We start from the raw sequence: 945,000 nt of genomic DNA on the forward strand, positions 1-945,000 counted from the left end.
ATATAATACATTATGAAAGATTGTGGGGGGAGGATGAAAATATAAGGAGAAAAAGGAATGATAAAAATTTCACGTTATAAAAAAAGCGCATATGGGGCGCCTGGGTGGCTCAGTCGGTTAACATCTCTGACTCTTGGTTTTAGCTCAGGTCATGATCTCAGGGGTCATGAGATAGAGACCAATGTTGGCATCCGTGCTCAGCAGCAAGTGAAGGTTTTCTCTCCCCCTCTCCCTCTGCCCCTCCCCCCACTTGTGCACGCTAAAATAAACAAATCTTTTTTTTTTTTTTTTGAAGTGCATATAAAGAGTAGTCTAACAGTCGTATTTTTAAATATTAATACTGGCAACATTCTGGAAATTATATCCTTTAAGTCATTAGGAAGTATTTAAGCTCACTTTAAAATGTGCAAGGAAATACACAATATATACATTTCAAAATTCTACTGGGAGTATGAGAACAAAAAGTTTGAAAAATGTTCTAACAGTTTCTGGATCAATATGTTTACATGAAAAGATTCCATATTAAAGATGCAAGATGCTCATCTATGGAACATAAGAACTAGGATGATCGGTAGGGGAAGAAAGGGATAAAGAAAGGGGGGGTAATCAGAAGGGGGAATGAAACATGAGAGACTATGGACTATGAGAAACAAACTGAGGACTTCAGAGGGGAGGGGGGTGGAGGAATGGGATAGACCGGTGATGGGTAGTAAGGAGGGCACGTATTGCATGGTGCACTGGGTGTTATACACAACTAATGAATCATCGAGCCTTACATCGGAAACCGGGGATGTACTGTATGGTGACTAACATAATATAATAAAAAATCATTTTAAAAAAAAAAGAAGTTGACAACTCAAAAAAAAAAAAAAAAAAAAAAATAAAGATGCAAGATGGACATAATAATAAAGATATATAATAGGTTTAAACAGAGTTTAATATTATTAAAATAAAAAATATACCTTTCATTCTACCTATCAATCCTACTTTTGGGAATCTATTCCACAGAAATAAAGGTACCACCATTTGCCCCCTGCTCATGTTCATGCTCTAATAAATAAATAAATAAAATCTTTTAAAAAATAAAAACAAAATCAACAGCCCAAGTATTTTATATATAACATATATAAATATTCATATTTATGTGTTACATATATGTATATTGGGTTTTTTTAAGATTTTATTTATTTACTTGATAGAGAAAGTGAGAGGGCACAGGCAGCGGGAGAGGCAGAGCGAGAAGGAGAACCAGGCTCCCAACTGAGCAGGGAGCCTGATGCAGGGCTCAATCCCAGGACTCTGGGATCATGACCCAAGCAGAGGGCAGATGCTTAATTGACTGAGCCACCCAGGTGCCCCATATGTATAGTGTTTTTATAAGCACAAAAAAGGTATGGAAAAAAACACACCAAAGTGTGTTATTTCAGGAAGCTGATGCAGAGAAAAACTTTTCCTTATGTATTTCTATATTCTCTTACAACTTGAGTATGGAGAAAAGATAACACATCTGGGTGTTTTTCATTACTGACAACAGAATCATGGATTTAGAAATAAACAGAAATTCAAGGATTCACTTAAAAGTGTAAAAAGTTAACAGCTACCAACATAATACAGATTTCTATGGAAAGAAAGGGAAAAGGAAGATAAAAGAGCACAGAACTTATTTCAGTTTGTGCTAATGAACAAATTATTTTGGACAGCATTATGCAAAATCAAATGAAAACTTACCGTACAACAGTACTGAAGGGCTATTGCATTTAAAGTATCTCCTTCCTGTATATCTTTTGTTAATACTATAATGTCATCAAGTCTATCTCTTGATGTACTTCTTCGGATTTTCTCTTTTCCTCTGGAGCGAAGCTCATACACTTCAGCATCCTCCTCCAAAACATCACTGTCTGTACAATTTCCAAACACATGTACTTGACCACTTGAATGAACTCCTGGAAGAGGAAAACTACGATTCTGATGTCTCCCTGCCATGTCCAAATCTGAAGGGGAAAGAAGGCAGAGAAAACTTTGGCATGTACCTGACCGTTTACTTGAATTACATAAATCTTACATTCAGGACACTTTTTTTTTAATGACTTTGGTTATTTAAAAATTTAGGTTGAAGTTTTACAGATGTTAAAGTGCAATTAATGTATCCGGCAGTAGAGACAAGGGGGCAGGGGGAAGAGGTAATCCATTCTTATAGACCATATATCACAAAACGTGGGCGTGATAAACCTTTTCGCAAAAGTAAATTGCTATTTTTTTAAGGTCAAAAAACTAAGCTCCACTTATTCCGAGTATGTGAATAAAATTAGGAAATATTTTTGTATTATATATTAAAAACCTGTGATTGTATATGTACAATTTATAATTCTGATGAAATCAAAGTATGTTTTATATATACAAACACAACACTTTAATGAACCCAAATATTCTGGCTTGTTCTGCATTTTAAGTGCATGTGGGATTGAAATATCTTTCGTACTACCTCCCTACCTCCCTGTATCACACTGACTTCAGTATTTTTTTTTTACTTCAGTATTTTATATCTAGTGCCTTCTATATAGGTCATAATTTTGCCCTCAACCAGGGATTCTTTTTTTTTTTTTTTTTTTTTAGATTTTATTTATTTATTTGACAGAGAGACAGCCAGTTAGAGAGGGAGCACAGCAGGGGGAGTGTGAGAGGAAGAAGCAGGCTCCCGGCGGGGGAGCCTGATGTGGGGCTCGATCCCAGAACCCTGGGATCACGCCCTGAGCCGAAGGCAGACGCTTAACGACTGCGCCACGCAGGCGCCCCACAACCAGGGATTCTTATTCCTTAGAAGCTTTTCACCAACCTTTATCAAAGTCCTCATCCAACTCAATTTATGGACCATAAAGATTTAAAGAGATTTAGGTCACTACATTCATTTCTACTTCAGAAAAGACACTCTAAGACTGAACACTGACTTAAGCTAAAAGCATACATCAATAAATACTTTTTGTTTACTTGCATATGCACTCTCCACTCATCAGGTTGACCTGTTCTCATTAAAAACAAACAAAACAGAAACACATAAAAACTAATCCCACATTCCCAGTGCTAGCTTCACATTGTTTACATAAGAAAGGATAGTAGATTGCTTTCAGTTATTGTCAAAGATGGAAAGAAGTAGACAAGTAGTAAAAAGCATTTTGGAGATAAAATATTTAAGACTTCATACTGTGACTTAGGTATGAAGAGAGGTAGGAAGTTAAGGATCATGTCAAGATCTCTGATTTGCATCACTGAGTAAATGGTTATGCCATTCTCCAGAATACGGAACACTAGAAGAAAAGCCGGGGGGCAGGGGCGCTGGACTATGATTACAAATTCCTCTAAGACGGCCCCAAAGAATGTCAAATAACCAAGTGGGCTATACAGTCAAATTCAGAAAGGGTTAGAAATATAATTTCATGGCTCATGTGCATAGGGAGAAACCGAAACTACGTGGGTGTAGATGAGATTACCTAAAGAAAGTACAGAATAAGGGGCCAAGCCTGAGCCTTGAAGAATTGCTACATTTGGTATCCGAGTGAAGGAAAATCAGCCTGCAAAGAAGCTAAAAGGGATATTCAGAAGAGGAAGAAACCATCAAAACACTGTGTCATGGGGGCGCCTGGGTGGCACAGCGGTTAAGCGTCTGCCTTCCGCTCAGGGCGTGATCTCGGCGTTGTGAGATCGAGCCCCACATCGGGCTCTTCTGCTATGAGCCTGCTTCTTCCTCTCCCACTCCCCCTGCTTGTGTTCCCTCTCTCGCTGGCTGTCTCTATCTCTGTCAAATAAATAAATAAATAAAATCTTTAAAAAAAAAAACAAACACTGCGTCGTGGAAGGCAAGCCCAAATGGTGTCTTTTTTTTTTTTTAAGATATTTATTTTTTTGTCAGAGAGAGAGAGAGAAAGAGCACACAAGCAGGGGGAGCAACAGGCAGAGGGAGAAGCAGGCTCCCCACTGAACAAGGAGCCTGATGCTGAACTCGATCCCAGGACCCTGCGATCATGACCTGAGCTTATGAAGGCAGACGCTTAACCAGTTGAGCCACCCAGGCATCCCTCAAATGATGTCTTAAAGAAGTACTTAGTTCGGTTGTAAATTCTACAGACAAATACCAAGTAAAAAAGAGAAACAAAAACCCTCCAAAAGTCTGAATTTGTAATACGGATGACAACAGATTACATTCTGTATGTAGGCACATACGTATATAACTTATGAACTATTTCATATCATTGAATCCAACCCCTGAAAACCACTTTCTGACCCTGCTCTACAACACTGCAATGCTTTAAAAACTCAAGGGTTTTTCTATTAGGATAACATGGACAACTAATAACTATATATTAAGTAGACTATTTCACCCATCCCTACCCTCTCAGGTGCTACTATTTATTACCATGAACTGTGATTCCTAAATTCACAGCCACCAAACTAAAGAAAGCTATCCACATCTTTCATCTCTAAATCAGTTTTAAAGTCCTGGTCACACCTATTTCTTCATGGAGTTCTAACCAAGTGACAACTCTAAGTTAAAATTTAAAGGTTAATCTTGTTTTAATACCATAATAAACTAAAGACGCTTTATTTTTAAATCTCAAAAAGTTAAAAAAGTATCTCACTTTCACCTAAAATAGATAATAGTTTTATTTCCACTTGTTTAACCAAGCTTTTTCTATCTTGTGTTTTTAGTGCAGGAAATGTCTGTGGATTCGTGGGCAAAATTTTATACTATGTACATTTTTCTGTGGGGAATATTTGTTTTCCTGTTGAGATGGGGTCCACGTTTTAAAAATTTAAGAACCACTTAATATACAGCAATTTACATGTGGCTATACTGACCCATTTAGATTCTTTCCCCCAATAATTTGTTCTTAGAACCCCAAACTGGCTTAGAACAGCTGAAATTCACTGAGCAATGCCCAAAGCCATTTCATGTATTTATGTCAAACCTTTTCCATGGTACATTGCTAAATAATATGTAAAGACTAGAACTTCATCTCCCTATCTCTTCACTCTCCGTGTAATGAAATGCAGGCAGCAGAATACCACAAACTGGATATTGTTTTTGAATAATCAAGAATTGGTTGTGCCTCCAGTCCAAATGGAAAGCTAGACTCTGGCCCAAGCAGATAATTATCTAAACCAACCATACAGAGATTAGAAAGTACACTGTATTCAAGTCATCTGGCTCAATTTTCTTCAACCAGTCTTAATTCTTAGAGTAGGAAAAAAGCACGAAACCGCTCTTAAGAAAACTGAAAAAAGGCTGCACGCTATCTAGATTACAAACAGTCGCAATAATTACCAATGGATACGTTGTTAAGGCATTCATCAGCTCACTCTAACTGAAAATGGTTTCCCAAACACCTTCATAATTTGTAGTAACTGTTGTTGGGTGTTTCGCTTTGCCTTTCCTTAAGCAGAAAGCAATAAAAGGGCCATAGGGCACAACCTAGTTCAGCACTGCGATAGTATCTCAAGGACTGTATCCGCCACGACCAATTCAGTTTTTAAAAACTTTAAGTTCCCTCCCTCTCCATTCCACACACCTAGTTTTTTATTTCCCTGTTTATTCCCTGCAGTGATCTCGGATTTTTATGCTACACCATCACACTTGGACGGTGCGGACGAGACATTTATTCAACACAATAAGTTGTGGGGAAAATATAGTGCTTAGGTTGTAAGTGCGTTGATCCGGGAATACGGCAGGTAGGAGTACTTCCTCTGAGCCTCAGTTTCCTCGAAGTGTAACGAGGGGCTTCAGTGGGGTTGGTCGCGAAGGTCTCCCCTGCCTCGGGGTCTCCTCCATGCAAAGGAGGGATGCGAACCCTGCCCGGCCGCCCCGGCTACACCTGAGGCCGAGGGTTCCCCATCATCTCCAGCGAGGGCGCAACTGGGGCCCGATCCCGCCGGCCGGGACCGAGACACCCCCCACCCAACTTCTCGCCGCCATCTTTACCTGTTCTGTTAGCAGCGGGGACGCAACAAGGAGCCGAGTGCCAGGCCCGCTGCCGCGGCTCCTGTCCCGGGCAAATTCATGACCAACCCTCCGTTTTTGGCTGCCCCCGTACTCTGCCGCCACCGCCGCCAACGTCTCCGCCTTCCGGGCCGTGCGCCGCCGCCACGTCCGCAAACCTGCCGTGCGTCATCGCGTCAAGTGGGCGGAGGTGGGAAGGAGTGGGGGGAGGAGGAGGAGGAGGAGGGCGGAGGTGGGAAGGGGCGGGGAAGGAGGCAGAGGGCGGGGACGCGAGGTGGAGACCAGACCCGGGAGCTTCCCAACCACTGGCCCACGTCCGGCGCGCAGTCGCAGGGATGCCGTCAGGGCCCGGTGGCGGGGGTCCGAGTTCCAGCCCCGCCCCTGTCTCCTCCCCCTCTGACCCGCCCCTTCATCCCCGGGGGAGTATCTCCGACGGCGAAGTCCGCGTGCTAACCCCGTCTTGCGGGCTGCGCCTTTGTCCTTCGTACACACAGTGCTGGCAGACTGTCTAGAAAACACGCGGCAGTGGGGGGGATCGAGAGGAGGCACGTTCTTAAGGATTTGACGGGGGCTGTTGTACATTTCTTCTTGGTCTGCATCTGGAGGTTTCTGTAGGGTGGAGAAGGATGTCCAGAAGTTCAGCTATTGACATCCATGTTTTAGCAAATTGTACTATGCTTATTAGTTTTCCTGCTTGAAGCTTCTAGACTTGCAGAAGAGGCAAAATACTGGAAAGAAGTCCTTGGCTGGCGGGGTACGGTTGCTTGTCTTTGTGTTTATAGGTGAGGAAAGTGAGCCACCTAGAGTCGGGCCCTGGGAAATGTTTGCGCTCGGGCTTTGGTTCTCCGGCGTCCTATTCTCCAGGAGACAAGGCTGTCTACAAATTAAGTCGCTTGGTTTTGAAAATTAACTGAAAGTCACTGGTAGTCACGGTTAGGGTCTATGAGAGAAGTTTGTTAGATAACAAACTCATGACTTCATATATTATTTTTCTTAAATTTACTAAATGAGTATGATAATGTGTTTGAATTTATGTAAATGATGTAAAGCGTTTTAATGATGTGCCTAATGTTTCCTGATGTTGACGTTACAGACTTTGCACTTTGATGACTGTGCTGTCTTATGACGATGTACATGTTAGACCCAAACAGCCGGGAATGCAGGGTGCAGAGCACTTCTTTTCAGAACGTCTGAATATTTATGCATCATGAAGACCTTGAAGCTCTGTTTTAAATTACTTCCAAAGAGTGTGTTTTTGTTTGCTGGGAAGTGCCTTCAGTAAAGGTTACGAATTCTGCACCGCAGTTTTTTTCTTTTATTTAAGGAGATAGGCACTGCGGTCTGCAATGCCACAAAAAAACTGCAGGAGAAGACTTTTTTTTTTAAGTTTGTTGTTGCTGTTCTGTGTGCTGTTGCCCTTGTGACACCCGTCTGTAACCATTTATCACTGAGACATTTTCTCATCAGTAGACAAAAGATATATTCCCTACTTGATATGTAGGGCTTCAGCTGCTCAGCCTTCATGAATGTTAATGTGAATACAACCTTCTTTCTGCATGTAGGTTACTTTTCTTATTTTAATGTCAATAGGCAGTGGAATCCATGTGAGAGCCTGAGTGATTGAATTTCAAGCACTTCTACAAGATTGCTACCTGGTTTCTTTTTATAAAATTTTTTTTAATGATATCTACATGTTCTTGAATTATTATTTATGTTTAACAAAGGTGCAGTTATTGAACTTTTTATAAAAAGACAATAACTATATTTTATTATTAAAATATACAAAGGAATCAGTTAGCCATGAATTTTGGCCAAGTTCCAAAAAGCAGGCCAGTAGGAACAAGTACTTTGTCTTTGAGAAAAAGGATGTCCCCAGACCTCAGCAAAGCCAAAAGGATTTTAAGTTCTTTGAGATCTCATCTGACACAGTTTTCATTAAAAGGCTGTAGATGAAAGAATATGTAGTTTCTAGGAATGTGTGTTTCTGTCACTGACTTTCAGGTTTTGTGATTTGCTCCAGAATAAAAACAGTATTGTAATGAGAGTATAAGTTGATGCAACTGGCTAGGAGTATTACTTGGCAATATCTATCAAAGTTAAGAATGAAATTGAACTATTAAATGGTCAAGTAATTACCTTGGATTCACTTACAGCTACATATGTATAAAATTTGATATGTTCAGGAATGTAAGCATTCCTACAGTAATAGCCAAAAATCAGAAAATATTCTAAATGTTCAGCAGTAACCAACTAGATTCGTCTTGTACATTTAAATAATGTAATGTTTTTAATGTGTAACTTCAAAAGAATGAAGTTAATCTATATTTTCTGATTTATTTATTCATTTACCTAACACATTTTCATTAGAGGAAAAGTATATGCAAGACCTTTATTCAAAGCATTGGGGATACAGTGCTTATAGACAGTTTCCTTCCTCCTAGAGGTTCCATGACTAGGCACATGGAAAGATCTCCAAAGTGTATTTTAAAGAAAAAAAGTAAGATACATGTAAGAGGTATGATGTTATTCCTTTGGAATAAAATTTTAAATGTATATCCCCCATCCCCACCCCTACACATTCATGTATCTATGCAGGGAGACACATTTAATTTTTCTTTCTGGAATATTACTAAAGGAATTTTGAACAGTGGGTGAAAAGTATGAGATGTATCAGGGGACAAAGCAGAAGACTCTGCCTTTTCTTCTTAGACTCTCTATATAGATTGAATTTTTATTACCACATGATTTTATTTTATTAAACAATATTAAGACTGAACACATTTCATTATTAAATAACTGGACTTGTTTTATCCACATTTAACCAATGGTCAACCATCCGTCTCTTCTTAATCACTCTTTAGTCTGTTTGTACTTTTATATTCAAGTAGTGAGTGCCTGGAGAAAAGAACCAGATCAAGTCCCTTGGAAATCAAAAAATGAAAGAGTAACAGAACACTGAGTTCTTTTTACATTTTTTCTTGATTTCCCTCTGCCAGATTTCTTTCATCCCTGCTCTTTTACTCTCTGCTCCTTCCTATATCCTTTTATCGACCTTGCTTTCTAATTCTACTTTCTAGAAGCAAAACTGGGAAAGACTGTTGTACACAAAGGAAATACTTCAACTCAAATGAATTTAAAATTGTATTATGGGGTGAAACCTAAAAAAACTCCCCTCTTTTGTCATCTTCACATATATTTATGTATGTGTGTATATATATGTATTTGAGTCTATAGAGAGAGAATCTATATATAGAGAAAATTATTGTGTCTCTTTCTCTAAAAGTCTTGGAGGAAAAAAAAAAAGACTGCATGATTTAGCTATGTTCTCCTAGAGAGGAACCAGATGACCTCCCTAGTTGCCATTCACCCTGTGATTTTAAAACACAGTGATTATCATAATCACAGCTCTGCCATAATGCGGATGAAAGAAGAACCATGGGTACTTCAAGAGACCAGAATTGCTTATAAATGCTAGTAAGTAATTCAGGGATATTAAATATGACTTGAAAACCAGCATTCCAATGCCTCCGTCCATACAGACATTACTAGATGAAAACTAGTCTCACAAATACTATTCTTAAATTCGTTAGCTAGGTAGTTGGTACCTATAAAAATGAATAGTTATATGTTCAGGATTAAGTAGACTGTAGCTTCAATGCTTTGTTTCCCATAATCTTTCCCATCACTATGGTCACATAAGTAAAGTGGTACAGGTGAATGCCCAAGAATCTGTAACCTGCTTGCTGTTATTGTGCCTAATCCTCCTAACACCTGAGGTCAGACAGGATTCACTTAAGTCCACTTCACCAAAGGACAATGTTAAAAGGGTGACCCAGTCTATAGATTTGGTTGAGGGCAGAAGGTGATTATCTGAAAGTGGAGAGGAAGTCAAAATAGAGTCCAGATAGTGGACATCCAGATTTTTTAGGTGTTCAATAGTGTGCTCAGGGAGTCAGGAAGATTAGGGGGTGGGGACGCATAAAGGGAGAATGGAAGAGGTAACAATGTCTTTTCGTTCTAGTCTGCATCTCTCCCAATGGTTAGAGACCACTTCTGTGACAACCCTCAGCCTGACCAACAGGATCTGAAAAACCATGCTAGAAGTTCAAAAGTGAAACTTTCATGCCCATGTAAGAACAGTGAGCTGTATATGCCTAAACTGAAGTAGTGCTTTTCTGACAAACTGTAGACAGAAATTACATCTCTTCTATTGACAAATATTAGCTAAGTAGCAACTGTATTTAAGGCCCTGTTTTAAGCACTGGGGATATGTGCCCAAACCAACAAGCCCATATCATTGCTCTCATGGAGCTTCCATTCTTATTGTGGAGGAGAGAGAAAAATAAAATGAATAAATGAAACATTAGTATGTTAGATGGTGATAAATGAATGGAGAAAAATGAAGTAGGGAAGGAGGTTGGAGTGTTTGGGGTGGGGGGAATTTGCATTTGTGATAGGGTGGGTAAGAAGAGGCCTGGTTGGGGGCCTCTGGGTGGCTCAGTTGGTTAAGTATCTGCCTTGGGCTCTGGTCATGATTCCAGGGTCCTGGGATTGAGCCCCATTTTGGGCTCCCTGCTCAGAAGTGAGTCTATTTCTCCCTCTTCCTCTGACCCTCTGCCTGCTTGTGCTTGCTCTCTCTCTCTCTCTCCCCAAATAAATAAAAATCTTTTAAAAAAATAAAAAATAAAGAAAAGGCCTGGTTGACAAGGTGATAGACTGACACAGGCCTGAAGAAAATATATGAGCCATCTTGGTACCTGGGAGGAGAACTTGCTAGGCAGAAGGAACAACCAAGTGCCAGGTCCCTGAGAAGTGCGCCTAGTGTATTGGAGAAATAGCAAGAAGACTAGCAGGGCTCACGCGGATTACACAATGTGGGAGAGCAGCAGGAGATGAAGTTGGAAGCAGCTAAATTGGATGAGACTGTGTAGGCCATTACCAGGACTCAAAGTTTTACTCCGAGCAAGATGGGAAACCACGCATGAGAGGGTTTTGAGCAGAGGAGAGCATTATCCACCTTTGAAAAGGATCTCTTAGGACGGCGAGGCTGGAGGCAGGGAGATGAGTAAGTTACTGCAGTAACTCGGGCAGGAGGGAGGTTGCCTTGAATCAGAATGGCAAATTCGTCCAACTGATTTGGATTAAAAATACTTGGTTTAAAAATATTTTTTTCAAAGGACCTAAATTTATGAGGTTGCACAATTTTGTCTTTAAAGATATTTTTCACTGGTTTCTTCTTGTATACTTTGATTAGTGAGTCTGTCCTTGGGTGTCTTTTCCCCCACTAATTCTGAGTAAGCCAGATTTACCACCTCAGCAATTGCTGGATCTAAGTAAAATTTTCCTTCTCCCTCCTCACTGTTTTCTTTTATTTACAGTTAAGGTTGTCCCCCCTCCTTTTTTCCCCCAAGCTTTAATCCTATCTGGCTTCTAAATCCCTCCTGAATTATTTGAAGCAAAAAAATGCCTGCTGACTTCAAAGAGTATTTCACACTTGGATTTACTTGGTGGGGTATAGAGCAAGAGTAGTGAAACCTTTCTTCCTTTCTATGCAGAATAGTGTGTTTGGCAATGATATATGCTGATCAGTGAGCCCTCTGTTAAGAAGAAACACTTTGACACATTTTTTTATGTGTTGTTTTGAAAAGGACTTATCTTCCTTTAGAGTACTTTTCAGTTCTAAATCTAATCTGTTATTTTGTAGGAGAATCAACCTGTATTAACAGAAACGCGATTAACTTCCCTTTCGTTACCCTGTCCTTAAAGTCGTATGAGAGATTTGGTTACCTATAGCATAACATAATGTAAATGAATACTTGGCTTGTAGAGATTTCTCAATCTTACTGTTTGACCGTTTCATCCAAAAATCGTAAAATAGATATGCTAGCCCTTTCTACTTTATTTGGTCTTAGCAACTGGATGGGACAGAGTTTAGAGGTGAATGTGATGTGAATACACAAAAAGGTTTACAGTAAATTCTTTTTCCTTCCTGCCTTGTCCTACCTTCCATTAACTATATTCACCTTTCTCTAAGTATCTGCCCTTTAGCCATTAAAATTCTAGTTTCATAAGATCTGAACATCAGGACTGGTGTTCCTGTTGGGTGTGTATAATGAGAGCATCAAAAAGCATTGCTAAGGGACTGGAAAATTTCATCAAGGAGATTATGATAAGAATAGTAACATATACTTCTTTCAACATTTCTGAATTTGAGGCAGTCTGTAAAACTGATATCAATAGCTTTACCAGCTGTTGTCAAAATGTGGCCGGCCACACATGGTTGCCAATTCCTGAGAGTCCTTCATAGGGTCCTCAAGGTTAAAAGTATTTTTACACTAATTCTAAGAAGTTATTTGCTCACTGTTTTATCATTTGCATTCATACCGGATTGGTAGCATAAATCAAGGCAGAAGCACCAAACTGTATCAGTAGTCATTGTATTGCCCAATGCTACATTCTCAATAAAAAATAAGTTTTCTTGAGAATGTTTGTTGATTATAAAATCTCAACCCTTGACTACATTTTTTTAATTATTCTTTCTGATGAAATGGAAAATATGCATAAAGTTGTCTTATTGCATATTAAAATACGGTGGTTGTCTGGAGGAAAACTCTTGTGCCCTTGTTTGATTTGGGACCTGAACAATCCATTTTTATCATAGGGCATACTTTTTAATAGAAAGAATGACTGGCAGAAAAGCTATGGTCAATAAAACTTAGATATATGGTAACCATTTTCTTGAAAATGAACAGAGTAAGTCAGTTACTTCAAGGAAAACAAGACAGAATTTGGTATCATTGATAAAACTCAAGTTTTATCTCAAGCAAAAATTCGATTCTAGAAAACTTTATTCCCTCTATAGGCTCCCTAAAACTGAAAGAATTGTGTGATAAAATTGATGGTGAAAAAGTGGTTTTTCAAATATCATCAAATGAAAAGTGTCAACACTTGGAAAATCTGCATTACTCAGAGAACCAAATATTTTCCAAATTTACAGTGTTATAAAATCATGCACAGATAAAAGATCCATTCGAAGTATAAGGCCAAAGGATTTTAACGTGACTAAGTAAAAAATGTTGGATATGATTCAGATGCCACATTGCAATGAACCTTTAAGAAACTATCACTTATTAAGCCTTGATGTAGTATCAAGGGTGAATATCCACAGTTATCTGAAAAACCACTGAAAATCCTTCTCCCTATCTTAACAAAATTTTTTTGAGGGTCTGGAGTTTTTTAAATACTTCAACCAAAACGATATATAGAAACACATTGAATGCAAAGCAAATATAAGAATCCACCTGTCGTTATAGTTAATCAATGCAGGATACAAAGTTGTAGGATACAAGTTCAACACAAAAAAAAATTATAACTTAATTTATATTTAATTTAATTTATATAATTTAAATTTGTAACTTAATACTGTTAAGATGCCAGTACTCCCCAAAGCAATTTATAGTTTCAGTGCAATCCCTGTGAAAATCCTAACAGACTTTTCTGTAGAAATGGAAAACTGATCCTAAAATATGTAACAAAGGGCAAAGGTTTCCAAGTAGTCAAAACAATCTTGAAAAAGAGAGGCAAAGTTGGAGAGTTCACACTTCCCTATTTCAAAACTGACTCTAAAACTTCACTAATCAAAATAGTGTGGTACTGGCATGAGGAAAGACCTATGTCAATTGAATAGAAATGAGAGCTTAGAAATAAATCTATACATCTGTTGATTTTTGACAAAGGTTCCAACACCATTCTATAGAGAAAGAATGTCTTCAACAAATGGTGATAGGACAACTGGCTATCCATACACAAAAGAATGAAGTTGTACCCCTACCTTACACCACATACAAAAAAACACACCTCAATATGGATCAAAGACCTAATATAAGAGCTAAAACTGGGGTGCCAGGGCGGCTCAGTGGTTAAGCATCTGCCTTCGGTTCAGGTCATGATCTCAGGGTTCTGATACTGAGCCCCACATTGGGCTCCAGGCTCAGTGGGGAATCTGCTTCTCCCTCACCTGCTCTCCCTGCTTCTGCACGCTCTCTCTATCTGTCAAATAAATAAATATATTTTCTTAAAAGCTAAAACTATAAAAACCTTAGAAAAAGGCATAGGCATTATAAACCTTCATGATCTGCGACTTGGCAATGGTTTCTAAAGATATTACACAAAAGCACACTCAACTAAAGAAAAATAGATTCATTGGACTTCACTAAACCAAAAATTGGGGGGCATCAAGGACACTATCAAGAGAATGAAAAGATAGCCCCATAGAATAGAAGAAAATACTTATAAATCATATGTCTTGTCTAGTATACAGAATATATGAAGAACTCATAACTCAATAACAAAAAGACAAACTTTCATTGAAAAAGTGGCCAAGGACTTGAATAGATATTCCTCCAAAGAAGATGTACAAATGGTCAACAAATATAAGAAAAGATGTTCAACAGGATTAGTCATCAGGGAAATGCAAATCAAAACCACAATGAAATGCCACTTCATACCCAACAAAATGTGGTGTACATATACACTTCAAACAGGATGTGGTATATACATAAAATTTAATATTACTCATCCACAAAAAGAAATGAACTACTGCTATATGCTACAACATGAATGAACCTTGAAAACATTATGCTAAGTGAAAGAAACCAGACATGAAAGGTCACATACCATATGATTCCATTTATATGTAATATCCAGAATCGGCAAATCCAAAGAGACAGAAAACAGATTAGTTGTTACCAGGGGCTGGGGGAAGGGAGGAATAGGAAGTGACTGCTTAATGGCTCCAGGTTTTCCAATTGGAGTGCTGAAAATGTTCTGGTAGTGGTGAGGGTTGCATAACACTGTGAGCATGCTAAATGCCACTGAATTGTATACTCTATAATGGTAAAAATGGTAAATTCTATGTTAGGTATGTTACCACAATAAAAAAAAAAAATACACCTGGGATGCCTGGGTGGCTCAGTTGGTTAAGCGTCTGCCTTCGGCTCAGGTCATAATGCTGCGGTCCTGGGATTAAGTCCTGCGTAGGGCTCCCTGCTTAGCAGGGAGTCTACTTCTCCCTCTGCCTGCTGTTCCCCCTGCTTGTGCACGCTCTCTCTCTCTCTGACAAATAAATAAATACAATCTTTTTTTAAAAATGTACCTATCATAAGTCATTAAAGAAATTTGTAAAATGGGGGTGACTGGGTGGCTCAGTTAAGTGTCTGCCTTCCGCTCAGGTCATGATCTCAGGGTCCTGGGATCGAGCCCCACCTTGGGCTCCCTGCTCAGCAGGTAGTCTACTTCTCCCTCTCCCACTGCCCCTCCCCTCTGTTTGTGCTTTCTCCCTCTCTCTTCCCTCTTTCTCTCTCTCAAATCAATACATAAAATCTTCTACAAAAAAAACGGATTTGTAAATTCGTAAAATGGTAAATGATGTCACTGATCTCACTAAATATTTTTATTTTGGGAAAAACAATTTTCATAAAAATATATTATTGATGTTAACCTAAAATGGGTTTACTTTTAATTGAATTAATAAATACATATTTTGAATCATCCTTAGTTTTAATTGTTAATATTGTAAATACTGGTGGCTATTACTACCATAATTAAAAGTTTGAGTCCTCAATTTTTAAGAGATTAAAGGAGTCCTTACTTTACAAAATTCAAAAACCACCAAGCTATGCTATAAGGTAAAGCCTCAAAGTTATTTAAGCCAATTTACTGTGTGCGTTTTAAGGTGCAAAGATTTTCTAATATAAGTCAATTGTGAATTGAAGTGTTACAGATTAAAGCATAACTTGAAAAAATATCCTTCTGATCATATTAGTTACCACAGTGTAAAGTAGAAGGTTGTAAACTGTCTTATTAGTAGGAGACATGGTTTGAAGGAAAGAATGGAGAAGTTAAAGAAAGACAGGTATTGGGGGTTGGGAAAGGTGAGCGGTAGGTGAAGAGGGTATTAGGAAATTCATGATTCGGTACATTAACTCAATTTGACAAATGTATAATAATTTTAAATGATTTTTTCCCTTTTGTCTAGGTATCTATAGTGCTAATAATCCATATTTTACACTTAAAGAATTGTTTATTATGTGCCGGGTATTGTTCTAAGAGATTTATTATATGTATGACACTATTATTTTTATTTGGAAGACAATATTTTGAGGAATAATTTGAGAATAAGATACAGATATTGTGAAACTTCACCCCTAAATACCTCAGCATATGTTTCTAAGTACAAAGACATTCTTCTACAAAACCACAACATAACCATCACTCAAGTATAATACTGGTAAAATCTTATTCTCTGTATTCAGTCTATGTTTAAATATCCAAGATTGCCTTGATTGTGTTCTTTATCTGGTTTTCTTTTTGTGTTTACTTACTTATTTTAAAATGAGATCCAGAATTTAATTAAAGCTTGTGGATTGCATTTAGTTGTCATGCCTCTTTAGTTTCTTTTATTCCAGAAAGTTCCCAAGCTCCCCTCCCCCAATTCCACTTTTTTAGTCTTACATGACTGATATTTTTGAAACATCTAGACTGCATTGCTGTGTATAGTGTACCTCAATTTGGATTTGTTTTATTATTTCCTCATGATTATATTCAGGTTAAACATTTTTTTGGCAAGAATCCTACATTGGTGATGTTGGGTGCTTCTCAGTGCTTCAGATCAAAAGGCACACTTGTCACTTTGCTTTATTACTGGTGACCAGGCACCTAAGTACTTAAAGTATTTAATTTTAAAACAACGTAGGCTGTAGCTATTGCTTTTATTTCTCACAGATTTCAATACTCTGTGCATAAGGACGCTGAGACATTTTCTTGTCTAAGGTCACATCGCTGTCAATAGTGGATCAGCGTTCTGAACTCAGATAGTTGTTTCAGAATCTGCAAGATTAACCACATCACTTACTACATTGTAAAGAGACTGATAACCAACTTTGAGGCTCTTAATTCATCACCCACCTTCAGGGTAGATAAGTGGAGGCTAGAAGATTGGTCTTGAGGCTTGTAGCAAGAATTTTTTTGAAGAAATCTGTCATTGTGCTGTGCCTTCTACGTCCACCGTCTCTAGGCAAAAGTGGTGGAGAAGCAGAGAATCACTTGGAGAGCTTGATCTGGAGTTTGAGGGACAGAGGAACTGGTACCTGACTCATCCTGAAAAAGTCAAAAGGTGAGTTTGACACTGCCCTGCAGGCAGAGTAGTGGCCAGGGAAAGATGTGGTGTTCTGAGGGTCACTTGTGGACACAACAGAAGGGTCTAAATTGTCTATAGAGACCACGCCCAAGAGACCTATCTGGAGGGATGAAGTGACCCCAACTGACTACCAGAAGGTAGAGACTCGAAGTTTAATTTCAAGTGGCCTGCCCAGGGAAACAAAACCCATGTCAGGTATCCCCATAGATGAGAGTCTCCAAAGAACTCATTCAGGAAAGAACTTTTTTTTTTTTTTTTTTTTTTACACCTCTCTATATCTCCTTCTCTGCTTCTTAACCCTGAATGGGCCATTTAAGAGCATCATGAAAAGTAGAGGAGTTGGGAGGGATAGAGAAAATAAGTGATCATGTCCTCCTTCCTCACTGCAGGCTTTGTAACCTGGATTAGGCCCAAGCAAGAGAAGAGCTTGCAAAACTTAAATGGGACATTAAGCTTTGCTTTGTGCTGAGAATGAGACTATTTGTTAATAATTGAAAATGAATGTGAAACATGGGGCCCACCCAAGGTCTCATCCTGGAGACAGAAAAGAATTTTGAACAGTGCAGGTTTTTTGTTTGTTTTTTTAAAGATTATTTATTTGAGAGAGAGGAAGAGAGAGAGAGAGACAGAGAGAGAAACAGAGCATGTGCGTGTGCACAAGGCAGGGGCAGAAGGAGAGAGAGAATCCCAAGCTGACTCCCCACTGAGCGAGGAGCCCTATGTGGGACTCTTCAAGGGCTTGACATGGGGCTTGATCTCACCACCCTGAGATCACGACCTGAGTCGAAATCAAGAGTTAGGCACTTAACCAACTGAGCCACCCAGGCACCCCTTGAACAATGCACATTTAGGGAGTCAGTGGTGAGAAAGAACAGAACTGTGTTAATTCAGTAAACTGGCTACTTAGGTATTGAGCCCCTTTCCAGTATTTCCGCCTCAGGGTAGTCACATATGGAACCCTGGAAAAGAACCACTTTCTCAGTCACTGCCAGAGTGCCTCTGACCTTTGACTCTGATTTAGGACACATTGTTTCATAGTTATATCTCCTGTGAAATTGTCCAGAATTGTGTGTTATGTTGCCTTTGTGTGAACTGCAGGCAGAACCCTTCTGATTGTTGGGTGGAGTAGATTATCACTGATGACATGAAAAATGTTCAGTAATGCCACCCGAATTTTGCCTCTGCCATGGGAGTCAACTGCAATTGTCTGAGCCTTGGCTAAGCATTTGTTTGGATATTGATTTCTATTCTGGCTGCTGAGCTCTGGCATACAGACAGTGCCTGTCCATTTCCTCATCCCACTTCCAGGGCGATAGATAGACAGATAGATAGATAGATAGATAGATAGATAGATAGATAGATCTATATATAAAGATTATTTATTTATTTACTTATTTTTATTTATTCATTTGAGAGCGAGAGAGCACGTGTTTGAGAGCACAGGCAGGGAGAAGGGGGCGGGGAGGCCTGGCATTTGGCTTGTACAAAGGATATAGAAGCAGAGTTGGTCTGGGGAAGAGCGTCCTCCTCCTATCATCATCTCAAATAAGGAAGGGCATCCCTTGCCGTGCCTCCTGATGCTGAGAGTAGGCCCCAAAAGACTGATGAGTGAGAAATTTTGGTATATTCAACTTAAAAAAAATTTCTTAATTAAGGGGAGAAAAGGAACATTAATTGACTCACGTGTTTACAGCTTTGTTCCATATGAAGTGGCTAAAAACACTAAACAACTTAAAATTAAATAAATCACCCAAAACTGAATAAAAATCAAATAAATATCTTTTATTCCATCAAGTGATGATGATGAAGAGAACACGCTATTTGAAACTAGGAGGAAAATTACATATTAGGTTGAATCACATGAAATTGCTGTTATTCACCCATTTTGCCTTTGACCATTTTAATATAAGCAAATATCAGTTTCATGTGTTTCAGCCTTATAATAATGATGTTTTAAAGACATCTTTGACACTAGTTCTCTGCTGTAAATGCTTTTCTACTTGAATGATAATATATATTAGTCCAAGTCCTTTTTTTAATATTATTTTCAATTACTTCACACCACCAGTAGAGTGCATTGGGTGCCTGGTGATATCAAAGAAAATTTTTATAATAAAATGTATGCATAGATGCATCTGGTTATGATTTGCTTTTCCTTTTCTCCGATTGCATAATTCAAGTTGATGCTGCATAATTCTTTTTCCTTCTATTCCATTCCATATGGTGGCAGAACAACTACCAAAAGATGAATACTTCCAGTACCTTTCATATCAAAGCTGCGGCTTTCACATTCTGTTCTATTGATACTGCATTTTGGCAGTGGATAAAGGCACACAGTTTAAGTCTCTGCTCATAATTGGTTTTGTTGGGGAAAGATTTTCTTTGAACTACTGACCACCCGTGATTTTATAATTATCGGAAATTAACCAGCTCAGCATTTCTTGTAGGAAATATTCACAATTCACTCCCTTGCTTTATGAAGAAAAAAAAAGAGAGAAAGAGAGAAGAATACAGAAAAGAAAAACTAAAAAGTATTAGAGAATTCCATTTTGTTTGGGAGTATTCTGTGTAGGATTGCTCTAATGGAATGCTAAAGCTGGATTTGTCAGCATAGTACTCTTTCAAGCACAGTCTTAAAAACCTTTTTACTTTCTCTGAACCCTACAAAGAAGACAACTCAAAAAGAATTTTGACTTTCTGAAAGGTGAGACAATTCCAATGTAAGTTTTCTCATACGAACTGACTTACCTACAAGCTACAGGAAAAGCATTAAAGCTTTCTGCAGAATACTCTTTATTTTCTTTTTTTTCTTTTGAGACTTAATCCTCATAGCATACGATTCACTCATTTGAAATGTGCCATTTGGTTTTTTAAATATATAACAAAATGAATTTTTTAATACATTGTGGTAAAATAAACATAACATAAAATTTGCCATTTTAACCATTTTAATTGTACAATTCAGTAGCCCTTTTTACATTCACAGTGTTGTACAACCGTGAACTACTTCCAAACCTTTTTCATCTCCGTAAACAGAAACTACAGAAGGTATTCTTATATGTCTTTCAATATGATTTGAAATTCCTATGGTTGCATGGGATTGTTTAAGTTAAGTCAAGCTTACCGGATATTTGAAAGGTAGAGCATTCCAAATTTAAGTCTTATGCTGCAGGCAGAGATGTCTGCATTGAGTGGACCAGGCACCCCTACCTATATAAAGTTTGCAAGGCCCCGCATGATGCCCAAACAAACCATCAGTCAAACCTGTCTTCCCACTGGGCTTGATTTTCTCACCCATGTGGGAAATAGACAGTGGGAGCTCTGTTTGCAGTGGCTTTGTTTGCTTGTAGCCATTGGTAAAATAAACATTACCTCAGATTGCACAAGTCCTTGGTAGAATTTGGGGCTCCTGGGAGAGCAGATCCTAAAACTCAACACAGATGACCCCATCATGTTATCTGGTTTTACTCACCCCCTTGAGGATAATTGCATTGCAGCATCCTGTGCCGATCCTAACAGGACCAGTCTAGGTCACGGGATGTTAAAAAGAGAGAATCCTCACCTCTGGGAAGAGAGCTGAAGGAGGGTTCTGACAAGAAGCTTGTCCGGTGTCATTTTCGCTTGGCCTGATATGTCAATGAAGCTTTAATGACCCTACAGGATCTTGTCAGACAGATCTATACTTCTGAAAAGTTCCCATAATTTCATCTTTGGACACTGACCTCTACATTGAATTCAGTTCAGTGTTAACTGAAAATATACACAGTGAGTGCTTGAATTGACAAATCAGATTCATTTTGTGACTCAATCCACTAGGAACATATGTGATTATAAAACCATCTTTGAAGAAATCTTAGTATTTTAAAATAGTTTTAGAATTTTATATTTGTTGAATGGGGAAAGTAACAGGAAATGGACGTTATTAAATAGAAAGATTTAATAGATAACATACTTATCTTGGTTCTTGTTATTTATGCTTCAAGATGGGATACATAGGGGCGCCTGGGTGGCTCACTTGGTTAAGCGTCTGTCTTCAGCTCAGGTCATGATCCTGGGGTCCTGGGATCGAGCCCCAAGTTGGCCTCCTGCTTCTCCCCCTGGCTCATGCTCTCTCTCTTTCAAAAAAAAAAAAGAAGAAGAAGAAGAAGAAGAAGAAGAAGAAGAAGAAGAGAAAAGAAAAGAAAAGAAAAGGAATACATATAAATGAAATTTAAAGAATCTTAAGTTGAAGATTCAAAGATTTTATATCAAAGGCATTATATCTCTCCTCCCTGCTCTCCTCCCTAACACCTCCCAGGGAATTAGCTATTTGAATTCAGCATTTGGTAAGTTTACCACAGCCCACAGAATGTTTTTGGAAACTTTAAATTCTTTTCCACTGTACTATCAGGCATGTAAATGCAAGCTTATTACAAGATAATTATGCAAGAAGTGGAAACTTTATAATCTGTCCTCATAAATAAAGTGTGGACAGAAATCATAATCTCAGCCCAACTAGAACTCAATGTTAGGAATGAAGGATTTGTTTGCTTTGCCTGCTCTCAAACCTCAAGTAATAAATCTCAAAAGCTTCAATATTGATTCAACAAAATGAATGGCTGAGTCATTTCAGAAGGACTCTGACAAGTGGACAAATGCTGCCATGGTGACATTTTGATATGCAGTGTGGTTACTGAGCTTTGCTGGTTTCCTCCCCCTACCATTAAAACAAAATGACAAACCATGGGAAGTACCACACACAGCGGGCCTATACCAAAGGCAACTAGGGAAAAAAAGATTTAATTAGCTGTTCTTAAAGGATTAAAGATTCCATATTCATTCATATCTGATTTATGGGGAAATTCCTTTTAAAATATGAGAAAAGCTGTTCTGAGACATGTTTCTTGTTCAGGAATAGTAACCATTATTAATCTAAAAAAGTCTCAGCATTTTCAGTGAGTGCTTTATAAATAAATTTCTTGAGGAAAAAATTTTTTAAGTTGGGAAGATAAAGAATTAAAATATTTCCCACAGGACATAAGATCATACTTATTCTTTGCTAAATAATGTAATGAATGAAATGTATGGCATATGGCCATAATAAAAATAAAATACATATCTGTAATCAAATACTACTGTATATGTTTAAAATTTGTAAAGAGATGAGATTATTACAAAGCAATATGTACACTTGGCTAATAACCTGATCTTAATATTCATTTGATGTAGCTAATAATAAAAGCATTATATTTGCTTTCTTATTAGTATAAAAGATAACAGTTATATTAGGGGCGCCTGGGTGGCTCAATTGTTAAGTGTCTGCCTTCGGCTCAGGGCGTGATCCCAGGGTCCTGGGATTGAGCCCCTCATTGGGCTCCCTGCTCTGCTGGGAGCCTGCTTCTTCCTCTCCCACTCCTCCTGCTTGTGTTCGCTCTCTCTCTGGCTGTCTCTCTCTCTGTCAAATAAATAAATAAAATCTTAAAAAAAAAAGATATACAGTTATATTAAAGACAGATATAGCCACATTATAGCAATGAAAAGAAATTGTTTAAAAATTTTAATTGGGAAAATGCTTTAAAATACGTGATTATGAATTTTTAAAATTATTTATATATAATTACCACTGTGGTGTATTGGATTGGTTAACTCAGAAGAGAAACTTTCTCAACTGCATCTATAATACAGCTAGAAGGAAGTAATTGTTTTTATTTTATTTCAATGTTTTTCAGCCAGTTATTGAAATCTTACTATATACCAGACTTCACTATCTCATTCAATCTATACACAATTCTGTGTAGTAGGTATCATAAGAATTTTCATTTTGCAGATAAGGAAACTAAAGTGTGAAAGAATAATAAATTTATCTAAGTTCACTCAATTTATCTACACTGTATTATCTCTTTGCATCATCTGGGCCCAACCATAAGAAAATGCTTTCATTTTTGCTCTTCTATGCCTTTAGGAATAGAAACTGTGCTCCTGATTTTACAAAATCTCAGATATGTTCTGTAAATAGACTTCTTGGGGAAAAACGTTTTTAATCTAGGAAGATGAAGAGTTAAAAACCTTGCAATAGAACATAAAAACCATACTTAATTTATCCTTTACTTTTTACTTATTAATTTTGGAAAAATTAAATATTGAGAGTATAGAAATTTTAAAAAGGGAGACATAAATAAGTACAAAAAATTAATATTTTATATGAATTTCACACACAAAAAGCAAGATATAAAAATGTTTTGATGTTGTTATTGTTTTGTTTTGGTTTTTTGTCATCATATATCTGGTTTAAAATTCTAAAATGCCACCTCAACTTCTGTTGTCTGTGATGGTCTGGGTTGACGACTACCTCGTCAAAACCTCAGTCTTGAGGAGAAACTACTCTTTTTACACTCCATCTATGTAAAGACCAAATAATTTACAGAGAAGCCTCTGACATAGAATATTAGAGATTTCAAAACAATCATGATACATCATAACAAATTGGTCACCTCTATGTAACCCATAAGTAGTCTAGAAAAGATCCAGGGTAATCAAAGGCTTTGGCAAGACAGTAAAATATGGAGACCATGACTTCTGTGAGCTGTTCAGCCTCTTCCAGTTGGCTTGTTGTAGAGTCTTCTGGACAGCAGTGGTCAGCGGACCCCCCTTGCCAAACCAGAACCAACCAGGGCTTGCAAAGCTCCTCTTTCCTTGGGAAGATGTGGAGCCCCACCCGCAGGAGCCATGTGTGAGCCTCTTCTGCCATTCTCCTTTGTCCTGGCTCCCCCCTCATACAACTGTACATATGTTACCTTTTCTGGGGCTTTGGTATCAGTTTTGTTTTGTTTGTAGTCTACAGAAGTTTGATCCTGCAAGTCTTGCATAGGATAGGAAAGATGTGAAAAAGTGCCTGTCAGGAGCCATGGGATTGAAACCTTCCAGCTCTTCCAGGCTTCCAATTTTAAGCTCTTTTCTGATATAAGACTTATACCTGCTAGAAGGACTTACTCCTCTCAATTTTCCAAGACCTTCTGCTTGTCAAGCCCTTTATAAGGTACGTGTTTTTTCATGGGATCCTCATTGGTGGGAACAACTCCTGGGGGCATCCCAAGAATGGCACAACTCCTGCAACCCTGGAGGGAATGACACAGATAGGCATGGCCCCAAACCATAAGGATCCCGAACCCCAAAGAAACAAATTTCTTTCCACTAACTGCCCAGTTGGCATTTATCTGACTTTGATTTTAGATCCATAGCCAGGCTTTTATTCTTCTTTAGAACAGAATCGCCAAAAATGAATTTTGAGGAATATTAGTGGAAATCACATGGGAAAAAAAGTCCTGTGATCAAATAAAACAGTGAGTTAAACAAATTTAAATTGGTTTATTTATGATAATACTTAGATCTTTTATGATTTTATCATGCTTCATGATTTTCTAAGGATGTTTCCTACATTTACGGTTTAATTACTGAGGCCTTTGCCCTTTGCAAGCTTGGGGAACTGAAATCCACAGTACACACTTTCAAATATGCCTACCTAACTAGCTTACTGGGGGGTTTTAATTCAGTGGGGTTCAAACACGAACTTCAAACATGAACATAAAAGTATTACTGTCTCCAGTCTCTTCCCTATCTGTTCCATGTCAAGTAATTCTTTTCTACTCACTTGGGGGAGATTCCACAACTTCATCTACGGCAATCTCAGATCATACCCATAGCTTCCTCCTGCTCATTACCTGAAATGGGGTGGAGGCGTGGTTAGTTGTTGAGGTGTGTAGAGCATATTTGTGTGTGTGTGTGTGTGGGTGTGTGTGTGGGTGTGGGTGTGGGTGTGCGCGCGCATGTGCACGTGCCCGTGCGGTGACTCTGATTTTAGAATTATCTCTATTTTATACCTATTCCATTTCAAGGCTTAACTCATCTGAGACTCCCTGATTGTCTAGTGGTTAGGATTTGGCAGTCTCTCAAGGTTTAACTCTTCTAATATTGAGAGTTGAGAGGGAGACTGGGAGGACAACTATCTCTTTGACTGCTTATGGGCATAGCGCTCCTTTTTATGGCTCTGGCTGTTCTCTGGAAAACACCGAGGAGCTAACCCCTGTGTGACTGGCATGCCGACTTTCGCAAGACACATGGATAAGTTCTGTGCATTCTGCGAGCCCTCCCCTTTGCATGGTTCCTCGGAGTGGGTTCTTCCTTAACTATCTTCTTCAGCTAGTCCCCAGAAGTACACAGCTTCTTGTTCCAGGGATCTTCTCACTGCATAGGTTGTCCATCCTCTAGGGTCAGGTGTTGGCAAGATTATGCCCCATCGGAGCTTCTGTGCCATCACAATCCATAGGAGATCTACACGTCCTTGTACAAAGATGAGACTGAGTCTGCTGACTGGCACTCTCTCTCTCTCTCCTACCATCTTTCTTTCTCAGTTCTGTCTCCTTTTAGTGGCAGGGAAGATCAACAAATCTATTGGCCTGAGCTGATAATCAACAGCAGGGTAAGTTGCCAGTCCTCCCTCTCCAGAGAGGAGCAGAGAAAAAAGCCAGACCCTCCCTCCCCTCAAGGCTGATTCTTCTTTCCCCCAGGGTGAGGGTGGAGATAGGTGATTGTTCTCTATTGTCGTTTTTTCTCTTAAAAAGCCCTGGAGGTTGAATCTGGTACCAGTGTTTGGTAGCTTTCTTTAGAAGGCAGGTATTTGTTTCTTTGGTCCCTGCTTGGGCTAAATTCCCCGTTCCAGGGAAGATGAAAATGGTGTATTCAGTGCATTGACTTATAACACCGTGCAATATTCACAGCAAACGAACAGGAAGCCCCAGTTGTTACATATGTTGATAATAGCTGTTAGCCGCTTCTTTTTATTTCTTTTTGTTTCTTTTCTTTCCTTTTTGCTGTTGCTGTTGCTGTTTTCGAAGAGGGCAAGAATGAAGAACTCAAGGCAAGACTGTTAAGGGTAAGAATTTTAGATTACAGCAAGCAAGAGTTTAGCCAGAATCTGAATATATAGGTGTTGTGAAGCTCAGATGAAAATATTGATCAGAAACTAGTCAGAGGAAAAAAAAACAGCAGATCACAAAAATGAGGACCTAGGACAGGGAATATTCCAGATTTCTTGCAAAGAATCAGGACTAGAATATACATAATATGTCCTTATGGAACAGAACAACAAATTCAGCTAAGAAAGCTTCTGGAGGACCTGGACCATCTGCCAATTCATCTTTACATGTCCAAAGCATCGTATGTCACTGGTGCTCAATAGAGGATTATTGAGTGAATTAATTAATTTAGGATACAAGTACCAAAACAGAACCTGAGAACTAAAGTAACTTTCACTTCTGCATAGAGCAGAGGTCAGCAAACTACTACGGCCCTTCGGCCATTTCTGGCCATTGCCTGCTTTTGTAAGTCAGTTTTATTCGAACACAACCATGCCCATCTATTTACATCGTGGCCTTGGGTACTTTGGCACTACAGCGGCAGACTTGAATAGCTGTGACAGAGACTGTAGGACTCGCAAGTCTAAAATATTTACTGTCTGGCCCTTTATTGAAAAAGTTTTCTGACCCCTGCTGTAGAGGTTTAAAACTATTTTTGTATATGTTTCCTGTTCGGTGTGACTTAATCACAGCATGGCTCACTCAGATCCAGAGGTAACTGGGAGCACCTGTCTGTGCTGTGAGGCAAGAAAACAGTAAAGTCCGGGGAACCAAAGCAGGGAGGGAGTGACAGATCTATCAGAGAGCAAAGGAATCTTGACTCAATCCAGTAATTTCATCTCTCCCTTCTGTGAACCATCTTTGTATCTCTCCAACAGCACTGGTCACATTGTACTTTGATCACAATTTTGTATCTTCTTTCCCCTACTCAAAGCAGGCTACAGGAGGGCAGAGACTGCATTTTGTCCATGTTCATATTCCGAGTGTCTAGCCATACTTCTAGTTAAATAAGTACTCATTTAAAATATGCACTGCAGTTAGCAGGATTATGGTAGCATCTGAAAAAGAGGAAAAGCAAGGTCTGGCAGTTCAGAGGCTGTAGGCTTTTATGTATTAGCAAGCAAGAGATCAGTTAAATGAAAATCAGTTTGGAGTAGTGTTCAAGTAAGTGGTAACACCAAGGATTAGCTCTGGGTGAGAGATGGTTCAAGGAATCACTCAGATTTTTTGAGGCTTTTTATTTCCAAAAGGTCCAAGAATACTTATTTTTTCTGATCTGGGAACAGAATCTCAGTTTCAGGTATGCTCAGTTATTAAATGGATTCTCTGATCTCTTTGTGATAGGAATTATTCCCTTTGGCTCACAAATTCTAATTCTGGGTCTGACAGTGGGGCTTCCTCCTCACTTATCTGTCTAGTCACATCATTCATCCAACAAATATTTAATGAGCTACTACTATGTACCCAAGCTCTTTGAGAACATGGGTTGAAGCTGTTTTTTCATTGTGGAGTGCTAAGATGATAAACACTACATGTTATCGAGAACTTTACTACATAATGGTGTGCAAGGGAGGAGAGATGGGGGACAAGTAGCCTTGGTGGGTCTGATGGGAGTGTGGTGAGGAAGAGGAGTCCAAGTCTGGCAAGTTCCTCAAAAGTCTTAATTTGTTTCCTGTCTGGGACCTAGGGCTTAAACAGAAGAAGCCTCTGGCAGGCAGATTTAGACACTCTTGAAGTAACATCCTGCTTCTACTTCTTTGGAGGTTAGGCAAAGTGGAGACTGCCTAAGCTTGGGTTTGTTCTTGGATAAAATTCCCTTATGTGTGCCTACACTCAGATATCCGAACTGAGTGTCAAGTATGAGAAGTTAACGTTCAAAGAACTACAAAAATCTTCGGAGAAGATTTATAAGTGTTACTTAGTACGAAAGGCTAACTAAATTGAAGAAGGAAGAAAAATTGTATGACATCAGTACTTTTCTTATAGGGTTTAAGCAAACAAATTACTTTTGGCTGTGTGAAATTTAGAGTTACCGAAATGTGATCTGATGGAGATTACTATGGGGGAAAAGACTTAGACTCCATCAGTGCTGCACTGAGGTAGAATTAGGAATTTGGCCACCTTTGTCTTCTCATATTTCAACTTTCCTTTCAACACCTCTCTCTCAGCAGCACCTGCCACCTCCCACATCCACATGCCCAGGAATGCACTTCCTTTCTGTTTTTCTTATCAAAGCATGACTTGAAGAACAAAATCTCTCGGTGCTGTAAATGATGGGAGAAGTTTAGAATATCTGCTTCAGGTGTATTTGTATTTTATTATGGGATCAAGTCATGTTTTCTAATGCTGAATTGTGAAGCACCAGGACATAGGCTTTGGGAATCATTTTTATGTGATAGCTTTCCAGGTTCTTCACAGAACCCTATTCTATTATATATGCTTGCCTGCCCTCCCTCCTTCTCCTCCAGATGTGTTGAATTTCTACTACTATATCCTAGAGCCTATTCTAGCTACTAGGTATGAAGTAGAGAATGAGAGCGATGTAAGACCTACCCCTCATGGAGCTTTTCTTTCTTACGGGTAGATGAAAACACCTAGGTGTTTATTAGGATAAATGATATCAAGAAAATACAACAAGGTAAAGGTTAAGAATGCCTGTGGAAGTTATCCTAGGAGGAAGGGATAGTCGAGCTACCCCTTAAGTGAAGGAGATGGTAGAGAAGCCAGCCACGTGAAGATCTTCAACAGTGTGCCACACAGAGGGGAAAGTTTGGGCATAGGTTCTGAGGCAGGAATGGTTTTGATGTGTTTGAGCCACAGAAAGGAGGTCAGTGTGATAGGAATACAGTGAAAAGAGGGGGAATGGTATAAGATGAGGCTAGAGAGGAAAGTGGGGGCAGAATCATGTGGTCCTTTTAGTCCATGTGAGGAGTTCGGATTTAAGTGTGTTGGGCATCCAGTGAATACTTTCAGCATTTGATAGCATCTACACCATCCTGTCACATAAGTGCTAAAAGTACCAGCTTTTCTGTTTCCTGGTATTTTATTTTTCAAGGCAAAGATCATCAGCTTTCTGGAGAAGCTTTCACCATCCCACATAATCTCTTCCTCTTGGGACATCTCTAGCACTTTCTAGGATGCACATTTTTTGCTTGGCATCTTCTGCTTTTTCGGCTCATTAAACTTTCACCCTAGAGAGTGCAAGCTCAGTGCACTTAGGGTTCTGTTTTAGGGATCACTGTTTTTCCCACAGTGCCTTCCAGTGTCGTCTTCTTTCTAAAAACTCAGTAGAAATTTTAATGAATAACTTAGTTCCCTGAGGTAGTTTTAAGAAGGAAAATGGGTTTAGGGTTTCGTTTCAGTTCATCACAGTGCCTAAAGTGGTATCCTAACCAGAGTGAAAATGCATGCTGAGGAAGTCCAGTTGTGGAGAATGTTTTTAATCACAGGACTTGGTGAAACAATGATTAAGCCAGAACAGTTTGATAGATGCTGACCTTGTCAGGGTCTTAATAAACTAAAGTAACATTTAGCAGCAAATAAAGCCTTTTTATGAATAATATAATAAAACTGTGGGTTGAATATAGAACATTGAATAATCTACAAGCTGTGCATCTATGGAGTATATTAACAGTGAACACATGTTTAAAACTATGTGAAGAAAACATTTTTCTAATACTATATTTTTCTGTTTCACGTTATCACTGCATGAATAATTGATTCACTGTCTTGACTATAAATTGTCTCCATGTTTCAGTTTCCTTAGTGTAGGTTATAGTAAGCACATCTGTGTCTACTCTTTCACTGTGCCTGTGGATTTTCAGTTTCTAGACCCAGGTCCGCCTTTGTAGTTGAGCATCACAGGTAAGCTATTCAATGTCCTTGATCATTTAGGTTGCTCTTCTCACTACCTGTTCTTATGCTTTGAAGTGCAGCATTTGCATTCCTACACAGTTTCTCTACCAGAACCCTTTTGTCTGAGTCATCTTTGCTTTAGTGCCCAGCTGTTGGTTGACTGTTGCAGCTGTGAGATGAGATGTTCAGCAACAGCCCATAATAATGCTAAATTAGTACTGATTGAGAGCCGTTTGCAACTCAAAGTAACTATCTAGTTATTCCAGTCGAGATTCATTACAAAAGGGTACCCTATGCCCTGTATTTGGAATTAGGAGACAGAAGATCTACTCTTGTTTCTGACTTTAAGCCATTCAATCAGCATTTATTTTATTTTTTTCGTCCGTAAGATCAGTAGTGAGGTGGTGTTGGACTGCCAGTTGCTAACCTTTAACCTCCTCCCCGGTTTGAAACTTCTAAGAATGCTGCATGTGGTTTTCTCTGGCACAGATGGGCACTTGCGCGTTGCGGATGATCTGATCTGATCTTGGGGGCTTTACTTTTTTAAGCCCTGGGAATAATTGCCCACATCTATTGGGATTTTACCACGTTTCAGATGTAGCGTTGCAATTCACACACGATCTCATTAATCTAATTCTTCTAACAACCGTATGAGGTAGGAATTAATCCTCGTTTATAAAGGAGACAGATTACTTACCTATACGTTGACCGTAGTCTCCATTTTTAAGTACATGTAGGGGTAGGGTCCTCATTTCTAATATTTCGTCAGTTTGTGCGCAAATTCTATGAACATCTCAAGGGGTGCTTCAGTCAAAGTTTAAAATAAATGTCCTTCGGAAAGAACAAGAATCAGTAAATGGCTTTTCTCCTCAGAAAGAACACCGGGAATTGCTTACAGAGTACCCAGGGCGGAGTGCCCGCCCGTCGGGGGGCGGAGGGGGGTGGGTGGTGTCTTTGTGCCTAAGGGGACAGACTAGAAAGTTCAGTCGAAGAGTAAAACACTAGAAAGCGCGAACCGCGTAACTCGCCCAACCCGCGCCGGCCAAGTCCAGGCTCTGAGGTTCCGGCGCCCACGCCGGTCAGCTTAGGCCCCTGGCTGCCGGAACAGTCCATTAGGGATGGCCACTGCAGGGTGTTCTCGACGCTGGAGCGCAGACCTGGCTGCCCGCTGCGCCGACGGGGGCGCGCTGCCTTGGGCAGCCACCCCCACTCCGCTGGTCAGGTGAGCGCAGCCCGGGGAGCCGCGAGTCCTATTGGAGCAGACGGAGGATGGAGGGGGAGGAGAGAGGGGGGAGGAGAATGGAGCCGCTGTCCTGACCCGAGAGCGGGAGAGAGGACCAGCGGCCCCGGCGAAGCCCAGGGGCGCGAGCGAGAGGCAGAACGACGGTGTGCGAAAGGGACCCGCGGGGCCGCAGGGCGCGCGCGGATGTCGGCGTCCCCAGGACTAGGTAGGCCACGGCTGGGGGTGGTGCTGCGAGCATCCGGTGCTACAGGGGAGCGGCGCAGCACGCGCGGCGCGCAGGGGGGCTGCTCCCGCACCTGTTGCTGGAGGTGGAGGCGTGGGCGCGGGAGGCAGGGCGTGCGCCGCGCGCCGCGGGTTGCGGCTAATCCCGCAGAGCTGTCCGCGTCCACTCTGCCCAGGGCTGCGGCGGGGCGGTGAGCGCTCGGTTCCTGCCAGCCGCCCCTTCAGAAGCAGCTTCATCTCAAGGAAGGTGAGAAGTGGGAAAGAGCAGAGGGAAAACTTTCCTTTCCTCTCTTTTTTCCTGTTTGAAACCCGAACCCTAGCTTCAATTTTAAAAAGTCTGCTTGGGAAATAACCAACCAAGAACGGCGCGCCACAGGTAATAATTGATAATGGGAACGTTGAAATACACTTAAGAAGCTTTATGTTAAAAAATAACCGCTGTGTCGAAGAATTTTCAGTGAAATATGTTGATCTCAGGGAGTTTGGAATTAGCCTGGAGCCGTAGAATAATATGTATTTTTAAAAAGCTTAGACATTTTTAACGTCTTCAGCTATTTTAAAATTGATTTTTTTCCTCTTGAAATTAAAACTAAGAAACTATGCTAGTGTTCATGGGGGGAAGAAAGTCATTTTAAGGTGCAATATTAACTTACTCGTTGTAACTTTTATTTTAAACCGACGTTTAACATTTCACGAAATCCACAACATTTAAAAATGTTTGTAATGTGTTTATATGTAAGCTGTGGGCTCTTTTAGAAATTACTCATATCAAATCTTAGGAGTGTATAATTACCAACCATTAGGATAAAGCTCAAAGAATATACCTTGCTAATACAGCATTATTTAAAAATTCTTTCTGAAGTTATTACCTTACATCACTGAAGTGTTTCTTCCTCCCCTTTGTGTGTTATTTATAAAAGCAGCTAATAGATAGAACCAAACAAAAAAAGTCATGAAAAAAAGATGTTCTAGTCGAGATACAAAGGAACACCGACAATTCTTTTTTGGGTGATTTACTGCAGGGAGTGCCAAATACACTCTGAACTGTGATATAATAAACTCTTTTAAATATATGCAATTAGATATGTCTTGGCTTGCAGTTAAATTACTGTTACTTAAGACCTTTATCCATCCTTCTGCACCTGATTTTTCCTCATTTACGAAATAAAGGGATGGAACCAGGTGAATGAAAAGACTTATTTCAGGTAGAAATGGTAAGTCTCCTTATAACTTTTTAAAAGAAGTAGCCAACATGTATACACTAAAAATAAGTATGACCAAATCCTATCTCCATGTTTTTTCCGTGATGAGTCACAATAGCAGCCACCCCATACTGAATGCCTGTTATGTAATGAATTCTGAGAAGCCCTTTATATAGATTATTTAACATTTACCACAAGACCATAGATTAGTATTTTTCCAATTTACAGATAATGATATTGAGGCATGGAAAGTTTAAGTTCTTTGCAAAAGTTCCCCAGTTAGTAAGAGCTGATCAAGGATCTTTCCTGAGGGCTCTAAGCATCTACCCTAAACTGAATGTGATGATTAAAAGCTGAAACCACCTGTAAACATCCATTAAAAATAATCTTAAACCAAACTGTGAGTACGTAATGAGGTGCAGGCAAATTATGGAACAGAACAGCATTGAGTCTTGATATCAGAAATAGAAATCATGTATCAAAGTTTATTACATTTTACTAACAGCAGTTATAGTTTTATGCTGTATATATATCAAATATTGAATGCCAATTGTATTCATTGTCAGAAAAGGATAATGTGAGGTGTATTTGGAACACAAATACTTTGATGATAATAAAAATAATGATTAGAAATAATATGGTAAGGCAGACGCTAGTGTTAGGCAAAGTATTTATCTTTCTACTTGCAGGTGCCCTTGCCCATGTTCTACCCAAAGAAAAAGATTGTTCACAACAGACTTAGCTGTGACTAAACCCTTTTGTTCATGCTCCCACGGTGAATACCACATTTACTGAATGCCCACTGTATGTTAGGAATTCTAGGTCCTTAAAAAGAGTAACTTTGTATTTAATCATCAAATACTATTATCCTGATTTGCAGATGAAAAAACTGAGGCAGAAAGATCTGTGACCTGGGAGGTCCCACAAAGAAAATACATTTTGCCTTGATTGCGTGTTTGATCCTTTAATGTTCAGAAAGTCATAAGGTGTGAATACACTGTTGCATTCCTTAAGCACTGGGGGGAAATTTGGAGCCAAACTAGATCAACCCCTTTATTTCCTATTTGGGAAACCGAAACATAGAGAAGTCGAGAGACTTAAAGTCACATACTCTCTTTTTGCATTTATGACTTGAGTCACCTGGATATTCCCATAAACTATTAAGTGAGAAGCATGATAATTGATTAACTTGGTCATTACATGTTTGATTTTTTGACACTCAACCAAACACTGCCTCATGCTCCTTTTTAATATTTCTGTCCTACTGTTACTGAAAATTTCAAGGTTGCCCAATTAGGATACTAAATCTTTGAGGCCAGGGACTATATTTTATGTTTCTCTAGTATCTCCAGAGTTGAGCACAATGGTTAATATATTGAATTTGTTATAGGCTTTGTTACTGATTTACCTCTGATAAGTCATTATTTTATGCACGGGGTCCAAAAGTTTGCACCGTGCAAGCACGGCGCTGTCATTACTTTCACCTCACATAGAGGGCAACCAGATAATTTACGGATGCTTTTAAAGCATATTGAGTTCTTTAGATGATGATTGCTTAATTTGATTATAAAATGTAGTGTGACCACAGTGAGATTTGGATGGGCATTTCCCTGATTTTGTGGGGAAAGTCAAACAGCTTAGTATTACATGCAGTTGAGTGTACATCTCTTTCTCTTTCTTTGACTTGGAAATAAAAAGTTATTTCCCTTTTTTCCCTATAACTCCTGCTGGATCAGGGTGAGAGCTGAATTATTTATTGGAACTGTTTACGATTTAAAGATCTACTTAGTCTTAGTATTCTATCACTCTCAGGCAGTTCAAACTTTATGCAAATAATGGTACTTGTTGAGAAATGAAGATAAAAAGACTGTCTCACACAGAATGAAGTAGTATAGAAAGTTGATTTCTCCATGCATACATGCCCATTTTTCTCCCTTCACAAGGCAGGAAGGGAGCCAGGGGTGGGGACAGAGGGCATCTTTGCATGTATGGAGGGTTCCCCAATGTGTCAGGATGTCAGGCCACACAAGAGGCCACAGCACCCGAGCTCTGTTGCCCTGATGGAGGTGTGGTAGAGGAGGAGAAGGGTGGAGCTGGGACACAGGAGGCTGTGGTAATACAAAGGCTGTGTTTTCTGATTCCACTGTGACACACTATACACTTTAAAATGTACCAGACCAAGTCCCTCCCCCAGCTGCTGGGCAGGTGGTCATGGGGCGCTTTCTGATGCAGTCAGGCGTAAGGCTGGCTATACCTCAGAATGAGGGCAGGATGCTGATAGGGCATTTCTCATTCATTTATTCAGGATTCTGAAAACCCCGAATGGATTCTTTTTCATATAAAGGGGGAAAACTGGCTGTTGGAATAATTCTCCATAAATGAGTTTTGAACTAATACAAAATTATTAGGTATAAAGGGAGGCTGGAAGTCTCTTTGAGATAGGCAATGATAGCTCTTTCCATATGCATTTGAATATAATTACATTGAAAATATTAATGTTTTAAAGATTACATTATTTGATTACTTTAATTCATAAATTTGTTATTCAAAATTCCCTTTTCCTAGGCACGCTTTCTTGATTTGTGCTATATATTTGGACATAGAATTCTTTCATGCCTTACTTTATTAGGGGCTTAACGTGGCTTAAATCCAACCATCTGTTCGCATCTTGGCACATCAGTGCATTGGAGGAGCTGGTAGGGGCTAAATAAATTTCCCACATTTTAAAGGTTAGGGAAAGAGCTACCTTTATGAATAGATTTCAAATGATTCTCAGCAAGACAATAGTGCAGAAGTGGAGAAAAAATGCATTTCATTCTCTGAAGCACAAGGTCCCCTGTCTGTCTTTAGTTTTGCTGAAAGGCAATTAGCATTTCAACTAGCCAATTTGGTTACATGCAATGAAGTACTTGGGTTTATAATTTGCTGCTCTCTGTCTGAGGCAGTTGAGCTCCAGCTCATATGTAATCCTCTCCAAGTAGCCTTCTCTCCTGCATAGTTATTGTTGCTGGTCTTAAATAACTAATCAACAGAGAGTTTTCCTTGCCTTCAACTGTGGGGTGCCATAAGGCAAGGAAAATGAAATGCCAAGCTAATAAGGGGATGATTGTAATTATTAAATAGTCATTATTGAAATGCGGCACAGGTTGAAAGATACAGAATAGCTTCAAATAGAATAGCTTCAAAATACAACTTCAAAAAAGGCATTGTGTGGTGCTCTTAATAGTTTTTTTCTGCATGCAGTGGGCACAGTGAACTGAAGGTATATATGTTATATAGAGGGAATTAAGTGAGATGATTCAAAATTAACAAAGAAGAAGCAATTCTTAATTATTTATATTGACTTTGCACTCTTTCTACAAGAAAGAATTCTATAGGTAATGAGTATAAAAGAGAAAATAAATTTTTTAAGTGTTACAACAAGTGAGCAAGAGCTCTGCAGCATACTGTGGAAATAATTCAAAGGTTTGTATATGTGTGCTAATTGAAGTTAAGATTTTGTTAGCTTCTTTAGTCATGAATTCTGATAATTAGGTAATATTAATATACTTCATGCACATATCATATTCTTAAAGTATTACTGTGTGTTTTGATAATCCTTTTGTTAGGATAATTGAAATGATATTATCTTTTAATCCATGTCATGGGGCGGTAATTCAATTTAGCTCATCTTTTTATGCAACACTGTTTTTGCAAAGTTGTACTTACGTAATTATTTGGAAATAAAATAATACGTTTCTCATTTTTCAAATAATGTTTCACTGAAAAGGCATAAGAGAAATGTTTTAGATATAAGCCTGGCAAGTGATCAATATAATTTGAGAACATATGCGAAAGAATTGTACTATCTTTTATGTTTCCAACCTCTGATATAAAGAGAAAGCCCTGTCTGCACCCATAATTAGAGTCATTTGTATATTATTCAACTAAATTCAGCATTGTTGCTGAGCAGGCATAAAATAAAGAAGCCTTACCTGTCCTTTGGCAGACTAGTCAGCTAGGGATGGAAAGTGTTGTGGAAAAAGTGGGACTTGATATGGACTTTGAAGAATGGTGGAGAAGAAGAGGGAGTGGAGAGAGGTAGAGAGAAGAGCCCAGGGACTAGCTTGGATCAGGGGTGCAGAGGGAGGAGTGATCCAGGTGTCTTGTCCCAGATACACATTAGATCAACTTGCCTGCAAATGTTGAAAGAACAGAGAGAGCTGGTTGGAAGTGCAGGGTCAGTTGGAGTTTTTAAAAAGGTGAGATATAATTCGCTCATCAAAAAAACTCCCACCTTTTGAAGTAATTCAGTGGTATTTAATATATTTATAGAGTTGGACAACTGTCACCACCGTCTATTCCGGAACATTTTTGTCACCTCAAAAAGAAATTCAGTATCCATTAGCTTTCCCTCCCCATCCTCTCCTACCCCCAAGTCCCTGGCAACCAATCTGTGTCTCTACAGATGTGCCTGTTCTGGACATTTCATGTGACTGGAATCGTATAGTATGTGGCCTTTTGTGTCTGCCTTCTTTCACTCACTTTCCAAAGTTATCATGCTGTAGCATGTATCACTACTTCATTCTTTTTTATGGCTGAACAGTATTTCTTTGTATGAATATATGAATATACTGCCTTTATCCATTCATCAGTTGATGGACATTTGGGTTGTTTCTACTTTTTGACTATTACATTATAGACATTTGTCTATGAGTTTTTGTGTGAACATATGTTTTCAGTTCTGTTGGTTATATATCTAGGAATGGAATTGCTGGGTCACTTGGGAGGGCGGATAAAATAGCTGGGATGCATTCAGGAGAAACTTACCCTTTTCTTTTATGCCTTCTTTTAAGCTCAGGGTCACATTATAGGGCAGATGTATCAGGCATGGCTTGAAAGTTCGTCACTTGGAACTTTCCTTGTGTAGACCTCTGCCAATTAACATTTAAGACAGGACCAGATTGTGAGAAAATAACATAAAGGAAGTACTTGCAGCCAATGACTTCTCCCTCACCACTGGCTTTAGGTTTTCCTAAGAAGGAAGTATGGTCCAGGCTGGCATAATAATTGACCTATCTAGGATATGCTAATGTCAGAAATGTGATTGGACATTATTTGATGCATATTGAATTCAATTCTCTGATGACTTCTGTGTTTTCAGTAGGGACTCACCTAAATGATACTGGTTGAACTACAAAAATGAGGAAAAAATTATTTTTGCTTCTAAGACAAATTACAGAAGATTTCAAATGTTTCATTAAGGAGAGCAATTCAGTAAATCATGTGATTGAGAATTGGACCTTAGGTAAAAGACAAGTCCAGTCCACTAATGTATAGTTTTATCAGATATCAGGAATTCTGGTGTGTGTGTTTGTGTGTGTGCATTTATGCATTTGTTTATTGGAAACCTTAACTATTTTCCTGAAAGGGTCTGATATACTTTATAAAATGAACAAATTTAAACAAATAAATTTAGACAAATGTGTCTTATTTTGGTGGAAGCAAAATATTTTAAGGTTTTTGAAAAAACCTAAAAAATATATTTATGATTTGTAACATAGATTCACACGAATTAATTCATGTAACCTTAACTGCATGGTTGTAAGTTACTGTTTTACTTTATAGATGAAATGAAGATTTGTAAGTCAACAAAATTAAAAACAGCAACAAACTCAGGTCTTCAGTTTAGTGTCCAGAAGTTGTTTACTCATTAATGATCACAGTAATGATCATAATCTATTATTTTTTTGGTGTCTCACAAAAGCATTTCTATTAATTTTAAAATGAATTGACTTCTTATCTTGAATTTCCTAATAAATAGATCTGTTTCATCAGGTAGCTTTACATTGAAAATCTCACTATAATAAAAATATTTCCAAGCCTCAATCAGGACTTCACTTCTTTTGAACATTTGTTACCAAAATTATAAATAATTAGGGATAATCTTTGAATCCCATTACAAAGCAATTTGATCCTGAGTGGCAGTTTTACATAATATTTAAGTACCTTTCTTGGAGAAAGTCAGCAAACTTAGGAAATTGTTCTTGTTTTCAGGTGATTAGAATGCCCTAGCTTTTATAAGACAGTGCTCTACCTACTACTTGAGAACTTGAAATAATATAATTAATAGAATTTCCAGAAGCTGTTTTAGCTTAGGGGATTTTATTTCATCTACTTTTTATTTCTCACTTATATACATGAGTCCTGTTACATTGGGGGTTGGCCATTCATTCATTCAATCATTCAGTGTTTACTGAAGTACTCTGTCAGGGTCTTGAAAAACATGCTGAGTGGGTGATTTCTCCTTTTACATTTTATTGTAGCTACTGACCTCAAAATTCAGATTTTATAGTGATTTTTAACATTTTAAAATCCCAACGATTTCATTGGCACTGTGTTTAGAAATCTTAACCCTACTCTTCTAGGTAGCTAACTCCTTTTCCCTCTCTCCTCGGAGATGAATATAAGCATGGAGAGAATTAGGGCTGCTATTTGCCTTCTTTCATTGCTTCTGCTCTTATTAAATTACCATGTCATCCGCAAATAAAATCTACTCCAACAACTAGTCACCTTGCAAATGGAAGATCACTGTGAGTGTGAAATTCTACGTAATATGACCATTCTTGTTACATCATTAAGCATTAGGTATAGGACTGTGCTAGTAAGTAGGCTATGCTGCCAGTAAGAGGCTAGGTTTGATTATAGAGAGAAGAAAATAAAGATGTGCGTTTTTCATTTAATGGAGTTTTTATATGATAAGATGTATAGATATAGTGGCTTTTTAAAATTATCTTTCCTACAAGGTCTTTCCTAGCAAGATTCCTTTGTTAATAGAGAATATTAATCTAGTATTTAGTTAAAAACATGGGATCCGGACCTTGAGAGCTTAGGTTTGTATCTTGGCTTTGGATTTCTGAGGTCTAATCTTGACAAATATATTTAATCTATATGTCAGGTTCCTCATCAGAAAATGAGCACAATAATAGTACTTATATTTTAAATGGTTGCTATGAGGATCAAAGAAGTTAATATATATAAAGGAATTAGAATAGCCTAGCTTTTAGCTGCTATTAGCTAATATTGTCACACATGAAACCCAGGTTTTTGATGATTAGGATGCATGAAAGATACCCTCTTCCTTTGCTCCTTTGGCTCCTCTAGATTCCTGAAGAGGATTTAAATTAACATTGAAGCTATGAGCTCGAGCATCAGCCCCTAACATTTCTTTTCCTTTCTTACTTTTATAGACTTCTTTTGGATCCTTAGCACATTAATCTTGTAGCCTTTTTATTTTCTAATATAGGCACTTCCTTAGGAAAGTCTCCCTAAACCCTCCAATTAGGTTTTACATCATTCAGGTTCTTATTTCTATAATATTTGCTGCTTTGACTCATGAGTCTTTCTAGGGCCTTTTATTATTTTTTTTAAAAAAGACTTTATTTATTTGAGAGAGAAAGACAGAACAAGCGGGGGAAGGGAGAGAGACAAGCAGGCTTCATACAGAGTGTGGAGCCTGACTTGGGGCTTGATCTCAGGATCCTGAGGTCATGATGGGAGCCGAAACCAACTGAGCCACCCAGGCACCCCTCTTTCTAGGGCCTTTTAAAAAAATTTCCAAGTGATGCTGCTTTATTTTTGTTTTTTGGTATTGTTAATTTATAAATGAATTTTATTGTATTCAGAACACAAGCACTAGATGCTATCCAATTTTTAGAATTTAATGTCAATTTTTATAAACCTTTCTTCTGTGCTCAAAATAACATTGTATTTTCTGATTGTTGGGGGTGTATTCTGTATGCCCATCAGATCAAGCTTAGTAACTGTGTGGTTCATACCTTCCATATCTGTCCTAATTTTTATGTACTTGATATATTAAATACAGAAAAAGAGAGAGAGAGAGAATATTAAAATCTCTCACTTCTCTCTGGTGTTCTAGCAGGGTTTTTTTTATCTATATTTGGAAGCTCTGTTTTAGCTTATCTCCTGGTAAGTTGACATTTTTGTTATTATGAAGTGACTGTCTTTATATGGTTTTTGCCTTGAAGTCTATTTTGTCTGTTACAGACACCAATAACATTTCAGTAGGATTTGCCTATTATCTCATGAACTTCAGAAAGAAGGAAATGATCCCAGAAAGCTCTAAGATGTAAGGAATGTTGACTGAAGTCAAGAATAAACATTTGGATAAACAGAATATTAACGATTAAATTCTGTAATTCTGTTGTTACGCATTGAGAGTTAAGTAAAATAAGATAGAGCTTATATCATAAAATTAGCATGTTAGTGGGGTTTGTGTGACAGAGGATTGGTTTTGAATATTTCAAGATCCTTTTATTGTTCAGTAGTAGGGTGAAGATATTTAACTTTAAACTTTTGAAAATTTACAGGGCGAAAATGATATCGCTCGAGGAGCAAACATATCAATCCACAAGCACAGTGAAAGGAGGCAAGAGAAGAAAAAATAAAACTGTGTAAGAGCAGGGCAAAAAGCACGAAAGGCAAAAAAAGGTCTAAATGTAAGACTATAAGAAGTGACTATAAATGAAACTCTTCAGTAAGAGCACAGAGATTATCAGAGAAGACCAAACATTATAGAAATCAATTACATGTCATTTACAAGGGACATATATTAGACAGAAGGACTTAGAAACGTTGAAAGCCAAAGAATGCAAAGAGAGATAACAGCCTCTTAACAATTTTGTATTTAATTTTGTACACTCTTACTTGAAGAGAGCCCCAAATTTATATATGCTTCAGTCATAACTAAACATTCTAAAACTTAATAACTTAAAATAACTACTTACTTTGCTCATAAATCTACAACTTGCAAGGGTTTTGTGAGCACAGTTACCTCAATCTTTTTGATTATAGCTATTCCAATAGGAATAAGGTGTTATTTTATTGTGGTTTTGATTTGCATTCTTCTGATGACTGATCAATCATGTTGAGTATCTTTTCATGTACCTGTTAGCCATTCGTATGCCTTCTTATGGAAATGTCTATTCAGTTCCTCTACCCATTTTTTAATCAGATTGTTTGTTTTTTGGTATTGAGTTGTATGAGTTCTTTATATATTTTGGATATTAACTCCTTATAATATAGGATTTGCAAGTAGTTTCTCTCATTCTGCAAGCTACCTTTTCATTTTGTTGATGGTTTCCTTTGTGTTGCAGAAGTTTTTTAGTTTGATGTAGTTTCTCTTGCTTGTTTTTACTTTTGTTCCCTTTGCTTTTGTTGTCAAATTAAAAAAAAAAATTCCCAAGACTAATGTCAAGGACCCTACCCCCTAAAATTTCTTCTAGGAGTTTTATGGTTTCAAGTCTTCTGTTCAAGTCTTTAATTCAATTTGAATTGATTTTTATCTGTTTCATCCACAAATGATCATTTTACAATTATTTTATTAGGAGTTGCAAACATGCTCTTTGTTAACTCTGTCATTCTTGCCACATTAGCTGGAATTCTTTAAGGAAGAACTTTTCCTTAATGGCTAGGCTATTTGGTTATTCTAAAAAGGAGTTTACCTAGAACAGACAGGGTAAATATTTAATTCTTCCCTTTTAAATGTTAATTTCAGAGTAAGCCACTGATGCTCCAGTTACTTTCAGTGGTGACCAGTGAGATTTATTTGTTTATTTTAGTATACTTATGAACAGAAAGATTTATATATTCCATGTGTTTCAAAGAATTGCAATCATTACCTTTTAGATGCACAAAAATTTTAGCCTTTGGCTAATGGGAGCCCTTTCATATTCCTCTGCCCCATTAATGTAACCTCATTAATCCTTAATAGCATCCTTGGTGGTACAAGATACTCAGGTTCATTTTGCATATTTCCCTCCCTAGACATCAGTTATTCCTATAAGAAACCCTTGTTTCTGGGAAATGGTGTTTAGAGACAAAAATCTGAGCAGTAGTGATGCTTATTGTTACTTAATTGTCATTACTTCTAAGCCTTTTTAATAGATGAAGTCAGAAATATATGTTTTACAATATATCATGAGGTGATACTGGTATTTCCAAATTAAATTTAACCTTCCAGATACTTTATATAATTTTTTTTGGTTTTATTGTCATTTCTACTTTCTCTTATGTGATGGCTTATTATTCCTATTTTATAAACATGTGTAGTTTCAAAATATATATTCTACAACATATAAAACGTGGTTCCCAAATGTATATTCTACAATATAAAAATATAATTTAGACACAATAATACTGATATATATTACTACTGACAATAAGAATACTGAATGAACTATATAAGCTTTCTTTGCAGCTGTATTTGTCATTAGGATTTATTCTACTGTGGTCAGTCAAAATACTATTTTCTAAAGTCACTAGAAATAATTATTTTGTTTGTGTGATTATATCATCACTTGCTATACAGTTGCTTTATTTATTTCAGTTTGTCTGTATATACTTATTTTTGCAAAGAAACGTTGACAACATAATTCAAGGGCTGGTAAAAGTGGTTATCTGTTGGGCGCCTGGGTGGCTCAGTCGGTTAAGCATCTGCCTTTGGCTCAGGTCATGATCCCAGGGTCCTGGGATTCAGTCCCGCATCGGGCTCCCTGCTCTGCAGGGAGTCTGCTTCTCCCTCCTCTGCCTCTCTGTCTCTTATGAATAAGTAAATAAAATCTTTTTAAAAAAATGGTTTTTAAACCATTTAAACCAGGGGAGGAAAGTAATAGGTGGATGGAAGTGAGAATTCTCTGACTATATCTTGTTATATAGGCTTAAGCTTGGATTCATGTAAATGTGTTATATATTCCAAGATAAAAATTAGATTAAAAAATTATCAACAGCAGGAGATGTCAAACAGTCTATTGGATGTGTGAATCTGGAATTTGAGGAAGAAGTTTGGCTGGAGATGTAAATTTGGAAGATTATGTTTATAGTAGTGAGGTGAATGAGATCAAAGTGAGAGTGAGTGTGGTTGGAGAAGAGGTTCCGGTCTGAGAACTAGAATAGTTTATCATGCAGAGGTCAGGAAGAAGAAAAGGATCCAGCAAAGGAGGCTGAAGGATTGAGAAGGAAAACCAGATGAATATGGCATCAGGTAGCTTCATGAGAAAGTGACCTAAGAAGGAAGTGACCATCTGCCCTTTCAGTCATTTTTCCTGTTACCGTCCTTCTACTATATCCTAAACCCCAAATGAATATTTAAAGTTATAGGACACAGCTGGAGTTAGGGAAATGGGTGATATTTAGGGTGGGAGAGAATGTGCTCTGATAATGGGAAACACGTCCAACTTAGAGGAGACATTCAAGTAAGCCAGTTCTTGTAAAATTTTCACTCTTAGTCTACCTACCTTCTGATACCTTCAATCCTCTCAGTTGACTTTGCTGAACTTAAGTGGAATTCTGGATTTAAAATAGGATCAAGTTAAAATTTAAAGTTGGAGGAATAAGAATAAACAAAAAATTGTCTTTCATGAATTGTAAAAAAATACAGAGAAAAATGATACAGACATCTTTTTTTTAAAGCCAGTTGATTAGCCTAAATTTTATGATTGAATGAAGGGATGATTACTATGACAGAAGGTGAGGACACAGTGGGCAGTATAACTTCAAAGTATTTTGTGCCCTGGACATATTCCTCAAAAGCAAAATAATGAAAGAGGGAAGTCTGGGGGAGTCATTGCATTATTAGAAGAAGACTCTCTTATTTCAATTTGTGACACCAGATCACCTAAGGCAAACTCAAGAGATGAAAGATGTTGTAGTGATGCACACAATGAATTCTATTAACGACTTCCTTTTCACTTGTGAATTTTCTTCAAAGTAAGTTTTAGGTATAGAGAATTTCTTAGAAGGATGTGAATACATGTGTGGGTGGGTGAGGGAGGACTGTGTTCTCTCTTCAAGGAATGCACTGCAGCTGAAAGAAGAAATTGAGGAATGGAAGATAAGGAGAAAACAGCTTAGGAAAAGTAAAAGATAATGAGAGATTTGCCTATATTCTTGTTTTTATTAATATTTCTGCCTTTTTCATTTATAAAAACTTGGGTACCAAACATATCTAGAAGTTCCCTGTTTTTATAATGGATTGAGAATATATTCATATAATTCTAAGATTGTAATAGTTAGGGTTTAATTAAGCTCTGAGGGCTTATATCCATAATTCATGTGTTCTTCATTTTAAATAATTATAAATAATAATTAAAGTGATACATTATATTTGATTTGGGAAATTAATGTATATTAAAATGGCAGAATAGTGAACAGAAATGTTCAGGTTATCTCTTTGGTGTTTCAATAAACCACCCCAGCATTTAGTGGCTGAAATTAATTTATGATGATCTCTCATAGCTCTGGGGTTTAAAGGGCTTCTCTGGACTCTTCTTGCTTGGTGTCCACCATAGAATTGCAGCTAGAGAGTTACTGAGGATGAAATCTTCTAACTCTTAATCACTCCCATGCCTGGGTTGTGATGTCATGTCTGGACATGACATGTATGGACAACGTATCTCTCTTTCCATGTAGGTTCTCCATGTGGCTACCTTGGACTTCCTCAAAGGATGGTGGTCTCAAAGTAGTCAGATGTCCTGCATTGTGGTTGGCTTCTTCTGGGGCAAGCATTGCTGGAGCAAGTTGCTAAAAATAATTTTAACCTGGAATCTTACTTATTGATACATGCTTGTGGGAACTTCGGTTTTTTAATATGAATTGGGTGAGTTATGAGTGGTTGCTATATGTCAGGCAGTGTGCTAAGAGTGCCACATATCTCACTTCTTCTAATCCGCGTGATTACCCTTTGAAGTAGATGATTTAAACCCACATTTTCATGAGAAATCTGAGGTTTAGAGATATAGCTGAGTTTTAGGGACACTAAGCCACTTGCCGACCTAACACAGATAGTAGGGATAGGGTGTAGATTTGACCTAGCAGTGTGACCCCAAAACAAGTGTTTATAATTTCCTATAATACAGACTCTTTTTTAAAATTAAAAAAAAATAGAGTTTTAATGATTGGAATAAGACTAGGCTTGGTGCAGAGGAGGATGCAAAGATAGATAAAGCATAACATCCCTTCTTAAGGAGACCAAAGTATACTGGATAATGGATGTAGTTTTAAGTCAAAAAATAATATTATAAGTCATATATAAGAGAGAGGTACTCAACTCATCTTAATTAGGGATGTAGAGTTAGGGAATAGAGAAAGAGGGTGGGTTGGGAGGTCTGTAGCATTTTGTTTATGGTTTGAGACATGTTTGAGGGACTGGTAGGAGATCTGTATGGACATACCCAGCAGTTAGGTGAACATGTCTTCAGATCAACATGTAGGATTGCGGCTTTATTTAACAAGAACAATTGCCTACTAGAGTCAAAATAGTTTGCTAGATACTGTGGGGTAGCTACATGGAAGTGTCTAGGTAATTGACAATATGAGTCTAGTTCTGTAGGATGTACATAGGTATCAATAGGGGAGAATTGTTCTGTTGTCATTATAGATTTGAAAAATGATGGATTAAATAAGGTTAAGTCTGTGTTTAGGCCTTTTTGGTGTTTGTTTTATGCTTTAAGTATTTTGAACATTTAAGAAGGTATGTATACATACAAATTTATTTCCTAAATATAGTTCACAACAGAGTTCTTTAGATTGGCCAAAATGTGGGCATAGCATTGCATAGAACACACTTTGGGGAACACACTTCTGAGAACTTATGTGAAAGTTTAAAAGTTGGAATTTAAAGTCTTTTATAGGGATTAGGAAAAGCTGAGATGTCTCAGAGGGGAAGTTTAAATTTGTTATTGAAGGGATGGATAGAGTTGAGATGGAAGCTTGAAGAGGAAGCAAGGCTAAGGTTGGGGGATTGTTTGTAGGTAGGAAGACTGCATTTGGGAGAGAGGGAGGACTCAAGAGAGGGAGGGAGGGAGAAGAAAAGAGAAAGAGAAAAGGTAGCGAGACTAACAGGAATAAAGTCTTAAAGAAACAAAGAATGGGGTCAGAAGTATGGATGGTGGATTATTCTTAGGGCAGTATGGGTGTTGCATTTTTGGAGATAGTCTATGGAGGTGGAGGAAGAGAGAATTCTGAGGGAAGGGAAATTCTGAAATACAAATGTTCAGAGGTAGGCAGTTAATATTGATGGGAATTCTGATACAGCAACGAAAGCAAAGAAGAATAAATATTACTCTAATTTCTAATGTGTAAATGTGTACAATTCATTTCCCAGTAACTGTTCACTTATCAGTGTGGAGGGTCCAGTTGGGAGATAAAAACTGATCTAGAGAGGATTTGCCTTTTTTTTCTTTTTTCTTTTTTCTTTTTTTTTTTACCTAGGAAAAAGCTTATTCAGGATGCAATTCTATTTTAATGTCTTGATTTTGCTCATATTTACTGCTGCATACCTAAGGCCTTAGAAAATCCCTGGCACATTGCAGAGACTCTGGGTATTTTTTGGATGTTGCCAAATGATGAATGAAAGTTAGATACAGCCACAGCTAAGACCATCAGTAGGGTCCGCATTCCTTTAAGCTCTTTTTTTTTTTTTTTTTGAATTTATTTGAGAGAGAGTGAGAGCTAGCGGTGTGGGGAGCAGCAGAGGGAGAGGTTCAGAAGTAGGCTCCTCGCTGAGCAGGAAGCCCCATAAGGGGCTCAATCCCAGGGCCCTGGGATCATGACCCAAGCTGAAGGCAGCCGCTTAACCAACTGAGCTGCCCAGGTGCTCCTCCTTTAAGCTCTTCAAAAGTTGTGTGCATGAACAAAAATACTAAGCTATTGAAGGACTTCACACTAAACTATAGCTGGAGGGAACTGGTTAGGAATACTGTGGGTGGAAGATAGCACTAAAAAAGTGGTAAAAGCAGTTGCGTGGCCCTCCTCTGAAAGATAGTGCTGACCTGTGCCCGGAGCTGGGGCCGGTGTGGCATGACGGCCACAGACTAAAACAGCACGCCTAGGCGAATGGAGGAGTACCAGGTTCAGACAGGGCAGTGGGTCCTGAGGCTCAGTGGCAGCTATATCTCTGTAGACAGGGAGACACCTTACATCCTTTAGGAATGCATATGCCACTGGAATTCTTGGAGCATGCAAGTAGGGGACCTCCAAGAGGTAAAGCTGGATTTCCTTCCAGCATGACTCATGGTGTTTGGAGTAGGATTTAATTTAATTTGGAGAAATAATGTCATGGTGGCATATTTGTACCATGAGTGTTGTGGACTAGTTCATACTTGTTACATATTAATGATTACAAGGAATTAATATTTTTAATTACATCACAGCTGTAAGAAAATTTTAATCAAATTTAATCTTGTCATCCCCTAGCATAGTAGTGAAACAGAGTTTGAGCTACATTTAAAAAACAGAAATAAGCAGTGTATCTTTTAAGAAGAAGAAAAACCTTTAACTTTGTAATATGTGTAGATAGTAGATATGACCATGAAAGACCCAAAAGAATGGAAATTTAAGGTAAGAAATTAAAAAAAAAGATTTAGAGTGAATTCTTTTTTCTTTAAGATTTTATCTATTTATTTTAGAGAGGGAGAAAGAGCGGTCTAGCAGACGTAGGGGCTAAGGGGAAGGGAGAGGGAACGCATTTCAAGCAGACTTGGTGCTGAGCATTGAAGACTGACGTGGGGCTTGATATCACAACCTGAGAGCATAACCTGAGCTGAAACCAAGAGTCGAAAGCTTAAACTGAACCACCTAGGCACCCATAGAATGAATGTCTTGAGAAAAGCACAGATGAAGTTACAAAACATGTTCAAGAAGGTAAGAAAGAGTACACTCAATATATTATTAGGCATTTGCTTCTTTGTAAAGGTAAATTTAAATCAAATTTAACAAATACCTTATTTGAAATGAAAAATCAGAAGAAAAAAATGAACAATCAGAAGATCTTGCAAAATGTTTTATACAGCTTAGACCCATTCCAATGATTTATTACTGATAAACTCGTAGGTTTTTCCTAAACTGGAAAGATTTCAAACTTTGACATAGAATTTTTGAATGTTCTAATAGATGTTAACATTTTTATCAGTAAAAAAAAAATCTGAAATGAATTTACTCTGGAGTTAGTGGCATTTTCAGAGGGCACTTGACAGTATTTAATGGATTCAGTGAAGAGTGTTTTAGTGTTTGGAAATTTTGATCTGCATGGTAGAGGTACTTGTGTAATCTTTTTTTTTTTTTTTTAAAGATTTTATTCATCTATTCGACAGAGATAGAGACAGCCAGCGAGAGAGGGAACACAAGCAGGGGGAGTGGGAGAGGAAGAAGCAGGCTCCTAGCGGAGGAGCCTGATGTGGGGCTCGATCCCATAACGCCGGGATCACGCCCTGAGCCGAAGGCAGACGCTCAACTGCTGTGCCACCCAGGCGCCCCAGTACTTGTGTAATCTTACCAAGCTCTGTAGAGATTTATCAAAAAATGAATTTTAGGCTTTATCTTGATAAACTATTTATGTAACTGGACATAAAGAGAAGCTCAATCTCAGTGATTTTCCTTAGGGATACAAGTATATTGACAAAAAATTGTAATATACTGAAATGACATTAAATTTATTTCTCACAAGTTCAGTGTGTATGAGACAAATAGAGAAATAAATTAATATTGTAGAGTCATTGGCTTCCAGCTTCCTGGGATGGAAATGTTTGTAATCCATGCTTAGGTTTTATAGGTTTCAAAGTTGTTGAATATTATAGAAGTTGGGGGGAAAAGTAGGGGGTGTTCAGATATTTTGGCTTCAAATTAAGGCCTTTATTAAAAAAACATTTTTAAAATTTATTTATCAGGGAGAGACAGAGTAAGAGTGAGCACAAGCAGGGGGAACTGCAGGGAGAGGGAGAAGCAGGCTTCCCACTGAGCAAGGAGAACGACGTAGGACTCAGTCCCAGGACCCTAGGACCATGACCTGAGCTTTAGGCAGACGCTCAACCACCTGAGCCACTCAGGCATCCCCTTTTATTTTATGTTTAGAATGCTGTACAGTTTTTGAGGTCATGTAGAAAATTTGAAAATTGTTCAATGAAGGGATTGAGTATCTAAAAAGTATTTTGTTTAGTGGTGCCTGGCTGGCTTAGTTGAAAGAGCATGTGACTCTTGATCTTGAGATTGTCAGTTCAAACCCCACATGGGGGGAGGGTAGAGGTTACTTAAATAAATATTTAAATAAATAAAAAAATAACAAGTATTTTGTTTCAATTAGGAAAATGGCTCCTTGCAGTGAAAATAGATTATATGATATATAAGTACCTTACAAATATGGAAGGGGAAATACTTAGCTGGACCAGAAATGATTGTTTAGCACTTTACCTAATTCATGTGAATATCATCTATTTAGACAGTGTGGTCACTTTTTTTTTTTTTTTTTTTGAGGGAGAGAGCATAGTGGGGGGCAGTTAGGGGCTTAGGGACAGGGAGAGAGAGAATCTTAAGCAGGCTCCATGCCCAGTGTGGAGCCTGATGCAGGGCTTGATCTCATGACCCTGAGATCATGACCTGAGCCAAGATCAAGAGTTGGACACTTAACCTACTGAGCCACCCAGGTGCCCTACCAGTGTGGTCACTTTAAGAATTACTTTACCTTAATAAAATTCAGGTAAGACCAAAGAACAAAAAAAATTTTTTTTTCATGTATCATTGTTAACCTCACATAATTCTATTTTGGGTCAAAGTTAAGTGAAAGTGTTCACCAGAAAACAGAATGTTATGAACAAAATTAAATGGAAGCTTATTTCTTCTTCAAACAATAAAACATTCTCCTTTCTATTTGGAAACAAGAGAAACCCCAACTCTACTAAGTAATCTTTGTGTTACTAATACCTGCAGTAACTAATATCTGCAGTAACAAACTTTTTAGAATATAACAGCAAGAACTCAGCTTATCAAACCCTATGAGATACAGCCAAAGCTACACGTGGAGCAAAACTATAGCTTTAGGGCAGGAATAATGAAAACTAATTTTCAGTTTATAAATCTTAAAAAAAATACTATAATAAACCAGTCAGCATAGAGAAATTGAGAAAGATTAAAGAAGAAATAGGTGAATTAGAAAACGGAAAATTTGTGGACTTGGTAAATAAATCCAAGGTCAAAATAGCGAAAATCAGTAGTCTTATAATTTCATTTTACAGATGAGGAAGTAAACTCACAAGGTTAAATGACTGCCTAAAGGTCCCCAGCTAACAAGTGACAGAGCACTGTAAAGACACAGCTGGTAGTCCCCGGTGTATTTACTTTAGTATGAATATTAGCTTTAGCCAACAGGTCCATTAGTCTGAATTCTGGTGAACAGTGTAGACCTTAAGTGGCTAGAAAATGGCTTGCAAGTGATATTGCTGGACATGTTACAATTGTTTCAAGTAACTAGTTGAAGAAATATGGTGAAATCGGCTGTCACTTAGAGGTTGCTGGAGCTTTGAGCAATAAGAAGGGCACATAAGCGTTACTATGACCTGGGACAATAAAATCAAGAGTTTTATTAACAGAAGGAATAATGCTATGTACATATGACGTCAGAGAAATTGAGGACCAGAATCTGAAATTGATAACTGTTTGGCAACACTTCTTCATAAACTCATGCTATAATGACTCTATGTTCCATTAATTCTATTAGACTGCCATAAGTATCCACTGCATCTTTTGATGAGGTTCCACTGCTATGTTATAATGATTTATAATACAAAATGTACATAATGCTTTGGTAGTTGGTACAGTTTTTAATAAGTGGACAGATGGATGGGAAGAAGTTGAGCTTATTTGGTTTAAAGGAAATCAATATGATTATTTTTAAAAAAATGGGGTGGGCTGTACATAGTGTCTTTCTTCTAAAGAGTATGGTATGGAAAGGGGTGGGGAGAAGAAAGTCTTAGCCAGGTGTAGTAAATCATGTTGATAGCATGTACCTTTATGTGATGTGATGAGAATGTCACTCTACCTATGTGGTCTTCCTGCAAAACCCATTAACCCCAGTCTAATTATGAGACAAATCATCAGACAAATCTCAGTTGAGTAACATTCTGCAAAAACTTGGCTAGTACTCTTCAAAACTGATAAGGTTATCAAGAATAAGAAAAATCTGAGAAATTATCACAGCCAATAGGAGCCTAAGAAAACACGACAGCTAAATGGAATCTGGTATCCCGGATGAAGTCCTGGAACAGAAAAAGGACATTAGGTAAAAAGTAAGAAAATCTGGATAATGTATTGACTTTAATTAGTCAAACTGTGTTATGTGGTTTTCTCATTTCATTGTGAAAATAATCATTTATTTTTAAAAATCATGATATAAGATCATAGTGGTGGCTCAGTAGAAGCTGGATGTTAAAAGGTTTGTGTACACCTAAAAGATCTAGAAAAAGAACAAAGCCCAAGGTTAGTATAGAGAAGGGAATGATAAAGATCAGAGTGGAAATAAAATAGAGACTAAAAAAACAATAGAAACGGGGCTCCTGGGTGCCTTAGTCAGTTAAGCATCAACCTTAGCTCAGGTCATGATCCCGGAGTTCTGGGATCGAGCCCCATGTTGGGCCTCCTGGTCAGTGGGGAGTCTCTTTCTCCATCTGCCCCTCACTCTGCTCGTGCTCTTTCTCACTCTCTCTCTCTCAAATAAATAAATTGTTAAAAAAAAATAGAAAAGATCAATGAGACTAAGAGCTGGTTCTTTGAAAAGAGAAACAAAATTGGTGAACCTTTAGCCAGACTAATCAAGAATAAAAGAAAGAGGATTCAAAATCAGAAATGAAGAGGAGAAGTTACAAGTGACACTACAGAAATACAAAAAATTATGAGATTATTACAAAAAATTATATGCCAACAAATTGGACATCCTAGAAGAAATGAATAAACATATGATCTTCCCAGGGGTACCTGGGTGGTGCAGTAGGTTGAGCGTCAGACTCTTGGTTTCGGCTCAGGTTGTGATCTCAGGGTCGTGAAACTGAGCCCTGTGTTGGGCTCTGTGCTTGGCAGAGTCTGTTTGAGGTTCTCTTTCCATCTCCCTTTGCCCCTCTCACTCATGCTCTACCTCTCTCTCTCTCAAAGAAATGAGTCTTAAAAAAAAAGACAAAAAAAAAAAAAAAAAAAAAAAAAAGACATGATCTTCCCAGACTGAATCAGGAAGAAATAGAATATCTGAACAGACTAATAACTAGTAACAAAATTGAATTGGTAATCAAAAGACTCCCAAGAAACAAAAATACAGGACCAGATGGCTTCATGGGTGAATTCTGCCAAACATTTAAAGAACAGTTAATACCTATCCTTTTCAAACTATTCCAAAAAATCTTAGAGAAAGGAATGTTTCCAAATTCATTCTATGAGAATAGCATTACCATGACACCAAGGCCTGAAAAGACACTACCAAAAACAAAAACAAAAACAAAAACAAAACACACACACAAAAAAAACCAAGAACATTACAGACCAGTATTCCTGATGAACACAGATCTGAAAGCCCTCAACAAAATATTTGCAAACTGAATTCAACAATACATTAGAAGGATCATTCACCACAATCAACTGAGAATTTTTTCTAGGGATGCAAGGATAGTTTAATATCCACAAATTAATCAATGTGATACACCACATTAACAGAATGAAAGGTAAAAATCATATGATCATCTCAAAAGACATAGAAAAAGCATTTGATGAAATTCAACATTTATTCATGATTAAAAACTCTCAACAAAGTGGGTATAGAGAGAACATACCTCAACATACTAAAGTCTGTATATGATAAACCCACACATAACATTGTATTCAATGGTAGAAAGCTGAAAACTTTTCTGTTAAGATCAGGAACAAGACAAGGATGCCCACTCTCACTATTTTTATTCAACATAGTACTGGAAATTCTAGCCGTAGCAATCAGATAAGAAAAAGATGTAAAAGTCCTCCATATTGGCAAGGAAGACGTAAAACTCACTATTTGCCATTGACATGATACTATAGATAGAAAACCCTAAAGACTCCACCAAAAAATCTATTAGAATAAATGAATTTAATACAATTGCAGGATACAAAATCAATATACAGAAATGTTGTGTTTCTATATGCTACTAATGAAATACCAGAAAGAGAAATTAAGAAAAAAAACCTTCATTTATAATTGCATCAAAAAGAATAAAAATCCTTAGGAATAAATTTAACCAAAGAGGTGAATGACCTAAACTCTGAAAACTGTAAGACATTCATGAAATAAATCAAAGATGGCACAAATAAATGGAAAGATATACCATGCTCATGGAACAGAAGAATAAATAATGTCCATACTACCCAAAGCAATCTACATATTTATTGTAATCCCTATCAAAATACCAATAGTAGGGGCGCCTGGGTGGCTCAGTCATTAGGCGTCTGCCTTCGGCTCAGGGCATGATCCTGGCATTATGGGATCGAGCCCCACATCAGGCCCCTCTGCTGGGAGCCTGCTTCTTCCTCTCCCACTCCCCCTGCTTGTGTTCCCTCTCTCGCTGGCTGTCTCTATCTCTGTCAAATGAATAAATAAAATCTTTAAAAAAAAATACCAATAGTATTTTTCACATAACTAGAACAGAAAATCTTGAAATTTGTATAGAACCACAAAAGACCCTGAATAGCCAAAGCAATCTTGAGAAAGAACAAAGCTGGAGAAACAAAACTTGAAATCTCAGATTTCAAGACATAATGCAAAGCTGTAATAATCAAAACAGTATGGTACTGGCACAGAAATAGACCCATGGATCATTGAATGGAATAGAGAGCCCAGGAATAAATCCATGCTTATGTGGTCAATTAATCTGTGAGAAAAGAAGGCAAGAATGTACGATGGGGGAAAAGACAGTATCTTCAATAAATCGTGTTGGGAAAATTGGATAGCTACATGCAAAAGAATGAACATAGATCACTTGCTCACACCATACACAAAAATAAATTCAAAATAGATTAAGACCTAAATGTAAGACCTGGAACCATAAAACCCCTAAAGGAAAATATAGGTAGTAATCTCTTGGACATCAGTCTTAGCACTATTTTTCTGGATCTGTCTCTCTAGGCAAGGACAGCAAAAGCAAAAATAAATATTTGGGACTACATCAGGCTAAAAAGCTTTTGTACAGTGAAGGAAACCATCAACAAAACAGAAAGGCAATATACTGAATGGGAGAAGATATTTGGAAATGATATATCTGATAAGGGGTTAATATCTAAAATACATAAAGAACTCTTACAACTCAATACTAAAAGACAAAAACAATAACAAATTTGGGGTGTCTGGGTGGCTCAGTCAGTTAAGCATGTGCCTTCAGCTCAGGTCATGGTTTTGGGGTCCTGGGATTGGGCCTGGCATCAGTCTCCCTGCTCAGCGGGAAGTCTGCTTCTCCCTCTGCCCCTCCCACACAGCTTGTGCTCTCTCTCTCTCAGATAAATAAAAGCTTTAAAAACAAAACAAAACAAATTATCTGATTAAAAAATGAATAGACATTTTTCCAAGGAGGACACACAGATGGCCAAGAGACATATGAAAAGGAGCTCAACATCACTATTCATCAGGGAAATGTATATCAAAACCACCATGAGATATTACCTCATACCAGTCAGAATGGCTAATATCAAAAAGAGAGGAAGTAATGTGTTGGTGAGGATGTGGAGAAAACACATGCAGTGTTGGTGGGAATGGAGGTATAGCCACTATGGAAAACAGTATAAGAGGGTCTTCAAAAAGCTTTAAAAAAAAAAAAGAAGTATCATTTGATCCAGTAATTCAATTAATGGGTATTTACCCAAGGAAAACAAAAATACTCGAAAAGATGTATACACCCTTACGTTTATTGCAGCATTATTTACAATAACCAAGGTATGGAAGCAACCTAAGGATCCATCATTAGATGAATGGATAATGAAGAAGTGGATCTACAATGGAATATTACTTAGCTATGAAAAAGAATGAAGTTTTGCTCTTAACAACATGGATGGACCTAGAGGATATTATGCTAAGTTAGATAAGTCGGACAGAGAAAGATAAATACCATATGACTTTACTTAGCAGGAACAAAACAAATGAACAAATAGCAAAGAGAAGCAGACTCATACATATAGGACAAACTAGTGGTTGTCAGAGAGAAGAGGGTGGCAAGGCAGGCAAACTAAGTGAGGGGGATAAAGAGGTACAAACTTCAGTTATAAAATAAATAAGTTACACGGATGTGAAAGTACAGCATAAGGAATATAATCAATAATATTGTGATAACTTTTTGTGGTGACAGATAGTGACTATACTTATCGTGTTGAGCGTTTCGTAATGTATGTAATTGTTGAATCCCTATGTTGCATGCCTGAAACGAATATTCCATGTCAAGTATACTTAAGTGGAAAAAATAAATAAAAGTTTTGTGTGCGGTGTTAAAGCCTGAAGATGATCCTCGGCTACAGCATGGTTGTGACAGTAGTTTTGACCTCAAAACACCTTCAGGCCGTCTTGGTCTATCTTTTGTTTTTTGTACTCTTTTGTTCCTCAGGAGGAACCTCAAGTTATTATAGATAGAATACAAACTTATTTTTCTAACTCTGAGAAGTACTGTTCTCTGTCTCTGGAGTGATAGGTGTGACCTGGTAGGTAGGCATTTCTAAAATTCCCAGATTTCTCTTCTACCTGTACTTTCCATGCCAGCTACAACGTATAGGGGTAGATGATTCTCTGGTTGGAGTTTTGCAGGCATTCCAGGAACATCAGGAGTCTCAACATTTTGTTCTTCCAATATAATGTTGGAATCCATTCCCCTCAGACCTTGTGCCATCTTGGCTTTTAATAGTGCTTTGCAAATTTTCCTAGGTTCTGGATGTTTCCTTCTTACCTCAGACATCCTCCTTTAATTCTAATGTTGCTACATTAGATGGGGGGTGGGTGGGAGGAGAGCCTCACATAGGACAGCCTAGGATGCCCAGTCTTATTTCCTTTGGTCTCTTGGCCACTGGACATTTAAGGTCCAGAGCCTGGAATCTGGTACTTCTTGGTGTACTGGAATGAATTTCTAAGTGTGTCACAAATACCCCAGTGCTGTAGCTGTTCTTTTTTCCTCCCTTTAACAGTTGAGGGATCTTGGGGCCCAGAGAAGTTGATTAACTTCTCCATCTATTGCAAAGATGAGAAGATGGCAGAGGCTAGATGTGACTGGGGACTCAGCATCCCCAGGGATATTGGCAATGTCCAGCTAGAGCCTTCATAGCTTCTATGGCAGGAATTCCAAGTAGGTAACTGCTAGGAATGCTTTTGCTTTGCCCTGTAACATCAAATTCCTGAGACCGTACAGGGGGGCAGCCTACAAGGTGTGTGTGTGCGCAGGTGTATGTGTGGACACACACTTGTACGTGTTTTTCTAGCTTTGAATGGGATGAATATAAGAAATATTTTGCTTTCCTCTTTGATCCTAGTTAGAGGAGACGTTGGCATGGTACTGGAGTTCAAGTTCTCTTTATAATTAACAATTGCTATTCAGCTGGGGCCAACTGATGTCATGTAGAAACGTGCACTCAGTTTTTTCAAAATAATCTAGAAATCCATTTTTTAAAAATGTGATATCCTCAAGTTTTAAATCTTGGAAAAAATTCTTTTAGTATTGTTTTGTAGACACAGTTTGGCCTAAAAAACATCTCTAAACCTCCCGTGGTGAAACCTCTGGTTTCAGCATGAAACATGAAACTCTTTGCTTTGTTCTTTCCCTTACTTGTCATGAGTGCATATAATTCCTTTAGAAATGTCAGCGCCTAGGTTCTTCATTGAAAACAAATGATACTCTATAAATAGGTACAGAATAGAAAGAAACTCAGAAAAAGTGGCTAAGAGAACTTTTTTTTTTTTAAGGTAATACTGAATCTCAGAGGAATGAAAGACTAGAACTAATTATAGTGGTGTTCAGTCAGATCTTAATTTCAATAAAATTGCTTTTGTGACTTTTGTCTTTGGGTTTTATGAGGAATTGCAAATTATATTCTTACAAAGAGCTATAGATGGCAAAAATCTATCTTTAAGTTCTTATGACCTTTTTTATGATTTGAGAAAATGTTTGTTTTTGAAGATGGAGGGGTGCCATCTAATGGTGGTTCAAGAAATCTTTGTTTAGACACAGGATCCTTATATTTAAAAGGAGCAAAATGGCAATGTGTCTTACTTCTCCTTGACAAGAGATATCTTTAACACACTCAAATTTGGAATTTCTGTGCACACATCTTGACTGACTTTATTGCTTCTGAATTCACCTCAAAGGATTTAGCATCGTGAGTCCTTCATTTTGTGCTTTGCCAAAGTGGGATACAGAGAGCAGAGCTGAAATCCGTAATCTTCTAGAGCCCCAAATACTCCAGAGTTGAAGCTTCTGCACATTGTTCTTCCTGTTTTCTTGGTGAGCATTTGTAATTCAAATATGAGCAGCTTGAATGGCTTTTGTGATCTGGTTGGTGACTCAAGCAAATGGGACTGTATGATCTCATGGGAAACGTCAAGCTTGAACATTTGGAAATATGATAGAAATCAGAAGTGCACATACATTATTTAAAAGATTTTATGTCTCAAGCATTTACTTACCTCATTATGTTTATTAACATGTTGCTTTTCTTGGAAGTTTTGGTTCAAATCTAGTTTGTGGAACTAGAGTTGTATGCATGTACCAGAGTGATTTGTTCTATCATGGTTAGTCTTCTGAAAAAAAAGAAAAGAAAAAGAAAGAAAAAAGAAAAAAGAGAGATCGTGTTAAAGCACACTTTGCAAAAGTTGGTAAACATGACTCTCATAAAAATATAGGATGAGCACATGTCAAAGATATTATTCAACGCATTATTGAGGAAACCAAGAGAGTGTTAATACTGCTTCAAAGAGCTTTGAGGAACTAAGTACGTATAAGAAAATTAATAAAGGAATGTTGAGATAAGATTCCTAGGTTAGTTTTAAAACTGGTTATTGTCCTCCAAGAAAAAAACTGTGATCTCTGGATTATCCGTTTCAGTGGACAAAAATTATTTGCATCTTTACTGCATGAAAATTTCCAAATTTACATGTAACTTCACTAAGTCTGAAATCTTTTATCTATAGTAAAGAATTGTCGAGTTGAACAAAGTGCATTTCTTTAAATCTTGAATAGGTCTGTGCCCTGTCTGATATTGAAATTACATGCCACATGCTTTTTTGTTTTTATATCCAAGTTTTGGATACTTTTTCTTAAAAATTATCAATATTGTTGAGCCTCACCTCTGTACCCATGCTAGGTGTTGAGAATGCAAAAGGTATCCAAGACGGGCGAGGTCATTGTCCTGAAGGTGCCTTTCTTCTAAAGGGAGAGACAGAATAAGTGCAAATTGTGATTAAGTGCAATGAAAGAAACAAAAAGCTGAGAGGAGGGTATCAGAGGACAAATGTCTTTACACACAGAGGATAGAAAGGTCACTCTGAGAAGATGACATTTAAGCAAAAACATAAGAGATGAGAAAGGGTCATGGGAAAGGTGGGAGGGAAGAGAGTCCTAGACCTGAGGAGCAACCAGCTATGGCTGAGAAGTGAGAAAGGGCTTGACTCGTCCAAGGATCTGGAACACCACCAGTGTGGCTGTGAGTGAGGGGGAGAGGAGTACTTGATAGAATAGATAGGGTCTGTTTATACTGGGTCTTGTAGTCCATGGTAAGGAATCTGCACTTTAAGTGCAGTTAGGAGCCTTTAAAGATTTTTCTTATAAAAGTTTATTATGGAAAATTTTAAAAATACACAAAAGTAGAAGAAATAATATAGTGAATCTCTATGAACCCATCACCCAGTTTGGAACTAGATCCTAGATATTTTGGCTTCCAGTGCATGATTAATACAAAAGTAGGTGAAAGAGAAAAAAAAAATTAACTAGTTGAAAATATGAAGGTGATGAAAATAATCTGTTGGAAGCAGTTAATGGGAGATGCCAAAATATTATGTTAGAGCCATGACAGGATTTAAACTGATACTTGAATATTTAAGAAAATTGGAGAATACAGGAACTTTAGATGTACACTTTTAATATTGGGTCTTCCTAAACCGTCTAAAACTTTATAGTGAAGTGCTTTTTTTAAAAAGTTGCACAAACCCACAAGGATAGAAGAGGAGAAGAGACAATAGCAATGTGGTTTTTGAGCCAGAAGGCAGACAGATGAGTAATAATTGGCTTAGCAGACTGACAGCAGCTTTACAATATAAGCTAGCAGGCCGAGGAATAGCTAAATTTGCACAGAATTCTCAAAAAATTATACGGAGTGGTAGTACCAAGTACCTCGGTAACTATGGGTGTGGGGTGGATAAACAACTAGATGGGATAAAAGCTGTCCCAGGAATAGCTGGATTCCTGGAATTAGCATCTGTTCTATACTGTTGCTGACCCCTCCTCCCTGCAGCTCTACTGTCTGTTCTCTGGAAACTGTTAAACATGGTTTCTTGATTGGGGATCTGAAGCATATTTGAAGGGCGAAGAACCCTAAAGAAAACAGGAGATTAGATGACCATGTGATTACTGATTGCTGAAGCTCCAGTCACTTTCCTGCTCTTGGTCCCTGAAGTCTTCATAGCTCTATCTGTATCTTGTAGATAGTAGAATGGAAAATTCTTCTTTGGGGAACCTGATCAACCTGAGAATAAAATCTTTTCTAAAGGTACTAAAATAGAGACTTTCTATTAAAGGTTTACTCATTGTCCCCAATGTTGACAAGCTACATTCTCTCACGTATGCTCAAAACTTAAAATTTTCATTTTGTTCTCTGGTTCTTAATCATATTCAGATAAACAGATCCATATATTCAGCACATTCAGTCATCCTTTTTTAGTCTCTTACTTTTAAGCATATGCAGATAATCAAGAATTACAGATGTTTGAAGAAATCTTATATAGAAGATAGATCCCAGATTAAATAACAAAGCAACTTAGAGGTAACAGAGACTATAAAGAGAAAACTTAAAAAAAATAGTACTTTCTGAGAGATAAAAGAAGGGATTTGATAAATGGAAAAAGAACAGGGTACTATAAATTCTTGGAAATTGAAAGCACAATAGCATACATTAAAAAAAATCAGTAGGAGAATTGAAATTGAATGATGAATTAAATTCTCATGGCAAAGATCAAAGATTTGGAAATTAGAGAGAATAAAGGATAAGAAAATGAGAGGGTCAATCCCAGAATACCAAGATCAAATAATAAGTGTCTTAGGAGTTGTAGGATGAAAAACAAAACAAAACAAAACAGTGAAAATGGAAGGGGGAGAAATCATTGTAAAATAAAAATTTCCAGATCTGAAAATTGGGTGTCAGACTGAAGGGGGCTGACTGAGTGCTCAGACAAATGAACAAAAATAAGCCCATTCCAAGGAAAAGTCCTGTGAAATTTTATAACACTGTGGACAAAGAGAAGAACCTTCCAGAGGGAGGACGGTGCAAATAAACACATACAATATTTCATAATCAAAATGATTTTGGATTTCTTAGCAGCAGCACTGGAAGTTTGAAAATAATGGAACAGGGCTTTCAAAATAATGAAAATTATTTTCACCTAAAATTCTATACCCAATGAAAGTGTTGTTAAGTGGAAGATTAATACACAGTAATTCCTAACATATAAGGTTTAAAAGGTTTATGTCTACACACCCTTTCTTAGGAAGTTACTGGAGGATGTTCTCCATCAAAACAAGGGAATAAACCAAGTAAACCAAGAAAGAAGAAAATGTGGAATCAGCAAACAGATCAAAGGGAAAGAATCAGAAGGAATCCCAGGATGATTCTTGTGTTCTATGTGTAGAGGTCAAGAAGTCCTGATGAATGTAGGCTTGACACCGTGTGGTCTAGGAAAGTGCAAGTTGCCAGATTTGTGTCTCTTTCCCTAGAGGGTGATTTGACGGGTGTAGTGAAAGTCCGTGAACACAGTCATTTCATTGATGAGATCTACAACGGTGATGGATTGTAGTTGAGATAATTATATGTGTTTCCATCATGAATGTCAACATCAAACCGTCGTATCTATTTCTCTATCAACCACCATCTTGAGAAAATGTGCTTATTCCTACAGTCTGTATGCAGAAGAAAACAAAATCTGTCAGGAATTTTGTCCTAGAGATGTACATCTTAATATATGCATAGATTCTCTCTTGTGAGAGACAGATGAAGTTGATAATTGTAATTGACTCTGGGTGGGAGAAGCATATGGCTGGTGGGGGCTAGTGTGAGGGAGACTTACTTTTTAATATTGTGCCAGCATATATATTTTAGTTAAAGATGAATAAAATAAAACATATTTCTTAAAAATTTAAAATAAATTAAGCAACAAAGGTAGTAAACTTTATGTAAAGTCAAATAACTATAAGAGACTACCCCCTTTTTAATCTAAAAATATCTAGCTTTTCCTCTATTTGTATCACCAGCTTACTTTTTATTGAAAGTTGCAAATTTAAATTCTGTTTTGGTATGGAAGAAGGAAAATATCAATTTTTTGTAGTACTCGCCCAAATATAAATAACACAGGTTAAAAATTCTTAGAGGCTGAATAATTTATGATATGAGTGATGAAACTTCTCTTGTTCTGTAGGAGTAACTCTATAGCTTTAGAATGGCCATTAGTAAATGTAATAGAACTGAAGTAATTCTAAACTAGAAAACCTTTTCTCCATTAGGATCATATTTTCAGTATCAGTTACCTGGTGGTCACACCGTGGGAAGATGCTTGCTTGACAAGGCAACAACTGAAACAAAGGTCAATGTATCCCTTCAATTCTGCACTAATAATGTTTGTCATTTCACCATGTCCAGTCACTCATAGGGGTTGTAGTTGTTTATTCTGAAACTTAAAAAGACAGTTAACTTTTATCTTCTATTTATTTATTTATTTATTTATTGGGGGGGAGGGAGGAGCAGAGGGAGAGAGAGAGAATCTTTTTTTTTTTTTTTTTAAAGATTATTTATTTATTTATTTGACAGAGACAGAGTCAGCCAGTGAGAGAGGGAACACAAGCAGGGGGAGTGGGAGAGGAAGAAGCAGGCCCATAGCAGAGGAGCCCGATGTGGGGCTCGATCCCACAACGTCGGGTTCACGCCCTGAGCCGGAGGCAGACGCTTAACTGCTGTGCCACCCAGGCGCCCCAGAGAGAGAGAATCTTAAGCAAGCTCCACCCCAAGCTCAGAGGCCAAGGTGGGGCTCCATCTCACAACCCCGAGATCTCGGCCTGAGCCAAAAATCAAGAGTCAGAGGCTTAACCCACCAAGTCACCCAGGCGCCCCAACAGAGTTAACTTTCAAAGTGACCAAAGGTTTTGTGTGAAAGCTAATTACTGCAAAATCAGCAAAATCAATTTTTTATATATGTTTTTCTTTTTTTTTTTTTTTAAGATTTTATTTATTTATTCGACAGAGATAGAGACAGCCAGCGAGAGAGGGAACACAAGCAGGGGGAGTGGGAGAGGAAGAAGCAGGCTCATGGCAGAAGAGCCTGATGTGGAGCTCGATCCCAGATCGCCGGGATCACGCCCTGAGCCGAAGGCAGACGCTCAACCGCTGTGCCACCCAGGCGCCCCTATATATGTTTTTCTTTATAATGTCATCTGTTGGGTGCTGATTCTCCTTAAATTTATTCTATTCCTTATTGTATTCTGTACCTACAGAATTATTGAAACTTAAAATAGAAGGCTATTTCCATTTACTCAGGATATACTATACTTGCTATCTTTCCTAAGGTACCTAGTAATGAGAGGTGAGATAGAAGGAAGATAAGCAGGATTTAGAATTTTGTGGTTAGTATGACATATTGTGTTGGAGAGTATTATTTTATAAATGATGTTTAATATGTTGTGTGCTAAGTAACCCAAGTGGAAAATAAAGTTAGTGAATACCAGTAGGTTTTCCAAAGAGAAAGAAGAGCTAGGCATTCAGGAAAAAAGCAAGAGAAAGGAATTAATGCCATTTAAAGAAGGATAATATTGGGGTTCCTTATGACAATCAGAATGCATCAACTTTCCTAGAACACGGAGTCAATGTGGTTTACTTTTGTCCCACTTTGTTTTATTGTGAAGACATCTTTGGTTTGTCTGCATGTCCTAAATTTAGTCATTGTCAGTTTTGAGGTGGAAGGGGAAAATATTATAGATGCTGGTAATAATTGCATGGGAACAGGACAGATAGCTAGTGTGATATTCTTTCACAAAAGTTTAGAAAGACCAAGACTGTTGAATGTTGGAGTGGAGGAGGAGGAATCTTCCACATGGTATATACTGACATGGGTTCATAGTGTCACAGATTGGAGATTAACGGATAAATATTGATGTTGAAAGTGACAGAAAATCAGCCTAAGCTGGCTGTCGAAAAAAATATAATTTATTGCCTCAGTAACTGAAAAGGCCATGGTAAAGCTGGATTCAGGAAGCTGAGCTTGATTATGAAGACTTGGCTCCTCTCCACCTCTTGGCTCTGTCTCTGGCTGTTTTGGCTTCATTTCCAGGCTTTGGAGGAAACTGTCCCCAATCAAAATGATCCCGAATTCAGCAGTAGAGGGAATCTGCATCTTTATGCTGAAGCAGGAATCTCAGAATTGTCCTTTTGGCTTGGGTTGGGCTGATCTGAATCATTTGCCCGTTGCCATAAGTATCATGGAGCCAAGAACCATATCTTATGGATGTTTATATCCTCAGTGATGAGCCCCGGGTGCTGCACAGTGTATAGGAGCAGGTGCTCGCTATAGAAATGTCATACCACGTTTTAATCTGCTCTTCTGAAAACAACCAATTTGCATTGTAGGAACTGTTCTGATATGTTCCTGATTTTAATTTTGAAATATTTTTTTGTAGAATTAGATGACTTGTCTAGGCCGAATGTGATTACCGGAATCTAAAAACCAAACACTTCATGCCTGTATGTTATCAGGACTCTGTCAAAACTTCACAGTAACATTTAGGAAATAAGCAAGAAAGTAACAGAAATCTCATATTGTCTTAACATGATAAGAAATCTATTCAGAGATAAGAGATCCATTGGCAGGAACAGCTTTCATTTCCTGTGAATCATCCTGAGCAAGGTGTGAGGAGAACATGGATGATAGTTGAAAAGGAGAAGATTTGAATATTGGAACACATGACACTGCAGAGCAGAGGAGTGCCTTAATAATGCTAAAGTTATTCTTCTAGAGTTGTGACAGAATATGAATTAGACATCTGTAAATACATGTTGTTTGGAATTCACTTTACAGAGAAGTTTAAAATAGGTGGTCTGGTGGGTCATGTAAAACTTTTCTTAAATCTAGTAAGAGAAAAGTGACCTGAAATAGATACAAGACTTACATGTTGTGTCAGTTGCTGATACCTAGTCTTCTGAGTTTAATAAAGGGAGTTCCAAAGACTAGATTTTTAGTATGAGGTAGGAAAATGTACCTAGTTACTCTAAAAAAGTAACTTCAGCATTTGTGTAATTATGCCTGTCTTCTAATGGGAACTTCTCTTCCAAAGCTTTTTCTTCATCTTTTAGTTTCTATTGAATGCCAACTTTGCCTCAACAACTTTTCTTGCAAGTTGAAAAGATGAAAGCAGGGGAGATTCAATTATCAATGATGTCACAGAGTTTGAGGCATTTCCAATCATGCTTGTTTGTTCATTTCACATAATCTCAAAATTCACTGATGTGCACCAATTTAAAATGAATTTACTGACTTAGCCCCAAGATCTTGGAGCTCTAATTGCCTGGGAAACTGCAAGAATGCACCATTTGAGCTCATTGGTCCTGACATTAAAAGATGCTATTAAATATTTAAAGTAGAGAGAGAACTGTAGTTTCTGTTAAATAAATGTAATGTTCATTAGAATAATAACATGCAGACTTTTAGGAGACATGTAATTATACAGCTTTATGGTAGTTTTGGTTATCGTGCATGAGTTTAAAATATTTGAATGTTTGGAAACAGGTAGCATAAACAATCTATCAAATTTTTCAAGATGGAGACATGTGATTTGTAGGAATAGAATGTAAGAGGCAATATAGTGTGGTTATGGGATAGAGTTTGCAAGTGAACTGCTGGGTTCAATCCTGCCTGGTCATTTGCTTAGCTAAGTAGCACCGCATGTGTTAACTACTCTGTGCCTCAGTTTCCTCAGCTATAAATGGGATTAACGCTACTAGTACCTTCTTCACAGGCATGTTGTGAAGATTAAATGTGTTATTATTATATAAAGTGTCTACAACAACAGTACATAAGCATTAGTTCTGATTACTTTGTATAGGTCTTTGCAGTTTTTCTTCAGGATATATGGAATCTTAGAATATAATATAGTAACATATAGAAAAAATATATAAGGAAGTCTGCAGTAAGTTCAAGCATATTGCATTGAAAAATTCAGTAATTAACTCAAAGCTGCAGATGTGGCCTATTGCACACCCACTCCAGAACACTCTCCTCACACTCTTCCTCACCCTCTAGGACAGCCTATGTCAAAGTGTATCTCAAGGATCAGTTACATTAGAATCAACAGGGCTGCCTGTTGAATGCAGATTCCTGGGCCTCAACCTAAATTCCCTGGATCAGAAATTTTGAGTGTGTGAGTTAGCATTTTTAACAAGCATTTGAGTTGATTCTGATGCAGAACGAATTTTGAGAACTTATTTCCCCAGCCATTCATGATTCCCCCTTGTCATGCTATAAATCACTTTCACTCTTTCTCACTTAGAACTTCAGGTGTCTTCTTATTTCTCTCAGCTCAAAGTTCAGTCATATCTCCTGATCAAGGAATCTTTTCTTTCAAAATCACAATAGACCAAAGTTGATCTTTTTCTTACACATCCACAGCCAAGCTCACTGCCTCCTCACCCCTCCATTCTGTATTCTCTTTCTCATTCCTAGTTCATTTCTTTCCCACTATTTGTCATAAGTGAGGTGTGAAATCATTCTGGCTTTAGAATTCCACAGAAGATCTTCAGTTGTCTTTGGTGGCCCCAGAGCTGCTCCTAATCTCCTGCCTCACCCAGGCTTTGCCTTTTTCCTTCCCTTTCTCTCATTTTTAAAAATTAACTTTCTTTTGGTTAAAGATTCTGCCTTAGAAGTTAGGGAAGAGTGAGCTGTTTTATTTCTTCTCCCAAGTGCCTTACCCCCATGGCAGGTGAAAATTCTTAGAGAGAAGGCACAGGTGTACAGAATGCCTTAGTCCTCCAGAATCTCTGTCTCTGTTGGCCTGTGTCTCCTTCTTGGACTCCGTCTGACCTCTGCATCCCTGTCTGTGGATTTTGCAGCCATAAATATGTGAGACATCGTTAAGCAATCTCAGATTGCATTGTTTGCATATACTTGACTGAGAAAGTTACATTTAAACTAAAATATATCAAGAACTTGTGTGTTTGGTGGTTTCTATATACAAAGGCATGTGTAGCCATGTGAAAATACCACATACGTGAAAGTTTTATTACTTCTTGACCAAGGTAAAGATTAATAGGAGGCATTTTGGCTCATAGAGTGCATAATGCAACTCTCCTTTAAAACACATGAACTTGTTATGTTCGTGTGACTGATCACATAATCCATTGGAATCTTAATGATCCGTGAGATCAATTGTTCACATTTTTAGAGGTACATCTACATTACAAAACAACAGTGCTTTCAAGAGGCCACTGCACTGTTGTGCTTTTGAAAACAGTTGAATCACACAGTGCTGAAAGCAGGAACACTATTGATGATTCATAAACACACACATTCTAGTAAGAAAAAAACAATAGAACTTATGGAAAAGAAGGAAGTACACACTTTGTCACATGTTTGTCTAGTTGCTTATTTTTATAGCAACATAGACATTTTCTAAGAAATATTACTATTTTAGCTAGTAAAATAGAAATTTAAGTCTTGGAAATTTATGTTGAAAGCATTAGCATTTCTTGCAACAACTAAAAAATTAAAAAGCATTAGCATTTCCTTGCAATAACTAAAACATTTTTTAAAAAACATTCTTAAATAAGAAATTTTAGGAAAAGGTAGACACAACCAAGAAATCAATATATAATAAAGTTTTAGCTTCAACTGCTTTTATTTACCACTTCTAAGAGTTCGCTCATATTTGTGTGATCAACAAATAAAAAGACAAAGATGCCCCATTAAGATTATTGATCCATTTGATAATTTTTTAGTTTAAGCTTCCATTTTACAGTTTAATTGGGGGGGGGATATAGGCTTTAATTCCATTTCCAAGGTACTGTTTATGTTTTTCTTAGAATAAATTTTAGGGTCAAAAAATTTTAAAACCCTAATTTAATAAATAAGTTTAACGCTACTAATAACTCTTATCTTAATATATAAGTTAAAGAACAAAGAGTAGTTATGAATTGTAAAACAGAACCACGGAAGAGATTATGACTTTTAACTTGTTTCTTTAATCATGTGTTTAAGTTGGATGCTTAATATTTGATATATTTATGTCTCAGTTGCTTACTGTCTAGCTCTTCACTCTGTGTTCATATCTATAGGCAACACAGTCTGATGAAAATAGATATGTTTTGTGAACAAAGTTTTTTTTTTTTTTTCTTATAGGGATGCCCTCTGCGTCTTTACTAGTAAATCTCCTCACAGCTTTATTCATCCCTTTTGTGTTTGGAGAAACAGAAATAAGGTTTGCCGGACAAACAAAATTTGTAGTTAATGAAACAAGTACAACAGTTATTCGTCTTGTCATCGAAAGAATAGGAGAGCCGGCAAATGTCACTGCAATTGTATCGGTAAGAAATGATGTAACTGTATTCTTACTGAAATAGCTGATATGAAATTTCTTAGTTTCAGTGACAAGAATTTTTTTTAACTGTTTGAAATTCTGAGTAGTTTCATTATGATAAATGACTTGCCGTTAGACTATTCCATTCATATTTCCTATAGAGTTTATACAGTGCTCAAGGTAGCATATGCACTTGACAATAATAGTATTGTAAAGGTATAGACTGATTATTTTAAAATGTTCATATATGTATTTTATTTTATTTTTTATTTTATTTTAATTTTTTAAAGATTTTATTTATTTATTCGACAGGATAGAGACAGCCAGCGAGAGAGGGAACACAAGCAGGGGGAGTGGGAGAGGAAGAAGCAGGCTCCTAGCGGAGGAGCCTGATGTGGGGCTCGATCCCATAACGCTGGGATCACGCCCTGAGCCGAAGGCAGACACTTAACCGCTGTACCACCCAGGCGCCCCTAAAATGTTCATATATGTATTTAAAAACAAATAAGAACCAAAGACATCAATAAATATTTCTAGCTAAATGAAAATTTTACTTTGAGTAATTTATATTCAAGTTATCTCTGCTCAGATATTTATTTTAGGTGGCTTAGGGAAAATACATAAGATATTTAAAAGCAGAAAAATGGCAAATTAAAAATGAATTTTGTCAGAGAGCTTGGGAGAAATGAAGGACATTAACTTAAGTAGAAGTTAGGCAGGATTTGTGAAACTATCAAGCTCTCTTGCACACAGTTTAGTTATTGGGTGGATTATGTGTGCATCTATTTGTGTCTGTGTTTAACCAGAAAGTAAGGTCGTATGACCACTAAAGATACCGCTCTATTTGAGACCCAAAGTACTTGAAATTTTTTTTCAAAAACAAGTTTGAAGCAGGAGGTTAAAATACCACATTGTGAAACATTATAAAAAGAGATAAAGAAGGACAACCTACGAAATAAACCCGGTTTTGTAATTTTGTGCATTGCTTTGAGTTTTTAATTTATTATGTGTGAATATATTTACTGAATTCATTTGAACTTGAATATACATTATACTTGGTGATCTTTTATGCATAATTCCGATTGTATCATAGGGATGTTTTGGGATTGCCCTGTCATTTTCACAGCTTCTCTCGATGGTGGCATCATAATTTCTCAATCATTTTCCTCCTATTTTTCATTGAAGTTGCTTCCAATTTTTGCTGCTGTAAATGCTGTTTTGATGAAAATGTTTACATATGTACCAATTGTTACATATTTTGGGTTAAGTGGTTTTTTGGGTGGGATTACTGTGTTTTTCTATTTGTTTCAGTGGCTCTTGATAGTTAATGCTTTCTAAAAGACTGTGCCACTTTTTATGTTTAGGAGTACAAGTTTTTCAATACCCTTAACAACTTAATTGGATATCTCAAGTATTTAAACTTTATTTTTATAAAAGAAAACTAAAAATTGACTCTAATTTTCCTATAGATATTCTTCATTTTTTATTTGTACTAAATCATAGTTTTTTCCAGTAGCTAAGTTGTTCATTTTGAGTTTTTTGGCAAAAGAAATCTCATTTAGCTTTGCACAAAAAGTTGCTCCTTTATAATTTCATAATTACTCCTCCCTTGAAAATCTTATTAGCAATGCTGATGTTACAGAATGAAGTCTTAAAAAGTTAAGGAAAAGTTTACGATGACTAATAATATGGAATGCTAAGGGAATTGGGTCTTTATTGGAGTTGTGGGGGAGAATATAAATAAAACTTCAGTTGAAAGTTTTGGAAAAAGCATTTCTTTGAAACCCATAGGGTAAATAATCGATTTTCCTGATACATTTTGGCAGGCTATTTCCACCTCTTCTTTGGGAGAGTTTTAGCTACAATTTGTTTTCTTGTCAGGTTAGCTGTTAACCACTTCAGATTAATCAAGAGGCAGAGAAAAAATATTCACATCCTTAATTTCCTATATAATTATTACTTTTCTGTGTAATGATTCCTTTGCTTTCCAAAGCATAAATAAATGTTTTTTGTTTAGAATCATTTTTAATAATGTTTTTGAAGGTGATTTTTCTTGGTTGTTAAATATTGTTTTGTTTTTGTACGTCCTGTCTATAAACATCAGTGTGAGTTGATGATTCCTGTTTTTTCTGTTGATTGCTCCCGTTAGTGTCAGTTTTGCTTGTCCTAACACTGTTATAAGAACTATCTATATTTTGCATTTGATAGCTGTATGGAGATGACACCGGTGACTTTTTTGACACATATGCTGCAGCATTTATACCTGTTGGAGAAACAAATCGGACAGTGTACATAGCAGTATGTGATGATGACTTACCAGAGCCTGATGAAACTTTTATTTTTCACTTAACGTTGCAGGTAAGTCCTTCTTGCCCCTGCCACCCACCTTAATTCAGAGAAACCTTACAGTGCTTAAAAATCTGTTTCTCTAGACACAAGCCCATCTAGAGACTGAAAATGGTTTTCATAGAACTCAGAACTGACAACCTTTTTGGCAATTTCACGGTCTGGTTATTATTCCTCAGACAATCTTGTTTAGAAGATTCTACATAGTTTTTGGACCCATTTAGCTTATTTAGGAATTGCCATGACAGATGCTCAAGAAAACCTGTCTTCCATTTGGCCCTTTTCTCTTTTATCCCTCCCCTGCTACCAGATGCACAAAGAATGACCGAGACTCCTGAGTTCAAAGGAGAGGGATACAAAAAGCAGGCATGGAAGTGGGAGGTCCCTGTGCTTTAGAATAATTTTTGGACTGCCCCTGGGAAAAATGCTTGAATAGCCTAAGGTTTAATTGTCCTTTATGGCTTGATCTGTTAGGTTGAGGTAATGACTGCTAACACTGTTCTGGTTAATTTTTCTGAGGGGCATTGAGAATTTTTTTTAGAATGATTAGGTCAGTATGAGTAAAATCTTTATGAAAATGATACTTGAAATAGTCCTGTTTTGCTTTTGAATATTACTTTTTTGCATATTCCTTTATGCTGCTGTTGAATATCAGTAGAAATGTAGAAAACTCTTCCCTTATTGAGTAAAAAGATGTTTTAATATTTTATCTTTAGTTTGGTTCTATGATTTATAGAATAAATAATTCTTAAGCTTCAGCACCTTCTATAGTGTAAGAAAAAAATCATATTTGAATAGAATTTCATACTGCTTACTTAATTCCCTTTTATATTAGTAATGACATTAGCATAATTATAATATAGCACTACTAGCCAGTGATTACTTAATATAATGATTTATGTTTTAATAGCCAGTGATTAATGGTTTTTTAAACTTTTAAAGCAGTTTTTATTTGGGACTTCTTTACCATGTTGACTTAGTTTAAATATATTTTCTTAATCTGCATTAAAACCGTACTTGTATTTTTATTCATATTCTGAACAATTATATAAAGACAGAAACTCTATTAAAATGATTCTCTGTTCCTCTTATTTTTAATTTTATTAACTTATTCTTTGGCTTTTATTTTAGAAACCTTCAGCAAATGTGAAACTTGGATGGCCAAGGACTGTGACTGTGACAATATTATCAAATGACAACGCCTTTGGAATAATTTCATTTAATATGGTATGGTTGCAATTTGATTAATCTTGTAGTTGCTAGATAATGGTTATTAAATTTTTTTTTGTTATTTTTCATGATGTTACCTGGTATCATCCTGCCATTTGATATTTAAATAAAATTCACTCGAGCTGCATCCATGTCCCACATTTTGTAGACTGTTCATTTGTTCTACCTTAGATTTCTTCAGCTTGAGGAGGCCTATTCGTGATCATGGCCATCTCTTGTCCTAATCTCCTGCTGATCATTCCACCTGACTCATTCATTACCTCCTTTGATGGTCTCTAGCTTGGATGTTGTCTTAGTCTGGTTCCGTCTGCTGTAACAGAATTCTGTAGACTGGTGTCTTAAAAACAACAGAAATGTATTTCTCACAGTTCTGGAGGCTGAGAAGTCAAAGATCAAGGTGCTGACAGAACCCGTGTCCGGCAAGGCCGGCTTCCTGGATGTGTTCTTGTGCTTTCATAGGGCAGGAGCGGCAAAGGAGCTGTCTGGGGTCTCTCTGATAAGGGCACTAATCCCATTCACGAGAGCTTTTGCCTTCTGACCTAATCACCTCCGAAAGGCCCCACCTCTAAGGATTTGAACATGACTTTGGGTTGAGGGGGGAGCGGCACAAACATTCAGTCTGTAGCAGATGTTGTAGTCCAGTTCCTTTTGCTTGATTTCCTCAGTTGCCACTTAAAGAGAATATTGTTTGTCAGCCTTCTCTGAAAGTTGGGAGATGAGAAAAACTTATTATAGTAAACTCAAAATTGACTAGAATGAAGACATTATAGTTCTTAAAAATTCTGTAGTCAATCCCTACCCTGAAATTTTCCTACTTATTAATATTTCTTAAAGATTAAAACTCTTCATCATCCCCATCAGTTTTGCTCAGGAGTTCATTTTTTTTTTTCTCCCAGATCACCGAATTCCTGTGTCCCTGGCCAGTCCTATGTTCAGAGAGTTTTATTTTTAGAAACAAATGCACAAGACAGGTTCCCCCCCCTTGAAAGAAATTGTTTTCAGCTCTTAAAACAAAATTTATCTTGGATACAATTGGATTTTGCCACTAAGTTTTAGACTACAGTAACCTTCCTGATACTGAGTCTTTTTGAATCATGTTACTAATTATCATTGCTAAAAGATGATGTGATACTCCCCAACTTTTTATTTATTTTCCAATTTAGATCGCTGCTACAATTGGTGCACTGTATGTCATTTTCTTACCCTAAATTATCTCTGAAACAAGGCAGGCTATAGATAAATATGATCTTTTAATTGCAGTATCTTTATTAAAAAAGATGTGGATAATGTCAATATAGTAGACACTTTGTGACCTCCATTATATTGTCATTTATAAAATTAATTAAATTAATTAATCAGTCATTTCTATTTAAATGATAGGGAATTACTAGTTAATTATGAAGCAGGCTCTCTTAATTGCTTAATTTTTCTCCTTACTGTCTTTCTTCTATATTCACGCCCAATTTATCATTCCTGACCTCATACTGACTTGTTTAAATCTCCCTTCCTTCCTTCCTTCCTTCCTTCCTTCCTTCCTTCCTTCCTTCCTTCCTTCCTTCCTTCCTTCCTTCCTTCCCGTGCTACCTCTTAGCCTCTGGGAATGAATTCTGGTCTCTAGCATTGGTCCCAGGTCCCTGACTGTTGTGGTTGCAGTGCTTCCAGGCAGCCCCTGACTGGACACCTGCCCCATGTGGTTAAAATAAAACAGTTAACTGTTGAGCTCACAGTAGTTGCTAAATAGGCTGGCTTCGGTTCCTGGCCTGGATAATGATTATGTTGATGATAAAGATAACAATGATGATGTTTGATGTCCTTGGGACAGGCATTCTGATCCCCGTTTATGGATAGGGACATTGAGGCTTGGGGTCACCAGGAGAGATGGGCACTGCAGCCCTAGCTAGCATGCACCTGGCTGCTTCCCTCTTCCTCCTCTTCTAGGCCTGGTTTCAGGCAGCCAAACCAGCATGTTTCAGCATTTGAAGCGCTGGCTTCTTTCCCTCAGTGATCATGTCCTGAAAATCATTAGCGATTCTCTGCTTTTCATTGGCAGGCTGGTCAATGAGGAGGACATAGTGGGTGGGAGCAAGGCCTGTTGGTGGTGCTCCCAGTGGGTGGTCCCAATGAGCTGCTCTGGGGTGGAGACACAACTTGGTTTTGTGACATCCTGGGTCCCTGTGAACATTTGAGTTTCTCATCTTTCAACTAGATAACCTTTTAAGACCCCTCAGCAGAATAGCTGGTTGATGGTAGAATCAGGACAAGAACTTGCATCTTTGGCCTGACTAGTTTTATGTTCCCTTTACACTATTATTTTTAACCTTTCAAGCATTTTTATTAGCTACAGCTAATTAATGCTAGGATGTACCACATTCTTAGGATACCATGTGGATTAATTTTTCTCTGTAAGTTTAGTATTTCTAAGGTAACAGTTTGCACCACCTCTACTTCTGGTTGATGAGTGCCTGATTGTCTTTGCTGTTCCCAATAGCCTTTTTCAATCACAGTGAGGGAGCCCAGGGGCAGAAATGAATCTGTACCTCTTACTCTCATCAGAGAAAAAGGAACTTATGGAATGGTTACTGTGACTTTTGAGGTAAGTTTACTCTGAAATTACTTTAAATGGTAACGCTTCAGAGTTCATATCAGGTGGCTATAACTTAAAAAATCAAGGTCCTTTGTATAATAAGCATGACCCTTAATAAAAATGAAATAGAAGTAAATATTTTATTATCTGAGAATTTCATAGTTAATAAAAAATGTTTTTCTTGCTGCTTGCATGTACTGTGGTACCATGAAACACAATGTATCTTTTTATATACAGGGGTGGTAATAATAAACCATAAAATAAAATAATAATAATGTTAATTCTATAAAATAAATCAAAGCTTTATGAATAAATTTTAAACATGCCCGTGGGTTACTTAGGCTTATGTAACATTATTTGGTATCCGGTCTTCCCCCATTTACATTCCCCATTTAAAAAAATGGATGCATTAAGAGCAGTCGCGCTCCACCATGGAGGTCCATAGGTGTCTCAGCATCTGACATGAATAAGATAGGTTGTGGGCGAGGCACATTTCTTAGGGTGCTAGTTGTCACCCTTCCATTTGATTACTTACCGACTGTATGCACACCAGTGTGTCACCATATTGCTATTTTATGAGATACATATTCAAATCTTCAACTAATTTTTGTTTTATAATATCTAGAACATGTTCATATGCTGTTTTCAAATATTAGAGCATTAATTTCTATCTTACCAGTTTCTATCTTAATTATTAATAGCAATATCAATAAAATGGATAATTGGATTTATATAACATAATTCTGAAGCATAGGAGAGTTCTTCTTGTGCTCATGGAGACCTACATTGTATGATGGTTATGTTAATTGCATAAAAAAATAAAATGGCATAAGAGAATAATGCATGAAAAACATGGTAACACTAATTAAATATGCAGTGGTCTTGCAAGTTCTACACAAGAAGCCTTAGGGATTTGTTTCATGGACTTATATGTGTTTAGGTAGTATATTTTTGAAAATGTATCTAATAACAAATGTGGAAAAAATTGGGAAAAAAATTGGCTGTGGAAAGGATAAGGCAAAATTGCAAATTTTGAATGTTACTTTCTGGATGTCTGAAGTTACTTTCTTGTCTTGAGACTTTGTTTTGTTGAAATAATTATAGCTAACATTTGCTGATCACTTAATGTTGCCTTTTACTGTTATAAGTGCTTTACACCGATTCTGACTGCATATAAAAACCAGCGTCTCCTCCCAGAACTTGGTCTCCCTTGTGCCCTTCTTAATTTCTTCTCCATAATACTTATGATCATCTGAAAAATACACATTTATTTATCATTTTTACCTTTCATTAAATGTAAGGTCCTTATGGGTAGGGAGTTTGCTTGTTCACTGCTATACCCTTAGCATGTAAAAGAGATCAGGCACAGAGTACTTAATAAGTACTTTTCAAAAGGAGTGATCTTATTATGTCTTCACATCTAGCCTGTGAAGTGGATATTATTATGCCTATTTTAAAGATGAGGAAAGTGCTTCTCAGGGTTGTTTGTTTATTAAATTTTTAAAAAGATTTTATATATTTATATGTCAGAGAGAGAGCACAAGCATGGGGAATGGCAGGCAGAGGCAGAGGGAGAAGCAGGCTCCCCACTGAGCAAGGATCCCAATGCAGGACTCGATTCCAGGACCCTGGGATCATGACCTGAGCCAAAGGCATACGGAACCCCAGGCGTCCCTTGGATTTGTTTAACATCTTGCCCAACGTTATACAGTCAGTGGTGGTACTGCCGTTTGATTCTGTTACTTAAGAGAATTTACCAATTTTGAATACCTTCCTCTCAAGAAGATATATGTTTTTTCCTCAGGTTTCATATAATGGCTGAGAAAAAAAGAGAAAGCTCTTAGAAACCATGTAGTTTAATGTGATTATAGTCAAGATCTATAACTATCTTATAGGCCTTGACTATTGAGTAGGAGGACAGACTTACGTACAGTTTTTTGTAATTCTTCTCTCAGAACATTTTTTAAGTGAATTGCAGATTTTTCTCAGTTAAAATCACAGTAATAACTTTCTTACTCTTGTGAAATATTTTGTGTGTGTTCATGGCTCTCTGTGTTTCTTTGCAGGTAGAGGGTGGCCCAAATCCACCTGAGGAAGATTTGAGCCCAGTTAAAGGAAATATCACCTTCCCCCCTGGCAGAGCAACAGTAGTTTATAACTTGACAGTACTTGATGATGAGGTGAGAGAACGTTAAATGCTTCAATGGACAGGGACTCTGCCTGTCGTACAGACATGTTGGAGATCATTATGTCAAGCATTCAATTGTGTTCAGTACTTGAAATTATTCAAGAACATAGTCCTATGTAAGGTTAGTGTATTGTACTAACTAGTTAGCATATACTTTAGCTGTAAAGAGCCATTTTGGAATATATCTGATTAATATTTATCTAATTTATTTCACATAAAATGGTGTATCTAAAAGCTGATGAGGGGCGCCTGGGTGGCACAGCGGTTAAGCGTCTGCCTTCGGCTCAGGGCGTGATCCCGGCGTTATGGGATCGAGCCCCACATCAGGCTCCTCCGCTAGGAGCCTGCTTCTTCCTCTCCCACTCCCCCTGCTTGTGTTCCCTCTCTCGCTGGCTGTCTCTGTCTCTGTCAAATAAATAAATAAAATCTTAAGAAAAAAAAAAAGCTGATGAGCCCAAATATAACCGGCAACTACACATAGTACAAAAACTTAAGCATTTTGTAAACCTGATGATTGATTTTTGTTAGTGATTTCTGTTTTGAGCAGGTATAGTACTACCTACCCAGCATAAGTATTTTACTATGAAAGCAAAGAAAATTCTACTGTAATTGATATTCTTTTGTTTGGATGTTTTACATGTTCACAATCATAGGAAGGCTTTAGTTATTTCTATGTGTCACGTTGAAGTTAACAAGGATTGAGATATAGGACACAGCTGACTTAACTAAGAAGGGGATGGATTTGAACAAAAATGTGCAAGGGTATTTCTTGTGATCTAAGTGAGAGAAAACATAACTTTTAATGAAATAATCTTAATATTGTCAGAAAAAAAGAGAGAAAAAAAATACCTGGGAATTTTTAACCATCCCTTGACCTTGCTACAAAAATATCATGAAATCAAATCACAACAAATCCCAAGAGAAGAAAAACAAATGATTTAGAAAACATTATTAGAAATTGTTTCTCTTGAAAAAATAAAATATTAGGTAGCATCGATAACTCTAGTTCATCTGGTTCTCTAAGCTAATAAAAGCCTTTTGTTTTTATATCCTTGAAAAGGCTATAATTTGGGACAATGATTAATTATACATTTTAACTAGAAACTTAAAAGATCATCATCTGAGGATCTAATGTACAGCATTGTGCCTGCAGTTAATAATACAGTATTGTATACTTGAAAGTTGCTGAGAGTAGAACATAAGTGTTTGGTCACTCACACAAAAAGAATCAACTGTGTGAGGGGATGATTTTGTTAATTCTCTGGATCTCAGCAGTTATTCCAAAATGTATATGTACATCAAACCATCACGTGTACATTTAAAATATATTACAATTATATTTGTCAATTATTCCTAAGTAAAATTGGGCAATAAAAAGATCATCAATCAAATCACAGCATTTTTTAGATACATAGCCTTACCTTTTATATTGCTGTTGATAGAGGTAAAAAGATTTATTTTTTCCCTTTCATTCATAAAACAGAATTTATTTAAACAGCATAGTGAAGATTATCCCTAGGATTTCTGTGCAGTTGCAAAATAAAAAAATTTTTTTTTTCACTTTAACAATGTCAGCATTTGTCTGATAGTGACTCTTATAGCTTGTTCTCCAGAGGCATGATGTGTATTTTGGAAATCATATGATTGGTATATGTTTACCTCTCGAATTAGAAATCATTTAGAGAAAAGCAAGAATAATTCACATGTTGGAAACTAACAATTTGCATGTGATGTTTAATGTAGTTTTCCAGATTCTTAGATATTATATATCTTATCTGTTTATATATCTATAAAATATTATTTTTAGATATTCTTATATATTATTAGATTACTATCATGCTACTTCTGACTCTACCAATTTGATAAAATTAGTAAAATTTTATGCCCAGTTTTACTGTCAAATCATTAGTGTTATCTAAAGATTGATCAAGGTTGAAAGACATTATACCTATACTTTAATACCTGTCCATACCATTGCTTTGTGAACTTTTACTTCCCTATTTAAAATATATTATGTACTTCGGAAAATATTTTAATATTAAAATATTTATTATTAAACAAGCCTCTCTACTCCCTTCAGTTACATTTTTTTTTGTTTCTTTGTACTGAAACATGGCAACTTTGTATACTTTGGTTTCTTTGCAGATGTTTTGGCTATTGATATTTTTGCTACTGTTTATATTTATTTGACAGGTACCAGAGAATGATGAAATATTTTTGATTCAACTGAAAAGTGTAGAAGGAGGAGCTGAGATCAACACCTCTAGGAGCTCAGTTGAGATAATCATTAAGAAAAATGATAGTCCCGTGAGATTCATTCAGAATGTTTATTTGGTCCCAGAGGAAGACCACATACTCCTAATTCCAGTGGTTCGTGGAAAAGATGACAATGGGCATCTGATTGGATCTGATGAATATGAAGTTTCAATCAGTTATGTTATTATAACTGGGAATTCAACAGCACATGCCCAGCAAAATTTAGACTTCATCGATCTTCAGGCAACCCCAACTATTGTTTTTCCACCTTTTATTCATGAATCACATCTAAAATTTCAGATAGTTGATGACACCATTCCAGAGATTGCGGAATCATTTCATGTTGTATTACTAAAAGATACCTTGCAGGGAGATGCTGTGCTATTAGGCCCTTCTATTGTGCAAATCACCATTAAGCCAAACGACAAACCTTATGGAGTCCTGTCATTCAACAGTATCTTGTTTGAAAGGATAGTTGTAATTGATGAAGATACAACATCAAGGTATGGTTTATCTTAAACCTGTTACTACAATTATTTCAGTATATTATTCTGTGTTTTAGTATTTGTGCTATTGGACATAGTGTCGAACTGTGTCATGTCTTCCACCATGGTTTCACTGTTTTCTTTCTTATTTTTAGAGTGATTTAAATATGTAAGGGAATTCACATTATGATAGGTTCCCAGGACACATCTACATATCTACCCCTTCATATTATAAACAGGCATTCATTCTCTGTGATATGGATTCGGCTTTTACCAAAATCTGATAGCCGGTTTGACATTGAAAAAATTTCAGCTAAGGGAAACACAGTATAATATGTGACCATATATATTTCTTTTAAAATTCTAGATTTGAAGAAGTTACAGTGGTTAGAAATGGTGGCACCCACGGGAATATTTCTGTGAACTGGGAATTGACACGGAATAGCAGTGATCCCACACCAGTAACAGCAGATATCAGACCAAGTTCTGGAGTTCTCTATTTTGCACAAGGGCAGATGTTGGCATCAATTCCTCTTACTATTGTTAATGATGATCTTCCAGAAGAGGCAGAAGCTTATCTACTTCGGATTCTTCCTCATACAGTACGAGGAGGTGCAGAAGTGAGCGAACCAGCAGAGGTAGTTCAGTTGTTATGCTTTACTTGTGTGAATATTTCCGTGTTACAAAAGAGCCAAAGAATTTGATCACACAAATCACTTTTATGTCTTGTTGGATGCAACAGGAAGAGCACTGCTTTTAGAAATGATGTATGTTTCCGTTGCTCAAGATTGTCTGTTCTGTAAATAAAAAATTTACTCTTCAAAAAAATTCCACAAACAATAAATTAGGAAAGTTGCCAAATGTATTTTTGATTCATCTTTTACTCTGTCACATATAAAAAGTGATCATCTTTAGACATGATATATAAATAAATATTAAAAATCAGACTAGCCTAGAAAATTAGCAGTTCTGTGTTCTCAGATATGAGAATTCTACACTTTAATATTTTATTTCTTTATCTGCAGCTTTTGTTCTACATTCAGGATAGTGATGATGTTTATGGCCTAATAACATTTTTTCCTATGGAAAACCAGAAGATTGAAAGCAGCCCGGGTGAACGATATTTATTCCTGAGTTTTACAAGACAAGGAGGAACTAAAGGAGATGTGAAGATGTTTTATTCTGCCCTTTATATTCCTCCTGGAGCTGTGGACCCTTTACGAGCAAAAGATGGCATCTTAAATATGTCCAGGAGAAATAACCTCATTTTTCCAGAACAAAAAATCCAAGTCACCACAAAATTACCAATAAGAAATGATGCATTCCTTCAAAATGGGGCCCACTTTCTAGTAAAGGTACTGTAATGATTAGAACAATTTCAACTTTGGTTTGACTGTACATGTATTTGTCTGTGAGAGAGTTAACTAACCATTATCTTGCCCACATTGACGGCTTGGATGCTACCATTGGTTACTAAAACTTGTTGAGGGAGTCCAAGAAGAGACTGTGTCGGCTCCTAAGCTGTATAAGAATGAATAAAACAAGGGTCCTACTAAAGTTAATAGTTTAATCAGGTGATAATAAAAGTACACCAACTTGAAATGCAGGTCAGAAACTAATGGAGGACGTAATGGAGTAACACAAATTGTTAATGGAGGAGGGCAGGGAGGGGGAAGATTGAGAGAGAGAAGGAGAAAGAGATCCAACATTCTTTTGAGCTGATTTGGGAAAACATGACATAGGAATGGGATTTGTAGGGTAAATACTGTTTTTCATGATGGCTACAGCAAGGGAGACATTTCAGAAATAAAAAAAGCAATATGAGAAAAATGGCGCAGATATTTTTAAATAACATACTTAAAAAAATCTGTTTCTTTGTCTATTAACTATAGATAGAATCTTTGGATTCTCATCTACTTAATAAAAAGAAGTTAGGTCCCCATAATGTATTCTTCCACTTTGTCTTTTTTCTTTCTTAACTTTTATTAACCAAAACGTTATTTTTATTGCCAAAATTTAAAAAAAATCTGCACTCACTTGTGATAGTATGGTTATGTTTTCCATTCATTTGGTATTGGTTGATTCTGAAAATTAGAAAGCAATAAAGGATGCTTATCAAATTTTGGTGATGTAAAAAAATTTAGTACAGATTCAAATAGTATGAATGGGTTGATAAAGATTTTATAATCCTGTATCGCCACGTACTTTGCTAACCGAAATATATATCAAATGAAATTTCATAATCCATTAATTTTTTTAATCATACACATTTAAATTGGTCTCATATTTTTGCCTAGACTTTGTTTTATGGTTTATTGCTGCTTTCTCTAGTATTTCTAACTGCTCCCTTTCTATATGTCATTCTCACCACGTTACAGCTTCCAGTTGTCTTATATATGTTGGATGGTGAGTTTAGCCGTACTAACTGCTTTCTGTGCTTGCTTCACACCTGCTACGTGAGATAGTTTTTACTGAGCTCCTGAATTTTCCTGATCTCTTGCTTTTTCTTTCTTGGATTGTGTTTGGGTTTTGTTGTAGTAAATCTTCCTCAGTTGAATACATGTGCAGAAAAGGAATATGCAAAGTAAACTTCTTGAGTCTTTTGAGAAGCTAAAAACAAAACTTCACACTTACATTGATAGTTCGGCTTGGTAGAAATTTTTAGATTAAAATGATTTTTTCGTGGTACCTGGATGGCTCAGTTGGCTAAGCGTCGAGCTCTTGATTTCAGCTGAGGTCATGATCTCAGGATCATGAGATCAAGCCCTGTGTTGGGCTCCACACTGGGTGTGGACCCTGCTTGAGATTCTTTCTCTCCCTTTTCCTCTCCCCCTCCCTCCTCCTCTCTCTCTCTCCACCCCCCAAAATAAAAATAAAAATAAATTTTTTCTTCAGAATTTGGAGGGTATTGTCTTATAGCACAGTTGCTGATGAGAAATTTGAGGGAAAGACATTATTTATGTTTTTAGATAACTTGCTTGTTAACCGTGAAAGCTTTTTAAAAAATCTTCTTGGTGTCCTGAATTCCACAGGACTGTGTCCCACTTTGCTTAGCACTTGATGGGGGTAGGCCCTTTTATTCTGAAGACCCTTGTCTTTTTCTGTTTGTTTTCAGCTGGGCCACTGTTCATGCTTGTACCATTTGTGTCTTTCTTGAGGACTTCCGATCCAGGGGTCTAGTAGGTGACCTATTGTGGAGATATAGGATTTATCAGTATATGGAGAATGCCTTTTTGTAATACGTGTACCCAGAGGGAGACCTTTTGCCATTGTTTTCAAAGGTTTTGCCTCTGGTGGTGAGAGATTCTGCTCTTCATCTTTTGTTATTATTGTTATTGGTATTTTGTGTTCCCTCCAAATGGAGAACTTATGAGATGCATACTTCTGTCTATGAGGATAACCCATTCTTGGGGGACCCCTGAATTTCTCTTGGAGTGATGGGTAAAGAGAACATGGCCTTGTACACAGTGTGTCTGCTTCTCCTGTGGCTTGTGGGATGCTTTTGTGACATGAGTGGCCAGATGGGGCATCTGCATCTGAGAAGTGGAATTGAGCATGTGGGGGAGCCCATGGCCCTGGCCATGCTGAACAAGAAGTTAAAGGGACTAGAATGCTGCTACCAGAACACGTTTGGAGATATATTTAGAAATTTTTTAAAAAACTATACATTTGGGGCGCCTGGGTAGCGCAGTCGTTAAGTGTCTGCCTTCGGCTCAGGGCGTGATCCTGGCGTTCCGGGATCGAGTCCCACATCGGGCTCCTCCACTGGGAGCCTGCTTCTTCCTCTCCCACTCACCTGCTGTGTTCCCTCTCTCGCTGGCTGTCTCTCTGTCACATAAATAAATAAAATCTTTAAAAACAAAACAAAACAAAAACTATACATTTGGCCTTATAAAAAATAAGTCACAATGTTTTAAGATTGGTCCCAATAATACATGGAAGTGCATAACTAATTTCACCAGTTTGCATTTAGGGTAGCATTTCCCAAACTTAGCAGTTTTCAAGAGTCCCTGGGAGATAATAACTTGTCAAGACGAGTTTAAGAATTTCATGGAGTTTTTGTTTTTATTTTTGGTGTCAGCTCTGTCCTTTGCCTTTTCTGCTGTCAGTGTCCTCTGGATTCAGAGCCCTCTCATTAATATACATTGTCTTAGTTCAGGCTGCTATAAAGAATACCACAGATTGGTGGCTTAAACAACAGACGTATATTTCTCACAGTGCTGGAGGCTGGGAAGCCTGAGATCAGGTGCCAGCATGGAGAGTGTCTGATGAGAACCCTCTTCCTGGTTTGCAGACTGATGACTTATTGCCGTGTCCTCACCTAGTGCAGAGAGACAGGAAGTAAGCTCTTAGGCGTCTCTTCATTTAAGGGCATTAATCGCATCATGGGGGTCTACCCTCATGACCCAATTATCTCCCAAATGTCCCATCTCCACATGACATCATGCTGGGGATTAAATTTTCAATACATGAATTCTGGGGGAGCACAGACATTTAAATTCATAACATGTTTAAGGTTTGTCAGTATTCATTTCTCCCTTCTCCAGTCTTGCATAGGGCACAAGTGGTATGAGAACCAAATTATTAACCCAAGTGAAGTAAAGCAAAGATTTTACACAGTTACTTTTGCTTTCATGGAGGCCTGGGCATCCTGGCGTTCTTGTAGTCATTGTAGTGATGTGAGGTGAGTTTAAGGACTGATGATGCAGTAATGTTGATTTTGAGTTTTGGAAAACTTTCCTGTTCCCACTTTAGCTTTCTGATCTCTTTTCTTACGCTGCCTCAAGACCACTTTTTACTGTGGATACAGACCTGCCTGTATCTGTGCCAGTATTAGTAACCTTTCTATTGAGCTTTAAGTCTTTTGAAAATATCTAGTATCTCTATCCAAGTAGCTGCAGAGAATCTCTTTGTAAACAAAACCTTATTAAAAACCATCGATGGGTCAAATATTACCCAAGCTATTTTCAGCATTGTATATGAACATGACAGAATTTATTCTTGATGCTACTTGAAAAGTAAGGAAAAACTCGAAGAAGTGTGTAATTTGTCTGAATTTTGGTGATGCCAGTTTAAAAATGTGTTTGTACCACTAATTCCAGACTCAATTCTTTATCTGTCTGTATTCAGTTAAAAAACAAAAGGTCTTACAGTGCAGACAGTTAATTTAACAGTTTAGGGGGGGAAAAAGACATTATTAGTCACTGACACAATTCCTTGAGGTTCAAAACAGCCGTAGGTTCTGGAAGGCTGGTTGAAATTAGAAGGTTGTGTAGTTTGTGTAGTACATAATGGATGAGCAACTCAAGAATAGGAGGCATCAGAATCTGCATGGAAAGTTGAATGAAACTGAAGAAAGGAGAATCTGAGACATGAGCTCCTCATTCTTCACGAACCCTCTCAGCTAAATACATTAGTCTGAGATACAACTTTTGGCAGGCTTAGGGTTTGCTAATGTGCTGTCCCAGTTGCAAACCATCTGAAAGCAAAGAACGACTCTTTATGAATGGGGCAGTTTGATTTAGCAGATGCTTAAGGAACCCAGACAAAAAGGCTTAGAGACTAGGAAATAAGCCATGGAAAATTAGCATTTTCCTTTTGATCAGTTCATTTCATAGCCTCTATATCTTCCTTCTTTGTATTTTTCAAAAATCCTATATTTAGAATTAATTCTATAGCTTTTTTTGATAAATGTAAGATATAACTTATATATTTTCCTCCTTTCTCTTTAGAAAGTTTTGATAAATAGTATTATCAGTTTACCTCTTTGTGAATGTTTGGGAATGAGAGTGTTCATTCACAAACATATGCTTTCTCACACATGACCAAATATTTTAGAAACATCTTTGCCTCCAAACAATGTACACCTTATATTTATACACATTTTGTATATACATTTAAATATATATATAAATTAAATATATACATTATATATACATTAAAATATATATTTTATTTGTTTATTCTTTGTAATATTTTTAAGATAAGTAGAAATTTACATGTATATATATTTTCTCTAGAAAAAATGACAGATATGTGGTTTTTACTCTTTATCTTTACATTGTATTTATTTTATAAAGTAAATGCAGAATACTAAAGAATTTCATGTTTTATTTTACTTGACTTGGTCTACATACTATATTTGGCAAAATGTGTCAGTCTAATTTCTTTTTTTTTTCTTTTACTCAAATGACTCTTTACCAAATATGGAGTTTTTCCTATTTTTCTCCTGTATGTGATTTTTAGATTTAAAATTGTTTTTAAAAATATTTATTTTATTTATTTTTTAGAGATGGGGGAAGACTGGGGTGGGAAGGGGTAGAGAGAGGGAAACAGAATCTTAAACAGGTTCCATACTCAGCATGGAGCCCAACGCAGGTCCCTATCTCACAACCCTGAGTTCGTAACTTGAGCTGAAATCAGGAGTCAGACTCTTAACCAACTGAGCCACCCAGGTGCCCCTCCCATATGTGATTTCTAAAGCAGAATGCATGACATTTTATTTATTTATTTATTTATTTATTTATTTATTTATTTATTTATTTATTTATGATTTTATTTATTTGACAGAGAAAGTGAGAGGGGGGAGGGCGAGAGGGAGAAGCAGACTCCTTGCTGAGCAGGGAGCCCAATGCGGGACTCGATCCAGGGACTTCAGGATCATACCCTGAGCCAAAGGCAGTCGCTTAACTAACTGAGCCCCCCAGATGCCCAAAATGTGTGACATTTTAAAAGGGCATTTACTTTTGCCTTTAAAATATATATCATTTATCATAAAATGTGACATTGTGTGTGGAATCAGAAATACTCCTGTACGGGGCGCCTGGGTGGCACAGTGGTTAGGCGTCTGCCTTCGGCTCAGGGCGTGATCCCGGCGTTGTGGGATCGAGCCCCACATCAGGCTCCTCTGCTGTGAGCCTGCTTCTTCCTCTCCCACTTCCCCTGCTTGTGTTCCCTCTCTCGCTGGCTGTCTCTATCTCTGTTGAATAAATAAATAAAATCTTTAAAAAAAAAATACTCCTGTACATTTGTGGAAAATCAGTTTAAATCACAAGTCTCTTCTGATGGTTACTTATAAGCATTGTTTCCACATCACAAAGCCTAACAGAGGGCTCTAAAGAGTGGGAGATCCATAATATCTTATTAGGTTCAGAATTGCTTTTCAGCTTAAAATCTTTGTTTTTGCAGTTCTGTAATGATTATCTATTCCTATACTGCTCAAGTGAACACTGTATGGGTTGATCAGTTGAATTTGGGAAAGTTAGAATATTAAGATGTTGAAGGTTTGTGATATACCAGGATTCCTATGGAGCTCATTTTGTATTGGAGGGATGAGTCGACAGGCATTTCCTGTGTCAGCTGCAGTTTTGGGTCCGTGTCGTGGCCTGGGAAAACGCTGAGAAGAACACAGACTCACAGGGGCTTTGTTGGGAGGTTAAAGTCTGAAACACACAAAATGATGATAAGCAAGCAACATGTGAAATTTATGATAAAGTCCTAAGTTTAGGAAGGGTAGTTGTAGAAGTTCAGAAAGATCAAGTAAAAAGGGCTGGAGATAACAGGAAATCTTCATGAAAGAGGGAGATTTAACTGGCCTTTAAGAGTGGGTATGTTTTGGACTTGTGAGATGATGAAGGGAGGCCGTTCTAGATGAGAACGCTGTGGAAGTTACTCCAGTGGTCGTGTTCATCAAGCACAGGGATGTTGCGTGTTATATACATATGCTGTTTTTCTTTAAACAGAGAGACAGGTTACATTTGGAGCTCTGAACGATCCTCTGATAGTGAATTTTCTCTGGCATAGAAAGGGAGTGGGTGAGTGATTGGAGGTGTGGGTCGGTGGAAGTGTAGGAATGAGACGTGGGCAACTCTCAGTTTGGCTTTAAGGTCAAGGTAGTTGGGTACAGGTGATAAGGAGAAAAAGTGGATGGTACTGATGTTAGTAGTGAGGGGACATGGAACAGAGATAGTGATTTCTATTTTGGACATTCTAACTGTAAGGTGTCTGTCTGACATTTATATGATGTCCAAAGGCAGTTGGTTACAAAGATTTGGAATTCAAAGGAGAGATCCAGAGATTATTAGGGAGAGGGCATGACATTATAAGATAAAGGGCTTGGAAAGAACCCTGGGGAATAATAACTGAAGAGAGAGAGAAAACAAACAAAAACAAACTCAAGAAGCCAGTGCAGGAGGTTGAAATAGGATGGTGACTGAAAGGAGACGAAGTTGCCAAGTTTGTGACCTTTACATATTTACTTTGTTGCCCCATGCTATTAAAACTTTTTTTTTTTAATTTAAAAATTTCTGTTCTTTTAAATTTTTTATTGCGTTTGTTTATTATAGTTGGAAACTGTGGAATTGGTGAACATAATTCCCCCAATCCCATCTATAAGTCCTAGATTTGGGGAAATCCAAAATATTTCTTTAGTGGTTACTCCAGACATCGCAAATGGAGAAATTGGCTTCATTAGCAATCTTCCAGTTGTTTTACATGAACCAGAAGATTCTGCTGCTGAAGTGGTAAGTAGGCTTTTTTTATTGATGGGACCTAGTGAGTCTGAGATAAGGCATAGACAGTTTCCTTTTTTTAGAGTTAACATAACAGAATTAACAGATCTTGAAAAGCTTCACCATTTACAGCAAGTATTCAATATGTCATTTGATATAAGTAACTGATGCATATGTGGTTTTTCCATCATCTTTTGCCATATATGTTAGAATAAAGTTAGAATTAATTGCTCATGGCCAGAATTGGGTATTTTGATGTGGATGCTTTTAGATAGTGCTATGACATTTGCGAGAGTGATAGCCAAACATAATTTTTCTTTTTTTTTATTGGCCAAGTCACATGAATTGCAGGTATCCTTGACCTATTCCATTTATTAGTGTTCCTCATGCTTGCCTCAGGCAAGACAAGGGTGGCTACCTTGGGTTCTGTGCTTGGCAGTGGAAGTGATCCACTTGGATCGCCATTCCAGTTGGCGGTGGTAAAGTGGTGGAATGCCAAATCTGAGAAATTTTATATTACATATATGGGTAAATTTTTATAGGCACACACACACACACACACACACACACACACACACAAGCACACTCACATATATAGCACCCCTACCTGCCCCCTACCCTGACTGAATTTTCCTGCCATCTATCGAGGGATAGCTCTGACTTTCAGCTTTACCATTACCTGAGTCACGGTCTATCCCTGAAACCTTCTCGAAGACTCTCATAACTTAGATTTGATTTAAAATGGGTTGGGGTTCAGATCAGAAAAGAGGAGAATTGTTTTTGTTATCAAAGTCTCATGTCAAAATATGGTATCCGCAACTTCCTTTGTTTGTATATTTGATTCTATAAATTGGCAGAGCAGCTCATTTTTCAAGATGGTTCTCATTTTTTGTATTTTTTATTTATACACTGTTTCCCTCTAAAAACTAAAAAACTAAAAACATTTGGAGAGTGGATTGCTTTTATTCATTATCTGCTGTCAATTTACCATTTCATATTTTTCCCTTGAGGAAAATTAGTTTTGAGGGAAAGTTTTGGGCTCTGTGAACCTGCATTCTTTCCCTCTGGGAAACAGAAAGGGTGGAAATTTCCCTCATTTCTCTTTCTCTTTGTCCCATCCATAGCCCAGGCCACAGCCACTCCCTCAGGGTGACTTAAGGGCTCACCCCTCTGTTAATTTTTTTGTCTTCCTTAAGTATCTTATTTTGCTCACTGGTCTCCAGCCCTGACCATCCTAGTCAAAGTAGCAGAATGGTTAGTGAGGAAAATATCTTCCATTTTTCAGCATGGGGTGTGTTAAAAAGCAAAGAACAAAGAAGATACATTTTTAGGGGCTTAAAAAGAGTAGCGTATCTACCATTAAGTATTCATTTATATTCTTTATTTGAAAAAACTTTATCATTATCTACAATGATCCTTTTATTTTATATATTTGAAATTCACTGCACTTAAAACTATCAAATATAATTTGTTTCAGAATTATTATAATAGCTGCCATTTACTTAGCTTATACAATGGAGAGGCACTCTAATCCTCTCCACAAACTTGCAAAATAGGGAAGCCCTAGCTTCATTTCACTTGAGGAAATTGAGGTCAGAGAGGTTAAGTAACTTGCCCAAGGTCACCCAGAACTATGATTTGAGTATGTCATTTTATTCCTACTGCATTTATTGTGGTTAGAAACATTTCTTGTTCTTATTTATATTATTATTTTCTTATTTTTGCCTCCATCATTTTAAGATGAATTTTTCGTAATTTTCTAGTTTCAATTACAAAAGTTTATATTGTGATATAACATTAATTCTTTTTTTTTTTTTTTGGAGAAGCTCTGATGGAAATTTAGTATTTAGCCAACATGTTCTACATTTTTCATGATTGTTTGCCTTTTATTAAGACAAATCACAGGTTAGGGATATTTTTGGGTAGGAGCGGTTTTGCAGATAAATTTGATTAGCAAAAACTATTAAAAATAGTTATATCTAAAATTATTTTTATGCTTAAAGAGAAGGTACGTTCAGTTGTATTTTAAGGTCATTTAATAGTTGGTTTCTCTATGCAGAATACATATATAATAACATGTGCATGCACTAACTGAAAATCTTACGTAATTTGTTAGCATGTATTTCAGAAGAAATTGTTCCATTTTTTCTTTTTATAAGGTATACATTCCCTTACATCGGGATGGAACTGATGGTCAGGCTACTGTCTATTGGAGTTTGAAGCCCTCTGGCTTTAATTCAAAAGCAGTGACCCTGGACGATATAGGTCCCTTTAATGGCTCTGTTGTGTTTTTATCTGGGCAAAGTGACACAACAATCAACATTACGGTCAAAGCTGATGACACACCGGAAATGAATGAGACGGTAGCACTTTCTCTAGACAGGTAATAACCTGTTTAGGTTATGTTTATTTAGTAGCATGTATATGTTATATGTCTGAGTTCTCTGAAATAATATTGTTTCTTGTTTTAGCTCTTTCCTCCGTATAAAGAGAAAAAACTGAATAGATAACATTTTGCTAAGCTTCTGACTTTTCTGTTTTTTGTTGATGGCTCTGGTTAGACTGTGAATATTATGACATAGTGAACTTTTACCCTGCTATTCATTATGAGGAAACATTACAGAGAGAATTTGTGGAAAGTATCAGATATAACATAAGCATAGCTAATAAGTTGCTATATTAAACAAGTAGGCAGCAACAAATCTAAAATGTTAGATTAAGCAAACAGCTCTGCCTGCTTCATTTTCAGTAGGGGAGAGGATTAGAGCTTTTTTGAGTGAGTAAAAAGAAAGAGTTAATCTTCATATAATGAAATTCTCTTTTTAACATAGAATTTGAACACTAAATAATACATTTTTTCAGAGAATCAAAAATAGAAATTTAAGAGGTGTTTTTCAGTAATAATAATGATTTACTTAACATTTCTCAGTGGATAATTTATATTAGGAAAATATTAGAGTCTTTCAAAGAGAGATTTTTTTTCAGTAATTCAGAAAACCTCCAAAAATGAAAAAAAGTTCTGTTTAACTGATGTCAGTTAATTAAAAAAAAATCAAAACCAAGCTTATCTGCTACAATTTCCTATGTTAAAGTTGATACATATTAGAGAAGGTTAGTGTGACTGGAGGGCTTTGCAAAATTCATATTTTATAAACAATAAAAATCACAGATAAATTCAATTGGCATTATATTATACTATATTAATTAGGACTGAAATAGTAATAATTATTTTATGGAACCCCTGATCCCCTCTATATTTTACCATCAGGTTTTTCTTTGTAGGTATTTTGTGTAAACACCTATAAACCTGATGAGTAGCTGTTCTTTATTTTTATGTCAAAGAAAAGTACAGAATGTAGGGAACAAGTCTACTAAGTGTCTGCTGTGTATTTTGTTTGTTTTCATAGCTGCATTCTGTTTACTCCCTTTTTTACATAAAAAGTAAAACAAAGCAACAACAAAGCACACAAACAAAAAAAAATAAAAAAGCAATGACAAATGTAACAGACACACACTGTCTAAATGACTTACGCTTTTAATAGGTATTTCACATTAAATCTTAAGGAAAGGTATTTCAAATTGTTTCTAAAAATCAGTGAAATGTAATGTAAATGAAAACTGAAAATTATCATTTTTTCACTTATGTACTTTTTTCTTTTAGTTAGGTTTGAGTACTTATTAAATCAATGGGCAGTCTTCAAAAAAAGAAAAGAAAGAAAGAAAACAAACAGTATTTATAAACCAAAGATATAGCAATTCATAGAAACTCTTAGCGGAGTTTCTGCTTTGGCTAAGTGTTTAAAGAATGATTTCACCTTCAAATTTCACCTTCAAAAGTTTATAGTGAATATTTTTTATGTCCTTTCAAAACAGTCATTTTTTAACTTGGTCATATAAACCTTTAAGTTAATTAAATATAATTTTTAAGTGTTTATTTCTCTCTCTCCTATGGGCAAAAACAGTATACAAGGAAGTATAAATCCTGGGCTAGAGTATTTCAGAAATTATTGGTTACTCTCTTTTCAAATACAGGAAATTCATTCAATTTATATTAATTTTAATTCAATTAGCAATAGTGTTTACTTATATTATCTCAATTGTGCATGAGTAAGAATGAGCAAATAACATGTGAGTGTTCTAAGACATATTTAATTAAATAAATGTCAGAATAATATCTATGATTTAAAATGACATATTTTTTCTAAACCTCATCTCGATTTTGCAAATTTTGAATGATAACAAATGTTATTACAATGTTATGATATAATAATGCAACAAAAATAATTAACACTTTCTTGTGGTACATTATACTCTTTCTCTAAAGTCAAATTCAAATGCAAATTCTCTATGTTTAATACAGATAAAAGTTGCTCTGTAGTTAAAAAGTTGATGCTTTCAGTATTATACCAGTTAAAAATATTTTAATGTTTAGTTTTCCCCAAATCAGAAAAAATTTCACTCTGCCAGTTTATTTCAGAAAAATTTTCATATATGTGGTGTATAACCCCATATTTATAAATAGTGTCATTTGACCTTAAAAATGAAGCCCTAGGGTTGTGCATGTTGACATGTGTTTTTCAAGGCTGTTTGAAAATGCATTAGATTGGGGATTTGGAAAAGTATTTAGATTTCCTGAGATGAAGTTCTGTTTAAGTAATATTTGTCAAAGTTAAAGATAAAATGCTATCTTATGGCTTCTTAATATTTCTATGCAAATGATGAAAGGTATGTATTTCTTTACTTTTAGTTTTTTTAATTTTTTCAAAGAACAACTGGCTTTAGATCTGAGGATGAAGATTTTTGTTTTTTTAAAAACCTTATTAAAGCTACTAAGTAATTATAAGTCAAGCTGAATGAGATTTGCTCAGCTGCTGTGGCTTGCGAGCCTGCACAGTGCTTGGCAGGCCCCAGCGCCTTGGAGCAGGCCTGGAAAAGAATGTCTTCAATGGGTGTTGACATGCTGGCTGCCCATGGGGTCATCTTCCCTAAGTGGGAACTCGCTGAACCTCTTGCTAGCATTTGTCAATAGCAAAGAATCCAGTGTGCGAAATTCCCATAAAGTGAACATTACTAGCTTGTGGGGGAAAAAATGAAAAGCTTTCTTTAGCTTTATTTTTACTCTGTCGTTCAAATTTCTAGCAGTATTAGTGCGATTTTGGCAAATGGTGTCTCTGTCTCCTTTTCCCCCTCCCACGCTTCTGTGTTGACAGGGTAGAAACCGAAAGGTTTGTCGTGTATTTTGGGTAAGTGTACAAAATGATGCCTTGTTTCTGGTTATTCAACCTTTTGCTTTTCAAGCCGTTGTTTTGGACAAGGCTGTGGTTCTGCATGACAACGGGTCTTGAGAAATTTTGCTTGATGCTTGTGCATGCTTTGTGTGTAGTTTCAATTTCTAAAGGTAAGGGGAGCGGGTGTGAAATAGGGGTATATTTACTATGAAAATCACATGACTGCATTAACAACATAACAAATAACTGTCCCGTTATTTGGGGTATCTCTTCTGCGGACACGAGTATGCTAGGTGTTGGTTGTCAGGTTTCTGAAAGCTAGAGAAGGATGGTAATTCTGATTTTCTATTACATAGGAAGTGAGCCGTCTTTTCTACGTATTAATTGTGGCTTCATTGTAATTTTGAGGTCTGATCATGAGTACTTTTTGGTTCAACAGAAAGTGACATTTGGGAAGGTTTAGAACAGATTGCAGGACTGAGAATTCTCAAAGAGTAGGCTTAGACTGGCTTTTAAACCCCCGGAGCCCTGCATCCCAGTCCCTTTGATCATTCTAATTATACACTGAGCATAAAAACCAGAAATATAAAAAAAAAAAATCTTGTTTTAAATATGTTCTTTTGAGAAATGTATGGACATTAACAAGTCATGCATCTCAGATCCATTCTATTCCACGTTTTTTTTTTGTGTATGTTCTGTATTTTCTTTTATAATAACAAAAAATAATGAGGTTAAAATTGAGGTGAATAGAATCATATGAAAGGTCACAAAAATATTTCTAAAATCTAATCATAATTTCATTTATTTTTGATCAGTGTGGCTTGTTTTAGTCTGTGCAGTTATCCAACTTTTATTTAGTTAGTATAATCTTACGTCATGAGATTTTTTTAAAAATTCAAGTGCATGTAAAATTAAAACGATTTTATTTAAATGTATTTTCTAAGTATATGTTACAAATTAAATTCTAACAAATATGTAGATTTTGTACAGCCTTTGTTTACTTATTTTATGGTGTACTTAGACAATATTTTTGGTGTATTTTGGTGTCCTTAGGCAATGTTTGATTTCAGTCAAATATGAAAGATATAATGAATTCAGTAACAGAAGTTCTTCCATAAAATTTATGAGTGAAAGTGTTTTGATCTTTAGTAATTTTAATACGCTTAAATTCAGTTTAAGTTTTAACTCCTAATAACCTCCATATTCATTATCTGGAAGTGTTGTAAATATTGTAAATAAGGCTGCAAAATTCAGTATTAAGATTATATTTGGAAGGTCCTTTTTCTTCCTTCTGACTTCTCCAGGATCAACGTGGAAAATCAGGTGCTAAAATCTGGATATACTAGCCGTGACCTAATTATTTTGGAAAATGATGATCCTGGGGGAATTTTTGAATTTTCTCCTACATCCAGAGGACCGTATGTTATAAAAGTAAGTATGAAAGAAACTTCAGTTTATTCTGTACTCACAACTTCAGAAGAACAATCTTGAAGGATTTGAACTTTCATGGATTTTTTTTTTTTTTTTAAGGAAGGGGAATCTGTAGAGCTCCACATCACCCGATCCAGGGGAGCACTGGTGAAGCAGTTTCTACGCTACCAAGTAGAGCCGAGAGATAGCAATGAGTTCTATGGAAACACAGGGGTGCTGGAATTTAAACCTGGGGAACGGGAGATTGTAATCACGTTGCTAACAAGATTGGATGGGATACCAGAGGTACAGGATTTTATTTTTTTCTTGTGCTTTTGTGGAAAGATGATAGTATCTAGTATATTAAGAATATAGATATTTTGAACATTGACAAGGAGATGCAGGAGCAGAAGTGAGCAGGAAAGGGTTGAGAGGTACTTATGTTTGCAAAAGAAAAAAAAGACAAGCTTAAAAAACAAAGTAAGATTCATTCAACTTTGAATTACATATGTTTATCCTACATAAAGAAATACCAAACGATCTGAAATGTGTGTGATCAGTGTTCATCATCTTTAAGCTTTCTTTAACTTTATTTTACATCACCTGTTTGAACTTTTAATGATAGGGGTTTGAACTGAAGTTTTTCTGTAGAATCACTTTTTAAAAAGAAATAAATTTAAGTTTTGTATTAGTGGAACCACATATTGTTCCATTGTGTTTGCACACCAATACATAGGGAGCTTTTCAATTAATTTTATTTTATTTACTCTTAATCAGTGTAAACGGCTAGATCATCATTGATAAGGTCCAGTTTTCTGACTGTGTTAGTATAGTATCATGGTTTATCTTTTCCCTTTTTGGATAATGTATACTTTCATATCTGATGTCTCCCTTAATTGATAGGAGAATGTTAAACAATTTTTTTAGGAACAATATCAGCTCTTTTTTTTTTTTTTTCCAGTAAGTGGGATGTTTCTGGAAAATAGATAGTATTAATATTCTTGAATAGATATATTTTTATTTGCTTTGAAATTTCAACTTTAAATTTTTCCTAATTTGACATGTTCATTTTAGTTGGATGAACACTATTGGGTGGTCCTCAGCAGCCATGGTGAACGGGAAAGCAAGTTGGGAAGTGCTACGGTTGTCAACATAACGATTCTAAAAAATGATGATCCTCATGGGATTATAGAATTTGTCTCTGATGATCTAATTGTTATGATAAATGAAAGTAAAGGAGACGATACCTATAGTGGTAATTTATTCTGCTTCTTATATTCTAGTACTGTTTACTGAGGAGGAAATTAATCATTTTTTTAGTCTATTTCTTTAGTAAATAGTTATTTTTAGTTGTCCATCTGCCTTAAAAATTACATATAACACAGATAGTAATATTTTAGAAATCATATTTAAGGTTGCTATTTTTATTTCTTACATCAGTATTGTGATGATAACTGATGATTTCAGTTATATTTTCATTTCAATTAACCATATGTGGTAGAATTCAAACACTGAAGAATGAGGTGAGTCAAATAGAAAAGACTTTAAAACTGAGACTCACTGCTAGGGAGCTATTGCAGTGGCCTGAAATGAGAAGGAGCTTATTTTTAGGGCAGTGTCTGTCTAGGTAAGAAAATTACTTTTGAGTGTTCAACTTCCTTTAGCTGCTTTTAGCAAATATCCCTGTAGAACTTTGTCATAGGCGTACCTAATTAAACAGCATTCTGTTCCCTGTGTGGAATGGTTTTTAAATCCCCAAACTGTGATAGAAAAGATCAAGTCCATTTATTTGGTAAATTTTATACCTACAGAAAGAAGACTAGATTACTACATTTAGATATATACCTTGAGGCTATCTAAGCAAATGATTGACTTTTATTAAAAAGAGGTCTTATTTTTACTTTTGTTTTTTGAGCAGTTTCTTTACTCATCATTTTAAAATTGTTAAATATATATTCATATATATTATACACATTTGTATTTCACAGCTGTTTATGATGTAATAAGAAATCGAGGCACCTTTGGTGATGTTAGTGTGTCATGGGTGGTTAGTCCAGACTTTACACAAGATGTGTTTCCTGTCCAAGGGGCTATTTTCTTTGGAGATCAGGAATTTTCAAAAAATATCACCATTTACTCCCTTCCAGATGAGGTAAATGTTGCATATGTAACTCTCTTTATTTGTTGTCATTGCTTAATAATGATTTTTTATTTAATAATTAAACTTCTGGCAATATATTTTGTCATGAAAATATGTGATAAAGAATGCAGGTATGATAATGTCTAAATAGAAGCTAAGAGAGAAATATTTTTGGTTTCCCTGAAGTCATCTTTAACTCTTAGAACTCACAGTTGCCAGTGACACTGCATAGATGTTAAATATCAGGGATTCAAGTTGAGGTTAAGTCCCCAGCTTGTACTTTGGCCCTTTGAAGCCAAAGGTACCATCTACCAAATACCCAATTGGTGCATTCTCAGAATCAGGACAATCACCAGATGGATCATGGATCCAGGGTGGTGCTCATCTTATTGGTAATGAAGAGAAAGAACTTAGGAACAGTGGGAGTGGACCTTTCTGAGCAGAGCTGTGTTTAAATGGTCACAGAAGCCACCCTCCTTTCCCTTGGGCTTGTTGCCTGAGACACAGAATTCCAGTACTCTTCCATTGTAGGATACGGAGGATACCAGCTTACATGGTGGAATGAAAGAGAAACAGGGTCCACCTAGAGATTTATATAGGCTCGGAGATGGTGGAGAATCTCATCTTGGTAGGAGATGGGAATGAAGTCTTTATGGGCGAAGCTTCAGTAAGATTTGTAAGAGGCCTTTGAGAGCTAGCTGAGCTTTTGTTACCATTATGATCTCTGTTCTAAATGGATCGAAAACTTATTTTTCTGTGTTTTTTTCTTGTAAACAACATATATCCCATCTTTTTACAGAAATAATGTGACCTATGTAGTATTTATATTTTAGCTTGTATAAAGCAAAATATCTTTATTTTCATTAAGTTTTATGAGTCAGAATGAAGTGGGTTTTTGGATGACATGCACAGTAGAGTGGCTTTTTTGGGTCTGAGTCCTACTTGAATCAGAAATGGTGATGAACATTAGTCCTGTCATTAATAGAGCTATTTTTTAAAAAGATAAAAAATAATTTAGAAATTATTTGTACAAATCGCCTAACTTAAAACATGTGTCACATTTTCCAAAAGATTCCAGAGGAAATGGAGGAATTTACCATTACTCTATTTAATGCCACTGGAGGAGCTAAAATAGGAAATAAAACTACTGCAACTCTGAGGATTAGAAGAAATGATGACCCCATTTATTTTGCAGGTGGTATTGCTATCTTTTTTGAGTGAGTTCATATCTTTTTAAACAGTAGGTAGATATGTTTTCAGTAACCTTTATAACTGAACATTTTCAGTAAAGCACAATTGAAGCTTGTTGAATATGATTTCATGATTTGTTTGGAGGATCATTATTCAATCTGTTTGATGTTTTAAGAAATGTTTTTAAAGGTCTTGTGAAGGAAAAAGAAAATAAAACAGTACTATTTCGTTAGCTTTGTTCTCCCTCAGACTTCAAATTCCAAGGTATTTCTTTTGCGTTTGTGCAAGAAAGGATACTCTCCCATGAAATTTCTTCCAGTACACGACGTAGCCAGTTCAGGGTCTGGGTATAGTACCTAACGGATGCTCATTAACTTAACAACTCATCTTTATTGGACATGTAAATTAAGGCGTCCCCATTTCTGCATTTTAATTCTTTCTTTAGACCTCTCTTTTGCCACCTGAGACATTTCTTAGTTTTTATTTTAATTCCAGTATAGTTAGCATACAGTGTTATATTAGTTTCAGGGGTATAATTTAGTGATTCAGCACTTCCATACATCAGCCGGTGCACTCCTAAATATCCTCACGTATTTCACCCATCACCCTCCCCTCACTTCGCCTCTGTTAACCATCAGCTTGTACTCTCTAGGTGACATTTTTTAATTTGTGAGCTTAATTGGTATCTAATTCTTTCTTTTTTTAAAAAAAAGATTTTATTTATTTATTTATTTGGCATAGAGAGAGAGAGCGAAGCAGGGAGCCCAATGAGGGGCTCGATCCCAGGACTCTGGGATCATGACCTGAGCCGAAGGCAGACGCTTAACTGACTGAGCCACCCAGGTGCCCTGGTGTCTAATTCTTTATTAAGCCCTTTTTGCAAGCTGTTCAATTTACAATTGCAGAAATCTTTTAAAGCTCTTGAATTTTATTGATTCATATTCTTAACCTTCAGTTAACATGTATGGAATGAATTAGTCCTGTGTTCAGCCTTCTAACTGCTGTGGCAAAGTAAAATATAAGGTATCTGGGCTTCTTCTCAAGGAAGTTACAATCTAAATTTGGAAATGAGGTATATGAAACAGTAGACCAAGGATTTCAGATAACACAAAATTTACTGATAAATTTGGAGTTCAAGACAATGGATTCTGTAGGAATTAAGGCAAAGGGAAGGTTATTGACGAGAAGTCATCAGAGGAGGCTTCATGTAGGAGTTGGTACCAGAGCTGAATCTTTAAGCAAAGACACAATGGAGGGTATTTCTTGCGTGGGCAGGGAGAAACATAAAGTGATGTGAAAATATGTTGATGAAATCAGAAAAGCTCACATATTCCTTCTTTTCTTCATCAATATTTCAGAACCTCGTGTGGTGAGAGTTCAGGAAGGTGAGACTGCTAATGTCACAGTTCTCAGAAATGGATCTGTTGATGTTGCCTGCACCGTCCAATATGCTACCCTGGACGGGAAGGCTACCGCGAGAGATGGAGACTTTGTTCCTGTTGAAAAAGGAGAAGCACTTGTTTTTGCAGTTGGAAGTAGAAAGCAGAGGATATCTGTATTCATTAATGAAGATGATATCCCAGAAACAGATGAGCCCTTTTATATAATCCTCTTTAATTCAACAGGTAAATAAATTATATTTTTATGGCAGACCTGTAGTTTCAGTGCTTTTATCAAGATGACAGTAAGTGTTTAACTGTCATTGATGACTGTTCAAGAGCAGAATTCCTTGTTTTATTGCTTTCTTGAGGGAAAGAGTGAAGAATAAAAAGTGTTGAATCTTCATGTACCTGGTTTACTCTGTGGCATTATTTTTAATCTTTTTTTCACAATGTAGCACATGGAGAAAAGTATGATATCATATAAGAAATAGAAATCTAGCTAAAGCTATTCTTTTTTTTTTTTTAAGATTTTATTTATTTATTTGACAGAGATAGAGACAGCCAGCGAGAGAGGGAACACAAGCAGGGGGAGTGGGAGAAGAAGAAGCAGGCTCATAGCGGAGGAGTCTGATGTGGGGCTCGATCCCATAACGCCGGGATCACGCCCTGAGCCGAAGGCAGACACCTAACCGCTGTGCCACCCAGGCGCCCCTATTCTGAGCCTTGTTTAGTAATCCAAGGGCTTAGGGTATCAGTATTCTGTAAGCCTTGCCCTTCTAGCATGGTACTGGGCATACTGGCTGGGAAGCTGCATTCTGTAGATGGGTGAACGCAACTGGCTGTTTGATAATTCTCTGGAGCCATAGCCATGATGAATGATAATTTGCAAGGGGGAAAAGATAGGCTCGTTCGTCTTCTCCATACTATAAATGAAGCAGGATGTTTGGACCCCAGTATTTGGGTCCTGAGAATATTTTGACCCAACTTTTAGTAAACTGGAGGGGCTTTAGCTTGTTTTTATATTTGTTCTTTTAAGTGTACAAAGAGCTATTTTTTTCTGAACCTTTGGAGAATAAGTTGAGGACAGAATACCGTATCACCTCTGAATACATTAGTGCATTTTTCCTACAAACAAAGACATTGTCTTACATAACCATGGTGTAATCATTAATATCAGGAAGTTAACATTAATATTGTCATTGCTTGAGACCCCCTTTAGATTTCTCCAGTTGTCCCAATAATGTCCAATGTAAAATCATGTATTGAATTTAGTTGTAATGTCTCTTTAATCTCTTCAGTTTGGAGTAGTTCCTCAGTCTTTCCTTATGACCTTTATAATACAGAAATTACAGGCTAGTTATTTTGTAGAACATCCCTCATTTTGGGTCTCTTTGATATTTCCCCATTATTATTAGTTTCAGGTTTTGTATTGATGGGAATTTCATAGAAGTGATTGTCTGTTCTTACCGTCTCTTCATTTGACACGTGATTTTGTTTTGTCCCTTTACTGCAATGTTTACTTTGACCACAATTTAGGTGGTGATTGCCAGGCTTCTATACTGTACTTTTTTTCTTTGAAACTAATAAATATTTTGTGGGGGAGATACTTCATGTAAATATCCTGTAACTCATCAAACTTTCACCCGCTATCAGTATGGACTCATGATTTCTATTTAATGCAGTGGGTTATATTTCACCATCATTATTTGTTTTGGTGGTCAAATTTTCCCAGATTTGGCTAGGGGTAGCCTGTTTGAGATGACTTTTTTGTCTTTTTTTGACATGTCCCTATTATTCTGTGAGCATTTTCTTAACTTCCTGGCTCAGCAAGCTGTTCCAAATTCATACTTTTCCTGTCACAACCCTGAAATTAGTCATTTTTCCAAGAAGCCCTGGTTCCTTTTAGTGAAGAATGTTATTTAGAAACCAGAATCTGGGCACTAGGTGGGCTTCTTGTTACTGAGCTTATGTGCCTTCTAGGCCCTTTTAGCCCTTTTAGTATACAGAGATTGGGGATATTTTTATGTAGGTATGTATTTCTATATACACACATGTGGACTTTTACATCTGCAATTCTGTATCCAACTATATGTACTGAAAACCATTAGTTCACAACAGTATTTCCATTTCTGCCTATTATTACAGGGTTTTTTCTAGTTTTCTTTCTTTCCATATTTGTCCCTCCCTTCTCCGAGAGTGTGAAATTCAGCTCTGATTATTTTTAGTATATTTATTTCCTTGATTGATTCCCTCTGTACCCACTTTCCCATTGCTTCTTTTACTCTCCTTCCACAATGAGATTGCCTTTCTTACCCCACTAGGGTTCTGGCTTCCCGCTCTAGGATCTCCCCACCCCCATGTGGATGCCTTCCCACTCCACTTACACTCCAACATCCAACACTAAGGTTTTTCTCCCATGGAGATGCCCTCCTTACCCCACCTTGTGCTGGGTCACTTTTGTGCCACAACAGTCCACCCTCACTATGAATGCCTGCCTTGTGCCTTACCTTGTACCTTTTAGACTGAAATATTCAGAAAGAGGAAAAGGAAAAGAAAGAGATCACTTAATTTTTGTTTGTGCTGTGTTTCTCCACCATTTTCCCTATCTTTCTCTCTCTTTGGTTGTATCTCTCTCTTTCTATTTCCTTTCTCTTTCTCATTTTTCACACGACTTAGTTAAGAAAATGAAAAAAATATCACCTTATCATCTTATGAGGAACAACTTAACTTTGTAGAATAATGTCCACAAAAGAAATTTTGCAGTTGCAGGAAAACCCACAATTAGGCCTTAGGTAGACGAAAAACATTTTGATGAATTCAATCATTGTCCTAAAATTTAAATGAAAGAAATTGCTACAGGTAAAAATAATTTTGGTGATGTAAAAGTGAAAAACAGAAAGTTTTGCTGTCATGTATAGAAAGTGGATGAAGAAATGCCATTGTGTTAATACAGTTTACTGTAGGAATAAGTTCTTGATTTCATTTATGACTTTGGTGTCATTCTGGGGAAAATTATTGTGTCCCAAACATCTCTGAGGTCAAAATGTCACTGGGCTTAAACCCTTATCAGGAACAAAATGTCACTATGATTAAAATAGTGGATCAGATCCAAACCTCTTGTAAAGAGAGTGGAAAATCACTGTGCAAAGAGAGGGCTGGTATTTATTTTGTAAAATATATCATTGGGGAAATATATGTTTGATATTGGAAGAGGGAGGGATGGAGAGAGAGGTGTCACTGGATGACTGGCCTGAGGTATACCGCCACCGCATTTGTCTTCAGTATTTTTCCAGATGTGGTAGCATCTGAGGATCTAATGACTTTAGCTATGAAGACTTGCATGACATAATTTGTGCTTTTATATCCCTTCTTTGTTCTTTCTCTTCCACTTTTCTCTCCTCTTTCATGCTGTCAAAACATCGAGGGCCTGAGGGGATCAATGGTGGGAGGGCTGGATGGGCAGCATCTCCAACATGACCTCGTGCTGGCAGTGGATATCTGTGCCTGATACTTACTGTTCATGGTTTATGTCCTGAGATTGAATTATTGGATTGAAGGATGTCGCCATCCTCAGAACCCTTGTTAAATATTGTCAGTTCTCCCTGTGGAGAGACAGAATGAGTTTTTGTTACCACCTGTGATATGTTGCATGAAAATGCACATGATAGCAGAACCCTGACAAAATTAGATTTTGTTGGGGCACCTGGGGGCTCAGTCATTTAAGCATCTGCCTTTGGCTCAGGGCGTGATCCCAGAGTTCTGGGATCGAGCCTCGCATCAGGCTCCATGCTCCGCTGGGAGCCTGCTTCTTCCTCTCCCACTCCTCCTACTTGTGTTCTGTCTCTCACTGGCTGTCTCTCTCTCTGTCAAATAATAAATAAAATCTTTAAAAAAAATTAGATTTTGTTATTTTTGTTTTTCTTAGATTTTATGATATATTTTTAATTTTTTTATTACTCTATATTGTCAGCATTTTCTATACAACGATTTACTGTCTATTTTAATAGTTTTTTTTCCCTCTTTCCATTGGCTAATTATCAAGTAAGTTTGAGTACAGTTGTATATTTATATAACTTATTTTTAATGTGTTGGTTTGCTACATATAATTTCTGATTCTGTAATTTTAGTTTTAAGTGTTGCCCGCATCTAATTTTGAAAGTTTTATTTCTTTCAGTTCAGCTAACATTCATAAATAACTTGTGTGTACCAGTTATGGAGCTCTACTCTGCTAGGGCAAAGAATTGATTAAGAAGGGTTTGTTCAAGGACCTTACAGTAAAATTTGTGTGTGTGTGTGTGTGTGTGTGTGTGTACTAAATTAATGTGATAATTATGATAAACTGACAAACTGGGAAGTGTTTCTGTAGGAACACAGTGGGAATGTTCTTACCTTAACTTTGGAATTTAAGGAAGAATTCCTGGAAGATGTGTTGCTTGAGCTGGTCCTGAGGACTAACAAGCGTTGAGTAAAGATGAGGAGGAATTTTGCTTGCATAGGGAACAGGAGGAGCAAAGAGGAAGAGCTTTGAACCTCAGGGAAGTGATGAGAAGAGACCTGATGTCTTGGTAGTAACAGGACTGACACACTGGATGGAATTCGAGTAGAGGAATCAATTTCAGCACCATAAGGATTGCTTTGTGCTGTGTATGACCAGATCAAACTGCTGCCTGAAGACAGAGATTTAAAGGGAAATGCTCAAACCAGTCATTCCAATTAATGTGAACAGGAGTGTTATTATGTTATGGGATAATCCTTTCATTATTTTTATGAAATGAAATCTACCTCAAAACTTTGGAATGAGATAAAACTATGTTTTTGATTTCTAATTAAACTGTCGAAGCAATATTCCTATTGCGAAGAAAAGTATCATGTATGTTTTTCAATGAAGTACATCTTCTGTAATTAAACATTTCCACAAAGACAAGTCACATTAAACTTATTTAGGCATCTCTTTCTTTTATTTGTGACCTTCAGTGAGGAAATGCTTGCTGAAATTTGAACTTCATTATAAACTTTTTCTTAATTTAAAATATGAATTTGACAGCAGCTTAACTACTTCGTTGTTATTTTGACTTTTTAATTTAGGTGACACAGTAGTATATCAATATGGAATAGCTACAGTGATAATTGAAGCTAATGATGACCCAAATGGCATTTTTTCTTTGGAACCCATAGACAAAGCAGTAGAAGAAGGAAAGACTAATGCATTTTGGTAAGTGTATTTGGATAAGGCAAATTCAAAATTGGATAAAATAAAACCTTTAGTATGCACAAATTTTAAATATTGCTAATATTTCAAAAATTTAAAATTCGTTCAGAATTGAGCAATTTCAAAGTTGGTAGTCCAAATGAATGGTAAACTTCGTTTATGCTGTTGCCACTTATTTAAAAAAAAGAAAAACAACTTTAGGGGCTTTTGGGTGGCTCAGGATTGGGCATTTGCCTTCCGCTCGGATCATGATCCCAGGGTCCTGGGATCGAGTCCCGCATCGGGCTCTCTGCTCAGCGGGGAGTGTGCTTCTTCCTCTGCCCTTCACTCCTCTTGCACGCTCCCTCTCCTTCTCTCTCTCAAATAAATAAATAAAATCTTAAAAAAAACAACAACACGTTAGCTGGTAAACAGAAATTATCGTTCCTGCTCTCCTCATCCCAAATTCTGTCATCTGTCAGGACGGAGAGATTTGAGCTTTACTGAGGTCTTCTCCTTTGCTTTTGAAAAACTTCTGCCAGTTCTCATCTGAATATTTTTCTATTGGGTTTGGAATTTACCCTTCAGTTTGAACTTTGAAGACTATGACTTTTAAGACTGCTTGCCTTTGTTATTTAAAGTTCTGCCTCATTCTCTTACCATGAGATTCATCACGGTTGCTCAGTAAGGACTGGCTGGCTGGTTTATATTAAAGACGATAAATAGAAAAAGAATATTTCTGATATAACACTGAAAGCTATCATTAGGGTAAAATTCACAATTTATACATTTTTTATAAAAATTAATTTTCTTTAATTTGTTATGTAGGATTTTGAGGCATCGAGGACACTTTGGCAATGTTTCTGTGGCTTGGCAGCTGTTTCAGAATGATTCTGCTTTGCAGCCTGGACAAGAGTTCTATGAAACTTCAGGGATTGTTAACTTTATGGATGGAGAAGAAGCCAAACCAATAATTCTCCATGCTTTTCCAGATAAAATTCCTGAATTCAATGAATTTTATATTTTAAAGCTTGTAAACATATCAGGTGCTGTGTTTTTCCATCTTTTTTATTTCACAACTGAAATTTAATGTTTCGCAGGTAAATAATTAGAGCTCTATAGAAAATACAGTTAATGAAGAAGTAAGTGTATCTTGATTATCCAACTTTATTAAATGTCAAAACACCCTTTTTGGTAGAAGTGTTATTTTTAACATTCATTTTGTGGTCTTAGCTTGGTTAAGTTTTATGGATGGAAACTTACATTCATCCTCACACTTGTAAATAGATTTTTTCCACACCAAGTAGAGTATCTCCAACAAAATGTTAACAGAAGTTAGAAAGTACAGATTCATGATAGCTTAAAGCTTGGTCTTTGTGCCATTTAAACAATTTAAACAATCAATTTCCCCATCACTTTTGGTTTTAAGCACAGGAACTAAAACTCTCTAGTTAATATCCTCTTTCAGGGTTGATTGATTATTAATGAAATTATTCTGAACCAAAATACCCCTGCAAATATGGTGAAAACCATATGGCGAGACAGTGGTTCCATTGATCTATGAATATATTATTTAACCAGAAGTTTGCTAGTCAAATTCCTTTCGTCTTCGCCTTATACTATAAAGTACTTCAAATTCTGATTTCTTCTTTGTTATAAATCATCTTATTACAGGTGGATCTCCAGGTCCTGGGGGCCAACTAGCAGGAACTAACCTGCAGGTGACAGTAATGATTCCATTAAATGATGATCCCTTTGGAGTGTTCATCCTGGATCCAGAGTGCTTAGAGAGAGAAGTTGCAGAAGATGTCCTCTCAGAAGATGATATGTCGTATATTACCAACTTTACTATTTTGAGGCAGCAGGGTGTGTTTGGTGATGTACGAGTAGGCTGGGAAATACTGTCCAGTGACTTCACTGATGGTTTGCCTCCAGTGATAGATTTTTTGCTGGTTGGAGTTTTCCCCAGCACTGTGCATTTACAACCGCACATGCGGCGTCACCACAGTGGAACAGCTGCTTTGTACTTCAGTGGACTAGAGGGTGCATTTGGAACTGTTAATCCAAAATACCATCCTTCCAGAAACAATTCAATTGCCAACTTTACATTTTCAGCTTGGGTAATGCCCAATGCCGATACAAATGGATTTGTTATAGCAAAGGATGATGGTAATGGAAGCATCTACTATGGGATAAAAATTCAAACAAATGAATCCCATGTGTCACTTTCTCTTCATTACAAAACTTTGGGTTCCAATGCTACATATATTGCCAAGACAACAGTCACGAAGTATTTAGAAGAAAACGTCTGGCTTCATCTTCTAATTATCCTGGATGATGGTATAATTGAATTCTACCTTGATGGAAATGCAATGCCCAGAGGAATCAAGAGTCTGAAAGGAGAAGCCATTACTGATGGTGAGTGTCATCTCTATAAATAGAATACTGAATTTTGAATTTTCAGAACCTTTGATTTCTTAAAAATCTGCTTGTGTATCGGTTTAATTTCTTTAAATAGAACTTATGCCTACCAAGACCATAAGTTCTGTACTGAGTGTTACAGAAATGAATCAGGCAGTCTCTGCTCTTGAGGTACTTAAAATAGGTTCTGGGAGAGAGATATGCTAAGAGATCACTTCAATGTGTTGTAGGAAGAAAGAAAAAGATTATGGGGCACCTGGGTGGCTCACTTGGTTGACCAACTGCCTTTGGCTCAGATTATGATCCTGGAGTCCCAGGATCAGCCTTGCGTCTTTCGGGGCACCCTGCTCAGTGGGGAGCCTGCTTCTCCCTCTGACCCTCCCCCCTCTTGTTCTCGCTCTCTCCCTCGTTCTCTCTTTCTCAAATAAAAAAAGAAAAAGAAAAAAATTATGAAGAAGGAATATTTGTCCTTCCATTGGGAGTAGGAGGGATGGGGCATGATAATGCCATGTAGAAAAAAAAAAAGCAGAGATGTAGAAATGTGAAAGAGCATATTGTGCTTGGGAAACTGCTGCTTGGGAGGTCTTGTTGGAGGTGAAAGGTGGTGGGCGTAAGGTTAAAGAGAAATCAAAAAAGAAAAATTACTTTTAAAAGCCCAGAGATTACAGGGGTTTATAGTATCAGTAGGTAAATTGGTGAATTCTATGGAGAGCTTTGAAGAAATAATCTTTGTTGTCTTTAAACTGAATTACATGCTGTTTCTTTGAGAAATAAATACATCTTTGTGCATATTTAAACACAGATATTGGTTATCTCCATTATAATCACCAGTTCCTTCCCAGCCCCTCCATCCTAGGATGTGATTATTTTTTGCTGGGTAAGAGAGTAGAGCACAGCTTATATGGTTATAGCTTAATAGAATATTTTTCTTCTGAACCTCCTGCACTGGATATCTGATTGTATTTGTTGTTCCTAGTAGAAAAAAAGACGGGCAAAGGAAAAACCATGCACATACTACTGATTTCAATTGCAGAGATGATGTTTATAGCACTTTGTAGCATTAATCACCTTTCGATTGTGTGACTCTCTTGATTCATTTGGTGATGGCATGTTGGTAGGATGAGAGTGGGAAAGATTGGAGAAAGTAAGAGCTGGGTGTTTCTTTTCTCTGTGTAGCTTACTGCAAGGAACTTAGATTGCTTTTGTAATTTGTAATTTCTAAAGAAAAAATTTAAAGTGTATATTTAAAATTTATTGATGAAATATATGTTATATAGTATAAAATGTGTAAAAGCATACGTATCACAAGTATACAGGTAGATCAGTTTTTAAAACTTTAAACTCATCAGTTTCAGCACCCATGTAGCTGGCCCCCAGATCACGAAACAGCATTCCTGAAGCCCCCTGGCTCTTGTCCAGTTACTGACTCACCACCCTGCCCACCTACTTTTGCCATTTCTAAGAGCATAAAATAAGCTTCTCCTGGTTTTTACTTTGTGTAAATAGAATTGAGCAGTGTGTATACTTGAGTGCCTGGCCTCTTTTGCCCAGTATTGTTGATAATATTTATCTGTATTTTTGCCTGTTGTAGATATATTCCTCTTGTTACTAAGTAGTCAGCCCGGAACCACTGGAGAACGCACAGGGGTCACTGTGATAATAATGTGCAGGATACTTCTGACTACCCTGAAAGAACCACTTGGGTAGTGACTTGTAAGAGCTGCCTTGGTGGATGATTTTGATAAAAAATGTGGCTTGTACTTCTTTCCCAAAGCACTGCCAAGGTCTCAACTTATATAAATGTCTTACTCGAGTTATTGGAGAGGGAATAAGTAAAGAAATAAGAACTGGTGAATTTTTGAAAAGGGTTGTCATTGATATAGAGTAATATAACTGGGCTGCATGTTGTGATTACCATGAAAAAGTCTGTAAGACTTGCCTATGATCCTGTCCCTGGGGAGGAATATTGCTTTTTCTACATCCATTGCATTAATTGTTTGGGTAAAGAGTTATATTTGGTCCATGAAAACTTTCATTGAATTCTCACAGCTTTATTTAACTCAAGATGTGTTTCTGACTATTAAGCCTTGACGTTCTCGAAGAATAGTAATACAAAAGTTTCAAAAATTGTGACTGAATTGAATCATTCCATTCTTAGATGCACAAGGAAATTTTAAAGTTTCCTGGGAGAAATGTCTATCTAAATATACTCTGATACATACATGTATACATATACAGACATATATACAGGTGTACAAAATATCCTTTAGTACAAAATATCTTAAATCCGAGCAATTACAGGTTCATTTTTCATCGTAACAGAAAATAGCCTTTATTTGATTGTATTCTTGTTATATGTTTTACTTATCTAACAAAACCTCTCAACAAAATTGCTTCACTTTCTGAATCACACTTGTAATGTGGGACAGGATACTTGTAGATACTGTAGCAATTAAACCCATTTCTAATTTCAGGTCCTGGAACACTGAGAATTGGGGCAGGAATGAATGGCAATGACAGATTTACAGGTTTGATGCAGGATGTGAGGGCCTATGAGCGGAAACTGACCCTGGAAGAAATTTATGAACTTCATGCTATGCCAGCAAAGAGTGATTTACACCCTGTTTCTGGATATCTGGAGTTCAGACAGGGAGAAACTAACAAATCATTCATTATTTCTGCAAGAGATGATAATGAAGAGGAGGGAGAAGAATTATTCATTCTTAAACTAGTCTCTGTATATGGAGGAGCTTGCATTTCTGAAGAGAACACTACAGCAAGATTAATAATACAAAAAAGTGACAATGCCAATGGCTTGTTTGGTTTCACAGGAGCTTGTATACCAGAGGTAAGTAGTGAGCTTGGGGAATTTTGGAGTTAAAAAATTCACTGTAGGTGGATTTGTTTGGAAGTTGGGAGTGGGCTTTCTTTCATTTGGTAAGTGTGCTTAAGTTTCTGCTCAAACCCCAGAAGTACGCTGGAGCCGGAGGTTGCAAAATTGAATTATAAGGTCTTTGCTCTTACAAGTTCACAGTTTGAATTAGAGTCTCAATCAGCTGATAGAAGTAAAGATGAGTTAGCAAATGAAACTTTGGCCGTTATTTTTAAGGTTAATGTGCTTCACAGAATGCACAGAATATTCCACGTGTCATTTCCTTTGGCTACTCTTTGGATACTGCATAAGTAAATGAAATAATATATATTGAAAGCTTCCGAATAATAGTAATTGAAATTTTATTAAAATGTGATTTTTTTTTTCAGGTTTTTTTTTTTTGTGAAATGTACTTAAGTAGCTACAACTTTCTTCTATGTTGGGTGTAATGCCTTCCTTATCACTTTTCTTGGCCGGCTTCATTCATTAGGCTGTTGTACTGTCCTTATCAGTTCTTTCCAAGGTTTTCGAAGATTAGTAATCATCTTGGTTTCCTGTTCAGTAATGTGAGATCTCATGACACCACTTCACAGGTGTTGAGTGTGACAACAGCTCCATGCCCATGAAAGGATGCCAAGGAACAAGAGTCCTTCCGTTTGCAAGTCGATTCTTGTAGATTAAGAAGGGCATTTTGTAAATTGAAACAATTAAGAAAACCATGAATTAGTAGAGGGTGAAAAAGAGTATCTTGGTCATAGACCTGATTTAGCTCAAATTGGGGAGCTAGCTCTCTGGAATGTCTTATTGCCCTTCTTAGCTCTTTGGTTTGGTGATAATCATAAGAGATCTTCAAATAGTGGGCTTTTTCTATATCAGAAATACTAGAATATCCTACACTAGGGAGGGCAAATGTCGTACAAATCGATAACTTAAAGAAGAAATTATCTAGAATGATAATATTTCTAAATATTCAGTTATTAAAGAATTTTATATATTAAATTTTTTATGTACCTGACAATCCATAATACAGCTGCAACAGATATTACTTATGATTCTCTCCACTTAATAAGGTTAGAAACTGAAGCTTAGAGACCTGAAAAAATAACCCAAGTTGAATTAAATAAGACAGGATCAAATGCCTGATTCAAAGCTTGGCAGTTACCAGCACTAAATAAATATTACTTTTTTTTTTCTCCTAAGATACAGTGGGAGGAACTGGAATTTGAACCTGTGTCTTATGAATTCTAATTTTGTCTTTCCCCCTATATTTTTGTATCATCATCTCCATTTTTATTTATTTTTATTTTTTTTAAAAGATTTTATTTATTTATTTGACAGAGAGAGACACAGGCAGTGAGAGAGGGAACACAAGCAGGGGGAGTGGGAGAGGAAGAAGCAGGCTCCCAGCAGAGGAGCCTGATGTGGGGCTCGATCCCAGAACGCTGGGATCACGCGCTGAGCCGAAGGCAAACGCTTAATGACTGAGCCACCCAGGCGCCCCAATCATCTCCATTTTTAAAAAGACAGGCGGCTTCCATCAAGTTGTGAGAACCATTAAGGTGCCATGTAAAAGCAGCTTCCCTTTAATTCTCTTTATGACCTGGCATCTGCCAGTGGCTCTGGCTTCCTCTTGGTCAGCATGTTTTAGTCAGACTTGCGTGTTTCAGTTCCAGTCTCAGGGCATCAGGGCCTCGTACGTCTCTATTTGGAACACTGTCAATCCAGATCTTCAGAATCAGTCATTCAAGTCTCAGCTCTAAAGACATCTCCTCAGTGAAGACTTGCTTAAAGTAATCCCCCACTTTCTTCTCCCAACTGGTTTTTCTCCATCCCTTCACCTAGTTTTATTTTTTTTCTGTAACATTGATTATACTCTTAAATTCCCTTTGTTATTTATAAGTCTACTAATTTACTGGGTATTTTGTGTGGCCTTTCTACCACAGAGATAAAAGAACTCTGAGTGTAATAAGGTCTTATTATTCATTATTGTATCTCAAACACCTAGAATGTAACATAATAGGTACTCAATAAATCTTAGTTGAACTTATTTATTTTTTTTTTTTTTAAAGATTTTATTTATTTATTCGACAGAGATAGAGACAGCCAGCGAGAGAGGGAACACAAGCAGGGGGAGTGGGAGAGGAAGAAGCAGGCTCATAGCGGAGGAGCCTGATGTGGGGCTCGATCCCATAACGCCGGGATCACGCCCTGAGCCGAAGGCAGACGCTTAACCGCTGTGCCACCCAGGCGCCCCCTTAGTTGAACTTATGAATTATTTTAATAGTAAGACATGAGAAGGCTCATAGTTCAAACCACAAACACATTTAGATTCAGTTAGCTGCATAAACAAACTGAAAAAAAAAAAAAAAAACAACCCAACACGTAAATGTTAAAACCCTGCCCAAAATGAGGAATAGTTCTTGAGTGTTTCTCTGGCTTTGTGGGCCATTATAGTGAGTGTTCAATGCTGGCTTGTCACACAAGTTTCACTGATAGATTGTGTTGGTGTTGGTTTACTTCCATGTAGATTTCCATGTAGGTTTGCCTGTTTCCAAAAATCTTGGAATTTGAACAGGACCAGTCAAGTCTTTAATGGTAGAAGAGAGAACTTTGCTATGGAGGCCACAACACCTATACTATTAGAACTGCTGGAAAGGAAGAGAAAACATGATTGATTATTCTCCAAGCCCAAATGAGAGGGAAATAGAATATATCTATATTGGAAAGAGTAAAGTTTAGACAGTTAATATAAGAAAGTGTTTTTGAGTCTAAAGATCCAACATTGGAATTTGTCAGGAAAATTATAGAATTTTCATTCCTGAAAATATTAAGAGTATAAGTATAGAACTCTTACTTTCATCTTGGTGTGATATGAAGACAGCAGTATTACTAATATGAAACATTTCTGTTATCATCACCATCAATAATATTTATTGGTTGCTTACTGAAGTCATGATTTGAAATGCAAGGTAGACCAATAGGTTTTAATGTATTAGAATCTGATTTCACATTGCAACTAAATTATAAGAAGTTACCACTTGTCAAATGGGTATAATGTGGAGGAGGAATATCCATAACTATCTGCCAAGACTATTTAAATCCTCCTTTTCCACGTACATATCTCTGTGAGGCTGGATATTTTTAATGTATTTTAACCAAAATAACAAGTAGCAACAGAGAAATTGATTGTGAAAGGAGATATGAGAATCTAGCTGTCTTCTATTAAGCTAGACATTAAAAGAGATTTACAGAAGTGTAAAACAATGCCCCTTTGTCACTAATTTTTTTAAGAAAATATAGTTATTCACATAAAACATGTTGCTTATGTTAGTATGTACTGACTTTATTATTGCTATTTTAAAATGAGTTAATATATCAATATTTAAATTTTTTTCAATTTTCATTAGTAAAATGGTAAATATCATCAGATTTCACCAACATAAGCAAAAACCTCCTTGGGGTTCTTAATAATTTTGATGAGTGTTTAGGGATCCTGAAACTAAAATATATGAGAATTGCTGGTTTACATTATGCTTGGAATTGTTTTAAATTTTATCGTTATTTGCTTTTTAGAAATAAAAACCACTATCGCTTCCATAGATTCTTCATTGTGTTGTTGCAGTGACAGTGAAAAAATTTTTTTCTTATCCCTTCAAAAATGATGAAGGCAATAGAGATATTTAAAGACTTCTTTCTGAGTCATGTTATGCTTTTACATTTTCATAGATTCATGAAATAATCTAATATGAAGGATAAAATGAAAGCATAATCACATCTTAAATAATGAGACTATGCAGAATATGACATAGTCTACACTTCCCATATTGAAAGAGTTGATAATTATTTTGTGATTTGTTCCATCTTAACCAGGTACACCATATTCTTCTCAGTAGCAGGTGCTTAATAAATTATAATTGAAAGAATGAATAAACCTGTATGTAGTTGAGAGCCCTGATGGGGCCGTGCCAAGTAGGCTTCTGGATTCCAGGTGGTATCTATATTGAGCAGATGACTGAGTTTTGTTGGGTATGTAGCATAGCAACCACATTCTCATGTTTTCCTCCCATTTTGTTTTTCTGTGTGATCTTTAATGTTACTTTCTATCTACCTTATTTTAGCACTATTTTTGTATGACCTATAGTCTTGTATACCAAATAATTATAAAGTAATGAGATTGCTTTTCATAATGATTCATAGAACTTCCTAGTCTCATTGTTTTTTTTATAACTAATACTTGGATTGCATTTTATATTTATAAACTCACAGCTTAAGAATAAGTTTAGAGACATTTTGAGAGGATCTTTATAAAAATGAGAATATTATTTAACTTGGACCGTGTTTGTTTTTAAGTGCCTGCCGTATGTTATGTGAATAGATTCCTTTAGGTATAAGTGATATTGATATAATCCAATATCACAGGTCTTTACCCAAGTGTGAAACAAAATAAAAAATTAATTGGATGTGTAATTATTAGGCATTAGCTTTAATCTTCTATTCCAATACAGAAAGCCAATTTATGGCTCGGTGCATAATTTTTTCTGCGAAAATAAGTTTCAGAAACTTTCTGATGGTTAAGTTTTATAATCACTCTCCTGCAGATCTGAAGATTGAGGAAATTTCTGACTCAAAAGAAAGCAGTAGTGGCTACTGTTGTTTCTTGTGAAAAACTGAATGATGGTGGTTTTGATGATGATTTCTTGGTGTTACGCTTCTTATATACTGGCCTAAACATTTGCTTGTATCATGATTCCAAAGGCAATTAGGTGTATATTTTAACAGAAAAAATATTTTAACTCTTTATTTTCTGTCTTAATTATCTTCTGGTATTAATAATTCCATCATCTGGTTCAGTATTTCCCAAAGTGTTATGCTTGATGACCTAAATCAGAAATAGCTCATGTATATTCCAGAACACCATTCCTGATTGAGGACTCCATTTCTGAGTCAGAATTTCTGTCAGGGAGATGAGATGGGAATCAAAAAGCTGAATTTTAAAGCTCTTTTTTAAGCGGAAAATTTCTTCTATGTATATATAAAACTAGAAAAAATAGAATAATGAACCCCAGTGACCCACAACCTAAGCTTCAACATTTATCAGGCTTCTGCCAATTTTCTCTCTCTCTCTCTCTCTCTCTTTTTTTTTTTTTTTTTGCTGAAGTCATTTTTAAAGCAAATCTCAGACACTATGTCATTTCTCTGTAAATTCTTATGTATGAAAAGTAGATTTTTATGGACCTTTGACATCTGAAGCTTCTTCCTGATTGGTGATTTGTAATTTCCTTTGTTGAATGAATTATTAATTCATTAAATTTTCTGTGAAACTTTTATGTATGGCACTATTTGTACACAGTTGTATTGGATATGGATAACCTTTGTTTTTCTTTTTTTTTTTAAGTTGAAAATAGCTGATACATATTGATTAGGGCTTTACTAAATTAAAGTGTGGTTAAGTAGCTTTTTCACATGTGATTCCTGCAAGTTTTTTACTTTCTTCGTCTTGGGTGCTCCTTTTTTCATCTTGGGTGCTGCATAGTAATGCTCATTGACTTGGTAGGAAGTTGGAAGGAGACATAAAGATGCCTGAAAATATCTTTGGATCTGTTTCATCCATGCCTCTTGCTAAAAAGGGAAAGGTTGAATATTCACATATTGAGATTAATGGCTTATTAATATAACTCACTAAAAATGTTCATTCTGGTTAAAATTTGAGGTGGGATAATGGGGCAAATGTGTTCCCATTGTGATAGGAATCAAAATAGGTGGGAATTTGTTTTTTTCAATATGTAAGCATATATATTTCTTGATAAAATGAGGGAATGTAGGATTATGTTTTGCAATTGTGTAGGTGTCTGTATGTTTGTCAGGGAGAATAAATATAAACAATTTTCAGTACTTATTATATTACTATAGGTACCATAAAAGATACTTGTTTAATCTCTACCCAAATCCCTGAGACATTACGATCTTCATTTTAAGATGAAATCAGGTGATAAGTGGTAGAGTGAAGAAGCTCAGGACTGTTTGACCTTAAAGCCATACTCCTTCCATCTACCAGGAGACATAGTGGGGGCTCTCCTGAACAACCACCTATCATTTTGGGCTTCTCATGCCAGCACCTGCAGGCAAATAAAAGAGTTATAGTATTGTCCCAGGAGTGCGTGGTCTTGTTCACTATAGGGCACCTAAGGTTGCTATCACTCTTTGAAGTAGGGGTGTTGATAGTTGGTGAGACTCAGGATTCCCTGGAACATCTCCTGGTGGCTTCCATGCTCGTTGATAATTGTTTTGACTATTGCCTATTTGTGGATAAATTTCAAGTCTGTTCTTTCTAGCCGCAATGTTGCACCAAAATGGCTCTATCTAATGCTGGCAGAGGTGCTTATGAGTGATATGAAAAATAGAATGGCATTATCTAAATTAGGATTCGTATTTTGAGCTCTATTCATTCAGTTTCAGTTCTTTTTTCTATGAATTACATATATGCTTACTAAAATAAAAATAAAATTGAATTAAAAGACTGAGAATTTAAGAGTATGAAGACTTTATTCTAAAAGATCTTCCAGGGCGCCTGGGTGGCTCAGTCATTTAGGTGTCTGACTCTTGATTTCGGTTCAGGTCATGATCTCAGGGTCTGATTGATTGAATCCCACATTGGGCTGTGCACTGGGGGTGGAGCCTACTCGGAATTCTCTCTCCCCTGCTCATGTGCTCTCGCTCTCTCTCTAAAAAAATTTTTTTTTAAAAAAAGCTCTTCCAACTTCGTGCTTTATATAATTTTTAAGTATTATCTTAAGTGTTCAGATAAAAATATTCCCATGTGAAAAATACCTATAGGCATGTATATACATATGTATAGGTATATATGACAAAACTATCAAAAGATATTAAGCATAACATAAAAGCCCTCATTGACCTGACTCTTGTCTCCCCACCAGGCATTTCTCAAGACTCTTGCCATTTGTCACTTTATGCTATCTTCAAAATTATTTCATGAAATACACTCTATTACTTTTTATCCATGCCTAGAATGTTCTTCCTGATGTCATGTTCTACCCTCTACCCCTCACTTCTGCCCCCTATTTGGTTTGTCTGTGCTCAACTTATCATAAAACTTCGAGTTTATCTTCCTCTTTAGAGTTACCCAGAAAACAGACTGCTTTTTTGGTAATCTTTTGTACCGTAGTGTCCAGCACAGTGGCTGGTACACACACAGTATCAATGAATGAATTACATGTACAGTGAACTGATTATAGCAATTACTTTAGTAATTTCTGTATTTTGTATTTTTGTAAGATCTATTAAAGAGACAAGAATGTAGAGGTCTCCTTAGAGTGTTAGAAAGTTACAGAACTAAGTTTATGGTAAAAGGATTCCATGAAAGCATTATAATTTTATCACTGGTTTGAATCAGTATATACTTAAAATAATTTATGTTCAATTTCAGATTGCAGAGGAGGGATCCACCATTTCATGTGTGGTGGAGCGAACCAGGGGAGCTCTGGATTATGTGCATGTGTTTTACACCATCTCACAGATCGAATCTGAGGGCATTAATTACCTTGTTGACGATTTTGCTAATGCCAGTGGAACTATCACATTCCTTCCTTGGCAGAGATCTGAGGTAAATGCTACCCTCTTTGTTTCCTTGAAAGGCTCCGGGAAGGCTTTTCTTTATCTCTGGGTTCTGTAATTTGTTTGCAGCATCTATTTAAGCAGTTTAAAGTATTTAGATCATTAGGTAAATAACCATGGTTTAAAATGTTTTTGTATTTATTAAAGATTTTATTTATTTATTTTAGAGAGAGAGTGAGCATGCTGGGGGTGGGGGGTAGGGGCACAGGGAGAAGGGGAAACAGACTCCCCACTGAGCAGGGAGCTCGATGCGGGTCTTGATCCAAGGACCCCAAGATCATGACCTGAGCCAAAGGTAGATGCTTAACTAACGGAACCTGTTTTGTATTTATTTATGTAAAAGAAAAACAGGATTTCTGAACAATGTGTATTACAGTTTTATCTATCTTTAATCCCAATACAATAAAAATGGCATGGCTTGAAGGTTTGCTGTTGTAGGTTTTTTGTTATTATTGATACAATGGGAAGCTGCAGTTCTTAATGGTACTTTGCTTTCTAATCAGCCACTGAGAAATTCTTGTAACTATAATCTCAACTTTATTTCTAAATGTGGAAAAGTGAAGTAATTTCTCTTTGTTTTGAAAGTACAAGTGATCTCCAATTTTATCAAAACTTTCTGTGAACCATCATCCCATTTCTGAATAAGTGTCCAGAAATAAGTGGCACTTCTTGCAAGTGAAATCAGGATGAGACTGTGTCCTCTATCAGAATTGTTTTAAAACATTCTTTTAGTCTATCATGTTAGCGTATTCACATCAGTATAATTTTTCATTAAAAATGTAAATAGCTTATATGTCATCAGTAATAAGTAGAAAATAGCTTAATGCTTGCAAATATAATCTTTAAGAAAATTTCTAAGGGATTTAGGAATTAATTGGATGAAAAAGATAAAATTGAGAGAAGACAAATTTAAAGAGTTAATACTAAAGAAGAATGATCAAATCTCTATAATTTGCAGGAAGGAGACTAAATAGTTTATAACAAAATTTCTCTGCAGATAGATGCATGATAAATATTTTACTGGTCTTTGGTAAAATGAGGAAAATTAGGAAAACTAGCAAGTTTTCATAAGGCTAAAATTATTCGGTGTAAAGGACTATTTTAATCTGATGCTGCCTTTTTCACCACTTCTCTGGATTGAAAGTGTTCTTTTTTTTTTTTTTAATTAAGTTATGATGATAGTATGTGGTCCTCTTTTAATGTTTCTATTTGGAAAATAGGGCTGATCCCACAAATTTTCCCTTGGGAAATTTACCAACTATGAAATGAAAATATAACCTGAAACCATTGTTTTATAAAGTGGATTCATACCCATTTTGGAAGAGATAAAAATTACATTTTGGTCAGGAAAATTGTTATATATACTCTTGTCAAGATTTATTTAAAATATTTCCTTCTATCATTTGATTTTAAATTTCTTTAAAAAATAATTGACCTTGAAAGCAAAATAATAACATTGAACAGTGGGGTTGGTTTATAATACCATGTCTGCTAGGTCTACACCAACCTCTCCATCTTACTTAGCCAGTGGCAGGGTGCTGAGATGTCACTAGGGTTCCACAATTGTGCTTTCTAGCACAGACAGTGGTAAGGTAGACTCCACTTCGCTGCTGCCTTCCAGATATCTGGGGAGTGCAACTAACTGAATATATTTAAATCGTATCTGAAAACCTAGCTGCAAGGGAGTCTGGAAAGTGTTTGTGGGGTGTATGTGTGTATGTGTTTTTCTAAAGTACAGGAAAGTACGTTGGAAATGTGTTTTTCAAGTTTTTTTTTAAATGGCCCATTAGTTATGAAATCAAGTTATGATTTAGGTAAATACCATAGTTTAAAATGTTTTTGTATTTATTAAATATTTATTTATTTAGAATAGAAAGAATAGAAAATAGAGCATATAACATATAGTAACATAAAGTAAAGGTAAATTTTTTTGTTTGTTTATTGAGTTACCATGTAAAATACATTTATTTATACCTTGATAGGGTCTTCATTTCACTAAAATGAATGAGTACTTTGGTATGCTTCAACCCTTTAAAAATATTTGCTGCTTTATTTTTAATGTACGTCTTGATGTTTTGGTGTTACTTTTCAGAGCAACATTTGTTAGCTTGCTTTCTAGGCGCAAGACATTTTAAATCTTCAGAATAAATATTGTTCCCTTTTGTTCAAGAACACTGACATGATTTAGGTAGTAGGTGTCATTTTTGCACTTCCCCTCTGAGTATATTGGCTGTGCCATACATTACTTTCTTATTTAAAATTTTGATAAAAATGAACATTAAAACTAAATTCAGATTCCACCTCAGACCTACTACGTCAAACTCTAGAAAAACGACATTTAAAAAAAAAGTTCTCCAAATGCTTTTAGGCGCAATGACTAGTACTTTGGAGATTGCATTTGGAGTTAGTTTATTGTCAAACTTTTGTCATGCTCCTTTCTGGGAGAAACCAGGAAGTCACCCTTCATTCCTTTCTGTCTCTCACTTGCTATACTAAGTGAATCATCGGGGTCTGGGTCTTCTCTCTCCAGAACAAATCTCAAATCCATCTATTTTTCTTTATCTCCACTGTTACTGCATTAGTTCAGAATCTCATTATTTCTGGTCAGTCACCTCCTAGCTCAACTCCTAGCATCCTTTCTTGCCCTGTCCACTCTGTTTATATTCTGCCGTGGTACTTATTCTAAGACAAAATTCTCATTTTGTCAATTTCCTGCTTATGATTCTTCAGTTTCGCTCCACTGTCTATGGAATAAAGTCCATTTTTTTTTTTTGGCATAAGAAAATTTATTACTGTCATGTTTTCACCATCAAATTTATGATCCTCGTCTTTCCTTCTTGCCTTCATATAAGACCAAAAGAGAGACATTGGCTACTTTGGCAATCTTAAAGCAAACTCCAGGAATGTCACCAGAGCATGACCTTTGCAACCAAATCCAGCAATCAGAACTCCATCATTTTCCTGGAACAAAGTCAGCAGTTTACTTCTGGTGTCAGCGGCAATCACTAAAAATACCTGTTCATCATATAAAAAACTGGGAGAAACTCTTTCAGGAACAGAAACTACAATAGACTAAAGCACTTATATCAATAAAATTCAAACAACCATCATTGGGTACAAAGGCTGTGATTTTTTCCATTCTTGATCAGCTGGACCCTGACATAATTCCTGATGGCACAGTTTGGCTGTTTGGCTTCCACCCTTTTTTCCAACATAATTCCCTTTGCATGGGAAGCACCTCTAAAAGTGTTGGCCTTCAAGACTATGCCCAAATGGACTTTCTTGTACTGTTTATTATGGCACTTCTGATCTCGTAAATGGCTGTGGAGCTTCTTGGCTGTATGAAGACTGCAACACTTGCCCATCTTGGTGGTGTCATGGGCCTGAGCTAAAGAGTCAATTTTTTTTTTTTTTGTTTTTAATGGTAGCATGAAAGGTCCCTGTGATACAACTCCTGATTATTTATCTAGCCTTACCTCCTGCTCCAGACGTGGCAGTCTAATCGCAGTTCCTTGTATGCCTTATTCTTTCAAGCGCTGTGTGCCTTTACAAGTGTTGTTCCATTTACTTGGAATGCCCTTCCCATTTTTATTTACAATCACAACTAATACATTAAGACTTGCTTAGAACCTGTCTGTTGTAAAAATTTTAGTGGGTAGAATTGGTTCTTTTTTTTTTTGTCTGTTTACTTTATACATAACTCTCATGACATTTCTTCTTTCTTTCTTTTATCTTTCTTTATTTTAAATCTTATAACATTTTAAATATGTGCAATATATTATTTGAACACTGTAATAACTGTATTTTGTGATTCAGAACTAGACAACATACCAACTAAGTAGCATTTTAAATGTTTTCTTCATAGATCTCTCTCTCCTACAATAGACTGTGAGCCTCTTAACAATTGGAGCCATTTCTAACCACATTGTAGGTGTCAAAATATGCTTATTCTGTTAATAAAGGAAGGGGCAATTGCTTTTCACTTCAAATTTTGACTTAAATTTTGTGGGGCATGGCTGAGTTATTGCTAATTTTTGGAAGGATTGCTGTACCAGACCTTCAAGGTCCATTGTGAATCTCTTTTCTAAAATGTTGCTACTGAGTATGTCAGGCATTCCTTAGGCAGGAACTAGACATGTATATGTTGCCCTTTCCCACTGCCCCACCACATCCCATCAGATAACATGCAGTTCCTTATTTAAGAACTCTGTACCCTGAGGTTGGTAATACCACTGTCTTTGGTACAAGCAATATATGATACTACATTGATACATCAGTATGTCATTACACTGATACCTCAATACATCAAATGAATATGATATTTTGAGACTGAGAATGTTACTGCTCAGCACCCATTATTGTTTAAATAATTAATTTCTTTGGTCTTTCTCTTTCTCTCTCTCTCTCTCTCTCTCTGTCTGTGTTTTAATGTTTAAGAAATGGATCATATTAAATAGTAACTTCAATTAAATATAACTTAATTGGCTATTTTATTTTCTTCTGGTAAGTGGTAAGTAATTTCTGTATGGCTCATTGCTTCATGCCTCTGGATTTTTACGTTTATAGGTCCTGAATATATATGTTCTTGATGATGATATTCCTGAGCTTAATGAGTATTTCCGTGTGACGCTGGTTTCTGCAGTTCCTGGAGATGGAAAGCTAGGTTCAACCCCCACCAGTGGTGCAAGCATAGATCCCGAAAAGGAAACAACAGATATCACCATCAAAGCTAGTGATCATCCATATGGTAACCAAGTCCTTTTTCAAAAATAATCCTCTCTTCTCTGGGTGTACTTGCTCTAGTTAAGAACTTCTTAAGGGACTTTTTGCAAGTGATTGAAATAGAACTTCTTCGGGCACTCTAACTTCTAGGCTCTTGAAATTCTAAGCTGCCACTATGAGGGACATTGTTTATAAAAGAAAATATAAAGATCAATTTCTGAAGTTTAAAAAATATATTTTGAAAAGTACATACAGGATTATTTAAAATGAAGAAAAGTATTTCTCTTCATGGCTTTCAAAATTTTTTTTATTTAAAAAATTATCCTTTTGTGATATGTTACCCCTAACTAACTGAAGTACTTTCTAATTTATATTTTGTCAAGCTTCAGGAAGTGGAGTTATCACTGTCTGTTTATATAAATTTCTTTTTGTGCTGCGAAGTGATAATTTTCTTAATTAAGGAATTATTACAGATGTCTGTCCTAATAAATTGAGACTGTTTTTCTACATTGAAAATTAATAGTTCTTTTGTAGGAAAAAAACAAGAACAACTATTGAAAGATCTGTGTAGGAAACCTAAGAGGCTCTTCAACTCTGATTTTCTTAGTTAAATTTTTCTTAAATGTGTTGCACATCCTTTAGTGTGGCATTGATAATGTTCTGCTCTAAGTCCAAGAATGAATTCTAGAGATTCAAATATGAGATTTTTTGAGTAGAGACAAGAAAGATTATCATTTTAACTTTTAACATTTTGAAAACTTATTGACATAGTCTGTGTCAAAAGTATGTTAATCAAATCTTCACTGAAGTCTTTCTAAATGAAAACCCTTGGAATTTTATTCTGGTGATCAAAATAATTGTGCAAGATTGTTTTGAATGAATAAGGAGTTCTTCCATGGATAACTGGGGCTAGAAGGTCCTCCTTCTCTTTGTGTCCTGCAGGCTTGCTTCAGTTCTCCACAGGGCTGCCCCCCGAGCCCGAGGACACGATGACCCTGCCTGCAAGCAGTATTCCACACGTCATTGTGCAGGAGGAAGATGGAGAAGTGAGGCTATTGGTTGTCCGGGCACAAGGACTGCTAGGGAGGGTTCTGGCGGAATTTCGAACAGTGCCACTGACAGCATTCAGTCCTGAGGACTACCAGGTAAATTTCTTAATCCTTTGGAAATGGTATGTGCGCTTGTCAGAGAGTCTCAGTCCTTCTCTTGGAGGACTAGTGACTGGAAGGGACTTGCACTAGTCCCAGGACATGCTCAATAGGGAAAATAAGCATGATGGCTCTCTAGGCTTTTTCATTTCTAGAAATTAAAGTACTTCAGGCCTGACACCTAAGTAGCTACCGTACTGATGATTCCTCTTATACCCTATATTTGCCATAGTTTTCATTTGTATTATTTATTTTAATGTTACAGGTTTTGATCAGATATATTTATGTTTCTTACACATTTTAAATCCTCATGTCTGAATCCATCAAGCAGGACCAAATTTGTAAAGAAATTATATATCCATGTCTTTTCAATTTTAATTATATTTTTCTCCAAGTGAGAAGCAGTGTGGTACCAGCAAACAGAAACTTGGGATTTTGAACTGGACCACACTGGATTTAAAGTGGTCTTCTAAATGGGTGTCCTTGGGAGCTCAAATCTTCCTAACCTCAGTTTCCTTATCATTAAGAGGAGATAATTACAGTTATAGAAATGTTCAAGGTTGGTGCTCTGGGAGAGAGGTGGGTATTGACATAGTTGAGGAGGTCTTTCTTAGGGGAGTGATACCTATGCTGAGCTCTGAAGTTTAAGGAGAAGAAAACTAGTAAACTAAATGAAGGGGGAAAGAACTACTTGAGACTGGTAAAATGGCATGGGTAATATGGTTAAATGGTCCTAATGAGGAGCAAAAAGAAGACCAGAGTTTCTGGAGTGTGGAGAGCTAGGTGTTGTGATGAAAGATAAGGTATGTGGGGACTGGATCTTTCTAGGCCTTAGAGATCACGCTACATTTGTGCCTTGTATTTTAAAAACAAGGTGAAGTAATTGAAAGGTATTATGTATTTATAAAAGATCAGTAGTCTGAATTGGGGAGAATGGATTGGAAGATAGAGGCACTGGATGCGAAAAGATCAGTAAGGAGTCCATTTTGTAGAACAAGGCAAAAGGTGTTAGAATCTTGGACTAGGTAGGTAATGGTGTAGATGTGAAGAAGTAGATGGGCTCAAGAAATGTGCCCAAGTGAAAATGCAGGATTTGAAGGTTGTTTAGTTTAAAGGATAAGGCAGAAGAGCATGTCAGAAGTGACTCCCTAGTTCCTGACATAAACAACTTGCTGCCATATCATTTAGTACTGTGGAGAGGATTGAATAAGGCATAGATTTTTTAAGGGAAAATCATGAATTAAAAATTCTGACAGAAATTATAAGAAAACTTAGAAATAGGCTTTAAGATTTAAATCTGGAATCAGAGGTCAGAGATAGGAATTTGGAAGTTGGGAATGTATAAATAATATTTGAAGCCTAAGTGCATGGTAGCCTTGTCTAGAAAGCCTAAACAGAGCCTGATGAACAGCAGTTTTTAGAGGTTGTAAGGAAACTGTTAAAATAAACAGAGAACGCTAAAAAGGATGGGCTAGAAAGGTAAGGAAAAATGGAGAGTGTGATATCATGGAATACCAGAGAAGAACATATTTCTGGAAGAGGAAATGGCTTGATGTGTAGGATATTACTAAGGTCAAGTTAAGATGGTTTCCTAAGACAGTCAAATATCATTTCTGTTGTTAAGACTCGTAGAATTAGTCCATTGATGATTGGTCTCTATTCAAAATTCCTTCCTTCTTGAGCTTACTATGTGCCTTGTATAGCAGTTTTTATTCTATTCGAATTATTATATTACCATGGTTAACACTCTTTACAGTGTGGTCTCCATCTTGCTAGAGATTTGTCTTGGCTGTTTTTGAATCCCAAACATCTAAAATGGTACCATGTACATGATGTGCATTTGATAAATATTGAAGAAAGTAAATAAATGAGCGGTTAGGTAAATCGGTACTTGGGTATCTCAGTTTAGCTTTAAGATCATTAATAGCTCCTGAGAATGAAATACAGTTTGTCCACACAAGCTAACACTAGAAAAATTTAAACAACTTTTAAGTATGTTCTCATGACTTGAGGGGATAATGTTTATGTAAGAGTAATGAGGTTGGGAGAAAAAAAGGGCCTTGAGACTTCGAACTTAAATAACTTTTTGTTTTTCCTCTAGTATGTGAACTTTTCTGATGAGAGGTCCATATTATGAATTGCAGTTACACGTATAAACAAGAAAACGTTAATGCTCAGTAGACTGATATTTATTATTGTTTGGAGAAATTCTCAGAATGAAAATGTGAAAATGCTGTTGTTATGCACTGAGTATTTACATTACTCAGTGATATGATTTGACCAGTTTTAAATATACTTGGCCAAGAGTTTTGTTAATTTGAATTAATTTAGGAATTTGTGGATGTCTCCTATCCAGATTTCTCATTTGCCTTGACTACTTTTTATGATGAATAGGCAAGTAAGAAATAAAAATCCATCTGCTTTACTTAGTCGGAGAATATTTATTTAGAATTTATATCAAACACTGTTCATATCCACTTAAGTGTTTTCACTTAAACTTAAGGTTTATATTTTACTTATGTTCTTCTGTTTCAGTATTTGTAATAATTTGGGACATAGAAGACACTCTCATCTTGAACATTAATACATACAATAATTATAATCTAATGGGTAAATCTTTTATTTGTATTTCAGAGTGTTGCTGGTACCTTAGAATTTCAACCGGGAGAAAGATATAAGTACATTTCTGTTAACATCACTGATAATACTGTCCCTGAATTGGAAAAATCGTTTAAAGTTGAGTTATTGAACTTGGAGGGAGGAGGTAAGCTGGAGACTCAAAATATCAAATATTTGCTTGTTCATCCATAGTGAGGATAGTTGATTCTATTAAGGAAATATGATCCTTTGAATCAATGTTACTTTTTTTTTTTTAATGAGTAAATTACTAGTCTTTGGAAAAAGTACCCTGAAGGTTAATAATTACTTGGGATATATATAATAGACGGTTTTTGTTGGATAGTCGCTTTCTTTTCTTGGTGAAAAAAATATTTCCATCTCTCTACGTAATTTAGAAAATTAGTTTTAGAAATTAATTTTTAGCTCATAGTTTTATTTTCATAGAATTTGCTGTGAGGCTTGGTTTGTTCTGAGTTAATATTTCTAATGTTTATTATAAGGACACCACCTGTTGTGCTGTTTTTCCCCCTTTTATTACCCATTGGTCTTTTCCAAGTAGAGTGCTTTTATTTTTTATTTTTTAAATTTAGAAATATATTTACTATTATGTGTTTCTATGTAGCACAAAATATTGCTTTATATATATATATATAAAAGAACCCCAGAAATAGATGTGCTTTTAGAATGAAATAATATAATTGTTCTGAATCACCAAATTATTATTTTTATAAACTTTAAGATTTATTTATTTATTTGAGAGAGAGAGTGATTGTGTGAGCAAGGGGAGGGACAGAGGGAGAGGGAGAATGAAAGAATCCCAAGCAGACTACTTGCTGAACACAGAACCCCATGTGGGCGCCATCTCATGACCCTGAGATAACTACCTGAGCCTTAATCAAAAGCTGAACACCCGACTGACTGAGCCATCCAAGCAGCCCCTGAATCACCAAATTACAGTTGTCATTCATAGTAGCCGCCCCTAAAATCACATCTCTCCTTTCTTCCTCTTTCAGTTTTTATGGTAGCTTCTTTAAAGCTATCTCCAGGTGTAGCCCAGGTGAAAACTAGCCATTTTAGATAATTTATTATGAGGTGATTATCAATAAAACAGTCAATAGTACTTTATCCTCAATTTTGATATTTGAGAGCTCCAATTTTCAAAGATTTTTGGGGTCAGAATTCATTTCATGGCAAAACTCATCTGCACTGAAGAGGCACTACTTACAGTCTTTATCCCATTTGGATGAACTATTTATATAGGTTTCTTTGCAGAAGTATTAATGTGTTTGATTTTCAGATGCTGCTGGGGGTGTTATAGAATGCATGTGATATGTACTATAGTCCCTATAGAAGTGTAAGAAATTGAGAATTGGTAAGGTATCAGCAGGACCGTCTCTTCATTGCAAAATCTGGTATTATTGTGTTATTATCATCTTCATGTTTTAATGAAGGAAGTTATAATACTGTATAAGCCATCCAAAGGGAGAGGTTGAGTAAAACAGAAATATTAAAATTGTCTTTTACTATGTAATGAGACTTTGGAGTAAGTGTGGAAAATTTCCCCAAATTTTCCTTTCCTGTGTTCCCAAAGCCCAGGTGAAAGCAAAGGAGGTCAAACCAGGGAAATGATTAAACAGCTTGGTTGACTGTCTAAAGCAGTAAAAATATGCTGGATGGCTGTTTGGAGGATGGCATGTAAAAATACCAGCTTTGTCTGTCTTCCAGAGACAAGTCCTCGTATCTCCAGATCATATTTTCATGACATGACTTCATTAATCAGGGGCCACTACAAAACATTTGAAAAGTTGTTCTTTGTATCACTTGTAGTTAGCAATACTTATGTAACAGAGAAAATGTTAGTGATCGTTATTGATTAATAAGGAACATTAAGTATTCTTCAGAAATAATATTTCTGATCATAGTGGTACTTGGTATTTTACGTAGAAACTTCTTCCCATATCTGTGGAATATGCATTGTATGAGTATTCAGTTGAAAACCCATCTTGCAGACTCTGAGTAAGCAATAGTGGCAGAGAATCTCATTTTCCCCTCGTGAGTTGGGATTGGAGGTAAAGGAATCTAGACACTGGCTCTACTCCCCAAGTCATAGTAGCGAGTGTCTAAAAAGTGCAGTATTGTGAGGAGCTAAATTCTTTTGAGGGTCAAGGGAGCAACCGTTATTCCATATTGTTTTGTCTATAAAACCAACTCTGCATAAGATAGCCACCTGCATAGATGTTTTATGTTAGCCAGAGTGCATTGGTGTTGAACTTCACCCTCTCTCATGACTTGTAGATAATATGAGGGATGTACTGGATATTCCTTAAAATTCATTTTTCCTCTTAAGTCTCTAAGGTGATTTTAGATTTGGGTGCCATAAATTCTCATGTACGGTGTATCCTAGTCATGTTGAGGGGAAGAAAAGAAGAGCAGAGCAGATCTTAAACTAGCATGTCAATCAGGGACACTGGTAGAAGCACATGGGTCTGGATGTGGACTTGCTTCTCTTACTCCTCTTCTTTTCCATTGCTGCAATCACTACGCTTCCTGTCTTTGCAAACTTTTGGTAAATTAATGGGCAGGGTATAAGATATATTGGAAATGAAAGTGAAATCACTTTCTCTTTATCATAGTCCTTATGCGTTGCCAAGTACTTTATTTTTTACATTATTTATTTGGTCTTTAGAGCAGTTCTGTAAAAGGCAACAATTTTTTAGGTGAGAAAACTGAGTTACCTAGTGTTTTAATGACTTGCCGAAGGTTTTACCGCAGGTATCTTTCACAGCCAGGCCTGAAACAGATTGTTGTAGACTGCTTGTCTAGGTTTCTTTCTACCATGTCATTGGCAAAAGGGTGATCAAGACTGAGAATGGTAAATAAAGTGGGAATTTGAATGTATGGCTGGAGGGAAATGTTAGGTGCATTTCCCTAATTTTGAGTTGATCGTGGTGAGCAGTAATGTGACTCTGTCATAGTCATAGTCATATAGGCCTAACTCTGTGATTGTGCACAACCACAAATATTTTAAAAATATTTAAAATGTTAGAAACAATTTACATTGCTTTAAGTAAGTGATTTAAAAAGACAACTGGTTAAGTTGACAGAAATAGGAAATACCTGTTACAACTTACATGGAGTATTTCCTAAAGCTGTGGATGAATTTTTAATAAATTGGTAGCTTGATGAATGTTATACTTTCCCCAAAAAACCCAATGTTATACTTTTAACCACTTCAAATAATTTATTTTCTGTGGAAGAATGGGTGTCATTAGGTGAATATTACTACATTTTTCTCTTCTCTGGATATGTTTTAAGAGCTCTCCATTTTCTCATTGTGTCAATGTGTATTGTGTGGGTGTGTCTCTGTGTCTCCTTGTGAAGTGACTGAATTCTTTAGGGTTGATGGCAGTGGTAGTGGTGACGGGGACATGGAATTCTTCCTTCCAACTATTCACAAGCATGGTAAGCAGCTGTTCCAAGGCCCTTTACTAGTCTACATTTTATTTTAACTTTTCTTTTTAGAGACAACAATACTAACCAATTATTTACACCTACTATGTGCAGGTTCTTTACGTATTTTAACTCAGTAACCATAGCAACAATTTTATAAAGTATTATTTTCTCCATGTTACAGTTACCCAGTTAGGGTAACTTCTTCTTCTTGCCTGCTTCCAAAGCCCAGATTTTCCTCTGTATGAACCAAATACAGTTTCCTGATTCTAACTGTAATAGAAATTTTGCTTGAATATCATTCATAAAATGATTTTTGAAAAATATTTTGCACAGCTTTGAATACCTAAAAGGAGAGAAGTAGAACATTTGTATTTTCCTGTTAAATCCATCATGCTTATTTTATTTACAAAAAGAACCAGCAGTCTTTATATGTAGCATTTAATCAAAACAGATGGGAAAAAAGAAATTAAAAAGGCATTAAATGGGGAGAATAAGTTGCCAATCAGTGGGAGGGAATACTGAAAAGAGAATACATTTGAAGTAGATTCTTATGCAAGCATGATTAAGCTTTTTACCTCAAATATTTTTTTTTGTATTGGGAGAAAATGCATAGAATACTTATTTCTCAAGGGAGAACTTTTTCTAATCCTCAAATGTTCCTTTATCACAATTTCAGGTTTTATATTTTAAGGTTAGCACTCATGTTCGCACCCCTCTCATTCCTAACTTCCATCAATGCCTCATGTAACCACTGTATTTAATTACTCTGTTAGTTTTGGAATTGTTCATTTTCTTGTCTGCATATGTTAATACAACATAAACCCTGAACATACTTCTTAGGAAAAAATTCAGTACTTCTGTAGATATTGGCACCTCTTTAGTTACAAGATTGGAGTGTTTGGGGCCAGGAGAGGTAGATTTATAATGCCATAATGTGATGAAAAATTAGGCCTAGAACTAATACACATTAAAAACCAGGAATCTATTCAGTCAGATTGATGAAAATCATAGGGAAACTGTTTCATAAAGGTAAGAGTCATTTTGGCTCATGTTCTTCTGAGGTCAGCAAAGGTCGTGGGAGACTTTCCTCATATACTCTGTGTGGAAGAATGTTCTCTTTCAGAGGGCAGAAAAAGAAGAACAAGTTTTCCTTATTCATCTCCCAAGTGCTTATACAGCACTTGTATATCACATTGGTGCCAACATAGAGAAAGGTCATAAAAGCATGAATATGTGTGGCAACCATTTGTGTCTGCCTTTCTTTCTAAAACAAATTAGAATGTACTCAGTGAATGGTACAACTCTTTTCAAAAAGTTGTTCCTTGGCTTTTCCTTTGGTTTGTAAATTACTTATTAACATTTTCTTGCTATTTGTTGGAACTTATTCATGCAGCCAGTCTAGGAGTGGCTTCGCAAATTCTAGTGACAATTGCAGCCTCTGACCATGCTCATGGTATATTTGAATTTAGCCCTGAGTCACTCTTTGTCAGTGGAACTGAACCGGAAGATGGGTACAGCACTGTCACATTAAATGTAAGTACGGTTTTCCCTGCACTCTTAGACACTTTCTGTTCTTTTAAAACTGTTTTTTGTGTTATGAAGGTATCCTTTATGGGTTTTTTCCCCCTTTTTTACATAGAAGGGAATGAACCTAGTGGTACACACAATACAAATTGGTAATTGAATAGTGATTTGACTTTTGTCTTTGTATGTAGTTTTGCATAAAAGTTTGTCTTACGATTTTAAGGAATCCTGACTCTTTAAGGAATATAGTGGAGCCATATAAGTATTATTTTATATAGATTTTGTATTAATTCACTTAGGCTGTGGGAACAGATGTCTCCTAAAGCTCAGTGGCTTAATGTAACAAAGATTTGTTTTTCCACTCATGGTATATCTCCAGCTTAACTTGGCAGTCACCAGTTACTGAGGGGTCAAGGGTCACAGAGACCACATCTCAGCGGGTGCTTCTGTTGTCACGGAGGGGAAAAGTGTGGATGTGGAGAACTGCATGCTGGCTCTTACAGTTTCTTTCTCCAAGTAATTCTTAACATTTCCACTTAGACGTTTTTGGTCAAAGCAAGTCACATGGCCATGCATAATGTTAATGGGTAGAAAAATGTAATCCTATCCCACGTCTCTCCCAAAAGGAAAGAAAATCCAAAACATTTGTGAATAGCAATAATAGTGACAACTCTATATGATGTGTGTGTGTGTGTGTGTGTGTGCATGTACGTGTGTGTACTTCCTCCTCTGTTTTGTTCCAGTTGGGAATTAAGTTGGATTCTATTGTTAAACAACTGGGAGGAGCTAGAAGCTTGCTCAGCTTCCTCAGATTTTATATAAATAATGAAGAAAGATCACTCAATGGCAGATCTTCAATAAATTGTTATGGAGTGACTTGAGCAACTTTAGAAAGGATAACCAGTTATTTAAAAAAAGAAAAAAAGAATTAAGGGAAAAGATCAAGTTTTATAAAATTCCTGTCTTGAGTGTAATTTTGAGTTAACATTCATATTTAAAGGTATTTATTCTTCTTAATGTATTATTGGCAAAAGTACTTCTTACTTCTTAAGTATATTTTATCCAACTTTGGGAGAAATGTGTTTTTTGGTGAATTTTCATATTACATTGAAGATAAAAGGAAATATAATTGGTTTTCAAAAATGAGTTTTATGACTAGCTTTTCAGAAAATATCACTGATGTCTTCCTTACTACCATCTTTGTAATAAAAGTAAAAATTTTCATGAGTGTGCTTAAATAAAAGAAATTATTAATTACCTTTGCTTCATTACTAATATATAATTGGAGAAAAGATAGAGCTGTAGTTTAGTTAGAAGCTAAAATGTTCAATCAATGTGTAGCTTCATGCAACAATCACTTTTTAAGTACTGTAGGGTCTTCAAACACAGGCAGTACTTTTCCCCTGCCATCAAGAATCTTATATTCTTGAGAAAAACTTGTAGAAAGTAAAATAAAAATTTAATATCCTGCTATCATTCTGTATTTACAAACCTCTAGATCAATGATTTTAATCCCTCTTTTAATACATTTTGCTATTAAATATTTTATAGGTTATGAGAAGCCACGGAGCTCTGTCTCAAGTGACTTTGCTTTGGAGCATAGGCTCTGACCCTGATGGCGATCTTGCCTTCACCTCTGGCAATGTCACATTTGAGATTGGGCAGAAGAGTGCCAACATCACAGTGGAAGTACTTCCAGATGAAGATCCAGAACTGGATAAGGCCTTCTCTCTGTCAATCCTCAGTGTCTCCAGTGGCTCCTTGGGAGTTCATACTAATGCCACATTAACAGTTTTGGCTAGTGATGATCCGTGTGGGGTCTTCATCTTTTCTGAGAAAAACAGACCTATCAAAGTTGAGGAAGCAACCCAGAATATCACCCTGTCAGTGATAAGGTTAAAAGGCCTCATGGGAAAAGTCCTAGTCACATATGCAACCCTGGATGATATGGAAAAACCGCCTTATTTTCCACCCAGTATAGCCAGAGCAACTCAAGGAAGAGACTATATACCAGCTTCTGGATTTGCTCTTTTCAGAGCCAATCAGAGTGAGGCAACCATAACTATTTCAGTTTTGGATGATGATGAACCAGAAAGATCGGAGTCTCTGTTTATTGAGCTACTCAACTCTACTTTAATAGAGAAAGTACAGAATCGTCCAAGTAAGTAACCATTAGTGTGTTGTTGTTATAATTACTATGGGAGGTAAGAATCCTAAAAAAATAAACTAAGAATTGGGTATAGTAGAAAATTCTATAAAAATAGTAAACTCTAACTTTGAAAGCATCACCTTACAAAAGTTTACCTATAAGACAAATGGAAGTGGGACACTTGAAAACACAAAATTATGTTTTAAAAGTCTCTTATGTTCCCAAACTAAATTGTTAAAAGCTTCGGTATAATCCAGTACAACTGACCTCTAGTACTATTGTATTATATATTGTAGCTTCCAAATCATTCTAAAGTCAATCTGGGGATTCCATGGACAGCCCTGGTAGGAAGATCCTGAGCCTCTCTCACCTTGATCCACTGTGGAAGATTCCCTGACCCATAGAGCCTCTTTGGCGATGAACATGTGGGTCCAGCAACTGCATGAGGGAAGGGGGACAGAAATGCGTAGCAGTAAGAAATTCTATAAATTTGTGCGTCACTGAGAGTTGAGAAGAAGGCACTGGTTGGGGATAAGAATGAGGAGTGACCCACATTGGGCAGCCAATCTGGTGCAGCAACTTCTTGTGAAAAGTAGCAGCTACTCTCCCTGGGGTTGTGGCTCAGGGGTTTTATAGAGAGAGCTGGGTGGCTCCTGTTAGAGAGCTCTCCTTGAGCTTGCGGAGCTGAAAGCAGTTACTGTGTTACAGCTTGTCCATTAGTCACATCTCTCTAAGAGGACACAGAACTTTAGAAAGGTGTTTTTAAATAAAGGGAAGAATCTCGATTTCCTGGAATAAGAGAACAAATAAATGGAGAAAGATTAGTGATATGAATTTGATACCAATGTAACATCAGTTTTAGGGCAATATTTATAAGAAAACAAATAAAACCTTCTTAAGGAAACTGGAATTACATATTACAAAAATAAGATTTCAAGAGCTACATGTTGACTGTGTTTTGACGTATAGACTACAGTTTCTCATAAATAAATTTCTTCACCTTACCATGATACTTGGATGGATATACTATATAGTGAGCAACATTCTTGTCCACAGCTAAGTAATTGTAGCTCAGGATTATAGAAGGAAATTTACTTTAAAGGACAACTGCTAGTATTAAATTCAGATTACATTCAAGGTTAAAATTCTCACACAATACCCATCTTTTTTTTTTCTTAAGATTGAGGAACAATTTTAATAGCAAATGAATTGTAATAAAATCCAGTGCTTAGTCTTATTGAGTAAGAATTATAAAATAAAGTCTAGTTTTCAAGGAACTCGCGGTTTATTGAGTGAGATGGAAATAAAACCAGAAGGGAGTGTCACATACAGCAGTGGCGAGGAGGTGTGAGTGTTGGTGTAAGATAACTTATGTTCCAATATATAGTAACAAAGTATTGGACATAATCTTTTTTTGGCCCCAGGTTCCTTACCTATTATGCAGAAATATAATGGGGCTTAAAGTTAATGCAATATCTGGCACATGGTAATCATTCAGTAAATACGGACAATTATTGTTAATAACTTGGTATATGCAGAATATCAACGTGCTATGGGTCAGGAGAAAAAATTGACATGTATTTTATGCTTGTTGTGTTCCTGGAACCATGCAGCATTCTTGGGGCATTTCACAATAGGCATAAGATATAATGTGAAATAATTAAGAACTATTAAATGCAAATCTGTGTGATATTGACTAAATTTTTTAAAAAAGACTTTTATTTATTTATTTGACAGAAAGAGATACAGCGAGAGAGGGAACACAAGCATGTGGAGTGGGAGAGGGAGAAACAGGCCCCCGGCTGAGCAGGGAGCCTGATGTGGGACTTGATCCCAGGACTTGATCCCAGGGCTCAATCCCAGGGTCCTGGGATCATGACCTGAGCCGAAGGCAGATGCTTAACAACTGAGCCACCCAGGCCCTTGACTAAATTTTAATAGGCAAAAGCAGTGCAGGACCTGATAAGGTCTCCGTTACTATACTCCGAGTATAATCATTAACTTTGAGGAGAGCAGTATGAGAAGACTGGTGATCAGCATCTGGGTAAGAGCATAGCACAGAATGAACGGTTTGGATAATTGAAGATTTTATATCTGGTTTGATGAGGAATTGTATGTAGGGAGCAAGAGATCAGACAAACCCTCACAGGATGCCTCTTGATATGTCTACCAGGTACTGGCATGATACCGTATGTGACTTCCTCACCATCTTTGTGCCTCTGATTACTCATTGATAAAATGTGGACCATGTTACCTGCCCCACAGAGATGGTATAGGGATTAAATGACTTGATACAAGAAAAGTGCTTGGAATAATGCCTGGCAAATTCTTTTCTAATCTAGTTGAATTTAATTATGTTAAATTGATTTATAGTTTTTTAAAATTTTTACTATGATTTAATTTAGCATAGTCTGTGGGTCTTTATCATTGAAATTAAATGGTGTTATTGTTTTTAGATTAAATTGTCAGAACATGTTAAATTTTATTATCACATATTTCCAAATACAACAACTGTTAGAGATAGTCTAAATATCAACTCAAAATTGGTTACTGCTAATAAAAGTTTGTTGAAGCTTCATTTGTGTTAAAAGGTCACTTTTTATGTTGTTTTTGCAAGGGTGCTGGTTAGAATTGAACCTAGAAAATAATTTAGAGAGAGTTTGTAGAAAGTCCTGAATGCCTTCAATACAAGCTTTGCTGTCTCTAAAATTAGTGGAAAGTGAGAAGAGAGCCTTGCAAGTATGGAGCACACTTTATTGTATCAGCATTAGGGAATGGGGTGCCTGGGTGGCTCAGTCAGGTAAGTGTATCAGCATTGGGGTAGCACTGAGGCTGACTTTACATTCTGGACTAGGCAGTTCAGTGACTGTTAGCTAAGATGGGACAAAGGAGTGGGTTTGTGAGCAAGGACAGAGAAACAGGCAGTCATTTAATTACAGTATGATGATTTGCAGCCAATCTTTGAGGACACAAAGCTTAATGACTTTCCTACTCGATTTTGTAACTGAAATGCTGTTTTTAAAAAATTTTTTGTCATGCTGGTAATTAATTAGAAGAGCATAATCCTGTAGGTGTCATCATTATCTGTTGTAATATTATGTAAAGTGATGATTAGTTACAATGTCATGATTTTTTGCCTTTTGACAAATTTCTAATACTTATTAAAATATTCCTGCAGGAAAGCTATTCCTTTGCTAAAGATTCTATAATAAAAATCTCCCTAGAATGTAAAGCTACAAGACAGTAGGGACTTCCTGTTTAATTTGCTTTTGTTTCCTCAGTGTCTAGATTAGTGCTGGTCCATAGTACTCAGTAGTGTTTTTTGATAGAAATAGTAGAGAGAAACACCAAATGAGGATCCCATTTGGCTGATGGAATCTTGCTGAGGTTTCCTGATGACTTTTGGCCAGTTGATAGAATTTTGATAGATTAGCTTTTCTTGTCTTTCAGTTCCAAATTCTCCACGCCTTGGGCCTAAGGTAGAAACTATTGCTCATCTAATCATCACTGCCAATGACGATGCATTTGGAACTCTTCAGCTCTCAGCTCCAGTTGTTCGAGTGGCAGAAAATCATGTTGGACCCATTATCAATGTGACTAGAGCAGGAGGGGCATTTGCAGATGTTTCTGTGAAGTTTAAAGCTGTGCCAATAACTGCAGTTGCGGGTGAGAAAGGACAATCAAGGGGCAGTGATGTGTGTTGGAGGGAAATTATATTCTTAATGATCAAAAGCCACTTACAGATGTAGTTAGAAAAACCAACCAGAAAGCAGTAATTCTCTTGCATTACTTTTAAAAGGCATAAACGTAGAGCTTTTATTGTGTATTTATGACAGATTTTGCAGAGTTTTTGAAAAATGTTAGCAAAACAGTATGTGAGTTTTTAAAGTTTAAATGACCAAAATATGCACAAACTAATGAAAAGTAAATCAGGGAAAGTACTAGGCTTTCTCTGTGTGTACTTTTTCGTTATGTGAAAGGGATTCATGTGTAAATGATCCTGAGGAATGCAGGATAAAATGTGCAGCCGCATGGTTGCAGTGCTTGGCAACAGTCTTGCCTCTCAGCCCATTTATCTTGCTTGTTTATTTATTTATGGAGAATGTGGAAGAGGCAATGGCTAGCATTGAGTATTCTATGTAAGCAAAATGATTTCACTGCCAAATGCAAACATTAGGAGACTGCCTTTTTTATTGGTGCAGTTTCAGCATCTAGAGGGAGATCTGCCCGAGAGCTATCCCATTAGAATCTTTCTGCCATGCACTAGAAGGAACATGAGTGTGAACGGATAGGATAACACACTTGATATTTTGAAATAAATGATATTTGCTTGAAAAGATAATAAGTCAGGCTCACCTAGACCCTAAGGGGGGTGTACGTGTGTGCGTGCATGCATGCAGGGTGGGTAGCCTAGAGGAATGCCTGACTGTCTAGGGGGCCCTACACATTGCCCAACAGTGGGGATGAATTAGTGTTCTCAGAAATTAGCCCTTAGGCTACATAAGAAGACTCCTATCCCTTCCCACTGTTTGACCAGAAACAAAGCTGCTGACAACCTGAGCAGTATGCAGTAGCAGCTTTTAATCCAGTTTTTAAGGAAAGCCCATCGTTTCCAGCAAGAACATTGATGATGAAGACATGCCTATATCTGTACAACAGTATAACATATCTTTCTAGTGTGAGGTCAGAATTTTAGTTCTGTTCTTTGTTTTAAAAGGATTGTGCACATTTTCTTTCTCTTTTGTAGATAAGGGGTTATCTTTTAGTAATGGATGACTATATATTTTTGTCTCTGTCCGTATCCATTATCATTATCTGTGTCTGTATATGACAAATAGAAGAAATTATGTATACATCTTTTAAAAATGAAAGGATAAACTTGAACACCCTTTGGAGGTCTTTTCCATTTTTTTATGATCTCAAACCTATTTTTTCTGGGAAGAGAGGTAAAATCTTTTTGTTTAAAATATATGTAGTCAGTATCCTCAAAAAAGCTTTACAAGTATATCTATGGAATTTGATATGTCATAGTATTTTACTAGTGTATGGGCATTTTATTATCATATTTGGGAATAAATCTTAGCATTTTGCTTTTTATCTTTATAGGTGAAGATTATAGCATAGCTTCATCGGATGTGGTCTTACTAGAAGGGGAAACCAGTAAAGCTGTGCCAATATATATCATTAATGACATCTACCCTGAACTAGAAGAATCTTTTCTGGTGCAGTTGCTGAATGAAACAACGGGAGGAGCCAAACTAGGGGCATTAACAGAGGCGATCATCATTATTGAGGCCTCTGATGACCCCTATGGATTATTTGGTAACCAAACTAGTTTGTGTCTTTCTTTTAACTTGTTGATATAGATCATACATTTCTTTATTTTTAGGGACTTAGAATTAATTTGATCATGTTTCCCTTTTTAATCTGCTGTTACCAATATATAGTATATCTATGCACCCTCCCTAACAGTAGTTAGTGGTTATTAAAAAAAGAAATCAACATCTTAGCATAAATACAGAAGGGACAAACTTTTAGGCTTGTAAGTCACATCTGGCTTCTAGATGTGTTTTGTGGGCCTTAGACAATTCTTTCAAAAATTAATTTACATAATTTTACACAAAAATCTGGATTCTTTCTTGAGTAGCAGGAAATCTGGCAACATTGAGCCTCCCTTCCTGCATAGCATCAATCATGGGAGCAAAATAGCAGCCATCTCTTTGGACCAGGCTTGCACTATGCAATTAGCCAAAGAACTCACTAGACCTACTTCCCTCATGACTGGTACATGCCTGACCCCTATGTGATTCTCAGTTTGTGATTTGTGCTTCTGTCATAATGAGTAATAATGGAAATTTTGGCAGGCCTGACCAATTAGTATCACAGCATGTTACTCTGATTTTGGGGGGTTTAGCTATTTATATTTAGACTGCGTAGGGGGAAAAAAACAGCTATCGGATGATAATAGTTAGCTCTTTGTTGCCTCAGTTTCACTTTGTATTTGAAATTAACTTTGTTCTGCCCTTCAGGTTTTCAGATTACTAAACTTATTGTAGAGGAACCTGAGTTTAACTCAGTGAAGGTAAACCTGCCAATAATTCGAAATTCTGGGACACTCGGCAATGTTACTGTTCAGTGGGTCGCCACCATTAATGGACAGCTTGCTACTGGTGACCTGCGAGTTGTCTCAGGTAATGTGACCTTTGCCCCTGGGGAAACCATTCAAACCTTGTTGTTAGAGGTCCTGGCTGACGACGTTCCGGAGATTGAAGAGGTGAGAGGAATGGCTAGTATAGAATGACACTGTAAATCATACCTTGTCTTATAGTGACTAGAACAGATGGCTGTTGTTATGGCATTTATAGACAATGTTAAGTTAATTATTTCTGTAAGAATTTTCAAAATATGGTAGTGTAAAAGTGATTTTTACAGATAAACAGAAACAAGAATATTCTGGAAAAAGATCTGGTACATATCGCAGTTCACTAGTGTAAATTCTTTGTACAATTACATTGTATTTTCCCACATTTTCATTAAATGATTAAATATATTTAACATGTATATTTATACATTTTTCCATATAAACTCTTCATTTGTTTGTATCAAGACTCCCTCTTAGCTTGAGTGTGGGCCAATCGATCTTAATTAAATTTAGATTTTGATTTTCTACTTATTCACTTATTTGTTCTTCAATAGTTTTGAAAATTTGCTATATGACAAATACCATTCTAGACATATCTGCCTGATACTTATTTTTCATGGTGAAGAAGCTAGGTGGCAAATAAAAATAGAGTCTCGATAGGAAAGTTGATTCATTACTAACATATATTAACTGAAGATGATTTTATATTTTGAAATTCAAGTATTATGAAAGCCTAGGTGTCATTAAGTTACTTTTAATAGCATTTATTCTTTAATAATATCAGATTTTCATAGAAGGGAAGTTCATAACATTTCATTTGAATGCTAATTGTATTTTTCAGGTCTAAAATATTATATATTAGTTAATACATATAAAACATTTCTCCTTCCTTCTTTCTAAATTTAGGTGGCATTATGATATGATGTCTTCTGTTTTAAATTTTGTCAGAGAATTTCCGTTTAAGATAATGTGTGAAATAAAGCATAGTAGATTAACTACTTATGAAACATATACACAATATTTTCCCTAAATAAAAAATACATAGAATGGACATACAAATGTATTATTGAAATATTAACTATAAACAGGATCTTAAAATTGATTCACAAGATTACATACCTGAATATTAAGGAATTTAAATGGCCTTTTTGTTATGTATAATTGTGCTTTACTATGAAAAGTTGCTAATGTATTATTCTGTTACATGTTGGGTTTGTAAATGTAATGGGGGGAATTCCTTGGATTAGATGTTTATCACCCACCTGCATCATTGTTATTTTAACTTCAGAACTGGGATTCTGTTAAGGAAATTTTCACTGTATTTTTAGGTTATCCAAGTGCAACTAACTGATGCCTCTGGTGGAGGTACTCTTGGGTTAGATCGAGTGGCAAGTATTATTATTCCTGCCAATGATAATCCTTATGGTACAGTAGCCTTTGTTCAGTCGGTTTATCGTGTTCAAGAGCCTCTGGAGCGAAGTTCCTGTGCTAACATAACTGTTAGGCGAAGGTATATGAAAAAATGGCTTGCATCTGCGGGGGGATGGGGATTGTGGGTGGCGGGAGATGAGCTCTTGTGCAATTAAATAATTTAAGTTTGGTGGTTATTATATAATGTAAATTCTTTTATAGGTCTGGTAATTTACTAATTGAATTATGCCTATGAATATGAAGAGCCCAATATATTTATCATACCTATTATTAGTGAAGTAGATAATAAATTATACATCATCAGGATTTCTATCCATAGAAAGTTATTGCTTTAATCTATTATTTGTTTGAATTAGAACTTAAATACAACTAGCTTCCAAATTAAAGCATATTCAGATGCTGTATGAAGTAGGTGGTTTTCAGGTTGTTGTTTTCTCCGTGTGTGTGTGTGTGTGTGTGTGTGTGTGTGAGGCAGTGTAAAGTTCACCGAACTCCTTCAGAAATAGAAAATTAGGGGTCTTGGGGATTTGTGGCAAGTAATTACATTTTCTTAAAATGCACTCATGCTATTATCATTATTACCTTGTTTCAGTGAAATCTGGTAATGAAAATTCATTTTCTAATTCTGTTTGATAATTTTGAAATGGATATGATTTGCATATCTTGCAGGATATCTTTATAGCTTGGTTAAGAATAACTATTGCTTAATTGGAAACTAGCAAGATTCCTTGCATGAGAAAATAAAATGTTGAAAGACAAAGATAATTAAGAAACATAGCTGTGTTTGTACCGTTCCTTTCTGTACTTTAAAAAAAAGTGAAAACTGCAGTCAGTATTTTCCTTTTCTATGTAATCCACAGATTGCTTTGAGTGCTTAACCTGTCTTTTAATTGTCACTCCACATTTTAGCGGAGGGCACTTTGGTCAGCTGTTGTTGTTCTACAGTACTTCTGATATTGATGTAGTGGCTCTTGCAGTCGAGGAAGGTCAAGATTTACTGTCCTACTATGAATCGCCAATTCAAGGGGTGCCTGACCCACCGTGGAGAACTTGGGTGAATGTCTCTGCCATGGAGGAACCCCAGTATACCTGTGCCACTTTGTGTCTCAAAGAACACGCGTGCTCAGCGTTCTCTTTTCTCAGTGCTACTGAGGGCCCTCAGTGTTTTTGGATGACATCATGGATCAGTCCAGTGGTTAACAACTTGGACTTCTGGACCTACAGGAAAAACATGACCAGGGTAGCATCTCTGTTTAGCGGTCAGGCTGTGGCTGGCAGTGACTATGAGCCTGTGACAAGGCAATGGGCCATAATGCTGGAGGGTGATGAATTTGCAAATCTCACAGTTTCTATTCTTCCTGATGATTTCCCAGAGATGGATGAGAGTTTTCTCATTTCTCTACTTGAAGTTCACCTCATGAACATCACAGCCAGTTTTAAAAACCAACCAACCATAGGACAGCCAAATACTTCTACAGTTGTCATTGCATTAAATGGTGATGCCTTTGGAGTGTTTGTGGTCTACAGTATTAGTCCCAATACCTCAGAAGATGGCTTATATGTCGAAGTTCAGGAGCAGCCCCAAACCACAGTGGAGCTGGTGATCTACAGGACGGGGGGCAGCTTAGGTCAGGTGACAGTTGAATGGCGTGTTGTTGGTGGAACTGCTACTGAAGGTTTAGATTTTATAGGCGCTGGAGATATTCTGACTTTTGCTGAAGGTAAGTGATGGTTCTAAATGGATTTTAGTTTCCCCGGGCAAAGTCATCGTAGTTAATTTTTAAGATAATGTTCATAAGAGTTCTTACTGTGTAGATTCTTGCTAATGTATACAAGTGCAGTTTGGTTTAAAAAAGAAGTTAGTTAGCTTGTTAATGGTTGATGCATGAGATACGTAGGCTAATGTGTATCTTTTTTAGTTTATTAAAAAGAGAATGTTTTCAGGGAGTGTGTGGATTTTATTCCTTTATAGTGCTGGCAGTGCCTATAAGGAAACAGAGGCAACTCTAAGGCAAATTCTGATTTTGTAAGGGAAATTACCAAAGTTCATACTATTTATACTTAGAAATTATTTTCATTCAAGATTTATCCTGATTTGTCTAGTACATGTAAAAAAGCTTCCCAGTTAACATTCATTTTCCTAGCTACTGATATTTCTTACCCACGAGAATCTTCAATGAAAATAATTTCTAAGTATAAACAGTATGAACTTTGATGATTTCATTCATACTAAATTAAGCCTAGGGATAGATCAATTTATAATAATGTTCTTAGGCTTGAATGGGATAGCTACTATAAATTTTCCTGAATAATATAGTTATAGATAACTTGGCTCACAGATTAGAATTAGAGTCAGAATCACTGATTCTTTTTCAGGACTAGTTGAATCATCTAATGTTTGGAAGTTTGGAAATTTCATTTGTTTAAAATAATTGCTTTGGGCAGGGGGAAGGTGTCTTTATTAAGATCATTGTTTAAATCCTGATTTGGGCAGTTATGGATTCCATATAGTTTTTAGCATAGTATTTTTCTGATTAAAAAAATGTATACTTATAGGAACCTCACGATATCCAAAAAAATGAAGGAAATAAGTGTTATTCACAATTCCATGTCTTAGAGCAATTAGTTGCATTTTTTTTTTTAAGGTTTTATTTATTTATTTGACAGAGAGAGAGACAGCCAGCGAGAGAGGGAACACAAGCAGGGGGAGTGGGAGAGGAAGAAGCAGGCTCATAGCGGAGGAGCCTGATATGGGGCTCGATCCCACAACGCCGGGATCACGCCCCGAGCCGAAGGCAGACGCTCAACCGCTGTGCCACCCAGGCACCCCTGTTGCATCTTTTTTTTTGTTCAACTTTTTTGCATATACTGTTTTTGGAAATAGTAATTGGGGGTCATGATCATGATTCATATGTAGTATACTTTTTGAAATATCTAATAAGCATTATGTTTTAGAGTAAATTTTAAAAATAGTATATCACATTTCTATAAAAGTTATTTCCTAGTAAAGGATTTCGGTAATGATGGAATATGATATGTTTGGTGGAGTGGGGGGTACGGGTTAGTATTTGGTAACACTTCTTATTTCAGAGGAAATAATGAAAATTTAATGAGGATAACTGGAGATGAAAATTTGAAGTTAGTTTTTCCAGCAGCTTTAGTAACTACAAAGAAAGTTTTCATGTAAAGTAATACCATTATACGAACTAGTATTACCTTGACTTGTAACTTTAGCATCACAAAATGGACTATATTTAATAGCTAATCTAGATTCTTAGATAACCTATAGTCTCTTGAGGCAGTTTTGATACTGTGAATTGATGAAATGCAGCAGGGTCATGAGAGAACATGCATTCATATCCCCTTCCTCCTTTTTCCTGCCTTTTCTCATCTCACCCTTTCATCCTCTTTCCAGAAAGTGGGAAGGAATTAGGTGGAGGACAATAGGCTGAACTGCAGATGCCCTGTTGGGTTTAGGGATGTTCATTGCTGCTTTATGTACTAGTGGGGTCCTAGACCAAATTGAAAAGTAGACGGCTTGAGCCTTGTCACTGTCACTTATCCCTTTGAATTCCTCTTCTGCCTCCTTCCTTCATTTGCTCACATTCTGGAAACTGGTATTTGATGCTGTTATCTAGTTATCCAAAGACTCATGTCATTCAGGCTGGTTCTTTCACTTAGAATTTGCCATCCCTTTCCTGTTTGCCATTTTGACCACCATTCCCTAAGTGTTCCTGGTCTTTCAGAGAGGTATTGGCTTGATTACCTGAAGAAAATTATTCACAGAAATGCCAGAATGAGAATGAGACTCCATTCACCTCGAGAGAGAGGTGTTTCTCAACAGAATGTACTTTAGAAGTCCTTTCTGTAGCCATGTCATTGTTCTAGGCTAAAGACCAGGAATAAAACCATGATTCTTTGAAATAATTCTACTCCTTAAATTTTTCCATAATTCAAAATGTCCTTCTCCACAATCTGTCCATATTAAATATAATTTTAGTGTTTTATATGTGAAAGGATATACAGATTAACATAGAGCATTGCTTGTAGTTACACTAATATTGCTCATACACTAATATTTACATATTTTTACTTAACTTTTTAAAGTGGAAGTAATTTTGGGCCTTTGTAGATTCTCTGTGTTGGTGATTTTGTTACTTTGGTTTTTATTCCATTAATTTTTTTGTAGGTGAAACAAAGAAGACAGCCATCTTAGCCATTGTGGATGATTCCGAGCCAGAGGATGATGAAAGCATCATAGTTAGTTTGGTGTACACGGAAGGAGGAAGTCGAATTTTGCCCAGCTCCGACACTGTTAGAGTGAACATTTTGGCCAATGACAACGTGGCGGGAATAGTTAGCTTTCAGACAGCTTCCAGATCTGTCATAGGTCACGAAGGTGGGTTCCTTTTTTTGTTCAGCATATTCATTCTCTTTTCTATAGAGGTCATTTTTTGCTTATTCTTTTAAAGTTTCCAGTTTTTTTTTTTTAATCCTTTCATTATTTTGTAGAGCTGTGAGCTGTGTATGTTAGTATGCCTGGAACTTAGCTGGAAAAGGGGTCTGTTGTGAACTGTTTAACTACTTAGGAGCCTTGCAGATTCTAGCTTGCTTCCCCCCACTGGTGTGGTTTTAGGAAGTTCGTCAAACTTGGGATGCTTAGCTTTCTCATTTGTTAAATGACAAGAAATATTACTTACTTCATAGGTTTCTTAGTGAGGATTAAATGAGTTAAAGAATGTAAAGTGCTTATCACAGTTCATAGCAAGCGTATATGTACTTAGTGGTAGTTGTTGATATTAAACAGTCAAACATTGGCTCCTTGTTCAAAAGTAACAGTTTGTAATTTGAGAGTATTTTACCCTGGATTTTATATTGTGTTGATATATTTTACAAACGAAGTGCCAAACTAGAAAAAAATTAGAAAATGCCTATTTTTTTCTTAAAAAGTAAGAGTTTTCTTGAATCTTAATATTTTACATCATATTTAGGATTTTGCATCTACAGGCCAATTTTCGCTTCCAATATTTTAGCAGTTTTTTTTTTTCTTTGAATAAGTCTGTTTGAGATAAAACTGGGTGTTTAGTAGCCTGTGTTTCACTATAGTCTGTGTTTAAAAATATTAAATAAGTGTACCTCAGAAAGAGAAGAAACAGCAAGGATACAGATCATGTATTTGGCTCTTTCACAGATGAGAAAACTGGGACACAGCGAGATTAGGTGTCTTGACAAGGTCGTCCAGCTCCTTAGTTGCTGTGCTTGAAACTAAATATGTTTTAATGTGTATTACCTTATACTTCACTATACTCCCAACTTGTGAGTTGATTTAACTTACCAATGCAAATGTCTGAGCTATTTTCCATCAGTCTTTCCTTTTATCAGTGGTTCAGAATCTCATGTTGTCACAGCAATAGTGAGTAAAAACGACGAACAGGTTGCTCTAAGTCGAACCCAAAGACAGATGAGCAACTCTCAAAAAATTATTTGTAATATAAGTAAAAAGTCACTGTAGAAGTTAATGTTAATAATAATGACAACAACAATACATTTATTGAGGGTTTTCTGTGTGCCAGACATTTCACATCCATTATTAAGATAATTTGAATAACAGCCTTATAAAGTGGGTATAATGGTATACATCTCGTATTCTCATAAGGAGAGTTAATTTCTGAGAAATTAAGTAGCACACAGTTATTCATAGTGGTGCTTAACCCCAGTGCTGCCTGAATCCAAAGCCCATATAATATAACAAAATTTGTGGAAAGAAATTATGTTTTGCTTGAACTTAAATCTGCTGCAGAACTCGACATCGCAGGAACTTTCGGCAAATATTTCAAGTGATTTGAGTTGGAAGAATAATGACTTTGAGTAACAATATTTGTGTGAGAGAAGCCAATTGATGAGAAAACTTGACTCTCTCATGTTAGAGGTGGAAATTAGATTTTTAGAGATAATAGTTGAACTCAGGAAAATTAATAGTATCTTTGTGGATAGAGGAAAAAAACAAGGTGTCAGAGAGGGAGCTGTGTGGAACACAAGGCTAAGGTGCTAGGAAAGGAAAAAGACCTTTCTGGAGAGAGAGAAGTCTCTGCCAGAGGTGGGAAGAGACCAAGATAAGACTGTGTTTTCATTAATTAGAAAGAAAGAAAGTAATCACTATGTCTTATGCTAACATGGGCATCCTGTGAGATTAGATTCCCAAATGGGCTGGAGGAGGCAGTGGTAAGTGTAGAGGATTTGAAAGGAAAACTTGGGATGGGAAGCAAGTATCTAAGGACGTAGAGGTCTTTGGGCAGTGCTCCTCAACGTAGGGGCTTCAAGTCAACGCCCATCCACAGAGTGTTTGCTGCTGATTTGTGGCAAGATAAGCTTAGAAGTTCAAATAAGCCTTTCTAGAAACTTTTATAACATTTTCATTTTGCTGAAGTTCAAAAGCATTGACTATGGGCTTATGATTTGTATGTCTCTATGGTTTTTTTTTTTTTTTTTTTTTTTTTTGCAAAGAGGAAAAAGGATTAGTAATTAAAGTAAATGGCCTAAATGTGTTATTGGTTTAAAAATGTGCATTATCGGGGCACCTGGGTGGCGCAGTCGTTAAGTGTCTGCCTTCGGCTCAGGGCGTGATCCCAGCATTATGGGATCGAGCCCCACATCAGGCTCCTCTGCTAAGAGCCTGCTTCTTCCTCTCCCACTCCCTCTGCTTGTGTTCCCTCTCTCGCTGGCTGTCTCTCTCTGTCAAATAAATAAATAAAATCTTAAAAAAAGAAAAAAAGAAGAGAGCATCTTTTAAAAAAAAAATGTGCATTATCACATTACTCTAGGAGCATAGGTTTGGTACCGGAAATAAAACACTGAATTGCTTTTATTGCTTGCATGTGTGCTCCCTAGATTTTTCATATTTTCTAAATAAAAATTGGAGTGAATTTTTATTCCTTTTCTTACTTTCCTATACCTTTATTCCCAAGTTTTTTTCCTCAAGTCTTAATTCATTTTCTTTTTTCAAAAACATTATATTGAACCTGAACGATTCAGATTTTTGCGTGTATTTTTTATGTTACCCCAAGCTTGCACAGAGAAATGTACCAAGCATATATGTTTGTCAAATTGAATTAATGAAAACTTCATGGTGATTCTTCAAGAGAAGTGCTAAACAAACAGGGTAAAAAAAAAAAAAATCATGCCGTGTGGTCTTAAACAATGTTAACACTGCTTTTGGCCTAGTGTTGGAGTTTCATTTATGTGGTTAGATGTAAAATGTGGACCATGCTGAACTCCTGGCTCTAGAATACATTTCCAGTACGTGGGGAGGAATTGCCTTAGTGTTTAACAATGTATTGAATCCTGTAGAATCTATTTCTCTTTTTTTGTGCTAAAACAATTGGACAGATGCCCAGTGGTGAATATTACTTTCTTTCAAATGGAATGGGCAAATTTAAAAATATGGGACAATAGATTTTTACTGTGGTTGAAGACTATGCATACATGTGCCCTTTATAAATCCATGTTAGATACTTCACTCAGTCATCCAACTCAGCAGCATCATAATCATCATGTCATATTCATTGGATTTAAAAATTTGCCTTTTTAAGAGACAGTTTGAATCTTTTTTAAAAAGGCAAAGACTTGAACAAGAAATGCAATTCTTTTTAAAAATACAGAGCTGCTGTATTAGAAACACTCAACTTGTTTCTTGATTGTTTATACTGATAGTTTGTGTTGCACAGTGTTCATATCCCTATAATTAGTTTAAATCATTTTCTGGCTATTGTAGAGGGCAGTTAATTTGGATGGCCCATGTATAGCGTGTATACATGCATCTATTAAAGTATATTTCCTGTGTGTTAATTTTCCATTATTACACACAGTGTAGTTGATGTTTATCTTTTAGAAAAACTCTTGGTTTGTTTTGGGAACAAGTAGACAAAATAGGGTTATTAAAATACATTTTATGTTTATATTTCTTAATCTGCATTAGGCTAAGCCTAGACGCTATATGATAGATCGTCCGTTTTAGAGTTAAAAGTCCAACTTTTGGTGGACTCTGGATTTTATATCAAGATGAGCTTCCGGGTATGTTGTCAGACTCTTCCGTGGATAAGGGCCCTATTTAGGCCTTCATCCTGGTCAAACGCTAGAAGACAGTATAGCTCCTAGAAAAATGTTAACATGAAAATTACAACCTACCCTCTCTAGGACATTCCTTTTTCCTTTCCTTTGTATTTAAAAAACAAAGCACTTGTTTCTCAGTCTTGTTTTTCTACAACTGTTCTTTGACCCCTCATCCAGGTAGAGGATAACTTTCTGGTAATTTTTCCCAGGAGACATTTTAAATGGACTTGGTTCCTGGGAGTCTGCTTTAATGAGGAAAATCACTACCTCCATTTTGATTATTTGTTGGGAAAAATTTTCACACTTCTCATGCGAAATACTTTCTTTACCTTTTATTTATGTGTGCATGTGTGTGTGTGTGTGTGTGTGTGTGTGTCCTGCTTCAAATTGTGTTTCTTGCTATATTTTCTTGCAGGTTACTTGCATGGTAACTTGTTTAATTTTTAAAGGTGATATGGACTGAGTGGTATTAGACTTTGAGGGTTTTACATGTAGTAAGTTTGTAGGAGGATTTTACTTTGTTTCTCTCCTTAGCATTTCATTTTTATTTTCACCTTTTAATGGTATATTATTCCCAAATCTCCATGTACAATCTTGCAAACATTTTTTATTATTATGATTATAGGTTCCCCTTCAACATGGATCTTTGTCGACCTTTGTTTTGTTTTCTTGCCACTTGCGTTCATAATGCATTTTTAGCACTTGATCAAACTTCTATAATTTTCTTCTTGAAGTTTTACTAACTTTTGTGACTTAAAAAATTTGAAAAACCATGACTCTTTAAACCTTTTTATTTGTGTCACCTGACCACATTGTAGGTGAAAGTGCTTAATTACTCCAAGGCTCTCTTTGTGTCTCTCAGTAATAAACTCTTCGTTTAATACAAAACTACCCTATGAGAAATTCTGCAAGGTGTACAATAGAGGAACTCTAGGATTTCTCATAGTCGTGCCTGTTTTGTTCATATGAATTACACAAGTAACACAAATTTTGAATGATATGCTGGCAATTATGGCTGATTGTACAGGCCTTCAGTAACCCTGAGACAATCTGATTCCTAACTATCAGTCCCTATATGGTTAAAAAAACAAAACAAAACAAAACCTAAAACATAGTCTACTAATGTAATGGTGATTAAATTTTTTTTGTATTGAAACACTTAAAAATGTATACATTGAAGTGTCTGAGAAAATGTTATTTAAACCTCTTTCTGATGCTTTGCCTTCTTATGTTTTCCACTCTCCCAAAATAATTCATTGCACTAAAGTTATTTGTGCTAAAATTTAGTATGAAAATTTTAGTGTGTCGGCACTATTTGGCAACGCGTAAGACTTTTGAATTGAGTGTATTTTCAGCAAGCCATGTGGTCATCAACAATACTCCCTAAGAACTTACTTTCCGCTTTCAGCGGTTTAAAAGAAACGATTGTCACGATTTTCTTCAAATTTAAAAGTATTATGTGAGGATAAAAACCAGGAATGAAAAGTACAAAGTGTCTAAAATACCTCAATTATCCAGGAAGGAAAACTGTAACTTTGGTGAAGTTACAGAGGCTCATGTACAAATTTGACACCTTTCCTTTGTATTTCTTTTTATAAAACAAAATCATTGATGGTATATGTAAGTTACAATTTAAAGAAATGTGATTTTCAGGTATTTGCAAGCATTTTTATGCATGCATTGTGTAAAATCACATTGCATATCAGTGTAAGGAATTTGTGTCCTTTTGAGAAGTGAAAGAAGAATTTACTTGTGTTATTACTAGTTTTGACCATAAGGCCTTTATTATTTTCTTTAATTTACAGAACATTTATGTTCTGGTGCATGTTTTGGAGTGTATAACAGTTTGTGTTTCCCATTTTAGCATGTGCTTTTGGTAACTTTTACATATTGAACTTCCTGAAGTTCTACTAAATGAAAGTATTTAAAAGTGGGATCCCTGTGTTAATAAACAATAAGCATGTATAAAGCTTCTGAAAAGTCCAAAACAGAACAGCCTTGTAATGTTCTTGGAAAAGGTGCTATAATATTTGCATGTTTGGGATTTGAGTTTTGTTGAGTTCAAATGTTGTTTATTTTCCATTAAACATTTATCAATCTGTACATTTCATTTGCAGGAGAAATTTTGCAATTCCATGTGGTAAGAACACCCCCTGGTCGAGGAAATGTTTCTGTTAACTGGAAAATTATTGGGCAAAATCTAGAACTCAATTTTGCTAACTCTACTGGACAACTGTTTTTCCCTGAGGTAATACCACAAAGAAAAGATTTAACACAAATATGTAGAGAAGACAGTGTATTTTGAAGAAAATGAGAAAACTCTGATGATGTAAAACAAAGTTTAACAGAGATTAGAAAGTTTGCTTAGAAACCTAGAGGAAGAACATTACCCAAATAAGTTCTAAGACTTAAAAAGTGAGTTTGTTTTTCCTATATACATGGCAGAGCTCCTCGAAGGAAACAGGAAAAGTCAACTTTGTATTTGAGCCAAGCTCTCTTCCTGCTCTCCTGGCCTCCCACTTCTGGTGTCCACTGTGTCGTTCCAAACATGATGGGTAGTGCTTGTCCTTCTGTCTTACTCCTCACTGTCTCAAAACTTTACGTGCAAGAGGATAGCAAATACAGCTCTAAAAACAAATATCTTTTTATGTCCTGTTCACACCATATTTTTGAGGTTTCATTTAGAAACTTTCTGATAGTTTGAAAGAAGGCAATTGGTGGGAAATAACTTTATAAAAGCTTTTTTTGGGTAGGAGATCAGCACCGTTTAATCATCTTCATCTCCTTTCCATACTCACTCAGTATGAATTCTTGTTTGATAATGCGTTCTATATTCTTTTTCCTCCTCATTTCCACTCCCTTAATATTAAGCCAAGCTCCATAACGTTCTGCCTTGAGTAACTGCACTGGACTCCTATACTTGCTTTTCCTGCAACACGGCCTTCTTTTTCATGCTCCCATTTTCCCTGTTCACCACTGCTGTAGAAATCCCCCAACATATTGCTTTGTCTTAAATTTTCAATAGTGCTACATTGCATGTTGGATAAGATCTACATTCACTAGCTCAGCATTCAAGATCCTCCACAGTTAGCCCCTATCTGCTTTATGCCTAGTTTCCCATGAGTCAGTGTTTTTATTTCTTTTATTTTTTAAGCCATAGGATGCTTGTTTAAATGAAAATGTATCTGGATGCACAATTTATAAGTCCAATAAAAGCAGGAGGTATTTGTGTTCAGTGACAATAGAGGGATGAATTTCTTTCTGTTTCTCTTAGGGGATATTGAATAAAACAGTACTTGTGCATTTGTTGGATGACAACATTCCTGAGGAAAAAGAAGTATACCAAGTCATTCTGTATGATGTCAGGACACAAGGTAATTCAAAATTCAATTTAAATTTTTTTTCTTTTTAGAAAAAAATAGTACTTGCCATCTCTATATTTAACAACTAGATGTGTACTAATTAAAAAGTACTACTTTATTTTTTTTTAAGTATAACTTTAAATATCGTCTGTCCCATAAAAATGTTAGATCTAAAAAAAAATCAGCCCCGAATGGGAACACTTCTCTTTGTGGACTCAGGAAAAACCTCTAAAAATTTTGCTGAATATTTTCTTATGGAATAAAATACATTTCCAAAGGAAGAATTTTTCTGTAATTAATTTATATTAGCAGACCAATTTGGATTTGGACCATTTATATAGATAATTCAAATGTAATCACTTTGAGCAAATTATCTGGGTACTTTCTTCCGTGTCTACTCAATGTCTGTAATTCAGAAGACCATTATAGCAAATAATAAAGATAATATGTCAAGTGAAAAAAATTTTATGATTTATTTTCTAGAAAAAGAAAACTGGAATGTAGATTCTGTTTGTCCACCAGAAGATTTCTTTTAAAGGAGTGAATGAAATAGAACACTTTATGGGTACTTCAGTATGTTTCAGAGAATGGGGCTATATTTTAAGTAATTAGAAGTTAATGCCAAATCACTGTTAGGTTTCTTGTGATTCCTGATGTTTTTAGGAGTTCCACCAGCAGGAATTGCTCTGCTTGATGCTCAAGGATATGCAGCTGTCCTTACTGTAGAAGCGAGTGATGAACCACATGGAGTTTTAAATTTTGCTCTTTCATCAAGATTTGTTTTGCTGCAAGAGGCTAACATAACGATTCAGCTTTTCATCAACAGAGAATTCGGATCTCTAGGTTTGTGTTACTCTAGAGTGAATGGGGTTTCTAGGCAGGTTCTTTTTTAATATTCTACTTGTGTGGATGAAAGCCATTGCTAACATAAATCAGAGACAGGGAAAAAAGTTTAGGATTTGTTAATTCAGAACAGGACTTTATAACTTCTTTATTTTTGAAGTTTATTTATTTATTTCTTTTAGTAATCTCTACACCCAGTGTGGTGCTCAAACCCAAAACCCCGAGATCAAGAGTCACATGCTCTTCTGACAGAGCCAGCCCTAAATTCTTCATTTTTGAAAGATTAAAGTAATTTTCTATCACCACAGAAATGCTGTGTAACAATCATAAAAATCTCAGCGGTGTATAATAATAGGCTGGTTCTGGGTCCACTACCATATGTTGGGTTTGGCCAAGGGTGGCCCAACTCCAGATGTCTCTCATTTTTCTCCTGGGATCATTGGAGGTCAAAGAAAACAAGCAAACACATGCCAGGCCTCTTGCCGTCTAGGCTCAGAACTAATACATAATCACTTTTACTTTGTACTAACAGCCAAAACAAGTCACAGCCACACTCCAAGTCTAGAGGCAGTGCAATATACCTTGTCCACAGTGGGACATCACTGAGTCATTACATGGTAAAGGCCAAGGATACAGGAAGAAGTAAGGAATTGGGGCCAACAGTATAAGCTACTGCAGGTGTTAGGAAAGTAACAAGGCTAACACTATATTATTATTTTAAAAGTTTAATAATAAAATCTTTTATTGTCCAATTTAATTAGGAACCATTAATGTCACATATAGCACAGTTCCTGGAATGTTGAGTCTAAAGAACCAAACAGAAGGAAACCTAGCTGAGCCAGATGTTGACTTTGTCTCGGTAGTTGGCTTTCTGATTTTAGAAGAAGGGGAAACAGCAGCAGCCATCAACATTACTATACTTGAGGTAAAGCTCTTTATTTTTGCTGTTATTATATTAAATCTGAATAACCACAAAGAAAGTAGAAATTGATGGAATATTCTGGTACCTTTAAATCAGCTTATTTCTTTTTGTGAAGTTTTGAAACCACACAGGGGCTTCTGTTCTTGTCTGAATAGGCTGGTCTGCTGTTGTGTATTTTATTATAGAAACATCTCGTGATAAAGAGAATTTCCTTAGGGCCGTCCCCTTTAAGATAGACATTGGCCTAAGAGATTCCAGGGGAGCATTTTCATTATTCCGAAGAATTCATTGGACCAGCAAATCCATGTAGGTCAGCATTTTAGTTGTTAGGACTGGTTAAATTAGAGATAGTGAGAAACTCACCAGAGGCTGTTAGCATAAAATGTGATTACGGTCAAACTTAAAGTTATCACTGTGGCTGACATTGGATTGTAAATGATTTTTCATATTGTGAAATCTCATGCTATTTCAGGACTCAGTGTTTCAACTGCCTGAATATGTTTCCAAGAGGTTTATGAAAATAGTATGTATGGAGAGGGTAGGAGATGGATGGTGTGTGTGGTGGGTGGGAGGGAAGAGAATAAGTATTGCTTTAGAAAATTTTTCAATTACTATGTATTTGGGGGGTTCTATTTTTTAAAAGGTTTTATTTTCTCAGAGGCTTTTTACTTTAACAAAATTATAAGTAGTGCAAGCCATCCACTATCTGAAGTTAGTAACTCTTATTTTGTTGATTACCATTGCACGGTGACCTGATACGATAGGATGAGAACTCTAGAGCGATAAGATAAAAGGTAATATTCAGCATATGACGTAGAAGACGCAATTTGATAAAACTGTAAACCAAATATGTATTTCAAATATATAATCTATTAATATAACTGAATATAAGTAAATGGATTATTCCTTAGATGTGATAGTTTTTAAAACAGAAAATATGTAGCCAACCGTTCTTTTCTTTGCAGAGTCTAGTTTTATGAACACAGAGTTTCCACTTTCCCTTTTTTTCTCTTTAGGTCTTTGTAGCCCTTTCTGTTCCTTGAGTAGCATGAAATCAAGAAATTGCAGGCCTGTATATACAGAAATCAACCAGGCCTGGGTTGGGGGGGGTGGTCAGTGACAGGGGGGTTGTTGCATGAGAGTGAGGAACAGCAGGGGTGGGTGGGGACTGTCCCTTTTACATCCTTGATTCTGTAACTCCCTTTGGTGTATATATTATAGAAGATAGTTTAGAGATTGTTTCCTATTTTTTCTCATGGAAATACATCTCCATTAAATAAAATTAATAAAATAAAATGTGGGGCGCCTGGGTGGCACAGCAGTTAAGCGTCTGCCTTCGGCTCAGGGCGTGATCCCGGCGTTACGGGATCGAGCCCCACATCAGGCTCCTCTGCTATGAGCCTGCTTCTTCCTCTCCCACTCCCCCTGCTTGTGTTCCCTCTCTCGCTGGCTGTCTCTATCTCTGTTAAATAAATAAATAAAATCTTTAAAAAAAAAAAAATAAAATGTATGTAGTGACTTTACACACACACACACACACACACACACACACACACACACTTTGAGTTTTTATGTAAATATTATTGGCTGTCTAGTCACGATTGACGTGGGTTTTGCTAGTCCTTAAAAGTTTGAACACCTGTCTTGTTTTCAGTGCTGTTATGGGCACTAGTGATTAATTGTAATAGTGTATTAAAATTAACCATCACAAATAGCTGTCACTTTTTTTTTTTTAAGATTTTATTTATTTGAGAGCGAGAATGTGAGGGAGAGAGTGAGTGAATCCACAATCAGGGGGAAGGGCAGAGAAAGAGGGATAAGCAGATTCCCCTGCTGAGCGGGGAGCCCACCACAGGGCTCCATCACCAGGACCCTGGGATCATGACTGAGCTGAAGGCAGACACTCAGCCAACTGAGCCACCCAGAAGCCACTAGCCATCACTTTTTAAGGACTCTTTCTAGGCCAGACACTGCATACTTATTATTTTTAATCATTATTATAATTCCCAAAGTAGCTCTTATTTTCCCCATTAGAAAGATGGTGGAAGTGAGGCCTTTAAGCTGAAGTAACTCACTTAAAATTACAGAATTTGGTGTTAGGTCTCCTTGACTGAGAAGCCTGTATTCTGTTCCGCATTCCAATCATTGGATATTAAGGTAATTTAAAATCTTTAGTTCCCATTATATTTAAAATAGATTTGTATATTTATGTAATTGGTTTACATATTATGTTAGTCTAGGAAAAAATGATATATTAGCAGTTTTATGTGGTTCAACCTAGTAACTTATCATACAACCAGGTATAAATTTATACTTTTATTATTTTTTTAATGTCAGCATCATTGAAGTATAATTAACAAATACTGCATGGTATCACTTATCTGTAGAATCTAAAAAAATACATAAAACTGTAAGATATTTGAGATGTATATTGTGGTGATTTGATTTATGTATACATCGTGAAAGGGATTCCCATCTGTTTAATTGACACATTCATCACCTCACATGTGTATCTATTTTTGTGTGAAAATATCTAAGTTCTATTCTCCTAGCAAATTTCAATTACATAATACAGTGTTGTCAACTATATAGTCACTATGTTTTCCATGAGAGCCTCAGACCTTATTTATCTTATAGCTGAGTTTGTACTCTTTTACTCTCTCCTTTTCCCCCTCCCCTCAGCCCCTGGCCCTGGCAGCCAGTTTTCTACTCTCTGTTTCTGTGAGTCTTTTTTACTTCTCTTCTCTTTTCTTTTTTTTTTTTCTCTTCTCTTCTCTTCTCTTCTCTTCTCTTCTCTTCTCTTCTCTTTTTTCTTTTCTCTTTTCTTTTCTTTCTTTCTTGGACTCCACCGATATTGCATGATATCATGCAGTATTTCTCTTTCTTTGTCTGACTTACTTCACTTAGCATAATGCTCTCTAGGTTGATCCATGTTGTTACAAATGACAGGATTTCCATCTTCCTTGCGGCTGAATAATATTCCATTGTGTTTATATACAGCATATCTGCTTTATCCACTCACTCATTGATGGACACTTAGGTTGTTTCCATATCTTGGCTATTGTGAATAATTCTGCAAATATGGGAGTACAGATACCTCTTTGATAGCCTGCTTGTATTACCTTTGGGTATATATGCTGGGGTGGGATTGCGGATTATGTGGTAGTTCTATTTTTAATTTTTTGAGGAACCTCCATATTATTTTGCATAGTGGCTGCTCCAGTTTACATTCCCACCAGTAGTGCACAATGGTTCCCTTTTCTCCACATCCTCACCGATACTTATCTCTTGTCTTTTTGATAATAGTCATTCTGAGATGTGTGAGGTGATGTCTCATTCTGGGTTTGATTTGCATTTCCATAATCAGTGATGTTGAACACATTTTCATGTATGTATTGGCCGTTTGCATACATCTTCCTTGGAAAACTGTTCACTTCTTTGTACATTTTTAAATCAGATTTTTTTTTTTTTCTGCAGAGTTGTATGAGTTCTTTATATATTTTGGACATTAACCCTTATCAGATAGGTCATTTGCAAATACTTTATTCCATTCCATTGGTCGCTTTTTCATTTTGTTGATGTTTTCCTTTGCTGTGCAGAAGCTTTTTAGTTTGATGTAATCCCACTTATTTATTTTTGCTTTTGTTGCTTTTGCTTTTGGTGTCAAATCTGAAAAAAAAGTAGCCAATAATTGAACATAATAATAAAAAAATCATAGCCAAGACATGTATATTTTTAAAATTTTAAATCTTTTTATTCTAGGTTTGCATTTTTTATACTTGTATACTATTTAAGCATATATATTTATCAGATAATTTTAAAAACTGCTTGTGAGAGGTCATTACTTTGAGAGCATAACTGTAGGGGATTTAATGGATATAATTTTTACAGGATGACATACCAGAGCTAGAAGAATATTTCCTTGTGAATTTGACTTATGTTGACCTTATCATGGCTCCTTTAACTTCATTTCCTCCTAGACTAGGTATGATATTTGTTTGTTTGTTTTTCTTTATTCACTTCAACAAAAAAAAGTTATTCATTTTTTAATCAAAAGTGATCACTGTAATACTTGTTAATCTCAGCTATAGAAGAAAATATGGTGAGCTTTTAGATTTATTTTAATTTAGAGACTATTGTAGTTTTGTATATTGAAGATCATAAACACATTTAAGAATTATTTATTGTGTGATGCTTTTTAAATTTTATAACTATTTATAACCAAATTTGTAATCCTCAAAATAGAATTAGTTCTTAGGAAGGCATTTTTCCTTTTAAAATTTCATTTGCTGTTTTCATTAGATCTCCAAACCCCATCAGATGATTTTATTTTCCTTTAGGTTAAGCAGAACTTTTGTGTGTTTTTTCTGTTCTCTGCTTCTTTTTTGACCTTTTACCTCTTTCTTTTCATGCTTTAGAAAAGACTCAGTTAATTCATTACAGACTGAAAGGTAAAACTTGAACCTCAGTTTACATTTATACAGATTAAAAAGATGTATTCTTATTTTAAAACACAAACTTTTGTTTGCAGTTTAGACATTTAATATTGGAGATTTTATGTGAAACTTGTGGGTTTGACAGCCCAGGAGGTGGTTGTGATGAATAGCACAGTGGTAGCCTGTTCCCATCGCTTGGTTTGAAGGTGCTCTGGACAGGGTGGGAAATTAGTCTGGGTTAAAGGAGGAGAAACATGGCCAAGAGGAGTGAACTAAGGAATAGGGGCCCCTCATTCACTTTTGAGGCTCAATATGACAACTTTGAAAATAAAGGAAGGGAATAATCGGTTTTTAACATATTATTATTACTATTATTATTTGAAAAGTTACAATTCTTTTGCAAAAGAAATATATGACTCCAGGGACTAGACTATTGATATCAGGCGTTTATTACAAGATAATTATTCATGTTAAGAAAACTAACAGATAAAGAAATATGGAGTCATATTTCTTTATACTCACATTAAAGGTAATTTAAATAGTTTATCTTTGTTTAGTGCTTTCTAATGCCCCTGTTTCAAGTGCTTTATATGTTAGTACCATTATTCCTTCTACTTTCACATTTTACAGATGAAGGAGCTGAGGCTTCGAGAAGCTTAGTAACATGCCCAGGGTCACACAGCTAGGAGATGCTGGAGCTGGGCTTGTGCTTTGTAGCCTCTAGTCTGATGGGCACAAATTTTGATTTTATATATATATATATATATATATTTTTTTTTTGACAATGTTCTCTTCACTCAGAGAGAATTACACTCTCTCTATCTCTTCCCCACCTAGGCAGCTGCCATAAGTATCCTAAGAGTAAGGTAGAGCCTCTGAATTTTAAAAGGGAAAGAACAAAATATTAAAAAACTAAACAGGAACAGGGTTGGTTCATATTTCAAGCCTGAATAATGAATGTTGGTAACATACTCAACTTGGTAGGCATGGTACAAGATAAAAAGGGATAAGAGAAATCTACGTCAGTCTCAGTCTCTGTCTCCCCTTTTACCCCATCCTTCCCTCCTGTCTCAACTTGTATCTCCTTGCATCTCCTTCTTACACCTGTATTTTTCTCTGCAGCACTTCCTGCCATCTCTTCCCATTTCTTTCTCTTTCTACTCCTTCCAGTGTCCTGTATTTTCCTTTCCTCTTTCAATTGAAATAGTAGAAATAAAACCATAATCTCAGGTGCTTATTTTATATTGTTCTCAGTTCATTAGATTTCTATAAGTTAGTGCTCTTGTTAGCAAAAAGTTTTGTTAATCAAGTATCATAAACATTTATATCTTTACTTTCTTAAACATCTTTTGAGTAATGTTGACAATATCTCTATATTAGAAATTGTGTGATCTCTGTGTAAAATAATTCTCTTCTTAATCGTTTTTATTTAAAAATATATTTCTGTGTCTTTTTAAGATTCGGAGGGCTTGACTGCACAAATTATTATTGATGCCAATGATGGTGCTCGAGGCATGATTGAATGGCAACATAGCAAGTAAGACCAGGGCTGTATGAGAGTCCTTTTCTGAGTTTCAGATTCTTTATCTACTGAATAAAAGCTTATGATGCATTCTGTTTATTTTAGGTTCGAAGTCAATGAAACCAAAGGAAGTTTAACATTGGTAGCCCAGAGGAGCAAAGGGGCTCTTGGCCATGTTTCCTTGTTTGTATATGCCCAGAATTTGGAGGCACAGCTGGGGCTGGATTACATTTTCACCCCAATGGTGAAATCCTTGAGAATTATAGTGATTTGGGTCTTGTATAAATAAATTAATCTTAGAGTAATAAACTATTTTATATTCCATAAATTAGGGCAGAAGACTTCTGCATTGTGGAATAGCTTCCTTCACTATTTTAGTAAAATATGTAAATTGAATTTTTAGTTCTAAAGATTATTCTGTATTTTATTTTATTCATTCATTATTTTGTTTTAATATTTGATACCATTTTATTCCGTATCTTATTGCAATACTTGATAATGGAGAACACAAGTTATTATATCAAAGTATTTCTGTCATTATATTTATATTAGAGTGTTCCAGAGAGTTTCTTGTGCTTCTTGAAAATTTTACGTCTTTTATTTCTTTGTTTTAATTTACTGAAAAACCATTAGGGTTTTAAAATGCTTTTTGTCTCTTGATGCCTTTTATTCCTTAGTCAAATGTTTACTTTTTTCTCTTTTCCACAAATATTACTTTTTAAACTTAACGTCGTCAATTTAAATAAAAAGAGATAAAAAAATAAGGGGAAAGTCCCTTATTTTTATGAAAATAGCTTATTTCACATTGCCAGCCAGATTGTGTTTCTTGCCAAATATTCTATAAAAACTCAACAGTGTATTTAAGTATAATACTGTCTACTTTTACTTTCTTGACCAGATTCTTCATTTTGTTGATGGAGAAAGATCTAAAAATATTGACATCATGATTCTTGATGATGACATTCCAGAAGGAGATGAAACATTTCAGCTGATTTTAACAAATCCTTCACCTGGACTAGAGCTGGGAGAAAAAACAACAGGTATTTGATAATTTCTTATACAGTTCACTCTTACTCATGCTGTTTTCCTAATATGGAGGCAGATGTAAAGGGACTAGAGAGTCTTGACGGTTTTCTGTGCTTAGAATTAAAAATATTTTAAGCTAGATATTTTGGAATTCCTATGTCAGAATAAGAGTGCTTTCAGCCTGTTTTTGGTGTGTATGTTTATGTGTGTGTTTATGTGTGTGTGTTTAAAGCAAAAAAGTAGAAAGGATAATATTAAATCATTTCTGCAGCTATTACAGGTTTTATTTAATTTGTAAATGTCTTTCGTTTGGAATTTGATTTCTGCTCTGGTTTCCTGTTTAACAATAGAGAGAATGACAAGGTTTTAATGTCATCTCATTGCTGTAGTATTTCCACATAGAATTGAAGTATATTGATACTTAAGACATTATGGGAGCCATAATTCTTTGGTTGGAACAGTTTGACGTTGTTATGAAAACTCATCCTAGTTTACTGCTTGTTACTTATCATACTGACTGATTAGAGAAGGTAAAAAAGAGAGGAGACTTCATGAAAATCTAGAACCATAGGACTGGAAGGGCTCTTTAAAAGTCACTTAATTTAGTTCCTGTGGTGATACATAAATCAGGTGGATTTAGAACACCAAGTGTTGACTTACTCTTCAACCTTTTATTGTAGCTAGTGGCTGATAGTTCTTTGGGATTCCCTTAATCTAATTAACCTTTGTATTCCTAAATTATTGGCCTTTACGTGAAAAAAATCTGATTTGTAGTAAAAAAAAAAAAAAATGGAAAAAATCTTGAATAACCCAAGAACTGGTTTTCACTTTTATTGCCATATTAATGAAACAAATTGATATTTCTAAGTCTTTAGAACCTTTCTTGAGTCTGTGGCCATTGTTTCAAATTCAAAGAATATGTTGAAAATATACTTTTTTTGTTGTTGTAAAAATTTAGTGGGTTGTATGTAAAGGGTTGTAGGAACGGACACGATGTGTTGGTTAAGAATCTTTTATGTATAAACAATAGAAAACCCAATTCAAATGGATTTAAAGGTAATTTATTGAAGGTAATTTATTGGCTCATTTAATGTGAGGTCCAGAGACATACAGCTTTAGATGAGGTGGGATCAAGACTTAACACGCCACCAAAAACGTTGTTGTTTTCTGCCTCTTCTCCTTGCCTTTTGGAGTATTGGCTTCACTGCAAGGCTAATGTTACTTGTCACAAGATGATTGTCCGCATCATTCTATTCACATTCCACATAATAGGAAAGAGGAGCACTCAAACTCAAGCATTCCTAAAGAAGTCCTAATATAGTTCTGTTCAGAACTCATGCCCACCGCCATGAGTAGGAGGAAATCATTTCTTTTGATTCTGTTAAGTTTACTTTATGCTTGTAATTTTCTATTTATAAATATAAAAAAAATCTTCAGAACAATAAGTGCTTTGACAGTGGTTAATTTCTTAAACTATACCCCATTAATCAGCCTTCAGACTATTTCCAAACTTTCATAAAGTTTCAATAAATATTCTTATATGTAAATCTTTGTATATGTTAGGTATCAAGATCATCTCTTGAGTACAGAGCTTATATTTTGAACTCTTACAATAGTTTAATAACTTTTTTCTCTTGGTTTTCTAGGAAGACAGTCATGTTGTCTAGAAAATAGTGTTAATTCCAACTCTTTCTTTCCATTGCTTTTGTACCTGTTACTTGGCTCATAGCTTCAGGACAATGCTGAATAGTAGCAGTAATGGCAGGCATTGTTGTCTTGTTTCTGTTATTAGTGGTGACCCTTCTGATGTTTCAGCATTGAGTTATGTATTTGTTACTGGCTTCCCAGGTTGAGGAGGAAGCTGCCTTTTATTCCAAGATGACTGGCTATTTTTATATCATGAGTAAATACGGAATTTTATTAAATGCCTTTTAAAATTTCCCTTGTTTTTAAGGTGATCTAGAGAAGAGTTGGCCTAGTTTATAATGATACATCTACTTCTAACTTATAACCCACTCTATTTTCATGTATTGCTTTACTGTTTTTATTTCAACAGCCTTAATTAGTATCCTTGCTAATGATGATGGCCCTGGAGTCCTATCATTTAACAACAGTGAGCACTTTTTCCTAAGAGAACCAACAGCTCTCTATGTACAGGAGAGTGTTGCAGTATTATACATTGTTCGGGAACCTGCACAGGGACTGTTTGGAACCGTGACAGTTCAGTTCATTGTGACAGAAATAAATTCCTCGATGGAGTCTAAAGATCTGACCCCTTCCAAAGGCTATGTTGTTTTAGAGGAAGGTGTTCGCTTCAAGGTATAGTATGAGGCTTTAATGAGAATGAATAATGTTTATGAATGATTTTCTCTTAAAGGAGCACCCTAGGTCCTAGAAAGAAAAAAAAAATGTACCCCCAGCTTAGATGACAGGTAAAGATGATTAGATTACTGTGTGAAAGTGTTAACAATGCTCTCTAGTCTGCATAGAGTGCTGCTAGAGAAATTTGCTCTGTTAATAGGGTAGTGGAATCTGCAAATAATAAGGAAAATGTACATAGTGCTGTCATAAATGTTAACTATTTAGGTAGCATACTTCACTTTATATTATTCTTAAAACATAAACTATGGGAAACTCCAGGCCATTTACTGTAGTCACTAAACCCTAGCCAGTCATTCTTTTGGCCATATTTTCAGTTAACAAAATATAATTGTTTACTTTAGCCTGCTTATGTGAGAGCAAGTATCCTAGGTGAATAGCAATAGCATATTGGAGAAAAAATGCAGGATTTAGGGTTAATTATAAATGTGATTTATATTTATGGAAGTTTACCTTCTGAAACTCCTTTTTTTGTATATTGATAATTTTCCGTTCCTGCAACTAAGTTTTATTTTTTAAAACACAGTTTAAGTTTAAAGTAGCTAATTGCATTAGCTTAAGATATTTTTCAAGTCTGACATATTAGCTATAATAATTGCAAAGTAATATATTTAAAACTATTTCATCTAAAAACAGTCTACCCAGTAATTAACTTTCTTTGGGATCAGTTTGTGTACACATCAACACATTTTTGAATTCATATTTATTTGCATGTCCAATTTTTTCATGTTCTAGGAAATTTGAACCTTTGATTTAAGAATATTTACATATTGATACAGATCTAAAGGAATTCAAATTTAAAGTATTTGATGAATTTTCCACTGCTTTGCATTCTCAGGTTTTTTCTTCTTTTTAAAAATGCTTTTAATTTTATTTATTTAATTTTTTGTATATTTTAATTTTTATTATAATTATGCTTTTTTTCTTAAAAGGCTTTTTTCCCAATGTGTTTAAAGATCTTTCTGTTCATTACACAAATTAAATTTTACAGCAAATTGGATTAAATAGATTTTTCTTTCATCTACAAAATGGTCTTTTTCCCCACGTTTTTATTTTGAGGTATAAACAGTAAAGTCCAAAAATCTCAAATGCATGGGTCAGTGACCTTAAAAATAAATATACGCCGATGTGACCACCACTCAGATTAATATATTGAACATTACCTCTTCCAGAAGTTTCCTTCTTGTCTCTTGCCTTCCCCAGAGGAAACTACTTTCTGGTTTCTGTCATTGAAGACTCATTTTGCTGATTTTTGAGCTTCATATAAATAAAATCATACAGTATGTACTCTTTTGTGTCTGGCTTTTTTTGATCAACGTAATTTTTTGATCAACGTAATTTCTGTTTGGCTGCAGACATCAGTAGTTTGTTCTTCTTTATTGCTGAGTAGCACTGCATTGAATAGACCACTATTTGTTTATCCATTTTTCTGTCAATTAACATGTGAATTGTTTCTAATTTGTGCTTACTATGGCTATAACTGCTCTTTTACAGTGAATCCTACACTAGAATGAGATTAATAGAGTTATGTAGTTGGGGCAGGATTAAGAGTTAGCAAAAATAAAGACCTAAATTCGTTTTTTAAATCTTAATGTTATTTTTAAATGTCATAAAATTTATTTTTAGACAGTGCAATATATCACAGTGTTGAAAATCTTGAAAGTGGTAACTTGGAACAGTTGTAACTATTACATATTATGGGGATCTGTATTAAAATAAAAAAGAAGTGATGTTTTCCAAAACATGTTATTTTGTTATCAGAAATGTTTAACAGGGGCACCTGGGTGGCATAGTCGTTAAGCGTCTGCCTTCGGCTCAGGGCGTGATCCCGGCGTTATGGGATCAAGCCCTGCATCAGGCTCCTCCGCTATGAGCCTGCTTCTTCCTCTCCCATTCCCCCTGCTTTTGTTCCCTCTCTCGCTGGCTGTCTCTATATCTGTCAAATAAATAAATAAAATCTTGAAAAAAAATGTTTAGCAGATCTCTTTGTATGTATGTTGCAGAAATACTGTAGTCTAATAACTTTATCTTTTGATTTTGTTTTCAGGCGCTACGCATTTCTGCCATATTGGACACCGAACCAGAGATGGATGAACATTTTGTTTGCACCTTGTTTAATCCAACTGGAGGTGCTAGACTGGGGGCACACGTTCAAACCCTGATAACAGTTTTGCAAAATCAGGCCCCTCTGGGGTTATTCAGTATCTCCGCAGTTGCAAACAGGTACAGTATATTCCTAAGGAAATTGTCACTTCTGAAGCTAGGTAGGAAATATCTTTTGACATAAAGAAAATGGAGAGGGAAATTGATCTCTGACTATTTTAAAGAGGACTTTTAAAATGAGCTCTGGCAGATAGATCTGAGAGGCATTATGCCCTCTTGTAACATGGAGCATCAAAAACCTAATCATGTCCTATATAATGGTATTATTAGAATTCTTGTTTCTTCAGAATTCACACTTTCAGGTAAAGGCTTGCACAATTTTGTGTTTTCAATAATAGTAAAAAGCAAGAAATAATATAAAAATATTTAGCTGTTCAAACCAAATGAATGACTCTTTAAGCATATATTAACATGATTGTATTTCGAAAATTCCTCTAGAAGTGACCACATATTTGGTTTTTTATTTCTTAGAACTACTCCAGTAGATCGAGTTTTAGATAAGCTAAGAATTTCTGGGTTTATTTTCTTTCTTTGTGATATGTTTTTAGTTTATATGAGAAGAAACTTAGGATTGACAAAGCTTTATTTATTTTTTAGAATATATAGTATGAAGTTACTGACTCTGAGTATTTTCTTAAGATCATAGTATCAGATCATAGTGCTTTTTAATCCTCAGAAATGAATTATTTTGAGGTGTAGAATCTAATTTTCCTGTCGTGTGAAGTTTGTGGGTGGATCTCACCATGCTTATGTGAATTTAAAAGTGTATTAAATATATGCTAGCAATGTGATATTTATATTTAATATGTAGAAATTATATTCTTTTTCTGCTTTCTGCAATCCATTTTTTTTTTTAGAGCCACCTCTATAGACATTGAGGAAGCCAACAGGACTGTATATTTAAATGTGTCACGCACTAATGGCATTGATTTAGCTGTGAGTGTGGAATGGGAGACGATATCTGAAACAGCCTTTGGCATGAGTACGTTTGGTTTCTTGTAAGAACAAAATTCTGTAACCAAGAAAGATTGCATGTATCAGATGTGCATTCCCCCCACCCCCATGAATTGTATCTTATGGATCTGTTGAGAGTGGAGAACAGATATCTAATTCTTTTATCGCAGCCACAAATATTTATTGAGAGCCTATCATGTGCCAGGCATGATATTGAACTCATGGTGCTTAGAATATAGGAGGAGACAGAAATAACCAAATAAGTTAAAACCAGTGTGTAGTTTAAAATTAGAATAAATGTTTTAAAGGAATAATTCTAAGTGTTGTGAGAACATAAGGGGATGCTTCCCAGGGTTATCAGTGTCTGAACTAGGACTGAATGATGAGTAGGGATTGATTCTGCAAAGATCTGAGTTGGAGGGACATGGAGGGAAAGTGAGAAGTTATTCAGGTGCACAAGTCTAGAGGCGTGAAAGAACATATAAGTGAAGAACTGTAGAGTGGACATTGGGGTTAGAAATAGGGGGAGTGTTGAGTTTGGAGAGCTAGGTAAGACCTGATAGTTTGAGAGCTTGAAGAATATATTATGCACATTAGTCTTTATTCTAGGGTTAATGGAAAGTCTGTAGTGGATTAGGCTGACAAGAGGGTTGCCAAGGGTTGTGGTATGATCACATTTGTATTTCAAAGATATCATGCTTGGTACTATGCGAAGAATGAGTTGACACTGAGGAAAAGAGAGGATGAAGGGAGGCAAACAAAAGGTCAGCCCATAAGCTAGCTAGGACTAGCATTTATCGATTGGGTATGAAGGAGACACCAGAGATGATTCCTAGATTCCGAACTTCTGTGGTTAGATGGAGAGTCATGTTTTTCAGTAAGAAAAGGATACTGAATGAGGACTAAGTGTTACTTTGGTGAGGGGGAGTAAAGTATGTGTGATTTAACACATTTTGAATTTGAGTTACTTTTGAGAAAAAGTTTCTCCAGACTCAAAGGAAAGTTTCTGTTGCAGAGATAAATTTGGAAATCTTCAGCATGTATATTGTATTTAAAGTCATGGAAATTGATGTAAAAACCTGGAAAGAGGGACTGTAGGTAGAGAAGGGAAGAGGACCCAGACTGAGCTGAATAGGCTCACATTGAGTTACTAAAGAGAGGAGGAGGATGTAGCAAAGGAGATAGAGAAGACCTGGTGAGAAACCCGGGGGAATGTGGGATTGCAGCTGGCAGCACAAGAGTGTTTGAAAAAGGAAGGAATGGTAACTGTGTCAGGTGCTGGTGTAGAAGCCCAGTAAGATGAGAACCAAAAAACATATCTGTTGTAGTTAGCAATAGAGAAGGAATAAAATAGCAAGAGCTGTTTGTATAGAAGGATTGGAAATTAATAGCATTTTGAAAGGAGGTAAGGGAATGGAGCCCTCCAATGTATGTAACTGTTTCAAGAGATTTGACTGAGAAGGTAGGACCGAGCAAAGGTGGTGATGTGGTGTAGGAGTCAAGGGGGTTTGTTCATTTGTTTAGTTTGGAGAGACCTAAGCATATTTACATGTTGATGGAAAAGGCCTATTAAGTAGAGAGAGATTGAATATTCAGAACATGAAGGGATAGTTAGTAACAGTATGATTGTCTAAAAGGCAGGAGGAGGTAGGATCCAAAAAAGAAAGATTATGATTTCTACTTCAGAGTTATCTCATTATTGTTTGGGATCTGCATGCATTTTTGGAAGTACTTGTGAGAGTGTATGTTGGAGATTCTTAAATGTCAGCATTGTTTACTTTTCGTTCACCATCTTCCTGAATTATGGTGGGGAAGCATTTGGCCAGATGGTCAGGCCCTTAATGTCAAACATTCAGACTCAATGCAAAAGCTGCAATGTACCTTTAAAAGATGACAAAATAGGATTGAAAAATACTGGTTTTCTAGGAAAGGAAATTACTAATGGATAGTATATATGAGGCATTGACATGATTGCTTGAACTGGTAATCTGAAAATCATCAATAGTTTATAAGGGGCCTAGATTTCAACCTTGACATTTGTTCTTGCTGTTCACACCATTAGGTAAAGTCTTAAAAGAACATTCTTTGAGAAACTGGTATAATAAAACATAGAGCTTTTAAAAAATTCTTCTTCATGAGATAGGGATTTTTTGTTTTTCTTTGTTTAAATGTAGTACAGAATTTTAGGACACGTACCTGTGATAGCATGTTGATTAAAAACTTGACAGCCATTTAAAGCAGGTGAGTCTGCTTTGGCATTCTTAAATATATAATGTATAAAGTGAGGAATCATTGGATGGGCATAGTTTCAAATTAATAGTGTAAGTTTTTAAAACCCAACATTCGGCATGTTTCTATAAAACTATATATTATTTTAAACACTTCTCAATTATATTTTCATCATCTTTGTGAAAGTTAATAAAAATCATTTTGAGCGTATTTTCCTTTAAAATATACATTAAGTATTTTATTTATTTTTTTTTTTAAATTGTTTATTTATTTATTTATTTATCAGAAAGAGAGAGAGAGAGATCGAGCAAGGGGAGGGAGAGGGAGAAGCAGACTCCCTGCCGAGCAAGGAGCTGAATGTGGGACTCAATCCCTGGACTCTGGGATCATGACCTGAGCTAAGGCAGAGGCTTAACCGACTGAGCCACCGAGGCATACCGTACTTAGTATTTTAAATACACTTTGGAAAAATCTACATGGGTTTAGAGTAGAGTTTTAACAATTTTTTTAAAAAATTGTTATTCTTACTTATTTTTAAGTTATTTAGCTTATATTTTCTTTGACACACACACACATTATAGAAGGATCTTTATTTCTGGTAACAAACTCACTGATCTCTCTGTTTAAACAATAAACTTGGCATAGATAAAGTTTTGAAGGGATTATACATTAACAAATCATGATTCACGTATTTCAGGGGGAATGGATGCTGTGTTTTCCACAGTTCAGAGTTTTTTGCATGCATCGGCTTCTGGTTGGTGTTTCTTTACTTTGGAAGATTCAATATATGGTGTCATGTTAAGAAAATTGTCTTCTACTGTTTATCGATGGCAAGGGATTTTTATTCCACTTGAGGTAATCATCAGTCATTTTATAGTACATAAAATGTACATGTGAATTTTCGATGTCTTATGAATTACTGTTATTTCTTATTTCGTAGGATTTAAATATAGAAAATCCTAAAACTTGTGAGGCCTTTAATATTGGTCATTCCCCTTACTTTGTGATTACTCATGAAGAAAGAAGTGATGAAAAGCCTTCTGTAAACAGTGTGTATACATTCACATCTGGATTCAAATTATTTTTGGTAAAAAATACCTTCATTTTTTTTGTAGATTGCTTTATTTAAAGGAAAAATCAGATTTGTAAGGTTGATCTCAATGGAAGATAATATATGTTCTACATTAATTTGAAAAAGATTTTTTTGCAAGTTGATACACATTTTAGCAGAGTGTCTTAATCCAGGGATATGTCTTGAAAAGATACCTAGGTATGCATACCTAATGCTCAGAACGATTTTTCAAGTTTTGAACTTCAAGTACTAACTCATACTATTACTGTATTCAGAGCCTTTCCTAGTAAAAGTCTCCTTTAAATATTTAGTCCCATGGTTTTGTCTTCCTTGCAGGTACAAACAATCATTATTTCGGAAAGTTCTCAAGTAAAATATTTTAGTTCAGACAATCAAGATTATTTAATTGTCGCAAGTCAAAGAGAGGATTCTGAATTAACTCAGGTTTGATTGTTTTAAAGTGAATTTAAAAAAAATACTATATTTGGGGGTGCCTGGGTGGCACAGTGGTTAGGTGTCTGCCTTCGGCTCAGGGCGTGATCCCGGCGTTATGGGATAGAGCCCCACATCAGGCTCTTCTGCTGTGAGCCTGCTTCTTTGTCTCGCACTCCCCCTGCTTGTGTTCCCTCTCTCGCTGGCTGTCTCTATCTCTGTCGAATAAATAAATAAAATCTTTAAGATAAATAAATAAATAAATAAATAAATAAATAAATACTATATTTGAAACTCATCAAAATGTAGTCTGTAAGTTTTAGTATTTAAAAAACCCCATAATTTGATTGTGGCAAAATAGTAAAGTAGAATATAGATGTTAATTAGTCACAGTTAATTTTTAAACAATAGAATTATAAATATTGTCTTCAGGAGTCAGAGCAAGGGTAGTAATAAACATGAATATTTAATTAGAATTTAATGTGTTGGAAAACATTATGGAGAAAACTCACATAACTGGCAGATGGTATAACTAAAAATTCATGATTAACATTGCCAAATGGGCACTTAACATCACCCCAGTAATTCCACATTTCTCAAGTAAACTACATCTCATAATCCTAATAATGCTTATTTGATAAATTTCTCACTCCTCGGACTCCCGTACCTGCTTCTCATCCCATTTTCGCTAATGACTTTGTTGACTAAGCTCCAGAAAGGAAGCTTAGTCATCTTGCCAAGACCAAATTCAGAAACCTTCTTGTAACGTAGTTTTATTCCTCCGTCCTGTTATGGAGGAAACCTTCCTTCTATAAAAGCCAGGTGCCTCAGGGCATCAAAAGGTTTAGTTACTCCCTCTGTGTCTGGTATCACTAGTGTCTCATCGGATTCTTAAAGTCTGTGTAAATGCAGTATCTCCAAGCTTCAAAAGGAATTTCTCTCCTCGTCTCACCCCCTTCTACTTTCTGTTTTCTTCTTTTTCTCCCCTCTGTGGTATGACATCTTGAAGGAATTGTCTGCCTGTTTTGTCTTACCTCATGGTCACTGATGACAACTGTGTCGAGAATTCACTGCATGTTTTTCTGTCTTTGTCTTAGGCTGCTTCCTGTTAGTATGTGACAGGCACTTCATCCTCCAATTTCAACCACCTCTCCTCCTCATGTCTATGGTACTGCAGGTTCTCCTCCTGTCTCTGTGTGCAGCCCTTCCCAGTCCCCACTGCCACTTCCTCTTCCCTTTTCTGAACTCCGATGTCTTGCAGTTTTCCAGGTTTAGTTTTAGTTCAAATTTCTTTTCACTCACTCTGGGTTCTTCTATCAATCCTCTGTCTTTAGGTATCAGCTATAGGCTGTCTTCCACTTTTCTTGGTAGCCTTTTCTCTAATTTCTAGACTTACACATCTAACTTCCTATTGGCATTTCCACATACTTTTATTTTATTTTATTTTATTTTATTTTATTTTATTTTATTTTATTTTATTTTTTGGTAAATATCCAGTCTTTTTTTTTTTTTTTAATGATTTTTTATTATATTATGTTAGTCACCATACAGTACATCCCCGGTTTCCGACGTAAGGCTCGATGATTCATTAGTTGTGTATAACACCCAGTGCACCATGCAGTACGTGCCCTCCTTACTACCCATCACCGGTCTATCCCATTCCCCCACCCCCCTCCCCTCTGAAGGCCTCAGTTTGTTTCTTATAGTCCATAGTCTCTCATGTTTCATTCCCCCTTCTGATTACCCCCCCTTTCTTTATCCCTTTCTTCCCCTACCGATCATCCTAGTTCTTAGTTCCATAGATGAGAGAAATCATATGATAGTTGTCTTTCTCTGCTTGACTTATTTCACTTAGCATTATCTCCTCCAGTGCCGTCCATGTTGTAGCAAATGTTGAGAACTCGTTCTTTCTGATAGCTGAGTAATATTCCATTGTATATATGGACCACAGCTTCTTAATCCAGTCATCTGTTGAAGGGCATCTCGGCTCCTTCCACGATTTAGCTATTGTGGACATTGCTGCTACATACATATATTTTAAGTATCTAAAATTGAACAGATCCCGAACTGAACTTTGATTTTTTTTTCTGTGAAACTTGTTGCAGTGCTTGCTTTCATCTCAGGAAATGGCAACTTCATAAATGCAATTGCACAAGACAAAATGCTGGCATACATCTTTCTTGATTATTCATTTTTCTTCATTCACATCTAATTTATTCCTGTTTTTTATATGTCCCAGTAATGTTTTGAATACAGATATTTCTTTCCACCTCTGCTTCTCTCTCCCTAGTCCAGCTCCCATCATTTCCCTCCCACATTGTTGGAGTTGCTATCTAGCTGGTCTCTGAACTTCCCTGTCTCCTTACATCCATTCTCATCAAGAAGTTGGGGTAGTCTTTCAAAAATATTAGTTATTTCACGTTATTTCTCATTTTAAAACTACTCAATGATTTCCAATTATGCATAGAATAAATTCTAAGTTATTTAATATGGACTATAAAGCATAACCTTAGTTCTTTATCTACCCGGCACAGGATTGGATTATGTCTGTTGTCCTGCTGTAATTGTAAGTTTTGTCCCTTTTGCTCTGTAAAGGATCCCCATGATACATTACATGGTCATCCTACCAAAAGATACCTCATGAACTTACCTGTCCAGTCTTACTGTCCTCATTCCCTCAGGACTGTCAACTTCCTTTTAGTTGGACCAGTCTTCATTCAGCTTATGACAAACATTTTCTGCCTTAGAAACTTTGTCAGTGTCATTCTTTGTAAATTTATTTCCCTAGTAATACCCATAATTCTCTATGATATCCCAAATGTTATCTTCAGCATTTGTCTCAATTGAGTAATCATACATTTATTTAATTATCGATGTTTCTATCATTTGCCTTTTCCTATCAGTTAGTAAGGTCCATAGGGGAGAGGCCACTCTCCATAACCCCTAGCATAATGCCAGACTCGCATAGGTTCCCAGCTGTTGACTGAATAAATACAATTCTTTGTGCAGTTAACCAGATTGTATAAGAAACCAGGTGGATTCAGGATTTTCTTTTAATTTTAAATATATGAACACTCACCTTAAAACCTTGTGTACATTGCCACCTTCAGGACTAAAGAATTTTGGTTTTTCTTTTTATATCCTATTGCTTAAACAGTGGGTAAGGAATGATATTATAACATCAGAAAGTTTCATATCCTGATCTGAATTTTTCAGATTTATATGACTTCTCTCCTGTTTTTGGTTTTCCCTTTTTCTTGCTGTGACCAACCCCTACCCAGATTTATATTTGAAATTGATTTATTTTCACATAACTTCTTTTTCACTTATTTCTCTGTGTGTGCTTACACACACACACACACACACACACACACACACACACAAAAGAAAAAGAGCAGTGAGAGAGCATCAGTTGTGATATTTTCTCATTATGAAAGTATCCTCCTAACTAAATAAAGGGGACTAGGAGAGTGAATATATGATATTGCTTAAATTCACACAAGTGCTAAATTCCTAGTTATAACGGGGTTTGTATTTGAACATTTCCTACAGGTCTTCAGATGGAGCGGAGGAAGTTTCACGTCACATCAGACACTCCCAGTCCGTGGTGTGCTGAGCATAGCCTTGTTCACCAGAGGAAGCTCTGTGTTCTTAGCCATTTCCCAGATTAATGCCCGGCCAAATTCCCTTCTACTGAGATGGTCTGGCAGTGAGTTTATTAACTTTCAAGAAGTGCCAATCAATGGGACAACACAAGTTGAGGCCTTGACTTCAGGCGATGATATTTATTTAATTTTTGCCAAAACTGTCTTTCTAGGTGAGAAGACAATGGTGTTTGTAATGCATTCATAGTTGTCAAAATTATCCGGCATTCATGTCATATGTTCTGTATGAAAACATTTAGTTCTTGGAATAATTTTTTGCTAGTCCATTTCTTGATGGACTGTCAGCTGCAAGTGGATTTTGGGAAAAAAATCCACATTTTAAGTGAAATGTGTGTAATCTTTTGATTATGAAGTACTGCCTTAAAGTTATATTAAAATAAAATTGAGGATGGGCATGTAAAGTGAAAAGATCTATGAGAAGATTTCTGAAGATCTTATATCCAAAGTGCAAACAGTGACATTTTATATGACTATACCTGGGGAGCCATGGGTAAATTATAGTAGTAATAGATAGTACTCAGCGACTTTTGATAAGACTATCTGAAAATATTCTCTGAATATAAATATGCTTTCTTCTGCCTAATGGAACTTTCATAGGTAAAATTTCAACATTCCTAAAAAACAAAACATGTGTCACTGTTCTTTCTTTAATATCAGGTCATGATTAATCAGTGGCCAGCCATGTATGTACTTGATATGGTAAATGTGAAAAGACATTTGAAGTGCTTCCTACTAGGTTGTATTTTTGCTTAACTAAATGAATTTGGAGGAACATCATACTAAATTTGTTTTTAAAAATAAATTTGATATTTTTTAAATTTTTTTACTGTGTAATCTTGTCATTTTTTTTCCCCTGTAACTTTTGCCTTCAGATTTGACTTTTATTCCATTATTTTAGGAAATCAGAATTCAATTGATATTTTCATCTGGGAGACAGGACAGTCCTCTTTCAGATATTTTCAATCTCTGGATTTTGCTGCTGTTAATAGGATCTACTCCTTTACTCCAGCTTCAGGAATAGGTAAGGTTTTTAAACTGCTAACTAATCTGAAATGCAGTGTGGACAGCTAGAATAATTTTAATCATTTTGAATTAGAAAGAGTTTCACATTGCCAGACACTGAGCGTTTTAATAAGGATGTAAAATCAGGATCTTAACGGAAATATTTCTGGAAATCCTAGAAATTCAAAAGGACTAATACTTTTAAAATGGGCATTGCACTTGAGAAGAATCAGAAATACTGAAATATGGCAGAAAATATTAGTGAAGGATATAGTAAGGTGTGATATATTTATTTTGTCTAGAGAAAAAATGGTGAGAGACATTACATATGTTTTAAATATGAAAATACATGAGGATAACAGGTATCTGCATTAAAGTATTTTTAAGTCATAAACAGATTATTAAGAACTCTGTGGTCCTTTTCCCTTAGAGAGAGAGAGTGAACACTCTCCCATCCTTCTTCCAGTCTGATCCTTTCTTGGTTTTCTGTACTTTAATCCACATATCAGAAACATAAGCAATAATTTTATTTTTAGTGGTTTCCAAAACAAAGTCTGTTAGTGAGAAACCAAGGGGTGAATGTTGTCTGGAGGCCATAGGACCAATTCAGAGTTGGTGAAGAATCACTTGGGTGGGCCCGTGGTAATAAGGCTCAGAAGGCAGCAGCATTTGGCCTGAGGAGCCTGTGGGGCTGCCTCCCAGAGCAGGGGTGAACAATGCAGGGGGCACGCTCAGTGAGTCAGCATGTCTCCTGTTGAGGTGCCCAGGGAAACTTGGCAGCCAAACCAAGTGACTCAGCCTGTGAGTCCGGATAAATCAAAGTTCTGCTTTTATATTGAGACAGCAATTTTGTATGAATTAAACAGCACCCATTTATTGATTAGATATTATATGGAAGTCATTGTTTAAAGTTATGAAGAGTTCTTTGCCTTCAAAGGTTTAATGTGTGGTTGGAGAAGCCAGAAAAATATTAAGACAATAATTCAAGATTGAAGTCCAGGCGCATTTGTCCTGTGATTAGTAGAATTGAAGTGGGTAAGAGGTCTCAGCGCAGACCTTGACCTAGGCCTGGGAAGGCTGGTAGGAAATGTTGTGGGTAGAGGGAAAGGTGTCAGCAAAAGAGAAAGGTAGAAGTATATATGACCTTGTGGGCACAAGGAGCAGACTAGGTGGTGGGGACAGTGGGTTTGACTCAGAATGTAGTGGTGGTAAGGTTGGAAACATACACTAGCGTCTATACAAGAAGGTCTAAAATGCCAGGCTTAAGATTTGATCTGTGTTTGGATGGTTCAGTGGTTCCTGAATAGTTTTCCCTTAGGAACTTTTCACCCTCTTAAAAATTTAAGGATTTCATGTGTATTCTATCCACTGATATTTATTGTATTAGAAATTAAAGAGGAAAAATTTTAAAGATACTTGCTAATTCAATTGAGAATGATAGTAGTGAACTCATTACATGTGAATGAAAATAGCATTTTTTATTTATAAAAAACATATTTTCCAAAACAACATTTTTGTAAGAAGGGTGGTATTACTTTTTGCAAATTTCTCTCATGTCTGCCTTAATAGACAACATCTGTATTCTCGTGTCTGTGTCTGTGTTCTACTTACTGTAATATTACTGGTCATATGGCCTCTAGAAAATCCCACATACGCTCATGAAAGAATGAGAATGACGTAGACAAATAACATCTTAGTATTACTACAAAAATAGCTTTGACTTCACAGACCCTCCCGAAGTGCTTCAGTGACCGCTAAGGGTTTGGGGACGACACTCTGAGCATTATTGGGGTAGAGAAATCCTTGAAGGCATTTCAAAGGCAAGTGATGATCAAAGGCATGTTTTATAACTCCACCTAGCTTTGGCGTATAGAATATGCTGGATGCAATAGTTTGCAACTACCCAGGCAGGAGTCGATACAGAAGCCTCTGTGATGGTTAGAGACGTGGCACTGAAGAAATCAATTAGAGGTTTAGATTTTGGAGACTTCGATGCATTCAGATCGTTGAACTCACAAGAGCCAAAATCTACAAAATAAATGATATTGAGAGGAGTAGAGGATTTAGCACCAACCCAGGCGTCTATTCTTGTCTTTTTTCTCCTAGGTGCCTGGCTGCCATTTTCTGTATCAGGCACTGTAATCCTTACACACTGTCTCCTGCAGTCATTTCCCCCGCGGTCCAGGAATCAGATCTTACTTATCTCTCATTTTTTATGGATTATCTATCTCATTGTGCTTTGTCTCCCTGTGCCCTACCCCTCCTCGGCCCTGTGTCCCCACACCACGTTCTGCCAGACCCTGGCCTCCACTCCAGGTTCACTCTGCTGTCAGAGTCCTGTGTCTGTCTCTGTTCTGAACTTCCTCTCCATAAATAAATTCTCTTTATTTGTCAGCTTCTGACAGGCCATGAAGCTGTGATGTTATCCTGTGAAATACAGCTCTGTGACTTTCTCATCATTCACTCAACAGTTGATTTATACATAAATTATGTATCTTTCATCATGTGTTTGTTTGGTTTGTGTCTACTTGTCCTTTAATTTTGTGGCTTTATTATTTTTGCTTTTCTTGTACCTCAAGTTTTCAAGTGGACTAACTGTATCTACTTGAGTCACTTATTATAATTCAAAATAGTTTCCTAATGAATGTTTTTTAGGATGACAAGTGCTGCCTGAATGGGCTGTTAATTGAAGTTATAGAATTCCCTTTAAAGATTTTTAAAGAAATAGAATAGGCACACTTTCTAAAAGAATTTATGAAAAATTCTGCCAGAGGCTTGTTAAGGGACCCATTGTGAGGTCTTTTTATTTCTTTTGTTTCTGTGACTTGAGGTTGTAGAAGTATGAAAAGATTATAAGTAATTATTTAGAATGGCTTATTATAGATCCCCTGAAAGCTGAAATTATGCATTAAATAATATTCAAGGACTTTCTTATTTTGAATATGTCAAATATTAGATTGGAGCCATGACTGTGAGGATTACATATTTATTCTGCTTAATGACTTGACAGAGATTATTAGGTAGAAACTACATTCTTTAAATGGAAAAGGAAGAATGAATATGACAAAGGCTGCTAGGACATATAAACTTATCTTTCCCTTCTTCCTTCTCTCCTTCATTATTTAATAGATTTTTAAAATGCCACTTACGTACCAGGCATAGTGGTAGGCCCTGAGGAGACAAGAGTAAACAAAATCTTTTATACCCCCTGCTCTGAAGAAGTTTTAACGTGCAATAGGGAAGAGAGACATGATGCATAATAACGCAAATAAGCTTCTAACTACAAACCTAACTGCTGTGAGAGAATAGAGTGCTCTCCTACCACAAAATGGAGAAAATTTGACCAGGTCTAAGGGATGCCCAGAAAGTTTCTATAAGGAAGAGCCATGTAATTAATTCTGCTGGAGAGACACTTACCCCTACCCCTCTCCTTCATTCCCCAACACTCTCCGCTTCGCCAAAACTATCCCCTCTGAAAATCATCATCTGTGGAAATTACTTGGATGAATTTATCACTCTCTTCATCCCTGTGTAGTCAACATATGCAGCCTAGGCCGCCTTGGGAGAAAGCGACTCATCCCATCTGGTCTGTGCGTGCTCTGGACCACATGAGCCATAATTTCGAGACTAGAGGCTCAAATCTCGCCCTCGCCCAACTCCCCAGACCCTTCCACAGCACCCCTAGAACAGAAACTCTGGAACTTCTCTCAGAATGTCCCTCATCTCCTCGCATTGGAATCCCGCCCTGTCCTGAGGACACTGCTTCCCATGCAGCCCTCTCTGGCTGTCCTATGTGTTACCCGTTTCTTCTTCTCCCAGATCTCTTAAGTGCTAGGAATGCTCACTCTAGCACTCGGTCCTGGGACTGCTCTCTGTATGCTCACTCCTTAAATAATCTCAGCCAGTTGCCTTCCTTTGGGATCCTTTTGTTTGTTTATTTATAGTTTTGCTAACTGGAAGGGAATTCTGTAATTAGTTCCAGTTAAAATTCTGTTCCCCAGAGTAGAGACTTAGGTTTTTTTTTTTTTCCTTATAAACTCCTGGCCCAGTTCTATGATCTTAAATAGTACAAATGGCTATTTTCTGAGAAAACACTCTGCATACAAAAGTGCAGATTTGAGCCCTGTACTTTTCCTACTCTGAATGTCTGATTATTTGCTGCTTTCTCATACTTTTCAGATTGGGAGGAAGTAAACAGGGTATATCTGCAAGGATTAAGATAATCAGTGATGCTCAGAACACTTTATGATTTTGGTTGAGCCTGTAGATTGATTGATTGATGGATTGAGACTGTAGAATCATTTAAAGGGGAGATGTTGAGATCCGTCTGAGGAATTTGCTCTTTACTGAGTATCTTCAGTTTCACAGAGCTATATGAAAAATATATAGTCATTTTTTAAAAAGCAACTTTATTAATAACATTTTCTTGATTTTTACCTCTTATGCAACATTTACTAACCTGCAATAGTACTTAAATAATTACCATAAATAAACATAATGATTAATTCTTGATATTTAAGAGTAGCGATATGGATCTTCCATTGTAACCGTATAGGCTGAAATTTTCATGGTTTCTAGTTCTATGTGCTGTTTTAATAACCAAACCCATCTTAGTTGGTATCTTTATGTTCCGATGTGTTTCTTTAGGTATTGGAATTTGTGCATGTTTCTGGTGGTTTCTGACGCTTCTCCCTAGTTTTCAGTCTGAAGATTGCTCAGTGGCATGTACAATGTAGTAAGCTCCCTGACTGCGAATTTCCCCTCCTTTACCATGTACTAAGCCCCTATCCCCTGCATATTTGCTAATATTTGCCATTGCATTGACTCATTAAGAACACGTTCTCCTACCAAAATTTCAAAAAGCTTTGGCAGCCTATACTCTGAGATCATAAATTTGTTCATATCCTTTGGCCTAATTACCACCTTTAAGAATTTATAAAGTGAAGCGGCACCTATGTGGCTCAGTCGGTTAAGCATCTGACTCTTGATCTCAGTTTAGGTCTTGATCTCAGGGTTGTGAGTTCAAGCCCCACGCTGGGCTCCATACTGGGTGTGGAGCCTACTTAAAAAAAAAAAAAAAAGAATTCATCAAGTGAAAAGAATTATTAATTGTCTCTAATTAATATTAAAAAATAAAAAATATTCAATGTAGAGAATCTTAAGTGTATTTTAAAGATCAACTCTATAGATTATCTATGCATTAAAATCATAGGGATGCCTGGGTGGCTCAGATGTTAAGCGTCTGTCTTCGGCTCAGGGCATGATCCCAGAGTCCTGGGATCGAGCCCCTCATAGGGCTCCTCTGCTGGGAGCCTGCTTCTTCCTCTCCCACTCCCCCTGCTTGTGTTCCCTCTCTCGCTGGCTGTCTTTCTCTCTGTCAAATAAATAAATAAATAAAATCTTTAAAAAATATATCATAAATTTGAATGCTTTGTAGCAACATCTAAGAAGTGCCATATAAATATAGGATTAAGCTTTTTAATTAAGAATTTTTTTGTATTTAATCTATTTATAATTATGTTCATCATGAATTTATGGATGGTTACAGGAATGGAAAATATAAAAATAAAACTTTTCGTTGTGGTACTATGCATATTTTTCACTTCTAAAAATGTCCTACCATGCTATCCAACAAATAAATACTGAGATGAATACAGAGAGTCCACAATCCATTTGGGCTTTACTATCCAGTGGTTTCTTATTAAGTGGATTGTGGGTTTATTGTTAGGCTGGTTTGGTCACTCCACAGCATTTAAAAATTTAGTTATTTCAAGTAATATTTTGATTTTCAGAAATCAGGTCATACTTAATTATCCAGAAATCAAAATGGAACTTTGAGTGTAGAAAGTTTTAGTTTGGTACCACGAAGGGAAGTGTGTGCGGTGACATTCACGTTTCACTGTAGTTGCCTTTTCTTTCTTTTCCACAGTCCACATCCTTCTTATTGGCCAAGCTATGTCTGCTCTTTACTGCTGGAATTCAGAGCTGAATCAATTCTCCTCTATTCTGGAAGCCCCTTCTGCTCATGATGCAGCTTCTGTTACAGTAAAGTCCTTTAATTCAAGCAAGAGTTTAATTGCTCTAGTAGGAGCTGTGCACTCACACGTATATGAGCTGGCCTACATCTCTAGCCAGTCTGACTTTATTCCTAGGTAGGTTCAACATTTTATACAAAATCTCTTTATGCTCACCATAGTTTTATATGGCACCTAATTTCGAAGTGTTTATTTAGTGACTGGAAATATACAAAATATAAGAGTAATTTGTAATCTAGAAATTTGGTTTTATTCCATAGTTCTTAATATCTATTTTATGAAGGTAATCAATATTACAAACATTTTGTATTATAATTTTATTTATGAAATATGATTTTTCCAAATGTTTACTATTAATCAGTGTTCTGAGAGTTTTATGGGTTTGTATATGTATATGCCTGAGACTTGTTGCCGCTGACTTATTTGATATACTTCTTATGCTAGTTCAGGTGAACTGATATTTGAACCTGGTGACAGAGAAGCTGTAATAGCTGTAAACATCCTTGATGATACAGTTCCAGAGGAAGAAGAATCTTTTAGAGTTCAGCTTAAAAATCCCAAAGGAGGAGCAGAGATTGGTATTAATGGTTATGTAAAAATAACTATTCTGTCTAATGATGATGCCTATGGAGTCGTTGGATTTGCTCAGGTAAAGATCCCACACTTAGAAATCAAAATGATTTGTTCATTGTATTTATTTATTTTAAAGATTTTATTTATTTATTTATTTATTTATTTATTTATTTATTTAGAGCAGGAAAGCATGGGAGTGGGGGGAAGGGCAGAGAAAAAGGGAGAAAGAGAGAGAAACTCAAGCAGACTCCGTGCCAAGCATGGAGCCCGATGCGGGGTTTAATCTCTTGACCCTGAGATCATGACCTGAGCTGAAATCAAGAGTCAGACACTTAACCAACTGAGCCACCCAGATGCCCCTATTTATTGGATTAATATATTAGATGTTGTCAGCACTCAATCCTGCTTTGAGTATCTTCAGCCTCTCTTCTTTCTCTTTCCCCATTTCATGCCCCTACTCTGCATTTTATGGTGAACTTTACTGATGTCTCATAATTCCTACACACTGAAACCTCTGAATCAGCTTGTCCTAAACTTTTTTATTGTACTGATTATCTTACAAGATTGAATGCGAAGTGTTACCCGTTTGCCTTAGTCCTGGAGTTTGGCTCCATTTTAGCCTTATCTCTAGGGGGTGGGTAATGATGAAGCAGGTTTCAAATGGACTACAGACTGTGTTTTGTCACATGCATCACCCAGAAATATATTACTGTCCTTTGTGTATTGAGGGAGAGAGAGAGAGAGAGTGGGGGGGGGGTTATGTTTGTAACCGTATATACACTATACACATGGAGGTGCTTTCTCCCGACGAAAGAGAACTTTGCAGATCTTAGCAGGTCGACTTCCATGCTCAGACTTCATATTCCTTTACCCATAAACAAAAGGACACCCATTTATATTGCATCATTTAGACCTGTTTGCCAACTCTATCTTGATTTCTTAACTGGAGTTATAGCTGCAGCTATCGTGCATCGTTCTCTGAAATATTCTGCAAGTAAGGAAAACCCAACTAAAAGTGGCTTAAACACCAAAAACATGTTCACAGAGAAGACTGGCTTTGGGGTTGGATGTATACTTTACTGTGTCACCATGGCTCAGATTCTTTCCATTTCTCCACTTTGCCAACATAAAGTTGATTCTTCATTTGGTTGTTTGAAAGCTGATGTTATTGCAGGGCCCTGCTTTCTTGTTTATGTCCAGGTGAGGAGAAAGAAATGTGGCACTTGGGGTAAGGAAAAGATTTCTCAAAAGCCTCTAGAAAACTCTTCTTATGTCTCATTGGCCAGAACCAACAAGGCCACTCATTCATCTGTTCATTAATTTATTCATTCATGTAGCAGTTATTTAACAAACACCTACTATGTACCAGATACTGTTTCAGATGTTAGAGATATATCAAAAAATAAAATAGTAAAAATCTCTATCCTCATTGTCCTAAATTATGGAGAAGGCAAAGGGAGACAGACAGTAGACAAAGATGTGGGAGACATCCGTACTCTGTGTGATGGTGTTAAGTGCCCTGGAGGAACGTTAGGCAGGACGAACTGATGGAGATTATGATAATGGGGGTGGAGGTTATGTGCCCAGAAATAAAACATAGGCTATCAGGGAGGGTGGCCCCGAGGAAGTGACCTGAGGACGAGAACCTGGAGGAGACAGGGAAGAGCATTCAAGGCAGGGGGAGCCATCAATAAGAGGAAGAGGCCTCACCCGTCTGCTGCAGAAGGAGGCCACCGTGACTGAAGTCAGTGTACAAGGGAGAGATGAGGCCCAAGAGGTGAAGGGCCAGCCCCCTGTTTCAGGCTTCCCCAGCAACACCCACAGGTTTATGCCTTGGTAGGAGGACTCAAAGGACTCAGGGTTTAGTCATACTCAGGGAAGGGGATACAAAGCAAAATCATCAGGGGAAAAAGCATATGGGATGGAGGTGTAGAGGAAACCAGGGACAAGTTTCCAAGAGCTCTCTCCCAGGTTAGCCACAAAGGACACACTCAATTCCCCCAGCACTGAGTTGAACTGTGACAACATGTGAGAGGTGTTACCAACCAGGGAAGCTCCTTAGAGACTCAGTGTCTGGGGTCTTAACTGGGGACTGATCATGCAGGCACTCTCAGCCTGACACATGCCAAAATTCCAGACTCCCAGAGTGAAAAGAGGTGTTCAGTATAAACCACATTGTGAGTACAGTTCAGGCACAGGGAGCCAGTATGAGTTCCAGGAACTTGGAATCCTCCTGAAACCCAACTTCCCAGACACCGGGCAAGGGCCAACTTTAGAGCAGGCCTTTGAAGGATGGCAGGGATTTTACTATGTGAACTCACGGCTGCACGAGCCCCTGAGTACCATAATGAAGTCCGTCCCCGAGGGAAAGGGTTGGAGTGGAAGAGCAACTTGATCTGACGCACATTTTAAAAGAACCACGCTGGCCATAGGATTGAGACTAGATTGTATGTAAGTGGGCGAGGACAGAAATAGACAGGAAACTAGTGCAGTAATTCAACAATAAACCACAGAGCTACAGGAAGCAGGCATTTGCCTTTCCCGAGATATGGATCACCGTAGAAGGAGCAGGGTTGTGGGATGAGATGAGGAGTTTTGGACGTGCTAATGCCCTGAGTCAATTGCTTACAAGGGTTGTAGGATCACCCTGTTACCCAGTCTGGCCCATCTCTGGAGATGAAGGCAGGTCAGCTTCCCCTGAAGCAGCTCTGCTCAGTAGAATTACAATGTGAGATATATATACGTATATATATACGTATATATATACAATGTGAGATATATATACGTATATATATATATATATACTGTTTCTATTTTTTTAATGTGGCTAAAAAACCTAAAATATATATATATGTATATTTTATTACAATGTGAGATATATATACGTATATATATATACGTATATATATATTTTATTACAATGTGAGATATATATACGTATATATATATACGTATATATATATATTTTATTACAATGTGAGATATATATATACGTATAGTAGAATTACAATGTGAGATATATATATCTCACATTGTAATAAAATATATATATATACGTATATATATCTCACATTGTAATTCTACTATACGTATATATACGTATATATATATATACGTATATATACGTATATATATATATACGTATATATATATATATTTTAGGTTTTTTAGCCACATTAAAAAAATAGAAACAGGTGAAATTATTTTTAATATTTTATTTTGTTTAACCCAGTTATGAGCCAACATAAAATGATTGATGAAATATTCTATATCCTTTTTCATATTTTTTTCCCACACGTTGTCTTCAGACTCCAGTGTGCGTTTGATACGTAGAGACCAGGCACATTTCAGGTGCTCAGTAGCCATGTGTGGCCAATGGCTGCTGTGTAGGACAGTGCAGCTCTACGGCATGAGCTGTAGTGGGGAAGGTGAGGAAGAAGGAGGACCATCTCTGTCCCCACCACGTACTGACACGACTTGTTTCCTCACTCTCTTCCAGTCTCTGCTGAAGTGACTCCTTACCAGAAAGGCCTCCTCTGACTGAAAATTGTGCCTTCCCACCATCATTCTGTACCTTTTTATCCTGCCTTGTTCTTCCTTATGAAACGTATAATGGCCTTATTTGCCTGTTGTCAGTTTCTCTTACTAGAATGCAAGGCTGTGAGAGCTGAGATACTGCTTTGTTCATAGCTTTATTCCAGAAACGTGCCTGGCATACAGGAGGTGCTTAGTGTGACCCCATCATTATGCATGGGGTGGGGGGGACAGAACACTCACAGGGCTTTCTCGGGGTTGTACAAATACAAAGGGCAGAGCTGGGGTGCCTGGGACAAGAACAGATGTGGAGCACATTCTATGAGAGATTTCTCCTTGTGAAACTTGGTCTAAGATTATTCTAGAGACATTAAAGTACTCTGGTTTAATATTTCCCAATAGATAGTGTCCTGGGTTCTTTCAATCCATTCAGTAGAATTCCTCAATACAGGCCTCTTGTGTCTGGACAACCTTGTTGTAAGATAAGCTTTAGTAGATAAAGAGAGTTTCTTGATAATTTTCTGGCTGTATTAAATTCTTATTTTAGTATCCCTTATCAATAAAGGGCATAGAGCCAGAGAGCCTTCTCTTTGAGAAGGCGTTGTTTGTGAACAAATTATATGAATATTTTATTTCTTTAAAGTTTTTATTTTTAGGTAGTCTCTACACCCAACGTGGGGCTCAAATTTACAACCCCCAAGGTTGAGTCACATGCTGTACTGACTGAGCCCCAGCCAGGTGCCCCGTATGCATATTTTTAAATCAAGATATTTTCTGTAGGAATGTCTGAATGCTTTGAGCAAGATTTTATTACTATGTAACATTTGTAACAGTATGTTAAAATGCAATGTAAAACACTGCCATAGGATAGGTTATCTTCTCAAATTCACTTTCTAAGTAGAAGCTTTTAGAAGCTGTAAGAAATTCACGGAGGAATTTCTTTTCAGATTACCATAGTAAAAAGACAAGAAAAAGAAAACTATTCCTGGGAAGATTTTAAAAAAATCTTTATACTCCATATTCTGTCTTTATTGCTTATGAATAAACTAGGGGTCTTGTAAGAAGGGATTCTTTGGAGCATTAATTTTGAGCAAAAGTTCATTCAGCGGCTCTCAAGAGATGCTGCAAGTGTTAGAGGAGGAGTTCCAGTCACGTGGAGGTAGAAATCAGTCTGGACCAGAGCAAAGAGGCCACAGAGTCTAGGTGAGAAGAGGGGCAGGACATATTTCTGGCAGGAAAATTAGTCATAAAGACTAGGAGGTAAGGATGAAACACCATCAGTGGAGACGGCACGGCCTGTAGAACATTTCAGAGGATATGAATTTAAGGATAAGAGACAATTGCAAGTGGTCAGAAAGAGTGCCCTGGTTCTCACGATGTCTTTACATTTGAGTGGGATCCTAGAGGCCATGTAGACCAAAACTTATTTTACAGGGAAGTAAAAAGACCTAGAGGGGTTGCCAGAAGTTGTACACGGGAAGAAGACTTCCCTCATCTCCTGACTCTGTGTCCTTTCATTTCTACAAACTTTACGTATTATATATAATGCTTTCCAAAAAGTGTATGTTTTTTGAATGTGAAAACAAGATGTTCGTTGAAGAAATTTGAAAATTATAGAAACAAGAAGACAAAATAAAAATAATCCTGTAATGATTAACATTTTAATTTACTTTAACTTAGTCTTTTAGTTATTCATACGTGTATTTTCAAATTAAAATTGTGGTCATTGTATACTGCTGTTTTTTAAACTTTGTTTTTTTCACTCTTACTGTGTTGTTTTCATGTTGTATCATGTTGCTTAGTACTGTGAAGTTTGCACAGGCACAACAGAATGAAATAAAAGCCTACTTAGGTACTTTCTGCTAATCCCTTGTGACTTCCTGTGTGTTTTTCAGAATTCATTATATAAACAAGTAGAAGAAATGGAGCAAGATAGCCTTTTAACCTTGAATGTTGAACGCTTAAAAGGAACATATGGTCGTATAACCGTAATGTGGGAAGCTGATGGAAGTATTAGTGATATATTTCCTACCTCAGGAGTGGTATGTAATTTTTAAAATTATAGGAGAGTCACTTTTAAATTATAGTTACTATTGATGCATGGGACCTCCCTTATGGATGAAAGGTTTGAGTTGAACCATGTCAACACTGGATTCCTACTAATCACCATAGAGAGGGAATCAATTTAAAGTTAGTTTTAATATTGTGATTATTGTTCTTTTTTTCTATAATTCCAAAATTATCTGTAAAAAAAAAAAATCCCTTTTTAGGTTCAGTAAAAAGTTTTGACCAAATTATGGATGTATTACATTGTCAGAAAGATCAAATCAATCAAACTGGAGATGGAAACGTGGTTTCAAGATTTGGGTAAAATGGAAGCAGTAAATAGGAAACAAATTTATGTAGGATAGTCATATGTATGAAAAAGCAGATGAGAATTTTTGCGTATGTAGGTTGAGTTTCTTGTAGACTGTTTCTGAGATTGAGAGTTGCGGGTGGATTCCTGGGGAGACGCACCTATGAGGAAACAAGGAAGGTAGGAATGGGCAGAGGGGGACGTTGATCCCTGGATAGTTGCACCGGGGTTGAGTCTGTGAGGAAGTTCTGGAGCTGAGCTGGTCCTTTGGAGTTGTTTCCAGTTGGAGCAAGGAGGCTGAGATTTTGCATCCCTATTTTAGCCATCTGGGACCTCACACCACCTTCTTAGTGGGACATAACCTTGAGTGAAAGTTTACTGCAGCTGAAGGCAGTTCCCAGTGAGAAACATAAAAGCTGTTATTCCCACCAGCTGGGAGATGGGTACATCAGTCCCAAGAAGGGATCTGGGCAGAGGATCACTTTATCTACTATTGGAAGATAGTATAAAATTGGGACACAGGTTGAAGAATGGAATCAGACTGGATCAGAGAAGTAAATGATTCACAAAGAGAGAGTTTAAAGAACCTTTAGTTCCTAATTGGAAGATGGGTGGTCTAGACTCATTTGGGGTTTCATAGATTTATCCTTGTTTTTTCCCCAAATGCTTCTCTGAGAGTTCCTTTAAAAGGCCTCTCATGAAATGATCTCAAAAAAAGATGAATGTTATGGTCCAACATTTGTAGGTTTCTGTATCGTTTGAAAGGAGATTAGGGCTCCAGTGTCTTAAAAATGTTAGGGCAAATTTTATTGCATTGAATATTTACTTTACACAAGTTACCAAAACTATATATTCAACTATGTAAGTTGTATCTATCTAGTCTCTGTATGTTCTGAATTATATTTTCCCAATTAATATTTCTTATATAAACATGATTAAAATGATTTCTATTTAAATGCATAATAATATCTTAAGTGTAGACTATATTTGGAAGAATTAATTATTTTACTCAAGACTCAGTAAACTTTTTCTGTAAAGGGCCAGACAGTGAATATTTTAGACTTGTACACTATTACAGCTCTTTCCTAGATACCCAGCTTTGCCTTTGTATCTTAGTAAAGTGCTGGACAGTATGTAATTGAATGAACTTGGCTGTATTCCAGTAAAACTTGATGAAAAGGATTTTGCCAAAGAGTGGTAGTTTTCTGACTGCTGATTTTATTAATAAAGCTCTTGAGTTTATATCCTCAAGTGCCTTCTTTAGGTGGAGAGATAAGTGTCAACAAAATGGTCCTAGAATATTAGTTTGAATGATTGTAGTTTGTAGTCATGTTGCTAGAGAATAGGGTATAAGGTGGAGAGCAATTGGAAATGACATTCAAGAGCAGACGGAAGCCCTATCAGAAAAATCAATGCTCAGAAATCAGTTGTATTTCTATACACGAATAATGAGACTGAAGAAAGAGAAATTAGGGAATCCATCCAATTTACAATAGCACCAAAATTAACCAGAGACATAAAGGATCTATATTCTAGAAACTACAAATCACTCTTGAAAGACATTGAAGAAGACACAGAAAGATGGAAAAATATTCCATGCTCATGGATCGGAAGAATTAACATAGTTAAAATGCCCATGCTACCCAGAGCAATCTACACTTTCAATGTTATCCCAATCAAAATACCAATGACATTTGTCAAAGAACTGGAACAAGCAGCCCTTAAATTTGTGTGGAACCAGAAAAGGCCCCGAATAGCCAAGGAATTGTTGAAAAGGAAAAACAAAGCTGGGGACATCACAATGCTGGATTTCAAGCTGTACTACAAAGCTGTGATCACAAAGACAGCATGGTACTGGCACAAAAACAGACACATAGACCAATGGAACAGAATAGAGAACCCAGAAATGGACCCTCGTCTCTTTGGGCAACTAATCTTTGATAAAGCGGGAAAAAACATCCAGTGGAAAAAAGACAGTCTCTTCAATAAATGGTGCTGGGAAAATTGGTCAGCTACATGCAAAAGAATGAAACCTGACCACTCTCTCACACCATACACAAAATTAAACTCTAAATGGATGAAAGACCTCTATGTGAGACAGGAATCCATCAAAATCCTAGAGGAGAGCATAGGCAGCAACCTCTACAACATCAGCCACAGCAACCTTTTTCATGACACATCTCCAAAGGCAAGAGAAACAAAAGATAGAATGAACTTGTGGGACTTCATCAAGATAAAAAGCTTCTGCACAGCCAAGGAAAAAGTCAAAAAAACTAAGAGGCAGCCCACGGAATGGGAGAAGATATTTGCAAATGATACTACAGATAAAAGACTGGTATCCAAGATCTACAAAGAACTTCTCAAACTCAATACACAAGAAACAAATAAACAAATCATAAAATGGGCAGAAGATATGAACAGACACTTTTCCAATGAAGACATACAAATGGCTAACAGACACATGAAAAAATGTTCAAAATCATTAGCCATCAGGGAAATTCAAATCAAAACCACACTAAGATACCACCTTATGCCAGTTAGAATGGCAAAAATTGACAAGGCAAGAAACAACAATTGTTGGAGAGGATGTGGAGAAAGGGGATCCCTGCTACATTGTTGGTGGGAATGCAAGTTGGTACAGCCACTCTGGAAAACAGTGTGGAGGTCCCTTAAAAAGTTAAAAATTGAGCTACCCTAATACCCAGCCATTGCACTACTGGATATTTACCCCAAAGAGACAGACGTAGTGAAGAGAAGGACCACATGCACCCCAATGTTCATAGCAGCATTGTCCACAATAGCTAAATCGTGGAAGGAGCCGAGATGCCCTTCAACAGATGACTGGATTAAGAAGTTGTGGTCCATATATACAATGGAATGTTACTCAGCTTTCAAAAAGAACGATTTTTCAACATTTGCTGCAACATGGACGGCACTGGAGGAGATAATGCTAAGTGAAATAAGTCAAGCAGAGAAAGACAATTATCATATGGTTTCTCTCATCTATGGAACATAAGAACTAGGAAGATCGGTAGGAGAAGAAAGAGATAAAGAAAGGGGGGGTAATCAGAAGGGGAAATGAAGCATGAGAGACTATGGACTCTGAGAAACAAACTGAGGGCTTCAGAGGGGAGGGGGGTGGGGGAATGGGATAGGCTGGTGATGGGTAGTAAGGAGGGCACGTATTGCATGGTGCACTGGGTGTTATACACAACTAATGAATCATCGAACTTTACATAAAAAAAATAAAAAATAAAAATTAAAAAAAAGGAAAAAGAAAGGATTTCAGATGCCTTTTAGCAACTGTGGATTTGACTCGACAATAGAGGCACAGCAGGAGGAGAGAGATGCTTTGATTTGTATCTCTTTTTATCTTTCTCTCTTTACCTCTATTTTGGTTGATTCATTCTTAAATTATACATCTATTCAGCGTTTAACCAAAGGAAATAGCAATCCTGGACAATTTTTGTAGAGAAAAATGTTTAAACTAGTATGTCACCTTCTTTTATCTTTATAGATTTAAAAAAAATATGTTATCCAGGACTTAGACTCCCTGAGAGACTATGTATTCTATATTTTAATAGAATGTAGGCTTCAGGAAGTGATAATTTGGGTATATGTTTTATCAGGTTAAGTTTCCGTAATGATTTACTTTTTTTCTTTTTTTTTCCTAACAATCTTCTGTTTTTAATATGAGAAACAGTTAATGGATTATATTGTGTTGCTGAAATCGTCTCATTATTTAAGTTGTGGTCGATACTGAAAGAAAATTTAATCTTTCAAAATTCTTATTGCACAGTGATAATTACAAAATAAATAAAATCTTCTTTCTTTAAAATTTTAGATTTCATTTTCTGAAGGCCAGGCACTGTCTACGATCACTCTGACTGTTCTTGCTGATGATGTACCAGAGTTATCAGAGATTGTGAGCATAACACTCATTCGGATTACCACAGAAGGGGTTGAGGACCCATCAAAAGGTGCTACCATTGATCAGAAAAGAAACAAATCTGTGATAACGACTCTGTCCAATGACTCACCTTATGGCTTGGTGGGTTGGCACTCTGAGTTTCTCTTCGTTAGAGTAGCAGAACCTAAAGGTAAATGTTGTTAAATATTTTTCAGGTTCTAGTAAGTTTTATTGAGTAATTTAATTATAATGTTTAAGAGGAATATAAATCCCCTATATATAATATGTATATATACACACACACACACATATTTTAGTTTGACAGATCACAATCCTTTTTACTTTTTATTAAATTTTATGATCATGTAATCACTCAGCAATAGTGCTATAAGAAATGGGTGTACTCTTTTGAGACTTTACTGTCATAATAGAAATATTAATATTTTAGTCATTGCAATAAAGGTGAAGGGTTTTTATTTTACTTTCTCTTCTTCATCGTTTATTTATCTGTTCTCTTTCCCGTCTCAGATTCCTCTATATAGATTTTCAACAGTTATAGGGAACAATAAGCAACACAGTGAGATACATTTGGTGCTCAGGGTATTAACTGTTAAACCCAAAGCTGTAATTAGAATAATTTTTCTGTGAAGTGTAAGTAATCAGTCCCTATTTCCTTTAAGCTCAGTGCTGAGATCTTTGCCTAAATAACTATTCGTATCAGTTGTAGGATAAATAGATTTTTGTAGATAAAGGCCATTTGATTTATTTGAACAAATATATTTGAACATGTATGTATTTATTTAGAATATGCAATGTGTGAAGCCTCTAAAAGTTTCAGACAGGAACATGGACATCTTTCAAAGACCTTTTATTTAAATAGTTGATGGAAAAAATGACATGTAATTATGCACCTGGGCTTTTATGTCTGTATATATGGGAACAGAAGTGGTAGACTTAAAATATGTTCATTTGTTCATTCAGCAAACATTTTGATGCACCTAGTAAGTGCCACAAATTGTGCTGTGTGTTCTGGAAACAAAGACACAGTCTTAGGTTTTTAAGACCTCACAGACCAGTGGCGAAGATTGGCAAGCATTTTTTGGTCCATTTATATAGCAAAATTTAATTTTAAAAATCTAAAAAATGAAATAAAAAAATTGATGCTACAAAATACTTTGATCCTTGTGACAGACACTTCACTATAAGAACTAAATTACTTTTCTTCTAATGATTAAGTTATCAAACGATGACTTTGCATGTTTTTCATTTTTTTTGAGATTTTATGTATTTATTTATTTGAGGGCGGGGGGCAGAGGGACAAGCCGACTCCGGTGCTGAGCACAGAGCCAGATGCAGGGCTCGATCCCACGACTCTGAGATCATGACCTGAGCTGAAACCCAGAGTCAGACACTTAACTCACTGAGCCACCCTGGAGCCCCACAATTTTTCATTTTCAAAATCTTCTTAGCATTTGTAATTAGCTGTCAATCTGCACCTATGTACCTTCCTAAGATTTTCAGCCATTTTTGTTAAAGCTCATGTTATGTGCAATGTGGGAGGGTGCATTAGAGAACCTGAAGTGAGGATTTAAAACTGGGATATAAGGTATAGTGATTGTCAGCACACCTTTGGGGACAAGGGGGACAAAAGCACAAAATACTCCTGGGGGGGGGGAGTACATTAGGATAGTGCAGAATATTCCACCTGAATCCTTGGATCGGTATCAACTACAAATGGAAAATCTTGTTTACCTGAGACCTGCCTTTCTCACAGACAACACCACCATTCTTCAGTTACCGATTGTTCGAGATAGAGGACTGTTTGGGGCCATTGCCATTCATTTGATAGCTAAACCCAATTTCTTATTGCACGTTGATAATCAAGCTACTGAGAATGAAGATTATGTACTACAAGAAACAATAATAATAATGAAAGAAAACATAAAAGAAACTCACATCAAAGTTGCCATTTTGCCGGTAAGTTTAGGCTGCAATGAATAGGATGTAAAATAAAGGAAATGCTCTTAAAGATAAAAATTGATTTAAAAAAATGTGATGCTCTTAATGATAAAAATCTTTGAAAAGGTTGCTTTTCAATGTAAAATTGTGAGTACTCTAACTGGAGTATTGTTGGACCTTTGAAGAATTGAATTGGGATTTAATTATATGTCTGATTGGATCCGCTATTTTGTTGGTTGGTTAGTTTTAAACTAATGAGCGAATGAATAAAATGCCCAAATTAATCTGGTTATTTTTATTGTTGGTTTGATAGGGCAGTATTTTCATGTCATGATACAATTATTCAAATCAGGATTATTCTTTGGAGAGTTTAGATCTGGTTTTACTGGTCTCTCACATATATAAGGAGAAAAGTGTATATCTGTAATGATTCAGAAGAAGCTGAGAGTAGGGATGCCTGGGTGGCTCAGTCCGTTAAGCGTCTCCTTCGGCTCAGGTCATGATCCCAGGGTCCTGGGATTGAATCCTACATTGGGCTCCCCGCTTAGCAGGGAGCCTGCTTCTCCCTATGCCTGCTGCTCCCCCTGCTTCTGCTCCCTCCCTCTCTCTCTCTCTGACAAATAAATAAAATCTTTAAAAAAAGAAAAGGAAGCAGAGTAGTTAATAGTGTTATTTATAACATTATGTAATAACTAAATATTGTATATATTACAATAGTCTATATAACAAGATTAAAAATAAATATTATTAGATAAAGATAATGTTGAATAGTAACATTAGTGTTAGTAATAGCGTTATTAGTGATAGATAGTAGTGACTTGTAGAAAGGGCATTTTGGGAAAGACATGAGGGATGGGACAAAATAGAAGCTTCTTTTCCTGTTTGCTGTGTATTCTTTGTATCTTTTGAAAATTTTTATTACCTATCCAGAAGTAAAAACAGTTTTTTTTTTTTTAAAGATTTTGTTTATCTATTTGACAGAGAGAGATAGCCAGTGAGAGAGGGAACACAAGCGGGGGAGTGAGAGAGGAAGAAGCAGGCTCCCAGAGGAGGAGCCTGATGTGGGGCTTGATCCCAGAATGCTGGGATCACGCCCTGAGCCGAAGGCAGACGCTTAACGGCTGCGCTACCCAGGCGCCCCGTAAAAACAGTTTTTAAAAAGTTAATGAAAGTATAGGATAATGTCAAGATTTACAAGTCTGGAGCTTTCGCTGTTAAGATGTATGTAGCATTTACCGTTTCTCCTAAATTTCGGGGCATATTATATACATAAAACATATTGGATAAGATATGGTCAAAATTGTATGATGGATTTTTAAAAATTATTTTACTTGCTAATGAGTATTAGGCTTCAATTAAAAACTCACCGATAAGCTTTAATATCCCCTACGATTCTGAAGTTGTCTGTGGGAATGTATTAAAATATAAAAAGGAATCTTTTTTGTATATGTGAAAGAGCTACCCATTCCTGTGGGCCGTCATTTATTTCTCACTGAAAAATATCAGGTTTCCAAGGCAAATTCAGTGTATTTTTAAAAATAGAACATAATCTGTCCCCTGTTCTCCACCCACCCCCCACCCCAGGATAATGCTCCCGAGTTGGAGGAAGGATTTATTGTCAACATCACTGATGTATACCTGGTGAATTCTGACTTCTCTACAGAACAGCCAAGTGTGCGGAGGCCTGGGATAGAAATAGTTGAGATAATGATTGAAGAAAATGATGATCCCAGAGGAATTTTTGAGTTTCATGTTACCAGAGTGAGATAAACTTTAATATATTTATAGTAATACAGAAGCTTCTACCTGCTAATTTGGCCAATGTCATATAGTTTCTGCAAAATAATTGGCTTTGCTTCTAGATATTTATAAATACCTGTCTTAAAATTTGTCTTATAGACTAATTATTAGTTCTCTTTGTTAGACCAAAGGATTAAGCAAGTTTATTTTCATTAAATTTAAACCTAAGCATTCTAGAGGCGCCTGTCTGGTTCAGTCAGAAGAGCGTGCGACTCTTGATCTCAAGGTCGTGAGTTCAAGCCCCATGTTGGGTGTGGAGATTACTTAAATGAATAAATTAATTTAAAAACTTTTAAAAAATGTAAGAATTCTGAACACCTATTATGCATATTTATGTCCGATTATTGATTTCTACTTCGAAGGGTGAAATAGAAGAAGAAATAATAAATTTAGAAAGTGATGACATATAAGAAGTTAATTTTGTCTGGTATTTTAACTTATATTCTTTACTTAAAGGATATTGGTGGAGTTATTACTGCCTATGAAGTGCCTTCACCCCTGAATGTTCTTCAAGTTCCTGTAGTCCGGCTGGCTGGAAGCTTTGGGACAGTCAGTGTTTATTGGAAAGCAACGGTGGACACTGCTAGCTTGGAAGACTTTAAGCCATCTCATGGGATTCTTGAATTTGCAGATAAACAAGTATGCTAATCACGAACATATTAGCAATTTTTGGTTGTACTTCAAACATTTTATAGATATCCACCAAATGAATTTGCATTAGTGACTGCTAAATGTAGTATACTTGGTACATCAAGCCAAATAGAATTATTATTAGTTAACATGTTATAATTTATTAACAGACATAGGAAGAGAACATAAAGAGGCAAGAATCTCACCCTTTTCTGAACTCCCCCACCTGATTCTATTTTAAGCAGAATTAAAGGAGGATAATAAATGACTTGGAAATGCCTAAGAATGTATTTTAAAAAGTTCCTGGTGAACTTGACTATTCCTATGAATTTTAGGTTAATCTATTCTTTTTATTTCTTTTTTTTTTTTTTTTTGAAGATTTTATTAGTTTGTGAGAGAGAGTGTGAGAGAGAGAGAGCACAAGTAGGGGGAGTGACAGGCAGAGGGAGAAGCAAGCTCCCCACTGAGCAAGGAGCCGGATGTAGGACTTGATACCAGGACCCTGGAATCATGACCTGAGCCAAAGGCTGATGCTTAACCGACTGAGCCACCCGTATCTATTTATTTCTTAATGCTTATCAGTTCAGATATTTATTTACTTAGGGTTTGCACTAAAGGTGTGCATATTTATTACTGTTAATATCCAAAATTTTTTGTTATAATAAAAACAAGATTAAATGATTAAAATGATAGAAAAGAGACAAAATAATTAAAACTAGAAAAATTGAAAAACAGTATTTTAGATTTGTGCCAAAGTGTTCTCTAAGAGTTACAAGTCTTGCAAACTGGGCATTTTGTAATATGCAAGTATAAATGTTTTCATAAAATTTTAAATCAATAAATGGAAAAAGCATGTGAACAACCATGAAAATGTTAATAGCCTCAAATGGCAGTATCCACCCACATGAAGTCTGATTTTGCTGAGACAAATTTGTACAGTATGCCTCAACTTACTAGTTGCTGCTGAAAAAGAAACATACAGATCTAGACTTTCCTACACATAACGGTCTATGTTGTTAATATTTGAAATCATGAGTTTTTAACAAATTTAGAACTTTAAAACATTTCCTACTAAAAGAAGGTGAAATACAGATTTTTACACTAAAAGAAACAAATACATTGATTTTTCATTGAAATAGCCTTCCACCTCTACTTATATTACCAACATTTTATTTTGTGTATGAGGTTGGAGTCCTATTATTTAACAGAGTCAAGATCATCATTATTCTTAAAGTTAACATTCTCTAGGGGAGGTATTCTGTATTTTACAACATAGAGTTGAGGTGCAGACAGTTTTAATAAGCTTCCATTTCAAGACTTGATTTTGTTCAGGTTTCTGCCTGTGAAGATAAATCCACATTTCTCACTTTCCTCTTTCATTAAAGGTTTTAGGTAGATTTAGAGAGAAAAACTTCATTTTCTGGTAAACATCTTTGTCAAAATACTGGAATTTCCCTCTGAGATACAAGATTTTAAATGTGGAAATACAACTGGAATATTTTTTTAAAGGTTTATTTAATTGAGAGGGAGAGCACGTGCTTAAGTGAGCATGAGCAGGAGAGGGGCAGAGGGAGAGGGAGACAAGCTGGCTCCACACTGAGCAAGGAGCCTGATGTGGGGCTCGATCCCTGGACACTGAGATCATGACCTGAGCCGAGACCAAAGCTGGGTGCTCAACCGACTGAGCCACCCAGGCGCCCCGCAACTGACATATTTTTATGACCAATATGAAATCACAAGCTGGGCCAAGTTTTACTTATTTATAAGTTATAGAAATGTTTAACATGGACCTAGACAAATGAATGACATTCTGATCATAAACATGTAAGAACAGCAGATTTGGGTTTTCTTCCTACCTTTCTTTTACATTATAAGAGTGGTATTTGAAACCAAAGGGATTTATTCTAACTGCAGAAGACAATGGTAATTTCTATGGTATATGTTTGTGCAATTGTTATTACAGCCAGTATGGCATTTTAAATATCTTTGTTCAAGAATCGGGCTTTGTTGGTTTTTGCATACATAAAACTATATTTTATTACATATGTAATTTCCTTTATCTTGAAATAGACTGTAAATTTCTGACTTTGAAATACTTTATAATATATATAACTTTAAAATAGTATTATAAACATAACAGGACAAAAAGTACTTTTTTTGTACTATGTTTCTGTCAACTAAAAGTTTATTTATATATGATCAAAAATTGCTATTACATTATATCCTCCTTGCCTCTTGCCCTCCCTTCTTCCCTCCCTTCTCCTTTCCCTCCCTCCCTCTTTTCCTTCTTTCTTCCTTCTTTCTTTTGTAGGTTGCTGCAATGATAGAAATGACCATAATTGATGATGCTGAACTTGAACTCATGGAGACATTCAATATTTCCTTAATCAGGGTGGCTGGAGGTGGCAGGCTGGGTGATGATGTTGTGCTAACTGTGGTTATCCCACAAAATGATTCTCCATTTGGAGTATTTGGATTTGAAGAAAAGACTGTAAGTTATATATATGGGGGGGAGGGTACCCTCCCCTAGGCTTTTTTTTTTTTTTTTTTTTGCAGTTTTTAGAAGATGTCTTTCATTTTTAAAAAAACTATTACCCCTCACTTACGATTCTCTGCTCAAGAGTCCTTAGAGCTGGCTATTGAATTGAGGGCCGGTCCTCTCATCTAGTTTTGACAGTCACGAGTACTCTTACATCAGGTAATTACAAGGGGGAATAAAGTCTTCTTTATTGGGTAGCATAGACCAATATCTGCTTTTTGTCCATACGTTCTGTTCTCAGCCTGCCTTGCTGCCAGACCCCTATCCTGGTCACAAGGCAAGATTCTGTCATGGATCGAAGTGTTACACCCTAGGATACATTTAGCTGGGAGCGGGGGAGGAGGAATTTATTTTGCCCACCCTTCTGGTATTCTCTCTCGACTTATATTGAATAAAACACCACAGTCACCCCAGCTCAAGTGGTCGTATTTCTTCTTTCTTCCCTCTTACTTCCCCCTGGCTGTCTCCTTCCAAGATTTACAAGAGGGAAGCCAGTTATTATTATCACTTCAACTGCAGAGGAAGAAAAAAAGCTAAACCAATCATTTATGCAGCCAGATTTGGTGGCTAGTACTAAATGACTTCTACATCTTAAATATAAAATGAATTGTCAAGACTGTATCATAATTATACATGATGATTTTATGTGATAATTCTGAAGACTATCTTTCAAAGGAAATTCCAAGATGAAATAATCATAAATATATGTAGATAATTCTGATATACACAATTTTTCTGGCTCTATAGGTCACCATTCTCTTTATTTGATCACTTACAGGTAATCAGTAACTCGTCATAGATCATTTTAAATAATCAAACAGTTTGCTGTAATGCTCATTGTCTTTATTGTTCCTTGGATACAAGGCTAGACCTACAGCTTGCCCATTAGGGCTGGGCTTCCCAGATGCTTCAGTATTTAAATAAACACTAATAATTGCCTAATGATTTGATTATTGAAATTTCAATTTCATAAGAGAATGGGAACCATAAAAGGGACAGGACACACTTCTGCTATAGCCTAGTGAGACTCTCTTGTGGAAGGAATAAGGATAAGTGTTTGTAAGCAGTGGTAGATCGAAAGAGAGTGGCTGTGAATGTTTGCTCAGCAAAATGGAAAGTCTGGGAAACATAAAACTATTATTTTAGAGTGTTAAAAATTATCCATAATATTATTAACCTGAGATATGGACATCACTAATATTTTATGTTTCCAACAATGCTTTTTTCTTTGCATATGTGAAAAGAAATATTTTAATACATATAAATATGTAAATTATTATAACTTGTCTCTACTAGCTTCTGAGGTTTGATAAAATGTTTAGCGTTTCAGTCAAATCTTCAATGGGAAAACCTTAAAATAATGTTGTTGCTTTTAACTTGGTCATGCTTCTGGGCTCAGGCATTAGACTGTATGTTTACAAGCTTCCCTCACTGTCATCAGGGTAAATGAAGAGTTATATTGGTATTCGTAATTTGTTTATTCATTTTATGGGAACTGCTGTCATCAACTTTAGTGCATTCTTGGTGTGGGAACTGCTACCTTATTGTAATAACTTCGATTTCCAATTTTTCTTGTGATCTCAAAGTAAGAGTGAGGTCATCCATTCCCTGTGTTATTTCTCACAAGCCTTGTGACGGGGACACGAGTTGTAAAGCACTTTGAACTGGGCTGTACACTCAGTAGGTGTCCGTTGCTATTTTTATCGTTGTAGTATCAGGAGCAGCCCTGTGTAGCTCCTTCTTTTATATTCTGTTTCTTACTGCCAAAGGCTCTTGATAACACAGAATTCATCTTCTAACATGTATGTAAGATACGCAGTATTGTGCAGACAGCGAACATTTTGTTAGAATTATCTGATAAAACATTAGATTTAGAACGGAAGGATATTGAGGGAAGATTGTTCATGTAAATCTGTGAAATGAATAAGCTGCTCCCAAGGGCAATGTGGGAAGTACGCCAAAGCACTGGCCATAGCAAAGGCTCAAGATATCTGCTTGTGAAACCTCAACTCAAATGTTATTATCTATGGAAGCAAAAAGGACTTCTCTGTGGCTTATAAGTTTATAGCGGATCTCTCCTTTCTCCCTTTGTTTGCTTCTCCTTTACTATTTCTCTTCTCTGAGGAGTGGTGCGAACAGCAGTAGATGTGGAGTCAGAACACCGGAAGCAGAGGAGGCTCCCCTTCTCCAAATATGTGCATAGATCTAGCCCCCAGATTTCTCAGAGTTTCTGTGAGGCTTAAATGAGATAGAATATATGCCAGAACTGACATATAATAGAAGCTCAATAGTTGTTTTTTTTTTTTTTAAATTAGTTGGCTCTAAATCTCTTCTCTTGGCACCAGTACAAAATCTCATGAAAAAAACCAACAGCTTTGTATTAGACATTTAAGTGTCTGTCTTAAAAATGGAAAGCATTGCATTATATTTTTATATTTACACAACAGGTGGATATTATAGGCTCAGTTTGGACTTTGCTTCACAGAGTTAGTATATGTAATTCAGTTGAACCAGGTCTCTTAATCAGGATCTTGTGTAAAAATAAACGGTACAGGTAAATCAAGGTATTGAATTTCCTTCTCTCTTCATGTCAGGTTAATAAAACCTCTTTTAAATTTGGACTTACTAAAATTGACCAACTGCAGATAATTAGGAGGGCACTTTTGGTCTGTATTATGTGGGGAGCCTGACTACCATTAACAAAGATGCCCTAAATCCTACTTCCTTAACATAATAAGAGTTTATATCTTCTTCATACAAGAGTCTTACATCTGTGTTCCTGGTGGAGTCTTAGGGACACCTCTTCTGCAACTGGCATTTCAGGCATCAGATTTTTTCCTTTTGCGGTTCTGTCCTCCTCTACATCCTGGAGTCCTCAGTAGTCACCTAGCAAATGGGAAAAAAGGAATGTGGAATGTTTTGTGGGAAGTGGATGGCCAGACTAGGAGGAGCATACTTCATTTCCCATATGCTCTGTTGGCCAGAATTCAGTCACATGCTCCACCTAACGGCAAGAGAGCCCAGGAAAGGCCAAGCAGCAGAGTGTCTAGGACAAAAAGAAAGTAGGGTTTGGTGAAGATTTTTTTCTGCCACATGATTGTACCATGCCATGAACAGAGTTCCAAATTGAAAAGTTATTCATTGTAAATAGAAATAAGATGGTTTTTCCTGCTCCTTTTTTTCACCTAACTGGATTGTCTTTCTTTTAGGTAATGGTTGATGAATCTCTTTTGTCTGATGACCCTGATTCATATGTGACATTGACAGTTGTCCGGTCCCCAGGAGGAAAAGGAGCTGTTCGACTTCAGTGGACCATAGATGAGACAGCGAAAGATGATCTCAGGCCTTTGAATGGGACACTTCTTTTTGATGAGGTATAGTCAGCATCTGGACTCCTGTAGTTTTACTCGAACTTGTGTGTTTTTTTTTTTTCCCCCATAGTATTGCTTATGAATTCATATGATGGTATTTACTCTGTATCTGGAATATTTTTTAAATCATATGCACAATCACACACACACACACACACACACACACACACACACACAACACCCTAGATATCTGAAATCAAATTTAATTCAGACAATGCCTCCATTCCACCATGAGAACTACTCTTCTCTCAACATTTCCTCTCCTGATTGAGGACAAAACCAGTCAACCAAGCTGGACATCTGGGTGTCATCCCCATTTCCACCCACTCTGTAACTCTTGCATGTATTTGATCACTGGGTCTGGTCAAATTTCAGACAATTTAGAGATTATGTTAATTTCCCCCCGTTTTTCCTATGAAAAACTTAAATGGGATTTATGGTCAGAGCTAATTTTTTTATAGTAATTTGCTCTAGAAGCAGCGCGTAATTCTAAGGTACAAAAAGGACACACTTTAAAAATGCTTGTGGACATAAACATTATTCCACTAATGAGAACACCCAAAATTTGGCTCAATCTGGAAAATTTATTATTCCTCTCATTTGATGTAGACAGAGTCTCAGAAGACCATCGTATTGCATGCACTTCATGATACCGTGTTGGAGGAGGACAGGCATTTCACCATTCAGTTAATATCACTTGATGAGGTAGAAATATCTCCAATGAAAGGTAAGAGAAATTCACATTTTTATAACTTAAAAAGTAGATACTCAGAAAAATATAACCAAATAATCAATAGTTATAAAATTAAGTTTTATAATTCCTAAAATGTTTGCTAAAACATAAAGATGTCATTTTTTTCCCTGTACTACAGCCAAAGAATTTTTAAACTAAAATTCTAATGCCTGATATTAGTAAAGTCATATGTCAAAGATTTCATAATACTTAGCTGTGTGATTTTTTAAAAAGATGTTTATTGTAGTGATGTTTATAAAATAAAATGTGGAGGCTTACTAAATGGTCCATCAATAGGAGACCGGTTAAGTACGACAGAATACCATGTGAGTATTCAAATTAATTTAAGATTAATTACATTAATCTGTAATGTAATTAATTACATTAAGACTTAAAAACAATTATATGGGTAACTTGTGTTACAGGAAATTTCATAACATGTTCAAAGTTCTCCCATTTTTGTCATGTGCATGTTATAAATGTGTTTGGAATTATTTACTTGGAATGTTGATAGTGGATTTTAATTACCTATATTTTCTACACATATTTATAATGATGACATATGACTTTTAAAATAAAATATGATTTTATTATTTTTTATTTTTTTAAGGGTTTTTTTTTTTTCCTTTTCTTTTGACAAAGAGAGAGAGTGCACGAGTAGCAGATTGTCAGGCAGAGGGACAGGGAGAAGCAGACTCCCCCTTTTGAGCAAGGAGCCCGATGTGGGGCTTGGTCCCACGACCCTGGGATCATGACTCGAGCCAAAGGCAGCTGCTTAACCGACTGAGCCACCCAGGGGCCCAATAAAATATTATTTTAAAACCTAGCATATTACGTCTGTTACAGCCTACTATGTCTGTTTTCATCTGAAAGTCATTACTTCAGTGTTTTGACATTTCAGAAATAAGCATTGTAATTCCCACTGGCCTATGGCCCATACGAAAAATTTTTTCTTAGATCTGGAGAGAAAGGATTAATGTTTCTAAAGCGGTTGCATTGTGTCACACGTAAAAATAACCATAAAAAAATGGCCCAGCAACTTGGATATGAAAGCTTACTGACTGTTACATGCCTTCTTTGCCATCAAGGACTCCATCCTATGTGAGAGTCTGTGGCCAAAACAGAATTCCATGGCCAAAAAGATTGTCAAAATTGTAGTGAATATCACTGTACATACCTAATGTAGTTTTTTTTTTTATTTTGTTTTTTGTTTTTTACATTTTTATTTAGAGTACTTTCCAACAAACCTGTGAGGGAATCATATGATTGTACCATATTCTTCCATACATTTTAAGTTAGCTCAGTTGTCAACACCTCATTAAATGTCAGGATTGATGACATGCAGACTAACTAGACATAGGAATAAGAATATACCAATGGTTCAGGTTGAATCATATATTAATATAAAAAATTTGTAATATATTTCGAACTGTGACATACTTGGACATGACAAACCACTCTTGGTTTTATTAATCCATTGCTAAAGAAAGTGAGATTGCGAAAATTCAGTCCCTTGTTTCATGAAACCCTAATATGAACTTCTGGAAACAATTTTCTTCACGTTACTGCTGAGTTATAATATGAATACTCACATTACTTGGGATGATTTTTCTTTCCATTTATATTTGACACATTTTTATAAATGATTATAAGCAATTGTGGAGTCAGAAAATTAAAAAGTACCCAGAAATTCTTGCTTTTGCCACATAGCCAGTTGCAGTGAACTGCAGAACGGTTCCTGCAGAAGTGAATTAATGCAAATGGTAGAAGAGTACTCGCTTATCACAGGCGTGGTAGTGGAATTATTGCCCACTTTCTCTTGTCCCCTTTTGTTAAAATATGATCTAGGGCAAGTTATTTGTCTCAATGTCTTGAGTGCCTCAGTATGCTTAAATAATTTCATTGGTAAAATGAAGATAATGTTAGTACCTAATTTATATGATTGTAATGGCAATTAACTCAAGATTTGTATATGTGAAGTGCTGAGAATTTTGTCACACATCTACTAAGTGAATACATGTGTTTGCTACATCCATGTTATATATCAACTTCAACTTAGGTAGCGCATCCATAATCATTCGGGGAGAGAAGGGAACATCAGGAGAAGTTGGGATAGCCCCATCATCTAGGCATGTCCTCATTGGAGAACCCTCAGGAAAGTATAATGGAACTGCTATCATCAGGTAAGGGCTTCATGATTTTTTTTTTTGCTTAGGTGGAGATTTTGAAGTTTTATTTAAATCACTAGCATTTTATGCCATAAGTGCACAGTTCTTATTACATACATATTTTCAAGCATTGTCATTTTATATATTAGTAACATCCTGTGAAAAGTAGAAAACATTTTGGACACCAGTTGAGACATCTCCTGACCTGTCTTGAAGTTAGATCATGAAGAATATTTAGGAAAGTTCCTTCAACAAAAATGTATTGATCATACAGTTGTATATTGACCTCTCTTGACATTAGATCATGACTGCTTTTTGGGTGATTTGCACAACCCATGCCAAGAAAAACACCTAGAGTTAATGCCAGGAGAGCTGATGCTTTTGGACCTGTTCTGTCACTAACCATGTAAAATGAGAGAGTTGCTTCATCTCTGTAAGCTTGTGTCTTAGCTATAGAAGCATCCCTTTGAAAATCCTCTGGATCCACCATTTTATGATTCTAAGTGTTCTAAAATTAGGGCCTACTGTATAACGAAGTAGTATGATCACAGGCAATTTTGTTTAATACAGATTTTCTCATGAAGAGTGGGACAACTGTCAGTGAAGTAACTGAATTTGAGTTAATATTGTATCTTTTGGGTAGTTTTCCTTTAGTGTTGCATGTACGAAGTGCTGTTTTTTAGAGAACTGTGTGAGGTTATTCATATTTTACACCTTGTATATTAAATGAAAGGTCTGTGAATACTTTCTTTTAAATCCCTTTAAACCTTCTACTTTTAACATGTAGGTTTTGCCTGTGTTGTTGAGCAGATTTATACGCTCATATACGCTAATACTTGGAGTGTTACTATCCTGGAATCATAAAACTTTCTTTGGGTTCATAGTTGATAGATAAGGCTATATAATGCATAATGTTCTTGAAATAAATGAAAATTGTTGCTGAAAGACACAGAAAATATTTAGGAAAGATTACTTCAACAAAAATGTACTGATCATACATTTGTGTATTATAGCCTCGTTCGTGGCCCAGCGATCTGGGGGGAGATCACAGTGTACTGGAGGATAGTCCCTCCTTCTGTGGGAGAATTTGCTGAAATATCAGGAAAACTGACAATGCGGGATGGACAGTCTGCAGCAGTTGTAATAATACAGGTATCAATATGACTGGTTTCTGTTATGACCCTTTTGTGTGTGGGGGGGAGTGGTCGGAGTGGTTGGTGTCCCTGAGTTTCTTGTTGTTGTGGATAGGATAGTGGTTCTTTTTGTCTTTCTCTAGGCTTTGAATGATGATATTCCTGAGGAGAAGAGCTTCTATGAGTTTCAGCTTACTGGAATCAGTGAGGGGGGACTACTGAGTGGGTCCAGCGGCACTGCCAATATCACCATGGTGGCCAGTGACTTTCCCTACGGCCGATTCTCCTTTTCACAGGAGCATCTTCGAGTGTCAGAAGAAGCCCAAAGGGTAGAGTGGAAACTGTTTAAAATCTTAAGTATCATTTTTGGTTTTCATTTTGTGAGTGATCTTTTTTTACAAAGCTGGATTAAGTTTTAATTTAAATATTAAGACTTCATGTAGCAAGATATATTATGAGTGATCTTTAAAAAGTGTTTCCTTGTTCATATTCCAGAGTTTTCACAAATTAATTTGCTACTAACATCATTATTTTAACATATACTTTATAAACTTTTATAGATTTCTACATAAACATAACCCTGGTAAACATAGAATCTTTAGTTAGAAACCATAAAAATTAAGTATGAACTGGTAGATTAAACATCCAAATCAGATAAAATTTCTGATGTTCCCCTTCTTGCACAGGTGAACATCACAGTCCTCCGTTCAGGTGGATCATTTGGCCCCGTGAGACTCTGGTATGAGACCGTGAGTGGGACAGCAGAGGCGGGCTTGGATTTTATCCCTGCGGCGGGGGAGGTCCTCTTTGAAGCAAGGGAGATGGCGAAAAGTGTGCACATTGAAATACTTGATGATGGTCTTCCTGAAGGCCCAGAGGAATTTTCTCTAGTAATTACAAAGGTGGAACTCCGGGGAAGGTAAAGTTAAAAAAGAATTTTAGGAAAAAGAAAATAAAGAGAAAGAGAATGTGTTGTACAGGGATTAATACTGAACTTGCTCTTTTTCAGATTTATGTGAGAGTGGGACTGGGCGTAGTAGGGAAATTATGACAAAGACTAACTGTTAATTATGCAAACTTCTTAAAATATCAGTTTTCCCTGAAAGTTGAAAATATGTTGTTTTCATTTGACAATTCTCTCTTGGTAGTCAGAGAATTGAACATGGCTTATAATAATCAGGTAAGGAAATGGAAGTCAAAGTCAGCTGGCGTGATGGAATTTACTTTCCCTTCCCTTTATGTCTACACCTGAGGGCTGAGTGAGAACTTTGTCTGAAGGCCATTTCGTCTTCTGTGGGGAAATGAGGTGGTGTTTCAAGTGGGGAAAAGAAATGAGTCAAAGATAATCAGTTGTAATCGTGCACCATGTTTTTATTGAAGATCAAGGATTAACCATATTGAGGCTGTCTCATTCCCTGATTTAGTGGGAGTAGACTTGATTCATAAGGGTGGGAACACCTGAAGCATGCTGAAATACCCACAAGTTGAGTGGTCCAAGGAGCACCTCCGCTCTGACAGATGACACAAAACCCTCAACTAGAATAATTTTGCATTTATATAAGTCTTAAAGGAATTTTTCTTGTTCATGAAAATAGTTTTACATCTGTTATATGAATGCCATCCTTTAAAAGCTTTTTCTAACTAAAATATTTCACTGAGTGACTTACATAGGTAGAATATCTATCATTCCACGTGGAAAAAATACTGTAGGTTTGTGTACACGTCAAATCTTAAATTTTTCAGAAATGATTCCATTTCTGGCAATTGGAATGAAAATTTTTTTTTAAAGATTTTATTTATTTATTTGACAGAGATAGAGACAGCCAGCGAGAGAGGGAACACAAGCAGCGGGAGCGGGAGAGGAAGAAGCAGGCTCATAGCTGAAGAGCCTGATGTGGGGCTCGATCCCATAACGCTGGGATCACGCCCTGAGCCGAAGGCAGGCGCTTAACCGCTGTGCCACCCAGGCGCCCTGAAATTTTTTTTTTTAACTGGGAAAATAACTATTTTCTTCGGGAGTGTGGGCAGATGCTTAACTAATCTCAGAACTTCTGGAATTGCTTCTTGGGGCCAGTGGCCTTCATGGCTTTGAGCACGTTGAAGCTTACAGTTTGCTTAGGGGCCAGCACTTGCCCACTGTGACAGTGTCATCAATCTGGACATCCCTGAAGCAGGGGGACAGGTGCACAGACATGTTCTTGTGGCCTTTCTCAAAGCAGTTGTACTTCAGATGTAGCGGAAGTAGTCTCAGTGGATGACGGTGGTCCTCTGCGTCTTCATCTTGGTTACCACACCAGACAGAATCCACCCTCAGATGGAGACATTACCAGTAAAGGGGCATTTCTTGTCAATATAGGTGCCCTCAGTGGCCTTCCTGGGCATCTTGAAGCCCAAACTGATGTTTTTGTAGTATCACGGGGGTGTCTCCTTGCCAGCTTCTCCAAGCAGGAACCTCTTCTTATTTCGAAAGATGATTGGCTGGTCACAGCCAGTCTGTGGTAGGCACAGTCAGTCTGAATGTCTGCCATCCTCCAGCCACCTGAGAAAAGGAAAACTGGCAGTGAGAATGAATTTGAACTTATATTAAATGTGTTAAAATTTGAGCTCCAATTTTAAAACTCCATTTTAATGAAGTAAGTGAAATTTAGTCATTATCCCATTAAGTGTGAGATAACATCTGTGTTATTGACTAACTAGGACTTGGAGATTTTCCCCTCTGTGCTACCTTAAAAAAAAAAAAGCAATTCCAAATAAGTCTAATTCTGAGAAAACAAATTTTTCCTTCTAGGTAAATTTATAGGTTTCCTTTGATTTGACAAAGGAAAGTAGTATAATCTCATTTAGCCTAGTTGCTAGAAAATTCACTGCTTTGGTATTAATGTAATCAGCTAATCTACAGTCCATCTCAGACAACTGTTCACATTTACTTTTACCATTTAATATTTTAATCCCCAGTTTTCTAATTTTGCCTTATATATAATCTGATTTCAACCTTTTGAAACTATGTAGCATAAAAATACCAGGTAAATAGAATTTGAATATTGAAGAAAAGACTAAAATGGTTTACTGCCATTTTTTAGCTTCAGGAATTGAAGTGATATGAAACTCTGGAAGTCAAAATGTTTCTTCAGTGGGAATCATATCAATTAAAAAAAAAAGTGATTTCCTTAGCAGAAATATGTCATTAGCCGAGTAAACCACCATCTGTATTCAAGAATAGAGGCATTGATTGTAATCGGTGTCCACAGAAATATTTTCTTGTAGCTTGAGATTTCTGTAGTGCCACGACACCCATTTTTTTTCTTTAAAGTAACCCTTTCATTCTGTCCCTGATTGCACCGCAGTTCAGCGTGCATCCCCTGCCTTGGCCCATCTCTGTGAGATGAGTTTTTCAGTGCATTCCTAGCCCAGAGGTTCATTTTACAACTTTCCCCCAATTTCCTGATAGTCGTATTATCTTCCCATTGCCCAAGTTTAATAACTTTATATTGGTTTTGGTTTCATGCAGGCAGCGATAATTGGGAGCAACATAGAAGTCTATTTCAGACATCATTTCAGAGAAAAAAAGAGTATTTTAGTGTTGGGGATCTTTAAAAGTATTAAAATGCTTAATAGGGCTAAGTTATAGGAACTAAGAGGACCCTTCAGTTCATGCTCAGCAATTATGTACTCGTTTTCTTTTATTGTTATTTTTTCATGACTTTGCAAGAGGGTATGATTTTACCATCCGAGAAAATGGCCTTCAGTTAGACCAGCCACCTGAAATAGGAAATATCTCCATTGTCCGAATCATAATAATGAAAAATGATAATGCAGAGGGCGTCATTGAATTTGAGCCAAGGCATACTGCCTTTGAAGGTAAGTTCAGCAATCTTACAAATTTACCACTACTCTCTGAGTTACAGAGTACCTGGGCATGACACTGTCTGTTTGAATTCCCACGTGTAAGTGTTCTCCGTTTGCTCTGTGTGTGTACACGCATGTGTGTGCATGTATGCACGTGTATGCACATACACGTACACCTTTATATGTAGTTACATTTGCTTTTATATATTTATTTATTTTTTTAATCTATTTTGAGTTATGTTTGGGCAGTATTGAATCCCACTTGTGTATGGCAAAGCTGAATGGTAAGGAATAAGGCTTTAGAAAAGCTGTTTAACCTTAGAGTTATTGAAATGTTTATATTTCAAACATCTTCATGAATCTCTTTCTAATTTATGAAATAATTTCCTCTGTGACTAGAAATCAGTGAATATTCACTTTCTAATGAATAATGACTTTGAAGTTAGTCTTTTACTGGACTGCAGATGCAGGCGGTGTCTGGTCAGCTACTCAGACTTTCTGTGAGAGTCCCTAATAGCAGCTGCCCACTGTTCTTTGTTCTCTCCTCCTGTAGAAGCGGAATGCAGAATCGAGGGCTGTATTCCCTCCGGGGGAAAAAGAGGTGGCTGCTTTTGGGTTTTTATTCAAAGACATATGCCTTTCAAAACAAACATGTTATCCTCTTACTGCAATTAATTTATTGACCTCATTGTCTCTATCAAATTCGTTGGTTATCTGACCATTTTTAAAGTTCATCAGAAATCACTTTGGAGGGGCACCCGGGTGGCTCAGTCAGTTAAGTGTCTGCCTTCATTCAGGTCACGATCCCAGGGTCCTGGGCTTGACCCTCGCAGCAGGCTCCCTGCACAGCAGGGGAGTCTGCTTTTCCCTGTCCCTCTGCCCTTGCTTGTGTGCTCTATCTCACCCACTCTCTCTCTCTCTCAAATAAATAAATAAAATCTTAAAAAAAAAAAAAGAAAGAAATCATATTGGAATTGATTATTATTGACTTTATGGGTAAAGTCTTGGAAGACACCACCATTTTGTGAACCTCAGTCTGGTAAAAGACATGCTGCATTTTTTATACCAAGTAATAAATAAAGGACTTAGAATTTTTTTTTCTGTTCACTCATTTCTGTTTGATTCATTTTCTTTGGGGGGATTTGGAGCAATGCATATTTATAATTATAATGTAAATTCAGTACTATTAGCCATAGCTAATATGAACTGTTGACTAATATAAGCATAGCCAATGTAAACTCTATTAAATGATATTTTAATTTAGAGGTTAACATAGCTTAAGAGCAAAATAAATTCTTGAGAAGAATTTTTAAGTTGAAATTAAACATTGAGGATACATTTTCAGATTCTCAAATAGATTTCATAGGAAGTTAAACTGGATTTTTATCTGGACTTTTAAAAAACATTCATATGATATAATTAACATGAACTTCAATTATTTATACTACTTATGTTTCCACTAAATGTAGAAGCAATCCAGAATACTTTCCTTTGAGTACATATGTTTTAAGTATTTTTCATGTTCATCTAGTATTGCTTTGGAAAGCAAGGATCATTTATTTCTATGTAGCATATAGAGGAAGAATACCTGTGCTAATGCTTAAATAGGTTATTTCAGTTCTAATTTATACTGTTCACTATAATTTTCAACTTATGACAGACTGTATTTCTCATTAAAAGCAAGTCTTGAAATTGTCACTAATTTTTTAAAAGATTTACTTATTTATTTGAGAGAGAGAGTGTGTGTGTGTGTGCGCACGCACCCTGGGGGAAGAGGGGCAGAGAGAGACAGAGAGGGAATCTCAAGCAGACTCCCCACTGAGCAGGGAGCCTGACACAGGGATCAGTCTTACCATCCTGAGATTATGACCTGAGTCAAAATCGACAGTCAGACACTTAACTGACTGAGCCACCTAGGCTCCCCCTAATATTTTTTAAAGTGATAAATGAACTATGGAAAAAATGAGAACTTGCATTGTACTGTTATATTTAATTGCTAGGTTTAATTTGACTGAATCTTATAAAAGCTAGTTGTTTGTGTGGCATACCAATTAACTGCACATCCCTGCTCCAGTGGAGGAAGATGCTGGCATGATCATGATTCCGGTGGTGAGGCTGCATGGAGCTTACGGCCGTGTGACTGCTGATTTCATCTCTCAGAGCTCCTCTGCAGTTGCTGGTGGTATCGATTATATACTGCATGGCAGCTCAGTGACCTTTCAGCATGGGCAGAACTTAAGTTTTATAAATATCTCCATCGTTGATGACAGTGAAAGGTAATACTATTTAGTAATGTCGGACATAATATAGGCATATGTAAAGCATGATTACTGTGTCCCAGTCCTTACTTATGTTTTGCACTGATAATAGAATTTTAGATTACACATATGCCCATTAAGAAACAAGTGAGAGACTTTTGGGGATTCTGGGGTAGGAAAGAAGGGATTGGGAGACCATTGGGATTTTGTGTCACTTTTTCATATAGAGGGAAATAATAATTTTTGCTCTTTTATATTTGAGAGGTCTAATCAGAGCATAGAAACATCCTACCATTCACTTCCTTAATGCATTAAGCAATTCAAAAGAAAGGAATAAATTCTAATAACTATTGCAGGTTATATAGTATTGAAGTTGATCATTCATGCTTTTAGTTGAGCACCCTCTTCTTACCATTTGGTGTATGAATGCTGTGCCTTGAATATGTATGACCAATTTGGAAAATGACTAGTTATTTGGATCTTAGAAGCATTTTAATATGTTTAGACTCACAGAATTGCTCCTTCTTACTATGCAGTGAATTTGCAGAGCCCATTGAAATTTTGCTTGTTGGAGCTACTGGCGGAGCGGTCCTTGGGCGCCACCTAGTGAGCAGAATCACAGTTGCCAAGAGTGACTCTCCCTTTGGCGTTGTAAGGTTTCTTAATCAAAGCAGAATTTCTTTTCCTAATCCCAATTCCACAATGATTTTATCCTTGCTGCTGGAGCGGACTGGAGGACTCTTAGGAGAGATTCAGGTAGAGTTATTCTTCCCATGGTTTTCAAAATAATTTTGATAGGGGCGCCTGGGTGGCACAGTGGTTAAGCGTCTGCCTTTGGCTCAGGGCGTGATCCCGGCGTTATGGGATCGAGCCCCACATCAGGCTCTTCTGCTATGAGCCTGCTTCTTCCTCTCCCACTCCTCCTGCTTGTGTTGCCTCTCGCTGGCTGTCTCTATCTCTGTCGAATAAATAAATAAAATCTTAAAAAAAAATAATTTTGATAGATTGAGTAAGGAGTTGGATTTTCTTATTCTTCAAATATATTCATTTATACACAATCAAAAATATTTATTAATTACTCACTGGGTATAAAGTGGCTTCCAAGTCCTATGAATTACATAAAAATATATGAGATATAGCTGTCATCGGAACTCTTGAGAGCAAGTTAGAAATGAGATGAAGAATTCTGATAAAATGCATTAGTTCAAGTATTTGTTGAGTGCTTTCCATGTGCCAGACCCTCTTCTGGGCACTGAGAATACATCAGTGAATGAGACAGACGTCGTCTCTGTTCTCTTAGAGTTTTCAGAACAATAAGCAGATAAAAAGAAAAAATATGTGATAACACTTAAGTGCTCTGCAGGGATGTCAAATTGAGAAACACAATCATGAGTGACCCATTGACTACTCTAGATGGTGACGTTGTGATATTTAAGCTGAAAGCTAGATACTGAGAGATGGTCATGTAATTGTTAGAGTGCTGAGCCCTTTGGCAGAAGGAATAGTCAGTGTGTATCTACAAGCCTGGCATGTTTGAAGTCTGGAGGGTTCCATGCAGTAGAGGACTTGGAGGGGAGTGGGTGTCAGCACAAGATCCATCAGAGAGGTCAGTAGGTGTTTGAGACAGAGACCCTCCTAAGCCAGATTAAAGGGCACTCTAAGTGCGAATAGGATGCCATTAGAGAGTCTGAAGCAGGGGAATGGGGTCGATGTCACCCGGTTGCCATTTTAAGTAGCTCACTTAGGACTGCTGGGGGGTGGAAATGGAATATCAAGAAGCCAGACTAGAAGCAGGGAGGGCAGTTAGGAGGCTCTTGCCCTCTGTCATCCAGGGCAGAGTTGACAGTGGTTCTGATGGGTGCAGATGGGATGGTGAGAAGTGAATAGACATTGAGAATCTTCTGGAGGAAAAATTCTCTGGGCAGTGGAGGTCGAGGCAAAGAGGAATCAAGAATAACTGTTAAAATTTTAGTTGAGCAACTGGTTAAATTTCCGTTGTGTTTACTGAGATATCCAAAAGCTTGGCGGAAAATCGAGAGTTCTCTTTTGGTCTTGTTCATTTGAGATTGGACATCCCAGTGGACATCCTAGTGGGGAGTCGGGCGGGCAGGGGGATATGTGAGTACTGGCTGTGGGGAGGTCAGAGGCTGCTGACACATGTGAAGGCATTTGAAACCATGTGGCCTAAGGAGTGTGGATGGGGATGTGAAGGATACAGCCGGAAGTCCCGGGCTGCCAGCATTGAACTATCTGAGGAAGGGGAGCCAGCATAGAAAATTGAGATGTAGGGCACCTGGGTGTCTCAGTTGTTAAGTGTCTGCCTTCGGCTCAAGTCATGATCCCAGGATCCTGAGATCGAGCCCTGCATCGGGCTCCCTGCTCAGCAGGAAGCCTGCTTCTCCCTCTTCTTCTGCCCCTGCTTGTCTCTCTCTCTGTCAAATAAATGAATAAAAATCTAAAAAAAAAAAAAAAAAATTGAGATGTAAAGGCAAAGGGGAAGGTATGTATCATGGAGGCCATGAAAGCCAGGATGCTGTGTTTCAAGAACGAGGAAGTGATCAGCTTTGCCCAGTGCTGACGAAAAAGAAACAAAGAGAAATTCCCAATTTTCTTTCCTTGTAGATATGAAAAGTGTATAATTTTATATTATAGAAATGTTTAAAATGCATTTATTATACAATTTTGTTTCTTGCAACAGTTTATGAAAATGTATGTTCATTTTACGCTAGGAATTTATTTAAGTATAGTTAGAGGAAATTGCACACCCAGCGGATTTTCATGTGGTTTTATTGTCTTATTCAAATAGGTTTTGATTGACAGAGCCTGTGCATACAGCAAGACAGTGTTGTACTCATTTCTTTAAGTTTATATTTCTCTAATATATGTATATTTAAAATGTGTGCTTTTATATTTTTATTTTCCTGTGGTGATGACAAATGACCAGGTATTCATATTTTTCTTGACTTATTATCCATGAAAACTGATAGTCTGTAAGTTTGTGGTTTATATTTGCAAATAGTGTTATTTTTAAAAAGACAGGAGGAATTCCCTGGAGATAGATAGATAGATAGATAGATAGATATATGAAAATTATTCTAGGATATTTTTTTTTCTTATACTACATATCCTGCAAAGTAATTCTTTGTTTAAAATTGATTATCTCTGGGGCACCCGGCTGGCTCAGTCAGCAGGGCATGCAACTCTTGATCTTGAAGTTGTGAGTTTGAGCCCCATGATGGGTACAAAGATTACTTTTAAAAAGTCTTAAATAAATCTTGAAGTTGTGAGTTTGAGCCCCATGATGGGTACAAAAATTACTTTTAAAAAGTCTTAGATAAAAATAAAATAAAATTGATCATCTGTATTAAAATGCAAACACCCTGCAGGTGAACTGGGTGATATTAGGACCCAATTCTCAGGAAGCCTTACCACCACAGAACACAGACATTGCGGACCCAGTGAGTGGATCCTTCTATTTTGGAGAGGGAGAAGGTGGTGTGAGAGCCATCACTCTGATAGTCTATCCTCATGAAGACATTGAAGTTGAAGAGATTTTCATTATTAAACTTGAACTTGGGAAAGGAGAAGCTAAATTAGACTCCAGAGCTAAAGATATTACATTAACAGTAAGTCTCACTTTATTTTTCCCACAACATTTTTCCCACAACATTTCCCACAACATATAAATACAATTTATATTTGTTGAAACTCCATGGGCTTATGATGAATTGAAAGTTATAAAACCAAACGAAGTCATAATGATTCCTATGGACCAGACATTCTGGTTACTATATTAGTTTATTATATAGCTTGATTATTGGTAATTACTTTTTAAAGGGCTCTCATATAGTGATAAATACTTATTTTCCACTTTGAGAAAATTTGGCATTATGGGAATATTTTCGCACTTTCAGACAAGCTATTTGTTATATCATCCTAAATGTTGGATATCTTTGCCATGAAAATACATAATAAAAGTTATTAACTCACTCACCAGTCAGATTGTTGGAAGGAAGAATGGTATTTGTTTAGTTAGCACAATGATGTGTTGGATCAAATCTGAATTGAGCATATTTGATGTGAAAGAACCATTCGGTCTGTCAGGGGTAAAAAGTGCTGAGGACCAGGGCTATGAAAACAATGCAGAAAGGTGCTCTTTTTTTTAAGTTTTGAAAATAGTCTGGGGTCTCTATCAGATTTCTCCAGAAAGAGAGAGAGAGAAGGTTTGATTTTAAAAAAATTGACTCAACGTTTGTGAGGGTTGACAAGTCCCAAATCCATAGAGCAGGCTAGTAGTCAGGAAGCTCAGGAATGACTTGCGGTTGTGATCATGAGTTTGAATTTTGTGGGATAGGCTGGCACACTGGAAACTCAAGTAGGATTCCTAAATTGCAGTCTGGAGGCAGAATTCCTTTGTCTCTGGGAAACCTTAGTGTTTGCTCTTAAGGCCTTCAACTGATTGGATGAGGCCCACTCACAATATTAGGGGTAATCTCTTTTACTTAAAGTCAACTGATTGTAAATAGTAATTACATCTACAAAATATCTTCACAACAACATGTAGACCAGTGTCTGACTAAACAATTGGACCTGGTTAAGTGAAGCAAATATGAGGCAAATCAAGTCAAATTCAGGCATTGAAGTAATATCCTTTTGAGACCCTACAAATTAAAGTTTTCCAGACACTCCCATTATCCTTGGAGAATAAGAACCTACTTGTTTTAGATGACAGCCCATGTACTTAAAGCAGCTTTTGAAAAATCAGGTGGCTAGACAGATTATATTCAAGCATTATTCCTGTGTTTCTTTCATTTCTTCAGCTTATCTGTATATTGATATATTTGATACTGTAATTTCATCTTTAGTTGTTATATATGGCATTCACTCGGTTGTCTCTTTCTATTTTTAGATACAGAAGTTTGGTGATCCAAATGGGGTTGTTCATTTTGCTCCTGAGTCTTTATCTGAGAAGACCTATTCAGAGCCATTGGCTCTGGAAGGGCCCCTGGTTATTACTTTCTTTGTCAAAAGAGTCAAGGGCATTTTTGGAGAAATTACGGTATCATTTTTCATTTGATTTTTAAGTATTGTAACAATTTGCCTGACAAATGTGGTTGTGAAGAACAGAGAAACTCTGCCTTCTGGTATAAGTTTTGGAAGTGACATGAGTTTCAGAGAAGCTGAGAAGGTTCATTTCAGCACCTTTGGGTTCTCTAGCCAGCATGAACCTCTCTAGCTGTCTTTCTAAATCCAGCTACACTTAGAGTGAAATGATCTTCCTCACACTTAATCATGAAGACTATGACTGAACTATTTTGCATTTTCTTGTTTGCTATAACGATTAACTTATCCTACTTAAGTCCCTCAATGATTTTTGTAAATTGCTTAATATATTCTTCAGGGCTTTATTTCTATCATTTTTTCACTTACCGACTGATTTTTAAGAGGTTACATTTGCATGTATGTTGACATAGAATGTTTGGGGATACTCTTGTAAAATCATTGGGATATCTGTCTAACGGACCAAGGTTTTTGTTTGCTAGCAATATGTACTTGGCAAAATTTCTTTATGGATTTAACTCTTCTCCTGTATTGGAGATTAACCTGGTACTGCTTCAGTGGAAACTTTATGGTTAGGAATCCAAAAATTCTTGGAAAATAATTTTTAATTCTTGAAATCTTGTTGTTAAAAGCAAACAAAAACAAATTCCGATATAAAACAACAGACTGTCTACTCACTTGTTACCTTCAAGTACTGTCTGTGGTTCAAATACCTATCAAATACATATTCAGGCCTTTTGGATGTGTTTGTGGAATTGCCATTCTAAAGTTAACTTTGCTTTGCTTTATCTCTTCAAAGCATGTTATTATTTTAGAAGTAGGTGAAATGAGATTTTGTAATTTTGTCCTGCAAATTGCACGCATTAGCCCAAAAGAGTTCTTATACTTTCACGGTGCTAGTGTCATTCCTCCATACTTTCTAAACTGACTCTTTGGGGCGTCTGGCTTTGAATATAATGATGCATAATTAAAATTTATTTTTTGTATATTATATAAGAAAACATAAAGGATTTTGATTCAATATGCTGAATTATGTAACTTTGTTGGATTTTTTCCTTTCATTTTAGGTTTACTGGGAAATAAGTAGTGAGTTTGATATTACAGGAGACTTTCTTTCTACAAAAGGATTTTTCACTATTGCTGATGGAGAGAGTGAAGTGAGCTTTGATGTGCATTTGCTACCAGATGACATACCTGAGATAGAAGAAGATTTTGTGATCCGGCTTGTTTCTGTAGAGGGAGGAGCAGAACTGGATCCAGAAAAATGCACCACACGGTTCTCTGTTTCTGCAAATGATGACCCACATGGAGTATTTGCTCTGTATTCAGATTACCAGTCAGTCTTTATTGGGCAAAACCTTAGTAGATTCATCCAGATTAATGTAACCCGGCTTGCTGGAACATTTGGAGATGTTGCTGTTGCATTTCGAATCTCATCTGACCAAAAGGAGCCGCCAGTTGTTACTGAAAATGTAGAGAGGCAACTGGTGGTCAAAGATGGTGCCAGATATAAAGTAGACGTGGTGCCGGTGAGGAGCCAGGTTTGTAGCATCTCTTCATTCCAGTATAACTCCTTCCGGAGAGCACTTGCTTATCTCATGAGCAGCTTACCATCTTATTGAGATATTTAAATGTAATCATAGAAATGCATAATAATTATTGGATGATACATTTGCAGATTGTAAATGAATTAAGTATAGTCCCATTTGGAGGTAACATATTTTTGTCTGATCGGTAGCAGGCACTTACGTAGGACTTACTCCTACATCCTTGTATTCTTTGGGAAATCGACTCAACGCCCTGACCCTGTTGATTATTTTCTAACCTCCATTTCCTATTTCTGAAAATTTTCAAGACTGGAATAAAGACTGCAAAACTGGGGAAATGAAACATAGATCAACTTAACCAGAATATGACTGTATTAAGTCTCATTTACAAATTAGAAGAGTTTTTTTAGAAAATACAGTGTGCTTGAATTATGTACCTTGAAACATTTTCCCATCCATATCTATATAACATTACCTTCTGAATGCATTCAAGTCTTAATTTCTGTTAATGAACACCAGAAGACATTCCTTAGCTTTTCTAGGAATAGCTTTGTATTATTCTATTAGTGAGATTTCATTTGACACTAAGACAAGCTACAGTGAAGATCTGATTATTCTGTTATTTTACTAAGCAATGGGGATAGTATAAAACTATTCTTACACTACATGTAGAAAACCAAAATATATGGTATATATTACATGGACTAAAACACTTGATCTGCCTAACTCTTAGATTGTGTCTTCTAGTAGGTGGTACCTGGTACCTTTTGAGGGATGTTAGTCCTCTTTCCATTTCCCTGTAAAAGCTGAATGGTATACAGTTGACCTTTGAGCAACAAGGGTTGAAATGTGCAGATTCACTTATATGTGGATTTGTTTCAGCAAATGCAGTATGGCACTGTAAAAGTATTTTCCCTTCCTTATGATTTTCTTAATAACTCTTTTCTCTGGCTTACTTTATTGTAAGAATACAGTAATAATATATAAAAACGTATAAAATACGTATTAATCAACTGTTCATGTTATCAGTAAGGCTTCTGGTCAACAGTAAGCTATTAGTAGTTAAGTTTTGGGGGACTCAGAAGTTATATGTGTATTTTCTCCTTCTAACTAGTATCCCAATCTTCAAAGAGCAATGCATTATATCCAGAGCATGAGGGGAAAAGGGAATCACTGAAAAACTCCTAACCTTGATTTATGCCCATGTCACACCTTAGCAGCCCAGCCAGTGAACTGCATGGGGGAAGGGTATACCCCTAGATGAGAGGTGGGAGGCACAGGCTTGAAGTGAGGACACTGATTTATTTCTGTTTCCTGAGCACTTGATCTGTGAGTCATGTTCAGTGAATGTCACTTTGAGAAAATGAAGATTGATTGAATGAATGAAACATCTGTTATCCTCATGTTACATAACATTTGAAACTACTAGGGTACATATTGTGTACATTTGGAGGGCTGTGGTATATGCTTAAGTACATTATATTTAAAAGGAGAACAGACTCCACAAAAGGTTATTTTTACATTCAATAAAGTTGTATAGAGTTTTTAGTAATATTTTAGATTATGGGATAACTTGGGGGCTTATCCATTATCAATAGCAATGTTTCTATTGGGAAAATGTTTTATATATTTAAAAAAAATTTAGAGTAACATTAATTTTAAATTCAGAGTTTCCCTTATTTATTAGATTTGAAAACTTTAAAAATTGGTAATCTAATACATTTCGTTAGTAATTTTTATTTATCTAAAATGTTCAAGTAATCAGTACATCTAAATCATCTGTTTTGAGTAAATGTCATTGGAGTATTAGTTATTCCTTAATGAAGAGGTAGAAAGTGAGTTTGCTGCTTTTAGGAGCTGACTCTGTTCTCCAGTGAGCTCTTTCATTCCTGCGGTACATGATTCATTCTATTACTAACACTACTTCTGTGATTCTCATCATTCTTGAGGCCATTTGGGCACACATGGAGAATTTGTAAATTTGTGTTTTTTGCAGTGTGTCACTCATCACCCCACAGTTTTCATGCTGGTGATTTGTTTCATAACCTGGGGGGAAAGGCATATATTGATGAAACTGTACAAAAGGACTCTGAGGCAGTGTGCTAATGACTCATGTCAAATGTCAGTATTTTCCTCTGAAAATTATTTTTTCCTACTAAAAAAGTCATTGATCTTGTTTGTTTGTAGGTCTTCCTATCCCTGGGCTCTAATTTCACCTTGCAACTGGTAACTGCGATGCTTGTCAGTGGACGTTTCTATGACATGCCAAAAATTCTCCAAGAAGCTAAATCTGCTGTCCTTCCTGTCCCTGAGAAAGCCGCTAATTCTCAGGTAATTGGTCCTGAATGTGGAACCATCCAGGAACCACTAGAGGGCAGCATTCATAAGAAGGCCTAAAAAGATTCTTAGACATAAATTTTCTCAAAATTGCTATTTTCTTAAATCAATATCAAAGTAGACATTATGGATACATTATATGAAAATAATTTGCCAAGTTTTGAAATTTTCCTTTTTGGAGATTTAGAAAGTTTGTGTCCTATAGAATTTGAATATAAGAATTTTTTCAATTGTCATTTAGAATCAAAATTTCCCGGTTTTTTAGGTTGTTTTTATTGAGTATTTAATATTAAGGTATTTTATGCTACAAAATTAAAATTAGAACAAAGCATCAGTTAATATTTCAGACTTTTTCATTTACCAACATTGTGATTATTTGTCTTTTACAAGTTCGTGCTGACGGAGATAAATTCTAGTGATGAGATCCTGCGACATGGTTGCCCCTAAATATTTGAATCTTCCACCAGAGTTCAGTGTGGGAAAGATTGTTTCCTGATAATTTCAGAAGTTCACAGGAGAACAAAAAATAACTTAAGGGCTTTTCTTTCTGTGTAGGCCGGTTCTGTCAATGTAGGAGCAAGACAGGGCTATTGTCTTTGGCTCATGGTAATGTGTGTATTTTTGAGACCATGATGGGATAGCATTGCATCCTGTTCCTTCAGATGGGGGCTCCTTCAGCTTGGTTAAGGCAGGCCTAGTCCAGTATATGGATGTGTAGTCTACACAAATGATAGCCAGGTCTAGCCAGAAGCTTGTGTAACAGGGTCTCTGACCATTAAGGATGTGCTTTTCAGAAACCCCCTCCTGGACTGCTTCTCCACAAGGAATGAATTTGCTTTGTCCCCTAAATGGAATTCATCAGCATTAAAAATAACTGAGAAGAAGAGTGCGTTTTTTTCCTCCTGCACCTTATCTGTTCAAGAGGGAATGGAGGACTAGAACTTAATACTTTGAAGTTTTGTTGTCTTCTTTTTGCACACAGGTTATAAAAAAAGGATTCCTTTCCACACGAACCATTCATTTGGCATAGCAAAATATTCCCTACTCGTTGTTCATGCACATGGTTACAACACGTATCACCTCGAAGGGCAAGATTGAGGCCAGTCAGGATGTATTCCTGTCCTTGGTGTATCCTCTGTACTTCTTACCAGTACTTGTGTGTGTGTGTGTGTGTGTGTGTGTGAGAGAGAGAGAGAGAGAGAGAAAGAGAGAAAGAGATAGGTGGCTAGGACACTTTCAAACAGCCTCTAGCCATGTTGCAAGCATTATCTTAGATATACCAAAGGTTTTGACAATTACTAAGCAAAAGCCTCACTGTAGTAGGGAATCTAGGCTGGTGTCACATTGAAGTTTCGTTTTTGTTTTTATTTTCTTTTTCTTTTCTGTAGCTCCAGAAGCTTTCCTGGGGTACCTTCTCTGACTTTTCTGCTACTTTCCTTTCCAATTTAAAATGGGGAGGATATGGGATGTCTGGGTGACTCAGTCGGTTAAGCATCCAACTCTTTATTTCCACCCAGGTCATGATCCCAGGGTCATGGGATCTGACCCCGCATCGGGCTCTGTGCTGGGCGTGGAGCCTGCTTAAGAGTCTCTGCCTCTCCCCCCCTCTTAAAAAAAATGGGGAGAATGAGTCTTAATATAGAACTGTCAATCATATGGTATGCCAATTTATAGACATTAGGACCAAAAGAGGTAAATTAAGTTATCCAAATCACGATGTGAAGCCAGGAATCTAGTTTTATTTTTACTTATTGGCTAGACCTTATTTCATCTGTAAGTCATTTTTAAATCCAGGGTTCCTTGAGAAGATTGCCCTTAAAAGAAGATCTTACTTGATATGGATGAAAAAGATGATTATTTAAAAAAAATCTTTGGACATTCCTGATCTTCCAAAAAACAATTAAATTGAATCAAAGAGCTGGAAAGAACCTTAACAGAAAATCTAGTTCATGATGCTCATTTTATAAATGAAGAATTTATTATTATATCTTAGAAAGATGTCAGATCTCAGTTCTAGATAAACCAGGTTCCACAAAAACCCACAGACAAGTCATATTAAAATTCCGTTTTTGATCTTTTGCTTTCATATGACCATAATTACACTTATCTTTTTGGGGTATTATAAATTCAAAGGATTTCATTTTGATAAAAAAAAGTGTAAACCATAATCAGAATTATAAAATAGAATAAGTTTCCAAGTCTCAGATGTCATTTCTCAAGCGTTACTGTTTAATAGAATATATTTTTCATTGAATATATTTTAAAACAAGAAAATATGTTGTGTAAACAAAGAGAAAGTTGACTTTTAACTCGCTCTTCAGAAAACGGGGACCTTTAGGGGGAAATAAAATATTCTTAACATGTTTTTCCTCAGGTTGGATTTGAATCTACGGCTTTTGCACTCACGGACATCACTGCGGGAACAAGCCAAGTTGTGATTTCTAGGAGAGGCACGTACGGCCCTCTCATGGTTGCCTGGGTGGCTGGATATGCTCCTGGGTTAGAAGTCCCCGAATTCCTTGTTGTTGGCAACATGACCCCAAAACTAGGTGAGTCATCGCTTTGCTGAGATCTTCCCTGTAGAATGTAGAGATGTGTGGTTGGCCACTAATTTTCTTGGCTCATCCGTACTCTGGATAATGAACTGTTTGTTTTCTCATACAGTGCTCCCATATTTTAGTGATCAGAGTTGCACAGTCTACTTGGTAAAAACGAGAAACTTTATTCAGTCAAATTAAAAACTTCGTATGGCACCTGGAAACCGTGGTCACTAAGCTGACTACTCTGTTGATATATTAGGAGTTTGTTAAAAGTAGTTCTAAAAATATAATGTGACCTGTACAATAATCAAAAAAGGCACGCCTTTGTATTCATTTACGTGTTCACTGGAATATTGCTGACAATAGAGCAGCTGTGGCTTCATCTTCTTTGTGTTTTTATTATCCCGTTAGCTCTGTGAGGGTCAGTGAGATGTACCTGTTAGATGACTTGACCTCTACTCTGCAGAATAGACGGGGGGAGGCAAAATTTTGGTGTAGGGACCTTTCTTTCAGTTCACGTACCCCTCTCTCCAACTTTTTAAATGTGTTACCTTTTGTAGACTGTCATAAAATTCTGGAAAAGACTCTATTTTGCTACATTTTCAAGAGTTGAATCCCAGTGTAAGAACTCAGAAATAATACCCTGCTTCTCTTCTCCTATTCCCATTCAGGGAGCCTTTCATTTTCCCATGGAGAACAAAGGAAAGGAGTCTTGCTGTGGACATTTCCCAGTCCTGGTCGGCCGGAGGCCTTTGTTCTTCACCTCTCAGGAGTACAGAGCAGTGCCCCTGGTGGGGCTCAACTTCGGTAAGACGGGCTTGATTCTCAACCAACACCGTCTCTGAGGAATAATCTGGAATTTATCAGTTGAAACAGAAGAAGACACAAGGTTCACTTTCCTTGAAGCAGATGCGAAAACACTTTGAGTGTAGAGCCACACAGGGCCTGCATGCCAAAGATGCCACGGAGGGAAGCTGACTTTCGTAGGCCCACCGCCCACTGCTTGCTTTGAAGAGCATTCTCCCTGACCTCTCACTCAGTAGTGTTGGTCTGGAGTAACATCTCCAGTAAGAACTGTGATGGCAAAGTCACCTATTATTAAAGGAGTCTGTCTTCTGAGTATCTGCTGAAACATACCTAATTTTCCCAAGGGATTAAGAAGAAGAATCAGCATTATAGCAGGGTTATAATGTGACTTGTATCAGTGGCTCTTTTGAGTTTAATTTAAATCAGTATATTTGCAGATAAATATGTCCCAGCCAAAAGCAGTTTACTTTTCTCATACCTGGGATGGGCTTGATCAAAAGAGTAGAAGGCAGACCTTAGAGGTAGATTAATGAATTTAGTCCTGGCTCTGCCTCTTACTTGCTGTGTGACTTTGGGAAAGTTACCTGATCTTTCTGTTCTTCGTTTACTTACTTGGAAAATGGCAGAAAAGTGCAAGCAACATCAGTGTGTGTTCACATATGTTCGTATACGTGTTTAGGTGTAGGAGATAGTGGCAAAATCAAATATGGTTTTAGATTATACATATGCAACTTAAAAAATGTTTGGCCACAGAATGTCTTGCTGGGTAACAAATTTAAATGCCTTTAACAATAGCAATAGTTAACAGCTAGACCAGACATTGCTTTAAGATATTTTATATATATATATAATTCATACGTACATATTTGGTTTATATGTATATATGTGTTATATATGTCTTATATATATTTTATGTGTGTGTATGTGTATATATATATGTGTGTGTGTCTTTACTATTACTCTTCACAATAGCCATATGACATGGATATTATTATTAGTCCCATTAGATGAAGAAAGGACTCACAGATATGTAACAGACCCAGTATCACACACCTATTAAGGTTGGGACCATGATTTAAATCCAGGTTGTCTTCTACTGTCTGAGCTCTTAACCACAATGCTATGTGTTGAGTGATGGGTGCTTGACACTAGAGAGTCATGAGCTCTGGGGTGTCCTCCCTAAGGGATTAAAAAACTGATTAAAAACATAAAAAACAAAACCCTGCAGCGAAAGAAAATTTATGTCTGTGGCCTGAACTCCCTTGATGGGCCACCTGTGTTAGCTCTGGCGAAGCTTTTAACTCCCAACAAAACTGCGTAGGGAAAAGCTAAGGATGAATCTAAATCACTCAATCATGGATGTTTCTTCAAAGTCGTGTGTAAAATTGTAGCAACAATTGTGTGAGAGAATAGTTCCACTACTGGCCCCCTGGAAGAAGCAAGGATTTCGCATCTAATAGAGACAACTATTTCTATTTGGTAGATAAGAAATCTGGCTGACATCCAAGAATCTTGAGTTCTTGGCTCCCTGTGTACTGATCATAGGAGAGAGCCTGATATTTCAGATTCTTCAGAAAGCTTCTCTGGGATAAACTGGAGAAACAGAGAGAAACCTATAAGCTTTTCACTGTCCTACAGCTTGTCAGGGCTTGTCACCCACAATTGCAGCTTCTGTTCTTATATTTTGTGTGTTCTGGTATATTCATCAATAAGTAAGTAGGGTTTCAGGGAATTTGAAAGGGCATGCCATCCTTAAGATGCCCTCGTGAGAAGCACCTTAAATATTTGAAAAATGAATCTCTGCAGTGGTATTCCTATTTCTTATCAGTTCTTTCATTTTTTTTTCTAGATCAGGTTTCACCTTTGCTGAAATTGAACCAATGGGAGTCTTTCAGTTTTCCCCTAGTTCTAGAAATGTCATGGTGTCAGAGGATACACAGTTGATCAGATTATATGTCCAAAGACTGTTTGGGTTCCATGGTGATCTTGTTAAAGTTTCCTACCAGACAGCGGCAGGAAGTGCAAAGCCCGTGGAGGACTTTGAGCCTGTTCAGAATGGGGAACTGCTTTTTCAAAAATTCCAACCTGAGGTGGATTTTGAAATAATCATTATAAACGATCAGCTTCCCGAGGAAGAAGAAATTTTTTACGTTAATCTAACTTCAGTAGAAATGAAAGGATTACAAAAGTTTGATGCCGATTGGAGACCACGCTTGAATCAAGATTTTAGCGTGGCATTGATCACAATATTGGATAATGACGACCCAGCAGGAATGGATGTTTCTTTCCCTAAGACAACTGTGGCTGTGGCAGTTGACACAGCTCTCATTCCTGTAGAAACTGACTTCTCAACCATATACCCTGACACAACCAAGATGACAGCTGTTCCACAGCCCACTGAAATGGTTGCCATTATTACTGAGGCGACTGGTGTATCTGCCATCCCTGAGAAACTTGTCACCGTTCCTGATACATCTGCCTTGTCTGAGAAGCCTGATCTGGCCACTGTGACTGCAAATGTTTCCGTCCATGGAGTATTTAGTCTTGGGCCACCTATTGTTTATGTTGAAGAAGAGGTGAAAAATGGTACATTTAATGCTGCAGAAATTCTTATTCGAAGAACTGGTGGGTCTACTGGCAATGTCACTATAACAGTTAAAACTTTTGGTGAAAGATCTGCTCAGAAGGAACCAAATGCATTGCCCTTTCATGATATCAGTGGAATTTCCAACCTAACGTGGGCCACTGAAGAAGAAGATTTTGAAGAACACACTCTTATCCTTACGTTTATAGATGGGGAAAGAGAACGTCAAGTATTGGTTCAGATTTTGGATGATGAGGAGCCTGAGGGGCAAGAATTGTTCTACGTGTTTCTTACAGACCCTCAAGGGGGAGCACAGATTGTGAAGGGGAAGGATGACAGTGGATTTGCAGCTTTTGCCAGGATCATTATTACAGGTATATCTCTGGGGTAATGGACGTAAAAATGTGCTTGTGCTACAGAATTTGTAATAATATTATTCTGTCTTAAATTTGATTTGAGAGGGTGAATTACTTGACTCACTCATAGTTATTCATTAAAACATTGTTTTCTTGTGGCATGGACCCATAATATGAACTCATGATGTTGTTCTGAGGCGCCAAGCTAGAATTTAATGGACTGTAAATGTCACTTAGCTCCGAGCCAGTTAAACAATTTATAAAACTTATACCTTCACAATATAGGGAAAACCTTAAAAATGCATAAGTCCATGTTCTTCCTTGGGAAAATATTTAATTTAATTACCCAAACACATGATTGCCTGTCCTGTTGTGAAACCTCATTCTGAATTTCCAAACTGCTTTCAATATAATCCATCCCCAAAATCTAAGTCTCATTATTAGGAAATTCTTCCTTTATGTTGGGAAATAGATTAAAACTATTTTCTTTTGTTCTCCTTCTAAACCAGTGCAGTTTATGTAACTTTTTTTTTTTTTTTTTTTTTTTTTTTTACCAGTGGGTGTATATATTACAATAGCTTAAAAATTCAGTGCTTTTTTTAAAGAGTTCCTTGTTCCATCTTCTAAAAGGTTTCAGTTGATAGTTTGTAGTTTTCGTGTGAAATTGTACTGTATTTCTTAACGTGGTTTAGCTCAGCTTGTCAGTACCTTACACTATTTAGAGTATTGACAAGACCATCTTGTGATTCTTACCTACTCTGCTCTTTTTTATAAGCATTTAAGAATTTTATATAGTGCTTTACAGTTTCAGATGACACCATGATAAAATAACATAGTGGAAAAAAAACTAAATGTCATGAAGCATATATTTGTAGCCCAGATCAACCATCAATTGGGAGACTCAATGAAATCATTTCGTGTCTACTCTTCTTGTTTCTCTTTTATAAAAGGAAAATTTTAGAATAAACATCTTTATGGTCCACTGTTAGGATTTGATGCCTCCTTCCAGAATTTTTATTGTACTTTAGCCATTCAGTAATACATCAGTCATAATTTTGCAATGGTGTAACTTCCTCTTATACCCAGCATCATCCCATTTATGTGACCCAACAAATTTACACCAGTCAGAATTGTTATTTATTTCTGTTCTTCCAGTTTATTGAGAATTATAAATACTAATTCTATTCACCAAGTTATTTACTGATTTTGATTCACATTAGCGTACTGTGAATTACTTACATTTTTCTATTAAAATTATTTTGACTCAGCGACCTCCTCCCCCATTCCATGACATAGATATTTAATTATAAGTATTTGAATGCGACCAGGGATGACAGTCAAAATTTTTAGCAACTAGTTTGGCAGAGGCACAGGCCAGTCAAAATAGTTGCTGGAGGCTCCTTGCTATCCCAGGGATATCCCAGTCTAACTCTCCAGGCAGTCACTCAGTTGAGCCTGAATGAGGTAGGTACTCTAACATTTACCTTCCCTACATAAGGTACATTGATGACACACAGATGGCAAATGATCAACTCCTTACCTACTTCTTAATGTCACGTGATATAATTTACCTGACAACATCTACAGTACATTTGCATGATCATATACTCCACATTTCCTTATTTGTATTGTCCTCTCCTGGCTTTTTAACATAGTATTTCCCTCTTAACCACATCATTAATTTTTCCCATTCCTCTTATCTTCAGCTAATCTTCATAGTCTTTTCACATTTAGATTTTAGAACAAACTTTCAAAATAATATCAGGAGAAAATAGTTTAGTTTTGGGTTTAATCATTAGCACATTAGAAGTCTTGATTCATCTTACTAGAAACTTGACATCAAATTTATTATTGTAGGTGTGGTAAGGGAAGTATTATATTCAATAGAACCATGCTAAGTGCTATCGGACTGGAAAAGAAAATGCTTGTGCTTGTGAGAAGTTTATAATCTGTTTGAAGAGACCAAATTCCCACCAAAATGACAAGGAAACAATTGCTGCTGAAGAAGAAAGTTGATGTCAGGTTCTGATGCAGGGCTAAGGAGTGATCGTAGTGATTAATGGGTAAGGATGACGATTGGCAGTCTAGTGGAAACAAGGCACACATGAGACACCAGGACAAAATGGTCCCTAATTAATAGGCTCCACATTTTCTCAAACTTTAGACCTGCAGAATAGGGGCTGGTGCCTACTGGCTCTGCCCCAATGGGACCATTAGGTGGTTTTCTCTTTCCTTATCCTGACCCCTAATTTCAGAGGTTCTGTCTCCTTGGAATTAGCAGTCAGGTTTCACAGTGATGGGTACAAGTGGTTTTTGAAACTTACTGCTTTGGGGGTCATTCTTTTAGGATCACTTTGCAAAACTGAGCCACTGGGTAATCGAAAGCAGCAGGAACTGTTTACTGGCATTTCTCTAGTCTGAGAAGCTAGTTTATGCGCTGGCAAAGATTTGGAGTGACCATTTCAGTGTGGTGTGGGCCCTAGGCTGCTTCCATCTTAAACACGATTTGTAGTATGATAGTGCGTGTAACCTCAAATGTTGCTCAGAGGTGTTTCTTTTACTTGGAGATACTTAGGAGCTCATTAATAGTTCTGTTTTTCTTTGGGGCAAATGACTGAATGCATAACATAAATGCTTTTATTGGAAGGTAAATCAGTTAAATGGAATTCATTATTCAGTAAATATTCATTAAACACTTGTAATATGCTGGACACTGCTCTCGATACTGTAGTAAGTAAATAAGAACATTGCTACTACTCCAGTAGGGTATAATAACTTTAAATAGTCAACATATGTAAAATATAAAGGGCTATCAAATGTCAGAGAGAGATGAGCATGTATGTCAGGGTGGGGAATAGGATTTGATGTTTTCTTTCTTCTAACCTAATGTTCTCCCGGTGTTAGCTACCTTGATATTTTAATTTTGATTCTACTCTATTTTTAGTAAAGATCTTTAAACATTTTAATCCCCCTACTCACTTGTAATTTCTCACTTTTATTCCATCTGTGCTGGAAAGATGAGTGAAGCACTGGAGGAGCTCTTTTATTTATTATTTATTTATTTATTTATTTATTTATTTATTTATTTATTTAAAGATTCTATTTATTTACTTGACAGAGATAGAGACAGCCAGCGAGAGAGGGAACATAAGCAGGGGGAGTAGGAGAGGAAGAAGCAGGCTCCCAGCGGAGGAGCCTGATGTGGGGCTCGATCCCACAATGCCAGAATCACGCCCTGAGCCGAAGGCAGATGCTTAACCGCTGTGCCACCCAGGCGCCTCATGGAGGAACTCTTTTAGAGTCTTAAGTATATTATAACCCTCCATTTTTCTTCTCAGGGAGTGATCTTCACAATGGCATCATAGGATTCAGTGAGGAGTCCCAGAGTGGACTGGAGCTGGGTGAAGGGGCTGATAAGAGCAGACTGCATCTCACTGTCACAAGGCAGCCAAACAGGTATGTTGATATATACGTAGAAGATGTAACATCCTATGTGTCAATACAGTATCTGGTTTGGATTCATAAAATGGTAAAGACAGGATGAAATGCTAATACAAGATAGTGTGGAATTTGGTATGTCAGTGTTCAGATGCTCTCGTCTTTTTTTTGGGGTTCTGTTTTTTTGTTTTTTGGGGTTTTTTTTGCTCTCGTTCGTAATCTGTGGTTTAACACACTTGGTTAAGGAGTCTAACTTAGGGCCACCTTGAATATTTTGTACTTCATCAAGTACCATACAGATGTCGGCTTACGAAAGTCATCACTTCAGCATATCTGCTATTTGATTGCTCTGCGTATGTAACTGTTTAATGTTAGGGGGACTTGGAGTACCAAAATTTTGCTTTCATCTTAATACTCTCCAGTACCCATCTTCCAGATGCTCATCACAGACGTGCGTGTGGTATACACCCACATACGTGGATATAAATGACCTTTTCCATTTTGGGTGTAAATTCTCTGGAAATGTAGGTCATCCCTTGCCCTTTATTTTTATAATAACAACCATTTTTAGCAGTAGTGTGTTTCCTTTAGAAGAATTCTTGACATATGAAGAACATTTACTTGAAGGCAGGGGTACCCTATAATTTTTATTCTCATATTTCTGGTACACAATAGGCATAGTAGGCAGAAAAGTATTATTTGTTTCCACATTCTTGATACATAGTAGTTTAAGAAAAACTTAGTATTGAATAGAGTGTAGTGGAAGAATGCCACCTAAATTCTGGCCTTAATTTCTTAACTGTAATGAGGAGAACTGGTTATTTTCAGCATTATCCGTGGTCAAGGAAGTGCTGTGCTTTGGGTGGAAGAAGTACACTTAGCACGGTGTTGACACGTTAGACCCATTTGCATAGGTGTTGCTTTGTTCCTAGGGCCTTTGAAGATGTCAAGGTCTTTTGGCGAGTCACATTTAACAAAACAGCAGCCATGCTCGAGAAAGATGGTGTGAACCTGATGGATGAACTTCTATCTGTGTCCGGGACCACGACCTGTACAGTGGGTCAAACAAAGTGTATGATCACCATTGAGCTCAAACCGGGGAAGGTAAGAAGTGGGGAGGAACTGTATTTTCAACTTCTAATTACATTTCTTTAGAATTAGTCAATTTAAAGTCACTTTGTTGAAACTTACACATTGGTTATGTAGAGATCCTTTGTGTCTCGCCTAGCCATAATATCTAAATCTCTTTTCTGGATAATAGACTTAAGATTTACACATTATTGAATTATGAATTTTTTAGTAAGCTCATCAGTTGTGCACCTAGAACTAATACAGTGTTATATGCCAATAATAGCTCAATAGTAATATGAAAAGCTCATCAGGTTTCTCCATTTCTGTTTTTTGTCATTTCCAAGATTCTTCTGGACCACGTGCTCCTTGTGTGAATGATCCCTTGAGTCCTTTTCAGCCAGTTTAATATCTCTGAAAAAAAAAATCTGTGATTACTCTGAATGTTTAATGTTAATGCTCTTATCATACTTGTAGTTTTGGCCAAATCATATTATATCCATAGATTTCACCCATAGAATGAAAGTTTTCTCATTCTTTATTCATATTTAGTTAGAGAGTTCAGCTTTGATCTACTAAAGAAGTACTGAGGCCATGCTTGCTGAGCATTTGGATAAATTTCTATGCATTCATGTTGCACATGGCACTTAGGAGACAAGCATGCCCCTGTCTTTCCATGGGAATCTGCATTATTCATATGGTATTAGTCACTGCCAACTTACCAGAGCTGAAGTCATTTAGTAAATGTGTGTGACCTTTTTATTTTTTTATTTTTTATTTTTTTTTAAAAGATTTTATTTATTTATTCGACAGAGATAGAGACAGCCAGCGAGAGAGGGAACACAAGCAGGGGGAGTGGGAGAGGAAGAAGCAGGCTCATAGTGGAGGAGCCTGATGTGGGGCTTGATCCCACAACGCCGGGATCACGCCCTGAGCCGAAGGCAGACGCTTAACCGCTGTGCCACCCAGGCGCCCCGTGACCTTTTTTTTTTTTTTTTAATGTGATAATTAAATGCCTAAGGAGCACTCGATAGTGGTTTTTTTTTTTTTGGTCTACTACTTAGTTTATTAAACTCAAATACTTAATACAAAAACTAGAAATAATACTGTTTCATCGTTTTTTTGTCCATGCCAGACACTTTAAACCACAGAAAAGCATGCACAAGTGCAATCATTTCAAAACATGTAACTATGCTTAAATCCATTCAAAATAACAATATTGTAGATTTATTTTTTTTTCATTTTTTTTCTCTACTTGTTTTTTCACTTTCTGAGGATTACTGTACCAGGTATATTGATTTTCTCTAAGGTTACAGTAGTACTTATTTTCAGACCTTCCTGGAACTGTAATAATTTTACTGGTTCCAAAAGAGGAATAATACTTATTTCAGAAGGTTACATATTCTTGGTTATCACCGTTTTGTTCTTTGTTGGGATTATGGGTCCTGGTTCTTGTCTAAAGTTGTTACAAATGAGAATTGCTGGTCATCTGGTTGGGATCTATCTTAGGACTTCACTTTTTAGATCATTATATATTTTTTTAAGTTCATGCCGTACAGGTTGATTTTTCTTAACACCATGTGTTTTCTCCAGAATGATTTGTTCTTTGAACTTCGCAGGGCCAGCTTTACATTAACAATTGCCCTATTACTCTCTCTTTAAAAAAAAAAAAAAAAAATATATATATATATATATATATATATTTATTTATTTATTTATTTGAGAGGGGGAGAGCACGAGCAGGGGGAGGGGTAAAGAGAAGCAGACTCCCCGCTGAGCAGGGAGCCTGATACAAGGCTTGATCCCAGGACCCTGGGATCATGACCTGAGCCAAAGGTAGACACTTAACTGACTGAGTCACCCATGCACCCTGCCCTATTACTCTTGAATATGGAGCTGGTCTATTTGAGGTATTAGAAATATGCACCTGCCTTTTTAGTATCTTGTTGTATTTAGGAGGGCAACGTAGAGGCTTCATCTAATAAAAGATGAGATAACAAACCTGTGTTCTTAGTACATCCCTTTTAGCTCATCTCTTCTGTGACAATGGAACACACAGTTGTGCCGTCTTTCAACTTGCACGCAACTACCAGCATTCTTTCACTTCTGACTTGTTTTCATCTTCATTTATATGTGTTTCATAGGTCCTAATACTTTACTGCTATTCTTGGTACAATTCTTACTCTTTCTAGGAAGGATTATTTTATTCACAATTTTTTTGGTAGCTTCTTCCTACTTACATATAGAAAGAATGTTTATCATTCTTTAGTAAATGAATACATACTTAATCAAAGACATAAATGTCCAAGTATGTTAATACTCTTCTTCAAATTAAAATTAATAAAATATTAAGTACACACTATTATATTCACACTTTTCCATTATAACCACTTTTTTATACACTACAGTAAATTTTCTCCCTGAAGTACCCTTAGAGACTCAAATTCAACTGTTTTTTTTAATTAAAAAATTTTTATTTTTTATTGACACACAATGCTACATTAGTTTCAAATATAACATAGTGATTCAACAAGTCTATAAGTTATACTATGCTCACCGTGAGTATAGCTACCACTAGTCATCATATAATGCTATTACAGTATCATTGACTATGTTCCTTATGCTGTATCATTTATCCTTGTGACTTATTCATTCCATAACCAGAAGCCTGTATCTCCCACTCCCCTTCTCCCATTTTGCCCATCCCCCACCCCTTCCTCTCTGACAGCAACCAGGTTGTTCTCTGTATTTATGGGTCTGTTTCTGCTTTTTTGTTTGTTCATTTGTTTTGTTTTTTACATTCCACATACAAGTGATGAAATCATATGGTATTTGTCTTTTTCTGTCTGACTTATTTCTCTTAGCATAATACCCTTTAGGTCTATCAATTAATTTTAATTACTAACTGAATGGCCTTCTTTTTGCTACTCAGATAGCCACGGCATGGCCACTAAAAGTCCTATTAAGGTGATCTTTTGTCTTTTCATATTCCTTTAAAACTCTCTGGAAATATTTTTGCTTTATAGCAATGACATATGTTCTGTAGCCATCCTGATTTTTCCAATTGAAGACATCTAGTCAATTACTGTCCAAGGAATGACTTCTTTCACCAGAAAGAGTTTTAGAAATCTAAATATATGTTCTAGATATGCATGGGAATTGATGTTTGGCAAAGGTGCTGCTGCCGTGGGTCACCTTGGTTGTGATAGAGTTAGGAAATAAAATTTTAAAATATTAAATTCCCACTGATTTTTCTAATTTAACCTACCATTTTATCATTTTTTTACTTTTCATGAGAAGGAGTTTCATTAGCTGCTAATACTTTCTATTGTGCTGAAATTTCAGTATTCAAAACATTTGATGATCTTATTCTACTTGAAAACACTTAAGCCATTTTCTAGGCATTTTTCAAGTAATTTTGTGACTTCAACCCCCACAACCTCATGTTTCCTAACTCTCCCTTAGGGACTAATCAAAATACCACTTCCTTCATGATGCCTACCCTGATATCTCTGGTTAGAATTCTTTTTTTTTTTTTTTTTTTTTTTTTTGAGAGAGACAGACAGAGTATGAGCAGGGGGAGGGGCAGAGGGAGAGAGCAAATCTCAAGCAGGATCCGATGTCAGCTTAGAGCCTGATTTGGGGCTTGATCTCAGGAATCTGGGATCATGACCTGAGCCAAAATCAAGAATCAGACGCTTAAATGATGGAGCCACCCAGGCTCCCCTCAATTTAGAATTCTTATTTTTCTAAATTTACAAAGACTTTGTACCTTTTTTTAATGAAAGTTACCGGTAATATGTAGGGCTAAACTTATCATGCATATTTTATCTTGACTATGGGACTCTCACTTGCTTGAAAATTAGAACATGGTTTTACTCATCTTTACATTCCTCCCATCATCCTCCATAAATATGTATTGTATACAGGAGTTATTGACAATTTTGTTTTGCATTTTATCTCAAATAGGATTTTTGGTGAATTAGAATCTTGGACGGATCTCACTAAATTCAGAATACATCTATTTCATACACAGATGTCAACCTTGTAAAAAAAAAACTTTTGAGATCAAAGTCAGTTCAATCCTATAATGCTGTTTATTTTTTTATTTTTTAAAGATTTTATTTATTTGTTTTGACAGAGAGAGACAACCAGCGAGAGAGGGAACACAAGCAGGGGGAGTGGGAGAGGAAGAAGCAGGCTCACAGCGGAGGAGCCTGATGTGGGGCTCGATCCCAGAATGCTGGGATCACGCCCTGAGCCGAAGGCAGACGCTTAACAACTGTGCCACCCAGGCACCCCTATAATGCTGTTTAGATAAGTCTTTATCAGTCTTTTGCTGACTGGGTTCTTGTAAAGTAAGACTAATTTGTATTTAGAGATAAAAATGATTTTCATGGAGTAGAAATACGTTATTGGTAACAGCAGGCAGGTATAGTAGGTAAAGATCCTGAAAGATAGACAAGTTGTGTCTTATTTGAAGGGGGGGTCTCTACCTGCAGGAGAGAAGGGGAAAAGAAAAGAGCTAAACAGAGGTGGTCTTGGAGAAGCTGAAAGGAAGGGAAATAGGCTGGGTAGAGTTGTACGTGGGAGAAGAGATTGTTTCCTCTGAGCTTGCCCTACTGGGAGGAGACACCAAGGGAAGCCCTAGATACTAAAGACATTATAATTATGGATTAGGAGAATGTCATGGGCAGTACATAGGATGCCAACTGTGTATATACTTTTTCCGAACTAGGGAAATGCTACTAAACCTATATCTAAGTACTTTCAGTTACGTAAGAGAAAGAATTCGGTTTCTTCTCTTATTTCTCTTCCTAATATAATGCCCAAATCATAGAGTTGAGTTTTCTTCTGCATCCTAAAAACCAGCTAATTTTCAAAGCATTTTGCTCTCATTATCTTCCTAGCTGTTGAAAGGCAAAGTGTAGGTAAGAGTAATACACATTCTAGTTGCAATAAGAGGAAATTTAAAAAGAAGGAAGAAAGTTACAGTTTTAGAAGAATGAAAAAATATTTTTCAAAAATGTACTGTGAGCTTCTAATATGCATTTTAACACCTCACATTTCGTGACCAGAAGGAAACATGACTTTATCTAGTTCAAATTCTTCTTTTTATGTCTGATAAACTGATACTTAGAGAAGTAAATGAGACTGGTTCAGTGGCCATGTTCTTCCACAGTAGGCTTTGAGAGATTATTTGGAGGTCCCAACAGACCTAAGAACCATCTCTACATGTTTACATAAAGGAAGGGCTTCAAGAATACTGAACTTATTCAGGAAAGAGGTGGTAAGAGCTTGGACTCTGATGATAGAAGTCTTGGTTCAAATCTTAGCTCTTCTGCTAATTAGCTGAGTGTCAGTCGTTAAGCATCTGCCTTCGGCTCAGGGCGTGATCCCAGCGTTCTGGGATCAAGCCCCACATCGGCTCAGGGCGTGATCCCAGCGTTCTGGGATCGAGCCCCACATCAGTCTCCTCCCCTGGGAGCCTGCTTCTTCCTCTCCCACTCCCCCTGCTTTGTGTTCCCTCTCTCGCTGGCTGTCTCTCTCTCTGTCAAATGAATAAATAAAATCTTTAAAAAAAAAAATTAGCTGAGTGACATGAGACAAGTTGCTTAGCCCTCCTGAGCCTGCCGTGTCTGACCGGTTTAATGATAGCATTGTTAGAGTAAATGAGATAATGAATGAGAGAAGTTCCTTGCGCAGTCCTTAGAGGGAGCTGTCCCTTCATAAGACAGGGTTGTATTACTGTTATTTAGAATGGATGGGAATGAAGCCCAAGACAATTCAGTGGCTTGAGTAGTAGCTGCATTAACACTAATGATTAGGGAGTTATTACAACACAGCGACTCAACACAGCAAACACAACACATTCATCCATAGAATGACATCACTGATTAATGGTTGTTTCTTCTAATTTCAGTCCAGTCTCCCAACCCTCAACATGAAGTTTTTCTACTGTCATATCTCTAATCATCATTTCTGCAGTTATTAATTGTTTTCATTTTGAAGTTACAAAGAATTTAGGTAACTTTCCCGAGTAAATTATTTGGCCAAGATTCGAACTTGTCTTTTGAATTCCAGACCGTTTCCCCTTTCCCTGCTGCTTTATTGATTGGTTCTATATTAGCAAAATGTGTAAAGGTGATAGAGAATTAACTTAGGAGGCAGCTCTTAACCCATTTGTTGCAAATATTTTAAAAAATATTTAAGTAAGTAAGATATTATTTTATTATTTCTTTGTTTGTCTGCTTCTGAGCTGATCTGGGCCCATGAAAAATAATTTTATTCTAGTCGAGTAAAAGCTCACCCTGGAATGCTTCTGACCTAACCAGGAAAGGAACTTAGGGCAGTTACACATGAAATGGGTTCTTGTGAGGTTCTCCAAGTCGTATTTAAGTTTAGGGAGGTGCAGATAGGATCTGTGAGTTTTGGTTTCCCAATATAATTCAGGCATCTTGTTTGAATAGACTATTTTGTTATAAGACTGGAAGATTCATTTGTCTCTAGTCTAATTATGTGTTGGCACCCGTCTGTATGCTATTCAGTTTTAGATGGTTCTTTACTTAGATTATAACATATTCTTTTGACTCTAAGTTGTTATAAGTAACGTTCTAATCATCATCACAAAGCAAAGAAATATTTCACTGGAAAAAAAGGCAAGAGGCTGTGTTGGAATGTACTATGCTGACATCCTTAGTTACAAGAAATTATTGTGAATTCAAGCTTACTTGGCCATTAGGGAATAACAATTCTTGAATGAGTTACCCATACTTTCCTAGTGTTTTATTTTATTGTACTTGCCAAATTTGGTTTCTCAAAAGTGGGAAGAGCACTGTTATCTCCACATTTCAATATTACTGACAGCTGACCAGGAAAAGTAAAGAATGATATGTGCCATGGGGAAGCTAAATATATTTCTTCAGATAATAAAATGAGATTAAGTTCGTTTATTGTATGACTAAGATTTGATTTACTCTTGGATCTTATTAAAGTTTATTGTATTGTTTCATGACATAATGATTCTTTTTAAAATGATCACAAAACAAATGATGAATAAGGCCCCTAATAGGTAAAAATAATGCGCTATATCAAATTAGACAATGACACGTGCAGTTGAAAAATGTATCAGCTTAGCTTCTTTGAGTTATGCCAGAAAGCTAATAGTACTGCTAAGATTTTTAGATTATTGTGTAAGAGTGAGTAAGTAAAAACAGGTGAGTCATATTATGTTACAAATTGAATTCAGGCTTTAGAGAATAAATTTTTTGAGATTGTTAAGAAAGAACTGGGATGAAACATGACAAACTATAACCAGCAGACTAAATTTAGACTTATTTGATACTGAATTTGGGGAAATATTGAAAAATACATAAAATTACAGAATTGACTATTATGAGTATTTGTTCATATTTCCATATAATCCTTTAAAAATAAAACCTTACAAAGTTGAAGCTCTCTTTTTCCCCTGTTCCCACTGTCATTCTCCAACTCCACACCCTGCCCCATCCCCAAGCCAACCTTTCTACCCATGCCAACTGCTGTCACAGTGATATTTGGGTTTTTTTTATTTGATATATAAGTATTTTTGTCCATTGTTATTTTATGTATTTTAATTTTTTATTTGAGTATAGTTGACACACAATGTTACATTAATTTCAGGTGTACAACATAGTGATTCAATGTTTCTGTACATCATGCCGTGCTCACAAGTGTGGCTACCATCTGTCACCATACAACACCATCACAGTACCATTGACTGTACTCCCTGTGCCGTGCCTTTTATTCCCATGAGTTATTCATTCCATAACTGGGAGCCTATTTTGTTTCTAAATCTTTACATAAATGTGTATCTATTAACATGATGTAGTAAGCTTAATCTAATTGTAAACTTCACATTTATTGTATTGTGCTGTATACATCATTATGCAACTTGATTCTTTTTACTCATTAACATGTTTTCAGATCCATCCATGGTGAAGAACACTGAGATGGTTCATACCTTTAAACTACTAAATAGCATTTCATTGTATGAATATGTTTTATTTATCCTTTTATGTATCGAAGTACACAAAGGTTGTCTCCTGATACCGATTTTCTAGTAAGAAGCTCACCCAGAGAGAGTAAAGGTGTTTGTTAAAGAAAATCCAAAAAAATAAGCCCTGTGGTAATCTAACATAAGAACTTAATCCTGTGATTATACGGGATGTATCTCCAGATATATATTTATTTTTATAATGTATATTAATAGAATGATTTCTTCATGCCAGAATTAGCTAAAAATAGAAACATATTGGTAATCATCCTTCTTTTTTCATTTTCTAATTGTCAGGTACCTCCCATTGAAATGCCTTTTTTTGTGGAACTGTACGAAGTGAGTGCCGGAGCAGCGATAAACCATAGTGCCAGATTTGCGCCGATTCAGTTCTTACAGACTGCCGGACCTCAAAGCCTCGTGTATTTTTCTGTGGGTTCACGGCTGCCAGTGGCTCATAAGAAGGCCACTTTAATCAGTCTGCAGGTGGCCAGAGATTCCGGAACAGGACTAATGATGTCTGTTAACTTCAGTACCCAGGTGAGCACGGAATACACAGATTAACCCACATTAGGGTTTTCTTCTTTACCTGTAGCTTAGGTAATGAAAAAAAAATAGTTGATAACATTATTTTCTCATGATACCATCATAATTCACCCTATGTTGATTACATTAAGCTTTATCCTTGAAGCAGTTCAGTTTCACTTAGGTTATGTTTTAAAGTGACAGTCTTGTATTTTTTTTTTTGAAAAAGGTGATAATATAATGCAAGACATTTTGCATAAATCTGTTCTATAAATTCTCTAGGGAGCTAAAATTTTTCCAGGATGTAACTGTGAAAGACCAGAAACAAAAAATAAGAGTCTTTGTTACGTTCTGTATCTGAACTAGTTGAGAATCTCCTTCTCCAAAATATCACATACTAATTGATCTTGAGGTTTCTTGAAATCCCTGAGTTCACGAGGTCTGCCTGCCACTTTTCACATCCCTCCTGTTAGGTGATCTCAGGGGGAAGGGAGGGAGTAGGTGGGTAACCAGGGACTCAGAAAAGCAATGCTGTGATACACTAAGTGACCGGACCCTGGAATTGGTCCAGATAGCACCATAGACCTTTCCAGCATTATTCTTTAAACTTTGTTTTAGCAGCCAAACTCTAATATATTAACACCAAAGTATGTGTCTACTGTGCTGGAAGCACATTTGTGGGGATTAGAGCTTGCCCACCTTAACTCCCCCCCACCCACCTTTTTTTTTTTTCCTTGACTCATCATCTAACTCAAAGAAATCCACAGTTTGGAAAACCACCATTCTGGTCAGTGCTGCCATTTCCCCTCTTTCAAGATTCCAAAGCTGGTGACTCTTTAGGCTTCAAGGTTTCAAAGGTGGTGGCTGTTGTATTGTTGTTTCCAAAGTGCTACATAGTATGTACTTGTTGGGTGGCTCAAACATGTGGAACATTCTGCGCATTAAAGTACAACTTATGTGCAGCCAGTTTCTGTAGCAACTGCAGTGAGTCAGGGATGAGAAATTCGAACCAGCGCTGTCCCTCCTGAGCTGTCTGGAAGCTTGTCAGGCAGAAAAGGTGGCCTTTGCGACAGTCCACAGCTTGGCAAACAAGAAGACAAAACTATCATATGAGACTCTAGAAATAAACTCCATTCTAAATAGCCTTGAAGTGAGTGGCACGAACAGAAAGAGGTATTTTGATTCATAGTGGGGAGACTTTAGTATTTTTTCTTTTGAGCATTGAAGATAGGCAGAGAAATGGGATAAAATATGTGCTTCATTCTTCTGCTTCTCCCATGAAATATATATCATCATATGCTCACTACTTTGTAGAGTGGAAGAAGGGGGACTGGAGATGAAGAACAGATGATAAAGAGATTTGAGGCACATTATAAACTAGTTCATGCACTCAAATGAGAGTGAGATTGAAGTTCCCAAAGTAAGAATCTGAATGTTAGTATCTCTATCAGATTCACTTATATTCTTTCTAGATTCGTCATAAATGATTCCTTGAAAAAACACATGCTGTCACTAGCATGTAACTTGTAGCATTTTTATAACACTATGAAAATCAACATGAAGAATCCCTGTGGTGATGAAAGTGTTTCATATGTTGACTCTATCAATGTCAATATCACAGTTATGATGTATTATAGTTCTATAAGTTGTTACCAAGGACTGATACTGAGTTAAGGGTGCAGGAGATCACTCTTATGTCTTATAACTGCATGTGAATCTATAATTATCTCAAAACTTTAAAAAAATTAATTAAAAAATGGAAAGTCTCACCTCTCTGGTATTATTTTATTTTCTTGTTCCTTCATTGCCAGTGCATTTTCTCTCTCTGAATGCTGGGTTTATTACTAGAAGACAAAGACATATAATTCTCTTTTCTAGTAGCTGGTGGGAATGAGAAAATAATTATGGACTAAGTTACTATTCTGCTACAAAGATATCAATTTTCATTTTGCTTTAAATAGCTTATAATAATATAGTTAAAACAGGAGCTGTAGCATACATACCCTTTGGCAGGTCAGCGTTCCCAGTACATAAATACTATAGTCTTTACATAAGTTCCTGTATATCTACGTATTTGTGACATAAACTTAAGGGATATAAAGATTTGGAATAGTAAAAATATCACTGATTCCAGTTATCTTTAAATAGGCCTATTGCTAAGCCACATTTGAAAGCCAATTCCAGATACTTTTATTTATATATGCATGTACTATAGCCCAAAGCACACAAATTCAAGAAAGAGCATGACTTTTATTCTTCTCCCATTGCCTATGCTATTCAAAGGGTATTGCTATCTTGATTTTCATCATTGCTTTTAAATCGCATAATGCTTCTAGTTTGTGTTTTTTTTTTTTTAAAGATTTTATTTATTTATTCAACAGAGATAGAGACAGCCAGCGAGAGAGGGAACACAAGCAGGGGGAGTGGGAGAGGAAGAAGCAGGCTCACAGTGGAGGAGCCTGATGTGGGGCTCGATCCCAGAACGCCGGGATCACGCCCTGAGCCGAAGGCAGACGCTTAACCGCTGTGCCACCCAGGCGCCCCAACTAGTTTGTGTTTGTTATATGTATTTTATGAACACAAGAACATTTTGATTGTTCCATTTCCTTTGTAAGTCTGAACGGTGAAATAAATTATAGCAGAACACAGTGGACAGAATGTATATATGCAGTTTATAGTCATAAAATCACCACCATCCTGTTTAAGAAATCCAGCTTCACCGGAATCTTTGAACTAGCCACAGTGAACCCTTCTCTGAGACCGTTCTGCTTTTCTCTTGTAAGATAGCCTCTCCTCTTCTTGCAGTTAGCCTCCACCCTGAATTTCATATTGAATTATTTCGTTGCATTTATTTATAGTTTTATCACCTACCGTGTGCTCTTTATGTTTCCCTCTTTAAGAAACTATTCCAGTTGTGTTGTTTTCTGGTGTGCTGCTTTTGCTCACCAGGTTTTTGAACAATACCCATGTTGATGTGTGTAGCTGTTTCACTTTTTCTGTTATATGGTTTTCCAGTGGATGCTGTATCCATTCTGAAGTCAATCAGCTTTTGTGTTGTTTCCTTCAGGGAAGTTTTTTGTTTTGTTTTGTTTTCCTACCACGGTGCTGCAGATGCTCTTGAAAACCCTTATCTTCATCCACTTTCCATGTTTTGACAAAAATAGTCCCTTCCAGAAGCATGCTCTTCTTTGGGCTTCTGGAGCACCACTTTTTCCTACTCTTAACCCTTCCCTCCTTCTCCTTCCTGCAGCCTGTGTTAGTCTTCCTGACCAGTAAATACTGGGGGCCACCAAGACTCATTCTGCAGGCTAGGCTGCCCGAAACTGTTTTCTTTACATATCGTCTATAAAATGAGAACTCCCGCAGTTTTTATTTCTAGCCTCTTCACCACCCCTGATCGGGACTTATATCTGATTTCTCACACTTGCCAACTTCATTTGAATGTCTAAAATCCCAGGTTTACTGTGTATGATAAAGAACTCTTGATTTCTCCCATAACAGTGTTTACCCGTTTCCCATCATTCATTTAGGCAAATAGCTATCCCTGTTTTCCTCTTCCCTTCCACCCAGCATTGAGTTAACCAAAAAGTCCTACTGACTCTACATTCATAATATATTTCCACTCAGAGCACCTGTCACTCTTCCACTCATACAGCCTTATTCCAAGCTACCACGGTGTTTTGCATGAAGTAATGCAGAAATGTCCTATCTCCTCTCTGCCTCTATGCTCATCCCCTGCTCTAGCCTATGCAGCCCCTGTTCTAGCCAGAGTACTCATGAAGATCTGAAATAAAATGTGTCATTCTCCTGCTGGAATCCTCCAGTGTCTTCCTGCCACTCTTTATGTAATAGATGTATATGGTCTAACCCTGCCTACCTCTCTGATGTCAGCTGATACTTTCATTCTTCTTCCAATTGCACTGGCCATCTGGTTCTTCCTCTAACATTCTGAGATGGTTCCCATCTCAGGGCTTCTGTAATTGCTATTCCTTCTGCCTAGAATATTTCCCTCCAGCTGCTATATGGTCTGTTTCCATCACTAAGGTCTCTGCTCAAATATCACATCAGGAGCTTCTATGATCGGCGGTATTAAAATAGTACCCTTACCATCACCCTGTATTGCCTTATGTAGTCTTATTTTTCTTCAAAAATTCATCTTCATGTAAAATGACATTGTTAATTCTATAGCTTTTGCACTACCTGTATCTTCTGCTAGAATAGGTCCTATGAATGCAGGTATTCTGGCGTTCACATCTACAGCCACAGTAGTCCACCTGGCACATACTAGGAGTTCAATATCTGTCGGCTCAGTAGTAAATAAATGTACATTACTTTTGTTCTTTTTTAAAAAAGATTTATTTATTTATTTTAGAGAGAGAGAGTGCGCACATGTACTCAGTGGGAGGGGCAAAGGGAGAGGGAGAGAGAGTCCCAAGCAGACTCTGCGCTGAGCATAGAGCCTTTCACAGGGCTCGATCCCACCACCCCAAGATCACAACCTGGGCTGAAACCAAAAGTCAGACACTCCACTGACTGGGCCACCCAGGTGCCCCTCTTTTGTTCTTTCTTGACTAAGTTTCCATGCTTCACTTAAAAAAAAACTTTTAATAACCATGATTTGAAGAAATTCAGAAGTCTATATGGCCAGGACCTTATTCTTTAGGGTATTTTCACAACTAAAGTATAACCAACAGGAGACCAGTTTCTCCTGCTTCCTCCTGCCTCTCCTCTTCCTTCTTTTTACTCTTCCAAATGCCATCTTCCCAAACTTTGTAGGTGAGAAAGAAAACGTAAATACTCCTTCTTTCCCTCCATATTCCCTGCTGTTAAGGCAGCCCGTGGTGTTTAGAGCACAGCGTGTTCACAGTTGCAGAACTTCCAAGACGCAGTAATTCCATTTCTTTTCTAATCCTCTTCCTGAGTCTGTCCTAAGACATCTGTCTTTCCTAACATCATCACTGTGATGTGTATTTATCTCTCTAATTTATCTAGGAGATTAGAAGAAGTATAAAGCCCCATGTTTTAGTATTCACGGTGTTACGGCCCATCAGTTTGTTTAAGAGAAATAGGATTTGTTTAAGAAGTAAGAATTTGTTCAGGACAAAATCAGAGATATTACAGTTTCACTGCTATGGTGGTGTTTAATTTCTAGGAGTTGAGGAGTGCTGAAACAGTTGGCCGTACTCTCATCTCTCCAGCTCTTTCTGGGAAGGATTTTGTGAGAACTGAAGGCACTCTGGTCTTCGAACCGGGCCAGAGAAACACCATATTGGATGTCATCCTAACTCCAGAGACAGGGTCTTTAAATCCATTTCCTAAACGCTTCCAGATTGTGCTTTTCGACCCAAAAGGTGGGGCCAGAATTGATCAAATGTATGGGACTGCTAACATCACTCTCGTCTCTGATGCGGATTCACAGTCCTTCTGGGGACTCGCGGATCAGTTACAGCAGCCCCTGGATGGTGACATTCTCAACAGAGTACTCCACAGCATCAGCATGAAAGTGGCCACAGAGAGCACAGATGAGCAGCTCAGCGCTGTGATGCATTTAATAGATAAGGTAAGAAGCCCTTGTAAGCAGTAGCAGTTGGGTTAGTAACATTTCATAAATTAAAAAAATAAAACAGTGATCATGTCAGTCGTCATAAAATTATGATAGGGTTAAGATTCTGAACATAAGAGTGAAATTCATCATAGCTCACACTGTACTTTTGCTTGGATGTGACTGATGTCTGTCTGGAAACCTCAGTCTTAAACTTGGAGAATTATCAGTAATCTACTGCAGCAGTAAGGACAGCCCAGCATCTGAAAAGGGACATCAGATGTCAGAAGCTAAAAGCTCTTTCTGATTCTCCAGAAACTGGATGAATCTCTTTTGAGATTGCATCTCGGTTTTTTTGAGTCCATAAAAAGAGAGATTTGGTCTAGATTACATAGTTCTTCATGGAACAGGAGCTCCTACCCTCTGCTTGTTCCGCTTCTCCTGGGCCCTGAGCACTCCTTCAGAGAAGGAGAAATAAGAAATGACCACATGATTTCAGGCAACCAAATGGTGTGGACTTAGATCAACCTGGTTGTATTTTTAACCCATTTATTTATTTACACTTCTGCCAATGCTGAAATTAAATGGAGATGTAAAATCCTAAAAATGTAAGTAAGAGATCTGAAAAGAATTATTATTCAAGGAAAAAGACTCTTATGGAGATTTATTTGGAGCTTTCTTAATCAAGATATTTCTTATCAATATATTTCTATACAAACATGAAAAACCTTGAATACATACATGTGAATTTATAAATACTGTATTTTTACATGGTGACCCTTTAAATACTTAAAATGCTAGCAATCGAGTTTTAGATTATCATGCCTATTTTACTTCTCATGCTGTCTCTTAAAATGTGACGCCTGAAGGGTAGAAAAGAAAATTACAAAGTACACAGGCAAGAAGAGGAAGCCCTGCCAAATAGCTAGTAAAACAAAGAGAAACGACTGCTATTTCATGCAGAGAAAGCTCTAGAGACAAGAATTCACTATGGGAAATATTGTTACTTTAACTTTCTAATGATGAAATGGCATAGGACAGTAACAAGTTGGTTGTGGCCAAGAAGAGGGAAAGAATGCACAGTGGCTACATTTTGGAAAGGAGAAAATTTTTTCATATGATTTAGAGAAGATAAGGACATTCCGCTCCTTCCCCCCCTCCCCCAATGAGTTATATAAGAGAGCTGCATATTATTGGTCTAGAATCAACATTTCTTTAACTAGTGTTGTCAAGTAGTATATATTGATTGGTTTTTGTTGGATCTGTCATGAATAATGAAACTGACTTATAAGAGAAACTCCTATGGAAAAATGTAATTAATTTTTTTGAGTAACCATTAGCAAACATGATTATTTTCAAATCACGTTATTGTTACTAAAACTTTTTTAAGGTTGTGGCATATTGTCTTCTCAAATTCAATTTTTATATGTGTGTCATTACTGAATTCTGATGATTTGAGTAACTGACTTATTCAGTAATTTAATACATTTTATAATATATTTTAGATAATGTTCTATGTAATAATATATTAAAAAAAACTGAAAAATTCTGCTGAGTAACATGAAACACTTGAATAAATAGAAATCTATGCATTGTCCCACAACAGGAAGACTCAATGTCATGAAGACAACAGTTTTCTGTAAATTAACCTATAAATGCAACATAATCCCTATCAAAGTAGCAGTAAGTTATTTTTTTTTTTAACCTGGACAAAATGATGCCATTATTGACCTGGAAGAATATACATGTGAGAATGGGCAGACATTTTATGAAAATGAAGAAAAATGGTAGGGACCTCACCAAATATGAAAAATATATTATGAATTTACAGTGATTAAAACAGGGTGATGCTGCTATGGGCATAGACATTGACATGAATGAAATAAAACAGAAAGTGCAGAAATAAATGCCAGCACATATGAAAATTTCATATCTGTTAAAAGTGATATTTCAGATTAATGGGTCAAAAATTCTTATTTGGTAAATGTTACTGATTTAATCATTTGAAAGGAAAACAGAACTGGAACTGTATCCTAAGCCCTATTCCAAAATAAATCTCAGACAAATCAGAAATTGTAAAATGAAACCATAAAAGTATTAGCAGAAAACATAGATGAATTGTTTTTAATATGTAAGTTTCATGTGGGGAAGTTCATTCTAAAGCATAAAACAAAACCCAGAAGCCATAAAGGAATGAATTTATCAAACTTGACTATATAAAGTTTAAACAAAATTTCTCTCTGCATATACCACAAGGAAAGTCAAAAGACAACTAATGTTTTTAGTCAATTATATCTCAATAGAACTTGAGTGGTGAGGGGGAGTAAGAAAAAGATAACTAATGGATGTGGGAAACATTTGTGCAAATACATGTGTAATAGAATGTTTATTTCAACATTACTTATGGTAACAAAAGTTGGGGAAAAAAATAATGGTCATTAAGAGGGGCCTGGTGTATTCCTAACATACAAAAAAAAAAAAAAAGAAAGAAAGAGAGAAATTATGTTTTAGACATTTATGATAATGCAAATAAGACAGTAATGAAACAAGCCCTGAAAATGTAAATAATCACATATACTGAGGTTGAAATTTCAACGTAAAACACAGGATGCCCTGTTATGTTAAACTTTGAATTTCAGGTAAACAATACATTTTTCAATATCACAAATGACAAAATAAATATTTGCACGAAATAATTGGGATATATACTTGTATCAAACAATTATTGGTCATTTATCTGATATTCAGATAGAGTCACCTGTGCTTTACCTGGCAAGTCTTCATATATCCCATATGTACTTAATGTATAGATACCTCTGAGGTATCCTCAAATTCAAGAGTATAGAATAGGACTTCCAAGTCCTGGGTTGCACTTCATTCTATAAGGTCTTGTATTTTGCGTGAAATTGTTTCATATTTGTAAATTTTATTTTCCCCCAGATTCTAACTTCTTAAAAATAGAATCTGCTCTCTACTATGCATTTTTTATATGAAGAATCAACAAATCTTAGATATGGTTATTATTCTCTTGTTATGTTCAGAAGAAACAAATACTGTGCCAAAAAGAGCAACAGCTTTAAATGATTCACTATAAAGATTTTCTGGATAAAATCCAGCTGTGACTTTGGGCAAATTTTTGCTATTACCTAATATTCTATCCCTTCATTTTTCTATGCATGGTGCAATGGAAATCATTTAAAATTCTGTTGGTTGCTTTAACAATATTATCAGTCTTTTAAGAGTGCTGGTTTGATATGCAAATTTTAAATTTATTTGGGTTTTGGCTTCCAGGTTATTGAAACTTGTAAAACATGAGTCAGGGGGCGTTGTCTCTAATTTTGTGTTCTGGAACAATTGAAAGAACGCAGGAATAATTTGTTCTGTGAAAGTTTGATAGCCTCCCTCCCCCAACAAAGTTTTCCTTTTTTTGTTTTCTCTCCTGACAGTTTTAAAATCTTTCCCCATGGTTCATTCAGGTTTTCTACTTTTTTTATAAATCAACTTTGATAATTTGGGTTTTTTTTTATTGTCATTTATGTGAAATGGACTTTACAGTCAGAATTTTTTAATATTGTACATTTTTTTCAAGAATAATTTTTTACATTTGCTATATTTTATAATCATACTAACAGTGATTGACACTTAGCTCTATATTTTTTTCCCTGGTTTTGTATTTTATACTTGCAATAATTTTTACTGGCTTGACCGCTAATTGTATCAGTCTGTGTTTTTAGTTAAGGACGAGCAAGTGAGGGAGTGTTTTGAGTCAGAGCAGGGCAGCTGTCACACATGCCTCCTGGGCTTGACCATTCATCATGTTCATGCCCTCAGACAAGTTAGGCATCCTCTTTCTGCCTCAGTTTCCTTTTCTGGAAACAAAACAAAGGCACACTAGCACCTCTCTGATAGGATCGTTGTGAACACCAGAGAAGTTAGGATAACGTGCTGAGAATAGCACCCATACAAACCAGGGGTTATATAAATGGCCTTTTTGTTTTATTTTTTGTGCGCTTTACTAAAGGAAACTTTCTGTTTCCCTTGAATATGAATGGAAGGTTGGGTGGCTCTAGAATTCTTAGATGACAACCTTTAATTCTTAAAACTACACGTGTCGCTCTGTTGCCTTCTGGCATTTCATTTACAAAAAAGTCTGATGTCAAACTGAATTTTTGTTTCTCCGTTAGTAATTTTTCTTTCCTATCTGGTTTCTGGTAGGATTTTTTTTAACACTTGAAATAATATTTAAAAATCACCCAGATGCATCTGGTGGTGTTTCTTTTTTCGGATATAAAGCAAGCTCTGCATTTTTAGACATGACTGTTTCTTTAGCTTATCAAGGAACTGTGGCTTTCTCTCTTTCTCTCTCTCTCTCTCTTTGCTTCTACCAGCCCTTTTATATACTTGTTGTATCTTATAGGTTTGTTTTATTTATCTGTTATATTTTCTGTGAGTTCTGGGAGCATTTCCTGAGCTTTTTTTTCCATTTAACATATTCAGTTCGATTGTTTCAAGAGTCAGTGTGGGCTGTTTGCTTTCTTCATTGTAATTTTTTTTTTTTTTTGCTAAATTTTTACTTTGCTAAATTTTTACTTTGTTTCATTGCCAGATAAGTGAATAAGTTTACTTTGTATCTTTTGTCATCTTTTCTTTATGGAGTATTCTCCATTCTTCCTTACTATCTTTGAGATGGATATTCTTATAAACTTAGGTCTTGAGTTCAGCTATCAGCTTGGCACTGTGTAAATTGCAAAGCTTCAAAAATAATATGGGGAACATAGGCAACTTCCTCAATGAGCTCAACTGGTAGGAACAAAAGACAAATCATTTCAGTGTTGTCAAAAATTCATTAATAAAGATATGTGCAAGTTACAAAGAGAGTGATTATGTATATTGGCAAGTGGGGCATAATGTATAAATCACAGAGAAAGTGATGACTAATTTGGATTTTGAAGGATTTATAGGGACTTCTCAGGTGTAGAAGAATAGTGGAATAACAAATCAATGGCTTTGCACCCGTGCTTAGTCAGACAATAAAGATGTGGTCCCTGTCATTCTAGCAAGGAAAAACAAAATAAATCATGAAGACGATTTTCCTCTTACTTTCCGTGTCCCTCAAACAACAAATAACCTAGTTCTTCAAGGTAGGAAGGCTCATACTTTCAGATAAAGACAAGAGTGCCAGGAGCTGCTGACTACTCTTGGTTAGAAAAGGATTTTTTCATTTGATGTTTTAGAAATTTAGTGGTAGATTGTGGCTTCTGTTCATGAAAAGCCAGGTAATCAAGAATAATCTTGCTTCTAATGTTGGCAAATATGCTTATATTTATTTCCTCAGTTGTTGAACAAAAGAAAAAGAATTCTTGGGGTAGACAGAAAAGTGAGATTACTTTTAATTCATGATGTTAATTATTGTAGTTAAAAATAAGTGATCCATGAAACCATTTGGGGCTTTATCTAGTTATAAATAAAAAATATTTTTGCCGATCGTGACTCTTCTTTATAAATGATTATGGTTTTTTGAAGTGCGAATGCATTTGAAATATACTTTTGATACCAATTTTTCTTAAATTCTTCATAGACTCTTCCTTATTTTGCTAATTTTAATAACTGTTAATAAAGAACATGTACTGTACCATATGTATCATAAAGCGTTTTTATTTTTGAAGATATTTTCTCATACTGGAATTTTTTTTCTAGATAACGGTTGAAGGAAAAAGCCGAGCATTCAGTATTGAAAATCGAAGTCTTTTTTATGAGATTCTCTGTGCTCTTACTAACCCGAAGCGCAAAGACACTAGGGGATTCAGTCACTTTACTGAAGTGACTGAGAATTTTGCCTTTTCTCTGCTGACTGGTGTTACTTGTGGCTCTCCTGGTGAAAAGTAAGTATTTTTTAATAATAATAATACTTTATGTGTATTCCTTCACAGTTTACAAAGTAATATGCAATGCAAATTGACATTTAGATGTTGTGACTAAGGATTATATAGTCAATGCATTGTGTTTTTTCTTCTAAAGATTTTATTCATTCATGTGGGTGGGGAGGGACAGAGCAGGAGGGAAGGAGCAGACTCTGGTCCACATGCAGACCCTGAGATCAGGACCTGAGCCAAAGCAAGAGTGAGATGCCCAACCGACTGAGCCACCTACGCACCCCAATGCATTGTATCTAATGGGCAAATGAAGTTATTTGAAGAAAACACAGTAACTATGTCAAGAAAAATGAAATTATTCTGTCAACAATACATTCCTTTTATTTTGAAGGGTTTTTTAGGAATTAAAAAAATAGGTTTTTGCTTACTCTTCTGACACTAGAAGATATATTCTGAATAGAAAAAAAGGAAGATGATTCCAACTTTTAGATATGTTTGGACGTGCTGTTGCAGTGGAGTTACGGTTCAGTTTCATCCATTTGGAAGCAGCTCTCCCGATGTTGTTGAACTTCAGAGTAGTTGTTTCACGGTTGGAGTTTCGTGGCAGAAAGCAAGCAAGAGGAAAAGGAAAAAATAAAATGTGGTTCATGTTCATTATCAACTCTATAATTAATTTTGTAACTATGTTAATATTCTTTAGAAGTCATGGTGTTTTAAACTGCATTCAGAAGGTAAATTAAATCACTGTAGTACAAAGACCTAAAAATTTTTAATTTCTATTTCAGTTAACATAAAAATGGCTGATAATAGATATTGGTTAGAAATTGAGATTTCCTGGGGCGCCTGGGTGGTGCAGTCGTTAAGCGTCTGCCTTTGGCTCAGGGCGTGATCCCGGCGTTCTGGGATCAAGCCCCACATCAGGCTCCTCCGCCATGAGCCTGCTTCTTCCTCTCCCACTCCCCCTGCTTGTGTTCCCTCTCTCGCTGGCTGTCTCTATCTCTGTCAAATAAATAAATAAAATCTTAAAAAAAAAAATTGAGATTTCCTTCCAATTCTCACAGAGTAATATAGGTTATTTAAAAAGTCATTTAAGCACCTGACTTGGTTTGGACTCAGGTCATGATCTCATGGGTCCTAACACTGAGCCCTGCCTCAGCCCCACGGAGGGCTCCTTGCTCAGCAGGGTGTCTGCTTGAGATTCTCTCCCTTTGCCCCTCCCACCCCCACATGTACATGCTCACTCTCTCTCAAATAAGTAAATAAGTCTTTAAAAAAAATAATGACTATTATTTAATGGGGCATGTCTGATTAAAAGTGGTTTTATAAATCTTTATAGCATTTATTATTTATTTGCTGATGAAGGCTGTCATCAGCATTTATTAAGTCAAATTGAAATTCGGAGATATTTTGAAGACTATGTTTTAAAAATCTGGTGGCTCAGTCGTTAAGCATCTGCCTTTGGCTCAGGGTGTGATCCCGGCGTTCTGGGATAGAGCCCCACATCGGGCTCCTCCGCTGGGAGCCTGCTTCTTCCTCTCCCACTCCCCCTGCTTGTGTTCCCTCTCTCGCTGACTGTCTCTATTTCTGTCAAATAAATAAATAAAAATCTTTAAAAAAAATAAATAAAAATCTGGTATAAGGGAAAAAAGTAAAAAAAAAAATAAAAAAATAAAAATCTGGTATAATAATTTAAGTCACTTATTTAGGGCCCTTTATGAACTTTGACAGGTTAATTAAAATATCTGTTGACTATATAAAACTTTTAACTTTAGTCCTTAGATCACAAAATACATAAAGTTCAAAGATGTAGTCATTCTAGATATAAAAGACTTATAAGAGAGATTAAGGAACAAAATAAGAGCTGATATTAACTGTACCTCTGCTCTAGTCCTGACATTGTATTAGATTGAACAACATGAAGTTGCCTTATTTTGTAGCTAAAATAGTATGTAATATACTGGAAATTTCATATGGTTCAACATAACCCTTACTAAAAATTATATGTATTTAATTCTTATAAAAGATCATTTTAAGCAGCTGCTCAAAGGTAGAGCTAGAGCTTTTATTATTCCCATTTGCAGATAAAGATATAACTTGTCAAGGGTCACAGGATTAGTTGTGGTGAGACTTCAGTCCCAGACCTGCCTGACTCCACATCCCCTGCTGACCACCATGCCTTGTGGTCAGAAGAGACTGTAACCACTTGTTTTGTAACAAAATCTCCAGTTCCAGCGCTGTGGTTATAAAGTGCCCCTAGCCTTTCATCCCAGGTTAGTGCCCGGGCATGAGCTGAGGTTAAGGTACAAAACCAGCATCCTTTTACACTGTACTCTTCTTTTAACTCTGATTAATGAGTCCTGAGGATTGAAGTTTTCTCAATTGGGTACATCAGCAAAGCTCTACATGTCCTTTTAGGAGGCCCCTTTCTCCAGCCCTCATCACTGGTCCTAAATGTCTGTCTGAGACCAGTGACCAGCAGTTGGGCTACTCAGTGCCTTTTATAGCTGTCTCCAGTGTCTTCAGAAACCTCTGAAATGGATCATTTCTTTACTTCAAGTACGTTTGCAATGAGACCACTGTGTGTGTGTGTGTGTGTGTGTGTGTGTGTGTGTGTGTGTGTTTAAAAAATATCTTTTACTGTTTTTCTCTCTTGAACTGTGTTCGGTTATGTTGTTCAATGAAGTCAAATAATTCATAGCTTTGTAATTCCCCATTGTCCCAATCCTTTCCTTTTGTTTTTCCATATTTGTACAAGGTCACTAGAATATTGAGATTGTTTTAGATGTGAACCAGCTATCCTGCTGTGAATGCTGGTTTCCATATTTGTGCCCTCAAAGGCATAGTGAGACCTTTTCTGCCTTGTTGCCTAATGTATTCCCAGGCCTGGAATGGTATCTGGTACAGATTCTCAGTGGTAGATTCTCAGTGGTTACGGTATAATGACTGAATAGAATAAGTAAGTGGATCAATATGTTTCTGCCATGTGTTTCCTCTCCATTGAATTACCTTTCCTTCTGAGTTGTCCAGGGAAAGGAAACAGCATGTGCAATGGGAGTCACAAGAATAGTGTGGTGTGTTTGGGGAGATCATTAGCCTTTAAAGATTGAACATAGAATAAGCCAGGTAGGATTCGTATGTGTGTGAGAGAATCAGACTCAGGGTTCTGGAGACATCGTGTTGAGAACAGTGTTACAGATTAAAGAATAGCATAAATCAAGAAATAGGGAGACTATATAGGGAATAATTGTTCAGGTGACATGAGGGCTGAAACTGAAGCAGGAACTTGGGGAGGATGGTAGCTTGAAAACAGCTGAGTAGTAGAATTATCATATAGGTGACAAACAGAAAATAAGAGAGTGATCAACAGTAGTTTATTTTCTTTTAACTTGGAAAACTCTAGAGTTGGTGGCCATTCTGATATGTGTTATTTATATATTATCTTAAGCAGTATTCAGGGGCAGTTGCTGAGAGTGAAAGATTTGGGACTTGAGCAGGGTTGTTGAGGAGGATGATGACATCTGGAACGATTACTTGGAAGCCAAGTGAAACCAGTGTCGAGTGGCGCTGAGGGCACAGCCGTGGTTGGTCACCGGATCTGTGGTGGTACCAGTCTACATATTCATGTGGGGGTCTCTCCTTCTCTTCAGCCAGGATGTAAAGCATGTTGTGGGATTGATCAAAGTGAGTGTGGTAGAAGGGCATGGATATAGGACGTTACAGTGTCAGGGAAAGTGTTGTCATTTGCCTGCCAGTGACAGGGGCCAGGATTTGGCCCACTGGTGTCAGGGCTGGGTAGAGTCACTGCCTGTTAGATCGGTCTCAGTAAGCCAAGGTACTGAATCCAGGGTGGCACTGATGGGCTAAGTCTTAGTAGATTCCAGGGAGAGTGTGGTAAGGGTACGCAGCCATGTGGCTGAGCTTCACTGGTCTCAGTCAAAGTGTACCTGGTCAGGGGGTGCTGCAGTGACAGCTTTGAGCTTAGAGTCAGCAGAGAAGATATGGGAGGCTGGATGGGGAGATTAAGAGATAAGTTTGGTGAGCTGTTATGAAGGGGTAGCTTCTATGGATTGAGGTGTTTTAGGAGGAGTCTTGGACAACAGGGGTCTAGAGCCTGGGTGAATGACTGGATTAAAGTTAGATATTTGAAGGCACCGATTCAAATGTGGTAGTTAAAGTTATGGAAGATTTTTTTAAAAATATTTTATATATTTGTTAGAGAGAGAGTGAGAGAGTGAATGGGGGAAGGAACGGGGGGGTGGGGAAGGAATCTCAAGTCGACTCCATGCTAAGCAGGAGCCTGACCCAGAGCTCCATCTCAGGACCCTGAGATCATGACCTGAGCCCAAACCAAGAGTCAGAAGTTCAACCAACTGAGCCACCCAGGGGACCCAGTCAAGATTTTTTTTTTTAAAAGAGGATTTAACTAGAGGAAAGAGCCCTTCCCCTTTCATTTTTTCCCTCAGATTTTCCATTTAAAATTCTCTGTTCTATTTCCCAGGTTAGGGATTTTGACAAAGTATCATTTAGACTCATGATTTAATTGTGATACTCTCTGTATGTTGTGGCCCATATAACTTTCAACATTTAATGCACAATTTTTATCCTAACATATTAATATTCTCCAAACTTTTTCAGGCAGGTTTCAGATCTGATTTATCTTTGTATCTCTTCATTGTTCCTAAACATGATGGGTCCAAGACAAGATTTTTCAGGTTCCTTGGGGGACTGGTTAAAAAATAAGACTTGTAGAACCCCTAGCCTCCTCTCCAGGCAAGGATTCTGATTTAGTAAGTCTGGGTGTGACCTAGAAATCTGTATTTTTAAACACACTTCCAAGTAATTTCAACACACACCGAGGCTTAGAAGAACTCTCACTGAGCACAGGATCTTACAGTGTTTAAAACAGAGCTGTCGAAAGGGTGACGATCCCAGCTCTAGGCTGTTTCTCTTACCAACACATGGTTAGATTCGAAATGCTCTGATGGAGTAGAAAGAGATGAGGTAAACTCTTAATGAAAACATGCTCTCGGTATATAAGAGGGTATTCTTAAATAAAGCAGAGGTTTCAGTTTCCTGGTGCATCCTTTCCTCAGCCTATTCCACCAACGCTGATGTGACTAACACAAAAAAGTACATTTTATAGCCACAGATTGTATCTGATATCCACGAAACAGCTTTCCAAAACCCGTGTGTTAGATTACAAGGGCGAATCAGGCAAAATGATGCAGAAAGTGCTGTGTAAAATATGACGGTTAACCGCAAAAGAACCAAAAGCGTATTGTCTTTACAGCCTCTGGGCTGGTAATGTCATAGTGACGCATACAGAACAGAGCCCCCATGGAGCGCATTTTAGCAAGTGTAAGTGGATATGTGTATATAAATGCATGCCATTTTAGCAGAGCCTTTGCTTTTCTGTTACAGAAGCAAAACCATCCTTGACAGTTGCCCATATTTGTCCATACTGGCTCTTCACTGGTATCCTCAGCAAATCAATGGGCACAAGTTTGAAGGAAAAGAAGGTGATTATATTCGAGTTCCAGAGAGGTTATTGGAAGTTCCAGAGGCAGAAATAATGGCTGGGAAAAGTACCTGTAAATTAGTCCAGTTTACAGAGTATAGCAGCCAGCAGTGGTTTATAACTGGAAACAATCTTCATGCCCTGAAAAATAAGGTAATCTATCATTTAAAGAATTGTGTGGTTGGGATCAGATTTTTCCTGAGCAGACACACGCCTCAGAATGCATGCGCTTGATCAAATTTGTGGTGAGGACTACACGTGGTGAGCTAATTATGAAACACGTCCCATCTTTATGAACTGTTTGTAGAATGTGTAGTCTCAAGTAGAGTTGGAAATATTTCCCTTCATGTTTTATTGAGTAAGATATATACAGGGGGAAAGTGAAAAATGTAGCCTTCACTAATATTATATCGTATTACATTCCCCACTCATGATGCAGTCAGACGGTTAAAGTGAGCCGTGTCCGCCGGAGGCTGCTCGGGAACTGAGATGGAGGTAGAATGTTGGCAGTGAAAAGCCAGTCAGATTCCCTGCATCCGTAATCCAGCTAATTATTTAAATAGGGGCATTAAGCAAGTGACTAGAGTAACTAGGAAAATGAATCAAAGTTCAGAACTTACTCGTGACACTGATTTTAAAATACCATCCATTTCTCTGTTCTTTGTGGCGCTGCAGGTACTGTCTTTGAGTGTGAAAGGTCAGCGTTCACAACCCCTGACAGACAACAATGAGGTTCTCTACAGGATTTATGCTGCCGAACCTAGGATTATTCCCCAGACGTCTCTGTGTCTCCTTTGGAATCAGGCTGCTGCAAGGTACTTAATAATTCTTCAAAATTAAAATTCAGTCCTTTCCCGTTCTATTACCGTTGAGCCCAATTTCTGTACTGAACGTAGAGGGTGGCCTCAGGTGCGACTTTGGAGTAGAGAAAAATCTCTGCCATAAAAACGAGAAAGCAGCGTAGGAAATGGTCTAGTATTGGGCAGGCAGCAAGTGCAGCCTAGCAACCTCAGTACATGTTCAGCACTTCTTTATTATTACTGCTTCCATTGGACCTACTGTGACTTCTGCTCATTTCACATGACCTTTCTGTGGTTAGCTTCATTTACTGGGCAGGAAGGGAAATTTTCTTTGCCCCTTCCATCTGGCTTATGGTTCTTGATCTGGTGCTCTGTGTTTAAAGGGATTAGCAGGGATTTATAATTCTAGTCTACATATGACTTGGAGTGCATTTTGGAATTAAACCATACACGGGAATGGGAAGAAGAGAATGATTCTTCTGTAGAGTCTCCTTGGCCTAACCCAGCCTCAGGTTTCTGAGCCGTGCTATTACCCAGAGCTCAATCAATGCCGGAGGGTCAGGCTTTGCTGCCCAGAGGGTTTAGGGTCCAAATCGGTCGCTTGGTTCTGTTTATTCCTGACTTCCAGCACACAGACTAAAATTCTAAATACATTTAACAGCTTTGTTGGGTAACCAACTGTCTTGCAAACAGCAAAATTCTGGTTAGCCTTTTTCTTCGTGAAAAAAGTAATTTTCAGTTGAAATTTTGAATGCCTGGTGACAGATCTTAAACTTAATACATAGGTACTGTGCCATCCTTAATATATAACTCCTAATGAATGTTTCAAACTTGAATCTGCAGTTGGGGTTAAATTTTATGTCCTCAGAAAAGTAAAGGATTCAAGAGGCACTAAAGGGAGAAGGCCCAAGTGAGTGGTCCCCGAGGAGCCCTCACAAGGCTTGGCACAGGACACTACATTTGCTGTAATCACAACAAAGTTTTGTGTTAAAAGTCAGATCTTATAGTAGAAACATTTGAAAGAACCCTGGAAGGCATTTAGGTAATATAACTGCCTTCAAAGGAGAAAAAAAAAAACCAAAGAGATGAAGAAAGAAATGTGGATAATCTTTTAAGGAACTTCTGTGGTTTGAAATACGAGGAATTGTGAAATGAGGAAGGGTGAAGAGTGCACCTGCAGTTGGCTCTGTCCACCTTCTGGTGTTTTCCAGTGCGAGCGAGGCGTGCCTTCTGATGAAAGCCTGGGTGTGTGTGTGCTTCAGGTTAGGCACGAGCCCTGCTCTGCTGAGAGGACCAGCTTCTCTGGTATCAGGAATGCCTTTGCAGGCTTAGCGAGTATTGAGGTTTCTTCTTAAGGCGTCCTGTGGGACCTGTTGTATCATGTCTAGGACAAGATGTGCCCTCCAGTGTTTTTTCTCGAAAATTGGTCTGCTTAATGCTTGAGTAAAGAACACTTAAGTTCACTGAGTTATTTTTACTTGAAAAGCCATCTCAAATACCGTAAGTGTTGATAAAAGAATGGTGGTGACCATTGTGTTTTTGCCCTAGCTGGTTGTCTGACAGTCAGTTCTGCAAAGTGGTCGAGGACACTGCAGACTACGTGGAATGTGCCTGTTCGTACATGTCCGCGTATGCGGTCTACGCCCAGACCGACAGCTTGTCTTCATACAATGAAGCTTTTTTCTCTTCTGGATTTATATGTGTCTCAGGTTAGTTGTGGTATTTTTGACTCAATAATTTTGAATATTTATAAGAATGAAAGTCCGTCTTGCCATGTTTGCAAGATGCAAACATACTAATTTATCCGTACTAGGAGAAAATAAATTTTACCATTGTCTTATTCATTACTTCATACAACGGATGTTTGTAGAAGGCCAACTGTGTACTGATATAACGAATCACGAGGATACAATCAAGGATGCAATATAATCCCATAATAAGGTATAATAAAGAACAAGACCGATCTAACTCATAAGGAATATAAAATATAGTGTGAGACAGAAGCTAGATAACAGGGAAGGATTGAGTTTTTAGCATGGTGGGGTAGAAGGCAGGTTCTCCAACAGAATGTCAGGATTGTCTGAGATCATATATGCAAAGCATTTTGTATTTTCATTTTAAAACCAAACATACAACCTCGGAGCTTTAAATACGCTCAACCACTGTGTTAAGAAAGTGTCTTTCATCTTCTACATCTAGGCCCCATTTCTGGCAAGAATAGGAACCTCAATTGTATTAACGTCTGTGAACTTATTTACCTACACCTTAATTTTTGAGAACTATAGGGTGTTCTCATTTGCTGTATTGATTATGTAGGTGAGAGTCTGAGAATTCCTTCAACTCTATTTGTGTTTCCTGTGCTCACTCATTCCATGCTCTAAGTCCTCCGTTACAGCCCAATGCTGCTTCTGTGAACAATGCGCTACCCAGAAAACTGTGTATATGGTAATTCTGGAGCCGGATTGCCTGGGTGCAAATCCTCGTTCTGCCAGTGGCTGGGGCAAATTACTTAGTTTCTCTATACCTCAGTTTCTCCACCCATAATAAATGATTTCAAATTGTACTAACTCAGACATTTCGATATCCTAGTTTAATAATTTTTGTCTGTAAATGTGATTATCACTGCATTTGTGTCTTTTTTATTTGATGTGCAAACAATCCCTCTAATAGTCTTTATTATGAAACTTTTGTGGAGGTAGACACAGGTAATTAATTATTATTCTTTGTCCTGGTTACTTAAAATCTTTCCTTTCTAATTTCGTTTTATAAGATTATACATTTCCCTTAATTTATCTTAATTTTAAACCTAACAGATTCAATAGCAAAAGTTAATAATATCTTATTCTTAATAACATGTTTTATAAGGATAACATTTCTTGCTTGATCGATTCTTCTAGGCCCACGTAGTTCCCAAATCAGATGGAGACATCCTATTTTATTTCAATGCTCATATATTTACGGAAATTTCATAGATATAAAATAAAGCCAAAAGGTAAAATGCTGCAGTAAAATCTAGATGTAATTTTATATATTTCCATCGAGACATAAAACCAAGTGCTGCTGTGACCCACAAAAGTTCCTGGCTTGTTCTCAATACTGAACATCAAAACAGAGTTTGGATAACTAAGGAAAGAATGCTATCTTGATTCTATAGAAAACTAGAGGACTATAACGTATTTCCTGGAAGAACTGTTAAGTAATATAGCTTTTCTTGCAAAACCAACACCTAAATATCAGTGTCTGCTTTTATTTTTTTAACTTAGAATCATATGTGAAATTATTGGACTTATTCCTCCCTGCCCATGACCCACTGGAGTGTATATTGTGTGTTCTATAGATTTAGTAGGAGACATAAAGTCCTCTATTATTATCTCAGTTTCTGCGGTCATGGGAGGATGATTGTCCATCCCTCCGATGGGCCCCAGGACCTAGAGATGAGAAGTTTATGTAACTTATGTACACATTTCATTTTATTTATTTATTTATATATTTATTTATTTCAGTGTGGGGCTTGAGCTCACAACCCTGAGATCAAGAGCTGCACGCTCTACTGACCGAGCCAGCCGGGCGCCCCTTACATACACGTTTCATAATTTATGTCAGACCATACCAAATATCCATCTGAACTTGGAAGCAATCTGACCAGCTCTTTTCATGAAACGTGGCAACATACTTAGACAGGAAATAAACCTTTTTATTTCAATCAGGACAGATCACAGTGTACGTCTGTTCCAGTTCTAGTTTGCAGGTCTGCTTAGTGTACTAGAGCAGAACAGCTGAAATGATCAAAGTGTGGGAAATGGGCGCACAGGCCACAGAGTTTAGTAATTCTCAGCTTAGAAAGATGAAAGATGAGGGTATATACCTCTGACTTTTAAAATTATAAACTGGTTTACCAAATTCCAAGACATTAAGCTAAGGTTATGTTTTGAAGCTAAAAAGATAGAAAGGGAGGATAAGTGAACCATAACCGTGCACTTGGTGTAACAACATGAAACTCACTTTCAGAGGTGACTTGGAAGAAATACAACTTAAAATAACTTTACATCATAATGCCATAATGTTATAATTTTATAATGTAATTATTAAGGAACCTGCGCATGGTTTGAGTACCTGAGCACGGGACTATCTGGAGGATGATGTCAAAGAAGCCGACCTTGCTTCCTGTAACTGTTGATGTTGTACCAGGACAGACTGTTGTGTGGAATCATTGTGATTTTGACTCTAAATACAGTTCCTTTCGCCTTGTGATCTGACAAGACCATGTGGCATTCCATAATCCATTTCAGTTTGAATATCAATACGTGAGCTAGGTCTTATGTGATGTGCTTGTGGCTGAGTCTCCTATGTTTGGAGGGCTTTTAAGCTGAGATTAGAGTTGGACCAGAGACCTCACAATAATGTCATTTGTTCTTTTTTTGTTCTCTTAAGGTAGAAAAATCATTTAACACATAAGTCAAACTAAAGCTTTCCCTTTTAGATGGCTAATGGCTTTATTTACGTGACAGATTACTAAGTGTATATGTCAACACAATATCAGTTTTACAGTTAAGTAACAGAAATTAATTGTCCATAAATTACGAAATAATAAGACTTACAGGATAAAAAAAACCCAATACAATCCAAAGTTCTCTGAGGCGTGCTTATTCTTTTGTCCAAGGTTTATTAAACTGCAAGACTATTCTAGTTATGGCTTTTATGTTTTACAAGCTGAGATTCTGATAGTTTTTTCAGGAAAAAAAAATACTTTTACCAGATGCCACCATTCATTTCAAATTTTTTTTAAAAGTAAGAGATTCTTCTAAAATTTTGTGTCACATTCTTCCAAAAATATCAAGTTCATATTCACTGTAATCATTTTTTTTTTAAAGATTTTATTTATTTATTTGACAGAGATAGAGAAAGCCAGCGAGAGAGGGAACACAAGCAGGGGGAGTGGGAGAGGAAGAAGCAGGCTCATAGTGGAGGAGCCTGATGTGGGGCTCGATCCCATAACGCCGGGATCACGCCCTGAGCCGAAGGCAGACGCTTAACGACTGTGACACCCAGGCGCCCCATATTCACTGTAATCATTGTCCTAAAATAGCCGTAATGATTGTAGGGGAAGCTATATCAAAACAGCTTCATTCTAACTATCAAATGGGAGAGTAGTTATTAACATGAACAGAAAAAAATGTGTAAGAATTTTTTTAAAAAACCATTTTGAAGAGAGAACTGCGGGTAGTAAGTCAGCTTAGTTTTAATTCTGACATGGCATAAAGATGTTGGGTTTCTCTGCATATATGGGTGTATTATTTAGGATGAAGTTGGCTGCAAGTAACAGAAGACAGCTCACATTTCTTGAATAAACAAATTTAGCTCAAGGTTGATTAATTCAGTACCTCACTGGTGTCCTCAGGAGCCCACCCCCTTCTCATTTTTCTGTCTTGCTCTCCTCAAAGTTTTGTTTTCTCAGTCTTGCCCCTACATGGTCTTGAGCTGGCCACAGCTCTCAGCATCACACAACATCTAGGCTTGCCAAAGGAAAGGCACTTATTTGGATCATGTTTTAAGAACAATGAAAACTTTCCTGAAAACCACCCAGAATGTTTTCCCGCACATCTCTTTGCCCAGAATTATGTCCTCTGACCTCACATAAACCAGTCTGTGTCTGGGGAATATACAGCTAGAAATATAGACACAGCAGAGGGAGAGCAGCAGGTAACTACCTTTTTGAACTTAGTGTCTCCATTGTTCAGCACAGCCACTGATGTATGGTAGCTTCTCAGCAACTAGTTAAATTAATAAATAAATGAATATACATTGTTGATCTGACATACTCCAATAATTAGGTGTTCTTGTGACTATGTAAGTTAACATCAAACTTTGAGCTTCCAAACACTCTCGTTTTAGCATTTTTTAATAAAAATTATCCTGAAATACAGCACACTCTTTTTTTGCTTTCACTCAGGTTAACACAGCACTCTCCAGTAGATCTTGCTGCAATGATCGAATGTTCTGCCCTGTCCAGTATGGTAGCAATAGGACTAGAACAAGTGAGGAACTGAATTTTTCATTCTGTTTAATTTTAATTAATCAAAATGTAGATAGCCACGTGTGGCTTTTGAACCTCTCAGGGTTAACACTCTGATTTTCTGGAGGTTGGTCTCCTGGCAACCTCATCCTTCTGGAAGAAGTCCTTTCCCCCCAAAACAGACCTCGTGTTCTGTGAGGTGATTCATACTGACTTTTGTTCAGTTGAAAATTGGAAACTTTTTGGGCTTGACAATTTTGTTTTCCTGCCTTTAGCTTCTTAGTAGCAGTAACCAGTAGGCACCATACTGAGAGGAGAGGTACAGAAATGTGGTAAGCAGTAGAGATGAGCAACAAAAATAAAAAAAAAAAAAGTAGCAGTTGCAGTTAGCATTAGGTGGGAAAATAGAAAACAAGGAAGCCGACAACATAATAACATTTAATAATGTGTAGTGAACATTTGGTTTTGTTGCGATTTATCTGTAGAGAAGACAGTGACAGATACATGGATAGATACAAAAGTTATGAACATTTTTCAGAGATTTCATGGCAAAAAGTATCAACATTTGGCTAGTGGAGTGATAACTCAGTAGTTGGGAAAGTGTATCCTATTTTTAAGGGATACTGATAGATAGTTTTGCTGGGTATGCATATTCAAACATTACCTATGTTTATATGCATACAAACATTTAAATATTGTGTGGATAGATAAGATCTTTGGTCCAATTTGATGATAACAAAAGAATCTAGCAGTTCTTTAGAGTTTTTCTTATCTAAATCAAAGATTATCAATGTTGTTTGGTTAAGGGTAGTTTATCTTCACCCTCACTTTCTAATGATAGAGAAAAGTCATTTGTGTTAGTGAACTTATTAATTGTTCTTTTCCAACTGAGTCTGTAACCTACATTGTGCTAGGAACAAAAATAAAGGGGGGCACCTGAGTGACTCAGTCAGGTCAGCGTCTGACTCTTGATCTTGGCTCAGGTCTTGATCTCAGGGTGATGAGTTTAGGCCTCGCATTGGGCTCCATGCTGGATGTGGAACCTACTTTAAAAAAAAAAGAAAAACAGGAGAGGAAAATTATTCAGTTAGCTGCTTGTTCGTTCATTCTTTCTTTCTTCCTTTTCCTTCCTCCCTCCCTCCCTCTCTCTCTCTCTCTCTCTCTTTCTTTCTTTCTTTCTTTCTCTCTCTCTCTCTCTCTCTCTCTCTTTCTTTCTTTCTTTCTTTCTTTCTTTCTTTCTTTCTTTCTTTCTTTCTTGATTTTACTTATTTGAGAGAGAGAGCACAAGCAGTGGGAGCAGCAGGTGAGGCGAAGCAGGCTCCCTGCTGAGGGTCCTGGGATCATGACCTGACCCAAAGGCAGACGCTTAACTGACTGAGCTACCCAGGCACCCAGCTGTTTTTTGTTTCTACATAATCGTCAAGGAGTCAATTTTTAAAAAACTTTAGAGTACACCTTTAAGTAATACTTAGAATTATTATACTTTATTTTTTTAAAAAAAAACATGCTATTTATAGTTATAACATTTTATACTCTTTGATTTACATATTTATATTAAAGGAATTTAAACCAAAAAATTATCACAACTTAGGGAAAACGGACTTGTAGATTTAAATCATGTATGCTAAGTGCAGCTATTCGTTATCAGGTAAGAAAATAAAGGGAAGTACTTAGTATATAATGCTTTAGGAACTTGGAAACCGAAGTATTTAGTTATTAAATCTAAGGTACTCAGTATCTTTCCCAAGGCCAGCTGAGGCTAGGGAACAGCCTGCTTGAGGTTTTTCAGCACCTTCTCCCATAAATAAAAAATGCATCCAGATCACTATCATGCATTATAGTTAAAGGCTAATAGAATCTAGCCCATTTTCCCGCCGCTGGCTTTGAATCCAGGACCACCACCAGGTGTCATGCTAGCATTTTAATTGAAGCCTATATACTTAATTAAATATTACTGAGCTGGTCAAGTTTAGCTGTACTACATTTATCTCATGAAATGTGAGTATAATGGAGAATTATCACATTAAGGGAAAAGGCTGTGAATAAGCTCTTCTTGTGAACTAGGAAAAAAAAAACCGGTTGACTCATGTATATTTCTCCTTTGTCCAGCACTAATCCCCTTGCCTCACATTGTTACCATCTACCACAATAAATGTAGAGTAAAGCACGTATTTGTGATCATGTGGCCTATTTGATGAAAATTGGCAAGGCCTTGCTTTTGAATCAGTATATTACACACACACACACCCTAAACCTTGAGTTTAAACTAGCTTTGATCATCACAGGAAATTCAAAGTGTACCTTGGTGAGTTCAGGCATCAGCTTCAGTAAGTTTATAGACTACCTAAGTAAAGGTGCAAAGTCAGGCATGACTCTGCAGTTTCTGGATATACTGTGTACCTGTGTGGGTGGATTTTGGAGGCCGCCCCAAGACCTGCACACCTGTCCCAGATCACCCTAGAGCAGCCTTCCTAAAATGGATTACTTTAGATTTCTTGGCCATATTCCTAGGCTAAGAGCCTTGACTAATGCAAAGACTCACTTCCACTGTGGAACTTTGTCTAACTTATTAAAAGCTAAACACACTGAAAGCCTTTCCCAAAGGGAGTTATGGGAGGCATTGGTGTAAGGAATATTAGTTAGTGATAGACCCCATGTGGGCACTTTGCAGATGCCCAGTCCATGTATGCCAACATGCAGTTGGGTACATAGCTTCAGGGAAGATAATGAGAAAGCAAATGTTGAATAAATGCAGTCTGTCCTATTTGTCAAGGAGGCATTGGTAAATGGGGTACTACATGCAAAATACATGGCAAAGCAGCATACAGCTGCCATTGCTGTTTTGATAATTCTTAGACAAAATAACTCTATTAAGGACAAGAGGGATTAAAAGGCTTACGTGAAAAAATGGGTTCCCATATGCAGCACATTTAAATTTTAGAACAGGAAATACTTTAAAAATATGTATATACTCGGGGTGCTTGGGTGGCACAGTCAGTTAAGTGGCCCACTCTTGGTTTTGGCTCAGGTCATGATCTCAGGGTGGTGGGATCGATCCCCGCATTGGGCTCTGTGCTCCCTGCAGTCTACTTGAGATTCTCTCTCCCTCTTGTGCTTTCTCTCTCTCTCAAATAAATAAATAAATCTTAAAAAATATGTATGTATGCACTCCGTACTTAAAACTTGGTCTTAAAAGAAATCCATACAAATTGCAAGATAAAAGATTTGTGTCTTAGTGTTGAGTTTCTATTCATCGCCTTGAAGTACTATAAAGAGATGAATTTAAGCAGATTTAAAGAAAATAAGAATAGTTTTCTTTACTCCACTTAAAAATGTGGATGTTTAGGTTAAAGTAATCTCAGGAGGAAAAACACATTTTGTTCCTGGTTTTGGCACCCAGTAGCGTAAGGTAACTCTTAAAATTCATAATTACCACTGTCATAATTACATAACTATTCCTCCTAGATAAAAAGGGGTAATTACTGAGCCTGAGTTTTGGTCGTACCATTCACAGTTTTATGCCTAAAAAAAAACTTGTTCACCTCCCTAAATATCTCTATTTAGCCAAGCCACCTGTTCTTAGAAAATGAGATTGGAATTTGATTCCCTTCTCAAACGGTAGAACTTGTCTAATGGAAACATAGAAAACCAGAAGCTTAATAAAATTATTAATCTGCTTAATTTGTGCAGTCTCTTCAGTAAGGAAGTGAACATGTGGCTATTCGAAAATTAAAGTTGTCCTTTGGCCCTAGTTGAGGAGTGTGCAGATTTTGTAAGTCATGTAAAGTGGAGTAGATTATAATTGCAATACCGTCGTCGCCAGAGATACCGTGCTATGCAGCATCGGCAGACAGGCCTTCTGAAGATTTTTGCTATGCGACTGTTGTTCATGGATTGTAAAACCACACGTGGACTTTTTTGTTCCTACAGGTCTTTGCCTGGCTGTTCTTTCCCATGTCTTCTGTGCCAGGTACTCCATGTTTGCTGCTAAGCTTCTGACTCACATGATGGCGGCCAGCTTAGGTACACAGGTAGGAGAGCTCGGGAATTTCTACCTTTCATGACATGTTCATTTTCTTCTTCTATGATCCTTCAACTGAATGTATAAGTAGAGTTTGATTTCAACTTAGTTGAAGTAAGCTTGTTTAGTTTTGTAGCACGGTAAGAGGAAATGAGAGTTTCAGGGCCTAAAAAAGTGTGTTTTGTGAATTTTTTCTTCAGAGTAGTACCGTCATATCATCCCTTACAAGAAAAGAGCTGCTTCTTATCACGAAGCAGTATATTCTCAACTTATATATGCTAAATATATGACTAATGTGTATATGTATTAAAATTAGCATAGTTTTTAATCTGAATAAAATATGATCTGTTACAAATCCTTTTGTATGGAGAGCATTAAGATGATATGTATTTAAAATATCTGGATAATATGCAGTTGACCCTTGAACATGGGAGTTGGGGCACTGACTCCCCATACAGTAAAAAATCTGCATATAACTTTTGACTCCCTCAAAACTTAACTGCTAATAGTCTACTATTGAGCCTTACAGGTCAGATAAAGAGTTGATTAGCATATATTTTGTATGTTATGTGTTTTAAATGCCGCATTCTTACAGTAAAGCAAGCTAGAGAAAAGAAAAGTATTATTTTAAATAATCATAATCATTTTTTAAAAATCATAAGGAAAAGACATTTACATTATTATACTGTAGTTATCGAAAAAAAAAATCCACATATAAGTAGACCTCCACAATTCAAACCCATGTTGTTCAAAGTCACCCGTATTTTGTTTTGTTTACTATTAAAGAATATAGTTTGGTAGAACATTTTCTTCTGAAAAATTACTCAGGTGTCAATTGCATAAGATAATAACATGAGAAACATGTAGTCATTCATTAGCATGAAGTTTAAAGCACAGTGTAAACACAGAGGACAGATCAAAAGATGAAATTAGATGCCTTTTCTGTCTATGAGGTACTCACAGTCTAAAACAGTAGATAAATAGATAGATATGATGACTGCGAACATAGACTATTTGCAAACTGCTCTGTGAATGTAGATGATGACTTTATTTTTCTGTGAAGGTCCAGGAATCTTCATAGAGGAGGTGATGTCTGAGCTGGGACTTGAATGAGAAATTCATGCAGTTTGTTGATAAGGGGAAGGTTGGGCACAGATGTTTGTATAAGCAAAGGGGAAAAAGCAAAATCACTTCTACCTGAAGGCTGTAATTACAGGTCCAAACTGTAAGAAAACATTGTATGACATTATTGAGAGAACTTTGCATTTGTTTTATGAAGTAAAATTTTCCCTTTTCTAGGTAGTTGGGGCCCTTCTGGAATTCAAAAAAATACTATTTCTTGATTGGGTGTTTCTTGTTATATGCATATGTTCAATTTATGTAAATTTATTGTGCTGTACACTTAGGATTTGCATACTGTCTTTCAGAGTGCTAAAAGCATTTCATTGAACTCTGAACAGAAGTTTTTAAAATAATACTAGTGGAGGAGCTGAAATATAAAATGGAAAATTATCTGAGATACTGGACTCCTGTTGACTTCTTTTGTCCCAGGAGTGAAGATGGCATGTGTAAATTTCATAGCTTTATTTTTGGGGGAACAATTAAGTGCCGGATTCCAAGCAAAGAATTCCAGATTTTTAAAGTACCTATGAGCTATGGGAGGTGACAGCTGTTACCAAAAGGGGGCTTGCATTGAATTTGACAAAGCTATTTATATTGCCTTGGTAACCTATCTTAGCTGTCTGATCTTGCCTTTGCTTCTTGTATGTAAGATCTTAGAAAACCCGCCTTCCATAATTAGAGTTTACTTGGCTGCATTCACCACCCACTCTGGTGATTTTTTGGCAGCAGAATTTGTACAAGTCTTAATTATAGCACCGTAGAATTACAGACAACTCTTCAGTGTCCTCGCAGACAAATTTGCTCATGTCTAGGGATGTGAAAGAAGGACCCAGGATTTATATGTTTGGACATTGCCTTCTGATTCATGTTGTACTTAACATTAATTTTAGAGAAGAAGGTTAGTGAAATCCATGTTTTTCGGTTTATTTTTAGAAGAGATGAAGCCATGTGGCGTGAAGTATTCTATAATGTGTGGCTTGTGACATGAAATCACTAAAAAAATCATTTCCATAGTTCATTTTGGTATGAAGAATTGATATACTGTTGATAGAGAAAGTACTGTTTCCTCAAAATGGTTTACCTATCTACTTTGATTTTTTAAAATACCCTCTAAATGAAAGAGAATAGTTGTTTCCCTGAAAATCTTGTAGCAAAGGCTTTTTTAAATTCTCAGACTCTCCAAAAAAAGAAATGAAGCTGACTACAGGAACTTGGGCCCACCCTTTCTGAATTTTAAAATCGTGTTTATATCTCATTAGGGAATCTTGCCAGTGGGGGTATTCCAGTTCCAACCTCGGATCTCTCATTTAAAATCCTCCATCAACGTTATGTTGACATCCTTAGAGTGTGAGTTTCCTCTTGAGAAGTCTTCAGAAATAGACTTTTGGCTTGTCCTTCTTTGGCTCCAAGAATGAAACTTCTCTAGCTGGCCTGGAGCGTTTGAGTTGCAAATACTCACAGGTCAGCCAGAAGCATTAAGTTTTAAATCTTTATTGCTTACCTTAAGTAGGTTGAATGGCCTTTGTGGGAAAGGGAAGAAAGGAAATGTGATAATCTCTGACTTCCTTTCAGAGCACTGGGGGTCCATCAATGAGCAAGGCAGTCAGGAGTCAAGAAAATGTGCCTCTGGCTCTCCTTCTCTACTAGAAACATATGTAAAAATGTATACTTATGTTATATATTCATAATTTATTATAATATGTATTATACATAACCTATAAATGGAGGAGGTAAACAGGAATCCAAAGATTATTGCTGTTTGAAAAGTCAAAAATTCTGCTTTAATCTGTAGTTTGTCATTCCAGCATCTTTGAGAATCATTGACTATAAATGACCAGCAGGTGGCAGTAGAAGATTTTTTTTCCCCCAATGGTTTTTTTCAGTCTCGCAAATATGGAGTTCCGTAGAAAACTTGAGACTTGAGAATGTTTTTACAGCACTTCTTTGACTGGGCTAGAGAGTATTCCTCTGCAACATAGTAAATGTACATTTGTGGCTTCTTACCATTTTTTTAAATCTGTTTTGTTCAGAATTATACTAAATAAACGTGTAGGGTGTTATAAGAAATCTTGTACATCATTAACTTAGAATATAACTTCCTGTCCTTTATCACTTATAGTTAAATTCAGGGGCATAAGATTGTTTTCATCATTGTATTTTTGCTGTGGATAGCTTTTAATAAGTGTGTTATTTATACTGAAATATGTGTTCATTGAAATGTCACAGGTAGAAGTTTTTGAGATAAGATCTGTATTTTCAGTATTGTTTATTTTAAAAAGTATGTATTTTTCTTCAGTGCCAAGTTAATATTTCTCATTTACCTAAAAGAAAATTACTAAGTGGCAAGAAATTGTGAGACCACTCACTTCAAGTACGAAGTGAAAAACAGCAAACAAATTTTCATGGTATTGGGTGATATTTCTCGGAGAAACATCTAAATATATCTTTGGAATTTTTATCTTAGAATCACATTGCCAACCCATGTGTGCCCTGATAAGACTGGTAAACAACTGGGACAAAGGACAAGTTTGCAGTTCAGGGTTCTTAGTTCTGGGGGTTCTGTCAGGAAAAGCAGTTCTCCAAATCTAAAAAAAGAACAGAAGTTTTCTCATAGAAAACATGATGATAAGATAGAACTGCATTTACTCTGGTTGGTAAACTTAACAGAGGGAAATGTTTGGGGCTTTTCCCCTCTGTTTTTTGTTTGTTTATATGGCTTAAGCACATATTTTGAAACTGACGAGTAAGTTTGTCTAGAAAAAAATATATGTGAAAATGATTCAATTTGCCAGCCAGTCTATACATTATCTGAATTCAGATGACACTAAATGTCTGAGGATTTTAAATACTTAAATTGACGTTTTTGGTGGCCATTGGATGTGCAGGAGTTTTAACTACATAGACTTTCTCCTCAATAAAGGGCAAGGGAATTGCCTTTAAATTCACAGGATTGTTCTCTGGTACTTAGCTGAAGTTGGGCTATCATTGTTTGTCTGGTAGTCTCATTCTGCAACATTTGGGATGTCATTTTGCAGGGTCATTTTGTTTCCCAGGTAGAATGCTGCTCAGATACTCCTGCCAGCAGGCCCTGCTTTAATCTACAGGCTGTGTCATTTTAGCTTTGAATATCTAGCATCTTTGAGACTCTGAGAATCATTGACTACATGTGAATGAAGCCAGAAGCCATGTGTAACCTCTCAAATACAGGCTCCTTCTGGCTACTGCAGGGCCCGGGTTCTCTCCCTGCAGCTTGGCACTGTTTTGTTGAGACCACCAGCTCGGGGAAGTCATTGTGTGTGTAGAGTCTGAAAACATGTATCTAACAAGTATATTTTTATCAAGTGAAGCAGAGTGAGACAGAAATTGTAAAGTGTCAGCTAATCAGAACATTGGTTGGAAGTTTTGGATCGTCACTTGGTAACCAGGGTAGCCTATGTTGTTTCTGCTTTCGTTAGTAAAGGACAGTATTTAAGAATTTAAGTACAAGGATCAAAATTGGATCTTGCTTTGATTATTGGGTACTTGAGACACACAAAGGGTCATTATTCAGTAGAACATCTATGATTATTTGTCAGTGTATACGTAAATAGGCTAGAAAAGTGTTTCTTACACTTTGTGTCGGCATCGTAGTAAAATTCGGGTACTGAACCAGTCAGTCTGGGGCGGGTTTCTGGACGGGGCTTGTTAGAAGGTTAGGTTAACCGTGTTATGACCCAAGGACATCTGGTTGTTGCTGTTGCTGCCACTCCTGCTGTTGCTGTTATTATTACTAAACCCACATCGTCAACCTATTTTCCTTACTATGAAAAATTATTTAAGAAATGCCATTAATTAAATTTTTTCTTTCATTTAAAGTGTCACTGCCTTTGAAACTACTTATATTTGCTGCTGCTTTTTTCTTGTTTTATCCTCCCTCCTGCCTGGGTTACTAAGAAAAGGAAAGGTACTTAGACAAGCAAACTAATGTACGACTCAGAGTAGAGACTAGGCTTTTATTTTGGTCCTTCTCATAGCATTTCATACTTGGCATACAGCTCGGTGTTGTTTTTGGACATAAAATAAACCACTAGAAAGAAAGTGTAGCCAGCCCCTCCCCAATTCCTTCTTTCCTCTGAAGAGCTTGAAAATGCCCCCACTCAAATGGTATTAAGTATGTAAGGCTTCTATTTTTATTTCTCATACAGAAAAAATTCTGTATTTGATTGTGCCTTTTCACGTAGAGATTAATTTGGTGAACATGAATGACGAGCAATTCTGCACACAGATATGAATGTACATTTAAGTTGAATTGATTAATCTATTTGAGTCTTAATGGCCAAAGTAATATCACATTCATGACTGGGTGCCCATTCAGTTTTCCAGTAGTGAAATTATAACAAAAATCTGAGCAAACCCTGCTTATCCCAGGTGAGGATTTTCATTCATCTATAAACTCAACCACTTTGAAGTCATCTACCATATGCACAGTTTAGAGATTGTGCAATGGGAAATTCCAGGCAAGATATGCACACAGGAAGTATGTAAATAACAGTCTAAAACAGTAACATCACTGTAAGAACCAAGTACGTTCGTAGATCTCTTCTTCTCTCATATACTGTATAGTACTCCATAAGCTGTGAATTTGGGGGAGGCGAGACTCTGCTGGAAAGTCAGAGCAAATGGAATTGACCTGGTTGTTGAAGGATGTATAAGATGTGAGGACTTAGAACGTGGCACATTCTAGGAAGGGAAAACAGCAAGAATCAAGGCACGGAGGTTATAATGGATCTGGGGAATTCCACTTCTGTGAGGCCTGCCCCTGTGCGTGAAGAAATAGATCTGCCGACCACAGGTGAGCCAGTTCCATATTGCCTGAGAACTGTGGGGAGACACCGATGGAGTCAGTCCAAAAAGGTGCAGTATGAAATGGGTGTTTTTAAGGATTAACCTGGCAATTAGGGATTAAATGAAAGATGGATTAAAGTAGATGAGAGGCTGGAATTTAGGGAGATGGGTTTAGAGAAGCTGGGTAGGGTAGCTTTTACCCTTATCTGGTTAGGTTGGGTTGTGAGCTTGGACAATGGTAGGGGTAATGAGAATCCAAAGGAATAAATAAGAACTAATAAAAAACCGCCTGTTTTACTTTATGAAAACTTTGGAATTTCACTTCTCTCTTCAAACCAATAAAAAGACCACATTGCACATTTTATTTAGTAAATGCTAATGTAATACTTATTAAGTATTGTTTGAGGTAAGGATTATGATACAGGTACTGATATGATATAGGTATGGTATAGGTACTGATATTTTACGGATGAGGCAGTCAGGGCACAAAGAATGTAAGTTCCTTGCCCGAGGTCACACAGTTGTAGGGACAGAACCAATCGTTGTGCACAAGCAGCCGGGCTCCATTCCTTGCCTTTAACCACTATGCATACTGCCGCATAAATCAGGAATTCATGAGATTTACTCTATCACCAAAGGAGGTAGATGATTTTAAGGTGCCTGTGAAACCGGTGGTTTCATTTGACTCAAATAGAAAAGGCAGAAAGTTTTAATAGATAGGATACGTGCAGTTTGCAGCCTTAGGGGTTTAAAGTTTCCATAGCACATGTAAGCTAGTGGTTTAGATGTTACCTACATAAACATGGAGGTCTTGACACTGTGAAATAGGTTCTTTTGAAACAGGTTGTGTAGGGGACCTGTGATTATAGAATGCGCATAGTTAATGTCCTTTGTGGCACTGAACTCAGTGATTTACATGTATTGCCTTATTGTTATAACAACCAGATGAGCCGGGACCTGCCATCTTTCCTATTTGACAGATGGAAAAATGGAACTAAGTTTTGTTACCTGTCTTAACCTTCACTGGTAGAATGTGGCAGCTGGAAGAAAGATTCAAACTCAAGGCAGTCTGGCTCCAAAACGCATGTGTTTAAAACACTGTGCCATGTGGAATGAGAAGGATCCTTAGATGCAGATAACTAAAGCACAGTTAAAGTTTCTGAAGCCAAGGAAGGGAAAAAGGTTTCAAATGGAAGGACTGAGCATCAGTGGGAGGTTAGTCCCAAACTTGGCAAGAACAAGGTCCCTGGAAACTTGGAGCGAAATGATGAAAATGAGACATAAAAGGTCAGGGAGGAAAGGGGTAGGGAAGACGTGGGAAAGGCTGAATCAGGCCACACCTGAGAGAAGTTTGGCAATAAAGGAAGCGGAGAGTCGGCCCAGGAAGGGGAGCAACTCAGGTGCCTCTGATCATAAAAAGCTTGCTGAAGGGAAGGTGGACGCTGGGACTACCAGCCACCAGCAGCCAAAAGGGCAGGTTTCCCCCTTCCCCCCCCTCCTCATTGGTATTTTCCTCTTTTGAAAGAGAGCTTTTTATAGAAAATTGATGAAAGGGTAATAAGATTTAGTGCATTTCTCCTTGGTCCCTGTTTTTATTTATACTTTTTGATTGCATGGAAATGTTTTGTGCCTAAAGGCAAGTGACACCCTGCTAGTGTGCCTGGTCTAATCATGTTACATGTAGAAGATTAGAGCTATAGGTTGAGCTCCCCTTCCCCCGTTTCTTGAATCCAGATTTCTTGGATGACTTTATACGTGAATCTGCAGTTATGAAGTAAATTTGTAATTAGTGATTATCTAATAATTTTATAGTATTTTCTGCAACCAAAAATATTAATATGTTATTCACAAGTATGTGCTTTGAGGGATTAAAATGATATTGGTATTCAGATAGACTGAAACTTGAATATTAATCCAAGTATTGAATTTCAGGAGAAATAATGTATTTTATTTTAGCTTTCTTCTTGAGTACACATTTTACTTATATATCAAATTTTTCATTCTTAAATATTTCAATAAAGAAATCTAGCTTTTTTTCAACAGGCTTTCAGAATTCAGCTCAACCATAAACTGTTCTCACTAAATTGAAAATAAGTGGACGCTGAAGATACAAAAATAGTATCATGGTCACACTACTGGGAAATTCAAACTTTCCCAAGTGCTGAAGTAGCAAAGCAACAGAAAGAGTGAGTAATATTCTGAATGAGGCTACAGTGACATTATCATGTTTGCAACATGGCTTTTGTTACTAGGAAAATTTGTGAGGCAAATCCAGGCTTTACCAGAAAATACCAGTTTGGAATCTTCTATTACAGCCTCAGAAGCATAAACTATCCTTGACTTTTAAAAGACTACTTTTGATGTCTCTAACTAGGGAAAATCAGCATCTGAGAAAAATTGTTTTTACGAATATTTAATGATAGCTCTAAAGAACTTTAAGTAACAAATATGGAGTGTAGGGGGAAGAGACCCAGTTTGGGAATTAAAAGGACAAACGGAGTAATATCCCTGAGCCGTATCAGAAAAGTCTTTGGAAAATAAGAATGCCTGCCTTGCAGAGTTGTTTAAAGAGTAATAGATGGTGTTCAATCTTGAAACACGTGGCCTGGAGAACAAGGGAGCAAAGGAGGAAAGCGAGGTTGATTCCTGCTGCCACATAGCATTGAAGGGGCCCTTTGGGTTCTGCTGAGTCGAACACTCCCTACTGCCTTCTGGAGCACCGAGCCTGGTTTTGTGTTCTTGAGGTTTTCTTAAATCAACTGCAAGGGAGGTGACAGTTCTGCTCAGCCCCACCCTTTTAAAACACTCAACTCTATCTTGCCTGTTGCCACCGTTCTCGTCCTACTATCCTGGAAAGGCTTTTCTATTGGTCTGCATTATCTGTAGACACTGTATTAATTTTGCTTTATTTATATATATTTTTTAAAGATTTACTTGTTTATTTTAGAGAGAGGGCAAGCAAGTGAGTGGGGGGGAGGGGCAGAAGAAGAGGGAGAGAGAGAATCTCAAGCAGACTCCCTGCTGAGCACAGAGCTGGAATTGGGGCTCCATGCGGGGCTTGATCCCATGACCCTGAGATCATGACCTGAGTTGAAATCAAGAGTCAAATGCTTAACCGACTGAGCCATCCAGGCACCCTTGCTTTGTTTATATTTTTAAAATGAGATTCCCCTCGCCAATCTTGAGTGGTTTTCTAAGTGCTTGTGTCTTTATTGCTTGTGTTGAGTTGTTGAAACCTTAAGAACTGGAGACAGATATATATACATATATATATATATATCTCCACATGTTTTTCTTGTATATATTTATGTCTTTTTATATATATTTTATATTTTTTAATATATGTTTATATATATATTTATATATATTTTATATATATATATATATATAACCTTAAGAACTGGAGACAGATATATATATATATATGTATATATATATATCTCCACATGTTTTTCTTATATATATGTATGTCTTTTTATATATATTTAAATAGGCATATATGTCTTTTAAAAATACGTATGTCTTTATATATGAAAAACAAAATACATATATATATATATTTATGTATACAGTGTGTGTGTTGTGTAACACAACATGCATGTGTGTGTATACATTTGGATATTGAAATAGGCTTATATTTCAAAAACACAGAAATACTATGTGATGAAACACTTGGTACTGCTAAATACTACCTACTTTAAACACTGATATGCATAAATTCCATGTAATCCTTACAACACTATGAGGTAGTATTATTTTTATTACCTCTGTATTGCACATGAGAAATAGGAGACCCCAAAAGGTTATGTTATTTGCCTCCCTCTGCCATCTCACATCACCTAGGTCTGTGAGCATCAAAGCCCTGCTCTCCCACTCCACCCCTCTGCAAATGACACCAGAGAATTCGGTGGCGGTTTTCCTCCCCTTCCATGGAACGGAACAGCATGGTCTTTTGGTGACGTTTTTTAAAACAGCTTTGTTGAAATACAATTCATAGGCCGTACAGTTCACCCATTTAAAGTGTACAATTCATCGACTTTTAGTATACACGCAGAGTTAGGCACCCATCACCGCCATCAATTTTATTTATTTTTTCTAGCTTTATTGAGGTATAGCTAACATTTACTACTATGCTGATCATGTTAGTGGGGCTCTCTTAAGTCTTGTTTTTAGCTCTCTGACATCTTGCTTCCTTTTGTAAATCTTTTCAATGAATGGCCCTTACCAAATTGGTTCTTAAATGTACAAATACATCTGTTAAGTCCAAGGAAGTCCTGTCTTGGAGCTTTGGCTGCGTGCTCTACCAACAGAGTGTCTTACATTTGGTTGCCCATCTGCCTAGGTAAGCTTCGAGGTCCTGAGCAAAAAGACTATTCTTTTTTTTAATATCATAGGCTATACCAATTGATAAACAAAAGGGCCAAAATGACAACAGTTATAAAAGTAAAGCAGCCTTTCCTGTAGGCTTGTTAGTTGTATGGAGTCTAGAACTACCTTTCTAGCAAATCCCCTTTTTGTGTCCCATCTCCTAAGTACGCATACTCTGTGTTCTGCCAGGGATGGGAGGAACTTGGTTTCAGGCACTATGTTTTTGTTGTAAGGGTGTATGTTATTGCCAAATTGAAACATTTACATGTTACATATCCACAGCCAAGTGCATTTCAGGGCCAAATTTCATCTGCAGAAGATGGCATGTGTAAGTGATCTTATGGGGCTAGGTGTGGGAATGGGGATATGTCATAGCAACCCCAGAGATCACCTCTAAGCCCCACTCCAATTCATTTTATTCCTTCACCCCTTTAGGAATGCAGAAATCAAAGTTAAATGAAAGTTTGAAACTCTGAGTTCATATCCTTAATTTTTTTTTATATTTAAAAAATTTTTCAGTATGGATTTCCCTTTTAAAAAATATGCATAGAGTTAACTGTATTTGGGAATTAAGTATATTTTATCTTGGTGCTTCCAGAGTTTATTCCAATTGTTGTCATGTTCCTGTAAACCATCTGTCTTCTATAGCAGCCTTGAAACTATTCCCCCGTGGTTTTACTCTGGCCCTGGTCTTTATCATCTGTTCTCTTTTCGGGAGCCAGAGTAGTCCTTTCAAACACTTAACCCAAGTCATTCTCACACCTAAAATCCCTCAGTCACTTCCTATAAAAAGAGGAACTTTTGACTTTTGTCCAGCAGACCCCTGAGGATCGTTCCTGCCTCCTCTGATCTCACCTCCTACCGTCTCCACCCGTTCACCCAGCACCAGCCACAGTGGACACGTTTCAGTTCCGTAAACATGCCACCTCCTTCTTGTCCTGGGTTCTGAGTTCCAGTTAATCCCCAAGCCTGGAAAGTTCTGCACCAGTGTTTACTTATTCATAAATGTATTCGTCTGTCCATCCTTCACACTCAGCTCATACTTTTGTCACCTTAGAACAGCCTCCCTGAGTAGCTACCCTGCCCGACAATATCACATCTCTGTTATGTTTATATCAGAAATCAGTATCTGGATTCTCTTGTTTATTTTATTATCTTCTGTTCCTTTCCTCACTTTCTACTTCTCACCTCATAGAATAGAAATTCCGTTCAGTCAGGAATTGCCTACCTTTTCATTGCTATGTTTCCAGCACCCGTACAAAGCTTTTGGGTGCATACTAGATTTTCAGTAAGAAGTAGTTAAAATAATGAGAAAAACAATCAGGTGCAAGGAAATGTAGGCTTGCTCCTTAAAAAAAAAAATTCTTCAGCAATTTAAAACTAAGTCATCACCATTTTCTCATGAAAATAAGCTCGATTCCTTAAAATCAGAATTAAAAAGATATTCATATCACTAAAGAATTGTAATCTTGTAGGGTCTACAACTTACAGACACAGTACATTATAAATCTTGGCTTATAATTTAAGTTCACTCAATTCAGAATTAGTTTTTCCAGAAAAATAGTTATAATGAGAAGTTAAGATCCCAAGCCAGCCACCCAAGCCTATTCAACTCTTTTTTTTTTTTAAGATTTTATTTATTTATTCAACAGAGATAGAGACAGCCAGCGAGAGAGGGAACACAGCAGGGGGAGTGGGAGAGGAAGAAGCAGGCTCATAGTGGAGGAGCCTGATGTGGGGCTCGATCCCAGAACGCCGGGATCACGCCCTGAGCCAAAGGCAGACGCTTAACCACTGTGCCACCCAGGCGCCCCCAAGCCTATTCAACTCTTAATCCAGCTATTATGGATCCTAATTGTACTTCGCAATTTTTCTTCATGTTAAAACACATTCTGATGTCTGATTGGGAACTTCAAGAAAACCCTTGCTACTGCGACAGCCTGTCCTTTCTTCAGAAGCCCACTGAAACAGACCACAGAGGCCCAGCATTGGGAGGGAACGAGGGCAGGTGATAGGGAGCGAGAAGCGAGAGGCAGACTTCTGGAAACTTGCTTCCTGAGTTCAGGGAGAGGTTTCTGCAAGTGACTTGGATGGCATATGTGAAGGTTTCTGAATCTTGTGGACAATAGTACTAGGACAGGGACTTAGCTCTTAAAGCAGCTTTTTTTTTAACTTCTTATTGAGAAACAGAGTTAAAGTTGAGAGAACAACCATTGGAGTATATGGAAGAGTTTTCTTAAATAAGATCTCTCTATATTTCATAAGAATAATATTTTGTGTTAGATTGAGTATAGACACTCAGGATAGATAATAACTAACTATAATAGCTAATTTTAATAAATAATTAGCTCATAAATTATCTGTAGTGCCAAAGTACATAATGTGGGCTATTAAAATAAGGATCTAAGTAACAAGGTTGTCATATAGTTAGTATGTTGGAATTAGGGCTGAGATGAAATATCCGGGCATACTGTAATATGTCTAGACATAATGAACAATCCTGCCGTGTTTACGTCATGTTTATAATTATGACGAAACTACTGATCATTTCTGAGTTTATTCTATCGGATACCACACTCTCAAAGCCTTTTAACCTATGAGTAGCTGAAGGCATTTGTTGTAATCCTTGGTATTTTGAAAACAAATGAGTTGATGAGACATAATAATCATAAAACCTTGTTCCCTCCCCCAAAAATATTTTAAAAAACGGAAGTTTTGCACTAAGGAATGTGGTTTTATACCTTGGAAAACGTCAGATAAAAAGTGAAAGTGTTAGCTAATTTTCTTTGCTCTCTTGAATCGGTAGAGAAGTGTTCAATAAATATTTGTTTTAGTAGGGCAATATAAGCATTTTAAATTATATAAATAGAGGCATATAGGTATTGCTTACACCGTTTCTTCACTCCACAGAGGTACAAAGGCCAGAGGAATCTGAGAGATTAACCTCAGGAAGTCAGAAGAGCTGAACTGCCACTGTTTTAACTCAGGTTATAGTCATCATTGCTGTTTAATCATTACATTCTTGTGAGACCACATTAAAAAAAATGACCTGTATTATACAAACAGTCCACACTTGAACAATGTTTCACTCTAAGTTTGGGACTGTTCTTTTGAAAGTGTTTGTTAGGGTTGATTATTAAAGACTCTTGTGTGACTATAGAAAAGTCAGATGAGGGCAAGCACGTCTGTCTCTCTCCTCCTGTTTGAGTCTTACTCAGAGCAGCAGAAAAATCTTTTTATTCTCTAGGTAACAAAAACAAGAGACTCTTTTCTGGAATTTTTGTAGAAGCCCAATTTAAATTTGTCTCTTTGTATATAATAGCTATTCATTGTTCCCATTCCTCAGATATTTAGTGTTCTATGTAATATCTCAGGCTTTTTGCTAGCAACTACAGACATAAAGATAAATAAGATATATCCTCAAGCAATGTGTAGTCTACTAGGAAGGGAATAAATGATATAAATAAATGAATGCAATAGAGTGTTATAGGCCTATGACAGCAGCCTGTACAGCATACAGTGGGAACAAAAAAAGAAGAAAAAGGGGAGTTATTAATTCTATCCAGGGTGAGGGGTGGGGTCAAAAAAAATCTTTTATAGAGATGAGAATGCTTAAGCTGTCTTGAAAGATAAGAAATCTTTACCAGGTAAAATCTACATATAATTAAAATACAGGCATTAGTAAGGGCAGAGGAATGGGCTGTGTCTGGTGGGATTAGTGATGCAAAAGAGATTGCTCTATATTGGATTATATTCTGTTTATTTTGCAAGGCTTCAGGGATGGTTCAACTGGTTAAGGGCTGCTGGGGAGGACGGGAGAATTACTTCCATTGCAGATTTGGAAGAGATGGGGCGTCATTTCCAACCTGAGCAGGACTGATATTTGAGGAAATGAGAATTTCTTTTTTTTTTTCTTTTTTAAGATTTTATGTATTTATTTGACAGAGAGCGAGAGACAGAGAGTGAGCACAAGCAGGGGGGAGTGGCAGGCAGAGGGAGAGGGAGAAGCAGGCTGCCACTGAGTGGGGAGCCCAACTCGGGGCTCGATCCCGGGACCCTGGGATCATGACCTGAGCCGAAGGCAGATGCTTACCTGAGCCACCCAGGCACCCTAGAAATGAGAATTTCTTATAGGTTTTTCAAGGATAAGAATTTGGGTACCACAGATGCATTTTCATGTCTCATGAGCATTTTTCTTAGAAATGCGTTAAATAGTCTAATCTGACAAGGCCACTATATCCAGATTTTTTTAAAAAATCAGAAGTCTCTGTTCTATAAGGTGTCAGGTTCTGTAGGGTTTCAGATTTTTTTTAATCTTTTAATAATGCACAAGGTGTAATACCTCTTTAAAAGTGAAGCATTCATTACACATTAAGATAAAAAGCTATTTCATATTTTAAAGAATAATTCCTCAAAACACCTCCATTGGACTCTTTGTTATTAGTTCAAGTGAAGAAACAGGAAAAAGCTAATCAGGTGTAAAGTGTGTTTTTCAACGTTACTTCAAATGTAATCTACTGCGGTCATGTTAAAGGCCCATACAAGTATAAATTAATGTAGTTATACAGGATTTAAACTTGTATAAAAATATTAACACAGCACTATATTTTATGTGTCTTTTACATCAGCCCCAAGGACAAATTTCGGAAAAACACGACAGTGAAGTTGTGATAACTCCAATGTTTAGCTGTAGGAAATATATCCTGTGTGTATTTTCCATAATATTACCTTTTATGAATCTACTATTGAATTCATGTTTTTAAGGTAAAGATAAAATTCAGAACATAGAGAAATACAGTGAAAATACCGCAGGAAAATATTTGTGTCATTGTTGAAAATTCAGTATGCGTACCTCTTTTCTAAGTTATTAATAGGCCTGAGAACAACAATATAAGCGATTTCTCCTAAATAGAAGCGAGTCTGAGAGAATAGACTTCCGTCAGAAGTGGCTGCTGTTAGGGAGAGGGGAAGCTGAATTCAAACAGTTTTGTGAGAAACTAGAAAAGAGGAAGTAATTCAGCTTCACAGTCGGTCACTGATATTTGGTTTACTCTCTTTGGAGTTTACAAGTGGCTGCCAAGTTACGTATAAGGCAGGCTGCCTAATCCTTGGAGGCCTCTCTTCCAGCTGATGTCTGCGTCAGTGGTGGCCATGAGAGAGGAAGCAACTTGAGGAAAAGATTGTTTACCACTTGAGTTTAACATGGAATTAGAAGACTGAAGTAAGTGGTTTAGAACACCATCGGAATGCTGTTTTGTACACATTTAAAAGACAGTGATTCCGAGCGTTACTGGACATCTAGTTCTAAATGTTAATTAGGATCTCATTCTGAAGGGCTCCTTCTTACTGCTTCTTTGGGGGGTAATTATGAAAAGCCAAAGACCTACTTTTAGTAAATACCTCTTATGTTTACAGTCATGTATGAATTCTGTGTGAGATGAGACAGATAATCTGACCAACAAACCCCAAAGTCGTCACAGTTGTGTCCTCCAGAAGATTATAATCTAAGGAGTGCTGGGTATATTTATAGGTATATGAAACAAGAGAAAACAAGAGTTTGAAATTGGCTACATAAATGTGGTAGAGTTCTCACCCATTTTTTGTTGCACATTTATACTTTTTCCCACTTACAGATTATAATTTATTTGAGGGTAAGGACTCTAACCACATTTGTTTGTTAGATCTCCTGTGGACAAACTGGAACAAATGGGAAAGAAACCATTGACCAGCTGCATGTGAGTAATTCTTTCCCCAGGATAAGTCCACTTTAGCTTCTAAGTGGAGGATGGCTTGGGGAAGGTGTTGTAGAACAAAGGTCACAGACTCAGACGTGTTTGAAACAAGGCTTTTATTCTTGTTCTCCCAGTCTGCAAGCAGATTTGTAGAAGGAAGGGAAGGGAGCATTCACCAGCAAAAGCAGGGTGAGGACTCCAACCTCACTTCTAGGAGTAGAACCTAAGAGTCCCACCGCCACTGGTCTTTCCAAAAGTTGTTTTGAGATCCACAGAAAAAATAGATCCCTATATTCATAAGTAAGCCCACTTAACATATGCATTTGAAGAGCAACCTGTGTGCACATTTTGAAAACAAAAAAAGTATCAGTAAACAAAATCACCTATAAATCTGAAAGGAGATTTGAAAAGAAAAGAAAAAGCAATTTCATTTAGAAAAAAAAGTGAGATATGACATGAGAGTAATACAGTTAAGATATTTTGTTAGAGTTAAAAAAAATTTTTTTTACTTTAAAAATGGGTGACACATAGCTATTTTGATTATAGAAGCACTGATTTCCCTCATCAAAGGAAGAATGGTCTTTCTCCCACTCCTAAACAAGATTTAGCCTTGTTTCTTGAAATTTAGTTTTTTTTTTTAATTGTGCTTCTTTGATTTGATTTTTCCCTTCATTTTCCCAAATGGAACTGGCATATATTTAAGTTTTAATTCAATTAAACTAAATTATTTTAAGAAGCCATTTTCAGGTGGGTTTTTTTTTTTTTCATTTTATTTATATAATTCTTAGAGGAGTAATAGTACTGTTAACAGTACTCTCTTTTAGGAGCACCTGGGTGTGGCTCAGTCAGTTGAGCATCCTTTGGTTTCAGCTCAGGTCATGATCTCAGGGTCTTGAGATCGAGCCCCACATTGGGCTCTACCCTGGGTCTAGATTCTGCTTAAGATGCTCTCTGCCCCTCCCCCACTACTTCTCTCTAAAAAGTTAATTAATTAGTTAATTAATTAATAATCTCTTTGAGCTTCTGGTGTGATCCAGAGACTTTAAATATGCTCCTTTGTTTTATTTTCACAGTAGTGCTATCAGTGGCCATTATTTGTCTTTACTTTATAGCTCTGTAATCTGAGACTCACAGAATATAATTAAATCTGCCCAAGAAACCATAATTATGAAGCAGGACTAAGATTGGAACCCATGTGTGTGTCTCAATCTTTTACCCACAAAACTACCCACAAACATGTATAAATGTGCATATGCATATGTACATCACATGTACGTACTTCAATATCCACCCATCCTTAGTTGCTAATTGATGGAATATTTTGTATTTCTTGGAGTCTACTTAGTACATTGCCAAGAAACTGCTGGATTCCACCTGTGCAATTTTTGAAAAGAAATTAAATGATGCACTCCAGGAAAGGTTCACATTTGCTCATTATTTCTGGCTTAATCAAGTTAATGGGAAAGAACAAAAAACAGCTAAGACCAGAGCACCTGTAACCAGTGCTGCTGGAAGTTATCGCCTGTTACTTTGACGTACGTGTGTGTGTGTGTGTGTGTGTGTGTGTGTGTGTGTGTGGCCAAGGGTCTAATTATTGGGCTGTTAACAATATAATTTAAGTACTCATTAAATGTGCTACCATTTAATAGACTTGTCTGATCACAAACCTTCATTAAAAGTCTTAGAAAGGTTTTTTTTTTTTTTTAAATCTTGTATTTTTCCATAAAATTCATCTCATTGGGTAATTGAAGAGAGGTGGACTTTGGCCAGTGGTTCACAATAAAGAATGAAGATTGAGTGTGTGAGTGATGCTCAGAATTTGTAATATTTCTCTGCTGTTCTTATGGTATTGCTGCAAATTGTGGAAAACAAATCTGGAAAATTGTAGACATTGGAAAAAAAGAGGCATGAAGAATAAAATATGGGGCAAACATATTTAACTTTTGAAAATAAGCTAATTTTTACTAAGGGTTAAGCCATTGGAAGAACTTCTTAAAATTCATGTATGGGAGAAAATTACAGATTTCCTCAAAGTTTTAAGCGGTGACCTTTTCCATTAATATGTTTGCCTCCACATAGAAAGCTATTTCTAGATTTTAAATTTGAATTGAATTTTTTTAAATTTTAATTTGATATTTTAAGTATAATTATTTTAAAACAAAGATTTTTCTCATCTCTGAAACCAGTTTTACAAAGCTATTCAGTGATTCTTTGTGTGTCTTTCTCACTCATTTTAGAGGGGCGGATAGGAAATAATATCAAATACTTTGTTGAGAATCACATATTGTACCTTTTTTAAATCTCTGTTTTACAGATATGGAGACAAATAAACTTACCCCTGGTCTCTTGCCTAGTAACTGATGAAGTTGTAAATAAAACTTACACCTTAAAACTTATATTGCAGGGTTTTTTTAACTACACATATACCTATATATATTTTTCGTGATAAGCTTTTAAAAACTCCTCTCTGTGATACTTTCCATTTAAAATTTTCAAGAAAGCTTTGTTCTGGATGGGAGCTCCACCTGTGCCCAGACAGGCCTTTGGATGCACTCACTGGTTACCTGCTTAGACATGATAAATTGCTCTCTGTGTTGGCATTTTACGTATAGAAAATGAACGCCTTAAAAAAAAAATCTCTTATTGAAGTGTAATTGACATACAGTGTTATATTAGCTTCAGGTCTACAATATAAGATTTCAAAAATTCTTTACATCACTCGGGGCTCTCGATAAGTGTGCTCTCAATCCTTTTTATCTGTTTCACCCAGCCCCTACCTCCCCTCTGGCAATCACCAAATGTGTTCTCTGGATTTAAGAGTCTTTTTGTTTGTTTGTCTCCTTTTTTCTTTGTTTGTTTGTTTTGTTCCTGAAATTCCACTTGAGTGAAATCCCATGATATTTGTCTTTCTCTGTCTGACTTGCTTCACTGAGCATTATACCCTCTAGGTCTATTCATGTTGCTGCAGATGGCAAGATCTCATTCTTGTTTATGGCTGAGTAATATTCCTCTGTGTGTGTGTGTGTGTGTGTGTGTGTGTGTGTGTGCGCCACATCTTGATCCATTCATCTATCTAGGAATACTTCGGTTGCTTCCATATCTTGCCTATTGTAAATAATGCTGCTGTCAACATAGAGGTACATGTATCATTTTGAATTAGTGTTTTTGTTTTCTTTGGGTAAATACCCAGTAGTGGAATTACTGGGTCATATGGTGATCAATAATATATACTAATCATATCTCTCATGGAAGATGAGCAATAGTATCCAAAAATACAGAGGTGTTTTTAATCAATGAGTAAGTACATAATCAAATATTTATAAATGATTTTTAACATGAATCAAATTGTGTTTTCAAAATTCTAAAAAATTATATCAATAAATGTCCTCAAAATCATGTTAAATTAAAAATCCTCACTTTAAAAAATTGTGACCATATTATATATTATGCTATTAATAACTCAGGATCTTTATATTAAGGTAGATGTTTTTGATAGTGATATTTTCAACAAAATGGCGGTGTAGTAGAGAAAAAAAGTTCTGTCTCTACCTTGAAAGCTCAGGCTTTGAACATAATCTTAGTGGGTCTATGTCTAAAACTGCTAGCGTCAGTTATCTCTGAAATGATTTTGTTTGTCCAGAGATACGATTGTGAAGAATTGGCATTCTTTCTAAAATATTTTCAGATAAACCTTAAACAGATCTTCAGGGATAGAGATATTATACTAAAAATTACACATTCATCTTTGGGAACCAGAGGGAAGGCCATATCTCGCTTCTGTCTTCTGGAATAGCTACATGGCATTTCAGGCCTTGAAGAGGTTGCTCTACTGGAGAGGCGGCAAGTATATATTCATTCCTAAACAGTTATCTGTTTTTTTCTCTTTTGCTATTATTTCAATAGATATAGAATCTGATGTTGAAGTTCTGATCTTCAGATCCCTACTTCGTACTTGGAACCTTTTTATTTTAAATCATGATCTTCTTATGAACTGGTCACTCTTGGGATACATGGTTCCCGGTCACAGCTTTCGTATTTAACTGGAAGCAGTGTTGTTACAATGCTAACTTGCTCCCTCCGCCAGAAATTTATTTGCATATGTGCAGAATATGCCTCTTTCTAACTGCCACTTCTCCAGTTTTTTTTTACTTCTTTGGCATTTCAGCTTCTCACACCCCCTTTTCCTAACTCCCCACCTTAAGGCCATCATTCTTACCCTGCACTTGGTGACTGTCAGGTGTGCCCACATGCCCTTCATCCTTTTATTAACAGAACTGTGACACGAAGAGGTGAGTTGTAGTAACTAGCACTGCACACTCTTGAGGGGAACGAGTGATAGGCTCTGTTGGTGTTGATTTGCGGGGGAGGGGGTATCACAATGAACAGAATGGCTGTGGTGTGGTACATGAGACCCTTTCTTCTCCTTGTGTGGCTCCTATTTTATTCATCACCCTTAGCATTACTTATTCCTCATTGCTTTTCTCCTTCTTTCTGGTTTTTGTTCCTCATCAACTGAGTCAACTCATAAAATAAAAGTACTTCTCATGCACTTTAACCTTATTGACATTAACCAAGTGTTGTTTGTTTTTTAAAAGTTTTACAGCCCTAAACTAGGATTTCTCAACCTTAACACAGTTGACACTTTGGGGCAGAAAATTTGTTGTGAGAGACTGTTCTGTGCATTGTGGGATGTTTAGCACCATCCCTGGCCCCTACTCACTAAATGCCAGTAGCACCCACTTCCCCACCTGTTACATTGAAAAATGTCTTCAGATGTAATCAGATGCTTCCTGGGGGCCAGAATCACCCCCATTGGAGGGCCACTACCCTAGGCAACTCATCTAATTCCTTTCGTCATTTCTTTCTACATGTTTTATGAAGTTATCCTGTTGTTTTTAAATTACAGAACAATGATCTCATTTGACTTCAGGATGTTGATTTCGACACTACTGGGTATTTCGTTGCCTCTGATTCTTTTTGTTTCATATCATGGTCTCTTTGAGAGCTGCTAATACACGTTCACAGTGTTATTTCTGTGTGAGGTAGTGAAAAGATAATGTCCGTGACACATATACTGGATGCCTATGATAGTTGATTGCCTTATCAGTCTAGCTACTCTTGGAGAATATCTTGATGATTACTCTTCCTTCCGATGTGCTACCTGACAGTTTTTTTCAAACCAAGCAACCAGTTTCAACTTCTTGTGGAAAGTAGACCCTACATTATCATTGTTTTGTTCTCATAGCTCCAAAGCACAGAGCAAGCCTTTTGACTGTCCTGATATTAGCACCGAAAGTTCTGCATATTTGTAAACCCTTCAGTTATGGGAAATCCAGGATGGTTCAAAATCCTACTTGTTATTCCTTTTACTTCCCTTGCAATCAGAGCATTTTAGCCCTACTTTAATTTCTGTTGTACAGTGGAGTGGGGAATTTATTGCAGGGACACTGAAGTCCTGGGAATGAGGTGGGCCCATAGGTGTGGTATGCGTGGTCTCACAGTGTTTTCCAAAAACTGAGTTTGAATGTTTGCCATGGACCTCCTGGCCCCGTGTTGTTTTATATCTGGTTCCTCTACACATTTGTGTTGGTTGCCTTGTACCTGATGGTCTTTGATTTGCAACCCTTCATTTAAGAACTGCTTCCCACTTTATTATTTGGTAAAGAAAATCTTTTACTTTTTGTGTTTTTCTTTTTCTTTTTGGTTTCATGTAGATTTTTCACAAGGCAAACTCATAGATATATTTGTTGTTCAAGTTCTCCTTCAAGGGGCACCGGGATGGCTCAGTCAGTTGAGCGTGTGACTCTTGATTTCAACTCAGGTCATGATCTCGGGCTCTGCTCAGTGTGGAGTCTGCTGGAGATTCTCTCTCTCTCTCTGCACCTCCCCACCACTTGCATGCCACTGTATAAATAAATAAATAAATAAATAAATAAATAAATAAATAAATAAAATCTTATTTAAAAAAAAGAAAAGATTTTTGCCAGCTATCCCATAACATGAAATCAGCTTTATGAAGTAATTTACAATCTCTTGGCATTGCTTTTAGATGGTTGCTTGCTCCCAGGCGATTAACTCAAAGACTTCTTAAACTGTGGAGATTTTACAGGTGAAATAGCAATCTGTGTGATGTTGATTAAGGATTATTAAAATTATCTCTTCCATACTTAGTATATCTCCTCCATAATGATATAGGAATATTCCAACACTAGCTCAATTCCTTCAAATTAAAGTTTGTATCCACAAATCTCCTGTTAAAATGCAAGTTTGTGGGTGATAGCAAACTCATCAGCATATAAAAATTGTGCGATCAACTCATTATTACACAAGCCTACATGAAACGCGATGAGCTTTGAGAAGGGACCAAAGGGAAAGTTATGAAGTTGGTTTGTGTGACACACGTAAGGACTCAGTTGTGACAGTTCCAAACAGAGCAGTATGGAGATGTGGAATGCTAGGAAGGGATTGGCTAACAGAATACAATTGAGAAAAAGAAATGAATCTGCCTCATAATTTATCTGGGCCTACTTGTCTTAACCTGTTGTTTTAAGGAGTTAATAAATACGAGGGTCTTTAGGGTATTTGCATGCTACAGAGAAGAAAAGAAGAAAAGATAGTGGTGTTACTTCTTTCCTACCCTTGGTGATATTGAAGTGGGTTGACCAAGGGCTCATTAACTCCAGCATGGCCAGTACCAATCCCATGAGGCCCTCTTCTGATTTTAGGGTAGCGGTGGTCATACTTAGAAGGCATCAGCAATCCGGTTGCTGATATTGTCTCTGTTTTCTTCGTACAATGACAAAGCACAAATTCCCTGAGCACTGAGCCAACCAGTTGTTGTGGAGGACTGTTCTGGGCACTGTTTTATAGGAACTTGCTCAAGGGAACTCTGCCCAGAGTCTTGCTAGTAGTACCTGATAGATACGTTTCCGTTTCCCTTTGAAGGTGGTATAGATGACATGGACCACTCTCTCCTAGTTGGTCTATGGCTTCAGTTCCTCAAGCGCCTCTTCTGGCCAGATACCAATTGCTGGAGTGTCTTAGCTTGCTGCTGGGCTCACTTACTTTCTGTTTCTATAGCAGTATTTAATAGGCTGGTACTAGGATGAGACCCACCTAGAGAGTTTAATAAAAATGCAGATTTGAAGTCCCCACCCCTAACCTACTGAATCAAAATTGCCCCAGGAAATTTTTCTACATGCTGAAATTGTTGATACACTACTTCGCAGTCCCCATCAGTGATCTCATCATTAGCCATAGCTTTAAGTACCATTTGTTTGCTTCATTACTTGCAAATTTATATCTCCACTACAAACCACTCTTTGAAGCTCTAGTCTCATATATTTTGTTGCCCCTAATTTCTCCACTTGGGTGTTTCATAGGTATCTCCAACTTAACATGTCCAAACAAAATGTTTAATATTCCCTCAGAACCTGTTCCTCCCACATTTTTCCATATCTCAATAATTGGGGCCATCTTTCCCAAAGGTTCTTCAGCATTATTCATTCCTTCCTGCATATTACCCACAGTATCCAACCTCTGAGCAAATTCTGTTGATCCTACCTCCAGATTATGCCATGGCTTCGTATGTTGTTTTTTTTTTCCACATTCATCCACTACCTTTTTTCTAGCCCACCGTGTGCCTTATGTGACTACTGAAATTGGCTTCTAATTGGTCTCTCTGCTTCACCTTTAGCTTGCTTCCAACTTATTCTCTGTGTTTAGGAGCCAGTGCCATCTTTTAAACATGCCATGTATGTCCTCTGTTGAAACCCTTAAATGGCTTCCCACTCCTCTTTAAATTCAGTTCATACATCTTTTTTTTTTTTTAAGATTTTATTTATTTATTTGACAGAGAGAGAGAGACAGCCAGCGAGAGAGGGAACACAGGCAGGGGGAGTGGGAGAGGAAGAAGCAGGCTCCCAGCGGAGGAGCCTGACATGGGGCTCGATCCCAGCACTCTGGGATCACGCCCTGAGCCAAAGGCAGACACTTAACGATTGAGCTACCCAGGCGCCCCTCAGTTCATACATCTTAGTGTGGCTTCTATAACAGTGCCTGGCCAGTATGGTGGACCTCACCAGTCTGCCCCCGCCCCCAGCACTCTGCCCCTCACCCACTGTGTTCCAGCCACAATGACTTTGCCTTGGTTCCCTGAGGGTCCCCTGTCTTGAAACATTTGTGGGTACAGTGGCCTCTTCCTGGAATGCTTTTTTCCCTGGTCCTTGGCTCCTCAGATTGCAGATCCCTTCACTCAGGTCAGGGATTAGGTTAAGTGTCATGTTCTTAGGGAGACCGTCCTCATCATTCAGTTTATTCAGGCCTTCCTCATCCTCAGCACACAGTATTCTCCCAGTTCATTTTTCCTTTCCTCTATAGTACTTGGCATGTTGTGGTTATTTATTCATTCACTGGTGTCTTCCTTGTGAGACTGTATGCTACGAGAGGGTGAGAACCATGTCTGCTTTCATCACTACTGTACACTCATCACCTAGAACCGTGCTGAGCCAATAAAAACCACTCAATGCATATTTATTAAATGAGTTAATTAAGGTTTAGATTTTGTTTGTTTGTCCTTAATATAGGGCCAATAAATGTTAGATGGGGAATAGATTTGGGTGAGACTTTTAATAATAACTGATTTCATATTGAAAGTGGAAACCTACAAACTAAAGCCTAACATGGGGGCGCCTGGGTGGCTCAGTCATTAAGCGTCTGCCTTTGGCTCAGGTCATGATCCCAGAGTCCTGGGATCGAGCCCCACTTCAGGCTCCCTGCTCAGCGGGAAGCCTGCTTCTCCCTCTCCCCTGCCTGCTGCTCCCCCTACTTGTGTTCTCTCTCTGTCAAATAAATAAAATCATTAAAACAAATAAAAAATAAAAAAATAAAATAAAAAATAAAACCTAACATGGAGTTGTAATAATTCAAATCTACCCCATATTTCATCTGTCATCCTTTTATATAGTTTAACATAAACATTTAACGACATTAACTAGCCAACACTTCTTTTACTTGTGTAATTCACAGTAAGATTTTGTACCACAATTTTTAAACATTCAGCATTCCAGAAGTAGTAATTTTTTTTATTTATATGGAATAAGAACAAACACAAGGTTGACCTTAAATACAGGTGTAAAATGGCCATTTGCCTACACACTCTGACTTGAGGGAGGTTATAAAAGCAAAAACAACTAACAGGTACTCATTAACTCTTGATCGTTGTTCCTGAAATGTCACCATTTTGAATTTTGTCTTCTCCTTGGGGTTCTGTTAAAATTATAGGTACATGAAAGGTCATTATCAAAGTTCAATGTACATGAGATCTATTGCGTCACTTTTATCCTAGTAGAACTGTATAGCAATAAAATAATTTTCTTCTTCTAGGAGTAAGAGTGATCTTTAAGAGAAAACTGATCCCCATATAACTCTATGATAGCATAATTTTATTGTTAAACAAATATTTATGTAGGTTTCTGCCCATTACTATGCTGTGAGCTCATAAGAGCAAATAAGGAGTCCATCATTAGGACATCACATCATAGAATTCACAAAATTGTATTGAAAGAATGAATAAGTAAATCAAATATATAATAGCAACTTTTTGTGGCTGGTGCCAGTATTTAAAATAAAAAATTCTGTACAACAATGAAATGATGTTAAAACATGCATAATTATGCTTATGGACTTTGGAGGAAGAAATAAGACCTAAGTGGCCTTTTTTCATTGATAATGCATAAAGTGTTTGATACTGGATACCAGGTGTCACACTTGGTGTTTTTAGCCATTGTAGTACAAATTTGCTTTGTCAGCTCTTTTTTTTTTTTTCTCAGTTTTTTTTTTTTTTTTATTAATAATGATTTTTTATTATATTATGTTAGTCACCATACAGTACATCCCCGGTTTTCGATGTAAGGCTCGATGATTCATTAGTTGTGTATAACACCCAGTGCACCATGCAATATGTGCCCTCCTTACTACCCATCACCGGTCTATCCCATTCCCCCACCCCCCTCCCCTCTGTAGCCCTCAGTTTGTTTCTCATAGTCCATAGTCTTTCATGTTTCATTCCCCCTTCTGATTACCCCCCCTTTCTTTATCCCTTTCTTCCCCTACTGATCATTCTAGTTCTTATGTTCCATAGATGAGAGAAATCATATGATAGCTGCTTTGTCAGCTCTTATATTCGGTCCTTTGTTTTCTCCTTCCTTCCTTCCTTCCTTCCTTCCTTCCTTCCTTCCTTCCTTCCTTCCTTCCTTCCTCCCTTCCTCCCCTCCCCTCCCCTCCCTCCGTTCGTTCGTTCTTTCCTTTTCTTTCTTTTTTTTTCTTTCTTTCTTTCTTTCTTTCTTTCTTTCTTTCTTTTTCTTTTCTTTTCTTTTCTTTTCTTTTCTTTTCTTTTCTTTCTTTCAGTTGAAGTGTATTTGACATACAATGTTACACTCGTTTCAGGTGTTTTCTCCTTTTTCATCTAGCCATTTTCACCTTCTATGCGTGGCTTATTTTTGTTAAGTGGTGCAAATATTGAGTAACGTGTATTGACGTTGGCACACTTTCACAACCCGCCTGTGGCCTTTCTCCTCATTACCTTATCTGACACTCTTTAAACTGTATTTTTACTATTCTTGCACAACTGATTCTAGTGAAGTAGAAAAGCCTTCATTTTTAATCCCCTGTCTGCTGTTTTTCTCACAGCAGGAGCTGTGGCTACTTCTGGGGTATCATTAGCAAGTTAAATGCTGAATATCACATTTTGGATTGTGGCCTCTTATGAGTCATTTGTCTTTTGAACAAGGTGTGTCCAATGTTGGAAAGAAATCATAGCAAGGTCTACACTGGAGTGCCAACAAGTTTTTCAAAAGGAGTTGCCACACCCAAACCTAAAGCAGTTTTTTCAACAGCTAAGATTAAGAGTAATTAACATTTAATATGCCCCCACTTATACGTCCATTAAGTTTCCATGAAAATTAACATTTTAGCCATGTGTGTCAGCACTCATTTTAACTTCTTTATCTTTCGAAGATTTGTCTTTATTAGAATGGTCTTTTCTCCGCAGAGATCTTTGTTTTAGATTGAGTGCTTTTCTATAAAGAGTAATCCTGCTCTGTGAAGGCCAATGGTCTAGATGAACTGATGTCAAAATTGTGGCCTCTTTACAGGCCTCCATTGTTCATTATGCAGAGAAGGCTCATTTGAGTAGTGAGGAAAAAGAGCTGAATGCTCTGACCTTGTACAGCTTTCAGTGCTGAACTCTCCTACTAAATAAGTATATTCTTAAAGAGAGTGCTTTTTTGTTGATAGTCCATTTCAGTAGGAGGGGGAATTCCTTGGTAGACCTATCTTCTAAGACTTTACAATATAAAAACAGTTAAAAGGTATTTTTTAAAATCATTTGTTAACCTTTTCTGTTCGTGTAAAAGTAGCCATATTTTTTTACTATTATATAGTTTTCTGTGACTTTTTTTTGTGCACAACTTGGGATTTAAAATCCTTCTGTGTATTTGAGAAAACCCTATCTAACGTATATAAAGTTAAGTGGAGTTGTTGTAGTATTTATTAATGTTTTTGTATGAAGATAATTGTCCTAAGTCAAAAAGATAAGCCCTATCATAAGTGTGTACCCACACATATGATGGGAAGCCTATGGGGAAAGAGTGGGAAGATGGAGAACATTGTCCTTTCTTGCACATAAGCAGACATATTCCCTCATTTGAGAGACTTTGCATGCATACTCTAAACTGCTCCAAAATCCTTCATCATTCTTGCTGCTTACTTCAAAATTCAGTCTAGTCGATCAATCTTGCAATTCCTGGAACTGGCGCATTATTCAAGATTCTTAAACCCAAGGGGAAAAAAGTGCCCATTTTTTGCTCTTGATTCTTTAATTTCATTAATATACCCTAAGATTGCTTTAGCTATTTTAGCTATTGGAAATAAATCATAAAGATAGCTTTAGGTGTCATACAGTACAAATCATCTTGCACCTTGCCTGTTCTCCCTATGTTAGGTTTTTGAAATGTATGGAAGCCCCTGTGTGAGGTCTGGCTTATGCATCTTACTGGCTGTGCTGTTTTGCTCTGCGTGAATGTATTGTTGCCTGTTTGTTCCTTCCTTTCTTGGTGGTCTCTTGGATGATTTCCACTCTTTTGTTCTTCCATACAGTACTTCTGTGACCCATACGGCGTAGTGGTTAACAGACTCAGAACTAGATTGCTTGTGTTTGTGGTTCCACCACATTGTGCGACTGTGGCAAGTTATAAACTGCTGTGCCTCAGTTTACTCATCTGTAAAATGCAGTACGTTTTCTATGGGATAGGTATGTTAGGAGCATAACAGAGCAAAAGCACAGAAAGGACTTGGAACGGTGCCTGACACATAGAAAGTATGGTACAAGTGTTAGCTGTTACATCTATTAACACAGTCCTTCTACATACCTCCTGAAGTGTTTAAGTGTGACATTTTCTCTTGGGTAGATACCCAGAAGGGTAATTTCTGGGCCCTAGCAATGGAATATCTTTACTTTTACTAAAAAATTGTTAAATTGTTCTCTAGAGACATTGTACCAACTTATCCCTGTTGTGCATAAGTTCCTTTTTTATCCTCCACTTCAAGTCTATTGTCAGACTTCTAATTTTTTTTCAGTCTGACGGGTTACAGATTAGCTCTGTTATTTTAATTTGCATTCCCTGATAAAGAGTAAAGTTGGAAATTTTTTCTAATTGGCCTTTCTGGGAATTGCCATTAATATTCTTTGCTTAAAACAAAATATACAATACTTTATACAAGCATATGAAGTTAAAATATAAGGAAACTCATTTTTTACCTCCAGGAGGAAGGGGCAGAAGAATAGGACTTAGCTGATCAGTAACATTTTATTTCTTTATTTTTTTCACACTGATCAGGATTTTATTTAAACGCTAGTGAACAATACTGTAGAGATATTGATATGTAAATTTCTAAAATGCTGCATCTTAAATTTAGTTGGCGAAGACCATGTTTATCTATAAGTATGAGTTTAGTCCTCTGCATAGAAATGAGATACTAAACTGTAAAAAAAAAAAAAAAAAAAAGCTTCCTACTGTTTGAAAATCCTGACTTATTAAGTAGATTGTAAAATTGCATAGATCTTTAACAAGAGAATTGGCTGTACAAGAATACTTCCCTTTCACAGTATTCCTTTTTACTTCATATGGGAGTTATTGCTTCTGCTGTAGGATTGAACTGCTATAGCACTAAAAAGCAATTATTTAGGGAAGAGGCAGAAAAAGGGAATGTATGTAAGGCAGTATTTCTTTTAGGTACAATAACATAGTATTATAGGAAGACAAGATAAAAATTACTCAAGGCTAGCTTGGTTCTCACTGAATAAAAACAGTGGGGTAAATACTGAGCTCCTCTGCGTCAGTCTACTAATCAATGCCTTGGTCGCCATATTGGTAATCCCTGGAGTAAGGCATCTTGGTACTGTCCATGATACTCATCTGAGTATTCTGCCTGACAATCGCTTTCACTAATTTCAGACCCATTTGTTCCTGTTCCTTGGCTTTCGTTGTGAATGACAGGTTCTGTGGGAGTGGCTCAGTATTTGGGATCATATACTTGCCGCCCAAGCCCATACACACTGATTCCTTCCTGGGAAGCTGCTTTGTTGGTTCCCATCTGTAGAAAGATTGTCGAGTTGTCTGCTGGTTGTAATGTTAGCTTCTGGTCCCTGGTGCTAACATCTCCACCTGGCTGGCTCCTTTGTTGGTTCCCATCTGGATCCTTTGTTGGTTCCCATCTGCAGACTAATTGTGGTCTGGTCAAAAGGTTTGTCAGTTTGCATTTGGGGATCATAAAGATGCCTCCTAGACCCATACTGTCATACCTGCCTGGCTGGTGCATTTTTTGGTTCCCGTCTGCAAACCAATTACACTTTGGCCAGCTTTTAATTTTTCTTCATCAAAATGTCTTGTTTGTTTTTCAGCATACTTAATGCCAATGTCAGTTGTTGTATGGAATCCTTTTGTTTTAGCCAGACCTGCCAGAAGCCACCAGCATAGTCTCAACCTGGGTCATGTTTCCATTCTCAAAAAGATCATTTGCTTCAAATATGTCATGTGGCTTTAATAAAGTTGCTAATATTCGCCAACTCAGGCCAGTTTAACGAGGACTCATTAACCTTCACTGAGCCTGACTGTAGCGTGTTTATGAGCTCGGAGAGGATGACGCCATCTTTTAAGCCCAGCAGAAAGTTGGTGCCAATGTGCATGCCTGTCACCTCTTCTATCTAATTTCAAAGATCTTCTGCTTGATGATCGTGCTTGGAAGAGATCTTGTTCTTGACCTCTGCCGAGAGCCTGTAATAAGGGCCTTGTTGAAGAGGGTCTTAGTGGTTCAGGTGCCAGGGAGAGGCTGTCCTCAGGTCTAAGAGTTTCTCTTCCTTGACTTCCCCACTCCAGGCCCTGAGCAGTGGCTGCAGTGCGAGATGCTCAGAGCTTGCTCGCCTGGGTGGCACAGGAGATACCCTGACCTGTAACATTTTATTTCTTTAAACACCAAAATTTGCAGAACATTTGGAAAATGTTTATTTGTTTTATCTGGGTGATGAGGACCTGGTCGTATTTTATATTGTCATTTTCATAATGTTTTCAATATTTCATAATTAAAAAAAATCAATTTAGGTTTCGTTATCAAGCCAGGGAATCATGTTTGGGATTCAGCAATTAAAAAGTGATAGCGATATTTTAAATATACATGTTACTGTAAGAAAACCAACTACTGGCAGTAACATTTTAATCTTAAAAGTGTAAATAGTAGAATTAAAATAATGATAGCATTCCATTTATTTTAAAAATATAGAAAATAGGGGCGCCTGGGTGGATCAGTTGGTTAAGCATCTGCCTTAGGCTCAGGTCTTGATCTCAGGGTGCTGGGGTCAAGCCCCGTGTCTGGTTCCCTGCTCAGCAGGAGTCTGCTTCTTCCTCTCCCTCTGCCCCTCCTCCTGCTTGTGCTTGCTCTCTCTCTCTCTTTCTTTCTCAAATAAATAAAAATCTTTAATAAAAAAAATTTAAAACAAATATGGAAAATATATTTGGAGAGAAAATTCTCCAACTTCCTGACAATAGAGGATGATTATAGTATGATAAAATAATAAAGTATCCTGTAGAATATTGTATTTTAAATGTTTTACTGAATATGTTACCAATATTAATTATGTCCATTAAATTTTACTTAGATATTGTATAAAAGTACCATTTTTCTTAATCTTAGAATGATTTCTATTTTTTTTAAGATTTTATTTATTTGACACAGAGAGAGAGAGCGCACAAGCAGGCAGAGGGGCAAGCAGAGGGAGAAGCAGTCTCCCTGCTGAGCAGAGAGTCCGACTTGGGGCCTATTCCAGGACCCCGGGATCATGACCTAAGCCGAAAGCAAACGCTCAACCGACTGAGCCACCCAGGCGCCCCAGAATGATTTCTATTTTAGATATCATTAAAATGGGTTAAATGTGATGTTATTGCCAATGTAAGGAGGCAAATGACATAAACGCGTCTGCTATCATTGTTTATCTATGAATATATGTAATATTTAATTTGGCATGCAATGCTCTTTTTAATAATTACTTAATTTGATTAACATGGAAACTTTGATTTTAACATGGGCAAATGACATATATGATTACATCATCTAGATAGTTTTCTTACCTATGTTGAAAAGTTATGAGTTCAGAGCAAAAAATGCAACTTAAATTTTACCCATTAGGATTTGAAGGCTAAAGGGTCCATTTTCCTGGACAGTGATGACTAGAACTCTAAATGAGTCTTTGAGGAAAGTACCAGGTAATCTTTTGTGGATTTAAAAAATCATTATAGATTTGTTCAATTCCTGTGCTTTGAGACTACATGGGAACATGAAATCACCTATCCTTCATATTTCTCAATGTGTTTCCCATAATAAATTTTTATTATTTTAGGAAGATTTTTGATTTGATTATACTAGTACTCTGAATCAGATTTTCCAACACAGACAGACTATCATAGCTTATGCAACGCTTCAGTGGTATAAGGATAGAATAATATATAATAAAACTATTGGTCTCTTAATTTTCTAGATCCCAAAGTAACAAAGTCTAATAACATTCAGACCTGGCAATCTGAAAATCATGGCAATTTGAAAATTAGGTAAATTGTGGATTTAGTAGTCAGGTATTTAAAAACAGCTGTATTAGGGCGCCTGGGTGGCTCAATCGGTTAACTGTCTGACTGTTGGTTTCGGCTCAGGTCATGATCTCATGGGTCATGAGATCAAGCCCCATGTCAGGCTCCTCACTCATTGGGGAGTTTGCTTGAAGATTCTCTCCCTCTGCCCTTCCCCTATCTCTGTCTTACATTAATAAATAAATCTTTAAAAAATTTTAAAAATTAAAAAAAAACAGCTATATTGAAACATTTTTAAAAAACAAAGTATACACATTTAAAGTATACTATTTGGTAAGTTTTATATATATATCTATATATATATATCTATATATATCTATATATATATATATCTATAAAATTATCAATACAGTCAAGATTATGACATACCCATCACCCCCCAAAATTTTTTCTGACCTCTTGGTAATCCTTCACCCCATTCCCTCATTTCCAACCAACCACTGATCTATTTCCTGTCACAAAAGATGAGTTTGTATATTCTAGACTATTACATATATTTTTTTGCATATTAACGCTATTCATTAACACTGCACAGGTAAGGGGCACCTGGGTGGCTCAGTCGGTTAAGTGTCTGTCTTCAGCTCAGGTCATGATCTCAGGGTCCTGGGATTGAGCCCTGCATCGTTCTCCCTGCTCAGCAGGGAGTCTGCTTCTCCCTCTCCCTCTGCCACTCCCCCTGCCTGTGCTCTCACTCTCTCTCTCTCTCAAATAAATAAATAAATAAATAAAATCTTTGAAGAAAAAATACTGCTCAGGTAAATTCCAAACCAGGATATAAAAGTATTAGATACTAAGTCTAAATAATTTTTACATACTCATTCATTCCTTAAGAAGTGTCTAAAATACAGCTTATTTCTAACTATAATCTTCAATCAAAACTTATCCAGTTGACTTTGGCTTTTGGCCAAGGTGGGATAAGAGGGCAGATAGGTTGCAAGAGGATGTGTGTATTAGTTACCTATTGCTGCATAACAAATTATACCAAAACTTAGCAGTTCAAATGGCAGATATGTAATTCTGAAGGTCAGAAATCCAAGAGTAGCTTTGTTGGGTGATTTTGGCCCAGGCTGTTTCATGATGTTGCAGTCACACTGTTGGTGAGGGCTGCAGTTATCCAAATGCTTGACTTCACTAGAAATTATCTTCCCAAGATGGCTTACTCATCTGCCCATTGGCCAAAGGCCAAATTCCTCACTGGCCTACTCCTGGTGTTAGAAGGCATCAGACCCTCATATTTTGGTCTTTTATAGGATTGTTCAACATAGTGTTGGGCTTCCTACAGAAAGAATGTTACAAAATAGAGAATGAGCATGACCAGAATGAAAGTTGAATTATGTTGGAAGTCATATACCGTCTCTTCTCCCATATTCTCCTGACCATCAGAACAACCGTGGTTCACTATGGGAGGGGACTACACAGCTGAATCACTGTAGGAGCTGGATGTCACTGAGGCCATCTTGAAGGCTAGCTGCCACAATATGTTTAGGCTATTTAAAATCAAACTGTTAAACAAGTTTTAAGACTCATGTAATCAGCCCATAAACCCACATTGGCCATATCTGTTTGCCTGTAATTTATGGGCTGATTACATAACAGTCTTACAATTTATTGAATAATAATTTTATAAGCACATATTTACTTAACAATTTATTACCAACATTTGAAAGTAACAATACTGCATTTCCTTTAAATGTCCTGTGTTGGGGTGCCTGGCTGACTCAGTCGGTAAGGCACGTGACTCTTAATCTTGGGGTGGTGGGTTCGAGCTCCATGTTGGGGGTAAAGATTACTTAAAAATAAGATCTTTAATAAATAAATAAATATCCTTTATATTTTAAAAACTTTTTGTTAAATCTGGTAGATTTCATTCCTCTTTGGTTATTTTTAATATATATTTAAGTATTTATGAGAGTTTCAGAACAAAAGAGAACCATCTGTATCAGTTAAACCTTCAACATGTTATAAAAGAATCTGAATCCATTATATATAGTATTATTCTCAAGAATTAATAATAAGGGGTGCCTGGATGGCTCAGTTGGTTAGGCATCTGACCCTTGATTTCAACTCAGGTCATGATCTCAGGGACCGAATCCCACTTGGGCTCTGTGCTGGGCATGGAGCCTGCTTTAGATTCTCTCTCTCCCTCTGCCCCTCCCCATTGTTCATGCACATGTGTGTGTTCTCTCTAAAAAAGGAAAGAATAAGCATTAAATTAAGAAAGATTCACTAATTCAATATTTATTTTTCACAAGTTCTACTGTAGCAAAAAGTTGTTCATATGAAGATTGTGATTATTCACACTTTTCAATGCATTTCCAATATTTTAGGTGTAGATACATTTTAAAAATTCTTTACCAGTGTTGCTTTGAAAACTGGTGTGGGGAGACATAAAGAGGATGATTCGAATGTAAAAATAAATCCCACTTAGAAATTCAGCATACTTTTAAAAGATCATCTAAAGCTAAATGATAGCTTATACTTAAACTCTAATAAAGACTCAAAATATTAATAGATGTTCTCCTATATTACCAGTAATAGAGTATGTGACTCAAAATAAGCCCCCAGTGCAAACAATGAAAACTAAATTGAGCACAGCATCAAAAATCTGGCAGTGAAATCACTTTGCCCCACCCTATAGCACATGCTGTTCCCAAGGAAGAAGCAGTACGTTCTAAGGCTTAAGGTTTGGCAAAGGTTCTCATCATTCTCAGACCTCCTTCAAACTCCCAAATCTGTATTCAATTTCATTATTCTTTTCATACCCCTGCCTGCCCTGTCTCCTCTTGCTGATCGCTTTATAAAACCTCAGGAATATCTGCACAATTTGATGTAATTTTAACTGCACCCCAAAACAGCAGGATATAAAGCGAGTAGGTGAACTAGCTTGCCTTTGCTTAGTGAGTTGAAGACTTACGAAGGGTAGTGGGGGGCACTGTATGTCGGCTGGCTGACAAAACGGAGTAGACTAATAAGCTTTGACTGTTCCATTTCCAAAATAACTCTTTATTTTCCTGATACTCCATGACTTTGTTAAGAGTGCATCAGTCACTGACGGTGCAAGGCACATTGGCTTCTTAGACTCCATCGGGCTCCCTGAGTGTAACTGGCATAGCACACATGCACGGGCACAGCACATGACAGGGCGCAGGGCTCTGGGTATCTCTACTCCCAAGAATGAATGTGGAACCTAAGTTGTCATTATTATTATTATTATCGTTAAATAATAATTTTTTATTATGTTATGAATTTCTTCAAGATAAATCTTAATTAAATTAGGAATGTCAGTATTAAGGTCTTGTTTCCTAAATTTGGTCCTTAAATCAGAATGCTTTCATTAGATTAATTTTAATCATTCATTACATTAATCAGTATTTATTGAGTTTCTAATAAAGGTCAAGCAACCATGTTCACAGTGGTGAATAAAAAAGGGCAAGGTTTCTACTCTGGGCATAAATACCTTAGCATTTGAGACTGACATAAAGGCGTAAATAGACACACTTCAGGTAGTGCTGAGTGTTATGGTCAAAATCAGTTGGAGGGAGATGCTGTCGGAGAAGGCATCACTGTGGAGATGACATGGGAACTGAGAGGAAATGCAAAAACTGAGGCAGGAACGTTCAAGGCAGAGAAGATGGCAAGTATGAAGGAAGGCCCAGAGGCTAGAACAAGCTGGACAGCCTTGAGCAGCACAAAGGACAGGATAGCCATCACTTAGTGAACAGACAGAAAGTCTTAGAAAATGGGGCCAAGAGGTGGGCAGGGCCTCGACATAGCATGTCTTTAAAATTAAATTTTATTTTCTTTTTTCTCAGTTTAGTAAAATACATAGACCATCTACCTCTTCGTAACAGTAAATTTCAAGTTAAAGGACTAGCTGGTGAGAATGTCATTCTTTTGGCTACTTATGTCCGAAACGACTTAATTTGCTGATGATGTCTCCAATTGGGGAGATGTAGTGTAAGTAACATGGAGCTTACAGCCAAAATCATATACGACATTTGTAAGCAAGCAGTCAGGACTAGCATATCAAGAGGAAGGATCGTATCCACCCTTTGCCTTAATGGAATACTGCATCCATCTATTAATTTTGTGCAAATAGTTGAATTGGAAGTTGTTTTGTCTATAGATTTGTGCCCCTCACTAGAATGAGATATGCCAATAGGGGTGCAGGTAAGTCCTTGAACCCCAGCTTCTAATATGGTTGACTATCAGATAGATTTATTGTGGTTGAAAATGTAAATTGTTGGACTGTATACTTTTTTTTTAAAGATTTTATTTGTGTTTGAGAGAGAGAGAGTAAGAGAGAGAGGGCATGCATGAGTGAGGGGAGGAGCAGAGGGAGAGTGAGAAGCAGGTTCACCGGGATCCCAGGACCCCTGGGATCATGACCTGAGCTGAAGGCAGACACTTAACCAACTGAGCCACCCAGGCACCCCAAGGACTATATACTTTTTAAAACTATCATAAATGAGTTTAAATGCAGTAGATCTGACATTTCTTTCTGAGATATTTCAAAGTCTAAGGAAAGAGAAATTTATCTCTTTGTGTTTCTAGGACTTACAACTTTTGCCCAAAGTGATCAAATTTAAAAACAAATAAATCTGATGTTACAGTAAATTACTTGCTACTCAATGTCTAAGCATTGGGGGCTCATTCTTCAGAATTGAGACAGCTGACAACCACTCAATGTATTTGGTCCTTGACTGATGTGTTTTTATCTTTATGGTTTCAATATATATGTATTAGAAGTGAAACTAACATAGTAAAATAAATATCCCATGTGAGTGAAAAAATAAGCACTGTGATTTCTCAAGAAAAAAACTAAAATACAAACCTTGTCATGGGCTTCTTGTTACTGCACCAGCACAAAACAGTGTTGATTATGCAAGGAGGGGACCGCCAGGGCTAGATGAAGTGCCCCTTACGGTACAATCTTGTTAGCAACCTGACCAACACAGGGTGTAGACTACGAAGGCCCAGGAAGCGCAGACCTAAAGTTTGGGCAGATTATGAAATTTGCGTCTCGGCTTTACAGAATGGTTTCTTTTACATGTATTTGCTTCCAAAATAGCTACTTCTCATTAAGACTCCCTCCCGTTTTGTTGTTTGTACATTTGTTTTATAGAGGAAAATGTCTTCCCTTAGAGATATAGTATTAAATGCCACTGAGCTAGCACGAAGTTTAGCACGTTTAATATAGATTTTGTAAATATAAACATTGATAATACAAATTTAAATTTGTAAATTAATTTAGTTCAGACAAGTGAAAATTAACGTATGGAAGGAAAGACAGCATATAAATATGATTCACTGTCAACATTGATGTGGAATTCAAGAGATCTGGATTTTATACCCTGACTTGTTATTTGTTAATTTTGTGCCTGTTTCACCAGCTATGAAATTTGAATAATATACTGTAAAGTGTTTGGAATAGTAAAGTGTGGATGTACATATATGTGTATATAATTCACCATATTTAGAATTAAGTTCATTATATGATGTGTCCATGAAGTACTACAGGCTTAACACAGTGCCTCGAAGAACATCAGCACTCAGTATATTATTATCTCTCCTTAACAGCCAGGTTTTCCCTTTGTTGTACCCCCAAAAGGTACTTGGACATTTTGCATTCTACTCTCTTAATATTATATCAGGACCGAGTTACCTCGAAAATAACTTTTTACCTATATGCAGTTAGCAATCAGGAAAAGAAAAAGAAATGGGGCGAGGAGAGAAATAAATTTATTTTCCTTTTTTAGGGGATCCCAGATGACAAGAACTTATACGCCTCTCCATTTACTGGCATTATTCATCTGAACATACAGATATTCCTTCTTTGAGGGCTATTATTTTGTCTCTGAGGCTTTCTTGGCTTGTGTTTGCTTAGTAAGAGGGTAAGAAACATTTTTCCACCTTTCCTTTCCTTTAGAGAACGTACAGATGGGATGGTGTGCTCACGTAGCTTAACGCCGCAGGAGAGGGCAGCAGTTTCAGGGACTTGCTGTGACTTACTAAAGCCCAGAACAGTAGTATGGATGAGGTCAGAGGGTGGCGTGCCCTGTCCATCCAGGCCCTGCTGATCTGAATCTGACTTCCTTGGAGTTGATTGCCTTTGCCTTTATTCAGTTCCCTCCAGGCCCAGCAGGATCTTAAAAATAAGACAGAGAATTTCAGGTGAACACAATTGCTTGGCAAGTCCCCTAAGAAACGCTCTTGTGTAAGTGGGTGCAGCATTACTTTTGCAAGTGCTTCCAGTTCCATTGTCACCTAGGTACATTTATATGCCTTCATCCCTGAAAACACTTCAAAGTGTTCATGTGAATTTCAAGTTGATTTCCTTCTGCCATGTGTGACTATTTGATGCTGAGGATCCTTTGCAGACAGAGAGAATGGATAACATGTTCTGTCTAGAACCAGAGCTCAAGAGTCTCCAATGACTTTACTCACTGTGCCTAGGCCAGGAACTGGAGGATCTCAGCAATTCACCTTTGTTGGGTCCTCAGTGGTCATTTCATTGCCTTATGTACTTAACATATTTTAATTTACTTCCTGCTTTTCAAGTTGGTCTTAGAAATTTGTTTTTAAAGCCCAATAAACAGGCAAGTCCCACAGTTTAATTCCCTTAGTCAGTGTTGAGTCATTACTGTATTCTCACCTTCACAGCAGATGTCATCATTGGGATTTGGGATTTGCTGAAATAGTTTCCTCTGAATAAAAAGTTTCACAACTTCATGTAGGTTAGCATTTTCATTGTGTCTGATTTTTAGCATGCTTGACTAAGTTTAAATGCTGGTAACTGGCTGAAAGTAACCAAACCAAAGGAACTGGGATTGGTATCACAGATTCTTGGAAATCAGTTATGGTTAAAGATTAGAGTGGACTCTGCGGCTGCCTGTCTTTTTTATGTAAACATAAAGTTCAAGGGTCACACATGACATAGAAAAAATAAGTATTTAGCTTCTGCAAAACGTTTTTTAACTCTTTAAGTAGTTTCCTGATCGTACCCTGTTTGCAAAGTAAATGAAACAATTGAACTTCCTGGATGATGGGTTTTAGCAGAAGTGTATCAGGTAGCAAACTTACCTCGTAGGTGAATCACAGTATTTTTCACCTGCAGTTGAAGATAACACTGCTCTGTCCCAGGTCATTCCCCAGACCTTTGAGATACTGTTTCTGGCCTTGAGTCTACTTAGGGAACAGATCACTCTCCATACCCATCTGAGGTAATGTCCTCTACTCTATCTGGCCCTCAATAGGTAAACATCCCCTACGTGGCCAAAAACAACAAAGTTGAGAAAACTTGGCTGAATCTAGAAACCTGTGATTAGTCCGCCTCTTCCCATACCAAGAGCTACGATCTTGCTTGTTTCCCAAGGTCTGACTTCGGGCCCTGTTCTCTGCTGACTGACCTCAGCACCTCTCTAATATAAGAATTTGGACTTTCCTCTCTCTGCCTCATTTCATCCTCTTTCTTTGCACCCTACTACTAATCTTTACACTGCAGATACTTTTGGTTTTTCTCCTTTCTTTGAATGGACTTTTAGGTTTCTCCAGGCATGGTGTTCCTATCTCCTGTGCCTTCCAGACATTCGTTCTCCATTCCTCCCACTCCCCCTGCTACTTCCCCAATCCTATGTACCTCACTGAGCAGTCTGGTCTCAGGAGTGAGCTTCTTGCATCTTAGCCTATTGGACTTTTGGCCACTAACCTTCCCCATCATCTGATGGACTTCACCAACCTGTCAGTCCGTTGGTGATGCCCTCAGTTCTTTAAAAGACAGTATGGCTGGGGTACCTGGGTGGCTCCATTGGTTAAGCATCCAACTCTTGGTCTTAGCTCAGGTCTTGAACTCAGCTCAGATCTTGATCTCAGGGTTATGAGTTCGAGCCCCACATTGGGCTCCACATTGGGTGTGGAGCCTACTTAAAAAAAAAAAAAGGAAGAGAGTATGGCTCTGTGCCGATTGATCCCTCTGTTTTCCCTTTGACTATTCCTTGCACTTTTTCTCACCACAAATTTCACGTCAGATAGGCAATATGAGAAAAACACATATACTTCTTTTACTTACAATTTGAGTAAGGTTGTATCACCTAGCCTGTTTTAGATGTCACTCCACTAATCTTGTTTAATCTATTAACATGGGGTAGAGACTTAATGATAAATAAAATGGAATAAATTTTGCTAGCAGAAAGTAATGTTTTAGAAATATCTGCTCTTAAATAAGGATGTGTCCATTTAGATGAGGATTTAATAGTTCTCTGAAAGGCTTTGCTTGGATGCCCAGACTACTGCATACAGACTACTGCCATTCTTTTCTTTGATCTAAAACCATGCTTCTCAGATATTAACATTAATATGGGTTTGCATACAAAACAAACAGACAAATAACATACCTTGAACTTTATGGGCAAAATCACCTTTGAAAATAAATCCCTTTTGTTTGGCCCTTCAACTGAAAAAAAAAATTTTGAATTTAAATCATTTGCAAAGATTTAAAAATCAGGAAATTTCAACAGAAATCCAGATTTTTAGTTCAAAAAAATTTTAAATCTGACAGCACCACTACTTGCAGCAGCTATGAGCCGGTTCCAAGGAACAGCTGCCTCTTGACACGGGTATGTGCTTGTTGGCTTGACACAATTCCTGTCCTGCAGGCCTCCCTCACTTATATTAGCGGTTGAGCCTTACAGTCATTTGCATTTGTGATCCTTGTCTTAAAAGGCAGAGACTGGTTCGAACCAAAGACAATAAGGCATAGATTTTCACATAGCATTTTCTTTTGAAGAATTACAACATACAAACAATTACAAAGAATAAAATAACGGTCTTGTATTACCACCACCCAGAATAAGTCATTGTTAAGTTTTGGGAAATTTGCTTTCAGGGATTTCCCGCTGTAGAATTTTATTAGGATGTGAAGCAGTTAATTTCTCCCTCAGCAAGCTTCCCCCATTCTTAAAGATTTTGCTGCCTTTTTCCTCACGAGATGTAATAATTTCAGGTTTGCAAAGTCTAGTCACTTTGTGACTAGGGCATTAGGCTTTCTTCAAATCGGAGACTTTGCTGGTTCCTGGTTAAGGATTCTTTTTGGCCACTAGGCCCAAGGAGAAAACACGGTTGTCAGTTGATTTCATAGTGGTTTAAATAGGACAAATTCACAGTTGTGCAAGTACTTTTTAAGTGATTGTTGTCAATCACTTGACAGTTGTAAGTACTTTTAATTTGTGAGTATTCATAAATGTGGAACATTTCAAGGCAGTTAGATTCATCTTAGTTCTGACCTTACCTGTTGGGAAAGGTATATTTTTCAGATTCTGGCCTGCTTCAGGCCAGTGGAAGTAAATAATACAGTCAAGTATTCATCCAGACTAAAGTTGAGAAATCCAGCTGCCTTTCTCATGTGGTGTGATATCTCTGGCCATACCTCCTCTGCCTTCAAACCTTTGCACCAAAGAGCTCTCCCCTTGGGAATGAGTGTGAATCCATTTGACTTTTGCTCAGACTACTTACATAATTATCAACTTCCGATTTGTGGTTGCTGTGCATTTTAGCTGTTCGACCCTACTTGGGGATTTAAGATGCAAATCATTTTTTAAATTAGGATTTAGACTCTTTTGCTTTCTCCCAAGAGATACTTTAATCCATAGTATGGCTGTGACATACAAATAAATGTATACTAAGGATATAAAATATATTTTCAATGAGATGAAGTATAGAGCTCAACACTTTGGTAATTATGTTTAGTTTGATATCAGTATCTTCCTTATTAAAAATATGCATTATCCCAGCAATAGCATGGATTAGATAGAATTCTGTGGTCTATTTGGGAAGCCTCACCATGTCGTAGCATGGTTTCTGTGGGAAAATACACTCTGTGATACACATATCGGGAAAGAATGCGAGGATGCTGGGACTCCGACTTTCTTACTCAGCCACAATCCCTGAGTGTGGTGAATGTGACAGTCGTTTGTGCTGATAGATTCCTGCAGACTCTGGTGTTCTTGTTGCTCACATCTGGCACCCCAGGCTAGAGCCCTGTCTCCTCCACTTTTCCCAGATCCATGAGCTATAGTTGGAACATTTTGGTACCTGCAACCCATCTCTTTCCCTATTTCTCTCTTTTTTTTGCATTTCTCTTCTGTTCGTTCCCACGAGTGCGATATGGGTGAACATATCTTCTCCTTCAGAAGGAGTGTATTCACTTACAGCAACAGGCCATTTCTGGTTGTCTTTCTGTAGCAAATGCTTATTATTCTTATCTTAAAGATGAATTTGAAAATGCCTGTGTTAGACTCTTTTCTTTGTCTGTAATCAGGTAAATCACTGTCGTTGTTATTCCCAAATATACATCTCTATGATTCAATTCTAAGAACAAATTCCCCTAAGAGAAGACACAAGATTAAACAGTGTCTGTACATGGCCCAATTTCAGTGCCCCATGAATTAGCAGGTCACTGGGATTTTGCTTTGAAAACCAGCAGGAAGTTCAGTACAGCTAGACTGGGAAACGGAGGGGGACCGAGGGAGAAGTAGGGACCAGATAATGTAATGTGCAGTTGCTTATGATAAACAGTTTTTGTTTCATTCTAAATGTGATAAGAAATCATTATAAAGTTTTGACTGCTGGGTGGAGGAGGGACTGTGGTGAATAGTAGATGGTGGGGAACAGTGAAAACAAAGAGAGCAGTGAAGACGCCTTTGCAAGAGGCCAGGGGAAAGATAGTCATGGCTTAAGCTAGGGGATTAGTAGTGCGGAGAAGAGGATTCAGGTTTGCACTGTATCTTGAAAGTAAAGCCAGTAGGATTTGCTGCTGGATTGGATGTAGCCTGTGAGAGAAAAAGAGGAGTCTAGAAAGACCTCTGGTTTGAGTCACTCAGTGTTTGTTGATTCCTTCCCTTCAACACACCAGTTATCCAAGTCATTCCATCCTTTCAGAAATCAACTTTGAGCCCTACTCCATTCATCGGTTGCTTCTCATCTATTCTCTCACCACCCATCTCTGGAAACTTACAGACTATACCTGTTTTGTGAACTTTCTAACAGATTTTGAAATCCTTGATCTTTCATCAAACTCTTCTGATTGACCAAAGACCACACTCTTTCCACATAGTTTATTCAGTTGGGAGGAAGAGTTTCCATAGCTATTCTGTCCTCAACCCAGGTACATATGTTGCCTCCTGGCTACAGCATTCTGCCTTTTAGCTGAGAAATACTAATGCCTCATTTTCCATTTATGTATTTGCCCTGCATGTTTAATTCCATGTTTTAATATATTTGCACCCATGTAAGTGCTTGTCTTTGATTTTGAACATTTAGAGGGATACAGTTCGGTTCTAAATAAATATTTTTAAAGTGATGAGAACATTTCAGTTCCAATGTAGTGGCTAGTGGCTTATTTGGTGAGAATTTTAATCACACTTTGCCTGGTAATCAGGCTCTTTTTTCGTCACATTTTAAGGTAGTGGCGTTACCTGGATTTTTCTGAAGGCGGCACTCTGCTTTCAGTTTTCAAGGACTGGCCTTTGAAAACTCAGTAAACCACACTGAGTTTACCAAGCTCTCCATATGCCAACATCATACCTTTGCCATTCTACCACATGTGACATCTATTTCCCAATATTGGAAAGCTACTTTTGTGTTAGAAACTCTTTGGAAAGGGATGGGAAAATCCTTTATTTTAGGGGAAAAGTGGCATCCCATTTACCAGTAATAAATCTAGAATTTTCATTGAGCTGACTTTAATAATATGTTTTTATGAACCATGTTTAGCAACGGCAATTAATTTCCTTTGAGTATCACCATGGACTTTTAGAAACCAAGAATGATTTATTTGCTTTGTGTCTAAGATTAACCAAGTTAAGAATGGAAAAATCCTATTAGATCATAAGAGACTGTTCCCTTCCCCACTGCAGGATTATGTGCTACAGTATATTTCCTAATCTTTGTTCTTTTTAATAACATTCTTCCTGTATCCATTTGAAAGTCATTACCCCCAGAATATTTCCATGAAATTATATCGTGCGTGATTTCAGATAAAGATAAATTTCTTATGTTTATTTTACAATACACACCAAAGTTTATTTTTTTAAATATTGAGCAATATTTATCTCTCTCAAATGAGACAATCATACTAGCTCTCTACAAGTTTAAATAATAACAGTATTTTCTTGTACTTGAGTAACTTGCACTATAATTTTGGAATAGTGCTATTTTGTTTGGAACACAGTGTGGACTATGTGTCATTTGTCAGATACACTTTACAAAGAAATTAGAATGTACCCTAAACAGAGAGGGAAGCAGATCAGGGTTTGTTTTCTTTCTTGGCTTTCTGTTTTTTAATATAAAAAAGATGGAATTGGTAGACTAATGATCCATCGGGACATGGATAACTCAGTAAAGTGGCAGTCCATATTCTCAGAGAGGATAGAGATGTGCATGGGGAGCTGCCAAACCTCAGCCAAGTGACTACTGCTGGGGGGGCCCGTGATTCCCACACAGTGTCCAGCCAGGACTTCATTTGTTCAAAGTTAAGTAAGATCCATCTAGAAAATGTACAAGGAAATAGTGTCAATTCAGTTAATCAACACATTAGTTATTAGGTATGTCATTATTTAATATGTTAAATGGGGCTACTGTGGACATTTCTCTTTCAACCTAATGGTCTATGTGTTTGGAATTATTCTCAGAGATAGTTTGAAAATCAGCTGGCTTAAAAAAAACCAAACTAGCTAAGTTGAGAAACAAAAGAATAAGCCTGAATGTTATGGATCAGTTAAGTTGGATTTGCATATTATCTTAGTATCAGTCTGCAATTAAATAATCATCTAAATTAATAAATATAACTTTTTTCCACCAAACCAGATAAAATCTAATTTACTACTGAAAAATTGGCCATGGTTCCTCAGTGCTTCCAAAATGATGTCCAAACTCCGTAGCACAGCGTATGCTTCAACACCAATCCATGCTCCGTCTCCTATTCTGTCTCTTCTCTTTCTTAAATCTCCTTCCAGCCCCTCACCCATATCCCAGTGGTCTCAGGTCATTACCACGGTGGATTCTGCTGCCACCTGCAACTTCTTCTCTTTCTTTGCCTGGTGAATTCCTAGTCATTGTCCGTGCCCAACATCAAATGGCTGGACAGTCTTTCTGGGCTTGACTAGGTGGCTTTGAAATATTTTATATTCTCTGGGTTTTTCTAAGGCTGAGATGATGCTTTTTCATTTCTGTATCCCTCTCTTCATCTAGTACCTGCCCCACTGTCTGCTAAGTATTTGATAACAGGGATATTGAGAGTGTTTATGGAGTTTTTCAGTAAATTAATGAATGAACGCTGTAGTAATCCATCCATGGGTAGATACTAATCAATGCTTTAATGTCTGGTATCCAGTGTTTTCTATTCTGGTTCTTCACATTTCACACAAATGAATAAATCTAGACCTATTGTATTTTGGTACAGAAACCATTTTTTTTTCTTTGCTTACCTTTACTTTAAATTTAGTGGCAGAATTTTATTATGATTATCTTAGGTAAGCTACCTGATCTCACACAATTAAATACTAAATATTATTTGCATTTGCCCTTCTGTGCATTTGTTTGGATAGAGAGTGATATCACAGTATCCAAGGAGTTCTCAGAAACATTTAAGAAGTATCCTACTAAAAATCAAAGTATAACATGAATCCATAGCTCTTTGGGTATTTGGAATCTCTTTGGGGAAGCTGACAAATGAAATGAGGGGAAAAAATGCAGAGCAGTACACAGTTGCGTTAAAATGCTCAGAGGACAAAATAGCTGCTATAGAAATTCAGAGTGATGTGTTGAGATGAATAAAGAAGGGTTAAGGAAGGAGGTAGCATATGAGTGTGATTTTAAGGGAAAATGGGGGGCAGAATGCTGCAGGAAGTTAGGGACTTCATAAACAGAGGTACAGGCTCTGGAGAATATTTCCTTGATCCCCCTTCCCTACTTTACCTTTTCTCCAGACGCTCCAGTTTGCCTGCTGCTATGCACAAGATCACACTAGCCAAGTTCTGGGAAAGGATCCAGTAGGAAACATGCAAGAAACTTCCTGGCCATAACAGAAAATTGCTTCAGTATTAGATTGCTTTGTTGCTTGGACCTCACATCTGTTTCCGTGTCCTTTCACCAACCCCTGTGCTAGTTAAAGTGGATCTCCTGATTCCTGCCTTCTTGACCTTGTTACCATTCCAGAAGCCTTGCCATTGTGCCTTGGGGTTCTCATCTGCTTGCTTGATTTTTTTTTTTTTTTTTTTAACTTTTGGTCTCTGAGCTCCTGTGAGCTCCATGTTCTAATTTCTGCCTAGCTGAGGTTCCTGACTTGCTCTTCTCGCTCAGATCCTTTGCTTGCTGGTGTAGCTGGCTTACCATCTAGTTGCTGACCTCTAGTTTTTAGTATAGTTGGCTTACTCTCTATTTGCACAGACTACATTTCCAACCAGAAAATATTGTAGTCTCAGTTTCCTGCCCTGCATCTTGTTCTGTTGTAACAACAGCTCACTTGCCATGAGTGATTCATTTATGGGAATGCTGAAAAAGTAGGATAAATCTGTGCAGGAATTTCCTAGATAGGTTGAAGTTTTTATTTCACACTCTGTGTTAGCATTTTTTGAAGTGGGGGGTTTGCACTTCAAAAATACACAGGATGATCCACTGGGGTGTGAAAAGAAATTATTATAATGACTAGTTTTTATCTTAAATTTTAAAAAGAAATACAGTTATTAAAAATACAAAAGAAATGAAAAATATAAATATTTAAAATAAAAATAAATAAATGACACAAATATTTAAATTATAGATTGACCCGGGGCGCCTGGGTGGCACAGCGGTTAAGCGTCTGCCTTCGGCTCAGGGCGTGATCCCGGCGTTATGGGATCGAGCCCCACGTCAGGCTCCTCAGCTATGAGCCTGCTTCTTCCTCTCTCACTCCTCCTGCTTGTGTTCCCTCTCTCGCTGGCTGTCTCTATCTCTGTCGAATAAATTATAGATTGACCCAAGTTACTCTGTATGCCGGATGCTCACTTATCAAGTGTGACAATAGGTTTCTGGAAAGAGGTGTCTGAACTCCACACCTTGTAAGAGTTGACAGTGGGGACCTTACCTGTTTATTCACTTTCAGCATATATGAGGAATTGCATTTTTATGTGCCTGGATTAACAGATTGTGTTTTTAGCTTTAACCAGAATAGTGCTCAAAAAATGATCAAGTGCCTTAAAAAAGATTCTGGCCAAGAGCCTACAGATTGAAGGTATGGCACATGATACAACCACATGTACAGATCGTATGCATCTGAGAGCTGGGAACACAAGGCCTATACTCCTCACACAGGCTCTTCCTTAACTACGCTTAGAGCAAAAATGAAGGGTATTTTGATCAGTTACAACAGAAATTCCATCAACAAATATTGGTAGTTTCCAAAAAGACTATTTCACAGGTGGATACCTACAAATATCTTTGATGAAGAACCTCGCCCTATGTGTATATTCTACTTTGAGATAATAAGCGTAGTGAGCATGGTATTATCATTTAAAAATAGTGTTTATTTCACTTTTATATTTAACCTTTAAAATTTCCACTTTTGCTCATGTTTAGTTATATATATTTAATTCTGAGATGTATATATTTTACACATAAATAAGGTTCGTATTTTGAGTACATGATGGAAAATTTTTGGTAATTGGGGTTGTCAACTCAGTGCTCATCTGATTGAAAATGTTTGGAGATCACAGGTACTTCCAGTGGGGGGTGGTTTCAATCTGGGAGTGACTAGATGAATGTAGACTTTTCTGGAGTTTATTCTAAGGAGGTTGAATATGGAATACTAATTTTTTATTATTATTAACTTAATTTATTAAATCATTAGGTTCTCATTTGAAATCATAACCCAAAAGAAATTTTTAGGAAAGAATTCACTTCCGTTGGGAAATTAAGTTGTGTACCATTTCCCTGAATAGTCAACATCGGTGTATATAAACTAATTAATTTTTGAGGAAGAGGATATATATATGTATATACACACAGACACACACACATATATATATACCATTGAATTTTGCTCTAAATGTAGTTAAGAAAAAGTTTGTATTCAGAGTATAAGTATTACCTTTGACATGTGATTGCATCATGAGGAGTACTTTCAATCTGTAAGTTCTTGGCAAGAATCTTTTTAAAGATGTATATATGCATGTTTTCCTTGCTATCTGAAAATTTACTCTATGGCACTTTGCTTTTACAAAAGACCTACATTAGTAGCTGTTTGCACTAACTGAAAGAAATCTGAAGAGGATTTTGCTTTTCCAAAATGGTAACTGCCTCTTTGCTTTACACCATTTTAGCTTATGGAAGGTTTAATAGAAATCCTCTACTTTTGGATAGCAGGAGAAACTCGTATATGTGTGTGTGTGTGTGTGTGTGTGTGTGTGTGTGTGTATATATTTTTTTTTTTTAGAGAGAGGGAGAGAGCAGGAGAGGGGCAGAGGGAGAGGGAGATTGAGAATCCCAAGCAGGCTCCATGCCCACCACAGAGCCCAGTGCAGGGCTCCACCTCACAACCCTGTGATCATGACCTGAGCCAAAATCGAGAGTCAGATGCTTAACGGACTGAGCCACCCAAGTGCCCTGGGAAAATATCTTTTGATAGCAAAGTGATGTCAAGTTCTTTTGTCAGTGTTCCTTTCTATTCCTATTACAATTCTTGTCAGGTATTTGAACTTTGCAACTTGTAAGAAATAGAATAACATTAACCTAGTATGAGGTGGTCCTCATATTAACTAAGTACTAGCCATATCTTTCTTTAAAGTTTTTATTTAAATTCCAGTTGGTTAACATACAGTCTAATATTCATTTCAGGTGTACAATATAGTGATTCAGCACTTCCATACAACACCCTGTGCTCATCACAAGTGCACTCCTTAATCCCCATCACCTTTCTTCACCCATTTCCCTACCCACCTCCCCTCTGGTAACCATCGGTTCGTTCTCTGTAGTTAAGAGTCTGTTTCTTGGGACACCTAGGTCGCTCAGTTGGTTAAGCGTCTGATTCTTGATCTCAGTTCAGGTCCTGATCTCAGGGTCATGAGTTCAAGCCTCATGTTGGGCTCCATACTGGGTGTGGAGCCTACTTTAAAAAAAAAAAAAAAAAAAAAAAAGAGTCTTTTCTTGGTTTCTTCTCTTTTTTTCCCTTTGCTCATTTTTGAACTTTTTTTTAATAAATGAGTTGAGTCCTTTATTAATTTGACTCTATGCTTGTTCTTAATATATTTACTGTGTATCTGATGCTACATTCAGTTCACGTTTTTCACTATGTGGTCTATTGCCTTTACTATTGTTTCTTTGGGCATTGAGGGAGAGTTCTCTCTTTATTCTATTGATTATCTTTGTACTAGTACCTTTAAAAATTATTTTATTTAAGTTCAATTTTGTTAACATATAGTGTATTATTAGTTTCTGGGGTAGAATTTAGTGATTCATCAGTTGTATATAAGACCCAGTGCTGATTACAACAAGTGCTCTCCTTAATACCCATCACCCAGTTACTCCATCCCCAGCCACCTCCCTTCCGATAACCCTCAGTTTGTTTCCTGTGGTTAAGAGTCTCTTATGGTTTGCGTCCGTCTCTGTTTTTATCTTATTTTATTTTTCCTTTTCTTCCCCGATGTTCACCTGTTTTGTTTCTTAAATTCCACATGTGAGTGAAATCACATGGTATTTGTCTTTCTCTGACTGACTTATTTCGCTTAGCATAATACCCTCTCGTTCCATTCACGTCATTACAGGTGGCAAAATTTCATTCTTTGTGATGGCTGAGTAATATTCCATTGTGTGTGTGTATATATATATATATATATATATACACACCACATCTTTATCCATTCATTTGTCAATGGACATTTGGGCTCTTTCCATAGTTTGGCTATTGTAGACAGTGCTGCTTTAAACACTGGGGTGCATGTGCCACTTCAAATCACTATTTTTGTATACTTTGGATAAATACCTACTAGTGCAACTGCTGGATCATAGGGTAGTTCTATTTTTAACTTTTTGAGGAGGCTCCATACTGTTTTCCAGAGTGACTGTACCAGCCTGCCTTCCCACCAACAATGTAAGAAGGTTCCCCTTTCTCTTCATCCTTACCAACATCTGTTGTTTCCTGAGTTGTTAATTTTTGCCATTCTGACTAGTGTGAGCTTGTATCTCACTGTGGTTTTGATTTGGATTTCCCTGATGCCAAGTGATACTGAGCATTTTTTCATGTGTCTGTTGGCCATTTGTATATCTTCTTTGGACAAATGTCTGGTCATGTCTTTCTGCCATTTCTTGACTAGATTTTTTGTTTTTGGGCGTTAAGTTTGATAAGTTCTTTATAGATTTTGGGTACCAGCCCTTTATCTGATATGTCATTTGCTAACATCTTCTCCCATTCCATAGGTTGTCTTTTAGTTTTGTTGATTGTTTCCTTTGCTGTGCAAAGGCTTTTTATCCTGAGGAAGTCCCAGTAGTTCATTTTTGCTTTTGTTTCCCTTGCCTTTAGAGACATGTCTAGCAAGAAGTTGCTGTGGCCAAGGTCAGAGAGGTTGCTGAGTACTGGCCTATATTATTTAATATTGAAAAATAAAGTTCCAACGAATGTGTTTTCTGTCCGTTCTACAAATAAAACTGGTAAAGGATTTGTGATAGAGAACTGTAACATCTTAAACACAGTCAGGGGGTTTACCAAGGAAAGTAAAATTCTATAAAATTGGAGTGGCTCTATTTTTAAGTGAAGTTCTTCAGAAAGAGGGGATAGGTAGCATAATGAGAATTCTATTTTTAACCTACATCAGTTCTTTCATATATTGACAATGGTGTGACTCTTTTAGTGACAGCTAGGCATTTAACTTTTGAACTCTTTCGTATTCTGTAAACATTAGGAAGCACCAGTTTGTCTCTTGATCCAAACATTCCCATCCAGGACTCATGTGCTGAATCCATGATCAGCTACTTTTGTTTGCTCAAAATCTATTAAAAGGTGTGATTTGGATTCATTTTCTTAATATTTCCATAGAAACTAAAAAAAATGGTCAGCAATATCATTTTGCATACGGTTTACCTACGGGAATAAAGTTTACTTTAGCTTATGGTAATTTTTATTAATATAAACAATATAAAATGAATCACTCAAAAGCTGACTTTGAAACTTGTCTTGTGTTATTAGTGACTTTGATATTACACACTAAATATATAATGCCTACCCCCTTTATTTATGTATTTATTTTGGCCTTCATCTTCTTAGCTTTCTGAGGCTCCAGAAGAGTATAAATTTTTTGGAATCAGAAACAGTGTTATAGACCTTTTTTCCCCTTGTCTCATCAGGAAGTTAATTAAAATGGAAACTTTTTCAAATCACCCCAAAAAGTGTCTTCCAGTAGCTTAGGTTGAGAACCCCTACGCATAAGAGGACAGTTCAAAGTGTACTGTTGATCGACCCCATCATGGTCGGAGTGCCCAGTCTGCAGTGCTTCACATCTGCCTGGCTTCAGATCTTGGCTCTGCCAATTCTGAGCTGTGTGATGGCGGCAGTGGACGTACTGAGCCAATCTCAGGGAGTTGTTGTGAGCATAAAACGCAAAAAAGTATATAAATGCCTTACCGAGGTGCCTGAAACATGGCAAGTACTTCATAAATAAAAACTGTTTTTTTGTCATTATGATTATGGAGAAGAGAGAACCTTGTGTAACAGCCATGTTTTAAAGAGAGAATTACCCTCTCAAGACTACTGGTAAAAAGCAGCAAGCCTGCTGTATGTAGTGCTGATGCCAGGTCCTCTTATACTGAAGGAAGGGGGAGGGGAAAGGAAGAAGGGAAACAGCTGAATAGGAGGATCTGAGTCAACTTGAGGCCTGAGTGGCCTTTATGATTTTAAGTAACCGTACCCAGCATTTCTCTTGATGCTCTGCCAACATTATCTTTTGCTCGAGACTAATTGAGTCCGGTTCTCAGACCTATATTGTCCACATTTTTTTTTTTTTGTATAGTAGAAATTTGGGACTTTGATGTTTCCATTTGAAACATATTTTCATTCCCCATAACTGTTCAAGTTTATACTATATGAAAAACAAGACTAGACAAATACAGTAAGCCTTGAAGAAACTATTTTCTATATTGAATGAAATGAGAAAACATTGAAAGAAGGCCATTCCTATATTTGGTGAAGAGAGTTGGAATATTCATAAATATATTGTTAGAAGCACATATTAAGAGTTTATTAGGCACTGTTCAGTATTATATATACATTAACTTGTTTGATCCTCACAATGACCCTCTGAGTAAGTAGTTATTGCCATTTTGCAGAGGAAGACATTGAGGCACCGAGAATGTAACTTTCCTGAGGTCAAACATCTATTAAACCAGTTAGTAGCTAGTTCTGCTCCAGAGCTCATGCCTAAACTTGTGTCCTGTTAACTCTTTTAACCCCATTCTATGTTAATTCTGTGTTCCACATGTATTTCTGATGATTAAAAGGCTCAGTGTAAAAATGCCGTGCCACACTTAACCGGGAGTTTGTGTTTTCATGTAGGCTATTGGGCCCCAGACAAGGTATGTGCATTACAGGCTGCAGAAATCAGGGACCAGTGCCTTCTCAGTAATCAGTTATTACTGAAGCAAGGTGGAAGTGACCTCTGGATTTATTCAGACTCAACTTTGGAATGGAAGTGTCCCCTCTCACAGAAGCAGCAATTACACCAGTAATCAGAGAGTCAGTGCTGTTATGAATTTCACTCCTAGCCCAAAATCATAAACCTAAATTTGTAGACTTTTTTACTACATTATCCTGTCATAGCAATATTTACCGTTTTCTTAGAATTCCTATTTTTATGATTTGGTGGAAGTTATCTAGGTACTTACGTCTAATAGAAGTTTGACTTTGGAAAGTGGTAGCATAAAAATAATTTTAGAGATAGTGATTAGTATACATATGAAATTGTAAAATGCCCTCAGTAGTATTAAGAATATAATAAAATTTTAAGAAGTGTCTTCAAATTTTATTTTTCCTCGATTGCAGGAAATTGAAATTTGATGAGGAAACCTAGATAGCCTCCACTCGGAGTTGTTGACCTCTGTGCCTTCTAAGCCGCATTTATTGCAATTCATGAAGCTCTTCCCATGGCAGAGGAGTTTTCTAAATATAATCACAAAGAGAGAGCTTCCTTTCCATAGACCTCATTCTGAAATGAGTTCCATGTAAGTGTCCACAGGAAAAACCAAGCCAACCAAAAGGCACTTGCAGATACATGTGTTTATTTTGTCTGAAAATACTTAAAATCAGTGGTTCATTGATACATGATATTTTTGTCATGCCTCAACATCATAAATCTTTACAGGTGAATGTCATGGTCTAGTGTTTTGTCACTATGGCATGAATTTTGAAGTTTTAATAAGACCCTCTTAGCATGATTACTTTAACAGTAAAAATCTAATCCCTTGTTCAGTATGTGCAGTAGAGGACAGGACTATTTTAATGGATCCACATTTAGCTGGATAATACTACCTTGAATGAGGCTCTCCTTTGTGCCAGCCACTGTGCTAAACCCTTCATGAAGACTGTCTCATTTAATCCTCACAACAGATCTGTGAGTGAGCTCCTCTTACTGTCCCTGCTTTAAAAATGATAAACCCGAGGCTCAGAGAGTTTATTTAGCTTATCTAATGTCACCACATATTAAGTGGTGATAAATTGCTTGACCTTAATTCTGGACTAAAGAATGTGGATATTATGCTCAGTGAAGCATAACTATTACAAGTATATTACTAAATATTATGTAAGTAAAAATTTTGTAAATATGATTACTTTATCTAATAATTAACCTTTAATAAAAGAGGTATTTCTCCTCTTTCTCATTGATTTTCACTTACCAGCAGCTACCAGATCCTTTTCATTAAGTTTATAGGTCAAGTGGTTAATAATCTTTAAAAAGACCTTTAAATCTACCATCTAAGTTTATTTATTAACAATAACAAAAACAAAAACAGCCTGTTTTTCAAGAAACATTTTCTAATTAACAGTAGTCACGTGATTACGATGTTTTAATTACCTTTAAGATCTCATAAGAGATGAATTCTCTAAGTGACTATTGGAATATTTGTGAACAAAGAGATTTTATGGTCTCTGCCTGTGTGCTTTCCTCAAAACTGGATAAGTTGTAATGTTTGTAATTTTTGTTCTTTTCTTTAACTTTGAGAAATTTAAACATAATTAAACTTTCTTTTTAATACTCATTATTAATAAGTTGTGTGGATTATTACCTGGAAAATACTAACTTATCAAGACAGCACTCTTAATCTTAGAAAAGGTCATATATTCAGATTTAAGGTAACTTATTTTTAATTATTTGTTATAGGGTATTATTTATCATTTTAAAACAAATAAAAATTAAAAATAATCAGTATTCTGATTTAAAAGCACCTTGATGTTAAAATAATTACTTTGAAGTTTGTTGTATTGAATGACTATGGAGTTTGGCTTAAGAATTCAGAGGTTGTTTAGTTCCCCTGACTTTAGTATTACATATTAATCTCTGTGGCCTTTGCTCTGAAATCTGGGGAAGAACCACATGAACTGAGCATGATGAGGTCCATGACCTTGTTTGTTTGTTTTTCCATTGTGTCTGAAGGCTAAACTCTATTAGGAACGCAAAAGCACTCTGCAAAAATTAACATTGACTGTGAGATTGGTAGAGAAGGGGGTGGAAACAAAGTAAAAAAATACACATGGAGTTCTAAAATTAGCCACTGCTATCAATGCGCTGCCCACGGGGGGCTGCTGGCTGTCCTGGCTCTCCCCCGCCTCCACTGGGATGCTCCGAGAAGGAGGATCCCAGCCTCCTGGTCACAGGCTTTGCCCTTATATAATGTACTACATTGTTGTGCTTCATCTGTAGAAAAATTACCAAAATTAACTTTCAAAAAAGAGCAGATCATTTATTTTACTTATAATTATACACATAACTAATAGTTCAGGATTTCAAAATTCATATGTGTAAACATTTAGACTATAATGATAAGGCTTTTACTTAGCATTATTTGTTGATATTTTCAAGCCCTTAAACATTTTTGATCCTCTTATATTAGGGATGACAGGTTGTGGTTTAGATGGGTATGGGCAGAGACTTTTGACCTCTTCATAGCATTTCCAAGATTTTTTCTTAGGGTATGGACCAGCACCAGGGCTTGGAGGGTTGGAGATATGCAGGGGGTGTTTGGATGTAGTTTGCGCCTTTGGCCTCCCAATGAGTATTCAGTGTAACCACTTTATTGCATTTTTATGGGATTTCTTCTAGAATCCCATTCCAGTGAGTTAATTGAAAGTAGTGATTTAACAAGGCAATGAGAATTTTTAAAAACATGAACTTAATATAATAATTTTTCATTTCATTTGCAGTGGTACTTCAGTCACTATGTCATTTAATAACATTAAAAATATGAAGGTGTTTTCAGGGCACCTGGGTGGCTTAGTTGGTTGAGCATCTCACTCTCGGTTTCGGCTTGGGTCATGATCTCAGGGTCATGGGATTGAGCCCCACCTGGGGCTCTGCACTCCGAGGGGAGTCTGCTTGAGATTCTCTCTCCCTCTTCCACTGCCCCTCCCCCCGCTTACAAGCTCTCTCTCTCTCTCAAATAAATAAATCTTTTTAAAAAATGAAGGTATTTTGAAATTGATAACATCATTATACTAAATAAAATCTAGAGGAAATGTAAATTTTCCACCATCCCACCACCAAAAGATAAATTGATTAGGTCTCTTTGTGGTGGAGCCTGGGCATTTGAATTTTTGGGAAGCTCTGCAGACAACCTTGTGTGAACCCCAGGTGAAGAACCAGTGTTTGATATAGTTTCAACCACAGTGTATATGTTATTTTATATTCTGTTTATACAGTCTGTTTTACTTAATGTTATATCAGATACTTTCAGTGCTCCTTCATAATCTTTAAATTTTTCATTAGAATTTATATTTGTGTATCATAATTTTTTGAATCATTCTTATAACATTGTATTTGTAAGTCAGGAGACGACAATGGTGCATTATCATTTAGGTTTTACTGGATTGTTTCCTGACCAAATCAAAGAGAATGAACAAACTTTGCCGTTCATTGTTGCCACATCGCTTTCATAAGGGATGTGGCAATCACAATACTATCAGCAGTGACTGCTTGTTTCACCACAACTTTCCTGGAATTGGGAATTATCATTTACTGAACACATTTTATTAAATCCCCATCATTTTCAGGGCTCCAGAAATGGGAAGGGGAAATACCATGAAGAGCTACATTTATAAATAAAGCCATGGGTAATTCCCCGGAAGTAGGGGGCTATAAATAGTGCTGTGTCCGTAATCAAATAGATACCAGTAGGTTATTTACGTTTAAAAGTGACTTTCTAAATCATTATTGACAAAAATTTGTAAAATGTCAGTTGCCTACAATTGCCAAGAATGAATAAAAATTAACTACCATGACTTATGCCAACCATGTGTTAGCAGTTGGAATATTCAAAATAAGTAAACAAGACTGTGGTGAATCCAAACAGAATGAACAGGTGTAACCTGCTTCGCATAGTTAAGGTTCATACCGTGCACCGAATCTGACACACTGCTGAGGAAATAGATTTCAAACCTGATAATCTCCATAATTAAGAGAACAAACTTCTTTCATTAGAAGAATAAATCAGCCAGAGAGTCTCATGTTATGTTGTTTATTACCCCCTTGGCTATAGGAAGCTTGCTTTCAAACAGAAAGTAGGCTGTTGGCTAACAATTACTTAGAAATGCAGATAATCAAAGAATATCTCTCAAGTTTTGAGTTGTACTCCTCCTTGTCTTCCTTTTCCTCATGCTCTATCATTTTTATCATCATCATCGTTTTGTAAAAGGAGCATTTGTAGAGTAGTTACTATGCTGAGTAACTTTTCTTATTTAATCTTTTTCTTTTCTTATTTAATCTTTATCATAGCTTATTTAATCTTTATCATAGCTCTTAGAGAGATGTATTTTACTGCTCCATTTTTCAGATGAGGAAGCTGAACTGGGAGGAGAAAACAGTCAATTCAAGGTGGTGCAACCAGGGATAGCAGAAGCTGAAATTTGACTGAGGTGGAGCAAATCCCAGTGTCTATCCTTCCAGCCTTTGCAATCAAACATCTAAGTGGACTTTCCGAGATTATTTGGCTCTCACAGATGCTTGGTTTGGGTACTGGATTAGCCCAGTCCCATGGTCGTTGGAAGGTGCTAATTTTTGTTTTGAATCAACTCTGGTTCTGATGATCCTCCAGAAGGCTTTCTTGACTTTTAGGGTGCCTGTAGTGATTTTACCACGGGAAGCATCTACTAGACTGAATGAAGATCCAGAGAGAATAATCTAAACATCTCTTTTCCAGAGGCAGATTCTCTGCTATTGACATCTGCATCCCTAGGTTTTCATCTTCGGGCTACTTTCCGTGATTCTATCTTTTGCATCTTATGTGTCCATGAGTCACTAAATTCATTTGAAAGGGAGGTACAAAGATTAGTGGAAAGCCTGTCTGTTTTGAATGTAGCTATATCTGAGTTTGAAATCCAGCCCCCCTACTTACAATTTTTCTAACTTTGGGCAGCTAAGTTACTTAATGTCTTTGTGCCTAGATGTTTTGGTCCTTAAAATGTATATAACAGTAACAAGTTTGCAGTATTGTTATGAAGATTAAATTAGGAACAACTGGAGTTTGAAAAGTGAAAGTTCTTCCTCAAAGTAATCTTCTTCCTTGCTAAAATGTACTATAAATATTTAATCTATTTATCTGTGATTCAGGTGAGGTTTAGTTTAAGCTTTGAGTATAGCCCCCTTAAAGGAAATAGAGACTGTAGATTGATAGAATAAATAGCAAAAATATTTTGAAAGAATATTACTTTGCAATATCTTTTGGAAATAGTTTATTGGCTTCTCGAATAAAAAAGATACTTTTTAGGGGCACCTCGGTGGCTCAGTTGGTTAAGCGTCTGACTTCGCTCAAGTCACAATCCCAGGGTCCTGGGATTGAGTCCTGCATTGGGCTCTCTGCTCAACGGGGATCCTGCTTCCCTTCTACTCCTCCCCCCTGCTTGTGCTCTCTCTCTCTCACCCTCTCCTTCTCTCAAATAAATGAATAAAATCTTAAAAAATATATATATCCTTTTTAGGGCACCTGGGTGGCTCAGTTGGGTAAACCTCGGATTTTTTATATCGGCTCAGGTCATGATCTCAGGCTGGTGAGATCAAGCCCCATGTCGAGCTCTGTACTCAGCAGGGAGTCTGCTTCTCTCCCTCTCTCTCTAAAATAAATAAATAAATCTTTTTTTTTAAATCCGTTTTTACTTTCCATTATTCTTAATTCAGCTGCCCCCTAGAATTTACATAATTTTGTCAGATATGGCTTATTTAAATATGCTAATGGAGAATGATTAACATTTTATACTTTATTTCTATATTGAGCTAAGCTAATCAAGAAATTTATGTTTTGTTAGATGAATTAGGGAAGTTATAATCTCATTAGTATCTTTTCCTCTAATTATTGTGAAAACGATTTATTTTTTCTCATTATAAAACAATTAGAAGCAGTTATAAGTTTCTTATAAAGTGAATAACTCAACAGAAATGGTGTACTTAATATTTAAAATGTAAACATGAAATTTTACATCTTTAAGTTTTAAAAAATCTAACCCAAGTTTCTCCGTACTTACAAAAATCCCTCTTGTAATAAACGTCATTACCAAACTGCCACCTGGCAAATCCAATTGTTGTTTTCCATTGCTCATCTTCTTTTGATATTATTTACCACATCCTACTCTGTACAACTCTTTTTAACATTTTAATTAGTTTCAGAATTTTATTATGAAACATATATAAACTATTAAAAATGTGAGCACTCATATGCTTCCTCCCAGTGTAATAAATAAAACATTATCAACAATTCAACCTCCCTGTGTTCCTCCCTGCTTGTAATTTCCTCCCTGCCCAAACAGAAGTGTAACATTATCCATAATTTGATATAGAACATTCTCCTGTGTTTTTTATACTTTTACTATACATGTGTGTACTCTTAGGCAGTGTCTCGTTGTATTTTTATGTTTTTAACCTTTATAAAAATGATATCGTAGTTTGTGCGTGTTCTTTAGCACTTATTTTTGTATTTTTTCACTTGACATTGTTTTTTGAGATTTGTCCTTAAAAAGAAAATTCTGTGACAGTAGTTTCTATTGGCTCTCACCCATATTTGCTCTACTCATCTGCTTTGGTTGGTCCCTACTCCTTTATCAGTTTTGTTCCCAGGGTCCTGCAACCGACAGCCTCCTCTTCGACCGCACAGGCTGTACCTGTGCATTCCCCGCCTTACTTGGCTTCTTCAAAGCTCTTGTATTCTGCTGAGATCCAGGCCTGTTTGTCTAAAAACCTGCTGGATATCTGCAGCAGGATATCCTGCAAGTACAGTAACTTTCATCTTTCAAAAAGTGAGTTCATTATTTTTTCCCTAGACCTGCAATTTCTTCTGCTTTTCTTTAATTTGAATAAGGACACATCAACTCTGTGATTTGTACTGTTACATTTATCTATTCTGAAACCCCTAGTATTCTTTACTCGTCACACTACTTAAACCACTAAATCTTCTAGAGGTGAAAAGCAAACACTAAGCTGCTGGAACAAGACACAGAGTAACAATACATATACATTACAACTAAGACTTCAGCCAGTGAACCTTGCCTTATTTTGTTTTTTCGTATACAACAATCTGAGATGAGTGCCCAAGTCAATGGGCAGCTCACATCCACGTCACCCTTCAGAGACTACAGCAGCTCTTCTGTCATCAACATATGACCTCCAAGGTTATCGCTGTAGCTAGTAGGAGAGGGGATAGAGGAAGACTAGGGTCAACAATGACTCTTAGGCAAGCCCTAAGTTCACATCACTTCCATTCACATTCTGCTGGCTACAAGAGTTCTCTTGTTCTCTTAAGTGGGCAGCCACGCCCTGGCCATAAGTCTACACCATGAAAATAGGAGAATGGATTGAGGTGGACCGTCTCATATCTGTGTCACACATAGATTCATAACATGTCTTTCAGGGGCTTTCCTTTCTCACTTCATTTAAATGCCAGTGCTGTAGTCCAGAGCTTCAACATCTTTTGCTTAAACTTTTTCAAATAACCTTTTGCCTGGTCCTGTTTATTTCTTCCAATCCATTCCCCATGCTAATGTCAAATTCTTTTTTTTTTAAATTTTGGCATTCTATTGTTTTTCTTCAGGAAAATAAAACAAAAGCTAATGCATAATATTATGAGTATAGACAACACTATCATCAAACTTGCTAAGAGACTAAAACTTAATTATCCCTATCACTAAAAAGAAAGGATAATTATATGATATGGTGAAAGTGCTAAGTATCTCTACAATAGTAATCATAATATATAAATGTATCATATTAATATGCTGTACACCTTAAATTTATATGGTGTTATATATCAAAATACATATGTATATTGAAAATATTCAAATATATTCAATTAAAACAATTTTTTTTTAAAGTCCAGTATCCCTACAGGGTCTTTTCAGTGCATGTGGAATGAACTTCATGATGCTTGACAGATGTATGTAACGGTCACAACTGGCCTCAGGTTACTTCTCTGACCTTGTCTCTTGGCACTCTTTCCACATATTCCATACTTTTAACACTTGTGCTGGCTTACTGTAACTTAATCGTGTTATGTATTTTCATAGCTGTATTATCTTTATTTTTGAAATTTCCTGTGACTAGAGCTTTGTCCCTTTATTCTGCACAATTGTCACCTCCTATCAGTGGCTTTCCTAGATAACCTTCTTCTGAAGCAGAGTTCATTGCTCCTTTACCTGTGTTGCCAAGTATTTAAACCTTTACTACTCAGAATACGATCTTCAGACCAATAGCACTGGTATCATTTAGGAACTTGTTAGAAATGCAGAGTATCTGGCCCAGCCTGACCTACTGAACCAGCATCTGCATTTGTAACTTGCTCCCATGCGATCGGATACTGCTGGTGCACAGGCTTTAGAATCTCATATGTATATATACATATATACATACATATATATATATATATATATATGTTTTGTTGTTTGCTTTTCTCTTTAATATGGTTTGTCTAAAAATCTTTGGCAAAGAAACATGTTTCTTATCAGTGCTATTTTAAGGAGAGATCATGATGTGATTCTTGATGCAACAGCTTCCTGAGCTACAGGGTCAGATGTACAACTTTCTCATTAGAAACATTGATGCCAATATTTACTCTCAGTGTTGGTCTAACAAAATGAATATGTTGCTAGAGGCAGGTGATGGGTCCTTTGGCAAACTATGAATAAAAAACAGATATAGTGAATGAGAAGGCCAACTTTATAAAAAAAATGTTTTTATTTTGGACTTCATTGTCCAGGAACATTTTTACACAATCTTCCAAATTTATAATGACCAAATGGTAGTAATATCCTTTCATTGTTCTGATGGTTTTGTGCATACATTGTTATAACTCAGTATTTAGTGTATGAGTTTGTGTAAATGTTATAATATTGTTTTGTTGAGTGTTTATGTTTTTTTAACCAAATGAAAAGTGGCCAAAAGTTGGTGTTAACCAAACTCTTACTTTTTAAATATTAGAGAATTATTTCTAGATTTAAATGAATCCACATTTCTGGGTGGAAACTATAATTCTTCTTTGCTTATATGATAAGTTTTTTATTGCCCTAATCAACTTGGTCTTCCAGTTTTATAAATTACTCCATTTAATGAAAATGAGGAAATACTGGGATTTCAGGTCTACTCATTTTACCCAGGTGTCAAAGAAAATATCTCTCACAATGTAAGAACCTATATAATGTAGACTCTTCAACTCAGTAAACACTTGCAGAGTATCCATTGTGGGTGGTGCTTGGAGCTGGGAACTAGGGATGAACAGTGCTTGACTTTGAGAAGGGGAAACTTTTTTTTTTAAGGATTTTATTTATTTGAGAGACAGAGGGAGAGTAGAAGCTGGGAGGAGAGAGAGAAGCTGAGAGAAGAGGGAGAAGCAGACTCTCTGCTGAGCAGGGAGCCCAACACGGGGCTCAATCCCGGGACCCCGGGATCATGACCTGAGCTGAAGTCAGACATTTAACCGACCGAGCCTCCCAGGTGCCCAGAGAAGGAAAAACTTAAACAGATCATTTTAGTACAGGGTGTCAGTGCTAAGGTAAGACTTATGAACATGCACTATGAGAGTTCCAAGAAGAGGCCACTTTGCTCATTGCAGGGTTACTTCGTAGCTGACATCCAAGGTGAGTACTGAAAGTTTAGTAGACTTCTGATAGATGAAGCAAAGGAGGAGGGGTAGAAGGGAGACTTCCTGGAATGTGTCCAGGGAGAGCGAGTGGCATTGGTAAAAACAGGTAATGCTGCCAGAGTGTCATGTGTTGATGGAGAAAGGATCAAGCAGCAGTTTCGGGTGACTGAATTGTAAAGCAAACTAGGGCAGAAGAGCAAGATGAGGCTGGACTGGTGAGCAAGAGCTAATCATCAAAGGCCAGGTATCAGAGAAGCTTGTAATTTTACCTTTGATGAGAAGATAGTGAAGATTTAGAGTAGAGAATGATATGAAAGGGATTGATTAGTTCTTCATTCAAGAATGCATGCAGCTCACTTAAGTAGCTTCCATAAAACAAATTTCTTTTCTTGGTTCAAGTCTTTTATTGCTGCCCAATGGATAAATTTCACTAGACCCAAAATGTTTGCTTTCTTAAGAGTAATACAATTCTAATTTCTAAGTCTTTCAAAATCCCATAGTGTAAGAAAAAATGACTTTTTGCTGTTATAAATGCTTTTGTGCTAAATTTTATATAAATGATTAAATGCAAGTATAGAAATTAGAGGATGATTCAACAGATACGCAATTACATTGACAACACAATTTCTAAAGAGAAATATATTAATTGTCCATTCCTACTTCTTTGATAGTTCACAATTAGGTATGTTTTGTAGTTAATGGACAGATATGAAATAACTATTTTTGGACAGGTTTATGCTTGAAAATCCTCTATTATATATTGACTTAGAGAAAATCATTGGCAATTTGTTGCTGATCTAAATTTGGACACCTGCTTTCTTAAAATTTAATTGAATATTTAGTGGTCATAAAATAAGTGATCCATAGGAATAAAGGGACAAATTTGGAACAGCAAGGCGAACCATGAACTTCGGCTTTATGTTTTTACTTTACTCACTTTGTTTTCTTTTCCTTCCCCATGTAAATTATTATAAATTTTCCACTTGCTTGAAAGGATTTCTCAAGCATTGCCGGCCAGTTTAGTTTATTTTCCTCGTGAACAAATCTGTATGTAATCATTTTAGCAGGTGAGAGAATTCAAGGAAGTGGTGACTTGCTAGGAAATGAGTTTGCAAGGCTGTGAATTTTTTGTCGTTAGCGGTATGATTTCCCAAATATCCCATTTCATTTTTACGTAAAAGGTACTTTTCCGTCTCATCACTCCTACAATGAGTATGTCGACCCACTAGGAGGCACTCTTTCCAAACTCTCGTTCTCAGAGCACCCAGAAGACTTTTCCCCAATAAACTCTGGGTATTTATTCATCTTTTCTGGTTTTGTTTCTAAGCTAAAGGTTTTTGCACTCAGTCTCTTTTTGCTAGTGGAGATGGGCTTTCTTGGTTGTTAAAAAAAAGAAAGAAAGAAAGAAAGAAGAGCGCTTCCAAATGTTTTGATTGGTACCTATTTTTCTAGGTACTGTTTTGTGGAGAGAGCTATTCAATTTGTTAGAAAAACACAATCTCTAAGATATCAAATATTTCTTAAAACTTTTAATGATACTTTTAAAATAGTGATTCTCTCATCAATAGTTTTTTCTTTTAGGTAGAAACAGAGATTCCTAACTGCTCTTAGTAATGAAGAGTTGAGGATATTAAGTCACAACGGAATGCAATGTTACAAAAAGTAAACAGTGATTTGTGTCGGGAAGAGCTTTCAGATTAAAAAAAAATCATCAGAGACTGTAAGATTGGTGTGTGGTGTATATACATATACATACATACAGATGAGAATGATGAGACCATAGAGAACATTTTCATAGTGGCGCATGAAAGTCAGTCTCATCATAGCTGGTTACACAACTGATACAGTTGGGATAATGACTACATAAAATTAAACGGGAGTTTTTAGTCATATCAGAAATAATCACACCTTACTCAGCTATCAGAAAGAACGAGTTCTCAACATTTGCTGCAACATGGATGGCACTGGAGGAGATAATGCTAAGTGAAATAAGCCAAGCAGAGAAAGACAACTATCATATGATTTCTCTCATCTATGGAACATAAGAACTAGGATGATCGGTAGGGGAAGAAAGGGATAAAGAAAGGGGGGGTAATCAGAAGGGGGAATGAAACATGAGAGACTATGGACTCTGAGAAACAAACTGAGGGCCTCAGAGGGGAGGGAGGTGGGGGAGTGGGATAGACCGGTGATGGGTAGTAAGGAGGGCACGTATTGCATGGTGCACTGGGTGTTATATACAACTAATGAATCATCGAGCTTTACATCGGAAACCTGGGATGTACTGTATGGTGACTAACATAATATAATAGAAAATCATTAAAAAAAAAAAAAGAAAGAATCACACCTTGCATTTTAGAGGTAGTAACTAATACAGCTTTTAGGTATTTAGGTAGTTTCAAATTTCTGTTACCAGGGATTCTAAGTGAATATTTAAAATGTACTTCCTATTGAAATCGTTGGTTTACTTAAAAAGCATGATTTTTCAAATTTGTTGTATCAGAACTAGAGACCTGGCTCCATTGGTTCATTCATTTGTTGAATGCACACTCTGTCAGGTCGTGTTCCTGACTTTGTTTAGAACCATAAACATATGACAAAATTCCTTTACTTGTGGTGTTTATATTTGTTGGTAGTGGTGGCAGGGGGCAAGGGTGCATGCCAGGTTGGGATGAAGTGAAATGAAAAGTAAAGCGGTTGCAAAAGGACTGAGAGTAATAGAAGCTGAGCCAGTTTATATCCAGAGGTCAAGGAAGGGGGCTCTCTGAGAAGGTATCATCTGAGCAGAGATCTGACGGAAATGAAGATGAAAGCCATGCACGTAACTGGGGAAAAGCATTCCAGATGAAAGGAAAAGCAAAAAGCAGGGCTGTGCTGAGGTTTATACAAGGAATAATTAAGAGCATGAGTCTGGAATGGGGGGGGAGTGGTCACAGAAGTCAGGGAGATACAAGAGAGCCTACCAGAGTCTTCTTCCAAAGGGCACGGGAAGCCACTGGCGGGATTTGTGCAGAAGGGTAGGCTCACCTGACTAACTTTGCAGAGGGTCACTAACTTTTGAGGTGGGCTGGGATGAAAGGAGGAACACTAAGTCATTTTGCAGTTGTCTAAGCAAGAAATGATGGGTCTGCAATGAACTTGAGGACGTTCCTTAACTTTGTTTAAGCTGTTTCCTCATGTTAATGAGGGGATAATGAGACCTATGTATCAACTTGTTTGGAGGATTAAATAATAGAACCTCCTGGGTCCATTTAGCCAAGGGTTGTGGAATTGATTCATTCAGAAGATCATCTTTAGAGTTTTACACACACACACACACACACACACACACAATTAAAATCGTACCTCTGATTATTTCAAGAGTCAGTCTACTTAGTGTTCTCCCAGTCTTTTGTCTTCTTCGTCAAATACATTTTTCACATTAATTGTATTTCTCAACACAAGTATGTTTCTTTGACTATATACCCCTACCCCAATTCACAAATCTGTGATGGTTCCCTGTGACCTTAGCTTAAAGTCAGAACTTCCAGATTTAGTGTTTGAAAGCCTTCAGTATTGAGCTTCATTCACCTGCTGTATGCCACTTCAGACTGCTCGCCATTTCCTGTAAATGCCCGGCTCTCCAATCCTCTTTCACTTTTTTTAGGTTTCCTGCCTGGGATGTCAAGGGTATGAATCTCAGTCCACCCACACAGATACCTGAGGAATATAACTCTTTTTGATCCTAGCTGAATTGGACCTCATTCTGCTGGGTGGTGGAAACTTAATCTGTAATTCTGGGCTCCCTTGGCCTTTTCCTGGGCTGTACTTAGGTTCTTGGAGACTTTTATAATAGTAAGCCATCTGAGAGAAAAAGACAAGGGCATCCTCAGTCTAGTCCTCTGTGATCATTCATTGGCAGTTCCACTCTGGCTGGCATCCCCGGGATGTCTGCCATCCGCTGCTCCAGAGTAGGGACTAAGGTCTTCACGTCTGCTCCGAGAGTGAGTAGTTTTACTCAGGGTTCTAGGGATTTGCGCCTCCCTACAATACTCACTCCAATGTGTGTACTCCTTGGGATCTGACTGGTACAGAGTGAACAGAATAGCTCTAACGTATTTGGGCAAGTTTTGCTCTCTAATATAGAGAGGAGAGATTGATTATGCTCTTGAAACTTATGGAAATTCATAGTCCATATGTTCGATAGAAAAAAAAAAGTCTGAAAAAAAGGCATGTGATTTTCTAATAGTTCTTTTATTGTTGGCTTTAGCTATTAACTCTGTGGGTACCACAGAATCTGTACCTTTACCCCTGCACACACACAGGGTATGTGTTCACCACAGTTAGGAAGATGTACTGAGCTTTTATAGTAGATATTCAAATGTCTTATGTCTTGAAGCAGTATTTCTGAGAATGTGGCTTGAGAACCAACTCTATCAGAGTTATCTGGAATGCTTGTTAAAAATAAGTTGTTCTAGGGGCTCCTGGGTGGCTCAGATGGTTAAGCGTCTGCTTTCGGCTCAGGTCATGATCCCAGGGTCCTGGGATCAAGCCCCACATCAGGCTCCCTGCTCAGTGGGGAACCTACTTCTCCCTCTGCCTCTGCATTCCCTCTGCTTGTACTCTCTGGCTCTCTCTATCTCTCTGTCAAATAAATAAAATCTTTAAAAAATAATAAGTTATTCTAAAATTTTTGCATTAGAATCTCCTATGATAAAGCTTGATAGTTGGCATTTCTAATAATTTCCAAGATGATTCTTTTATACCCTAGACTTTGTGAATCATCACTCTAAGTGGTGGAAAAAGATAACAACCACGTTCTGCAATGTTCTCCCAAACAACCTTTTCAATTTCTTCTGGGCTTAGATAGTCTAGGTTATGGATCAAATTTAGTTAATTATTACTGGATTATTATTTTTTTATTTTCTGTTTATTTCTAGCAGTAGTCATGGTGTTCTTCCTCACATGCACGCACCCATTCTATTTGTATGTAAACCTATACCTCCTTCTGTAACTTTCAAATTAATTAATATGAATATTTTGTACCTCTGTGACTTTTTTAAAAGTAACATCAGATGTACCTGTAAAAATCTTCCTTTTTTCATACCCAGTGTTGTTTACTTGTGCCTCTTTCCTGAATTCTCAAGGTTTATCTATTTTATTGACATTTCAAAGAATAAGCTTATGGTTTTGCTTAGTCTCTATTTTTTCCAGCAGTTTACCCTTTCTTTATTATTTATTTTCTTCTACCTAAGTTACTTTTTTTCTTTACTTAGCTTTTGAATTAGATGACTTTTTAGTTTTGTTTGGTAAGTAAATAAAATTAAATCTATAAATTACCTTTAAGTATTACTGTAGCTGCTTTCCAATAAAGTTTGGTACATTTGTTGTCATTTCAAAACGTTTTGTGATCTCTATTTTAATTTATTGAATTAATCTGGGAGCACATTTAAACTATTTTTAAATTTTTTCTATTGTTTTTTTATTGTTCATTTCTAATTTAATAATATTGGGTCAAAATGTAGTATATATGACACCATTTTTTAAATTTTGTTGAGATTCTGGGGGAATCTAGTACCTAGTCAATTTCTGTAAATATTTTCTCTTACCTTTTGTTTGTTTAAACTTTTGTTTATCCGTACTATTTTTTATCTGTGTGATCTATCAGTATCTGATAGAAGTGTTTTAAATCTTTTATTTTTAAAAAACTGTGTTTATTTAAGCAATCTTTATACCCAGCAGCTCAATCTCAAGACCCTGAGATTAGAAGTTGCATGCTCTTCTGACTGAGCAAGCCAGGTGCCCCATAAATCTTCTATTTTGATTGGATATTTCTCACTATCTCCTTTTAATTCTGTCAGATTTTGCCAGATATGTTTTAGGGTTACATTATAGTTTTCATATATTTTTGACAGTTTTATTTTCTATTATAGATATCCTTTTATATCCTTTAATGTGTTTTTCTTTTAAATCATATTTTGTCTGATTTTCTTAGTGCTAAGATATCTTCTTTTTGTTTTTAGTATATTTGTATGGTATATCTTTTTTCATACTTTATTTTCAACCTCTTCTGTGTTTTTATTTTAGATGTAATTTCTTATAAGCAGTTTAATATCTTTTTTTTTAAATTAAATCAGGTATTCTGTCTTTCTTAATAAGTGAGTTTAATCCATGTCTGCTTATTGTGATTACTGATATATTGAATGGAATTCTACATTATTTCTTGTTTTCTGTTTATCATTTCTTTCTTTCATTTTTCTCCTTCCCTATTATCTGTTTAATCAATAATGTTTTCTTTAGCCTTTTATGTTTCTCTAATAATTTCGAATTTGTGGATTGTATTGTTTACTCATAAATTTTAACATATATATTTAACTGAATCTTGTCAATTTTTGTTGTTTGTAGATTTTTTAACAAAAATTATTATCTTTTATCATTCTTTTAGTAAATAGATAAAAGTTTTGATGCATATAATAGTTACTTGCTGTGTGTACTGTTATTTCTTGTATATTACACTTTCCTGGTGAATTTAATTTTCTTTTTCCAGAAGACTTTAATGAGTCTATTGGCAAGTATATTGGTACCGATTTTCTTAGTCTTTTCATGTCTAAATATCTTTATTTTGCGCTCAGTCTTGAATAATAGTTTAGCTGAGTATAAAACTCTAGGCTAAGAGCTGTATTTCTTTGGCATCTTGAAAATATCACTTCATTCTTTCTTGTCATCTGTTGTAGCCAGTAAGAAGTTTATTGTCAGCCTGTCATTCTAATGTAGATAATTTGTATTTCCTCCCCTCTGGTAGTTTTTGAAGCTCTGCAGTTTTATTATAATATACTTAAGTCTAGATTTATACTTTAATAGACTACTTGGGGTGCACTTCAACTAATGTTTTTCTTAATTCTGAAAAATTTTTTTAAAGATTTTATTTACTTATTTGAGAGAGAGAGACAGAGAGAGCAGACAGGGGGGTGGGGCAGAGGGAGATAGAGAGGAAGAAGCAGACACCCTGCTGAACCCAGAGCCCAGTAACGGGCTCCATCCCAGGACCCTGAGGTGATGACCTGAGCCAAAGTCAGACATTTAACTGACTGAGCTGCCCAGGTGCCCTGATTCTGAAAAATTTTTAATCAGTTGCCTCATATATTTCTTTACCATTTCCTCTATTCTCTTCTTCTGGAGGATATGTTGGGATACTTTCCTATACCTTAATTTTTCTTTCATAATGTTTAGCCGTGTCTTTCTGTGCTGTATTCTGGGTGGGTTCTTCAGTATTCACTACCCTTTCCTTAACTCATTCTTGTTTCCATTCTAAAGTTATCACATTTATTGCATATTTTAATTTCAATAGCTATTCTTTTAAATTTCAAGGTTTGTATAAGAATTTACCTATTCTTCTTTCATTTCTTACTGTGTATATTTTATAGCCTCTTGCTATTTTTATTGATAACTTCGTCTTCATTAATTTCTGGTCATTTTAACATACTCTTAAGATCTTTGTCATATTGTTTTATGAATTGAATTTCCTCTGGAGTGCATTTATGTTCAAATTGTTGATTTTACTGATTACCTTTTATTTGCATTGGATTTATTCATATGTTCTGAAACATTGCTTGGCAGACTCACTTTTTAGTGGCAGATTTTTTGTTTTACTTTGTTTTGCTTTCTCCCTTCTTCTCCTCTCCTTTCCTTTCTTCATCACCTCTTCATGTCTAGTAGTATTTCAGTAGCTTCCACCTAAAACTTAGAGCCCCCCATTCTGGAATTCAGACTTACAACAGCAAAGTAATACTGGATATATTGTTAACCTAGTCTTGGAGCCAAATGATGGCATGATTCATTTTCTCATCAGGAGACTATATTGGTGTTTTACCCAGTCCTACAGCTCCATAAGACACTAATGTGGGAAAGAACTGGTCTTTTTTCAGGACGTTTAGGTAAGGGAGCACCAAAACATGACATGCCACCTGCAATTTCCCATTTCCTGTGAAACATTCTTTTTTTTTTTTTTACCCCGCAGGAGCCAAAATATCTGCTGTCTCAGCATACTTCCAAACTCAGAGCCCAACGAAGTCACTACTTTTGTTCCATTTCTGGATCACAAAAATATTTGTTGTATTTAGCCCTGTCTGTACTATAAATTTTACTCCTTCCACTTTCTTTTGTTTTAACTCCATCATTGGTCTGTATTTGAAATGGACTTTCCTTTTATGAAGCCATTGTGTGTCTTGAACTGGAAGTTCCAAACAGCGTGTTTGAGAAAGAGGGAGAAATAAAAAATAATTTTTTTGGAGTTGTCATTCAGTAATTTTTAATGTCAGTTAGGACAAAAGCAACTTTTTATTTACTGGTTTTTATTCCAGTTGTAGGACTTATTGCTCTGAAAAATCCATTTTGATTAACTTGAAGCTACTCTTATCTATATTTCCTCAGTCTTAGAACTGCTTGGTTGTGACTTGCCTTTTTGTTGCCTGATTTGACACAGTACCATAAGTATGGAGGAATATTCTTTTTGGAGACAAAGGATAACAGTGAAGCTGATAATGTTTGAGTGTAAAAGAGATATCATTTTATGAGAAGCTCCCCCACTGAATGTTTCTGTTAGGGCTTTCTGCAGTCTACTCTGAATCATAGGACTCCATCATGCAGAGCCTCTGCTTAATTCTCCATTCCCTTTCACACAACAAATACCTTACTGAGCATCTGTTATATGCCGGGCACTGTTCTGTGCACAAAATGTGGGTATACAACAGCAGACAAGTCATCTAACACTTCTTACCTTCCTTGAGCCTACATTCCAGTTATTGTTAATAATAGCTATATTAAGCAAGGTTTTTACTAATCACTAAACACTGGGTGAAGTTACAATTCTGAGATTAGTTATGTGCCTCTGGTAGAAGAAGTATAGTTCATGATCCTAAGGTTCTCTTTCAAAATATATCTTTCTACTCAGAAACTGTATCTAAAGGAACTCACCTTTATTCTTCGTGGCACATACCTGGGACACTGATACAAGAAACACTCCCCATCTCTCTCTGTGTGTGTCTTTATATTTTTTGTGAGTAAATCTATACTAGTAGAAGACTATGGGTAACTCTAATGCTATAGCTATGGATTTAAAATAAATCTAGAAGATTGATATTCTGTTTTATTTGTCTACAAATCATATGTGCCATTTTTAGAAAATCAAATTCAAATCTTCCAGCTTGGAAAACAAAATTAAATCAAGACAACATAAGAAACATATTGTGAAGGTAAGCCTCGGAATTATGTTTTAAAACACAGTAGTCAAATAACAGGCCCATTTTTAATGTACAAGATGTGGATCAGAGTTTCATTAATTACTGACTGTGTGAGGAATGGCACTTAAAAGCAGTTTTAGGGTATTAGTTTTCATTGACTTACTCATTCTGTTCTGATTTGCTGCTGTGATTAATGAATTTTTGAGCAATGATGATTAGGTTAGTTTGAGTTCATTATTCGCATACCAGGGCCTAATAAATGGAACACTAAATAGAAGGTCAGGAAATGTGAATTCCATTCTAGGCTCACTGCTTACTTTCCATGCAATTTGAATTTCTTCCTGCCTTGTGGAGATATTGTGGATTAATATTATTGTGAATGAAATGCTCTAAAGGACAAGGATATAACGTACTGTGAAAGTACATGTGGAGAAAAATGATAATAATTTAGAGGAAAATAATATCTCTAGTTCACCTGGTAATAATACTTAGAATTGATAAGCAACTTTTCGTTGGAAATTTAGATCCTGTGCTCTGCATGTGGAAGAATAATATTTCCTTTCACTTGGTTTTAAAATATCATATCTAATATTCGAATAGTGATTTCCAGGTTTTTAAAGCACTTTCTCGTTGGAATCTCATGTGTTCTTTACCAAAAGCCCAGTAAGTTAGACCATTTCTGGGTGGCTTCATGGAAAGTAGAAAATCCTGTTTTCTCAGAGAGCTTAAGAGAGATTGGGCATACTTATCTTACCGTTTGACACTGATGCCGTTGCAGAGTTCCTCGGACAGACAAGAGATGCTCTCATTCTTACCTTACTTCACCTCTTCATGCAGGTCGGAAATAACGTATTTCCCAAACATACAGCTGGGTATTTTTATTTACCTTAGGCCTCAAAATGACATTGTTGACTTCTTTTCTCCTTAAGAACTGCTCCTGTAACTAGCTCCTAGCATTTATTGCAGACTAGCAGGGAAGCAAAAGAACTGCATTTATTTCACAGAAGCATTGTGAATAGGATCAGAATCTTCCACTCTCCACTGACTGTCTTTTAAGGACTTGGGTGTAAATTTGGTTCTGTCTTCTCCAAAATATGAGTTGCTTTAGGAGCACACTCAGTGTGTCTGTGTATCTGTACCTGATACATCACAAAAGGAAGATGCATCATCTGTGTTGTTTTATAGTTTTCTCTAAGAATCCAAAATAAATGCAAAAGGCACAGTGTATTTGACATTTACTCTGATTTTACGAGTCATGCATGATTTTGATGACGTTCCTTCTTATTCCAAGTTTGTCCGTTACTGGCAAAGGGATGATACACAGGTGAGTTGGCTGAATTTTAGTACTGCGCTCTGTTTAATTGTAAACATATACTCTGGGGACAGATGGACTGGGATATGTATACTCTGTTGCCACAGTGAATGTGCTTCTGAGTCAGAATTCCTAAGATAGAGAGGGAAACCTGTGACAAGAGCTTGGAGGCAAGCTTTAGAAAGTGGCCAGTGGAGATGTCAAGTGTTAGGACTCGGCGTCTGAGGTTACATCACAAACTCAAAGGCCTTCAGGGGCCGGTCACACCACAAGTAGAAAGCAATGTGGAATGGTGACAGATGGGACATAAGGAGTACATGCCCTGCCTGGGGGCTTTCTTATTCAAATTATTAAAAGCACTGAACTGGCCAAAGAAAACACATGTGCAGACAAAAGTTCACTTTCCAGTGTGTGACGCCTGCTGTTAGGCCAAGTTCAGTTCTCTTGGCTGGTCTAGTCTGCTGGATCACATTAGATTTGTCAGGCGTATGTTAGCATCTAAGGGGGTTCTAAAGCCTTGAGTGAAAGAGTCAAAGCGTCACTGATCCTATCCCATTGGCCTCATCTTTTCTCTGTTCCTCTTATTCCCCCCACAGCACACATACATGCCTGCACGCACACATACTTGGTCATGCACAGGCCTGGAAATATGGGAGCCTCAGGCCAACACTCCACTCAACACAGGTTGGCATATTAGTCCTCAACCCAAGCAGGGAAACAGTATGTAATGTGGACTATGGTAGCTGTTTGGTGTAACTAAATAATGTTAATTTTTATTTCATCAGAATATATAATATTTTCTATGCTTTCAGTTGCTTTTATTTCCTTTGAATTTTAGTAATGACGTATACTTATTCCGAAAACAAAAGTTGCTTTGGAATAGTTTTCCTTCCCAAAGGTACTGTTACAGAAGGGACATATTTAGTACTTAAAATAATTGATTCTAGAAGCAGTGCATTGCTTAAAATAATGCCACTGCATCAGGGACATTTTCCGGTTTTCCCTTTGTTGGGTGACTCAGGACTTTCTGTTTACTCTTCCTGTCTGTCCAGTGGGAAAACAGAAAAAGTTAGGATATTTGAATGAATTTACCTTGGATTCTTTTCAAATTCTTTATTTAAATATTTCTGTAGGACTTCATAAAGAGCAAACAGAACAATTGTACAGAATGACTTATGATTAGCCAATGGATAAAAGCTATTGAACTAGCAGAACCAGGAGAATAGGCAAAATACAAATATACATGATGATAAATAGTACACATGCAATTGTATTTGCTTCAGGTTAATAGGATCTCTTCAGACAATTACATCATTAATAGGATATTGAATGATATGCCGTGATGTTTTTCAGTCTGTGGGTTAATTGGACAAGCTACGTGGAAGCAAAAAGCCTTGCTCTGTTGTAACTGGAACAAAAGCCTAGAGAAAGAGAGGAAGGATGCTGCAAACACTGGAGCCAGCCAGTTTGAACCGGCGCTTGTTAGAACTGACAGGGAGAGGAGAGGTGGGACCAGCAGAGAGGAGGAGCGCTGAGAAGGGGAATTACGTTCAGCCATTCCTCCTTTCAGAGGTTCACTGTAAGGCTGTTTAGAGGCTCTCATTTGAATGCGTGGTTATGGGCATAATGTTCTCACAAACTTCTTATTCTTCTGTGAAAGAAACACAGAAATAGCTGTTTATACTACAACAGAGCTTTCTACATATTTTTCTCCAGGGATTTGCCTTTTTTTCTTCCTTTTCAGAGAAGAATGTGAATACTGGTAAAATAGCATTCTTCATTTTGAACTTTTAAGAAAAAAATAAAAGTATAAACAAAACCTGTTTCTAGAAAATTCCTAATAAATTCATGCCAAATAAAAGCACTTCTTTTAAATGTTGTAAGCAGATATCACCATCAAAAGCAAATAAAACTATACTTCAAAGTGATGTCTAATTACAATATTGTAGAATATGCATTAGGGACGTACATTTGCTCTAAATCAACAGAGCCCGGAAATCACTTATAACCCTTGTGAGGATTAAAGTCACTAAAGATTTTCTTAGGTAAAAGGAAATGAAATTGGTTAATATTAAATGATCAGTCTTGTGAAAATTCATAATGCCAATAGTGATTAAAAAATAAGAATGACTTTCAGGAATGAGTTAAATTGAATGGACAGGAGGGTGGATGTGGGGCTTCTGGTATGTTTCAAACTCTTGACTCTCAAATCAGTTCTCTCTCATTAATTTTGGGTTTTACTACTACTAAGCAGAAATCCAAAATCATTTAAAACTTGCTAGATGGTTTCCACTCTAAGAGTCACTACCAACCCTGTCCCCCAACTGAAAATACAAGGGTTGGAGACAGAACTGGGAGAACGCTCCCATCCAGAGTCTCAACCATACAGGTATCCTTAGGAATTTAAAAATTCAACTTCAGAGCAGACTCATACAGAATAGAGACAGTCTAAATTCAAATGCATATGAAATAAAACCCATAGCTAACTTAATATTGTATTTTGACATTTCATTTATAGAAACCATCTAGGTTTAACTCATAAATATTATTTAATGATTTTGGAAGTCAAAATATGATGATGTGGTTGATTTTAAATTTTCCATGGTGATTGTGATCACAGAAAGCCTGGGTAATCTAATAATCTTATTTTAGCCATTGATTTCAATCTTTCTTCTCACAAAGCCTTATATCAGAGCAACTTACAAGAAAACCATACCCTTCTTTATTCTCCTCCTCTTTGGTAGATATTGACTAAGGAACTGTCTAGAAATAACAGGGTGCAGCAAAAAGGTTAGCTAAGCTGATCCAAAAGAAAATAATTAGAATTATGAACTAGCCACCCTTTCTTTGGTGATGACTCATTGACACCGTTCACTTACCATGTTATGAAACAAGTTATGAAAGCCAACCTTGTGTATTGTACCTCTAAGTGGTAAGATGGTCGCAGAGAAGTTCCTGACAGTACTATAATCTTTGGCTAAACATATGTACTCAACAATTAACTAACAAGGTGAGGCAGCATTCAGTTAAAAGTCTAAGTAGCAAACACAATAAGGAGTTAGGTCTGGAAAAATAGTGGGCCGGGTATATTTGGAGAAAGGGCCGTAGCTTGGGTTGCTTGCTGGAGGAGTGTAGAACTGAGTAAAAGAGGTGAGGGGAAATGAACGTGATATATTTACAGAAGATTGAGGCATTTTTCAGAGTTAATGGTAGGTTCTGAGTTTGAGACTAGTGAAGGGTTTAAGTGTACAGATAAAGTGGGGTCGCGTTAGAGATTGTAAAGTTATTCCTTATAGATCAAGTCACACAAACCCAAATGCCCACAGAGGCTATTTAAGGGAGGTTCGAGGGACTGGCAGGTAACTTAGATGTGTATCCTTTCTAAGTAGAAGCCACTATCCAATTCTGTCTAGTCATTCCCTATGGCAAGGACATCTTTTTAAGAAAAATCAAATATGTGGAGTATTGTGTGACATATCTGGATTTTTAAGGCAGTAAGCAGACGTAACAAAACCTATCTGGAGGCTGCGACACTATAGCCACAATTTGTATAGGAAAATAGAGAGCCTTGCAGCCTCTTCGTCAGGCCACAGTTATGATGAATATTTTAGGAAGGTTGTCACAGTTGTTGCCCATAGGTGATTTTGAATGGGCAATAGCTACAGCGTCAAGTAGGCCTTTTCTGCGCCTTCTCCAAAGCTATAATAGTCCCCAAGACTTGGAAACTGACTGAGCTGGTCTTCACGTACTTCTTTAGGGCACTTTGGGTAGGAGGGAAAATTACAGAGTAACTCTTCAAAACTGGCCGCCTCCTGTCACCCATAAAAATGTCCTTTATCAGCAGTATCTTCACTGCCTGCCTCTAGCCACGCTTCACTTTTAATCACCAAGAACAGTGAGGGAGGGAGGGTGAGTGAGTTGGTTGGTTGGTTGGTTGGTTGGTTGGTTGTTGTGAGGATCTCCCAAGATCTAGATGTCGTATGAAAGCCTTGAAAAAGGTTTTCAAGTTAGAAGACCTAGAACCATCTACTAGGTTCTGCTACTTCCTGGCGTTAGGACCTTGGACAACTCATACAGCTTCTTGAACCTGGCAACTTTTGCCATTCTAGGGCCATGGCACATGCTATGTTCCTTTGACCTGCAAAACTTTTTTTTTCTCATGTTTACTTACTGTCACTTCCTTGTCCTTAAGATGATACCTAAAATGTCACTTTTTCAGAGAGGCCTCCTCTGATCGCGACCTCTAAATGAAGCTATGACTGCTATAACAAAGGGCCACAAACTGGACCCCTTAAAACAACAGGAATTTATTCTCTCAGTTCTAGAAACTAGATGTCTGAAATCAAGGTGTCGGTGGAGCCGTGCTCCCTCTAAAGGCTCTAGGGAAGAGTCCTCTCTTGCTCCTTCATAGTTTTTGGTGGGTGCCAGCAGTCCTTGGCATTCCTTGGATGTCAGCTCCATTACTCCAGTCTCTGCCTCTGTCATCACCATGGCCGCCTCGCTTGTGTGTGTGTTTGAGTCTTTGTGCAGTTCTAGTAAGAACACCAATCATGGGATTCAGGGCCCACCCTAAGCTGGTGTGACCTCATCTAAACTGATGACACCTGCAAAGACCCTGTTTCCAAATAAAGTCAACTTCTGAGGTTCCAGGTGGACATGAATTTTGGGGTGGCACTATTCAAACCATTACAAGACCCCTGTTTGACTCTCTCCTCCATTGTACTGACTGTATTTGTAGTTACGTGTTCATTTGTTGGTTTATCTTCCTGACATGGAAGAACTGTAAGGGCAGGCTTCAAGTCTGTTTTATTTGTTTCTACCTACTGTTTGTTCCTGGGCCGTTACTGATGTCTAAAAGCGAATCATAAATATTTATTCAGTGACTTAAATAACCTTTTCCCCTCGGGGCAAATTTTATTCATTGGTAAAAAGATGGGGTTGGAGCTGCTGGTCCTTGAGGTATTTCACAGTGCAGATATGTGATTCTGGCCTTTCTCTAGATGCTGGGTGATGCCAGTTTGGTCTGCAGATCAGTGCAGCAGGCATTTGCTTACACAAGATTTTTTTAAAAATTATGATTGCAGTATGTCTTTTATTTAGGGTTCTACTTGAAGGGAAAGGAAAAAAAATAAACACATGACGCTGAAATAACAAATTGTTTGCTTGATATTAAAGAATTATAAAAGGGAGAGGCGCCTGGGTGGCTCACTTGTTAAGCATCTGCCTTTTGCTCAGGTCATGATCTCAGGGTGCTGGGATCAAGCCCCATGTGGGGCTCCCTGTTTAGCGGGAAGCCTGCTTTCTCCCTCTCCCACTCCCCCTGCTTGTGTTCCCTCTCTCACTCTCTCTCTCTGTTAAATAAATAAATAAAATCTTAAAAGAAAATAATTATAAAAGGGATAACCAAATTCGATACTCTGTGTTTTAAGTGTAGGGAACATTCATTCTGGGTTATATTTTAAATACACTGGATATTATAAAACCTAGACCCAAAATCTAAATGTACTTCAAGCAGTGTTCACTTTTACCTTGAGAGTGACTGATGCCACAAAAGACCTTTTTAAACTTCAAACAAACAATTTTATTTTCATAGGAATATAATGTAACTCATTTCTTTTTTAATTTAAAAAATAGGGGATGATTATTTCTCATGGAAGTTAATTTATCAGTTTGAATTATTTAACTGGAAAACAGTTGGAAATTAGTTATCAGTCTTAACACTTATAACACTACAGTGTTGCTGAAACATACTCTTTGGGACCTTCAAATTCCATCAAAAAAAAAGTCCATTCAATTCTAATACTGAGAAAATGGGCCTTTTTAAAAAATTAAAACACAGTTTTGTTTGCATTAAATTTTAGAATGTTTATTTTTAAAGATGCAATTCTTTTTTTGTTTTGTTTTGTTTTTAAAGATCTTATTTATTTATTTGACAGACAGAGAGACAGCCAGTGAGAGAGGGAACACAGGCAGGGGGAGTGGGAGAGGAAGAAGCAGGCTCCCAGCAGAGGAGCCTGATGCGGGGCTCAATCCCAGGACTCTGAGATCACGCCCTGAGCCAAAGGCAGACACTTAACGATTAAGCCACCCAGGCGCCCCTAAAGATACAATTCTAAAAAAAATGCTGTTCTAAAATTCCTAGGCACTTATAATTAAAAAGGAGCATAGCACTGTGATAAAAATGGTAAATAACTGGGACTATATTAATATTTTTAGGCTGCTGCTATTAGTGAATATAAAAGCTATTCATAAGCATTTTTTATTTTGCTAGAAATGTCATCAAAATAGTCGTAGGTTTGCTGTCGGTTAAAAATCATATGTCAACTATACTTAAGTCAAAACTTGTTTTTAAAATCAGATGACTTCATGATCCCAGGGTCCTGGGATTGAGCTCTGAGTTGGACTCCCTGCTCAGCAGGGAGCCTGCTTCTCCCTCTCCCTCTGTCTCTCTCCTGCCCTGCTCATGTTCTCTCTCTCACGTTCTCTCTCTCCCTCTCTCTCAAATAAATAAATAAAACCTTACAAAAATAAAAATAAATCAGATGACTTCAGTTCAATTCAATAGATACATTTTAATCCAAGCCTTGTATATATGCTGAAGATAAAAAGCAAAATAGTACAAGGCACTTCTGCCAATGAACTGAATTTTCTCCTATTCCAAAGACAAATTTTTCTTTTTTCTTTTTTTTTTCTTTAGTATTCTAAACTAATCACTGTAGTAGGAAGAGAGGAAAATTGAACCCCCAATGAGCGAGAAGATGGCAGGAGAGGAGCCAAGTGTCAGCCGTGCCTTTTAATTCCCATCTTCCCAACCAAGAAGAGGGCTTTGGTCATGAGCACAGGTGTAGAAAAGAGAGGGGACGTGGCTTTCCCTGTCACTGGGAAACTGTAGAGTCTCTCTGCACTTAGGTCATGAGCACAGGTGTAGGAAAGAGAGGCGACGTGGCTTTCCCTGTCACTGGGAATCTGTAGAGTCTCTCTGCACTTAGGTCATGAGCACAGGTGTAGGAAAGAGAGGGGACGTGGCTTTCCCTGTCACTGGGAAACTGTAGAGGCTCTCTGCATAGTAGGGTACCCTTGCACATAAGGGTGGACTTGGTTTAGAGTCTCACCCATGTATTTTGAGATGACTTTGAATGATAAGTCAGAAGGAAGCTGAAAAATCATTGTATTTTAGAGCAGTATAGTAAGGTGCATTAGCTTTCACCCAGCCCTACCCTCTGATTTTAAAATGGATTGTGCTCCATTGACTATTTGGAAGTGACTCCACAGAGTACATGGTGCTCTGATGTGAAGTTTCTTGGACTAAGAAGAGATGCTTTTATTCCTGTTTGATTAATCATTTAAAGAATAATACATTGTTAACACAAACTTTCTACAATGGTTGGTCCACGATTCCTATCAGCATCTTAACAATCGAATGTTTCTACATGAATGTTGAAGAATATATTCATAGAAGGGTGGTAGTCACTTCAGTGGAAAATGTAGCGTATTGCTGAGTACTGAGGTAATTACACCATACTGTTCTCTGTGGAGGAGTAGTCCAGGTGAGAGATCATCGTGGAAAGGGAGGAGGGATTGACATATTCAAGAAGTATTTAAAAGCATAGCTGATAGAATTTGAGAACTAATTGCACACGATGAAAAAGAAAAGAAGTCAAGGGCTTGAGTAACTGGATAGGTTACTGAACACAGAACACTGGAAGTACTTTCAGTGGAGAGGAGCAAATTTCCATGTAGAGTCTTGTAGGAAATGGTTTTACCTGAGTATGTATCTCTGATTAATTCACATAATCGTGATCAATCTTGTTTAAGTTTGAAATTTAATACCATCTGATCATTACTTATCTCAAATAGAGCCTAGTAACAAATTTTATTGTTGCTACTATTTACTCATAAAAATGAGCATTTTGCTTAAGTTAATGTAATTTGTTTTATTAGAAACCACGGTTGTAATTGACACATAACTATAAAAAAATAACTTTTAATGGTACAAGCAGTAAAATGAAGTAGTCTACAATTCAAATTTAGTTTCTAAATCACAGATCTGTAAACTTTTCCAGATGAGTTGTTATCCTGCAAGTAATAAATTCAAAATATTTATTTAAACTAAGTAATAAATAATATTTATAAATATATTGTTCATAAGTAGTAAATTATTAATTTAAATAATAAGTGGTATTTCTTTAAATTCAGTAATTAATATTCAACAAATATTTATTAGACTCTCACTAGATCTTAGCCGATGTACTGTTAGGCATACCTCAGTACAAAAGACATGAGCCCTGCCCTTTGCAACAACATGGATGGATCTGAGTGACTCAGAGAAAGACAAACACCATATGATTTCACTTTTTTGTGGAATATAAGAAACAAAATAAACGAACAAAAGAAAAAAAAAAGACACAAAAAGGACAACTGCTGGTTGCCAGAGGGGAAATGGGTGGGGGAATGGGTGAAATAGGTGATGGGGATTAAGGAGTACATTTATCGTGGTGAGCACTGAGTATTGTATAAAATTGTTGAATCATTATATTGTGCACCTAATATATACCTTTGGCTCCAGTCATGAACCCAGAGTCCTGGCATCGAGCCTTGCATTGGGCTCCCTGCTCAGTGGGGAGTCTGCTTCTCCCTCTCCTTCTGTCTGCCGCTCCTCCTGCTTGTGCGCTCTCTCTGCCTCATATAATTAATTAATTAATTAATGTCTTTAAAAAAATAAACCAAAAATTTAGCCATTTGACTTAATTTGAAGTAAAAATATGAATCAAAACTAATTGACTGTGAAAATAATGTGTGCCTTTTTTGTCATTGTTGTAATTTTGTGGCATAATTCTAAAAGGAGAAATTGTACAAAGAATTACGTAACAGAGAACGAGTGTGGTAATGGCTCTGGGAAATTTTCATTTTTTATTCCGTAAAAACCTAAATGACAGATTAAAGCTTTTTTCTTTAAAGGCCTTTAGAGGGATGTCTGGGTGTCTCAGTTGGTTAAGCATCTGCCTTCAGCTCAGGTCATGATCCCAGTGTCCTGGGATCAAGTCCCGCATTGGGCTCCTTGCTCACTGGGGAGCCTGCTTCTCCCTCTGCCTGCTGCATGTGCTCTCTCTCCCTACTTATTCACTCTCTCACACAGACAAATAAATAAATAAAATCTAAAAAATAAAATGGTTTATAAGCCTCTAGAAATGTGTTTGGTTTGTCTAATTGTGAATCAAGTTTCTGCTGTGCTCATTTAATTTTAGCTATGTCAGTGCCCTGATCAAATAATTATCAATAATAATTAAAAGTACTTCTTATATTTAAACAAATATTGAAGTAACTAAATGTTAAGGTGAAGTTGATTTTTAACGATAATGGAATATTTTAGATATCCATGTATTGTGTAAAACCTTAAGGAAAATATAGGACTTCTTTTCTCTCTTTTTTTTTTTTGACTTTTATTAAGCTTCAGTTTCCTCCTCTATAAAATGGAGGCAGTGATCTCTAAATTGCTTGGGTTATTTAGGGATAAGATGAAATAATGTCTTGTAGGGCATTTAGTATAGTACCTGGCACATAACAACCATTCATTAAATGGTAATTATTGTTGTTATTATTACTGATATAAATAAGTTAGTGCTTTTTTGGATCTATCCCAGATGAAAAAGACTAGTCTTGGTGGTAATGCATGACTCATAAAGATCTCTTTCTCAGAAAGAAAATTATTTTTTAAAGAAAAGAGAAGAAATAAAAACAATAAAATACCTCTAAAAAATTCTAAAATGGAGGCTGGTTTGGGTGTTTGTTTTGTTTTGTTTTGCTTGTTTTTTGGCAAATTCTACCATTGTTTCTTGCAGAATGGCCTTTTAAAAATGTCTTTATCTGTGAGGGCAGATATCCCAAGCAGTCTACTTTAGCAAAAATGAGCTATGATGAAAATTGTGATGGGTATAAGGCTTGGCTTTTTTTCGTGATAATTGCCAACATTTGATTGACTGACTTAAGTCATATAGTAAAACAAATAACTTACTGACTACGTGCGTATACAGACTAAGTGGGCACTCCCAATCTCCATCTGCTTCCGACTCTGAGTAATAGCTACTGACTTACTCAAAGCTATGTGTTTGTATATTTTAATTATTAGACGTGATAAGAAAACACCATGCTTCATGTTCTGCCAGTCCTGTTATTTACAGCAGCAGGCACAAGGATATACTAAAGACAGGGCATACACACAACGTGCCATTAGAAAACTGTAAATGTTGATTGATTTTGGTGCTGTATTTTCACTATGGCAACTATAAAAAAGTAATAATTATAAAAACCTGTTCAGACCGGTTTCTGACATTCAGGAGTTGCCAGAAACTATTGCATTGCATAAAACACCTCCCTGACACACCTAAGACATTCAGAGGCATATTTAATTTTGTATTCAAGGGTCTTTGATTCCATATGTTTTATATAACTAAGTATAAAATGTAGAAAGTTGGGATTTGTGTGAGAAGGGAGGGAGTGAGGGAGAAAAAAGAGAGAAAGCTAGCTGTGAATGTGAGCATAATAGATTTTATGTCCTGTGACATGAAGCCCACAGGAAGGGCATCCAAAATATTTAGTGTTCTAGTCAATGTGGAAAAAAAGGAATAGCTGTGTGAAATCAGTGAAAATAGTTATAATGTTAAGTATAATGTTTTTAGTAATAGTGAAAATTCAGACTTGGTAGTGACAGAATATTTCTAATATTTAAACATTCCCTTAAAAAGGCTGTGGATTTATTAATTAGAAATTTAAAGACCTCTCTTTCAATAATTGATAGAAAATTTTAAAAAGAACAGAAAAGCTATAACAACATATATTTGGGGGGGGTGTTTTTTTTTTAGAATATAGAATATTTTAAAATAATTATCATCCAACCAGACCTATTGACATTTATAAAACACTCAAACTAACAATAGTAGAATACATGTTTTTATCAAGTACACACAGAACATAGACAGGTAAATTCAAAATGATTAAAGTCATAAAGAGTATGTCCTCTGACCACAGTGGAATTAATTTAGAAATCAGTGGAAGGATCACTGGAATATCCTCAAATATTTGGAAACTAACTAGCACACTTATAAATAATCCCTAGGTCAGAAAAGAAATCAGTAGGGAAATTTCAAAGTATTTTGAACTGAATGAAAATTAAACAATATATCAGAATTTGAGGGATCCTGATAAAGCAATATTAGGAGAAAGTTTATAGAACTAAATGCCTATATTAGAAAAAGAAGTAAGGTTTCAGAAGCATGACCACATAAAAACAGTTCTTTAAATTAAAAATACATAGAAGAAATAAATAACAAAGAACAGAGCAGAAATCACTGAAATAGAAAACAGTAAAACAATAGAGAAAATCAGTGAATCCAAGAGCCAGATGATCAAGAAAAAAAAAAAAGCGGAGATCTGAATCACCAATAGAAATTAAAGAAGGAAGAGAAATGGCATCACTACAGACTCTAAAGATCTTAAAAGGAGAATAAGGGAATATTAGATATAACTTTATACCAACAGATTTTCCAATTTTGGTTAAATAGACAAATTCCTTAAAAAGACACAAAATAGCAAAACTCATTCAGGGAGAATTAGGTTATCTGAATAGTTCTATATATATTAAAGAAATTGAATTTAATTTAAATATTTTGCCACTAAGAAAACTGTAGTCCTAACATGGGTTTTATTGATGAATTTTATCAAACATTTAAGGAAGAAAAAATGTGAATTCTATACAAATTCTTCCAGAAAATTGAAAAAGAGGAAATATTTCCTAACTCACTGATACCAAAATGAGACAAAGACATTACAAAAAAACTACCAACCAGTGTTCCTCATGAGCGTTGATGCATATATTCTTAATAAATAGTTTTAGCAAATGGGAAGGACAATACATCACAACAAAGTGATAACTATCCCAGTAATGCAGAGTCGGTTTAATATTCAAATATCAATCAAATTAATGCATCATATTAGCAAACAAAACGGAAATAAAATTTTTTTGTAACCTCAATAAAGAAATAGCATTTGCCAAAATTCAATATCCATTCCTGGTAAAAACTCCCAACTAAGTAGGAATAGAGGGGAAATTTCTCAACTTGATAAAGGCCTCTACAAAAAATAATTATATAACTAGCCTCATACTTGTATTAAATTGCCAGAGTGGCCATAACAAAATACCACAGGCTGGATGGCTTAAATAAGACATTTATTTTCTCAGAGTTCTAAAAGCTAGAAGTCTGAGATCTAGGTGGTGAGAGGGTGGATTTTGTACTGAGTCCTCTCTCCTTTCTGTACAGATGTCGGTCTTCTCCCTTTATATACACCTGGTTTTTCTTCTGTACATGTGCTAGTGTGTATCCAAAATTTCCTCTTCTTATAAGGAAACCAGTCGTATTGGATAATGGCCCACCATTTTAATTTAATTACCTCTTTAGTGACCTTATTTTCATATACAGTTATGTTCTGAGTAACTGGAGGTTAGGCCGTCAATGTATGAATTTGGGGGAACACAATTCGGCGCATAGAAATACTTAATGGTGAAAAACCCAATGTTTTTATCCTAACATCAGAAACAGAACAAGGGTGTTTATTTTTGCCACCTCTTTTCAGTATTGTGTGTGTGTGCATACTTATATCTATATTTTTGTCTATTGCCAACAAGTACAATTAGTCAAGAAAAAGAAATTAAGGCCATTCTGATTAGAAAGTAGGTAAAATTCCATTTATGCGGAGATGACATAATCCTCTATGTAGAAAATACAGTGTTTTCTACAAAAGAGCTATTCAAACTGATAAGTATGTTCTGTAAGTTTGCAGGATGGAAGATCAATATACAAAAATCAATTGTATTTCTATACCCTAGCAATGAATATCAGAAATTAAAATTTTATGGAATATCAATTATGATAACGGCAGAAACACAAAATACTTAGAGATGAGTTTTAAAAAATGTGTGGACCTGTACATGGACAATTACAAAACGCTCCTGAGAGACATTAGAGAAGACCTAAATATGGAGAAAGGTCCCGTGTGTTCACGAGACAGAAGAGCCGATACTGTTAATACGTCAGTTCTCCTCCGATTCAACACACTTCCAATCGAAACCTCAGCAGGCTTTTATTTTCCGTAAAAATCTACTCTCTGGTTCTAAAACTCATATGGAAATGCAGATGACTTGAAATAATCAAAATTACTTTGACAAAGATGAACAAATTAGAGCCTAACACTACCTGTTTTCAAGAATTATAGCTACAGCCATCAAGATGATGTGGTATTGGTGTAAACATAGACAAATTGGTGGAACAGATTGGAGACTCCTGAAGCAGACTCTCACATATATGGGCAAAAATGCAAAGGTAATTCAGTAAAGAAAGGACAGTCTTTCAAAGAAAAAAAAAATTTAGACTGGAAAATTGGATATCCACATGCAAAACAAAAAGCTTTGGACCATCATATTCAAAATAATTCAAAATTGATCAAAGACCTAATTTTAAAACCTAGAACTATAAAACTTCTAGAAAAATATATGGGAAAACCTACATGAATTTGCTCTAGGCAAAGTTTTCTTATATGACATTAGAAGTATAATCTATAAAAGGTCCAAAAAAGTATGATTCAGTCCATAATTGGACATCTCCAAAGTTAAAAGCTTTGTTCTTCCAATGACACTGTTAAGAGAATTTTTGAAAATAAGCCGCAGAGTAGAAGGAAATATTTGCAAATCAAATATCTGATGAAGACTTGTATCACGAATATAAAAAGAACTCATAAAACTCAATAGTAAGAAAACAACCCAATTTTAAAAGTAGGCAAAAGAGCTAAACAGGCATTTCTTCAAAGAAGAGATATGGATTGCAGTTAGGCACATTAAAAAATTACCAAGGTCATTACTGATTGGGAAAAAGCAAATTTAAACCACAATGACGAACTACACGTAACCTATTATGTAAGAAAAGCAAAAAAATTTTTTTTGACTAACCAGAACAAGTTTAATGAGAATGTGAAGCAGCTGGGCACTAATACATTACTGGTGAGAGTGGGAAATGTTACAAGCACTTTGGAAAATTATGTATCAAATTTTAAGAATATGAAATGCACACTTGTCATATGATCCAGCTATTTCCTTTGTAGATATTTATCCAAGATAAATAGAAAGCATATGTCCATACAAAGACTTGTACATTCATAGCTGCTTTATTTGTAAAAAACAAAAACTGGAAACAACCCAAATATCCATCAATAGGTGAAAGAATACATAATTAAAATACTACTAGAGAGGTACTATGAAGGTAATGAGGAAACGTTTGGGAAGGATGTATATGTTAATTACCTTGATTGTGATAATGGTTTCACGGATGTATATGTGTCAAAACTTGTTAAATCATACACACTTTAAACATGTATCATTTGTTGTCTGTCAATCATACTTCAATAAAGCTGTTTTTAAAAAATGATATGGTCAAATCCATGATAGGATCTGTACAGGATAATGAATACTTGCTATGTTTTCTTTTTTAAAAAATGTATTTCAAGATAATTATAATAGAGAATAAGATCAAATTGTTGCCTTTAAGGAGTTGACAGTTTTCTGAGAGATTAAGGCTGATTTTATCTAAGAATTGAGAGAATTGAGCTTTATAGGAAAACCAACCCTTATGTTAATAGAATCCTATTTTAAAAATTCAGAGAAGGAAAAGTTTGTTTGTGGTTGAAAGAAATAGCCACATATTCATGATAGAGTTGACATTTCAACCATGCCTTGAAAAATAGACATGATTTCAGCAGATGAAGATGAGAAATAGAAGTTCTAAGTAGGAGGGAGAGGAAGAACAAAGGCAAAGAGTTGAGAGATGATGGAACATATTTTGCGAATAGCTATCAATACAGTTAGAGTAGAATGTTTGGAAAGGTCTTGTGGAAGATAAGTTTAGGAAGAGAAGTGGGGCAGATGGGACTTATAGTCCAAACCAAGATATTTCTGTTTCCTCTTTAAATATTTCTTTGACTCCCACAGGCGGAACTAATCAGTCGTGACTGTGTTTCCCTGGTATTTGACTCCATACCCCACAATGACACCCGTCACATTGTATTGCATCTTGTGTGTGGCTTTACCGCAGGCACTCTCCTATTAGAAAGGACATTTGGCTCATTATAAATGCTCAATAACAAGTGCTCTCCCACTTTAAAAAATGGAAAAGTCTAGGAGCTTATCATGATCTCAGTAGGCAGGTGGAATTTAAACTGGTCTTGGAAAAACCGAGTAGGTTTTGGATGATATGGAGAGTAGAGAGAAGAGCATCTCATAAAGCGGAGTGAAAATGTCCATAGTAAATGGGGAGGGGTATATAAGGAATACTGAGAATTGATGCTTACAGGAAAACCAGTTTTTATTATTAGTTATTATTTAGCCTAGGCAAACAAAGACACATGCTCTATATTTCACGTGGAAACAATACATGGATACAGTAGAGCTCTCATCAACCAGAAGAAGCAAAGAATTTTAGAAGTTACTAACAGAATATCTCAGATACTGTCTTTGGAGAAATATATTTATTTTTCTTTTCTCTTTAGTTAAGATATATATGTTACATAAATATAGAATTAAGAATAGTATTAAATTTGCTATTGGCATTGTATTCTATTGTCATTATGAACCCGTGGTGGGTTATGAACCATTGGTTAAAAAGGATTGAGAGGGGTGACCTGAGTGGCTCAGTCAGTTAAGTGTCCAACTCTTGATTTTGGCTCAGGTCATGATCTCAGGGTCATAAAATGGAGCCCCGTGTCAGGCTCTGTGCCCAGCACGGAGGCTGCTTGAGATTCTCTCTCTCAATCTCTCTCCCTCCCCCCCTTCTAAAATAAATAAATATATAAACAAAGTCTTTAAAAACAAAAGGGTTGAGAAAGAGTGAACTAGAATTTCAGCACTTTGAGGTGGGACTCGTGCTGGATTTAGCTCTGTAGGCTGTAGCATGGTTCTCCAACGAACACTATAAAATCAGAACGCCAAGATTTGAATCCCACTTTACCTTTAGCCCATGTTAAATGACCTCTAAAAAGTTAATTCCCATATCAGATCCTCTTTCATCATTTATTAAGTTGGTATAAAAACAGTAATGACTTCAGATCATCAATATGTGAGTTGCTCAGGAAAACAAGGGAAGACATGGCGCACCTTGCTGCCTTGCCACCATGTTGTCCATTCCACATAGGCAGCATAATGCCTCGGAGGTAGTAAGTACTCACTTATACACTGAATGAAGCAATACATGAGTGACTGAGAACCTTTGAAAAAAATTTTTTTTCCTGTTATGGTATTTAATGCATCCAGAGAACTGACTGTGAAAATAATCTTTTTCCTGGTCATCTCTGTATGTTTGAGTAAAAGAACAATGGTAAAAGTTCATTTCTTCTTACATTATGTGCCTTAAAGATTTGTGTGCTGAATATGCTAGGAGATGGCATTTTATCTTACTTTACCATTTAATTTGTATTTTAATTCAATTTAATTTAATTTTATATAAGCCTGGTTACATGTAATAGCCGGTTCTCCCAAGTATCTTAGCTCCTCCCTGTTTAGCAGTGTGCATTGTGACAGGTCAGCCTTCTCTTGTTGACTAATCTCCTCCCATACAGATGAAAGTATCTCTCGTAATTTAAAGCAAAAGTAGATTTGTAACTAGTATTTTTATGACAGAACAGGAGAGTAAAACGTAGGAAAATATGAAGAAGTCCTACCTTAAGAAGAGACTTTTGGGTGTTAAAACTGTATTCTGAAAGTAAATGCGGTTTAAACAATAACCTGCACTAATTTGTTTCAAAGAAAAGAAATTTTTAAGAGAATAAGAATTACTCAAATTAGCATACCATTTATAAATAATCTCATAGAATGCTTAAAACAAAGCATATTCAATTACAATTTGGATTACACCATTGTTTTACATAGCAAACTGTTCAAGTTGATTAGAACAAAACTACCAAATAAACTTCAACACAATCCATATTATAGAATATGAATTACAGAGGCTCAAATTTATTTTAGTAACGCTTATAAAATCTTTATGGAAATAGATGCCACTTTGTAAAAAGAAGGAATATAAAATGTTAAAATTCTTCCTTCCTCCCTCCCCTTTTCCCTCCTGCCCCCTCCCTCCCCCTCCCTCCCTGTCTCCCTCCCTCCTTCCTTCCTTCCTTCCTTCCTTCCTTCCTTCCTTCCTTCCTCCCTCTCTCCCTCCCTTCCTCCCTCTCTCCCTCCCTCCCTCCTTCTTTCCTTCCTTCCTTCCTTCCTTCCTTCCTTCCTTCTCTCTCTCTCTCTTTTCCTCTTTCTTTTCTTTCCTCTCCTTTCCGCTCCTTTCCTTTCTTTTCTTTCTTTCGCTGAATCTCAGTCTTCGTGTCCAGCAGCTTTTAAGGCAGTTTTGGTGCTTGATGTTCACTGTTAGTGTTTTGGTGAAAGTGTTCAATGAATATATTTGTGAAATCTGGAAAGATTAAATTTATGATCTATAATATTTTACAATTCAGAAGTTAGAAGATAAAATCTACGAAAATCTAAACATGTTTTCAAAATAAGCTCTAATAATTGGAAAGCTATTTGTGATATGTTCTGGAAAGGCAAATTTGTTGACTTCTTTTTTTCGGGGAACTCTTTTGTACCAGACTGTTAGGAAATAATGAGACATAAATTTCTAGCATCTGCTCTTTTTTTTTTTTTTTAATGTGTGTTACAAATGCTCCAAATCCAGGACTAAATAAACAAAAATTTGAGTCAGGAATTCTTCTCATTTAAAAAATAATCCTGGAATCGTGGGGTAGAAAGGGACGTTAGAATTTATCTTTTCCATCTTCTTCCTACTACTGATGAAGAAATTAGTCCCAGAAGGGTAAACTGAGTTTAGTGTCTATAGCTTAAGAAAAAGGGGCTTTTTTTTCCTTCTATACTTGGTACGGGAAGTACTCAATAAATAATTTCCAAGAGGGAAGAGTCACTTCAGCACGGCATGAGATTTACATATTACTGTAAATTTGTTAATTAGCATTTCGGTAGTCCTTTAATTGACAAAGTAGGCTGGTTACAGTGAGTCTTGCTCTGCAAAGTGGAGATGTTGGGACCATGTAAGGCCTCACTCCAGGACCTGACAAATTCACCCCCATGATGCCACCATAGGACCACCAGTGGGCAGAAATTTTCAGGGAGATTTAATGGACACAACTTTTAGGACAAAAGGATTGGGGAGGCACGTATTTCATTTGAAAATAAAAGCAGTACTTTGTCCCATTGTTCTAATATGGTTTTGAACACATTATTTATTTTTAAAAATTCAAACAGATTTAAAAGTATTTATGTTTACTTCTTAGAAGTTGGGTTTTGAGTCAGCTAGTTTTCTCCTTGTAACACCCATCTGTCTTGTTGGAATCAATCATTCCTTCTTTAAACAACCATTTATTGAACATTTGTATATTCCAGACATAGTGGTAACTTATTAAAATGTAAAGTCAAAAAGACTTGGTCACTGTCCTAAAAAGGGAGGTTATTCCTTGAGAAGTTATGGTATACTATCATTGCTCCAAATTTTCCCTTGCCATCTGCACTTGTCATTACAAAATTTAACACAGTAATCATATATTGTAGAAAATACAAAATGATAGAACCCACGAGAGTGTTTCACTTCATTTATTTATTCACTTATTCAACAAGTATTTATTGAATATCTACTGTGTGCCAGACACTGGGCTGTGTGAGTGGGATACATCAGTGACTAAAACATTCAATGATCCTGCCTTCATAAGGATGACATTCTAGGAAATGAGATGAAAAATAATAAAGAAACATAGTAAATAAACAAATTACAGAGCATGTTAGAAGGTGATAAGTGTTTAAAAAATAAATAAAGAGATAAGGGTAGGGATATCACATATGTGGGAAGGAGAAAAGAAAAGAAGGTATAATTTTAAACAGTGTGGTCAGGAAAGGCCTCATTGTGAAGCTCTCTCTTGACCAAAGCCTTGGGGGCAGTTGAAATAAAAATCCAAAGAGTAAGGTAATCCCAGGATTTGAAATTTTAAATTGAAGTCTGTTTTGTTACATATGTTACTTCACAATAAGAAGATGCAGATGATGGTAAAATCAGAGTTTTTGCTTTTCTTTCTTTTCCCTCTTACTGTCTTTGACTTAAATGAATGTCTATTTTCTCTTTTCTACTTAGCCAAAATAAATGTATTTCATGGGATTCTTGTCCATTCACGATAAGAACAGGGTTTACTTTGAAAATCACCTCTTGACAGCCCAGAGCAATATGTAGCATAATTTCATGTTATTCATTGTTTCCTAGAAATGTAAAAATTCAGAAAAGGCACAGCAATAATGAGTACAGCCGGTGCTGTTGTGGTAGTGATGTAACGGGACGTATGGTTGCTACACTTCAGTGAACACAGCCTGATGTATAAACTTGTCAAATCACTAAGTTGTACACCTGAAACTAATGTAACTTTGTGTCAACTATCTTCAAATAAATAAATGGAATAAATATAAAAATCTATTGCCATTTTTAGAATGACTGTCATCTCAGTTTGAGCAACAGATCAACTTGTTTTCCCTTTGAGTCATTGAATCCTAGATCCTAATGAGAAGACAGTTTGTTTTCTTAATATTCTTGATGAATTTTAACATGATTTAAAAATACAGGTATTGTTTCTTACAGGTTGTGTTTCTGGTGTCTGCATATGCAAGTCCCCAACTCACAGATGAGAGCTGTTCAGCCGTGGCTGCTGTCACACATTATCTGTATCTTTGCCAGTTTAGCTGGATGCTCATTCAGGTTGGTACCTCATTCCCTCCTCCCACCCACTTCTACTCTCCAGTAAACCTGCGTGGTATGTTCTTCCTATCTGCTTTTCTTTATGCTGAAATGGAAATGATTCCATATATCCATTACCACATTCCCAGGAGGTCAATGGAAAGAAACCTTTATAAGCTGTACAACATTAGAAAGTATAGTGAATTTGGGGAAATGAGAAGAAACATAGTAGGGGAGAAGTTAGGGTGTGGTAGATGAGGCTTGTGATGTGGGACCTGTAAAGCACAGTAAGAAATTTGAACTTTTTTCTAGGGGAGGTCATAGAATTAAACAACTGACATGGTAACATTTGTATTTTAGAAATATCTCCCTGTTTGTAGTGAATTGGTGACAGAAGAGTTGAGATGGGCGCTAATTATGTACTGTTAGCTTGATCCAGGTGAGAGAACAAGGCAGTGTGAACCTGGGAGTGATGGAAGGAGCCAGGGGAATAGGACAACTTTTGAGATTTTTTTCTTTCCTTCCTTCCTTCTTTTTTTCTTTCTTTCTTTCTTTCTTTCTTTCTTTCTTTCTTTCTTTCTTTCTTTCTTTCTTTCTTTTTCTTTCCTTCCTTCCTTCCTTCCTTCCTTCCTTCCTTCCTTCCTTCCTTCCTTCCCCTTCCTTCCTTTCTTACTTTCTTTCCCCTTCCTCCCTCCCTTTCTTTTCTTTTCTTTTCTTTTCTTTTCTTTTCTTTTCTTTTCTTTTCTTTTCTTTTCTTTTCTTTTCCTTCCTTCCTTCCTTCCTTCCTTCCTTCCTTCCTTCCTTCCTTCCTCCCTTTCCTTTCCTTTCCTTTCCTTTCCTTTCCTTTCCTTTCCTTTCCTAACAATAGAATGTAGATATTGGTTAAAAAGAATGCAGAAGGTGGATGGAAAGATGTTTCCCAAGCTTCTGGTGTGAGTGGCTGGATGGATGTTGGTGTCTTGAACTGAAATAATGATCCCTGGAAATTGCAGGAAGGTTGATGAGAATTTTAAGACATACAGAATGTGGAGTTTCTCCAGTGGGGACTTTGAGAGAAGTGGGATACACAGGACGAAATAAATCTCAGAACAGAGGCCCATGCTATATAAATACTTTAGAAAATTGTTGACTTATAGTTAGAAAATGAATCTGTTGCTTTGGAAGAGATTGCTTTGGGAGAAAGTACAGGGTGAGACCCGAAGAGTCCTATTGTGTACTCTTCTGAGGAACTAGTAAATGTTGGGGAGAGACTTGAACTCTTCCTTTTCTGACTAAAATCCCAAATTCCCTTTATTGTCCTACACTGATTTGCTTGATAAAGAGGCAAATATGAAAGTTGGATCCAATTCAGTAGTACTAATGTCATCAATTAAATGGCTTTGGTAATGCTTTCTACATAATAATATTGTTAAATCTTTTGTCTGATAGAAATAGTTTCATATGTTGTTGGTTTTTTTTTAGTATGCTTGTGAACTATTATGTGTAAACAGATGCATTCAGTCATTTGCGTATTCTTTTTTCTTGAATGAAAGGGTGTGGGGCTTCCACTGTAGAGCAATAATGAAAGCATGTGAGAATATCATACAGTCTCATGGAAGGGATATTTTCCCAGGTACAATATTAAGTTATAGGGAGAACTGAACTGAATTATTTAGTTAAAAGAACTAGTTGCAATAGCCCTGAATCTGGGTTTGAATTCTGGTTTTGCCACTATCTTTTTAGCCTTAATCAAGTTATTGACTCTTCCCAAGTTTTGTTTCTAAGTCTGCGTATGAGGATAATAATTCCTTCCTCATAGAATTGTTACTCCATAGGTCTTAAGCAGTTCTAATTATGGAAAGTTTATGGTGTTCTCAAAATCCTTCCCAAAATAAAAAAGTAAAGCTAAATCTAAAGCATATAACATAAAACTTAATATTTGCTGAAACTAAAATAATATTTGCTAGGTTCTCCGATTGCAAAATTTTTTAGGAGTTTATCAAAGCTGAACTTTCTGTGTGCACCATGTGTATGTTGTTATTTATCTGCTTAGACTGATGTCCCCAGTGTTGTGTGGAAGGTCTTTGTCCATGTCCCTGACCTACTGAGTTTTTGATGAATGACTTGGATGAAGACACAGGAAACTGTCTTATTGGGTATGCAGATGATATGGAGCTGAAAAGACAGCTAAAACAGCAAGCTGCCCGGGTTAGGGATGCAGGTAGAATCAATAGAGAGAAAGTGCTGTAACAAATTGAAAACTAGAGTGAAACAGACATAATCAGCTGGGGGTTAAGGTAAACAACTTGAAATATTTAATTTAACACAAACTTAGTAGCAATCAAATGTGTGACCAGACTGCTTTAAACAGTAACTACAAAAACAACACAGACCTAGGTTACATTAATAACAGCATAGAGGCAGGTGAGGGCGTATGGTTACATTGTAATCTACAAATGTTCAAGACAAGCTTGGGACCCTGTAACCACTTTCATGGATCATGTTTTACCAGGGGCATTAACCAGCCAATGAGAAGTTGGAAATAGTCCTGTAAGAAACTTTGAGGCAGCTGGAGATAGCTAACCTGCAAAGAACTTAGAGTGTTGTTGATGGCTGTCCACAAACACTGGAAAGTCTGCTCCAGGAAAGAGCGAGCAGACTGCAGGTCTATTTGGAAGAATGGAACAAATGGGTCAAAAATTAGAGAAGTAAATTTTGAATCAATAAAGATATTTGATAGCCAGTAAAACTGTCAAAATTGAAGAGGCTGTTCCTACAAGCAGAAAGCATCCAGTCAGTGAAGTGTATTCAAATGGGGAAATGACCAACTTTCAAAATGTTTTCCTGCTTTGGGAGAGCATTAGATGGTATCTCATACAAGATTTCACCCAACTTAACAGAGACTGATGTTTTCTATATCTCTTTTTTCCAGTCTTAAGTAAATAAAATTGTGGCTGATGAACATTTAGTAACCTAATTAAATTTCTGTATGGCTGATGGTTAGGAAAACTATTTAAAGTACCAGCGAAGTTTAATGTATTTCAGATGGTACACCACACATTTTTCATGGTTTGTGGTGTGACCGCAAGGGAAAAATTCAATAACTTCTGATTCTAGGTAGGTTACTTCTAATGAGTTATTTTGTGGGAAGAGGTTGTCCCTTTTACCAACCTGTGTTTTCCTATTTATAAAATACTGTCTACTAAATCTTTTTTTTTTAAACTAGAATCCATTTTTAAAACATTATGTAAAAGATTAGACTCCTGTTAATCCAATCCTGCTAGTCAATTAAGGTTAAACATTTTTGAAAAAAATTAACATTTTAGTGATTCTACTTCATATTTTTTAAAAGATTTTATTTATGTATTCGACAGAGAGAGGTGAAAGAGATCACGAGCTGGGGGGTAGGGGGTTGCAGAGGAGAGGAAGAAGCGGACTCCCCACTGAGCAGAGAGCCAGATGTGAGGCTTGATCCCAGGACCCCAGGATCACAACCTGAGTCACCCGGGTGCCCCTCTACTTCATATTTTTAATAGTATAGGAGAGAATTTGATAGATGTATGTGTGTATATAGCTTATGACAAAAAGTTAACCATTAACTTTTAATCATTGGGTTTAGCATATCAGAATTACTGTTTATTTTTATCTGCATCATATCTTCAATCTTAGGAAAAAATGCACTTAAATAACTTTATCTTGAACTTTTACTTCTCTATAGTATACTTTTAATACATTATAGTAAAATTAGATTATATTTTAGAGTAGCTAAAGAAAGATTTTATTGGGAAACAAGTTATATAACTTTTCTGAGCCTAGATTTTTATCTGAATAGTCAGATTTGTAATAACAGTACCTGTCTTTGAGGATTGTGGAAAGATGAAATGAATTCGTACATGAAAAGAGCTTGGAATTATGCCTGGCACAGACTGTACACTCCATACATATTTACCCAATATTATTGGCTAAACAAATATGTGTGGCCAATATTTCATAGATTTTGAAACATGTTGAAAACTCTGCTTTTCCAATTTAATTTATACTTTTTTTCCAAAAGAGAATTTACTTGATAATAGTGGGGAGAGACTTAGAGTGAGGCAGACCCCAACTAGCTGTGAAGCTTCAGCAAGCTATATAAATAGCCTCCAACCTCTTACTAAAGTATATGCATGGCCCATTGCAGGATCTGTAACTAGTGGCCTTCACTCTGTTTCTTGAGGCCTCCCCCTTTTTTTTGACAGGGAAGTTATACCATGCATGATGGGAATATAGTAACAAATTATTTTGCTTATTTTTTTTTTTTAAGCAAATAGCTCTCAAATTCCCTTTGAGGGCATAGAACTTGACTTATCCTTCTGTTTGCTCATCATGTAAAATCATTCTGTGAAATTACTGAAACAATTTCCCACTTCCTTAAAACAGCAGGTCTTGTCTACTTTGAGAAAGATTGACAGTGAGAATTTAAACTCTTGTAATATGTTTACTCTATTTTCCTAGTTTTTATTGTTCTATTTTCATTTCCTTTTTCTGTTTTGATTTGCTTTCAACTTAGAAATAGCATATACTAATGGTACAAAACATAATCAAACACTGAAGAGAAATATAAAATGAAAAGTACATCTGTTTCTCCCTATTTCACACAGTCTCCACTCTCTGCTTTACCCTCAACCCTACTCCCAAAGGTAAACACTGTTAATGGTTTCCTGTGTCTCTTTCCAGAAATATTCCACAAATATACAAATGTTTATAAGTATATAAAAAGCACATATGTATATGTTCTTATGTGTGTGTCTATACTGTGTGTGTATATATTTACTTATTTATATATAGTGCATATAAGTTTTTGTATATATATACATTTCCCAAGTACAGATATACTTTTTTTCCATTCTATAATATGGTTATTCCATAGTTTATTTTTCTAGTCTCTTATTAATGACATGCTAGTTATTTCCAGTTATTTTTGCTATTATAAACAATGTTGCCTTGAACATCCTTGCATTCTGAATATTTATTTACTTATGGAATATTCTTAGAATAAATTCCTAGAATTTATGTCTTTACTATTAACATTTACATGAAATACACTATGAGACGGACTGCCGGACCATGAGTTAATCCATGAAGGAATAAATCACAAGTAAATTATTTGAGGTATCAGTATATAATATAGGTAAATAGAAACTTAATTTTTCTGTATATTCATCTGGCCCAGTTTATGATCATTTCCTGTCACTAAATTGTATAGCAATTGCTTCAATTATGAACAATCTCCAAACCTTAGATTGCTCTTGCAGTTTGTTGATTTCATGCTTAGGGAAACAGTAGAATGTTTTATTTTGTAACGAAAGCTTACTTGAAGGACATATTTTTTAAATGGTGGAACAAAGTTAGAAATTATTCTACAATTCTACTTGACCATTTATATCTTGTGCCTTAATTTTTCTGTAAGATCAGGCTATGAAGAGGCAAATATACATTTTATTGCTTGGCAGAAAGGCTACTTAGTGCCAGGGCATAGCAACAAGAAGGGAAATGCTAAAACTAGCCATGTTTTTCCTTCATCACTGATTTAATTGGGCAGGCGTGGGGGAGGGTGCAGGATAGGACATCAAAGGCATTAAGGACAACAGACTGGTAATTACCAAGATAAAAATGACATACCCAGGAAATACAGAATTCTCCAGTCCTCAAAAAGCCTTGCAATTTATTTCATGCAAAAATTGCTAAGAAAGAGAGAGGATAACTGGAGCAAGGACATGTGGTAACATTTCTTAGACTCTTCTCTGAAATGAATGACTAAGAACGTATGATAATAACAGAATTAATAGCATCCATGATCTCTGACTAAACTTGATACTATAAATCAATCCAAGGTTTCTGATGACACGATTAATAACCAAATATTAAATAACAGGCTAGATACCAATCTTATCCCACACAGCATAAAAATGTATGGGGTTCAAGCAGCCTATTTTTTAACTTAAAAAAAAAAAGAAAAAGAAAAGTGTTTCATCTTTATATTTTACAAATATACTAATATACATTATATTAGTATATATTATATGAGTAAACTAATGAATTTGTGTTTATGGAGCATATGAAAGCATAATTATGACCTATGATAATTAATTAACAAGGTAAGTCTTCATTTTTCCTATGTGGACATTGGAAAATAATAGCAGTAGTCACTGAAAATGTTACGGTAAAAATAAATAGACATGTCTATGTAAGAATGTAAGTAGGGGCACCCGGGTGACTCAGTTGGTTAAGCGTTTGTCTTCAGCTCCGGTCATGATCTGGGTCAGTCCTGGGATCCAGCTCAGTGGGGTCTGCTTCTCCCTTTACCCCTCCCCCGACTTGTGCTGGTGCACACTCTCTCTGAAATAAATAAAATTAAAAAAAAAAAAAAGAATGTAAGTAAACATGTTTACAAACACACAGTCTTTTAGTTTATTCCAATCTGCATTTGACCTAAATTGTATCTGGGTATTTTGGTTGGTTTGCATCTTAATCAGAATCAGTTTAAATTCTAACAGCTTCAGTTACTGAAGCTACTAGGTTTGGGAAATACACTTCTTCCATCCTCAGCTTTCTCCTGTGTGTAAAGGTAAAAAAAATAAATAAAAATAAAAAATCTATGATGAAAGTTAGGAGAACAGTGGTCTTGATTAAATGAGATATAGTTTAATATGGGGTCTACATTTATTACCCAATTAGTAAATATTGGTTCCATTCTACCTCTCATAAACTATTCCATTTAACATTTTAAAATATGCATCAAATGGGACACATGGGGGCTCAGTCAGTTAAAGGTCCACCTTCGGCTCAGGTCATGATCCCAGGGTCCTGGGATCCAGTCCTGCATGGGGCTCCTTGCCCAGCAGGGAGCCTGCTTCTACCTCTGCCTGCTGCTTCCCCTGCTTGTGCTGTCTCGCTCTTGCTTGCTTGCTCTATCCCTGGCAAATAAATAAATAAAATCTTTAAAAAAATAAAAATAAATTAAATTTTCACCAATTAACTTTGACCCTCTTCACTAGGAGTTCAATCAAATCAATTAAAATGGTTGAGCCTCCCAAAAATCTTTTCTAGCAAGAGAGTATATAACTGAGTAAACTCACTAACTAAACCAAATTATGAAATTGTTGTTAAACGCAACAAAAATTATTAACTCAAATTGTATAAATCTTCATTTGTTTGGTATTTCTCAATAAATAGTTTATGCAAAGCATTTTACTGGGTACTATGAAGTTTACAAAAATTAATCTACCACAAGCCATAGTCATGTTTGAGTGATTTATATTCTGATAAACCTTTATGAATTCTCATTTAGTGTTAGCAAAAAAAATGGAGAGGAAAAGAGAAAGAATAATCTCCATACTTTTATAAAAAAAAATGCATCTCCACTGACATATAAAGTGTGGGGGGGGGAATGAGAGAGGGAAGAAAAGGTCTCGTGCGAATAATATTCTCAGTATTTGTATGAGTCTCTGTGAAAATAAATCTTAATCAGTCTTGGACTTGTGTTTTGTCCCAAGTTCTATAACCAAGCAAAATATGAAAAAAAAACTATGCTTTTCTCTGACTGCATCTGTTTCTTCATCTCTAAATGAGAGTATACACGTGGTCAGATGATCTGTAAGGTCTGTATTACATGGTCTGGGCATCCATACACATTAGTGCTTTTATTTGAGGAATTGTAATTTCTACAGTGATTCAGTCACAAACTATGAGTCAGGAAATTGTTAATAACTTATAGTTTAACCTGTCCCTTTACCAGAGGAAGAAACTGAAACCCAGAGGAACCAAATAATATTGGCCAAAAACATACAGCTTATCCATTTAGAACTATGTCAAAACCTAAATCAAGCCACTAATCACCATGTCTTTTCAAAATTTTTTTAAATCATTATTTGTAGTACTCGTTATTTACCTTGAAGCTTATCTTTTGAGAGTGTGTGTACGTGTGCAAGGTCTCCTTTCCTGTATTTCTACAGATTGCATTTATTCCAGGAAATTTTCACAAATATCATTAAGTAGTTTTCTTTAAATTTGTTAAAATGGAGAGCTCTAGGGTGGCTCCATAGGTTAAGCATCCAACTGTTGGTTTTGGCTCAGGTCATGATCTCTGGGTCCTGGGATCAAGCCCCACTTGGGGCTCCATGCTCAGCCTCTCTCCCTCTGCCTCTGCCCCTCCCCCTACTCGTGCATGTGCTCTCTCACTCTCTCTTTCTCTCTTAAATAAATAAATCAATCTGTAAAAAATAAAATAAATAAATTTGTTTAAATGGGCTTTTAGGTTCTCTCAAGTTACAGTCACCTAGGTAATCTTTTTCATCATTTTCTTAATTTAAATTCAATTAATTGTTAGTTTCAGAAGTAGAGGTCGGTGATTCATCAGTCTTATCTAATACCCAGTGTCGTTTACAGCACATGCACTCCTTAACGTTCATCACCCAGTTTTCCCATTCCCCCACCCTGTTTCCCTCCTGCAACCCTCAGTTTGTTTCCTATGATTAAGACTCTTTTATGGTTTGTCTCCCTTTCTGATTTTGTCATTTTATTTTTTCCTCTCTTCCCCTATGATCCTCTGTTTTGTTTCTTAAACTCCATGTATAAGTGAGATCATATAATTGTCTTTCTCTGATTGACTTATTTCACTTAGCATTAATACCCTCTAGTTCCATCCATATCATTGCAAATGGCAAGATTTCATTTTTTAATATATTCTATTATATATATATACCACATCTTTTCTTTTAAGGTTTTATTTATTTGAGAGAGAGAGAGAGTGAGAGAGCATGGGGGGGGGGGGGCAGAGGGAGAGGGAGAAACAGACTCTCTGCTGAATAGGGAACCAGATGTGGAGCTCGATCCCAAGACCCTAGGATCATGACCTGAGCTGAAGGCAGGTGCTTAAGCAACTGAGCCACCCAGGTGCCCCTATACCACGTCTTCTTTATCCATTCATCTGTCAATGGACATCTGGGCTCTTTCCATAGTTTGGCTATTGTGGACATTGCTGCTATTAACATTGGGGTGCAATGTTAATCAGATCACTACATGTATCTTTGGGGTAAACACCAGTTATGCAATTGCTGGGTCGTAGGGTAACTCTATTTTCAACATTTTGAGGAACCTCCATACTGTTTTCCAGAGTGGCTGCACCAGCTTGCATTCCCACCATAGTGTAAGAGGGTTCCCCTTTCTCCACATCTTCTCCAATATCTGTCATTTCCTGACTTGTTAATTTTAGCCATTCTGACCAACATGAAGTGGTATCTCATTGTGATTTTGATTTTGATTTCCCTGATGCCAAGTGGTGTTGAGCGTTTTTTCATGTGTCTGTTGGCCTTTTGTATGCCTTCTTTGGAGAAATGTCTGTTCATGTCTTCTGCCCATTTCTTGATTGGATTATTCTTTGGATGTTGAGTTTTTTGGGTGTTTTTGTTCTTTGGGAGTTGAATCTTTATAGATTTTGGACACTGGCCCTTTATCTGATAAGACATTTGCCAATATCTTCTCCCATTCTGTTGGTTGTCTTTTGGTTTTGTCGATTGTTTCCTTTGCTGTGCAAAAGCTTTTTCTCTTGATGAAGCCCCAATAGTTCATTTTTGCCTTTGTTTTTCTTGCCTTTGGAGACATGTCTACCAAGAAGTTGCTGCTGCTGAGGTCAAAGAGGTTGCTGCCTGTGTTCTCCTCTAGGATTTTGATGGATTCCTGTCTCACATTTAGGTCTTTCATCCATTGTGAATCTATTTTTATTTATGGTGTAAGGAAATGGTCCAGTTTCATTCTTCTGCATGTGGCTGTCCAATTTCCCAAACACCATTTGTTGAAGAGACTGTCTTTTTTTCCATTGGATATTCTTTCCTGCTTTGTCAAAGATTAGTTGACCATAGAGTTGAGGATCCATTTCTTTGTTCTCAATTCTGTTCCCTTGATCCATGTGTCTGTTTTTGTGCCAGTACCATACTGTCTTGGTGATTATAGCTTTGTAATAGAGCTTGAAATCTGGGATTGTGATGCCGCCAGCTTTGGTTTTCTTTTTCAACATTCCTTTGGCTAATCAGGGTCTTTTCTGGTTCCATACAAATTTTAGGATTATTTGTTCCAGCTCTGTAAGAAAGTTGATGGTATTTTGATAGGATTGCATTGAATGTATAGATTGCTCTAGGTAGCGTAGATGTTTTTACAATATTTATTCTAATCCATGAGCATGGAATGTTTTTCCATTTCTTTGTGTCTTCCTCAGTTTCTTTCATGAGTGTTCTAGAGTTTTCCTGAGTACAGATCCTTTGCCTCTTTTCACCTAGGTAATCTTGAAATGCTGGTAATTGTGATAAGTATGCAAATTCAAATACATCATCCTTCACTGGTGAGCATTGACAGAAATAAGAAGGTGGTAATTCAAATGGACCAGTGTTTAGAAGTGACATTAGAGATGTGACTGTGGTAATATCACCAAGTTTTAGACACTGCAAAGCATTTTATTCAGTTGTCTCTTTTGAAGTGTCTAATTTGGTTACTAAACCTGAAAATAGTTTTGAATCTTTTAGGGCTTGCCTTCAGCCTACATGACATTAATGCTAAGAATGTGTATGCTGTGTGTATGAAGTATAGTCAAGTCAGATTAATGTAGTTGGTTAATTTGGGAGATAGCTTTTTTGGGGGGGGGTTGTTTTATTTTAGAAAGGGAGGGAGGAATGGGGTGGGGAGGGGCAGAGAGAACCTTAAGCAGGCTCCACGCCCAGCATGGAACCCAGCACAGGGCTGGATCCCACAACCCTGAGATCACAACCTGAGCTGAAATCAAGAGTCAGATGCTTAACTGACTGAGCCACCCAGGCAACCCAGGGATAATATTTTGGCTAAAAATGTAACATAACTACATATTGATGATGTCTTGAGATGGCCCATAGGACGGTTCTAACAAAATTTTGAAAGCTTAGAGATAGAAATGTAAATAGAAACCTAACTATTAAAATTTTCTTTTCACAGTTAGCGTTTAGCAGGAAAAACATCATATGGGCAATGAATAGTAAGCCATGCCCAGTCCACTTGAATCATGTCTGGGTGAGAGTGACACCCTTTAACTTGTATTGAGTTTTCAAAATTTCATTAGTTTCAACACTGAATAATCACACAGACACCAAGGCACACAGATCACATATGCTATGTGTTTGTCAACATAAAATTACTACACAAACATAATCGTCTTTAAATACACTTAGATTACAAAAGAGGAACCATGATTAGAAGGAAAAGAACATAGTCAGTACTCCACTGTTTTCTCTGTTTAGAGAATCGTAGTAACTGGGGGTTTTAATTCCACCGCTTTTGAATAGCAATATATACCTCAATTTCTTCTTTTCTTTTAACAACAAAGAAAAACTAAATTGAGCTAATTTAAGCAAACATTTAAATCATAAAAGGAATAATAAGCATATAGGATAACTTATCCAAGAACCATAAGAACTTTGTCTGTTCTTCTCTAAAAACACACTTTCTCTCCACTGTGCTTTTGTCTGTCCCCACCACTGAAGTTCGTTTGGCTTCTTTTTCCAGCTGACCAGCTTAGACTATCACTGAATTTGAAGGAATTCAGTGATTCGTGATTGGCCCAGCCTGAGACAAACTTCTCGCCCAGATCAAATTAGCTATGGATAGAGGAGCAGGGTCATGAACCCGCTATGCATATGCTGGGGTAGGATGAGATAGGGTTACAAGAAATAGAGCTCATGACCTAGGTATATCCCGAAAGGTACCTACCATACTATATTAAAATATCTTAAAATTCAAGTAAAACTTGAAGTTAGCTAGTCAAAACAAATCTTAGTTTGGGCCATATAGTATTTCTAAAATAATTAAACATCATTTAATTACATAGTATTTCAATTCTATAGCAAAAAGGAAAAGAAGAAAAAAACCACAATGGGAAATATTGTCCTTAGGGCACACTTCAATGGTTGGATTCTTTTGGGAAGAAAGGGGATTTTGTTTTAAGTCAACAAAAGCTTGTGACTGTAGGAACTTGTTTTGCTTAATTGACTGTTCAGCAATACCACGCCTTGAGCTCTTTGGAGCAGAAGCCATTCTTGTACAAATCTAACAAACAGGTATACTTGTCTCAGTCTTCTCTGAAAGGCTGGGTGATTCTAACTGATGGAACTAATGTCCATTTTCATAATAGCAGACATTTTGGAAATATGCCAATCTCTATCATGATGAATCAATTTAGAAGTCATTTACCATGCTCTTCTTTCTGATTCTTCCACCAACGACACCCATGAGTTACCATCTTATATGGATACACACAAACATCTATTTAAAATAAATACTTAGCATTTTTATTTTGGAGATGGACTCATCATCCTTCCTTTGACTGAATTTTCATTCTCTAACAGGCCATTTGATCACCTCAGGGTCAGACACTTCATACAATCCCACTTACTTGGGTGCATATCCTTGTACTAATTATGGAAAGAAGGGGAAAAACCCTGTTCTATCTAATGATTTAAAAAAGAAGTTAGAACAAATTTACATAAGCAACAACTCAAAACATGCTTCATAATTACAGATATATGCAGATGTACATAAAGATATGGAGTACTGACAGGAAATAAAATTCAGAGACAAAAATCTCTAAGTAACCAAACATTTTTATTTTTTCCTTGTTTAGCCCAATCAATACTAATCCCTCAAGGTTGATTTGGTCCAGAGAGAGTCTTACTTAGAAGCCTCCATAAACAGTACCTGAAAGCCTTCCCATGAACATAAAGCATGTTTATCACATAGAAAGAGCTTCCGTTGTATCATAGCTTACTTTTGCTCTTAAACTATTTATCTTTTGTCTTTCATACTGTCTGACATCCTAATAGGAGCTTTAAGGGAGGTGGCAACATTTCCCAAAGGTGACTATGTGCTCAGCACTTGATACATAATACCTCATTTCATCTTTATAGTAACCTCATTGTATACATGAGGAAACTGAAGCTATGGGATTGTTGTTGCTGGCTACTGATTATCCCTCTGATGTATATATGAATACATTTATATGTATGTATGTAATTTATCTGTACTCACACTTTTTCCACCATAAAAACTGAGGAGGATTAATCTAGTGAAGAAATAACATTGTGTGAAATACACATGACATTCGTTGTTAATTACTAAATGATAACTAAACATTAAGTGCTCTAATGGAAAAAGAACACTAGAAGGCAGAATATATAAGTTCTAGGTTTGGCTTAGGTGTGGGAGCTAAGTGTGGGATTTGGGGCCAATAAGAACATTTCATTTTCCTATTCTGCTTATCTAATGTGTCCACTCATCTCCCTCTCTATATACTTATCCTTTTTATATTTTTTAAAGATTTTTATTTATTTATTTGAGAGAGAGAGAGAGCACAAGTTGGTAGAGTGGCAGGCAGAGGGAGAGGGAGAAGCAGACTCCCCTCCAAGCAGGGAGCCCAACGTGAGGCTCGATCCCAAGACACTGGGATCATGACCTGAGCCTAAGGCAGATGTTTAACTGACAGAGCCACCCAGGTGCCCCTCCTTTTTATATTTTTTATCTTAATAAGAAATAACAGATATAAAATATGCTATAAATATAAAATAAATATATTCCTTAATGATTTCTTTCCCACTTGTTTGGAAGCTAACATAAAGGAAAGTAAATACCTCCTAAGTCTCTTTCACTTCTATATCCCCCCTGCTTGGACTGGTCCTTGAAATTTAGTAAGCACTCCATATTTGTCAGGTAAATGAATGAAAAAAAAGAGCTTATAAACTGAGAAAGAAAAACAGGTACAAAACCTACCCCATCACAGTACTTTTGTCTCTTCAAGGTCATTTTCTGTTTACTCATTGTGTCTCCTGCTGGGAACTGACATGGGGCTATCTTCACAATTATATACCCATTCCCTGGAAAATTGTCTAGCCCTGTCATATGATAAGGCATTAAGAAAAATTGTCAGGGGCGCCTGGCTGGCTCAGTCAGTTAAGCGACCAACTCTTGATTTCAGCTCAGGTCATGATCTCAGTCATGACATTGAGCCTCACGTCAGGCTCCATGCTCACTGGGGAGTCTGCTTGGAATTCTCTCTCTCCCTCTCCCTCTGCTCCTTCCCCACCATGTGCTCTCGCTCTTTAAAATATATAAATAAAAATTGTTTTAAAAATTGTCAAAAAGTCGAACAAAGGGCTGTTCACTTCATTATCATCATGAAGCTGTTCACGTGGGAAGTAAGTTTGAATATCCATGTATGTTTCTTCAGACACGTGCACAGAACAATCACAGATGACTATGGCTGAGAATAAATCAAAGCAAACTAAGGAAAATAAAAAGTACAGTAAATATTATTCAGTGTTTCAAGATTTTTGAGGTATCCTGACTTTCTTGAGTGTATGAAAGAATGAGTATGTGAACTAACTAAAAAATAAGTAAAAAATAAATAGATAGATAAATAATTATTAAGTAATGCTAACCCTTTGTTGGTCTGTAACTCTTTATGCCCAAGCCAGGTGAGTTTGTGTCCTATGCCATTAGACCAGAACTTGTTCATTTTATGTTCTGTTTCCTTCCTTAGTCTGTGAATTTCTGGTATGTGCTGGTGATGAACGATGAACACACAGAGAGGCGATATTTGCTGTTTTTCCTTCTGAGTTGGGGACTTCCAGCTTTTGTGGTGATTCTCCTCATAGTTATTTTGAGAGGAATCTATCATCAGAGCATGCCACAGATCTACGGACTCATCCACGGTGACCTGTAAGTACATCCAGGCAGAACTGATTGCTTTCTTAGCCTTCGTGTACCCAGATAGCTTTATCAGTAGATGATGAGGCAGTTGACTAAGCAGTATGACCGAACAAGAAATACCAGGCAGAAATCTGCTTTCCCACCAGACTGACTGGATCTCTACTTCCTCTAATTATCCCTTTAAGTAAGAAAGTTTTGCCTTTCTAGTTCCTCTGATGGATTCAATTTTCTCAGGTGAGTTGATGTATTTAGACAAGTCACAGTAATTTGTACCTTAGCTTATTTAGTTTATTAGATTAAAACAAAAATACCCAGTAAAATCTGGAAACTATGAAAGTTTTGATAAAGAACAGAATCAGTGAAAAATATGGAGTGTGGCATATTATCTAAGGAGTCTGATTTGGGGGAGGAGGGGAAGGGGAGGATGGCAGTCACTGTCATCCATAACATCCTTGAATACCAAAGGACTGTATCAGAGTGAATGAAGAGTGTCTGCAAAAGGACACAGCAAGGAGACAGGGTCAACTGGAACCTTCTTATACTTTCTTACGAAAATACACTAATCATCTTAAAATGTAACAGATCTTTATACATACATGTATATACATGCTGTAATCCTGAATCTGGTATCTTACAGCTTTGAGCACTACTCAGCCCCTTTTATTGACTCCACATGCAGGAGGAAAAAAAACACCTTTATAATAATAAAGTTTAATCAGCTCTCTTGGTGTAATGAGGATTGGGGGGGGGGGAGTAACATTTCTAAGTAAGAAAGAATAACCTGTTCACAATCTTATGATAACAATGTCACCTAATTATCTCACAGGTTATTGTGAAGATAAAAATTAGTTAATTTATGTGAAAAATCTTTGAAAGTGAAAGTGTTATATAAGCAGAAGTCATTTCAATATCATTATTGCCTCTGATCAGTTATAATTGTCCGTTATTACTTAATAAATGTTACTGCTGTATGCAAATGTATTTCACAAATGGACAATCACACACACATATCCCACACTATGTTCAACCAAGGAAGCTAGCTATGTAATATGCACACACCCACTGAGATGCCATATATAGTAATTTTTTATTGAGATTCATTAAGATTCCCTCATACTGATTACTTTATTGCATTATCATGTATTTTGGGCATATAAAATTCTAAAAGCCTAATCTTCTAGAAGGGAATTATTGTGTCTTTTCAAATTATGTTATGACATTTTGTTACCCCTGGCATTAATTTAAATCTTGGGCAGCCAGAATTAATTTCAGAAAGTTTGACATCATCCTTTGTGAAATACAAAGTAACCATGAGACAAACCCTGGTGGCCAGCTGCCCATCCCTTTCATGAGCTTCCTGGCAAGACAGGACTTCTTTGGCAGCAGTTTTGGCATTTCATGTGTACCCACCCAGCCTTGATAAATGGGACCCGATGAAAGTGATATTAATTAAAAGGAACTCTTTTGGTGGTTGTAAGGGGATTTTTAAAGAGGGACATTCTTATACAAGAATGTCCAAATCGACTGTTAAAATATTTGCCTTCTGAGGCTTTTGCAAAAAGTTTTTTATTATCAGCTCAGTTATAATAAGGGAAATGCAAAATACATTAACTTCGACCTAGTTTTAATATGATAGGGATTATTAGACCAAAAGTGACTGTGTTTTGTAAGTATTATAGGTTACTTGTCTTCCATTCACAGAGAATTCTTAAATCATCCCTATGTAAATTTACTATAGTTTTTTAAAAATTTTTAAAAAATTTTTTAATTCTGTATTTTTATTATCACTTTAATCTCAATATAAGGATACAGATACTATATTATTTATGTAAAATCTTGTACACCTAAATCGTTTAAAAACATACCTTTTTTCTCATAGTAATAGGATTTGTGGTTATGTGAAATAGCCTCTCATTTGTTGTGCAGTGGTTACTTCATAGTAATAAACAATTTCTTTTGAGTTAGAATTTTCTCTAAATAGATCTCTAATGCATCAGTATGTACAAGTTGCTCTTTTAAAGATGTTTTTGTCGAATTTTGAAACCAGAATTATGATAATTTCATGAAAACAGATAGGAAGAGATCTTTCTTCTTGTATTAGCTGCAAAGGTTTTCAAGTTTGGTGTTATTTCTTCCTTAGTATTTTTTTTTTTTTTAAGTAAGCTGTATGCCCAACATGGGGCTTGAACGCATGACCCCAAGATTAAGAGTTGCATGCTCGGGGTGTCTGGGTGGCTCAGTTGGTTACGTGTCTGACTCTGGAGTGGGGCTCTCGTGTGCTTGCATGAGTGCGTGTGCTCTCTCTCTCCTCCTTCTTTCTCAAATAATTAAATAAATCTTAAAAAACAAAAGATCCTGATTTCATTTCCTTTGGATATATATGCAGAGGTGAGATCACTGGATCATATGATAGTTCTGTTTTTAATTTTCTGAGGAACCTCCATACTGTTTTTTCTAGTGGTTGTGCCAGTTTACATTCTAGCCAACATTCTGTGATCTTTATTATTTCCTTTCTTCTGCTAACTGTGGGCTGAGTTTGTTCTTTTTTTCTAGTTCCTTGAGATGCTGTTAATTTGTTAGGTCGTTAGGTTGTTAATTTGACATCTTTGTTTTTTCTGATGTAAGCGTTCATCGCTATAAATGTCATCTTAGAACTGTTTTTTCTGCATCCCATGTTTGGGTATGTTGTGTCTCCGTTTTTATTTGTTTCAGGATACTTTTTTATTTCCCTTTTGATTTCTTCTTTTACCCATTAGTTGTTCAGGAGTATATTGTTTAATTTCCACGTATTTGTGAGTTTTTTTAATTTTCTTCCTGTTACTGATTACTAGTTTCATACCATGTGGTTGGAAAAGACATTTGGTATGATTTCAGTCTTCTAAAATTTATTAAGACTTGTTTTGTAGTCTGATATATGATCTATGCTGGAGAATGTTCTGTGCACACATTAGTGGAATGTATATGCTGCTACTATTGGATTGAATGTTCTGGATATATCTGTAGGTCCATTTAGTCGAACTATAGTTCAAGTCCAACATTTCCTTATCGATTTTCTTACTGGGTGATGAATCCATTGTTAAAAATGGAATATTGAATTTCCCTACTATTATTGTTTATTTCTCCCTTCACATCTGTTAGTAGTCCCTTAATATATTTGGGTGCTCTGACATTGGGGACAGATGTATTTATGATTGTTACATACTTGCTTGATGAATTGACCCTTTATCATTATTATATCATGGCTTTCTTTATCACTTGTTACACCTTTTGAGTTGAAGTTTATTTTGTCTGATATAAATATAGTCTCCCCCCCCCCCCGCTAACTTTTGGTTTCCACTTGATGGAATATCTTTGTCATCTTTTTACTTTGAGCCCATGTATGTCCCTGGAAGCTGAAGTAACTCTCTTGTGGGCAGCATATAAGTAGATATTGTTGTTGTTGTTGTTTTATCCATTCAGCCATTCTGCCTTTTAAGTGGAGAACTGAGTTCATTTACATTTAGGGTATATACTGACATGTAAAAACTTACTAATGCCATCTTATTAATTGTCCTCTGACTGTTTTATAGTTCCCATAGTCTTTTCTTCTTTCCTTGCTGTCTTCTTTTATTAATTGATGGTTTTCCTTAGTGGTATACTTTGATTCCCTCCTTTTTGTCTTTTGCGTGTCTACTGCAGGTTTTTGTTTTGTGGTTACCATGAGGCTTACATAAAACATCTAGATGTAACTATTTTATGCTAACAACTTAACTTTAATCACATTCACAAACTCTGCCCTTTCCCTTTACCCCTCCTTTTACAACTTACCTCTTTTTACATTGAGTATTCATTTAAAAATTTGTGAGGCTGTAGTTATTTTCAATCCTTTTTTTCTTCAACCTTTATGCTAGAGTTATGTGATTAACATACCATGATAATACAGTATGGGGAATTCTGAATTTGACCATATAAGTTATGTTTACCAGTATACTGTATATTTTCATGTATTTTCAGGTAACCAATTAGCATCCTTTCATTTCAGCCTGAAGAACTTCTCTCATCTTTTCTCATAAGGCAGGTCTAGTGGTGATGAAGTCCTTCCGCTTTTATTTTTGTGGGGAAGTATTTATTTCTCCTTCATTTTTGAAGAATAATTTTGCCTGGTAGGGTATTCTTGATTAGCAATTTTTTTTTCCTTTCATCACTTTGAATATATCATCCCACTCTTTCCTGGCCTGCAAGGTTTAAGCTGAGAAATCCACTGATAGCATTAGGGGGTTTCCCTTGTAGGTTACAAGCTTCTTTTCTGTCTCTGCTTTTATGATTCTCTTTGCCTTTGATTTTTCACAGTTTTATTATAATGTGTTTTGGAAAAGTTGAGTTTGTTTAGGGACTTATATATGCAGAAGTCCAATAATCATCTTTACTAGAATGACACACAGCTATCTTATATTAAGCCTGTTTAAAATTGATCTTCTAAATGTGTGCTTTCACCTGTATTTCCTAGGAAAGATCCACCATCCACCCAGGTACCCACGCTGTGAGCTTAAGAGTACTTCTGCTTCTTTTTTCTTACACTTCACATGCTATTAATCACAAGTTATTTTCTAGCCTAACTCCTAAATGTCTTCCCTAATTCACTTTCTCATTTTCATCTTCATCTCTTACTTCATCATTGTCTCTTAAGTTCATTTCTGTCATTTTTGTGTGGTCTGTTGGGTTGCCTCCTAACTTGTGTTCCTCTCTCTAATTTCTTCCTTTTGCAATCCATCTACTAAATTCTGAAACATGGAAATGATTGTATTGCTCTGATGCTTAAAACCCAACAGTTTCTTTTCATTACCTTCAAGATCCTGGATTGTTAGGTCATCCATAGTTGACAGTAACCTGTTGAACCAGCTTCCTTTAGCATCCCTCACACCCATCCTCCCCAGTTAACCATTGTAACTGAAATATTTGATATTTCCCATGGTCTCTTGTGCCTGTACCTTTGAATATATCTTTTATGTCTCAAATAGTTTTCTTTCCTTTTGTCTGCCTAGAAAATACCTATTTTTCCCTCTAAACATCAGCTTAAATATCAACTCTATGGAGTATCTAGTTTCAGATTAAATACTACCTCATACATAGCCTCATTAGACTCAGAACCTTTCATAAATCCTATGATTGTACCAATCATACTATAATTGTGAATTCACAAATATTGTGAATATTTGATGGTTATATCAGCTATATTCATTGAAATTCAGACTGGAGATCAGTGATTAGTAACTTGGTAACATATGGTAAAAGTTACTAAATTTTCGAAGGATGCAAAGCTTAATTTACTCTTTAATATAAATATCTGAACTGGAAAAAGGAAAGCCTTAACAGCCCAAGAAAGTATATGCAAATGAGGGATTAGCGATAACTTTCATGCTTTCTCTATGCAGTAACATATTTATATTAAAATTTTATATGATAATATGATTATCAAAATGTATCTAAAATACTTGGAAGTCACCAAATAATACTGAATATCTCAACACTTTAAATACTGCATGAGGACTGTCATATCTCATAAGAAAAAATTTTTTTCTTATATATACATAAAAGATCAAATTATAATTTACCTTGACTAATGGATTTTTTAATCTAGATTTAAGTCACACAACATGATCTGGAGAAAGGTCCTACAGAGATTATAAAATTTAAAATTTGCTTTTGTCTGCAAAGTAGAAAATCCAGTATAGACTTGTTATTGCTTCGTTGTCACTGAGCCAGATGGTCTTATGACTCTATGAGGAATCATACTATACTCACAGTTAACAAAAAAGGCTTCCTATACCTTCAATATGTTCTTAATAACATTTTCATCACTTTTTGAAATTAGTTCTAGAAATTCTTCCAGCTTTCTTTTTATCTTATAATTGAACAGTGCTTAGCTAAAACAAAGTCAAAGTAAAGGGAAATCTGGCCTTGATTGATTTCCATTGGTTGCCAGAAATAATTCTATTGAGAATACCCAGGGGTAGTCTCTATTGAGTCGTTTATAGAGTGTCTTTGGAATTATTCATCTATTTTTCTTGGATTTGCTTCTTGGCTACTTTAGGAAAAAGAAACAAGCTAAAGAGAAATTTCTAGTCTGCTCATGCAAAGTGCAGAGGAACAAGCATATAGAACTGAGTGAAGAGTCAGGGTGGTAGCAAAGGGAATGTAGCCCTGAGAATTGTCCCTAAAGAGATGAAAAACCATTAATTTGGGCCCACAATTCTGTGGTTATGGAAAGATAGAGTGATTGAGAATGAGTGTCAGTCATGCCATACAGAGGAGAGGACAGGGAAGACTTTACTTCTCTCAATATTCCTACCTTTCAGCTGCAAAACCCTGACACATTAATTAATGTCAGTAACAGTAAAACTGACATAATAATGATGATAGATTGGTTTGCACTTCTAAAATACTTGCTTTTGATTGCTGGAGCGGAGGGGGGGTAACTGGGTGATGGACATTAAGGAGGGCATGTGATGTAATGAGCACTGGGTATTATATAAGACTGATGAATCACAGACCTGTACCTCTGAAACTAATAATACATTGTATGTTAACAAAAAAATAAATAAATAGAATAAAATACTTGCTTTTTTCCCTTTCTTGCTAATTCATATGAATGCAAACTTTTAAAAAAATCAGCTTTTACTTATAGAATAACTATTATGGGCAAAGGCCTAAGTGAATTCTCTTCTATTTAAGTGAAGATTTTGTTAACTCATAATGAAAAAATGAATAACTGAAATTTAATATTGATTACAGTTTTTAAATTTTGTAGTATTTCAGTTTTAGTATTTTAGCATCATGTTTTACTCTTGATAGTTTTAACAAATCTTAATTATAACCTCTTCTGATTATCCTGATCCTGAACTGAATTACCTATTTTATAAATTACTCAATCCTCTGAAAACAGTCTAATTTTGCTTGCTCTATTAGGGGAAATGTTGTTAATATAAAGGACAAATCTATGTTTTCTAAATTAGAACTAAGTAGAAGTAATAGTGCTCTAGGAAGGTATGATATCATATAAGAGTCTTTATTTTTATTAAATTACTTAAAAAGAGAATCATGAAAAAATGTTTATAAATATAGGGAGACTGTTTACTTATTGTCTGAGGACTAGAGAAAATTGCCATAAATCTATGGAGAAGGACTATTGTCAAGATCTCTTCATAGATTTGTGCAGGTGTGGCGTGTATTATTACACATGGTTGTACACACACACACACACACTATATGATATAGATGATAGATAGATAGATAGATAGATAGATAGATAGATAGATAGCAGCTTTAGACTAGCATTTTCCATTCATTCGGAGCTCCAAAATAAAGAGGTATTGGAAGTATGCTTTCCTTCAAGGTCTTAGAATAGCAGTATTGAAGGGTTGGAAAATATCTAGCTTGCTTTAATAAAGTCCTCAAAAACATTGTGATTCAAACCCTGTTCAAAGTATCTTGAACTTCTTATTCCAAATATTCAGTTTATTTGACTTTCTAGTGGGTACTGATTAACAACTCATTCCAGTTATCTTATCTTGTTCTCTTGTCTTGTGTTAGCTTTATCTCTCCTAGCAACAACCTTAGCTTTTGTGACTACTGCTTTATCCCTCTGAGAAAAATTCTATCTGGTGCGTAGAGTTACATCCTTCATGGCTTCTCAGTCCCTAGATCCTTCTCTTTTCAAGCAAGGCGGAACCAGGACAAAAGGAGAACTTTATAAAGCCCTGAAGCCAGTCCCCATGCACTCCTTGAGTAATCTTTACATCATCGCACACAAATGTTCATTTACTTTATGGATCAACTCATCTGTGAGAAAAAAATTTATTTCCTCTCAGGGCTTTTTCACATACATTAGAAATGTTGTAGAGTCTGGCTCCATGTTTAGTTGCTGGGTTCATACCAAAAAACAAACAAGAAACAAAAAGTAACCCCATATTTTCAACTCGATAAGCCTTCAGTTTGTCACAGTTCTTTTTTTTCCCAAGCTAAACATTTCTGATTTGTTCAAATATATCCTCATATGGCAGGCTTTTGCATCTTTTTTCTATCTTAGTAGCTCTCCTCTAAACTTATTCTATTGATATCAATCTTTTTTTTTCTTCTTACATTTTATTTTTTAAAGAATTTTAAACAGAAATTTGCAGAAGTTGTCAGCATTCACATATACGCTTCACCCTGCGTGCACACATACATACTTACATAGCCATAGTGCAGTGATCAAAAGCAGGATAGTAACTGTGATAAAGAACTATTAACTAAATGACAGACCTTGCTCAGATTTACACCGTTGTCTCTGCAGTGTCCTTTTTCTGTTCCAAAATCCAGTGCAGGATTCCACATGTCATTCAGTGATGGTGCCTCATTGTCTCCTCCAATCTAATAGTTCCTCTGTCTTCCCTTGTTTTTTACTTTTGATGAGTACTGGTCAGTTATTTTACAGAATGTCTCCAAATTTGGTTTTATTTAATCTTTTCCCATGATTAGACAGAAGTTATGCATTTTTTGCAAACATGGCACACAGTATAAAAGTACAAGTTTTTTTTGTGTCAACATGTTTTCAGTTCTCTTGGATGTATACCTAAGAGTGGAATTGTTGGGCCATATGATTTAACTTGTTGCTTTCAAGATTCTTTGTCTTTGTGTTTCAGCAGTTTAATGATGACATGACTAGATATGGTTCTCTCTGGTTTATCCTAATTAGAGTTTATTAAGCTTCTTGGATGTGTAGATTGATGCTTTTCATCAGATTTGGGAAGGTTTTGGCCATTATTTCTCCAGATATTCTTTCTGCCTCCTTCTCTCCTCTTTTGGAACCCTTAATATTGCATTTGTTGTTAAGTTTGATGGTGTCCCAAGAGCTCAAGGTTTTGTTGATTCTTCTTCATTGTTTTTCTTTCTGCTCTTCAAACTTGATAATTTCAACTGACCTATCTTCTATTTACTGATTCTTTCTGCTACCTGCTCAAAACTGTTGTTGAATCCTTGTGGTGAAAATTTTATTTTAGTTATTATACTTTTTAACTCTAGAATTTCTGTTGGTTTTTTGTTTTGTTTTGTTTTTTGTTTTGTTAGCAATTTCTTTCTCTTTATTGGCATTCTCTTTGGTGAGACATCATTCTTATACATTCATTTAGCTCTTTAGACATGGTTTCCTTTATTATTTTGAACATATCTTAAATAGCTGATTTAAAGTCTTTATCCAGGAAGTTTAACATCTGGTTTTCCTTAGTGATATTAACTACTGCTTGCTTTTGTTTTCCTGTATATGGGCCATACTTTCTTGTTTCTTTGCATGTCTTGTAATTTTTATTTAAAACTGGATATTCTAAATATTATAATGTGGAAAATCTGAAAATTATATTCTCCCTTTTCCTCAGAGTTTGTTGTTTCTGCTCATTACAGTAGTACTTGTGCATTTATTGTGTTTTATGAGCTAATTCTATAACTATATAAAACTAAATTCTATAAATATTATTTTTTATATATGGCCACTGATATATGTTCTGTTAGCTTAGTGGTTAGTTAATGATTGACAGATATGTCCTTAAATGCCCACAACAGAGAAATCTCCCACTTTTTGCCAAGGGGCTCTGTGTGCATGTTAGAACATGACTTCAACATTCCACCAGGCAGTTGACAACTGCCCCTTAGCCTTCACTTCTGCTTATGCAGACATTCAAGGTCAACAAGTGATGGGAGAGCCTAGGGCCTTCTTAGGTCTTTCCTGAGCGTAAGCACAGCCTTAGGTATGCGTGTGGATTTCTAAATTCTCAGGAGCATTATTAGAGCTTTACAAAACCGCTGTGGGCATCTCATACCCCAGGTTCTCTTTATTTTTTCTCCCCCCCCAAGATTTATTTATTTATTTATTTGTCAGAGGGAGAGAATGTTGGGGGAGGAGCAGAAGGAGAGAAAGAGACAGTCCCAAGCAGACTCCAAACTGAGCGTGGAGCCCAACACAGGACCTCATCCCATGATGCTGAGATCATGACCTGAGCCAAAATCAAGAGTCGAACACCCAACTGACTGTGCCACCCCAGCTTTTCTTATAAGCTTTTTGGTTTGTCTGCTTGCCCCGGTTTTTGTTATCCACTAACTCAGGCAGCCATGAAGTGAAATCACTTACCTTACATTGTTTTTAATAAACAATCCCCTCCCTGCACCTTCTAATTCTTACCCCCTGAACAAGGAGCAGAATTTCTGCACTGACTAGACTCAGGTCAAATACAGAGATCCTTACAAGTTAGGGCTTTCATTAGAAATGAAGCTTTGAGAGAACTACAGCTGCATTCTTCTTCTCACTCAGGTTTCTTCCCTAGTGACTGCCAGATTGTGCTGGGCATGTAAGCTGTTGTTTTTCAAGGCTACAAGAAACTAGAGACTAGGGTATGAAACTAGAACATGTTAAACTGCCTTGAAGCTTGCTGTTCTTACTAAGAATCAGCTTTTGAGTCTTAATTCTAGTTCACAAGCATTCAACTATTAAGCAGATATGCTTGATTCTAGAACAGCCAGGTATTGAAATGTAGGGACCTAAGAAAAGTATAGTTTAGCAAACTCACTCTACTAAATGTGTCTGGAGATGTGGCTGAAAGATTTTCTTCGGTTGGAGTGCAGTGTTAAGAACAGGAAATTTGGAAGTAGATAGACAAGGAGTCAAATACTGGCTCTGCCATATTCTTAACTCTGTGCCCCTGCACAAGTTACCCTCCGAGAGTTTGAAGCCTCCCATCTGTGGAGTAGGGATAATAAAACCTGTGTCATAGAACTGTGGTGTGCACTGAGATGATGCATGTGCAAAACAGCATGTGCGTGTGCAGTGTCTGGCACACCGGAGCGGTCAGTTCGTGAAAGCCTCATTTACCGCTCTGGGAATGTATGGCTCACACAAAGTAGTAATTACGTGTGACCTATCAGATAAGCCTGCCTAAATATTATTGACCCTATAAATTCTTAAAGAATTGCTTATCATTTTATTACCTCCAGGTATTCTGATACTATTATTTAAATTATTTCTGTCCTTTTCTTTGACATTAAGGTTGCAAACAATACACTCTTTAATATTTCTGAAACCCAGAAGCTTTTATCAGCCTAACTTTGAAGTTTTTTGTTTTTGTGATAAATAAGGGAAAAAATACCTCTAACGCTTTCCATCTTTTATGATGCTATCTCATTTAGTTTTGACTGATGTAACAGAACACCATACTCTGGGCGACTTGAAACAATAGACATTTATTTTTCGTAGTTCTGGAAGCTGGAAGTCAAGATCAGGGTGCCAGCATGGTCAGGTTCTTAGCGAGGGCCCTCTCACTGGTTATGTCCTCGCGTGGCCTTCCTGGGGGCATGCACAGAAAGAGAGATCCTGCATTTCCTATTTTTATCAGAGCATTAATCCTATCATGAGGCCCCACCCTCATGACCTAATCTACAATAATTCCTTCTCAAAGTCTGTACCTCCAAATACATCACAATGGGGGTTAGGGTTTTAGCATGTGAATTTTATGGCTGATGGAACATTCATTCCATGGCAGGTATTTTTACAGTTTATCTAAATGTGAATATAATCTGAAGTAAATGATTAAGTCTCCATTTAGTTCCAAGGAGTCATTTTTGGTAAGGCTACGAGTTGTGAAAAAAGTAGAACTTTAGTCTCATTTTTGTTGAAAGGTAAGCAACTATATTCTTCTATATCCAGAAACAATCAGGTTTATTCTAAAATTATTCTCACAGAGTCATGTCATATAAATATTTTTATTTATGATGACTTCATTAGTATCAATAATAGATCTTTCCAAGTCTCTTAATACTTACTGTAATAACAGTGGTATTTTAATGTACAGCTTCATCTATAACTTCATCCCAAAGATAATTTGGTATATTTTTTTTGCCTTTTTCTATGCATATGCATACACTCATACACATATACACATGTATTCACAACAAAAGCAGGATACTGTATATACTATTTTGCAATTTACTTTTTATTTATGTGACAGTTTTCTGTATTAATCTAAATAATTATCCCATTCTGTCCTATAACGTTCTATTACGTTTATTTCACCAACCCTCTATTGGCAGACCGCTGGGCTATGTCTAGTTTTTTTTTTTTTTTTTTAATAACACTGTTGTAATGAATATCCCTGTAAAAGGTATGTTTGTTATATTTGTGTTAATATTTTCCATAGGATGAATTTTGAACAAAGAAATGGCTCATTTAAATGATACGTTTATAATTTTTTACTTTAAAATATATTACCAAAGTGTTTTCTAAAATGGATGTACCTCTTTGCATTCAAATCCCAAATTATGACGGAACCTGTTGTCCCACATTCTTGCCAATTCTGGGCATCATAAGGTTTTTTTCAGTGTTTGCCAATGTGAGATTTTATAAAAAATATTTTTTTAAATTTTCATTTCTTTAATAATTAGTATGTTTTAATAGCTTCATTTATTCTGTACCAGACATTATACTAAGTACATGGTCTCATTTATATATCTTTGCATAGCTTTATTTAGCATTTTTCTTTTGTCTGTTGCTTGTTCATCTTCCCGCATTAATTTTTCTCATTGTTCATGTTTTCTAATAATTTAAAGAGTGTTTGTTTCTCTTTTTCTTTTTTTAAAAGTGAGGTTGGCTATATTAGGACTATTACTTTTGTCTCCCTTGAATTTTTATTTCTCTATTAACACATCATTCTTCTATCCATTTTTAAAGAAATTTTACATTTTAATGTATGAGATGGGCTTTTGTGTGATATCAGATCATTTCAGAGAATTATTTTAAGTATTTTGTGTGCTAATCCAATTTTCCAAGAACAATAATACTACAGTTAACACGTTGAGAACATTTAAAGTGATTTACTCAGGGTCAAATTGGTGAAAATGTGTTGCCACGAGAACCTCAGTCTGTATTCATCTTAATTTATTAACAAGAGGCAGAATCAGGAGACTAATGATTACTTTTTAATGCATGGTACTAAGAACTTAGACATTTGAAATATCAAGTCAAATAAAGCATTAGTAAGGAGGTAATTGTAAAACTGTAGGGGGTGGAGTAATACTGATAGAGATGCTTGTGAAATTGCATTTTATCTTGCTTATTTCCTTTAAAAATTTTAGGGATCAAATGCAAAAGTTGGTTAGCCTCATTTTCAGATGTTCTTTATTACAGGGTATTTTGCAATATCTCAAAAACTCTCATTTGAAAAACTGAAAAAGCTTATACAACCACAAACGGTCAAGTGTGTATTAGTTCAGGAAACAAATCAGTTATTTATAGAGGAAGTTCTGTTGAAGATAAATCTAATGAAAAAGGAAATGCCCACAAACATAAACAGTGTGTCAAACAGGATACTTTGTACAACTTAAGAAAGCTGTTCCTGGCTTAAAAGGATTTTCTGACAGTTGATTTTTGGCTTATATTTTTTACTTCATAATTTCTCAGAGGAAGGGTATCTGCCTTCTATTTCTTTTCCTTAATATAAATTTCTTTTCTTATTATAAAATTAATGTTTTAGAAATTATGGAAAATTTAGGAATATAATTTTTAAAAATAAAAATGAGATATATATCCACCTTTCCAGTGTTAGCCCTTCTAATTGTTGATAGTTTCTGTTTATGTCCTGATTTATATATTTTTGTTTTTATAATACAAAATTGGGATTACACAGTTTTATGTCCCCCTTTCACTTAGTGTTATATAATTAGAATTTCCCATAGCATTAAGTGGACCTCAACATTTTTTTAACTGGTGTCAGAATATCTTTCTCATGATAGAATTTATCACAATGTGTTTACCATTCCTCAGCACTGGACACTTAAGTTCTTTCCTTTCACCATTTTTAATTAAAAATCTGCATCAAATGTGTTATATCACATTTCCACATCACAGATTCCTTGAAATGAAATTACTAAAGATGAGAAGTTTTTAGAAATATTTCAATTATAAAACCATCATCCAGAAAGGTTGAAAATACAGTCTTAATGATATTTCTTGAGAGTATCAGTCTCCCCACACCAATGATAGTGTTGATTGTGAGCTTTATGATTTTGGTAGGTAAATGTGACATATTAGGGTTTTTCAGAGAAATAGAACCGATAAGGTGTAGATAGATGAGAGATAGATGGGTAGATAGACAGATAGATAGATATAAATTTATTATAAGGGATTGGTTTTTGAGACTATGGAAGCCAGCAATTACCACAGTATAGTTCTAGTCAAGGCCCGCAGGCTTGATACCCAGGAACAGCCAGTGTTTTGGTTGGTGTCTGAGGCAGGAAAAAAGCCAGTGTCTAGTTCAAAGACCATCAGGCAGGGAGAATTCCCTTTTATTCAGGGGGAGCATCAGGCATCACGTTTTTTTGTTCTATTCAGGCCTTCAGCTGATTGGGTGAGGTCCACCCACATTGAGGAGAGCAATATGCTTTACTCACTCAGGTTATCTACTGATGTAAGTGTTAGCATCATCCAAAAGCACCTTCACAGACACATCCAGAATAATGTTCGACTAAATATCTGGGCAGCCCATGGCCCAATCAAGTTGACATATATGTTTTTGTTGCTATTTCTTTAATGAGACCAGGGAGTTTGAATACACTTTTGTATGTTTATTGGCTGTTTGTATCTCTCTTATAAATTATTCATATTCTGGGGCACCTGGATGGCTCAGTCTGTTAAGCATTTGCCTTCAGCTCAAGTCATGATCTCAGGGTCCTGGGATTGAGTCCCACATCGGGCCCCTTGCTCAGTGGGGAGCCTGCTTCTCCCTCTCCCTCTGCCTTTCTCCCCCCTTGTGTGCTCTCTCTCTCTCTCAAATAAAGAAATACAATCTTTTAAATAAATAAATAGTTTGTATTCTTGTTTTTATATTTTTGTTATTGGTTTATGAGAATTCTGTTTATTTATATATTTTTTTAGATTTTATTTATTTATTTGATGGAGAGAGAGCCAGCCAGCGAGAGAGGGAATACAGGCAGGGGGAGTGGGAGAGGAAGAAGCAGGCTTCCAGTGGAGGAGCCTGATGTGGGGCTCGATCCCAGGACTCTGGGATCACGCCCTGAGCCAAAGGCAGATGCTTAATGACTGAGCCACCCAGGCGCCCCGAGAACTTTGTTTCTATTTAAGATATCTTCCTTTGTAGTAGTTGATTAAATATTTGTCACAATTTGTGATTTACATTTTTTAACTGTAGTAAAATCTATCCATCTTTTGCTACATTTTTCTTACATATTATTTGTATACTTACAAAAGTCTTGTGTTCTTTCACTATAAAGATTTTATTTTGGCTTTAATCTCAGAAAGTTTTTCTTCAATTTACATCTTTAAAGGCCTCTTTATGGGGTGCCTGGGTGGCTCAGTTGGTTAAGTGACTGCCTTCAGCTCAGGTCATGATCCTGGAGTCCCAGGATCGAGTCCTGCATCGGGCTCCCCGCTGAGCAGGGAGCCTGCTTCTCCCTCTGACCCTCCCCCTGCTTGTGCTCACTCTCTCTCTCTCATTCTCTCTCTCTCAAATAAATAAAATCTTTTAAAAAAAATAAAGGCCTCTTTATTCCTTTCCATTTTGTGCAGTTCTTTGTTTCCTGAATATCAATTAACTTATTGGATCTTTGTATCTTTCACATGTGTATTATATTCTCCCTAATTTCTCACCTCTGTGTTTTTGTCTCTCCAACATTTCCTACATTGTGCTAATTCAGTTGCAAGCAGTATTTATTTTATTCCTTATGCTCTTAAATAATTTATTATTTGTGCTTGATGTTATTTTTCACATCAGAGTTCATGGAATATTATATTATTATGGTCTGGCATTTTGTTTTCAGAGAGTAGCTGGAAATTATTTTTCCATTTAGGTAAATTTATTCTTCACCTTCTTGGATGCTTATAGATCTTTAAAATTTTATTTCTGTAATGTAAAAGTTTGGTTGGAACATTTAGTTGTAGCTATTTTTTCTTTAAATTTGTCCGGTACTTAAGTTCACAGTCACGTTATATTCTGCTCAATTGAGTTTTCCAGTCTTAGACATTTTATTTGCTATTTTCCCATTGTTCTAAAATCAGAGATACCAGAGTATTTTGAGTACTTATCACTATCCCTTGTCTTCTATGATTATAATAATCACACTTCTGTGTGTGTGTGATCATTTTTCAAGTCTTCGGCTTCTTCCCATGTGTCCAGCCACGGCTGCTCAGGTTTGTCTGCCCAGTCAGTCGGGTTTTTGCTTTGTCATGCTGCTTATCATTGCTTCCGATACAGATTTTTGTTGTTACTGTGTATTTCCCTGTCCCTTTTACCCCCTTGATACCTCCCTCAGATTACTTTCATCTGGGCCTTACCTTATTTTGCTTCTTTCCTTAGACTTAGTCTTTTTGTATTATATTTAGAATTCTAAGCCATTTTCTAAAATTTTTCTGGTCCCCATAATCATTTTCAAAATCATCATCTCTTTTTTCTGAAATTTGGGGGTTTCACTTTTTCTTTTCATGTATCCCATGTTGATTATTTTTTAAAATCATTTACTCATTCTAGAATGAGATCTCCACAGAGCCTTGTGTTGTTTGATATGCGAAACTTTGATTTTTGGTTTGGCTCACTTTTGTTCTTAGGTGGAATCTCTTCAAATACCAAGTTTGATTTAAGGTTCATGCGCATAGTAACACACATAGTAAGGTCTATGTACACAGCACAGTTCACAGTAAATAATAGCATGCATCTGCTGTAGGTCTATAGGATGGAAGGGCTGTTTTCATCTACCCACATAGCCTAGTTGTCTGACACTTTAACCCAATGGAATACATGAAAAACATGAGTCCCCGAAAGACATTGCTGCCAGGTTTTTCCTGTCTCTTTGCCTCTGTAATAAATCTTTCCCATACCTCTCAAAGTGCCCTGGCCTCGCACAGTCCCCTTTACTCCTACTACTCCTGTGGATTTGGTGAACTGCAACCTTGGAAATAATGGATAAAGACCATTCATACCAATGGGAGGGGGGCAGTGCTGGCAGAAGGAAAGGAACTCTGGCTGTGTCACCAAGAAATTCCCATGAGCTGCCCAACTTCCTAGTTGATAGAGATCCTAGCCCTTTGTAGCTGAATGAATACCATGTAAACCATTAGGTGACTTATCTCTTCATGGGAAATTCAGGTGCAAAGAGGTGCAAATCAGAACAATTACGTAGCGCAGCCAGAGGTAAACCCAGTGTGTCTGACTTCTCTGTAAATCCAGGGCTGCTCGCGCACACACATACTGGGAATCCTATTCTGCTTGAAACAGAGTAAGCGATAGATTTTATTTGAATATCTGACAGTTATTCAGAAGGTAGAGGAAGCAATAAGGCAAACAGCTTGACATAATTCTGTTTAATTCTAGAAATAAATGGTAAGATCCAGCAGAAAACAGTCCTTGCCAAATGGAGCTCTTGATAAACAGGAGGGGAAATCCTGAACGTAATTAGTTATGTGTGCATGCTAAAATTTAGGAAGATCAGTTTTGAAACAGATAAAAATTGGAGAATTTTTCGTGACTGGAGACTCTGGAAGTAGCAAAAGAATGAAAGTTTTAAGAATGAACTTGAATTCAAATGGTTAAAAATAATTTTAAAGAGGGGGGAAAACGGGAAGACGGTCATCAGAATCAGTATGGGTGTCTGTATTCTCGTTCTGGGGGGAGGCTCAGATGATCAAGGGCAGGCATAATGAAAGAAAGTATGAACGTAGCATAGAGGAAAGAATAGGTAATGTAGGAAAAGGAAACTTTAATGAAGTTGAGACTTAGTAAAAGTGATAAAATGACGGCTGGAGGAAAGGAGAGGCCATTGAAAGTTTTTGTTCAGATTAAAAATACACTCAACAGTGGAAAAATACACTCAACAGTGGAGAAAACTTCTTTTAATATTAGGAAAGAAAAGATGATTAAGTTAGATTTTGCTTTCATTTTCTCCTTCAGGTAGAAAGAATCTCTAGAGGGGGAAAGAAAGCACTACCAGTAAAAGACTTGAACTCTCAAAGAAGTGAGCTGATTATGAGAGCACCTAAGTGTTCTAAATCACTTCGCATTTGTCTTCCTGCATGAATGATAATATTCAAATATGAGAGAATTTGGTGAACCAGCATTGACGAATGTGGAATGCAGGACAGTTTGGTAATAGAAAACAAATGTAAAAATAATCAGATGTTGTCCCCAGTTTCATAAATTGGATTCTCAGTCTGCCTGGTCCTGAAAAAAAACCTCCCAATATTCTTTTTTTTTTTTTTAAGATTTTATTTATTTATTTGACAGAGAGAGAGAGACAGCCAGCGAGAGAGGGAACACAAGCAGGGGGAGTGGGAGAGGAAGAAGCAGGCTCCCAGCAGAGCAGCCCGATGTGGGGCTCGATCCCAGAACCCTGGGATCAGGCCCTCAGCTGAAGGCAGACGCTTAATGACTGAGCCACCCAGGCGCCCCTCCCAATATCTTATTAAACTGATTCCTTAAGAACCCTTAGAAAAAAAGAAAGTGGTGATAAATTAAAAGATAACATGTAGGGACACCTGGGTGGCTCATTTGGTTGGGCATCTGCCTTCAGCTGGGGTTGTGATCTCAGGGTCCTGGGATGGAGCCCCACATCGGGCTTCCTGCTCAGTGGGGAGTCTGCTTCTCCCTCTCTGTCTGCCCTTCTCCCCTTCTCATGCTCTCTGTCTCTCAGATAAATAGATAAAATCTTTTTAAAAAATAAAAGAGTAGCGTTGGACCTCTTTCCTTTATAAGGGGCATACCAGTAAAATCAGGAGAATGCTATAAACATTGTAATCTATGGCATATTTTCCCATAGTTTCCTTAATGACACAATGGTAAACTATAGACTGAATATAGTTGAGTTGTTTTATGCTTGCTTAAATAAGTATACCCAAAGAATATCGATTGATTTACTAATTCATTTTGAATTCTAAAAAGAGAAATTCCTGGGAAACAATGGCATGTCAGGAGGAGAATGACCATGATGATTACTTAGGAGGATGTCACATGATGGTTCATGGAACCTATCCATAGGTTCATGGGTAGAAGCAGGGCCTTGTCTCTAGAACACAGAGCAGAACACAGCTTTCTTCAAATGTGTGAAGAACTGATAACAAAAACAGAGACTGGAAGAGTCAACTGGGAGAATCAGGCATTGATTAGAAGTTAATTAAATGACCTCTAAAGTTCCTTTCCCCTCAGTGTTTTATAATTTGATTCTCTTATATAAATGTGTATTTTTTAAATTGCCTTTAAAAATAGCATACTACATTCAGTCCTACACTAAAGAAGCATGTTTTGTATAATTTTTTAGAATTCATTTTAAACTTTATAGCTTATTTTTTAGAGTAAATGCTCAATAAATATTCAATAAATAAATTTGGTTGACCAATTTACTCTAAGATTCTTGTTGTTGCTATATAACATCACCTAGAATATAACTGATAACCCAAAAATTGACTTCTCCTAAGGGAAAAAGACATCCCAAGATATTCACACAAGAAGAAATTTAACAGAATTTTGAAATATATTTTAAAACTCTATCATAAAAATTTAAGCTAATAGTTATAATTTATGTTGTGAAAAATCTGCTTATGCTGCATTCTCCAACTTTATCATCAGCTAGGTGCTCAAGCTATTAATTTTGGAGTCATTTTTGGCATTTCCACTTTCCATGATAGTCACAGGGCTATTGATCCTTTTGATAACACTTAAAACCTGTTCCCTCCTGTCCTTTTCTGTTTCATAGGCCTAATTCAAGTCCTTGGGATAGTGAACCAAGTCTTTTGCAATAGCCTCAAAGTCAGTAAACATATTATTTACTCTCCATTTTAATCCTTTCCCTGTACCATCACTGAAGCTTATTTTAAAACAAGATCGCTTAAAACCCTTCAGCAACTCTCTGGGAAAAAAAAAAAAAAATCCAAACTTCTATATGCAGCAGGCAATGTCCTTACTGCTTTGGCCCCAACCTCTATTCTTCCAGCCCTTCATAGCAGCTCATGTCTGCTCAGCCCTGGACCTAAGGTACTTAAAGAATAAGTAAGTACCAAGTTTCAAACTAAGGTACTTACTAAGTACCCCAGAGTCATAAAGCCTCAGGATAGACATGGTTTACCTTCCTGCAAGTTTAATTTTATTTAAATAAAGGTGGTTTAGCTGGTAAATATGTTAAAATATTATTCTTGTACTAGACTCATAATATTATGTCCTTTGGAATTTGAATGGGAATGCATGAACAGGGCCTTATAGGGGTAGATCTGGATTCCATGCAAACTATAGAGAGAGTAAAACATAACTGGTTACCAGGGATTGGGGGAAGGGAGGGACGAACAGGCGGAGCATAGAGGATTTTTAGGACAGTGAAATCAGATGTATGTGTATGTATATGAGATGTATGTATAGAACGCACGGCACCAAGCCTGAACTGTAATGGAAACAATGGACTTTGGGTGATTATGATGTGTCCGTGTAGGTTCATCAATTATAACAAACGTACCCTTCTGATGGAGACATGTTGAAAATGCAGGAGGCTATGCATGTGTGGGGTCGGGGAGTATATCGGAGACTTCTATACCATCCCCTCAACTTTGCTGCAAACCTAAAACTTCTCTAAAAATATAAAGTCTTAGTAAAAAATAAAGACATGGAGCATTTATAATTTTATACATTGCATATATTTCTGACAGAAGGAAAATAAGGGTCTAATAATAATTGGAAACATTTTCCACAGACCAGCTTCTGACTATATGCATTCTAAACCTTATTTGTCCTCCATGTTCTTCTGTGGCTAGACTCAGCCAGGTATTTTCACATTTCTTTGTAGCCTCTGACCCTGTTCGTCCGTTTCACTGATACCGAGGGAGGTGGTACAATGGTTGATGGCTAACAATAGCTTTGTGATAAATGGATGTGACTTTAGCAAAATTTGTCCCCCTTGTTCATCCCCTTAGCCACATCCCAAATTCGCAGTCATTCCAGTACTGCCCAATACAAGAGGCAGTGTTGAGAGATGGAAGGTGGGATTGAAAAGACAGTGGTCTTAACTAATTGCAATTAAAACATCTCAGTTTTGTAAATTTTGCAGCAACTCATGACCAGGAGAATACACTACTAAGGCCACTCCCTGGGCCTTGAAAGTTTTGTAAATTTTGCAGAAACTCGTGACCAGGAGAATATACTGCCAAGGCCATTCCCTGGGCCTGCGCAAATGAGTAGCCCTGAGGCCTAAGCCTCATTGGCTTCATGGCATATCCTCCTCGAGTTCAATATAAGAAAGACCAACCATATTCTAGTGATACCTGATCATTAAATATATTTGGAGCCTAGGGAATAGTAGAAAACATATGCCCATGGTGTGGCTTTCAGTGCTTAGAGTCATTCCAAGAAGTTCCTTCCCATAATCTCTGTTCCTTTTCTACCCCCTTGGTCCTGCTCCATCCTGCTCCTGCATCTCTGCTCATTCCTCTCCACCCTGGGAGCTTATTGGTGGGTCCTAACATCCTCAGAGCAAAGCATATGTGAGGAATACTGCTGTTTTGCTTCATGATACTGATTTTCCCCTCATACCTTTAAATATTTCGATGTGCTCACAGATCTTCCTCTCCTGGTAGAAAGGTTAAGATGAAAAAAAGAAGGTGAAGATGGAACCCTATCAAAGTGAAAATATGTAAGAGGGATAATGGAAAATCTCAATGAATTTTTAAAGTGAAATAGATAAAAGTTAAATTCCTCTTACCAGTGGGCCTTTTCAAGCTACAACTTAAGATCACCAGAATTGACTTGTTCATTCTTTGTCATTAACAGTTCTAAGTGGAAAAGTCTAAGGAACACTGTTCTGGACATATTCAATTATTAGCCCTTTCTAGAACATGCCAAGGCCTTTCATACTTCACTCTTCTTTTTTGGAAGACAATTTCCCATCTTCTCTGCTATGTGAATTTTTACTCAACTTTTAAGGTCTAGTCAAAGGTTGTTTATTTTATGAGACCTTCTCAGAACACCTGAAACAAAATTACATCTTTCTTTTCCTGTAATACCTTTAACCCCTATTATCAATGATAAGGTGTCTGACAGTTAAGTATTTACGTACCTCCCAATTAGGTCATAATTCCTACGAAGGCAAAGTCTTATTCTTCTTTGTAATCCTGGAGCCTACCATGCCAGTCTTCTGCTGGTAAATGTTTAACAAGTGGCTTATGGGGGCAGGAGACAACTGATTTGTAGCTTTAGTTAGTTGCCAGGGCTGGTTTCAAGCTACTTTCAAGCGAGACATCGCCAAACACAGAGGTGGAAAGAGACGCATGATAGCACACCATTTTATAACATTTCCACCACATAGGTACGAAGGATGGATGGGTAATAATAAAATGTAGTCAAGTAATAAGAAAGTGGTGTTAAGTATTAACTTCGCTTTTAATAGAATTAACTTAATTACAAGTATATATAATTTCATTTTTAATAATGACTGTATTTAACAACTGGTTCATAAAATTCTTAAAAATTTAACAGTCATTTCTCATGAGCTTATACGAGGCAGGCCCAGCACAGCACAGTTTGTGGCTCCCTAGAAGTAAATGTTAACAAATCCTAACGATCATTTTCAAAGGATTCTAGAAAAAAAAAACATTGTGCTGGTAGTAGAATAGGAACACAAATACTCCCCTCAAGCTGATACTGATGTTATCTTCAGATAATCGATTGCAGTTGTGGGTGACTTCAGTTCGTAAGAATCTTCAAAATGTGTTGCCCATAGGGGCAAATCACATGGTACCACAAAGACTATTGACCGTTTTTCCCAAGGTCCCTCCAAGTGTGACTTTTTCTCTCAGGCAGATACAGGGTGAAAGAAAACAGAATACCCTCCACTCTTAGGATCTCTGCAAAGTGATCTTTCATCAAGGAGATGATGAAGAGAGTAAATATGGTATCCAGAACTGTCAGGACTTCCTCTGATATTTTTGCTAGTCCATCATTGCCATCAGGCCACAGGTCCTCAGATCGTACATACTGGTCCCGTTGGAGACAGCTGAATGAGACAAGGTGAATCATAAAGTTCTGGCACATCCCAAGAATGACTTACTGCCAACTTCCCCTGACATGAAATATGGTATTCCTGGTAGATTTCAGAGTGAATTTTATTTTTTATTCCAAATGTTCAGCCCTCTTATACTTGTTTGGTCATATAATAAATATCTATCTGTAATGGGCTCCCATTAGAGCCCCAAATTGGGAAATAATTAGAAATTTTCTTTTGGTAAAGCTGTAGCTTCTGAATATGATTTTAACAAAAGAATCCAATGTAAGTTTTCTTTTTCTGCTTTATAATGGCAAAAGAGAAGCAAGTCAGTCATGTCATGAAAGAAAGCTATATACCATGTGTATCAAGTGATTTCAAATCACGCTACACAATCTGATTTGAACTCAAGGAGAGAGAATAAAAGCATCAGAAAATTAAGGACATACACTTAAATATGTTTCAATAAATTAAGGGCAGTTATATGAATTATAAAGATATATTCCCTGTGTTTCTAAAACAATGCAAGTTGCCTAATAGTCTGAGTTCCATTAAGGCATTACAGAAACAAAGGGATTGAATAGATCAGGGTCACCCTAGTAATACTGTCATCATCTTGACATCTCATTCATAAAAATGTGTCTGTGGTGGGTCACAAACAAAATAATCTTTAAATGTGAGTTACTAAAAACTAACTGGGTTAAGAAATAGATGTTAGTAGAGGAACAAAAATGAATGTGGATGAGTATTGAAAAATGATCTCACTTGGCATTTCTGAGAAGCAGTAGTTTTTTTATACACAGTCCCTAGGGCAGATCAAAAGAACCACCTAAATATGAGCACACATCTGTCCATCTTCTGAAAGAAGGGGAAATGCTTGAGTGAACACAAAGGCTATGTTAAGACACCAGCCTTGTTCTCGGATCAGATGATCTTTGATGTACTTTTCATTGACTCTTGTTTGCCCTGTCCGGAAATAGTTAAAGATTGTAAGTCAAGTTTAGTTTTTCTCTGAATCGCAAAGTATTTGGAAGTAGAAAAATCAGTGTCCACATTTGTTCAGATAGTTTTGTTTTGTTTTAATGAGCTCTATGCCCAGTGTGGGGCTTGAACTCATGACCCCAAGATCAAGAGTCACATGCTCTACCGACTGATCCAGCCGTTCGGTAGATTTTTGATGGGTCAAAAACAAAATGAAACGTTTTAGTCAAAGTTATTTTCAGATATTAAAACCACTGGAAAATGAACACTTTAAGTGATGGTCACTCCATAATATAAAGAGACTTTGTCTGACATCTGAAAATTCCTGGCTAACTCTTGTACTACTTGCATTAAACCCTAAAAATCTTCTAGCAGTCTATATTTGCATCCTAAAAATCATCTTTTATTCAACTGAAGCATATTAATCTTGATTTCTGAATATTTTCTGAAATTTTTGAAATATTTAATAAGTATTACACAAAGTAATGATTCTTATAGTACTAAGTTCTGTATCATAACAGTTGACATACTTCTCTCTCTTTCCCACTAGATTGCAAATTCCCTGATAACAAAATCCAGGCATTATTTGACTTTGGACTTTCAGCATAGTACCCAAATTACTCAGTATTTGGTAAATGAATGATTTCTTAGAAAGAGATAGCAACATATTCTATTAAATTCAATTTATATTACCAATGTTGATATACACAGAACAAATCCATAACAATATACATCAAACCACTAACAGTGGTTTTCTCTAGGGAATGGGATGGGGAGGGGGTATCAGAAGCCCTTTACTTTCTGCTTTGGATTCTTCTGTTTGTGTTTATCACAAACTTGCTTCACTACTCTAATAATAAAAATGTTTAAGGCCAAAAACATGTGGCACCAGAAAGCTTTATAGATGGGAAAACTTGGCAACTATCTAACTCCTTCTTACATGTCTGTTGAAGTCTTCACTAAATTTTGTTACATTTACCCCTTTTTCAAAGGAAGAAAAACTCGAACATTTTTGTAATCAACATCATGTCATTTCTGGTTCTTTTCTGATTTCTTGAATTAGACTTCTCTTCATAGTTCTGTGTCCACTTCCCTTTCTACCATAGTTTCCTTGGTTAGTCATGAGCGCCAGAATGAGTGGCAAAAAAAACACAGCTGCCCAGATCCTAGGAGAGTTCACTCCACATTTTTCCTTGTTCCTTTAAAACACTGTTATGGTCAGAATATTTACTTTTGTGGACTCTTTACGTGTATTAGTATATTAGTGCCCTGTGTATGTATCCAGCATTTCCCATCTAACTAGAAGATGATGAATGTTCTCACTATCCTCATTATTATCAGTTTTTCTTTATGCCATGGCTTATGTTTTCCTTTCACAAAGCCTTTTTCTGTCAAAATTTGGTAAGGCAAGGACTGAAACGTGGTGCTTCCAACACGGTTTCACACTTAATAAAGCTACGTTATTAGCTGCAAGTCTTATTCCGTTGATAGTAATAGCAACGAACTGATCTAACCATTCAAACGAAAACACTTTACTCTCTGGGAAATGAGCCATAATCTCCTTCAATTCTGAGAGTTCTCCCAGGTATCTGAACTTACTTTGACTCTATTCCCCACCCTCCACTCTTCATATCTAATAAAATGCCCCCTTCTTTTTGGTTCTCGCTTTCAAGTATATCTCACATTTGACCTTCTCTTTCCATTCCCACTACCAGCACTTAAATCTGTGACCTGAAATATTGAAATAAAAGCCAGTCCAATACCTTGCTGGCTCCCCAGCTCTTCTCTAATTGGGACAGGTTGGTCTGCCTTCCCCTGTTGCTATTCTCCTGCTGACCAGGTTCCTACTTATTCCTAAATAAAATGTGATTTCCCTTAGCCTAGCTTTCGCTGTCCCTGGACACCTTTTCGGCTTGGTCTGTAACTGTGAGACTTTTCATTTGTTCCAGTCTAGTTGGAATGCTTGCTATTATTCCCCTTCCAACAACTTATTCCTTCCTTTCTCTACCCATTTGCTTATGCCATTTGTTTTAATAAATCACCTTCAGTCTTCCTTTCCTGCCTCTCTGTCTGTTAAAATCTTACGTACAACTTGGGGTTTAATTCCATGACCGTCTGGAAGCCTTGCTTCATTTTCATGATAGACGCACTCTCCTGTGAATAGCTTTCTATTTATTTGAACACTCTTGCGGCACTTACAGACTTCCTTGTATCACTTATGTAGCTTTCTCTCCCCCTATTACTTTGCTCACCTACTGTGTGTCACGTAGTGAGCAGATGCTGAAGGAATAAGGGAAAACAAGAAGCAGTTGTTTCAGGCCTGAGACAGGATCAGTGATAAAGTATATTCATAAATATTTAAAACTGAGATGGCTCAAATATACATCTCTTTGTAATTTCTAGTCCATGTTTAATTGACTGATTCGACCCATAATTTGCCTTTACAACAACAGAAGACCTTTTATTCATTCAAGAGAGACTCCTCTGTTTGGTTCTGGACACTGAGTGGTGGGAAGTTCTTCAGAAATTACAGATCCTGGGGGTGCCTGGCCGGCTCAGTCGGTAGAGCATATGACTCTTGATCTCAAGGTTGTAAGTTTGAGCCCCACGTTGGGTGTAAAGATTACTTAAAAATAAAATCTTAAAAAAAAAAAAAGAAAAAGAAGAGAAATGACCAGACCCTGGAGGGTACTCGCTCTTACCACCACCTGCACACTTTGTTCCAGTCTAGGAACCATCCCTGCACACTTCACACACACACATGTGAACACAAATGCAGAGACAAATTCCCGCATACATGGATCCAGACTTGTGACCCAGGGCTATTTCTTGGCCTCTTTTTCTATCTGAATTTCTTTAAGCTGATTATTATTATTATTATTATTATTAAGATTTTATTTATTTATTGGAGGGAGAGCATGCAGAGTGAGAGAGAGAACACAAGCTGGGGGCAGGGGTGGGGTGGCGTGGCATAGGGAGAGGGAGAAGCAGGGAGCCTGACTCAGGGCTTGATCCCAGGACCCTGGGATCATGACCATGAGCCAGAGGCAGATGTTTAACCAACTGAGCCACACAGGTGCCCTGCCTAATATTATTTTTTTTTAAGATTTATTTATTTTTTAGAAAGAACTTGAACAGAGGGAGGGGCAGAGAGAGAGGGAGACAAGCAGACTCCCCACTGAGCAGAGAGCCTGACAGGGGGGCTCCATCCCAGGACCCTGAGATCATGACCTGAGCCAAAATGAAGAGTCAGACGCTTAACTCACTGAGCCACCCAGGCACCCCTCTTTAAGCCTATTATCGATTAAAGAAGAGAGAACCTCTGGACTTTGTGGGGAGGGGAAATGCTGACCAGTTATTTTATAAAAACCATTCTCTATTCTCTAGGATCATCAGTTGAGGAAGCAGACATTAGTCCCATAAGCATGCCTAAGGGCCGGGTTGATGAACTTTAGATATCCTGTGGCCAATGGTGAGAATGAGAGATTACTCTCACCCACTCCAGCTTGAGTAGACAGACTGAGTAAAGCTTAGTGGAATGAAAGATAGTGTGACCAAAGCAGAGAAAGCTGTTTGATTCATTTATTCATTCGTTTGTTCATTCATTCAGTAAGTATTTATTAAGCACCTTTTATGTGCCAAACCACTTTAAGAGTTGTTGGAAGTATGGTAATAAAAATAGTCCGTGATATTATTCCCAGTGACAGTAAAAAGAGAGAAGTTACAGAGTTGGAAAGGGAAGGATAAAGAGGGAAGAACAGAGAAGAGGACTTTGATGTTAATCAAGACTGTGATATATTTTTATCTTTTTTTGTTTTTTTAAAGAAGAAAACCTAGGAGTGTCTAGGATATAATTTGAGGAGTTCCAATGGGAGAAATCATTTATGAAACTGTTTTCCCATTACATTCAGTGCCACCCAGCAGTCCGTAAGAATTAATATGTATTTCAAGCATGACTTATGATAAGTATGGCTTTCAAAATGGGTATCTATGACTCACGAGGACCCTTTTTCTACATGCTGTTGCCAAACTTCCAATTTTGACTATATATATGTTTTTCGTAAGAGATGTTGTTCTCTCATGGGATGTTGACCAGCTACCAAACCATGTGAACTAAATTTAAACTACAATTGGCAGAATGTGTTCTGGTGTGAAGAAAGTGTAATACATCAGGCACTTCCTGTGATTCTGTGGTAAAAATTAGAGTAGAAAATAAGCACCAAAACTATGTTAAAAAGTTAAAATGTATCAGGGGATCCAGGGGGTCTGTGAGCTTTGCTTTGTCACCTGTAGGAAAGATGAAGCTGTTTATATTGTGCTGCTACTTCAGTAATGAGTCAGGAACACTTTATCCTCCTGTGGCAAGGCTACAGGGGGTGATCGCAGACAAAGTAACCAGTCAGAGCAATATTACATACTTCTTTTAACTCTGTGGCTCTTGATAATAAGATTTTATGACAAAAGCATCAAGTTGTGGACATGGCAGCATGGCTGTGAATTGCTGGCAATTAGATTTACAAGGTACAAATCAGTGTGTGCCCTTGGGTGTGACTTTACCCCCAGGATAATGTCTCTCAAGTGTGTGGTTCTCAGATGATTTGCTTCCCCTGGAAATTCTGATTCCTAGGCTCTGCCTACGGAGATTCTGACTCCTCAGGTCTGGGGTGGACCATGAAGGTCCGCGCTGTGAGCAAGTCCTTGGAGGATTTAACGTAAATTGAAGTGTGAAAGCTATGAGCTTAGAAGGAAAAGAAACTCTTCCTATTAGTCAATATAACTAAATTGTTAATAGAAATAAAAGTATAATGATTACATGTTCAGAAGTACAAAATATATATCATACACTGAGCGACAGTGTAAAACAGATTTATTTTATTCAAATATTCGTAGTCAGCCCTATCCAGTTTTTACCAAATACATCCTGGGTTTTCCATATTTACTTAGAAAAAGAAAGAACATACAGAAACCTTGTAAAGAACCTGGTCCTGAAAGGAAAGGAAAACCTTTTCTGCAGGACTCCGTCTCCTTTGCCTTTTGATCTTGTCTGTTTTCAGAGCCTGATGTCCTGCAGGAAGTCCCAGGTGGGCTTCCTGGGATGCAATTTCATACTCTGCCAGCTCTTCTTGTCCTTAAATACTTGCTAATTGAAGCTCCAGACAGCTGAGATAGCCAGCAGGGTTTCTCGAACTGTTCCGTTCGCTGTCCCAGGACCTGGACAGAGATTCCATGGGAGGTGCCATCAGTAAACTGGATATGGGAGATTTACATATCAGCATAGTAGGATGACATTTTTGGCAGAGTCTCTTCAAGAGAGGTGTTGAAAGAAAAGCTGAGATTTATGTTACTTAATATCTTGACCTCAACTAGTGTTTGCTTTGGGTTTGTAGGTGTGAATTGCCCTTCTAAAAAGTAGCAGACACTCTTGTATTTGCTTTAAGTCATCTAAAAGAAAAGATGCACTGTACATTCGTACAAATAAATTAAGAAGTGAGTTTTAAAGCGTTTTATGAAATAGTCACAGTGAGATTCCTTTCAAAAACTGTGTCCTAAAGCACATTGGTACCAATTCAGTAAAAAATCCCCACATTTTATGAAGCAAAATTATACTACTCAGAATTCATACTGCTACAAATGACAGAACCCCAGTGCTTACTGGCATGACATAAGCCTTAAAGATTATTATGACATAAGCCTTAAAGATTAATTGTCTGTGAATGGGAGGCTTCAGGCATTGCTGGATCCAGGGGTTCAAGATGTCACAGCACACTGACTTTCACCATCTAGGAATGGAGCCAGTGTCACAACAATTGTCTTTAATCATTGCACCACTGCAAGGTGCTTCCTACAGGGTAGTAACATGACAGCTCGTGGTGTCAGGCTGTTATCCTTTCAGCCTAGAAATCCAGATGAAAGCAATTTTCTCTTTTCAAGAGTTCCCCAAAAAGTCTTAAATGAGAGTCTCATTGGCCTCATGGAGTCAGTGGGACAGCCTTGAGCTTGTCCGTATGGATGGAGCAGGTAGCATTGATTGCCCAGATCATGGGCCTATCCTTAGGGCAGTGAAGCGAGGTCAGCTATGGCCAGATCACATGGATCTCAAAAGAAATTCTGAAGTGCTGTTACCAGAAGAAGAAGGAATAAATGCTTGACAGGCAACTGGCATCTATTTTATTAACATAGGTTCATCATAGTCAGTAGTATGTAAAAATCTACATGAATGGAAGTCCTAGGGTTAGGAAATGTAAGGGAAGTAGTAGGGATCTTTTCAACATCCACCCTTATGATTGCTGTCTACTTTGGTATAGATGACCATTCTTAGCTAGAACACTTCTCATCATCTCTTCTTGTCTTAAACTCTTTGATAAATATGTCACAGTTCAGTGCAAAATGAAACCAACTTTAAAATTGCTCTTTTGCACCCATGGCTAATGGTAATAGATGTGGAGGCTTGAGCATTGGTGTGCCATTAATCTACTCTCTTTCTCTGGAGGGAGATTAGAAGTGACGCCATTAGGTTCCCACTTGTTGCATAGGAATCTGATGATTAGGAAACTGCTTTATTTTTTTAATTATAAAACTCCTGGGATTTTCAGTGATAGATGTCACCCAAATAAAATGGTGAAAATGCTGTCATCCAAGCACATGGCCTCTAAAAGGTAAATGTTTTTAGTTCTTCACATTTATCTCCCCAGATTTGCATAACTATTTAAATATGTATGGAAAGAAATCTAATTCTTCTCTGTCAGAATTTTCTCATTCATTTTTCTGGGCATTTCCTATTCTCTGTCCTTCTCCCACTCCCTGGTTTCTGATCCTTTTTCCTTGTATAATTACCATTTGAGCAGGTAGAACTTTAAAATTCTCTTCAGATAATTGGGCCTGGCTAAGCCTCTGGTGATCAAAATAGGTCACGTTTAAGAAAACTTGAGAGAAAATATGCTAACGTTTCTAACTATAATTATTTTATGGCTTATAGTTATGGCAGGATTGCTGACTTCTTCCCTTGGATTGCATATGATGCTACTATCTGTGTAATGTTAGCTGGTTATGTTATTTCTGGGCAGGTTCCAGTAATCATTCTTGTCAGGCTGCCATGGGTGTGTGCTTTTGTAAGCTGGCCTTGATCCCAAGGAGTGGGACTAGGAATCCAGCATGTGTCCAGTTCCATTCTCAGCCCTCTAAACTATGTGACTTTCTTAGTACTGACATATTTACTGGCTTGCATTACCTAATCAGCTGGCCATAGAGAAAAGAACTTGCTCGATAGCTTCCATTTGTGTAGGACTTTCCATTTTGGTAACTACTTTTGGGTACATTATCCCACTTGATTCTCGAATAGATGAGGTATCAGTATTCCAAGTTTTCAGGTAAAGACTAGAGCTTAAAGACCTTTAGTGACTTGGGCCAAGTTACATAATTAGAAAATGACAGAGTCAGGGCTTTGACTCTGGACTGAGTCTGTGTTCTTTCCATCATGCCATTGCCTGGAACCCATTCTGGCATTTGCAGACTGTGAGACAGAGCTAGGCATGTGTGAAAGACCCATTGCCACTGTGCATGTCACTCAGGAAGGCTGCAGGGCTGAGGAATGTGCAGGCATTTCAGTTGGAAGGCATAGGGTCTTGACAGAAATTGAGACGCTGAGAAGATACCAGGGAAGAAGAATGAACCAGTAGGAGATATTTTAAAGGACGCTTAAACCTACTGAATGCTATTGCCTTGACATCTAAATCTCTGAGATATTCTTTAAGAGCTACTGACTCTGGGGACAAGTTAGTTCTTGTACTACCTGTATCACAGTTCAAATGAAAGAAATCTTTTCATTAAATGTCACTTGATTTGGAATACATAATACTTAACTTCGAATTTTTCCAAGTTTATTTGTCTTCAGTTTACTAGCATGTAAACGAGAATTTGCTTTATCATTTAAGTGCTTTTTATATATTTTCAAAGTTGTAATGTAAATTTAAAGCATATATTTCCCTGCAGAAGGAGACAGGAATCAATGATTTGAATCCCTAAGGGCAATTATTTTAAGTCCATTAATTGTTGTTGGGACTTTGAATTGCAAAAGGAAAATACTTCATCTAATGTGATTTTTGTCTTGTTTTAAGAATGTCAGTTACAACTGTCACAACCGATATTTTTGAAGGACTATAATGCAAAATGTCAGTTTCATTCATCAGTACGTAAGTTATGACTTGAATTCTAACTGAAGCCTACTGTCTTTCTCTTGGTGGTATTATTTTGCTCTCAGTTTCCTTTGTTGTATTTACAAAGTTAAGCACATAAAATCCAATTTGAGTGTCTAGAAGTAGATCAGATGGTTTAATGAACTCAGCCTTATTTATATTAGGTGGGGAAATCAAAGCTAAGATTAACAATTTCTGTCCCTGGGAAAGATTCAGAGACCTAATCAGGCTCACAAGAGAACCAGGGCAGAGACTGCTTATCCTCCACATGTCCTATATGAAATAGTCTTACCTCATCAGCTTTCATGTGAATTTTTACGCAGGAAGTGCAAAACGGGGGAAAGCATAAATGACATGACTCTCCTCAAAGAATGGCAGCAAGTAAATACAGTGTGGTTGCACCCCCAGATCTTTCCATCTGTGTGGCACGGATTCATGGTCACCTTTGTCCTGGCATTTTGGAAAAAACCAAGGCAGTTTTGAATATACATTTAAAAGAAGGGTAGTGTTTGGTAGCAGGCATGCTATTTTCTGCACCTGGGGCAGCTCAAACACTGAGAATTCAGATCTAGATGCTTCATGGGATCAAAGGTACCGTATATCCAGGGAAAAGCCAGTGAGGATTATTTTTCAAATGATTGCCTGCTCGTGAGACTAGGGCAGGTCAGCACCATGATTAGTGTACTCGTCAGTCAGCAAAGATGGCAGCTGAAGGTATGAATACAGTGATAAGGGTTCTAAAATCATGCAAGCAGTTGATACAGCTTGCAATTCAAAATATTTTGAAATTGGCCAAAAAAAAAAAAAAAAAAGGTATGGTTCATACAGTAACCACAACCCTCAGAACAATTCCATTTTGAACTAGTTAAAATGGCATAATCGTCTTTCTTCTAACCTTATCTGCCTGATTCAACCAAGGCAGATGCTATCTACTGTATATATCATGCATTCTACGCTCTCCAATTACAGATGTTTATGAGTAGAACTTATAGCCAAGTTAAGCATAATATTTCTATAAAACTAGACTTAGGCTTAGGTATTTTCAGCTGCTATTGTATAATGTCCAGTGAGCCCAGGTGGGAAGAATTCTAAAATTACCATCTGGGAGAGTGGAATAGTTGAGCTACAAAAAATTTCTATGGCTCCGAAGAACTTTCTTTCTCTTCTTTCTCTCTCTTTTTCCATGAAAATAGGAGAAGGAAAAAAAAATTTGACCAAAGATTTGATTTAGGAAAGACTCTGCAATGAGTACCCCTGTACTTTCACATTTAGGGAAAGGAAAGCCTCTAACATTTTCTAAGTCCTGGATACATTTGGGTTTTTATTTGTGTAACCCCTATAATCACGGCTAAATACAGATAGCTAAGAGTTTGGCTTGGCCTGTGTTTTCTTGAAATGGCTAACATCCATTTATAGGCTCATAAATCCTTCAAGTGTTTCCACTGTGTGGGTTTATGGAACCCCACCCCACTTATGAGTAACTAGAATGGGGTCACAGATAAGCTTGATTACTTGTGGGGAGAATTTTGGGGGTAGATGAATACAGTAATTTAGTTTCCCTTAATGTGAGGAGTGAACTTGTTCCAGCAGGTTCACAAGCTATAGTTTTAGCATGCAGCTTTCTGTGTTGCTATTTTAAGGTGTTAAATTTAAAGGAGACAAAAGACCTAAAAATTACTAAATTTAGGTGTGGAATCCTAGGACTTTTGAAAGGAAATTTGGGATCCTGTGGATATTTCTATAATTTTTAAACTCCCTGTTGTCTCAGGTCTTACTTCCTTTCTGTGTGAGTTAAAATAGAAATGATTTCTTTTTCCCTATTGAAGATCCTGCAGATAAACTTAAGACCTAGTGATTTTAGAGGGGGATTGGATTGATGCTTAAGCAGAAACCCTTATTTATAAGCCAACTTACCTGTTAAAGTTCTGCAGTTAATAAGCCAGTGTTTAAATGTGTTTCCTCTCCTTATCTTTCTGAGTTAGGGTTAAATTTCTGGACTGGTTCAGCTTTAGTTGCCAGAATAGTAAGTGAATGATCCTTGGACATGCTTTCTGGCATCGGACTTAGAAATACAAATCATATTCCTACCCATGATTTCTATCTCACAATCCCAAAAGGTTGCCGAGCCACCCCCAAGCACCAAGGGTTGTTTGGGGGGCAGGGGACCCAGAGTCCTAATAGTGATTCCCCCTGTAGCCCTGAAAAAGACTAATATTAGAGCTACATTTCCTTTTTTGAAAATGCAAGTTTTTTATACTGATGAGGATGGGATTAAAAAAATAGAGAATGTTTCTAAAATGCTTTAAAAATAGTATTTTTGTTTATTTTTGGAACCTAAATGTAATAATATATAGAAGCTAGTACCTACCCATAATAGAACTTTGCAAATTAAAGTTTATACCTTGATGTTATAGGCCAGTAGCTCTCAGCCTTGACTACACATTAGAATCTCCTGGGAAGCTTTTTATATTTATTTTTCTATTATTCACTTTATTTTGTTTAACCCTATATGTTGAGCACTGACTTTCAGTAGATTGCAGTGAGGGAGCTAGTTTTTAGGTACAAATTCCCGACCCAGAAGTAGGTCATCAAATGGTTTAGCACCAGGTTCTCCACAAACTGCTTTGTATTGTGGGCAAGGGGGCAGCCCCCTTTCCAGCTCTGTCCTGTTTCCTGGGGTAAGGGTGTCTCCACACCAGACCCTTGTTCCAACGGTGGGGTCGGTCGGGGACCCACTCTATGAGGTCAGGCAAGGGCTTTGCTATGCTGCTGTATCCGGCCGACTGGGAAGGATTCTGAATGAGAGGCGTTCAGTCATAATCCTGCAGAGGGTAACTTCACCCCACTGGCTCCTCAGGCAGCACACAGACTAATGGAAAGCTTTGAAAACTAGTACAGTTGCCCTCCCCCACCCCACAGTTTCCCTTTCCATGGTTTCAGTCCACCATGGTCCACCCCAGTCCAGAATCACATGATCCTCCTATTGACAGATCATCAGATCAGTAGTAGGCTAGCCCTAGATCACAGTGCCTCCGTCATCGACCTCACTCCATGTCAGCATGTAGGCGTTTCATCACCGCCCATCATCTCGAGAAGGGTGAGCAGAGTACAATGAGAGATTTTGAGAAAGAGAGAGATTACATTCACATAGCTTTTATTATAGTATATTGTTATAATTGTTCTATTTTGTTCTTATTGTTAATCTTGCACTGTGCCACATTTGTAAATGTGTATAGGAGCAAACGGTCTGCATAGGGTTCAGTACTGTCCATGGTTTCAGGCACCCCCTGGAGTCTTGGACCATATTGCCCAGGGATAAGGGTGAATTCCTGTACGGATGCATAGGCCCAATCCTAGAGCAGTGTCCGCACCGAGGACCGAGGGCCCAGGCACAAGCAGGTTCTAAAAACTCCCCAGCTGATTCTAATGTCCAGCCAGAGAATTCCTCTTCTCTAGACACAAGCCTGTAGCAGCACTTTCTCTTAGCTGTTTAGTCTCTTGGTGATCTTAGCCATTTCTTCCATTGTGCTATTAGCCTTGTCTAGTGTGTGATGATTGTGAGACAGAAGAATGGCGATTAAACTGAAGGTTTGAGCATTTTCAGTCTAGTTGAAGAAAGGAAGTTCATGTTAATAATATCCTATTTTAGAAAGGGAAGCAATCTCTGTATTCCCTGAATTATTTTAGTGAGATTATCAAGCCTTAAGCTAATGCCCTATTAACTACTCTCCTTACTATGCCAACACTTAGAGTTTGAGAACATTATTTTGCCTTCCTCCTTTATAAATAGGCAGTGATTTGTTTCCCTCCTGAGATTTAACAAAACGCAATGCTCAGTTATATACAAATTTTTTAAAAAACTGAACAACTATGCAAAATGACTAAAAGAAAATAAATTCATAATCCCTAGAAAATGCCTCTGAATGTGTACATATTTCATAATGAGAGGAACTAGGTTCCACTAAAACCTATCCTTGTTGGTTAAAAAAAAAAAAAAATCAGTTTCTTCTCAAAGACACGAACTACCGTGTGAGCATTTCCGTGGTGTTTAGATTGCTGCTTATTGCATAATGGGCTAAAGAGGTCGAGTGTTTCTTTTCAATAGAAAGCATGCCCTTTAAATTTCTTGCCAGGCTAAGTGACAGATGAGACCATTTACATCCACTAAAATTTCAGAAACTTGATGCAGTAGCCTTGGCAACAAAATTCTACCAAATGAAAAGCATCAAATCGCACAGAATGGTGTGCATAGCCTGTGGGTCTCCACATCGACTTCCCTGGGAATTGTGCCAAGATAAATGGCTTTAAAGTTTCCATTGCTGCTTCTGAATTATAAACTGCAGCTTTTTGAGTTCTTATGAGACTAGGAAAGGTGATTGTCTCTAGCAAGCTTCTCTGACCATCCCTGGCAAACTTGAGACCATTCCTGATCCGTCAGAGTAGAAGACCTGTTACGCATTCAATAACAGTATCCCTTTTATTCTGCTGCATTCTCCCTCTCTTCTCTCTAGCATTCCCTTGCTGTCCCGTTTTTCCATTTGCTCCTTCTCCTGTGCACAGTTCCTCACCTCCTCCCCCATGCAGACCTTAACTAACTTGCTTAAAAATCACACAGTTAGTCAGGGACAAAATCAGGAGCCAGCATATTGCAAAAACAAAGTTGCCTAGGGCACAAGGAAGATTTTGAGGCCATGTCTTACGTAAGTTGATAATTAAACATTTTAATACCAGCTATCAAAAGGAGTACATAAATACCTTTAAAAAGAACTTGGGGGGCGCCTGGGTGGCACAGCGGTTGAGCGTCTGCCTTCGACTCAGGGCGTGATCCCGGCATTATGGGATTGAGCCCCACATCAGGCTCCTCCGCTATGAGCCTGCTTCTTCCTCTCCCACTCCCCCTGCTTGTGTTCCCTCTCTCGCTGGCCGTCTCTATCTCTGTCAAATAAATAAATAAAATCTTTAAAAATAAATAAATAAAAATAAAAAAACTTGGGATTGAGTTAGAATTAAAAATGTAGTATAATTGATTTAGTGTATGACCTTTATGGATATATAATTGGAACAGCAGATATGATTACTTTTGAATATGTACAATTTTTCTTCTGTTGCAAGAGACATCGAGGAGGGTGCCTGGGTGGCTCCATCAATTAAGTATCTGCCTTAGGCTCAGGTCATGATCCCAGGGTCCTAGGATCGAGTCCCACATCATGCTCCCTGCTCTGCAGGGAACCTGCTTCTCCCTCTGCCTCTGCCTCCCTCTCTTTCATGAATAAATAAATAAAATCTTAAAAGAGAGAGAGAGAGAGACATCAAGGAAAGGCAGGCTCTCAAATAAGATGGTTTGTTTTAGCCTATGTCTCAACGGACTGCCATGGGCAGAAGAAAGCCAGTAGTGCACTCTTTCCCCCACCTTTCGGCTACGCATTCCGAATGGCAGCCTGCAAACCAGAGCCCCCACCAGTCAGCAACCGCATAAACCCCAAATTCTCATTTCCATGATGGGTCTTGTATTACAGTTATCTCCACTGATCACCCAGGTGGGGACTTGAAAAAAACTGTTTTAGTGGTGGTTCCACTGCGATTGGTACAGGAACTCTGGATATACTGTTAAAAAATAAGGCATAGGACATAAAAAAGCTTGGCAGGCTAGCTTCCACACAAATGCACCTCAATTCTCAACAAGGCAGAGGTGACGAACTTGAAGAACTGGGCACGGTGTGTTGAGATGGTAACTAAAGAAATGCCATCTGATAATAATAATTATCACCCGCCTACTACTATCACCTGCACTGCTGTGAAGTACACAGTACTATTATCATCCCCATTTTAGAAATGAGAAAATAGAGGCACAAAGTACTTACATAAAACTTGTATGAGTCATCCGGCAAGCAGATGGCCCAGCTGGGATGGGCACCTGCTTCAAGGCCAGTGTGTTAAGCCACGGCCTACAGTTCTGTTAACCTTCAGGAAACTTAAGTGCCTTAAAACGAGGTCGAATGTTTGCGAACGATTTACAGCAGACTGTACGATACCAGCAAGTGAAATGTAGTGTATTTTATTGGAGCAGGGCATGAAACAATGCCCTTTAAAAAATAAAGCAGGCAGTAATCATTTGACTACTTGGGTGCCTTGTAAATATTAACCAGACTACTATTTTTAAATCCTGTAATTTAATTACTAAATAATTTTGATTTCTCTCTTGGTACAACTCCCTTTCCCTGTAATCCAACACAAGTCCTGGAAAATGGAAAATTCAAGATTAAATCTCTGTGCTTGATACTGAGGAGTAGAAGGAGATCAGGATGCACTGTTGGTATAACGTATACGCTTTGGATTGGTGCCTCCTTGGATTTCAGTTAATAGAGGGAACGTGTTTAGTGTTGAAGCTCTTAGGGAGGTTTAATAGCTCGTTGAACATGAACATTCCTGAACTCAGAAGCAGCACAGCCATCTGTGCGGTGAGTGGATTTTCGGGGCATGCCAGAAACGCCTGGCAGGTGGGGGTGGCAACGCCGAAGGCCTCAGTTAACGTCCCCATCTATTGGTAAGAATACATGTTTTCACAAACACAAGTTAACCACAGCTCTTCTAGTATAAGGGTGGTACCAAAAGTCCACAGACTAGAAACCATTCCTCTCTCTCCCATCAATGAGCTAACTAGAGGAAAGGAACAGTCTCTCAGTTCTTCATTTTCCAATCCATAAAATAATTAATGGACTAAGTAATGGTTGCTAACCTTTTTGATAATCTAATAAAAGCTCAGAGCTCACGCTCTTGAGAACTGTGCAGGCATAAATTCAGTGAAGTTCTTGAGCCCCTAAGCCTCATCATAGAACCTAGGTTAAAAACATAGATTAAATCTCACATTCTTTACAATGTCTCGTTTGGTGATTCTGTTAATTTGTAATTCTGGGAAGTTGAGATACGGTGGGTGTATTTCCTTGTTTGGGAGCAAGGCAAGGCCAGCCCAGAATACGGAAAGATATGGGACCAGCGTGAGAAAGGGGGTCAGGAAAGTTAGTGGGTTAGTTGGAACAGACACTCGGTGGAAAGCGGGAGGTCATTGAAGTGAGAAGGCTCTGCTCTGTGCTGAGGACGGATGGAGTGACTTGCAGGGGAGGGGGCCGCAAAGATTTTAATTTTGCTCTCCTGTTCTACTGTACTGTGCATTATGCATTGGTCCAGACCCTCTAATCAGGATCTCATTAAGGAAAAGCTTAGCATTGTTTGGGCTCTTTTTCCCACAGCAGAGCTAAAAGTAAACAGCAGCCAAAGATAAACAAGGAACACTGCTTTTTCCTCTGTTGTACAATAGTAAGTCTAATTTATTGACAATATCGTTGCTATGGTAAATACTGAATCTTACAATGAACTTTTTAAAGAGGCTGCTGGTTTCTAAGCTCAACCAGGGCCACAGACTTTCTTTTGTCATTAATGGAATTTGTTTTCTAAAGCAGGATATTTTTTTTTTAGAGGGGTGGGGAGGGGCAGAGGGAGAGGGAGAGAGAATTTTAAGCAGGCTCCATGTCTAGCGCAGATCCCGACACAGGGCCAATCTCATGACCCTAAGATCAGGATCCGAGCTGAAACCAAGAGTCAGATGCTTAACCGACTGGGCAACCCAGGTGCCCCACCAATCAGGATTTCTTAAATGACAGTCTTTGTGTGCTGGAAGACACGAGAGACCCACGTGCTGCTCAGGTCCAGTGTTTTGTTCTGTTTTATTTTATTTTGTTTTGAATTCTCTAAACCAGTGGATGGCTGCATTTCAACTTTTCTCTGCTTTTGTTTCTTGTAAAAAGAAGTAAAAAGACAGATTTATGAGTAAAGAACAGAATTGTACATCCCTGCTTCGGAATCTGTTTTGAGGCTGTCTGCATCTTGGTGTGGGAAAGGATTCCTACCCAAATCCTTGAAACTATGAACGACTCCGCTATTCCTCCTCTCCCTCATACCTAGTTATCTACATAAATTTAGATAAAGGACCTACCCCATAGAACCTAGAGCTGTAAGCAGAGCCAAGGCTGGCCTGTCGTACAGTCCTGGTTGTGCAAGAAAATTATATTTGCTGAGATCTGCTTCACCATTCCTTCTTGATTGATTGCTTATTGACTTGTGGCTATATTTCCAAAAGATTTTAAGCTGACTTTGATATCCTTAAAGTTGGTTTTGGTATTCTTTTATTTTTCACTTTGTTCATCTGCCCCAGTCCACATTCTGACCCTAAGCTTATCCTCCTAGTAATAAGGCCTCTGTATACATGACCAGACTTATCTAACACATCAGATGGATCCTAATTGCCTGAAGATGCCTTCCCTTGCCCCAGTGTTAAGACCTCTCTGTCATCAAGGACCAGCCTCTTTAACCACAACCTATTCCAGACTTAAACCATGTCACCGAACATGACTGAGCCAAAGTCCAACAAGTGAAAACATTGGACGTTTTTTCCCTTAGTTTTATTTTAAAAGAAGTATACCATAGACAACTGCCGTTTCTATTCCTCCGTATTATGAAGGTTAGTGCATATCCTTTCCACCCATGTTTTTATACCCTTTGTGGACTACATACATTATTAATTTCTGTAAATGTACTTTTCCTTCTGTAATTTTCTTGTTTAATCAACATGTTTTTAAGGTTATTCCAACATGATACACATCCCTTTAGTTCACTTATTTAAACAGTTCTTCTATATGCACAGGTATGAAAATAATATCGTTTATTTCTCCAATTTATTAGCTATCAATGGATAGACATGTAGATTTTCCCTAATTCTTCTCGTTATAAACAATGGTTCAGTGAATGTATTTGCATACACATGTGTACAAAAATTTCTCTGGAACATATAACTGGAAGTGAAATTGCTGGACTTCATGTAGGCATATCTTAAACAGTAGATATTGACAAACTGCTCTTGAAAGTGGTTGCAACAATGTATACTCCCCCAGGCTGTGTAGGAGCATATCCCTTGTCCTTGCAGATTATTGCCCATGTTTCTAATAGATTGTCTTTTTCTCACTGGTTTGTAAGAGGTTTTTTTTTTTTCAATTTTTTAATTATTTATTTGCAGAGAGAGAGAGAGAGCACAAGCAGGGGGAGCAGCAGGCAGAGGGAAAGGGAGAAGCAGGCTCCCCGTCAAGCAGAGAGCCCGACGTGGGGCTCAGTCCCAGGACTCTGGGATCATGACCTGAGCCAAAGGCAGATGTTTAACTGACTGAGCCACTCAGGCGCCCCGTCGGAGTTTTATGTAGCAATTTGTTAATTAAAAATGTTGCAAATATAAGCTTCCAGTCTGTCCCATCTTTTGAATTCTGTGTATCAAATGAAGTGTTCGAGTTGCTGTAGTCATGTTAACCAATATTTTCCTCTAACACTTACATTTTTGTACCTTGCTTGAGACGAAAAAAATCTGTCCCAACATCATCATCTCTTACATGGTCTTCTAAAATATTTGAAGTTTTACTTTTTCCATTTAGATATTTTATTCATCTGAAATGTATTGTCAAATAGGGATTTTTTTTTAATGATAACCAGTTGTCTCAATACCATCTTTCGAGTAATTTATCCTTCCCCTACCCATGTGTCATATACTAAAATTCCCATTCACATGTGGATAGTCTTTTTCTTCTTTTCCATAAGACCATACTCATTTAATTGCTATATTTCTCCTTTAATCTGTTAACGATGAGATTCTGTTGATAGATGTCCTTATGTAAAGCCATTTTTAGAAATACTTGGATAAACCATACTTTGTTTTAGTGAACTCTTGAATTCAAATTACTAATACTTAATTTCATTTTCTTTCCATGCATATGCATAAGCAAGATTATGTTATAATGATTCTTTTCACATATTTCTGGTCTTTTGGTATCCAAATTATGTTATCATCAAAAAATGAGGTGGAGAACTTTCTATTTTATGATACAATTTGTATAAGATGAAGTTATCTTTTGTGTAAGGATTTAACACTCACCTGTAAAACCTTATTACCTAGAGATATGGGGTGAGTTTTGATTCTAATTTCTTTCTTAGTTTTTGGTCTATTCATGTTTTCTCTTTATGTTGAGTCACTTTTGAATTTTTTTCTAGAAAACATTTATTTCATCTAAATTTACAAATTTTTTACATAAAATGCTTCATATTATTTTCTTATATCTAAAGTTATATCCCTCTTTTTATCCTTAACATTGTTTTTGTGCCTTATTTCTTTTTAATGATAAATTATGCCAGTGACAGTATCTTTTCAAAGGAGTAGCTTTTTAAACTATTACTTCATTCAGGTGATCAATAAACTTCATTGAGTAACTGTTGTATGCCATACTCTGCTCTAAGTGATGGAGGTGAGGGGAGAAAACAGTGAAAAATAAATAGATCTAGGTCCCTGCTCTTGTGGAGTTTACGAGGCAGAGGAAAAAAACATACAATGTAATCAATTATATGGAATACTATAAGATAAGAAATGCTATGGGAAAGTGGGGCAGAGTGAACAGGATCAGACGTGCTATAGGGTATGAGAGGACAATTTTGAGGAGGTTTTTAAGGTGTCATTGAGAAGATGATATTTGAGCAAAGATTTAAAGGAGGCAAGGAAGTTAGTCATGTGGGTATCTGGGAAGGAATATTTCTGGCAGAGGAAGTAGCCAGTGCAAAGGTCCTAAGGCAGAAGCATGCCTGAGATGTCCAAGGATGGCAAAGAGGCCAGTATGGCCCAAGTAGAGTGAGTGAGAGTCAGAGGAAAGGAGAATCTAGGGAAATAGGTGAGTGTTATCACTCTGGGCTTACACTGAGAGGGCTATGGGAGGAGTGATAGGATCCGAGTTACAGTTTCAAATGTAACTGGAGGCAAGGTAGAGAAGTTAGGAGGCTACTGCAGTAGTAGAAGCAAGAGATACTGGTCACATGGCCCACGGTGGTAGCACTGGAGATGCAGAGGTGATGCTGGTATCATCTGTATGTGCTGTTTTTGTTTGTTTCTATTTCACCAGTGATGGCTTTTATCTTTATTATTGTCTTCCTTCTACTTTTTTTTTTAATTGAAACATAATTGACATACAGTATTACATCAGTTTCTTTATTTAGTTAGATGATTAACCATCTTTTCTTACCTGTTTTGTTCAATTAATTATAATTAAATGTGGTATTTGTCCAGATCTCTTAATTATATGGTTTATTCTTTTGTTGTTTTCCTCATTTTTTGTTTTTGTCAATTTCATCATCAGTTTCTGAAAGAAATGAAATCTTGCAGTATGATTGTGAACGTGTTGATTTTATCTTATATTGGGGTTTGTATTAATGTATTTTGAGGTACATGTAGGTTCCACATTATTACATCTTCCAGGGGAAATTGTTCTTTTATCGCTAAGTAAAATATTTTTTGTCTCTATGAATGCTTATAAGCCTTGCCTTCTACTCGGTTTCGTATCAGTACTACTATCCCAGTTTTCTGTTCTGCTGTGGCATTTCCTAACCCTTGACTTTAAACTCCGTGGGTCATTATTTTTAGGCAAATCTTGTATGGCATATATCTGGATTTGTGTAAGTCAGATCTACAGCCCTATTACCCAGTGGGCTTAAACATTTTTATTTATTGCAATTGTTGGTAAGCTTTGAGTTATCTCTACTAACTCATTTTGTATTTTCTATAAATCAAGCTTTTTGGTAGATTTCTTTTGCTGGCCTTTCATTGGTTTGCTTAAACCACCCACTTTTTGTTTATAAGTTTGTGTAGTTTTTTATTATTATTATTCAAGTATAAGTAACATACAGTGTTATGTCTATTTCAGGTGTACACTATGATTCAACAATTCTATACATTACTCGGTGCTCATCACGATAAGTGGACTCTTAATCCCCTTTACCTATTTCACCCATGTCCCCATCCACCTCCTCTCTGGCAACTACCAGTTTGTTCTCTATATTTAAAACTCTGGGTTTTTTTTTTTTTTTTTTGGATATCCTCTTTTTTTCTTAGTTCATTTGTTTTGTTTTATTTTGTTTAATATTTGTTTTATTTATTTGAGAGAGAGCAGGGGGAGGGGCAGAGGTAGAGGAAAACTGAGTGAATCTTAAGCAGACTCTCCACTGAGTACAGAGCCTGCCACAGGGCTTGATCTCACGACCCGGAGCTCATGACCGGAGCTGAAATCAAGAGTCAGACGCTTAACTGACTGAGCCACCTGGGTGACCCTTGTTTGTTTTGTTTTTTAAATTCCACATATGAGTGAAATCATATGTATTTGTCTTTCTCTGACTTATTTCACTTAGCATCATACCATCTAGATCCGTCCATGTTGTTGCAAATGGCAAATTTCATTCTTTTTTATGGCTAATATTCCGCTGTACGTGATACAATACACATGCACACACACACACACCCCTTCTTTATCCATTCTTCTCTGGATGGACACTTGGGTTGCTTCCATAACTTGGCTATTGTTAATAATGCTGCAATAAACATCGGGGGCATGTATCTTTTTGAATTAGTGTTTTCATTTTCTTTGGATAATTCCAGTAGTGGAATTACTGGGTCATATGGTAATTCTATTTTTAATTATTTTGAGGAACCTCCATACTGTTTTCCGTAGTGGCTGCACCTGCTTATATTCACCCCATTCCAACAGGTGTAAGGTGATATTTCATTGTGGTTTTGATTTGAATTTCCCCGCTAATTGGAATTATTGAGCACATTTTCGTATGTCTGTTGGCCATATGTATGTCTTCTTTAGGAAAAATGTGTATTCATGTCTTCTGCCTCTTTTCTAACTGTATTATTTGGGAGTGTTTTGGTATTGAGTTGTATAAATTCTTCATATTTTTTGGATATTAACTCCTTATTCGATGCATCATTTGCAAACATCTTCTCCTATCTGGTGGGTTGTCTTTTTGTTTTGTTGATACTTTCTTTTGCTGTGCAAAGCTTTTTACTTTGGTGTAGTCTCAATAGTTTAATTTTGCTTTTGTTTCCCTTGCCAAAGGAGTCATAACTAGAAAAACATGTCTAGGCTGATGTCAAAGGATTACTGCCTGTGTTTTCTTCTAGATATTTTATGGTTTCAGATCTCATATTTAGGTCTTTAATCCCTTTTGAGTTTATTTTTGTGTATGATATAAAAAAGTAGTTCAGTTTCATTCTTTTGCATGTAGCTGTCCAGTTTTCTCAACACTATTTATTGAAGAGACTATCTTTTTCCCATTGTATATTCTTGCCTCCTTTGTTGTAGATTAATTGACCATATAATTGTGCGTTTATTTCTGGGCTCTGTATTCTATTCCCTTGTCTATTTTTGTGCCAGTACATATTGTTTTGATTACTACAGCTTTGTAGTTTATCTTGAAATCTGGGATTGCTTTGAGCTTTGAAGAAATCTTCAAGATTGCTTTGGCTATTAGGGGTCTTTTGTGGTTCCATACAAATTTAGGATTATTTGTTCTAGTTTGGTAAAAAATGGTGTTGGTATTTTAAGAGGGATTGTATTAAGTCTGTAGATTGCTTTGAGTAGTATGGACATTTTAACAATATTTGTTCTCCCAATCCATGAACATGGAATATTTTTCCATTTGTTTGTGTCATCTTCAATTTCTGTCATCAGTGTTTTATACTTTTCAGAGGACAGGCTTTCACCTCTTAAGTTTATTCCTAGGTATTTTATTGGTTTTGGTACAACTCTAAATGAGATTGTTTGGTTTTTGTTTTTTGGGTTTTTTTGAGAGAGGGAGAAAGAGAGGGAGCAGGGAGGAGGTGCAGAGGGGCAGAGGGAGAGGTAGAGAAAGAATCCTCACCTAGCACAGAGCATGATGCGGGGCTCAATCTCAGGACCTTGAGATCATGACCTGAGCCGAAATCAGGAGTCAGATGTTTAACCAGATGAGCCATCCAGGCGCCCCTAGGATTGTTTCTTTAATTTCTCATTCTGCTACTTCATCATTAGTGTACAGAAATGCAACGCATTGATTTTGTATCCTGAAGTTTATATGTTTCTTTTTTACCATGCAACAAAACATTTATTAAGATTTTGAACAGCTATTGAAAAAACCAGTGATTCAGCTATTACTGAATCTGAGTTTATATGGTTTTTAAACTAAAATCTATATACTTAGCAGAAATTTTAAAGTTAATGCCTTTAACATTTTCTTGAATGGTGCAGGACATGTATTTCCTTGTGAGGTTTATAGTTTTTTAATCGAAAGTCCAGCTAGGGGCACCTGGGTGGCTCAGTTGGTTAAGCATCTGCCTTTGGCTCAGGTCATTATCCCAGGTCCTGGGATGCCCCCTCCCCCCTCTTCATTGGGCTCTCCACTCAGCAGGGAGCCTGCTTCTCCCTCTCTTGCTCCCCCAGCTTGTGCTCTTTCTCTCTGTGTCAAAATAAATAAATAAAATCTGAAGGAAAAAAAAAAAGAAAGAAAGTCCAGCTAGACAAGGGTAATTTTGTATGGGAATATATGTGCCCTTTAATGGGATCCTGCACAATTCACAAGTTCCGGACCAGTTTTATCTTAATTTCTCAGCCTGATGTTCGTAATCTATATGCACGATGTAAATTTGGATGCAATATCTACATGGGGCCGGGAGTTGGAGTTCAGTTCTCTGGCTAACAACTATTTTCCACCTCCTCATGGCAGTCAGCAAAGACTTTTCTGGTTCCCCATTCATGACCTTAGCAGCCATTCATGGCCTCTAGAATTCTGCATTAACTCTTGCAGTCAGGGTCCTGCCACCTCCACACAGGCATTAAACCCAGGCCTCCCTGGTTCTGATTTGCTCTGCAAGCCACAGGGCTGTAGCCCACATTGATAAATGTGTGATTTTATTTAGGCATATGAGGATTTGTGGTTTTATTTGTTGAATTAGGCAATATTTAAATATTTTATTATTCTTGCGGGGTTTTTTTTGTTTGTTTGTTTGAAGTGAGCTCTGTGTCCAGTGAGAGCGAAAGTCACATGCTCTGCCAACTGAGCCAGCCCAGTGCCCCTCTTATTTATTTTTTAAGCAATTTATTTGTTTGAAGTGGAGGGAGGTTCTTGCATGTCAGTACGGTCAACCAGATTGACTTGAAGTCCACTTTCCACATTTTTACTTTATTTTCTTTTTTAAAGATTTTATTTATTTGAGAGAGTGTATGAGCAGTGGTGGGGAGGGCCAGAGGGAGAGGGAGAAGCAGAAGCAGGCTCCCCACTGAGCAAGGAACCCGACATGGGGCTTGATTCCAGGACTCTGGGATCATGACCTGAGCCAAAGGCAGACGCTTAACTGACGGAGCCACCCAGGCGCCCTTCCACATTTTTACCTTAAACTAATATTCGAAAGATTAGTTATATTGTTTTATATTTCTGATGCTGCCTTATTCAAAGACAGTGTTTATTTAAAATTCCAGTTTTTCTTGTTTGGGATCACCAGATATTTCAATTCCTTTATATAAGAGGCATAAAGTTTAATGTGTAAAAATTCTTAACCAACTGCGGTTTTGTGAAAACTTTATTTTATATATGAATACCAAAACTAAGAAATTTTTAAACTTTTTTTTTAACATTTGGTTTAGTAGTCCTGCGAAAATACAGTGATTTCTTTCTCTGAGTCTTCCAAAGGAAGCTGGAAGCCAAGTCCAGGGTGGGCCAGGAGGTTACCCAAACATTTTTCTGAGGCTTGTGAAAAACAGTCAGTCTAAATACAAAACACATTATATTTTAATCCATTGAGATCTGGTTTGTCAACTTCTTGAGCGGGTTAAAGTCTGCATAACAGAAAACTTATGGAAGAATCTGCCTCAGTCGTGACAGCATTGTGACGAGGGTTTCTAAACATTTGAAAGGAGATTGAAGAAGGGTGGCGTGATATGGTAGATTATTAACATCAGTTATTTTGTTTTAGAAAAAGGATCCTTTTAGAACTTTTGCTTATCAAGTACTCTGTCTTCCCAGGGTCACCCTTCCATATAATGTTTTTGAGAGACTGACCTGATTCCCTGTCACAGGAAAGGTGAGGAGTATAGTGTCTTCACCCATTTCTCCGCGAACACTTGTGTTTTGGATTTCTGCATCTAGCCTCTTCTACTGTTTTCTTCTCTGTCTGTAATCAACACAGACATGAAACATAGATTCTTTTTGCTTTTTTGTGTCTTGCCAAATTCTACAAGTGCAAGTGAGGATAAAAAGAAGACAAAACAGAATAGTAAGCATTTTGCTTGCCATCCTTATTTTTAAAGATTCTCCTGTCATCTGCAACTTAGAGCCTTCCTCGTGACTATTTCTTATTCCAGCCCTGTCCTTCCATCATGCAGTCTGTCCTACCTTCTCTGTCCTCCACCCCCTTTTATGTCCTCAGCTCTCACTGCTTCCCTCTTGGACTGCTCCTGGAAAGGAACCATTTTTTCTCACTTTTTTTCGAAGAGCAAGTCAACTTCTCCTTGATTGCACCTCCTTTCTCTTGAGGCCCATGCATTTACCTCCAAATGCTTGTTAAGGAGTTTTGCTAACCATATTACATCCCTTCTAAGAAGAATTCTGTTTATTAGATTTTGAAATAATATATTTTTCTTCCCCAACATGTTTCAGATCCATTTTACAACTTTTGCTTAATCCAAATTTTCTGAAATGCTTTGACTAACTCTGATTTCCTTAAATACAAAAAATTTTAAGAATGTAATTTTCAGGAATGTGGTCAGCCAACTGTTATTATTTTGTATTTATGTTATTAACTAGCCCAGTTTAGTGAGGTCAAATCAAGTAGTACATGTACACCAATATATAATAGCAAAAGGAAAACAAAAAGATCTTGGATTTTTAATCAAAGTGAAAAGCCAGTATAGCTTGGGCGTCAAGATCATAGATAAATTCATACATCTACCTGTCTAGTTTCAAATCTTCTTCCATCACTTACTATCTGTGTGACCTTGAACAAGTGATTTAACCTTTCTGCTCTTCAATTTTCTCATCTGTAACATTTAATAATAATAATAATGCCTATTTCATATGGATGTTATAAGTAATAATTGAGTTAATATATGCAAAGCTCTTAGTACAATGCCTGCACCTTGTTAGCTAAGATTTACACGCTCACACCACATATATTATCTCAAGGACTTGAGAACAAAAGTATGTCATAAAGAAGGAGGCTGACAGATTAGAGATTTTAGATTAAGTGTCACAGATATCTGACATTTAAAATATACTCAATGAAGAAATCACTATCTTTCAACTTAATTCTAATATATGCCAAATAAATCTAAAATATTCATAAGGAGGTAAGGCATTCACCCTTACATTTTTTTTTTTTTAATATTTTTTCTGGCTCCTTAGAAAATCTGATAAAGCAATTGCTTGTTTCAAGAACTGTGTTAAAACAATAGTGCTTACATATTAGACTCATAATTCCCATGAAGCCCATGCCTGTACCCCAGGTTAAGAATTCATGGCTTAAGAGTCTCTGGTAGGGGGGCACCTGGAGGCTCAGTTGGTTAGGCTCAGATCATGATCCCAGGGTCCTAGGATTGAGCCCCTCATGGGACTCCCTGCTCAGCAAGGAGCCTGCTTCTCCCTGTCCCTCTGCCCATCCCCCTGCTCATTCTCTCTCTCTCAAGTAAGTAAGTAAATAAATAAATCTTTTTTTTTTAAGTCTCTAGTAGGAGATCAGATGCAAAAAAAAAGGTTTTTAACTGTTTTTAATGTTAAGAATTACAAGATATAGATGACCCACTTGGACTTAGGAACTCTGATGCATCTGAAATTTTACCCTCCTTGCTAGCTAACCAGTTAGCCTGCCACAGTGCATGAATACTGCCAGAAATGAGAATTCTGGGTCAGAGGTAAAGCAGTTCATGACCCTGCAAGCAGACAGTTCGTGTTCACGTCAGCTCCCATTGCCCCTTCAAGACCCGGGGGCAGTGCAAGGCAGTCTGGGCTGCTGCCGTGCACGTAGTACACTTGGTCGCACCTAACGATTCTCAAGCTTAGGAAACCCCAGTTTTTGATCATGGGCTGCAAGCAAATCTGTCTGATCTTTACCCTAGAAGGACACATCTTTACTATACTAGACAGCAAGTAAGTCTGCCCTCTGCTCCAGAGGAAAGTACCATCTCTATCTTCCAAGGCTATCGCAACATTCTTGAAAAGATAGTCCTGAACAAGAGCTGTCAGTGCGTCTGCTTGCAAGTCATGCAGAAACAGACCCTTGGAGAAGTGTGTCCAACATGGGTCCTACCACGTGTCGGGGGAAAGATATAGTCATGTTTTAGTTGGGGGAGGGGGAGTATAGTTACTTGAATGGATCGATAATCAATGATCTCTTCACAGTAATAGGAGTATGAAAGGGACAAGGTATACATAGTGATTGCCTTTGGGAAGCTTACAGGGTTTAAACAAATATGCCTTAAAAGTTATTGCCATTTACATAAAAAATTAATGGTGTACTTACTATATGTTGGCTAATTGAATTTAAAAAAAAGTTCTTGCCATTTAGATAAATTCCACCAGAGGAAATTAAATGGATTTATGAAATTGTGTGTTGGGGGGATTTGATCTAGTTGATGATGTCAAAGGAGGTTCCCTGAGAAATAACATTTGAAAACAAGGCCTGTCAGAGTAGTACGTTAGGTTAAGAGTAGAAGAAAGATCCTACTGGAGGAAGGAAGCTTGGATTACTGGAGGAACTACTCAAAGGCCAGGATTATTAGATCAGGGTAAAATAAGCAGAGGCCAGACTGGATTTTGGACTTGATCCTGATAACAGTGCAGTCACTGCAAGGTTAAGAGAGAGAACACACCCTTATTATATTTGCATTGTAAAAGCCTCCCCCACCACCACCATTATTGTTGATGAGGAAGAGGATGTAGGGAAATCAATGAATACAGACAGTGGAATTGAAAGCCTATTTACATACGACAAGAGGTGATAGTAGTGACCTGTGTATAGATAGTGGCATTGTAGATGAAAAGAAATGAATGGATTACAAAATATTTATAAAATATAGTTGTCAGTCCTGGGTGACCGATTTGATTTAGAGGGAGGAGGAGTTGTGGACAATTCTCAGATTTCTGGTATGGGCAACTGCACAGGCAGAGTGCCTAGAGAGAATTAACTAGCCTCTTGGGGATTCATCTCATAAATCCACTTCTATTTCACTGACAGCGAGCATTTTAGATAGGAACCTGATTCTCTCCAAAGCTCTAAGAAAAAACTTTGGCACAGATGAAAGACGAGATGTAGGGGATTGAAATGTCACATATACCCCGTAACCTCAATATAGAACCCTGTTTTGCTTGAATTCATTGAAGAAAGAATACCCTTATGTTATCAGTTGGTTAAAAATTTTTTTTAAAAATTACACCTCAAATTTTCCTGCCAGGATGATCCCTTCCAAATAGCACCATTTAGTGTATAATGCCATCAATAACTCTCCTAAATTCCCAGTGTGTTCATTTTCTCATATTGTCTTATTGCCCATAGACATTCTGAATGTATAGGAGATACGTAACCATATCAAATATGTATTGAACCTGATGTTCGCAATGTATAAGTTATTTTGGGGGGGGATTTAGGAAGTCCTGAAAGCATCTTCTTGGAATATTTAAAAATGCATATGACAAAAATCTAACTCATACTATTCTAAGAAAACACATCGCTCATGTATAGAAAAACCTTCAGAGCAGGGTAAGGATTCAGGCAGCTCCGAATACAGAAGTTGTCATCAGAGTTGTCTCACTCCGTGACTCACCTGCGGGTTCCTTTGTTACTTTCACTATTGACAGATTTACTCCATGAGGCAGGAAGAGAGGCCAATGGCAGCTCCTAGCCTACGTGATCCTTCTGGAAAAGCAATACGCTTTTCCACCATGAAAACTGGAATGTCTGTTGGAGTCATTTCCCATCTCTTAACCAGTCAGTATGGCCAGAGGATAAAGCACTGACTGTCCAACTAGGGTCACCTGTTTGCTTTGGCTAGTTTAACCAGAACTATATGTAATCTGTTCTCTGTAAGAAGAGGGGGATATGATCCCAGATCAAGGGAAAGGCTGATGGAAGGGTGCAGAAACTAACAAACAAACAAACCGTAGATGTCCATTTCAGTTAGGGCAACTGGGAAAGGGCTGAATCATCACGGAATGATTTCAATAAGGGCAGATGTAGAATCGCCCTGAAAGATGAAAACAAGGTGCCTAGAGGCGAATGAAGAAGAGGCAATGGTGCACTAATGCAAATAGAAGATGGGAAGACTTAGAGTGTGTTGCTTGTGAATCAGGAGGTGCCAAAGTTTGGAAAGCAAAGAAATAGAAAGATACATGAAAAACTATGTACAGAGTAGGGGAATGATTCATTTTATGATTTTACCACCCTTTAATCAGATGCTTATCTCTAAGCTGGAGCCCTTCAACTTAAAAAAAAAAAAAAAAGACTGAAAACAAACTGGAAAGGATTCAGAAGCGTTCTACACGGGTGAGTACTAGGTAGAAATTGATATTTAAAAACTAGTAAGTAGATGTGTAGTGCTTTGTCTATGCAAAATAAGGCCTTTTGAGGAGGGTAAAAGATGTGAAATTATTGTCATAGTAAAAGAAAAATGTAATACTTTTGTATATATGTTCCAATTCATTTAAAAAATGGCCATTTTTCTCTCTGCATCTGTAGTCAAGATAAAACAGAATAAAAGAAGTTTCAACAGAAGCGTAAAATATTTGGATTAGAGACAGGGACATTTTGAACTGAGAGTCATTAAGTGTTTGTATGAATTAGGAGCCTTCTCTGGAATCTTTTAAAATAGGGTCCCTTCTCACCTGTTCGATTGGTGGAGGCCCAGTGCTGCTCAGAGTCAGAGCAAGAGTTTGAGGAGTATTGGCTTCAAGAGGGCAGGAATCACATGTCATCCAAATGTGCATCTTAGGAGCAAGAGCATAATAGACTCTAAAATATTTGCTGAGTCCGTGTGTGTTGGTGCTAATTTGTATATACACTCAATTCTTAATTATCTGCGTATGGAATCTGTTTTTGTGCATCTACCAAAACAAATATTATAGTTATGCTGGTGTTGTCATTATGCATAGCAGACTCCTAAACTGGCAACTTCTAGCTACTGTGTTTTCAGTGAATAGAAGTGAGATTTGGTATTAATCCAAGTAAAAGATTAATGACAATGTCATACTGACATAATTTCCAATTATCTGCAGTTTTGGATCACCTGGTCCATTGTCTCCATCTATTATTATCATCAACTGAGAGTTTATTTTAGCACTAATTATGAAGGATGGAGTTTATTAACATCATGGGTTATACTGAATAAAAAGCACATGGTCATTGAACCTTGATGAATAGATTCAGTATTGAATCCAGGTCAAAATGGATTTGAGTGATAGAATTTAAGTTTAATAAAGAAACTGAAGGCCCATCTTCTACCTCACCTCTCCTTCTGTTGACATCTCATTATTTAAGTGATGATGAGATTGAGGCCCAGCTAAGTTGAGTGACTTGCCCGGAAGTCAAATAACCTCTTTAGGGTAGAGCCTGTACTAGAACCACTTCAAAGGCGGAAATTTCCTGAAGTCAGAGGAAAGTTTTCAGAGGCATAACTTAATATAAATTTTAATTTCAGTTGGCTAGTATAATCTCTTAATACCTTCATACCATCGGGAGACTTCACTGACTTGCAGTGTTTTTCATGATGCTCTGAAAACACATTTAACATGTGCAGCTAAATACATGCTTATTATGTTTGTTTTCCTTCCCCTTATATATATATAAGGAATGCCTTCGATTTGAGGAGAACTTAGGTGGTATGTTTAAAATGAGCTCTCCATCAGGAAATAGTTTTCAGGATGAAGAAATCTGGAAGTTATTTAACTGCTTCCCAGAGGTTTGAAGCTTGAGGCTCATAGTTTGGTTCTACTGATTTACCTAAGATCTAATTACTCTAGTCCGTGCACCCCTGGCCCAGGAAGACATGCTCACTCAGCTCAGAGATGCTCTCCAAGCTCTGCCTAAACTTCTCTGGAATCAGTTGAGTTATTAATGCATTATGAAGAAATTGTGCTTTGCTAGGTGTTTTTTTTTTTTTTTTGAATAATTAGAAAATCCAGTAGTCATACTGTTGGGAGTCACCATAAATGATAATGAATTATAACAAGTACCACAGTACAGTTGTTGTACACACAGACACACAGACACATTTCTTACAGCCACAAAGTAAGCTGTTCTATTTCATTCACATTTGGGCCAGACCTGCCCATTTGGACTTCACAAGACATGTCTACCTCCTTGGATATTAAAATAAATGTTGCAGCACTTCGGCAACATACATTTTGGGTTTCAGCCAATCACATCACAGAGAGCCATCTTTAAATACTAAATCAGGATAATTTAATCTGTATAAAATTTCAGTATTAGAAAATACAGCAGTCCTTAAAAAAATAATACTCTACACATTAGCAGACAATCTCGGTCCTGTTTCCTTTATGCAGTTCTAAAGTTATGTATGTCAGAGCTTTAACAAACATGTGCTTGTAAACCCATGAATGGGAGGTACCCTAGGAAGCAGTCTCCATGATGGTGTCACATGTGATTCCAAGTACTGAAAGGGTTCACTGTTTGCTCCAACTCTTTATTGAAATCCTCAAAACCTGATTTCTGGCTTTTTTCCCCCTTCCCAAGAGAACAAACAAACTATAGTTTGAGCCAATAGTAACACCAAGCATTTTTTATTAATGTGTGCTCAGCAACGGCCTGAGCCTTGTGTGGCTGCTTTATGCACAGTCCGGTGTGTACCAGCAGTCTTCTGTTCAGCGGCTGAGAAAAGCACGTGTCATTTTTTTTTTTTTTGAGAGGAAGCACCAGAGTTCCATCTCTACTTCATTATTTCAGATGTAATCAAAGAAAGAAACCTGTTCTTGGCTCTAGAACAGTAGAGTTGTCTATAGCCTGGACACAAATCCATCTGTGTTTATTTTCCTTCCAGAGAAATGTCTATTCCAGATATAGTCCTATTAGTCTTATATTGCTTATATACATAGTATATATATCATTTGTATTATTTTATATATATTATATATAATTATACTATATATGTGCTATATTATATATATATATGTAATTATATATATTTGTTCAAACTGATCTTTTTTTTTTTTAATGTCTTGATGGAGGTACTCTTTAAAGCTCTAGAAGTTTCTGCCACAAGTTTTGTGGGTTTTTCTAGCTTTTTTTTTTTTTTTCAGTAGGCTCCACATTCAGTGTGGGGCTTGAACTCATGACTGTGAGATCAAGTCACATGCTGTACCAACTGAGCCATTTTGCTACGTGTTTTGTAAGGAGACATTGCTCAATGCCCCGTCCTAAGAGCCTCCTTGTTTAGAGAGGCAGTGTGGTACAGTGGTTAGAGAAGGGAATCTGGAGCCAGACTGATTGCTTGGGTTCAGAATCTGGTTGTTGTGCTTCCTCCTTGAGGTCAGCCTTGAGCAACGTATATAACCTCTTTGTGCTTCGATTCCTCTGTTTGTAAAATGGAGATCATAATACTAGTAATTCCCTCTTAAAATTATTGTGAGGTTTAATTGAGTTATTCCCCTCATTCTACCTACCCTAGAAGAGTGCCTGGCACTTAGTAAATGACAATTATGTGTTAACACTGTGCTCATACCCAACACTGAAGAGCATCTGTAGTGATTTACAACAGAAGCCTGACCTTTTAGTTTGACTTCTCCAAAGTCAGTTTTGTTTTCATGATATATGAAGTTTAACATACATTTGAAACAAAAAAATAAAATGGTACAAACTTAAAGATCTAAGACATCTCCTCACACACAAAGATAGCAATGCTCTCTATCCCTTGTAAAGAGAGTTTTTTGATTATTAATCACTTAGTATGCATTTTTATCAGTGTTACTATTGGAAGTACTTTCTCATTTTCGATTTTGAACTAGTCAACAAAGAATTGTTGTTAAGGCTGCTTTGCTTTGGAACATACCTCGGAGTAAAATAGCCAAAGGCTCTTTAATCTAAGCAGGTTAAGTGAAAATGGAGATGTCAGAAAAATGAAAGACCTCCTAACCCACACCAGAATTGCATTTGCTTTGATATTGTTATTTCAGTATTTTCAAATAAAAAATAAATTGACTTGGCTTTTTGAAATCTTATTTAAGTACAGACTGGCAGTACCATAAATGTAGAAGAATAAATATTTTTTGTTTCTCGAACCTTTATCATGTGCCATTATGTTCAGCATTGAGCGGGATACAGAAAGCAAACCATAGCTCTGTTTTTGAAAAGCTTATTGTCTGTTTGGAGCAATAAGACACAAAAACAATAAGAGATTGGTACAGATGAGTAAATCATTAGTAATATGGAAATTCAGGTGAAGGAAAGATCATTGTGGGTAGATATGATCAAAGAAAACTTGAGGAGAGGGTGATGTTGTAGCCAGGCATTAAAGGATGAAAAGCATTTTACCAGGTAGTTTGGAAGGAGGGGAGAACATTCCATGAGTGAATTTCAGGCTAGCCTGAGCAAAGATAAGAATGAGCAAATTAACATGGCTTTAAGGCCAGAGCAAACTGTTTGAATCCAGGATCATCCAATGGCCAGAACATATTTTACTGGTTTATTAATATCTTATAAATGTAACTATCACCCTCTCCAGCTGGATTCCTATACCTGTGCATTTAAGTTTTTCAATGAATACGAGGCATGGGTTTTAGTAAGTTAGAGAGTACAGTATTTAACTCTTAAAAAAAAACGCAGTATATTTCTACTCATATTTAGCTAGGAGTCTTTTTGGTAAAAAATAAAATTCTCAACGCCCTCCTCCAAATTCTGCTGCTAAAGAATTAGAAAAATAACCTTACTATTTGGATACATATGGTGACAATGAGGATTTTATATTTCAGAAATAAGGTGATAGGACTTTTTCCCAATGTAGCGAAGTGGTCACTGGATGATATCCTACCATTTCAAGACTAGCATTAATTTATTTGGGACAATAACATGCTGATAATACCACTGGAGTATTACTCTCTATTCCTGTTGTTCTGGTGGAGATGTCTGTGATCTAGTTCACCGATTCGGTCATAGAAAGTCTCATATGTCAGCTTTGCTCCTTATTGGGAGACTGTCTCTCTGACCCCTCTCACATAATATTAGCAATATTATTAGCAATCAGCAATAAAGGTGACTTTATTTTTTTTAAGTATTTATTTATTTGAGAGAAAGAAAGAGAGAGAGAGTGCACGAGCAGAGACAGAGGGAGAAGGAGAAGCAGGCTCCCCGCTGAGCAAGGAGCCTGATGTAGGACTCAGACGCAGAACCCCGGGATCATGACCTGAGCCAAAGGCAGACGCTCGACTGCCTGAGCCACCCAGGCACCCCAATGAAGGCCACTTTATAGTGACCTTATCCTGTTTCATCTTCTGTCATGGCTTTATCACATCAGATGTAGTGTATTTATTGTGTGTGGGTTTTTTTCATATTTTTCTGTCTCTCAGTTATCTATGTCAGATTCCAGCTGTGTTCTAAGGGAAAGTTTTTACTTTTAAATTTCTTTCTAATAACTTAGCTCAGGACAAGGTTGGATTTAAAAGAACTAAGAAGCAGTATCAGGGCACCTGGGTGGCTCAGTCGGTTAAACATCTGACTCTTGGTTTCAGTTCAGGTCATGATCTCAGGGTTGTGAGATCAAGCCCCGTGTTGGGCTCCATGTTAAGCGTGGAGTATGCCTGAGATTCTCTCTCTCTCTCTCTCTCTCTCTGTCTCTCCAAATAAATAAATAAAATCTTTTTAAAAAAAGAAAAAAAGGAGGAGAAGCAGTGTCCGCTAGAGTGTAAGCTCCAGAAGGGCAAGGACTCTTTATTGTGGTGATTAGTCACTGCTCTAACCCTGGAGCCTTGACCGTCACACGCGTCTAATAAGTGCTCAGTGAATTTTCAGTAAATGAAAGAATGGAGATAACAGTGCTTGTCTTACGGATTTGTCACGAGAATTAAACCAAAGATTGTGTGTAAAAGTACCTCGCATAACACCTAGTGTGGCCTGTGGAATCCAGAAACCCTAAAAGTGCCCGTATGGCACCCAGAAATGCCAAACCTGACTTTTAAATGTATGAACTTCAACTCATAAACTGGGAGATACTGATTAAATGCATGTTTTAAATATATTTGACTTTTGACAATTATATTCAGCATCCTTATTTTCATAATGAGTTTGTTTGTTTTTTTTTTACAATGATGAGCAACTTCATCGTGATTTCATCGACAGTGGGCCTTATGTTTGGCTTATACAACCTTTCATATAAAAGATGGAAGAGTACCCTAACCATTTTGCTTAACCATAGACTGAGAACTGCCAGTGACTTTATTTGATCAGTATCTTGGTACTGTTTATTTGGTAATAACTATACTTAAACTATAAAATGAACTTTCTGGTTTTCCTTTTCTTTTTTTAAATAAATCTCAAGAAAGACCAGAGACAGTGTTCCACTTGGAACTCCAAGCAAATGCAAATGTCAGCATCAGGGTCCTTGCAGTGAGTTTTTAATGAAGATTAAAGAAAGGGAGTTACAGAGAATAAGACATCTAATTTTAGCATGTGGGGTAGCCTGATAGCCTCTCTATTTTCTTGAACTTTCCCTCAAAAAGATGCCTTTGAGGGTCTAACTTTCCAAAATTGCATAGTATGGCATTTATGGGATGGATTGTAGTGTTTTGTACTCTGTTTTCTTGATAGCATTGAAATACAGGAGAAGTTCAGCTCTGCCGTGTTTCTTTGCAAGATATCTGCGTGCTGACAGGCATCCTGCTAGTGGGCTCTTAGGAGAGTCTAGCTTTAGACCTACTGTTTTAAATAACTTGAGTCTGGTGAAAGATGTCTATGTCAGATTCCAGCTACAGTTTAGGAAGAATTTTTATTTATCAGTAAAGGACAAATTTACATTGAAAAGATAAAAAGAAAAGCAGTATTAGTATCAGGGGCCCTCTTCTCCCTTCAGAAATATTGCTGCTTCGGTGTTCATCAGTTTGCTACTTTTATCCGGTATGAATACTCTCTGCAGCTGCTAAGATCTGATTAGTTTCAGGCCACTAAAGGAAAGTGGAATTTTTCAAGGGGTGGTGAATTCTACCTCTACTCAGCTTCTAAAGCCCCTCCACTCAGCTTTCAGGGCATCCCTTGACATTTTCCCTGCGTTGAAGGGTCCTGAGAAGAGAGCATTTGGTTCAGTAACTGCTTCCTTCCTGACGCAGCTGTGATTTCTGGATTGTTCGAGGCACTTTTGAAATTCTTTCATGGCAGGTCTCTTGAGCTTTCCTCCATAATTATCCTTTACACAGACTGTATTAGAGGGTTTGTGAAATGATGTGTCTCCCTCTCACTTCAGGCCTTCTTTCTAAAATTAGTAAAATACATAGTCCGTGTATCTTTGGACCAGTCGAGCCTGTGTTTTAATTTTATGTGGTTCTTCATTCAGGTCCCTGCCCCCCTGAATTGGAGTATGTACACAAATCCTTAGCCTTGAAAGTTTTATAGCCCCAGAGGAACAAAGATTAATCATAATTACGTTATCTTCCTGAAAATCTCAAGCCATGCTTCCCTTTTTAAGAGCCCAGATGATTCCTGAACCAACAGGAAGCAAAGCTGAGAAATCTTTGAGCATTGTCTTTTGTTTGCCATTGTCTGAAAAAGAAAGTATGGCTTTCCCAAGACTGTCCAAATGATTTTCGTCTCAGGTCATTTAAGTACCAAATGTCCTTCTCAATTCTCATTTCTTTCTTGGCAAATATGATTTCACCATCCAACTCCCCTGTACACAAGAGCTCACTCCTTCCTTTGAGCTCCTGCCCTGCTCCAGGTGGCTGTGCTATCACACTTAACACATTGCATTAAGATTTGGCATGAGCCTGTCCTCCGCGCTAGACTCTGATCTTCTCCAGGTCAGGAGGTATGTATTAGTCATCACTATACAGAGAGAACATAGCAAATAGTATGCACATAGCTGTTGCTTAATAATGAATGAATAACCATCATGTAAAAGTCAATACTGGATTTTCCTTGAATTTAAGATCAACAACATTGTCCATTATAAGACACAGTAATCATGTTCCTCCGTATTGGGAACAGTTGTCTTCTTTTGAGCTAGTGCGTGTGTGTGCACATGTGTGTGCATGCACTCTGAAACACCTACTTGAGAGCACACTGGAAGGAACGTATAGCCGATTGATAGTAAATGGCACTTTGATACCCCATTCCTGATTTAATCTTAGCTTATTTTTTATTTGCCGCATTTCTCTCATTTTTATTTTAGCTTATATAGAGTATATTTTATAAGCTACTTAAAACCCTTTTAGGGGGGCACTGGGGTGGCTCAGTCAGTTAAGCGTCTGACTTGGTTTTGGCTCAGGTCTTGATCTCAGGGTTGTGAGATCGAGCCTCCCCACAGGCTCCGTGCTCAGTAGGGAATCTGCTTGAAGATTCTCTCCCTCTGCCCTTCCCCTCCACTCGAATGTGTGCACGCTCGCTCTCTATCTCTCTCAAATAAATAAATATTTTTTAAAAGATTTTATTTATTTGTTTGAGGGAGACAGCACAAGCAGGGGGAGGGGCAGAGGGAGAGGGACAGGGAGATGCCCCGCTGAGCAAGGAGCCGGATGTGGGGCTCGATCCTGGGACTCCAGGATCATGACCTGAGCCAAAGGCAGACACTTAACCAACTGAGCCACCCAGGCACCCCAATAAGTAAATCCTTAAAAAAATAAAACCCTTTTAGGAACATTAGCTAAAATTGAATATTTTATAGAAATAATAAAGAAGCATAAGGAAGGTCTGGTATCTCTTTGCTGAGAGGGAATGTAGGGGGAAAAAACATCATGAGGATGCTCTTTGCTGTTACTCAGATTTTGAAATTACATGATAGGAGCATTTAACAAAGCTGCCTCAACTGCCAAAGAAAATATCTTCCAAGTATAATAACATCACTGTGAAAATAACAGCTTAGTCTAAGGAGGGGAGGCCACTGTGATGGTGTGTGCTCCCTTTCCCTTCAAAACAGCAACTGTAGAGATCGCCTGGGTAGTTAAGTAATCTCCATCCCAACATAAAGATTTAATCCCACCTCACCTTTCTGTGGTTTTAAATCTAGGATTTTTCATGCATAATTTTGGTTATCTTGGCAGAACCAAATGGAGATCTAAACACATATTTTAAAGATTGTGTGTCTTACTTGCTTTCGAATGACTGAACATTGACCCAGGGCTCTCACGTTTCAGTCATTGCCATGGGTGTTCAAGGAAGTACTTGCTCTCCTGAGAAATGGTGTCAGATGCTATGTTAGAGGTGTTGATGATTTTGTGGATAAACTTGCTTTTGCAAAAGAAATCAGTGACATTAACCAAATATTTGGGTATTGTATGAAATGGATTATATAGTTAAATGCCACATATAATTTCTATACATGAGTAAGCATAAGAGTCTTCCAGTAAAGAATGAAACCAGTTCACATGCTAAAGTAAATAATAAGGGCTAACCTTTACTGAGCTCTTACCACATGCTAGTACTGTGCTAAGCACCTTAATCAAATTAATCTCATTTAATTCTCACAGCGCATTCATTTAAAAACAATAGATTTTATTCATATTTTACAAGTGAAGATTGATTCCGAGGCTCAGAGAGGTAATTCCACTCACCCATAGTCACACAGCTATTAAATAGCAGTGCCAAGTTTCAAAGCCCGACCTATCTGTTCAGAGTCCACATGGATAAGCACTTGGCTCTCTCAGTCTCTGTTTTGTGAAATTATACTATTCTCCCTGTTTCAATTTAGAATGTCCCAGACAGTAGTAGGTTTTGATGCATTTTCACTCATAATCAAACCCAGTTAGGTTAGTCTCTGTTTTTGGCAACAGCAGGCAGCAGAGTCTTCAAGTGAGTGATTTAGAGGTGGTGGTATCTCCTAACTCCCTTCCGCACACCTGAGAAATAGGCTTCCAAATGAGTTATGAAGAACAGACGTGACATTTGATAAGATTTTATCATTTAAAAACATGATACCATTCCAGATGGGTTGTGTGTGTGTGTGTGTGTGTGTATCTCACTCTTGAATTTTAAGCATATTTTAAAAATTATTTCCAGGGGTGCCTGGGTGGCTCAGTCGGTTAAGCGTCTGCCTTCAGCCAGGTCATGATCCCAGGGTCCTGGGATCGAGCCCCCCATTGGGCTTCTTGCTTTGCGGGGAGCCTGTTTCTTCCTCTCCCTTTGCCCCTCTCCCCTCCCCTCCCCGCCTTGTGCTCTCTCTCGCACACACATATACGCTATCTCACTCTTTCTCTCAAATAAATAAATAAAATCTTTATAAGAAATTGTCCCCATTTCATGGCACATGGAACTTTTATCTGAAGAGAGAAAAAGAAATAAAGAATAAACAAACGATCATAAAAGGAAGTTATTGTATGGCCCAGCTCTACAACTAAGAAGTTTTGCTGCCATTAAAAAGTTAAGAATCTCAGCCAAAAATCTTTAATGCATTTAAATCATGACTTTTTTTTAATTAAAAGAAATTCAGAAAGCTCATGAAGGAGATAGTCTTACATTTTTTTAAGGCAGGTTTTAGGCTATTTGAATTTTTCTCACACATTCATGATTATGCTCAGAAATTAGTATCACTCTGGTTCACATTTCATTTCACTGCCCTGAAATCCTGTTGTTGAAATCGCAAGACATGAAAATAACAGGAACATCCTGTTGTCAAAAATAAATTCCTTATGATAAAATACTGGTTCAACTGAAGCCAGGGTTTTTGTTTTTGTTTTGTTTTGTTTTGTTTGTTTGTTTTTGTTTTGTTTTGGGTTCTGGTTTTTGTTTTTTTGTTTTTGTTTTTTGCTTTTGTAGGGGATGGAAGGACCTCAGTGGGAGAGGAGCTTATGAATGACAGAATACCATTTTAGATTCATTGCCCTTCCCTTGTTATATCTCCAACTAAGTGGGATTTATTCTTTTGTATGAATTTCTACATTTTGCAAAAATTTTAATATGTGGTGTCATTAAAAACTTTCATGGGAGGAAAAAAAAAACAACTTTCACAGGAGCAGTAAGTATTGTCCAAGTTGCCTGGCTGATAACTATTGAGTAATATATTCAGAAATATGCATGCTTATAATTTTATTCTATGATTTATTCAGTAGTTCCTAGCTCCTAGGAATTCATATGCAAAGTAAAAGAAAGCACTGAAGACACTTCCCAAGAAAGGGATTTTTAGATTTTTAGCAAAATGTGACCCTTGTAAACATTTTAGGCTATTTTTCTCCTGAGTCCCACCTATGCTTCATTTAAAGCACTGACTTAGGGGGCACCTGGGTGGCTCAGTGGGTTATACATCCGACTCTTGGTTTCAGCTCAGGTCCTGAACTCATCGGTCATGAAATCAGGCACAAGCGTGTAGGCCCATGCTCCCTGGGGAGTCTGCTGGAGATTCTCTCCCTCTGCCCCTCCCACTGTACCCGCACTCTCTCACATGCGCTCGCTCTCTTTCTGTCTCTCTCAAATAAATAAAATAAATCTTTAAAAAATAATAATAAGGCACTTAGGAGTTCAGTCAGATGCTGGGCAAGCCTCAGAAGTTCTTGCACCTTGGTTTCTTCATTCATAAAGCTGGAGGGAGGATGGGTGGCCTTTACTATTCCTTCTAGTTCAAGGATTCTGTGAAGACACATTTTCTTAAATGAAAGGAGGAAGTACAGTTATCCATCTGGTGAGCCGTGCAGGTTGATGGGGACATTCACAATGCGTGCTTCCTAATAGTTAATACTGCGAATCCTCCAGCAGCCACCCCATCCAAAATGCAGGCTTCCAAGAGGCTAGAATTCTCCCTCCTCTAGAAAACCATCAACGAATTGGCTTTTCCCCTCCTGCATCCTTTTGCTTCTCCTTGAAGGCTTTGAGGGACAGGAGTACAACAGTGAGAGAGCAGCAGTTCCAGTGCCTGGAGAAGACCCTGAATCAGCAGCTCTGTCTGCTGCTGCCACTTGTGGGCCAGGCCGGCTTGTCGGCCTGTGCTGGTGCCGTCTCATTATGCGGGACTGCGTGCTCTGTTACTTGCTTCTTTTTGAATGACCCTTAATTACCTTGAATTTTCAAGTTGGAACCAAGTTTCAACAACTGGTCTTGCAGCAACACACGTGAGTCATGGGGAAAAGCTGCAAAGGGTATGTTTTCCTCCTTCCCCTCTTGCAGAGCTGTTGTGGACACAAGCACATCTTATTTGCATAACTGAATCACGAAATATCTGCTGATTGTTAAGGAATTGGAAAGGGAAAAAACTGATATCAGATTTCACCTCCTCCATGATGTCTTCCCTGACTAGCCCAGTAAAAGACTTTCCTAACATTGAACTCGCAGTGTTCAGCACTTTTCCCCGACACATAAAGGTGACAGATGTTACACTTATCTCTCTACTATTTGGAATTGTCTTTTTCTTCAAGTGCAGGTTAAGTCTTGTGTGTGTGTGTATATACGTGTGTGTGTGTGTGTGTGTGTGTGTGTGTGTGCATGTATGAGGATTTGGGGCTTAGTAATAAATGATGATGATAATGAAAAATATATTTTATTATGCACCTTACAGCATGCCAGGCTTTGATCCAAGGTCTTTTCATGTATTAACTCACTGAGTTCTCGCTCCTCTCCTATGAGGGAGATGCTATTGTTCTCTCCATTTTATTTGTTAGGAAACTGAAATAAGGAGCAGCTCAGTATTGGCCCAAGTCTCAGAGTCAATAAAAGGTATACCCAGATTGGCTCAAATAGTCTGATTCCAGAGCCTTATTTTTGGGCTTTCCAGAGCCCCCAAAAAAGTACATAGGCAGTATTACCCTAATCCAATAAGAGGCTTCTACCAACTCTCTTCTTTCTCCCACACTTAGACCTTCAATAGCAACATCATTTATTGTCTTTTGAGAAAAAGACTTCTTTACATAAATCATAAAGGAGATCACTTTATATCTACCTGGTGTCAAGTTTAGGGCTTTCCGACTTGGGACTTTTCAGTGTTGCTTCTACAACTGTGTAATCTAATCCTTCAGATAGCAAAGCTTCAAGGAAAGTGAAATGTGTCATCTCCCCATCAAAACTGGGGATTTCCCATAGAGTGGATGGAATTTTGGCCTCCATATCCCTTATTCCAGTTTTACTTTCCTTTTCTGAAGTTAATCCCTGAACTCTGTATCATTTTCCCCAGGTATCGTGGCCCATATTTCTTACCCTTTTAAACATTTATTAGGTATCCCTCACATGTTGGTAGTGCATTATGGGATTTTATAATAATTATTGTTACATTTTCTTTTTTTTTTGCTCTAAGATCCTTCAGGAAATGAGTTATACCCTTTATACTTCTTCTGTTTCCAGCTGCAACTGTCACATTGCAGGATATATAAAAACACTCAACAAATACTAATTAATAGTAATGTCAGAGACAGCTCTAGCAATCACCTGGTATGAACATATTAAGGGTTAGATATCTAAAGCACTCTTTGATGTGCTAACCCATTACTTTGAAGGTCAACATCCATAAATATTTGTTCAGTAAAAAATTCAGGATATCACAATTGAAATGGGATCTGCAAGAGAGCTGCATGTGGAAGATAAGACATAACTATGTTATGTACAACCCGAGATAATGACCTTAAAATGCTTAGCATATCACCTCAACTAGTCACATTTCCCTTGTTTTCTCAATAGTTAAAAGTTACTCCTGTTGTTTTCAGGATTTTAAGATTAAAATTTTACTAATAGCACAAGGAAGCGTATAGTCTATTTTAGGCAGTATGACTGAATTCCCTTAACAGTGTCTTAATGATCTGACGTCAGTATTTAGGAACATCACTTGTTGCAGTGTGCTATAAATGTTGATGTGACTATAGGTAATACAAGGTATAGGTAGGATTGAGCACTCACTTCTGCAGGGAATGCTCTAGAAACTTTCTCTTGGAGAATTTGTGACTTTCACATAAAAGTCAGAGAAATCTGTGGACCTAATCTCCAGGACAATGTAATGTGGCTACTGATTAGTAAAATGTGGTCGACTAAAAGTTGGATTATTGGGTAGCCTGGGTGGCTCAGTCGGTTGGGCATCCGACTCTTGATTTGGGCTCAGGTCATGATCTCAGGGTCTGCACTCAACGGGGAGTCTGCCTGTCTCTCTCCCTCTGTTCCCCCTGACTCAATACTCTTGCACCCGCACACACTCTCTCCCCCTCTCTCTCTTTCTCTAAAATAAATAAATAAAATCTTCTTTAAAAATAAAGTAAAAGTTGGATTAGCCTTCTACCAAGTGATTTTTGCCTTTGGAGAAACCATCACCATTGCTGTGAGAATTTGTTAACCCTTAAAATATCTGTATCATCTCTGGAGTAGCTACAGTGACACTCTTGCCAGTATAGACCTGCATTTCTACCTTTCTCATATTTTTCATGGGCTCTGATGAAACATATACAAGTGTTCTGTAAGAGTGTTTGGGGAAGGAACATATGAAAGCCTACAAAGTCTTCATCAGGAGAAGAAAGTAATATTTATGATAACATGACACACGGCCCCTAATCTCTTCTAAGCTATTACTGTTTCGAGTTTATTGAAATCTCAGATTTAAAGTGCAAAAAAAAAAAAAAAATGAAAACTACATTTACAATATTAACCTAAGATGGAAAGTACTGCCTTCTGCCTGTGATGAGAGATTAGCCTAACCTGAAGCTGCTTTCCTGCTAAAGCTTACACTCTAAAGATCTCTGTCCAGGGGTGCAAGCATGAAGTAAAATGGAGGTTGGGGGGCACAAAAACACAAATATTTTTTGGACATTAATCTTGTATTCCCATGGTCACCTCTATAGATCTATTTTTTATAAATGTAGAAAACCTTATAATTTTACTATCTTCAGATACAAGAAGGTGATATGATTAGTCAGAAAAAAACTTTTTAACCATCCATTCAGATGCTTGGTGAGTAATAGGTAAGGGCAGGACACCTTTGAATGCACTAGGACAATGACATTTTCCAGTACCAAACGATTTTGTTTTATGAGAACAGAGCATTAGTACATGCAAAAAATAACAAGTCAGCCTGACCTTATTCTGATTAAATTCTGAAAGGGCTTGATTCGCTGGAACTACCCGGAGCAGAGTCAGCAAGCACTGGCCAGTAGGCTGATTTCAGCAGTATCACCACGTTGTTCAGGGAACAGACTGCTCGGACTTGAGTTTCTCGGAAAAAGAAAAGAGAAAAAGACAAGGTCATTTGCGGAATCATGATTTTCAGAATGTTTTTCATCAACCATCTCTAACCTTTGTTAATACTTTGAGTCCACTATTCACCTTTGGAATTTATGTGTAAATATATTTTACCTTTTTAATGAGCTAGGGATGTGGGCAGCTTTCTCTTTCAGCAAGAGCTAATTATATACAATAAGGTTGTTTTTGGTGTATATATCTGACTAGAAATTTTAGACAGTTTAATACTTGATGAATTTAAATATCTGCTCTCTTTGAAGTGTATGAAACAGTATTGCCCCAAGATGTGCATGTTGTTCTTTGCTCAATCTTTTCAGGTAATATAAGCAGAGAGATACATTTTAAGTACTAAAAGGTGAGACTGATTCTTATTCTTTGGTCCCTTGGTTCTTCAAAGAAGGTAGTCAATGTATCAAGTTAGAGAGCAACACTAACTGCGGTGTAGCACAAGCTCTAAAACTGGTAGACATGGCAGAGATCTCCTACTATAACTACAGGAGCAACAGTGCTTTGGGGCCCCTTGTGGCTCAGTTGGTTAAGCATCAGCCTTCGGCTCAGGTCCCAGAGTCCTGGGATCAAGCCCCACATCGGGCTCTCTGATCAGTGGGCAGCCTGCTTCTCCTTCTTCCTCTGCCTGCTGCTCCCCCTGCTTGTGTCTCTTAGTCTCTCTCTCTCTCTCTATCAAATAAATAAATTAAATCTTAAAAAAAAAAAAAAGAGCAACATTGCTTTAAACAATAGTGTGTATTCACCCCCTCTTTATCACTCACTCACTTGCTGGCTGTGTTTTGTTTGTGGCCATTAGTTGCACGTAAAAACCCACTAAAGTTACTTAAAGAGAGTGGAGTTATAGACAGTCTCAGACATTCTCATGGAATTTCAAAAGCTGGTAATGAGGTATAGTTGGGCCTCAGAGAATCTGGAATTAGAATGCCAAAAGCCAAGACCACGCTCTTCATCTTTCAGGGACCGCAGAGTCTCTCACTTCGGGCTATGAGTACCTGAATGGTCCTCCAACCCTTCCTTCTCTCCTTCCGTTGTCTGTTTCTTCTGTATATTCATTGTGTATTTACTGCAGTATGGATGTTTGCCTTGAATGTACATCGGCTCTAGTGCCCACCAGTAACTGGCAGCTATCCATGTCAGATGCTTAAGAGCAGAAAGTTGATTGCCTCAGCCCCACTTTTAGAGCAGAAGCACCAAGTTATCAGTCAGGGGCAAGCCAGAAGAACGGCTGTCTTTGGGTCAGGTACCCAATTCAAAGGTAGTCATCTGTGGCAAGGGTGTGGGGGTAGGGGTACATGGCGCATGGGATCACCTTTTCTGGAAACCTGAAGTAGTGTGGGCAGTCTCAGAGCATGTCTGTTGTACTCACAGAAACTTATTCCTTCGCGGGTTTTTCAGATGCAGCATGACTAAATGTTTACCTCCCATCCAAACTCATCACAGCCGCAGCACTCCCCTTCTTCTTTCACTCTACCAGTCTGCAGACCTGCTGCGTCCATTCTCACGTGACTAGCTAGCTCTCTCCTGTCCTATGATCAGAAAGCTCAGGTTGCTAATCCCAGGCCTCTTTTTTGCTTCCTGCCACTTTTCTTTTTGTCTGGTTCTTCAGGCTACTGTGACCACCGTGTGCTATGAAATCTCTGGGTCTGAGTCTCCTGGGGATTACATAGTCCCTTGGCTTCACTGTCAAAGAGGTGTAAAGATTAATTTGTTTATTACGTTAAGCTACTTTATGTCCCACGAGCTCACTAGAGGAGTGCTTCTCAAACTTTCAATGTGCACATGAAACACCTGGGGATCTGGTTAAAATGCAGTTTCAGGAGCTCTGTCATGGGAGTTGAGATTCTGCATTTTTAACAAGCTCCTGGGTCGTGCTGCTGCCGATGCTGATAAAAGAACGATACTTTGAGTAGAAGACTAGATTCTGAAGTGCTGTGCACTTTTAAATGTAATCTTCTGAATGGGAAGCACCATCCCCAGGTGTCTTTATATGCTCTTCCACATCCAACACTGTACCTAGTATGTGATAGATATTCAGACGTTACTTGGGTTATTATTGAACTAGGCGCACATGAAGTGCAGGATTTTCTGTGCCTTTTTCTTTTTTTTTTTTTTTTTTTGAGTGATTTTTAAAAAGTGCTAAAAATCAGTTACATCAGTAAACATTTCTTAAGGGTCTGATTATGCAATAAACATTTCTTAAGGAGGAAAATAAAGAAAATATTACAGTTCCTTCCTCAAGGAGGACACTGGCATGTTTACCACTAACTAATATGTCTTTACTGGAATTGTGGAAACAAATTTAGAATTGTAGGGATAGCAGTGAGGATAAGTGAGTCTGTTTATGCTGCTAGCAGTTTGACTTTCTGTTATTGAGATGTCATTTTTCCATATACACAATGAGGCTAGTGACATTGTTGGGATGTTTATGTGTGATAATGCATATAATAAATGCCTGACACATGATAAATGATCACTGCCAGTATTATCAGTAGTGGTGGTAGAATTGGGACTAGTAGCACTAATATTGAAGATAGTTTTCATCATCCAGCTAATTCACTCAAGGAAAATACTTTGTTCCTCCCCTTCCTTTCTAAGTCCATACATTACCCTAATGTGCATTTTACTTTGTAGGGCTTATCTGCAATTTAATCTTAATATTGTTTTTGTTTAAAGTTTAAACTTCAAGGAACATGCAATTTAAGCATTCAGTCAAGGGGCACCTGGGTGGCTCAGTCAGTTAAGCATTGGACTCTTGATCTCAGCTCAGGTCTTGATCTCAGGGTTGTGAGTTCAAACCCTGCATTGGGTTCCACACTGGGCTTATAAATAAATGAATGAATGAGTGAATGAATTAATTAATTCAGTTGATTTCCCTTGATATGAAAACTGCTCTATGCACTACAGTACAAGGACAGAAAGAAAAGTAAACATATTTTCCTACATTGCAGCTAGTTAAATCCAAACTTATTTTTCTCTTCTCTCTGATGTCATCATGAATTTATTCAGCAGGAAAAATTAATGTGCTTGAAGAGTTTCTCTAAACCTCTGTAGTCATGTTGGATGAGACAGGAAACACATACATTCCTATATGTGCACAATGGAAACAAATACATTCATATATATATATATACATATACATATACATATACATATACATATACATATACATATACATATATATACACACACACACACATTCACAGGTGAATAAGAAATATGTGTTAAATAATGATATCATCTTCAGAAAGAAAGTTAACTGGACATGCACAGAAAGGAATATTGAAATCACAAGTATTGGCTTAGGGGGCGCCTGGGTGGTGCAGTCGTTAAGCGTCTGCCTTCGGCTCAGGGCGTGATCCCAGAGTTCTGGGATCGAGCCCCATGTCGGGCTCCTCCGCTGGAAGCCTGCTTCTTCCTCTCCCACTCCCCCTGCTTGTGTTCCCTCTCTCACTGGCTGTCTCTCTCTCTGTCAAATAAATAAATATAATCTTAAAAAAAAACAAAACAAAACAAGTATTGGCTTAGATTTTATTTATAAACGATAAGCATCTGCACAATGAATAACATCTGCATTCTTCAATTAGGGCCAATAAACATATATTGTACTTTTTTTAAGATTTATTTATTTGAGAGAGAGAGCACGAGCAGGGGAAGGGGAAGAGGGGGAGGGAGAGAGAGAATCTCAAGCAGACTCTATGCCAAGCTTGGAGCCCGATACCGACACCGGCTCGTTCTCATGACCTGAGCAGAAGCCAAGAGTCGGGACACTTAACTGACTGCGCCACCCAGGCACCCCTGTACTTTCCACACAAAGTAGAAACCAATTTGCAATAAATGAACAGTTTTTTATTCATCATACATTAAGTAAATTTCTAGACTAAAACTGACAGACCATCTCCTTTATCTCCAGATAAAGTAGTGTATCACGAGGAGTTTCCAGAAAGAAAAAGTTGGTTGAAACAACAAATGTAGTTATAGATGTAGGTGCCATCGTTCAAGAAATCTTAGGTAGACTTGCCTTGCGGGAGGTTGGCACATGGGCCTGGGAGTCATGACTGTTATCACTGTCTTACTGAAGAGAAGTAGTTACAAAGAAGACCTTGGAAACAAACATTTAGAGTTGACCCTTGAACAGCACGGTTTGAAATGTGCGGGTCCTCTTATACACGGCTTTTTTTTTTTTCTTAATAAATAACAGTACATGCTGTAAATGTGTTTTTCTTCCTTATGATTTTCTTAGTAATTTTTTTCCTCTAGCTTACTTTATTCTAACTGTAGAGTGTAGAATACATATCACATACAAAATATGTGTTAATCAACCATTTATGTTTATCAGTAAGGCTTCCAGTCACCAGCAGGCTTTCAGTAGTTAATTTTTGGGGGGAGCCAAAATTTATACATGGATTTAAAAAAAAATTTTTTTTTAATTAAGTAGACTCCACGCCCAGACTCCATGCCCAACTCATGACCCTGACATCAAGAGTCACAGGCACTACTGACTGAGCCAGCCAGGCGCCCCAAGGCTTGGATTTTTGACTGGAACAGAGGGTCAGCGCCTCTAACCCCTGCCATTGTTCAAGGGTCACCTGTATTATTTTTTCATTAGCTAGTTCTTTTTTCATTACCTATGTAATCCAGAGGTTACTCTGGATTTCAAGTCCTCCAGTCTACCAGGGTCAGCGTGTTCTTTAAAATATAATTTAAATGGACTCAAATCACAGTCTCACATACAAGGAGTTCCCAGCATCCCGCCCAGTATTTTCAGCAGTTTTAAGTGGAGCTTATATCTCTCCTGGACGCCTCTGCTTCTGAGTTCCTTCTTATGCTGATTTCATACAGGAAAAAAGAAACTGAGAAACCCCATGCCACCCACATATTTTTTTTATACCAAGTTAGGTTATGCAAGTGAAAACACTTCGGTAAATATAAAGTGCTACCTAGGCGAGGTAATAATCTTACGAAATTAGAAAGTGACATAAAGCATTGTGAATGCTCTAAGAGTAGACTGGAAGGGGGTACACAGAAGATAATGAAAGAGCATCTTCTTGTATCATCTGGCCAAAAATAGAGAAAAGGATGAAATCCTGACAAGATTTTGAAATAAATTAGATTGTCTGTGGGTTATAATAAGAAAGGAAATTTACCCATGAAAGTTGAAAAGGAAACAGCAAAAGTTAGTCATGTGATTGCAAGAATCCAGAAGAGCATTCAACACCAAAAGAGAGAAGGGTCACCAGAATACTTTGAAGCTGGGTGAGCTGGTAATTTTAAGGAACACATTTTCCTCACCCTTTTTAAGCAAGCAAATCCACATGGCCTTTGTCTCATTTCTCTGGTGACTGCCAGAACTCTTCTTGAAGCGATAGCTGCCAGAGCGTTCGTCTCCTGCTTCCACAGCTCTTATGTGTGCAGAGCAAACAGTCTCCTCGGTTCTTACATTACATTCAGTTTTTCCAAGAATTTGTTCCCAACCTTTTTTTCAGAAATGATTTCTAACGTGATATTCACAGTTTCCTAACTCCACGCATCACATTCATATGATCTAATCCTCAAACTACCTGGGTATACTATATATCTTATTCAATTGGACTGAAAGAAATTCTGGTTGGCAAGCCTTTGTTTTTGTTGTTGTTGTCGTCGTAGTTGTTGTTCTTTGTTTTTTCTTTTAAGGGTGGAATATACTTCATTTATCTTGGGCACTTTTAAACCTATGTCAGAAGTTTTATTCTATGCCAGTAGAAATCCCATTCAGACTATATTGGTCAGAAAATTCTAGTAATACCTTTTAGCTTTAAAGGAAAAGTTAAATGAGGAGAATTTAAAAGAAGGTGTTCCTGTATGAAATATAATTTGAGGATGTGGAATGACATAGCCTGCTTCACCTACTTTCCATGGCGGTGTCATGGGAGTGTGGGGGCCCTGACTGCTATCTGCACTGGTGGGTTACCCTTTTAGCCCTGTCTCATTTGCAGCTGTCTCATTTGATAGTGTTGCAGGAGAGTTGTCCGGCTCCCTAGTCCCTAAGAGAGGTAGTACGGTCATCCCTAAGGCAGATCATTTTTGGTTGGCGGAAGACTGGCACGGAGTCACCGCTACACAGAAGTGGGTGCAGGCAGGGCCATGCGGGACAGCAGTGCTGAGGTGCCCAAGAAGGCAGGAAGTGCATGCCACCAGGAGCAGGCACGCTGTGGTGCCAAAGCCCTCCTCATCAAGGTGGAGGACGAACTTCGGGCGCTCTCAACAGCCCAGTGCTTGTGAGAGGCCATGACTTGTGCCGCTCTGAAGAAATGGGAGAAAGTGGGTCACTTCAGAATGAGATAATTTTCCTTACCCTTCTCTGAAAGAATGGGCCAGCATGACCAAGTCATCATACAAGCAGGGAGAGTTGCAAAGGAGATTTTTAAGAGCTGTGACACTTAGAGAAGTCTCTTCTCTTCCCAAGAGCCACTGGTCACTTCTAACTTCCTAGGGGTTCACTTTGCCTCTTTTATTTTTTTTTAACCAGGATAGTGTGCCATTTGTTGGGGTTCTACTTTCAAAGGTTGTCTTCTAAAGTAAAAAAGTTTTTCGGAAAGCATTTCAAATGGAGACATGAGAGCCAAATGTGGTCAGCCCCTGGGAAATGTAGGTGTTGAAGGGTCAAACCTATGCCATAGCACTTGGTATGAAATGTTTACTACTCCCTGAGCAGGTAACAGTAGATTCAGTAACCCCATTTTACAGGCTGAAGTTGAATTGTCATGACATTTTTCAAGGTAGAAATAAAGTACTGAAGCCTGTATGAGTTTCTTTGTCAGTATCCGTGTTGGTCTAAGCACCTTTCGGCCAGTCTCTGGCAGTGAATCCATAATTCAGATGAAAACAATTGTTTAAAGCCAGTGTGCAGAAAATAGGTAAGCAACGTGACTACTATTTTTAGTGCAGAAATATATTCAAGATCAAAGCCATTAACGTTTGCCCGTTTTATTTAATCCTATGCCTTTTACCTACAAGATACAGGTCTTCTGACATACAGATGAGTGTACAGGGAATGATTTAGGCTTTGTGCTGTCCAAATTAAATTCTAAAAGCCAGGATGTTCATCATTCTGACATCTCTTTGCAGATGCAGAATGTGTATTGAAATATCTCTTGAAATGTGTCTTGTTTACTTGAGGAATACATTTGCCAGATCATGTTCATTAGAAATAATACCTGAATAAGGGTCTTTAATAATGTATCTCTTTTTAAATCTGAAATTGAGGCACTGTTTTCCCAGTTGCTGGAATGTCTGTTTCTCCTGATTACCTATATTTTGGATTTTGAGGTTTCCTTCTAAATAGTTTATAATTTTTCCTTAAGTTTTCTTTAGAATCCATTATTTTTGGCTCTGTTATAATCTAGGTTTATAGATAATAAAAATGGAAAAGTTAGGAAAAGATATTTGAAAGGAGTCACTCCCTACTCTTAAGATTTCTTGTAATTAAAAGTACTATTATAAGTTGTAGGAGTATTATAAGTTGTAGGAGGTGTGTTCTTTATAATACCTCAGAAGCACAGTTTTAGATACTCAAAGCCTATTTAACAGTCCTCCATTTTGACATTTTTTAGACATTTTTGACATTTCTTATGTAAAGAACAAGAGGATTTTATGGCCAATGAGTAAAAATTTCCAGGAACATTCCTGAAACCATTTTCCATGGAATTTCAGTGTTACCAAAACAAATAATGTGAGTTTACCTTGGACCTCATTGATCTAAATAAATTCCAGTAATCATACAGTTGTGTAGTAGAACTTCCAAGTGGGAAGTTACCATCATTCCCAAGAGAATTAATGGTTCTTGGGAAAATGTATGACTTAGGGGTGCCTGGGTGGCTCAGTCGGTTGAGCGTCTGCCTTCAGCTTGGGTCATGATCCCAGAGTCCTGGGACGGAGCCCTCCCCACCCCCCCGGGGTGGGGGGAGTCTGGCTCTCTGCTCAGCGGGGAGTCTGCTTCTTCCTCTCCCTCTGCCCCTTCGCCCTGGTCCTTCTCTCTCTCTCTCAAATAGATAAAATCTTTTTTAAAAAGAAGAAAAAAATGTATAACTTAGAAATGACAAAACTGTCTTTCACTCAAAAAACAAGATTGTGGAAATAACAGAATGAGCCTAGGAATCCTCAATTTGCCTTTTATGGAGTGCTCACTGAGACCTTGGTCTATTAGGCCAATAAGATAGAGCTAGAAAAGTGAACGTGCACTTCTCAAATTTATTTTGCCATAACCTCTGTTAAAGTTTTCTGAGCACCTCAGGGGTGTGTGTGCTCCATGGAACCGACTTTGTGAAGCAGTGGGTTAGATTTAATCGTGTAGCCTTTACTCAAACAAAGCTCCAATCTGGCAAACCAAAACTTTGCTTTTGCCAACATTTCGATACAAAGAGCTAGCATAAAGTGATGACGTAACACATTCCAAATATAGGAACGTTTATAGTGAAGTTGTCTGAGCTATCTCGTCCCCTCTTTTCTCTTACAGGTGTTTCATCCCAAACATCTATGCGGCTCTGTTCACTGCGGCCCTTGTTCCTTTAATGTGCCTTGTGGTGGTGTTCGTGGTGTTTATCCACGCCTACCAGGTGAAGCCGCAGTGGAAAGCATATGACGATGTCTTCAGAGGAAGAACAAATGCTGCAGGTTTGGAAGCAACCCTATTTGCACTTTGGAGATGGGAAAATGTCACTGAATAATTTTTACCAAAAAAGAAAGGGAGAGAGGGAGGGAGGGAGTGAAGAAGGAGGGAGGGAAGTTAGGCTCAGTTTCCAGCTCTGAAACCATACGTTAAGCTATGACTCCCTAGTTTCTCCCGCTTCTTGGCCCTTCCTGACGTGTCTCTTTCTTCAGGGCTCCGTAGGTTTTACTGCTGCTTCCAGTTTTGCCCATAAGATATTAATGTTCAATTAAATGCCCCACAGCCTTGGGAGCTGCTTTCCCAAGCTTTCTTCAAGTCAAGCAGTAACCGCCTGTGTTCAGCCTGTGAAATCTATTCCTTTCTCTCAGCTTCTGAGACTTCATCACAGACATCCCTCCCTGACACTCGTGAGTGCCGCAGTTTGCATGTGGAGTTCTGATTGTGCTGACAGATGTTTAAAAACATATGTGATCGGACAGCTTCATAACTGGCTACACATGTCTGGTTACTTAAGAGTGCAAGTCTTTCCAGCTCAAGTTGGCTTTCACTGCAGCTCATTTTTTCCCTTTGAATCATACTTAACGCAGGTTTTTATGATCTGATTCTTTTTTGTTGTTGTTGTTAGATTAGAGTCTCTTAGGACTTTTCTTAACTAGGAACAATAGCCACACACCTACATAGAGAAAATTCCCTCTAAAATGGTGTGAGTGACGGGGACATGAGAAAGAATCTTGTGAACTGGGGCTGGGGGATCCCTCTTGGGCCAATGAAGAAGTCTCCTCTTTTCTAAGTTTTTATAGATCGAAAACCAAATGTGTGAGAAGAATTCTCACATTTTAAGAGCTTTTTGAAGTTTAAGCAAGATACCATATATGAAGTCCCTTGAATAGTGTCTAATACATCAGCAGCAGCTGAGTAGATACTGTCACAGAATAAGGAAAGGAGACCGTCTAATGTATGAAGAGCCTTCTAGTTCCTGAAATGGATCAGGAACACGTGCAAAGATTTTCCTCACGATGTAAAGAGAAGGGACTTGTTGATATTAGTTTGTGGGGTAGTTTGTAGGATAGCTGTATCTAGCCAGCTCTTCTCTCTTCTTTCCCATTTAAGCATGCAATCATTGTGTGAGCAGAAATATTATTTAAGGTTATAATTAATCTTAAATTCCTCAGTAAAAGAAGCAATATTCATAATGTAGAAATCCTACTTTTTCATGGGACGTAGAATTTACTCAGAACCTGTGCTTTTATTCAACTTGGGATTCTTTTATTAAAATACGTATTCTTTTTTGAGCAGAAGGTTTGTTTCTTTCCCCAAATGATAAAATTTCTTCTGTTTTCCATATGATGTAAAAGTGCCAGTGTTTGCATGTTTGCAAAAGTGATAACATAAGGGCCTAACCTAATGAGTTCATTCTTCTTCATGGCTAAATCACCTTTTGGATATGCTCCATCATAGATATAGTAGATAATAATACTCCAATTATCTGAAAAACATAGCCCTCAAGCATTAAACATAATGCTAAAAGCTTCAGCACTTGTTTCTCAACTAGGGAAACCTCTTGCCATGAAATATTAATAGGAGCATTGTTCCATTGTAGCTTTTCAAATAAAAAAAATTATATTTTTAATTCCCCTATTCCCATGACAATTTGGTCTAATAGTCATTAATTCACACTTGGACTCTTACAGTATTTTCCTGAGTGGTCCCTAGTTCTAATCTTTTCCTTCTCCATCTCATTTTCTTAGATGTCTGTATTTCACAAATGTAAAGTGGATTCCGTCAACTCCAGCATTACAGTCATTCAGGTTCTCTCTCATGGCCTGAGAAAAGTCCAGTCTCTTTGGCCTACAATACAGGAGTCCCTACAGTCCACCCACCCCTGGGCTATCTTTTCATCCCCAAGTCAGTTCCTGTTTATCCTACATTCTGACCATGCCACGTATTTACTCTTTCCTAAAATTACCTGATCCTGTCATCTTTGCTCATGTAAGGAGACCTCTACTTTGAACTCTTCATCATTAGTTGATAAAACCCATGTGTTTCGTAAGTAATGTGAGGAAATGTGGATGAGAGAGAGGTGGAAGGAGTTTATTACCCTCCCATAATCCTCATTCACTCTCCGCACCTGTCCAAAATAAACCCATAATCTAAGTAAAAACGGTTTGCTGGATAAGCACAAGTTAATTCCCCTAGAGCCCTTTCCAACAAGGTACTACTCAGTCCTTTATAGAAGTTCTAGAAATTCCCAACATGCTACCTCTTCCCTGAAGCCTTTGCAATCGCCTCTTCACAGAACCACACCAAGTAAGGATTGCTCATTTCCTCATCTATGGCTGTGAGACACTTTGTCCCTACAGCCATTACAGTACTTATCCGAGAATGAAATGGTGACTTCTTTCAGTGTGTGTGTGTGTGTGTGTGTGTGTGGTTGATTTCATTAATAAATTAGGAATTCTTGGAGGGCAAGGACCATTTATTATTGATCTCTGTATCACCATGGCCTTGTAGAGTGCTCAGTGGATAGCAGGAGCATAGTTGATATTGTTAATATTAATTATTGTTAATAGTTAATATAATAAATCAATAAGTTCATAATCATAAATGCACCATAAAATCTTATAGGTTTGGATCCTTAAGCTAAATATAGCATTAAAAAGAAGAGGAATCTGTTATATCATCAAAAGCAAAAATTAGAGGATTTATCTCATTGATCTGTTTGTTGGGTATCACTTTGAACGTTATTATCATTGGGGCTATAATTTTTTTCTTGACTTCTGTGTGATCCCCAAAAATATGTGTTCAGCTCTGACTGCTGGCCTAATCTTTTATATTTTATTTGCAACCTACTGTAACACAACCGCATTTGAATATGCTCCACTTATTTCAAATTTAAGATTTCTAGAAGAAAAAAAAATCTCTACCAAGGAGCATTTGATACTCTTTTTGAATCTTTTTGCTAACATTCCATTGCATTAAAAAGTGTCTAGTCAGATGGCACTGTAAATTCATGTATGACCCTCTGCCCTGCTCCATAGGAGTTAAAGACAGGATATAACAAGAGAAAATATTTTTTAAAGTAAATATCTCTGTGGCTCAGAAACAGAGCAGGAACACAAAGTAATGAACTGGACCAAAAGCATGGATCCAGTGTTTTCTGGGTCCACAAGCCAGTGGATGCAGGAGTAGCTCAGCTGCTGTGGGAGTGAATCAGGACCTAATTTTCCCCAAGGCAAGTAGACTGGGGCAATAGCACCTGCATGAAAAAAGCCTGAAAAAGCCCTGCCACAGTAGCCTGTGCTTTGGCTTACAGGAATTTGGAAGTCCAAGGAGAAGGCAGACGAAGCATCTCATCAAGTGCCTGGGCCCAGTTCTCTAGAGTTTGCAGACTGAATAGCTAGCATATCACATGTCACCATGGGGACAGGAAGCCCAAGACATCAAACTAGTTCTCTTGGAGCAGGAGAGCTGAGTGAAGGTACCCATAAAACATAAGACAGAAAAAGGCAGGCAGACAGAGAGAACAACCAAAGCGACAAATGCTTTCTACTCAAGATTAGCTGCCATTTAAAAGTTTCCAACATTGGAGGAAAACCAACAGATAGCCCTTAAAATCAGCAATCAAAAAGATGAATTTAAGCCAAAAAAAATTTTGAATAGAGAATAAACTATGAATAACTTTGATAAGTATATTAGGATCCTTGAAAATATAGAGCAGGAATCCTCAGACTATGGGCCTCCTGGCCACTCACCTGTTTGCCCATTTCGTCTCTTTGGTAAAAGCTTCGTTGAGATATTATTCACATGCAGAGGTCCTCTGTTTAAATTGTGTAGGCCACAGTCTTTTTTTATATTTATATAATCGTGTGACTATCACCATAAGCTAATTGAGAACATTTTCATGACCTCAGAAAGAAAGCCCATCCCCATTAGCAGGCACTCCCCATCTTAGGCCCCAGGTAACCATTAATCAACTTTCTATCTCTCTCTATATGTCTGTTCTGGACATTTCCTATAATTGGATCATAGAATATGTGGTCTTTTTTTTTTTTTTAAAGATTTTATTTATTTATTTGACAGAGAGAGAGACAGCCAGCGAGAGAGGGAACACAAGCAGGGGGAGTGGGAGAGGAAGAATCAGGCTCATAGCGGAGGAGCCTGATGTGGGGCTCGATCCCATAACGCCGGGATCACGCCCTGAGCCGAAGGCAGACGCTTAACCGCTGTGCCACCCAGGCGCCCCAGAATATGTGGTCTTTTGCGTCTGGCTTCCTTCCCTTAGCGTAATGTTTTCAAAGTTCGTGTGTATTATAGCAGGTACCAACACTTCATTGTTGGTGGTGTTTTAACTGACAAATAATATCCAACTGTACGCACACACTACATTTTGCTCATCTGTTCATCAGTTGATGGACAGTTGGGTCATCTCCACCTTTTGGATATTATGAAAAATGCTGCTATGGACATTCGTATACAAGTTTTTGTGTTAACATAGGTTTTCCTTTCTTTTGGGTATATACCTAGCAGTGGAATGGCTGGGTCATATGGCAGCTTTGTGTTTAATATTTTGAGGCACTGCCACACTGTTTTCCAAAGTGACTGCAGTGACCTGTTTTTGTAAGTAAATTTTTCTTGGAACTGAGCCACACCCGTTTGTTTACATATATTCTGTGGTTGCTCTCATAATGCCAGAGTTAAGTCTATGTTGTTGCAACTGGGACCATGTGGCCTGCAAAACCTAACATATTTAATATCTGGCCATTTACTCAGAAAAGGTTTAACAGCTGACCCCGATATAAAGAAATATTTATCCACTAAAAAAATTGAAACATAAAAAACAAAAATAGGTGTAAACAATATAAAAACAGGCAAACAGGAAAATGAAATAATTTCAGAAATCTTGGCACTGAAAAATATACTCTTTGAAATTTTGAAATATCTTAATATTTGAGATAAACCCTAGGTGAGAAGCAGAGACAAGGAATGAATTAGAATCTAACACTAGGATTGAGGAATTCACCAAGGTAACATACAAAAAGAGAAAATATGAAAACTACGCTAGGAGTTATGAGAACAGATGACCAAAAGAAAAGAACGTAGGGAATGGAGAAAACGAAGATTCGAAGAGGTAATGGTTAAGAATTTTTCAGGATTGAAAAAAAAATAATACAATTACACATAAAATAAATATCTCTATTGTAAAAAGGGGGGGTAAAGAGGATGCTGAGGAGTCCAGTATATTAGCAAAGTGTAAAGTACATTTTGAAAGTTCCTATGTCTGTATTTTTGAAAAACTGGAGAATGAGCACCTTTTCTTGGCTTCTAATATTCTATATTGTTGTAAGTGGCACCAGCTCCACTCCGGAGTTCAGATGCCTCGATGCAACCTCTCCGCAGAACTCGGCCTCAAAGGCAACACGCAGACTGGGGCCCAGGCTCTTCTCCGCTTTCCTCTGAGAAACCTGCCCTTTTTCCACCCCATGCACTTAATACCTGAGAAGGAAGCAGTTCTAATTAGTCTCAAGCATATTCCACTTGGTTCTGCGGTTTCCAGGCGTACACAAAAGCAGCCTGTTTTTCCGAAGGCAGTTTAAATGGTTTGTAATTTAGTTATGTTTTGCCCTGCATTTTTGTAACTGGATGAGCGTTTTTAGATAGATAGTATCGTGAGAAATAGATTCTCAAGTAATGAATCAAGAGCTGAAAGTAAATCTCCTTTTCTCATAAAAGCACAGTTTCCTAGTTTTACAAATGATGTGTAAATTTGGAGTATTTGGGGTCATATGTTGCTAAGGGTTTTTTTAAAATCATTTTAACAATGAGTTAGGTGCATTATGAGAAGGAAAGGTCAATTCCTAGTTTTCTTATAGCCAAGCTGGTTTTTGTGTTTAGGTAACTGGGATGATTGTGACTAATTACTTATCTTCGAGTTTTAGGTTTGGTAAAGGGATGTGATTAGTTAACTCCAGCATCAGACCTCTTTGAGTAACTAAAGAGCTTGCATCCATCATTTCGTTAGGCCTAGAATCTTCCATATTTCTATAGAACTGTTCTCCAAACAAATCACTCTTATGCAGATTAGATGTGTCTGACAAGAGGAGAAATTTTATATCAACACTGCTGTGTTTAGTTATGACTGCTAAGTACCAGTCCCTTTACCCTCTGTATTTTGAGTGACTTTTTTGGTCCTGCTAGCCTTTAATTTCAGAGTTCAGATACACTCGATGAAATCTAAGGAAAAGAGACAGAAAAGAAGCTGCCAGTAAATAAAATACACTCTCGTGCTGTATTCTCCCAAAGATGGCCACTGTCAATCCTTTCCTTTTCTGAGTGTGGTCTGGGGCAGTGATTACAGCTTGGCATTCGTGGCCCTTTAGCTGCCAGACTGCTATGAACCACATTTTCGAAGGTCAGTGCTCCTAATGAGATTCACTGGCGGCCCCCTCCCTTCAGTGTGGTGAGTGTGCAGTGAGAATGAGTCAGGAAAAAGGTATGTTCCCTGAACTAGATTTCAATGTCTGAAACAGCATTTTAAACAAAGCCTATAATTTTAGGGTTTGGTTTTGATCTCTGGCAATGATAAGCTTGTCTCTCCTTTTGGGCTCATTAGAATTTACTGGTTCTTTCTGAATCATCATCCAATTCCTATGTGAGGAATGATTCATGGATCAGGGAAGGAAAATTAATTTGAATAAAAAGAGGAAATGGCTGATTACAAATCCTTTTCTTATAAAATCCCACACATATGTTTCAGTATGTTATATAAAAAGGTAATGGTGGCTTGATCCAGCTACCTGTGGATAGCATAAATCTGAGATGTGTCGAGTCTCTGGTACTATAATGACCACTTCTCTACTTGGGAGCATATTCTAGGATGAATGCTTCCATTTTTTCTGAGGCTCCATTTCCTCATATGTAGAGTGAACAGCAACAGTAAAATAAATAAAGATTGCATCAAAATTATGAAAATCATTGGAAAAACTTGTTATAATGAATATATAATGTAATCCCTTACACCCTAAATTTGAGTGACTTTTTACTCTCTGGACATTTTGAAAATTTAAAAAAGGGTTTCAGGAAACTTGGTGAAATCCAAAGGAAAGAGAAGAAAAGGAAAGAGCTCCTGACAAATGCAGTACACTCTGCGCTGTGTTCTCCAGAGATGGCCACCATCCGTTGTTCCTCGCCCTTTGCATGTGTGCTTCTCCTCAGAGAAAGCGGTGGAATCTTTTTTTTCCCCTCCCTTGAAATCTGGACTGGCTTTGGACTTGCTCAGACTCGTATGACGTGATTGGAGTGAGGCCGTCCCATAATGGGCCTAGCCTTTAAGAGGACTAGCACTTTCAGCTTCCTTTCTCTTGGAAGTCAGCCACCAGAAGTCCAATTACCCTGAGACCACCATGGTGTTAGGAACCCCAAGCTAGTCGTGTGGAGTAGCCATGTGAATAGACATGCTTGGCAAGTTGTTTCAGGCATCCCAGCTCTGATTCCAGACATGTGAGTGAAGAAGCCTTCTTGTAGGTTCCAGCCTGAAAAACTGCCCAGCCCAGACTATAGGACTGTGAGAAATCATAAATTATCTTAAGCCACTAGGTTTTTTAGTGGTTTATTATGTAGCAATCAATAGCTGAGACACTCTTGTTCTAGAATCCTTATTATTCTCACATCAAAATTCTAAGAATGTCATTGTCACTTCAGATTTTATTGCTTGCAGAAACAGACGTGGTTTATAAATAAAAATGAAAAAAAATAGGATTTTTGTTTCCTAAAGCAAAGTCGACACTTCCACTAAAGTGAAGTAAAAGTAATCTTACCTAGTAACAGTATGTGCTTGAACAGGATCCAGAATGACCAATATAACAGGTTTCACATGTCCTTGGCAGTAAGCTACTTGTTTGCAGTCTACTCCCAATTCCATTGCTGAAAAGAAAATAAAAAAACAATGCCTAGGGACTTAAGGAAAACCCCAGAACTTCTCACTAAACAATGAACAGTCTCTTCCACTTGAGCTTGAAAAAGCTTTGTGAGCACAATTCAGTCCTCCCACATTTTGCCAGTGGTGGTAAAGAAAATCCAGAACACTTAAAGAAATTTTACAGATGCTCATCCTCAGCTTAGACTTATATCTAGGGCCTCTGTCTTCAGACATTCGAATTAGAAATCTTTGAACCGAAAGATGATGTGTAGTGCCTGAATGTTTGCTTTCTGCAGCATTTGATAATGCATCTTAAAAACTCTTAGAACAATAACATCAGGAGTCAGTTTCCTAAGCCTTAGGACATCCAAATAAAAGTAAAAAATAAAATAATAGAGTTGAAACAAAAATTTAAGCTTTCTCTCAACTCCTGCTTTACACATGTAACCAAAGAAGAAAAGGGACTGATCATTTATAGCAGAGCTGGGTTTTTCTACAACTCAAGTGTGCTGAGTAACTTTACCTCATTGAACCTCCTTTTACCTAGTCTTTGCTGGATACTGATGGACAAGGGTAGTTCTCTATTGAGGCTATTTCGGTATGAAACTGTTAAATTCAATTTACATTTTCTAGGTGGGCAGAGGGCAATGAGTATGGATAAGATACGGTTGGAAGAAAGAGTAGGGGGCTGACCTACACATAAGTAGCAGGTGTGAACTATGTCCTGGTGGTCATAGTCATTATCCTCAACACCACTGACGATTAAGGCTCACCATACTCTAGCCACTGAGCTAAGCATTTTGTATATATTATCTCAGTTTTTACAGGAATCCTCTGAGGCAGGTATCATTATTCCTATAATCAGACAAGAAAATCGTGGAAATGAGAGGCTTAGAAAAGTGTCCATGTTCTAAAGCTGTTAAATTGAGCAGCTGTGATTAGAGCCATAGGTGAGTCTCAAGCTCTCCAGAGCTGCCATTACTGCAAATACCAGTACTTCACCCCTTCCCATTTTGTTTTTGTTTTGTTTTTTCTAATTTTATTTATTTATTTGTCAGAGAGAGAGAAAGAGCGCAAGCGGGGGAGGGGGGCAAGCAGAGGGAGAAGCAGGATCCCCTCCGAGCAAGGAGCCTGATGCGGAACTCGATCCCAGGACCCTGGGATCATGACCTGAGCCGAAGGGAGACGCTTAACTGACTGAGCCACCCAAGCATTCCCCCCTTCCCATTTTGTTATCAGAAATTTCATTGAGGGGCGCCTGGCTGGCTCAGTCAGGAGAGCATGCAACTCTATTTATTTATTTATTTATTTATTTATTTATTTATTTAAAAGATTTTATTTATTTGACAGAGACACAGCAAGAGAGGGAACACAAGCAGGGGCAGTGGGAGAGGGAGAGCAGGCTTCCTGCTGAGCAGGGAGCCCGATGTGGGTCTCCATCCCAGGACTCTGGGATCATGACCTCAGCCGAAGGCAGACGCTTAACAACTGAGCCACCCAGGCACCCCAGTAGAGCATGCAACTCTTGATCTCAGGGTTGTAAATTTAAGCCGCAAGCCTAGTGTAGGGACTACCTAAAAAGAAAATCTTTAAAAAAAAAGTTCCATTGCGGGGCACCTGGCTGGCTCAGTTGGTAGAGCATGTGACTCTTGATCTTGAGGTCGTGCGTTTCAGCCAGAAGTTGAGCCTAGAGATTACTTTTTTAAAAAGTTAAATTGAGAAAAATAATATGTAAACATTAAATTAAACCTAGAAAACACTAATTCCATAAAAGAAATTATTAGACTCCATTTCCCAGAAAGAATCTGAAGTGATCTGGTCTGGTAAATGATTCCTTCAATTTCTAATTTCCAAGAAAGACTGCTCCCTCTCTGTCTGGTACTAAAACATACCTAGTTGTCCTCACTATTCTCATGTAGTGCAGGCATAATAATAAATAACTTTATAGAGCTGTTAGAAGGATTCAGTGTTAATTCATATAAAGTCTTTAGTACACTCTCTGAAACATACTAAGCACTCAGTATGTGTTGGTGTTTTTATTAGCATAACAACTTTTCAGTATGTAATTGATATGGAAAACAATCAGATATGTATCTCCTTCACCCTGTATGTTTCCTTTTATAAGCACAGTAATCCCATCACAAGGATTCCACCCTCATCACTTAATTACCCTGTAAGTCCTCATCTCCAAATACCATTATATTGAGGGTTAGGGCTTCGGCATGCAACTTTTGGAGGGACACAATTTAGTCCATAATGCCTGGGTTATATCCCCCTCCATCTTATACCTAGACAATTGGAACTCTCTTGAGACTGATACTCTCAAGTCTTGTCTGTCTCCATTCCACACTGAGCCATACAAAAAGTGAAACTGATCACATCATTAAAATCATTCAGTAGTAATCTCTAGACTATAGGATAAAAGGAAAATGCCGGGACTTAACCCACATAAACTCTCTATGTACTGCAGCCATAATGAACTCATGTTGTTGCCTAAAAGGGTGGTGATTTCTGTAAATCTGGACTTAAACAACACAACTGAATTCACTCTCACTTGCTGAGGTCATCAGTTATGGTTGTCAGGGAGGAGAGGGAATGGAATTAAAATTAACTTCCATCTTGATACACATCTTGAATAGGTTTCAGTTGGATGTTAGTGGAAGATACGTTCAGTGTGGTATACATATGGTCAGTGTCTAAAAGCATCACAGCGGCATCGTTGCTTAGGTGTGTTGCATGCTCTTTGACCTTCAGTGTGCTTGGCATCTTCTACTGACGTATGCATACCATTGCCATGCTTCAGTTGAACCCAGAGAATCAATGAAACTTTCCCAGTTGTTTATAATTTTTGTACATAGGCTGAATTTCCCATATATTTCCTTGGCAGTTTTTCTGCAAATTAATAAAAAGTTTAAATTTTAATTTTCCTGGCATTCTCCATTCTTTTAAAGGGCTTCCCTCCCCCTCCCCCCAGATCCTTCCTTATTTAATATCCTGGGAAAATTACCAATGAGGCATTTCTTCCTTCCCCTTTGAAAGCTACATGAAACAGTTATTCATGTTTATTGCTTTGATCTAAGAGCACATTCATTTCTTTTTTCAATGGATGACTGAAGTCTTCCATTCAACAGTTGGCTGATGAAAATAAAATTTCTGATTTTTTTTAATGTGTCTCTCTCAAATTTGTATTCAGACTGTTGCCAAAGAATGTATATAAAACTCTATTAGAGGGGCGCCTGGGTGGCACAGCGGTTAAGCATCTGCCTTCGGCTCAGGCCGTGATCCCGGCGTTATGGGATTGAGCCCCACATCAGGCTCCTCCGCTATGAGCCTGCTTCTTCCTCTCCCACTCCCCCTGCTTGTGTTCCCTCTCTCACTGGCTGTCTCTATCTCTGTCAAATAAATAATAAAATCTTTTTAAAAATAAATAAATAAATAAATAAATAAATAAAACTCTATTAGAGTGTATAAAAATCAGTTTTTCAAGGCTGTTTTATCTTGGAATATTTATGGCATCGAAAACATTATGCTTTATGAGTCACCTCATTTGGTGTCATTGTGGTGATCCTGTAATACACCGTGACTCTCTCTAGTCAGCCAAATCCCAAATTCTTCGGTATGTATTCCATTCTCAATTTGCAACTTTTCCATGTACTTTTTATTGCCATTCTCATTATTTAGAGAGAGTTCCAATTTATGATTCAATGCCTACCCAGTTCTTTAAAATATATATAGTTACAAAATAATTGCTTGATCACACAGTAATCAACTGCTTCAATATTAAAGAGAAGATCCAGAAATAAAAGAAAATAGAGTTGGTAAGGAAATAGGAAGTGGGGATGGGTAATCTGGGGAATTAGCAATTGCATCATAAATTTCTTTAAAAATGTATAATTGACACAGTGTCTGTGATCATAATGCCACTTAATAGTTTACATATTATAAAACTCAGGAAGTTGAAAGTGACATCTTTGTAAGTTATTTCCTTTCAGAAGAAAAGTATACCACCACCATATCAAAAGTGAAGTTTGAGTTTCATTGGGCCGGAAGGCAGTAACAAACTTGGTCTGACCCTTTCACAAAAGTACCCTTTCAGTTACCTTATCGTAAGTGAAATGGCCTGCCCCATAAAAGATCACTTTCCTTACAACCAGTTCCAAGAGGCCACTCCTTCCAATTAATAGGATGTCAAAAATATCTGTGCTCCCTTCCGTAAGGTTACCATGTCCCTGGGTAACGATTTTTCCTATTTATTAAATCTATGCTTCTCGCTTAGACCACACTTTCCCTATTCGTGTTCCTGTGGTTACCATTTCTCAGGCTACCCTCCCTCCTAGATCAGTTTCCCTCTCCACATCTCTCTCTGAACACAACCTCTCTCTGTCTCTCTCTCCCAGTTCTTCACTCTGACCTCCTTTCCCTTGACCCTGGGATGGGACAGTCCAAGACTATTTTCACTAGCTCTTTTGATTTCTTCACCAATTTGGCTCCCTCCCTAAGTGACTTTGCCAATCACCAGTCCGGTCTGTACCACACACTTCTCTTCCTTTTATTAACTAATTAGCGCTACGCTGTAATGGATACTAGTGCATTTTAAGTAACTTTAATTGAGTCATCTCTGCTTTTCAAAAATCCTTTGGATTATCTTTCATTAATTCTTAAGTAATCTTTGAAACAGATTTCACTGCCCTTAAGTTTTGCACTTATTACTTTCTAGTCTCACTTTCTCTTCAAAGTATGAAAACAACATGATGTCTCACTCACCTGTCCTTATTTTTATCTGATGATTTATCTTCGTTGTCTCCCTTCTTTGCCACTTTCCCGCCATTTTAGGTAAGGCAGTAAATAACCCGTTTTCACCAAAGCCAACCCTCCCAATTGTGCTTTCATCTGTTTTCCCTTTTCTGGGAACTTGCTTCATTAAGTTTTCCGCAATTGCCTTACACCTTAAATCTCTCTCTCTCCTCTGGGTCTTTCCTCTTCATCCAAAAACAAGCATGACTTTTCACTGTCTTTAAAGAGCTTACTCATAATGCCTTATCGGGTAACTTCTCTGCCTCTCTCCTTTACCAACCAACTTCTTCTTCTTTTTTTTTTTTTTTTTTTTTTTTTTTTTAGAGGTGGGGAGGGGCAGGGAATCTTGAGCAGGCTCCTGGATGCCCAGTGTGGAGCAGACACAGGGCTCCATCCTACAACCCTGAGACCGTGACCTGAGCTGAAATCAAGAGTCAGACGCTTACCTCACTGAGCCATCGAGGCGCCCCCACCGGCCAACTTCTTTAAGGGTACACTGTACTCTTCACCTTCTGTTCACTGCTAAGCCTCGACAGTATCTTCTTATTCTCTTTCATTCATCACCTATAACCTTGGACACCAAATTTACTGACCTCTCTTCTAATGTCCTTATCCTTACACTCTTCTGCATAGATCAGTACTGATAACTACCCTTCACTGAATAATGCCATCTCCTTTGGTTTTTATGATACTTCCTTTTTTTCTTTTTCCTGATAAATCCCAGGCCATGCTTCATTCTTCTTGTGACTCAGAACTCTGGAGCATATATGTTTTTCAGGGATTGCCTTTGCCTTTTTCATTATCATAGTGGTAATTTTCAAATCTATCAGCTTGAGCCCAACTTCTCTTCCCAGTTTCTTCCCTGCCTGTCCTCTCCCTGAGAATAAAATCTTGTCCTCAAGAAGTACATTTTCATCAGCTTTGCTCCTCTGCCTGCCCCAACTCCTCTGATCTCTGTTATTTTCTCCTCCTTCTTTTTCTTGTTCCTTCTAGTCCTTTTCTGATTTTCCTAATCTGAAGCCAGTGTAATTTCTTTAACTCCACAGTCATAGACTTTTACATCAATAGTTGTCAAATCGGACTGATCATCAAAATCAGACATTCAGAGGGGTGCCTGGCTGACTCAGTCAGTAGAGCATGTGACTCGAGCTTGGGGTTGTGAGTTCGAGCCCCAGGTTGGGTATAGGCCTACTTAAAAAAAAAAAAATCAGACTTTCAAAAATTATGGTTTAATAAGGGGTACCTGGGTGGCTCAGTCAGTTAAGCATCTGACCCCTAATTTCCACTCAAGTCATGATCTCAGACTCATGAGATCAAACCCCACATCAGGCTCCATGCCTAGTGGGAAATCTGCTGGAGATTCTCTCCATCTGCCCTCCCTCTCCTCGCCTGCACTTTCTCTCTCCCTTACATAAATAAATCTTTTTTAAAAAACTATGGTTTAATGAGTCTCCCTGCAGACTTACTGAATTAGAGTCTTCAGTGATCAAGTCCTAATAGTGGTATAATTTTTAAGTTTCTCATTGTTTTCTGATTGATAAGACCATAGATTCTACGTTGTAATATTTTGTGTCCATTCCATTCTTTCCCTTGTGGGGGCCCCTTGTCTGCCCTTCCCTTGCCTCAGGCCCTCATTATCTCCCACTTCGACCACAGCAGTAGTTGCCTAACCGGTGCCCTTGCTGGCAGCATTCTCTGTGCCAGTCTTTTTATTTTCCTAGGAGACAAAGCTTGGTGTTGATAAGGCCACACCTCTTTCTCAGAAGTTTTAAATGGCTTTCATTTCCTGTACAATAACTCTGTTTTGCTGAACCTAAACCACACGATGCCTTCATGACCTAATGCTACAGACATTCTTTTCATTAAGCACCGTCATTGACCTTTAATTCCAATCAAAAGGACTAATTTACACTAATTTATGCATTTGCCTTTTTTGATTCTCTTTTGGCTATACCCACTACCTTAATCTCAATATTTACATGCTCAAATAGATCTCAGCTTCAAGTCTCAGCTGAAATTCCTTCTCCCTCTCAAAGGCTTTGGTGATACTATCAAAGGTGGGTAACTGCTGCTTTCCCTGGGTTTTTAGTTAACTTTGTATTTCTCTTCTAATACTTACCTTCTACCTTTTATTATAGGGTGTGTGTGTGTGTGTGTGTGTGTGTAGTATTTGAAAGAATGTCCATATCTAATTCATCCTCTTACCTGTTCACATTTTATCTCATACATTTTTGATACTTGCTAAAACATAATTCTTGAATAACAAACAATAACCAAAATTTACATAAAACTATTCTAAGTGTTCTGCGTTTCAACCAGTAGATCCTCAGTGGAGACACAGAACCTTATTTGGGAGGCACTAATATTACTGTCATTTTACAGATGAGGAGCCTGTGTTTCAGAGCAGTGAAGTAACTTACCAAGGTCACACAGCTAGTAAATGGCCTTCAAGTACTTGGACTCCAGAGTCCACGCTCAGAGCTGCAACTCTGCCTTTTCTGTATGAATAAATCCCACTCAGTCAACCTCCGTGCGTGCTTTTTTAAAAAATGTAACTTGCCAACGGCCCATATTCAAAACAGACCTTTTTCTTTTAATTGAATTTGACAGAAGCAAATCATAAAATTTATTATCAATAACCTTCAGGAAAGCAAATGATGTAATTTATAATTAGGGTGCATCAACCTCCAGAAAGAAGTTGAAATTGAATTGTAGGAAAGACTAAGGGTGTTGAAGAGCAGTTTAAAGCCCTGTTGTACAGTTCTGTAAAGATAGTGTAAGTCTGTGTGGTTATAAATTAACAAGTAATAGAAAGGAACAATTTTTGATCCTTACACTCAATTAATTATACAATTTCTAAGAAGTGTGTTGGTTTCTCTCTCTTCATCAGCTTCCTTCCTAAAGTCAGAGTATTTGCAAATAAACACTCAATCTGTGGTTATAGTAAAGCTACTTTACCAACCAGGAAAATAAAATTGTTTCTTACAAATATGTTTCACAAACAGTGGAACAGGATAAAGTCCACCTGGTTTAAAAAAAAAAAATGGATAGAAACAAATAAAAATATGTAGCAGGCTCTGTCTAGCCTATTAAAGATGGAATAAAAAAATTAAAAAAAAAAAGATAGAATCAAATAGTAAAAATAGCTCTTTGGGGGGCTTGGGAAGCACAGTGACCTAAAAACTATATGGCTGCCCATTAGTCTGATCTACTAATGCCAAAATTGTGGTACCTATAGTTAAATAAAATTCCAATGCTCTCATTTTTTTTCTGCCCTGAGGAAGATAAATTTAATTTTTTTTTTAAATTTTTATTTGAGTAAAATTGACACGCAATATTACATTAGTTTCAGGTGCGCAGCATAGGGTTTCAGCATCTCTATGCATTCTGCTGTGCTCACCACAAGCATATCTGCCATCTGTCACCACACAATGCTATACGATATCATTGACTATATTCTCTACACTGTACCTTTTATTCCCATGAGTTACTCACATCCCATAACTAGAAGCCTGTACCTTCCACTTCTCTTCACCCATTTTGCCCATCCTCCCACCCCCCTCCCCAGATACTGGCAACCATCAGTTCTCAGTATTTATAGGTCTGATTCTGCTTTTGTTTGTATGCTTATTCATTTGATTTGTTTTTTAGATTCCACGTATAAATTAAATCAAATGTCTTTCTCAGCCTGACTTATTTCACTTAGCATACTACCCTCTAGGTCCATCTGTGTTGGCAAGATCTCCACCTTTTTATAGCTATGTAATATTCCATTGTGTGTATGTATGTGTGCATGTATATATACACACTACATATCTTCTTTATCCAGTGACCTCTTAGAAAAAGAAGTGGAAACGTATAGTTTTAAGTCTGGGACAAAATTAAGTGGTAGCATCTAACTTACAGTTGCTACTAATATCAGACACCTGTGAACCAGTCTAACCATTAACAATTTGAATTCCAGATGAAAGAGGAGGGAAAAAGCTGCAGTTCAGATCTCACAAATTTTAAGGTCTACATATGACATTGACAGACAAATATACAAAGATTTTAATGGTGTATCATTGGATACAAATCACTTTGAGCAAAGTACTTTGATCACTAATGTATAAATATTGTCAGTATAGATGTTACTGTTTTTTTGGACAGCCTCCTTCTTTGTAAATGATACACATGGCATTTAATCTGGGAATTGCCTTTCTTTCTTTCTTAACACAATAGTTCCTCTTTTTTTCTCTGTAAGGTCTTGGTCCAAGGTTGTTAAGTAAGAATGAGCAATAAGATATTAGTTTACTTCCATATGGATAAAACTCCCAGCCACACCTGTGGGTACTGTGCCATTGCTTAAATGAACAATGATAAGCCTGTGTATAACACTGATAATCACATTACTTTATGGTCTGTTATTATTGTGTATTCCTGAAAACAGCTCTGTATATGGGTTTGGTGTTAGTTTTCTGGTTTTACAGTTATAGCTATTTAACAACAGAGTAAGTAATATCCCCAAAGCTTTTGCGAAATATATTACATTATTTGTAAGACCAGACAGTGCCCTGATAATCTTACAGCTATAGGGAGAAAAGATGCAATTAATCATGTTGACGAGAAGATCCAAAGGATTTAACCCAAGTAGACTTTTTAGAATAGTGACATGGCAAAAGAAATAAAAATAAAATAAAATCTTCAATTTGTATTCCAGTTTTGCAATATGATAGCCAGAGAACCAAATTAAAGGAAATAAGTGTGAGGTCAGCTGGCATTTATCCAGATTCAGGGTCTACCAGAAAACAGTTCTAGAACTGACATATTTAACACACTGTAAAAATATTTTCTTGAACACATCTTTAGTATTAATTTTTATGAGACATTGTGTCAGAATTGACTCAAGACTTCAGCGTTGAATTTGAGCCTGTTAAATCTTAATGACTGCCATGTGGTGTCCTATCAAACCATCTATAAAACATAACTGGCTATTCATGGCCAAATACATAGTAACCTAATTTCCAAAAATTATGAGGCCATATAGTAAGACTCAAAATATAGATGTAGGCAGGTTGAAAGACGCATTGTATATTTTCATAGTATTATAAAAGCTAAGTGTGTTGGAAATCGCTGTTAGGTGCCTGAGCATGCCTGGAGATGAGTGTTTTGAACTCTTTAACGGCTGAGTAACCGGTAATATAGTTAGAAAACTAGGTTAAGCCAGTCCTCAATTGTTAGCTGGCTGGCCTCATGCTTGTTTAAGATCTCCTAAAAACTTTTGTCATAATGTCACTTTGTGAAATATTTATGAAGTGTGTTAAAAATTACTATGTTGGCTGTGAACCCAAATGATAATTCTTCCCATAGTTCCAAGACATTTTCCTCACAAGAAGAAACCAGACCATTTAACCTTTTCCTTAAGTATCACAGACCTATTTGACTCCCCTCAGTAGGATATTATCTAGCAACTTTGAAGTACATGGTTCAAATGGAATTACTCTAATAACAGTTTGTGCAAGGTCCATGTGGGTATGTCTCCTCTAACTTGATTATTCTCCTTAGATTCAAAATTATAGTCTGCAAATTGAAAATTATATATAGCTTTTGCAAGGCGAGACCATAATTCTAGGCTTGTACTGTTTTTTTTTTTCATTCCCAATAAATCACACTCAAAGTAGGCCTGACACTGGACTGTCCTTTTGTATCCAGGAAAGCCCTAAGTCAGCTGTTGATGGAGTGCCGCTGTTTAGGTCCTCGTCAGACCTTAAGACTCCTCTGAAAATTTGCTCACATTCCTCCTCTTTACCCCCGGAAAATACACTGCAGGCCAATATTGGTTGACTCTCTTCTCTTGCCAGGAGATCTGAGTTTTCACCTGTGCATGTCCTTGCAAATTAGGCTACTTCCTTCAGATCCCGGTAAGGGTCAGGGTAAATTCTTGCCAGAAGGTGGTAGGGGTAGCCCTCCGCTATCGGTGATGTTTACTGTACCCACTCTATGTCTCTGATGTCCTATGGGCTACTTAAATTACTTTCCAGAGTAGAAGTTTACAGCTGTGAGTCACAATGCATTGGGGAGACTCAGTGCCAGCATTTTTAAGTGGGATGGGATGGGTTAGAATAGAATAGAAAAGGGAGGGGGGAGGGAGGTGGGGGCGGGAGGGAGGCGGATAGAAGACACTGAGAGGTCCAGTTTAAATACGCTGGTCAGGAAGCTTTCAGTGATGGTTTGGGTGTGGTGGAATTTACAGTCTGCAGTCTGAAAGCAACCCTCCTCCAAGAGTGATCTTCAGACTCCATCAGGTAAACGGAAGGGTCCTATAGCCAAATGGGTTTGGGAAATTCAGGAACGAAAAAAGTTCAACGTGGTTTTTTATTGCGTGATTTTTGGGCTCCTCAGATATACAAGAAGGCGCTGTGTATAGCCACGCGCTATTTCCTGAGCTTGACTAAAGTCATGATGGTCATGAGAAGAAGAATGATAGTAGTGAAGCTTATTGAACATGTGCTTTGTGCCAGGCTCTGTGCCGACTGCTTTCTGTGTGTGGTTTCTCCCCACATTCCCCACGTGGTACAGCATACGGGGGGCAAGGAGGCATGGGGTCAATCTATGGGAATGGGGGTACTAGTAGGGCTCTGAAGGAAGAGAAAGTTTAAGAGGAAAGATAGTGAATTCGGCTTCGGATGAACTGAGCCTGAGATGCTTTGGGGGGCTCCAGGCCTGGAGTTCTAGAGCTCAGGAGAGATGGAGGTGCACATTTGGAAGTTGTTGTCCCTAAAGTGCTTATTGAAAGAAAGTCACTATGGAGATTATAAATTTAGTAAGGATGGTGAAATAAAGAACCTGGTACATAGTGGAGAGCAGAGATACAAAATCTAGCCTGCTACAGCAAATATTCGAGAGCTCCGAAAACCCATCTGGAGAACGGGGAACCTATCTGAGTCCTGTGGCTCCTGTCTCCAGATGCATTTGTAGATGTTTGTAGATTTGTTCTCTCTTCCACCCATAGTATCCTAACGCTGATTTGGCAGTTCTGTGAAATCTGTGTCCTGTTGTGTTCTTCTATGACTGTAGGTTTATTTGCTGAGAACACTAGCAGGTGACTATGCATTGTGGGGTTAGTGTTAACCATTGCTAAGAAAGCTTAAGGACACAATTAATATAGTCTCACCAAGAAACGGGGCAGATTCTCTGACTTCTTTGCACCCAAGTATCTGTTAATTTTAGAATAGAGGCCCATAATTTAAAAATAAGGCCTTTTGAAACCTTTTTTTCAATTACCTTTTTTTTTTCTCATTTAAAAATAATGCATGCCCGTTGTTGGAAATAGCCCCATAAATATCTTAAACCTACACATTATTTCACAGCTGTGCTCCTTGTTTTACGTTGATGAGTTTGTTTTAGTAGCACGTCCAAATTGTTAGAATCAGAAGGTCAGTGAGGTAAAATTAAAACAAGTACTTTAGAAGATTGTAAACACAGAATAAATTTCAGCTTCATGTAAATGAGGTGTGATTTCCATAATAAAGCCATTATTGTTGTCACTGGCGCATAGCAATAAAGCCGGGGCTGCAGTTACAAAGAGAAGAAATAATACAGCACCATACTTTCTTTAAAAGTGGCAATTAAATTCATTGAAATAATATTTTCCACTAAAAACTAAAGAGATTTTATGTATTCTCAATGGAATCTACAAAATCCCGTAAGTAGACTTTCTTAATGATAGCAGTACTAAATGACACATCCACTTGCTGATTTTTTTTCCTTTCCACAAGTAATTTCTTTCACTAAAACCTTTTCAAACTACTTTGTTTTTCACATTAATGACTCCTTGCTAATTTAAGTATTTAAATTAAGTACTTTGAGGATTTTTTTTTTTCCTCCCTGTCATAGAACTTCATCTTAACACAAGCCTGCCTTTTTTAGCATGGCCTTTAAAAAAAAAAAAAAAATTGTAGTAAAATGTACATAACACAAAATTTACCATTTTAACCATTTTCAAGCTTACAATCCAGTGGCAAAAAGTACATTCACAATATTGTGCACCCATCACCACTGTCCCTTGCCAGAAGTTTTTCATCAATTCAAGTGTAAACTCCGTGCCCAATAAACAAAACTTCCTATTCCCGATTTCTCCTAGCCCCTGGTGACTTCTCTTCTACTTTCTGTCTGGATGAATTTGCCTACTTGAGGCACCTCATAAAAGTGGAATCATACAATATTTGTCCTTTTGTGTCTGGCTTATATTATTTAACATAATGTTTTCAGCATTCATCCATGTTGCAGCATATGTCAGAATTTCATTCCTTTTTGAGGCTGAGTAATATTCCATCATATGTATATACAATAACAAGCATTTTCACTGCAAACATTTTCACCACATAACTAATAGGCCATAAGGCAATTTGGTCTTAAGAGAGAAAGTCAAGAAAAATAAAAGAGGAGATTCATTAAAAAGAACATAATGGAATATGAAAAATGAATAACAAAATTAAAGAGACTTTATTGTGAAACACAAAATATTTGGATACATTTTTTTAATTAATTAATTAATTTATTTATTTATTTATTCGTTCAATCATTCATTCATTTATTTTTAGTAGGCTCCATGCCCAACATGGGGCTTGAACTCACAACCCTAATATCAGGAGCTCCGTGTTCTACTGATGAGCCAGACAGGCACCCCTGAATACATTTAAACATGTGTAGACTCCCTGCACAGATAACTAGTTTTATTTTGTGGATTGCACCTAAGCATTTGTCTTCCAAGTCTTTCATTCATAGTATTATGCTTTTGTTGGTTTGTTTGTTGATTCATCTCCTTGTTCAGCATCACCCTTTTTCTTATTTCACTAAAATCTCTTCCTTCATTAACAGAGTTTAGTTACTGGTTTTTCCAAATACTAGGATGCATGTTTGTAACTGAGCTTTGAAGTGCATTGTGAAAGCCTTCTACACTGTTGGTTGTTCTTGGCAGATTGTCACATGTTCGTTGACAGACATTCCAAAGTTCTGTGGGAAATGTGGGTTCAAAACTCAGTGCCAGTGTATAGAGGGCTAAGATTTGTATAAACTGGGAGTACTGTGTCAGTGGAGAAATGAACCAAACCGTCAACCAGTTATCTCTTTTATTTTTTTATGGCAAAATTGCTTAATGGGCAGGGAGTTACATGGCTAAAATGTTTGCCCCAAAAATGCTTGCAGCAAAGATGTTTATGGTGAAAGTACGTAGAACCACTGAAATTCCGTTTTCTAACTAATTCACCCCTCAATGTGAGTTTCTAATGTTGCCAGTTATAGATGCCTGCTTCTGGAAGCATTGACTTATATAGACAACAGAAAAGTTAGTAGTAGTTCACCAAAGGTGAAATGTCAGCTCGTGAAATAGGAAACTGAAATGATTTTCATTAAGTGCAGGATTAATTTTCAGTTTGCCAAATGGAATTCGCAGTAGCTGTTAAACAACACGCCCCTCCCCCTTCATCACCACCACTCACTCCCGACAGCCCTTTTCCTGTGGTCAGTTACTCTACACCCCAGAGAGGATGAAGGTACCCCCTCAGAGGTGGATTGGCCATAAAGCTGATGAAGTGAAAGTTTTAGGGCCTCTCCCTTGCACGGGTCCCTTCCCTCCAAGATTCAGTACCTAATTTTGCTTTGGCAATTCTTATTTTTTCAAGAAGCCTCTGCAAGTTTTATAAACTTCAGGCCCACAAAATCTGGATGTGCCTCTGGATATGTATCTTCCATCTGAAATTGTGTGCTCATCCTTGTTGGATTGCTGGAAAACCAGCCTGGGGTCTGTTGTGAAGTACGCTGAGTTATTTATGACTGGCTTTCTTCCTTGCAGAGTTTCTGGTCTGGGGTGCCAAGCTACCACACTTTCCTGCGCAGTTCCAGAGAAACCTAGGCCATGGGTGTTTGTAGTCAGTCCCAGTTTGCTCTCTTGGCTCTCCCACTGAGCTTTGTCAGCACACAGTACTTGTTTGGCTCTAGGCACTTTAGAGGAACATGCAGGCCAAATTTTGAAAATTGGGTTCCTAGTTGTTCATGCAAAATACGCATGTCCTTTTGTACTCTGCACAGAGCCATAAATAGAATTTTGTACTTACACAGTGGGAACAAAGAACGCAATTGCCAGACTTGATATCTAATCTTTAAAAAATTTAATGAGCATAGTATAGGAGGTTTCCTAAATATTAGGGTATCTTGTCATAAGTAAAAATGAGCCTCTCGCCCTTTATCAAATTGTATGATTTCATTGAACAAAAATTAATTTTTATAAAGTTGAAATAAATTTTAATATATTCTCTCCTGTCCAGCTGTAAGGCATTAATGACAAAGGAATTATTCATCTGTATAAACTGTCTTTTTTTTTTAAGATTTTATTTATTTATTTGACAGAGAGAGAGGGAGAGCGAGCACAAGCAGGAGGAGTGACAGGCAGAGGGAGAGGGAGAAGCGGGTTCCCCACGGATCAGGGAGCCTGAAGTAGGGCTCGATCCCAGGACCCTGGGATCATGGCCTGAGCTGAAAGCAGACCTTTCACTGACTGAGCCACCCAGGTACCCCAAACTGTGTCTTATATTATTATTTCTCTGTGAAGTTATAATAATAACTCAGACAATTTTAAATTTTTATGAAGGGTCTATTTGGGAAGATACCAGCATAGTGCCCTTTTAAAGGCTTTTTGCTCCTCAAAAAAAGGAATGCTCAGGTTCCCTATTCTTCCTCCCCTCCCCCATTCCCTTTCTTTCCTTTCTCTTCCAGTGTTTTTCCTTTCCCTTCCCTTTCCAAAGATTCCCATCCTAAAGCCATTCTCACAGTTACAATCCACAGAAAGGTGTTAAAGTATGGAATGTGGGAACCCTGTTCATTGTAAGGGGGGCATCTGTGTGAGGGGTGGGGTACAGCCCCGCATAAGGTGTCAGAACCCATGTGTGCAAAGGAAGGGAGGACGGCCCCGGGAGACTGGTTACAATCAAATAGGGCAGTTGATCAAATAGGTAAATACATTAAGAATAATGAGAAATAGATTTCTTTTTTTTTTTTTTAAGATTTTATTTATTTATTCGACAGAGATAGAGACAGCCAGCGAGAGAGGGAACACAAGCAGGGGAGTGGGAGAGGAAGAAGCAGGCTCATAGCGGAGGAGCCTGATGTGGGGCTCGATCCCGCAACGCCAGGATCACGCCCTGAGCCGAAGGCAGACGCTTAACCGCTGTGCCACCCAGGCGTCCCGAGAAATTGATTTCTTAACAACAGAGAAGAGATTTACAAAAATAAAAGGAAGAAAATTAGAATGAACCCTGTGGTGCTGGATTGAAATTAGAAGTATTGGTGTGACCTAAGGATGTTCATTACATAGAAATCAATCCAGTGACCTAGATGTAAATGCATGTGTGCTCACATGTGTACCTTCATACATTCTCTAGCTCTACCTACTGAGAGGGCTTCGGGGCAGAAACACCCCAGTAATCATGAGCATACCTAGCACCCAGTCTTGGTTTCTAAATGCCATTCTCCCCAAAAAGAAGCCAGAACTGGATCAGGGAAAGCACAAGATGAGTTTGAAACATCTTATTGGGCCAGAAATCAAGGAAGTGCTTACAGAATGATGAGGACATAACAAAAGTCACAGGGGCTCTAATAAGTCAAACTTAGGATAATTTGGGGCATTCGCATGAAAATAATGGACAATAACCCATTAAATACATCGAGAATCTCTGACTCCATATTTTAAAAATAGATAAATGAGTAAATCAAACATCTGATAAGGGAAAGGGTATTTTTCCAGTTTTAAAGTAATCCCACACAAATAGTAACCACAAAGGAAACCAGACTAACTTCACAGTGGAAAACATCTGCAGTCACTACCTTAATGAAGTCACCTGAATGAGCAGCCTAAGTAGTGGGACAAATTGAATTTGTGTGCTACCTGACCGAATGCTGTAAAAGGAGCCCAGCCTCCCTTCTGTGATTTCTGCCAAACTTTATAATCTGAATCACAGGCAAACATCAGATGAACTCCAATTTAAGGACACTTTACAGGAAAAACTGGCTGGTAATCTTCAAAAGTTGTCAGTCTTGAAAGCCAAGCACACACAGATTCGGTGTTTGGGATTAAAGGAAACTGCAGAAGAACGTCAGCTGGACCTTTCTGCTACAGAGGAGCTAATGGAAACAATGGACCAATATTGATTGGGATCTGAGGATGGCAGGAATAGATCAGCTTTAATTTCCTGATTTGATGGTCCCATTGTGCTTATGTAGAATATCTTTGTAGAAAATATACATTAATGTATTCAGACAGGAGGGACGCTTGGGTGGCTCAGGCAGTTAAGCACCTGACTCTTGGTTTCCACCCCAGTCATGATCTCAGTGTCGTGAGATCGAGCCCCATATTGGGCTTCAGGCTCAGTGCAGAGTCTGCTTGAGTTTCTGTTTCTCTCCCTCTCCCTTTGCCGCTCCCTCCCTCTCTCAAATAAATAATTTTTTTTTTTTTTTAAGTATTCGGACAGGAAAAACCAAACAAAAAAGAAGTAAAGTATGGGGGCACCTGGCTGGCTCAATCAGAAAAGCGTGCAACTCTTGATCTGGGGGTTCCGAGTTCAAGCCCCATCTTGGGTATAGAGATTACTAAAAAAAGAAATAAAAATTTTTTAAAATGTTACTTTAAAAAATATATTAAAAAATATAGTATTCAGAGGGTGATGCAGGATTCAGTTGGCAACTTTTAAGTGGTTCAGTAAGAAAAAAAACCTTTGTTGCCATACTATACTGGCAGCTCTTCTGTAAGTTTGAGAATGTTTCAAAATAAAATTTTTTAATTGCTAAAGTTGGGTTATTTAATTGTTCTGATTTCCAGAATGCACGTAGATGCCATGCAGTAATTGGTAACGGTGGGCATATATGGACCTTGAGATCTGTTCTAAGTGTTGTGAGTGATGCAGTCCATCCTGATGTCTTTCAACAGCTTGGAATGTGCTTATTTGCGGCTGCTGTGATCTGATTCACTTTCCAAACCTTATATAGCTTGTTATTTCAATGTTAAAAATCCCCTTTTTAAGGTTATTATTCTGTAATACACATGTCAAAGACCAATGAAAAGGGTAATGAAGTCCTTGGCCCTGAAGGAATCTGTCCTGAAAACTACTGAAATAAATTGCATGAGAAAAAATGGAGAGAGTAAACTTAGCGTTGACAATAGGAAACCCATCACTTCATCTTTGCTCTAACGTTAGCTGTAAAGTTTGGTGTCTTTTCTGTTTAGAAAAAAAGAGATGAGTATATGCTTTTACATGATACATAAACTATATCATTTCTGTTTTAAAATGTCAGGTTAGGGGCACCGGGGTGGCTCAGTTGGTTAAGCGTCTGTGTCTGCCTTCAGCTCTGGTCATGATCCTGGGGTCCTGGCATTGAGCCCCGCATCAGGCTCTCTGCTCAGCAGGGAGCCTGCTTCTCCCTCTCCCTCTCTGCCTGCCACTCTGCCTGCTTGTGCTCCCTCTCTCTTTCTGTCAAGTAAATAAATAAAATCTTTAAAATAAATAAACAAACAAATAAGTAAGTAAATAAATAAATAAAATGTTGGGTTAGACTACACTAATTTCAGGAGCACGCCACTGCCTCCCATTTTCTGGTGGCAAGCTCTTCAAAGGAATTTACCTGGGATTGAAATGTGATTGCATCTATGTAGTTGTTCATGGCACTTCCTAAATAGTCCAGCAGGTGGTAGTCTAGGAGAGGAACAGTTCTCATTCTCCCCCACCCCCACCCCCCCCACCCCCAGCCTACCAGCAAAACAGAAAGAATGTAGACTCAGCAATGTGCCTTCTCTTCTCTGGCCTAAGAATGGGATTTCCAAGGTTGTTCCTTCAAAATGGGTACTTCGGCATACAGAGTATCATAAGAAAAGAGCCAATATGCATCTGTGTGTGTGACTATGCAGTATACCAAAGCTCAAAAAAAAAATTTTTTTTTTATTTGTAGAAATTCCACTGGTTTTATATCTCTTTGGCCTGATATCTGTGACATGGCTTTGGGGAGGCCTGCACATGGCTTACAGACACTTCTGGATGTTGGTCCTCTTTGTCATTTTCAACAGTCTACAGGTAAGCTTACAATTTAGTTATTAATGGCACACATGTATCCTAGTGAACACAGGGCATGGAGTTTCAATGTCAAGGAATCAAGTGTCAACTCATAGATGAATTCTTAAACACCACATCATGCAGAGTTGTCGAATAAAATGATGGGGGGCTTACTCTTTGGTAAGTGAAATATGGTTGGGCTTCTAACTTGCTGATTATACAGATAGGGAAGATATAAAATGTTTATCCTCTTTTATTTAGAGAAGTCTAACTAGGAAAACATATTTCTCTTTCAGCAGGATTGATGTTTATAAACTTTTCAGACAGTAGCCATGGAGGACCTATGCATGTATTTGGGCAGTGGCTGTATCTAGAAGTTAGGCCAATTGAGGAGTGAAGTAGACACCAGTGTTTAATAGTCCAGTCTTAAGTCTGGTGTTTAGTGAAATGAGAGTGTTTTGGCTCACTGAAAAATGATTGACAGCCTCTAAGTCTGGCAATGACCAGCTTAAATTAGTTTTGTGAGCGTGCTTGGATAGCATAACTAGAAATTATATAACTGTAGCAAAAATTAAAGCTGACTTTTTTAGTGCTTTTGTTAAAATGGAAAAAAGTTGCACCCTGAAATTAACAAATGGAACAAATGAACTCATTTTCCTTATTTTCCAAAGTGAAAAGGTCTGTCCTGGACCAAAATAATTTCCTGAATTTACCAAAGATATCTCTAAACAGTCCTTATTTTGACCACCATCTTGCAAGGAACATGTGTAGAAAAACCTATTAGGATGATAGCATACAACTAAAATAAGACTCAAAGCATATTTCGGTTTAATTTTAAGGAGACGATTTATTTAGTGACACCTTATTTTCCAGCACGGTGCCTAATCAAATCATAATATGGATTTCGGAAGGGCAAAAACACAAAGTAACTTGAAAGTGTGGCATCAGGTTGATACAAGTAGATGCACAGACATCTCTTTATAGCCACAGTGAGGATCAAGTGCCTACTGCTAGCACATTGTGTTAGTGCTACCAGTACCAGGATGAAGGTGACAGCACTGCTTCTCGAGAATGTGATGATTCAAGAGAGTAAACAGTCACTGGTGAGAGTACACTGTGGCAGGTGCCGTGCAAACAAAATGTTGTAAGAGCGGAGTGAAGGACCTGTTTACTCCTGCCTGTGCCGGCATTGGAGATGAGCCCCAGAGGTGAGCCACTCCTGTCAGAGGCCCTGTCCGATCACCTTTGAATCCCTAGGGCCTAGTGGAACTTGCAGCAAGGTCCACACTGACAGCCTGCAGATGTATTTTATTTGGTGGACACACAGCAGTACACAGAACAGTGTTTTAAATTGTTTAATATGTGCTGCAAACTTCTAAAATTGAGAAAATTCACATAAAAACTTGAATATTTGGCTTTTCTTTAATGGCAGGACTTGCTTGGCAGCAATTCTCCAGCCCTAAGTAGATGCTGCCCCCTTTAGATGGGGCATGTGACCTTATTACACGTGGTAGACTTTATTCATTCATTTCACCTGCCTATGAGTTTGTGACACCTTTAATGTTGATTAACTAAGTGAAGAGTGTATGGTTAGCGATGGGTATTTCAGGCAGAAAAACAGCATTGGCCTGGGCAGTGCAAAGAGAAAGTCATCCATCTTGCCGAGATTTAGCAAAGAGCTGGTGTGGGGGTGGGAAGAAGAAAAGCAAAAGCTTTGCAGTTAGGAAGGTAATGCAGGGAGCAGAAGCAGACAAGGGTGGGTTCCCTCCATGCCATGTTACCATGTTTGGGATGGGATGTTAAACTTCAGCTTTTAAGCAGTGGGAAGCCATCAGAGTTGGAGTTTTGGGGGTTTTTTGTTTTGTTTTTTATATTTTGTGAGTTTTTAAGTTTTTAAAATTTTGATTAGGAATGACATGTTCGTACTACTTTTTAGAGGGATAGCTGGAAACAGGAAGGTATTGAAATGTGGAACAGCTCCAGTTAGGTGGGCTACTATCCTATCCCAGCCTATAATGCTCTGACAGCATACCTGAGAGTAAAGAGTAGTGACAGGTTTGAGAATGTAAAGGTAACTATGAATGAAATTTGGCTTGCCGGTAAAATGTAGGAATGTAGAGTATGAAAGAACAACATCATTTAGAAATGGGCGCCTGGGTGGCTCAGTCGGTTTTGGCCCGGGTCAGGATCTCAGGGTCGTGGGATCGGGCTCTGTGGGAGCTCGGAGTCTGCTTGAGATTCTTTTCCCCTTGACACTCCCTCCCTCTCTATCCCACCCCTGCTCACGCACTCTCTCTCTACCCCCTCTTTCTCTCAAATAAGTAAATAAATAAATAAATAAAATCAGAAGGAAAGAAAAGAAACAAACAAACCAGCTCCTGGCTCAGGCAAATGACTGGGCAGCAACACCTTTAGTCAACATGATCACATCCAGCACAGGGTTCTAGGAAATATGTAGTAAGGTTGGTATGTTGGTAAGATGTGGGAGATATTAGTAAAGCTACCAATATTTTAGGGGTGCCTGGGTGGCTCAGTTGGTTAAGCATCTGCCTTCAGCTTGGGTCATGATCCCAGAATCCTGGAATCAGAGTCCCTTATCAGGCTCCCTGCTCAGCGGGGAGCCTGCTTCCCCCTCTCCCTCTGCCTGCCACTACCCCTGCTTGTGCTTTCCCTCTCTGTCAAATAAATAAAATCTTAAAAAAAAAAGAAAAGATATTTTTTTTAAAAAAGGCTACCGATATTTTAGTAGGTAGGTACTGGCAGAGGGCTAGTGAAAGAGATTATTAATGAAAGGGTACCAGGTTAGGACAGTTTAGAGTTGCTGGTAGAAAAGAAAGCTTCAAACGGAAACAACTGCTAACTGTGTCAAGTGTAGCAAAGATAAATAGGATGAGAACTGAGGGCGGTGTGGTCTAGTGCAGTGCTCCCCGTCTGTGGTTTGCATCAGAATCACGTGGACGGCTGGCTGAAACATAGACTTTCTGACACAGTGGATCTGGGCAGACCCGAGAGTTTGCTTTTCTAACAAGTTCCCAGAGGATGCTGATTCAGCCAGTCTCGGGACCACAGTTTGAGAACTGCTGGTCTAGTAGTAGAGGGTGATCCTGACTCCACCAACCGATCTTATCTGGTTGACTTCAGCTGAGTAATGGATACAAATTCTTTTCTGCTTTCTACTTTCTTCATCTGCGGAATGGGAATAAATACTATTTAAGATTATGGTGTGATTTAATTAAGTGGCATAACAAATATAAAGCAATTGTACAGTACTTTACACATAAGGAATACTTTTATTCATGAAGTTTAATGGAGAATAGAGAGAAAGGAATATCTTAGGAAGGACTTTTGACTGGTTGGTTCAAAGGAGATTTTTGTTTTGTTTTCTTTACTTGTGAAAAGAACCAACAAAGAAGGAGAAATTGACAAGTGGAGGAGAGACTTTTCTGTGGCCAGATCACAGACAGGGCAGGAAAAACAGAAGTGATAGAGGGTGGAGGAGAGATGTTTCGCTCTCTGAGGCTAGGGAAGAAGGGAAGAAAAAGTAAACATGGAAAAACCATTTTAAAGCTAGAAGTGTGGAAAGTTGGAATTTGTATCTAATGCCCTCTCTTTTCTCTAAAAGTCAGGAAGCAAGGACATTTGCTGAGAAAAATGGGTTGAAAACTTGAGCTAAAAATAGTAAAAAGTATGGAGCAGTTTCTAGGCAGAAAGTAAGTAGCAAACTTGGTGGGTTGGAAGATGGTCAAGAAACGGACTGCTTAGAGAGGAATCACGTGGGATTCAGTGGAGGTCAGACACCTGAAATCAGTGACTGAACCACTCAGCAGCAATTAAAGATACGTAAACCTTAAGGTTAAAATGGTAGCCACTGTAACCTATCCAACCACGTACACAGAAAAAGTCTGTTAGCTCTTATGGAGGTTTATTAGTAAAAGAGAATTGTTGCAGGACGCCTGGGTGGCTCAGTCAGTTAAGTGTCTCCCTTCTGTGCAGGTCATGATCCCAGGGTTCTGGAATCGAGTTCTGCGTTGGGCTCTCCTTCTCCCTCTGCCTGCTGCTCCCCCTGCTTGTGCTCTCTCTCTCTGACAAATAAAATCTTAAAAAAAAAGGGCATTAAATGGTATTTCGTGGGGAGATATAAAAGAAATTATGGTCTATTTCTTAGAGGAACTTAAAGCTAAGTATAAAAACTAAAAACAGGTCAAACCCACATGTAATGAGCTTCATTCCATCTCTGTGGCACTATTGAAGCAATGAGTTTCTGTATCACTCTGGCTCATTAGTACATTCCTGGTATCAGTGCTCAATGAATCATTCCTAAAAGGAAAAAAACACCTAAAAATCTGATTTCACTAGCATTTGGTTTATAAACCGCCTCGTGTCTTCACCTTAGTTTCAGGTGTCCAACATTGTGATTCAGCATCTCTATACGTTATGCTATGCTCACAAATGTAGCTACTGTCACTATACAACATGACTAAAGTATCATTGACTGTGTTCTCTATGCTGCGCCTTTCATTGCTGTGACTTACTCATTCTGTAACTGGAAGCCTGTATCTCCCACTCCCTTTAACCCATTTTGCCCATCCTCCCACTGCCCTCCCCTCTGGCAGCCATCAGTTTGTTCTCTATATTCATAGGTCTGATTCTCCTTTTTGTTTGTTTATTCGTTTGTTTCTTTAGATTCCACATTTAAGTCGAATCATATGGCATTTATCTTTCATAGTCTGCCTTATTTCACTTTGCATAGTACTGTCTAGGTCTATCCATGTTGTCACAGATGGCATAATTTCATCCTTTTTTAAGGCAGCATAGTATCTCATTGTTTTATCCATTTGTCCATCAATGGGCACGTAGGTCTTCCATGCCATGACTATTGTATGTAATGCTGCAATAAACATAGGGGTGCATTTAGCTTTCAAATTAGTGTTTTTGTTTTCTTTGGGTAAATACCCGAAGTGGATTTGTTGGGTCATATGTTATTTCTATTTTTAATTTTTTGAGGAACCTCCTTAGTGTTTTCCACAGTGTTTGTACCAATTTACATTCCCACCAACAGCATATGACGGTTCCTTTTTCTACACATCTTCTCCAACAGTTGTTATTTCTTTCCTTTTTGATTGCAGCCATTCTGACAGGTATAAGGTGATATTTTACTGCGGTTTTGATTTGCATTTTCCTGATGATTAGTGATGTTACATATCTTCTCATGTGTCTATTGGTCATCTGTATGTCTTCTTTGAAGAAATATCTAGTCAAGTCCTCTGCCCATTTTTTTGTATTAAGTTCAATAAGCCAACATACAGTACATCATTAGTTTTTGATGTAGTGTTCAGTGATTCATTTGTTGTGTATAACACCCCATGCTCATCGCATCACGTGCCCTCCTTAATACCCATCACCCGGTTACCCCATCCCTCCACCCCTTATTCAATATATCATTTGCAAATATCTTCTCCCATTCAGTAGATTGTTTTTTTTTTTAATTTTGTTGATAGTTTCTTTCACTATGCAAAAGCTTTATGTGTGTGTGTGTGTGTGTGTGTGTGTGTGTGTGTGTGTGTGTATAGTCCTAGTAGTTTATTTTTACTTCAAAAAAGGGTATCCTAATCACTTGAAATATTATCAGGAATTTCTTATCACTCTCTGAAGATTCAAAGTGGAGCTTCTAATATATTTGAGCATTTTAAAAAATGTATATGTAGTACTTTATAACACTTGATGGATACAAATGCAAAGTGAGGTTAGAAAAATTATCATTCTAAATATGTCTGCTATTATTTTTATTGCTTAATACTCTTATTGACCATGGTGGCCACCACCAGTGCAAGACTCACCTCCTACCAACTGTCTGGCTCTAGCACTGAAGGAGCTTATTCCCCAATAAGAAAATCCTATGTAGGACTTTAATTACCCTCACCTCGGATCACAGACAATGCAGAAACCAGTCACATGGTGACAGGTACTCTGGCCAGGCCTGGGTCATGAGCAGACTCCATTGGTAGAAGGAGTTGAATTGGTCCAATTGATCTTACAAAAACCACATAGAGTGGAATTCCCAGCAGAGGAAAGGATGCTTTTATCAATAAAAGAGGTGCAGTAGTGGTATGTAGGCAAATGTAATCGATGTCTGTTGTATATATTTTCTAAATTTTCTTGTTCTTTCACGTAAGTTTGGGCAAGGCCAAAGACAGCTCTTGTCAAACCACTGGGATACTTCATCTGTATAGCCTCAGTTTATTATGCATATCCTTGGTTTCTATTATCTAACCAATGTCTCTGTATACTCCACAAGAAATTCATAAGGGATCACGTTTAGTATGTTTAATATTTTTCTAATTCCCTGATCCATTAATCCAAGAACCTTATTTTTTTTTAAGTGAATTGAGTTTGTTATTTCTAAGATTTGTGCAAATGTTTATACATCACAGCTTTCTTCGACTGTTTAGTCCAAGGTATATCCAAAGTGTGTAACGATAATGGGAGTAATCACCAGGCTTGATACTCAGCTGGTAGGCACTGCTCCAACTCTATCACTTGTTAAAGTGTTGAAATAGCTAGTGTTTTAACTCTGTGCATGTGTCCGGCTTCTAGCCACTTAAGCTAGGAGCATCCCCAGACTTCCAGCAGCTGAAAAACTAATGCTTGGCCAGACAGGCAGCCTCCAGGAACCTAACTCCAGCTCTAGACCTGCAGCCATTTTGATTGGTCAGTGTCTGTGCCACACTCATTAAACATTTTGCATATCAAGCCTAGCCTAATTACATTCTAAAGTATTTTCTATTTTTAACCTGAACAAGTCAGATTCAGACTTAAATACAGCATTTATTGCAGATTTTCTTCTAGGGCTTTCTCACTAACAATTTTTTCACATGTGTAGGGAATCCCATGTAGGATAATAAGGGTAGCCAGCAATATCAGGCATGAGCTTCTTAAAGATGCTGGAAAACAAGTTTTTGGAGAAGATTCATATACATAGAAGAGCCTTTCCAAAAACTGAAATGCATTCTTGGAATGCATAAGCTGGCAAGGGAGCAGAACTTTACATAGTATTGGGATATGACACTTCTCAGTATGTGAGTTATGAGACCACATTGTTCGGAGTCCTGTTTGACTGTCTCTCTGTAACTGGCTTTTACATGTTCGTTTATACAAGCATCTGGTCTCGAGATGTTCCCGAGATGTTCCCTGGCAGTTTTTGAACCACTCGCTATTTCAGAGAAGGGAGTCACAACATGGAATCTGTAGCTAAAAATATATAGCTGTGTTCAAATTTAAGATCAGCTGGTTAAAATCATTTTTATTCCTAGCCCCATGTCTTCAAACAGCCAAGTGGCTGGGAAATAAGTAACTCAAAGGTGGAAACAGTTTCTTCTACATTTTTATTGCTTTTTGGTGACCACTAGAGTGCTTTGAACACAAAACACATCTTTTAATACAGAAAAATAGTATTTCTTTTCTTTCCCCTTTCTTTCCCTCCCTCTTTCCTTCTTTCTTCCTTCTTTTCTTTCTTCCTTCCTTGCTTTCCATGTATCTCATTTTATATGTTGAATTTTAGTTTTAAAATTAAAGCCTTTTTTAAAAAAGATTTGATTTATTTAGCTGAGAGAGAGAGCACGAGTGGAGGGAGGGGCAGAGAGAGAGCAAGAGGGACATGGCAGATTCCATGCTGAGCGTAGAACCCAATGCAGAGCTCCATGTGGGCTCGATCCCAAGACCCTAAGACCATGCCCTGAGCCCAAGTCAGACGCTTAATGGACTGAGCCACCCAGGCGCCCCAAAACTAAAGCTTTCTTTAATGCAGAAATTTTCCCAAATGAAAATAGTCCTTGAGTTATCATAAGAAATGGAATATGTTTCTTTGCTCACAAAACATACAAAGTTCATTGCAACTGGAATAGAAAATTAATGATCCTTTAATTTTCTTCTGTGAGAATTCCTATTTAGCATCCAGAGGGGTTCAGTGCAGGTGTCTGCTTAGATACAGTACATATTTAGTCTTGGCTGCTTCCTTTTGAGGATAAACAGCTCTTGGGAAATACACATTGTTAAATAATCAGTTACAGAGGACTAATTGTTTCAAGGCACTCCCTTTGCAATTGCTTCCCAACAGCCAACAGTAATAAGAAATGTCACTTTGTTTCCATGGAGTTCCACATGAACTATTCATGAAGAGTGGAAAAGCAATCTTCCCAGAAAACCCTGGAATAAACATGTTGAAGCCAGGGGAGGTTGGGACTCTCATTGATTTGTCCCAGAGCCATGTCAAGTTCAGTGAGAAAAAAAAAAAATGGCTACACTCATTTTGTAGCGTGCGATGCAGACACTAATGAATGTCTGGTGTGCTCTTCAAAACATCCCAGAACATTTCTATAACTTTACAAATAAATATACAGAAGCTAAGACAAGGAGGTGTATTTAAATTGTCTTGATTAGGTCATGCCACTGTCTAATGTTCAGTAACATCTGGGCTTGTGAAACAGCTTCGTGTTTTCCTATAGTAAACTTCTTGACTCTATTTGACAATGAGTGACAGTGTCTAACATTGCCTCCTCATTACCCTGTTGATTGGCCAGGCAGTTTGGACACACTGCAGGATTTTTACTTTTGTTTGTACTAGATTCTGTAAATACAAGTGTCAGGGTCTGATCCGCCAGTGGATGTCTCCCATGAATACAGCTTTGGTAAGGCAGGGATTGGATAGCCTAACTTTTGACACCTGGCTTTATCCTTGCAAAGCAACAGGTGCCTCCATTTCTCCTGCCCTAATGCTTCCATTTCAGAGTTTCTCTGTGCCCTCCATGACCACATTTTTTGCATTTCAAACATGTAGCATGCCTTCCTGGACTCTGGACCCCCTTACCTTACCAGTGAAAAGATCAAGCACACTCTGGTCCTTGAAATAGCAGTTGTACAAGAATTAGAGTAAACAAACCATATACCTCCTTTTGTTAAAACACTTCTGGGAGAACAAAGCAAACAGTTAACATTTGGACCCATTTTTCACCTTGTCTTTCGGATTCTTCTTCTTTTTTTTTTTTTTTTAAGATTTTATTTATTTATTTGACACAGAGGGAGCACCAGCAGGAGGAGCAACAGGCAGAGAGAGAGGGAGAAGCAGCCTCCCCACAGAGCAGGAGCCCAATGCGAGCTCCATCCCAGACCCTGAGATCATGACCTGAGCCAAAGGCAAACGCTTAACTGGCTGAGCCAGCCAGACGCCCCGGATTCTTTGGCTTAGTGTTAATTCCAGGGTCTAAAATTTTAGTCTTATCTCTTATATTACTCAAATATTGGGGTGGGAACAATACTTCTTTTTGTAAATACATTTTGTATGTATATTTTATGGTAAAATTCAATGTTGAGCTTCCAGAGGCGGTGGAATAAGCATGCAGTTAAATGTCACAAAACCTCTATTCTGCCAAATGACTTGATACTTCTGAGTTTTAGTTACCTACTTTCCAAAGGAAAGCAAAATCCAAAAATGCCCTATTGTCCTAAGGATTATGTAAAAGTGAATGTATAAAGATGTAATTTGTGGGGGACCCAGGTGGCTCAGTCAGTTAAGTGTATAACTCTTGACTTCAGCTCAGGTCAAGATCTCTCAGGGTCCTGAGATCCAGGCCCTGAGATGCAGCCCTGCGTGAAGCCTGCTTGAGATTCTCTTTCTCTCGCTCGCTCTCTTCCTCTGACCCTCCCTGCTTGTGCTCTCGCTCTCTCTCAAAAAGAAAAAAAAATGTATATAAAATTTGTAAACTACATAATGTTTTATAAATACAAAATACTATAAAAGAATAAATGGACGAAAAGAAATGGTTATCCTGTCTTTATATAGACAAATGAGAGGCCGAAGAGAGGAGATTTGTAAGTTTAGCCTTTACATCCTCTCTCTCTCTTTTTTTTTAAGATTTTATTTATTTATTTGACAGAGAGAGGGGCAGTGAGAGAGGGAACACAAGCAGGGGGAGTGGGAGAGGAAGAAGCAGGCTCATAGCTGATCAGGGAGCCCGATGAGGGGATTCCAGAACACCGGGATCACGCCCTGAGCCAAAGGCAGACGCTTAACCGCTGTGCCACCCAGGCGCCCCTTTACATCCTCTCTTAAGCCACTGATTGTCCCCGTGAATGGTCTCATCCACTCGCTGCTAGTATTGCCTTCATGCGGGTGCCATGGCTCCCCCCCGTGTCTACCGTCACAACGTGTATGTTACAGCATGGATCTGCTGTTGTCACTCATCTGCTTTTACGTGTGTAGCAAATGCCTTCAGGTTTAAGCAGGTAACTTTGTGGGTGATGTAGGCTTACTGTGAGACACTAAGGGTTTGGTGGGGACGGTAAAACCGGAGAGTGCAGACCCTCCTAAAAGCATGCAAATGAAAAAAAGCAAATGTGTGAGCCAAACAAAAGCTTTTCCAGGGGAAATTCCCCCAGGTACAGTAGGACCTGGCTTTCAGGCTTTGTGATAGTCAGTCTGTTTATGGTTTGCCCCCTCTCTTGAGGCAAAAGCAGAAGTTTGTTTGGGGGACCCAAGTGACTCAACTGAAAATCTCCCAAGTTAACTGGAACTCCTCGTCTGTGTCTGAGTCTTTGCACTGTTTCTTTATCCTCCGCCCCTGTGACACTCCTGCATTCTCTGCTCAGCTTTTCAGACTCCAGGACAGTGTATTCCAGTAGCTTTGTATCCTTTCATCCCACACTTAGGCAGCTTTGGAAGTGGCAGATGCCTTTATAGTTCTCTTTTGCTTCGGAGTCTTGGCCCTTCAAGTCCTGGTTGCCTTAGTAGATTTGAGCCATATTTTTTTGTGTGTCCCTATCCTGATTGCTACAACTCCCGGGCTGCAACTTTCTGCTCTGCCTCGAAGCATCTCCCTTTGAATTGGAAAATCCCCTAAAGGGGGGAAAAAAAAGGTAGTAAATATAGGGCTCCCTGCTGGATGGATTTTGCTTCTATACAGGTTCTTGGTCCCTCAAGTACTGCTGTTTGGATGGCTTTCATCTGCTATTTGCTTACTGCTTGTGTTTTCTTATTGACTATGTGTGTCTCCTGCCTGTAGAATTGCACTCAGTGAGGGTTAATCTGATATAAATTCCATCAGAGCCAGGAGCAAAAGTCTCAGTAAATTTATTTCAACAAATATCTAATAAATGTTTAACACAATCTGAATGCATGTTGATAAATGAAGCTATTTAGAGCTTCCACAAGTCATCAGGTGTGGAGTGGATAACCTCTGAAGACATGCGTGCCGTTCCGGGGCTCCTGAGAACACTGATGAGTAAGGCTGCACCTGCAACTTTTTTTTTTAAGTTTGCTCTTTTTTTTTTTTTTTTTTTTAAGTAATCTCTGTATCCAATGTGGAGCTAGTTTTCAGGACGCTGAGCTCAAGAGTTGCATGCTCTTCCAACTGAGCCCTGTGCCTGGAACTTCTTAAGTCAACTGCAAAAGTGCACCTTATGTATATCACACACACACACACACACACACACACACACACCCCAAGTAAGATCTTCATACCTATTTCACAAAACTGAAATAAACTAATGAGGAAAACAGATAATCCACACCAAAGAGCAAGTAAAGGTTGCATGTTCCAAAAGGTTACTGCTCGAGGAAATAGGTCTACCTTCTCAAAATGTGGATTTAAGAAAGGCCAACTAGAATCCTAATGAAAAAGTTTTAAATAGCGTGAATTCAAATATAAACTGACATTTTTAAAAAGATCTTTTTAGAGAGATGGATCCAGGAAGTTCTCTCTTTATCCTTCAGAATAAATCAATTCTGTGTCACTGTTTTCCTCTGCACATGTTTTAAATAGCATTCTCTTCAGCTTGAGAAATTACATGAAATAGTTTAAAATACTTTGGAATATGAATTTTTAGTTTTGTGATTTTAGGCAAGTTCTTTAATTTCTCTGAAATGGGGATACTACAACTTACTTTATAAGGCATCTGTGGAAACCAACCAAAAATATTTTAAGTTTCTGGCACGTAATAGGTGTTTAATGACATTAGCTGTTTTTATCCTGTCCCTAATGTGACACCATAATTGTATATGCATTTAGTTGAAGATTATTTTCCCACAAACAGAAACCCCGAGCTCTAGGTCTTCATAGCCTTATTGTTTGAGCCAGTATCGTAACACTGGAAATCTTGTCTTCATTCATTGAAGAGCATTCATGTATCTAAAATGTATTCATGTGTGTATATATTAAACCACACATCGCCATGCCTCTATGCTCAATAAATATTATAATAAAAATCACAATAATAACAACTGGTATTTATTAAGTGCTTCTTATATGGAATTGTACTTATATCATTGAATTTTTACAACAATCCTGCAAAGTAGGACTATTATTCTTGCCATTTTACATATTGAGAAATGGAGGCTTAGAGAAATTAAGTGATTTAGGCGAGATCACAGACCCAGTAACTCATGAGCTGGGATTCTGTATATTATGATCAGTTCCCCTACTGGGATTTGCAATGCTGGAAGACCATAGAACCTCTTGTTGTTTACTTATTCCAGAGTACCTTAGCTGAAGGCTGTCTTATAGTACCTATTCAGTGAATGCTTATTGAATTAAAAATTTTGCTAAATTAAAATGCGTCAAAAACCAAAATAAATTAAAATGCATAAATAAGTGTAATTAACATGAATTCTTATTTGGTTATCTTTCACTTATAAAAATTAAGGCATTTCAGTAAATGTTCATCTACTTTAGCATTGAGGGCCATTATAAAGTTGCACTCTCCCAGAAAACGGTCCCTCTTTGGCTTAGTTGAAGATGTTTATTGAGGGAGTGGAGGACGGCAGCATCACCCAGCAGGCTCCAGATGAGACCAAGGATTCCACAGTGAATATTCTCCCCACAGGTTCTTATAGCCTTCATTTCCTTAGTGCTCTAATTAGGCCAGTTTTAATAGAAGTGACTTTGAGCATCAAGTCAAGTTGGCAAGTTAAGTTCCTGTTACTTACTGAGGACATTTGTAAGCACTGAGACAACAGAAATGGAAACAACAACAAAACTTGACTCCTACCCCCAAAGGCAGGAAAAGCTCTAACAAAAGGTGGAGTTGGTGTTGTGTCTGTGGCTCCCTTCTATCCATCTCCTTGCCTTCTCTTCCTGTCGCTCACTGTCGCCTCCACTCCATAAAGCCCAGGCTTTGAACTGCTGCTGCAGCTGACCTGCCTTCCGGCTTGATCAGTTGCCTAGCCTGCCTTTCTGAATATTGTATAGACTCTTTGGACAGAAGAAAACTTATGTAGGAGACACACTTAGAGACCAAGACAGGGCTGGAAGAAATTAAGCCCTGGATGGCATGGGCCATGCTGTAAGCGTCTAGGAGGATGCCCGTTCCAGGAGACCCAGAAGCCATAAGCATTGAGCTGAACAGGCCAGTCAGAGGGAGTTACCCAAACCTCTGGTACTACTCTGACCCATGAACTGCACTCTTCTCTGAAGTCTGTAACACACATTGCCTTTCAGGGAATATCAACTGAGTGTAAACACGGCAATAAACGCACAGTACACTTGACATTTTTCTAGGAAAACACTCGAAGTCTCTAGCTTTATTTTTCTCCACTTAACCGATTGTTCCTGTGTGAAAACAAAAACATAGCAAACTTAGCACTAACTGGGGCTAGATAGGCCATCTGAAATGATGGAATTGCAAAAAAAGAGAACAGGAACTTTGGGTTCATTGGCTACGTGCAGTCCCGGAATTGTCCCAAATATGCCGGCGTCTCCTCAAATGAAGTAAAGACATCGGTGCTTGAGAAATCATTGTCTCCCTTTTGCTTCTCTGCTTTCTGTCCTTTTCAAGTGTATATGCAGCCTCTTGTTGGTTGATGTGATTACAGCATTTCGTACTGAAGAGTTCTTATTTTATCATTGAATATCCACCTCCATCTTCAGCACTAGCAAGAGTTAGAGAATCTTCAGTGGAATAGTGCAGAAAAAAAGCTTGCTAGAACCGTATAAAATCTGATTACTCCAGCTGTGTTAGTGACCTGGTCATTAGCTAAAAGGAAGTTTTTCAAAGGAATTTTTTTCTTTTTTAAATGAAGACTCATAAGCAGATTAAAATTAAATATACCTATGATTTTTCATCAAAAAGTCCTCAAATACTTTTCCTCTTCAAAGCCTGGGAGAATAACAGTTCAAGGGGTAACCAGAGCTATTACAAAGAGTTGGAGGGACTGTAGTCTTACTAAATAAATTTTATAAGAGTTGTAAATGTTACAGAATTACAGATGATGTGTTCTTAAGTTATCTACTTTCATGAAGAATCGCTGTAAAAATAAAAGGGAGGTTGTACAGGGATATCTCCCTTTTCAGCACTCATCCCAAGTATGAAAATTTAGTCCAGCATTTCTGAGCCCAGGAGGAATCTGCTCCTTTGTTAGTCTATTGTAACAGTTACTACATTAGTAATAAGTTAATTCATAATAAACTATGTAATCTTAACAATAATACACTTACATTTCTCAGCATCTTTTAGAAATGTTTATGCTTGAAACAAATTTAAGTAGTCATTTAAGTTTTTCAGTATCGTACTGTGTTCCTGTGAGATACTTTTGAGAATTATGTTTTATTTCCAAATACATACTGAGCTAAGATAAAGTGCTTGGATGTCTGTCGTAAGTGCCAATACGATTTTGTGTGTATGCAGTCTTCCGTAATATGCTACAAGTCAATGAACATTGACAAGTTCCTGTGAACTACAATAGTTGACTGTGGATTCTCTACTAGAACCCCTTCTCCATTCTCTTCTTTACCCATGAGCTCCACTTCAAAAATACATTATCAAATGAATAAATAATGAGAAAAATTTTAGAAGAGCATAATGTAGGTGTGATCTGTAAGTACAGAGATATCTTGAAGAATGGGTGCCTCCTTGCTGCAAATTTTCTGGACTTGCTGTATTTATCACCAAATTTTTATGTGTTTTACAAGATGTGCTTATAAAATCCTCATTTTATCTTTTTTTCCAGTGCTTCAATATGTTGTTATTTATATATAAATGATAAAAGCCACAGTGTTTTGCAACTGGTAGGTTTCTCTTAGTACACTATAATTTAGTACTTTATTTTTTGGACAGAGTCCACACTGTTTTTTTTTTTTTTTTAATGCCTCTAAACCATGTAAATCAAATGTTTTATTAGGAAAAGTAGAGTCAGAGAAACAGAAAGGTCATCTCTACCAAACAAAACCACATTTCTCTAGTCTTTGATATTTAACTTCATCTGTGCTCTTCTCTTCCGGCACGGAGCACACATTTTTAATGCAAAAATGAATAGAAAACAAATATAAAATGTAGTTGAAATCTAGCTCTGTTTGAATCACCAAATGGGTTCATTAATCAGTGTGAATTAGCAAAATCATGTATATATATCCCTTATCTTACACTGTTGCTATCTTCTCTCTCCCTTTGCAGACCTGGGAGAAAGAGGCTCATTCTGTCACTCCATACTTACTACTACGCTCATCCCTCTGAATTTTCCAAGAATCTTCCCTAGCTGCTACTACTACCTCTCCCATCCATAGGATTCATTCCAACTCTGTTCTTCCTTTTACACATATCTTCTTCTGAAGACCTAGGGAAAGGGTCTCTCATTCTCTACATCCAGAATTCTGAGAGATCCTGCACTTCTCTCTACTGGTACCCAATTATACTCCTTATAATTCCCTTCTTCCATTTACAACAGTCACCAGCCCCTGCCGAACCTTCTTTGTTTCCTGCTCTTCTGTGACACGTATCACCTTTTTTGCCCCTCTCACTACAACGACTTGGGTAATTCGTGGGCACTGAAAGTATGTTTATCATATTACCACATTCTCACTGGACTTAGCAACCTTGAATCAACGACTTCATCTTATCGGAGAAGGAGGCTAGGGTGGAGCAGTTGATTGGCCGAGTGACTAATTTTTCTGCTTTCCCTTTTTCTTTTCATTTGGGGTAAGACTGTCCTTGAAGAACACCATCACAAAAAATAAATAAATAAACTAGAAGTTGGTGACTCTATAGCCCAGATATAAACAGACATGTATGGATTTGCCTGTGAAATGAGTTGTCTTTATAGGTCCTGATGACCCACAAGCAAAGCTTTGAACTAGGAAATAGGAAGCACAGAAATGTCACTAAATAATTGTGTGCCTTTGACCAAATCATGAGGATGGAATTTCTTCATCTATAAATGAGTGGAATCAGACAGCATCTTGCCTAACTCTAGAACTTTATGATTCTGTTACAAAACTTTATAAAACTGAATAAGGCTCTATGTGAGAAACCAGAAAGTTTTAAGAGACAGTGCTTTTGCCATTCATTCTTTCTGTAGCTTAACAGTACACATGTCCTATTCTGCTATTCTTTTGTTTCAAATTGAAAAGGCTGGCCTGAAAGAGTGGGATGAGCTCTAGAGTAATAGGCCATTAAGGGAACGAAACCTGGATTTCCAGCCAACAACCACTGGTCCCAGGTGATATCCCCATGGTCTTCTGGGACATCACCCTTCCCTCTTCATTCATAGGTGCACTCCAAGCCTCTCTCTGTTCCATCTCCGATATCTCAGGAGTTTGTCAGACCCTGAAATATCAATCACAGGATTAACTGTAGAGCACATTTTTTAATAATTGTAACCCCAATTTTGCTATTTACTAAAACCCTTTTCCTAATCAATACATTTAAAATATTTGAATAACTGTGCAATAAATAGCAAAGGATGTAAATGATTACTTCATAATTATATGCCATGTTGATGATACTGGGGGACTGGGTGGCTCAGTCGGTTAACTGTCTGCCTTCAGCTCGGGTCATGATCTCACAGTCCTGGGATTTAGTCCCATGTCTGGCTCCCAGCTTGGTGAGGAGTCTTCCTCCTCCTCTTCCTCTGCCCCTCCCCCCACTTGTTCTCTCCCTCTCTCTCTCAAATAAATAAATAAAATATTTAAAAATAAATAAATAAATTGACGATACTATCAAGAATTCCCTATCACTTACTGGATATCATTAGGAAAGTTACTTAATTTCTCTAACGCCTCAGTTTCTCTCTTTCTGAAAAATGTGGATAAAAGTAATACCTACCTTAGCACTGTTGGGAGGATTGAGTAAAATGAGTAACATAAGATATGTGAAGCATGGCCAAGTGTATGGAGCTGAAAAAATGCTCAGAAAATATTCGCTGCTCTTATTGTGACAGTGGTGGCTACTGTCTAGTATTATTTGCAATAATTCTTAGCAATAATAATAATAATTGAAGAAGTGCATAGAAAGGTCTAAAAAGCCAGAGATGGCCTTGCAAAAGATGTGGTCCTAGAGCTGTGCTGCAAAATATACCAAATTTGGATGAGTTTGGAGGCAAGGGATGTCTTTTGAGGTTCTTCAGATAAAAGGATGGGCAGAGGCACAAGATGGGAGAAGCATGGTTATCTGTCTAGCTAGCATGAGGTTTATGTGGGAGAATCAAAGGAAACAGAGCTGAAAAGGCCCTGGGGTAAGGGTGGGGCTGGGGAGCGGTGACAGGAGCAAAGCCTTTGTGCCACATTATTATGGGATCTATTAAAACAATTGAAAGAACTTTTTAAAAGACTTCTTCAAAAAAATCATTTTGTTGTAGATACCATAACCATCGCAAATTTGGCTCCTGACCTCTTGTGTTCCATCCATAAAGACAAGTTCAAAGACAGCCAACCACCAGGGAGTTTCTTTTGCTGGAACAAAAACCTAATCTTGGGTGCCCCTGCCCCTCCTGCTGTCACTGGCTGACACTGTGAGCCCCGAGCAGCCCAGCTGGGGAGGAACTGACCATGAATACGTAATACATAAATGCACTGATGAAAATGTAATCCAGAGTGTACTCTTCTTGAGACCAGGGGCCCGACGTGACCTTCCCACACGCCCCGGATCCTGACCTCTCTTTCAGCACGGACGACGTACTGAGTTTAATTCCGGGCATTCAAGGTTTAGAACGCTGTAGCAGAAGAAGCTTTTCTAATCCGTAGGGCCTGGAGGAGGTACCTAGGAGGGAGCCCTGAACCCATCACTGTAACAGTGGACCCCTCCGAAATCCCTTCTTTCCCTTCCCATCACCATCTCTCTTTCATCAGCGTTAATGGCTTATCGTCCTCCTTTCCCATTCAACATCTGTTTTCTGTTGTCTCCCGTTGTTCTTCTCTTTGTTTGTCTTTCTTGATCATTCTCACAGATTCGGGGCTCTGTCAGTAATCCTAAAGATGACTGGCTCTGGCTTATCATAATCCTGAGAGAGTAAGCCTTCCCCACACCAGGACCCAGCTCTGCACTGAAAACAACAAACAAAACCAAAAAACCCACCTAGTAGTGCTTGGCAGGGGCTTTTTCTGTGTTTGAAGACGTGGTGAATTTCCCAGATCAGAAAGAGTGAAAAGAAATAATGCAACGTCCAGATCTGTGCTGTTTCAGAACGCCGGTTCCCTTCCTCGTAGCGGTGAATAATGGCAGGTGCTGGGAGGAGTCCTAGATGGGCAGCTGGGGTCCTGAAGCCAGCCAAGAGTGACCGCGTGTGTTTTCAGAGCCGCGTGAGAGACAGCACCGGAGCCGCACCACCGCTGTGCAGGCAACGGGCGCCTCGCGGCTGGAGGCCCAGAAGCACTTTGAAAACCGCCCCTGGTTGTCTTTTGCCTCTGTGTTACCAACTTAGCACCTAGCCCCGCAGCACTTTTCCTGCTGCGGGTCACCAAAAGCTAGCCTCTGCTGTTTTATAAGCAGAGAGCTGGCAACCGTCCTGCCTGTGGAGTCTAAACGTAAGCTCCGTAGTTTCAGGTTGAAACAAAGAAATGTTCCAGCGCTCTCCTTATCTTGACTTCAGACATCATGCCTTCTGTTTATCAACTTTGCAGCCCAATATTGGGCCCGCATTAAGAAATAAAATAAAATCGTGCACACTCCTCCTTTGGCCCTTAGAACTCTCTCGCTGGGCATAACTATATCTTTTTATTGACGTAGAGTTGGCTCAATGATGTGAGTTATATCTCTTCCTCACTAACAAGCCTTTTCCAGCCAAAGCAGCAACTGAAGTCCCAGATGCAAGGACATCAGAGAGCGATGGCATTTTGCCTTCGCTTGGCCCATCCGCGTCTCTGCAGCATTAGGGCAGCTCAGAGGCAAGTAGAAAGGGGTTGGAAAACGGTGAGAGAAGAACATGAGCCCGAACCCTGCCAAATATCTGCTGCAAAGAACATACTACTGATACCAGGTTCTCACTTGGGTACTTAGTATGCTTACATCAGAGGGTGTCCAGTCCCGTGTCGCCAGGGGGCTGAACGCAGAGCAGGCTGGGCCCCGTGGTCAAGGGCCAGAATGCCTTGTCTAAAGGGGCAGCAGCTACTTGGCTCCACTTAAGCATTCTCTAGACAAGAAGCCGATTGAGTGTCAGCCAGATCTTCTGATTTTTCTAGAGAAGCCAGAAACCAGATTTTTATGTAAAAGCTCCTAATTTGTTAATGTTGGCAACTATTTAAAGACAACCTTTAAATACTGTGTGGGCCAATCAAAACCTGTTGGCAGGAGCCTTTGGGCTGCCAGTGTTGGACCCCTGGCTTACCTCATAGGCACCCCCCGAAAGGTTCATCGTGAGCTAGAGCCCTCCCTCATTGTCCATGTGGATCAGGGAAAAGAAACTTTTCTGGCTCTGTCTTTCACAAATTCTTTATACCGAATATTTTAAAAATCAGAGTTGTTTTAAGAATTCTTGGACCCCTTTTCTGTACATAATCTGGAACAGACCCCAACTTCCAGGGAGGCCTCAGGGTGATCCATCCCCTCAAGTGACCTCCAGTCCGTGGCTGGTCTGAAAGGGGAAAGGGAGACGCTGGCCATTCTGCCCCTGCTCTGGGTGAGTGCAACGCCCTGCAGTCCCCCGGGCTCAGCTCTGTAGCCCCAGAGCAGACACAAACCCAGTTATTCTCGGTAGTGGGGAAAAGGCACAGGATGGGCGTCAGATCGGCCAGAGACTCCTCCACTGTGCTTGGCAAGCAGTGGTATGTCCGTGTTGAAGGGAATGAGATGCTATGGGAGACAGAAGAGGCGAAGGAAGCATAGAAAGGGGTGTGTGGGGCTATTTATCCCTGTTCCTCAACTGTAAGTAAGAACCAGCCATCAAAAGCAGACATGGAAGAGCTGAAGGAGCAGACCATGGGAATGCTCAGTGCTCCTTCCTGGCTTGCTGCTTGAACGTGCCCATCCATCCACCCGGCTATTGGAAATCTTGGCCAAAAATAGAAGCGGTGCCAATGGCTGGGTTGGAGGCAACAGACTATTTTTATTCCAAGTGGAGGAATAGGCCACGTAAGCAGATGAAAACATAGGGCAAGTCAAAAGAAATGTCAGCCCCCAAGCTGGGTGTGTTTCTTCCTCATGGTGTGAGATTTGGGCCAGAAATCTGTCTCACCAAGTCAGGACCTGCCGTTCGGGCTTTCTCGAGCTGCGGTTCAGAAATGCAGCACAGGATCTGAAACAAAAGCAAGGCTTTCAGGCCCAGTGTCATCTGTGTCTCGTGTTTCTGTCTTTTGTTTTAATGGATTTTTTTTTCCCAGAGAGGAGAGGATGATGTCAGCCAAATATGCGATACAGGCTCATCTAATTAAAATTTTGTTTATTTACTTGTGATTTTAAAAGAATATGAAGCATACTTGTGAGACATTTGCGTCTGGAAAGAGTTGAGTAACTCTCAAGCTGTAACGTGTGGCGATTGGTTAAAAATTGCTAAATTATGTTTCTTTATTTTCCGCGAAATGTCAAATGTTGTTCTTTTGCTTCTATAAAGGTCAATATGGCTTAAAGAGAAAGGGGGAAAAAACCAAACTTGGACCATTAACTTGTTTTTGAACTTTAGAAGTGTTTTATTTACCAGTAAAATTAAATCTAAAAATGTTGTGGTGGCTCTGAAACAAGAAAGGCTAGATTGCTTTATAAAGTTAATGACTTTGTGTTACTTTCCTGTTCTTTCTGCGCCTTTCAGTGAAAAACGAAAAGGAGAAAATGGGTTAGACGGCAGAAGTTATTTATGATTACTCTGTGTATACATATATGTGGAATATATCTTCTGTTGCATGGATGGGGTGTCATAATTTTTTCCTTATGCTTTCTGCCCTTTGATGTTCTTGAACAGAATATAGCTGGGGAAATAAAATTCTTTTGGTAAATACGTTTTAGAGTGGCATTTACTAATGGTAAACAGGGACTTGCTACTCAGAGAAGTTGTCTCCTTTTTAAAAGCGATGATGAACGACCACACATACAAACACACACACATGGCTAGAAAAGGAGAAAACGCTCTTTGTTCTAGGTTATTTCCAAATAACCATTTTTACCTATTACCACCATTTGATCTGGTCACGAGGCACTACTACCTCATACTCCTTTTTTGGGGGAAAAAAAAAAAAAGTAAAGATGAAACAGCACTATTTAACAGTGCAAACCATAAACTTCTATTGAATTGCATCTTTTTTTAAAAAAGATTTTATTTGAGAGAGAGAGAGCGCACACAAGCAGCAGGCAGACGGAGAGGGTGAAGTCGACTCCCTGCTAAACAGGGAGCCCAGTGTGGGACTGGATCCCAGGACCCTGGGATCAATGACCTGAGCCAAAGGCAGATGCTTAACCGACTGAGCCAACCAGGCGCCCCTTGAACTGCTTCTTCTAATCCTGTTGCAAAGGCTGAGAGTTGTCTGGCAAAGTGCAGGTCAGGAAATTTTTGCTGTCACTGACAGAACGTTCACATGCTAGTGACATGTTCAAAATATGCAAAAGTTCATCCTTTTTAAAAAAATTCCAGTGTAGTTAACATAAAAGTGGGTCTTTTGTAGCTCCCCACTCAGCTTCCCATGTCTTTTTCCTTCTCTTGCCTCCTTCCCACTAACCCCTAATCTGTGCTCTTTTGCTGAGCGTGGCTTACTGTCTATTAATCCCCCGCTGGCAGTCCCACAGGGTTAGTTTCAGGTGTGCCTCTTGCCATGAAACTGGCGCTTTTTTTTAAAGAGTTATTTATTTTTAGAGAGAGAGCACACTCAAGCAGGTGTGTGAGTGAGTGTGCGAGTGAGAGACAGTGAGAGTGAGTAGGGGGGTGGGGCAGACAGAGACTCTCAAACAGGCTCTGCACTCAGCCTGGAGTCCAACTCGGGACCAGATCTCATGACCCTGAGATCATGACCTGAGCCTGACCCTGGAAAGTGGATTACTAAGGCAAATGGGCTTTACCACGTTTACTTTCTCTCGAGGAGTGGGAGAAACAAGAGAGAGTCTGGGAGTTCTCCCCCCCTTTTTTTAAATTTAAGATTTTTTTATTTTTGAAGTATAGTTGACATACAATGTTATATTGATTTCGGGGGTACAACATAGTGATTCAACAATTCTATACAATATGCAGTCGAAGGACACCATTCACAAAATGAAGAGGCCACCTACTGATGGAAGTCCCTTTTAAAAATGCCATATCGGGGGCACCTGAGTGGCTCAATGGGTTAAGCATCTGCCTTCAGCTCAGGTCATGATCTCGGGGTCCTGGGATCAAGTCCTGCATTGGGCTCCCTGTTCAACGGGGAGTCTGCTTGTCCCTCTGCTCCTCCCTCCATTGTGCTCTCTCTCTCAAATAAGGAAATAAAATCTTTATAAAATAATAATAATAATAATAATAATAATAATAAAAATGCCAATATCTCAGCACCTGGATGGCTCCATTGGTTAGGCGTGTGACTCTTGATTTCGGCTCAAGTCATGGCCTCAGGGTCATGAGATCCAGCCCCGTGTTGGGCTCCACACTGAGCTCGGAACCTGCTTGAGACTCTCTCTGTGCCCCCCCCCCAACTCAAGTGCTCTTTCTCTCTCTCTCTCTAAAAAAAAAAAAAAAAAAAGACTACACGGGAAGGTCCGAGAGTCTTATTTTCAGTTGCTTCTCTGATTCACATATTTATTTTGAAATTTTTTCCTGAATAGACTTTTTTGTTTATATTATTTCTGAGTAGCCACCAGTGAGTTCCATTACGTTACTAGTTTCACAAAGTGAATGTCTATTAACTAGGTTTTTTGTCCTGTTTTTTGGCTTTTATCCTTAAATTTCCTATTGCATTTAATTTCCGGTATATTTTGAACTCATCTACCCAAAAGCACCTCAAAACTATTTTTTAAAAGCGTTTGTCTTGTTTTTCTCTCACAGTTAAGTGTGGTTAGTATTAGGTTCATTATGTAAGGTTCCATTTTCACTTAGGGTCATCTAGTATCAGGGCATCAAAAGGAAGTTAAAACTTACTTGCTTAACATCACCTACCAAAGCAGGTGTAACGGGAGCAAAACTAGGACGAAAATACTTGATCTGGAGATTGAAGATTGCAGTGGTGACTTTAACGTGGCTTGGGGAAAACTTTAGCCTTAGCGCAAACCCCTGAAGTTAACATAATGAAGGATTGAAAAGATAACAAGTGGGACAAAGCAATCATGGTAAAATGTAATTTTCTTTAAAAAATCTGTTCACAACAGACTTCAGTGTTTTCATGTTAGAGTCAGGAAGAAAACTTCAGATTGATTGGTTTAGTTCAGAAAATCGCCTGAAAATATGTGACCCCAAAGTTTCCCATAATGCTCTCTTATATGTGATTTGTGTGAGTTTTTATAATTAATTTCTAAAGATCGATGTTAACTTTTTAATATTAAAACTGAGGTTTAAAAATCTCTAAAACTGCATGGTCTACGTTTGGGAGAGACAGAGGAAGAGGGAGAACTAGAAGCAGCCCCTCCAACACGGGGTCTCAGCAGCTTTGTCAGTGGCCAGTGCTGACCTCACAGAGGCTGGGCTCAGTCCCAGTCAACAGAACTATCTAGAATAAAAGCAACAGAGTGGACAGAGGGGAGGTCACATGCTACTTTTTGCTCTACCTCTCCCATGTCAAGTGTTGTCAGCCCTCAGGTCTTACCTCTCCTAAATTTACAAAAGTAGAGGAAAGTCACAACCACTGATGCTCCCTAGACTTGTCGAGATAATCCTATAAACTACGTGCTGCTGACATGATATGTAAACACTGATCTTTAAATTGTTCACTTTGGGGGCGCCTGGGTGGCACAGCGGTTAAGCATCTGCCTTCGGCTCAGGGTATGATCCCGGCATTATGGGATTGAGCCCCGCATCAGGCTCCTCCGCTATGAGCCTGCTTCTTCCTCTCCCACTCCCCCTGCTTGTGTTCCCTCTCTCGCTGGCTGTCTCTATCTCTGTCAAATAAATAAATAAAATCTTTAAAAAAATAAAAATAAAAAAAAATAAATTGTTCACTTTGAGTGGCCATGTAATATAATTTGCCCAAATGATGCTTCTCTGACCAGATCCGGAATGCAGTTAGAAGATATGATGAAAGCTGTCATTTGAAACATCCCATCCCAGAATCATTAGGGTCAATAATTGGACCTATAAGAATGCTTTGAAAACCCCAAAGAGATTGCCCAGAGAGAGTCCAGACAACTAGGTCTTGGTAAATGACAGCACAGAGTGAAGGAACTGAAATCAGACAGGCTTAAGTTTGAATTCTAGGTAAAGTGCTATGCCCAGGTCTCAGTAAATGAAATAACACACGTAAAGTGCGTAGCCCCGGTGCTTGGCATATAAGCAAGTACTCAGTAAAGGGTAGTTTTACTATTTGAAAAAAAAGGGGGGGGGGGGAAAGAGAGGCAAAGAAAAGTTGCATGACCTTAAATAATTCTCCAAATTTATGTTGAATGAATGCATTTTGTGCTAGAGCTTTTCGTGGTAACCAGATCAACAGAGCATGGCACGTACTTTGTTAGGGCATATTGGCTGCAACGTCCAAATACTGTGATTACGGTCATACATGATACAGAAGGATTTTATTTCGTTCCCATCTTCTCGCCTTAAACCATGGTCTCACGTTCATGTGTAATTCTGTTCTTTTTACAATTTTTCCAGATCTTACCTTTCTTAAAGATCCAGCTTTAAATGTACCACTTCCTGGAACCCTTCTGTGCCTCACTAGTTCAGTATAATCTCTTCTGATGCCAGCCCCCGCATTGTCTTCTGTATTTTCACTTATTTGGCACATCCTACGCCACCTGGGGCTGTTCCCCAACCATTTCCCTGAAGACCCACTCTCGGTCTCCTTTTGTACTGCTGGGAAGGCTTAATTACAGGGCTGGCACCAGGTCCTCAGTAAATTCTTGTTGAATTAAATCTCTTGCTTGAAATTTCCAATGCCCGCAGTCCACTCCCACAAATCTCCTCAATTTAGGGAAATCTCTCGAAATGACTCACAAGTTTTCACACCTCATCCCAAACTGACATTTTCAAATTATTTACATGTTTCATAGTTTTCCAGTGTGTACTATCAAAACAGTGTTTATATTAAAAGGATATATTTAATTATCAAATATGTATCCTAAGAAGTGTGGTGATAGCCAGCAGCATGGTCCTGCCGATGCACTAAAGGTTACATGCTTTGCTCTAATAACAGATTCGGTGGTGGGATTAGCAATACAAGTAAGGTTAGCCTCCCCGAGCAGTCTGGTGGCCTTAGGCAACCAGGAAGGTGAAGTCGGTGTCTTAGTTAACTCACTAACTTTACTGGAAGTGCATATTTTCCATGTGCCAAGTTCAGTAAGTCATGGAGTAAATGTTTATTTTGCTATGCTTTGAAAAGTTGCTTTGCTTCTTGTAAGTTTTCTCGGTGGAAGAATTCCAAGATATGACTTAATCTATGTTTGCAGCATTGAACTAGAAACAGGATTTGTTCTGTGACTTGGCTCTGTCGTTTATGGGCCACTTCTGTAGGGAGAGTGTGTGGAAGCAGCAGGAGAAATGCCTGGCATTTGAATGCCAACAAGCAACATACTCATAAAGTTTTTGATTTTCTAACATCTGAAGGCAGGCATCCAACCTTGCAGAACAAGGGGTGTCGTCTTGTAGATCATAGACACTTGTTTCCAGAATCATAGTAACCAGGTAGTACGTAGGATCACCTCAGTGGACTTTCCCATAACCTGCACAAAGAACACCTTTGTGCTTTCCCGTAGGTGCTGTGGTTTGCCTCTTTGTATAAACTCCGGTCAGAGATGAATTAGCCATTAATAATAGGGAAGCCTATCACCAGTTGGGGCTATCTGTTATTAACCCTTGAATTTACTCTGCTGGCATCCTATAAAGCATTTGAGAATTTATGCTTGTTAACTAATAGTAATCTTTTTTTTTTTTTAAGATTATTTAGGAACACCTGGGTGGCTCAGTTGATTGGGTGTCTGCCTTCGGCTCAGGTCATGATCCCAGGGTCTGGGATTGAGTCCCGCATGGGGCTCCTTGCTTAGTGGGGAGCCTGCTTCTCCCTCTGCCTGCCGCTCTCCCTGCTTGTTCTCTCTCTCTCTCTGACAAATAAATAAAATCTTTAAAAATAAATAAATAAAATATAAAATTTATTTATTTATTTTAGAGAGAGCAGGAGGGGAGGGGGAGAGGGAGAGGGAGAAAGAGTCCCAAGCAGAGTCGGTCACTTAACTGATTAAGCCACCCAAGCGCCCCAACAAATAGTAATCTTATTAGAGATTTGAGTTATTACCAAAGGAACTACTAAAGAGTTCGTGTCGGGGTACCTGGGTGGCTCTGTCGGTCGAGCATCAGACTGTTGGTTTTGGCTCAAGTCATGATCTCATGGGTCATGGGATCAAGCCCCAAGTGGGGGCTCCATGCTCAGCACAAATTTGGCTTGGGCTTCTCTCTCTCTGTCTCTCTGGCTCTCTGCCCCTCCCCCCTCATGCATACACTCTCTTTCTTTCTTTCTCATAAATAAATAAATAAAATCTAAAAAAAAAAAGTAGAGTTCATGTCATAGAAAAATATCTCTCCAGCTGGATAAATAGTCCTGTAATCACACAGTAGACAAAGCAAAAGTAAGATCTTAATGACAGCTATAATCCTGGGTAAGAAATTAGGAAGGGAACTTCATAGGTGACACCAGTACTTAGCCCAAACCATTTTAAGTCTTTTCTGTTTTCATAATACAAATCAGGGTTGCTTTTGAAATCAACAGACTGTCATGCTATTGATTCACAACCTCAACCCTTTTTTAAATAAAGTCACTCTGGGGCGCCTGGGTGGCTCAGTCATTTAAGCGTCTGCCTTCGGCTCAGGTCATGATCCCGGGGTCCTGGGATGGAGTCCTACATTGGGCTCCCTGCTCAACAGGAAGTCTGCTTCCTCCCTCCACTTGTGCACGTTCTCACTCTTTCTCTCAAATAAATAAAATCTTAAAAAATAAAATAAAATAAAGTCACTCTGATGCTAGAACTCACTACAAGCTGGTATACCAGCTTTACAGTTCTTCAGAGTTCCCCATGCCCCCTCAAGCAACACTCTACAATATACTTTAAAATCTAATCACACTTCTCAGTATTATAATTTTGAACAATCAACAGGATTCATTTTGGGTTTGTAATGTACTCATTGGGAACCATATGGCCCATTTAAGTAAACATCTGTGATTCCCTTTAGTTGTACACTGAAAATAACGTGCTACATGAAGATTTTATTCAGTCTGTTATCAGAAGCTTCATTGCTCTTCTCCACTGGTTACTCTAGCAGGGACATGTCTGGTCTTCTTGAAAGCTTTCTTGTATGTACGACCCTTTCCTGCTTCCTCTTGCCTGCTGTCTGGTTTCATATATGTCTTTGTAAAACTCACTTCAAAGTCAAGTCTTGCACGGGGTCTTCTCTGCTTGGTCCCAACCACTTTTCCATGCATTTCCTCAAATCTCCTGCAAAAAGATTTTTTTTTTTTTTTTTTTGCTTATCACAGCATTCATATGCCGAAGTGCTCAGAAATGTTGAATGAATGAATGAACCCATGAATGAATAAATAGTTGAACGAATGCCAAGATTAATGAAAGGTTTATTGTACTTCTCCAATATGTTTACTTATATTATTGTATCTTGAATTTAAATGACTCTTTACCACCACTGTCCCCCTCCACATACACACATACTGGGGCAAAAATAGTAAAGATGTGAAGGCCCATTCTACAGTATTTGCAGTAAACTGATCATGACCACACTAATTCCAGAATAGAATTCTGGTTCCCAGTACATAGCATTTGAATCATCACCATTGTTCAGTCCTAGGCAAATCTGAAAGGACGGGATTCGCTGGGAAATAAATGTTCCCTTAAGTTCCTAGAGAATTATTATAAAAACAGTGAGGCAAAGATTCTTTCATGTTGGAAAAATAAAACAAGACTTCTGTAATTAAAACCAAAAGCTATAGTATAGATGAGAAAAAGCAGTAATCAGCCTAAAATGGGAAAAGCCTGGGTTTCAATATTTAATTTTCTCTGAACTAAGAAATTGATGCAGACTGTTGTGGGTGTTTTAAGATCAAAATTATTTAGACAGATATATGTAGAATGTTTTGCTATCATATTTATGGGTTAGAACTAGCTCCGAAACTCATTTCCTGTCTTTATAAACAAATATGGTTGCCATTTACTAGAGGCGCTCTTTCTTCCCTACCACATATAATTGTGATCTGTGTAGCAAGAAGAGCAAAAAATCACCATTAAAGATCTATTTTTTGAATTTCTCTGCTACCACTCAGTCATCCAGGCCATGATCCAGGCTAACTTAGAAAGCCCTTTATAAAGAAAGTAGAATCTTTCCCTTCCTATGAATTCTATAATCACTTCTCATGATTGGATTCATCGGTATTTTAATGTTGTAGAGGATGTGGTATTGTTTGTTTTCTCTCAAGTATATTTTAGAGGCTGCCTTTATCTTTGGGGACACCTTAGATCAAAGTTGCATCCTTAACTTTGCAGGCTCAAAAACTTGAATTTGACAAGGCTCCAAAAGTTGATTCACTACTCAAGTATTCTTGACGTATTAATTTACAATGAGATTTGTGTGTGGCTGGGGAAATGGACTAGTTGTCTATAGAAAATAAATTTATAAATTTTTAAAAAGATTTTTATTTATTTGAGAGAGAGACAGAGAGCATGAGCAGGGGGAGGGGCAGAGGGAGAAGAAGACTCCCTGCTGAGCAGGCAGCCTGACGCGGAGCTCCATCCCAGAACCCTGAGATCATGACTTCAGCCAAAGGCAGACGCTTAACCGACTGAGCCACCCAGTGCCCCAGTAAATTCATAAATTTAATCTTCTTTGTGATAAGACCCTGGAGGAGACAAAATATCTGCAACTATTTAAAAAATCAAACTTTAATTCTAGAAAAACTTATATAATCCAGTCTGCAACCTTGATTTTGCAGATAAATTGGGACCCTGGATTTTCACAGCTATTTAATGACAGAGCTGAGACTAGAATCCAAGACTCCCAGATAGAGATCTATGTACTTCTCACAACCCCAGCTGCCTCCCTGATTTTGGCGTGGGATGAGTAGTTGGAAGTTGAAACTAAAGATGATCCACGGGTGCCTGACTGGCTCAGTTGGTAGAGCATGCAACTTGTGGTCTCAGGGTTATAAGTTCAAGTCCCACATTGGGTGTAGAGATTACTTAAAAAAATAAAGTCTTGGGATGCCTGGGTGACCTGCTTCTCCCTTTGCCTGCCGCTCCCACTGTTTGTGCTCTCTCTCTCTGACGAATAAATAAATAAATCTTAAAAAAAATTACCTTTCCTTTTTGTGTGCTGATTTTTGCATTTTCTATTTCTGTGAATCCCACTAACTTTGTCTGATTTGCTACTGCAATAAATGAGTATGTTTATTATTTTTTTTTAAGCAAGCTCTATGCCCAAGAGGGGCTGAACTCATGACCCCAAAATCAAGAGTTGCATGCTTTTCCAACAGAGGCAGCCAGGCACCCCAAAATGAGTGTGTCTTTAATATAGTACTTATTTTATCAGCTTTTTGTGCAGAGGTTAACCCCATCATACAACTTATTAAAGATACATGCTGGGCACCTGAGAGGCTCAGTCGGATGAGTGACTGCCTTCGGCCAGGTCATGATCCTGGAGTCCCAGGATCAAGTCCTGCGTTGGGCTCCCTGCTCAGTGAGGAGCCTGCTTCTCCCTCTCACCCTCCCCTCTCTCGTGCTCTCTCTCTCACTCTCTGTCTCTCTCAAATAAATAACTAAAATCTTAAAAAAAAAAAAAAAAAAGATACGTACTTATTGTCAGTTCGGCAGTAAATGGTATTCTGAGGCCAGATTCCAGTGTGTAGGGGGGATTCCCCATACCACCAACAAGCAATTCTCAAGACACCAGCTGGGAGCCCTGCCATTGAACTCAATTCTAGCACTATCTGCTGGAGATAAAATCAGATTCCACAAGTTAAAGGTTCAGTCCTACAAGACTGCCCCCCCAACCCCAGTTCAGATATCAGTCATAAGCCCAGGTGGTTACCTGTACTTGTGACTGACTGGCTATAAATCAGAGATTCCTAAGACCCCTTCCTTGGATTCAGTTAATTTGCTAGAGCAGCTCACAGAACCCAGAGAAACGTTTTACTTACTAGATGACTGGTTTATTACGAAAAGATATAACTCAGGAACAGCCAGACAGAGGAGATGCACTGGGCAAGGCAGGGGAGAGGACACAGAGCTTCCATGCTCTCTCCAGGCGCTCCACTCTCCCCGAATCTCTATGTGTTCAGCAACTTAGAAACTCTCTAAACCCCATCCTTTTGCGTTTTTATGAAGGCTTCATTACATACGCGTGATTGATTAAATCATTGGCTATTGGAGATCACTTCAACTTCTGGCCCCTCCCAAGTCCTCAGAGGTCAGGGGTTAGACTGAAAGTTCTAAAATGGAAAGTTCAACTGTGTAATCACATGTTCAATCCACTGGCAACTGGTCCCCCATCCTTAGGTACTTTCCCAAAATCATCTCATTAACATAACAAAAGACACCTTTATTGCTCTCCTCACTAAAGGAAATTCCAAATTTTAGGAGTTTTGTGTCAGAAACTAGATGGAAAACCAAATCTATATTTTTAATTATAAATCGCTATATCACAGGCAATCACTCTGCTTGTAGGACAGAGAGGGTGCTCCTTTCCTAAAATGTAGCAACTATTAAAAAAGAAAGTTATGCTCACTATGCCACTGACTTCAACTTTGTATATTAAAGATTTAATAAAATGAAGACCCAACTACCAATATCTCAAGCCTGTTAATTTCACACATAGACATAAAATACGTAGGAAAGAGGAGTCAGTATATAAACCAGGGAGATGAGTGTCCATAATTCTTCAGAGAAAGAAGTAGGCAAGCATACGGAAACTGTCGTACCCTACAGAATATCTCTTAAAGGAATGACCCACTGTTTCTGGGTCCAGACTTTGTAGTTATTGACAAATCATATAAAGGATCACAGTCATCCTCGTGCAATGTGGTAGAATATACAGATGCACTGTTTTTCACCAATAACATGTAAATTAATATTACTAGATTGTTTTTATTACCATACAAACCTTTCCTCATACAAATCTCTAATATTTCCTTATATTTTTAAGGTTTTTTTTTCAGAGATTATAAATCCTACATTTTTATTTGTTACAAAAATTACAACCTTGGTTAGAATAATGTTGTAAAGTGTGCGTTCTCTTATAAGGGTGCTAAAATTTAAAGGGAAGTACAAACCACTATGTGCAAAACTACATAAAGGGAACCAAAATTTAGGGTTTGAGGTTTGGTTCCTTACTTTTAGCAAATTTTCTTTTTAGATGTAGCTATTGACTAATATACTTGAATTAAAACTATTTTTAAACCAATAAAATAGTAAAATGTGTCATGCTTTTGCATATACTCCCAAAAGCTTTAAACACACACAGAGTTCAGCTTTTATTATTGTCTTTCCCATAACATGCCTTTCATCCTATCCCCCTGTAGGTGGTGGTTGTTCCAATTTAGCGTATAAAAATTTGTGATTACATTCCCTCATACACTTATTTATGCGGGATGAGTCATGGAGCAGCTGCCAAAGAGAGCACCCCAATTTAAGTCTTCCAGAATCTCTGGGAAGATGTGTTGAGGAAATGGCATAGATGGTACAATTTTACTCCTATCTTAGATAAGAATAAGCCCCTAAGGTGTAAAAGCTGTTCATAAAGGTATCCTGATTTTTCTTGTCCTTATTTTTTAGGCCCCAGGTTTTTTTGGACTTCATATAGTCATTCACCTGCTCAATGAATATTTATGAAAATCTTGCTCTTTGTAGGGTGCTGTACTGGGCTCATGGCAGTAAAGAAATCCCATCATCTTGCTTTTGAAAGTTTGCAGGCTACAGTGTGATGTAGGAAACCAGCTAGAAAACCAGCAGGATGGAGTGTAACAAGTGTCTTAAAGCAGTTGCACAGGGTGCAGGGACAGTGTTGGGTTACCCAGTGGGTGGGTGGGATGACCAAAGAAGAAGCTCAGTGTCCTGGAGGAAGCCAGTACTTAACTAACAAGGAGCGCTAGCCAGGCTAGGGAAGGAAGAGTAGCAGAGGGAAAAACAGGGCAAACCTGAGAGAAAGCACAGCACATTTGTTGGAACTGAAAGTGCCTGTTGGTTCAGTGTGCCTGGAGTGTGGAGTCTCAGGCAGGGAGTGGTGACAGGCAAGGCTCAAAACACAGAAGGCTTTGTTTGCCAAGTTATGAAATTGTATGCTCTACTCTGAAGGTTTTGGGAACCACTGAAGCATTAGCACCCCCCCCCATTTTGTGAAATGACTCAGTAAAAAATAAGCCATAACAGTGAAGAAACTGATACCCATGCCTTCAGAAAGATAGTCAAGAATCGTATTTATAATCACACTTAAGGCAGAACAACACCTTGGTTTGTATTCTTTACCAGCTCTGGGAAAGAAGTGGTTCTTAGCCATGGAAAATATTCAACCACGAAGATCCTGCCTGGTCTTACAATGTTACATTATTTCTCTGAACACAACCGTGTGGTGGGCCACCTCAAATGGTAGGAATGTACTATACAAAGGAATAAATCAACCAGGTTAAGGGTGAGACTAACTTTGGGAAAATCCTTTTGGCAATAAAAATAATATCACCTTATCTTTATAAAGCAGATTTACAGCTTAAAAATACATTTTTATATTTATTTTATTTGAGCTTCATAATAATCCATTGAGGTAACTGATGTTGATAGTCCCATTTTACAGATGAAAAACTAAGGTTCATATAAATAAAATATAGCTCACTATAACAGTATTTAGCAAGTAGCACAGCTACTCATTATACTAATTAGTATATAGTTATACTTATTGTATTAATACTACTTATTAGAGATTCAACCCCAAGATATGTGACTTTAAATCCCTTTTTTTTTAGATTTTATTCATTCATTCATTCATTCATTCATTTATTTATTTATTTATTTATATGAGAGAGAGAGAATGTTCACACTCACGTGGGCACATGAGTGGGGGGAGAGGTAGAGAGAGAGGGAGAGAGAGAATCTCAAGCAGACTCCCCCTGAGCACGGAGCCTCATCCCACAACCCTGAGATTATGACCTGAGCCGAAATCAAAAGTCAGAAGCTTAATCAGCTGAGCCACCCAGGCCCTCCTAAATCCCTACAAGAAACTGGTCATAAGCAATAAAGAAAATTAAATTTAAGAATATACCAAAACCTTGTTTAGATTTTTTTTTGTTGTTGTTAAATTATCAGTCACAAAAATTGAACACTCTACTTCCTTAAAGAGTAGAAGATAACGAATAATGTCCTTGGGACTCCAAATAGCAAACAATATAATACCTGTTTGCTAATTTTTGTGTTTGTTTCTATCTAAGGAAAAGAAATACTCTATTTAAAATGTTCTTTTTTAAAAAATAAAAGGAAAATAATTCATTGATTTGAGGTCATGGTCATTAGAGGAGGCACTACTAGAAAATTTATCTTTCGTTGCTAGTATAATATGTCTAAAATTTGTGCTCTGAAGAATTGGCTATGGGATAAATACATGAAATGAAATCTTTTTTTCCCTTTGAGTTTCCTCACAAGAGTGAATACACGCCCACATATGAAACTTACCCAGTATCGCAAAGTTGAAAAATTCTGTTGAGAGAGAGATTGGAGAGTGTGGACCTCCATCGTGACAGGCATTTTAGGCCACAGGACTTAATTTTATGGACACACCTCAGAATTTTAACTCTAGTGTAAAGTTTTTGAAGCAGGTACTATATCTTTTACATTATTTATAAGAATCACAGAATTCGCCACGCATTGGACAGTCAAAAAGCATGCTATACAACTTTATTTTGTTGAAGAAAGAGAAAACACTTGGAAGAGCATCCCCAGCTCAGTAAGGCCAGTCCCTGGACCCATCTTCCACTTGACTCATTTCCCCTCGAGGCCGTGATCTGAGCTTCGGGGAGCTCTGAACATTGAACCTCGTGAGTGGACAGGAAGTACTCGTGAGAGAGGACTGAGCCTCTGTATTCACGGCCTGCACAGGAACCCACTAGGTGGACACTAGTGTGGACTAGGAACCTAGGGCACTGCTAGGTGGACACTCAGCTCTTCCGTATTGACTCAGTGAATGAACCAAAGATGTTCCAGAGAGAATTTAAATCGCAGACCATCCTCGTGTCAAGAAGGCTGGTTGGAATCTGGGTTTTTGTTAGGGTATACCCAATAGCTCTGCTGTGTCCAACAGGAGAGCTTTCACGATGCTGGGACTTGCTGAGTGCTAGCGAACCCTACTAAACTGCCTCGTAATGCACTGTCACTGACGCTTGAGTGAAAGAGGGTGATGTTAATAAAAATGCTGAGACAACAGGCTAAACCAAGCATCCCAAACAAACCAGGATTGTCCCAGCAAACCAGGATCTGAGGTTACCCTAGCAATTGCCTAACGATAAATCCAATCTTCAGCTCTTTTTCCAAAAAAGTGCTTACATATGAAAACGTGTCCTTACATAATTAACGGGTTGGAGAAAATAAACCCTCTCTAGAAACTGTAGTTTTAAGAAAGTTCATATCCAAGATAAAGTGGTTATTTCTGAGATTTGGTGTAATTCTAAGATTTGGTATAAATTTTGGAGGTTTTTTTGGCTTCCATTTTTTTTTCTTTCTTTTTCTCTTCTCTGCAGTAAATATTAACAATGAACGAGGGCTGCTTTATATTTTTGCCTTTTAAAATTAAAATGTCCTTAGATTTCTTTTTTCAGAGTTTTGTGAGTGAATCAAGTATTCCATGGAGCATTCCCGGAGAAATTTTAGTGTCCTTGCTTCTCTGATTAGAAAATTACAACAGAGGGGCACCTGGGTGGCTCCGTTGGTTAAGCTTTTGACTCTTGATCTCACCTCAGGTCTTGGTCTCAGGGTCGTGAGTTCAAGCCCCGCATCGGGCTCCACTGCTAGGCATGGACCCTAGTTTAAAAAAAAAAAAAAAAAGAAAGTAACAAAAAGATATTAAATGATTTGTGCCTGCTAAGTAGCTCATTAATCAGCAGGAAAGAGTATTTGAAAATAATAAGAGAAAATTTGACAATATATATTCTGGTTCTTAATATCTGGAATTATTATTGATTTCTGTTTAGATGCTATAATATCTTAAATCTATGAATGCGAAGATTTCCAGAAGTGTGACACCTCAAAGAATTTTTATCTGCTAGTGAGATAGCCCAGAATTTGCCAGTTTTGCCAATTATAATGAGAAACCTATTCCTGCCTCCTCAGGGCATGATTTATACCTGTGTGTTTCAGTAAAGCAAAAATGCTGAGTTCCACATTTCTATAAAAGTCTACACAAACTATGTCATTATTTTGAAATTGTCTCACCTGAGAATGTTTCTAAAATAAGGCCATTTAGATCCTCTTTGATGTTTGATTAACCACGTTGTGATGAAGCATTTCTTAAAAGTTTACTAGGGTGTTTTTGTTTTTTGTTTTCCTTTTAAAAGCAGTACAACAACTAGGACCCTCTGAAGCCCAGCAACCTTTGAGGGGCCCCACTGGACCCCCTGAGGCCCGGGCTTCAGCCTTAGCCTCTCCCTGCAGCCAGTGGCAGCTTTTAAACACCCCAGAACCCTTGCCCAAGCTGTGGACCAAATGGAAACAGGGTTTTTGTAGCCAAAAAAAAAAAGGGCAATATAAAAGATTTAGAAGCCCAGCAGTTACATGTCTGGCTGTCTGCGCTCAGCAACTTGTGGGACGGGAATAAGTCAGGAACACAAAGATTGGGCCTCTCCAGAAGGGATCTTGGCGTCAAGGAAGATGTAAAATTGACAGGAAGGCACACCCACATTGATCCATCACTGTGGAAAATGTAAAGTATTCCACATTCATTCAGTATCTTCACAGGGAACACCTGATTCAGTTTGCAGTTTAAAGGAATTGAACTCTGTGCTAGCTAGTCCTTTGCTCTGAATAAGAATAATAACGAATGAGGTAGGTGGGGTGGAAGGAAGAAGACACTCCCATCCAGAGTTAACACGCAGTTGTCGAACTAGAGGATCTCATTTCACGAATCAAGTGATTCCCTCACCTCAGGGTACCTTTTTCTGGACAGCACCATATATTATATATTTCAGTCTATCCTCACTACTGTCTCTTGTGTCATTGTGTGTCAACGCGCACTACCTCATTCTCCTAGAACGGAATCTTCTTTGGGCTTCCCTTGGTACAGTTTGTGTGGCTGTGCCCCTCTCTGACCTGCCCGACCGGTCAGTTGTCCCCTGTGTACTGCACTGGTTGCTCTTCCTGTTCCTGTCCTCCAGCTGTTTTTAATCCTGAGCACTCCGCCTTTTTCTCTTCATCGTGTCTTCCTTAAAATAATCATATAAGCATGTGGCTTCTGTTTTCACCACTGCACAGCCATTTCCACACAAGCCTCTAACCTTGCCTTCTCGCCTGGTCTCGTCTAGTACTTAAAATAATCTGACGTGTTTTCACTTCTGCATGTAGGATCTTTAATTTAGTTTCCACAGCAAAGCGATTCCTTCTGTTTTTATTGGCACTTGGTCATCCAGTTTTCCCCTTTTCATCAACTCTGTTCTTTGGTCACTTACCACTGTCCAAACAATTGAGCTTCATCCATAGAGTGGCTAACAGACCTCTGAATTCTAAATTGTTAAGGTGTGGTTTTCAAAAAGGCATTTTAAAGGATGTTGACAGAAACTATGTTTAAAAGTCTAGTAGAGTTAAGAATGGTTTTTGCATTTATAAATGAAATGTTGGGGGAAAATAGAAAGAGTAATATTTTGTGACATGTGGAAATTGTATGAAATTAAAATTTCAGGGTAGTTCAACAAAGACCATTGTTCTGCTAAGACTAAAATGTTTACTATGTGACTCTTCAGAAAAAGTTTGCCGACCCTTGGTTTAAAAGATTGGTGTCCAATGTGTTAAAACAACAAATTCAAAACTCTTTAGTTTGTCCCCAGCCTTTTTAAAAACAAGATGGTCGGGGCGCCTGGGTGGCTCAGTCGGTTAAGTGCCTTCACCTCAGGTCGTGATCTCAGGGTCCTGGGATCAAGCCCCGCATCACATTGGGCTCCCTGCTCAGCAGGGAGTCTGCTTCTTCCTCTCTCCACTCATGCTCTCTCTCTCTGTCTCTCTCAAATAAATAAATAAAATTAAAAAAAAAAACGAAGATGGTTATACATCCATGAAATCACAATAATTTCCATCACCCCAAAAGATTCCCAGGCTCCCCTGTAGAACATCTCTCCCTCCACTCCCAGAGCCAGGCAACCACTGGTCTGTTTTCTGTTTCTGTGTTGAAATCTGTATGTTCTAGAATTTTGTGTCAATAGATTCATAGTGTAAGTGCTTTTTTGTGTCTGGTGTTTTTATCCAGCATATTGATTTTAGGATTCACTGATGTTGTTAATCAGTAGTTCGTTCTTTTTGTTGTTATGCAGTTTTTTCCAGCTTTATTGAGGTGTTATTGACAGATCAAATTATGAGATATTTCGAATGTATATCGTGGTGATTTGATATATGTATCCATGTCAGCAGTGGGCCAATTTGACTCATGGCCATAGTTTGCTGGACACCGTGTAAACTTTTTACTGTTAAACAAGACTAAAAGCAAACTTTTGAATAATCTTTTCTGCATGGAAAAACCAACCAGAGAACATGATGGCAATTTAACCATTTTGTTACTGTTGTTGTTATTACTATTATGAATATTATTTCAGTGTACAAACTTTGGGTATTTCCATGCTTGTAGCAGAGGTTTCTCAGCATAAACCAAAAATGGTTTCAAATTATATTTTTAAGAAATACTTAGAGATATAACAAGATTTAAGTAAATAATCATGGTACAGTTTGGTATTGTTATAATTTTAATTAAAAAAATATGTTTCACATTCGAAGCTTATTCCAACTCCGTGCTCTTCACCACTTCTTATTAAAACCAGAAAAAGTTATTCTCGGGTTCCAAACCTCTTCTACTTATTTAGTTCCATCTCACTACTAAGGCCACCTCCAGTCTTCTCTGTCCCTCAATCCTACCACCCAATTCCATTTATACTTCTGAAATTTTTCTAATCTAGGGACTCTCAAAGCAGAGGGTTGGTCAGGGATTTATGTTCTTATAACATTAAAAAAAAAACCACACACACAATGTAATTTTCAGTTCCTTCTGTCTTGGCAGAAATAGTCTGGCTCCTGATAAGTAATATCATGACTGATTAGTGTTCCATGCTTCGAAACTTAACAGAAGCATGATGAACAGTGAGTGTCTCAGAGATGAACCTTCTTCTGTAGACCTCTACAGAATGTTCAAGAGAAAAGGCTGAAGGAACAGGGATCATATCCGGAGATGAGATTGCTGACGCACGACCTAATAATTGTCTTTTGTTTCATGAATATTTATCACAAAGAAGATTGACCAAGTGTTTCTTGTTTCTCTAAGTGACATGCAGGGAAATATACCCTTAAATTGCAGTTAGAAACTTTGTATGAAAAAAAAATCTTGTCTATACTCTAGATATATATGATAAAAAACACAAAATTGTTATTCCTAGGGATTACAAAATTTAGAAAAAACATCTTTCTAAGCCCAAACCTTGAAAGCAAAAGCCTTTAACCCTTTATTTTAGTCCTAGAGATGTGTGAAGTCAGCACACTATACCAACTGAAATTCTGTTGACTCTAGTAGTTCTGAATAGATAGTGTCCCTTAAAATAGTAAAAAATTTTGGAAGAACTTGACATACCCATCGTGAACAGTAGGTAATTGCCTTTCCTATCCAAATACTTTGTAAAAACATTCAGGTAATAATCGTTCCCATAGATTTCTAAGTATTTTAGTTGTGCTGACTAACCAACAGCCATCAAGATAAACTCTCATTTCCTCTCTCTGGTATATTTAATGCACACATTCGATTGGGGATTCTTACTATAAATAAGAACATCAACAAAAGCGACTAAAACTGAAAGTTAAGAAGAGTTAAATAAGAAGCAAAGAACGATGAAATTCCTACTTATCTCACACCTGAAAAAAATGTACCAATGCACAAATACTGGATTTATCTTTTTAGTTTTGTGATTGGCATGAAATCCATTGTCTTTGCTGCTAAGTCACTAGTGATAAAAAACAGCAGTAGGTCAGCAGCCCAAGAGCGTGCAAAGCCAGAAACGAGAGATCACGGACACTCCTCAGGGTTGTCTGTCAAGGGAAGAGTAAAAGCAGAAAGCTGTGAAGCTCTTTGAGAAGTAGCCACGAGAAGCAACAGCAGCAATATATACAAACCCAGCCCCGGCCGAGCAGCCTGAGACAGCAGGGAAGTCACCTGGGGCCCCAGCGCCAGGCAAGCCTAGCACCAGAGGAGCACCAGCCTAGAGCAGAGACCAGCCAGAAGGGGATGCTTGGTTCTCCCACGAGAGAGTCTTGGCAGTGGAACATGTGAAATGGAAAGACCAAACCAAAACAAATTTTATTGAGCGACTACCGGACTACCTAACTGGTGAGAGAATTAGAGGGCCAAAAGCAACACTTGCCTCAGACCCACATCTGTCCCCAACCCCCATCCTACTCTCCCACTGCTGAAACGTAAAAACCCTAATCTTTTATTTCACAAATATTTCTTATGCTCCTCTTGTGTGCCAGGGTCCACGCTACAAATTTAAAAATACAATGGTGACCTGGACATGGTCTCTTGCTTTCTAGGACGGTAAAGCTTAATGGAAGATACCCTTTTTTAATCCCAACTTTGTGAATTTTTTTGAGCTGAAAAAGAAATGAATTTTAACGAAGACTTCATTTCTCTGTTTTCCTCATCCTGCATTGTTTTGTGCACTTTCTTAGACTATCTAAAAGATAGGTGATTTTGTTTGGGTCGTTTGTGTGATTCCACTATTTTTTTTTTTTTTTAAGATTTTATTTATTTATTTGACAGAGAGAGAGACAGCCATCGAGAGAGGGAACACAAGCAGGGGGAGTAGGAGAGGAAGAAGCAGACTCATAGCAGAGGAGCCGGATGTGGGGCTCGATCCCATAATGCCGGGATCACGCCCTGAGCCGAAGGCAGACGCTCAACCGCTGTGTCACCCAGGCGCCCCTCCACTGTCTATTTCTTAACTGCTTTTTATAACAGAATTAATATTTATCTGGAGATTTTGAAATTGTACATTTTCCCTATGGCTCCAAAAATAATATCCCTATTATTTTAATATCTTTTTGTTTCAAAGTTTTAAAAATATGGAAAAGAAAAACAATAAATGGTCCACATGTCCATGTTCCCATTATATAGAATTGATCATTATTTAATACACTGACGAATTTGCTTGTAGTTTAAAAAAAATCACTACTTGGAAAAAAAGATAAATATTTATTACAAAGAATTGAAGCAAGGAATAAAAGTGTGAAGATTAAAAACTTTTTAACAAATAATCTCTACACACAACATGGGGCTTGAACTCATGACCCCAAGTTCAAGAGTCACATGTTCTGACTGAGCTAGCCAGGCACTCCAAGGTTAAAAACTTTTAAAATCACTTCAAACTACACCCATAAATAATTCTCATTAACATTAGGTGACCATAATGGAAACAATGATGGTCAAGAATTTTCCAAGTTCAATAGCAAAAACCACAGATCCAAAAAGCTTAGAGAACCCTCGTCAAAGAAATTATACCTATGTATATCATAGTCAGACTCTTGAAAATCGGAATAGGAAATCATGGGGGCACCTTGGGGAAGTGAAGGGAACATTGCATACAAGAAAATAATGATAAAAATGAACACCATTCTCATCAGAAATTCTGGAAACCAGAAGACAATGTAATGATGTCTTGGGGCGCCTGGCTGCCTCAGTCAGAAGAGCATGTGACTCTTGATCTCGGTGTTGTGAGTTCAACCCATGTGTGTGTAGAGATTACTTAAAAGTAAAATCTCTTTAAAAAAAAAAAGACAATGTAATATCTTTAAAGTCCCCAGACAAACAAACAAACAAACAGAAAACCTGTTAACCTAGAATTCTGTATCTGGTGAAAATATCTTTCTAAAATGAAGATGGAATAAAGACATTTTCAGGCAGATGAAAGTAGAAAGACTTTATTTCTAACAAATCTGAACTACAAGAAATGGTAAAAAGAAGTTCTGCAGGCTGAAGGGAAAGGGAAGTGATATGAGAAAAATTCACTTCTTTTTTTTTTTTTTTTTTAAGATTTTATCCATTTATTTGACAGAGAGAGAGAGAGAGAGAGAGAGCACAAGCAGGGGGAGCGGGAGAAGCAGACTCCCCACTGAGCAGGGAGCCTGATGTGGGACTGGATCCCAGGACTCTGGGATCATGACCTGAGCTGAAGACAGCCGCTTAAGCGTCTGAGCCACCCAGGCGCCCAAAAAATCCACTTCTATAGAAACGAATCAAGAGCACCAAAAAGAGCAAATAAGGCATTAAATACAAAGGATCATTTTTAAAATCATTCCTATTATATATCATTAAGTCTCTTTAAATACCATTACCTGTTTAAAAATAAAAGTAGGGGTGCCTGGGTGGCTGGGGTGCCTGGGTGGCTCAGTCGTTAAGCGTCTGCCTTTGGCTCAGGGCGTGATCCTGGCATTCTGGGATCGAGCCCCATGTCAGGTTCCTCCGCTGGGAGCCTGCCTTTTCCACTCCCACTTCCCCTGCCTGTGTTCTCTCTCTCGCTGGCTGTCTCTCTGTCTGTCAAATAAATAAATAAAATCTTTTTAAAAAATTAAATAAATAAAAATAAAAGTAACATTAAGTGAACATCATTCTAGACACCTTTCTAGGCAAACTAAATATTGGATGTCTAGTTATAAATTTTGAATATGTGACCATAGAGAGTTCCTATAATGTAGAAAACCCAATTTCAATTTACTTGAATTAATCACAAGAAAAACTAAAATGGAAGAGGACTAATTGTTGAATTGCAAAAAATTATTCTACACCACAAAAGGTATTCTGGGGGCACCTGCCTGGCTCAGTTGGAAGAGCATGTGACTTTTAATCTAGGGTTTGTGAGTTCAAGCCCCACGTTGGGTATAGAGCATACTTAAAAAAAAAAAAAAAGATATATTATAAGTACATTAAAGGATTAGAATCACCTTTTTTTATTACCTAAGTATTTCATTTTTATAGTATTGACTGATTATATGCGATAAAGATGATAGAACCATCAGTACTCAGATCTCCCATCTCCTCTCTCCCAAACTTAGGAATTTTTTAGTTAATATTATGCCTTTTAAGTGTCTAGACGTAACTATTTCATTTGGCCCTCTGTGATTCTCATAATTTTTTTCAATAATGGTTTTGTGTCTAAATGCATCGATACAGGTCTTTGTACATGATTCTTTTGCCATCTTTATATTGAATTCTGTTTTTTCCGTGGTATGGGCAGGTTATCCCTTTATTGGTCATATTTTATTGTCATGTAGTTTGAGTTTCCCCCACCCAAGAAGATACATGGACGCTGCATTGCCTGCATTTTTTTTAATGTTTGATAATGTCAAATGCTATATTGGCTGGGTATGATATTCTTGGACCACTTTTTCCCTCAGAACTTAATAGATATTATTCCATTGTCTTTTAACACTAGTAGTCAGTGTAAAGAAGTCTGAAGCCAGACTAAAATTTACCACTTATTAAGAGATTGGCTCTTTTTTTCCTACTTGAGTATCTTAAAGTTTAAAACTGAGTAAGGCTACAATTTGGTATTAAGGAATCTATATCAAAATTTCCCCAGTACATGGTATACTTTCAAGCTACAGATTCAGTTGTGTTTTTTTCTCTTTCAGGAAATTGTTTTTACATTAACATTATGGTTTTTTATTCATCTTCAGTGACATTCATTGGATTCCTTATTTTGAGGGTAGCGATGAACAATTCTTGAGTATTTTTTTTTTCCTGTCAGCTTCTTTAATTCCTTTAATCTCTGTCTTTTTTGTCTGAATTCACTGGAATTGTATATTAGCGAAATCTCTTATTTTCGAATTCTCTGAATCATGATATGCCTCCTCCACAGTTAGTTCCAACTACTGACAGCACCGTGGTTCAGCGTTTGTGGCACACAGTGGGATGTGTAGTGTCCGCGAGACCAATTCCTCATTGCCGATAGAACTCTAGCTTTGTATTCCTCAAATGTTTCAGTGCTGGCCCCACTATACACTTTACATTTTAGTATCTAGACGGATTTAATTCTTTGTGTTTTAATGGCAGGCTAGGCACCTGCATATGTTTATCAGGTATAATTGGCCAAAACTCTTTGCCGGAAACTGAAATAAATATTAGAAATAGAGGTCATGCGGAGTCAGGATGTCAGATTGCTCAACACGTTTAGCTCGGGATTGCTGAGGGCTCTTGTTGGATGGGTGTGCTCGTGCTCACTGGTGGGGGATGCAGTGTGAAGTCTGTCGTAGGCTCCAGTTCACCGTGAGCTCAGGATAGCATTCAGAGCATGGAAAAAATGGAGTGGGCTAATGTTTCACTTTAATTAGAGACAATTTAAAATTAAAGGAATGGGCCTACGCAGCTGTTAAATGGGTTCATTGAATGCATTTGATATTTTTACCACTTTTTTGAACCTGAAAGAATTATGGGATGGGAGAGGCAGAGACAAGGAAGATCGCTGACTGTAACAGCTTGCGTGCAGTTATAGTTTGAATACCCAGATTCTGCCCTCTTCTGAGATCTTTTTACAAGCCCTGCAAAGGTTAAATGCTCCTGTTTGAGGGCTGTATCATGGTCCTCAGAGGGAGACAGTCTCAGAGTGAAGATGAGTTCTCCAAATCAGTGTGAAGCCCCGAGACTTCATTTCCTTCAGGGGCAGGCACCTTAATCAACTTCCTGGTTTACCAGTTCCCCTCTGTCGCCACTTCTCTGTCAAATCTGTCAAATGGCAGTGTTTCCCACCTCACATGAAAATGATAGAAATTATTGAGGGGTGCCTGGGTGGCTCAGTCCCTCAAGTGACCAACTAGTGACTTCTGCTCAGGTCCGAACCTCAGCATCCTGAGATCAAGCCCCGCCTCTGCTCGAGCTCAGCAAGGAGTCTGCTTGAGAGTCCTTTCCTCTGCTCCTCCTGGTCACACACAAGTGCACTTGCTCTCTCTAATAAATAAATAAACCTTGTAAAAAATTTATTAAGATAAGCCGCCAAAATCTTCTATACTTCTTTTGCTCTTTGATGATGTTAAGAGCATTTATTAACTCCTTTAGACATTATGATCTCATTTATGTCTCACTGAAAGTTTGCTAACAAGTTTAAGTTCCTGAATCAAAAAAAAAAAAATTAAAAATTGGCCATAGTGGGTATGGTTCAATCCAGATATAATCTAACTAAAGACTTAGAAAGCATTTTTCATCTTTGTAGTAGGAGATCCAACAAAATAATCAAAACAGCAATGCACAGAAAGAATTTCCTTTAGTCAGCCTTCCCTAAGTAAAGAACAGGAATAACAGGTGGATTATATAGGTCCTCATTCTAAAAGAGTTAACCCTTTATTTTACAAGAGATAGTTGTCTTCGTGAGCAGCTGGGGAGCAGGAATCAGCTGTTTCCTCTGCATCTCAGCGCCTGGCCGTGCACAGAGTGGGTGGTCAGCATATTGGATTGAACACTTGAGAGTTAGATTATCTCTTAAATTATTTTACAGACCAGCATACAGGGGAGAGCCTGAGATTTAACATGCAGTGTTTGGAAAAGGAACTTGTTTTTACTCTGAGGTCAGAAATCTCCACAGCTGAGCACTTTGGATAATGAAGGTCCCTTTTCTATATTTGCCCAGCCTGGGCTGGACACAGGCAAATGTCACATAATCTGCATTTAAACATTCTTTTCTTTCCATTTTAACAGTGTTTATGTTTCCTGGAGTACATCTGAAAGATTCCAAGTATTTACTGTATATGTAAATATTCTTTTAAGAAAAAAAAAAAAACAACCACATGTAGTTTTCACATGCAAGTTATTTTCAGCAGGCAGCTCCTTTCCTGCAGCACAAAAGGCTAGATATAAAAACAAACAAGAGAGAATGTGCTGTTTTAACAAATGGGTCCTTGGAGATGGATTTTAAAGCTCGGTTTTTGTTTCCTGATCTAGCTTTTACCCTATCACTTTGTAACACTTAGAGAGATCCTGAAATAAATCAGTGACATTCTCACAGCTTTAAGGCTGACAGTTTAATTTTTTTCCTGTTTTGTCTATTGCTGGGGCCAATGTAATTAGGTCATACCCATGTGAAAAATTACTTGTACAAGAAAAATTTTGGATGTGCATGAGTGTTTTCAGGAAGATTTGTTTCTGCTAACGTTCACATCATCCTTTGCATGTGAAACTAATTCACTTACCTTACATAATTTAAAATATTAATGTTGGGTAAAAAAAAAACCCTTAATCGAAAGGAAACAAATGTTTCTATTACTTACTGTATATTGTGGTTAGAGTAATTATATTTAAAAATATTTTTAGCGGATAAACCACTGATTTTAAAACGTATTTGTTGGTTATGTAGATTGGATGCCAACTCTGGAAGGGGTCATTCTAGGAGAAAGGGGACAAGACCTAATTTATGGAGGTATTCTAGAAATGGCAACAGAGCTCACATACTAGCATGCCCATCTTGCAGACTGTTCTTTCATTTTACATTAAAAATTAGTTGTAATTCTTATGCCTTGAATATTTTCTAGATTTTTTGCTATTTATACCAGCAGATAAAAGTTTCAAGCCCACGAGCATATTATTTGCTTTATTGCTTCCATACTCCTAGAAATGTCACGAACCGTGGGAGAATGCAAACGTCACCAAATGAAGATACTATGTCTTATGAAAAATGTTAACATTAACTCCTTTTCTTCTTTAATAAGCTGAATATCTTGCTTTCATTTTTGTGGATTAACTTAAGAATTTTAATAACTAAGGAGATTTTTACTTGCTTCTAAAACTTAAACACCAGGATTAACAGACGCAGAAGCCACAATTTAACATATTTTATTGGCTGAGTGTAAAGGTCAAAATTACCAAGCATTATAGAAGCACCATTAGAAGTATACAGTAGATCCCTTGTAAAAATCGTGAAGGACAGCCAGTGTAGGCAACGTCTGGAACACAAATACAAAATTCGAGTTGCTCTCTCTGTGACAGAAGCCGAGCAATTGTCAAGAGTTTGACTGGGTTGCGAAAGAATTTAAAGGGCCAGCAGATCTTTAAGAACGCACAACATAGCTTTGTTGTCTCCATAACATTCACTGAGGAGCCAGGCACGCTAAATATTAAGCAATCCACAGAATTCCTCTGATTCCCTACCCAGTGACTGTATTTTCAAATGAAATAGTCGGTGAGCTATAGATAAACAAAATCAGAAGACTCGATTAGGGTTGCCCTTCTGGGAGTCTGCAAGGTGGTTGGAGCATTACTGCAACCATTTTGCTACGAAAAAAAAAAAATGAGAGAAAGTGAGATCCATGGGAAAAGAGTAGTTTTTTTGGAAGGCAAGAGGTTTGCTTTCTAAAGCAAAAGCTACACAGCTAATCAGATATACTTCTGAAGTTCCGTTTTCATGTATCAGTAGGGCTAGATTTCAGAGTCACTTGGGTTTTAATCAAGAAAAAAAATGATTGAGGGGGCGCCTGGGTGGCACAGCGGTTAAGCGTCTGCCTTCGGCTCAGGGCGTGATCCCGGCGTTATGGGATCGAGCCCCACATCAGGCTCCTCCGCCATGAGCCTGCTTCTTCCTCTCCCACTCTCCCTGCTTGTGTTCCCTCTCTCGCTGGCTGTCTCTCTCTGTCAAATAAATAAATAAAATCTTTAAAAAAAAAAAAAAAGAAAAGAAAAGAAATGATTTTTTTAGTGAGAGGGCAGTTTTCCCAAATAACCTTGAATAACTTTTTTGTGACATTCAGAAATTTACAGTGGCCTCTTGCTAGACTTGTAACATGTTCTGTAATTCCCTGCTTCGGGTAGAATTTGGGGACCGCTTGTAGAAAATCGGCTGTGCTTACAACCACGTTTATTTTTCAGCTGCGGTAGCCGGACTTCCTTTAACAAGCTAGTGTTATTTTCTTTTGCAGGGACTTTATGTTTTTGTGGTTTATTTCATTCTACACAACCAGACGTGTTGCCCTATGAAGGCCAGCTACACGGTGGAAATGAATGGACACCCAGGACCCAGCACAGCCTTCTTCACACCAGGGAGTGGCATGCCTCCTGCTGGAGGGGAAATCAGCAAGTCCACGCAGAATCTTATCAGTGCTATGGAGGAGGTGCCTGCCCTTGCCCTTGCTCTTGCACTTGCTCATGCTCTCCCCCACCCTCCCCTCCCCCACCCCTCCCTCCCTTCCCCACCTCCCTCTCGAAGAGTGAAAGTTAAAAGGTACTATGTGACTGTTAAATCCCTTTCCTAGAACAGCCTCTGATCCATGGTATTTGCTTGGCTTACTGTGGTATCAGGCCTGTATCTCATTCTTTTTCTTCCCTATCCTGTGAGCTGTACTAACCCGCAGTTTGTACTGGGAAGTCAGTGCATAATTTGTCACCGCTTTCTTCAGAATCTTCCGAATTTAACATGGCAGTGACGGAATCTGCTTCGGAAATGGTTTTTTTAAATACTGTGTTCTTCCTAAAAATACTTCCTCAGCTCTCTTTCTTCACCCATCCCAGCTCATTCCTTCAATCCCAACAAACACTCAGTGAAAAGAAAATAGGCTAAAACTCTTTTTAATTTAAATACCCGAAAATATTTTAGGACAGAAGCTTCGAAGAGGGCTTCAGCGGCACTACTAGAAAATCTATCTAGGACGTCCTTTGTGAGACCCACCTCCCACTGTCCTCTGCATTCTGTCCACCTCGTCTTGCTTTCCTGTGTCTAGATCACAGTGCCACCAACCTGTCAGTAATGCTACCTCTAGCACGGGGACCACTGCTCAGATTTTTAAAACTACCTGCAGACATTCGTCCAGGCAGAGATGGTATGCAGGTCCCTGATTAGTTCTGTAGTGCCTGACTTGTGCTTGCTTACCATTCCTTACGTAGCTCATATTGCCCTCTCTGTAGTGAAGAGCCAAGGGGAGGGGTGCCTGGGTGGCTCAGTCGGTTAAGCTTCTGACTTTTGCTTTCCACTCAGGTCATGATCTCAGGTTTGTGAGATCCTGCCCTGCATAGGGCTCCCCGCTGAGCATGGAGCCTGCTTAAGATTCTTTCTCTCCCTCTGCCCCTTCTCCACCCCTTCCAAAAAATTAAGAAACAAAAAAATAAATTGAGCCAAGGGGAACAGTATTTGTGTTTGCATCCTGAACAATGCAGGAGATCAAAGTGCATCTGTCTAAAAAGGTAATGGTTTATAGATAGTCAAGTAGGTAAATAGGTAGGTAGAGAGAGAATCTACCTGCTCAGTGGTCTTTTTTGTCCTCCATGTTAATGTAGAAAGGAATTTTATTCATGTCAGGTTAAAATTAAGGTAAGTCAGTGATCACAAGTCAAGTACAATATTTTTTAAGAATTTTAGTATCCCTAAATGTGTAGAAATTTAATACCGTTTCTATATCCCCAAAGTTCTTAAAACGGAATTATTTTCACATCATAGTTGATTCCAATAGAAATGGTAATTTTTAGAGCTAGCAATTCAGGAGTGAATCTTAAAAATTTTTGTTTGTCTCTTTGATTGTTTACCCGATCTAGCATTTCTCTAGATTAGCCAGGTGTGGTTATTTAAAGTCAAACTAAGTAAAATTAAATAACATTAAAAATTCAGTTCATCACTCACCCTGGCCACATTCAAGTGCCATAATGGAGAACACGGGTGTAAAATATTTGTGTCATCACAGAAAGCTCTGTTGAGCAGGGCTGGTCTAGATGTCCAACTTCTTAATGAAATATTTTAAGGCTAAATCTTCTCTCAAATGATCTCTACAGTCCTCAGGTCACTTTTCTCAATACAAGGCATCCCTGCAGTCTCTCTTGGGGGGGAGCAGCTGTGACAGTTTAATTCCTGGGCCTGAGCCACTACTTGAATGTTCATGTGGGGTGTTGCACGATGGTGTACCCTTAAGTGTGCTCTGCATTCCTCAGAGGCTTGGAATTGGCCTTGATCCAGTTGTCTGTGGATGAGGGACTGTCAGAGACATTCTAGGAAGCCCTGCAGAGAAGGGAAGGCATGAGGAAAGGAAGGATTAAAGGACTGGTTATCAGTGGCCAAGAGGGATGTGAATATATTTAATTATTTCAGGTTAGAACTATCTTTTTAATCATTGAATCCAATGATTATATGAATCTTTATTTTATAACTGGAAGTTTTATTCCCCCTCCCCTATTGCGTCCACCACCCCAATTCCATCCCCTCCAGTTCTTAAATTCTTAACAGTTTTCTTTCCATACATACTACCAAAAAAATAAAACATGTTGTTTGAGTTAAAAAAATAAATTTTTCCCTACACATGACAGCATAGAAATCTACAAGTAATTCTTATAGAGCAATTGCTTAGAATCACCAGACTGGGCTGTCTCTAAGGACCAAAGGTAAAATTAAAGGTCTTAATTCTAAACAGTTCAACAGTCCCTTCACATGGTCTCCATAATGAGAATATGAAGATAAAGTAGATATCAGAGTAAATATGTATGTATTGATATTATGGTTTCCTTTTCTCCCAACCCTACCCCAAAAAGGTGCCACCTGACTGGGAGAGAGCATCCTTCCAACAAGCCAGTCAAGCCAGCCCTGACTTGAAGCCAAGTCCGCAGAATGGCGCCACGTTCCCTTCCTCCGGAGGATATGGTCAGGGGTCACTAATAGCCGATGAAGAGTCCCAGGAGTTTGATGACTTGATATTTGCATTAAAAACTGGTATGTATGAACCCGCAAACCACATTAGAAGTAGGCACTCTTGCTATGCTACAACTTATATCTTCTTCCCATGAGGTTACAAAAGAAGAACAGTCAGTCCCCCTTAGCACATCCTGATTCTCATGACCCATTCCTAATCCCAGCCAAACTTTAGGATATTTTGTTCTTGGCACCAAATATAACACAACCTAAAAATAATTTACAATTTGCTCTTAAGAAAAAGGCATACTCAAAGTAAATGTAAATATCTCTGTCATGGAATCTTGATATAACACCAAGATACCATTGAGACAAGTTCAGTATTGTAAGACAGTGGTAGGGATCGCACTCAGAGAGTTTTGCCTCTGACCTGCCAAAGAGACTGGACTGTCTCTGAAGCAAAAAAATGTCAAAGGCAATGTAATGGGCCACATGTAGTTCTACTGTTTTCTAAGCACCATCATATATCGTATTTCACTGGCTCCTCCTACATGTTCAACCCCACTCAACCTGTGACCCCAGTGGATGGTTGTTTTCAAATCAAATATGCTGGGGTTTTTTTCTTTTCTTTTCTCTTAAATTTTTTTTTTATTAAGTAAACGCTACCTCCCAATGTGGGGCTCAAACTTACAGCACTGAGATCAAAAGACACATGCTCTGCCAACTTAGCCAGCCAGGCGCCCCTACAGTTTTTTTTCTTTTATTTTTTTCCTCAGAAAAATCTCAAACTGCCAGTGTTACAAAATGTTCAGTGATTTTTCATTTCTAGATGTACAAGTAAGCAAGAAGATATATCCATACTCAGATGAACCTATTAAGATAATTATTCAAAATGCATTTTACTAAATATCCCTATATTAAGAATAGTGCTTGGCACTTGGTAAAACTTTTGTAGATATTGTTAGAAAATGAATGAATGAATGAATGAATGAAAAATGAAACTTAGAGTTTGCTTGGAGGAACAGACATTCACGCAAACATGACATAAGGAAGAATAAGTAAGTAGTGAAAAGAGTTATTAATTATTGAAGAGATTGAGGAAAATTTTTTGAACCCTCTCGGCCTTGATTCTTGAAAAATATGTGGTTTTAAATAGGTGAAGAGTGGAGGAAAGGCATTGCAGACTGAGGGAGTAGAATCAGCCGAAGCCCTGGGCTTACAGGTGCAAGGCTTGCAGGTACTCGGGAAGAAGGCGCACTGCAGTGTGGCTGGGGCGGGTAGGGAGTGCGAGCCAGGCAGCAGGAGAAAGGCCTGCAAGGTAATTTACCTGCATTGTTAATAATTTACTGTAGTTCCCCAACTAGGTTTCAGTGAACAAACTCCTTGAGATATTTATAGTCATCCTCAATGGGAGGACCCTCTGACTGAGTATATTTGGGAAACTGCAAAGATTCACAATTCACATTAGCATTTAGCAGCTCTAAAAAGTCCTAGAGTAAAGAAACCCACTTCACTTAATTTAACCTGGTGTTTCCGGAACACATTTAGTAATAGATTCATTTTGTGGGAGCAGAACACTTGCTGGTGTTTTACATAACATTAAAATGCTATTCAGAAGCCATGCTAAGAAGTGGGATTTTTATAGAACCTAGTGAGCCATGGAGGTTTTTGAGGAGAGGAATGGCATGTTCCCACTGGGTTTTGAGGCAAAAGAACTCTTAACGAAAGTATGAGAAATAAATTTAGAAGCAAAACCAGAAAGGCTAGGAGATTATTACAATTGTCCAAGAGAATGAGGTTCGGGCCTCGGATTCGGGGAGCAGAAATAAGAAAGAGAAGATGAACACCAGAAGAAAGCTGAGGGAGCACAGTCAGGACAGTCAGCAAAGGCGCCTGCTTCTCACTTCGGTGGCTGAGGAATTGTGTAAAGAGCATTTGTTCATTCATGTGTTTCGGGGGAAACTGATGAGTTCAGATTTGGAAGTATTGGTTGGTAGGCCCGGGGCTCTTAAATATTCAGGGCTGAAGGGTCTTAGCTGAGGATTCAGGGTTGGAGGTATTGGTTTGACCTGTACCAGTGCAGAGACTCTATTCGAAGCTGCGGGGATGGACGAGTTTGAGCTCGGTAGAGTGAAGGAGAGAGAGAAGAAGAAGAAAAGGAAAGAGGTGAGGAAGGGAGGGGAGACGGAGGAAGGGCAACAAGAAGAGCATCCTGGATAATATCTCCTTTAAAGAGTGAATAGGGGCGCCTGGGTGGCTCAGTTGGTTGAGTGCCCAACTCTTGATTTCGGCTCAGGTCATGATCTCAGGGTTGTGAGATTGAGCCCAGTGTTGGGCTCTGTGCTCAGCACAGTGTCTACTTGAGATTTTCTCTCTCCCTCTCCCTCTTCCCCCTTCCTCTCCCCCATGCTTGCTCGCTCTCCCTCTCTCTCTCTCTCTCTCTCTCTGGAAAATCAATCAATCAATCAATCAATCAATCAATATTTTAGAAGAGTGAATAGAAGAGGGTCCCACGGAGGAAACTACAGCATGGTGAAAAAGAATAAAGAGAGAAGAAGTTTCATGGAGAAGGAAATAACAACTGCCTAAAATGTTCACTAGTGTTAGGACTAAAAAGGGGCTTTCAGAATACTAATGATTCTCAGGGAAGATTATGTCCCCAGCACTACAAAGTGGTCAGTTGTTGATGTTGGGACACTGGAAACATAAAATGAATTCTTGCAGCATAATTAAATTAGATGTGGGTCCTATATATATAACAAGTATTAAATGCATTCAGTTCAGGAATGTATGGAATGACTTGCTTGCTTATGGATGAGTTTAGCATTCCTTGGAGCTCACTAAATTCATTAGGAAATAAATACTTAAAAAGACCGAAACAACAGTCTCTAATATTGGTTCCCTCTATTTTTAGAAAAGGTACTATAATAATCAAGCACCACCCTCAAGACACTTCATCATAGAATATGGTCAAATCAGAGAAGCAGTTCACATGCCATTCCGTCTGCAGCTGAATTTACAGTTGACACATAGGCCCAGATTTGGCCCAATAGAGGGTTTTGTTTGATTCTCATAGCATTTTAACATTTTTTAAGCCCAAATTTCAGAGATATCCTAGGGTACCTCACAGTCTCAGCAGCAGAGCATGTGACACTTGATCTCAGGCTCGTGAGTTAGAGCCCCACATTGGGTGTACAGATTACTTTAAAAAAAAAAAATCTTAAAAAAATTTTGGAGATATCCCATAAAAACCCAGAATTTCTTAAAAAAAAAAAAATCTAGCAACAGAGTGCTTAAAATATAGCACAATCTTAAAATCTCCTTGATTGGAGTTGAGTAATGGCCATCTTTCTGGACAGAGCATGAGCTCTTTGATTTGTCCAGTGCTCACCAGACCTGTGTCACTGGTCTATGCTTGCCGACCTGGCCTCAGTGACATTTTTTTTTTTTTTTTAAAGATTTTATTTATTTATTCAACAGAGATAGAGACAGCCAGTGAGAGAGGGAACACAAGCAGGGGAAGTGGGAGAGGAAGAAGCAGGCTCATAGCAGAAGAGCCTGATGTGGGGCTCGATCCCAGATCGCCGGGATCACGCCCTGAGCCGAAGGCAGACGCTTAACCGCTGTGCCACCCAGGCGCCCCTCTCAGTGACATTTAAGTTTGCAAACTTTGATCTATCACAGGTCCACTTTAACCATTGGCCTCTACAAGTCTGGTACTGGGAACAGTGGGTCTTCCAAGTCTTTTCATTTAAACCCTTAAACAACTTTGAAAAGCTAGGTAACCCTTTGCATATATTTAATAAACATCTAAAGATTTTCATCATAAGTTGAAATAGTATCAAATAATGTAATTTCCACTGTATTATAAATTTTAGTGTTTAAAAATGAAAATTTTACAGTATTCTTTTAAACTAAAGGAGTGTAAATATCATAGCAATTTGATACCCATCATTATTCGTTTCATTTTTTTATTTTATTTTATTTATTTGAGAAAAAGAGAAAGAGAGAGCAGGGAATCTCAAGCAGACTCCAAGCTCAGCACAGAGCCCAACTCGGGGCTGGATCCCATGACCTTGAGACCATGACCTGAGCAGAAATCAAGAGTCAGACGCCCAACCAAGCCACCCAGGCACCCCATATTCATTTCATTTTTTTAAAATACATATGGGGCAGGCTTTTCTCTTACAATTGGAAATTTTACATCACTGTATTTTCTCCTTGAGCTTATATTTCCATTCCACTCCACCACAGAAGTTTATCCTAATATATTTTATGCTTGAAGTTCATTTAATCTTCACTCACTCAAAACAACTTCTAACAAAACATGTATACAAACTGAAACTTAAAGTTTCCTGTGGTCATAAGAAAGTATTAGTGTTAAAAGTTTCTTTTTTTACTGTTATCATTATAATTATTATTAGTCTATGAATGAATAAATCAACATTGATTTTTAAAATATTAAATGTTTTGAGGAGCGCCTGGGTGGCTCAGTCAGTTGAGCACCCGACTCTTGAGTTCTAGTCAGGATATGAGATCAAGCTCCACATGGGGCTCCACACTCGGTGGGGAATCTGCTTGAGATTTTCTTTCTCTCTCTCTGTCTCCCTTTCCCTCTGTCTCTCTTCCCACCCACTGTGAGGCACTCTTGCATGCTCTCTCTCTTAAATAAATAAATCTTTTAAAAAATAATAAAATAAAATTTTAAATGTTTTAATAAATAACTATCAAAAACGCATCAGAAGAGTGCCCATGCGGGCACTTTTCTGGCTCAGCCAGAGGAGCATGCAACTCTGGATCTTGAGGTCATGAGTTCAACACCCACGTTGGGTGTAGAGATGACTTGAATGAATAAATAAACTTTGGGGAAAAAAGTGCACACAGAAGTTAAAAATCTATGAATCCATTTTCTTAAGCTGTCCTCACACCACCCTCGACTCTTTGAAAAACCTTCATGTGCCACAAGTTAAAGGAATCCCATTGCTTCAGATGTTTTATGAAGGAGTTCAGAGACACTGACCTGGAGCATTGTGTAGTATTAGAGTATGAGGTGGGATGGCCAGCTCCATGGCTAGATTTTTATGTTTATCAAAAGCTGACAAGGTTCTAGAATATATCAAGCTTGGAGCATATTGGGCTTAGAAACAGGATTTTCTTCACAGAGGGCTTCTCCCAGAAAGACTAATCTGATTCCCTATCATCCCTGGTCCCTCAGCTTCCCGGTTTTACCTCAGGCCAACGACACAAATGTCATGGTAAACATTTCTTCATTGGAAACTTCAAATGATTTCTTTTTCAGTCAGAAGAAAATAAATGACAAGTCCTTGAATCGAAATGAAAACATTCAGAATCAAGGCCTAAATACTCAAACTCCTCTAAGAACTCATTAATAAATATCTCTTTCAGATAGATCACATAAAACCACAATGACTTATTTAACTTCAAAAACTTCTACAGACCAGTGTGCTAAACAAGGTTAAATGGGCATCAAGTGGAAGAGCAAAATTCGGAAAGATTTTTTTTCCTTCTGAAAAAAAAAGATTGAAGGAGAATGATCTTTGTATCACTTATCACATTTGAAAAATCTGTAGAAAATAGTAATGGGCCTTGGGATCAGAGAGCCCTGTGTTGGCATCCTAGTTCTGTAGTCTACTATCTGTGTGATTTTCAGCAAGGGACTCAAGGTTTCAGTTTCCTCATTTAGCATATAAGAGTTATTATAATTAGGGGCACCTGGGTGGCTCAGTAGGCTAAGCGTCTGTCTTCAGCTTGGGTCATAATCCCAGGGTCCTGGCATCGAGTCCCACATCGGGCTCCCTGCTCAGTGTGGAGTCTGCTTCTCCCTCTGCCTCTCCCTCTGCCCCCAGCTTGTGCTCTCTCTCTCTCGCTCACTCTCTCTCTCAAATAAATAAATACAATCTTTTTAAAAAAAGTTATAATTAGCTTGTAAGTTTTCATGGAGTTTAGAGATTGTTAATATAAAGAATCTATTAGTATCTGGCAGAGTTGAAGTTCAGTAGCTCATTGTATGTATTATTTGTTGGGTCCAGCTTACTGTTATGCATAAAAACTATTTTTTTAAAAGATTTATTTATTTGAGGGGCGCCTGGGTGGCACAGTGGTTAAGCGTCTGCCTTCGGCTCAGGGCGTGATCCCGGCGTTACGGGATCGAGCCCCACGTCAGGCTCCTCCACTATGAGCCTGCTTCTTCCTCTCCCACTCCCCCTGCTTGTGTTCCCTCTCTCGCTGGCTGTCTCTATCTCTGTCAAATAAATAAATAAAAAATCTTTAAAAAAAAAAAAGATTTATTTGAGAGAGAGTGAGAGAGCGAGAGATCACAAGAAGTGGGGAAGCGTAGAGGGAGAAGCAGACTCTCCACTGAGCAGGGAGCCCAATGCGGGGCTCCATCCCAATACCCTGGGATCATGACTTGAGCCGAAGGCAGATGCTTAACCAGCTGAGCCACTCAGGTGCCCCAACTTAAAAACTATTTTAAATGTTCATAATGTATTCTGAAACACCCGGTGTTCATTGCACCATGACTAGTAAGTGAGGTAAGAATGGGGGTAAAGGTGTAGAGGCTGGAATATGGGCCAAGAAGGTTTGCAACGTATTCTGTAGACAAAGTTGAATACTCAAAGCCTAGGGGACAAGGAAGTAACACAATTAGAACCACAAGAGGCAATATGGTATAGAAGAAAACACCTTACGTTTGGGGTCATAAGACCATTGGATATCTGCATTCTGTGACTTCCCTGCTGTGTGACCTAGCGACTCAGTGAACACCTCTGATCCGCAGGCACTCCCTGCATCTGTAAAACAAGACTAATAGTCAACCCTTTCCTAACTCAAGTGTGTTAAAATGTTGAAGAAAGGAGAGGCACCAGAAGAATGTAAAATGTTACTTCTAGTGCCTTTGCTATTACCTTTCTGTCTGTTATAGGGAAAAGTAATTATTACCACAGTTACTGGATTTTTCTTGAATTTTTGGCTTAAAATTAAAGCATAAAAAAATACCTTTCAAAAAAATCATGATACTGCAAAACACCCTCCTAGACCATTTCTGCATTACAAAGAGACTAGAGGGATGCCTGGGTGGCTCAGTCAGTTAAGTGTCTGCCTTGGGCTCAGGTCATGATCACGGGGTCCTGTTACCGAGCCCCACGGTGGGCTTCCCTGCTCAGTGGGCAGCCTGCTTCTGCCTCTCCACCACTTGCGCTCTCTTGTGCATGTGCTCTCTCTCTCTCTCTCAAATAAATAAAATATTTAAAACAAAAACAAACAATAAAAGAAAAACCCCAAACAAAACAAACAAAAAAACAACGAGCAAGAAGCCTGGGGCTGTGTTCCCAGTCTGCTGTGTTACTACTATGTGTAAGATGGGCCCTTTCTGAGTCACAGTGAGGGATTAAGATTTGAGTAATATGCATTTATTTCAGCTGGGCAGAAACTGAGAAGGAAGATGAGCTGGTTATGTAGATGGGGTAATTCAAGGGGAGGCTGTATCTAGAACTTCCTGATATTTCACGGGGCTCTAGGCTACTAAACAAGCTGGTGAAACCCATTACTTGTAAAGCTGCACCCCATCTTAAACCTTTCAGCCCGGTTCTGTCTGCCCTCGATGTCGGCTCAGCAGGCTTCCAGTGCGGAGCTTCTTTCTAGCATGCTTTAGTCAAGATGGTGGCAAACACTCTGTCTCCCTAGTGAGATCTGGAGCGGGCGGACACAAAGTCAGTGGGAGCTGATACTAGTGCACTGGTTAAGCCCCAGTCTGCCCTCATGGTAATCGTGGCGTCCTCTCTGCTTCTCTGTAGTCGATCCCACGTTGGGCAACTTTCTTATGTAGCCCTTTTGTTCCTCCTTACCTGGATTAAGCTGCTGTAGGCCTCAGGGCCCCAGGTACCTTCTCCTTACAGAGTGGCCAGTGTCTTCCCGATCCGCTGAGGTTCTTCCAAGTGGGACAGTTCCCCTGTTCCTGGGGTAGAGAAGCATGGGCTTTTTGTCCTTCTAAGGCAGAGCGGCAGACTCAAATGTTACCTTCAGGGGCCAAGCAAATACCATGAGTGATTCAAGAGGGCTGGGTGAAAACAGGGGCAAACGGTAGTGCCAGATCCATGTTTTTTGCTTTTTTTGGGGGCGGGGGGGCAATCCAGAAAATGCAGGCCTAGTGTTGCCCTCTGCTTTTTCAAGAGAAACCAAAAATCTGATTTTCTTATGTTAAGTGTACTAACTTTGGCAACTAACTAAATTTTTAAAAATACTGTCATTGGTAGTATTCTAATTCTTCACCTAAGGAAAGAGTCAATGGGTGTTTGTCACACATTTTGCTCTGTGACACATACACGTTATCTGGGGAGATATCATATAATTTATCATCCAAACCAGGGCAGTTTAAGAGAATAAAGGGGAGGGGCGCCTGGGTGGCACAGCGGTTAAGCGTCTGCCTTTGGCTCAGGGCGTGATCCCAGCGTTATGGGATCGAGCCCCACATCAGGCTCCTCCGCTATGAGCCTGCTTCTTCCTCTCCCACTCCCCCTGCTTGTGTTCCCTCTCTCACTGGCTGTCTCTATCTCTGTCGAATAAATAAATAAAAATCTTTAAAAAAAAAAAAAAGAATAAAGGGGATGTGATTCACAAGTTTTTCAGGTATAAACTAGGACTTTTCTTTTCGAATACTGCATTCCCCCACCTCCCTGATTCGAAGGAAGGTGAAAGAACCATCTGCAGAAGGGTGTGAGATGGGCCTCGATGGATAGGCAGCAAGACAGGCTGGAATTCATGTGGCACATGCAGGGCCAGACAAGAGACCTGATCACTTGGAGGAAGCTTTCCAAAGGCCGAGGTTGAAGTGTGTCTATTTGGTAGGGTAGAGCCAGATTAGGAAGTGTCCTAATCAGTGTCCAAGGGTTCCAGACTTGATGCAGTTGGCGATAGGAACTGTTTGTTCTTGGGAAGGAGAGGGCATGGCATGCGGAATGGATCTGAGGAACAGAACAAGCAGTAAGGCTTGGAAGAGACATTGGTAAGAACTGGAATGCAGGGCATAGTTTATTAATACACTCAGCAGACATTTACTAAACACCCACAGTGTGCTGAGCACTGTCCTATGAGCTAGATGATAAAAAATATGAGGGACATAATGCAAGGAGGGAGTCAGACATTTCGGAAGAGAATCATCGTGTTTCTATGGGTAGCCGAGTTGACAGCTGAGGTGCTACTGACAGGAAGAATGGAGGCAGCCAGATTAAGGAGGCGGGGGTAAGATGAATATGTCAGGCAGAGGTGGAAATAGTAGTGAGACGGCAGGCTAGAGAGCAAGCGGGGGTCAGGCGGATGGTGTGGGCCTGGAAGCAGGGCTGAGACAAGGCCTCCAGTGGTGCCCCACGAGGAAGAGATTGAGGAGGAAGCCCAAGAGCGCCCTGGAAGAAGACAGCAGGTCAGAGGATGAGATGGGCAAGGGCAGTGTCCCAGAAGCAAAGGGCGGAGATGAGGTTTCAACAGCCGCCTTTCACAGAGAGGTTGGGAAAGACAGACCCAGAAGAGGGAGGGCCTGGCTGGAAGAAGGCCCCCACTAGGGCTTCTGCTTCCATCCCCAAATAGGTTAAGAAGAGCCTAATTCGCCATCTGCCTTTCTCAAGCAGAAAGGGAGGTCTCAGCTGCCGAGCAACTGGTTTTTCATTTTCCTTCTTGTTTGCAGAGTCTAGTACCCAGCAGAGGGGGAGGAGTGGGAGCCGTAATCTCTGGTGATTCAAGCCAGCAGCACACCCTCTGACCACATCCCCATTCTGCGCGTGTGTGTGTGCGCACGCGTATGTGTGTGTGTGAGAGAGAGAGAGTTTGTGGTCCTCTGCGTATTAGAGAAGGAGAGAACAAGGGATTACGCTGGCACAGTGTTAAATTCTCTGAATTATTCTGAGCTGTAAGAAGGGTAGTGAATAGTGGAGCTTCCTCAAAACAGAGGTTCTGGGCGCTCTCTGTAATTAACAGCTAGCCTTGTGGGATTTGTGTATGGATCTGTTTTGGTACTGTGTTACGCAATTATTTTTATCTTGGGATCAGATCTGAGTTGTTCAGAGCCAGTGTCTTCTGGCGCTGATACGACAGCATGCGTTGTCAATGCCTGGCTTTCTTCTCAGATCACTGCCCACACTGAGTCTCAGCTGAAGGACCTACTAGGTTCAGTACACGTGGGGTTGAAGATTCAGTTTTCTAACAACACACCCTACCCTCCTGCTGCAAAATTCTCATAACCTGCCTAATGTTTTTTACTTTAATGAGCTCCCAATTGAGAAATGCAATTCTTGGGAGTGTGTTACACCTGTCGACAATGTGGAAACAGAAAAGGTTGAGAACCCAAACTTGTGTTTTTAGAAATTACTTTTCACTTACAAAAACTACCAAAGGGAATTTAAATACAGGCTTATAATTGTTAGGTATTAATAATAATTAGTCAAGGGGCACCTGGCTGGCTCAGTCGGCAAAGCATGCAACTACTGATCTCAGGATGGGAGTTCAAGCCCCACTTTGGGTGTGGAGCCTACTTAAAATAATAATGATGATGATATTTTTTTCAAAATGTATAGCTCACTTTTTACCAATGTAATACAAATAAACATGTGTCAGCTTGGTGTAACTTGACCCTTAGTTCATTGCACTAATGGTCAGGAGTTTTGTGTTTATTCTTTTTCTATTACAGGTGCTGGTCTCAGTGTCAGTGATAACGAGTCTGGTCAAGGCAGCCAGGAGGGAGGCACCTTGACTGACTCCCAGATCGTAGAACTCAGGAGGATACCCATCGCGGACACTCACCTCTAGCACTTCAGTAACAATTAGAATGATACTTTTCTGTTTGTATTGACTTTGTGCTAAACTCTGTAAGTTTTATACACACAGCTATATAACAGGAACCTATGAATTGTGCTGGATGATTAACCCGGAAGTGATTGTAGTGTTTGGAATATGAACTACTTATCTGTGCGCAACCTGACAATTCACTGCTATGATGAAAGACTGGGTCCGTTTATATCAGTTCTATAGGATGCACGTGTTCCAAGAATATTAGTTTTTCTAATCATCTGACATGGCTAACATTGTTTAATAAAAGTAATAACAATCAATAAAAACCGTAGAATCCATCTGATATCACACAAGCTCATTATTTATGAGGAAATGTTGTGTATGAGCCAATAAGCATGCTGTATCTTGATGAGGTCAAGCACCTTGTTTCTTCCTGTATTGATACAGGTCATCCAGATTTAAGACTTCACAATTTATTGTCTGTTGAAGATTCTGCACCTACGTGTTGATGGGGTTACTGCAGTTTCATAGTCTTTCATCGAAAGTATGTATTTCTGCTCATCATGAAATTAGGGATCTGAACATTTTCCAAAATAAATGTTCTGTTCCCAGTTAAAAATAACCACTACATCAAGCACTTCAGCAGAGCTAAGAAGAGGAGCATTCGAACAGTGCAGTTTGTTTAGGAGAAATATTTCTTGGTTTCGATTTTTCAGTCTGTCTTTGTCTCAGAATGAGAAATCAGAAAGTCTATCCCAGAACAAACACTATTGTGTTTGGGATGATTTCATTGACTATGGTTCCAGAAGAATCATTAGGAACAGAACACATTTGTCCTAGGGAAGACTTTGTGACCTTCTGTTTTTGAATTCCTCAGTATTTTTGAGAAAATCAGTAACATCTCAAGAAAAACATTAAAATAAAAAATAAGTATCTAAGAGAAAATTTTGCTCTGTTAGTAATTTCCTTTAGAGCCATAATTAAAACATCCAAGTGCCCTATACTCACTGCTAAGCCTGGCTTTATTCTTTATAAAACCTGAGCAGCATTATTTATCTTGATAAATTATTAAATGACTCTTCTCTTCCTGTTAGTCCTCCCCCACTCCTGCCTCCTCCCTATAAAATTGAGTGTTCATGGGTGGATTGTCATTGTAGGCAGAAAACAAAAGCTGGACAACAAAGTCAAACAGCATAACAAACAAAGCTCCATCCTTGGTGCCGTTTTAATCCTTTTCAGGAACTTTAGAAATGGTGGTTAGTAAGGCTGCATTTACCTTAAGTGACAAATAAATTAGTTGTCTCACCTGACAGCATTGCTCCCTATGTAGTCTGTTTCATGAGACGGTAGAAGCAATTGATGAAATTGGTTATAATATATAAAATTTAAGAGGAAAATTTTTAAATTGGTAAACATATTAAAATTGTTAATAGATTTTAATGAGTTGGGGGCTTAGGTAATGATCATAGAAATGTGAGATGTCATTGTGTAGAATCCACGAGTCATAATCACTGTAACATTTTCTCCAGATAATTAGATTCTTATTTGTCACCTAAGGTAAATTCAGTCTTATGACCACCATTTTTAAAGTTCCTAAAAAGACTATAACTTCACCAATGAGGAATTCTCTAACAAAGGCAATTGCCAATAGCTACTTCCATGTTGTCAGAATTGGGGAAAATTTGGCCCCAAACACGACAAATCAGGGACATCCTTTTTCCTTCAGGTGACTGGATTTCTATTGCTGTCCAAAATGTCATCTTGATAAGGAATCAAAAAGACCACCTGCTAGTGTTCAGCATGATTCTTTTAAATATTGGAAGGAAAAAACAAGGTTTCTAGAAGCCACAGTGCTAAAATAAATAAGCTTCATATTCCAACAGCAGCAATATTTTGCCATCGTGTTTCCTCCCAATGTGGATTAAAATGGGACACTTGCCAGGGAAGTATAGTACTATGTAGGAGGAAGCAAACGAGATCAAATCCCTACAAATGAAAACTAAAAGGCTAGCACGGTTACACATTGTGGTCTTTTTCTTTCAGGGGCTTTGATCCTCTTTTTCTTAATGACATTTTTAAAGGAGCTTTATCAAGATATGATTCACATTCCATACAACTCACCCCCTTAAGTGTGCAATTCAGTAGTATTTGGTGTATTAGATTATTGGGGTTTTTTCATTGTTAACTATGTAACACAAAATTTGCCATTTTAACCATTTTTAAATGTGATTTTTATATTCAGTGGCCTTAATTACATTTACAATACCATGCAACCATCCTCTCTACTTTCTTTCTTTTCTTTTTTTTTTTTTAAGATTTTATTTATTTGACAGAGATAGAGACAGCCAGCTAGAGAGGGAACACAAGCAGGAGGAGTGGGAGAGGAAGAAGCAGGCTCATAGCGGAGGAGCCTAATGCGGGGCTTGATCCCAGGACCGTGGAACCACACCCTGAGCCGAAGGCAGATGCTTAACAACTGAGCCACCCAGGCGCCCCCATTCCCTCTATTTTCAAAACCTTTTTCACCACCCCAGACAGAAACTCTATATTTCTCATCGCCATAATATTTTCTGTCCTCTATCAAGAGACAGCTAACATTTCCTTAGGAAGTATCTCTGCTTCTGTATTTTTGTGATTTTTAAATTTGTTTTTCTTTTTGTTTTAGGTTTTTTTCTTTTCTTTTTTTAAGATGTTATGTATTTATTTGACACAGAGAGAAAGGAGAGTTCACAAGCAAGGGGGAGGGGTAGGGGGAGAAGCGGACTCCCCGCTGAGCAGGGAGCCTGACGTTGGGCTTGACCCCAGGACCCTGGGATCATGACCTGAGCCAGAGGCAGACACCTAACTGACTAAGCCACACAGGTGCCCTCACTCTGGGACTTTAGCTTTGAGTTGGTGTTCAATTTCTTGAAGTGTCTTAGGGTGGTTGTTGTTGGGTTTTTTTAAGGTTTTATTTTTTTTAAGTCATCTCTTCACCCACCGTGGGTCTCAGACTCACTGCCTCAAGATCAGGAGTCACGTGCTCTGCTGACTGAGCCAGCCAGGTGCCCCTGTGGTGTCTTAGGGTTTAATCAATCTTTCTGTGTCTCCCAAATCTGATCAGAGAAGCTGAAACACGTATTTGGGGTATGACTGGAAAAAGAAAATGCTATTCAGGAACATAGTTCCCAAGCAATTTCACCTTGTGTTTACCAGCACTTAAGATGCTCCTTGAGTTTAGCCTTCAGGCCTCTGGATAGATCTGTTTGAGGGTAGGTCTCCATCAGATAAGTTAAGTGGTGTTGACCTCGGAGCAGCTGGATGCCAGAGTGGATTTCCTCAGAGAGCCTGATCTTGGCAGGAACATTGACAACAACGGGGCATTCGTCTGTTTCATACGGCCTTCTAATCGCTGACGGCAGGGACCTAGTCTCCCCAGTGCTTCTCTGGTAGGATGTAAGTGAAAGAACCACACTGTCCATACGTGGCATTTAAAGAATGAACCAAGTGACTAAATCTAGGAGCACTTTCTTCTCTTCTCTTGAATCTCTTCTAGTCCTTTTGACTAACTAATAAAATAAGTAAGACAGATGAGTGATAGTTTTACTGCTAAAATGTAGTTGGTACCCTGATGTTATTCTTATCCAATACATCTCACCTACCAAAAAATTTTTTAGGTTTATTTATTTATTATTGAAGTTATCTCCACGCCCAATGAGAAGCTCAGGCTCACGACCCCGAGATCAAGGGTTGCATGCTCTTCCGACTGAGCCAGCCAGGTGCCCCTCAGCTACCCACATTTTTATCTCATAAAAATAGTTTCGACACTATAGTAGGAAACCAAACTCACCTTTACAAAAATCTAGGAAACTCCAGATGCTTTATTAAATTATAATTCATGCTCACTGGCACATACAATGAACATACGCACAATATTCCTGAGGGGGAAAACGTAAACATTCATTTTCGCTTCTGTCTGTAACTATTCAATCACTTTGAAAAGTATGACAGCCCCCTTAATTAAGAATTTACTACACTGGAGAGAAAAGAATTTAACAATGGGGCGCCTGGGTGGCTCAGTCAGTTAAGGGCTGCCTTCAGCTCACGTCATGATCCCGGGGTCCTGGGATCGAACCCCACGTCGAGTTGCCTGCTCAATGGGCAGCCTGCTTCTCCCTCTCTTCCTCTTATGCTCTCTCACGCTCTCTCTCTCTCTCAAATAAATAAATAAAATTAAAAGATTCCAACTTAAGCAGGGTAAAACCATACTTTTTGCCTTTAAGAGTGTATGAACAAAATCACAAATTTGACTTTTTAAAAAATACAGGAATGAGCTAACATTTGTTTCATAACATTAATGAAGAGACGATGCAAATCATTTCACATCACTTATTTTGGATTTGATTATGAATATGATTATAGTTATTTTAAAGGTAAAGGTATATATATATGTATATGTGCATGTGAGAGAGAAAGAAAGAATTCTGGGAAATCAGAGCAAGAAAAGCAAGGAAATCATGATAATAACAATTTCCATTACAGTTTACAAGGCATGATTTTAAAAGATTTTGAAAAGCTGATTAATGAAGTGTATGAAACTGTCCATAATCCTGCCCCATTGCATATATCCTTACTCTGTACATCTATCAAAATCATTTTGGAGACTTTTGCCACATTACAGAGGGGAAGTTGTAATCATTTATTTTATTTTTATGTATGTATGTATTTATTTATTATTTTAGAGAGAGAGTGTGTGAACGGAGGTGGGGTGGAAGGAGGGGAGAGGGGCAGAGAGAGAGAATCTTTTTTTTTTTTTAAGATTTTATTTTATTTATTTGACAGAGAGAGAGACAGCCAGCGAGAGAGGGAACACAAGCAGGGGGAGTGGGAGAGAAAGAAGCAGGCTCCCAGCAGAAGAGCCTGGCGTGGGGCTCGATCCCAGAACTCCGGGATCACGCCCTGAGCTTAAGGCAGATGCTTACCAACTGAGCCACCCAGGTGCCCCCAGAGAGGGAGAATCTTAAGCAGACTCCACACTCAGCACAGAGCCCAATGTCAGGACTTGATCTTGCCACCCTGAGATCATGACCTGAGATGCCCTGAAAGTAGTAATCATTTAATAAAATACTGGAAAGAGTAGATGAGAACACTAAAACAGATTAGAAAGGTGCTCAAGAGCTATCATGAGCATTATGGTTCCTTTCTGGAATATTCCATCAAATAATGCACAGGTATTATGTAGTAAATTATTTGTTCCTTCTTTTAAAAGATGATCTGGGACACCTGGGTGGCTCAGTTGTTAAGTGTCTGCCTTTGGCTGAGGTTATGATCTCAGGGTCTTGGGATTGAGTCCAGCATCAGGCCCCATGCTCAGACTCCCTCCTTAGCGGAGAGCCTGCTTCTCCCTCTGCCCCTCCCCCTACTTATGCTCTCTCTCACCCTCTCTCTAATAAATAAATAAAATCTTTAAAAAATGTCTTCTTTTAAAAAAAAAAATCTTCTAGGGGTGCCTGGGTGGCACAGCGGTTGAGCGTTTGCCTTCGGCTCGGGGCATGATCCCGGCGTTCTGGGATCGAGCCCCACAACAGGCTCCTCTGCTAGGAGCCTGCTTCTTCCTCTCCCACTCCCCCTGCTTGTGTTCTCTCTCTCGCTGGCTGTCTCTATCTCCGTCGAATAAATAAATAAAATCTTTAAAAAAAAAAAATCTTCTAAAAAAAAAAGATGATCTTTATCTTCTAGGTTCATCCATATGGTCACATATTGCAGAATTTCCTTCTTTTTTAAAAGCCTGGCTAGTATTCCATTGTATGTATATGCCACGTGTTTAGCTGTTCACGGACATTTGGATTGTTTCCATATCTTGGCTATTGTGAATAATACAGCAATGAACATGGAATATCTTCCAGATACTGACTTTGGTTCTTTTGGGTAAATACCAAGAAGTGAGATTGCCGGATCATATGAGAGTTCTATTTTTAATTTTTTTGAGGAACCTCCATACTGTTTGCCATTGTGGCTGTGCTGTTTTCTATTCCCACCAACAGTGTGCAAAGGTTCCAATATCTTCCCATCTTCACCAACACTGGTCTTTCGTTGTCGTTATTGTTTTATATAGCCATCCCGACAGGTGTGAGGTGGTATCTTGTGATTTTGATTTGCAGTTTTTCTGGAGACTAGTGACGTTGAGCATTTTTTCGTAAGTCTGTTGGCCGTTTGTATGTCTTCTTTGGAGAAATGCCTATTTCTGCCCATTTCTTAATTGCATCATTAGTTTTTTTGCTATTGCGTTGTAGGAGTTCCTTATATTTTGGAGATTAACATCTTCTCAAATACATGGTTTGTAAATATTTTCTCTGATTCTGTAGGTTGCCTTTTCACTCTTTTGATAAGTGAAATAAGCCAATGACAGAAAGACAATTACTGCATGATTCAACTTATATAAGCCATCTAAAATAGTCAAATTCATAGAATAAAGAATAGAATGGTGGTTTCCTGGGGCTGAGGGAAGAGCGAAATGGGGAGTTACTAACGGACATAAAGTTTAATTAAGCAAGGTGTATAAGCTCAAGAGATCTGCTGTAAAATATTTTACCTATAGTCAACAATACTTTATGGTACACTTAAAATTTTGTTAAGAGGGTAGATCTGGGGGTGCCTGGGTGGCTCAGTCATTAAGCATCTGCCTTTGGCTCAGGGCCTGATCCCAGGGTCCTGGGATCGAGCCCTGCATCGGGCTCCCTGCTCCGCTGGGAAGCCTGCTTCTTCCTCTCCCACTCCCCCTGCTTGTGTTCCCTCTCTCACTAGCTGTCTGTCTCTCTGTCAGATAAATAAATAAAATCTTTAGGAAAAAAAAAAAGGGTAGATCTATTAAGGGTTCTTACCACAATAAAATAAAAGGTGTTTTGTTTTGTTTTTAATTTGCTAACAGGGCTGCTTAATCACTGTGCTGGCACTGCATAGAGAAGGAAGTTCAAATAATTTTTAAGAAGTTTGTTAATCCCTTCTGTAACTCTTAGTAACCTCTCCCAGAATCCCTAATGACATCCGCAGAAGCCCAGCTGAGAAACCCACAGTGATTGTAAACTCACAAAGAGTGGGAACTCCACCTTATTTATTTTGGTGTCTTAAGCACCTAGCACAACGCCTGGAACAAAATCGATGCCCAATAAATACATGTTAAACTAAAAAAAAAATTCATTTTTATCCTAATAACTAAATGAGAGCATAATTTTTCTGGATCTCTTATATATTTAGTTACAGATGTTTTGTCTTTAAAAATCCAAATGGATAGCAGTTATTGAACAAATTAGATGCTGTATCATCTTCCTGTTACCAAACAGCTTTCGTTTTCAAAGCTATAATTTGTTGAATTGTAACTAGTTCATTCTGCTGCCCAGTTATCCAAGGAGTCTTGAAAAACACTGAAGTCTTCTGGAAAACTTAATTTCATTTGGCAGTATCCTATATAATAAGCTTCGAAGTAGGATAGTTTTTTGATTCCTTGGTGGGTCAGAGAGGAGGGCAAACAGAGTAAACAGACAAGAGGCAATATTTACTCTTCATATCTCATTATTACCCATGACCTGTTAGTCATAAGGATTTTGTGTGGAAAATTAGATATGCATGAATATTTTGTAACCAGAGGGTTATAATCTGCAATCTCTCTCATACTTTTCTGGTTCCGCAGTAGAAAGTCAAAGAAGTGTGTATTGTGTCATTCATGGTTGATTCATTATGCCTGTACTAAATACATTTGAAATAACAGTCTGCATTGTAATACTCAAACATAGATAACATGTAATTTCTAATCTTAGTGAGCCAAGAGAATACAACTAATTGTACTCGGAAGCTAAGAAATCAGTGTCTCCCAGATTAACCGTAAGTGTCCAAGATTCCAAAGAACACACTATCATCTTCGTAACAGAGCAATGCCTCTATTCCATGCTGTTAGGAACTAATTATTGATAAGAGTCAAGATTTCATATCCAGCCACAATGTGATTTCTCAAGACAGCCCAATGACTTTTGTGAATCAAAAGTCATTGCTTCTGGGGCGCCTGGGTGGCACAGTGGTTAAACGTCTGCCTTCGGCTCAGGGCGTGATCCCGGCGTTATGGGATCGAGCCCCACGTCAGGCTCTTCCACTTTGAGCCTGCTTCTTCCTCTCCCACTCCCCCTGCTTGTGTTCCCTCTCTCGCTGGCTATCTCTACCTCTGTCGAATAAATAAAAATACAATCTTAAAAAAAAAAAGTCATTGCTTCTTGCCAATTTCTAAGATAAAGATTGAACTGTGGAAAGCAGACGTACTTTCTGGTAAAGGACAAAAAAATATGTCTGAAAAAGTAACACTTCTTAAGGGATAAACATTATAAAGTCAGGAAAAAAAAAAGAATTTTGATAAATTGTTCCACATCACGATTTGCCAATGTACACACTATAGCATATACGACAGAATTGCTAGAATGGAAGATGAACAAAAAGATGAACAGATTTTATTTGACTTTATGTTTGGTCCAGGTATTTTAAAATGCTATGAACTAGAACAGTATATTTTGAAAGAAAAAAACATATTTGCTTAATCCTACAAAATCTCTTTTTGTCTTACTATGTAAGACTGCTCACATAATACAGAATGTTTTGGATCTTTACCCTTTGTCTTATTTACCCTTTCCCCTTTTCCTCATACAACGCATGTTGATTTTATATAAGAAAGAATTTCTTTTAAAATCACATTAAAATCATATGATAAAAAGCTTCTGCACAGCCAAGGAAACAGTCAAAAAAACTAAGAGGCAGCCCACAGAGTGGGAGAAGATCTTTGCAAATGACACTACAGATAAAAGACTAGTATCCAAGATCTACAAAGAACTTCTCAAACTCAATACATGGGAAACAAATAATCAAATCAAAAAATGGGCAGAAGATACGAACAGACACTTTTCCAATGAAGACATACAAATGGCTAACAGACACATGAAAAAATGTTCAAAATCAGCCATCAGGGAAATTCAAATCAAAACCACATTGAGATACCAGCTTACGCCAGTTAGAATGACAAAAATTGACAAGGCAGGAAACCACAAATGTTGGAGAGGATGTGGAGAAAGGGGATCCCTCTTATACTGTTGGTGGGAATGCAAGTTGGTACAGCCAGTTTGGAAAACAGTGTGGAGGTCCCTTAAAAAGTTAAAAATTGAGCTTCCCTATGATCCAGCCATTGCACTACTGGGTATTTACCCCAAAGATACAGACGTAGTGAAGAGAAGGGCCATATGCACCCCAATGTTCATAGCAGCATTGTCCACAATAGCTTAATTGTGGAAGGAGCCAAGGTGCCCTTCAACAGATAACTGGACTAAGAAGATGTGGTCCATATATACAATGGAATATTACTCAGCCATCAAAAAACGTTTTCACAACATTTGCAGCAACATGGACGGGACTGGAGGAGATAATGCTAAGCGAAATAAGTCAAGCAGAGAAAGACAATTATCATATGGTTTCACTCATTTATGGAACATAAGAAGTAGGAAGATCGGTAGGAGAAGAAAGGGAAGAAGAAAGGGGGGTAAACAGAAGGGGGAATGAACCATGAGAGACTATGGACTCTGAGAAACAAACGGAGGGCTTCAGAGGGGAGGGGGGTGGGGGATTGGGATAGACCGGTGATGGGTAGTAAGGAGGGCACGTATTGCATGGTGCACTGGGTGTCATACGCAAGTACTGAATCATGGAACTTGACATCAAAAACCAAGGATGTACTGTATGGTGACTAACATAATATAATAAGAAATTATAAAAATCATGTTTAAAGAAAGCAGATCACCTTTTTTTACTCTGTGAGAAAATCTGATTACAAATAAGGAATGCTTATAAAAGATTAGCTTATAAGAGGAAGTGCATCTATCTGCTCATCAAAAGGGAAAAAAAGCACCATAAAAAAAATAAAGATAGGTGTCAGTTCTGCTCAGGACCTAAGTCAACACCTGATAATGACTTAGCCGCTGGAGATGGAAGCGTAGACTGACGTGCGAAGGCATGGATCAGAGGCCACGCAGAGCCAGATGGGCAAGTGGAGCGATGAAAAATGTGTTCCTTTTTGTGTTTTTATCTTATTACCAGAGTTTGTTTAAGATTGATAGCGGCTCTAATATGTTTTAGTTACTCCTTAACCCAGAGGTGTTGACACGGAGATTGGAACAGCCACCAGAGTGAGGGCACTGTTGCTGGAGTATTCAGTCACACTAAATTATTCCCGAAGAGTAAGGTCCTCGTCCCCAGCCAACGGGTTGTGGGAAGATCTCGCGCGGAGCGAGAACCTCTCAGGTGCAGCCTCAGCCCCGCGCCCAGCTGCACCTGCCGGGGTGCGTCCAGCGCGGGGGACACTCCGGAGCAGGCGAGGCCCGCTTTTGGGTGCCGATCCTGGTCGGAACTTCAATAAAGCACCAAGAAGGCCGGCGTATTCTTCTCACCTCACAGAGGTGGTTTTTACACACATTCTTTACACTTTGTAGCTGAAAATACTAGACAGTTTTCCCACCTCTCTCCTCCCACCAAGTGTTGAAATAGGGGTTATATATGCAATACTTGACTTTCAGAGAATCGATGAATAAATACCAGCTCTGTTCATGCCTTCAGAGGAAGTAGAGAGCAGCTGTATTTTCTGCCTTCTAGGATTTTCACCAACAATGTAAATACATTTCCACATGGAGGAGGCAGAAAGGCACTCATCGCTCAAGTTTCTCAATGCAGTTTGTATTTGTGCCAAAAGCAGGGAAAAGTTTGTTCTGTATGTGGGTGAATTATTCCGAGATAAGATAGGGGCCCGAAGCAAGATGGAATGAACCTTTTTCCTCTCTCCTCAACTCAGGAGGATTTTGTGTTTCATTCTCTCTCCCTCTCCCTCTTTGGAATAAACAAAACCTTAAAACTGTCAGGAGCCTGAAACAATTGTTAGGGGTTAACAACTTAACAAGGTCAAACAATTATCCCTGGTAGGTTCCAGGATAATTTATTTTATTTGCACTGTGATCAGTTCCCTTTGACATTCAGACTGGTAGACTCTGCCTGCTGATAGCTAGGAACCCCTATCCAGGAAACTACTTTCCTGGATAGAAAACAAAGGAACATACACAAATAAATATGACCAATTCTTGGTTCCACAACTAAAGAAAAATGTATAGAACATATACCAGATTTTCATAATAGACTTAATATTAAGAGCAAATAAAATGAATGAATTCTACGGGTGACTGGGTGGCTGAGTCAGTTAAGTGTCTGACTTTTGATTTCGGCTCAGGTCATGACCTCAGGGTTGTGAGACTGAGCCCCACATCAGGCTCTAGGCTGGTCGTGGAGCCTGCTTAAAATTCTCTCTCCCTTTTCCTCTGCCCATCCCTGGCACTTCTCTCTCTCTTTAAAAAAAAAAAAAAAAAAGGGAAAAAGGAATGAATTCTAGTCAAGTGGAGTAATTATTTTTGAAGAGTCACAAGTAGATGGAATTCTTTTGAAGTAAAGTAGGAATTGAATATGCCTCAGAAACAGATGAATTGGGGGCGCCTGGGTGGCTCAGTCTGTTAACCGTCTGACTCGATTTTGGCTCAGGTCATGATCTCAGGGTTGTGAGATGGAGCCCTGGGTGAGGCTTCCTGCTGGGCATGGAGCCTAAGATTCTCTCTCCCTCTACCCGCCCCCCCAAAAAACCCAGACAAATTGGATTTCTTTCGTAATACAGATATCTAAGTCAAGGAGTGAAGGACACAAGCACTTTAAAATACTTGAGAAATTCAGAACACAGAAGATTCACTAAGAGATTGGAAAAATGGAAAAATAAAATCTAGTGTCCGGGCCTGTTTTACTTAAAGCTGATCTTATTAAGAAACAGAATTATTCATTAAATGATCACTCTGGAAAACTTCCTTGGCAAAAATCCAACATTTTCTAAAACTCCATTAGATTTAGCATCCTATGATTCCGTATAAGTAAACTCAAATGCTGCTTCATTGCCACAGGTGGGTAGCTCTTATTTTCTATTAACACATGCAAATACATACTTTTCTTGGTTTATTGGTACTGGGCTTGAGATTATATGTTTCTATCTCATCTAATCAATAGAAATCTATAGGAAAAGTTCAGTGGATTTTGAGTTTTGCTCAAACACTCTCTCTAGAATACAAGGGTGTCCATTTGGAATTATAAGATTCCTTCCCTTTCCTGATTTAAAACTATTTGCAAAGTTTTGTTCTTCTTGGAGAACAATCATTCTTCACAGGATTTGGATTGTAATAAATAACACCGCAGCCACAAATTAGAAACTCTGTGAAGATGACAAGGCTTTTAACTTCAGTGATTTGTGCTTCTCTTTACATCTACACCTTCTAAGCGTGGCTGCTGAAGACTTAGGCCTTCAGAGTAGAAAGTGCCAATTGGAAATGTAATAAATTTCATGCATTTCATCAACTTGATTTCGGTTGTCGTGTGGAATAATCAGCAGAACCCAAGGCTCTGTATGGCTCTTGGAATAAACAAGAGTTGCTTTCTGTTTTAGGACTAAACTGTAACATAGAGCAGAGAGAGGACTTGCTTACACTCTGCCTGCTTCAAGGCAAAGTAAAAATTAAGCTCAGCATGTCATCACATACTTACAAGTGACTTATGAGAGCCTTCTTTATAAATAGATTTTGAGGGCGCCAAGGTTTCCAATGAAATAGGAAACCATTAAAATGGTTTATCATTTTCATTGTGGGGAAAAAAAGAGAGACCACTGATTCCCCTAAGGCTACGGTAACTAAGCCTTTCTGACCGTAAAGGAATCATAGATGATGGCCCAAACTCTTAAATTCGTTACTAAATAGGTAGGCTTTTAAAAACGTGGCTTCTGCAATGACCCCCGCATGACGGTACATGTGCTCATGACCTGCAAAAATACACAGGATAAAAGATTGAATACGCCCCCTTTTGATGATGCTGTTGAGTTGTAGTTCCCAGATCCACCTGATAACTCCAAAGCTTCATTTCAAAGATGAGAGTACATTTGTTTTTAAGAAAAACATGGGGGTTTTTAAGAAAAACCTAGCTCAGTTGTACAGTATGGGACTCTTGATCCTGGGGTCATGAGTTCAAGTCCCAGTTTGGATGTGGAACCTACTCAAAAAAAACCAGGTGACAGTGGTAAGATCAGAAGTTTACACAGTATACATGCTCTTCTGTGGTATGCATTTTTTGGAGAATGAAATGAATATAGGAAGAAAGTTCTTGTGAAGTCATTTGAGAGAGAATATTTTTAGAGTGTGTTAAAAATATTAATGAATAGGGGCGCCTGACTGGCTCAGTCAGTAGAACATGTGACTTTTGATCTCAGGGTCGTGAGTGCAAGCCCTATGATGAGTGTGGAACCTACTTAAAAAAATATTAATGAGTAAAGAGAGAGAAAGCACACGAGCACATGGGGGGAGGGGCAGAGGGAGAGGCAGACCGCCCCCTCCAAGCAGGGAGCCCAACACAGATTGATCCCAGGACCTGGAGACCAGGACCTGAGCTGAAGGCAGACGCTTAACCAACTGAGCCACCCAGGTGCCCTGAAACAACTTTTATAATATAATCCAAAGTTTATAGCTAACAAAAATATGTATAATAAAATTCTACATATTTATATATATGTACATATGTAATATAAATTCAAAAAGCATATACTTGCATACTGTATGTATATAAATATATAGCATGTACATTATAATTATATTTATTATATAAATATTTATACACTCATCTTCACACAAATATGCATCACACACACGTACATGTACATAACAAGTCATTAATAGTGTTCAGAGGTTCTCAATTTCTTCTTTGGCTTTTCTGTATTTTTCCAGTTTTCTGCAAAGAACATGTGTTATCTTTGAAATCAGGAAAAATATACACTTCGGTGGAAATTATTTAAGCCCTGAATTTAGCCCAGGTGGTGTTTAAGACACCTATTTTTTTTTTCCTCAGTCAACTTCTAGTAAAACAATTATAGCTGTTGAGAATTTTTTTTACAAACCTTTTTTATTTTATTTTTTATTTTTTTTTAAAGATTTTATTTATTTATTTGACAGAGATAGAGACAGCCAGCGAGAGAGGGAACGCAAGCAGGGGGAGTGGGAGAGGAAGAAGCAGGCTCACAGTGGAGGAGCCTGACGTGGGGCTCGATCCCATAACGCCGGATCACACCCTGAGCCGAAGGCAGACGCTTAACCACTGTGCCACCCAGGCGCCCCTACAAACCTTTTTTAGAGCAGTTTTAGGTTTACAACAAAACAGAGCAAGGTAGAGATTTCCCACACACACATAGCCTTATTATTATCGACATTATTATTAACATCACTATTATCAACATCACTCACCAGAATGATATATTTTTTACAATTGATGAACCCACATTGACACCTCCTAATAACCCACCGTTCAAAGTACCTTAGGGTTCCTTCTCGGTGTTGAAAATTCTCTGGGTTTGGACAAATCTATAATGACATAATCCAACATTATAAAATCATACAGAATGTGTTCACTGCCTAAAAATCCTCTGTGCTCTGCCTGATTACCGTTTCCCCAACCCTGGCTGGGGAGATGCTCAGTCTGAGAACTTCAGGCTCTCTCTTTCTGGTGGAAGTGACTGATGCTCTTTGATGCGCTTTTATAATCTGCCTCACAGGTGATACTAGGTGACAACGATGATGTGACTCACAGTGGCCAGCATGAGCCTCAGGACCGCTGGAGCTGTGGGTGCTAGCGCCTGCGGGATCTCTAGTCATCAACTCTTAGGCTTCCCTGCCAGCCTAAGGAAGTCTCTAATTTGGGCTTGGAAAAGAAGCGGGAAGAAAGGAAGCCCCAAGTCCCAGGAAAGGCCTGTCGCTGGCAGTTTATAGAAGGAACAAAGGAGTGCTTTTATCCCGATCTACTGGTGCCACAATGTTAGCATATTTTAAAGATAATAACACATATTTGATGGACACAAATGAATTATTCACTGAAGAATGAACATTAGGGGTGTGATTTCAGACTTTTGGACTTATTCCATGTTTCAGAAAAAGCCCCCAAAGTATGCTATATTTCAAAAGAAATTTTGGCTTTAAATTTTTACCCTTCAGATGTTTGGAATTTTCAAATAACTGTTCCAGATCTGATCACTAAATATTTCTTTTGTTGCATAGAAACTGACTTTTAAGCTACTATATTTAAGAACTAAAAAGCAAAGGGAAAAACTCATTCTCTCTTGCCACTTTCTCTGACTCCCAGGCCCAGCATGCTCCATATTTAATTGCAGACGGTCCCAACATTCTCCACGCACAGCGCCCTTCCGCACAGCACCCTCCACTCAGCAAGCTCAGGGCTTTCAGCCTCTCTATTTCTCCCCCCGGCATTTTGAAATACATGTAGCATACCTCATTTTGAAAATCTTTTTTTTTTATATATATATTTAAGAACTTGATACTTGATCTCTGATTTTTCCTACTTAGTATTTTCAAGTAAACTTGAAACTTTATTGTGCTTCATTTACGGTTGCATAATATATATACTCTTTTAAACATAGTCGTCAAAATGTGTCCGTTTGCTTTTACACAAATGAAGGCCCATTTAGAGGTGACCTGCTCAGTTCTAAAATTAGATCAGTACATCTACGAAGTGTTTTCTATCTCAGGAGGCCCTTTATGCCCAATGTCATCTGTTTTCTCTTGCCCTTCACCACCCCCCAACCCAACATCCTTCTCTGAGTAATATTTTCCTGCTTATTTGTTCTTTTCTTTATTCTCTTACTGTGACAATATCAAACCCAACATTAGAACCAAAGAGATATTATACAAGGATAATTAGTACTAGCTACTGTAACAAACACCAGTTTTCAGTGCCTTAAAATAATTTTATTTCTTGTGATGCAAAGTCCACTGTAACTCTCCTCCAAGCAATGACTCAGGAGTCCTGGCTCCTGTCTTGTGGTAGCGTTATCTTTTAGAGCCTCAGAAGCCTTCATTCTTAGCAGGTGGCCTGGGAGAGAGAGAGCGGAAGCTTTCGTGGACCACGTCGTGATTAGAACTAGGAGAAGAAAGGGATAAAGAAGGGGGGGTAATCAGAAGGGGGAATGAAGCATGAGAGACTATGGACTCTGAGAAACAAACTGAGGGCTTCAGAGGGGAGGGGGGTGGGGGAATGGGATAGACTGGTGATGGGTAGTAAGGAGGGCACGTATTGCATGGTGCACTGGGTGTTATACGCAACTAATGAATCATCGAGCTTTACATCGGAAACCAGGGATGTACTGTATGGTGACTAACATAATAAAATAAAAATATATTAAAAGAAAAAAAAAAGAACTAGAAGTTCATTGGCCAGAACTCCTGTCAGATGGCCCTATCTAGGAAATGTGTCGAGCCATGAAGGAGCAGATACAGGAGGACACCACAGCCTCTACCACATGGAGAGTGGTTCCACAGTCACACTACCTCAGATGACCAACCCTTACCTAGGGCATGTTTTCATGCACACACTGCTCTTCCCATCCCAGCCACCCTGTTGCCCTTTCTATCTTACCTTTTCGGCATTACCATTTTAACTCACCCACAGCTTTTCCTCCCACAATCCCAGTGTCAGCTCTTACCACACTCTACTTCAGGTTCCAGGTAGGAATCAAACGCTTTCAAAGCTAATACACTTGCTTCAGATTTTGTTGGTCCCTTCGACATATATAAGGAATAAAGAATGAGGGAGAAATAAGGGAGCAGAGTCAACACCAGCTACCATAAGGAAGCATCAATACCAAGTGTAAGAACCAGTAAAAATGGCTACCATGAGAATTCTGGAAAAGATAGAAGCTGAAATAAGAACTTAGAGCTTTTCAGAAAACTAATACAGAAATTTTGATACTCTCATACATGTTTACAATCCTTAAAAATTCCCTGAGATAAAAAGATAAATCCTCTGTGCCAGAACAGATAGCCTAGGGGTAGATACCAGAGTTATGAAAGAGTCTTCCAAAGAACAAGCTGCATGAGGAAACATCTTGCAATTTTCAGACCTGAGGTCAAGGCCCCAAAGAAGAGTTGAAATATTTTGAAAAACAATCTTACACTCGACGTCACTACTAAACCAGATATTTTTCTTCCCCAGAAACAAAAGAAAAAAAGCTCAGGATGAAAAGACCTCACTGCTCCTCTGAATTCAAAATCATCCAAACACTGTTGGAAAAAGAAATAGAGGGAGGTATTGCAGCATTTCATAGTCTTTGTTGTCCATCTACTTATCATATATAGTAAAATAAAGATGTTCCTATTGACTTAATTATGATAATAATGATACTTTTTTTTTTAAGGGCGTGTTATGGTTTTTCAAACATCTTTTTCTTCTTTTATCTCTTCAATGAGTTACGGGACCATGACGGTCCTTTTGACTTAAATTGACCTATTGTTGCTATTGAAACTTAAAAAAAAAAAATCAGAATTATTCTAAAGCTTCATACCAGGTCAGATTTTTCTTGGCTGAATGGGGCAATAGTAGGTATTATAATTAAAAGTGAAGAAACAACTTAGATCCGAATTTACAAAAAAATCCTTGGCTCTTCTACTTATAGGAAATCATAGATTATTCTTTTCCAAAGGGGGGGGAGGGAAAAAAAAACACTTGTGTGAGTAATAAGACAAATTTTTACACAAATAACCAATAACATGAGCTAGACAGATGTTGTTTATAAATTCTTTTACTTGTACCATTTCTCTGGGAAGTTTTTCAATTTAGAAAAAAGAAAATCATTTAAAGTGCAAAAGAATAGATGCCTTGCCATTGGGACCTTATGACAATATGCAATAGACAAAGTTCAAATCATTTTTAATGTTAACAGTCTAAACTGTAAAATATGATTAGTGTGAGAGCCTGGAATCTTTTGGTTGCAGGAAAGTTCCACCTGTAACCAGTTTCAGTGATAAGGAGAATTTGATAATTTATTATAAAATTACAGCTTATGCAAGAGAACTGTCTTCTCTATTTGTTTCTTTCTCTTTCCCTCTCTCCAGACTAGGTTTCTGTGCTTCCTGGGTTGACAGCGGACACCAACATATCCTGCATATATAGGAGAGTACCTCAACCAAGTCTCAGTTCTTAATTCCTGCAAATATATATCAGGTTCCAGTTTGAATCAGGTTGTCAGCCTCTAATCCAACTTGGGCAGGAGCTGAGTCGTTTCATAGATATGGAGATTAAAGGCACAACGCTGGTAGTTGAAGAAAAACACAGGATACAGCCATCAACAAGGGCAAGAACAGTGTTAGAATTAACACCCCGGAAAGTAAGCTTGTACAGTGACTAGTGAACTACCTTACTTGGAATTTTCTTATTAATCTGACTGATTCACTGTCTGCTTTAGTGACATGTGACATGCAGTGTCGGTAAGCTACTTGAAGGTCCACGTTGATGAACTAGTCCCATCACTGTCTTCTGGAGCCATCTCACCACTCTGAGGAGGATTTCCAAAGCATAATACTCGACCTATCTGTCTGTCCGTCTATCTCCCTAGTTCCATTCCTGTCTACCTGTCTATACTGCCGTACAGGCTGCGAATTGCTTGGCTTCAGTGCGCTCAATTCATAAAGACCATGATGTGGACCTCATCCTTTGGAGTTCCACTACACAGCAATCCTCTTCATGCGCTAGAACCTCGAAGGCCTTTCATCGGGCGTTGTTTTCAGAGCCGTAACCTGCTCCTGCGGCGGGACGCACACTTGCGGCAGCCAAGGACCGCGCGTTACTTCGCGAGCGCTCTATCGCCGCAGTGTACAAAAGCTTCCCGTCTTAAAGCAACACACACCGCCTCACACAATTTCTGAGGCTCGGGAATTCAGCTCCGAGCTTCTAGATTAGGGGGTCTCAGGAGGTTGCCGTCAAGCTGTCCTCCAGGGCTGCCACCTCACGAGAAGTTATCAGATGGTTTGACCGGGTCTAGAGGATCCGCTCCCTAGAAGGTTCGCGGAGATGGCTGGCGGCGGGAGGCCTCAGTTCACCACGCTGTGGGCTTCCCCGGGCTGCCCCAGTCCTGGTACGTCAGCTGTTTTCTCTAGAGCAAGTGACGAGAGACAAAGGGCAACAGTGCCTTCTTACGACGGAGTTTCTGCAGTCACACAACAACTTCTGCTTCGTTTTATTGGTTGGAAGCAAGTCACAAATCCAGCCCACACACAAGGGGAGGGAAATTAGGCTCTACCTCATTTAGCAATAATCGTGTCTTGCATACACCTCATTGGCTGTGATCCTGCCGCTGCAGAAATCCCTACTTCTTGAAGGTAAGAATATAAAAAAAAAATTGGGGAACATATTTTAATTTTTATTTATTTTTTTAAAAGTTTTATTTTTAAGTAATCTCTTTACCCAACATGGGGCATGAATTTACAACCCCGACATCAAGAGTTGCATGCTCTACTGACTGAGCCCGCCAGGCCCCTCTAGGGATATATATTTAAAACCACCATTAATTTTTTTTTTAAAGTTTTTATTTATTTATTGGACAGAGATAGAGACAGCCAGCTAGAGAGGGAACAGAAGCAGAATGAGTGGGAGAGGAAGAAGCAGGCTCATAGTGGAGGAGCCTGACGTGGGGCTTGATCCCATAACCCCGGGATCACGCCCTGACCCGAAGGCTGACGCTTAACCTCTGTGCCACCCAGGCGCCCCTAAAACCACCATTAATTTTTTTTAATGGCATCTTCAGTTTACCTTTGAGCCAGTACTCAATTTTTACTTATTTTTTTGTTGCATGCACAATTCACCAAAGTGAGGTATAGAAATGTGATGCTCGTGATCTTTAATCAGAAATTTACATTTGGTCTTCGGGTTTCTGGAACTGAGCTCCTAAAACCCTTGGAATTTCCTAAGTGATAAAAGCAACAAAGGTATCTCTTGTTAGGTTAATAAGGTGGCTTTTTGACCACACCTAAAGATGGGGGCTGGTTGCTAGGAGAAGGAATCACGTGACCCGAGGGTCGGAATTGTCAGTCCCACCCCTGAACCTCCCCGGAAGAGAGAGGGTCTGGGGGTTGAGCGAGTGGCTGGAGGCCTGTATTTTAGTCCGTCCTATCAGCGTAGTGAAGTTCCTGTAGAGAAAGGACGGGGTTCAGAGAGCTTTCTGGGTCGGTGAACAGGTGGAGAGTCGGGGAGAGTAGCAGCCCTGGAGGGGGCATGGGAGCCGCCGCTGTTTCCTCCTGCCGTGCTCTGCGTCTCTTCTATCTGGCTGTTCCTGAGATGTATCTGTTACAGTAAGTAAACCATTTCTCTGAGTTCGGTGAGCCGCTCTAACCAATGAATTGAACCCAAGGAAGGAGGGGGTTGTGGGAGCCTCTGCTTTATAGCTGGTCCGTCAGAAGCACAGGTAACTACCTGGGCTTCCTACTGCTGTTGGAAGTGGGGTGGGAGAGGGACCTGGGCCTGTGGAACTGAATCCTTGATTTGTGCAGCCTCACCCTACTTGTGGGTACGGTGTCAGAACCGAATTGAATTGTGAGACACCCAGCTGGGTGTACCCAGATAATTGGTGGTGTGGAGAACGCCCCCCCCAGCACGTTGGAAATTGGGTGCTGGGAACGCCAAAAGGAGCAAATCCAGGTCATATCTCCAAATACTTGCTTTTGCTTCCAGCTTTTCTAGAAAAGTGTTTAATTTATGTTTATTACTTATTAGTGCATTCAGTGTTTTAATTAATTATGCATTTAGTCATAAATTTATCCTTTTCTTTGATAACCAGATTATTTAAGCCTAGATCTCAGTCCAGGACAATGAAGTCATAATTTCTTGGCGAGTAGGGCTTGGTATCGGGAGGGCGAATAATTCCACAGGTGATTCTAATATACAGCTAGCAGCAAGAGCCAGTGAACTAGATAATTCTGGATGTCTTTTTTAGTTCCAACTTTCTACGATTTATTCTCTTCTCTAATAGTCTTGTGGCATTACAGCTGTTCCCTCATGCAAGACCTGGGCAAGAACGGATCTGTAGAGTACCCAAGTACTTCCAAAAGGCAGTACAAAAAAAGATAATAGGTGTTTCTCTACCTCCTGGCGCATAGTGTGTTTTTAGGTATTTGGTTGTATGAAAAGTATATTCTCATTTGCTAGTCCTTTTCTTTGACAGAATGCCCTGAATACCACTTGAATCTATTTCAGTTGCCAGATTATGACTAAGATTAGAACTGAATGAGGCATAGAATTTCTCTCAGCCGGGGCCAGAGCAGGGATTCAAGAGACCACAGAAGATGTCTCAGAGATTCGCTGTAAGGCAGGACCTGGTATCCTTAGATACCTTTCTTGGAGTTCGCTGCCTGAGCTTATAACAGGATGATTTCCTCCTTCGTGTAAACACTACACTGGAGAGTGAAGGTAGAGGCCTCAGCTTCCTTCCCCGCTTGCCTTCTGTATTTTTCTATGCAGAGCTTTAACAAAGTCATTTCTCTTTGGCTGGCTACATACAGACTTCTCTCCTCTGGGCGGAGCTGAGCTCACTGAAAACAGGGTAATTTTGAAAACAGCACACCTATAATTGAAAAGGATTTCTGAAGGCCTTTTATGACCTATCTCTTTCTATTGCCTCTTACACCATCCGAAGTCAAACCAGCTGACTCCAGAACCCAGGTGGCTGCTGTTGAGGCTTGGCACAAATAACCTTTGGGACTCAGGGCATGACTCTTCAGTCAGGCGCAACCCGTGAGGCATCTCTGACTACTTTCTAATTATTTCCATTGCAAAAGGCCCTGAGTTATTTGATGAATCATGTCATTTTTATTGAAACGTAAACCAAGGGTGTTAGTTCTTTTATGGCCACACACACAAGAATCAAAGGTTCATAATAAAGGTCCGGAGGAAGCAAATCTGTACATAGTCCCTGCGTACTTGGGTCATGGGCACCAAGAATGGTGACCAGAGGCAAGGATCAGATCACCTCTACCTTACATTTCAGGAAGGGTAGGAATTATGGTTTCTCAAAAAAAAAAAAAAAAAAAAAAAGAAAGAAAGAAAAAAAAAGTGATTTTCTTTGGCTAAAGATGGATTGATGCAAATGTGACTTCTACGAATTACTCCTTACACTACCAATCTCTTGTTATCCTAACACAATAATTTTTGGTTGGCAGCAGTATGCCAGCCACTGCTTCATGTCCTTTATATACTTTATCTTATAGAATGCTCCCAACTTACCTAAAATTTATTTACTTGATTATCCTTTTGTTACAGAAGAAGAAACAAACCTAGAACAAAGAGGGTCTTTACCTCAATCTCTTCCTCTCTATTCTCTTTTCTAGCTTTCTTTCTGCTCCACCTTCATTTCTCTGTTTTTTCTCTTTTTGATTTCCCTTTCATTTGCCTCTCTGGACTTCAGAAGCAAGAATTTCAGAATCTTTGAAGCATAAATGTTGAGCTCAATAAGAAAAGACAAGTAGACCCCTAGTCAGTGTGAAATTGCTGTGCAAAGAGGGGAAAAAGCCAGGTCAATCGGACAAGTATTTACTCCTAACCAAACCCTTCCCCCACCGTACCCTCTTCAGAAGAAGTTGGCTAGCTCACCCGACTGCCAAAACAAGTTTGAAGAGGGAGAAGTAAACACACTAGCCTTGCAACAGCATTTGCCACACCTCCTACCCACTTACAAGGAGAACAGGATGGTAAACATCACATCTACTGATTTAGTTTCAATTCAGCACTCAGCACTGTACACTTGTGGGGCCAAGCACCCTAAGAAATCTGGAGGATTCATACATGTGAAATTTTCACCATTGTAATACCTTCCATTTGTACAACCTCTTTACAAGGAATGTTCTCACATGTCATCTCCTGTAATCAAGTACATTATTCATTAAAGAGTATGTGAAGTTTGAGAGAAAGTGAGGATGGTGTGTCCCTAAATTAGCTTAAGACCATGGTTTAAAAAAAATCCTATCTTTATTGTCCATTTTAATAGTTTTCTAATGGGATTTCATGAAACAGAAAGGACTTGGCACAAACTAGAGCTCTCTCTGGAGACAACTGTCTAAAGAGCCATGGGTAGGTTCCTTCAGTTTTTGCAAGCCAGCAATATTCCAATGAAATATTAGACTCTTCTGGCTCCCTGTAAGACCTCTCCCTGTAACCTGGAAGTATCTTCTGCTTTTCTAGACATTTCATGAATGGGAAAGATTCTTAAAGTTACAAAGACTGAGAAAGACATTTTTATGGAAAATTGGGGGAATTAGATCAGGAAAATTAACCTGAGAGTTTAATTAATCTTTACACTTGTCATGCGACCTATGAATATATTGCTCTTTCTAGGATTTATAAAGGTATGAGACTATAAAGGTATAAAGTGTATGAGATTAATACACTCCCTTTGATCCCTACCTCAAGGGGACTTCTGTCTAGCCTCATGTTCACAGCTGTCCGTGCCCTTCCCAGTGGCCTTGAACAGGTGGTTTATCAAATAGAACTAGATGGTAATTCCTCCCAGACACTGGAGTTTACATATCCACACAAGAATTATTGCCATAATATGTAAAATGAAATTGGGAAGCCCTCACATCCTAGAAGCAACGCCTGTTTAGAAAGTTATACTGGGGGCGCCTGGGTGGCACAGCGGTTAAGCGTCTGCCTTCGGCTCAGGGCGTGATCCCGGCGTTATGGGATCGAGCCCCACATCAGGCTCCTCCGCTATGAGCCTGCTTCTTCCTCTCCTACTCCCCCTGCTTGTGTTCCCTCTCTCGCTGGCTGTCTCTATCTCTGTCAAATAAATAAATAAAATCTTAAAAAAAAAAAGTTATATTGGTTTGTTTCCTTCTGAAGCAGGTAGTTGGAGTTAGAGCTCTACTTTTGTAAATCAAGCAAATAAGCATTTTAATCAGTCAACATGTAAAATGTTCATCTGATTTTACATATATAGGGTGAACCTAAAGCTTATCTAAACCAAGACACTTTTAAGATCTAATGGGGGTGCTACCGACAGTCACAGTAGGGCAACAGATAATAAACCTGACTGCCTAGGGCAAAACAGGACACGTGGTCAGTGCCCCTGTAAGCGAACATTGGAACCAGCTTTTCTCTTTTCCTCATAATATTTTTATTACATCAGAGTGTGGCAAGGATATTGTTCACTTTCTTTTCTACACTGAGAACTAAATTTGTTCAACTTTTTGGAAAAATAATCCTGCATTCTGAGTCTTCGCTAATGTGTTTTGAGGCTCATGTTGTATTTTATTTCTGTGAAACTGAGAAGTGGCTTTTCCACATACGGGCATTTCTCTGAAGGCCCCCCCCCCCCCGAGATTATTTTAAAATAGCTGCAGTCTTTCCCACTATTTCACCATTTATTCAAAGATATTTAGTTTTATTTTGAATAACCTCAAAGTTTATTTTGCAGGTAAAGTGTCGGCTTTCCCACCCAGTTCTCCAATTTTTAGTAGTGCAGTGGACTCCCCGTTTAGAAGAACTTTGAGTACCTGAATACATCATCAATTTACTGTTCGTTATCAGATGTCATAAACTAACTTAACTCCACCCAACGTCAGTTGCCTGCCTAATTTACAGATAAATAGATGTAGAAATAAAGAGACGAGTGTGTGTGTGTGTGTGTGTGTGTTTTTGTATAGTTGGGTAGATAGATGCATTGTACGGGGCCTAACTCAAACACTATGGGGAAAATTGGTTTGAATACTCCAGATCTTAAGAGAGGTCATTTGACTACATTTTAAAATTTCAGTTTTATTTAACAGGGTATTACGTATTTTTTCTCTTACTGTAAACACTTTTTTTTTTTTCCCTGTAAACATTTTTCTAAGTGTTCTCAGATTCTTTGGAACTAGGTGAAGTACAACCAGCCACCCATAAGGTTGTGATGGGGGAAGAAACTAGGGTGTTTAGAATTGGGACATGCAGAAGTTGAAGCAGTAGAGGACTGGGGGAAAGGTGACGCAGCAGCTATCCAGAATGGGGCCCCTGCTTTGCACGTGGGTCCTCCAAGTTGGATTATGAGGTTTTACCGATGAAATAAGTATATCAGTAGGTATGATTTACCTATTTTCCTCTCCTTTATTAGCATCCAAATACCAGCTTTCTTTCCTGTTTAATTGACATGGTTCCTTGAGGTAAGGGCATTACTTTAAGGAGTCTGTAGAATACTTGTTCTCCAATAAAATTATCAGTCATTTATGAGTATCCTGCTCTAGTATCTTTTTTTTTTTTTAAGATTTCATTTTTAAGTAGTCCCTACAACCCGACATGGAGCTTGAACTTAGAACCCCAAGACGTGTTGTACTGACCGTGACAGGCGCTCCTAGACATCTAACCTCTTGGCATTGGGAAGGTGGATTTTTTCTGAGTGGGTAATGACATGATCAAGTCTGATTTAGTAAGATTAATTGGTCAAGGAATAAAAGAATAAGCTAACATTTATATAGTGCTTACCCTGAGCGGAGTACTGCATTTTATATTGATTGTATCACTTAATTTTAAAAAAAGTAAGATAATTTTATGATCTCCATTCTCCAGGTGAAAAAACAGGAGCTATTTGTGTTGAAATAAGTTGCCTGAATTCATGTAACTACGAAAGGATGGAGCTTGGAGTCAAACCCATGCCGTATCGTACTGAGCGGTGTCTAATCACCCACCACACTCTTAGGACTGACTAGAAAAAAACACTAAAAGCCGGAAAACTATGTAACAGATCATTGTAATAGTCCAGACACAAGAGGATGAGGCAAGGGAGAAGGGAGGGTAAGGGAGATGTTACAAAGGAAGAAACGGAAGTTCTGTGATGTTCTTTGGATTTGTTAGATTATGAAGAAGGTAATAGATGTGATTAGCTTGATTAATAGTAATAGTACGGCTGGTAAACACTGATTTAAAAAGGAGAGGCTTTGCTGGCTGGGGGAATAATTTCTCTTTGGACATTTTGAAGGACATCGAAGATAAACAAATTTGGCATGTTGATACTTAGTTCGCAAAGCAAAATAAAATACCCAAATTAATGTTTGCAGTGTTCCTCCACTACGTTCCCCCTTATTAAGAGAAAATCCTATTAGTAGAATGTATAGGCATATAGATTGATGACCTATCAAGAACTGTATAAAAAGTATAATTTTGTTGCAGAAATGATAACAGGCTCTTGAGAACTTAAATAATTTGCTCAAGATCACATGGTTTGTAAATAACCAAAACTTCTGTGTTTCCTTGGTGATCAGTAATTATAAGTCAGAATACTCCTCACCAATGATGATTTTCGATCCTTTATGCAAAGAGAGCTCTAAGTGTGAAGAGGAGAGAAGACCAAGTAACAGACAAATGAATAAGTGCATGATACGAACATTTCAAGCAGAAAGAAAGTCTCTCCACCTGGAATTTTCTAAAAGCCTTTCCAATAAACCATGTGGGTTGTTTTGAAGTATTACCCCAGATGTACCCGTTTTCCTTTTTAACTCGTAAATGAAAAGTCATTTGCCTCTAATCCCTTTGTTGTTATTGAGCAATCTTTAATATACGTGAGTGGGATCTCAAGATATTTCTACTTTGAGCTTTATAGATGTTGGGCTTGAGCTCCCCTAGTAACTACAGCTGTCCGAAAGGATTGGGCAGTGACTTCCAGTCTGCACTTTGTTCAGAAATCCCTGGTAAACCATAGTTTATGGTTCATTGGGCAAACATCTTAGACACTGCGTGTGTCTTTGTATTTGTACGCGTGTTAACTTACCTTTTAGCTTTTAAAGCACCTAGTTGTGGGAACAGGTTTGTTCTTGCTAAGAGAATCACGATAACTCAACTTTGCCTTGTCGGGAGGCATTTTAATTCTTCCCGTGTAGACGTTAATTTATCTAGTTTATTGACTGGATGTTCTGACTCAGTGGCAAAATGAGAGCAGTGTGTTCTGTTCCTCCGGACAGATTCACGTCCATCGGAGTACATCGTCAACAAAAGATGACCCACCCATAGGGTAACAGGACTGACGAGGCTTGGCAATGTTTATACAGCGTTGTAAGCACCTACTGGAAAAGTGCTTTGGTGCTATGGTGGCCATAAAAAGTCCATCTTAATCTGTCTGGGTTCAGAATCCTATTTCATAAACTCACCTTTTTTTTAAAAGTAAGTGTGGGTTAGAACTAGCTGTTTTCTGAAACATGGTCAACATGTCTTTGAGACCAGTGTAAATTATAGCTGGTGTGAATTTAGTTATTCCCTAGAACAGAGGTCCTCAAATTTTAGCATGCTTCAGAACCACGTGGAGGGCTGGGCCCTAGGCGAGACCCAGAGCTTCTGATTCATTAGGTTTGGTTGGGGGTGAGGCCCAAGAATATGCATTTCTGTCCAGTTCCCGGGTGAAGTGGATTCTCCTGGTGCCACACTTTGAGAACCACTGCCCTAGGAAGATTCTCTCTCATCAGGGGGACTCAGAGCAATAACATCCAAGAGGAGTTGGGAAAGCATCTCTAGAGAGGTGAACATGTGGTCAACTTAAATGAGGTCCGTTTTTGGTTTGTTTTCATACTGTTTGTATTTGCTTTGGAAGGGAGCTGTGAAGAAAGAGAGACGGCTTCTGAAACTCACGTCTTAGACTCGTGTTACTTGATTAAATTTCTATCGATACATGCTTCTAAATCTAGTACCGCCGCTTTATGTCCTCTCCACCAAAACCAGAACAGAGCAAAGTCTAAACTAAACGTTGCGGTCTCTTACCAGCACTTACAAAGTTAACAGTGCCAAATAGAGTTGCTCAGGTCAGTGAAGGGTAAAACCAGCATTTGGAAATGCTGTGAGAACACAAATAGTTTAAACTGTAGAAGAGGCCTGAGGAAATTACAGAGGGAAAACTTTTCCGTCCAAGGTTCCAGTTGCCAAGGAGTTTGTGTAGGTTGCTGGAGACCTCACCCTTCCGTGGCTTCTCTGTGACTCACTGTGTCCCTGGGAAGCCTCGGATTCAGCAGCCCGGGGAAACTCGGAAACTCCGCCTTTGATCTCACTGGGATGAAATGCACCAGAGAGCTTTGGTTTCTGAAACACGGATGTTTCTGATCAAATGGACAGTAGCAGAGCCTCTGCTCTGATTCCTAGAAGCCAGTCTGGTGGTGGCCTAGGTGCAGAGACTGGGTGAGAGAAAGCTGTGTAGTGGGTCTGACTGCAGCCACCGGAGAAGGGGAAGGTGGGGTTGCAATCGGCTTGGACCCTGCTCACATGTCTAGTTGGGTTTGGCACATCAAAGTCACTCATGTTATGGTCTTGGATTCCAGCTCCACTCCCCTTTTTTGGAGTGGGATACCTCCTACAGGTAGAAACTACCACACAGGAAATAGCTTTTCTCTTTGGATGTGCTTTATTTTTGCCATTTCACATTTTGCCCAAATTGTAGGTCCAAATTCAATGCTAACTGGAGGCAAATATGTTAATTTTCCTTTCCCAAAGAGGAGAGCATAACCCAGGGCTGCGGTGCTGAATCAAACTGTTTTCTTGGTTTGGATCGTGCTTCTCGTGCTTTAACAGGCACGTCGATTACCCGGGAGTCTTGTGAAATAGCGGAATCCGATTCGATGGGTCTGGGTTGGCACTTGATATTGTACATGTCCAGCAAATGCCCAAGTGTTGCTGCTGCTCTGAAGACCCCTGCTTTAAACAGCAAGGGGACTAGTTCTCGGCCCACGCTCCTCAGTAGGATCAACTGCAGTGGCCCTTTGTTTGCTTTGCTGTTTTCGAAGAGTAATACCCAGGTGCCCAGAGATTTTGATTGGACTGGTCTGGAGTGGAGCCTAGTGTTTTTTCAAGAGCTTCCTAAGTGATTTGTTATGTAACGAGGATTGAGAAAACCTATCCAAATTAATTTTTTCAAACTGTGAGTAGCAATTATTAGTGGGTCAGAATCGGAAGTAAGATTATAAATATGGTTTAAATAAAATAGAATTGAGCAGAACACAGTAGAGCACATTGTCATCGTGTGAATATTGTTTTGTGAAACTTTTCGGCTCTGTATCTGTGTAGATACACAGCTCTCGATGTGAAATATATTACTGAGACGACAGTCAAAAAACCTGAGACGTCTCTGTTGCAACCACTGAACTCTGCCATCACGATGCGAAAGTAGACCTAGCCAGACGCAGTGTAAGCGAGTAAGCCTGCTTGTGTGAACATTGTGTTTAATTCAATTTTTAGACGTCATGAAATGTTTTCTGCTGGTTACTTTTGAACCATTTAAATACATAAAATCAGGGGCGCCTGGGTGGCACAGCAGTTAAGTGTCTGCCTTCGGCTCAGGGCGTGATCCCGGCGTTATGGGATCGAGCCCCACATCGGGCTCCTCCGCTGTGAGCCTGCTTCTTCCTCTCCCACTCTCCCTGCTTGTGTTCCCTCTCTCGCTGGCTATCTCTATCTCTGTCAAATAAATAAATAAAATCTTTAAAAAAATAAATAAATAAAATCATTCTTAGTCCGTGGGTGCTGATAGATTGCCAGCCTTGACTGAGATACCTTGGTTTTGACCCTCAACCTGATTTCATCAGTTACAATCAATTGCTTTGGTCTTGGTCCCAAAATAGTCTCCTGTTATGAGTGGCTACTTCATCCTCTGTATTTTCATTAAAAACACCTGGATTTAGAGAGGAGTGCTTTTGTGGTTGTTAATAATAATAATAATCGTTGTTGTGAAAGCAAGGTAGTATTTGGGGCTTTAAAAATCTAGGTCAGTGAGGCCTCTGGCTGGGCCACTCACAAGAGCATGTGATTCTTGATCTTGGGGCCGTGGGTTAGAACCTCATGTGAGGTGTAGAGTTTACTTAAATAAAACTTGAGGGGAAAAAAGTCTATGTCAAGTTCTATGTTAAATAAGGCAAAGTAATTTTAGCTAAGAATAACTGAATCCCTGGAGAGAACACGTGTTTTCACACTTTTTTGTGTAGCAGAATTGCACTTGGATAATGAAATCCCAACACTTTGATGTGTAAATTGGCAGTTGATCATGAATAATAGATTTAAAGGTATGCCTTACAAATAAACAATTGAAGACAAATAATTACCAAATGTAAGTAAGTTACCAGAAAACATGATTCTTTCATACTATTTACAGAAACCTTTTGTTCTTGAACAGAAAACTAAATAGTTGCAATGAAAGCCACGGTTAAGACACAACTTCCTTTTCTCAGTTACTTGGCATACCGTATGGTGTAGTAACCTGTTGGTGCACTTTATTTTAGGCCACTCAAGGGGCCAGAGATAAAAGGTCATTGGGTACTTCTTGGGTGGGGGAGAGTGTTCCATTTATTTTGGCTACAGCAATAAAGACAAATGCTCACTGTGTACCTGGTCCTAAGCTCAAGCTTTGAAGATGTGACAGTTCAAAAAATAGACCGTGACTTCTGAACTCCTGGAGTTCCCAGTCTAGTGGCAGAAGCAGCTGTTGGGCAGTTACAGATCAGTCTGTAATTACCAACTATGTTACAACCAAATGTAACTGCCGTGGAGAGAGTTTAACAGGAGGGACTCCATTTTGATTCAGTGTTTCACTGGAGGCATCATCGAGGGGGGACATTTCAGTTGAGGCCTGGGAGAAGCAGAGGTTACTCAGGATAAGAGTCGGGGAGACAGTTTCCCAAGCGGGGAGGATTGTGTGTGAAAACTCTGAAGGGGAAAAGCACGGGGCAGCTTCAGAGGGCAGTGAGGCCCCCACAGCCAGAACTGAGAGAAGTAGGAGAAGAGCTGCGTGAGCTCGGGGCAGAGAAGTAGGCGGGGCCAGATCACACGGGTACATGTGGTCGGGCGAGGACGCTGGCTTTTATTCTGAGGCTAATGAGAACAGATTTTTAAGGTTTTTATATAGAGTAGTTATGAGAACAGATTTGCATTTTTTAATCTTTAGGGGGGCCAAAACTGGTGTTTGGGTTTGTTTTGTCTTCAAATACCAACAGAAGAGCACAGAGTAGCATATTAACTGTTGCTATTGGTTTTTTTTTTGTTTTTTGTTTTTCATTTTTGTTTTTTTTTTTTTTTGAGAGTAGCATATTAACTGTTGCTATTGTTTTTTTTGTTTTCTTTTTCTTTTTCTTTTTTTTTTTTTTTTTGAGAGTAGCCTGTTAACTGTTGCTATTGGTTTTTTTTGTTTTTTTTGTTTTTTTTTTTCTTGAGAGAGAGAGTCTTGAGTGGGGTTGGTGGGCAGAGGGAGACAGAGAATCCCAAGCAGGCTTCATGTGTAGCGTGGGGGGCCCCATCCCACAACCCTGAGATCATGACCTGAACCAAAATCGAGTTGGATGCCAACGGACTGAGCTAGGCAGGCGCTGCTAACTGGTGCTATTAAAATAAATACCCATCATCACTCTCGCTGCTGCTCAGAAAACAGACAGGGGGAGAGGGCTGCCAAGAATGAAAGTGGGGAGACCCTTTGGAAGATGCTGTGCCCGCAGCAAGAGGCGGTAGCGTTTTGGACAAGAGCGGCAGTGGTAGAGATGGAGCAAAGAGGACAAGAGTCGTGATGTGTTTTAGAGATAGAATAATAGGATCGGTTATTGACTGGATATAAGGAGGAGAGGAGGGACAAATTAAAGATGACTCCCAGCTTTTGCTGGAATCACTGTGCGAAGAGGAACATGGTAGACGCCGTAGGTTTCAAGGGATAGAGTAATCAATTTTGAAAACTTTTAATTGGAGATGTCTATGAAATTGTCAAGGTGGCAGGTTAGGTGTACAGGGCTGGAAATCAAAAGGGTTGATTAGGATGACTATGTATGTGGAAGTTGTTGGCTCGTGTGTCGTAATTATCGTTTTGATAAGTGCTAATTTACTGCCTCCAATATGCCAGGCACTGCTCTAGTCACTGAGACTGTAAAGCGAAACAAGGTGAAGTTTCATACATGAAGTCCTTTGAAGAAGGTACAGTACTTACATTAACCAGAACAAACAGTTCGAGAGAGTTGGAGGAAGTGGAGTGCCCCAAGAAGGTGACAGTTAAGGAGGTGAAAATGAAGACTGAGGACAAGCCATTCAAAGATCTGGAAGAGTGTGCTCCCAACCAAGGAGACGGCAACTGCAAAGTCCCTGAAGGAGAAGGGAGTGTGATATGCCTGAGGAACAGTGAGAAACGTGGTATTGCAGGAGTGAAGTCAACAAAGAAGGAACTAGGGTCTGAATCCTATAGAACCATAGAGTCCCTGGGATAGTTTCTCTAAGTGTGATGGGAGGTCATCATCAGATGATTTTGAACTGGGAAGGACGTTATCTGATTTCTGTCTTCTGATTCTGTTGAGAATAGATCATAGGATCTCGTGAGGAACAGAGATCAATCAAAAAACTACTAGAATCCTCCTATTAATATTTCAGTGCTATGGGCTGAATTGTGGCCTACCCCAAATTCCCCAGCCCTAGCCCCCAGTGTGATGGCGCTTTGGAGATGGGAGTTTGTGGATTGGGCTCAGATGAGGTCATGAGGGTGGGGCACGTAAAAGAATGAGGATTGAGTGCCCTTACGTGAAACAACACCAGGGAGCTTGCTCTGTCTCTCTGTGAAGACACAGCCTGCACACAGCCTTCTGCAAGCCAGGAGCAGGGTCCTCGACAAAAAGCTGTCACACTGGCAGTCTGATCTCAGACTTCCAGCCGCTAGAACTTCGAGAAAAATAAATTCATGCTCTCTACGCCGACTAGTCTGTGGTGTTTGTTGCGGCAACCTGAGCAGTCTCAGTCAGAAAGCAAAAAAGGATCTGCGGAGGCTGGTAGGGCTGGCCCCTTGCTGAGCTGGCCAGTCTGGGCAGGGTTCTGATTTCCAGTGTGAACAAAGGGAGTGAGTTTGCCTGGCAAGATTGAGGAATTCCTATGGCTTTGACTAAGATTCAGCTCTGGAGCAGTGCAGACAGGAGAACAGCTTCTGAATTCTGGCAGCTTGTTTCCCTTCTGCCTCTTTCCTCATCGTACTCATTTTCTGTCTCCAGCAAAGGCCAAGCCATCCATGTGAAGAGAGCACTTCCTCAGGTTGTAGGATGGGTCAGTTCTCCAAGGACACTCCCAACTCCACCTGCCACTATGTATTAGATCGCTCCGAGGGGCGCCTGGGCGGCGCAGTCGGTTAAGCATCTGCCTTCAGCTCAGGTCATGATCTCAGGATCCTGGGATGGAGCCCTGCATCGGCCGAGTGGGGAGCCACTTCTCCCTCTGCTTGCCGTTCCCCCCCACCCCCCCACCAGCATGTGCTTGAGAGCCTGTGCTCTCTTTATCTCTCTGGCAAATAAATAAAATCTTAAAAAAAAAAAAAAAAAACCCCAAAACAAAACACTCCAAGCCAGAAAAATCTGTTGGTGAGTGGTAGCCAATGATACACCATTGCAGCCATAGCGCAGTGTCCTGAAGTGGTCACCCATCATCAGGGTTATGTTGCAATTGTTTCTCACTGCATTGAGCGCATTAAAGGGCCATGTTTCTACCCGTCAATCAGAATTCTGGTGCTGGAGCACCTGGGAGATACCTGCTGTGAGTGAAAGGTAACACTGTAACAATTATTACTTTCCGGAGAGGGATCGATCCCACAGATAGGTGCCGGCTGCCTGTCCCTGTGCTGGACTGTGTAACACAGTGGGTCTAAATCAAACTGAAAATCAAATCAGTTAACTTTAAATTATTTAAATGTCCCAATAAAGCAAAACTGCAAGTAGCCTGATTTGTCCTGTTGAGTTTTCTGACCACGTATACTTTGGGGAATAGGCTGCAGGGAGGCTATGATGAGGCATGGATAGGTTACTATTCCAGACTATTCCGAGGACACCTGTTTCACAGTAGTGTGCTCAGCGTCTCTTTTTCCTTCCAAGGAATGCAGAGGCCTAAAAAAAAAAAAAAAAAAAAAAAAAAACCTCTTTTTTTGTTGGATGTTTGAACCGTCTGGTTTTATTTCTCACCCTGGATCACTGGAGAAAAGCGCCCTATCCCAGCCATATTAAGTGAATCACAACCAGTTTCTAATTACTTTCCCAGGGCTGAGTCAGAGCAGCCCTTTTGACCTGGAGAATGAGAGATTATCAAACCTGCAGCATACATTCATCGTATCTGTACCTAGGGATCGTGATTGGGGGTAGCTGAGAAGCTAACAAGCAGCCCCCAATACAGGATTCTACCCCAGCCTTTGCTTTCCTAGTGAAATCTCCACAAAACCTGAAGGAGCCCTAAGCTGCAGGGCCCCGGTTGCAGTCTACACTGTCGTGAACTCACGATTGTACCCCCGTGTTATTGTGTCTCTGTTCCTTCCCACACTGTTTGCTCAGGGAACCCACTGAGATGGCAAGTGAACCTTATGAGTGCTGCTCGGCCTTAAGGGAATGACAGTGAGAAAGGCGCTAAAGGTTTTCTTAATTATAGTTTAAAAAAAAAAAGATGAGATTTAGACTAGATGACCAGAGACGATAGTGCTTAACAAATGACTATATACTTTGCATATTTCCCAGCCTCCCCGACGAATCTGGGCCATGTGATTAGCTACGCACACAGGATGAGGGCAGAGGAGCTTGGTCGCTTCCAGGCCTGGCTCCTTAAGATACCCCACCTTTCCAGCTCTCCCCTGCCTTCCTTGTTGGAGGCCCATACAAATGTCTAAGGACAAGATGGTAGACACTACCAGGTATCAGACCAGAATGTAAGGGAGAAATATGTGTCTTTGTTACATTAAACCACTGAGATTTTTGGAGTCTGTGGGATGTACCTGGCAGCATTGGTAATCCTGACTACTGTAGACCGCCTTCTTGCTGCCTCCTGAATTGGTATTCAGGCTTTGTACCTTGGCGTTGGGCCAGACTGATCAAGTAGTAGTCTGAGTATTTTCCAGTACTAGTAATGTTCAAGCTTGGACTAATGGGCAGGAAAACTCAATTAAATGCTTGCCGTTAAATGCATTAGGTTTTATTGACTATGCAAATAAAGCAGTGGGCTGAAAATTGTGGGAAACATTAAAAAAATATAAGTGACATTTAAAGGGGATTAAATGAGAGTCAAGGGTAAACGGTTAATAGATGAAACAGTTAAATAACAGTGGTTCTTACAAAGAAATTCACAATATAGGAAGACTAGTGTGGGTTGGACTTCCCTGAAGAATCTTTACGTGTAGTCAAAGGCATCGCCCTGACTAAAAAAAACAAAACAAACACAGTAAATGGTTAAGTGATTCTAAAGATTTTTCTCTTGGAATCTGCTCATGTAGGGTGCTAAGACTTCAAGGCTGATAAACATAGGGCTCACTCTCTCTATATAGCCCCAGGCCTTAGAATGGATTATAATTCTTTTAAAAATCAAGAGCCTGCCCTCTCATCAAAAATCCTTACTTTAGGGGCTCCTGGCTAGTTTAGTTGGAAGAGTATGAATTCTTGACCTCAGGGTTGTGAGTTTGAGCCCCACATTCGGTATGGAGAGTACTAAAAATAAATTTAATTAAAAAAATCTATATGCCACAACTTCTCAAAGATAATGGTATACAAACAGCACATAGCATGTAACAAGGGCAAATCAAAAAGAGCAAAATATTAACAGTAAATTGGAAAAAAAAATCACCATATGAGAAACCCTTTTGGAAAAGATAAGAGGCCAATTCAAGATGAAGAATATGACTGTAATGTGTAATGTGGATTAGAAAAGATTATGTACACTAATTATTGCTTCAGTAAAAATCAGATATTTTCCTGGGAAACTTGAGCAAATTTTTGGAATAGGTAAAGATCTATGTTAAAAAAAAAAAGAAGAAGAAAAAAAGAAATACATCCTAGAAGTTTAGGAAAGCCTGATTTTGGAAGTGTGTGCTAGTATGAGCTCATTTATCTTTAAGAAAAGATTGTCCCTAAACATAGAAACCTGGAGAACCTGGAGAGGTGCCCTATGTACTCTTCTAATTTTATATTATAATAACCAGAATCATTTATTTGAGTCATAAATGTGAACATTTCTAACAGAGCAAATAAAATTGATCAAAAGGTGTTTGTAAAGCCTCTATAATACATATGAAACTACTTATGACACAGATGTTGCCTTGCTGTATGAGAAAATAAAAGCAGATTCCAGGCAGTGAAAGAAGAAACAGATAATGAGACAATAAATGAGATTATAAGCATATACACTGTTTAAAGATCAAAGCTTAAATGAGCTCTAGGGCAGCGGATGTTATAGAGTCAAGTATCGGGTTTATATGGGCACTAAAATGAGGAGTAAAGGCAATCTGGAAATTAAATTTTTCTTTATGTAAAAAAAAAAAAACAAGCCACAGAGATGCTTAATTTCTTTGGATTAATGTATCCATTTTTTAATCTTTATGCTTTAAGTCCTTATTGTTAGTATTTCACTGTGATAGATAGAAGCTAATTGTCCGAATCATACTTTCCTTATATGTTCTTAGAAATCGGTAATGCCCTTAGAGAACTTCGAGGAAGGTTTTTTTGAAACTCACTTAACTTTGCTGGTTGATTTTTGTGGTTTACCGAATGAAGTATTTATTATCGCTAGAAATGAGATTCTTTCATTAAGGGTATTATCACATTACTTTTCTTTAGAACTGTGGAAGTCTGTATTTGTAGAGAACTTTTTCCACAGATATCTCACAGTAGTCCGGTTAGGATTATTCCTGTGATGCAAGTAGTGAACCTCTCTAGGTTTACTGTAAGATAAAGCTGGGACTCTAGCTAGTATTCTCTGACTCTGAATCCCTTGTCACCTCTTGTTTAGGAAACGCTCACAACTAGAACAACGCAGTCCTATTAAATGTCTGCTTGAGTGAAGCAGATAAGTAGCAGAAAACCTCTTTTAAACATAAACAAGTAGAGACAAGATAGAAAAAAAAATTTTATTGACCTGACTGAAATGACACAAAGCTAGTGGCATTGAAATACAAAATATTTCATTTAAATAATGAATTACAATGAAGTTCTTAAGAGAACTGATGGGGAAGTAGGACCAAAACAACGTGTATCCATAGATGGTCTAAAATTGTGTTAGTTTTCAGATGAGTCATACGTACCCAGTAAATCAATGCTCAATATCTCTGTTGTGTTTACGTCTCTCTTTCTGGTGTTTCCCCTCTTTTTATACTAGTGATCCTGTTGGTTCCGAAGATCACAGAGGTTAGTGCAGAAGGGACTTTTCTTTGTGGAACCCTAAGTTAGAAATGGTTTCATTTCAAAAAAAAAAAAAAAAAAAAGTTTCCTTTCAAAGCCAGAGTACTAGAAGCTGCCACAATGATTCCGAACGATGGAAAAGAGGCCTTACATGTACCTTATTGCTCCTGTAAGAGTTTGCCCCTTATCCCCAGGCACCCTCCTGCCCAGGATTGAGTTTTGAAGTATAGTTGATACATGGTGTTCCGTGAGTTTCAGGCATACAACATAGTGATTTGAGGAGTCTCTGGGCCACGCCGCGCTCACCACCAGCGTAGTTACCATCATTCTCCCTAGGCTTTTTCGTCTTTAGTGCCTTTCCCTTCATTGGAACCATCCCCAATCCTTATGGACATTTTCAGATCTTCATTCTAAGAGAATCTTTGCTTTTTCCTACATTTCTTTCAGTCTCCAGCCATTTTGCAAAAATTCTAAAAAGGAAAATGACATTTGATTGGTTTCCCATCTATGCCCTCCTCCTCTTCACCATAATCTGGCTTTCATTCTTGCCTCCATTCCACTAAACTTTTCCTCAAGAGGTCTCCAAAGACTTGTATATCAGCAAATACGGAAGCCTCTAGGCCTCACTTCTGCAGCATTTAACATGCTTGGTTGCATGCTATGATTGTACCGTTCTGGACTTGGGGCCTTGTTCATAAGTGCTTTCCTCCTACTTCTGAAGTCCCTTTTTTAAATTTTTATTTTTATTTTAAAAGTTTTTATTTATTTTAGAGAGAGAGTGAGAGCATGGTGAGGAGGGACAGAGGAAGAGGGAGAGAGACTTCAAGCAGACTCTGTACTGATCTCAGAGCCCGATGCGGGGCTCGATCTCGAGACCTTGAGATCATGACCTGAGCCGAAACCAAGAGTTGGATGCTCAACCGACTGCGCCACCCAGGCACCCCCTTCAGTCTCTTTTTTTAGTTGGTTGGGTGCTGAAATGTAAGTGGCCCCTAAGCTTCCATACCTAGCCCTCCTCTCTGTTCACCCTGCACAGCCTGTTACTTTCCTTTTTAAAACAACTATTTATTTATTTGCGAGAGAGAGAGAGAGAGAGAGAGAGAGAGAGTGCGTGCGCGAGCACATGCACGAGCTAGGGAAGGGGAATCAGAGGGAGAGGGATAAGCAGACTCTGTGCCAATCTTAGAGCCAGACGAGGGGCTCAATCCCACGACCCTGAGATCATGACCGGAGCCGAAATCAAGAGTCAGACGCTTAACTGACTGCACCACCCTGGTGCCCCCTTCTCTGTTGGTTTCATTCAGGCTTCTCCTGGGGCCCCTATACACTGATGACGCTCTGTAGTTTGTCCCCACTTTTCTGATCTTGGCCAGCCAGAACCTGTGTTTCTTTCCACATGGAGGCTCACCATTTCCATTTGGATGTACCCTGGTTAACTGAGGCTCAGCATTCCCAAAACCAAATCTTCCCTTCCTCCCAATTTTTCTTCTATGTTTTGTCCCTCTTGGGTGACTAGCGTTACCATTTCCCTGTTCACCCAAGATAACCCAAATCATGTCTGATGTTTGTTCCTACCTAAGGCCCTCTTTAAGTTATTTAATCTGTTTCTCAAACTCTTGCCCTCTTCTTTCTCTCCTCTCACTCCACTCTAGTTCAGACTCTCACCGTCGGTGTCCTGGACAACTGAGGGCCTCCTAACGTGTCCCCATGCTTCCAGTCCTTATGATCCATAAGCATTAAAACTATTATCTTTCATCAAATGTTAAGGTAGAATTCAATGGGAAAACTCATCGCAATAACATTTTTGGTAGGAACCCCCCCCCCAGTACTGTTAGGTTAAAAGACTACGTAAGGGGTGCCTGGGTGGCTCAGATGGTTAAAGGTCTGCCTTCGGCTCAGGTCATGATCCCAGGGTCCTGGGATCGAGCCTTGCGTCGGGCTCCTTGTTCACCGGGGAGCCTGCTTCTCCCTCTCCCTCTGCTCTTCCCCCTGCTTGTGCTCTCTTGCTCTCTCTGTCAAATAAATAAATAAAATCTTAAAAAAAAAAAGTACATAAAACTGAGCAGAGGGTGGGAGGATGGGGTAACTGGGTGATGGACAATAAGGAGGGCACGTGATATAATGAGCACTGGGTTATATAAGACTGATGAATCACAGACCTCTGCCTCTGAAGCTAACACATTGTATGTTAATTAATTGAATTTAAATAAAAAAGTAAAAATTAAAAGAACTACATAAAACCTAATCTGTTTTCCACATGATTTCTGGCCAGAGGAATATTTGTAAAGTGAAAATATGTTCCAGGGGCGCCTGGGTGGCGCAGTCGTTAAGCGTCTGCCTTTGGCTCAGGGAGTGATCCCGGTGTTATGGGATCGAGCCCCACATCAGGCTCCTCTGCTAGGAGCCTGCTTCTTCCTCTCCCACCCCCCTGCTTGTGTTCCCTCTCTCGCTGGCTGTCTCTATCTCTTGTCAACTAAATAAATTAAAAAAAAATCTTAAAAAAAAAAAAGAAAATATGTTCCATTACTTCCCTGCTTAAGACTCCTTAGTGCTATATTATCTTCATACTCAAGGGTCTTACCTTCTACTTCTTTCTCATCTTCCCACCTATCTTATTTTTCTGCTAATTTGTGTTTAAGTTCCAGAGATCACTATACTCTTTAATAACTCTGTGCTTCGCCCATTCTGTTTTCCAGCCCAGAATGCCCTCTGCCCACCTGTTTGCTTGTCGGATGTCTATTCCTCCTCGTTAATTCACTCCGCTCTACCTGTCAAAGCTTATGGCTTCAACATTCTCTTTAAAGTGAGCCCTTCCCAAACTTCTTCTAATCCTTTGAAATTACTCTTTCCTGCTTGTTGGCTTTTGTACATGTAATTCTTTTTTTTTTTTAAGATTTTATTTATTTATTTGTCAGAGCACAATCGAGGAGCAGCAGGCAAAGGGAGAAGCAGGCTCCCTGCTGAGCAAGGAGCCCGATGTGGGGCTCTATCCCAGGACCCTGGGATCATGACCTGAGCTGAAGGCAGACGCTTAACCGACTGAGCCACCCAGGCGCCCCCTTCTCTGTTGGTTTCATTCAGGCTTCTCCTGGGGCCCCTATACACTGATGATGCTCCGTAGTTTGTCCCCACTTTTCTGATCATGGAATTCTGCCTTTCCCTGCTTAGTGTGCCTGGCACTTAGTCCTCAGAATTCAGTTCTTATGTCGCCTCCTCTGGCTGACTGCCAAGCTGTGTCTGAGCTTGGGCGATAGCGTGTTTTACCATTATCAAAGCACTGAGAAGCGGCCCATTCTAAGTTCCAAATGAGTGGTGGCAATAACTACCCCAAAAGACTGGACTCTGGGGCTGGAGTTGGGGAAAGGAAGGTAGAAGGTAATACTGAGGGAGAGGAATGTGAAGAGAGGACTGGGGGTGTGTGTTTGTAACCCTTTTGAAATTCGACATATCTGGAATATAAATTCCAGTGTCTTCCAGAGCCTTTTCTCCAGCAATCCCCTCCTTGACAGGATGTCTCTGTCCCTTATCTTCCTTGGAAATAGTGAGGGGCCACTCTCCTTGGCCACCTCCCCCAAGGTTTTAGGGGGTGCCGTGGGTGAGGGAAGGGTAGGTCAAAGGGGAACAGGACAGACACTTGGGAGGCTCCAGGGCAGCACAGGGAGTTCAGTCCCTTTCTGGCTCCTGCAAAAATGACCGGGTGGCCACACTATGCCTCTTGCCGGGCCCAGCGGCTCCAGGGCGGGAGGCGTTTCCGTGGCTGTGGAAGAGGCGAGAATTTTGGAGTTGCAGAGTGCAGTCTGGGGGGATAGGGGGAGCCAGGGCAGCCGGAAGGGACAAGAACAGACTGGGTGGCAGCTGGATGGAGGCCAGGGTCATGCTGTTCTAGGGGGACATCGGAGTTCCTCAGAGACATCTGTGAACCCTTAGGACTCTGAGGCCTTCCAGTCCCCTCCTCCTACCTCCCCTGAACCCCTTTTCTGGATCTGCTTCCACTCACACCACCCACCCCCACAAAAAAAATATTAAATATAGTTTCTATTTGATTTTTACTGCAAGGTATTCATTAGGGCTACACCTAAGTAGCTAAATGCAGTGGGGGTTTATTTCTGGCCCCAAAGAAGTCCAAAAGAGATGTTTCTACTTGTCAGGTGACTCTACCCTGAGCACGAGTTGGGGTCCCAAGTTCTATCCGGTGGCTCAGCCAGTTTCAATACATGTTTACTTTGAAAAAGGGGAAGGAAGTATTGTGGGCCTGGCCTGCTACCGTCACACACGACTTAATGCCCGTAAGCCATTGGGTTCAGACACACGCCACACCTAAGTAGAGAGGCTGGGAAAATAGTGAGCAGTCATCTAGTCTCTGCTAGAGCTGGACACTGCTTTTTACCTATCCCCCTTGCCGATCATAGTCCTGACCTGTAGTTGTTGAGTGAGTAAATGAAAGATAATAGATCTTAAAATTCTCAGCACTGAGCAGACTGTTCCAATAATCCATAAAACAGCCCCTAGCGAATCTGCAGAGATTCAGAGAAGGACTACAGGAGATTCTTAAGGAATTGGAAGTGAGGTCTCTGTGGAACAGTGGAAAGTTTGGGATTGTTCTTCATGAAACAAAAGAGCCTAAGAAAAAAATTCGTCATACTTCCATAAGTTATCAGAGTCTCGTGAAAGTACTTCAGATATTATGCTTATTCCACCACCAAGCTTGGTTGGTTGGTTGGTAAAGGGTTTTGGGGGGTATAACTAGAGTTCCTAACAAGAGACAGTACCGACAGTGATTTTTTAAAAAATTTGTGGGTTGTATGGCATTTGCCCAATGATATTGCTAAAGTAACATCACTTATTCATGATATGTAAATCTGTTTTTTAAAAAGATTTTATTTATTTGAGGCGGGGCAGAGACAGAGGGAGAGGGGGAGAGAGAGAGGGTCCTAAGCAGACTGCGCTGAGTGCAGGGCCTGGAGCCCGATGTGGGGCTCAATCTCACAACCTGAGATCGCGACTTGAGCTGAAACGAAGAGTCGGATGCTTAGCCAGCTGTGCCACCCAGGTGCCCCATGATATGTAAATTAAGAAACACCTTATCTGTGGATCTTTGGAAGTGCCAGGTGGGGAGATATTTATCTTTATTTTGTTTTAATGGTAGGAAAAAAGTTAACTTTTCAGATTGAAAAATAAAATCTGAAATAGAAACACCCTCATAATGCTACATAATGATTACTTTTTACTTTTACTGTGTGAAAAAAAAAAAAAAGAGAGAAGTTTGGCATAATGACTAGGGTAGAATTTCTATGTGATTCTCGCTCACAGTTCTCTCCCAGGCTAGAGTTGGAGGGCAAAAAATGAATAGAGTGCTTGATATCTTGGTTGGTCTAAGATTCTGAGGAGGAGGTTTTAGTCCCAGAAAATGTCCTTTTTAAGATGATGGTCAGGGTTTTAGAAGGAAGCACTTTAGAAAATCAGCCTCATGTTAACCATGTTAACGACAATTAAATATGCAAGAGAAAGACCTTGAGCTTTAACTCAAATTACGTTTTGAAATTTCTGGTATGTACTTCCTTCTTTAAACATAGAGCCCAGTAATACGGCTTTAGTTTGCGTCACAAGTAAAAGGTATGTGAATCAGCCGTGTAATTGGAAGTAGCATAGCATGGATACTGGGAAGAACATTGGGATGGGAATCAGGACACCTGGGTCCTCCCAGTCCCGGCACAAGCAATGTCATCCTAACAATGTAAAACTCAATACTGAAAGTATCGCGGTTATAAATCCTGTGTACCCGAAGACGAGGCCATTCAGGGATTTTAAACTGAGCTCTAGAACAGAGTGACTAAAAGTGGGGCTGTGGAGTCAGATGAACTTGAGTTTGTTTTGTGACGCTAACATACTGAATGTGTGGTTTTGGGAAAGCTACTTGATCTCTCTAAGCTTTCGGAAATGAGGATAATACAATGAAATGACCCGTTGCGTTGCACATGGTTAGTTTGAGAATAAGATGAGATAATTGATAACAAAGCTTTTAGCCAGGACCTGGCCCTTGTTGACTGTTTTATACACCTAAGATGATCATATTTGCATTAAAAAAATTCTGTATTCATCTAGTTGCCAATGCTGATTTGTGGGCAAATAATTTATCAATGAACAAATAATCCCCATGAATACTGAACTTTTGAACACTCAGGAACATGGCATAGCATACATACTTGACACAACACCGGTTACTTGATTCGACTTTCATAAAGAAAAGATAAAACTTATATTGAAACAATGGGTTATTTATATGTTGAATAATATATTTTGCATTAATTAGAATTGCTAAACATGAGAATAGCTTATTTTGTCCTAAGCTAACTTTACACACATTCAGAAATTTCTTCTGTTAGTATACAGTTGTTTCTTTAATTGTCCCCAATTTTAAAGATCTCAAATCTTATATCTGAATTGATAAAATAAGAGGATTATAGGCAAGGAAAATCCGTAGTAAATCAGGCTGTGTTAGATTGGGGAGCTGTTCACACACATGTGATTTCCTAATAATGCAAAAATTATTTCAATTATAACTAAACACTTCAGGTATAAGGGAAAGTCAATTTTATCGACCACAACTACTGGCCAGAGAAAAACCTAAATAATTAAATTTACTCATATATTTCAACTGATACTCAGTCATAATGTTTTACAAAAAGAGTTTAAAATAGTAGGTCCTTGCAACAATTAGAAGTATGGGAAGGATAGTGCCGTGGATATTTACTTCAAATTGCGGAAGAGTGATAAAAGTTTGCCAGGGAGTATGGTGTAAAACTTCTTTACATATGTTATCATAAGAAAGGTTCTTAAAAAGAAATCTTTTAACAGGCTAATGTTACTCTTAAAATGTTTACTCTAAGGACATTCTTACCTTGTAATAAAGTAGTGGACAGAATGTAAGGGGTGGGGTGGAGAGAAATTAATATCCATTCTCGCCTCATGTACGCATAGATCATTACTCAATATATTTTCAATCACCTATGGAAGGTACTATGCTTGGTACGGGGATTTTATTATGTTATATTGTCTATAATACAGGATATTTATAGAATGTTGTTCGTATCATAGAGAACTAGATAGATAACAGTCCCTCCCTTCACGGAGCTTAAATTGTAGCAGGAGAGACCTATATGAAACTACGGAATCCTTGTGTCGTTGGAATTGTGACAAATGTTAGGCAGAAGTACGAAAACTGATAGAGTGCAGTCAAGGGAGACTGTCTCGGTTTGGGGGCATCAGGGAACATCTTTCAGTGAAGTGCCATTGAGCAGAGAGCTCTGAAGGATGAGTTGGAATTAGCTAAGAGAAAGCTGGGGCTGGGCAGGTGGGGAGCAGAGTAAGGTATGTGACCAGCAGAGAAATTGCTTTGTTCAGAGACCCAGATAAAACCGTTTATAGCTGGAAACAGGCTATGAGAGGTAGGCAGGGTGAATGATAAGATTTTGGACTTTATCCTAATAGCAATGGCTGATCAGAGAAGGGATTTAAACAGGAAAGTTAATTGATGGTGTATTTTAAAATCTTTGCCCTCTCTCGCTGCATCTGAGAGAGTGGGTTGGAGGGGCAAGCTGCTGGGGAGACAAGCCCTTTTACACTGACCCGCAGTGAACGATGGTGGAGGCTTGACACGGGCACGCAGGGGCTGTAGAAAACAGTGGATGGACTCATAAGTTCCTTCTGAATCCTGGAAATTTCTCTTACTTTCCTGTGAAGTGGGCTGTGGATTCTAAAGGAGATTTATTACATTTTTTGGCGGTTTTTGTTTTTCAAGCACTTAGGCCACAAGTCTACTTAAAAGTCTTCTCCTTTTTACGGCTTTGATTGAAGAAAGGATTTCACATTTTGTAAATGGGAGAACATTTAGACCTGGGGAAAGGGTGACTGCTCGATTCCTCTAGCTGGCCGGCGAGCAGCAGAGCCCAGGTAGATGGAAGTTGTTTTCTATGTCAGTTCCTAGTAGGCTACATCTCTCCTGTTCTACAGTGGCAGGGAGGGGAAACCGGCCAACTTCCTTTCAAGGCAAATACGTTGTCTGCCTTGGTCAGGTGAGCTTACAGCGACTCAGCCCATGGCTTCATAAAAATAACCCCAAGCTAAGTTGGAGCATTTTTCACTCAGCCCTCATAGCGTAGTGAGGAGTTCGATGATAGAAAGTTGTAACCCTTATGTATGGTCTGTTGTAAGTTCATAACAAATCTAGACCTTTATTCCTCATCTGCAGTGCTTTCTCAGCTAGTGAAGAGCATCTAATTTTTCAAGGTCAAGTTATAGGACAACTGAAGCTGATTGAACCACGGAAATGTTTCATCAAGTCAAACATTACATAAGGTTAAATTTCAAAGAGTAATAAGCATTTTTATGTTACATGTGAATACTGTCCAGCCAGCTTGAAGCTGCTGCTTGGAATTTAGTGTGCTTCACAAATGGGCCATTTTAAGGAAATATACTCCACATATTGTATTTAGTATCAGTAGTTACTTTTCTGTCTGTGCCCAAGGAATGCCCTTTGCTCTGTGCCTCGGCGTCCTGCCCGGCCATCTCTATTTAGGGCAGATATCAAGACCTGGACAGGAACAGAGGTGGGAAAAGGAAACATTCCTTTTCCTCTTTAGAAGGGAAGACAAAGTATGTTAAAAATAGGAAAGGAAAAGCATCTGAAGGATCAAGGAGTTGGAGAAGGAGGAAGGGGGGAATGGGTCAGGAGGCAGAGAGAATAAGATACATCTCAGTATGTCTTGTCTTTTCCCCAAATCTTGGTTGTCTTCTCACTTAGAAACACATTCGAATTAGCTTAAGTGGAAAACAGGAATTTATTGGAAGGACACAAAAAATACCTGATAACAAAACAGTTGAGATCATAGGAAGGACCAGCATCTACAGTAGCATATTGACAAGCTCCAGGGAAAATTCTCTCCTCTGGTTTTCTTGTTTTGCTCCTTCTCCCTCCCTCTTTTACTTTTCCTGGCTCTCCCTCCCTACCCCCAGCACATAGTTCCTCATCTCTTCTCCATGTGTTCTTCATTCTTTTTCTGTGCATGCGGGCCCTCTGTTTCGCACGTTCTCTTGACATGACTGGTTCTCCGGAGCCCCTGGAAATCTCTTCATTTCAAATAATCCCCTCTGTCCCTACTTGCAAACTCCCAAGTTAAAGTATCTTGTTGGCCTAGCTTAGGTCAGGTGTCCTTCCATGGTTCCATCAGTTTGGGCATAATTGCCAAGGTAACTACTCTTGTTGGCTGTGTGATGAGCTACCAGTTGGTAGAGAGGGAGAATTGTGGGCTAGACAGCTGGCTTAACTTTCATATATACCCCCTTGCAACCTGGTCCTGAGCTTTCAGCCTGTGTCCTCAGTCTCTTGCTCTAATCAAAAGGGTCTTCAGCTTCTTACAATAGAATTTCTCACAGTGTTGTTTAGATCATTCGCATCAAGCGTGTTAACGAAAAAAAAATGCAGATAGTCAGGCTCACTCCTTATCCCTTACCCATTCCAGATATCTTGTGTGTGAAATATACTTTGGAAGTGGTCAGGAAAAATTCACTGCTAATAAGATGCTTTCTCTTAGAAAACATGCTGTGTATTTCAAATAATACGTAGACACATTAACTTCTGGGGTAAATATACTGTGAATAATAAATGTAAACCACTAGTGATAAGAATATATACCACTTTGAACATTTAAAGGTTATTCACTTTAAAATTTCAAAAAGGAAGGAGAAGATACTATCATGCAAAAATTAATATGCAGAATTTTCTTCTTTATTTGCCATCCTGTTTACTAAGTGCATCTGCGATAACAGTAGGTCTTTAAGGAACCCAGCAAATCTGCATTAGCTCAATCACATTTCTGCCTCTTCCACATCCATCTTGATGACTCTGTATTTTGAGTTTATTTTCTTCTCAACATCCCTATCTCATTACAGCTACGAGCTAGGTCTAATCATCAGATGCCACTGTTCCCCGTGAAAGTCATCCACGACAAATCTCTCTTACGGGCTGATCATTAATATACATTCTTCTTAGACTAGATCCTCTCCCTCCCTGTTCCTGTGAGCTTGTGTTTTTCAAATTTGTATACATACATCCCTGGAGATAACAACATTTTAGATCAGGAGCCATAAGATAAAGGTAATGTTTCTTACTGAAACATTTATTTAACTGAAGATTTAATAACTTGACTGGAAAGCAACCTAAAATACTATTTTTGTCTTGAACATGGATATGTCACATTACATTTTAAAAACAAAGGTGAGCCTTCAAAAAATTTGTGCTGTAGTCCCCAAGTTCCCAATTTGGGGGTACATGTTTACCTTGATAGTATTTTATTAATTTAGCTGGTCTTGAAACACATACATTCAACACCAGCTTAAACAATGAGAAAGCTTACAGAAAAATGCAGGTCTGTCCCAGCTGTCATCTCCCTTCTCTGTCTAATTCTTACTGAGCCCTAAGGGTCTCAGGATTTCAAGGGGGTAGGTGGGAGCCAAAAGAAAGCATTTTCAATTTCAAGTAAGTGTATCAGTAGAACTTGAACAAAGTAAATATCCTCTGGAGCTGGTTTCATAATAGGTTCCTCTTACAAAGACTGGCTCGAACCAGTTCTTGGGAAATGCGCTTACAGACAGGGGATTGCCCAACTGATTTCAGTAGACAAGAAAGTGCATAGGGCAATAGAGGTCATGCCAATGAATATATACCCTATACACATCTTTATGAAGAGACTAATTCACTAAACAATGCCACGTACTTGTTATCAGGATTTAGATAATACCCTCCAGAGAGCACAAGGCATTCTTCATAAAAACTGAAAAGTAAACAATGTTGTTCATTCTTTTCCTGCTGGCAGAATGAAAATTACCTCTGTGGGGTTGATCATATAGATAGCTAGAGGAGACAGCTGCCCACACAGTTTAATTTGAGGGAAGCCATAAGGTTCTGACTGTTGGAAAATATTTTCCCCTTTGATTTCTCAGAACATAGCCTTCCCTGTGTGTCTGGCCTCCATTCCCACCATTTGTCACCAATGAGTTAGACACTAAGTAGGACAGTTACGTCTGTAAAGTCACTGTGAAAATGTACACTTAAGTGATCTGGGTGGGGCATTTCCCCCCCATTTATACAATAATATGCATTTACTCATTGATGGAGGTTAATTTACTTGGATTAATTGTCAGCTTGGAAAACAAGTACTGGGATTCTGTTGACATACGGCAAAAAATGGTAAATTTTTAATGAGAATTGAGGCATGGGTTTCATGGGCTATTGCCCAGAATCAGCAGACCTGGTTGGAGCCCAGCAGAGGGCACCCTAGGAAACCAGCACAAGGAGACTGGATACGTAATAGTGGAGACAGATTTACTAAACCGAACCTTTTTCTCCCTTCTAATTTTTCTAAAGTAGCCCTGATCGCCACAAAGCAGATCAGACAACTTCAAGGTTAACTGCTCATAGACTGGTCAGGAGGCAGCAAATTACTTCTGGATTCTATAAAGTGCTAAAACAGCAACAGCCCTCTTCATCATCACCATCATCATCACCACTACCATCATCACCACCATCTTATCACCACTCCCATGGGCCGTATGTAACTTCTCACTTGCCTCCGGTAGAATCAGTCATTTTCATTCCTCTTGGAGGTAACAGGAAGTTGCTGGCAGCCACAGAAAACATACAGATCGTTAGGAAGGCACAGAGGGGAATCGGGACTGGTGAGCAGTCACCAGGGCAGTTTTAGAGAACATCCTCACCGATGGCTCCATAATGTGGGTTGCTAGAAAGGCCACCAAATTTCTTCTCTCTTTGAGACTTGTTTGCTTACATACGTGCAAGGTCTTCTTAGAAAATGACAGATGAAGCCAGATTCCTTTTTAGAGAGTCAGAGGCTACCTTATCCATACAGCATACTCCATTGTTTCTAAGTGTGGAGTTCGCTTTAGATTCACAGACGTGCTCCCAAACCAGAACTGAGTGTGTGCGTGCACTGTGCCAAGGCGTAGGAAATGAACTTTGAAAAATTAGGAAAACAATAATCCAAATCCAATATGTAGAACAAAACATGAGGATCCAACATAACTTAAAGAGCCAATAACCATTTTCCTTGCCATCCCCTTCCCCCAAATAAAAAAATTTTAACAGTGACCCTGTTTTGTGATAAAAAATAAATATATAAGTGTTAGGCTCTGATGAGAAAAGAGGATATAGAGATGGTCAAGGCCTGAAATTGTCCCTTTTCTAATACCTTTTGTTTTCACTCTTCCCCCACTATTCTTTAAAAAGCCTGTGAGTGCAGAGTCAGAGTGCTTGAATTTGGTAAATGCCCCACAAGTATTGGTTTAATGAACAAACCCAGTACATTCCCTAGGCTTGAGACGGAATTTGGGGTAATAGTCCAATTAGAGGTACTAAGAGGAAGTCTAGTCAGGTCTATGGAACTTGGTGCCCAGTACCTGTACATAGAGGTGACAGCTGTCACTGATGTGCAGGAAGAAGTTCTGGAATGTGCCAGCAGTCCGGTGGCAGAGGCTGAGAAGCAAGAAATGTAGAAGGGGCAGCATACAGTGTATGTACAGAGACAAATCAGACCAGGACAGTCTATCATCAGGTAGCAGAACACCAACGCTGGGCAGGTGTCAAGGAAAGATTGTCATCATTGAGAAAGCATCCACATGAACAAGGCAGAGGCCACGCTCTAAAATATAAGGTTATCAAGATAGGACTTTAGATATTTCTAAAAATAGGAGCTTCCAAAGCTAGGGTATGTGGGAGAGAAGGTTTGGTTTCATTAACAAAGCAAGCAGGAGTAGCCGCTGAGCAACCCGTGTTGTTGGTCCATCCTGCAGATGAGCAAGATGAGGCTTAGTGAGAAGAAAATGCCCAACGTCATACAGCTAATGTAAGTACCGATCCTGGTATAAAAATAAACCCTACCTGGGCTGCCTGGGTGGCTCGGTCACTTAAGCAGCAGACTGTTGATCTCAGCTCAGGTCTTGATCTTGGAGTTGTGAGTTCAAGCCCCGTGTGGGGCTCCACACTGAGTATGGCGCCTACTTAAAACAAAACAAACCCTACCTAAGTCCAAAACTAATTCTTCCTCTTCTTACTTTGGTCCTCAACTCTGGAAGTTCAGTTACTTGAACTAGTAAGTCATTCTAGCTTTGTAACTTGATTTTGACTCCTTGGAGCATTGGACTAGAACTCTTCTTGTCAGCCCATAGATGATTCTAGAGCCAGGGATAGAGCCGAGTCTATATTAGTGGTTCTCAACGTCGCCTACACGTTGGAATTATCTTTTCAAGTGTTAAATATACTGATGCCTGGGTTCCACCACCAGAGATTGATAATTTAATTGATTTGAGGTATGGCCTGTGCATCAGGATTTCTAGAAGACCTTCCAAGTAATTCTGATGTGTTGCCCAGCTGAACAATACTGGCTACAAGCAAAGGTCAAGAGGCACCAGCTGTTTGCAGGGGACAGCTGTGGTGGCCAAGCTTCCATATTGCAATGTAATAGGAAAAATACTAGAAGACTCTTGGCCTCTAGACTTTTTCTTGGACAAGTGGACCATAACCTACTCTTTGCTTTTCCAGTTTAACCTCTTAGAAAATATGCCAAAAGTAAACAGGTGTACAATTAACTTTGCAAATCAAATGGTTCTATGCCCTTAGATTCTGAGTGCCAGTTATGTGTGACCAAAGGGAAGGTTTTAGAACTGGATCTCCCAAATTGCTCATTACTATTCTATGCTTGATTAAAACTCTTACATCATCCTACAATGGAATGTGACCCCAGTCAAGAAGAAAACAAAAACATTTGCATTGCTTTCATGATTAGTAATGGGATTGGAGAGGTTTTGAGGTGTCTCAAAACAACTTGTATTTTTCCCAGCCTATTTTGAGACCTCATTCATGTTGCAGTTACTAACCCTGATGCCCCCGAATCATATAGCAGATGTATAATCTTTGGATGTGTTAATTCTAAACGTGCAGTTTGTTTGGCCCAAACCCAAATCCTGTAGCTCACTTATTATTTAAGGTACATCCTGAATACAGCAAATACAACCAAGCCCCTGCCCTCACCTTCCTTATCAGGATGCTCGTCCACAGTTTCCTAATAGAAAACAATTAATCTACAGAACAAGTACACAGTTGTCTAGGGTGACAGTAAATCCTGGTTTGCCCGGGACAATCCTGGTTTTGTCCTGTTGTTCCAGCATAATTACTAATAGAACCCTCTTTCTCAAAAATGTTTCAGGTTGGGTGAGAAATCATCTGGCCACCCTACATAGAGCTCCCTCTAAACGACTACAGGGAAACTCATGGTTGGAATGGGATCCCTTCATATTCAGAGCCCTCCTATAGCTGTTTAGGAAAATAAAGTCAACTGAGATACCAAATCAGCAGATCGGCCTTTCTTCTATAAAAGCAAAATAACAAAGATTGCTAACGTGTTTTTCTGATGAACTCCATTAACACAGAAAATCCTGTTAAACAAAAGTCACTGCACTTTCTGCTTTAAGACCCGTGTTGGTAGCTCTTTCTGCTAGTAACTAACCCTGCAGCCTTGAACAAAGTCTATCCTGATCCAAGTTTTCTCCTTTGCAAACAAGGAGTGGATTGAGCTAAGTCATCTCCGTCATCCTTTTGAGGGGCAGGTCTGTGATTTTAGCTTGTACTCTCTCTAAGCATTTTACTAACCAACAGTTTGCTGATTATATACTTGCACTGTCTGCGCTAAGCTAAGCTCATTAATACCTAAGACCAAATCTGTAGAGTTTATTTATTCAGTATCTGCTTTATCATCATAATCTCTACATTGATAATTAAATATTTTTAAGACAGTCTTCATTCTACCAGTATTTATTTAATATTTACCATCTATAAAACTGTGTTTCCATGTGGATGCTCTGTTGAAGTTTTACAGTTAAACTTTGTTTATTTGGCTATTCACTGTTTGTGGCATTGTCTATGAAATATTAGGGCTATCTTAGAAAATACATAGAGAGCTATTTTAATATATATATTTTTTATTAAGAGAGGGGGAGGGGAGAAGAGGGAGAGGGAGAGAGAGAATCTCAAGCAGGCTCCATGCCCAGTACAGATCCCGACGGGGGGCTTGATATCGAGACCCTGAGATCATGACCTGAAATAAGTCAAGAGTCTGACGTTTAACCGATTGAGCCGCCCAGGCGCCCCATAGAGAGCTATTTTAAGCACTTAACACATCACTTGTTTGAAAGCATGCATCTGCCAGTTATAGGTGTACTTTCTAATTACATATGCAGAGTTTTGTGTTTAAGCTTAAAACAGTGATTGGATTTATTCATCCCCTTATTCAGTAAGTGTGTATTAAATATCCACTGCGTACCTGGAACTGAGTTAAGTTCTTAGACTACAAAGTCAAATAAAACATAGTCTCTCAAGTAGTTCACAGCTTAGTATGCCTGTACCACAGGTAAGTGGTTCAAGACTAGGATGACCAAATGAGATTTGTGAAGTGAAAAGGGGCACCATTAATAATTACACTAGCATAAAAGGCATATAATTTGGGACTATCCTAGGCAGTGCAGTCTGCGGTCACTCTATTCAGGACAAAATATAAGGTCGCCTATTGCATCCAATTACCTCTCTATCCAAGTATTGGTATTCTAATCAAACTGGGCTGCTTATAGAAAGAAGGGCCATGATTGGGGCACCTGGGTGGCTCAGTCACTTAAGCGTCTGACTCTTGGTTTCAGCTTGAGTTGTGAACTAGGGGTGGTGGGATCAAACCCTGTGTTGGGGCCCCTGCCCAGTGGGGAATCTCCTCTCCCTCTCTCTCTCTGCCGCTACCCCCACTTGCGTGCTCTCTCTCTGTCTCTCTCTCTCTCAAATGAGTAAATCTTTTTTTTTTTTAAAGATGTGTCACAGTTGACAAAGTGATAGGCTGTATTACATGGTATAATCGTGTTTCCTTGTTTTATTTACTCCCCCCAACGTTCTTTTATAGAAGCATATTTTTATGACATGCTAAGTAAAAGAAAAACAAAAAACAAAGATGAGTGAGAAAATGTCTTAAGGAAGCATCCAGGACAGTGAAGGTCGTGGATAATGTGTTTGACAAATGGCTGAGGAAACCAGAACACTGGATGGGAAGCATGATTTGCATGATATCCGACCTCAAATACTTGAAAGAGCATCATTTTTAAGCAGGAAGGGGCAAATGCCGTACTGCAGAGAGCAGAGCATAGACAGATTCATGTTTTTTAAAATCCAAGGAAGCACATTTTAATTCGAGGAAGAATTTGAACACTTACTGGCAGAGAACAGATTGCCCAATGAGAAAGAAAACAGTGACACCAGCAGCGTGCACGTCAGAGTTGAGCAGGTGGGTGGGGTCAGAGGGGACTTGATGCTTGATGCTCCCCATGGTGCTGGGAATGCAACGTCCTCCGGTGAAGTGGCCGTTATTTCTGCCTGGCCAGCTTCCATTCCTCATTTTGGTAAGAGCCTGCCTGTGTTCTTTGTGGAACTGCTTCTTTTCCACCTCTCTGAGGTTTGAAGTTGGATAGAGCCAACGTCGTCCTCAGGCTCCGGCAAGGAGAATGTAGTTCTGATATAGACATTCAGTGTCTTGCATGTTTCTTAGCCAAGGAGGGCACATGGGTCATACTAGGCAAATCTGAATCAGTCCTAATAGCGTTTTTGTTTGTTTGCTTGTTTTGTTTTTTTTTTAAGATTTTATTTATTTATTTGACAGAGAGACAGCCAGTGAGAGAGGGAACACAAGCAGGGGGAGTGGGAGAGGAAGAAGCAGTCTCCCAGCGGAGGAGCCTGATGTGGGGCTCAATCCCATAACTCTGGGATCATGCCCTGAGCCGAAGGCAGATGCTTAATGACTGCGCCACCCAGACGCCCCTCGGGTTTGTTTCTTAAAGTAGGCTCCACACCCAGCATTGGAGCCCAACGCTGGGGTTGAACTTACAACCCTGAGATCAAGACCTGAGCTGAGATCAAGACCTGAACTGAGATCAAGAGTCGGATGCTTAACTGACTGAGCCATTTAGGCACCCCCAGTCCTAGTAGTTCTTTAGAAACTGTTGGGAACAATTCTTTTCTTGACAGAATTGCTGAAGGATAAGATGTGGGCCCAGAACTTGTGGCAGCCATCTTGCTAGCAGTAAGGGGAAGGCTTGCCTGAGAATGGAACCAGTGCTGGGGAAAGTATAGCCAAGAATGGAGAAGGGAAGATTGGGTCCAGGTGCTTTTTGGGCCCCTACATCTAGCAATACCTAAAGCCAGACTAACTGGATTTTTTAATTCTGTGTGCCAGTACATTCCCTTTTTAAAAGTTAAGCCAGTTGAATTGAGTTTCTATTATTTGAAACAGAAAGAATCCTGAATGATGTAGATCTGTTCCAGCAAAACTCGAGTGCATGATCATGTACTCCATAAATGTAGCTTGGCAAATTTCTACTAATTTCTGGTAGTTCCTAGCATTTCTAGTAGTAGTTTGTTGGTTTAGATATAGTTACGTACTATACGTTCTTGGAAATGATAAAACCTCATTGCTTTAAAAATTATATTTTACATTGATTTAGACAGTTTTTCCTATTTCATTTGAATTGTTGAAGCTTTTTAAATTGAAGTGTAGTTGACACACAATGTTACATTCGTTTCAGGTGTACAACACAGTGATTTGACAAGTCTGTACTTTACCCTGTGCTCACCACAAGCGTGGCTACCATCTGTCACCATGCAACACTATTACAGTACCATTGACCGTATTCCCTTTGTTGGACCTTTTAATGAATTCGGAGGTTTTGTTCCATAGTGTGTAGTTTATCTCAACTTGGTGATCCTCAACCTGGAGCTCCTGAAAGGATTGATAAAAGCACATATTATTTTCAGTGTTTTAAATTTTAGGAATAGTATAACTTTACCTGAGGTCCATGACCGGCTTTTAAAAATAGATTTTTAATGAAGGGATTGTTTGAAAAGTATTTTATTTATTTATTTATTTATTTAGAGATTTTATTTATTTATTTGACAGACAGCCAGCGAGAGAGGAAACCCAAGCAGGGGGAGTGGGAGAGGAAGAAGCAGGCTCCCAGCAGAGGAGCCTGATGTCGGGCTCTATCCCAGAACGCTGAGATCACGCCCTGAGCTGAAGGCAGGCGCTTATCGACTGCGCCACCCAGGCGCCCCCTGAAAAGTATTTTAAAAAAAAGAATTCACAACATTGGCAAAATATCAGGAGCTAGCTTGAGAGATGCTGTATTAGGTAGGATTCTTGATTTCCATCAGCGCTAGCTAGAGTTAAACAGAAAAGGAGTTTATTAAAAGGATATTAGATAGGTTACAGACACACTGGGAGGGCTGGAGAGCCCAGTTTCAGGCTAAGAATCCAAAGGAAAAGCTCCGAACTCTTAGCTTTGGTTTTCACAAGGAACTAATTGTTGTCACTGTCATGGGCAGTTGGTCTGTCTCCTCTCTCTCTCTCTCTCTCTCTCTCTCTCTCTCACACACACACACACACACCTTCTGTTCTTGGTTTCTTGCATCACTAACTCCTTGGTCAAAAGTCTAGCTCTGAACCTAAGTCTGATGAAATTGTTCTGTCTTCAAGGGAAGCTGCTAAGTACCTAGTGTTCTCAGTCTCTGTAACAATAGGCTCTCTGCCCCACATCAAGACTTCTAAGTGGAGAGTTTCCCAAATATAGAAAGGGGCTTGTTGCTGTGCAGCCAGAATGAATCACCGATGTCCACTGTAAGCCCAGCCTTTGGCAGATCAACATCAGCTACAAGCTTCTCTTCATACTTAAAGTTCCAGAAAAACAATGCTTATTCTTAACCTAAAGTAACTTTTCTTCCCCATATAAAGGGAATGAGCTGAAGTCTTTTCCAGATTGCAGTCCAAGCTTTCTGGAAGATGTCCAGTTCTCCTGGAGCTGTTCCATGGTCTTGTCTCAATATCCTATGAACTATGCACTAATATTTAAAAGTTAACCACCACTAAAATACCCTACATAAATCAGTGGAGTAATGGAGGAAAATACAGGAAAACGTGATAGAAAATACAAATACACATGTGAAAGAAAATACAGATAGATGCTACAGTTCGTATTTTTGCAATTCATCTTTGTGCTCTATTTGTGTTTTGACTTGCTTCCTCCGTCAGTTTCCCCTTTCTTTTGCCCTCACCCAAGGTTTACCTATAACTTCATCCCTGAGAGAGCTGGCCCCTTGCCCATATTTCCTGTACTGTGTGGTTGTGGATTTCCTTTAACTTTTATCACTGGAAATGGCAGTAGTAAGAGTACCTCAGAAAACTTCCAGTAACATTTTTTTACTCTCATTGTATAATAGCAACACTCTTTCCCCCTTACAGCTAGCTAGCATCAGTCCTTCTTGTCGTACCGTAATCCTTTTTCACTGCTGATCTGTGGCTTCAGAATCGTAAATGAAGAAGTAGCAATCTCAACTTTCAATTAAACCAGTCTTTACTCAATGCCCTGTGGAAGTAACCCTCCCTTGCCCAGTACGAGCCCCCACACCAGTGAAGCCTGAAATGACTGGAGTAGGATGCAGAATTTCTGTGAGGCATCAGTTGAATTTGTTTGAGGTATCCCTCCCATTTCTGCCCCTTGCTTACCAGATTCACACATTCTGGCTGTGGAATTGTCAGTCCCAGAAATGGTTACGGAACTGTGGTGGTTCAGAGCACACACCGTATCTTAGAGTAGTGCCCCAGCTTCATGGAGTGTTGTCTTCAAACTGACATTCCAAAATTTTGCTAAGGTCAACTGCTTCTGGATAATGGGAATATATGGTAAAGCCAGTGATTCCATAAACATTAATCCATTTTCTTCCTCACCATAAAAAAGTTTCTCGAACAGAAGTTGTGTTGTGTTGGGGCACCTGGGTGGTGCAATCAGTTAAGTGTCTGACTCCTGGTTTTGGCTCAGGTCACGATCTCAGAATTGTGAGATTGAGCCCTGCCTCAGGCTCTGCGCTCAGCACAGAGTCTGCTTGAGACTCTCGCTCTCCTTCTTCCCCCACCCTGCTTGCCCTTTCCCTCAAATAAATAAATAAATCTTCAAAAAAAGTTACATTGTGTCATACTTCATATAGAGAATATATTTGATCTTTGAATGGTAATTCTGGCAGAAACATGGTGGGCAGACACAAATACAGAATAATCATCTGATAATTATTAATCATCATTATCCCCAAATAATTGCACTCTCCATTATAGAAGGAGTCCAATATAATCAACAGGCCACCAGCAGGCTAGCTGGTCTCCAGACAGTATGGAAACTTAAATGTTGCTGGTTCAAGCCTGGGGTTGGGGGGTGGGGGGCGGGGGGAGGCAGTATCATACTAAAAGGTATTTAGTGTTTGTTTTGTTCTGTTCTGTTCTGTTTTGTTTCTCAGAGCCAGTTCTGGTTTGGGTCTTTTGGGAAGATTTCCTTGGTCATTTAAGCTGAATGCTGATTCTTCAGCTCTCCCAGTGATTCCGTGACCTACTCTATATGCTACTGTCCTGTCTAATTCAATTAGCATTATTTTAAGTGCTTATAACTAAGTAATAAGTAACCTCGAAATAGATGCTTTTATGAAAGGTGTTTATGAATCAACATTCCACAAATTGAACATTCATCTGATTGCTTACTCCAAAGCACCAAATAGCTGTCTGATAGGCGTCTGACTCTTAACACGTCCAAAATATAACTCATGCTTTTTCTGCTATTCCTCCCTAAGTCCTATCTTTGTTTATGATGCCACCATGCTCCCCGTTGCTCAGACCCAAAACCTTACTTTCTCTCATCATTATAGACCCACATCTAGCAAGTCCTTCAGCTTTGCTTTCAGAATTTGATCTGAATCCACATATCACCCCAATTTCTACCTCATCAGAGCCTTCATCATCTCTTACCTGGACCATTGCCCTAGACCTGCAACTAGTTTCTCTCTTTTCATTCTTTCCCCATATGGTCTGTTCAGTACACAGCAGCCAAAGTGATGTTTAAAAAATTTAAGTCAGACCATATCATTCCTGTTATGGACTGAATGTTTGTGTCCTCCCCCCACCACACACACACATCCCAAAATTCGTATGTTAAAGTTCTAAAATCCCATATGGCTATATCTGAAGATGGGTGCTGAGGAGTAATTAAGTTTAAATGAAGTCCTAAGAATGGGGCCATGATCTGATGTGATTAGTATTTTTATAAAAAGAGATACCATTAACAACAACCTGAAAAAGAAATAACACAATTCCATTTAAAATAGCATCAAAAATAAAATAATTAGGAAAAATTTTAACCTAGGGGGTGAAAGATCTGTACACTAAAACTCATAAGATTTTAATGAAAGAAATTGAAGAGGACATAAACAAATGGAAAGCTGTCCTGTGTTCATGGATTGAAACAATATTGTTAAAATGTCCATACTACCTAAAGCCATCTATAGATTTAAAACAGTCCCTATAGAAATTCCAGTGGCATTTTTCACAGAAATAGAAAATACTAAAATCCATATGGAACCACAAAAGACCCCAAATAGCCAAAGCAATCCTGTGAAAGAACAAAGCTGGAGGCATCATACTTCCTGATTCCAAAGAATATTAGGAAGCTATAGTAATCAAAACAATATGGTACTGTCATAAAAATAGATACATAGGCCAATGTAACAGGGTCAGGAACCCAGAAATAAACCCTTGCATATGTAGTCAATAAGTATTTTACAAGGGAACCAAGAATACTCAATGGGGAGAAGTTAGTCTCTTCAATAAATGGTGTTTGGAAAACTGGATAATGACATGAAAGAATGAAATTCAACCTCATGTTACACCAGTCACAAAAATTACCTTAAAATGCATTAAAGACTTAACTATAAGACCTGAAGCTGAAAACTCATAAAATAAAACAGGGAAAAAGCTGCTTCTTTTTTTTTTTTCTCTTAAGATTTCATTTATTTATTTGAGAGCGAGCGAGAGAGAGCGGGAGAGCACAAGCAGGGGGGACGGGCAGAGGGAGAAGGAGAAGCACCCCACTGAGCAGGGAGCCAGCTGCAGGGCTTGGTCCCAGGACCTTGGGATCACGACCTGAGTTGAAGGCAGACGCTGAACCAACTGAGCCACCCAGGCGCCCTGGGAAAAGGCTTCTTTACATTTGTCTTGACAATGATTTTTTGGATATGATACCAAAAGCATAAGCAACAGAAGCAAAAATCAACAAGTGGGACTACATCAAACTAAAAATCTGCACAGCAGAAGAAATCATGAAGTGAAAAGGTAACCTATAGAATGAGAGAAAATATTTGTAAATCATAAATTTGTTAAGGGGTTAATATCCAAAGTGTATAAGGAACTCATATAATGCAACTGCAAAAAAAAAAAAAACCACCAAAAAAACAAAAAAAACAATCCAAATTGAATAGAGGATCTGAATAGATGTTTTTCTGAAGAAGACATATAAATGACCAGGAGGTGTATGAAGAGGTGTTAAACATCACCGATAATCAGGGAAATGCAAATAAAAACCACAATGAGATATTGCCTCACACCTTTAGAATGGCTGTTGTTAAAAAGACAAGAAATAACAAGTGTTGGTGAGGTTGTAGAGAAAAAGGAACTCTTATACACTGTTGGTGGGAATGTAAATTGTTACAGCTGCTGGAAAACAGTATGGAGGTTCCTCAAAAGATTAAAAGTAGAACTATCATGTGATCCAGTAATTCCCCTTCTGGGTATATATATCCAGTGGAAATGAAAATAGGATCTCAAAGAGCTATCTGCATCCCCATGTTCATTGCAGCATTATTGACATTAGCCAGGATGTAGGAACAACCTAAGTGTCTGTCTATGGATGATTGGACGAAGATGTGGTATGGGTGTGCACGCACACGTGTGCGCACACACACTGACACAGACGCAGACACATGCACTATGAAATATTATTCAGCCACAGGAAGGAAGGAAATTCTGCGTTTGTGACAACATGGGTGGATCTTGTGGGCATTATGCTAAGTGAGATAAGCCAGGCAGAGAAAGTGTACTGTATGATCTCATTTATATGTGGAATCTAAAAAAGCTGAATGCATAGAAACAGAGTAGAATGGTAGTTGCCAGGAGCTGGGGCGTGTGAAAAATGGGAAGATGTCAGTCAAAGGGTACAAACTACTTCTTAGAAGATGAATACGTTCTGGGGATCTAATGTACAGCATAGAGACTGTAGCTGACAACACTGTATTATATATTTGAACATTACTACAGGAGTAGATCTTAAATGATCTCACCACACACACACACACACACACACACACACACACACACACACATGTGGTAATTATGTGAAGTAACAGAGGTGTTAATTAACCCTATTTTGGTAATAATTTCGCAGTATGTAAGTATATCAAATCATCATGTTGTATACCTTAAACTCACAGTATCATACGTCAGTTATATTCTCAAAGCTGGAAAAAAAAAAAATACCAGCACTTGCTTGCACTTGCATGAGGTCCATTGCTTGCTCTCTGGCTCTTTCCCCTTTGCGAGTGCAAACTGATGAAAAGCTCTGTATGACGTAGTGAGAAGGTGGCCGTCTGCAAGCCAGGAAGGGAGTCCTCCCCAGAAAACGGCCACGCTGACACCCTGACTTGGAGCTGCCAGCCTTCAGAACTGTGAGAAACTAAATTTCTGTTGTTGAAGCCACGCGGTCTGTAGTATTTTGTTAGGGGAGCCTGGGCTGACTAAGACAGCTCCCCACTTAGACATGTGGAACCAATCCAGAGTTCTCACCATTACTTAAAAAGCCCAGCATTATCCTACCGTGCGTGCCACCAGCTTCTCCCGCATTCACATGGCACCAGGTACCCTGGCTCTCTTGCTGTTCCGTAAACACTGTCACAGTTCTTCCCATTTCAAGGGCTGTGCACTTGCTTTCCCTCTGCTTGAGTCCGCTTGCCCAGGCCTCACGTCTCAGCCCCTTGCTTCATCCTGATCGCTAACGCCCTCTCCGCACCTCCCGCTCATGCCCCATCACATTATCCTCACACAGCTTTCTTCATAATGCTGATCCCCACCTAAAATTCCTTATTTGTCATTTTACTGTTTTTCTAAAATACCTTCCCCCAGAGTGCCTGAGTGGGTCAGTCAGTTAAGCGCCTGCCTTCGGCTCAAGTCATCATTCCAGGGTGGGGATTGAGCCCGCATCGGGCTCCCTGCTCAGCGGGAGCCTCTTCTCCCTCTCCCTCTGCCGCTCCCCCTGCTTGTGCTTGCTCTCTCCGCTTCTCTCTGTCCGCCTGTGGCAAATAAATAAATAAATAAAACCAAAACCAAAACCAAAAAAAAAACCTTCCCCACTGATAGATGAACTCCATGTGGGCAAGAATATAGTCTGTCTTGTGTACCATTGTGTTCCAGACACATTCTTATTGAAAATGCTAGTCTTCCAAACTTTTTTTTTTTTCTTTCAGATTTTATTTCAGGGAGAGAGTAAGCAAGAGAGAGCAGGAGCGGGGGGGAGGGGCAGAGGGAGAGGGAAAAGCAGGCTCCCCACTGAGCAGGGGACCCCCCCCCTTCCATGTGGGACTTGGTCCCAGGACCCTGGGATCATGACCTAAGCCAAAGACAGATGCTTAACCGACTGAACCATCCAGGTACCCCGCCCCAAACGTTGTTTTAAAAAAGCCATATATAGTTAAAAAAAATTTTTTTGCGCCTGAAACAACAGGCAGAGTTTTAAAAACTATATACTAAATGAAATAATAACTTTCTAGGAAAAATCGATAACATTTAAAGTCAGATGGTTTGCTAAAAATACAACACCGCTGAGTAATGACGTAGCATGACTGCCAGAAATACATAGAAAGGGGAAGCCCTCAGCTTACTATTTATGATAGAAACACCTAAAAAACTCTTCTTAACGGACTATAAAAAATAGATGTTTAAATGTAGTTGCCTTGGCCAACTGATCCTGTCATGAGCTTTCACCCTTTGGGCTTGTCCCAGAGATTTTTGTTTCTGTACTGAAGCAATTGTAAAGAAAAGAAATGGTGTGCACCTATGATGCCTTTAGGTTGACGGTGTCATTAAGATTAGCAGCTGGAGACAAAGCAAACCCCAGCTAGAGATTTCTGGATTTTGGTAAATTCTCCCTCCTACAGCCCTCCGAGCGACAGCACAGCTGCTGTGAGCTGCGAGGCATTTTGCTCACACACACAGTTCAGCCAAGAGTGGGTGGCTTCAGGCAACCAGGAAGACAGGTTTAAATTGGCAGCGTCATTTTCCTGATTTGACCCCATGACTGAAGCATCTTGCTTTGGGATTTGGGTCAGTCAATCAGCACGTATTTAGTGCTGATTTTGTGTCCAGAACACTGTTAACTCAGCAGGATAACACACGCAAAGGCAGAAAGTTAGAGGCAAGGGGGGGAAAAGGGCAAAATAACAAAAAGCGAGGTTTAAGAAATTTTGTTACATTGAAGAAAGTTTGCGTACCATTAAAAGTAGGAGATAAGCGTAGGTGTAGAGATATGCGAGGTAAGAAATTGTGTACAGCTATAATCTATGATTTAAACCAAATGTGTCTATCAAATGCATGCTGAATACACTGGGTAAATATATTTTTAAAACTTGTAACTGTTATTTCTCAGTGAGAACTATAGGGACGGCATGGCTGTTTAATGATATTAAATTCTATATCACCCCTCCCCTAAAAGTTCTCATCTTTTCGAAATTAAACAATTATTGGAAAATGCTTAGAAGTTCAAATGTGAGGTACAGTGAAGCATTCCCAGGTAGTGCCTAGAATTCTAGTGATTCCTAAAATGCACTCTAATGGCAAAAAGAAGGCAGTGTCAAGGCCTACATCAGAAAAGAACCCATCACTATGAGGGCCTGTCACCTCAGAGACGATCTCACCTGCTGTCCCAGCTCCTTTCAGATCCTTGACTTTCAAACCTCCTCCTCTTGTCTTGCAGCCCTATTTCTGGTCCAGGAGAGACTAGGCCAGGCCATGTGCATTAAACTGCAGAAATGTCACAGCCCTGAGTATTTTATGTGTGGAGCAAGTCCTCCTAACTTGGAACCCTTGACATAGAAAACCACTATGGTTTTGCGCCATCAGGCATATCAGTAAAGTGACTGAGATTAAGTTGCTACTTTTCGCATCCTCTGGCCTCTTAGCAGTGACCGTGTCTCCTCCCTCACAGAGAATCGCAGTAAATAGGTGTTTAACCAGCTCATGGTTCATTTTTCTTATCTCAAGAGTTTGCCCCTTCACTGGAAGTTGTTTTCTTTGGTTGAAAAGTGGGTCCCCTGTTCTCTCTTGTAATATTTTGTGTCATGGATTGTTTCCTTAAAAAGCTATGTTTCAGTATTACCCTTCTTCCCCCTATAAAGCACATTTTATCTCACTACTATGAAAAAATATAAATAAAGTACTTTCCCTCAATTCCACACTCCCTTCCTACCTGGCTGCCCTGTTTCTCTACCCCTGCTCTCTTGTTCATAGCTGAGCGCCACGAAGAAATGGGCTTCAGTCTGGTTATGCTTTTCCTTATATCCCATTTTCTCTTCAGTTTCTAACTTCTTTCCTTTTAGCTTGGTTTCTTACACTTCTCTGGTAAAACTTATCAAAGACTTATCTATTTCCGAATCCTTTGCTCTTTTTAGTTCTCACCTTAAATTATCTGTTGTGCTTCTGCCGTGGACACTTCCTTCTTCCCTCTTCCCTCCCTTGTTGACAGAAAATTTCTCTGACCACTCCTTTATTCTTCTTGATGGGTGCCTGCTATTTACATGCTGGCATTGCTTTTTTTTTTATTACTCCACAATATTTCTCTAGGAAAGAGTACGTGTGCATAACCCCTAGACCTGTATATCCTTCCCTGCCTTTTCTGTATGTAGCCTGTGGCCACACGGCCAGTTCCGTCTTCACGCTTTGTCTCCTTCTGCAGAACCCAGATCAGTCGAGCTCAATATGTCCTAAGCAGAGATCGCGTCTCTCAAAACTTCATCCCCAGTCTCTTTTTCCTTACTTTAACAAATGCCACTGCTCTTTCTATGCCAAATGGTTTCTTGCCTCTATATTTGTATCTATTCTCTTCCCTCTTCTGAGGTTACACTTTTGTCATACTTGTCTGCCTAGGGATACTTACCCATCTTCAAATTTGAGAATTGCCTCTGTCATGAAGCATTACCAGCCTGGCCTAGAAAACGTAATGACTGACAGCTGCCTCCTAACACTTAAAGAGGTGTCGAGAATAGTACGTGTACTACTGAATTGTCAAGAAGCATGTTGTAGGGAGAGGGAGGAACACAGGGGAAGAAAACCCTAACATAAGAAGGAACATGGGCCTTTGAGGGACCACGAGGGCCCAGTGTAGTGGAGCATTAAGTCATAGGGACAGTGGCATAAAAAACAATTGAAGAAGGTAAAGTCTTAATCAGGCAAGGCCTTGAGGGCTAGGGTAAAATTTTTTGCATTGTATCCTAACTATCGTGGGAAGCCAAGAATTTCTCTAAGGCTGGAAGTGGCAAGATCCAAATTAGGTTTTAAAGTGATGCGTAAGGCTGCAGCGTAAATAGATTTTAGGGAAGCAAGATTATTAAAGAGGCAACTAGTTAGAAAGTCTTTACAGTAATTCAGATGAAAAACAATAGTCACTTAGCCTGGGATGGTAGTAGGAATGATGGGAACACAACGTTTTTGACCAGTTCTCTCTAACTAGCGGACAGATGAGACTATGTTGCTTGATTAAACTAACGATCTGTTTCAGGATGTTCCATGGTCATTACTGGCTGCATCCTGTGACCATCTGGAGACCAGAATGACCAGCCAAACCTTGTGTCTTTGCACACACACAAAAACAACTTTCACAAAATTCACTGGCATGTTCCTTAAAGTTTGCTGTGTTCTTTGAACTCTTCTGACCTTGGGAAAATGCTTTGCCCACAGAAAACTTTTCAGCAAATTGAGCTTGGACTCTTCTTAAAGGTCACATGGACTCATGTATTAAAAATACTATTTTGTACATTTCTCTTTCCTTTGTTGGCTCCAGATACTGAATTTCTCTCAGAGCTAACAAAGAATAAAGGGAGATCAATGAAGAAAATGAATTTTAGGGACCAAAATATCTAGTCTAGCTCTGAATTCAAAGCTTATAGCCTTAGTTGCAAAGATGTTTCATTATTAAATCAGTTATGCAATGTTCATTCCATAAATATTTATTGAGAACTGATTATGAGCTCAGATTCATGCTTGATGTTATGGATGACAAAGCCATTGCCCTCCAAGGAACTCACTATCAGACTATCAGAAAGAGACTTTTTGCTAATAAGTCAGCAATCTACCATGCCCCCCAAGGTAACTCAACGTTTAATAGATCATTAAAGCTTTATTTACTACTGTCTTTATATAATCAAAGCCAAATGAGAAAACCCAGGCTATTTTCTAATGGCTTTTAATACTGTATACTGTAAATCTGGATTATTGAATTCATCTGAGTTGGCTGTCTTCCTACTGTCCAGCCCATATCTGCTAAACAGGTACCAATTTTCTCTTAAGTTGTTTCTTCAGTGGATGTAAAATGATTTCTTGGGGCGCCTGGGTGGCTCAGTCAGTTGGGTAGCAGAGTCTTGATTTTTAGCTCAGGTCATGATCTCAGGGTCCTGGGATCAAGCCCAACGTCAGGCTTTGTGCTCAGCAGGGAGTCTGCTTGCAAGTCTCTCTCCCCCTCTGCCTGTCCCCCAGCTTGCGCTCTCCCTCTCAAATAAATAAATAAATCTTTAAAATAAATAAATAAAATGATTTCTCACATTCCTTTTATGATACAGTAACCATAAAAATAAACAAACATGAAAAGTTGTTGAAAATAAAAGTACACCTATATGGGAATATAAATTCCCTGTGACCACTTCTAAATATTTTAAAAGAAATTCTCAGTAGGAATGTGGATTTCCAAAATAGGCAAGGAAAACCATCATAGTTCATTGCACTGTTGGGAAGTGTCTTCTCTGGGACTTTTAGGGATGACTGGTTTACTCCTTACAGTCAGGTTCACTAATGGCAACCTCATTTGACTCTGAGGGAAGTTACCATTTCTTATTAGCTAAACTGCTAGCAAGATAGCTTCTTAGTTATTTATACTAAGTTACAACATACCTGAAACACACTTTTAATGCTTATTAAATGAGGTGCAGCTTTTTTTTTATACCAGGTTTGTATGTACATCGTCCTTGTTTCTGATTTTAGTGATTGCTGTGAAATCTTGAGTAGAATCCTGAAAACTTTCAGTCATTGGACTTTCTCTACCAATCAGTTCATTCATTTATTCAGCAGATATTCTTACCTATCATGTGCCAGTCAGAGATAGGACGTAGCAGTGGAGATAAAGTCATGAACAGAGAAGGCCTCTGCTTTCATAGGCCTGCACATCGCTGTGGATTGATACGCATAGTATCAGAGCAGTGAGAAAAATACGTAGTGTGACATATGGAGTAAAAATCAGCCGAGGAAGGTGCTACATGGCATACTGATTAAAAACAAAATGGTAGTTGTAAGAATAGGCCCCCTTATCATTTGGATATCATAATGACTTCACATATTAGAATATACATCTGTTTATTACTTGCAAGTAATTATAATGGGTAGGAAGCCCTATAGGTTCATATAATATTCAGAATAACTGGTTCTATATTTTGTATATCATCAATCAAATTACATATTGAAGATGAGCTATAATAACAATGAGTTTTTCTTTGTAAAGTTCCACTGTGGAACTCAACTGGTTCAAATTATGACTTCTTAGAACTTTGTTTCCATTGCTCTGAAGTGGAAACTGGCTTAAATTGGCTCTACAAAGTAGAGAATATAGTAACCTGGTCCTTGCCTGTGTATATGCATTGACTTTCCAACTCACGTCCTACATTTGAAGGTCTTTTGACCCTTCGTATCAAGTTTGGCTGAGGTTCTAGGGAAGTGTCATCTTGTTTCAAATTAGGATAACCTGGAGCAGACTAGAACCAAGGTACTTGATGAGATACTCATTTGATTATATTACATATCCCTTTTATAAATACACTAGATTCCATATGACTTCCCGTAACTTTAAATTCCTAGTAGGCTGCTTCCAAAATTCCCAAAACTAATTTTTCTCACAAAAGATGAAAATACTCTTCAAATACATGACATTTTGAATAATATTTTCCAGTTCTAAATCTGACTAGCAAACCCGGAACTCCACTTCCAAATTCCATTGCCTTCCTACAATCTGTGTTTCCTTTCCTCCCCTCACCCCCCACCGCCCTAAGTAGTGATATGCTGGTAAAGTTTAATGGCTGGGTCTTCAGGGTAAAAAGACCTGACTACTGTGTATTCCCATTTCTGTGGCGTAAGTACTCCTAGCATGGCTGATTTTGAACTATCACTATGACATCATTGAAAGTGGAGTTACAAAGACACGCTCATGGTTGGTTCTCGTGAATCAGGTTGTGCCAGCTCTGGTATCCACTGACAACACACACCTCTGTATCCGCTGGCAGACACATAGCATTTGACCTGTTAAAACTCTTGTTTAACTGTTTCAGGCAGCTTTTCGGGTTGTAGTTGGGAATATTGGACATAAGATACGTGAATCTGAAATCTAGTTTATAAGCAAGACAACTGCCAAGATGCAGTCTTCCTAAGTATCAAGAGTAATGATTATTAATGATAATTTTACACCTCAAAGGAAAGCACTAAAGATTTATTTGAATTACAAATTCCTGATGTTTAAATTCTAGTCTCCCATCCATTCTTGATTGATTAAAAAAAAACTATTATTTTTCATTGAGAGGTAAAGGCTTTATGAAATTTTGTTCTTGGCATCCCTGCACGGATCCACTAGCCAGTTGACTATCAGCTGGCCAGCACATGATTAACTTAAAAAGTATTATAAACATAGCAATATTTAATTATAATGACATTGGGTTGTTTTCATTGTTGAAGGACAAAGTGTGTTTGTCTTGAAGATAACTCAAACTGAGCTATTTTGAAATTTAAAACAAAATCCCCAGTAACAAGTGTTAACAGAAATAGCAACATTTTAAACTTCCAAAATATTACATAATATATTAAAGTTCCATTTCATGCTTGTAAGTTACACATGAAATCACACAATTTTTTGTCATTGCACAGATATGCATGACCTTCAGATTGTAGCCCTTGTACGTGCCTAGGAGAGAAGAAATGCTTGACTGTGGCCTTTGAGTAAGCATCACCGATAGCAGCATGCAAACAGCAACACGTACGGAATGTTGCATATGCCGAGCCGGCGGTGAAGAAACTATTCAGAAAACATTTGTTAAGCAATTATCACACTTATCAGAAATATACAAGATGTTTTCATTTCAACTATTAATAACTTGAATTATGAATCGGAGGTAGACCAAAACCCAGTATCTGTAGTGTTCCATCACATTTTTAGACAGTAGACAGGCACTAATATATTTAATTATTTTCATCTGTACATCTGTAAAATTATCTGAAAAATGGAAAAAAGCTCTTCTTTTAATTATATTGGCTGTCACCCCCCAAATTTTTAGATGATTTTTCTCACAGATGAGCCAGAATTTTTCATCAAAGTCACTAGTTTAAAAGTCTTACTGGTCTTGGGGCGCCTGGGTGGCTCAGTCGTTAAGTGTCTGCCTTCGGCTCGGGGCGTCATCCTGGCGTTACGGGATCGAGCCCCACATCAGGCTCCTCCACTGGGGGCCTGCTTCTTCCTCTCCCACTCCCCCTGCTTGCGTTCCCTCTTTCGCTGGCTGGCTATCTCTCTGTCAAATAAATAAATAAAAATCTTAAAAAAAAAAAAAAGTCTTACTGGTCTTATCTCAAGGATCTGAGCTTAATAGTAATAATAATACTTTTCATTTTAAAGATGTTTACTCTAGTGATTCTAAGATTATTAGAATTATCCCCATTTTACACAGGGAAAAAAAGAAAGCTTGAGGGGCGCCTGGGTGGCACAGCGGTTAAAGCGTCTGCCTTTGGCTCAGGGCGTGATCCCGGCGTTCCGGGATCGGGCCCCACATCAGGCTCCTCCGCTATGAGCCTGCTTCTTCCTCTCCCACTCCCCCTGCTTGTGTTCCCTCTCTCGCTGGCTGTCTCTATCTCTGTCAAATAAATAAATAAAATCTTAAAAAAAAAAAAGAAAAGAAAGAAAGCTTGAAACTGAAGTTAGAACTGAAATGCAGTTTTTTTTTTTTTTTTTACACTATAAATCCAAAGCATTTTGTAGGCACTTGCTGGAAAACTGCATATATTTTCTAGAGCCTTCCCCCAAATTTAGGGTATAATATGAAATGCTCATTGAATGTTCTTCTCTTTTTATCTTCTTCATAAATGTTGATGTTTTGAAGGTTCCCACTTCTTACATTATATTTGATTTCTAGTAGAACTCTTACCTTCTCACCATCTGTGTCTTACAGTGGCCCTTTGCATTTTCATGTAAATGATAGACTCACCTTATCAAGCTGTATACACAAACACATAGACTTGGAATGGGAGGTGGAAAAGCATGCTAGAGAAAGCAAATAGGAAGAGTTTGGGTGATTTTGTGGGGTATGTGTCAAGCGCAGTGGCCAAGATATCCACACCTACAAATTTGTGTTTTTCTGCTAAGTTGTATCAGGCAAAGGGAAGAGAAACAAAAAAAAATTGATGCCCCCCCCCCCCAAAGTTCAACGCCTCTGTAAGGTTGTTTTCTGTAGCAACTAACTAAAGTACTATGTCTCCAAAGATGGTGATCCTGTTCCCTACCACTTGGGGTCATTGAGAAAGAGACTAACATTAGAGTTAGGATTTCCTCATTTAGTGGAAAAATCCATGCTTAGCACCAGGCTGTTTTAAGGCTGTATGGAAGAGGAATGCAGTTGAATAACATTGACTGGAAAAAGGAACAATACACTTTGCTTTAGACTCTAAATGACCACATTTCTAGAGATTTCCATTTTGGGGACTGTCAATCAGGAGCAGTATTGAGGAGCTAAACGTGTGCATATCTGGACTCCACGGCTGCTAAAAATGTTCCAGCTGCCAAATGGGGAGTGAATGTTTCGTCAGCGTGCAGCTGAGGGGTGAATGAGGACAGCCAGGCTTGGTACGCTGCCAGAGTTGCCTGGGTAGGTTCACCTCATGCCATAGGCTTCCTTTCCCACCAGTCAGCTCCATCTTTTGCTCCTTTATGCTTAATAGCTATTCATACATTTAAATTTAAATGTAACTTTTTGTGTATTTTTGTGGGTATTTAGATGTCTTATGTCTTTTTGAGATGAAGCTTATTAAGGTTAGAGATCATCTCTGGTTTGCTTACAACTCATGTGATCTGATTCACGATAATGTGAACTACGGAAGAGGGCGATGTTGCAGAACAAGGCGTTGGTTAATTTCCTCCACTCTTGGGGGAGGTGCATGGCAGACTATGATTTAATTCTAGAGGGCCCGTAGTTTCAGATTTAATGGCTTAATATAAGTGATAAAAGATAGATTTGAGGACCCATTCGGTATAGAAATTCTTGCATAAGACCCTTCCTCAACAACAGCAAAAATCTCTCAATGGCATAACTAAGAAAAAAGGAAATAGTAAAGAAACGTGGCTCCCTTTGCATTAACTCTGGATTAGGGTAGGAAGTCTTGATGATATTTAACCTCAGGGTAGCTGTCAGCCTGAGTTTAGGGTCAGAATTGATACTCTGTATGTGGCTCAAAATGCCCAAACTAAAAATTTACCTTAATGTGGTCCTGGGTTGGCAGTGTTCCTGGATAGAATGGATAGAAAAATGCAGACTCTTTAAATCCAGGTCTTAAAGAGTTCTCACAAATACATTTCCAAGAAACAGGAGTATAGAATGAAAAAGTACAAAACAAGCCACCACGAGGAGGAGAAACAAAACAAGAAAATGGAGTATCATCCCCACAACAAAAATGAAAGGCCGGGGCGCCTCGGTGGCACAGCGGTTAAGCGTCTGCCTTCGGCTCAGGGCGTGATCCTGGTGTTATGGGATCGAGCCCCACATCAGGCTCCTCCGCTAGGAGCCTGCTTCTTCCTCTCCCACTCCCCCTGCTTGTGTTCCATCTCTCACTGGCTGTCTCTATCTCTGTCATATAAATAAATAAAATAAAATCTTAAAAAAAATGAAAGGCCATAGATATTGAAATTATAGGCTATGGAGTACATGATAATAAGTATGTTTAATATGCTTAAAGAAATTATTTTTAAAGAACTAAATAGGAATTCTAGAAATAAGATATATAATAATTAAAATTAGAATCTCTACATATAACTTAAAAGCAGTTTATAGACACAGCTGAAGAGTGAATAAGTAGGCTAGATGATTAAAGAAATTTTCCAGAATTCCACACAGTGATATGTACAGTAAAACTGTTAGTAGAAGATACAAGTATTTATATTTAAGTGTAGCTGAAAGTATGCTAGTGCTGTAAAAGATACAAATCTTCACATTCAGGTACATAAGGAACTCCTAGCACGCTAGGTGAAATCCATCCCTAAACTTGTCATAGTTCAACTGCAGAACACCAAGAACAAAAATAACGGTTTGCTAACAAGATAAAAAAGAATGAGAACTCTGACTAGGAATCTGAAGCTAGGTGGACTTAGCAGAACTCAAGAAGCTTCCTACTCTACAATGACAGAGAAAGTAGAAAAAGCAACGCAGTATGTCCCTCAAAACCCACAAACAGCTCAGCAGCGGCAGTATCTGATAATTTTGGAAGTGGGGTAAAGTGGGGCCTAAAAAAGGAGGATTGACTCAACATTGAAGAATTAGATACCCAAAGCCTTATAACTTGTATAGCCAGGAGACTGCCATTTTTCTCCTTCAGCAGAGACTGCAGGTGTATCCCCAGAGGGGACAGAAGGTTAGAGGTGTCAGGGCATCGCTGAGGGCAGCGCTGGCTGCCACAATGAAAACCGAACCAATTAAATGAAATGTTTACATGCTGGCTATGGAGATACCCCCATTCCTCCACCAGCCTCCTGGCTCTGAAACCTGAGCAACCAGGTTTTACTGGCAAGGAAGTAGAAAGGAAGAATCTCTCCTGGGGAATCTTCCAGTTTCTCACCAGCACCTATAGGCACACATATCAGCAGTTCCCCAATGAAATAGTTTAATCAAAACACCTTGACATAAGCTTGTGGGCAGTAAGCCCCATGCATGGACATGGAACTCCAAACGTCTTTTTAATGCCCCGTTTTTATTTTTATTTTTATTTTTTTTAAGATTTTATTTATTTATTTGACAGAGAGAGACAGCGAGAGAGGGAACACAAGCAGGGGGAGTGGGAGAGGAAGAAGCAGGCTCCCAGTGGAGGAGCCTGATGCGGGGCTCGATCCCAGAACGCTAGGATCATGCCCCGAGCCAGAGGCAGATGCTTAATGACTGCGCCACCCAGGCGCCCTGTAACGCCCCGTTTTTAAATGAGAGCTAGCAGCCAGGGATCACTGTGAGGTATTGAGGAATTTCAGAAAGAGACCTAAAACAAAGAAACAGAAAAAAGCATTAAGAAGACAGACCAAATGAGCAAGAGAAAAAATATTTTTAGGTTATTTTATATATTCAGAGAGATAAATAATATAGTGCAGCCGTGAAAGAATAAGATGCTTTATTAAAAGGACAGGAAAAAGGAGCTGTGTAAGAACGACCACCCGGTTTTCCCTCCTGAGCCTTTCTCCTTTACTGCTCACCCAGAGCACTTCTCTGTGTCACTTCTCATACTTCCGGTCGATTCCCCATGACACCAGTTGGGTGTTCTGCAATTTGACTCCATTATGACCCTGTCTACCTGGAGATAGTATCAGATCCAACAGGTCACAGGCTCAGTCCCACAAGACTGACCCCCCGCTTCAGATGCTAATCCCAAGTAGTGGGGCCGCAAGTTACCCACATTTTAGTCAGATTTGGCTACAAATCAGAGGTTCCCATTACCTCCCCCCAAGTTTGATTAATTTGCTAGAGCAGCTTCCGGAACTCAGGGAAACACGTTTACCAGTTTTTTTAAAGGATATGATAAAGGATATAGGTGAAGAGATACATAGGAGGAATTCTGGGAGGGTTTTGAGGGCAAGAGCTTCTGTCCCTGTGTAATTTTGGGGCATGTCCCCCTCCTGGTGTGGGTGTATTCACCAGCCTGGAAGTGCTCTGAACCCCCATATTATTGGGATTTTATGGAGACTTCCTCATGTAGACATGATCAATTATTAACTCCATTTCCAGCTTCCTTCCCATCTCTAGGAAAGTGGGGGTGGGGCTGAAAATTCCAAGCTGCTAATCATGGTTTGGTCTTTGTGGCAACCAGCCCCCATCCAGCAGCCCCCGTAGGGTCACCTCATTCGAACAGAAGATGCTCCTGGTGCTCTTACCAGTTTCCTAAACAGTGCTGTGCCAGGAACCAGGGGCAGGGACTAATACGTAATCTCACAGGAGCCACTAAAAAGTATAAACATAATAGAAATTAGAAGGACTTAAAGGTAGAATTAAGAAAATCTTCCAGAAAGTAGAGCAAAAAGGCAAAGAGATAAAGAATCAGAGAAAGCAAAAGAAAGGTAAGACACCAGCCCATCATATCCCAAATTCAAGTAAGAGTAGGGAATGTAGACAAACAGTGGAAAAGTAATACAACGGTGTTTCATAGAGCAGAAGTTCAGGAATTTCCAGATTGAAAAGGCTCACAGAGTGCTCAACACATGGATAAAAATAAACCCACAACAAGACACATCATTGTAAAATTTCGAAACACCAGGGGCACGAGCTTCCATAGAGGGTGAAAAGCAGGTTAACACAAAGGCTAGAGAAGCAGAATGGCTTCAGATGTCTGAACCGCAATCCTGGGCGCCAGACAGCAATGGAACAGTGCCTGCAAAATTCTGCGGTCAAGTTATTTCAACTTCGAATTCTATATTCCGTCAAACTATCAGCGTTAGAGAGGCAAACAGAGAGGCTGTTACGGTAGGAGTAATGCTTTATTTTTCAAGTTTGCTGGAGAGTATCTCCGTCTGCGTTTTATTATTCTTTAAGCCATACAGGTATGTTCTATTATTTAAACTCTATCACAGAATTTTAAAAAACCCCAAACAGTAGCCCCAGTAGGGCAAAATGTTAGAACTTAGGAATTGAACGATGGGTACATGCATGTTCTGTTCTTCTCAGTACCTTTTGCATACTTAATGCATATTATGATAACATATTTTAATAAAACTTTTTAAAGAGTAAAGGTTGGGAGGAAAGGCGGTATGGCAGAAGAGAATGAGTGACAGCATACTGTCGAACATTCTCTTCCTCCGTATCTGTAAGAAGTGTTCTCCACGGAGGCTCTGATCCCTACCAACTTACTTTACCATTTTTATACTTACAGTACTGAGCAGATGGTCTCAAGGAGTCGCCTCTTCCACTACAAGCCATCACAACGTGACCTTTTCTGTCAAGTTATAGACCTCTTGGCTTGTTACCTATCCTGTACCAAATGCATCTTGGTGTCTTTCTTTTTCAGGCATTACTCGAAGTAGGCAGGCTCTGACACCCCCACTGATGCTGTCTTATGGTTTATTACCTTGTGTAGGCTTTGGGTTCAGACCAGCTGGGCTCTTACCATCTAGTAGGTTTCTGTCTTCTTTTTCAGCGTCCTCATCAGTATACTGGGAATAATGATAGTGTCTAAGTCAAAGGGCTTTTGTGAGACTTACTGTTAACCGTTGTCATTATCATTATTTGCAAATGGCAAGGTTGTATTGTCATAAACTAAAAGCGGTCATCATAGTCCTCTTGACACTGATAAATAATGCATAATGAACATTTTTAGTTGTAAGCTTAGATATAAATGTAGCCACGCTGCAGAGAGACTAATAAGAGAATCATCAAACAAATATAAATATGGTAACACTAAAGATTGGTGGAAAGCTAAGAGGGTATCTGAACTGTGGAGCTATTCATTTTATTTATATATATTTTATTTATACAGAGAACATTTCATGAATTTATGTGTCATCCTTGTGCAGGGGCCGTGCTAATCTTCTCTGTATTGTTCCAATTTTAGTGTCTGTGCTGCTAAAGCAAACACCTGTTCATTACTTTGGAAATTCTGCTGGTACTTTTTTTTTCCCCCAGTTAACACTCTTGATCCTGTTATAGTGCAAAAAATTTGATGTACAGCTAAGGACTTTTAATTTGCTAAAAGATACATGTTACCAAACAAGAAAGGAAAATGAAGACGGCCTTGCCTCCTTAGAAACCGAAATTGTTTGTGGGGCACCTGGGTGGCTCAGTCGGTTGAGCGTCTGACTCTTGATTTTGGCTCCGACACGCTCTCAGAGTTGTGAAAGTGAGCCCAGGTCAGGCCACGCCCTGGGCCTGGAGCCTGCTTAAGATTCTCTCTCTGTCTCCCTCTGCCCCTAAAAGAAAAAGAACAAAGAGAGACCAGAATTGTTTGGCTAAAGTCTCACACAGTGGTAGAGTAGCCTAAATACTAATTCATATAGTCACTGGTTGCCTCACTTGGCAGGTTGTGTAGGTCACAATACTCATCAAAAATAAATCCAACATTTAACGATCAACTGAACTGAAGAAAAACATGTTTGTGGGGCGCGTGGGTGGCTCAGTTGGTTAAGCGTCCGACTCTTGATCCCACCCCAGGTCTTGATCTCAGAGTCATGAGTTCAGGCCCTGCGTTGGGCTCCCACTGGGCGTGGAGCCAGCTTAAAAACAAAAATAAAACATGTTTCTGATATTAAAAGATGCCATAAATTCAGTTTGTCTTAATTTTGATTAATATATTCATTTCTGCTTTTGGAATATCAGTACAAAATCCCTGAATTAGCTTTAAGATCATAATGCTGTTATCCCTTGGACAATCTTAAACTTTGAAAAGTTGGTTTATATAAATGTTTCCTCAACCCAGAGGCATCACTTATTCTTGTTCTTTCTAGCCTGTAAAATTCTAGGACTTTCTGAGTTTGAACTATGCTGTCATTACAGATGTAAATAGAAAATGCATTAAGATTTTTCCAAGCCTGTTTTCTTTGTTTGCTGGGGACTCTTTGCCTTATTCTCAAGTCTTGAGGCTCAGTGAAAACTTGACTCCACCCCTCGCTAAAGTGGTGACTCAGGAGAATGGAAAGGGTAGCACATCGTCTTGAGGAGAGATGGATTGTCTTATTGGAGTTGTTGAGAGGAAGATTCCCTTTAGCGGCTGAGGTGTTTCCACGCTGCTGGTTCGTGCTGGAGCTGCTTAGAGCCTCCTGGCTCGGAGGACTCGCCTGAGAATGAGGGTAACTCAGAAGCAAGGGCGGCGGATCAGAGGAGGGGGCTGTTTCTTAATGACTGTTTGAATCTCTCTATCTGTAATGGGTCAAATGATGAACTTCGCAATTTTGCAAATAAACAAAGATGAAGGAAAACAAACGGTTATGCAGGAAGAGAAAAAATTATAGAAGATCACATGGCTCAGCTGTGAATAGCTTTACATTGTCATAACAATGTAAATATTGAATATCGATTTCACCAAAACTGCAATATAATTATACGAGGTGGATGCGAGGATGAGAAGAGTGATAGATATGAAGGGGTCATGGTGAAGCGCTACTAAGTCTACATCTGCCCTGTTAGGAAGTCAGTAGATAACGCCTAATTCTGCAAAATCAAGACGGAGCATATAAACATATTATTCAGAAATATGGCCCGAAATGACCCTTCCGTCCTGGCACCCCCCTCCCCCAAAACACGGAAGTATTTAGAAGTCTTTGTTCTGGGCACTTGGCAGTCCCTTCATATCTTTCAATGCAAAATGTTCTTGATTTACTTGTGTGACTATTTTCTTCTTTCCATTTCCTCTTACCTCCCTTTCTACACTTACTCAGATATGGGGCCTCCTGGACTGTTCCTCTAGTCCTCTGATTTCTAAATCTTTTCTGTCTTGCTATCCTCTCATTGTCTTTTTGCTCTACTTTCAGAGAGATTTCCTCAACTATTTTTTTTAAAAATGTGCTTATTTTAGAGAGAGAGCATGCACGCACAGAAGGGGGGGCGGGGCAGAGGCAGAGGGAGTGGAAGAGAATCTTAAGCAGACTCCATGCTGAGCGTGGAGCCTGAGGCTGCTCCAGCCAAAACCAAGAGTCAGGTGCGTAACCGACTGAGCTACCCAGGCACCCCTCAACTTAACTATTTATCTTTCAGCTCTTTATTATTTTTTTCAAAAAGTTTCTACTCTCATATTTTGAATTTTTAGGAGCTCTTTTTTTGTTCTCTTTGGATAGATGGGAGCTAATCATGCTGTGGCTACGTATTCTGTCCCGTCTCTTTGGGATATCAGAGAGAGTGTTTCCATTTTTCTCTCCACCCCTGTGTTCATCTCTTCAGGGTTGCTTCTGTCTGCTTGTTTCCATCTTTGTCTTTAACAGAGAGGCTCTCCTCTGATACCCAGTGACCTTTGGTTTTCTAAGAGTGGGGGGATTAGACAGCTATGGGAAGCTCTGGCTACCCCTAGGTGTGGGTGTAGTATGTTGATTGAAGGCTTTGCCCTTGGTTGGTGATTTGGGTGGTCTGTTTATTGAAGGAACCCTGATACCAGGATTTTTAGGTGTTCTTGGATCAGACTTCCCAGGGGTGACTTCAGCATTCCTAGGCCTATGACATAGAGGCTAGAAGCAGGCATTACAGGAACCAAATGCAGGAAGACAACACAGCTGCTCTTAGGATTCCATACGTTAAAGTTCACTGAATTCCACTGTTTTGAGCATGGCGCCCGTAGCTTTGCTTTTGCCTAGTGTCCCCAGTTTCGAAGATCCTCTAGAATAAACCTGCCATTATCCATCCACCTGCACAGTAGATCCATCATACAGAGTAGGGAGGAGCTCTGGGGTGGGGAGGTGTCTAATTGCACCCTATAAACACTTTTCCCCTCATTCTCCTGCTGATAGCCTCACAGTTCAAAAGTACCATTTGCCAACAATTTGGAGGCTTCAGGAAATCTGAAATGTAAATTAGTTTCTTGACTTTTCCCACAGCTGCTTTCTAAAGTTCTAAAAGGTAGTTAATACTCCTGTGTCTGCTTTTCACTTTCTAAAATTTTCTTGTATTGACTTCTGTTCTGCCCTCTTTGTTCTTACGAATTCCTTTTAAATCACTTTTCTCTCATTTCGGTGAGATTATAGAAAGGAAGCAAATATGAGTACAATTATTTTGACCTTTATTTTTTTTGAAGATTTTATTTATTTGTCAAGGAGAGAGAGCACGCACACCCACGGTGCACGAGAGGGGGGAGGGGCAGAGGAAGAAGCAGGCTCCCTGCTGAGCAAGGAGCCCAATGCGGGACTGCTTCATTTAAATGCTTGGCTCATTGATGCTTTGGAAATCTGTTTAGAAATGGCCTGGTGGGGTGCCTGGGTGGCACAGTGGTTAAGCGTCTGCCTTCGGCTCAGGGCGTGATCCCGGCGTTATGGGATCGAGACCCACATCAGGCTCCTCCGCTAGGAGCCTGCTTCTTCCTCTCCCACTCCCCCTGCTTGTGTTCCCTCTCTCGCTGGCTGTCTCTATCTCTGTCGAATAAATAAATAAAATCTTAAAAAAAAAAAAAAGAAATGGCCTGGAAATTTTCGGCGTGCACTTGCATATTCATTATCTTGTGTGTTCCTTGCCAGCACCAGGAGGCAAAACTTCTTCTGAGGGTGAAGAAGTTCTCCTCTAGTTGGTCAAGGCTTCTTCCACACTGAGGTGTTTGGAATGGGCATATGGAATCTTAACTCACTGAATACAATACAGTAAGGATGCTGTTTACAGCAAATATTTTCAGTATCTACATGGTATTTCACAAAAAAATCATGTGAATCTGACAGATTTTGGGTCTCTTAAGGATTTCAAGGAATATCTAATGCTTTTATCTACCATCGTGAAACAAAATTGTCACTAAGAACTAGATTGTAAATCCTTTGAAAGCAAAGAACATTTCATTTTCTCTCTCATATCTCTTCATCAACCCAGACCACTGATGGACATAAAATAGATGTTCAGTGCCCTTGCTGGTTGAGTAATTGACAGCAGTTTGCTAATGGACTTATCTGTTCCAATTTAAAATGGGTTTTATTAAAATTTACTACCTGGGTCATGTTAATTTATGTTACTTCAATGAGTGGGTTCTGTAATTTACATTTCTGCTGGTTAGTAAAATGAACATGATACATAGTGAACCACAAAAATCAAAAGTCACTAACGAACTTTATTTTGTTTATGATTTTATCAGTTTATCTGTCTATCCTGATGTTTCAGAATTAAATGAATCTCAGTTATGTTTGTTTTTGAATCCTGGATTTTATTTGGAAGAAGCGATCATTCTCACTAACAATTTATTCTGCTCTCAACTTATATTAGTATAAAACGTGCCTTTGGAGTCTCTCCATCAGGAAACACAGCAAACATCTCACTAGAAAAAAAGCCCAGAAACAAAGATGTTTGGGGCTCACTGATCTGAAAATACAAAATTAATCATGTTCTGTTCCTCATTCTACTCTCATGTGATTTTTACCTTGTGCAGCATACTTGAATATTTATTCCTTTGTCTATAAAACAGAAATACTACCTTCTAAACAATTACAGAGAATAACCAACAAAATAAATTTTAATACTAAAATATGTGTGTGTATAGATGTAACGGGTCATGATTGATTACAAAAAGAAAGGATCACGCATCAAATTGTATATGGCATGTTATTGGGCACTATAAAGAATTAAATTAAAATTACAGCCTTAGAAATAGTTCTCCTTTAATTCTCCTCAAAATTAGGTAAAAAGCTTTCTGTATAAAATTTTAAACTGTGCAGTCTTACGTATTTAATATTTAATAAAATAACAAGTACATCGTATTAAGTAAACAGTTGAGAGTCTTGCTAGCCATCTTAGCTTGGTAAACAAGGCTCCCAGAATTACTGAACAATCTAGTTCTTAATCTTTCCAAATACACAACAGCTGTTTTGTTGAAAAGTGACAAGTTACCATTATGGCCTAATTACTGGTGCTTGCTCCAGACGTATGCAAAATATTTACAGTGTAATAAAAGAATCCACACAGCCCAAATGCTTTGGTAGAGTTAAATTCTGTAGCCCTCTCTTTTTTATTTTTATTTTTTATTTTAGGGGAAGTGTAATTATCGGATGGTCAGCGTCAGAGATGTAAAAATTACAGGTCCCAAACCTGCGTTGTTTAAAAGTGTTTACAGATATTCTTTCTTTGTGGATTTGGAAACCAACCCCCTACCTGCAACACACACACATATTTGAACAGATTTTGCTATTGAAAAATACACAGAAAGGAAATGCACACAGTTTATATCAGCATGAGATGTTTCAAAATTTTTAGGATAGCTGATAAAGATCATCAGGTTTTCTTAGAAATTGGTTCTCCTAAGTTCTTTATGCTTTGTTGAGCTATCATTTGATGGACCCTATAGTATCACTAACACCTTGTAGGATATCTTAGAGTCATCTGTTGGTGTTTCAGGATGTATAGCTTGGGTATTAAAGGTATTGGTATTTAATAAAAATAGGCAGAAAAGATTGGCAGTCCTGAGTAGGCGTCAGCAATCCATCAGAGAGTTTATCTGGGCCAGACTTAGAATTAGCAGACTGATCCTGGTCCCCAGTGCATTAGATTTAGCCCAAAGGGGCCATATATTTATCTGGACTTAAAATTTGTAACCTATGAAATAGTAGGATTAATAGTCATTCATCTCATATTTTGCTGTGATTCTTGTTTTATTATTTTCCAAACCTTGTTTTACTTTATTATTTTCCAAACCTTGGGAGAAGTATTTTTATATGCCCCAAATTCTAAAGTATTCATAAATTGCCATTATAATCTGTATATTACATTTTTTCCATAACATTAAATTTATTTCAGGCAGACACATTGAGCTATTTAGATTGAGGATATTTTGGGTGATTAAAACAGTTTGGCTTTGCCAGTGACCATGAGTTTCAACTTAGTTTCTTGCCAGTTTTTAACCACACACATTTTCCCCCTCCCTTTTTCTTCTTTTTCCTGTACTTAAAGGAAGTATGGATCTGGAATTAGATGACTTAATTAGATTTGACTCCTTTTTCACCAAGACTCTTTCCATTCATTGGGAATATTGCCAGCTCTACCTTTAGAACATGTCCAGAATTCTACCACTTTTCTCCAGCTTCACTGCGACCATTCTAGTCGTCTTCTAACTGGGCAATTATAATAACATAGTAACTGGTCTGCCTACGTTCATGCTTGCTTCTTATAGTCTGTTTACCACATGAAACTGATCCTTCTAAAATACAAGATAACTTGTGTTCCTTTAATGCTCAGAATCCTCTAGTGGCTTCCCATTTCATTCATTCCAAAGTTCATTCGCCTGTAAGGCCCTGTGTGAGCTGAGCTCCCTACCTTTCTGACCTCTTCTCCTGTTTTCCCTCTCTCTCACTCCATTGCAGATCACTTGGCCTCTTTGAAATTCCTTAAACACACCCTTTTGCATGTGCTGTTCTTTTTGCCTTCTGAATGTTGTTCTCCCAGATATTTTCATGGCATTCTTCTTTACTTTCTTCAGTCTTTGGCTCAAATGTCTTCTTTTCTAGGAAACCTTTTCTTACCGTCTTCTGTAAATAGCAACATAACACCTACTTGCCTTTTTTTTTTTTTTTAACTTTTCTCTAGTACTTATGCTTAATGAATATGTTATACAGTTGACCCTTGAACAACATGGGTTTGAAGTATGTGAGCCAACTTATACATGGAATTTTTTTTTTTTTTTGGTGAGTGTACTGTAGTTCAATTAATATATTTTCTCCTCCTTATGATTTTCTTAATCTTTTCTGTAGTTTATTAAAAGAATACAGTATATAATCCATATCAAATATGTATTAGTTGACTGTTTATGTTACTGGTGAGGATTCTGGTGAACCATAGGCTGTTAGTAGTAGTAGTTAAGCTTTGGGGGGGGGGTCAAAGTTATACTCAGATTTTCAGCTGCAGGGTATTGGGGCCTTTAACCCCTACATTGTTCAAGGGTCAGCTGTATCACTAGTGGGAGTTCAAAATGATACCACCATTCTGGACAGTGGCTTGTAGTTTCTTAAAAGCTAAACACATACTTCATCATACAACCTAGGCATTTCCTTTTAGGTATTTTCCAAGGAGAAATGAATACTGCGCAAAAACTTATTCACAAATATCCATGGCAGCTTTACTCCTAACAGCCCCTAGATAGATACTCTCCAAATGTCCATCACCAGGCAAATGGATCAACAAATGGTGTTGTAGCCATGAATTGGAACACTGCTCAGGGGGAAGGAAAAAACTAGCTCAGGTACCTACAACAACGTCGATGAACCTCAAGAGGTTTACACTCAGTAAAAAAGCCAGACCCCAAAAGAATACATACTGTTCACAGAATATTCTTGAAAAAGTAAAACTAATCTATCGTGATAGAAAGCGGATCAACTGCCTGAGGTTGGGAGTAGAGGGAGAACTGACTAAAAAGGGCATTAGGGAGGCTTTGGTTGGGGAAGGGCGCTCTGTATCTTGCAGTGTTAGAATACTCACTGAGTATATACATTTGTTCAGATTGTACACTTAGAAAGGGTGTATTTTATGATATGTAAAGCTATAATTCAATATAGGTTTTTTCAAAGATTTTATTTATTTATTTTAGAGAGCATGAGCAGAGGAAGAGGGAGAGGGAGAGAGTATCAAGTAGACCCTGTGCCAAGCCTGATGTGGGGATTGATCCCATGGCCATGAAATCATGACCTGAACTGAAACCAAGAGTTGGACACTGAATGGACTGAGCCACCCAGGTGCCCCTAGGGTTTATTTTTTAAAGATGGCTTCATAAGAAAAAGATTGTAACCCATGGCTGAAAATAGTTTTTTAAATTAAAAATCTTAGAGAAGGGTGAAATCTTAGGGCACACCATTGAAAAGTCTGATGTTTTTCTTTAGACCCAACTCCACTATATGTTACAGCTCAAAATGTCTGGTACAAGCATCCTGGTTAGCATGGTAAGAAAGGTTAAAGAAGTCACCATGAAATCAAAACTCTGTGATTTCTGTTAAGCTTATCAGCTAGTACAGAAGCTCTGGCCTTCATGAACATAAAGTAGTATCCTAGAGATGCCATCATCACAAAAAAATAAAACCCAAAGGGCTGGGGAGGTGGTGAAAGCGGGGTGGTGCTAGTACCAATCTGGCTCCTTTGCTGGGGACTCTTGTTATCTTGTTCTGTATTTATCTATTGCTGTATTTAGAAAAGATTAAATCAAAACTATGAAATTAAAACATGATGAGTGATTAAACGCAGCAAGAGAAAAACATCCTGTTATATACAAGGGAACCTTCTCCCCCCCATAAGGCTTCAGCAAATTTCCCAGCAGAAACTTTTTAGGCCCGAAGGGAGTGGCGTGATATATTCAGGTGCTGAAAGGAAAACATTCCAACCAAGAGTACTTTACCCAGCAAGGTTATCATTCAGAACTGAAGGAGAGATAGCTAACCAGACAAGTAAAAGCTAAAGGAGTTCATCACCACTAACCCAGCCTAACAAGAAATGTTAAAGGGAGGTCTTTAAGCTGAAAGGAAAGGGCACTAATTTGCAAAAAGAAGACATGCGAAAGTAAAAATCTTACTGGTAAACGTAAATATATAGAAAAGATAGTAGATTCATCATTTATAAAACTAGTATGAAGGTTAAAAGAAAATAGTAAAAATAATTGTAACTACAATAATTAAGGAATATTCGAAATAAAAAGATGTAAAATGTGACATCAAACATAAAACTGGGTGGGCAGTAAAAATGCAGAATTTTAAAATGTGTTCCGACTTGACTTGTTGTCATCTTAAAGTAGATAGTTATACAAATAGCCTGTATGTGAGCCTCCCGATACTAAGAGAAAACCTATAGTAGACACCTAAAAGGAATCTGAGCATAATACTGCGTAAAGTCATCAAGGCACAAGGGAAGAAAGAAACAATGAAGAATTACAAAACAGCCACAAGATTGAATCAGTAATCAGAAACCTCCCAACAAACGAATGTCCAGGAGGAGACAGCTTCACTCATGAATTACACCAAACATTCAAAGATTTTAATACCAGTTCTTCTCAGACTCTTCCAAAAACTTGAAGAGGAGGGAACACTTCTGAACTCATTTTACAAGGCCAGCATTACCCTCATGCCAAAACCAGTCAAAGACACTACAAAAAAAAACACAAAAAAACAAAAAAAAAAAACAAAAAAACAAAACAAAACGAGAAACAAAAAAACACTACAGACCAGTGTTCCTGATGAACATGGATGAAAAATCCTCAACAAAATACAAGCAAATTGAATTCAACAATACATTAAAAGGTTCATTCACTACGATCGAGTGTGATTTATTCCAGGGATGCTAGGATGGTTCACAATCTGCAAATCAGTAACTGTGATAGACCACATTAAAAATGTGAAGGAATAAAAATGATCTCAAGAGGTGCAGAAAAAGTAGTTGACAAAATTCAACATACTTTTAGATTTAAAGAAAAAACTTCACAAAGTGGGCGTAGATGAAACATACCTCAACACAGTAAAGGCCATATATGAGGAGACCGCAGCTAACACTGGGCTAAGTAGTGGAAGGCTAAAAGCTTTTCTTTTTTTTCTTTCTTTTTTTTTTTTGGTAAGATTTTATTCATTTATTTTAGAGAGAGAGCACAAGTTGGGGGAGGGAGAAGGACAAGCAGACTCTGTGCTCATTGTTGGGCCCAATGTGGGGCTCAATCCCAGGACCCCAAGATCATGACCTGAACCGAAATCAAGAGTCAGGAGCTTAACTGACTGAGCCACCAAAGCACATCTGAAAGCTTTTCTTTTAAGATCAGGAACAAGACAGGGGCGCCTGGGTGGCACAGCGGTTAAGCGTCTGCCTTCGGCTCAGGGCGTGATCCCGGAGTTATGGGATCGAGCCCCACATCAGGCTCCTCCGCTATGACCCTGCTTCTTCCTCTCCCACTCCCCCTGCTTGTGTTCCCTCTCTCGCTGGCTGTCTCTATCTCTGTCGAATAAATAAATAAAATCTTTAAAAAAAAAAAAAAGATCAGGAACAAGACAAGGATGTGTACTATCACCACTTTCATTCAACATAGTACTGGACGTCATAATCAGAACAATTAATCAGGAAAAGAAATAAATCCAAATTGGATTTATTCACTATTCATGAACAGCATGAGTTTATATATTGAAAACCTTTTGGACTCCACCAAAACTCTAGTTAAAACTAATAAATCAATTCAGTAAAATTGAGGGTACAAAATCAATATATAAAACCTGTTGCATTTTTATATACTAACAAACTATCAGAGACATGAAGTTTTGCTGATATGTGGAATTTAAGAAACGAAACAGGATCATAGGGGAAGAGAGGGAAAAAAAGGATGAAATCAGAGAGGGGAAAAAATCATAAGAGACTCTCTTTTTTTTTTTTTAAAGATTTTATTTATTTATTTCTCAGAGAGGGAGGGAGAGAGAGAGAGTGTACAAGCAGGAGGAGTGGCAGGCAGAGGGAGAAGCAGGCTCCCTGGACAAGATCCCAGGACTCTGCGGTCATGACCTGAGTTGAAGGCAGATGCTTAACCGACTGAGCCACCCAGGCATCCCCCATAAGAGACTCTTAAGCGTAGGAAGCAAATTGAGGGTTGCTGGAGGGGAGAAGAGTTGGGGGATGGGGTAACTGGATGATGGACATTAAGGAGGGCACGTGATGTAATGAGCATGGGGTATTATATAAGATTGATGAGTCATTGACCTCTGCCTCTGAAACCAATAATTCATTATATGTTAATTGAATTTAAATAAAAATAAATTAAAAAAAGAGAAACTAAAAAATTAACCCCATTTATAATTGCATTAAAAAAGATTAAAATACCTAGGAATAAATTTAACCAAGGAGGTGAAAGATCTGTATAATGAGTGCTAAGACGTTGAGGAAAGAAGTTAAAGAAGACGAATAAATGGAAACATACTCCATGCTCATGGATTGGGAAGAATTTATATTGTTAAAATGTCCATCTTATTCAAAGCAATCTGCAGTTTCAACAAAATCCCTATCAAAATACGAACAACATTTTTCTCAGAACTAGAACAAAAATTCCTAGATTCTAAGATTTGTATAGAAACACAAAAGATTGCAAATAGCCAAAGCAGTCTTGACAAAAATAACAAAGAGGCATCACGCACCCTGATTTCAAATCATGTTATAAAGCTGTAGTAATCAAAACAGCATGGTATTGGCATAAAAACAGACACATGAATCAATGGAACAGAATAAAGAGCCCCAAAATAAACTAATGCATATGTGGTCAATTAATTTATAACAAAGGAGGCAAGAATGTTCCATGGGGAAAGGACGGTTTCTTCAATAAATGGTGTTGGGAAAACTGGACAGCCACATGCAAAAGAATAAAACTGGATCACTAACTTACACCATACACAAAACTTAACTCAAAACAGATCAAAGACTTAAATGAGAAACCTGAAACTGTGAGAATTCTAGAAGACAAAGTATACAAAGAACTCCAACAACTCAATTACCAAAAAACAAACAGGCTGATTAAAAAATGGGTAGAGGATCTGAGTAGACATTTTTCCAAAGAGGACATACACATGGCTGACAAGCATATGAAAAGATGCTCAGCATCACTTATCATCAGAGAAATGCAAATCAGAGCCATAATGAGATATACATTAACGCCTGTTAGAATGGCTGTTATTGAAAAGACAAGAAATACAAGTGTTGGCAAGGATGTGGAGAAAAGGGAACCCTTGTGCACTCTTGATATGGGGATGTAAACTGTTGCAGTCACTATGGAATACAATATGGAGGTTTCTTGAAATACTAAAAATAGAACTACCATATGATCAAGTAATTCTACTTCTGGGTATTTATCCAAAGAAAACAAAAATACCAATTCAGTAAAATATGCACCCCTGTGTTCACTGTAGCATTATTTGCAATAGCCAATATGTAGAAACAACCCAACTGTCTGTCAATGGATGAATGGGTAAAGAGGATGTAGTATACATACGTATAGTGGAATACTACCCAGTCATATAAAAAGAATGATGTTTTGCCATTTGTGACAATAGGGATGGACCTTGACTGTATCATGCCAAGTGAAATAAATCAGAGAAAGACCAGTACCATATGATTTCACTTATATGTGAACATAAAAAAGCATAAAACCAAAACAAACTTCATAGATACAGAGAACAGACTGGGAAGGGTATGAGTGAAATGGGTAAGGGAATCATGAGGTACCAACTTCCGGTTAATAAGTCATGGGATGTAATGTACAGCATCGTGACTGTAGTCACTAAGGTATTGCGTATTTGAAAGTTACTGAGTAGATCTAGAAAGTTCTCATAAAAATATGGGGCGCCTGGGTGCTCAGTTGTTGGGCGTCTGCCTTCGGCTCAGGGCGTGGTCCCAGCGTTATGGGATCGAGCCCCGCATCAGGCTCTTCTGCTGGGAGCCTGCTTCTTCCTCTCCCACTCCCCCTGCTTGTGTTCCCTCTCTCGCTGGCTGTCTCTATCTCTGTCAAATAAATAAATAAAATCTTAAAAAAAAAAAAATAAACAAGTTAACTATGGTGACATATGATAACTAGACATTGCAGTGATCATTTTACAATATATACAAATATTGAATCATTATGCTGTACCCCTGAAATTAATATAATGGTGTATGTAAATTATACTTCAGTTAAAAAACATTAAAAAAAAAATCCATGATGAGTGACAGTTGTGAGAGACAACAGCTGTGGCATTAGATTTTCATCATGTCAGGCCTGAGATGTGTATTTCAGGTCACTTTTTTCCATTGGCACTGATCCTGAAGGACAGCAGTTGTCCTTCTATTAGCTATTTGCTAACCCACCTGTTGCCTCCGTGGGCTAAAAGATTAACAGAGTTGCAGTGGGAAGTGAGCCACTTTAGAGATGTGGGTTGATAGCGCCTTCATATGGTATTTACCTTCAGAAGTTTAAGCAAAACATTATCTGGTGCTATCAGCAATAATAATAGTGTATGTTGTTATTCCCATTCTAGGTGAACAAAACCCTTCAAATTATAACACCTGCTTCAAATGTATACCCACAATTAAAGATAGAATTGATATCTACTTTTTTCAGTTATATAAAAAAATACAGTTTTTGAAATAGCTATACCTAATATATAGTCAAATACTCAAGAATTGAAGGCAAAGGGAATTTATCTAATTTTTCCCTTTTTGATAAATAGCATAATTTAATAGTCACAAAACCATCTTCTTCAACCAAATTATTGGTAAATGGTTAAATATCAATATTTGGATAAATTACCTGTGGTACATCCATACAGTAGAATATTATGAACAATGAAAAGGAACAAACTCATGATAGATGGCAAGAAAATGGGTGAATCTTACATGCATTATGCTAAATGAAAGAAGCCAAATTCAAAAGGCACTATACTCCTTGATAACATTTATATGGCAATCTGGAGAGGGAAAAATAAATAGAGAGGAAAGATCAGTCGTTTCCAGAGGTTTGGGGGAGATTAGGATCTGACTTCAAATGAGTATGGGGGGAATTTGAGGAGTGATGAAATTACTTTTATTTGATTGTGGTTATATGACTGTGTTTGTCAAAATCTATAGAACTTTGCACTAAAAAGACTAAAAATTACTGCATATAAATTATACCTTAATTAAAAAAAAATTTCATAGAACTATTTTCCCCCCAAAATAGGTGTTTTAATGTGAAGAAGGTGTCAGTCATCACAGGTGTTGCAGATGTAAAAATCCTCATTAGACTCTAAATGTACAAAATGAGTCATCAGGCTGTACTATTAATAGAAATTGAACTGTGAACAGCAATATTTTAGTAAGAATATAAGCCTCATGAAGACTTCTAGATACTGTTGTGAGGTGTTTTTTTGCACTTTGTGTTCAGATATAGTAAGCATAAGAGGTATATTTGAATTTTGCTCTTTTATGTTTGAGAAATTAAGATACTTGGTTGAAGGAAAACCAGGAATTCTCTTCTAGTACATAACTCACATTCAGTTGTTGTTTTTTTTTTTTTTAAGATTTTATTTATTTATTTATTTGAAGAGACAGAGAGACAGCCAGCGAGAGAGGGAACACAAGCAGGGGGAGTGGGAGAGGAAGAAGCAGGCTCGCAGCAGAGCAGGGAGCCTGATGTGGAGCTCGATCCGAGGACCCCGGGATCACGTCCTGAGCCGAAGGCAGACGCTTAACGACTGAGCCACCCAGGCGCCCCCTCACATTCAGTTTTGGAATGCTCTGTGCATATTTTTTAATACCTTCATAAGTGGTCAGAAGTGGATAGATTGTTTAGCTTGTGCATATAAATACTAGTTCTCCAGGCTGGGAATATATTTACACATCTATTTATTCGTTATTTTATTATAATCTAACATCCTTATTAGTAATTTTTGTACATAAGGAGCTCTTTCCTAATATTCATGGGGGTGGCATTTAGTACAGTATCTGGAAGAAGAAATCAAGAAGGAAGTACTCCTTATCACTTCCCTATTTATGCTAATTTCACTAACACTGTTGGAGTCACTCAGGGTTGAAACCTGGTAGTTGTCCTTGATTCTGTCCTCTTCCTTCTCCCCATACCCAGGCATTTGCCAGGTCATGAGGCTCCTACCTTTGCTTTGTCTTGTAAAGTTACCTCTTCCCCAAGTAACTCGGCACTCCAAACTGGTTGTGTACATAAGCAAGGGAAGGTATTAGAAAAAGAAAGATAGCTCTCTAGGCCCATTCTGGAGGTGCTGAATCAGGATCCCCAAGTAGAATCTAGGGATCTGTACTTTTTTTAAAAAAATAATTTCTTTTTTAAAGATTTTATTTATTTGAGAGAGAGAGAGCACAAGCAGAGTGAGGGTCAGAGGGAGAAGCAGACTCCCCACTAAGCAGGGAGCCTGATGCAGGACTCGATCCTGTGACTCTGGGATCATGACCTGAGCTGAAGGCAGACGCTTAATGACTGAGCCACCCACACACCCCAGGGATCTGTGTTTTTTGACAACTTCCTAGGAAAATGCAGAAAGCTGCCTAATCGCAGTACCTAGATAACATCTGTTCTCAAAAAACTTAGAGATTAAGAAAGGGGAATGTGAGAAGTGGAACTAAGACATCTGGTAAATTAAAGGTCCTCCAGAGAATACTGGGCCACAGTGGACCATGTTTCCCCTTTCCCTCTTTCTGGCCCCCTACTTCAAGACAGCTGATAATTAGGCTTCTGCCCCAATCCAAAACAAAACCACAAACAAGATGTTCATCCAGAGGCACTGAAAACACTGCCTGGGGGAAACTATGGCGGCCTAGTACCACAGTGGTTTTGCTGATGCCCTGAAATAGAAATATTCTGGAATTTAAGGATCAGAAGCTTATGTATCCTAACTGATGCCTTTCTTTCTTTCTTTCTTTCTTTCTTTCTTTCTTTCTTTCTTTCTTTCTTTCTTTCTTTCTTTCTTTCTTTCTTTCTTTCAAGATTTTATTTATTTATTTGACAGAGAGAGAGAGACAGCCAGTGAGAGAGGGAACACAGGCAGGGGGAGTGGGAGAGGAAGAAGCAGGCTCCCAGCGGAGGAGCCCGATGTGGGGCTCGATCCCAGAACGCCGGGATCACGCCCTGAGCCGAAGGCAGACACTTAACGACTGAGCCACCCAGGCGCCCGGATGCCACTTTCTAAATATAAAAACACAACCAAGATCCCTAGACATTTGAAGAAAACCTGCAAAATAAAATAAATGTATCAGGAAATACATATAAGCATGACATAAGGAAGTACAAATAATTCAGGGAACAAAGAATTCTTAAACAAACGAAGTCCTAATCAGAGAAATTCAAGCAGATAAGATGTTATAATAAGAATAATCAGACACTAAGAATCCTGGGAAACTAAAGACATACTTCCCAATATGAAAATATAAATAGGAGGATAAGAAGATAAAATTAAGGAAATAACTCAAAATATAGTGCAAAGAATCAAGAAAACAAGATAGAAGAAGAGCTATAAGAGAAATAGCTGTCATAGAAATCCGAGACCTAATTAATAGCATTTTCAGAAGGAGAGATCAGAGAAAATGGAGAAAGGAAGTATTTAGAGAGCTAAAGGAAGCTTTGAGTTCTCAGACGGAAAATTTCTACTAAGTGATAAGTAGAATAAATGAAAACATGCCTATAACTAGAAACAACACTGTGAAAGTACAGAAAGCTTAGAATAGAAGAAATTCAGTGTGAGTGAAAAGGAAATAAAGGATTGGGATTCAGGCTTTTATCTGATTTTTCATCTTCGATACTGGTAGAAGACAATGGAGGAATGCTGTGAAAGCTTTCGAAAGAAAGTGATTTTCAACCAAGAATTCTATACCCAGCTTAAATACCAATTACATGTAAAAGCAGAATAAAAACATTTTCAGGAATATAAGAATTAGTGCATTTATTTCCCAGGTACTCTCTTTAAAAGATACTGGAAAGTGGAGGGAGTATGTTAGGAACAAAGATTTAGAAAACAGTCTCTCACCTAGTATTGGAGAGCAAGCAGTGTCGGTGATATCTGTTAGAGTGCGATCAGTTCAGAGGCTGGAGGGGTGCCAGGGACTGGAGAACTCCTAGAAAAAGAAATTTCCATTGACCAGGTAGTATGTTTGAAAAATTTGTAAGAAATTATGGGAGATAATGAAAAAAAAAAAAGACAATTAAAAGCTTTATAAAAAACAGTAAGGGTATAGAAAAAGACATGTAATCATAACTGTATTACATTCTGTGCCATGAATATTCATATAGTCTTAGTAATGCCAATGTTGTTTTTTTTATTTTTTATTTCAGTGTTAAACCTTTAGACAAATAAATATATTTGTGTGTGTGTGTGTGTGTGTGTGTGTGTGTATATATATATATATATATATATATATATATATAAATGTTATCAGTCCCAGTAAGGTAGAAAGGGAAACATTCAGATTACAGAATTTAACAGATACAGAGAGAAAGAAAGTGAGGACAATGGCAGGGATCACATATCCTCTTTTAACAAAGTAGATATTCATATTGTCTGTCACTGATTTAAAAAAAAATCTGAGGCTTAAATGTTTTAGGTGGATTTAAGAGAGCTAAATCTTCACCTATCATAAGCAGGAAATCAGTGGATAATGTAGTTCCAGGCATATAATATGCAGTTGATAAATGTCACTTCTTTATCTTGATCAAAAACCATTGAAGAGGGGCACCTGGGTGGTGCAGTCAGTTGAGCATCCGGACTCTTGGTTTTGGCTCAGGTTCTGACCTCAGGGTCGTGAGACTGAGCCCTGAGTAAGGCTCACGCACATCACGGAGTGGGCTTTAGACTTTATCTGCCTCTCTCTCTGCCCTTTCCCACAACCCCCTCCCCGTGCTCTTGTGGGCAAGCTCTCTAAAAAAACACGAGGGGCGCCTGGGTGGCACAGCGGTTAAGCGTCTGCCTTCGGCTCAGGGCGTGGTCCCGGCGTTATGGGATCGAGCCCCACATCAGGCTCCTCCACTGTGAGCCTGCTTCTTCCTCTCCCACTCTCCCTGCTGTGTTCCCTCTCTCGCTGGCTGTCTCTATCTCTGTTAAATAAATAAATAAAATCTTAAAAAAAAAAAAAAAAAACATGAAGGAATTACATTAAGGGGCGCCTGGGTGTCTCAGTTGGTTAAGTATTTGACTCTTGATTTGTGCTCAGGTCATGATCTCAGGGTCATGGGATGGAGCCCCCCTTCTGGCTCCATGCGCTCAGCCAGGAGTCTGCTTGGGCTGGCCTGCTCTCTCTCTCTCTCTCTCTCTCTCTTTCTCTTTCAAATAAATAAGTAAATCTTAAAAAAAGAAGAATGATATTTAAGTACAAGTCCTCTCTGTGACACTAATGATTCAGTTTAATTTCAAAACAGCTACTTTTTGGGTTTAGTCGTCCTCATATGCTCCCTACTCCAGCCAAATGAAACCATACCCACCATGCAATCATTGGCAGAAGATAAAATTAAGGAAATTAATGTGGAGTGAGATTGAGGAGAGTAAGGAATATGGATTTTGAGAAGCTGATATACCTTGATCAAATTAAATTTTATCAGTGGAGTTCAAAAGACACACAGTTTAGTGTTGGCCAGTATGAAGGCTTTAGGCTAATCTTTGCTTGAAAAGAGAAGAACACATTTAGTCTGGCATAATAGGGACTCTCTTTTTGCCAATTAGACCCCTGGTAAAATAGCTCTAATTAGAAATTTTGGAGTACTTTAATCTCCTTAATATTGCAAATATCATGAAAACCACAATGAGGAATTGGAGGCAACATAAAAAAGATTATTGGTGTCTACTAGCAGCATAACAAGAGTGATTCTCTCTTTTGCGCCCCCTGGCAATTTGGGTGGTTCAGAAGGGAAGAATGACTCAGCTTGAAATACAGGGCAATAATGATAGCCGGTAAAATCAATTGGAAAAAAAAAAAAACAACAACAAAAACCCTGAAAAGGTCTTTGTTGTATTTCAAGAGGCATATTTGTCATGGATGTAGACTACTGTCACGTTGTCTTAGCGGGGTGGCTGTGGGCAGTATGTGTTCTCCCCATCAATAATTTCCTAACAGTTAGTTAGGCTCATTTGTTGTAAGCAATAGACCCCAACGGGGCAAACTCTTGGCCCCATTAAAATAATTCACAATAAATTATAATAAAATAATAAATAGTCTAAAAAAGTAAGTTAACAATAAAAATGTTAAACTTTAAAACAAATGGAAAACATTTGGAAAGACACCGGGTAGCTCTTAGAACAAAAGAAGTTAAACAACCGGGACTTGGGGAGGACAGCAGCTAGGGTTACTGGTATTCTCAGTGGACAGACTGACACATCTGGTTAGTGTCTTCCAGCATGATGGCTGAAATGACTCTGCTTCAGCCACTCTCTGCATTTTTGGGACTCACCCAGATTTAATGTGCAGGACAGAAATTAAAGAGTCATGTGTTTCACCCTTGGGAGTGAAGGGGGAAGGGAAACTGGTTGATGTCCTGCACTGAAATGTTAGGACGATGAGAGTTTTGTTATTAGAGGAAAGAGGGAGAATGAATGTTGGGCCAACAGAAACAGATGCCCACTACAAACAGTCAAGAGCTTTTTAAAAAAGACATTACTATCTTGGAGCTGCCTCTCTGATCCTACTCTTACCTTTTCCTAATGTTCTAAGGATTCCCTTCATTTCGTGCCCTGATCCTAAGATATTTTCAGTTTGCCTCTCAGCGTGGTTATAGTTTTAGCTAAATTATTTTATTCTTTATTTTAGGGCTTACTTTTAATTTCATGGTAGAATTTTGTCTTCTCCAGAAGTGCCATAGATAGAACCTGTCCCTGCTGATTTGGGCTACTAGCCTCCGGAACTGTGTAAGAATAAATTTCTATTGTTTTAAGTCACCCAGTTTGGGGTACTCTGCTGTGGCAGCCCCAGGTAACTAATTCACGCCCACCTCCTGTTTCCTCTTTTTTTATTCAGGCAGCCTCAGATTGTTACCATTACTACAAACCAGTACTCCCAATGTTTTATTTTTTTTATTTTCTTTTAAAGATTTTATTTATTTATTTGACAGAGACAGCCAGCGAGAGAGGGAACACAAGCAGGGGGAGTGGGAGAGGAAGAAGCAGGCTCCTAGCGGAGGAGCCTGATGTGGAGCTCGATCCCATAACGCCGGGATCACGCCCTGAGCCGAAGGCAGACGCTTAACGACTGCTCCACCCAGGCGCCCCACTCCCAATGTTTTATTATACACACAGATCACTTGGAGATCTTGCTCAAGTGGTGATTCTGATATGGTAGTTCTGGTGGCGCCTGAGAGTCTGCATTTCTTCCAAGTTTCCAGGTGATGTCCATGCTGCTGGTCCAAAGACCACACTTGGAGAAGAGTCAGCAAGGAGAGGTCTCTTGTCAGGTATGTCTCAGATCTGGGCTTTTTGCCACAATGCTAACGGGGATAAAGTGGGGTAAACTTACCCAGTGAGATGAAAAGAAAGGAGTAAACAAAATATCCCAGGGCAGAAGAATTGGGAAATTTTCCAAATAGACTCCCAGATTACTTTCCAATCTCCTAATAGCTCCCCTTTAAAAAACAAACAAAAAATATTCAAAGATTTCAAATTTGCTTTCTAAAGACATATATTTATCAATATAATAATTTACTAAGTTGGCATCTTACGTGGTCACTTTGCATTTTATTTTTTCAGTTGTGGTTTCAAAAGGAAATGGTGCAGACAGAGATGAGTGGGTACCATAATAGAACAATACAAGCCAACTGTCTTGAAGTTAATGAAGTTTCTCTTGTACTTGGGAAGAGTGGTCATTTGCAAAGGTCCAGAGACTAACTTTCATAGCTTTTCAGATTGCCTGTTCTTAGGTTTCATCTTTGGGGTAATGTTTCTTTAGGCATGAGGTCTGGTCCAGGAATTAGTGTTAAAAGGCTCTGTAGCTAGGGGCGCCTGGGTGGCACAGCGGTTAAGTGTCTGCCTTCGGCTCAGGGCGTGATCCCAGCATTATGGGATCGAGCCCCACATCAGGCTCCTCTGCTATGAGCCTGCTTCTTCCTCTCCCACTCCCCCTGCTTGTGTTCCCTCTCTCGCTGGCTGTCTATCTCTGTCAAATAAATAAATAAAATCTTAAAAAAAAAAAAAGGCTCTGTAGCTAATTCTGATGCAAAGTCAGGTTTAGGAAACAACAGGTGTGAAATAAAATTTACTCTATAGGTACTACGTTTTATTTTATAGCCGGATGTCTAATTAAAAAGAAAAAGAAAATGTCTGTATTAATATACAGTTAGGCAAGACGTGTTTTGCGATATACAGCTAGCCAGTTTTAGAAATTGGGTTGCCTGGTATCAGAAATTCAAAGTCAAGTTTAGAACAAGGTGTTCTCCATCGTGAGGATGTTCCCTAGCATCTTGACAGAATGATGTCTCACACTGTCATCCTCTGGCTAGTAGTTTTCGAACTTAAGTGTACCTAGGCATCTCTGATGGGCTGCTCATGACGATCGATTTCCAGGCCCTACCAGGAGACATTCTGCGTCTGAGGTTTGGAGCGGGGTCTGAGAACCTGCACTGTGGCCACATCCCCCACAGTCCCCCAGCCACTCTCCGTGCAGTGGTCCATGGGCTGCAGTTGGAGAAACCGTGCTGTCCTATTGCTCTCCGTGTGGAATCCTGGAGAGGGAGAAAGAAGTATGACTGATGAAGAATCTGCCTTTTAACAGTCTTCCAGAGGGTAGTGACAGACTGAAAATGAGCAGGGCATCTAGTCAGCAACCGAGATGGCAGATAATAACGTCTTTATGAAGCCTTCCCCGGTTTTTACAGTAAGTCACTCAAGCCCGCACATCATGCCAAGTTCCAACCTGATTTGCGTCACTGCACTTGTGGGTTTGTGCCAAGACTAGTTACCAAACATATTGAAAAGATAACCCAGGAAAATGTGGGATAAAAATAAGATGCAGGCCTAGGACGACAGAAGCAAACTGAGCCGAGGTCATCTGTAAGTCACCGTGGAAGGACGATGGTAGGGATTTGTTCCAACAAGCCTTTGATGAAAGAATTCGATTAGTGGGCCATTGAGCTCTCAAAGTCAGAGAAAACAAAGCCAGTCACTTCCCCGCTTTGGTCGGGATTCAAAGGCTGTAAAGTCGGCTGAAAGCGCCGGCCGGGTCTGGCGTGCAGGAAAGGGCTCGCGGAGCCGGCGGCGGCGAGGACGGGCGAGCGGGAGCCGGGGACGGGGAAATCCACTGGCAGCGAGCGCGGTGAGTCAGCGCTGAGTCACGCTGGGCGCTACGTGCCGGCCCGGGCGGCGCAGCCCCGGCCCGACCCGCGGCCGCTCCGTCAGCCGAGCCCGCGGCTTCCTGGAAGCCCCTGCCCGCGCCGGCAGCGGCGTCAGCTCCCCCGCCCCGCGGGGCCCCCGCCGTCGCACACTTGCCTGCGAGCACGGCCTCCTCGCCCCGGCCTGTGACATCCAGGATTCCGCGCAGGGGAGGGGGGAGTCACATGTGACAGTTGGTTACAGAGTTACGGCGGATGCTTCAATCCCATGTGTTTCCTCAAAACTGAGATTCCAGTTGCTCTGGCTTTTTTTTTTTTTTTTTTCGTGTTTGTTAGGCTTTTCTTTTTTCTTCTCTTCTCTTTTTTCTTTTTTCTTTCCTGGCAGGGGAGTGACATGCAGATCTTTTTATAGTTTCCAGCATTTTAAATGAAGCACAGGAAGAATAGATTAATAAAACATGTGTTGAAAACTATGCATCAAATCGTCACACTGCTTTGGGGCCTAAAATTATTATAATGTGGCTACGGTTGTAGCTTTGAATGCTGGGTAACACGGGGGTCGTATTAACTCTGTTTTGATTTGCCTGCTGTCAGTAATAATACAAAACAAGCCTCCAGATTTTTGCTGTTGTGTCCAGTCACCTTTTCTAATAAGTATTCTAAAGACTGGAAACGTGTTTGATCATCATGTGGTGTGCGTTACCAAGGAACAGGGGAGCCGTGTCTTTATGGGCCTTGTACCTTAACGGATACACAGTTGTCCTGAGGTACAAAGGATACTTTGTTGGTCTTACAAAATATTAACGGTAATGATTACATCTTTGCTGAAAGGCGATAGCAGGTAGTATGTCCTGAAGTGCAGCTAGTTAGTGAGATAGTCCTGGCGTGGGTGGGGTAATTCTGATTTTGAGGCTGACTTTCAAGACTGAGTCAGACGGGGTCTTTAGAAGTTGTCGTGCCAGCTGTTGCCAGTTGTTCTAGCCTCTTAATCCCCGTGTGTGTGTGTGTGTGTGTGTGTGTGTGTGTGTGTGTGTGAGATGATGCAAGACATTCGAGAGTTCTTGCATTTTGACAGCTTTTCTTGCAGGGGAGGAGACTGAAGTAATTAGAGGTTGCACTGACCCACCAAGGTTCCAGAGAAGCATGGCTGCCTAGTTTTTTATAAGAAAGGAAAAGCTACCAATCAAATAAAATAAGGAAACATCAAAATAGATGCTGAGAGGCCAGAAAAGCAAAATAAGTTATAAAGACCAGAAATGGAATCTAATAGACTCGAACTGTTGAGAACCAGAAACATACCTATGTGCAAGCCTTTAAAAAAAGGACATTTCAAATTATTCCTGTATAAAATATTTAAAAGTTTAACTAAGTGTATACATCATTTGATGTTAAAAAAATGTGCTTGGTTCTGATTTGCTTTATTAGCTGATCCATATTGATGCTGTTTTGGCACTTAACAGGTTCAAAGTTGAGTTTGAAACCCAAGTTCACTTTACAGAAGTGTGAACTTGGGCTAGTTTCTTAGCTTCACTAGGCCTCAGTTTCCTCCTCTGTGAAAAGGAGGTTGTAATTATTATTTCATGGGTTTGCAGGCAGGATTAGAGGAGATGATGCCTATAAAAGGATTAGCATAATGCCAGGCACATTTGAAAAAATCCCTTATAAATGAAATCTTATATCCTGTTGTCACTGTTCTTGAACTTGATTGATTAGGTCACAAGGATATAGTATTTTGTCCAGATCATAGCACTAATAAAAGCTTTGGGAATATTTATTATAAACACATTGGTTCAGTGATCTTGGGCAAGATCCTTAGGTAAGATTGTAAAACTTCTGGGCAAGTATTTAATGGCCTTTGATTATCACAGGAAAGCTGGAGGAGAAATAAGGGAAGTTGAAATCAACTGGAATCAATCAATCAAGGAATTCCTTGATTCACCAGTTGACCAGATAAGTGGTAAGTGATGTAAAATAGCCAGACAAGAGCCCTTTTCTTCTGTCCTCAGAGTTACTTGACAAGAGGATAGCAATCACTAGACAGAATATAATATTTGTCCTTTAAATTATAGAGCAGTTCCCTTGCCATGTAGTAATTCGTTAGGTTTTGGAGACAGACATTTGTTTCTTTCCAGATGTAAGGCCAATGAGCTTAGCTACTGATGGAGGTTAGTGACCAGTCTCCCATCAGCCTCTCCAAGCAGCTTTGAATCCCCTACTCATAAGAGGTAACAGTCATTCTCTTGCAGTAATGAATATTTCTTTTAGAATTACCCCCAGATACAGCCACTGCTTGGTAAATACCTGCGATCTCCTATTTACAGAATTGAGGGTAAATGCCATCACTAAAGCAGCTGCCTTCTGTGGGACTTATTTGCTATAATGGCTTTCCATTTATTTCCTTTTATAAATCCGTTCACTAATCTCTGAAATTTTCAGTTCTAGATTCTGGAGACTGAAAAATGAACAAGGCAGACAAGGCCTGATCATAGAGGTTATGTTCTGGTAGGGAAAATAAACGTTTAAAAAGTTAAGCAATGAACAGATATCACTAAGTATCAACAATTCTAAAGAAATTGATAAGTGCTAGAAAGGAAAATTCATAGGTGCAATCTTAGAGAATAGCAGAGGGAATTTGTTTACACGGTTAGATCAAAGAAAGCCTCTCCTGAGTAGGTAACATAGAAGCTGAAGTTTGAAAGGTAAGCAGGTTGGGGGAGTAATGTGTCAAGCAGAGGGCACAGCAAGCACAGAGTCCTTGAGTTGAGAAGCACCTTGGCTGGTTCAAAGAACAGCAGGCGAGGGAGGGGATGGGTACTGTGATTCGAGTCTGAGGGGTAAGGAAGCCACATCCTGCAGGGAGCCTTGAAGGTGGTAACAAACAGTTTGGATTATATGCTTAGTAAAATTGGCAGTCATTGAAAGGTTTTCGGGAGGGGCTTCCATGATAAGATCTGCATTGCTAGAAGATTGCTGTGTGGGGAATGCGTGGCAGGAATGGGGGTGTCTGTCACACAGGTACAGCGATTGGTAATAAAGGTTGGTATTGGGATGGGTAACTGGCAGTGGAAAGAAAGAGAAGGGGAGGAATCTGAGAAATATGCTGGAGGTAGAAGAGCCAGAATGACCTGATAGATTGGAGCGAGAGTCAGGAGCCAGTGAGCTCAAAAATAACCTCTACTTTCCTGGGTGTTGAACTTCGGGGAATCACAAGTACTTGGTGCTTTCCTGGCCAATATTTAAAGTCAGGAGTTCAGACTCATGTGTGAACATATTCACACGCACACACACACACACACACACACGTGAAAACACCCACTGCCACTTGTGAAAATAGAACATGCTGAGAGGACTAATGTCAATATAAGAAATGATTGATTGCTTTTCATCCAATGCCCCACACTTAACGGTGCTCTTTTCTACCTCTGTACTTTTACATGGGCTGTTGCAAGGACCATAATGTCCTTCCCTCTCCTCTCTGTGTATTCCAATCCAGTTTAATCTTAATATACAGGAGAAGTCCCATTTTCTCTGTGAAGCCACCATTGATACCCAGGTCAAGTGAAGCTCACTGTCTGTAGGACCTTGTAACATACATTCACGGTCCATGGCTAATTCTTAGAACACTTCAGCTTTGGCCATGTCATGTGGCTATGCTAATAGTTTACTTGTCTCATAAATGTCTCTCCAACTCAACTGTAAACCCTTTTGAGACCAGGGACAGATTCTCATGTGCCCATTATAACACCCACACTATCTGGCAGCATGCCCTGAACATAGAAGGGCTTCAGCAAACAGCAGTGTAATTACTGGCGTTTTTACGTGGACAGGAACTTGATCACCTAGTTTAATAGTCCATATATTTAGTAAATAGGAGATTAGGTCACAGAGAGATAGTGCTCTGACCAGATCACAGAACTCATAAAAGCTTTGGGACCATGCATCACATGCATGTGGGTTCAGTGACCTTGGGCAAGATCCTTAATGTCTGGGCCTCCATTTCTCATGTAAAAAATGAAGAGATTTATGCCTTGTGATCCAAAAGTTCTTTCAGGATTTCTTTTTTAAAACCAGAGCTACTGAATGTTGTTAAGAATCAGATACTGAACTAAGTAAGCACCGTTGATATCCTTTTATTTAATTTTTGTAACAACAACTTCTTGAGGTAAGGTAATGTTATTCCTCTTTTCATAGATAAGGAAACTAAGATACAAGAAGTTTAACTTGCCCAAGGGTACTCAACTAACAAGCAGCAGAATAGAATTGGATTGGAATGTGGGCCTGTCCTCCTGCAAAGCCTGAGATCTTAATCGCATCGCTATTCTGCCTCATTTCTACACCCTTCATTTGTACAGAGAGCCCGTGAATGAGAAAAATTAGATATTTTACCCAGAGCTTGGTATCTAGGAGTTGGTAGAGGTAGGTCTAGATTCCAACACCAGCTCTCTTTTCCTTATGATATGCTGAAGGTGTGTATTTTATCAAACAATATTCAGGATGGGGTTGTTCTGGCCTATTTCGAAGAGTATACTGGTACTGGAAAGAATTCAGTAATGCATATAGTCAGTTGTGTTTGCTGAATAAAGAAATGAGTTTATCTTCTTGTTGAGAAAGATTTTGCAAAGTACGTCAGTGCTTCGTTGGTTTTAAGCGGAAGTCAGTGAAAAGGCAGGTACCAACAAATACGGAATCATTATGCTGTACACCCGAAACTAATATAACACTGTGTGTCAGCTGTCTCTAAAACAACAACAGCAACAACATACACACCACAAATGGCTTCCTTATTTTACTATGCTAACAGCAAAAGATTACCCTTGAATGTGGGGATAGAGAGGAGAACAGTTCCTAATAGATAGTTCTCTGATTTAGAGATCTGTGGTAGTCCACAGAGTAACAGACTTCGAAAAATTTTTCCTTTTAAAAAAAATATGCATCTTTAAAAGTTGAATACAGAAAGATTACACCTATTAAGCGTGTGAAAACCTCATTGTGTTTAGCAATGTAATGATACAAGGCTTCATGAAAGCTTTATGTATTACTCAATGGTTATTACAAACTTTCTAGCTATGATGCTCCAAAACGTCCACATATATTGGTCTTGCGTACCTAGGAGAAACAATGAACACCGTGGGGCCAGTTGTGGCGCATAATACCAACGGCTGGGAGACTTCTAGATGGGAGAGGTTACTTCTGAGAGTAGTATTGCCCCTCTCTCTGCTACAAACTCTTTTTCTCCTTGACAGTTAATACTTAACACGGTGTGACTACTATTCTCATCCTTTAGAAATTACCCCGTTCTTGGCTACTGTTGACAACTTGTTACCTGCTTACCACTTTGTTGATGGAAGGGGGAAAAATAGCTTTTTCTTCTACACTTCTAAGTTCTTGGCTGGGGTCCCTGTAACAAAAGAGTGATGAAGGAGAGAAAATCATACTCATTTATTTATTACAAGTTTCATGTGACTTGGGAGCCTTTATAAGGAAATGAAGACCTGAAGACATTAGAGCTGGGTGATTTTAGGTTAGGTTTGACAAAGGGTGGCAGGAAGGTCATGGGAAAATGAGATAGGACAAAAAAGGGCATGAGCTTTGTGTGGTGAGGTGGGGGAAACAGCAAGACCTGTTTATTCGGATTCCTCTCAGCGTCTTGGAGATAAGGATGCGTCTTTCCTCTGGGAACGAGGAGGTTCATCCCTCGCAGAAGGGTTTTATGACCTGCCTTAGGGGAAGGTCAGAGAGTCCTTCCTACATGTGCTGTTTCTGAAATTCAAGATGCCTCAGTGTCCTGTTTTGGGATAGTGTGTCCTGAACTCTGTCAGTATTCAAGACCAATAGCCTACCGTTTGGGAGATCACAATTAGTTTCACGATCAAATGGTTAAAAAAAAAAAAAAAAAAGTGGGGGAGGGCAAGTACCCAATAAAGATTCCAGTACATAATTGTGGAAATACAAGTGGGCACAGGAGGTGGCAGTTGTTAGAAAAATGAACCAGTCTTCGTAAACAGTTTACTGAGAAAAGTAGAAGAATATAAAGTATATTCCTTCTTAATCAGACTCACAAGATGGAAAAATGACACAGTTCACTTCATTTCTATTTCCAAAAAATAAACATGACACCCTGCCCTAACTCAAATTGTGGTTTGAATCATCCCAGAACCAACCGCATTTCTGCAGGCAAGGAGAATCTCTAAAGGCATAGCCAACAAAATACATAAGGGAATAGCCATGGACACCCACTTGAAGGATTTTGCAATGTACTTTAGGACACAAAGTCAGGAGAGGAATTCTGGGGTTCACTTTGACTATCCTTGACTGTACTCTGTCGCTCGAATAGGCCCCATGAAATGATACTGCTGGGTGTGCTGTGAGGCCACACGCGGACCCCACTCAGCCTTCTTAACTCCCGGGTCTGAAGTCGGTGAGGCCAGCATTAACACGATGAAGGCCTTCCCAAGAGTCCTCAGTGAGAAGGGAACAACACTGAAGGGCAGGGTCTACACAGAAGGATGATGATGGTGATGATCTCAACACCCGTCCCAAACCCAGGATATTCCTAGATCTACTCTGGGATTTTCCACAGCCAGACCAGAGCCAAAAGCTGGCCCTCGTCCCAGTAGACCAGGGCTTGCTTTGAAGTCCCCTGGCAATTCCATGGAACCCCAAGGAAACTTGAGGAATGGGCAAAAAACAGTCTTCGCTGCTGCTTCAAATGTCAGTGAGTTGCCTTTAGAGTTAAAAGTGACAATTTGCAACTTTGTATGTGTTTATTCCACAAGTGTACACATCGTATGTTTTTCTAAGTGTGACAGTGAATGAGTCACCAGCATGTCTAGTGGAGTTCTGAAGAATACAGGAACTTCTGGGTACTCTGATAATGTGTGCATATGCCCAGGGACATTTAATCTTATTAATAATTATAAGAAACCACAGTTCTGCTAATAAAGTACTTGCCAAATGTTGATGTACGTACAGTTTTTCCACAGTATAATTAGATGAACTAAAATGTGTGTGGGTGAGGGGAGGCCCAATAATTCAGCTGACATCTGGCCAACTTGGATTTGCCTGCTTTTATCTGGCCAAGCCTGTGCCTCTAAACTGCACGCTTGGTGGGATAGAGCCTCCTCTCTAGTGAAAAAGGGTTTGTTTCGGGATCTAGGAGAAAGCTCAGAGACCAAAGTGAATGAATGATAGGTCTGGATTAAAATCTAGAGGCCCACGGTGAAAATGCTGATACCCACTGTTTGTATTAATGTAGATAATGGTACAGTAAACATACTGATTCACCACATGAATAAAACCAGTGCTGGTTACTGATAATCACAACATTTGCATAGTACTTGGTTCTTCAGCGGTGCAGTCTTTAGCTTTAGATAATACCTCTTGGAGGCGAACTGGCACAGTATCATTATCCCCCTCTTCAAGATAAGTTAACTGAGTCAAGAGATTAGATGCGTTATTTGAGGCCACCCAGAAAACAAGCCAGGACTTTAGGATGCCTCTTCTGCCAAAGACAGCAAGGGCTGCTGGCCCCCATATGGCCGTGCTGTTTGCTTTACATGTGCTGCCTTATTACTGGGGACAGGGTTTTCTGCGGGCGCTGCACTTGATAGTTTTACTGGGTTAAGTTAGGATTGCCCGTTCACCGTTGAATAAGAAGTGTAGGATGCTTAGGCCAGAGGTGTGGTGAGGCATCTTGGATGCTTCGTCTAATGAAATCTCTCCGATCAGAAGGAAGCCCCAGTGACAGGGCTGAAGATAACTGCTACCACATCACATACGTTGAAATATAGTAAATACCTGGTTGCTATATAAGGGCCGTTGCATTACTAAAACCACTACAAGGCTGAATCTTCTAGAGAAGACTCCAGCTGCCATGCACAGGGTAGTGCTCTTTAGTGGGTGTCGGGCTGAGGCTCAAGGGTGCTGTGCCTCTGATGAGCCTGGAAAAGAGAAAACCAAACGTGAACCTTTGGACCACCATACTTCCACCAGAGTGAAGGGGGAGAGCGGTGGGGGGCTGGGAAATAGATGTTCCCTCTAAATCTAAAGTTTAGACTTCCGTCTTGGACCAAAAGGAATTTTGCCTCAGATTTCCCCAAATCTAGAGGCATATATCCCTCCCTGAGAACAAGGTAAAAATTAAATAAACTTAAATAAACATGTCAAAGGGAATGAACCTTAAATAGTGCCATTAAAGACCTGTGCACGAATGTCCCCGTAGCCTCTAAACATTTATAGTATTAGTAGCCGAATGTGCTATGCTTTGTATACAACAGGTAATTAAATCTTGCCAAGCAAAAGTTCAGACTTACAGTCAAAAAGAGCACATGTATAGCAATTATTATTGTTATCATGATCATGGTAAATAGCATTTATTTAGGGTTTACCATATGCCAGGTCTTAGGGTAGCCTTTGTGTCTCATTTAATCCTCACAACAAGCCTGCAAGACCCAATTTTTCCTAGTTTACTGAAGCAAAATCTTGGATCAAGAAATCTGTTCAAAGTCATCCAGCTGTTAAGTGGAAAAGACAAGATTCAAGCTGAGTCTGTTTGCCTCCAGGGTCTATGATATAAAAAAAGACAGACACAAATACTTGTTTAGTCGTGCTGTATGCCCGTGTGTATAGCTAGTGGGCTTGAAAATTCCGGACACGGACTCAGATATGCCTGTATGTAGCTTTGTTTCTCTGTCTCTGATCTTTGCCTGGCTCAAGGGCCCTGTTTCCACTGCCCATGAAAAACTGCCTTTTGCTAATTCAAAACTCATTTTATTTGATGTTTTAGTAATTCTTACTTAACACAGGATTGCTCTTCCTCTGTCTTCTCCCCTCCTCTCTTTTAGTGATGAGATAGCCAAGGGTGAGGAAGAGCGGGGCCTGTGTATCACCCTGACATCAGGTGGGAGTGGGACACTGGGTCTTCTGTCCTCCTCCGTCTTTGTTGGCCTTGAAGTAGAATCCAGTCTGCTGGCCTCTGCTGCTGGCGCTCATAGTTCATAATCTGTAGATGTTACGCTCAGATGTTCTTTGTCTTCCTCATCCCACCCCAGGCTCCTTTGGACCCCCTGACTCTTCTCAGCTACTCCAGTGCTCCTCTTGAGAACTGTGGGATCAGAACAGTGGGCACCCTCCTTCCCTCCATGGTGGGGGGGAGGGGGAGGCTCCCCTCAGGTCCACGCACCCAGCTCCTCCTCGGTCTGCTGTGCTGGATGTGACCTTTGAAAGGCTTAGTGTCTCCTCAGGCTATCCTCTGAGAGTAGAGGCAGAACTCCCCACAGTCTCCATCTCCAGTCCTCCTAAATTTTATGGGCTTTCTTTTATTCTCACTCAGGGACAGCACATATGCCCTGACCAGGTCTACCTTTGAATCTGTCCCTTCTTCAAGCTGGAGAAACACTAGCCATTTTACCCACTCTGTGGCTTAAAATAGAAACTCTCTGGTACTCTGGTTCCTTCAGACTCTAAGTCTTAAGATGTTTAAAATGTCCTTTCTTTTCTTGTAGTATTGGCTTTCAAGACAGTTCTGTCTACTTTAGCCTTCTGAAAAGTTACTGAGTACTTCAATTTACTTCTTTAGTCTGTATCCTTCCTACTTAGAGGCATTCCCTGCCTCTAACCTACAGGTTGATGTGGGCAAACGAGAAATGGGAGAAAGAAAAACATCAGTCATTATCTTAAAATAGTATTTCGGTACAAAGAGAGAGGAATATGAACTGTAAGTCTTTGTAATTGTCTTCTACGAAAGTGGTGTCTTAACTTTCCCTATAAATAGGTGTCTTTTAGTCACTTGTCAACACTCTTCATCATATATTACCTGATAATGAAGTGGAACTATCACGTAAGGGGATGCTACACTTTTAGGATTTGCTGTTACACTTTTCTTAACAGAGAAGCAATTAAGATGTGTGAAAAGCACTGTATTTTCTGTGTATGTGAACAACTGATCAGACTACCATTTTGCACATATATCATAGTTGTTTTTTGTGCTAAAAGCAGTGCAGAAGTGAACCACAAAATTTTAGCCACTGGCAAGTTTCATACCAATTTCATTGCATTCACATCACTGACATTTTCAGCTAAATCATGTGTCACAAACTCATTCACATTTCCTACTAGCTGGTTAAAATCAGTCTGATCCTGGACTCTGTTAGGCTCTGAAACACAAGTACCTGAGTCTTGGCTGCATGACTTGTATCTGAAAACCAGATGTTGTGTGCGTCGGTGGCCAAAGCCTCTGCAGCATGGCCGAGGTCCTGGATGCCACACCAGAAAGGTCTCTCCCGTCGTGAGATCACACAGTCAGCTCACGGAGTGAGGCTGGGAGGGAGGAGAGAAAGGCACGTTCATTTACACCCCCTCCAACTGCCATCTACACACACTTTTTTAATGAATAAAGAGAACATAGACCATTTTTGTAAAAACCAAACCAAACCAAAAAAAAGTACAAACTCTTGGAAACACATACATACATGTTTGCATGTGTTTAGAGAAAGGTCCACCAAAGCACATCGAATTGTTACCAGGAATTACCTTCAGAGAGTGGGGTTAGCGGAGGGTAATGAGGTGGAATTCTACTTTCAGTTTATACAACTCTGTCCTGTCTTGATTTTTTTCCCCTTAAGTATCGTCTGCATTGTAATTTTAAAAACATGGTTTGCATGAAGGGAAACCTCAAAGCTAGCCTTCTAAGGAGACAGGTTCTGTCAGAAGCACAGGTCTTGAAGGTGCTCTTCCTTCTGCTTTGGAAAACGCTGTTGGAGAAGCGTTTGGTTATGCAAAAGGAGCAAGGGAGAAACATGAGCTCTTTACTCTTAAGAAAAATGAAACAAAGCATAAAGGAGAAAGGATCCAGTGCACTGTGAAGAAGGAGGTCTGCAGTCTACAGGCCACTCTCAAATCCGTGCCTACCCCAGTGGAGATAATAGTCTCGGAACGGAAGTCACATCTTGATTCTGCCCCAACAGCGTCTCTGCCCAGGCGCCCAGAAATCCAGGATATTAATGAAGGGAAGGATGTGCGGCCAGCCCTGCTCTACAGCTGGGACCCAGCCCTGGCACCCCTCCTGCTGCCATGTGCCACTCCTGGAATGCTGGGCCACTACACCCTCAAACTAACTTCTGGCTGAACTGGGGGTGTCCTGGTTCCAGCCGAGAAGAGGCTTCAGTCCCAGTTTTCACACTTGAACTTTTGGTTCAGGAGCAAAAGCCAAAAAATGCAACCTACCCTGAGCAACAGCCAGGGTGTTGATCCTGCCAGGCAATTCCTGGCTCAGTGGACCACCACCTCCTACTTTTTGGACCAAGAGGATACACCAGAGACCAACCTCCCATGATTCAGGCCTTGCTGACAAATCACTGATCCAGCCAGCTTTCTTCCTTTGCTTGAGTTACTACCTGGTAATGAATTGCACACTTTGCAAATGTTAATACTCTTACACTAACAAGATATGGGAGAAATACACGCAGGATTTATTTAAAAATGATGGCCCTGGGAATTAGACTTTTAAGGGGGGTGGGGTGGGATTTTATTTTTAGTACCATTTCTGCTCTAACAAGCTTCAAACTTTATATAATAACTTGCCACTGACATGTGATTCATTGTATCATCATCACAATTGTAGTGTGGTGTGTGTTTTTTCTAAACAGAGGTGTTAAATGCATAAGACTTAAAATGCTGTGAGAAGGCCACAGCTGTATGGGAGAATAATTCTTAAGCTGTATGCGAGAATAATTCTTAATCTATATGGAAAAGTTGACTAGGACTTGAATGAAATAAACATGTCTGTGGAACCTATGAATACAATGTGGTATAGTAAAGGTGAGAAAAATCTGAGAATATTGGAAGAATACATAGTGAGAGACTCTACAATTATGATAGTGAAGATTGTCTCAGGCTCCTGGATCTGGCAACAAAACAATTTGCATTTTATTGCCATATAATCTGTTCATGCCACTATATTTAATTGCCAAATTTCCTTTAAAAAATAAACTCATGTCGAGGCACTGGCTGGCTCAGTCGGAAGAGTGCGTGACTCTTGATCTCGCGGTCGTGGGTACGAGCCCCATGTTGGGTGTAGAGATTACAAAAATAAATAAACAGACAAACGTATGTCTTCATTTGCTTTTCTCCTTTTTAAAAAATCAAGAATCACGGAAAAGTTAACTGGCTTATTATTTACCAAATAAATGCTTAACTGAGACAAATTTGAAACATTTCCAGATCCAAACCAAGTGCATATTTTATTTGACCCACCTGTCTCCCAAGCTGTCCTTTCCAGGCAATTATGTTTTATTGCTGCTATTCTTAATCCCATTTTGCAGCTTGACTTTTTTTTTTTCCCCTCCTCACGTACCTGTTATCGCTGAGCGATCTATATGTACGAGAAGTGCTCAACAGAAAGTGGAAAAACACAGAGAAACTTGGAAGGCACGAGTAGGTTAATGGCTAAGTAACAGCGGAAGTTCTCATAGGCGCTCAAATTGGTGGAACAGGGGAAAACAAGGATCGGTTTTCTTGTTTACAATTACATTGACTGACTCTTTTTTTCACAATGAAGAGCATAGAGTTTCAGCTTTAAATCCGGGGCTGTAGGAGGTTAATAACTATATTTTTACATCCTTCCAGTTTCATCACTTTATATTTTATCCCTGCAAATTTGCTGCGTCTTTGTGCTAACTCTAAGAGGCTTGCATTTTTCATGAGCATACTGAGTACAAGAATGATGAATACTGTCGAGTAAGGAAAACTGAATTCCCTACACTTGTTCCAACTTTGACCTTGGAGAAGACAGAAAGTTTTCTCATCAGGTGTTGTTTCTGGTTCATGTGTTCAGATGAAGCAAGGTAGTAAATCCGTCAGAAAAATTCACATTTCTCAGGAGCATCCCGTCGAATAATAGGAATATAGACATGTCATATATTTGAAACTCTATGGTTTTGTTTTTGGTGTTTTAAGCTTCCGTTTATGTGCTTGTTGATCTATGGGAGTCTTTCTTTTTGGAAGTCCAAACAGATTGAAAAACAAATTGTGAAATCACATGACACTCAGAAATATTGCATCACTCTACCCCTCCCCCTCCCACTTCTGTCTCAGAAGATTTCCTAACAACTGAGAGCACCGTCACTGTGAGTACACTGACATTTGAGAAGATGAAGAGATGTTTTTTAGAGCCCCCCCCAAAGCATTTACTCTTACAAATCCATTGAAAAGTAATCTCAGATATGCTTGTGTTTTATTCCATTGCAAGCACAACTGAAGGGAACACTTGTTTTGTGTTAAAAAAGTATTAAGATGGCATTTTTTTAAAGCCAAGTAATTTGAGAGTTCTAGTTTGTTTATTTATATAATTTATTTTTGAAGATTTTTTTAAATTCATTTTGAGACAGAGAGAGAGCACGCACAAGGCAGGGGGAGGGGTGGAGGGAGAGGGAGAAGCAGACTCCCCACTGAGCAGGGAGCCTGATGCGGGCTTGATCCCAGGACCCCGAGATCATGACTTGAGCCGAAGACAGATGCTTAGCTGACTGAGCCACGCAGGTGCCCCTAAGTAAGATGGCATTTCTTTTGTGATCTCTCAGTATTTGAGTTGTAGGAAACCAGGAAGTAGAGTTAGAAGAACTGGTTAGAATTACTGGCTCTGTAATTTAAAAATCACGGTGACGAGGTCATGATGCTCTCAGTTCTGGTTGCCTTTCCCAGGACAGTAAGTGGTTGAGTCCATGCTCATTGGTGGATGCATCCACAAGAGGCACTTCAGCAACAGGTTTTTTGATAAAAAGCCCCAGAGCTAGAGAATTTCAAAGTAGATTAGCTGTGTTATAGTCAGTGGGTGCAGCCCCAAAGAGAGTGCTATGCACACTGAGTTTCGACATTTTATTCAGCAGTCATTCTTTATGAATATATTATCGGTCCTTGCTACAATAGCTATTATTGCCCTTACTCTTATTATCTGCTCTGCTCATTGTTCCATTTCTAGTACCGGAATGAGGACTTGGCGCACAAAAGTCAATCAATAAGTAGTTATTGAATGAATGGATGACTCAGTGAAGAGATAGAAATTACCACGTAAAGAAGAATAATTTTCACTTGTTTTACTGTATAAAAACAGTACTTGATAATTAGCTATATTTAATTTATTTTCCTTCAGACCCTTCTTTGCTGAAACTCTACTTATCTTCGGTCCCTACCACTGAGAGTCAGTGAAGTTAGACACTCAGCTTCAAGTTAATTTCCTCCTCTTTGTGGATGTCATCCACGTATATGCCTTTCAGCCAGTGTAATCTTTGCAAAAGTTCTTGTTGACTCTAAGAGCTTGAAAGCTCTTTATTGTTGAAGGAATGAGAAGACTGACATCCATTGTGTCTCAGTTGGTGACAGAAATGTGTGACACTGAACAAGGCCTTTATCCTCTGTTTATCCATCTGGAAAATGAGAACAACAATACTCACTGGTCTGGTATGGAAGTGATTGCCAAGGACTTTGTGATCCACGCAGGGAAGGTGATATTTTAGTTGCTACATATTACAGATGTTTCCCTTTGATTAATTGGGTGTTCAGGTACTGGAGCACTTTCAGAGATGTTAAGCAAAAAAAAAAAAAAAAGAAAAAAAAGAAAAAGCAGACATTGGCTTACAGATTTTAAATTATGTTTACATGCTTCTTTAATGCTTTAACTTTGCATTTGATAATCGACACTCAGAGATTAGAGACAATTTAGTACAGTGCTTTTTAACCAGACTGTGCTCACACTCCCCTGTGGAAGCTTTAAGTCTACACATGCCTTGGGCCCACCTTATTTTCCCCTGATTAAGAACCAGGGTTCCAGGGGCGCCTGGGTGGCTCAGTCGTTAAGCGTCTGCCTTCAGCTCAGGGCGTGAACCCGGTGTTCTGGGTTCGAGCCCCACATCGGGCTCCTCTGCTGGGAGCCTGCTTCTTCCTCTCCCACTCCCCCTGCTTGTGTTCTTCTCTCGCTGTCTCTCTCTCTCTGTCAAATAAATAAATAAAATCTTAAAAAAAAAAAAAAGAGCCAGGGTTCCAGACCAACCTCTTTTTTTTTTTCTTTTTTTTTCATGAAATAGGACATTGAGGGACAGCTAGTAAATGTAGTATCAGGACTAAAATTGTCTTCTTCTGACTTCTGATGGGTTTTTATTCCCATGCAATATGAGATATCTAATCTGTTAGTTTGTGTATATATATATATATATATACCTCAATATTTATTATTTTTTAACTCAGGGCTTGAACTCATGATCCTGCGATCAAGACCTGAGCTGAGATCAAGAGTCCAACACTTAACCAACTGAGCCACCCAGGCACCCCTGTAATGATATATTTTAAGTTCAATTTCTAGATACAACTTTGCAGTAACCCCTGGAAGTTTCATTATTTGTGTTATTTTACAATTTATAGCTATTTTACCCCTTTTTATTTTTTATCTATAAAGCCTCTGAGATTCACCTTGTTAGAAATAAATTCAACCCTTATAAGCTTTCAAAGCACATTAAGCTTGTATTCGATCATTTATCACTCAATATGGTCCTTTATTAAAGAATTTAATATGGAACTTTTTGTTTCCCTAACTTGTGAGCTCTTGGAGATAGAAGTTAACATGATCACTGTCTTTAAGACGTGAGAACAAATAAAAGTTTGTGCACCAGGTGATGTTTGAGGCCAGCGGTTCTCAAATTTTAGCAAGCCTCAGAAATAGTTGGAGTGCTTATTAACGTATTTATTGCTGCCCCCCCCCACCCCCACCCCAGCTTCTGATTAAGTGCGTCTGGGGTGAGGTGAAGAATTTCCATTTCAAGCAAGTTCCCAAATGATGCCACTCTCCGGCAGGGTTCCTATTTGAGTGTTTCCTACTACTCCAGTAAATAGGTTTTATTATTTTTCATTTTCACGAAGTCACACAGCTAGTAAGTGGGGAAGACAAGACTGGAACCTGGTCTCTTGATGCCTGGTACTGTGGTCTTTCCTTTACACACCTTCTCCTTATCTTGGAATTCCCTGTATACATCATGAGCTTTAAGAAGTGCATGCAGGAGGGGCGCCTGGCCGGCTCAGTCAGGGGAGCATGCGACTCTTGATCTCAGGGTCGTGAATTTGAGCCCCACATTGGGTGTAGAGATTACTTAAAAATAAAGTGTTTTTTTTTTTTTTTAAAGAAATGGATGCAGGAGGTAATTGTTATTGGAATGGAGATAAGCCTCCCAGGTTCAGTTATCATCGTGGGCAGATTAACCTTCCTCCCCTGTGTGTCGGTTTTCTCATCTGTAAATTGGGAATTAGCAATATTTACCTGTAGTGCACATTATGGTTGGCTCTCTCAAATTTGATCTGTTCTTTTTTCACTGTGTAGTAGGCATTGTGGTGCAGAGAACTGCCCCTGCACCAGGAGTAAATTATAGTTCATCCAGATCAGTCAAGATCTTAATCATAATCCTCTGGATCATGAGATGAGTTAATCATACCATAGTATTTCTCCTCCCCCCAACTCTACCCCCAATAGCTACTATTTAAGAGATAAGCATCAGACTAGTGGATCATAAGGAGAAGGCAATTTTTTCTTTTCTTTTTTTTTTTTATTGTTTTTGGAGCACTCTGTCATCTTTGCTAGATGTCAGAAAGGAAGCAGGTTTTCTACTGATGGCTATGCTACAAAGGGAGATCGGTATTAGGAGGAAACCAGCGCGGGATGTAAGGACAGAGATAGGACCTAGGAACCCGGTGACAGTAAGAAGCCACTAGATTCATCAACCAATCCTGAAGCTCTCTCTCTAGGCTACCAGTTAGGAGAGCCAACAAGTACCTGTATTGTTTTAGTCAGTTGGAGACTTTTTTTTCCCCCTGGAACTCATAGTGAAACACCCTAGCTGATAACTTATCTCAAAGGATTCCTGTAAGAATTATGACATAATGCATAAAAAGAGCTTGGCATTAATTAGGATGTAACAAATATGAATTAAATATCCTTGTCAGGGACGTTACTAGGTCCAAGTTAAAAAAGAATATTGGTCTCCTTTCAAATTCTCCTTCTTTATCAAAACCACAAGTGACCTTAAATGCCTTTGTCAGCTCCTGACCAAAAGCTCCCTTGGAGGTGTTTTCACCAGCAGGATTGGAGAAGCCAAAATAACCAGGTGAGTATCTGTGACCATGATAGAGAACTTGGCTCTAACAGGAAAAGATTATTCTGAGATTTATAGAATCACAGAACAGCAGACAACAGTTAATGTTAGTAAAGAGATTCCCATAATAAGGAGATAGGTGTTGATATCTCTAGTCATAGCTGAAAAAACTAGGGCTCAGATGGAGTGAATTGCCGCCAGTCTCGTAGAGAGATGGATCGCTTCCAAACCTGGTGCTCGTGTTACTTGTAGTGGACGTTTGTTCTTTTGGCTGTCCAGCATGCCACCCTTTCTTTTAGGGCACTGTCCCTCCACTACATCAAACATGTGATTCCTTTGGGGCTGCCAAATAACATGCAGTTTCCGTTATTACTAGGCTGAAACAAAATTACTGGCTTTTCAATAATTACATTTATAGTCATTGATCCACCCCTTAGCATATTAAAATTCACATTTAAAAAAAGGATTTTTATTTATTTATTTGAGAGAGAGAGAGAGAGCAGCAGAGGGAGAGGGAGAAGCAGACTCCCTACTGAGTAAGGAGCCCAACGTGGGGCTTGATCCCAGGGTCCTGAGCTGAGGGCAGACGCTTAACTGACTGAGCCACCCAGGCGCCCCTAAAATTCACGTTTTAAAAGGAAACGAGAGGATAAGTAGAGGACACATAATCTTTGGTCAGTAGATGATTCTATTATTATATCTTTTAGGATCTGGAATACCCTGACCAGTGTATTAGATGACAAAAAAAAAAAAAATTCATAAGCATTTGCTTAGGAAAGAGGGAGTAGAGCCATTTCAAATTTAAAAAGTATGAATTTGAGGATACATTTTAGAAGGGAAGAAGCTTGCAAGTCACCAGAACATGCCCTAGACTCGTGTGTGTGTGTGTGTGTGTGTGTGTGTGTGTGTGTGTGTCTTGGTAGTGATTTTGTGTCATTGCCTCATCCTTGGCACTCTGTCAGTACTCAAGAAAACCAGATTGAAAATTTGGAATCTGTGCTTCCGTGGATTGAAACTGACCTCTAGTCACTAAGGAAAAATCAAAACAAAACACACAAGAATTTAGAGAGGATATTTTTCTGCCAACAAATAATTTTTCCTTGATGTTATTTCTTAGTTGGGCCAATATTCCAATGGAAAAAGTAGATAGATTGGTCAAGAGTTCAATATAATTTTTTGTGACATTTGACCTTAAGTGACATAATAAAAAAATTAATGACAGAAAATTGTATTCTTTCCTATGAATGCATGTGTGACTATTGGTCTCACACAGAATATTTAGGAGGAAAAGCAGAAAAGATAATCTAATGGTGTTTTGTTTTATTTGAAATGTTAACTCTTAAGCTAATTTATTTATTCAGTAAGTATTTTTGCCAGGTACTGTTATAACAGACCAAATGAACAGACCAAAATGGTAACAGAACTGGACGTGCAGATGAGGGTTTAAAATATTGTTGGGCTTCTGAGACGTGTGAGCTAATTCATTTGTTTGCTCTAATTGTTATCCTGATTTTTGGCTAAATAGCTTTTTATAATGCCTTGATTTTGAAAACTTTAGTTAGGGTCTGATTTCCCATTCTTTGTTGAGCCAAATGATGTGATGGGGAGGGAACTAGGGAGGCTCAGAGGAGGTTAAACAGGGGACAGACTCTGGGATAATTTGGGAGGAAACAGAGACCAGTGTCATCCAAGTAAGGAAGAAGCTATGTGAAGGGAGATGTTGGATCTCTATACAAAGGGGAACTCTGAGGGAAACTGGTCAACATATTCGTTATCTTTGTGGTGTGAGGGACCGTACAAACACCTCAGCAGTACTTACGGAAACTTCAGTAAAACCTCTCTCTCTCTTTAGTATTTCTGGTGGGGATTTTTCCCATCTTTGTATCTCTTTCTACTTCTCGTCCTCTTTTTTTTGCTTCGTCCTCTTGTAAGTCAGATGTCTAGAGAACAACCTTAGGTCAGGGGCAAAACAACCTAGTGTTAAATTAATTAATGGAGAAGGCCCTTAGACTGAGGTGGTCCTAATGCCTTAGCAGCCTACATAAGCAAACCCAAACCTAAGCCTCCAATGCCTCAAGGTTAAGAAATTGAAACAAGAACAACCATCACAGTCAGTTAGGCTTTCCCCAAACAAGGCAAGCACTTAAGCTATAGACAACCAAATAGTTTTCTTGCTTTGCTTCCACCTCTTTTCTAGAAAAGTCTTTCCCTTAGCCCACATTGGTAGAGCACTCTTGACCACTTCTGGTCTGGCGCTGCCCAATTTGATGCAATTTTTGCTCAGATAAACTCTTAAATTTTGTAATACGCCTCTATCTTATAATGTTAATTATATTTGGGTTACATATGATTTTTTAAAACATCCAACATCATGTAATTTTACATTTGGGGAAAAAATACTGCTCTCATGAATTAGACATAAGTAAGTAACCTAGACAATCTCTTCTTGACAGGGAGTTTCAACTGGAGGTCAGTTTAAAGTTTTTACGACTGTCAAAAGGAGAGCATGGGTTTAGAGAGGCTGTGACACCGAACGGTAGAATTGCATCATTAAACGTAAAGCCACTGGTCCGACCCTGGAAACGTTCCTGGCCTTACGCGATATAACCTAAGTAACAGTAGTTGAAGTAGTAAAGGTCATGAGATTAAGAGAAGTTGGAGTAGTGATCGCTTCTATTGACAAGGAGCCTCCTATATGCCAAGGACCATTCTAGACATTGTCTCACTGAATTCTTTTTTTTTTTTTTCCCTCTCTTTTAAGTAGGCTCCATGCCCAGTGTGGGGTCCAATGTGGAGCTGGAACTCAACGACCCTGAGATCAACACCTGAGCCATGATCAAGAGTCAGATGTGCCACCCAGGTGTCTCTTGTCTCATTGAATTCTCACAACTCTTCTATGAGGTGGGTAGATTACTTGCTCAGTGTTACACAGATTTGCAGCCATTCTTTGACACATCTTTTGGGCATGGACCACCAGGGGGATTCTGGCCTATTCTGTGGTGGATAACAAAGAGCCTTTTACTCTCAGAACCCAGAGAGGGTTCTCTGGACTTCTGATGTTGACCTGGTATCCGAATGGGCCTCCTTGCTTCTAGAACTTCCCTGATGAAGAGCCCATATGTATCCTGAAGCACGACAGGCTCTCCAGATGCCCCTAGGGGTGCAAACCTTTAGTCCATTTGGAATTGACACTATGAAAGAAGCAAAATAGCTGGATATTTTCATCTTCCCTTGCAAATACAATAAGAAATGATTGTGAGGTGACTTCTTTTTCTCTCCCTTTCCTATCTCCTTCCTTCTTCCCTTCCTTCTTTCTTTTTGTCTTTTGTTCGTTCTTTCACGTATCTACTCAAACAAGTGTTGAGGGGCTCCTTTCTGCAAGGCCCAATGCTAGAGGCTGGGGCCCCATGATTGTGGTATAATAATAAATACATATTTTGGTCTTCCTCCCTGGTTCCTGGCACAGAGCCCCTAAAACTAAAACCCTTGGAATTCCTTGAGTAATATGGGTGACAGGAGCATCTTTTGTTATTTATAATAAGCCCCTTTCAACTGTGCTTGAGTTTATGGTAACGAGATGACCCTTGGAAGGTGGAGGCTGGTTGCCAGACGATCCAGTCAGGTGATTTAAGGGTTGGAACTTTCAGTCCCACCCTTTAACCTCCAGGGAGGAGAGGGGCTGGAGAATGACTTCTTCACCAAAGGCCAAGGATTTGATCAATCATGTCTGCACAATGGAATCTCCATAAAACCCCTAAGTTACAGAGTTCCAAGAGCCTTCACATCAGCGAACACATCCAGGTGCTGGGACGGTGGCAAACCCAGGGAGGGATGGGCGCTGTGCACCCCTCTCTACCCGCACCTTACCTTGTGTATCTCTTGCATCTGGCTGTTCCTGAGGTCTAGCCTTAACAATAAACTGGTAAATGTCAATGAAGTATTTTTCTGAATTCTTTGAGCCCTTTTGGCTAATTATCAAACCCAAAGAGGAGATGGTGGAAAAGTTAATTTATATCCAGTTGATCAGAAGGACAGATGACAACCTGGGTCTTCCGACTGACGTCTCAAGTGCAGTCTTGTGGGAATGAGCCCTTAAACCGAGGGCCTGTGCTAATTCTGGCCAATTACTGTCAGAATTGAGTTAAATTGTAGGATAGTCCGTGGCTGCTGAGAAGTGGAGAATTCCTTGGTGTGGAGAAACCCACACATGTGGTGTCAAAAATGTCCTGTGGGCAAAGAGGAAACAAGTTTTCCTTTAGTTGCTGTTCCTTTTAATTGTGTACAAAGCACAGTCGTCGTCTCTGGAGAGGAGCACCGCATTCCCATCAAGTGCAGATCCTAAGCACCACGAGGTCAGGAGCCATGTGTCCCGTTTGCCGCCGTATCCTCTGTCCTACCTTGCACAGGACGTGGCAGTAAGCACGTGCTCAGAAAACATGTTGTATGAATGAATGCAAGCCCAGTACTGCCGCACTAATGAGAGGGTACACTCGAAACCTCATCTGATTAATGCCACCCTGTGCACTGCCCAGACTGCCCTCAGGAAAAACAGAAGCCGCGTGAATTCAGATCCTGAGAGTGGTCATCTGGAACACATACCTTATGAAAAAGTAAGGCTATTCAGCTTGAGTAATGAGACACTCAGCTTGCAAATAACACATGTTCGTTTTCATGTTGCTAGAGACTCTCTGCTAGGAAACGAAACACTTGTAATTTAATATGTAATGTTCTCAGAGTCTGAGGCCAAGCCACCTCAAGTTGTGAACGCTTTGGCTCTGAAGAGCCAGTCAGGGTCAGGGCAGGGCAGTACTTGGCCTAATGCCCCTCCAGCATAAACCAAACAGCTACAGGAAGTGGTTTCCGTGATTCAGTAGGTGGCACACTTCCTTTTGAGTCAGAACTGAATCATGGCCGTGAGAGACAAAAAAGACCTATGTCTTTATCCCATACTTTTTCCCTATTCCCAATAGTAAATTTATCACAGTCTGTCATAGGACATATCCTGTTTAGTTTAACGTGTTTCACCAGAAAAGAAAAAAAAATGCAAATCAGCTACGAGGAGGCAAGAGGAGACTGGGAAGCACAGCAGATGGAAATGAATCCAAGCATCATTCTTTCACCAGAGGGCCGTGTTCTCCGAGGAGATTGAAAGAAAAGCCATAATCTGATTTCACTGGGGTCATCGAGGCCCCTGGTTCTCTCGACTCGAATCTGACCCATTTCCAGTGGAAGCAATTAGATCACACTTACATAAACGGTGTTGCTTTAAATGGCTCTGCTCTCCTCTTCACTCACTGACCCTGGCTTCCTCCCTGGCCTGTCTGCTGGAAGGCTCCTCTGGTGTTGTCCCAAGCATGGCCCTCATTCAGCTGTGGGTGAAATGATCCTGTTCTGAATGTACTGAATGCTGTTGGCAATGCTGTAAATTGTTTTGAGGCTTAAGGAAAAACCCCCTGGATATCAACAAGTCATAAAAACAGACATATTTTCTCAGTGTGTCTTTTATTTTTCAATATTTATAGTTCTGGGAATGTAAACATTTTTATCCCTATTTTCATCTGATAAACTTGGTTTTATTATATCTTTATTGCTTCCTTCTATCCCAATTCCTTCTGATTGGCTTCATGTTTCAAAACAAAGATCCAGAAACTCATGCTATACGTCCTGTATTTGCATCATTCTTGGAAGAGTGATAATTGGACTGGAATCAAAAATCTTACTGCCATGGGGGCACCTCAGTGGCGCCTCGGCTTCGGCTCAGGTCATGATCTCAGGGTCGTGAGATCAAGCCTTGCATTGAGATCCATGCTCTGCACAGAGTCTGTTTGGGATTCTCCCTTTCCCTCTACTCGTGTGCACATGCATGCTCTCTCTCTCTCTTTAAAATAAAATCTTAAAAGAAACGCTATTGCCATGGTAGTATTCTGCAGCTGCTTCTGTGAACTATGCCAGTTGTTTGAAGACTACAGGGTTCAAAATCACATAGACCTGTGTTCAGATTCAAGCTCAACAAAAAATTGTACAGCTCTGTGACCTTAGATAAGTCTCTTAACCTCTCTGCGCCATAATTTCCTTAGTTTATAAATTGGGGCTCTAGCATAAGAACAATATTACTGTGAGAACTAAATAAAGCTTTTACATAGTGCTGAGAACAGCTCCTAGCTCATATTTGGTGTTTAAAATAAGCTAGTGCCCTTTCTCTTTATTTACAATACCTTTCCATTGGGAGGTTAGAACAGCATTTGGACAGAGCAGCTGCGTGCGCACGCTGTCTTACCCTTCGCAAAGACGTCAGTCTCATCCAGCTCCTTTAGCATTTTCATCAACAGCACCTGCAGCACATGTGATATCAAATGGTATCCTTAATGGAGCAGTAGAGAAGCCCAGCCAGGAAGCAGGCTTTAGAGCCAAAGCCAGCTCTTCTGGACAGGACAGTTGTGGCTGATAGATGACAGCCAAATGTGAAGGGAGTCCTCATCTGACACACAGAAGAGAGCACCGGAGGTTGGGCAGGGAGAACAACCATGCGGCACTCACAGCCAGAAAGAGCAGCCGACGGGCCCAGGTCAAACAGGGCAAAGGCTGGCAGACAGGTGGCAATGCGAATACACTGTTGGACTTGAAACGCCCTTCTAAAACATCCCTCCTTCCACATCCCTTCAGTCGCTCCCACCTGGCCATACGGAGAGGGTGACAGCTTTTAGAGAAGAGAAGTGGTCCCCCCAGAATTAAGGTCCGAAAGATCATTTTGTACTCACCTGGCTTAGAGCCTTCACTTTGTGTATTGTGGTTGCCTGGTCTCCTGACTGTTTCTTCCCCTGGACTGTGAGCTCCAGGCAAAGCAAAGGCAAAGCAATGTGTCTTACTTGGTTTTGAACTAACCCTTACCTGTAGCTCAGTCCCTAACCCGTCACAGATGCTCAACCAGTGTTTGTTGACAGAAAGGAAATACAAGAAAATCAAATCAGAAGGACCATGGGAAAACTTCAGCAGGAGTTGATGGCCTCTGGGGCTGAGGTCTCAGAGGAGAACTGGCTGGATAGGCCAGTTTTGAGGAAAAGAGCCAGAAGTCAGAACCCCAGTGTGAGACCATGGGGAAAAGAGGACAGAACCGTTTTTGAAAATTGCACTTGTGGGCAGGCAGTCCAAGCTACTGGTGCCTTCTGGAGGTCTGGCCATTGTCTGAGTGGAGTGTTGATCGTGTGTGTGCTGGAGGCTTCTGTTTAAATAACTACCAGAGTAGGATGACTCAGCAGCGAGGATGGGGTGCTCTCAGGCTCTCTCCTTCTTTAAGTGACAAATCACATTGCCCTGGGTGTCTGTGGCGGTCTCTGATATGACACACGATAGATCCTTTCTGGCCAGCTCATCGGCCAGGGTGCCAAGTCACCCATTACTAATCTGGAGACGGACAGAAATTGTTTGACAGGCATGATCTCATGCCCCAAGCCTGGAGATTCCTCTTTAAAATGGACTCTTATCAGTGGATTCCGCTTTTGAAATTTAGAGGCTGCTTTTAAATTTTTATTCTATCTCTCCATCAGGAACTTCTGATTATCGTCAGAATAGAGTCAAATTTTGATATCCTGGCAGAAGTCCTGAAGACACTGTCCTCACCTGCTCTCCCAGCACCATAGACCCTAACTATGCTTTGTTTCTTGTTTTACCTTAACACTGGCTTGCTACTTTTTGTTTCTTTGTTTTCATCCCCGGCAGATAAACAGCAGCAGGACAAAGCTTTAAGAAAGAGGTCTAGCAGGAAATCCTCTCTAGTGCCTATTTCCTTAGAAGTGTGGGAAGTTACCATTATTAAAATTTAACGGCATATTGGTTGTGAACTAGCAGTGTTCTCTGAATTTTTTGTTTGACAAATGCCGATCACCTTTCACGTAGGGATCCAGGAATAGCTCAGATTCAAGGATCAACAGTTGGAGGAGCCCATGAATGAAATCTGTGAATTGAACCAGCTGCAAAGTGTTCTGCCTGAAAAGAACGAAGTAAGATTTTAAACTTTTATTCTTAAGCGCCCTAAGTGTTTACATATCTGCAGGACTGTTAGCAACCTTCAGATCCCATTTGAGAGTTCGTCCAATGAGAATTCTCTCCACTGCTTCAGTAAATATAGTCCCTGATGAGCGGATGTGGTCACATGTTCTGTTTCCTCAGAGCTTTGTTCAGTGGGTCCAGGACAGGTAATAGTGCTTACTACTGTTCATTCAATTTGAATTTGAAAGAGGACCTTTCCACTTGCTTCCAGCCTCTCTAGGTTATACTCAAGAATAATGGTGAACGGTGGCTTCTGTATTTACCCCCCAGGGTTTTCATCGTCAACCTAATTCTGTTTCACAATAATAACTTCTGTTGGCAGACTGGGGTAACTCTGCAAGTCCCCTTTGAGCCCAGAGAAATGTTGTTCCACTTGAGATAAATGGGTAACAAATAGAAAATATTCAGAAATCTTTGTGATTCTGATTCGCTTGCAAATTTTACTTTTTCCGCTTGGAGCTAGTTATGAGTCCTTAGGAAATCCATTTTGGATTGCTTATGATTTTTAACACTATTGAAAAATGAAATAAAAACAACACTGTATTTCATGAGTTCATTATAGATGTTTAAAAATGTGTAGATAAGCACACGGAAGAAATTGCAACATCTAGTCTCCCAACCCAGAAATAACCACAATTAATATTCTAGAGTTCCCCAGGTTTTTCTGTGTCTAAGGAATTCTGAACATGTTACTTTGTTACCTATCTTTAAAATTTAATAATAGTTGATGCACCTCTTTGTACAGCAGTTTAATCGCTATAATGATGTATTATTTTATGACATTTTCATAATATATTTAAGCTTCCTTATTTTTCTCACTATTACAGAAATGCACCAAAGACACTTTTGTAAATAAATGTTTGTCTGGATCTCCTGTTAAGCCCTACAAGCAGAGTTTCTGAATCGAGGTCATGATTTTTCTTAGGTTTCTTTTTTTTAATATGTGGTAAAATTTTCCTCAGAAAATTTATATCAATTTAGACTCCTACAAGTGGTGAAGATTTTTAGAGTCACCATGACAATCTCTGCTGCAAAATACCTTTAAAATAAAAGGTGTGTGTGTGTGTGTGTGTGTGTGTGTGTGTGTGTGTGTGTGTATGTGTATCTGTGAATTAACAAACATTTATTTATCATCGTCCTAAGTCCCAGCACTGCTCTGGGTACTAAAAGAGTGAACGAGGTAGACAGAGACCTTCTCAGCTTAGATTTTATTGATGGAATTGAACAACAAGCAGATAATATTATTTCAGGCTGGGATATATGCTGAGAAGAAGAGTAAAGCAGTACGTGTGAAAGTAGGGTGGGGTAAACCACCTGGTCAGATAAAGCCCAGTATAAAGATTCAATATCAAAATAGAAAATGTTTCTTAGACTAATAGCTGATTATTTTAGAAAAGTCTGAATGTGGACAAGTACAAAGAGAAAATAAAAAGCTACCTATAGTTCTAGCGATTTGGTTCCTATCTTTTTGTTTCCAGTTTCATCACACGCACACGTAAACACGTGCGTGCACCTATGTATTATTAAGATATTACTGAGTATATTATACATATTTGCTCAGCATATGAAGACTCTTAATAGTCAGAAGTTTGTATGGCAGATTGGTCCAGTGAGAAAATTCAGTGCTCAGAAACTTAGGTTTTATTCTGTGGGTCAGTAGTTGCCACGAGTTTTGCAATTGTAACAACCATTGGCAGTTTGGTTTAAAATATTTTTCCGTCTTTTTCTTAAAAAGGCTGCATGGCATATATACAAGTTTGTTTTTTTTTCATTCAAGTGGATAAAAATTCATTCCCTATGTGGAAAAATCTGCAACAGGCTAGACATCACTGGCGAAGCCACAGAAGGCTACGGGACAGGCTCTAGCAATCACAGTTTTGAGATGAAAATACCAATAGGAAAAGCTTGCTAATGCAATCTTGCAAATTCTTGGAGCACATCCTCCCACCTCTGAAAACACCGCAGCCAGTTCTCTCTCTGTCAGGCCTCTAAACAGCACCATTCTGCTCCACAGTTGTAAAACGAGGAGTCTTTTCTGACACTTCTTTCTCTTAGAGCCCATATCCAGTCCATCAGCAAGTCCTGTTGGCTCTGCCTTCACATTAAATCCTGATGCCAGCCATCTCTCACTACCTCTGTTGTCGGCACCGGGTGCATAGTACCACCGTCTACCTAAACTATCACAGCTGACTCCTTCCTGGTCTGCTTTTAAACTTCCCTCCTCTCACTCCACCCCTGCATCCCCATACCATCTTTTCCCCACAGAACAGCCAGGACAGCACTATTTCTGTATCAGAACCAAGGCAGGAAACAGAGGGCGTACACAAAGTAGGTGATTTGAAGAGTTTAATAAAGGAGCAAGTTACAAAGGTAAGGACAGGCTTGAGGGAAATCAAAAATGAACGATGTGCTGTCTCAGAGCAGAGAAGTAGTTACCAAAGTCCAGAAAGGGGAATGTCCAGACCTAGCCCCATGTGAGCTCTTTGAAGCCCTCCTTTCCGTCCAGTCCTGTTCACCTCGGAGCCCTGAGCCAGAAGAGGGTAAAGAGCGGATCTGGAGGGGCAGATGGAAGGAATGCTTTAAAAATGTAAATCAGAGAATGTCCTACCCTGCTCCAGATCCTGGAATGTGTGCCTGTTTCATTCTTCAGTGGGATGTACTTTTTCTCCTCTTGGTTTCCATATGGAGGGAGTAATTCCTAAATACATTGCGAGCTTCTCTGTCTCTAGATACTCTGCTCCTGGAAAGATAGATTGACTTCTCCGGTTGATAAGTGTGGGACAGAAAACCAGGTGCGGCACTTCACCGCCGGGGAGTGACCGCCGACAGAAAGCAGGCGCTCTTTCCAGCTCTGCCATCACGTCAGTCTTTCTCAGGCTGCCTTGGCCCTGCCCATGGATGCACTGCTCCCTGCTGCTTTCTGCTTGCTACTGGGGTTCAGCATTAAGTCCGCTTGGTTGACGAACCCAAAGCAGCATCTAACAGCTGCCTCTCTAGGTAATAAAGCTGCTGTGTTGGCTTCCGTCTTTACTTCAGGACAGAATTTCTTCCTTTATTCATTCATCACATGTGTTTCGAGGAAATGCTCTGTGCCTGATACTGTTCCACTGCTCGGGAGTCGTGATAGAGAGGGAGGAAGGGAAAAACAGATAAAAATGTCTTGCTTTATTTCACCCAGTTATTTAAAACCTGCATAGGGAAGATGGGTACAAGTTATTGGAAGTCTGTTCCGAGGCTTAGAGCTTGATTCAGAGTCAAGTTCTGATTTAGGCAGAAAGGTCTCATACAGGGCTCTTTCTGATGCCGTGACGGAACTAATGTGAGCTCGCTTTTCAGCTGCAGATGTGGACTAGGCTAGATGGAGTTGTTAACACAAAGGCAACTTTATTGGCAGCAAATAAGGAGATCATGGGGAATAATTTCCAAAGCCATGGTTCCCTGAGCAGGGATAAAGGGGTTCCTTTTATTTGGGGTTTGTGATAAATATTCAGAGGGAGAGTTTTGTCTGCATGTAAAAGGCGGGCAGAGGTTTGTGCATGTGCGCTAAGACGACCTGCCGATCCACGCACTGTATGGTATGTTAATGAAGTTCACGGCTCTCCCAGGGCAGGGATCTTAAAATTATAATCAAGTTGAGGTAACTGTCGGACACTTTATGGCTTCGCTTTGCAGGCATCGCCCTGGTGGTCAAGCTCTAATTTGTCTAAGCCAGGTGGAGTTTGTTTCTTTTCCTGTTCCAGAAATTCATTAGTTTCTAAGAAACAAAACTGATAGACCTGAGCGCAGAGGGTCTTGCTGGTGACAGTATAATCCTTGCTCTTTCTGTCCTCATCTCCCGCCACACTCTTTTTCTCTGTTTTGTTGGCTTCCTTGCTGTCTTTGTTGTGTGTTTTAAAAATATTTTATTTGTTTATTTATTTGCGAGAGAGACAGAGCAGGGTAGAGGGTGGAGGAGGCAGAGGGAGGTGGGAGGGAGAAGCAGACTCCCTGCTGAGCAGGGAGCCGGATTTGGGGCTGCATCCCAGGACCCTGAGATCCTGACCTGAGCCAAAGCCAGATGCTTAACGGACTGAGCCACCCAGGCGCCCCTTGTTGTTCTTTGAGTGCATGATAATACACACTCCCGCCTCTGTCCTTTGTACATGCGGTTCCCTGTGCCCAGACCACTCCTTCCCTCCAGGGTCCCCATGATCTGGTCTCTCACTTCTGTCAGGTATCTGTTCAAATGTCACCGTCACCGTGAGGCTTTTTGCATCCACCTGTATAAAATGACCCCCCCTCACATCTGTTTTTAGTCTTTCCCTATTTCTCTTACCTAGTTTTTCTTTATATCATTTATTACCACTACATGTATGTGTTGCATGTTTTAAAAAGTGACACAGGAAGCACTTTGTGACGACCGTGATCCTGACAATGAACATGCACGACGTAATGCTTCCTATCTGCCAGGCGCTGTTCTAAGAGCCTTACAACTAATAACTCATTAGTTTCATATCCTATCACTTCGTATCAACCTCCCAAAGCGGGAACTGTTACCATCTACACGTTACAGATAAAGAGGCTGAGGCACAGAGAAGTTACGTAATCTGCCCAAGGTCACAGAACTTGTAGAAGTGTGGGCAGAGATTTAAACATAGACATGTACCCCTGTCAGCAGGGAGCTTGCCGCTCCCCTTGCTTGTGCTCGCTCGCTCTCTGACAAATAAATAAATAAAATCTTAAAAAAAAAATTGTACCCCTGTACGAGAGCAGGGACTTTGTTTGTGTTCTATACGCAGGGCATAACACGGTGCCTGGTATAAAAGTATAAATGAATAAATGATATTATCTGCTTCTTAGAGTTTTGAAGATTAAAAGTATTAATATGAGCAAAAGCCTTCAGTCAGTGCCTGGCACATAGTTAGAGCTCACAAAGATTTTGTAAAAAGGAAACTGCCTTCCAGTTAACCGTGGCCTATGATAATACCCTCTCTCTCCTGAACAGCGATTAGATACTGTAGTGGGTTTTTAATTTCAAATGAGAACAGTTCTCAAGCTGTAGTCTGATCTATTATTGCTGGACTCTGAGCTGGACCCAGTGTCTTCACTGCTAAAATCAAATAACGGAATGTTCTCAGCTCTCAGAAAAATCTCAAGCAAGTGGATAGAATCTTTGAAATTTTGGATTTTTCTCTCATGAATTTTTCTTAAAACATCAGCATTTGCATCTTATCTGCTAGGACAAAAGTGAGCAAACAAGTAGCAAACAAATACTAACAGGAAAAGATGGAAACAGCCCTAACTGGAAACCAGGAAGCAGCTTTGTTTTATTAATAAATATAAGATTCCAGGGAGTGTGACTTACAACACCAACACTGAATAGTCTTGAAAAATACATAAAATAAATACATAAATATTTATGTATCTATTTGGTTATCTGTATCTAGATGCAGATACATAAGTCTTTTTGTACTAAATCAGTTGTTTGGATTGGAATACATAGATCTGTGTTTTATTATGTGACGTGAAGAGTACCTTGACTTCCAGGATGTTCTGCTTCCCAAACAAATTAGAGAACTTTTGAACTTGAAGAGCAGGAACAAAGATCAAGTAGAAACATAGCAAACCCAGCAAACCCAGTGTCAGAGATTTCTCATCACCTAGATGAGGACACCCACAAGGATCTTCGCACTGTATTTTCAGTGTAATTTTTGGTCTGTCGTTTCTCCTCTACTCACACGGAAGTCATTCAAGTGTTTAGAATACCAAGAAATGCGTTTCTACAATGTTACTCAGACACTATACAGATAACTCACAGACCATTTAAAAAAAAATACACGCACACAGACAGATATATAACTATCAAGAAAATATAATTTTTCCCCCACTGGTAAAGCTTACAAAAGAAAAACCAAGATACAGTTTTTAGAGGTTACCTAGTAGCTTACTGTTACCTTGCTTAATTATTTTTGCAAAGTAATAATAATAATGCAGACGCTGGATGGCAAGAAAAAGTTTGCAGCGTGAGAGTAAAAATGTGAAAATAACATGTCATTTGAAGGGCCTAATTATGCTTTTGGAGAGGGCACTGAACTGTAGCTATTTTCACTAGTGGGCATTGACTGTGCAAATTCCCACTTCAGTCGGGCCTTGCCATTGCCCCCCAAACCATGCCCTTCGTGTAAATATTAGTGCAATTTCCACCGCAAGCATAAATCATGGGGATATTAACCAGATCTCCTTGAACAGTTCCACTGAGTTCCTCCTGGCTGTAACGAATCTCACCCAGCAGTCAGCTGAAACATGTTTATTTAAAAATATTTAAACATTTACTTGGTGCAAAATAAGGGAGCAGCAGCAGCATGTTTAATGGCAATTTTCTTAGCAAGAAGAGGAGAAATCGATGCATGCATTTACAGTAAGTCCGTACCTCAGAGACACAGTCCAAATCTAAAAAAGAGGAAGATATAAAATCCCCCCCACCCAAAGTTGCAAAATCATTTCTCAAAAGAACCAAAACAAAATTTTCCGAACTTGGAATGTCCCCTTTCCCTAATTTTCTTTTCCTCTTCATTGTTGGCATTCCATTTCTCTCACCACTGTATCTTTTATCTTGGTAAATCCCTTTAAATCCTCACTATACCCAAAAAAAAAAAAAAAAAAAAGTTCTCTCCCACAGGCAGTGTTCCTGAAAGCAGCCTAGTCTCACCAGTACCAGTCAGCCAACTGGGGCAGGTAATATGTCCCTCTCATGGAGTGGTTGCTGTTCACTTGAATAATCAGCCAGGTCTCACAAGTAAAGAATGAGACAGGTCAGCGGGTCTCTGGATCAGTCTGGGACCATCTCTATGTTCCTGGAGTGGTTTCCGCAAATTGTGCATAATATGCATCAGAAAAACGTATATAGATAGATCTAGAACTGGAGGAGTCCTTGTTTAAAATAAGGAAAAATAGAGACAATATCACAAGCTGCCACGTACTGTGAGCCTTGTCTTGTGATCTCACCAAACAGCTGATTTACACTGGTGCTTGACCTCATGGAAGACGTGCCTCGGCTGCTTTTGCATATTAAACATGTCCAGTCACATTGCACAACCAAATAGATATTTCAGTAGCTCTGCTTCAGTCTAGTCTTGTATATTTGTGGCTCATACAGCAAATAGCCAGTTCTGTTGCCCCTCATTCTTTTCTAGAACGTAATAAACGCAAACCTCAATATATCTCAAGAGCCAATGCTTACATTTCATTTTTGCCTACATCTCCATTCACTAAAAGCTTTGAACATTTAAAAAAAGTTATGTAAAAATAACCTCGATGTTTCTATACAAAATGTAAAAGGATGGAAGACTGCGGTTAGCATTGCTAAAAATAAGATTAGGAACGTTTCTCTTAAAATGTAATTACAAAGCCACCAGTGATTGTAGTGAACGAGGAAATTGCATTTGTAGCATGTAATTGGCATTGACAATGAATGCAGAGATTTATAAAATTTAATTGCTACTCTCATACTTGAACTACATAAGACGATCATAAACTGATTTCTAGAAAACTTTCAATACCAACTCGTGCTCTGCAGTTGTGCAGCCTGAATCATAAGGTATATTTTTAAATCTTGAATCAAGAATATGCTGTATTTTTTAAAGATACCAGTTCTGTATTTTTTAAAGATACCTGTTGGCTTGGCCAGGACTAGCAAACTATTTCACTTTCAACTTAAAATTGTTTGCCACTGCCTCATCATGCCTCATCTACTTAATTTCATACAATTCATAAAACTTTTGCCATGAAGGCATAGCATTGTATATATTCTGGCATCTCTGTGGATGAAGGTAAGAATGGGAAGAAAAGCAAGGGGCCTGCACTCTATCAGTGAGCACTGTCTCTATCCACCCACTCACATTCAGTTTACCACACAGTTCTACCTGTTCCACATTAACTACCTTTCATCCTCTTTGATACCCTCCCCCAGGCTCGGTGACCACCCTCTGTCGTCTGGACTAGTGCAGAACCTCCTGACTGTCTTCCTGCCTTTATGCTTCCCCGCCTTGAAATCTATTCTGCACACAACAGCCAAAGAGATACTTTAAAAAATTTTAATCAGATTACCTGTCTCCCCTTCTTAAAACCTCATAAAAGCATCCCACTGCATTATGAGTGATCCGTACTCCCTGGCTTGGCCCCCATTGTGCTTTTTATCCCCTCGCTGCTCCTAACCTACCGCACTGCATTTCATTCATCACGTCCCAGCCATGCACCAGCGTTTTCTGCTCCTTTCATGTGCAACCACTTGCCGATCCCTCTGCCTGGACCAATTGTTGCTCTGATTCTTTAAGCCATACTAAATACTCAATATTGATTGTATTTTCAGACCGCAAAGCCATTGTTTAGCCATTCACTTTTCTTTGAGCCACTGTGTAGACATTGCTGGTTCACCGTGAGCTGTCTTCCCTTTGTTGTTGGGTATAAAGGAGACTCACTACTATCTAGCACGTTTGTAGTCAGTTGAGGCCGTTCTCCAGAGTACTTGCCGTGAAATATGACCATAAGTGAGATCTGTTAGTTCTGGGATGAGGCGGTGGGCCCTCTGATTTTTGCAAGACAGATTCTCCATCACCGTTCAGGTCTTGGTTCGCGTGTCACCCACTCAGGGAACCTCCTCTCCCCAGCCCAGTCACGCTGCCCACATGACCTTGTTGGGTTGTTTCCTCCATTACACTGTTTACTATTTGAAGTCATTTATGTATTTATATTTAGTGTCCTCTCCTCCACTAAAGATATTAAAATATTAATTTTTATATGACAGGGACTTTTTAAAATTTTTTGCACTGTTATCTCCTCTGCCTACTGCAATGGCTGGCACAGCAGTGCTCAGGAAATACGTGTTAAATATACAAACAGAGTACAAATAAGAAACATTCAACCCGCTCTCGCTCTTCAAGACCTCGTATATAATGGTAGACAGACCTCATTCAGTCAGTCATTAATCCATTTAACCAGCCGTTCATTTACAAATCCATTCAGCTTTCACCCAGCACCTGTTATGAGGCAGGGACTGTACTAGACAATGCAGAAGTGCGGAACATGGGGTCCTAGCCATGGAAGCACTCCTATTGTGGGACAGTAGGACATGTGAGCATATACTTGTGGTCCCACGTAGCATATGGTAAAATAGAGATTGGTGCAAAGTGCTATGGGAGTGACAAAAAGAGGAATTAGTGAAATATTTAATTTGTTATTTCACTAATAGTATATGTAGATATCTAATTTTTTGATATAGTTTAAAAGTGCTAAATTTTGAAGCTTATGTTCTGCTATGAGTATAGTGACCCTTCAAATATACTCAGAAAAGTGTTACCACTCTAATAAGATGTTAGAATAGTTTGGCAAATTCAAATTTAAATCATATGTCAGTTATTTATTTATTTGTTTATTTATTTATTTATTTATTTATTTATTTATAGATTAGAGAGTGAGATAGCGGGCATGTGCGAGTGGGGAGAAGGGAGAGGGAGAGAGAATCCTCAAGCAAACTCCCCAGTGAGTGTGGCACCCACTCCAGGACCCTGAGATCATGACCTGAGCCAAAATCAAGAGTCAGATGCCCAAGTGACTGAGCCACCCGGGTGCCCTGCCACTTATTTTAGTAGACGTTCTGTTTGTTTGTATATACAGAGTATGATTGTCATTATGCCTGGGCTGTGTCACTGGATGTTGAAATCTCTGTTCTTACAAATTGGATTTGTGAGTCTGGTTAGTAATTCAGTGTGTTTGTGCTTTGATTTTCCCACTGATGTAAAGTGGGATCAGAAAAATGCCTTCTGTTAACTTCAGACTAATAATGTTTGAATTAAGGTTTTAAATGTGAAAAAAAAGGCCAAACAAAGCTTTGTGTCTTGGAATCAATCTTGTTTCTTTTTCTTTTCTTTTTTCCTCTCTCTCCTTATCTATCTCGTTCTCTCTCTCTCTTTCTTTTTGTAGTTTCATGTCTTGGAATATTTAAGTTGTCTTAAAGTAAATCTTTTTTAAAAAATTATTTCTTTATTTTATTATTATTTTTAAATTTTTTTATTTAGGGATGCCTGAGTGGCTCAGTCAGTTAAGCATCTACCTTCGGCTCTGGTCATGATCCCAGGGTCCTGGGATCCAATCCCACATCAGGCTCCTTGCTCAGTGGGGAGGCTGCTTCTCCCTCTGCCTGCCCCCCCCCCTCGCCCCCCCGCTGCTCCCTCCCCTCCTGATTGTGCTTACTCTCTCTCTCTCTCTGACAAATAAATAAATAAAATCTTAAAAAAAAATACAACTTTTATTTATTTTTTAAGTAATCTCTACACCCACCGTGGGGCTCAAACTCACAAGTCTGAGATCAAGAGTTGCGTGCTCTACTGACTGAGCCCGCTGGGTGCTTGGTCTTAAATCTTGAATTCTTGAATTCCGCTTTGATATTTAGAGTGCGGTGATCTTGAGAAAGTTAATGATCTCACTAAATTCCAATTTCTGCAGCTGTAAACTTGGATTGCTTTAAGAATCGAGTAAGTTAATAAGTGTCCTTGGCACAACATAAGCCCTCAATGAGTGGTAGTTATATTATTATTATTAATGTTTTATTCTTTTTTTTTTTTAAAGATTTTATTTATTTATTTGACAAAGATAGAGACAGCCAGCGAGAGAGGGAACACAAGCAGGGGGAGTGGGAGAGGAAGAAGCAGGCTCACAGCGGAGGAGCCTGATGTGGGGCTCGATCCCACAACACTGGGATCACGCCCTGAGCCGAAGGCAGACGCTTAACCGCTGTGCCACCCAGGCGCCCCTATTAATGTTTTATTCTTGAAGTACAGTCAATTCTTATTATTCATAGATTCCATTTTTATGAATTTGTCTACTCCTACAATTTATTTGTAATCCTAAAATCAATACCTGTGGCACTTCCATGGTCATTTGCAGATATGGGTACACACAGAGCAGTGAAAAATTGGATTCTCTGAAGGGCATGTTTCTTTTCCTTTCTTTTTTTCTTTTTTAAAGATTTTATTTATTTATTTGACAGAGAGACAGTGAGAGAGGGAACACAAGCAGGGGGAGTGGGAGAGGGAGAAGCAGGCTGCCTGCTGAGCAGGGAGCCTGATGTGGGGCTCGATCCCAGGACCCCGTGCTCATGACCTGAGTGGAAGGCAGACACTTAACAACTGAGCCACCAGGCGCCCACTGAAGGACACGTTTCTAACTGCAGTCAAACAAGGTGACACTATGCCTTCTTATTTTAGCTCTCATTGTGTAAAATGCCCTTTTCGTGGTCTATTTAGTGCCATGGTTTTCTCATTTTTGTGCTTTTTTTTTATTTCACTGTTTAAAATGGCCCCCAAGCATAGTACTGATGTGCTAGTCCCAAGTGCAAGAAGGCCGTGATGTATCTTCTGTGTTATCTATCAAAGAGGCATGAATTATAGTGTGGGTGGCTGTGACATTATTAAATAAATTGTCTTTAAACAGAAAAATATGTAAATAAAGTTACGTATTGATCAGTTGACAGAAATACTGTGACCAAAGGCTTGCAAGAACCTAACTTCGTATTTTCCCTAGAAGCAATGCTTCACTGTTCGCTAATTCAGTGTTCATGGCAACTTCATAGAACACAGCTACCCTGAACATAGCTACCTAATGAGAATCAACTATTTGTATTGGAGCCTTGCTTTAAAAACACCTGCTCTTGGGGCGCCTGGGTGGCTCAATCAGTTAAGCAGCTGCCTTCGGCTCAGGCCATGTTCTCAGGATCTTGGGATCGAGCCCTGCATCAGGCTCCTTGTTCAGTGGGGAGTCTGCTTCTCCTTCTCCCTCAGACCCTCCTCCCTGTTTGTGCTTTCTCTCTCTCTGTCTCAAATAAATAAAATCCTTAAAAAAAAAAGACCAAAAACCAAAAAACACCTGCTATTTAGTGGAATGCTACATAAACAAGACTATTGCAATTCTCAGAATCACTTTATTCTAATAAATACCGGAAGTATCTACCTATGTCAGTATTTGATATAACCCAACAAATATTAAGGATCAAGGTCAAATTTAATTTATGCCGCTGTAACCAGGGTTCCTCTAGTTTTGTCTCAATCAGACTGGTAGGTGGTAAAATAAAACATAAACAGGATATACAAGAACATGGTTTTTATTTCTAAATACATGACTTAAGTGAGAAGACACTGGAAAGAAGAACTGTTTCTCACAGAGAGAAGCATCCTTCCCCTCAGCCTCACACCCAGAGCAGGACATTAAAGCACAAGAAGTACCTTGAGCGGGAGAGAGGTTGTCAAAAATCCTCTCCCCGGTGAGGCTGCTGGAGGACAGTCCCTGGTGTTGGTTACCAAGTTAGCAAGTTTTCAAGTTTGTGGAAAGGTTTTGAATGCAGTTATGGAGAGGGGATCTTGGGAGTTAACACATTAAATATTGTCCATAATTATTTCTAAACACATCTCTCAGAAGATTAGCCTCGGCAGAGAATCAGACACAAGGAAGTGAGAATTGGGAAGGGCAAATTTGAACCTGGGAGAAAGATCAGGAAACGTCTAGACTCAGACAGTGGTTCCTAAACATCAGAGCGATTTAAGAAACATACAGAAACAAGCTAAAATACAAACACCGAGGGATTCTAACTGAGTAGGAATAGCTAGAGTCCCGGGAATCCTGAGGCAGATTTTCCTGGACGACACTCTCGGTGCTGGTGGTGTGTGCGGCCAGCGTGGAGGAGTTGAGATGCCAGCCAGTAGAGTCCTTCCTACCACTCACCTGAATGCATTTCTGTGCATTATCCCAAGGATGTAAGGCTTCAGTGGAGTGATTCTCTGGGAGAAGAAAATTGTCAAGGATGCGCTGAGCAGACAGGGAGTTTGAAGGGTTCTGAAAACAAAATTTGCCTGTATATAATTTTTCTGTAACTGTTCCTGTTCCTTTTGGGGGCCTCTAAGGCCAATGGAAAGAGGATATGTGGGTATTGTGCTGACGAGGATTCCCCAATTAAGGTGGTAATATTCATTGCTTTTCAGTTTATGTTTTAATGTTGGTAATTCATGGGAACGCAAATTTAGCTTCCTAAAATTTTAAACACTTATGTCTACATGCCAAAAAACTGATGTGCCCAACCGTAATACATTTCATATACTTCCATGGACGACTTCCTGACGTTAAAAACTAGCTGCGCTCATTCCTTGTGGTCACTATGACCACTTTTTCATTTGCTTATCATTAAATTTGTTTCATCAACAAATCTGTATGGCACTTAAGGTACATTTAGTGCTGATAAGCTTATGTTCCAATAGAGAAGACAGACAGACAGCAAATAGAATAAATAAATAGTAATGATGTATTATATCAGAAAGTGTTAAGTCCCACGGGAAAACAGACATGGGAAAATATATATATAGAGAGATGGGATTCTGCAGGACCAGGGCAGTAACTGTTGATAATTTTACGTAGGGTTTCCCAGTAGGCCTGTCATTTGAATAAAGACTTTAGAAACTGAGGCAAATGACCATGCAGAATTTCAGGCAGAGGAACTGGCCAGGGCAGAAGCCCTAAGGCAGAGAGCCCACGTGGAATATTCATCGAGAGGAAGAGTAAGTGATGAAGTGAAGTGCGGCCAGATGGCTCTGGTGGGGGAGAAGGAAGTCACCATAATGAGGGCGGAGGTCCAGAGAGTATGGAGCCTCATAACCACTGTAACAATTTTGGCTTTCACTATGAACGAAATAGGGAACCATTAACTGGGTTTCAGCAGAGAAGTGATTCGATCTCACTTTTGTTTTTGAAAGATGATTCTGGCTGTCGTGTTTAGAGTAGCTGTCCAGAGGGCAAGGCTGGAAGCAGAGAAAATGTTTGGGAGGTGAGCACAATGATATGGTGAGGAGCTCCTGATGTGTAGGTAGACCAGGGCAGTCAGTAGCAGTGAAGAGGATGAGAAGCAGTTGCCGTCTGGATATGTTCTGAAGGCAGAGCCATGGAAGAAGTTTCCTAATAGATTAGATGTGGGATGTAAGAGAAAGAACTCAAGGATGTGTCTCTGGATTGAGCAAATGAAGGACAGAGGTGGCATTAACTGAGATGTCATCCTGTGTTTTATCCAGCATTGTATTGCTTTCAAAAACCAATCAGGATGCCTGGGGGGCTCAGTTGGTTAAGCGTCTGCCCTGGGCTCAGGTCGTGATCTCAGAGTCCTGGGATTGAGCCCTGCATGGGGCTCCTTGCTCAGTGGGGAGTCTGCTTCTCCCTCTGCCTGCCACTCCCCCTGCTTGTGTGCATTCGCTATCCCTCTCTCCTTCTCTTTCTCTGACAAATAAATTAATCTTAAAAAAAAAAAGCCAATCAGTATGAAATTAGTCACATCGAGGCATGAGTACACATTGGTTAGGTGTGTAGCCTCTAGAGGTTGACTGCCTAGGTTCTGATCTTGACTCGCCACTTAATAGCTGTGTGACTTTGAGTAAGTTATTTAACTTCTCTGTGTCGAATATTCTTTTTCTGTGAAATGGGGATACCTTGTAGAGTTGATAAGATGCAGTGAATTCATATAGGAAAGCACTTAAAAACAGAATCTGGCGTGTATGTGTTAGCTAACAGTACTATTTAAATGCTGGATGTGAAGAAGTTGTGACTCTTTTTCCCATTTCTTGCCATAATGAGTCACTTGGTGACTTTTAGTTAGGAAGTTGTAAACCTTTCTGGGAACTTCAGAATAAAGGTTAAGTATGATTTTCATTCGCCTGTTTGTCAGATGAGTGTTAGAGGAACAAAAGAAATAATACTTGGACATGCCAGAGGAAATGCACACACATTCAGATATTAACATTAAAAGCAATTATTCTCAGATTTATGCTTCAGCCTTTAATTATGTTAGAATAAAGAGGGGAAATGTTCAAAAAAGAGACCTTAGATATCATGTAGTTTAACCCAGTCTGTCTTTATTACACGTTATTATGTAACCCAGATGACAGTGTCTAGGTGTCACCTGCCTGGGAGCAACTAGACCTCTAATATTGACAGAAGATCAACTCAAGCCCTTTTTATAAATATGGGGGAAATTCAGCATCTATATCAGTATCTTCAGTCATCCTCGAGGGGCTTACTTACATTTCTCTTCATTCTTTTCCAGTTGGCCATTCTCTCTTGAGATCTCAGGCTCCACCCCCTCATGTCTTTCTTCCATCCTGTTCCCAGCATTGGACACAGCCTGGTTTACTCCCATTTCACAAAACGTCACTGGTACAAGGTCAAGTGCACAAAGGCTTTATTGGAATTGGAATTTGTATTAACAGTAAAGGGTTACACAGCTTCATAGCACAGGAAACAACTTCAAAATCATTACTACCACTCCTACAGTCTAGCAGTTAATTCCTATCATAGAGAGTTTCGATATCTCCTGAGCATATTGCTTCTAGTTATATTTTTGAGGCCACAGTTCTCTTTTCTCCCAAGTCATCTGTGTCTCCAAGCCTTGTAAATCCTTCTTTTATCTTGCAAAGCAGTTTAAATTTGAACTCAATGTTTGCCTTGTAGACTATGTCTTTCAGTGTTTCCCCGTCCATAGCAAGAATGCTTGGTATATTGGTAAACATAGGACACATTTATTCCAACCCCATCAGTTGTGTCAGCCAACTGTCCTAGAAGGATAAAAGAAAGGATAGACGGCAAAACCTGGGATTTATTCATTCAGTAACGTTAATTGAGCTTCTGTATCAGGTACTGGGCTGGGTGTTGGTGAGGTAACAACAAGCAAAATAGGCGGTGACTCTGCACTCTCAGACTTACGGTCAACTGGCAGAGATTGGTGACGTTTAAAAAAAATTTACACAAGCATATGCTGCGAATTACGAAGAGTATTAAGAGAAAATACAGGGAGCTGTGAGGGCTTCTTGCAGACTGAGCTCATCGAGTGCAGAGGGATAAAGAAGGCTTCCTAGAATTGAGATTAGATCTGAAAGATAAAAAGGAATAAAGGGAGCAAAACTTGAAGGCTGAGAGTGGAATAAGCAACTCAAAGACCATGTGGCTTAGGCAAGAGAGCGAGGCAGAAGGTAGATCTGCAGGGTCTCAGATAATATTGACCTTCATGTGGTCTATAGCAAAGGAAACCACCCGTCACTTAAGCCACTCTGGCAGCTCCAGGAAGTAATGGAATAGAAGGAACAGAAGTAGAAACAGGATGCCAGCGAGGAGGCTGTGGAGAAGTCCAAGCAAGAATTTATGGTGGATCAGTCTAGGGGGCGAGCTGTGCACTTGGCAGGAAGGGCGTGTGTCAAAGTGTTCTCTCTCTCTCTGTGCTAAATTGCTCCCCACTTGACCTGAGGCACATCCCATTCTTCAAATAAAGAGAAACAAAGATGTCTGTTTCAAGGTTGTTCAGCCTCAGTGCTATGAACATTTTGGTTGGGATCGTTCTTTGTTAGAGGGGCCGGGCTGTGTATTATAGGTGGCTAGCAGCGTCCCTGACCTCTACCTGCTAGATGCCCATAGCACACCCCCCTCGCCCCCCCGGTTATGACAACCAAAACTGTGTCCAGACATTGCCAAATGTCCCCTGCATTTGCAAGAGTAGGGGAGATGCAAAATTGCCTGTGGTGAAAACCGTTCTGTATGAAACATAGATATTCATTTGTTTGAAATTACCCGAGGAATGTTCACAATTTCCAGACTGGCTTCTCTGAAAATAATTGAGATGAAAAGGACAGCAACGCTGAATGTTTTGGGAACATTGAAATTTCAAGTTGTGTGGATAATAAGGAGAAAAGGACACTGATTTGGAAAAGGGGTTTTGTCCATTATCAAATTTTATGTTTCATTATTTTAAACTAAGTTTTCTAAAAGCCTTCTATCACTATAGGAAAGAAAAGTACAACATAAAAACCTTAAAAGAAAAGATTTTATTTTTAAGTAAACTCTGCATTTGACATGGGGCTTGAGCCCGCAGCCCCAAGGTCCAGACTGAGCCAGCCAGGCGCCCCCCCCCCCCCGAAAACCTTTTTGGCATAAACTTTTTAAAAAGATATTTCTCAAGGGTTTCTTCTTTTAACTCTGACACAATCTCCCAGAACAAGTGAGATATGTTCCTGATTATTTATACTGTATTTCCTTAAGAGGAAGTAGGCAGATTGCAAACAAATACGGACAATAACTTAGAAGCATTTTGGCTGATGATTATTTTTTCCTCTTCTTAAAACATAGGGCCTGAATTTTTATTTTATTTTATTTTATTTTATTTTATTTTATTTTATTTTATTTTATTTTATTTTATTTTTTAAAATTTTATTTATTTTGGGGAAGGTACCAAATTACTATATTTGAAGTAAGGGTACAAATGAAAGAACTTAAGTTGATGTTTTGGTACAGGGCCTGGATATTTTAGATTCACACAAAAAATAATTCGTGTTTAAGACTATTAGAGATTCCACTAAACGCTTTATAGTTGAGGGCTGGCAAAAAATTGTGTGGAGTAAATTACCGTCTAAAAATCTGTACATTTGGGGTGCCTGGCTGACTTAGTGGTGGAGTGTGCGACTCTTGATCTTGGGGTTGTGGGTTCGAGCCCCGTATCGAGTTTACTTAAAAATAAAATTATTTAAAATTCTCTTTAAAAAGATTACTTAAAAATAAAATCTTAAAAAAAACCCTCTAAATTTAATTAGCTGTTAGCGATCACAGGTGGACAAAAAAATCTAGCCCTAAATTGGTTTGTTAAGTAGTTCATAACTTGCTTTAAAGAAGGTAAAATCAAGTTAGAATAAGGGTTTTAATGTCATTGTTCTGATTGAGAGTGGATCTGTTAGTCTTCTGTAGTACATAAGGCTTTCCCTTATCCCTGTCCCCACCTCCTCTAGATTCCCCCCCCCCCCCCCCCCCCGCCGCTTCCCTAAGTCAGGATAACCATAAACTGTCCTTTTGGCAGACTGCCCTCGAAGCTTCATGGCAGGAGAAATTCCCTTGGATTTTGTTTGTCCTGTCCTTTTCATAGATCTGTTCAACTGAATGATCTGTGCTTCAGTTTCCAAATCATTATTGGCAGAAAACTGGAGTTTAGAAAGATTTACTGTTTTTAATTTAAAGCATTGCATTCTGAATGTAGACTACAAAATATAATCTTTGCTGGGCCCGTTTCTTAAACTCCAAGCACTTCAGCACCATCACACAGTCCAGGAGCTCTTAATATTGTTTCCAGCTTTTCCCCCAGGATATTTTTTCTTTCAGAGAAATGTTTACTTGCAAGTCCAGCAGGAGCTTGTAAGACTCTGAGCTAACAAACACTGTGGGCTCACACTAGAATTCCCTTTAGGCACTTTCACATTTTAAAATCTTGGAAGATTTTGATCTTTCCTTTACACAATTGATCACTGAAGCTAAACTCTGAAACATAATCATCAGATCATCAGAACATTTTGCACTGTGTGTTTTGCACGTCAGCCTAGCAAAAGCACACAACTTTCTCCAGGGGCCGATAGGCCCCAATGGAGCATACGTGTCACAGCAGACCAAGCACGTGTGCACAATGTGGCTTTTCCTCTAACATATACAATCTGTGTCTCACAGATCGCGGTCCCGGCCTACAATCTGGACAATCAAGTTCTTCCTTCACAGTGATTTATCTTAAGAGAAAACAGTACCCCTGCCGTGTCATTTTCCATTTCAGATGCACTGTGTCTTAGAGAAACAATATACGTAACAGTCTATGGGTGACAAATACTATCTCCAAATTGAATTTTTGGATTAGAGGGAGCCTTAGGAAACTGGTTCAAGCCCAGATACTCATCAAAAGAGATGGATAATACTGCAGTTCAGAGAAAAGACCTGTCTTCTCGTCCTGTGGAAGTTGTGTGTGTGTTTGTGTGTTTGTGCATGTAAGTCATTTAGCCTTTCTGATCCTATTAGCTCTCCTGTGAATAACATCATATTCATACACTTCAAGGTGTCTTTGACTTGAAGATGCACCATTACTTTAGGTATCATTAAGAAAGAAACAGAATGGTAGGTGAGAGGATGGGTGAAATAGGTAATGGGGATTAAGGAGTGCACTTGTGATAAGCACTGGGTGATTAAACTAAAAACTTAAAAAAAATAGGTGAAGACATCTAGGTCAGTGGACAAGGTTAAGAGTCCAGAAGTAGACCCACATTCAAAACATCAATTAATCTTTTTGTTTGTTTACAAAGACACAAAAGTAATTCAATACAGGATAGTTTTTTTTTTTTTTAATGAATGGTCTTGGACTATGTGGATATGTACATGGAAAAAATAAACATGACCCTTACCTCAAAAAAAAAAAAAAGAAATGATGTCAATTAAAGTATGACATAATTCTTTTTATCACTTAGAATTATCGCTTACTTTTGATCTTTGTGGGTTTTTTTTTTAAGTTAGCTTTTTTTTTTTTTTTATTAAGTGAGCTCTATGCCCAACATGGAACTTGAACTTGTGACCCCGAGATCTACTTTTAATATTTGAAAGATTTCTTTTAGACTTAGGTATAAATTTTTGTCATACTTCACTCTTTTTTAAATTTTATTTTGGAGAGAGAGAGAAGGGGGGCTGAGAAGGGGCAGAGGGAGAGGAAGAGAGAAATTCAAGCAGACTCTGCGCTGAGTGTGGAGCCCTACACGGGGCTCGATCTCACAACCCCGAGATCACAACCTGAGCTGAAACCAAGAGTCAAGTGCTTAAGTGACTGCTCCACCCAGGTGCCCCAGTACTTTACTCTTGTATATAGAAAAAGGAAAATAGAAACCAAATAATCAATTAAGGTATTCTGAAATTTTCCTTGGAGTCTAGCTTTCAGATTTACTTTTGAATCACATTTATCAATGTCTTTGGATACTGGATGTTAATGCAGCATTTTCAAAAAAGACAGCTTTACTATGATTATTTTACATCCCCCCCACCCCCCCCGCCGCCAAGTTTCTAACACTATTTACAAGTCTTGATCCTGTGGCTTTTTCCATCTTATCAAAAGGCGTCATCAGAGGCTTCTGGACAAGAGCTGCAACTCAGATGGTCCTGAAATGACATGGGTTTAGAGTTTTCAGTGTTGCCACCAGAAATAACTACAAGCGTGTACCCCGTCAGTGGCAAGTGCATCGTGATTCCTGCCCGGCCGACAAGGATAGCAAGATACTGACCAGTTCAGAGATGTTAAAATGTGAAATAAGAGCGTGTTTCTTAGAATCAAAGAGTATTGATTCACAAAACCAAATGAGGTTGTTGTGACTTTGTAAAATGACTTAGTATATTTTAACCATCATGCCTATGTACGACTTTTTAAATTTCGGTATTCCTGTGTTCACCAGAATAATAAGAGAAGTTGCCATGGAGAATATTATGTCTGCTAGATTTTAGAAGAAAAACGTCAGACTCCGAGGCCAAGGCAGCTCCTTAAGGGGTGTTATTTTCAGGGGTCAAAGTGGTCACCTTTCCTCCCTACTATGTCTTACATCCCTGCCAGAGTCTCTGAAATTGCAAAGTATTTAAATTCTTTTAGGGAAGATGCATGTTACAAGCATAGACAGTCTAGAAACAGGAGTGTGTTAATCTATCATTAGTCCATAACACCTTGGCTTAAGGTTGTTTATGAGAATAATTTTGGAATCAACAGCCTAGTTAGAAACTAATCGATGGACATGTAATGAGAAGAGATAAATTGCAAAGAGATAAACACGTACAAAGTGGCAGAGTATGGCATAGAAGAAATATATCAATGCTGTACTTGTTACCAGGATCGCAACCTGCGTACCCCCAGCAAATGACCATGTTAACTGACCTTAAAGGTCTTGAGATGGACGGCTGATACTGGAAATACTTTTCGTATCTATCAAGTCATGTCTTCAAGGTGTTTAAAAAAAATAATTATGTTCTTTAAAATGAGGCTATTGTAGCATAGTGGATGAAGAACGGGCAACTTGTTGAGTGTGATTTTTTTTTTTTTTTAAAGATTTTATTTATTTATTTGACAGAGATAGAGACAGCCAGCGAGAGAGGGAACACAAGCAGGGGGAGCGGGAGAGGAAGAAGCAGTCTCATAGCAGAGGAGCCTGATGTGGGGCTCGATCCCACAACGCCGGGATCACGCCCTGAGCCGAAGGCAGACGCTTAACCGCTGTGCCACCCAGGCGCCCCTGAGTGTGATTTTTGAGAACTTCCTGTACCTGTTTTATCCCTCACCTTCCCCATCCATAATGGGGTGGTAAGCGTGCTCACTTGTATCCATAAGCATTCCTTTCACTCTGTCCTCTGCTGGCCACCGTCGTGGTTGCTGAATGCAGGCTGCCATTTCTGGCATCACGTCGAGACATACAGCATTCAGTGGAAGAAGATAGAATCTTTTTTCCTTCCATTATCCTTTAAGGGAGAGGAAATACTTCCCTGATGCCTTGTGGTTCATTGGCTAGAATTAATTCATGTGATCTTTCTTCACCCATCACTGGCAAGTGGAGAGGGTTTATTGTGATCGCCTTACCAGCTAGGATTCCCTCCTTAGTCACCTGCGGTGCCCTGAATAAAGAGGAATTCTGTCAACAGCAAAGTAGGTGGGGATGGCTGTACACTGGCCCACGCAACAGTTCTGTTATACCCTTCCTTAGGGTTATTGGAAAGCTAAGTGATGGACCGTCTGTGAAGTGCTTAGTAATAATGGTGGCAGTGGCAAATACTTGTATGGTACTTGCTGTGGGCACTACATTGTCCCATCCACGTAGAGCTGGAAATACACAGTAATCATCACAAAAGCGTCATGAGGCATTTGTGTAATTGTTATCTCCTTTTCACGTAGGCAGAAACTGGGCACAGAGTGGTTAAGTAACTTGCCTGAGGTGTCACAGTTTGTAGGTGGCTATGCTGGGATTAGAATCCTGTGTGGTCGTGGAGCACATGGGCTTAATCATGCCCCTGGTAAACAGTAAGTGTTCAACCCCAGTGAGCTATGACTGTCATCTGTGCTGACCTGCGTTCCTCAGGCCACACTTACAGATTTTTGTCTTCTTGTTTTGTTCTTAGAAGAGAAGGAAAGATACATTTAGAAAATGTATAGAAGAGGTTTGAGTAAAAATCGAATAGAGGTGTTTTTCAAACTTTATGTCATAGCCTATTAGTGGGTCATAAGATCTATTTAATGAGTCACAACCAGCGTTTAAAAAGATAAAATAAAATACAATAAAACAATGGAATCAAATAACAAATATCAGGTGTACCCCTGATATAATAACTTTTGTCTCCATTTCAATGATAGGTTTATTTTGTGCATTTGTTCTACGTTGCCAAATAGAATGTATTTTTTATTTTAGGTCATGGTCAGAAAAAGCTAGAAAAACCTACGATAAAGTCTTGCTACTGCAAGAGTGAATAAGCAGCATCCCAACATCCGGGAGCCCCTTAGACATGTAAACTCCCGACTCCCCCCTAGGACCTGCTGCCTGTGGATCTGCATTGTAACAACATACCCAAGTATTTCTTGTGTGCTCATTGAAGGTAAAGAAGCCCAGCTCCATTGCTGGCTGGTTCTGCCTAATTACGCATGTCCTGCACAGAGTATTCTCAGGGTGTGAGGGGAAGAGGAGACGTGAGTATAGTTGGAAAATGATGCTCAAATGATCTGCTCCCCAGGTTCCTTGAAGTTGACTTCCCTACAGAATAACTCAGAGAAATGGCTCACTGACTTTCTTTTTCTTCTTTCCTTTTTTGGACTGAATGGTGATTTTTTTTTTTCCTCATTAGCTGATTTTACACACACACACTTTATATGTACACATTTCCAGTTTCTCTTGAAAAAACTGGAAAATCTGACAACACGAGGGTAACATTTCTATGAGGCAGCAATCAGCGGGAGCTGAGTCCTGTCCGTACCCTTTGGACAGAGCACTAGTCCTCAGTCCTCTTCACTCCCCACCGCACACAGTCTGCTCATACACAGTACCTGTCTGGTCGCTGAAAGCATTCGGTTTTGAGATCCCTGCGCTATATTATCCTGATTTTAAATTTTTCTTCATAGATCTTAATCTTTGGTCATTAGATCTTCTTTGGACTTTCCTACTGAGAATGATTTAAAAAAAAAAAAAAAAAAGGGCTCTGCACCAGCAACAGAATTTAGCTGAAGTGTATTATCTCAACTATGACAAAAATATGTAGCTCTGGACCTCCTGCTGCTTAATTGTCTTCCTCGGTTTTTATACTGCTGACTCGGATTCTGCTTCTAAGAAAGTGGGACCCAGGCTTTCTTCAATTGTCTTCTGATTATTCTTCAGTTCTTCTTAGTGGGGGGTTTTGGTCTTCCTAAATATGTGCCATTGCCTTGCCTCTTCAGATGTTCATCCTGTTGTTTTATTTATTTGATCAGAGACTAGTTTGTTGTTCTGGGAGGACAAATTAATGTAGTGTAAATTTAGTGTACTCAGAGTACCTCAGGCTATGGAATGGACCAGCACTGACAGAGATACCATATTGGAGAGTAGTTACAAATGTCCTTAGAAAGCATTTGGGGGTATGAGTTGGGTCAGACTGAGACGCAAAGAATGAAGGTTCTGAATTCCCTCCTGTGAATAATAATTTCCTCATTGTAATGGGTTTAGCGTAGCTCACCCTTCTATAAGAAAGATGGTTTTGGTTGTGTGTAATCGAAGACCAGATTCAGACTGGCAATGAAGGAAATTTACTGGCTCACAGAGTCAAAAAGTGCAGTGGGAGATCAGGCTTCAGGCATACTCAGATCAAGGCTCCAGTTCTACTTCTCTTTTGAGTCTGTCAGCTCTTCCCCTCTCAGTATCTGCTTCATTTTTAGCCTTGCTTCCTATACAGTAAATAAACAGCTAAGGTAGTTCCACATATAACAACTTCCTGTGGCCAAGAGAATATCTTTCCTGAGCACTTGGTGGTAAGAACCAGGAAACTTCCCAGAAATCCTCACAAACATCTTCTTATATCCATCTCTGGTCAGTTCATGAAATGACCACTGGGTCATTTGCCCATCCTTGAGTGATTCAGTGTAGCCAACGTAACCAAGTCAGAGCTAACCAGGGCTTACTCTTTATTAGCTCATCCATACTTCATGGCTGAATGGGTGGGGTAGGGAAAACTATTACAGTGAAGGTGGGATAGAAAGCTGAACAGAGACACCTTCTTTAGAAGTTACACAGCCAGGAAGAAACTTCATTAATTATGACCATCCTCTCAGTTGCTACCTCATATAGAGAAAAAAACTACTTTGTATGGTAGTCCTTCTTTTCTTTCATGAGGAGAAACCTTAATCATAAAAGGATAAGTACTGGTTATACCAACAGGCTGCCATAGCAAAATACTGGAGACTGGGAAACTTGACCAGTAGATATTTATTTTCTCACAGTTCTGGGGTCTGGCAAGTCCAAGATCAGGATGCTAGTATGGTCAGGTTCTGGTGAGAGCTCTCTTTCTGGCTTGCAGATGGCCACCTTTTTGCTGTGTCCTCCCGTGGCAGAGAGAGAGATAGAGAGAGAGACAGAGGGAGAAATCTCTCATCCTCCTCTGAGGCCCTAATCCTACCAGATTAGGCCACCACCCTTTTGACTTCATTTACCCTAAATTCACTTCTAATGATCCTGTCTTCAGATAGTCACATAGGGCATTAGGGGTTCACCGTATTAATTAGAGGGGGGACAGACTCAGTATATAGTAGTGCCCAAATGTTAATCATTGCCCAGGTATTTTTTGAGTGTCTGTTCTGTACTCAGGCTGGACCAGGCATTGTGATCGTTGGGAGTGCGGTGGGATGGGATGGAATACTCGCTGAGGAGGCAATCATGAACTAGAACAAACGCCGTGAGATAGAATAAATGCTGAGGGAACTCCAGAGTGGCAGGGATCAAAGAAGAGTGGGATGGCCCAAAAGGTTTATGGAGGAGTTGAGGCCTAAGCTAGGATTTTGGAATCAGTGAAAGGAAGTAAGAACTGTGTGACAAGATAAAAATCCAGACTAGGAGAATAGCGATGGGGATGGAGGGAAAGGGCCAGGTACCAGAGAGGTCTCACAGGAAAGACTGAGAAAACTATGACTGACTGGCATGGAGAAGACTTCATAACTGAGGCATGGAGTGAATGGATGAGGAGAGTGGTTCATTCAACAGAGGTCAGAAATTCTAGAAGGAAGGAGGATATGGGGAGTAGGGTGAGGAAAGATGAGTTCATTTTAGAAATAACAGTTTTTAGAAGCTGGAGAGTTTACTAAGTAAAATATCTGTGATGTCATTGAGAATAAGGGCAAGGAGATGAGAAAAAGTAGGACTGGAGATAATAGATATTTGAATCATTATCATAGGGTTGATAATTGAAGCTAAGGAAATGAATGATCTCTTTGAGAAAGTATGTAGAGAGATATATGGAAGGAAAAGAGCTAATAATCATCATGACCCCGAAGGATCTAGCAACCGCACGTGACATAATGGTGTACGACTATTGAAAATTTAATGGATTTAGTTCTGATTTTCTCAGGGTATACACAGCACTTCGTGTTCTGTAAAATGAACATTTGTTGGTTGGTTTAATGACTGAACGGATGAATGTTAGAAGTTTAAAATCGGAAATGCCTACTGTGCATCAGAGATGTTTTAAGGTCAAGCAGCTTTCCCACTTCCATTTAATTTTGATCATTATTCATGACTCATAAGCTGAAGAAATGATGAGCTAAAATGTTTCTCCCTTCACATGAAGGGGTTAATTAGCTCCCTGTTCAGAGGAGTCATCTGACTGTCATACTAGTCCAGGTACATTCACTGAGGCATTTCCAGTGGGCGGGGATCCTGGAAGAGCACTGTGCTGTGACCTAGTTTTCCCCTTGGAACAGGGTCCTTTCTCCTGGGCCTACCTCAGCCTTCCCTTGGCAGTTCTGCTGTCATTGACCTTTCTCCCTGTCGGAGCAGCTGCTGCTGATGGTCGGGTCTTCCTCTGGGAAGACAGTAGTGGTCTGCCTTTGAATTTCCTACTCCTCCCTTTGGAGCTCAGAGCTGCTCACAACTGAACCCAGTATTTTGCATCCTCGAACCTCTTGTCTTCTAGTAGTATTTGCCATTCTGGTGTCTGGTTCTTGTGGGATCCTGGTGTGGAAGAATGAATTTTACGCCACCTTGGGGCTTTCTGAAGACAAAGCCTTGGTTCAGATAAGGAGTTAATTAATAATATATGTCGTGTTACAATAAAATTCTAGGACTTTAAATCCAGACAGTCTTGGATTTGAATCATAAGGCTTTAATTTGACAGGTGTGTGATTTGGGACAGCTGCTCAACCCTTCTTGAAAACAGGTTCCCCAACTAAAAGGTAAGTTAACAGCTGTCTTTGACAGTGGCTGTAAGGCTAAATAAGCTAGATGGACATAAAGAGACCTTGCACGGTTCCTGGCATATTGTAGGTGCTTCGTAGGCCGGTATTTTGTGGGACAGGCCAAAGCAAAATACACGTGTGCCATTTCTCCACTTCACAAATCACTCTCCATGGGCTTACGAGGAAGAGGATTAAGGCAGACAGGCCTACAGTCTTTCCCTTAATTCAGGAATGTATACTCCAAGTTCTACCTGGTCAGAGCTTTTCGATTTCTGTGATGTTATTTTGTTAGCTAGGACTTCAACGTACTGAAGAATAGTACCTTAGAGAACTAAACAAGTTAATAGATTTTCCTTAAATTGGAGCAATTTCCCTCTCCTTTATTGAATCAAGAAAGCTAACTGTCAAAGAAGCATAGAATGGTGTAGATAATACCCTAAGGTAGCAAAACTCTATTATGCTGTATTCCATTAGAGCCGAGCCAAAGATATTTTAGAAGGAAATTTCACTGTGTAATAAGAGGGGATTGTAGCCTGAACTTTATACTGTGTTTTTCTCCAGGTTTTTCTATTGTGTACCTTCGTAGCATTGTCCCAAATGGAAATATCCCAGGTTCACTTTTTACTCTCGAGAGGATCTAGTGTTAACACTAAATTGGAGATTATCTTTGAAGTCAACAACATTAAGGCGAACAGAGAAATATGCAACTTCCCTTCGAAGGAACATTTCAACTTGCCTATCATCTTCCTCCCTCCATTTAATGTAAGCCAGAGTCACTGGTATCTTTCCCATAAATAAGCAACCAGGTGACTTGGCAGTGGCTCGTGAATAAGAGCCAGATCTTTTTAGAAGTTTTATTTTCTTCTGACTCTTAAACTGACCAAGTCTCATGAATTAATGTTTGCTGTCGTAAGTTTAAGAAACCAAATATATTCCTTATTTACTTGTCACGTCCTGAAATGTTTTGGGTCTGTATCTTAGCATTAGGAGTATGTATTAAAATTGTTCAGTGCTATAGGTAAAAATACATATCTTCATGCTAGAATTGGGAAGATTCTAATTACCTTAAGCAAGAAAGAGACTTTTGCCTAAATAACCAGACCAATCCCCAACTGCATGTAGGCCATCTAGGCACACCTCACTTTATTGCACTGTGCTTTATTGCACTTTGCGGGTACTTTGAGGGTTTTTTTATTGTTGTTGTTTTGTTTTGTTTTTTTAACAGATTGAAGGTTGGTGGCAACTTTGTGTCAAGTGAGACTTTTGGGGTCATTTTTCCAACAGCATTTGCTCACTTTGTGTCCCTGTGTCACATTTTGGTAATTCTCCCCATATTTCAAACTTTTTCATTATTATTATATTCGTTGTTGTGATCTCTGATCAGTGATTTTTGGTGTTGTTCCTAAGATTGTTTTGGGACAGCGTGAACCACACCCCTGTGAGACTATGGACTTAAGTGATAAATGTTTGTGTTCCGACTGCTTCACTGACGGGCCATTCCCCATCTCTCTCTCTCTCCTCGGGCTTCCCTGTTCCCTCAGACACAACAATATTGAAATGAGGCCAATGAATAGTGCTACAATGGCCTCTTAGTGTTGAAGGGAAGGGAAGAGTCACATGTCTTTCACTTTAAATCAAAAGCTAGAAATAAATCAACTTAGTGAGGAAGACACGTCAAAAGCTGAGATAGGCCAAAAGATTGGCCACTCATGCTGAACAGTTGGCTAAGTTATGAATGCAAAGAAAAGGTTCTTGAAGGAAATTAAAAGTGCCACTCCAGTGAACACGCGAATGATGTAAGAAAGTGAAATAGCCTATTGCTGATATGGAGAAAATTTTAGTGGTTAAATATAAGACCAAACTAGCCACAACATTCCCTTAAGGCAAAGCCTAATCCAGAAAAAGTCCCTCACTCTCTTCAATTCTGTGAAGGCTGAGAGAGGTAAGGAAACTGCAGAAGAAAAGTCTGAAGCTAGCAGAGGTTGGTGCGTGAGGTTTAAGGAAAGAAGCCGTCTCCATAACAATAGAAGTGGGAGGTGAAGCAGCAAGTGCTGACAGAGAAGTGGCAGCAAGTTATCTAGAAAGTTTAGCTAGATACTTCATGAAAGTGGCTACACTAAATAAGGGATTTTCAGTGTAGATGAAACAACTTTATCCTGGAAGAAGAGGCCTGCTAGGACTTTCATAGCTGGAGAGGAGAAGTCAATGCCTTGCTGCCAAGCTTCACAGGATAGGCTGACTCTCTCATTAAGGGCCAATGCAGCTGGTAACACCAGTGGTCGTTTACTGTTCTGGAAATCCCAGGGCCCCAAAGAGTGACACTAAATCTACTCTGCCTGTGCTCTAAAAATAGAGCAACAAAGCCTGGATGACAGTACATATGTTTCCAACATGGTTTCCTGGGTATTTTAAGCCCACCGTTGAGATCTACTGCTCAGATAGAAAGATTCCTTTCAAAATACCACTGCTCATTAACAATGTGCCTGGTCACTCAAGAGCTCTGATGGAGATGGATAATGAGATGAATATTGTTTTCATGCCTGCTAGTACTGTATCCATTCTGCAGCCCATGGATTAAGGAGTAATTTTGACTTCCAAGTGTGTCTGTATGTATGTATGTTTCTTTTTTTTTTTTAAGATTTTATTTTTAAATAATTTCTACACCCAACGTTGGGCTCGAACTTAACAACCCCAAGATCAAGAGACTCTTGCTCTATTCACTGAGTCAACCAGGTGCCCCAACTTTCAAGTGTTAATTATTTAAGAAATATAATTTGTGAGACGATAGCTACTATAGATAGTGATTACTCTGATGGATTTGGACAGTCAGTTGAAAACCTTCTGGAAAGAATTCATCATTTTAGATGCCATTAAGAAAACCTGTGATTCATGAAAAGAGGTAAAAATATCAACATGAATAAGAGTTTGGAAGAAGTTACTCCAGCCTTCGTGGATGACATTGAGGGGTTTAAACTTCAGTGGAGGAAGGAACTGCGGATGTGGTGGAAAGAGCAAGAGAACTAGATTGAGAAGTGGAGCCTGAAGGTGGTACTGAGTTGCTGCAATCTCCTGATAGAACTTGAACAGATGAAGAGTTGCTTCTTATGCATGAGCAAAGAAAGCGGTTTGTTTTTTTTTTAAAGATTTTATTTATTTATTTGACAGAGATAGAGACAGCCAGCGAGAGAGGGAACACAAGCAGGGGGAGTGGGAGAGGAAGAAGCAGGCTCCCAGCGGAGGAGCCTGATGTGGGGCTCGATCCCATAACGCCGGGATCACGCCCTGAGCCGAAGGCAGACGCTTAACCGCTGTGCCACCCAGGTGCCCCAAGAAAGCAGTTTTTTTAAGATAGAATCTGCTTCCGGTGAAGATGCTCTGAAGACTGTTGAAATGACAGTAAGATATTTAGAATATTATGTAAACTTAGCTTATAAAATAGCAGGGTTTGAGGGGATTGATTTCAATTTTGATAGTTCTGCCATAGGTAAAATGCTATCAAACAGCCTCACATGCTACAGAGAAATCATTCATGAAAGGAGGAGTCAATTGATGTACCGAACTTCATTGTTGTCTTATTTTAAGAAGTGACCACAGCCAAGGGTGCCTGGCTGCTCAGTTGGTAGAGCATGTGACTCTTGATCTCAGGGTTATGACTTCAAGCCCCACGTTGGACACAGAGTTTACATTAAAAGAAAAAAAAAAGAAAAGAAATTACAACAACCACCGCAATGCTAAGCAACCACCACCCTTATCAGATAGCAGCCATCAACCCCCCACCAGCCAAAAGAGTACAACTTGCTGAAAGCTCACATGATGGTTAACCTTTTTTGGCAATAAAGTATTGTTTCATTAAGGTATACATGTTGTTGGGGCGCCTGGGTGGCTCAGTCGGTTGCACGTCTGACTCTTGATTTCGGCTCGGGTCATAATCTCAGGGTCATGAGATCTGGCCCTATGTCAGGCTCCGTGCTGGGCGTGGAGCCTATTTAAGATTCTCTCTCTCTCCCTCCTTCCCTCCTTGACGCTCGTGCTCTCTCTCTCTAAAATAATTAAGTCTTTAAAAAAAGTGTACACATTGTTTTTTAGACACAATGCACACTTGATAGATTACAGTATAGTGTAAACATGACTTTTATATGCACTGGGATACCAAAACATATATTTGACTAGCTTTATTGCAGTAGTCACCTTATTGAAATGTTCTGGACTGAACTTGCCAGATCTCCCAAGGTATTCCTAAAGCTTGATTACTTGGCATTCTGAAAACAAGGTCTGATCTGAATTTCATCCCTGTTGAGTAAGAGGTAGGTGGTTGACTATTTGGCTAGAAGAAATTGCAGATGTTATGGGAAAGTCTCACTTTTCTGTAGTAAGAATGAAGAAACTGAGGTCCAGAGAGTTCACTGGTGGTTACATTGTGCTTTCTAAAACACCATGGTCGTTGGATGATATCATGGCTAGCTTTAAAAGAACATGGTGAAAAAGAATTGAAAAAATAAAAGAATATGGTGAGCTTCTACTGTTTTGAAATAAAGTAGTGGCCTACATAGTACCATACACTGTTTTCTAGAGTGAAATTCAATTGTGTAAGTTGTAGGCTATAGTATTGATATAAGTATAGGGAAATTATAAATTTTACAACAATATAAAATCTTGAAGTCCAGAGCCTGCAGCAAGGCTATGGTATTTTAATTCAATTATATCAGGTACTCTGAATAGAAAGGTATTGCTGGAGGAGGAGTTTCACTTTTTTTAAAGGTTTTTATTTTTTTTAAGTAATCTCTACACCCAATGTGGGGCTTGAACTCACAACCCCAAGGTCAAGTCACATGCCCCACCAACTGAGCCAGCCAGGTGCCCCAAAGAATTTCATAGATTAGGAAGCAGGAAATGAGCAACAGAATACACATTCTTCTTGAGTGCACATGGAACATTCTCCAAAATAGATCACATACTGGGTCACAAATCAGGTCTCAACCAGTGCAAAAAGACTGAGATCATTCCCTGCATATTTTCAGACCACAGTGCATTAAAACTGGAACTCCATCACAAGAGGAAAGTTGGAAAGAACTCAAATACATGGAGGCTAAAGAGCATCCTACTAAAGAATGAGTGGGTCAACCAGGAAATTAAAGAAGAATTTTAAAAAATTCATGGAAACAAATGAAAATGAAAACTGTTCAAAACCTTTGGGATGCAGCAAAGGCGGTCCTAAGAGGGAAGTATATAGCAATACAAGCCTTCCTCAAGAAACAAGAAAGGTCTCAAATACACGACCTGACTTTACACCTAAAGGAGGTAGAGAAGGAACAGCAAATAAAGCCTAAACCCAGCAAGAGACGAAAATTAATAAAGATTAGAGCAGAAATCAATGAAATAGAAACCAAAAGAACAGTAGAACAGATCAACAAAACCAGGAGCTGGTTCTTTGAAAGAATTAATAAAGTTGATAAACTCCTGGCCAGACTTAGCAAAAAGGGAAGAGAAAGGACCCAAATAAATAAAATCATGCATGAAAGAGGAGAGATCACAACCAACACCAAAGAAATACAAACAATTGTAAGAACATATTATGAGCAACTATATGCCAACAAATTACGCAACCTGGAAGAAAGGGATGCATTCCTAGAAACATATAAACTACCGAAACTGAACCAGGAAGAAATAGAAAACCTGTACAGACCCATAACCAGCAAGGAAATTGAAGCAGTCATCAAAAATCTCCTAAAAAACAAGAGCCCAGGGCCAGATGGCTTCCCAGGGGGATTCTACTAAACATTTAAAGAAGAATTAATATTTATTCTTCTGAAGCTGTTTCAGAAAATAGAAATGGAAAGAAAACTTCCAAACTCTTTCTATGAGGCCAGCATTACCTTGATCCCCAAACCAGACAAAGACCCCACGGAAAAGAATTACAGCCCAATATCCCTGATGAACATGGATGCAAAAATTCTCACCAAGGTACTAGTCAATAGGATCTAACAGTACATTAAAAGGGTTATTCCCACCCCGACCATGTGGGATTTATTCCTGGGCTACAAGCGTGGCTCAACATCTGCATATCAATCAGTCTGATACACTGCATTAATAAAAGAAAGGACAAGAACCATATGATCCTCTCAATTGATGCAGAAAAAAGCATTTAACAAAGTAAGCATCCTTTCTTGATTAAAACTCTTCACAGTGTAGGGATAGAGGGAACATACCTCAATATCATAAAAGCCATCTATGAAAAGCCCACAGCGAATATCGTTCTCAGTGGAAAAACTGAGAGCTTTCCTCCTAAGGTCAGGAACATGACAAGGACGTCCACTATTCAATATAGTACTAGAAGTCCTAGCGTCAGCAATCAGACAACAAAAAGAAATAAAAGGCATCTGAATCAGCAAAGAAGAAGTCAAACTCTCACTCCTCATAGATGACATGATACTCTATGTATGAAGCGCAAAACACTTTACCCCCAAAATTGCTAGAACTCATACAGGAATTCAGCAATGTGGCAGGATATAAAATCAGTGCACAGAAATCAGTTGCGTTTCTTCACGCTGAGACAGAAGAGAAATTAAGGAGTCAATCCCATTTACAATTGCACCAAAAACCATAAGATACCTAGGAATAAACCTAACCAAAGAGGCAAAGGATCTGCAGTCAGAAAACTATAGCATAGTCATGAAAGAAATTGAGGAAGACACAAAGAAATGGAAAAACGTTCCATGCTCATGGATTGGAAGAACAAATATTATTAAAACGTCTATGCTACCTAGAGCATCTATTCATTCAGTGCAATCCCTATCAAAATACCATCAACTTTCTTCACAGAAATGGAACAAATAATCCTAAAGTGTGTATGGAACCAGAAAAGACTCCATGTAGCCAAAGGAATGTTGAAAAAGAAAACCAAAGCTGGGAGCATCACAATGCCAGACTTCAAGCTCTATTACAAAGGTATAATCATCAAGACAGTATGGTACTGGCACAAAAACAGATCAGTGGAGCAGAATAGAGAACCCAGAAATGGACCCTCAACAGTATGGTTAACTAATCTTCCACAAAGCAGAAAAGAATATCCAATGGAAAAAAGACAGTCTCTTCAACAAATGGTGTTGGGGAATTGGACAGCCACATGCAGAAGAATGAAACTGGACCATTTCCTTACACCATACACAAAAATAGACTCAAAATGGATGAAAGACCTAAATGTGAGACAGGAGTCCATCAAAATCGAACACAGGCAGCAACCTCTGTGACCTCGGCCACAGCAACTTCTTGCTAGACACGTCTCCAAAGGCAAGGGAAACAAAGGTAAAAATGAACTATTGGGACTTCATCAAGATAAAAAGCTTTTGCACAGCAAAGGAAACAACTGACAAAACCAAAAGATAACTGACAGAATGGGAGAAGGTATTTGCAAATGTCTTATCAGATAAATGGCTAGTATCCCGAATCTATAAAGAATTTATCAAACTCAACACCCAAAATCCAAATAATTCAGTCAAGAAGTGGGCAGAAGACATGAACACACATTTCTCCAATGGCCAACAGACATATGAAAAAATGCTCCACATCACTCAGCATCAGGGAAATCCCAATCAAAGCCACAATGAGATACCACCTCAACACAAGTCAGAAATGGCTAAAATTAACAAGTCAGAGAATGAGAGATGTTGATGACAATGCAGAGAAAGGGAAACCCTCTTTCACTGTTGGTGGGCATGCAAGCTGGTGCAGCCACTCTGGAAAAGAGTACAGAGGTTCCTCAGAAAGTTAGAAAGAGAACTATCCTATGACCCAGCAATTGCACTGCTAGGTATTTATCCAAAGGATACAAAAAGAGTGATTCAAAGGGGCACATGCACCTCAGTGTTCATAGCAGCACTGTCAGCAATAGCTAAAATATAGAAAGAGCCCGGATGTCCATCGACAGATGAATGGATAAAGAAGATGTGGTATACACACACACACACACACACACACACACACACACACACACACACATATATATAAATAACGGAATACTACTCAACTATCAACAAGAAATCTTGCCATCTGCAGTGATGTGGATGGAATAGAGGGTATTATGTTAAGTGAAATAAGTCAGTCAGAGAAAGACAATTATCATATGATCTCACCAATATGTGGAATTTAAGAAACAAAACAGAGGATCATAGGGAAAGAGAGGAAAAAATAAAATGAGATGAAATTAGAGAGGGAGACAAACCATAGGAGACTCTTTTAATCATAGGAGACAAACTGAGGAGTGCTGGAGGGGGCGGGGGATGGGGTAACTGGGTAATGGACATTAAGGAGGGCATGTGATGTAATGAGCACTGGGTATTATATAAGACTGATGAATCACTGACCTCTACCTCTGAAACTAATAATACATTATATGTTAATTAATTACATTTAAAGTAAAAAAAAAAAAAAAAAGGAAATGGAACATTAGGTAAGTCAGATGACTTGTTGAAGTTCATTCAGCCACTTAGTGTCTGTGGACCAGAACGTAGGTTTCTTATCTCCCAGATAAGTGGCTCACCTCCCACAGTATCTCATCAGGAAGACGGGGGTGCTGGGGAGGGAATGTTTCCTTTGATCTGTAGTGATTTTACAGTTTGAGACTAAATCTGCTCTATAAAGTGAGGAATAGCTAACTATTTCCTCTGAATAGGTAGCTTTTCCTTATAAGCACTACATTGTTATCATGTTTCGTGTTTTGGAGGAAAGGAAGTTGTTATGGGTTGAATTGTGTCTTCCAGAAAGATAGGTTGAAGCTCTAATCCCCAGTATCTCAGAATATGACTTTATTTGGAACGGGGTCATTGCGGATGTAATTACTTATTATAAAGTCATACTGGAGTACGGTGGGCCCTCAATCCAGCATTACTGTGTCTGTATAAGATGAGGAGAGACTCAGAGGAGAAATCCCTATGAAGACACAGAGATGATACTGGGAGGAAATGGCCATTAGATAAAAAAAGAGATTCCAGCGATGGGTCTGCAAGCCAAAGACTGCCAAAGATTGCCAGCCACTACCAGAAGCAAGCAGAGGCAAGGAAAGGTCGGCCTCTGCAGACTTCAGAAGGAACATACCATGATTTTGTACTTCTAGCCCCCAGAACTGTGAGAGAATAAATTTCAGTTGTTTTAAGTCTTCTTGTTTGAAGTATTTTGCTGAGGCAGCCAGTAGGAAACTAATACTGAAGACAGTGAAATGAGGGAATTTATTGGGCTTTTCCTGGTCAGTGTGCTGAAGGCATTCATGAAAACTTACCAGCTCGAGGCATTTGTCCCCTGCTTCCCTTACACAGCATGCATTCCTATGGCTGTTTCTTCGCAAGGGTTTCCTAAAGTTGACTCTCCAAATAGAAGGAGGAATAGTAAGGGGAGAGAGTATTTTCTCCTCTGTTTTTGTAATCTTGGAATTAACAGTTTTGGAAGAGAATGCGTGTGTGATTTGGTTGTTGTGGGTTCTAGGTATGCTGTTATAGGCTGCCAGCATCCTGTTTGTTTTTGTGATGCGTGTGCTGTATCTTGGTTTCCTGTTATTTTCCTGTTGTTCTAAACATCTTCAATATTACCTTTTGGGATTCAGATCTGTCAAAGGGTATAGATTATAAAAGTGTGTCTTACGTTTGAAGATAGAAATGTTGATTTCCTTAAAATAAAAAAAAAAAACAAAGCAGAAACTGGCTGCTTATTCTAGCAACTTTTTTTTTTTTTGCATTTCTGTCATTATTTAAGCTATTAATTCATTAGAGAAAAGTGATCTAATAAGTACAAATTCCTATATTCAGTAACGATCAGAGAGCTGCTACTCGGCAAAAATTCATGTCATCTGAAGTAATAGTGCGATAATTTGCTTTTATCCATTGTATCGTCACTGTTAGACTTATGTTAGGACAATATATATAATCTTTCACATCCTTCTGTTCACTGGTAAGACTGTTTTGTGTAACTAGTAAATAGATCTCTAAATTATACAAAGATGTTTTAACTCACTATTTTAACTTTATTAATGTTCCCAGTGACCTGTCAGTGCCAGAGGTAATAATCCTTTTGTTTAAATTGGAAATTGACGTTGAGAACTTATGTAAGTCTTCAATTTAGAAGTAGCAAAAATCTATTTCCAGTTAGAATTAACTACAGTGTATCAGAAATTTCTAATGTCATAAACACTTGTTTTCTTGAATCAGTTAGGCTATATACTCTTTTATATACATAAAAGTATATACATATAAATACTAGACCTATTCTAAAGCAACTTTTTTTTTTTTCTTTTTGGCTCTATAATATTGTGACTTCATTTACCTAAGTTGGTGTCTGTGAAGCCGGTTCGAAAAAAATTTTTTTTTACTTACATATTTAACTTTGTGCTGTTCAGCAAAGGCAGTGATACTGGTTCTATTTCCAGTTGGGCTTGTGCGTTTGGATTTTTAAAGTACTGGTTGTCTTGGATTTGACATATTCATGTATTGGATTTCCATATTCATGTGTTTCCCACATTCTCCTAAATTTTTTTCTTAAAAAAATTGCAGACTACATTCCTCAAAAGTCAAATTAATTTTCTTAGATCAATAAATTTTTCTCTCATGAATTGAAAAATGCATCTACTATTGATTTTTAAATCAAGAAATAAAAAGGCAAAATATTTCATCATTCAGTCATGGATGTTTTGAGAAATGCTGATTGTTGATATAGGAAATCTGAGGGTATAATATTTATTATAGTAGTTACAAAGTTGCATCTCAAAAATATTAGCCATAAACAGGCTTTGGGATTTAAAAATGGCATGATTGGGGCACCTGGGTGGCTTAGTCGGTTAAGCGGCTGCCTTTGGCTCAGGTCATGATCCCAGGGTCTTGGGATCAAGTCCCATGTGGGCTCCCAGTGGCGAGCCTGCTTCTCACTCTCCCTCTGCCCCTCCCCCTGCCTTTGCCCCTCCCCCCGCTCCTGCGCACGCGCGTGTGCGTTTGTGCGCTCTGTCTCTCTCTCAAATAAAATCTTCAAAAAAAAAAAAAAAAAAAAAGTAAAATGGCACGATTATTTTTCACTTATTAAGTACCCCAAATCCTCAGCTCAGTTACAGTTTGGGACTCATGAAAACAAAGTTGCCTGTTGCGTCTTCATCTACTTCTTTGGTGTGCTGCAGAGCACTTCTTAAATTTTACTGTACTTACTAATTACCTGGGAATCATGTAAACAGGTATTGGGTCAGTATTCTGGGATAGACCTTGATATTCTGCTTTTCTAATGCGCTGCTTAAGTGATGCCACTGCTGCTGGTTTGGACAACAGTTGAAATAGCAAGAATATATATTAACCTCTTTTCTCCCTTCTTCTGGAAACAGATTTCTATTGGGAAACCCATTCTGTGTGGCATGAGACATGACCCAGATATTGGCCAATCAGAATCTCCCCTAACAAGTGATTTGGAGAGTCAAGATGGCTTTTCTTGCAGGAGCTGTAGAAGCTGGGGTCATTTTTCCTGGTCCATCTAGTATGAATTAATAAGGCTAATATGAAAAAGGGTAAGTGAACAGAGATGAGAGCCAAGAGTGTGTCCTCAGAGTATTATTTGGATTTCTGGATCTGAATTACTTAATATAGTCATCCTTGGAATTACTGGTTAATAGTTTTTTACTTAAGGTAGTCTGCGTTTCTCCCTGTTACTTTATAATCCTGAAAAATATACTAAGCTTGGCCATTCAATAAATCCTGATTGGTGATAAAGAGTTGACGGTGCAAAAGCAGAGTCATGTAATTTCAATTGTATGTAACTTGAAACGTGTACTTAACTCAGTCTGAGTATTCTAATGCAAATTTAGAAGCGCGGTGGTTCATTCCCAATGTTATAATTGACTTAGATAATTATTTCTTTACCTAAAGAGGTCTTCACCTAAAGATGTGTTATAACCTTGTGCCTTCAGTGATGAAGGGGACTTTGCATACCTACTCTTCCACTTGTAGATGAAGACATCACAATTCACCCACTTTGTTTAAGGCTGCATCTAAAGTTACAGAACCCAAAACCTATGTCTCCCGTTCTCTGACTGTAATTCTTCCATTTTTATTTCCATATTGTATAAAGACATTGTGTAGATTGCTAGCTCTTATTTCCATAAAACTGATTATAAATATATTGTCTAAATGTTTCTTTGTAACACACTTTATGTGTATACACATTTGAGAATATGGGAGAATCATATAGTAAGGCACATATACAACTTAATAGCTGATCTATGTATAAACACTGAAATAAGGTTATTTTCTAAATGTGATCCGAAGTACTTCTAATGTTACAAATCACTGTAAAATCCACACATTCTTTGAGAAAAGAATATTTACTATTGTTTTAAAATTTAGAAAAAAAATATTTTTGTAAGGTTAGTTAATACAACTTTTAAATTTATGTGTTCTTGAAATACTAGAAACTTGGACACATCACAGCAAGAGGGAATTGGTACCTGAAAGTGAAACTACTTTACCTGGTTAAGTTTGGTTCATATAGACGACTGGAATTTATATAATGAAATTACAGGTTTTATAAAAAAAGCATCCATAATTTGATGAATTTTTAAGCCAAACACCGATAATTAGTATTAAAAATTCCTTAAAGGCTTCAGTAATTCTCTTGGTGGCTTGAAGCAATTCTTATCTAGATTGGCTTAAAATAGAGTTTAATTGTAGTCCTAATAGTGTTTGCATGTACGATGAGTTACTGACATGATCACGATTCAAATAAATCTCCAAACAATTTTACAAAAAAGAAAAAAACAAAACACTTTATTTTCCACAAGGAAGAGCAATAGGAAAAATTAAATCATTTCCCACATATTGTTTTCTTAAAACAGAGCCTACAAGGACATATTCAGCACCAAATAAAACAGGGAAAAAAGAGAAATTACAAACAGCCATAGAATATAATCTATAAAGCAAACATTTAATATTGCACTTTGTTTTGCTAACGTTTTGGATTTTATTTTTCCTAATTGCAAAATCAGGAATCTATCTTGAATACTGGAATACAACTGTGAACCTCACATCTTATGTCAGGAATTGACCAATATTTAGAAAAGAGTAAAGTAATGCCTCTAAATAAGAAAGTAAAGAAATAGTTTAATGGGGTAAATAAAACTTTATTTGATAAAGTTTTATATATTTAAAATTTAATCACATTTTGTGACCCAGTGCCAATTATCAGAATATTGGTCATTCTCACTTCATGTGTTATTTATAAGAGTATATGGTGATAAGTATTCCAATGCTATGCATATCAACAATTGTTCCCTAGTCAGTTAGACGTAAGAAGAGAGAAAAGAAAAGGGATTTTCAGACAATTCCCCCCCCAACAAAAATAAAACCACCAAATGCCCTTTATGCCAAATATTCCATTAGCTTCTTTTGAGGGGGACATTCACAAAATGATTTAACAACAATAAAAAAATATTTCACCCCCATTTCCTTATTATCTAGTATTAGTTTGCTACGGGAGCCCAAACCCTTTACTGAATCACTTAAAACGCGATTCATTTTTACGCTGGGCTTTCTTCACCCTGTCAGCATTTTTCAAACATGAATTGTCTTCCATGTTTTCTTAAAGGCCACTTATGGAAAAGCCTGTTTGTTTTGTATGAAGCTTTAAGACAGTATTAACCAGGTCAAGCACCAAGCCAGAGTTACTATTATTTTCAGCCACTTTATTAACTGTGGGGTTAAATGGCAGGATAGATGTAACACCCATTTCACACATATGTTGCAACATCACAGATGCTGATTTTCATTAAAAACATCAGAGCTGAATTCCTTCTAAAATAAGACCATCAGTACACTTGGTACCTTGGAGAATGGTTTTTAGGTGTCATCATGAATGCTGGTATATTTGTTAGGAGCCAACTGTAAATTATTTTTAATATAAACCATAATTTACTGATGTGGTTGCTCTTCTTATCTATATATACTCAAAGTGAGTGGTTTCTCATGTTTAGCAAAATGTTCTTTAGGTAATGGAAAAAATACTTTCACTAAAAAAAACCACAAAAATAGAAAACAGTTCTCATTCCAACACATGTTCTAGTATTTGTAATTTTGAAGTTATACACTTTTAGAATAAACTTGGGTTTTCAAGCTCTGAGAAGCTTGAGCAGGACAGGAAATGTATAAATTAAGCTCTCTAATCGTAACCTGAATATATATATATTCCTGCTCATTAAAACACTCTGCACCAGCAAAAATGATTTCCAACATATGTGTTTTGGAGGTAATTAAGTAACTCTGTTATAAAAATAAATGCACTTTCTCCTCCTCTCCAGTGACTGGAAAATCTCCATACTCTTAAAATAATAAAAATAACAGTAATTTTTAAGAGCACAAGCCCTTAACTCTTTGCTGGTGCCTGCCATACTGCCTTTCTTTACTCCATTCTTTGCTCTGCTAGTTTCTTCTTTTATGTAATGATAAAAAGGGAATGTGGGTGGGTTATCACTTTTGTGTATGTCCCTTTTCCAAGTTTCCCTCTCCAAAAAGCCAACCAAACAAACAAACAAAAAAAATAACAGTGCAACAAAACACAAATAGCATTCCAACAGTTTGGCAAGTGATGCGTTCACCTGAGATTAAGTGATTTTAGGCAGTCAGTAACAAAATGCTGCTTTGCTGTAATAGTAGAAAGGCAACAAATTCTTAAAAGAAACCAAGAAGGTATACAATCTTGACACAGTCTCTTATTAGCTTCCTCCTCTTATCTCTTCTCCCACATATCTGTTGCGTATCTACTACAGTAGGCTGCAAAACATACAGCAAGAAGGATTGGCTTGAAGGCATTTGATGTTTGTAAATAAATCCACAATAGGATCCAAGCTGAAGAGGTGATACATGGTCAGCCTAGTAGGACATTTCTGAGCATGTGCATACGCAGGTAAAGTCCAGGCTATATTAAATTAAAAAAAAAAAAGTCAGTGCGTTTTTTTTTCATGTTAAAGTTTTTTCAAAGCTTTCTTTTGTTCCTTGTTGTGCTGACCACAAACAAGTTTTTAAAGAGTATCAAGAGTCTGGCATAAATGGAAAAAAAAAAAGCTGTAGTGACATCGGAACTGCACAATGTAAGCATTGAGCATGTGCAAATTTTCAAATCAAAAGAAGGAAATCATCCCTCTTTACAACGTGGTGTCTTGACACGTATGACCATAGGCTAAGAAGACTGCTCTTAGTATGTGCCTGTTTTAAAGGAGAAAAGCTTAGATCTTCAAGCATGTTGGAGCAGTCCCAGAATGTTGCTGTAGGCTTCTAAAGCATGATCACTGGTTGTTTCGTGTATTTGCCATTTTTCTGGGCAAAAGCAATTCCACTTCCTCTGAAAACGTGTCTCCAAGATACTTCTCTGTCCTCAGCTGGGAAGAGATACAGTTCGGAACCCACATCAACTTGATTTAACCAAGTGTTCCTTCAACGAGAGGGGCAGGATGGTCTATCATCTGCTGACTGATCAGGATTTGGATCAATCTAAAAAGAAAAGTGAAAAAAAATTACAAAGCTATTTGATAAGGTCTAGTAAAAATGCAGCAATGACTAACATTCTGAGTACCACTGAGGAACTGAATCAGAAAGAACATACACGGCACATAGGGGAGGGGAGAAAAGGATACTAATATTATCTATAAAGTGCCTTTTAATTACTAGACAAATAAAATTTCTAAAGGTATGCCCAAATAGCTTTCTCTCCCAAAAGCTAATGGTAAAATTTTATCAGGGAATGGTGTTTTACTCATCATTTAGTAGTACTGAAGACTCAAATACACAGTGGAGAACATCTTCATAGTAATGATCTCCTTTTGTAAAGTATCCCTTTCATCCTTTACCAAAAAAGTCAACTCATCTCTTTTCTAGGCTTTGGGAAGAATGCAGTTGTGTAAACAGTGTTCTTGGTGCTTATGTGAAGTAATAACCTGTGAATGTAAAACACCAGAGAGGGCCTAGGAAAACTGTGGGTGTCAAGAAATAGCAAAACCCAAAATGCTCTAGAGTCTGCCCACCTTCTCTATGACTAGAGAGACTTTCATATGCACATACATTTAAGCAAAGTGAATGTATTTCAGTTCCTTCTCAGGTACAGAGAGAATGAGCACAGGAAGGGAACTAGTTGGCTTTAATACATTTCTTTTACTGAAATATCCTTTGGACAAGACCCATTTTTTATTTGCATTTAAATGTGGCACAATCCAAAGTGCCTCACCAAACTTTAGGTAAAACATGTTTCTGAAGGGAAAAAAGCAATGACTCTTTTAATGACTTAAGAAAAAAACACTTTAATACAATCTAGAACTTCCCCCTTCTATGTGACTATTAACTGAATCACATTCTAAACCAATTTAGGATTTTAAAAGTTCTTAATTCTCTTAATTAGCTCACTTTAAAAGAAGGTAGTAGAATTTTGCGACAAATTGCTTAAAAGTGGATACTGAGATTGCCATTCTTTTAAAATGCCCTTTGTACAGCCAGAGCCTCACATCAAATCAGAAGTTACTGACAGAAACAGCATAAAAATATAGTAATGAAATCTGTAATAAGTGGGAGAACATTTTTAGCATATAAGGAAAAATTTTGTGAAATGGAATAGTGGGACAGAAAAATTATGGCTAATCAAGAATTTGCAAGAATTCTAAATATCCTATAAGCAATGAATAAAGTGGATCTTCTGTTAAACCCTCTGGAGGAAAATGGACTCTTCTAGTCATGATGTTAAGGGGGAAAAGCAGCAATTTCTTGAGGAGTGAAGCAATCCCACTTAGGTCTTCTCATTTGGGAGTAATATTTCATTGTTAAATAGCTAAACTATGTTAACCAAAAGGATAAGGTTGATTCTAGTGATTTACAAAATTACTTGGCATTATATGGGTGTCAAGGCCAACTTTAAAGCCCTGCACAACATATATTAAGGTGTATTCTGAAGATTCGACTTAACGATCACCTTCTCAGGGAAGCCTTTCCTGCTTTCCAAGGCCTACTGAATTGCTCCTCAAATGAACTGTGTGCATTCTTATCACGTTGTACGGAATATTCTGCTTCTAAATTTGTTCTTCTCATCAGTCTGTGAGCTTCTCCCAAGTAAGAGCCATGTTTTACTCACGTAAGTGCTTAGTGGTCATCAATATGAGATGACTAAAAATAATCAGTGTAGAAATGTTTGTCTACTATGTTTTTACAAATATGTTATTTTCCCCATGACTGGGAATGTTAAAGTATGCAAGAATTAAGAGAATTAAGAGAATAAGAGAAATTCTAGCTACTTTATTAGTTCAGGCTTCCAAAATGGCACTCCTATTGATGCTTTAAAATATGAATCATTCCTTTAACGGGCATTTTGTGAGCACGAGGTTAGATCATTATCCCTCTTTCCCAATAAAAGAATCCCACTTATTAAATTTAATCTAATGTTTAATCCTGTTGTTCTAAGGTATGTTTTTCTATTAATATGATGACAATCAAAACCTAACTCTATTTTTAAAAAAGTCTGTAATGCTGTTTCCCAGGAGAGTCAGCCCATTTCAGACTTGCAGATCTGGTGCTTACCTCTGAATAAAGAGGTGGAGGCAAGAACCGAAACTCCTGGATATATGCAAACAGTGGTCCTTGAAGCGCTCTCTCAAAGTCATCACAAGCACTCACTGGTGCAAGATTGTTCCGCCTTTGTTCCTCTGTTACCACTTCTGCATAGCTGGGTGGTGCTGAAGGAAAAAGATACACGCAATTCGAACAGCATGTTCTTATGCATGTCAAAATACACAGAATAGTCGGTATTAAAAAGGAATGTCAAGGTAAAAATAATACTTGTTTTGTGATTAAAACTAGGGGGATATATGTTTTAAATCTAACATTAGGGACACATCTACTTTCTGCAGGTATAGACAAAAATTTATCTAATCATAAAATATTAGAAACAAAATTATGTTCTTGAAAATAGTAAGAGATTAGGCTTAAACATGCATTATCAAATTACCTTCAGGTCTTTCCCGCAGGGATAAACCAAGCCAGTTCATATTCATGCTACACTGGCTGCTTACACTTGAGGTTCTGCTACCAAATGGATGTAGAGGAATGGTACCAATGACAAGTGGCAAATTAAGAAATAAGTCCATAGCTCCAGGAATATCCACATATACCTAAACATTGAAAGGAGATGGTAGGTTTAGAATTACAAGCATTATTTCTTTTTTTAAAAACTAATAACCCAATTTTAATGTTATCTTAGGCCTTCATTTACTTCATTACTTATATATACATATTTGTATATTTACAAGGAAAGTTCCTCCACTACGTATAATACTGTGTAGTACACATTTACATGTGAGGTAAAATTAGTAATTTTAATTCATATTAAAGGCTTACATATATTCGTATATGTGATATATAGAATATAAAGACCAAATCCTGCAATAAGATAAAATGATATCCTCATGACTTTAATACTAAACAACAAACCCTTAAATCTATACCTACCATTAGTGAATATTCCACACGAATTATGCTACAGTCGAGGATAGAGGGAGAAACTGGTGGAATTTTCAACAACTTTCCATTCCATGTATCTGTCTTTCCAGATGATAAGGATTCCCCACGCAAGTTAGCCACAAGCTGTTTTACTTCCTTCATTTTCCCTTTGGCATAGAAGGCCTGTGTTTGGTAAATGGCTGCCTTTGGCACTACCATTCGGGAAGAGCAGTTCTCAATCTCAGCAAATATCTGAATTGATTCACCTAGAGGGAAAAAAAATATGTATCTACTGTTAAACAAAAACAACCAAACCTCCAAAAATGTAGATTCTTAAGCCAAAGTCTGAAAGTTCAATGGACTAAATGGATGAAGAACAGTCCCAAAAGTGGCAAGTAACTTAGAATTACAAAACTGAACTACTCATTTCTAGTAGCTATTTAAAAATGGACACTACGTTCCCATTTATGAACGAAAACTGGGTTATTTTACCAAAGAATACTGCATTATGTTTGCATTTAGTAGAAATACTATACATTTATACCCAAAAGCTAGGTGAAGAAAGATCGTTTTCTGTGGGAATCCATCTCATACATACCTGGGGTATAGCCCTTCCTTTCGATTTTGGCACTTAAGGATATTGGGCCTGAGGTACAGAACCAGCAACAGAGAGTCTTTTCTTTTGTGCCTGCTTGGGGTGACTGCAAGAAATAAATTTAGAGGAAAAGGTCAGTGCACAAATTAGGACAGTGTAACAGAATGTTTTAAAATCCTAAATTTTTGGAGAAATAAAATTAAAAGCAGTGTTGCTTTTTTCCAAGTGTACTCAAATATACTTTTCAAAAAACCAACCAATGGCTTCTGAATTATACAATTGTCTTTATGTAAATCTCCATCCAGTTAAAAAAGAAAGGGTACAGGGCTTAACATCATACTCCATAAACACAGCTTTAGCTTACGCTATTTACATATACAGTAATTAAAAACAAACCAACCAATCAGACAAACAAACAAAAAAACCCTTTCCACATTCCACTTAAACTGCCTTAAAAAGGCAGTTTGGAAAGCAACTTTGGTTATAATCCCAAATGTTAACATCTTTCTTCGAGAATGTAAAAATCAGTTATGTGAAAAAAGGAAAACTCTCATTTTTAAAATTCTTCTTTGCTTAAAGATGTTATCATTTGTTTAAACCAAATAAAGTTTTTAAAGTCAAATTTGAATCTCGTGAAAAAATGCAATTAAAAAGGATTTCTTTTAAAATAGAATTGTTTTCTCATGAAAGTGACAGTCTCCCCATCATTTGACAACTATCCCTATATTGGAATAAGCAATGCAGTCCAAATTTTAGATTATGATCTTTTCATGGTAAGTGATATTGTCTTATAATAATAATTGATAATACTGTTCCTCCTCCACTAAAATTACCCAGGGAACAGGTCTATTTTTTGTTGTTCTGTTAACTTCAGAGTGAGTTATTTCAAACCATATGCTGTTTTTACGTTTAAAATTTTCTTAAAGTTGTTACAATGTCAGAAAATATGAGCATATTCTTTACTAATTTGTATGCTCGACTGTATTTTTAAAAGTAAATTAATACTTATGGAATTTAAAATCACTATTTTAAAATTATACAGATTGCATAGTTTAGGCGATTATTCTTTAGTATTTATATTGCCAAAAACAAAGAATGAAGAATTCAGTCAGTTCTTACCAGTAATGAAGGAGTGTTGATATCTATATGTTCAAAGACTGTAAATTCCTTCTTTAATTTTACTGGTAGAAGCCAAGGCCTGTGCAATTCGGCTTTCACCCAATAGCGCACACTGCCATGTCGGCCTTCGAATGAGGTAGCAAGTGGTCTGTGCAGAATATAAAGTTCAATATATTAATTTTATACCTCTTTTTAATAATTATACAGTAGGTCAGCATAGAAGTGTTACTATATTGCACTGTTTATATATCAATGAGGTATCAAACAGAATTTTTTTAATTTCCAAAGGGATAAGTCACTGGGGAAAAAAACTTGTTTTCCAAAAAAACAACAGCTAACACTAAAGTATTACAGAAATTTTGCTTTAAAAAGCCAGAAGAATACAATCCCTTTAAACTAAGAAGAGGCTGCTTTTAATGCTGGTGGCAAAATTATGAAAGTTTGGAAATCAACTCTTTTTTTTTTTTTAAAGATTTTATTTATTTATTTGACAGAGAGAGACAGCCAGTGAGAGAGGGAACACAAGCAGGGGGAGTGGGGGAGGAAGAAGCAGGCTCCCAGCAGAGGAGCCTGATGTGGGGCTCGATCCCAGAACGCCAGGACCACGCCCTGAGCCGAAGGCAGACGCTTAACGACTGCGCCACCCAGGCGCCCCTGGAAATCAATTCTTGAAAGGTCGAAAATTTAATTTAAAAACAAAGTTAAGAATGGTTTTAGTATTTCTACTGAGAAATTCTACACACTGGCTAAGAATTATCTTTTTTTTTTTTAAAGGTTTATTTATTTATTTAACAGAGAGAGACAGCCAGGGAGAGAGGGAACACAAGCAGGGGGAGTGGGAGATAAAGAAGCAGGCTCCCAGCAGAAGAGCCTGACGTGGGGCTCGATCCCAGAACTCCGGGATCACGCCCTGAGCCGAAGGCAGACGCTTAACGACTGAGCCACTCAGGTGCCCCAAGAATTATCTCTTTTTATAGTAACTAATTAAGAAGGTCCAGAAAATGCCTGGAATAGTTGTTATAACAATTTCAAAAATTTCACCTTTTATAAAGTCTACTGAAAATCTAAAAAGCTGCTTTTCCATTTCCTAGTTTTCTCATGTTCTGACTCTTTTTGGCCATGTTTTCTAACTTTATAGGCTTAAAAAGAGAAAGAAACATTTCTATTAATCTGTATCAAGAGAATCAGAGCTGGTTTTCAACTCCCCCAGATTTTATTAATTGTGGAAGGTTTTACTTCAGTGAGTTAGTCTCTTTTTCATAGTTTCATTAGAAAAATGCCCATTGTTCAGTTATTTACAAGGTAAAGTGCTAACTTAAATTGGCATGAGAAGTAGTGGTGTTTTTACAGATTTTTTTGCATTTTAGACTCCTGCATTAATGTGTATAGCACAGAAAAATAAAAAGCAGTATTTATGTTAGTCTTCCAGAGTCTGTTTTAAATGACTTTGGTTTATAGATAGAATTTTTTAAAAAATAATTATGTCCATCCTGAAAACGATTCAGACCCAATATTAGCATTATATTCACAGATGTGGAGTATTTCTCTTAAAAGTAGATTAGGGCATTACATTTAAAATGATGTTAAGCAATATAGTAAATAGAACACTCTGAAAATACCATTTATGAATTCTATCCACAAAGAACAACTCAAGTACTAGAATTAACAAAGATACTAAGAAAATTTGGGGGGGTATAATCTCTTCTAACAGTCTATTTTTACATTAAGAATAAACCACTTTCCTTTTTCCATGCTATATTCCTTGCTTTATATTCAGTTATCTGATGTGTGTTTCCTTTTAAGTCCAGGTCACAGTATTAACTTGTGTGACTTTTTCAGTAGCTCTTTGCACAGAAGCTACTGAATTCATATCAAAAGAACATCACTTCCAAAGTTAGGATATTCCTAATTAATTTTATCTTTTTACCTTACTGTTGGTTAGCATTAGCAGAGAAGATAAAACACTGGATTTTTATAAATTAGTGAATAAGAGACTTGATAAGTTCTGTTTCTGCTTATGTCAACTGATGATTAAGTATAAAGTGCTTACTTTCTGACTAGCACCTTCTAATTCACTCACGGTACATGAAATACTATTCAAATTTTAAAGACTTCCTAGATTTGGAGACAGAGTACTAAGAATTGGGCTTTGCTTTGTATAATTTTGCCAGGCTACATTAAAAAGCAGCTTCTTTTTTTTAGTGTATTGTTTTCCTCTAGCAATATTCAGTGATGAAAAGGGTTTTTTTTTAAAACTAAAAGTATTTAAATTTAGAATAATTTTAACTTTAAAAGAACGGAGGTTTATGAAAAATGCCTGTTACTCATAATACTTACGTCTGTGGAAGCTCGAAGCTGAATGCATATTCATGCCTTCCTGAATGAATAGTGTTGAAGCCTTCTTCTGAATTATCATCATCTAAAACAAACAGAAAAAGAAAACGAAAGACGTAATATTAAACCTTTACACAATCTTCCTGGTGGCAATACTTTAAAGGTACTCCTATAATAATTAAGGCCACAAGCTTTGGAGTCTGAGAGATCTTAATTCTAACTTCTGTCACTTCCTCTGGGTGAACTACGAATCCCAAGTCTTCTGTTGCCTCATCTGTAAGATGGGGATAATCAATACATAAAACCTTAAAGGCAGTTTTTTAATGGTAAATGACCCAAACTGTAAAGCATCTGTATCAGTATAGTATATGCTCAACAAGAGTCAGAGCTCAAATCTCTCGGTTATCTTTGTCTCCAATGGTTTAGTTTGTCAGTTTTGATGCAGATGACAGAAATGTTACAGTTCTAAAACCATTAGAAAACTTCGTCAAATGAAGTTAAAAGAAAAAAGGAACAGTGATTTTAATGTCAGTTTCAGAGCTAAAAATAGAAATTCTTTATAGAACCTGAAATGATCACACTAAGTTTGTCCTAGCAACAGCTAAAAATTTGCATATAAAAATTTATCTTAAGATTTAAAAGGTGCCTGCTTACTGGGAAACAACACTGTTCCACATCCTTGCAAAATGAACTCTCATTAGGTTGTTTCCAATTGCTGGAAGAGTGACTTTTCATTTTAGAACCAATTTTCTTTAGGCCAAGTATTTTTAAAATTTCTCCAAAATATATATATTTAACGAAAATGTGGGAGGGGATTCTGGATTCTTAAAATGACTTTTATTTTAGCCTTGAGTAGATAGTATAATTACATAAATGTCTTACTGATGTAGTTTTTCAGTGTAGAAGCCAACATTAACCATGAGAGTAGATGAAATTGGTATTACCATTTTAACTTTCCCTCACCAAGTATTGAAGATACACAACGTGATGCTTCCCTTACATCAAAAGAGGAAAGGGGGACAAGGGGGTCTAGACGTGGGTACTTTTATTCAGAAACCACGACGATTTCCTTTTATCTCAGTTCTATTTTCCTTGCCCCCCCTCCATGCAAATCCTCCGAAAGAATTTCAGCACGGAAAACTGACTGGTGAGTTGGGGGCCATTTAAAGTCGCTCCCCTCGAAGGCGCCCAAAGTTTGCCTCCCTCTCCTTTTCTTCCCTTCTTGCTCCCTTTTTGTGCCAGCTCAGCAGTCTCATTGAGGCGAGCGGCGGCGGCGACGGCCTCGCCGTGGTAAACAAGTGCCGGGCTGTCAATCAAGAACTAGACCGGAGCAGGAGAGGACCGGCCTAAACCGGCGCGAGCAGATCCCAGCCGGCCCGCCCGCGCGCCGCCGCCGCCGCCGCCCGCGCGCTCCGCTATACATACGGCATACGTCGCGCGGCGCTCGCGCTCGCGCTCGCGCAGCCTAGCCTGCTGGACTGGGGGCGGGGTGACCGCACGGCGGCGCTTCCGCTTTACACGCCCCAGCCGGTGACCGGTTCGATCTGGCTCGGGCCACCCTGACACCTTTACAGTTGCGGTGAGGGAAACTAGGGCGGGGGGAGAGGGGCCAGAGCTGCACAGTCTCTGGGAAACAATGGGGAGGGGTGACAGAATACTCGCCGGGGCCCCCACCCAGCTTTCCATGTCAGTATCACTTTTCCTTCCCTTCCTGGCCAGCCTTTACGGTCTGTCCCCTCAGGTCAAATCAAGGTAGCCGGTCTGGTGACTGCAGAGGTCGGGAAACACGCTTTGTTCCAGCTAAGAGGAAATGAGCGTTTACAGAAGCCACCTGACATCTTCCAGCCGAAAAACAAGAACATGGGGTCCTGCTAACCCTGCCTACCCAAGTTCCTCCAGAATAGGTTTGTCAGCTAAAGTTACGCCCAGGGGCCGTTCGGCACCTGTAAGGCCAGCAAGAGCTTCTCCCTGTCTATCTGCTGAAACCCGAGATCGCTTCTTTCTGGGACCTCAAGCAGGCCAAGGTGAGGGGCGACAACATTCTGTGACAAGAGCCACGGCACCTCCAGAAGCTGCGGGAGGGACGTGAGTAGGGGCGGGGACAATCCCTCTGGAGGGACCTTTACCGGCGCACGCCGGTTCCAAGCCTCGCCCCAACCGGCGCCGAGCCCACTCTCCCCACCCGCCCGCGCCCAATCCAATCAGAGCCTGGCATCGCCTTAGCAACAGGCTAACAAACGCGGCTCCGCCTATCGCCGGGCGCCCGGGGCGGGGTCTCAGATACCAGGCTAGTTTGAGAGGTCCCACTTTTAAGTCATTGAAACTATTCCAGCTAAGAGCTCGTCCACGCTTTGCCCGGGTTGAGGGGCATCTCGTGGGGTACAGGGTTCATAGTTTCCTTTACCATGAAACCATGGGACAACTAATGAAATTGTGTTTGTCCCCGTAAGTCGTTATTCTACTTTTAGCCCATTGCAAGCCTCAATTCCGTCAAAACCTTTGTTTCTTATGCATTTTATAAAAAGCTGCAATGTCCAGAAAGGTTCAAACACAAACTCATGTGTCTGCTTTTCAACAAATACCAAGGCTGTCATTCGGCATTTGCATATCTTTTCAGTATTACTGCTTGGAAAGATTAAAAATTATTTCAGGGTGCAGATTACCTATGGGTAATTGTGAAAACCCAACTAAAGAACTGATTTCATCTTCATATTTAAAAAAATGAATTACATGCCGTAACTCAAAGCATCCTTCATTTCGACACTTGTCTTAGTTCAATTAGCACTTCCTCAGGGATGTGTATTTTTTAATATTAAAAAAGGTTAAAGATGTGCTGTACTTTTTTGAAAAATCGTCAACATTTGAACTAAATACTGCATTAAAAAGGAGAAGCATAAAATTACATAACCAGTTTTAACATTATATTCTTCTTGGGCTAGGAATTAAGTCATCGCCACCACCTGACGCGTGTAACCAATCTGCTGAGAGCAGAACAAGCGCCCCTCCTCACCACCCCCCAGAACTGGTCCGAAACAGGATTGAACCGCTTCTAACAAAGGGTGGAAACTTAGAAAAACAAGCTTAGAGTCTCCTATATTTCCACAATGTAATCATTTAAACAATAGATTGGAAATCTCAGGACCCCTTCTCCCCTTGACAACCCTTTATCTCCCTTTTCTAACCAAAAATCAAATCCAGTGTGCCGAATACTTTTCAATTCCATTTGACTGGCACGGGTTTCATTGAATGCACGTTCCAAAGTTAGGCATCATACTCAGAAAAGAAAATTACTGACCCGAAATGGTTTCTAAAACTGATCAGAAACCCATCATAATGATAGACAGTGTCCTTTAAGACAGAGAATACTTGATGTAAATTTATAAAGGACCTGGAGAGAATAGGGAAAAAACACGTGGGGTGTTGATTCCATATGTCAAAATAAGCCACAGAAATCCTTTATCAAAGAACAGTGATGAATTCTTTAAAGTATTTTGCGTGTCAATATTAAAATGAAAACCACCTATTAACCCACTTAATGTTATTCCATTTCTTCACTGAAGCTTAGTTTTTAAGAGCTAAGATTGCAGAGTGCAAGGAGAAAATCGAATATTGGACTGCAGATTTGAAAACTTATTAGTAAAATCACTGAATGGGATTTAAGTAGAATTTACAAGTAAGGTAGAAAGGTATTGCAAGTGCGTATGGCACAGACGAAGCCGGGTACAGAGGTAGCTGAATAAGTGCAGTTTGCAGTCACTTTGCAGATGCCTGCATGCATTACAGCTTAACACACGATGAATGTCAAGGAGAACCCAAATCTTCCAACTTTGCTAATCTTTATCTAACTGCTATGTGTTATGCCAGAAGTAGAATTATATTAATTCAGAAAAATTGAAAAGGTATTTTCCCAAAGAAAACCAGATCTAATGACTTCTGAATAATATAAAAACTTACCTCTTTCGTGTCCAATTAAGATGTCTTTATGGTTGAAATATTCTACTTCTTCAGTGTAATTCTGGGTATAGGCAGTATTGGAGCCGGCGTTTCTTGATTCGGTCCAGCGTACTTTCGCATGTCCTCTTGCATGAATTTTAAGAGATTTTACTCTGATTTCCCCAGTAACTTCTAAATTCACCCTTCCTGAGACTGTATCCCCACTAGAATACACAGGGACATTGCTGTCATTAAGACAGTCAAAGCTTATTGTCAAACTCTTCACCTTTCCCAGCACCATGTTTATAACAAAATCTATAAAAATATAATGTAAGACAAAAAAGTCAAGATCACATATAAAATGTGATCTTCACCTAACACTGATCGAGGTCTTTGCCGTGCAAAAAGCTTGCAGGCAAGATCAGTGATTCTTTACAAATAGTTCATTGAGATTTCTTAAAAAGTCAGGGCAGCAGAGAGGCTGCCGCTCCACGATCCTGCTAGTCTCAGTGGTCTCCTTACAAAGACGGGCGGCTGGAGGCTGCCAGCTCACTTTAAGAGCAGCTTTGTGAAAAACAACCCCAGTGCGCATGCGCACGCCGCGGCTGCTGTCCGCCCTCTCTGCGCGTCCCCTCCCGCGCCCGGCTCGCTCCCTCGCTCGCTCGCTCGCGGGTACAGTAGGTGTACAGCCAAGGGAAGAAGACACTGGGGCTGTCGGGAGGCTGAACCTGACTTCTCTTCATTGTGGGCTCCTATTGGTAGGCAGGCTACCGTAAACCCTCGACGTGCTATCTGGAGCTCCTTACCGAGCACACTCTAGTAGATAATGAAAGAGTAGGGCATTAGGGGACAAGGGCTGGGTGGGAAGCTGTTTGCAAAGCCAAGTAAGGATAAACTGCTGAGTGACCAGCCCGACGCGTGCGTTACCGGCACTGCAGGGTTTTGCCCACTACTTGGATGGAAGGTGGAAGAAGTGATGTGTGAAGACAGATGGGGGAAGGGGAGAAAGAAACCGGTTGGGCAAGCGGCTGGTATAATCTAACGAATTTCAAAAGAAAACGTAATAAAAACCAGACAAGAAATAATGTTCGTAGACAAGAGCATTCTTGGCTTGGATTTTTAAAAAGACCAGTGCGTTGTAGGCAGTATGGTAATGAACTCAGGCGAGGCCAAAGGAACCTTACAAGAGAATACTATAAGGAGGAAGAAAGAGAAGCAACCATAATTTCATCAGTAGATTTTTTTTTTTAAATCAGTAGGTTTTATTTTCTCCTCAACTGTTTTTTCTTCCATCTTCTAATTAGATAGCAACGAAAAGCTACCAAGTTGTTTGCATGATGACACCAAGGGGAAAAAGGCCGGACCACTTCCTAAAAGGAAGAAAAGAGACTTTTTAAAGATACCACCTACAGCTAGATGTGCAGTGTATGACATGATTACAACTCCTGTGTCCAGAAGATTAAAAATAGAGTTCGGCCTAAAAAAGTACCACCTTATAAGAAGCAGCATGACACAGTGTTTTAGTTGACATCTTTTTCACAACATAAGAGAAAAAATCTTTGTTAGAAATTAGTGAAGCCTATACGATGGGTTTTAAAAAAGCATGATTTGGCATATCAATAAAGCTTAGTTTTGTAAACTTCTAATATTAATTTTTACAAGGCCAATAGCCTTAGACTGTTCAACATAGTAATTCTCATAATACATCTTAAAGACAAGTACATTTATCTCTTTATTGTGAACATTTTGGTAACAAATGGCAATGTTTTCATAAAATCACGGGGATTCAAGGTGTAGCAGCATACACTTTTCTAGATTTTTGAAATCAACAGAAATGTTTCTAAGAGGGAAATATAGAAGAAAAAATATGAATCTGGAACTATATATTTATAAACAAATACACTTTAGAAGATTTTTTGACTGTACTCATTGGTCTTGCTGTTTTCTTGCTTTGGGGGGAAGATACAATTTTATTTAGTTGGATTTTAGTTGACAAGGCAGTTATCTTGGACTTAGCATTATATATAAATATGCAAACAATTTGGAGAGTTAATGGGCAGGCCATTTATTTCTAATAGAGTTTAGATGGTTGTGTTTAAAACTGTATTTGAGTGGGGAAAATAGTTTTTTTCCTCCTCTTGGTTGACACCTGGTGGAAATTGTAGTTGTTCAAGTGCTTGGGATCTTGTACCAGCTTTGGTAACAGATATACTGCTTGGGTTTTTTCGCCACCTAGTGGTAAAATGGTGAATTTGCTAAAATGTCCCCTTCTCAGCAAGGTCGAATGGTATTTATTAAGCATTCAAATGACATAGGACAAAAAATGGATATAAAAGTGCAGTGGACAATGAGGCGTTCATTAATAAATTTGTTTTGAATTCCTAAGGGCTAATGAACAATATCTGAATTCTTCAGAATTTTTAGTGAACATTTTCTAGTTGGAACATAACTTATTTCTGAAAAATTAAGAATCAGCTGTTTAAATAAGCTAGAATTGCATTTAATCAGAAAGAACCCTAAGAGATTTACTTGTAGTTTGGAAAGTTGTTTTACCATATTAAATGATTCATTCCTGTAACTATAGTGCATTATTCCTTCTCTTTGAAGCTTCTAGGATATTATAAATTATTGCCTTTATTATTTACTTTGCTTTTTCTCTTTATGCCCTTTTTAGTATGTCTTCCTAAACACTTTGGTACCCGACAAGTTGCCAGGAAATTTTTATCCCCTGTCATTTTTACCTAAGATCCTACTAACTTATCTTAATTATCACCTTTCTTTACTTTGGTTTTAGTCACATAACTATTTCTTAAGTGTATAAACTTGAGTTTACTTGCTTCATTTTGTTTACCTACTATTTATTCCAACTATGGAAACACCAGAAACAACAAACAACAAACAGACAACTCTGGCACCTTTAAATTCCTGTTTATGTTTTATTTTTTAAAAAGTTTATTTAAGTAATCTCTACACCCAACATGGGGTTCAAACTCACAATCCTGAGATCAAGAGTCACATGCCCTTCTGACTGAGCCAGCCAGGCGCCCCTATGCTTTCCTGTCTATAAGAAAAAAAAACCAAAAAACAACACAACACTTGGACGAAATTTTGGACTAAATGTTTTCTTTCCTGACTTTCGTAACCTCCCCTTTTCAAAACTCCTTGTCTAAAAATCTGCCCTTTAGATAAGTTGAAATGTTGTACTGTAGCTGTTATCTTGGTCTTCTGGACTTGTCTCACTAGGCCCTTATTGTATTTTGCTCTAAGTTTAAGCTATTCATCTTTACCACCAAGGCTCTTTCCTACTGCACCCCAGCCTACGTCTCATATGCCATCTCCTCCTACTCATCTGCCTCCAGCTCTCTATACTCCTGTCAAGTACATCTTCTGTCCCCTTTGTTAGCCTGTCTCGCTGTTGCCAATGTGAAGTTACATGCTGCTTTTTGTGCCCAGAACAACATCCCACTGCTGTTATCTCCTTTCCCTTCTTCTAACCCTTCTACTAGACTCAGTTGGCACAACTGAATAAAATTCCAAGTAGACAGAGTAACTAGCACCTCCTTCCCTTTTTTATAGCTTTGTCAGAGCTTAAATAGAAATGTCTTTACGGTATTTGTTTCTTGGATTTGAAATCCAACGGCTTTTGCATTTACTGTACAAAGGATTAAACTCAATCTCAAGAACTTTGTCTAAAACTGACAAATGATCATCACTAGCAAGATATTTAATATTGATGTGGTATGTAAAAATTACTGCCAAGTCTGAAGTTTTTCACATATCAAAATGCTCAATATTATTATTGAAAAAAAAAGGCAAGCCATCTCAACTGAAAGTTTTGGTGTATGGTTGTAAAAAAAACCATATGAGCAGTCTTTAAAAAAAAATATGAAATCCATGGTTAATCCTTATTTCAGCTAACAATAGGCTTAAATACTGTAGAACTAGGGGCATTTTGTTTTTGTTTTTTTTGTCTTAATTTTTTATTTCAAGATTTTTAAACTCTGACTTAATTCTTTCTTTATTCAAGATTTTTATAAAAATTTATTTGAGAGAGAGAGAGAGAGAGATATCACGAGCAGGGGAAGAGTCAGAGGGAGAGGGAGAAGCAGACACTGCATGAGCGGGGAGCCCTACGTGGGGCCTGGTCCCGGGACTCGAAGATCATGACCCGAGCTGAAGGCAGATACTAGCAGACTGAGCCACTCAGGTGCCTCTGACTTAACTCTAGTATCTTCAAAATGCAACAATGACTTTGGTGTGGAGACTGGAGGCAAGATTTGGTATATTATTAGTAAAATGAGTGAGGTTTTTTTATATTTGGTAATTATATGGTATGTTTGTTATATTTTTCATACTTAATGGACATTTAACTGTGTGGTGAATTTCATCATAAAATTCAGTACCAAATTTCCCACGTCAAGATATAGTGTGATATGTATTATGTGAACACCGATTAATCTTTCATTTTTGATTTCTTGATTTAAAATAAAGTCATCCATACTTCTATACACCCAGAGATACCACTGTTAACATTTTGTTACATTTCCATCTAGGTGTACAACTGATAAAGAAAATCATTGCCTGTGAAGCAAAGACAATGTTTCATATCACTAGAACATTTTTGACCACAGATTTGATTAGTGGCTTCAAGGGAAAAATCTCTTGAATGAATTTGTAACACGTAGGTCCTGCTAAGTTAGATGATTTGGTAAAGTTTATTTATCCAGCCCTGAGTGGCATTGGGCCTATGGAAAGGATCAGAAATGCTAAGTTCCTTTTTTTTTTGAAGGTTTTATTTACTTATAAGATTTATATATTATAAGATTTTATATATTTATAAGATGTGGGGCTTGATCCCAGGATTTGGGGATCATGACCTAAGCTGAAGACAGACGTTTAATCAACTGAGCCACCCAGGTGCCCCAATGCTAAGTTTCTTTTCTGAACTATTTTATGACTTTTGACCAGGCACAACTTTATGTGATGAGGGTTAAAAAAAAAAAAATCTAATTATGATAACAAATATTTTCTGATGGATATTGAGTTTTAGTGGCAAAGTATAATTGAATGCAACCAGTTCTCAGTTTTTTACCTCAAATTCATATTATGCGAACTGGGATTTCATATTTGATATGTTATTTAGAGAATGTTGTTTTTCCAGTCATCTACATTTTTCCTATTGATGAAGAGGATCATTATTATTGGTGATTTTTAAAACCTAAAACTTGGGGTGCCTGGGTGGCTCAGTTGGTTAAATGTCCAACTCTTGATTTCCTCTCAAGTCATGATCTCAGGGTTGTGAGTTTGAGCCCAGCATCTGGCTCCATGCTGGGTGTGGGGCCTGCTTAAGATTCTCTCTCTCCCTCTCTCTGCACCTCTACCCCACTTCTCTCTCCCTCTCTCCCTCCCTCTCTAAAAAACAAACAAGCAAACAAAAAAACCCCAAAACTTGTTGTTTACTGTCACTATTTTTTCAATACTGTTTAATGGAAGCATTTTCCAAGGGTCTGCTATGTAAAGTTAGGTTTGTTTATTATCGTTAATTATTGTATTTATGCTATCATAACTTAAAAACTGTATGAGAGAATTATTGCTTGTCATTCATCTGAAGCAGCTCAGTTTTTATGTTACTATTTTTCCTGTTGTTGAGGAATTTTACTGGCTACCGCTTTGAAGAAGTAGCTGTGACAAGGAAGTGTTTGTTGGGAAAATCTGTAAGGAGGAGGGGCAATTTAAGTTTAAAATTTTGCTGGGGATTCAGTGTCTCCAGAATTCTAAGTGTTTCAAATGACCTTTTGTTTCAGGGTCAGGAAACAGGTTAGATGATAGCTAAACTTTAAATCACACATTCAATCTGTGTCTTAGTAAATTCACATGTGGCTAATCAGCAATTGGTTTTATATTTTTTGTTTTTGCAACATGAACATTTTTTTTTAGTTCATGTATTAACTACTTAAATCAATACATTTCAGTGGAAACATGAGGCAACTGAAATTTTCTGCCCCAAATTGATATGTAATTGATATAATTCATTGGTAATTGATTTTTGTAGTCATGTATGAATTTGAAATTATTTTGCTGTGGAGAATCTGATTGCTTTAATATTTTGGACTTTGAAACATATGAAGATTTTTGTAGACATGAACTGCACATGCTGTTGTAAAGATGCACAAAGCAAAGTGTCTGCAGTGAGGAACAGAATTAAGTCATGAATAATTTACAAATTGAAATAATATAATCTGTCTTGGTCTTTAGAAAGTAGGAGTAATGCTTTGCTAAAGCCAAAATAATTTTGTAAGGTATGGGTTAAAGGCAAAATTTGGAAGCCAGAGTAGATTGCATTTTATGTAATAATTTTAATATTCAAATCAAAACTTTTACACTCTTACAAATAAGGAACACTTCATGTCTACCAGAGGGCCCCTTGAATAGGGAGAAGCATTTTAACTTTAATTTTTCATTTATTCTTATCTTTTGCTATCATTTGAATTTCTTTTGGTGAAACCTGCTAGAAGTCCTCGGAAAGGTGAATGTATAAGAAGACTCTGAACTGACCTGGCCCCCTCTCTTAGGTCTTTCTGCAAATGAAGAGGAAGGAGAGAAGAACCTTTAAGGGAGAGTCACTTGATAGACAAGTGGCCAGTGGGAGATTGCTGAAGGGAAAGAATGATTGTAAAATAGAGTCATGATCCTAAAGAGGGTAATATGGGAAAGAACAAAAGACAATGCTCTTTTTGTTTCTACTGCTACACTTTCTCATCTTCACGAACCTCAATGATTTTGTGTTCTAATCACATTGTTTTTTTTTTTCAGTCTGTCTCTGAAGTGATGTTCACTCCAAATGAAATGATATGAAATGAAAGGAGGTGTTGGCTGCTGGGTCGGAGACAGTGGTGGCCAGTCATTAGAGGACAAAGCTGGTTAAGTGAACTATGGGAAAATCACCAAAACATGGGTAAGAAAGACCCATCAGAGAGTGGTGTGAGGGTGAAGGGCAAGAGATCTGTCTCCTGATGGATATGGGGACAGAGAAGGATGACAGAGAGAGAGAAGGATGAGAGAGTGAAAGAGGTTGTCTTTATAACAACCAGAATACTAGCATATTTTATGGCAGACATTGTGCTTTCTACTCATTATCTTATTTGGTCCTCTTCACAGCACTGTGAGGTAAATACTATCATATCCATCTTATAAACAAGGAAATAAGCTTGGAATGATGAAGTAATTAGCCCAAACTCATATACAGCTAATAAAAGATAGTACTGGGATTTGAACCTATGCTCTTAATCAGTAGGCCATGCAGTAGGCTTATTTATCAATAAGGCTCCAAGAAGGCTTCTGTAACCTCCTTCCCCTAGTTTGGATTATATGCTTCTCTTCCTTATTCACAGCACCTTTTGAAAACCTACTTCTCAACAGTATTTTATTTGGTTTATTTTACTGTCTCTTCCATAATATTACAGACCTCTCAGGGATACACTTCATGTCTTATCTAGGGCTCAAGTGTTAATCATTTTTTTTTTTTTTTTAAAGATTTTATTTATTTATTCGACAGAGATAGAGACAGCCAGCGAGAGAGGGAACACAAGCAGGGGGAGTGGGAGAGGAAGAAGCAGGCTCATAGCGGAGGAGCCTGATGTGGGGCTCGATCCCATAACGCCAGGATCACGCCCTGAGCCGAAGGCAGACGCTTAACCGCTGTGCCACCCAGGCGCCCCACAAGTGTTAATCATTTTTATATCACTCACTTAGCATAGTGTGTGGTACATAATACACACTCAGTAAATGATTATTAATATGTGATAAATTGATAAAGGAATGTGATCTTTAAAGTATTTTCTGTTATACGATTGTAGAATCTTATGGGAAGTTTTTCCAGATACCCACATGAAAGCACATGAGACTGATGAATTAAAAATAAAAGTTCAAACCATCATTTTATAAATGTGCGCTGATTGCCTCAAGGTCATCATCATGATGTATTGTCTAATCCCTGTTGAAATAAATAGAGATTGCTGTATTTGCTAAAGTAAAGTTTTATGGTTTTAAAGTAGTAATCATATTAAAAATACATATATCACCTTTTGGCATTTTTGTACTTATACTTGGTACATTATTTACAACTAATGAACAAATTTTGATTGCTTAGGAAAAATGCTATTGTGTGCTATAGTAGAGAGCAAAATACCTGACTGTTAGAATTTGGGGAAGTTAAATGAAACTTACAATATTGCTTTCTGTATTTTTAACATGGTTTCACAGCTGACATTTTATTTATTTATTTATTTTTAAGATTTTATTTATTTATTTGACAGAGAGAGAGAGGGCACAAGCATGGGGAATGGCAGAGGGACAAGAAGAAGTCAGACCCTGGGCTCATGACCTGAGCTGAAGGAAAATGCTTTACAGACTGAGCCACCCAGGTGCCCGACACAGCTGACATTTAATAAAAGTGTTCTGAGCAGATTTACAAGTAGGTCATAGAAAGGTTTATTTCAAAGATTGTGATTTTGTAATATTTTATTTGCTGTATATATATGGAGATTATATGTAGGTGGTGTCTGTCTTAGAAATTAAAATCACTAAAAGCATTTCTTTTTTTACTTTATTTATTTATTTATTTATTATATGTTAGTCACCATACAGTACATCATTAGTTTTTGATGTAGTGTTCCATGATTTATTGTTTGCGTGGAACACCCAGTGGTCCCTGCAATACGTGCCCTCCTTAATACTCATCACTGGGCTAGCCCATCCCCCTACCCCCCTCCCCTCTAAAACCCTCAGTTTGTTTCCTGGAGTCCATAGTCTCTCATGGTTCACTTCCCCTTCTGTTTACACCTCCCTTCATTATTCCCTTCCTTCTCCTATCGATCTCCCTGCTATTCCTTATGTTCCACAAATGAGTGAAACCATATGCTAATTGTCTTTCTCTGCTTGACTTATTTCACTTAGCATAATCTCCTCTAGTCCCATCCATGTTGATGCAAATGTTGGGTAATCATTCTTTCTGATGGATGAGTAATATTCCATTGTATATATGGGCCACATCTTTATCCATTTGTCTGTTGAACATCTTGGCTCCTTCCACAGTTTGGCTATTGTGGACAATGCTGCTATGAACACTGGGGTGCATATGGCCCTTCTCTTCACTACATCTGTATCTTTGGGGTAAATACCTGGTAGTGCAATTGCTGGGTCATAGGGTAGCTCTATTTTTAACTTTTTGAGGGACCTCCACACTGTTTTCCAAAGTGGTTGTACCAACTTGCATTCCCACCAACAGTGTTAGAGGGATCCCCTTTCTCCACATCCTCTCCAACATTTGTTGTTTCTTGCCTTGTCAATTTTTGCCATTCTCCCTCATGTAAGGTGGTATCTCAATGTGGTTTTGATTTGAATTTCCCTGATGGCTAGTAATGTTGAACATTTTTTCATGTGTCTGTTAGCCATTCATATGTCTTCATTGGAAAAGTGTCTGTTCATATCTTCTGCCCATTTTTTGTTTTGATTATTTGTTTCTTGGGTATTGAGTTTGAGAAGTTCTTTATAGATCTTAGATACGAGCCTTTTATCTGTAGTGTCATTTGCAAATATCTTCTGCCATTCTGTGGGTTGCCTCTTTGTTTTGTTGACTATTTCCTTTGCTGTGCAGAAGCTTACTACTGAAAGCATTTCTGAAGACAAACACTTTTTCATTTGTAAGTTTGGTAAATTTGACAGTTGGGTATGTGAAAACCTGGTGACTATAAATCTATATTATTTAAAAATGATTTGGATATGTTTTCAAATATACTTTTATTTTTAAAATCAGTGAAATAATTAGATGGAAAATACTATGTTATTTGCTGTAGAGAAACAATTTTGTGGATTTATGAATGAAATGTGATAAAATGTTCTGGATTCTTGTAAGAAAGCAGAAAATTGTGGATTACATTTTTTAAAAGTTTTTATTTAAATTCCAGTTAGTTAACATACAGGGTTATATTAGTTTCAGATGTACAATAGAGTGATTCATCACTTCCATACATCAGTGGGTGCCCATCACAGCAAGTGCCCTCCTTAGTCCCCATCACCTATTTCACCCATCCCCCCAGCCACCTCCTCTCTGGCAACCATCAGTTTGTTTTCTATAGTTTAGAGTCTGTTTCTTGGTTTGTCTCTCTCTTCCCCCCTGCCTTTGCTTATTTGTTTTATTTCTTGAGTAGCTGTGGATTAAATGTGTTTATATAAATTTAACTTCTGAACCGGTAAATTAATTTTCCTTCTAGGGATGTATTTAATGTATTATCTTACATATTCTATTAAATAAAGGAGCTCAATGGTGAAATGGTACAATTAACAAAGGCAAAATATGATAGTTAAATTTAGAAAAAGAGTGTGGTCAGTGAGTAGAAATGTACAATCATGTAATTCTAAATCTTTACCTCTGGCAGTCAGAATTTTTAGTTTAAAATTTGTAAAAGGAAGACCATTTAAGAGAGCTAGAAAATACCCACATATATTTCTTCACAATTATGGGACTCCAAAGAGTTTTGAGTGTATTGTATACAATGTACAATCTGTCATTGTAGGGCCCATTAATTAGTTGAATTGTTATTCTTTTTTTACAATAGGACAATTTTCCCCTCCAACAATGTTTAGTTATTAATAAAGAACTATTTAAATGATGGAAACATTGCATTCCACAAATTTATGTACTTAGGCCTCATCGTTTTATAATATCTTAAAAGGATATTTTCTTATAAATATACTGTGTTTACCATACAGTGTTATGTGTAGAGTTTGCTGTGGGGACTGATAGGTATTTACTCACTAGGACAGAGAGGAAAGAAATATTGCATGCCTGAGCAGTGCTAATAGTCTGGTATTATCTCATTTCTCAGAAGATAATTTTCTGTTAGAATATATATATATATATTTTTAAAGAAGCAAATAAATAGGGGCGCCTGAGTGGCTCAGTCGTTAAGTGTCTGCCTTTGGCTCAGGGCGTGATCCCGGAGTTCTGGGATTGAGCCCCGCATCAGGCTCCTCTGCTGGAAGCCTGCTTCTTCCTCTCCTACTCCCCCTGCTTGTGTTCCCTCTCTCTCTGGCTGTCTCTGTCTGTCAAATAAATAAATAAAATCTTAAAAAAAAAAAAAGCAAATAAATAGAATGAAAAGTAACTATCGTGAAGAGACTTGTTATATTTATGTTAAGAAGAAACAGTCTTTATCACTGCTTGATAAGTAGAGTACCTAAAAAAAAAGTCAAAAGATTGGCTATGAAAAGAAGACGATTTTAAGGAGCCCTAGAGGAAAAAAATGCTTTCAACTATTTACAGAATTTTAAAACATAAAGTGGTGAATATGGTGGGCTAAACCTTTACCTGCTTTATATCATTTGATCATACCAATAAAGCAATTATCTTCTGTTACAGATGGGGAAACCGAGGCTTAGGTCTTGTAGCTTGCTCAAGGTCACACCCCAAGTGGCAAAGTTACCTTTACAGAATTTACTGTTTAAGGGAGAATATAAGCAAATAGTTACAATAAAGACATGTGTGCAATAGGTATATGTTACTAATAGGACTAGCATAGTGTTAGGAACCTCTAGCAAAGTATTGAATCCTGATCCAGTGCTCAGGCAGAGCCTTCCCAGAAGATTTGAGGTTCACTAGAGATGAGAAGGAAGTCAGGATCAATCTCGTGAACTAAACAGAACTTATGATTCGTTGTCCTAGTTGGGACGCTATTGAGCCTGAAACGGAGGCCAATACTAACCATGTTTGTACAACAGAAATAAACAACCACCAGAATGTGTGGCAGTATAAGGAATTTGGTCTTCATTCTAGAAGTCTTCAAGAACATTGAAGGATTTTTATAAGGAATAACATGAACAAATTTATGTTTTGGAATAACTGAGACTGATATTGGAAAATGGTTGGAGGAAACGTGTAGATTATTTTGGGAGGCTATTTCACTAAATACAGGGTAGTGATGATGGTGGTCAGAATTGGATAGTATTAGACTAAAGGGAAATGGCTTAAGTTTAAGAGAGATTTAGGATGTAGAATCATTAGAACTTGGTGTGTAATTAGATATGGGTACAGAGGGAGACATATTAATTGGATGTATATTGTAGTGGAGGGAAGGGAAGTCAAGGATGACACTGGATTTCTGGATTAACAACTTGAGTGAATGGTGGAGCCATTCACTAAGATGTGGAATATGGGGAGGAGTGAGGATTATGATGAATTTACTTTTGTTCAGTTTTATATTTGTTCATTTTTAATTTTATTGATTTTTAAAATTTTGAAACAATAAAAAATGTATAGAAAATTTGTAGGCATAGTACACAGACTATTTTTTCCCCCAAACCTTTTGAAAGTAACTTGCCAGTATGGTGCTCCACCACTCCCGAATACTTTACTATATATTTCCTACCAGTAGGGACGTTTGCCTACATAACTATAATACGATCATAAAAATCAAGTCATTGACGTTATACATAACTTCCATTTGATCCTCAAATCCCAATCAAGTTTGCCATTTATCTCAATCCTGTCCTTTGAAACAGAAGGATAGAGTCACCTGTTGCATATAGTTGTAATATCTCTTTAGTCTCTTTCAGTTGGCAGCAGCAATAAAATCTTTTCTAGTCTTCGATGACCTTGACATTTTGAAGATTACAGAGCAGTTATTTTATAGAATGTACCTCTGGGCCTTTTCCAACTACAGAGAGTTAGACTCTTAGGGTATCTGTTGTATGAAAAATTTAACTTCTTTCAGTATAACTGGAATGGTGTTAATTATGTCCTATTCTTGAGAGAGTTGTGAAGATGGTCACTTGGTCTTTCATTCCTTTGAAAAAGACTGAATTAATAGATTTTGAGAGGAATACCTCAAAAGTGATGCTGTTTTCTCCTCATTGAATCCTATCAGATGACACAGAGATTTGATTTGTTCTATTATTAATGCTCAGTTGATTAAGGATGTGTCCCTTAGGATTCTCAATTATTTAGTTTTTTTTTCTCTGTTGGTAATTAGTAAGTATTTTGTAGGGAAGTTCTTTAAGACTTTGCAAATAGGCCATTACTCGTTAAACTTTCAATTTACTCATTTATTTATAGTACTAGTAATTAATATAGGTCTTAATTCGTTACTGTCATTTATCTTGGTATTCAAATTGTTCCCAGTTTAGCTAGTTGGAAGCCCTTTGAGGTGGTTTATGTTTTCTCTTGACATGTCTCCATTACTTTTTGTATTTTAAAGATTTTATTTATTTATTTGATAGAGAGAGAGAGAGCGCATGCGCGCGAAAGAGCATGCACAAGCGGTGGGGGGGGGGGGGCGCAGGGAGAAGCAGACTCCCGTAGAGAGCCTGATGTGGGGCCTGATTCCAGGACCCTGGGATCGACCAGAGCCGAAGGCAGATGCATAACTCACTTAGCAAGCCAGGTGCCCCTCTATTACTTTTTGACTTCTTTCTTTCTGGCATAAGATATGAGCAAGGTCATCTTGTACTTTCCCTACCCTAGCCCTGGAATTAGCCATTTTAGCCCTGAATAACATTAAATGGAGAATAACATTTAGAAGACAAAGTCTGGGTGCTAGGTGTGTTCTTTGGTTTTGGAGTGTGGTGCTTCAAAGTTTTTCAGTGGAGAAAGCTAAGATATATATGCCTGTATGTATGAATGTATGTCCAGACATTTGCATTTCATCTATCTATCCATCTATTAAACCGTGAATGTATACTGATAGCATTAGTTTTAATCTAGCACCTCAGGGTTTATTCTAATTTTCTCCCTTTCCATATATGTAACCCCCTTCCTTGTTGCTGAGAAACCTGGCTCCCATTGGCCTAATTGGGTTACTTATTTTCCCAGTCCTTCTGTGTGTAATCAATCTCTTCTTTCCTTTGCCATCCCCTCTCCTCTGTAGGTGCACTATTCCCCTGTGCGGGCTCTATCATCCATATCAGACTGCCCTTCTATGTGAACAAATCCTCCCCCTACTCAGCTTGGCCTCTCTATACTGTACTGACCTTTGTGTGGAGACATTTTTACCCAGCATCAGGTGGGCTCCCCACTTCCAACTCCTTCCACAAGAAGGGCAGATACGCTATTATTTCAATTTAGTTGTGAATGAAAAAGAAAAAGCGGTAGCTAAAAGGTCACTCATTCAGGAAAGACTTGTTTTTGATAAGATGCCAATCTGAGGGCAAATTTAAAGAATTAGAAGAGACAGGATTAATTTTAAGTGTGAGAAAAGATCAGGGTCCCACTTCAGTAGAATGGGGGGAGAGAATGGCTCAAATACAGATTGGTTTGAGAATTTCCTGGCTGGAAGAGGAATGATTTTCTATCTTATGACTTTTAGTTTCTCTGTGCAGATTGCTGAGAGGAGTGATTTAGTTGGAGGTTTGAGGAAAGTGGAGAGGGTTTTGAAATCACTGTAGAGAATGAGAAAGTGAAATGAGCAACACAACACAAACACAAATTTTTGAGTATTATGGAAGATCTGAGAATTGAAACTGAAAATGAGTTGAGACACCCACCTGAATGGTTGTAGTGTTTTCTCCAGCAAGTGTCAGCGCTAGGAGTGGAGAAGGCAGTTTTTATCAGGCAAACAGTTAAATAGAAAAACACGGCACAAGTAAGTTGAAGATATTGGGTAGAGAGAGTTGATGTGAAGGAAATGAATGTTGAATATTGAAATGTTGAAATAAATAGTTATTAAGAAAATAAAGGAAGGGAGGAGGGGTCTGGAAGAAAGACAGTAGGTGGGTCAATGGCCTGTCTCAAGGTCCTTGTGTGACTTGGTCCCAAGGAATCAGAAACCAACTCTAACTTAAGGGTATTTGCATAGAGGAAGGGAGGGGAAGGATTTGTTATGAGTATATTGGGTAGCTCACAGAATTAAATCTCAGGCTGAACCATCCTGCCTTAGAAATACAGGAAGCATGTGGCTTTGATGTAGGTAACAGGAAACCTCTTCAGGTGACCAGTACTGGAATGAATCAGCTCTGCTATCATCTGTTCTTATGTTACGGCTCAGGATTCAGATACCAAGAAGAAACCTTAGTTTAAATGGCTTGGGTCTTGTGTTCACCTCCTTGACCGGGAGATTAAGGGTTCTACCAAGAAGGCATGAAATGGGATAGAAGTAGTTCCTAAAGAAAAACAAAAGTACTGTTCAGAGAAGAAGGAGAATGGATGCTTTTGGTGTCCAAAACAAGAGATCTTCAGCATTGGTAGATTGCATGTGTGTTACTGAATTTATGTAGGATGAAGCATAATTTCATATGGAGAGAAAGGTGAATAGAATGTTAATCATTTTTTACTTTTATTTTTTAATTACAAAAATAATACATGTACCTTGTAAAAATATTTAAAACTATTCCCCTCCCTCATATCTTCAATGAATGTGATGATAAGAAAGCAAAAGGGAGAGGTGGGTGGGTGATAATAGAATTTTTACAGGATTTCTTTTCCTTCAGTGCTCTGGTTCTTGGTCGTGCCGCTTCGAAGAATGAAGAGGTAGACCAGACAGAGAGGTGGGCAGCAAAACAAAGTTTATTGAATGATAGTAAAGCGATAGTACAAAAATCTCCTGAAGAGGGAGGGGACCTGAGAGGGTTGCCACCAGAATTTCTAAGTCTAGGGGTTTTTATGATCTTGTTGGCAGGCTGTTTTGATCTGATTAACTCACCATGAGCCTGTCATCCAATCAGGTTTTTCTCATCTATTACATGGGGAAAGGGTGGAGGGCTCCTTCCAGGGTGGGTGTAAAATCCTTTCAAGGGTAGTTTCCTCTTAGGGCAAGGGCCCCTGCCTGGCTCTTTTCCAGCTGTCCTTCATCAGAATGATTTAAAAGTCATGATTTGAACATTTGCTGTGGTTCAGATCTGTCATGTACACTTTGGATATGAATGTGAATAGAGTTTGGTTTTTTGCTCCTAAGGTAAAATTCAAAATAGTACATTGAAAGCTTGAAGGTCTTAATACAAATCCAAGGTTTGTTTTACTAAAAATGTCTCTCTCTCTCTCTTTTTTAAGGATTTTATTTATTTATTTATTTGCCGGAGGAAGGAGCAGAAGGAGGGGGAAGGGGAAAGAATCTCAGGCAAACTTCACGCTGAGTACAGAGCTGCACCCCGGGCTCGATCTCACGACCCTGATATCATGAACCCAAGATCACGACCCAAGCTGAAACCAAGAATCAGACGCTCAACTGACTGAGCCATCCAGGTACCCCTAAAAATGTCTCCTTTTAACAAAGACATAGGTAAATAAGTATGTGTCTTCAACTTATATAATAAGATCAAATCTGAATGATTTTTTTATTCTTTTAAAATTTCCTTTCCTAATTCCTGCATTAAAGAATTGACTTGTTTTTTTGTTACTGTTCTTTTCATTATCTGCTATTTTTGAGGCAATGTGTGGCCCTCTTTTATCTCCCCTCCCCCAGAATCCCTCCCAGCCTGGTTTAGAAAGTCAGCATTTTAGTGTAAACAGTTTTATTGAGTAGACTCTACTTGGTGAATATTAACACAATGTTTTTATTTTTCTCCAATCACAATTCCCAGTAGTGCTTTGTAGAAATCTCCCAAGACAATTTCTTGGGCATATTCCACATCTTTCTCACAGCGTTCAGTTGTTAAAAAAAAAAAAAAAAAAAAGCAAAACCAAACTAATTTCACTCCAGTGTAAAAATCCAGTCTCAAATGTGATTCGAATAAAATCCTTTCAGTTCCCTCTACTAGCATCTAACAACTCCTCTGCTGGGGAGGAGGAATATGAGAGATGGCAGGGGTTGCTTATTGGAGATGAGGAAATACCACTACCCAGAAGAAAGTGCATGACTCTGTTGCTGCTGGTGGTCACTGAGGATGTGGTAGTCTCCTCGTAACTGTGCAATTTTTGGCATTGTGTAACTTCACCTTGGAGGATATGGCGGAGGAGGCACCCATGTCTTCCTTTAGTCCCGCCTTTAGTCCACTTTCCACCTCCCATAGGAAGCAAGCTTTCAGGTAACCCTAGGGCTTGGGCTTTCCCCTCTCTGCTCTGTATTCCTTTGTATTGAGTCAAACACGGAGGTCTTCCGTTGCACCTTCTGATAGATCAGGAGACTGGGAACAAGTTGGAAGTTTTCTCCACGTTTTTCTTAAATTCCCTATAACATGGTCTCGTTTTGTCCCTCTCTCCTGGGCTCAGCCAGCACATACTTCTCCTTCAAAATCTCCAGAAAAGATGAAGACACAGTTCTTGGTGTTCAGATATGTTCCCAAATTCTAAAAGACATAGGTCAGGTTCTCTGCCAGATTCCCTCATGGGGGGCTCACTGTACTTTGAAGGCAGCTTCAAATTGGTCTCTAGTTCTCTGACATTAATATTTAGCTAAGTAGTAGGCTGTCAATTTTTCTGCCTTGCCAGTACTCACATTCTGTATTTCACTGGACCTCTCTCTTCACTTGGCTTCTGGTGGGTTGAGGGGATGTACTTTTCTGCCCACTTAGGGTGACATGTGGGTTGGGAATAGGAGAGGTGGTTCCTTTGCCTCTGAATGAGTCCTCAGGAAGGCTTTTGGCCCCAGCGGTTGGAGAGGGCTTTATTTATTATTCTTTTAAAGATTTTATTTATTTATTCGAGAGAGAGAGAGAGAGAGCATATGCAAGCACAAGTGGGGTGAGTGGCAGGCAGAGGGAGAGGGAGAAGCAGACTCCTCGCGGAGCAGGGAGCCAATGCAGGGCTCAATCCCAGGACCCTGAGATTGTGACCAGAGCCAAAGGCAGATGCTTAACTGACTGAGCCACCCAGACGCCTGGAGAGGCCTTTAAAAGTATGGAATCCTTATACGATTTTGTCATCATTTTTTAGTCAGAATAACCAATTCCAAGACAATAAGAAAAATCCCATTCAACATTCTATTATTAGAGCACAAAACTAAAGTAAATGATACCCTTCATTCTTATTTGACTTTGCCTTATACAATGAAAAGAAAAAAAAAAACCCCACAAAGTAACCCACAGGATATGGCGAACCAAATTTTTTCAGTGCTTAAGATTTAAGTTAGGTATGTTTAGAGCACCATTGATTTTCTAAGGGCATCAGAAATACTGTTAGTGAATAATATTATAGTTGCTTTGTCTGATTTCCTGTTGGAATATGGCGAGTATAAAATGGGGGTCAGAGTGAGGGAGAGGAGTTAGGCCTATTATTAAATCATTAGTCGGTCAAGAATATAACTCAGTAATAATGTTTAACTTTAGCTGTTTTTATTAGTAGGGCTTTGAATATAATAAGTAGGATTGGCATTGATTTAAAAACAATAAACAGATTTCCCTGTAAGATCTTTGAAAGATGTTTTTAAAATTTAAATAGATGTTAAAATGTACTTGTTAATCTTATGCCTCATAGTCCCCTTAACAGAGGTTTGAATAAAGAAGTATTTTAGGTTCTGGCTTAAATATGAAGATGATTTTAAGCATTCCCAATGGTGAACAAATATAATGATTATCATTCCCAGAGCGGTACTGTCTTCAAACTTTCTCAGCTGAATTCTTTCTGAGTGACATTCCTGCTATCCATATCCTTCTTGTTAAGAACTCAATAATGGACTAGGTTAATTAGAGATAGGTAATCTTACCTTGTATTAATCATCCTGCTGTCAGAATAAATTAACCTTTTTAGCTCCTATTTTCTGGAATTCCCAGCCTCCATAGACGCTGTTCTCGAGGCATTAGATAGCCTCATAAAATTTTAAACTCATTTGAATTTAGAAATATCCATTACTGATAGAATTATTAAACTTAATAATCATGGAGATTTACTCTGAGATCATTGAAGATTAGACTAATTCAGGTACCTTACAGGCTTGTTTCTTCCTAGCTGGGTGATCTGGGAAAATTCAGTTATCGTCTCTGAGTTTTTATTTCCTAACTTAAGGAATGGGAATAGTTACATTCACCTCAAATTGGAGAAATCGAATGGGATAACACCTATAGTGGATTCTGCTTAAATGTTTGGGATTGTATTTTGAAATATGGTCAAGTAAGAAGATTTCACTTTTTGTACTCTTGATGTTAACTGATGACTAATATCCTGGATCTTTTTCCCTGGCTCCCTTATATCATTGTCAGGGAGAAAAATAATGGCAAAACTTTGTGTGAGAGGGTATTCTGACCACTTGTGGCTCCCGTAATTCTTTGGTAAATGTGTAGCCCCGGCGGCAGATTTATCAGTCAGTCCCTCAAAGTCCATCAGCTCATCAGGCTGGCCACAGTGGAGAGTCATGCATGATACCCCATGACAAACTGAAAAATGAGCATGTGTTAAACTAAATCTATTAACAATGTAAATATGTTTGTCTGCTTTTAAAAGTCAAAATAATGCAGTGAATTTCAGAGGTAATTTAGGAAATATTCAAACGTTTGGCTTTAATTAGAAAGGCAGGAACATATCAGAACTAGATTCCATTTGGGCAGGGTTTGTTTATTCTTCTCATCTTGAGTTTGAGCCAAAATCCTCAGTTTTGACTAGTTTTAAATGTTTTCCCAAATTTGGGCAGAGCCTTTTGCCTATTTAGAGATAGATGCTGCTTAGTTCAGCATTTGATAAGATGGATGGAGGGCCATGCATATCAGGACCCACCAAAATACACAGCAGGAGAAGGTCACAAAGGTAGAAAATGGTATGTGTGTGATCAGAGGGGCACCACTAATAAGTAAATGAGTATCTCATGAGGTGAAAGTAATCCCATTTATCAGAGCTTCTCTTGGACAGAGAATGTACATATGTGGAAAAGATACTTTGATAAATTACTTAGGGATAGTTTGACAATACACTGTGTTGGTAAAGTTTTGAGAAAATAGGGACTTTCATTTATTTCTTTTTTGAGTATAAATCGATAAAACTCCTTAGGAGGGAAATGCAGCAATGTTTATCAAAATTACAATTGAATATACAAAAAAGACATCCAGATGGCCAGCAGACACATGAAAAGATACTCCTCATCACTTATCATCAGGGAAATGCAAATCAAAACTATAATGAGATATCACCTCACACCTGTCAGGATGGCTAAAATCAACAACACAAGAAACAACAGGTGTTGGCGAGGATGTGGAGAAAAAGTAACCGTCTTACACTGTTGGTGGGAATGCAAACTGGTACAGCCACTCTGGAAAACCTTTCCTTTTGTATGGCGTTTCCTCAGAAACTTTTATTTAACTCAGAAAGTTAAAAATAGAACTGCCTTATGATCCAGTGATTACATTACTGGGTATTTACCCAAAGAATACAAAAACTCTAATTCATAGGGATACATGCACCCCTTTGTTTACAGTAGCATTATTTACAATAGCCAAGATATGGAAGCAGCCCAAGTATCTATGACTAATGAAGAAGATGTGGTGTGTGTGTGTGTATGTGTATATATATAGTATATATTATGTGTATAGTATGGAATAATATTCAGCCATAAAGAAGAATGAAATCTTGCCTTTTGCAATGACATGGATGGAGCTAGAGAGTATAATGCTAAACGAAATAGAGAAAAACAAATACCACATGATCTCACTCATATGTGGAATTTGAGTAACAAATGAGCAAAGGGGAAAAAATAAGAGAGAGTCTAATAAATGCACTTGTTGTGATAAGCACATGGTGATGTATGGAAATATTGAATTACTATATTGTACACCTGAAACTAATACAACACTGTATGTTAACAAACTGGAATTAAAATAAAACTTAAAAAAAAAGAAGAAAAGAGGGTGCCTGCGTGGCTCAGTCGGTTAAGTGCCTGCCTTAAGCTCAAGTCATGATCTCAGGGTCCTGGAATCGAGCCCCGCATCCGGGCTGCCTGCTGAATGGGGAGTCTACTTCTCCCTCTCCCTCCACCCCTCCCCACTTTGCCTCTCGTGCCCACTCCTGTGCTCGCTCTTTCTCAAATACATAAATAAATAAAATCTTTAAAAAAGAAAGAAGAAAAGAAAAAGAAAAACATAAAAAATACAACTGCACATACCTTATGCAACAATACCATTACTCAAAATTATTCTATGGGACCCAATGTCTATAAATAGGTTAAGTTAATTATGGTATATAGATAAAATAGAATACAGTGGAACAATGAAAATGAATTAGAAAGCTCCCTATGTAGTGATGGGAAAGATATCCAAAATATATAGTACAGATAAAAAAAATTAAGATATAGGACAATAATTAATTTAACCTATCCATGGACTTTGGGTTATTTCTGATTGTTTTGCATTTACAACAATATTGCAACAAGTAAACTCATACAGACCTTATTTGGCATTAGTGTATGCATACCCACAGAATAAATTCCCAGTAGTGGTGTTGTTGAACAAGATATATGCAGTTGTTATTTTGATAAACACTACTACATTTCCCTCCTAAGTAGTTGTACCATTTTATACTCCCAACAGAGATAAGTACCTCTTTTCTCAAAGCTTTGCCCAAACAGTGTATTGTCAAACTTTTACATTTCCACAAACCTGAGAGGAGACAAATGGTATCTTGGTCTCTAGTTTTTTGTTTGTTTTGTTCTGTTTTTTGTTTATTGTTTAAGTTCAATTTTAAAAAATATGCAGACTATCTCAAATGTAGGGACAAGTTGCAAGTATAGAGAATGTTTTCTTCCCTGAACTACTTAAGAATAAGTTGGCAACATCATCCCCCTATACCCCTAATACTGCAGGGTATATATGTTACAAGCAAGGACATTCTTCTGCAAAACCAAAATAAAACCATTGATATCAGAGCATTAGTTTTGGTATGTTAATATCATCTATTTCTCAGATTCCATTCGTGTTTTGCCCATTTTCCCTAGTATGTACTTTACAGCAAAAGCGTATAGTCCAGAATTGTGTGTTGTGCTTAGCTGCTGGGCCTCCTTAGCCATTGAAATTGATCTGAAATGGTTCTTTCTGCTTTCTTTCACTTTATGATCTTGATACTTTGAAGATTATAGGCCAGATATTTTGTAAAATGTCTCTTAATTTGGGTTTGTCTGACATTTTTTTGGGACTCAATTCAGATTATACATATTTGGCAGGAATATGGCAGAAATGATGTTGTGTTCTTCTCGTTGCAACCTATCAGATGACTCACAATTTTGATTTATTGTATTACTGATGATGTTTATTCTGATCATTTCATTAAGTTGTTGGCTGCCAAGATTCTCCACTGTAAATGTAGTCTTTCCCTTTTGTAATTATTAAGTGTTTTATAAAATGATGAAATTATGTATATAGCTTCAATGTTAAAATTTCATTGTATCAACTTGTTTCCTTTAGTAATAGCACTGTGGACTCATGGTTTCTATTATATTTAATAGGTCATAATCTGTTACTATCATTGTTTATTTTCATGGTCAGATTGTCCTAGATGTGGTCAGAGGGAGTTCCTTCAAGCTGGCTCCTCCGTCCTTTTGACTTATCTCCATCATCTGTGAGCACTTCCTTGCTTTCTGATCCAAAGAAATGTTCCAGGCTCATCTTGTACTTGCTTGTCCCAGACCTGGAGCCATCCATTTCTTCAAAGAAACTTTTAGTGGAGAGTGGTATTTAGAAGCCAAGATATGGGTGCTAGGTGTGTTCCTTGCTATTGGGGTATCTCTGTTCCTGGACTGTCTTAATAAGCAAATACTCCTTCCTTCCTTCCTTCCTTCCTTCCTTCCTTCCTTCCTTCCTTCCTTCCTTCCTCCCTCCCTCCCGCCCTCCCTCCCTCCCTCCCTCCCTCCCTTTCTGTCTATTAAAAACTATGGGTTGATACTCAAACTTCAATTCTCAAACTTCAATTCTGATCTAATGCCACATGATTCATTTTAGTTATCTCCTTTTCTATATTTTTTAATTCCCTTCTATGATAGTGAGAAATTTATTTCACATTATCCTTAAATATTTACTTATTTAATGATTCCCCCTGTATGTAACACATCTCCCTTCACTGCCCCTCTCCCACATTAATACTTTCTTCAATTTTCTTGGGCTTTGTACCAGATACTTCCCATTCCCCTCCTCCTTCCCTCCGTTTCCTGTAGAAGTTCTCTTTACTCTTCATAGGCTCTAACAAGTCAGGCTTCTTGTTGAAGTTTTTTTTTTTTTTAAATAACTTTTTTTTTTAAAGATTATTTATTTATTTATTTAACACAGAAAGAGAGAGAGGCAGAGAGCACAAGCACTGGCAGGCAGAAGGAGAGGGAGAAGTAGGCTTCCCTCAGAGCAAGGGGAGCCTGATGTGGACTCAGTCCCAGAACCTTGGGATCATGACCTGAGCCTAAGGCAGTTGCTTAACTAGCTGAGCCACCCAGGTATCCTTTGTTGGTGAAGTTTTAATTTGCATTTTGTTGTTGTTATGAGGGAGGTTGAGCAATTTTAATGAAGAGTGCCAATATAAATCCTTTCATTTCCCATACAAAATCTTCAGTAAAATCACCATTGCCCAATAATACTTTTTTTGTGAGTGAATTATTTAGTAGTTCTTGAATCAGAGCTGAGTTTTATGTTCAGCTATAGAGAGTGAATACATTATTTAAATAATTTATTCATTTCACACACATTTATTGAGTTCACTGTACGTTCCGGCCACTGTTCTAGGCACTGAGGATCTAGTGGTAAGAAAAAAGAGACAAATTGCCTTTCCTCGTGGAAGTTATATTTTTAACGGTAGGGTCAAATAATGAGCAATTTAGTTTAGATGCTTAGAATGTAATTTCAATAGTGAAAAAGCTACAAAGAGAATAAAGTACAGAGACAGCATTTGCACTTGAAGGTGCTGGACCAGCAGAGAAGCCTCAGTGGACCGTGGGGGATAGAATGGAAAGAAATATTTGGTGTATACATTCCAAGGGTCAGCATCTGTGGAGTAATGTTTCTCCCTGGAAGGAATAAGCCGACTTCTAGAACTGAGAGCCTGAGTCAGGGATCCAAACTGGAGAGGAGGAGGGCCGCCGTTCCCTATGGACCTCTTGCTAATTAACCCTGGGGCCGCTTCTCAGAGGCAGGCCTGTGTAATACTGTCTTTGCAGCTTTATTTCTAACGGAGACAGAAACGACAACTTCATAAGTAACCCATAGTTTTGTCTTAAGTTTTTTTTAACCTATTTCTAATCTTTATGACCTCATTCTTGCAAGTTCAGGGATATTAGTTCCATCTTACAGATGAGGAGACTGAAGTACTTAAGGATTAATAACTTGTCTTAGCTAGTAAGACATTGAGCAGTGATTAATTCCAAAGCCCAACTCTTTCCACTGTTGCCCAAGGTCAGTCTCTGACCTGTTATTTTCGGCAAGTGTCTTCCAGCGGTAATGCCATTATAAGGTAAACTCAAGCAGTATATGAGCCAGGATTGTCTAGGCTGTGGTCCTTTTGCTAAAACTTGATAAATATTCTCCAATCATGACATGTTTCCATTTCAGTTACAATGAAATAAAAACTAATTTTTATTCACCTTTTTAGGCTCAGACATTATCCAGTAGTGTCCAGAATCCAGGGTATATTAGATGGTTAGATATACACTTATAATAAACAAAAACTTTTATATCCTTGTAAGATATAAAAATGCACAATATTATTTCATATAAGTGTAGCTAGCACTTGATATTCCTGCAAATGTGCATTTCTGAACTGAATTTTACCAGTGAGATCATGGGTAAATTCAGCCAGTCATTTCAGCAAAGCCCTGATCACAGACCACTTAAATAGATTTATTTGGATTTATTATGAGAACTCAGTAACTAAACTGGTGGTTAATATTACACTTAAAAGCATCAGATTATTAACAAGACAAATTGTCTATGATTGGGGTCCAAATAAAATAAAGTAATAATATTTTACTTACCAAAAATCAAGTTCAAAAAGCAGGAGAGGTAATGAGAACAAACTATTTGAACCACTTTATGTATAACGAGGAAGCAGTGTTACTGTGGAAGAATGCCGTTTGCCTCATCTGTGATTTAGCATAAACCTGGGATATGATATTTAGCATAAACTCAGAGTGCTTGCCTAGAATGCTGTATGGAGAAAGATTGTGAATCTTGAATAGGTCTCAGCAGCATTGAGTGCAGGGATCCACTAGTGATGTGTGCTTTTGGGAAGGGGAACAGGGAGTGGTGGCTTTCCTTCTGCCTGAGGCTACACTGGCCCTGGAGCCACTGTCAGGCCCCCAGCTAGCTCTGCGGCTCTTTCCTCAAGGCAGCTGCAGAACATGATTAGAACATGACCTAGAGATGATGGCCGCTCAAATCTGCTTTGACCTGTGGTCAAATAACTTCATCTAGTACCTATCACCCTACGAGAAGAGCTTCAAATTTTAACCTTTTGTTCAAAGGAAAGAGATGGGAGAGTTTTCGGAGCTGGAGAAAAGGAAATCAAGATTTCCTGTGAGGAGATGGCCTGGGAAGTGGAAGTATACTAGGCTCAGCTTCAACAGTTTGGGGCAGGGCAGTACCAGTGCCCTGCTGATTACAGATCAGGCGCCGTAGGACATGCGCAAGTGGAAGAGAATTCTGCATTGGGAATCTAAGCAATACCAGAAATAGCAGCTGTTGATGAAATAAAAAGAACCCTTTTGTGCTATCTTTTTCTACACAGGAGCATAATAATGATAAAATATATTTTACAGGGTGCCTGGGTAGCTCAGTTGGGTGTGCGCCTGACTTTTGATTTTGGCTCAGGTCATGATCTCAGGGTTGTGGGATCGAGCCATGTGTTGGGCTGTATGCTTAGAAGGGAGTCTGCTTCCCTCCCTCTGTCCTTCTGCCCCTCCCCCAGTTTGTGTGCACTCTCTCTAAAATAAATAAATTTATTTAATGGTGTTTATTATTATTTAACAGTTATTTAATGGTTAATAAATCTCAAAAATACATTTTGAAGTATAAAACTGAAAATTAGGATAGAGTATTTTAATATATAAAATCTTTTCTGAATCCTGACTCTCTTGTCTGTGAAACCTGAACCCCAGTTCTTAATAAAATGGAGATAATAATCCATATTTTATAGAAGGTGTTTGATACAAAGTAAGTGTTATGTAAGTATTAACTCTTGTTTTTTATTTTTATTTTTTCTTATTTTTTTAGGGGGGAGAAGGGTAGAGGCAGAGGGAGAGAGGGAGAGAGAATCTTAAGCAGGCTCCATGCCCAGCGTGGATATCTCTTCTCTTAGACATGTTTTTCAGTATATTATTTCACCTATTGAAATAGAAAATTTTCATTGGTAAATTATGAAAGTGAGCCATTACTTACAGTGGCCAAATTATGGAAACAGCCCGAGTGTCCATCAATAGATGGATAAAGAACATGTGGTATATATATATATATACAATGGAAAATTATTCAGCCACAAAAAACCATGAGATCTTGCCATTTGCAGTGACGTGGTTGGAACTAGAGGGTATTATGCTAAGTGCAATAAGTCAGTCAGAGAAAGTACCATATGATCTCACTCATATGTGGAATTTAAGAAACAAAACAAATGAGCAAAGGGTAAAAGAGAGAGAGACAAATCGAGAAACAGACTCTTAATTATAGGGAACAAACTGATGGTTTCCAGAGGGGAGATGAGTAGGGGGATGGTTGAAATAGGTGATGGGTATTCAGAAGGGCACTTGTGATGAGCACCAGGTATTGTATGGAAGAGTTGAATCACTGTATTGTACTCCTGAAACTAATATTACACTGCATGTTAACTAGCTGGAATTTGTTATTGTTTTATGATTATGATTATTATTTTAGTGACCTCAGTGTGGGGCCTGCATTTACAACCCTGAGATCAAGAGTTGCATGCTTTATTGACTGAGCCAGCAAGGTGCCCCCTAACTGGAATTTAAATAAAAACTTAAACAAAGAAAATAAAGTAAGCTATTACTAACAATGACCCTTAGGAATTCTAATATATATGACTGAACAGTGTCATCTGTATAAAGTTGTATGTAGTCAATCATGATATGTAATAATTTATGGGATCATATTATGGAAAAATATTTGTTGGATCTCATTTTAATCCTAGTTTTTAATTCAGTAATTTGGATTAGAGGGCACATGTGATTAGTACTGGGTGTTATATGCAACTAATGAATCAATGAACACTGTACATCAAACACTAATGATGTACTATATGTTGGCTAATTGAACATAATAAAAAAATAAATCTTCAAAAAACAAAAATAAAAGAAATGTACACTGATTAACTGAAAATAAATCATAATAGTAACTTACTTATCATTTAAAGCATGTGACACATTTTGGTCATTAATAAGCTTAGACTTCTAAAATGGCATAAGAGTGGCCAATATTTGGCTTTAAAATGAATAATAACATCCAACTTTCTTATTTTTTTTAATTTAATTTTATTTTTTTATTATTAAATGACAAATTTTTTTTTATTAAATGACAAATATTTGTTTTATATATTTGGAAATTATAGAAATAATACGCCCACCCATAAAAATTGTATCTTGCATACTTACTTCTGTGATTTGTGTTTTTTTCTTAGCCTTTTTTTTTCGGTTTTTGTAAATTGCATAAGAAGATGATGATCATAACACCTTTTCTCTCACTTCCACTCCCAGTTCCAGTCTATGGGCTTCTTCTCAACCAAATTCAGAGAGTTGATGAGGGCAGGAGAGGAGTGAGGCGCAGTGGAAGAACAGGCAGCTGAGGACCAGAAAACAGTGAATTCAGGGGAGACTTTGGACCCATGGGGACAGGGTCATCACAGGCTCAGCAGGAAGAACTGAGTTTCGTAAGGAGTTTTATGGGCTAACTGGGTCTTCCCTGACCTTGAGGCTAGCGGATTTGGCAGGGACAGATAACAGGGAAGCTTCCTTGAGGTGTCTCAAGTAGGGCATTGGCCGTCTGCCTGGTTCTCTGCCTAGGAGAGAACTTAGCCTTCCCCCCTGCAGGATGTTGCCATGCAGCGTTCTCTAACAAGTAGAATTGAGTCCCTTTGAGCCAAAAGAAAAATAACATCTTATGTAAAGGGGGCCAGAAGGCAGAGAGGGAAAGATCAGGCAGAATAAGCAGTGCACTAGAGCTTTTGGGAGGAGTAAAAGGAAATCCTGAACTCAAAAGTAAGAAGAGCACCCAAGGAGAAAAAAATGCAGCATGAAAGAGGCTTTCTGTGGCAAAAAAAGTTCAAGTAAATAATTTATCGGGGGAATTTGGAAAGAGGATGTTCACTGTTGAAATTTGCAATAGTCAACTAGAAATCAGTGCCAAGATATATCTTAGAGTAAAAATATAAAGAGATGGGAATCTGAGGAAAGCAGTTAGATACTTAGGAAATATGTCTAGAGGTCTAACATGTGAGGAGTGTAGTTCTAGAAGAAGGAAAAGGAAGTCAGGCAGTAATTAAACAAATATGGAAGTTACTTTCTATTCACTGAAGAAGGAAATTAGCTTGTAGATTCTCATACCTCACCAAGTTCTAGGTTTGGGAGATGAGGAAGAACATACTTAGAATGTCATGAATGATTAAGCCATCTGTTATTGTGGTAAGAATTGCATAATGTATAGAAATGCCTGGCCACTATGTTGCACACCTAAAACTAATGTAACATTGTATGTCAGCTATAGTCCAATAAAAAAAGTAATAAAATCAAGCCATCTTTTGATATATTTGAGTGGAGAAGAATGCCCTGTATAAAGAAATATGTTTTTATCTTTTTAATTTAATTTTTTTGTTTTTTATTTTTTATTTGTTTTTTTATTGTGTTATGTTAGTCACCATACAGTACATCATTAGTTTTTGATTTAGTGTGCCATGAGTCATTGTTTGCGTATAACACCCAGTGCTCCATGCAGTATGTGCCCTCCTTAATACCCATCACCAGGCTAACCCATTGCTCCCGTCTGAAACCCTCATTTTGTTTCCTGGAGTCCATAGTCTCTGATGGTTCATCTCCCTCTTTGATTTCCCCCTCTTCATTTTTCCCTTCCTTCTCCTAATGTCCTTCATGCTATTCTTTATGTTCCACATTTAAGTGAAACCGTATGATAATTGTCTTTCTCTGCTTGACTTATTTCACTTAGCATAATCCCCTCCAGTTCTATCCATGTCAGTGCAAATGGTGGGTATTCATCTTTTCTGATGACTGAGTAATATTCCATTGTATATATGGACCACATCTTTAATCCATTTATCTATTGAAGGGCATCTCAGCTTCTTCCATAGTTTGGCTATTGTGGACATTGCTGCTGTGACCATTGGGGTGCATGTGCCCCTTCTTTTCACTTCATCTGTATCTTTGGGGTAAATACCTAGTAGTGCAATTGCTGGTTTGTAGGGTTTCTCTATTCTTAACATCTTGAGGAGCCTCCATACTGTTTTCCAGAGTGGCTGTACCAGCTTGCATTCCCACCAACATTCTTCACATCCTCGCCAGCATTTGTTGTTTCCTGTCTTGTTAATTTTTGCCATTCTAATTGGTGTAAGGTGGTATCTCACTGGTGTTTTGATTTGTATTTCCCTAATGGCTAGTGATGTTGAGTATTTTTTCGTGTGTCTGTTAGCCGTTTGTATGTCTCTTTTGGAGATGTGTCTGTTCATGTCTTCTGCCCATTTTTTTACTAGGTTATTAGTTTTTTGAGTGTTGAGTTTGAGAAGTTCTTTATAGATTTTGGATATCAGCCCTTTATCTGTCATGTCATTTGCAAATATCTTCTCCCATTCCGTGGGCTGCCTCTGATATCAAGAGTCTGACACTCAACTGACTGGGCCACCCATGTGCCCCAACTCTTGTTATTTTTTAAAAATGTGACAGTAGGCCTTTCCGCAAATTTCATAATGTAATATAAAGAATTTATATATAGGAAATTATATATATAATTTCCAAGTTTTTTTTTTTTTTTAAGATTTTATTTATTTATTTGACAGAGAGAGAGACAGCCAGCGAGAGAGGGAACACAAGCAGGGGGAGTGGGAGAGGAAGAAGCAGGCTCCCAGCAGAGGAGCCTGATGTGGGGCTTGATCCCCGGACTCCGGGATCATGCCCTGAGCCGAAGGCAGACGCTTAACGACTGAGCCACCCAGGTGCCCCTAATTTCCAAGTTTTATAATGAATTTGGTTGTTTTTAAAAGTTAATGCAAGGGCAGCTGGGTGGCTCAGTCAGTTGGGCATCCGAGTCTTGATTTTGGCTCAGGTTGTGATTTCAGGGTCCTGAGTCAAGCCCTGGGCTCAGTGGGGAGTCTTCTTGAGGATTCTTTCTCTCCCTTTCCCTCTGCCTTCCTCCTGCTCACATTCTCTCAAATAAATAAATCTTAAAAAGAAAAAAGTTAATGCAAATAAGCCTTCCCCCACCCTAGAATAATAATGAGGTATTATTTTACTTAGAAGGAAAACACTGTTATTTAGAGTTAGGTTAAAACTACTTGAAGTTAAAAAATGTGCTCTTAGTTTCAATAACTTCTGATAAATACTTGTAGTCTAATGCTTGCTTTCTTCAGAGTTAGACAAGTACAAATAACTAATCATTTAGTGTTGAAGTAATACCATTTTCATATAACTGTGTGGTTGAATTGTTCACAATGAAAGTAAAAGCAGAGTGAGGAGCATTACATAGGCAAGATTAGTTGGCTGCATTCCCTTGGGGCTGTCTGCCTGATGAAGGTTGAAGTGGCAGGCGCCACCAGTGGAGGATGTTGAAGTACCCTTCTTTCTCAGGGCTAGTTCTAGGTTTGTTTATATAGCATTTTTTCAAAAATCTGTGGAAGCTTTGGACATAGACATTTGACTTTGTTACACAAATCATTAAAAAAAAAAAAAAAACCCAAAACGAAACTTTACTGGGTGTGGGGGTTTTGGAGGATAAGCTTATTTTTAAGATTTTTTTCTTGGTTTCTCATTTACATTGCCTCTTCTTTTCCCCTGTTTGCATTCTAATCCAGGTCCCTGTAACTTTATGGTTTACCGTGGGTCATTTTGGAAGTTCTGTCTTCTAGGCTCCGCTTTCCAACTCCACTCCCCAATTTTAGTTAGTGTTCTACTTAAAGACAAATAGTAGTTATTGTTTGCCAACCAGATGAAATTTTTAAAAAAAATTTTTATTTAAATTCTAGTTAGTTAACTTATAGTGTAATATTGGTTTTGGGAATAGAATTTAGTGATTCGTCACTTACATACAACACCCAGTGCTCGTCATAACAGGTGCCCCCCTTAATACCCACTGCCCACTTAGCCCATTCTTTACCCACCTCCCTCCATCAACCCTCAGTTTTTCTCTGTTGTTGAGTCTCTTATAGTTTGCTTCCTTCTCTCTTTTTTCCTCTCTTATGTTCATCTGTTTTGTTTCTTGAATTCCACAGATGAGTGAAATCATATGGTATTTGTCTTTCTTTGACTGACTGATTTCAATTAGCATAATACCCTCTAGTTCCATCCATGTCATTGCAAATGGCAAGATTTCTTCTTTTTGATGGCTGAGTAATATTCCATTGTATATATATTCCACATCTTCTTCTTCTTCTTTTTTTTTTTTTAAAGATTTTATTTATTTATTCAACAGAGATAGAGACAGCCAGAGAGAGAGGGAACACAAGCAGGGGGAGTGGGAGAGGAAGAAGCAGGCTCATAGCGGAGGAGCCTGATGTGGGGCTCGATCCCATAATGCCGGGATCACGCCCTGAGCTGAAGGCAGATGCTTAACCTCTGTGCCACCCAGGTGCCCCTCCACATCTTCTTTATCCATTCATCATTCGATGGACATTTGGGCTCTTTCCACAGTTTGGCTATTGTTGATAATGCTGCTATATGTATCCCCCCAAATCTATGTTTTTTTATTTTTTGGGTAAATACCTGGTAGAGCGATTGCTGGATCAAAGTTTTAACTTTTTGAGGAACCTCCCTACTGTTTTCCAGCATGGCTGCACCAGTCTGTATTCCCACCAACAGTATAAGAGGGTTCCCCTTTCTCCTCACCCTCACCAACATCTGTTGTTTCCCGTGTTGTTAATTTTAGTGATTCTGTCAGGTGTGAGGTAGTATCTCATTGTGGTTTTGATTTGTATTTGCTTGATGATAAGTGATGTAGAGCATCTTTTTATGTCTGTTAGCCATCTGGATGTCTTCTTTGGAAAAATGTCTATTCATGTCTTCTATTTCTTTTTTTTTTTTTTTTAAATGATTTTTTATTATATTATGTTAGTCACCATACAGTACATCCCCGGTTTCCGATGTAAGGCTCGATGATTCATTAGTTGTGTATAACACCCAGTGCACCATGCAATATGTGCCCTCCTTACTACCCATCACCGGTCTATCCCATTCCCCCACCCCCCTCCCCTCTGAAGTCCTCAGTTTGTTTCTCATAGTCCATAGTCTCTCATGTTTCATTCCCCCTTCTGATTACCCCCCCTTTCTTTATCCCTTTCTTCCCCTACCGATCATCCTAGTTCTTATGTTCCATAGATGAGAGAAATCATATGATAGTTGTCTTTCTCTGCTTGACTTATTTCACTTAGCATTATCTCCTCCAGTGCTGTCCATGTTGTAGCAAATGTTGAGAACTCGTTCTTTCTGATAGCTGAGTAATATTCCATTGTATATATGGACCACAACTTCTTAATCCAGTCATCTGTTGAAGGGCATCTCGGCTCCTTCCACAATTTAGCTATTGTGGACATTGCTGCTATGAACATTGGGGTGCATATGGCCCTTCTCTTCACTACGTCTGTATCTTTGGGGTAAATACCCAGTAGTGCAATGGCTGGATCATAGGGTAGCTCAATTTTTAACTTTTTAAGGGACCTCCACACTGTTTTCCAAAGTGGCTGTACCAACTTGCATTCCCACCAACAATGTGTGAGGGATCCCCTTTCTCCACATCCTCTCCAACAATTGTTGTTTCTTGCCTTGTCTATTTTTGCCATTCTAACTGGCGTAAGGTGGTATCTCAGTGTGGTTTTGATTTGAATTTCCTTGATGGCTAATGATTTTGAACATTTTTTCATGTGTCTGTTAGCCATTTGTATGTCTTCATTGGAAAAGTGTCTGTTCATATCTTCTGCTCATTTTTTGATTTGTTTATTTGTTTCTCGTGTATTGAGTTTGAGAAGTTCTTTGTAGATCTTGGATACCAGTCCTTTATCTGTAGTGTCATTTGCAAATATATTCTCCCATTCCGTGGGCTGCCTCTTAGTTTTTCTGACTGTTTCCTTGGATGTGCAGAAACTTTTAATCTTGATGAAGTCCCATAAATTCATTTTATCTTTTGTTTCTCTTGCCTTTGGGGATGTCTTCTATTTCTTAACTGGATTATTTGTTTTGGATGTTGAGTTTGATAAGTTCTTTATAAATTTTGGATACTAACCTTTATCAGATATGTCATTTGCAAATGTTGTTTTGTAGGCTTTTAGTTTTGTCAACAGATGAAATTACTCAGTTTCATTTTGAAGGTGTTCTGACTTTCTCATTAATCTCAATTTGGACTCTCCATTTTTTAGGCCAGTATTCACAGAAGCTGGTTTGTGACAGAGTTTTCACCAGCCCACAGTAAAATGATAAAAATATGGGCAATGTGGTTAGAGTTGTGTACAGCTAAAATTATTCAAATGTAAACTTTTTAGATTTTTCCTGCTTTTTCTGTTTTTTTTTTTAATTTAAATTCAATTAGCTGACATGTTTTTCCTGATAAATTTTTTTCTTCTTAAAATAGTGATAGTTGATGGTAGAATTTAAAAAAAAAGATTTTTCTTGAGAAAGTACAAGTTGGTAGCTTTTATGGCTGCCTTCTTCCAACTTCCCTACCCCTCCGACTTCTTCCCACTGCAGAAACACACACACACACACACACACACACACACACACACACACTCTTATGCAGGTCAGGAAAACTTAATGATTTCAGTTGTTTTGCATAATTTATACTCAACAATCATATTTTCCCCCCACTTCTCTGTCTTTTTTCATAGTCATTCTTGTGTGTAATGTCCTCCTGCTATGTTAGTACAAATTCTATGTTTCCTGTAATGCCAAGATCAAATCTCCTCTTCCTGTATCTCCTTACCCAAGTTCCTTTGCACTTATGAGGATATTTATTAAAACCTCTGGCATTAGTTGCATAAGAATTTTGTTTTTCAAGTATGTTTTTTCTCTCTAGCTAGTCTTAATGCCTGTAGAAGAAAGAACTTTTTGCATTTCCTTAATAGAAATAAGAGTTGGTGGTGAGGACATAAAATTCATATATAGTGTTTTATGTTATAGTAATTCTAAATATGTTATATATATGGGTATAATGATTGAATATTTATGAATTATAGTGACTCTTCACTATACACTTCCAGCTTTCTGCTTTCCAGATCTCCTGGTGTTAGGTATATGCATGTGACTGGTTTTGGCCAGTGAGATGTGAGTAAAAATGATGTGTTAGTTCCAGATGGACCTTTTGAGCCAATGTAGATTTACTGCCTCTGTTTCCTGTGCATAGAGACCAGGAATATTCCAGTTTGTGAATAATCTCGAGCTTGGGTCCTGGAGTGAGTGTAATGTGAAAGAGAGCCCCGAATAATCTGCAGTGAATTTGTAGTGTGCATGAGAAATAAACCTTTGTTTCTTAGTCCACTGAGATTTTGGAGAGTGTAGGTTATAGCAGCATAACATAATCTATTGATATCTATATAAACCACAGTTTAAAAAAATAAAATGTCTAATTTTATTTCCTTATTAAGTTTATAATTTAATTCATTTAAAATTTCAAATACATACATACAATATATGCTATTTCTTGCATTTAAGAATAAAGAGTAGAAGATTTAAACCTGAATCTTTTCACCTCACAGCTAATATCATACTCAATGGGGAAAAATTGAGAACTTTTCCTCCGAGGTCAGGAGCAAGACAAGGGTATCCACTCTTCCCACTTTCATTCAACACAATACTGGAAGCCCTAGCCACAGCAATCAGACAACAACAAAATAAAAGGCATCCAAATAGTAAGAAGAAGTAAACCTTTTAGTATTTGCAGATTACCTGATAGTACATATAGAAATCCTGAAGACTCCACCCAAAAACTACTAGAACTGATAAATGAATTCAGTAGAGTCACAGGATACAAAATCAATGTACAGAAATCCATTGCATTTCTATACACTAATAATGAAGCAGTAGGAAGAAAAATTAAGAAAACAATCCCATTTACAATTACACCAAAAATAATGAAATACCTAGAAATAAACTTAACCAAAGAGGTAAAAGATCTGGACTCTAAAAACTATAAAACACTGATGAAAGAAATTGAAGATGACACAGAGAAATGGAAAGACATTCCATTGTCATGTTTTGGAAGAACAAATGTTGTTAAAATGTCTGTACTACTCCAAGCAATCCCTATCAAAATACCAATAGCATTTTTCACAGAACTAGAACGATTTTAAAATTTGTATGGAACCACAAAGACCCCGAATAGCCAAAACAATATTGAAGAAGACTAAACTGGAGGTATCACAATTTCAAGATATAGTAAGCCAAACAGTATGGTATTGGCATAAAAATAGACACAAAGATCAATGGAACATAACAGACCAGAAACAAACCCACAATTATATAGTCAGTTAATCTTCGACAAAGGAGGCAAGAATCTGTGATGGGAAAATGGCAATCTCTTCAACAAATAGTGTGGGAAAACTGGACAGCTACATGTAAAAGAGTGAACTTGGACCACGTTCTTACACCGTACACAAAAATGAACTCAAAATGGATTAAAGATCTAAATGTGAGACCTGAAACAAATAAAAGCCTAGAAGAGAGGAAATCTCTTCTATGTCTCCTGAGTCAAGGGAAACAAAAGCAGAAATAAACTGTTGGGATTACATCAAAATGAAAAGGTTCTGCACAGCAAAGTGAACAACCAACAAAACTAAAAAAACCTACTAAGTGGGAGACGATATTTACAAATGACCTCTGATAAAAAGTATCCAAAATATATAAAGAACTTATACAACTCAACACCCCAAAACCAAATAATCCAATCACAAAATGGGCAGAAAACATGAACATTTTTCCAAAGAAGAAATCCAGACGGCCAACAGACATGTGAAAAGATGCTCAACATCACTCATCACCAGGGAAATGCAAATCAAAGCTACAATGAGCTATCACCTCACACCTGTCAGAATGTCTAAAATCAAAAACACAAGAAATAAGTGCTGGCAAGGATGCAGAGAAATAGGAACTTCTGTGCATTGTTGGTGGGAATGCAAGTTGGTGCAGCTACTATGGAAAACAGTACGGAGGTTCCTCAAAAAATTAAAAATGGAGCTACCCTATGATCCAGGAATTGCTATACTTGGTATTTACCCAGAGAATACAAAAACACTAATTCAAAGGGATACATGCATCCCTATGTTTATCGCAGCATTATTTATATTAGCCAAATTACGGAAGCAGCCAAGTGTCCATTGATAGATGAAGGATAAAGAAGAGGTGGTGTGTGTGTGTGTGTGTGTGTGTTTGTGTAGCAATGGAATATTATGCGGTCATAAAAAGAATGGAATCTTGCCATTTACAACAATATAGATGAAACTAGAGAGTATAACACTAAGCGAAGTCAGTCAGAGAAAGACAAATACTGTATGATTTCACTCATATGTGGAATTTAAGAAACAAAACTAATGGACAAAGGAAAAAAAAGGCAGACAAGAAAACAGATTCCCAACTATAGAGAACAAACAGATGGTTGCTAGAAGGGAGGTGTGGGGGGAATTTGTGAAATAGGTAAAGGGGATTAAGAGTACACTTATCTTGGTGAGCACTAAATAATATATAGAGTTGTTGAATTACTGTTTTGTACACCTGAGTTGAATATAACACTGTATGTTAATTATAGTGGAATTAAAAACCAAACCTGAATCTTTTTAGTGAGATCAACAATAAAGACTCAAAGTCTCATAGCAACATGCAGAAACATGTAGGACAGATTTGAAAAACACACCTAATATTGAAATTGGCAAGTTGAAAACTAAAACACATATGAAGGTTAAACTCCTTTGTAAAGAAGCAGCTATGTAGCCCTCCAGAATGGAATTTCCAAGTTTATTAATACATCTGAAATTCCACTTCCTACCACAAATCTTAATGATCTTGAGAAAGCGGATTTGAATCACTTTCTACTATGTTACTTTGGATTTAAAATAACTAAAATTTGACATCTGTAAATAATTTTACTTCCTATTTTTTCTTCATTCATGGCCTAACATTTAATGAATAAATTCTTCACTGAGATTATGTGGTAAAGATCTGGCAGTGAAAAGTATCTCGAAAACCGGACAGATTAAAATATGAAGCAGGAATCTGATAGGATCCCATAAAGGAGTTTTGATCCGTAGGAAATAATTTCCCATGATTCTTCAAGATGGTTGTGCATATACCACAAAAGCACAACAGAAGCAATCCACTAACCTTAGAGCTCTAAATTAGCTTTTGAATGCTCTTATGTTTGCCTAGCACAAAGATATTTGGGATCTTGGTGCCATCTGCTGGCCAAATACCAGCTTTTCAAATTCCCTTTTGTGACCTTTTTTCAGGAAGTACTGTGAATTACTTTACACTTTCTAATAAAGAGTGTTAAGTCAATAAGTTAAAATATTTCAAATGCCAATTTCAAGAACTTTTAAGAACGAAGACATATTTCTGTGCAGTATAAACTATAGTTATATGACAGTTTCAATCCTGAGTGTTTTATATTTATACTTGATTTATTTTTGAGAGCTTTACACAGTTAAAACTGCCACCTTTTTCTTAATATAAAAGATAATTTCCAAAAAACTCAGATTTTTCTATGTTCATTAAAATTTAAATTAATTTTTTCATATTTCTAGAAAAGATTGAGGTAGGGGTGTGAGTGTGTGTTTAATATCAGAAATTATTTTTTAAATGCAAGAAAAAGGGTAAGGGAGCTGGAAATAACTTTGTCAATTGTCTGCTTTGTACTCAGCATTGTGCAAGATCTTTTAGGTAGATGGTTTCCCTTAGCGCCACAACCACCCTTCATATTTGGCAGTGTGAACTCAATTTTACTGTTCAAGAATTAAGTCTAAGAGGTTAAGGACACAAATGTGAATGTTTTGGGAGAAAATCAACTTTATTTTAATAGAATGATTGCAATTGCTCGTTTATCTAGCTATCCCAGAAAACTGATTTAACAGGGTTTTTTCAATCTTTTTCATTCTCTTTTGTAGTGACTGGTTTTTATCATTGTTAGAGTATGTAGGTATTTGGCTTAATTCTATTTTGGGGATAATGAAAGGCACAGAGTTGTTTGTGTTCTTTCCTACTACACATTTGTTCATTGCTGTCTCTTCAGTAACCAAATACAGCATTAAATGTCGAGTAAGCACTCAATGGATTTTAACAGAAAGAAAGAAAAGAGAAAAAAAGGGATGGAGAGAGAGGGAGAGAGGAAGGAAGGAAAAGTAAAGGGAAGAAGGTGGGAAGGGACAGGAGGTAATTTGCTGCTTGGCCCATAAAAACTTCGGTAAAGATAGAGTAAGTTTCACCTATGACATTGGGGTGTTGGGGAAGTGGGGTGGTGAAGAGTTAACATTTATTAGAATTTGCTATATGACATGCATTGTCAGGCACTTTACACCTGTAACTTCATTAATTCTAATACCTACCAAGTGAGCCATTTATTATTGTTTCCATTTTTACAGATGAGAAAATTGTGCTTAGCGTGGTTAAATTATTTATCCAATGTCACACAACTCATAAGTGGCACATTCAAGATTTAAGTCTGCATCTGTCTGTCTTATAAGACCTATATTTTTAATGGGTTATTCACTCATTTAGCAAACATCTATTGATTGATGTATCACTCTTCTCAGAGAATCTCATTTCTTCTCATACTTTACAATATCACATGTAGCTCTAAAGTATTTCTTCAGTCAAAACCTCTCCTCTGAACTCTAGACTTGTATACCCACATGCCTTTTTGACATTCCCACTTGGCAGCCTGTAATACTTCAATCTAATATGTACAAATAAAATTCTAGATTTTAGCCCCAAATGTGTCTTTTTCTGGGTCTTTATTTTCTCTGAAAATCACAGAACTATCGCTATAGCTAATAAAATCAGAAAACTGGGAGTCATCCTTAGCTCCTTTCTTTGTTTTATTTTTTAACTCTCAGATCTTAGCCGCATGTTTTACCTGACTTTATAAGATCCATACCCTGTCTCCATCTCTACCTGTCTTGCTTCCCACTTGCAGGTCATGCAGGCATTCTGGCAGTTTTGAGAACAGATCAAAATCCTTCTTACAAAAGGATTTTGTACTTGATATCATCTTCCTAGAATGCTTCCTCTATTGTTTCTCTCAGGTCTCAGCCTAAATGAAACCTCCTTGGAGAAATTTGGTCTTGACAAACCATAATTAAAAAAAAAATTCTAAGTAGGTTCCTTGTTCTCCTCTGTATCATAGTACTCTGTTCATTTTCTTCCTACTACTTAGAACAGTCTGGACTTATTTTACTTCTTTGTTTACTTGTTAAATGTGTCTTCACGTAGACTAAGTTCTGTGACTCATTGAATTTGTCTCTCTGGTTTGTTGCTGCAAACCTGTGATGTACTTAACACTGGGCTTGGTACCTAGAAAATATATGATAGATACTTGTGGAATCCATAAATAATGTTCAGCAGAACCTCTTAAAGTATTCCTGTGCGTTCAGAATGCTTGTTCTGAGGCCCATAATTATATCCATTTTACAAAAGGAACTTTTTTGTGTCTATCAGAATTTTGTCGTCAGCCTCTTCTGTTTTCTGTTACAGCTCTCCATGGATTAGAAACTCCTAAATCTAACCCTTTAGCTCAGACATTTCTTTTAATTTTACGCTGCAGTTACTGTGAGTATTCTGTGTATAATGCAGGCAACTGAAACAATTTTTTCAAAGCCAAACTGTGATTTTTTCCACAAATTTCTTTTCTTTTCTGTGTAATATATCTACGTCAGTGTCAACACAATTCACCTAGTCCACCAAATCTGCTAGCAGTTTGAGAACTCACGGACTACTGCTGTTTCATCCCACATCTAATCAGTGAAGTCCGGCCAACTTTAGGCCACATACGTCTCTCAGTCTGATTCCTTATCATACTCTTGCTGCCTGAGCTTAGCTCCTTGTTACACTCTTTCTCAGAGAACTTTCATCTCGTTGTCTGCAGGATATATTCCGAACTCTTTCCCACAACAAGGTATGCCATGCTTATCCCTTAAGAACTCAAATATCTGTGTAAAGCTTGATAGTCACTCTCTTTTCTGAGATCCCGCACCTCAGGTACACACATTTAGTTGAGCACTTTTTTTGACTTGTGATCTGTCCATTAAATATCGGACTTTTATTTTTTATTTATTTAAGTTTTGTTTAGTTTTTGTTTTTAAGATTTTATTTATTGAGAGAGAGAGAGCACAAGCAGGAAGGAGGGGCAGAGGGAGAAGCAGACTCCCTGCTAAGCAGGGAACCAGACACGGGGCTTGATCCCAGGACTCTGGAATCCTGACCTGAGCTGAAGGCAGACACTTAACTGAGTCACCCAGGTGCCCCTATCTTTTGAAGTTTTTTATTTAAATTCCAGTTAGTTAAAATACAGCATAATACTAGTTTCAGGTGTACAATATAGTGATTGAACACTTCCATACAACCCTGGTGGTTATCACAGGTGAACTCCTTAATCCCCATCACCTTTTTCACCCATCCCCCCATCCACCTCCCTTCTGATAGGCATCAGTTTGTTCTCTATAGTTAAGAGTTTCTTTCTTGGTTTGCCGATCTCTCTCTCTTTTTTTTTCTCTATTTGCTTGTTTATTATGTTTCTTAAATTCCACATATGAGTGAGATCATATGGTATTTGTCTTTCTCTGACTGACATATTTCACTTAACATAATACTCATTAGCTCCATCCAGGGCGTTGCAAATGGCAAGGTTTTTTTTTTTTTTTTTTTTTTTTTTTTTTTTTTTAATGGCTGAGTAATATTCATATACCACTTCTTTTAAATATTGGACTTTTAAAAGACAGAGTCTGACCAACTCCAGCATCAAGCAAGGTGCTTTTTGCATTGTACTGTTAAACATGCATTGCATGTTTAATGACTATATTTTCAAAGTAAGTGATGATCAGAGAGGTCAGATGGGTTCTTCAAGGTAATATGCCTAGCGTGGAAGGTTTGCACTTAGGTTTTCTGACTCTTTTGCCTGCTGTAGTGTTGACATAAAGGGGCCAACACTTTCAGGAGGAGATTTTATACCCTTCTGTAATCTATGTTTCTTCCCACTATCCTGTAAATCAAACCCAAATAAATTTATGACTTAAAGAAAAGTAACATGCTTTGTATACAAGCATAGCCCAAGACTATCTCTGCCTTCCAAGCAGTTCACCCAAGTTCTTCTATAAAATGACATTCTATACTTGCTTACTTAGATTATGTTATGTATACTTCACAGTTAATTTAAATATGCAGATAAGCACAGTACCCTTAAGACTGATGAAAAACTGTGATCTAGTAATTCATATATATATGTATTTGCAGTCATCAGATATAAGATTATTCTGCCTTAAAAGAATGAGATTAAACTGTCAGCTTTTAAACAAATCGAAGATAATTTATGTCACTTGGATTTTCATGTACATATTCACTTTATTTAATAACTCATTAGTAACTTCAGTGTAGATCAGTAAACTAAAATGGAAATAAACTATTTTCAAAACGCTAGGGAAGTTTTTGTATTAGATTGGGTATTAAGTATTATTTTATGATATTCTTGCAAATTGAATGTCTCCCCTGGGATTTTATAGATGTTTAGTAAATATTTTTATTGTCTAAGACAGGAATTGGCAAACTATGGCCAGTGGGCCAAATACAGCCTACCACCTGTTTTGTATGGCTGCAAACTAAGAATAGTTTTTGTATTTTTAAGTGGTTGAAAAAAAATTAAAAAAGAATGACATTTTGTAACATATGAAAATTATATGAAATTCACATTTCAGTTTTTATATATAAAGTTTTATTGAGACACAGCCATGCTCCTTTGTCCGTGTGTCACCTATGGCTGCTTTTGTGCTACAGCTGCACAGTTGAACAGCTGCAAAAGGCCTGCAAAGCCTGAAATATTCACTTTCTGGACCTTTACAGAATACATTTGCCTACCCGTGGTTTAAAATACTATAGCCAAGACTGCCCATAACCCTTTAGGTTCCACCCCTGTATTGCAAAGTCCTTGTCACTGTCTTTCTTTGGGTCTGAGCACTCTTGCCTCTGTTCTCAGCAGGTCAAAAGTGTCCACAAATCAATAGCTCAACCAATGATATTTAGCAGGTAAATACCCATAGATTAGGTATGTTCAATGGCAACAGATTTTTTTTTTTTTTTAAATGGGGTATCAACTCTGGTTGCCCAAAGTGCTAATTGTCTTGACAAAACACCCCTCTTTGACTTCCCACCCCACCAGTTTTTCCTGGGACCTCCTCTCAAATGAGCTACTTGTACTAGAATCCTTGTTGCAGAGTATGCTTCTGGGGGAAATCCATAATGAGACAAATGTGAATTATTTGTGTATATATATTATTTGGGTGTCACTTTGATGTATAAGCTACCCAGGTGTGATGAAAAATTTATAACCAAACATTTGAGCCATTTTTTTCTTACTACTAAAGGAAAGACAGGTTTTATTAATTGATAGTTTTATTCTACATGACATTTATTGGCCAAATTTATCCTGAAAGATGCAGTTTGATAATTTTCTCATATTTTTGAACATAAATACCTATTCCAGGAGAGTTATTCTTGAAGTATTGAATTAATATTTCATATTGTAAAATCTTCCTTTCATTCTTTGTAAAATTTATATTTTCTTCTTTTTTACTAATGAAACTTTTTTGCTATCTTTAGAAAACTTCCACTCAAATTTTATTTTGCATCAATAATAGATGGAAACAAACACAGCGTAAGAGGTAGCCAAGAGAATTTTTTCCATATGATAATTAGCTATAGGTTCAGAAAGTTTAAGAATAAATATTTCATAACTCTGTGGAAAATGCCCATATGTTTTCCTTGTATATGTCTCATATTTTTTCCCTAGTGGTTAGTAAAAATCAGTAAATAATATCAGACGTAAACCTCTTCCATTTTTCCTTTGTTCAAGATTCTTTTTTTTTTTTTTAAAGATTTTATTTATTTATTCGACAGAGATAGAGACAGCCAGCAAGAGAGGGAACACAAGCAGGGGGAATGGGAGAGGAAGAAGCAGGCTCATAGCGGAGGAGCCTGATGTGGGGCTCGATCCCATAACGCCGGAATCACGCCCTGAGCCGAAGGCAGACGCTTAACCGCTGTGCCACCCAGGCGCCCCCTTTGTTCAAGATTCTATAGGTGTCTATATCTTGAATAAAACTTTAATATTATTATTTAAATTACATCACATTTTTTTATTCGCTTAATGAATGTAATACTTGATGTCCCTAAACTATTATAAAGTATGGAATAGATAAAGAGATTAAATTGAAAAAAAAAACTGGAAAAATAAAATATTTGATTTGTTTGGGCCACATAACTATTTTATAGTTTAAACAAATAGACTGCCTCAAATTACTTTGAGATTTCCCAGTTTTTACGTGTGTGTGTGGGTGTCTGTGTATGCAGTATATTGTTTAAGGATTTTGGAGACATAGTTATATGAAAAAATTTTGAATTACTATGTTTAAAATACTGCCATTTGTGTAAAAAAAATGCCTAGGATATATTTAGGATGATACACAGGAAACTAGTAGTGGTGGTTTTCTTTGTGGAGGGGAACAGAGACTAGGATCAGTGGTGAGGGAGGACACACTTTCAACTATACACTCCTTTGCACAGTTTGTGGTTTTGTTTTTGCCATTTATGTGAATAACTTAGAAGGAACTTAGAAAGAAAAGAAAGAAGGAGGAAAGAATGGAAGGAGGCTACCGGTGTTAGAGGGACCCAGGTGTGAATACCTGTGAAGTCACTTTCTCACCATATGATTATATTCATATTGCTTAATCTCTCTGCTCTCATCTATACAGTGCAGATAATACAATTATAATGCGTGGATTGAAGCACATAGCATACTGCCTGGCATATAGTAAGTCTCCCATAAGTGGTTATGTGACCATACACAATTGTTAATATTTAAGGGAATCTTCTTCCCTGACTTCTACAAAGGGTAGGCTTTTTATTTATCCACTCCCTTGACACATGTTTTTGAGCATTGTTGTTGACAGGCACAATAGTGGGCTGAGGAAGTCCTATTGCATCACTTCTGCCGTACTCTGTTGGTCAAAGCAGTCACAAGACTCAAGGGGAGGGGATGTAGCCCCTCGATGGGAGCAGTAGCACGGAATCTGCAGTCATCTTCAGTGTACCACAGGCTGTCTTCTGGTTGCAGATTATTTATATACCTCTCCCATGCAAAATAGTCCAAGGTTCTACAAAATGTCATTCTGCTACAGCATCAGCTCAAAATTAAAGAGCTCTTCATCTGAATCAGATCCAGATGTGGCTGAGATTCCTCATGTGTGGTTGCTTGGGTACAGCTCCGTGAGTTCAGATCCAGTTGCTCTGAAGATTTGTGCATTAAAAAGAATGGTTATCTGTCCCACTTTGCTGCTGTCAGCCCTCCCTGTCTCCACCCTTCATGTGTACCTTGGTAGGACAGAGATAGGATCACCAAAGTAGACATTTTCTTTAAAAAGCAGGAGAACTGGGGCGCCTGGGTGGCGCAGTCGTTGGGCACCTGCCTTCGGCTCAGGGCGTGATCCCAGCATTCTGGGATCGAGCCCCATGTCAGGCTCCTCCGCTGGGAGCCTGCTTCTTCCTCTCCCACTCCCCCTGCTTGTGTTCCCTCTCTCGCTGGCTGTCTCTATGTCAAATAAATAAATAAAATCTTTAAAAAAAATAATAAGCAGGAGAACAGAAGGCTTATAACACTTGGTGATCAACGTATGTGGGGAAAAAGGCCCCCAAAGATGTCCCGTCCTAACTCCCAGAACTTGTGAGCATGTTACCTTACATGGCAAAAGGGACTCCGTGGATGTGTTAAGGTTAAGGACTTGAGATGGAAAGATTATTCTGGATTGTCCAGGTGGGTCTATTCTGGTTACCTGAGTCCTTAAAAGTGGAAGAGGAAGGCTGAAAAGTGAGTCAGACAGAGGCTGCTGCTGGCTTTGAAGATGTGGAACGAGGTCGCCAGCCAAGGAATATGATGACCTTTAGAAGTTGGAAACTGTCTTCCATTTACAGCCAACAAGAAAATAGAGAACTTGTTCTTATAATCTTAGGGTATAAATTCTGCCAATAACCAGAATGAGAAAGAAGCAGATTCTCTCTTCAAGCCCTGCCAAAACCTTGGTTTTATTTTGGTAAAGCTCATACTGGCTTTCTGATCTAGAGAACTGTAAGATCATAAATTTATGTTTATTCACCAAATTTGTGGTAATTTTTTATGGTAGTGCTAGGAAACGAGTCCTCTGACTGGTAGTCCGATGAGAACTCTGACTAATAGCGATTCTGAACTCTGTCTGGGCACCAGCTCTCTGGTTCTGCCCTCTGTGTCATCCCTCCTTGTCCATGCCCCATGTGGCAGTGGCTGGACTGAGCCTACTTCCTACTCTCTGTAGAACGGTGGTGGCACTAGGGCTTCTTCTGCCTTGTGCCCTTTCGTTTAAGCTGGTGGGGCTTTTGTTAGTATAATAAATCTTTCTGGGGTTCAGTCCATTAGATAAGAGCATACCCACAAATCTCTGCAAGACAGGTCCCTCTCTGGCCTGGCTGACTGTCAAGGTGTGTGAGACAAATCCCATATTAGTCATAGAAGGCTGCTTGTCTAGTGGAGAAGGGTAATTTTTTGAAGTCTTAACAAAAAGCCTTATAACCACATTGAAGTAATCTTTACCCTTCTTATTCCTGCTTTGAGGATTGTTTGCCATCTGGAAAGGCTGGGTACCAAAAGACTTTGGTACTTTGTACAGCTTTTCCCTCTGAATTAAATCATAGCAAATATTCTTAAATGTGTTCTTGTCTGTTCTTGTCTGACAGCTGATTATGAATATACTATAAAGCAATTGTTCTTAACTTATAATACACACCAGAATCGCTTGGCACTTTTCAAAATACTGATGCCTATGTCTTATATGCAGAAATTTCTAATTAATTTAGCTGGGGTGTGATCTGGACAGTAGGAGTTTAAAAGCTTCCCAGATAATTCTAATATGCATCCATGATTGAGAACAGCTGCCTTTAAATAACATTTTGTTAAAACGTTATTAAAATGTTATTATTAACTATTGTTAATAATTAAAGCAAGTTTTAACACCTATTTTTTTTGTTTTGAACTTCTGTGGGAATTTCCTAGAGGACCAAATAAGTGATAAGGAAGTTTTGTTAGATTTCCATGTTTTAGCAAATTATTAAATTCAGAGTAAAAAATGATATAGCTTTTTAATTTTATAAAGTCATTGTGACACAAATCAGAAATTTCACAGCCGTCCTAAGAATAGTGTGAATAGATGCTTTCAATTAGGTCTATGGAAATACTGTTTTTATATTGTGGTCTTTAAATCTAGCTTTTATATTAGGCATTTTGGGAATGATTATCAAATCTTTAGTAAACTATTTAGTTTATGGTAGAACATTATATTTTATAAGAATGAAATAATGTGAATAGGACTTCCCCTTACTGCCTGCAAATTAACGCCTCCATAGTTGTCTACATGGCTGTGTGTAGCTGTAAGTGTAGGATATTCTGGTTCATTACATGCACTCTTTGTGAGCAATGTCTTTTGAAAACTGATTTTGGTTTGCATTAGAAAGAATGCTTTTCTTGTTCAGCAGCTGGGTATGAATTTAATTATTGAAAATAAATATGATCTAATGTTTCATTGAGTTTTCTGAATAACAGGATAATTTGGTCAGCATTGCTATCTAAAAAGGCTGGAAGAAAGCCAGATCACACGAGAAGCAACTGCTCTGGTGAGGAGGAAATTATCGGCAAATTCATGTGATTTACTCCATTTAACATACAATTAAAAGTGGGTGTAGATTTGCCTGATACTCTAAATGCTTCTGTATTTCATGACTTGGCTACAGAAAGACTTTGTAACAAGAAAAAGTCTGTTGATGTTTGTCCTACGTTTAAACTATGGGTTCATACACAAAGCCACTGTCCCCTTGTAGAAACTTGCTTCTGACAGTGGCAGCTGGATTTATGAAGGTGCAAGATCTGGGAGCATGTTGCTATGTGAACATGTTCTTGGCACTGAAAGTATGTAGGCAGTGGTGAGAAACAATGTTTGAAATGTATAGAACCAGAAACTAATCATATATGAAAAAGACTTACTGAGAGGCTTTGTTGAATTTGAAAAGAAGCAGGTATTGTGAAATTAAAAGATACTATTAGAATCTATCATTAATTAAAAAAAAATGAAAAATTTGCCAGCCATACTAGAAGATTGAATGGCTTTTCTATTTTCCTTATAGAAAACATGACCTAATTGTTTTCATTTGAAGAAGTGGTTGATGAGTATGCAGATTAAAAATGTTGAAAAACAGTATTAAAAGTCTGTCATATTTGTCAGCTTTTAAAAATGAGTAAATTGTTATTTCTTCTCTCATTCTAAATAAATACTCACTTTTGTGCTATTTTTAAAAATTTGTTATTCAACAGACCACACAAATGTAAATCTGTCCCTATCATTCTCATTGAGACAGTTTACTATAGTGTGCAGACTTCCTTATCCCCTTACAGATCATAACTTATACCATCTCATTTCTTCACTCCTGTTTTTTTTTTTTTTAAGGTTTTATTTATTTATTTGTGAGAGAGAGAGAAAAAGAGAGCGCGAGAAGCCGGGAGAGAGGGCACAAGAAGTGGGGGAGGGACAGAGGGAGAGGAAGAAGCAGACTCCCCACTGAACTGGGAGTCCCCACGCTCCATCCCAGTACCCCTGGGATCGAGACCTACTCTGAAGGCAGATGCTTAATGGACTGAGCCACACTGGGACCCCCCCATTCCTGTCTTTAAATCTGTGGTTCTTCTGCTGACTGGATCATGTCAGGGCTTAAATGTCTGGGTCTATACTACTTATTGTTTGGGTATTCTTCCCTAGCACACGACCCCCTGCCATGTTAATGGCTATTCAGGTGATAACTTAAGCACTGCCGTCGTGTCTATTGTAACAGCATTGATCTGGAGAGACCAGGCCTTGAACTTCTCCCGTGGTTATTAGTGTGGGAATTTGGGGACGATGTTAACTGTTACATAAAGGAAAAAGCACCGTGGAGGCTTTTAGCACCTCATAAGTCATAACTGTTTTCTCTTCCTGTGTTTGTCTCTCTTTGGAAGCTAAGTTGTTGAGTTGGGATTGACTAATTGAGAATATTGAAATGAAACATTCAGAAACTAAAGCAGGGGAGAGGAAATGGGGGCCGGGGGAAGGACGCAGGAAGGGAGAGGAAAGGAGCGATTTTGATTTGTAGATTTGTAGTTGGGCAAATAAATATTAGCTTTGTGGCTAATAATGGGGACGCCTGCAAGCTTCCTTAGGTGTAGGATATGATAACAAGACTACCGCTGATTCCATTCATTAACCTACCTCAGGAGGTGATTTACTTCACTGGAATGTAAAAGGTCATTCCTAATACTTACTAATTAAGGTAGCAAGCTGGCAGTGTGCATGATGCCAGTTTCATGAATGATCAAATCAGTTTAAATTGTGGCTTATAAAGCGTTTGAAAACTATTGTAGTAGTTCTTTGGGTAAGGAAAAGCAAAGACCTCAAGTAAAAATCTCCCAGGTATTTAAAAAAAAAAAGCTAGTTAATGAAATTTAATTTCTAATATTGAAGGGGGATGGAAAAGTAAATGAAAGCTATATTGATGTTTTAAAATTTAAGCAGAAAATGGTTATGTTAATTCAGGGATTTAATTGTATTATCTGGATCTAGGCAATTTTAAAATTATAAATGATAGAGGATGGGGAGAGTATATATTTTTATCAACTTTATGCCAACAAAATGCAAATGATATAAACAATAAGTGCAAAATAAGTAGTTTACATTGTGGTAAATCACTGTTTTGGCAAATAGAACTTTTTTGCATATCACTTGTGTAGGGATATCAGGAAACATTACTACTGAAAGTGATTTTAAAATTTTATTACCAAATCACGATATTAAGTTACATCGGTAATGAAGTAGATTCTCTGTGGAAACCATCGGGTTTTGGTGTGTGAGAGTTCAATAGGGCAAAGTTATCATTGCAAAACTCTGGCACTCATTCACTCTCCAGCTCCTGGGTAGCTGTGTCATAGTGTGCTGCAGGTACAAATTCCAACCTGGTCGTTGAGCAAATTCTATACTTCTGCAGTTCAATGCAGGATTCTGTGTACTGTTTCTTCTTGCCCCTAATTTTCTTAGTAAGTTCTGTTTGATATGTTGCAAAGGTCTGTATGTTAGTATCTGTTCTTTGACCCTTTTCATCCGTGAAATGGCATTGTCACGTACCTACATTGGATAGGTGTGATAAAGACTTTTATTTTGCAAGACATTTCAAACGTTTTTCCTTAAGGGACCCAGGAATAAACAGTTAGCTCATTTATTAAGAGACTATCATGTGAGGGATTCAGTTGTACAGAATAATATGTAGTATCATGAGGTGTTTTTGGCTTCAAGGAACAAATTCTGTCTTTACTGAGCTTAGGGCAAAAGAAATGAATTGACTCAGAAGCAGACAAAGGGTTGGAAATGTAAGGCCTTGGGAAGGTCAACAACTAGGGTGGCCCCAGGGATGTATATGGTAAAAACTCATGGAGAGTCTCTTTAGGGCACTAGACTTGACAAATTCCTTCCATCCTGTGTGACTCCACTCAAGTTTTAGATCCTAAGAGAGAGGGCTGATTGAAAGCTGGGCCAGAAATTACCCCTGGGCCCGTTGCAGTGGGAAGGAATCTTAGAATGTGATAGTCTTGATCATGTGCTCACCCTTTGTTGTAGATCCATCAGAACTCCATGGAATAGAAACCCTTAGAAAGAACAGGGTACTGTTACCAAAACAGATATCCGTTACAAATTCTTTGGGGCACACTACCTGGACTTGAATAAATCTCAAAAGAATCAGGTAGTAGGATAAACTAACCTACTATATTAGTTTGCTAAAGCTGCCGTAACAAACTATCATAGACTCGGTGCTTAAAGAATACGAATTGATTTTCCTCACAGTTCTAGAGGTTGGAAATCCAAGTAAGATTTTCTCCTTGGCTTATAGATGGTTGTCCTCCAGTGTCTTCACAAGCTGTTGCTTCTTGTGTCTGTGTCCTAATCTCCTCTCTTTATAAGGATGTTAGTCATATTGGATTAGGGACCACCCACTCATTTATAACTTAATTACCACTTTAGACCCTAGCTTCAAATAGAGGCACATTCTGAGGTACTGGGGGTTAGGACTTCAACATATGAATCTGGGTGGAATGTAGTTCAGGCCATCATACCTACCTAGTAATTTGTAGGTTAAATGACAATGTATTCAAGTGGCCAGCATAGTCTTCAATCAATGGAAGTGAAGATATTCTTACCTACTTTAGAACATTTGTGTTGATGCCAAGGTGTCAGGTTATCATCTTGTGCAAATTGTATTAATATACATATGTATTTTTACGTGCTATATGTCTAGGGGTATATATATATATACCATGTAGCACTTGGTGCTAATATGCCCTCACTTCAGAAGACAAACATCATTTTCTGCTTTGGCAAACTATAGCCTCTCTTTCGTTCTTAGAGAATTCATAATCCTTCATCTATCACTCAAAATAGCGATTGTTTGATACTCTAGTTCTAGGAAAGCCCCAGCCCGAGGTGATAGCAAGTCAAGCAAATCAAGAGTGAAACTTAAAATAGGAATTATTTTGTGTTATATCTTTTATTACCTTCTTTTAGTGACTTTTCTTACAAATTCTCATAGTTCTTGAAGTTTTTTGCGGGTGGGGGTGGTTGGGGAGGTTGTGTTTTAGATAAGACCATACATTTGCTTAAGGAAATCCTTAGTGTATGAGATTTGTTGTTTCTTAGATTTCTGACATTCAACAAGTTAGTTTTCTGTGTATTAAAAACTAGTAAACCTTATCTTTTAAAACACTCACACATAATATATGAATATATGTTCATTGTAAAAATTTAACAATATACAGAACTATACAGAGGAAAAAGTCAACATCTCTCTTTGCATCCCCCCCACCCCCAACCTTCTCTATCCCATTCTCCCCTTGCACGGCAGGCATGGTTAGAGTTTGGTTTGCATCCTTTTTGACCTTTTAAAATATTATTCCCATAATCATGTAAGAACACGTAAAGAATTTGGGAATATTTTGACAGAAACAGAACTGTAGATATTGTTTTCAAGCTCTTCTTTCTTCATCTAAAAAAATTGCTATTTTGAGTGGAATTTCAATACTAAATTTCTCCAAACCTCACATCTGCCAACTGTGGGATGTGCAATACCTTGTATTTGGTGTCCGTAATTGATTGGTGGGGATCTCAGTGAGTACGACCAAGTTAGCAAATAGGCCCAATCTCTTCTCTTTGCAGGCTTCACAGACCCAGACTCTCATGAACCACAGCAGTGTGAGAGTGAGCAGCATTTTACAAATAAGGGCACTGGATGCAGAAAGACAAGGTAATTCAGTCAGGGTTACAAAAATAATGATTGGAAGAGCCACAATTAATCTCATGTTTTCTGACCTCCAAACTACTTGCCATGTTATTGTGACACATATATTTCCAAAAAGATTGACAAAAATCATTGTTTCAGTGGCTTAATTTGATAACACTGGCTGATGCATTGCTATTTGGTAGAAAGTAGACGTAGCCATCCAAGAAACATTCAGTGGAATTTTTTCTAGATACTTCTAGTGCATTTTTAGTAAACTAATTTAAAAATCAGTAACAGAAGGCCTATGATAGGTTTTTTTTTTTTTTTGCTTTTCTTTTGTAATTTTACATTTGACTAATCTTTTATAACACCCAAACGTATGGGCAAGAGTTTGTGCTGAGAGGAAAACTTAATGAACTCAGGAGGCCATAAGGCATTCAGAAAATAAGTTAATATTATGAAGTGCATTAATTAATGCTTTTGACTACCCTGACCAGTTAAGATCCTCAGAGACATATACCCCAATTTTGAATCCAATTAAAATGATATCCATTACTAAATTAACCCATGTACATTCAAATCTTGATATAAAATGACATAGTCTCAAGACACCAATTAATTAATCAAACATGCAAAAATATGTCAAGAAAATTATTAATCCATCTATTCTGATGTTAGATCTCAAAGGTCTTCAAACTTCTTATATATTAGAAGTATTATATACTATGTCAATTCTTCTTCACTTTATTTAAAAGATAACACTGAAAAAATACTTCACCATATGTTTGTTTTTGATGCAGTGAAAAATGTTCTTTTCAAAACATATGGTGATGTAATTAGGTGTCTCTGAATACAGTAAGGTTGGAAAGAGAACTGTATGAACTAAATTGAAACAATTTGCTGCTCTTGTGTCTTCCTCCACCTTCCCCATCAACATCAGTATCTTCTCTGGGTTATCATTGTTGTAGTAAAGAAAAATTTTAAGCACTTGAAGATGAGGATTGTCTGCTGTCACCTACTATAGTTATGGCAGATAGAATTCCTGGACTGCTTCCCCTTCCCTCACTGTGTAAACCTATGGGACTCCTGTTCTCAGTCCCTCTCGCTGAGGAGTTTTGGCATCTGTCCAGCATCATTGACATTTGTGTAATGTTTTGCAGCTGGGAGTCTGCTTTTATCTATGGCTTAGCTACCTTTCTTTATGCAGCCTCATGGGATTTATCTTCTAATGGTAAGAGGCCTTGCATTTCTTTTTCTTCAATAGAAAGGTTTATTTTAAAATATTTTTTCTTTTTTTGATGTACTCAGTCTCTAAAGAAAAAGTTTGAAAATGGGTTGTATATGATATAATGATAAGGACATTGGTTATTTGTTATGAGAAACGTAAATTTAAAAATTCATGTGTTGAAATCTGGGAAGCAAAACATCATGGTTTCAGATGGGTTTGGGTGTGATCTTGTATACTGTTTTTTCTTCATTTTTCCAACTCATTAGAATGTGTAAACGTTTCCCAGTGTATTGAACAGTAGGATTTGCCACATTTGAAACAAGTTCATGAGTGTATATGAATAATGAACCTTTCCTTTTAGGACATCAGTGCCTGATATTCCACTGATGACTAGAGTCTGGATTTTTTTTTTAATTTTCATTTTTTTTCTTTAATGTGCCTGACTGGAATGAATTATATGTGTTTATCTTAGGCATATGTTGTTTTCAGCCAAATTCATTGCTAACTGATATGGTAAGTTTTCCTAATTTTAAGTCCTATTTTTATATCATTTATAGTAAGTATTCTTGGTTTTGGTTAACAAGTGAAACTGTCAGCAAACAAATGTGGATTGTGCAGCCATATTCATAGAGGATAGATGCTATGGAGAGTGATGACTCATGATCATTCAATGGATTATTTGCCTTGCTTCCTTGGTGACACTTTCTGTTGGTGAATATTGAAGAAATGAATCATTTTCTCTAGCTTTTACAGCACAGCTACTTTCTAATCAACTTGTTTTTGTTTTTACCTTGCATCAGGAGAACAGTACGTCCTGAGGTGAAATTCTATAATGAGCCAAATCGTCTTCTCTAGTGCAATGGTTTGCAAACTTTAGCATCTATCAGAATCATCTGGAGGCTTGTTAAAATACAGATGGCTGGGCCTCATCCCCAGAGATTTTGATTCAGTAGGTCAGGAAGGGGGCTGCACCATTTGTGTATCACATGACTTCCCAGGTGACGGTAATGTTTTGGCCTGGGAACCACATTTTGAGAACCACTCCTACAGTGCAACTCTGAGTGCCTGTTCCTTGGTCAGTCATCTCTGTGTCCCAGGGGAGACAGTGAAATATTCTACTGTCTATTGAGACAGGCTCCAACCAGTTCCAGGTCACCCAAATTCTTTCTATTATGCTACAAAGCTTAGCCACTTAACTTAGGTTTTTCTGTCTTTTAGACCTTTCCACTGCCAATTGTGTCATGAAAGGTCTTTTTATTCTCTCCATGTGGCGTGGTTGGTTAAACAAACAAAAAAGTAGCTTCTTTATTATGTCTGAAGATAAGCACACAAGTCCTTTTCTCTTTATGAGTTTCAGGTAATCATTTTGGGGAAAAAAAAAGTTTAATGAGATAAATACACCGGAGAATGTTCCAAAGTTTGCAAATTCTCCTAGCAGTTATCTCTAGTCCATAGTTCCAAACTCTCTTTAAAGTGATGGCTGGAAGCCTCAGTGTGGTTTTTTCTTGGGTTTTGTTCCCAAGGATGGAGCTCAGAAAATGTCAGATACCCTTCTGATCTAGCCGTGTGGTGGCTTTCTTTCATGGGACCTTATCAAGGAAGAGCAATAGTACCTCCTTGATTTAAGTGAAAAATGTAAATATCTATCTTTGAGGACATCTGTGTCTCTACCTTACTTGAAAATTGTTATCCATTTGGTATTATTTCTCTGAAGGGTCATCATCTGTTTTGTTCTTTGAAGTAATGTAACGAGTGGTAAATATGACTGTAGAGCCAGACAGATTTGGATCGAGTCTTGGTTTTGTATTTTATTAGCTGTATGACCTTGCATATATCAAGTAAACTGGCTGAGCCTTCATTTCCTCACTTGTAAATTTGAAATGATAGTAGTTACCTCATAGAGATATTTACTTGAGACAATAGTAAGACATTTAGTATAATACCTTAAAAATGCTAGTTTTCAATTTGTTGGCAGCTATTATTGTTGGTAGTAATAATATTATTAATAAAAATACTAAGGTCCTAAATGACTGTCTTCTAAATAGACCCCTTGTAAAATTACAGAATCTCAGATTTGGATGAGGCCTCAAATGAACTTTCTATCATTGCGTCAGCTGTTGAGTACTTACTATATGCTGGTTGCTGTGCACTCTCTAATCTATAGCACTGTTGATCCTCTCAGTAAACACCTATGGGGCAGACTACTCACAGTGGGCCCTAATCAAATGACCTCAGTCCTTATGAGAAGTAGGGAACTAGAACATAGACTCCAAAGAATGCCATATGGTTATGGAGGCAGAAGTTGGAGTGAGCTCTAGAAAGAGGCAAGGAAGGATCCTCCCCTAGAACTTTCAGAGGGAGCATGGTTGTGCTGACACCTTAATTTCTTTTAGCCTCCAGAAATGTGAGACAATAAATTTCTGTTGTTTTAAGCCATCCAAGTTTGTGGTAATTTGTCATGGAAACCCTAGGGAACTAATACACTTGGTGTTGGAGGTGGTGTGTTTGCCTTTAGATAATTCAGGAGGAAATATATTGCAGCTATTATTTGTAGAAAGATTGATATGGAGTCATGGCACCTACTTTCTTCCTTGTGCTTATGGGATCAAAGTACAGCACTCTTCTTTTCAGGGAAGGCAGAAACTGGAGCAGAGAAAAATGAGCATTACAGTCAGGCTGAAACTGGAGGTATCAAAGTTCATAAGGCACAGAAAAGGACCGTGGTATGGGACTTCTCATATTTGGGAACAGGTGGAAAATCTTCAGGAGGGGATTTGAGACTCTGGACCAGAGTGCGGTCCTAAGTTGAGGCTGAGGGTTGATGAGAAAGTATATGATTGAGAGAGAATAAGATAATGTCCAAGTGGGACTCCTGCATTTCTTCACTCCCCTCTCTAAATGTCATCAGTACACTTCTTTTTTTTTTTTTGTCTGTTAGAGTATGTATGTCTATTTAGTAAATTTTGAATGATTTTAGAAAATGTTCTCCTCAGTCAACTGCTCAAACCATTTGTAGAGTTCTATGTGAATTCCTACAAAAGGTACCCTTTCCTCAAAACACATGACTTCCATCTGGTCAGATAAATTTCATAATAAATATACAAATATGTGAAATCCACATGAAAGTCAATGTTGTCAGGTTTTATAATCCATACAGTCTGTATAACTGCATTGTGGCATTACCTGGCATATTCGGATTACAAGAATATATAGAAAAGAATGTGTCAATCAAAGGGGGTTGGTCAGCTTACTCCACAAATAGGAGAGAGTCACTGGAAAAAAATGTTAACATTGTTCATCCAGTCATTGTTCTGGGGAGTCAGATTTGTGGATTTGTCTGTCCCTACTGTGCAATAGTCACATCACACTAAGTTATTGTGGCATTTTTAGCATCTGATTCATAGTATAAATTTTTTATATTGATTGCATGAGCATCTCCTAATTAATTGTAATTTGACCTGTATGACTTGGTCTGACCAGGCCGACTGAGTGGTTGGTTCCCTGTGATTGTTCTTTCTCATTAAATGCCTTAAGTTTGCCCTCTGGTACCAATGTTGCTGTTGTTCTCTTGTTGAAGGGTGGAAGCACTGTCTGTCTTCTGACCTGTTGGATTTTGTGGTCTTTGGTAGCAGTCACTTCCATGCTGGTTGTTGGACAGGCACTGCCCTCACTTCCTTGTTGTTTGGCCTTCTCTATATGGCCCTCTCTGTATATGACCCATAACATGGCAGCTTGCATCTTGGAAGGTAGCAAGGGAAAGAATCTCCTATCAAAATGGACACGACATTCTTAAGTAATGTATTCATGTACATCCCATTACCTTTGTCATATTCTACTGGTTAGAAGCAAGTCACAGGTCCCATCCACGCTCAAGGGGAGGAGATTATATAAGGGTGTGAATACCAAGAAGCAGAGAACACAGGGCTTTTTAAAAGAATGTTTGTACCAAAACTAAGTATATAGCTGCTCAACTACAGTTTACATTTCCTAGCCTTCCTTATAGCTAGGGGTGGCTCTAAGTTTTGGCCAATGTGAGGACGGCAGAAATAATGGGGGTGGAAGTTCTGGAATCTATTTTAATAAAGAAGTTTTTTTTTTTTTAAGATTTTATTTATTTATTTGACAGAGACAGCAAGAGAGAGAACACAAGCAAGGAGAGTGGGAGAGGGAGAAGTAGGCTTCCCGCCAAGCAGGGAGCCCGATGTGGGGCTCGATCTGAGCTGGGATCATGACCTGAGCTGAAGGCAGACGCTTAACGACTGAGCCACCCAGGCACCCCAAATAAAGAAGTTTTTTTTTTTTTTTGTCATCCACTGTGCTCTGTCTCCCTCTTCCTGCAAATGGCAGTGTAAATGTGGTGCTAGGGAGTGGTGTTGACCCTGCAGATGAAGATAAATAACCCTAGGAGGTTTCTGGAAGATGAACACCATGAAAAGACTGCATCCCTGGATAAATTTGTAAGCAGAGCCCCTTTGCTGGCCCTGAAATGCTCACTTCTGGACTGTTAAATGAGAGTGAATAATCTTCTTAGCTTCTCTAACTATATTTTGGAGATTCTTTGTTACAGCAATTTAACTTATACTTCACTAGTTCATTCTGTAGATGGACTGTCTCACTATGGTGGGCCACATGGCACTCTCTGAATAATGGGAACCACTCATGGGCCAACCTGAACTGGAGGATAGGGTATGCAGACAAAGAGCAACATATATTGACTACAAGAGACTTCACATACATTTTTTTTTAAAAGAGGCTGTTCTTTCTTTCCTTTTTAAAAAAGATTTTATTTATTTATTTGAGAGAGAGGGAGGAAGAGTGTGAGAGAGAGTGAGAGAGAGGTCATGAATGGGGGGGGGGTGTAGAGGGAGAAGCAGGCTCCTTGATGAGCAGGGAGCCCGATGTGGGACTAGATCCCAGGACCCTGGGATCATGACCTTAACTGACTGAGCCATCCAGGCACTCCCGAGACTTCACTTATTTTTATATAAAAGAAGAAAGATATCACCTTAAAAGAAAACTTTTTTTGTAAGAGAAAAACTACTTTAAAAGATATTTGTAGAAAAAAAATCTGGTTTCTAATATTGTCAATCCTTTGTTAAGGATTAAAGTAAATAATTTCTTTAATAGATAACTTTTAATTATCTATTACTACATAATGAATTGTTCTAAAACTTAGTGGCTTAAGGCAACAGGACTTATTTTATATTTTTTTCTTATGATTCTGGGGTTAATTGGGTTCAGCTAGGTGGTTTGTACTTGGGATCAACATTCAGTGGTATAGTCAGATAGTGGCTGGGGCTGGATTATCCCCAGGCTCACTCGCTCACTTGTCTGGAGGTTGATGCTGGCTCTCGGTTGTGACCTTAACTGGGGCTGTTGGCTAGAACACCTTCACGTGGTTCTCAATGAGGTCTTCCCTATTCCTTGGGACATAATGACTGGTTCCAAGAGGAAGTGTTCCAAGGGGCTCTGGTAGAAAGCTTACAACTTATCTTTTGAAGTCACATCATTTCTGCCACAACCATAGGCCTGTCCAGATTCAAGGAGGAGGAGACATATACTCTCTCAGTGAGAGGAATGATCTCTCAGGGTCACCGTACAAGAAGAGCATCTGGAATGGGAGGTTTTGTGGTCAGTTAGAAAGTACTATGTGTCACAGTCCACCCTTTGGCCGTGGCAATTTATATCCCTCCCATGTGCTCAATACACTTACCCCTTCCATTGAGTCTCATTCCAGTATGGCATTTGCTCAAAATCCAGGCTCTTGTCATCAAAATCAGGCCCAGGGGCAAGTAAGGCTTCTTAAATGTGGCTGTTGGGGTACACCTTCTTGTGTCCCAGTCCTCTCAATTTGAACTCCTATGAACTAGAGAGACCTATCTTCCTCCCACACCCCAACATACAACTGTGGGAGAGTTTCTCGAGGGTGAAACAAGAGAGGTAAAGCAGTCACTGATTTCAGGCATGTTTCCAGAACCCCAGCTCAGTCCACTTGCCTGGTAGGTATTTGTCATGGCCATTGGTCCTACCCCCTGGGCCTTTGGTTCTGCCCTCAAAGTCATCCTTTTCTTTTTCCCAATAAGAAATCCCGAGTTTGCAATGGAAGAGCCTTCTCAGCCTGCTTGTTGCCTGCAAAATAGTATAGTTTCAGAGTCCTCTTTTTATTTAATATTTAGAGTTTGTCCTTTCTAGTCCAGCTTTGCTGTCGTTCCACCAGAATAATTCTCTTAAAAACATTGTTTGTGTGTGTTTAAATGTATCACTTTACAATCCTATTTCTTCAAGCAAAGCACTTCTTTACCTTGGGCTCAGTGTGACACTGCTGTGGGATGATATCCTTCAAGATTCTCAAAGGCCCAATGTTTCACTGAGAAAGATGTGCAGAGAACACTCCTACAAACCTTGAAAAGCTTTTGGTCCAATTGGAAGGCTCTGTGAGGTGCCACCTTAGATCTTTCTAAGATTTTAATGAAGAATTTACCACCATAGCCTCAGTTTCATTTTTGGACCCTGTTTTCCTGATAGTGTACTGGAGTTCATCTCTGCCCAGAAAGTACTTTTAATTTTAGAATCATTTGCTGTCTAGAGAGGCTGAGAATATGAAATTGTTTTATTTTCAAGCCCAGCAAGTCTTGGCTCCTCTGTTTAATTCTTTAGCTTATTCATTAGCTTAGTTCATTCTTTAGCTTAGTTCATTCTTTAGCTTATCTCTGTCTTTTGCATTTTATCACAGGCAGTCAGAAGAAGCCAGGTGGCAATTTCAGTATTCTGCCTGAAATCTCCATTAGCTAGTCTTGGAGCTCATTAGGTACATTTCCTATTTTCCACATGACCACAGGCAACAGTGCTGCCATACTTTGGCCCTCTGCATAACAAGGGAGCCCTTTCCTCCTGCTTCCAATGACATTTCCCTTATTTTGCCTGAACCCTCCCTTGAAGCCCTCTAGGCTTCCATAATACTTTCATGGAGGCTCTTTAGGTTTCCGCTAGTAGTCTCCTTAATGTCATCCCAGTTTCTGCTCACAAGCTGGTCCTATACATAATGCTCTATGTCGTAGGATTTTGTTATGGCTGTGCCCCACTTCTGGGTATCAGAATCTCTCCTCAGTATTTACTGTTCTGAAACAAACCACTCCAAGTCATAATGGCATAAAAAAACAACATTCATTATTAGCTCTAATGGTTCTGGGGTGGATTGGGATCAAGTAGGAGTTCTCAATAGAGATCAGTCTTTTGGTGGCAGTCAGATGGTGGCTCGGGCTAAAACCTCAGCTCAGGGTATTTTTGTGGTCATGCTGGAAAATGCAATCTGACACAGAACTGTATCAGAATAGTTAAAAATTTAAATCTTACATAGAAACCCTCACTGGTTAATTAAAGCAAAAAAAAAAAAAAAGAACTTACTGAATGTATAGTATGTAAATTATAGTACTGATGGAATGTCAGGAAAACCAAACTCAGAAAATGTGAACCAAAAAGCTGGTAGAAGGTAATGACACTGTTGCGTTGGATGAAAGATGGAAGAGGAGTAGGACATAGTCATCAGAGCAGCAGAATCTACTTTGACTCTCACCTTGAAATATGCAGAACATGGGAATATGGAATTGGAGAATATTTGGAGAATGTGCCTACAGTGGGGAGGGCGTGGTGTATATTAGTTGACTTCATGATTTCCTCCATTTACACTTTGATTTTGCTGCTCCTGTAATAACCACTCTACTATCGCCCACTGTTCAAACCTACTCATCCTTCGAGGGTTGCCTCGAATGCCTATATTCCATATGCTTTGCTGGGTTTGCCAATTAGAATTGATTTCTTCCTCTTCTAACTCTTAGTGCTCTTTCCCCTTCTCTTATGAAACTTATTGTACAATGTTTAGCATTAAAGTATGTGTTAACCTGTCTTGTCAGCCTAACAAGGTATAACTCCTTGAGGGCAATGGCCTTGGCTTAGATTTCTATATATCCCCAGAGCATCTCAAAGCAAAAGGTGCTCAGACATATTTGTTGAATCAGTAAAGTGGGTACCAAGATAAAGATTCTTCAAATAGCTTAGTAATAAGTTCTGCATGAATATTTCCTTTTCATTATTTTAAAAACCCATAAAAATAATTCTCTTCCTTTAAGGTATCGTTAATTAAAAGCTTTCAGAAGATCAGATATATGCATGTTTTATTTTATTTAAAAAAATATTTCAGTTTGAGATTAATGATTGGTATTACCTCAGAATATTGAATAAGATGAAACAGCAAAATCTCTTCCAATAATTAGTTTCCTGGTCTATATAATTTTAACCCGTGATTTAAAGTGATTCTTGTTTTATTATCAGGTAAGTGCTTTCAATGGATTCCAAATAGCTTTGCTGTTAGATTAGAAAAATGTTTTTCTTTATTTAGTTATGGATGGGTTTATAATTTTTAGATTGATTAAGTTATTATGGTTGAGAACCTCTATTTTTACTTTTATGCTGGTATTTTAATGTTCTGCCAAAAAGAAAAGTGAACGTGTACCAAATCAGATTTCAACGAAATAAAAGTATATGTACAATGAAAACTTAAAATTTGAAAAAAAAAAAAAAACTAGGAGTATGGTAGCCAGCCTTCATGATGGCCCTCAAAGATTTTTACCTTTGATATTTAGGACCTTACGTAGTCCCCTTCTATATTGTGCCAGGTTTGGTAGCATGACCAGTAATAGACCACGGTGGAAGTGTTGGCACGTGACTTTCAGAGCTAGGTTGTAAAGGAGAGTGCCTCCTCTGCCTTGTTCTCTTGGGTCAGTCACTGTGGACAAATTCAGCTGTCATGTCATAAGGACATTTAAGGAGCTTTCTAGAGAGTTCCACATTAAAAGGACTGATAGCCTCTTGCCACAAGAGTCAGTGACAACTTGCCTTTCACCTGAGTGAGCAGTCTTGAAAGTGGATCCTTCAGCCACAGTCAAACCTTAAGACAAATGCAGCTCTGGTGCCTAAACTGTAACCTCATGAGAGATTCTGAGCCATGACTGCCCAGCTAAGCCACTCTTAACCTCCCCGACCCAAAGAACGCTCAAGACAATAAATTATTATTGTTGTTTTAAGCCATTAAATTTTGGGGTAATTTGTTGTCCAGCAATAGATAACTAATAAGAAGAGGTGTTTGTTAAACTTACAATATGCAAACATAAGGCAAGTAACTGTGATGAGAATGAGGACACATAAAGATTTCTTTAATTAGATAACCACAAAGCTCGCAGTGCAGATATTTTTCCAGTGAGAAGTATAGTTGTCAAGAACTAAGTAGAAAATGTGTCGGACATAGATTTGGCAAGGAAATTATTGTTTTTTACTGTATGATGATTTGAAGATGGGTACCATACTGTACATATGTTCAACTGTGACAGCTAAAGTTATTTCTCCATTAGAGATTTTTGCAACAGGTTCTATCAATATACATTAAGTATATAGCCCTATCAATAAAAAAATATGTCCATTCATAGATAAAAAGATTTCAGTAAAAATATAATCTCGTTATTTTAGAAAATTCAGCACCATAGCAAATGATGCATGAGTTTTGTGACATTGCTGGATGCCTCTCCATATGGGGAGCTGAGGCTGCACACTCGCGGTAACGCATGCATCACCACATATTCACTAATGAAGCAAGGTAAAGAAATAGAAAAGCTTTTCATTCCCTCAACATGCAGCTGGTGTGTGATACCAGATGTAAAATCATTGATGTTCTTGCCAAGTTCTCAGGATCATGCCATGATTTATTTAAACTCAGGCAATCAAGAATATGTTGATTTTTTTAAAAAAAATAGTTAAATTCAAGGAGAATGATTAGTAGGTGAACAGGAATATATATTTTAAAATAAGCTATTGGCTGCATATTAAATATGAAATTCTTATTTATATCTTTCATTCCTTCTTTGTAGCTTCTTGTGGTTTTTCTCTGAAGAAAGAGTTAGTGACTCTACTTTCTTTATTTTTTATTATGTTCAATTAGCCTACATATAGTCTAATCCCTCAACTCCTACAGAATTACTTTATAAAGAAACACATAAATTCACTAGACCTGTAATTGAAAAAAATCTATGTTACTTTGAAACAATAGATGCCTATCCAAAATGGACAGTAAATGGCATGTCGTCTTTTAATAGTGTCAAGCTCTTCCTATTATACTTTATAACTTATGGTATTAAAGTTGACTATAACAGAGACCAAGCTGCAAGGTTTCTTCCAGAGGGGTGGTTGCCACCATCTACAGTATCAGGACATGAAACATTACAAGGGTTGGAGATTTTTTCCCCCTCAGAGGAAACTTTTTATCTGGCAATAGGAACTATAGTGAGCATTCTAGGTGACTATCACCATCAGGGGCAGTTGTGACCTAGAACTAATGGAAAAGGGGACAAAATTTTTTTAAAAATTTCAATTCTATTAGCCAACATATAGTACATCATTAGTTTCAGATGTAGTGTCCAACAATTCATCAGTTGCATATAACACCCAGTGCTCATCACATCACATGCCCTCCTTAATACCCGTCACCCAGTTTCCCCATCCCCCACCCCCACCCCCTCCAGCAACCCTCATTTTTGTTTCCTATAGTTAAGGGGAACTACCTTTTATCAAGTGTCTGCTATGTGCCAGGCACTGTGGTATCTTACTTGATTCTCAAAACAACTTTATATTTCTGTAGCAAAGTTTCCCATTTCTCTCATCATGCAATCACAGTGGACATTAAAAAAAAGTTGTGGTAAAATATACATAACATAAAAGTTACCATTCTGACTGGTTTTGAAGGGTACAGTTCAATGGCATTAACTACAGTCACATTGTTGTGCAACCCATCACCACTGTCTGTCTCTAGAACTCCAACACAGGCATTTGTAATCATGTAGCACTTCTCATAAATCAAGGAGCTCTTTGTCTCCTAAGGAAAAGTCACCCAGAAAAAGAGCAATGGTAAAAATTATATTAATATATTTTCTGTTTATTTAACCCGGTAGCAACTTAGTAAACATTTTGGAACCTACTGTACACAAGATCCCATACTAGGGGGTTCAGAGGATGCATGGACTAATGAGATGAGAGCCCCATTCTCCATTGTAGATAGGAATTCTGCAGTATGACCCTGATTCCTTTAGGAAGCTCATTCATTTAACGAGTCTGGAATATCCTCTCCATGCCAGGAGTTCTGTCAGGTATTTGGTATATACTAGAGTGTAGTTGCAGCCCTCTTGAAACTACATACAAATTATCATCAGCTTTTATTGTTTAATGCTTAAACAAAGCATTTTATAAATAGGTGTAATCTTATTGGATTCTTACACTAACCCTAAAAAGTAGGTACATCTATCATTTTTATTTTATGCATGAGGCATCTTAAGCACACAAGTGTTAAGGCCTAGGGTCACGTGGTAGGACTGGAGTTGAAGCCTAGGCCACATTATTCTAGAAGTTACCTGTTTAATCCTACCCCACAGTGCCTTTATTATGGGAATGTAGACATAGGACCTTCATGAAACTCTTTCTATATCAATTATCCAAAATACATCACTCTTCAGGGAAGGAGTGCAGGGCGGGGCAAACGGGGTCCAGGAAGGGTTTCCTACCACAGAGCAGCAGTGCTAGTCCAAGAGGTCCTTTGTGAAAGCAAGAAAAATCTTTCTCCAGGAAGTTTTCAATTAAAAAACTTTCTACAAGAAATTTTCCATAAAAAATGAGAAAAATTGATAATTGTGTTGTGGATGACACATGCTGGAATTGTGCGGTGCATAACTGGCACTACCATATGTGGCAACTCTGTCCCCTAATACCCTTCTATGGGCTGAATCATGTCCCTGCAAAATTCATATTTTGAAATCCCAACTCCTAGTACCTCAGAATATAATGGTATTTAGAAACAAGGTTTCTAAAGAGGCAATCAAGTTAAAAGAAGGCTGTTTGGATGGGGCCCTAATCTAACCTGACCAGTGTCCTCATAAAGAGTGGCAGTGACATGAGGAGTGACAGGCACAGAGGAAAAACCATGTGAAGCAGCAAGAGATTGGCCATCTGCAAGCCAAGGAGAGAGGCCTCAGAGGAAACCAATCCTGCTGGCACCCTGATCTTGGACTTTCAGCATTCTGGAACTGTGAAAAAAATTTTGTTATTTCAGGTGCCCAGTCTGTGGTATTTTGCTGTGACAGCCCTAGCAAACCAATATGCACCCCTAACATTGTCACCTTACAAAGTTAAAGCATGGGTGCTGATAGTCCATGATGGACATTCAGGATGCGCATGAGCGCGTGCACGCGCTCACACACACACACACACACACACACACACACACACACTCACACAGAGGGAGGGATGAGAGAGAAACCTCTTTACATGGTAGAGAACTCTCAGCATCTTAATAGTTTGCTGCTTCTAATTCCACATCCTGTACTCTTCACCTGGTACTCTACTGCCTCTCCTTTGTAGCATCAATTACATTATTATTACTTATTTTTCATGGTATTATTTGCATAATCTTTTTCCACTATGCTCTGCGCCATGAGAAGAGACCTTCCTTGTGTCCTTAGTATCTATGTTGTGAATGGCACATACAAAGTAACCAATAAATATTTGTTAGGTGAATGAATGAAGGAAGGAAGGAGTGTATCCCTGAACTTGTGAATGTTTTCAGTGAGATTATTATCTGATTAACAGTGATACATACATCCAAGAAAAATGAAAGTATAATAATTATACCAAATAACAGTATATTTTTCCAGTTAAAATGACTAAAGTGTACCCAGAAGTAAAACATGGCTTCATTACAGTACTTTGCTCAAAAGATTTATTTTTATTGATGACATACAAACCTGAGGTCTGGACCATTTTCTACCATTAGAAGTCCCATGACTTTTCTTAACGCACCAGGTTCAATACACCAGCCAAATTCTAGCAATTATGTGTTTCCTTCGTAGAATTCCTGAAGAGCATGGATTCGAAAGATAATTCTTTTCTTTCCCCTGTTGGCTATTATGGCCATTTGTTGAAACCACCAATGTGCAATGCAACTAGTGGAAAATATCAACTTGGGCCACAGCCATAGTTACGTTCTTTGGATCGACAATCCCCCCCCGCCCCCCATGTTAGTGAAACACTTACTTGATTTAGAAGAGTTTGAACTCAAGGGTGGACTGGCTTGTTGGTTAAAATGATTAAGAATAAAAAAGAGGGGAAACTTGAAATTCCAATACAACCCCTTTAGCTGGTCTTTTCAAATTCCTGTTTATTCATATACCAGTGCTAAATATTTTACATGTATTATACCCTTTATTTTATTTTATAAATTTTTAAAAAGATTTTATTTATTTATATGAGAGAGAGGGAGAGAGCATGAGCAGGAGGAGAGTCAAAAGGAGAGGGAGAAGCAGACTCCCTGCTGTGCAGGGAGTCCAACAGTGATTCGATCTCAGGACCCCAGGATCATGACCTGAGCCACAGGCAAACAATCAACTGAGCCATCCAGGTGCCCCATATCATTTATTTTAATTATTACTCAACTCTGTAAAGTTGGTACAATTATTGGCCCACTTTTTTAGATGAAGTAACTAACTGACTAAGTAAGCTTAGGCAATTTGCTCAAGGTGACCCAGGTATCACTACAATCCAGACATTTCCTTCTTTGTGTACTGGTTACAAAAATATTACATTTATTATAATGTATAAAATAGATAAACTGTTAACAACAGAATAAAAAAACAGTAACCCCAAAGCCAGAAACCACCATGATTGACATTTTGGGAATGTCTTTCTAGTGTTTATTTTCTATGATTGAATGTGTCTTGTAAAATGTTATAATATTTTGTATAGTCTTTTGTAATCAGCTTCTTAAATTTTTAATATTATTTTAGTGAACAGATTTATACAGCAGCATTTTAGTGATTATATACTATTTCAGTTTATTAATTATAGTATATTTAATCAGTCTTTTACTTTTGGACACTTAGTTTATAGTTACTTTGCTGTTAAAAGTAACTTAACTAAATCTTATACACAAGGTTTTTTTTACATGCATGATTATTTATTTTGGCTCTGTCTATATAAATACATTTTAAAGATTTTATTTGAGAGAGAGCACAAGGTTGGGGGTGGGAGGGCAAGGGAGAGGGAGAAGCAGACTTCCTGCTGAGCAGAGAGCCTGACCCCAGGACCCCTGGATCATGACCTGAGCTGAAGGCAGGCGCTTAACCAACTGAGACACCCCTTGGCTATATTTTTAGAACTAGGTAAAGGTAAAATATTCTTTTTTTATATTAGTTGTAAAAATATTTTTATAATACAATGTAAATTGTTAGAATTTATAATTAGATATAATTTATATTGTCCATCTCTAAATTCTATAGAAAGATAGTTTTCTTTGAATTCATCGACTTCTAAAGAAAAAAATCCACCTTTCTCTATATTTACTTACTCTCCTTGCATGGACAGTCTTCCCTAAGAACCTGTGAGTTCTCTAAGAACTCAAACTAGGCTAAAGCACACAGACTCTGTGGTGGGGTTCCAAGGTGCAAGTAAACAGGACAGAGATGGAAAATGGTTGCCCAAAAGCAAGATGAGGCCAGACTATGGATAGACAAAGTAAAGTTTCTGTTCTATTATAAAGAGAGGGAAAATCATCATCATCATCATCTTCTTCTTCTTTTGCTTTCTACCATTGTATAATCTTTTTTTTAAAAAGATTTTATTTATTTATTTTTGAGGGAGAGAGAGAAGTAGTGGGGGAGAGAGCATGAACAGGGGTGAGAGGGAGAAGCAGGCTCCCCGCTTAGCAGGGAGCCCTGACGTGGGTCTCGATCCCAGGACCCTGGGATCATGACCTGAGCCAAAGGCAGATGTTTAACTGACTGAGCCACCCAGGCGCCCCTACCACTGTACAATCTTAAAGTCATTTTTTTTTTGAATTTTGGGGAAACAACAATATTTCTGTAGCAAACCAAAACCCTTTCTGTAAGGAAAGAAATTGTTATTTTTGTGTACTTTTTGATAGTGCATTATAGGAACTATTTGAGAACAATTTTTTGCTTGGAATGGAAATTTTTTCAGTAGAAACTATCAACTGAAATATTATCTTGCTTGATTTATTTGACCTAATAAATGATTCTTAAAATAAAAATAAATTAACTCCAAGTGATATCTGTGCTTATTATTATTGAACATCAATTATTTTGGTAAGTTGAGGTGTGCAGTTTTTTAAAGCCCCCCCCTTTTTTTAGAATGATATTGTGGGACCTATCTCAACATCTCAGACTGTTTATTGCATAAGCAGCACCTTTTTTCCATGGAAACTAAAGGAATTTTAGTTTAAAAAGCCCTTAAAATATCCATTCTTGGTTCTCAGATCAGATATTTGGAATCAGAATATCTGAATAAACATCACAGGTATTTCTGTAGCACTCTAAAGCTTGAAAAGCACTGTTTGAGAACAATATCTGGAAGAGTCATTTTGTTTCTGCATTTGTTCACATAAAATAGCTCCTGAACACTCATTCTGTGAGGGGCAGCATGCCATATACTAAGGGATGTAAGAAGACAAGTAAGACATGGTTCTTTCTTGCAAGGGCAGAGAGCCTAGTGGAGAACAAGAGAGAGAGAGAGTGTGTGCTTCTGGTTGGAATGCCCTGGGGCTGGGAAGACTATTAAAGGAAAAGCAATGGTGGGACATCGGGGCAGGAGAGTGTGGTTGAGAGCAGTATTCTTGCCAGCATGGCTGGTGTCCAGGATGCCAGGAGTAAGACCGAAAGGCAGTTTAGGGTGCATTTGGAAGTAGCTTGGAGTATTTGTACAGCAGACAAGGGGGAATCCAGAATATTTCTGTTAATAATAGTGACCCAATCAAGGCAGAGCTCAAACTCAAAGCTGAAGCCACCTGCCAGATAGATTGTCTGGAATAGTTGAGGGGCTGTAGTCGGAGACAGGTGTGAGGTCAAAACCAAATTAGAGATGAAGTAATGGGAAAAGAAAACTGCAGAAAGTTGCAAAAAGTGCTGAGGAGAAAAACAGACTCAAGTTGGTGTTTAATTAGATATGGTGGGGGTGGGTGAGGAATGAGGCAGGATGACTCATGTTTGGAGCCTGAGAGAACAAGTGTACCCTTAACAAACAAGGAAGTCAGCAGAAACTGGTTCTTGGGGAAGTTTAATTTTAGAAATTTTAAGTTTGAGGTGCTTCCAGGGTATTCAGATTTAATCCCTTGTTGGATCTTTTATTGCTGGAGATAACAAGCAAGTCCATTCCATTACCAGAGTCCTGCTGTTAACTAATCGCCTACTTTTTCCAGTGATCCCTCTACCCCCTCCCCCAGGTTTCTCTAACTTCTAGCATGAGCATTGTCAGGTCCTTTCTATACGTTGTTAGATTCAAGAGACTGAAGGATCTGTAAGACAAGTAAACAATTTTCCTTGTTAATTTTGATTACTACTCCTATTAAAATGTCAGTGAGTCACTTTGACAACCCACAATGGTTCTCTTCACTCGTTCTCACCAGAGATACCTTCCATACTAGCAGTAAAGCCAGGGAGGAAGGACAGAATGGACATCTTTACCACCCCAGTGGAACTGGAATTCTGGGAGAGGTCAGGGTTAGAAAGAGATTGCTAATTTGGGAATGACTTCCATGGAATTGAGCGGGGATGCAGTGAAGCTGTTGATTTTCTGAGTGTAGGCTTTAGCAAGTGTTGTTTTGCAGTGAATATTTTGTTTGGTGGCTGGCTGAGTCTTCCAAAATAGATCATACTGTACTAGGGCACAATGAGTCATTCCACATTGTTTTCCTCAGTTCTACTCTGCATTTGTCCCTCATCAACTTCCTCTTATATCTAACTATTTGCCCATGTTTCTGTCTAAGCATTTCTCCTGTCTCCTCCCCTGAGGTCAGAGAAAAGGGAAATAGACCGAAATTACCATACCGTCAACAAGGGTTTATGGAGTACCTTGTATGTGGTCAGCATCATGCTAGGTGTTTCAGGCATGTCATAGGAGTGGAGTTAGGTAAGAAAAGGTTTACTTTCATATGACGATTATTAAGAGTTTGAATGAGTTATCAAGAGAGGTCATATGTTCTAAACACGGAAGAAACAGTTAGTTTGCATGCTGCCTGATAATGGGTAATGGAGCACAAGCTCTTAGAATTCTTGAGATAATACGGATACATTTTCAATTATATTTCTTGCTGACATGTGGGTTGATTGTTTTTCACTTTTTTCCACACCCGTGTAAGAGAACCCTGTATCATTGTGCCTGTGACTCTTTTTATATATGATTACTTTATATCTGCCTTATCCTCCATATTGGCTTGTGTGTTAGCCAGTGAAAGGTGAAATTCCATTCTTTCACTTAAAGCTTTTTTTCAGTCATTGTAGAAATAAAGTATATATTATAATCAGTTCTGAATCGTATTCTTTAAATGAGAATGATAAGTGATTTTATTTCTATATACAGTAGAGGTTATGGAAATGACAAAAACTTTTTATTTGCATTAAGAGAGAAAGAGGAAATAGTGTCCTAATTCAGCAGGAGGTATTTTTTGTTTTGCATAACTAAGACATTTCCAATTTAAGGAATAGTGGTAGATTAAGTTCAGGGAGGTCAGAGAAAGATTAATGTAATGTATTTTCTCTTTTTCTGCAGATCTCTATGAATAGACCAAAAGCAGACCTCTACAGGATATTTGGGTGCAAGTGAGGCTAATTCAAGGCAAATCTGCTTTACAGTATCGCAGTCTTACTTTCCTTTGGCTGGGGCTCCAGCCCCTGAGTGCAGAGTTCTTGCCTGCCTCCCTCAGAAAGCTGCTACCTAACGTTGGCCCCTGCTGTTTTCCTTGGTGGCTCTGATGGAAGGAGCAGAAACACCTGGTATGTGCTGGGCATGGGGGATATATTTTGGGGCAGTATTCTTCCTCTTTATCATCTCTATTCTAACTGCTCTCTGGGTGCTGCTTTACTCTAATTATAGCAGAGCTAAACAAGGTGAACTTTAGTCCAGGAACTTTTTCAGGTTCATTATATTCTGAGAGGGAAGAGTTTTTCAGATATTCTCCCTGCTTACTGGTTTTCATCCTGCTTTTTCGGAAACATCTAGTTAATTGATATATCACATGATTTTACTATTGGCAAAATAGTGGGCAAGTAAAGTCTCTAAGCTTATTTTCATATCTAGAAGTAGGCATAACCGCACTTAAATTATTCTAGGTTTATTCTGAGGATTAAATAAGATCATGCATAACGCCTAGAACATATATTTGGTAAAAGAAGCAATTAAATTTAGTTTATCGCCAGTATTGTGATATGTTAAATTCACTGTTAATTCTGAATTTCAGAGTTTTGAGAATGGCACACTTAATTTTATATTAACTTACTATAACAGCAACCACTTATTGAGTGCTTACTACATGTGAGCCCCCGTGTTAAACACTTAATATTAACCAGTTTAATTCTGACTACAGCATCAGTAAGTAAGTTCCATTATCTCTATTTTATGAAGCTTGGATAGAAGTAACTCGCCTAAAGACAGCCTGTTAAAGTACTGTACTCCTGATTATACTATACTGCCTCCTTGTGACCCTCTTCTAAATACTAGTGTCATATTTTGAAATCACAATACACAAACTTGAACAGTTGTTTTCTGTTGATTGCGAGGTTGACCGTAAAGCAGGAAATGTTGCAATTGGATGGAAAAATCTTATGGACTTGGAACTCTAGGATATGGTATATCATGGATGGAGGCCTCTGGGAACAGCTTTCTTCCTTTCTAGTAAATTGGCTAAGAACCTGGGCTCTGGAATTATATTTTCTGGGTTGTAGCCCAGCTCTGCTATTTAGTAGCTTTGTGAGCCGGGGCAGGCTTAGTTGAGCCTCAGTTCCTTATCCATCAAGTGGGGATAATATTACTTTCATTAGGGAGTTGTTATGAGGATGAAATGAGTTAATACATGTGGGTTCCTTAAAGTAGTGGCTGACACTTGGTAAGCTCTGTTAGCTGTTCTTAGTGTTTCTATGCCCTTCACTTTGTATCTCTCTTCTGGCTGTCTCCGTTTGTGTATTGTCGCACTCTTGCTAAAAAAGGCATTGATTTACTTAAAGATATTGTGATGCCTGTCCCCAGGATCATATTCTGCTTTCATAATTTCTACTGTACTTTAGTAGAGGGAAAAGTTCATTGTTATCTTTGAATTTCTTCCATCTTCAGAAACAATTACTGCTAAAGAATTAATAGGATCAATACCCTTTCAGGTGTTTAATTCTGACTTCACATTTATGAAATTGAAACCTGTTAAACAGTAAGTATTAGCAAAAGCCAAATATGTTGAGTGAAACCTATTGGCCTTGTCTTTAGTCATAACTTCAGATTAGAAGTAAAAGCGAACTTAAAGTTTGTGGCTGGATAGAGTCTTTTCTATTTTAATGCAATCATTGGATATGAGGTACATTGGTGAGGTATCTTACTTAGACTTTTTGCCCAGCTCAGGGAAGAGTTAATAAAGTTATGTAAAGTGCATTGAACTCCTCAAGAGAGAAGTGTTATATTAATACCTGCCTCACAGTGATGTTCTCAGACTTAATGATAGAAAGTTTGTAAATTGCCTTGGTACTCCCAGTAACATCCTGATGAAGCACCATTTCATTTTATTGCAAAGAGCTCTAAGTTACACAGAATGCAAGTTAAGGGGGGAATAATATCCCAGTCCTTATTTTACAATCAGAAGTACATAAAATAAAGAGAAAACATTTTGTTCCAGTTGTGAGTGCTAGAGTTGATCATTTTTATATTTTCTTTCTCTATTACTTTTGGGAGAGGGGTGGAATTTATAATGCACAGTTTAATCGAGCACTCATCATTAAAATATGTAATGGCAGAAATAGCGTTCACAAACAGAGACCTTTAAGGACGCTATTATTCAAACATTTAAAAATTAAATTCCAGTTTTAAAAGAGTCAAACCCCGTTTCATCTGATTCTATTAAGTTTGGCATTTTTGAGATGTCTTAAATCAATACCTGTAATACTTACAAACATCAGAAGAGAGAATAGTATTGTAAACACATATTCTTGCTGTAGGGTACATTTTAAATGTCTAAACACTAATCAATATAGAGAAATTAAGTATTGACTAAAATAGCTTTATAATAAGTAATTATTGGTTTGCTCTTTTAGAAATTAGACATTTTCACTTTGGGAATAAAGAGTAAATTTACTGTCATGAAATTAAAGTGTTTTTGACCTTTTTGTACAACTTTCTTCTCTCTATGAAATGATTAGGTTTAAATATGATTGCACAGCTGTATTATGTTGCAAGCATCAATTTTTAATTATTATAAGGTCAATGTTAGAACAAATGTGATTAGTACCATACCTCAGTGCACTTATTTACTTTGCGCTCAAAACCACCCTGTGTTTACTAAAACCAACCTGTACCTCTCTCTGCTGATATGACTAATTAGATTTATGCCAAATCCTTTATTTTTTTCCCATGTTCATCCTATGTATGTGATTTTGTTGATTGTTTCCATTTTAAAAAATATAAATTGCTCGACTTATCTCTTCCCTTCAAATAGTGGGGATGTTTATTTTCCTATGTGTGCGTAGGTGTCTCTGTGTGTATGACCATATGTATTAGTAACTGCACATTTCTGCAGTTATGATGTCTTAGGCACCTTGGGCTGCTGTAACAAGATATCATAGACTAGGTGGCTGAAACGGCAAGTATTATTTCTCACAGTTCTAGAGGCTGAGAAATCCAAGATCAAGGTGCCAGCCGATGCAGTGTCTGGTAAGAGCCTTCTTTCCGGTTTGCAGATGACTGTCTTCTGGTTATGTCCTCATGTGGCCTTTCCTTGGTGGGTGCACATGAAAAGACTCATAGAGGAAGCTCTTTCTCTTCTATGAGCATTAATTCTGTTATGAGAGCCCTACCCTCATGACCTCATCTAAACTTAATTACCTCCCAAAGGCCCCACCTCCAAATATCAGAGTATCTGAAGAGAAAAGGAGTTTCCTTTCCAGGCATGGGCTTACATGTTTCCATGTTTGTAGAGACTTGTTGTATTTTTCTTATTGCTCCAAGTGACTGGATTCAGCTCTTTAAATGAAAAGATATGGCATATGAAATCAACAGAACAATACATGATCTACATAGTAGTCATTAAAATTTCTTAGATGTCCAGCATGAATAGTAATTAATTTTTAACAAAAAATTAGTTTTCTAATTCTTAACTGTTTCTTTGTATTTCATTTTTGTTGATAGATTATTTATATTTTAAAAATAATAATATGTTAAAAATTAAAAAAAAACCATTTATTGTATTTAGTAAAAGAAGCAGTGTAAGATTTCCTACAAACTAGAACAAACAGGCCAGATATTCCATCCTCACAGCTTGGTGAATGAATGGTCAGTTGCTGGTTGGGCTCCACTGGGGATCTTAAGATGCGGGAGTGAAGAATGGATCATCACTGGGCTATGACAAGTGGCAAAGGGGCTGGGGGGAAATGACTCATTAGTAGTATTGATCAGGGTGGACTATAAAGAAGATAAGCCTTGCCTTTGATTCCTTCATGCTTCTTCAGTCAATAGAGGAGGGGCATAAGGAACATAGGAATTATAAGAACTTTACTTCTGTGTTGGTTGATGCAGTTTTTGCTGCCATTTCCTTCTCATCCACTATGTTATTTTTGAGTCACATATTCTGAAAATAGTTGCCTTTAAAAAGAAATACGTAGGGTGCTCTTGTTGAGAAATATCAAGGCCTAATAATTAGGGTTGGATGATGGAACTCCAGGCATTGAAACAAGGAGTTAGGAGGTATTTTGGGATTAGATGGCTCTTTTCCAAATCTCTTAAGTTATGTTCCTCAAGAGTAAGCTTATTCTCAGTAGTTTTGTGAGCCACTTACTCTCTTACTCCAGCTCAGCTGCTGCCGTCACCCTCACTATCTGCATACCACAGTATTGTGAATAATGCACCATAAACATTGCTAAAGAAATTCTTTTCTTTCACAGATTATGTCATGGAAGCAAGCAAAAAACTTGTTATCATACACTAACGTTGTAGGAGATCATGAATGTATGATTTGAATATAAAAGCCACAGAAATATTGTTTAGTAGGCCTAAATCATGCTTTATTCATCTTAGCCAAGGAACTTGGGCAAAACTTTTTGAACCGGGAAATGTCACTGTTTTTAGAGATCTTACATGAGCTGCAGCAATTATGTGAAGCCTTTTTCAGTTACCTTCATTGAACCTAACTCTTTCCCCACAACATAAATAAAACACTTTAAAAGACGAGAGGACCAACTATGGTACTTCATTTTCAGGCTCTACCTTCAGATTTGCTTTTTATTTTAAGGCTGTACTAATTATCATCCTGATTTTGGACATATAATAATTTGTATGGATTGCACATTTAGAGCACATTATACTGTGTTCAGTTTGGTGGTCGGGGGAGTCTAGCATAAGGAGTATAAATATGGGCCACAAGATGAAGGTGAACAGTATCATGTTGCTGTATGTTTCTTGGTGAAATAAAATCCACATATTAATTATCCACCTTAGTTTGGTTAGCTATTCAATATTAGTCATAATTCATTTGTCACTCTTTTCTTTTTTGCTATGGTACAGCGTGCTCAGGTGGCCTACACAAGCTGGAAAAAAAGTAGGAAGGGGCTATTAGTTACCAGTTTGCTTTTTTTGCCATTGTGATTGATGCTTATGGTATAAACTTTGATGGCCAATTTGGAGGTACAGAGCTTCACTCACTCTAAGTAAAGCTGGGACAGGGAATTTTTCCAAAGCTTTGGTTTTTTTTTTTTTTTTTTAATGATTTTTTATTATATTATGTTAGTCACCATACAGTACATCCCTGGTTTCTGATGTAAGGCTCGATGATTCATTAGTTGCGTATAACACCCAGTGCACCATGCAATACGTGCCCTCCTTACTACCCATCACCGGTCTATCCCATTCCCCCACCCCCCTCCCCTCTGAGGCCCTCAGTTTGTTTCTCAGAGTCCATAGTCTCTCATGTTTCATTCCCCCTTCTGATTAACCCCCCTTTCTTTATCCCTTTCTTCCCCTACCGATCATCCTAGTTCTTATGTTCCATAGATGAGAGAAATCATATGATAGTTGTCTTTCTCTGCTTGACTTATTTCACTTAGCATTATCTCCCCCAGTGCAAAGCTTTGGTTTTTAAAAGACTATTGGAAAATGAAATTTTGAACAGCTTGGAGCCATTTTACTTAGCCTGATCATATCTGCCTCTTTCTGGCATGGTGAAACACTTTCATAAAGACACATATATAGCCAATTATCCTATGAAAACATGATCAATCACATGAGAAAAATGAAAATACTATAATGAAAATATATTTTATACCCTTGGGTAATAATGAAACATTAGGACTATAACAAGTGATGGTGAAGAGAGAGAGAAATGAAACACATAATCCATCACTGGGAGTATAAGTGGGTGCAATAATGAACAATAGGCATATTTAATCAGTGTCAGACATTACTCTGAATTGCGGGAACGCCTTTGACGGCTAGGAGGCTGTGGGGTAGAGTGACCAACTTGTCCCGGTTTGCTGGGAACTTTTCTGGTTTAAAACTGAACATCCTTTGTCCCCAAAACTCTCTTAGCTCCAGGCAAACCAGATAGTTTAGTCATCCTAGGGTTATAGAAAATATATGGAGATCCTCAAGGGACTCGGCGGAGCAGCTATTTCTTAAATGTGGAATTATTTCACCATTTTAAAAACTGGTGAATCTATACCTGTGTGTAGCAGCTGAACAATAGCTCTGCATACACCTACTTTGGGAGATAATTTGGTGTTATCTTATGAAGTTCAATATACAATTTGCCTGTGACCCCCAAATTTATCTCTGTGGCATATAGATTAGAGCAACTCTTGAACATGTGTGCTGGGAGATGTGTACCAGCATTTCATAGCCCTGTTGTCTGTAATAACCAAAAAATGGGGACAACTTGAACATCCCCAGCAAAACACTAGATAACTATATTGTGTTTTTCATACAAGAGAATACTGTGAAGAAATAAAAATGAAGGGACCACAGCTAAAAGCAGCAGTACGAGTTCACCTCAAATGTATTGAGCCAAAGAAACAAGGTGAAAATACGTAGGATATGGTTCATTTATATAAAGTTAAAAATAGGCAAAAAGATATACTGTACAGTGACTAACATAACAAAATCAAAATTATTATAAAAAAGAAAGAAGAAAAAAATAGGCAAAAAGAAAATGACATTTTTCAAGGGAAACAAGCATTCAGAATTGTAAAGAAAAGCAACCAGATGAAAAAGTACAAAAATTCATGGGAGTGGTTCCCTGTGGGATAAGGAAGGAGCTCACAAAGGGCTTTGAAGTTATTGAAATGTTTCAGTTCTTCAGCTAATTAGTGATAGGTGGTTGTTCTTCTTATTCTTTTCACATAGCACACATATACACGTACACACAATATTTAACAAAAAATTTGAAAATTTCAAAAAGTTAAATTTTGGGGGTACCTAAGTTATATTTGTATGTTTCATGTCCTTTCAAGGGATATGGAAAATTTATCACGTAACAAATATTTATTGATTCCTTACTGTGTATTAGTTATATAATGTTGAAAAAACCAAAATCCCTGTCTTCAAAGGGCATAATTTTGGTGGGGGAGAAGAACACTAAACCTCTACATAAATAAATATATAAATAGATAGGTACAATATATATGGTATACAATTTCAGGTTGAGATCAAAATTGGAAAGTAATAAAAGACAAAGTAAGAGAGAAGGTGATGGTGGGGTGTCAGAAATGGATATTTTTGAGTGATTGGGAAGGCTTTCAGAAGCTCATGACATGTAATTAGAGTCCTGGATGAAGTGTGGAACCAACCATGTGAATATTTGGGGGAAGAATATTGTAGGCAGACTGAAGAGCCACTAACTTACCTCCCAAAGTCCACTTCAAAATCTTCCCCTCACCCAGGGCACTGTGTACAAAAAAGGAGTCTCTACCCCTCATACATCTCAAATACCTTTTATTTCTCAAGGCTCAGAGAAGTTATCCTCTTGCTCTCAGATAGGACTATCAACCCTAGGCTCCTCACCAGAGTCTATGGCCTCTGTAAGCAGAAGCATTTCCAAATGGAGCCCTGTTAACTTTCCTCTTTGGCAAGAGAGTCTCCAGACCTCTAGGAGTCCAAGGTATGTTTGCTGTCTAGTAGGTGGAAGAGAACAACATCTCTCTTTCTTTGGGGTCTTCAAAGAAGCAAGAAGAAAACACAAATGATTATTATAATAGATTATCTTGCTACGTTATACATGATAAAATGTTTTGAAGTCTGATTGACAATAGTCTAGGAAAGCTGCAAAACCAGTCTTCAGAGAGGCCTAGAGTAGAGGATTTTCTATAGTTAATGTATGAAAATATCTTTACATGGGAAGGTTTTGCATGGTTAGCTCATGTGATCATCTTTAGCTAGGGGTGATAGAGAGCCCTAGCATAGTGAACAGATGGCATAATGATGTCAAACCACTCAGCTTCTCTGAGTGTTAGTCTCTCATCTGCTCCTACCTGAAATGGTTAGTGTGTAGATTAAATAAACTAATGAATATGAAGTTGCTTTGTAGCTGATATGACCTCTGCAGTAAAGGTAAGGATAATCATTTGGAATTCAAAACAAATTTTTTTTTATGATCTGTGATTTTGTTTTTAATTATCTTAAGCCTTATCACAAAATTCACAAATTTGTGTTGATGATATATCTCCTCTACTTTAATCCTTCTAACGAGTTGGCAAAAGCACCATTACCAATCATACATATATGGATTCTACAGTTGTGTTTTTTTTTTTTTTTAAGATTTTATTTATTTATTTGACAGAGATAGCCAGCGAGAGAGGGAACACAAGCAGGGGGAGTGGGAGAGGAAGAAGCAGGCTCCCAGCGGAGGAGCCTGATGTGGGGCTCGATCCCATAATGCCGGGATCACGCCCTGAGCCGAAGGCAGATGCTTAACCACTGTGCCACCCAGGCGCCCCTCTACAGTTGTGTTTTTGAATAGCTGTTTAGAAGACAATCCTGGATTATAACTTAGTCTGACTTAGTAAAGAATTCATAAGCCAAATTTGTTACTATATCTTGTCACACTGAATTTTGAAAAGCATCTGACCTTATAGATCATCTATAAAATGTGAGAAGTATTAAATATTCTTTATTTAATATTATACATAAACCAAACTAAAATGCTTTTCATTAAGCAAAAGGCAATATTTTAGACGCAGGGAATTTTAATTAAATTGGCATAGTTAAGACCAAAAAGCTAAAGTGGACATTGCCAGCTTATCATCAGTCCTTGCCTTTAACAGGCTAACGAACATGACTTGAAACACAGCTGAGTCTTGCTGTTCTGTGGACAGTGAAGGGATTTCCTCAGTATTTAAACATATTAATATAACAAATTATATGTAAATTTAAATATAATACCAATCTCCTACAGGTTTAGAGCTGCCATTTGCCATCTCTGTGAAAAGTTGAACATTACTAATCAATTCCAATCATGTCTTTCGAAGGGGAAAACAGTGGCAGCACTTCCTGAACCAGAATTACTATCTAAGTTCCAAAAGCTGATCATATTCATTTCACCACAAGCCAGTCTTATTTAAATTAGGATAGTCCAAAAGAAATAATCTATCAGCCATTTATGGTCTGAATTCTGGTGTATGAAATCAATTTAAATACAGTACACACAAAAGAAGCAATGAGACATTTTTGTTTTGTAATAAATAAGGCAGTGGCCAACTATATAGCTCCTTAGTAGCTTTTTTAAAAAATACAATTTTATTTAAATTCAATTAATTAAGATGTAGCATTTTATTAGTTTCATTAGTTTCTGAAACTAATTAAGTGCCTTCCTTAATGCCCATCACCCAATTACCTTGTCCCTCCACCCACCTCCTCTCCAGCAACTCTCAGTTTGTTTCCTATAGTTAAAAGTCTCTTATGGTTTATCTCCCTCTCTGATTTCAGCTTATTTTATTTTTCCCTCTCTTCCCCTATGGTCCTAGCTTTTTTGAGATAAGCTATCAAGTCTGCCCTTTTCCCTACCTTAATGCCAGTGAAGATCATTTTTGTTTCAGGGAGGTACTTCTTAGGATTCTCCAAATATTCCTCCATTCATGTCTCCTCTCTCCAGGTGATGATTTTGATCTTGTTGGCATCCGTGTAAGAAAATCCAGGAGCCTGGGGCGCCTGGGTGGCACAGAGGTTAAGCGTCTGCCTTCGGCTCAGGGCGTGATCCCGGCATTATGGGATCGAGCCCCACATCAGGCTCCTCCGCTATGAGCCTGCTTCTTCCTCTCCCACTCCCCCTGCTTGTGTTCCCTCTCTCGCTGGCTGTCTCTATCTCTGTCGAATAAATAAATAAAATCTTAAAAAAAAAAAAATTAAAAAAAAAAAAAAAAAAGAAAAGAAAATCCAGGAGCCTGACCTGTCTTTTGCCCAAATAAACCATGGAGAACTGGCGCAGTCTTGTGCTTGTTACCCTTTTCCACAGAATGGCACAAAAATCTCCTTGTTTCTCAGCATTGCCCATTTTGAAGTCGTTCTTTCATTGTGCCAGATGTCTCGCTCTCTACTCAAGACAAATTTATTTATTTATTTTAAAGATTATATTTATTTATTTGAGAGAGAGTACAAGCTGGGGAGAGAGGCAGAGGGAGAGGGAGAAGCAGACTCCCTGCTGATGTGGGGCTAGATCCCTGGACCTTGGAATCATGATCTGAGCAGACACTCAACTGACTGAGCCACTCAGGTGCCCCAAGACAAACTGAATTTTGAGTTCTGGTTCTTCTACTTACTAGATGTGGTTAAGCTTCTTTTCTGAGTCTTGACTTCCTTGTTTGTAAGCTGAAAATTCAGTCAAAAAATTTGGTAGCTTACATAACCAGACTCTGTGTTAAGTGTTAGAAGATGGTGATAATAAAACTCATTATGAACTCAAAAGTTTGTCTTGAGGAATAAATAACCTCCAGCATCCGTTGCATCGTTTGATGCGTAGTGGGTAGAAGGATATCTTAATATCTGAATAATGTTTGTTGAGATATTTTCCTTGAACTCTAGATTCATCTATTCACTGCCTACTTGCTATGTTGGCTTGGATATATTATAGATATTTGAAATTGAGCACATCAAAAGAACTTCATTTTTTTCCTTATTTTCCTACCATCTTCCCTATCTTTACAGCAAATAGCAAAATCATCCTTTAATTTGCTTAATCATCCTTGACCTCCTGTTTTCTCTCACATGCTACATTCAGTTTTGCTGACACTCACCACCACTTTGTAAATAATGAAAAGGAGGCTTAGAGACTTTAAGTAATGTATACATGATCTCACAGCTAGTAAAATAAGTGGGGCTCAGGATTCCAGTTCAAGTCTTCTGATTTCCAGTCCTTTGCTATTTTATTTTACTGTTATACTTCTTATTATACTATTTTATGGTTTCAGGGCATGAGTAAAGTTCTTCTTTATCATCTTGGTTAATTCAATGAATTAGTACATGTTGATTTAACGCTTATAATTACCACCTCTTGCAAATACCAGAGGATATAAATGTAGACAGAAAATTATGAAGTACTATTTAAAGAAAACTATTTGTTTTGAAAATCCAATTTCACTAGGAGGAAAAAAGGAAATTTACATTCTCAAATTAACAGAGTGCTGATGGAAAGCAACATTTTGATGAGCTTACACTAGGAGATACTATCATATAAAAATGATGGCATCTTTCAGAAATTGTTAAAAGCCACAACCTAAGCAATAGAGGGATTGGAAGTTTCTTCAAATATCTACTCTCCTAGTCATGAGGAAATCTCTGGCCCAGTAGGAATGGTAACTGTTTTTTTCAAGTGAAATCAACACTTTTCTCTGTTACCAAACATTAGTGAGAAACATAATGGGGAAAGAGTGAGATGGAGAGAGAAAAGCCAGAGAGAACTGATTTATGCTGATTTAAAGAATGCTGAGTATAATAGTTATTAATTGAAGTAAAAAGGCACTAATTAGACTTGCATTTGGTGTTGAAAGCAGCAACCTTCTCTGTGATTTCTCAAACTCATATTTAAATGAAAATATGGTCACCCAAGAAAATGATTTGATTAAAACTCTTCACTTTCGACATTGGTAATTACCACAATATTTTTTTATTGCAGTCTCTTTGAATATTAGTTATCTATTTAATTTTATGATGCCTGTCACTGACATACCTAACTGCTAGAAGTTGATATGGTAATACACTTATCATTAGTGCTTACTGATCTGTGAATTAAACATTGGTATAAAAGATGCTTCTCACAGTCACGGAAATGTTAATTAAATTGGCAAGTATAAAAACACCTCTTTTGAGCAATTTTTAATTTAAGCAGTTAGAATAAATATATTACACATTAGGGTATTCTGATTCATGCATTCTGGGATAGAGGACAAATGACTTTGGCAGGTTCCCTCTTTGAGTCATCAAATAGGTGTCTGTTTTTCTAATTAAGTATTTTGACACAAACTTTGAATGTAATAAGATAATATTAAAAGATTACTTGTAGAGAGATAACTCATAAGGCACAGGATGATGAGGCTGCCAAAAAAGTATAATTTTTAACTATTTAAAAATCATGGTATAAAGAAAGGAGTGGTGGTAGTGCTGCTGTGTTTCCTGTTGGTGGGAGCACATATGGATGGTTGTCTTCACCAGTGAGGGCTGCGTCTTTGGGGAGAGGGAGAGAATAACGAGCATTGGGAGAGGATTTGAAACCATGATAATGAAGTCAGTTCTGAAAGTCCTGAGAATGTTTAGTCTAGAGAGAGAAAGGCATAGATGGATAGAGAGAGAAAGGCATAGATAGTCCTTTTCACATTTTTTTTTTTTCTTCCGAGAAAGATGCCTTGGTTAGCTGGTATCTTTGCTATACTGGTTAGTAAATGTTTTGAATTTCACCACTGCCTCTGTCTGTCATGTAAGATTTTCCTCAAGTGTGTCAGAGGCCATTATAATGAGTGAGCTTTTTTTTTTTATTTAACAGAGCTACTGAAAGATCTGTCAATTGAAAGGCTCCATTCTCCATAAAAGGCAGTAGGGATTATGAATAATGTATATATTTTTCTGAATAGATGTATACAGAAACAATATTTTGAATATATATATTCCAGAAAAAAATGTTTAAAATCAGGAACTAAATGGAAGGATTCATTTATAATTTGACAGTTTTGTAAGGAGTCATATATAAAACTTCCGTTGGCTAGTGCCATATTTTCAATTTATTTAAAGAATTTTTGGTGTCTGTTACAGCCTGGCATTCTGGCTGTCCAGCCTATATGCCCCTTAGTACAACTTTGGTTGGATGGCATATTTTTATTGGAAAGATAGATAATAAAATCAAGTGGAGCTTAAATGTCTGGGATTTAGGACTCTTAAGTTCATCCCCACCCTAGAGTACTATAATAAAATATCAAAAGACAAGTTGGTAGTCAGGGGTACACAAAAACATCTTGATTGAAACTATTCGGCTAACCAATTGATCTGTTTTTTATATGTGTCTTGAAATTAGGACACAATGGTTGTAGCTGCAGACTAATTACCAGAAAGAAGAGGCTGTAAAATTCATGTACTGTTCTTCCTGTTTGTACTATCTCTCGAAAGATTAGTGTTAGTCCTTGATTATAGAATCTTCCAAATGAAAATGATTGCATTTTTGACTTTTCAGAATGAGATTTTTAAAAATTATGAACTTGATATCCAAGGTAGAGAACGAACATTTTCTTTCATTACTAATGTTACTTGTGATTTCTAATTAAGACAGAGGCAGTTTGCTGAAGAGACAGTTTGTGTGAAATGTAAATCTGTAAATTTGCGGATTGCATTTTTCTGCCCTTGCCTCCAGTCAGCATTTTATTTTAAACCATTTAACCATGAAAGTAATATATATATTTTTAAATAAAATGGCTCCTTATAAAATGTTCTTATCAAATTCATGGGGTAGATATTGTGCTCTTTTTGTGTGTGTTAATCTATTAGTGACCATGGATTTGCTATGGTTCACTCATACTTTTTGCTGGACTGATGTTGTAACAGGTCAACCTCTGGGGCAATTATCTTGTCTTTGTTAATGCAGGGATGACACTAGCTCAGGTCTTTAATTTAATTCTGGTTAAGAACTTGGTCATGGCTCATACTGGTTATCCAAGAGCTAAAAAATGAAGTTTATGACTTAGGCTTGTTTGTTCTTCACTACCACATAAATCGGATAATTATGAAATGTTAGAGATAAACTTATAAAGAAGGATACTATACCTATATGAAGAAAACTATAAAATCTACTGAAGTCCATTAACCAATCTGAAAGACACCATGCTTTTGGCTGGGAAGACTCAATAATATAAAATGTAAATAATACCAGATTCATACATACATTTAATATGACCCCAACTAGAATCTCAATATTTTTAAAACATTTTGGACAAAATGATACCATATGAATATAAAAGAACGAACAACAAGGTTAGCCAAAAAAGTTAGGAAAAAATGAACAGTGGGAATAAATATGTCTTAATAAATATTAAAATATTAATCCATTATTAACACACAATATGGTATTGGTATAGTATCAGAAATATATACTGGAAGAATAAAATAGAGAGTTCAAATTAGTATACAGGGGACTTAATATATAGAAATTTTATGGGAACAAGTTTTTTGTGTAATAAGCAGTGTGAATACAATTGGCTATTCATTTGGAAGAAAATAAAAATGGGCTCTTTATTCCTTTTATCATATACAAGATACAAAACTGAGTAGGAGTAAAGATTTATGTATTATGAATTCATTGAAATAAGTTAACTCTCTACCTTCTATCTGTTGAGTTGGAGAGACTTCCTTCCTTCCTTCCTTCCTTCCTTCCTTCCTTCCTTCCTTCCTTCCTTCCTTCCTTCCTTCTTTCCTCCCCTCCCTCCCTCCTTCCCTCCCTCCGTGCCTCCCTCCCTCCCTTCCTCTCACCCCCTCACCCTTCCTTTCCTTCTCTCTTTCAAGTTTTTATTTAAATTCCAGTTGGCATACAGTATAATATTAGTTTCAGTGTAGTGATTCAACACTTCCATACATCACCCTGTGCTCATCACAGGAAGTGCCTTCCTTAATCCCCATCACCTATTTCACCCATCCCCTCACCCACTTCCCCTCTGGTAACTATCAGTTTGTTCTCTATAGTTTAAGAGTCTGTTTCTTGGTTTTCCTCCCTCTCTTTCCCCCCCCCTTTGCCCCTTTGTTTTGTTTCTTAAGTTCCACATATGAGTGAAATCATATGGTATTTGGCTTTCTCTGACTTATTTCACTTAGCATAGTACTCTCTAGCTCCATCTATTTCATTGCAAATGGCAAGATTTCATTCTTTTTAATGGCTTAGTAATATTCCATTGTATATATATATACCACATCTTCTTTATTCATCAGTTGATAGACACTTGGGTTATTTCCTTAATTTGGCTATGGTAGATATTGCAGCTGTAAACATTAGGGCGCATGTATCCCTATGAATTAGTATTTTTGTATTTTTTGGGTAAATACCTAGTAGTGTGATTGCTAGATCATGGGGTAGTTCTATTTTTAACTTTTTGAGGAACTGAGTTGGAGACATTTTCAAAGAGTAGAGATAAATCATGGTAAACCATGCACACACACACACACACAGTGGAAGCCACAGAAAACTACATTCTAGGTTTCTTTCTTCCTTTCTTTCTTTCTTTCTTTCTTTCTTTCTTTCTTTCTTTCTTTCTTCTTTTTTTAAAAGATTTTATTTATTTGACAGAGAGCGAGAGACAGCGAGAGAGGGAACACAAGCAGGGGCAGAGGAAGAGGAAGAAGCAGGATTCCCGCTGAGCAGGGAGCCCGATGTGGTGCTCGATGCGGGGCTCGATGTGGGCCTCGATCCCAGACCCCTGGGATCACTCCCTGAGCCGAAGGCAGATGCTTAACGACTGAGCCACCCAGGCGCCCCACATTCTAGGTTTCTAACATTGATTACCTTGATGGAGATAAGATGTTTATAGAAAGGTAGAGGGAAGACAAGAAACACACACACACACACACACACACACACACAAGTAAAGAAAGAAGGAATTAATAAAAGTTGTTCACAATAAAAATTACCCTGAAAGACCTAAAAGTGTGCGTGTGTGTGTGTGTGTGTGCGCATTAAAAGAACCACAGGCAATGGGCTCTAAAGTGTTAATAGTGGTTGTTGCAGTGTTGTGGAATTTCTAATGATTTTTGCTTCATTTTGCTTTTCTATATTGATTAAATTTCATTTACAAAGAACATTTATAATTATATAAGCAGAGCAAAAATTACTGAAGGATTTCTGACTGGAGAGCAGACCTGAGAAATAGGAAGAGGGAAATGGAAGGGTCTTACAGGTGTACGGAAGATACTAAGTTGCAGTAAATGTTCATAGTTTTTTCTTCAAATTATTGACATGTTAAAAAAGTCAATTTGTTATGGAATATGAAGCTTTTAATTTGCACAGTGTAGTAAAAGAGGGATAAGCTTGTAACAAAAGGAAGAAAATAATGTTTGCTGCTTCTATAACTATTATGGTTTTGTACTGTGTCAACTAAGCATGGTCTCTTTGCCACTGTTCTTTTCCCTGTGTGGTTTTGGGTTGGGGTTGCCAAAAGAGAAATGTAAATGAGATTTGGGAGCAAAAATGAAGCAGCAGATATTATGTTCTGATATATGCACCTGATAAACTTAGGAATGTGTCTGAATAGAGTTAGATATTACCAAATAGGTTTTTGTGTGTGTATGTGTGTTTGCTGGTGATAAAACAAAATGAGAAGAGAGAGATGAACTCAAGAAGAAACTATTTTGAATAGAATGTAGAGACTTAAGGAATGGTTTTTAAGGAAAGTTAGGGGAAATATACAGTAGTCATGGTTTTCTGTATTAAAAAAATAGTTTCTCACCTTCAGTGTCTCCCAACAAGATTCTCAGTCAGTGGTGACATCTGGGCCAAGATCAAATCTATGATGGTACAAATGCAGATTTCTAGAGTATGCCTGTGAGACCCTTTGTTGTGACCTGAGAAAAACTTAACAGTGTGCTTAAGAATATTCTGGTATGCTTTCTGTGCTAAAGACCCTGAAGGATCGTAAGGGTTTGACTCTTAGATATTTTCAACGAGACAAGGCTTAAAAATATTTTTCTTTTTTTTAGAGGTGGGGAGGGGTAGAGGGAGAGGGAGAGAGAGAACTTAAGCAGGCTCCACACCTAGTGTGGAGTGCAGTGTGGCTTGAGCTCACAACCCTGGGATCATGACCTGAGCGGAAATCAAGAGTTGTGCACTTAACTGAATGACCCACCCAGGCATCCAAGGCTTCAACCTATCTTAAGGTCATTGTCCCATGGAACCTTGGTGCTTAGGCCAAATATTTTTTGGAAATAAATAGAGGTGTAACTTTTGTTGAATGGAGTGGATTATGATTTGGCATACAGGAAGCACACAAAACTTTGAAAGGAATTATGTAAGCTTGGTATGCAAAGGATGAGATAATGTAAAATGAAAAGGTTTTGTTCCCTTAACCTAGAGGAGGCAGGCTGAACAAAACTACTTATTATAAGGATGTCTATTCTTTCTCATGGGGAAAGGATGACTCAGAGGGCAGACTCAACATCTTAAAAGGAGCAGCCAAAGTTCCAGCAAGTCATTCCCAGGAAGCATGACTGTGGCGTTATCAAGAAACTGGCAACACACACCCGTATGGATTTCAGAACTGCTGCGGACCTGCTGTGTGCTTCCCATTTTGTCTTTTTGTCAAAGGCAGTATCTATGTCAGTTATGCTGAGCTTTCTCATCATTGTGTGGGGTGTGTATGTGGCAGATAATATGTCTCTTTAGTTAACAGTCTTCGAATTGGTAGGAACCATACTTGAGGAACTAAACCCAAGGAAACACAGCACATCTGCACCTGGACCTGACTGAAATGACAAGATCTTGGAGGCTGAGCCCGATGATATAGTGGGACAAAAATGTTGGGAGTGTTGAGAGAGTGAGTGGGAGAGGCATGAATTTTGGTGGTCCAAGGGTAGACTGTGATAGATAGTAAAAAATGGCCCTTCTGAATTCTGTTCCTCTTTACACAGGTATACATGCTCCTACTCATGTCAAAGGATAGAGTTTAATTTCCTTCCCTTTGAATCTGGGCTGACCTTAGTGACTTGCTTGACTAATAGAATGCACTGAGGCTAGGTGATAAGCTTTACTGCTTCTGCTTTGTTCTGTTGTAATGCTTGCTTAAGAGACATCCTGTCTTAGAAATTAGCAGGCAACATGGAAAGGGCACTTGTAGGTACTCCCGGTGAACGCTCCAACTGAGCTCCCTCCAAGACCCAGCATCACTTGCCATCTTGGTTAAGCAGCTCAGCTGAGCCTCAGCCATTGTCTTACTCCAATTGCATTGGAGAACCCAAGTAAACACCATCCAGCAGAGCTCAGTCAATCCGTAGAACTATGAGAGAGTACAGTAAATTGCCTTAAGCCACTAGATTTTATGATGGTTTGTTATGGAGCAAAACACGAATCATTTTTGAACATTTAGCACACTTCTTTCCCTCCACATGGAATGCCTTACTTTGATACTTTAGCCTTCTAGAAGCAAATCTTGCATCGGGCCTCTACTTGAATACTCTAAAATTCACTCTCTTTTTTCCAGAATATTTCACTTGTTTCTGCCTTTCTCCTTTATACTTGAGATATAATTTGTCTTATGCTAATTTGCACTTAGTTAAAATTTTTTTATAAGTCCTTGATTAATTCTCAAGTGACATATCCTCTGCTTTTGCATTCAGCTGTGATTTCTCAAGACAGACTCAATCTCTTATTCCTTCCTTCATAGCCCTCCAGTTTACTCTGATCACTCAGTAATTTTAGCTACCTAAACCTCTTATAGAATGCTTTTTGGAATTGGAGGATGAGTTTTTATGTTCTCTGTTGGCCTAGCAGTCCTACTGAACTTGTTTAGTAACAACTATTAATCACCACATGAAATATTCTGTTCTACACCACATTAATGGTTTGTAAAATCTGGGGACTGTTTTCTTATTTTTCTCTGATCCTGTCTTGGTTTGGCCCATCTACCAGTTTTCTTCATTTCCTACTCCCATGGCCCTGGTAGTTTCCTGTCTTATGCCAAGCTTTTTTTTTTGCCTTAGGATCTTTGCCTTTAGGTTTTTTCAACCCAAAGTTCTCTGTCCTGGCTACTTCATACCCTCCTTCTCTCAGCTCAAATGTCACATCCTCAGAGATCTTTTCTGGCCATCCACTCCAAAGTAGCTCCAAACTCCACTCCTGTCACTATCCTTTCATTTGACTTTATTTTTATAGCATTTATCATTACTTAGAATTTTCCTCCTCATTTATTTGCTTTTTTATTCTATGGCTCCCCTTAATCTTGTTTGTCCTTCTCTCACTAGTATGTGAAGTCCAAGAAATAAGAATTGTTTTTTTTTGGGGGGGCAGTTATTGTTTATTTCAGTTATTGCTGTATTCTCAGAGTGTGGCAGAAGCTGGTGCATCGTAGGTATTCAGTAATTTTTTGTTGAATGAACTCTCATATTCTTCTGCCCATCAGCATAGGGTAAGCCTTGGAAAACCAGCTCAACCCAGGAGCTCTTATTCTGCCGACTGGGAACTGCAGTGAGAGCACCTGGCCTGGCTGGGGAAAGCAGTGACAGTAGGGAGCTTTAACAAGTTTGAAAAAGCTCAACTCACTTTGCTATTATTAAATCAAACATGTTGGAATCTTAGATTTCTTATTAATATTTTTGTGCTTAAAATCTGTGTTTATGCTTCAACAAGCCAGAATTGGAATGACTAGGCATCAGAATGAAAAATTTTATTTTAAATTATTTTAATTGCTTTGCCAATTGGAGTAAGGTTTATAAAATTTAAAGATAAGCATTTTCATTAGCTTAAACTATAGGCAGAATATTTGCTTTCTCTTTTAAATATATACGGCAGCTTAAATAATGAAATCAGTTGTTCATTTATTTATTGTAATACAGGTAACTTTGTAATGTGTAACATTATAAATTCCAGAGAAGGTATGTGGTATTCAAGATTCTACAAGGAGTATGAAGGAGAGGCCTATAATAAACTTGGAAATTTTTCATTCTTCAAAAATATGTAAGTTTTAGATTTCTTAAGCTCATCCCTATCCTATTTTCTCCTTCCAGGCATATAGAAGGATTATGTTTTTTCTCAACCTTGCAGTTGGGAAGAGCCATGTAACTAGTTCTGGCCAATGGGTTATGAGCGCAAGAGACTTGTAATTTAGTCATGTAATCACTGGCTTGGGACTTGCAGCTCTCTCTCCCCTTCTATGGTGTCTCAGGAGGCTACATATTCCAGATGGTGCAGACATAAGATGGTAGAGCCTCCATAAACTGGGCTCCCTCAGTGACTCTCTGGTGACCTATGTGGAGTCTGTACTGTGGGTCCCTGAGCCACTGAGTCTTTAAATGACTGTCTGTGGATCTGTTTGGGGTACATAGCATGAGCCAAAAATTATAGTTTTGGCTACTGAGATTTGGTGGTTGATTGTTACTGCATTGTAACCAATCCTAAATGCATAATATAGTTGAGGAATAGGAACTGAGGTTGATTTTTATTAGCTTATCTCTAGTTGAAAAGATTTACAAATATTAATAAAATCACTTTAAACTATCTTGCAATTTTTTTTGGAAGAACAAAGAAATTTGTGGAATGTGTGCCTGCATTTAATAAAGGGGAATACTTTGTGTGTTCCTGAGTTTTCTTGATAGTATAAAGGAAAAATCAGGTACTGAGGTATGTGATTGTAGTATTACAGATGCTTTGATCATATGTGGATACAGAGGGGAAAGCTCTAGGTCTTCTGTGATTTTAATTCACAAAGCCATCCTTTATTTGCACTTAAAAATAGCTGCTGCTACTATCACTTAAGATATTTTTTCAGCTTTCATTGTGCCATGGAAATTAGCATTTTTATTACCACAAATTATTCTTGTTTGCTAGTTCCAGAGATGTCCAAAAGCAAGAACAGCTTCCTGAGCTGTTAGACTTTGGAAGAGAATAGTAAATCAATGGGTAGATAGGACCATATATCATATTAAACACAGGGAATTCACCACAAAATCATTACACCAAAAAGCGACAATTTTGATTGATTAAAATGGTATGGGCTGGATAGTGTTAAATCACTATGAGTGATATGACATTATAATTTTACATAGCATATTTCTGCCAAGACAATGAAGGTAAAAGGCATTGTCATCAGATGATAACAGACAATAAGAAGAATCCTGATGTTAGATTTATTACCTGGTTTAGATTTAGAAAGAAGTAATTCTTGTCCTGTTCCACTTATCAAATGACTGTAAATTCAGTGATGATGTAAAATTCTAAGGCAGAGCCACTTATAGGTTTGACAAAGTGCCAGCTATAAAGTATTTATTGTTCTCAGTGGTTCTGCCTTACACACTTAAATATTTATCAGAAACATAAGCCCCTCTGATAAATGTTTCTGATCTTTGTGGCTAGATTTTTTTTTAAACATTTAGATTTTTTATCAGAAACTATGTCTGTATTTTTACTATCTTAATAACTTTGAGCTTATAATTTGAAAAGGAAATATGTGAGTTTTAAAATTTTATTTCTTTTAACTTCTGCTTTTACATGTAACATTTTCAAGGTAGTATTCTAACTTAGAGATGGAGATTTCCTTATTTAGCCATTGCTGTAGAGATGGCCCAGCCAAATTTTCTGAATTTTATCCTTATGTATATACCAGGTAAGATTTAAGTTGATGATGGTCTAGGTATAGTCTGAGAAAATTTATGGGTTTCCAGGTATATTAGGTAATTGTTTTAATGCCACCTACCTCCGTGTTTTGTTTCTGAAGGACACAGGCATAGTGATTTCTTATCCTGGCCATAGGGGAGACCTTGTTTGGGAGCACAGCTGACTGGACCGAGGATTAGCACCTGCATCAGAGAAAGGCAGCACTGTCCTGGCCAGTGATCTGTGGGTGACATATGGCATTAGAACCTCAGGAAACAGATGTTCTGCCTCAGAGGGAGGAGACTGGACCTGGTAGATCTCCTTAAGGCATCCTAAGGTGAGACACACAACTGGTAAACAAGTCAGAAGCACAGAGACTCACAAAAGGAAAGCAATTAGTAGACTCCATAGGGCTGCCAAAGCCACCACATGCAAAAGCCAACCATTGAAAGAAGAGCAAAGTCCCAGAGCAGTAGCTATCATGGAAGCTGAAATAGAAAGTAGTGGAGCCATTAGGAAATGAAAACTTGACACTTCAGAAGACTTAAAGTGGGCTGGGTTGCTGCAGTAAAGGTGTTGAGATTATTTTTTTGTTATTCTTCAATTCATCCAGCAAACTAACTTCAACTATATTAAATTGGGCTTCTCTCTCTTCCTCTAACTTCAAAAAATCTAACACAGTTGAAAAAATATAATGAATTTATAAGATCACAGAATTTCAGCTCTACAAGAGAATTTAGAGAGGTCTTACCAAAATGTTTTTCAGTTTATTTTTACCATGAAGAATTTCAGTGCAAGAGAGGGTACATATCAAAGTCCCTTGCTGTGCTCTACCAACCGATCATACACTGTGATCATTACTTCCTAGGGCTACAAACATATCTTCAGTAGTTGTTTTTTCTGGCCCCGGTACACAGTAGGAGCTCAATAAATGCTTTTTGAATAGTGAGTCAGCAAAGTCTGATGGCATTTGATAGTTTAGATTTGCTTGCAGAGTTCGTTAGTTCTAAACAGTTAAAATAAAGGATATGGTAAAAAAAAAAAGTAGTAAGACTTATTTGACTCTCCCTAATCTATTTTATTAACACTTTCTCTTCTGCACACCACACTTAACACTCTCAAATAAAGAAGTTATTAGCCTTGTAAGCTGATTAAAGAGGTTTTATATCCTTCAAAATTGGACTGGAAAATTCATTGTCCAAGGTTAGCATTTAGGGTTCAAAATTGCATGGCCAATGGGGCACTGACAGCATCGAACTAATTTACAGTTCAGTCTGCACATTTGCTTAGATTCATGGATTAAAAGTGAAAAAGGTTTTATGTTTGGAACATTTTCTGATTCAAGGATAAGGAAGGTTAGTGTGAAGCTAGGTTCTCTGACCCTCTGATAATTTACGTGGAGCTTTCAGTATCAGTGTCATTTTCTCGAATATCAAAGGCTAAAGCGTATTTTGAATAAATCAAATCTTAAAAGAAGTCTCTGGGAAATGTTACATAGCTGTTGAGCAGGCTGTTTTATAGAAGGAGAACAACTAGTTGAATTCAGGGAGATTTCTTCAATTTTAGCCACCTCTGAAAGAGCCGTAAGAGCTATCAAAGTTACACCTGCCATTTTGTTGTTGTTTTTTTAAATTTTTAACTTAAATTCAATTTAGCTAACATATAGTGTATTTTTAGTTTCAAGGGTAGAATTTAGTGGTTCATCAGTTGCATATAACACCCAGTGCTCATTACATCGAGTGCCTTCCTTAATGTCCATCACCCAATTACCCCATCTACCCACCCACCTCCTCTCCAGCAACCCTCAGTTATTCTCCGTAGTCAAGAGTCTTTTATGGTTTGCCACCCTCTATTTTTATCTTATTTTATTTTCCCTTATGTTCATGTTTTGTTTCTTAAATTCCACATATGAATGAAATCCTATGGTATTTGTCTTTCTCTGACTCATTTCGCTTAGCATAATACCCTCTAGTTCCATCCATGTCACTGCAAATGGCAAAATTTCATTCTTTTTATGGCTGAATAATATTCCATTGTGTGTATGTGTGTGTGTGTGTGTGTGTGTGTATACACACATATATATATATATGTGACATGTTTATCCATTCATCTGTTGATGGACATCTGGGCTCTTTCCATAGTTTGGCTATTGTGGACATTGCTGCTATAAACATTGGGGTTCAGTTGCCCCTTTGAATCACTGTTTTTATATCCTTTGGATAAATACCTAGTAGTGCAATTGCTGGGTCATAGGGTAGTTCTGTTTTTAACTTTTTGAGGAACCTCCATACTGTTTTCCAGAGTAACTGTACCAGCTCGCATTCCCACCAACAGTGTTCCCCTTTCTCCGCATCCCTGTCAACATCTGTTGTTTCCTAAGTTGTTAATTTTAGCCATTTTGAACGGTGTGAGGTGGTATTTCATTGTCCACTTTATTTTTAACTTTCAGTTTTATTTGCCCTTGAGATAAATCCTTCAGAGCCAGAATAAATAATTCTTCAAAATAACATATAGCAAAGAAATAATTCTATTTCTAATCTTCATCTTGGGTTCGTCTTAGGAGTTATAAAAATAGATCTTTAGTTTGGGACAGATTCTGAATTGTGGTCTATGTTGGAGGATTGGGTTCCTTTTGATAAGAAGGTTTCATAGTCTATATTTCCTACAAAAGGACTGCTGAGAATTGTGATGATTTATGAGACGTTATTAAGGAGTTGGGTTTTTGGAAAGAGAAAACCCCAGCAATTTCCGTATTGCTCTACCTTGGAGAAGCGGGAAATACTTCAGGTGAAGGGCATATGCGATGGCAAATTCTAATCATTCATAACATTATTTTACTCATTGTACCAGCTGGAGTTGTTTAGATTCTGTATGACACAGTAGTCATTCTCTTAATTCTGAAATAAAATAAATCTTTTTTTTTTTTAAAGATTTTATTTATTTATTTGACAGAGATAGAGACAGCCAGCGAGAGAGGGAACACAAGCAGGGGGAGTAGGAGAGGAAGAAGCAGGCTTATAGCGGAGGAGCCTGATGTGGGGCTCGATCCCATAACGCCAGGATCACGCCCTGAGCCGAAGGCAGACACTTAACCGCTGTGCCACCCAGGCGCCCCTGAAATAAAATAAATCTTAAAGGAGGCAAAGTCATAAAAGTTTGCAGTCCTTATTTGTGTGAAATGAAAGAAAGAAAAAAAAGTTAGATGAAGATCCTATAACTAGGTGAACTTTATATTGTGTGCTGAGTACAAAAAAAATTTCAAATGTTGAGATGTATATGCTAACGGAGATCTTAAGAATATCCTCCCAGTACTCAAGACGGCTAGCATTTGTGAGGGAAGTCCTAAGCTCTCCCAAGGAGATAAGTAAAATCATCTTAATAGCCTCATAATTTTTTATGAGCCAGACCTTTGTTTTAAGAATCCATTCTAAAGGACTCAACGGACTATCTTATCCTAACTTAAAAGAAGTTTGGAATTTGAGAATGGTTCTTTCGAGTTTGATAAATTCTCATTCTGCATTAGCTGAGTAAATTTTCATCCTCCTTGACCTGGGGTGATTCTTGAGCTTTGGGGGACTGACTTACACGTGGTCTAAAACTCTTTGAGTGGATGTTGGTATCCACACAAGAGGTGGGCTATTATCCGAGACCTGCCACAGTTCCAATAATCAACAGTACAAGGGCAAATAGGATTGGTGAAAACTGAAATTCTAATTGAAAATTGCTCCTTTAATTGGTTACTTTATTGTGGGTGTTTGATATCCATTAATTGGTGCTTTTAAAAATTAAGGCTGTATCCATCTATCAATACATCCTATGTGTTTTGATACATTTCAGAATTAAATTTTCTGGTACAGATAACAATCAGCACCCCTCACCTACTAAGCACTTTAACATAATGAATGCTAGAATTTAGTATTTGGTTTTTTGAGGTAAAATTATAGACAGTGAAATTCTCTTCTGAAGATTACAATTTGACTATTTTGGCAAATGCATACTCCTGTGTATGCAGACCCAGACCACTTTCCATCCCCCAGAAATTTCCTTTGCACCCCTTCCCAGTCAATCCCTACTTGTACCCCACTCTTTTGGTTTTTTTCAGAACAGATTAGTTGTGCTGTTCTAGAATGTCCTATAAATGGCATCATTCATATCTATACTCTTTGCAAGATTTTCCCTGAATATGTTTTTAGACTCATCCATATTGTTGTTATCAGCTTGTGTATTTTCGTTGTTGAGTACTACCTCAAATGTAATGACTATAATTTGCTTGTCCTTTGTTGATGGACATCTGTTTCCACCTTTTGACCATATGAATTAAATCACTACAAGTCCTTGTGTGGCTATATGTTTTCATTTCTCTTGCATATATACTTTAGAGTGGAATGGCTGGTAATAGCAAAGGTGTGTGTTTAGTTTTATAAACATTTTCCTAAGTGAAAGGAAATGATTCTTTCCTAAGTAACATTGTACGCTCCCATCTTTAATGATTTTTAAAAAAAGATTTATTTATTTGAGAGAGAAAGAGAGTGTGAGTGGGATGAGGGGCAGAGGGAGAGAATCTTCAGGTAGATTCCCTGCTGAGCAGGAAGCCCAATACGAGATGCATTCTCAGGGCCCATGAGATTATGACCTGAGCTGAAACCAGGAGTTAGACAGTTAACCCACTGAGCCACCGAGGTGCCCCTCCCATCTTTAATGATTTCAGTCTTTTAGTTCTCCTATACCAAATGGTACTTCTCTGAAGTAAGGGCCTGAGGTGGGTATAGGAATATTATTTTCATAATAGTATAGTAAGCCAGGGTTGGGCTGGGGTTGGGAGGAGGGGACAACTGTTCTGAATGAATTCAGAACCCTCAGTGCATTACTGTGATCACTTCAGGATAGGTAGGAATGTGCCTGCATCACACTAGCGTGACACAGTTGGCAGACTAAGCTCTCCCCTACACAAAATGTGTTAGAAGAGGCTAAGTATAATGTAATATAATGGTGTCAGTGTTTTCACTAAATCTATAAGCCTTATTGAAGACATTAGTGGCTATAGGTGTAGAAAAATATCCATACTGTTCTATAAGTTCAGTTCATAATACCTTAGACTTCTCCTACTCAGGTCCAGCATGTATTTTGTGCTTCATTGAATACATGCTAGTCCTTTATAAAAAGTAGAAACAAAACCTGATTTATAAGTTTGCCATTTTACTTAACCATAGAAATTGGCTAATATATGGCAAGATTTGAGATATATATTATATATATAAGTATATATGTAATTATACATATACATATATATGTGTGTATATATAATATATATATGATTATATATATTATATATATAATTTTAAACACAGGCAAAAACCTTCAAAAACTGGTGCATGCCTGTGAAGTTTTCACAAGTTATAAAATACATACTTTTTCTAATTTCTTTTTAATAAAAATATCATGATAATTGGGATTTTCTAGATGCAAGTTTTTAATGACCTTACTTACACTTACCTAAGTTATTTCCCCTTTTTTCCCTTGCCTTTTTAACTATAGGAATCTTTTTCAGCAGGGCTCTTCTGAAAGGATCTTTGTGATAATCCAGGAGACTCTCCCTATTTTCAGGTCAGCTGATGAACAAATTACTTCCATCTGCAACTTTGCTTGTGCCGTGGAGAGCAGAAGTTTCAGACACTGGGTCTGTCATTTTCTAGGGTGTCCTCTAGTATATCCTGGACAAATTGCAAGAGGGATTCTCCACTGGGTGGGACAATTAGAAAGTGGTGCCAGGACACCCAGGTCGGTTAGAAATTAAATGACAGATTTCAGCACCACCTCACTGGGGCACCACCTATACACAGCAGCCCTCCTTCATCACTTGCAGTTTCTATAGACTGAGTCCCACGTTTCCAGCCTTTAAGCCCTTAAACCTTTATTTGCCCCATACTTGGAGCTACCAAAGGGAGATCTGTGTCTTTCGAAGTTCCCTAGGGCCTAGTCTAGCAACAAGCACAGAGTAAACCCTCTGGACCCCGTTCTGGGGAGATCTATGGGTGGCAGTGCAAAACTACACCCTCTCTTCAAACAAAATTTAAGCATTTTTAAATAAAAATTTACAGATTGCTAGCTATGTAAGACAATTAAAAGTCATTATAAGCAACGTTTTCTAAATGGTTAGGGAGAGGATATTTTATGTCCCTTTAATCTCACACAGCAACTAGCATGGAAACTAGTGTACTGTAGGTGCTCACTAAATATTGGTTCAGTGAATGACTAACATGTTAATTGACCATTTGAGTCTCAAATTTTCAGGCTAATCAGGAGTGAAATATTTCCAAAGAGATTAGAATACTTTTTATTATTAGAATACTTTTTGGGTGACATAAAATTCTCCAAACTTCAAAATTACTTACAGAAAGAATAACATATGTTGAAAATAATTTTTTTCAAGTCATGTGTTAAATACTGTTACATTAAAAAGTTGGGGGGTGGTGCCTAGATGGTGCAGTTAAGTGTCCCTCCCACTCTTGGTTTTGGCTCAGGTCTGATCTCACTGTCTTGAGATCAAACCTCATGGGGAGTCTGCTTGGGTCTCCCTCTTCCTCAGCCCTTCCCTGCTGTGCACTCTCTCTCTCTCTCTCACTGACATAAATAAATCTTAAAAAAAAATAAAAGTCATTACAAGCAATCTTACTTTATGGTAATTAAAAAAATAGATGAGGCTTCATCTTCTGTGATGCATCCAGACTGAATGCCCCAGGATCTGTGTAGGCTGACAGAATCAGCTACTTAGAGAACCCAGGCATGGCCAGGAACCCTTGGAGGAAGAATTTCTCTATAACCCCATTAACTTTGAGTTCTAGTTTCCCTGAAGAAAGTAGGTGTCTGACATTTTATGAAGACTAAGTTTTCTCCATAGGGTTCACACAAAGTAGGATTTCTCTGCTACTAGCTTTATTAAGCTTCCTGGACACTTTGGGGGGAGAATTCTAGATGCCTTGCAGTCATTTTACTATTCCACAGCTTCTCCTAAAATGAGGCATATTAAGGAATGTTTCGACACACAGTGTCTATGAGGCTTGGTTGAAAGTACATAGAGAAATTTGGAAAGAAGTTTGAGGACACTAATGCCAAACTTCATCTGGTTCCTAACTTCACTTGGTGCTGTTTTTAAATGGAAACTTGTGATAGTTTATAGCAGTTCCTCAGGTGTCTTGGATCACAGGACATATGTCAGGCTATTAAATATTTTTCCATTTGTCAGGGGCCAATAGTTAGCTCTCTATGTAGGAGCATCTGCCATCCTGGAACTGAAGGTTCTAGGCATTAGACCAGCTAAGAGAATGCAGGAATTTTTTTTTTTTTTTGGTGATAATAATAGACCCTAAAGAACCTTTATTATTTTTTTTAAATATTTTATTTATTTATTTGAGAGAGAGAGAGAGTACTTGTGGAGGAAGGGGCAGAGGGAGAAGGAGAGGGAGAAGCAGACTCCTCTCAGGACCCTGGGATCATGACCTGAGCTGAAGGCAGACACTTAATTGACTGAACCACCCAGGCACCCCTTAAAGAACCCTTAATAATGAAATCCTAAAATTGATCAAGATTCTTTTGGACACCTGAAAAATTTCAGTTCAAATTACCTCGAGCAGAAAGGAAATGTGATGGCTCTTACAGCTGGAATAGCTCACATGCCTGAAGGAATTGCTAAAAGAACTGGAACTTCACATCCTGGAAGGGGTCTTAGTACCTCTGGACTCTCTTTTTCTAGCGAGCTTTTATCTCTTCTGGTCTCTGGTAGGCTTTGTTCTACACACAAGTCCTTTTCAAATCATGGAGAAGATGCCTGCTGGCTGCCCCAGAGTCCTTCCTTCTGGATTTAGCAATCCCAGTTTAGTAAGAACCCCTCTCTGCTAGTCCAGTTCTAAAAAAGGACTCTGGTCTTCCTTACATCCTGTGCTTAAATGCTGGCATAAAAAACCCCTCTCTTGCCAGAGTGATGGGGCACTATGGTTTGATAGTTCTGGCTCATGCTTCCTTGAGCCTTTCACTTACATATTATTAGGAAGCACCTTGAGAAGAAGGCTTATAATTCAGAAAGGCAGGGATTAGGATGAGGAGAGCATGGCAGGGTCATGCGAGTTCAGGGTCAGATCCTGTCTTTATTTAAAATTGTGGTACTTTGTTTAAAAGTCTCTGGGACAAAGAAGAAATAGAAGATGGGAAAGTCATAGATGCAACTTGTTAGGGTTTAAAAAGGCTAATTTGATACTCTTTTCCTCTTTCTGAATTTAGTTGAGAGCTCAACATTGGTTAGGTAGATACAGATTTAAAAACATTGCTTTTTTTTTTTCCCTGATGAAGCTTTTGGGGAAAGTGGCTTAGAAATGATTCATTGAAACTTTTCCACATCTGCCCCTTTCCCATTGGATTATAACCCTTGGGGTAGCACACATCAAGGGCAGGAAGTTGTGTTTAGAGGAGTTCCATTTGCCTGGATTCCTGGTTTACATTGGTTCAGGGCATCAGGAAAGAAAATTCCTGATCTTTATTCTTTTTAGAGCTTCAGAAATTAACACCACCCACCAAGCAAGTCAGTTACTCCTAATTTGTGGAAAGAAAAATGGGGCAAGAGGTGAGGCATGCTACCAGAGGTCTCTGCCTGAAAACAAGAAGGAATCTGGGAGGAAAGTTTCCACTAATAATGACTTGAAAGCACCTATTCTTCATTTACTTACAACATTTAAAAATCCTATTTTCATCAAATAAAATTGGGTTTGTGGGTTGACTCTGGAGTGAAGGCTGGCATTTATACTCTTGCTTCCAGAAATGCTACACATTTGAATTTAACCACTTCCCAACTGTTGTCAAGGTTATCAAAGGCTAGTGACTACTGAGTGCCTATTGTATGAAATTGTTCAGTGTTTTACCCTGGTACGGAGTCTTCTCCTAAAGTATCTTAAAATGCAGTGGGGAGGGGGTATTTGTGAAACTAGGTGAGTCATGGCAAGAACTCAATCACTGCTCTCAACCAGAGAAAGCAGAAATTAGAACAGAAGAGGCAGTACTGAGGGAGCCTTCATGAAAGGCGAAGATACACTTGAGTTAGCCCTGGAAAGAGGATTCCAAGCAGAGAGAACAGCATGAGTAAAGTTACACAGCTTGGGATATATGCAGAATGTTTGGGAACTGGTAGGACATTTGATTGGCTGTGAATCTAGTGGAAGAAAGTTAGCAAAGCAAATTACCAAACATATTAAACACTTCTGATGAACCAAACTTTATGGTGCTTTTCATATATCATTTAATTTAATCCCAGCGCAGTAGGGACTAGCTCGTTTCTTCAATGAAGAAGCTGAAACTTATAGAGGTTAAGCAATGTTTCCTTACCACATAGATAATATTTAAGACCTAGGAATAAAATGCAGATCTACTTGACTTAATTTTCATGCTCTCAACTTTTGCATTGTGGTGAAGCCAAGGATAGAAAGGCTAGATAGGGACAGGCTAAGGAATCTGTCTTTAGGTTTGCTCAGCTCAGTTGCTCACGAAGAGGGAGAAAGCAAAAAGAGACTGCCATTAGGCAGGTTTGGTGCACATGTGTGTTTTAAAAAATTTGCCCACACGTTGAATATTTATTTTGAATCACCCTCGTTGTACACTCATAACATAAGGTATGGGTAAAGAACATGAATAGAGCAAACACGAGGCTTGAGCTTGTATTTTTTTGTCTCATGTAGGCAACAGAGACAAACCAGTAATCAGCTGCTAAACACAGTACAAAACTAAGTCTCTTAAAGAACACACAAGGTGGTAGAAACAGAGTCTGGTAAGGGCTTTGTGCCTTTACAAAGAAATGAGAGATACTCTTTGAAATAACCTCTCATTTTCAAAGCAGCAATTTCTATTTTTACACTTAATTGGACTAGATTAGCTAGTGTTCACCACTAGATGTCACTGTAAGACTAAAATTAAGTGACTTTACTTGGCGCTCCCCTGTGGCACCCTCCACCCATTTATTTTTCAGTGAATAAGTGGATTAAAAAGTATTAAGAAGGAATACATTTAAAAGGGGCGGTGTTAAAAAAAGTGAATGATTTTTATCCTAAATATATCTTTTATTCTACCACATTACTTTTGGAGAACATTATATCATAGAAAAGATAAAGTAACACCCGGTAAGTATCTATTTAGGGCTAAAATTTTAAATTAATTTTGGTTTGAAAATGTATTCATTCATCCAAAAGTAGGATTGTAGTTTTAGACCTAGACTTTGGGTTGTCCATTTGAGAGGATATTTTAAATTGTGGTTTTAATAAAAAGAAAGCAGACGTTAGTGTCCTGTAACTACTGCTATCCACATTTATGAAAACAGTATATCTTCAGAGTGATAAGGTGTTGGTGAGATGTTCTTTTGATTCTACAGTCTCAGTGAGTTTAATAGAAGGTGGCTCAGCTACCTTTATGAATGCCATTTTACTCAAAAGTATCTTGCTTTGTGAAATTTCACCGAATTTCATTGCCTAAATTACATGATGAAGATTTTTCAAAAGGAATACAAGTTCATTTTTTCCCCTTTGTGTAGGATAAAATATCCAGCATTTTGGATTTCTGATTTCACTAATTAATATTTCAGAATGTTAATATTTTCTGCGATCATTTCCTTCATGTTAGTGGTTTTATCATGTTTCATCCCTGCTCAGACACATGAATGAATCCCTTCTCTCCTTCCCTCCTTTGCCTGCAATTCTTTGCTCCTCACCTCTCTGACTCGCTGGCAGAACAATCCATCACAACGGCCTCTTGGACGTATTCATGGCTCTCCATGCTCTCTAATGTGAGTGCTTCCTTTTCCTTATTCACTCTTCTAGTTTAGTTTGTCATGTAGTCGTATCCTTTTCTTACCAGTTTTCTTTCATGGCATCTTTCATTCACCTTTAATGACAGTAAAGAACTGATAAAAATAGCAATAGTTTATTTCCCCCATTTAGCTTTCATGTCATGTTTGTGATCATGTGACACCAAAATAACTGGCTGACAAACTAATTGAGATGACCAGTTGCTAGTTTTTACAACTTCTGATCAAACGCTTACTTGGATTGATATTTATTCCCAGTGAAAAGACTGGATGTTTGGATTCATGTGGAATTAGCCTTTTTCCACAGTTTCCCAATTTTTTGTTGTTACTACCCACTAGTTGTTTCATCCAGTGATTTCCTACTGCATTTAGGGGAGTTTCTACCTTATAGTTCTGAATCTTTGGGATTACAGGGAGACATGAGAATAGGGCTTTTTTTTTTTTTTTAAGATTTATTGTATTCATTTTTTAAGAGAGAGAGAGAGCAAGAGAGTAGGGGGAGGGTCAGAGGGAGAGGGAGAGAGAGAATCTCAAGCAGATTCCACACTGAGCTTGGAGCCCAACGTGGGGCTGGATCCCAGGACCCCGAGATCACGACCTGAGGCAAAACCAAGAGTTGGCTGCTTAACCCACTGAGCTGCCCAGCTGCCTCTCTAGGTGGTTTTTCAAGTCTAGTATTAAACAGTATTTTCCATTATGCAAGCAGACAAAGGAAGAAACCAATATACCTGAGATCTAGATATAGTTTAATTCCTTTCCTCTTTTTTGAAAACTTCACTTTGTGCAGAAAGGCTACATTAAAAATCTTTCCCCCATATATTCTATATACAGAAGTTCTGTAGAGATGACACATATGAATTATGCAACTTCTCTTTATTAAGGGCACAGTAAATGAATGTTGGCATTCGGCTGCTGTCAGTATTTTTACTGTAGAGTTATTTAGCAGGAACAAGAATCAGCACCCCAAATCTGATTTCTGCCACCTAAGGATTCACTGTTTGTTTTTCTTAGTCCCGGAGACCACATCTCGGCTGGCATCCTGCTTTTCATAGGTGCGGCCAGTGCTGGCTTGTTAGTGAGCCTGCTACCTGATTATCTGTCTCAGCCTGAAACTGCTTTCTTCCTTCTACACCAGGAAATAGGTTTTGAATGTTTTATCAATAATCAAATAACCAATATGCAGAATATACGGGACGTAAGGAAAGCAGTAATCAAATACTCCATGGTTCTGTGGAATGCAGCTAGGCAACATGAAGGCTATGACCGATAGTATACTGTAAGAGAAATAATTAAGTACATAGTAAAGCCAGTTATTAAGTCTTCTTTAGACACCTTATAGCAAAACAGACCAATTACAATTTTTTTTTTTTAATGAATCCGTCTAGTAGAAATTTCTGTCAACATGCAGGAAAGCTAGGTCATGGTTGCTCTAAGTGTGGCCCACAGAACAGCAGCAGCAGGGTCACTGAGGTCCCTTTGAGAAAGAGAGACTCTCAGACCCCATTCTAGAACTACTACATCAGAAGCTGCAGTTCAGCTAGACCTCCAGGTGATTCTCCTACACGTTATGGTTTGAGAAACACTGGTGTGGGTCATGGTTAGAATTAAGACTCTTTTGTTTGTTTAATTCAGTTGTTTCAAGTTTTGAATGCTGGAGTCCCTCCTCTTTTTTCTCCTCTTCCTCCTCCTTTTTCTTTATTTTCATAAAACACTTGGGAGAATATTGTTAAAGAAAGAAGTCTCAAAAATTGTTTGAGACAACAACAACGAAGAACACAACTTTAACTTTCCCAACTCCAAATGGAGATTCATTTGAAGGGAACGTATAAAATAGCTCCAAGTAGTTTGAGTAGCTAATGTATTACTTGAACATTGTTCTGTATAAGACTTTTTTTCCCCAAATAAACAATGATACAAAAACCCTCCACTAAATTAATGTTTTAAGTTCTTATTTTGTTTCCTGTCCCTTCCAACTGTGAAATGACTTCTTTCTTTTGTTCAGTCTCTTGCTCCCAGACCTCACCTCGCTCACCCCTTGTTCCAGCTGGTAACAGTTTATGGAGCATGCTGCAGTGTTAATACCTTGTTAACGTGGTTTCAGCTGTTGGGTCTTTGAGACGTCAATGTCAGGACTATTTTACTATAAACCCTTGACGGGGAGGGTAAATCTGGGATGTGCGGAACTTGTACCTTCTCACACTGCAGGAAGCTGTATAACTATCGACATCTCTTCCCATAATGCTGTGTTGTTGGCTGGGTAAGTAATTAGAGCTATTCTGCTTCTAGTCAAATAATTAGGGCAATTTTAAAATTTATTTAAAATTATTACTGGGCTAGACATGGCATCATTGGGATCACCTGATATTTTTAAATTTACTGTAGGCAGGCATAGGGATTAAAAATGGGATGAATATTACAACCTCTATTTTTCACAGGGGACACACAACATTTTGGAATTTATAACAGAAAAATAGAAAAAAAATTTTTCTCCAGTTTTATCATGCCAACACATTGTTTAGAATTGTCTAACTTGATTAAGATGTTTTAGTTTGGCCGCTGATGTTTTAGAATTTAAAAATAACATTTTGGGGGCACCTGGGTGGCTCATTTGGTCAAGTGTCTGCCTTTGGCTCGGGTCATGAGCTCAGGGTCCTGGGATGGAGCCCTGTGTTGGGCTCCGGGCTCAGCGGGGGAGTCTACTTCTGCCCCTCCCCCTGTGTTCTTTCTCAAATAAATAAAATCTTTAAAAAATAACATTTAAAAAACAGAACATAAAGAGTAATGCATAGAATTATGGAATCATTATATTGTACACCTGAAACTAATATAAAACTATGTTGCACTTGAATTAAAAAGATAAAATAACATTTTATGTATTAAATTTTTTTTAATGTGGCATAATTTATTGAAAGCAATTTTTTTGTTTTTTGTTTAAGAAACATATTGTCAGATCTTCAGGTCAGGAAAGAGGGATAAAAACATTTTGGTGGTTCAAATTTAATATAATTCAGTGTCATCCCAAATGTAGCATATTTAATCTTTTTTTTCTCTGCAAAGGAAAATGTAATGTGAAACATGTTTTTCTTTTTTTTCACCTCTTTTTTGGTTAATTTAAACATGCAATTTGGTCAATTTTTACTCTTGCTTGCAAGGTTAACTATAGGTCAGCACTGTTTGTTTCTTTAATATTGACTTAACTCTGCTGCTGACATTTTTTAAGGTCTATTTCTTTTAATACTACATAATTTAAGGGGAAAAATCAAGACTAATTAGTTGTTAATGAGAAACATGTATAATGAGAAACAAATGTAACATTAATGTCATGTACAATGTATATCTGTGTGGTTTAAAAGGTAGGAACACAGCCATTATTCAAAATTAGGGAATAAAATCATTGTAATAATTACTAGCAGATGTGTTGTAACTTGTGTTGCAAGTCAAATTTTTTTTTAGCTGATGTGTTGCAGTGTTTGATAGTAAGCATTTGATAGGGTTTTTTGGAGGGGCTTATACATTTTTTTAAATCAAAATCTCTTTTAATCCAGCTGCCTGGCATCTATAGAAGATTGGAAAAGATTTAAGCTAATGTTTTCTCTTCCACACAACTTGGTTATTCCCTCACCAGCTTAGAGATAATGTTGACGGTCTCTGATGTTGGGTTTGGCAGTGGCGGCCCATCATTCTGCCAGGTTGCTCTGTGCTCATGGTCTAAGGAGTATCCTGTGTGTCCCAGCTTTCAAGTTTGCACTTACATGTCTATTACCAGAGACTGCTTAATTCTACGCAGGGGCTGGATGGCCTCATGGATTCCCAGCACGCATGAGGCTTCAGAATTGGACCCCCTAGTTCTTAACCTCATGTGTGTGGATCCTCGGGTGCTAAGTGATATCTCAGGTTTGAGCAATAGTCTTTCCACTTCAGGGAAGTCTAGATGGAGGCAATTCTGAAATGCCATCCTGTGAGAACTGCGGACAAAAAATACTATGTGTCTCGGCTGGGGTGGTGAGAAGGTGAGGAGGAGGGTGAGAAAGAGAAGACAGATGGTGAAACAACCTAAAAGTATCACCAGGTGTGAGGTTTTAACCCTTGAACTTTTGAATGGTGTCCACCTAAGTAGGTGATAGTAATAAAATTTTATAGTCCTGTTAATCCGTCCCTCCATCCATCCACCCAACAGATACTCACCAAGTATCCTCTATGTCTTGGAGTGGAAGTTAAATAATGAATACAACATAGGAAGTCTCTACTCCCATGAGACTTCTATTCTAGTGAATAATATCTAATATTATTCAGGCTTCAGGTTTGGGATATTCTAAACATACTTCTAATTCTGTTAAATATGATATCTCATTTAATCCTTATAACAGTCCTCATAGATTATTCTCATTGAACAGATAATAAAACTCTTTAATATATGCTGTCACTAATAGTAAAAACAAAAACTCATCTTTATAGAGATATATACTTGTTAGAAAAATATTTTTGTTTTAACCAAATAAACATTCAAGTTACTGGAAGAATTATGTAGATACCAGTTTAAGCGTAAGAAAACATATAAACATGTGAAGAGAGTAAAAAGTCTCCAATATAATATTAAATCTGATAAAAAAAATTTAGAGGGAAGGGCAAGCATTGGAGTATGTGTGAAGAGTATGTTTTACATTTATGTTGGAGCCAGTTACTGACGGGCTCCTATTAAAGATACTTTTTTTCCAAGTTGTGGTATGTGGACTGCTAACATCAGAGTCAACTGGGATTTTTGCTAAAATTGCCATTTGGGTGGAATTTCTCTAGACATAGTGTATATGAATAGCTGGAGGCAGGGCTCAGGAATCTGTATTTTTCACCAAATCCCTAGGTGATTCCTACTCACATTCAAGTTTGAGAACCACGGATAAAGAGTGTCATTTTCACAGCCTAATATCTCAGATGGTCTCTCTCTATTTGACATTCTCAAAAGTTACATTGTCAGCTGGTGAACATCTGTCTAGAATTCTAATACTAACAGTGCATAATAACATGCAGTATCCATTAATGTTGAACAAGGGTGTATGTTCTCTGGTATTATGAAACCTATGTGTGTTATGAACCAGTGGCATAAATTTCTATATTTGTCTGACTTTATCTTGATTGGATGTTATTTATCCTATCCAATGCTTTTCTATTTGTTTCCTGCTCTTTCAGTATGTTCTCAATCTTCTCACAAAATTTCTTCCTTTAAAGTTATTTTGAAAATACTTATTTTTCTAAGGGTAAGACACCTAATGTCCTATAGTTGATTTATAATTAGGATCACACTGTTATTAAAAAAAAATATATATATATCTTTCTTTTTATTCAAGTGAGAGTGGCTGAGCCATGGTGACAAGCAATTTTAAAATCTCAGTGGCTTACCACACGTGAAACTTATGTCTTGCTTATGCTACTAGTCTCACGTGGGTGTGTGGGGCTTTTCTTCTCACAGTCACAAAGGATCATAGGCTAAAGGAGGTTCTGCTTCTTGTAGCTGCACTGTCTGAAACATGGGGGGCTTCTTTGATAGAGGTTGAGAGTTGAAGGGTCCCATATGGACTTAGAAATGCTTTGGTCTGGAAGGTGCCCATACCTTTTCCTTCCATAGACCATGGGCTATAACCTTGGGTCATGTCACTTTATGTAATAACAGGGGTCAGGGAAGTGTGAGGGAGCACTTGTATACTGGTGGGTAATAACACGCTTGCCATATTTTTGTACCTTTAAATTTCTGGTTCAGTTCCATACTGCTTGGCATGAATGAAGCAGATGTGGATTACTCTACTTCCTTTATTCAGGAGGGAGGCAGAAAGAAGATCCCTTTGTTAAAATACATTGTTACTTGTATCAGTCACACAGTGAAAACTTTTTTTTTTTTTAAACTGCTATGGTTAGGCACTATGGAAAATGCAAATGATGTATAAGGTGCAGAAGGAGAAAAATGGTTATACAAGAGAGACAGAATACTTGACCAAGTGAGACCTAAGTGATAGTTTTTAATCCAACAAAAACTTTTTAAAAGCATGACAATGCTAAGAAAAAGGCATATTGAACAAGTACTACAAGAAACTGCATAAAATTTTTTAATATGTAGTTTATATAAAAGTACACTGTTGTGTGAGCAGAAGTTATAGCAGTGAATAAGACAAAGTCCCTGCTCTCCTGGAACTTAGCTTAAAAACCATAATAATGGCTACTGTGTATTTAGGCTTACTGTTCGTACTCTTGTTACTACTTTACATACATTATTTCATTTAATCCTTATAACAATCTCACAAGGCTGCTGTAATTGGAGAGAGAATGAACTTTGAGGAGATGAGCATTATATTTTTTAAGGCTTTTTTTTTTTTATTCCTATGAATCAGTAGTAGGCTTAGAAATGTTAGGTTGGAGCATATGAAATAATCGTTTTTATAGGTCAGAAATGATCAAATATTGGCAATTTCACCCAATTCAACCTAATAGTCAAAATTTCTGGAAATTATTATCAGAACAAGAATAGGCATTATTGACCTCCATTATGATGCTAACAGCATTTACTATTTCAGTGTGTCCACTATTGTACTAACATTTCATGTGTATTTTTCTATTTAACTCTAGCTTCCTACGGCTCCTGCAAACAAAGCCTAGCAAATTTATTATCTTGTAATCTGGAAGTCAGAAGTCCAGTTAGATTTCACTGGGCTAAAATTAAGTTATGTGGGATTATGTTTCTTCTGGAAGCTCTAGGGGAGAATTCTTTGGCTTTTCTAGCTTTTGGAGGCTGTCTGCATTCCATGATCCATGGCCTCTCCCTCCATCTTTAAAGCCGTGATGCCATCACTCTGACTTCTGATTCTGTGGTCACAGCTCTTTCTTTGATTCTAAAGGACATCTTGTGATTAATTTGGATCCACCTGGATAATGCAAGATACTCTCCCTACCTCGAGGTCCTTAACTCGTTTTATAGATACCCTTTAGGCCCACTTTCACAAAAATTTTAATGCCCTTCTGCCCACCTGAGAGCCCAAGTCAGGCTCATTCATTAAAGGCACAGTGTATACCCTGTCTCTGTCTTCCATGAAGAGGGACTGTTTTATATCCGATATCTCCATCTAGTCATATGTGTCTCCATCACACACATTCTATCCCTCACACACACACAGATACACCAATACACTTCCATCGATATTAATAATTTTTAATTTAAATTAGAACATCTGTGCTTTAGGCATTAATCTGAAAGCCCTGCCTTGAAATGATGACCATCAAACTCCTGCCAAAAGCTTGGGTGAAATGATGGATACTTGAAAAAGACAGAACTATTTAAATTGTTGTTTTTCTGTAGTTCTCTAATCACTATTATTTAATAATAAAGCTACATCGAACACACATAATAATAAAGCCCTTAACTTTTATCACTTAAAGCAGTGGTATTATAAAGAACATTTCTGCATCTTTTGTAAGAACTTCTTCTTGAGTACATTTTTGGATTTTTCCCTCTCCGGCTGCCCCTCGCCACCGCCGCCGCTGCTCCTGGCTCCGCGATGCACTGCTGCCACTGAGCTCTGACTTACCGAGTACATTCTTCATGTAATTGACTGTCCTTAACATAAATATTTACAGGAAAACTCCTCAAGGTTAGTAAGAGATAAGTGATTCATCATTCCTTTCATTTCTGCGACTGCCAGGAAACTCAGGGCCTAAATTGGTAAGGTGGAGGACTTCTCCTTTTGTGTGAATTCATGTTTATATTTCATTATTAGCCAAGTATTTGCGTGTTTCGCATTATTTAACAAATATGGACACGGTATGTATTTTAAGGAAATAGTATTAAAATCATTTATAAGCTCCCAGATAGAGCTTCTGATGAGTGCTTTCTGGCTAATGATTTCTAAAAGTGATGGATTTGGGAAGAGAAGGTCATCATCCCTCAAAGGCATCCATGGGCAGAAACTCAAAGTGGTAGCTTGGCTTTAATTCTTCAGTCATTTCATGATAGGGCACTATCTAGAATTCTGCTTGTTATTTCTGTGATTTGGTCTGCCTGAAACTGAGCTAGTGAGATGTTTAAGTTTGAATTTTCACTGATGCAGAACCTATAAAAAGGAGTCTGAATTGCCAAGTGGCCTGACATCCTGATGTCATGTCCTAGGATTGTGGGTAAGCACATAGTTAAATATACAGATTCCAAAGCATTCCATTCTTGTGTGTCATGACGTGAACAAGAGAGTGGCTTTCACCCTGAATACAAGTCAATGGAAGTCTTGTCATCAGTGCTCTGGTGTAAATGCCTGCGTGTAGTAAATGCTTCCTAACTATGTTGACTTACTGAGGACAAATTTTAAATAGTGCACACTTTTGAAAGTAGTTGTGTTTCATAAGTGGTAAAAACAAGATTCAGAATCTGGCTGTGGAGTTGGTGTAGTAATTCTTTGAGTCATTTATCTGCAAAATTCATAGGGCTTTTGGAGGTAGGATTTTTAATTAAAGGGGGACAAAGAAGGATTATTGTTCATGCATTCTTGGTAAGAAGAGACCAAGTTGATGAGGACAATGGAGGCGATGGTATGAAGCCTGTTTCTCTGACTGGTCTTCAGTGGAACTGGTTTGAGTCCCAAGGAGGGAAGTGGAAGAGAAACCAATTATGAAGATGTGTTGATACTTTGGGAAAAAGTTAGGTTGGTTTGGAGCCCAGGAAGCAAGGTGCCACACACTTTTGAGCTCTAGATTACAAGTTAATATAGTGAGGATCAGGGCTGCCATGAATGTGACGGCTCTCTTCCACAGAGAAGCATTCTTAAGGAGGGCGTGGGTTTCAGAGGTTGTGGCTTAGAAATGAATTGACTTGTTCCTGAACCTACAAGATACTTTCAGTGATTCTTAGACATTTCTGGGGAAGATTTTGAGTAATGTCTTTATGTTCGAGAGCACATTAATTCCCTACTCTTGATTTTTTTTCCCCCTTTGTCTCTTCCCCCTTAATCTATTAGAAGTGTTTTAAAGGAAAAACTTGGTATTCATGCCCAACATCTCCCTCTCCCTTTATCTTTGAAAAGAGCCGGGCTGCAATCAGCACAGATCCTGCTTTACTCTCTGTCAGCAGGGAGAGTATCTCTCTTACCTGGGCAAGCCTGTGGTTTACCGTACTACCTGTGACATGGTTGGGTATGGGAAGCAGTCTATGTCTAATTTGAGGGTTTAACATTAGAAAGCCCCATAGGTCTGGAAATAGGAGTCTCATGGTCCCACAATAATTTTACTAGTAGTAAAGATGATATTTTGGATTCTTCCCTTATTCTTGGCTTATTTCCGAAATGTTTCAGGACACAGACAGATACTGTAATAATTCAGTGAGATTGCGAGATATATGATTTGCCTGCAATAATTAACAGCCTTCTTAGACAGCAGTATTTCTTAACTGAGCCGCCCCTCCTCCATGTGACCTATGACAATGTCTAGAGACATTGTGGGTTTTCATGACTGGGGATGGTAGTGATACCAGCATCTAGTGGGTAGTAGATACACCAGAGATCTGCTAAATATCTTAAAATGCATGGGATAGCCTCTCCAGCCAAAAAAGGAATTACTGGTCTCAAATGTCATTAGTGGAATGCCAAGGTTGAGAGACCCTAATATACACAAATAATAATCTGCTAGAAGATGTAATGAGAAGTCCATTGGGCAGAAACTCCTGCTAAAAACTTAAAAATTTGACATTTTCATTTAGAAAAAACTCTGTCAACAACAACAACAAAAAAAAGGGAAAATACTTAGGATTAAGCTCAACAATAATTGTGCCAGATCAACATGAAGGGAACAATATAACATTCCTGACTTAATCAAATTGAAAGACATCCCTCCCTCTTGGATAGGATGTTTCAACCTTATCAAAATGTCAGTGCTCCCTAAGTTGATTTATAGATTGAATTTGATCCTGATAAATATACCAGCAAGTTTCCTTTTGTGGAGTTAGTTAACAGCAAATTTCATATAGAAAATAACATGCAAGAATAGCTGGAACAACACTGACAAGACAGAAGCTATGAAGGGGATGGTACTACCATATTTTAAAACACCCCATAAAGGCTCTGTAGTTAAAATGGTGTGGGGCTGGTGCATGACAGCAGTGGATGGATTAAGAATTCTAGAAGTAGTCCCTAGTACAGGTGGAATTTTAGTATATGAAAAGGTTGTTGAGGGGCACCTGGCTGGCTAGATTGGAAGAGTGTGCAACTCTTGATCTTGGGGTCATGAGTTCAAGGCTCATATTGGGCATAGAGATTACTAAAAAAATAAAATATAAAAAAAAAGTATCACTGGAGAAAGGATAGATTTTTTTTAAAAGATTTTATTTATTTATTTGACAGAGATAGAGACAGCCAGAGAGAGAGGGAACACAAGCAGGGGGAGTGGGAGAGGAAGAAGCAGGCTCATAGTGGAGGAGCCTGATGTGGGGCTCGATCCCGTAACCCCGGGATCACGCCCTGAGCCGAAGGCAGACGCTTAACCGCTGTGCCACCCAGGCGCCCCAAAGGATAGATTTTTTTAATAGATGGTGTTGAGACAACCGGATAGTGTTCTGATAAAATTATGACTTTTTTTTACACCGGTAAACAAAAATAAACTTAAAATGGATTGTGAATCTAAAAGAATGAACTCATATAGGACCTAGAAGAATACCAGTGAATCCTACTAAAATCTGGATTTAGGGAAAGCATTTCTAAATATGATTCCAAATCCAGAAGAATTAAAAAAATGGATAAATTTGATTATGTAAAAATTAAAAGTTTTGTGTCCAAAATAACACCAAGTGAAGTCAAAAGTTTAATATTTCTAAAACATAAAGAATTTGAAAAGTCACAAAGGACTAAAAAACCTTATAGAAAAAATTGGCAAAAATACCCGAACAATTTGTAAAAAAGTATAGCAGTGCCTCTACATATGAAAATATTCAACTTCATTCATACTAAGAATAATTCAAACAAAAACTACAGCGATGCCATTTTCCTCACACATAATATTGCAAAAATGCAAAAGCTTGATAGTAGCACTCTGTTGACAAGTTTGTGGGGGAAGAAAGCATTCTTGCACATTGCTGGAAGGAATGTGAAGGTACCAAGCCCCATGCAGACTACTTATGCATTTACTGTTTGGGCTAATGGACAATTTTTCTGTCTGCTTTCTTTGACATCTGTGCCTCTAACAATGTTGACATTCTCCCTCTACCCCATCCCCTGCCTTTTAAAAAATATTCTTTGCTTCCACATTTTCCATGTCCATTCTTTTGTAGAACTTGTACTTTTCTGACACCACCTTCTTTATCATCAACTTAGTCTTACCTTATTAGGTCTTTCCTTTATAATCTTCATGTTCTTCCTGGGTAATCCCATTCACTTCTACAACTTCATCCCTCACTTAGTTGCTTATGGTGTCAAAGTTTATTTCCCAATGCCTCAATAAGTCCACGTTCAATTTCTGCTTCCTATATTTATCTCTTTCAAATTTGCTGTCTCTCCTTTGCTATTTTAATTACTAGAACCTCCACATTTTCCATAGCCTAGAAACTTGGAGATCATTGTCTTGCTTCTTTCTCATCACCCACATTAAAGGATTACCACTTTCTGGGCCTCCTTCACATTAGTCTCTTACTTCTGTATCCACCGGTATTGCCTTGATTTAGGTCTTCATCACTTCTCACCAGAGTTAATGATGACTTCGTTATTCTCCTTATTCTAGTTTCCTCTTGTTAATGCCCATTTTCAATAAGCCAACCATATTATCCTTCTAAAATGCAAATCTGATTGTATCTACATGATATCTCAAAATTTTTAAGAGCTCTGTATTCATACATATATACATTTATTTGTCAGTTCATTCATCAATATTTTTAGGTGACTATGTTCTAGGAAGTGTCTATGTCCAGAGTTATAAAGATAACTAATTTTGTAAATTGGCATGGCTCTCTTATTAACATCATAGGAATAAAAGGCAGTAATGTTTTTCTTTCCCAAGGCTGCAAATTAGATACATCAAATTCAACTATCTACTTTTCTTTTATGTTAAGTTTCACTGTGTTCCTCTCTGACCCTGAATAACTTGTTCCTTGACAAGGAATTTTTGTCTACATTTCTTCCGTTCTCTTACTGTTTTATGTACTATGAAATCCTCAAGACAAGAGTACTGAAATAATAACACAGCTAACTTTTATTGAACACTTACTAAGTGCCAGACACTGACAACTGTATTACTGTATGCTTAATTCTTACAATAATTCTTTGGACCAGGTATTATTATTAGCTCTGTTTTATGAAGGAGAAAATTGAGTCCTGTACTCTTTAAAGCATAGTGAGAAACTTTCAGAAATCACACAGGTAATGGTGAGAGAGCAGAGATTTAAACCCAGATCTGTCTGATTTCCTACCCTACATTATTTAGTTAGTATACTGCCTAGTATATAGTTGACACTTAGTAAATACTTGTTGAATAAATAAATGCATGTATAATAATAATGCAAAGTCCTCAGCATATGAAAAAGATTTTACCAGCAATTTCTTCTATGTTCTCTAGAGCAGACATTTGGACTCATAATTGTTTTGATTGCAGAGAAAAGGCCATCTATAACTGCTTATATAGTAATGATAGATTAAAACTGTTTGCTGTTGTCCACATTTCTTTTTAAAAAGAACCTCTTGACCATTGCTAGTACCTTCTTGAGATGATTATTAGGTAGTTGATTTATTCTCTATTGGCTAAACATGCTGCTTACTACGGGGCTTTCTTAAGAGTATAGATATTCCGGCATCATTAAGTTTTAATAAACCAAAGTATAGAAATAGCAACAATTATAACATAGTGGTAGTATTTTTATTCTTATAGATGTAATGTAGGAATTTGGCTCAGGTTATAGTCTTGGGGTCATGGGATAGGACCTGCCTCAGGCTCTATGCTCAGCGAGGAGTCTACTTGGGGTTTTCTCTCTCCTCTTCCACTGTCCCTCCCCTGCCCTTGCTCCTATGCTCTATGTCTCTCTCTCTCTCAAATAAGTAAATAAATAAGATCTTATAGGTAATTGTGTGTGTGTGTGTGTGTGTGTGTATGTGTGTATATACACCTCATCAGATTTATTTATGTACAGGTAGATTTGGGGAATTATACTGTAAATACTATTTTTCCCTCCAAGAGCTTATAATATCAAAGAAATAATATTTACCTTGTTAAGGAGGATTACACTAATAGACCATATATGAGTGAGGAAATATTATGGAAATGCATGTATATTATGTTGCAAAAGTAAATTAAAATAGTGTGAAAACTGTACTCTACTGAGACATTGTACTTTGGTATTTCAACATAGAATGCAGCTTCAGAATCAGAATGTTAGAGTGTGTCAAAACAAGTGCTGAGGCAATTGTATGGAGGAGTTGTTATTAGAAAAACAAAATCAAGAACCAAACGTTAAGTTGATAGGTAGAGAGATGTAATTAGGAGTGGGGAAAAATGAAGCTTTTTTTTTGATCTGTTCTGCAGAGAACAAATTTTTTTTTTTTTGAGCCTAATTTGGAATAATTTCCTGACAGTGAGAGGGGTAGACTTTATTTAGAATGGGTCAGTGGTCAACAAAACTAAAAGACAACTTATTGAATGGGAGAATATGTTTGCAAATGATATATCTGATAAAGGATTAGTATCCAAATATATATAAAGAACCAATACAACATAACACTGAAAAATCAAATGATCCAATTAAAAATGGGCAGAAGACATGAACAGACACTTCTCCAAAGAAGACATCCGGGTTGGCCAACAGACACAGGAAAAGATGCTCAACATCACTCATAATCAGGGAAATACAAATCAAAACTGCAATGAGATATCCCCTCACACCTGTCAGAATGGCTAAAATTAAAAAAAAAAAACACAGAAGACACAAATGTTGGTGAGGATGTGGAGAAAAAAGAACCTTTGTACACTGTTAGTGGGAAAGAAAACTTGTTCAGCCACTGTGGAAAACAGGATGGAGGTCCCTTAAAAAGTTAAAAATAGAACTGCCGTATGATCCAGTAATTTCACTACTGGGTATTTACCTAAAGAATATAGAAATAATAATTTGAAGGACTTATACACCCTTATGTTTATTGCAACATTATCTACAATAGCCAAATTATGAAAACAGCCTAAGTGTCTGTGGATAGATGAATGGATAAAGAAAAGGAGGGATAGTATGTATATATATACACAATGGAATATTATTCAGCCATAAAAAATAATGAAATCTTGCCATTTGTGATGACCTGGATAGAGCTAGAGAACATAATGCTAAGAGAAATAAGTCAGAGAAAGACCTACTATATGTGGAATTTAAGAAACAAAGCAAAGAAGTGAAGGGAAAAAATGAGGGACAAATTATGAGGCGACTCTTAACTACAGAGAACAAATAGGTGGTTACTAAAAGGAAGGTGGGTGGGGGATGGGTGAACTACGTGATGGGATTAAAGAGTACAAGTATCATGATGAGCACAGAATAACGTATAGAAGTGTTGAATCACTAAATTGTACACCCGAAACTAATATAACACTGTATATGAACTGTACTGGAATTAAAATAAAAAATAAAGTAAAAAAATAGGTCAGTGGGTTAAAGTAAATTGAAGCTGGTATGAGGTAGAATGAGTGAAGCCTTACATATGTTGAATGTTTCTCTCCTTATTTTTCTAGACTTACCGCGGGTGATTGGATATGATCCCCTTATATGTGTTTGCACATATTCTGAGGTCCCCTGACCCAGGAAACCTGCATACGTGAAAGCATAATGCAGAGAGCTTACTATTCTCTAAGTTCAGGGTCTGCACTGGTGTCTGGTCTGATACTCCAGGGTTTCTCTCCTATTTCAGCTTTCTCAAAAGAATTCAGAATAGTATTATCTCCAAAAGCTTAACATTGATCCAAAAATTCTTTCCAACAATTGAAACCCCGTGCTTTTTCTTAGAGAGAGTGTACAGGAGAAAATAGAAGATGTCTTGGTAAAAAAGGGAGTGTGGGGATACTTTATTTTCATAGTTACTTCGGTTTCTCCTAAAGATAGGAAAAACAATGCAAGAGAATTTAGAGGAGACAAACATCTTCTGGTTTTAACATAGGTTTAGTTTCTGTTTGTTTAGTTGGCTTTTAACTATTGAACTTTTTAAAGTGGAGAGGATTAAAAATGGCAATGAAAAAATAGACCTTAATACTGGCATTTATTTCATAAAGTATGTGGCTAGAAGTTATGTTTCTATGGGCATGATTATCTTTTATCATCCTGATAGAAATATATTGTAGTGGTGCATGCAGTATTGATGAATTCAGTCATTTTGGGTATTTAGCATTGAACAATTATTTAAATTCACATAAGGTCAGATCTTTGCTATATTGAAAGTAATTTTATATAATACTTTTTTCCTTTTAGTTTAAAAAAATTTTTTTTTAAGATTTTATTTATTTGACAGAGAGAGAGACAGTGAGAAAGGGAACACAATCAGGGGAGTGGGAGAAGGAGAAGCAGGCTTCCTGCCGAGGAGGGAGCCTGATGTGGGACTCGATCCCAGGACCCTGGGATCATGACCTGAGCCTAAGGCAGATGCTTAAGGACTGAGCCACCCAGGCGTCTCTAAAAAAGAATTTCTAAAACAGTATCTTACTGGTACAGATGCAACAATCTAAAGATGTGTAAAGGAAAAGTGGATGATTCCCTTATGTCTTTCTATATTCACTTTCCTGAAGTCAACAACTTTTATAGCACAGGGCATGACATTCTCTACCTTTCTTCATGTTCATAAAAAGATAGCATACATGATATACATAAACAGGTTTTTGAATAAGAAAATATTACTGTACATGATGTTTTAGAATTTGCCTTTTTTTTTTTTTAAGATTTTATTTATTTATTTATTTGACAGAGATAGAGACAGCCAGCGAGAGAGGGAACACAAGCAGGGGGAGTGGGAGAGGAGGAAGAAGCAGACTCATAGCAGAGGAGCCTGATGTGGGGCTCGATCCCATAACGCCGGGATCATGCCCTGAGCCGAAGGCAGATGCCCAACCACTGTGCCACCCAGGCGGCCCATAGAATTTGCCTTTTTAAAATCTCCAGATTAATAGAAAACATTTCTGTTCACTGGCTGGTGTATATTGCATAGAATGAACGTATTATAGTATGTTTAATCATCTTCCTGTGAATGAAACTGAAAGTGATTTCAGTTTTTCTTTAATTATAATAAAAGTCCGTCTACATTATATCCCATATATCCCTGTGTTCTGATGCTTTTATTACTGTCAAATATATTTCCCAAAGTGGGATTTCTGATTTGAGGAATATTTGGCATCTTACATTTGTTTTAATTTTAATTTCCCTGAATATTGGTGAGAACATACACCATTTCATTTATTTGTTCTCAGTTTGGATATGCTTCCTAAGTTCTCCCAGTTTGGTGTTGGCTCTTTATCTTTTACCAGTCTGTAGGAGCACTTTCCACTCTTCTAAGCTATTAATGAATGGGTTGGCCAATTCTCAGTCCTCTGATTTACTAGGAAGAAGATTCTCTGCTCTAAGATTTTTTTAAAAGATATATTTATTTATTTTAGGGAGAGAGAGAATAAGCAGGAAGGGCAGAAGGAGAGGGAGAAAAAGTCTCAAGCAGACTCTGCAGAGTGTGTAACCCGGTTCAAGACTTGATCCCATGACCCAGAGATCAGGAACTGAGCTGAAACGAAGAGCAACTGACTGTGCCACCCAGGCGTCCCCTCTGCTGTGAGATTTTTAAGGTGAAAGAGCAGTCTTCTTGTTACAGAGACTGTGAGCCATTTAGTTTTATCATGTGGCTAGATATCTTCCAAGATAATTGGTTTAAGTGGGATTGTGCTGGTGGCCCAAGGATTCTATATAACAGGTGCCCAGGAGAAACTTTCTCTTATTGTTCAATAATTAATAGGCTCTATTGACTTTTGCTAGCTGTAGCCCTTTGGAAAGCCAAAAAATTTGTGGTTTCTGTCTTGGGCCTTGAAGAGAAGCCATTCTTTATCTGTGATTTTTTTTTTTTTCCTTTGACTTTCATCTGCCTCTGGGAGAAAGAAACCCTGGTCATAGTCTCCTCGGAGATCCAGTAGAACTTGAGACTTCAGTGACCTCTCTTAGTCTCTGCCAGCTTGCTTGCAGGGATTATTGAGTTACCTTGGTACGACTACAGGAAGCAGATGTGTCAGGGTTATTTGCTAAGATTGCCAGATTTCCTGTGCTCAGATTTTAAATTACAGATTTGCTTGACTTATAAGCAGAAGTTTTTGAACTTGTACTTTTGCAATTGTTTTCCCATTGAAATGCTTTTCAATTTGGGGTTGTCTAACCCATAGGATTGTATGGTCAGCATAGCATAATGATTAAGAACAAGAAATTTTGGAAGGAGATGCATTTAAGGTCCCAGGTATTTTACTTGTTAACAGGTTCTTCCATTTCTTGATCTATAGAATAAGCATAATTATTCATACATTACAGAATGAAAAAAAAAATAAAGTGCTTAACAAAGTAATACAATGTAAATACATAATAAATAAAAGACTTTAAGGAATATTTAGGATTAAGCCAATCGAGTCTTCCCGTCCTTAAGTCTAGTTCTGGAAAGTCTCACTGCTGTGAATTCCCTTTGCTGAACAGGTTTCATTATTGCTGTTCCAGCAAACATATTTCCATGTCATTCCTTTCTTTGTATCCAAAGTCTGCCAAGCCGTTTGGTCCTTACCTACCTCAGGATAAGGTTTCTTTTACAGTTTTACAGTTTTCACTTAAAATGCATTAAAAGTAAAATGCACATTGCTGTGGGCCCTGTGAAATTTGTTTTACTTGTTTTCTGTTTTTTGTATTTTTTTAAGAAAATCTTAATTGTTTTTGAACGATCTTATTTTTACTCGATTAAAATTGGTTTCCTATAGGTTATGGCTGTGGCAGACAACTCACAGAATGGAAAACAAGTTTTTTCCCCTTTTTAAGTAATGGTTTCAGGTAAAACTTGAGTTTAAAGTAAAGTCTTAAGCAGCTTTAGGCTCTGCAAATAACTGCTCCGGCAACAAATCAAGGAACAACGTTTATATTCTTCTTACAGAAAGATCATTGACAATTGATCTTTTTGGCAAAACCTACACACATGAGTAGCTGTAGAATAATTGAAGTAGAATCAGTATATTTTTGAGATGTGACCAATAATATTGTGTAATGCAGTAAGCCGTTTGAACACATTCTATCTGGAATACATGGAAACATTCAACTTTATTTTATGTATTGATAAAAATTCATGTGGGATTTTTTTTGTCTTGGAAATTTTATTTTTCATTGTTTTCCATGATGAAATGTGCCTGTAGTGGCCATCCGTGATTCAGGTAAAAGGCATTTGTTGTTGGAGAAAAAGACTAGGGCTTTCATTCATTCAGTGAGTACACATTAAACACTAGTACCTGTGCTTGGTTCTGAGGTTGCAGTGATGGAAGATAGTTGGTCATGGTCCTCATGGAGTCACAGCTTAGCAGAGGGGACAGAGATGAAAATGTGGTGACCGGAACATGGTTGCTTTCATATTCAGGTTTTTTATCCTAGAATTCATCCCAATCCTTTTTGAAAGATGGTACCTAGGAGTTTTAGATGTGGTAATTTTAACTGGACAAGGGATGGGGCAAGGGCATGGAGGGAGCTGATGTTTACTGAGCCTTACTGTCATGCACTTGAAATGCATTGTTCAGTTTTGAGAACAGCTGTAAGAATGAGAAATAATTATTCCCATTACACATGAAAAAGCCTTACAGAGAAGTCAAGTTATTTCTCCATGCTGTCCCAGTAACTGTAGGGCTGAGCTCAGACCTGGCTGACCCCAACATACTACTTTTAGATACTTCAGCCCTTCTGGTAGAATTTCCACATTAATCAATAGCCTTCCTTTGCCTTAGGCCAATACACCTCATGAATATTTTCTATAAAAATACTATAGAATATTATCACACAAATCAGAGTTCCCTCTTTTCGCTTGAGACTCACTCAAAGCAAACAGAAAATGAGACATAACTGTGTCCTAAGTGACCAGAAAAAAATCTAACCTCCTCACAATCATTTGAAATAATTTTGCTTGAAAAAGTCTATAGATTCAGGAAAACTAAACTTGTAAAAACAGACATAATTCAGGAAGTATAGTTTCTTGGTATTTATCAGGGAAAGTGGTCAATTCCACAAGTACTCTCTTAGTTCTGTGCTCTAATGCAATGCGGGGCTTTTAAATTAGATTTTATAAAGTCTGGCTTTTAAGAAAATATTAAATGGAAAAATATTTCAAAGTCATACAGACATGAGGCTGAAATATATATATGTGTATGTATATATATGTATATATATATATGCAAGCTTTTGAATCACATAATCTATGAATGTGGAGATGATTCACAAAGTAGAAAAGAGTGACACAAATACAGGAAAGGAGAAGAAAACTGCTTTCAGGTGCAGAGAATTGAATGCATAATTCAACAGTTAAAAAGAATAAATTTATGGCCAGCTGATCAGTTAACATTATTTGTGGCTTCCTGTGGTTAAAGGATATAGCTAATTCCATTCTCTTTCATGAGCCACAAACAACATTCATTTGCCAATATGAGAATTAAGCTGACATACTGAGTAAATGCGTCTAAAAAGCAACTAATAGAAGTGGAAGTTTGTGAATATTGTCCTATCAGTGTCAATTTCAGGTTTCACACAAAACACCCAGCCTTGCTTCCCAGAAATCTCTATTCCATTGGTATTCATTTGGTATCGGACATTAGTTATTTACTTATAAAATATGTGCTCATTACAAAGGTCTGTGAGTGCAGTTGCATTAATTATTCATCCTAAGATTCTGAAACATGTTGGAGGTTCTGAAAGGTAATTTAAACTGCTGATGGGAAATGTTTCACATGAGAGCCCATCAGCAGGGTTTCAGGAAGTAGGTCATGGATTTGGAAGGAAGCAACCAATCACGTAGTTTTTTCATTTTCCTTAAAGTTCTCCACCATTTAAAAAGGTAAAAGGGATAATTAAGAAATACCCCTTTTTCCTAAAAAATGAATATGTTAGAAATAGGTGAAAAGTACATAAATTTATTTACCTCCTTCTATACCCACCCACTTCCTTGAGTGAGTATAGATTAAGAATTATAATATCATTATAATATAGAACTCGGATTTGTTTTACTATGTTTGTTGTTATAATGGAATAGGGGTGTCCCACACTTTAAGGATAGCCTATATCAATATAGAAATGTAGGCGTAAAGACAAAAATTGGAAGACTGTTAATTCATTTTTTTATTTTTTTAAATTTAAATTCAAATTCAATTAGCCAATGTATAGTACATCATTAGTTTCAGATGTAGAGTTCAGTGATTCATCAGTTGCATATAATACCAAGTGCTCATCACATCATGTACCCTCATCAATGCCCATTGTTATTTCATTTTAAGAAATGTTTGATTTTTAAATGTTGAATATGTTTTCCATGGTATTTGTTTAAATACCAAGCTCCCAATGCCTTGAAATAATTTCTTTTACTTTTTTTTTAAATTTTAGTTTTAATGACTCTAAAACCCTCTAAAAATACTAGTCATTGTTTTCATACAGACACACACAACACACATACACATGTGTTGGACAAAATACAAATATATCTCATTGATAAAAACTCTATATACTACTATAGTCAGGAAAATGTAGAAACTTCCTTTTATTATTCCCCCCACCTCTATTTTCATCCTGAGGAGGGAACACTGTCAACAATTTTATGAGCATTGTTTCTATCCGTTCTCTTCATCTACATGTAAATACACACACGTTTCTTTTTTGCAAAAATGGGATAAAGTACTTTAAAAAATTAAATTTATTAGAAATATTAGGATGAATAATTTCTCACATGAGGAGATGTTTATTTTCATAATCATTATTAACTCATTCTGTTTTCTTTTGGGTTAATTACCTAGTGTGAATTTGTAGCAGTCCTTCATTAATGGTAAATCTTGTAATCTTGTGTTCCATGGTATCAAACGTCAAATGCTTGGAATGAATATATTATTGGTTCAAATTTTTCTCTTTGTAACTAACAATGAACATATATTTGCACTTTCTAATTAGATAATCTGTGAAGGCATAGTCTGAAAGTAGAGGCAGATACATAAATATATAGTGTTTGATTTTGCAGTGAGAAGAAAGAAAGATACATAACAAGAAATCTCTAACTTCCTTGGGAGATTTAGTGAACTAAAAATGAACCCTGGTATTTCAGGAGAGTTAGAGCCCTTTTGGTAAAGATAATAGATACTACTTTTATATATGAGAGGGAACTGAGAGGGCAGGAATAGGTTTTAGCAAGTTTAATATGCATATTTCCCCCAGACTTTATTAAAAAAATTTTATCTTATGATAAACTTTATTTTTTAAATTTCAATGGTGATTTATATACATGGATGAAATAATTCAAATTGTCCAGAATGGTACCATCCTCTGACCTGCCCCTATGGCCATGATTATTCTTACTCTAGGAGGTACTCTTTAAAGTGTTTTTTTTTTACCCCCTCAACCCCAACTCCAGAAATGGATTATTTTTATTTTATTGAAGTTGAATTTGATTAGATCAAGAGAGATTCTCTGTTCTCTAACAATAGGGCCATATCATGTCAAGGTATTTGACCCTCAGCCTTATACTGGGATTTTTCAACAGAATGTTCCTGGGGTCCTGACAATCATAGATGGAGATGTGCTCATGGTAATGGATGCAGATAACAAAAGGTTACCCAGATCTTTCTGCCCTGAGGGCACATCTGGGACTAAGAAGTGAGTGGATAAAATGTTCATTCAACAAATATTTATTGAATACCTTTTACATGAAGCCTTAGAAAGGCATTTCTAGGTTTAGAGCATACAGATACGAACTAAACAAAGTACCTGTGCTCATACAGCTTACATTTTAATAGGACATATTGTCATTAAACAAGAAGAAATATATAATAAAGAGTGAAATATTGATAAATTTCATAAAAAATATAATACACAGCAGGATATATTTTAGAGTGCCAGGGAAGGCCTTTATCAGAAAGATGAGTTTGAAAAGAAATCAAAATGAAACTTGTAGCTGAGCCTTCAGGAGGAAAAGCACTCCAGGCAGAGGGAATATCAAGTCAAAATTCCTTCAGCAGGAACACAGTATTTTTGGGGAATTTTGCAAAGGCGGGCATCCTGGAGTGGAGTGAAGTGAGTACAGGGGAGAATAGTAGGATTTCAAGTGAGAGACCAGAAATGTGATCAGTGGATAAACCAAGTGGGGTTTAGAGGACAGGGAGAGAACTTTTGATTTGTTGGGTGTGACAGGAAGCCATTGGAAGGTTTTCAGCAAGAGATTTCCATTATCTCTTATGTTTAAGAGAATTGGTCTGGCTGCTGTGTGTCTACTTTCATACTGTGTTTGGAAATCTTGGTGTAGAAAGCACCTCACAGAGGGTAAATGCAAAGTTTGAAAAGTAGACAGTTTCTGGTTCATACTGGATCTATTCTATGTGAAACTCTCCTTTTTAAGATTTTCCAGGCTATGATGGCTTTGCCAGCTACTAAAACTGACAGGAGGAGAAGAGGTGGAAGCTAAAGCAGGGTGAGAGAGCTGCAAAGGTCCATCCTAGAAGGCAAACACTCCTATCACCTTAGGGCCCAAGGTGAGAGTTTGAATTGAGGACCATGTGTAGTATTTCTAAATATTTAAAAATTATTAATCAAGCTAAAAATGCGTTCCATTCTCACACTTTAATGATTACCCCTCCAAAATTACCTGCAGGACAAAATTTAAATTTAAGATTCCTTGACTTCTTGGAGTTGCTATATTCAACCATATTAGCAAGATTACCTCATCATCAAATGACATTGTAGAGTCAAAAGTTAAGCTACAGATTGTGAGAAGGTATTCGAAACCTAGGTAGCTGACAAAAGCAGCTTTCAGAATGTAGGAGAATAAAAAAACATAACCTAATCAAAAATGGACAAAACACATGAGTACATATTTCCCAGGGGGCAAAAAGGGAAATAAACCATGAAAATATGAAATATTTAACAATCTCATTAAAATCAAGGAAATGCAAAGTAAAACTAGAATGAGGTATGAGTTTATAATCACTAGACAGGCAAATTAAAATTGGAGAATAAAAGTTTTGAAGAGGATGTGGAGGACAAAGTACTTTCATATACTGCTGAAGTGGGTATAAATGGATGCAATCAGTTTGGAAAAGAGCATTATTAATAGGAATATGTGCATATCCTATGACTCAGCAGTTCCACCTGTAGGTATGTATCAGGAGATCTTACAAATTAGCATCAGAATAAATATGCAAGGACATTCAAAGTGCTGTTGTTTGTAATAGCAAAACAGGCAGCAGCAACAACGACAACAAAATAACTGGACACAACCCCAGTGTATATCAGTAGGAAAATGGGTAAAATGGAGTACATTTATACAGTGGAATCCGATAAAGTAGTGAAAAATAAATACCTACAGCCTGCATGTATCAACATGAGTCAGTCTGAAGAATATGTCGATCTATTGAAAATAAGTCATAAGAGAATGTACACCCAACAAACAAGAGCCCAGGGCCAGATGCCTTCCCAGGGGAATTCTACCAAACATTTAAAGAAGAATTAATACCTATTCTTCTGAAACAGTTCCAAGAAATAGAAATGGAAGGAAAGCTTCCAAACTCATTTTATGAGGCCAACATTACCTTGATCCCAAAACCAAAGACCCCATCAAAAAGGAGAATTACAGATGAATATCCCTGATGAACATGGATGCAAAAATTCTCACCAAAATACTAGTCAGTAGGATCCAACAGTACATTAAAAGGATTATTCAACACGACCAAGTGGGATTTATTCCTGGGCTTCAAGTTTGGTTCAACAACTGCAAATCAATCAATGTGATACACTACATTAATTAATAAATTAATAAAAGGAAGGACAAGAATCATATGCTCCTCTCAATAGATGCAGAAAAAGCATTTGACAAAGTACAGCATCCTTTCTTGATTAAAACTCTGCACAGTGTACGGATAGAGGGAACACACCTCAATATCATAAAAGCCATCTATGAAAAACCCACAGTGATTATCGTTCGCAATGGGAAAAACCAAGAGCTTTTCACCTAAGATTGGGAACACGACAAGGATGTCTGCTATCACCACTGCTGTTCAACATAGTATTAGACGTCCTTGCCTCAGCAATCAGACAACAAAAAGAAACAGAAGGCATCCGAATAGGCAAAGAATCGGCAAAGAAGAAGTCAAACTCTCATTCTTTGCAGATGATATGCTACTTTATGTGGAAAACCCAAAAGACTCCACCCCAAAACTGCTAGAACTCCTACAGGAATTCAGTAAAGTGGCAGGATATAAAACCAATGCACAGAAATCAGTTGCATTTCTATACGCCAACATCAAGGCAGAAGAAAGAGAAATTAAGGAGTCAATCCCATTTACAACTGCACCCAAAACCATAAGATACCTAGGGATAAATCTAACCAACGAGGCAAAGGATCCCTACTCAGAAAACTACAGAATACTCATGAAAGAACTTGAGGAAGACACAAAGAAGTGGAAAAACGTTCCATGCTCATGGATTGGAAGAACAATATTGTTAAAATGTCTATGCTACCTAGAGCAATCCACACATTCAATGCAATCCCTATCAAAATACCATCAACTTTTTTTATAGGAATGGAACAAATAACCCTAAAATTTGTATGGAACCAGAGAAGATCCCAAATAGCCAGAGGAAGGTTGAAAGAGAAAACCAAAGCTGGTGGCATCACAATTCCACAATTCAAGCTCTGTTACGAAGCTGTAATCATCAAGACAGTGTGGTACTGGCACAAAAACAGACACATGGATCAAGGGAACAGAACAGAGAACTCAGAAATGGACCCTTGGACCCTCACCTCTGTGGTCAACTAATCAAAAAGCAGGACAAAGAATATCCAATGGAAAAAAAGATAGTCTCTTCAACAAATGGTGTTAGGGAAATTGGACAGCCACATGCAGAAGAATGAAACTGGACCATTTCCTTACACCACATGCAAAAATAGACTCAAAACGGGTGAACGACTTAAATGTGAGACAGGAGTGCATCAAAATCCTTGAGGAGAGCACAGGCAGCAACCTCTTTGACCTCGGCCGGCCGCAGCAACTTCTTACTAGACACATTGCCAAAGGCAAGGGAAACAAAGGCAGAAATGAACTTCATCAAGATAAAAAGCTTTTGCACAGGAAAGGAAACAGTCAACAAAACCAAAAGATAACCAACAGAATGGGAGAAGATATTTTCAAATGACACATCAGATAAAGGACTAGTATCCAAAATCTATAAAGAACTTATCAAACTCAACACCCAAAGAACAGCAAGGACGTGGATAGAACTACAGGGTATTATGCTAAGTGAAATAAGTCAGAGAAAGATAATTAATATATGATCTCAGTGATATGTGGAATTTGAGAAACAAGGGAGAGGATCATAGGGGATGAGAGGAAAAAAATGAAATAAGACGAAACCAGAAAGGGAGAGAAACCATAAGAGACTTTAATCTCAGGAAACAAATTGAGGGTTGCTGGAGTGGAGGAGGGTGGGAGGAATGGGGTGGCTGGGTGATGGACATTGGGGAGGGTATGTGCTATGGTGAGTGCTGTGAATTGTGTAAGACTGATGAATCACAGACCTGTACCCCTGAAACAAATAATACATTATATGTTAATTAAAAAAAGTTGACAAAAAAGAGAGAATGTACAGTATATGATGTGAAAAAATATAAGACTAAATAATATATTTTAAGGATACATGTAAGTGATAAAACTATAGGGAAAAGTAAATAATTGACCTAGATTCAGAATGGTGAATATTTCTGTGAAGGAAAAAATATGTTGTGAACAGAGAACATTATACAGATAGTCCTAATGGGAATTTTCTAATTCTTAAACTAGATGGTGAAATGGTACATGGATTTCCATTTCATTATATTCATTAAACTGTACATGTACTTTACATACATTTTCTTATCTATATATTTCACAATTACAAGATGAATATTAGATGCAGGCAGATTATTTCTGATGTGGTAGCTCCATGGTAATTAGGAACACAAACAGATTCTAAGTTTCTATTCCATCATCCATAAAGCATGGTTTTTGCTGTCAGGGTCTTCTCCCTAAGATGTTTACTGAAGCTCCGTACTGTCCACATTTTGGCTGGGCGAAGTCACAGGAAGAAGGAGCAAAAGACTCTTTATAGCTAAGCCTCTCAATCTTTAATGAACTTTCACAGGAGTTTCACCTATGTTTCTGTTAGCATTTCACTGGGCCTCTCCCTATAAGTGAGTGTGTCAAATTTTAGCTACAGCATTAACACCCTCAATAAAATAGATACCTATTAATAAAAAAGAGAATGGATGGTGGATCAGTATATCTCACAGTGTTTGCCGATCTTTTAAACAATTTCTTTAAGGAGGCTGCATATGAAGTTAATCTTTTGACTCCTTGCATGTCTGAAAAAGTCTCCTCTCTATTTTCATAGTTGTTTGATTAGTTTTGTAAAGGATTTGAGGCTTAAATCATTGTTTTCCTTTCAGAATCTTAGAGTTTGTTTGTTTTTTCATTTAGCCTAGTATTCAGAACCAGAAAGTAATACAGTGCAACTCCAATATTGGTTTTGCTTTAGGTAACTTTTTTTTCTTTGAAAGACTGTAAACTTTTTTTTTTCCTTAAAGTTCTGAAATTTTTCTGACACATGCCTGAATGAAATTTTATATTTTATTTATATATAAATTTTAAATTCAGCCTGTCAGGGTCTGTCAGCCTAAAGATTCATTTCTTTCCTCAACTCAAATATATCTTCTTGAGAATATCTTTATCTTATGATTTTTTGGTTTCTCTCTCAGATTCTTATGATGGATATTAGATTTTATGCTTTTATTCTATCTCAACTTTTCTCTCATATTTTCTATTTTTGCTTTTTATTTCTATATTCAAAGACTTTCTTTGAGCTTTTCTTCCAGATCATTCATTTGCTTTTCAAGGTTGCCTATTACTTAACTCTTTTATTCATTTCTCATTTCATCAATTGTATTTTCTTCTTTTTAAATTCATTTTAATCTTTTAATTTATAAGGATTCTTGCTCTTTGATTGCTCCTTTTGCCCACAGCAGCTTATTCTTTTTTTTTTTTTTATGATTTTTTATTATATTATGTTAGTCACCATACAGTACATCCCCGGTTTCCGATGTAAGGCTCGATGATTCATTAGTTGTGTATAACACCCAGTGCACCATGCAATACGTGCCCTCCTTACTACCCATCACCGGTCTATCCCATTCCCCCACCCCCCTCCCCTCTGAAGTCCTCAGTTTGTTTCTCATAGTCCATAGTCTCTCATGTTTCATTCCCCCTTCTGATTACCCCCCCTTTCTTTATCCCTTTCTTCCCCTACCGATCATCCTAGTTCTTATGTTCCATAGATGAGAGAAATCATATGATAGTTGTCTTTCTCTGCTTGACTTATTTCACTTAGCATTATCTCCTCCAGTGCTGTCCATGTTGTAGCAAATGTTGAGAACTCGTTCTTTCTGATAGCTGAGTAACATTCCATTGTATATATGGACCACAACTTCTTAATCCAGTCATCTGCTGAAGGGCATCTCGGCTCCTTCCACGATTTAGCTGTTGTGGACATTGCCACAGCAGCTTATTCTGACTTTGCAGATACAGTAGCTACTTCAAATCTTCTGATAAAGCCAATTGTAATTTTTGTTATGTATCTTCTCTTCCAGAATTCTCTCTCTTCAACCATGGGTAATTTTTTTTTCATTTGTTCAACTTGATCTTTCTCTTTTTTGTTGTCAGTTTTTCTGAAATGGTATATTATTATCCATTATATTTAGGAATAAAAGATTAGATGGCTATGTAATTAATGTAAAATCAGGTAAAATATAAGAGAAGGATGAACATACTAAGTTATGCTTAAATTTTATTGATTTTAGTAAGTAGGAAAGTATGGATGTTTTGTTTTTATTTTAAGCATATGTTTGTTTATAAAACATCATATGTAGTTGTTTCTATCTGTAATCAGGACACAATCAAATTGGTGAGGGAGCCACACAATTATGGGGGGAAATGTGATTGCAGCAGGAGCATAACGAAGAGTTTAGGAGAGATTAGAATAACTGTGTAGACCAGGACCTTGGCTTATTAATTACAAATGTCAAACATTTTAATCAATTGGAAATAGAGTCCAACATTGTGATTTAGGAATGATTAAAACAGCTAAATTTTCTTGAAATGACAGCAACTCTATGTCACCAGATCTAGGGTGCCTTTGAGTATAAGATGCATCATTTCTTATACCACTAAGGGAAAAAAAAAAATCACTGCCAGTTATATCCTAGCAAAGATTAATATTCTTAATATTTAGAATATTTGGACTTGATTATAATACTGTGCATACCTAAAAAGGAAAACATAAAGAAAATAATGGGTTAAGGTATAACTAAAACTTTTTTACATTTCTGAGTCTTCTGAACCACTTATTGGCTCAAAATTATTAGTGTTTGTGTTTTTCTACATAATTTTACCTTTTTTAGTATTCAGAGCATTGGTAATACAGCATTTTCTAGAAATATGCTACACTCATTCTGGGATTTTCTTCTAAACCAATGACACGCCTTCAGCAAGTTTTGTTACTGATATTTTCGTGTGTGTTTTTTTTTTTAAGATTTTATTTATTTATTAGAGAGAGAGAGACAGCCAGTGAGAGAGGGAACACAAGCACAGGGAGTGGGAGAGGAAGAAGCAGGCTCCCAAGGTAGGAGCCTGATGCGGTACTCAATCCCAGAACGCTGGGATCACGCCCTGAGCTGAAGGCAGATGCTTAATGACTGAGCCACCCAGGTGCCCCAATATTTTCGTGTTTTTAACAGCAGATATCAATGGAAAATTTTCAGTCAATAACCAAGTCTCATAATTCTTCCTCAAAGTATCCTTACTTCTTGGGATAGCAACCAAGTAAATGCAAGAGCAAGCAGTGACAACACTGTCACACCTGCTCCTGCTTGGCCAGGACTAGATGATGCCCTTCATCGTAAGATGTACCCAAATTTCAAAGATGTTAAATGTGGGGAAGAAAAAGGAATGTCTTAGAAATAATGAAATAAGCAGAACTTATTCTCTATCTCTGGAAGACAAAGCTTTTAGTTTTTATGGCCCTGTTAATTATAATAAAATACTGATAAGAGGTCCAGGCATTTTTAATAACACCAATAGCCAGAGTGTGTAGATCATAATTATAGGAAAATTGGTCAGATATAGTTGGTTATTTCACTCTTCAAGAACATCTTATCTCTGGGAAAGGCAAAATGTCTTAAAGATTTCATGGGGAAAAGTAGTTCAACCATGTGATCGATGACTTGGGTATGCTTTTTTGAACTGTGTCATCAGGCACTATGTTCCACCTCCAGTGTCAGCTATATACAGCCTAGGTCTACAGTTTTGTTTTCGTAAGATTGTATTCCTACACTTTCTGGTTTAAAAATGATTAAAAGCCTTGGAATTAAAATAAGCAAGATCTTGTAGAATCAGTGAAACCTAGAGAAGTGTAGGATAAGGAGAGGAAAGCAGTTACTGTGTTTATGCAAGTTTGTCTTTGTTTAAGGGATTGGAAGTGTTTAAAAGATTTAGTCATATTACATTTGTAATTGCAGTTTAAATTTGTAAAGGGTTTTTAATTAATCAAATTTGTATCCAATGTCAAAATCCTCGAGAAAAATTGCCTTGCAAAGTGTTTTATATTAGAGGGATGATTTTTAATAAGCTAAGCACCAAACAAAGCACAAGTAATAGTGAACTCTACAAAAAAGCCTCCATGGGCATTAAAAATCTGTCAATAGTAAGGAGTACTCTACTTTCCAAAGATCTGGCTTCTCTCACATGTGTTGTCTCTCCATATGTGTTGGGTGTAGAGTCTGGATTTACCTCAGTCTCCACTCTACATCTTTCTCAGAGTCTTAGCTCATCCCAGAAGATCCTTCACTTTCTTTAGTGTTTCTATGGTTTTATCCTGGGGCAAATGCTGCTGCCTGATACTTTATGAAGAAGGAAGAGAAAGACTTGAAGGAAGAGCTCACTTGACTGGTCCATGAAAAGTCCTTTCATTTCATCTCCTTGATTACAGCTCTGTGCATTCTGCTGTTTCCTGTCCTTATTTATTCCAAACTTGGCACCCCTCTGGGACTCTGCCATTACAGTAGCTTCCACCTTGGCTGCAGTCTTCTGTGGCTTTTCAGCCTACACTATCGTATCTGATTTTTGCTTCTAAGTTGTGAAAATTCTTTGATTTCCTGATTGCTCCTCTCCTAGTCTCTGTACTAGTCAATCTAGTCCCTCTTGTTCATTCCTATTGTAATTCTAGGAAGGCAGGGAAGTGAACGTATACAGTCTGCCATCTTGAATTAGAAACCTGAACTTTTAAAAAGAGGTCAACATGCAAATTGTAGCTTCTATGAAGTTAAAACTTTTCTTAGGGGTTTAAGTGCACCTTAAATTTTAAGATATAAATGATTTGAACTTGCAGGTAGCTATTATTTTCAGGTTATCCTCACATGTTATAGAGATGCTGCAGGTGCATGCATCAGTTTTCCAGAAAGGTTTGGAGTTACTTTTTAAGCAGTCTCAATTTAGTTTGGGATATCCCAGTTGTACATCTCAAATTTAGAAACGTTTAGAGTTCTTAAGGAACAGATTATGTTTTAATTAATGCATTTCAGAGTCACAAAATATTCAGTCATTTTTACCACTAGAATATGTTCCATAAGGAAATAAAATCTAAACTGAAGTACCGTTCCTTCTGTTGCTAAGAGGAAAATGTTCTTAAAAGGCTTACCTAATAGAGTTGGATTTACAGACTGCTTTCTAAGTGGCTCACCTCACAGCCATCACTGACTTCCATAACTTAATATAAAGAAAATCTGTTTCTTCATAGATTATGGTTGTAAGATTTATTAGTGACTAAAGCATGTAATTCCCATAAATAAGTCAGTTCTGGGTTAGATTCTCCAAGGCCAAAGGGCTCACGTGACATTTTTCATTTGGGTACAGAATGGCCATTTGGGCTTATAGGATCATTGAGCCTACATTTCTAGTAGTTGACACTGATCCATTCAAAGTCTATAAAATATAGGAGATACCTCAGATACCTTTAAAGTTTTAAAATAAATAATTCAGACACCTTATAATTTTTTGCCTGCAGGCTCTCTGAAACTAAGTGAAAGCAAACTTGGTCAGTACTTAAATGGGAAATAGTCGAATAAAGAATAAAGCAAGGGATAGCTAAAGTATCAGTATTTTCCCCCCCTATATTCTTATAATTTTCGTGGAGCAATTTCCTGGAAGTAGTAGTTTTTCAGGTGGGGCGTTTCAGTTCCTAGATCAAAGTAGTACCACAAAATAATGCTGCTTAGACACAGACTATTTAATCTTTATAGTTTGACTAAGATAGGAATTTTTAATTCCTGTAATTAATAATTCCTCCTAGAAGTTAATGGAAGCATTTCTAAATGTTAATAGAATGACATTTTTTCCTCCAGAGATTGCATTTCCATATTTTCCCATTTTTGTCTTACTCTGTTCACATCTCAGATGAGCAAAGGAGCAGATTAATGTATATTCTAAACATTTTATATATAAAAGTACAGTAAATTATGTATTATTTACATATATGTTTATACATAGGTACACATATTGCTCTTCAACAGTTGGGTAAAATTTCCATATGTTGCAGAATATAGTATTTGGGATGACTCAAGTTGTTTTGCAAAGTGGTGGGATATAAAGAAATAAATATAACAGTATCTGAGCTTTTTATTTATTAGTACTGATAGTGGGGAAAATCAGCTCTAGATAGGTGCTACATGATTGTAGAGTATAATAAAATCACATTAGCTACTTCCTGTCTAGCCCTTTGTATCTCCTGCATCTGATCACAGATGATAGAGAAACAATAGTGTTAGATTTTTCTTGCCATTGTTTTTCAATATAATGTATTCAGTTATATTTTCAAGGTCTCTTAATCTTATATATAATGATATAGGAATAATATCAAATAAGTAATAATTGGTGACTTGTCAAGGGTTAAGTCTGGTGTGGTGGTCTAAAGCGAGTTTTCCACTCATTCTCATGGCTTGAGTCATATATTGTGATCCTCAGTCCTATCTCCAACATGACATTTCTCCTGAGCTCCAAATTTTTAAGTTCATATTTAACTGCCTTAATGTATGAGAGGTATTTCCAAAAGATCTGCTTGTTTTAGGATCCAGCTAACTGTAAAGAGATTTGGGAAATGTAGTCCACTGGCATGCCTAGGTAGAAGGAAAGCATGGATTTGGTGGACAGTTGCTCCAGTTTTTAAAAACTTAAGTTTAGTTAATGGTTTCAACTTTTTTTTTTTTTAAGTTTCAAAAGTTAGAAGTCTTGGATATATTATCAATTATTTTCACTCCTTTCACAATTACTCAAAATTGGTCATCAAATTCCACCAATTCTATCTCTTTAATTCAGTTTCTTTCCATTCTGCTATCCCATTATTCCTTGTGTGGGCAGTTGCTTCCTACCTATCTCCTGTGCACCTTGGTCCTCCTTCCACACTGGTGGTACACTTATATTACTCAAAAATTGAATATGAAGATATCATCTTCACTTTTTTAAAGAAAAGACTTTATGACTAAGTTTGAAATTCAAACAAAATTATTTTGGTATACATTGCTCCTTGTAAATGCTGATAAAGGTCAGATTGCAACTCACCTATTATTTCATGCTTGTGCTCCAGTAACACTGCACTCTGTTTGCCAAATATATTATGCCTTTGTGTCTTAATGAATGTTCTGCCAGCAATGCCCTTCTCTTACCTTTTTAAGTGGATAAATGCCTACGCATCCTTATATCTAATTGAAATGGTAGCACGTTTTCTCCTATGTTCTACTATGAGCCTTGTCACCTTTTTCATGAATTTGTGAATAACACTGATCACATTATTTGGAAATTTATTTGTTAATGTGTATCATGTTAACATTTAGCACAGTACCTGGAACATTATAGATAGTGAAAGTTTACAAAAATCCAGAAGCAGCTTAAATTGGCATTGCCATGAACTCATCATTAATAGTTATTGTACAGCTATCCCAAGGCTTCTAGACAGAGAATTAAATAGAATTCTCAGTTTTTAATACTGTAGCTTTGGTCACTTCCCCCCACCTAATTTATGGTATATGAATGAACAATATTTAGTGCTAAAGAGTAAAACTATGACTCAGCCCCAAATCACATGATCTCCTAGAGAGGGTGATTATTGAGAAGACCCACAGTTGAGCCAATTGGGGGTCTGCCAGTAATCTGACCATGCTACATTCCCTATGATTTAAGCAGTATCAATCAATGTGGCCTTCAGCCACATCTTTCTGTATACCAGAAATAGGAATATGTTAAAAGATTTTTTTTTTTTTTTTTTTAGATTTGAGGCGATGATCTCATTATTGTTCATGGTTAGGATTGACTTCTGAGGGTCACCTGGTCTCATTTGTTTGAAGTTTACAAAGCCCCAGTCTTCTTCCTTTTCTGAAAATAGGATGAAATAGGATGAAAACACACACGAAACCCTTTTGTTACGTTGGAATGGAAATATACTTCTAGTTGGTGAGAACTTTTCTTTCAATATTCAGCTTTAAGCAGCCATTTTAAAAAACTGCAAAAAACATCCTCTTGCTTAGAATCACAATTTTTCCTTCTTACTGTGGTCCTTATTAAACCTCTGAATTCCCAGATTCTAGACCCCATTTTTCTAGTACGACCTTCCTGACTTTATTGACTTACTGGGACTTTTGTTATCAGTTTAGTTTTTTGCCTATTGGGCTTTATCCCTGACCTCTTATGACCATCCTATGTAGTCACCTGTATGTAACTCCCCTCTGCACCTGTCTGTAGTAGACTGTCTTGAAAATAATTTTTAAGCTAATTAGATCTAAATAAAAGGCGAGAAAGGAAGTACATGGAATCATTCTGAGGCCAATTTAAAAAATTTAAATTCAATTAATTAACATATAATGTATTATTAGCTTCAGAGGTAGAGTTCAGTGATTTATGAGTTGAATATAACACCCAGTGCTTATTACATCAAGTGCTGTCCTTAATATCCATCACTCTGGGGCGCCTGGGTGGCTCAGTCATTAAGCGTCTGCCTCTGGCTCAGGGCGTGATCCCAGGGACCTGGGATTGAGCCCCGCATCGGGCTCCCTGCTCCGCTGGGAGCCTGCTTCTTCCTCTCCCACTCCCCCTGCTTGTGTTCCTTCTCTTGCTGGCTGTCTCTCTCTCTGTCAAATAAATAAATAAAATCTTAAAAAAAGAATACCCATCACCCAGTTACCTCATCTCCCCACGCACCTCCCCTCCAGCAACCTTCAGTTTGTTTCCTGTAGTTAAGAGTCTCTTATGGTTTGTCTCCCTCTCTGATTTCATCTTATTTTATTTTCCCTCCCTTCCCCTATGATCCTCTGTTTTGTTTCTTAAATTTCACATATGAGTGAAATAATATGATAATTGTTTTTCTCTGATTGACTTATTTCGCTCAGTGTAATACCCTCCAGTTCCATCCATGTCATTGCAAATGGTAAAATTTCATTTATTTGATGGCTGAGTAATATTCCATTGTATGTATATACCACATCTTCTTTATCCATTCATCTGTTGATGGACATCTGGGCCCTTTACATTGTCTTGGTATTGTGGACATTGCTGCTATAAACATTGGGGTGCAGGTACCCCTTTGGATCACTATGTTTGTATCCTTTGGGTAAATACCTAGTAGTGCAATTGCTGGGTTGTAGGGTAGCTCTATTTTTAACTTTTTGAGGAACCTCCATACTGTTTTCCAGAGTGGCTGTACCAGCTTGCATTCCTACCAGCAGTGTAAGAAGGTTCCCCTTTCTCCACATCCTTGCCAACATCTGTCATTCCCTGACTTTGTTAGTTTTAGCCATCCTGATGGACATGAGGTGGTATCTGATTGTGGTTTTGATTTGTATTTCCCTGATGCCGATTGATGTGGAGCATTTTTTTATGTGTCTGTTGGCCATTTGTATGTTATCTCTGGAGAAATATGTGTTCATGTCTTCTGCCCATTTCTTGACTGGATTATTTGGTTTTTGGGTGTTGAGTTGTTAAATTCTTTATATATTTGGGATACTAGCCTTTTATCTGATAAGACATTTGCAAATATCTTCTTCCATTCTGTCGGTTATGTTTTGGTTTTGTTAACTGTTTCCTTTGCTGTGCAAAAGCTTTTTATGTTGATGAAGTCCCAATAGTTCATTTTTGCCTTTGTTTCCCTTGCCTTTGGTGATGTGTCTAGTAAGAAGTTGCTGTGGCCAAGGTCAAAGAGGTTGCTGCCTGTGTTCTCTTCTAGGATTTTGATGGATTCTTGTCTCACATTTAGGTCTTTTTAAAAAATTTAATTAATTAATTTTTTAAAGTTCCATGATTTATTACTTGCATATAACACCCAGTGCACCATGCAATACGTGCCCTCCTTAATACCCATCACCAGCCTATCCCATTCCCCACCCCTCCCGAAGCCCTCAGTTTGTTTCTCAGAGTCCATTGTCTCTCATGGTTCCTTCCCCCTTCTGTTTACCCCCCCTTTCTTCTTCCCTTTCTTCTCCTACTGATCTTCCTACTTCTTATGTTCCATAAATGAGTGAAACCATATGATAATTGTCTTTCTCTGCTTGACTTATTTCGCTTAGCATTTATCCATTCTGAGTTTATGTTTGTGTGTGGTCTAAAGAATGAAGGGGTCAACCAGGAAATTAAAGAAGAATTTAAAAAATTCATGGAAACAAATGAAAACACAACTCTACAGAACCTTTGGGATGCAGCAAAGGCAGTCCTAAGAGGTAAGTATATAACAATATAAGCCTTTTTCAAGAAACAAGAAAAGTCGCAAATACATAGCCTAATCATACACCTAAAGGAGCTGGAGAAAGAACAGCAAATAAAGCCTAAATCCAGTAAGAGAAGAGAAATAATAAAGATTAGAGCAGAAATCAATGAATTAGAAACCAAAAGAACAGTAAAATAGATAGACGAAACTATTTGCTGGTTCTTTGAAAGAATTAGTAAGATAGATAAACCCCTAGCCTGACTTATCAAAAAGAAAAGAGAAATGACCCAAATAAATAAAATCATGAATTAAAGAGGGGAGATCACAACCAACACCAAAGAAATACAAACAATTATAAGAACATATTAGGAGCAACTATATGCCAACAAATTAGGCAATCTGGAAGAGATGGATGCATTCCTAGAAACATAAAGTACCAAACTGAAACAGGAAGAAATAGAAAACCTGAACAGACCCATAATCAGCAAAGAAATTGAAGCAGTAATAAAAAATCTCCCAAGAAACAAGAGTCCAGGACCAGATGGCCTCTCAGCAGAATTCTACCAAATATTTAAAGTATTAATACGTATTCTTTTGAAGCTGTTTCAAAAAATAGAAATGGAAGGAAAACTTCCAAACTCATTCTATGAGGCCAACATTAGCTTGATCCCCAAACCAGACAAAGACCCCACCAAAAAAGAAACACTCTTGATTTTGCCAGCAATATGAAAGTTGCCATATTTTCCTTTGGCTTTAGAGCATCAGCCAGGGCATAAACATGGTACAGTGCCTGTCCTTACAGATAGTGCAATTTACTGAAACGATGAAATGTTCTTTCATTAAAAATAAATGTTCGAAACAACTCAGAAATCCATGATATTTTATCTGTGGAATGAAAAATACGCATTTTTCCATTCAGTGTGTCTTTTCACTATTCATTCTTCAGTCTTGGTCAGTATTACCCAGAAGGATTCACCTCACCATGGCTCTGGGAGAAGGCCAGATCTTGCCAATCAGCATCATATACTTGGATAGAACAAACAATTGAGAAGTGGGCGTATTACTTAGGTTCAATCCAAGTTAGTTTGAGGCCTTAGAAGAAACTATTGGAAGAAACACTCCCTTTCCATTTGGGTTACTAAACTGATAATAAGTCCTCTTGGAGCTATTAGCAGCCATCCTTACCCACTGCCTGAGAAAGGCATATTTGACAATAAAGCCACGATAGGGGGAGATGGAGTTAAGATAGAGAGACAGTGCTCTGATGAATTTATTAGAGCAACTGTATTCAGCACATGCTTTTGTCATGTTAGATAATAGATTCCCTTTTTTGTTTTAAGCTGGTTTGAGTTGAGTTTTTATCCTCTGTAACTGAAAGAAGCTTGACTAATTAAGTCAGTAATTTGAATATAACTTTTAGATGAGAAGTGTAATAGTTTTGTAATTGATATGCTTACTTTCCTTGTTGGAAATAACATACAGCTTTAAAGCCATTTTTCTTGCTTTCCTTACATAGTATAATATCCCTCTGAGAAGATACCACCTTGCTAACAAAGTGGTTGATTACCTCATGTTGAATTTTTTACACAAAGTAGTTCTCAGACAGATTTGAAGACAAATTCATTACCTTGTTTTTTATTTAGGTAATAGATACCAGCACCTATATCCTAAATATTAGGGAGAAAACTATTTTTTCTGTTGATTTCCTGTGATTGTACGTTGATAACAATCCTTGCAGAATGTGCCCAAACAGAGGAAATGTAATTAAATGCATTTAAAGTTTCACTGGCCTTGGAATAGCTTATGCCTTCCGTCAGTTACAGAGATGGTTAGCTGAAGGATTTTCCTCCTTCTGTGGCTTGGGACTTTTCATTTCACTCTTTGACCCATCACTGAACTTGAGATGGCACGATGGCCATTTCTTATGTCAGATCTTATCTTTTCAGACTTCTAAGTCTGTCTTTTTAATTTCTTTGTTGTCTTATGAATATATGGGCTTGTCTCTGAGTAAATTTCCAGAATGAAGGAGAGCTTGGAAAACATCTCATTATCACAAAAACACGGTTTCTTATGAGCTCTATTCCATATGTAAATACCCACTCATTTGAGTTTCTTTTCAATGTTTGGCATTTCAGTTTGTATACATCTACATATTTATATATAAATTATTCCACACACTTTAGGAGAAACTATTATGGGGGTGGCAAACATTATGTTAAATAATTATCATTTTTACAATTTGAAAGACTTCTTTCCCTTTCTGTTTTAAAAACACTACCCTTTATAGCTTATGTGGCAGTGACATTGAAAGTTCTACAGTTCAGATTCCTGGAATTCAAATAACATATTTTATTCCTGAATAATTAAAGTTCATTGTAATTGGAGATTTCTGTAGAAACTATTCAGCATATTTCCATGGTCTCTCTACCTTGTCTGTTCAATTGATGAGTTACTGTTTCCAAACTTTTCTGAGAGAAATGCACCTAACAGCTTGTGATGCAAATTATGCACATACAGGATTATATATTTATACACACAGAGCAGTATTTGTGGTGGCACTTGTGAATGAAAATGATGCTTCCGACCCCTGCTCACTGTCTGATCACATTACACCACTGCTTAAAATTATAGAATGCTGCTCCATGGTCTGAGAGATAAGTCCCTGCACCCCTGCATGCTGACATGCCTTACCTCTTGCATCCCCTGATTCCAGTTCCACTCACGTGTCCCAGGCTCTCATGTGGTTTCCGACTGCTGGGCTTTAGCACAGGCTGTTGTCTCAATCTGCAGTGCTCCCTGCCTGCTTTTGTCTCTGGCAAACTCAAGTCTCCCTGTAAGTGTAGCGACTTAGATAAGGACTTTATTGACTCCTCTAAGTAATCTTTTCCTCATTGATCCTGGCATACTTTTTATACACTATTATCACAACCATGATAAGATTTGTATTTGTTGAAATGTAATATTAACGTAGTAGACTAAGAACTGAGGCAAACTTTGTCTACCCTTATTTTGTTGAATGTTAAGCTAGGGTGGTTTTGATTTAAGAGTCATCGTTTCTTTGCTCACAACTGGTGGAAATAGAATATTTTGTGCAATAAGCATACTTCTAAAACCAGAACTCTTTTTATAGAACTCACTTTAGGGGCGCCTGGGTGGCACAGTGGTTGGGCGTCTGCCTTCGGCTCAGGGCGTGATCCCGGCATTATGGGATCGAGCCCCACATCAGGCTCTTCCGGTATGAGCCTGCTTCTTCCTCTCCCACTCCCCCTGCTTGTGTTCCCTCTCTCGCTGGCTGTCTCTCTCTGTCAAATAAATAAAATCTTTAAAAAAAAAAAAGAAAAAAAAAGAACTCACTTTAGACAAGTATACATTTACAGGTTTTACTGATTTGGATCTATTGACCGCTTAATGATTGGATTACATATACCTCAAGGTTTACATATACATACTTTGCATCCAAGAATATTTTACTTTATCCCTTGATGTGGAATCACAGGACACATGCATTAAACTACCTGTATCTAAGTTCAAAGCATTGGTTTAGATTTCAGACAGACAAATTCTAAGTGAGATGAGTGGAGGTGAGCTCCAAAACTGGTCTTTCTGTTGTACCCCAGAGTACCCGGCCCCACTAGAGCTAATTGCTGTGACCGTGCAGAGCTAACACTCAGATGAATCCATTCTCTGCTTAAATTGCAGTCGTATAAAGCCAGTTGCCAGGAATTATGACACTTGTCCTTCTCATTGAGATAGGTGATGCTCGGCTTTGGGAGGCAGCCACTGCACTGTGCTTTACTGTTTGTTATTCTCTAGAGATGCTTGACCCTCTCTGAGTGAATATGGACACACAACCTCACTTAAGTAACCCAGGACACTAGAAAATCTCAAGAATGGAGGGTGGGTCTGGGATACAGGGTTCATAGCCTGCACAGTGCTGGATCGTAGCAAAGATGTTGATGGGGGGAAAAACACCAGTTTTTTCCTTCAGTTTTTCTAGATGGATGAAAATAATCATAAGATGTCAGTCAAACCGAAAATGACCAGAAAGGATCAGATATCTCTCAGAATAAAGAGCAGTGGTGGCAAGTCCCCCTGATGATGTTCCCTCTCACTTTTCTTGTCTTTCCATGAGTGGTATCTTTAGAGTATGGTGGAATTGGTCAGAGAAGTCATTTAATTTGAGAATTAATTTGAAACTGGCCTGATTCCAAGGTACAGAAGATAATAAAATCTCCTAAGATGATGCAGGCCAAATGTCTCTGTCTTCCATATCTTCTTCATTTCTATTATCCCAAGGTCCAGAGATCCATAGGAGAAAAGGAGTCCTCATTAGCAGTAAAAGTATTACATATCTGTTATATGTCTTTAATATTATCTTTTATTTTTAAAACATTTTTTAAAATTTTATTTATTTCAGAGAGAGAGAGTGTGTGTGTGAGAGTGCACATATTGGGGGATGGGCAGAGGGATAAGCAGACTCCCTGCTGAGTGTGGAGCCCCAAGCAGGGCTCTATCCTAGGACCTTGAGATCAAGCCAAAGCTGGACACTTAACCGACTGAGCCACCCAGTGTCTCTGTTACATGTCTTTTAAATGTCTTTCCCCCTTCTCCGTATGAGCATCTTGGAGCACATACGTCGTTTTTGCTTTTCAGTATCCTTAGCATGTGGTGTAAGCCTGGTCTCCATTGAATAAAGGAACCCTGAATATGTGAATGGGGATGCTCAGTGCCCTTTGATGAAAAACATACATTTTATGAGATTGCTGATGTGCTTATTTATATCAAACTTACGACCCCCATGAGCATGGCACTCTGTAAATGTTCCTATATAAATGTCTGTTGCTAACTTTTGTTTTAAAACCTTTTTGAAGTTGTACACTGACAAGATCAATGCAAGATTGTATGAATGCCATTATTTTCAGCATTCACTCATTTTAGAAGAAAAGGAGACTTCCTTTCCTCACCTCCCACAGCCTGAAGAAAGTTTCCTTTTTGAGAACAAAATTACCATTTGTTTCAAGCTTTCTCTTCAATTATAGCTATTTCCACATGTTTTTAAACTATTCTCAGCAAAAGAAAAATCAACATTTGCACTTTTGATGCATAGGCTAATCTAGCAGATACAGGTTTAAAGGCGTCATTGCTGTGACAAATAATTGGGAAGCTTTTCTTTATTTGCTCCTGGCTATTGCCCATGCTGTCTGTGAACTCGGAAGCAGGACAAATGAAACTGTTTTTTGAATGTTGTTAAATGGTCCACATAAAGTGGACCTTGGTATGCACTATCATACAGCTCCACCTTTTCTTAAGGATAAGACAGCATACCCACTTAGCTGTGGTTTTGCTATTTATTTTTTTATGTTTCACAGACTTTGGTTGGGAGGACAGTTAGGGAGCATCCACTGCAAGCAACCAGCTGTGGCCTGCCAATTCTAGTTCCTGACAGGTAGCAAGCTAGATTCTTGGCTGTAAAGAATCTCAAGCAGTTTGGATATGCTCTAGGGAGGGCAACTGTTTAGCCTAAGCAATTCAAAGAGGCATAATTGTGCTTCACAGTACACAGAAAGTCACCACATCTGTTTCATATTTTTGGCTTTTAGAACTGAACTAGAACAGAGAAATAAACATACAGCTTTGAATATAGAGTAAAAACAAGTTCATGGTGCACAGATGAGCATATTGTATGTAACTCAGTGAAAATTTCCTTAATGAGGGTTTCTTTTGGTAAAGTGAGAAATATTTCTGGTGTTAATCAAGGTTTTTTAAAAAAGATTTAATAGAAAATATTATCTATTTAAATGTCAAGGCAGCCTATCATTCTCCCTTAAATCTATTATAGTCAATTGTTGAGATGCCGCGGCAGCGTTCACGTGACCTATTGCAAATATTTGGGGAGTCATCTGCACTGCATTAGCCTTTCTAGTGGTAGTTATTTAAAAAAATAATTTGGATGTAGTAGGCTAAAAACATTCAAGGCAATGAATTAGGACTTCATTAACCACTTTCATCTTTTATTTTGGTTCAAATGTAAATGCAGTCATTTGATATCTAAGTGTATATAATATGTGATGACTGTCTTTTAAAAATGTAATCTAGCAGAAAATACATCTTAATTTGAATGTAACACTGTCTTAAATATAATTTTAATATTCTTCAGCATCTGGCGTCTCAAAGAATGAGGTCATTTGAGGTTAAGAAACTTTTCCCTGCAATAATAATAATAATAATAATAATAATAATAATCTTCAGACAAACAGTGAAAAGGCAAGTACTTATCTAAATGATCAGATATCCTGGAGAAAGGGGAAGAAACAAACTGACATGTACCAAGGTTTTCCTTTTACTAGGGCATTTACATTATGATGTTTATGTGTTTCCTGTAATAGCTACCGTGTAGTTAACAGTTTGAGATCTTTCAGATGAAGAACCTGTGGTGAAATAATTAGCTCAAATATTATGAGGTCTGCCCTAATCATACTCAGATCCTCTCTTTCTTTCTTTCAACTTGCAGTTATGTATTGTTGTATGTATATATGTATTTCTTTTTTTTTGAGAGAGAGAGAGAGAGAGACACTGTGTGTGCGCATGCGCTTGTCAGGGAGGGAGCAGAGGGAGAGGAAGAGAGAGAATCTTAAGCAAGCTGCATGCCCACTGTGGAGTGAGACATGGGGCTCGATCTCATGACCCCGAGATCATGACCTGAGCCAAAATCAAGAGTCCAAGGCTGAACAGACTGAGCCACCCAGGCGCCTCTGCATTTTTTAAATGTCTGTCTTTCTAGTAGTCTGTAAGTTCCATGAGGTCAAGGACTATATGTGTCCTTTATTATATAACTGGGGACCTGTTCATATAGAAATAGAGGCTAATTGATAATTATTGACAGTGATAGATGCCTGGCCCGGTTCTAAACTACTTAAATATGTTAACCCACTTAATCCTCCCAACAAAACTTTGAATGGATTACTCTTATATCTATTTTATAGATGAGTAAGGTGAAGCATAGAGAAGTCAAGTAGCTTGCCAAAGTCATGCAGTTAAGTGGAAGAAGCGGTATTTGGGCCTCGACATTCTGACTCTATCTAGGTCTGTGGTTTTAATTCTGAAATGGACTCTTGGCAAAGTAAGAAATAATCTGAAATTAAGATTTAAGAAGACCTCACTGACAGAATTACTCACACAGATGTGATGGTGGCTTATCATCACCCCTTGACATAGTATTTATTCATTTAACAAAGGAGTGTGGAGTGTTTCTATGCCAATGTCCTAAACACCTTTTTAGATTTCCTCACTCAAACATTTCTGGCCACTGGGAACTCTCTCTCTCTCTCTCTCTCTCTCTCTGTGTGTGTGTGTGTGTGTGAATATCTTATTTCCTCTAATTTACTGATGAGGCAAGTGAGACTATCAAAGTTTAAATAATTTGGCCTAAGTAAATGTTTCATAATTAGCACACGCTTGAAGGCAGGGCTTATTCAACTCCAAACTCCTTGCTCTGTGTAATTTCTCAGCACTGAAATCTCTTTCCCTTTTCTTATTATTAATACATTTGGGGTCAGTGTTATTAGCCAAGATGTCATGACACCTGGAAAGATATTAAACTTGATTTTTGGTTTCCTTTTTTCTTTTTGAATGATTCGGGCTTTGTGATAACATGGCTCCGTCGTTTCCTGCCTTGAAGGAAAAGCAACGTGGGGCAGATGCTCACCTTTGTAACTGATTCAGGCTGACAGGAATTTAGTGTAGCCCTGAAGTTATGGACCAAGAGCCTTCATGATTCCGTGCCGCAAGCCAGGAAGAATAAATTAGGCTGTTCCCTTCTTCTGTCATCTTAAATCTGTAAAGGAATTGTGTGCTATAAAAACTTGAAACCTGCTCCTCTATTGTTAACGTCTGGTTTTTTTATAGGCTGTCAGAGATTAGAAAGAGAGGCTGCACAGTTCAAGTGTTATTTTCAGTCAGGTACCTATCACACATTTTATATTGGGAAGCCAACGAGTATTTGTTAATTACAGCGATCATAGAATCTTTCAAATGCAAATAGTCTGACTCAGATTTCAGTTTGTTTGGTACCAAGCGATGATGAAAGAATGGTATAGCCTGATCGTTGTTTTACTCCCATCTGTGTGCACCAGGCAATCACCACTTACAGATGGTTGTGATTCAGAGACAGGTTGCCACATGCGAAAAAAGTATGTTTCGGTTATTTTAATAAGATTTATTGCAGTAGTCACAGTTAAATGCTTAAACCTTAATGATAATTGCTGCTAATCTTTCAAGAAAATGATTAGAGTTTAATAAACCTCAAGAAGGATATTTTGCTGTAAACTTCAGCAAAATTACAAAGGTAAATTTTACGTTTACTCCCTTGTCTCATAAATCAGAATGCTGTGTATACCTTTTTCCATTTTCTTTCTTTTTTTTTTTTTTAAGATTTTATTTATTTATTTGACAGAGACAGCCAGCGAGAGAGGGAACACAAGCAGGGGGAGTGGGAGAGGAAGAAGCAGGCTTCTAGCGGAGGAGCCTGATGTGGGGCTTGATCCCAGAACGCCGGGATCACGCCCTGAGCCGAAGGCAGACGCTTAACGACTGCGCCACCCAGGCGCCCCACCTTTTTCCATTTTCTGAAATGCTATTTTATATAGGCACACATGTGCGCACACGCACACAAATTTATATTACGTGTACTGGGGACAAACTAAGACCCCTAATTTCTATGAAAAACATAGTTGGCCAAGCGACAGCAAATATTCTGAACAAATATACCAAAATGATTCCTAATCAGCTTTGAGGGTTTTTGTTTTTGTTTTTTTGGTTGGTGGTGAAATAGACATAACATGAAATTTGTTTTAGCCATTTTTAAGTGTACGATTCAGTGACATTAAGTACACTGACAAGTGTTGTGAATCCATCATCACTGTCTATTTCTAGAATCCTTTTATCTTCCTAAGCAGAGAACTTGTACCCATTAAATAATAATATCCCATTCCCCCTTAGCCCAGCTCCTGATAACCTCCATTCTGCTTTCTGTCTCTATGAATTTGCCTATTCTACAGACCTCATATATGTGGAATGACACAATTTTTGCCATTTTGTGTCTGGCTTATTTCATTTAGTGTAATTTTTCACTTAGCATAATGTTTTTAGGTTTCATCCATATATTAGAATTGTATTCCCTTTTATGGCTGAATAATACTTCATTGTATGTATATAACACATTTTGTTTATCCATTCATCTGTTGATGGATATTGGCATGGACATTGAGACTTTCTGGCCACTGGGAACAATGCTGCTGTGAACATTGGTGTGCATATATCTGATACCCTGCTTTGCATTCTTTTGAGTATATAGCTAAGATTAGAACTGCTGGATCATATATTAATTCTATGTTTAACTTTTTGAGGAGCAGACAAATTGTTTTTCACAGTGGCTGCACCATTTTATATTTCCACTAGCAATGCATGAGGGTTCTAATTTTTCCACATCCTTGCCAACACATGATACTGCTTCCCTCCCCCCTCAGTCCCCCCCTTTTAAATAATAACCATTCTAATGGGTGCTAACCTTGAGATTTTTAAGTTAATTAGATACTTTGAGTAATCCTATGAAAGTGAAAATTTTTTATTTACTGATTTTATGCAAACTGTTAGAAAGTTGATAATTTAGAATAATCTTCCTTTGAATTATTCCATTATATGTAGTGGTTGGGTTAATCTCCTTGACAGGAGAGGAAATAGGAATAGGAACAGGAAAGTTCCTTTACTTCAAGGTGTTGCCAAAACACATATAAATGATGTTTAACCATTTGTGAAAGCTTAAACAGATAAGTAGTTTTATCTTAGTGTACAAAATAAGAGTAGCAATAAATTTTGTAAGTGCATGTAAGAGATGAAAACTGTAGCTTATAATTCAGGGCATTTCTTTTGTTATTCAGATAGGATGATGTGTCTTGGCTAAGTAGGTTGAAATAGGGCACACACACACACACACACACACACACACACCTCTGTAAACGGGAGGCTATTGTAAAGGAGATATGGGAAGATTAAATGGGATCATCATAGGTATCAAAACGTGGGATACTCTAGTTGACCTTGGATTTTAGGATTTGTCTTTAACTGAGGATGCACTGACATTATGAGGCTAGGCTAACAGACAGGTAGAATCTGTTTGGCACATTCTAATTACGGCTTTTTCATTTTCAAGCCAGGATTTGAATGGAATTTGTGTCTTATTAAAGACTGTGCTGTTGTAAGGCTATACTTTTGGCTGGGGGAAATGTGTAGATTGGGTGTTGGGGATAGAGTTCTACATTAGAGAGATCACTAAGAGGGGAACTGGGCTTCCCGTTTTGGGAAAAAAAAAATCAATGGGTATCGAGTTTTGATTGAAGATGGCTACAAACCATCCGTTAGACACATTTTAAGGTTTAGTATTTCATTTCTTGTACTAAACACCAACATTTTATCACCATATAATTCTAGGTTATATGGCTTTGGAGCTTCAACTTTGGGTTCATGTCTGAAATAAAAGTACTTAAATTATTTATTTGTAGTTTTAAGATGAAATAACTTAGTTGTATTTTTTTTTCAAAATCAAGTTCAATACTTTTTATAGAAGTATTATGTAGAAAAACTCATTTAAGAAAGTAAAAACAAGAGAAATAATTCTTCCTTGAGATCTATAATGTTGATAGCATTTTCATTGAAACCATAAAATGTTTATTTACAAGTAAGCCAGTTTATAGTAACACTTAATAAGATATTAGTGCTAAAGCAAATGTCTTATAGCTCTGGTCAGGGCACTATAAAATATAAATCAAATAAATTGTGTCCTTTTCTTAGACAACTTACACTCCAAACTGCATGGAAGGAAGTGCATAGCAAGTTGGGATATTGTACACATATTTAAAATACAAGCATAAATGAGAAACCACATTGTCAGGAACAGACAGTATTCTCATTGTACTGGGAAATGCACGTTAGCCTGGGTAGCCGTGGAAGGAATGAATCATAGCCTCTCTTCCAATGAATGAGTCATGGCTGGCTGACTAGAGGTGGGAGTTCCAAGCACTCTTTCTTTGAGTGATGGAAAGAATTTTTCATCTTTTTATATATTATTCAATATCTCTGTCACTATCACTGTTGATAAATGATATGAAAAATGATCATTTATCATTTAAAATCAATTGAGATATTTACAACTAATACTTTCCTTCCATAGTTCTGGAAGTGCTTTTCAAAAATCAATTAATTTGCACAATATACTACTGTAAGGGTAGCCTTATTATCACCATTTTATGGACAAATTCAAAGCAAGAGAGGTTAATTAACCCATCACAGAGTCCAAAGGGCTGAGTGGCAAGGCAAAATGGACTGAGCACCAACTTGAAGGCCAAGAACTCTGCTTTTAGCATGGATTTTAATTGATTTAGATCAGTTTCTCTAGCCTAAAAAGCACAAGCAATAATTCTGAATTATCATGCGGCAATATAGTGTGGATTAAATAATTAATATTCTGAAGCCCTTTATAAATGTGAATTATTATTAGTCATTTTAGCTTTAGACCACTGAGTCGGCCAAACTACCTTCCAGCACTGGTGACTAAAGTGTAAATTAAATGGCTAAGTGAGAAATTCATCTCACATATTTCCTGCTGAGAGATAAGAGACTCCTCTGTTCTGATTGGAAATCTATATATACAGTGGTGCATTTTACTCTGCTTCCCCTAAGGTGTGTTCGTATCCAATTCCCTAATAAACAGGGAATTCATCTTATATGGGGAGATCCATGGTTAAAATATTAGTGTAAAATGCCCATGTTTCTTTTAGGAAAGTCCGTCTCCCATTTTCTAGAGATGCAGTTTTAGGAATATTGTCATGTGGTTAACCAAACTAGTAGTTTGCTTTACTAATCTTTCGTACACATGTTTGGAAAGATTACAGAAAATGACATTTTCTCCAAAGATACACTGTCCTGGTTTATCAAGCTTTGTGCTTATGTTTGGTGCTTTTTCAATAAATATATTTAGGGAACACTATATTAGAAATCCTGGGTTTTTTTTTTTTTAAGTTTTTTTCCTCTAATCGTTTGATTAGGAAAGTTATTGTTAGAGAGGCAAAACTCCCAAACTCTTCATTTAAAGGAAAAGAGGACTCAGGGTTGAAAGATAGGAAGTCTAAAACTAATTATTAGCCTATGTCTTTCCAGAAGGATAAGGAAGTCTGTCTATAGAATTCTTAATATATTAATGGATAGGTGATAAGAGTGATTTTCTATATTGTGTTAAGATAGCTTTTTAGTCATTCATTCAACAAATATTTTTTGAGCATCTGTTACATGCCAGGCACGGTTCTAGATGCTAAGACTAAGGATTAGGACTTTGTCCTCTATCACTTACAGTAAGCAAGTTAAAAAAAAAAAAAAAAAATATATATATATATATATATATATATATGTACACACACACACACACACACACACACACACACACACATACATATATCTATATATTCTCAGTCACTAAGATAAGAGCTGGAAAATACAATGAAACCAGTGGGGGGCAGAGTATAATGGGAGTACTGTTTTCAAAAGGGATGGTCAAGAAGTTGGAGATTGACAGTTGGGCAGTTTGAAGTGAGGATGCTAGCCTTAGGGGTATCATTGGGAAGACCATTCCAGGCAGTAGGTCATGTGGGGATACTGAGAAAGTGGTATGTGGCAGGATCAGGTGTGGTGGTGATTCTGAGGGTTAGGTATTTGGAAGCATACTTAGTTCTTGCAAAACAGCTGAAAGACCTTTGGAGAAAAGAATTGTGCACATAACACCTGCAGGGAGATGCATTGTAAACCCTTGAACATTGGTACGGACTATCAAGAGCTAGCAGACACCTAGTTTACAAAGAGCTAGCAGAAGCTTGACTTACTGATTTCAAGGATATTTAGTGAACAATTCTTGAATTTTCAAAACATACTCAGGTGTCTGATTTTGAAGACAAAAAAGTAAACATATACTGAGGCAAGGTATGTAATTTGGACAATTGCAGATTGGGTTAGAGAACCCATTGGATAACCTAGACAAACCAGTAGAGTGCACAGTGATTGGTGCATCAGTAAATCACATTTTTTGCTTTCAATTCCTTGTATTGAGATAAAAATTACATGGCATAAAATTTATCCTTTTAAGTATAAAATTGAGGGTTTTTAAGTATTATTCACAAAGTTGTACAAACATGACCATTATCTAATTTCAGAATGTTTTCATCATGCCATTGTGGACTTCTTGTTTTTCTACATCTCCACCCCAACCTTGGCAATCCCTAATCTTTCTTCTGTTTTTATGAATGTGACTATTTAGGACATTTCATACAAATATCTATATAATATATGGCTTTTTGTGTCTGCCTTTTTTCACATAATGTAATGATTTCAATGTGCTTTCATGTTGTAGTAAGAATAAGTACTTGATTCTTTTTTTATGGTTGAATAATATTCCACTATATGGATATATCACATTTTGTCTATTCATCTGTTGATAGACATTAGGATTGTTTTCACATATTGGCTATTGGAGACATACCTGTACAAGTTCTTGTGTGGGCATATATTTCCAGTTATCTTGGGCAATTACTTAGTAGTGGAATTGTTTAGTCATGTGGGAACTGCATGTTCAGCTTTTTTGAGGAACTGCTAAACTGTTTTCTAACTTGGCTACCCCATTTTTATTCCTACCAACAATGTGTGAGGGTTTCGATTTCCCCATATATTCAACCACACTCTTTTTTTTTTTTTAAAGATTTTATTTATTTATTTGTCAGAGAGAGAGAGAGAGGAGAGAGAGAGAGAGAGAAAGCACAAGCAACGGGAATAGCAGACAGAGGGAGAAGCAGGCTCCCTGCTGAGCAAGTAGCCTGATGTGGGATTTGATCCCAGGATGCTGGGATCATAACCTGAGCCAAAGGCAGACACTTAACCAACTGAGCCACCCAGGTGTCCACACACTTGTTTTTTTGATTACAGCCATTTTAGTGTGTACAAATTGATATCTCATTGTGGTTTTTATTTGTGTGTCTCTAATGACTGATGATGTTGAGCATCTTTTCATGGGCATGTTGGCCCTTTGTAATTTTTTTTTTTTTTGGAGAAATTTTTATTTGTGTCCTTTGCCCATTTTAAAATTACATTGCCAATTTATTGTTGATTTGAAAGAGTTCTTTATATATTTTGGATACTAAATCCAGATATGTGGTTTGCAATTGTTTTTTCCCATTCTATGGGTTGTCTCTATAATATCTTTTGATGCATAAATTTTTGAATTTTGATGAAGTCTGATTTACCTTTTTTTTTTTCCTATACTGGATCCCTTGCATTTCCATATGAACTTTAGGATCAGCTTGTCAATTTCTGTAAAAAAGCCAGCTAGGAATTTGATAGAGATTACATTAAATTTGTAGATCTATTTGGGGAGTAACACAGATACAATGTATATTTCTATTTATTTAGATATTTAATTTTTTCATAGCATTTTGTAGTTTTTAGTGCATATCATGCACTTCTTTTAAATTTATTACTAAGGTTTTTTTAATGCTGTGTAAAATGGCATTGTTTTCATAATTTAATTTTCAGATTCTTTATTGCTAGCATATAGAAATTTAGTTGATTGTGGTGTACTACCTTGTATCCTGAAACATTGCTGAAGTTACTACCTCTAGTAGACTTTTAGTGGATATGTTAGGATTTTCTATATGCTGGGCCATACAGTCTGCAAATGTAGTTTAGCTTCTTCTTGTCCATTCTTAATGTCTTAATTTCTCTTGCTTAGTTACCTTGCTTGGAACCTCAATACAGTGTTGAATAGAAGTGACTTAAGTCCTTGTCTTGTTTGTGATCTTAGGAAAAAAGTGTTCACTTTTTCACCATGAAATATTATGTTACCTATGGATTTTTTTTTTTTTTGTAGATAATGATAAAGGAATTTTTATTCCAATCCTAGATTCTTGATTGTTTTTATCCTGACAGGTGTTGGATTTATCAGATGCTTTTTCTGAAATGATCACTTTTTGTCCCTTAACCTATATCTATGGTATAGTATATTAATTTTCATGTATTGAAAAATATAAAATAAATAAATCCTACTTGATGATATTGTTTAATCATTTTTATAAGTTACCATATTTGATTTGCTAGTATTTTGTTGAGGATTTTGGTGCTCATATTTGTGAAGGATATTGGTCTCTAGTTTTCTTTTTCTTATAATGTCTTTGTTTTTCATATCACGGTAATTATGGCCTCATAGAATGAATTCAGAAGTGTTCACTTATATTTTTAATTTTTATTTCTTTGGAAAAATTTGGGAAGGATTGGCTATTGGTTAATTTTTCTTTAAACATTTGGTAGAATCACAGTGAAGATATTTTGTCCTGAGATTTTCTTGGTGGGAAGTTTTTTTGATTACTAATTCAGTATCTTTACTTGTTATAGGTATAGTCAGATATTCCATTGCTTCTTGAGTAAGTTTTGGTAGTTGTATCTTTTATTCCAATTTTAATAATTTAAAACCTATTTTTTCTTGGTCAGTCTAGCTACAGAGCTAAGAATTTTTTTTAATCTTTACAAAGAACCAACTTTAGGTTTTGTTGATTCTCTTATTTTTTTCTATTCTCTACTTATTTCCCTCTCTAATCTTTATTATCTTTTAAATTTTTTGCTCTGGGCTCAGTTTGCTCTTTTTCTAGTTTCTCAGGGTAGCAGGTTTGGTTATTGATTTGAGATTTTTCTTTTTTATTAATATAAGTGTATATAGCCATAGTGCTTCTATATTCACTGCTTTATCTTATTCATCGCATAAGGTTTGGTATATTGTGTTTTCATTTTTTTGTGTTTTCATTTTTATTCATCTCAAAGTATTTTCTAATTTCTCTTAAGATTTCTTCTTTGACTCCTTGATTATTATAGGAGTGTGTTATTTCCACATATTTAGGGGTGCCTGGGTGGCTCAGTCCGTTAAACTTCCAACTCTTGGTTTTGGCTCAGGTCATGATCTCAGGGTGATGAGATAGTGACCCACATTGGGCTCCACACCCAGGCCCAGCATGGAGCCTTCTTAAGATTCTCTCTCTCCCTCTTCCCCTCACCACTGCTCATGCACGTGCTCTCTCTCTCGCTTTAAAACAAACAAACAAACAAATAATTTCTGGGGAATGTGGGTGGCTCAGTTGGTTGGGCACCTGACTCTTGATTTCAATTCAGGTCATGATCTTACGGTTGTGAGACCCAGTGCCATTATCGACGTGGAACCTGCGTAAGATTCTCTCTCTCTCTCCCTCTGCCTCTCCCCCTCCCTCTAACAACAACAAAAACATTTCCACATAATTATGGATTTCCCAAATTTCCTTCTGTTATTGAGTTCTCATTTTATTTCACACTATCAGAGAAATCTACTTTGCTGCCTTTAATCCTTTTTAAATTTCCTGAAGCTTGCTTTATGGCCATTATGTGATCTATAGTGTAGAATATTTCATGGACACATGATTCTGCTGTTTTTGTGTTTTGTGTCATGTCTGCTGTGTTTTGTGTCATGTTGTATAGCTGTGTGTTAACTATCATTCTATTAGTTTTTGCTTCATGTACTTGTTCTGTTGTTAGGTGCATGCATGTTTATAATTGGTGTACTTCTTGATTCATTGATACCTCTATCATTATAACAGGTCCTTCTTTGTCTCTAGTAACAACTTTTCTGTTAAAGTCTATTTGTTTGAAATTAGTGTAGCCATCTTAGTTCATTTTTCGTTAAGTTTGCCTGGTGTGTCTTTTTCTACCCTTTCATCTTCAGCCTCTTCGTGTTTGTAAGTCTGAAGTGTCTAGAAAGCATCTAGTTGAATATTTTTAAAAATTCATTCTGCCCATTTAATTGGAGAGTTTAATCCATTTATCTTTAATGTAATTACTAGGTTACATTTGCCATTTTGCTATTTGTTTTACATGTCTTAGGTTTTGTTAGTTCCTATATTCCTCCATTTCTACCTTATTTTATATTAAATAGATATTTTCTTCTGTACCATTTAAATATCCTTGTTTCTTTTATCGTATTTGTGAGTTTTCTTTCTTTTTTTCAGTAGCTAGGAGTTACCATTAACATCTTCACTTCTTACAGTCTAACTCAAATTAATACCAATTTAATTAAAATGGTATAAAACATTCACTCCATGTGGCTCTATTCCCTCTCCTTCCTTTGTGCTGTTTTTGTTATACAAATTTCATCTTCATAAATTTATGCTCAGGGATATAGCTTTATAGTCATTGCTTTGTGCTTTTAAATCATATAGGTGAAAACTAGAGTAATAAATGAAAAATACATTTATACTGTCTTTTAAAAAATATTTACGTAGATACCTTTACCATTGCTTTTTATTTTTTCATGAAAATTTGAGTTACTGTAGTGTGTCTAATTTCAGCCTGAAGGACTCTCTTTTGTTTTTCTGTAGGTTAGGTTGACAAATTTTATTTATCTGGGAATGTCTTAATTTCTCCTACGTTTTTGAATGTTTGATCTATTAGATCTAGAACTCTTGGTTGTCTAGGAATGGAACTTTGAAAGCATTCCAACCATGTTTTGCTCCTTGCAGTGGCTGCTAGGCTAATAATTGTCATCATGAATGCAGGTTTTGGATTTTTAAGATTATTGTGGATCTGCAGAGGAAGGAATGAGAACAAAGCAAGTTAAAATGTCACAAAGCTCTCTGCTCTTACCATTTCAGCTGTTTTTCTTTTTCTTTTCATTTTTTAATAAACACTTCCCAGATTGCTTCTTTTTCTTTTCATTTTTTAATAAACACTTCCCAGATTGCTACAAGCCTTTGGTTATTTTCAGAGTCCCCCAAAAGTTAAATCTGACAGTCTTTGCCAGTATTTTTATTGCTTTTATGGAGGAATTTTCAGAGGCCTATACTTGTTCTTTTTACTGATGTCACTGGAACACTTAGGGTGAATCATTTTAACATCTCACCTTTTTTTCCTTTTGTTACAATGTTGCATATTAAAACTGTTTGTTTTAGCTTGGGTTTCACTGGAAACAGAGCATGAGATAAAGACTTGTATACAGATAGTTTATTTGGAAGGAAATTCTAGGGAGCAGAAGTGAAAGAGCCAAAAAAATGAGGATGAGAAGGAGGACAAGCCAATATCAGGGTGTGTTAATCATGCAACTGCTATGAGCAATGGAGGCTTGGCTGTACCAGGACCTCCACGAAAGCACACAGAACGCTTACCAGACCAGATGTGAATGCATTTATCCATTAGCTCTTGCCCTCTGTTGGTTGTAGATTACCTACAAGGTTCTTAACTTTTCCACACTTCCATGTCTCAAGTTTCCATGACCACAGAAAGTTCCTGTATCATCCAGACACTGGGGGAAAAGCATAGTACCTGCTGTAGACACTGTCAGCACAAAATGAATAAAGTTCTCAGTGGTCTTGTTTTCTCTAGCTTAGACTGCCGTCAGAGGTTAGGTGAAGAAGACATGAGATGGAGTTTATGTGTATTAGTCAGGGTTCTCCAGGGAAACAGAACCAGAAATAGAGAAGCAGAACCAGTGGTGTGTGTGTGTGTGTGTGTGTGTGTGTGTGTTGTATGAACCAATTTCATATATATTTGTGTTCCATTATAATAATATATATATAATATATTATGATACATGATAATGATGTATGATATTGTGTTGGCTCACAGAATTATGAGGGTTGGCAAGTCCCAAGATTTGCAGGATTAGTCTGCAAAATGGAGATGCAGAGGAGCTAATGGTGTAGTTCTATTTTGAGTTCAAAGGCGCAATAACCAAGAGAGCTGATGATGTTTGAAGTCCCGCAGGCTTGCAATCCAGAAAGAGCTGATATTTCAGATTGAGGAACCCATGTCACCATTTGAAGGCAGCCAACCAAGAAAAACTCTGTCTTACTTAGGGAATAAAGTCAATCCTTTTTTATATTCAGGCCTTCAGCTGACTGGATGAGGCCCCCACTTTAGGGAGAGCAATCTAATTTACTAAGTCTACTTTAGTTAATATCATCCAAAATACCCTATAGAAACACCCAGAATAATGTTTGACCACATATCTGGTCACCCTGTGGCCCAGTTAAACTGGCACATAAAATTAACTATTATGTTATGACATTTATTAAGCCAGTGTACTAGTCAGGTAGGCATAACTAAAACTAACTAGTTAATGATTGCTTTACATGGCAATGTAGTATAGCATAGTGTTAGGGAATTCTAAGCTTCTGCTAATCAACTTTCATAGATAGGAATAGAACTCAAGTACTAAGCTATGGATATTGTATTCCCAAAGTAATATAAGGCAGTGGAGAAAAAAAATAAGCATTCATATATTCTATTTCAGTTACAATGATTCCTTTGTAGCTGTAAAGTTAATTTATGAAATAAATCAATTCTAATAAAAACAATATAAAACTTTTTTTCTTTATCAAGTTTTTTTTTTTAAAGATTTTATTTATTTATTTGACCGAGAGAGAGACAGCGAGAGAGGGAACACAAGCAGGGGGAGTGGGAGAGGAAGAAGCAGGCTCCTAGCCGAGGAGCCTGATGTGGGGCTCGACCCCATAATGCCGGGATCACACCCTGAGCCGAAGGCAGACGCCCAACCGCTGTGCCACCCAGGCGCCCCTCAAGTTTCTATTTAAATTCCAGTTAGTTAACATACAGTATAATATTAGTTTCAGGTATAGAATTTAGTGATTCATCACTTACATACACCACCCAATGCTCATCACAAGTGCCTTCCTTAATACCCATCACCCATCTGAGTTATGCCCCTATCCGTTCCCCTCCAGCAATCCTCAGGGTATTCTCTATAGTCTTTTCTCTATGAGTCTGTTTTATGGTTTGCCTCTCTTGTTTTCCCCCTATGTTCATCTGTCTTGTTTCTCAAATTCCATGTATGAATGAAATCATGTGGTATTTGTATTTCTCTGACTGACTTATTTCAGTTAGGATAATATCCTCTAGCTCCATCCACGTCATTACAAATGTCAAGATTTCAAGATTCTGGAGTAGAAGTCAGTGATTGATCACTTACATACAACACCCAGTGCTCATCCCAACAAGTACCACCTCTTCTTTATCCATTCCTCAGTTGATGGACATTTGGGCTCTTTTTATAATTTGGCTATTGTTGATAATGCTGTTAATAAACATCAGGATGCATGTATCCCTTTGAATCAGTGTTTTTGTATCCTTTGGGCAAATACCCAGTAGTGCAATTGTTGGGTCCTAGGGTAGTTCTATTTTTAAATTTTTGAGGAAACTCCAAACTTTTTCTGGAGTTTTCCAGAGTGGCTGCACCAGATTCATTCCCACCAGCAGTGTAAGATGGTTCCCCTTTCTCTGCATCCTTGCCCACATCAAAACTGTTGTTTCCTGTGTTGTTAATTTTAGCCATTCTGACAGGTGTGAGGTGATATCTGATTGTAGTTTTGATTTGTATTTCCCTGATGATGTTGTTGAGCATGTTTTCATGTGTCTGTTAGCCATCTGGATGTCTTCTTTGGAAAAGGTCTTTTCATGTGGTTCTGCCCATTTCTTAACTGGATCATTTGTTTTTTTGTGTGTGTGAAGTTTTATAGGTTCTTTATATATTTTGGATACTAACCCTTTATTGGATATGTCATTTGCAGATATTTTCTCCCTTTCCATAGATTGTCTGGTAGTTTTGTTGATTGCTTTTGCTGTGCAGAAGCTTTTGATATTGAGAAGTCCCAGTAGTTTATTGTTGCTTTGTTTCCCTTGCCTCAGGAGACATACCTAGTAGGAAGTTGCTATAGCTAGTGTCAAAGAGGTTGCTGTCTATGTTCTCCTCTAGGATTTTGATGGTTTCCAGTTTCACATTTATGTCTTTCATACATTTTGCAATTATTTTTGTGCATGGTGTAAAAAAGTCATCCAGTTTCATTCTTCTGTAAGTCGCTGTCCAGTTTTCCCAACACCTTTTGTTGAAGACACTATCTTTTTTCCATTGGATGTTCTTTCCTGCTTTGTTGAAGATCAGTTGGTCATGTAGTTGTGGGTCCATTTTTGGGTTTTCTGTTCTGTTCCATTGATCAGTATGTCTGTTTTTGTGCCAGAACTATACTATCTTGATCACCATGGCTTTGTAATATAACTTGAAGTCTGTAATTGTGGTGCCTCCAACTTTGCTTTTCTTTTTCAAGATTGCTTTGGCTATCAGTTTTTCCCCATTGAGGAGGATATTATCTGTGGGCTTTTTGTATATGACCTTCATGATGTTGAGGTATGTTCGCTGTCTTCCTACTTTGTTAAGGGTTCTTATCAAGGATGGATGTTGTACTTTGTCAAATGCTTTTTCTGTATCTGTTGAAAAGATCAGATGGTTCTTATCCTTTCTTTTATTAAAGTGGTGTATCACATTGTTTGATTTGCGAATATTGAATCACTCTTGCAACCCAGGAATAAATTCCACTTGATTGTGGTGAATGATTTTTTAAATGTACTGTTGGATATGTTTAGTTAGTATTTTATTGAGAATTTTTGTATCCGTGTTCATTAGGGATATTGGTCTGTATTTCTCTTTTTTAGTGGAGTCTTTGTCTGGTTCTGAAATCAGGGTAATGCCAGCCTCAGAAGGAGTTTGGAAGTTTTCCTTCCATTTCTATTTTTTTTGGAATACTTTGAGAAGAATAGGTATTAACTCTTCCTTAAATGTTTTGTAGTGTTTACTAAAAAACAAAATGTTTTGTAGAATTTCCCTGTGAAGCCATCTGGCCCTGGGCTTTTGTTTGTTGAGAGATTTTTGATTTAGTGATTCAATTTCTTTGTTGGTTATTGGTCTGTTTAAGTTTTCTATTTCTTCCTGTTTCAGTTTTGGTTGTTTATATATTTCTAGGAATTTATCCATTTCTTCCAATTTTTTTGATTTGTTGGCATATAATTTTTCATTATATTTTCTTATAATGGTTTGTATTTCTGTGATGTTGTTACTTCTCCTCTCTCATATGTGACTTTATTAGTTTGGGTCCTTTATTCTTTCTTTTTGATAAATCTGGCTAGGGGTTTATCAGTTTTATTAATTTTTCCAAAGAACCAGCTCCTGGTTTCACTGATCTGTTCTGCTGGTTTTTTTTTTTTTTTTTTTTGTTTTGTTTTGTTTGTTTGTTTCTATATCTTTTATTTCTACTCTAATGTTTATTATTTCTCTTCTTTCCACCGGCTTTAGGCTTCACTTGTTGTTCTTTTTCTAACTCCTTTAGGTGTAAGTTTAGGTTACTTATCTGAGATTTTTCTTTCTTCTTGAGGTCGGCCTGTATTGCTATATACTTCCCTCAAAGGACCGGTTTTGCTGCATCCCAAAGGTTTTGGAACTGTGGTGTTTTTGTTTTCATTTGTTTCCATGTATTTTTAAATTTCTCCTTTAATTTCCTAGTTGACCCATTATTCTTTAGTAGGATGTTCTTTATTCTCCATGTATTTGTGGTCTTCTCTAATTTTTTCTTGCAGCTGACTTCAAGTTTCATAGTGTTCTGGTCTGAAAATATGAATGGTATGATCTCAGTCTTTTTGTACTTGTTGAGGCCTGATTTGTGACCCAGTATGTGATCTATTCTGGAGAATGTCGCGTGTGCACTTGAAAAGAATGTGTATTCTGCCGCTTTAGGATGAAATGTTCTGAATATATCTGTTAAGTCCATCTGGTCTAGTGTGTCATTCAAAGCCATTGTTTCTTTGTTGATTTTCTGCTTAGATGATCTGTCCTTTGCTGCGAGTGAGGTTTTAAAGTCCCATAGAGTGTTGTGTTATTATCAATGAGTTTCCTTATGTTTGTTATTTATTGTTTTATATATTGGGGTGCTCCCAAATTGGGGGCATAAATATTTAAAATTGTTAGATCTTCTTGTTGTATAGTCCCTTTTGTTATAACATAATGCCCTTCTTCATCTCTTGTTACAGTCTTTGGTTTAAAATCTAATTTGTCCAATTTAAGTATGGCTACTCCAGCTTTCTTTTAATGTCCATTAGTGTTATAAATGGTTCTCCATCCCCTCACTTTCAATCTGAAGGTGCCTTAGGTCTAAAATGAGTCTCTTGTAGGCATGCCACTTCTGCTGGCTTGCCAAGTTTCTGTGGAGAGATCTATTGCTAACATTATTGGTCTTCCCTTATAACTTAGGGACTTCTTTTGTCTTGCTGTTTTTAGGACTTTTTTCTTTACCTCTATATTTTGTAAATTTAACTTTATTACATCTTGGTGTTGGCCTGCCTTTGTTGATTTTGATGGGAATTATCTGTGCCTCCTGGGTTTGGATGTCTATTTCCTTGCCCAGATTAGGGAAGTTTTCAGCTATAATTTCCTCAAATAAACCTTCTGCCCCCCTTTCTGTCTTCTTCTGGGACTCCTCTGATACAAATGTTATTATGCTTGATGGAGCCACTGAGTTCCTTAAGTCCATTTTCATGATCTAAGATTTTTCATTCCCTCTTTTGTCAGATTAATTATTGTCCATAATTCTGTCTTGGATATCACTTATTTGTTCCTCTGCTTCTTCCATTCTTGTGGTTATTACATACAGTTGGTTTTGAATCTTGGTTATTACATTTTTCATTTTGGCCTGATTGGTGTTTAGGTCTTTTATCTGGTAAGGAACTCCTTGGTGTCTTTTTGCTTTTTTCAAGTCCAGCTAGTGTCCTTATGATTGTTACTTTAAATTCTGGATCAGGCATATTACTTACACCTGTTTTGATTAGATACTGGCCATGACCTTTTCTTGTTCTTTCTTTTGGGATGAATTCCTCCATTTTGACATTTTGTCTAGGTCTCTTTTTCTGTGTATTAGGAAAGCCTGTTATATTTCCTGCTCCTGAGAGTAATGGCTTTATGAAGAAGACGTCATGTAATGTCTAGGACCTGGCACTTCGAGAAGTGTCTCTGGTGTATATGCTCTGTGTGCCGGGCTGCTGTGTTATGGCTGCTTGATCCCTCAAGTCAGTCCTCTGCAGAGTTTCTCCTTGCCTGGAGTGGAGAGTGTTTGGACTTTGGCCAGAGTGTAGTGAGTTTTAACTGGGTGTTCTCTGGTCTGCTTGCTAAAAGAGACCTGATGCTATTTCCACTAGAATTGAAGCTTTGTAGAACCCTGTGGTCAGTAGACCTGGTTCATGTGGGGTTTGTGTTGGTCTGGGGAAGGGGTCTGCTATGCTGGCCCTTATGCAAACTTGCCTGAGAAAAGCAGTACCAGCAGAGCACAGGGGGTAGGTCTTGGTGTAAGCAGGTTAGGCTGCCAGTGTTGGCATTGTGCTGTTTACTGAAATTAGTTTATGCTGAGGGGAGGAGGAAGGAAATAGCACCAGTCATCTTCTTTGTCTCTGGAGAGTGGAGTCCATGCTTGCTGCTCTCAGGGAAGCCCTCCCAGAGGAGTGAATAATTTCCCCTTATACATCCTAGGCATTTTCAGATCACTGTTTTTATACTGTCTGTCTTTGGTTTGCTTGCCTGTCTGGAGCAGCATGGTGCACTTTGGGCTCTGTCTCATCCAAGGGGGCTGACTTTTAAAATTCAAAACTTGAGGCACCTGATGTAGTGAGGACCTGAGCCGGTCTTCTGGGAGAGTGTCTCCCTATACTGGGACTGATGCAGGTTTGACCTAGAAGAGCAGTCATGTCAGATTGCAGGGGCATGGGGCTTGGAGCAAAACAGGTTAAATAGCCAGTGTCTTGGCTAGCTGCACTCAGCAGGTGTCCCTGCACCTATGCTGAGGGGGTGAGGGGATGAGGGTTATGGTGCCCATCAGCTCTTTTGCCCTTGAGAGGCAATGCCACTTCTCCCAGATGCACTCCAAGAAGAGGGAACAGTTTCTCTTTGTGAGTCTTAGGTGACCCTCAGATTTTACTGTCTCCCCCCTGGATTACCTTGCCTGCCTTTTCTCTAGGAGCAGGGCAACACCCACAGGGCTCTATCCTAGCCATGCCGTGGACCTCTAAAACTTCAGTCTTTAAGACTTGCTGGTTGCAAAAACTCAAGAAAATCATCCCCTCTGGTTTTCTCAGTCAGCGGCTTTGGGGGAGTGCTCTCGCATGATCCTCTGTGCTCTCCTCTTTCTCTCTTGCCTTTCTGCACAACAAAGACTCCCTCCCTCTGCAGCATTTTTTTTTAAAGATTTTATTTATTTTTGAGAGAGAGAGATCGAGCAGGGGAAGGGGCACAGAGAGAGGGAGAAGGGAGCCTGATGTAGGGCTTGATCCTAGGGCTCTGAGATCATGACTTGAGCTAAAGGGAGACACTTAACCAACTGAGTCACCCAGGCTCCCCCTTCCACAGCATTCTTGATCAGTTTCTCCCCAAACCATATCTCTGCACTTCCTACCTTCCTCGATATAACCTCTTCTATCCCTCTAGTTGTGCAGTTCTGTCAGTCCTCAGGTCGATTTCTTTGCAGTATAAAATTTTTAAACAATGAGTCAAATACTATATTTAATGTCTCCATTTTAAGTACATACACTATTATTATTATTAAGGTATGCCTTAGAGGGAATATATATAGTATATCAATGTTTATTTATTTATGACCCAAGTTTCTCTAAGCAGAGCTATAAATAAGTTATTTTCCATTTCATTTGAGGCCATAATTTTAGATGCTATTTTATATTAATGCTGCAATTCATTAAATTTGTCCTTAACAATCTAAGGTTCTCCTATTTTAGTGCTATGTGACAGAATTAGATTTCTAGCCCCAGGGTATTAAAAGGTGACAGCAAGGTTCTGTTGCATTTTTGCAATTTATTAAGTATGTTTGGAAAAGAGATACCAGATGCTTAGATTAAGAAGATTTGGGCTTTTCCAAGTTCTTTGTAGTCCTAATGGAAAAAAAAAAAAAAGAAATCTGTGTATTAGTATAGAAAATTCAACTTCCCAAGTGTTTTTATAATTTTCTTTTTTTGAATAACAGAATTTTTATAGAGATAAAGGTTATATTACATTGCTCTGAATTTGATCAGGTAAATCAGATATTTATTTTATGCAGATTTTTAAATTATTATCTATTTGGTAATCTTTATCTGTGATTGAAAAAATGACTTCCAAATTAATGATCAAAAGGGCAGGGTTTCCCTGGAGGGCCCAGAGGACATAGCATCAAAATAGAGAATTACTCTCAGGTCTTAAACCTGAATAGAATTTTCTCTGCTGGATTTAGGACTTCTTTTGGAGCTGTGACCCCTTTGTGTCTTCCGGTCTCTCCCTTTTGGAATGGGAATATCTATCCTATGTTTGTTTCAACACTGTATTTTGGAAGAGGATAGCTTGGTTTTTACATTTGACAGATTCACAAATGGAAAGATATTTTGCTTCAGGATGGGCAATACCCATAGTCTCACCCATAACTGACTCAGATGATATGGACCAGTAGATGTGGAGTTCTTTGTTTTGGTATTTAGGTGAGATTTTGGATTTAGAGTTAATGATAGAATTGTTTAAGACTTTCGAGGATGTTGAGATGGGGTAAGTGTATTTTGCTTATAGGATAGACATAAATTTGGGGTGACTAGAGGTGGCCTATATTGTGTTGAATGGTGTCCCTCCAAATTCATGTCCACCCAAAAATCTCAGAATGTGATCTTACTTGGAAATAGGGTCTTTGCAGATGTAATTTGCTAAGATGGGGTTATATTGAATTAGGATGGGCCCAAAGTCCCATGACTGGCATTCTTATAAAGTGACCATGTGAAGACATAGACACACATATACACATAGAGAAGAAGGTCCTGTGAAGATGGAGGTAGAGATAGGAGGGGAATATCTGTCAGCCAGGGAATGTCAGGGATTCCTAGAAAATGCCAGACGCAGGAAGAGGCAAAGAAGGATTCTTCCCTAGGGTCTTCAGAGGGAGCGTAGCCCTGTTGATACTTTAATTTTAGACTTCTAGACTCCATAACCTTGAAAGAATAATTTTTTCTTTTTTTTTAAAAAGATTTTATTTATTTATTCGACAGAGATAGAGACAGCCAGCGAGAGAGGGAACACAAGCAGGGGGAGTGGGAGAGAAAGAAGCAGGCTTATAGCGGAAGAGCCTGATGTGGGGCTCGATCCCAGAACGCCGGGATCATGCCCTGAGCTGAAGGCAGACGCTTAACCGCTGTGCCACCCAGGCACCCCAGAATAATTTTTTCTTATTTTAAGCCACCCAAGTTTGGGGTACTTTATCATGGCAGTCCTTGGGAACTCATGTGATTTTGTACTATGTCAGGGATGACCAGGTAAACAGAAGTTGGAGCTCCTAGTTCTTTTAGAACACATAGATATAAGATAATCATGCACTTACATACCAAATACAGCATAGATGACTAAATTCATACTGTAGTATTGCTAGCAAGTTACTAGGTTTACGTATAAAGTTTATTTACTTTCTACTACTTAAGGAATTGTGTTACTATAAAATAGTACTTTTTTAGAGACCCAGGACCTAATTCAAAAGAGTTTCCCCAAGGATCTCTACCAAGTATATTGTTATCAGGTAACCCTAACGGTGGCCTCAGATGTCTCCCCTAAGTATGCCTACATGTATCTTATTAATTTGCTACTGCTAAGTTCACTAGATACTAATAATTTTCTGTTATATTTTCATATAGCCTGTGCATTATCACATATACTTTATCTATAAAGCAAAAACATTTACAATTGAAATCTGAAAAGAGTAAAGGAAATAAGTATATATAGGAAAAGGACAGATGTAGTTGAACATTTCTTATGAGCAGAAACTATTGTGGAGTAGATATGATTAAAACTTTCTTTTAGAATGGGATGCTGGGATCATGGCCTGAGCCAAAGGCAGACACAAAACTGAAACACCCAGGAGCCCTAAATAAAATTTTTAAAAGATTTTCTTTTCATAATACTATGAAGCTAACCAGCCAACAAAAGTTAAGTGTGAGAGAGCTCATTCTTCCTTTTTTCTGCTTGGTGTTCTGAGATAATTGTCATCTCACTTCAGGACTTATCAGCATTGTTTCTTCCAGGATACTATCTTTGAATTCCGAGTCTAGATGGTTTGTCCCAGTTTGTGGCTAGCTCTCTAGTGCTTTTTCAAATCTCTTTTTGTAGTGTGATCATGTGTTTATGTGATTGTCTTCTCTATTTGACTATCAGCCCCTAAGAAATTTCACTGGCTAGGTGGGTTGTATTTTTTCCCCCAGGACCGAACATTCTTTATCTTTAAAAACAGCTTTGAGGTAAATACCAGTAGTGCTTTTGCTGGGTTTTAGGGTAGCTCTATTTTCAACTTTTTGAGGAACTTCCATACTGTTTTTCCAGAGTGCCTGTACCAGCTTGCTTTCCCACTAACAGTATAGGAGGGTTCCCCTTGCTCTGCATCCTCACCAACATCTGTCATTTGCTGACTTTTAGTTTTAGCCATATTATCTATCTATCTATCTATCTATCTATCTATCTATCTATGAATCAATCATCTTTCTCATTGTGGTTTTGATTTGGATTTCCCTGATGCCAGGTGAGGTTGAGCACTTTTTCATGTGTCTGTTGGCCATTTGGATGTCTTCTTTGCAGACATGTCTGTTCATGTCTTCTGCCCACTTCTTGGAGTGTTTGTTCTTTAGGTGTTGAGTTTGATAGGTTCTTTATAGATTTTGGATACTAGCCCTTTATCTGATGTGTCATTTGCAAATATCTTCTCCCATTCTGTTGGTTATCTTTTGGTTTTGTTGACTGTTTCCTGTGCAAAAGCTTTTTATCTTGATGAAGTTCATTTCTGCCTTTGTTTCCCTTGCCTTTGGCAATGTGTCTAGTAAGAAGTTGCTGCGGCCGGCCGAGGTCAAAGAGGTTGCTGCCTGTGCTCTCCTCAAGGATTTTGATGCACTCCTGTCTCACATTTAAGTCGTTCACCCGTTTTGAGTCTATTTTTGCATGTGGTGTAAGGAAATGGTCCAGTTTCATTCTTCTGCATGTGGCTGTCCAATTTCCCGAACAACATTTGTTGAACAGACTGTCTTTTTTTCCATTGGATATTCTTTGTCCTGCTTTGTCAAAGATTAGTTTGCCACAGAGGTGAGGGTCCAAGGGTCCATTTCTGAGTTCTCTGTTCTGTTCCCTTGATCCATGTGTCTGTTTTTGTGCCAGTACCACACTGTCTTGATGATTACAGCTTCGTAACAGAGCTTGAATTGTGGAATTGTGATGCCACCAGCTTTGGTTTTCTCTTTCAACCGTCCTCTGGCTATTTGGGATCTTCTCTGGTTCCATACAAATTTTAGGGTTATTTGTTCCATTCCTATAAAAAAAAGTTGATGGTATTTTGATAGGGATTGCATTGAATGTGTGGATTGCTCTAGGTAGCATAGACATTTTAACAATATTGTTCTTCCAATCCATGAGCATGGAACGTTTTTCCACTTCTTTGTGTCTTCCTCAAGTTCTTTCATGAGTATTCTGTAGTTTTCTGAGTAGGGATCCTTTGCCTCGTTGGTTAGATTTATCCCTAGGTATCTTATGGTTTTGGGTGCAGTTGTAAATGGGATCGATTCCTTAATTTCTCTTTCTTCTGCCTTGATGTTGGCGTATAGAAATGCAACTGATTTCTGTGCATTGGTTTTATATCCTGCCACTTTACTGAATTCCTGTAGGAGTTCTAGCAGTTTTGGGGTGGAGTCTTTTGGGTTTTCCACATAAAGTAGCATATCATCTGCAAAGAATGAGAGTTTGACTTCTTCTTTGCCGATTCTTTGCCTATTCGGATGCCTTCTGTTTCTTTTTGTTGTCTGATTGCTGAGGCAAGGACGTCTAATACTATGTTGAACAGCAGTGGTGATAGCAGACATCCTTGTCGTGTTCCCAATCTTAGGTGAAAAGCTCTTGGTTTTTCCCATTGAGAACGATATTCACTGTGGGTTTTTCATAGATGGCTTTTATGATATTGAGGTGTGTTCCCTCTATCCGTACACTGTGCAGAGTTTTAATCAAGAAAGGATGCTGTACTTTGTCAAATGCTTTTTCTGCATCTGTTGAGAGGGTCATATGATTCTTGTCCTTCCTTTTATTAATGTAGTGTATCACATTGATTGATTTGCAGTTGTTGAACCAAACTTGAAGCCCAGGAATAAATCCCACTTGGTCGTGTTGAATAATCCTTTTAATGTACTGTTGGATCCTACTGGCTAGTATTTTGGTGAGAATTTTTGCATCCATGTTCATCAGGAATATTCATCTGCAATTCTCCTTTTTCATGGGGTCTTTGTCTGGTTTTGGGATCAAGGTAATGTTGGCCTCATAAAATGAGTTTGGAAGCTTTCCTTCCATTTCTATTTCTTGGAACTGTTTCAGAAGAATAGGTATTAATTCTTCTTTAAATGTTTGGTAGAATTCTCCTGGGAAGGCATCTGGCCCTGGGCTCTTGTTTGCTGGGAGATTTTTGATTCCTGCCTCAATTTCCTTGCTGGTTATGGGTCTGTTCAGGTTTTCTATTTCTTCCTGGTTCAGTTTTGGTAGTTTATACATCTCTAGGAATGCATCAATTTCTTCCAGATTGCCTAATTTGTTGGCATATAGTTGCTCATAATATGTTCGTATAATTGTTTGTATTTCTTCTGTGTTGGTTGTGATCTCTTTTATTCTTGATTTTATTTATTTGGGTCCTTTCTTTTTTCTTTTTGATAAGTCTGATCTGGGGTTTATCAATCTTATTAATTCTTTCAAAGAACCAGCTCCTAGTTCTGCAGTTCTTTTGATTTCTATTTCATTGATTTCTGCTCTACATTTATTATTTCTCTTCTCCTGCTCAGTTTAGGCTTTTTTTGCTGTTCTTTCTCCAGCTTCTTTAGGAATAAGATTAGGTTGTGTATTTGAGACTTTTCTTGTTTCTTGAGAAAGGCTTATATTACTATGTACTTCATTCGTTGGACTGCTGCATCCCAATGGTTTTGAACATTTGTGTTTTAATTTTCATTTGTTTCCATGATTTTTTTAAAAGATTTTATTTATTTATTTGACAGAGGGAAAGAGAGCCAGCAAGAGAGGGAACACAAGCAGGGGGAGTGGGAGAGGAAGAAGCAGGCTCCCAGTGGAGGAGCCTGATGTGGGGCTCGATCCCAGGACTCTGGTATCACGCCCTGCGTGGAAGGCAGATGCTTAACGACTAAGCTACCCAGGCGCCCCCATGAATTTTTAAAATTCTTCTTTAATTTCCTAGTTGAACCATTCATTCTTTAGTAGGATGCTCTTTAGCCTCCATGTATTTGAGTTCTTTCCAATTTATTCTTGTGATGGATTTCTGGTTTCAAAGCATTGGGGTCCGAAAATATGCAGGGAATGATCTCAGTCTTTGGGTACCAGTTGAGACCTGATTTGTGATCCAGGATATGATGTATTCTGGAGAATGTTTCATGTGCACTAGAGAAGAATGTGTATTCTGTTGCTTTGGGATGGAATGTTCTGAATATATCTGTGAAGTCCATCTGGTTCAGCGTATTATTTAAAGCCTTTATTTCCTTGTTGATCTTTTGCTTAGTTGATATGACCATTTCAGTGAGGGGGGTGTTAAAGTCCCCTGCCGTAATTGCATTATTGTCGATGTGTTTCTTTGAGTTTGTTATTAATTGGCTTATATAATTGGCTGCTCCTATGTTAGGGGCGCAAATATTTACAATTGTTAGATCTTCTTGTTGGATAGACCCTTTAAGTATGATATAGTGTCCTTCTTCATCTCTTATTATAGTCTTTGCTTTAAAATCTAATTTGTCTGATATAAGGATTGCCACCCCAGCTTTCTTTTGATGTCCATTAGCGTGATAAATGGTTTTCACCCCCTCACTTTAAATCTGGAGGTGTCTTTGGGTGTAAAATGAGTCTCTTGCAGACAGCATATCAATGGGTCTTGCTTTTGTTTTTAATCCAATTTGATACCCTGTGTCTTTTGATTGGGGCATTTAGCCCATTTGCATTCAGGATGCCTATTGAAATATACAAATATAGTGATCTGAAGAGGCACCTGCACCCCAATGTTTATAGCAGCAATGTCCACAATAGCCAAACTATGGATAGAGCCCAGAAGCCCATCAACAGATGAATGGATAAAGAAGATGTGGAATATATATATATATACACACAATGGAATATTTTACAGCCATCATAAATTGAAATTTGCCATTTGCAATGATGTGGATGGAACTAGAGGGTATTATGCTAAATGAAATAAGTCAATCAGAGAAAGACAATTATCATGTGATCTCACCTGATATGTGGAATTTAAGAAACAAAACTGAAGATCATAGGGGAAGGGAGGGAAAATAAAATAAGATGAAACCAGGGAGGGAGACAAACCATAAGAGACCTTAATCTCAGGAAACGAACTGAGGGTTGCTGGAGTAAAGGAGGGTGGGGGATGGGGTGGCTGGGTGTTGGACACTGGGGAGGGAATGTGTTGTGGTGAGCGCTGTGTGTTGTGTAAGACTGATGAATCGCAGACCTGTACCCCTGAAACAAATAATGCCTTATATGTTAATAATTAAAAAAGGGGGAAAAAACACCCCCCAAAATAAAAACAGTTTTGACAGATTAACTGACATACAGTAAAATGCATATATTTAAAGTGTACAGTGTGATAAGTTTTGATATACCCATTGGGCCATCACCACAGCAAGGGAGCAAACATAGCCATCACACCCACAGGTTTCCTCATGAAGATGGGATGGATGTAAATAAAACTTTAGAAAAGAAATTGATTCTAGAGAACCTAAAGAGTTCTGGACAAGAATGTTGGTGGGTGGAAGTTTATGTAATTTGTAGCAGTTAGATCAGGACAAATAAAACACCAGGCAGGACATGGAGATAGCTTTGTGTAAGACTCATTTGGGCTTGTTGAAATCCTCTCCGTGCATCGTATCTGTTCAAGAAAGGGTGCCTTGTGTTTGATGTCAACCGTAGTGAGTTTGGAAATCAGGAAGAAGCAATAAAAACCAATACTGTAGTTCATTCATTCTAAGTTTATATTTTAATTCCTTGAAATGATGATGCATCTTGCAATTAGTAATATGTCCTAGTTTAATTAGCATTTTGTTTTAATAAGTATATAAAGTAATAGTGAGTTTTAATACTCATTTTGTCTTGTATTGTACAAAATCTGCTTCTTTGTGGTTAAGTGATCAGAGACAGAATGCCCACTATATTTTCTGTAAGTTAACAGTTTGCTCCTAAGCCATTCATGGGTCTGGTTTTTTTTTTTTTTTTTTTTTTTTTTTTTTTTTGTCTGTTCTCCTGAAGTTTGAATTATGGGCTTGTTGCCATAGGATGCAGTGAGAATCAGTTGGAAAGACACAGGAAAATCAAGAACCACTGATGCTAAGATGACCTGATGCACCTATAAGATGTAACTCTCTCAGAATAAATTTAAACCATTTTTGAGGTACCTGGGTGGCTCAGTCAGTTAAGTGTGCAACTCTTGATTTTCAGGTCATGATCTCAGGGTCCTAAGATGTAGCCTCGCATTGAGCTCCATGCTGGGCATGGAGTCCACTTGGGATTCTCTCTCCCTCACTTTCTGCCCCTTCCCCTCTCTTGTTTGCTCTCTCTTTCTAAAACAAACAAACACAACAACCATATTTGAAATTTGTGCAAGTCATTGTGTAAAGAAAGAGTTATTTCAGGGCCTCACCCAAAATAGGCATATATATGGGACCGGAGAGAAAGACTAATCAAAGGGCAGTAAGCAGAGCATGGACAATAAACCTTATTACAAGTTTAATCTGGACTCACTCTGTCAAAGTAGAGGTATAGATCAAAAGTTTTTTACTTTTATTATTGTTGAGTTTGTGTGTTTGGGGATGCTGCTTATTGGGTATAGTGGTATGTTACCTCACAAGTCCCAAACACTGTTGTAATTTAAATGAAAAGCCAGTAGTAGAGAAAGGATATAGATCACATGACTGACAGGCTGTCCTGATGACATCAAGATGGAATTTACTGTGTTTGTATTAATCACAGTCTGGGTTTTTTTTTTTTTCCTTGACTTGCTCTTTAGGATAAGAAATGCACTATTGTTGGACATGGAGAGTATATCCGTTTCTCAGGATCAGAGTTATGTTAACCAAGGACCTAGACCAAATTGTTAATGAACAATGAGAAGGATGACTGTCAAGTGGACTGTCATGTTGGCACAACTAAACATTCTCTTATTTTAGGCAGAGCTACATGGGAAACTATAATCAGAAGACTTCTTGATGAGGACAGGACAGAATCATTACAAGTAGAGTTAACTGTGTGATAAATAACAGAAACAGAGTGTACAGATCAGTGGTTGAGGACACCCTCTCTCTGGGTTATGCTTGTTCAAAAACCAGTCTCTGGTATTTAAGCTTCTTTTACCTGTGGTTCAAAATTGACCATCTCTGTACATTCTATTTCCATAGTCTTTTTTAAGGCTACTGTATAATTGATTATGTTTCAAATTGACTCAATTATCATTATATGCCTGTCTTAATTCCTGTGTTTATGTACCAAACTCTGTAGTCATATATCACAGACAGTATCCCATCTGAGTTAATATTTTGATTTACTCTTGCATCTGAATAACCATTTCTACTCTGTGCATTTGTGGCTGCGTAGGTTTACAGGTTTGTAGATATTTAAATACTTAATATTTTAATAGTATATCTTTCAGATTGTGATCTAGTTCTTGAATAGGGAAATACTTTATCATTATCCTCATGCACTATCATAGACATCACATTTCAAGGTGCCTACAAATATTTCAGGACTTTGGAAGTGTTTCTGGGTTTTTTATAGGTCATGTGAAAAAGGGAGAATTGATGTGGGTGAAAAACAATGGTTTTGGCAGTTTCCTTGAAGCAAGTTTCAGTGTTCACGTACAATCAGAGTTGGCTTAAAAGTAAGGTGGATGCGTCAAGCCTCTCTTGAATATCCATGTTTCCTCCATTATAGTCACTCTGACAGACTTATTAATCTCTTTATCTTCCTTTTTTGTTTCACTTTTTTCTCCTATCAATAATGAAGAATGATTCTCAATTCATGCAAATGAATATTACTATACAGATAAGTGTAGCTGACAGTCACTGAATGCTAATTTTATTATTCAGATTTAGCATGTGCATAAATTAAGTCGTGTTGTTCAAGTTTCTTTATACAATTGTTATAAAATGAATAGTTCTTAAGCTAAAGTCATTCTCTTACTAACTTTGTTTTTACACTTCTTTATAAATATACCTATGAAGATTATTTCCCTTTCCTATTTTTTAGAAAGGAAGAATTATAAGTAGAGAGTTAACAATGGGAAGGATGTGCGTTCATTTGCATGAAATTATTGTTAAGGGAAAAATTACTATACAAGTATTGTAATGTTGAGATAGCATGCAATACATAATAATTATGTTATTATACTTTAAATCTTCTATTATTGGTCAGAATTGTCAGTTTGTAAGAGTAACCTTTGAGGAAAAATGAGTTAAAGGAAATGGGTAGAGAGCAGACCAATGAGGACTCTTACTGGAGAGGTAGTAGTATGGTAGAGACTGATGAACTGTTAACCAAACCATACTTCCTCTTCTTGACCACACAGTTAAACCCCATTTCCCAGTTTCTCTTGCACTCAGGTATAGCCTGAACATTGGAGATCTATCCATTGTCATGAGAGTAGAAGTGACAAGCTCCATTTCCTGGTTTGGCTTGTGGAACTCTGACACAATCCTCTAAACTCTTCTTACATCATCTTGGCACAGCTCAGCCCAGTGGCCTTGGAAACCACATTTTGGGTAAATGGAGTCACAGAAAGGAACGATTCTGACCCCCTGCACTGCTGTTTAGATGAAAATCCTTGCTGCTCAGAAAAAAAAAAAAGTTCGACTTTATATGAACAAGAAATAAACTATTTTGTTTGAGCCATCCTGCATTTTTGAGTTTGTAACTGTAGCTGGTATTACCTTAACTAATACAACTGGAAACAAAGAATTTCTTGATAATCCTTTCATAATTTTTAGTATGCTATTTCTAATCCATCAAAACTGTACATAACTTTGAAAAGATATCATTATACTTAAAAAAAATTCATGGTGCCTGGGTGGCTCGGTCAGTTAAGTGTCCAACTCTTGCTTTTGGCTCAGGTCATGATCTCAGGGTTTTGTGACTGAGGCCCACTTAAGAATCTCTCTCTCCCTCTCCCACTGCCGCTTCCCCCTCTCTAAAAAAAAATTATGAAGGGCTTTATTGTAATGACACAAGTAGTTATTATTAGTAGGGACTCTGTTATTAGTTGGTGACCGTAAAAATCAGGAAATCCTTGACATGTAATAGGACTTTAAAACTGTATAGAAGCAAAAGTCATAAATCTTCATTTTTATTGTACACATTTTACTCCTAAAGAGAAAAAAAACCTCAAACACCATGAGAAGCATGCTGGTATCTTCACTGTTTTTGTGTTTGGATTGTACATGTTTGTTCATATTCAGTAGTATGTGCAAAATTTCCTTCCTTCCATTTAAGTACGCTAGGCAAGCACAGGATGATTGGGATACAGCCATTTTGAGGCAAACACATTTTCTACTTACAGAGACTGAGTTTATCATTAAGAAAATAACCCAATAATTGACTAATTACATGTGATATGTACTGTGCAGAATTACATAGTATTAAGTGAACTTAGTATGAGGGATTCCACATAAAAAAGAAGGTTGGGATAACAAAAGAAGTCTCCTATGAGAAAGTAACATGACAGTTGAGAACTAAGGAATGAGTATGACCTATTGAGGTAAGTAAGCAAAGGAAGTGGCCATGGGACATTCAAGGAATCAGGAAGGCAGAAGGATGGGAGAACAGAAATCATGCATTGGGAGGGTATGAAGAGAGGCTGCAGAAGGAGAGAAACATTGGGTGAAGCAGAGGCTTCCTTACGTATGTTGAGAAATTGAACTGTGTATTAGCAGTAACAGGATACTATGTGCTTTTAAGCAGATTGACAGAAAAAGATTCATAATTTAAAGTGCTCACTCTGTCTCCAGTGAGGTGAAGGATCTAGAGAAGGGAAACCATGACTCATGGAGTCTAGTTGGGAAGGGAGGTCCGTGGTCCAGCCGAGAAATGATAGGGACTTGCACTGGCTGATGGCAGTATACGTGGAGACCTGAGGACCAGTTTCAAAGATCTTTAGGAGAAAGAATTATCAACATGTTGTGATTAATCGGCTTTTGAGGGTGAGATATGAGTCAAGGATAATTTCCTGGTTTCTGAGTTTTGTCATTGCGTAGATGACATGATACTTCATCAAAATAGGGAATACTGGCAAAAAACAGGAGAAAAGATAATGAGTTTATTTTTGGATATATTGAATTTGGTCCTATGAAATAGCCAAGTGGCTGTTTAAGGTGTTTATATACTTACCTCATATGTGTCCATAATTAGGCAGTTGGATTAAGGGTCCGAGATTCAGAAGATAGATCTGGGCTAGAGATAATGTTAGAATTTAATGGATTCTTAGAAATACTTTTGTTCATCCCCATTTTTGTTTTTATTTTTTTGGCTTAAAGCAAAACAAATTTATGGTTTTACAGTTGCGGAGGCTATAAGTCTAAAATCAAGGTGTCACCAGGTCCATGCTCCCTCTAAAACCCAGAGACAAGTAGGCTTTTCTGCCTTTCCTAGCTTCTGGTGTCCTCAGGAATTCCTTGGCTTGTAGCAGCAAACTCCAATCTCTACCTGTCTTTACATGGCTGTTTTCTCCCTTTGCGTTTTTATATTTTCATGTGGTGTACAACCCTGTCTTCATCTCTGTCCTCTTATAAGGATACCAGTCATACTGGATTAAGGACTCACCCTATGCTAGCATGACCTCATCTTGCCTAATCACATCTGCAATTACCCTGTTTCCAAGTAAGGCCACATTTTGAGGCACTGGGCAACCCCGTTATTTTATAGATGAAAGAAATTAATCTTGGTGGCTTGTATTCATAGAGTGCTTTATTGTTTACATAGTTCTTGATATCATCTCATTCATTCTTTACAACTTATCTGAGGAGTTATTATCTCCATATTTGTAATTGAGAAGTCTAAGACTTGAGGTCCTCATTTTTAAGGTGTCCTACTACTTTGAAGACAACGAACACTTCCGCCGAGGATTCAAGTGACTTACACAGTGGCAGATAAAGATGTTGCAAGAGCGAGGACAGAGATTTGGCTCATTTTGCAAGGTCATTTGCTTCATGGCCTTTTTATCATAAAATATTAGTGAAATTGCTGAGTGGAGCAAGGGCAAAATAATGGAACTTGCTAACCTGCTCTTGAGACAAAGTAACCTCACTTTTAATTTGTGGGACATGTCTAATAGGAGGTCCAGCCTTCATAGCCTCTTTCCCCTTGGTAAAAAGAGTTAAGAGATGTGTTTTAATCTCTTCAGCAGTTTTGACATAATAACATAAACTACGTGGCTTATAAACAATAGAAATTTATTTGTTTTCAGTTCTAGAGGCTGGGAAGTCCAAAATCAAGATGCTGGCCTACTTGGTTTCTGGTGAAGATCTGCTTCCTGGTCCATAGATGCCATATTCTCCCTGTGTCCTTATATTTTGGAGAGTACAAGGATACTTATATTTTGGAGAGTACAAGGATACTCTCTGTAGAGTCTCTTTTATAAGGGCACTAACCCCATACATGGGGGCTCCATCTTCAAGACCTAATCACTTCCAAAGTTTTCACCTTCAAATACCATCACACTGGGTGTTAAGATTTAACATACGAATTTTGGGACAGGTGGGGCTTAACTACAGGTTAACTACAAACATTCAGTCTTTAGCAAGGTAGAGACAATGATAGAAGCTTCCTTCCTCCAGGGTAGAAGATGCAGCTAGCGTTCTTTTCTCTGTGATCAATGTGAAGACCTGAGGGAAGAGAAGGGTTCTTCATCATAACAATGTTTCTAAATTACAGAATCAAGTACTTAACTTCCATATCTAGAAAATGGAATACAGAATGACATGTCTTTAAACATAAATCTTAGAGAGAAAGGAATAACTCTTTAAAATTATTATAATCAGGAGCCACAGGCTTTTTTTCCCTGAAGACCTTAAAAATAGGAAAGTCCTCATACTGCCTCAAGGCAAAGGGATGAGTTGGGGAATCCTTTGAGAATTGTTTCTGCCCAGTAATGCTAAGATGGTACAATACTGTGTTGAGATTTACGGGTGTAATATAAGCACTGCAATTGCTTATCATCTTTGCTGTTTTAAGTGGCTTCCAAGTGAAAAAATTTGGCACTGTCTGAATAATCTGGAATTTCTAAAATTTTTTCATTTTCTTTGAATGTTAGCAACCCTAATTCAGTATTTAAATTTAAAACTCTTGAACTCATCCAGTCAAGAACCATTGGCCTTCGAATGTAAACTAGAATCCATTTTACCCAATAGTAGTGCTGATATTTATATTCTTAAAGAATCATATTTCGGTTCAGATATGTTGAAGAGTCTCCCTAAGGGGAAAAAAAATGGAAGCATCTATACAAAGAAACAGATTTCTTTGAAAAGCTCATGTCATTCAGAAAGTACTAGTTTACTTGAAGAAGCAGCTATAAGCTTCTGAAATTCCTTCATACTCAGTGTGACTATGGTGTCATCAGAGAGACATTTGTACAAAATCTTACTGAGAAAGCATCTTTATTGGAAGCTATTAGAGACTCCTCTAGCCTGATTATATGTGTTAAGTGTAATAGTGATTTAATAATTCTAATCTTAGTCACAAGTGAGTGACCATGAAATATCAGCAAGTTCTTTTATCTTTTGAATCATCAAGAGACATTTGAAATACAGTTTCTCTTGCCACCCCTCTTCATTTTAGGAAGAAGAAAATACATTCCATACCAATTAGCCCCAGATAGGGTTTGTCACTGGTTCATTGCATATTTCCCCACTGTTTTTTTTATCCTAATTTTACTAGAAATGATGATCCTTAAATAGTAAAACTGTCATTATGTTATATGTGGGTTTAGGAAAACCATCAAAATTAACTTGGCTCTGTTAGATTTCAAGCACTTAGTTCCTGTATAATGAAAGGCAAGGGATTTTAGAAAAAATTAAAAACACACCCAAAACTGATATTGTAATTTCCAAGCCTGCAGAATGGTACTCTTATGAAATACATGATGCTGAAATACTGAAATAGGAAAGAATTGTTAATAGATTTTTTTGAGGTTATTAAAACTATTAAAAATGCAGCTAATCAGTTTCAGGGTCTGAAGTACTGCTAAAATTGGTATGATGCCGGAACAAGCATGCCTCTTCTAAAAAGTTCTTTTGGTAAGAATTAAGCAATGAATAGAGGCATTAAATTTTTAGTGTAGAGTCTGAAGCTTTGGTAGGCAAAATAATTACTGGATGAGTTTATAAAAATTTGAGACTTTGGCTTCATTTGCTCCCTCCTTCCAGAGTTTCAGATTCTCTAGGTCTCGGGTGGGGCCTGGGACCCAGCATTTAAAAAAAAATGAAGCATCCTTGCAAAATCACACTGCAAGTGGACATGGGACTGCTTTAGTATTGATTAAAAGTCAATTTCCTGGCAATGTGGATAAATCTCAATATTATAATATTGATTAAAGGAATCCAGGTTGAAATTAGTATGTGCTATATTATACCTTTTTATAAGTTCAAAACAAGCAGAGTTGACTTGTAGCCTGTTAGAAGGCAGAATAGTGATTGTCTTTCCTGGGGGACTGTGGATATAAAAGGCATGAGGTGGTGTTAATATTTTATTTCTTGATATGTGCTGGTAATATAAGTGTTTTTATTTGTGAGTGACACTTCAGTTAAACTCCAGTTAATTGCCTGAGTGACTGTAATCTTATAAGTATCTCAGAACATACTCTTCTGAAAGACAAGTCAATGTTTCCGAATAGCTGGGTCACCAGCCACGGTCTGTGATCAATTAGATTAAATAATAATGCAAACAATAAATTTGGAACTTATCCAAATGGTGACTGTAAAACTAAACTTCACTTAAAACAATCCAGTGTTATAGTACCACTGCTTTATAGCCCCGGTATTTTTCATCTAAAGTTGAGTATATTTAAGGGCCTGGGTAGCTCAGTGGGTTAAACATCTGCCTCTGGCTCAGGTCAAGATTACAGGGTCCTGGGATTGAGCCCCACGTGGGGCTTCCTGCTCAGCAGGGAGTCTGCTTCTCCCTCTGCCTCTCCCCCCTGTTTATGCTTGCACTCTCTCTTTCGCCAAAATGCATAAATAAAATCTTAAAAAAAATAAAGTTGAGTATATTTTAAAAAACTGGTTTAAAGATTCCACAAGAATTTTTTTTATTATGTTCAGTTAGCCAACATATAGTACATCATTAGTTTTTGATGTAGTGTTCAACGATTCATTAGTTGTGTATAACACAAGTATTGAAAGTAATGCCCTTGTGTGTCATTATTTTGTTGTTTTTTGAGATTTTTTTTTTTTTGCACATTTGTGATGTTGTGGTCATTTTACTTAGCTGTGCATGCTGTTATGAATTCCTTTGAATTGTCTAGCTTTTTTTTCTTAATTAGGAAAGAGGAATTATAAAGTTTTTATAAAGTCACATATATTTTCTAATCCTTTTATTTGTTCCTCCTATTTTCCTTTGCACCTTAACATGAGAATTGTCTTCCTCGTCAGAAATCTGTCAAGGATTCTCGTCACTTCAGTCTCTATGTCATCTTTTTTGTTTACCTAGAGTCATCAGACACAGTTTGAATCTTTTACATGTTCAGTGGGACACCCTGAAACCCACTCCTGCAGCTTTTGTTGAACTTTTTCCACATGTTTCCTTGAGGTGACGTGTAGGTAAGGATTATAGAGATGTCATGTGGATCCTGTCTTTAGGGCCACATACCAGAAAAGTCTGGAAATGCAAAGCTGAGGAGCAAGCTGCAATGCTTTGCTTAAAAAGCCGTGTAAACTACCAGGAAACTTGAGTGAAAAGGGTGCAAGAGGTTAGGCACAAGAAAGTGGAAGCCGGAGAAGGTTGATTAGAAAGGAAAGCATCTCGTAAGTGGGAAAACCGGAGAAAGTAAAAATGTTCAGCCTGAAGAGAGAATGAATGGATAGCTACTTTCAAATATTTTGTGGATGTTATGGAGAAGAGGCATTAATTTTTTTCTGCTGTTAAGAAAAAGTAATTAGAAACATTGGCTGAAAGTTTAAGGTAGAATAATTTTGATCCAGTATGAAAAGTTTTCCTTGAAATTAGAAGCATCAAACTGTGAGGCGTAGTCTCAGTGTGGTGGTTATGTGCTGCTGCTGGAAGTAGTAAGACATTATTTAGATTACTAGCAGTGAACAATGTTGTGGAAGGAGTTATTACTTAATTAGAGGCTAGACTATATGACATTTGGTGTCCTTTCCAATTCTTAGATTCTGTGATTCCGTGAGGAAGAGTAGAGATGTAGTTATTAGTTAATGAAAAACAACCACAATCATCCCATTCCCACCCACTCTTGGCTCTCCCCACAAAAGCTTAATCTGACTATACCACTTACAAGAGGAATCCGGTTAATCTCTATAATTTGATGTGATATGAATAATACTATTCATGGTAGAATGTAAAAGATAAAGAGACAATAAGTAATGATGAGATAAATATTTTTGATTGAGATGTCACAAATAGAGGATAGTATATTCTACTGTCATGAATGGCTTTTAAACATTTAATTATAAATACAATTCTTCTCTCAAACACATGTACTCATGATGGGCTTCAATAATTGTATTATTTCAATTTACCAAAATTATCAGCACAAATGATTCAATGGTATTGAAAGATATTTTAAAGGAGTTCTATAGACTAATTTAAGATTCAGATTGGTTGAAACAAAATGTTTCCATAAGAATTCACTGGAGATGGTTATTTTTATGTTGTTCTGATCACAAAACATGTATTCATTTTCTTTGTTGTTTAAGATGTTGCATTTAGTGTAGATATTTATGATGCTAGTGGGAATTTTAGTCCTCGATTTGTGTTAAGCTGAGTCTTCACTAAGAGGAAGGCATAAAGGATCTATAATTGTAAAGACAGTCAGTGATAAATTGTGGAAAAAATTTTTCCATTAAGAGGGACCAGTGAAGCCTGATAGAGTGAGGGTGTATACATTTCCAAGTAATTCCTTTGATTTGATTTGACAAGGAATAAGTATTTGTAAATAGAGCTTGCAGAAATCAAGTAGGCTTATTATTAAGATGATCTTGCCCTTATTCCTTTTCCCACATGATAGTATTTGAGTTATTAAAATAAATACCAGGGACTGGGGCTAATCTAGAAATACTGAGAAACAGATCATAATTGGTTCAGTTCCACCCTCCTCCCTCTACACTTTTCTGGGAGTTAAGAGCCCAGTGTACCTAACTACCTAGTATGTAGATAAGCCAGACTTGTGACTCATCTTTTGAACCCATTTCCCCCAATTACCTGTGGTTTTACTTCCTCAGAAACCTTCTATCTGAAACTGTAATGATGAATTAGCTCATGTGAAGATACTAAGATGTTCCAGGTACCATTTCTGGTCTTGTGATAAAATTCTAAAATAGATCTTCTTGCATTGATTCATATATTTTTAGATTTGCAGAAGGGGTCATCTTATTTCAAATACTAATTTCATAGATGAGGAACTTGAGGACAGGGAACTTAAATAAGTCAACCTAAATAATCTTTCTGATTTTCTTTCAAGCCATTGTCTCCTGATACTCAAATCAGTTAGTAGTCATAGACATGCAGACCCTTTTGACTATAAGATGATACTGTATGTTCATAATTGAGAGAATTGTTTTAAAGTAAAACAAAATCTATTGCTGACTGGAATATGAGGAATGTATATAGCCCTCTCCCATACTGATGGAAATTGATATTGTTACAGATGTCTTGAAAGCAATCTGAAATCTATTAAAAGAAAAACATATGCATACCTTTGAATAGTAGTCCCTACTTAGAATGATCTAGTCCATAGAAATGAAAGCTTCAGTAGGTAAGGACCTATTAGCTATTTATCATAGCATTATTTATAGTGGCAAAAATATAGAGAACAGTTGAATGCCTTTGATAGGAAGATATTTTAATCCAACAAATCTTAAGCACTAACTATGTGCCAAGAGCTACTTTAGGTACTTGGAATATAGTAGTGTACAAACAATTGAGAGTGGAGCTTACATTATAGGATGGAGGAGAAAAACCTAAGAAATCCTATCGTGTGAAATAGGTAGGTGTATAGTATGATTAAATGAGACGGTAGTGATGCAGGTTAGCAATTTAGCATCTTATGATGGCCTATTTGAGAAGGTGACATTTTAGCAAGGAATTGAAAGGGATTATTCAAAAAATATTCCGGATAGAGGGATCAAGTAGAGAAAAATACTCTGAGGAAGAAACATCTCTGATGGGTTTTGTGTCAGGAAGTGCTGTGAACAAGGAGGAGAAGACTAGAAGATACATCAAGTATCACAGTAGAAGATGACATGAGACATGAGACTGGGTGGTGGTGCCAGTGGAATGAGAGCATCTGGACAACTGGCTACTGGAATTGCATCTTGGAGTACTCAGATATTGAGAATCTGGGGTGAAATGTAGGAACCAGCAAAGGAGACTGAATAAGAACAACTAGAGAGGTAGAAGGGAAAACCAAACCAAGTGAAGAAGAAGGAAAACTTGGGGGAAAAAAAGTGAAGAAAATCTAACAAGGAGAAGGAATTGATAAGTAGAATTAAATGCCATTGACAGATGAAGTAGGTTGGGGACTGAGAATTGATTATCGAGGTAATGATGTGGAGGTCCTTAGTAACCTAGATGAGAACAATTTTAGAGTAGATAATGGGGGCCAAAGTTTGATGAGAATGAATCTTAGTTAGCTTGGGCTGCTTTAACAAAATACACAAACTGGGTGGTTTAACAACAAACATTTCTTTCTCATAGTTCTGGAGGATGGATGTCTGGGATCAGGGTGCCAGTAGGGTAGGGTTTTGGATGAGGCTAGTTTATAGACAACCATCTTGCTGTATCCTCACATGGCAGAAAGAGACCCAGCTAACTCTCTGGCCTCTTAAATATTATAAGAGTCCCCAAGGACTCCACCCTCATGATATAATTACATACCCAAATTCCACCTTCAAGTACCATTGCATTGGGATTCAGGTTTCAATATATGAATTTTGGGGGAATGCCAGTATTCGACGCATTGCATTTTGCCCCTGTGTGCCTCCTTCATTCATGTCCTCAGTGTAGTACACTTATTCCATCCCAGCAGCTCCAAAATCTTAACTCATGCCGACGTCAACTCCAAAGTGTTACTTCCAAAGTCATTTAAATATCTAAATCAGATATGAATGAAATTTGAGGTATGATTCATCTTGAAGCAAATTGCTTTCCAGCAGTAAACCTGAGAAATCAAACATGTTACATGCTTCCAAAACACAGTGGTGGAGCAGGCATAGGATAGACAATTCCATTCCAAAAAGGAGAAGTAGGAAAGGAAGGAAGGAGTGATGGGTCCCAAGCAAGTCCCAAATCTGACAAGACAAGCTCCAGGAGATTTTAATGCTTGAGAATAATCCTCTTTGGCTTGATGCTTTGCCTTCCAGACCTGCTAGGGCAGCAGTCCTTCTTTTTGGGCCTGCTGCAGTAAAGGTCCTGTCCCAGCACTCTGCCAGGCAGGGTCCCTTGGCCTCTGCTGAACAGCTCTGCCCCACTACTTTGGATCAGGCCCTGTCCTCATGGCTTTGGGCAGAGGTCATCAGGCCTGTTAAAAGCGAGGTGATGGTCCTTGTTTTTCTAACTGAGGAGGCAGCCCTGATCTCTGAATCTCCTTCAGGGTCTTTCTTCCTTTGTTTTGAAGAATTGTGCCTACTTGCAGCTGAACAGCTCTGTGGTTCTGTCCCATAATATCCAAGAAGCCTGATAATTTTCATTCTTTCCCATTCATTTCAATTAAATATATTAAGAGACCTGTATTTACTGACTTGTAGAGATATTCGGGATATATTATGAATGAAAAGTACATGTTTGGGGTATTTAATGATGCTATTTTTGTATAAATAATGAAACCAAAAAAGATCACAACTCCTAGTATCATGTATATACTGGTATATGTACTTATCTACTTATGTATATCTGTGAACAGGAAAAAATGTAGGAAAGTTGCCACACTGTTAGTGCCATCACTTGTTATGATAAGGGGGAATGAGGGAATTAATGGGGACATGGGCATTATTTACCTTTGTCTTCAAACATTTTTGTATTTATCATTTTGTTTGCCTCAAAGAGCATGAGTTAGAATTAAAATTTGAGTCCATTTAAAGAGATAAAATAAGTGAAGTCAAAGAGTTTAGCAATTATCATGGATTTGAGAAATTATTTTATAATCCTGATCAAGGAAATGTAGCATGTAATTGAGAACTTGCAATAAAAGTGGACACTAACAAAATGATTCTTTTTTTTTTTAATTTTATTTATTTATGTGACAGAGAGACAGCCAGCGAGAGAGGGAACACAGCAGGGGAGTGGGAGAAGAAGAAGCAGGCTCCCAGCGGAGGAACCCGATGTGGGACTCGATCCCGGTATGCCAGGATCACGCCCTGAGCCAAAGGCAGACGCTTAACGACTGCGCTACCCAGGCGCCCCACTTAAATTAGAAAACAAATAGTTTCATATGTGTAAATACTAAACCTGAATTGACACAGAAGAAATGAATACATGTTCTCTCTCTCCAACGAGGGAGCCTTAGGGGCTGCACACTTTATCTTGAGACATCACAAAGAGAAATCCACCAATACCAATACTTCTACAACAGTTGTAGATCTCTTGCCTATGGACTTTGGAGACCAAACTACCACAAAATTATCTATAGAAAGACTCATTTTGAAAAACGATTAAATTTGCATATTATTTAAGAATATCTTACCTGTTATTCTTCCTGAGCACTAACAAGGAAAAAGGCCTGTTCAAGATTTCTGGATCTGTGATTGAAATACACGTCCAGGGGCACCTGGGTGGCACAGCGGTTAAGCGTCTGCCTTCGGCTCAGGGCGTGATCCCGGCATTATGGGATCGAGCCCCACATCAGGCTCCTCCACTAGGAGCCTGCTTCTCCCTCTCCCACTCCCCCTGCTTGTGTTCTCTCTCTCTCTGGCTGTCTCTATCTCTGTCAAATAAATAAATAAAATCTTAAAAAAAAAAAAAAAGAAATACACGTCCAGAACTGAAAGAATTTAAGAGAATGTACCATTTACCTACCCTGGATGGAGCCACCCATTTATGTGGGTGTAGAGTACTCAGGATTTAGAGGTTGTCAGCTTTCTTTTAGTGTCACTAGGGGACTGACAGGCAACTGAGTCACAAAGATAGGTTGAAGAAAATAGAATGGCAATGTCTGTCATCTTGGAGCACACATACTCCATTGAAATTTATTTTAAAACACGGTGAAAGCTGAATAAGGCATTATAGACTGGGCTAAGATTGTTCTATTTTTTGTTTTAATAGGCCCATGTGGTGTTTTTAACAGGGTGCTATTGACATTTTTGGTGGGCAATTCTTCCTTGTAAAGAATGTCCTACATATTGCAAGATGGTTATCATTGTGCACTCCTCCAACCCCCTGAGACTAAATGCACATAGCACCCCACCTCCATCCCCACTTTTCCACCTCTGGATATTACAACAACCACTTTCCCTCCATGTTTTAGTGTGTTTGCTAGGAGGAGAGTTCCACTCTGGGTTATGGACCCAAAATTAGGGGTAGGTAATAGTTTTATTTTTTTTAGTAATATGTGTTTCACCTAGATCAAACTCAAAAAATGTTGAACAAGTAATTTAATTTTGCTTTTGTTATTGAGGTCTGTGACACTCAGTGACACTTTGTGACTCATCTTTCAAAAGAGACTTAACCTCTTTTTTGGGCAGAAGTTCATTAAAAATACTGAAGTTTAGGGACATCTGGGTAGCTCACTTGGTTAAGCACCTGATCCTTGATTTTGGCTCAGGTTGTGATCTCAGGGTTGTGAGATCAATGCTCACATTGGGCTCTGCGCTCAGTGGGGAGTCTGCTTCAGATTCTTTCTTTCCCTCTCTCTCTGTCTCTCTAATAAGTAAATAAATCTTTAAAAAATGTTAAAGTTTATTACTTTAGCAAAATATTAATTATGTTTGTATATTTCTTACACATTTGAAAATGTTCCAACAATTCATTAAAGGTTGTTGGGTTTTCCCACAGTTAGGCACTCAAAAAAACTTACTGATTAATTTTTTTAAAAAGCTAATAAATCAAAGAACTGTTTAAAGAATAGGAAGTGAACTAAATCTATGACCTTTCTGGCACAGGCTTTCCTCCCATCAACAGAGTTGTACATTTATGATACTATATAAATAATAACAGTGGGTGACAAACCTAGAGGGAGAAAAAAGCAGGAGGTGAGGCATTCTACAGTCTTGTTGTGCATTATCTTCCAACACATTTGTTGCATTGTGGTTTTTTGAGGACTAGGCTTCCAGAGTGTTGCTTGCTAATGGATACTAACTAGAAGGTGAGAAATCTCCCTGTCATTTACTGTGGTCAGAGAAGGAAAAGATATTTGTTGAATGGTTAGGCACACATCCAGTAGTCAACTGACTGCTTAATGCACAATTTATCGGAAGAAGGTAAACCTACCCCCACTGGATAGAACTTGGTTTCAAACATTCGTTGATATTATTTCTAAACCAAAAAGTAGGTGGCATGAGAAGGTATCCTGGGATGAGGAAAGAGCATGCCTTTGGATTCAGCAAAGACTTGTGTTTAAATACCAGTTTTGTTATATATTTACTTTGGGAAAGGTAATAGTTCCATACTAGGTTTTTTCATATATTTCTCTGTCTGTCTTACGAGAATCAGTGGAGGTAATGTCTGCAGAATGCTCACTTTTCCCCCCATCTTTCTTTTCTTTGTCTCCTCTCCTTCCCTTCCCTTCCTTTTCCTTCAGTTTCCTTCCAGACGTTACACGTCAAATTTCACTGTAACACAGGGGCATATATAATAACCATTAACAAATAGTGACTTGATGGATTGAATGTGAAAAGGAATAGAGAGGAAACTTAAAACACTTTCTCCCCTTGAGCCTGCTATCCAGATGTTCTACAGGAAAAAATTCTCTTGTACTTTGCTGTGGGGTCCATCAGAGATCTTAGAACTCTAGTTCAAAGTATATTATTACCTTTCTGTTTTTATTACAGGTTTTTGAAGTTTGGAAATACTTAGCTTTGAGTCCTTGAGATCACATTAGATCTTGTCAGGCCCATGTTGTGTTCTCTAGGGTACAAAATGAATGTTGAATTACCACAGTGTCTGTATCTGAAAAGCAATGAAATTCTGAAAAGGAAATTTCAAATCTGCTTCTTAGTATAAAGCAAATGATGATAAATACACATACATATCAAACTCAAATATGTGAAATATCAATCTATAGTTACAGAATAAGAAAGATTCAAATTTTTTACATTAAATATGATGCCTATTTAAAATGGAATAAGTTCTTCTTAATAAAAAGAAGCTTCCTGATACACACTTATGTTCTTAAGTCAGTAATATTCTAGGACCTTCTCCCTTTACTACATACTTTCTCTTTGCCACTAAAATCTTTCAACAACACTGACTTGCTCTTGATAAGTTTATTTAAAAAATTATTATTGAAAATAAGTAGATTTAACTTTAGTGTAAAAATGTATATATAAAATATGTGTGTCTTTGTATGTATTTTTGTCTTCAATGATACTGTGCATCCTGTCCCTACTGTCTCTGTCTCTATTCATCCAGGATGGGAGGTAGAGCAGCATGCAGTACTATATTATAAACTAAGTGCTTAAATTCTCAGTAATAGTACTTCCTGAAATTGCCTTTTAAAAATAAACTATAATTTTATTTGTCCTTTTAGCAAATGTAGCTTATGTTTTAATTATGAAATATTTGCTGAAATTTAGGAAAATTCTAATGCTTAGAATCAAGGTGACTTGGAAGGTAGAAAAGAACAAATTTTAATAATTGCAGCAAAGGAAATTTTATCCATTTGTAGCAAGAAGTTATGCCTATGACAGCATGCTTGCTGCCCCATATCAGGCTAAGGGTGCCATTCATGAATGAGTCATGCACTATTCGTGTTTCTTTTTCATAAACTGCATGCAAGAAAAATCAAGTAATGTACATCTTTTCAGAACCTACAATATGAAAGGGGCAAACTCCAATATTAGCTGGTATCTATATCTGTATAGTAAATTTTTCATTTTAATTTTAAAATAAAAATTACTTTTTAATTTTAATTCTAAATAGACTTTATTATTTAGAGAAAGTTTAGTTTCACAGAAAAATTGAGGGGAGGGTGCAGAGATTTTCCATGTATCCCCTGCTTCCACACATGCATGGCTTCCCCCTTTATCAACATCCCCCACCAGAGTGGTGCATTTGTTACCTTTGCTGAACCTGTGTTGACACATTATAATTACCTAAAGACTACAGTTTATATTAGTGTTTACTCTCAACTTAAAAAAAATCAATATATATAGCATTTTTCTAGATTTCAATATGCATATTACAAAGAGCTGAAGTTCACCTGTGTATTTGAACCTGGATATTTTCAAATTTTCCTGGCATTTTCTTCTTTGACCTGTGGGTTATTTAGAAATGTGTTGCTTGATTTGAAAATATTTAGGGATTATTTCTGATAAATTTCTGTTCCTTACTTTTGGTTTAATTATACTATGGTTATATTAGTTTCCTATAGCTGCTATGTAATAAATTAAAACAAACTTAATGGCTGAAAACATCATAAGTTTATTATCTTTCAGTTCAGTAGTTGAGAATTATAAAATGGGTCTCACAGGGTGAAAATGGATGAGTGGATGAAGATGTGAGATATATATGTATGTATCTCACATATATGTGTGTGTGTGTGTGTGTATATATATATATATAAAATAGAATATTATTCAGCCATAAAAAAGAGTGAAATATTGGCATTTGCAATGACCTGGATGGAGCTAGAGAGTATAATGCTAAGTGAAATAAGTCAGTCAGAGAAAGACAAATACCATATGATTTCACTCATATATAGAGTTTAGGAAGCAAAACAAATGAGCAAAGGAGGAAGAAAAAAGACAAACCAAAAAACAGACTCTTAGCAATAGAGAACAAACTGATGGTTACCAGAGGGGAGGTGTGGGTGGGAGGATGGGTTAAATAGGTGATGGGGATAAGGAGTGTACTTGTGATGATCACTGAGTGATGTATGGAAGTGTTGAATCACTATATTGTACACCTGAAACTAATATTACACTTTAGCTACACTGGAATTGAAATAAAAAATTAATAAAGAAATAGAAAAAACCTCACACTCCTAATATTGTGAAGGATGTTACTTGAAGGAAGGTTTATACATATACAGTGTAGTTTCAAGCATTAAGCACATGACCTTTTTTTCCTTTTTCTTTTTTACGGCTTGCATATTTATTGAGCAGATACTATTAAAATGGCTAAAATACATCGGGTACTTGTGAGTACATCAGTAAAGATCACACTCTTAAGAAAACCTGCATTTTCAGCAGTGTTCAACTGCAGCTCTACGTAAATGTCAAAGATGCAAAGTACTCTTTTCTTCCTTTGCCTATACAGCTGATATACCTATTCTAACAAAGGAGGGAAGAGGAGGAGGAAGAGGAAAATGCACAGGAAACAGTCAGAAGAGGAACAAGGCAGAACAAAGCCTGCTCTGTCAAAGGAGGAGCTATAAGACAGTTATGTAAAAATTGATGTGAGCTTTCAGACTGGCTTATACAACTATCCATGAGTAGATGGTATTCTCTGGTTTTATTTTTGTTTATCCATTTCATTAGGAGCAAGGACAAAAATGTAAAATCTACACCTTGCTTACCAAAACTGCTGAAAAAAAGAGCTCTGCTTTTTAAAAAATATGAAGACATTTTTTCCAACTTAATTTTTGGGAAAGGTGTAATTTTTGAAATCCTACTCAGATGCTAGTTTTTTGGATATTTTTCAGAGGGTGTTTATTTTAAACATTTGCCCTTTCGCCCCCAAATAGCCTTTCAAACAAAAAGAACCAAAAGGATGCCTAAAAATGCCTGCCAAATCATTGCTTATCACTTTCTAAGTTAGGCACGTGAGGCTACCAAAAAAAAAAAAAAAAGATTTGGTAAGTAAATTACAATTTTGTGAATGCTCGTGCTACAGGGACTGCATGTCCGTGAGTGCCAGCCAGTGAGATGTGAATCTCTTACTCTCTCTGGTAGCATTTACTCAGCCTACAACACTGATAGGAGAAAGCCACACTTAAGACACAAGGAAAACAAGGTGATCCAATCTAGAGAACAACATTCAGGGAAGCAGAGTACCAACACCTTCTTAGAACATGGAAATAAAATATAGCTCCATCAGAGCTACCTCACCAAGGAGCATGTTGGAAGTCCAAAGTAGCACCATTCATCAGTGTCTCAGGTCCTGTGGCAGCATCTCAGTCACTTACCACAAGGAAACTACAGTTTGAAAGTACTTCTACATATCAAAACAGGACATGGATAAAATACAGAGATACAGACAATTGATGAACAAAAACTACTAGGCTGGTCACATCTAAATGAAAAAAAGAATGGGGGCTCTCAGCTTGTACTTCGAGAAGCAGTAGGGAGCTGTGTGAATGAAAAGGCAGGAGTGAACTGTTTGTGTGAGAGCAAAGGGAATTTGAGTTGTGGAAGACATTGTCCTCAAGAACCAGGCCTGAAGGCCCACCTGTAAGGGTTGTAAATGTGAATTCATAGTGTGAAATCTGAGCATTTTCACCTGGGTCAGAAAGATTAAAAACTGGTTTGATGATACCACTTTGTCCATTGTAAATTCTCTAAAGCACAGCTCAGAGTCCCATAGTTTCTTCTTATACTGATTTGCCCAGAAAAAAATCCCGTATATTTTACCATGACCTCATCAATACTCATACACCATATGTAATACAAATGGAGGTGTTACAATTAAATAGAGTAGAGGTGACCGATGCCTGGGGAGTAGAGTTCATTGCTGCCAACTGGAGTCAGGGAGGTAGCCTCAATCTCATCACCCTTCTTGAGGTTCACTTCCTTTGGGACAGGAAGTCTTCCCTTAGAAAGCCTTCCCTCCATTTCCTTATTTGGAAATGGTTCTTAACTGCCCCAGGCAGAGGACTCTGGGTAATAAGCCATTTCGAGAATCATAACAGTCTTGGCCTTGCATCCTCCCTCTCTTCAGTCCAGGGAGACTAACAAACAAAAAGCTCCATTCCCTCTTCACTCTCTCTCCTCTTTACACCTGAAACACAAATGTGGATGAAAAGGGGCATCATACTACAAAGGCAGCTGGTGGGGAGGGAGACATATGACTTTTTCCATATGTTTCTGCATATAAGTTTAAAAACACTTATATCTTAATGAAAGAAGATGTTACCGGAGGGATGGTTATTTATACACAGTGTAGGTTCAAGCAGTTAAGCTCATGGGCTTGTCCAATATGCTTCTACACATAAATTTACCAGGACTTATATCTTAATGAAAGGAAATACTACTGGAAAGATGCATTATACACACTCTTGTTTCAAAAAAAATCAAGATGAAAGTAAAGCTACATTTTTTTTTTTTTCTGGAATCCATAGGGGAGAATCCATTTCCTTCCTCTTTCCAGGTCTTAGAGGCTGCCCATAATCCTTGGCTCATGGGCCTCTTCCTCCATCTTCAGAATCAGCAACGTTGTGCGGAGTCCTCATGTTTCTATCTTTCTGGTTCCCCTCTTCTTCCTCCCTTGACTTTTAAGGACCTTGAAGATAACATTGGATTCACTCAAAAAGTCTGGATTACTGTCTGTATTTTAGGGTCATTAAATTAGCAATCTTAATTTCATTGGTGACCCCAGTTCCTATTTTCCATGTAACCTAATGTATTTATAGGCTTCAGGAATTAGGACACATCTTTAGGGGTCCATTGTTCTGCCTGTCACACTGAGAAAACATATTTCATGTGATTTCAATCCTTAAAAATTTTTGAGATTTTTTTTATGGCTAGAAATATGGTGGATCTTTTTGAATGTGTCATGTGTACTTGAACAGAATGTGTTTTCTGTTGTATTGAGATGGAGTATCACTTAGATCAGGTAGAATATATCCTTACTGGCTTTTCTATTTGTTAATTACCAAGAGAGGAGTGTTGAAATTTCCAACTCAAATTGAGAATTCTCTATTTCCACATACAGTTCTATCAGTTTTTGCTTCATATACTTTGAAGCTTCATTTTTAGGTAAATATGTATTTAGGATTATCATGTTCTGTTGGTGAATTAACCTTTCTGTCATAATGAAATATTCTTCTTTATATCCAGTATATCTTGTTCAGAAAACTACTTTGTCTGGAAATAATATAGCTGCTCTAGCTTTTGTATGACTCGTTTCCGTCATGTTATCTTATCTGTGTCATTATGTTTAAAGTGGATTTATTGTATGGGGTATATAGTTTATTTGTCTTCTTAAAACATAATTTGAGGGGTGCCTGGATGGCTCAGTTGGTTAAGCGTCCAACTCTTGGTTTCTGCTCAGGTCATGATCTCATGGGTCGTGGGATCGAGCCCCCCATGGGGCTCTGTGCTCAGTGGGGAATCTGCTAGAAGATTCTCTCCCTCTACCCCTCCCCACATGCTCTCTCTCTCTCAAATAAATAAATAAATAAATCTTAAAATATATATATATATTTTTGAGAATTTTGTCTTTTAATTTAGACTTTTAGCCCATTTGCATTACTTTTTTTTAAGAACAGTTTTAGATTCACAACAAAATGGAGCGGAAACTACAGAAACTAAATACGCTTGGCATCCCTAGCCTCCCCTACTATCAACATCCCACACCAGAGTGGTATGTTTATTACAACTGATGAACTTATCCTGGCACACCATTATTATCCAAAATCCATTGTTTATACGGGGTCACTGCTGGTGCTATACAGTCTATGGGTTTGGACAAATATGCAATGACACATGTCCACTATTATAGTATACTACAGAATAGTTTTACTACCCTAAAAGTCCTCTTTTCTCTGCACACTCATCTTTCCCTCTCTCCCAATCTCTGGTAACCGCTGATTCTCTCATCATCTGTCTCTATAGTTACGCTTTTTTCAGAATGTCAAATAGTTGTAATCATACAGTATGTAGCCTTTTCACTTAGTAAAATGTATTTAAGGTTCCCCCATGTCATTTCATGATTTGTTGGCTCATTTCTTTTTAGTGCTGAATAAGATTCCTTTGGATGTACCACAGTTCACTTATCTGTTTACCTATCAAAGGACATCTTGGTTGCTTCCAAGTTTTGGCAATTATGAGTAAAGCTACTATAAACATTAGTGTGCAGGTTTTTGTATGGACTAAGTTTTCAGCTCCTTTGGCTAAATACCAATATGCATGATGATTGGGTCATATGGTAAGAGTATGTTTAGTTTTGTGAGTAGCTGCCAGACTGTCTTCCAGTTTTGCATTTTCACCATCAGTAAATGGGAATTCTTGTTGCTCCACAGCCTTGCTAGCATTTGGTATTGTCAGTGTTCTGGATTTAGGCCATTCTAATGGATGTGCAGTGATATCTCACTGTTGTTTTAATTTGTATTTCTCTCATGACATATAATGTGGAGCATTTTTCATATGTTTGTTATCTGTATATCTTCCTTGGTGAGATGTCTGTTCTGGTCTTGAATCTATTTTTTTTTTTTTAGTTTTTTTTTTTTTTTAATTTATTATGTTATATTAGTCACCATACAGTACATCCTTAGTTTTTGATGTAGTGTTCCATGATTCATTGTTTGCGTATAACACCCAGTGCTCCATGCAATATGTGCCCTCCTTAATACCCCTCACCGGCCTATCCCAATCCCCCCCTCCCCGAAGCCCTCAGTTTGTTTCCCAGAGTCCATAGTCACTCGTGGTTCATTCCCCCTTCTGTTTAACCCCCCTTCATTCTTCCCTTTCTTCTCCTACCGATCTCCCTGCTATTTCTTATGTTCCATAAACGAGTGAAACCATATGATAATTGTCTTTCTCTGCTTGACTTATTTCACTTAGCATAATCTCCTCCAGTCCCATCCATGTTGCTGCAAATGTTGGGTAATTGTTCTTTCTGATGGCTGAGTAATATTCCATTGTATATATGGACCACATCTTAATCCAGTCATCTGTTGAAGGGCATCTCAGCTCCTTCCACAATTTAGCTATTGTGGACAATGCTGCTATGAACATTGGGGTGCATATCGCCCTTCTCTTCACTAAGTCTGTATCTTTGGGGTAAATACCCAGTAGTGCAATTGCTGGGTCATAGGGTAACTATTTTTAACTTTTGAGGGACCTCCACACTGTTTTCCAAAGTGGCTGTACCAACTTGCATTCCCACCAATAGTGTAAGAGGGTTCCCCTTTCTCCACATCCCCTTCAACATTTGTTTTTTGCCTTGTCAATTTTTGCCATTCTAAGTGGCATAAGGTGGTATCTCAATGTGGTTTTGATTTGAATTTCCCTGATGGCTAATGATTTTGAACATTTTTTCATGTGTCTATTAGCCATTTGTATATCTTCACTGGAAAAATGTCTGTTCATATCTTCTGCCCATTTTTTGATTTGATTATTTGTTTCTCGTGTATTGAGTTTAAGAAGTTCTTTGCAGATCTTGGATACTAGTCTTTTATCTGTACTGTCATTTGCAAATATCTTCTCCCATTCCGTGGGCTGCCTCTTAGGTTTTTTTGACTGTTTCCTTGGCTGTGCCAAAGCTTTTTACCTTGATGAAGTCCCACAAGTTCATTTTTTTCTTTTGTTTCTTTTGCCTTTGGAGACGTGTCACGAAAAAAGTTGCTGTGGCTGATGTCAAAGAGGTTGCAGCCTACGTTCTCCTCTATGATTTTGATGGATTCCTGTCTCACATCGAGGTCTTTCATCCATTTGGAGTTTATCTTTGTGTATGGTGTGAGAGAGTGGTCAAGTTTCATTCTTTTGCATATAGCTGTCCAATTTTCCCAGTACCATTTATTGAAGAGACTATCTTTTTTCCACTGGATGTTTTTTCCTGCTTTGTGAAAGATTAGTTGCCCATAGAGCCGAGGGTCCATTTCTGGAGTCTCTGTTCTGTTCCATTGGTCTGTGTGTCTGTTTTTGTGCCAGTATCATGCTGTCTTGGAGATCACAGCTTTGTAGTATAGCTTGAAATCAGGCAACATGATGCCCCCAGTTTTGTTTGTCCTTTTCAACAGTTCCTTGGCAATTCAGGGCCTTTTCTGGTTCCACACAAATTTAGGGGCTCTTTGTTCCAGTTCTTTGAAAAATGTCATTGGTATTTTGATTGGGATGGCGTTGGAAGTGTAGATTGCTCTGGGTAACATAGACATTTTAACTATGTTTATTCTTCCGATCCATGAGCATGGAATGTTTTTCCCTCTTTTTGTGTCTTCTTCAATGTCTTTCAACAGTGATCTGTAGTTTCTAGAATATAGATCCTTTACCTGTCTGGTTAAGTTAATTCGGAGATATTGTATGATTTTTGGTACTATTGTAAATGGAATCAATTCCGTAATTTCTCTTTCTTCAGTCTCATTGTTCGTGTATAGAAATGCAACTGATTTCTGAGCATTGATTTTGTATCCTGCCACATTACTGAATTGCTCTATAATTTCTAGTAATTTGGGGGTGGAGTCTTTTGGGTTTTCCATATAGAGTATCGTCATCTGCGAAGAGAGACAGTTTGACTTCTTCTTTGCCAATTTGAACACCTTTTATCCCTTTTTGTCTGATTGCTGTTGCAAGGACTTCTAGTACTATGTTCAATAATAATGGCAAGAGTGGGCATCCTTGTCGTGTTCCTGATCTTAAGGGAAAGGCTTTCAGCTTTTCCCCATTGAGAATGATATTCGCTGTAGGCTTTTCATAGATGGTTTTTATGAAATTCAGGAATATACCCTCTATCCCTACACTCTGAAGGGTTTTAATCAGAAAAGGATGCTGTATTTTGTCAAATGGTTTTTCTGCATTAATTGAGAGGATCATATGGTTCTTGACTCTTTTCTTGTTGATGTGATCTATCACACTGATCAATTTGTGAATGTTGAACCACCCTTGCATCCCAGGGATGAATCCCACTCGGTTGTGATGGATAATCCTTTTAATGTACTGTTGGATCCTATTAGGTAGGATCTTGTTGAGAATTTTGGCATCCATATTCATGAGGGATATTGGTCTGTAATTCTCCTTTTTGATGGGGTCTTTGCCTTGCTTGGGGATCAAGGTAATACTGGCCTCCTAGAATAAGTTTGGTAGTTTTCCTTCTGTTTCTATTTTTTGATACAGCTTCAGGAGAATAGGTATTATTTCTTCTTTGAATGTTTGGTAGAATTCCCCGGGGAATCCGTCAGGCCCTGGACTCTTGTTTTTGGGGAGGTTTTTGATCACTGCTTCAATCTCTTCATAATTAAACGGTCTGTTTAAATAATCAATTTCTTTCTGTTTCAGACTTGGTAGCTTATAGGTTTTCAGGAAGGCATGCATTTCTTCCAGGTTATTTAATTTATTGGGATGTAGTTGTTGATAATAGTTTCTAATGATTCTTCCTATTTCTTTCATGTTGGTCGTGATCTCTCCCCTTTCATTCATAATTTATTAATTCGGGTCCTTTTTCTATTCTTTTGAATAAGTCTGACCAGTGGCTTATCGATCTTATTTATTCTTTCAAAGAACCAGCTGCTACTTTTGTTGATCTGCTCTACTGTACTCCTGGTTTCTATTTCGTTGATCTCTGCTCTAATCTTGATCAACTGCCTTCTCATGCGTGGGTTAGGCCTGGTCTTCTGTTCCAGCTCCAGCTTCTTGAGGTGAGAATATAAAAACTGCATTTTAGATTTTTTTGTTCTTTTGTGTGAGGCTTGGATGGCTGTGTATTTTCCCCTTAGGACTGCCTTTGCAGTGTCTTATAGGTTTTGGACCAATGTGTTTTCATTCTCATTGATTTCTATAAATTGCTTAAGCTCGTCTTTAATTCCCTGGTTTACCCAATCATTCTTAAGTAGGTTGGTTCTTAGTTTCCAAGTGTTTGAGTTTCTTCCAAATTTTTCCTTGTGATTGAGTTCCAGTTTCAAAGTATTGTGGTCTGAGAATACGCAGGGAATAATCTCAGTCTTTTGGTATCAGTTGAGACCTGTTCTGTGACCCAGTATATGGTCTATCTGGAGAAAGTTCCATGTGCATTCAAAAAGAATGAGTATTGTTTTGTTCTGGGGTGTAGTGTTCTGTACATATCTATGAGGTCCATCTGGTCCAGTATATCATTCAAAGCTCTTGTTTCTCTGTTGATTTTCTGCTTAGGTGATCTGTCTATTGCTGAGAGTGGAGTGTTGAGGTCCCCTACTATTAACGTATTATTATCTATATGTCTCTTTATTGTGGTTAAGAGTTGGCTTGTCTATCTAGGTACTCCCCTGTTGGGGGCATAGCTATTTATAATTGTCATATCCACTTGTTGGATACATCCTTTAAGAATCATATAGTGTCCTTCTGTATCTCTAACTACAGTCTTTAGTTTAAAATCTAATCTGTCTGATATGAGAATTGCTACCCCAGCTTTCTTTTGAGGTCCATTGGCATGAAGAATGGTTCTCCATCCCTTCACTTTCAGTCTCGATGTATCTTTAGGTTCAAAATGAGTCTCTTGTAGACAGCATATGGATGGGTCATGTCTTTTTATCCAATATGCAACCCTGTGGCATTTATGGGAGCATTTAGGCCATTTACATTGAGGGTGATTATTGAGAGATATGATTTTAATGTCATGTTGCCTGTGAAGTCTTTGTTTCTATAGATTGTAAATTTCTGTTCTGTATCACTCTTGGGGTCTTTTTACTTTTATAGACCCCCCCCCTTAATATTTCTTGTAGGGCTGGCTTGGTGGTCACATATTCTTCCAGTTTCTGCTGGTCTTGGAAGGTTCTTGTCTCTCCGTAAATTCTGAATGACAGCCTTGAGGGATAAAGGATCCTTGGCTGCATGTTCTTCTCACTTAGTGCTCTGAATATGTCTTGCCAGCTTTTTCTGGCTTGCCAGGTCTCTGTAGACAGGTCTGACGTTATTCTGATGTTCCTCCCCCTGTAGGTGAGGATTCTCTTCCCCCTGGCTGCTTTCAAGATTGTATCCTTGGATCTAATATTTGCGAATTGTACTATTATGTGACGTGGTGTTGGTCTGTTCTCATTGATCTTGGAGGGGTCCTTTCTGCCTCTTGGACATGAATGCTTGTTTCCTTTGCCAGATTAGGGAAGTTCTCAGCTACAGTTTTTTCAAATATCTCTTCTAGACCTCTCTTTCTCCACCCCCTCGGGGATGTTGATGATTCTGACATTGGAACATTTCATTGAGTCTGTAGTCTCCCATAATCTACATTCTTGAGATTGGATTTTTTTGAGCCAAGTTTCCATTTTTTCCTTGTTTTCTGTCATCCCACCTTCCAATTCACTAATTTATTCTTCTGCCTCATTTACCCTGGCCGTCAGAGCATCCAGTTTAGACTGCATTTGATTCATAGCATTTTAATTTCTGCCAGATTCACTGTAATTTCCGCCCTTAGAGATTTTATATTCTCGTTAATATTTTCGTTAATATTTTTTTCAAGCCTACACATCATCTTGACCATTGTTACTCTGAACTCCATTTCTGACAATTTGGTTATATCCATATCCATTAGTTCTGTGGGAGAGGACACAGTCTCTGTTTCTTTTCTCTGCTGGGGATTCCTCCTCCTTGTCATTCTGATGAGGAGAGTTTGCGGGGAAGTACAGAGCCCAAATTATTGACCAGGACCCAGGCAATGTGCACTTGTTTTATAGGGAGCTTAGGAATGTGGGCTTCTTGATTTTTCAGCCTGCCTTCTGGGGGAGGGGCCTGCCATGCTGATCCTCAGGCAACCCTGTTTGGGTAGAGTTGCTGTCCCCTGTGAGAGGGGGTGGGGATGGGCACAATGTGAGCCCGTATTTCCAGGCCTTTGTTCTCTGGTGGCTTTCCCTGGTGGTTTCCTGTGACTCTTCTGAGAGTCAGAGCCACAGTGGCCGTATCGTAGCCTCTGTCTCAGAACAGAGAGATCGCAGTCTGCTCTGCACTGAGCTCTCCTGGCCACTTTAACTCTGTTTCTGTCAGTGCCGCTAAAAACCCCGCAGCGTCCCGGGTTGTGCGCCGCACAGCCGCTCTCCCAGCCCTCTCTCCCAGGATCCGCATGTCTCTCTCCTTTATGCTTCTACCACCACCAGCCGACCCCGGTTCCACGCGCGCTCCGGAGCTCCCTGTTTCAGTCTGGTTCCAGTGAGCACTCCTTAGCGCCGGTTTTCAGTTTGGACGCGCGCATGCTCCCGAGCTCCCAGTTTCAGTCTAGTTTGAGTGAGCGCTCTGGAGTTCGGGTTTTCAGTCTGGTCGCGCCCATGTTCCCGGGCTCTCGGTCTCAGTCTGCTTTCTCGTGAGTACCGGTCCTTGAGTCTGGCCCGCTCCCCAGTGCAGGTGGCTACTGCTTCCTGGCGCCTGAGCTCAGAGGCTCCCTCCCCCTTCCGTTTATCTTCCGATATCTGTGGGCAGATTCACGGCTCCCCTCTTCGTACCTCAATACTCAGCACCAGAGATGTTCGTTTGTAGAGATCCAGATGTATCTTCCTACGTCTCAGGCTGATTTCGTGGGTGTTCAGTTTGATATAGTAGATATCCAGCTCGATTCAGGGGACCAGCTGAAAAAAGGTCCCCTACTCCGCTGCCATCTTTTTTCTTCCCCGAGTCTATTTTTTGTTTGCTGTTGAGTTTTAAAGTTTGTATATTTTGGAGAACAGTCCTTTATCAGGTATGTCTTTTGCAAATATTTTCTCCCAGTTTGTAACTTGTCTTCTTTCTCTTGACTGTGTCTTTTGCAGAGCAGAATTTTTAAAATTTAATGAAGTCCAGATTATTATTACTACCAGGGGTTGTGCCTTTAATGTTATATTTAATGTTATTGCCATATATTTAGAAAGTCATTTGATTTTCTCCTGTTTTCCTCAGTAGTTTTATGGTTTTGTGTTTTACAATTAGGTCTTTGATCCATTATGAGTTGTTTTTTGTGGAAGTTGTAAGGGCTATTTTTTTATTTATTCTTTGTTCCATGTTTTTTCTACATTCTTTTGAGTTAACTCAGAAGTTAATGCTCATTTCATCTGTGTTATTGGATTGTAAGCTGTAGGTCTCTGTTTTATCTTAGTGGTTGCTCTAGGGTTTAAAATATTAATCTTTAGTGTGTCATGGAGTACCTTCAAATAATATTATACCTCTTTATGTATAGTGAAAGAACTTTATAATAGGACATTTTCATTGGTTCTCCTATCCTTTGTGCAATTTTTGTCATATATTTTATTTTAATATTTTATGAATTCTGTATGATATGTTACTTTTTTTCTCTAAAGAGTAAATTATTTTTTAAAGAGTTTGAAAAAGCAAGAAAAATAGCTTTTATATCTGTCCGTATAGTCACAGATCTGGTGCTCTTTATTCCTTTGTGTTTCCCTGTTTTCATCTAGCATCACCTTCCTTCTTTCTGAAGAACTTCCTTCAAGAATTCTTGTATTCCAGATCTAATGGCAATTGAGTCTCTCAACTTCTGTTTGTTTGCAAGTCTTCATTAATTTACCTTCATTTTGGAAGATAGTGTCACTGGGTATAGAATTCTAGTTTTCCTTCAGTATTTTAAACATATTACTCTATTTACTTCTAGCTTGGACAGTTTCTAATGAGAAATATGCTTAATATTGGTTTTGTTACTCTTTAGGTCGTGTTTTTCCCCCACCCCTATATGCTTTTAAGATCATCTCTTTATCACACGTTTTTAGCAATTAAAATATGATGTGCCTTGTTATATATTTCTCTCTGTTTATTATTTTGGGCTATATTGACACTCTTAGGCCAGCTTTTATAATTTTTATCAAATTTGGAAAATGTGTAGTCACTCTTTTTTAAATCTAGTCTCTTTTTTCCCTTCTTTTTGATGACTGCTATTGCAAATTATTAGACCACTTGCTATTGTCCCACAAGTCACTGATCTCTGTGTTTCTTTGCTATCTTTCCCTTTCTTTGCTTCATATGTAATAGTTTCTCATGCTGTGTCTTCAAGTTCACAGATCTTTTCTTCACTGTATCCTCTGTTAATCTCTTCTAGTATATTTTTAATCTCATCTTGGACATCGTCGTTTTCATCTCTAGGAGTTTGATTTATTTTTGTTTGTTTTAATTTTGATAATATCTGTTATGTCTCTCCTCATTATGCTCATATTTTTCTCTATATTCTTTTTTGAAATCGAAGTGTGGTTGACATACAATATTAATTTAGTTTCAGGTGTACAGCATAGTGATGAGACATTTATATGCATTATGAAGTGATCACTACCATAAATCTAGCTTCTGTCACCATACAAAGTTGTTACATATTATTAACCAATATATTCTCAATACTGTGCATTGTATCTCTGTTTTATTTATAACTGGAAGCTTATACCTTTTAATCTCCTTTTCCTATTTCACCCATATTCCCTCTGCCCTCCCTCTGGCAACCACCAGATTGTTCTCTGTATCTATGCATCTATTTCTGCTTTGTTTCACTTGTTCATTTGTTTTGTTTTTTAGGTTCCACATAAAAGTGAAATCATATGGTATTGGTCTTTTTCTTTGTGACTTATTTCACCTAGCATAATATATTCTACATCCATCTATATTGTTGCAAATGGCAAGATTTCATTCTTTTTTAATGGCTGAGTAATAGCTCATATATATATGTGTATATATATGTATGTGTATATGTATATATGTATATATATGTAATATATATGTATATATATGTGATATGTGTATATATATATATATATATATAAAACATTTTTTTATCCATTTATGTATCAGTAGACACTTACGTTGGTTCCAAATTTTGACTATTGTAGATAATGCTGCAATAAGCATAGAGGTGCTTACATCTTTTTTTTTTAATTTTTTAATGATTTTTTATTATATTATGTTAGTCACCATACAGTACATCCCCAGTTTCCGATGTAAGGCTCGTACATCTTTCTGAACTAATGTTTTTATTTTCTTTGGATAAATACTCAGAAGTGAAATTGCTGGATCACATGGTAATTCTGTTTTTAATTTTTTAAGGAAACTCCATACTGTTTTCCCTAGTCATTGAACCAATTTACATTCCCACCACAAGTGTTCCCTTTTCTTCAAATATTGTTGTCTCTCATCTTTTTGATACTACCTATTCTGGCAGGTTTGAGATGACATCTAATTGTGGTTTTGATTTGCATTTCCCTGTTGATTAGTCATGTCGAGCATCTTTTTATATGTCTGTTGTCCAACTGTATGTTTCTTTGGAGAAATCTTGCCTCAGGCCATCTGTGTATATTTAAATTGGATTGTGTGGATTTTTTTTTTTTTTTTGATATTGAGTTGTGTGAGTTCTTTATGTATTTTGGATATTAACCCCCTATCAGTTATATCATTTGCAAATATCTTCTTCCATTTAGTAGATTGTCTTTTCATTTTGTTGGTGGTGTCCTTCAGTGTGCAAAAGCTTCTTGGTTTGATATAGTCTCATTTGTTTATTTCTCTATATTCTTGAGTGGTTGAGAATATTTATAATAGCTATTTTAAGATCTTTGTTAATTTTATTATCTTTGTCATTTCTGGATCTGTTTGCATTGATTTTTCTCCTGGTTATGAGTCTTATTTTCCAGCTGCTGTATATAACTAATAATTTTGATTTGGTGCCAGGCAATCCCTCCCTCGCTTCTTGTGAATTTTTTTGTTGTAGGGCGTAGAATTTTGTTATATTCCTTTTAGTATTAGATTTTAAAAAACTGCCATGAAGTTAAATTTTGGGGGGTTCATTTGATTCATTTGAAGCTTGCTTTTATGCTTTGTTAGTGAGGTCCAGTGCATCTTTTAGTCCAGGACTAAGTTAGTTTCATTTCTGGGAGATAGCCTTCTGAGGATTTTAATTTATCCTACTAAAATTATGGTGTCTTTCTACTCTGACTGATGGGGACACAAACATTTCCCGGCCCTGTGCAATCTCGGAGAATTATCTACTCGTCTGGAGGTGGAGAGGGGGAGGGATTGGGCTCTGTTACTGTATCATGATCAGGAATGAGGTCCTATAGGATATTTTTGAATTATGAACTCATTTTCTTCAATAGGTATAATGCTATTCCAATTTTTTATTTGTTGTGTCAGTTTATGTAATTTTTTTCAAAGAATTTGTTCATTTCATCAAAGCCAAGAGATTTATTTGTGTAAGATTGTTCATGATATCTCATTATTATTCTTTAATGTCACTAGGATCTGTAATATCTCATCTTTAATTCCCAGTGTTGCTGAATGTGGGGCCCAGAGCACCTAGAGCATTTCTCTCAGTTCTCCTCATCAGCCATGGCCCCAGACTTCTGCAGGCCCTGTACACCTGTGCCTCAGAGTGAGGTGGGTCTCTCTCATTTCTTCTGCTCTTCTCCTGATATCCCTCGTCAACAAATTTTTCCAGTTTTATTAAGAAATAATTGACAGTTGGAGTAAATAAGTGGTATGATAAATGGCTGTATGAACTTTTGCAAACTAATTTTTGAATTTTCAGGAATTTTGCAAGCCAGTTTTTTAAACACAGGCTTTATTAAGAATTAAACTATAAAAAAGAAATAATTGATGTCCATCACTGTATAAGTTCAAGGCATAAAGTATGATGGTTTGATTTACATGTATTGTAAAATAATTACCCTAATAGTTATCCTTCATCTCATATAGATAAAATAAAAGGAAAAGAAAAAGAAAAGGAAAAAAGAAAACATTTTTTCCCCTTGTGATGAGAACTCTTAGTATTTACTTTCTTAGCAACTTTCCAGTATACCATATGGCAGTTGTTATCTATAGTTATCATGTTGTACATTATATCCTTAGTACTTATAACTAGAAGTGTATACCTTCTGATCACCTTTCTCCAATCCCCACTGTCCTGAGTTCTTCCACAAATCTGATCTCTTTTTCTATGATTTTTTTTTAAAGATTCCATTTATAAGTGAGGTCATACAGTGTCTTTTTTTTTTTTTTAAGATTTTATTTATTCATTTGAGAGAGAGAGAGAGAGAGCACAAACAGGGGGAGAGACAGAGGGAGAAGCAGACTCTCTGCTGAGCTGGGATATTGAAATGGGGCTCGATCCCAGGACCTGGAGATCATGACCTGAGCTGAAGGCAGATGCTTAACCATCTGAGCTACCCAGGAGCCTCAGTGTTTGTCTTTCTGGACTTATTTCACTTAGCATAATGCCTTTCAGTATCCGTGTTGTTGCAAATGATAGAATCTTCATTTTTTATAGCTAATATTACATTGTATATATACATACCACATTTTCTTTATCCATTGATCTATTGGTGGACCCTTAGATTTTTTTCATGTCTTGGCTGTTGTATATAATGTTGCAGTGAACATGGGTGTGCCGATATCTTTTCAAGTTTGTGTTTCTGTTTCCTTTGGATTTATTCCCAGATGGGGCTCATGGACATTTGATGAAGATCTGTGGAAAAGGTGCAGATTCTTCTTTAGTTCTCCCAGGGATTCTAAAGTCTCATACTATCCCCTAATTGGTGTGTAAAGTTTAGTTAAAATTTCAGCTGTTTTCTTCTCACCTATGTCTAAGATGGAACTTCCTCCTACTCCCATGTCTCTGCCAAAGATGTAAGCAGCCAAGAAGGTCAGCATTTTCTGGATTATAGCTCATTGGACTTGTTGCATTCTCAGCACACTATTGGACACAAAAAGACCTGTGATTTTATAGGTAATCTGCCTTGCTATTGTTAGAACGTAAGTGATGTTCTTCTCAAGTTTCTACATTTACTTTTACTGTCCATGATGAAGTTGCTGTTAATAGAGATCTATGCTGGTGCTGAGGAAAAAGAGCAGGGATGATTGGAATGCTTCTGCCCTGGGGGCTACTTCTCGTTGCCAACTGCAACACTGACTCAAGTTCTCACTCCCTGTTTCAAATGGTTATGTGTTGTCCTATCTGGAGGGTTTTGCAGAGCTCTCCATCCTATGCCCTATAGCCTGCTATTTTTTAAAATTTATTTTTATTTTTTTATTTTTCATTACGTTTAGTTAGCCAACATATAGTACATCATAAGTTTTTGTTGTAGTGTTCAACGATTCATTAGTTGTGTATAACACCCAGTGCTTATCCCAACACATGCACTCCCTACTACCCATCACCTGGTATAATATGCTATTTTAATAATTTTCTTTTCTTTTTTTAATTTAAATTTAGTTAGCCAACTTATAGTACATTATTAGCTTCAGATTTAATAATTTTATTTTCTGCTTAAATTAGAGTTGTTTTCCCTTGTCTATAATTAAGTACCTTGATGACCTGAGTGTTACTAAGATGGGTTTAAAAATACGTGAGTGTCATGTTGAATATTTTTATCTATGCTACTTCAGCTGTGTTTATGTTTTGTCCTTCATTGCCTTGTGTATTACTAAAATTTAATACTTGAGTGAGGGTTTTTGTCTCCCTCACCTTGTAGCTTATAAGTAAGGATGATAATGGCAGTTATTTAAGATTTCTCGGTGTTTGTACTATGATAACCTCATATTCAGAATGTTGTAAAGAGGCTTTAGGTCACTTATTCCGGGGTAGATTTATTCTGGTCTTACATCACTCAAAAAATGTAGAGTTTTCTTGAGAGATTCCCAAATACCATTTCTTTCCCTACTGCAATTCTGCTGAAATGTACTACTGAAAAATCATTGAAAATTTAATTGTTTTCTTATTGTTGCATTTTAGTTAATAAGGAAAAAATAAGCTCGGTTCATGAAGTTTATAAAGCCTACACATTTCCCTTTATTCTTCATCTTGACTAATTGAATTTTTATGCAATGAATTAGTCACTCAAACCACTTATTCAGGACTCTTAGCTCATCCTCCAAATTCAGTTGTCATGAAGTCCCATCTTGTGAATATGTCATCTCTTCCCCAACACCTCTTCATGCCTCTATCCTAGTATGAGCCTGCATGGCTTCTCATTTTACTTTTATTGGCTGCAATGGAAGGCTGCTATATGATTTTGTAGGTTTCAAAAAGACTCTCGTTACTGATTTTTCTTTTGGTTCAGCTTTGCATCACAAAGAAGGCAATTTTCAAAAGTTAACTGAAAAGAGCACACATGAATATAACCAACCATTGGTACAAAACCACTTTAAGCTTTAGCTATCATTTACAAAGAAAGTAGTCTAGAGGAATAGCATGTTTTAATAGGTAACTCAGATTTTCAGAAAGCTGTAGACAATAGGCTATTTCCGGACAAAGGCAAGATTAGAAATGAGATTGCTGGAGCATAAACTGGGACCCTGGAAACCTAGAAGACTGACTTGGGCTTAGGAGGACGTTTTCCTTTGTGAGTTTCAACATGCTGGTATATAACTCAGTTAACGTGAGCAGGAGCCAGATAGATGTCAGATGTGTTTCCTTCACCCTTCCAGAGCCACTCTGCACCACTCTCTTCTTTGCTTTGTGCCATGTACATACAAAACACATTCAGTTCTGCACCAGTAGATTTTCTTAGACTTTAGCTTCTGGATGGTCGTGAAGATGAGAGATACTGCAGAAGATCAAAAGGTGACAGCTCAGAGAGGTCAGGGTTTTTATTCGTCAGATTGGCCCTGCCACATTGCCAAAGTATTGTCTGTTTCTCTCCTATGGCTCTTCGGTCAGTCGTAGGGGCGGTTGCAACCCCATGATTCCTAGCCCCCAGGCACTGTGTCATACCTCAGTGGTTTCTTTTACTCCCACCTGTACTTTCTAAATAGTTCTTCCCTTCAGTTACCTCATCTGAGTGTATCATCTGTTTTCTGTTGGCACTGTGGCTAATGTAGGTGATACTCGAAATATTCAATAACTTGTAAGCCAGGGGCAACAGCTAATTAAACAGATGCAGCTGTAAACAAGCAGTAAGGTAGCACCAGTACATACTTTCTAAGTATCCGTTGCCGGTCATAGAATGTGAAAGAAGTATTTTGTAAGTAATAGTAGGTACCCAGTGTCAAAGTTTACAGTTAAAAAAAAATAAAGTAGGTTTAAGATCTGTAATAACATCTTTCCTATTCTCTTCCCCTGCAATGTGCTATCTAAGTAGCAGAGAAAGAAAGCCTTGGGAGCCAACCCCGCTATCGAAGTGTGGTGATTACACACTGTCGGCTGAGTTGTGTATCCACTCCTTTGGGTAGAACTCCAGGTGTGTTTTTGGCCTACAGCTTTCTTGTGAGGCCAACAAAGTAAGTATTCTAGCCTCTACCTCCAAATCTTGCTCTTAAATCCACTAATACATCATATCTATACATACACAGAAACCATTTTCAAGCACACAGGATCATATGATTGTAACTGCTCACACCTTCAGCCTAGCCCAGTGTCTCTTCCTCTTCCAATGCAATAGTTTTTCTGTTTGATGAGTACTTCCCCTCAGATAGCATTCCATCATCTGTGCTGGGGACATGTTCACCATGCCCAGCGCTGCTATTGCCATGTCTGAGAAGCTTTCCAGGCAAAATTCATCACTGTTCTCTGTGCTTCAAGGTGCTTCTCACTCTGTGTTGTGATTTAATAGTGCATGTTCCCGTCACCATTGCTAGATTTTGATCTCCTTGAAAGCAGGGATCAGATCTTTTCATCTTTATAACCTTAGGGCTTACAACACTGTATGTGATGGACTCGATAAACATCTGTTGAACTGAATTCAGTGAAAGTTGATGGAGGTTTGATGGCGGGCGTGTGACAGAGCAGGGATTCAAACCCAGTTCTACTGTGACTCCCGGGTCTGTGCTCTCATCCCTGCCAGGGGTGCTGTGGTTCCTCATGGGTTCACAGCAGTTGTTTCTCTAGTAGATGCAAGTTTATTTTTGTTAATGTTAGGTTTGCCTCATATTTAGATTAATGATTTCTTATGTGTCTTCTCAGCTCTGATTTACATGTACATCGATGAGTTTTGTGTTCTTTGTACCACAGATCCAAAAAATAAGAAGAGTTTCAAAACATGCCGTTGAAAATAAGATTTTTTTTTTTTCACATGAGCTCTAGTCCTATTCTTTTCTTTCGTGGCAGGGAGCGAGAGCAAAATGAGAGGCAGAGGTATATAAAGTGTTCGCGTAATACCACAGAGAGCCTGATGTATAGTAATGGGTCCAGGATCGTAAACGTCTCTCTTGGCACTCTTACCACTGTCAGATTATTACTGTGTTCTCAGATTCAGCTGAATGTGTTCAAGGATCTTCTTTGGTCTGAAAGGTCAGCTGCTTTTAGTTGTGCACTGGTAGAATACTAATATGTCCTTATTCAAATTACCTGCTACAGCACTTATTAAATTGATGGCCTTTGCTCTAATTTAATACTGGTGTCGTTCAGAGGCGGGCTGCAGCAGCACTCTGTGCTGAACTGGGTGATGCTGAGGCAAAGTTCAAGCTGAAACCGTGGTTTGGGGCTGCATTTTCCCACTAAATTAGCAGTCAGATGCGGTGTATAATTAATTAGCACAAACCAGGGAAAGCTTGTCATTTAATAAGGCTTTTTTATTTCCACATTACACAAACAGTGGGAATTGATCCATTAAGTGCCTGGCTATTAATGCTGTTTAATGTATGTCTGGTTGTTAAATTGAGATGTCTAGGTACATACGTCCAGAGTTAAGAGCTCCTCGTAGTTTGTTCAGTATTTGCTCAGATTTGAAGTCATGTTCCACAGAATCAATAATAGCTTCATTACTGAATTTGAGCCTGAATCAAACAGGCATATGGATTTAAACGGAATGTTTCAGCGTGGTCTCAGAAATGCATTTCTGTATATACGTCTTAAAGTCCAGCTAGTTCCCTCCCCCAGAATTAAATATTGCATCGTGTTTGCAGCATTCTCTGCTCCTTTCCTTTTTTTTTTTTCATAATTTTTATTATATTATGTTAGTCACCATATAGTACATCCCTGGTTTTTGATGTAAAGTTTGATGATTCATTAGTTGCGTATAACACCCAGTGCACCATGCAATACGTACCCTCCTTACTACCCATCGCCAGCCTATCCCATTCCCCCACCCCCCTCCCCTCCGAAGCCCTCAGTTTGTTTCTCAGAGTCCATAGTCTCTCATGCTTCATTCCCCCTTCTGATTACCCCCCCTTTCTTTATCCCTTTCTTCTCCTACCGATCTTTCTAGTTCTTATGTTCCATAGATGAGAGCTTCCTTTTTGATATAATCCTTGCCTGCAGTTGCCGAAGGCAGAGAATAACTTTTCCTTTGTGGCGGTATTCAGCATAGTATCCTGGAATTGCAGTAGGAACGAGCCTTATGAAAGCCACAGAATGAGATTTCAGCTGTCCTGCCAAGATGGCTGGAAGGGCACACAGTCTTATCTGTGGCCTGAGTATCATGCAAAGCGCTGGATGTTTGAAACAGCACCAACCTCATCTTTTTTTTCTAAAAATGATTAAGGTTGATTCTCAGTTTTGTGAACAGGTTGTTCAGAGTTGGGAGGTGATTAACAAATGCATTCTTTAGAATCTAAAGTATCATCACATCTTACGTGCACAAATGATAGCATTAAGTGCTTTTTTTTTTTTAAGTTAATGCAGACAGGAAAACTAAAAACTTGAATGTGAAATGACTTTAAGAAGGGGGTAATTTGTTTGAACAGTTGATGAGGGCCATTTGCTACTTGGAAAAATTACTGTTTTTGCCAATGTCCTTCACATTTAAATTAGTGAAGTTAGTCCGTATATGAATTATTAACTGTCAGAGAAGTTAATTGTGTGTATATATGTGTTTGTGTATACACACATATGTATGAAAAAGTACCTTGAAGACTCTTTAAAAAGACCATTAAACATATTCATAAAACTATGTCAACATCTCTGATTTTTTTCTTATAAACAGAGAAAAGTTTCTACAGGTTTACATAGGGAATATTAAAGCTGTATTATTGTTAAAGGATACCACCTGGGATTATTTTTTCTTCTTAAATAACAGAAATGTTTGAGCTGTGAAAATTTTGTACTGAAGAATGATGAATTAAAATGTCAGTGGCATAAAACACTCCTGTTTTGGGACCAGATCAGATCTGTGTTATTGTACTTACCTTATTCTGCCTTATATTATAGTCAGATGTTTTCATGCTTGTCTCCTGTCTTGACTAAAAAGTCCTCTAATGCTGGGGCATGTCTAAGTATGGCATTATACTTTTAATTTTTTATTGTGCCAATGAAATAAAATTTAAAATAAAAATTTTTTTTTATTACGTTGGCACAATAAAAAATGTATAGTGCATTTGGGTGGTACTGAGGGGAAAACTTGTTTAATTGAATGGACAATTATCTTAAAAGGAAAGTAAGGAAAATATTTTATTTCCTCACGCTCAATCCACATAGTGCCCTAAAATTAATTTATTGTGCTAGTAAATGTATAATTTTGGATCTTCCATTAAATTTCCTGCCTCGCCAATTTCTCAAATAGTAACAGAACTACCTTCATGATGTCATTGTCTTTTTCTCAGCAAGAAAGTTTTGTGATTATTTATTCACTAAAAAACTCATTCATTGATTCACTCATTCATTGGTTCTCCAACATTTAATCAGGGTTATTTTATGCCAATAACTCAATAATACACAAATATATTGATTTTTTTTTAACCGTTTCCCTTTTTATGGTATACACTGCTTTTTCAACGACTTTATCAAATAAAATGCATTTTTATCACCTGCTAAACTTGGTAAGCTTTTGTGTTAGAATTAGGTCAGTCACCAGTATTTCCAGTTCTGCCTCCTTCAAGTTAGGTATATAAAGTATAGATTTGGCAAATGGCTTGTGAGAAGTGTGTGATATGTTACATTGTCTTCCCTCTGGCCCTCTGGCCATGGAAACCTGCATTGAAATAATTGTCAGCCTGAGTCCCTGGGTTTCTATGATAAATAAAACATCTTATCCACCTATTGACCAGGTGGTGAGTTAGAAAGAAAATTTGGGTACTAATATTTGGGTGTTGTTCACTTCCACTATATAATCTTGCCTATCCTACTCTGCAAATCATTATAAATATGTTTTCTTCTTGAATGCAATACCTGTAAAGTAAGCTAAGAGAAAGGAACATTTTAAAAATATATATTCAAAGCATTTTGGCTCCATAGAACAAAATTTGATGGAGTATCCCAATTTTTCATGATTTTTAAGTTTATATATGTATAAAAATAGTAGTCTATGACCTAAAACTAAAGCTTTGCTGTGACAATTTTTTATTTTTAATTAACCAACAAAAGGGTACCTTTTAAGTTTAGAACTCTTCCTAAACCCCAGCAAGATTGTGATTTACCTAATTGTGTGAATGGCATGTCTAATTTGTAATACTGGGTCAAAGGACAGAATGACAAATCTCATTTTTTTCATTGGTCTACTTAATAGAATAGATATACTTGGATAATTTGGATAATTACTGATCTAAAAACAATTACCTAAAAATACAACTCATGAACAACATTATGTTGAGATATAAATAAAATTTACTTCACAGTAAATTCTGTCAACTTTAACCTTTTAATACTTTTGGTATATAGTATTTATTGTTATTAACAATTCTAATTTTCAGGAGTAGTGATATCTAAAAACTACTAGCCTCTTGGTTTTTGGCATTGATTTTTAAATATCAGTTTAACACAATTATTTTTAAACCTGTCATCTGTAAAAATGTAGGAAATGAATAATAAATGTTAGCTGACTACTGATGGGCTCATGTGAGAATATTTGAGTTCTTATTTTTTTTAAATGTCTTTGGAATAAAGGACAACTTTAATCTGCACATATAAAATAATAAAAATTTAGAGTGAATTTTTAATTAATGAATATTGAATAAGCAAAGGGCAATATGTAAATACTTAAATTTGTTCATTAAATGTCATAGTGGACAATCATTTGGAAAGTAAATTATAGCAAAAAACCTTTAATTGGTGTTTGGTTTATATTGGGATTTGGAAATAATGAGTTTTTTATGTTGAATTTTTTAACCAGACTGACTTTAATACATCTAAATAAGATTTGTGGTTTGCTGCTTATTCATCTTATTACTGTATAGTATACAACTGAATAAAACATGATCTGTATAATAAAGTCGAGCTATATCTTTAAAATGGCTACCAAATTAATATTCTAGAACATTCTATAAGGTTACATATTTGTTATACTATATATTCAACCTGATGAAGCTCTCATAAATTCCCATTTTGTGGTTGAGGTTGGTTATATACAGTATTGACCTTTAAAAATAACTTTTTGAGCGAAAAACTGAGTGGAAACTTAACAGTTATTAACTTAAAGTATTAGAACATATAAAGCCTACTATGAAATGTATTACAATGTCTAGGAAGTTATGTGGTTAAAGTGGTCAAAAACATTTCCATTCTCTATTTGCTTCACAAAGTTAACAATGAAATTTCCATATTTTGAGTGATTATTCTTCTAACATGTCCAAAGTTTTATGACTTTTTGTATGCTTTGAGTCTCTAATATTTTTCTAAATACTTTTTCTTTTTTTCCTTTATTTTTTTAATAAAGATTTTATTTAAGATATTTTTTCCAAATAAATTTTATTAGAAATAGATTTGGTACATCCTCATCTATAATACTGATAAGAGGAAAATGATTTTAATGCTTAAAAGGAAAAATTGGTAATGAGATTATTGTGATAAGTGAAATTTGATGTAATCATTAATATGATACAAAAGTATACATAAGGATATGCAAAGGTATTCACAGTATATTGCTAGTAAAAATGAAGTTAAAAAATAGTATGGATGATTCTGATCTTTTTATAAATACATTTTATGTTAGGTTTTTTACATATGCATACATATAGTATGTGCATGTCTATATCTGTGTACATGCATGTACAAAAGACTGGATGCATGAATAAATAGATGAGACTAAAGATCTTTTTAACTTTATTTTTTTGTATTTGAATTTCCTTTTTTGAATTTAAAAATATTTTTCCAGCTTTATTGAGATATAATGGACATAAGTTTAAGGTGTACAACATGATTTGATACACATATATTGCTAGATGATTATCACAGTAGTGTAAGTTAATACCTCTACACCTCACATAATTACTACTTTTTTGGTGAGAACATGTAAGGTCTATTCTCTTTGTAACATTCAAGTATGTAATACAGTCTTGTTTACTATAGTCATCATGCTGTAATGAATTTTCTTAATTTTGTAAGATGAACAGTGTGTTCTTCGTATTAAGTAAAATGTAATATGTTTTATTATTATTTTGTGACCTATCAGAGAACATTGTTAAAGAAAATTTATTTCATTAGAATATCTGGCAACTTTATTACAATAATAGTTTGAACCTTTGAATAAAACTTTCATGAAAACTTTAATTGGTTTGAAAACATGAAGGAAATGATGTTTTTTCCCTTTTTCCTACCTAGGTATTTTGAAATTGATATTTTGAAGTGAGTTAGCTACAGATATGTTGTACAATAATCATCAAAACATCAGCCCATTAAGCTTGCTGTCCTGACCTAAGCAGTGTTTTTACTGAAAGAAGTATGGTCCTCAAGATAATTCCCACATAAGGCACTGAAATCAGCATTAAAGGGTTTTGAATTACAGCTGATGAGTGTGCATGGTTGAAAGGAGATAATTTTTTTTAAGTTTTAAATAGTGTTTAAATTTATAAGAGAAGAGTTGCATTAACAGAGATTGATATCTTTTTTTTTTTTTTTTTTTACACGTGAACACATAAAAGAAGAATACAAAAGAGTGACCACATGTATTTTTTAAAAAATACTTTGGCAGGATTTGAAGAAATAATTACTATTGAAATAAAAAGTGCACTCTTGAAAATGTATTTTCTCAGGCTAAAACATGAACAGCTACTTATATTTCATACTTATTATGACTATAGGCAAAATAGTAACAAAACACATTTTATTCTGGCCATTATATGTATGTTAGATTCAACTGCAAAACTCAAAGAATGCAAATATTTTATTGGCCATTCAAAACGATGACATTCCTTATTTATTTAGTAGTATTTGAAGTGCAAAATTACACATGCACATTCTTTTTAGGCTACTTGTTTTATTCCCATCTGAATTAACTGAAATATATTTCCCAGTAAATATCTTTAGCCTGAAGCCTAGAGTATGGGAAAGTTATTGTGGAAAAACACTTTTGGAATATCCTTGAAACATTCAATCTTGTCGACTCACAATCTTTTCTATAGCGTATTTAGGTCACTAATGGTAATTTTGCCAAGAAAAACCCAATGCATTTAGTTTATTTCATTGTTCTTCTTATTTTCAAAATCTTTATTAAATTATTCTTCCTTCTTTCCCCATTACAGGTCTTGAAATATATGGCCTATAAAATCATTCTCATTGGGAAAGAATTACAGACAAGTCATCATCCTTTGAGGATAAGTTCGATTAAAAGGTAAATTTAGGCCTCTGGACATCATACAAGTAATCACTACACAATGAAATTGTTGTTCACATCAGAAGCACTGATTGTTACCCATTTTGTGTGTTTTTAAGGCAAACTGTCATTGAGAATTAAAAATGTGTTCTTAAATGAATAAAACATGTATTTTTAACTCATCTGTAACACTTCACATATATTTTTAAATAGTTTAAAATAGTTTGAAGTAGGATTTCTGAATTAATCATTGTTTTAAGTAGTTTGGATTAGAGTTTTAAATCCCATATTTCCTGTGAAAAGAGGGAGTAGAAGGCAGAACATTTATATTAGAGTGCTTTACATACTAATCATCTGGAATGGGATATAATAAACTATTTCAAATGTTCTTCCACTTATAATGATAGGATGTCTTCAGATAATTTTACAGAATTTATTTTATTTTACTAATTGATTGGTATATTCATCATCCAGAGATATATTAGTGAAAGCTGGGTTCTAAATCACTTTCCTATGATAAGCTTTCCAATTAATTCTTCTCACACTGTTTTCCTGGTGACATTTGAACTTCTTTCATTATATAAAACACATCTGGAATGAGACATTGCCGAATAATAATCATGGATGCTAACATGTTAAAGATTGGACCCCTGACATAGTTAAATGTGTTCTGGTTTAAAACAGTGACCTCAACTAATGCTGCTTTAAGTGAACCACATTTAGAAAGAATATACAGGCAGGTCTTTTTAGCCTGCCTGTCATGTGGTAGAATTGGTCAAAAAGAATGAAATCAAATTGCAAACTGGGTCTCCCTTGTTTAATGGAATTAACTATATCCAGTTATATTTTTCCTCCCATCAGCAAATATTTTTTCTTTCTTCTCATCTAATATGAAAAATATTATAATAAGTAAATATTTAAAAAGGATTACCTAAAACATATGTTAAACCGTATTACTTATAATTTACATTTGTATCATAAGGTTACTGAATTTCTTCTGTGGTGTATTTCATAAAAGAGAAGATGCTGATAAGATCCCGTTTAAATGGCTTGCTAATACCAGAAGCAGATCATTTAAAATGGACCTTACATCTTTATAGGATGTTAGAAATGAAGACATTACCTCAAAATGTAGGTAATTATTGCCTCCTCTTTTATCAGTGCTATTTTCTGAGGTATTATCATAAGAGAGCACTTTAGTATTAAGCAGGGCCTTCGAGTGGCAATAAATCAGTCCAACTGAGTCATCATTGTCTAGGGCATCTGGACTACTGCAATGTTGTGGATCCTACCGAGAGTGTGAAATCACTTGACCCTTGGCATTAACCTTTGCTGAATGAATAGACACTGCTTTCCACATCGAGGAACAAAGCAGAAGACTATTGATTAAACACCACATTCACTTGATATTAAATACTGGCTGAACTCACTTTTTGCTTCCAGTTCCAAAGGGAGAAGCTCAGAGAGTTGCTGAGTCTCGAGAGAATGGATGTTTGTAATTCAGAGCAATGTTTTTCCTGCAAAGTACTTTTTTTTCTCCTTTGATCAATAACTAGCAGCCATGATCAGCCATGAGTATGTATTGTCAATTCTGACCTGTGTATTTTATCACTGAAGGTGAGAGGTCACAGTGCTGTGACTAATATTTCAGGTCTAAGCATGAATTGTTTCCTGACTTCAATATCTGTTTGAAAGAGCGATTTGTTTTATTTTATTTCTTGCCTTATGAATCATTGTTTAGGCAATTGATTTGTCTGCATTAGTAAAATACACAATTTTTCTAAAATTCTTGGGTTTTATCACTGTTTTTGCAGATGTTTAATTTTCTAGACCTTAACATTAGAAGAAATAGTGATAAAACGACACCCTTAGGATCTACAATTTATTTTATTGGGGAAAGAGAAATATTATAGTTAAATAAATTATTCAGATGAAAGCAAAAGCTTTGGAAGAGAGTGTAGCAATACATATGAGCATAAAGAGAACAACGAAAGATATTTTGTAAGAAGTCTTAAGCTAACTGTCTTTTGAACCATTGCATGTGCCTATACTATTGACAATAGTTGGACAGCTCCTGTGTAGACCTACTTTATCCGGAAAGAGAACATGTATTATTGATCAATTCATGGAACTAGAATTAAGTTTAAAAAATTTTAGCTACAAACAGAGAAAGTCATTTTTATTTTAAATGTAAATAGTTTTTGTGTGCTTCTATAACTGAGATTATTTTATTGCAGGAAGGAACATAAGCAGCTACCTTCTTCTCTAAGGTTTCATATTATTGTGGACCAAGGATATTGCACCAGGAAAGCTCCTTAGAATAATTGTTTTCGTCTCTAAGGGTTTGACTGGCTTGTGTGGAGCACCAACCAGAAATTCTAGATCAGCTAGTTGTGAACCTGTCATGGTTGAGCAAGGATCCTTCCTTGCCTGAATAATAGAAAATACTTCCTCTAAGGACATAATGGTGTAATTTAATACACGCACAGTCTCACACAGTTTGCACAATTTTTGAAAAGGAGTATTAGAAGGCTGCGGGAAGTTGATAAAATGAATCATGCTGCTAAACTTAATGGTCAATCCTTTTGATTTGATGCTTTCTACGGGATATGTAGCCCCTGAAATCTTTCTTTAAAAGCTACTGAAGCTTAGAAAAATGTGAACAATGTTGAATTTAAACACTATTTTGGTTATGTATTATATTTTCCTTTTTCTTCATTACTAAGGACATCTGTATAGAAGTCACTTTTATTTCACTATTATCTGGAGCGCAGGCATGTTATATGGACACAAGAACCTTGGCATTTATTTTGACACATGGGGGTACCTAGGTACAATTTATTTGACTGTAATAATACAGTACCACCTTGTCTTGTGCATGCCAAAGTGTATGAAGTTAATTGTTTACAAATACTGATGTTTTTAAGGTGGTAGTGAATGAAAACATTGAACTAGAATCTGTTGCTTTGAAGTACCAAATAGAGGTTTTTTTATTCTGCTGTGCATGCTAGTGAATTAGGATAGTTTTGTGACATTTAAGACACCATCAGCTGTGGCTGTGCCAAGGTCACATGGCAGGTGGTGACATAGCTGTGATTAGAATCCATGCAGCACGTACTGCAGGCCCTTTGGTGATCTCTTTGGTGTCTGTGTGCAACTTCCAAATGGAAATTATTTTAAATAAGGTTGGTGAGATAGAATAAAATGATAAATAGTTACAATCTATTATGACAAATATTGGAATTCCATATCAGAATTGGAAGAAGAAGGGAGACAGAGAAAGAGAGGGACAGGAAGGAGAAGAAAAAGAGGAAAACATTCCTAGCGCAGCCCTGCAGATTAAAAAACATGATCAGATAGGAACCTCACGCGCTTATGCTAACAGGGGGGAGGAGTTTGTAATTTTTTAAAGCTCAAACAAGTAAGTAGGCTCTCCAAATATCTGCCAGATGAAATCCCCCATCCCTGTTTTTAGAGATAATCTAGAGATAGTTTAGAACACACGTAGGTAAAAGTGAAAAATGAATCTTTCTGTTCTTTAGAGGAGAGATCGAGGGTGGTTACTTGTGAAATGGATTGTTTCTACATTAAAAACTGAGGTACATGCAGGGACTTTTGAAAAGTTGAGGTAGTAGAACTCCAAAAGTATTCTGCCATATATAGATTATTCAAAATTGATCGCTTCTGAAGAAAAACTTTGACATGGTTCCCATTTATCTGATCAGTCACAAGAAACTTTTCAAAAACAGAAAAAAAGTTCTCTGTAACAGTTCATATCTGAAAAGGACAGCTCTCAAGGTTTCCATAGCCTGAACATAATAAGTCTCCAGCCTGGTTGAAATCTTTTTAGTGAGAGTCTTTTGTTTCCTTGAATTAGCAGAAGACTTTGAAATTGACTACACATTGTTAAATCTTTGCTTGGGATCTAGTAAAAGCCCATATAGTTTATCTGACACAGTCGAGTTTATCTTTTTACATTTGTCATTCCTCATAAAAGATATCGACCGGAATTTTTGTGACTTTGACCAGCAGAAAACCTTAGCTGACATACTCAAGGCTGAAATGCACTCATCGGAAATGGAAGCACTTCAACCCTGCCCCTGTGGCGAGAATGGCTTCCCGTTAGACAATCTGGTCAGATTCTTTATGGACCCAAAGGGAGGTACATGTGCTGGGCATGCGTTTATGTTTTTTCTGACCTACCTGCTCCTCAGAGCTGCATTCTAAGACTGCTGCTTGTGTAAAACCTTTCAGAACTATGCATCATTGATCTAGCCATAATCACACTGATCTGTTGGCTTTTCACTAAACTTTACTTAAGTGAAAACTAACCCTCTGCTTCCTCTTTGGGCTTATGATTGACTGTATGTCTTTCGAATGGTGTGAAGATGCTGGCTGTGAAACTGGAATACTGCTTTTAAATGTCTTTAAAAGAAGAAAAGAAAAATGTGTCCCCTCCACCACTACAGAGTGAGATAAAAGAAAATAATGACAGTGGGCACTGTGTTGTCAATGATGACCTTTAGGGAATCTTTTTAGAACATCTCCACATCTCGAAAAGGCTTTTCTTTTCTCCCCCGAAATTGATTTATTCCAAATTTATTTTTAAAACAATTTCACAAGGGTAGATTTTAATTCATTGATGCAGTTTTTCACTTAGGCTACGCATGTATTAATTGAGAGTCCCTTTATTAATTTCCTGGATAACTGGCAGATGCACTCCCTGCCTGAGATACGGAACTACGACAGGTGAAGAACTACTACAGGGATAGAAAACAAGGAGCTGCAGGATGTGAAAAATTGGTCAGAAGAAAGAAGGACAACACCAGGAGAGTCTGGGCATGAGATCTAGTGTAGGATGTCATCAGTCCTGCTCTCCATTCCGACCCCTCCCAAGTCACTTAGGATCTGTGGACTTGATATATGAGGTTAAGCTTTATACACAACACATGGGTAGCAAGATACCAAAAGGCATAAAAATATAAACTGTTTTAAGTGTCTTTTATGTGGGAAGAGTTGATTCCAGATGTTAAGTTTTCACTATATACATTTGTAATTTCATGACACTAGGGTAGTCTAAGTATTTAGTAATATTTATGGTCCTCACTCATTTCTCCCAGTACATTCCATGCATGCATGTAATTTTTCTACAACTAATAGCTTATTCTTTTATAAAGAATGGTAATGGGAGTGGGTAATTATCATCTAGTTGCTTAGGACTGTACTTTTGTGTATGCAAGGGCAGACCTCTTGCTCCACCTTTCAAAATAGCATTCCTAATCATCACAGTGCACCCAGAGCTGCTGAATAGGGGCATGTGTGCTGACCCGGATTATTAGCACATCCATCTAGCCAGCAACACTATGAAATACTTTCCATTTTTCACATTGCACATTTTTATGTGAAAACACACACACACACACACACACACACACACACACACACACACACACAAGCAGTTTTAAACAGTATAGCACTGTTTAAGAATTAATGTTTGGGGCGCCTGGGTGGCACAGCGGTTAAAGCGTCTGCCTTCGGCTCAGGGCGTGATCCTGGAGTTCCGGGATCGAGCCCCACATCAGGCTCCTCTGCTATGAGCCTGCTTCTTCCTCTCCCACTCCCCCTGCTGTGTTCCCTCTCTCACTGGCTGTCTCTATCTCTGTCGAATAAATAAATAAAATCTTTAAAAAAAAAAAAAAAAGAATTAATGTTTACAATCATGGGTTCCTTTCACATATTATCCTAATTCTAAAATTAACAATAATTAAAAATGGTGGCTAAATAAATATTTGTAAAAAATCTTGGTTTCTTTCATATTTTCTCTAGATTATTTTTTCTTCCAATTATATAGTAAGGGTTGTCATTAAAAATACCATCTGGTTGGGTATAAAAATGGTCTAGTTGGCTGCAAATAAAGGTTGGTGCGTATCTTCACCATTATCTCCAGGTGAGTTTGGTAAGGTGAGTGATCATGCAGTAATCAAGACAGTGGCTCTAATAGGATTTTTTACAAAAAGAGCAGCTTGTGCAATAATCAACTATAGCTCTTATAAAGGGAAAAGTTTTTTATCCCATAATATAAGGAATTATATCCGATAGCCAGAAGAGAATGAAAAGAGAACTTTTAAGGTCTTGCCTGATAAAAGAATCTGGTGACTGACTATAGCAAAGCACTGTTCTTCCATTCCTCCAGTGTTCAAGCTACTCCATTTAATGTTGTTTGATGCCACTTATTTTCTGGTTCAGTAAAAAGATTTCTTTTATGACTTTTTAGAATGGTCATGATTCTCAGATCAGGTTACCAAATATTATTAAATTAGGTAATAACATTATTTATTTAGAATTAATGTGGTGTAATGTCCTTCCTAATTTATAGTATCTATTCCAGAAAATACTTCTGGGATATATTATTGTCATGAGTATAAGTGATAAGGAATGTGAAACAGTTCCTGGCAAAGAAATTACCACAAGATACTCAATGCAAAGAAATATCTGACGCTTAACAACATGTTCAAAAAAACCTTTATGAAGGGGAAAAAAAAAAAAAAGTCCTGGGGTTTTGTGTGAGGGACCACCTTCAAGATGTGTTTGGGCAGTCCATTTGTTGGATAGAAATTTTAACCTCACTTTCAAATGGCATTCTCATCCACTTGAGTTGCTATTGTATCCACTGAGAGGAACCCTACACTTACTGGTTTCCATCTCTTCCACTATGCTCTCACTCCATGAGAGGAGAGAAGAGTAGGTCCATCAGTATATTTGAATTCCATTCTCAGAAACTGAATGTTTGTGTATACTTCAGCATTTCTGAAGGGGCCCTAAAACTTCAAACAAACTAGGCAAAAGGAGCCCCAGAGCATTAAACCGATTTTAAGTGTGCAGCTCGGACATTGAGACTTTTTTTCTTTTTAAAATACCTTCATCATTCTGAGCTAGTTTTATCAAGAGTCCCAGAGTCAATATTAAGACTCTCAGTCAAGTAAAGTCTCTTTGTAAAGATACTCATTGTAAGGATAATAGCTTACTACTAACAAAAAATAAAGCATGGGTTAAAAATGAAGGTGGCTCTAGTGGAATTTGTTGTCATAAATATAGTTTTAAAATAAGTTGTACTTCTTAAGGCATTCACGGTGTTTGCCAGGGTGAGTTAATTGTCCATCAGAAGTAATGGATCCCTGGTGAATTATTGTTGTTGCTAGACACCAGTTTCAATGGTGATCATGGCTTGGCCCAGGGTCTGGTCTGCTTGCTTGCGGATTAACCGATGTTCTTTGGTGCATGGGATGAGAAATGTGACATTGACTTTGGAATTGTGATCAATAGCCTTTGATCTCAGAATCCCTTACCTTCCTTTTTGCAAGTGAAATGGCACAAGAAACACTTTTCTCTCTCCAAGATGGTAAGAGGTGTAGATCTCTAATCTTCTAATTTTGCCATGTAAGTAAAGGGTGGAAAACAAGAAGAGGCAGAAGCATCCCTATTTTATATGTTTACTACTTGGAGAATAGTGTAGACAGGGCTCTGCATTTTAAAGTTTTCAAAACAAAAGAAAACTTTCTTTTAATGAACCCAGTCTTACATGACCAAACATCATTATGTTACATCATTACATCATTTGCCTTGGGGTTCCACCTGCAAAATAGATTATTTAGTTGGGGATCAATCTTCTAGGATGAAATTCTAATATCAGGCATACTGTCTAATGTTGATTTCAAAAAGCAGAGTGAAAAAATACAAGTGAGAAATTTGATATAGAAGCCTAGATTGCATGTGAAGAGTCAGATAACTTATAGAGTCAGACATCTTTATATGGATCTACCTTCAAGAAAATGAATTTATACTACTACTTCATCCTAGTGTTTATATTTTGGCCCATGTTAAGTGTGCCTATTTCTGTTTGATGGTATTAACATTTTATCTGTTTTCTATGCAATTTATGTTTTATTGCACTCTGTTTTCATTTGTATCATCTTTATTTTTTTTATTTTTTATTTTTTAAAGATTTTATTTATTTATTTGACAGAGATAGAGACAGCCAGCGAGAGAGGGAACACAAACAGGGGGAGTGGGAGAGGAAGAAGCAGGCTCATAGCAGAGGAGCCTGATGTGGGGCTCGATTCCATAACGCCGGGATCACGCCCTGAGCCGAAGGCAGACGCTCAACCGCTGTGCCACCCAGGCGCCCCCATTTGTATCATCTTTAGAATGAACTTTTTTCTTCCCTTGAGAATATACCAATTCTATTAATGGAATATCCTGAATCATTATTGAAATCTTAAAACAAGTTTTCATAAATAGTTTCATAAAAAAATATGTGAGTCTTTTGACTTTAACTCTAGTACTTCCTAATTAACCCACGTCTTCACTACAGCAAAGGATATGCATTGACGTGGGGATTTGTGGTCCAGCTGCATATTGGTTAAGTTTGTTAACGTATGCAGACAGTATGCCAAACACTCAATGGAAATGATACCATTCATCTTTACAATAACCTGGAGAAGAAAGTATTACCTCCATGCTCTTTACTCCATTTGCAGAGGGAAAAACTCAGGCTCTAGCTCAAAAATGTTAAGTAACTTTTCCAAGAACCCCAAGCTAATAAGTGAGAAACCCAGGATAGAATTCTTGAATAATTCTACTCTTAGTCACACTATACTGGCTTCTCTTCACTCTGTATGATCAAGATGAATGTGCATTTCATACTAAGAGTTTATGTTTATGCTTTATGTTTTCTAATATTGTGTCTGGTAGTGAAAAGGTTACTTGGAAACAGGGTTGAAGATCTTTTCTGTTCCTCAGTTTGGAACATGTTTGCTTGCTTAGGCTTTGGTCATGACTGCAGTTTATCTTTTCTTACTTTATTAGAAATGTTCTTTCTGTATCACTCTCAGCTTTCAGTCTGCATCTTATTAGAGAGTAGCTAAATGAGTAATCATTAATGGCTTTTTGTTAGTGTACTTCCAAATAATTGGAGAAATTACATTACAGAATGCTAACATGTTAATTTGACATTTATTTTGGTGTTCTTACAAAAAACTTAAAATGATTTTTTAAATATAAAAGGTATACCAGTGAACTAATTTGGTTTGAATAATGATATATGCTTTCAAGATAAAGGTAGGAAAAGTAATGGATCTACAGTGAAAACTAGTAATTTTATACCTGGGTATACTTGCTTAGACCTTGCTTATTTTATTGTCTATCATCATTTGCTCTTTAGATAAATTTTCAAGGTATTGATTTTTTAATTAAAAAATATTGTTGCATTATTTTTTCTAATTTTACTGCCTAAATAAACAAGCAGCATGTAAAATTTTCTAATTTTACTGCCTAAATAAACAAGCAATGATGATCTGTCATTTCACCTACAAGAGTTAATTTTAATTAATTCAACTGAGCAGTTACTATATTTTAGGTATGGATCTGGCACTGGGAATATAATCGTGAACCAAATAGACAAGAAGTCCTGCTCTCAAGAAAATTTATATGACATAGGAAATACTGATAAGTAGAATATATAGTATGATATACAGAAAGAGAGCTAAGAAAATAATGATGGAAAGGGGCTGAGGGGATATTTGAGATGGTCAGTTTTAGATACAGTAACCAAGGAAGGCCTAAGTGAGATGGTGTCATTTGAATAAAGACTGAAAAGAGGTTAGCTAGAAAGTCAAATTTTAAAATGATTTGTCCTATAAAATGTGTTCTGTAAGTCAACGTAGGTGGTTTGTTATTTCCTTGGCACCATGTAACTGTGATATCGCTATTAGTGTTTAAGTGTCTTGCTATCAGCCCAATTATAATAATTTTTTAACTATACTTTTGTATGTGTGTGTGTGTGTTCTTTTGGGCTCCTTTGTCCTTTTACTGATGCCCAGAGAATTCAGAGGCAATTGGTTATTTTTTTTTTGAGAAAAATAGTATCTTTGTCATTCAACTGGCTGGCTGCAGATTACGGAGACGGAAGACAGAATCTGGACTATAGTTTTATTTTCCTATTAAAGAAATGCATAATGCCAGGAGACTAGAGAACTCCACTTTTCTCCATGGGAGACTATCCTTGAATATCATCTCCTTACTGCAACCAACTGAAAGTCTAAGAGTTCCAGGTGATGAGCAGTTCTCTTCATTGATCACTATAAGGTTCCATGATTGAGCTACTAAAAGCCAAAACTCCCTATATATCCAGTGCACAAGGATGGAGAAAGAATAGATCTGAAATTTGATTGAAAATACCTTAAAGAACAATGCTGTATTCGTGTGTGTGTCAGCTTTAGTGTATATATCCTGTTGAGTGATTGGTTAACATTTGAAGCACTTGAGTTGGGACTGCATCTGCCAGGGCTCAGCCCACCCTTGTGGCTACGACCAGCGCTTCAATTATCTTTATCTCACCTCCAACAAAGGATTTATTAATTAAGATAATTGACTTTAGGAATGATTACTCATTCATGAAATAAGTGATGTTCAAGATACGTGTACTGTCTAGAAATGTTACGCACTCGTCTCTGCCCTTGCATGAACAGGGTTTGAGAATCTAGTGACTACTGTAGCCTTTCCTTTCTATTTGTTTCCATTTCTCTGTGGAATGGCACTCTAGGCCTGGGATTTTGTCAAGGTGTGATTTAGACATGTATGGAGAGGCTCTTTGAGTTAATCCAACTCTATAAACTGAATCCTGTGGCTAGTCTCCAATGACTTTTCCTTGCATGGTATGACTAGAAGGAACAGGAACTGAAACTTCATTGCATTTATAGAAAACGTTGTATAGTCATCTAAAAAAAAAAAGGCACGGGTGGCAGAATTTGGTTTCAGTCTTACAAATTTGTGGGAAGTGAACATTTAGGTTATATTTACCTATAACTTTTGGAAGCCAATCCTTAGGAAAAAGAATCTCATAATTGTGGATAACCATGTTAGTTTAGGTCAGCTCACAATTACTACAATGAAAAAGTGTCATTTGGAAAAGGGAGAAGGGAAACAGATGGCTGTCACATGGTTTATAGCAATGACTGAGTCTCAGTGGAAGGAGCAGTGGGGCTTCCTGTCCTAACAGCTCCTGATGCTGCTTTTATCTCTGTGATGAGCTTTCATGCCCCATGTCATGATGGCCACATCTGATCTGGGCTTTGGAGAGTGCACCCCATTGGTAGTTGTGCATCTCTCCTCCCACTGTCTATGGTGCACATGTGGAGGCCTGGGGGTTCCATTGCAGAGTGCATGGTGATGGGCAGTTCTCTGCTAGCTTGTTTAATAGTTCAGTTCCCTACAAACTGTAGTAGAAATTCAGGCTGTTTTTGTCTGTGAAAATACACCTCTAAAGATTTTGCCTAGATGGAATCTTAAACATGATAATCTTGACTCTTGGGGCGGGCATTGATGTTCTGACCTTTTCTCCTATTAAGGGCAGCAACCTTGAAGCCAGTTAGAACAACAGGATGCTGGGGCAAGGCCCTTGCTTCCGTTGTTCAACAGAACACTCTTAAAGAAATATGCTGCTTTACATAGTTTATAACATAATCTTATCTATTTCTAAGCCTACCATTCTTTTGAAAAATCTTTTTATTTTAGGACAGTTTTAGATTCATTGAGAAATTATGAAAACAGTAGAGAGAATCCTCCTATAACCAGTACTTAAGTTGCACTATTATTAACTTCTTACTTGAGCATGATACATTTGTTACAGTTAGTAAGCTAATACTGACACATTATTATTAATTAAAGTGCTTACACCATTCAGATTTCCTTTGTTTTCAGGATCTCATCTGGGACGCCACCACTCTCCTTAATCCCTATGTTTCCTAGTCTCCTCTCCTCTTGGCTGTGATAGTTTCTCAGACTTTCCTAGTTCTTGGTAACTTTGACAGCTTTAAGGAGTGCTATTTAGATATTTTGTGGAATGTCTCTCAACTGATAGTTTTCTTCTTTCTTTCTTTCTTTCTTTCTTTCTTTCTTTCTTAGGGAGTATGAGTGAGCGAGCAGGGAGGGGCAGAGGCAGAGGGAGAGAGAGAATCTTGAGCAGGCTCCACATTCATTGTGGAGCCTGACTTGGGGCTTCATCTCAGTACCCTGAGATCATGACCTGAGCTGACTGGTATTATGAATTTTGGGGAGGAAGATCATCTGTTTTTATCACATCTTACCAAGAGTACATACTACTAAAAAATGAGTTATTGTTGAAGTTAACCTCAGTCACTCAGCTAAGGTGGTGATTGTTAGAATTCTCCATTGTAAACTACCTTTCCTTTCTTTTAGAAAGAAGCTACTATGCACAACCCACACTTAAGTTATACTCCACCTTTTGATCTTGAAGTTATCTACATAAATTATTTGGAATTTTCTACATTGGAGCTTTGTCTATTCTCCCCTATTTAATAATTGAATCATTTACTTATATGGGTATTTTAAAATTCTTTGTCTTATAATCTGATATTTACTTATTATGGTGCTTAAATTGTTCCAGCTTGGTCATTGGGAACTCTAGGTTTATCTTGTGTGTTTCTTGCCTTGGTTCTAGAAATAGCCATTTTTTCAAGGAGCCCTGGATCCCTTTATTGGATTTTGCTTGGAATTGTGCTGAGCCTATATATCAAGTTGGAAAGAATGAACATATTAATAATATTGTTTTCCTATATATAAACATGGACTATCACTTCATTTATTAATATCTTATTTGGTTCCATTCATAAGCATTTTGTAGTTTTCCTCCTTTGATCTTATCATATTTTGTTAGATTTACACCTAAATGTTTTCTTTCTTTCTTTCTTTCTTTCTTTCTTTCTTTCTTTCTTTCTTTCTTTCTTTCTTTCTTTCTTTCGGTGCTAATGTAATGGTATTGTGCTTTACATTTTACGTTCCAGTTGGTCATTGCTGATATGTAAAAAAGCATTTGTCTTTTGTATATTAACTTTGTATCCTGCAACCTTTCTATAATCATTTATTAATTCCAGGAGTTTTTCTGTTGACTCTTTGGGATTTCCTACATACACAATCATGTAATCTGTGAACAAGACAGTTTTATTTCTTCCTTTCCAATCTATATATCTTCTATTTCCTTTTTTTTCTTGGTCTTATTGTATTAGCTAGGATTTCCCATACAATATTAAATGGAAGTGGTGGTAGTAGCATCCTTGCCTTGCTTCTGAGCTTAGAAGGAAACATCTCATTTGTCATCATTAAGTATGATGTTCGCTGTAGGTTAATTATAGATGTTCTTTATCAAGTTGAAGAAGTTCCCTTTTCTTCCTAGTTTGCTGAGGGTTTTTATCATGAGGTATAGCTTTTTGTTACCCTCATAGGTGAGACAGTAACACTAGAGGGGGCTGAAATGGCACAAATATCCTTCCACTCTGCTGAGATAAGCTCAAGCGAAATCTTTTCCCTTGGAAAGGAGGTCTTTGTTATATAGAATGCTTTGGGCATATTTCACAGTAATTACTCATCTCTCCCTCTGCCACAACTATGGGAGGATTTTTCTTGAATTTTCACCATAGGAACCTAGTGGGGTCCAGTAAATTCATGAGACTCTGGGGGCTCCCTTCAGACTAAGGCCTCCTAGGAGTTTCTCACTTTTATGCTAGTCCACACTCAGGCTCCAGTACTTTGTCAAAGTTACCATTTGAGTGTCCTCACCAGTTTATACTCCAGCAGTTCTGTCGCAAGAATGCAGCTCTTTTATAACTTGCTGGATTCTCTTCTCTTTCTGGATTTTGAAAGGGCAGTGTTCCCTACGATTTCAGTTCTCTGATGGGTCCAAGAGTCATTGACTCATTGAAAAAAAATATATATCAAGCATGTTATTTTTAATTGCTTCTGTTTGGACTATAGAAACAACTAGTACATATCCAAAGTAAAGAACCTTCAGTCTTTTTAGAGTTTGCCTTTGGAACTGGGGATATATTTCAAATCTAAGAAAACGGGAAAATCTATGCTCCCTTCCTAATGAGAATTAGCATAATATAGGTTCTAAGGTCCTAGGATGCAGCAAAACAGGGCTCAAATTCTATTGCTACCCTATATTAACTGTTGGACTTGTGAATTTTCAATAATTTCTATGGTTCTGATTTTTTGGCTGACAATAGTTATGTTCAGATAACCTGTATTTACTTATTAAGTACTCTTGTGCTTGGTACCATGTTGGATGTTAGGAAATGAGGAGTCACTAAAAAATGAGCCAGGTATTAATTTGCCATTATTCTTAGACTATAACAATGAAGATGAAATAAATGCCCCAGAGTGGACAGATAAAGTGCCACTAGGAAGGTCATTATTGACCAGTAGGGATTGGGAACAGAAATATAAAAGAGGTGTCATTTGAATTCATTCTTGAAGAGGAGGTAAGATTTGGCCGCACTAGAATAGGAAGAATGGGTATGCCAGAAAGAGCCATCTGAATGAGCAAAAGGTATACATATTAGAGGAAATTTTAATTTAGTTAAAGAATGAGTGGAATGGGGGAAAAATAGAATAAACTACTGAGTATCTACTACGTGTGAAGAAATACTCTTTTAAAAATGAATTTGACTTAATAATAAAACCCTCCTTCCAAATTTGGTAGTATTTGCTCCATTTAAAATACTTTTAAATTGTTCCACCATGCTATTTGTACAACATTACACTCCCTTGAGAAGGCACAGGGGAATGAAAATCCTGTTAGAAAATAATGTTGTAGCCAGATGTGAGATGTGGGCAGATTTAAACACCAGGCTGAGGAGTTGGGGCATCATTCAATAATTTTTGTCTTTGGTTTATTTCTCTTTGACCTCTTAAAAAATATGTTAGTTGACTGATGAATGGATAAAGAAGATACAGCATACACACACACACACACACACACACACACACACACATTCACACAATGGAATATTACTCAGCCATAAAAAGAATGAAATCTTGCCATTTGAATGACGTGGATGGAGCTAGAGGGTATAATGCTAAGTGAAATAAGTCAGTCAGAGAAAGACGAATATGATATGATTTCACTCATACGTGGAATTTAAGTAAGAAAACAGATGAACATAGGGGAAGAAAAAAGAGGAAAACCATAAAACAGACTCTTAAGTAGAAAGAACACACTGAGGGTTGCTGGAAGGAAGGTGGGCAGGAGGATGGGCTATATGGGTGATGGGGATTAAGGAGTGCACTTGTGATGAACACTGGGCATTGTATATAAATGATGAATCACTAAATTTTACACCTGACACTAATATTATACTGTATGTTAACTAATTGGAATTACAAAAAAGTTGAAGTTATAAAAAACATTTGTTAGTTGGAGGTTTTTTCTGTTGTCAACATGGGTCTTTGAAAGTTTTTTTTTAACATTGAATAGAGATTAGAGCTGTACTGTATACAAATTCATTGGGCAAAAATGAAAAGGTAAAATATTAGGATGGAAATGGAAGAGGGTGGGGACGAATTAGGAAGCAACTGAAATAAAGCAGACAAGAGAACATAATGGACTGGATAAAGAATAGAGATTTTAGGAGCACAGGGGAAATGGAGAATGCAACCAAACTTGGCAAGGGTGGGATGTCATAGACAGGAAATGGGATGTCTCTGGTAAGTTAAAGTTTTGAATATTACTGGGAAAATACTAGTACAGGTCTTTTGACTAGAAATAAAGAACAGAATAAGCTTGGAAAGACAATGAGCTTTTTTCCAGACGTGATAGTTTTAGAGTTCTGGTAGAGCTCCCAGGTGGTTTTGCCCAGGAGGAAGTGGGAAATTGAGACTGGAACTCTGGAGACAGCTTGGTGTTCTAACTACGTGTGTGTGAGTCCGATGTTATAGGTGATAATCGAGCTCAAAGAATAGAATGGTGTGCATGTGTGTGTGTGTGTGTGTGTGTGTGTGTGAGAGAGAGAGAGAGAGAGAGAGAGAGAGAAGGAAAGCAAGAGGCAGAGAGGGAGGGCAAAGGAGGGAGGGAAAGTGATGGAAGGAGGGTGGGTGAGTATTGAATACTGTATTAAGAACTACC

At 37.8% G+C, this 945,000-nt stretch overlaps 3 protein-coding genes, 2 long non-coding RNA genes, 1 other non-coding gene and 3 pseudogenes across 8 annotated transcripts in view; 2 read left to right on the forward strand and 7 right to left on the reverse strand.

Moving 5' to 3' along the window:
* LYSMD3 (LysM domain containing 3) overlaps positions 1-6,243 on the reverse strand; it is a 13,356-nt gene extending 7,113 nt beyond the window's left edge. Inside the window, exons 1-2 of the mRNA XM_026498635.4 lie at positions 5,972-6,243; positions 1,729-1,991 (exon numbers count right to left, since the gene is read on the reverse strand). Coding sequence (XP_026354420.2) covers positions 1,729-1,983 — 255 coding nt within the window. The 5' untranslated portion in view covers positions 1,984-1,991; positions 5,972-6,243. The remainder of the gene's footprint in view (positions 1-1,728; positions 1,992-5,971) is intronic.
* Positions 6,244-31,229: 24,986 nt separating this feature from the next.
* On the forward strand, positions 31,230-539,284 carry ADGRV1 (adhesion G protein-coupled receptor V1). The gene is made up of 90 exons (XM_026498632.4): positions 31,230-31,380; positions 68,040-68,224; positions 70,426-70,575; positions 71,695-71,790; positions 74,282-74,386; positions 76,444-76,557; positions 78,759-79,324; positions 79,674-79,944; positions 80,332-80,661; positions 87,652-87,828; positions 89,976-90,199; positions 94,349-94,475; positions 94,575-94,760; positions 95,529-95,709; positions 96,443-96,606; positions 97,666-97,789; positions 99,144-99,410; positions 104,253-104,379; positions 105,184-105,401; positions 106,030-106,773; positions 109,251-109,624; positions 117,093-117,269; positions 121,847-122,027; positions 122,945-123,147; positions 125,785-125,914; positions 129,151-129,231; positions 130,616-130,755; positions 132,298-132,907; positions 136,346-136,561; positions 138,002-138,217; positions 138,925-139,169; positions 140,366-140,547; positions 141,378-142,189; positions 144,658-144,867; positions 150,695-150,825; positions 151,852-151,951; positions 152,603-152,782; positions 153,544-153,707; positions 157,596-157,689; positions 159,599-159,677; positions 159,768-159,906; positions 160,561-160,702; positions 162,745-163,007; positions 165,115-165,290; positions 166,088-166,212; positions 169,111-169,268; positions 169,354-169,500; positions 169,822-169,929; positions 173,470-173,734; positions 174,481-174,603; positions 180,514-180,736; positions 181,064-181,268; positions 186,622-186,768; positions 190,927-191,182; positions 192,767-192,969; positions 194,536-194,712; positions 195,208-195,390; positions 197,693-197,872; positions 201,130-201,294; positions 201,901-202,018; positions 204,084-204,207; positions 205,206-205,344; positions 205,469-205,654; positions 206,012-206,244; positions 209,035-209,183; positions 211,246-211,447; positions 211,966-212,185; positions 214,816-215,055; positions 216,339-216,488; positions 217,558-218,031; positions 220,225-220,368; positions 222,749-222,923; positions 223,586-223,721; positions 225,571-226,679; positions 230,000-230,117; positions 231,032-231,203; positions 239,500-239,742; positions 244,880-245,287; positions 250,967-251,151; positions 256,564-256,813; positions 257,336-257,475; positions 259,009-259,169; positions 267,404-267,504; positions 360,324-360,440; positions 374,989-375,167; positions 451,075-451,232; positions 477,911-478,032; positions 525,463-525,654; positions 528,053-528,230; positions 538,846-539,284. The coding sequence occupies exons 1-90, from the start codon at positions 31,359-31,361 to the stop codon at positions 538,962-538,964; spliced, it is 18,930 nt and encodes a 6,309-aa protein (XP_026354417.4). The 5' UTR covers positions 31,230-31,358; the 3' UTR covers positions 538,965-539,284.
* LOC113255110 (40S ribosomal protein S23-like) lies at positions 120,096-120,645 on the reverse strand (annotated as a pseudogene).
* Positions 207,368-207,853, reverse strand: LOC123001031 (40S ribosomal protein S11-like; annotated as a pseudogene).
* Positions 296,944-297,800, reverse strand: LOC113255108 (calponin-3-like; annotated as a pseudogene).
* Positions 539,285-614,005: 74,721 nt separating the features above from the next.
* LOC113255392 (U6 spliceosomal RNA) lies at positions 614,006-614,112 on the reverse strand. The gene has a single exon (XR_003316271.1). It is a non-coding gene; the product is annotated as a U6 spliceosomal RNA (small nuclear RNA).
* Positions 614,113-635,362: 21,250 nt separating this feature from the next.
* LOC123001030 (uncharacterized) lies at positions 635,363-683,240 on the forward strand. The gene is made up of 4 exons (XR_007190530.2): positions 635,363-635,897; positions 655,807-655,943; positions 660,936-661,039; positions 681,043-683,240. It is a non-coding gene; the product is annotated as an uncharacterized LOC123001030 (long non-coding RNA).
* On the reverse strand, positions 655,936-660,244 carry LOC130542768 (uncharacterized). Its single transcript, XR_008957560.1, has 4 exons — positions 659,801-660,244; positions 659,320-659,374; positions 658,293-658,411; positions 655,936-657,268 (listed from the first exon to the last, which is right to left on the reverse strand). It is a non-coding gene; the product is annotated as an uncharacterized LOC130542768 (long non-coding RNA).
* Positions 683,241-700,116: 16,876 nt separating the features above from the next.
* ARRDC3 (arrestin domain containing 3) lies at positions 700,117-714,550 on the reverse strand. 3 transcript variants are annotated; one of them, XM_026498626.4, is made up of 8 exons: positions 713,848-714,550; positions 709,897-709,978; positions 707,560-707,707; positions 706,444-706,546; positions 705,855-706,111; positions 705,355-705,517; positions 704,928-705,082; positions 700,117-702,860 (listed from the first exon to the last, which is right to left on the reverse strand). In XM_026498626.4, exons 1-8 carry the CDS (start codon positions 714,125-714,127, stop codon positions 702,804-702,806), a joined length of 1,245 nt encoding a protein of 414 aa, XP_026354411.1. In that variant the 5' UTR covers positions 714,128-714,550; the 3' UTR covers positions 700,117-702,803. The 3 variants fall into 3 exon arrangements, with proteins under 3 accessions (XP_026354411.1, XP_057163434.1, XP_057163435.1); XM_057307451.1 differs by having other exon boundaries at positions 700,117-705,082; positions 713,848-714,519; XM_057307452.1 differs by lacking the exon at positions 700,117-702,860 and having other exon boundaries at positions 704,947-705,120; positions 713,848-714,519.
* Positions 714,551-945,000: the final 230,450 nt, after the last annotated feature.

This window comes from Ursus arctos, unplaced genomic scaffold (genome assembly GCF_023065955.2).
Source record: "Ursus arctos isolate Adak ecotype North America unplaced genomic scaffold, UrsArc2.0 scaffold_5, whole genome shotgun sequence".
In the NCBI taxonomy this organism is placed as follows: domain Eukaryota; kingdom Metazoa; phylum Chordata; class Mammalia; order Carnivora; family Ursidae; genus Ursus; species Ursus arctos.

Coding starts and splice junctions, on each gene's coding strand:
- ADGRV1 (XM_026498632.4), top strand. CDS start 31,359: ATGTCGGCGTCCCCAGGACTAG. Junction 202,019..204,083: donor AGAAATATCTCCAATGAAAG/GTAAGAGAAATT, acceptor ACTTCAACTTAG/GTAGCGCATCCATAATCATT. Junction 211,448..211,965: donor ATCGTTGATGACAGTGAAAG/GTAATACTATTT, acceptor CTTACTATGCAG/TGAATTTGCAGAGCCCATTG.
- ARRDC3 (XM_057307451.1), bottom strand. CDS start 714,127: ATGGTGCTGGGAAAGGTGAAGAGTTTGACAATAAGCTTTGACTGTCTT. Junction 709,979..713,847: donor CTTAATTGGACACGAAAGAG/GTAAGTTTTTAT, acceptor TGTTTGTTTTAG/ATGATGATAATTCAGAAGAA. Junction 706,547..707,559: donor TCAACACTCCTTCATTACTG/GTAAGAACTGAC, acceptor TATTTCTTGCAG/TCACCCCAAGCAGGCACAAA.